Source organism: Antedon bifida, chromosome 3 (genome assembly GCF_963402885.1).
Source record: "Antedon bifida chromosome 3, ecAntBifi1.1, whole genome shotgun sequence".
Classification (NCBI taxonomy): Eukaryota; Metazoa; Echinodermata; class Crinoidea; order Comatulida; family Antedonidae; genus Antedon; species Antedon bifida.
Genome location: NC_136228.1, coordinates 16,035,283 through 17,034,648, shown reverse-complemented (window position 1 = coordinate 17,034,648; position 999,366 = coordinate 16,035,283). Strand labels below are relative to the sequence as shown.

General features: G+C 32.8%; 18 protein-coding genes, 6 long non-coding RNA genes, 2 other non-coding genes and 1 pseudogene across 33 annotated transcripts; 23 read left to right on the top strand and 4 right to left on the bottom strand.

Annotated features, from left to right (window-relative positions):
• Positions 1 to 15,539: 15,539 nt before the first annotated feature.
• LOC144837167 (uncharacterized) lies at positions 15,540 to 18,862 on the bottom strand. Its single transcript, XM_078692180.1, has 4 exons — positions 18,845 to 18,862; positions 18,596 to 18,732; positions 17,975 to 18,247; positions 15,540 to 17,727 (listed from the first exon to the last, which is right to left on the bottom strand). Exons 1-4 carry the CDS (start codon positions 18,860 to 18,862, stop codon positions 15,675 to 15,677), a joined length of 2,481 nt encoding a protein of 826 aa, XP_078548306.1. The 3' UTR covers positions 15,540 to 15,674.
• Positions 18,863 to 82,283: 63,421 nt separating this feature from the next.
• On the top strand, positions 82,284 to 91,785 carry LOC144837960 (uncharacterized). Its single transcript, XR_013611591.1, has 3 exons — positions 82,284 to 82,331; positions 82,504 to 82,600; positions 91,738 to 91,785. It is a non-coding gene; the product is annotated as an uncharacterized LOC144837960 (long non-coding RNA).
• Positions 91,786 to 116,508: 24,723 nt separating this feature from the next.
• LOC144837166 (uncharacterized) lies at positions 116,509 to 136,370 on the top strand. The gene is made up of 11 exons (XM_078692179.1): positions 116,509 to 116,589; positions 117,068 to 117,152; positions 119,953 to 120,021; positions 123,338 to 123,867; positions 124,240 to 124,383; positions 128,073 to 128,205; positions 128,369 to 128,395; positions 128,528 to 128,587; positions 134,618 to 135,160; positions 135,350 to 135,403; positions 135,797 to 136,370. Exons 1-11 carry the CDS (start codon positions 116,509 to 116,511, stop codon positions 136,306 to 136,308), a joined length of 2,238 nt encoding a protein of 745 aa, XP_078548305.1. The 3' UTR covers positions 136,309 to 136,370.
• Positions 136,371 to 172,353: 35,983 nt separating this feature from the next.
• Positions 172,354 to 196,767, top strand: LOC144838180 (uncharacterized). The gene is made up of 20 exons (XM_078693539.1): positions 172,354 to 172,834; positions 173,070 to 173,204; positions 176,471 to 176,615; positions 178,394 to 178,423; positions 181,454 to 181,650; positions 181,740 to 181,992; positions 184,509 to 184,577; positions 185,173 to 185,241; positions 185,837 to 185,905; positions 186,786 to 187,309; positions 187,647 to 187,781; positions 188,633 to 188,774; positions 189,007 to 189,036; positions 191,401 to 191,930; positions 192,766 to 192,900; positions 193,407 to 193,548; positions 193,736 to 193,759; positions 194,516 to 194,566; positions 196,090 to 196,140; positions 196,271 to 196,767. The coding sequence occupies exons 1-20, from the start codon at positions 172,436 to 172,438 to the stop codon at positions 196,765 to 196,767; spliced, it is 3,627 nt and encodes a 1,208-aa protein (XP_078549665.1). The 5' UTR covers positions 172,354 to 172,435.
• A 54,347-nt stretch (positions 196,768 to 251,114) lies between these two features.
• Positions 251,115 to 255,015, top strand: LOC144837769 (uncharacterized). Its single transcript, XM_078693011.1, has 2 exons — positions 251,115 to 253,875; positions 254,758 to 255,015. The coding sequence occupies exon 1, from the start codon at positions 251,331 to 251,333 to the stop codon at positions 253,530 to 253,532; it is 2,202 nt and encodes a 733-aa protein (XP_078549137.1). The 5' UTR covers positions 251,115 to 251,330; the 3' UTR covers positions 253,533 to 253,875; positions 254,758 to 255,015.
• A 30,276-nt stretch (positions 255,016 to 285,291) lies between these two features.
• LOC144837850 (uncharacterized) lies at positions 285,292 to 318,884 on the top strand. Of its 2 annotated transcripts, none has more exons than XM_078693135.1 (26): positions 285,292 to 285,420; positions 285,860 to 286,054; positions 286,206 to 286,367; positions 286,459 to 286,746; positions 287,005 to 287,085; positions 287,201 to 287,411; positions 294,056 to 294,221; positions 294,452 to 294,537; positions 294,911 to 294,975; positions 295,417 to 295,768; positions 296,448 to 296,590; positions 299,135 to 299,224; positions 299,364 to 299,543; positions 299,765 to 300,016; positions 305,475 to 305,669; positions 305,864 to 306,058; positions 306,244 to 306,546; positions 306,792 to 306,863; positions 310,578 to 310,794; positions 313,878 to 313,910; positions 314,069 to 314,605; positions 315,373 to 315,552; positions 315,989 to 316,027; positions 316,522 to 316,537; positions 316,931 to 316,977; positions 317,232 to 318,884. In XM_078693135.1, the coding sequence occupies exons 1-25, from the start codon at positions 285,322 to 285,324 to the stop codon at positions 316,974 to 316,976; spliced, it is 4,203 nt and encodes a 1,400-aa protein (XP_078549261.1). In that variant the 5' UTR covers positions 285,292 to 285,321; the 3' UTR covers position 316,977; positions 317,232 to 318,884. The 2 variants fall into 2 exon arrangements, with proteins under 2 accessions (XP_078549261.1, XP_078549260.1); XM_078693134.1 differs by having other exon boundaries at positions 315,373 to 315,564.
• A 13,458-nt stretch (positions 318,885 to 332,342) lies between these two features.
• LOC144837877 (uncharacterized) lies at positions 332,343 to 338,118 on the top strand. Its single transcript, XM_078693179.1, has 9 exons — positions 332,343 to 332,530; positions 332,850 to 333,044; positions 333,217 to 333,519; positions 333,708 to 333,779; positions 334,176 to 334,389; positions 334,756 to 334,794; positions 336,275 to 336,817; positions 337,181 to 337,237; positions 337,671 to 338,118. Exons 1-9 carry the CDS (start codon positions 332,348 to 332,350, stop codon positions 337,838 to 337,840), a joined length of 1,776 nt encoding a protein of 591 aa, XP_078549305.1. The 5' UTR covers positions 332,343 to 332,347; the 3' UTR covers positions 337,841 to 338,118.
• Positions 338,119 to 357,571: 19,453 nt separating this feature from the next.
• LOC144838179 (uncharacterized) lies at positions 357,572 to 384,217 on the top strand. The gene is made up of 8 exons (XM_078693538.1): positions 357,572 to 358,094; positions 359,625 to 359,969; positions 361,414 to 361,800; positions 371,796 to 372,275; positions 380,825 to 380,863; positions 381,641 to 382,186; positions 382,347 to 382,404; positions 383,049 to 384,217. The coding sequence occupies exons 1-7, from the start codon at positions 357,572 to 357,574 to the stop codon at positions 382,364 to 382,366; spliced, it is 2,340 nt and encodes a 779-aa protein (XP_078549664.1). The 3' UTR covers positions 382,367 to 382,404; positions 383,049 to 384,217.
• Positions 384,218 to 404,665: 20,448 nt separating this feature from the next.
• On the top strand, positions 404,666 to 405,290 carry LOC144838178 (uncharacterized; annotated as a pseudogene).
• A 26,652-nt stretch (positions 405,291 to 431,942) lies between these two features.
• LOC144838177 (uncharacterized) lies at positions 431,943 to 636,026 on the top strand. Its single transcript, XM_078693536.1, has 17 exons — positions 431,943 to 432,106; positions 432,396 to 432,481; positions 433,879 to 433,943; positions 434,224 to 434,299; positions 625,636 to 625,793; positions 626,319 to 626,408; positions 627,731 to 627,886; positions 628,092 to 628,340; positions 628,997 to 629,185; positions 629,329 to 629,523; positions 629,736 to 630,038; positions 630,138 to 630,209; positions 631,147 to 631,363; positions 632,557 to 632,775; positions 633,882 to 633,911; positions 634,057 to 634,119; positions 635,482 to 636,026. The coding sequence occupies exons 1-17, from the start codon at positions 432,039 to 432,041 to the stop codon at positions 636,024 to 636,026; spliced, it is 2,781 nt and encodes a 926-aa protein (XP_078549662.1). The 5' UTR covers positions 431,943 to 432,038.
• LOC144837921 (uncharacterized) lies at positions 445,146 to 608,179 on the top strand. Its single transcript, XM_078693250.1, has 6 exons — positions 445,146 to 445,353; positions 445,449 to 445,520; positions 446,817 to 447,030; positions 604,914 to 604,943; positions 606,461 to 606,767; positions 607,341 to 608,179. Exons 1-5 carry the CDS (start codon positions 445,198 to 445,200, stop codon positions 606,727 to 606,729), a joined length of 741 nt encoding a protein of 246 aa, XP_078549376.1. The 5' UTR covers positions 445,146 to 445,197; the 3' UTR covers positions 606,730 to 606,767; positions 607,341 to 608,179.
• LOC144837941 (uncharacterized) lies at positions 447,591 to 483,546 on the top strand. Its single transcript, XR_013611571.1, has 5 exons — positions 447,591 to 447,764; positions 448,205 to 448,246; positions 481,904 to 481,933; positions 482,723 to 482,776; positions 483,418 to 483,546. It is a non-coding gene; the product is annotated as an uncharacterized LOC144837941 (long non-coding RNA).
• On the top strand, positions 449,643 to 453,815 carry LOC144837164 (uncharacterized). Its single transcript, XM_078692178.1, has 6 exons — positions 449,643 to 449,676; positions 449,793 to 449,819; positions 450,727 to 450,783; positions 452,028 to 452,570; positions 452,737 to 452,794; positions 453,445 to 453,815. The coding sequence occupies exons 1-5, from the start codon at positions 449,643 to 449,645 to the stop codon at positions 452,754 to 452,756; spliced, it is 681 nt and encodes a 226-aa protein (XP_078548304.1). The 3' UTR covers positions 452,757 to 452,794; positions 453,445 to 453,815.
• LOC144837163 (uncharacterized) lies at positions 510,230 to 516,352 on the top strand. Its single transcript, XM_078692177.1, has 8 exons — positions 510,230 to 510,327; positions 510,684 to 510,712; positions 511,382 to 511,573; positions 511,823 to 512,355; positions 515,234 to 515,368; positions 515,515 to 515,659; positions 516,023 to 516,041; positions 516,331 to 516,352. The coding sequence occupies exons 1-8, from the start codon at positions 510,272 to 510,274 to the stop codon at positions 516,350 to 516,352; spliced, it is 1,131 nt and encodes a 376-aa protein (XP_078548303.1). The 5' UTR covers positions 510,230 to 510,271.
• On the top strand, positions 513,607 to 514,785 carry LOC144837957 (uncharacterized). Its single transcript, XR_013611588.1, has 2 exons — positions 513,607 to 513,758; positions 514,654 to 514,785. It is a non-coding gene; the product is annotated as an uncharacterized LOC144837957 (long non-coding RNA).
• Positions 553,933 to 556,571, top strand: LOC144837161 (uncharacterized). The gene is made up of 3 exons (XR_013611444.1): positions 553,933 to 554,044; positions 556,030 to 556,171; positions 556,531 to 556,571. It is a non-coding gene; the product is annotated as an uncharacterized LOC144837161 (long non-coding RNA).
• LOC144837160 (uncharacterized) lies at positions 572,461 to 579,542 on the top strand. The gene is made up of 13 exons (XM_078692175.1): positions 572,461 to 572,475; positions 572,639 to 572,663; positions 572,984 to 573,129; positions 573,430 to 573,519; positions 573,627 to 573,806; positions 573,998 to 574,237; positions 575,014 to 575,208; positions 575,440 to 575,637; positions 575,808 to 576,116; positions 576,401 to 576,454; positions 578,272 to 578,482; positions 579,014 to 579,099; positions 579,483 to 579,542. Exons 1-13 carry the CDS (start codon positions 572,461 to 572,463, stop codon positions 579,540 to 579,542), a joined length of 1,809 nt encoding a protein of 602 aa, XP_078548301.1.
• On the bottom strand, positions 578,723 to 595,087 carry LOC144837944 (uncharacterized). Of its 5 annotated transcripts, none has more exons than XR_013611573.1 (6): positions 594,470 to 595,087; positions 594,189 to 594,250; positions 593,959 to 594,070; positions 580,685 to 580,738; positions 580,116 to 580,228; positions 578,723 to 579,072 (listed from the first exon to the last, which is right to left on the bottom strand). It is a non-coding gene; the product is annotated as an uncharacterized LOC144837944 (long non-coding RNA). The 5 variants fall into 5 exon arrangements; XR_013611574.1 differs by having other exon boundaries at positions 594,765 to 595,087; XR_013611575.1 differs by lacking the exon at positions 580,116 to 580,228.
• On the top strand, positions 584,905 to 921,594 carry LOC144837847 (uncharacterized). The gene is made up of 39 exons (XM_078693127.1): positions 584,905 to 585,039; positions 649,763 to 649,895; positions 651,695 to 651,777; positions 652,018 to 652,111; positions 653,346 to 653,453; positions 653,610 to 653,717; positions 653,929 to 654,036; positions 654,761 to 654,845; positions 655,239 to 655,404; positions 655,878 to 655,981; positions 656,335 to 656,403; positions 656,536 to 656,672; positions 657,414 to 657,503; positions 657,593 to 657,639; positions 726,513 to 726,657; positions 726,823 to 727,065; positions 727,316 to 727,510; positions 727,593 to 727,763; positions 727,856 to 728,158; positions 728,706 to 728,780; positions 728,864 to 729,068; positions 729,316 to 729,360; positions 729,474 to 729,998; positions 730,747 to 731,034; positions 731,468 to 731,503; positions 731,855 to 732,370; positions 732,748 to 732,792; positions 733,716 to 733,760; positions 735,569 to 735,631; positions 736,479 to 736,523; positions 737,896 to 738,009; positions 738,226 to 738,318; positions 912,656 to 912,754; positions 917,102 to 917,164; positions 917,402 to 917,515; positions 918,330 to 918,428; positions 919,058 to 919,082; positions 919,870 to 919,901; positions 920,202 to 921,594. The coding sequence occupies exons 3-39, from the start codon at positions 651,770 to 651,772 to the stop codon at positions 920,264 to 920,266; spliced, it is 4,773 nt and encodes a 1,590-aa protein (XP_078549253.1). The 5' UTR covers positions 584,905 to 585,039; positions 649,763 to 649,895; positions 651,695 to 651,769; the 3' UTR covers positions 920,267 to 921,594.
• LOC144837158 (uncharacterized) lies at positions 657,740 to 660,832 on the top strand. Its single transcript, XM_078692170.1, has 8 exons — positions 657,740 to 657,781; positions 657,914 to 658,156; positions 658,427 to 658,621; positions 658,706 to 658,876; positions 658,968 to 659,270; positions 659,861 to 659,953; positions 660,036 to 660,240; positions 660,702 to 660,832. The coding sequence occupies exons 1-8, from the start codon at positions 657,740 to 657,742 to the stop codon at positions 660,830 to 660,832; spliced, it is 1,383 nt and encodes a 460-aa protein (XP_078548296.1).
• On the top strand, positions 662,205 to 667,019 carry LOC144837898 (netrin receptor UNC5C-like). Of its 3 annotated transcripts, none has more exons than XM_078693217.1 (9): positions 662,205 to 662,849; positions 663,133 to 663,270; positions 663,560 to 663,698; positions 664,037 to 664,066; positions 664,324 to 664,353; positions 664,868 to 665,396; positions 665,490 to 665,778; positions 666,307 to 666,351; positions 666,923 to 667,019. In XM_078693217.1, exons 1-6 carry the CDS (start codon positions 662,331 to 662,333, stop codon positions 665,230 to 665,232), a joined length of 1,221 nt encoding a protein of 406 aa, XP_078549343.1. In that variant the 5' UTR covers positions 662,205 to 662,330; the 3' UTR covers positions 665,233 to 665,396; positions 665,490 to 665,778; positions 666,307 to 666,351; positions 666,923 to 667,019. The 3 variants fall into 3 exon arrangements, with proteins under 3 accessions (XP_078549343.1, XP_078549344.1, XP_078549342.1); XM_078693218.1 differs by having other exon boundaries at positions 665,490 to 665,718; positions 666,923 to 666,949; XM_078693216.1 differs by lacking the exons at positions 666,307 to 666,351; positions 666,923 to 667,019 and having other exon boundaries at positions 665,490 to 665,855.
• Positions 665,271 to 695,752, top strand: LOC144837154 (uncharacterized). Its single transcript, XM_078692168.1, has 14 exons — positions 665,271 to 665,350; positions 665,490 to 665,555; positions 665,964 to 666,052; positions 666,307 to 666,351; positions 666,923 to 667,462; positions 690,875 to 690,898; positions 691,724 to 692,254; positions 692,885 to 692,947; positions 693,225 to 693,287; positions 693,393 to 693,455; positions 694,347 to 694,877; positions 695,336 to 695,398; positions 695,508 to 695,570; positions 695,676 to 695,752. The coding sequence occupies exons 1-14, from the start codon at positions 665,271 to 665,273 to the stop codon at positions 695,750 to 695,752; spliced, it is 2,298 nt and encodes a 765-aa protein (XP_078548294.1).
• On the top strand, positions 706,663 to 709,062 carry LOC144838720 (uncharacterized). The gene is made up of 3 exons (XR_013611695.1): positions 706,663 to 706,732; positions 707,306 to 707,350; positions 708,739 to 709,062. It is a non-coding gene; the product is annotated as an uncharacterized LOC144838720 (long non-coding RNA).
• Trnat-ugu (transfer RNA threonine (anticodon UGU)) lies at positions 718,171 to 718,242 on the bottom strand. Its single transcript has one exon. It is a non-coding gene; the product is annotated as a tRNA-Thr (tRNA).
• On the top strand, positions 718,808 to 718,879 carry Trnat-ugu (transfer RNA threonine (anticodon UGU)). The gene has a single exon. It is a non-coding gene; the product is annotated as a tRNA-Thr (tRNA).
• On the top strand, positions 769,225 to 770,240 carry LOC144838702 (uncharacterized). Its single transcript, XM_078694151.1, has 3 exons — positions 769,225 to 769,298; positions 769,490 to 770,008; positions 770,183 to 770,240. Exons 1-3 carry the CDS (start codon positions 769,235 to 769,237, stop codon positions 770,200 to 770,202), a joined length of 603 nt encoding a protein of 200 aa, XP_078550277.1. The 5' UTR covers positions 769,225 to 769,234; the 3' UTR covers positions 770,203 to 770,240.
• Positions 881,598 to 884,449, bottom strand: LOC144837149 (uncharacterized). The gene is made up of 2 exons (XM_078692162.1): positions 883,449 to 884,449; positions 881,598 to 881,734 (listed from the first exon to the last, which is right to left on the bottom strand). The coding sequence occupies exon 1, from the start codon at positions 884,447 to 884,449 to the stop codon at positions 883,451 to 883,453; it is 999 nt and encodes a 332-aa protein (XP_078548288.1). The 3' UTR covers positions 881,598 to 881,734; positions 883,449 to 883,450.
• Positions 921,595 to 999,366: the final 77,772 nt, after the last annotated feature.

Sequence of the window (999,366 nt, the reverse complement as noted above, 5' to 3'; positions counted from 1 at the left end):
ATATTGGAGCTGTAACTCAGTTGTCAATTGTCTACTCATTTATTTGTCATTTCATATTGAAAACCAATTAATCTTACTATTTGAAAATGGACAGACAGACATGCTTACTCTTTTTATATGATTACAGTTTAGATATCTGAAGTTACATAATTAGCATACACCTTTTGATTGGTAGGATATGGGAACAAAAAGTGGGGTTTTTTTAAATATTGATACAGTATTTAGTTAGATGGACAATTAGAGATGCCCCTGCAGCTATAAACATGTTAAAGTAAAATAAAAATTTTAACAACACCATTTGTTGTGGATAAATCTAAAACCTGTAGAAATCACTGTATTTATAGTACAGGGATTTTAACAACACAATTTGTTGTGGATAAATCTAAAAGCTGTAGGAATCCCTGTATTTAGTACAGGGATTTTAACAACACAATTTGTTGTGGATAAATCTAAAAGCTGTAGGAATCACTGTATTTATAGTACAGGGATTTTAACAACACAATTTGTTGTGGATAAATCTAAAAGCTGTAGGAATCACTGTATTTATAGTACAGGGATTTTAACAACACAATTTGTTGTGGATAAATCTAAAAGCTGTAGGAATCACTGTATTTATAGTACAGGGATTTTAACAACACAATTTGTTGTGGATAAATCTATAAGCTGTAGGAATCACTGTATTTATAGCGGTCAGTCTAATTACCGAAAACAACCGAAAACAACCAAACAACCATAAACAACCAAAAACAACCGAAAACAAAATAAAATAATCTAAATACCGAAAACAAATTTTGTATAATATTATTTTTTTTATTGTCGCTCTCTATTGATGGGTGTTTCTAAAGACCATAACAGAGAGAAAACTGCGCGCGGAAAAGCCAAGGAAGACCCTACGAAATGGTAGTGTGCACAAAATACAACTAAAAATCGTACAATCAATCAATGATAACATCGCATTTGCTTACATAATCTATAAAAATATTTTAATTTTAGTCTTTCGATTTTTGATCCAGAAACGAACGCATTTACTCCTCACAATAATTGTGAATCACGTTAATCCATATAGTATAGAAAGTAAATTGACTATGTTAATCATGATCAATTTAATTATAGATTTTCAAAGATAATAATACAAAAATGATATTTTTAAGAATATTGATAATATTAGGGACTATAAAGTATACTTAAAACCAGCTCATGATAAAGGATTCACAATAAAATCTATTCAGTAAAATTACCGTAGTCGAGTTTTTATCCTTAATCACTTCAGTAACTTAAGTGACGAAAACTGGGGACGAAAACGCAAAGTTAGATAAAATCATGCTTTGTTTTTGAAAATACTAAAAACGAAATGTGTTTTGTAAGTAAATGTAGTCAACGGTGTATTTCATTGAATTTGTACGATTTTGAGTTGTATTTTGTGCACACTACCATTTTCGGTTGTTTTCGGTTATTTTCGGTTGTTTTCGGTAATTAGACTGACCCATTTATAGTACAGGGATTTTTACAAAAAATGACCAAATTGATAATGATGTTATTATATTAATGATGTGCATTCTGTGTTAACTGTCACCCTTTTTAATTCATATTTTGCGATATCAATGTTGTCATCCTTCATGCTGCATTTTGGTTAAAGTGTGGCTTACTGTACTTAATAGGCCTACAATAAGTATAATAAGTCAATTCACATTAATATTTTGTTCTTTCTTTTCTAAGTTTGCAAAATTACAAAAACAAAACATGACAAACACATATGTGTTTGTCATGTTTTGTTTTTGTAATTTTGAACATATTTACATTAATTATAAATAACTAACATGTGCATATTATGCAAATGAGAGGTAAACGGAAGTACAGAACGATGTTTAAATATAATGAATTGAATAAATTGTAAATTTTTTTGTACAGAACTGAATTATATTTTTTATATGAATGAATTTTATAATACCTATTTGTTAAAAATGAAATGTTTTATATTTTGATATTTTTCACTTTTAATTCAATTTTGTAAATTAAAACTCAATTAAGTATTTATTCTGCTGTGTTTTAATGTTTATATTCATATTTTTTTAATAAATACTAATGAATGAAAAGCTTTTTTTTGTTTGTAAGGATTGTGTGTTTTTGAAAGGGGGAGATTTTAACATCGAGGAGATCATTATTCTGTATCAAAATGTACGTGCTTTGCTATTCATCGTATATTATACAAAATATCCATTCTACCAAAGTTCTTCGATATTACACAGCGATAATGTTACGTAGACAAATGGTGGTTGCGCCCTCTATAAAAAATAAAAGTTTATTCACCCACAACATGTCGAAGAATGTCAAACACAAGAAGTAAGTTTTTGTTTCATTATTAGGTGATCATTTAGAATAAAATGATCACCTATTGTTATTGTATAAAATCTTTATTATTTTTTTTCTTTTTATTCTTTCTGTACACTTTTTGTGTAACAAATATCTCAAAAAGTTTAATGTCAATGATTACCAAAATTTCACAATGTCTTTCAAATACTTTAACTTAGCCATAATAAGCTTTTCAGCGTGATCACTCATCCGTGACGTCATTTATACGCCATTTTGCGAAATCACATTATCAATCATATCTCCATAATTCATTATCACATATTAATGAAATTCACTAAACGTAAACTTCAGGTCAAGGGTAAAAATATTAGCAAATAAAAACACACGCGCACGTAGGGTCATGCGCGTGAAATCGCGCGCTAAAAATTTAAAACGCTCAAAATTAAGTTTTGATCAATTTAGAGCATGAATTAGGCTATTTGCGTGTTTTAAAAAATTACTGCGCAAAAACACGTTTTTGCGCGTGCGTACATAGGAAGCGTAAAAAATAAAATTGTTTTGTACAAATTGCATTCTACTCATCTTCCTTAATACATTCACCAAATTTGAGTCCATTCCTACTTAAAATAACGCTATATGAGCACGTTAAAAATGACAAAATGCGCACATTAATTGTACAAAAGTGCTAAAAATGGTAAAAAATAAGGCCTTTTTAAAATGAATATAACTCTTCAGAATGGAAGATGACCCCCATTTTTTTTAACTTATTATGGAAGTTAATGAGTCGTAGATATAAATGTATATACACATTAGACTTACAAAATGGTATGACGTCATCATTTGGCCACATGAATTTTTAAAATAGGGTTTTTTCCCATTTTGTCATAGACCACCATCAACAGAGCGCAAGTCGCTTATCTGTTCTCGATTTTTTAAAAATGTTTAATATATTCTACCTCAACCAATTATGTTACTCATGAGTTGCCAATATTTTCATTTTGATGACGTCATCACGTCTTAAAATTTGAATAACAGTGGTTACGTAATTTTACCTACAACGTATAGTTGAATACCTTACAGTTCTTCTGAATTAAAGTTGACCTTGATGTTTATAACTTATTATGATAGCTGGTGAAATGTAGATATGAATGCATATAAAAATTAAGCCTATCGAATGTTATGAAGTTATCATATGGCCAGTTGAAGTTAAAAAGTAGTTTTTTCATCTCTTTTGTCAAAGTTATACACATTTTAAAGAGCGCGCACCGCGCTTCTACGTGCCAAATTTTCTTCCAATTGTTATATTTTATTGCTCAATTCATTATCTTTCGATATTGGTATCCACAAGTTTATTTTGATAATGTCATCAGTGCCAAAAACTTAGAACATGATGTGTGTCCGTAATTTCACCAATGCTACACTGTATATAGATATAGAGTATACTGTACATAATGTGATATGGCATATAATAGGCACAACTAAGCACTATAAGCGTATAATAGGATGGCATACATCAACATTTTCCGATTGTATGTTAACATACGTGCATGTTTAAAAAATATTAATGTCAATAAATTTATAAAAATGATCACCTATAATTCGTCAAAGTGACGAATTAAATTCTAGTTATCATATACTATTATCATATACGGTATACGGTATATACTGTATCCTAGGCCTACCTACTTAGTACTATATTATATCAGCCTAGATAGGGCTATAGACCTAGCTAGGCTAGTTCTAACTAGCTAGGCTAGTTCTAACTAGCTGGGGCAGGCCCTGTAACGCCAAATGAAGTGACATTGCCAAATGAGGTGCGCGTGGTCTGTATCGCACAAGGCTAGGTCACTTAATTTGGCAGCACGTTTCTGGCGAGCTAATCGTGTTATTAAACATTGATATTATTTATTTCCAAATAAACACAAACTGAAAATTATTAACCTGAGTATTTCTAACCTAATAATCTTTATTCATTGTACGAAATTAAACCATTATAACTGAAACATACGACGAAAATTTACGATTTTAGTGTAAAAAACGAAAGGTACTGCCATCGAAAAATATAGAAAACTCGACATGCATGATGGGAAGCCTACCGACCCCTTTCTAAGCAGCTGGAAAAGAAGACTACTCGTTTTAGCGCCAAAGGGAAGTGTCTGAAGTCACGTCTGCATGTTATGCGGACATGGTCTGGGACAATTTGCCTTTAGCGCTAAAACGTTGATTGTTTGAGTTATGGGACGCCATTTCTGCATTATTTCCTAGTAATATTTTGATTTGACGTTCCTTTCGTCGGTACATTATTCCGCCCGTTACTATTTTGTTCGTTTTTATGAATTTCTAAGTTTATGTTTTCAAATTAAAATGATTATTCGTTGAATATGAATGTATCCCGTTATTCTATTGATTATATTGTATATATTTTTTTGTTTAACATTGCTTAACTATACAGTTTCCTAACCTTTTAGTTTCATTTTTAATCAATTCCGTTTTTTTTTAAATGTATAATGTTATTTATGTTTTTTATTTATAAGTTCTTTAAGAATATGAGTTACATGATCACATTTATTTCACTTATTATACCTACAGTATAACACTATATTTACTTTGATGTCTGAAACATTAAAACATAAATTCGGAATAATGGCGAACCTAAGTCGCAAATTGTTATTTAGATATTTGTTATAATTTCATCATCTCATTTGTTACACGTGTGTGTGTGTGACCTATAATAAATAAATAAAGGATGGTAGGCCTACTTCGAGGGGAAATTCATAAGATTGTTTCATCAAAACAATAACTCATAAGGTCGGAAACATTTAGAACATAAATAGATAATGAAACCAAATTTTGAGCATTACAATTTGTTTTGTTTTTTTGGCCTATTTAATTTTAGTGCGTTGGGTTCTTATCAGTTGATCTCAATCTGCTCCCTAATACAGTGGTGGGTAATGAACCATGTTGGGTCGTCCCACTTTGCTAGGAGGTAACTTTCAGACAGTTAACACAAGTTTTTAATACAAGAAAACAAAGCAATACAATAGGTACAAAAGAACAATGTTAGAGTGTTAAGAACTATTTATTAGGAGACTATTCCCCTTAAAATAACTATGGTACATTAACAATAAGTATTGTATAGAAAAAAATCACAAAAGGGCGGAGGCTGATACAGAAGGTAATAATAGAACATCAGATGTGTCATACTGAACTACGCCCAATAGGTAATCTGTTCCATAGGCATAGTGCGTACACTTAATCTGTTAAATATATTATATTTAAATTATTTCTATTTTTATAGCAATCTTCAAATATTGCACAAACAAATAAAAGTAATAATAATTTTAGTAGAACTAAGGGTATACCAACTCCCTGTGTTGAAAAATCATCAAAACAAAGTGCAGTATAACAGTATGTAGATGCTAACTAGTACAATATGAATATATAATATATTACATAGAGATACTAATAATATAATATTAATTTTACATTAGAAAACAGAAATGGAAACCACATAGATCAAATTCAAAGTTTTATATGTGCTACAATCCTTGTCCTATTAGTAAAATGGACGAGTCTGCCAATACGGCAAAACCACGCTGGTGGTTTTCAAATAAACCAAGTGTTTTAAAACTATTTATGTAAAAAATCCTGTACCCTAATCTTAAATATATTTACATATTACAAATAAGGGATAATAACTCTTAACTTTCGTGAAAAAATTAAGCGTTTTGGATAAGTAGTTTTTCAGCAACTGTAATTTTAGTTTTAACGTTACGTTCTGACTGTTAAGGAAAGCTTTGTCGACTTCGAAAATGTTTGCCTATCCTTTAACACTAGCCGGTCACTGACAAACTAAAACACTGCTTCAAAAAAGGGGCTGTGCCGACGAAGTATCTGAACCAATCAAATTTTAATTTAGGTCATTAGAAAGCTTGATTGATTAGCTTTTGCATGGTGGAACAGCCAATATCATTGGATAACTAGGTCAAACGTTATGAACGTTTTTGTAAAGATCTCAACAAATTTGCAAAACAAGCCTATTCTTTAACACAGAGCAATTTTCAAATCGTCTAACTTTAAAAATCAATGCCGACGACGTTTTAAGTTTTTTTAAATTAAAAAAAACATGACATTGTAGGTACTTAATTAGGCATTACAATGTCGAAACAGCCATAAAAATCGGTCAATTAATAACAAAGTTACATTGAAAAAACTTTCAAAAAATAGCTGTTTTTCGGTGATTTCGTGCCGTTTAGCGGAAATCGCCCGGATTTTTGGGTACATAAAACAAATTGTAATGATATTGCGTTGTTCTCTTTTGTTATCAATCTTTTCATGTCTCTACCTCCAGCTCAGCCAAAAATCTTGGCGTCCAACTAGACAGCAGCCTCGGTTTAAAAGAACACATTCGTAATGTTTGTCGTGGTGCTTCCTTTGGAATTTACCAGATCGGACAGATTCGTAAGTACCTTGACAAAACATCAACTGAACGTCTTGTTCATGCTTTTGTTTCATCTCGTCTTGACTGTCATAACTCGCTTCTGTACGGCCTACCAACTTCTTATCTGTCTCCTCTTCAACGAATCCAAAATTCCGCCGCAAGACTTATCACTGGCACTAAACGACATGAACATATTTCTCCCGTTTTTCGTGACTTACACTGGTTGCCTGTAGTTCAGCGCATTCGTTTTAAAATCCTGTTGCTGACATATAAGGCCATCAACGGATGTGCTCCAGCCTACATATGTGACATCATTACTCCGTCAACCAACTCTTCGCTTCGTTCATCCTGCAGACTTCTTCTCAAACCTGGACCCCGTTCCAGAACTCGGTTTTACGGTGATCGTGCTTTCGCTGTCGCAGCCCCAAAACTCTGGAACACTCTACCCCTCGAAATACGCTCATCAAAATCTGTAATCACATTTAAAACTAAACTCAAAACTCATCTCTTCAGAGAAGCATAATCACACGCTACTACTTGCACATATCTTGGAAAACACAGCGCTTTGAAACCTTTGTCTCTTGCGCTTTATAAATGTTATTTATTATTATTATTATTATGTCACGTACCGTAATAGAAGGTAACAGTTGAACATGCATATCACAATAAATAAATAATGGTAATTAACTAATTAATTCACCAATCCTAATGGCATTTTCATCAAGTTTTAACAATCTTTGATGTCGGAAACATTCCCAATAATAGAGACTAATTTTGCAATATGTTAGAGATATTTTATTCAGCTGGTACTTTTTACCTTGATATCGGGAACATTTGAACATAAATTCGCAATAATGGATCATAATTGTGCAATGAAGTCGTGTCATCTTGTTCATATGATGTGGGAAAAAACTTTGGATGAGATATGGGGTGAGCGAAATTCTAAGCAAGCTAAATACATGATACTTATTTTGAGGTTGGAAAAAAGCACGTGAATTCGCAAATAATTGAACCTAATTTTGCAATGAAGTCGTCATCTCATTTGTTCATATCGATGTGAGAAAATGTTTGGACGGGAATGTGGTGAGCGAAATTCTAAGGAAGCTAAATACATGAGTTATTTTAAGGTTGGGAACACAACGTGAATTCGCAAACAATTGAACATAATTTTGCAATAAAGTCGTTTGTTCAGATCATATTACAATGTGGGAAAAAAGTTTGAGCGAAATTCTAAGCAAGTATTACTTCGAAGTCAGGGGAACAACCTTAAATTCGCAATAATGCAATGGAACCTAATTTTGCAATGAAGTCGGTCACCTTGTTTGATACGATGTTGGAAACACGTTTGGAGGGGTGGACGAAATTCTAGGAAGCTAAATACAGTTAGTTATACTAACACTAATTATTTTGAGGTCGGGAATATTAGAATTTATACCTAAATGGAACCTAATTTTGCAATGGAGATTGCATGCGTTATTTTCATCTCGGTTGTTCGTTCCATCAATTATACGTCGTACATAATGTGGAACAACCATGCACTGTTATACTTTGTGGGGTGATGAGAGTGGGATGCTACTGTAATCAAGTTAATATATTATTTATTGACATACAGTAATTTAATTAGCTATATCGATGGAATAGTAGATTAGGCCTATATTTACACATTTGCAGCCTTCACTATTTATATTTAAAAGCAATATGCTATATAACATTGAATCACGGTGAAACATATAACAATAAAGAAACAAGTATAGAAAAATGGTTAGCTTTAAGAAATACTATTATGCTAATATAATTTCTAATTTGCTACGATTATCAGAAAAGGAATTCACTGTGATACGAGTTACAGGTGGTACTGATCTGATTTTATTTCGTTTCATCTTGTATATAAATTACATTGTATAATCCGGGTTGTAAAATGAAAACAAACAAATGAAAATCTCACAAATTCTTTATGTGTAAAATATTTTAAAACGAGATATAGATGATAATGATGATCATTGTCAAGTGTATAGAAAAATATGAACATTAATGAAATAGGAGGTAAAATACGGAATTGATAAATGTAAAAATGTTACTGATGAATTGTAACAACATTGGGAATTAACAAATGTGTTAAATAATATGTTTGCGACACAAAAGAGAGAAAAAAAGCTATCGATGGAATGGTGGGTACAAAATCCATGATAATTTAGCTACTTAGCTGAAATAAATTCGACGGGAACCTGATTTCACAAGAGGACCTCTTATATGAGTTTGTGAGGACTCCGTTTATAGAGGACATCTTAATATTTGTTCTAAAAACTCCTTAATATCAGTTCCAGAATTAACCTTAATATCAGTTCTTTTCTAATGAAGAATTTGGGCAATTTACAATCAAGCAACAACACCACATAATTCTACGTGAATTCTACTGTACGTGAACTAGCCTTAATACCGCCTGATTACGGCATATAGGCCTACAGTATTAGCTTCAAAATAAATGACGACGCATTCTACAGATATTTAAAAAAATGAAAATATTAAATTGGCTTCGTCGAAATGTTGTACCTTGATAGACAGACCCCCAAGCACAGGTAAATCCTCAGATTCTGCTTGATCACAGACAATCTGCACTGCAGCACAACTAAAAAGCAGTAAAAAGATTTTGGCACACAAGGCGTATCACATAATTTGCGGACCATGACCGAAGCACTTCCGCTTCGATCTATTCGACGAAAATCAAAAAAGGATAACTATTTTCTGCTTTATATTTAATTTAATGTAATGGTGATCTAATAACAGGCGTAACAACACATAATACATATTGTAGTTTAATACTGGCTTAAATATGATTGTTTTATATAAACTGTATTTTAAAAAATGACAATAGAACTTCATTTTGCAATAGTACCTAATTTGGCGCCTTAGACGCCAAAAAGTGCGGTACCTCATTTGGCAGAGGTACCTCATTTGGCGTGACAGGCGTATTGTCGTTTGGGCTAGTGATAGATGGTCACACATTATATTGGATGGTGTAGATACTAGGTGAATGGTTTAAGTTTTCATTGAACTGCATGAGATAATATTGGATGGTTTGAATTTTGTACGAATTAATTATTGGTGGATGGTATGTATTATGTATTTTTGGCGGGTTTGGCTTTCCATATTAGCGTGTCATACCTCAGTGTTTGTATTGTAATACTGCAATGCAGGTAGTACACTAATAGTTGAATGAGCAGCCATTTATTTGTCAATGTAATGTTAGCGTGTCATACCTCAGTGTATGCACTATATACCACAATGCAGATTGTACACTAATAGTCTATCTTGTATGAGCAGCCATTTATTTGTCAATGTAATATTTATGTCGTATCTCAGTGTATGTAATACCACAATGCAGGTAGTACACTGTCTATCTTGTATGAGCAGCCATTTATTTGTCAATGTAATATTTATGTCGTACCTCAGTGTATGTATTGTAATACCACAATGCAGATTGTACACTAATAGTCTATCTTGTATGAGCAGCCATTTATTTGTCAATGTAGTGTTAGCGTGTCATACCTTATTGTTTGTATAGATACAGTATTATATTTTATGCAATTATTTCTGACACGACAAGATTAAAGCTTTGCTTAATACTGGTTTTTTTTTATTAGGTTATATGCATGATATGCATATAACCTCTTGATTCTGTCAGGATCTTTATTTATTTATTTATTTATTTATTCTTTCCTTAGCACTATTTTGTCCGTGAATTATCTTGATATCAGTTTCATCTAGCTAAGTCAATTTTTCAGAGTATATTCCTTATGGCCAGGAATCGATGCGGTTATGTTTTCACGGTGCGCAATCAAACATTACGCGGTCTACGCGCAATTTAACGAAATCACGTTTGTAATCATATCTTCACAAGCATGAATCACAAAACACAAAACAAAATTTGGTACTCATAAATTTCAGGTTATATTTCATCATATGGCAATACAATTACGTGCGTAGCGCATATAACGCATGCGTACGCGCGCTTAAAATGTTTAAAATTGTCAGAATTTATTTTCGATGAAATTAGAGTACGTTTCAGGCAATTTTAAGCGCTTAAAAAATTGCCATGAGTGCGCAAATTTTTGCACGCGCACTGCGCGTTAAACGTTAATGCGCACTCTTTTTGCCCGATTTCTGTTATTACAACCTTTCTTTAATAATATCATATTTGATTCACTTTTCAACTCGAAATTGCGTTTTACGAGCACGTCAAAAGTGACAGGCTACGCACGTATAAGTTAACAAAATGGTGAAAATATGCTAAATTTTAAAATTAATATAGATCGTCAGAATGCTGGGGAACACCTATTTTTTATTTTATTTTCTTGAAGTGTATGTATCATATGTATGATTTATTATCAAATTAAGAGAATAAAAGTTGATTAAGTCATCATTAATTGCATATTAAATTTAAAAAAATTAATTTCGACAATCAAACAAATTATGACATTTTCTTACGCCGAAATAACAAACTTAACATTAACTTTCTTCCTTACAATGTTCATATATTAACGTTAAAAGTATATAGTTTGACAGTGCATCATTTTTTTTAATTTTTAAAGAAGTCATCATAGTAAAAAATGCATATAACCTATAATTCGTCATAGTGACGAATTAAATCTAGTTGGTTTTCATTTTATATTAATTTAGTATTTGTTTGTTTAAATGAATTTGAATAACATTAACATGTGTTTAATCGCCCTTAACATTTTTTGGGAAATTGTTTTTAAATGAAAACAAACTAACTGCATAAAACGATAATGCAATTAAGAATTCATTTTATGTTTACAACTTCAACATTTCAATTTAGCATAAATGACCCACCCTTTGTACCTATCTAGTGAGTAGCTCAACATTTAAAAGTTTCTTTAATGCAGTTTATTTATTTGTTGACCTTCACCTTTGAATCAGTGACACAAAAAGTGTTGCAGTCAAGTTTAAAAACAAACAGAAAATATGACATTAAACAATGAAAAGGGAAAAGAAATTAGTACTCATAAGTAAAAAATTTTAAAATTAAAGCTAATCAGAAGAAAATGACTTAAGTATACTTTATTAATATGACAAAAATGACTTTAAGTAATTTTATTATAATAACATTACTGGAATATTTAGAAGCAGCAATACAAGCAATCATGGGATTTGTTTATTTTAATTATTATTATCATATTACATAAAGCATAGAGATATTAAAACTGTATATAAATAGTTCACTATAATATCTTTATGCATAAAGTGATAAAGCTGTGAGGGTTTCTTGTCAGAGAAAAATAGAGATTCTCTGCTATTTTGAATACATTTGAACATTACAGTGATCAAATATTACATAAAATGTAAATAAGATGATTTATTTTTGTATAAAGAAAATTGTAATAATAAATAATTTATAATTTGATTCATTTTTTGTTTTGTGTGTATAGCAATATAAAGGATTATTTGTGTGTGTTACACTGTCTGCTACATTGATTTGTAACTGTAAAATACAGTCAACTCTCCCAACCCAGAACATTCATGAAAATAATGAAAAAAGACCATTTAAAAGATCAGAATTGCTTTTATCTTTTATAAAATGCTTTTAATAAATTTTTAGCTTGGATTAAGTGTGTCTGGCTTCTTAATGAGGGTTGGCTCTATACTTTAATTAATATAATAGGTGTTACGTTACCAGTCATTTGTCTAGAAAAAAAATGTCTTTTTCTCTTATTTTGCAATTAAAAATGTTCAGCCTTAAAGCTGCTTTTTTGTTTCATAATACAAATATAAAACAAATCAATACAAAATTTTGAGTAGGCCTATAATTATATAAAAAATACAGAGGTAAAATACGCTGGAACTGGAATCTTACTGGAGGCTTACTTGCCTTGTAATCAAATTATCTTATGTATATTGGAAAACAAAACAGGACAAGATAGAAGCACAAAATCAAATGTAAAATTGGAAATTATTCTTTATAAATGAAAGATTATTTTGGAAGAGGAGATGTATTAATGCATTGGATAAGAATTGTAGGCCTATTACAATTTATAGCAATATAATATTTGTATCCATTTTACCATGGAGAAATAATCTTATTAACCCGGAGTTTCCCTTTGATTATGTTTTTGATGCGACTGTGGCCAATGCTCTCCGATTTTGACATCGACCTATTTAAAATTCTAATTTATAGGTCCATGATTTTAGAGATAAACATTGATTGCGCCCTCAATAAAGTATAATTTCAAAAAACATACTACTATTCATAACAGGTAAGTATTTTTCATTAATATTACTTTATTTATTAACTTAACAATGATTCTTTAGAATGAGAGATTATATTCTTTGATCAGCATGGTTAAACCTATCTAGGCCTAGCCTAGGTCCTAGGCTAGTAGGTAATTCGATATATCTAGTAGGCCTAGAGGGGCGCTGTCTAGCCTAGTCATGGCCCTCTAGTAGAGCATTGGTTGCCGGTCAGTGTCCTTGTCATTGTCTGCTGTATGAATCTGTATGTAGTAGTAGGCCTGTGGTTATCAGACGATCAGGACCACGGACGATCGGGCCCAAGACGATCGGGCATCGAACCCAGCGTTGGCCCGATCGTCTCATCATGTGTTAAGTCTGTTTTCCTGTCAATCGTTAAGTTGCATTGAATGGCCAGATTCAACGATTTTACAGGAAAAGGGGGTAAAAAATCAATGTTACAAATCGTTAAAATCTGAAATCGTTAAAGTTGAAACCAGTTCAACTTTAACGTTACGATCGTTAAAACTGACCAATCAAATGGTCCACAAATTACGTCATTGCAGTTTGTGAAAAAATAGGTACGCGCCAACAATTCTTGGATTTTTACAACGCAACGATGTTTTTCACCTTTTTTGTACACTTTTAAGGTCTGATATTTCAAAACAACAAATGTAAGTCAAATTAAATTACAATATCAAAACAATTTAATTTAATGTTTGTCTTTAGTTAGTGTGAGCCTATAATAAGATATCAGCGAAAGCATGTCCTAGACTGAGTTGAAGCATCAAGACCCGTAACTTTTGTTCACGCGGGCCGCGTATTTTTTTTTTCCAGGACGAACGTGGGCAATTTACATAAATGGGCGTGGCTTAACCTCCAAAATACTCTCGCGCATGCGTACTTGGACTGAAATAGTTGTGAGGCGACAGAAAGCCATTCACGGATCTAAATAATCGCGTACAAAATAACAAATGTTTGTATCTGCTTTTTTCTGCGTTAAGACATACAGATTTTTTTACTAATTTGGTGCTATGACCATGCTAGTTAATGCTAGTTGTGCCATTATTGGTAAAATAGACAGTGGGACTGTCGTTATGCTCTCAGGTCTGAGAGTTAAGTGTTACTGCTAGGCCTATTGTAATATAGTATCAAGTATTATTGAATAAACAATATGTGTTACGTGCAGTCAAGCGAGTAAGAGTCTTCATTACAAGTCAGAAACCTCATAACACTATATTACACTATAGCTGTTACTTGAAAAGCATGCTACTGATGCTAGTATTTAGTCTAAGGCCAGGGTTAAATACTGCTATAATAGCAGCTATTTCTGACATAGCTCGAAAAGCAGTTGTGGTTGCTACGTGAAATGTATTATTGCTTAAACCTATTTATCTTAATTTTGTTAATAAACAATTTTGATTTATGCTGTCAAAGGGAAGTTTCAGATCAACGAAACAACAGAATACTCGATCCCTCTTTTAAGTTTTACTTAAATATTTTTGGATTGTGCTGTTTAGGATGAAAATATTATCTAAGTGTGCGGAATACCTTGCAAAGCCTGATTGTTTTTGATAAATAATGTTATTGTTTTCAGTATGGTTTATTAAAAATATTTTGCCGAGAACTGGAATGTCAAAAATGTATAAGTAAAATAATTATTTTTGCTGGTTTTTTTTTCTACAGAAGTGAATAACTATAATTTAAGAACTGCAAAATGAGCTATTCAAAGGCTGATTTTATTCATTTCATTTTTTTATGTTGTTGGGGGACAATACATCTTTAAGGGTTAGGTATTATTATTTGTTGGTATTAAGATAATCGTGGTCATCGTACATGATGTTATGTTCATTTTCGTTGTTCCAAAGCAATAATAACTACCTATTTTAATGACATCTAAGAAAGTCACACTGTCTGCAATGTCTTCATGTTTATCAATATGTGTACTTACAACTAGGTGATGTTTTGTAAACCACCAGTTTACAAGAATAATATTAATGTTCCTGGCCAAAGTGTTATGGGTATAAAATAAAAAATATTGGAAAAATAGGTGACTATTTAATGATACCTTATGAAGTGATGTTTGTAGTTTCAATGGCATTATGTTATTCTTAACTAATAATGGCAATAGACTAACTCAACCAGATACACATAAATTCAAATTGCACATCCTTTATTATAACTGTTTTAAAAGAAATTGTAAATACAGTATAATTTAATAAATCCAGAAAAAGAGAAATGTTAAAATAAAACAATACAAATATTACGATTACTATTTTCTAATGTATCTTTTGTTTCATTACAGAATTCAATGTATACAGTACATACAGTACTGCTATTTGTATTTATATATTATCATATATGACGAAATATAATCTCTTGCTTGAGTATTTGGTTTGGTATATCATTTTATTAAGGGCTTTGTACCTAACCCTGTAAATAACCTCAACTATGAACTGAACCTAACCCTCTAAATAATCTCATCTATCAACTAAACCAAACTCTCTAAATAACCTCAGCTATGAACTGAACCTAATCCTCTAAATAATGTCAACTATCAACAAAAACCTAACACTCTAAAAAGTGTCAACTACTGTATCAACTAAATCTAACCCTCTAAATAATCTCAACGTGTTCATTATGAAAATGGGCTGTGAAACAGCAGTACTATGAGAATTTACTTTGAAGTGTGGCTTTTGCCGAGTGATGCATTTTGTAAAACACAAAATGAAAGGTTGTGCGGGGCTGCCGATCGCTTCTTCCTTGGAAGGTCATGCATGCTATTTGGTGTGTTGGTTTTGCGTTTAACAGCATAGCCATGCTCGGTGGTGAATGCAGCCTTTGATGGTCTTCCAACAGTCAAACGCCTCCTCCCACCCAGTGGCATCTTACGCCTAGCAACAGATGTGGGCTGCACTCCAATTTTGCTAGATGTTTGAAGTCCCCTTGCCTTGACCTTACACCTCGATGCTAATGATGCCCCACTGTACTTACCAAAAGTATGCAGAGCACTGACAAGGTGACTGTGTGTAGTGAGCTTGTTATAGTTTGAGACGAAATGCTTGACTGCCTTCTCAAACTCATGATCCCCGTTTCTCAGCTCTTGTCGGATTGAATTAAATGTACACTCTAACTGTTCTTCAACCTGTGGCACACGCTTGCTTGGTTGGCCAAATTGATTAATCAGTGTTGCCTGTGATCTTAACGATTGGATGCGGAGGATCTGGGGGTCTTGTAATTGTCCCATATGGTGTGCACCACCTTTAGCTGGGGTTGCATCATCATCTGCTGTACAGGACGTCCCTTCTGTGGAGGCTGTTCCTTCTGTGGAGGCTATTCCTTCTGTAAAGGAGGTTCCTTCTAGGGAGGCGGTTCCTTCTAGTGAGGGGGTTCCTTCTAGGGAGGAAGCTTCTTCTGTGGATGAGGCATCTTTTGAAGAGGAGACACTGATGTTTCGGCAGTTGTCAGTTTGCAATATACCACTCCTGAGTGGCTGAAACCAATGGTCATCAATTGCATCTCCACCAGTAGCAATTGTGTAGAAAAGCTTTCTCATGTCTACAGACTGAACAGGGAGGAAGTTGCTTGATTCTATACTGTATTTGTGCATAATAGCTGCTTGGTGCTTGCATGGAGCACCTGTTCTACCTATTGGGCATGTGCAGATTCCAATGTCCATGTTCACATTGTAATAAATGTTTTCCCTGGCACTTTTTACTGTGTACTCTTGACAATTTCCTAGCTTGGTGACAGCATCCGGGGAAACATCTTTCGGACAAGGGTAGAATCGAGAAATCAAGTTGTTGCTGTTGAGGCGATTGTTGGCGATGTCTGTCAGCTTTCTTACATTATAATTTTCCAACCGGGTCAGAACAAAATCAGTAAGTTGACAGATATTGAATGCCTTCAGCCTGTAGAAGATTTTGTCTTTGAGAATTCTCATGGCAGCTTCACAATAAGCTGTAGTGTTGTTGCCCCTTGTTCTCAGATCTTTCCTGTGGGCTAGTGACCATGTCACTCTGCGCTCATAGATTTCATTCACATGAGCTACAAAGCCTGGATACTTTAGGGAAGTAGCATCAGCTTCTGTTGTTCTTTTGAACATGCTGTGTAGGTCATCCTCAGTCTCAGCATACACCATGGCTTTGAAGATGTTAAGGAGATGGGGTCGATCATTTTTATCAATCTTGTGCTTGCTGTCCCACAGCCATCTCCACATGGCTTGAAGCAAGTGGAAATGGCACAGCAGCAAGACAGAATTAGGATAAACTTCATGCAGGGCCAATCGAAGTGATGTGCAATCATCTGTCATAAATATACCTGGACCATTACTTGCATTGAAGAAAGCACTCTCTGGTAAAATTGAATGAAGCAGCTTGAAGGCAGATGTTAAAGTGGACTCGGACTCAGAAGATGTTATTAAAACACCAAGTGGAAGAGCACCAGCAGGGCTATGCGTCAGCAATAAAAAGACTCTGCAGTTCTGGCGATCCATGTTGCCAGAGGAGTCCACAAAAACCATCTCTTTACTGATTTTCCACATAGAGTGTACTCGCTTCATAAGGGGTGTGCAAATAGCAATGACGGTCTGGCCATCACCGGTTGTCTCTAGCTTTACACATTCATCATTGTGGTTCTCATTAAAATCTTGAACCTTTTTGTCAAGGAATAGCATCATTTTTGCTCCACCGGTGTCCCCATAGTGTGTCCTGAATTCCTTGTAAAATACCCTAAAATCAACAAAAGAGAACACATACCAAAAATTAGGTATACATTTTTTGTCGCTTGCATACTATATAAATACTTGATAAAGTTTTTTGTTTTCGTCCACTAAGCAGCCCGGACAAATTGGAATGCTTCAAGCATTTTTACTTGTTTCTATAGACCCTGAAGATCAATCAAACATCCTGTTCCCAAACTGTATACAATTTTGAAAAGAGCAATGTAGAACTTTGAAAAGCATAGACAGAATGTTACCTGTAACAGTACTGCAAATCAGGGCAATGGGCTCTGTCTGCAGAGACTCTTGTGTACTCAACATCTGTACAGCCTTCTTGAAGATCATATTTGATGGTATCCAGAGCAGATGATGGTGAATGGCCTGATCTGTAGAGCTCAAGAAGCTTCTCCGTTGCATCATCACTTACATCCCTTTCTCGAAGGGCATCAGCACTTGCCACCTCATGGTTGTGATCCCACTTCAAGGTTATGATTGTTGGATAACCTTGCCCTATGTGTTTATCTTTAGACCTGAACAGTTAAAACAAAAATTTAAGCTGTAACTGATGCATTGGCTTTAATGAATCATCAGAGACAGACAGTACAGGAACTTGGGAAAACAATTTAAACAAAAGTAAACTGTGTGTGTTGATATTAAGACACACATAAATCCTTGTCATTTGAATTGGTACAACATATTTCAACTCAAAGAAATGAAGTGGTTAACACAATTTTCTTGCAGATGGTAGCTTTTTCTCAGGAGGATTAGAACCAGTGCCAAATTAATAGGCCTAACATTTACATTTTTTAAATCTGCGTCAATGTATTGTTTCTATACCGTCATGTCTTTTAAATTTCTTTAAAAACAATCATGCTTACCTGTTTCGACCACGACAGTCAGCTGTCCTCTTCACTATGACAAACATTGTGCTCGGGCAGTTGGTGTTTTTGGAACCTTTCTTCAGGTCAGCTGTTGAGGATCGTGGATGGGTGTTATGGTGACAGTGCAAGTCAACCTGTTATAAAAAAACATACATCATGTCAATCAGGAGGTGGCAGGTTCCATCCATTAAAAACAGGACAATAATTATCAAACTGATGATACTGTATGTAGAAAATATTTATTACGTAAAGTAATGTTAGCATACTTCAGATGATGAGTATTTGGTACAATATTGCAAAACAGCATTTGTGCCCATCTGATTTAGAACTTGTTATCATAGCTATTTTATTAAAGATCTTTATCCTGTCCAAATCAAACCATACAAAATTCCTTGCTGCAATGTGAACTTTTATCGAATTCATGATAATTCTTCAAAACCTCTAATAAAAACAAAAACAAAACTATGGAAATTAGCTGATAGTGATAAATTCCTGTTAACGAAACACAACACAACTATATATATAAACTAAAAGACACACAAATTATAATAAATAAGTTAACAAACGTTTCATAAGTAAACAACTTTTTATTAATGCAATATATTTTGTAATAGATAACATAAAAAAATATGCAGAAAATAATGTAAACATATATTTTAGACAAAACAAATTAATACATTAAGAAAACATTGGGTACTACGTATAAGTCAAAATATTAAAATTATTATTAATATTAAAGAGGATAAAAATAAGAAAATAGCAAAAAAATGTAGAAAATTCTTAGAGATTCTGTAATTGTTGTTTACAAACATTGAATGAATAAAGGTGGTGGTTAACCACAAAAGATAAAAAAAAACCAAAAACACAAAAACAAAACCCAAGTAGTAATTTATACTGACAACTATCAACAGTTAAAATAATATCCTTACAGCTGTCACAACTTTCACACACGATACGAGACAAATTTCTGTACATACCCGGAAGACATTTTTTTGTCCGCTATTTGGATATGTTTTGTTTGTCCTCCATGTTGAGTAAGAAGTTCCTTCAAACTCTTTAAGCCACCTTAGTGTTTCTTCAGCAGAGGTGAGTGGTAACCTTAGGGTACATAGCATTGAATTTCCGTTTTCTTCATAGTGGCAAATTTTATACTTGTGACCTGATTGCAATTCTGGAAGTATTATCTGTAAGAGAAATTAATTTATAATCAGATGGCTTTAATGGCATAAAAATGGCCTTAATCAGTATGCTGGTGATGTGACAGACCTCAAAACATTCAACAAAAAGAGGTCTAGAGCAACCAACATCTTATGACGAAAACAAACATGTATGTATTTTACTTGTTTGTCCCTGTTGAAAGAATAATATTAAAAGGGGTGTGTTTATGACGAAATTAAGTGTTGTACTTGTAGTAATTAACCCATTATCAAGCCAAACGTTGTCCTTTTTAAAAGCAAATGACTTGCTTTTAATATGTAGGGCTATGCTCTACTGGGCTGGGAAAGATGTCATAGGTTATGGACAGATCTACATATACCATGTAATTATACATATGGTACCCTGTTCTCATTTGTTTATTTCTGCTTCAGAACCATTTTTTACATTACACACATTGCCTTTGATCCCTGCAGTATGCCACAGACCACGCTGCAGCCCGAATGACACACTGGGGTGATTGTTTTAATACCATGAGATTTACACAACATTTCAACGTCTATATGTATGAGTATAACTAGAGTAGGCCTATATAGGTAGTTGTACAACAAGTAACAGTGTACACGCGCATGTAATTTATTGTGTATACAACAAACACTAGCCTACACACACTACCTGAACTAGGCTACCGATCGATTGTGTGAGACCAATTCTACTGCATTTTTTGTGAAATTCTTTGAACATTTTGGGTCAAAAAATAACTTAATAAGCTCCCATGAAAAACAATGCATCATTCAAACAAGATGAGATAAAATTTACCTGCAATCGAGGACATGTATCGAGTTTTAGATCAGGGCAAGCATTCCCAGCTAAACAACTCGCCATCTCTCTGCATATACTCTCTCTAGAAAGTAAAACTTTTTTTAGACAATACGCGCATGCGCGAGAGTATTTTGGAGGTTAAGCCACGCCCATTTATGTAAATTGCCCACGTTCGTCCTGGAAAAAAAAAATACGCACGCGGGCCTGGCTGTGCGTAGTCCAGCAACGCTCGAGACAACCAAGAAACTATGAACGATCGCATAAAAATGTGTAAATATTAGCGGTCCGACTCATCGTTATTTTATTTATAGTTTTTGCGTCAGGGAGTTGAGTAATTAGATGTTTTGCCCTACTCTGACGTAATTTGTACTTTATACTAAGTACATTTGAGAATACTTGCGAAAAAATTCGCAAGTAGTTCTCGGGTGGGACTCTCTCTCTCTCCCTATAATTAGTAATAGAGTATTTATTACCAATGGGGCGTTCTTTCTATGCCTACAATACAAGTGGAATACCAGAGTACATTTTTTTAACCCAATATTATAAAATAATACTGTTGATTAAAGGAAAGATGAATCTACCATAGCATATTGCTATGGATATATTAAGAATATGATTTACCCACAAAAGTGTACATGCAGAAATTAACCAGATGTTAATTACAAACCATTATGTATAAGACACAGACTTCTTTTATTTGCTTTTTATTTTACTGCAATGATAATGACCGAGAACCTTATTGAAAATATTATAAATTCAAACTGTTTCCACTTTTGGCAGGCAACTGTTACTGCTTTGATGTTTATTCCGTAACACGCTATGTTTTATTTTAAGGGGAATCCCCCGGATTGTATCACAGTAAACACTTGCTGAAGAACAACAGGCGCAAAGGAAAGTTAACTCGTCTCATCTCCTACCACCACATAACATTACATTAAAATGATTACATATTTAAACAATGTTAACATTTAATTAGTATAATTATAAACAATCATATTTGGAAAAGCACATCCTCTCCTCATCTGTAATAAAGTAAATGAAATATATATAGTTAGCATAATAAATACTCATCGTCTAAAAAAATTAATAATCTATCAGTAGGCATAACTATAAAAACGATCACGAAATGTATAATAATAATCACGAAAATGTATTTAGTGCGGCAAATACAAAATGGCGTGACGCAATAAAACCCAATCGATTTAAAAAACATGACAGATATGATAAAAGATGCATAGCTAGACTGACGCACGCCATACAATTTCCAAAAGTTGGTTTAATTGCAACCAAAATAACATCCCCGATCGTCTTGTTTGTTGGGCCTGATCGTCTGGGCCCAATCGTCTGGGCCCGATAGTCTGGGCCCGATCGTCACTAGTAGTAGTAGCCTATAATATACGAATACAGATTTGTGGAGTAGGAGGCCTAAAGTGTGCTCTGTTATATTATTAATTTGGCCAGAAGGCCCCTGTCCTGCTTCCCAAGATAACCAGTCTGACACTGATGATCCACAACCGCATTTGAAATCGTTCATGTTTCGAATTGGTCGCTTTTGAATCAGTTATGTACCCAATATATCATTTATTAATATTCTGGAAAGAATGATAAATAATAATGATATACATTCCAAAAATTTTATAAAATTCATAATTTCTCGTTTTTGGATGAATCTTCCCACATTTTTTATGTTTTTTCTTGCTGTATCCTAATACTTGCATGTTTTGTTCATAAATAAAATGAATGGTCGAAAATAAAGTGGATGTGTAAACAATACGCACCTCGTGAAAAATGCAGGTAATTGTTTATTTCTTGAGTTTGTATGTTACATCCTTATTGCATCTCAATACTGGAGACCATTACCTGATATACATAGATTTTAAAAGTGGAATCCCTGGGCTTTGATCAGTAAAAACACATACGAAAGATGAACCAGCTGAAGTAGTCGAAATGTGCAGCTCATAAAATCTGACATGAAAATGACATTGTTAATGATAACAATACCTTAACTAGAAAGCCACTCCGAGAGCCTACTGTAAAATTCTCCTACATAAGATTTCTCCAGGAAAAAATATATTATATGTTTGTGTGTGTCTTAATGCTGTTTGTGATTTAGGCTAATTTCACTACAAGCATGTGTATGCGAGTTTGGTGTAATGATTATGTAACAAGCCTTTCAACAACAATATAGCTTCAGTTGACTAACAATAGAACAGCAACACGAAAATCAAACGAGTGAATTTGAAAAGAAATAGGTTTTTTAAACTACTCGCATCAAAAAAGGTACACATTAAATCATATTATGTTTTAAAATTACAAATTATAACTCTTGCCTCTTGTACAAAAATGAAGTTTTTTGGACAAGTAGTTCTCAAGAAAATGCAATTTCAGTTTACTTGTTACTTTAAGACTGCTCGCCGGCTTTTGAAAAATGCTGTCCTATTTTTTAACACTAGTAGGTCTGAAAAAGTATACTAAAAAGTGGTCCAGAATTGGGACCATGGTCCCAAATGGTCCCAAAATTTAATTCAATGGTCCTTGACCACATATCTATCTGTATATTCATTTTGCTAAAGATTTTGTAATTACTTTTTGAGTAATCCTGCTAACAAACACACACGATCGATTATATATACCTCCTTGGCGGAGGTAAATAACAATACATTGCCCATGTATTTTGGTCACTGCACCGCTTTTGCACAATTCGAAGTTACGAAAAGAATTCCTTGCTCAAATTGTAAATAATATTGCTGTGTTTTTTAATGAAGTTAAACAGCCTAAATAAATTGCACAAGAAAATCTGTTACAAAACCTAATGAGGAACATACATGAAATTCTTATAATCGCACAGCCAACCACTTTACTTTCCAAACATGGTAAATGCTCCTCAACAAGAGGAGTTGTGTGTGATTTGTATGCAAGTCCTGGGTGGGCTATTGCACTATTGGAGACCTTAAAATCTAAAACTTTGGTATTTCTACTATACTAGTGGTACAGTAACTCACTGCCAGACTTTAGTAATCTACAGTAAGTTCTGCAGACACTGGGCCACGACAAAGTTTGTATCGTGAAACATTTGAAGTGCCACATGGTGCCTTGAGGGACTGAAAATATTGGAATCAGTAATTTAAACCAGGCCGTTTTATTGGGTGTTTATATTAGTTGTATATTACATTCCAGTTGATGAAGTAATTATTATTATTATTATTATTATTATTACTTGTATAGCGCACATTTATACAACATTTAATTGGTGTTAAAGGGGGATTCTGGGTTTAAAATTGCTTTTAAATATCGTTTATTTATTAAATAAAAAATATTATAACAATATAGACATGTCAGAATGAAGAAGTAATAACGAGAAATTAAAAAAATTAAATTTCATATACATTTTAGGGTAAATTCATGGAAAGTCTGTTTTTCAGCAGCTTAGGGAAGCTCATTAATATTCATGAGATATTCACAAAATCACGTCATCAGTGGATTCCAAACTCGCGACGTCATGTACGTTGTGTTTGTCAACTAATTTACATCTCTCTCCCCTGTCAAACGACGACCACCCGATCATTGTGAAATACATTTTTTGTAGATTTTCTAAGCTAGGCCTAAAGTGTAATAATAACAGTAATAGCATATATTTATTTGAGATTTAATGAAATACAAAATTTAGTACAGATTATATATAGATTGTATACAGTTATACTAATTTTATACCTCGAATAGTTCAGATCGTATTATCGGCTTCAAGTACTAGGCTAGGCCTAGCCTAAATCATTTTTTGTCATGGGTGAGAGCCATTCTGACTAGGGATTCCATGCCACGATGTCGATGGCTACCCTACGTTTTAAAACATTGGGGCCCATCATGGGCCTAGCTAGCCTACTACTAAACGATTGGCCCATAAATAACAAAACTCAGTGGATCCAAACCCATCCTATCAACCAAACTCCTAAACAATCTAAACCTAAAACGTTCTACAAAATCGGCTGTAAATATTGAGGCAAAACAAGGTCCGATCGCCGTCCGCACGTATGGTGTCCCGATCGTCTATAAGTAGGCCTAAAATAGGCCTAGTTTACTCTCCAAAAAAGCGGATACTGCATCAAGCAAGTAGACCAGGTAGTAGGAGGAGACCTGGCCGATCCGGCCCAGTTAAAAATTGAGCTAGCTAGTGTAGTAGACCCTATGCGAATTGATACTACCAGGCCATTTACTATAGGCTACACTTGTTAAAATTAGCAATACTAATATGTTTACAAATATTCCAACTCTCTCTCATTCGAGCTATGTTATCTATACCATTCCGGTAGGTCGAGTCGACCTTCAATCAAATACTGTACATCGTTCATGTTGCGATTATAGACGGGGTATACTCGACCCGACCAGTTTGGTATTGTATACTGTATCTGCTTATCACGTGACGATGCCAAGCATGGGGGGAGAGAGCACGTGTATCGTCGTCTCGCTCTCCTCGCTCAGCAGGAATGTATACGTTACGCTTCATTGATTTTGAAGGCTTTCCCTAAGTCAGTGCGAAAATCGGCAAACGTAAAGTGCAAACATATCTAAGTTTTCACTGTTTTGATAAATTTTCATAGAAAATTGACTTCATAAATGGGAAGACCGACTAAAATTACATCAGATAAGTATAATTTTATAAAAGTAATTGATATGGTTAATGATAACGAGTCGTCGGAAGATTGACCATTTCACGAATTTCCTATTCTGTAACACAGTGTCATATCGCCGTAGCTGCACTTGTAATCTGGCCTCATTTCACAGCCTTCGTTCTGCTTCACTGGGCGCTTATATAAATTGAAACTTTTACCGTTCAAGAGACAAGCAAATATATTTTACATTTTTTACTATTCATTTTAAACCCGGAACCCCCCTTTAATATACAAAATAACTAGATATCAATCAATATGTTATTACAAAATAAAACAAAAAAAGTAATTACAAGCATTTTTAAATAAATCAGTCTAACTTTAGGCCTACTGTTCATGTTCACAAGTATTCCATGCATCGAGTACTTTAGTACACTTTGGACATTAACAATTTAATAATTATCATCGTCAAATTGACTTTCCACCTGCATTGAAATTAATATTTTGTCAATTTTTAATTTTCTTTTTTTCTCTAAGTCCATGTCAAGCAATTTCTGTAATTATTTCATACACATCTGTCTAATGAGTGTTCTTTTTGAATTACTTATCTAATTTAGTAAATGTTAACTTGAGATATTTGGGTAGTCTAGGTTCTAGAATTATCTAATTACTTAATGTTAGTAAAAAGATAACTGGTATAGTAGATCTAATTACTTAATGTTAGTAAAAAGATAACTGGTATAGTAGATCGGAATGCCCGATAATTATAAAATGTATACACACTGGCTTCTATTATGTTGACTCGCGCGAAGGCAGCAATCGTCAGGTTTTTATTCAATCAATGACAATCAGTAATTTGCATATATATTTACATGTGTGACTAATCACTACAATTGCCACAATGGCGTTTCATACATATAAAAGTACAAAAATCAAACGCTGACTGGTGGACTAACATAAAAAAAAAGAGAATAACTACAGACTTGGGGAAAGTCTAATATTTGGGCAACTAATCTTTGTATGGATATGTTGTAATAAAATGGTATTAGTATAAAGATATTATATATATTATATATATTTTAGTTGTGTTAATGTTGAAATTACTATTACAGTATAATTATAATTATTATGTATGTATTTTAATACATAAAAACATGTTAATTTTAAAACATTAATTAAAATGTTAATTAAAACATTATATGTTAACATAGAGATCTCTATGATTTTCAGTATGGTACTTTTGTCTTTATTTTAATTTGTTCCTCTATGATAATAATAATAAATTGTCAATTTCTTTCATCATGTTAAACTTGCTAGACTGTCCACATCATTTACAAACTCAAGAATTTAGTAAATACCATGAGGGAGTTTTTTTAATCGTTCTGTTTCCTGGATATCCTGGTTTATATGTAAACATGTATGTTGAAGGTACATAAATATTTTAGAATTTTTTTATTTTGTTAATTGTACTCTAATTTGCAACAAAAACGTGATACAAATCTCACATACAAGTTTAAAAAGAATTGTTAATGTGCAATGGCTTTCAACTGTTGTAGTAAGGTCAAAACCTAAATGCAATTAAACACTATCTGTTTTAGTCTACCTACAACAATAAGCTTATAATTATGTATGCCTACAAACCATTCAGCTTCTGCAACTATGTCATGGTTGTATTATTGCCTGCAAACCATTCAGTTTCTGCAACTATGTCATGGTTGTATGCCTGCAAACCATTCAGTTTCTGCAACTATGTCATGGTTGTATGCCTGCAAACCATTCAGTTTCTGCAACTATGTCATGGTTGTATGCCTGCAAACCATTCAGTTTCTGCAACTATGTCATGGTTGTATTATTGCCTGCAAACCATTCAGCTTTTGCAACTATGTCATGGTTGTATGCCTGCAAACCATTCAGCTTCTGCAACTATGTCATGGTTGTATGCCTGCAAACCATTCAGCTTCTGCAACTATGTCATGGTTGTATGCCTGCAAACCATTCAGCTTCTGCAACTATGTCATGGTTGTATGCCTGCAAACCATTCAGCTTCTGCAACTATGTCATGGTTGTATTATTGCCTGCAAACTATTCAGCTTCTACAACTATGTCATGGTTGTATGCCTGCAAACCATTCAGCTTCTGCAACTATGTCATGGTTGTATGCTTGCAAACCATTCAGCTTCTGCAACTATGTCATGGTTGTATTATTGCCTGCAAACCATTCAGCTTCTGCAACTATGTCATGGTTGTATTATTGCCTGCAAACCATTCAGTTTCTGCAACTATGTAATGGTTGTATTATTGCCTGCAAACCATTCAGCTTCTGCAACTATGTCATGGTTGTATGCCTGCAAATTAATCATTCAGCTTCTACAACTATGTCATGGTTGTATGCCTGCAAACATTCAGCTTCTGCAACTATGTCATGGTTGTATTATTGCCTGCAAACCATTCAGCTTCTGCAACTATGTCATGGTTGTATTATTGCCTGCAAACCATTCAGCTTCTGCAACTATGTCATGGTTGTATTATTGCCTGCAAACCATTCAGCTTCTGCAACTATGTCATGGTTGTATGCCTGCAAACCATTCAGCTTCTACAACTATGTCATGGTTGTATGCCTACAAACCATTCAGCTTCTTCAACTATGTCATGGTTGTATGCCTACAAACCATTCAGCTTCTTCAACTATGTCATGGTTGTATTGCCTGCAAACCATTCAGCTTCTTCAACTATGTCATGGTTGTATTGCCTACAAACCATTCAGCTTCTGCAACTATGTCATGGTTGTATTGCCTGCAAACCATTCAGCTTCTGCAACTATGTCATGGTTGTATGCCTGCAAACCATTCAGCTTCTGCAACTATGTCATGGTTGTATGCCTGCAAACCATTCAGCTTCTGCAACTATGTCATAGTTGTATGCCTGCAAACCATTCAGATTCTGCAACTATGTCATGGTTGTATGCCTGCAAACCATTCAGCTTCTTCAACTATGTCATAGTTGTATGCCTACAAACCATTCAGCTTCTTCAACTATGTCATGGTTGTATGCCTACAAACCATTCAGCTTCTTCAACTATGTCATGGTTGTATTGCCTGCAAACCATTCAGCTTCTTCAACTATGTCATGGTTGTATTGCCTACAAACCATTCAGCTTCTGCAACTATGTCATGGTTGTATTGCCTGCAAACCATTCAGCTTCTGCAACTATGTCATGGTTGTATTGCCTACAAACCATTCAGCTTCTGCAACTATGTCATGGTTGTAATAGTTGTGAAGGTTATTGGTATGTAGGTTTCTTCTTCAGCAGGCCTACTTGTTGGCTCTTGTGAGTTGGTCTTAATAGAATCGCCCATTTGCCTGGCAACACACAGATGTGCGGCAGACTCAACTTTGTAAAATCGATTGATCGATGATAGTGATTACAATTGTTTAGTGTAAGAGGCCAATTGCGTCTTTAATGTTCCACTGAAAAATATCCGGAAATGCAATTTCTGCTGGGTTAGGAAAGAACAATTTCTGAAAAACAATAATAGCGACTACACAACTATCAGATGTTACTGAGCGTATGCAGAGTTTTTTCACTCAATAGTTGCTAATGTTTAAGTAACAAAAATAATAAATATTGTAGATCATAACATTTTTAAATTTTTAAAATCATTTAAATCAACATTTATCTAATAAGAATAAAACTACAGGGAGTGCAATTTTTTGTTACATTGTTAGTTTTTGCCAAATCATTTTATTGGGTTTTCAAACAGCAGAAAGTCACATGATGGTGTGTGTTGGCCTAGTGTATGTTTACTTGAATTTCATTCACATGTTTTTACACACCTACAATAAATTATCAATTCATCATAATATTTAAAACCATAATAATAACATTTTCTATTACATAGGCTAGTATGCTAGGTTGATCATTATGAACGTTCTGTGACACACAGAACGCAGTAAAATGTGTGTTTGTAATTTGCATAACAATAAACATCTTCATTACACAGTTTGCATCCTTATAGAGATGCGCAATTATATACTATACCAGTGAGAGTCTAGACATACAATAGCCTCCGAGAGTAATTTTATGGAGCAGTAATTCTGTTTTAGATTCAGTTGTAGCGTGAGTTATATCTATCATTATTATTATCTAATACTACAGTAATTTTATTTAATATAGACTGTTTGTTGTAATCAGAAATAGCCAGTAGATAGCCAGTAAACAATGCTATACTGGTTTAGCATAGAACATCAACCAACAGTAAAAAATTATAAATTATAGAAATATTGTCCAATTAAAACTAGAAATTTGTAAATAATATTCAATTGCATAAATGCAAATATAGTTTATCTTAAAAATTGAAATAATGGATCATATTGCAGGCCGTAGGCAGACGGGTGGGGATTATGGTTTGGATGAACCCCTTTGTCTGCAAACCCTCATTTCCCTGCAAACCCCTTCCTCACTAGCCCCCTTCCTGAATTTGAAGTTTTCTCAGCATTTTCTCCTTCTTGGACTACCTAACACCTGTGGTGCACCCTAACCTTGTGTTGCTACCTTATGGGCCTGAATTGTAGTTTTAGTGGTTACTTCAATACTTGGACAATGACTGTAATAATCATCTTTTGAAATTTCATGTTTAACTAACTTTGTTTATACTGTACCACACTTTCATTTCAAAATATATACTATAATATAGACTGTGACATTTTCTGGTTTATTTTAACATTTTTAAGACACTGAAAGTTATGTATGTGTGTGTACAAATGTTTGTGAAAAAAATTATAGGATTATTAGGGAAGAGTAAAATTTCTCCTGAATATATAATATGTAACATTTGCTAACCACATATTGATTTTGTGTTTATTGTTCACCATCATGTAACATTTGCTATTGTTAAGCCATATTGATATTATAATATGTATTGTGCATGTGAGGTTCAAGGGCTTAGAAAGCATCTATAGACATGAAAAAATCAATAATTCATCATAAATTTAAAGAAATTCAATTTAAACTAAGCTTTATACAGACAAATAGTAATACAGCTTGTGGGTTGTATTGTAGTGAAAAAAAAAAAATTTATTGAAAAAAAATGTTTGTTTTAAATGTATATAGGTAAAATGTAATTGGTTATCCGCACTTGCCGGATAACCCCTTGTTATTGTCAGGATCTTTTTGTTTACCTCCGCCAAGGAGGTAAATGCAATCGATCGTGTGTTTGTGTGTTTGTTTGTTTGTTTCTTAGCAGGATTACTCAAAAAGTAATTACAAGATCTTTACCAAAATGAATATACAGATAGATATGTGGTTAAGGACCATTCCATTAAATTGGGACCATTTTGGACCATGGTCCCAATTCTGGACCACTTTTTAGTATACTTTTCAGACCTGCTAGTGTTAAAAGATAGAACAGAATTTTTCAAAAGCCGGCGAGCAGTCTTAAAGTAACAAGTAAACTGAAATTGCATTTTCTCGAGAACTACTTGTCCAAAAAACTTCATTTTTCTACAAGAGGCAAGAGTTATAATTTGTGATTTGTAATTTTAAAACATAATTTGATTTAATGTGCACGATTTTTTATGCGAGTAGTTTAAAAAACCTATTTCTTTTCAAATTGACTCGTTTGATTTTCGCGTTGCTGTTCTATTGTTAGTCAACTGAAGCTATTGTTAATTGAAAGGCTTGTTACATAACCATTACACCAAACTCGCATACACATGCTTGTAGTGAAATTAGCCTAAGGGTATGTTCAGACTCACGGAGTTATGGTGGAGTTATCTACGCAAGGCGTACGGTAATCCGTGGCGTTAAAAGCCAAGGTGTTCAGACACAACTACCAACATTCCAATGCCTTGCATTTAAAAAACTCTTCTCAGGTCAAAGCAGATAGAACTATATGTATACATTCATGACAATGCATGAAAGTTAACATCGTTTACATTGTTTTTTGTTTTTTTTAATTTATAAAATGTTTACCTTCAAATATACTGATTTGTTCTTACTACTTGTAGAATTGCATTTTAATTCAAAATAATTTAAAACGTAATTGTTACACGGAACCTGAAAATACATTTGACATAGCCATTTCGCTGTCGTATCATAGGGTACGGGTATGTAGTTGCTGTCTGATAATCGTGGTCGTGTATTTTCATTGGTTAAAGTTAAAATCACTGGTGCATCACTGGATTAGCGTTATGAAATCTACCCTCTCCCGCTAGAGTTACTAACGCTAATCCGCGGCATGGTTCAGACACAAAAATATGTACGCCGCTTACATAACTCCACCGTAACTCCGTGAGTCTGAACATACCTTTTAAATCACAAACAGCATTAAGACACACACAAATATAACAAGACATGAAACTCGTCACTTTGACGAGTTAGTTATCCGCCCAACAAACGCCACGTGCATGTCATACGTTGGAATATTGCACACAGAAAAAGATTATGACCTGAACTGAAGAATATGATATGTTGTTAGTACTGAATGCTGTATATTTTGTGTCATTTACTATTTACAGTATACATAGTAATATAATCTGTATACATTACATACAGTGTAGAATAGGTGAAATTACGGGTCCCGCCATTTATTCCAATTTTTAACATGGTGACAGTATCAAAATGAAACACATATTTAGCAATTTCGGAAGGAAATCATCTCAGCAACAACATATTAACGTAAAATATAGATGCACGCTCTTTTAAATGTGATGAACTATGACGCAAAATATGAAAATACGACTTTTTTTATTCAACTGGCCATATATAAAATCATTTAAATCAACATTTATCTAATAAGAATAAAACTACAGGGAGTGCGATTTTTTGTTACATTGTTAGTTTTTGCCAAATCATTTTATTGGGTTTTCAAACAGCAGAAAGTCACATGATGGTGTGTGTTGGCCTAGTGTATGTTTACTTGAATTTCATTCACATGTTTTTACACACCTACAATAAATTATCAATTCATCATAATATTTAAAACCATAATAATAACATTTTCTATTACATAGGCTAGTATGCTAGGTTGATCATTATGAACGTTCTGTGACACACAGAACGCAGTAAAATGTGTGTTTGTAATTTGCATAACAATAAACATCTTCATTACACAGTTTGCATCCTTATAGAGATGCGCAATTATATACTATACCAGTGAGAGTCTAGACATACAATAGCCTCCGAGAGTAATTTTATGGAGCAGTAATTCTGTTTTAGATTCAGTTGTAGCGTGAGTTATATCTATCATTATTATTATCTAATACTACAGTAATTTTATTTAATATAGACTGTTTGTTGTAATCAGAAATAGCCAGTAGATAGCCAGTAAACAATGCTATACTGGTTTAGCATAGAACATCAACCAACAGTAAAAAATTATAAATTATAGAAATATTGTCCAATTAAAACTAGAAATTTGTAAATAATATTCAATTGCATAAATGCAAATATAGTTTATCTTAAAAATTGAAATAATGGATCATATTGCAGGCCGTAGGCAGACGGGTGGGGATTATGGTTTGGATGAACCCCTTTGTCTGCAAACCCTCATTTCCCTGCAAACCCCTTCCTCACTAGCCCCCTTCCTGAATTTGAAGTTTTCTCAGCATTTTCTCCTTCTTGGACTACCTAACACCTGTGGTGCACCCTAACCTTGTGTTGCTACCTTATGGGCCTGAATAGTAGTTTTAGTGGTTACTTGAATACTAGGACAATGACTATAGTAATCATCTGTTGAAATTTCATGTTTAACTAAATTTGTTTATACTGTACCACACTTTCATTTCAAAATATATACTATAATATAAACTGTTTCTGACATTTTCTGGTTTATTTTAACATTTTTAAGACACTGAAAGTTATGTATGTGTGTGTACAAATGTTTGTGAAAAAAATTATAGGATTATTAGGGAAGAGTAAAATTTCTCCTGAATATACAATATGTAACATTTGCTAACCACGTATTGATTTTGTGTTTATTGTTCACCATCATGTTGAGCCACATTGATATTATAATATGTATTGTGCATGTGAGGTTCAAGGGTTTAGAAAGCATCTATAGACATGAAAAAATCAATAATTCATCATAAATTTAAAGAAATTCAATTTAAACTAAGCTTTATACAGAGACAAATAGTAATACAGCTTGTGGGTTGTATTGTAGTGAAAAAAAAAAATTTATTGAAAAAAAATGTTGGTATTAAATGTATATAGGTAAAATGTAATTGGTTATCCGCACTTGGCGGATAACCCCTTGTTATTGTCAGGAGGTGGATGTAATCGATCGTGTGTTTGTTTGTCTGTTTGTTTGTTAGCAGGATTACTCAAAAACTAATTACAAGATCTTTACCAAAATGAATATACAGATAGATATGTGGTTAAGGACCATTCCATTAAATTGGGACCATTTTGGACCATGGTCCCAATTCTGGATCACTTTTTAGTATACTTTTCAGACCTGCTAGTGTTAAAAGATAGAACAGAATTTTTCAAAAGCCGGCGAGCAGTCTTAAAGTAACAAGTAAACTGAAATTGCATTTTCTCGAGAACTACTTGTCCAAAAACTTCATTTTTCTACAAGAGGCAAGAGTTATAATTTGTGATTTGTAATTTTAAAACATAATTTGATTTAATGTGCACGATTTTTGATGCGAGTAGTTTAAAAAACCTATTTCTTTTCAAATTGACTCGTTTGATTTTCGCGTTGCTGTTCTATTGTTAGTCAACTGAAGCTATTGTTAATTGAAAGGCTTGTTACATAACCATTACACCAAACTCGCATACACATGCTTGTAGTGAAATTAGCCTAAATCACAAACAGCATTAAGACACACAAAAATATAACAAGACATGAAACTCGTCACTTTGACGAGTTAGTTATCCGCCCAACAAACGCCACGTGCATGTCATACGTTGGAATATTGCACACAGAAAAAGATTATGACCTGAACTGAAGAATATGATATGTTGTTAGTACTGAATGCTGTATATTTTGTGTCATATACTATTTACAGTATACATAGTAATATAATCTGTATACAGTGTAGAATAGGTGAAATTACGGGTCCCTCCATTTATTCCAATTTTTAACATGGTGACAGTATCAAAATGAAACACTAATATAGCAATTTCAGAAGTAAATCATCTCAGCAACAACATATTAACGTGTAGAAGAAATTTGAATACGTAAAATATAGATGCGCGCTCTTTTAAATGTGATGAACTATGACGCAAAATATGAAAATACGACTTTTTTTATTCAACTGGCCATATCATGATGTCACAACATCTGATTGGCAAAATGTTCACATGAATTCGTATCTACAATCCAATAGCTTCCAGAAAACCTTTTAATCATGATTATCACTTTTTATTCTGACGAGCTATAACAGATTGAAATTTACCTTAAAGATGAAAATAAGTGACCCACGTTATTTACATTTTTAGACATGATGACGTCATAAAAATTAAACTTGCGATAGAAATAATGGCTATAAGCATTAGGAATAATACAAAATGTAAAGGGATTGTTCTACCAAGAACAGAAAACGTTCGAACAGAAAACTTTCATGAGAACACTGTAAAAATTGCTCAATTAGCAGACGACACAGTCATTTTTACAAGAGAAGAAACGAGTATAAAATATTTCTTTCATGAAATTGAACGATGTTGTAAAATATCCAGCCTAAAATTAAATAACAAGCACGAATGTGCAATACTCGGGGTACAGCAAAAGAAGCTGTAATGACGTCATAAGACCGGATGTAACGTCACATACACATCAATAACCGCGCTACCAAATACGGCTATACGGTACCATCTTCGAGATGTGATATGGATGCATCCGGTTTGAAATTAAAAAATCCGGCTCTATAGCTTTGAGGACATGTCCCTGTAGTATATTCATGCTAAATCCGAGCTCAATACTACAACGAGGGAGGAGTAGTACTTTATAAATCGCACTTTTTGCTCAATAGTGTCCAGATGGAAGAAGAAGAGGAAAAGATGAGAGCGTCCTAGACTCAGGCACCCCGAGTAATAAAACGAGATATACTCTATATCATATTCCGTATACAGTATATTTAACCATAAAGTTAAAGAAAAATAGGTTTCGCCAGGGCTCGAACCGGGAACTTCTGCGTGTTAAGCAGACTTGACAACCACTACACTACGAAACCTCTTACACTAAAAATGTGGGTTACACAAAGTTTTTTAATCCATTTAAATTACAAATAAATATGGTAATAAGCACAAAGCAAAATAAACATGTGTAAAAGTGATAACTACCGATTACACAAAATAAGTATTTAAAAAATTAATAAAAATAAGATATACTGTGTATAATTATCATATTGCGTATACAGTACTTTTCACCATAAAATTTAAGAAAAAAAAGGTTTCGCCCGAGCTCGAACCAGGTACCTTCTGCGTGTTAAGCAAACGTGATAACCACTACACCAAGAGGCCGCATATACCAACATAACGCTGTGGGTGTGTGTCACACATTGTGGCTTCTTAATTAAACAAAATTTATTAACAAAAAAGCACGAATGTGCGATACTCAGGGTACAGCAAATGAAGCTGTAATGACGTCATAAGACGGGATGTGACGTCACATACACATCAATAACCTACCAAATACGGCTATATGGTACCATCTTCGAGACGTCATATGGCTGCATCCGGTTTGAAATTAAAAAATCCGGCTCTATAGATTTGAGGACATGTCCCTGTAGTATATTCATGCCAAGTCCCAGCTCAATACTACAACTAATAAGAGAGGAGTAGTACTTTAAAAATCGCACTTTTTACTCAATAGTGTCCAGATGGAGGAAGAGAAAATCCCGAGTACCCCGAGTAAAAATAAAACCAAAGGGATGTGGATAGGTTCAAAGAAGGACAATATCACATGGACACAAGAACCAATCAAGTTTTTAGAAATATACGTTACGTAGGCTATATGATAAAGATATATGTATTAAAAAAAACTGGGACGAAAATGTTATTGAACTACAAAACCTTCAGTTATGGAAAAAAAGAAATCTAACTTTCTTTGGAAGAATAACAATCATCAAAACGCTTGCAATCTCTAAATTGATTTATAACGCAAGCATAATTAACGTACCTTTACATATAATTCCACTTGTTGAAAAAATACTTTAAAATTTTCTGTGGAATGGTCAACGTGAAAAAATTAAAAGACTTGTTCTTATTTAAAAAGCATGCGAAGGTGGCTTGAGTAGGATAAATTTCAACTCCGTAATAGATTCATTAAAACTAACATGGATAAAAAGATTACTCAGTCCTGATCCAGGAAAATGGAAAAATATTCCGAAATACTTTATGTATCAGTCAGAATACACTAGTCATATTGACTTGAATAGAATGCCTGGTTTTTATGCATCAATGTTAAAATCAGCGGTTAAGTTAAATAATATTGTTAGTGTAGTTCCACAAAATATAGAAGACATTTTAAAACAACCACTTTGGGAAAATAAATATATAATTTCCGCAAGTGGAAAATCTCTTTATTTTAAAATATGGTTACATTCCAAATACAAATCGGTATGTGACATTATCGTTAATAACAGATTTCTAACTTCAGATGAAGTGATACCTACTTTAATCAATAAACAAAAAGGACTTATCAAATATTTTGCGCTCTTGTATTCAATTCCATGTTTGTGGAAAGAAATCATCTTTAATTCAATGGAAAATAATCAAATTAACCTGCAAGTCAAAGAAACCGTATTTCATAAAAAATACAAGGCATCTTTTCATTATACCCTTTTTGTTAGCAATGTTGCTAAAATCCCCAATATACAAGCAAAGTGGGAAGTTGAGTTAGATAAAAATGAAATAGACTGGGACAAAACATGGTACTGTAAAATTCACAATATGAAACATTTACCAAAAGTCGCCCAATTTAAATTTAAATTATTACATCGTATCTTAGCTTGTAGAAAAAACTTAAAGAAGTGTTGTATAGAAATAGAAAGTGAAAAACATAATTATGTTGTACACCTGTAATAGCATTCAATCAGATTTGAGTAAGTTCCGTAAACTGATCGTTAAATGTATTCCGACTAATGAAACACTACGGCCAGGTTTCCCCGAATGGTCAGATATAGTTATAGGAACTCAGAACACGCTTGTTAATGAACTCATCTCCTTATTTACATTTAGTATTTACAAATCTTGCATTATTTATAAAACAAGCAAACGGATTATCACTTGGAATTTATTTAAGATAGAACTAAAAAATTCAATTTCAAATGAATACTTATGTAATCTAAACAAAGCAGAAAGAAAATGAACTCCTTGAATCAATTATCTAAAAAGAAAAATAATCAATAAAATTTAATTTAATTAAGAAATACACAAGAATAAACATAAACGTACGGTATACAGTATATTTTTTTGATTTAGATCAATTGTTAGTTTACCAGCATTATTAGGTGATCATTTAGAATAAAATGATCACCTATTGTTATTGTATAAAATCTTTATTATTATTAGGTGATCATTTAGAATGCTAAATGATCACCTATTGTTATTGTATGAAATCTTTATTTTTTTTCTTTTTATTGTTTCTGTACACTATTTTGTGTAACAATTATCTCAAAAAGTTTAATGTCAATGATTACCAAAATTTCAGAATATCTTTCAAATAATATAACTTAATCCTAATAAGCTTTCCAGCATGATCACTCATCCGTGACGACATTTATACGCCATTTTGCGAATTCACATTATCAATCATATCTCCATAATTCATTATCACATATTAATGAAATTCACTACACGTAAACTTCAGGTCAAGGGTAAAAATATTAGCAAATAAAAACGCACGCGCACGTAGGTTCATGCGCGTGATATCGCGCGTTAAAAATTTAAAACGCTCAAAATTAAGTTTTGATCAATTTAGAGCATGAATTAGGCCATTTGCGTGTTTCAAAAAATTACTGCGCAAAAATGCGTTTTTGCGCGCGCGATACTTAAAAAGCGTAAAAAATATGAATTTTTTTTACAAATCTCATTCTACTCACCATCCTTAGTACATTCACCAAATTTGAGTCAGTTCCGACTTAAAATAACGCTATACGAGCACGTTAAAAATGACAAAATGCGCATATTAATTTTACAAAAGTTCTGAAAATGGTGAAAAATAGGTCTTTTTTAAAATGAAAATAATTCTTCAGAATGCAAGATGACCCCCGATTTTTTTAACTTATTCTGGAAGCCATTGAGTTGTAGATATGAATTCATGTACACACTTTACGTACAAAATGTTTTGACGTCATCAAATGGCCACTTGAATTTAAAAATTAGGATTTGTTATCTTTTTGTGTAGATTATCACATTCAACAGAGCGCATCTTGGTTATGTGTGCTCGAATTTCGCACAACTTTCAGTATGTGCTTGCTTAATTAATTATCTTTATCATGAGTTGACACTATCTTCATTTTAATGACGTCATCACGCGTAAAAACTTGAATAACGTAGGCCGTGTAATTTCACCTTCGCAGTAAATTTGAATATCTTACAGCTCTTCAGAATTGAAGGTTACCTTGATGATTATAATTTATTATGAAAGCTGATGAAATGTAGATATTAATTCATATAAAAATTAAGCCTATCGGATGTTGTGACGTTAACATATGGCCAGTTGAATTGAAAAAGTAGTTTTTTCAAATTTTTCGTCAAAGTTATACACAATTCAAAGAGCGCGCACAGCGCTTCTACGTGCCAAATTTTTTTCAAAATCTTATATTTTTTTGCTCAATTAATTATCTTTCGAAATTGTCATCTTAAAGTTTAGTTTGATAACGTCATCATGCCAAAAAATTAGAACATGTGTGTCCCGTAATTTCACCTATGCTACACTGTATATAGTGTACATATTGTATATGGCATATAGGCACAACTCAGCACTATAAGCATATAATAGGATGGCATACATCAACATTTTCCGATCGTATGTTAACGTACGTGCATGTTTAAAAAAATTAATTTCAGTAAAATGATAAAAATGATCACCTATAATTCGTCAAAGTGACGAATTAAATTCTAGTTTTTTTTTTTATTATTTTTTTTCTTTTTATTGTTTCTGTACACTATTTTGTGTAACAATTATCTCAAAAAGTTTAATGTCAATGATTACAAAAATTTCAGAATATCTTTCAAATAATACAACTTAATCCTAATAAGCTTTCCAGCGTGATCACTCATCCGTGACGACATTTATACGCCATTTTGCGAAATCACATTATCAATCATATCTCCATAATTCATTATCACATATTAATGAAATTCACTACACGTAAACTTCAGATCAAGGGTAAAAATATTAGCAAATAAAAACGCACGCGCACGTAGGTTCATGCGCGTGATATCGCGCGTTAAAAATTTAAAACGCTCAAAATTAAGTTTTGATCAATTTAGAGCATGAATTAGGCCATTTGCGTGTTTCAAAAAATTACTGCGCAAAAATGCGTTTTTGCGCGCGCGATACTTAAAAAGCGTAAAAAATATGAATTTTTTTTACAAATCTCATTCTACTCACCATCCTTAGTACATTCACCAAATTTGAGTCAGTTCCGACTTAAAATAACGCTATACGAGCACGTTAAAAATGACAAAATGCGCACATTAATTTTACAAAAGTTCTGAAAATGGTGAAAAATAGGTCTTTTTTAAAATGAAAATAATTCTTCAGAATGCAAGATGACCCCCGATTTTTTTAACTTATTCTGGAAGCCATTGAGTTGTAGATATGAATTCATGTACACATTTTACGTACAAAATGTTTTGACGTCATCAAATGGCCACTTGAATTTAAAAATTAGGATTTGTTATCTTTTTGTGTAGATTATCACATTCAACAGAGCGCATCTTGGTTATGTGTGCTCGAATTTCGCACAACTTTCAGTATGTGCTTGCTTAATTAATTATCTTTATCATGAGTTGACACTATCTTCATTTTAATGACGTCATCACGCGCAAAAACTTGAATAACGTAGGCCGTGTAATTTCACCTTCGCAGTAAATTTGAATATCTTACAGCTCTTCAGAATTGAAGGTTACCTTGATGATTATAATTTATTATGAAAGCTGATGAAATGTAGATATTAATTCATATAAAAATTAAGCCTATCGGATGTTGTGACGTTAACATATGGCCAGTTGAAGTGAAAAAGTAGTTTTTTCATATTTTTCGTCAAAGTTATACACAATTCAAAGAGCGCACACAGCGCTTCTACGTGCCAAATTTTTTTCCAAATCTTATATTTTTTTTCTCAATTAATTATCTTTCGAAATTGTCATCTTAAAGTTTAGTTTGATAACGTCATCATGCCAAAAAATTAGAACATGTGTCCCGTAATTTCACCTATGCTACACTGTATATAGATATACAGTATATACTGTACATATTGTATATGGCATATAGGCACAACTCAGCACTATAAGCATATAATAGGATGGCATACATCAACATTTTCCGATCGTATGTTAACGTACGTGCATGTTTAAAAAAAAATTAATTTCAGTAAAATGATAAAAATGATCACCTATAATTCGTCAAAGTGACGAATTAAATTCTAGTTATTATTATTATTGTTTTCTAGGAGGCGCCCGAGTCCGGGATGACCGAGACGCAACTGGTGCTAGCTAGGATGTAAACTAAAACTATAAAAATAAACCTGGCTAGCGACGAGGGCGTATCCCCATACTTCGGTTTGGGTTTAGCTTTGCAATATTTATTAGTTTGTTATTTTATCTTATAAATAATAAAAGCAATATTATGTTCAAAATGTAAAACTATACAATTTTATCAAAGTATTCAAACAAAACATAATCTTATAATGCAATATACCATTTTATCATTATTATATCGAATCTCTTTTTAATACTGAATATCAATCTTTATATCGTTTTAGCTCTGTAATTTAAATTTTCTCTGTATACATATTTGTTTTATCTAGATTTCAACACAATATCAAAATATTTTATATAATCTTTTAACCTCTGTCTGTGTAATATCACTTAAATATTCATTGATAAATAGATAGATATAGACATACATACTGTAACCTTCACCATATTGTTTATCATTGCAATAAAAGTGGGTTCTCCCCACAAAAGAGAAATAAAAATTAAAATATTTTTAACTCATGCGAAAGATAGTTGATTGACCTAGAAAATATCAAAATCGGGGTGAAAATGGACAACGAATAAGTGGAGATGCGCTCTATTAAATGTGATGAGCTATGACGAAAGATAAAAAATCCTATATTTTATATTCGCGTGGCCATACGATGACGTCACAATGTCCGGTTAGCCATATTAATGCATGATCCGATATCTAAAACTCATCAACCTCCAGAATATGTAATAAAAATAATTTTTATCGTTTAGTTTAGAAACTACGACGGTTTAAAAAAATGCATCATTTTGACGAATTTTTGAACTTTTTCATAAAAAATGCGCGCAAATTCCCCCAATTCGACGTGCTCGTATGACGTAATTTTAAGTCGAATTTGTTTAAAAGTTTGTAAAAATACTATAAAAGGCTTGAAAAACATAAATCACGCGAAAAAAATCCGCTCAATGCGGATAACTAATAATACAGAAAAAAATATGAAACAGGACGATTACAAGGAGTTATCCGCTACTAAACAGATAACTAATTATATATACCGTATATTTTTCCCAGAGAAATCTTATGTAGGAGAATTTTACATTAGGCGGAGGTATGCACTCTCGGAGTGGCTTTCTAGTTTTTCTATGTTATTCTTCTTTCTTTCACCTGTATATCTAATTCTTATCAACATTACATCGTATAACTTTGTCAGAAGATGGACCTCTAAGTGTAGAAGTGCAGGAAACTTCGTTTTATGACTTTAGAGTCGCGCAGCGTAAGTTACGCTCGATTTTATGAATTTCACGTATTTAACTTAGATCGAAAACCATAAAACAATTTGAATTGAAACTTTGCAAAAGTGTAATTTATATCATGCGCTAACTTTCTGTGGAAAAAATGGCATGTATTACAGAAAGAGTTACGCGCGTTTAAAAATTCAAAAGGCGAAAAATCAATTTCTAATCAACTTTCTACGCATTTCATGTAACTTTAAGCATGTCAAAAATTCCCACGATGCGATGCGCACGTAGCGCTAAAAACATCTTTTTTTGCATGATTTATGTTTTTCCAGCCTTTTCTAGTAATTTTACCAACTTTTCAACAATTTCGACTTAAAATAACATCATACGCGCACGTTGAATTGGAGAATTTGCGCGCGTTTTTTATAAAAAAGTTCAAACAATCGTCAAAATTATGCCCAGTCATAGTTTCTAAACTACATGGTGAAGTTTTATTTTTATTACGTGTAACCCAGGTTTAGTCTCCCTCAATCAATACTTATATTTTAAATAAACAAATATCTTGGAGACAAACTAATTAAAGTACATCAAAAACAATATAAATTCGGAAAAGCTATTTATTGAATAATAGTAAGTATAAATAAATGTTTGGTCACTATAAAAGACCACAAACAATAAAACAAAACTTAAATTAATAATCAAGATTTACATCAAACAAAAACCGGTATTGAACTTAGAAACCCCCAAGGCGCCGTTTGAATATTTTAAAGTTTACTTGGTTTTAAGCAAAATTTGCACCATCGCTTCCAACGCTGTCTTCTTCCAAACTGTCTATGATTTTCCGATGTCTAGTGTTTCCACGCCTGCAGTTGGATTTTCTTATTATCTTCAGTAAGATTCTAGTTTTTCCAACTAAAATAGAGAGCAACATATAATATGTACAATATGGTAAGCGTTCGCTATACCTTAAACAGACTTAAACACTGTATGCTTAGCACTAATAGAGTAGTACAGTACAATAAAATTAAATATCATTCATTTCTTACAAAATGGGTTATCTGTTACATAATTGGTCAACCTAATTATCTCGATTGCATCCATGCAATACTGTAGCTACAAATCATGGAACCTTGCAGTGCTTAATAAAATAGCAATAAGAGGTAATAATAAAACTAAACTACAACAGTAAAAGTATAAATCTTTCTAACATATACTATTCATCCATAGGGTCATTTATCGTTTGCTAATTAATCTCCTCTGCTTAATTGCACTCAAGCAACAATACTACCATTGTAATAGCACAATGGAAAATTTAAAGAACTAAATCACACAGTACAGTCTAAATACTAAAACAACTAAAACAATGCAATACAAAACTTAAGGTATTAGATCAGGCATCAAGTCTTCCCAAAATAATGATAAAAGTATGCATATCACTCACCTAAAATAGAGAGCCAATATCCTCATTGAGTGTAATAACGTGTAAATATCACAATCTTCTTTAATTCGAATTGTACTTTAAACTTAGTACTCTTTTAGTATACCGTATATAATATATATATCTTTCAGTACTTTCAAATAAGTTCTCGAACTCAACGTTGTTCGAAATGTAAAAAAATATAATTGAAATGTAATTAAAGTTGGAGTGTCCAGCACGTCCGATGGCAAGAGGCAAAAGAGAAAGAAATCTCCCAAAACATACCCTAATATTATCCAAAGTTATCAAACAAGGTTTACCCTTATTGGTTCATTCTTGTTACTAGGCAAAATTCAAGAGGGGTAAATTGACCGATTGGTCAATTCCCAAATTTAGGACCTCCCATTTAAATGGATAAACATGTGAGAAGATTAATAATATTTATTGAAACTACACCTTTACAACGGTGGCACTCGTTCATACACGGTGCGTTCTATATACAGATAGACATTCAACAGATACAAATTGATAAAACAAACAGATACAAAATAAAACTAGTCAACCGCCGACTCGATCGCTATCGTAGTCGTACGTCACTTATGCAATATTTTAAAAAGAAAAGAAATACAAACAATTTTTAAGTAGTACAGTAACTGAACAAAAAAAAAAAAAAAAAAAAAAAAAAAAAAATTGTACCAAAATTTAAAAAATACTAATATTAAAAACTCAAAATAAAAAGATCTCTATACCGCAACAAAACAAAAACATTACATGCTATCTGCGAGTTGTATAAAGATTGTTTCGTATTTTCCATGATCTTGTTAGGTATACTTTACAAAATTTGTCAAGACTCAATAGAACATTATTACTGAGGGGAAGTGTATCCGTCCCCAGAACATATAACATTTTTTCGTCATTGTTACTGGTGCAGAATGTTTCCCAAACATCTAACTCGTTATGAAAAATTAAGTCTTGTTTAAGTATATTTAGCTGCTCTTCTCTTACCCATTGTAGGCCTAATGCATCACAACTAAATAAAAAAGTGAGATATGTCCTCTGTATTTCCAGAGTTACATAATGAACAGAGACCATCATTATCCACGGTCCATTTACTTAATTAAAAATTTAAAGGGAGAGTATTGGAACGGGCTTGAAATTTAAGACGGGCACCATTAAAATTTGTTTTATCAAGTAAAAACTTTTCAAGATCCGGCTTTGATTTTAACTTTGCATAAAAAGATAGCGACGATTTAGATGCGAGGTCCTCTGACCATTGATTATTTACATTATCTAAAATATTTTGTTTCAGTAAATTAAACCAATTTTCCATAGTGCGATTTTTAATAACATTGTTAAAAATATGCATGCATTCAAATCTACAGAAAGTGGTTCGTACACAACTAAGGAATTTAAATCGTAATTCTTTTGTGTTGTAATTAAGCATAGTCTTGTACAATAGGTTGGGCCATCGTTTTTCATTTAACCCGACTAAACGTTCAAAGAATTTTAGTTGTAATATGTTATGAGATACGATTAAGGGTATCCATCCTAAATCTCCATATAAGGCCACTTTGGGTGTATACACTGGTGCTTTTAAAATATATCGTGCCATCTACATTTGAAGCCGTTCCAGTCTCTCAATATCTGAATTGGACCCTCCAGTCCAAACAGAGCAAGCATAATTAATAGAAGGTAAAACTATTGTTTTCCATAGGATATTTCCGTAATATACTCTGTCAAAGTCATCAAGATTATCAATTATAGATTTAACATATGAAACTAATCTATTACTCTTTTTAACAACATTGTCATTATGCGGATGTTCACATAAATTTCTTGATATTAGCACTCCTAGATATTGGTAGGTATCTGTTTCTGTGATGTGATGTTTGCCAAGATCCCATTGTTTATATTTATTTGTCTTTTTTCCAAAAATCAAGACTTTTGATGTTTCATAGTTAAAATTAATTTTCCAATCATTTGAAAAATCACCTGCTAATTTAAGCATCTTTTTAAGGTCATGCTCATTATTGGCAATTAGCACGACATCATCAGCCCAGAAAAGACTACCCATCCATTTATTTTGGATCTTAACACCAACATTATTTGACTCTAACAACTTCTTAAATTCATTAATAAAAATGGAAAAGAGTACAGGAGATAGAGTACATCCCTGTTTAACTCCCTGATCGATAACAAAATGAATCAGTAGAAATGTTTCCAAATTTTACATATCCTTCAACATTTTTATATAATTTGTCCATAAGTTTCCATATATTACCCCTAATACCACAGTTCCATATAGCTTTTAGTAGCCCTTCTCGCCATACACTGTCGAATGCCTTTCGGAAGTCCAGGAAGGCCATATAGGTGTTTTTCCCTTCTGCAAATCTGCAGGCAGCAATACTTTTTAATGTAAAAATGTGATCCTCACACCTATGCTGTGCGCGAAAACCTCCCTGTACTTCCGAAAGGACATCCCCTTCTTCAAGAAAATCAGTTATTGAGAAAGCAATAATCCTATTGAAATTCTTAGATATACAGGAAGTCAAAGAAATACCTCTATAATTATTTAAGTCTAACCTATTTCCTTTTTTGAAAATAGGGATAATAGTAGATTTGTTCCATTCATTTGGAATTTCTCCTAGTTCGATAATTCTTTGGAACATAAACAAAAGAGAGTATTCAATATAAACACTCCCATTTTTAAGGAGTTCGTTTATAATTCCGTCCGGCCCTGGCGCCTTATTATTTTGGCATGTGCAAGAGCAATTGAAACAGTATTAATATTTAATTTGATATTATGTAGGAATGATTCCGAGTGTTCATTACTATTTGCATTATTATCATTAATATTAGTATTATTAGGATTGTCTGAACTTAGATCGGAACGTACCTTCTGGATAAACATCGACGTGTTAAGTGAGATGCAATCAGACATATTCATATGCATTTTTCCTAGAGTTCCCCAGTATTGTTTTACTGTTTGGTTCATTTTAACTTTTTCTGTAATAATTTCGTCCGAAAAAGGTGATTTAATACAACTGACCACTTCCTGTTTATGTTTAGGGCCTCTTAGGGCTTTCCAGAAAACTTTACATCTTAGTCCACCTTTATTAGCAATTTTAATTGAATTATCGACTCTTTTCTTGTTAATCTTTTGTTTAATTAAAATTTTAGTATCGGCACGTTTTTCCAGGTAATTATTCCATAAAAATTCTGAAGTAGCATTATCTTTACCTTCTCTTTTAATGTACTTTCTATGCGTTCGTGCAGCATTTTTCCTACGTTTTATTGCAATATCAGCTTCTTTATCAAACCATGGTTTATGTTTATTATTAATTACTCTCTTTCCAATTCCATTTACCGCAGCTGAAATAACAATTGACTTCCATGCTTCCCAAATGTCATTAACATTATAGTTGTTAACAATAACATCCCAGTTATCAAAGCCTAAGTTCAGTTCTTGGTGGTAAGCAGAATAATCTTGACCTTTATGTGTATCCCAAATAAATGACTTATTCTTCCTTTCCCCTAAACTATACTGATTATTCTCATTATTAATTAAATTTAGGATCAACATGTTATGATCACTACCAATACTATAATGCCTAAGTTCGTCTACAATTAGCTTACTAATCTTATTAAGAATACATTTAGAAGAGAGCATATAGTCAATTGTACTGGTCTGATTACCTTTTACCCATGTTATTTTCCCTTCACAGAAGATAGTACGATTCAGTATTGATAAACTAGAATTATCACTGAACTCTAGTAACTTTTTTAATTCCGTTTGAGTTTAAAGTTCTATCACCATTTACAATTGCATTGCCTATCCGACCATTAAAATCGCCTATTATCAGGATAGAGGGGTCATCCTCTTCGTTAATATTTTCTATCTTTAAAATGTCTAATAAGAGTTGATTATATAATTCTGCAGTCAACTCTTTGTTAACTCCCTCGACGGGAAAATATACAACGGCAATATAAAAAGGTTTGTTATTAATATTCATTTTTAGCCACATCCTTTCATATTCATCTAAATTGCTTTCAAATAAGTTTTCATCGAGTACAACAATATCATTAGACACAAATAGGCCAATACCCCCTCCATTCTTAAGCTTCCTATTTTTACCGAACCATTTATACCCATAAACAGAGACTGTCATATCGTTTCTTAAAAATGTCTCAGCGACACCAAATATATCTATATTATTGTTGTATAAAAAGGATGAAACTTCATACATTTTAGGTCTGAGATGATTAACATTATTAAAGGCAATTTTAAGAGTTGACTCTTTAAAAGGTTTTTAAAACTGTTTTTTTTTACCTCCTCTTCTATGTCGATAGTTCTTTTTTGATTAAAACAGAACAAAGAGAATTCTTAAAAGGATTAATTAACAAATGATTAAAACATAATTATGCAGTTCCAAGGAAAAGCAATATAATGCAAACATCTTAATGCAGACATTGATAAACAATCTTGCCCACCCACTGTACCCAGCTGCATTACATTGAAGGTACAGTGGAAAATAATAAAAAGTAAGGGAAAAGAAAACATATCTAAAACATGACAGATTTACATACGTATTCTGGAAGATGATGAGTTGTAGATATCGGATCATGCATCAATATGGCTAACCAGACATTGTGACATCATCGTATGGCCTCTCGAATATAAAATAAAGGATTTTTGTATCTTCCGTCATAGCTCATCACATTTAATAGAGCGCATCTCCACTTATTCGTTGTCCATTTTCACCCAGATTTTGATATTGTCTAGGTCAATCAGTTATCTTTCGCATGATTTACCACTTTTAAAATGTTATGACGTCATCATGTGCAAAAGCGTGAATAACTTTGGTCACTTTTTTTCATCATTCTAATAAATTCCTCAAAATAAAAAGTGATATTCATGATGAAACATTTCCTGAAAGCTGTTGAATTGTAGATACGAATTCATGTAAAAATGTTGTGCATCGGATGTTGTGACGTCATCAAATGGCCAGTTGAATTATAAAAGTCGTATTTTCATATTTTGCGTCATAGTTCATGACATTTACAAGAGCGCGCATCCATATTCTACATCCAAATTTCTCCAACACGTTAATATGTTGCTGCTCAGATAATTCCCTTCCGAAATTGCTATCTACGTGCTGATCATTTTGATGACATTATCATGTTAAAAATTAAATTAAAAGATCTCATAATTTCATCTATGCTGCACTGTATATAGTATGTATGCGTATATACTTAGACGTGACACAAAATAGAGAGCGCACTAACATTGTTTCAATGGCATAATCGTTTTTCTGTGCGCAATATTTAACGTATGACGTGCACGTGGTGTTTGCGCTGCGGATAACCTAACTCGTCCATAGTGACGAGTTCAAATCTAGTTGAATTTGTTTTATTTCTTTTGTTGACAATTCTTTATGTTCTCTCTTGTTTTAAACATTGACAACAGTTGCAATTGTTTGTACTGAACATTCAATGGCACTGTAAATACCTCCACATGGAGATTTGTTTACCTCAATGGGATACTGATGTTTACGTATTTTGCTTTTTGCATAGCTGGTTATGCAAGTTCCAATCCTCTGTTAAATTGTTTTCCCAATTACTGGCTGCTATTTAGGTGCTGTGATATACTGTTATGAAAACTGCAACTGTTTTGCACCCAGTAGTAGATCCCGACATGTCAATGAACAAGTTTTTAAATAACTTATTTGATTTGATTATATGGCCCAACCTTGCAAATATTCTGGCCATGATTGTTGAAGCAAATTCAAAATAGAATATTTCATTGGTTGATTTAACTTTTACATAAAATAATCAGGCCTTTTTCAATTTGTATTGTATTTTTATATCGTGTATATATTTTTATTTATTTTGGGAATTGTGAAATGTTTGCACTTCATGTTGTTTGTTTATGCTTTTTGTCCATAGTGTTTCTTTGTATCTAAAGACAACTTTCCTCTTATTAAAATACTTTTAAATACTTTTCTGCGACAATAGGAAATATTAATATACTGTAGTTGGAAAGGTCACACAGTTTACTTCTGTACCTTAATTGTTTAAAACGTTGGGGCTTCCAGGATCTGGCACTTCAACCTGTAAAGGGCTGCGAAGTGACTTGAGAAATTGAAAGAAATATACCAACGACAATGAAGCTTAATTGTAATTTTCTTATTTTAAAGCAATAGTTAGTTTACAATAATCATTGAAGTGTGATGAATGTAACATTTGTATGTATTCTATATTATATTACTGTGCTATTCATCCTCGGATCAGGTCCTCTACGGACCTACAGCAGGGTGCAGTCTAGTGCAGCCAATCTGCAAAGTATTTTTGGGGTTGTTTTGCACATTTGTATTCAACAATTTAAATTTTCAGCTCACCTCACCTGCTTAATGTATGTATGTATACATAATGTAAACGTACAACCATTGAGGAAAAATTCACCCATGGTACTGTACAACAAAAATCGATGTACAGCCTTTATTCATTATTAATCAACTGGGTTGCTCATAGACGCTAACGCATATAATAACCCCTTTCTTACTCTTATACGCAAACTGACACGGATCACGTAACTCATTACATTCATTTAGCAGAAAATGCTTAACAATGGATTCTAGACACTTCATAATGATCGATGTCAAGGAAACGGTTCTATATAGTATGACCTTTTCCCCTCAAGTTCGAACTCGTCCGAGTTTTTGGGGCATAGATTATTGTGGCCAAATTTGGTGAGAATCGGATAAAAACTGTGGCCTCCAGGCTGTTCACAGACACACACACACACGCACGCAAGCCTTTTTTAATATTGTTCATACCCTTTTCAGTTTATTAACAAATACTGTATATCCACGACACTATTATTTCATTTAGTCAGCAAAGCATGCATTATGAATTAAAAAATATTACATTGTTATGTTATGTTTTGTTCCAAAATCAATAAATCTTATAATGTACTTACGGTGGCCTATAAGTGTCACGGCAACTTTCAAAAAATATCACGGCAACTTTCAAAAAAAGCCACGGCAATTTGAAAAAAGCCACGGCAAATTAAAAATAAAACATCACGGCAAATTAAAAATAAAACATCGCGGCAATTTAACAAAAATACCACGGCAATTTAAAAATGAAACACCACGGCAAATTAGTATTGAAACACCACGGCAAATTAGTATTGAAACACCACGGCAAATTAGTAATGAAACACCACGGCAAATTACAGAATGCCACGGCGGAAGTGAGTTACCACGGCGGAAGTGAAACCTTTGGAATCTTCGATTTTTTCTGAGGTAAGTAATTATTTGTGCATTGAAGTAAATATTATTATATTAATTTATTATATTTAACTGCAGCATTTACGTGTTTATTGCACTAGGCCTAGCTATGCCTACTACTAGCCCTAGGCCTTAGGCCTACAGTAGTAGCTAGGTCTACTGTAAAAAAAACTTGTTATATAAAAAACAGATTACTGTAAATATATTAAAACATTGTAGAATGTTATAGGGCCTAGGCCTACCTTGTAATAATTAGGCCTATGGTCTAGCCCGGCCTAGAAAGTTCAAGAAGAGTACAATAAACACGTAAACTGCTGCAGTTAAATAAATTAATATAATATTTACATCAATGCACAAATAATTACTTACCTCAGAAAAAATCGAAGATTCCAAAGGTTTCACTTCCGCCGTGGTAACTCACTTCCGCCGTGGCATTCTGTAATTTGCCGTGGTGTTTCATTATTAATTTGCCGTGGTGTTTCAATACTAATTTGCCGTAGTGTTTCATTTTTAAGTTGTCCTGGTATTTTTGTTAAATTGCCGCGATGTTTTATTTTTAATTTGCCGTGATGTTTTATTTTTAATTTGCCGTGGCTTTTTTCAAATTGCCGTGGCTTTTTTCAAATTGCCGTGGCTTTTTTCAAATTGCCGTGGCTTTTTTCAAATTGCCGTGGCTTTTTTTGAAAAAATTGCCGTGATATTTTTTGAAAGTTGCCGTGACACTTATAGGCCACCGTATGTACTAGCTCAAGCAATTATTCTTTGCCACAAGTACTTCTGTACACATACATCAACAATTCATCGTCAAATATGCAACTTTACATTTTTTTTTTTAATATAAGAAAACGTTTAAAGTATTTGTTGCTCCTATACTTTACATGCGTTAATGGAGATAATTTTGACACAATTTGATCTGTATATCACATGACTTTTAAGTTTAACCCAATGTCGTAACTCTTTATATAATATGGCTCTGGCTCCGCCCATAATTCATTCGTTTACATTGGTCGAATAGGATTTATGATATCTTTCTAATATACTATCTTTGTGACGCACAGAAGCAGTGACAATTATGAACAGTAGCGTCTGTTGATGTAGAGCTGTTCAGTCGGACTGATTTACCAGTGGATTGAGGATTGTTTTCAGGGTAGGGTTCTGTTGTTCAGATTCAGTTGTAGTGCGAGTTTTTATATTATTTAAAAGAATATTTAATTTGACTTACAGAATTGTGCTTTGTTTTATTCCAATTTATACACGAATAGCAATACTTTGTTTGAAAATGTTAGTTTATGGCAACCAGTTGCATCCATTGAAGTGTTTCTCAACTATTTTATTTTTACAGCAAAAATTGCAATACAATTAAATTACAGATTTTAATTCGAAATTCAGAGGCTTAAAAGCTAATCTTGGTGAATACTACAAGGGTGACTATCTTTTGCTCAAATTCTGCCTCTGTTATCACTTACCTTTCAGGCCTTTCGTTTAATAGCACATGAATTGTTCAGTAAACTTGTGTTAAAATGTTAATATCAAACCTACTAATGTCTGTTGTTAGAGAGTACAAAAGTCACAGAAGTTAGGCTGCTGAATATCTTGTACTAAGTATATATTGAACGAAACATGTCTGACATGAAAATAAAAAAAGGTGTATTAGCCTGATAGTACAGTGATACGTCTGTATTCTTAAACCAGACTTTAGTTGTACTGTAGTTCAAACTTCGACTTCAAAAAATGCTAATTCGAGCTACGGGGCTCCATCCCCCTTGCCGGGGAGGCAAGCCCCCACCCTCCCTGGTCAGGAACACGAGTAAATTTTGTCGGGGAATATAATATACAGTACAAATCGTTCACGTTCACTTTGTAGCTTCAGCACCTAGAAAACCGCGACATTCTATTAACCGTGAGTATGTCAGAGGGTTATTCTGCACTTTATATGCATTCATTATTGCCAGCGATCTAACTACTACAATAGGTACGCTCTGCCGGTGTCCCTTTGTACGAATCGTTCAACATTGGGCCCATTGTGGTTTTCGCGTGATATCATGTTCCATCCAGGGACCAAAATGCACTAAGGCGCAGGATTGGTCATAGCAATAAATAGCAAACAAATAGCTGTGTAAATGCTATACTTGATACAGCAAACATAGCAATAGAATAGCAAATAAATAGCTGTATAATTGCTATACCTGATACAGCAATAATAGCAAATAATAGCAAACAAATAGCTGTATAATTGCTATACCTGATACAGCAATAATAGCAAATAATAGCAAACAAATAGCTGTGTAATTGCTATACCTGATACAGCAATAATAGCAAATAATAGCAAACAAATAGCTGTGTAATTGCTATACCTGATACAGCAATAATAGCAAATAATAGCAAACAAATAGCTGTGTGATTGCTATACCTAATACAGCAATAATAGCAAATAATAGCAAACAAATAGCTGTGTAATTGCTATACCTGATACAGCAATAATAGCAAATAATAGCAAACAAATAGCTGTGTAATTGCTATACCTGATACAGCAATAATAGCAAATAATAGCAAACAATATAGATGTATAATTGCTATACCTGATACAGCAATAATAGCAAATAATAGCAAACAAATAGCTGTGTAATTGCTATACCTGATACAGCAATCATAGCAAATAATAGCAAACAAATAGCTGTGTAATTGCTATATATGATACAGCAATAATAGCAAATAATAGCAAACAAATAGCTGTATAATTGCTATACCTGATACAGCAATAATAGCAAATAATAGCAAACAAATAGCTGTGTAATTGCTATACCTGATACAGCAATAATAGCAAATAATAGCAAACAAATAGCTGTATAATTTCTATACCTGTGATACAGCAATAATAGTAAATAATAGCAAACAAATAGCTGTGTAATTGCTATACCTGATACAGCAATAATAGCAAATAATAGCAAACAAATAGCTGTGTAATTGCTATACCTGATACAGCAATAATAGCAAATAATAGCAAACAAATAGCTGTGTAATTGCTATATATGATACAGCAATAATAGCAAACAAATAGCTGTATAATTGCTATACCTGATACAGCAATAATAGCAAATAATAGCAAACAAATAGCTGTGTAATTGCTATACCTGATACAGCAATAATAGCAAATAATAGCAAACAAATAGCTGTATAATTGCTATACCTGATACAGCAATAATAGCAAGTAATAGCAAACAAATAGCTGTGGAATTGCTATACCTGATACAGCAATAATAGCAAACAAATAGCTGTATAATTGCTATACCTGATACAGCAATAATAGCAAGTAATAGCAAACAAATAGCTGTGTATATGCTATACAAAACAGGCTGAAAATAGCCTAGGGATAGCTGTTCTATCACTATCCTACTGTGACACATTGGTCACTTAGCAATAATAGCAAATAATAGCAAACAAATAGCTGTATAATTGCTATACCTGATACAGCAACAATAGCAAATAATAGCAAACAAATAGCTGTGTAATTGCTATACCTCATACAGCAATAATAGCTGTATAATTGCTATACCTGATAGCTGTGTAATTGCTATACCTTATACAGCAATAATAGCAAATAATAGCAAACAAATAGCTGTATAATTGCTATACCTCATACAGCAATAATAGCAAATAATAGCAAACAAATAGCTGTGTAATTGCTATACCTGATACCGCAATAATAGCAAATAATAGCAAACAAGTAGCTGTATAATTGCTATACCTGATACAGCAATAATAGCAAATAATAGCAAGTTGAAATAGCTTGCAGTTGCTATAATTGATATAGCCAGGCTGAAAATAGCCTTGGGATAGCTTTTGTATTATAAACAGCAAACAAATACCTGTGCAATTGCTTCACACCACCTATACAAAACCACTCTACAAAACAGGCTGCAAATAGCCTTGGGATAGCTGTTATATCACTCTCCTACTGTGACACATTGGTCACTTGCCTGAAACCTCAGCTATAGCTGCTATAGTTGCTATATTTTAACTACACCATACCATGTCAGAATGTAGTCATAGTTAAAGCCAAACAATAAAAAAATTACACAATGCTACACTTAAACTGTGTATACTTAAAGGCCAGGTGCGGGCAAGAAATTTCTATTGATCATACATTCCAATAATCATCGATCTATAGTTTCCCCTATGTTTCATAATTTTTGGGATTTTCTTTGTGTTACACGAGCTTGTTGAAAATAACCAGTTAGGGTGGTCAGATCTTGGTGGTTTACATCTGGAGTGATGTTTTTTTTATGGGTATACACGTCAGGCATTTCACATGATGGTGGTTAGATCTTGGCGGTTTACATCTGGAGTGATGTTTTTTTTATGGGTATACACGTCAGGCATTTCACATGATGGTGGTTAGATCATGGCGGTTTATGTCACGATTAATGGTTTTCTTGGTCAGATCTTGGCGGTTTACATCTTGAGTGATGTTTTTTTTATGGGTATACACGTCAGGCGTTTCACATGAGGGTGGTTCAATCTTGGCGGTTTACACTGGAGTGATGTTTTTTTTTTATGGGTATACACGTCAGGCGTTTCACATGAGGGTGGTTAGATCTTGGCAGTTTACATCTGGAGTGATGTTTTTTTTAAGGTTATACACGTCAGGCGTTTCACATGAAGGTGGTTAGATCTTAAAGGTTTACATCTGGAGTGATGTTTTTTTTAAGGTTATACACGTCAGGCGTTTCACATGAGGGTGGTTAGATCTTGGCGGTTTACATCTGGAGTGATGTTTTTTTAAGGTTATACACGTCAGGCGTTTTACATGAGGGTGGTTAGATCTTGGCGGTTTTTGTCAGGATTAATGGGGTTTTTTTAAGGTTATACATGTCAGGCGTTTTACATGAGGGTGGTTAGATCTTGGCGGTTTACACTGGAGTGATGTTTTTTTTTAAGGTTATACACGTCAGGCGTTTTACATCTTGGCAGTTTACATCTGGAGTGATGTTTTTTTTTTAGGTTATACACGTCAGGCGTTTTACATGAGCGTGGTCAGATCTTGGCGGTTTACATCTTGAGTGATGTTTTTTTTTATGGGTATACACGTCAGGCGTTTCACATGAGGGTGGTTCAATCTTGGCGGTTTACATCTGGAGTGATGTTTTTTTTAAGGTTATACACGTCAGGCATTTTACATCTTGGAAGTTTACATCTGGAGTGATGTTTTTTTTTTAGGTTATACACGTCAGGCGTTTTACATGAGCGTGGTCAGATCTTGGCGGTTTACATCTTGAGTGATGGTTTTTTTTATGGGTATACATGTCAGGCGTTTCACATGAGGGTGATTCAATCTTGGCGGTTTACATCTGGAGTGATGTTTTTTTTTAAGGTTATACACGTCAGGCGTTTTACATCTTGTCGGTTTACATCTGGAGTGATGTTTTTAGGTTATACACGTCGGGCGTTTTACATGAGGGTGGTTAGATCTTGGCGGTTTACATCTGGAGTGATGTTTTTTTTTAGGTTATACATGTCAGGCGTTTTACATGAGGGTGGTTAGATCTTGGCGGTTTACATCTGGAGTGATGTTTTTTTATAGGTTATACACGTCAGGCGTTTTACACGAGCGTGGTCAGATCTTGACGGTTTACATCTGGAGTGATGTTTTTTTTATGGGTATACACGTCAGGCGTTTCACATGAGGGTGGTTAGATCTTGGCGGTTGGCATCTAGAGTGATGTTTTTTTTTAGGTTATACACGTCAGGCGTTTTACATGAGGGTGGTTAGATCTTGGCGGTTTACATCTGGAGTGATGTTTTTTTTATGGGTATACACGTCAGGCGTTTCACATGAGGGTGGTTAGATCTTGGCGGTTTATGTCAGGAGCGTTTTACATCTTGGCGGTTTACACTGGAGTGATGTTTTTTTTTTTAGATTATACACGTCAGGCGTTTTACAAGAGGGTGTTCAGATCTTGGCGGTTTACATCTGGAGTGATGTTTTTTTATGGGTATACACGTCAGGCGTTTCACATGAGGGTGGTTAGATCTTAGCGGTTTATGTCAGGATTAATAGTTTTTTTTAAGGGTATACACATCAGGCGTTTTGCATTAGGGTGGTTAGATCTTGGCGGTTTACACTGGAGTGATGTTTTTTTTAAGGTTATACACGTCAGGCGTTTTACATCTTGGCAGTTTACATCTGGAGTGATGTTTTTTTTTTAGGTTATACACGTCAGGCGTTTTACATGAGCGTGGTCAGATCTTGGCGGTTTACATCTTGAGTGATGTTTTTTTTTATGGGTATACACGTCAGGCGTTTCACATGAGGATGGTTCAATCTTGGCGGTTTACATCTGGAATGATGTTTTTTTTAAGGTTATACACGTCAGGCATTTTACATCTTGGAAGTTTACATCTGGAGTGATGTTTTTTTTTTAGGTTATACACGTCAGGCGTTTTACATGAGCGTGGTCAGATCTTGGCGGTTTACATCTTGAGTGATGGTTTTTTTTATGGGTATACATGTCAGGCGTTTCACATGAGGGTGATTCAATCTTGGCGGTTTACATCTGGAGTGATGTTTTTTTTTAAGGTTATACACGTCAGGCGTTTTACATCTTGTCGGTTTACATCTGGAGTGATGTTTTTAGGTTATACACGTCGGGCGTTTTACATGAGGGTGGTTAGATCTTGGCAGTTTACATCTGGAGTGATGTTTTTTTTAGGTTATACACGTCAGGTGTTTTACATGAGGGTGGTTAGATCTTGGCGGTTTACATCTGGAGTGATGTTTTTTTATAGGTTATACACGTCAGGCGTTTTACATGAGCGTGGTCAGATCTTAAAGGTTTACATCTGGAGTGATGTTTTTTTTAAGGTTATACACGTCAGGCGTTTCACATGAGGGTGGTTAGATCTTGGCGGTTTACATCTGGAGTGATGTTTTTTTTAAGGTTATACACGTCAGGCGTTTTACATGAGGGTGGTTAGATCTTGGCGGTTTATGTCAGGATTAATGGGGTTTTTTTAAGGTTATACATGTCAGGCGTTTTACATGAGGGTGGTTAGATCTTGGCGGTTTACACTGGAGTGATGTTTTTTTTTAAGGTTATACACGTCAGGCGTTTTACATCTTGGCAGTTTACATCTGGAGTGATGTTTTTTTTTTAGGTTATACACGTCAGGCGTTTTACATGAGCGTGGTCAGATCTTGGCGGTTTACATCTTGAGTGATTTTTTTTTTATGGGTATACACGTCAGGCGTTTCACATGAGGGTGGTTCAATCTTGGCGGTTTACATCTGGAGTGATGTTTTTTTTAAGGTTATACACGTCAGGCATTTTACATCTTGGAAGTTTACATCTGGAGTGATGTTTTTTTTTTTAGGTTATACACGTCAGGCGTTTTACATGAGCGTGGTCAGATCTTGGCGGTTTACATCTTGAGTGATGGTTTTTTTTATGGGTATACATGTCAGGCGTTTCACATGAGGGTGATTCAATCTTGGCGGTTTACATCTGGAGTGATGTTTTTTTTTAAGGTTATACACGTCAGGCGTTTTACATCTTGTCGGTTTACATCTGGAGTGATGTTTTTAGGTTATACACGTCGGGCGTTTTACATGAGGGTGGTTAGATCTTGGCGGTTTACATCTGGAGTGATGTTTTTTTTTAGGTTATACACGTCAGGCGTTTTACATGAGGGTGGTTAGATCTTGGCGGTTTACATCTGGAGTGATGTTTTTTTATAGGTTATACACGTCAGGCGTTTTACACGAGCGTGGTCAGATCTTGACGGTTTACATCTGGAGTGATGTTTTTTTTATGGGTATACACGTCAGGCGTTTCACATGAGGGTGGTTAGATCTTGGCGGTTGGCATCTAGAGTGATGTTTTTTTTAGGTTATACACGTCAGGCGTTTTACATGAGGGTGGTTAGATCTTGGCGGTTTACATCTGGAGTAATGTTTTTTTTATGGGTATACACGTCAGGCGTTTCACATGAGGGTGGTTAGATCTTGGCGGTTTATGTCAGGAGCGTTTTACATCTTGGCGGTTTACACTGGAGTGATGTTTTTTCTTTTAGATTATACACGTCAGGCGTTTTACAAGAGGGTGTTCAGATCTTGGCGGTTTACATCTGGAGTGATGTTTTTTTATGGGTATACACGTCAGGCGTTTTACATGAGGGTGGTTAGATCTTAGCGGTTTATGTCAGGATTAATAGTTTTTTTTAAGGGTATACACATCAGGCGTTTTGCATGAGGGTGGTTAGATCTTGGCGGTTTACACTGGAGTGATGTTTTTTTTAAGGTTATACACGTCAGGCGTTTTACATCTTGGCAGTTTACATCTGGAGTGATGTTTTTTTTTTAGGTTATACACGTCAGGCGTTTTACATGAGCGTGGTCAGATCTTGGCGGTTTACATCTTGAGTGATGTTTTTTTTTATGGGTATACACGTCAGGCGTTTCACATGAGGATGGTTCAATCTTGGCGGTTTACATCTGGAGTGATGTTTTTTTTAAGGTTATACACGTCAGGCATTTTACATCTTGGAAGTTTACATCTGGAGTGATGTTTTTTTTTTAGGTTATACACGTCAGGCGTTTTACATGAGCGTGGTCAGATCTTGGCGGTTTACATCTTGAGTGATGGTTTTTTTTATGGGTATACATGTCAGGCGTTTCACATGAGGGTGATTCAATCTTGGCGGTTTACATCTGGAGTGATGTTTTTTTTAAGGTTATACACGTCAGGCGTTTTACATCTTGTCGGTTTACATCTGGAGTGATGTTTTTAGGTTATACACGTCGGGCGTTTTACATGAGGGTGGTTAGATCTTGGCGGTTTACATCTGGAGTGATGTTTTTTTTTAGGTTATACACGTCAGGTGTTTTACATGAGGGTGGTTAGATCTTGGCGGTTTACATCTGGAGTGATGTTTTTTTATAGGTTATACACGTCAGGCGTTTTACATGAGCGTGGTCAGATCTTGACGGTTTACATCTGGAGTGATGTTTTTTTTATGGGTATACACGTCAGGCGTTTCACATGAGGGTGGTTAGATCTTGGCGGTTGGCATCTAGAGTGATGTTTTTTTATGGGTATACACGTCAGGCGTTTTACATGAGGGTGGTTAGATCTTGGCGGTTTACATCTGGAGTGATGTTTTTTTTATGGGTATACACGTCAGGCGTTTCACATGAGGGTGGTTAGATCTTGGCGGTTTATGTCAGGAGCGTTTTACATCTTGGCGGTTTACACTGGAGTGATGTTTTTTTTTTTAGATCATACACGTCAGGCGTTTTACAAGAGGGTGTTCAGATCTTGGCGGTTTACATCTGGAGTGATGTTTTTGTATGGGTATACACGTCAGGCGTTTCACATGAGGGTGGTTAGATCTTAGCGGTTTATGTCAGGATTAATAGTTTTTTTTAAGGGTATACACATCAGGCGTTTTGCATGAGGGTGGTTAGATCTTGGCGGTTTACACTGAAGTGATGTTTTTTTTAAAGGTTATACACGTCAGGCGTTTTACATGAGGGTGGTTAGATCTTGGCGGTTTATGTCAGGATTAATGGTTTTTTTTAAGGGTATACACGTCAGGCATTTTACATGAGGGTGGTGATATCTTGGCGGTTTACATCTGGAGTGATGTTTTTTTAAGGGTATACACGTCAGGCGTTTCACATGATGGTGGTTATATCTTGGCAGTTTACATATGGAGTGATGTTTTTTTATGGGTATACACGTCAGGCGTTTCACATGAGCGTGGTTAGATCTTAGCGGTTTATGTCAGGATTAATAGTTTTTTTTAAGGGTATACACATCAGGCGTTTTGCATGAGGGTGGTTAGATCTTGGCGGTTTACATCTGGAGTGATGTTTTTTTTAAGGTTATACACGTCAGGCGTTTTACATGAGGGTGGTTAGATCTTGGCGGTTTACATCTGGAGTGATGTTTTTTTTATGGGTATACACGTCAGGCGTTTCACATGAGGGTGGTTAGATCTTGGCGGTTTATGTCAGGAGCGTTTTACATCTTGGCGGTTTACACTGGAGTGATGTTTTTTTTTTTAGATTATACACGTCAGGCGTTTTACAAGAGGGTGTTAAGATCTTGGCGGTTTACATCTGGAGTGATGTTTCTTTATGGGTATACACGTCAGGCGTTTCACATGAGGGTGGTTAGATCTTAGCGGTTTATGTCAGGATTAATAGTTTTTTTTAAGGGTATACACATCAGGCGTTTTGCATGAGGGTGGTTAGATCTTGGCGGTTTACATCTGGAGTGATGTTTTTTTTAAGGTTATACACGTCAGGCGTTTTACATGAGGGTGGTTAGATCTTGGCGGTTTATGTCAGGATTAATGGGTTTTTTTAAGGGTATACACGTCAGGCATTTTACATGAGGGTGGTGATATCTTGGCGGTTTACATCTGGAGTGATGTTTTTTTAAGGGTATACACGTCAGGCGTTTCACATGATGGTGGTTATATCTTGGCAGTTTACATATGGAGTGATGTTTTTTTAAGGGTATACACGTCAGGCAATTTACATGAGGGTGGTTATATCTTGGCAGTTTACATCTGGAGTGATGTTTTGTTAAGGGTATACACGTCAGGCGTTTCACATGAGGCGTTTCACATGAGGGTGGTTAAATCTTGGATTTAATTGTGTTTTGAAAGTTTAGTAAATATAAATTTATTCATTTAGTCTCCATACAGCAGTTAAGTGTCGTTTACAATGATGATACAAAAAAAAACCCTACAATGAACAGAAATTAACATTTGCAAAATTAACAAATGACATTATAAAGTTTAATATTTAAGAAATAAAAGAATGACAAGGCATTTAAAAATCAACTGATAGATACAGTAAAAAAAAAAAATAAATAAATAAATAAAAAAAAATAAATAAATAAATACAATTAAGTACAAGCAAAAACAAACTACAACTTATCGTGATGGTTCATTCTCACTGATTGAATTATCAAGCTCTGAACGCAATTCAATTATTGCGAATGTCTCGTATTTGTTAGCAATGACGATGTGTTTAATTTGGTTCAGAAAACCTAAATCACAATGTACTACTTTGTCATTACATTATATCAATTACAGCCATACTTATTAACTGAACAATCAAACTGATAACTCCTATATACAGCTTGCAACAGACGGATGCTAGGTTATTGGCAATACTGTAATACAGTACTTAAAGCTGTTTGAGTTATAAAAACAACTACCATCAACATTATAGAAACATCTTCCAACCACATACTTATACACATTGCAATGAAATTAATTTTTTATATTTGTAAATCGGTGTTTTGGGATATATGCAACCCACAATTGCAATTAACATGTTGCATCAAATTTCTTTGGACAGAAACTTAAAGAATCTGAAGTATCAACTGAATCCCCCTTTCAAGAAATTTTGAACTGTCAACTAAACCTAACCGTCGAAATAATCTCAAGCATCAAATGAACCCAACCCTCTAAATAATCTCAACTATCATCTGAACCCCACCCTCTTAATAAACCAAACCCTTTAACCAACTGAACCTAACCATTTAAATAACCTCCACTGTGTCAACTACACCTAACCCTTTATTAGTATACACAGTGTATTCAATGTGTATTGTCCTAACCACCCTCATTTAAAACCCCTGGCATGTAACCTAAAAAAAAAATTACTCCACATGTATATTCAGATATTTTTGTAATGAGAATTATTGGATTTTTTCTCTATTATTGAGAGCAAGGAACAAGTGTATTTGTCCTTAATAATTAGTTATCCGCTTGGTAGAGCGGATAACTCCTTGTTATTGTATGGGATCAATATTTTTGGTTATCCGCAACTTATAAAGTTGCGGATAACCCTTGTGATTGTAAATATCTTTTTTTTTTTTCATCTTTATTCTTCTTTCTTTCCCGGATTTTTGTTCCAGCTATATCTCAAATTTTTGTAGACATAACTTTGTATAACTTTGTTATAAGATTGACCTGTAGCTGTAGATGTGCAGGAAACTTCGTTATATGACGTTAGAGTCGCGCAGCGTAAGTTACGCGCGATTTTACGAATTTCAATGATTGATCATAGATTATAAACCAAAAGTCATTTTTTATTGACACTTGGTGAAAATTTAAGTCATATTACGGGCGAACTTTCTATGGATTAAAAATGGCATGTTTCACAAGAAGTTACGCGCGCACGCGCATTTAAAATTTCAAAATGCGCAAAATTTATTTCTAATCAACTTTCTACGCTGATCATGACATTTTGAGCATGTCAAAAATTCCCACGCGCGCGAAAAAAATTACGCGTAAGGTGCGCACGGAGCATGAAAATCATGTGTTTTTCACTTGAATTATGATTTTACAGTCTTTCCTAGTCATTTAAAAAAAGAAATTTGAATTAATGTAATTATTTAGATAATTAGCTTCTAACATAGTTATGTTTATATGTCAATTTGATGACGTCATCGTGTTAATTATTTGATTTAAAAGATGGGTCTTGTAATTTCGTCTATGCTACACTGTATATAACATATACAGTGTATTCTGTAAATACTGTAATATGCTGTATGGTACAACATAGGTACAATTCAGCACTGTAAACATATTTATTTTATGTCATATGATGGCATAATAATTGTCGGCGTTCATATAATATAAACGTATGTGCATGTTGCGTTTGCGCGGATAACTCGAACTCGTCAAAGTGACGAGTTCAAATCTAGTTTTTCTGTATTATTAGTTATCCGCATTGAGCGGATAACTCCTTGTAACTGTCCTGTTTCATCATCTTTTTTTTCTTTTCTGTATTCTTCTTTCTTTCTGTCATTTTTGTGTCTCGCGTAACTCAAAAACATGTAAACATAACATTTCATAACTGTGTCAACATGTGGGCATTACGTGAAATTGTGCACCTCCTATTTTGAATGACGCAACATGACTTACGCGCGTTTTTACGAATTTCGCGTATTTAACATAGATTGAAAACCATATAACAATTTAATATGAAACTTGACAAAAGTTTAAGTTATATCTTGCGCTAACTGACTATGGGGAAAAAATGGCATGTTTCACACAAAGTTACGCGCGCATGCGCGTTTAACATTTCAAAATGCAAAAAAATCAATTTCTAATCAACTTTCTACGCATTTCATGTAATTTTAAGCATGTAAAAAATTCCCACGCGCGCGCATTTTTTTACGCGCATGATGCGAACATAGCGTTGAAAACTTTTTTTGCGTGATTTATGTTTTTTCAGCCTTTTCTAGTAATTTTACCAACTTTTAAACAATTTCGACTTAAAATTACGTCATACGGGCACGTTGAATTGGATAATTTACGTGCAGTTTTGATTAAAAAGTTAAAAAATTTGTCAAAATTCGTCAAAATTATGCCTTTTTTTAAACAGTCATAGATTCTAAACAACGAGGTGAACTTTTTTTAAAATTACATATTCTGGAAGTTGATGAGTTGTAGATATTGGATCATGAATCAATATGGCTAACCGGACATTGTGACGTCATCGTATGGCCGCACGAATGAAAAATATAGGATTTTTGTCTCTTTCGTTATTGCTCATCATATTCAATGGAGCGCATCACGCCTATCTGTATTCTTTTTTCTCCGAGATTTTAATATTGTCTAGGTCAATCAACTATCTTACGCATGAGTTAAAAATATTTTAATTTTTATGACGTCATCATGCCTAAAAATTATAATTAACAGGGTTATTAATTTCATCTTTACAGTAAATTTTAATCTGTTATAGCTCGTAAAAATAAAAAGTGATAATTAGGATTAAAACGTTTTCTGGAAGCTATTGGACTGTAGATACGAATTAATGTGAACATTTTGCCAATCGGATGTTGTGAAGTCATCATATGGCCAGTTGAATAAAAAAAGTCGTATTTTCATATTTTGCATCATAGTTCATCACATTTAAACGAGCACGCATCCATATTCTACGTATTCAAATTTCTTCTACACGTTAATATGTTGTTGGTGAGATAATGTCCTTCCGAAATTGCTATCTTAGTGTTTAATTTTAATACCGTCGCCATGTTAAAAATTGGAATAAACGGTGGGTCCCGTAATTTCACCTATTCTACACTGTATGTAATATGTATACAGATTATACTGTATATACTATATGACACAAAATAGACAGAATTCAGCACTAACAAGATATAATATGATATTCTTCAGTTCAGGTCATAATGACATAATCTTTTTCTGTGTGCAATATTCCAACGTATGACGTGCACGTGGCGTTTGTCGTGCGGATAACTAACTCGTCAAAGTGACGAGTTTCATGTCTAGTTCTTCTTTCCTTCCTTCCTTTTTGTGAGTCGCGTTTCTCTAAAATGTGTAAACATAACATTTCATAACTTTGACAACATATGGGCATTTACGTGAAGTTGTGCACCTCCTATTTTTGAATGACGTCATAGTTGCGCAACGTGACTTACGCGCAATTTTATGAATTTCAATGATTGATCATAGATTAAAAACCAAAAGTCATTTAGTATTGACACTTTGACAAAATTTAAGTCATATCAGGGGCAAACTTTCTACGGATTAAAAATGGCATGTTTCACAAGAAGTTACGCGCGCACGCGCATTTAAAATTTCAAAATGCGCAAAATTAATTTCTAATCAACTTTTTATGCGTTTCTTGTCATTTTGAGCATGTCAAAAATTCCCACGGGTGCGCAATTTTTTACGCGCGCGGTGCGCACGTAGCATTAAAAACATATTTTTTTCTCTTGAATTATATTTTTCAAGCCTTTCCTAGTAATTTTGAAAACAATTTAGACCTTTTCTAGTTTAAATGACGCCATACGAACATGTTGAATTAGACAATTCGTGCGCGTTTTTTATGAAAAAGCTTAAAAAATCGTCAAAATTATGGCTTTTTTAAAACAGTCATAGTTTCTAAAGTAAACCGTGAACCGTTTATTTTTATTACAAAATTTAGAAGTTGATGAGTTGTAGATATCGGATCATGCATCGATAAGGCTAAAAAAACATTGTGACGTCATCGTATGGCCACACGAATGTAAAATATAGAATTTTTGTCTCTTTCGTTATTGGTCATCACATTCAATGGAGCCCATCACGCTTATCTGTATTCCTTTTTCTCCTACATTTATATATTGTGTAGGTCAATCAACTTTCTTTAGCATGAGATAAAAATATTTCAATTTTTATGACGTCATCATGCCTACAAATTTTAATATTTCTTCATCATTTATAAGCAACCTTATGCTTATTTGTTTCTTCTCATAATATGCACTGCAATTTTGAGATGTAAAATTGTTCAGTATTGTTTGTGTTAAACGTGTTAAATGCTTTCATATGTTTAATGAATAAATGAAGTTACAACATAGACAATGGGTCTATATAGCTTCATGCCACCATCCTTATACAAATCAATGTCTCCAAGGTTAGGAAAAGGTGATTATTGCACCCATCTGTACCAGGGCCAAAACTGGTCCAGCCTGGATAAAATCGGTCCGGGCAGTAGGACTGTTTTTGGCAGCCAAATATGGTCCGGTCTTACAAATATATGGTGCGCAAAATTAGTCATAATGTATATTTCATTCAAAAATGCCATGATTATAGAAAATTACGAGGTTTTATTTGTTATTTTATTATTATAAATTAAGCCTATTTTTTAATTATCAACTTAGCAACTCATCAATAATTAGTACTAACATACATATCAACAGCAACCACAACTGCTTTTCCAGCTATAGCAAAAATAGCTGCTATAGCAGTAAGACTTAACCCTTAGACTTCAATAGCACAATAGCATATCAGTAGCAACCACATCTGCTTTTCGAGCTGCTATAGCGGTGAAACACTTAGCCCTTAGACTTCAACAGCATAATAGCATATCAGTAGCAACCACAACTGCTTTTCGAGCTATAGCAAAAATAGCTGCTATAGCAGTAAGAATTAATTCTTATACTTCAATAGCACAATAGCATATCAGTAGCAACCCCAACTGCTTTTCCAGCTATAGCAGAAATAGCTGCTATAGCAGTAAAACACTTAACCCTTAGACTTCAATAGCATAATAGCATATCAGTAGCAACCACATCTGCTTTTTGAGCTATAGCAAAAATAGCTGCTATAGCAGTCAGACTTAACCCTTAGACTTCAATAGCACAATAGCATATCATTAGCAATCACATCTGCTTTTCGAGCTATAGCAGAAATAGCTGCTATAGCAGTGAAACACTTAACCCTTCAAATTCAATAGCAAACTAGCTTATCAGTAGCAACCACAACTGCTTTTCCAGCTATAGCAGAAGTAGCTGCTATAGCAGTGAAACACTTAGCCCTTACACTTCAATAGCATAATAGCATATCAGTAGCAGCCACAACTGCTTTACGAGCTATAGCAAAAATAGCTGCTATAGCAGTAACACTTAACTCTCAGACTTCAATAGCACAATAGCATATCAGTAGCAACCACAACTGCTTTTCCTGCTATAGCAGAAATAGCTGCTATAGCGGTGAAACACTTAACCCTTACACTTCAATAGCATAATAGCATATCAGTAGCAACCACAACTGCTTTCCCAGCTATAGCAAAAATAGCTGCTATAGCAGTAACACTTAACCCTTAGACTTAAATAGCATAATAGCATATCAGTAGCAACCACAACTGCTTTTTCGGCTATAGCAAAAATAGCTGCTATAGCAGTCAGAGTTAACCCTTAAACATCAATAGCACAATAGCATATCAGTAGCAGCCACATCTGCTTTTCGAGCTATAGCAGAAATAGCTGCTATAGCAGTAACACTTAACCCTTGGACTTCAATAGCATAATAGCAAATCAATAGCAACCATAACTGCTTTTCCAGCTATAGCAAAAATAGCTGCTATAGCAGTTACACTTAACCCTTAGACTTCAATAGCACAATAGCATATCAGTAGCAACCACAACTGCTTTTCCTGCTATAGCAGAAATAGCTGCTATAGCGGTGAAACACTTAACCCTTACACTTCAATAGCATAATAGCAAATCAATAGCAACCATAACTGCTTTTCCAGCTATAGCAAAAATAGCTGCTATAGCAGTAACACTTAACCCTTGGACTTCAATAGCATAATAGCATATCAGTAGCAACCACAACTGCTTTTCGAGCTATAGCAAAAATAGCTGCTATAGCAGTAACACTTAACTCTCAGACTTCAATAGCACAATAGCATATCAGTAGCAACCACAACTGCTTTTCCAGCTATAGCAGAAATAGCTGCTATAGCAGTGAAACACTTAGCCCTTAGAATTCAATAGCACAATAACATATCAGTAGCAACCACAACTGCTTTTCCAGCTATAAGCAGAAATAGCAATATTAGCATAAATAGCATGGTTAAAGCAACAAATAGCAAAAAAAACCTGTATGCTACAACACAAGTATAATCTCTGAAAACTCAAATATAACCAATCCTGCGCTTTACTCCCAAAATGTGTAGTGTAGTTACTTTCCAGGTGAAGTTTACCGACACGTTACTTTGTGTACTGTGTATCGACGTACACTACAGCAAAAACAAATTGTGTTAATTGTTCGTATGTTCACCAATTTTTTAATTTACGATTAACCCTCTGTAACGTGGGGCACCTAAAATAAATATTTCATACATTACTAAACAAAAAACATGCCATTTTCGCTTAGCCAACAACATCTTAATATAGCCAAGATATTAAGTTTTCAATGTCCTGTATGTCATGAACTTCTCACCGTACTCGGAAGTCCAGATGTTATGCATGCATACACTTGCAAGGTATACTGAATTCCCCGACTGAAAATGGTCTATGCTTGTGGACGCACCCCTCCCCGCCCCCAAATTAAGCCAAACGGACTACTTTTTTAAGCCTCTATAGGCCTGATGTTATCAAATTATAAGATGCAATTTTTGAAGACGTGCAGCTCTAGTTTTCAAAATTGTCTTAGCTCAGCCCCAACCATAAAGCTGATCATAGGTACTTATAAATTTCATTTCATATTTCGAAGTACAATAAGTGCATTTTCCGAGACCTAACAGCTCTATTTTTGAAAAATTTCTTAGCTCAGTCCCAACCATGGACTTATATTGACTGGTATATCTTTATTCAAAAATGAAAACAACAAATTTACAAAAACAATTCATAAAATATAGCAGCATATAGGGACGCATGCGTCCCAAGCTGAATTGCATTTCATGATAACATTAAAATAAATGATTACAATTCAAAAAAAAAAAAAAGGATCGAAGGGCGCAACTCACAAATTAAATTCGTTGATTAAGTTAATCAAATAAGGTAGAGGACTGTTACTATGACGCACTGTATTACAATTGACATTGCGAATCCTGTCGGCATTGCGGGTGTTGTATTTGTGCACAACATTACCCCTGGAAGGAAGAAGTGAGAACAATTTAGAATGAGGATTCAAGATGGATTTAGCAAAGGCAATACATAGGTCCCGACGCCTGTGACTTGGACCATCCAGGCGCAACGTGACCAAAGCATAGTCATAACCAGTATAATTCCTACCCAAAACAATTCTACAGGGACGTTTCTGGACCCGTTCGATTGCATTAATGTGATCAATTGTAAGACCACCATTCCAAATGGGTACCGCATATTCTAAAACTAGTCGTACCGCACCTACATACACTGACACAAGATCATCAGAAGGAACACCACGACGTTTAAGCGTTCTCAAAGAGTAAAGTTTGCTATTACCTCTTCTAACTATGTAATCAACATGTCTGTCCCACTTTAAGTTGGACTGAATAAAAACGCCAAGCAGTTTAACACAATCACGTGTGAAAATAACCTGATCATTAAGGATGATATCAGGAGGAGGAGGGGGTCTGTTAGAAAAACAAACGTCCATAATGTGACATTTTTTAGGGTTAAGTCTCATGTTGCTTTTTTTGGCCCAAGCAAGAAGACTAGATGCACAACCAGGAAGTAACGAAGATTGACTAATCTTACGGGATTCTACAAATGTAAGATCATCAACATATTTATAGTGTTGGATCAGTTGATCATTGTTGTTACTGGAAGCGTCATTAATCATTGCCGAAAAGACAATTGGTCCTAATTTAGTGCCCTGAGGCACTCCAGCGTTAACAACAGTTTTATTGGATAAGGTGCCCTTATATTTAACTTGATGAACACGGTAATACAGAAATTCAGCAATCCAAGCGATATTAGCAGAGAGAACATTCATGTCCCACAGACGCTGCACAGCTATAGAATGATCAACAAGATCAAAGGCTTTGGAGAAATCCGTAAAAAGGATAGATGAGACAGCACGAGGAGTATCAGCGTGACGATGTAGCTTATTCAAAACACTGATAAGGCAATGGTTGGTAGAGACTCCTTTCAAATTACCGAATTGCATTTTATCCAACTTAGCCTTCATTGCTGAGATGGTGTCAATAGCAACGAAATGTTCCGCAATCTTCGCGAAATGATCCGTAATGGCAATAGGTCTCATATTGCTCAAGGAAAAAGGAACATTGACAGCTTTAGGAATTGGAACCACATGGGCCGGCTTCCATTGGTGTGGGACAACTGATTCTTGATATGAACAATTGATGACATGGCAAAGAGGACCGGAAAGTTCATAAGCAAAAGATTTAATAAACTTGGCAGATATCAGATCGGGTCCACACGAGGTGCGTAGTTTGACCTTATTCAGTTGCATGAAAACTTCCCAAGGCTCTACTTGTTGAGGTTTATTCGATGGAAGAAAGGCTGGTAATATCTTTCTGTCTAAAGCCTCAAGTGAATCATTGACATTGGTCAGATGAGCACAAACACTATCAGCAATAACTTTTGAGTCCACAATTTCAGCGTTATCCAACACGATATCTCTTTGTTTACATCGCCCCGAGAGGGTACGAATGTGTTTATGCCACTCAGTGGAAGACATACCTTTTAGGTTCCTAACATTTTTAGCGTAGTAGTCCTTCATGTCTGCACGTATAACTGTATTTACCTTGTTACGAAAAAATCTCCACAGGTGTTACTTGTTATTTGCAAAGGCGTCTTGTCTCTTTTTAATTAATGATTTCGTCAGAGCGGAAACCCAAGGTTTGTCAGTCGGATGACGTTTCACAACACGTTTCGGGAAGAACGCATCAATAGAATCCTGGAGAGTATCGTAGAATTTTGTACATTTTTTTTGTGCTCCAGAGGCACTAAAAATATCACTCCAGTCGTGATCAATGATCCACTGTCCATATTCACGTATTTTGCTATCAGGCATCGGGCGGACGATCTGTTTACTTGACTTATTGCAAGCGCGAACATTTGCAACAGACTTCAAAAGAACACAATTATGGTCACTCAGACCTAATGGTGGTAATATAACAGGATTATTATAATGTACACTCACGTTTGTGATTATCTTGTCCAAAATAGCATCCTTTCTGGTGGGTTTATTAACAATCTGTGTCAACGATTTAAATAAAATACCACTTAGCTCAAGACGATTAAAGTCACCCATGATAATAATGCCGGTCAAAGGCTGCTTAGTAAAGATCTGGTCAATTGTTGATGACGGGTGCAGGTCAAGTCGGCCCCAAACCGTTTCGGCCAAAGTCAAATCGGCCCCACGTTAAGTCGGCCCCAAGTCAACTCGGCCTCAAGTCAACTCGGCCAAAAACTAATCGGTCAACTCGGCCACAATAAAGTATGGAACGCAAAAAGTGCTTAATATTATTATGATTATTACTATCCACGCTTTAAAAAAAATGAAGAAATAAGAAAAATACTCATATAAAAAATGATCTCATTGCCGATATGAATAGAAGTACCCGCGTGTTACAAAAACACGTGCAGGTACAGCATTTTAGTAAATCGAAGACGTAGCCTACGTTCCACCATTTGGCCATAGAAAACATGATCGTACATCGTTTTGGCTTGCCTCGTTTTTGTCCATGATTTGCGTTTTTAAAAAAGGGGAATCCCCGGTCAGCGAAAACACGTTGTAGTTGAGATAGATATCGAAATAGCTACCAAACAAAGGCGCAGGGAGGCGCAGCTACAGATGTTATCGCCTAATCAAATGGATATGCATACACTGAAAAAAATCTTCGCGTGATTCAACCATATAGTTAACATTAATATTTTATACCTTAATGATTCAACCAAACAATCTAATTACTACACCTATAATAGTTCATGTCCTCGCATATCGGACATGATTGAATTTTGACGCACGAACGAACATACGCGCCGACGTACGTGCATCATCATTATTGGGCCTACAATGTGTTCCTATTTATTATCCAAATGTTCATTGTAATAAGTAATAATGATTGCTTATCATTCTTATTTTTGTTGCTAAATGTATCATTGTCTAAATATTAATATTCATTAAAAGTCAGAATTATTCATAGGTAAAAAAAATGTGAAGAAATATCAATCCCCTTCCTTTGCACTTTTTGCGTTCCATACTTTAATGGAGCCGAGTTGACCGATTATTTTTTGGCCGAGTTGACGTGAGGCCGAGTTGACTTGGGGCCGAGTTGACGTGGGGCCGAGTTGACATGGGGCCGACTTGACTTTGGCCGAGACGGTTTAGGGCCGACTTGGATCGAAATCTTGATGACAAGTGATCGATGAGGAAATTAGCAACTGTGCTTCCGGCCCGGAGGATAGTAAACAACACCAATAACCAACCTGGCAATAGACCTAGGTAGTCGTCGCGGACGAGCTACAACCCATACTATATGGGCCATAGGCAAAGTGCGAGGCAGCGAGGCACGCCAGGCAGGGAAGGCAAGCGAGGCAAGTCAGAAATTTATGCGAGGCATCGTTTTACCATCATCAAAAAATGCGAGGCATCATTTTATCATTTCTCAAAATTGCGAGGCACGAAATCACCGAAATTGAAGTAACCTAGGCCTAGCCTAGTACGCCTACTAGGCTAGGCCCGCTAGGCTAGTTCCCTTTTGCACCTGCCTTGTATTTTAACCAACTTTATCCTGAATACCACAGCTTAGAATTAGTAGGCCTACTTTAATGAAGAAAAATCACATAAAAGTAACAATAAATCCATTAAATTGGTGATTTTACAGACGTTTTTCTCGCATACTGCGAATTTCGCACTCTCAATGTTCAATATTTTGGTTTCTATGGAACGCCAAAAGAGCAAAATTAATTAGAGGGCTAAAAACTCTGTGGAATCCATATATTTAACGCATTATTTGGTGAAAATCACGTACAATTTCAATAGATTTTGTCACTGTCAGTAAGAAAAAATGTTACTGTTGATACTGTATACGGTTTCGTTAACCTTTTAAAGAATAAAATAGAACAATTCATCATAATATCCTTAGTAGGATGTCCTAGGTCTAGACTAGGTAGTGATGTTGATTTAGGATCGATTATTATTCTTTGAAAACAGAACAGTATCAGCAGTAACATATTAGAGCATTTTTATTGACAAATTAACAAATATATTGAAATAAAACGTGTTTTTCACCAATAAATGCATGAGAAATTGACGCATTCCACTGAGTTTTAGTCCTCTATTATCGTTGCTCTTTTGGCGCTCCATAGAAACAAAAATATTGAACATTGAATAAGTGAAATTCGCGAACAGTGTGCGAGAAACACGCCTGTAAAATCATTAATTTAAGGATTTATTTGTTACTTTTTATGTGATTCTTTCATTAAAGTACTCATGAGGTATACTTCTAAGATGTGGTATTTGTAAACTATTGTAGAAATAAGACGAATAGACCAAATGATGCTTTAATACTAATCAGTTTATTGTTTCAACTCTTACGATCATGTGCGTGTCTGGGGATCGCGTAACAGCATGTCGTGACCCGTATGATAAACAACTTTAATAAACAATGAAAATGACTTTAAGAACATCGATGTTCTACATCTTTCCTTCCAAGCTGGATGCATGGCTACACTTATTATTATCATCAATAGCATTTAACTTGGGTGTGACTGATAGCAGATCACACTGATTCAATATGCTTAACAGTTTCAATGGTGTATTGGTTTAAGGCCTAATAACATTTGTTAATATGATATTGTCATTATAATATTTAAAAAACAATTACAGAAAAGTACTGTCCGCCAACGATAAAAACAAAACAAATTTCAACAATCGTCCTTGAAGGCAATAATAGAACTTTGACCTTTGGGTGGACTATCCTAAGGTCGATCCTGGTAACAAGGGATTATTCTGCCCTTATAGCGTTACCATTCATAGTCTTTAAGGTATGCTGGCGTTTTTACAAGTCTGCCACTTCTTGTCTGTATGTTTGGAAAAAATTCTTTCTCTTGGTCATCTGTCATGTGTGCATTATGTTGAGTTGGTTCCATGTATGTGTTGTCTTCAGGTTCGTTCATGGTTGATTCAGTTTCTGTTGTGGTGTTTGGTGGTTGTTCTTTTACCGCAAGCAAGTGCTGTCTGTTTCTTCGGATTGTTGTTTGTGGTAGCTGCACTTCATATGATCTTGGCTGTTCTAAAACTCGCTTAATTACTCCGATTTTTTGGTAGCCCTTTTTAGTCTGAACTCTTACCACTTGATTCTTTGTTAGCGGTTTCAACGACTTGGCAGTTTTGTCATGATATTGTTTTTGTTGCAGCCTCTTTTTTGAAAGTGCATTACTAACTCTTTTGGTTTGAAGGGCTCTAGGTTTCAATAGAGGTTTAGCTGTATACACAGTGCTTCTGGTTGTCCGTGACATAAGTCTTTGTGTTGGTGATTGGAGGTCATTGTCACGTGGCACGTTTCTCAGATTCAATAGGTTGAGATAGATATCAGAACCATCCTGTCTTGTTTTTTCTAGAAGAGCTTTTGCTTGCTTGACAGCATTTTCTGCAAGGCCATTGGATTTTGGATACTCCGGGCTTGAAGTTATATGTCTAATACCCCAATCGTCGACAAACTTTGCAAACTGGTGAGATGCATACTGTCCGCCATTGTCGGTTATTAACAAACTTGGTATTCCATGGGTGCTAAAGCTTCGCTTTAGTTTTACAATCACACTTTCACTTCTCATATCATGCAGTGAGTTGAAATCAAACCATCCAGAGTATGAGTCGACGATGACAACATAGTGTTTGTTGTTCCACTCAAACAGGTCAGATGCTACGATCTGCCAAGGAAGGTCTGGAATAGGGTGCAATTTCAGTGGTTCCTTTTGTTGATGTGGTTTTAGTGCATTGCATATTTTACAGTTCTCTACAAATTTGTGTATGTCACTCTGCATTGTGGGCCAGTAAACGATGGCCCTTGCACGCCTCGTTGTCGCTTCTACCCCAATATGTCCACCATGAAGGACATTAACATATTCCTGTTGCAGTGATTTGGGAATCATGGCTTTGTGAGACTTCATTATAATGTTATCTTGAACTGTTAGTTCGTCTCGGTATGGAAAGAATTTCCGAATTTCGATCGGACAGTTCAATTGCCTAGTCGGCCACCCTTTCATAATAACGTTTTTTAGAAGCTGCATTTCTTCGTCTTTGATTGTAGCTGCTTTTAATTCGTCTTTTCGTCGCTCTGATATTTGTGATAGTGTCATTACCTCATATTCAAGATTGATGTGTTCTGTTGACTTGCAGGGTGCCCTTGACAGAGTGTCTGCCAGGTGTAATTCGGAACCTCTTTTGTAAACAAGTGTAAAATCGTAACGAAGAAGTTGCATCATCATCTTTTGAAGTCTTGCTGGGGCCTTGTGTAAAGGTTTTTTCATTATGGTTACAAGTGGCTGATGGTCTGTTTCGATGGTAACATGCTTTCCATAGATGTATTGGTGAAATTTTGTTGTAGCAAACACAATACTTAATAGCTCTTTTTCGATTTGTGCATAGTTTTGTTCCGTGCTTGTCATTGTTCTTGAGGCAAAGGCAATTGGTTTTCGTTCTTGTAGGCAACCACAACCCAGTCCATACTTTGAGGCATCACAAGTTAGTGTGATTTCTTTATTCACATCGTAAAATGCAAGGACTGGTGGTGAGATTAGCTTTTGCTTTAATCTTTCAAATGAGCTTTGATGATGTGGCTCCCATTTCCATATTACGTCCTGACGAAGCAGCTCTCGTAGTGGGGCTGTCATTTCACTGAAGTTGGTGTCTACGAACTTGGACAGATAGTTTAGCATTCCCAAAAACCTGCTCAGCTCGGTTTGGTTTTCAGGTGGTGGTATTTCAACAATTGCTTGGACTTTTGTCGGGTCTGGTTTGATTCCATCTTTAGTTATTAGGTGTCCAACGTAAGATACTTGGCTTGTTCTGAATCTGCATTTGGCCTTGTTCAGTTTTAGGTTTACTTCTTTGATTCTAGTTAAAACTTTGTCTAACTTCTCATTGTGATCCGCCATGTCAATTCCTCCTATTAGAAGGTCATCCACTATTATTTCGCATGGGTATCCTTCGAAGAGTGTCTCCATTGCCCTTTGGTATACTTCGCTTCCACTGTTTACTCCGTATGGTAGCCGTAAATATTTGAATCTTCCTAGTGGAGTGTTAAAACATGTCAGGTTTGTTGATTCATCATCGAGTGGAATCTGCCAAAAGGAGTTTTTAGCATCGAGCACAGTAAAAACCTTACAGTTTGCAAGATTCATTGTCGCTTGTTCTATTGTACGCATGGGGTGGTGTGGCCTTTTTAAGGCTTTGTTTAGATCACGGGGATCGATACATAGTCTTATGTCATCAGTGTTTTTCTTTTTGGTTGCAACCATTGAAGAAACCCAATCGGTGGCTTCTTCTACTGGTGTTATGACACCAAGATCTGTCATTCTCTTAAGCTCGGTTTTTACTTTTTCTTCCATGGGTTTGGGCACACGCCTTGGTGGTCGAATGATTGGTGGTATATCTGGATCAATTTTCATTTTATATTTTAAAGGCAGTTTGCCTAATTTGCCATCAAACACTTCTGAAAACTTTGTAATCTCAGGAGCTTCAGCATCGGCTAGCTTGTGTACAATATCATCGTTGATAGCTATGAGGTTCAGTTTCAGAGAGTCCTCAAGTCCTAGAATGGGTGAGCAGTTTTCTTTCACTATGTAGAAGCTTGTGTTGTATGTTTTACCAGCGACAGTTATTGGTAGGTTTATTTGTCCCATTGTATGAATGATTGTACCACCGAAAGCTCTTAGGCTGGCACGCTTTGTGCTGTCAATTGCAGCTTCTTGTCCAATACCTTGTTTCATGTGATGTGGTAAGACATTACACTTGGCACCTGTGTCTAACTTTAGAGTTAGAGGTTTGCTGCGTGTGGTGACGTTAACCTTGATATCATTTGCCTTATTGAGTAGGTCGATTTCAATTACTGGGTCAATTTGTTCCATTTCATAATCACACTCGTCACTTTTTTCAGGCAATTGGCTAATTTCTTGGACGTTTTTGTAACGCGAGTAGCTTGGACGCCTTCGCTCCTGTCGGACACTGTCGTCTGCATAGTGCCGATTTGCTGTTCTGCTTTGACATAATATAGCAAAATGACCTGTCCTGTCACATTTTCTGCACCTGGCACCAAATGCCGGGCAGTTTCTACGAGAGTTTGATTTTCCACAGCGAGTACAGTCTTTAATCCATGAGTTTGGACTAGGCCTAGTGGTACTACTAATATTGTTATTACCTGTTGGTGTACCTGAGATGGTCAACTTTTCTACTGAATTGGTCATAGCACTAGTAAGCATTTCACTTGATTTGTCAGTGGCCTCGTGTATCTGGCAGATTTGTATAGCTTTTTCTAGTTTTAGGTCTTTTTCTCGGAGTAGGGCCTTTCTGACCCTATCGTTGTCTATCCCTACGACTATTCTATCTCTGATTAACTCATCTCGTAACTCACCAAATTCGCACGTGCCTGCTAATTTCTTGAGTGTGGCGACGTATGTTTGTATAGATTCTCCACTACTCTTATTTGTTGTGTTAAACTTGTGCCTTTCAATGACAATGTTTCTCTGTGGTGCGCAATGTGCTTTGAATTTTTTCTTTACAATGTCAAGGTTTACCTTTGCTTCTTCGTTCTCAAAATCAAATGACCTGTAGCGTTCGATTGCCTCCTCGCCTGCTATATTTAGAAATATGAAGCACTTCTCCTTGTCATTTTTTGTACCGTGAGCGGCTGCTAGATACACGTCAAAATCTAGTTCGAATTTTCGCCAATTTTCGGCAACGTTTCCTTCAAAACTTAGTTGGTTAGGTCTCCTAAAGGTCTCGCCCATTCTGACACCATGTAAACTATTGTAGAAATAAGACGAATAGACCAAATGATGCTTTAATACTAATCAGTTTATTGTTTCAACTCTTACGATCATGTGCGTGTCTGGGGATCGCGTAACAGCATGTCGTGACCCGTATGATAAACAACTTTAATAAACAATGAAAATGACTTTAAGAACATCGATGTTCTACAGTATTCACACGATAAAGTTAGTTATCAAATTTGGAGTAAAAATACAAGCAAAGGAAACTAGCGCCAGGTTTATTAGTACGTACATGGACAACAATAAATAAAAATCGTTCGTAATATACCTAGCTTACTAAAACAAGAATAGTGTATCATCATTAAATATTACACCAATTATTATTATATCAAAATTGATTAAATTATTTTCTACATAGGCCTCTTATCTAGGTTAGGGCTAAGCATATTAGCTAAAGTTTAATTTTAGGCCTAGTATTACAATTGTCAGACGTAAGTCTTTTTTCACACGCGCTCCAGAATTCTCTCGCAATTTTTTTCTTTGCGGCATGTTATTTGATCGGCATATCAGTTACCTTTTATTCACCGCCAGTTATTGAACTTGTCCTGGCAATCGCTGTTCACCTTATTTGCGAGAGAGGTACACGTGTTGATTTCCTAGAGAATGGAATGTCAAAAATGTCTTTGGCATGCCGCTCAGAGAGAAGTCTGTGCTTTGCTGCTGAAACCACGTGCTATAGGAGGGGATGCGCCACAAGGCCGAATCCTCTGAGCTGAGGGCAGAATCATTCCGCTACCTGCTAAATAGTAAAGAGGGATTTTCCATCTCTCGGGTCTACCGGATCGAGGGGTGTGACAAAATGTTATTTTCACTCTGCTATGTTCGAGAGACATGTTAAATTAATTGTAAAGTGAACACGCTCGAAATGCCAACAAACATGGCAGTCATTTGATGAGTGTGTCGCTATAACAATTATTGTTTATCGAAAGTTGAAGACTGTCGTTCAGATTTTTGAACCGTAGTTTGGGCACTTTTGTAAAAGTAAAATTTGACACGATATGACTTGAATGAAAAAGCAATCGTTACATAAAAATAAACAACATGATGAGTGTATACACGAATCTATTTAGATACGCTTATATCGATTGATTATTAGGCCTATACTATAGCATAATAGCACGTTAAGATATGCCTCGCACCTTTTTGAAATTGTAAACTATATTCCCGCATGCCTCGCACTTTTGAAAATGATAAAATGATGCCTCGCACAAATATTTGGCGTGCCTCGAATGCCTCGCTGCCTCGCACTTTGTCAACACTCCATTCGATATCGTTTGGCACAATTACATCTTTAAGGATAATACAGTTGATGTTGTCTTTGACGTATAAGGCGACTCCACCACCACGTCGTGCATCACGGGGGTTAGAATGAAGCGTATATCCGTCAATACTTAAACATTCCACAGGATGGTCAGAAGAAAACCAAGATTCAGTAATCGCAGCAATGTCAACATTGTTATGATCTAATATTAGTTCAAATTCCTCAAGTTTATTGTTCAGTGATCTAGGGTTGCTGAGCAAATAAGATGGAAGAACAAACTCACCATTTTTTTTGTACGAGCACACCGTTTTTATATTAACGAGATTGTTCAGGTTTCATGATCATCGAGAACGGTTAAAATTACATTCATTCCTGGTTGACACTACAGCTTTGATTTGTCGAATTTTATTGCGACCACCACAACATCCCCTGGGTTTAGCAAACCGAAAGCGAAAAGAGTCCTGCTTTGAATAACACATTCCAACGCTCTCAGCGGCAGAACCAACAATGCGTATAACAAACAATACAGCGACGATAAAACGATGGTTTCCCGGGTAGTTTAACTTGCTGTGCTCAGGAACACTCGGGCTAGCTTATAAGTTCCAAAAACATCAACAAAATCATCCAAATGATAAAGTCAGGAACATTCAAAAGACATACGTAGGAACAAACAGGATACGCAAAATCGAACACATCAACATCAAACATCAAAAAGGGTAAAAAAAGAGGAATTCCACATAGAAAAAAAACAAATTTCCTCAGCAGCCACAAAGGCACGTTAGTAGCACTAGTGCACAGTGTTAATAAATGAAATATATTTTGTTTCATGTTTTGAAGTATAATAAGTCCAATTTCCAGGACCTCCAACTCTATTTTTCTAAATTTTCTTAGCTCCATCCCAACCACGGTTGTCTGGTTCTGTAAACTTGTAATTTAGTTTCATAGTATCAATGTATAATTGCAATTTCCGGGGACCTAGCAGCTCTGTTTTTCAAAATTTTCTTACAGAGATCAGCTCAAGGTGAGTATTTACAATTTTTGCACCACCAGACAGCAACCAACTACGCCTCTGCGATAAACAATATACTTCTTGGCCTGTGGGTACGTTTTACATTCGCGTATATTTTCTATGCTACAATTTACCCGATAAATATAGGCATATTTTGAACTTTAAAGGTCACTTTTAAGTGACACAGGAACATGCATCGGTTTTTTGCATGCAGTATTTTATTTATGAAAAATGGAAAAAGTGGCTATTATTATTACTGCCTTTCCGCTGAAAAGTCTGCCGACATTTCCGCTTGGGCTGCTCCGTAAATCTCTTTTACTAGTTTCTTCCAGTCTGATCTTTCATTGGCTAGTTCTTTAAGTTGTTTCATGTCTTTCTTGGTTTTCAATTGTCCGGGATACTTAATGTCTGTATTATGCTTATAAAGGGTGAGTAGGTCGTTGCTGAGAGTTATTGGTAGGGTGGTTCTCGGTCTTCCTCGAAATTTTATATTGGTAGTGTTGCTGAAATAATAGCTTATTGCTGTGTTGGCTGGTGTACATGGGTCTTGTCTAAGTATGTGACCCAATAGTCTCCATCTTGCGTCAACTATTTCTAATGAAATCTGTAAATTTGATTAAAATTGCCTCAAATGACCCTAGAACGCGTTGCTCCCGGGGGATTCAGCCTCTGGACCCCTACCGGGGGCCCTTGGGGCCCCTGGCCCCCAGCCTAAAGATGCTCGCTTTGCTCGCATAGCCCCCTCGACGCGGGATGTAGCCCCCACGTCGGGAAGATCCTGGCGCCACCGCTGTTGTGAGACTTTTTTCTGTTTGAATTGAAGTTTTGCAATATTATGATAGATATTTTGTGCAGTAAGGTTAATTGCAAATAATTTCACCAGATTCCTTCCCACCATGCAGTGTGCAATGCCGTTCCTCGTGATATCAAGCTATTTGTGATAAACCTTATTTAAGTTGAATGGTTGCTCGACAAATTTACTCATAAATATTATAGCCATTGTACTTAATAATGACAGATGACTGGTAAACCTAAATTTGTAATTTGAAAAATCCAGGGTATTGATTAATAATAATGATTTGCTGTGTTTATGTGGGTCTGTTACCCCTAGCAACAAGATATTCAGGCAAAGCTCATTTCAAAATGTGTTATCAATAGATGGTTCATAGATTATGTAGTATGTAGAATATTAACAAAATTGTTGACCAAATAACTGATACGTTTTTCTGATACTCACAATTGCCTAGAGGGATGTTTTTTTGGGGTGTAAAGTATAGCGGCCAAACTGAATGGCAGCCATTTGTTGTGTGTTAATTAAAGAAAAGTCATAATTGCCATTTGGGAAAATGAATCCACAAAACAAGATATGTCAATCAATTAGTATGAACAAAATAATTTTTTTAATATTTAAAGATGAGACCATGGCCAGTTTAATATTAACTTGGTGATAAACTTAGATTTTACAATCGCACAATGTACACAATATGCTTTATTTGTACAAGTATAACAGTTTAAACATCTAAAGTATATGTTGTAATGCTAGCACAGGAGTCATCTTCATTCAGTAACGCCAACATACAGGTCATCTTCTAAAGTAACTCCAGCATACAGGTCATCTTCTAAAGTAACTCCAGCATACAGGTCATCTTCATTCAGTAACACCAGCATACAAGTCATTTTCATTCAGTAACACCAGCATACAGGTCATCTTCATTCAGTAACACCGGCATACAGGTCATCTTCATTCAGTAACACCAGCAAACAGGTCATCTTCATTCAGTAACACCAGCATACAGGTCATCTTCATTCAGTAACACCAGCATACAGGTCATCTTCATTCAGTAACACCAGCATACAGGTGCAATTGAATTGTCGTAGCCTTTTTTACGGCAAAGGTTTCTGTCTGATGAAATTATGTTTTACCTTTCCTATTTTCAGAAGAGAATGTGTAGGCTTACTTTTACACTAGAAGTTATCAGCATTAATAATTGTTAAATGAACACACTGTATTTTTGAAATGGAAAGGTACGTTTTTTTTTTATCCAACAAAAATAACCAGCTCCAATATGTAACTGTCATAAATATTACAATTAAAGGGCTCATTCTCATCAAATATAATGATGTAATATTATTTCCATCAATCGTCATTTTCATAAAATAATGAAAAAATAATTCATTATTTCTTACATTTTAACAGGAACAAATTGGAAGAAGCTTTGTTGCACAGGAATGATTTGCAAACAATTAAACAAATTTGTAAGACGCAACCAGATCTTGTGAAATCTATCGATAAGGTATTTAAAACAAGATGTACATTATTTTTATAATATTATCAAAGAAGAAATTCTTTTAATTAAAGTTTAAAATTATAGAGAATATAATTTTCTTTATTAGTTATTATAACATTTTTTTATATAATGAATTACAATTATTTTGCAATATCACACTAATGATGGAGGTATAACCTGCATGCACTGATTAACAACATTAGGCTAAAAATAATAATATAAATACACACTGGTGATGGGGGTATAACCTGCATGTACTGATCAACCACATTAGGCTAAAAATAATAATATAAATACACACTGATGATGGGGGTATAACTTGCATTCACTGATTAACCACATTAGGCTAAAAATAATAATATAAATACACACTGATGATGGAGGTATAACCTGCATGTACTGATTAAACACATTAGGCTAAAAATAATAATATAAATACACACTGATGATGGAGGTATAACCTGCATGCACTGATTAACCACCACATTAGGCTATAAATAATGATATAATTAAATCAAAGCTTATAGACCGGCAGCCCAGAGACATTTGGTTAGACACTTAAAAGTGTGTTGGGGGTCACTTGAAGTCAATGAAAATGGGAGTCTGCCGGGTACCCCCTGCTGCGTCTAGACCGGGGGACCCCGAAACGTGCTAAAAAATCGGCCCAGGTTAGATGAGAGAGATACCACCTAATTTTACCACCATGGGATGCCCATTGGCATCCTTATACCAGTATCACAAACGACAGACTTTTTCTCTGCTGCAAAAGGCCCGCCAGACCCCCCGAGGGAGGGCCTAAAATGGGGTTAGCATAGATGAGTGAGGTACCACTCAAAATTAATGCCAAATGAACAAGTTGTGTTCATACAATACTAAATGGATAACAACAGACTAATTGTCTGCTGCACCGCAAGTGCCAGACACCCTAAAGTTAGACTAGAGACCCCCCTTCCCCCAACTAGCCCAGCTTAGATATTGTAGATACCACCAGCAACCAATGTTATATGATTTAGCACATAGTAAGCAATACCAAATGACCTATTACAGACCATCTGTACACTGCCTTGGCCCTGGCAGACCCCTCTAAAGTTCGACTAGTCACACCATTTACCCCAAGTATGGCCTAGCTTAGATATTGTAGATATCACCAGCACCAGCAGCAAAAACAACACCTAAAACAACATGTTTAATTGAATAAAGTTTAACTTTAATCGAACTAACACAAAACAATTGAAAATATATCACATCAATGACGATAAAATGACCATTACCATTCTAAAGGGAAAATAGTTTAAGAGTTTCACTTAAAACTTATATAAGCCAAATATATATAACAAGTATGGATTCGGGTAAATTTAGCATTCCTTGCCTTTGGATGTCAAAGATACATTCGTCTGTAACTCTTGGACCTATTTTAAGAGAAAGCTTAGTAATCACCTTAATTCAAATTCAGGATTGTATTAACTTAATCTAAAGTGATTTGGTTAATTAATAGTGGGTAATTTTAAATGCTGTATATTATAATCTTAATCCTGTATATATATATATATATATTTATATAGATGCGTTTAGGCTGCAAGAGTGCTCAATTGGAATCAAGGGCGAATATATATTTTTATAAAGTAGATGGAACACGGACGTCTATCACAGTGTTTCACGTTAAACGATCTTCAGATAGACTGAACAATACCGTATCTCGATCGAAAAAATATTTTAAAAAAAATTATATATATATATAACTTTTTTTTTATGTAGTTTATTTATGTAGATATGTAGTACTGTATCTATTAAAAAAGGTACTTGAACAAAATTAATATAATCTTTTACAAAAATGCTTGTCAACTCAATGAGATCCAAATTGGCAATTGCCGCAAAATCCTCACTGAGTTTGACGTTGAAATTCACTCTAGAATCCTGCATCTCTGAGTTTCAAAACAAACTCAGGATTATCGTCAATGATTGCCGTAAGCAATCAACGGTAATGGCCTGAAGGGGACATCACAAATTTGGTCTACCTGCAGACTTGGTCATTTCAACACAAATGACTCAAACTTCGGATGACTTCAGGGCTTTTAGGAAACCCTGCAGAAGGTTCGTTGGGACTTATAACAAGATTCAGTTGTTGAAATTAATTGTCGACTTTCCGATGGAGAGAAAAAACTTCTTTCCTGAGGACTTAAATTCTGGCCAAAACCAAGGCAGGTCACCGCACAACAACTATCTTTGGATATGGAGTCTTTCTCCAGAAGATTACGATTACGTGAATATTTTGCTGATTCAGACAGCAGCACCACGCAAAACGAAGGCAACGTTAACAAATTTAAACCAAAAAGTTCCTGGAATCCACCTAAAAATCGTTGTCCAGCTTTAGAAACATTTATCCAGGCTATTGAGGAGGATGTACAAAACTACGTCCCGAGTCCAGATAAACGTGACAATGTCTCAAAACAAGAGAGGCAGGAGGCAGGCCGTTGCCACATTGCGTCAGCCTAATGATATCATCATTAAACCCGCTGATCGCTGATAAAGGTTCTGTCACTGTTGCTATGGACATCAAATTTTATGAAGAGGAATACTTAAGACAGGTAAACAATCCTCTTCATTATATATCGTAAACTTACAACGGATCCCATCCCGGAAATTGCGGATAAGGTGGCCAAATCTGTTTCTGTGATGGTAAAAAAACACTCCATCGATCCTAAGATTGAACCTCATTTGGTACAGTTCCAGGCAGATTTTATTTCCTACCTAAAATCCACAAAGCAGGCAGTCCTGGTAGAACCATTATTTCGGGCAATGGCACTGCTACAGAGAAAATTTCTGAATATGGGGATGATTTACTTAGACCATATGTGACTGATCTCTCTTCATACATTCAGGACTCCACGGACTTTATCCGCAAAATTAACCAAATTCAAAATTTACATAATAATTCTGTTCTGGCTACATTAGATGTTTCATCGTTGTATACTAATATCCCTCACGAAGAAGGAGCCGACGCATGTATTTTAAATTACAAACAAATTCCAGGCAAAACGCCTACTGAAGCTCATTTATGAGAACTGGTCATGTTGATTTTAACCTACAACAATTTTATTTTTGAAAATGACCATTACCTTCAAATTCATGACACAGCGATGGGCACAAAAATGGCGGCATCTTTTGCAAATTTATTTATGGGACAATTTGAGGCCAAATTTCTGTCCCTCAAACCTAATAAACCACTTTTTTGGTTTTATTTTATTTATTCAAGATGCAACAGTGTAAAGAAAAAACACCAAAACAGGATTGCCATAAAATATATATTTAGATACATTGACAACATCTTCATGGTCTGGACCCATGGTGAAGATAATTTGGAATTTTTTCTTCTCAATATTAATTCAGCCCACCCAACTATCAAATTTACAGCTACCAAATCCACTAGTAGCGTTGATTTTTTGGACACTATATAGTGACCATAGAAAATGGTACACTCAAAACTGACCTATTCCGTAAACCCACGGATAAAAATATGTACCTGCTCCCTAGCAGTTGTCATCCCCAACACTGTACTAAAAACATACCGAACAGTAAAGCATTACGTATCAGACGTATCTGTTCTTCAGATTTAGATTTTTTTTAGAATCGTACCGAAGAACTAACCGGACATCTCCGGAATAGAACTTACAAGAAGGAATACCTCGAAACTGCTATAAAGAAAGCAAAAGATATTCCTCGATGTCAAACACTGACGTACAAACCACGTCAGCCAAGTTCGACCAGAGTGCCATTGGTCACAACCTATCACCCTAGGTTGCCTCCATTACGAACTATTACTTATAGCATATGCCCATTCTACAGTCCACAGAACGTCTCAGGACTGTTTTTCCGGAACCACCCATTATTGCATTTCGTAGACCTCCCAACATTCGTGATATATTAGTCAGATCCAAATTTAAGAGTGAAATTAACTCTCATGACAGACAAAATTTGGGCAGTCACCTTTGCGGCAAATCTTGCAAAACTTGTTCATTGGTTGATTCTACTGAACAATTTAAGAGTAACCAAACTGGCCGCATTTTTCGGCTAAGACAATCAATTAATTGTCTAACCAAAAACGTCATTTATCTCATATACTGTAATTTTTGTGGCAAACAGTACGTCGGAGAAACAAAAAACACTCTCCGTATGAGAATGACACAACACAGATCATTAAAGCTCGATCAACCTGTAGCCGAACATTTTAATTCAGCTGGTCACTCGATTGCAAATTTCAGAGTTATTGCAATATTCCATGATGTCAAATGGAGCGACAAAACTCGCAAAGACAAAGAAACCACTGGGAATTACAACTTAAAACCACAAAACATTTTGTACTTAACATTAGAAACATAATGGTAAAAAACAGGTCGGTAAAATTATTCCAATGACTACCAAAATTTAAGTTTCAATATTAACCACCATTTAAGCTGTTTTTTAGTTTCATTCCAAAATTGTTTATATCTCTACCAAGCTACCTTCTTTGTTTTCTACTCTTATTCAGACTCCACCCTGTCTCCTTTTGTTGTATTTATTTTATTCCTGTCCACCCAGGCAGCACTTGCCAGTTCTTATACTATGACGTTATCCAAATTCCTTCACTTGCACTGATAAAGGGCTAGTGTTGCCCGAAAGCTCTGCTAACGTTTCTGGCTGTTTTACTTTATCCTTTTGATTTAGCTTTTCGCTTTTTTTGTATCTCCATTGAGATCCAGCCACTGATACCCACAGCATTGTCATTTTTTTCAGTTATTTGCCTTTGGATTTATATATATAAATATGAATACAGGATTAAGATTATAATATACAGCATTTAAAATTACCAACTATTAATTAATCAAATCACTTTTGATTAAGTTTCTACAATCCTGAATTTGATAAGGTCGCAAGAGTTACAGACGAATGTATCTTTGACATTCAAAGGCAAGGAATTCCAGATCCTCACAAATCTAGCAGGAATGCTAAATTTACCCGAATCCGTACTTGTTATATATATATATTTGGATTATATAAGTTTTAAGTGAAACTATTTTTCACTTTAGAATGGTAATGGTCATTTTATCGTCATTGATGTGATATATTTTCAATTGTTTTGTGTTAGTTCGATTAAAGTTAAACTTTATTCAATTAAACATGTTGTTTTAGGTGGTTTTTTTTTGCTGCTGGTGGTATCTACAATATCTAAGCTAGGCCATATTTGGGGTAAATGGGGTCTCTAGTTGAACTTTAGATGGGGTCTGCCAGGGCCAAGGCAGTGTACAAATAGTCTGTAATAGGTCATTTGGTATTGCTTACAATGTGCTAAATCATATAACATTGGTTGCTGGTGGTATCTACAATATCTAAGCTGGGATAGTTGGGGAAAGGGGGGGTCTCTAGTCTAACTTTAGAGGGGTCTGCCAGGGCCAAGGTAGTGTACAGATAGTCTGTAATAGGTCATTTAGTATTGCTTACAATGTGCTAAATCATATAACATTGATTGCTGGTGGTATCTACAACATCTAAGCTGGGCTAGTTGGGGGAAGGGGGTCTCTAGTCTAACTTTAGGGTGTCTGGCACTTGCGTTGCAGCAGACAATTAGTCTGTTGTTATCCATTTAGTATTGTATGAACACAACTTGTTCATTTGGCATTAATTTTGAGTGGTACCTCACTCATCTATGCTAACCCCATTTTAGGCCCTCCTTTTGGGGGGGGGGGGGGGGGTCTGGCGGGCCTTTTGCAGCAGAGAAAAAGTCTGTCGTTTGTGATACTGGTATTAGGATGCCAATGGGCATCCCATGGTGGTAAAATTAGGTGGTATCTCTCTCATCTAACCGGGGCCGATTTTTTAGCACGTTTCGGGGGTCCCCCGGTCTAGACGCAGCAGGGGGTACCCGGCAGACTCCCATTTTCATTGACATTAAGTGACCCCCAACACACTTAAATAGTCAGATATTGGTACCTAGCTCATCTAACCAAATGTCTCTGGGCTGCCTGTCTATTAGCATAATCTACATGAAGCATACAAGACATGATTTTGTGAAAAATGTTAAAATGAGAGAAAAGTAAAGACTTGATTACAACAAACCAAATAAAAAACTAAATAGTTCATTTGATTTATGATAACTGATTGAAAGTGTACAGTTACCTATCAAATAACATAAATCTTTATTTTTCTCAATGAAAAATCTTCCTAACCTACAATGTTGTTTACATTTTTATGACCTTAAAACAAATATAAATTGCTCATTAAAACTGTATGTACTTTAAAGATAATGATTGACAATGGTCTAATTAATTGTAAATACAAAATAAAATGGGACAACTACATTGACTATTAATAAAATAACAAATTGAAAAATGTTTATGTTAAAAATAGAATCTGATTTCAATAAAAAAGGATTATTTATTGTTAATAACCTGCTCCCGCCTTTTACTTACTTTACAATCAAATACTTCTGTCAGTCTTATCACATACAGTATGAATATGGCCTTAAAGAGATCCTTTTCCAAACAAACATTTTGCACAAAAGGAAGAGAAATGTAAATAATGTTTAGTTTAGTAAAAATGTAAAAATGCAATGAAATTTCAAAAAGAAATTTAATATGAAATTATTCTTTCAAACAGTGCCGTATCTTATCTTATGACTTTTTGGAAAAAATGATTCTATTAAAGTTGCCAGTTAAAATTTGATATACTGGTAATTAAGTGCCTACAGATGGTTCTCGAATATATGAACTTTGGTAAATAACTGAAAATTGCACTGTACACAAGGCAAATAAATACAGATATGATGGAATTTATGTAGTCAAATATAATTGTCATCCTGAGAATTACCTTAATTTTGTTTATTGCATGGTATTGTTCACCAAATTCCTGTCTTGGTAAATTTGATGATGGGATGGTATAAGGCTTCATGATATGATCTTCATCGAGGCAAATGATAAATTTGTTTTGATCGTCAATATAGTACACTGGTTTTCATTAGGTGTTAAAAATTAGTACCGAAAGTATGTACCAACTTTCTCTACCATTTGGTAAAAATTCTAGAAGTTGCACCTAATTTACTGAAATTTCCCATTACCTAAATTTATATATAAATTCATTAAACTGCTTATTGACCTCATATTTTTAATATCTGAACATTTGTCTGTACAATTTTATGAAATATTTATTTTTAGTCTAGGACCTGGGTCAGATTTGTATGCATTTAATTTAGGAGAGAATATCTCAACTGTTATAAGATAATTTGACCCCAACGAACAACATGGAATGTGTGCCAAATTCGCTATCTGGGACGAACATGCCCAAAATCGGGGTCAAAGGTTTAAAATGTGTGGTTCTTATATCTCGACAACCACTTGTCGTACAGATTTGCTTTTGGTGGCAAATTGTTCAGAATATACATATTTATATTTGGTCTAACACAACTTTTAGCGAAAAAATGACCAAAAAACAAATTTTCGGGTTAAATTATTCTTTAAAATGCCAATGGACAAACTGTATGGTATCAAATGAAAGCATACACAATATTCTACCCATTGTTACCCAACTTGTATTGAACATTGTGACAGTGACACTCTATTACATTCATATCTGGGGAGTGGATATGCACATAGCTTAGAAATAGTGACGTGTTTCATTCAGCATGGGGCACCAGTAGCATTGCAAAATAAGGTAAATGTACAGGGATTTGCTAGTGTAATAAGCTACCATTCTCTAGATCTGCTGAAGTATACCATTTAATGAGAGAAAAAAGTAAGCACATTAACAAAAATCAAATTTGATTAAAACAAACCAAATAAAAAAATAACTAAATAGTTATATATGATTTATGATAACTGATTTAAAGTGTACAGTTACCTATCATATAACATAAATCTTTAATTTTCTTAATGAACAAAAAAATCTATTTTTTTTTATATATTCAGTTATTAATTAACAATTATTGACAATGGTCTAATTAATTTTAAATATGAAATAAAATGGGACAACTACTAAAAAACTAAAAATGTTTATGTTAAAAAAATTAATAGAATCTGATTTTAATAAAAAATAATTATTAATTAAAAACCTGCTCCCTCCCTTACCTTACAAAAAATGCTTCTGTCAGTCTATCCAGCTAATTATAAACATGGCCTTAAACTACATCTGGAGATCCTTTTCCAACCTAGGATCTTTTTGTGCAAATATTTTGCCACAAAAGGAAGAGAAATGTACACAATGTTTGTTAGTTTTCAAAATCTAAATTGTTTGAGTAATGCAATTTAAAATAGAAAGGTAATATGAAATTATTCTTTTCAAACTGAATTCTTTTAAGAAAAGTTCCGTCTCTTATCTTATGACTTTTTTGGAAAAATGATTTCTTGTTAAAATATTATACTAGTAAGTGCTCACAGATGCTTCTCGAATACATGAACTTTGGTAAATAACTGAAAATTGCACTGTACACAAGGCAAATAAATACAGATATGATGGAACTTATGTAGTCAAATATAATTGTCATCCTGAGAATTACCTTAATTTTGTTTATTACATGGTATTGTTCACCAAATTTCTGTGTTGGTACATTTGATGATGGGATGGTATTAGGCTTCATGATATGATATGATTTTCATTGAGGCAATATGGTTTAAACTAAATTTGTTATCGTTAATATCTAAATTAGCTTAATTATGACATTGGTTTCATTGGGTGTTAAAAATCAGTACTAAAAGGATGTACCAACTTTCTCTACCATTGAGTAAAAATTCTAGAAGGTGCACTTAATTTACTGAAATTTCCCATTACCTAAATTTATATGTAAATTCATTAAACTGCTTATTGGCCTCATATATTTACCACATCAACATTTGTTTGTACAATTTTTTAAAATATGTATTTTATTAATGTTCAAATTTTGTGATTGATATTGTACAGTAAGTAGATTTTAATGATTACTTACATTAAGTAATAGACTAACAATCACTAGATCTGAACCATGGTAATATATTATATTTTGTTTTCATTTATCGATAATGATAATTAGGATTTTATCACATTATTTAGCAGTAATTGTTGTTGTTTGTATTAACAAAAAAACCAATTTCACATAATGTCTGTTGTCAGTATTTATAAACTTCATTATGATTCCTTTCCAGGATGGTGACACTCCATTACATTCATATCTGAGGAGTGAATATACACCACCTACCTTAGAAATAGTGACGTGTCTCATTCAGCATGGGGCACCAGTAGCATGGCAAAATGAGGTAATGTACAGGGATTTGCTAGTGTAATATATAGGCTAACATTCTATAGATCTGCTGAAGTAAACCATTCAATGAGAGAAACAAGTAAGCACATTAACAAAAATCAAATTTGATTAAAACAAACCAAATAAAAATAATAACTAAATAGTTATATATGATTTATGATAACTGATTTAAAATGTACAGTTACCTATCATATAACATAAATCTTTAATTTTCTTAATGAACAAAAAAATCTATTTTTTTTATATATTCAGTTATTAATTAACAATTATTGACAATGGTCTAATTAATTGTAAATATGAAATAAAATGGGACAACTACTAAACAACTAAAAATGTTTATGTTAAAAAAATTAATAGAATCTGATTTTAATAAAAAATAATTATTAATTAAAAACCTGCTCCCTCCCTGACCTTACAAAAAATGCTTCTGTCAGTCTATTCAGCTAATTATAAACATGGCCTTAAACTACATCTGGAGATCCTTTTGTTTTGATCGTCAATATAGTACACTGGTTTTCATTAGGTGTTAAAAATTAGTACCGAAAGTATGTACCAACTTTCTCTACCATTGGGTAAAAATTCTAGAAGTTGCACTTAATTTACTGAAATTTCCCATTACGTAAATTTATATATAAATTCATTAAACTGCTTATTGGCCTCATATTGTTAACATCTAAACATTTGTTTGTACAATTTTATGAAATATGTATTTTATTAATGTTCAAATTTTGTGATTGATATTGTACAGTAAGTAGATTTTAATGATTACTTACATTAAGTAATAGGCTAACAATCACTAGATCTGATCCATTTATCAATAATGATAATTAGGATTTTATCACATTATTTAGCAGTAATTGTTGTTGTTTGTATTAACAAAAAAAACCAATTTCACGTAATGTCTGTTGTCAGTATTTATAAACTTCATTGTGATTCCTTTCCAGTCTGGTGACACTCCATTACATTCATATCTGGGGAATGCATATACATCTACCTTCGAAATAGTGACGTGTCTCATTCAGCATGGGGCACCAGTAGCATGGCAAAATGAGGTAATGTACAGGGTTTTGCTAGTGTAATATATAGGCTAACATTCTATAGATCTGCTGAAGTAAATCATTTAATGAGAGAAAAAAGTAAGCACATTAACAAAAATCAAATTTGATTAAAACAAACCAAATAAAAAAATAACTAATTAGTTATATATGATTTATGATAACTGATTTAAAGTGTACAGTTACCTATCATAATATAAATCTTTTATTTTCTTAATGAACAAAAACATTTTTCTTTTTTATATATTCAGTTATTAATTAACAATTATTGACAATGGTCTAATTAATTGTAAATATGAAATAAAATGTGACAACTACTAAACAACTAAAAATGTTTATATTAAAAAAATTAATAGAATCTGATTTTAATAAAAAATAATTATTAATTAATAATATTATTAATAATAATATTCCTGTCTTGGTACATTTGATGATGGGATGGTATAAGGCTTCATGATATGATATGATTTTCATCGAAGCAAATGATAAATTTGTTTTGATCGTCAATATAGTACACTGGTTTTCATTAGGTGTTAAAAATTAGTACCGAAAGTATGTACCAACTTTCTCTACCATTGGGTAAACATTCTAGAAGTTGCACTTAATTTACTGAAATTTCCCATTACGTAAATTTATATATAAATTCATTAAACTGCTTATTGGCCTCATATTTTTAATATCTGAACATTTATGAAATATGTATTTTATAACGTTCAAATTTTGTGATTGATATTGTACAGTAATTAGATTTTGATAATTACTTACATTAAGTAATAGGCTAACAATCACTAGATCTGATCCATGGTTAAATATTCTATTTTGTTCTCATTTATCAATCATGTCAATTAGGAATATTGACCACATTATTTAGCAGTAATTCTTGCTATGGTTTGGGTTGACAAAAAAAACCAATTTCACATAATGCCTGTTGTCAGTATTATACACCAGTAACATTGCAAAAGAAGGTAATGTACTAGGATTTGCTAGTGTAATAATAAATAATAACATTCTATAGATGCTGTGGTAAGCCAATCTGTTTTGTTCTACTCATTTATTAATAATGATAATTATGATTATATACCACCATATTTAGCAGCAATTGTTGTTGTTTGTATTTACAAAAAAAACCAATTTCACATAATGTCTGTTGTCAGTATTTATAAACTTCATGATTACGATTCCTTTCCAGAATGGGAACACTCCATTACATGAGTATCTGGGGAGTGTACATACACTTACCTTAGAAATAGTGACGTGTCTCATTCAGCATGGGGCACCAGTAGCATTGCAAAATAAGGTAAATGTACAGGGATTTGCTAGTGTAATAAGCTAACATTATATTGATCTGCTGAAGTAAACCATTTAATGAGAGAAAAAAGTAAGCACATTAACAAATGCCACAAAATGAAGATATATGTACACAATGTTTTGTTAGTTTTCAAAATCTAAATTGTTTGAGTAATGCAATTTAAAAAAGAAAGGTAATATAAAATTATTCTTTTCAAACTGAATGCTTTTAAGAAAAGTTCCGTCTCTTATATAAGACTAATTTTTGGAAAAATGATTTCTCGTTAAAATATAACATACTAGTAAGTGCTCACAGATGCTTCTCGAATATATGAACTTTGGTAAATAACTGAAAATTGCACTGTACACAAGGCAAATAAATACAGATATGATGGAATTTATGTAGTCAAATATAATTGTCATCCTGAGAATTACCTTAATTTTGTTTATTGCATGGTATTGTTCACCAAATTCCTGTCTTGGTACATTTGATGATGGGATGGTATAAGGCTTCATGATATGATATGATCTTCTTCGAGGCAAATGATAAATTTGTTTTGATCGTCAATATAGTACACTGGTTTTCATTAGGTGTTAAAAATTAGTACCGAAAGTATGTACCAACTTTCTCTACCATTGGGTAAAAATTCTAGAAGTTGCACTTAATTTATAGAAATTTCCCATTACCTAAATTTATATGTAAATTCATTAAACTGCTTATTGGCCTCATATTGTTAACATCTAAACATTTGTTTGTACAATTTTATGAAATATGTATTTTATTAATGTTCAAATTTTGTGATTGATATTGTACAGTAAGAAGAATTTAATGATTACTTACATTAAGTAATTGGCTAACAATCACTAGATCTGATCCATGGTAAATACAGATGTCGTGCCGGAAAAAGAAAACAGAGAGAAATAAAGGTTAGAATTACACCACGTAGAACTAGAAACGGGGAACACCGATCGTCGAAAAGTCAATGTAGAACGATTAAGCAAGATAATCTAGTTGAACTCTCTAATGGGAAATGGACTCTTCCCTCTTTATTTATGACAAATGCTCGATCTCTAAATAATAAAATGGATGAACTGGCTACACGCATTAGGAAATCTAAACCTGTCGTGATTGCAATTACTGAGACTCACTTAAATCCCGCGTTTCCTGACAAGTTGATAGAGTTAGAGGGATACTCGATGGTGCGACGTGATAGGCAAAATCGCAGCGGTGGAGGTATCATCATGTATGTTCGTGAAGACCTATCTTATCGAGTTTGGTCTGAACTTAATAATGAATCACTGGAAAGTGTGTGGATAACAACCCGGCCAAAACGTTTGCCGCGACAATATTCGAACATCTCCTACGGCCTTATCTATCACCCGGAGAGTTCTGTAAATAATGATTGGGAAATGGCGTCTCACATTACACAGAGTTTAGATTATATTTGTAGTAAACATCCGGAATCAGGAATAATCGTCACAGGAGACTTCAACCGAATGAGAGACAACCTTATTGTTAAGTATCCCTTAAAACAGATCGTTAAAGTATCAACTAGAGATCGCGCATCACTTGATTTATATACTAATATGAGCGATGTTTTTAATGCACCTACTAAAGAATCACCTTTAGGACTGTCTGATCACAACGTCATCGTATGCACCCCAATCGTAGGAACATTTAAATCGCCTAACGTCTTCGCTTACCATACAAAACGTAGCTGTAAACCGGGTGCCAAGGAAAACTTCGAACGCGACATTAATAACATTAGATGGCAAGATCTATATCGAATGGATGGATGCTGTAACCAGTTTGAACTGTATCATAAGAACATTTCTGAACTCTTAAATTTACACTTCCCCCAAGTAACGATTAAAAGACTTCTTAAAGATAAGCCATGGGTAAATAATGCGTTTAACCTCTACTCGTCAGCGGACGTGTCTCAGTCGAGCTCTCTAGGCATGACATTTCTCTGAATCAATCTACAGTATAGCCCGGGAACTTTGAACGAGTCCGGCCGACACAGATAGGCACAAGGGCACTCCTTGGGCCTAGTTCAAGTTCGCATTTTTTAAAAGCAACTAAAATATTTTTATATGATGTTTGTTTGTATAGCAGTCTGTATATTGATGATATTTTTATATGCTTTTTCAAGCTGAAATTTTACATGCATTTTAATCTGGAATTGTGTACGGATTTTAACTGTTTTTGTATCGTGTTTTATTTGTATGATCTGTTTACGGTACAGTATTGACTCATTTCATAGCCGGTAAGTTTCTTCTAGATGGATTTTTACTTGGATTAGATTTATCATGGCTACGTTTCGACATACCGGTCTGCCTACTCTATTAGTGATACTGCTGGCGGTGATAACAAAATGGAATGCCAGGAATGTTCAGAGAAATTCCAATGTTTTGCGTACAAGCAGTCCGGTAAAGGAATTCTACACAAGCCAACATGGAATCACAGCACTTAAATTATGTTCTACGTCATACTTTGAAAAGATATATCCACGCAAAAACGGTCACGGAGGAAAAACAAAAACACGGGCAATACGACTTGGAGTTTTATTGAGACATTTTGCCTTTATGATTCTTGTTTTAAGTGGAGATATTTCGACTAACCCTGGACCCGCAACTTGTGATCCATGTGGGCTGTGTTCAGGATCTGTGAAATCAAACCAACGAGGTATCTGCTGCGATGGATGCGACTCATGGTACCACATTAAATGTGTGAATATCTCTATTAAGGAATACAATCGCCTTGCCAAATCGGATTCGGACTGGCATTGCTACTCATGTATGGTACCTAACTTCAGTGATTCATTATTTGAAGATGACACTATTAATATATCTGATGGTTCGTACACGGAGTTGTTGAATGCCAATTTGGATAACGAGGATAGGCTGCTCAACGAGTTAGAATGTAAACTTCTTCGTGGTAAGGGTTTGATATTTATTCACCTTAACGTTAGAAGCTTACGTAACAAAATCGATCAAATTCGAGATATTGCAAAAAATACGAACGCATCAGTCATTGCTTTTGCAATTGACCCCATGTCTGCCGAATATAAGAAACTTAGAAACTTATCTAACCGAATGGCTAAATCTTTGAGAGGTGATTTTTATCGTAATAGTATTGCCCAGTTATTCTCGTCCGATTCTAAATCTTGGTGGAGGGGTATTAAACAATTTCTTAATCTCGGAAAGGGTACTAAGTACTTTAAAACTATGGCTAATGAATTATGTAACGGGAACGTATACAATCTTACCACGAAAATTAGTGGTTTTTTCCAGTCCCTGACTTCTGAGTTCAAACCTCTTGAACCAAAAACCAATGATTGTAACACTGTAGTACCACCCCATTTAATTATCACGCCAGAGACAATTGAGTCTAAGCTTAAACTTGTGAAATGTAATAAAGCCCCAGGCCCGGACGGAATCCCTCCGTGGGTACTACGTGATTTTGCCAATGTCCTTTCCAAGCCAATAAGTGCAATAGTTAACTCCAGTTTAAGGGAAGGGGTTCTCCCCATGCTTTGGAAGTCAGCCGATATAATCCCCATTCCAAAGGTTAACCCACCTAAGGTTCTTGAGAATGACTTGCGTCCTATTTCGCTGACTTCCACCACCATGAAAGTTATTGAAGGGATCGTAGGGGAAATGATTTGGGTCCAAATTAAAGATAAAATCAAGTTGAATCAATTTGGTTGCTCTAAGGGTGTGTCTACCACTGACGCTCTTATACTTTTGTTAACCGAATGCTTTAATGCTACTGACCAAGGAGATGAAATGAGATTATTATTGCTTGATTTCAAAAAGGCTTATGATTTAATTGACCATAATATATTAATTGATAAGTTGTATAATTTAGGGGTCGAAGACCATCTAATCTCTTGGATCTATGCTTTTCTATGTGATAGAAAACAACGTGTTAAACTAGGCGATGAATTGTCCCCTTGGACAGTCGTTAAGGGTGGTATCCCCCAAGGATCCTGGTTGGGGCCATGTTGTTTATCATCTTTGTCGACGATCTTCTGGATGGGGTGCCGTGCATGAAATACATGGACGACACCTCCATCCATGAACGCGTCGGCAACGATGGGGCAACTGTACTCCAAACCACTCTTGACGAAACTGTCCAGTGGGCTAAGGATAACAATATGTACCTTAATATTAAGAAAACGAAAGAGATGAGAATTAGTTGTAAAAGGTCAAAGACTGCTTTTGAGCCACTCCATGTTGGAGATTGTAATCTGGAACGTGTTGACGAATTTAAACTTCTTGGTGTAATTATTTCTCATAATTTGTCATGGCAACCTCATATTGATCAAATGATTAGTAAATGTAATTCTAGAATGTACTTTCTCAAACAGGTGCGGAGGGCAGGCCTGGATGCCCCCGCACTTGTCCAATTTTATACTAGTATCATTAGACCAATATTAGAATATGCGGCCCCAGTTTGGGGATCAAATATTACGAAGCAACAGAATCAACAACTTGAACAAATTCAGAGAAGGGCCTTTAAATGTATTTTTCCGCATGCTACTTATTCCGATGCCCGCAGCTTCCTTGGTTTTTCTACCTTAGAAGACCGCCGTGTTCGACTGTGCAAGGATTTTTTTGTTAAAATCAAAGACCCCAGTCACAGATTGAATCATTTGTTACCGGAGGCTCCTTCTGCTGGTTATAATCTTAGAAGACTCCGTGAGTTCTGTATCCCTAGAGTTAAAACTAACCGTTCAAAAACGTTTATTATTAATCACGGATTATTCCAAAAATGGTAAACATTTTGTGTTATGTTTCCGCGACCTTCCGTACCTTTGTGTGTAAATATTATTGAAAATTTTTGAAGTTTTTAACATTTTTTAAATTTGTAAACATTTTTAATACTGTTAAATTTTTATCCTGCAGGCCTATGTCTTTAACAATTTGAATTTTATATTTATTGTTTTTATAATAAGTGATTTTTAATTGTAATTTTGTGTTAATTTTTTGATTGTATGTTCTACATTTCTGAATGTCTTTTATATTTGTATATTGCATTTTATTTTTCTGAGTGAAACGCTTTTGTTAAACTTCAATCTTTCGTTTGATTGCAATAAAGTTCTATTCGTATTCGTATGTTCGTATTCGTATGGTAATACATTCTATTTTGTTTTCATTTATCAATAATGGTAATTAGGATTTTATCACATTATTTAGCAGTAATTGTTGTTGTTTGTATTAACACATTGACTGCCAAGGCATTTTCCGTAATTTCTGTCCCAGTGCCAAGTCCCGTTTACATATTAAATTAAAGTTTGAAAGTGTAACATCTGGTCACAGACTATCATGATGTCATTCAAAATACGATGGCGGGAAAAACCGTTGAGACGTATAAATACGTCACTGGCAATGGTCCAACAATTTTATTGACTTTGCCAGGAACGTAAATATACGTCGGGGATTTTCCGCGTTAAAATCGGTCAAACTGTTCATATACGTCATTGTCCACGCTCATACGTCATTGTCCACGTGCATTATTATTTTTATTTACTATTAGCGCAATTTATGACATGTTTGAGATGATTATATTGAGTGTGAGGGCGCCATCGTATCAACCATATTCAATGCATGAGGGAATAAACACAAACAAACATATGACATTTATTTTTAGATTATCGTTTACGTACATCATTCATAAACTGCCATGCGATAATTCCTGTTCCAATCACCACTGCCAGCGATTCTACATACAATACAAAAGTGCTACGATTTTGACGTAGTATTACGTCTTGGCAAGTAGCGACACGCAATTTTTGACGTATAAATACGCCGTGGCAGTGAACGTGTTAACAAAAAAAAAAACAATTTCACATAATGTCAGTATTTATAAACTTTATGATTATGATTTCTTTCCAGAATGGTGACACTCCATTACATTCATATCTGTGGAGAGGATTACCTACCTTAAAAATAGTAACGTGTCTCATTCAGCATGGGGCACCAGTAGCATTGCAAAATAAGGTAATATACAGGGATTTGCTAGTGTAATAGGCTAATATTCTATAGATCTGCTGAAGTAAACCATTCAATGAGAAAAAAAATCAGCACATTAACAAAAATCAAATTTGATTAAAACAAACCAAATAAAAAAATAACTAAATAGTTATATATAGTCATATGTACTGTAAAGATAACAATGATTGACAGTGGTCTAATTAATTGTAAATATGAAATAAAGTGTGACAACTACTAAACAAATAAAAATGTTTATGTTAAAAAAATTAATAGAATCTGATTTTAATAAAAAATAATCATTAACTAGAGAGTACTCCGAAAGATACAAACCTCCTCCTACTGTAAAATTCCCCTACATGGAAATGTCCCCGGAAAATATATATATTTAAAAACATACACACACACAAACATACAGGGGTGAAAACATAACCTCCTTGGCGGAGGTAATTAATAACCTGCTCCCTCCCTTACCTTACAAAAAATACTTCTGTCAGTCTATCCAGCTAATTATAAACATGGCCTTAAACTACATCTGGAGATCCTTTTCCAACCTAGGATCTTTTTGTGCAAACATTTTGCCACAAAAGGAAGAGAAATGTAAATAATGTTTAGCCTTTAGTTAGTGGTTTCCAAAATCTAAAATGTTTGAGTAATGCAATTTTAAAAAGAAAGCTAATATGAAATTATTCTTTTCAAACTGAATGCTTTAAGAACAGTTCCGTCTCTTATCTTATGACTTTTTGGGGAAAAAATGACATTAAAGTTGCTATATAAAATTTGATACTAGTAAGTGCCAATAGATGGTTCTTAAATACATTACCTTTGGTAAATAACTGAAAATTGTTTAAGTACAAAGCAAATAAATACAGATATGTTGGAATTTATGTAGTCAAATATAATTGTCATCCTGAGAATTACCTTAATTTTGTTCATTGCATGGTATTGTTCACCAAATTCCTGTCTTGGTACATTTGATGATGGGATGGTATCAGGCTTCATGATATGATATGATTTTCATCGAGGCAAATGGTTTAACCTAAATTTGTTATCGTTAATATCTAAATTAACTTAATTATGATATTGGTTTCATTGGGTGTTAAATATCAGTACCGAAAGTATGTACCAACTTTCTCTACCATTGGGTAAAAATTCTAGAAATTGCACTTAATTTACTGAAATTTCCCATTACCTATTAATTTATATATAAATTCATTAAACTGCTTATTGGCCTCATATTTTAAATATCTGAACATTTGTTTGTACAATTTTATGAAATATGTATTTTATTACGTTCACATTTTGTGATTGATATTGTACAGTAATTAGATTTTGATGATTACTTACATTAAGTAATAGGCTAACAATCACTAGATCTGATTCATGGTAATATATTATATTTTGTTTTCATTTATCGATAATGATAATTAGGATTTTATCACATTATTTAGCAGTAATTGTTGTTGTTTGTATTAACAAAAAAACCCAATTTTACATAATGTCTGTTGTCAGTATTTATAAACATCATGATTATGATTCCTTTCCAGGATGGTGACACTCTATTACATTCATATCTGAAGAGAGGATTTACTGCACCTACCTTAGAAATAGTGACGTGTCTCATTCAGCATGGGGCACCAGTAGCATTGCAAAATAAGGTAAATGTACAGGTATTTGCTAGTGTAATAAGCTAACATTGTATAGATCTGCTGAAGTAAACCATTTAATGAGAGAAAAAAGTAAGCACAGTAACAAAAATCAAATTTGATTAAAACAAACCAAATAAAAATAATAACTAAATAGTTATATATGATTTATGATAACTGATTTAAAGTATACAGTTACCTATCATATAACATAAATCTTTAATTTTCTTAATGAACAAAAAAATCTATTTTTTTTATATATTCAGTTATTAATTAACAATTATTGACAATGGTCTAATTAATTGTAAATATGAAATAAAATGGGACAACTACTAAACAACTAAAAATGTTTATGTTAAAAAAATTAATAGAATCTGATTTTAATAAAAAAATAATTATTAATTAATAACCTGCTCCCCCCCTTACCTTACAAAAAATGCTTCTGTCAGTCTATCCAGCTAATTATAAACATGGCCTTAAACTACATCTGGAGATCCTTTTCCAACCTAGGATCTTTTTGTGCAAACATTTTGCCACAAAAGGAAGAGAAATGTAAATAACGTTTAGCCTTTAGTTATTGGTTTCCAAAATCTAAATTGTTTGAGTAATGCAATTTTAAAAAGAAAGCTAATGTGAAATTATTCTTTTCAAACTGAATGCTTTAAGAATAGTTCCGTCTCTTATCTTATGACTTTTTTGGGAAAAAATTACATTATTAAAGTTGCTATATAAAATTTGATACTAGTAGTGCCAACAGATGGTTCTTAAATACATGACCTTTGGTAAATAACTGAAAATTGTTTAAGTACAAAGCAAATAAAATACAGATATGTTGGAATTTATGTAGTCAAATATAATTGTCATCCTGAGAATTACCTTAATTTTGTTTATTGCATGGTATTGTTCACCAAATTCCTGTCTTGGTACATTTGATGATGGGATGGTATCAGGCTTCATGATATGATATGATTTTCATCAAGGCAAATGGTTTAAACTAAATTTGTTATCGTTAATATCTAACTTAACTTAATTATGATATTGGTTTCATTGGGTGTTAAAAATCAGTACTGAAAGTATGTACCAACTTTCTCTACCATTGAGTATAAATTCTAGAAGTTGCACTTAATTTACTGAAATTTCCCATTACCTAAATTTATATGTAAATTCATTAAACTGCTTATTGGCCTCATATTGTTAACATCTAAACATTTGTTTGTACAATTTTATGAAATATGTATTTTATAACGTTCAAATTTTGTGATTGATATTGTACAGTAAGTAGATTTTAATGATTACTTACATTAAGTAATAGGCTAACAATCACTAGATCTGATCCATGGTAATATATTCTATTTTGTTTTCATTTATCAATAATGATAGTTTAATTTAATTTTATCACATTATTTAGCAGTAATTATTGTTGTTTGTATTAACAAAAAAACAAACAATTTCACATAATGTCTGTTAGTATTTATAAACTTTATGATTATGATTCCTTTCCAGGATGGGAACATTCCATTAAATAAATATCTGAGTGGATACCCTACCTTAGAAATAGTGATGTGTCTCATTCAGCATGGGGCACCAGTAGCATTGCAAAATAAGGTAATGTACCTGTACAGGGATTTGCTAGTGTAATAAGCTAACATTATATAGATCTGCTGAAGTAAACCATTTAATGAGAGAAAAAAGTAAGCACATTAACAAAAATCAAATTTGATTAAAACAAACCAAATAAAAAAATAAGTAAATAGTTATATATGATTTATGATAACTGATTTAAAGTGTACAGTTACCTATCATATAACATAAATCTTTAATTTTCTTAATGAACAAAAAAATCTATTTTTTTTATATATTCAGTTATTAATTAACAATTATTGACAATGGTCTAATTAATTGTAAATATGAAATAAAATCTGACAACTACTAAACAACTAAAAATGTTTATTAAAAAAATTAATAGAATCTGATTTTAATAAAAAATAATTATTAATTAATAACCTGCTCCCTCCCTTACCTTACAAAAAAATGCTTCTGTCAGTCTATCCAGCTAATTATAAACATGGCCTTAAACTACATCTGGAGATCCTTTTCCAACCTATGATCTTTTTGTGCAAACATTTTGCCACAAAAGGAAGAGAAATGTAAATAATGTTTAGCCTTTAGTTAGTGGTTTCCAAAATTTAAAATGTTTGAGCAATGCAATCTATATATAAATTAGGGTTAATTCTGACATAGGCGAGCACAATGCAAAAACTTCGGTACAAATCTCCGCCTTGGATACCTACCTTATCTATCTCAGATGTACCGCGAAACATAGATTTGATAACATTAATGTGCAGTTCGACGCTATTTTTCCATATTTCTATCTTAGCAAGATATTATAAAGAGTTTTTTAACAACATTTATGATTTCAACAGTAGATTTTCTACTCAATTTCAATTCTTGGCGGTCAAGTAGTTTCCGGGTTTATGATAAGTTCACCTTGCAGCAACATGGTTTTAACTATTTTCTCTCTTTTATACACAAGGGAGCAGTTAAAATAATAGATTTGACCCTAAAGGTGACTGGAAACAGGCACTTTCCATCAATCAATACAGTGTCCCTTTGGAAGACGGAAGAAAAAAACAGATACTATAGTAGGACTGGAGCTTAAGTTGGCCATTAGTCATAGCCATTTTTGTTTATTTTAGGAACGGACCGTGCGTGTGAAAGGTACAGTAGTTAAAAAATAAAAATTATACTGCAAATTAATAAAGATCAAATTAAATATACGCCATAAAGAATCGGAATATATTGTGGAGAATAGTATTATAAAATTACATAGGGAGATTTGATGATAAGACATTAATCGAGTGAAATCCCGATAGCTGAGTTTTATTAAGTAAGCTGGCAGGAATAACTGTAGGCTATCTGTGTCCTGTTAGGACCAAGATGTCTGCCCATGTTGCAAGCCGTAATGTCTTCTTTCTTGGGCCGAAACGGCCCACTCTGTCACGGCAGTTAGTTTCAAAAGATGTTTAAATTAAATAATGTATTAATACCTATTAGGATGATATTTATTTGAATAAACGCCTCTCCAATAAAACATCACTTTGAATAATAATCACCACCCCCCCCCCCCCCCCTCTCCCACCAACCCAACTATCTAATAAACGTCCATCCCATCCACATTTATAATAACACAATTATACTATTTGTAGTAGAATTCATCGCACTGTTATCTACAATTTACCAAGAATTTGTTATTCTTTTTTACCACTTTTCATATCTATTAGATAGAGGATTTCATTTGATTATAAATGTTACCATATTATTAAAACTAAAAAATTTAACATATATCCCTCGAATAAGACCCTCCCTCAAATGAACTCCGCCTCCCCACCTCCGCCCTATAAGGGCCCTACCAAATAATAAAGACTATACTTTAAAATGTTATTAATCATCTAAGACACTGTGAAACAGAATAGTTTAGTTTTACGAATGTCAAGCATTTTCAATAATGGTAACCGACAGAAAGCGTAAAAGAAGAACATTATCATTCCGAGAACCATCGTCTACACTTCCTAGAGGGGGAGCGAGCGAAGCGAGCTCACCCTCTAGTTTAAAAAAGAAAGCTAATATGAAATTATTCTTTTCAAACTGAATGCTTTAAGAACAGTTCCGTCTCTTATCTTATGACTTTTTGGGGAAAAATGACATTATTAAAGTTGCTATATAAAATTTGATACTAGTAGTGCCAACAGATGGTTCTTAAATAAATGACCTTTGGTAAATAACTGAAAATTGTTTAAGTACAAAGCAAATAAAATACAGATATGTTGGAATTTATGTAGTCAAATATAATTGTCATCCTGAGAATTACCTTAATTTTGTTTATTACATGGTATTGTTCACCAAATTCTTGTCTTGGTACATTTGATGATGGGATGGTATCAGGCTATATGATATGATTTTCATTGAGGCAAATGGTTTAACCTAAATTTGTTTTAATCGTTAATATCTAATATCTAACTAAGTAGCTTAATTATGATAACGGTTTCATTGAGTGTTAAAAATCAGTACCAAAAGTATGTACCAATATTTCTACCATTGAGAAAAAGCCTAGAAGTTGCACTTAATTTACTGAAATTTCCCATTACCTAAATTTATATATGAATTCATTAAACTGCCTATTATATTGGCCTCATATTTTTAATATCTCAACATTTGTTTGTACTAATAATAAAATAACAAAAATGTTTATGTTAAAAAAATTAATAGAATTGGATTTCAGTTAAAAAGAATTATTAATTGTTAATAATCTGCTCCTTCCCTCACCTTATAAAAAAATGCTTCTGTCAGTCTATCCAGCTAATTATCAACATGGCCTTAAAAACATACTTTTCCAACCTAGGATCTTTTTGTGCAAAAATGAAAGAAGAAATGTAAATAATGTTAAGTTTCCAAATCTAAAACTGTTTTACCAATGCAATTTCAAAAAGAAAGGTAAAATTCCTGTCTTGGTACATTTGATGATGGGATGGTATAAGGCTTCATGATATGATATGATCTTCATCGAGGCAAATGATAAATTTATTTTGATCGTCAATATAGTACACTGGTTTTCATTAGGTGTTAAAAATTAGTACCGAAAGTATGTACCAACTTTCTCTACCATTGGGTAAAAATTCTAGAAGTTGCACCTAATTTACTGAAATTTCCCATTACCTAAATTTATATATAAATTCATTAAACTGCTTATTGACCTCATATTGTTAACATCTGAACATTTGTTTGTACAATTTTATGAAATATGTATTTTATTAACGTTCAAATTTTGTGATTGATATTGTACAGTAAGTAGATTTTAATGATTACTTACGTTAAGTAATAGGCTAACAATCACTAGATCTGATCCATGGTAATATATTATATTTTGTTTTTATTTATCAATAATGATAATCAGGATTTTATCACATTATTTAGCAGTAATTATTGTTGTTTGTATTAACAAAACAACCCAATTTCACATAATGTCTGTTGTCAGTATTTATAAACTTCATTATGATTCCTTTCCAGGATGGTGACACTCTATTACATATCTGAGGAGAGGATATATACCTACCTTAGAAATAGTGACGTGTCTCATTCAGCATGGGGCACCAGTAGCATTGCAAAATGAGGTAAATGTACAGGGATTTGCTAGTGTAATAAGCTAACATTATATAGATCTGATGAAGTAAACCATTTAATGAGAGAAAAAAGTATGCACATTAACAAAAATCAAATTTGATTAAAACAAACCAAATAAAAAAATAACTAAATAGTTATCTATGATTTATGATAACTGATTTAAAGTGTACAGTTACCTATCATATAACATAAATCTTTAATTTTCTTAATGAACAAAAAAATCTATTTTTTTTATATATTCAGTTATTAATTAACAATTATTGACAATGGTCTACTTAATTGTAAATATGAAATAAAATGCGACAACTACTAAACAAGTAAAAAATGTTTATGTTAAAAAAATTAATAGAATCTGATTTTAATAAAAAATAGTTATTAATTAAAAACCTGCTCCCTCCCTTACCTTACAAAAAATGCTTCTGTTAGTCTATCCAGCTAATTATGAACATGGCCTTAAAGAAATCCTTTTCCAACCTAGGATCTTTTTGTGCAAACATTTTGCCACAAAAGGAAGAGAAATGTAAACAATGTTTTGTTAGTTTTCAAAATCTAAATTGTTTGAGTAATGCAATTTAAAAAAGAAAGGTAATATGAAATTATTCTTTTCAAACTGAATGCTTTTAAGAAAAGTTTGTCTGTTATCTTATGACTTTTTTGGAAAAATGATTTCTCGTTAAAATATAATATACAGTACTAGTAAGTGCTCACAGATGCTTCTCGAATACATGAACTTTGGTAAATAACTGAAAATTGCACTGTACACAAGGCAAATAAATACAGATATGATGGAATTTATGTAGTCAAATATAATTGTCATCCTGAGAATTACCTTAATTTTGTTTATTGCATGGTATTGTTCACCAAATTCCTGTCTTGGTACATTTGATGATGGGATGGTATAAGGCTTCATGATATGATATGATTTTCATCGAAGCAAATGATAAATTTGTTTTGATCGTCAATATAGTACACTGGTTTTCATTAGGTGTTAAAAATTAGTACCGAAAGTATGTACCAACTTTCTCTACCATTGGCGTAAAAAGTTGCACTTAATTTACTGAAATTTCCCACTACGTAAATTTATATATAAATTCATTAAACTGCTTATTTGCCTCATATTTTTAATATCTGAACATTTGTCTGTACAATTTTATGAAATATGTATTTTATAACGTTCAAATTTTGTGATTGATATTGTACAGTAATTAGATTTTGATGATTACAGTAATAGGCTAACAATCGCCAGTGCGCCCTCATGGGCCAGAGTTGCTCGTGCGTTGTGGCTTTGATTTCCTTGTTGTTGTATTGAGTTATTGATTGTTATTAAAATACATTATTCGCATTACATCGGTCTATGTGTGATCTGTAGAGTTGTGGCATATAAACATCAACCTTATTGGCGTGGTGGCAGCCCAAGATATTCGGACCTTCCGCTTAAAACCAGTGAGTTATTAGTTGTTGAACTTAGGCCTAGCCTAGGCCCATCCATACCATTATCTACGAGATCGCACTAACGCACAGAGGCGTACGACCAGCCAGCACATATAGCTGGTAGGATGGCGAACGTTAACAGAGCTCCTAAACAGTGGAGCTTAACCAAAACTGAAACAATAAACTCATTTGAGTCATGGCGGCAGAACATTATTTATACACTTTCGTTGGATGAAAATTTTGCTCCATTCTTGATGGAAGGCACACAATGGGGCCCCAAAACCAGAGCATCTCCACTCCGCCTATTTGAGGACGATGATGACACTGTCCCTAGAGCACGTCGACGTACTGCTCAGCAAAAGGTACACATGCTCGAGCTCATGCTAGGCCAGATCGCAAACTTCTGTCCTGTTATTTCTCGAAGCACAATTGTTAAAAGCTCCACGTCCATCTCGCATATCTGGCAGGCCATCCGACTTCACTATGGTTTCCAAACGACCGGAGGTCACTTCTTAGACTTTGCCACTATTCACCTCGAGGCTGGTGAACGTCCAGAAGATTTGTATCAACGACTATTGGCATTTGCTGACGATAATTTGCTACGCACTGGAGGCGGAATTAATCATCACGGCGTCGCGATCACAGAGGATGAAGAAATGACACCTACTGTGGAGAACTTTATTGTGTTAACCTGGTTATCCCTTATCCATAAAGACCTCCCGCGTCTAGTCAAGCAACGATATGGAACTGATCTGCGAGATCGTACCCTGGCGACAATAAAGCCCGAAATTTCGCAAGCGATGGATTCCCTTCTCGATGAATTACATGCTACAGAAGACACACGCGCAATGCGTACTTTCGCAACACCTCCCACGGTCAACTATCAACGCGCTTCTCGCACGTCTCGTAATACTACTAGTCATATTCGTCGACAGCTAAAGTCTTGTCCTCTTTGCAAACAGGCTGGTCGAAAGCATGACACCCACTTTCTCAGTGGATGCATTCACTTACCTGAACAGGACCGGAAGTACATGGTCAGGGCTAGACAGGTCATCGGAATCATTGAAGGTATCGAGGAGACTGACGTTAGCGATGACGCCAGTTTAGCAGATAACCAGACAGAACAGGCTGCACTACGCGTGCAGATCAGACAGTCGCCCTATCTCGACGTTTTCCACAATCACCACACGGCACGTATTACTATCGACAGTGGTGCCACCGGTAATATGATCTCCCTTGCCGCAGCGACAGCCCTATCGGCCGAAATTAGAGAATCATCTCAGTCAGCCCACCAAGCAGATGGCTCATCTCCATTAAAGGTTGTCGGCGAGACAACAATTACATTTTCTCGCGACCATATTGAACTTCTTTTTGACGGCCTCGTTGTCGAACGACTCGATGTGGATATTCTGGCAGGCACACCCTTTATGGAAAACAATGACATCGCCATTCGTCCAGCGAAACGTCAAGTAGTCATAGGGAACACTTCTTCTTATACGTACGGTTCTAAGGACACTACTAAGACCCCTGCCATTCGTCGCGCTCAAGTATTACGCGCTCCTAGCAGCTTAACTACTCTGTGGCCCGGTGACTTCATAGAGTTACAAATCCCAGAAGGTGTTTCGACTCATGATAATGAGCTCGCCCTTGAACCTCGCAGCTATACTCATCGACCTCCTACCTGGCCAGAGTATGGTACTATTCACAGCATTGACGGAAAAATTCGCATTGAAAATAACACATCATTACCTCAGGTTCTTAAACGAAACGAACACTTCTGTCAGATACGCCCTGTCTTTGTCCCGGACGATTGTAATACCAATGACCACACTTGTAAACCTCCTGTGAAAACCAGTTCATTACCACGCCCCACACAATCGACACTACATTCATTGCAAATTCACCTTGACCCTGATCGTATCATTCCCCCTACAATCCGACAAAGATTTAAATCTCTTAACGAAGAGTTCGATGTTGTTTTTGATCCGCATATCAAATGCTATAATGGCGCAGCCGGTCCCTTCCAAGCCGTCGTTAATATGGGCCCTGTACAGCCACCACAGCGAAAAGGCAGACTTCCACAGTATTCGCGAGACAAACTTGTTGAGCTTCAAGAGAAGTTCGACGACTTAGAGAAGATGGGTGTTTTTGTGCGACCTGAAGATGCGGGTATTCAAGTAGAATATTTAAACCCATCATTCTTAGTAAAGAAAGACAGCGGAGGATTCCGCCTTGTAACCGCCTTTGCGGATGTCGGTCGATACGCGAAACCTCAGCCTTCACTAATGCCCGACGTCAACTCTGTACTTCGTCATATCGCTAGGTGGAAGTACATTATCTCTACAGACCTCACTAAGGCATTTTATCAGATACCGCTTTCACGCGAATCGATGAAGTACTGCGGAGTGGCCACGCCCTTCAGAGGAATCCGTGTATACGCCAGGTCTGCTATGGGAATGCCGGGATCTGAAACAGCGCTGGAGGAACTAACCTGCCGCGTCTTGGGAGAGCTTCTCTCTGAAGGCGTCATTGCCAAGATTGCAGACGACCTCTACTGCGGAGGAGACACCCTAGATGAGTTACTTTGCAACTGGCGCCGACTGCTGTCCGAACTTTATAGATGCGGCCTCAGTCTCTCAGCAAGTAAAACATTTATCTGCCCAAAAACTACCACTATACTCGGGTGGACATGGTCCCTTGGCACGTTAAGAGCCAATCCTCATCGTATTTTGACGCTCGCTACATGTTCTCCCCCTAAGACTGTAAAGGGCCTCCGATCGTTCATTGGGGCGTATAAAGTGCTCGCACGGGTTATCCCCAACTGCGCTTCCATCCTCACACCTTTAGACGATGCTGTGGCTGGCCGACAGTCCCAAGACAAAATCACGTGGTGTGATGCCCTTTGTGAAGATTTTCAGACTGCTCAAAAGTTGCTCACAACCAGCCAAACAATCACGTTACCCCATCCAGATGACCAGCTTTGGATAGTCACTGATGGTTCAGTAAAAAGACACGGAATTGGGGCAACACTATACATTAGACGAGACGATAGTCTGCGGATCTCCGGATTCTTTAGTGCCAAACTTAGAGCTCGACAGCTTACGTGGCTCCCGTGTGAGATCGAAGCCCTGGCAATCGCTGTCGCAGTTAAGCATTTTAGTCCATATGTTGTTCAATCTACTAAACGAGCTTGTGTTTTAACTGACAGTAAACCGTGCGTGCAGGCTTTTGAAAAGCTTTGCCGGGGTGAATTTTCCGTGAGCCCCAGAGTATCAACTTTCCTGTCCTCCGCTAGCCGATACCAGGTTTCCGTTCGACACCTAGCTGGTTCCGCGAATGTTCCCTCAGACTTTGCAAGCCGCAATGCTCCTGAATGCATTGATGCCAATTGCCAGGTATGTTCCTTTGTTCAGCGCTCTGAGGAATCAGTTGTACTCAGAATCGCTTCACACGATTTCATCACAGGTCAATCCAAGCTGCCCTTCACAAGTAGGTCCGCATGGCTTTCACTACAATCTGAATGCCCTGATTTACGTAGGGTACACGCCCACTTAATCCAAGGTACGCGTCCTTCTAAAAAGGTTACCGATAAGAGAGATGTCAAACGCTACCTCGCTGTCGCATCACTTAGCAAAGACAACCTTCTCGTGTCTCTCGCTCATGAGCCACTTGCTCCTCCACGAGAAAGAATTATTGTTCCACGCCCGTTTTTGCATGGCCTGCTTACTGCCTTACACATCCGATTAGACCACCCGACTTGTCACCAACTCAAACAAATGGCACATCGATATTTTTATGCCCTCGACATGGATAAATCGATCGAAGTCACCACCTCATCTTGCCACCAATGCGCCACCCTTCGCCGAATTCCTAAGGCCTCTATCGATCAGTCTACTGGCGACCCACCGGAAACTGTGGGTGTTACATTCGCTGCAGATGTCATGAAGCGCAATCGTCAATTCATTCTGATTGTGAGAGAAGCGGTAACGTCATTCACAGTCGCTTGTTTTCTTGACAACGAACAGCGTAACTCACTTCGTGACGCTCTTATCCGAATGTGCGTTGAGCTCCGTCCCCTTGATGGTCCCCACGCCATTATCCGTGCCGACGGGGCACCCGGATTCCAAGCACTTGTTAATGACTCATTACTCAAGCAGGAACGCATCTGTATTGAAATAGGCCGACTTAAAAATGTTAATAAAAATCCAGTTGCCGAGAAGGCTATTCAGGAACTGGAAGATGAGCTACTTCGTTTGGATCCTGACGCTGGTTTTATCTCGCCTATTGCACTCGCTCGTGCAACCGCACAACTCAACTCACGCATTCGCTCCCGTGGTTTATCCGCTCGTGAGATGTGGACCCAGCGTGACCAGTTTTCCCACGAACAGATCCCACTCTCTGACCTCGAGCTTATCCGCGAACAGCACTCATCACGCACCTCTAATCACAAATACAGTCGAATTTCAAAAGCTCCCACTCGTGAACTTGCTCCTGCAACTCTTGTGGAGGTGGGTGATCTTGTATACCTGTATGCAGATCTTAACAAGTCTAACGCTCGTAAGAGATACCTTGTCGTATCTGTTGATGGTACATGGTGTTGCGTTCGCAAGTTCAGTGGAACCCAGTTACGAAACACATCGTACCGTGTTAAGCGATCCGAATGCTTTAAAGTTCCTAGCTCTATACTTGCTCCTAGTACACTTACCTCACGAAAGTACCAGAGTGAGGGATCGGACAATGAGGATAATACATTTGGACCTACCGTGGTTGCCCCTGTTCAGCCTGTCATTCCTGTTGAGATATCTTCTCCGCTTGTCGACGGTGCCACAAACACCGTCCTTGAAGATGTTCTTGATTCTGATCCGCCCTACAACCAGATTCGTGATGAACCAACTTCTCAGTCTTGTTCAAGACCTCAACGCTCTCATCACCTACCAAACCGATTTGCTGAATTTGTTATGGACTAGTGGTTTTACGATCTTGCACGATATTTTATTTTTTAAAAAAGTTTCACTCAGAATAACATGATTGTATTTTTTGCTTTGATTTTGTGATGCCGGTTCCCTTATGTTTTGCTTTTCTCATGTTTTGCTTTAAAGGATATTGTTTTAGATTAAAACTGATTAAGAAAGAAGAGGAAAGAAAAGTAGTCACGCCAGTGCGCCCTCATGGGCCAGAGTTGCTCGTGCGTTGTGGCTTTGATTTCCTTGTTGTTGTATTGAGTTATTGATTGTTATTAAAATACATTATTCGCATTACATCGGTCTATGTGTGATCTGTAGAGTTGTGGCATATAAACATCAACCTTATTGGCGAATCACTAAATCTGATCCATGGTAATATATTATATTTTGTTTTCATTTATCAATAATGATAATTAGGATTTTATCACATTATTTAGCAGTAATTGTTGTTGTTTGTATTAACAAAAAACCCCAATTTTACATAATGTCTGTTGTCAGTATTTATAAACATCATGATTATGATTCCTTTCCAGGATGGTGACACTCTATTACATTCATATATGAAGAGTGTACATACTGCACCTACCTTAGAAATAGTGACGTGTCTCATTCAGCATGGGGCACCAGTAGCATTGCAAAATGAGGTAAATGTACAGGGATTTGCTAGTGTAATAAGCTAACATTATATAGATCTGATGAAGTAAACCATTTAATGAGAGAAAAAAGTAAGCACATTAACAAAAATCAAATTTGATTAAAACAAACCAAATAAAAATAGTAACTAATATAAATAGTTTATATGATTTATGATAACTGATTTAAAGTGTACAGTTACCTATCACATAACATAAATCTTTAATTTTCTTAATGAACAAAAAAATCTACTTTTTTATATATTCAGGTGAATCAGTATAAATTTGTTTACATTTTTTTGACCGTAAAACAAATATAAATTGCTCATATTTACTGTAAATGTTGTGGTTGGGAATCCTTAATATTGATTTGCTAGATTTAGACCATTAAGGGTTGGTTTGTGAAGCCATGTATCCCATGCAACAAACCAATGCTAGGTGAGGCTGTGTTTACTCATTATCGTTTATTTTCTTAACAGAAAAAAACCCTGTATAAAACAACGTGATAATTATTATGTATCAGTGTTTCATAGTAATATAATTGAACAATAAAAACAATCACAAGCTTACTATAATATGGTCACTTCACTAATTATCAATTGGTATTACTGTATATAACATTTAACAAACTTATACCTGGATCCAATACACCTATTTCATACTACTAATCACGTCAACCTGGTAAGTTATCCAACTAACTTCAACATGGTATGTTATCCAATTAATTTCAACATGGTTGGTATGCTATCTAATAAGACAAAGCTGTATATCAAAGAGAAATTATTGTGAACAGTGAATTCATTGTTGTTACAAATAATGAACGATAACAACTTAACTCGGTTATGCATTTATAGTAATACTGAAATACATTATGGTTGTATAGAAAATATCTACTCACAGTATTGGCGAGAATCCACAATTTAAAGAAATACAGTATATAACATGTCTTACTCAGACCACAACTAAACCAACTTCTGCAGAACCAACACTCATGCAGCCTATTCGATATAATGCTTCACCTGATATGCAAATACACCCGCGAATACCAGTAGTGAACAATAGCAATGAAATGCGATATATTGCGCCACCAATAATATAGATATAAGAAACTTTGGAAGCTTTCCGATCCATTACAATTTTTCCCGCTTGAATGTCCTTTTGACCCAAAAGGAGCGAAACAAATACAAATTTTTGAAGTGTGGACATGGGTAAACGATATCGATTTTTGTGAACACCTTTTGTAGAACGAGATGATCGCCTTGGAATTACGCTCAAATCTCAACGCTCAACATCTATTTGGTTGATCAGAATTCACATCTACAACAATCTTAAAACTTTTAACATCATCGTCAGATTCAGACTCACAACAGTTACAGTTTACATCCGCTTCTAGACCATCATACGGCAACCACTCATTCCAATCAAGATGTCCCAGTTCTTCCACCACACTCCTAGGATCTGATCGCAATCGTCTGCGGTTAACATAATTCAATGACCCCCAACTGCAGAGCGGATACCAAAAACGTCTGCCTCTTTGTTAATAGTCTCAACAACTGCTGCTGCTGCTGCTGATTTGATTCTATGTGAAACCACTTCATATGCCCTCTTCATGAGATCAGCTTCTTTACTCAAATAATTCTCAGACCAATCTTGTTCCGCACCTCCAATAAAATGATCTAATGGAATTAATGGTTCACGACCAAACATAAGGAGATATGGTGTCACACCTGTACAACATGAGGGGTGGAATTATACATAAACACAATATGCTGAAGCAATTTGGGCCATTTGCGTCACTCTCTCGGGCTTAAAGAACGCAATAAACTGGATAAGGTCTTGTTGAAACATTCGCACTGCCCATTACCTGCAGGCCAATATGCCGTACTGTGTGATTTTGTCATGCCATAAAGACTACATATACCTTGAATAATTTTACCTTCAAAGGATCTACCTTGATCCGAATGTAACCGTGCTAGCACACGATAGTGAGAAAACCAATTATCTCTCAATACACGAGCAACTGTATCAGCCGTCTGATCTTTACATGGGACCGTTAGTGAAAACTTACTAAGCACATCCGTCATAACAAGAATGTTCTCATAGCCTCCCTTTCCACGATCCATCTTTAAGAAATCTATAGCAAGAATCTCTTCAGGACGAAAGGCTAGAAGATGACGAAGAGGGGGTTTGACCGTTGGTGTAAGAACTTTACTAGATACACAACTTAAACACTTAAAAATATGCGTACGTACATCACTGTTCATACCTGGCCGATGCTTGAGAAGTTGTATAGTCCGTTGAACTCCTTGATGAGCCCATTTATCGTGACATAAATCAATAAAAAGATTGCGCAAATTAGTAGGCACTAACAATTGATGAATTTTACCATGGATATCTTCATTGATCTCTATATATTAGTCAACAATTATGATTATTGACCACATTATTTAGCAGTAATTCTTGCTATGGTTTGGGTTGACAAAAAAAACCCAATTTCACATAATGTTTGTTGTCAGTATTATACACCAGCAACATTGCAAAAGAAGGTAATGTACAGGGATTATACAGGGATATTTCATTTGTATCTGGATAGTATTCAAATATTATTTGCTTTGAAAGTTTATAGTAAAACTATTTGTTGTTTTATATTATCTACCTACTGTTCCAAAGTAAACTTTTATTCAATTTATCTCTCTCTTCCATCTTTCAATGTTGAAGGTGGTAGACTATAAACGGCAGTGCTCAAGTTTTGGTTTGGATACAGGAGTTATAGGTGGCGCACTGTACAAATTGATGTCATTTATTGGCAAATAGTAATTTCTATTCACGTTCTAATTTACAACCAATGTTAAAAAATAGTAAATCTACATGTTATCACGTGATGCTCTTTCATCCAATCTCTAGATGGTAAATGTTTGAGCCATGACATAACACTGTATGTATGTGATGCGTAATTAAAGTGTGTTATATTGTATATCAATAATTTCTCAAAACTACTAATAACTAAACCCATTTTTTTAATAGAATGGAAATACACCAGTCTCTCTTTTAAAAAATAACAGGTGGATAGAGGAGCAAAAAAAAACTAAAATTTTAAACTTCTTAGAAGGTAAGTGAAGTTTTAATTATTGAAATTTTAGGATCAACTAGTTTCATTGCAAACGATAAAAATTTGACTTCTCGTCCCAAGTGAAGAAGAATGTCCAGATAAAAAAAATTAACATTTATGATATATCATTCACAGGTTTATTATAGATTAAATAATTCAGTGGGATAGTAGTATACATGGAAGTTGTGATATGTTGCAAATGTAAAAACCTAATTTTTTATGATTTGAAAATTGCAAATAAATTAGAAAAATTATTTTGCCATTAATACGATAAAAATAACACAAAAACGCAAACTTTAAAATTCCTTTAAAATAAAAATATTAAATAAATCATTTTTCAAATCAAATCAATCTCTTTATTCAATACATCAAAACAGTACACATAACAAAAATAAAGAGATTTTAATGATTTTAAGATGAAAGGGACCTTTAATAAACCTCAAGGGGCTTTTGATAGGAGGCTTTACTTTAAACTAGTTACAATAATCGGACGGGGGACATGCATTGTTAAGGAATATTTGAACTTTATTAATTGCACATAAATGTAAATGTAGATTTAAAAAAAAAATGTAATCTATTTTATATATAATGCTATGTACAATTGGTATTCGCATTCAAGGCAAACAATTTACGATAGGAGGAGATAAATATTGAATATAAAAATCTAATTTTCTTGTTAATCCCAGTTTTTGTTTCCACAATGGATGAATTTCCTTCACACATTTTTAAGCCTGCTTAAGAATACTATTTCTCTGTATGTAAAATTAAACATCATGCATAATGTATTTTACCTTCACTCTTACAATTGTATTATCTTATACCATGGGTGGATCTAGTCATTTTTATTTGAACTTTATTAATTGCATATAAATGTAAATGTAGATTATTATTATTTTTTTTAGATTGCCGATGTGGGACAAACAATTTTTTTTTTCTAGACACCCGGAGATAGCGTCTGAAGCGTTTTGGCCGGTCGATTCTTTTAGCTCATTTTCCTGTAAAATCGTTAAAAATATTTAAATGGGTGGCGCGTCAATGACATTTAAAAGAATATGCGACCCTCCTCACCCCCTGCCCTAATTTTCCCCTGTATACAACTTCCCAAGCAAATAGCACAATGCAAAGCAATATGTAATATTTGAGCAGTTAAATTATTGAAAAATTGAGCTTTAGAAAACAATAATATTATTAGTACACACAGAATAATAGAATATTATACAGATATTGCCTGCTTAGAGGTAAAATATAAGATTTGACATCCCTGAGGGAATGATATTTTGTTCAAGGGAATAATACATTTCCAAAAGTGCATAGTGCTGAGGGAAATATATTCCATCGAACTAGATATCATTCCCCGCGGGATGTCAAATCTTACATTTTACCGATATAAAAGGCAATATCTGTTATATTATATAGCCAACAACAAGTTAAATATTTACTGGGTCGAGTAGCTAGGCCTCCTTTATGTAATAAGCCTGCCTAGTTAGGCGTTGCATTCACCTAATCTTGCGAAGAATAATATACAGATAATTACTAATTAATGATTCCTTGGCAATAAAATATTCACTTAGGCCTAGATTGTTTAAATTAACAGGAATTTCCATCAATAAGCCTACATTAACAATAATAATATTATTATCAGGTAGGCCGAATAAATAATAATTCGTCTTCTTTGGGGACAGCGCGCTGCCCGTACCAGGTTACTACCATAAGTATTGACCAATCACAAATGGTCTTTCATCGCGTCTAGGGAGGGCTAATAACAAATGAGGGCGCTATGTATGCATAGTTTAAATAGTTTAGTTGATTAATTTATTCAAGCAATTTGCGTGGCGCAACGGATGAAGCATTGTCTTGTAATGGTGTGACTAATCTTCGCAGTCTCAGTAGATGACTTTTGTTTATATATAGCAAAAGGAGTGTTGCCACACGAAAATTACACTATATCAATATCTTCGTATTCGAGAAATTACTGGATTTTATATGTTTAATGACAGGGACACAATAATTACTCGAAAATTACTCAGTCAATATCATCATACTCGAGGATATATACCATTTACAATTCTTGCAGTGGTACTCATGTGATGCAGTTTCAACCAATCACGTTCACGTATTTACATAGGCTATGTAATATAAATAAATATTTAGCCTTGGCTTGGTGGTACTGTTAGTAGGACTAACTAAAAAGAGAACCAAAACTGAATGTGAAACTGAAAGTTGACAAACTTTTATAGGCTACGACCAATCATGTAACACTTAAGTCCAATTATGGGCAATTGCAGTTGAGTTTTACAAATAGTGTCAAATGCAATTCAACTTCAGTGGAAATGAAATGGACTGCACTTAAGTCAAATGTATTGCACTTAAGTCAAATGTATTGTACTTAAGTTGAATACAATTGTACTTCAGTGCAATGTATTTGGCTTAAGTTTAACTTGGAGGTAACTGATCAAATTGCATAGCAGCGATGCTTCATCTTCGGTTCGCAGGGTGTGATTGTTATACTGAATTCTATGTGTATAATGTTGATATGTTTATCAATTATGTATACAGTTCAAATATGAGTGGGATATTTCTTTTTTTTGTATACTGGTCCCCTTCCACAATTAATTCACCCCTCTCAAATTTAGCGCTAGATGCGCCCCTGCTTCAATAGGATCAAATCTCCCTTGTCGTCCCCCTCCCCAATGAGCTGTGTCATGAATATTTAAAGTGTTGCCAAGCTGACGTGACATTTTATATAGTTCTTTTATAAACAAAATTATATGTAATGGTTTTGTTTTTGGTAATTTTTCAGATTTACCAAGTCCTGTTAGTGATCAATTTCAAACACAATTTGAGAAACTAAAGGTTGAAAAACAGAATGGTGAGTTTAAGAATCATCATCAGAATTTACTTTTTGCTGAATTATAAAGTATTCTACTATCCTTCTAAACAGGACTGTCTGTATGTCAACCAATGCATCTGTAGATACCTTGGCTTACTACTAGTAACAATTTCTCACTGAAAGTTCATTTATTGGGCACCAGACAAACACTAAGTAACTAATTGATAATATAATAATGTTGATTAAAAATCCAATATGCAAAAAAAAAATAAATAAACAAAGCAGAAACTGTAGGCCTACACTGTAGCTATCCACAGAATAATAGAGTATTTAAAAAAAGAGTTTGAGGGGAAAAAGTGCTTAATCAATTCAATTTCTTTTATTTTGGAAAAATGTCATCCATACCAACAAACGTACAAACAAAAAAGAAAATTCACAAAGCTTAAATATATAGGATACTTCTCCATCTACAATACATTTTGGAGTTATGGAGCATACGTTTGCAAACACAAGCAACAAGAATATTACAACTATTCAACATGTATGTTGCATGAAACCTTAGGTAGATTTTCTCATATACTCAATAAGGGAAAGGACACTATGTTCAATAAACATCATACTGGCACTACTGATTCTAGAGACATTCAGTATATGGCGCAGAACATTATTTTAGCATACATTAAGAGATCTAATTGTCTTAAATGGTCACACCAAAGGGCAGCATAATAAAGATTAATACAATAAGATCTAAAGAGGCAACATAACATTATATTAGTAATTTGCGATTGAGTGAACCCCACCCTGTCTAACTCCATTAGATACTGGTAAATGGAATATATATGTTGTACAGGAGAGGGGACATAACCCCACCCTGTCTAACTCCATTAGATACTGTAAATGGAATATATATGTTGTACAGGAGAGGGGACATAACCCCACCCTGTCTAACTCCATTAGATACTGGTAAATGGAATATATATGTTGTACAGGAGAGGGGACATAACCCCACCTTGTCTAACTCCATTAGATACTGTAAATGGAATATATGTTGTACAGGAGAGGGGACTTAACCCCACCCTGTCTAACTCCATTAGATACTGATAAATGGAATATATATGTTGTACAGGAGAGGGGACATAACCTCACCCTGTCTAACTCCATTAGATACTGGTAAATGGAATATATATGTTGTACAGGAGAGGGGACATAACCCCACCCTGTCTAACTCCATTAGATACTGTAAATGGAATATATATGTTGTACAGGAGAGGGGACATAACCTCACCCTGTCTAACTACATTAGATACTGTAAATGGAATATATATGTTGTACAGGAGAGGGGACATAACCCCACCCTGTCTAACTACATTAGATACTGTAAATGGAATATATATGTTGTACAGGAGAGGGGACATAACCCCACCCTGTCTAACTCCATTAGATACTGGTAAATGGAATATATATGTTGTACAGGAGAAGGGACTTAACCCCACCCTGTCTAACTACATTAGATACTGTAAATGGAATATATATGTTGTACAGGAGAGGGGACATAACCCAACCCTGTCTAACTACATTAGATACTGTAAATGGAATATATATGTTGTACAGGAGAGGGGACATAACCCCACCATGTCTAACTCCATTGGATACTGAGGATTGGAAACAGAGTTACCCCAACGTATCACAAAACTTTGTTTCTCATACCAACATTTGAGCAATTTAACAATACAAAGATTCATACCATTGTTAATGAGCTTACTATGAAGAGTCCACATTGATTGACTTGATCAAAAGCCTTACTGGCATCTAGAGAGCAGGCAAAAACTGGGCTACCATTTCTATTGTAGTAGTCAATGACATGTTTTAATACAAAGATACAAGATCAGTCGAGTGTTTTGCTTTAAATGCAAATTGGTAGTCGCTGGATTCAAATGAGTTACCACAGTGACTGATCAAAATAAATTAAAAAAACTTAGATAATACAGAAGCTAAAGCATAGGGGTATATTGTTGTTATTAGTAATATCACCTAATTTACTCTTAACAATCGGCACTAATAACTAGAATAACACATGACCATGACACAGCATATCATTAAAGCATATACTCAATAAGATTAACCCTTTAAAGATATGGCCCGCATCCCATACGGGGTAATTTACTGTCCCAGGACATGCAATCAGGCGCAGGATTGGTTAAAGCAAATAACAGAATAGGCAAATTGGTTGTTTTTTTCATTGGAAATCAGCAAATAAGCCTATCCCTACAACACTGCCAAAAGCAGTCTCACTGTCCATTTGACCAATCCTGCGCCTTTCTTAAGACATGAGGCCCGTATATGTACGGGTTGACTTTTTGGGGTCACTAAATTGCACTATTTGAGCTTTGACCTAGGCAAAACAAAAATCCAATTTTTCGGAAGGCCAAAACATTTCACATAATAAATCCAACAATTGCAGAAAGTTACAGTCATAAAAATGAATTTTTGCATTTTTTCTAAACCTATTAAAAATACCTTATTTAGCCTCAGTCACTTGGGATAGAAGAAACCTTGCATCTTCAAATGGTTAAGTCCTTTACTAGCATATTTAATGTGTGCACAATAATAATTTATTATTATACTGTATGACACACTCATCAATGTAAACAATTAACCATTACAGTGTGTTACATGCATAGATATGAATGCAGATGTACAAAATGTGTAATGGAATAATAGGAATAAAGATTGTATGAAATTGTGTGTTAATCCTGGAAAGTTCAATTCAATTTCAATATTATAACATAAAAAACATAAAACTAGTTTGTTAATAAATATAATTGCATATAAATACAATGAAAAGTAGTTCAGTTATGTGGGTGGAGGGGGAAGAGAGTAATATAAGTCAGAAGAAGAAAAAGAAATACATGAACTAATAGTATATATTAAAAAAAAACAAAGCCACAATTTCTATTTAAACCACTTTATCCGATCTTAACAGGTCTTATTATAATATATTTAATGTTCATCATATCTAGAAAGTAAAAGACTAAACATTAGTTTAAAAACACAGTGTAAATATTGACAATAGAATGAGTATTGTATATTCTGTTCATATAATTATTAATAAGCTGGTGTGGTGTTGATACCACAGCAGAAACTGGCCACAATAAAAAATGAATGAAAATGAAATATAACTATTCTATATATATAACCATTGAGAATTAATTTCTTCATGATATAAATAAACACATGTGTATGATAAATCAGGTTGAAATAAAATAATTTGCATTGTGTAATGAAGACAATTGTGGCAATGGCTATTTATCAAATACCATTAAGTAATATCTTACAGCAGATTTTTATTTTTCAGATCAAATTATGGAAGTAATTGTGGAATCTGCTGGTGAAACGCTTCATCTTAATGATGAAGACATCAAATTGGAGATACCTTCTGAAGCAATTAAAGGGGAGAAAGTTAAAGTATCGCTAGAAAATTGTTTTGAGGAAACAGAATTTCCTGTACTTCATCCTCATGAATCAATAATATCACCTATTGTTAAATGTGGACCAGAAGGCACCAGCTTCAACAAGCCCATTTCATTGTCATTTCCACACGATGCTGTAAATGAACAGAATTGGGAATTCACTCTACTTGTTAAAGATCACATTGAAGATGAATGGAAACCAATAGCATTGACAGATGATAGAAAGGATGTACATTTTACTTTAAGCAACGATCGATGTTATGTAACTATAAATCATTTCAGTTTGTTTACACTAAAGGGTTTAAGAAAGATCTTTCGTGCTAAGAAAAAAATGTTATTAGGAGTTTTTGGAAAGATGCTTGCAAAGGATGAATATCAACTTCAAACAAGACTTTTTAAGCCGTCAGATGAAAAGGTAATTATTATAATTTGTTGTTGAACTGTATTTTAATAATTTATTCTTACTTACATTATATTATAGCTGTTCAAATATACAATACAGTAGTTGTTTTGTCACAAAGGATAGTTGTTGTTACTGAGTGGATCTTGTATTTCATTGATTATCATGTTAGATTAAAGCAAACATTGAATTAAATTGACATAATACTTCCAATATTTTTATTTATTTTAAAATGGTACAGTATTAAAAATGCGAGACCAAGACTGTACAATGTCAAGATGTAAACATGGTTGCATTGTCTGGTTTGCTTTTCCTTTGAATAATTAGGAAGCATTGTACACAGAATAATAAATGTGTTGTTGGTACAGTATTACATATATATTTCAGATGATAGAAAAAAAACACCAAGAAGATGGTGAGCAGATGTTAAGACAGCCTATAGAAATACTCTGTATGTCTGAGGACATGGAAATTGCTGTTGAAATATTAGACCAGAAATGGAAAATCCAGGAGGTCTCTAAAGAACCACAGGTAAAAACATTTGTTGAATAAAAATGTAAAACTGTATAATATTATAAATATAAACCTTATATAACAGCTGTGGTAGGTTAAAATGGTGAAGAATATAATTATTTATTTTGAGCTGTAGGACTTTGAGAACTACACTTGTTTTTTCCTCGTGATCATTCTTCATTTGTATATAGGCGACAATTTTAATGGTGATCAGAACAGCATACCCAGATTTTAATCTATTTATGGAAGAAGGGCAAACAACATGTAGAAGTGAGTTCCAATCCTCAACTGATGTAAAAAAGTGTCTCCTTATTTCCTGTTTTGTTGTGAGCTTTGACAACTTTAAGGAATTACCTTGTTTTTGTAAAAGTTGATTTCCAAAGTAGCCTGTTACTTTCAATGGGATCTATATTGTTAATTATCTTGTATATTTGGATAATGTCTGCCCTTTTTTTCAGTAATCCATTTAGTAGTTTCAGAATCTTGAGCCTATCAACATATCCAGTGCCTTTTAAATCAGATACTAATCAAGTGGATTGCTGTTGAACAAGCATTTAAATCTTTCTAGAACCTTATAATCTAAGCACTTTCAACAATATTCTATAATAGTGTAACGAAAATCCGTTCTCGGGTTCGTTCCCTTGGGGGAAGGGTCTGCGGTACCACGGTACACTCGAATGAAACAAACAAAACAATTACAAGTTTTGGAGTGACCTCCTTTATTCTTCTATGATTCCAAATTATTTGTAACAACCGATTATAATAATTAATTAGATTAGTTCTGCTATTACGCCGGACTTGAAACAACAGCGTAACGACCAGTAATGACGTAACCTCCAATAGTAGCGTAACCACCAACAATGGTGTAACCTCCACAGCAATGTAACCACCAACGATGGTGTAACCTCCACAGCACGTAACCACCAACAATGGTGTAACCTCCACAGCAACGTAATCACCAACAATGGTGTAACCTCCACAGCAACGTAACCACCAACAATGGCGTAACCTCCACAGCAACGTAACCACCAATAATGGTGTAACCTCCACAGCAACGTAACCACCAACAATGGTGTAACCTCCACAGTAACGTAACCACTAACAATGGCGTAACCTCCACAGCAACGTAACCACCAACAATGGCGTAACCTCCACAGCAACGTAACCACCAACAATGGTGTAACCTCCACAGCAACGTAACCACCAACAATGGTGTAACCTCCACAGCAACGTAACCACCAACAATGGTGTAACCTCCACAGCAACGTAACCACCAACAATGGCGTAACCTCCACAGCAACGTAACCACCAACAATGGTGTAACCTCCACAGCAACGTAACCACCAACAATGGTGTAACCTCCACAGCAACGTAACCACCAACAATGGTGTAACCTCCACAGCAACGTAACCACCAACAATGGTGTAACCTCCACAGCAACGTAACCACCAACAATGGTGTAACCTCCACAGCAACGTAACCACCAACAATGGTGTAACCTCCACAGCAACGTAACCACCAACAATAGTGTAGCCTCCACAGCAACGTAACCACCAACAAGGGTGTAACCTCCACAGCAACGTAACCACCAACAATGGTGTAACCTCCGCAGCAACGTAACCACCAACACAATGGTGTAACCTCCAATACAAAACAGTGAGCGTAGCCTCGGGCTAACCTGTAACTTTCTTTTTAAATCTCTACTATTATTTATACGTCTGCTCTCTGCTTCTCCTCCTTTTCAACTCCCTGCTCATCTGCCGCCCTCTATCTTTTCTCCCCCAAAATCATTACAATAGGCCTAATCAGAAATTTATAGAGAGATGTATAAACTTTTTCCATCTAAATACTTGAAAGATCTTTTTAATGTTCATGTTTAATTTGTGACGTTTCATGAGTGGTCCCCAAATTATGTACAAAAAGAAATATCGCATCCGGCCTGGTTTAAACAATCTAATAAAAATTAGCGGTCCGACTTGACCATCATTACCGTTATTTAATCTCAACTTTAGTGATTTGGGAAATAAACCAAGCTGCAACACTTTTGTCATGGCGATTTGTTTAAATGAGAATGACGGAATAGCAAATAAAATTAACAAGGGTAAAATAATGCTAGATGACAAAATTTGTTTTTAAACCAAATATTTCAATATTAATAAGGCTAGCTTTTGTTTTTATTGTACTTATCAACTTGCTCTTTTTTCGTCGGGGTAACGCTAGAGATTGATATTACCCAAAGTATGTTGACATACCTGCTTGGTTGAATGTGATCAAGCTGACCATGTGCTTTATCAGTGTACTGACGTACTATTTTCAGTATGAAAACCACAGCTGATTGATGACCGTCGAAACGATGTGTGTTTTTAAAAATCTATTTCAACTCTACAGCTCACTATGTCGGTCTGTAGGTCGGTAAACACTAACTTTATATGTCCTTGTCTTGATATCAGTTTCATCTAGCTAAGTCAATTTTTTACAGTATATTCCTTATGGCCAGGAATTGATGTGGTTATGTTTTCACGGTGCGCAATCAAAAATTACGCGGTCTACGCACAATTTAACGAAATCACGTTTGGAATCATATCTTCACAAGCATGAATCACAATTAAATAAAATTTGGTACTCATAAATTTCAGGTCATATTTCATCCTAATGGCAATACAATTACGTGCGCAGCGCATATAACGCATGCGTACACGCGCATAAAATTGTCAAAATTTATTTTCGATGAAATTAGAGTACGTTTCAGACAATTTTAAGCGTTTAAAAAATTGCCATGGGTGCGCAGATTTTTGCACGCGCACTGCACGTTAAACCATAGTATGCACTCTTTTCCCGATTTCTGTTTTACAACCTTTCTTTAATAATATCATCAAGAATCTCCATGTAAGGCTTTCTCTTTCCAGCCCTTGGTTTTCTCCTCTTGCCACCTCTTCTGTTCCTTTTTCATCTAGCACCTTCTCCTCTAAAGAAAATTGCAGCATCCACTGTAGTATTTTTACTCTACTCTACAGCTCACTATGTCGGTTGGTTGGTCGGTCGGTAAACACTAACTCAAATTTGAGCACGCGATTGCAGCCATGTATATGTAATGGCCTTGTTCAAAAAGAAAAGAAACATTGTATGTCCCATACACCCCCCGCTCGAACCACCACTGAAGAGGATACCATAGAAAGGACTGCGGCATTATAGGTACAGTAGATGCCACATCACCTACAGTCAAAGAAACTTAGTCTTTATCTTAGTCTCAACATGGTTGTGACTATAAGTGGTGGGTTTTCTCTATCAAAGCCGCTACCATAAAATCCTGAACCCTCCCCTAGATAACTATTTTCATCAGTAAGAAAGAGTACCCCATTGTCCATCAACAATAATATTGCACACTCCCAAAAAGAGTTCTACAGTATGAGGTGCCATACTTTAAAAAATTTGCTAAGCTTAGCCCAACATAGCCCTGAGGCTGAGGTGGGTTTGAACTCTCCAGCTTGTCAGGTCAGTCAGAATAATCACTGTATTGCTTTATACAGTATATTTATTTAGGCAAATTTTCAAGGATCTTTTTCAAATGTGGCAGTCTTGTTTAAAATACAAGCATAAAGTGAAATCCTGACATCTGATAGGAGTTACACCTAGAACACAAGTACTGTCTTATCAACAAACTACAACTCCACTCCAATATTTTTATATGAGTATGGCGTTTTTCCTAGATTGTCACTGCTGAATACCTAAGGCGTACAAGACCATCAAAGACGTTTCTTTTAATAAGAGGTAATTCATTATTAAAAGCAAAAGTGTTACTGTCACAGAAGTCAAATAGAATTGATCCAGTTCCAGTGTTTTGTAAGTATTTAAAGTGATAACGGGAAAAAATTGAATCTACATTTATGCCGTAATGAATATGATGTGTAACACAGTAATAGTTCATAATGTACATTTAGTGTCTTTTGTCGCAAAAAGAATCTTTGTTTGTTTTCTATTGAAATAATTATTTTATTTGTTACAGGTGTTGTTGATTCAAAACAAAACCCAGGTATCTTATGCTATATTTGAATTGTTACTAATCTATACGTTGTTATAATGCACATAACATAACAGAAAACTGGCTTTCTATACTACAAAAATGTACCTTATTTTAGTATAATCGAGTTTGTATTATTGTTAGGCAGTAGTAAGGACAAAAATGAAGGAGCGTCATTAAGTAACCAATGCCATCCAAGTGAAGGTAAGTTACTAGTATACAAATAATGCATTTGAAGGTATATGAACTATTTTCACATATACTGTACCTTTTTGGGTGAATACACCTAGGCCTAACCTAGAAAGAAGCTAGGCCTACCATGGCAAGCACCACTGCTCGGCGACCAAATTGAAGCGCAGGCCTATCCTAGGTAGCAAAACAGTTGTGTAGCAGAATTGACAAGATACAGTACATTGGTATGCATGTTTTTTTTTTTAAATGAGGCCGCCGTGCAGATGACCTGGTTTCATACTCGAAAATTGTGTTGTAAGCCTAGCGCGATTGGTATTCTGCAACAAGATTTACACACCATCATGCTTTTATGTTTTTTTTGCCGCGCACTTTTTGCACTCCAGTGCATGATAGGGAAAAATAAAGAGCACACACATGACTCATTTCAGCGAGTCTGATGGCTACATCCTTGAACCCATGTTATAATAGATAATATTATAATATGGTTCGACTGGCAATTTTCCAAATTATTTGAAGCTCGCCAAAGTTATACCTGTTTTGTAAAAAGGTAGCAAAGATATACTCTCAAATTATAGACCAATTTCGTTACTTAGTGTTTTCTCTAAAATAACAGAAAAGTTAATGTACTTGCATCTTTATGACTTCCTTGACTGCCATAATATTCTTTTTACACATCAATATGGTTTCCGTAAAAATCATTCTACATCTTATGCAATTATTGATTTTATTAATAATGTAACTTCTTCTTTTGAACAAAGAGAATTTTTGTTATCAGTTTTTGTTGACTTATCTAAAGCATTCGACGTTATTAATCATAAGATTCTTATAAGTAAATTACATAACTATGGTATTAGAGGTATTGCTTTAGAATGGTTTACAAGTTACCTAAAACATAGGAAACAATATGTATGGGTAACTGTGTTTCATCGGAGGAGGAAATCACTTGTGGGGCGCTGTCCTTGGATCATTGTTATTTTTAATTCATGTGAACGATTTATCCAGAGCCAGTGACACCCTTCGGGTTATTTCCTTTGTCGATGACACTACACTTTTTTATTCCCATCCTGATTTAAATGTTTTATATGATACAGTGAATAATGAGTTAATATCTATAAATGACTGGTTCATCTCAAATAAACTTATAATCAACTCACAAAAAACAAATTATATCCTTTTTCATACTCAACAAAGAAAGCCTACCTAATTATTCAAATTGTTTTATCACCATAAATGGAAAAACTATTGAAGGCATGCCTAAAACTCTGTTCCTTGGTGTCTATATTCAAGAACATTTAAGATGGACCTGTCATCAAAATCACGTAGCAAAAAAGGTTTCTAAAATAATAGGAATTATTAACAAACTCAAATATATTTTCCCACAACATGTTCTTCTTTCTTTATATAAGTCATTAATTCTTCCACATATTCATTATTACCTCCGCCAAGGAGGTTATATTTTCACCCCTGTATGTTTGTGTGTGTGTCTGTCTGTCTGTGAACAGCCTGGAGGCCACAGTTTTCATCCGAATCTAGCCAAATTTGGCCACAATGATCTATGCCCCAAAAGCTCGACTTTGAGTGTGCAGTTAGCCTGTTTACACTAATAAAAAAGAATTTTTAAAAATATATATATTTTCCAGGGACATTTTATGTAGGGGAATTTTACAGTAGGCGGAGGTTTGTACTCTCGGAGTACCCTCTAGTTGTAATATAATTTGGTGTGCTGATAACCCTTCAAATATTAACAAAGTAAACAAACTTCTTAAACGTGCTATTAGAATTATTACACTTTCCCCTTATGAAACCCCATCTAAACCTTTATTCAAAGAACTTAAGTTGCTAAATTTATTTGACATACATAAATGCCAAGTGGCCTCTTTTAATATATCAATATATTCACAATAATCTTCCTACTTCTATAATTAATTTATTTAATAATGTCGTACATTATCATGATTATAAACTTTGTAGCATGCATTGTAACTTCCAGTTAAATATTCCTTTTAGAAGTTTGCAATTTTTTATTTCCGTCTCGGGTCCCAGACTCTGGAACGAGTTGGATGTTACTATTAAAAGTTTAACTTCTCGTTTTACCTTTCGAAATAAATTAAAAAGATATTATCTATCATTGTATTAATGTGTTTATGAATATAACTATTATTATTTATATTACTATTCTGTTTTTGTTTTGTTTCATTTGTTTTATTGATTTTATTGATCAAATTTTGATTTGTTTAGTCTGTTAATCAACAATGTAAATATTCTTTACTCTAAAAGGGTCTTACGTGACAAGATTTGTTATCTTCTAGTAATGATCCTATTATGATTTCTTTATATCAAATCTATGTTAGTTATACTGAGCCATTGATGAAATAAATGTTGTTGTTGTTATTGTCTGGATGATTAAAACGTTATAATACTAATAATAATAAATGAAGACTTATATAGCGCCGGTATCCTCCACCCATGTGGCGCTCATGGCGCTTTGTGCATTAACAACGTGCGAGAACATCAGCGAATAGCGACGTTTTTAGGTTGGTCTTGAAACTGTTTAGACTAGTTGAGCATTTAACTGTTGCTGGTAAGCTGTTCCATACACTTGCGGCCGCAACGTAAAAAGATCTCTGACCCCACTGATTTTTCGCTCTACGCTCTTGAAGAAGGTTTTGTGACAATGATCGTAGGCCTATGCGGGATGATTCGTAACGATCCACAAGGTCGGATAAATAAGCAGGAGCACTGTCATTTAGGATCTTGAATACAAACAACGCAAGTTTGTACTTAATACGTTGTTGAACAGGCAACCAATGCAAATCCATCAGGACGGGAGTTATGTGAGCGTTTGATTTTGTATAAGTTACAATTCTAGCTGCCATATTTTGCAAGCGCTGCAAACGTTGAATTTGAGATTTTGGTATGCCAAACAACAAGGCATTACCAATGTCAATTTTAGAAGTGACAAATGAGTGTACAATCAATTCAGCTGTTTTCTTGTTAAGATTACCGCGAATACGACCAAGGTTCCTAATCGATATGCATGCTGCTTTGGATACAGTTGTTATTTGTGCTTCCATAGTGAGATTACTATCCAGCATGATTCCCAGATTCCGGACCACCGATGAGGGAGCGATGTTAGAGTTTCCGATTCTGATATGTGTGATGTTGATTTTGGAGATGTTACAACTAGACCCGACGATAATAAACTCTGTCTTTCCATCATTCAACTTTAGGTAATTTGTTGTCATCCAATTGCGAACATCTTCTATACAGGCTTCCATCTTACTGATTGCCGCAGCAACATCCCTTTGCACTGGATTTACTGACACATAAATCTGTGTATCATCTGCATAGAAATGGAAATGTAGACTGTTTTTGCGAATAATGTCACCAAGGGGAAGCGTATAAATGGAAAACTGGCCAGGCCCAATTACTGACCCCTGTGGTACACCATATTCCAGGCAAGCTTCATCTGAGAATGCATCATTGATACAGACTAGCTGACGTCTTCCTGTAAGATATGACTGGAACCAGTTAAGAGCAACACCATTTATGCCAATGCGATTTCTCAGACGGGTTATCAGTCTTTGGTGATCAACTGTATCAAACGCTGCTGACAAATCCAACAACACCAATAGCGTTATTTTCCCATCATTCATTCCTTGTAACAAATCATTCTGTACCTTTAAAAGGGAACTCTCCGTGCTATGACATGCACGATATGCCGACTGGTAATTCTCATTTAAATTATGCTTTTGAAGATATGGAGTAATGCGTGATGTCACTGACTCACTACACGCTCCAGAGTCTTTCCAAGAAAAGAAAGATTCGACACCGGGCGGTAATTTTTCAGCGTGTTATGATCCAAGTTTTGCTTTTTTATTAAAGGACGAACGTGAGCAATTTTCAGTTCATCTGGCACTATGCCGGTATTAAGAGAATGGTTAATGATTTCCGTTATTATTGGAACGACTGCGTCTATACACTTCTTCAGTATAGAAGTAGGAACTGGATCTAACCTGCATGATTTTGTTGGTGATTTCATCAGAATGTTGCGGATCTCATCTTGAGATGCTGGTGTAAATGTTGTGAGATGCTGATGAACAGCTGTCACAGGCTCATTAAATGACATGTCATCAATCTTGAAGTCGTCTCTGATGATCTTGATCTTGTCTGTGAAAAACTGACAGAACCTGTTCGCAAGATCTAAGTCAGAATGACTATCTGGGAGAGGTGATACCTGACGATGATGAAGGAGTTGGTTAACAACTTTAAAAAGTCCTTTCTGATCTGCTGCATGTTCTTCACACAAGCCAATGTAGTAGTTGGCCTTTGCCTTTCTTACCATGGAATTTACATTCCTCTTCTGTGCAATGTAAGCTTGACGATCTATTTCCAGATGAGAGATTCTCCATTTCTTTTCAAGCTTACGCTTTGTTCTTTTCTCAGCATAGATGTCACTGTTATACCAACTAGTGTTTGGTCGGACCTTTACTGTTCTCTTTTTCGGTGGTGCATGTTTGTCAAGAAGTTCACTCAAAGTGGTGACATATAGTCGTACTTTACTTGATAAATCAAGATTTGAGAGCGAAGTTCCGAGATCAGACTGTGTGATATCTTTACATAATGTCTCAAAATTTATAGCATTCCAATGACGAGTTTCGATGGATTTAGTGATTACGGGTGGCTTCTTGATAAGGAGATTACATGTGATTGCATAGTGATCTGATATACCATCAATGACATTAAGGTTTGAGAAAACAGGAGGATCAGATGAACGAGTGATCAGCAAGTCTAATGTATGACCATGTCGGTGTGTAGGTGTAGACACATGCTGTTGAAGACTGCTTGCTACAAGTAGATTCCGAAAATGAATTGCATCTGCATCATTTGGCATATCCACATGGATGTTAAAGTCTCCAACGAATAGTATGGGAGCCGGCTTCAATACATAGTGATCAACCAAAGTTGAGAATTCTTCAGTGAAAACATTTAGACTGCAACCCGTTGATTTGCTTTGAGGACGATATACTGCTACGAGGAAAACTGAGGATGCATTGCTGACTATTTCCACATTTAGCAGTACTTGTAATTGTGAAAATGATGATGACTAGAATATTTCTCTCTAAAATCTGAGACAACAATACCAGAAATATGATTTTTATGTCGGTTCATTTGATCTTGCTCTTGGTGAATTCATTGTTATGCAAATTACTATTTATATCACGAAAATCATAGAACATCAACTAAGCCTACCTTCTATTAGTGTCACTTATGTAACCACTGACTAAAAAAACCCAGTATTTGTAAGCTCTATAATTTCAATAAAAGTTACTGTACTTTATTGATGAATTCTATAGTATAATTTTTTTTCTCTGTTGAAATGTACCATTTATTTAAAAAATGTAATTCTTAATATATGATTTTGGGTTTTATTTTACTGTATTTTAATAGTTTTCGCCATTTTGTGAAAAGGCCATAGCTCTATTGTATTGTGATATTTTATCGTATTTTATCACTTACATAATTTATATTTTTAGTTAATTGTGTTGAAAATGTATTTATTTTTTATAAAAAAAAAATACACTATATTTCCTCCATGACTTGTGTCATGGAGGAAATATAGTCTATTTTTTTTTAATAAAAAATAAATATAATAAATATAATAATATATAAATATAGTGTAGGCGACCTATTTTGTTGGATCGCCTTCATTTAGTCAGGTGTAGTCACAGAGATACATCGCCATACTTCACGAGATTCTCTCTCAAACTTTCTTTATGGATCACTGATTTTGACTAAACAGTAAAACTGCGCAAGTGAAAATTAGCGGCGTCACCAATGGCCAATGAGCTTAAGGTCATTGCCGATGACTCAGCACAAAGGGAATTATAGCCGTTGCCAATCTCTGATATTGTTGTCTCAGCTAAAATTATAAGCAAAGAATAGAGAAAAAAACAAAAATAAATGTAATATTAATTTTAACTCAAACTCATTTTGAAACAATAAAAATGTCAAATTAATGACCAGTAATTTTGTTTGTAGACAACAACACAATGGCAGATTCTGAAACTTTGAACAGTTTCCGAGACCTAAAAGCTGGTCTCAGTAGGTGCTTTGATGGTGAAAGATACCATTGGCTGAGATTCCTACTATTTGATCAATTGGATGTCGGAGACCTTACAAATAAAGATTTCAATGGACATGACTTACTCAATACACTTGAAGACAAAGGTTTAATCTCATCAACCAATGTTAACTTGCTGTTAGAGATTACAAATACATCTGAAATCCAAAAGGCCAAAAATCTTGTGTCAAAGTATATGAGAGACAACAACATTCAGAATAGACATACTATTAGAACCAAGTTGTCATCTTACAGAAAGCGACTGTTCAAGGCCCTGAAACAAGTTCACCCAGATGCATTAAGTAATGTTACTGCTTACTATGAATTGAAAAAATATAACTTATCAAATATATGGGATGCAGTTCTGAAGCTTGAAAATAAAGGAGAATTAGCAGATGATTTAGACAAAATAGAGAGGTTTGCAGGATGTCTTGGAGGAATAGCAAGGAACATATTACTTGGTAATGGTATTTAATATTCTTACAAAACTATTCGAAAGTTAATTGTAATGTAACTATTCATATCTTTCATTTGTTTTAAAATTTTCCATGATGGTAATTTAATTTAAATGATACAATTGATTTAATTTCAAGCATTGTTTATATGCTATACATGTATGATTATTTTATTTATTAACTGATTATTTATAGGTAATAGTGGGAAGGAGATTGCATCATCAAGTCACCAATGTGAACAAAGTGAAGGTAAATTATTCATAAAATAGTATAGAAAAACAAAAAGAATAATTATAATATGATTATTGTTATGATGATCAACAAGATTATAATGACAATGAATTGATAATAAAGATACTGTAAAAAATGTTGGATATACGATACGATAGTATTTATTGTCATTTTAACATGGTAAAAATGAAATAAAAAAATAAATATATTGTCTTTATCATTTCAAATTAATTAATTGAATTTCAGAATATCACCGGGCAGTTTAGAATTAATGTTCTGTGTTTATAGTAAAACGTATTATAGATATAATATAGGAAAGGAATTTATTTGTTTATTCTGCATTATTATTTTCACGTATACTACTGAATTTATTACATAATAGTTGATACTTGCTTCTTTTCAACTGTGTAGCTCTCTCGAACGATGACTTTAAACAGTTGATTGCAGACTTTGCCAAATGGTTTGATGAACGTGGACTCCTCAACAGCCTAAAAGTTCTTTTCTTAGAAATGGTAGATGACATTGAAGCAGTGAAAAAGGTTACCAGTACAAGCGACCTATTGGTTCTTTTAATCAATTCTGATCTATTGAGTCGAAAACGTCTTGTTGTCCTGTATGACACAATAAAAGTAACTGAACAATTTGACTTTCAGTCATCTATCACAAAAAAGCTTTCTCCTTTCAAGAATATCAAGAAGTGTAAGGTAGTGTCACTACACACAGTCAATCTTTTTGATTGGGGAAAATCTCTTAGTGATTCAAATGTAAAATCTCTTGATGAACAATACAACTTCCTTGTCCTTAAGGAGTACCCTGACAGCTGGAGTTTGATTTTAGATTTTGTTCCTCGTGGGTTGCTGAGTGAAGACAAAATTGAATCCATTAAGAAGATGTTGAAAGATGAAAAACAGTACTGGGTATGATCGACAAGCATTGTTAGGTGTTTTCCCGAATAATCATACGATCAAAACAGTACTGGGTGAGATCAACTAGCGTTGTAAGGTGTTTTCCCGAATGATTGTACGTACGATCAAAATGATAGATAAATTGAATCTACAGTATATACTTGTGTATTTAATAGCTCTATTAAATTGAAGTTTGAATAAATTTGACTGTATTATTACAGAACCTTCGGGACCCAAAAAATTGTTGCGGGAAAAAACAAATACTGTATACAAAATGAACAATTACAATACTGGAATATTTACACAAAAAAATTAACAGTACAAGCCAGCAAAAAATGTTAATGATTGTGACATGAAAATACATACATGTGGGTAAAAAACATTGCTAATGTTCCTGTTGCAGGCATTACCCATTGCTATATTTAGAGATAAGACCATTTTAACTGTTTTTATATTTTGTTGTGCATTTATATTAAGAGTCTCTAGGTTGAGATTACAGGCAAAAATCAAATGACAAACATATATTTTTTGAATAACAATTGATTTAAGCAAGAAGAATATGTGCTACCCCAGACCTCAATGCCATAAATGAATAATGGATTAATAAATGAATTGTAGATTATAATATGATGTCTTGAGGAACAAAATATCTCAACTTAAATTATATGCCTATTTCTTACACTTACATTTTGGGCATAAACTATCACAATTATTTTTCCATGAAAGAAATTTATCAAATTTGACTCCAACAAACAAGACTTCATCTACCTCATTGATTACATTCTCTCCAATATACAGACATCCAATTTTTTTTTAAATGTTTCTTCTGTTTTGAAAAATAATCCAAAGGTCAAAGTCACAATCCACTCTTGATTCCCTCTTTTATAAAAAAACATTTGTAAAAAAAAAATAGTTCAAGGAATCCAGCCTTGCTTGTCAAATGAAACGACAACATTGATTTCAAGATTTTTGTAAAATACAGTCAGCTTTCTTAAAACAGAACTTTACCAATTTCAATTTTGTTTACCGTTTCAAATTCTATTATTGATTTTATAAAAAGATTAAAAAGATAATTAGGCTTTTCAGTTTGCCTCAAGGAAATTGTGTAATTGTGTATTAAAAGGACAAAAGAAAAAAGAAATCATGAAATGAAATAAAGTAGGTAATGCCATAGTAGACAGTTGTCAACATATTGAAGCTGTAACTCAGTTGTCAATTGTGTACTCAATGCTGTAGTAGACAGTTGTCAACATATTGAAGCTGTAACTCAGTTGTCAATTGTCTACTCAATGCTGTAGTAGACAGTTGTCAACATATTGAAGCTGTAACTCAGTTGTCAATTGTGTACTCAATGCTGTAGTAGACAGTTGTCAACATATTGAAGCTGTAACTCAGTTGTCAATTGTGCACTCAATGCTGTAGTAGACAGTTGTCAACATATTGAAGCTGTAACTCAGTTGTCAATTGTGTACTCAATGCTGTAGTAGACAGTTGTCATATTGAAGCTGTAACTCAGTTGTCAATTGTGTACTCATTGCTGTAGTAGACAGTTGTCAACATATTGAAGCTGTAACTCAGTTGTCAATTGTGTACTCAATGCTGTAGTAGACAGTTGTCAACATATTGAAGCTGTAACTCAGTTGTCAATTGTGTACTCAATGCTGTAGTAGACAGTTGTCAACATATTGAAGCTGTAACTCAGTTGTCAATTGTGTACTCAATGCTGTAGTAGACAGTTGTCAACATATTGAAGCTGTAACTCAGTTGTCAATTGTGTACTCAATGCTGTAGTAGACAGTTGTCAACATATTGAAGCTGTAACTCAGTTGTCAATTGTGTACTCAATGCTGTAGTAGACAGTTGTCAACATATTGAAGCTGTAAACTCAGTTGTCAATTGTGTACTCAATGCTGTAGTAGACAGTTGTCAACATATTGAAGCTGTAACTCAGTTGTCAATTGTGTACTCAATGCTGCAGTAGACAGTTGTCAACATATTGAAGCTGTAAACCCAGTTGTCAATTGTCTACTCAATGCTGTAGTAGACAGTTGTCATCATATTGAAGCTGTAACTCAGTTGTTAATTGTGTACTCAATGCTGTAGTAGACAGTTGTCAACATTGAAGCTGTAACTCAGTTGTCAATTGTGTACTCAATGCTGTAGTAGACAGTTGTCAACATATTGAAGCTGTAACTCAGTTGTCAATTGTGTACTCAATGCTGTAGTAGACAGTTGTAAACATATTGAAGCTGTAACTCAGTTGTCAATTGTGTACTCAATGCTGTAGTAGACAGTTGTCAACATATTGAAGCTGTAACTCAGTTGTCAATTGTGTACTCAATGCTGTAGTAGACAGTTGTCAACATATTGAAGCTGTAACTCAGTTGTCAATTGTGTACTCAATGCCATAGTAGACAGTTGTCAACATATTGAAGCTGTAACTCAGTTGTCAATTGTGCACTCAATGCTGTAGTAGACAGTTGTCAGCATATTGAAGCTGTAACTCAGTTGTCAATTGTGTACTCAATGCCATAGTAGACAGTTGTCAACATATTGAAGCTGTAACTCAGTTGTCAATTGTGCACTCAATGCTGTAGTAGACAGTTGTCAGCATATTGAAGCTGTAACTCAGTTGTCAATTGTGTACTCAATGCTGTAGTAGACAGTTGTCAACATATTGAAGCTGTAACTCAGTTGTCAATTGTGTACTCATTTATTTGTCATTTCATATTGAAAACCAATTGCTCTTACTATTTGAAAATGGACAGACAGACATGCTTACTGTTATATCTTATGTGTATATTTATTGCATCTTTCATTGTGTACAACGTATACATACAGATTACCAACCATGTGGTTATATCGATCTCCCTTAACCCCTTAGTCTCCCAATCCAGACACTACATCTTCCCCCTTCTTTAGCTAAAACTCACAACCCAATTAACTCCATACAATATGATATTCATTTTGTTTTTTTTTTTAACTTTAACAATAATACAACAATTTAACTTTGAACTTTAAATCAAATATCATCATACATGCATATTATAAATGTTTTCTTTGATCACATATCATTTTCTTATTATTTCCAAGATTCCTATAATATCAATGAACAACTTAGCATATCATAACACTTAAAACTTTCAACATTTTAACAAAATCTCAACTTCTGGTGAACTTTAAAAATTTACATAACTCATAAATATGACTTCTTAATTTTACACTTTAAAAATCATCAAACCTCTTGGGTTTTTTCTTCTCTCTTACTGGTCTGCTTTTAACTATCATATTTTCATTACTCTTTGTTATTTTGTCACTTTGCTCAGTATCAACTGGCTTATTCTGTTCAGCGTCATCAATCTTACTGTTACCATTAACTTTACTAGTATCAATTTGTTTTAAATTATCATTTGGTGTTTTAACATTTGCTTCATTTACTCTTTCATTATAGGATCGAACATGTGTCGAATTCCTTTTGTATCTTACACCCTGTGGTGATTCAACCACTACACTATTCCCTTTTTTCTCTATTACTACATATGGTTCTGTGTGATATGGCGTACTCATCTTGTCCCTCTGTGTCACTTTCACTAAAACCTTATCTCCTTTACACACATCACTTTCCTTCGCACCTCTCTTCTCATCAATGTACAGTTTGTTCTTTAATTTAGACACGGCATCACGATCAGAAATCTCTTCGTCCATTATTGTATTATCATCTAATTCTGGCAATTTTGTACGCAACTTTCTATTCCACATCATTTCTGCTGGTGTCACTCCGGTAACACTATGTGGGGTTGTACGATATGCGAATAGGTACACTCGTAATTCTTTTTTCCAGTCTTTTCCTTCAGCTTGCGCAATGCGAATTCTTTTCATTAGTGATCTATTTTGTCGTTCAACCTCTCCGTTTGCAGCTGGATGTAATGGTGTTACACGTCTATGTCTGATTCCATTTTCCTTCAGGTAGGTTTCAAACTCATTGGACACAAACTGGGCACCATTATCTGAGGTAATTGATTTTGGTATGCCATGTTGAACAAACATATTTTCAAGTGTGTCTATAATTTTCTCACTTGTGATTGTCTTCATTAAACTAATTTCATAATAACGACTATAATAGTCTACCACCACTAGTACATTATCCTTCGATGGAAACGGTCCCAGCAAGTCAATCGAAATATCTTGCCATGGTCCTGTTGGTAGTTGTGTTGGCTTCAATGGTTCTGGTGCTGGCATCGAACTTGTTATCTGACACTCATGACATGTTTTAACATAGTCTTCCACATTCTTCTCCATCCCAGGCCACCATACCTTGGTTCTAAGCCGTTGCTTGGTTTTGACTATCCCCAAGTGTCCTTGGTGTGCTAATTCAATACACTGTAATCTATATTTTTCTGGAATTACAATCCTTCTGTTTCTAAGAATTAAATATCCAAAACATGCAAGTTCTTGTTGTATTGCATTATACTGAATCAAGTCTCTGTCCCATTTATCTGTCCGTATACTATTTCTCACTTTACTCAATTCAGGATCTTCCTTTGATGCCTCTTCAACTTCACGTGATGATAGTGCACATGGGGTTGCATTTGATGCTACCAATCGAATATACATCTCTGTGTCATCACTGTCATTATTCTGTTTGCCATCAGTTTCTATTGGTAACCTTGATAATATATCAGCAATGTTATTCTTACCGGGTACATACTTTACTGTATAAGAATAGGACATAAGTCTCATCACCCACCTTTCAATCCGTGCATTTGGTTTAGACTTTGGTCCATACAGGCCTTCGAGTGGTTTATGGTCAGTTATCAATTCAAACTGTAGTCCATATAAGTAAACATGAAACCTTTCCATAGCCCATACCACTGCCAATGCCTCTTTCTCCGTTGTTGAATATTTTTTTTCAGTAGCTGATAATGTTCGACTTGCATAACTTATAACTCTGGTTTCACCATTGTATTTCTGAATTAAAACTCCACCAATGCCTACATTGCTTGCATCTGTCACCAACTGAGTACTTTCTGCATCTAATCTGAAATAGCCTAAACATGTTTCATTAGTTAAGCATTTCGTAAGTTTTACATAACTATTTTCTTGTTCAGACCCCCAATAGAAATTACAATCTTTTCGCACTAGTCGTCTTAAGGGTTCCGCAACTGTAGCTAAATTTGGAATGTATCGTGCTGAGAAGTTAACTAGACCTAAGAAACTTTTTACTTCTGCAGCTGTTTTTGGTCTCTTTGATTCTGCCAATGCTCTGACTCGCCCAATTGTAGGTTTGATTCCATTTGCTGACAATATGTGACCCATGAATGTTATCTGTGATACAGAAAATTGACACTTATCCTTGTTGAGAGTCAAATTCTTCTCTTTAAATTTCTCAAGCACTACACGAAGTCTGTCATCATGTTCAGTCTGTGTTCTCCCGTGTACAACAATGTCATCTGATATGTTAGCTACACCTTCGCATCCACTCAGCGTCTGACTGATTACTCTTTGGTACTTTTCAGGGGCAGCATTTATCCCGAACATCAACCTTTTGTAGCGATAAAGACCTTTGTTAGTTATGAAAGTTGTGATGTTTCGTGATTGCTCATCTAATTCAATTTGGTGATAGCCGTAATTCATGTCTAATTTAGAGAACACTGTACTTTGATTCATTTCATACAACACTTCGTCAACTGTTGGGATTGGATGCCTCTCCCTTTTAACTGCTCGGTTGGCCTGCCTCATATCTACGCAGAGGCGTATATCCCCATTTGGTTTTGGCACTACTATGACTGGACTTACCCAATCACTTGGTTCATCTACCCTTTCAATTATGTCAAGAGATTCTAACTCATCTAATTTGTCACTCACTTTATCTTTGAGACTAAACGGTATTCTATACATGCTCTGAACAACTGGTGTTACCTGTTCATCAATAAATAAATGTAACTTATAATCTTTTAATTTACCAATACCTTCAAATACCTGTGTATACTTATCTTGTACACTATTTATCACTTGTGGTATTACAATATTTAACACTCCAAGCTTCATTGCAGTATCACCTCCCAACAAAGCAGGACCTTTCCCTTTTAACACATATACATCTGCTGTTATTTTAGGCTCAGTATTATTACCTGTACCTTGAAAAATTGACATGTTCGTAGTAAATTTTCCTAACAACTCTAATGGTTTTTCTGACCCATATGCATATAACTTTCTGTTTGTCAACTCAGATTTGCATTTAATTTTCTTGGATTTTAACTGTTGCCATAAATACTGATCTATGATATTAACTGTAGCACCACTATCAACAATCATTTCTACCTTATGTACATCCATACAAACATTTATCTTTGTAGTTTTAGAATTATTATTTTGTATACCAAAAGCATAGTCATCGTCTTCACTTCCATTTTGAACATTACTAATATCACTACTCTTTTTGTCTTTACCTAATTTAGTTTTGCAACAAACAGCAAAATGTCCCAACATTTTACATTTATTACATTTCTTGTCTCTTGCAGGACAACATTTATCCTTAGCCAAATGTCCTTCTCTTCCACAGCGAAAGCATTTCCGGTTATCTTGTCTATCATTGAACTTTGACTTACTTGTTCTGTTAGTGTTAGGCCTACCACTTGAATTTCCAGCTTGGTACCTGTTTCTGCTCGTCGTGCTTGATCTTGACCATCTCTCATTCCTCACTGCATTCATGTTCGTTGTTGTTTCCACTCCATTAACTTCTTGTGACATCTCCTTTGCTTGCTTCTCACTCATTTCAAATGTGCTAGCTATTGCTTTTAAATTAGTTAATTTCAAAGTATTTCCTTTTTCTAGCAATTTTAGTCTCAGTCTATTTGATTTGCATTTTTCAATAACATGGTCTCTAATTAACTCATCAACATTCGCATCATCAAATTCACATTTTGCAGCCTGCTGCCTCAATCTGTTTATAAATTGGTGAATAGTTTCATCATCACCTTGCGTCAGTTTTCTAAAACAATAACGCTCATACGGTACGTTGGTTTTCATAGCAAATTGTTTATTTAATGTGTTTACAACAACATCATACTCATCTGTTCCGTTCTCCTCCGTTAAACAGTCATATATGTCCTGTACAGCCATTCCGGCGCAATGCAATAACAAAGCTTTCTTTTGGTTTTTGTCCACTACTCCTTTACCAGTAGCATATAATTCAAAACTGCGAAGCCATTTCTTCCACCGTTCAGCCGAAGCGTGCACATCGTGTGGATCATACGCAGCGATTCCCGTGATTTCAACGTTTACAGCGGTCATCGTTACAACAGTATTAAAACAAATATATCGCCAAAAATAACAGTATTGAAACTTCTAATCACTTGTGGTTCGATATTCTCCTTTACTCGTCGCCAATGTTATATCTTATGTGTATATTTATTGCATCTTTCATTGTGTACAACGTATACATACAGATTACCAACCATGTGGTTATATCGATCTCCCTTAACCCCTTAGTCTCCCAATCCAGACACTACACTTACTATTTTTATATGATTACAGTTTAGATATCTAAAGTTACATAATTAGCATACACATTTTGATGGGTAGGATATGGGAACAAAAAGTGGGGTTTTTTCAAATATTGATACAGTATTTAGTTAGATGGACAGTTAGAGATGCCCCTACAATCTTATTGTTTCAAAGTGTATATTGCAGCTATAAACATGTTAAAGATGTATTGTCCCCAAAAACATGAAAAATGAAGATTAATTAAATGTGGCGCAGTGTGAAGGGCGTGTGGCGCAGTGTGTTGGACGTTCGACTACTGACTGGAGATCGAGGTTCGAATCCAACTCTCGCTGCATTGCTTGTATCCTTAGGCAAGATATTTTACTTACGTTTGCCTCTCTCCATCCAGGTGTATAAATGGGAACCCGGTTAGATCAAGACACAACTTTGCGCGGATTACTAGCTGCATTATGGGAGTATGTTTCCATACGTGTTTGATCCAAAAAATGACTGGGATAATAAGGTTTCACAACATTAGGCGCTATACAAATCCAGGATATTATTATTATTATTAAATCAGACTTTGGATAGGTTTTTTTTTTTGAAGTTTTAATCAAGTTAATCACTTTCGTAGAAAAAAATATTTTTTCACGTATAAAATGACAAAATAAATGGTTAAATTCAACCAAAAACCCATTGGCTGGCAGCCAATTTGACTATTTTTTGCTTTAAATTACAGTTTCTTCAGGTAAATACATTTTTTCTATCCAATTTTTGGTCAAAATGGATAACTATTATGTGACATTAAAGTTGCATATTAAAAGAAAATTGTTAAGAATTATTTTTTTCAGGGGACAGTACGTCTTTAAAGTAAAATAATAATTTGATAAATGAAAAACATTTTTTTTAATCAAATTTATAAGGGAATGGGGTATGACAGCAGCAAATAGGTGTTTGATGGGGATAAAATGATACTGATGATAATAATGTTGCTATTTGTTTGTATTAATAACTACGGTAGTTACGATTAATGATGCTAAGTTGTATTTTAAATCAAGAAATCATGTAATAATTAGACCATGACAATCTAAGTGTATTGTGACCAAGACAATAATATTTTCCACTCAACAACACAATTTGTTGTGGATAAATCCAAAAGCTGTAGGAATCACTGTATTTATGGTACAGGGATTTTAACAACACAATTTGTTGTGGATAAATCTAAAAGCTGTAGGAATCACTGTATTTATAGTACAGGAATTTTTACCAAAAATGACCAAATTGATAATGATGTTATTATATTAATGATGTGCAATTGTCAGTCTGTGTTTTCATCCTTCATGCTGCATTTTAGTTAAAGTGTGGCCTACTGTACTTAATAGGCCTAACAATAAATATAATAATTCAATTCACATTAATATTTTGTTCTCTTTTAGTTAAAGTGTGGCCTACTGTACTTAATAGGCCTAACAATAAATATAATAAGTCAATTCACATTAATATTTTGTTCTCTCTTTGTTAAAGTGTGGCCTACTGTACTTAATAGGCCTAACAATAAATATAATAATTCAATTCACATTAATATTTTGTTCTCTTTTAGTTAAAGTGTGACCTACTGTACTTAATAGGCCTACAATAAATATAATAATTCAATTCACATTAATATTTTATTCTTTCTAAGTTAATTATATAGTTTGTTAGTTAATTTATGTTTTTTTGTGCAGAATTACAAAAACAAAACATGACAAACACATAATATGTGTTCTGTTTTGTTTTTTGTAATTATTGCATATTATGCAAATGAGACCAGGTAAAAGGAAGTAAATAATTAAATCCTTGCACCCTCTAATCCTTCCCCTTACCACACTAGACATAGACACAACTTTGTTGAATCTCACTGTGCTACTAAACGCCACTTCTCTAGCCCTGTTCCATATTTGATCCGGTTGTTAAACAAACAATTCTTAAATCTAAATTATTGTTTGATGAATTGTTTATAGTGTTACATTTTTTTGTACTAAATTATATTTTTTATGAATACATTTTATGATATCTGTTTGTTGAAATGATTTGAAAAGTTTTTTCACTTTTAATTAAATTTTGTAAATTAAAGCTCAATTCAGTGTTTATGCTGCTTGTAATGCTTATATATTTGTTTTTTTTTGTTTTTTTTTCTCCTTTGTGGGGATTTTACCCACTTTTATTTCTTATAAAAATTCATATTTTTGTAAATAATATTTATCTTTATATAATATGCACAATTTTCATTAATATTTGTTTCTCTACTCTACTCAATTAATACAGATGTAAGTTTTTCTTATACATACATTAAGATATAATAATAATTATAATTATAAAACAAAATTATATTTTCATAACTATATACAAGTATTTCAACTCAAATATCCATAACAAAATAATTATAATTTTTAATTAATACCAATTACCAATATGTTATACTTTAAACATGTTCATAGCATTTCTTTAACACTTTCTTTTCACATGAACATAATTATAATTTTCTTATGGTATTATATTTTATACACATTAAATTTAAGTATAAATTGTTAATATACACATATACTTCCTTTATGAATGTATATTTCTACTTTAATCATGCTTTGATTCTTATGTAACATTCTTCTACATAAATTCATATAATAATTCATAGTTTTATCTAGTATAGTTTGTTGTTTGCAACATTATTTTATCTCATTTTTGTTAATAAATACTAATGAATGAAAAACTTATTTGTTTATTTGTAAGGATAGTGTGTTTGTTTGGAAGGTGTAGATTTTAACATCGAGGAGATCATTATATCAAAATGTACGTGCTTAGCTATTAAAAAAAATTCATTGTATTATTATAGGAATAGGAATAATAATATCCATTTCACCAATCCAGAGAGTAATATTAATAAAGTTCTTCGATATTACACACAGCGATAATGTGTTACGTACACAAATGGTGATTGCGCCCTCTATAAAAAATAAAGTTTAATCACCCCAACAAACAACCACTCCATGAATATCCTTGAAGAATGTTAAACACAAGAAGTAAGTTTTTGTTTCATAATATTATCATACCATATCATATACGGAATTCTTTATACTGTGTTGGTTTAATGTCAGGTCTTTCTTCTTTTAATTTTTTGAATCTTATATTTGTATCCTAGGCTAGGCCTAGGCCTAATACTCTATATAATTGCTAGGGCTTCCCATTTTGCTAGGCCTAGGCTAGGCTACTAGGCCTAGGTAGGGAGACATTGCCTAGTAGTAGTAGTAGCCTAGTAGGCCTAGGCCTACTAGCTGGGGCAGGCCCTACCTCTAGCCATGCTCTAGCTAACAAAGGCCGGCGCTAATGCAGTTTCGTACCCACCCCTTAAAATTACTCAAAATCTGCAGCCAACCTACTCACGAGTTGTCTACATCATCCTGCATGCAATCATAAAATTGTAAAAAATCGATATTTTTTTAAAAATAACTATTTTTAATCAATTAATACTGAGCACCCTTCAGAAATACATCGCCAGCTTAGCTTCGCGAAAATCATTGCTAGGCCTGCCGATAAAAGTACGGAGGCCTCATAGGGCATCGATCTATAGAGGACGCTGTAATTTTTTATTCACCTTTGAAAATGAAAGACCTCTTTATTAAATACTTGGAAATAAGAAATCCAACAAAAACAGAAAGATATAATTTATTAAAATGTAATGTACAGGTGGTCGTCCATCCAGCCGAAGCTGATCATTATGCACTTGTCAATTGTATGACCCACTATACGACCCCCGGGAGAGGTGCGTCATTTGTCCGATGTGCGTCATACCTTATGAATACCATGACGCACCCATGCGTCAATAATGTGACTTACCTTTAGGTGACCATGATGCACCCATTTTGACGCACTGTGACCATGTTTTTTATGATATTTTGGGTGGTAAAGTGACGGACATTGACACACCATTGGTCATTGATTTGACGTACCATCTAGGTTTTTTGACGTGCCCCTGCGTCAGTAATTATTTGTAAATGACGCACCAATGACGCACCTCTCCCGGGGGTCGTATAGTGGGTCATACAATTGACAAGTGCATTAGGGACCCTCACAAAAATATAATTTGACAAAACAATAACACACAACACTCAAAATAAAAAGAATTTCTAAAAATTAACAACATAATTAAACACAAAATATTTCTTTATGAAAAAACTTAAAATTCGTTTCATGAGGAACATATTTGTTATAGCCATATATTATAATAAGACCATTACAGCGTCCGCTATAGATCGATGCCCTATAAGGCCTCCATACTTTTTTCGACATGCCTAGCGACGATTTTCGCGAAGCTAAGCTGGCGATGGATTTCTGAAGGGTGCTCAATTATTAATTGATTAAAAATATTTATAAATACAAAATTATCGATATTTTACCATTTTATGCTTGCAGAATATTGTAGACAACTCGTGAGTAGGTTAGATAAAGTATTGAAACAATTTTGAGTAATTTTAAGAGGTGGGTACAAAACTGCATTAGCTCCCAAAGGCCTACTAGCCTAGGCTTTTAACCCTAGGCCTACTACTATAGTAGGCCTAGTAGAGTAGTACTAGTAGTAGTAGGCAGGGAGGGAGTCTTCACAACTTGCTGTTGTTATTAATATATTAGTTAGAGAACAGACGTCAACTGCATTGGATTGGTCCCAAGCCCGTAGCCAGGGGGGTTCGTAGGGTTCGAACGAACCCCCTTTTCCTGAAGTGCCCTTTCAAACCAGAGAGCCTACTAGGCATAGGCCTAGCCTATATGATGATTTTTTGCCTTTTCTGTAGTATAGCCAGAAGGGAAATGTTACCTTTATTACTAAATAGCAAGATCGTATCATAAAATAGCTAATAATCCCGCCGTTTCCAGTGTATTTTCAAATTTATTTTACAAAGAAAATTCGTGATTTTACATCATTTGCCGACTCTGACTATGAATTATCCGGCCCCGCAGAAAAAAGTTAGTTCATTTTAGTTACACTGCGCATGTATTGCTTTCGTAGGGCCGGCAAGGGAGGTTCGCCACGCGTGGTGTGTAGAGTGAAAGGCCAATTTACACAGACGAGCGGTAACGGTAAGCAGTAATTGTAAGCGAAAAACCGCGTGGCTTTTCCCATTTACACAGCGCCCAGAGTTCGCGAACAGAGTGGTGGAAAGTAGGTGCGTGTAGGCCTCGAGGCTAATGCATGTTATTACAGTCACTGCTGGCCTGGATGTGACTGACTGTCAGTAGGCCTAGCACACACAGACCTAAGTTTTAGAGGGACTTGTTGCCTAATAACGTACTAAAATGTATATTTTCTTTTCACTATCCTTATACGAACAATAAGTCACGTCGTAGGTGTTTGTATTTCTGAATAAAAAGAAGTTGCAAAACTAGGCTAGGGCTACTACGGCACTCGTATTTATTGTCGTCTTTAACTACTCGACGGACACAAAAAAAAGTTGTTGATAGATGACGTCATTTCAATCATGTCGTTGATTGGCCAGAATCCATAATTACAGCGGCTTTTTTTTGGGGTTTGCGCTGTGAAATCAGTAATTTTCCTAAAAATTGAAGTTTTTCACCCAAAAAAAGGCAAACTTAAAGGAATTTCAAATTTTTTTTCCCATAAATTGTCTCCCTATATAGTTCTAGTTGTGTTCTAATAAATATTAATTGGTTTGAAGGAGGTTTGCACAGCTTTTTTGGGGGGTTTGCGCTGTGAAATCAGTAATTTTCCCAAAAATTGAAGTTTTTCACCCAAATAAAGGCAAACTTAAAGGAATTTCAAATTTTTTTCCCCATAAATTGTCTCCCTATATAGGTCTAGTTGTGTTTTAATCAATATTAATTGATTTAAAGGAGGTTTGCGCAACTTTTTTTGTTGTTTGCGCTGTGAAATCAGTAATTTTCCCAAAAATTGAAGTTTTTCACCCAAAAAAAAGGCAAACAATAAAGGAATTTCAAATTTTTTTTCCCATAAATTGTCTCCCTATATAGTTCTAGTTGTGTTCTATCAATATTAATTGTTTTGAAGGAGGTTTGCGCAGCTTTTTTTGTTGTTTGCTTTGTGAAATCAGTGATTTTCCCAAAAATTGAAGTTTTTCACCCAAAAAAAGACAAACTTAAAGGAATTTCAAATTTTTTTTCTCATAAATTGTCTCCCTATATAGTTCTAGTTGTGTTCTAATCAATAATAATTGTTTTGAAGGAGGTTTGCGCAGCTTTTTTTGTTGTTTGCAGTGTTTGCGCAGTGTTTGCGCAGTGTTTGCGCAGTTTAGCAATACCCTTAATAAAAACAATATTTAATAGTGGGCCTAAATAATGTGTAATAATTGGAGAGAGAGATTCACTTCTGTTTTTGATGATTCTTTTCCCCGAAAAATGTCAACCATTTTGGTTACTAAAATACAGTAGAAAAACATGTGCTGTCATCCTTCCAGCTGCTGCTCTATCTTCTAGTATCATCGCGTGTGACAGCCCTTTGTAAACACAGCCAATTGACAATCAAATAACCCTTTTTATGGCACAATATTAACTTTAAAATGATACTTTGTAACTTATTATCAATGTTTTGTTGACTATTGCTTGTTAGATTTGTATTAGTGAAATATAGGTAAACAACTCCACATTTTCTGTCTGATTTTTTTTTCCTAGCTTTAGGCTAGGCTGGCCCCTCCTACTCTAGCTAGTTAGGCTAAGCCTAGACCTAAAATAGTAGACTAGCCCAGCCAGGTTAAGTAGAACTAGTTGGCCAATGACTCTCAGCCAAGTTGGGACATGGCCTTATTTCTTGTTTTGTACGACTGTCTGTAGTACGTTTTTTTTTTTTTACCATATTTAAAGAGGGTGATCCATCCAGCAATTGCTGATCATTAGGGACCCTCAGAGGTTCACAAGACAAACATATACACAAGATGTTCTACATAAACAAAGTCTTATTACAAGTCTTTGGGAGTGGAGTTGTAATTTTGTCCTTAGAAAAAATCCTGACATGTGACGGGACTTGAACCCAGGACCCTTGGAGTGGTAGCCAAGCATCATAACCACCAAGCCACAACTCCACTCCAAAACGACTGTTGGACTGTATCCTGCAGGATATCAACCCCCATTATTTTCTCGAAAACACAAGGAGAGCAAATTAGTGCTTTTTTGCCTTTTCCTTACGTGAGGGACTGAAACATGCAAGCTTGTTGGCTTTGGTGCGATGTTGATTTTGGTGCGATGTATAAGAGTTGGTTTTGGTGCGATGTGTAATATACAATATTTTCTACCAAACATAGCCTGATATTTTCAAAGTATAACACTAATTTCCAAGCATCTAGCGCTCTATCTTTTTCAATTTTTCTTACCTCAGCCTCAACCATGGTGGGGCCCAGGTCCTGGGCCAGGAAACTCTTAGAGGATGCGGTTGCTCTTATGGCTGGTGACCAACAGCATTGGTGTTTTGATATACGTTTGATATTAAATCTTCAATGGGTGGGGGAGGTTAAACCGGAGGGTAATTCCTATAAGGGGGAGAAGTGCCTTTTTTTTTGGAAAAAAAGAACCCCCCTGTAAAAATCATGGCTACGGACTTGGGTCCTCAGACGAACGTAAACACATGGATGATGAGGATGTTTTAACGTTCATGCTCGACTCATTGAGGAGACCGGGGTTAACATTTTTTTTAAACCCACAAAAAAAGTAGAACAAAAAATTGACAAGCGTCGACCCTGCAGCTATACCCTCATCAATACACCGAGCCATCCATCTCGTTGGTCGAATCAGGTTTGTTTTACTTTGTATGAATGGAGAAAAAATATAAGCTTTTTAACCAACCAATCAGAACTGAGTGACGTTTCTATACTTGTGTCACCACATAACAAACAGGCCTTCCATGGGGCTTCTCTGATCTCACAACAAGCATTCAAACACAGCGTTGTGGTCTTTCATTTTCAAAAAACACAGTGTTGTGGTCTTTTATTTTCAGAAAACACAGTGTGGTGGTCTTTCATTTTCAGAAAACACAGCGTTGTGGTCTTTCATTTTCATGATACATCAAATAACTACAATGCACTGTAAAGTTTGACGTGATGCATAAAAAACTACTGAACTTTTCTATTTAATACTGAAATTTATTTTAACAATTTGAGAACTTGCAATGCACATAGAGTATGATGATGGACCTATCTTATTTATAGGTCCATGGTGTGATAAAGAAATTGGTACACTATTTAAAAAGTGTAATAAGGGATCATCTCACAGTGTGTTGAATGACTTGGTACTGTAGACCATGCACTGTGGCTGCTTTGTACAGTACATGCCATATCTGAATTTCCTCAACTCAGAGGATGAATGCCACTATACATTTATGATACAGTATTTGTCACAATTGTGTACATTAACTATTATTACATTATCAGATTTGTGATTTGTGATAATGCATGTGTACTGACAAGTATCTGTCATCTATTATCAGATATCAATTGTCTGGTAAAATTGTCAACTATATGTTGTCTTATGGTTACCTCATATATCAAGTAGGATAATTGTAGGTGCTGTACTATGGCTAACTGTAAATCTGAATTCAGTTTCCATTTACACCGTCAAAAATACTTTTTCTTTTTTGTTTTTATTGACATTAATTTATTGTGCCTTAAAAGTTTCATTCATTCATTTATTTCAATATCATCATCGCAGCCTTAGCTGATAATTATTATACAGTATACTACAAAGGATTGTTTTGTTTTGTGTGTTAGATTGTGCACATAAGGCATGTGCATTGCACAAAATAAAACTGATAGGAAATTTAATTTCATTATACAATTATTTTATCTTAATTAGTCAGTAATAATAAATCAGTAAAACATTTTTTAGACTTAGAGCACTCTTCATACTAAAGGAGATTTTGATGTATAAGTTTCATCCGATTAACAAATGGTAACATGCATTGACAGTTGACAAACATTTTGTGGTTTTAATAAATGAAATAATTTATTATATAATATACTAGCAATTATACCCGCCCCAGGGCGGGTTTCAAAATTAGTTTAAAGCCTTCTCAGTACATAACACCCGACGCCAGTATCTCCGTATACGCACCAACCTCCACCCCTTAAGTGAAGGACCCAGTGAAGGATAAATTCAATTAAACTTTAGCTTCAAATTGAGAGGGCATACATAGCTATGATAGGCCTATGGCTTAAGTACGTTGTAAACTGTGTAAATGAGTAGGTGTCATATTGGCTGATAATTAAAATATGTAATGTTGATACTGCGGTCCCCCAGCCTTCTTTCTCCTCTCACCATCGCAGCCACAATCAACAAACCTTACCTCCTCCCCTGGACAGTTCAAATGTAGGCCTAGTAAGTTTTCGTTGTACAATTCAATCATATAGGCCTAGGCTACTTCATTACGCCGGTATTTTCGCTCCTCCTCCCAACACACCCCAGAAACCGGGTGATGTTTTGAAGACGGTACCAGTACAAATTATGTTAGCCATCACTCCCACTCCAATTGCCATCATTTTGATACCCCATATGTATGGTTACGTGCAGAAACAGAAATTTGTATAACGAACAAACATCGAAAGTGGGGGTTTTGACCACATTTTGGTCCCTAACTTGGATCCTAGGTGGCAGATGATGTTCAAATATAGCTTAGAACATTCCCGGTACAATTGCGGTCATTTTGATACCCCATATGTAAGATTACGTACAGTAAGAAAAATTTGTATAACGAACGAACAAACAAACAAACAGACGTACAAACTCTCTCACTTATAATATAGATATATATATATAGACAAGCAATTATACCCACCCCAGGGCGGGTTTCAATATTATTTTAAAGCCTTCTCAGTACATAACGCCCGACGCCAGTATCTCCCTATACTCACCAACCCCCACCCCTCTTCAATAACACCCCACCCCTCTTCAATAACACCCCACCCCTCTTCAATAACACCCCACACTTTTTTTTTAAAAACAAATTTTTCCCAGGACAAATTCAATTCAACTTTAGCTTCAAAATGAGTGGTATACATAGCTATGATAGGCCTATGGTTTAAGTACGTTGAAAACTGTGTAAATGAATAGGTGTCATATTGGCTGATAATTAAAATATCTAATTTTGGTATTGCGGCCCCCAGCCTTCTTTCTCCTCTTACCATCCCAGCCACAATTAACAAACCTTAACTCTACCTCAGGACAATTAAAATGTAGTAATTTTTTCTAGTACAATTCCAATCATATACTTTATTACGCCAGTATTTCCGCTCCCCCTCCTCCCTCCCAACACACCCCAGATACTGGGTGATGTGTTTAGGACGGTTCCAGTACAAATAATGTTAGCCATCACTCCAACCCATAATCCCTCAGTGGCAGTTTTCAAATGTAGTTTAAAACATTCCCAGTACAGTTTCAGTCATGGTGAAAAGCCCTACATCCCCACCCCTTGCCAGTAATTAATACTTTAACAATTTCCTACCACAATTCTGGTCAATTTGATAGCCTACTACCCCTAGCCTAAGCAAAATCCCACTATCCACTGAACCCCAACTCTCACACCCTATCTCCCAATCCCCATCTCCCACTAAATCCCCGGACTTTTTGAAATGTAGTTTAAAACCTTCCCGGTACAATTGCGATCATTTTGATACCCCATATGTATGGTTACATGCAGAAACAGAAATTTGTATAATGAACAAACATCGAAAGTGGGGAAAAGTGGGCCATTTTCACCACATTTTGGCCCCTAACTTGGATCCTAGATGGCGAATGATGTTCAATTATAGCTTAGAACATTCCCGGTACAATTGCGGTCATTTTGATACCCCATATGTAAGATTATGTGCAGTAACAAAAATTTGTATAACGAACAAACAAACAAACAGACAGACGTACAAACTCTCTCACTAATAATATAGACTAGCAATTATACCCGCCCCAGGGCAGGTTTCAAAATTAGTTTAAAGCCTTCTCAACACCCGACGCCAGTACCTGTCTATACTCACCAACCTCCACCCCTCTTCAAAAAAGGGCCCTAAAAATTATTCTTGGCCTTAATTACATTTCATATGAATTAGCTTTAGAATTTTTAAATTTACCTTTGCTAAAAGTCAGGCGTGATAATCTTGTACTGACTTTTGGCAAGAAGATGTCGAATTCGGACAAGTTCAGTTATTTGCTCCCCCCTATCCGTAGTATTCCTCGTGTTCTCCGAAGCAACGGCAAGGTCAAATATCAACAATACAAACCGAGAACCGAAAGATTTAAAAATTCACCAATCCCTACAATAATTAATTTGCTAAACAATAGTTCATGAGCCAAAGAGTCAGAGTGATATTGTTGTTATTTCATTTTATTACATCCTTTTTATTGTTATGTAAGTATTGTATAGTAATTTTGTAAATGCAACGTTTTTAGCCTTGCGGCTACCTGTTGTAAGTTTTATACCAGAATAAATAAAAAAATAAAAAAAAAATACCACCCCACGCCTCTTCAATACCACCCCCACCCCTCTTCAATTCGATAGCCTACAACTCAGAGCCCTAGCAAAAATGACAAATTTTATTTTCCATGGAATAGGCTGACATGCAAGACTGATTAGGAAGTCATGTGACACAGAACGCGGCAAAGAGTGTGTTGGCACTTTGCATAACAATAAACACCTTGTAGGCTGTTAGTGTCCTTTGATGTAGAGCTGTACAATCCCATGATTCGTTCTAGACATTATTTATATTTTAATTCATTAGTGTGAGTTATATTATTTGTTTTCATTTCATTACAGCAAATGACATTTTAGGCTAGTTATACTTTTTGTAATAATATGAAGATTAATAAAAAGCTAGTCATATTAATAAACAATAATACAATAACAATATAGGTTGGTTTAGTTTATTGAACAAACAGTAGCCAAAACATGGTATTTTGGTTCATCTTATCCAGCAGAAGTCTGTCGTGTGGTTTGACATTCTAAGAATGTTAGGCCCTTTTCACACTGATGGTGTTTTAGCATACAACGCTAACTAATTTTGTACCTGAACAGTTAGAGTTTTATTTAATTGTCGAAAGTGACTGATTTTACTACTGTATTGAAAACAATTTTATTCCCCTGTATAATATATGTTTGAAGTAATAAGAATAAAAAATAAAATGTTAGGTAATTTTTTTCAATTCACTTGGCCAGTCATTTACATTTTTACTAGTTTTTATGTTCTCGTTTATTTTAATGTTTTTTATGCTATCTTTTTAATCATTTTAAATATTTTATGTACCTTTTAATAATGTTAAAAATTGTCACAATTCAGTTTTTCTGTGAAGATCATTTTAATAAATATACCATTATGAATGAATGAAAAGTATTATTTTTATTAATAATTTCTTGTTGTCTTTTTATGTTTTATTTTTTGTAATTAAAAAAGGAGAAATAAATGAAATGAAAGGAAATTGATATTTACTGTAGCAGCACTGATATTATAGGTGATATTATTCACACTTGGGTGTTGGCAGTGACCATGATGGAGTTTTTAAAATATAGACATCTTATATGTAAGGCTGTTTCCACGACTATTCTATCTTCCCCACCCCTCCCCCTTATGTTTTATTGAAAAATTCTCAAGCATAGATTGGAAATGCGTCTAATTTTAAATTTTAAATTTATGATTTATTGAATTCATTAAGAATGTTGTGCCCTTAAGGCAGGCCAAATGGCAACCTAAAAAGATGTGAATAAACCAAAGAAAAAAGATTGTACACAGCAGATTTCATTTATTTCGTCTCACATAATTATAACAAAAAACAATAGAGAGAGACAGGATTCCCAAAAGTGAACTAAATCAAACTATCAAGTGGGTCTCCAAAGCATCCAACAATAAAATACAAAATTACAACATTTAAAACAACGTGAAGATTAACTAGAATTGAATTCGTCACTTTGACGAATTATAGGTGATCATTTTACTGAAATTATTTTTTTTTAAACATGCACGTACGTTAACATACGATCGGAAAATGTTGATGTATGCCATCCTATTATATACGCTTATAGTGCTGAGTTGTGCCTATATGCCATATGTACAGTATATACTGTATATCTATATACAGTGTAGCATAGGTGAAATTACGGGACACACATGTTCTAATTTTTTGGCATGATGACGTTATCGAACTAAACTTTAAGATGACAATTTCGAAAGATAATTAATTGAGCAAAAAAATATAAGATTTGGAAAAAAATTTGGCACGTAGAAGCGCTGTGCGCGCTCTTTGAAATGTGTATAACTTTGACGAAAAATATGAAAAAACTACTTTTTCACTTCAACTGGCCATATGTTAACGTCACAACATCCGATAGGCTTAATTTTTATATGAATTAATATCTACATTTCATCAGCTTTCATAATAAATTATAATCATCAAGGTAACCTTCAATTCTGAAGAGCTGTAAGATATTCAAATTTACTGCGAAGGTGAAATTACACGGCCTACGTTATTCAAGTTTTTACGCGTGATGACGTCAATAAAATGAAAATAGTGTCAACTCATGATAAAGATAATTAATTAAGCAAGCACATACTGAAATTTGTGCGAAATTCGAGCACACATAACCAAGATGCGCTCTGTTGAATGTGATAATCTACACAAAAAGATAACAAATCCTAATATTTAAATTCAAGTGGCCATTTGATGACGTCAAAACATTTTGTACGTCAAATGTGTACATGAATTCATATCTACAACTCAATGGCTTCCAGAATAAGTTAAAAAAATCGGGGGTCATCTTGCATTCTGAAGAATTATTTTCATTTTAAAAAAGACCTATTTTTCACCATTTTCAGAACTTTTGTAAAATTAATGTGCGCATTTTGTCATTTTTAACGTGCTCGTATAGCGTTATTTTAAGTCGGAACTGACTCAAATTTGGTGAATGTACTAAGGATGGTGAGTAGAATGAGATTTGTAAAAAAAATTCATATTTTTTACGCTTTTTAAGTATCGCGCGCGCAAAATTTTTTTTTGCGCAGTAATTTTTGGAAACACGCAAATGGCCTAATTCATGCTCTAAATTGATCAAAACCTAATTTTGCGCGTTTTAAATTTTTAGCGCGCGATTTCACATGCATGACCTTGAAACGCGCAACTTTTTATTTGCTAATATTTTTACCCTTGATCTGAAGTTTACGTGTAGTGAATTTCATTAATATGTGATAATGAATTTTGGAGATATGATTGATAATGTAATTTCGCAAAATGGCGTATAAAGGTCGTCACGGATGAGTGATCACGCTGGAAAGCTTATTAGGATTAAGTTATATTATTTGCAAGATATTCTGAAATTTTTGTAATCATTGACATTAAACTTTTTGAGATAATTGTTACACAAAATAGTGTACAGAAACAATAAAAAGAAAAAAAATAACTAGACATGAAACTCGTCACTTTGACGAGTTAGTTATCCGCACCACGGCAAACGCCACGTGCACGTCATACGTTGGAATATTGCACACAGATAAAGATTATGGCATTATGACAAGAACTTAAGAATATGATATGCTGTTAGTGCTGAATTCTGTCAATTTTGTGTCATATAGTATATACAGTGCAAACAGTATAATCTGTATACATATTACATACAGTGTAGAATAGGTGAAATTACGAGACCCGCCATTTATTCCAATTTTTAACATGGCGACGGTATCAAAATGAAACACTTAGATAGCAATTTCAGAAGAAAATTATCACAGGAACAACATATTAACGTGTAGAAGAAATTTGAATACGTAAAATATAGATGCGCACCCTTTTAAATGTGATAAACTATTACGCAAAATATGAAAATACGACTTTTTTTATTCAACTGGCCATATGATGATGTCACAACATCCGATTGGCGAAAAGTTCACATGATTTCGTATCTACAATCCAATAGCTTCCAGAAAACGTTTTAATCGTGATTATCACTTTTTATTCTTACGGGCTATTACAGATTAAAATTTACTGTAAAGATGAAATTAATGACCCACGTAATTAAAATTTTTAGGCATGATGACGTCATAAAAATTAAAATATTTTTATCTCATGCTAAAGAAAGTTGATTGACCTACACAATATATAAATGTAGGAGAAAAAGGAATACAGATAAGCGTGATGCGCTCCATTGAATGTGATGAGCAATAACGAAAAAGGCAAAAATCCTATATTTTACATTCGTGTGGCCATACGATGACTTCACAATGTTTTTTTAGCCTTATCGATGCATAATCCGATATCTACAACTCATCAACTTCTAGATTTTGTAATAAAAATAAACGGTTCACGGTTTACTTTAGAAACTATGACTGTTTAAAAAAAGACATTATTTTGACGATTTTTTAAGCTTTTTCATAAAAAACGCGCACGAATTGTCTAATTCAACGTGTTCGTATGGCGTTATTTAAACTGGAAAAGGTCTAAATTGTTTTCAAAATTACTAGGAAAGGCTTGAAAAATATAATTCAAGAGAAAAAAATATGTTTTTAACGCTACGTGCGCACCGCGTGCGTAAAAAATTGCGCGCCCGTGGGAATTTTTGACATGCTCAAAATGACAAGAAACGCATAAAAAGTTGATTAGAAATTATTTTTGCGCATTTTGAAATTTTAAATGCGCGTGCGCGCGTAACTTCTTGTGAAACATGCCATTTTTAATCCGTAGAAAGTTTGCTCTTGATATGACTTAAATTTTCACAACGTGTCAATTAAATATTACTTTTAGTTTTTAATCTATGATCAATCATAAAAAATCATAAAATTGCACGTAAGTCACGTTACGCAACTCTGACGTCTTTCAAAAATAGGAGGTGACCAACTTCAGGTAAATGTCGACATGTTGTCAAAGTTATGAAATGTTATGTTTACACATTTTAGAGAAACGCGCTGCACAAAAATAGCGAGAAAGAAAGAAGAATAATACAGAAAAAAATATTGATCCCATACAATAACAAGGAGTTATCCGCCAAGTGCGGATAACTAAAAAAAATAATAATAAAGATTTTATACAATAACAATAGGTGATCATTTTATTCTAAATGATCACCTAAAAAGTACAAAATATCTATACAATAGTTACCCTAGACATTATTATTAGGTGATCATTTAGAATAAAATGATCACCTATTGTTATTGTATGAAATCTTTATTTTTTTTTTTTTTTTTTTTATTCTTTCTGTACACTTTTTGTGTAACAAATATCTCAAAAAGTTGAATGGCAATGATCACAAAAATTACACAATGTCTTTCAAATACTTTAACTTAGACATAATAAGCTTTTCAGCGTGATCACTCATCCGTGACGTCATTTATACGCCATTTTGTGAAATCACAATATCAATCATATCTTTACTATTCATTATCACATATTAATGAAATTCACTTCAAGTAAACTTCAGGTCAAGGTAAAAATATTAGAAAATAAAAACTTGCGCGTTTCAAGGTCATGCGCGTGAAATCGCGCGTTAAAAATTTAAAAAGCCCAAAATTAAGTTTTGATCAATTTAGAGTATGAATTAGGCCATTTGCGTGTTTCAAAAAATTACTGCGTACATAGAATGCGTAAAAAATACAATTTTTTTGTACAAATTGCATTCTACTCATCTTCCTTAGTACATTCACTAAATTTGAGTCCATTCAGACTTAAAATAACGCTATACAAGCACGTTAAAAATGACAAAATGCGCACATTAATTGTACAAAAGTGCTAAAAATGGTAAAAAATAAGGCCTTTTTAAAATGAATATAACTCTTCAGAATGGAAGATGACCCCCATTTTTTTTAACTTATTATGGAAGTTAATGAGTTGTAGATATAAATGTATATACCCATTAGACGTACAAAATGGTATGACGTCATCATTTGGCCACATGAATTTTTAAAATAGGGTTTTTTCCCATTTTGTCATAGACCACCATATTCAACAGAGCATAACTCGCTTATCTGTGCTCGATTTTTTTTAAATTTTTAATATATTCTACCTCAACCAATTATGTTACTCATGAGTTGCCAATATTTTCATTTCGATGACGTCATCACATCTTAAAATTTGAATAACGGGGGTTACGTAATTTCACCTACAACGTATAGTTGAATACCTTACAGCTCTTCTGAATTAAAGTTGACCTTGATGTTTATAACTTATTATGAGAGCTGGTGAAATGTAGATATGAATGCATATAAAAATTAAGCCTATCGAATGTATGAAGTTAACATATGGCCAGTTGAAGTTAAAAAGTAGTTTTTTCATCTCTTTCGTCAAAGTTATACACATTTTGAAGAGCGCGCACTGCGCTTCTACGTGCCAAATTTTCTTCTAATTGTTATATTTTATTGCTCAATTCATTATCTTTCGATATTGGTATCCACAAGTTTATTTTGATAATGTCATCAGTGCAAAAAACTTAGAACATGATGTGTGTCCGTAATTTCACCAATGCTACACTGTATATAGATATACAGTATACTGTACATAATGTGATATGACATATAATAGGCACAACTAAGCACTATAAGCGTATAATAGGATGGCATACATCAACATTTTCCGATCGTATGTTAACATACGTGCATGTTTAAAAAATATTAATGTCAATAAATTTATAAAAATGATCACCTATAATTCGTCAAAGTGACGAATTAAATTCTAGTTGTTGTTGTTGTTGTTGCTGTTGCTGTTGCTGTTGCTGTTGCTGTTGCTGCTGCTGCTGCTGCTGCTGCTGCTGTTGTTGCTGTTATTATTATTATTATTACCTCCGCCAAGGAGGTTATGTTTTCACCCCTGTATGTTTGTGTGTGTGTGTGTGCGTTTGTGTGTGTGTCTGGGAACAGCCTGGAGGCCACAGTTTTTATCCGATTAAAAATTTGGACACAATGATCTATGCCTCAAAAGCTCGGACGAGTTCGAATTTGAGGGGAAAAGTCATAGGTCAAGGTCACAACTAACAAAAAACTATTTTACTGCCTAGAGACCACAGTTTTTATCCGATTCTCACCAAACTTAGCCACAATGATCAATGACTCATCATATAATTGTGGTTAAATTTTGAAGGGTCAAGGTCAAAGATCAAGGTCCACAAAAAAAATAAATAAAATAAAATAAAAAAAAAAATCTCAGCGGGACTTGAACCTGCGATCTCAACTGTGAGAGGCTGGATACATAACCATTACACCAAATTCTCATCCACAACTTTGTAGTGTGCAGTTAGTCTATTTACATTTAGAACTAATTTTAAAAAATGTAAAAAAATATATATATATTTTCCGGGGACATTTTATGTAGGGGAATTTTACAGTAGGCGGAGGTTTGTACTCTCGGAGTACCCTCTAGTTATTATTATTATTACTGTTATTATTATTACAGATATCAAATGAAGACAATTCTGTCTTAAAGTTTGTTGGGTAGACTTTTATAGATCTGCCTGTGTACATCTTGTGACCTATTATTAATTAATATATATACAGTACACTTCAATTTTATTGTTTATCTTATATAGTTTTTCTCATAATTGTAATGTATGTAATAATTTCCTTTGTGGAGAACCTCTATTTTTTGTCATTTATTTTTGTAATCCTGATAATTAGTCTAGGACCTGGGTCAGATTTGTATGCATTTAATTTAGGAGAGAATATCTCAACTGTTATAGGATAATTTGACCCCAACGAACAACATGGAATGTGTGCCAAATTTGCTATCCGGGACGAACATGCCCAAAATCGGGGTCAAAGGTTAAAAATGTGTGGTTCTTATATCTCGACAACCATTTGTCGTACAGATTTGTTTTTGGTGTCAAATTGTTCAGAATATACATATTTATATTCGGTCTAACACAACCTTTAGCGAAAAAATGACCGGAGATGCTTTTACTGACCTTTGACCCAAAAATGACCAAAAAACACATTTTCAGGTTAAATTATTCTTTAAAATGCCAATGGACAAACTGTATGGTATCCAATGAAAGCATACACAATATGCTACCCATTGCTACCCGAATTGTATTGAACATTTTTAATTATGAAGCTAATTGTATGGAAAATGTGCATATTTTGATTAATTTTATACAAAAAATGAATATTTGGTAGCGTAATTGTTATGTTTATTTATATAATATTAAATAATTTAAGTGTTTGGAAAAACGATTTGGTATCAAATGAAAGCCCATAAAATATTCTATCCATTGCTACCCAACTTGTATTCAAAATCTGTAATTATGATACTAATTTTGTTAAAAATGTGCATATTTTATCAGTTTTTTACTAAAATGAGTATATTAAATAGTGTAAATTTATTTTGGTTTATTTATAATATTAAATAATTCAAGAGTTCTTTTTGTGTCAAATTGTTTAGAATACACATATTTATATTTGGTCTAACACAACTTTTAGCGACAAAATCACCGGAAATGCTTTTACTGACCTTTGACCCAAAAATGACCAAAAAACACATTTTTGGGTTAAATTATTCTTTAAAATGCCAATGGACAAACTGTATGGTATCAAATGAAAGCATACACAATATGCTACCCATTGCTACCCAAGTTGTATTGACAATTTTTTAATTATGAAGCTAATTGTATGGAAAATGTGCATATTTTGATTATTTTTATACAAAAAATGTTTGGTAGCGTAATTGTTATGTTTATTTATATAATATTAAATAATTTAAATGTTTGGAAAATGTAACATATTGGACAAAGTAACATCCAATATGAATAATATTTTTAGTTAAAATTAATGTCATAGGACCTGGGTCAGATTTGTATGCATTTAATTTAGGAGAGAATATCTCAACTGTTATAGGATAATTTGATTTACCCTCAGCCTAAATATAAAAAAACATAATTAATATCTAAAAGTTATAAAACAGTAAAAATGGGTTCAAAATGCTTGGTAAATTTACCAAGATCTTCTAAACACTTGAATTATTTAAACCAAAATAAATTTACACTATTTAATATACTCATTTTTGTAAAAAATAATAAAATAATAAAAATAATATAAAAATAAATTAAAAAAAATATAATAAAATAAACAAAATTAGCATCATAATTACAGATTTTTTATTCAAGTTGGGTAGCAATGGATAGAATATTTTATGGGCTTTCATTTAATACCAAATAGTTTTTCCAAACACTTAAATTATTTAATATTATATAAATAAACATAACAATTACGCCACCAAATATTCATTTTTTGTATAAAAATAATCAAAATATGCACATTTTCCATACAATTAGCTTCATAATTTAAAATGTTCAGTACAAGTTAGGTAGCAATGGGTAGCATATTGTGTATGCTTTTATTTGATACCATACAGTTTGTTCATTGGCATTTTAAAGAATAATTTAACCCGAAAATGTGTTTTTTGGTCATTTTTGGGTCAAAGGTCAGTAAAATCATTTTCGGTCATTTTTTCGCTAAAAGTTGTGTTAGACCGAATATAAATATGTATATTCTGAACATTTTGACACCAAAAGAACACTTGAATTATTTAATATTATAAATAAACCAAAATAAATTTACACTATTTAATATACTCATTTTAGTAAAAAAATAATAAAATATGCACATTTTAAACAAAATTAGCATCATAATTACAGATTTTTAATACAAGTTGGGTAGCAATGGATAGAATATTTTATGGGCTTTCATTTGATACCAAATAATTTTTCCAAACACTTAAATTATTTAATATTATATAAATAAACATAATAATTACGCTACCAAATATTCATTTTTTGTATAAAAATAATCAAAATATGCATATTTTCCATACAATTAGCTTCATAATTAAAAATGTTCAATACAAGTTGGATAGCAATAGGTAGCATATTGTGTATGCTTTCATTTGATACCATACAGTTTGTCCATTGGCATTTTAAAGAATAATTTACCCGAAAATGTGTTTTTTGGTCATTTTTGGGTCAAAGGTCAGTAAAATCATTTTCGGTCATTTTTTCGCTAAAAGTTGTGTTAGACCGAATATAAATATGTATATTCTGAACAATTTGACACCAAAAAAACACTTGAATTATTTAATATTATAAATAAACCAAAATAAATTTACACTATTTAATATACTCATTTTAGTAAAAAAATAATAAAATATGCACATTTTAAACAAAATTAGCATCATAATTACAGATTTTTAATACAAGTTGGGTAGCAATGGATAGAATACTTTATGGGCTTTCATTTGATACCAAATAGTTTTTCCAAACACTTAAATTATTTAATATTATATAAATAAACATAATAATTACGCTACCAAATATTCATTTTTTGTATAAAAATAATCAAAATATGCACATTTTCCATACAATTAGCTTCATAATTAAACATTTTCAATACAAGTTGGATAGCAATAGGTAGCATATTGTGTATGCTTTCATTTGATACCATACAGTTTGTCCATTGGCATTTTAAAGAATAATTTAACCCAAAAATGTGTTTTTTGGTCATTTTTGGGTCAAAGGTCAGTAAAAGCATTTCCGGTCATTTTTTCGCTAAAGGTTGTGTTAGTACGAATATAAATATGTATATTCTGAACAATGTGACACCAAAAGCAAATCTGTACGACAAGTGGTTGTCGAGATATAAGAACCACACATTTTTAACCTTTGACCCTGATTTTGGGCATGTTCGTCCCGGATAGCGAATTTGGCACACATTCCATGTTGTTCGTTGGGGTCAAATTATCCTATAACAGTTGAGATATTCTCTCCTAAATCAAATGCATACAAATCTGACCCAGGTCCTAGACTAAATGATACTGAGCATTGTAGCCTACTGTTTCTATTATTGTATATTCTGTATTTTTAAAAGTATGAAAACTACTTTCCTATCATTTATTTACAGAAGACAACACAATGGCAGATTCTAAAGTTGAACATTTCCAAGACCTAAAAGCTGATCTTAGTAGATGCTTTGACGGTGATAGATACCTATGGATAAGATTCCTACTATTTGATCATTTAGATTTCAGTGACATTACAAATAAAGATTTCAATGGACATGACTTACTCAATGCACTTGAAGACAAAGGTTTCATCTCACCAACCGATTTTAATTTGCTGTTAGAGATTGCACAGATATCAGAAATCAAGAGAGCTGAAGAACTTTTAATACAGTATATGAAAGACAAAAATGTACAGGACGAGCCTGAACCAAAGTTGTCATCTTACAGAAAACAATTGTTTAAGGCTCTGAGATGGGCTGACCCATATGCATTCAGACATGTTATTGGTTTCTATAATTTGACAGGATATAACTTATCAAATGTATGGGATGCAGTCCTCAGGCTTGAAATGAATGGAGAATTAGCAGATGATGCAGACAAAATACAGAGGTTTGCAAATTGTCTCGGCACAATAGCAAGAAACATATTACTTGATAAAGGTATGTTATAGAACTATCCTGAAATTTATTAATGTTATGTCCATTTTAACAAATAAGTTATGTAATGGTAATTTGATTTCAATAAAATAATAATTAATTTCATTAATATTAGTTAATATATTACCTGATTATTCATAGGCAGCAGTAAGAAGAACAAGACTGAGACCACGTCATCGAGTCAACAACAGGAATCAAGTGAAGGTAAATTACTCATATAAAGTAAATAAGATAATGGTAGGGATAAAAAAAATAAGCCTGAAGAATATGAAAATGTGATTATTGTGATTATGATTTAATATTTTTTTTTTCACTTTATTCATTATATTTCAAGAGGGTGACCCAGCCAGCGTGAGCTGAATTTATGGGACCCTTAACAAGATAAAACAACAAACAACAACAAAGAATTATAAACATTAAAAATAAAGATATGAATAAGATGATAATGACAAAGAAGTTGGTGTTAATGAGAATGACATAATTACTCTAACATATAATAATTAGTATCATATTTTAACACAAAGAATATAATGTTGATTATTAAGATAAAAGTAAATGAAGTGTTTCTAAAGATATATATATAAATCCAAAGGCAAATGACTGAAAAAATGACAATGCTGTGAGTAAAGTAAAACAGCCAGAAAAGTTAGCAGAGCTTTCGGGCAACACTAGCCCTTCATCAGTGCAAGTGAAGGAATATGGATAACGTCATGGTATAAAATTATCCAAAGTACCCTCCAGGATTACAGCAAAATCAGATCAAAATTGATATAAAGATATATATATAGATATATGAAGTTATTATAGTGTTTCACAAATGTATATTCATAAACAATTATATGATTAACAATAATTATGATAACTAACTGTATGCTTATTAATTATAAAAGAGGTTTCCACTTCTGTGTTGGGCCATTGAACCATGGTTGTTCCTCTTCAGCTGTATATATGCCACATTTTTAATAAATAAATACTGATTTTTTTTTTATATACTGTACTACTTGCTTTTCTTTAAAATCCATATACATTAGACCTTGATATATACCAGTCTTGATTGGTCTATACTTTAGAACCAGGGAAGTGTTTAAAACTATATTTTAATTAAATTGATAATCATTACAATGAAAATTTACGAATTGCATTTATTTTAAAGTTTTTGCTGATTGATTTTACAGTTTGAGTGTTTTTTTTACAATTTGCGGATCTACATGTTTTGAAAAATATTTTGTGAAAAATATTTTTTAACAAATATTTTATATTTTTAAATTGTGTTAATTTCTTAAGATGTTCTTGTTGATTTTTATGTTTTGCATGATTTATAATTTTGCGGTTCGACACAATTATCTTCAAAAATTGTTTTTTTCTTGATGATGACTTCAATGACTGTTAATAATTAGAATAAGTGGATCCTGTAATTTCCTCTATGCTACACTGTATACATGTATTCTGTAAATACTATACTATATAATAATAATAATAATAATAATGACAATTTGCTGCATTCACATTTTAATGAGTGCATGTTGTTTTTGTGCAGATAACTAATTTGTCCAAATTGAGTAAGAAAAATCTGTTCATATTGATGTTCATTCTTATTTCAGATCATGAACCACAGACTCACATGTAAGTATTTCTGTAAGCTTTCACTCGCACTTTTGTTTTATTAGTATTAGTTTAGGTTTATTATTTTTGTGTGTAAATTGGTCATAAGAGCACAGATGGAACACAATTTTATATTGTCAATAATTAATTTGATATGTTTAATACAGGCTCCAAAAGCATTTTTAATTATTTTTATGAAACTGTACATTTATATTCTACTATGACAATATAACAGGTTGGAAGATTTAAAAAAATAATCCTTGTCATAGTTATTCACCGATATGACAATTTTTTAAATGATTATAATACCTACTGTATGTCACCATATCTGAAAATAGTTAGATGTATTTATAAAACAAACACATACTCATTTGAATTTTACTATTACAAAATAATTATGTGTACATATTTTTTCTAGTCTGAAAAGGGTACAGAATTTTTGTAAGGGTAAGTAAGCCTTTCTCTTTTTTACAATTCAGTCTTAAGAATTAAAAATTTAATTTGAATCTGTCAAGTCAAGCTTTGTTTCTATTTTAAAATATATAATATAACTAGAGGGTACTCTGAGAGTACAAACCTCCGCCTACTGTAAATTTCCCCTACGTAAAATGTCCCCGGAATATATATATATATTTAACAAAAAATTTTGAGAGTTTGGTGTAATGGTTATGTTTCCAGCCTCTCAGAGTTGAGGTCGCTGGTTCAAGTCCAGCCGAGGTTTTTTTTTTAAATTTTTTTTTTATTTCTTTTTTTTTTTGTGGACCTTGATCTTTAACCCTGACCCTTCAAAATTTAACCACAATTATAAGATGAGTCATTGATCATTGTGGCTAAGTTTGGTGAGAATTGGATAAAAACTGTGGTCTCTAGGCAGTAAAATAGTTTTTTGTTAGTTGTGACCTTGACCTATGACCTTTTCCCCTCACAATCGAACTCGTCCGACCTTTTGGGGCATAGATCATTGTGGCCAAACTTGGCCGGATTCAGATGAAAACTGTGGCCTCCAGGCTGTTCACAGACACACACACAAACACACACAGAAACATACAGGGGTGAAAATATAACCTTCTTGGCGGAGGTAATTAGAAATAAAAAAAAATAAGAAATGTGTTCATTTATGTGAAGATAAGATGTGCAATCACATATTGTAGGTATATAAATGAAAATAAATATAACGCAATATGAATAAGGAATCTATACTGGAATCTATATTATTATAGTTGGGGAGCCAGAAAGGGTTTACATGCACCCTCTAGCAAACTATGTTAACAATGTTTTTTGCTTCCTTAATACAAATCAATTTTTTGCTGTTGGCCGAAAAAAAATTGTGATGCTTGGTCAGTACAGCGGCCAAAAGGTCAATATGGTCAAAGTTAGAACTGTGCGTAACTTGGTAAATACTAGATGTATTGGAATATTTTTTGTGCCAAACTACTCAGAAGACCCATATTTCTATTCACTCTAATGGGAAACTTTTGCCAAAGGTGGACAGAAACCCCTTTTCTGACCACTGGTCAAGAAATTGGCCATATGAACATCTCATCAACCACTGGTCAGAAAGTGATAATTGTGGTCTCAAATTACTCACAAAGTATATGTTTATATTTGTTCTAATGTAATAAAAATTATAAAACTGTCAATAAACCCCTAATTTTGACCTTTGACATATAGCCGGCACAAATATTTATGGCTTAGAGCACACTTTTCATATCTCAGAAATTGTTGGGCGGATATGGTCATAGTTGGTGTCAAAATACTCAGAAGATACATATTTCTATTAACTTTAATGGACAACTTTTGCCAAAAATGACCATGAAACTTTATTTTTGACCATTGGTCAAGAAAATAGCCATGTGTCGGGGGATGCCGTACATATACCCCATATGTACGGGGAATGTTTATAATTTATATCAATATTTATTTTAGTTTGAATATTATCTGCCATCTTGGATCAAATGTAATGTCCTAAATGCGTATTAGATACTGGGGCAGGATTTATCAAACTTGCTTAGGAAAAAAATTGTCTTAACTTTGCCTTAAATCCTTGATTTTGCCTAAGTCAGATTTATCAATATATTTAAGCAAAAAAATTTGCTTAATTTTGTCTTAAATCTAAGACGAACAATCTCATTTCTGCAACAGAAACATTCTTTTTTGACAACGCGAGCGCGCTAGGCCGGAACATTGACCATTCGGAAAGGCTATACTAGTGCGTTTTCCGCTGTACTACGGACGCTAAAATAATGATATCGATCTTCATAAAGATGGCCTAGAAATTGGACGAGCAAAACTAATATTTTCGGGATAGGTACGACCCATTTGACTAACTTTTAGAAAACTGTATTGACTGCCATGGGTCGCTGTCATTGATAAAAATAAATAAATGTTGATTAGAGCATGGAGGTATAAAATTATACCTCCATGATTAGAGCGAATGACTTTCGTATGTATTTCCGACTGTTGTGCTCTTTCTCTATTTCAAGTAATAAAAACAATAGTAGCCAGAATGCGCCCTCTCTTGTTGGGAGTGAAAATGCGGAGATAAAATGTTATAGCTCCGCCATCGCTATTAAGAGAAAAAAGCTAATGTGCATGCGTAAGCAAGGATTTTTGTTCTTAAGACATAATTTGCTGCCCTCTAGAGTTTAATTTTGTGCATGTGGAAAGTAAAATTTACCTAAGACAATTTTTCTGCTAAGACATTGCTAAGACGGTTTGATAAATAAGATTAAGTTATTTGCTTAAGCACTTCTTAAATATTTCAGCTTAAGCAAAAATATAAGCAAATATTGATAAATTATGCTAACCCTGGTGCTTGGCGTAATTAGGTATCTGTATCAAAATGATGGGAATTGTACTGGGAAGGTTTTAAACTACACTAGGGTATACAGTACTTGCTAGTTATAAGCACAAAATAGGTGTAAAGGTTGTCAAAATTCTAGAGAATTGCACAATTACACAAAGTAAAAGAATTTCATATGGAGGGACAGACAGACACAGCCACAAATGTCTCAAGATCAAGGTATAAATCTTTGAAATCTATAAAAAGTTTAAAAAAATTTTCTAGATTATTTCTCTTTCAGAGCACTGGTGGATCGTTTGTAGTTTGTTGGTCGCAGTCTTTGCAATCTCAATCGGTGTACTACCAGCAAGAATTGCCATAGGTATTGGTACTACTTATACTACTATTGCTGGATTTATCTGGTTTCTACTTGATAATGTGACCAAGTATCAAACTCACAAGAAGCTACCTGAAGGTAAATGTAATATTAGAGACAAACTTTAATTTAATTTTATTTATTGACTACTAATAGTACTAAAAATAGTATTGGCAATGGCCTCTAGCCCACAAACCACATATTTCCTTGTGTCAAGTTTTGTTGTATTTTAGGCTTTTTATACATCTGCCAAAGTTGTACCTTTTGCAAAGACCTTAGTCTAGAGAGGTTGCATTGTCGTTTCCGGCTGATATTGATTTCATGACATTGTACGCTTTGTGAATGTGACAGTACATTAATTTTATTGTGAACCACAATACTCCAATAAAATGACAAGAATCTACCTAAGTGTTATATGTATACAGTGTTCATTACGATGGACCATAAGTTGCTGCTACAGCTCAGGGCCATACGCAGGTCCACATTTTATTTGTAGAGTTAAAAATTGTATACTCTTGTCTTGTCCCTTATTATTATTTATTATATTATAAAAAATCATAGTCAATCATTCAGTAAGGAGTTGGTGCGTACACCGTGTTCCCACACACTGTATAATTTGTTGAGTGTATGACAGCTTTGAACTTTTCATTAGCCCGTCATTTAGGAGCGCCTATTACAATAATAGTCAGTCTGTCAAAGAGTAGGCCTAGTCAATAATCATGTATTACATATTTAATTATAATGGGTCAAAAAAAACATTATAATAATATCATTTCTTAAGAACAACCCCGAAACCTAGATTCAGCTGAGAAACACCAGGATAGATGGTGTCCGACGGGGGATTGCTTATTTACTTTTGTCAATTTACACCGTGTATATCTATTCCAAAGCTGAAACATAGATACAGATATATTGGGATGGTGTCCAACAGGGGATAGTTTATTACCTTAGTTAAACATTTTATTATGATTTTAAATTCACTCTTTCAATCAAGAACCGTCATTAATGAATTACTTATTTCATATCATTTTTACATCCCAACATTTTTTAACGTAGAAGGATTTATGTGCTTGGTAACCAACTTTATCTAAAATCCAGAGCTTCCAGGGGTCTTTGCCCCTGACCGGGGGCCTTTGGCGACCCCTGTCCCCCAGCCCAAGGTTGCTTGCAAAGTACTCAATATTACTGTATGTAATTGGTCCCAATTATATAACTCTGTACCCACCCAAAAAAAATCTGCTGTTGAAATAAAAACATTTCTGAAGAAAAATTGTAGGAATTGAAACACCATTAAAAGTACTGTAATATCTGACATTTTCATTTACTGCAGATCAACTTGTAATGTTAAACGTGAGCTCTGAAGGTAAAACACTTCATCTTAAGGATGAAGACATAAAGTTGGAGATACAAACTGGAGCAATTGAAGAAGGAAAGACAGTTAAAATATCACTAGAAAATATTGTTGAGGAAATAGACATGCCTGTATTTCATCCACTTGAATCAATAATATCACCTATTGTTAAATGTGGACCAGAAGGCACCATCTTCCACAAGCCCTGTTTACTGTCATTTCCACATGATGCTAGAAATGAACAGTTTTGGGAATTCACTCTACTTGTTAAAGATCACATTCAAGATGAATGGAAACGAATTACATTGAAAAGTGATGACACAGACATAAATTTTAGTTTAGACAATGATCGATGTTGTGTAACTTTAAATCATTTCTGTTTTTTTTGGCTTATGGGTCGATTAAAAAATTTTCGAAATGGAAAGAAACGTACAATATTACTGGTTTTTGGAAAGAGAATTCATACACTAATAGGTGATACATATCAACTTCAAATAAGACTTTGTGGATCCGGAGACAAAGCGGTAATTATTCATTTCTTACCAAAATGTATTTAAATATAAGTATAATAATAATAATTATTAATAGTAATAATAATAGTATTTTACCTGACTACAGATTTTACTACAAATACAAGTGGATATGCTGATATGTAATTTGATTAAAGGATTGTGAGTCACATAATATTCAATGAATACTCCATTGAACTTGTGTGACATCAGGAGTGCAAATTTGTACACATTGATTTCTGTATTTTAGAAAATAATTGAAGAGCATGAACGATACGAGGAGTACCTTTTACGAAAACCTGTAGATATACTTACTTTGTATAAAGACATGACAATGACTGTTACAGTACCAGACCAGAAATGGAATGTTCAGCAGGAAAGACAAGTAAGATTATTTGTTAATATGAAAACATCTTATAAGATTTAAAAATGTATACAAATTGAGGCCTCAAATAACAACACCACAAAAGTAAGTTGATTATTGAAACAGATTGCTATTCAAGTAGTGTAAGCTGCAGGCCATGATCAAACATTTTAAATGGCCTAGTCTTTCACATTATTAAGATGGAAGCAGTGTATTACTAGAATAAATTTTACTTTAGTTACTAAGTGTGTTATAGAATAAGTAAATTTTACTTTAGTTACTAAGTGTATATTATATTATTATTACTGCCTTTCCGCTGAAAAGTCTGCCGACATTTCCGCTTGGGCTGCTCCGTAAATCTCTTTTACTAGTTTCTTCCAGTCTGATCTTTCATTGGCTAGTTCTTTAAGTTGTTTCATGTCTTTCTTGGTTTTCAATTGTCCGGGATACTTAATGTCTGTATTATGCTTATAAAGGGTGAGTAGGTCGTTGCTGAGAGTTATTGGTAGGGTGGTTCTCGGTCTTCCTCGAAATTTTATATTGGTAGTGTTGCTGAAATAATAGCTTATTGCTGTGTTGGCTGGTGTACATGGGTCTTGTCTAAGTATGTGACCCAATAGTCTCCATCTTGCGTCGACTATTTCTAATGAAATCGGTTTTGTTCCTGTCCTTCTGTATAAATTTATGTTCGATATCCTGTCTGGGAACCTGATACCTATGATTTTGCGAAGTTGCTGTCTGTGAAATGTGTCGAGTTTATGTGCTTCTTCTTTTGTGAGTCCCCATGTTTCAGAGTTGTAGAGTAATATACTTTTAACTAGTGAGTTGTACAGCTTGATACGTATTTTTAATTTGATTTTATCTTTTCGAAGCCACATCGAGTTTAGTTTGGTCATTGCTACACGCGCTAGTTGTTTTCTTCTAATTATGTCTTGTCTGTCCCCAAGGAGCGATCCTACTTTTCTCGTGTTTCTCCATTGTTCTTGTATGTCCTCTTTTTCTCGTCTTACGATAGTGTGTTCTGTTTTTTCTTTATTTACATTTAAGTTGAAAGTTGATAGATGGCGTTCTAATTCATTTACATTATGCTTGCTGTTTAGACTCAAAAAATCTACATCATCAGCATATGATATCTCTTGAGGTATTTCTGTTTAGATAAGTGTTCTGATTCCTCGTAGCGCAGACTCAAGGTAAACAGTGAATAAGACCGGGCTTAAGCTATCTCCTTGAGGGGTGCCGATGTTGGTTTGGAATATTGGCTGTTACTAAGTGTGTTATAGAATAAGTAAATTTTACTTTAGTTATTAAGTGTGTTATAGAATAAGTAAAATTTTTTTGTGCCCTACCTCCAGCAAAAGAAAGAGAAAAGAAAGGAAAAAGAAAAGAGAAATCATCATTATCTAGTTTCTTTGATATACGTGTGACTGATAGACATTACAGCTGAATCAATGTATGCATATTTATATCATGGAGGAATTAGTTTAGATTAGTTTGAATTAAACAAATTTCTCCATGCTTATACTTTATTTTACATTTTTATACAATAGTTTATCATAATAATTATGGAAGAAGTACTGACTTATTTAGTATTTATTAATCATTAAGTCATTTGTTTACTTCAATGCAATTGTGGCGCACGCAATATTTAACCATATTTATTTAGTCTCCTATCAAATTCTTACATAAAATGTATATCAGAAATTAACTTATGAAATATTCTCATTCATAAACATTCATTTTTCTTTCTTTTCTTCACTTTTCTTCTCCATCTGACTCTCTTGGTACATGTGGATTTTATTCAAATTTTATACATATTTCCGAATGTGTTGATTTAAACAATGTTGTTAGAATTAATGAGATAACATTGAAAAAGACCAATACAAATATTTAGGCCTTGACATCCATCTCCTGTGATATTGTTGGAGATATATGGGTTATTGACTGCTCCGACAATATAAATGACACGATTGATTGTTATAGTGATTGGTATGATGTTTTTTGCAATTCTCCATACAAATGGTGTTGACTACATGTTTTCTCGCTCTATCTCTTATTTTATATTGACCTCTATTTGACCTTATGGTCTAAGATTATCTTGGAGAGTTAAGGCCCATTTACACAGATGAGCGGTAAGCGGTAAAGGTAAGCGGAAAACGCAAAAATAGAATCTATGTTATTTCGTATGACCATTTACCCAGAATGCGGAGCGGACGGGTGGTTGAGCGGAAATCCGCTCAGGATAGAAACAGATTCTATTTTGTGAAAATACAGCGTGGTAATTATGAATTCTGGCCAATCAGCGACATGATTGAAATGACGTCATCTATCAGAAAACTTTTTTGCGTGAGTCTGTCGAGTCAAAGACGACAATAAATACGGATGCCGTAGTAGACCTAGCCTAGTTTTGGAACTTATTATTCAGAAATACAAACTACGACGTGACTGATTGTTTGTATAAGGATAGTGAAAAGAAAATATACATTTAGGACATTATTAGGCAACAAGTTCCTCTAAAACCTAGGCCTGTGTGTGCTAGGCCAACTGATAGTCATATCCAGGCCAGCAGTGACTGTAACATGCATTAGCCTCGAGGGCTACAGTCACTTACTTTCCACCATTCCGCTGGCGAATTCTGCCCGCTGTGTAAATGCTACAATTACCGCTTAACGTTACCGCTCGTCTGTGTAAATTGGCCTTTACAGTATCAGACACATGGGCACAATTCAAAGAATGTGGCTTTACTTCTTTTTAAAATTAAAGATGTATTGTCCCCCTGAAAAAATAATTCTTTTTTTTAATATGACATTTTAATGTGACATAATAGGTTTTTTTTTCTTTTACCAAAAACTGGATCGAAAAAAGAAATTATGAAAAAAATGTAATTTAAAGCAAAAATTTATCAAATTGGCTGCCAGCCAATAGGTTTTTGGTGGAATTTAACCACTTATTTGTCATTTTATAAGTAAAAACATTATTTTTTTTATACAAAAATGATTAACTTTATTAAAACTATAAAATAAACTGATTTAATTAATCTTCATTGTTTATATTTTTCGAGAACATCTTTAAATGTTTTTGAAAAAATGTTGAAAAAAATTGTGACACTTCGAATTAACAGTAGCCTACACCAGAATTAAAAGTTTTATCAGCCAGTAAATTACAAAAAAAATAAATTAACAAATTTGTTATTCACCAAAGCAGTCAGTCTAACCAGCTGCAGTGCCTTGCTTGGAGCTGTAAAGCTTTATCCTTTTTTATATGAGTATGATTTCTTTAATTTTTGGTAGATTATTACAGCTGACTATGTATGGTCTGAAAACCCAGAAGAGACATTTTATTTAGAAAGAAACAATTCGTCAACTAATCTGTTAAGGGCAACAGTATCACTGTCACAAGGAGATGCAATTGTTATTCCTAATGTGGAAATATTTTGTAAGTATATTTAAAGAAAGTATTTAAGAAGTACAACTAAGTAGCACATAAAGTCTACATTTCGAGTCGATTTTAATGATGATGATTTTAAGATGAAGGGAATCTTCAATAAACCTCAAGGGGCTTGTGATAGGAGGCCCACTTTAAACTAGTTACAATAATCTTATAGACGAATAGGCCATGGATCTACAGGGGACGCGCATTGTTAAGGAATATTTGAACTTTTTTAATTGCACATAAATATAAATGTAGATTTTTTTTCAAACTCTGATAACATAATTTGTGAACTATTTGATTGGTCAGTTGAAGTTGAACTCAGGTCAATGATTAAAGATTTTAACGTTTTTACCTCATCTTCCTGTAAAATCGTTGTATGTAAATGGGTGGCGTGTCAATGACATTTAAAAGAATATACGACCCCCCCCCCCTCATCCCCCCCCCCCCCCCCCCAATTTTCCCCTGTGTACAACTTCCCAAGCAAATAGTACAATGCAAAGCAATACGTAATATTTGAGCAGTTAAATTATTGAAAAATTGAGCTTCAGAAAACAATAGTACTATAGAGTACACACAGAATAATACAATATGTCTGTGAAGTTGGTTACTTGTTCCTAGTTCCTTATTCAAATTCAATTAAAGGGACAGTCACAAATATTTAAAAAAAAAGGATATTAATACGTAATAACTGTCTAATTGAGCTGTTATTGCATCAACATGTTAGCCTTCTTCCGGTCAAAGTTCAATAACATTTTATGCATTTACGCCCTCTACGGCGAATAAGTAACTAGCTTTTACGAACGTTATAACACTTGACCTACTTAATTTTTTCAAAATATTTTGGTATGGATCGATCACCCTTGACCTACTTTACCATTTGCCACCCTAGTTCCGCAAACTTTTTTGCATCTACACCCTCTACGGTGAATAAGTAACTGGCTTTTATGAACGTTATAACACTTGACCTACTTAATTTTTTCAAAATATTTTGGTATGGATCGATCACCCTTGACCTACTTTACCATTTGCCACCCCAGTTCCGGGAACTTTTTTACATCTACAGTAAATAAGTAACTGGCTTTTACGAATGTTATAACACTTGACCTACTTAATTTTTTCAAAATATTTTGGTATGGATCGATCACACTTGACCTACTTTACCATTTGCCATCCCAGTTCCGCGAACTTTTTTGCATCCACGCCCTCTACGGCGAATAAGTAACTGGTTTTTGCAAACGTTATAACACTTGACCTACTTAATTTTGTCCAAATATTTTGGTATGGATCGATCACCCTTGACCTACTTTACCATTTGCCACCCTAGTTCCACGAACTTTTTTGCATCTACATCATGGCGAATAAGTAACTGGCTTTACGAACGTTATAACACTTAACCTACTTAATTTTTTCAAAATATTTTGGTATTCAAAAAATGGTAATCAGACATTAACCATCCATGACAATAACTAGCTAACCATAGTTAGAGTATGGGGTGGAAACAATGTAGGTGTTGGCTTGTTTTTTATCTAGCACTATAATACACTTTGGTTACATTGCTAGTTCCTGAAACACCTTAATTCTTCCCATATCAAGCGGAATATTCTTATTTCGAATATCAGTTGGGTTTTTTTTTCTCATTCTCACATTTCCTCATCTTAATTTTTTTTTTTTATTTATTATTTAATTTCCAGTATAACATCACTGGTCAAGTGTTTCTGTATATATATAAATCTGGTTTCTTTTTTTATTGAAATAATGATTACATATTTCATTTGTTATAGGCTATGTTGAGACATCAAGACCAAATCTAGGTATGTTATAATATACAAATAATGAAAGTTTATGAGTGTAATTGTACAAATAATGGCATGAGGTAAATGATGAAAGGTAATATTTCAACGAGGCGACAGCCGAGTTGATATTAATTTTTCATCATTCACCAAATGCCATTATTTGTACCATTACACGAATATAAAACATTCCTTATTTATTTTATATTTACTAAATAGATTCCTTTCATTTGAATCAAATAAAAGGTAGGCCTAGTAGCCAAGGCCTACATTTGATTCACATTGATTAAAACAGTAACTGTTAATAAAGTAATAAAATTATATGATTTTTTTGCGTTTTGCGTACGCACTTATGCGGATAGCTCGTACAAAGCGTTGAAAAATTATTTTTGCAATTCATTTTTGTTTTTCATACCTTCTGTAGTAGATTTCATTCATTTTGATGAACTTTGATTGCAAATTAACGACGCACGTGCACGTTAAACTTTAATAATCGTGTCTAAAGAATAGGTAATTTAATGCAAATTTGTGCAAAAATATACCTATTTTTAATCAGTTACAGCTCCTCAGGATGGTCGGCGACCCTATTATTTTTTAATATATTATAGAAGCTGATGAGTTGTAGATATCAATTCATGTACAATTTGTACCTACAGGATGTTCTGACGTCACCATATGGCCACTCAAATTTAAAAAATAGATTTTTTTTTCTCTTTTATACTAGTTAATCCCATTTAATAGAGCGCATCGTGCTAATGCGTTCCCCATTTTCTTCTAGATTTTAATATGTTCTTGCTAAATCAATTTTCTTTCACATGAGTTACAACAATTTTAATTTTTATTAGGTCATCATATAAAAAAATTAGAATAACGCGAGTTACTTAATTTCATCTATACAGTATATGTGGCACATGCAAGCAAAATCAGACATTAGTCGCATTTGTAGATTTGTAGAAACATCCAAGAACAATAAAAGGCTGAAAAATTACATTTTAAAAATTTTTACAGAAAATGATAGCTGAAACAATATTTATTTACATTACCTTTTTTCTATTTTGACACAAATAAATAAATACAATTTAACATTTTGTGTGGTATGTTGGTTAAAAAGATAGTGTAAATAAATTATGTTAATTATGATTTTTAAATTATTATACACCTGTGATAAATGTAAATATTATACACCTGTGATAACAACTATAGGTCTTCAGTACCTGATGTTGAAACACAATGGTTTGTAATGTAAACTCTTTACTATATATTTTATGTTTATTTTTATATACCTTTTTAAATTATCAACTCAAACCTATGATACTGTAGGACAATTTAATACAGTACCTGTATTACCATGTTGATAATGATTTTTCTTTTATATTTTTGCAAATAGTTTAAGAACCTGTATCCGTCATATTATGTATTGTTTTGATGTATTATGTTAATTTGGATGCACCACTTCTGTGTGTGCCACCGATGCAAAGGTGTCATTTCCTAATAAATTATTATTTATTATTTTTATAAAACCTGTCATGTTTATGCTTAAATTGAAAGTGTTCCTTTGGGTTGATTTTAATGAAAATTTTGCATAATAATAGAACAATAGTTAATTAACAAAGATCCAAAGTTTCATTGAAATAAAACAATTAGAAAAGCATTTTGCTAAGGCGTAAACTTAAACTCCCTATTTATTTTTTTTTATTTGTCATTTCCTGTTACTTAACTTAAACCTAACTCAAAACACTGATTGTAACAGCCAAAACTTTAGACTGAGATATCTCTGGAAGTAGACATGGTATCAAGATCATTTTTTCAGCATTTTAAATCTTGGATTATGTAGTTTCAGTATTATTGTGGAAATCTCAATTTTGTCTGGTTTCCCTTGCATGTGCCACATATTTTAATCTTTTATAGCTCATCAGAACGAAAAGTGACCCACGTGATAAAAACTTATTATGGAAGCTGTTGAATTGTAGATATGAATTCATATACAAATTCTGTCTATCTGATATCATGATGTCATCATATGGCCAGTTGGATTTAAACATTCGGATTTTCATCTCTTTTGGAAATGTTAGTCGTGTTTAAAAGAGCGCTAATCTTGATTTTATGTGCCCAAAATTTTTCACATTTTTATGAATGTATTTATTTTTAATTATTATATACATCTACTTAATGACCCATTCTCTACAATTTTTGACGTTTCATAAAAATAATACATATATATTACTTCAAAAACATTAAACCAGGTCTTAAATGTACGTTGTAAAGGACAACTAGACTGAGAACCATTTAACAATGTATTAGGGATGTTAATATGTTGTTAAAGATATGATTTTTAGTCAAGTGGTCCTTTAAGGTAAATTATGATAGAAAGAGAGAAACATTACTTGCGATAAACGTCCTCTTGTAGACAGTATTTATGCCTATATGCCTAGCTAGGTTTAGTTTTTGTAGTCCTAGCCTAGCTGGTAAACAGCAGTAACGTACAACCATCATACACTAGCTACCTGACGTTGTCTATTTGGCGCATTAATTGTCTTTCTATTTTTTCTGACAAGTTATGATTCTTCCATTTGTTTTGGCCTTCACGATCCATCGAAAGTGGGTGAATCACAAAGGAAAAGTGAAAATATCAATACGCATGTAATGCGTATATTGCTACTGCTGCTTCTACTACTACTACTAGTAGTGGTAGTAGTAAGAGAGTTCCTACAAATGAACATGATGGGAGCTTCGTTGAGAGTATGGTCACGATCTGTTAAACCGGCCGTACTGCACGAGAACCATTCTACAACGAAAAGCTTGATAATATAGCAATTCTAACATTTGAGAATATTAAGATGAGAAATGGCCTGGTTTAATGTTTTTCAAGTAATATTTTAGTGGGGCTTTAAATTGTGTCCTAGTTTTTTTTTTATTACTATTTAAGTCATTTTGCTATTTTGGGTTATTTAAAGTTGATGCTTATTTTTGCTTGACAATAAAAATGAATGAAATTAAAATTAATGCTGGGACTAAAAATTGATGGTATATTCAACCGCTCTACTCCTTTAGATTCAGACTTGCATCAAGATCACTATAGCCGACTGAAAGGAAACGTAGCATCCTTAGGTTTAATGATAAGAAAGAATGTTCCTAGAGACGGCAATGGTTTTTTCTATTGCATACAAGATCAGCTGGAAAGAATGCAACTGCCTGTACAACCTGTAGCAAACATGAGAACTGAACTTGTAGACTTCTTGCAACAATTGGTGAGATTGAAACTTTGTACAATACTATACAGTAAATGTGCAATAAAATATTACTATATAGAGGTTAATTAACTCTTTACATATTTCAGGATAACAACGACCCACTTAAGAAACATGTAAATTATGATCACCTACATCACCTTGAACAAGATGGAACTTGGGTTGATTCAGTTGCAGTACGTGCAATGGCCAGGGTTCTCAAATGCAACATACGGATAGTTACAAGCCAGAAACAAAGTTCTGAATCTGGATATTTGTTCAATGACATCAAAGGAAATTTGAACTCTGATGACCAACAGCTTCTTCTGGGTCTGATAGGAGAGGATCATTATGTTAGTTTAGGTAGGATATAGGTCCAGAAATTGTACTCTTATACTTAAAAAATGTTGGTACCATTACTATGTTGGGGAGTTGTCATAGCAGGCATCGTATACCATACAGGATAATCTGGAATAAAATAAATAAATAAAATTTACATCATTGTGTGACCTCCCACTTAATCTTAATTCTCAATGCTTGATTTATGCCAATGACATGAAACTTATTCGGCAGATTACAAGTATTTGATGATTCTCACTATCTTTAGACAGACCTTGATATGTTCTGCAAATGGTGTGAAACTTGGGGTTTGATTATTAGTGTTAAGAAATGTAAATTTCTAAATATTAGCTTAAAAAAATTGGATATTATTTTCCAATATCATATTAATAATCACATCCTTGATAATGTGGAATATCAAAAAAGACCTCGGTGTTGTTATTGATAACAAACTCAACTTTAATCGTTATATAGTAAGCACATTAGTAGTAAAGGTAATAGAATGTTAGGCATGATCAAACAAAATTGTTGGAAATTAAAAATCCTTGCACCTTGATTTGCCTTTATACGTCCTTAGTTAGGATGAGAATGGTTCTATATGTTCTAAAGTATTAGTCAAGCTGATATTAGATATTGTACAACGTAGATTTACAAAGTTGGTTTCTAAATGCTGTAACGTTGACAGGAATACTATCAAGTTACCAACTCTTAACCAACGGAGGAACTACTTTTATTGTATTTGTCTCTATAAATGTATCAATGGGTCATTTGGGTCCTTTCTCCTTTCTTTATTTGAATATTCTTAAAAACGGATTTACTTGTAGATTACCAAGATTACTTAATTCATATATTGCCTTCTTTGCCCTTTCCACTATTGATATTTTCTTTAATTGTTTATCTTTATTTAAATCCAAAACTGGTAAAAATAGATTCCTATAAATTAGACAAATTGCATATATTTTGAAAAATAGGAACATTCAAAAGTTTCGAAAGCCTGTTTTCCTGTCGACATAACGTTATGGTGAATTGCGTTGAGTTGCGGATTCAATGATTTTACAGGAAAAGGGAGAAAAAATCAATGTTAAAAATCGTTACAATCTTCAATCGTTGAAGTTGAACCGAGTTCAACTTCAATGTTACGATCGTTAAAACTGACCAATCAAATAATTCACAGATTACATCATCATAGTTTGTGAAAAAAAGTCTTATATTTCAAAATAACAAGTGTAAGTAAAACTAAATAATTATATAGAAACAATTAAATGTTTGTCTTTAGTGTAAGTCTAGATTAAGATATCAGCGAAAGCAGGTTCAGGCTGGGTTGAAGCATCAAAACCTGTAACTTTTCCAATTTGCACATGGGCATGGCTGTGCGTGGTCAGCCTTGGTTTTACAACACTTCACTTTGCTCGAGAGAACCAAGAAACTATGAACGATCGCGTAAAAATGTGTAACTGAAATACGTTCGTGGAGCTAAATGATTAAAAAACTTGAGTTTTTCTTGATTTCATCTAATAGGCAACTTGATTTGAAAATCGGTGAATCTATAATCACCCCATCCAGTAAGATTACAAATCTTAGTATCATGCTTGATAACCAACTTTCTATGAAAAATCATGTTAGTACATTGCGTAGTAGGGTAAACTTCCATCTTCGTAATTTGAGTAGGATTCGGTGTTTCATAGGCCGCTCTACTTGTACACATGCAGTAAGATCTTTAATTCTTTCCCGACTGGACTATGGCAACTCTTTGCTCGGTGGATTGGCTGTTTCAGACGTCCAACGTTTGCAAACACTGCAAAATAGCGCTGCGCATCTTATTTTTCAAGCTAGCAAGCGCACCACTGCGTCTCCTCTCATTGGGGAGCTGCATTGGTTGCCTGTCCAGCAGAGGATCGAATTCAAGATCTTAGTGCATGTGTACAACTGTCTGTATGGCTCAGCACCTGGTTATTTACAGGACCTTTCTGGTCGGCAAGGACTTTGATCTACCCAAGACCATACCCGTCTTGCCATCCCCAAGACCAAGAGGTCGTTTGGCGATAAGTGTTTTTCTGTCATCGGTCCTAGATTGTAGAATAACTTGCCATCTTATATTCGTGAAGCCCCAAATGTGCAATATTTCAACAAAATGTTAAAAACCTATCTCTTTCCTAAATAATGTTAATGAAATTACGGTAACTTTTTGTATAGGCCCTCATAGTTTTTATATATATATATATATATATATTTTTGTATTTTCATTCCATTTTCTATATTTGTTTTTGTAAGTATTAGTTGAGTATATAGTATTATCAATTGTACAGCGCTTTGGTCACTTGGAAAAGCGCTATATAAATCCAAATTAAATTTTTTTTTTAAATATTTGCGGTCTGACTCGCTCATCGTTATTTTATTTTCATCTTTAACGATTTGAAAATTCAACGCAACTCGCCGTAACGTTACGTCGACAGGAAAATAGTCTTTAGCTGTGTCCTAATACAGTATATAGTTCTTTTTATAACAAAAAATGTAAGATTTTTGTTCGGATAATTTTTCAGATGTTAGTGAACACTTTGAGAAGCTGAAGGTTGAAAAACAGAAAACAAAGCTTCTTAAACCAGTGATTGGTAAGTTTAAGAATCATATTAGGAGTTGTATGGTTTGATTTAACATATTGTGATTAAGCAGATTATATTTATATGGGTTCAACAAATTGTTATAATTTCATGCAAAACTTCAATAAGTTAAAATTGTCCTTGGCTGTACTGCTACTATGAGTTTCTCACTCACGGTTCATGTTCATAATTTGGCACAAAACATTTTTAATGATTTGAAAGATTGAGAGAATAATTTAATTGGTCAGATATTTTGTCTTATTCTGATGTAATTGCACTGTATATTCAGTATAATTATAACTCTTTGCGGGCAAATTTAAAAGTATTTCACAGATTGGAATCAAACCCATGACCTCCAGATTACTAGCATTGCATTTATACCTCCAGACCACCGAGCTCGGTAGTCTAGAGAGGTTGGAGTCCCATCCACACACTCATTACAGTGTAAATATCTTTTTAAATGGTTACATATTATTTTAATTACTGTTCAACGCAACTCGCCGTAACGTTACGTCGACAGGAAAATAGTCTTTAGCTGTGTCCTAATACAGTATATAGTTCTTTTTATAACAAAAAATGTAAGATTTTTGTTCGGATAATTTTTCAGATGTTAGTGAACACTTTGAGAAACTGAAGGTTGAAAAACAGAAAACAAAGCTTCTTAAACCAGTGATTGGTAAGTTTAAGAATCATATTAGGAGTTGTATGGTTTGATTTAACATATTGTGATTAAGCAGATTATATTTATATGGGTTCAACAAATTGTTATAATTTCATGCAAAACTTCAATAAGTTAAAATTGTCCTTGGCTGTACTGCTACTATGAGTTTCTCACTCACGGTTCATGTTCATAATTTGGCACAAAACATTTTTAATGATTTGAAAGATTGAGAGAATAATTTAATTGGTCAGATATTTTGTCTTATTCTGATGTAATTGCACTGTATATTCAGTATAATTATAACTCTTTGCGGGCAAATTTAAAAGTATTTCACAGATTGGAATCAAACCCATGACCTCCAGATTACTAGCATTGCATTTATACCTCCAGACCACCGAGCTCGGTAGTCTAGAGAGGTTGGAGTCCCATCCACACACTCATTACAGTGTAAATATCTTTTTAAATGGTTACATATTATTTTAATTACTGTTCAACGCAACTCGCCGTAACGTTACGTCGACAGGAAAATAGTCTTTAGCTGTGTCCTAATACAGTATATAGTTCTTTTTATAACAAAAAATGTAAGATTTTTGTTCGGATAATTTTTCAGATGTTAGTGAACACTTTGAGAAACTGAAGGTTGAAAAACAGAAAACAAAGCTTCTTAAACCAGTGATTGGTAAGTTTAAGAATCATATTAGGAGTTGTATGGTTTGATTTAACATATTGTGATTAAGCAGATTATATTTATATGGGTTCAACAAATTGTTATAATTTCATGCAAAACTTCAATAAGTTAAAATTGTCCTTGGCTGTACTGCTATTATAAGTTTCTCACTCACGGTTCATGTTCATAATTTGGCACAAAACATTTTTAATGATTTGAAAGATTGAGAGAATAATTTAATTGGTCAGATATTTTGTCTTATTCTGATGTAATTGCACTGTATATTCAGTATAATTATAACTCTTTGCGGGCAAATTTAAAAGTATTTCACAGATTGGAATCAAACCCATGACCTCCAGATTACTAGCATTGCATTTATACCTCCAGACCACCGAGCTCGGTAGTCTAGAGAGGTTGGAATCCCATCCACACACTCATTACAGTGTAAATATCTTTTTAAATGGTTACATATTATTTTAATTACTGTTCATGTATTAATTACAACAGATGGCATGGTAATGATACCACAACCATAGTTGGCTGCAATAATATTAAAAACATGAAAAACTATTTTTGTTATAAATTAAATAGAACTAACACTGTGCAAGTCAAGTTGAAATAAATGAATTAAGGAAAATAGACAATCTTACATTACTTTATATAGATTGTTCTGCTAGTGTACATAATGACATTATCTGTATTATCTACTTACTGTACGGTTAATATAATCTTGCCAATAAAGATGATTTGGTACTATTTTTGTTAAAAAATTATACTCTAAAGAGAGCTAACATTGTAACTTTGTGATGGGAGAAAGTATAATTGTATAATGAAGGAGATTGTAACAATTACTATAAAACAAACACAATTAAAATAATATTTCATTCTGCAGATCGAATGGAGTTAATTGTGGACTCTACAGGTGGAACTCTTCACCTTAAGGATGAAGACATAAAGTTGAAGATACATCCTGGAGCAATTGAAGAAGGGAAGTCAGTTAACATATCACTTGAAAATATTGAAATAGACATGCCTGTGTATCGTCATCATCATGAAACAATAATATCACCTATTGTAAAATGTGGAACAGAAGGCACCATCTTCAACAAGCCCTGTTTACTGTCATTTCCACACAATGCTGTAAATGAAAAGAATTGGGAATTTACTTTACTTGTTAAAGATCGCATTGAAGATAAATGGAAACAAATACTGTTGGAAAGTGATGAAAATCAGATATATACTTTAAGAAATGGTCAATGTTTTGTAAAATTTATTTCATTCACTTGTTGTGCGCTTAAGGGTGAAATTAAAAATTTTGGTTATGCTAAGAAAAAAATAAAGTTTGGAGTATTTGGAAAAAGGCTTGAAAATAATTATCGACTTCGATTAAGACTTTGGAACCCGGGAAAAGAAAGGGTAATTATTAATTTGTAATTTATTTATAGAAATGCACTTCAATCAGATTATGATTTTAGTTACTTTTTTTTTAAATTTCAAAATGCAGTATTCATTTGTATATTAAATATTGACAATTCTTTTAACTAGGAAAAAGGAGATAAGTTGCTGTTACTTTTTGACTGGTTGGGTTTTTGTAGATAACAATGTTAACTCTGTAAAGTTAATTTATCTTGGCTTCAATTGGTTAAAACATTTTGAAAAGTATAAAAGGAAAACAATTTTATTTTTAGATTTTTTAAAATCATCAAATTTGATTGGTTCATCTTGTACTGTTTTGTTTTTCATTGTATTTTAGAAGATACAAAAAGAGCAGCTACAATTTGGCGAGCAGCTTTTACAACCACCTGAAAATATACTGTGCTTGTATAACGCAATGGAAATTTGTGTTGAGATACCAAACCAGGAATGGCAAGTAGAGAATGAAAAAGAAGTATGATCATTTATTTTGTTAAAAATAAATTTGTAATCATTAACAAATCAATAATTTAGTAAACAGATGTTTGCATGCAGTTGATACCATTTTTCCCTTCCCCACTATTTCAGGTTTTTCTATCCATTGAGTTGCGTTAATAATTGCTCTGTGAAATGAACCGTATATTTCATTGTAGTTTTCTTTTAAATAGGAGGAGAGAAACTCTGAATAAATAAATGTGTAATGGTAAAGAAGAGAAAATTTATAAGAGAATTAAAACCAGAAAAACGTATTTCAGCAAAAATATAATTATTAATAAGGGATACTAATCTCATCCATCACAATTTTCTTAGTCACATGTTTAGAGTAGATGGGAAAAAAGTAAACAATCAAAATTCTATTATCAAATTTCTGGGGGAAAAAATCTATACATTATAATTATAATAAATGTTAGTAAAGGTATTCACTCTCATCTCATAGTTCTTTTAGATGATTTCAGTTTGTAACTGTAAAAATGATAATACTAACTACTCCCTTTGATACTTTTATGTGCTGACATTACCATTACCATGTTCATGAGTTAATGTCTCTTAAATTAAGATGTTACAGTAGATGTTATTTTCTTGATCCAATTTAAAATGTCATACCACTAAAAGTAAAATAACCCTTTTCCTAATATCTGGAGCAATCCTTTGATTGATTACACAAACATTACAAGTACAGTCAAAGAGCAATAATGGTGGTGTTTAGGTAAATGTAATAAATATTAATATTTTTCCCAATGTAGAAATACCTGTTAAATACATTCTTGGGAAATGTTCTGTTCCAAGAAGTGCAGTACCTGTAACATATATCTATTCTTTTTTTAGATCATCTTTGCTGAAAACATATGGTGTAGAAGCCCATCAAAAACATTTATTTTTACAAGAAATAATTCATCAACAAATCTTCTAATAGCAAACTTTTTACTCTCACAAGAGTCAAATGATATTCCTCCAGTTACCGTGTCTTGTAAGTGTTTAACCTGCAGCAGCAAACAATTTAAGTAGTATTTACATCATATTTATTATGAAATAAAGAATAATAATAATTTGTTATTCATAAAATTAAAAAAAGTACATTGTTGCCTTCATGAGAGCAATCAAAATGTTATCTTGCTCTGGCGTAGCATGCATCCTACCATATATAATTTGTAGTTTCTTAGAATATGTTGAATGAAATATTGTATATTTTATTTTTGCAGGTGATTTTGAGACATCAAGTTCAAATCCAGGTATGCTATACTGTATTTGCTCTGTGTTTGCAAAAGGAAATAAAGTAAGTTAGATCTGTAAGAGTTTGAAAACATACACTGTATAGCAAATGGATGGAAAAGATAAAACTATGATGATAGTTTAGTGCATTTTTAGAAACACTACAATTTCATAATTAAGAACTTGTTGTCACCCATTTACAGCACAGGAATCGAAGAAGGATTTTGTGCTGAACAATTAATCCACAACATTATTTGTGAAGATGTGCCATGTTTAAAGAAATGCCTGTTAAAAATCGACAGTCATTTTTAGTGAAAAGTATCAAAATGAAGAAGTGTTCTTTTTAAACTAGAGATCAGTGAAAGTATGATAGTATGCCTAGCTATTGAACATTTGAGCCTTTTTTGTGAAAAACGAACCACCTGTAAAATTCCTAGCTACAGCCATGACATAATATTGTTCATATAGTCTACATATTTTGTTATGTCTTTAGGCACATGTGGCCAAGGATTGCTGTATCAATAGTAAATTAATCACTGTCCTATCAAATAGTGGGTAATCCCCCTGATATTAAACTAAAACAAATGAAAAGTGTTTTTTTTTTATGTAATTATGAAAAGAAACTGTGATAAAGTCAACTTTAAATATAAGAGATGACAATAATCTTACATTGTGTTATGAACAGGATTATAGCAATTGCTATATAACAAATATTAAAGGTGTATTTCCCCCTGAAAAAATATTTTTGTATTATATCATCATCAATCATTGTTTGTGTTGTTTTTTTTTTCTACGGGTGTGAATAACATTATTAAAACTGAATAATGACCTATTAGGCTAGGCAATCTAGCTAAAAAACAGCCCAAAGTAAAACAAATTGCAAACAAAGATTTTTCTTTTTTAAATGGGCACATATGATGAGGGTCTAAAAATTTGAGCATCACACCTCTGTACTAACTTGTACTACTAATTTGCATACTTTCGAGGTGTGTGACAAAGGTATAATTTTGGGAATTACAAAGCAGTTCTACGCTGGCTATTGGAAACCTGTATCTGGGTCATTTGAAGGCAAAACTAAGTCTCTAGGGACATTTTAGTCACATTGTGTATGCAAACATTGAGAAATGGGGTCGAGGGTCAAAGGTTGTACTTCCGGTCATTTTTTTCGAAAAAATGTTTCAGTAGAGCAAATATACAGATATTGACTGCTTGGAGGTTAAATATAAGATTTGACATCCCTGAGGGAATGATATTTTGTTCGAGGGAATATATATTTCCCGAGAACATAATATCATTCCCGTGTGGATGTCAAATCTTATATTTTAACGATATAAAAGGAGATATCTGTTACTGTATATTACATAGCCAACAACAAGTTGAATATCTACTGCTGGGTCGGGTGTAGCTAGGCCTCCTTTGTAATAAGCCTGCCTAGGCCCTAGGCCTCTAGTTAGGCATTGCATTCACCTTACCTTGTAAAGAATAATATACAGATAATTATTAATTAATGATTCCTTGGCAATAAAATATTCACTTAGGCCTAGGTTGTTTAAATTAACAAAAGAATTTCCATCAATAAGCCTACATTAACAATAATAATATTATTATCAAGTAGGCCGAATAATTTGTCTTCTTCGAGGAGCCGAATCACCGGATGTTCAGCACGCCGCGCGTAACAGATTACTACCGTGAGTATTAACCAATCACAAACGGTCTTTCATCACATCTAGGGAGGACTAATAACAAATGAGGGCGCTATGTATGCATAGTTTAAATACTTTAGTTGATTAATTTCTTAAAGCAAATTGCGCGGCGCAACGAATGAAACGTTGTCTTGTAATGGTGTGACAAATCATCGCGAGTTCAAGTCCCAGTAGATGACTTTTGTTTATTTATCGCGAGTGTTGCCACACGAAAATTACACAGTCAATATCATCGTACTCGAGAATTTGCTGGATTTTATATGTTTAATGACAGGGACATGATAATTACGCGAAAATTACTCAGTCAATATCATCGTACTCGAGGATATATACGATTTACGATCCTTGCAGCGGTAGTCATGTGATGCAGTTTCAACCAATCACGTTCACGTATTTACATAGGCTATGTAATATAAATATATACATGAATAAATCAGTGAAAAAATCAACTCTTTCTCTCTCTAGTTTTTAAAATATGGTAACCCTGTAGATTCACCCTAATTTGCATATTTAAGCTGATCATCTCATCTGAATGAGTGAATGAGGTGTGATGTTCAAAATCTCATCATATGTGACAACTTCTGTTGTTTGCAATTAGTTTCAATAAAATGCTAGATTGCCTAGCTTATATTCAAAGTCTGATTTTCTGATTTTATTAGTCTTCATATTTTCATTCTGCAGATCAAATAGAGTTAATTGTGAGCTCTAAAGGCAAAACTCTCCATCTTAAAGATGAAGACATAAAGTTGGAGATACAACCTGGAGCAATTGAAGAAGGAAAGACAGTTAAAATATCGCTAGAACATTGTTTTGAGGAAACAGACATGCCTATATCTCAACCTCATGAATCAATAATATCACCTATTGTTAAATGTGGACCAGAAGGCACCAGCTTTAACAAGCCCTGTTTACTGTCATTTCCACACAATGCTGTAAATGAAGAGAATTGGGAATTTACTTTACTTGTTAAAGATCACTTTCATGATAAATGGAGAAACATAGCATTAGAAAGTGATGAAAAGGACATTAATTTCACTTTAAACAATGGTCGATGTTGTATCAATATAAATCATTTTTCTCGCTTTGCACTTGAGGGTCATGTAAGAAACTTTATTCATGCTAAGAAAAGAATAAAGTGTGGAGTGTTTGGAAAGAGCCTTGAAAATAATTATCGACTTCGAATAAGACTTTGGAACCCTGGAAAACAAAGGGTAATTATTTATTTTGGATTATTTTGTATTTGAATGATTATAATTTTATATTTTTAGTATAATTGACAATTTTTTACTTGGAAAAATATTTGAGGTGAGATCAACTGATTGATAATGTATTTTTATTTATATTTGGAGATGATGTATTGGTAGATAACAGTTTTAACTTAAATATATATTGTCCCCCTAAAAATATATTTTTTTAAATTTTTTTGTTGAATATGTTATTTTAATGTCACATAATAGTTATTCACTCTCACAAAAAATGGGGTCTGAAAAAAATTTATTTACCTGAGAAAAATGTAATTTAAAGCAAAAAATGGTCAAATTGTCTGGAAGACAATGAGTTTTTGGGTAATTTAACTGTTTATTTTGTCTTTTTATAGGTGAAATAATTTTTTCCCCCGTTTTTTTTTCTTATGGAAGTGAACAACTTTATTAAAACTGCAAAATGGCCTATTCAAAGTCCGATTTTAAAAATCTTTATTTTTCATGATTTTGGGGACAATACATCTTTAAGTAAATATCAAAGTTAATTTAAAATGGCATAATGCTTCAATTGAAAAAGAAAAAACAATCTCATAGATTTTTAAATTATAAACATTCCACAAGTTTCTACATTTGATAATGCATCGTACCGACATGTTTACCTGGACAAAATGGATGGACGGTAATCATAACTTCATAGAAATTTAGTTACCGCACTGCCATTCTGACATTTGTGCTTCAGTTTAAATGATTATGTAGAAAGGGCACATTTGGTGCTTAAATTGTGTAAATGTAAAATAAAGTGCCTAGTTCATTTTGTGTTGTTATTTTATATTATGTATTTCAGAAGATACAAAAAGAGCACGAACAATGTGGTGAGCAACTTTTACAACCAGCTGACAATATTCTTTCTTTGTATAAAGACATTAGAATCAGTGTTGCGATTCCAAACCAAGAATGGCAAGTAGAAGATGAAAAAGAAGTATGTCCATTCTGTTTTATTAAATTAAATCTAAAAACGTTTTTTCACAATTTGTGATATCATAATATTTGTATAAGCTTTTGATGCTCAAGAATATGAATTAAACAGATGCTTGCAGTAAAACTAATACTGTAGTTTAAAAGATAAATGAAAAATATCTCCCGCTATATCCAATTGATCTCCTACAGTAGTTATCCAGTCAGCTACGACTGATTTGATTCTGCTTTACAAACAAAACGGTCTTTCTTTGTTTCTTTCCCACAATCGCCAAAGTGTCTACTGTTCTGTAAGCAACATTTGACAAACTCGCTATCTGGTCTAAATTGTACAACTTATCTTCGAATCCATACCTTGTTCATGAGTGTATGATCAAAGATTGATTGCCACTAAAACTACCAAGTACAATAAAATAGCAATAATTTAGGTAAAATACTATTTATACTTTTCTGCAATGCTTTGGAGCTGTAATATGTACTTTTTCTTTCTAAAAATATTCTTATTTTTAGATTATCACTGCTGAATACTTATGGAGTGAAAGCCCATCAAGGACATTTAATTTTTTCAGAAATAATACATCAACAAATCTTCTAAAGGCAAACTTTTTACTCTCACAAGAGTCAAATGATATTCCTCCAGTGAAAGTGTTTTGTAAGTATATATATGCTAACTGTTCCCAATTGATAGTTCATGTTGTTGTCTTTTTTTAAATAAGCATTAATCCTTTGCACTAGTATAGCTATAGTGTTACCAGAAAGAATCTGTAATTTGTCTAGCATTTATTGAAATAATTATTGTTTTTTGTTTTTGTTTTTTTTAATTATTTGATTTGTTAAAGGTGAGACAGCAAGTTCAAATCCAGGTATGTTATGTTTATTTTGGTAATGATGTAGATTGTAATATATCCATACACACAAACTGTTATAAACTATTCAGTATTAGAATCTCAAATTATTTTTTAAAAAATTATTTACTTCAGTACAGTACAACAATTCTAATTTATTCAATTATAAAATTCTATTTTGGTATATACAATATAATAATATATTCGATACAAATTTTAAAATTTATTTTTAAAAGCAATACTGTATATAAAAGTTAATTTTATGTTTTTAAACATTTTTGATATTTGAAATTAAAATCAGGAATTTCAGGCACCCTTTACTCAATCACCAAAAAATTATGTTATTATATTTCATAAACACTATGTTCTGTAGGCAATAATGAAAAAAAATGAACTGCTCACAATTATTTAAACAATATTGTTGTATCACTAATAACTCAACAAATACCCAAAGGAAATCTATGGACACATAAATAGTTAGTTTTATCAGCTTTAAGGCCGATTTACACAGACAAGCGGTAACGGTAATAAAAATATAGAATCTATGATACTCCTTATGACCATTTACACACAACGCGGACGGACAAGCTACACGGTTTTCCACTTACTGTACCGTTACCGCTTGTCTGTGTAAATTGGCCTTAAGAACACTGTTATCATATCTGTTTAGATGTATTTTTTGCAAAAGAAATTTTATAATTATTAATTGATAATTACTTTTAAACATAGGCCTGTTTGTATCAATGAATTTATTACAAATTTATCCACATTTAGGTGAGAAAAAATCCCCAAAGACAATTAAACGAAAGCATCGATCGGAACAAGGTAAATATGGCAAGGGTTAAACTACTGTTTGATTTTGACTAAATTCAAATCTCATAATTTAATCTTGAGGTATATAATATCATTACTGTTTTACAATAGTAACAGGACACCACAGGTTGCTCTGGACTTTTAAATGAATATACTTTCTTTCAGGTTTGTCACCAATCATGCCACTCAGTGACCGTTTGGGTTTTAGGGCATTTAAAGCATCAGAAAACCTTTTTATTTCTGATTTACTCAATTATAGCAGGGAACTAATATTATTATTTTTATACCTCCCTGGTTATAGGTAGGTATAGATGCCAAACACAGTGGCACATGTGTATAATGTCAAATGCGCCTTAAATTGAAGAACACTCTTTTAGTATAACTTGATGATTGATGGTCCCAGCACAATAACGTCCTTGTTAGCACAATACTGTAATTTGGTATTCAAATGATATGTAATGTTTTAAAGTGACATTTTATTTAATTGAAATCTAATGTTTAAAAACTACTAATGTATATCACCAGAAAGTGTAACTTTGTTAAACCTTTATACTTGTTTAAAGGCGAGCAAATTGAGATGTTAAACTAAACATAATCGACAATTTCGAACATTCCAAACCAATGTCTTTCTAAAGCAAACCAAGTGTCAATAAACAGAAACAGGAACTATTTTTTCTGTCCCCATATTGTGGCTGTACAATAGGTTGGTTACTATTCTAGAGTATGGTCTGCTTGTGCACCAGAAATGTCAAACCAACACCATCTTAAAGCTTGCTTCGCAAGCAAATTGACCAATTAAAAACAAATTTATTATTCAATTAATTATTATGATTAATTTGCTTGCATTGCGGCTTACGTCCTTGCGGTGCGTCGTAGTGAGAACCAAGCTTAACTACTAATATTTGTCCGCTCTTTTGCATCTACCAAAACTTTCACAAAACAAAACAAAATATTCATCAATTAATTGTTTGTTTTATGGTCATTGCTCCCCTTTAACCCAAACCAAGCAGTTTGTCTCCCATTGAATATTTTCCTGTCTAAATTATCTGCTTGATAAATGTGTATTCCAAACTTGATTGAAAAATTTCATCTGGTTTCATAGTATTGTATAAAATATTGGTCTGGTCTGGTCACATTTTGCTAAAATGGAAAATAGGAATGTTTCCAGTCACTTAAAAAAAATATTCATTAGATCAAATATAAAAATAAATGCTTTGAACAACTTGCATTCAGTCTTATGTTTTTAGAGTTTTACTAGTTTATACCAAGATATAATAAGATTAAGTCAAAGTTCAGAATTTTTCGACATAATATTGTATTAGTGAATATAATAATCAAAAACGTTCCGCCGCCTTGTAGATTAAGTGAAGATTAAGTAATACACTCAAATTTCTTCATGAAGAACTCCTTGTCACCATTTTACAGCAAAGAAACTGTAAAAAGACATTCCATAAAGTAAAGTAAAGTGCCATGTTTAAATAAATGCCTATAAAGTAGAGAAATAGAATCCTAACTAATTATTGTGTTAATTATAGGCAGTAGTGAAGATGAAAATGAGGGCACATCATTGAGTCGACAAAGTGAAGGTAAGTTACTAGAGTACATTTAATATCTAATCTTAAGTTAAGAATAAAACACATTAGCTATTAATTGTTTTTTCTTGTTTCTAGAGCTGAATATATTACATGATATGAAAACCTGTTTTTCTTCATACAGATTTCTCAGAGGATGATTTTAAACAGTTGATTGGAGACTTTGCAAAATGGTTTGATGAACGTGAACTCCTTAACAGGCTACAAGTTCTATTTATAGAAATAATAGACATTGAAGAGTTGAAAAGGGTTACCAGTACAATTGATTTGTTAACCTTTTTATCTTCAAATGGGCGATTAAGTCAAACAGATCTTACTGTCCTGTATGATGCAATCAAGAAAACTGAACAATTTGGCTTTGAGTCATCTGTCATTAAAAAGCTTCCCGCTTTCAAGAATATCAAGAAACGTAAGGTAGCATCATTTTCACGACGGACAATAAAGATTTTTAATATGGGAAAAAGTCTTAGTGACTCAGATATAAAAAATCTTGATGTACAACACAACTTCCCTGTCCTTAGGAAGTATGCAGACAGCTGGAGTTTAATTTTGGATCTGGAATCACGAGGGTTGCTGAGTAAAGATCAAATTGAATCCATTGAGAAGTTGTTAAAAAGATGAGTAAAAGTAGAGGTGATGTTGCAGTGGTTTATAGTTCAACATTAGTGCAATTGATATAACAATGCAAATAAACAATGGACTGCAATAACAAAGAGAAATAATGGAAATAATAATTATTTAGGGAACACTTTGACAACTTTACACACTTCACATGGCCTATTGCAGCTAATGAGATTTAAAGCCATTCATGTTTACTGTTTTTATTTAGGGAACACTTTGACAACTTTACACACTTCACATGGCCTATTGCAGCTAATGATATTTAAAGCCATTCATGTTTACTGTTTTTATTTAGGGAACACTTTGACTACTTTACACACTTCACATGGCCTATTGCAGCTAATGATATTTAAAGCCATTCATGTTTACTGTTTTTATTTAGGGAACACTTTGACAACTTTACACACTTCACATGACCTATTGCAGCTAATGAGATTTAAAGCCATTCATGTTTACTGTTTTTATTTAGGGAACACTTTGACTACTTTACACACTTCACATGGCCTATTGCAGCTAATGAGATTTAAAGCCATTCATGTTTACTGTTTTTATTTAGGGAACACTTTGACTATTTTACACACTTCACATGGCCTATTGCAGCTAATGAGATTTAAAGCCATTCATGTTTACTGTTTTTATTTAGGGAACACTTTGACTACTTTACACACTTCACATGGCCTATTGCAGCTAATGAGATTTAAAGCTATTCCCAATTGAGCAGTTGTTTGTTTAGCAGTATAGTAAACATCAACATGTCATATCTCAGTGTTTGTATTGTGATACTGCAATGCAAGTAGCACACTATAGTTAAATGAGCAGCCGTTATTTGTTAATGTAATGTCAGCGTGTCATACCTCAGTGTGTGCATTATAATACCACAATACAGATTGTACGCTATAGTCTATCTTGTATGAGTAGCCATTTATTTGTCAATGTAATGTTAGCGTGTCATACCATGTATTGTAATATCACAATGCAGGTAGTACACTAATGCTCTGTCTACACTATCAAACTTTATGTGACAAAAATATGTGATGTGCAGATATATGGACATGATGATGTCATATCACTACCATATTTGGGTATATAACTACAGTATTTGGGCACATCACACTTTTTTTGTCAAATTAGTTTGATAGTGTAGACAGAGCTTTTTAGTTGAATGAGCAGCCATTCATTTGTCAATGTAATGTTAGCGTGTCATACCTCAGTGTATGTATTGTAATATCACAATGCAGGTAGTACACTATAGTTAAATGAGCAGCGATTCATTTGTCAATGTAATGTTAGCGTGTCATACCTCATCGTATGTATTGTAATATCACAATGCAGGTAGTACACTATTTAAATGAATTTGAATAACATTAGCTATTTATGTGTTTATTTGCCCTTAACATTGTTTGGGAAATTGTTTTTAAATGAAAACAAACTAACTGCATAAAACGATAATGCAATTTTAATTGCATTATCGTTTCATGCAGTAGTTTGTTTTCAAAAGAATTCATTTTATGTTTACAACAAAATTTAAATTTAGCATAAATAACCCACCCTATACCTATCTAGTGAGTAGCTCAACATTTAAAAGCTTATTTGGTTTAAATGCAGTTTATTTATTTGTTGTACATTACAGTGATGAAATATAATATAAAATGTGAATAAGATGATTTATTTTTGTATAAAGAACATTGTAATAATAAATATAATTTATATTTTGATTCATTTTATCAGTCATTGTGTTTTGTGTGTATAGCAATATAAAGGATTATTTGTGTGTTACATTGTCTGCTACATTGATTTTGTAACTGTAAAATACTCTCCCAACCCAGAACATTCATGAAAACTCTTAACAAGATGATTTTAAAGACCAGAATTCCTTTCATTCAAATGCTTTTAATAAATCATACTTTTAGCTTTGATCAAGTGTGTTTGGCTTCTATAAAGAGAACTCTATATCTTAATTGATATAATAGGTGTTACATTTGTCTAGAATAAAAATTTCTTTTTTTCTTATTTTGCAATTAGAAATGTTCAGCCTTAAGCTGCTTTTTGTTTTATCTACCATAATACAAAAATATATAAAACAAATCAATTCAATTTTTTTTTCTAATAAAATGCGTAAAAAAGAGTAAAAATAACATTCTTTATTGTTTGAAGAAAAAAAACAAAACAAAACAGGATCACAAAATCAAATATAAAACTGGATATTAATATTATTCTTTATATACAAATTTCTAAGGAAGGATTATTTGGAAGAGGATGAAGAGAAATGTAGGCCTAATAAAATTTATATCAATATAATATTTTTATCCATTTTACCATGGAGAAATATGATATTAATCATTAACCCGGAGTTTTTATGTCACCGCGATGTGGCCAATCGGGCAAATTACAGTAAATCATGGTAAATGCATTATTATTTTTTTTTAAAAGCTCTTTAATTTTTTAACATTGATTGCGCCCTCAATAAAGTTTAATTTCAACAACATACCACACCATAAACAAAGTTCTTTGACAACATGTAAAAAAGTAAGTATTTACCTTATTATGAACTTAAAAGCACCCGGAATTCTTTAGAATGGCAGATAATATTCATTGATAGGCATCATTAAACCTATCTTACTCATATTATGTTGGACTAGCCTAGATGATCTGTCATATATAGGCCTAGGCTCCTACTACCTAGGCCTAGTCTCTATCTCTCTAGTTAGTACTACAGTAGGCCTAGGCTACTCTAGGAGGAGAGGGCATATAGCATGTAGAAGTTAGATATGGCTATTAGGCCTAGGCCTAGTAAGACTACAGATTATTGGAGTAGGAGGCCTAAGGTGTTCTATGGTCTATTATTAGGCTGGAAGGCCCTGCTTTACAGGAAGACCAGGCCGGCACTGATCCACGACTGCATTTGAAATCGGTCGCGTTTCCAATCGGTAGCGTATGGCATGCCAAATGTGCCTTATGTATATTTTCTTTTGCTTATTCCTCCAGGGTCATACCGTATGCGCGATATGATTCTAGCAAGACAATGATGATTAGGTTTAAAAAAGGTGGTACAAAACATTTTTTTTGCAAATCAGAGGCTTCCATTGGTACACCAAAGAGACGTAAAAAAATGAATTCATAAAAAATGCAATAATATATGTTATGTACCCACTATATCGTTTATTATTGTTTTGAAAAAATGATAAATAATAATAATATACATTCCAAAAATTTATAAATTAACATATTTCTCATTTTCGGTGGGAAATTTAACTGAAAATATTGGAATCTGATAACCAGGCCATTTTCTTGGTTGTTTATATTGTTAAGTTGTAATCAATTCCAGTTGATAAAGTAATTGTTAATAATAACTAGATATGAATATCAATCAATAATTATGTTATTACAAATAATTATTACAAGAATGTACTAAAGATTTAAAAATAAATCACTTTGGGAATTGACAATTTAATAATATCATCGTTAAATTGATCTATTAATATTTTTTCACATTTTACTTTTTCCTTTTCTCTTCATGTCAAGCAATTTATTTGTCTAATGAGTGAGTTCTCTCCTTTCAATTAGTTTAGTATGTCAACTTCAGATATTAGTAGTCTACAGAATGTGTTTTGACTTAATGTTAGTAAAAAGATAAATATATTGGCACATATGGCGTTACATACGTATAATGCTAATAGATCGATCATCGAAAAAAACAGGAGTTTCCAAACAAAAATTGAAACTCATGCATTGCGATTAATATTTTTTCAATTTGTAATTTTCCCATTTTTTTCTTCATGTCAGGCAATTTCTGTTATTTTCTTCATCACGTCTGTCTAATGAGTGAGTTCTGTCCTTTCAATTAGTTTAGTATTTCAACTTCAGATATTTGGGTAGTCTACAGGTAGGTTCTAGAATGTGTTTTGACATAATGTTAGTAAAAAGATAAATATATTGCCACATATGGCGTTTCATACGTATAATGCTAATTGATCGATCATCGAAAAAAACACAGTAGTCTCCAAACAAAAATTGAAACGCTATCCGGTGGACTAACATAAAAAAGAGAATATTAACTACAGACTTGGGGCAAGTCGTCTAATATTTGGGCAACTAATCTTTGTTATGGATGATTTTAACAATGTACAGAAACAATTTATTGCATTAAATGTTTTTCTTTAGTTTAAAATGTATGTCAGTATAGTGATTCATTTGTTTATGTTTGAAAGAGTTGGTGTCAGTTTATTTCAAAATGGTAGCATAAATCAATGTCAATGACCTATTAAAATATAGTACACTCTCCCTCCCCTGAAATTGACACTTAAAAAGTATATATAACTTTACTTATTCAATTTAACTTTACAATCAATTGTGTCAATAATTAATGCATTTTAAGTTAAAGGCCAAAACTTGAATAGCGAAGCTGATTTGTTTGGTCTTTTTTGTCATAATTGTTAATGAAGTTTTTATATTATATTATGAGAGTGACAAATAAAGTATTTACACAAATTTTATATACATTTTGGCCTTATGTGTACAATATAAATATAAAAAAAGATATTCTAAGTTTAAACACTCAAGTCGCTAGCATTACAAAGAATCTACAATTTATTTTTAAAGAATTATAGGCAATTTAAAAAAAATGTCCTAAATAGGATAGTTTTTGCAGTTTAATAAGCATGACAGATTTGCTCCTGTATACTGAAATCCATTAAAGATATATCGTCACCTGGAAAATATATATATATTTTTCTTGAATATGCAATTTTAATGTCATAATAGTTATTCACTTTGACCAAAAATTGGAGTGAAAATAAAATTTTTTACCTGAAAATAATGCAAGAAATAGTCAAATTATCAGACAATGGGTTGAAACTGCAGAATTCCCTATTCAAAGTTTGATTTTATTAATCTTCATTTTTCATGTTTTTGGGGGACAATATATCCAGTACCCTGTGGACCCCTATTGAGGGACAATATATCCAGTACCCTGTGGACCCCTGTTGGGGGACAATATATCCAGTACCCTGTGGACCCCTGTTGGCGGACAATATATCCAGTACCCTGTGGACCCCTGTTGGGGAACAATATATCCAGTACCCTGTGGACCCCTGTTGGGGAACAATATATCCAGTACCCTGTGGACCCCTGTTGGGGAACAATATATCCAGTACCCTGTGGACCCCTGTTGGGGAACAATATATCCAGTACCCTGTGGACCCCTATTGGGGGACAATATATCCAGTACCCTGTGGACCCTTGTTGGGGGACAATATATCCAGTACCCTGTGGACCCCTGTTGGCGGACAATATATCCAGTACCCTGTGGACCCCTGTTGGGGAACAATATATCCAGTACCCTGTGGACCCCTGTTGGGGAACAATATCCAGTACCCTGTGGACCCCTGTTGGCGGACAATATATCCAGTACCCTGTGGACCCCTGTTGGCGGACAATATATCCAGTACCCTGTGGACACCTGTTGGGGAACAATATATCCAGTACCCTGTGGACCCCTGTTGGCGGACAATATATCCAGTACCCTGTGGAACCCTGTTGGCGGACAATATATCCAGTACCCTGTGGACCCCTGTTGGGGAACAATATATCCAGTACCCTGTGGACCCCTGTTGGGGAACAATATATCCAGTACCCTGTGGACCCCTGTTGGCGGACAATATATCCAGTACCCTGTGGACCCCTGTTGGGGAACAATATATCCAGTACCCTGTGGACCCCTGTTGGGGAACAATATATCCAGTACCCTGTGGACCCCTGTTGGGGAACAATATATCCAGTACCCTGTGGACCCCTGTTGGGGGACAATATATCCAGTACCCTGTGGACCCCTGTTGGGGGACAATATATCCAGTACCCTGTGGACCCCTGTTGAATAAATTTGAACCTGGTGAACTTAAGAACAATAATAATTAATGTTTAAATTTAAGCAACAACAAAATAAAGATTATTGACTGATAATTGACAGTTTGGATTTATTTGTCATTGTCATGGTAACAATTTAAAATAAAAAAGTAAACAAAATGTTTTTATTGTTTTTGTGGATTGTTATTTTTTGTTTAATTTTGCATAAAGCATGCACACTACTCACAGATAGTGTATCTTAGTTTCATTATGCAAATTACGATTTTGTAGGTTAGATATTCATAATTAGGTGATACATTTGATATAAGGGCACTCTCCATACTAATGGGGAATTTAGGTGTATGTTTTATTTTGATTGGTTCAGAAATGGTAATGGTAACATGCATAGTGAACAGACTTGTTGTGGTTTTTTTGAGGATTAGTTGGAATCGGAATTAGAATGCTGTGAGGGTATCACTGAAATATTCATTAAAAAAATGTCATGTTGTTTTCAACTAACACATAAGAATAATCATTTGTGAATTTAAATACTTGGTAATATCATGAAGGAAATAAAAAAGATTACATTATTTTTTCCTCCATGATAGTACACAGTGTGCTTTTGTGTGTACACTCTTTTATTGACTTAACCAACTTGACTGGACAATATGCAGATACCAATTGTGTAGTAAAATGATTTCATATGCTCTAGTTAACATGTTCTTTACAAAAGGTTGTTCTTTATGAAGTATATAGAAACTACTTATAATAATATAAGTTGACAACTTATATTTTCTGTTATTTTTTAGTATGCAAGACTGACTCTCAAAGTCATGTGACACACAGAACGCTGTAAACAGGGTGTTGGCACTTAGCATAACAATAAACACCTTTGATGATGGACCAGTGAATGGAGAAATATTCAGACATGAACCTACAAAGGTAATTTATGGTTACCAATACCAGCAACTCTTTATGAATTTATTGTTAGTGACTGTGAGTTATATTATTCTTGTTTTCATTTCATTAAAGTAATTTGGTTACAAATAAACAGTACAGTTAAACAACACAAGACACATACATTTTGCTTTATCTAATCCAGCAGAAGTATGTAGTGTGAGAACATAGATTACAATTTTCATCTTCATTCAGTAACACCAGCATACAGATGCAATTTAATTGTCGTAGCATTTAATGCAAAGGTTTCTGTCTGATGGGATTATATTTTATACGCGCTGTAAGTATGAAACATATACAGTGATGTTGAAATATAAAATGTTTCTGCTGGAATAGCTTTTCATTATGTATACATTTTCACCAGTTTTATGTTCAACAGTCTGATGATACTGAAGTTTCCATTCCATTTCTATATCCAGTAAGCGGTTCAGGGACGATTCGGCCCTGAGACCAAATTCATATTCATTTTTTGGGGTATTTATCAAGTTTTTAAAGGTGTTTAACAATCCGTATTTTATTAATATTGACAATGTTGATATAATATATATAATAAATTACTAAAAAAACGTAATTTTATATTCAATTTATTACTTCGAAAACCTTGTTTATTTCGTGCATTCGCCAAGCGGCCAACAGAGGGCGTAACTTGTTTACATTGTTCGCGTGACTAAAAAATGATCATTTTCGACAATTTTTTTTTAAATGTTTGCTTTATTGCATCTTTATCCCTAGTAGTACTACCCCATAGTCTCTCTGAAAATAAAGTTTGGGGAAAAAAGCTTATTTTATGCTTATAAAATGCATCAAAGCCCATAAATGTAAGTGTGCCGAATCGTCTCAGGGCCGAATCGTCCCGGGCCAAATAGTCCCGGGCCGAATCGTCCCAGGGCTGAATCGTCCCGGGCCGAATAGTCTCAGGGCCGAATCGTCCCGTTACCCAGTAAGCAATTGATTATTATCAGTATTGTCTTTGTACCACACAGTTACTGTGACACAAACAATTGGTATTTTTTGCATTGCATTGTTTTGAATACAACACACATATTAGGAATTAATGATGATTCGCACTAGTTTCTTTTATTTCCTGAAAATTATTTGTAAAGCTCTGTCTACACCGCCATGGAAATGATGAGGTCATATCACTACCCTATTTGAGAACATAACAATTTCTTTGTCAAGTTTGATATTGTAGACAGAGCTGTGGTTTGTCTAACAAAAGCTATGCATTTAATTACCTCAGGCTACAGAGTTGGAGATATGAACATTTAAAATCAGACAAGATAGTATCAGACAATTTGATAGCTATAAAGATGTATTATTCCCCATTTAAAAATAATAATTCATTTTTTTTGTATAGGTATCCACTTTGACCAAAAGTTTAATTTAAAGCCAATGGTTTAAGTGTAAAGTGAAAACGTTATTTCTTTTCGTTTTTTTTTTCTACAGAAGTGATTAACTTTATTAAAACTACAAAATAACCAGCTATTCAAAGTCTGATTTAATTAATCTTCATTTTTCATGTTTTTGGGTGACAATCTTTAAACTAATATTTTAATAAAATGACATTGTTGTGAGTATTAGTAGCTGTATCTCAATGTACAAATATAATAAGCAAAAGCTAAATCCAAACGACAAAGTAAAACAGCCAGCATCAGAAACATCTATATTATGGTATATTACTTCAATAGGAATTTAGATAGTTTAGATAGAAATACAGATACAGTTTATAGATACAGTTTACATACCAGGATAGATTAAATGTTAACCTTTTATATTTTCAGGCATTAATTTCATCTTTACAGTAAATTTTAATCTGTTATAGCTCGTAAGAATAAAATGTGATAATCACGATTAAAACGTTTTCTGGAAGCTATTGGATTGTAGATACGAAATCATGTAAACATTTTGCCAATCGGATGTTGTGACGTCATCTCAGGCCAGTTAAATAAAAAAGGTCGTATTTTCATCTTTTGCGTCATAAATCATACATTTAAAAGAGCGCGCATCAATATTTCACGTATTCAAATTTCTTCTACACGTTAATATGTTTTTGCTGAGATAATTTTCTTCCAAAATTGCTACCTTCGCGTTTCATTTTAAAACCGTCAACATGTTAAAAATTGCAATAAATAGCAGGTCCCGTAATTTCCCCTATTCTACACTGTATGTGATATGGATACAGATTATACTGTGTATACTATATATGAATCTAAATAATAAAATTCAGCAATAACAACATATCATATTCTTCAGGTCATACGTGAACACTTCCTTTTGTCCTCAACCTATCCCCTTAATGTTAATGTTGCACCACTTGCGCGGCGGATAACCAAACTCGTCAAAGTGACGAGTTACATGTCTAGTTATGGAGGTATATTTTTGCGCGATGGACGTTTCGGCCCACTTTTTTTTTCAATTTTAAAATTTGAAACAGAACAAAATTGACTAGGCCTATGTATAAAATATTATTGCCGATGACAAAACTGAGTTTTATATTGTTTATATCCAGACGTAATTAAAACATTAAATTTAATTGCCAAGGAAACAACTAGCTAGGCCTTCCTCTAGTAAGCCAGCCTTCAATTGGGCGAAAACATGCAGCCTGTCCACCAGGCTACGAACGAGATAGGCTAGTTTGTCTAGCCTAGGCTTAATACCGTCAAATGGTCATGATTAGAATGTCAAATGTCCACAAAATTTACGTTATTATTTATTTAGTACTCTTTCAAATAAATACAACTTGTAATGCAAACTTATGAACCAGAAAAAAAATGTTGTATTTTGTTTGTAATAGTCTCTGATTTCCTACATATTTAAATAACTGTACAGGAAGTAATATATAGAACATTACATTATTGCTTCAGGTGCTGAAGGGTTAAAGGGGGTGATTTATTATTTATTATTTTATTAGCTGCCTTCACTATCCAATCAATGTATCATATACTGTAGTGTAATTAATTAATTGTATTTAAACGGCCCCTTTAATTTAATGATACATTCAGCTTTCATCATCTATTCATCATTGATAGAAATTTCATTGATGCAATTTTCATCATAACCAATAACTTGCATAAGCGACGTTTCATAGATTCTGGTTTCACCAAAATATGTTCCGCTTGATGTTAATGAATAGTTTTCAGTTATGACATCGAAGAGAGCTTAGTTGTACAATCTTCTAGGTAAATTCAAGCTAATTTACTACTGATGTTTATACTATGTATGCTGGTTTTGCATAAAATTGAATATAAGCAAGCTGCATCACTTTAATCGTCCCTAGATAATTATACTAATTTATCAAACTAAATGATATTAAAGCTTGTTAATATTTTATTTTATATACTATAGTAAAATTTATTTTTCACAGCATAGGTTTATCGTATTACTGTATGTTGACCAGGTTTATAAGATGTTCTATCCACAAATTTTAGAGAATGGCAGGCACTAAATCAACAGAAAAAAAAAATAACATTGATAAAAAAAAAGATTCTTGACAATCACAACAGGTTCAATGCAGATCACTTAACCTTAAAGAAGGCAAGACTGATTGAGGAAGTAATGTAATTCACAAAATAAGGAAATAGGGTGTTGGCCCTTTGTATAACAATAAGCATCTTATAATAGGCAGCTTCTATGATCGGACTGTGCAATTTTGAAAGATGTTAATGTTATTTTATCATGTATGTTTCTTTAGATTCAGTGTGTAAATGTGAGTTGTATAGTTATTTATTTCATTTTATAATACTGTATTTTGATTTGTTTTAATTGTACAATGATCGTTTAGTATCAAACAGTATTTATACAAATAATTAATGTTTTATATTCTAATGGTACAAACAATGGCATCTAGTGTTAATATGTCAACAAATGACCAAACAATCCTAGGCCTAGCTATGCTAAAGCACCTATAGGCCTAGCTAGTAATAGCAATTAGCCTAGCAAGGTAGAAAGTCAGCAATTCTATTACGAAATTTCGACAGGCAACTGAAACTTATCTACTAATTCTAAAAACTAACTAAAGGATTGACTAATTCTGGTTTTTTTTCCAAGATTTCATGTCTTGTAGAGATTAAAAATTAAGAGATTAATTAATCAAAATCATAAAAACAATCTAAAGCTATAAATTGAATTGCTTTTTGTGTCTAATTTAATACATGTATCTCAAACCTGCCAACTTTTTCAGTGGCCAATGCGTGAGACATTAAATTGTATATAGCGCCCTTTATGTTATAATAATTGAGTTTGGCTGTGCTACTGTACCTCAACCATAAAATACAAATAAACATAGGCTTAGGCCGGTCAGTCTAATTACCGAAAACAACCGAAAATAACCAAAACAACTGATCTTAGGATCTTCCTTGGCTTTTGCGCGTGCGGTTTTCTCTCTGTACGGTCTTAGCTTTAGAAACACCCATCAATAGAGAGCGACATTAAAAAAAATATTAATTTTTTATTTTGTTTTCGGTTTGTTTTCGATTGTTTACGGTTGTTTGTGGTTGTTTTCGGTTATTTTCGGTTATTTTCGGTTGTTTTCGGTAATTAGACTGACCCGCTTAGACTATTTATGCTCAAATTAAATGAAGTGTAGTCCTGGACTGTTTTCCCTTCAAAATAGGCAAGTTAATTTCAAAATAATGTTTTTCTGAATATTTTTTTTTTGATGCGTAAGAAATAGCTACATATGCGTGAGGCATAAAAAAATCGGACCTCATGCATGAGACTCATGCATTATGCATAAGAGTTGGCAGGTGTACAGTATACCATTTTCATCATCAATGCCATTTTCATCATCAATGCCATTTTCATCATCTATACAATTTTCACCATCAATGCCATTTTCATCATCAATGCCATTTTCATCATCTGCAATTTTCACCATCAATACAATTTTCACCATCAATACAATTTTCACCATCAATATAATTTTTAGCATCGATACAATTTTCACCGTCAATACAATTTTCAGCATCAATACAATTTTCACCATCAGTACAATTTTCACCATCAATACAATTTTCACCATCAATATAATTTTCAGCATCAATACAATTTTCACCATCAATACAATTTTCACCATCAATCAATTTCCACCATCAATACAATTTTCACCATCAATACAATTTTCACCATCAGTACAATTTTCACCATCAATACAATTTTCACCATCAATACAATTTTCACCATCAATACAATTTTCACCATCAATACAATCTTCACCATCAATACAATTTTCACCATCAGTACAATTTTCAGCATCAATACAATTTTCAGCATCAATACATTTTTCACCATCAATACAATTTTCACCATCAATACAATTTTCACCATCAATACAATTTTCACCATCAATACAATTTTCACCATCAATACAATTTTCACCATCAGTACAATTTTCACCATCAATACAATTTTCACCATCAATACAATTTTCATTATCTGTGCCATTTTATTGATGCAATTTTCATCATGATGATGATTAGGTTTAAAAAAGGTGGTAAAAAACTTTTTTTTGGAACCAGAGGCTTCCATTGGTACACCAAAGAGACGTAAAAAAATGAATTCATAAAAAATGCAATGTTATGTACCCAATACATATCGTTTATTATTGTTCTGAAAAAATAATAAATAATAACTAGAATTTAATTCGTCACTTTGACGAATTATAGGTGATCATTTTTATCATTTTACTGAAATTAATTTTTTTTTAAACATGCACGTACGTTAACATACGATCGGAAAATGTTGATGTATGCCATCCTATTATATGCTTATAGTGCTGAGTTGTGCCTATATGCCATATACAATATGTACAGTATATACTGTATATCTATATACAGTGTAGCATAGGTGAAATTACGGGACACACATGTTCTAATTTTTTGGCATGATGACGTTATCAAACTAAACTTTAAGATGACAATTTCGAAAGATAATTAATTGAGCAAAAAAATATAAGATTTGGAAAAAAATTTGGCACGTAGAAGCGCTGTGCGCGCTCTTTGAATTGTGTATAACTTTGACGAAAAATATGAAAAAACTACTTTTTCACTTCAACTGGCCATATGTTAACGTTACAACATCCGATAGGCTTAATTTTTATATGAATTAATATCTACATTTCATCAGCTTTCATAATAAATTATAATCATCAAGGTAACCTTCAATTCTGAAGAGCTGTAAGATATTCAAATTTACTGCGAAGGTGAAATTACACGGCCTACGTTATTCAAGTTTTTACGCGTGATGACGTCATTAAAATGAAGATAGTGTCAACTCATGATAAAGATAATTAATTAAGCAAGCACATACTGAAAGTTGTGCGAAATTCGAGCACACATAACCAAGATGCGCTCTGTTGAATGTGATAATCTACACAAAAAGATAACAAATCCTAATTTTTAAATTCAAGTGGCCATTTGATGACGTCAAAACATTTTGTACGTAAAATGTGTACATGAATTCATATCTACAACTCAATGGCTTCCAGAATAAGTTAAAAAAATCGGGGGTCATCTTGCATTCTGAAGAATTATTTTCATTTTAAAAAAGACCTATTTTTCACCATTTTCAGAACTTTTGTAAAATAAATGTGCGCATTTTGTCATTTTTAACGTGCTCATATAGCGTTATTTTAAGTCGGAACTGACTCAAATTTGGTGAATGTACTAAGGATGGTGAGTAGAATGAGATTTGTAAAAAAAATTCATATTTTTTACGCTTTTTAAGTATCGCGCGCGCAAAAACGCATTTTTGCGCAGTAATTTTTTGAAACACGCAAATGGCCTAATTCATGCTCTAAATTGATCAAAACTTAATTTTGAGCGTTTTAAATTTTTAACGCGCGATATCACGCGCATGAACCTACGTGCGCGTGCGTTTTTATTTGCTAATATTTTTACCCTTGATCTGAAGTTTACGTGTAGTGAATTTCATTAATATGTGATAATGAATTATGGAGATATGATTGATAATGTGATTTCGCAAAATGGCGTATAAATGTCATCACGGATGAGTGATCACGCTGGAAAGCTTATTAGGATTAAGTTGTATTATTTGAAAGATATTCTGAAATTTTTGTAATCATTGACATTAAACTTTTTTAGATAATTGTTACACAAAATAGTGTACAGAAACAATAAAAAGAAAAAAAAAAATAATAAAAAAAACTAGAATTTAATTCGTCACTTTGACGAATTATAGGTGATCATTTTTATCATTTTAATGAAATTAACATTTTTTAAACATGGACGTACGTTAACATACCATCGTAAAAGTTGATGTACGCCATCCTATGACATGATGCATATACACTTATAGCGCTGAGTTGTACCTATGTGTCATATACAATATGTACAGTATATACTGTATATCTATATACAGTGTAGCATAGGTGAAATTATGGGACCCACATCATGTTCTAATTTTTTGGTATAATGGAATTATCAAAATAAACTCGAAGATGACAATTTCGAAAGATAATGAATTGAGCAAATAAATATAAGGATTGGAAGAGAAATTGACCCGTAGAAGTAAAGTAAAATTTGATTAACTACGACTAACGAAATTTAAAAACTACTTTTTAACTTCAACTGGCCATATGATACCATCACAACATCCGATAGGCTTAATTTTTATATGAATTCATATCTACATTTCATCAGCTTTCATAATAAGTTATAATCTTCAAGGTTACCTTTAATTCTGAAGAGCTATAAGATATTCAAATGTATGGTGTAGCTGAAATTACACGACCTAGTTTATTCAAGTTTTTACGCGTGATGACGTCATCAAAATAAAATGTTGACAACTCATGAGAAAGATAATTAATTGAGCAAGCACATACTAACATTTCTGCGAAAATCGGGCTCAAATAACGGAGATGCGCTCTATTGAATGTGATAACCCACACAAAAAGATAAAAATTACTAATTTTTAAATTGAAGTGGCCATTTGATGACGTCATACCATTTTGTACGTCTAATGTGTACATGAATGTGTATCTACAACCCAATGGCTTCCAGAATAAGTTAAAAAAATTGGGGGTCACCTGCCATTCTGAAGAGTTATATTCATTTTAAAAAGGCCTTATTTTTCACAATTTTCAGCACTTTGATGCAATTAATTTGCGCATTTTGTCATTTTTAACCTGCTCGTATAGCGTTATTTTAAGTCGGAACTGACTCAAATTTGGTGAATGTACTAAGGATGGTGAGTAGAATGCGATTTGTATAAAAAATTGCAATTTTTACGCCTTGTAAGTATCGCGCACGCGAAATATTTTTTTTGCGCAGTAATTTTTTGAAACACGCAAATGGCCTAATTCATGCTCTAAATTGATTAAAACGTGATTTTGAGCTTTTTAAATTTTTAATGCGCGATTCCACGCGCTTGACCCTACGTGCACGGGCATTTTTATTTGCTCATATTTTTACCCTTGACCTGAAGTTTACGTGTAGTGAATTTCATAAATATGTGATAATGAATTATGGATATATGATTGATAATGTGATTTCACAAAATGGCGTATACGTGACGTCACGGATGAGTGATCACGCTGAAAAGCTTATTAGGACTAAGTTAAAGTATTTGAAAGACATTCAGAAATTTTGGTAATCATTGACATTAAACTTTTTGAGATATTTGTTACACAAAATCTGTACAGAAAGAAATTGCGAAGAAACATTTTTTTTTACAAAAACAATTTCTCACTAGAATTTAATTCGTCACTTTGACGAATTATAGGTGATCATTTTCATCATTTTAATGAAATTAACATTTTTTAAACATGCATGTACGTTAACATGCGATCGTAAATGTACGCCATCCTATGACATGATGCATATACACTTATAGTGCTGAGTTGTACCTATTATGTGTTATATACAATACAGTATATACTGTATATCTATATACAGTGTAGCATAGGTGAAATTACGGGACCCACATCATGTTCTAATTTGTTGGTATGATGGAATTATCATAATAAACTCGAAGATGACAATTTCGAAAGATAATGAATTGAGCAAATAAATATACGGATTGGAAGAGAATTTGACACGTAGAAGCGCAATGCGCGCTCTTTGAAATTTGTATACATTTGACGAAAGAGAGAAAAAAACTACTTTTTAACTTCAACTGACCATTTCATAATGTCACAACATCCGATAGGCCTAATTTTTATATGAATTCATATCTACATTTCATCAGCTTTTATAATAAATTATAATCTTCAAGGTCACCTTTAATTTTGAAGAGCTGTAAGATATTCAAATGTATGGTGTAGCTGAAAATACACGACCTTGGTTTTTTAAGTTTTTACGCGTGATGACGTCATCAAAATAAAAATGTTGACAACTCATGAGAAAGATAATTAATTGAGCAAGCACATACTAAAATTTGTGCAAAAATTTGGTTCAAATAACGGAGATGCGCTCTATTGAATGTGATAACCCACACAAAAAGATAAAAATTACTAATTTTTAAATTCAAGTGGCCTTTTGATGACGTCATATCATTTTGTACGTCTAATGTGTATATACATTTATATCTACAACTCATTTGCTTCCATATTAAGTTAAAAAAATTGGGGGTCATCTTCCATTCTGAAGAGTTATATTCATTTTAAAAAGGCCCTACTTTTTACCATTTTTAGCACTTTTGTACAATTAATGTGCGCATTTTGTCATTTTTAACGTGCTCGTATAGCGTTATTTTAAGTCTGAATGGACTCAAAGTCGGAGAATGTACTAAGGATTATGAGTAGAATGTGATGTGTACATCAAATTTTATTTTTTACGCTTTTTAAAAATCCCGTGCGCAAAAACATGTTTTTGCGCAGTAATTTTTTAAAACACGCAAATGGCCTATTTCATGCTCTAAATTGATCAAAACTTAATTTTGAGCTTTTTAAAATTTTAACGCGCGATTCCACGCGCATGACCTTGAAACGCGCGAGTTTTTTTTTGCTAATATTTTTACCCTTGACCTGAAGTTTACGTGTAGTGAATTTCATTAATATGTGATAATGAATTATGGAGATATGATTGATAATGTGATTTCACAAAATCGCGTATTAATGACGTCACGGTTGAGTGATCACACTGAAAAGCTTATTATGGTTAAGTTAAAGTATTTAAAAGACATTGTGAAAAATTTGTGATCATTGACATTTAACTTTTTGAGATAATTGTTACACAAATTTGTACAGAGAGAAATAAATAATAAGAATAAGAAGAAGAATAAAGATTTGATACAATAACAATAGGTGATCATTTTATTCTAAATGATCACCTAACTAGAATTTAATTCGTCACTGTGACGAATTATAGGTGATCATTTTTATCATTTTACTAAAATTAATTTTTTTTAAACATGCACGTACGTTAACATACAATCGGAAAATGTTGATGTATGCCATCCTATTATATGCTTATAGTGCTGAGTTGTGCCTATATGCCATATACTATGTACAGTATATACTGTATATCTATATACAGTGTACAAGCATAGGTGAAATTACGGGACACACATGTTCTAATTTTTTGGCATGATGACGTTATCAAACTAAACTTTAAGATGACAATTTCGAAAGATAATTAATTGAGCAAAAAAATATAAGATTTGGAAAAAAATTTGGCACGTAGAAGCGCTGTGCGCGCTCTTTGAATTGTGTATAACTTTGACGAAAAATATGAAAAAACTACTTTTTCACTTCAACTGGCCATATGTTAACGTCACAACATCCGATAGGCTTAATTTTTATATGAATTAATATCTACATTTCATCAGCTTTCATAATAAATTATAATCATCAAGGTAACCTTCAATTCTGAAGAGCTGTAAGATATTCAAATTTACTGCGAAGGTGAAATTACACGGCCTACGTTATTCAAGTTTTTACGCGTGATGACGTCATTAAAATGAAGATAGTGTCAACTCATGATAAAGATAATTAATTAAGCAAGCACATACTGAAAGTTGTGCGAAATTCGAGCACACATAACCAAGATGCGCTCTGTTGAATGTGATAATCTACACAAAAAGATAACAAATCCTAATTTTTAAATTCAAGTGGCCATTTGATGACGTCAAAACATTTTGTACGTAAAATGTGTACATGAATTCATATCTACAACTCAATGGCTTCCAGAATAAGTTAAAAAAATCGGGGATCATCTTGCATTCTGAAGAATTATTTTCATTTTAAAAAAGACCTATTTTTCACCATTTTCAGAACTTTTGTAAAATAAATGTGCGCATTTTGTCATTTTTAACGTGCTCGTATAGCGTTATTTTAAGTCGGAACTGACTCAAATTTGGTGAATGTGCTAAGGATGGTGAGTAGAATGAGATTTGTAAAAAAAATTCATATTTTTTACGCTTTTTAAGTATCGCGCGTGCAAAAACGCATTTTTGCGCAGTAATTTTTTGAAACACGCAAATGGCCTAATTCATGCTCTAAATTGATCAAAACTTAATTTTGAGCGTTTTAAATTTTTAACGCGCGATATCACGCGCATGAACCTATGTGCGCGTGCGTTTTTATTTGCTAATATTTTTACCCTTGATCTGAAGTTTACGTGTAGTGAATTTCATTAATATGTGATAATGAATTATGGAGATATGATTGATAATGTGATTTCGCAAAATGGCGTATAAATGTCGTCACGGATGAGTGATCACGCTGGAAAGCTTATTAGGATTAAGTTGTATTATTTGAAAGATATTCTGAAATTTTTGTAATCATTGACATTAAACTTTTTGAGATAATTGTTACACAAAATAGTGTACAGAAACAATAAAAAGAAAAAAAATAATAAAAAAAAAAATAATAATAAAGATTTTATACAATAACAATAGGTGATCATTTTATTCTAAATGATCACCTAACTAGAATTTAATTCGTCACTTTGACGAATTATAGGTGATCATTTTTATCATTTTACTGAAATTAATTTTTTTTAAACATGCACGTACGTTAACATACGATCGGAAAATGTTGATGTATGCCATCCTATTATATGCTTATAGTGCTGAGTTGTGCCTATATGCCATATACAATATGTACAGTATATACTGTATATCTATATACAGTGTAGCATAGGTGAAATTACGGGACACACATGTTCTAATTTTTTGGCATGATGACGTTATCAAACTAAACTTTAAGATGACAATTTCGAAAGATAATTAATTGAGCAAAAAAATATAAGATTTGGAAAAAAATTTGGCACGTAGAAGCGCTGTGCGCGCTCTTTGAATTGTGTATAACTTTGACGAAAAATATGAAAAAACTACTTTTTCACTTCAACTGGCCTTATGTTAACGTCACAACATCCGATAGGCTTAATTTTTATATGAATTAATATCTACATTTCATCAGCTTTCATAATAAATTATAATCATCAAGGTAACCTTCAATTCTGAAGAGCTGTAAGATATTCAAATTTACTGCGAAGGTGAAATTACACGGCCTACGTTATTCAAGTTTTTACGCGTGATGACGTCATTAAAATGAAGATAGTGTCAACTCATGATAAAGATAATTAATTAAGCAAGCACATACTGAAAGTTGTGCGAAATTCGAGCACACATAACCAAGATGCGCTCTGTTGAATGTGATAATCTACACAAAAAGATAACAAATCCTAATTTTTAAATTCAAGTGGCCATTTGATGACGTCAAAACATTTTGTACGTAAAATGTGTACATGAATTCATATCTACAACTCAATGGCTTCCAGAATAAGTTAAAAAAATCGGGGGTCATCTTGCATTCTGAAGAATTATTTTCATTTTAAAAAAGACCTATTTTTCACCATTTTCAGAACTTTTGTAAAATTAATGTGCGCATTTTGTCATTTTTAACGTGCTCGTATAGCGTTATTTTAAGTCGGAACTGACTCAAATTTGGTGAATGTACTAAGGATGGTGAGTAGAATGAGATTTGTAAAAAAATTCATATTTTTTACGCTTTTTAAGTATCGCGCGCGCAAAAACGCATTTTTGCGCAGTAATTTTTTGAAACACGCAAATGGCTTAATTCATGCTCTAAATTGATCAAAACTTAATTTTGAGCGTTTTAAATTTTTAACGCGCGATATCACGCGCATGAACCTACGTGCGCGTGCGTTTTTATTTGCTAATATTTTTACCCTTGATCTAAAGTTTACGTGTAGTGAATTTCATTAATATGTGATAATGAATTATGGAGATATGATTGATAATGTGATTTCGCAAAATGGCGTATAAATGTCGTCACGGATGAGTGATCACGCTGGAAAGCTTATTAGGATTAAGTTATATTATTTGAAAGATATTCTGAAATTTTTGTAATCATTGACATTAAACTTTTTGAGATAATTGTTACACAAAATAGTGTACAGAAACAATAAAAACTAGACATGTAACTCGTCACTTTGACGAGTTTGGTTTTCCGCCGCGCAAGTGGTGCAACATGAACGTGTAACGACGTACCTTTTAACATTAAGGGATAGGTTGAGGACAAAAGGAAGTGTTCACGTTGGCATTATGACCTGAACTGAAGAATATGATATGTTGTTATTGCTGAATTCTATTATTTCGATTCATATATAGTATACACAGTATAATCTGTATCCATATCACATACAGTGTAGAATAGATGAAATTACGGGACCCGATATTTATTGCAATTTTTAACATGTTGACGGTTTTAAAATGAAACGCGAAGGTAGCATTTCCGAAAGGAAATTATCTCAGCAACAACGTATTAGCGTGTAGAAGAAATTTGAATACGTGAAATATTGATGCGCGCTCTTTTAAATGTAATGAATTATGACGCAAAAGATGAAAATACGACCTTTTTTATTTAACTGGCCATATGATGACGTCACAACATCCGATTGGCAACATTTTTACATAGTTTCGTATCTACAATCCAATAGCTTCCAGAAAAAGTTTTAATCGTGATTATCACATTTTATTCTTACGAGCTATAACAGATTAAAATTTACTGTAAAGAGTAAATTAATGCCACACGTGATTTAAATTTTTAGGCATGATGACGTCAAAAAAATTAAAAAATTTTTAACTCCTGCGAAAGAAAGTTGATTGACCTAGACAATATCAAAATTTGGGTGAAAATGGAAAACGGATAAGTGGAGATGCGCTCTATTAAATGTGATGAGCTATGACGAAAGATACAAAAATCCTAAATTTTATATTAGCGTGGCCATACGATGACGTCACAATGTCCGGTTAGCCATATTAATACATGATCCGATATCTACAACTCATTAACTTCCAGAAAATGTCATCCACAAAAAGTTGACCATGCAGTTTAGAAATTACGACTGTTTAAAAAAAGGCATATTTTTAACGAATTTTTTAACCTTTTCATAAAAAACGCGCGCAAATTGTCCAATTCGACGTGCTCGTATGACGTATCTTTAAGTCGAAATTGTTTAAAATTTGGTAAAATTACTAGAAAAGGCTGGAAAAACATAAATCACGCGAAAAAAAAACGTTTTCAATGCTACGTGCGCACCGCACACGTAAAAATGTGCGCACGCGTGGGAATGTTTGACATGCTTAAAACGACATGAAACGCGTAGAAAGTTGATTATAAATTAAATTTGCGCATTTTGAAATTTTAAATGCGCGTGCGCGCGTAACTTTGTGTAAAACACGCAATTTTTTTCCCACAGAAAGTTAGCGCATAATATAATTTAAACTTTTGCAAAGTTTCAAGTTGAAATGTTATTTGGTTGTCGAGCTATGTTAAATACGAGAAAATCGTTAAATCGCGCGTACGTCACGTTGCGCAATTGTAAGCATCATGAAAAGCTTCGCTTGACGACGTTACATAAATGTCAAAATGTCAACATAGTTAAAAAAATGTTATGTTTGCAAGTTTTAGAGAAAAGCGTTACACAAAAATCATACAGAAAGAAAGAAGATGAAAAAAAAGATGATGATGATGATTTCGTACAATCACAAGAGGTTTTCCTGCAACTTCGTTGCGGAAAACCAATAAAAAAAATAAAAAAAAAAATAATAAAGATTTTATACAATAACAATAGGTGATCATTTTATTCTAAATGATCACCTAACTAGAATTTAATTCGTCACTTTGACGAATTATAGGTGATCATTTTTATCATTTTAATGAAATTAACATTTTTTAAACATGCACGTACGTTAACATACGATCGTAAAAAGTTGATGTACGCCATCCTACGACATGATGCATATGCTTATAGTGCTGAGTTGTACCTATTATGTGTCATAGAATATATACTCTATACAGTACAGTGTACAGTATATCTATATACAGTGTAACATAGGTGAAATTACGGGAACCACACAATGTTCAAATTTTTTGATATGATGGAATTATCAAAATAAACTTGAAGTTGACAATTTCGAAAGATAATGAATTGAGCAAATAAATATAAGAATTGGAAGAGAATTTGGCACGTAGAAGCGCAATGCGCGCTCTTTGAAATTTGTATAACTTTGACTAAAGAAATTTAAAAACTACTTTTTAACTTTAACTGGCCATATGATAACTTCGCAACATCCGATAGGCTTATTTTTTATATGAATTCATATCTACATTTCATTAGCTTTCATAATAATTTATAATCTTCAATGTCACATTTAATTCTGAAGAGCTGTAAGATATTCAAATGTATGGTGTAGGTGAAATTACACGACCTATGTTATTCAAGGTTTTACGCGCGATGGCGTCATTAAAATGAAAACGCTGACCACTCATGGAAAGATAAATAATTAAGCAAGCACATACTGAAATTTGTGCAATATTTGAGCACAAATAACCGAGATACGCTCTGTTGAATGTGATAATCTACACAAAAAGGTAAAAAATCATAATTTTTAAATTCAAGTGGCCATTTGATGATGTCACAACATTTTGTACATCAAATGTGTACATGAATTCATATCTACAACTCAATAGCTTCCTGAATAAGTTAAAAAAATTGGGGGTCATCTTGCATTCTGAAGAGTTATTTTCATTTTAAAAAAGGCCTATTTTTCACCATTTTCAGAACTTTTGTGAAATTAATGTGCGCATTTTGTCATTTTTAACATGCTCGTATAGCGTCATGTTAAGTCTGAATGGACTCAAAATGGGTAAATGTACTAAGGATTGTGAGTAGAATGTGATTTATTCATCAAATTTTATTTTTTACGCTTTCTAAGAATCGCGTACGCAAAAACGCATTTTTGCGCAGTAATTTTTTGAAACACGCAAATGGCCTAATTCATGCTCTAAATTGATCAAAACTTAATTTTGAGCTTTTTAAAATTTTAACGCGCGATTTCACGCGCATGACCTTGAAACGCACGAGTTTTTATTTGCTAATATTTTTACCCTTACCTGAAATTTACGTGTAGTGAATTTCATTAATATGTGATAATGAATTATGGAGATATGATTGATAATGTGATTTCACAAAATGGCGTATAAATGACGTCACGGATGAGTGATCACGCTGAAAAGCTTATTATGTCTAAGTAAAAGTATTTGAAAGACATTGTGTAATTTTTGTGATCATTGCAATTCAACTTTTTGAGATAATTGTTACACAAAAAGTGTACAGAAAGAAGAATAAAAACAACAAGGAAAACAATAATAAAGATTTTGTACAATAACAATAGGTGATCATTTTATTCTAAATGATCACCTAACTAGAATTTAATTCGTCACTTTGACGAATTATAGGTGATCATTTTTATCATTTTAATGAAATTAACATTTTTTAAACATGCACGTACGTTAACATACGATCGTAAAAAGTTGATGTACGCCATCCTACGACATGATGCATATGCTTATAGTGCTGAGTTGTACCTATTATGTGTCATAGAATATATACTCTATACAGTACAGTGTACAGTATATCTATATACAGTGTAACATAGGTGAAATTACGGGAACCACACAATGTTCAAATTTTTTGATATGATGGAATTATCAAAATAAACTTGAAGTTGACAATTTCGAAAGATAATGAATTGAGCAAATAAATATAAGAATTGGAAGAGAATTTGGCACGTAGAAACGCAATGCGCGCTCTTTGAAATTTGTATAACTTTGACTAAAGAAATTTAAAAACTACTTTTTAACTTCAACTGGCCATATGATAACTTCGCAACATCCGATAGGCTTATTTTTTATATGAATTCATATCTACATTTCATCAGCTTTCATAATAATTTATAATCTTCAATGTCACATTTAATTCTGAAGAGCTGTAAGATATTCAAATGTATGGTGTAGGTGAAATTACACGACCTACGTTATTCAAGGTTTTACGCGCGATGGCGTCATTAAAATGACCACTCATGGAAAGATAAATAATTAAGCAAGCACATACTGAAATTTGTGCAAAATTCGAGCACAAATAACCGAGATACGCTCTGTTGAATGTGATAATCTACACAAAAAGATAAAAAATCCTAATTTTTAAATTCAAGTGGCCATTTGATGACGTCACAACATTTTGTACATCAAATGTGTACATGAATTCATATCTACAACTCAATAGCTTCCTGAATAAGTTAAAAAAATTGGGGGTCATCTTGCATTCTGAAGAGTTATTTTCATTTTAAAAAAGGCCTATTTTTCACCATTTTCAGAACTTTTGTGAAATTAATGTGCGCATTTTGTCATTTTTAACATGCTCGCATAGCGTCATTTTAAGTCTGAATGGACTCAAAATGGGTAAATGTACTAAGGATTGTGAGTAGAATGTGATTTATTCATCAAATTTTATTTTTTACGCTTTCTAAGAATCGTGTGCGCAAAAACGCATTTTTGCGCAGTAATTTTTTGAAACACGCAAATGGCCTAATTTATGCTCTAAATTGATCAAAACTTAATTTTGAGCTTTTTAAAATTTTATCGCGCGATTTCACGCGCATGACCTTGAAACGCACAAGTTTTTATTTGCTAATATTTTTACCCTTACCTGAAATTTACGTGTAGTGAATTTCATTAATATGTGATAATGAATTATGGAGATATGATTGATAATGTGATTTCACAAAATGGCGTATAAATGACGTCACGGATGAGTGATCACGCTGAAAAGCTTATTATGTCTAAGTTAAAGTATTTGAAAGACATTGTGTAATTTTTGTGATCATTGCAAATCAACTTTTTGAGATAATTGTTACACAAAAAGTGTACAGAAAGAAGAATAAAAACAACAACAAGGAAAACAATAATAAAGATTTTGTACAATAACAATAGGTGATCATTTTATTCTAAATGATCACCTAACTAGAATTTAATTCGTCACTTTGACGAATTATAGGTGATCATTTTTATCATTTTAATGAAATTAACATTGTTTAAACATGCACGTACGTTAACATACGATCGTAAAAAGCTGATGTACGCCATCCTATGACATGATGCATATACACTTATAGTGCTGAGTTGTACCTATTATGTGTCATAATACAATATGTACAGTATATACCGTATATCTATATATACAGTGTAGCATAGGTGAAATTACGGGACCCACATCATGTTCTAATTTTTTGGTATGATGGAATTATCAAAATAAACTCGAAGATGACAATTTCGAAAGATAATGAATTGAGCAAATAAATATAAGGATTGGAAGAGAATTTGACACGTAGAAGCGCAATGCGCGCTCTTTGAAATTTGTATAACTTTGACTAAAGAAATTTATAAACTACTTTTTAACTTCAACTGGCCATATGATAACATCACATCATCCGATAGGCTTAATTTTTATATGAATTCATATCTACATTTCATCAGCTTTCATAATAAGTTATAATCTTCAAAGTCACCTTTAATTCTGAAGAGCTGTAAGATATTCAAATGTATGTTGTAGCTGAAATTACATGACCTAGGTTATTCAAGTTTTTACGCGTGATGACAGCATCAAATTGAAAATGTTGACAACTCATGAGAAAGATAATTAATTGAGCAAGCACATACTAAAATTTGTGCGAAAATCGGGTCCAAATAACGGAGATGCGCTCTATTGAATGTGAAAACCCACACAAAAAGATAAAAATTACTAATTTTTTAATTCAAGTGGCCATTTGATGACGTCATACCATTTTGTACGTCTAATGTGTATATACATTTATATCTACAACTTATTGGCTTCCATATTAGGTTAAAAAAATTGGGGGTCATCTTCCATTCTGAAGAGTTATATTAATTTTAAAAAGGCCATACTTTTTACCATTTTTAGCACTTTTGTACAATTATTGTGCGCATTTTGTCATTTTTAACGTGCTCGTATAGCGTTATTTTAAGTCGGAATGGACTCAAATTTGGTGAATGTACTAAGGAAGATGAGTAGAATGCAATTTGTACAAAAAATGGTATTTTTTTACGCTTTCTATGTATGCACGCGCAAAAACGTTTTTTTGCGCAGTAATTTTTTAAAACACGCAAATGGCCTAATTCATGCTCTAAATTGATCAAAACTTAATTTGGAGCATTTTAATTTTTTAATGCGCAATTTTACGCGCATGACCTTGAAACGCGCAAGTTTTTATTTGCTAATATTTTTACCCTTGACCTGAAGTTTACATGTAGTGAATTTCATTGATATGTAATAAAGAGTTTTGGAGATATGATTGATAGAGTGATTTCACAAAATCGCGTATTAATGACGTCACGGTTGAGTGATCACACTGAAAAGCTTATTATGGCTAAGTTAAAGTATTTAAAAGACATTGTCAAAAATTTGTGATCATTGACATTTAACTTTTTGAGATAATTGTTACACAAATTTGTACAGAGAGAAATAAATAATAAGAAGGAGAAGAACTAGACATGTAACTCGTCACTTTGACGAGTTTGGTTTTCCGCCGCGCAAGTGGTGCAACATGAACGTGTAACGACGTACCTTTTAACATTAAGGGATAGGTTGAGGACAAAAGGAAGTGTTCACGTTGGCATTATGACCTGAACTGAAGAATATGATATGTTGTTATTGCTAAATTCTATTATTTCGATTCATATATAGTATACACAGTATAATCTGTATCCATATCACACAGTGTAGAATAGGTGAAATTACGGGACCCGCTATTTATTGCAAATTTTAACATGTTGACGGTTTTAAAATGAAATGCAAAGGTAGCAATTTCGGAAGGAAATTATCTCAGCAACAACATATTAACGTATAGAAGAAATTTGAATACGTGAAATATTGATGCGCGCTCTTTTAAATGTAATGAATTATGACGCAAAAGATGAAAATACGACTTTTTTCATTTAACTGGCCATATGATGACGTCACAACATCCGATTGGCAACATTTTTACATATTTTCGTATCTACAATCCAATAGCTTCCAGAAAAAGTTTTAATCGTGATTATCACATTTTATTCTTACGAGCTATAACAGATTAAAATTTACTGTAAAGATGAAATTAATGCCACACGTAATTTAAATTTTTAGGAATAATGACGTCAAAAAAATTAAAATATTTTTAACTCTTGCGAAAGATAGTTGATTGACCTAGACAATATCAAAATTTGTGTGAAAATGGAAAACGGATAAGTGGAGATGCGCTCTATTCAATGTGATGAGCTATGACGAAAGATACAAAAATCCTAAATTTTATATTAGCGTGGCCATACGATGACGTCACAATGTCCGGTTAGCCATATTAATACATGATCCGATATCTACAACTCATTAACTTCCAGAAAATGTCATCCACAAAAAGTTGACCGTCTAGTTTAGAAATTACGATTGTTTAAAAAAATGCATATTTTAAACGAATTTTTTAACCTTTTCATAAAAAACGCGCGCAAATTGTCCAATTCGACGTGCTCGTATGACGTATCTTTAAGTCGAAATTGTTTAAAATTTGGTAAAATTACTAGAAAAGGCTGGAAAAACATAAATCACACGAAAAAAATACGTTTTCAATGCTACGTGCGCACCGCACACGTAAAAATGTGCGCACGCGTGGGAATTTTTGACATGCTTAAAACGACATGAAACGCGTAGAAAATTGATTATAAATTAATTTTGCGCATTTTGAAATTTTAAATGCGCGTGCGCGCGTAACTTTGTGTAAAACACGCAATTTTTTTTCCACAGAAAGTTAGCGCATGATATAAATTAAATTTGTGCAAAGTTTCAATATAAAATGTTATTTGGTTTTTGACCTATGTTAAATACGAGAAAATCGTTAAATCGCGCGTACGTCACGTTGCGCAATTGTAAACATCATGAAAAGCTTCGCTTGACGACGTTACATAAATGTCAAAATGTTAACATAGTTCACAAAATGTTATGTTTGCAAGTTTCAGAGAAAAGCGATACACAAAAATCATACAGAAAGAAAGAAGATAAACTAGACATGTAACTCGTCACTTTGACGAGTTAGTTATCCGCACGACAAGCGCCACGCGCACGTCATACGTTGGAATATTGCACACAGAAAAAGATCATGGCATTTATTACCTTATATCAAAACGAAGAGTGCCAGAGACCTACTAGGTCCCTGGATAAGTTGTTTACCAAAATTTAGTGAGTAGTTTTTACACGAATAGTAAAATAGCCAATCAGAACCTAGTCTTATTTGGCCTGCTACATTATAGAAATAGGTAGGAAATAAATGATTTGGGCTATACCATTCCGTTACAGTCAGTATAACCAGTAAAATCTTTATACATATATTACATACAGTGTAGAATAGGTGAAATTACGGGACCCGCCATTTATTCCAATTTTTAACATGGCGACGGTATCAAAATGAAAAACTAAGATAGCAATTTCGGAAGGATATTATCTCAGCAACAACATGTTAACGTGAAGAAGAAATTTGGATACGTAAAATATAGATGCGCGCTCTTTTAAATGTGATGAACTATGACACAAAATATGAAAATACGACTTTTTTATTAAACTGGCCATGTAATGACGTCACAACGTCGGATTGGAAAAATGTTCACATGAATTCGTATCTACAATCCAATAGCTTCCAGGAAACGTTTTAATCATGATTATCACTTTTTATTCTGACGAGCTATAACAGATTGAAATTTACTGTAAAGATGAAAATAAGTGACCCACGTTATTGACGTTTTTAGACATAATGACGTAATAAAAATTAAAATATTTTTAACTCATGCGAAAGATAGTTGATTGACCTAGACACTATCAAAATCGGGGTGAAAATGGAAAACGGATAAGTGTAGATGCGCTCTATTAAATGTGATGAGCTATGACGAAAGATACAAAAATCATATATTTTATATTCGCGTGGCCATACGATGACGTCACAATGTCCGGTTAACCATATTAATACATGATCCGATATCTACAACTCATCAACTTCAAGAATATGTCATCCACAAAAAGTTGACCGTCCAGTTTAGAAATTACGACTGTTTAAAAAAAGGCATACTTTTTACGAATTTTTGAACTTTTTCATCAAAAATGTGCGAAAATTGTCCAATTCTACGTGCTCGTATGACGTAATTTTAAGTCGAAATTGTTTAAAACTTAGTAATATTACTAGAAAAGGCTGGAAAAACATAAATCATTCGAAAAAATTATGTTTTTAACGCTACGTGCGCACCGCGTGCGTAAAAAATTGCGCGCACGTGGGAATTTTTGACATGCTCAAAATGACATGAAACGCGTAGAAAGTTGATTAGAAATTTTTTTTTCGCATATTAAAATTTTAAACGCGCGTGCGCGCGTAACTTTTTGTAAAACATGACATTTTTTTGGCACAAAAAGTTAGCGCAAAACATAAATTAAACTTTTGCTAAGTTTCAATATAAATTGTTATATGGTTTTCGATCTATGTTAAATATGCGAAATTCATAAAAACACGCGTAAGTCATGTTGCGCAACTCTGACATCATTCAAAAATAGAAAAGCACAACTTCACGTGAATGCCCATATGTTGACAAAGTTATGAAATGTTAACTTTACACGTTTTAGAGATACGCTCTGCACAAAAATGACAGAAAGAAAGATGAAGAAAAAAAGATGATGAAACAGGACAGTTACAAGGAGTTATCCGCTGAATGCGGATAACTAATAAAAAGTTGATGATTTCGTACAATCACAAGAGGTTTTCCTGCAACTTCGTTGCGGAAAACCAATAAAGATTTCATACAATAACAATAGGTGATCATTTTATTCTAAATGATCACCTAACTAGAATTTAATTCGTCACTTTGACGAATTATAGGTGATCATTTTTATCATTTTACTGAAATTAATTTTTTTTAAACATGCACGTACGTTAACATACGATCGGAAAATGTTGATGTATGCCATCCTATTATATGCTTATAGTGCTGAGTTGTGCCTATATGCCATATACAATATGTACAGTATATACTGTATATCTATATACAGTGTAGCATAGGTGAAATTACGGGACACACATGTTCTAATTTTTTGGCATGATGACGTTATCAAACTAAACTTTAAGATGACAATTTCGAAAGATAATTAATTGAGCAAAAAAATATAAGATTTGGAAAAAAATTTGGCACGTAGAAGCGCTGTGCGCGCTCTTTGAATTGTGTATAACTTGGACGAAAAATATGAAAAAACTACTTTTTCACTTCAACTGGCCATATGTTAACGTCACAACATCCGATAGGCTTAATTTTTATATGAATTAATATCTAAATTTCATCAGCTTTCATAATAAATTATAATCATCAAGGTAACCTTCAATTTTGAAGAGCTGTAAGATATTCAAATTTACTGCGAAGGTGAAATTACACGGCCTACGTTATTAAAGTTTTTACGCGTGATGACGTCATTAAAATGAAAATAGTGTCAACTCATGATAAAGATAATTAATTAAGCAAGCACATACTGAAAGTTGTGCGAAATTCGAGCACACATAACCAAGATGCGCTCTGTTGAATGTGATAATCTACACAAAAAGATAACAAATCCTTATTTTTAAATTCAAGTGGCCATTTGATGACGTCAAAACATTTTGTACGTAAAATGTGTACATGAATTCATATCTACAACTCAATGGCTTCCAGAATAAGTTAAAAAAATCGGGGGTCATCTTGCATTCTGAAGAATTATTTTCATTTTAAAAAAGACCTATTTTTCACCATTTTCAGAACTTTTGTAAAATTAATGTGCGCATTTTATCATTTATAACATGCTCGTATAGCGTTATTTTAAGTCGGAACTGACTCAAATTTGGTAAATGTACTAAGGATGGTGAGTAGAATGAGATTTGTAAAAAAAATTCATATTTTTTACGCTTTTTAAGTATCGCGCGCGCAAAAACGCATTTTTGCGCAGTAATTTTTTGAAACACGCAAATGGCCTAATTCATGCTCTAAATTGATCAAAACTTAATTTTGAGCGTTTTAAATTTTTAACGCGCGATATCACGCGCATGAACCTACGTGCGCGTGCGTTTTTATTTGCTAATATTTTTACCCTTGATCTGAAGTTTACGTGTAGTGAATTTCATTAATATGTGATAATGAATTATGGAGATATGATTGATAATGTGATTTCGCAAAATGGCGTATAAATGTCGTCACGGATGAGTGATCACGCTGGAAAGCTTATTAGGATTAAGTTATATTATTTGAAAGATATTCTGAAATTTTTGTAATCATTGACATTAAACTTTTTGAGATAATTGTTACACAAAATAGTGTACAGAAACAATAAAAAGAACTAGACATGAAACTCGTCACTTTGACGAGTTAGTTATCCGCACGACAAACGCCACATGCACGTCATACGTTGGAATATTGCACACAGAAAAAGATTATGGCATTATTACCTGAACTGAAGAATATGATGTGTTGTTAGTGCTGAATGCTGTATATTTTGTGTCATATAGTATACACAGTATAATCTGTATACATATCACATACAGTGTAGAATAGGTGAAATTACGGGACCCGCCATTTATTCCAATTTTTAACATGGCGACGGTATCAAAATGAAAAACTAAGATAGCAATTTCGGAAGGATATTATCTCAGTAACAACATGTTAACGTGAAGAAGAAATTTGGATACGTAAAATATAGATGCGCGCTCTTTTAAATGTGATGAACTATGACGCAAAATATGAAAATACGACTTTTTTTATTAAACTGGCCATGTAATGACGTCACAACGTCGGATTGGAAAAATGTTCACATGAATTCGTATCTACAATCCAATAGCTTCCAGGAAACGTTTTAATCATGATTATCACTTTTTATTCTGACAAGCTATAACAGATTGAAATTTACTGTAAAGATGAAAATAAGTGACCCACGTTATTTACGTTTTTAGACATGATGACGTAATAAAAATTAAAATATTTTTAACTCATGCGAAAGATAGTTGATTGACCTAGACACTATCAAAATCGGGGTGAAAATGGAAAACGGATAAGTAGAGATGCGCTCTATTAAATGTGATGAGCTATGACGAAAGATACAAAAATCCTAAATTTTATATTCGCGTGGCCATACGATGACGTCACAATGTCCGGTTAACCATATTATTACATGATCTGATATCTACAACTCATCAACTTCAAGAATATGTCATCCACAAAAAGTTGACCGTCCAGTTTAGAAATTACGACTGTTTAAAAAAAGGCATAATTTTGACAAATTTTGACGAATTTTAAAACTTTTTCATCAAAAACTCGCGAAAATTATCCAATTCTACGTGCCCGTATGACGTGATTTTAAGTCGAAATTGTTTAAAAGTTTGTAAAATTACTAGAAAAAGGCTGGAAAAACATAAATCACGCGAAAAAAAAAGTTTTTTTGCGCTACGTGCGCACGCATGCGTAAAAAAATTGCGCGCGCCTGGGAATTTTTGACATGCTTAAAATGACATGAAACGCGTAGAAAGTTGATTAGTAATTGATTTTTCGCATTTTGAAATTTTAAACGCGCGTGCGCGCGTAACTTCGTGTGAAACATGTCATTTTTTGTCCACAGAAAGTTAGCGCATGATATAAATTAAACTTTTGCTAAGTTTCATTTGAAATTGTTATATGGTTTTCGATCTATGTTAAATACGCGAAAAACGTAAAAACGCGCGTAAGTCACGTTGCGCAACTCTGACGTCATTCACAATAAGAGGTGCACAACTTCACGTGAATGCCCATATGTTGACAAAGTTATGAAACGTTAACTGTACACGTTTTAGAGATACGCTCTGCACAAAAATGACGGAAAGAAAGAAGAATACAGAAAAAAAAAGATGAAACAGGACAGTTCCAAGGAGTTATCCGCTGAATGCGGATAACTAACTAGACATGTAACTCGTCACTTTGACGAGTTTGGTTTTCCGCCGCGCAAGTGGTGCAACATTAACATTAAGGGGATACGTTGAGGACAAAAGGAAGTGTTCACGTTGGCATTATGACCTGAACTGAAGAATATGATATGTTGTTATTGCTGAATTTTATTATTTAAATTCATATATAGTATACACAGTATAATCTGTATCCATATCACATACAGTGTAGAATAGGTGAAATTACGGGACCCGATATTTATTGCAATTTTTAACATGTTGACGGTTTTAAAATGAAACGCGAAGGTAGCATTTCCGAAAGGAAATTATCTCAGCAACAACGTATTAGCGTGTAGAAGAAATTTGAATACGTGAAATATTGATGCGCGCTCTTTTAAATGTAATGAATTATGACGCAAAAGATGAAAATACGACCTTTTTTATTTAACTGGCCATATGATGACGTCACAACATCCGATTGGCAACATTTTTACATAGTTTCGTATCTACAATCCAATAGCTTCCAGAAAAAGTTTTAATCGTGATTATCACATTTTATTCTTACGAGCTATAACAGATTAAAATTTACTGTAAAGATGAAATTAATGCCACACGTGATTTAAATTTTTAGGCATGATGACGTCAAAAAAATTAAAATATTTTTAACTCCTGCGAAAGATAGTTGATTGACCTAGACAATATCAAAATCGGGGTGAAAATGGAAAACGGATAAGTGGAGATGCGCTCTATTCAATGTGGTAAGCTATGACGAAAGATACAAAAATCCTAAATTTTATATTCGCGTGGCCATACGATGACGTCACAATGTCCGGTTAGCCATATTAATACCTGATACGATATCTACAACTCATCTACTTCCAGAATATGCCATCCACAAAAAGTTGACCGTCTAGTTTAGAAATTACGACTGTTTAAAAAAGGGCATATTTTAAACGAATTTTTTAACCTTTTCATAAAAAAACGCGCGCAAATTGTCCAATTCGACGTGCTCGTATGACGTATCTTTAAGTCGAAATTGTTTAAAATTTGGTAAAATTACTAGAAAAGGCTGGAAAAACATAAATCACGCGAAAAAAATATGTTTTTAATGCTACGTGCGCACCACACACGTAAAAATTTGCGCACGCGTGGGAATTTTTTACATGCTTAAAACGACATGAAACGCGTAGAAACTTGATTAGAAAATAATTTAGCGCATTTTGAAATTTTAAATGCGCGTGCGCGCGTAACTTTGTGTAAAACACGCAATTTTGGTTCGACAGAAAGTTAGCGCATGATATAAATTAAATTTGTGCAAAGTTTCAATATAAAATGTTATTTGGTTTTTGACCTATGTTAAATACGAGAAAATCGTTAAATCGCGCGTACGTCACGTTGCGCAATTGTAAACATCATGAAAAGCTTTGCTTGACGACGTTACATAAATGTCAAAATGTTAACATAGTTCACAAAATGTTATGTTTGCAAGTTTCAGAGAAAAGCGATACACAAAAATCATACAGAAAGAAAGAAGATAAACTAGACATGTAACTCGTCACTTTGACGAGTTAGTTATCCGCACGACAAACGCCACGTGCACGTCATACGTTAGACTTTTGCACACAGAAAAAGATTATGGCATTATGACCTGATCTGAAGAATATGATATGTTGTTAGTGCTGAATTCTGTCAATTTTGTGTCATATAGTATATACAGTATAAACAGTATAATCTGTATACATATTACATACAGTGTAGAATAGGTGAAATTACGGGACCCCCGGTTATTCCTATTTTTAACATGGCGACGGTATCAAAATGAAAAACTAAGACAGCAATTTCGGAAGGACATTATCTCAGCAACCACATATTACCGTGTAGAAGAAATTTGAATACGTAAAATATAGATGCGCGCCCTTTTAAATGTGATGAACTATTACGCAAAATATGAAAATACGACTTTTTTTATTCAACTGGCCATATGATGACGTCACAACATCCGATTGGCAAAATGTTCACATGAATTCGTATCTAAAATCCAATAGCTTCCAGAAAACGTTTTAATCATGATTATCACGTTTTATTCTGACGAGCTATAACAGATTGAAATTTACTGTAAAGATGAAAATAAGTGACCCACATTATTTACATTTTTAGACATGATGACGTCATAAAAATTAAAATATTTTTAACTCATGCGAAAGATAGTTGATTGACCTAGATAATATAAAAATTTGGGTAAAAATGGAAAACAGATAATTGGAGATGCGCTCTATTAAATGTCATGCGCTATGATGAAAGATACAAAAATCCTATATTTTATATTCGCGTGGCCATACGGTGACGTCACAATGTCCGGTTAGACATATTAACGCATGATCCAAAATCTACAACTCATCAACTTCCAGAATATGCAAAAAAAATAACTTTCACCGTTTAGTTTAGGAACTACGACTGTTTAAAAAAGGGCATAATTTTGACAAATTTTGACGATTTTTTGAACTTTTTAATAAAAAATGCACGTAAATTATCCAATTCGACGTGCCCGTATGACGTAATTTTATATCGAAATTGTTCAAAAGTTGGTAAAATTACTAGAAAAGGCTGGAAAAACATAAATCACGGGAAAAAAATTGTTTTCAACGCTACGTGCGCACCGCGCGCGTAAAAAAATGTGCGCGCGTGGGAATTTTTTACATGCTCAAAATGACATGAAACACGTAGAAAGTTGATTAGAAATTGATTTTTCGCATTTTGAAATTTCAAACGCGCGTGCACGCGTAACTTTGTGTGAAACATGTCATTTTTTTCCCACAGTCAGTTAGCGCAAGATATAACTTAAACTTTTTCTAAGTTTCAAATTAAAATGTTATATGGTTTTCGATCTATGTTAAATACGCGAAATTCATAAAAACGCGCGTAAGTCACGTTGCGCAACTCTGACGTCATTCACAATAGCAGGTGCACAACTTCACGTGAATGCCCACATGTTGACAAAGTTATAAAATGTTATGTTTACACGTTTTTGAGTTACGTGTGACACAAAAATGACAGAAAGAAAGAAGAATACAGAAAAAAAAAAAAAAAAGATGATGAAACAGGACAGTTACAAGGAGTTATCCGCTGAATGCGGATAACTAATAAAAAGTTGATGATGATTTCGTACAATCACAAGAGGTTTTCCTGCAACTTCGTTGCGGAAAACCAACTAGACATGTAACTCGTCACTTTGACGAGTTTGGTTTTCCGCCGCGCAAGTGGTGCAACATGAACGTGTAACGACGTACCTTTTAACATTAAGGGATAGGTTGAGGACAAAAGGAAGTGTTCACATTGGCATTATGACCTGAACTGAAGAATATGATATGTTGTTATTGCTGAATTCTATTATTTCGATTCATATATAGTATACACAGTATAATCTAATCTTTTAAATGTAATGAATTATGACGCAAAAGATGAAAATACGACTTTTTTCATTTAACTGGCCATATGATGACGTCACAACATCCGATTGGCAAAATTTTCACATGATTTCGTATCTACAATCCAATAGCTTCCATAAAACGTTTTAATCGTGATTATCAAATTTTATTCTTACGAGCTATAACAGATTAAAATTTACTGTAAAGATGAAATTAATGCCACACGTAATTTAAATTTTTAGGAATGATGACGTCAAAAAAATTAAAATATTTCTAATTCATGCGAAAGACAGTTGATTGACCTAGACAATATCAAAATTTGGGTGAAAATGGAAAACGGATAAGTGGAGATGCGCTCTATTAAATGTGATGAGCTATGACGAAAGATACAAAAATCCTAAATTTTATATTAGCGTGGCCATACGATGACGTCACAATGTCCGGTTAGCCATATTAATACATGATCCGATATCTACAACTCATTAACTTCCAGAAAATGTCATCCACAAAAAGTTGACCGTGCAGTTTAGAAATTACGACTGTTTAAAAAAAGGCATAATTTTGACGAATTTTTTAACTTTTTCAACAAAAACTCGCGCAAATTGTCCAATTCCACGTGCTCGTATGACGTTACTGTAAGTCGAAATTGTTTAAAAGTTGGTAAAATTACTAGAAAAGGCTGGAAAAACATAAATCACGCGAAAAAAATATGTTTTTAATGCTACGTGCGCACCGCACACGTAAAAATTTGCGCACGCGTGGGAATTTTTTACATGCTTAAAACGACATGAAACGCGTAGAAAGTTGATTAGAAATTAATTTTGCGCATTTTGAAATTTTAAATGCGCGTGCACGCGTAACTTTGTGTAAAACACGCAATTTTTGTTCAACAGAAAGTTAGCGCATGATATAAATTAAACTTGTGCAAAGTTTCAATTTAAAATGTTATTTGGTTTTTGACCTATGTTAAATACGAGAAAATCGTTAAATCGCGCGTACGTCACGTTGCGCAATTGTAAACATCATGAAAAGCTTCGCTTGACGACGTTACATAAATGTCAAAATGTTAACATAGTTCACAAAATGTTATGTTTGCAAGTTTCAGAGAAAAGCGTTACACAAAAATCATACAGAAAGAAAGAAGATGACAAAAAAGATGATGATGATTTCGTACAATCACAAGAGGTTTTCCTGCAACTTCGTTGCGGAAAACCAAAAAAAATAAAGATTTCATACAATAACAATAGGTGATCATTTAGAATTCTAAATGATCACCTAAAAATAATAATAAAGATTTTATACAATAACAATAGGTGATCATTTTATTCTAAATGATCACCTAATGATATACATTCCAAAAATTTATAAATTAACATATTTCTCGTTTTCGGCAGGAAATTTAACTGAAAATATTGAAATCTAATATTAAATAACCAGGCCATTTTCTTGGGTGTTTATATTGTTAAGTTGTAATAAATTCCAGTTGATAAAGAGGTTGTTAACAATAACTACATATGAATATCAATCAATATATATCAATTACAAAATAGAAAAAAAAATCATTAGAAGAATGTTGTAAACATTTAAAAATAAATCACTTTGGGAATTGACAATTTAATAATTATCATTGTCAAATTGACCTTATAATATTTTTTCACATTTAATTTTTCCTTTTCTCTTCATGTCAAGCAATTTCTGTTATTTTCTTCATCACGTCTGTCTAATGAGTGAGTTCTCTCCTTACAATTAGTTTAGTATGTCAACTTCAGATATTTGGGTAGTCTACAGGTAGGTTCTAAAATGTGTTTTGACATAATTTTAGTAAAAAGATAAATATATTGCCACATATGGCGTTTCATACATATGCTAATTTTAATTAAAAATTCTAAGGTGTGGTATTCAAAATAAGTTTGGAGTCGAAATAAAACAGCTAGGGCCAGGCCTGGCCCAGGCGATCGGGGAGCCCAATAATGTTGTAAGACGATTGGGACAAGAGACGATCGGGCACAAAATAAAAATGTAGGGTCTCACAACTAAATGACAACTCAAACAAATTTTTGTGCTCCCGCAGCCATTTTGCAGAGATGACCAGCTGAGAGAAAAAACGGAGAATATATCACAAGAATGAGTAATCTGCAATTTTTGCATTAGAAATTTGTAACAGAGCGTGGATGCCCACCCTCATGAGAGCGGATGTATACAGACTAAAGAAGACTTGATTTGACAGATGTTATGTCATTTTAAATAGAATTATGATAATACAGTAGAACCTTCATTTACGTACGGTACACATGAGACCAAAAGACATACGTAAAACATGGGATTCGTAAAATCCAGGTTGACCTTAAATTGACCCCAAATACGTAGATTATAGCTAAAAAGGCTGCCATGTTTGCCTACAGTACTTTACTGCACAGCATGCAGGTGGTCACTAGCTAGGCCTAGACTAATCTACGCCAGGCTAGCAGGCCTAGCAAGATGTGAGGCCTAACTAGAAAAGTACAGTATATACAGGCTGTGCGATGTTTAAATAAAGTGTTATAAATAAAATATCAATGTTCTTGTATTTTCAATAAAAACAACACTGCTTTAGGTGGAATGCACATGTGTAGCTTGTCTCTCACACAGCAGAGTTCCTCACACAGCCATGGCGTTGTGCTTGTTGTTAAATTGCGCCCTCAATGTAAGAAAATGATGATGTCATCAGTCATTTTAAGCATACATAAAATCCAGGGAACGTAAAACAGAGGTTCTACTGTATATTTAAATTTGATTTCTTTTAATTTAATTTATATTGTTACATGTTTATGTCTCGTCATATTGTATTTTTGTGAGGGTCCCTAATGGTCAGCTTTGGCTGGATGGACCACCCTCATAAAATATTGTTGAAATAAAAATAAATAAATAAAACATTTTATAAAACATATTTAATAACAAACTATGGGTACATTCACTTCTACAGAAAATTATTAAATTAGTTCACAAAGAAAGACCGAACCACAACAACAAACATCTACCCAGCGTTACTTAGTCTATTCTTTTCTTAAGTAGTTTATTTATGATATAAATGTTACATTTGATTAATATTTATTTTTTCTAGTAGAAACAAGCTAAATAGATATATTATTAAACTATCCTTCGTGAAAACAAGTCAACAACAATCTATCTGCTATGCCATGCCTTGATCATTTTGAACTAGGGCTAGGTAGTGCCATTGTTAACCCACTCACTGTAGTTCATCCCCATTATCACTTTGGTAATAGAAGTGTACAATGACAGAGTATTGACTAAGTTCATTTTATTATCACTCTGTGTAAATAACCAAAATGGTAATACAGTAGTACCAAGTAAACAGCTGTGTGTTCTATTTATTATCTTTGTTGAACATTAGATTTAGAATACAATGTTAATATTAAATCTATGGTTTAAGATTATCTATAACAAATTGTATAACAGGAACTCAATAACCAAAACAAACAAATCATTAATACATTTCTACCCTGGTTTTCTGCAGGGGCGGACGCAGGGGTGTTGCCCCAGTTGCCCGGGCAACACACTTAATTTCATACTAAATGTTTTTTTCTGCCACTAAATTAAAATTTAGATCCCATTTCAATGATGCATATATATTAACCATTAATGTCGTTATAGAAGTCCAGGTTTGGAAGAGTCTATATGTAAATTGATTGACTGCAGAGTAAAATTAACCGTGCGCGCACAATTTAACGGCGGTCAGTGGATTTTTTTTTTTCGTTTCTCTACGTCCGTAAAATTAGGCCGCATTTCTGTAGTAATTATGAACGTTCCGAACTTTGAAATAACATTTGTACAGTATAGTGGATAAATGAAAATGAATTTGGAAATTGTGGTTTTACTGACTTACTTAGCATTTATTTCAAAATAATACAATTCAACGTTTTGCTCAATATATTTATAGTAGCAGCTTCACATTTTTTATCTAACTTGTTTAAATTATTAATTTATAGGCCTAGTAATTAATTTGTATTAATTGATCATAATTGCTAGAATAATATTACCTTACCGGAGGGGACTTCCTCTGACGTTTGTATTGAACGCAAAAAAAATGTTATCCTTAGTCGCATGTGTTTTACCGGCGGAAAAAATAGGCGGGATAAATACTGCTGATAGATATTAGAGTGTCATTTCCGGCGAAAACTAGAGGTGCCATTTTCTCGTGAATTTTACGTGCGAGTGTACCATTTCCGGCCACCTAGAGGTGTCATTTAACAAAATTCGCTTCGTCACAGGCCCCATGGCGCAAATACTTCGTTTCTATTATGGCCCTGGACTCTTGGGCAACCCCCTTAAAATAGTCCTGCGACCGCCCCTGTTCTGAATATGTGTTATAATGAACTTTTTATCATAAGAACAAATTGTATAACAGGAACTCAATAAACAAAACAAACAAATCATTAATAATAATTTCTACCCTGGTTTTCTGTATAAATGTTATAACTAACTTTTTATCATATAAACTGTCCGACCAGAGCAATATGTACAAAAAATAAAAAAGATAATAAATGCTTGCTGAAGTCTTATGACTGTATATAGCCCCTGAACCAGACCAGATCAAATGTGAGATAACAAATTACTTATTAGAGGTCCCTGTAGCCCAAAAGAAGATTAACCAAAAATAAAATTTCAAATAAGACCAATTTTGACAAATATAGTGACCCATGAAACCCAAGGAAGAGAGCTTTCAACCAGATCTAACATGGGATACCACACATAAGACTAAATTAAGGTATTGTGAATACCTGTTTTAATGCCCACTTAGTGTGTGAGGACTTGTATCAGAATGGATGACACAATTGCAGCAAATGCATAAAATGTCATTAAAACCAATTAATTAATGACATGACTTTCAAATTAGAACTAGCTAGTCAACAGCAAAGTAAAAGATTAGGTCTGTTTTAGAATACAGCGTGTAGGACACTAAAAAAAAAACAAAATTTGTATAGGAAATCTTTATAGCCTAAATACTTTTGGGAAAGTGAACCAAGCAAACTACACAAGTTTAGAAGAAAATAAAGTGCAAAGGCTTTGCCACTGAGGCTACGTCGAAAAAAATCCTCATGACATTTTCTTTAAAGAAATTTAATTTCTTCATTGTAGAAACAAACCCATTTTGAGTAAGAAATAGAAAATAGAAAAATGTGAAACTAGAGAACTAAAAGAGGATAAATTATGTTTTAATAATTTTTCTGTATATAACATACTCAATGTTTGACAATTTCATAGCTAAAACAATTTTTGTCAGAGATTTTTCTTATGGAAAAAGTACTGTAATTGTTCAGTAGGAGTTGATCAGGAATTGTGTTTTATCTCAGAATCTTTTTAGCCAGGATTGTTTTTGTACTTTGAGAAAAACAAGGGGCCTGATTATTGTTAATGACCGTTGTGTGTTTGTGTTTTACTGTTTGCCTGTTGCCCCTAGATACAGCCAAACAAATCATTAACGTCAGTTTAATATTAACTTTGTATTTAAACAAAAGATAAAGTAAAAATCATCTGATCTGATGTACAAAGGTTATAGAAATGTTTGGTTATTACTTTATGATCCATATATTAATAGACTAAAATGCACTGCTTCCCCAGGGCTGTTAGACAGGGTATTTGTGTGGGGTATTGTACTACCTTACTTTATGATCCATTTATTAATAGACTAAAATGCACTGCTTCCCCAGGGCTGTTAGACAGGGTATTTGTGTGGGGTATTGTACTACCTTACTTTATGATTCATTTATTAATAGACTAAAATGCACTGCTTCCCCAGGGCTGTTAGACAGGGTATTTGTGTGGGGTATTGTACTACCTTACTTTATGATCCATTTATTAATAGACTAAAATACACTGCTTCCCCAGGGCTGTTAGTCAGGGTATTTGTGTGGGGTATTGTACTACCTTACTTTATGATCCATTTATTAATAGACTAAAATGCACTGCTTCCCCAGGGCTGTTGAGTGTTAGTCAGGGTATTTGTGTGGAGTATAATACGGTAGTTTAGTTCTGTAGTTATAATGCTTTATATTTCACATGACAGAAGATTGTAAAAATCTGTTGTTCAAATCAGTAAGTTTGTCTAATAACTGCATAAACATAATGTCACACTCATTTTGGTAGAAATACACCAGGAGTAGATCCAGGATTTAGAGGGGACGAGGGCTAATAATAGACTGGAGAAAGAAGCCTAGGCCCCATGGTTCTAATCAAAATTTTAAAATGTCCTTTTTCGCCCAGGCTTTTATAAAGTCTCCCACCATTTAATTTTTCCGATTTCGGACCTCCACATACTAAAACGGCAGTGCAAAAGTACTCTTTTGGTTTTTAATAAAATATGAACAATAAATGATATAATTATTAAATAAAGAATTGTTTATCTCATATAAATATATTTAATTTAAAATAAAGTTCAGTTCTTATTGTAATATCCATTTTTTTTTTATCCATAATTGTTATTTTTTTAATATTTTGTATAAAACTGGTAGACTGCTCACAATAAATACATTTAGTGGTTTTTGTTTCATTATGATATTATGATTTTTTGAATTAATAATTTATAATTAGGTGATACATTTAATGTAGCTTAAACCATTCTCCATACCAATTTATGATAAATAAAAAAGTTATATTAATGTGATGTGAAGTAAGATAGGCCTCCCCACGGATATCCTTTTTCAATAATTAATCAGTATCAGTAGGCCTATAAATAATATTATCAATACTATTATCACAACATAAAATGGCATACGCTATAGGCCTTTATTAAACAAACAGAGCCTCCTAATTAGCCTTATAGTACAAATTGTGTTTTATACCTAAACAATTCCTGGTAATCAAAATACAAATTATTACCCTAAAACATAAAATATTATGAATTTGCACTTTTTTTTATAAAGCTAACATTATATTATATGATTAATTTTTGTGTTCACCTTTATTTTACAGTTGTAATTCTACATGTTATCCTATTACTTTACCTACTCAATATTGAGTGATACTCCAGTTGGAGTTTATCAATTATCCAATCAAGATCAAGATGTGCAAGGTGTCCTTTAAATTGAGTAAATGGCTCAGCCCAGAGATATAAAGAGTTGAACATTGAATGATTAGAAGCCATTTTGTGTCAAAGATAGCACGCTGCATGCGTGCTCGTTTATTTTGTATAGCGTTTTCCCGTAGTTCATGCATTATTTTTATCTATGAAATAATGCTTAGATTCCGTTTTTATTTTAGTAATTTGTTTTATTAATGGTCTTGATTCGGTAGCCTATATATATTTTTTTATAATTAACAAAATAAATGCTACATGCAAGTTGGGATAAATCAAAGCTATAACACACATATTCATCCCTCTTTATGGCTCTGTGTTTTTGACACAAAGTGCGCCGCCAACTTGATTACATTTTAAAGACTCATTCATCATTTCATTTGTAATAATTTGCCTTTATTATTTTAATATTGTTCATACCCTTTTCAGTTTATTAACAAATACTGTATATCCACGACACTACTATTTTATTTAGTCAGCAAAGCATGCATTATGAATTAAAAAATATTACATAGTTATATTACATAGCCTATGTAAATACGTGAACGTGATTGGTTGAAACTGCATCACATGACAACCACTGCGAGGATCGTAAATCGTATATATATCCTCGAGAACGATGATATTGACCGAGTAATTTTCGCGTAATTATCGTGTCCCTGTCATTAATCATATAAATTCTCGAGTTCGATGATATTGACTGTGTAATTTTCGTGTGGCAACACTCGCGTTAAACAAAAGTCATCTACTGGATCTTGAACCTGCGATGGAATGCGGTGGAATTGTCACCTCCATCACAAGACAACGCTTCACGCACTGCGCCACGGAACTTGCTTGAAGAAATTAATCAACTAAACTATTTAAACTATGCATACATAGCGCCCTCATTTGTTATTAGTCCTTCCTAGATGTGATGAAAGACCATTTGTGATTGGTTAATACTCACAGTAGTAACCGGTACGCGCGCGACGCACGATACTCGCAACTGAACATCCGGTGATTCGGCTCGAAGGAAGAAGACGAATTGTTATTTTTATTCGGCCTATGATAATATTATTATTATTAATGTAGGCTTATTGATGGAAATTCTTCTGTTATTATTTAAACGACCTAGGCTAGTGAATATTTTATTGCCAAGGAATCATTAATTAGTAATTATCTGTATATTATTCTTCACAAGGTAAGGTGTCTAGGCAGCTTGTTTACATACAATACAACAAGGAGGCTTAGATATAGCCTAGCCTAGCTTCACCTGACCCAGACTTGTTCTTGGCTATGTAATATAACAGATATCGCCTTTTATATCGGTAAAATATAAGATTTAACATCCCCTCGGGATGATATTATGTTCTCGGGGAATTATATATATCCCTCAGCTGCCGCTTCGGGATATATATATTCCCTCGAACATAATATCATTCCCTCGGGGATGTCAAATCTTATATTTCACCTCTAAGCAGGCAATATCTGTATAATACTGTATATATATATTCTGTTGTTACAAAATAAATGACCGGTACGTCTAGTACCGCGAATTATTCAAAATCAATCAATCTTATAATGTACTAGCGCAAGCGCACATGCAATTATTCTTTGTCGCAAGTACTTCTGTACACTTTGCACATCCAGTGGCGTATCCAGTGGGGGGGTGGGGGCGGTGTGGTGGGGCGGGCCTCCCCTGTGCCGGGGAAAAAAAATAAAGTTAGGCAAATATGAATAAACTATTATTCTGACAATAATTGAACTGTAAACATAATTCTTTTGAATGTTTGTTTATTTACATATAATATCATTCCCTTCAGATCAACTATTTTTTATTTTCATTACATCCAACCAAACACGTAAAAAATGTGGTTAAAATATCTTATCATCTACGTGCTAGATTGTTTACTCAAAAGTCTTTGAACGGTCCGGTGACCTTACCCTATTGTGATGTTATGTCTTTGTTTGTACACAACAATATAATATATAAATGAACGAAGACGTTAGTTTGGTTTGGTAGATGTTTATTGTAGCTCAGCAATATAGCAAGTGGTTATGAAACATTAGTTATCATTACTAATACGTCTGGTATGTGGTTGTCATGGCTATGAGGATAGCTAACCTAGATACCAGTAAGGTGTGTGGACCTGTTGAACCTGTAAGTTCAGTCACTTGTAATGTAATATCATTACATCTTCCCTCTTTTGAAAGTTAAAATATTTTTCTTAGTATTCTTTTAAATCTGTTATTTATGTATCCATAGTTCATGCATAAGATTTCAAGAGTATTATACTTAGATTTTTTTATTTTTTTTTAAAAAATATTTTTATCTTGTTATTTAAATTTATTTATGTACATGCTAGCATTATTCATAAGTCGTTGCATAATTATCTATATACATTATATTTTGTCTGTAACATAGTCGTCTAAGTATGCTGGTCGTCGGGCTTGACGTCGTGGTCGGTTTTGATCGGTAGTTTGACGATTTCTGTCATTTGGAACCGGTACGTCGTCATCCGAGTCATAGTCGTCATTGTCATATCTGTCAATGGATGGTATTGGCATGATGTGCCTTCTGTTCCGTCTATAGATATTATTTCCACATTTCACAAGATAAGATTTATGAGGTAGTGATTTGTGAATTGTTCCAACTTTGTTCCACAACTTAGATGTTGTATCATATACTCTAACTTTCTGTCCGTATTGTATGGTTTCTAGAGTTTTTGAATGTTTGTTATAGTTCCACGCTTGTTTTTGCTTTAGCTCATCCTTCTTTTCCTTTAAGTCAATAAGTTTTGGTTTTAGCGCTGACTCATTAACTGGGAGGTTTGATCTGATTTTCCTTGAGAACATCATTTCTGCTGGACTAAGTCCATGCTCGAGTGGTGTAGCACGATATATCTGTAGTGCTAAGTATATATCTTCCTTTGTCTCTGTACATTTCTTGATAATTCGTTTGACTATCTTTACTGCATTTTCAGCTTGTCCATTTGACTGCGCAAAATATGGACTGGAAGTTGTATGTTCAAAGTTCCATTCGTTGGTGAATTTCCGAAATTCTTCACTGACGAATTGTGGACCATTATCAGAAAAGAGTACAAATGGTGTACCATGTATCGCAAACCATGATTTCAGTATGTTGATTACAGCTGCTGAAGATGAACTTGTTAGTTGACGAACTTCAATGTATTGAGAATAATAGTCAACACATGTGATGTAATTGTTATTGTTTACCGTGAAAAGATCAACCCCAATTTTTTGCCATGGTTGGGTGTTATCGGCTGCATATACCATTGGTTCCTTTGGTTGCATTGGTTGGTGTTTCTGGCATGTCGGACAAGATTTTACTTTGTCATCTATGTCCTTGTTGATGTTTGGCCAGAATATTACTTGTCTAGCCCGTCTCCTGCATTTTTCGATACCCAAGTGTCCAGTATGGATTTGCTTAAGCATGTCCTTTGTCATTTTAGCAGGTATTACGATTCGATCACCTTTGAATACGAGATCGCCTTTTATTGATAGCTCATCACGATAATTCCAGTAATCTCGTGTTGCTGGGTGGCATTTGTTTCGCTTGTTAGGCCATCCTTGTTGAATTGTGCGATTCAGTTCTCTTATCGCTTCATCGTTGCCTGACTCAACTTCAATTTCCTTGAGTTTTTTGTCAGTAGTAGGTAACGCTGCAATTATTGATTGTACATACATATCAATGTCATCATTAAATTGTTGCTCTGACGACAGTTGGTATGTCGCGTCAACTGCTCGTGAAAGAGTATCCGCTGTTTGGAGTGATTTTCCAGGTACATAGATTATCTTTATGTCGTACTTTTGCAGACGCAATCGCATTCTTTGTAGACGCAGAGGTCCATCAGCTAGCGGTTTCGAGAAAATTGATACAAGTGGCTTGTGATCAGTCTCGCATATAACTGATTGTCCATAAAGAAATTGGTGGAATCTTTCACATGCAAACATTGTGGCTAGGCACTCTTTTTCAATTTGTGCGTACCTTGTTTCTGCTGAGGTCATTGCTCTTGAGGCATATGCTATTGGCGCCCATCTATCATTGTGTTGTTGGAGTAGAACAGCTCCGATGCCATCCTTTGATGCATCCGCACTGACTTTGCATTGCTTGTTTGGATCATAGAATTGCAAAACTGGCGCAGTTGTCAGCAGCTTGTTAACTTCTCTCCAAGCATTATCTTGGGATGTTTGCCATACCCAGACTACGTTATCTTTCGTCAACTCTCTTAGCGGAGCAGTTATGTTTGATAAGTCTGGTACGAACTTTGCTAGGTATGTGACCATGCCTAAGTATCGTTGCATCTCGAGCTTGGTTGAGGGTTGTGGCATATTTGTTATTGCCTTAATTTTCTCTGGATCTGGCTTTATGCCTTTATCTGTGAGTAAATCACCAAGGAATACAACTTGCTTGACACAGAACTCACATTTTCGTTTGTTTAGCTTTATGCCGTTCTTCTCTATGATGTCAAGTACTTGGCTTAATTTGTCTCTATGATCTTCAATTGTTTTAGATGATATGATGATGTCATCTTGCATTGAGTTTACTCGTGGTATGTTTTCCAACAAGTTGCTAATTGCCACTTGGAACCCTTCGCTTGCGCAGTTAATTCCAAATGGTAAACGTTTGAAGATGTAACGTCCCACAGGTGTAATAAAGCATGTTAGTTGAGCACTTTCGTCATCGAGAGGTTGCTGCCAATATCCTGATGTGAAATCTAGTTTTGTAAAAAATTTAGCATCAGCGAATTCGGCCATAATTTCTTCCCTTGACGGTAGCTTGAAGTGTTCACGCTTTATGGCTTTATTGAGATTTCTAGGGTCAAGGCATAGGCGAATGTCACCATTCCGTTTGTTCACGGTAACGATGTTGCTTACCCATTCAGTTGGTTCCTGAATTTTTTCTATCACACCAAGCTGTTCCATGCGATCAAGTTCCATTTTAACTTTATCTCTTATCTTGAAGGGTATTTTCCGACAAGGACTTTGAACTGGTGGAATCGATTTGTCAGTGTGTATGTGATACTTCCTTGGTAAGCACCCAAGACCTTTGAAGACATTATCGTGTTTGTTTACAATATCTTGTACATGATGAATGCCGTTAGTGGTGTTTCGTTCCACTGTATTCAGTGACGCTTCCTCAAAGTTCGGTATTATTAGTTGCAGCTGCAAACATGTATCGGCACTTAATAGTGGTTTATAATTTGTCAATTTGTCATCAACTATGTATACTGCAAATGTTCCTTTACGATCCTTACTGTACGCTATGTCCAGGTTGCATTTCCCTAAAATTGGGATAGCAGCATCGGAGTAGCTCTTGACTGGCGTACTTACGGGAATGAGGAGTGGTTTGCTGTTCAGTTTGCTGTATTCCGTGTATGGCAATATGTTAACTTTTGCCCCACTGTCAAGTAGAAATACAACTTTGTTGTTGTTTATGTCAAGTTGACAGAAAAATCCATGGGAGGGTTTTGAAATGGCGTTACACTCTATTTCAATTGTGTTCAATAGAAAGGTTTCCTCCTCAGATTCCGATTCCGATGCTACAACCACATTCGCTCTTTTAAAGCTTTTGCTGTGATATTTGTGTTTATCATCTTTTGCGTGTTTCTTTGCGTAGCTTATTTTCGTTGTGCAGCATTTTCCGAAGTGATTGCGCCCGTTGCATTTGTCACATATTTTACCAAATGCTGGACATGATTTTGGTCCATGTTTTGTGGCACACCTTCTGCAGTCAAAGTGTTTAGTAGTGCTCCTTTTTGAGTTACTATGATTATTCATGCTCAATGCATTTAGTTGACTTGCCGGTGCTTGCAACGTGTCATCACTAACTTCTTGATTTTGTGCAATGCTGATTGCCTTGTCCAGGGTTAGATTGTCCCCTTCATCCATACACTTTTCCTTGACTCTGGGATGAATGGCTTTCAGTACAATAGCATCGCGCAACATCCTTTCCTCTAGATCGCCATAGTCGCACAATTTTACAAGAATTCTAATGTCCGTCAAAAAGTCATTAAAATTTTCACTTTTGTGCTGGCATCTTTTGTTGCCTTGATCACGTTTCGCTTGGGTTTTAGGTAATTTTCAAACTTATTTAAAACCCCACTCAGCATCTCGTTTTCTGCAGGTATTGCTGCTTGGTCACCATTTTCGGGCTGAGCTGCGGCCCATACAAATGTCCCATATATTTCTCGTCCACGGTCCCCAATACAAGTCATTAAATAGTTAACTTTTTGTATTTCCGTCTTTGCGTCTAAAGGACCATCAAACGTGAATTGACAGTGTTGTTTGAACCGTTTAAATTCTCTCAACAAATCTGGTGATGCCCAGTCCATTGCTGGTTTATTCTTGTCGGCCATTGTTAATGTGTTATAAAATAAAGTTACTCACAGACCTTGATATTATCCACTGAAGCAAGAAGAGTCCAAAGATCCGAAGAAAACAGAGGTCTAACTTCAATATGCCAATGAAAAAATTAATCCGATGATAACATAAAATATATCCACATTAAATTGGTTCGAATTTCTGACACCATGTGATGTTATGTCTTTGTTTGTACACAACAATATAATATATAAATGAACGAAGACGTTAGTTTGGTTTGGTAGATGTTTATTGTAGCTCAGCAATATAGCAAGTGGTTATGAAACATTAGTTATCATTACTAATACGTCTGGTATGTGGTTGTCATGGCTATGAGGATAGCTAACCTAGATACCAGTAAGGTGTGTGGACCTGTTGAACCTGTAAGTTCAGTCACTTGTAATGTAATATCATTACACCTATTCAACCTTGTTGAGCCTCTCATGACTTGGGATTTGTATGTCTTCCTACGCTAAGATTATATAGTTCCACATGCCATGTGCTTTTTTCTCTAAGATATTGTTATTATAAGTGCCAAAAACCCGAAAACACATACCATAAAAAATATCCATGTATTTCATTTTTGGAACAGAATATTCCGTGAGACTCAACTACAAAACCACCATTTTGTGATATGATGTCATCGTAAGCCAATCAAATCTGAGCTTTCTTGTGATTGGCATTGTTCACGGTTGAATGATTTTGGATTCTGGCTGATTTAATTGGTGGATGCGAATCACCCGCAGCGGAATGTTTTCTCTCACGCGTGTACCATGAAGTCATCTCTCTGATCATTACTACACAAAGTTAGAGCAATGAATTTGTCCGAATTCCGTTAAGTAAACAACTTTATATATTTTATAAGCATTTGATAACATGTTTACTTGATATTTCCAATGGTGATATATAAAATAAATTATTAAAAAACGTAATTATATGTAATTATTGTAACCAAAAATGGCGTAGTTAATAGAATTGTCGACTGAGGCCGAAAATTGTTTTACTTTCATGGCTAAAAACGATCATTTTCGGCGATGTTTTAGACCCTATATTTTTCAAAAACTACAAGTCAGATTTTCGTAATTCTTTCTTTATTGTTTATTAATACAACTGACTAACAGATGTTTAATTTGGTTTTAATTTTGCATCGTTATCCCTAAAAGACAACATGACTATGCAATCCTAGAACATATATTGATCAAGTGTATACAGGTAATGACACTAATTTTGTCGGCAAATTGGCAATTCCCGGCCCCCCCAACTTCAAAATCCTGGATACGCCACTGTGCACATCAATAATTTACCGTCAAAAAATTCAATTACATTTTTAAAAATATAAGAAAACGTTTAAAGTATTTGTTGCTCCTAATCTATACTTTACATGCGTTAATGGAGATAATTTTGACACAATTTGATCTGTATATCATTATCACATGACTTTTAAGTTTAACCCAATGTCGTAACTCTTTATATATGGCTCTGGCTCAGCCCATAATTCATTCGTTTACATTGGTTGAATAGGATTTATGATATCTTCCTAACACTATCTTTGTTTATATGAAGTTTGAAAACGATAGATAGGTAAACCCCATTTATATTTTCTATTATAGGCTAGCATGCAAGACTGATTAGGAAGTCATGTGACGCACAGAAGCAGTGACAATTATAAACACCCTATAGTCAAGTAGCGTCTGTTGATGTAGAGCTGTTCAGTCGGACTGATTTACCAGTGGATGGAGGATTGTTTCCAGGGTACGGTACCAACAATTCTGTTGTTCAGATTCAGTTGTAGTGTGAGTTTTTATATTATTATTTATTTAACATTTCATTTGACTTACAGAATTGTGCGTTGTTTTATGACAATTACACGAATAGCAATACTTTGTTTGGAAATGTTTGTTTATGGCAACCAGTCGCATCCATTGTGTGTTTCTCAAGTATTTTATTTTTACAGCAAAAATTGCAATACAATAAAATTACAGATTTTAATTCGAAATTCAGAGGCTTAAAAGCTAATCTTGGTGCACACACTACAAGGGTGATAACTATCTTTTGCTCAAATTCTGCCTATGTTATCACTTACCTTTCAGGCCTTTCGTTTAATAGCACATGAATTGTTCAATAAACTTGAGTTAAAAGGTAATTTCAAACCTACTAATGTCTGTTACAAAGGTCACAGAAGTTAAGCTGCTGAATATCTTTGAACAAAACATGTCTGACGTGAAAATAAAAAAAAGGTATATTAGTCTGATAGTACAGTGATACGCCCGTATTCTTTAAACCAGACTTTAGTCGTAGTTCGAACTTCGACTTCAAAAAGTGCTAGTTCGAGCTACGGGCTCAAGCCCCCCTTGCCAGGGAGACTAGCTCTCCCACCAAATTTTTGTCGGGGAATATAATATACTGCACATTGTTCACGTTCACTTTGTAGCTTCAGCACCTAGAAAACCGCGACGTTCAATTGACCGTGAGTACGTCAGAGGGCTATTATTATGCACTTTATGCATTCATTATTGCCAGCGATCTAACTACTAAACGAAAGAATGCACTTGTCTTGCCTTTGTACGAATCGTTCGTGTTACTTTGTGTACTGTGTATCGACATACGCTACAGCAAAAACAAGTTATGTTAATTATTCGTATGTTCACCAATTTTTTAATTTACGATTAACCCTCTGTACCGTGGGGCACCTAAAATAAATATTTCATACATTACTAAACAAAAACATGCTATTTTCGCTTAGCCAACAACATCTTATTATAGTTTAGTTATTATGTTTTCAATGTCCTGTATGTCATGAACTTCTCACCATACTCAAAGTCCAGATGGTAAGCATACATACACTTGCGAGGTATACTGATTTTCGCGACTGAAAATGGTCTACGCTTGCGGACACACACCACTCACCCACCCCAATTAACCACTTTTTTAAGCCTCTAGGCCCGATGTTTTCAAATTATAAGATGCAATTTTTACTCGGGGTACCCGAGTCTAGGACTTACTCATTTTCTCCCCCTCTTCTTCCTCCATCTGGACAGTATTGAGTAAAAAGTGCGATTTTTAAAGTACTACTCCTCCCTTATTCGTTGTAGTATTGAGCTGGGATTTGGCATGAATATACTACAGGCACATGTCCTCAAAGCTATAGAGCCGGATTTTTTATTTTCAACCCGGATGCAGAAATATGACGTCTCGAAGATGGTACCATATAGCCGTATTTGGTAGGTTATTGATGTGTATGTGACGTCACATCCCGTCTTATGACGTCATTACAGCTTCATTTGCAGTACCCCGAGTATCGCACATTCGTGCTTTTTTGTTTGTTAATTAATTTGTTTAATTAAGAACCCACAATGTGTGACACACACCACAGCGTCATGTAGTTATATGCGGAATCTTGGCATAGTGGGTATCACGTTTGCTTAACACGCAGAAGGTACCCGGTTCGAGCCCGGGTGAAACCTTTTTTTTTAAACTTTATGGTGAAAAGTACTGTATGCAATATGATATACACAGTATATCTTATTTTTATTATTTTCTCACATACTTATTTTGTGTAATCGGTAATTATAACTTTTACACATTTTTTTTTTGCTTTGTGCTTATTACCATATTTATTTGTAATGTAAATGGATTAAAAAACGTTGTGTAACCCACATTTTTGGTGGTGTAAGAGGTTTCGTAGTGTGGTGGTTATCAAGCCTGTTTAACACGCAGAAGGTTCCTGGTCTGAGCCCTGGGGAAACCTATTTTTCTTAAACTTTATGGTAAAATATACTGTATACGTGATGTAACCCTGTCATGTTTTAGATATGTTTTCTTTTCCTTTACTTTTTATTATTTTCCACTGTACCTACAATGTAATGCAGCTGGGTGCAGTGGGTGGGCAAGATTGTTTATCAATGTCTGCATTAAGATGTTTGCATTATGTTGCTTTTCCTTAGTAAAAAGGTTCATCTGGATCACTGTATAGTATTCAAGTAAATTTTCTTTTGGATGATCCAAAGTCAAATAAAAATCGTAAAGCTTACGTTTTTTACTCTAGCTTTCGCTGGTCAACGACGCAGCTTAATCATGAGTGAGTCTCTGTGACTTGGACTTGTTACCATTAGATTTCGTATATGGTATAGCGCCATCTATAGATCGTTCAGGTTTTCCCAAATGGGATTGTCGGGGCCTCCTCTTTAGTAAGTTATTGTACAATTTTGGGAGTTCCAAACCGCCGTCATCTCTGTTCATAGTGTTACCATGTTTTCTTATTTTTATTGATTCTTTTATTTTTCTGTCTTTCCATGAAGATTCCGTGCCTAGTATTTTTACGTTCCAATTTGGTAAGTGAGTGTGAGTGGTCATGTGATCGGTGATAGCTGAGTTGTGAACAATTTCTGAAGCTGAATTTCTGGCTGAAATAATAAAAAATGATGACAAATCTGGTGTAATATACCAAGTAAATTGCAACAACTGCGAAAAAGCATATATAGGAGAAACAGCTAGAACCTTATCCACAAGGATAAAAGAACACAAAGCAGATGTCACTTCACATTGTACAGGGATCCTAACACGTTCAGCCAGAAATTCAGCTTCAGAAATTGTTCACAACTAATGCGGCAGATGAAGTTGATCAGATGAGAATTAAAGAGAATCTACAAACGCGAGTGAGTGAAATCTCACCTAAAGAAGTCATAAATGCGGTATATGGGGTACGTTCAGCTGTTACCAATTCAAGTGACACACTACCTTATGCATATTGTCTTGGTGGTAGTAGTCAGTGTATTCCAGAGATGTATAGTAATGAAACATCCCTCACTGATGTTATTAACTGGAGTGAAGCACAGGATGCTGATTATGTGTTAAAGGAACTGAAAGAAATGGTAAAATCAGGTCAGAAGCCAAAGATAACAAACAACGCGTCGAAGGAACTTACTCGTTATTGCAGAGAATATGCCAAATTAACATTGAAAGATAATGTACTGTACCGTATTATTACCAGACCTCAAGACGGTAGTAAAATTGAACAACTCCTTTTACCAAAGGCTTACCGAGTGAAGGCTTTGACAATGCTCCATAATGACTTAGGACATCATGGCACTGAACGCACAGTAGCGTTAGTTAGAGAGAGATTCTATTGGCCGAAGATGTCAACAGAGGTGGTAGAGTGGGTCAAGCATTGTGGTCGTTGCCTAGCACGTAAATCTTTGCCTTCAAAAAGTGCACCGCTACACAATATTAAAACAAATGGACCTATGGAGTTGGTCTGTATGGACTTTCTGTCTCTTGAGCCAGATAGCAGTGGTAAGAAGTCGATACTGGTAGTGACCGATCATTTCACCAGGTATGCCCAAGCTTTTCCGACAAAGGACCAAACAGCACTTACAGTTGCGAAGGTATTATGGCAACAATACTTTCAACACTATGGGCTACCAAAAAGGCTCCACTCTGATCAAGGACCAGAATTTGAAAGTAAAGTGATCAAAGAACTCACTGGTCTATTAGGAATTCACAAATCACATACCACTCCTTATCACCCACAAGGAGATCCACAACCTGAGAGATTTAACCGAACACTATTAAACATGCTGGGAACATTAGAAAATGAAAAGAAAGTAAATTGGAGTAAGCATGTCAGCTCGTTAGTGCATGCATATAATTGCACGAAGCATGACAGTACCGGATTTTCACCCTATTTTCTTATGTTTGGAAGGGAAGCTCGCTTGCCAGTTGATATTTGTTTCGACTTGCACCCTGATGGAAACCAAAATCGTAGTCATAGCAAATATGTGGAAGATCTTCGTCAAGGTCTTGAGAAAGCTTATGATATGGCAAGAAATGAGTCAGAAAAGGCTGGGCATGCTAACAAAAGGAGGTACGATAAGAAAGTCCGTATAGCTAATGCAGTTCTGCAACCAGGAGACCGAGTTCTAGTCAGAAACTTAGGACTTAAAGGAAAGAATAAGCTTGCAGACCGTTGGAAACCTGAACCTTTTATTATTATAGAGAAATTTGCAGACCTTCCAGTTTACAGACTTAAACCAGAAAAAGGTAATGAACAAGCTAAAACTTTGCATCGGGATCATATTCTTCCTGTTGGTTACATCACAGAAGTGAGACAACCCAGTCCAGTTCCAGAAAAGGCTAGAAGACAAAAAACCCGATCACAAACAAAGAATACAACCGAGAATGAAAATTCTTGTTCCAGTGATGAAGATGATGAATCTGTTGTAGATGTAACTATATCAGTTCCTGTAGATAATGCAAATGATCAGGCCAGTGAAACTGAGCACATTGATGTTCTCAATGCTACTCCTGTACAAAATGATAATTCTGAAATAGAGGATAGCAGCATAGCGGGTTCACTTACACCACCGTATCTACAAGAAACTCCAAGTAGGCCTATAATAGTACCTTTTACATTTCCAAATATGGATGCCTCTGAATACACGCCTAGAACACTTATAAAGAAAATCACAGATTTTAGTAGTGGACAAGAGGAGCGAGTTCAGTGTGAAAACAATACTGAAGTGCCTGTAGAAACTGCAGACACAGCTAGTGGTGATACTAACACAACAACGAGGTCTGAGTCTGATGATGGTGATCAAACAACCAATGAACCAGAAAGTGTTACAGAACAAGGTGACGACATCACTGTAAAAACGGAGGAATACAGCAGGCCAGTCAGAAACCGTCAAGTGCCTCGAAGACTCAACTATGATCATCTTGGAAATCCAACCTGGTATAGCAGAGTAGCCACCAGTCTCTATGGTCTGGCAAATTCTTTAAGTGCGTTAGGGACAACGCAGAGTTCAAGAGGGGAGGTTGTAACCCTATGATTTTTTATGAATATATTTTACCATTTATATCTTTCTTATATCTTTCTGTTTGATTTTATTCATTTGAATGTATCTGTTTTTACAATGTATATAAATATAGTTTATAGGTCAGTAGAAAAGAATGCAGCTTAATTGCAACAAAGGTTACCCCAAGTGGGTCAAAGTGACCACTGTTTGGGAAGTAAGGAATGTGTTTTGCCAAGTTGCTAGGCAACTAAGGTGATTATACCTCATTTCTGATGATTATACATCACTTCCACTTGTGCCTGCTCACAAGAAACATCTATACATTTTTAACAACTTTAAAGGAAGTCACTTTTTCATATTTTGGCTCTTTTCTTAGGTAAGAACTATCAATTATATTATTTTATGTTTAACAAATGTGTTAATATAACTTAATTTGAGATTTAAGCTTATGAAGATTAGGTTTATGCATTATGTTTGCATTGGCTCAATGCTTTAGATTAGTTATGTGATACCTAACTTTGATTATATTTTATAACTTTTGTGATACCATTTGCAATTGCGCTTGGTAATTTATGTTACTGTAAAGTAAGGTTCTGCAATCACACATTGTTCTCTCCCGTTTTAAGTTAAAGGGTCTTGAAGTGATTAACTTGCTTTTGCTAATACTTTTAATTTTATGAGTGTATCAGGATGATTCTGGTAAATGTGGGTCATTTACTAGATGGCAGTACACTCTTGGTATTGATTGACCTAGAGACAATTGGAGTGTGATTGTAGAATTGATACTATTGTATTATACACTTATTTTTGATTTCCGCTTTATATGCGACATTTATTTTTATACATTTAATTACCTTTTAGTTTATAATTTAGTTTATTGAATGGATGCATTAACCATCCTGAGTTTATAATAGTCAGGTTAATATGTTGATAGACACACGTTTGAATAGCTATTGCTATTATCCATTGCGTTGCAATGTAGTTATATTGGTATCAAGTATTAGCATACTTACCAAACGAAGTACCTCTAACTATATAATGTAACTATTGTTTTAATGAGTAGTGTGAATAATCATATACCAATCAGTGTTAATCGAACCTGATGGTATTGACGGATTATATTTTATTTTGTTTAATTGTCTATCATAGCCTAGGTTATTTTGCAAACATTGTGGTATTGTAATTATGTACCAAATGATATTTGATTTAAATTGTTTTATAGTTATATAGTATATGTATATATTTTCTCTTTTCTTAGATGAGAAAACACTACTTTTGAAATTTACGAATCATTATTGCAATTATTACACCATTGGTCGGAACATTTCGTTGATAACATTTACTCTACTGTGGAACCTTTCAAGTCGGAATTGTTTCAACTGAAGACTCAATTTTAATATAAACTTTTAGTTTTGTGGACACTTTAATGTTTTATCTTGAGAACAAATAATATTGGTTTTATGTAAATTCCGACAAGTTGATGTCAAAGGAATAAATCTACATTTTTAATTTATAAGGCGTTTTCCTTGATTTGATTATTTAATACTTCTTGGAAATTTTAGTTTCTTGCTAGAAACTCGGGTTACAATAATATATAATATACTATAAAACATATAAATGGACAATAACAAAGTAGAATGAAAATCAAACAAACATTTGAATGAATTGTAAAACCAATAAGAAAAACCGTATTTATCTTAATACGAAGGAGACTACTTTTGTCATTGTTAAAATGAGTATAGCGATTTAATGAATAGGCAAACTGCCTCAAAATGTGACATGTTTCGAGAAACTATTCTCATCAGAAGAAGAACGCCTAAAGTACTTATATACCAATAAGACAGATTGTATGTAAATAAGAAAGTAATTAGCATGAAAAAACAACAAGGAACATTTAAAAACAATTTATTTACATAATTGGAAAATTATGACAATAAACATTTGTAAAATAGAATAGATATTAGTAAAACTTTATTCAGAATAAAAAAATCTATCCAACGATACCAAACAGTACAGTATTTTGGTGAAATTGCATTTTGACCTTTTGACCTTTATTGGTCAAGTGATTTATGGCGAAATATGGCTCATAACAGCCTGCATTTTAATGTTATATCTTTAATGCCAGTGTAATTATGTATGGATAAAACAATATAAAACTCAATATTTTTCATCTGGAATAATGTTAACTCGCGTAATGTAGCATATAACACGAAAATAGTTTATTTCGATCTTGATTGTTTTTGGCTTTAAAAATGGTAGCTAGAGCCTAGCCTAGCTAGCTGGGCCTAGCCCTATGCCTAGAAAAGTTAAGCATACGTTTATTTAATAAACCTTTTTTAAACTTTTGTTGAAACAATATTTATAGCTAGCGTGAGCCTAGGGTGCTATGAAAAGTGGTTTTAAAAGTCTTTTTTTATCATTTCTCTAAATTGTTTATTTTTTTGCCGCCAACACATTTTTTGGTATAAAAAAAAAATTAAATTTTCCTACCGACCTACCCATTTTTGGGATTTACCCAAAACGTGGCCAACACAATAATTTTTTTTTTTTGCCTTATTGTTGTTGGTGAGAATGAATAACTATGGCTGATTTGTTTTACTCTCCTCTATTATATCAACATACTGTTGAATAGCTTTGCATGAGGGTGTTGAGTAATTGGTCAGTTGTTGGTTGTAATTGATACTAAAGCGTGGTTTCCATAAAATCGCTACACGACAGATTCTATGGAAACACTAGAATTTATCGAGGATCTAGTACGCGAGCGCTAAATATTCTTTGGTACGCGTATACGATTCATCGCCGACACAATCGGCAAAGTTGAACATGGTTGAACTTTGCCGATTTGACTGCGATGAATCGGGGAGCCTTCCTGATTGCGTCGGTGACAACTGCGCGTGTAGCGATTTTAATGGAAATGCTGTAGCGATTTTAATGGAAACCAGGCTTAAGTACATTGAAAATCTCATGAACTAGTCTAGTGATATGGAGGACGTGGGTTCGAGTCCCATCTGATAATTACTTGTTAATTTATTCGTAAGTATTATTAATGTACTTACTATAAATGTTAAAATTACAGCAAAATGTCGAACAAAAGAACCAATATGTGTTTTTTATAGCTACCATAACTTACCATTTACATCTTTAATTCTTTTCCAGTTGCTAAATGCCTCTCCAGTTACTTGACAGTTACATGTTGTAACAATTCCATCTGTAGACGGTTCGCTAGAATTGAATCTATTATAACATAAAGTAAAGTAAAGTTGAACAATAATGTTTTAGAAATTAATGTCTTTTAAATTATGAAAAGTGACTGTAAACCTTTATTTATTTATTCATTTTATCGAGCCAACTTTATTTTTACTTTTCAAACGAGTGGACTAGGCTTTACACTAGCAAACCTTGGAAACAGTTATTGGAATTATGCTTCTTGATGCACAATATACAGTATATATATATATATATATATCCATTTTATTTGTTACCTTTCTCCAACCATAGCCTTTACACAGCTAGTTTTTCCAACACCTTCTTTCCCAAGAAACATACATCGTGAATTCACAACTGAGAATATACCACTTTCAGACTCTTCTTTAAATATTCTAACAGCATCTTTACCCCTGGCAATTACCACTGCAGGAACTGACCAATCTTATTTAAAAGAATGAATTAGAAAGATAAACACGACATAAAACTGTAATAATTTTCAATTTCAAAATTGTAGACAATTCCCTATGTAAACAGAACACCACTAACCATCCCTGATTCTGAAGACCCAGGGAAGAGTCGAATTGCAATTTCACTCTTCCCTTGAATACCTATATAGCTATTTTGACTTCAAAGGTTTTAGTTTAGAACAAATTATAGCTTTACTTACTGTTTTCGTTTAACTGGCTGTTCATTGTTTTCTACAAAAGACATGAATCTGTCCTTCCTATAAAGCAAATGTGTTTATTTAATAGTATTTAACAAGTTCCAATAAAACTGATTTTATTTTGTCACTTTGACGAATCATATTTTATTTTTGTGATAAAGGGTAATTTTCTCGACATTTAATGAAAAAAAAATCGCAAACATCCTATGACCTGATGCATACGTTTAAGTACTGAATTGTGTATATTATGTGTCATATAGAATAGAGTACTGCATGTATAAAGACTTACTTAATCTCATAATTTCACCTATTCTACACTGCATATATAATTAATTAATTAATTCTAATCCGCCCGATATAATGAAATTTAATTAATTAGAAAAAAATAAAAATGACGAAACCTGTGAGAATGAGAAAAAGCCCTCTCCGAGATTAAAACCCGGAACCTTCTGCTTGATATGCAGGTGCGAGGCATATAGTTTACAATTTCAAAAAGGTGCGAGGCATATCTTAACGTGCTATTATGCTATATTATAGGCCTAATAATCAATTATTTATATTTTTAAAATAGGCCTAGCGTATCGAAATAGATTCGTGTATACACTCATCATGTTGTTGTTTATTTTTATGTAACGATTGTTTTTTTCATTCAAGTCATATCCTGTATAAGGCTGGTATAAGTTGACTACAATGTTCAAATTGTTTGTTCATAATGATAATGAAAGAGTTGGTCAAGAAGACTTCACAGAATTCATTCAATACAACAACAACGTATTTATATCAAAACATTTCTCGGAATAGAAATAGATTGTAAAATTGGTAAAAAAACAAACATGTTACATGTATACAAACAACAATTGATAAAGACATCAGTATAATATATAAATTGAGAAAACTGCTAAAAAGTAGTGTAATTTATTTTTGTTTTTTTTGATATTACCATATATTAATGATTGTTGTGAAATTGTGAAACTTATAAAAGTACAGTACAAAATGTTTACAAAAAAAGGTACTGTAATTTATAAAATTATTAATAGTGTAAGATGATAGCATTAGCCATAGTAGTAAATGATACTGGATAACAGAGGAAGTAGAGGTTTCGTTTTGAGGTTTTTTCATCTACAGTATTATATATAATGCCTTCTATTCAGAATAAGGAAATAGAATTAACTAGCTTCACGGCAAAATGATAATAGGGGACTAAAACAAAATGGAATGCGTCAATTTCTTATGCATTTATTGGTGAAAAACACGTTTAATCTCAATATATTTGTTAATTTGTCAATAAAAATGCTGTAATATGTCTGCTGATACTGTTCTGTTTTCATAGAATAATAATCGATCCTAAATTTTGGGAAATGATAAAATGATGCCTCGCATTTTTTGATGATGGTAAAACGATGCCTCGCATAAATTTTTAATTAATTACACCTATCCTTTGAACAGAATTAATTGCATAAATCCCGGCGAGCTCAAGTGAGTAAAACTCACTTTGGGCATATCCTATAGGCCTGTTGTGCATGTAGTTCTCTGTGCCCTGGGGACCTGTGAACACCTGCACATAGCCGGCCTAGCCCATTAAACAATTATTACGCAATAAACATTAAGCTATATATGCTTTGCAATTAGTGGTAATATGTAGGCCTACACACATAAATATAAGTTTAATTTATAGTATAATAATTAGATATCAAATTAATAGTTTTCATACAATAATATCGTGGATTTATATAGCGCCTAATGTTGTGAAACATTATTACCCCAGTAATTTTTTTGGATCAAACGTGTATGGAAACATCCAAAATTGAAATGACACATGAAATAAATAATGTCATATTGCAGTTTTTGGTATAACAAGTGAGCATCTTCATCTGTAATCAAAGTTGCTATTTCATTGCCAGAATTTTACCTGTTTACAACTTTTTTGGCTCGTATTATAATGTTGTTTCCAAGATTCATCGAGCATAAAGGACATTATATTGTCCCAACAAGGATGAAGAACCATCAGTTAAAGATACTGCATATCAACGGTATTCAAAGGGTTTGGGTAATTTTCTAACTTGCCATCACTACCGGTGACCGGTAAACAAGCTTTGTTCTTATGTCATCCACACCAGCATTTGTTATAAATCTTTATGAATTTGAAATAATTTGAAATGGTGAATAAATTGATAATTGGTACTTAATTACAGTATTTAAATTTCTACAACAAGCAGTATTTAACTTCCTTGGCAAAAAATTTCAGGAAATGGAATCGAAACTTTGAATGCAGATGGAGCATTAAATCTATTAGGGGCCTACTATTACTTTGCCATCATTAAAAAAATATTTTAAGACAGAAGAAGCAATATAGTGGAAAAATCTGTAGTTAAAGAAAACACTGGGGAGCAAATGGCAACATCTTCAATGGCATTTCGAATGAGAAACGATCTGTACTTGCAAAGAAACAAAGATATGAATTATGAATGAATTCGAAACATGCATCTGACATCTGATTAATAATAATTAATAGTAATTCACTTACAGTAAACAACCGTTAAGGAGATAATATACAGGACTTCAAAATGGTAAATGACGGCCATTTTTAATTTATGCTAATGAACCCACTTCACGATGTCCGATTTTGGTAAACTTTGGATATGATGTTAATTTGGACCATATCAACCAGACAAAACAAAAACAAATTATGCTGCAATTTGTTCTAGGTTCAACCATACTTTTACTGGACTATAGGTAGAAACCATTTTTAACTTGCTATGTTAATTAAAGTTACTAGATGGTACGCTCGCTTCGCTCGCGTACCATCTAGGTCGTGCCCACAGATGGTTCTCGAATACATACTAATTTCAGCGTTAAAAAACTGGCGATTTCATATGGAACGCTGTTTACGCAACATTTCGATGATATGAATTTTATGACGCGATATGTGAATGAAATGCATCGATATGAATTGAATGGCGCGATATATGAATGAAATGTTTTAAATTGAATGCTTTGAATTGAATGTTTTGAATTGAATGTTTTGAATGAAATGTTTTGAATGAAACAAAAACAACAAAACAACATTTCATTCAAAACATTTCGTTCAAAACATTTCATTCAAAACATTTCATTCAAAACATTTCATTCAAAACATTTTATTCAAAACATTTCATTCAAAACATTTCATTCAAAACATTTCATTCAAAACATTTTATTCAAAACATTCAATTCAAAGCATTCAATTCAAAACAGTTCATTCATATCGCGCCATTCAATTCATATCGATGCATTTCATTCACATATCGCGTCATAAAATTCATATCGATACATTTCATTCACATATCGCGTCATAAAATTCATATCATCGAAATGTTGCGTAAACGGCGTTCCATAATTTCAAATGTACGTACCGCAGGAGAATAATACAATACAGGAACGAATAAATAGACACTGTGATTTATGTACTCAACTAAAATTAGCACCCTGGGAATTACTTCCGAAAGAGAAACTTGTCACAAAATGAGACCAATTGTTTAAGTCAAATTTAAACAAACTTAATTTGTGTTTTGTATGTAACATTAGGGTTGAGGGATGGGGAAGAGGATGGGTGGAAAGAGAAACAATTTTTAAATATATTCTTTATCCATTTAGTAACGAAATATTAATTGTTTTCATGTTTTACAAATAATATACCACTAAACACAGTAAAACATTGCGATGTAATACTTTGTTGAAACTATCACCGTCCTAGACGATTGAAATAGTACAGTACATGTAACGATACATCACTACGACGTGTATATGTTTATATAATGTAAAACAATTTGTGAAAACCACCTCTATTTGGGGCAAATCATAAATTTGATTTAATCGTCAATAAATATTAAATTATCTAACTCAACTTAGTTAGTAAGTAAGTATCCTCTACTGTCTTTACAACGCTACTCATGCCAGTGAGGGAAGGGTGATGATGTGGGTGGTTTAACTGCAATAATAAAGATCTGTACATAATATACGGCGACTGAAAACGCTAGCTCATTATCTTTTTAAAAAAAAATCTATATCCAACCTCTGCAGCACAGATTGAAAAAAAAAATGGATCGAATTTCTGTTATGAGTATACAGTACTTGCCTTTACGACGCCTGAGGGAATAGACACTTGTGGAACAGAGATTGGAATGTTCCATTCATCGCAAATCAATACATTTGTATAAACGTATATTAAATCTATAAAATAGTATTTTTTAAAGAAAATCTGCCTGTCTTCAACATTATGATACTGTACTCGAGCTGTTCAACCGGTTTCCAGCCATTAAAAACAATTATCGTAGGAGGAGATAGGAAAATGCGAAGTATCCTCGTATTATTGTCTGCGGGTATTTTTCAAGATGGACATCCATTAGACAGTGTATAGCACGATCGAAAAACACCCCTATTTGGGGCAAATCGTTGAACCTAAATTCGTTTTAATTGTCAATAACTAATTATCTAACTCAATTTAATTAGTAAACAGGGTTACATCAGGTGGTTAAAATCAGTACCGAAAGTACGAACCAACTTTATATATCATCGAGTAAACATTCTAGAAGTAACGCGCGAATTACCGAATTTTGCCCTTACGTAAATTTATATATAGATAAGCCAAAATACGTTTAAAATGATGGCGGCCATCTTGGATTTCAACATGGCGGCTGAAATAGAATATTTTCAACTTTAATAACAATATAGTTGGAATCTTCACTATCACAAACATACAGTAGGTATAGACACCATTTTTAACTTGCTACGTCACTTAAAAGTCAAGTTATAAGCCAAAATAAGTATGAAATGGCGGCCATTTTGTTTTTCACATTTTTAGGGTGAAGATCTAAAAATTGAGCCGGGTAAACAGCAAATTTGAATTCAGCACCCCAAAATTACCCTAAAACACATGTTTATTCGCTTTTAACATGAAATGCCTACAGCATTTCATTTTTCTCAAATCTGGACTAGTCTACGTTTCTAAATCGTCATTAGACAAAATTTGATTTTTTTCCTTTGTTCGTAATCTGTTTAACAAATTAGCGAATTTAGCATCTTCTTTCTGCCTCATTATCTCATCGAGATCTATTTGCTTGAAATTATCTGTCCATAATATATTTTGAAGCGATTCTTTATATAATGAACTGCCTTTTACAGGTGGTAATTGAAAAAAGTCTCCAACTGCCAATATTGAAACATTACCAAAAGGTGAATCATCTCGTACTTGTTATATATGAATATATGAATAGCTTCTTCACAGTCTTCACCAGTTACACGTGATTTCAGCATTAGACTAGTCCAGATAGTCATATTTCCACTCTAATAAGATGCTGTAGGCATTTCGTGTTAAAAGCGAATAAACATGTGTTTTAGGGTAATTTTGGGGTGCTGAATTCAAATTTGCTGTTTACCCAGCTCAATTTTTAGATCTTCACCCTTAAAATGTGAAAAACAAAATGGTCGCCATTTCAGACTTATTTTGGCTTATAACTTGACTTTTAAGTGACGTAGCAAGTTAAAAATGGTTTCTATACCTATGTTTGTGATAGTGAAGATTCCAACTATATTGTTATTAAAGTTGCAAATATTCTATTTCAGCCGCCATGTTGAAATCCAAGATGGCCGCCATTTTAAATGTATTTTGGCTTATAACTTGACTTTTAATTAACATAGCAAGTTTAAAATAGTTTCTATACCTATGTTTGTGATACTGAGGATTCCAAATATATTGTTATTAAAGTTGTAAATATTCTATTTCAGCCTCCATGTTGGAATTCAAGATGGTCGCCATTTAAAACGTATTTTGGCTTGTAACTTAACATATAAGTAACATAGTAGGTTAGAAATGATGTCTATACAGTACCTATGTTTGTGATACTGAGGATTCCAAATATATTGTTATTAAAGTTGTAAACAGCCGTCATGTTGAAATCAAAGATGGCGCCTATTTTAAACACACACACACAGGGTAGTAACAAAGTGCGAGGCAAACAAACAAATGAAAATGAAAAACTCACAAAGGGATTGTTCTTTATGTGTAAAATATTTTAAAACGAGATAGATGATAATGATGATCATTGTCAAGTGTTTAGAAAAATATAAGAAAATTAATGAAAAAAGGAGGTAATACGGAATTCATAAATGTAAAAATGTTAATGATGACATTTGGAATTAACAAAAATGTGTTAAATAATATGATTTTTAATGACATGAGATAATAGGAATGTGAATAAAAGTAGTGTTTGCGCCACAAAAGAGAAAAATATATATATATACAGTATAAACATCACAGAATAAATTCTAATCCGCCCGATATAATGAAATTTAATTAATTAGAAAAAATAAAAATGACGAAACCTGTGAGAATGAGAAAAAGCCCTCTCCGAGATTCAAACCCGGAACCTTCTGCTTGATATGCAGGTGCGAGGCATATAGTTTACAATTTCAAAAAGGTGCGAGGCATATCTTAACATGCTATTATGCTATATTATAGGCCTAATAATCAATTATTTATATTTTTAAAATAGGCCTAGCGTATCGAAATAGATTCGTGTATACACTCATCATGTTGTTGTTTATTTTTATGTAACGATTGTTTTTTTCATTCAAGTCATATCCTGTATAAGGCTGGTATAAGTTGACTACAATGTTCAAATTGTTTGTTCATAATGATAATGAAAGAGTTGGTCAAGAAGACTTCACAGAATTCATTCAATACAACAACAACGTATTTATATCAAAACATTTCTCGGAATAGAAATAGATTGTAAAATTGGTAAAAAAACAAACATGTTAAATGTATACAAACAACAATTGATAAAGACATCAGTATAATATAATATATAAATTGAGAAAACATATATTAATGATTGTTGTGAAATTGTGAAACTTATAAAAGTACAGTACAAAATGTTTACAAAAAAAGGTACTGTAATTTATAAAATTATTAATAGTGTAAGATGATAGCATTAGCCATAGTAGTAAATGATACTGGATAACAGAGGAAGTAGAGGTTTCGTTTTGAGGTTTTTTCATCTACAGTATTATATATAATGCCTTCTATTCAGAATAAGGAAATAGAATTAACTAGCTTCACGGCAAAATGATAATAGGGGACTAAAACAAAATGGAATGCGTCAATTTCTCATGCATTTATTGGTGAAAAACACGTTTAATCTCAATATATTTGTTAATTTGTCAATAAAAATGCTGTAATATGTCTGCTGATACTGTTCTGTTTTCATAGAATAATAATCGATCCTAAATTTTGGGAAATGATAAAATGATGCCTCGCATTTTTTGATGATGGTAAAACGATGCCTCGCATAAATTTTTAATTAATTACACCTATCCTTTGAACAGAATTAATTGCATAAATCCCGGCGAGCTCAAGTGAGTAAAACTCACTTTGGGCATATCCTATAGGCCTGTTGTGCATGTAGTTCTCTGTGCCCTGGGGACCTGTGAACACCTGCACATAGCCGGCCTAGCCCATTAAACAATTATTACGCAATAAACATTAAAGATGTATTGTCCTTTTGTCAAATTCCAAAAAAAAAAAAAAAAAAGATTTCGAAAAAAAAGTCGGTCATTTTGAAGTATCATAATAGTTATTAACTTTCACCAAAAAAAAGTCGAAAAAAAAATCATTTAACTGCAATACAGACGTTTTTTGGTCCAAAAAATAACTTTGACTTCCAGTCAAAGTTTTCGATCAAAACATATCTCATAATGCAACACGCTTATTTGGCTACTCTGTATGCATAATCATAAAACTTCCTCGCGATCTGTGTGAAAACACCTTCTCAACCATGACGAGTTGTAAACAATCCTAATTAACATCATGCATAAAGCATACTCGTGGTTTGAAATCTTTGTTTACGTTCGCTCGCGACGATTTTCCAGACGAAATGTAATCAAATTAATTTAGCTGTTAATTACGTAAAATGTTTGTTTTTGGCTCGAATTTTCAACTTAAAGTGAATAACTTTAATATTACTTTGATATGGCCAATTTAAATTTAGAATATTTTGATCTTCATTTTTTTGTGTTTCAAGGGACAATACATCTTTAAGCTATATATGCTTTGCAATTAGTGGTAATATGTAGGCCTACACACATAAATATAAGTTTAATTTATAGTATAATAATTAGATATCAAATTAATAGTTTTCATACAATAATATCGTGGATTTATATAGCGCCTAATGTTGTGAAACATTATTACCCCAGTAATTTTTTTGGATCAAACGTGTATGGAAACATCCAAAATTGAAATGACACATGAAATAAATAATGTCATATTGCAGTTTTTGGTATAACAAGTGAGCATCTTCATCTGTAATCAAAGTTGCTATTTCATTGCCAGAATTTTACCTGTTTACAACTTTTTTGGCTCGTATTATAATGTTGTTTCCAAGATTCATCGAGCATAAAGGACATTATATTGTCCCAACAAGGATGAAGAACCATCAGTTAAAGATACTGCATATCAACGGTATTCAAAGGGTTTGGGTAATTTTCTAACTTGCCATCACTACCGGTGACCGGTAAACAAGCTTTGTTCTTATGTCATCCACACCAGCATTTGTTATAAATCTTTATGAATTTGAAATAATTTGAAATGGTGAATAAATTGATAATTGGTACTTAATTACAGTATTTAAATTTCTACAACAAGCAGTATTTAACTTCCTTGGCAAAAAATTTCAGGAAATGGAATCGAAACTTTGAATGCAGATGGAGCATTAAATCTATTAGGGGCCTACTATTACTTTGCCATCATTAAAAAAATATTTTAAGACAGAAGAAGCAATATATAGTGGAAAAATCTGTAGTTAAAGAAAACACTGGGGAGCAAATGGCAACATCTTCAATGGCATTTCGAATGAGAAACGATCTGTACTTGCAAAGAAACAAAGATATGAATTATGAATGAATTCGAAACATGCATCTGACATCTGATTAATAATAATTAATAGTAATTCACTTACAGTAAACAACCGTTAAGGAGATAATATACAGGACTTCAAAATGGTAAATGACGGCCATTTTTAATTTATGCTAATGAACCCACTTCACGATGTCCGATTTTGGTAAACTTTGGATATGATGTTAATTTGGACCATATCAACCAGACAAAACAAAAACAAATTATGCTGCAATTTGTTCTAGGTTCAACCATACTTTTACTGGACTATAGGTAGAAACCATTTTTAACTTGCTATGTTAATTAAAGTTACTAGATGGTACGCTCGCTTCGCTCGCGTACCATCTAGGTCGTGCCCACAGATGGTTCTCGAATACATACTAATTTCAGCGTTAAAAAACTGGCGATTTCATATGGAACGCTGTTTACGCAACATTTCGATGATATGAATTTTATGACGCGATATGTGAATGAAATGCATCGATATGAATTGAATGGCGCGATATATGAATGAAATGTTTTAAATTGAATGCTTTGAATTGAATGTTTTGAATTGAATGTTTTGAATGAAATGTTTTGAATGAAACAAAAACAACAAAACAACATTTCATTCAAAACATTTCGTTCAAAACATTTCATTCAAAACATTTCATTCAAAACATTTCATTCAAAACATTTTATTCAAAACATTTCATTCAAAACATTTCATTCAAAACATTTCATTCAAAACATTTTATTCAAAACATTCAATTCAAAGCATTCAATTCAAAACAGTTCATTCATATCGCGCCATTCAATTCATATCGATGCATTTCATTCACATATCGCGTCATAAAATTCATATCGATACATTTCATTCACATATCGCGTCATAAAATTCATATCATCGAAATGTTGCGTAAACGGCGTTCCATAATTTCAAATGTACGTACCGCAGGAGAATAATACAATACAGGAACGAATAAATAGACACTGTGATTTATGTACTCAACTAAAATTAGCACCCTGGGAATTACTTCCGAAAGAGAAACTTGTCACAAAATGAGACCAATTGTTTAAGTCAAATTTAAACAAACTTAATTTGTGTTTTGTATGTAACATTAGGGTTGAGGGATGGGGAAGAGGATGGGTGGAAAGAGAAACAATTTTTAAATATATTCTTTATCCATTTAGTAACGAAATATTAATTGTTTTCATGTTTTACAAATAATATACCACTAAACACAGTAAAACATTGCGATGTAATACTTTGTTGAAACTATCACCGTCCTAGACGATTGAAATAGTACAGTACATGTAACGATACATCACTACGACGTGTATATGTTTATATAATGTAAAACAATTTGTGAAAACCACCTCTATTTGGGGCAAATCATAAATTCGATTTAATCGTCAATAAATATTAAATTATCTAACTCAACTTAGTTAGTAAGTAAGTATCCTCTACTGTCTTTACAACGCTACTCATGCCAGTGAGGGAAGGGTGATGATGTGGGTGGTTTAACTGCAATAATAAAGATCTGTACATAATATACGGCGACTGAAAACGCTAGCTCATTATCTTTTTAAAAAAAAATCTATATCCAACCTCTGCAGCACAGATTGAAAAAAAAAATGGATCGAATTTCTGTTATGAGTATACAGTACTTGCCTTTACGACGCCTGAGGGAATAGACACTTGTGGAACAGAGATTGGAATGTTCCATTCATCGCAAATCAATACATTTGTATAAACGTATATTAAATCTATAAAATAGTATTTTTTAAAGAAAATCTGCCTGTCTTCAACATTATGATACTGTACTCGAGCTGTTCAACCGGTTTCCAGCCATTAAAAACAATTATCGTAGGAGGAGATAGGAAAATGCGAAGTATCCTCGTATTATTGTCTGCGGGTATTTTTCAAGATGGACATCCATTAGACAGTGTATAGCACGATCGAAAAACACCCCTATTTGGGGCAAATCGTTGAACCTAAATTCGTTTTAATTGTCAATAACTAATTATCTAACTCAATTTAATTAGTAAACAGGGTTACATCAGGTGGTTAAAATCAGTACCGAAAGTACGAACCAACTTTATATATCATCGAGTAAACATTCTAGAAGTAACGCGCGAATTACCGAATTTTGCCCTTACGTAAATTTATATATAGATAAGCCAAAATACGTTTAAAATGATGGCGGCCATCTTGGATTTCAACATGGCGGCTGAAATAGAATATTTTCAACTTTAATAACAATATAGTTGGAATCTTCACTATCACAAACATACAGTAGGTATAGACACCATTTTTAACTTGCTACGTCACTTAAAAGTCAAGTTATAAGCCAAAATAAGTATGAAATGGCGGCCATTTTGTTTTTCACATTTTTAGGGTGAAGATCTAAAAATTGAGCCGGGTAAACAGCAAATTTGAATTCAGCACCCCAAAATTACCCTAAAACACATGTTTATTCGCTTTTAACATGAAATGCCTACAGCATTTCATTTTTCTCAAATCTGGACTAGTCTACGTTTCTAAATCGTCATTAGACAAAATTTGATTTTTTTCCTTTGTTCGTAATCTGTTTAACAAATTAGCGAATTTAGCATCTTCTTTCTGCCTCATTATCTCATCGAGATCTATTTGCTTGAAATTATCTGTCCATAATATATTTTGAAGCGATTCTTTATATAATGAACTGCCTTTTACAGGTGGTAATTGAAAAAAGTCTCCAACTGCCAATATTGAAACATTACCAAAAGGTGAATCATCTCGTACTTGTTTGATCTGTCTTAATCGACCATGTATGTAACATAACATCTTTTGATCTACCATGGATATTTCGTCAATGATTAGTAGTTGTAATTGACCAAGCCGATTACGAAGTTGCGTTATTTTCTCTTCTCCAAGAGGTTGATATGGAAGTGATACATTAATAGGGATAGATAGAGCACTGTGGATTGTTTTACCATTTATATTGTATGCTGCAATTCCGGTAGGAGCAACTTTTAAAATTGAAACATCGTCTGGATTTTGCATCATTTTTCCAAGTATTCTTGTACCTTCGTTGTAAATACATTTAACCAAGTGACTCTTGCCAACGCCAGCACCTCCAGTGATGAATACATAAAATGGTTCAGGCTGTTTTCCGTTAACTTTGTTTAAGTACCACTGTCTTATTTCATAAAACACTTTCTGTTGTTTGTCATTTAGGCATCTGATCATATAGTTGCTTTCCTGTTTTGATATTCTACTTTCTGTATGTTCTAATCCAGGGGCGGATGCAGGGGTGTTGCCCCAGTTGCCCGGGCAACACCCTTAATTTCATACTAAATGTTTTTTTCTGCCACTGCCACTAAATTAAAATTTAGATCCCATTTCGTCATATTATATATTAACTGTTAACGTTATAGAAGTCCAGGGTTGGAAAAGACTATATTTATCTTCATTTCCCTACGTCCGTAATATTTGGGCGAATTTCCGTAATAATTACGGACGTTCCGAACTTTGAAAAAACAGTGTTTAATTGCTTCTTCAAATTTCGATGGTGGTTGCACATTTTATAGTGGATAAATGAAAATGAATTTTGGAAATTGTGGTTTTACTGACTTATTTAGCATTTATTTCAAAATAATACAATTTAACGTTTTGCTCAATATATTTATAGCAGCAGCTTCACATTTTTTTTCTAAATTGTTTTAATTATTAATTGATAATAATTAATTTGTATTAATTGATTTTAATTGCTAGAATTTATTACATTACCGGAAGTACCTTTGTCGGGGACCTCCTCTGCCTTAAAATGTTATCCTATTGTTTTTCGCTTGTGTTTTACCAGCCTGATACGATCTGTTTGCTACTATGTAGCCCGATATAGAGAGTCATTTCTATTTGTCGTGAATTTTACGCGCGAGATTACATTTCGGCCATCTAGGGGTGTCATTTAACAAATACTCAGTATAGCTACGGCTCTCTGAGGAATCTCGGGCAACCCCCTTAAAATCGTCCTGCGACCGCCCCTGTAATCTATACGGTTCTTTTTCCTTGGGTCATAAATCCGGAATAATGTTTTCGTCTTGTTCATCATCATTTTCGATGTTTGGTTTTGGGTTTTCTAGCCTGTCTAATTCACAAAATCTTTACAGAAAGAAATAAAGCGGAATAAGATTTCATACATAACAATAGGTGATCATTTTATTCTAAATGATCACCTAACTAGACATGAAACTCGTCACTTTAACGAGTTAGTTATCCTCACGACAAACGCCACGTGCATGTCATACGTTGGAATATTGCACACAGAAAAAGATTATGGCATTATGACCTGAACTGAAGAATACGATATGTAGTTATTGCTGAATTCTGTTATTTTGTGTCATATAGTATACACAGTATAATCTGTATACATATTACATACAGTGTAGAATAGGTGAAATTACGGGACCCGCCATTTATTCATATTTTGAACATGGCGACGGTATCAAAATGAAACGCTAAGATAGCAATTTCGGAAGGAAATTATCTCAGCAACAACATATTAACGTGTAGAATAAATTTGAATACATAGAATGTAGATGCCCGCTCTTTTAAATGTGATGACGCAAAAGGTGAAAATACGACTTTTTTTATTCAATTGGCCATATGGTGACATCTGATTGGCAAAATGTTCACATGAATTCGTATCTACAATCCAATAGCTTCCAGAAAACATTTTAATCATTTTTTGAGATACGCGAGACACAAAAATGGAGGAGAAAGAAAGAAGAATAATACTAGACATGAAACTCGTCACTTTGACGAGTTAGTTATCCGCAACACAAACGCCACGTGCACGTCATACGTTGGAATATTGCACACAGAAAAGGATTATGGCATTATGACCTGAACTGAAGAATATGATATGTTATTGTTATTGCTGAATTCTGTTATTTTGTGTCATATAGTATTTTATTGTAATTTTTAACATCTTGACGGTTTTAAAATGAAATGCAAAAGTAGAAATTTCAGAATGAAATTATCTCACCAACAACATATTAACGTGTAGAAGAAATATGAATACGTGAAATATTGATGCGCGCTCTTTTAAATGTAATGAAATATAACGCAAAAGATGAAAATACGACTTTTTTTATTTATATATGAATATGATGACGTCACAACATTCGATTGGCACAATTTTCACATGATTTTGTATCTACAATACAATAGCTTCCTGAAAACGTTTTAATCGTGATTATCACTTTTTATTCTTACGAGCTATAACAGATTAAAATTTACTGTAAAAATGAAATTAATGACCAACGTAATTTAAATTTTTAAGCATGATGACGATAAAAAAATTAAAAAATTTTTAATTCATGCAAAAGATAGTTGATTGACCTAGAATATATTAAAATCGGGGTGAAAATGGACAACGAATAAGTGGAGATGCGCTCTATTAAATGTGATGAGCTATGACAAAAGAGACAAAAATCCTATATTTTATATTCGCGTGGCCATACGATGACGTCACAATGTCCGGTTAGCCATATTAATGCATGATCCGATATCTACAACTCATCAACTTCCAGAATATGTAATTAAAAAAAAGTTCACTTCATAGTTTAGAATCTATGACTTTTTTAAAAAAGGCATAATTTTGACGAATTTTTGAACTTTTTCACCAAAAACGCGCGCAAATTATCTAATTCGACATGCTCGTATGACGTAATTTTAAGTCGAAATTGTTTAAAAGTTGGTAACATTACTAGAAAAGGCTGAAAAAACATAAATCACGGGAAAAAAATATGTTTTTTAACGCTACGTGTGCACCGCGTGCGTAAAAATTTTCGCGCGTGTGGGAATTTTTGACATGCTCAAAATGACATGAAACTCATAGAAAGTTGATTAGAAGTTGATTTTTCGCATATTAAAATTTTAAACGCGCGTGCGCGCGTAACTTTTTGTGAAAAATGCTATTTTTAATCCATAGAAAGTTTGCGCTTGATATGACTTAAATTTTCACAAAGTGTAAAAAAAAAAATTATGCTTTGTTTTTAATCTATGATCAATCATAAAAAATCATAAAATCGCGCGTAAGTCACGTTGCGCAACTCTGACGTCATTCAAAAATAGGAGGTGCACAAGTTCACGTAAATGTCGATATATTGACAAAGTTACGATATGTTCTGTTTACACGTTTTAGAGAAACGCGACGCACAAAAATGACAGAAAGAAAGAAGCAGAATACAGAAAAACTAGATTTGAACTCGTCACTTCGACGAGTTCTGGTTATCCGCGCAAACGCAACATGCACATACTTTAAACTATATGAACCTCGACAATTATTATGCCATCCTATGACATGAAATAAATGTGTTAACAGTGCTGAATTGTACCTATTATGTAGCATACACCATATTACAGTATTTTACAAATAAACTGTATATGTTATATACAGTGTAGCATAGACGAAATTACGAGACCCATCTTTTAAATCCAATTATTAACACGATGACATCATCAAATTGACATATAAAGATAACAATTTTAGAAGATAATTATCTAAATAATTACATTAAAACAAATTTGAAGAATTTTGGGCGCGTAAAAGTGAGATGCGCTCTCGTTTAAACGCAATGAACTTTTACGCAAGAGATGAAAATATGACTTTTTGAATTCAACTGGCCATATGATGACGTCACAACATCTGATTGGCAAAATATTCACATGAATTTGTATCTACAATTCAATAGCTTCCAGAAAACGTTTTAATCATGATTATCACTTTTTATTCTGACGAGTTATAACAGATTGAAATTTACTGTAAAGATGAAAATAGGTGACCCACGCTATTTACATTTTTAGACATGATGACGTCATAAAAATTAAAATATTTTTAACTCATGCGAAAGATAGTTGATTGACCTAGACAGTATTAAAATATATGAGGAAATGGAATACGTATAAGCGAGATGCGCTCTATTTAATGTAATGAGCAATAACGAAACAGTCAAAAATCCAATATTTTACATTCGTGTGGCCATACGATGACGTCATAACATCCGAGGGGTAAAGAATCTGCATGAATTCATATCTACAACTTATCTGCTTCTATATTAAATTAAAAAAATTGGGGGTAACGGTTGATCCTGAGGAGCTATAATAGATTCAAAATAGGCATAATTTTGACAATATTTTGTCACTTTTGCAACTAAAACGCGAGCAAATTGTCTAAATCAACGTGTTCATATGACGTCATTTTAATTTGAAATGATGTAAATCTTTTTAAAAATGACTAGGAAAGGCTGGAAAATTACAATTCAAGGGAAAAAAACATGATTTTCGTACTCCGTGCGCACCATACGCGTAAATTATTTTGCGCGCGCGGGAATTTTTGACATGCACAAAATGTCATGATCAGCGTAGAAAGTTGATTAGAAATTAATTTTGCGCATTTTGAAACTTTAAACGCGCGTGCGCGCGTAACTTCTTGTAAAACATGCCATTTTTAATCCATAGAAAATTGACCCATGATATGAATTATAATTTTATTAAGTTTCATGAAACAATATTTGTTGGTTCTAAAGTTATGATCAGTTATAGAAATTCATAAAATCGCGCGTAACTTACGCAACGCGGATCTGACATCGTCCAAAAGCTTGGCTGCACATCTACACTTCAATGTCAATCTTTTTACCAAGTTATACAAAGTTATGTTCACAAGCAATAGAGATATGCTGGTCACAAAAATCCGGGAAAGAAAGAAGAATAACAAAGAAGATGAAAAAAAAAGATATTTACAATCACATGGGTTATCCTGCAACTAAGTTGCGGATAACCAATTATCCTGCAACTAAGTTGCGGATAACCAACTAGATTTGAACTCGTCACTTTGACGAGTTTGGGTTATCCGCGCAAACGCAACATGCACATACTTAACCATATGAACCTCGACAATTATTATGCCATCCTATGACATGAAATAAATATGTTTACAGTGCTGAATTGTACCTATTATGTAGCATACATCATATTACAGTATTTTACAGAATAAACTGTATATGTTATATACAGTGTAGCATAGACGAAATTACGAGACCCATCTTTTAAATCCAATTATTAACACGATGACGTCATCAAATTGACATATAAAGATAACAATTTTAGAAGATAATTATCTAAATAATTACATTAAATCAAATTTGAAGAATTTTGGGCACGTGAAAGTGAGATGCGCTCTATTTAATATGATGAGCAATAACGAAAGAGTAAAACATCCTATATTTTACATTCGTGTGGCCATACGATGACGTCATAACATCCGAGTGGTAAAGGTTCTGCATGAATTCATATCTACAACATATCTGCTTACATATTAAATTAAAAAAATTGGGGGTCGTGGATGATCCTGAGGAGCTATAATAGATTAAAAATAGGCTTAATTTTGACAAAATTTTGTCACTTTTGCAACTAAAACGCGCGCAAATGGTCTAAATCAACGTGTTCGTATGACGTCATTTTAATTTGAAATGATGTAAATCTTTTTTAAAATGACTAAGAAAGGCTGTAAAATCATAATTCAAGAAAAAAACACATGATTTTCATGCTCCGTGCGCACCTTACGCATAATTTTTTTCGCGCGCGTGGGAATTTTTGACATGTTTAAATTGTCATGATCAGCGTAGAAAGTTGATTAGAAATTAATTTTGCGCATTTTTAAATTTTAAATGCGCGTGCGCGCGTAACTTCTTGTGAAACATGTCATTTTTAATCCATAGAAAGTTTGCCCTTGATATGACTTAAATTTTCACTAAGTGTCAAAACAAAATGACTTTTGGTTTATAATCTATGATCAATCATTGAAATTCATAAAATCGCGCGTAACTTACGCTGCGCGACTCTAACATCATTAAAAATATGGAGGTGCACAACTTCAAGTAAATGTCCATATAATGACAAAGTTATACAAAAGATATATTCACAAGCAATAGGGGATATGCGACGCACAAAAATCCGGGAAAGAAAGAAGAATAACAAAGAAGATGAAAAAAAAGATATTTACAATCACATGGGTTATTCTGCAACTAAGTTGCGGATAACCAAAAATATGATGAAACAGGACGATTACAAGGAGTTATCCGCTACTAAGCGGATAACTAACTAGACATGAAACTCGTCACTTTGACGAGTTAGTTATCCGCTCGACAAACGCCACGTGCACGTCATACGTTGGAATGTTGCACACAGAAAAAGATTATGACATTATGACCTGAACTGAAGAATATGATATGTTGTTAGTGCTAAATTTAAGTAATTTAAATTTTTAGGCATGATGACGTCATAAAAATTAAAATATTTTTAACTCATGCATATAATAGTTGATTGACCTAGACAATATTAAAATCTCGGAAAAAAAGGAATACAGATAAGCATGATGCGCTCCATTTAATGTGATGAGCAATAACGAAAGAGACAAAAATCATATATTTTACATTCATGTGGCCATACAATGACGTCACAATGTCCGGTTAGCAATATTGATTAATGATCCGATATCTACAACTCATCACCTTCCCGAATATGTAAGTAAAAAAAAGTTTACCTCGTAGTTTAGAATCTATGACTGTTTAAAAAAAGGTATAATTTTGACGAATTTTTGAACTTTTTCATTAAAAACACGCGCAAATTGTACAATTCGACGTGCTCGTATGGCGTAATTTTAAGTCGAAATTTTTTTTAAATTGGTAAAAGTACTATAAAAGGCTGGAAAAACCTAATTCACGAAAAAAAAGATGTTTTTAGCGCTACGTGCGCACCACGCGCGTAAAATTGTTCGTGCGCGTGGGAATTTTTGACTTGCTCAAAATATCGTGATCAGCGTAGAAAGTTGATTAGAAATTAATTTTAAATTTTAAATGCGCATGCACGCGTAACTGCATGTTAAACATGCCATTTTTAGTGCACAAAAAGTTAGCGCAAGATATAAATTAAACTTTTGCTAAGTTTCAATTTAAATTGTTATATAGTTTTCAATCTATGTTAAATACGCGAAATTCATAAAAACGCGCGTAAGTCACGTTGCGCATTTCTGACGTCATTCACAATAGTAGGTGCACAACTTCACGTGAATGCCCATATGTTGACAAAGTTATGAAATGTTATGTTTACACGTTTTTGAGATACGCGAGACACAAAAATAGAGGAGAAATGCGCATGCGCGCCTAACGTCTTGTAGAACATGACATTTTTATTCCACAAAAAATCATGCCCTTGATATGACTTAAATTTTCACAAAGTGTCAAAACAAAATTATGCTTGGTTTTTAGTCTATGATCAATCATAAAAAATCATAAAATCGCACTAAGTCACGTTGCGCAACTCTGACGTCATTCAAAAATAGGAGGTGCACAACTTCACGTAAATGTCCATATGTTGACAAAGTTATGAAATGTTATGTTTACAAGTTCTTGAGATACGCGAGACACAAAAATGGGGGAGAAAGAAAGAAGAATAATACTAGAATTTAATTCGTCACTTTGACGAATTATAGGTGATCATTTTTATCATTTTACTGAAATTATTTTTTTTTAAACATGCACATACGTTAACATACGATCGGAAAATGTTGATGTATGCCATCCTATTATATGCTTATAGTGCTGAGTTGTGCCTATATGCCATATACAATATGTACAGTATATACTGTACTATATACAGTGTAGCATAGGTGAAATTACGGGACACACATGTTCTAATTTTTTGGCATGATGACGTTATCAAACTAAACTTTAAGATGACAATTTCGAAAGATAATTAATTGAGCAAAAAAATATAAGATTTGGAAAAAAATTTGGCACGTAGAAGCGCTGTGCGCGCTCTTTGAATTGTGTATAACTTTGACGAAAAATATGAAAAAACTACTTTTTCACTTCAACTGGCCATATGTTAACGTCACAACATCCGATAGGCTTAATTTTTATATGAATTAATATCTACATTTCATCAGCTTTCATAATAAATTATAATCATCAAGGTAACCTTCAATTCTGAAGAGCTGTAAGATATTCAAATTTACTGCGAAGGTGAAATTACACGGCCTACGTTATTCAAGTTTTTACGCGTGATGACGTCATTAAAATGAAGATAGTGTCAACTCATGATAAAGATAATTAATTAAGCAAGCACATACTGAAAGTTGTGCGAAATTCGAGCACACATAACCAAGATGCGCTCTGTTGAATGTGATAATCTACACAAAAAGATAACAAATCCTAATTTTTAAATTCAAGTGGCCATTTGATGACGTCAAAACATTTTGTACGTAAAATGTGTACATGAATTCATATCTACAACTCAATGGCTTCCAGAATAAGTTAAAAAAATCGGGGGTCATCTTGCATTCTGAAGAATTATTTTCATTTTAAAAAAGACCTATTTTTCACCATTTTCAGAACTTTTGTAAAATTAATGTGCGCATTTTGTCATTTTTAACGTGCTCGTATAGCGTTATTTTAAGTCGGAACTGACTCAAATTTGGTGAATGTACTAAGGATTGTGAGTAGAATGAGATTTGTAAAAAAAATTCATGTTTTTTACGCTTTTTAAGTATCGCGCGCGCAAAAACGCATTTTTGCGCAGTAATTTTTTGAAACACGCAAATGGCCTAATTCATGCTCTAAATTGATCAAAACTTAATTTTGAGCGTTTTACATTTTTAACGCGCGTGCGTTTTTATTTGCTAATATTTTTACCCTTGATCTGAAGTTTACGTGTAGTGAATTTCATTATTATGTGATAATGAATTATGGAGATATGATTGATAATGTGATTTCGCAAAATGGCGTATAAATGTCGTCACGGATGAGTGATCACGCTGGAAAGCTTATTAGGATTAAGTTATATTATTTGAAAGATATTCTGAAATTTTTGTAATCATTGACATTAAACTTTTTGAGATAATTGTTACACAAAATAGTGTACAGAAACAATAAAAAGAAAAAAAAAAATAATAATAATAAAGATTTCATACAATAACAATAGGTGATCATTTAGAATTCTAAATGATCACCTAATAAAGAAACTAGATTTGAACTCGTCACTTTGACGAGTTCGGGTTATCCGCGCAAACGCAACATGCACATACTTTAAACTATATGAACTTCGACAATTGTTATGCCATCCTATGACATAAATTAAGTATGTTTACAGTGTTGAATTGTACCTATTTTGTAGCATACAGCATATTACAGTATTTACAGAACACATTGTATGTTATATACAGTGTAGCATAGACGAAATTACGAGACCCATCTATTAAATCCAATTATTAACACGATGACGTCATCAAATTGACATATAACGATAACAATTTTTGAAGATAATTATCTAAATAATTACATTAATACAAATTTGAAGAATTTTGGGCACGTAAAAGAGAGATGCGCTCTCGTTTAAACGCAATGAACTTTTACGCAAGAGATGAAAATATGACTTTTTGAATTCAACTGCCCATATGATGACGTCACAACATCTGATTGGCAAAATATTTACATGAATTCGTATCTACAATCCAATAGCTTCCAGAAAACGTTTTAATCATGATTATCACTTTTTTTTCTGACGAGATATAACAGATTTAAATTTACTGTAAAGATGAAAATAAGTGACCCAAGTTATTTACATTTTTAGACATGATGACGTCATAAAAATTAAAATATTTTTAACTTATGCGAAAGATAGTTGATTGACCTAGACAATATTAAAATCTCGGGGGAAATGGAATACGTATAAGTGAGATGCGCTCTGTTGAATGTGATGAGCAATAACGAAAGAGTAAAAAATCCTATATTTTACATTCGTGTGGCCATACGATGACGTCATAACATCCGAGTGGTAAAGGTTCTGCATGAATTCATATCTACAACATATCTGCTTACATATTAAATTAAAAAAATTGGGGGTCGTGGATGATCCTGAGGAGCTATAATAGATTAAAAATAGGCTTAATTTTGACTATATATTGTCACTTTTGCAACTAAAACGAGCGCAAATGGTCTAAATCAACGTGTTCGTATGACGTCATTTTAATTTGAAATGATGTAAATCTTTTTTAAAATGACTAAGAAAGATTTTCATGCTCCGTGCGCTCCTTACGCGTAAAATGTCATGATCAGCGTAGAAAGTTGATTAGAAATTAATTTTGCGCATTTTAAAATTTTAAATGCGCGTGCGCACGTAACTTCTTGTGAAACATGTCATTTTTAATCCATAGAAAGTTTGCCCTTGATATGACTTAAATTTTCACCAAGTGTCAATACAAAACGACTTTTGGTTTATAATCTATGACCAATCATTGAAATTCATAAAATCGCGCGTAACTTACGCTGCGCAACTCTAACGTCATATAACGAAGTTTCTTGCACATCTACAGCTACAGGTCAATCTTATGACAAAGTTATATAATCTTATGTTGACAAGGATGAGAGATATGCGACGCACAAAAATCCGGGAAAGAAATAAGAATAAAGATGAACTAGATTTGAACTCGTCACTACGGACGAGTTAGGTTATCCGCAGCGCAAAGGCCACGTGCACGTCATGCGTTAGAATATTGCGCACAGAAAAACGATTATGCCATTGAAACAATTTTAGTGCGCTCTCTATTTTGTGTCACGTCTAAGTATATACAGTATTACACTATATACTGTATACGTACTACATACAGTGCAGAATAGTAGGTGAAAATAAGTGACCAAAGTTATTGACGCTTTTGAAAATGATGACGTCATAAAAATCTTAAAAATGGTAAATCATGCGAAAGATAATTTTTTAATTGATTGACCTAGACAATATAAAAAAATGGAGGGAAATGGAATACGGATAAGTGGAGATGCGCTCTATTAAATGTGATGAGCTATGAAGAAAGAGACAAAAATCCAATATTTTATATTCGAGTGGCCCTACGATGACGTCACAATGTCCGGTTAGCCATATTGATTCATGATCCGATATCTACAACTCATCAACTTCCAGAATATGGAAAAAATAAAGAAAAGTTTATCATGTAGTTTAGAATCTATGACTGTTTAAAAAAAGGCATAATTTTTACGACTTTTTGAACTTTTTCATCAAAAACGTGCGCAAATTATCCAATTCGACGTGCTCGTATGACGTGATTGTAAGTCGAAATTGTTTAAAAAGTTGGTAAAATTACTGGAAAAGGCTGGAAAAACATAAATCATGCATAAAAATATAATCTTAGTGCTACGTGCGCACCGCGCGCGCAAAAATGCGCGCGAGCGTGGGAATTTTTGAAATGCTCAAAATGACATGAAACGCGTAGAAAATTGATTAGAAATTGATTTTACGCATTCTGAAATTTTAAACGCGCGTGCGCGCGTTACTTTATGTGAAACATGCCATTTTGAATCCATAGAAAGTTTGCGCTTGATATAACTTAAATTTTCACCAAGTTTCAATAAAAAATGATATTTGGTTTTTTATCTATGATCAATCATTGAAATTCATAAAATCGCGCGTAAGTCACGTTGCGCAACTCTAAAATCATAAAACGAAGTTTCTTGCACATCTACAGTTAGAGGTCAATCTTCTGACAAAGTTATGCAATCTTATGTTGACAAATATTAGAGATACGCTGCGAACAAAATTCCGGGAAAGAAAGAATAAAGAAAAAAAAAAAAAAAAAAAAAAAGATCCTGACAATAACAAGGGGTTATCCGCCAAGTGCGGATAACCAAAAAAAAAAGATATTTACAATCACAAGGGTTATCCGCAACTAAGTTGCGGATAACCAACAAAGAAGATAAAAAAAGAAACGTGACAATAACAAGGGTTATCCGCAACTAAGTTGCGGATAACCAAAAAAAAAAAGATCCAGGACGGTTACAAGGAGTTATCCGCTGAATGCGGATAACTAATAAAGAAAAAAAAAAAAAGATCCAGGATGGTTACAAGGAGTTATCCGTTGAATGCGGATAACTAATAACAAAGAAGAAGATGAAAAAAAAGATAATCACAAGGGTTATCCGCAACTATTAAGTTGCGGATAACCAAAAAGATCGTGACAATCACAAGGGTTATCCTGCAACTAAGTTTCGGATAACCAACTAGATTTGAACTCATCACTTTGACGAGTTTGGGTTATCCGCGCCAACGCAACATGCACATACTTTAAACTATATGAACTTCGACAATTATTATGCCATCCTATCCTATGAATTAAGTATGTTTACAGTGCTGAATTTTACCTATTTTGTGGCATACAGCATATTACAGTATTTACAGAATACACTGTATGTTAGTGTAGCACAGACGAAATTACGAGACCCATCTTTTAAATCCAATTATTAACACGATGATGTCATCAAATTGACATATATAAGATAACAATTTTAGAAGATAATTATCTAAATAATTACATTAATACAAATTTGAAGAATTTTGAGAACGTAAAAGAGAGATGCGCTCGTTCAAACGCAATGAACTTTTACGCAAGATTAGTAAAAAGGTTCATCTGGATCACTGTATAGTATTTTAAGTAAATTTTCTTTTGGATGATCCAGGGATACCATACATACCAAGAATATCAGAAAGAATTAGACGCTGCTTATCTAGTTACAATGTCAACACTTATTTTACTCCACAAAACAAAAATAAGAAAACATGGTAACACTATGAACAGAGACGACGGCGGTTTGGAACTCCCAAAATTGTACAACAACTTACTAAAGAGGAGACCCCGACAATCCCATTTGGGAAAACCTGCATGATCTATAGATGGCGCTATACCATATACGAGATCTAATGGTAACAAGTCCAAGTCACAGAGACTCACTCATGATTAAGCTGCGTCGTTGACCAGCGAAAGCTAGAGTAAAAAACGTAAGTTTACGAATTTTATTCGACTTTGGATCATCCAAAAGAAAATTTACTTAAAATATTTTATGCAAGAGATGAAAATATGACTTGTTGAATTCAACTGGCCATATGATGACGTCACAACATCTGATTGGCAAAATATTCACATGAATTCGTATCTACAATCCAATAGCTTCCGGAAAATGTTTTATCCATGATTATCACTTTTTATTCTGACGAGCTATAACAGATTAAAATTTATGAAAATAAGTGACCCACGTTATTTACAGTTTTAGACATGATGACGTCATAACAATTAACATATTTTTAACTCATGCAAAAGACAGTTGATTGACCTAGACAGTAATAAAATATCGTAGGAAATTGAATACGTATAGGCGAGATGCGCTCTATTTAATGTGATGAGCAATAACAAAAGAGTCAAAATTCTTATATTTTACATTCGTGTGGCCATACGATGACGTCATAACATCCGAGGGGTAAATATTCTGCACGAATTTATATCTACAACATATCTGCTTACATATTAAATTTAAAAAATTGGGGGTCATGGATGATCCTGAGGAGCTATAATATATTCAAAATTTTGACAATATTTTGTCACTTTTGCAACTAAAACGCGTGCAAATGGTCTAAATCAACGTGTTCGTATGACGTCATTTTAATTTGAAATGATGTCAATCTTTTTTAAAATGACTAAGAAAGGCTGTAAAATCATAATTCAAGAGAAAAACACATGATTATCCGGGAAAGAAAGAAGAATAACAAAGAAGAAGAAAAAGATATTTACAATCACGAGGGTTATCCGCAAAAAATAAAAAAAATTTAAAAAAAAGAGTCTGACAATAACAAAAAAAAAAGGTAACAGGACGATTACAAGGAGTTATCCGCTACTAAGCGGATAACTAATAATATTTTAATAATAATTAATAATTAAAGATGTATTGTCCCCCTGAAAAAATAATTCTGAAAAAAATTTTTGTTGAATATTCCATTTTAATGTAACATAATAGTTATCCACTTATCCAAAAATTAGATCGAAAAAAAATGTATTTACCTGAGAAAAATGTAATTTAAAGCAAAAAATGGTCAAATTGGCTGCCAGCCAATGGATTTTTGGTTGAATTTAACCATTTATTTTGTCATTTTATAAGTGAAAACATTTTTTTTTTCGTTTTTTTTTCTATGGAAGTGATTAACTTGATTAAAACTACAAAATAACATATTCAAAGTCTGATTTAAATTATCTTCATTTTTCATGTTTTTGGGGGACAATACATCTTTAATAATAATATAATATTTTTTATAACCAATAAAAAAAGATCCTGACAATAACAAGAAAAAAAACTAGAATTTAATTCGTCACTTTGACGAATTATAGGTGATCATTTTTATCATTTTACTGAAATTAATTTTTTTTAAACATGCACGTACGTTAACATACGATCGGAAAATGTTGATGTATGCCATCCTATTATAGTGCTGAGTTGTGCCTATATGCCATATACAATATGTACAGTATATACTGTATATCTATATACAGTGTAGCATAGGTGAAATTACGGGACACACATGTTCTAATTTTTTGGCATGATGACGTTATCAAACTAAACTTTAAGATGACAATTTCGAAAGATAATTAATTGTGCAAAAAAATATAAGATTTGGAAAAAAATTTGGCACGTAGAAGCGCTGTGCGCGCTCTTTGAATTGTGTATAACTTTGACGAAAAATATGAAACAACTACTTTTTCACTTCAACTGGCCATATGTTAACGTCACAACATCCAATAGGCTTAATTTTTATATGAATTAATATCTACATTTTATCAGCTTTCATAATAAATTATAATCATCAAGGTAACCTTCAATTCTGAAGAGCTGTAAGATATTCAAATTTACTGCGAAGGTGAAATTACACGGCCTACGTTATTCAAGTTTTTACACGTGATGACGTCATTAAAATGAAGATAGTGTCAACTCATGATAAAGATAATTAATTAAGCAAGCACATACTGAAAGTTGTGCGAAATTCGAGCACACATAACCAAGATGCGCTCTGTTGAATGTGATAATCTACACAAAAAGATAACAAATCCTAATTTTTAAATTCAAGTGGCCATTTGATGACGTCAAAACATTTTGTACGTAAAATGTGTACATGAATTCATATCTACAACTCAATGGCTTCCAGAATAAGTTAAAAAAATCGGGGGTCATCTTGCATTCTGAAGAATTATTTTCATTTTAAAAAAGACCTATTTTTCACCATTTTCAGAACTTTTGTAAAATTAATGTGCGCATTTTGTCATTTTTAACGTGCTTGTATAGCGTTATTTAGGGAATGTACTAAAGATGGTGAGTAGAATGCGATTTGTAAAAATTGTTTTTGCGCAGTAATTTTTTGAAACACGCAAATGGCCTAATTCATGCTCTAAATTGATCAAAACTTAATTTTGAGCTTTTTAAATTTTTAACGCGCGATTTCACGCGCATGACCTGCGCCTGCGTTTTTATTTGCTAATATTTTTACCCTTGTCCTGAAGTTTACGTGTAGTGAATTTCATTGATATGTTATAATGAATTATGGAGATATTATTGATAATGTGATTTCACAAAATGGCGTATAAATGATGCACGGTTGAGTGATCACGCTGAAAAGCTTATTAGGATTAAAGTTACAGTATTTGAAAGATATTGTGAAATTTTTGTGATCATTGACATTTAACTTTTTGAGATAATTGTTACACAAAAAAGTGTACCGAAAGAAGAAGAAGAATATTAAAGATTTTGTACAATAACAATAGGTGATCATTTTACTCTAAATGATCACCTAAATATACATAATACTTAATAGTAATGTTGGTAGGCAAAGACACATGTGTTTGAGATTCCCTCATTTGAAGTTATGATTGAAGTAAAATAGCATGAAACAATAAATGAAAGATTGCAGTTAGGTAGAAACTAGTTATTTAGTAAACCATTATGAATACATTTATTAATTGAAGGTCATGAAGATGTACAAGAAAATGTTTGATAAAATGGAAGGAATGCCATATGCTGACCATGTAGATCGTGAAATGTACATGATCGATAACACTGTGAAGTCACATGAAGGTATTAAAAAACTCAGGCGAAACGTTGGTAGATACATGAAGGAAATGATGAGAGAAGTTCCAGTAAAGTGGTTTCATTTACAGGAAAGGTTGCAAATTGTAGGCCAAACCAAATTGTGTATTACATTTGAGGAGGTAAAGTTTTGATTGTGGTATCCAACTTAATATAACATATATGACAAGTTTCATTGTTTTTTAACTGTTATAGCCTTTTCCTAACAGATATACACAAAGCTAAAGTGAACACTTTAGCGATGCAGACTGTATTTACAGCCATATTACAGTACTGGGATTTAAATGTGTATTACATTTTAAAAACATTTTTTGAAACATAATTGAACGCTAAATACAGAACTGTATGTTAGACATACTGTACATGCAATTGTTACCTGTTTTGCTGATGAAACCGAACCCTCAAAACAGGAAAATGTGTTTATCATCTTATCATTTTATTTTTTTGGCTTCGCTCCAGGCTCTACGAGTAAATGCAACTGCAACAAATGCCAACTGTGACATGTAGTTATTAGGTATGATTGTTGTTTTTTAATTTATTTAAATTTCAATTTTTTATTAGGCTTCTAGGATAGGCACTCAATGTGGAATTTCCAAAGAGGGGTTCTTCGCTGCTCTAACATATCTTAATGATAGTGGGATAATTTTGTATTCGAGTTCTAACAAAAAACTGAAAAACACTGTGATAATAGACCTTCAAATGATGATTCAAATGGTGACAAAAGTAATCACGGTAATTAGACCGTCTATTAAAGTGGTAAGTATTTTATTATTATACATAAAGTGCGAATTTAGGCCTAATAATTATGTTGGCAAACACTCTTGACAACCAAGTTGCTTAATTTGAAACATGTATTGACATGTGATTGTATACTGTGTGGAGTAGAAGTAAGGTGTTTTTTATGCAGAAGCAAATGAGGGTGCTGTGGAAAAGGCTTGATGAGAAAGGAATACTGGAGGAAAGACTGCTACGGTATTTATGGGAACATGAATTAGAGGAAGATCCACATCGCTTTGAAATCTTTACTGAAGTAATGAAGACATTTGGTTTGATCTTTGAGATATTGAAGGTAACATCTTATTTTAAATTGGCTATAACTTAAATTAGCTTAAATGTTACTCGTAGTTTTCTAATCCACAACACTTTGCTTACATCTGCAGGTAACCGAAGGTGATCGGGTATTTCTGGTTCCATCTCGGATGCAAACCAAGAAAGAGAGTCTTACAGTTAAAACGGACGAGAAAAATATGATATCGATCTATCTTATGCCTATGGACTTTCTTCCCAATGATGTATACAATACATTGGTTGTTGCATTTCTGGACTTGATGGAAGTCAAAGGTATACGTGACGAACCATATGTGTTTCAAAATCGCAGTGAATTTGTCTTTAGGGATCATGGAGTCAATTTAGGCGCAGTAAAAATTGACAACAGGCATGCATTAAAGGTTTGGAAATTCATTTATATATTTATTTAATGTTACAAATCAATATATTTAATTAAGAAAAACTGTAAAAAGCAGCACAATTTTAAAAGATTTCAGTCAATTTTGTCAAAGGTCAAGTGCCTTGGCTTCAACTTACTATTTTCATTTTAATGAATAAATATTGAACTATGGAAAAAATATTTTAGTACCATTAATACAATGGTACTGTTTTATATTTATTATTTAAGTTAAGTTAACAAAGAAAAGTTTCCTCATCAGCTTGAAATTTCTCGTCTAATTGAAATTGATGTCAATACTAGATTACGAATGAAAAAACCGCAGCCAAGCTTCTGCATAGAGGTAAGGATTATGATGATATGTGTTTATATACAATTTTGAATGAACAACAATGAACACTCAAATGTAATGAAAACATATGTTTAACTTAAGCTCTTCATTTCTATTTGGTTTGTAGGTGTTAAGGTATCTAAAGCATCAACTAAAAACTGTGCTTGTCACTAGAGAAAGAGTTGGCTACGATCTATGTGTGTTGTGTAATGCTTGTAATCCAGCAGAGAAGCCTCATTTACATGATCTCAGTCGATGCTTGGAACAAGATTTCATTGGTGTTAAATGTGATGATAAGATTATGAATACCACTCATTTAAAGAATCTATTTCTTGATGGTTAGTTAATTAAACATTATCCTAATTTCAAAATATCAATTTTTTTACCAGTGGTTGCGCAAGGATTTCCCAGATGGAATGGCTATGTCATGACCATGCAACTTGGGTCCACATACGTGACACAAAAAGCAAAAAAAAATAACATTAATGTCTTTTTTAACTATAATGTTTGTATTTCTGTCAACCAACAATACGGAACAGTTACTGAATTGTTTCTTCTTAACCTAATCATTGAATTATTTGGTTCAGTGAGATAGCTTTTTAACAGCTCAAACATCTTTTTATATCCAAGATCTTGTTCAGACATGATTTTGCACAACTTTGTGTGTCTAAACTAGGAAAAGGGTGTAATTAACCTGTCTTTGGTTTTGAAAGCTCAATGTACAAGACTTTATGAAAGTCAAACATTAACCATTTTGACCTCCAACCAATCAAGTTTTCTCTTACATACCCATATGTTCACTCTGATCTGTGGCACTTCAGTTTGCAAAACCCTTTGCTGTATGAATGCATGCTTCATAAATCTGAACATACCCTTAGATATCACCGGTAAAATGCTATGTTTCCAAACTGATTTTTAAATAGGGGAATGACCATGATAGTGTCATATTTGAAAATAAAGTTGTTTAAAGATAATAATGAATTAAGTGTTATAATGCTTTATATCAGCATCACCCTTAAAAAATAAAGAATGTTTTCAAGTCCTGTATTTTTACGTAGCCAGAATGCATTAGAGACTTGACACCAAGTATTTTGCGAATGCAGCGAGCCGGGGTCCAGGGAAGCTTTGGCTCTCAGAGCAATTTCGGTTGTTTTAATCAGCTTACAGAGACATTTTTTACCTACTAAAATCTGAGTTATGCAGAGAAATTATATAGTACACTACAGTATTATGGAAGTTAATAGTACTGAAATACAGCTTTATTGTTGCAAAAAAGTATATTATATTAGGCCCTTAAATAATTTCTTATCCTATATAAACATTAAAAAACAAACCGTTTATTTCGGTGTACAAGTCGCACCTGTGTATAAGACGCACCCATAACGGAGACTGAAATATTAGTATTTTTTATGTAGTCGATGTATAAGACGCACTTATTTCTAGGCCGAAATTTAAACATTTTACAATCAAAACAATGGTATTTTAATGATGATTTGATACATATTTATTAGAATCAAATGATATAATTTTGTTTGATTGCCTTTATTATTACATCGTAATCAGTCTCTACTTCAACTGAATGAAAAGGGAAATCCCCATATTTCCCCATATTTTTTCAGTTACGATGCACTGTGTGGGTAGGGCTAGCCTATGTCTATTTAAGTAACTTTAATTAGGTGATCATCTAATTTACTTTTGTCTTGCTTGTATGCATAACATTCAGATCCAAATACTCCCATGTTGGACAAATTGGGTTTTCGACCCGTCATCATAAAATATGGAGTTTGTTGTACACAATTGTTAAAACATCGATTACATATATATGCCGCAGTTAGAATTGCATATGGCCAAAAATCTTTGCCTAAATTTGACTGTGCAATCAAACATCTACCCATCTCAAATAATGTTCGCCAGTTTCGTTCGGCAGTCCCATTTTGGTGAGGGGAGTAGGGTGCAGAAGTATCATGTCTTATACGATTCTTTGTAAGGAGTGAGTTAAACTCCTTTGAAGTGAACTCGCAGCCATTGTCTGACCTAATACACTTTACATTTCCCAGTGGGGAAGAGTCTGCCAGAAACCTTTCTGTGGCAGATATAGTGTCACTTTTATTTTTCAAGAAGTATACAAACACAGCTCCTGAATAATCATCTGTAAATGATATGGCATACTTAAATCCCTCTCTAGAGACTGGGTCAATTGGTCCAGCCAGATCTGTGTGGACCAATTCTAAGAGTTTGTTTGCACGGACATCAGGCTTTCTATTTCTACTTTGCATCATTTTACTAATAGTGCATATATCACAAATTTTGGGTTTATCACATCTTCCCTGTATGTTCATACCATCTACTACATTAGGTAGTTTCAATATATCATCATAATTACAGTGCCCTAAAACATTGTGCCAACCTTGTAGGTCACAAGTCATATTAACTGAATCATCATTACAAGTATTTAAATAATATAATCTATTTTCCTTTACAATATTGAAAATAGAGCCATTAGGAGCCTTAAGTTGGGCTGAATATTTTTCAAAATTAATTTGTGCTCCCTTATTGGCCGCAGCCTGAACTGACAAAATATCTTGTTTATATGAGGGAACATATAAAGCATTTTCAAGAGTGACTTTGTGTTGATTGCCATTTACATCATATATTAGAACATTAGCATCTCCCTTACCAATGACTACCCCATTTGTTTTAGTGCCATTAGCCAATTCTATAAAATGGGTATCTGGATTGAAGCTCTTATCAAGGTTTATAAATTTTGATTTATCATTTATGATATGGTATGTTGCCCCGCAATCTACTAATAAATTACCATTACATAAATTACTATTAATACTTGCTTTGAATGCAAATTCAACTCCATCCAGATGGGCTAGCAGAAAATGAGTGGACCATAATTCATAATGTTCTGCTTCCCCGTCAAAATAAAGTCGCTTAGAGCTTGTGATGCTGGGCCCACAACCTGTTGTATCCAGCTCGGCCATTTTAGGTTAGGTCCTAAGGACACCAACACTCAATTGAAATTAATTGCAAAAATAGTATTTCTATGCTATGTACGCTATGTGCACAAAAGTGTGTGCGCAGTGCAAACAATTTTGTTATGCTCAAAATTAAAGGTCTGCGAAATTGATTTTGAGTATTTTAAACACACCATTTTTATTTTATAAAAGAAGCATTCCACAGTAATTGCGACATAAGTTGACAATTTTAAAATTGTGTATTGTGCTGTACATAAATTTGAACATATTCAGATTCAGATTTGATTTATTAAGTCATTCATAGTACAATGATAATTGTTTTCTTGGCAGAAAAACACAAACAAAACAATACACACATAATATTTACATTCATGATCAACATGGAAATTAACAACTGATAAAGCAATATAAAATACAAATGACTTCATCTTATAAAATTTGCAATCATCTTAATTTGTACTATGAAACCTTCACTGGTCTAATGTTAGACACCAGTGTATTGATATACTGTAGGCTTATGAAATATTTTTGTCGAATACTAGTTTGTCATCTTTACCATTCCACATTATTCGCATTATTGCCTCGTAATTTAGAGTTAAATTGTGTTGTATCCTAATATTCGAGTAACATTTTATGTAAGTTTTGTATTTTTTATTATTACAAAATATGTTTTTGTATTACTGTACTCGGTAGATAATATACTGTATATAAGAATGAAGATTAGATTGATCACCAAGCTATGCTATGAAAACAGTTTTTCTTTCTATACTACTTGGTGTGTTTGATGCACAAATTTGACCTCTAAATTGTAGGTGCGTCTTATACACAGGTCACTTCCTCACGCACACCAAAAAGCCACACAAAGTTAAAACTACAGCAGTAGCCTACAACAACTCTTACTGTAGGCCTAGCTAGTTAGAGTCTTAGCCTTTCTAATTTTATTGCAATAATGTCTTGCCTAGAGGGTCGATTACTACGTAGTGCATGAGATATTCTACCCAGGCCTTCACCTATTCTTTACTAATCTGAACTTGTGTGTGCATAGCTAGATCAAATAAAACACAATTATGGAAAAGTTCACTAATTACGGTGATCATCACATTTTAATTACACTTGATACTGTGGTTTATTAAATTACATCCCTATGTTAACAGTCACATATTTCTGTAATCATATAGACAATAGTTTATACATCAAGCGTCATCTAAAAGAACTTGTTTTTAAAGTGCTAATAAGCTTCCCCTAAGTTCATATTTGTATATGTACAACCGTCAGTGCTGGCACATGGCTAGTGTCTTACAGACTAGTATTGACATGCATTTTCATAATAGACATAGTTTAAAATTAATAATGATATTGCTGGTTTATTACCAGCCCTGGAAACTTATCATTTGAATTTATTTAAATTAAATGGTCATACACACAGTAACAAGGTATATATTTAAATAATATGCAATTAGAGTCACTTAATTATGATTGTTATTAGACATAAATAGATAGGTTAAGCCCCACCACACAGTGCATTGTAACTGAAGAAATATGGGGATTTCCCTTTTCACAGACTGATTACAATGTAATAAATAGCTGGCTCAAACCAAACTGAAACTCATATATTGGGAAGAATAAACTATATTTAAACAGATTTTCTAACTGCAAAATTAGAAAATCTTTTGGTTTAAAATGTTATTACTAATTATAGTTGGTGGAGTAATTAAAGCCCCCTTCCCTACGTTTTTTAGATCTAATTTAAGATCACAAACTATATTTAATGTAAAAATAATACTATATGGTCCTATTGCGATAACTCTTTTCGTCTTTAAAAGGTTTAAAATGTGAAAAATAAGTCGATTCTAATAATTATAGCGGCCCGCTATAAATCCCAAAATGCATTGCGCGCGGATTGATATTTTTGTTTTTCACCTGTAATTCGCCCACTTTTCGATCGATCAAAACAAATGGAAGACTCCTAACTTTTCAGCGAAAATACCGGGTTTTCCCCAATTTGTATCAACGGAGTCTGGCAAAAATAGAAAGACAATTAATGCAGCAACTATACAACGTCAGGCTAGGTATATAGCTAGCGTACGATGTTCGTACGTTACCGATGTTTACCAGCTAGGCCTACAAAACTAAGCCTAGCTAGGCTAGGCCTAAGACCGTCCACTAGAGGTCGATCGCCGCGAGCTACTTAGGTAGTGCATTGTTTCTCACTTTTTATCATAATTTACCATAAAACGTACATTTAAGACAAGGAATGACATGGTTTAATGTTTTTAAAGTGATATATATGTATTATTTTCCAAAAAACGTCCAAAATTGCAGGGAAGGGGTCTTTAATTTAATATCAAAGTCATTGCATTAAGATTCAAGAACATAATTCCAATTTATAGAGATAATAAATTATTTAATTCATCACAAAAAAACTGTAGAAAGAGTAAAGCTAGAGTTTAGCTTTACATTCAAGTAGTGTAGTGTAGCTTGGTGGTTAACATGTTGGCCTTCCAATCCCAAGGTACGACTAATTTGGACATGACTCTTCCAACTCCACTCCCTGAGCCTCAAGTTTATCCATCCCGTAATTGGCGAGTTGCTTGCTGTTAGATGCGTATGAAATAAGACCCAAAAAAAAAAAATTTATTTTACTTTGTTCACTCTCACAAATGTGTTCCTTTAAATATTATTTTGTTATTAGTTTAAAAGGATATTCCGATTGCTATTGCTGTTCATGGGAGAGACTTTAAAGAAGCGTACAATGAAGCCTCGAAAGAAGGATCCGTCAAAATCAATCTTGGAATGCTTAAAGTGATTTAGTATATATTTAGTATACGTCATATACGAACGTATATAGTATACGAATGTATATGAAAGTTGAAACATAGGTTGTTTTTTTGCAAAGGGTTACCTTGGACAACATACTGAAACAGTATATATCTGTCTATATATCAAGATGTGTCATCACTATCTTGTTTATATTGAAATGGATTCTATGAATAGTATTGGTACAGTATATAATAGTTTATTGTTTATCTTAAATCCTGTTGAACCAAACTTTTAGAACATAATATTGTGGCTATTGTAATGTTAAATTTAACTGAGGCTAAATAACTATAAAAACAGTACTATGGGCAGATTTAGACTTTAACTTAAGATTTATTTCCAAGGAGTGAGTTGCTTATATTTATTAATTATCTCCTGTAAAGTACCATGTTGGCTGTATGATAAGTCTTGTGGTTAGTGTTCAATTTTACTTTCTCACAGACGTCCAAGATGATAGAGAGTTACTGCAATCTGTCAATATTCTTAAATAAAAGGCTTGACCTATAATCTGATTGGCAAACACTAGACTTTATTGTTTTCATAATCTAGCCATCATTATTATTCAGATTTAAAAAATTAACAATTCAGTTATCATATTAAAATAATATATTGTTATCATCAACTAAAAAAAATGGCCACAGATCCCATAGTTTTACAACTCGTTTTGCAATGCAGATCTGTTTATTTCTTGAAATGTTGTGTAGAATATCGGTTATGTTTTGTTTTCAAACCCCAGTACTTTTTTAACATTATACCTTACTTTCTTCCACCTTCTTAGAATGTACACAAGGCTGTGATTATGAAAATGAAATTATTTGTACCATTCCACGAATATAAAAACATTCATTATTTGTTTTATATAACATCTAAGTAGATTCATGCATTTCATTTAAATTGTCATCTTAATAAGAGTGTCCACTGAGTAGGGGTTGGCCGTAGCGGTAAAATATATATTGCCCTTGCTTTGCCATTGTCTGCTTACTAGAGGTGTCCCAAAGCTCGAGGGGCTCTACTGTATTATACATGAACATTAATATGCTTGCTGAATTAATTGCCATTTGAAGTCATTGCATTAATTGATTTAAACAAATTTATCACAAAAGAAAATAGTTATTGATTTTTTATTTCTTAGCATTATATGGCATGGTTGGTTTTTATATAATAAAATTATATTTTATCAGATGAGAATATTCCATCTGCTATTACTGCTCATGGTACAGATGTTCACGAAGTGTACGCTAAGGCATTGACTGAGGGATCTGTCAAAATCAATCTTGGAATGCTTAAAGTGATTGGGCAGGAAGGAGTAGGTAAAACTTGCCTAATAAATGCATGTCTTGGAAAAGAGTAAGTAGTAGTAGGACAGTGAAATTAACTATGAAATATGAGAGTTAACTATTAAAAAAATATGATTCATTTTAATAACCCTAATTCCCTAATATAGCAGCCTTAAAAGTAACTCAAGTTCACTAATGGTTTCAAATAATTTTCACTTCAAATTTAACTCCAAGCATAATGTTTACAGCACTTAAAAGTGACCCAAGTTCATTATTGGTTTCAACTGATTTTCACTTCAGATTTAACCCCAAACATGATGTTACAGATGGAATAGCAGTGATAAGAACTGTAAGCACAACATGGACAGAAGATCATGACGATAGTGGTAAACATAAATTAATTTAGCTTTTCATCCCTCTTGCTGTGAATTATGATACACTATTGAAAGATAAACTGGAGATCAATACCACTACTGACACACAGTAGTATATTGTTGAATTCTATGTTAATGTTGATATGAACAGTCGTGTAACTGGCTGATTTCTGCATGATTTTTTTTTATATTATACATATTAAATATTGTTACTCCTGATCTTTTCTGATGCAAAACATTTGATGGTTTGCTTCTTTCAGGATTGTATTTCATGCAATTTACATTATCAATTAGTTTGAAAGTGGTAACCTAATAATCAAATATTATTCACTTACATCAACCCAAGAACCTACAGAAATAATTAACTTTGTTTTGTTATTTTCAGGTAATCCCTCAAAACAGTATACAAAATTTGTCGCTGACAAAATGAGAAGAATGAAAACTGAAAACGTATTTCAACAACATTTTATTTAAAACATTAAAATAATACAAAGAGCATTTATACTTTTTTTTTCGGAAAGATATCAATCTAGTGAACTAGATTAATATCTTTCCAAAAAAAAAATTACACTACCTGGATAAATGAGAATATTCATATCTGCATTTATACTATTATTACTAGCCTAAACTGAGGGGTTTGTTTTCTTAATGTAAATCAATGATTCTTTAACAAGCAAATCAAAAATAATGTGCTTTGGAAAGTAAATGTATTTTCTATTTAGGTAAAAATATAAAGAATATTTAAATCAATATCGCTTATCGGCGATGAGCTATGCTCGACGCGGTTATGAGATCATGTTCCGAATATGAGCACTGTTTCAATAATTTAACAGTATGATTTATAAAGAATATTTAACTATTTATAAGGTTTGTTTTCATTATATGAGTTAGGTTATCCAGAAACCACCTAAAGATGGTGATGAGTCTGGAAATATTGAGGGCCATGATGATGATATTAATGACAAACACACCAGTAGGAAAGACAACCACAGCAAAAATGATGGTCATGACAACCACAGCGAAGATGATGATCATGACAGCCACAGCAAGGATGATGATCATGACAACCAGAGCAAAGATGATGATCATGACAAACAGAGCAAAGATGATGATCATGACAAACAGAGCAAAGATGATGATCATGACAAACAGAGCAGTGATAATGATCATGACAAACAGAGCAAAGATGATGATCATGACAAACAGAGCAAAGATGATGATCATGACAAACAGAGCAGTCATGGTAATGATTATTTTTTGTAACTTTTAAAATTCTGTTTTTTTAAACAATAGTATTATGTAATTTTTGATGATGAAACTTTTTAATGACTGTAACATAACATGTGCAATCCTGAGATTTGATCCCATTCACAATATAGTGGAGTTTATGCTGTACCTTGATAGTGCCGTTTTAAAGCCATTAAATTGGGAGGTAATACTGTATCTGCTGTATTAATTAATTATTTGCAGTTATAAATTAATTGTTGTTTTTCTAATAGAAATATTTTTCAACTTGACTAAAGAACTTTTAGAAATTTTATTGTATATTTATTATGATTAAATGTGAGTAAAATAATTTAAAAATTACTTTACAATTTATAAAGATAATGACTAAAACAATGACAACTCAAACGTTGACTATAATGATTATGTATACAAAAACAATGATGAGAATGATTGTTATGAGTATAATATTGTTGACAATTACAATGATGATGATGACAATGATTATGACAAAAACTACAACATTCATGATAATGAAGATGAAAACATTGATTATAATAACAAACAATAACAACAACAATGATGAATTTTTAATGACTATATAATGATGATAGTGATGATAACTATGATAATGAGATTACTACAATGGTGCTTTTTGCATGTGGAGTATTACAAAAAAAAATCTGTTTTAACTACAGGTACTGACATTCCATTTGATACAGAACAGCAGTTAGATAAAGATGTGATCAAGAAAGTTAAGGAAAATAAGGAAGAGACATTGAAAGAAACATTCAACATCTATGATCATGGTGGACAATTGATATACCATGGTATTCATCGTGTAAGTTATTTTAAGTGATGTTTTATTGGGGAGGTGTTGGCCGTTTATTCAATAAATACCATCCTAATTGGTATAATTAATACATTATTTTAGTTTAAACATCTTTTGAAACTAACTTCCATGACACAGTGGGCCGTTTTGGCCTAAGACGGAAGAAGTTTTAGACGGCTTGCAACATGGGAAGAAGTATATCCTATGGTCCTAATGGGACACAGATAGGGAAAAGTTATACAGACCTGCCAGCTTATTAAACAACTCGGCTATTGGGATTCACTTGATTTTAAACAAAAGGTCTTATCATCAGTTCTCCTGATGTAATTTTATATACTATTCCCACAATATACTCCGATGCTTTATGAATATATTTAATTTGCAGTATGTATAATTCTTGTTTTGCTAACTACTATACTTTCACACTCGCGGTCCGAAAATAAACAAAAAACTAAAATGGCTATTGCCACCAACAGCCAACTTAGTTACAAGATGTTGACTCACCTTGAACCCGGAACTAACTTTATCGCCGACACTTAAAAATCTACCGATGCAACCAAACATTTCGTTTATAAAACCCTCCATGATATCTTCCTAAGAGAGAAATATGGAGCAATATCGTATAGGCCTGCTAAAATGTTGTAGAATATACCTATCGCAGTACACATATATTGACTGCTTAGAGGTTAAATATAAGATTTGACTTCCCCGAGGGAATGATATTATGTTCGAGGGAATATATATTTCCCGAAGCTATTACATAGCCAACAACAAGTAGAATATCTGCTGGGTCGGGTAGCTAGGCTAGGCCTCCTTTTTGTATTGTATGTAAACAAGCTGCCCATACACCTTGTCCTTACCTTTCGAAGAATAATATACAGATAATTACTAATTAATGATTCCTTGGCAACAAAATATTCACTAGCCTAGGTCGTTTAAATAATAACAGAAGAATTTCCATCAAAAAGCCTACATTAACAATAATAATATTATTATCAAGTAAGCCGAATAAATAATAATTTGTCTTCTTCGATCGAGCCGAATCACCGGCCAGATGTTCAGTGCGTCGCGCGCGTACCGGTTACTACTGTGAGTATTAACCAATCACAAACAGTCTTTCATCACATCTAGGGAGGACTAATAACAAATGAGGGCGCTATGTATGCATAGTTTAAATAGTTTAGTTGATTAACTTCTTCCAGCAAGTTCTGTGGCGCAGCGCATAATTGTAATTGTAATATTTATTGCCATCCATATAAAAAATATAAAAAATGACAGATCAAACAATTTGCACAACATAAGTTACAAAATATGGAATAGCAGAGGATAACCCTTTAAGCTCGAAAGCTTGTTTCAGAAGGGGTCCTCAACATAAAACAAATAATATTTACATAAAATTACAAATATAAAATATTATAACAATAATTTAGATATTATACAGATATTTTAAAGATGTATTGTCCCTTTGACTAATTCCAAAAAAAATAAAAAATAACAGATTTCGAAAAAAGGTGGGTCATTTTGAAGTATCATAATAGTTATTAACTATCACCAAAAATTTATCGAAAAAAAAATCATTTAACTGAAATATAGACGTTTTTATGTTAAAAAAAATAACTTTGACTTCCAGTCAAAGTTTTCGATCAAAACATATCCCATAATGAAACGCGCTTGTTTGGCTACTCTGTATGCATAATCATTAAACTTCCTCACGATCTGTGTGAAAATACTTTTTCAACCGTGACGAGTTGTAAACAATCGTAATTAGCATATGCATAATGCGTACTCGTGGTTTGAAATCTTTGTTTACTTTCGCCCGCGACGATTTTCCAGACGAAATGTAAACAAACTAATTTACCTGTTAATTACGTAAACTTGTTGCTTTTGGCTTGAATTTTCGACTTAAAGTGAATAACTTTAATATTTCTTTGATATGGCCAATTTAAATTTAGAATATTTTGACCTTCATTTTTTTGTGTTTCAAGGGACAATACATCTTTAAATGTAAGGTTTTAGAGAAAATGTAAATTTGTAAATTAGGTTTTGTTTATAAAAACGACATAGAAAAATATTTTAAATATGTACAGTTTATATTCAATTAATTTCAATTAACAATGTAATTAAATTTTTATTTTACAATTAAGATTAAATTAAATATTGACTATTGGTACTAAATTGTCATTTGTGAAGCGTTGTCTTGTGATGGAGGGACAATTTCATCGCGAGTTCAAGATCCAGTAGATGACTTTTGTTTATTTACGAAAATTACACAGTCAATATCATCGTACTCGAGAATTTATATGATTAATGACAGGGACACGATAATTACGCAAAAATTACTCAGTCAATATCATCGTTCTTGAGTATATATATGATTTACGATCCTCGCAGCGTTAGTCATGTGATGCAGTTTCAACCAATCACGTTTGCGTATTTACATAGGCTATGTAATATATAATAATAGTCTTTATTTATGTTAGGGACCACTACCGTTCATAGGCCTTTAAGAATATTAATAAAATATTTGAATTTCAAGCACATTATTTTTTCCAGATCTTCATAACATCAGAAGCACTTTACATCGTAGTGTTTGATCTCAGTATGAACCTTAAAGATCGTGCTATCGTCATTGATCCTAATGGCGTAAGTATTGTAAGACTAATTAAGGTATTGTAGTTGTTGTGCTGGAACAAGTCTTCTTGATAAGAAAAAAGAAAAAAAAGCGTTTACTTTTTTTTAAATCAAAAAGGTAATTTTGTTTTTTTTTTTTTTTTTTTTTTAGAAAAGGCGTCAACATCATTGGACTAACCTCCAGTTCATATTATCTTACATCCTGTCAGTTTATTCTCATAGTCGTATTGTGGGGAAAAACAAAGCAAAGGGAGTTCACAAACCAACTATCCTTATTGTGGGTACACACAAGGGGAAGCTTGGTAAGACTGAAAAAGAACAAAATACTGAGGTAAATACTCAACTACTAAAGATACAAGGTTTATAAGCAAATGTAAAGAAACTTAGTCCTGGAGTAGTGTATCAAGTAATTTTATTACTCAAGTCTAACCTGCGATTACTATAGTAAGTAGTAGTACCGAGTCTATCATAACAAAGTTTTTGAATATTAATTAGAATAAATTACAGTAATTGACCCATGTTATGATATGAATATAAATTTTTTATTATTAGGCAAAAAAGGTATTTAAAGAGCTTCGAGGTGCACTTGGAGAAAAACTGAAAGTACATGTGTATAATAACCATTATTTTGCCATCGAGAACAGTAAAGAAACAACAGATAAGAGCTTTAGTGATCTCAAAAAGGTTATTGATGAGTTTATGACAGATTTAGAAAGGCCTGTTCCTTTGAAGTGGATGCGTTTTCGATGTGGCATACATAATCTAAGGGGAGAAAAACACTTTTCTTTGTGTCCTGTTGAAGAGGTAAATTTAATTTAATGTTTTGTTTTTTTATTTTTTTAAATATTTTTTTTATATATTAAGGCAAATTGCCAAAGATAACCATAAGCGAATTCATTCACTATTATTCTTAAAGGTGGCAATCCTGTTCACAAGACAAACATATACTTTTCAGTAGTAATTAATAGTATCTAAAAAAGCATAAACAAAATATTTTTCCCACTATTAAAAAACAATTAATATTAGTAAATGTGAGCCAGACCATTTAACGACCTAGTAATATTACATGAAATATTCATTGCTATGTTGCCATTCAGTGAGAACAATTTCTGTATATATCCCCCATGACACTGTGAGAGTAACGTTTTCCTTCAGATTCAACATTATGCAGTAAATTGTATCAAGTAAATGACAAAAAGTGACAGTATTTTGCGCACAACTTTTTTATATTGGTAATTGTACCTCAAAACATTTCATGTTATAAAGCAATGTTTCACAAACTATGGGCTGTGTTGTAAGAGCCTTTATTTTAACAATGCACAGTTTACAACAAACAGTGTAAATTTGATGTTACGCAGGTTATGAGGGTGTGGTTTGATATTCCAAAAATGTGTAACATACCAACAAATGCAATTGATATGTGCGACTAAAGTTTCAATCGGGAATCTTGTGTGAACTGTGACATGACACAGTGATATGTGCCGTGTGCATTATAAAGGGAAAACCCTGATGCTGCTCTGATTTTTTTCGGTGTCTTCTTCTTTTCTTATCTCACCCCCAACCATGTGGGACTGAGGTGGCGGGCTCTTTTATTTATATGTTTCAGATAATATTTATTTAGATAATAATGAATGAATATATACAAAGTAGAAAAAAGATATTAAAGTGAACATAGATAAAGCAGTAATAGGTAGTCATTATTATCATGGATCCCTTCTAGAAGTTAAAAACTTGTCTCGTAGGGACCCACAACAAAACACATTACTAAAAAAATAAAAAATAAACCTAGAATATATAATTATATAATTAAGGATAACAATTACAGTATAATAACATAACTAACATCTTCTTTATCAAAATTATTTAAATCATATTTCTATATTTTCATGATATAAATGAAATAAATACCGATATCGGTAAATGAAAAAAATATGTACACATATATATGTATATATATATAGCAATGATGAAGGGCTAGTGTTGCCCGAAAGCTCTGCTAACTTTTCTGGCTGTTTACTTTATCGTTTTGATTTAGCTTTTCACTTTTTTTTTTTTTTTTGTATCTCCATTGAGATCCAGCTACTGATACCCACAGCATTGTCATTTTTTCAGTAATTTGCCTTTGGATTTGTATATATAGTATATATACTATATATACATTATATATAGTATAGATTAAAGATTGCAATAATAAACAACAACTAATATTTTATATAAACTTAAATAGTATATGAGTATAAATAATGATAATAAGTATATTAACTAAGCAGTATAATATTTAGATATGTAATGATTCTTTAACTTTTTTCGGAAAGTAAATAATGATATTGCCGTTTTGATATTTGGCGGGATATGATTCCACAAATTAGGACCTGATATAGTTATAAAAAATTTAGTTTTAGTAAGTCTAGCAAAAGAAAAAAAAATGTTTAAATGAGAAGTTCTTAAATTGTAATTGTGAAATTTGGTACGTTTACAGAGCATATCAATCATAGAAATAGGAAGTTGGTTTTTAAAATAATTAAACATAAAACTGGCAACTTGAACATTGTGAATATCCGTTAATTTTAATATACCAAGACGTAAAAAAAGGGGTTCAGATGAGGTTCTATATGGTGAAAAAGTAATTATTCTAGCTGCACGTTTTTGTAATTTAGTTAATCTAGCAATATTAGAAGAGTAATCTGCAGCACAAATAATGTTACAATACTGGAAATAAGGAAGTACAAGTTTGTTATAAAGAGAAATTAAAATATTTAGAGGGAAGAAGTGCTGTTAATAGTCTGTTAATAATACTAATAGATCTTGATATTTTTTTCGAAACGTAATTTTGATGACTGGTCCATTTGAGGTTTTCATGAATATACACCTAAAAAAAGTGTTTCAGTTTTACGTTCAATTTGAATTCCGTCAAGAAGTATATTTAGGTTATCAACTTTTAGTTTATGTTGAGAATTGTGAAAAATTAAATAATTTGTTTTAAGAGTATTAATAAGTAATTTGTTTGAAATAAACCAGTCACAAATTTTTTTTAATTCATCATTGAATGTAGTAAATAATAAATCAATATTAGAATTAGAATAAAATAAGGTGGTGTTGTCGGCGAAGGATATTACCTGCAATTTGTTACTGACATTAGCCAGATCATTAACATAAATAAGGAAGAGCAATGGCCCAAGCACAGATCCCTGTGGCACTCCGCAAGTAATATCCATCGTCGACGATGTACAAGATCCTAATGCAACATATTGTTTTCTATCTTTCAAATAACTATTAAACCAATTCAATGAAATACCTCTAATTCCATAGCACTAAAGTTTTTTAATTAAATTATCGTGATTAATAACATCGAAGGCCTTTGAAAGATCAATAAATAAACTTAATAAATTTTCTTTTGATTCAAATGAATTTGTAATATTATTAATAAGATCTAAAACGGCATGGGATGTAGAGTGATTTTTTCGAAAACCATATTGGCGCTTATTAAGTATATCAAATTTTGTGAGATAATCAGAAAGTTTAGAATACATGAGTTTTTCAATAATTTTGGAAAAGACTGAAAGTAGTGATATTGGCCGGTAATTAGATAATTTCTTTCTTGAAAATGGGCACAACTTTAGCTAGTTTTAAGTGTGTTGGAAAAGTGCCAGATAAAAAAGATGAATTTATACAATGGGTAAGTTGGTGGATGATTAAGGGAGATACGGATTTTAAGACACGAGCAGTAATACCGTCAGATCCAGACCCTTTATTAGAATTTAGATTGTATATAGTTAGGTTAACATCATCAATGAAACTGGGCTAATATAAAATGAGTTGGCAAACGCAGAATGAAGATAAGATAATGGATCAGTTAAATTAGTTGGCATACTATTAATAATATTAGGACCTATTGTAGAAAAATAGTTGTTAAACGATTCACATATCTCTTGTTGAGTTTTGTAAATATTATCACCATCTTTAATTAGATTCGAGTGCTTGTTATTATTATTACCTTTATTTAAAACAGAATTTATTACAGGCCATGTGTTCTTCAGATTACCTTTATATCTATCAAACTGGGAAGTATAATAATTCTTTTTAGCAGTGCGACAAAGATTAGTGAAAATATTGTTATATTTTGTATAGTTTAGTTTGTCATTATTACTACGTGTGTGCATGTATTTGTTATAGAGTTTATGTTTCCGTGAACTACATTTTAAGAGACCAGATGACATCCATGGTTGTTTAAACATTTTATTTGATTTTATACTACTTTTAACCAAGTGTCTGGAGTGGATATTTGTAAATTTTTCAATAAATATATCAAAACTCAATCTTGGGTCACAATCAAAGATCATAGACCAGTCTTCACCTTCTAAATCAATCGATAAGGCATTTAGGTTGTTTATACGATATGAATAGTTGGCGCTATTATTATCAAGGTTTTGATCATTATTTTCTTGATCAATGAACTGAAATATAGGTGGTCGGAGATATCATTAAGTAAAACACCAGCAACTATTTTATAGTTAGATTGTTTGGAATAAAAATGATCAATCAAGGTGGCCAAAGTTGAGGTAATCCTAGTTGGTTTTGAAATAGTTGGAAAAAAAGAATGGGAAATTAAAGTATTAAGATAGGTGTTTGTTAATTTATGGTTATGGAATTTTAATAAATCAATATTGAAGTCTCCCATGAGATGACAATTTTTTTTTTCATTGTTAATTTGGGTTAATACATTATCAACGGATAAATCTAGCCCTCCACAGGGGGCTCTGTAAATAATTCCTATAATATCATTTTTTGTCTTTGAATTTTCAATCTCAACAAAAAGTGATTCGGAAAGGTCGTCTGGTAATTTTAAGTCTTTTCGAATTGTAATGCTAATATCATTTCGTATAAAAAATGCAACTCCTCCACCAATTTGATTATTGCATCTATTGCTTGCAAAGAAGGAGTAGTTATTAATGAAAGGAATAGGGGAGTTTTCATTAAGCCATGTTTCACTGATACCGATTATGGAAAATTTGTTATTAATTGAATTCAAAAGGCATTCGAGATCATTAACTTTATGCGTAATACTTCTAATATTAAGATGCAGGAGAGATAGTTTAGTATTAAAGGATGTATTAAACTTAGAATTAAATTGTGAATAATCATAAAAGCTGCATTCATCTAGGGTAACTGACTGTGAATTGAGATTATTAATTAGTTGATCAAAAGATTCATCATATTTGTCGTTTTTATAGTAATTAACTGGATTAAAGGTTAAGTTAGAAATATCATTGTTAGTAAGTTCAGAGTTCACATTAAAGTCATAAAAAGGAAGTAAGTGAAGATAATTAACATTCATTAACAATAGCTGAGTATAACGTTATCTAAAAAGAAATACAACATCAAGCATGCATGCAAGAGACTGTATACATTAATACATAATTAATGAGAAGCAAAATAAACAATTCTTGAAATAAAAATTAATTATAGGTAATATTTCGGTTGACGGTAAGTGGAGTCAATGTAAAGTTAATTATGGCGACGACTAGAATTACTCAGTAGCTTCGGGGGCATTGGCTTCCTTGAGGTTCGGGTAGTATTTGGCAAGATGATCCATGTCGATGAATGTGCGAACATAACCATTTGCATCTATGTAACGCAACTTGTCAAGGTGGAGCCAGGCCTTTACTTTGTTAGAATGCAGGTATTTCATCGATGAGTATAAGGCCTTTCTTCTACTTATCACTCTGCTGGTAAAATCGTCATTTACGTAGATGTTATTATCTCTAAATTTAGGTCTCACTTTTGGAGCTGCCTTGCGTACTCTTTCTTTAGTGGAATATCTGAGAAAGTATGCAACAATTGTGTGTGGTTGAAGTTTCGACCACAATGTAATGTAACGCAACACATTGACATGTCTAGTGTCTGCTATAAAGGAGAAATCCAACCAGGCTGCGCTGAATTTATAATTTTTTTGTGGATCATCATCGGTGCAATTTCTATCCTCCAAAAACAAAATTACAAAACAATTCAAGGGACCTAGAGGTCCATATTCCAAAAATGTTCTTACCTCATCCCCAACCATGGTGAGGCTAAAGGTGGCAAATTCTTTTATATTACGTTTCTAACATTCAAGCTGGGTAGTTATATTAGGCCGCAGCTTGGTATTGGGAACAGGATTTAGGCCACTAAATAAAAAGTTTGCGGAACACTTCTGTAAATGACAGAAATAATGTTATAAATGACATATACCTACAGTACCTATGATTTCATTTTTTTTCTTTAGCTCAAAGAGCTGGCAAGTGACAATGGTATTGCAGATGAAAACCAACAATCAACCCTTCTTAACTTCCTGTATGATCTTGGTGAAATTGTTTACATGCCTGACAACAAATTATTGAAAGATAAAGCAGTGTTAGATCCAATGAAGCTGGTTGAAATTGTCACTTCTTTTGTAACAGTCATTCCACCAGAAAATCCAGTAAGTAGGTTCATAAAAAATTTTAATTCAGTGTTCCTTGGGGAAATAATAGGCACATGTTGTAGTATCAAAAGCAATATCTGACAGCCACCTTATACAGTAGTTTAAATTTGAGTGGTATATTGTATATACATATGTAATTGCATCTGCTGTTCGATAAGAAAATTATAATAAATGTGTGTGTGTTTTTTTAGCCGGCCATGTATATTGATGCCTTTAGTAAGCTTGAAAATGGCATACTGGAGGAAGACTTGTTGCGAGAATTATGGAAAGAGCGTAAAGTTGACGAAGGAAAGAATTTTGAGTTTCTTGTAGCACTGATGATCCAATTGGGTTTCATTTGTAAGAGGAAGACAACATGTAGCCGAGATAGGCAAAGTACATCTACAGTAGGTTTTGTTAAATCTTTTCTACATGTTTTGCAAGTAGTCAAATTATGTATAAAAAATGATTTTTGGTATGATACATTTCAAAATTTCAAATATTTTGGTGCTGAAAGATGTTTTTAACATGTACAGGAAATGATCTTAATTTTCTTATTAAAAGATATCTAAATGGTATTTTACAATTTCAGAGATCTGTTGTAAAACAATCATATTTTGTGCCATTACGCCTTGCTTTTAAGACATCAACTGAAGTGAAAGCAGTGCCTGATGAATTTCCAGCTATCAGTATCTATTACGACTTTAAGGGATATCTGCCAGATGTATTGTTTCCATATATGATTATTGATTTCCTCAACAAATTTCAAAAGAAAGGTGATGACCCAATACTGTCATATAATCATGCTGAACTTTACTTCGACCAAGATCATCATCTGACCTTATCTCTTGTCAAACTTGTGACTATAGAGGATGAAAGAAATTTCTTGTTAAAGGTACTGTATCATATAATTTGTTGTGAATAATATATATAATATATATAAGGGGCTTTGCGTCTAAAGCATTAGCTTACAGCTTAACCCCATTCACAACTTCAATTAATTTTGCATGTACTTTGTATTATCTGAGATTGTGAATAAAGTTATACATATAGTAAATGTATATATTACCTGAAAAGTCATTTAATCTAAACATAAACTCAAATTCAGATATCAAAACATTACTTTTCTTCTTTTTTCAGGTGACTATTAAAAGAACAAATGTTCCTAATGAAGCAAGTAATGAAGAACCCTCTTCTAAAGCATGTAAAGAAGTATGTTATTTCATATATACTCTAGTAGCTAGATCAACTTTCGTATGCACTTTGAGGTCCAGAGAATTTGACTTCAGAAATTGGTTTAGGGTGGTCAAACAATCATTTTTGGCTTGGTTACACATTTTGAAAATGTGGCGAAAGGTCAAAAGGTCAGGGTAAAAGTCATATGACCAAACATCAATATGTCCTTAAATCTTAACAACCACTGGTCACAGCGAGGTAATTTTGGTCTTAAATTAATCTGAAGGTATACATTTATATTCAGTCTAATGGGACATTTTAGTAAAAAATGACCGAAAATGCCATTTCTGACCATTGACCCACAACCCAGGGCATGTGTATGTGTCTCCGTAACTACTGGTCGTAGACACTTGAATTTGGTTTTAAATCGTTCGAAATATATATTTTGTTATTTGTTACACATTTTGAAAAAGGTTACAAAAGCTCAAAGGGTCAAGGTCAAGGGTTATATGAACAAATAAAAAAAGGTACTTGTATCTCGGCAACCACTGGTCGCAGCAAGTCAATTTTGGTCTCAACATGTTCAGAAGGCATGCATTTATATTCCATCTAATGGGGCATTTTAGTCAAAAATGATCATAAATGCCATTTCTGACCTTTGACCCACATACCAGGGCATCTTCATGTTTCTGTAAGTACTGGTCGTTGAAACTTAAATTTGGTATCAAATTGTTCGAAATATACATATTTACATTCATTGTAATAGAAAATGTGGTTAAAAGATGAACAGAAATACTATTATTAATGTTTCAAACAAAAAACATATCTACACAACTTATCCTTAGACAGTAATTTTATGCAATAACTGATACTTTAAATTGTTTTAATTTCAAGTACTAGTTATTGCTGTCCCCGAGGACATTTTGATAGAAACGTTAAGCTCAACAGTTCTTTTCAAAATGCTAGAAGTAACTTGCCATATGTATCCGATTAAACGCCCCAGGCATTTATTGTTCAAAAGGGTTTTTAGGGGGAAAGGAGGCATCTTTATTTGGGGTATAATATGGTAACATGTATAATCAAATAAATACCACCTAGATGTAAAAAAATACAGCACAATTAATATCAAAAAGTGATAAAATTATGTCAAATGCTTGGTAAATTGTAGATTATGGTTGTTAATGAAATGTGTTGACGTGATACAATTATTGTGTAAATGCATGTGGCGGGGCGTTTATTCCACATGATGTTCTATTGGAGGGAATGATGGCGTTTATTTGAGGGAGGCTTTTATTCAAAGCGGGTGTTTATTCAAATAAATACTCTAATTTTAATAATTATATTTCGTTTCTCAACTGATAAAAGGTACTTTACATGATTCGTTTTCCTCTTTATGCTTTTTATCGAAATGTTTCTGTCTTTTAGAATAAAAGTGATAGATTCCATTAAATGGATCTTCTCCTCCAGGTGGCAGTATATAAAACAATGACACATCATTATCCTGACATGATTGCACTCATAATGGATCTTCATTCTATCATCTGTTTGTTTGTAACTACAATTTGACAACAATCTTTTGCATATTTTTAAATGCCAATACATAGTTTCATTACTATTGTACAATATGTCCAGCTTTCCTGAAAACACCCTTGTGCACGACACTAGTACAGTGTTGTAGTATGATTTTATCATGATAACTTCTGATGCTTTTATTGTCAATGCATTCAGTACCTAAAACATGTCAAAGTTTCTAGTGGTATTGATAATAAATCTCCAGAAATATATATTGTTTTATTATCTACACTGGAAACAGACGTGTATATGTATAAGTTTTGGCGGTGACACTCAAAAATATTATGCAACAGTGTTACGGAATAATGACAATGAATTGGTCTATTATAGTTGTCTCTGATACCTTTTATTACATGATTTTACCTCCACCAGGATAGAATGAGGTTTAATCCAGTTATTATTCTTATTATATTAATTTTTTTTTTTTTTTTTATATCTGGGGTGTATTTATTTGATTATACATGTTACCATTATTACACCCAAACAAAATAAACGCCTTCCCTGAATAAATAAATGCCCGGGGCTTTTATTTGGGTAACTACAGTAAGTTACTTCTAGCATTCTTAACTGTTGAGCTCGACGTTTCTATCAAAATGTGTTAACGTTCTCGGGGGTCAAAAATACTTTCTAGCATTATTATAAGCAAAAGTACAATCATTACAAACAGTAAAGGATTTGTTTTAATTCCTATAATGAAATCATTAAGCATCAATTCTTGCATAACATTACTGTCTAATGATAAGTTGGGTAGAGATATGTTTTTCATTTAAAACATTAGTAATTAATAGTATTTCTGATCATCTTTTATCCAAATTTTCTGTTAGAATGAATGTAAATATGTGTATTTCTAACAATTTGATACTAAATTTAAGTTTCTACTACCAGTACTTACAGAGATATGAAGATGCCATGATATGTCGGTCAAAGGTCAGAAATGGCATTTCTGATCATTTTTGGCTAAAATGTCCCATTAGATTGAATATGAATGCATGCCTTCTGAACATTTTGAGACTAAAATTGACTTGCTACGACGAGTGGTTGCCGAGATACAAGTATCTATTTGTATTTGTTCATATAACCCTTGACCTTTTGCAACATTTTAAAAAATGTGCAAAAAATAACAAAATGTTTATTTCGAACAATTTAAGACCAAATTCAAGTGTCTACGACCAGTAGTTACGGAGATACATACATGCCCTGGAGTGTGGGTCAAAGGTCAGAAATGGCATTTCCGGTCATTTTTGACTAAAATGTCCCATTAGACTGAATATAAATGTATACCTTCTGATCAATTTAAGACCAAAATTACCTTGCTGTGACCAGTGGTTGTCAAGATTTAAGGACCTATTGGTGTTTAGTTTTATAACCTTTCACCCTGACCTTTTGACCTTTTGCCACATTTTCAAAATGTGTAACCAAGCTAATAATGATTGTTTGACCATCCTTAACCAATTTCTGAAGTCATATTTTCTGGACCTCAAAGTGCATACGAAAGTTGATCTAGCTACTAGAGTAATATCAGTTTTAAAAACTATATTATTTTTTATAGATATTTTTGTTGATTTGGTTTTTTGTAATTATGACATAGTTTAAAATAACTTAAATATTTAAAATCATGTTTGTGCAGTTTACTTGATGTGTAATATAATTTTTAATTTTTATTGATATACATTATTAATTGAATATTAAATTGATTATTGATAATTGATTTATAAAAACAATACATCTTTAACAAATTAATGATATAATCTTAATATTATATAAAACTTAAAGTACAGTTATTAAAAACTAGTTTATAAGTGATTTTCACTGAAATGTAGTTGCCAATCATATCAATAACACACTTTGAATTTTTATTATTTTTAATTTTTATATGGTCATGAATCTTGGCCTCAATGCCTGCAATTAAACTTTATAAAAATAATGAGGTTTATTGTAATGGTGACAGATCTTATGGTAAAGATTTTGTTACATTTGTGACCAACTATGTGAAATGTGGATAGTAGTGATAATTCACCTTAACTTTAGGAATTATTTCAATTATTATTGTTTTACTTTTTCCTTTATAACTATTTTGTATTGTAAATGTTTAGTGAACATTTTAAAAATGTGTGCTACATTGTTTATGTGTTAAATTGCATGTTTTTGGAAATTAACCAATTCAATTTATATCGTTAGGTTTTGTTAACGATCCAGAAGTCATTTGAACCTTCTAAAGATGGTGGTAGAAGAGGGATTCAATATGAGAGATGCATACTTTGTGATGTATGTAGTGATACATCAGAAAAGAAACACATTCAAAGTCTTGGTGATTTTCAGGACGAGAAGTTGCCATGCTCCAAAACTGGCACTTATAAGAGTATGGATGTTAAACGTTACAAGCGGCTATTTGGAGGTAAGAGTAATAACAGAGACCGACAAGTTTGATTTTATTTCACTGATATATTTACTACTACAACCATGTGTATGTGAATTTGGTGTAATGGTTATGTAATCAGCCTTTCAACTAACAATAGTTGACTAACAATAGAACAGCAACGCCAAAAACAAACGGGTGAATTTGAAAAGAAATACGTTTTTAAAAACTACTCGCATCAACAAACTTGTACATAAATCTAATTATGTTTTAAAATTACAAATCACATATTATAACTGTTGCCTCTTGTACAAAAATGAAGTTTTTTGGACAAGTAGTTCTCGAGAAAATGCAATTTCAGTTTACTCATTACTTTAAGACTGCTAGCCGGCTTTTTGAAAATTCTGTCCTATCTTTTAACACTAGCAGGTCTGAAAATAATTCTAAAAAGTTGTCCAGAATTGGGACCGTGGTCCAGATTGCCTCCAATATTTAATGGAGTGGTCCTTGACCACATATCTATCTATATTTTCATTTTGGGAAAGATCTTGTAATTACTTTTTGAGTAATCCTACTAAAAAACAAACAAACAGACACACACGATCGACTACATATACCTCCTTGGCGGAGGTGAATAAAATTTATGTAAGCAATTAACAGGTAAAATGTGGGGAAAAACCTAAATATGAGATAGTATTACTACTAGTAAGAGGAATGAAGATATCACAGCTAACAGCAGCATTTCACCTAACTCATATTTCATCATATGGCAATACAATTACGTGCGTAGCGCATATAGCGCTTAAAATTTTCAAAATTGTCAAAATTGATTTTGGATGAAATTAGAGTATGTTTCAGGCAATTTTAAGTGTTTAAAAAATTGCTATGAGTGTGCAGATTTGTGCACGTTTCACAAGCCTTTATTTAATAATTTCATCATATTTTATTCAACTCGAAATTGTGTAATACAAGCACGTAAAAAAGGACAGGCTACGCACGTGTAAGTTACCAAAATGGTGAAAATATGCCAAGTTTTAAAATTAATATATGTCGTCCCAATGCTCGGGAATACCTATTTTGCATTTCATTTTCTTATAGTGTATTTATGATTTATTATGAAATTAAGTCATCATTAATTGCATATTTAATTAAAAAAAATTAATTTTGACAATCAAACAAACTATGACATTTTCTTGGGCCGAAATAACAAACTAAACATTAACTTTCTTCCTTAAAATGCTCATATATTAAAGTTAAAAGTATATACTTTGACAGTGCATAATTGTTTTACATTTTTAAAGATAAAAAATTATAATTCATTGCGGTATGTAATAATCTATCTGCACCTGCATAGCAAATACACGGAGGGAGGAATCTTTCTACAACTTTTAGTCAGTTGTATATGGCTCGGTGGTCTATGCTCGTGTCTATGGCATTCAAGGTACCGAGATCGAGTTTCACCTTGGGAATGAAACGAAATAAGATTTTTTTTTAATTATCTGTATTGTTTGTTCAATTTTAATTCTTAGTGTATAGATTATACACATGATTTATAATGAAATCTAGATAAAAAGTAACTTATATATTTATTATTATGTAACAAATGTGGTCTATGACATTATACGCAGAGGGATATTTGATCGGATTGTGATACCAGCTATTGTATTTGCATTAGCAAGATCCTATTTTCATATTTTATAAATAATGAAAGATCAATCAATCAATATATCTTTTAAAAATCAATTATCTTTATTTAAATCAATGCATATAACCTATAATTCGTCATAGTGACGAATTAAATATAATTTCACTTATTTATTTTACAAAAAAAAAGAAAAAAAAGTGAAGATTTTGTCAGGAACGCAGTCAGTTATTTGATGATAACAAAATAATATACGGTAATTGTGTAGACAATATAATTAAATGTTATATTTTTGTTATGTTAATTTTTGTAAGATTGAACAAAATAATTATATTAAAATTATATAAATCTTAAAAATAGAAAAAAACATTTTATAAATTTGAAGAAATCTATATCTTTATTCCTTGTACCAGTAGTTACTATCAGAATCATTATTGATAATCTATACATTGTTACAACATGCTGCTATTAGCTGTGATATCTTCATTCCTCTTACCAGTAGTAGTACTATCAGAATCATTATTGATAATCTATACATTGTTACAACATGCTGCTATTAGCTGTGATATCTTCATTCCTCTTACCAGTAGTAGTACTATCAGAATCATTATTGATAATCTATACATTGTTACAACATGCTGCTATTAGCTGTGATATCTTCATTCCTCTTACCAGTATTAGTACTATCAGAATCATTATTGATAATCTATACATTGTTACAACATGCTGTTATTAGCTGTGATATCTTCATTCCTCTTACCAGTAGTATTACTAGCAGAATCATTATTGATGATCTATACATTGTTACAACATGCTGCTATTAGCTGTGATATCTTCATTCCTTTCACCAGTAGTAGTACTATCAGAATCATTATTGATAATCTATACATTGTTACAACATGCTGCTATTAGCTGTGATATCTTCATTCCTCTTACCAGTAGTAGTACTATCAGAATCATTATTGATAATCTATACATTGTTACAACATGCTGCTATTAGCTGTGATATCTTCATTCCTCTTACCAGTAGTAGTACTATCAGAATCATTATTGATAATCTATACATTGTTACAACATGCTGCTATTAGCTGTGATATCTTAATTCCTCTTACCAGTAGTAGTACTAGTAGAATCACATGATGTAATCACACCCCACTAAATGAAGTACAAATGATCAATGTTACTATTGGATAATATTCAGTTGAAGTCTAAAATTTCATTACTTCGAAAACCAGAACTTCTAAGTCCGTACTCACACTCTTTAATATGATTGAGACAATCCCCAAATCATTTCCTTTTGTTATGTTCTGTAGCAATAATGTCACTCGGCAGTGACAATATCAGCTAAATGTGGTGTTCACAAAAGTAAATTGTTGCCTATATAACAACAGTTACACTTGTGATAACATGCTCTGTCATAGCTTGCATCCTAGCATATAGTATTGAATGAATTATTGTTTTATCATTTCATTTGTTACAGCTGATGATGTTGGGACATCCGGTTCAAATCAAGGTATGTTAAATTTACTATAAATAATATTTGGATAATACTATTACTCTACTAATTTCCTTAAGAAGAACTCCCTCTCACCATTTTTAGAGAGAATCATTATTTTAAACTTTTTTGTGTGTACTTATATTGATGGTATCATACTCATTTTTCCATTCCAGAAATCTCAGAGAATGAATTCCTGCAACTGTTAACTGATACAGCAGCATGGTTTGATGGACTTGGATATCTCAAAATATTGAAAGTTTTATACAAAGACCATCTTTCAAAATCGAATGTAGAGGTGGAAAGAGCTAGAAGTGTTTGGAATCTGCTACAGGATTTAAGAGCCTCAGGAAGTTTGAGTCCATCAAACCTTACTATTCTATATGACACAATAACAGTAACCAAGCAATTTGGCTTCCAGTCAAACGTTGAGAATCAACCTCCAGAAAATATTAAGGATCATGTAGTATCAATGTTGACACCTTTCAGACAGAAGGTTTATCAACTGGGAGTAGAACTTACAAAGGATGAAGTATCAAAACTTGCCAGGTTATTTAACAATATATTGGTAAAGACATATCAAGACAGCTGGAGTATGATTATGGACTTTGAACATAGAGGGATCATTGATAAGGATTTCACAAAGTTGGTTGAGTTTCTTAAAGTTTTAGAACAAAATGGAATGACAAAAGCTAGGAAGATTTTCATTGATGGTTGGTTGGTTTATTTGTTTTAGTTCATCATCATGGTTTATTGTTAAAACATATTCAGTACATACTGTAGTACACTACAATCAAGTAAGAGTACTTTAAACATTAAACATTTTAGGCAGATTCAAATTATTATGATGTCCCTGCCTGTCTGCTATTATAGTTGATTAAGGATATCAACCAACATTCCGTTAAATGTCAATTAGGCTGAATTGAATGACAAGTTAGTAAAATAACAATAATATGCTCAATGAGTCCAATGGAAAATGAGCTGAAATGAAAAGTATGTTTGTTTTCCATGGTATTATCCCTATAAATCATATTGACCCAAACATTTGAAACATAATAATAATCTGCATTTTGAATTTTGAATTCCTCTTAATTCCTATAAGGCTCAGCATACCATTTGAGGGTCAAATTAGTATCTACTCTGACGCTGGTTCAAACCTTTACTATTGCGAGAGGATCATTAAGTTGTATAAGAAAGCCACAGGTTGACAGCGTACCCATCACCACCTCCGTGCCAATTTAAACCATTATAAACTTAAGTTTAGATTATATGGCAGCATAAATGTTGTAAAAATATAGAGACATCTGCCTATCCCAGGTTATTTACATTTCCTAATTAAGAGTTTGTTTCAATGACAATTAGCTTACTGAAACACTTCTTTTAATCATCATCCATCCTAGGTGGATTGAAAAGTCATCCAGTAGTCATACTCTACATAATTATATGTATTCTAAATAAGTATATATGTCTTCTGGTACAGGCATGTATTTTGGTACTGGCACATCTGGGTCTTCTGGTGCAGACGCATCTTCTGGTGCAGGTGTGTCGTCTGGTGCAGACGCATCTTCTGGTGCAGGTGTGTCTTCTGATGCAGGCGCATCTTCTGGTGCAGGCGCATCTTCAGGTGTGTCTTCTGATGCAGTTGTGCCGTCAAGTGCAGGTGAATATCAAGGTAACCATCAAGGCATTAGAACAATGCTTTATTACCTTTCAATGTTAAGTGAATGTAGTTGTTTATGCAGTTAAAATCTGTATTTATCAGGCAACCTTAAAATAACTTGAGTTTAATTTTTTCTTCGACTTTCTTCAAAGCTATTGCATTCATTTCTTTTTCACGTAGACCTGTGAAACAACACATTATACATTTATCCTGTTTGTTGCTTAAACATTCGTTCCACTGTGTGGTTCATACAATATCAGCTTAGATATTTGAACTTTCGAAAAATATTTCACTGTTGTTTAACAGTTTATATTGATTTTTAATATTCAGTAGTTATTGTTTAGCATACTTAAAATAACATCTTGTAGCTAGTTGTACTAATTAGAAATGTAATGTAATGATTTTACAACATTCCAAAAACTTTTTTTTTCTACAGATGGTGAAGATGAAGATGAATCGCTCATCAACCAAACAGGTATGATCCATCTGTAACTTTTTTTTTAAGAACACAAACATGTGTATAGATACTTGTTTTATTTATCTTTTTTTAAATGACTTGATGAAAACTTATGTGTATTAGTGTATTAATCAGCAATTTGAAATTAGTATAGTAGTTGTTTTTTAAATAGATAAATGTTGTATCATTCCTTGTAAATTTGATATCATTATATAGTATTATTTGTATGTACAGTTTATAAGGCCAGCAGAGTTTCCCTGCCAAATAATAACATTTTTAATGAATTAAATTAAATGAAATAGCTGTGCCTTCTGATTAAAACAACTAGATAATACTGTATACTGTACATGTCATTCAAACTATATATTTTTTATTTAATCAAGGCTTTGATCCACATTTTAACATACTATTAAATGTTTTAGGTTTAACTGTGTTTACACTTTGGGGTTAGGGTGTTTAAGTATTTCTCACTATATCTTTTACTTAATGAGCTTGTTTTGTTGTTATTTCAGGTACGCATCATGGCGGGTAAGTATTTTCCACCTATGTATTGTTATTTGATAAAATTAAAATATATTTTGTTAATAAATGGGCACTTTTTCATTTCATTTATTTTGCCACATAAAATTTATAAAAATACAATTACAAAAAACAAAATAAAAAAGATAAAAGAAATTACTCCGGTCATCGCCGACACGTACGAACAATTGTAGAAATAATTTATCCCTACTATGATACGATATTATAAATAACATTTTCAGAGATAATCTGTTAAGTTTCCAATATCATCACCTTGAACTGCATCATCATTAAAAGTTCAACTACGATCATTTGAAAGCAATCAGGTTGAAAGAAACAACAATTTTAATGTTAATACTTGATTAGAATTTTAATTATTTAATTGTACATTTTTAATTCTAGGCGAAAGCAAAAGAAACGTAGCAAACGTGGTTGCAAGTTGTTATAAGGTATAGTATTTAACTTGTGTATATAACAGTTTAAAAAATTGAATTTGTTTCTAAAGTCATGCACTGTCTTTATATTAAAAGACTACTGTAGATTCAAAATGTAAGTAATCCTTTGTTTTCCTATAAAATGCTTTTTGTAGTCTGTAGCTTAAATTATGTAAATTACAGAACTTTAATAAAAAAAAATATAGAAAGCTCTCAAGAATATTTCTAAAAAGATGAGGATTTATGAAATATTTTCATTTTGATTACAGCTCACTGGTGGATAGTTACTGTAATTTGGTTTATTCTATTCGCGACCTTTGTCATCTTAATTATTATATATGACGGCTTAGCAGCAAGAATTGGCAATGGTATTGGATTGTTGGTAACTGTTGGTGGCTGTATCTGGTATGTGCATAATAAATTCACCAAGTCTCGTACTTGGTCAACATACACAACAAAAGACGGAAAGAATGTACGCTATCAAGTAGTTTCCCGGTGAGAACAATTATAGATCACAAGGAAGATACTGCTAACAGCCCTTGTATGTAGAATATTAAAGATAGATGTGAAATGAAAAATATGTGAAAATATAATGGGAGTTTTGCCACAATGTAATGAATGACAAAAGGGAGTTAATTAAATATTGCCATCAAAATGTCAAAACTTTATAAGTTATTAAAGGATCAAATAAAAAGAAATCATTAAATGAAATTAAGTGAGTAATGCAAGGCCAGAATTATGTATGTAAATATTATCTCTTGTTTAATATTTAGTTTTATTAAGCTTGACATGTCGTAGTAGTTATATTGAAAACCAATTCTCTTATTACATTACATTACATACATCAGTTACATAATTAACATACACATTCTGATTGGTAGGATATGGGAAAAACTTTTTTTTCAAATATTGATAAGTAGTTAGATGGTCAATTAGAGATGTCCTTACAGTCTTATTGTTTTTTCAAAGTGCATATTGTAGCTATAAACATGTTAAAGTAAAATAATAATTCGATAAATGAAGAAAATTCAAATTAATAAGGGGACAGGGTATGAAGGCAGCAAATATGTGTTTGATGGTGATATAATGATACTGATGATAATAATGTTGCTATTTTTTGTATTAATAACTACAGTAGTTATGATTAATGATGCTAAATTGTATTTTAAATCAAGAAATCATGTAATAATTAGACTCATGACAATCTAAATGTTTTGTAACCAAGACAACAATATTTTCCACCCAACAACACAATTTGTTGTGGATAAATCTAAAAGCTGTAGGAATCACTGTATTTATAGTACAGGGATTTTAACAACACAATTTGTTGTGGATAAATCTAAAAGCTGTAGGAATCACTGTATTTATAGTACAGGGATTTTAACAACACAATTTGTTGTGGATAAATCTAAAAGCTGTAGGAATCACTGTATTTATAGTACAGGGATTTTTACAAAAAATGACTAAATTGATAATGGTAACTATTAATGATGTGCATAATATGTGTTCTGCTTTGTTTTTTTTTTAATTCTGCACATAAAAAAATATAAATTAATTTTAAATTAATAAAATTTGCATATTATGAAACGGAAGTAAATAATTAAATCCTTGCGCCCTCTAATCCTTCTCCTTACCACACTAGACATAGACACAACTTTGTTGAATCCTACTGTGCTACTTCTCTAGCCCTGTTCCTTGTTTGATCCGATTGTTAAACAAACAATGCTTAAATCTAAATTAATGTTTGAAGAATGATTGTTTATAGTGTTCAATTTTTTTATACAGTACTAAATTATATTTTTTATGAATACATTTTATGATGTCTATTTGTTAAATTAATTCAATTTTGTAAATTAAAAGCTCAATTCAGTATTTATGCTGCTATTTAATGTTTATATATTTGTTAATAAATACTAATGAATGAAAAACGTATTTGTTTATTTGTAAGGATAGTGTTTTTTTTGAAGGGATAGATTTTAACATCGAGGAGATCATTATATCAAAATGTACGTGCTTAGCTATTGTTAAAAATTCATTGTATATTATAGGAATAATAATAAATCCATTCCACCAATCCAGAGAGTAATAAAGTTCTTCGATATTAATACCACCGCGATAATGTTACGCAGACAAAAATGGTGATTGCGCCCTCTATACAAAATAAAGTTTAATCACCCAACATGTCAGAGAAGAATGTCAAACACAAGAAGTAAGTTTTGTTTCATTATTATCATACCATTATCATATACGGAATTCTTTATACTGTATTGTTTTAATGGCAGGTGTTTCTTCTTTTAATTTGTTGAATCTTATATTCGTATCCTAGTCTCTATATTTCTAGTAGGCCTAGGCCTAGTATAGGCCTACTACTAACTGGGCTGGGGCAGGCCCTACCTCTAGCCATACTCTAGCTAACAACAAAGGCCTACTACTAGCCTAGGCCTAGGCTTTTAACCCTAGCTAGGCCTACTACTTCTATAGTAGGCCTAGTAGTAGAGTAGTAGGCAGGGAGGGAGCTTGTTGTGAGATCAGGGAAACCCCATTACATGGAAGGCCTGTTTGTTTTGTGGTGACTCAAGTATAGAAACGACGTCAACTCAGTTCTGATTGGTTGGTTAAAAAGCTTACGTATAAAATATATTTTTTCTCTATTCACATACAAAGTAAAACCAGATTCGACCAACGAGATAGATGGCTCGGTGTATTGATGAGGGTATAGCCCCAGAGGCAGGGGTTGCAGGGCCGACTCTCTGCTCGTCAATTTTTTGTTCTACTTTTTTTGTGGATTTAAAAAAAATGTTAACCCCGATCTCCTCAATGAGTTGAGCATGAACGTTAAAACATCCTCATCCATTGTGTTTACATTCGTCTGAGGACCAATCACAATGCAGTTGATGTCTGTTTTCTAACTACCTAACAGCATGTTGTGGAGACTGCATTCAAACACAGTGTGGTGGTCTTTCATTTTTAAAAAACACAGTGTGGTGGTCTTTTTGTTTTCATGATGCATCAAACAACTACAATGCACTGTAAAGTTTGACGTGATGCGTAAAAAACTACTAAACTTTTCTATTTAATACTGAAATTTATTTTAACAATTTGAGAACTTGCAATGCACATGAGTATGACCATGGACCTATCTAATTTATATAGGTCCATGGTATGATAAAGAAATTGGTACACTATTTAAAATGTGTAATAAGGTCATCTCACAGTGTGTTGATTGACTTAGTACTGTAGACCATGCACTGTGGCTGCTGTGTACAATCTCAGAGTGTGTTGATTGACTTGGTACTGTACACCATGCACTGTGGCTGCTGTGTACAATCTCACAGTGTGTTGATTGACTTGGTACTGTACACCATGCACTGTGGCTGCTGTGTACAATCTCATAGTGTGTTGATTGACTTGGTACTGTACACCATGCACTGTGGCTGCTGTGTACAATCTCACAGTGTGTTGATTGACTTGGTACTGTACACCATGCACTGTGGCTGCTGTGTACAATCTCACAGTGTGTTGATTGACTTGGTACTATTGTAGCTGCTGTACTATGGCTACTGTAAATCTGATTTCAGTTTCCAGTTACACCGTCAAAAATACTTTTTGTTTTTATTGACATTAATATTTATTGTTCCTTAAAAGTTTAATTTACAGTATACTACAAAGGATTGTGTTGTTGTTTTGTGTGTTAGATTGTGCACATAAGGCATGTGTATTGTTACCTCACAAAATAAAACTGATAGGAAATTTAATTTCATTATGCAATTATTTTATCTTAATTCGTCAGTAAAACATTTTTTCATGGCTTAAACTTAGAGCACTCTTCATACTAATGGAGATTTGGATGTTTTAGACTTAGAGCACTCTTCATACTAATGGAGATTTGGATGTATAAGTTTCATCCGATTAACAAATGTAACATGCATTGATAGTTGACAAACATTTTGTGGTTTTAAAGTGGAGCTACACTCAGACTTTCTCAGCTTATATTATGTTTAAGTATGTTTAATTGAAAGTGATTACATACAAAAAACAGGGAAGATATGGCAATATTTTCCAAAAACTAATTTCTAAAAAATCGGTCAGAAAATAGTGTTTTTTACTACATTACACTTTTTCAGTAACTTAGGGGTTATTAGTTTACAATACGTCGCAAAACGCGTTACACTTAGCGACTGACGCGTTTTAGTCGCCGGTGAACGCGTTGGTGAAATGTCTCCCCTTTGGTAAATTATGTGTTGGAAAATGGCGAATCAATTTTATAAAAACTTCACTGCTGTAAGGCTATCAGGCAGCCAGCTAGAGGCCAAGCAGCATCGTTACATACCTAGACTCTAGTAGGCCTAGGCCTAGCTTTATTGAATATATAGCCACGTCTTTCTCAAATCTCGTTAAATTTGACATTTTAGTAATAATCTCATAATCACTTATTACACTGTAAAACATGATAGGGTCACATCCAGAATGTTTTAATATACTTTTCGCCCGTCAAAAATAACATCGCGACAATAACAGATCGCCAGATGCAGTGTGAAAAATGTCGTGAGAAATGTCACGTGATCATACTCCCTAGCAAAGTAAAAAACTAACTATGTTAAACTGATTCGTAAATGTAAATAGGGATATTAATGTGTGTATGGGTGTATATATTTGTAATGGATGGAATATAAGGTCAAAAGAAATAAAGAAACAAATTGTGAGTACTGATTTAAGATATAATAAAAGAAACAACTACTTTTTAATACATTTTTTAATATAAAGTAAATTTAAATGATAAATATTCGTACTTTTACTATAACTTGCAATAAACATAAAATGTACGTTTTTAAAGCATACTTTTACTCCATCGATTTTATGTACAAGTATAAATATAGTGCCTTTTTAGCTGCTATATTGAATTTTATTGTTTTATATTTTTATAAAAAATGTATGTATGTTATATAATATATATTTGTAAAGGAATGAATAAATGTGGGTGACCCCCACGAAAGAGAAAAAAAAAAAGTAAAAAACCCAATTGGACCCAACGGGGGAAAGTGTCTATTTACGCGAAATTGCGCAATGTATACGCAATAACAATACCAGAAATAAAAAGATCTGGAAAAATTACATATAAAAACATTTTACATTTTCTTTTTAGGGAAGAAATTAATTTTTTAGGAATATTCAAATATACCCCCCTTTTGCATGTAAAAGAATAGGAAATTACAAGGTATCCCCCCAAAACGCAAAAAGGCGTGATTTTCAAGAAAATCATACTCATTGAAGACATTTTCAAAAAAATATGAAGTATGAGGGATGATATTTTTAAAGAATAGTTGAAATGTATGAAAAATAGCAATTTTCTGGGTGGAGCTCCACTTTAATAAACTAAAATAATTTATTATATAATATAGGGTAAATTACACAGAAAAATGTCATGTGATGATGTGTGTTTGCCCAGCCTTTGTTAACTGTGCACTTTCACCTTGGCTGTAAAACCCCAGGGCAATTTTCAATTATTGTTTTCGTTTAGGTTTAGACAAGCAAGTGACTATTAATTTCCAATAGACCATATCATAAAAACCCATCAAAAACTCCATGTGAGTTGCTCTCTGTTAATATAAAATCTGTTATTTTCCATTGAATAGGCTGACATACAAGACTGATTTAGGAAGTCATGTGACATACAGAACGCGGCAAAGAGGGTGTTGGCACTTTGCATAACAATAAACACCTTGTAGGCTGGTAGCGTACAATCCCATTGCTGGACCAGTGGATGGAGGATTCTTTTCCAGACAAATGACATCATTTAATGGTTACCTACATTATTTATGAATTCATTAGTGTGACTGTGAGTATTTTTTCCATTTCATTATAGTAATTTGGCTTTTAAGCTAGTAGAGCCCTTTGTATGAAAATTTAAACATGGAGCTATAAATAATAGCTCCATGGTTTAAAACTAGTCAGTAATAATACAATACAATGGTTCATACAACAAACAGTAGCCAAAACATATTTTGGTTTATAATTCAGCAGAAATATGTTGTGTGGGAATAAAATGCTGTTTTAAATTCTTTTTAATTGTGGTTTGCTGTCTTTAAACTAACTTTTGATTGCCATGTTTATGTACTTACAGTATTGACCAGTCATCCCGGATGTTTCATCCCACATTAGGCCGAAACAAATGATTGTTAATATAAAATGTTGTAATAGTTAAGTTAAGTTTTAAAAGAATGATGTTTGAACTTAACAATCAACTATTTTATTGGTTTTCATTTTTTATTAAAAATTTGATTTCCCCATTGTGAAAAAAGTCCTATACTTACTTTATTAATATATACAATTCATTCTAACATTCGACGATATCTCTTTGTCCTAATTTTATTTTGAATTTTAATCGTTTTAATAGTATTTTACAGAGACTATGGCACTTTTGCAATCTGCATTTTTAATAGTATTTTAATATTTAATAGTATTTTAACATTGCCTTTTGCAATTTGATGTATTTTTCTTTGTTGTTTTATTATCTTAAATTATGCCAAGCAAAACAAATTTACATTTTAACATATTTGGCATATGATTTTTAAAATATTGTCAACATTTCATTTTATCAAATAGTGTTCGAATCTTTTTTTTTATGAAATATCTAGTTTTGTAATATTTATTATTCAAAAAATATTAGATATTTCAAAAATATCTATAATTATAATAAAATCTTAAATTCTATTAAAACTAAAAATGAAACAATTATGAGGATATTTATGATTGAAGAAGCTGTGATTACTGTGTCATTTGTTAAAACTGAAATAATAATAATTCATTCTTGATAATTGTTTTGCAGAAAACTGAAAGTGTTTAAATGGAAAATTATTTCCAGGACTTGAATGAATTAAGTAAAGAGTTTGATGGCAACAGAATACGTTGGATAAAATTCTGTCTATTTAACCTGTTACGTACAAGTGTCCTTCGTAAACCAGATTTTACTGCACGTGATATATTCTATCAACTTCATAACATTAGTTTTATTTCACCTAATAATGTTAACATATTATTAGAGATTGCCACATTATGTGGATTAAAGAAAGCTGAACATCTTGTACTCCGGTATATTAGAGATAATAATGCTGAAAATAATGATGAAGAAAGGATATCACCACAGCGTAAACAGATGTTTAAAACTTTACGAAATGTTAGTCCAGATGAGTTAAAGTGGATTATTCTTCACTATGACTTTGAGAGATATGAATACACCAACATTTGGGATGTAGTAATGAGATTAGAGACTGAAAACTATCCAGATGTATTTGACAATCTTCTTCAAATTTTACATCCCACGAATGAACCACAGGGTATAGTGGGGAACCTAATGTAATTCCGTGAGATTTTAATGCTCAAGTTGACGAAATGTAATAGGAAATGCTATTTTTCTGCACTATTGACCTTTGACCTTAACTTGCATTGTATCTAAAAAACGGCTGGTCATTGAAATTTAAAAATGGTCTCAAATTGCTGAGACCATACATATTTATATTTATTTTAATACAACATTTTGTTAAAAAATGACCGGAAGTAAAGTTATTGACCTTTGACCATGAACTCATGAACTTTGACAATAAAGTTAAGCAAATAAGAATAAACTATTATTCTGACAATAATTGTACTGTAAACATAATTCTTTTGAGTGTTTGTTTATTTACATATCATATTATTCCTATTCCATATTATTTTCATTACATCTAACCAAACACGTAAAAAATTAGGTTAAAATATCTTCTCATCTTGCACGTACGGCCGTTATCTATTTGAGCATGTATCGGTAATTATTTGTGGTAGGTATTAAACAATGGGTTTATACATATTATTATCATTTAAATATTTAATTTCTAATTCACATACTTAGTTTTTATATATTTTATAAATATTAATCAATCAATACCATGCATTTATTGTGTCAGCATCCTCGTTTCCATTAAGACAGTCAAGGAGTGAGAGTGGTTGATTCTTAAACTTTTGTACATTTCCATTTTATTTCCTAATGCTTGTTTTTCTTGAAACATTTTCATATATAGAGGTTTCTCATACATTGAACTGCTGCCGGCCATACATTATTACGTGGTCGTAGATGATAATTTGATTGCTTGGTTCAGTTGCTTGATTGACATTCCTTGGGGTTGCTTCTTGTATTTTTCGATATAAGAAGTAATCTTCCAATGCTAACATTGACTGCCATTTTGTAGTTATATCGCCAAGCCAAGGAATCAAATTAAGGAGTGAGATTATTAGAATAGAAGTGACCAAGAGGTTTTTGATGTTTACAGCATTTTATGTTCCTTTCAATCTACTAAATGTGTTTAGTTTCATTTTTTTTCAAGGAGTCCACAACCAGACTTTGCTCACAAACTTCAAAAAGCTTCAACAATTTTTTATCATCTCTGTTTAAGATCTATTTCTTGACTTCATTTGAAATTATTACTAAGACAATGTTAAAAAAGTGTTGATTTTGTTATGAATGTATTTTGATAAAATCTTAGAAGGATTTGTGTGTTTTGTGTTGAAGAGTGAGTTCGATGGGAAATCCAGTTCGATTTCCTCATTTTGAGTATTGCCGCCAACAAGACCACCAACTCATTTTAACTGTGTTCCTTCTGTTCTTCTAGAGCCTGATCCGGAAAAAGAGCACTATTTAAATACAGATTTTTTTTCTTTACATTCAAATTAATTACATTCTTTTATTCTCTGTTATTTGGTCATTTACATCAAGCCAAGTTGGTTCATTATGTGAATTAGAAATTAGCTATTCAAATGATAATAATATGTATAAACCCATTGTTTAATACCTACCACAAATAATTACTGATTATTGTATGTATATCAAGTTCATGTTTATTAGGTCAAAGGTCAATAACTTTACTTCCGGTCATTTTCCAACAAAATGTTGCATTACAATAAATATAAATATGTATGGTCTTAGAAATTTGAGACCATTTTCAAATTTCAATGACCAGCCGTTTCTTAGATACAATGCAAGTCAAGGTCAAAGGTCAATAGTGCAAAAAAATAGCATTTCCTATTACATTTCGTCAAAATGTTCCATTACAATGAATATAAATATATACGCTCCGAATATTTTGATACCAATATCTTGTTGATAGACCAAAGGAATACAGAGATAGGGCCAATTGGGCGCTATTTGATCATGGGGCTGTTACCATGGTTACGGGATCGTGAAAATTTGTTACCTAGCATTTTTGGTATCCTAGAACCATATTAAAGAAGTGAAATCTCACCTTGGGCATTAAAATCCTACGGAAATACACGAGGACCCTGAATATAAAATGCATACATTATATACGTTTTTAATGGTGGCCATCTTGAAATTCAATATGGCTGCCATATGCTATTATTATAAATTGTACCATTGGACTGATTTATCATAATATTGTAAGATTTATCACACAAATTACGTTCGTACGTGGTTTAAAATAGAAGCTACTATCAGTTTTGAATAAAAAATGGGGGCCATTTTGAAATCCAAGATGGCGGCCAAAATAGGGTCGGGAAAAATTGGCCCCCAGTTGCAATGAATTCTGCTAGTCCTAAGGATTCTAAAACTGCCAAGAACTCAACTTGAGCATTAAAATCTCACGGAACTGATTTTTGGAACATTAGGTTCCCCACTAGTATGTATAGGAAACACATGTCATGATTTTATTTTATAGATCGTTTGTACTGATGTCACACTTTTTCCATAATACTTTAGTGAGCCACCATCTTAGTGTGAAAATAAAATTAATATGTGATATCATATGTGCAAACAATCTATATCATATTATTATGAAATATTTAAACCAGTCACTAACAGTAACACTCTTGTAAATTCTGTAAATATATTAAGATTTAATTTGTTAATTTAATTTCAACTTTTTTTTTTCAACAAGGGTAGTTCTAACAGCTGTACTACAATAGTACAATGAGGCCCTCTCAATATAAATATATCCATTCAAACATAATACCATTATCATTTATAAATACTTTTTGATTAACTCTAATTGTCCAGTGTTATTTAGGTATTTGATTGTAACTTAAATGATGTATCATAATAGTAATCAAAAGTGTGGATATTATAACAAATATCATTTTTTTCCATAGAAATTAGTAAGGATGAAGAAGCATTGGGTTCAGATAAAAGTAAGTAACAAAAAAAAAATGAATAAAGTTCTTCTCTTTTTTTTTCTCAACCTTTTTTTAAGATGATCTGCAGTTAGTGGATTACCTGTTGTGATTTTTAAGGATCTTTTTCTTTAAACAATATTGAATTTTTCCCTCGATCTGTAAAATGGTATAGGCAAATAGATCCTAGTTGTGCACCTGGCTTAATAATGATAAATGGTTATTTAAGCATTTCTAGAAACCTTTTGACGAGTCATATTATTCATTGCTAGGCCTAGGCTATCTATTATTACTATCACACTATGTATTTACAATGTTTTCAAACATAGTAGTTGGCGGACAGTAATTGATTGTAGTTGATAATAAGTTGACAGATACAATGGCGCAGATCCTGGGGAGAGGAACATATATTTTGAGGAGATTCCCCTCATCTTTCGAAGCAAAACCCCATAATTGTTGGATTTGCTGTAATATTGATTATGAGTGCTTTCTAGCCATCTAGAGTTACAAATATTGTTAAAATGAACTGAACCAAGGCCACCCAGGAACACCTTATATTACTACAGATTTTTCCCTTACTGTAATTCCGAAGTAGCTTTGGTTTTTTTTGTATCAGTTTTTTAATTTTGTTCATGTTTTAGTGACGTGTATATTTTTTTCCAATAAAAATAATTCCATACACACAAACTAAACTGTGGACACGTACAGTATCATAATTATTTAGTATTCTATCAATTAACTTCTTATGAGGGGACCATATAGATGTGCTCATAAACCAAATGAAACAATCCTAATATTTCTTAGAGAGCCGGGCTTCCAGGGGGCCTTATATAACATTACAAAAAAGTCCTGTAGCACCACTTTTTTTTAAAAGGCTTATTTCAGGATGCTCTTAGAGTCTTACCGCTCGACAAGCAAGATTATTACTGGAGTTATGTTTTCACCCCTGTTTGTGTGTTTGTGAACTGAACAGTCACACAGTTTTTATCTGAATCTCACCAAACTTGGACACAATGATCTATGACACACTCAGAGTGCCTCTAGTTATTAATGTTGCAAAAATTTATATTTTATAATAAACAACAGAAATTTTAAACCCATAGCTACCGTAAAACTCCAAACCATGATGTGATTGTATGAATGAAGTTTATTGTTTGCATCCAAAATACTGAAATGAATGCAATGACAATGCATGTTTGATTGTTGATTTATTTATACCAAACGTTTTAAAAATCTTATTAAATTATCAGATATTTCATCTGATATTGCTGCTCGTGATTTAGATGATCAGGAGGCATACAAAGAAGCCTTGAAAGCAGAATCTGTCCCTGTCAATCTTGGTACACTTAAAGTGATTGGACAAGAAGGAGTGGGTAAAACGTGCCTCATTAATGCATTACTAGGAAAGAAGTAAGTACTAGTGAAAATCAAGAATTACATACTTTTCAACTTTTATTGATTTGTTTTTGATAAACTACTACTTTCTAAATATGCATTGATAAATCTAACAATAGTTGAATAAAAACTTAGAAATACTGTATATTGATTACTACAAATTGTCTACGGATTATAGAATTTAATTTAAACTTTGTATTTAAAAAAAAGATCATCTGAATAAATAAGTGATTTCCTAAATGTATGAATATATTAAAAAGGTTTTAAAGTAAAAGGAGAAAATTGCGACTTAAAAATCACTGAAGTTCATTGTTGGTTTCAAATTATTATATTTTTGTCAGATTTGAGAAAGGCCATAAAATTACAGATGGCATAGCAGTGATTAGAACAGCAAGCACAACATGGAAAGAGGCTAAAACTGATAGTGGTAAACAATTAGCATTATTACTTTTACCACCATCATGTCAAATTATTAGACACAAACAGACTCATAATGAAATGAAAGTATAGATGGAATGTAATTCAATATTTTTATTGCATTTTGGAATAGTGTAAACAAACATATTTGTACACTATGTTACATTGTTTAGTGTAAATGTACGTTTCATTAAATAGAATTGCATTAATAATGAGTTTGAAAGCGGTAAAGTTATGTATCAATATATTCACTTAAGTCAAACCTAGGACCTAAACAAATTTACAGTGTTTTTTTGTTTGTTTCCACAGGTAATCCTTTGAAACTGTATACAAAAGTGGTTGCAGACAAACTAAAAGCAATGGAAAGTTCAACTAAAAATGTATGTCAACAATGTAACCATGTAATAAAAATATAAAATCAATATTAAAAATAGTTTCTACAAGAGTTTTCTATTATTTTACACTAACCACTACTGTTGGGTCAAAGGTCAAGATCACAATCAGCAAAACACTATTTCATTGTCTTCAAGCCACAGTTTTCATCAAAAGATGGTCATAAGGTTCAGAATCACGTCACAAACAAATATAAAAAAATATAAAATTTTCAAAAGAACCAGGGTCTCAGGAGGCTGGATGTATAAACATTAGAGAAGAGTGAAATTCACTTTTACAGAGCGAAATTAAACATAAATAACTTACTAATGCACAAAATTACAGAGTCAAATCTCACACCACAAACGTCAAAAACATTTTTACAAAAATAGCATTTAATATTTTTAAAGAAAAAAAACATTTTAAAATCACCCAAAACATGACTTGAACTTTTGACTTATTGCAAGGTAAATGCATACCCATTACACCTAACGCCTATTTTTGTTAGTGCACACAGTAGTAAGACAGAACAATTGAATGAGATTTTCATGTAGGAAAATTATACAGTAGATGGTATTACTAGTATGCACTCTAGTTAGCCAAATATTTTGATTGGAAATTTTGATATATTAATTTTTAAAAAAAATTACTATTTGCAAAACTATTTTACTTAGTTTGGAATATTAGTTCTTTTACTCTATTAAAGGGATTTTTTTTTGTATGTGTCAGGTTGTTCAGGAACCAGCTACAGATGAAGATGACTACGAAAATGCAGATGACTATAATATTGTTAATGACAATAATAGTGATGGCAAGCTCAACAACAAAGATGACAATGATGGTAATGACAATGATGGTAAGGATGACACCCACAACAAAGATGATGATGGTTTGTAACTTTGCTGATTAGTGATATTGATAATAACTACATCAACAATGATAATAACAACTTCAATGATGATATTGACAACTAAATGTTAATGATGACCATGGCAATAATGATACAGTAATGAGAACAAAATTGTAGTAAGAAATGATGAAAATTATGATAATATTGATAATTGATTATAATTACAATAATTTTGCATTCTATTTTATCTACAGAGACTGAAACTATTTCTTTTAATACAGAAAAGCAGTTAGATAAAAAAATACTTGAGGATATTAAGAAAAATAAGGAGGAAACCTTAGACAAAACATTCAACATCTGGGATCATGGAGGACAATTGATATACCATGGTATACATCGGGTAAGCTGTGATATGTACTCTATGTATTGCCTTTGATTGATAGTCCACTACACTTTTTTATATTACCGTTTCTTATTTAATGTCGCTGAAATAAAAGAATAATTTATGAAATTGAATTAGTTTTTTACTCATAAGGTTTGTTTCTGCAGAGAAGAATTACTTTGATAAAAATTGTATGAACAGTAATCAAGTTGTTATTTGTTCAAAAGTTGTTTATTAATTAAACTCTTTCTTACAAAGTAAAATAATTTACATTTGTTTATATATCAAAAATCCTTCCAGTACAGTATAGTCAATCAAAATTATATTTTTCAGATTTTTATGACATTAGAAGCACTTTACATTGTGGTGTTTGATCTCAGTAAAGACCTTGATGATCCTGCTATTGTCATTGATTCAAATGGAGTAAGCATTTCAAGACCATTTAGGCATTGTCCTTGTTGTGGTAAAAAGAGTCCTGAGGAGGACTATGTTTTATCCATTGCAAAAAGGCTGACTATTAAAGATGGTATTTCATACCTATGGGATGACCTGCAAGAATTTATATTTAAAACACTAACCAAATAAAATTTAATTGACTATTTAAAAAATAATGACATAAGGATTGTGTATTTTTTTAACAGAAAAAATATCAGCATCATTGGACAAATCTTCAGTTCATATTATCTTACATCCTGTCAGTTTATTCTCATAGCCGTGATCTAAGAAAGAACATGCAGAAGGAAGTTCACCAACCAACTATCCTTATTGTGGGTACACATAAGGGTAAGCTTGGTGACACTGAAGAACAACAAAATGTTGAGGTTGATACTACTTTTAATTTTTGCATTATTAAAAACAGCTGCAGCCATGAATACATTGGTAGGGTGAAAGTAGATAAAGAAACTACTGGAGTACTGTATCAATTACTTAATACTATAGTCATATAAGAAGTTTTAAAATATTTATTTAAACAAAAATTACATTATGATATAAACATTTTTTGTTTACAACCAGGCAAAGAAGAGGTTTAAAAAGATTCGAGATGTGCTTAAAGATAAACTGTATGAAGCACATGTATATCACCGATATTTTGCCATTGAAAACAGCCAAGAAACAACAGATGAGAGCTTCAGCATTCTAAAAAAAGTTGTTGATGAGTTCATGTCAGATTTAGAAAAGCCTATTCCTTTAAAATGGATGCGTTTTCGATGTGAACTAGATGATCTAAGAGGAAAAAAACACTTTTCTTTGTGTCCTTTCAAAGAGGTAAACTTTTTATTTTATAAAATTATTATTATAGTATACAACATATTGAATTAAGAATTAAATGAGAAATAATGTTTGTCAACAGAAATATTATTGTCATATTTTATCTTTTATATTTACAGCCATTAAACATTTTGAATAAATTTACTTAATACTCACCTAATAAAAAGAACATTTTGTTGCTTAATTTTTGCTTTCTACTGCCAAACACATGATTTGTTTTGTTTTATTTTTTTTTTAATAAATAAATGGTAATGAACATACCCTTAGTTTGTGGGAATGTTTTTGTTTTATTTCTTGTTATGTTGAGTGAGACATTTTTAGGTCAATCGTGAAATAAAGTATTTGTACATGTGATGACAAAATGGTCTAACACCCATAATGCTATCCTATGCAGTTCTTGTACCACGCTTCTTTATATCTTCTAAACTAAGATACCAAAAACAGTTTGTATGTTAACTAAACTTTTATGATAACTGAATGTGATTTTACACTTGAATGTTTTATTTACATCTGAATATAACTTATTATTTCTTTAGCTCAAATTAATGGCTGGCAAGAATGGTATTGCTGAAGATAATCAATCAATCCTTCTTAACTTCCTGTATGATCTTGGTGAAATTGTTTACATGCCTGACAACAAATTATTGAAAGATAATGCAGTGTTAGATCCAATGAGACTTGTGGAAATTGTTACAGCGTTTGTAACAGTCATTACACCTGAAATTCCAGTAAGTCGGGTCATATGGTATTCAAAATTGTAAGCAAGTGTTGGTGTTTTCTTGTTCCATGGGGAAATAATTGTTTCTAATATCAAAAAATAGAGGAACATAAAAATATATAGCCATTAAATTTTATTGTTGAATGGTATGTTTATTTATTATGAACATGGTCATTGTGTCTATAAAGCAATGATCTATATTCTGAAATCTTGTGTGTTTTAATTTTTCAACATTCCACTAGTCTCACTCAATATTATGGGCTAACTGTTTAATCATTCAATAAACAAAAATCATAAGTATGGCTAATATGTAGTGTTTTTTTTATTAGGCGGCTATATATAGAGGTGCCTTTGATAAACTTGACAGAGGCATACTGGAAGAAAGATTGTTGCGAAAATTATGGAGAGAGAGTAAAGTTGACAAAGGAAAGAATTTTGAGTTCCTTGTAGCACTGATGATTCAATTAGGTTTCATTTGTAAGAGGAAGACAACCAGCAGCCAAGACATAAAGAGTAAATCTAAGGTAGTTTTTTGTTCTTTAGTTTTTCCCAGATGGTTTTCATGTAAAATTACATGTTTATTTCCAACTATATTTTTTTGTTAAACTTTTTACCTAAAACAGTTTTTAACATATACATGATGTGATGTTTCTTTACAAGAATCTAAATCAATTATATAGAAATTTTCAATTTCAGAAATCGGTTGTGAAGCGATCATTTTATGTGCCATTACGCCTTGCTTTCAAGACAGCAAGTGAAGTGAAAGCATCGTCTGATGAATTTCCAGCTATCAGTATCTATTACGACTTTGAGGGATATCTGCCTGATGTATTGTTTCCATATATGATTATTGATTTCCTTAACAAATTTCAAATGGAAGAAGTTGACCCAATACTCTTGTATAATCATGCTCAACTTTACTTCGACCAAGACCATCATGTGACTTTATCTCTTGTCAAATTCATAACTAAAGAGGATAATCGAAAGTTCTTGTTAAAGGTACTTTATCATGTTTGATATCAATGCTTGATAAATATTCTGAATTGATAGTTTGTTAATAGTCAGAAGCAAAACAATGCCATTAACAGCTGCAAATTATCATGTAGGTTCATATTTTAACATATTTTTTATCTCAATCTTTTCACTGTACTACAGTATGTGTCACTAATGTTTATTTTTCTTTCCAGGTGACTATTAAAAGAACAAATACTCTTGCTGAAAAAAGTAATGAAGAACCCTCTTCTGAAGCATGTAAAGAGGTATGTTATCATCGTCTTTTTTGTTATATATTTAATTAAAAATCTATAATAAAAAAATAACAATTGGAATTGATTTTTTTTTAGCTGAGCTAGAAAACCCAATGAAATGAAAAAATAATTTGGGAAAATTTAACCAGGAAGCAGGAAAAAAACAGCCAATCAAAAATACCTTAATAAAACTTGACCATGATTCTCTACCGCTTCATTAAAAGTATATTACACAAGGTATAAATTAAAGGATTTAAAGAACAATAAATAAATTCATCTTATCTTTTTTCTTTTTGCAATGTTCTATAAATGTGGGATGCTAGCCAAAAGCCTATGTTTAAGTTATTGTGTGGAGTTAATAATTGTTAATTGCATATTATTGAAAATCATTAAAAACTATATCTTCAGGTTTTATCAACGGTTGAGATGTCATTTAAACAATCTAAAGATGGCGGTAGAAGAGGAATTCCATTCAAGAGATGCATTCCTTGTGATTGTAGTCTTGCATCAGAAAAAAAGCATTTCCAATTTATTGGAGATTTCCAGTACAAGTGGATGACATGCAGCAAAGATGGCATATTCATAAAGATGGACGTTACACGTTACCACCGGTTGTTTGGAAGTAAGAATAAAAACTGTGTGCAATTTAGGAAATTTAAAATGTTTCACTGTATTGTATATCCTCTATATAAGCATTGAATCAATATCTTTTGCTGTATGTCTTATACAATTACACATAGTTTTTACTTTTGTGGTAATGACGTAAACAATCCATATGTTGCCAAAATAAACTCATTGTTTAGTAGCCTCTAATTCATCATCTTGTTTACTCAATTTGCTAAACATTTGAACCCACTTGTACTTAAAACTTGTACAATAAAATGGATTCCATATATTATAGTAATAATTAGTAATAGTTATTTAAATTCTGTTAAATAGAAAATTTTTAAATAGATTCATATTATTTCTAACTTTATTATTTGTATAGGAGGTAAAGAAGGGCCTAACGAAGAGCAATCAAAACAAGGTATGACAAGTAGACATTAATTTTCTTATGCTAAACTAATCTCTAGTACGTGCCCACGAATGGTTCGCGAATATATAAAGCTTCGACGTACATAACTAGAAATTGTCAAAAACGCAATTAAGGCACTCAACACATAATACAGACATGATAGAATGTACCGTATGTAGTTGAATATAATTGTGCCCATACATGAAACAAGAAAACAAAACAAATTTGGAAAATAAATATTTACACATTGAAATACAGAATCTAATTCACGCTCACCAAAAATGCATAAAATATTTATAAATCTTAGCCAAAATAAAATTGGGTATGGAAAGAAATGGGATCAAAAATCTAATTTAACATACTATTAATTATTTATAATGTAAAACAGTTGGTGAAAAACACCTATTCGGGGCAAATCGTTTAACCTAAATTCGCTTTAATCATTATTAAATAATTATCTAACTTAATTAGTAGGCCTAATGGATTTCAATTTCTGGTACAATTTAGTACAGAAATTATACATACGAATAAAACTTTACGTCCTATAAAAACCTACTTTGTTACGTAAATGTATACATACCCTTATACGTACGCTCTTGCAATTTCCCATATGGACCAACTTTATATACCATCGAGTAAAAATTCTAGAAGTAACGCACGATTTACCGAATTGTACCCTTGCGTAAATTTATTTTATAGATGAACAACATTTAAATATTGACTGGATTAGCTCCCTGGTTTAAGTTAATAGTAGAGTGTGAACTGAACAAATATAAGCCTACTCACAAGCCATTAACATGCACATACTTTTACATTGATGGGTAGAAACCTGCAGGTAAATTTGTTACTACAAATAAAACCAGTTAAACATTTATACTTTAATATGCTTAACTCCAAATTTCCACATGATGATCATTAGTTCACATCATCAAGTTTGTGACTCTATTAAAGGCCCATTTACACTAGGATGATACAGTAAATAAATAGACAAACACACATTTTTCATACATATAACAAAAGAAATCTAAAGAGTTGTTATCATAGAACTATTTAGGATAACCATCTATGCTTTTTTTGATGAAAATAATATATTTTCCCACCTCCAATCAAATGATGTCCTGATTTAATAAAAGCAATAATATTGTTTTTAGTGATCATGATTATTACATTTTTATTATACTTTCTTTTGTAAATGAGCCTTAAAGCTGATAATAATTTGTGTAAATTTAGAATATTTATATTACTTTTAGTTTGTGTCTATAATTGTAGTTTTAAAAAAAAAATGTGTTGAGCTGTAACTCTCCTACCATAATAAAAAAAAATGACTATGAAAGAAGGAAAATATATAAATATAACTTTCTATAAGTATCTAGTGAATGATCAGTTTTCAATTGGGATACAGATGCATCGCATCTAGAACAATATCAATTAGTTTTGCTGCTTATTTTTGTCTAGACTAAATTATAATAATGCAAGGTGTCTTGGATTACAGAAATCTCAGAGGATGATTTCCTGCAACTGTTGACTGATACAGCAGAGTGGTTTGATGGACTTGGATATCTCAAAATATTGAAAGTCTTATACAAAGACCATCTGAATATTAATGTGGAGATGGAGAGAGCTGGAAGTGTTTGGGATCTACTGCAGTATTTAAGAGCCTCAGGAAGTTTGAGTCCATCAAATCTTACTATTCTATATGACACAATAAAGATAACCCAGCAGTGTGGCTTTAAATCAAACATTGAGAATCAACCTCCAGAAGATATTAAGGATCATGTGGTATCGACGCTGTCACCTTTCAGACAGAAGGTTTATCAGCTGGGAGTGAAACTGAGAAAGAATGAAGTATCAAAACTTGCTAGGTTATTTAACAGCAGACCTACAGTAGTGATAAATGAATACCAAGACAGCTGGAGTTTGATTATGGACTTTGAACATAGAGGGATCATTGATAAGGATTTCACAAAGATGGTTACATTTCTCAAAGTTTTAGAAAGAAATGGAATGAAATGGGCAAAGAAGATTTTCCTTGATGGTTAGTTTATTAGTGTTTCAGATTTAAATCAACCTTTTGAATGTTAGGCCTGTTTTCCACTTGGAAAATTTATATGCTTCTTGGATATCCATATTTCCATCTTCCAAATTTCTTTTTGTGACAAGTTTGTTGCTTCACTGAAATTAGTAGTTTGAATAGCATAGGCAATCAGAGCTCTAGAAATAAGTTATCGTTGTCATTAGCACTCATGTAAAATGAAGGGGGCAGGTGATACGCAATCAAAACGAAATTATAAAGTCCCAGTGATAGTTGTATTATTAATCAATTTTACATTTATTTGCATGAATGTTAATGTACTGACATGGTATTAATATAATTTTGCAAAAACTTGTGTTTTCACAGATGAAAAAGATGATACAGAGACATTACTGCAGTCTGTCATCCGAGGTAGTCAACAAGGTACGATCCATTAGAGGTCATACAAAATATAGGAATACAGTTGTGTGTGTATAAATACTACTAAATGAACCAATGACGGTATTTTTGTATCCAATTAAAGATGAAAGCAGCGGGTTTTACATTTAACAAAATTAATTTAGGACAGTAGCTGTGGTATAAAACAAATAATGAATAATTTTTGTTGCGAACCATAAAAGATTGAATTCAATTTTAAATTGAAGTTCAATATTACTTGTACTGAAATACTAAATGCTATGTATAAGGAATATCTTTACCAATAATTACAAGTGCTTTTTGTCATCCCCTAAAATGATGCATTGATAAAAGTTTAGCTAATTTTGATAAACAGAAACAAATCATAATGAAAACACTTTGATAATCAAAAATCAAAAAAATTTAGTCTTTATCAAAACATTTTTCTGTTTAATTTCAGATATCTGGTTGATAGTTGCAGTATTTTGTATTGCTTTAATCGCAGTCTTAGCAGTTTTCGTTCCATTTTACGATCTAATAATAATATTTTTAAGTACTATTGGTTTGTTTGTAACTCTGGTTGAATTGGTGTGGTGTGTACATCAAAAAATGACTGCATCTGGTACTTAGTCACAAAACACAGAAGATGACTAATCAATGTTTGTAAAAATATGTAATATTTTATTTATTTGTGTTTCATTTTGTGCTTCATTTTTGTTCAATTCAAGAAACATTTATTGACCAAAAATATTATATCATAACAATGATTGGCATATAATATATATAGTCCAGAGACTACAAAAGGCCCAATGGGCCTGTCGCTGCAGTCCCTCTTTACATTATACAAATAATTATAATACAACACTTAATCTTAATTAGCCATTACGTACATTATATAAATGGAAAAAGTACAGTATCTTAATTAATTAGGTTAAAAATTGATATATATATATATATATATATATTATGCCAGTATTGTGTTTAATAATAAATAATTTAAATAAATTGAAACATCTAGTTAGTTTGTTATTTTGTTGTTATTACAGTCAACTCTCCCAATACCGGACACCTTTGGGCTGGCATAATATTTCTAGTTTTCTGGAAAGTCTGGTATTCAGAATGTGTTTCTAATGGTAAATAAATATGGGACCTTTTGAGACTCAAGAAGTGTCTGTTTTTAGGAAAGAGTTTCTGGTTTTTGTGGCCAGTATTGGGGGAGTTTTTTGTTATATTAGTTCTAATTTAATTCAAATTATGCATCTTTACACATGTGGGTTTGTTGCTGTCAATTATAATTTGTTAAATTTGAATGGGCAATAGGGATGTCCAAAAAAAAATGTGAAAATTGAGGTTTTCAAAATTATATTATCATCTATAATTATGAACAAGTAATTGAGAGAAGCAATCCAATTTTTTTATTTTTGAGTGCATATAAAAAAAACTAAAGTAGAATGTTAATTTTAACAAAATGAAATTAAAACAATCTATGACAATGGTGATGATGAGAATGGTGCTGAAAATGTTGATGATATTGATTGTTATATATATAATGAATGGTGCTAAATGTGTTTGACACAATTTATGTCAAATGCAGAGCAGGACCAATATGTTTATATAATATATTTATTCTTTCCTTAGCATTATTTTGTCCGTAAATAAATCTCAAGATTAATTTCATCTTGCTATGTCAATTTTTCAGAGTATATTCCTTATGGCCAGGAATTGATGTGATTAGCTTTTCACAGTGCACAATCAAATATTACGCGGCTATGTGCAATTTATCGAAATCACGTTTGTAATCATATCTTCACAACCATGTATCATAATTAAACAAAATTTAGTACTCATAAATTTTAGCTCGTATTTCATCATATTCGCCCTTAACATGTCAAAAAAATTGTCCAAATTTATTTTCTATGAAATTAGTATACGTTTCATGCAATTTTTTAAACGCTTAAAAAAATACACGGAGGAATCTTCAACTTTTATTCAGGTGTGTGCTTGGTGGTCTGTGATCGCATCTATGGCATTCAAGGTACTGAGATCGAGTCTCACCTTGGGAAACGAAATAAGATTTTTTTAAATATCCATATTGTTTGTTCAATGTTATTTCTTAGTGTATATATTATATTCATGATTTATAATGAAATCTAGAGAAAAATTAACTTACGTTTTTATTATTATGTAACAAGGGTGGTTTTGACAAATACGCAGCAAGAGCTTTGATCAGATTGTTTTATTTGATGTGCAGTGATACTGGCTATTGTATTTGCTTTACCAAGATCCTATCTTTCATATATTATAACTAATTAAAGATTCTGACAATATCAATCAACCAATATATCTTTTAAAAATCAATTATCTTAATTTTAATCAAAGCATATAACCTATAATTTGTGATAGTGACGAATTAAATCTAGTTATTGATTATACTGTATTACTATATATTTACAATTTGTTCTTGTGTATATTTCAACAATAACATGTAAAGTAATGTCAGGTATCGAAAGTTTGTCATTTGTTGTGTCGGTTGGTGGATTATAATATTCACATTAATAATTTTATGATAATTATCCTACCATGCTATGTAATTTTGATGCGTAAATGTGTACTGATATCTTATATTACTGTAATTTGTACTCTCAGGGTTTTCCTTATGTTTATAGATAAGCCAATATATATGATACACATATTTTACAGAGAACGTAGAAAGTGAATAAAGTTATTTATGTGGCAACCAAAAACACAGTTTGTATCTTTTATTCTGTGATTTCCGTATGACTACATCAAGGAGAGCCTCACATGCTCATATCTATGAAGCAAACCCAAATTAATACAGATTGCTGAATATCCCACGACAGTAATAAAGATTTCTTAAATAAAAATTGGTGGGAGAACAGAACTGCCGACTAAGTTTTTATTGTGATCAGAAATGATACCATTATTGAAAAAAACGTTATTGAACTGAAACACTATAATAAATATTTTTCGACAATTTATTTTTGTTGTTGTATTTTATGGACATCAAGACAATTTATTGTGGATAATATTAATATTCACAATCTGTAGTTGTTGACAGGTGATAATGATAACTATTAATGATGTACACATTTATTAGTCTGTGTGAACTGTCATCTTAAAATGTCTTTTTAATTCATATTTTGCAATGTCAATGTTTCATTCTTAATGCTGCATTTTGGGTAAAGTTTGACCTACAGCAATTAATATAATTAATATAATAATTCAATTCACAATAACATATTTGTATTTTTCTTTTCTAAATACAGTAAATGGACACAGTTTAAATATTAAAAATAAAGAGGCAAAATACCCTGGAACTGGAAGTAGTTGGAAATTTTATTTTACTTGAGAGAACCAGGTAATTATATAGTTTGTTAATTAATTTATGATTTTTATGTGCAGAATTACAAAAACTAAACACATGCAAATGAAACCAGGTAAACGGAAGTACAGAATTCAATCCTTGCGCTCTCTAATTCTTCCCCTTACCACACTAGACATAGACACAACTTTGTTGAATCTCACTGTGCTACTAAACACACATCTCTATCCCTGTTCCATATTTGATCGATCCGATTGTTCAACAAACAATACTTAAGTGGAGTTGGCTTGGTGGTTATGATGCTTGGCTACCACTCCAAGGGTCCTGGAAGTCCCGTCACTTCACATGTCAGGATTTTTAAGGACAAAATTACAACTCCAGACTTGTAATAAGACTTTGTTTATGTAGATCATCTTGTGTATATGTTTGTCTTGTGAACTCTGAGGGTCCGCAATGATCAGCAATTGCTAGATGGATCACCCTCATTAAATATGGTAAAAAAAAAAATCTAAATTAATGTTTCATGAATGAATTGTTTATAGTGTTCAATTTTTGTGTACATTACTAAATTATATATTTTTTTTAATGAATTTTATAATGTCTATTTGTTAAATGAGAAGTTCTATATTTTGATGTTTTTTCACTTTTAATTCAATTTTGTAAATTAAAACTCAATTCAAGATTTATGCTGCTATTTAATGTTTATATATATTTGTTAATAAATACTAATGAATGAAAAACTTATTTGTTTATTTGTAAGGATAGTGTTTTTTTAAGGGGTGGATTTTAACATCGAGGAGATCATTATATCAAATTGTACGTGATTAGCTGTTGTTAAAAATTCATTGTATAAGAATATCCATTACACCAATCCAGAGAGTAATAATGTTACGCAGACAAAAATGGTGATTGCGCCCTCTATATAAAAAACGAAGTTTAATCACCTCAACAAACCACTAGTGTGGATACATGTGAGCCTCGAATAAGGAAGTAAGTTTTTGTTTGTTTCATTATTATCATACCATATCATATACGGAATTCTTTATACTGTATTGTTTTAATTGCAGGTTTTTCTTCTTTTAATTCTTTGGATCTTATATTCGTATCATAGGCCTAATACTCTAGTCTATTGCTAGTAGGCGTAGTAGTAGGCCTCTAGGCTCTAGTAGGCCTAGGCCTAGCTAGGCACAGCCTACTACTAGCTGGGGCAGGCCCTACCTCTAGCCATGCTCTAGCTAACCAAGGCCTACTACTAGCCTAGGCTTTTAACCCTAGCTAAGGCTACTACTTCTATAGTACTATAGTAGGCCTAGTAGTAGAGTAGTAGGCAGGGTCCTCCTAAATACCAAGACCTACCAAGACCTGTCAATTTAAAGTGTTAGTTTAACGAAATATGATATATATAGACTTCTAATAGCATTTCCAACAATTAAACCTCAATTTCAGCGCGATATAGACACCAAAAATGTTACGAAAATGTTAAATAATCGACAAGCTTCGTGAAATGAACTGAGTTGTTGATGCATACATTGCGTCACAAATGTCCGTATTGCGTCAACTAGTATGGCTCACTGACACTCGACGCAGTTCTCCTGTCGTAGGCCTACTGGGTCGTAGGCCTACATTTAACATTTTTGGTGTCTATATCGCGCTACAATTGAGGTTTTATTGTTGGAAAAGCTATTAGAAGTCTATATATATCATATTTCGTTAAATTAACACTTTAAATTGACAGGTCTTGGTAGGTCTTGGTAGTTCCTAGTAGGTCTTGGTAGGTCTTGGTATTTAGGAGGACCCGTAGGCAGGGAGGGAATCTCCACAACTTGCTGTTAGTTAGAGAACAGACATCAACTGCATTGTGATTGGTCCTCAGACGAACGTAAACACATGGCCTGGATGAGGATGTTTAAACGTTCATGCTCGGCTCATTGAGGAGATCAGGGTTAACATTTTTTTTAAACCCACAAAAAAAGTAGAACAAAAAATTGACAAGCAGAGAGTCGGCCCAGCAACCCCTGCCTCTGGGGCTATACCCTCATCAATACACCAAGCCATCCATCTCGTTGGTCGAATCAGGTTTTACTTTGTATATGAATGGAGAAAAAATATATTATACGTAAGCTTTTTAACCAACCAATCAGATCTGAGTTGACGTTTCTATACTTGTTTCACCACATAACAAACAGGCCTTCCATGGGGTTTCCCTGATCTCACAACAAGTATTCAAACACCGCGTTTCATTTTCAGAAAACACAGTGTGTTGTGGTCTTTCATTTTAAAAAACACAGTGTGGTGGTCTTTCATTTTCATGATACATCAAATAACTACAATGCACTGTAAAGTTTGACGTGATGCGTAAAAAACTACAGAACTTTTCTATTTAATACTGAAATTTATTTTGACAATTTCAGAAGTTGCAATGCACATGAGTATGACAGTGGACCTATCTAATTTATAGATCCATGGTATGATAAAGAAATTGGTACACTATTTAAAAAGTGTAATATGTGATTTGTGATAATGCATTATGTGTACTGACAAGTATCTGTCATTTTTATCCGATATCAATTGTGTGGTAAAATTGTCAACTAGATGTTGTCTTATGATTACCTCATCCTTTGGAAAGGACATAAAGTTGTGAACAACATAAATACACATTTTATATGTCAAGTAGGATAATTGTAGGTGCTGTACTATGGCTACTGTAAATCTGAATTCAGTTTACAGTTACACCGTCAAAAATTCTTTTTCTTTTTTGTTTTAAAAATTTAATTTGTTTATTTTAAAAGAATATTAGTATTTCTAATCTACAGTATACTACAAAGGATTGTGTTGTTTTTTTATGTGTTAGATTGTACACATAAGGCATTGTTACCTCACAAAATAAAACTGATAGGAAATTTAATTTCATTATGCAATTATTTTATCTTAATTCGTCAGTAAAACATTTTTTCATTGCTTAGACTTAGAGCACTCTTCATACTAATGAAGATTTGGATGTTTTAGACTTAGAGCACTCTTCATACTAATGGAGATTTGGATGTATAAGTTCCATCCGATTAACAAATGTAACATGCATTGATAGTTGACAAACATTTTGTGGTTTTAATAAATGAAATAATTTATTATATAATATAGGGTAAATTACACAGAAAAAGTAATGTGATGATGTGTGTTTGCCTAGCCTTTGTTGAAGGTGCACTTTCACCTTGGCTGAAAAACCTCAGGGCAATTTACAGTCATTGTTGTCTTTCAGGTTTAGACATGCAAGTGATTATTAATTTCCAATAGACCATATCATAAAAAACTGTATGTGAGTTGCTCTCTGTTATATAAAATCTTTTATTTTCTATTGAATAGGCTGACATGCAAGACTGATTAGGAAGTCATGTGACATACAGAACGCGGCAAAGAGGGTGTTGGCACTTTGCATAACAATAAACACCTTATAGGCTGGTAGCGTCCTTTGATGTAGAGCTGTACAATCCCATTGCTGGACCAGTGGATGGAGGATTATCATTCGTTGCAGACATGCATTTAACCATGATTGTGTAATTTTAATTCATTAGTGTGAGTTATATCATTTGTTTTTATTTCATCATCATTACAGCAAATTTACATTTTAAGCTAGTTTTACTTTTTGTAATAATATGAAGGTTAATAAAAAGCTAGTCATATCAATGAACAATAATATAATAACAATATATTTTGGTTTAGTATATTGAATAAACAGTAGCCAAAACATCAATCATTAATCAAGCGTAAGGGGTAATAACAAAGTGCGAGGCAGTGAGGCACGCGAGGCATGCGCGGCAAGTCACAAATTTATGCGAGGCATCGTTTTACCATCATCAAAAAATGCGAGGTATCATTTTATCATTTCTCAAAATTGCGAGGCAGGAAATCACCGAAATTGAAGTAGCCTAGGTCCGCTAGTAGGCTAGTTCCCTTTTGCACCTGCCTTGTATTTTAACTCGAAATTTGTTAACCATGCTTTATCGTGAATACCACACCTTAGAATTAGTAGGCCTACTTTAATGAAGAATAAATCCGTTAAATTGGTGATTTTTCTCGCATACTGTTCGCGAATTTCGCACACTCAATGTTCAATATTTTGGTTTCTATGGAACGCCAAAAGAGCAAAATTAATTAGAGCGCTAAAAACTCTGTGGAATCCATATATTTAACGCATTATTTGGTGAAGAATTTGTCAGTAAGTAAGGAAAAATGTTACTGTTGATACTGTACACAGTTTCGTTAACCTTTTAAAGAATAAAATAGAACAATTCATCATAATATCCTTAATAGGATGTCCTAGGTCTAGACTAGGTAGTGATGTTGATTTAGGATCGATTATTATTCTTTGAAAACAGAACAGTATCAGCAGTAACATTATTACAGTATTTTTATTGACAGATTAACAAATATATTGAAATAAAACATGTTTTTCACCAATAAATGCATAAGAAATTGACGGATTCCACTGAGTTTTAGTCCTCTATTATCGTAGAAACAAAAATATTGAACATGCGTGAAATTCGCGAACAGTGTGCGAGGAACACGCCTGTAAAATCATTAATTTAAGGATTTATTTGTTACTTTTTATGTGATTCTTTCATTAAAGTACTCATGAGGTATACTTCTAAGGTGCGGTATTCACACGATAAAGCTAGTTATCAAATTTGGAGTACAAATACAAGCGAAGGAAACTAGCGCCAGGTTTATTAGTACGTACATGGACAACAATAAATAAAAATTGTAATATACCTAGCCTACTAAAACAGGAATAGTGTATCATTATTAAAATATTACCAATTATTATTATATAAAAATTGATTAAATTATTTTCTGCATAGGCCTCTAGGTTAGGGCTAAGCATATTAGCTAAAGTTTAATTTTAGGCCTAGTATTACGATTGTCGGACGTAAGTCTTTTTCACACGCGCTCCAGAATTCTCTCGTAATTTTTTTCTTTGCGGCATGTTATTTGATCGGCATATCAGTTACCTTTTATTTACCGCCAGTTATTGAACTTGTCCTGGCCATCGCCTGTTCATTTTATTTGCGAGAGGTACCCGTGTTGATTTCCTAGAGAATGGAATGTCAAAAATGTCTTTGGCACGCCGCTCAGAGAGAAGTCTGTGCGTTGCTGCTGAAACCACGTGCTATATAGGAGGGGAATCGCCACAAGGCCTAATCCTCTCAGGGCAGAATCACTCCGCCGCTACTTGCTAAATAGTAAAGAGGGATTTTCCATCTCTCGGGTCTACCGGATCGAGGCGCGGGGGTGTGACAAAATATTATTTTCACTCTGCTATGTTCGAGAGACATGTTAAATTAATTGTAAAGTGAACACGCTCGAAATGCCAACAAACATGGCAGTCATTTGATGATAAGTGTCGCTATAACAAAGTTGAAGACTGTTGTTCAGATTTTTAAAATATAGCGCATACCGAATTACGGATGTACAACTTTTGAACAGTTTGGGCACTTTTGTAAAAGTAAAATTTTACACGATAGGCCTATGACTTACATTACATAATAATGTTGAGTGTATTGAATCTATTTAGATACGCTAGGCCTATTATACAAATATAAATAATTGATTATTATGCCTATAATAATAATAGCATAATAGCACGTTAAGATATGCCTCGCACCTTTTTGAAATTGTAAACTATATGCCTCGCACTTTTGGAAATGATAAAATGATGCCTTGCACAAATATTTGGCGTGCCTCGCTGCCTCGCACATTGTCAACACTCAAGCGTAAGTACTGTATGTCGTGTGGTGTGTTAAGCCTAAACATTCCTAGCATCTCAAACTTTGAGATGCTAAGAATGTTAGGCCCTTTTCACACTGATGGTGTTTTAGCATATGACAATGACAAATTTTGTATCTGAACAGTTAGGATTTTAACATACAACACTGTAGTGTATTAGTTGAAAACAAAGGAGAGTAACACATAAAACAAACATGAGAATGGGTCGACAATGGGATGGATGGAGTAACAATTCACAATACAAGGCAGAATAGACTGAACAAGGTATTTTAATACTGAAAGTTCTGTGTCATGTGAAATAGATTACATGTATTGTACATATCCACCGACCCCGGCTTCCCCTTTTGTAATGTATATTATATTATGCACCCATTTACATACGATTTTACAGGAATAGGGGTACAAATCAACATTAAAAATCTTCAAAGCCTAGATTAAGATATCAGCGAAAACATGTCCTAGGCCGGCTGGGTTGAAGCATCAAAACCTGTAACTTTTTTCAATTTTCACACAGGCCCGGCTGCACGTGACCGACCTTGACTTTGTAAAACTTCGTCTTCATGTCCCAGCAATGTCGAAAAAACCAAGAAACCATTAACGATCGCGAAAAAAATGTGTAAAAAACTTTTCAATGATTTGAAAATCTAACGCAACTAGTCGTAACGTTTCGTCGACAGGAAAACAGGCTTTAGGCTATTGACGCAAAAAAAAAAATCGGTACAGTATATTAAATATGGTCTATAAAACCCACTATATTCAGATAGTTATATGACAACAATCGACTGGCCAAAAGGCCTCAGATGCTATCTCCCCCTAGACGATTGTTTTTCCCCATATCGGCCCCCTCTTTATAAAAATCCTAGATCCGCCCCTGAAATAGATCTTTCTTGAATATAACCAGCGGCGCATCAGGACCAGTGCGTAACCCAAAATAATTTTTTTTTTTTGGGCGGAATTTTGTGCTCAGAAATCGATTGAAACAACCTATAAATTACCTGGAGCCGGGCAGTTATATTATGAAACATTTGCGCTCTACAACAAAAGTCAGATTCTTTTAGAATCATTTTAATGATATCAATGCAAGAATATACCCTTTTGGTGGACTGGCTAGTAGATAACTAAGCATTCTCTGAGTACCTAGCCAATAATAAAAACCAAATTATATATTGCTAACATAAAGAAGCAGATCAAATCAGATAGTTTATTGCCTCAAAATGAATATTGAAGGCCTGCAACCATGTTCTGACCAATCTTTTCAAAATGAATTTTGAAAAAGTTGTGCTTTAACCATTTATTTTATTCAAGGTCAGCATAAAATTTTAAGTCTAATTTGATTAATTGCAGTATTATAGTTATATTGATTAAAATTATAATGAAATAGCACAACTTTACTGTATCAAATAATTTGATTACTATTTGTAAAACCATTGATATTAAGTTTGTACAACCTTGCATTCTTGCAACCTTGCCATCTTGTTGGTTCCCCCTCCTGTTGGAATCACTTTTCAGTCTGGAGTACGCCCTCTAGCCTTCGGCTTACAGCTCACTGAGTAACGATCAGTACAGAGAGACCGTGTGGACTTCATGGTACACGCGAGAGAAAACATTCCGCTGTGGGTGATTCGCGTCCACCAATCAAACAGCCAGAATCCAAAGTCATTCAACCGTGATCTCTGTCGATCGCAGGAAAGCTCAGCTTTGATTGGCTTACGATGACATCATATCACAAAATGGAGGTTTTGTAGTTGAGCCTCACGTAATTTTCACAATTTTGTTTCAAAAATAAAATAAATGGACATTCTTTATGGTATGTGTGATTTTTCTCTAAAAGATTTGCATAATAAAGGCTTCATATCGATTTTTTGGCACTTGTAATAAATATTTCTCAGAGAAAAAGCACATGGCATGTATATTGGCATAGGAAGACAAACAAATCCCAGGTCATGAGAGGCTCAACTACAAAACAAGGTTGAATAGGGTAAGGTCACTGGACCGTTCGAATGTTTTTGAGTAAACAATCTACCGCGTATGGTCGTACGCGCTAGATAATACGATATTTTAACTACATTTTTTACATGTTTGGTTGGATGTAATGGAAATAAAAAAAAAATTATCTGATGGAATGATATGTAAATAAACAAATACTCAAAAGAATTATGTTTACAGTTAAATTATTTTCAGAATAATAATACATAAAAATGTGTTTACCAATAGACAAATAATTGCGTCAACGACATAGCGCGCATGGTAACGTATGCGGAGTTGAATCGTGGCAATAACAATGGAGTCAACTCTCGGTAACCCTATTAACAGTCTAGTAGAGTAGTACGGTATTATCAGTAGGGCCTAGAGTATAGTAATAATTGTTTTAATTTTATATTAATCAGCAATAATATGATTTCATTAAATACATTTATATTATTATATTGTTAGGAGATACATTTATACCATTATATTATTATCACTTTGCCCATGGATTAAAGAATAGATTCTAATTCTTTAATCCATGCTTTGCCATAGTATTATACTGTATAGTCCATGGGCCAGGTCCAGTTTTTTGCGAAAGCAGTATCAAATTGGTGGCAAATGCTACCATACATTTTTGGAAAGCTTAATATGTCTACTTTTCAGAAATCCGTGATAGCAATGCCAATTGTACAGCTTAATAGTCATTTTTGAGGATTATATAACACCGCCTATGGAAAATATGCAACACAAAATTTTGGGGTAGGGGGTAACACTTTTGCTAATAACTCGGGATTTAATGAACAGATTTGCATTTTCTTGGTATCAATATGTAGTGTATAGACTGCTTAAGTGTAATATATTTAAGTAAATCCAACAATTATTGAAGCCATTAGAGGTCAAAAGGTCATTGAACTTGAATAAAAATTGATTTTTAAAAAAAATATTAACTTATAACTTTCAGTTTTTAACAAAAAAAATACAATAGATATTATGCAAACTGATGTTTTCATGAACATATAGACCCAATAAACAAGAAAATTGAAGTTAAAGATTAACAAAATACGAATATGCTGTGTATTATGAAGAAATTTGTTGTTTTTAGTAATTTGCTTCCACATACGTTTGAAAGAACTGGGTATCACTATGTTTTCATATCGCAGTTTGAAGTATGTGCCATGTATCTTGGCATGGTCGAAGGTGGTTGTAAGTTTTCCCCATTTTGATCAAGGTTACCATTAATATCTATTAACCAATGTTTTAACCAAGAACACTGGTGCAGCATGTTACTGTCTTCAGCTACTTTTTGTATTTTCTGGACTCCTGGAAAGGACCCAAAATATTGTGTCGAGAGAGACATTGACATGGAAATTAACAATTATATTGGAGGATAACTCTGACACAACCACCTAGGTTAAGTTAGGTGAGAAGATCCAGTTAATGCAATTTACACAGGAAGGAAAAATCATATCTGGTACATCTTCAGAAGAGACTGTCATGCATACTTTACATTTTCCTCATTGCTCACAGACGCCACTGAGCCAAATAGTGTTTCTATCCATTGTTGGATGTCCTTCACATCTCTAGAGAATACAGACTGAAGACTATATCGTGCTGTACCAGTGTACTTGGTTCTAGTTTTTTCGTCAGCTTTTTCATAACATTTTAAAAGATATTAACGGTAACGTTGATCAAAATCGGGAAACTTGCAAAGTATCACATTCCAAAATGTCAAGGAACATTGCACAAGATCATACTTTAGTTTGCGATAACAAAATCATGTCTCTTTAAGATTTATATATATACCCAGTTGTTTTAAATGATGTAGGCTTTACTTGAATTTGACGATGTAATATAATAGAATTAATTTTTCTAGAAAGTGTGAATTGTTAAACTGCAGCTGATATGCAGATCTGAAAAATTTACATATTGTTACTGAGTTCATTTTTGTAAACCAAGATACAGGAAAATGTCAGATGAACATTTATAGAAAAGAATATCTTTTAAATATCAATTTAATTGGTAGGCCCTAGTGTCATTTTTAATTAAAGTCGATTAATAAATTTAAAGTACAATCTGTAAAATAATAACAATTTATACAGTATAGCCTAAAAACAGTAGCCGGAGGATAATGGATATGTATTTAAAAAATAACCAAATACCCTATCTAAAGTAGTGGAGCTGTAGCTTGGTGGTTAACGTGCTTGCCTTCCAATCCCAAGGTCCAGGGTTCAATCCCGACCTAGTGCCAGGGTTGTAACTCACAACTTTTTTAACTCCACTCCTTAAGCCTTAAGTGAGACTTACAGTAGTTTATAATCACAATAAATTATAAAATAGTTTATCCATCTTGTAATTTCACGGTAAAATAAATGTTTTATAAAGCTCCTATCCTCATTTTTTTTTTTCAATAAATAAAATAATGTATACCCTCCAACAAGTCTAGTCATGCATAATGTTATTTTGTACCCCACAACAACACTAAATTAATACTAACATTTTTAGTCGCGTGGACGCGACTCTATAGTTCACTATGTCGGTCGATCGGTCTGTCTGTCGGTTTGTCGGTTTGTCGGTTTGTCGGTCTGTCTGTCGGTCCGGTATCACTATGCGTTTTATCACTTTCTGACCTTATCTTGATATCAGTTTAATCTAGCTAAGTCAATTTTTCACAGTATATTCCTTATGGCCAGGAATCGATGTGGTTATGTTTTCACGGTGCGCAATAAAAAATTACGCGGTCTACGCACGATTTAACGAAATCACGTTTGTAATCATATCTTCACAACCATGAATCACAATTAAATAAAATTTGGTACTCATAAATTTCAGGGCATAAATCATCATATGGCAATACAATTACGTGCGTAGCGTATGTAACGCATGCGTACGCGCGCTTAAAATTTTCAAAATTTATTTTCGATGAAATAAGAGTATGTTTCAGGCAATTTTAAGTGTTTACAAAATTGCCATGAGTGCGCAGATTTTTGCGCGCACACTGCGCGTTAAATGTTATTGCGCACTCTTTTTGCCCGATTTCTGTTTTCTTGACTTACTTTTCAACTCGAAATTACGTTATACGAGCACGTCAAAAGTGACAGGCTACGCACATGTAAATTAAAAAAATATAAATGTTTTTAAACATTTCAACATTTTTAAACATGTTCAGTAATTTTGGTCAGTTGGTAGGTTGGTCGGTCGGTCGGTCTGTCTGTCTGTCGGTCTGTCGGTCTGTCTGTCAGTCTGGTATCACTATGCATTGTAGCACGCGACTTAATGGCTGTTGGCCTTGTTTCAATTTGTCTACAGCTTTAAATAAAACTACACAACCACTATTGGTAATATTATTTGAGATCAAAATGTTGCATAATTTTTTGATATAACAATTTTTAATTAAACAGTTTATACAGTACCCTACTTATTGTTACCAAGAAATGTTCAATAAATTCAAAGTTATTAGCAAAAATGTTAATTCTTACCCCGTAATTTTTAAGGATTACAAATTACTAATACGGTCAAAATTCTTCATATTGTTAGGGCCTATACATGTTTATTTGTGTTTAATCTTTAACTTTAATTTGTATTTGTACATTGTTTTTATAGGTTTGAAAAAAAAACACCAGTTTGTAATAGATTTGTTGTATTTTTGTGTTTAAAATTGAAACTTTATTAATGTTAAATTTGGACGGAATTGTATTTTTTGTTAATGTTCAATGATCCTTTGACCTACAATGATGTCAATATGTTATGTTTTATTTTTTCAACATGAATATAACAATTAGGCAACCTACACAGTACATATTAATACAAAAAATGCAAATTTGATCACTAAATACAAAGTTATTAGAAAAAATGTTACCCCTTACCCTATAATTGTTAATAACAAATTATTATTAACAAAAATGTTAAGACAAAATGTCTTCATAAATTCATCTGAATATTTGTTTGTTTAATTTCAATTTATTTTCTTGTTCATTGTGTCTATATGTTTAGGAAAACATCAACATATGATCTCTTGTAAGTTTGTGTTTAAGTTAATTTAGAAGAAATTGCATTTTTGATTGAAGGTCATTGACCCTTTGACCTCGAAAGACATCAATAGATGCTGGATTCATTTTTAAAAAGTACATTACAATAATAAAATCCATACACTACATAATGATAACATGAAAATGCAAATCTGTTTACTAAATCTTAAGTTATTTGCAAAAATGTTACCCCCTACCTCATTATTGTCAAAGATTACTAATGACGAACAAGTTTCTTTATAATGCACAGCATATATTCAATTTTGAAAAAATGTTAAATTCAATTTTTTTATTTATTGTGTCTATAGGTTTAAGAAAACATTAGTTTGCATAAGATATCTTGTATTTTTGTGTTTAAAATTGAAATTTATAAGCTAATTTAGAGTTCAATGACCTTTTGACCTCTAATGGCGTCAATAATTGTTGGATTTACTTAGAAAAATATATTACACTTAAGCATTAGCATTAGTTATTAGCAAAAGTGTTACCCCCTACCCCAAAATTTTGTGTTGCATATTTTCCATAGGCGGTGTTAGATAATCCTCAAAAATGACTATTAAGCTGTACAATTGGCATTGCTATCATGGATTTCTGAAAAGTAGACATATTACGGTAAGCTTTCCAAAAATATATGGTAGCATTTGCCACCAATTTGATACCGAAAAAATGTCTGGCCCATGGACTAGTATATATATATTGGCTGTAGACTAGGCTAAAGTTCAGTAACCAGGTTGTTAGTAATTGTACCTATGAGACTGCTCATAACTCAAGTTGTCAGAGACACTTGTTTGATATTCCATATAAGGAAATTGTTACAACAACTTCATACTAAGATGATGATGTCATTTGAATTTCATCTTAAAACCAATTTCATCATCTTTAAGTTATTTGATGAGATCATTATGATCACCCCGTCATATGAGGCCTGGCATCACAAAAGCGGCGCAGAGTCGCAACCCGAACTTTTGAGATATTTAGCCTTGAAGTTCAGAATGTGAAAAACGGCCTAACCTATCCATTTTAAAATTTCAATAAAAAACGATACTATAATAACTTATCTTTAACATATCAAACTCTTGTTCATCAAAAAATATCATAAGCATGTGTATTTTGCATTTATTTAAGTCGTTTCCATTGAAAATCATTAGGAAATTGTATTTTTGTTCTCTCAAAAATCAACTTTCATTACGGCACTTTCTCGAATGAACGTTGCAACATTTTGTGAATATTTAGGAAGTTAATCGTTAGTTTTATCCATTTATTTTAAAAAAATAACAAAAAATATAATATTATGTACCACACAGTGATATATTTTCGACTAGTTTGCCGTCATTGAGAAGAAAATAGCGAGTTATGACAGAGAGCGTCATATGAGGCCTGGCATCACAAAAGCGGCGCAGAGTCGCAACCCGAACTTTTGAGGTATTTAGCCTTGAAGTTCAGAATGTGAAAAACGGCCTAACCTATCCATTTTAAAATTTCAATAAAAAACGATACTATAATAACTTATCTTTAACATATCAAACTCTTGTTCATCAAAAAATATCATAAGCATGTGTATTTTGCATTTATTAAGTCGTTTCCATTGAAAATCATTAGGAAATTGTATTTTTGTTCACTCAAAAATCAACTTTCATTACGGCACTTTTGTAAACAAACCGCAATCCGAATCACGTCATGTTTGGTACCTATCTGTTCGAAAATATATCAGCTACCATAATTTTTAACAACCTAAGGGATATTTTGTAATCTAGCCAATTAAAATTGGTTTTATTAAGGTGTTAGGTTGCTGAAATTTCTAACAAGAATTTGTGAATCCTTGACTGTGATTGGCTATAGAGATAAATTACGCTCTCTGATTGGCTGACGCTTTTGTTTACGATAAAACAGCATGGCTTCCACCGTACTTTCTCGAATGAACGTTGCAACATTTTGTGAATATTTAGGAAGTTAATCGTTAGTTTTATCCATTTATTTAAAAAAAATAACAAAAAATATAATATTATGTACCACACAGTGATATATTTTCGACTAGTTTGCCGTCATTGAGAAGAAAATAGCGAGTTATGACAGAGAGCGTCGCTACTTCATTGTTGATTTTCTCAAAACGAAGATTTCATGAGCTAGAAAGTGACTCGTATGTTTTCATTAATAACTCCTCATATAATAAACCAATTTTAATAAACCAATTTTAATAAACAACGGCTCGTTATAAAGCTTATTAAATATATATTACGAATATATAAAAATCTAAAAAATTATTATTTTCGACACTACGCCGATTTTGTGATGCCATGCCTCATATATCCTGCATAAGAATATAAATAGTGGTACATTAACCATATTTAATCAGTCCTAATACGAATACTGACATAGCTAAACTAAATGCTGTTAACGTATCTAGAAGTCTGTTTGACTGTTTTGAACAACTGAAGTAAAGTGTTATATTAGCCTTGGGCTCAGCTATATTTGTAAGTCTTGAATTGCTTTATGTATTTTGATTGTGTGTTACCACCATCTTATACTTTGATAATTATTTTATATTATTAATTAATCTTTATCTTTATAATCATTTGAATTGATTCTGTTATCTTTTGCTTTTCTGTTTGAAGAATAAAACGTAGATTAGATTATATAACTTATCCTTTGTATTGCCTATCTTCTGTTTGTGCCTTGCATGTAACAATATACTATTATATAATATAATTATAGGCCTCCCTATAGGCCCTATTAATTATATAGGCCTATAGTATATATATATATTCTCAATTTATCTAACTAGATTAGTAGTACTAGTACTAGTAGTTATAATTATTATAAATCCCATTTATAAAAAAAAAATATTGTTTACAGTGTTATGATGGTTATTTATTATTCAGGCCTCGAAAGGTAGGTACATTTTGTAGCTGTTAGCGTGGTTTCGGCGACGCGAGACACGTGTGTTAGTATAGGCGAGATGTTGTACTCTGTTGATACCTGAATAGTATATATAACATTTTAAAAATGGTTTTCTTTTCGTATTTCTAACCGTAAGTATGTTATTAAATTGAAATACGAAGCTAAAGTTTAGGCCAAGTAACGGCTTACTCGCGATCAGCAGTAGCTCACGTCAAAGTATTTCGGTCGCAGTTAATGACTTTCGACCGCCATATACAGAGTCAAATGTAACGTTGGTAAATTAGCTTAATAACGCATTTGCATTGTATACTTGCATAATAAATCTTTCGCACATTATACCAATTTTAAGTTGTTAAATTAATATCTAAAAACAAATTTTCTACGACGGAAAAGGACATGTCAATCTCCGACATTGCTGCTGTCACACGCGTCGAGCCGGCCGAACTCGAGCGAGGAAATCTAAACAATGTGTTCAAAATATAGAACGTGCCATTCGCTGATAGGGTGCATTAATGTATTAACGGAAAAACGCCACAACAAACACGCGCAGATTTTTTACAATACAATATTTTACTCACTACAATATTCACCGGATTATAATGGTTGAATCTTTAAAATTCTGAACGGGATTTACGCCTCATGCACCATTTTAAAATGTAGTTCGCACAATTACCATGAACAATACGTTTGTAATCTATGTTTTATCGATTTCAATGTAGATTTAGCTATAATTTAATACCAAAATTCATAATATTTTTCCATAAATAGTGATTAAAAAATTGGATTTTTGTCACAATCTGTTCAATTTTTCTAAATATTTTATTTTTACGATTTTCTAGGGTGCTAGGATTTTGTCATTAAATTACAGATTATCGTTTTGTTCGAAGACATTTAATTTGACATGACAATATATTAAAACCATTTTTGAATATATTTCACAAATAATATTTTTCCGATAAGTAGGGCGCCCTCCTAGTCGAAGTTTGACACAATTTGTCGACTGGCTTTCCCACTGAGTAGCTCTTGAGTTTTCGCAATCCAATGTTGGTAGGGTTTACTATGAAACGGTTAATAATTCAAGACTTACTAGACTATTAATAATGTTTTATATTAATTCAACAAATCACTTAAAAAAGGACTTTTGAAATAATGTTATTTCATTAACAATGATTGTTTCTCCTGTTTTCTTACAAATTGTTATATAATAATTAATATACAATATTCAATAATATTAGACATACAGTAGGCCGATATTACCAGAGTTTTAATATACTTAATGTATTTCTGAGTGATATGATTTAATGGTCATTCCTGTTCTTCAGAATGTTTTTCGGTCAATATCGATCGATCATGTTACAATGCACCCACATTTTTAGAATGGAATAACCCACTGATAAAACCAGCAGAACAAACGGTGCTTGATTTATTTTGGCCCGGACCAAATTTCGCGTTACAGGTCATCATATCGTGGAAAAAAGAAAGGTGGTTTTAGATTATTAATCCATTTTAAGGAAACCTAGCATGAAGTACCATGTACTCTTTAGGAAATATTTAATATTTTTCTTATAGGAAGTATTTAATTTTTTTGTAGCCTCAGTGCAGTGTAGAAGTTAATAATTTTATAGAATGTTTATTTTTTTTTGATATTATACAAATTATGAATTGAATGGTCAGAATATTTCATGAGTTGAAAGATTAGGTGCTTCATTTAATGGAGAGGAGACAAGTTAAAATAAAGCAGTCATTTGTCTATGATTACAAAAAGCATTCATTAATATTGTGTTTTTTAACTCACCTACTAAAATAAACTTGTATTCAATTTATGTGTTCTGTTTGATTGTTTACATAGCTCGGTATTTTTTGTTTTATTTATTGATATGCATTATGTGATTTGATTGCAGACGATTTTCATTACAGTGAAAGTGCTTTGATCAAGAGATAATAACACTGTATTATATCAAATACATGAAAATGTAATAAGACAGCAACAATGCTGCATCTATTGCATATCAACATAATTTTATTTTTCAAATATAAATGTTGTTTTTTGAGTTGTAGTTGAAATATTGGATATAATTTCATTATTTATTTGACCAAAAAAATAAACAAAAAACAATAAAAACAGGTCAGGAAAAACAAAAGCGACCTAAAGTAATTATGATTCAACGAGTCAGTAATTCATTTACGTAAATATATAAAATCTACAAATTTGCTACAATTATGATAAGCACTACTGTATTTACAATAAAATTCCGGTATATACAATCAATAATGTTTCAACCAATGTAATGGATTAACTGTATTATTAACCATATCTTTTTGCAGAAAACATTATAATGCTGGAAAATGGCACACTCTGAAAGAAACATAGAGTTTGAAAAGTTGAAATCTTTCCTCGGGAGACATTATATAGGCGAAAAATATAATTGGTTGAAATTCTGCCTACTGGATCAAATACCTGAAGGATACATTACAGCAGATTTTATTGCAAATGATTTGTTTAATGTGCTTAAAGAAAAAGGTTATATTAAAGCTGATAACGTTTGTCTTCTGTTGGAGGTTGCCAAACTCTCTGATATACAGGAGGCCATAGATCTTGTAAGTCAGTATATGGAAGAAAGAGGTATTGTATATACTGATACAAAAACATTTTCACCACTTCGAAAACGACTGTTGAAGGCCTTAATTGAAGTTGGAAAAGTTACATTTAATAGCATTATTTCTTACTACAACCTGAGAGCCTTTGAGTTTAAAAATATTTGGGATGTTGTTTGTCATCTGGAAAGAGAATTACTGTTAGAAGATAAACGATCCAAAATAGAAGAGTTTGCAGGTCTTCTTACAGAACGTGCAAAAGTCATACTACTTGGTAATCTTAGCTGTTCCTTTTCATTAAAATGGACCTGAAATGGATTTTCGATTTTTTTCATTTTAGAATGATGTTTTGGAGGCTATTAGGTGTTGCTAGAATGTATATTGTTACAAAATATAAATTCGCCCTTTTGGGGAAAGCCCCATTTGAAAATCAAAAAAATTCGCGGGTGACGTCACTTTGCGAATATATTCCTATCCCTCCAATGGACAATTTGCAGTTTTTTGGCTATAACTCTTGAAATATATGGAGTATTTTCTAAAAAATGCTTGTGCTTTTGCAGAAACATATTTAGAATTTTTTTAGATAAAATTATTACCGTATAACGGTTATTCACCGAGTAAATGACGATTTAAAATCTCCAAATCAACGGTTTTTTTCTGGCAATACCGACGTTAGCCTGGCAACGTTGTCCGGGATACAGCGCCGTGTGCAATGATGCGTATCCATATTTTTCCCGTTCGTGTATTTTGTATATCGTTCGTAATTTATACTGCTAAAATGTGTTAGTTTCTTTAGTTTTTAGTTTAGCAGAATTAAATTAGTAATATGAGATGATAATTTATTTGTCACGAATCAGACAGTTCGAAAACAAATTTGATTCATATTTTACTTTGGCTTGACAATGAGTAGCAAGTTGTTGATATCGCTTTGGATTCACATAAAACGGAGCCTCGCATGGGTGGGTGGTGGATCGACTCCGCGCGCTGGGGCCTAGGCCTAGTAAAGGTTTGGGAGGTAGGCCTAGGCCTTCTAAATTCGGGTTTTAGAACAAAGTACATTTTAGGGCACTATATTTCAACAACATTATATATTTTATAAATTAGTATTATTGTCAACGCTTCGCGTATCTTTCCAGGCCGTCGATCATTCACGGACTATCGGGCGGCATACACGCTCTTGATATCGTGTGGTCGTGTGTATATGTGACGTCGTGAATATAGATGCTCCCGACGGCCGTTGAAATAGAACATTGCAATGGCGTGAGTAATTTTCGCTAATTTACAAAGGTATCTTAAAATTTCGTTTTTTCTCAAAATACTATACATTTTGTTTTTATTTGTATGGACTTGTGTTAATTTGATACATTTAAATAACATGTGTGAATTTCTTGAAAATCGAAAGTCCATTTCATGTCCATTTTAAGAAGATTTAACATTTACAATGGTAGTTTTACAGTAATACCGTTGTTTGTTGAAAAGATACATACGTATGACCCATGACTGTCTATCCACTACTTTACTTACTTTATTTACATCTATATATTGTACAAATTAGTGATAGGTTATTCCAATAGAAGTTTTATTTGATTATTTTTTACAGTCTGAAGTTAAATATGTTTGCTGTTCTTCAGAAAATATTAGGTTGTGCCTTATGTTGGCTGTCATTTGTTTCTTTAAGACGCCCCTTCTGAAAACTGTCAAAACTTAGTTTGAGTTTCAAAGTTTACAGAACCTACTGTATTATTACTTTACAATGGATTTAAAAATGATTTACAACAAAGTTCTAATATTTTCTTTTTTACAGGTGTGGAAATTGAAGTATATGTCGAATTTAATCCAGATGGTGTACCATTACGCTGGGTTCGGGAAGTTGAAGAATATTGTGAAGAAATGTTCAAAAAGATTAGTGAACATTTTAAAAGCGTATACCCATCTCTCTGTTTAAGGGACATGAAAACTGCAGTGATTCCAAATACATCACTAGTGTTTTCCCTAGATACAGATGGTCAGTCTGCCTTGTCAAAATTAAAAGATTTACAGTCCAATGGAGCACTTCTTGAAGGTTTAGCAACAGTTTTTTTTACTGGAAGTCAACAACAGTTTTTAGATAAATGGACGACAATAATTTATGACAAAAAACACAAAAAAGGTGACTGCTTATTGCAGAATTACAGTATTATCAATTATTTAATTAATGAACATTTGAATCAATTAAGTTGCAAACAAATTAATTAACATTAACATTAAACTTTTTAAGGCACCTTTTAATTCCCATCACAGATCATTTTGTAGAAATGTCAAAGTAATAATATTTTTTAAGATAAATAGTTTTCATCATTTTCTGACCATGGCTACACACCATCCTTAACTAATGGACCTAAAATGGATTTTCGATTTTTTTTCATTTTAAAATGATGTTTTGGGGGCTATTATGTGTTACTAGAGGGTATATTGTTACAAAATATAAATTCGCCCTTTTGGGGTAAGCCCATTTGAAAATCCACTTTGTGAATATATTCCTATCCCTCCAATGGACAATTTGCAGTTTTTTGGCTATAACTTTTGAAATCTATGGAGTATTTTTTTATAAAATGCTTGTGCTTTTGCAGAAACGTATTTAGAATTTGTTAAAGATAAAATTATTACCGTATAAACGGTTATTCATCGAGTAAATTATGATTTAAAATCTCCAAATCAACAGGTTTTTTTCTTTTTTCTGGCAATACAGACATTAGCCTGGCAACGTTGTCTGGGATACAGAGCCTAGTGCAATGATTTCTATCAATATATTTCCCTTTGTGTGTATTTTGTGTATCGTTCATAATTTATACTTCTAAAATTTGTTAGTTTCTTTAGTATAGCAGAATTAAATTAGTAATATAGAGTTCTGCGGTGCTGACGTCACGATGGTAGGTGGCGCTGCATGGACGGTAGGTGGCGCTGCATGGTTGTTAGCCAACCAAAAATTGCTTTCAACTGCCTCAGTGACTCCAAGGTCACCAATGGTTTGGAATAGGCTTATTAAAGTAGTCATTTTAAAACTTAGTAACTTTCAATAAAAACAAACTAAAATTTCAAAAGGTCACTAAATAGTTGTTTTTAATAATCTATTTATTCTTCAGCGACTGTTTAAGTTTTAAAAAATCTAAGCTAAGATACATAATTTCATAGAAACACAGATCTATAGTGTTTATCAACATATAGCGTTTAACGCATTTTTGGTTGCGCTAGCAACCACGCAGCGCCATCTATCGTTGTGACGTCACACCGCAGAACTCTATTGAGAAAATAATTTATTTGTCACGAATCGGGCAGTTTGAAATGGAGCCTCGCATGAGTGGTGGATCGGCTCCGCCGGGGCCTACGCCTAGTAAAGCTAATTTAGGAGGTAGGCCTAGGCCTTCTAAATTAGGGTTTTAGAACAAACAAAAGTACATTTTAGGGCACTATATGTCAACAGAATTTGATAATGAATAAATTAGCATTAGTGTCAATGTTTCGCATGCCTTTTTAATAAACATGGTAGTCTTCATCAAAACATGCATGAAAAATAAATGAAAAAAAATGTAAATATTTAAAATTATCTCTTAAAGGTGCGGAATTATTATTGGTTACAAACCAAAGTTTTTTGTCATATGAAGACGAGGACAAACCACATGCTCTGGAAGTTTTCTTCAACAACCTAGCAAGACAAAAGAAAGCTCCCACACATTGTTACAATATTATGAAACGACTTACTACGTATTTTAAGACTATTCGTATTGAGCAAATAGGAGCAGGATCTTTAGTGTTATATCTAACTGTGTATGACTCTGAAGCATTAGAAAACCTCTGGAAAACATATTGCAATAAAACGCTACAAAAAGATTTAGTGAAAATAGTTGCAGAGGAATTCCAGCAAGAATTTCAACATGAATTGCTTAAAGTTAAAATTGAGGAACAGGATGTTAAATTTGCAATGAGAAAGATGAATAAAATAGGTAAGAAATTATTTTTAGTTTAAATTAAAAACAAATGTCGTATGTTCTTTTTAAGAAGAAACTGGTTAGTTTCCAGGTTCCTGAATAAAAGCATTAATTATACCTTTTTTTACATCTGCAAAAAGAAGTAACAACTTTTCTTCTAACAAGTTGTAACCAGGTTTACATAGTGTCAAGGTAATTTTTTTTAAACGCACTATGCATCTGTAATGGCCGTGGTATTAAACTGACCAATTATAGTAATCAAATAGCTCGTCAACATACATATTGTGAGTACTTTGGTACCAAAATTTTTTCTACGATCTCTGGTTCCAGAGAAATGCAAAAAAATGTTACTTTGTTAAAACCAAAACGGCCGACTAAATGGGTAAAAAACAACCCCACATAAAGTTTGATAGTGTAGACTGAGCTACACAACACGATTTCTAGTCTATTTAAATGGTTCATGGTTGAACTATTTTGGATTCTCGCCCTTTGATTGGTTGACACAAATCAACACACTGCGGAAGAATTTTCTCACATTTTGTTCTGTACAGTAGGCCAGACTATATTTACACAAAATGTTTATTACTGATGGTTAAAAAAAAAATTGATATAATAAATCATTATATCTGAAGAAAGAACAATGATTAAAACTGTTACGTCAAAAAATCGAGCAGCATTTTTTGTAAGAAATATTTTTTGATTATGAAAACTCTTACCGCCTATTTTAGGAGTACAGTATTCATAATAGTCTGCCTATGCTGACTGGGTTTAAATCTCTGTCAGAAAAATTCTGTAGAAGTGGGCGTTTCTCTGAAGCCAAACCTTAGAATGCCTAAAACTTTTAAACAGGGCGTCAGATTGACTTGCGAGTTGGGGATCTTGTGCCCCTTACCTGGCGAATTATAGCTTGTTCGTGAGTTTGTTATCGGAGTTCGGAAGATAAGGGGGCTAAACTGGTCGATTTGTATTTTTTTGAACACATTATCCAGATGACGTCGGTGTATCATTGGTGTATCGACTAGTTTTCTTGTGTCATTGGTCATTCGTCCTCATGTAACGCGATGTTAATGATCGATCTGTAGCTACTGTGTACAGTAGACTTCGTGCAAAAAGGTAGCTTGCTGTATGGAATCGAAATTATAATTATCCGGAGTTGTGACTTTTTAGTTTGTAAAACATGTGTTTAAGCTGGTGTGTAAATGAAACCGGATCAGCTAGGCGTCGACCTAGGCTGTAGGCTTACTTTTATACAGTGGATATGAATTATTTTTTGTTGGTTAGCCCAACAGAAGGCATTAACATGTATCAGTAATTAAATAATATAACACGCTTACTCTTCAGACTATGATTATTCTTTTGTGTGTTTAATCATATCTAGAGTCATTATCACTGTGCGCAAGTACAAGCAAAATGGGTATACTGTAGGCCTACAGTAGTAGCGTAAAGCCACTGTGGTAAACTTCTCTGATTTTTATCGTATCCTACCGTATTCATTATCAATGTGCGCAAGTACAACCTAACATTTAACAACCGTTTTGACTTCATACATGTGTATTTTGTTTAAAAAAATATATTTTATAGGCGTATTGATCTTATGAACTACTTTATAACGTATGTTTTATCATTATTTTTAACTTGTGTAATTACAATTGTGTATTATGATGCTATAGTATTTTCAATTAATACAAAGGCAAACAACAAAAGTATTTTTATTTTAACAAAATAGAGATAGGATCACAGATCTCTTTTACAAACGATTGCGTAGACCTCCAAGAGTCTTAATAAGTGAGAATTTTTTTTTAAAGTATTGTTTAGTGACTTGGCCTATTTCTTTGTCTAAAAATTTAAAATGAATGACTTTATTCAAAATTCTCATAAAAACCAATACGGAAATGAACAAAGTGGAGAAAATCAGGATAACCCTTTATTAAAGTTATGATAAAGTTTTATATTAATGTACCACTAAAGTTGATTGTATTTATTATTTTATACAGTATAAGTTAATTAGTACCATACTGTACAGTAGTAATGTATTGTAAAGCTGACTCAAAATTTTGTATTAAAATACGGTATGTCAATGATTAATCATATCGATCGTGTAAGCTAAAACATGGTTTAAACTCAACTGGTAAACTTCTAATTCCGATTCTCAATACTAGCCGCCTGCTAAATTGCTACGTGTTTCGGTCCCTGTATGTAACATAAAAGCCCAGGTATAGACACGTAAACCGCAAATGAGCAGGGCCATGAATGTTGAAAAGTGTATAACCCTAAAAAGTATTTATGTGTGGCTATGAAGTATGCACTGTACATAGCCTCAAATTTTTTTTTCTAATTATTTTCAAGTCTATATATATAGTTTCAGAAGGAAATAAAAATCTGTCCTGAAAAAAATTAAGGAAATATACATGCGCCTTTTAAAAGCAGAAATTACCGTACAATAATTAATTGCACACATCGTTTTAAAATAGAGTAACGTCAATATAAGGCCAAAAAACAAATTATTGTGTTGGCCACGTTTTGGGTAAATCTAAAAAATGGGTAGGTCGGTAGGAAAAGTTTTTTTTTTTCCAGACCAAAAATGTGTTAAAAATAAACATTGTACACAAATGATGCAAACACTTCTTCGAAAACACTTCTTATGTTTATCTTTTCATAGCACTATAGCTATATCAATAGTCCAATTTCTCATAGGCCTACTACTAGCTAGGCTAGAGAGGCCTAGCATGCGTGCTGGAACGGGTGGATTATAGCTAAATAAGTAGTAAGTTTGAATTGAAAACAAAAGAGCTTACGACAATCTTGGGTAAATTTTTATTAAACGTATACTGGCTTGGCAAATCCATGCTTTTTAAATCACTTTACAAGTTCGTAATTGGATCGTAGTACTGTACTGTACTGTATGTACAGTAAAACCAAAAAACAACCTCATGCAATGTGTGATCTGTTCTTTGCAGATCAGCAATAGTAGAATCCATTAATTATGAGGGTGTTTAAAAATTTGATAACTATTAAAAACATGTCTCGACCACTGTGTAATCAAAGCATGTATTTAGTTAAAACTTGGATCCCCCAAAAATAATAATGATAATCGCTTATCCCGGTTATCATGTGATTGATTCACGGTTGTTGCATGCTTCACTCTTTAATTATTTTAATGGTATCCTCTGACTGGATTCATGTTCTATGAAGTAAAAAATCGATGCTTCAAATGGTGACCGAAAATGCTGTATGTATTTTACTATCAAATCTAGAATTATTATACTGTACATTACTTTTAACTTTAATAGTAATATGTATTTTTTCATATCTACTATAGTAGACCTAGGTATATGTGCTCATAAATGTTGATATAAGTTACACTTATGTTTATAACCTGTTTGAATAAACTTATATTATATTTATTACTAATAAATGAAGTCGGTGGGAGAAAAAGGTAAAGAGGACAACTGAAAGGAAAGAGCAAGGAAGAAAGAATTGAGAACTGGGTACACTCACTTCAAGCAACTGTTAGGAAATCCACCAATGGTGACAAAGGAAAATGAAGAAATATCACCAATCTTTGAAGAGCTCCCAATAAGGTGTGATGAGTTTGATAATGAGGAGTACCAGAAAGCCAAAAAGTCCATAAAGAATGGAAAAAGCTTTGGAGATGACTGCATCCCTCCTGAACTTCTTACCAAATGTGACATTGATGCCATGATCCTTGAGTTTTGCAATAGGGCATTAATAGGGAGACAGAAACCTGACCAGTGGTCTGTGCTAAATCTGATCCCTGTACCAACACCAGGAGACCCAAGTCAGGCTGGCAACTATAGAGGCATCTGTCTAAATTCTCTTGTTGCAAAGACATACAACATGATGATCTTGAACAGGCTTTAGACCACACATTGACAATCTACTGAAGACAAATCAAAATGGATTCAGGGAGGGCAGATCAACTGTATCACATATTCTAGCCCTTCGACGAATCATTGAAGAAATTACTTAATAATCATTCGATACCATACAGAGGAAAGATGCTGAAAATACTCGCAGCCTATGGAATCCCAAAAATCATCATTGATGCCATTGAAGATACCTACTGTAACACACAAGTCAAAGTCATTACCCCTGATGGAGAGACCAAGCTTACTGCTGTACTACAGGGAAATACTCTTGCTCTGTATTTATTTATAATAAACTACTACTGCCTCAGGACAGCCACCTGTGGTAGGGAGGAAAAACTGGGTTTTACTATCAAACCTCGGCAAACCCTTAGACTTACCTCAAACACTATAGACCAAGCACAGAAACTCTTAATGAAAGTCAAGGAAGCTGCTCTTAAAGTTGAATCTGTGACCGCTTTAAATATCTCGGGTCATGATATCAGTGTACGCAAGGCACTTGCCTGGAAATCCTCCAATGCCCTTTCTAAAATATGGAAGTCAAATCTCCCATGGAAGATCAAACAATGCTTGTTCCAAGCCGTGACAGTTGAAAGTGTACTCCTTTATGGAGCAGAAACCTGGACAATTACCAAACAAATGAGGAAATCATGTGATGGTTGCTACACCAGGATGCTGAGATCTGCTTTCAATATCAGCTGGAAAGAAAATTTGTTTTGTTTGAAATCGAGTGAAACCCTGATAGCCGAGTTGTTCAGTAAGCTGGCAAGACTGTATAACTGTGCGCTGTTATGAACCTGGGATATGTATTGTTTGAAGGTTTGAATGGCGAAATCAAATGTTGATATAAAGTTTGCGGTACACCACGTATATTACTTCTGAAAAGAACTGTTGAGTTTCTCGACGTTTCGATCAATATGCTTTGATCGTCCTTAGGAGTGAGAATGCAGAAAGTCCAGGAAACTTGGAATATAAGTGGAAAAGGGTGGGCCTGGTGTGAAAGCCAGAAACAATTCACACAGTTCACACAGTGGGAGGGATTGAAACTAGCTATAGCAAAGCATTGTTTCTCATGAACAATAGAGAATGAAAACTTGGCTATAGAAGAGCATTGTTTCTGATAGGTGTGAAAAGCAGGGTGAGACAAGCTAAAAACAATAGCATTGTCTCAAAGTTTGGTGTAGACTGGCCAAACATAGACCATGTGTCCAGACAGGGTTGTGAAATGTAAAATGGCCAGAAACTATGGCATGGTTTACTCTCGATGAAGATTCTTGTTGAATAAAGATAGCCAGATGTCACTGATAACAAATCCAATATCTTGATGAACAGTGTTGTGTTTGTAGATTTCAATAGCTTCCCTGGTTTGGTCTGGAATGCCAAGAAGGAACGGTAGCAATTACTTCAGCATCTTTCCAATTAACTCGTTGTTGTTGTTTGTGAGAATGCATATTTATTGATGATTTGTCTTGCTCCCCTCTTCTGGCATGGTCTTGATGTTCTTGAGCCTGGTTTGAAGGTCGTGTTCAGTTTTCCCAATGTATACCTTTTCACATTCACATGGGATACAGTATACACCAGGTTGGCTGTGTTTAGATGGTTTGTCATTGTGTGTTTGAAGACACTGTGACAACTTGTTGACTGCACTATGAAATACTTTATGTCGGCGTTTTGTAGTACTCGCTGGATACGATGAGAAAGCTGTCCCAAATATGGTAAACATACAGACTTTCTGAACTCTGCAGGATCGCTGTTGTTGGTTGACGATAACTTGAAGTCCTTCCTGTTGTAACCATTGAGTTCCAATGCTTTGTTGACATGATGTATTTCTTGTCGGAGACACTTCTTGTCGCTGATGATGTGCGCTCTTTTGATAAGAGTTTTACAAACTGATTTCTTTGTTGACGGATGGTGGAAAGATCGCTTATGTAAATATCTGTCTGTGGGTGGGTTTGCGATATACTTTGTGGGACAGAGTGCCCTCCGGTTCCTTTGTGACAAATACGTCAAGAAATGGTAAACTGTGGTCGTTTTCCTCTTCCATGGTGAATGCAATGTTGAGAGTTGAGGTGTATTAGAAAACTATCTAAGTCCACCTTGTTGTGCTGCCAGATGATAAAAGTGTCAAAGCCAAAGTTTTGGTGCTTGTTGGCGGAGTAGAGTGCTAGATGTTCGTGCTCCTGGAGATCCCATAGCCGTGCCTTCAGTTTATTCAAAGTATTGATCACGCCACTTGCAGTTGGTAGATGTTAGACATAGTAAAAGTAACTCATGGATTTAGAAATTGCTCCAAACAATCTGAAACTTGTGTAAAGTCCTCAAAGGTTGGTGCAACTCGGGAAAAGAAAAAACGAGTTAGGTTATTATGACCCTCATGAAAACTGTCATTTTAATGGTATTCCTCTGACTGGGTTTATGTTATATTGAACATATTATCTTGTTCAGTCTATTCCAAAAAGATCTTCTACAGAAATTTGATCTTCTATAAACATACTATTGATGGCCTTAATTTATTACGACTTGATCGAGCTGCTACGGGTGTGTAGAAAGCGACGACCTCGAATTGGACGACCCCAACGACCCGGGCGACCTCGAATTGGACGACCTAGAATTGGACGACCCATAACACGAAACCGACGACCCCTAGCCTAGCCTAGCCTAGGCCTAAGTGTTGTATAACATCCCGAAGCCTAACATAGCCAAAGATCTTTAAACCATACCTTATCGCAAGCAAGCAATTGATTGAAAAAATACAGAAATATCGCCATTTAATACTGAATGTGTCGACACGAACAAACGAACAGATATGGAACGCCAAGAGTGCATCATTAAAACTGCATTCGACTCGATTAGTACACGAAATATCATAAACATGGCAAACCAGGTCAAAACGGCCCCTTTTTCAGCGGCGGGTAAGGTTTGACCGTATACAATGCATGTGTGAAATGTAAAGCTTTCTTATGGCCCTCCCCATGCACATGTTCGCAACACGCTGCTTGGTAGGCCTATAGTGTTCGTTATAAGACCATACGTCCATGGTTTAACCATGTAATGTATAATATTTATTTCTTTTTAATTTATTTTTAATATGTCGAATGCAGTTTTAAAATGGTGCACTATTTGAAATTTTAAACGCGCGTGCACGCGTAACTTTCTGCGCAACCTGTCATTTATAGAAAGTTTGCGCTTGATATGACTTAAATTTTCACCAAGTTTCAATACAAAATGACTTTTGGTTTTTAATCTATGATCAATCTTTAAAATTCATAAAATTGCGCCTAACTTACGCTGCGCAACTCGGACGCGACCGAAAACCTTATTTTGACATCTTCAGATAGAGGTCAATCTTCTGATAAAGTTATACAATGTTATGTTGAGAAGATTTAGAGATACACGCCTGACAATAACAGTCAGTTTTATTACCGAAATACGATAGCTCAACAGACACGTTTAATATTTGGAATTGTCTAGACAAAATAAAGCACACGTGCTGTTGTTGTACAGATATGATACATCCAACAGCGCGCGCGTGTGCGAACTATCGGTTAATATGCGTGTAAACAAGTTTGATTTGCTTGCTGCCTCCACCGTCGTGACACACACTATTCATCATGTCCAAAAAAAAGAAGGTGCAACATCATTTAACCTACTATTACTGTATAATAATAATACTGTATTTAGGCTATACTGCGATATTTTTGCTATAAAATAAGAGACCCACGGATAACCGATATAAATAGTCTAGAGTAGTAGTACTCTCTATCTGGTACTAGTACTAGGCCTAGTAGTAGTAGTAGAGGAGGAATATTAGGCGCGTGCGCAATGAGCGGGGGAGGGGTTTGAGGCCGGGAACAAAGGTGAACGATTCGAACTTATTTTCATTGTGGTCCAAGCGTCGATATCTAGACTGTATCAAGTTACAAGGGCCAAAGCGTGTACAGTTACGCACTACCCGGGCGGTGTCCCTTTGTACGAATTAATTAAAGTTACAATTCTTCTATTTTTAGAAGTTGGCTCAGCTCACGCCGCCGCGGACCAATACGCCTTTTTCACGAAACGGAAGACATCTTCGATCGATGACAAACAATGCCGTGCAACAAAGCTTAACCAACAGAAATAACATAGCATTTTCAGCCTATGCTTATACACTGTTGTGTTTTTTTCGATAGATTTTAAGCAGTGAAAAAATCACACAGTGATATAGGAAAATCTTTTAAGAACGTTTTACAGTAATTTTTTTTCTTATACGATCCTCCGTTGAAGAGTTACGATTTTTTAATTAACATGGTGTCCTGAAAACGTTATGTTATTTCTGTTGGTTACGCTTCGTTGCACGGCATTGTTCGTCATCGATCGAAGATGTCTTCCGTTTCGTGAAAAAGGCGTATTCGTAGTTACAACAAGGCGATATCCTCCCTTTGTAAGAATCGGCAATTCATTCGGAAAGCGCAGCATATTAAAATGTTCATTCAAAAGGCGAGCGCAGAGAGATGCATAATGCTCCCCCCTACACAATGGGACGAAAGAGGACGCCCTCTCTCGGATTTTCAGAGAAAGTCTTTGGGAAAAATACTTTCGCCACCCTGAAGTTCGGAACTGTGAACTAACAGGTGTGCAAGACCCTTTACAGATGAATCAGACTGCGTTAGTGATCTCGAACACCATAAAATGCATTTTCTCTCTATGATCGCGTGTGCCCCCACCCCCCGTACGTGTCTGTACATATATTCTACTTTTTAGGTCAGTAGTTTTTGCCATTATAGTATCGACCATTATGATTGGTATCTAAAAATTAATAAAACTGGGTTTAAATGTAATATAAATATACTTTAAATAGCATTAAACATGGGTACGGGCCAGCCAATGATGGGTACGGGTCAGCCAATGATGGGTATGGGTGAGCCAAAATTTTGAGTACAAGTAAGCCAAAATTTGGGTACGAGTTGGTGGGTACGAGTTGGTATTGGTACGGGTTGACCTGTATTCTTGTTCTCTCTACATCTTACAGACTACTAGCCTCTGCTGTATGCATGCATATGGAAATAGGAAAGGTTTTCATATACTGTACGTACCATGATATTCCTGGTTCATTATCAGCCCAAAAAACTGAACATCATTTGGATTGATTTTATATAATGGTCATACACACAATAACAAGGTATATATTTAAATAATATAAAAAATTAAAGTCACTTATAGACATAGGCTAGCCCTACCACACAGTGCATCGTAACTGAAAAAATGTGGGGATTTCCCTTTTCATTGAACATTCACTCGAGACTGATTACGATGTAATAAAGTAAAGGCAATCAAACAAAATTATATCATTTGATTCTAATAAATTTGTCTCAAATATGATTGTTTTATTATTAAAATACCATTGTTTTGATTGTTAAATGTTTTAATTTCGGCCTAGAAATAAGTGCGTCTTATACTACATAAAAAATACTAATATTTCAGTCTGCGTTATGGGTGCGACTTGTACACAGGTGTGACTTGTACACCGAAATATGTGGTAGCTATTTTGCTGGGTACAGGTATGTAGTTGCTGTCTGCTAATCGTGGTCGTGTCTTTTCATTGGTTAAGGTTAAAATCACTGATTGAACAGATAATTAAATACTTTGTACAGTATAACATTTAAACATGCAAGTTTATAGAAAATTTCATATAAATTAGAAAATTTATTTCAAGATCGAAATATACAACATATATAAATACTAATACAATATGATAATAGAATGAGATACATTATATCTGTGTATAAAAGAATAGTGTCTTCAACATCCTTCACCCCACAGCTGCTATTTCTTGGAAACGCAAGCTAGTATTTCAATTACATAAATTATGAACATTCCTTAACAAACCCCAACCCACCCCCCCCCCCCCCCCAACCCCACAGCACCAGCACTAAGTATACCTATTCTTTTTATATATAAAAATGTACAATTGTTTTTCATTTATCAGAAAGTGTTGGATTAAAAAATTATTAAGAGATTTTTATTGATGTTATTTTAATTATAATTTTCATTATGTTACAAGATATTAAAATCTGATCTTAGCAAAATATGGCCTTGATATAAATATTAGGAAAATTTTAAAGTCTTATTTTTGTCTATCATCAGAGCCTTTTGTGCCGAGAGGTGGCATGGAGATTTTGTTGCAAACAGTAACTCGAAAGAACATCATACTTGAGGTTGAAGCATCAGACACCATTGAGAATGTGAAAGCTAAGATTCAGGATAAAGAGGGTATTCCACCAGATAGTTATCGACTTATCTTGGCTGGAAAGCAGCTTGAAAATTACCGAACACTGTCATACTACAACGTCCAGGATAAGTCAACTCTTCACTTGCTGTTCCCTATCCTAGGTGGCATGGAGATTTTTGTTAAAACACTCACTGGAAAAGAAATCACACTTGAGGTTGAACCATCAAACACCATTGAGAATGTGAAAGCTAAGATTCAAGATAAACTGGGAATTCCACCAGATCAGCAACAAATTATCTTTGCTGGAAACCAGCTTAAAGATCATCAAACACTGTCTGACTACAACATTCAGAATCCGTCAACCCTTAATTTGGTACTCCGTTGCAGAGCTGGTGGTATGTATATCTTAAAAGAGATACTCCATTATCTACTTTGTTATGATGCTAATAAAATAACAATTAAATTTAAAATTAACAATCTTAAAATTTAAAAAAAATTATATGTTGCTGACCACATTAGATTAGATATATATTTTTTCAATGGCAATTATCACATCTTATGGACGTATAAACGGGTCCTCCTAAATACCAAGACCTGCCAAGACCTAGTACCTAATACCTAATAGTCTAGACAGTCCGTAATATATGGTTTCCCCTATAATAGATAGTTATTACTGTTATAATATAGGGTGTGCAATCTGTCACGAGGGTACCTAATATTCTAGACAGTCCGTAATATATTGTTTCACCTATAATAGATAGTTATTACTGTTATAATATAGGGTGTGCAATCTGTCACGAGGGTACCTAATATTCTAGACAGTCCATAATATATTGTTTCCCCTGTAATAGATAGTTATTACTGTTATATTATAGGGGGTGCAATCTCTGACAAGGGTACCTAATATTCTAGACAGTCCATAATATATTGTTTCCCCTATAATAGATAATTATTACTGTTATATTATAGGGGGTGCAATCTGTCACAAGGATACCTAATATTCTAGACAGTCCATAATATATTGTTTCCCCTATAATAGATAGTTATTAGTGTTATATTATAGGGGGTGCAATTTGTCACAAGGGTACCTAATATTCTAGACAGTCCATAATATATTGTTTCCCCTATAATAGATAGTTATTAGTGTTATATTATAGGATGTGCAATTTGTCACAAGGGTACCTAATATTCTAGACAGTCCATAATATATTGTTTCCCCTATAATAGATAGTTATTACTGTTATATTATAGGGGGTGCAATCTGTCACAAGGGTACCTAATATTCTAGACAGTCCATAATATATTGTTTCACCTGTAATAGATAGTTATTACTGTTATATTATAGGGGGTGCAATCTGTCACAAGGGTACCTAATATTCTAGACAGTCCATAATATATTGTTTCACCTATAATAGATAGTTATTACTGTTATAATAGGGTGTGCAATCTCTCACAAGGGTACCTAATATTCTAGACAGTCCATAATATATTGTTTCCCCTATAATAGATAGTTATTACTGTTATAATATAGGGGGTGCAATCTGTCACAAGGGTACCTAATATTCTAGACAGTCCATAATATATTGTTTCACCTGTAATAGATAGTTATTACTGTTATATTATAGGGGGTGCAATCTGTCACAAGAGTACCTAATATTCTAGACAGTCCATAATATATTGTTTCCCCTGTAATAGATAGTTATTACTGTTATATTATAGGGTGTGTAATCTGTCACAAGGGTACCTAATATTCTAGACAGTCCATAATATATTGTTTCCCCTGTAATAGATAGTTATTACTGTTATATTATAGGGTGTGTAATCTGTCACAAGGGTACCTAATATTCTAGACAGTCCATAATATATTCACCCCCTATAATAGATAGTTATTACTGTTATATTATAGGGGGTGCAATCTGTCACAAGGATACCTAATATTCTAGACAGTCCATAATATATTGTTTCCCCTATAATAGATAGTTATTACTGTTATACTATAGGATGTGCAATCTGTCACAAGGGTACCTAATATTCTGTCACAAGGGTACCTAATATTCTAGACAGTCCATAATATATTGTTTCACCTATAATAGTAGGCCTGTTAAGTGACCCAATCCTTCAAATTGTGATAACATTCTGAAACTTTTCACAGTTTTTCATTAGGGTGTCAAAAATATGAAATGGAAGGGTTGCACAAAATTTGGTCAGGAGAAAGCCGCCATTTTGGATTTCAAAATGGCGGACCCAAATTGTTCACTTTTCAGGTATATCTCTGCTAAATAGGCACCTAGAGTTCTGAATTTAGGTGCAAATTATATGGTAATGGGGTCACCCAACATATTGGTATAACTAACATTTTAATTGCATGGCGGCCATTTTGGATTTCAAAATGGCGGACTTCAAATTTTCACTTTTTAGGTATTTCTCTGCTAAAGAGGCACCTAGAGTTCTGATTTTAGGTGCAAATTATATGGTAGTGGGGTCACCAAACATACTGGTATAACTAACATTTTGATTCCATGGCGGCCATGTTGGATTTCAAAATGGGGGATTTCAAATTTCCTTTTTTCAGGTATATCTCTGCTAAAAAGGCACCTAGAGTTCTGATTTTAGGTGCAAATTATATGTTAATGGGGTCACCAAACATATTGGTATAACTAACATTTTGATTGCACGGCGGCCATTTTGGATTTCAAAATGGCGGACTTCAAATTGTTACTTTTCAGGTATCTCTGCTAAAAAGGTACAGAGTTCTGATTTTAGGTGCCAATTATATGGTAATGGGTAACCAAACATATTGGTATTTAACTGACATTTTTATTGCATGGCGGTCATTTTGAATTTCAAAATGGCGAACTCAAAATGTTTCAGTGCGGTACCTACAGTTATAATTTTAGGTAGGCCTACAAAGTATAATATAATATTGAGGTCAACAAACATATTAGTATAACGTCATTGATTGCATGGCGGCCATTTTGAATGTAGCTCAACCCGTACTGGCTTTACACTATTTGTTTATGTTCATAATTACATGCATTTAACACAGACACTTATTGTAGGTCACATTTTCCCTGGAAACCACACAGCTCTGTACATCGTAAATCACTCTTTCTGCATTTACAGCATCCAAGATCACAGTCGGTGTGTCCAAAGCGAATTAAAACCTTTGTGACATCTGAAAGTTCTCCAAGCAATGAACTCCAAGCTGGACTAAATTTGTTGCCGCCCTTCCTCTATCCCCAGTTCGCTGGGTCCTGTCCAACCCTGAATGCATCTAGACAGTCGTACCACTTCCTGGCTTCCGTTTCACATGTTCTCTTAATGCCGCAGATGTTGGGGGATATTTTCAATAGTCTTTCTCTTGTTGTAAAAAGATATCGTATTGCATCATTAAATGTTCTGCAGTAGATATACTTACAACAAACTGTTCTAGATAATCTGTGTCTGTTTCACTAACATGCCCTACAGACAATGACATCCTCTCAAAAACTGGAGTAATACATGGCATCTTTTTCAAAGTCTCGTCAAATGTAGCTTTACCTTTTCCTTAAACAGAAGTTCTATCACAACCGCTAATGGTATGAAAGAACAAGTAAGCGGCTGATGCTTGTGATCCAAGAGAAGAAACAATCTCGTGTATTGGGATGTACTTCAAGTGCTTCCCCACTCCAAACTCGATCAGAAGCTTGTGGATGCCAGGTATTCTGTGGAAAGCTGACAACAACATCACTGTGTACAGTCTTGACAATGCGTGGAAAATTTCAGCGGCAAGTTTAACATGAACAAACATACGTTCATCTGCCTCTTCTATGTTACATTGCATCAGCGGTTGTATATTTACAGACTGGTTTGTTACAGCTCTGTCTCCCAAAGACCCTACAAACATTCCGTGATTTGTGTCAATGTTCTCTACTACTTCAGTTACAATAAATGAAAACAACTCTGATTTGTTGTCATCAAATCTAAAAAATGTGGTCCAATTGTTGGGCATGCTCCCGCTGGCTTTAACGACCCTCCTTACACCAGAAACGCGGTTTGAACGCGTACCAGACTTTAAACTGTCATTTATCTATCGAAAAACAAATCTAGTCGTGTCACTGATCGAAGTTGACACAAATCACGGAATGTTTGTAGGGTCTCTAGGAGACAGAGCTGTAACAAACCAGTCTGTAAATATACAACTGCTGATGCCATGCAACACAGAGGCAGATGAATGTATGTTTGTTCATGTTAAACATGCCGCTGACATTTTTCCGCGCATTCTTGTCAAGACTGTAGACAGTGATGTTATTGTTATTGCATTGTCAGCTTTCCACAGAATACCTAGGATCCACGAGCTTTGGATCGAGTTTGGAGTGGGGAAGCACATCCCAATACACGAGATTGTTTCTTCTCTTGGACCACAAGCATCAGCCGCTTACTTGTTCTTTCATTCCTTTAGCCGTTGTGATACAACTTCATCTGTTCAAGGAAAAGGTAAAGCTAAATTTAACCCGACTTGGAAAAAGATGCCATGAATGACTTCAGTTTTCGATAGGATGTCATTGTCTGTAAGGTAAAGTGTCGAGACCTAAGCTAATGATAATGGCCGTGGTGCCCATCTCCATTTCTTTAGCGTTTGAGCCAGACTCCACTAAGTGTGTATGTTTGTGGGGGTACGCCACTCCTCCTGCACAAACGAGTCTGATTTACCTTCCCAGTACTTTTTACATACCGGTACCCATTTCTATCATCCGGGTGGGGAGGAACAATGTGGATAAAGAATCTTGCTTAAGGACTCAACACTGCAGTGACCGACCGGGCTTGAACCAGCAACCTCTTTATTGCAAGTCCAATGCTCTAACCACTGCGCCACAGTGCTCCACATCTCAGATGTCACAAAGGTTTTAATTCGCTTTGGACACACCGACTGTGATCTTGGACGCTGTAAATGCAGAAAGAGTGATTTACGATGTACAGAGCTGTGTGGTTTCCAGGGAAAATGTGACCTACAATAAGTGTCTGTGTTAAATGCATGTAATTATGAACATAAACAAATAGTGTAAAGCCAGTACAGTTTGAGCTACGTTCAAAATGGCCGGCGGCGGCAATGCAATCAAAGAAGTTACCCATTACCATATCATTTGCACCTAAAATCAGAACTCTAGGTGCCTCTTTAGCAGAGATATACCTGAAAAGTGAAAATTTGAAGTCCGCCATTTTGAAATCCAACATGGCCGCCATGCAATCAAAATGTTAGTTATACCAATATGTTTGGTGACCCCACTACCATTATAATTTGCACCTAAAATCAGAACTCTAGGTGCCTTTTTAGCAGAGATATACCTGAAAAGTGAAAATTTGGGGTCCGCCATTTTGAAATCAAACATGGCCGCCATGCAATCAAATTGTTAGTTATACCAATATGTTTGGTGACCCCACTACCATATAATTTGCACCTAAAATCAGAACTCTAGGTGCCTTTTTAGCAGAGATATACCTGAAAAGTGAAAATTTGGGGTCCGCCATTTTGAAATCAAACATGGCCGCCATGCAATCAAAATGTTAGTTATACCAATATGTTTGGTGACCCCACTACCATATAATTTGCACCTAAAATCAGAACTCTAGGTGCCTTTTTAGCAGAGATATACCTGAAAAGTGAAAATTTGGGGTCCGCCATTTTGAAATCCAAAATGGCGGCTTTCCCCTGACCAAATTTTGTGCAACCCTTCCATTTCATGTTTTTGACACCCTAATGAATAACTGTGCAAAGTTTCAAAATATTATCACAATTTGAAGGATTTGCCTAAAATATGCACCTTAACATGCCTACTATAATAGATAGTTATTAGTGTTATATTATAGGATGTGCAATCTGTCACAAGGGTACCTAATATTCTAGACAGTCCATAATATATTGTTTCACCTGTAATAGATAGTTATTACTGTTATATTATAGGGGGTGCAATCTGTCACAAGGGTACCTAATATTCTAGACAGTCCATAATATATTGTTTCACCTATAATAGATAGTTATTACTGTTATATTATAGGGTGTGCAATCTGTCACGAGGGTACCTAATATTCTAGACAGTCCATAATATATTGTTTCACCTATAATAGATAGTTATTAGTGTTATATTATAGGGTGTGCAATCTGTCACAAGGACCCCATTTACACTTACGTTTGGGTCCAGGGCCGGTTGCAAATATTTACCTTTTAGGCCGGCCCCAGAGCGTTTACACTAGCGACGCAGATTACTGGTCGTAAATAATTTTATCGGAAGTACCATTGCATGCTGGGATACGAAGTACAGTTTGTTTACATTTTTCTCTCTCAATCGTCAATTCAACTCTCCGCACGAACCGACCGTTTTATATTGATACTGTATTGTTGTTTTTTGTCCCATTAAAAACAAAATGAACCCCACTGTTTTATATATAATAATATGGCTGTATTTTATGTATATGCGAAACAAGCGGAGGAATACTTTATTGAAAGATGATGTCTGAAAATAAATTTAACTATATAAATGATGAAGAAAACAAATTGTAGCCCGAAAAGGAGGAAGGTATGTACTGAGAATGTCGGATAGTCATAACAACAACCTCATAAAAAGGTCAAACGTTGTTCACGGTTCACTGCGTAAGCCGGCCCAAACGTAAAAGCCGCTCCTGAACCTACCTGGAGAAGTGGCCCAGATCTGCGTCCGGCCCAGGGCCGGCCTAACTTTTTGGAGTATTTACACTTATCAATTGCCGACCCAGGGCCGACCCAAATCGTAAGTGTAAATGGGGTCAAGGATACCTAATATTCTAGACAGTCCATAATATATTGTTTCCCCTGTAATAGATAGTTATTACTGTTATATTATAGGGGGTGAAATCTCTCACAAGGGTACCTAATATTCTAGACAGTCCATAATATATTGTTTCACCTATAATAGATAGTTATTACTGTTATATTATAGGGGGTGCAATCTGTCACAAGGGTACCTAATATTCTAGACAGTCCATAATATATTGTTTCCCCTATAATAGATAGTTATTACTATTATATTATAGGGGGTGCAATCTGTCACAAGGGTACCTAATATTCTAGACAGTCCATAATATATTGTTTCACCTATAATAGATAGTTATTACTGTTATATTATAGGGGGTGCAATCTCTCACAAGGGTACCTAATATTCTAGACAGTCCATAATATATTGTTTCCCCTATAATAGATAGTTATTACTATTATATTATAGGGGGTGCAATCTGTCACAGGGGTACCTAATATTCTAGACAGTCCATAATATATTGTTTCACCTATAATAGATAGTTATTAGTGTTATATTATAGGGAGTGCAATCTGTCACAAGGGTACCTAATATTCTAGACAGTCCATAATATATGGTTTCTCCTGTTGTGATAATTTCATCCCTCTTACCAGTAGTAGTACTATCAGAATCATTATAGATAATCTATACATTGTTACAACATGCTGCTATTAGCTGTGATATCTTCATTCCTCTTACCAGTAGTAGTACTATCAGAATCATTATTGATAATCTATACATTGTTACAACATGCTGCTATTAGCTGTGATATCTTCATTTCTCTTACCAGTAGTAGTACTATCAGAATCATTATTGATAATCTATACATTGTTACAACATGCTGCTATTAGCTGTGATATCTTCAATCCCCTTACCAGTAGTAGTACTATCAGAATCATTATTGATAATCTATACATTGTTACAACATGCTGCTATTAGCTGTGATATCTTCATTCCTCTTACCAGTAGTAGTACTATCAGAATCATTATTGATAATCTATACATTGTTACAACATGCTGCTATTAGCTGTGATATCTTCATTCCTCTTACCAGTATATAGTACTATCAGATCATTATTGATAATCTATACATTGTTACAACAGGCTTCTATTGGTATTAGCTGTGATATCTTCATTCCTCTTACCAGTAGTAGTACTATCAGAATCATTATTGATAATCTATACATTGTTACAACATGCTGCTATTAGCTGTGATATCGTGTAGAGCGGAAAAAAATAATTAGGTTATCATTTAGAATAAAATGATCATCTATTGTTTTTGTATGAAATCTTTGTTATTCTTCTTCTTTCACTACACTATTTTGTGTAACAAAGTTAAATGTCAATGATGACAAAAATTTCACAATGTCTTTCCAGGGAGATGTAAAATTTTACATCTCCCTGGTCTTTCAAACAATTTAAGTTAATCCTAATAAGCTTTTCAGCGTGATCACTCATCCGTGACGTCATTTATACGCCATTTTGTGAAATCACATTATCAATCATATCTCCATAACTTGTCATATGATATCAATAAAATTCACTACACATAGTGAAGGGTAAAAATATTAGCAAATAAAAACGCACACATACCCAGTGTCATGCGCGAGAAATTGCACGTTAAAAATTTAAAAAGCTGAAAATTACATTTTTATCAATTTAGAGCATGAAATAGGCAATTTGTTTCAAAAAATTACTTAAGACAATACTTAAGAAATTACTAATTGTTTATACAAATCACATTCTACTCACCCTCCTTAGTACATTCACCACATTTTAGTCAATTCTGATCTAAAATAATGCTATAAAAGCAGATTAAAAATGACAAAATGCGCACATTAATTGCAAAAACTGCATAAAATTATTTTAAAGGCATTTTTAAACGTGAATTTTTTCTTTCGTCATAGATTATTACATTAAAAAGACCAGATCTTGTTTATTTGGACTCGATATGCTTTCTCAATTAATTCACTATCTTTTGAAATTGTCATCTTTGAGTTTATTTTGTTAATGTCATCATACCAACAAATTATAAGATGAGGTGTGTCACGTAGTTTCACGTTTGCTACACTGTACATAAAAATAAAGCATATACTCCTAATTATATAATTTAATTCTAGTTTTTATTTTATTTGCAGACAAAAGTGGGCCAAGAAAAGGAAGAGAAACGGATCAAGGTAATTGATTGAAATATGTTGGAAAATAAGTGGAGAGAGAAAATAAAAGCAAATTTAATATTTACAAATTGGTCTCAAACTGGTTTTTTTTTCAGAATTGGAGGAAACAATAATGATACTGTATCTCCTGGTATCTTTATTTAATTTCAATCTTTAAACATAAAATATACAAAACAAATAAAAATCCATAGCAGCCAAAAAATTTAAATTGGGGGATTTTTTTACAAACACCTTAATATAAATTTCACATACTTTCAAATAAATATTATATAATAATAATAATGATAATAGTTCATTCTTATATAAGCAAGCTCTCAATGTGCCGAACATTATTACCCCAGTCATTTTTCTTCGATCAAACGCGTATGGAAACATGCTTCCATAATGCAGCTAGTAATCAGCGCAAAGTTGTGTCTTGATCTAACCGGGTACCCATTTATACACCTGGGTGGAGAGAGGCAAACGTAATATTTAGTATCTTTGCCTACGGATACAAGCAATGCGGCGAGAGTTGGATTTGAACCTTGGTCTCACGATCAGTAGTCCAACGTCCAAGACACTGCGAAACACGCCTCACATTATATATACTGTATTAAACAATTTAAGAATTACACACACATAAAAGCAAACAAAAGACACAAATAATTTGTGCAATAAATGTGTGTGTGTGTGTTATTGTTGTTTATATTTAAGAAGAATTTCTATTGTTATTTTATTATGATACCTGACAAATAAAGCTTTTCATATTTCAGTACTTTTCTGTAATTTTATTTGCAGGAAACACAAAGGCATATTTTGAATCTTTGAACAGTTTTCGAGACCTAAAAGCTGGTCTCAGTAGGTGCTTTGATGGTGATAGATACCATTGGTTAAGGTTCCTACTATTTGATAAGTTGGATGTCAGTGACATTACAAATAAAGATTTTAATGCAAATGACTTGCTCAATGCACTTGAAGACAACGGTTTCATCTCACCAATGGATGTTAACTTGCTGTTAGAGATTACAAATACATCTGAAATCCAAAAGGCCAAAGATCTTGTATCAAAGTATATGACAGACAACAACATTCTGAATTATACTGATGATAGAACCAAGTTGTCACCTTACAGAAAGCGACTGTTAAAGGCCCTGAAACAAGTTGACCCAGATGCATTACGTAATGTTACTGCTTACTATCAATTGTCAAAATATTACTCCTCCAATGTATGGGATGCAGTTCTCCATCTGGAGTTTAAGCAATATTTATCTGATGATTTAGACAAAATACAGATTTTTGCAGGTCGTCTTAGCACAATAGCAAGTAACATACTACTTGGTAATGGTATGCATATATTCTTTGTTTTGTATTAAGTTATTTGTAAAGTTATTGAATCTTTCATTTTTAAACAGTTTCAGTAATTGTAATTTGATTCAAATTAATAATATCTGGTTTTTTTTAAATTTATTAAAGTTGATTATTTACATTAAATGATTATTTGTAGGCGATAGTGAGAAGAAATGAGGCAGCATCATCAAGTCACCAATTTGAACAAAGTGAAGGTAAATTAAAAATATTATACAAGAATGGGAGAAAAACATAAAAAAAAGTTTAAAAAAAGAAAAATTATATGAATATAATGACATAGAAGTTGGTGATATTGAGGATATTACTCTAAAATGTAGGATTTATAAAACAAAGAATATAATAATGTAGATTAATATTATAGGAATAAAATAATTAGAGTTAGTAGTTTTTTGTAGTTGTTTCTAAAAGCTGATTATAGATAGAAAATTGTTGAATTGAATTAATTTTATAATCATATTCAAGCAATTATTATTAAACAATAACAATGCTGAATTTATTACTTTTATTACTATTTTATTACTAAATGATTTTGTGGTTTTTCATGAATTTTTATTCATAATCTTAAAACAGTAATTATGATAAGAATGCTATCTACTGAATTTATTACAAGAAATTGGAAATGATTTTGTGGCGTTTCATGAATTATACTGCGATCATATTCAAAAAATTATTATGATTTCAACAATGATTATGATTCTAATCTATTGAATTTATTACATTGGAAAATATTGTGGTGTTTTTATATTCATTATTCATAATCTTAAAAAAATATTACAATTTCCACAATAATCATGATAACTGGTATACTAAATTGATTGATACTGTTTTTCATTTGTAGAGATCTCTCAGAGGATGATGAAGACTTAGTCACAGACTTAGCCCAATGATGCAATAAACATGGACATTCTATTCATACAAATTTTAGATGATGTTAAACTGTTAAAAACTGGTACCAGTACAATCTACCTGTGAATTCTTTTATCTGCAAATTGAGTAGTGATTTGGTTGCGATGTAATGTTAGCATGTCATACCTCAATGTACAAAAGCGTAGATTTTTAGAAATTAAAACACACAAGTTATTGTCTGTGGTGTTTTCTTTCCAAAAAAAAATATCTGTCCCCTTATAATAAGATTAAATCAACATTTGGCACTCTCAACGTGTCCCTGTCCCTTTAATGGGGTTAAATCAACTATTTGGCACTATTAAACGAATAATGGATTAATAAATGAATTGTAGATTATAATTAGGATGTCTTGAGGAACAAAATATCTCAACTTAAATAATATGCCTATTTTCTTACATTTTGAAATAAACTATGAATATTATTTTTCCATGAAAGAAATTGATCAAACAAGACTTTCTCTACTAATTAAAAATCTAAATCTCTACTACCAATTAAGAGATCCAATTTTGTTTAAAATGTTTCTTCTGTTTGAAAAATAATCCAAAGGTCAAAGTCCACTCTTGATTCCCCTTTTTATTAAAAACAAAAAATGTTCTCCTGAAGGAATTCAACCGACAACATTATAGTAGAGTACAGTAAATGGACAGAGTTTAAATATTAAAAATAAAGAGGCAAAATACCTAGGAACTGGAAGTAGTTGGAATGTCTTCCAATTTTTTGTTTAACTTCAGAGAACCAGTTAATTATATAGTTTGTTAATTTATTTTTTTTATATGCAGAATTACAAAAACAAAACGGGACAAAAATATATGCAAATGAGACCAGGTAAACGGAAGAACAGAATCAGAGCCATATATATAAAGTCATAACTATATATATGGCTCTCAACAGAATTAAATCCTTGCGCCCTCTAATCCTTCCCCTTACCATACTAGACATAGACACAACTTTGTTGAATCTCACTGTGCTACTAAACGCCACTTCTCTAGCCCTGTTCCATATTTGATCCGATTATTAAACGAACAATGCTTAAATCTAAATTAATGTTTGATAAATGAATTGTTTATAGTGTTCAATTTTTTTGTACAGTAATTATATTTTTTATGAATACATTTTATAATGTCTGTTAAATGAAATGTTATATATTTTGATGTTTTTTCACTTTCAATTCAATTTTGTAAATTAAAACTCAATTCAGTATTTATGCTGCTATGTTTTATTGTTATTCATATTTTTTAATAAATACTAAATTATGAATGAAAAACATATTTGTTTATTTGTAAGGATAGTGTTTTTTGAAGAGGGAGATTTTAACATCGAGGAGATCATTATATCAAATTGTACGTGCTAGCTATTGTTAAAAATGTATTGTTTATTATAGGAATAATATTATTCATTTCACCAACCCGCCGCCGGAGATCGAGTAATAAAGTTCTTCGATAATATTGCAGCGATAAAATGTAGACAAAAATTGTGATTGCGCCCTCTATAAAAAATAAAGTTTATCACCCCATACCCACCACACGTTTTTATATATGCTCCAGGTTAGACTTGCCCCAAGTCTGTATTTATTGTCTTTTTTTTTTATTTATTTGTTTTCATTTCGACCGCGATTTTTGTCTGAAAATACCCAAGTCTGTATTTATTGTCTTTTTTTTTTATTTATTTGTTTTCATTTCGACCGCGATTTTTGTCTGAATTGTATTTATTGTCTTTTTTTTTTATTTATTTGTTTTCATTTCGACCGCGATTTTTGTCTGAAAATACCCAAGTCTGTATTTATTGTCTTTTTTTTTTATTTATTTGTTTTCATTTCGACCGCGATTTTTGTCTGAAAATACAGACTTGTGAAACACGTATAGAAATCGATTTGCAGACCGCAAACATCCGATAAGAATGACGTAGGTTATCATACCGTATTTGGCTATATGGGGCGGGCGGTATGTAAATATGGATTTCGAATCAACCAATAATGATCATTTTGTTTCAAAATGAAAAAGATCGAGTACGTACGTACAGTGCTGAATGTACGATCGAGACTGAACAACTGTTGAAATATAAAATCGTGTTGCCAAGTTGTTTTGTTTATTAATTGTTTAGTCCTGGCCTAGGCCTCCTTCGTAGGGCTACTCAACTTGTACGTATGACCTGCCAAATAAAACGCCAATAAGGTACATACCACCACCGACGGGCACACAACAGGGCTACACCACCACACAGAACCAGAACAGGACAGGGTCACTCTGGGTGGGAATTAAATAAATGATCCATTCAATGTTTGATTTAGCGGAGAAGCTAGCCTATCATATCAAGACGAGTTTTCATGTTCTTGGGAAAAATCTCATCAAATGTTTACTACTTACTAGGCATATAAAATCATTTCTAGCCTTCAAAAACTTTCATCAATGTACTCAAGTACACATTGTCTAAACGTAACATAGCGCATGCACATCGTCTTAGATGTTGAGTCTTTGAAATTCTGAAATATGAATATTAAAACGACGTACGAGTGAGTAGCCAATGGCATGCGGCTGAAACTAGTCAACTGGATAATTTATGCACCAAGAATTCTTGGTGTCAAACCACGTGACTTATGCGTGTTTCCCCAGACGGAGTATCCAAACTCAAGTAATACACGTATGAAACGCCATATGTGCAAAAATATTTATATTTTTACAAAACTCCGTCTGGAGCCCAGACTAGCTCTATATACAGAAGAATGACAAAAACAAGAAGTAAGTTTTGTTTCATTATTATCATACCATATCATATACGGAATTCGGATCAACCTGAGTTTTCGGCATGTATTGAATATAGGACTATTCCATTATTATTTATAGGGGTGTTAGTCAATATGTTGGGTTGGGTGTGCCAGGCTTGTTGAAGCTTCTATTGTTCGCGTCATTGTGCCAATTGTTTTGTATTTCACTGTGTTTGAGAAACAAACAAACAACTGCTGCTGTAGTTAGCCTATAGCTTTTATTACATGTCTGTAAATTATTTTTTACACTATATAGAATAGGCCCTAACATGTTGTTTTTTTAATCAACAGTTAAATCATATCATGTTTTATTTTACATTTCATGTAATATTTAGTATACTAAGGATTAAAAATTACATTCGGCTCCGTATATTCACATTTTTTTTGACAAAATTAAATGATAATGTTGTAAGTTTCTAAACACAAATAAATCACATAAATAATAAAAACACATTTCCTGACAAAATTAGTTTCTATGTTACAACTTCTTTTTAAAAACAAAAATAAATGTTTTAAGTTGTAACTTTCTTGGTAATTACATCCATTATCATTTGTTTTGTCGAGCGTTATGGTTGATTTAGAGGAAGTAGTTTTAGTATACATTGAATATAAATTGACGGGGTTAATTGTTTTGGATTCACCCATCATCCAGAGTACTATTCGTGCTTGTAAAGAGTTGGAAAACAATTTTAATGTGTTAGAATTGTGTAAAGATATTTCTTCGGAAGCGCTGTATTATGTATTAGAACAAATGATGAGCGATAAAAAAATAAATGTCGGCAGATTTGTGACAGGACTCGTTTTATGTACATGTGTTGCGAAACAATGTGACACTGAAATGCAGTTAGAAAATGTAAAACGTGTCTCTTGTGGATTTTTCAAGGAAAAATTTTCGTTATTTGAACTTCGTAATGACGATAAATCGGTTAGTATGTTTCTTTTTTTTTGTTTTGTTCGTGGGTATTTTAACAAATATTCTTAAATTATTCATTTTATTTATAATGCGCGTGTTTCGTTTACTAATTATTTTTATTTTCGTTCAGAATTTGTTTCTGTGCTTGAAGGGAGATGTTTTTTTCAGAGTAGTAGCATTCTTAGTGACTGGTATGGTGTTAACGCTTGTTTTTTGTTGAATGTCTTCAGATGTTTCCTCTAGTCATCAAAACATTATTATGAACACCATATTGTATTGATCTCTCTAATTAATTTTAGATGTGTTATCATTTATCTAAAATGTATATTTCTTAATAATAACACTTTACTTTATAAATTTGGTAAAAATTACATTTATAATATGCCTTTTTATTGAAACCGTCGTTACATATCGTGCGTCTCAAATTTGTTTTCTTTTGTGTGCGTTTTATTTTTTTTAGCAGTACCTATTGTGTCTTTCTTAAAAGATTTAAAATTGAAAACACGTAGAAAATGAAATTCATTTTGAAATAAAGAAATTGTATTTAAATTTAATTAATCTATGCTTTATACATTTTGTATGTTTATTTTTGTAATATTACTTATTATATATAAAATATAACTTTACATTACAGATCTATTGTACTGTTTAAAATTAAAAGAAGTAAACAGAATATTTATAATCACAATCATTTATTATGTGTGTTTGCAATTACATTTAACAACAACAGAAAAGAAAACAAATTAAATTAAGTCGATAAATAAATTTACCGTGAATTAAAGTAGGAAAACTACTTTTACAAATTTACACTGACAGTAAATTAAGTCAAAACATAGGCCTAATTAATTTAATTTCATTAAACAAATCTATTGCAATACACAATTCACAAACATAATAATAATTTAACAGAAAAGAAAACAAATTATTTTCCGGGCCGATTCCTTGTACCATAACAACTAACCTTTCAGGCTCAGGTACAATTGTTTGATCAAACTACATCGGGTGAATAACGAGAGAAGGAATTAAAGTAAGACAATATGTATATAATACGCGTGGAATCTAACACACGGTTACGAATTCTAGTTATATCATTATTACGATGATCGGGAAGCTCTAAAATACTACAAACATAACGATAAAATGGAGTTTGAGCAAATATTGATCATGCCAACATGAACGGGTAAAACTAAATACAATACAACAGTAATTGAAATTAAAATAAAACACTTGACAAATCATTGACAATAAAACTATTTTCTTTTCAATACGTTCATGACAATACCGCTTGAAAAAATCACTACATCAAAAATGTTGTTTTTGAATGGTAGAGAGTGAGATTTTGGTTTACGGGTTATTTTGTTAGGATTAGTTGTTGTTATTTTTTCCAGTCCGATTCCTTGTACCATGCTACCAACTATTTCAAAATTGACTTCCTTTGATTTTTGGAAATTTAAAGTCAAACAGTTTGTCTGAATCAAATTTTATACACGTTATTTTTCCAAATCCATTCCCCATTGTTCATCAATAACACTTACAAGTACCCGGTTTCGTTTGAATTTACGTTGAATGGATTTGTGTAATGTATATGTATCTTGCTTGCTCAGTCAGTCTTGAACTTGTCTCTTGGTAATATTTAAATCGTATTTTACATTTTGATAAAGTCGGTCCACACCACCAAAACTATCAGGATGCTTAGGATCGTAATAATATACTTTTCTTAAGTACTCATCCATACTCATTACCCTCATTCACCCAAATGAAAATTAAAAAAATAAATAAAATACTTAAATAACACGCAAAGATCAAATTCATTTTCGTTGTTGTTGCTTTTAAAAGAAAAAACACAACCTTTATTTTAACACATATTCTATTTCAATATAATTTACAACCATAATAATAATAAATTTACCGAAAAGAAATAAGAAATATAAAAATATAATGTAACATTAATTAAAAAAAAGTGTTAAGATATTATTTTAAATTTGTACAAATTACAATTGGTAAAGAATCTTATTAAAAAGTTCTGAATCATTTTGTAATCAACTTTATGGCTTTAGCAAACGCATCAACATTTATACAACGTAAATGAAAGTAGTTTAGCGCTCATTCAAAATGGGTAGCGCTATTGTCCACAAGTTTCAATGCCAGAATTGGTCGAAAAAATGTTAGGAGTTGTTCATATCTTGAGCCGTGAAAGTTATAACGTTCAACCATGTCCTTCAGAATGAATATAAATTCTTCTATGAAAACCTTCTCAATTGTTCTCATTATCTCTTTGTACTCAAGTTCGGTAGTTTCTTTCTTAATCTCCGCCTCCAGCACAGGGTTCAGGTACTCTTCCGCAAACACCCCATCTTCTACCTCATCTTCTACATCGGCTTTTCTTGCCAGAAATAGGTGGTAGTCAACTACCGATGACGTGTCGTCGTATACAATCCTCTCCTCTTCAGAAATTATTCTCGATCTATAATGTTCGTCTTCTTCAGTATTAGATACATTATTGAAATCAACGTTCATTGGAGGTGGGGGTTGAATCGCCATTAAACACGTCATATCCCCCATCTCTTCCCTCATCTCTTCCTCCTCCTTTGCTGTAAAATAGGCACCAGTCATAGCTAGTATGTCTTCGTCTTCAAATTCTGAATCACTGCTTATATTATATAACATCTTCTTCGACATCAGAGTCCATAGTAAGATCAATTATTTCAATCACGGAACCCATAGTAACTAGTTGCTGGTTTTTGGTTGAATATGCTAAGTCTGTCAGGCTGTAGCGTTGTAGAATGAGGTAAAGATGACAAAATATTCGAGAGTTATATACATTCAAAGGATTACATTCGGCATTTACTGAATTTGTTTCAGCCAATTGTCATTGTTGTATTTCCTGTCGGAACATTGTGTCGAAGCGCCGTGTATCTTTTGTTTCAATAAGTAGCTTCCCCACACAGTCCATAGTAAGTTCAATCACGGAACCCATAGTAACTAGTTGTTGGTTTTTGGTTGAATATGCTAAGTCTGTCAGGCTGTAGCGTAAGTGGGTACTCCCATTTCCAAAATTGTTCAATTCAAGATCATCAATCCGTTCCGTTTTCCAAAAGATTACATTCGGCATTTGCTAAATTTTTTTCAGCCAATTGTCATTGTCATATCCTTGTTTCATTTTATTTCATTGTAATTGTTTTATTATCTGCTTTTGTTTTTTGCTTCTGTAATTGTTTTATTATTTGATTTGATATCTGCTTTTTACATTTATTATTATTGGTGTTTTCCTTTGAGCACGGTCTTACTGAAAAACAACTTTTAGTTGAGTTAAGTATCCGTGATTAAATAAAGCATATTATTATTATTATTATTATTATTGTTGTATTTTTTGAAAAATAGTGAAACTTAACATCTTGCTTCACGTTACACCAATCATTCATTGTGAAGCTCCATTGAGCTTATTATTATTATTATTATTATTATTGTTGTAATTTTTGAAAAATAGTGAAACTTAACATCTTGCTTCACGTTACACCAATCATTCATTGCGAAGCTCCGGAAGATGGTTAATTACCTGTCGGTATAGTTCAATCAAGACATACTTATTATTTAACTTCTTCATTCTTATCTTTTTGTTTTAGTCATTGTTATAATATCCGGATCAAATAACTTATGTCATTGGATTATGTCGGCATACATCAAGCAAAAACCTCAATTAACTAGTTTTAATTAACCAGGTGCATCTTTATTGACTCTATGACTAATTCAAATCTTACAAAAACTATATTGTCTCACTTTCTTACCCAATGTTAACCATTGTATTATTATATCCGAAACATAACACCTATTGACTTCAACCATTGTAAACCAATTGTTCACAAGCAACTAATTCATCATATCATTTTTATTTAATATTTATTAATTTTATATTATAATGTATATTAATATATAATAGTTCAATCAAGACATACTTATTATTTAACTTCATTCTTATCTTTTTGTTTTAGTCATTGTTATAATATCCGGATCAAATAACTTATGTCTTTGGATTATGTCGGCATACATCAAGCAAATACCTCAATTAACTAGTTTTAATTAACCAGGTGCATCTTTATTGTACCCTTTTTAAAAATACCGCCAACAATCCTTTACATCCTTACCCAATGTTAACCATTGTATTATTATATCCGAAACATAACACCTATTGACTTCAACCATTGTAAACCAATTGTTCACAAGCAACTAATTCATCAAATGATATACTCTATTGTCCCCATTGTTAACCATTGTTATAATCACGACTGACTAGACCGTATACCTCTCTACTTTCTTACCCGACGTTTCATTAATAGTAACTGAGTTCCGAGTATATATTGCATCCATAGCATCTTTTGAACATACTTGGAGTCTTGTTTCTAATAGATCCTTGATGTTTTGTTGATCTGAGATGTCCTTTGAGGCTGAGTTATTCAGTGTGGGTCTTCTCGACAAGGCGTCAGCATCTTGGTTAGTGCGGCCAGGTTTATACTTGATTGTAAAGTCGAAATTTGCTAAGGCAGCAAGCCATCTATGTCCTGTAGCATCAAGTTTCGCGCTTGTCAATACATAGGTTAACGGATTGTTATCTGTCAAAACTTGAGTTCCTTTTGCATGATACAAATAGTCACGAAATTGGTCGGTGACAGCCCACTTCAAGGCGAGGAATTCAAGCTTATGAGCTGGATAATTTCTTTCACTCTGTATCAGACTTCTGCTGGCGTATGCTACTGGTTTCAACTTTCCCTGAACTTCTTGGCATAAAACAGCACCAAGCCCGTCTCGACTTGCATCAATGTGAAGAATGAACTGTTTAGTAATATCAGCATAGGCCAGAACTGGAGATGAAGACAACTTATCTTTCAAAGTCTGAAAGGCATTTTCACATTCATCGGTCCATGAGTCACCAAATGGATCTGATGCTCGTTTCAAATCAGATTTCTGATGGTTGCGTTTCTTCACACGTCCTCGCTTCGGGGCATATCCGTAACCACTAGACAGAGCATGAAGAGGATTAGCAATCTTGGAGTAGCCTTCCACAAACCGTCGATAGTAGCCGGTAAGTCCTAAAAAGCTTCGCAACTCTTTTGCGTTAGTTGGACGTGGCCAAAACTTCACTGAAGATACTTTATCAGGATCAGTCTGGATTCCTTCTTCACTAACAATATGGCCTAATTACTTGACAGACTTGCAGAAAAACTGACACTTTTCTGGAGATACCTTTAAACCGTAATCATTTAGTCGATCTAATACTTTGAGGAGACGAGTTTCCATTTCTTCAGGGGTTTTGGCGAAAACAATTAGGTCGTCCATATACACAAGAACTTCTAAGTAATTTAGTCCAGACATACAGGTTTCCATGAGACGTTGGAAGGTAGCTGGTGCTCCTTTTATACCTTGCGGCATTCGCTCGAACTCATAAAATCCTACAGGACAGGTGAATGCTGTTCGCTCTTTGTCTTCCTCTTTCATGGGAATTTGGTAAAATCCAGATTTCAAATCTATGACTGAGAACCAGCTCGAGCCGCTTAAATAGTCTACTGCATCTTGAATGAGAGGCACAGTGTACTGGTCTGGAACTGACCTTGAATTTAGTAGTCGGTAATCAACACACATCCTCAAGCTTCCATTTTTCTTGCGAACAAGTACTATTGGAGAGGCATATCGGCTCCTAGATTCACGAATTACTCCATGGTCTAACAGCTCTTGTATGTGATTCTGTAAGTCTTTAAGATCAGCAGGTGATACCTTCCGAGTACGCTCACGGAAGGGGCTGTCGTCAGTAAGGTTGATTTCGTGTTCTGCATGTTTTGTAAGACCTAGATCCCATTCATGCTTGGCAAAGACGTTCGATCTGGTTTCAAACTTCTCTAGTATGCGGGTCTTTATTTCGGGTGAAACATCTTGTCCCCACTTGAACGGCAATTTAGAGACAGTAACATCTTTTCTAGCTGTACTGGACACATTAGTCATTCCACATGTTACATTACTGTTACTATTTACATCAGTCGAATAAATTGGAGAAGAAATAAAATCTGGGAGAGTTGCTTCCGCCAGCGGAGCACCCGTAGGAATATGGATATCATCTTTAGTTGAATTGTATATATTTACAGTTAGTTTACAAGTTGACGTGTGCGAAACCTCTGCTATACTTGCCACTGGAACTATACCTCGATTACTACCTCTACTGAGAGAATCTATAAGCACAGTCTTTGGTGTTCGCAAACGGTTTCGTATAATTCCTTGAACTTCCTTGGTCATACCTGCAGGAATGGTAGTCGAGCCTTTCGCTTTTACTACTCCTAACTTCCCTTGGCTACCTAGTTGTGCTTCTTTCTCTGCCTTGCTATACAATGTGGCGCACCAGGAATGCATATTCAACTTTTGCAAATATTGATTACCAGCATCTTTCTTACATCGTCGTCTTAAATTATCAAAAAGTCCAGTGTTAGTACCAATTATAATTTGGTGTTGTGCCTGTGGATTGTCTTTTATTACTAAAGTTAAAGTTGAAAATGACTGTCGGGTGCCAGCAAAATGTTGGTTAAAGCCTAATTCTATCTTGGTCCAGCCAAGATACGGTATCTTTCCGCCTCCGCCATGCCAAAGAACAAGGTCAGAAAGTGGATACAGCTTTGTATTTAAAGACTCAAAGATGGAATTACTAATAACGGTAACTTGAGATCCGCTGTCGAGGAGGCAAGGATGGCATATTCCATTAATGTAACAGACATCAACTATACTCTCTCCAACTAAACCATGTGGAATGTCACTATTCGGAGCTACTGATCGTCTGATGACATCTGGTCGCTCCTTCTCAGATGCCGTCTTCCGTTTCCCTGATGCAGTGCAGCTATCAGTTTTTCGTTCACTAGCTCTGGGTTCTGGCTATTCTGGCAACTACGTCTCATGTGTCCCTCTTCTCCACATTTATAGCAAAAATATGGTCGGGGCCGTCTAGGCTGATGTGGTTGGCTAGAAGAACGTGGTGGTGTTGTAGACTCAGTCGATTGTTGCTGGTAGCTACAAGCTGAATTAGCCAGGAGTTGCTCAATCCTACCTAACCTCTCAGCCAGGTCTTGTTCTGACTTCCGGTCATTTACCGCTTCAACCTTCGCCACATGTGCGTTTCTAGCACCAATCGCCTTTGCCTTCTTGGTTTTCCCTTGGCATTCCTCTTCCCATCTACGCACCTGTCCTAGAAGAGTCAGGTAGGTCGGTGCATTAACAACTTGATCTCGAAGATGCAGGTCTACGAGGAGAAGTTGGTCGAAGAGAGTTCCCTTCAGGAATTGCTTCAAAAGCGCCTGGTTTGCCTTGTCTGCTGTAATCCCTCCCTTTTGTACTATCTGCCTCAATGAAGACTGTAGTCTGGACAAATAATCAGAAGGCTTCTCACCTGCTTGCTGATCCAAACCCACAAACTGGTGATATAGTTCTTCTCCTGAAAGCGTAGTTCCAAACACCACCTCCAAGGCGTCCACGTAGTCTTTGGCGGTGGCTTGCGGGTTATCTTTCTTCAAGTCATCTATAATATCTAATGCTGGGGATCTTAGAGCCTCTCTCAGTCTTCTCTTCTTCTCCGATTGGGAGACTTCAGTTTCGGCTTCTTCTATCAGTGCTTTGGCTTGCGCCCGCCAAACATGGTATTTGTCCTCATCTTTTGACTTGTCGGTTGTGTGACCAGAGAACACACGGAGCTTTCGGTAGTTGCTACCAAGCGAAAGTCTGGACAGATCAATTGCCGGTGAAGTGTTGTTTGTAGAAGCTGTTGGTGCCGGAGACGATGATACCATTGGTGTTGAAATCACGGCTGTCTTCTTTAGGATGATGGTTCGCATCTCTATGTCTTCGGCTACCACAATCGTTTCTGGGATGTTCAGTTCTCTGACATGTATGGAAAGCTTTGCCAATACTAGCGTCTTCTGCCAGCCATGAGCATCTACCTCCTCTCGTCTGTCCACTGTTTCAGTTGGAAGCGACCCACACAGAGAAATATAAATTCTTTTTGTAGGAATTTCCAATTTTCGGCTGACTAACAACAAACATCGATCTACGGGGTAGTTTTTTTCCTCACACCACTCGATTCCATACGAAACGTAGTCTGGCATGATCTTTTGTACACTGGCTCAATATTCCTTAAATTTCCAAGCTTCAATTGGGTTTCCCGGACGAGCCCCCAATTTGTAACCCTTCTTGTTCGAAAATACTAATAAAACTCGGATTCCAAATAAATTTATATTATTCCGGAGTTTATCCCAATTGAAGTTTAGATTAATCTGAAACTAAAAGAGAAAATACATACATGTATTATAACATAACTAACATACATAAATCGAATAAAACAATACAATATACTATGTGTAATTCCTATTAAAACAGGTAACTCTTGATCTCTAATTAATCCAAAATTGTCTTCAAAATCAATAACATCGTAACAATACATAAATGCTATAGAAATAGTAATTAAGTGAAAATTCAATATAAAACACGCTAATGCTTCATCACTTTATACATTTACTAAGCCTAACATATTCCTTGGAATATCTTTAATACAAACGTATCCTTTAACATACTAGATCAAAAGTGTAATAAAAGTTCTAACAAGTGTGCTAATACCCCTATGAATCATCATTCATTCAGCCAATTCAGCGAACATATGTGACCTCGACGGTGATTAGGAATGCTAGCATAGGGTCTAATTACACTTAAAAGTTCACCCTGATAATATATTGGACTATTTGATTGTAAGACAACAATCATACACACATATCATAATTAATCAAGCAAGTAGCTTCATTTTAGAAATAATAATTAAAAACGAGTTCAAATATAAAGTTAACTATACTACAATAACAACAAAGATTAATACAATTCTAATACAATCTAATAAAACTGATAATACATGAATTAGTCCTATCATCGATTCAATATCGGTCGTCATAATCAAGACGTTCGTTTCTTGATTACTCATCAATAAGTAATTACTAATGATCTAAAATAATATAAAGATGGATCATCAATCGTAACAAGGCCTTTCGTCTAAAGCATTGGCTTCTAATAATTAATAAAATTCGATGTATCACTAAAATAATAATATTAACAATATAAGTACACTGTAATTAATACACTGATATTCAGGTACAAACTCGCTAAAACAATTTGGGACCTTTACTTTAATGTGTACAAGTAGCCTATAATGCATATCCTTGGTACGTTAGTGTCTTTATACACACTGTACTATCATAAACAAAAAAGAAGTCACTAGTCTATTAATCTATCCTATAAAACTTATTAAATATATAAAAAAACCAATAAAGGTAATTAATACAAAACAATTGCTTACCTAAAAGAGCCAGTCGTACGGGCCAGATAGAAACTTTAAAAAACAGGTTGTTACTCTTTATATGTCTTGGTTTTATCTGTGTGCATCAGGAGAATGGAATGTGGGGCTAGGCTTATCTGACAACTTTTGGTAATTTTGCACTGGGTTACAAATGTCTATTTGTTAAATGAGAAGTTCTATATTTTGATGTTTTTTCACTTTCAATTCAGTATTTATGCTGCCTGCTATGTTTTAATGTTATTCATATTTTTTAATAAATACTAATGAATGAAAAACATATTTGTTTGTTTGTAAGGATAGTGTTTTTTGAAGGGGGAGATTTTAACATCGATGAGATCATTATATCAAATTGTACGTGCTTAGCTATTGTTAAAAATGTATTGTATATTATAGGAATAATATATATTCATTTCACCAACCCGGAGATCGGGTAATAAAGTTCTTCGATATATTGTATTGCAGCGATATAAAATAATGTAGACAAATTATGATTGCGCCCTCTATAAAAAATAAAGTTTATCAACAACTTAACTATTACCGACTCCACCAACAACCACCACAAGTTTTATACAGAAGAATGTGAAAAACAAGAAGTAAGTTTTGTTTCATTATACCATATCATATACGGAATTCGGCGCCCGGAATTCTTTATACTGTATTGTTTTAATAGCAGGTCTTTATTTGGATCTTATATTCGTATCCTAGGCTATAGGCCCTACCTAGCCTAGCTAGCTAACAAACTAGCCTAGCTAGACTAGGCCTAGGCCTCTAGGCCCCTAGGCCTAGACCAGGTCTAAGGGGTTATCAGACGATCGGGACCACGGATGATCGGGCCCACTTCAAGACGATCGGGCCTAAAGGGTCTTTCACACCTGTTCCGGCACGGTTCCGGTCTGGCGAATCGAACATCAATGTTTCGTTTTCACGCGGCTAGGCCTATGCGCCAATCGATATGTGCGTAGCCGCGTGAAAACGAAACATTGGCGTTCGATTGGATTTTCCGGCGCCGGACCGGAACCGTGCCGGAACAGGTGTGAAAGACCCTTATATCGTGAGACGATCGGGACCAGAGACGACCGGGCCCAGACGATCGGGCCCAATGAATAAGACGATCGGGCCCAATGAATAATACGATTGAACCCAAAACATTCTCGGAAAATAAAAAAATAAATAAAAAATTTGATTTAAAGTCAGAAAAATATGAAAATATGTATTAAAACTATTACCGAATCAGGTTTCACGCGTTTTGTACTATTAATTTTGTCGTGAGAGAGAAGTCAAGTTATATCACACTGCAAACATTAAAGATGTATTGTCCCTTGAAACACAAAAAATGAAGGTCAAAATATTATAAATTTAAATTGGCCATATCAAAGTAATATTAAGTTATTCACTTTAAGCCGAAAATTCGAGCCAAAAACAACACGTTTACATAATTAACAGGTAAATTAGTTTGATTAAATTTCGTCTGGAAAATCGTCACAAGCGAAAGTAAACAAAGATTTCAAACCACCAGTATGCATTATGCATATGCTAATTAGGATTGTTTACAACTCGTCCTGGTTGAAAAGGTGTTTTCACACAGATCGCAAGGAAGTTTTATGATATGCATACAGAGTAGCCAAACAAGCGCATTGCATTATGGGATATGTTTTGATTGAAAACATTGACTGGAAGTCAAAGTTATTTTTTGAATAAAAAAACGAACGAAATACGTGAATAGAGGGCGCTTTACTATGTAAATATTATGATTGCATAATAATCGAACGTTGCATGTAATAATAATCGAACATATTTTGATTGTGTAAGTATTACTTTAATTATGTTATGTTGTGAATATATATATGTTTGCATTCAATAATAGGATCATATATTATAGTTATTGTGTATGCAGTCGATTTTGGTGACCGGTCTCAACACCAAACAAAGTCATTAGCCGAGGCCCCTAGGCCCAGCCCTCTCGATGATGAGCCTGAACGACGATCTAAAAATAAACCAAACTTGTCAAATTATGTTGATTTCTGTACTTAGTCTATTGACAGATTGTCTAGGCTTTGGTCGTGTATTATTTTAAAATACCCATGTTATTTAACCTTTACTAAACCTAGGGCCAGGCCTACACAGTTTAAACTATTTTAATGTGTGCTGTGTACTAAATGAGCTAGTACTAGGCTTAAAATGTGACATGTTTCGAGAAACTATTCTTATCATCAGAACAGTAAACAACGCCTAGAGTGCTTATATACCAATGTTGTATGTAAATAAGTAAGTAATTAGCATAATAAAACAACAAGGAATGTAAACAAAAATTATCGTTGTCAAAATGGCTATGCATGAGGAAATCCTGCGGAGTATTTCAAGGTTTATTGAAATCCGCCAGTTAGGCAACGAGATGTGGAGGGCTTCAGAACGGTGTAAGGCCCTCGCTAAGGCGGAATGCTTCACCGTTCTGGATTCTGCAGATTCCGCTTTCAAACTTAAGGTCAAGGAAGCCCTCATCTCGTGGAGTAAACCTTCCTTCCTTAGGCGTCACACTTGCCATATGATTGTTTACTGTCGGTTTTCGACAAATCAACAAATTCATCATCATAAGATGTACTGTAGGTTATATGATCTAAATAATATCCTTTAAAACGTGTATTTTATAAATAGATGCATTAAAAGTAGACGCATTCCACCGAATTTTTAACCCTCTATTATAGTGGCTCTTTTGGCGCTCCATAGAAACGAAAATATTGAACTTAGTGTATGCGAAATATGCGAACAGTGTGCAAGAAACACGTCTGTAAAATCATCAATTTAAAGTATTTATCTGTTACTTTTTATGTGATTCTTCTTCATACAAGTACTTATGAGGCCCAATTCTAAGGTTTGGTATTCACAATAAGTTTGGAGTGGAAATAAAAACAGCCTAGGCCTACTAATCTCTTGTACTAGGATAGACTAGTTATGGGTGTAATAGACGGTTGATCGGGACCACAGACGGTGCTGGGTGCTGGTCAACCCGTACCCAAACCAACCCGTACCCATGCCAACTCGTACCCAACTTGGCTAACCCGTACCCAAATAATTGGTCAACTCGTACCCACTTTGGCTAACCCGTACCCAAACCAACTCGTACCCATGCCAACTCGTACCTAAATATTTGGCTTACTCGTACCCAAGTATTTGGCTTACTCGTACCCATTATTTGGCTTACCCGTACCCATTTTTGGCTTACTCGTACCCATTATTTGGCCTACTCGTACCCAATTTTAATAATTACTTGTAATGATTTGATCGGCGCAAAACTAGTGGTATGCTTTTGCCGTATGAATATTTTTATATTTAAATTGTTTTTTTTATTTTACAGGTCTCGGTGAAATGTGTGCTAATAAAAATGACCATTGATTTGATTGTAAACTTCGTTTAATTAGGCATATATTTGTTAACATTTATTTAATAGTATTATAGTTTTATAAACGTATGTTTGATGTGTCTTTTTTATTTACGTAAAAGAACATTAATTAATTAAAAAATATTTTAACTGTATTGTATATTCTAACTATAGTATTACAATTCTCAATTAAGCCCAGGTAAAGTAGGTCTACCAACAACGTTCAATTTTTATCACCTAATTATCTTCCCTGATTAGATTCGATCAAGTAATTATTATTTCTAACTATTGTATTGGTAATTTAAAATTGGTTGAAATTAACAACGCCCTGTTTTAAGCAAAAAGCCCACAGGGCTATGGGGTCGAATTACTCGTAGATTTCGTGTTACGTGTTTTTGTTGACCAGGATTAACCTTTTATTATTTATTATTTATTACGCATTTATAGGGCGCCAAAGAGACGACTCAGTACGGTATGATCGTTTCCCATATATTGTATTTATTAATAATTCAGTGAAATGATCATATCGGGGATCATAATTATACACGTACTGTAAGGCCTGCAGGGCTGGGGTCGAATTACTCGTAGATTTCGTGTTACGTGTTTTTGCTGACCGGGATTAACCTTTTGTTATAAAAAAAACATGCATTTATAGGGCGTCAAATAGACGACTCAGTAATGACGTATGATCGTTTTCCATATATTTTATAATAATTCAGTGAAATGATCATTATACACGTACTGTAAGGCCTGCAGGGCTATGGGGTCGAATTACTCGTAGATTTCGTGTTACGTGTTTTTGCTGACCGGGATTAATCTTTTGTTATAAAAAAACACGCATTTATAGGGCAACAAAGAGACGACTCAGTAATGACGTATGATCGTTTTCCATATATTTTATTTATTAATAATTCAGTGAAATGATCATATACACGTACTGTAAGGCAATTTGGCAGATTTTCTTCTATATCAGCTACGTGTTTTTGCTGACATTACTTCATTATCTAGTGTAAAATAAAATTAAAATACAAATTATTATGTATAAAAGAAATTCATGTTTACTTTTAATAATTCAAGTTTTCATCATCACAGACTAGTGGGTATTTCAATTTCCGTGTACTACTATTCGTAGTAAATAATAGATTAATAACTATTCATAAATGAAAAAAATTAAATGCAGCACACAGCCGACCACTGACATCTTCCATGTAAACAGCGCCCTCAAGTATCAACTTGACCAAATACGACGTACCCAAATACGATGGAAGCTGTGCTTTTTTCGTACGAGTCTGTACATATAATTATACTTTTTAGGTCAATAGTTTTTGCCATTATAATATCGAACATATGATTGGTATCTAAAAATGTAATAAAACTGGGTTTAAATGTAATATAAATATACTTTAAATAGCAATAAACCTGGGTACGGGTCAGCCAATGATGGGTACGGGTCAGCCAATGATGGGTACGGATCAGCCAAAATTTTGGGTACGAGTAAGCCAAAATTTGGGTACGAGTTGGTGGGTACGAGTTGGCATGGGTACGGGTTGACCTGTATTCACGGTCAGACCCAGGCGATCGGGGAGCCCAATAATGTTGTAAGACGATTGGTATAAATGACTCTCACAACTCTATTGGTTCGATTTTTGTGCTACCGAAGCCATCTTGCAGAGATGACAAACAGTCAGGACCAGCTGAGCGTAAAAACTGAGAATATATATCACAAGAATTAATAATCTATAGAAATAGTAGAAATTTGTAACACTTAACAGAGCGTGGATGCCCGCCCTCGTGAGGGTGGATGTATACAGACTAAAGAAGACTTGATTTGACAGATATTATGTCATATTAAATAGAATTATGATAATATAAATTTGATATCTTTTAATTTAATTTATATTGTTAAATGTTTATGTCTCGTCATGTCATATTTTTGTAAGGGTCCCTAATGGTCAGCTTCGGCTGGATGGACCACCCTCATAAAATATTGTTGAAATAAAAATAAATTTTATAAAACATATTTAATAACAAACTAGTGTACATTCACTTCTACAGAAAATGATTAAATTAAAGAAAGAAAGACCGAACCACAACTACAAACATCTACCTAGCGTTACTGTACATCTTTGATGTTGTGGATTTGGACGCGAGTGGACGTGTTTTTGTTGCTCTCTGCAATCTTAATGATTGCTCTATTTTAACCATTTTATTTACGATTTGGGTGTTCCTGTCTTAATATAATCATTTATTTTACTTCTTGGTGTTATACTTGGTGCTTTTTGATGTTCCTGATGTTGTTTTATATGTGACTTTTTGGTGAATTTGTGATCGGCGTTTTTGTGATTCGAGTACTGTCTGTGAAGCTGCCTGTAAATTTTGCGCGTTTTTGGTGGCCATTTTTTTTTGTCGGAAATTTTTTAATTCTTTCGTGGGAAATTCAGTTCGTTTTTGATGTTGCAAGATTATTTTGTGGAACTGTGCATTGCTGATTAGCCTCATCCAACATTAAATGTCTACTTTCAATATTCACCGTGCTATTCTCGTGTTTGCCGTACTCAGAACAACCGGAAATTTCATCCAGAGCCTAGGCCTAGGCCTATCAACGGAAGGTAGGACAAACGAACCTAGCCCGACGGAGGACCTCCAACATATCAAGTGGGTATCACTTCCTTATCATTGTCAACGCCTCATTGCCAGAATATCCCTATCAGAGGGAAATTGTCAAATCAAAGGAAAAGAACTATTTAGTCTAAACAAATACCTATTATATTACAACACCAAGTATAAACGACCTAGCATCCTTGCATATTTCTTACTCCTGTGCGGCGATATTGAGATCAATCCTGGTCCCACCATTGAAAACAGTAGTGATTGTAGTTCATGTACCACCCAACACTCTACTGCATATCTGTGTGGAACCTGCAAAGAGCCGGTCACCTGGGATGATAAAGGCATAATGTGCGAAGATTGTGAGACTTGACTGCCAAAATGTTAGTGAAACATCTTACGTTAGATTGGGAGGATCAAGCGTTGTATGGCCTAATCTGTGACGCACCTAACTATAGCAGCACTTTGTTTGACCTCCATGATGTAGAAACTCAAAATAGTTTTAGCGTACTAGGAGACTTGAGCCTAGACTCCCAAGCATCTATAGATTTCGAAAACCCCAAAGCAACTTCATCGCCAACTAAACCTAAACCACGATCGGTCTCTGGACCATGCCCGTTACGAATAGTAAACGTAAATTGCCAATCCCTAATTAATAAAAAACCACAATTCTACAACCTAGTTGACAGCACCAAACCTGATGTCATTATAGCAACCGAAACTTGGTTTAATAGCAGTGTTTGTAACTCCAAGTACTTCAGCACTAAATACACAGTATATAGGAACGACCGAAACACCACAGGTGGTGGCGTACTCGTTGCAGTCAATAGTGACTTTATCAGTACCAGAGAAGAATCCCTAGAAAAAGAAACTTCAGAAACAGTGTGGGTCAAAATCAACATTGCAGGGTGTAAAACCTTATATGTCGCTGGCTGTTACCGAGCTAAGGTTAATGACGAGACCGCTCTCGACGCCCTCGATGATGCGTTATCAAAGATCTGAAGCCGAGTCAACAATCTCATTCTGGTTGGAGGTGATTTCAACTTACCAGGGTGGGACTGGGCAACCAAGTCAATTAAACCAAGAACTCCTTACCTAAACCTCCATAGCAAGTTTGGAGACATCTCGATGACAACGGCCTTACACAAACTGTTGAAGAACCGACCAGATTAAACCCTTGACCTGTTCCTGATCAATAGACCAAATCAAATTAACCGAACACAAGTTATGCCTGGTATTAGTGATCATAACGCTGTCTACACTGAATTGGATATCAAGCCCACTCGAAAGAAACAAATTCCCAGCAGAATACCCCTATATAAAAAAGCAGGATGGGCAGGACTTCGGCAACATGCTGAGAAACTCGCAGACGTCATAGTTGAAGCTGAGTCTAGTACCACCACAGATGAGCTATGGAACCTCTTTAGAGATGGCTTGCTAGAAGGTATCCAACTATTTATCCCCCACAAAACTACAAAAACCAAAGACTCGCATCCATGGATAGACATAGGCCTCAAAAGAAAAATTAGGAGACGAAACCAGGCATTCAAAGCCAGTAAAAAACATGGAAAAATTAAAGATGAAATTAGATTTAAGAACCTAAAAAAGTCTGTTCAACGTGACCTGCGCAAAGCCTATTGGAAATACATAGAAGATATTGTCACCCCACAATCCTCAGACATAAATATCTACAGTAGTATGAAAAGATTCTGGACCTTCATCAAACACAAGAAATCAGACTTCAATGGTGTTTCACCCATCAAATCAGATGGAAAACTGATGACAGATGCTAAACAGAAAGCTGAAGCCCTTAATCACCAATTCCAGTCGGTCTTCACAAAGGAATCCACTTATTGAAAGTAGCCAACCCTCGTCGTATACTGTAATTACCCAAGTATGCCCAACATAGATATCTCAACCCCTGGTGTAGGCCTACTCAAACTACTTAAAAATCTAAACCCAAGCAAGGCTCCAGGACCGGATACTATCAGCCCAAGAGTACTGAAAGAATTGAGTGATGTCATCGCAGATCCTCTCACTATCATATTTAGGAAATCACTTCGTGAAGGCAGTGTCCCCAAGGACTGGAAAAACGCAAACATCACCCCGATCTTCAAAAAAGGCCAAAAATACAACCCAGCAAATTACCGCCCAATCAGTCTCACATGTATAGCCTTAAAAATGATGGAACACATAATCTACAGCAGTATAATGTCACATGCAAGCCGCTATGATATCCTCTTCCAACAGCATGGTTTTCGCAGTAAAAGATCGTGTGAAACACAGCTGCTAGAATTTGTACACAACATCGTTACAAACATGCAGGATGGGTACCAATCAGACGTATGCCTACTGGATTTCTCCAAAGCGTCGACAAATTCTTTATAAACGACATAGCTGAACATTTAACATCCTGTACACGACTATTTGCTGATGATACCTTAATCTACATGACCATAAGTAGTGAAGCAGATGCGAAGTTGATGCAAAAGGATTTGGATACCTTATCACACTGGGAAAAAAAATGGATGATGGAATTCCACCATGAAAAATGCCAAATCATAACCATCACACGAAAGAAAAACATCATAAAGTATCCATACACCCTCCATGGTCACCAACTTGCACATGTAGACCACGCAAAGTATCTAGGAATAACAATTTCCAATGACCTCAGATGGAATAAACACTTGGAAAACGTCGCTGCTAAAGCAAATAACACACTGAATTTCCTCAGACGTAACATAAATATTAAAAACCCCAAAGTAAAAGAACAAGCCTACAAATCACTTGTACGACTAATCCTGGAATATGGAAGTGTAGTCTGGGACCCCCACACAGATGTCCTAAAGAAAAAAGTAGACAAAATTCAACGCCGTGCTGCAAGATTCACTCTCAGTAGATATGAACGTACAGCCAGTGTCAGTGCCATGCTCCACGAAACTATCTTGGAAAACCCTGGCTGAAAGACGTCAACTCTCAAGACTATCAATGTTCTACAAGATACACAACAACTTTGTTGCAATTGATATAGACAAATACTTAAGCTCCAAAAACCTCACTGCCCCTTCTCACACAGAAAACAGCCAATCATATAGTATTCCACGCTCAAGTCCTTCTTCCCCAGAACGTCAAGAGATTGGAACATCTTAGCAGAATTAACTGTAAAGGCACCAACTTTTAAATCATTTAAGGGGGTTCTTTACGAAAACTAACTCACTCGCACCACATCCCACCAAAGTGCTATAGTCTTCAATTCAAGTCTGAAGTTTGCACTAAATTGGAAGAAGGTACTCAGCATGGTCTATTCTTTGCCGCGTCATAATCTACGCCCGGTAAATTAAGTAATGTTTTTAAGGATATAAATGTTAATTTAATTAATATTTATTTTTTCTACTGGAAACAAGTTAAATGGATATATTATTAAACTATCCTTTCGTGAAAACACGTCAACAACAATGTGCCCGGCGGCGCCTGGTAGTTGATGTGAACTGTTTATTCGGCAGTTTTTACCAAATAAAGTGCATAAAACAAAATTAAATATCCAAATAGCATTTAATATGATGGTAGCATGTAGTTGATAACATTTTTTATCGTGAAAACATTACAGGTGGTCCAGGCTTAGATCATCATCACATACATCCCAACGTATGGTGGCGCCCTACCGCATGAACAATATTACAGTTACAGGGAAAACCGCGGATTACTTATTCTTCTGATATTCTTTAGTAAAGACAAAAATAACATGCGTTTTCAGGGGATTTCAGGACACCATGTTAATTAAAGAATCGTACCTCTTGTATTTAAAACCGCACTATAAAGAGTGTCTGACCACCTGTTGAAATACATCCTATATGAATCAACGAAGAATACATTTCGGTCAAGAGGGCCATACAAGCATTAATGCTTTAAGTCTTGAAATCCAGGTAGATCCAAGACCAGGTAGTTAGATGTGTAGACAATCACTATCATCAGGCCTAAACATTGGTTTACGAGGATATCAGTCAGCTTTTATTTTGGTATTTGTATGGCGCGCCACAATCTATCTGCTATGCTATGCTTTTGATCATTTTGAACTAGGGCTAGGCAGTGCCATTGTTAACCCACTCACAGTTCATCCTCATTATCACTTTGGTAATAGTAGTGTACAATGATTGACAGAGTATTGACATATTTCATTTTATTATCACTCTGTGTAAATATAACCAAAATGGTAATAGTACCGAAAGTTATAAACTGCTGTGTGTTCTATTTATTATCTTTGTTTAACATTAGAATACAATGTTAATATTAAATCTATGGTTGAAGATTATCTGTTGTATAACAGGAAAATCAACCAAAAATAAAATTTCAAATAAGACCAATTTTGACTAATAGTAACCACTGGAGCCCAACTGAGAGAACGCAATCAACCAGATCTAACATGGGATACTACATAAGACTAAATTAAGGTATTAATTGTGAGGGCCACCCTAATCACATTGACATTGACCCAGAGTAAAATAAATACAACCCTCTATTCTATTTACATCATGACAATCATACAAATATTTTTAGGTGATCATTTAGAATAAAATGATCACCTATTGTTATTGTATAAAATCTTTATTTATTTTTTGGTTATCCGCAACGAAGTTGCAGGATAACCTCTTGTGATTCTACGAAATCATCTTTTTATTTGGCTTCTTTCTTTCTGTATGATTTTTGTGGAACGCTTTTCTCTAAAACTTGCAAACATAACATTTTGTAACTTTCTCAACATATCGTCATGCACATGAAGATGTGCTGCGAAGCTTTTCATGACGTTTACAATTGCGCAACGTGACTTACGCGTGATTTAACGATTTCCTCGTATTCAACATAGGTCGAAAACCAAATAACATTTTAAATTGAAACTTTCCAAAAGTTTAATTTATATCATGCGCTAACTTTCTGTTGAAACAAAATTGCGTGTTTTACACAAAGTTACGCGTGCACGCGCATTTAAAATTTCAAAATGCGCAAAATTAATTTCTAATCAACTTTCTACGCGTTTCATGTCGTTTTAAGCATGAAAAAAATTCCCACGCGTGCGCAAATTTTTACGTGTGCGGTGCGCACGTAGCATTGAAAACATATTTTTTTTGCGTGATTTATGTTTTTCCAGCCTTTTCTAGTAATTTTACTAAATTTTAAACAATTTCGACTTAAAGTTACGTCATACAAGCACGTCGAATTGGACAATTTGCGCGCATTTTTGATGAAAAAGTTCAAAAATTCGTTAAAAATATGCCTTTTTTTAAACAGTCGTAATTTCTAAACTACACGGTCAACTTTTTGTGGATGACATATTCTGGAAGTTGATGAGTTGTAGATATCGGATCAGGTATTAATATGGCTAACCGGACATTGTGACGTCATCGTATGGCCACACGAATATAAAATTTAGGATTTTTGTATCTTTCGTCATAGCTCATCACATTGAATAGAGCGCATCTCCACTTATTCGTTTTCCATTTTCACCCCGATTTTGATATTGTCTAGGTCAATCAACTATCTTTCGCATGAGTTAAAAATATTTTATTTTTTATGACGTCATCATGCCTAAAAATTTAAATTACGTGTGGCATTAATTTCATCTTTACAGTAAATTTTAATCTGTTATAGCTCGTAAGAATAAAATGTGATAATCACGATTAAAACGTTTTCTGGAAGCTATTGGATTGTAGATACGAAATCATGTAAACATTTTGCCAATCGGATGTTGTGACGTCATCATATGGCCAGTTAAATAAAAAAGGTCGTATTTTCATCATTTGCGTCATAATTCATTACATTTAAAAGAGCGCGCATCAATATTTCACGTATTCAAATTTCTTCTACACGTTAATATGCTGTTGCTGAGATAATTTTCTTCCGAAATTGCTACCTTCGCGTTTCATTTTAAAACCGTCAACATGTTAAAAATTGCAAAAAATAGCGGGTCCCGTAATTTCACCTATTCTACACTGTATGTGATATGGATACAGATTATACTGTGTATACTATATATGAATCTAAATAATAAAATTCAGCAATAACAACATATCATATTCTTCAGGTCATACGTGAACACTTCCTTTTGTCCTCAACCTATCCCCTTAATGTTGATGTTGCACCACTTGCGCGGCGGATAACCAAACTCGTCAAAGTGACGAGTTACATGTCTAGTTTTCTTTTTATTCTTTCTGTACACTTTTTGTGTAACAAATATTTCAAAAAGTTTAATGTCAATGATTACCAAAATTTCACAATGTCTTTTAAATACTTTAACTTAGCCATAATAAGCTTTTCAGCGTGATCACTCATCCGTGACGTCATTTATACGCCATTTTGCGAAATCACATTATCAATCATATCTCCATAATTCATTATCACATATTAATGAAATTCACTAAACGTAAACTTCAGGTCAAGGGTAAAAATATTAGCAAATAAAAACACACGCGCACGTAGGGTCATGCGCGTGAAATCGCGCGTTAAAAATTTAAAACGCTCAAAATTAAGTTTTGATCAATTTAGAGCATGAATTAGGCCATTTGCGTGTTTCAAAAAATTACTGCGCAAAAACACGTTTTTGCGTGTGCGTACATAGGAAGCGTAAAAAATAAAATTGTTTTGTACAAATTGCATTCTACTCATCTTCCTTAATACATTCACCAAATTTGAGTCCATTCCGACTTAAAATAATGCTATATGAGCACATTAAAAATGACAAAATGCGCACATTAATTGTACCAAAGTGCTAAAAATGGTAAAAAATAAGGCCTTTTTAAAATGAATATAACTCTTCAGAATGGAAGATGACCCCCATTTTTTTTAACTTATTATGGAAGTTAATGAGTTGTAGATATAAATGTATATACACATTAGACGTACAAAATGGTATGACGTCATCATTTGGCCACATGAATTTTTAAAATAGGGTTTTTTCCCACTTTGTCATAGACCACCATATTCAACAGAGCGCAAGTCGCTTATCTGTGCTCGATTTTTTTAAAATTTTTAATATATTCTACCTCAACCAATTATGTTAATCATGAGTTGCCAATATTTTCATTTTGATGACGTCATCACGTCTTAAAATTTGAATAACGGTGGTTATGTAATTTCACCTACAACGTATAGTTGAATACCTTACAGTTCTTCTGAATTAAAGTTGACCTTGATGTTTATAACTTATTATGATAGCTGGTGAAATGTAGATATGAATGCATATAAAAATTAAGCCTATCGAATGTTATGAAGTTATCATATGGCCAGTTGAAGTTAAAAAGTATTTTTTTCATCTCTTTCGTCAAAGTTATACATATTTTAAAGAGCGCGCACCGCACTTCTACGTACCAAATTGTCTTCCAATTGTTATATTTTATTGCTCAATTCATTATCTTTCGATATTGGTATCCACAAGTTTATTTTGATAATGTCATCAGTGCCAAAAACTTAGAACATGATGTGTGTCCGTAATTTCACCAATGCTACACTGTATATAGATATACAGTATATACTGTACATAATGTATATGGCATATAATAGGCACAACTAAGCACTATAAGCGTATAATAGGATGGCATACATCAACATTTTCCGATTGTATGTTAACATACGTGCATGTTTAAAAAATATTAATGTCAATAAATTTATAAAAATGATCACCTATAATTCGTCAAAGTGACGAATTAAATTCTAGTTATGGTTTATTATTTAAAAAAAAAAATCTCAGAATCATATATTTTAATTAACCAACCATTTCTAAATTTAAAACATAATTAGATTTAATGTACAGGTTTTTTGATGCGAATAGTTTAAAAAACCTATTTCTTTTCAATTTAACCTGTGTGTTTTTCGCGTTGCTGTTCTATTGTTAGTTGAAAGGCTGGTTACATAACCTTTACCCTAAAACTCATACACATGATTGTACTTGTAGTGAAATTAGCCTAAATCAGCATTAAGACACACACTTTTGGTGAAAATCGGGTCAAGGTCAGGAGGCCAATTTTGATTTGGCCAGGTATCGCGCTATGCGCGAAGGCTAGTTTGTTTGTTAGCAGGATTACTCAAAAAGTAATTACAAGATCTTTCCCAAAATGAAAATACAGATAGATATGTGGTCATGGACCACTCCATTAAATTTTGGACGCAATCAGGACCACGGTTCTAATTCTGGACCACTTTTTAAAATTATTTTCAGACCTCCTAGTGTTAAAAGATAGACAGAATTTTCAAAAGCCGGTGAGCAAGTAATGAGTAAACTAAAATTGTATTTTGTCGAGAACTATTTGTCCATTTTTGTTCAAGAGGCAAGAAATATAATTTGTGGTTTGTAATTTTAAAACATAATTAGGTGATCATTTAGAATAAAATGATCACCTATTGTTATTGTACTTGCATTAAAATATTTTTCTTCTTTCTGTACACTTTTTGTGTAACAAATATCTCAAAAAGTTAAATGTCAATGATTACCAAAATTTCACAATGTCTTTCAAATACTGTAACTTAGTCCTAATAAGCTTTTCAGCGTGATCACTCATCCGTGACGTCATTTATACGCCATTTTGTGAAATCACATTATCAATCATATCTCCATAATTCATCATCACATATTATTGAAATTCACTACACGTAAACTTCAGGTCAAGGGTAAAAATATTAGCAAATAAAAATGCACGTGCATGTTGGGTCATGCGCGTGAAATCGCGCGTTAAAAATTAAAAAAGCTCAAAATTACGTTTTGATCAATTTAGAGCATGAATTAGGCCATTTGCGTGTTTTAAAAAATTACTGCGCAAAAACACGTTTTTGCGTGTGCGTACATAGAAAGCGTAAAAAATACCAATTTTTTGTACAAATTGCATTCTACTCATCTTCCTTAGTACATTCACCAAATTTGAGTCCATTTTGACTTAAAATACTGCTATACGAGCACGTTCAAAATGACAAAATGCGCACATTAATTGTACAAAAGTGCTAAAAATGGTAAAAAAATAAGGCCTTTTTAAAATGAATATAACTCTTCAGAATGGAAGGTGACCCCCAATTTTTTTAACTTATTATGGAAGCCAATGAGTTGTAGATATAAGTGTATATACACATTAGACGTACAAAATGGTACAACGTCATCATTTGGCCACATGAATTTTAAAAATAGGGGTTTTACCTCTTTTGTCATAGACCACCATATTCAACAGAGCGCAACTTGCTTATCTGTGATCGATTTTCTTTTAATTTTTAATATGTTCTACCTCAACCAATTATGTTACTCATGAGTTGCCAATATTTTCATTTTTAAACGTATTAAAATTTGAATAACGGTGGTTACATAATTTCACCAACAACGTATATTTGAATAGCTTACAGCTCTTCTGAATTAAAGTTGACCTTGATGTTTGTAACTTATTATGAGAGCTGGTAAAATGTAGATATGAATTTATTTAAAAATTAGGCCTATCGGATGTTATAACGTTATCATATGGCCAGTTTAAGTTATAAAGTAGTTTTTTCATCTTTTTCGTCAAAGTTATACACATTTTAAAGAGCGCGCACCGCGCTTCTACGTTCCAAATTTTTTTCCAATTGTTATATTTTATTGCTCAATTCATTATCTTTCGATATTGTTATCCACAAGTTTATTTTGATGATGTCATCAGTGCCAAAATATTAGAACATGATGTGTGTCCATAATTTCACCAATGCTACACTGTATATAGATATACAGTATATACTGTACATAATGTATATGGCATATAATAGGCACAACTCAGCACTATAAGCGTATAATAGGATGGCATACATCAACATTTTTCGATTGTATGTTAACGTACGTTCATGTTTAAAAAATATTAATGTCAATTAAATTATAAAAATGATCACCTATAATTCGTCAAAGTGACGAATTAAATTCTAGTTAGATTTAATGTAGCCTACACGTTTTTTTTATGCGAGTAGTTTAAAAAAACCTATTTCTTTTCAAATTCATTCGTTTTTTTTTTGCATTGCTGTTCTATTGTTAGTCAACTGAAGCTATTGTTAGTTGAAAGGCTGGTTTTTACATAACCATCACACCAATCTCGCATACACGTGCTTGTAGTGAAATTAGTCTAAATCACACACAGCATTAAGACGCACACAATTTTTCCGGAGACTAAATCTTATGTAGAAGAATTTTTATATCTGATATTTTGACAAAAACTCAATAATCAAAACAAACAAATCATTTATAAAAATGTCTACCCTGATTTTCTGTTTAAATGTTATATTGAAATTTTTATCATCATAAACTGTCCGACCAGAGCAATGTACACAACAAATTAGATTATTAGATAATAGATGTTTGCTGAAGTCTTATGACTCTGTGTATCCCCTGTAGCCCAACAAATGGACCAGATCAAATATGAGGTACTGCAAGACCAATTTTGACTAAATAGTGACCTCTGGAGGCCAAAGAAGACAACGCAATTAACCAGATCTAACATGGGATACCACATAAGACAAAATTAAGGTATTAATTGTGAATACCTGTTTTAACGCCCACTTAGTGTGTGAGGACTTGTATCAGAATGGATGACACAATTGCAGCAAATGCATAAAATGTCATTCAAATCAATTAGTTAATGATATTACTGGAAACCTACTTAAACAAATTAATTTGGAGAAATAAATGTTACAGAATAAATTTTTACAGCATTTTATAGCAATTATAATTTTTAAAAAAAACAGAGATCTAGCCAGTCAACTGCAAAGTAAAAGATTAGAAAATACTGATTTATTTAGAATACAATTTGTGATTTTATGCTCAGATTTGATTATGCAAACACTAAGCAGGTCGGCATCCTTTGTGATCGTCACTCCCGTATTGTGGAGTAGCGGTACCACCGACGATCAATCACAGTCAATGAATAGAGCTGATGAAGCCACATGGTCAGTTTTCACAATCGTTTAAACCATCAGCCACACACACACACACACACACAACCAACCGTGATCGACCCGGCGTGTAAGAAAATAATACCGGCCTAGTCTAGGACAAGTTTATGCTTATAAAAGCTGAAAAACATCGTCGCATTGTAAAAATTTAGATGTAAAGTACAGGAAAGTTGTTAGCTTGCTTTGGTACCCTAGGTAAAGCTATGTCTACACTATCAAATTAGTATGACAAAAAAAGTGTGATGTGACCAAATATGGTAGTGATATGCCTAAATATGGTAGTGATATGACATCATGTCCATATATGGGCACATCAAATTTTTTTGTCACACAAAGTTTGATAGTGTAGACAGAGCTGTAGAAACTAATTTCCAATAGACCATATCATAAAAACCCATCAAAAACTGCAAGTGAATTTGTTCTCTGTTTATATAACCTCTTTTATTTTCTATTGAATAGGCTAGCATGCAAGACTGATTAAGGAATACAGGTCAACTCGTACGCATGCCAACTCATACCCAACATTTTGGCTCACTTGTACCCATCATGGGCTGACTTGTACCCATATGGGCTGGCTCGTACCCAAGTTTAATGCTACATATTTTTACACACGCGACAAACATGGATTATGGTACATGATTTGTAGTCAGTACTGTACGTGAAATATATTTGTATTACATTTATACCAGTTTTATTACATTTTTATATGCCAATCATAATTTAACCAATATTATAAAGACAAAAACTACAGACCTAAAAGAATAATATGTAAAAACAGATACGAAAAAAGCCCAGCTACCCTACCCCTGCACATAAAATGGTTCTTGTTGTTTTGTTTTGCAAGTTTCGGAAAAGAATAAACTGTTCGAAAATATTTAATACATTTTTAAGTAGTTATTCGTAAAGTGGATACCAGCCTCATTTTTGCTGAGTGAGCATGAGTTTTAGAATAATAAATCTACTGCATGTAGATTATTGCCGTTTATTAAACAAAGCCCCTAGTATACAATGACGGATGTGAGAATAATAATAAAAGGTAGCCTGCAATAATTTAAACATTTAATTACAAACAGCGACATTTGCTTGCGTTTTCATTTTATAATGATTATTACTGTATTATTATGACTAAAAACCGAAATATATAATACTAAAACTAAATACCATCGACAGATACGTAAGTACTCAAACAGGCCTTTCAGAAAGTTTATATTGTTTTAGTAAATTATCAAATTTGTAATTTAATGTAATGTATTTTAGTAAATAAGATGGCATCCGTTGCCATGGGAAAACGATCGTACGTCATTCATTTGTTTTATTTGACACACTATAAAATACATATTTTTTTTTAAAAAGTTGAATCCACGGAGAGCAAAAACATGTAGCTGTTATTGAGGAAACATCTGCCAAAAATGTTTAATTGCCTTAAACAAACAGATCATTTTACTGAATTATTTAACAATAAATGGATAAACGATCATACGTCACATTGCATTGTCTATTTGACACACTATATAAATGCGGGTTTTTTTTATGACAGGGGAATCCCTGGTCAGCAAAACATGTAGCTGTTATACATAGAGAAAAAATCTGCCAAAAATGTTTAATTGTCTTAATCAAACGTGTATATGATCATTTCACTGAATTATTTAATAAAAAAATAAATCTACAAGTAATTCAACCCCATGTAGCTCTCCTGCAGGCCTTTGCTTAAAACAGGGAGTTGTTAATTTAAACATAGAGATATTATATGATTCAAACAATCTTATACCAATAAAATGTACATAACGTTTGGTTGGTAAACACTAACTCAAATTTGAGCACGAGACTGCAGCCATGTATATGGCCTTATGGTCATGTTTATTTAATCTAAATAAAAAAAAAAATTACTTGATCGATTACTATGTAAATCAGGGAAGATAATTAGGTGATAAGGATAAAATTGATAAGTATAAAAATGATACGTTGTTGGTACTTTACCTGGGCTTAATTGAATTGTAATACTATAGTATACTATTAAACAGTAAAATGAATTTTTCTTAAATAAATGTTCTCTTACGTCTCTTAGATAAAAGACACAAACGTACATTCGCTATAAAAATATATTACATTTAAATGATTGAATGTTAACAAATAAATATGCCTAATTAAACAATGTTTACAATCAATTGTCGTTTTTATTGGCACACATTTCTCCGAGACCTGTTTCAAAAAAAAAAATTTTATATAAAAATATTCACACGGCAAAAGCATACCTTTAGTTTTGCACCATCAAATCGTTAAGTAAGCCAATGGGTACGAGTAAGGCAAAAAATGGGTACGAGTAAGCCAAAAAATGGATACTTGAAGTATTAAAGCCAAATAATGGATAGTACGAGTTTGCATGGATACGGGTTGGTTTGGGTACGAGTTAGCCAAGTTGGGTACGAGTTGGCATGGGTATTTTTGTTGAATATGCCATTTTAATGTAACATATTAGTAATCCACTTTGACCAAAAACTGGATCGAAAAAAAAATGTATTTACCTGAAAAAACTGTAATTTAAAGCAAAAAATTGTCAAATTGTCTGCCAGCCAATGGGTTTTTGATTGAATTTAACCATTTATTTTGTATTTTTTAAAATTTTTTTTTCGTTTTATTTTTCTAATGAAGTGATTAACTTTATTAAAGCTACAAAATAACATATTCAAAGTCTGATTTAATTAACCTTCATTTTTCATGTTTTTGGGGGACAATACATCTTTAAAGGTTACCTTTTTTTATATTTTCAGAAGGGAAATTTTGGGCCTAATTTGGGTTTAGACTATCAGCATGAATGATTGGTAAATGAAGATGCTTTTCCTTTTTTTTATGCATAGGTATGTGTTTTTGGGGGAGGTTTTGTTTATTTTTGACAGAAACAATTTGGAATGAACTTTGGACAGAAATTTGCAGGATACAACCAGACATTCTGAAAACTAACAATGAGGTATTAAAAAAGATATGTTTTTGTAATATTCATTGGCTTACGAGAACCATATAATGTATTTCCCTCCGGCCTTACTCATTAACTATCCAATTTTTTTGGAATTTTGCCAAATGTAGCCAACACAATCTTTGTTTTTTTTACCTTACTAAAAATCGCGTTTAAAATAACATTGAAACATACAAACAAAGATTGATGTTGTATATGTTATTTAATGATTTCTGTAGTTATGAAATAACGAGTCGTGTAGCAAATTTCTTAAGTCACAAGAAAAAAATGATGTTGGGAGTTTTTGGAAAGTTGATTGGAAATGATGAATATCAACTTCAAATAAGAATTTTTAAGCCGTCAGCTAGAAAGGTAGGTACTATAATCTGTAATAATTAAACTGTATTTGAATTATGTACTGCGGTTTTAATTTCTAATACATTAAATTTTATTTTCTTGATAATTCATGTTCCAGATAAATAATTATTACTCCTCTTCACCCATTGGTGGTTAGCCCAGATATAATATAGACTTTTCATTATATCAGTTTTATCATAGAGTACAAAACATGGTTATTTTATTGTCTTTAAATTGATTGATGATTTAATTGAATTGATTCCTGATCATTTACAAAAGAAAGAAACATGGGTTATGATTGCATTGTTTAATCTTACTCTTTCCTTATAAAATAAAGAAATGTGTACACAAATAGTATATTAAATATAAATATGTGTTTCAGAGGATAGAAGAAGCGCACATAACAATTGGTGAGCAGCCTTTAATAACACCTGTAGGTATACTATCTATGTATAAAGACATGAACATTACTGTAGCAGTATCAAAAAAGAAATGGAAAGTTCAGAAGAAAAAACAAGTAGGAATAATTGTTTTATATACCATGATACAGTATGTTATATATGTATTATCACAATGTTTTTAGTAGGTTGGCATGGTAAAGAATATGCATTAAACATGTTTTTGCAGGAATACCACATAACTTGAGAATTCATAAACTTGATCAATAAATAACAAAATCTCTATTGCTATCCAATTGAGCATACTGGATCATAATACTGAGTTAAGATGTTTACACTATCAAACTAGTTTGACAAAAAAAGTGTGATGTACCCAAATATGATAATGATATGATGTCATCATGTCCATACATGAGCACATCACTTTTCAGTTTCACATAAAGTTTGATAGTGTAGACAGAGCTTTAGAATAAAAATTCTGTCTTTTCATTAGTCTCTTTAGAGGATGCACACTTTTATTTGCAGTATAGCCATTTTTATATTTCTCATTGGGAGAAAAACTTGAATGAAAGCATTACCAGTATAAAAAAAAATTATTTAAAAAAATATATAAATAATTGTATAATATTTATTTATCACAGCAATCAATTTTACTACAGTGCCTTGGAGCTGTAAATTTTGTATGAGTATGGCTTTTTTTCCCTAGACTGTCAAAGCTGAAATCCTATGGCGTGCAGAACCATTCAAGACATTTCTTTTAAAAAGAGGTAATTCATCAGTAAAAGTTCTAAAGGCAACAATATCACTGAAACAAAAGTCAAATCATATTGATCCAGTGAAAGTGAATTGTAAGTATTTAAAATGCAACAATAAGTCTAAATTTAGAATGATGATTGTAATAAATAAAATTTTGTATTAAAAAAAACGATAATCAGACATTAACCATCCATGACAATAACTAGCTAACCGTACCATTGTTAGAGTATGGGTTGGAAACAATGTAGGTGTTGGCTTGTTTTTTATCTAGCACTACAATACACTTTGGTTACATTGCTGTAGTAGTTCCTAAAACACCTTAATTCTTCTGCATATCAAACGGAATATTCTTATTTCGAATATCGGTTGGGTGGTTTTTTTTTTCTCATTCTCACAGATTTCCTCATCTTAATTTGTTTATTTTTTTATTATTAAAATTCCAGGATAAAATCACTGGTCAAGTTTTTCTATACATAGTTTCTTTTTTTATTGAAATAATTATTGTATGTTTTATTTGTTATAGGTGATGTTGAGACATCAAGGTATCATCTAGGTAGGTTATAAAGTTAATTATGGTAACTTGACCAGAGGAATGGCATGAGCCAATACTAGATGCAGGGGCTGCCATAATGGTCAGCCCCTGTGTTGATTTAAAATGCCTGATGGAACCCCTTCATATATACAGCACTGATATTCCTAGATGGTCTCCCATCCAAGCTCCAACCAGGTCCAACATTGCTTAACTTTGGTGATCAGACAAGAAAACCAGTGTTTCAACGTGACAAGGCCATATTATATGTAGTGAACAAACATAAACAGACTACAATTTTTAGAATTTAATTAATACAATAAAGGTTTATGGTAATTTCCTCAAAGTTGCAGGCATCTATAACTACACTTTGCCAGCACGCCTATGAGACAAGGACTTTTAAACCATGATACTATACCGTATATTTGCTGTAATTTTTAGCTAATTTGTTTCATCCCATGCCGGTACAGGTGTGTCTTCTGGTGCAGGTGTGTCGTCTGCTGCAGGTGTGTCTTCTGGTGCAGGTGTGTCTTCTGGTACAGGTGTTCCTTCCAGTGCAGGTGTGTCTTCTGGTACAGGTGTGTCTTCTGGTGCAGGTGTGTCTTCTGGTACAGGTGCATGGAACCGAGGTATTAGACAAGGTAATAATACTCTTTAGTACTACTTACATTTAGAAAATATATATACCGTCTATTTCGGTGTATAAGTCGCACCTGTGTATAAGACGCACCCCCTAACTGAGAGTAAAATATCGGTATTTTTTATATCGTCGATGTATAAGACGCACCTTATATTTCATCAAAAACAATGTTTTTTTAAATTGTAATCAATATTATTGTAATAATATATTTTGTTATATCTGCAATGGCGTCCTTTATTGAGGGTTTTTCTTACCTGGGCTCGGCCGCGCCCAGCCTCAACATCGAGTGCATGACCATGTGTGTAACATGTACGTGTGGGCTAGCCTCGCTCGATCATTTCGAGAGGGCGCACGTTTTCACGGACAATCGTATTCGATTAGTATCTATGTATCCGAGAAGTGTGTACGCTAGGTCCATGCTATAATCAACTGGAGAATATACTAGTTGAATACTGTACACCATGTGGCCGCCAAGAAGGGCTTGCGCTGGGGGTACGGCGATCGTGCGTATAACTACTGCATAAATAAATACTATTCCAATCGTACGTAAACGTTTACAAATGAAATTTTATCGCCATAATGAATAAATCTTTTCATCATATTTAGTATAACATCATGCTAAAATGCCTTGAAAACTAGGCAGAAGCAGGTTGCCATTACGTTAGTTAGTTACTGTAGCTAGGCCTAGCCTACTCAGGCCTAGCAAACGAGGTGACGATAGCCTGGGCCTATATGTACAATCTGTGTGGTGAGGCATTTATGTTCGGTGTAATTTAGAGGTCAAATTTGTGTGTCAAAAGTGCGACTTATACACCGAAATATACGGTAATAAATTTATGCTTTTTTAATACAGATACAATGCAACATTTTCACCGGAAATGTCTTGAATATGTGACCTACTATTCTACTCATAGACTGGAATCGTCATGGTCAATAAAAACAATAACATCGTTGTATTGTCACGATATTATTGCTCTTACTGACCATGACGTCATTTGATTGGACGTGTGAAAATGTTATTTTCATCAAAGGTAGCATAGATGGTTATCCTATAGTTCTAATAAAACTTTTTAGATTTCCTTTGTTTTATGTAAGAAAAATGTATTTATCTAATTATCGTCGATTGTTATCGTCCTAGTGTAAATGGGCCTTTATTTCGAGTTTTAGTTGATAGAAGATTTTTTTTTATCATTGTCAGTGCTGTCATAGTTTTGCACAATATATATTTTAAATCAAACTCATTTTGATTGGAATCAGTGAAAATAATCATTGTCAAAATAATGGCCAGTAATTTTATTTGCAGATTCTACAACTTTCGACAATTTCCGAATTCTAAAAGCTAATCTTGGTAAATGCTTTGTCGGTGAAAGATACTGTTGGCTAAGGTTCCTACTATTTGATAAGTTGGATGTCAGTGAAATTACAAATATAAATTTCAATGGACATGACTTACTCAATCACCTTGAACACGAAGGTTTAATCTCACCAACTAATGTTAACTTGCTGTTAGAGATTACAAAAACATCTGAAATGGCACTGTCAAAAGATCTTGTATCAACGTATATGACAGACAACAAGGTTGAGAATAAACATACTGATAAAAAATCCAAGTTGTCGCCTTACAGAAAGCAACTGTTTAAGACCTTGAAACAACTTGACCTAGATGCATTACATAATGTTACTGCTTACTATGACTTGACAAGATATAACTTCTCCAATGTATGGGATGCAGTTCTTCATCTGGAGAAAGAGGAAGAATTAGCAGATGATCCAGACAAAATACAAATATTTGCAGATCGTCTTGGAGGAAAGGCAAGAAATATACTGTTGAAGTATAATGTTGTTACAGAAATCGAAGGTAATTGTAATGTAACTATTATATCTTTCATTTGTTTTAAAATTTTACATGATGTTAATTTAGTTTAAATGATACAACTGATTTATATTCCATCATTGTGGATATAATATATATTATTTTATTTATGACCAGGAATATTGGAAAAATTAGCTCCCTAAAGAATACAATTTATCTGACCTCACAGAACTTTCTCATCGTAAAACAATTAAGGACAGTTTTTAAGCACAGATGTGACAACATTATCCATCATTTAGGACATCATTAATCAACCCCTTAAAAAAGTACCTGGAACATTTAGGACCAATGGTCGAGCTTAGAAATGACATAATGACATATGCTAATGAACAGAAACCAATATACCCTCCAGTTTCAGCAGAGCCCAGACACACCTTATCCAGGCATCTTCGGACACACTTCCTCAAGTACACATCTCATTCACAGCATCATTGTTCTCTGTTCCAAAAATACTGTATTGTACAAATAAAATCTGATATTGCAACCAAGTGAGTAGATTCTCATTACAGTCGGAAACCTCTCAAACTATAATATAATACACCAAATGACTTCATTTCATTTGTTTCAGGTGTTGTTGGAACAGCAAGTTCAAATCGAGGTATGTTATGTTCAATATGGAAATGATGTAGGATATTAAGTAAGGCACTGCTAATTTCCTAAAGAAGAACTCACAGTCAACATTCCACCACAGACTGTAAAAAGACATTAGATTTTGTATTATATACCGGCACCTTTCAATTCACGGCATCTGATTGGTTAATCGCCGGTCTATAGCTATTGCCATGCCCTCGAAGAACTATAGACAGGCTAAACTGCGCATGTCTGTTTCTCTAACTTCTTCTCTTTAATACAATTGGATCCATACGCGCAACACGATTGCGTAGCTAGCCCTAGTCTAGCCTAAATTGATTTACTTGTGTATGAGCTGACTTAGAGGATTAGTTTATCGGCCAGTTAAAATATGAAGAAAAAAATTAAATATGATTTGGAAATATTTATTGCATATCTGGAAGTGATGAATTATCAAATGCAGGCTTTTTTTGTTGCTTCTTCGCAGCGACATTGTGCCACTAACTATGCCTAGGCCTACTCCAACCAAGTCCATGTTTGCATTCACTTCGACCTAACCTAGCCAGCCAAATTGGGTGGTACGGTATATTTACTGGGATTTCATCGGTAAAAAATATAGTCCTCAGTGATCTGGACACATCCTGAATCCCTCGACTTCGTCTCGGGATAAATTATAGTCTCCAGATCACATTGGGCTATATAATAATATGTAACCTAATAGACTGAGAAGAAGAAATTGAATTAAAAATAACAAATCAAAACTCAAGATTAGACCAAACTAAAGATTTATACATAAGAATCAATGCCTTACTATCATTGATATGTCTGCAATGTCTCCAAATGAATCCAAGGAGTCTGTTACTCTTAGCTACAACATAATCAACATGTTTACAAAAATTTAAAGAAGAATCAATCAACGCCTAAATCCTTATGAACAGAAACTTTTTCAAGAACAATATTATTAATCTTGAAATCAGTTGAATGGGTTTTTTCTTAAGAGCAACACTAGTGAACAAGACCATCCAAATCTGCCTGCAGAAGCAACATATCATTATCAGTTGAAATAGTCCGAAAAAGTTTATCCACAAATGCATCAAATGGAGTTGAAATTGCAACAATAAAAGGTTTTTTTGACTGATTGTCGATCAATAGCAGATCAGGTCTTCGATATTGTATTATACTGAAATCGGTATCACAATTAGGAAACATTCTACAATTAATTACCTTGTCCTTAAAAGAACTGATATTAGGACGTAAAATCATTATTTCTTTATGGATTATGTCCATGTTTCTAAAAGTCATACAACCATTCATAACATGCGATACTGTGTCATTTAGATTATTACATACTATACATCGTTTATGGTGGATAAATACAAAGCAAACAAGCTTATCTCTCAATAACAAGTTATTAAAAAATAACTTCAGATCTCTACCAACTGTACTGAATATCCTTCCTTGAGATTTCAAACCAATTTAATTGTTTTATTCTAGTTTCAGTGTGTGTCATTTTAATATATTTAGAGAGAACGATATGGAATTCAAATTCCTTAACATTACCATTAATATTATATAAGGCATAGAAAGTATCATCTTTTAGTCTAATCTCAATATGCTCGTGCATGCATAATTCATTAAGTTCAACCCAAATAGATTTGGGCCAGTTTACTTTTCCCTGTTTAATTACTCAACCATCATTATCAACAATGTAACCTCTAAAATTACGGGTATGTTCGTCATAATTACATTAGCTTTACACATGTGTAGTTTAAAGGACTGTCTTACTTACACTAAATTTAGTTTGTTCATCATCAGAATTTAAACACTGTAAGAGAAACTGTATTTTTGTGGCAAAATACATGGTCACATGGTTAATGACTCCCAGTCCACCTTTTCCAGACGGTATAAATACCAGGTCTCTGTTGGATGATGTATTAAGAGATAGCCAATTGTCGTACATATTCAATAATAATATTCTCAATTTCTTTCAATTTCTTCAGTGCAATTGACATATTGCACATGAAGAAGTTTACTTTTGACAATGCCATTTCATTAATTGCTTTTAACTCAGCCACAACTGGAAGGGGGGAAGGAGTGAATGAGTTAAAAATTTCCATCAATTGAGCATCAGATGCTTTCCCATCTAAACTTATATCATATCCTAAGTATTTGTATTTGCCCTGCTTGCCCAACTTTGGAATTTCCGAGCCCTGTATCTTAATATTTACATCAAATGTTATGTCTTTACGATTCCAGTTATTTCCTGTCCTGTGTCCGTGCAATAAACCACATTTTATATGTTTAACATTCATACCGGTTAATTCAACAAATTGGGTTGTTTTGTTACACATAATTCCCAGTTCCTCTTTATTATTTGTACACATCCCAACATCATCAACATATCCCTGTACTGGATTTGGTATAGTTGGTTCCTCCTTATTATTTATTACCCATCGAATCCAGATATCTATACTCTGTTCAAATACATCCATCGAAATTGGGTCACCTTGTATGATACCCCTGAACCTATCAATTGTTTCTGTATAACCTTGTACATTTTCTCAATGAGTTCAACATACTGTTCGGGGTAACCAAACCATCGTAGAGCATATGCCATAAATTCATGTGAAATGCTTCCGAACGCGTCCGCTAAATCTACAAAACAAATGTACAGTACATCTGTCCAGATATATTTTTAAAGTCACTTATAGCTGTTTCCATGCAAAACACGTGTTCCTGTAGACCATTCCGTTTCTAATTTTCAGATAATCGTTTGTTTCTGTTAGCTCAATCCATTATTCTTCTTTCCAATAATTTATTACGGTAAATATTTTATAGCAGGTTAACAGAAGCAATATTGGAACAAACAATTAATTGGAATTAATTTAACAATAGCGATTTTCCATTCTACAGGAATTCGTTTACATTCCATACATGTGTTGAACATATCAATTAGAACTGGATATGAATGCTCTTTAACTGATTTCAGATCACTGTATGTGATTCGGTCTATTCCGGGTGCACTCCGCCTGCTAGGTAAGCATTTAATTGTCGCCACTAATTCTTCGTCGGTTAATTTTGCTAAGACATCATCGTATTTCTCCTGTTTGCTAATATTAAGCGCCTTACTTCATATCGCGTTATCCACGTCCCAATCAACAGTTTTCCGGCATTTATCCGTATAAAATGTGTGCACATCATTGTCTGTAACAGGACATTTAGCTGGTGTTTTTTCAACATTACCGTTTTTAATTATACGAATAGCGACTTTCCTATTTGATTTCCATAACTTAGCTAGCCGTTTCCTAGATTCTGTCAAAGAAAGGCTGTATTTTCTTACGAACAAATGTCAGTTTGGTCTCAATGTTGTCTAGTATATTAGACCAGTCATCACACAGGGGCGGATCCAGGATTTAACAGAGGGGTGTTCGAATTTGGTACCAAGGAGGCCTGTGGCAAACCCAATTTTGTTAAATTACACCCCTAGATGGCCGGAAATGGTACTCTGGCACGTAAAATTCATGCTAAATGACACCTGTACTTGGCCGGAAATTACATTCCCATAGCGTGCTAGTACTCAGAAAAATGATCGGACTTTTTCCGGAATTCCGCTGACAAGCACACGTTTGAGATTCGCGTGTTCTGTGTGGGAACCGCCGATTGTTTGATCGTTCACAAGTTTTAATTTGCGTTAAGTGGCGTTTTCAATCAAACTAGAAAAACAGGCATTTTGTGCTAGACTTGTAAATGTTTTTTTTTTTTTAAAGCCTTTCCTTAACTAGGCTCTGCCTCATTGAATAGAACAGTCAAATATTCTTCCCATTCAACTTATAAACATTCCTTATAGAATCAAAATGAGTACTTTTAGGCAATACAATGCTGTAAATTAATAGATGACAGGGACGGATGCAGGGTTGTTGCCCTAATGGCCCGGGCAACACCCTTAATTTCATACTAAATGTTTTTTCCCATTTCATCGTATACAACATCCATATAATGTTATATAGAAGTCCAGGGCTGGAAAAGAATATCTATAAATTGGCAGACTACGCACATATTTTTTTGTAGATATTTTTCTGACCATGCGCAGAATGAATTTCTGAATGAGTAGTGGCTTGTGGTGCGTCATGAGAGGTACGAAAGAAGGCCAAAATCCTGTCATATGGGGATCGTCGATTTGTCCATATTGATTGTGTTTTGCCGGCTGGATGTTTTCTATAATTTAAGGCCAAAAAATCATAATTTTGCGTATAGTTTTGTATTTCCGTGTAGTACCCTGTTTATCTTCATGTCCGTACGTCTGAAATATTAGGCCGAATTTCCTTAGTAATTATCACGGAGTAATACTCTCATTATTTTCTTTGTTTTCTTTTTGAGTGTGGTTTAAGCAACACTAGTATTGTACAGTATAGCGGATAAATGAAAATGAATTTTGGAAATTGTGGTTTTAACTACTGACTTATTTAGCATTAAATAATACAATTTAACGTTTTGCTCAATTTATTTATATATAATAGCAGCATCATATTTCTTTGTCTAACTTTTTCAAATCATTAATTGATAGTAATAATTAATTTTCATTAATTGATTACAGTTACTGTATTAGAAATTGAATGTATTACCGACCGGAGGTTTCATCAGGGACTTCCCCTGATTCGCATATGCAAAAAATGCTATCCTATTGTTAGTCGCGTGTGTAGTCAGCCGATATAATTCCTATTCCAAAGGTTAACCCACCTAAGGTTCTTGAGAATGACTTGCGTCCTATTTCGCTGACTTCCACCACCATGAAAGTTATTGAAGGGATCGTAGGGGAAATGATTTGGGTCCAAATTAAAGATAAAATCAAGTTGAATCAATTTGGTTGCTCTAAGGGTGTGTCTACCACTGACGCTCTTACAAATTTGTTAACCGAATGCTTTACTGCTACTGACCAAGGAGATGCTGGGGTAGCACTAACATTTCATTTTGTTTAGCCATTTGGCGAAAATCAAAATATTTTTTTAGTCAAATCAGTTTATCTATAGCCAAAATGGCTAAAGTCCAATTTTTTTATTTAGCCAAATGAATCGGTCATTAGCCAAAATTAAAAATTGTTGAAATATAATGGTAAAAACGTTTTAGTTAATTTATCTATGTCAATAGGTCTATACACTGTTTCCTGAACGTTTTTGTAAGGCATTTGGGGAAAGAGAGCCATGCCTAAATCACTGTATATTTGATTTTAAAAAATAATTGTTGTTGTATTTTATACTGTATGATCAAAACAATTGTTCAAATTGTTTTTAATCATACAGCATTCATACAGTTATCAATTTAATAAGAAGCATTTTACAGTTTTCTTAAATCCTCTGAACGCTATGTTATTTTTGTTTTTTACGCTTGGCTGGTGGCTTCCGTAACACGCGAAAATGTTAAGACTTTCACGGTCACCCACCGTCACCGCCGCGCAGCAGGTGAATTTTTTAAAATTGGGTATGCTCAAGAGGTGCGAAAGTGCAGTAGCGCAGGCCTAGCTAGGCCCCTAGCCTAGGCCTACAAAATTATGTACGACGGTACGTCGTAGGCCTATATGCTAAAAATATTTCTAGCAAACGAACACTTGTATCGTTGTTAAACGTGCAGATAATATAGGCCAAAGCACAGGGAAAAGGCGTTTCTGTCGGGGGAGAAATTTATACCATCCCGGCTCGATTATTTATTACCCAACAACACAGAAGCCGGCGGCCGGCCTTGCTGTTTATATAGTCCGCAATAAATGCACGTGTGTGTTTAGCTAAATCCCTGTTAGACTCTACCATTTCCCGAATGTTGTTTTGTTTACTCTACTGACGCACTGCACGCACGAGGAAACTTTATTAAAGGTAAAATATGAAATTACATTATTGGAGCCTAAAATGCATAACGCATAAATATTGATTTCGATAAGATCATTCAGTGGGCTAATGATAACAATATGTTCCTTAATATTAAGAAAACGAAAGAGATGAGAATTAGTTGTAAAAGGTCAAAGACGGCTTTTGAGCCACTTCATGTTGGAGATTGTAATCTGGAACATGTTGATGAATTTAAACTCCTTGGTGTTATTATTTCTCATAATTTGTCATGGCAACCCCATATTGACAAAATGATTAGTAAATGCAATTCTAGAATGTACTTTCTCAAACAGATGCGGAGGGCAGGCCTGGATGCCCCCGCACTTGTCCAATTTTATACTAGTATCATTAGACCCATATTAGAATATGCGGCCCCAGTTTGGGGATCAAATATTACGAAGCAACAGAGTCAACAACTTGAACAAATTCAGAGAAGGGCCTTTAAATGTATTTTTCCGCAGGCTACTTATTTCGATGCCCGTAGCTTCCTTGGTTTTTCTACCCTAGAAGTGTTCGACTGTGCAAGGATTTTTTCGTTAAAATCAAAGACCCCAGTCACAGATTGAATCATTTGTTACCGGAGGCTCCATCTGCTGCTTATAATCTTAGAAGACTCCGTGAGTTCTGTATCCCTAGAGTTAAAACTAATCGTTCTGAAACGTTTATTAATCACGGACTTTTCCAAAAATGGTAATCATTTAGTGTTCTGTTTCCGCGACCTTCCGTACCATTGTTTGTAAATAATTGTGAAAATTTTTGAAGTTTTTAAATTTTTTAAATTTTTAACAATTTTTTGGTGATTGTATGTACTTTCTTTCTAAATATTTTTTATATTTGTATATTGCATTTTATGTTTCTGAGGGAAACGCTTTTGTTAAACTTCAATCTTCCTTTGATTGCAATAAAGTTCTATTCGTATTCGTACGATCGTATTGAAAAATAGGCTACGATCGCATTGAAACATAGGCTACGATTGTATTGAAACATAGGCTACGATCTTATTGAAAAATAGGCTACGATCGTCTGTTTGCTAGCGTACTTGGAGTGACATTTTACGGTGAACAAGAGGTACCATTTATCATGCATCTAGGGGTGTCATTTAACAGAATTCGCTTCACCACAAGCACCACCATGGGGGTGGGGATCTTGTCTCAAATACGCAGTGTCCACAGCCCTGGACTCTTTGGGCAACCCCCTGGATGATGGCATCATCCGTTAAGATTCCGTTCAGATTTACATGTTAAAAACTTGCTGAATCACTGATGTATAATGGTTATAATAGTACATTATATGATGTAAATTGGTTATAGTGTATGCAAACTTTAGTTGTGTTCTTGATTGACTACAGTTGTATTTGTTGGACATATTTATAATGTTATATAGATTTGTACATTGGTATAGTGTTATATTGATTTGTACATTGGTTATAGTGTTATATAGATTTGTACATTGGTATAGTGTTATATAGATTTGTACATTGGTTATTGTGTTATATAGATTTGTACATTGGTTATAGTGTTATATAGATTTGTACATTGGTATAGTGTTATATAGATTTGTACATTGGTTATACTGTTATATAGATTTGTACATTGGTTATACTGTTATATAGATTTGTACATTGATTTTAGTGTATGCAAGTTTTAGTTGTGTTCTTGATTGACTACAGTTGCATTTGTTGAGAACATTTATTGAATTGAAGAGTAGAGAATTATTGCAAACATTTCCTTTCAAAACCTATGTTACCATGACAAATGCATCCATTGAAATATTTTTGTTTCTCACCCTGTTATTGTGAGGTTCAAGGGAATTGTTCATTGCAAGCTTTCTTAATTTGTATTCATCATAAATGTTTGTGTTTCAACAATTTGTTTGCATTTCCTTTGTGGTTTAAACCAGGGCGGTTTTTGTATTGTCATTTTCAAGTTAATGATTTGTACCATATAATAAGTCAATGTAAAACCTGCTATTGTTATGTATTTTCACCCTTGCCACACATAAAATTCATGATAAATGGCACCTCTAATTCATTGGCTGTGTATTGTGCAGCAATCAGATAATCAGTGATCATAATTTTCCGGTGGTAAAAACACATGTGACGTAACATTTTTTGCGTGTTCTATGTGAACCGCCGATTGTTTGATTGTTGATCATCAGTGGTTTGCATACCGTATAGCCTATATATAGATTCACTCAACCAATTGGTAATTTAGAACATTTGCTACAATTAAATGCTGTACGCGGTTAAGTAGATAGTTATTAAAGTTGTGCGGCTACGCCAATCTCCATCCCTATCCGCCCTTTGGATCTGGCCCAGGATCAGTCTAGGAGAGAACCATGTGCAAGATAAAACGTTCCGCTGTGGGTATTTGCGTCCAGCAATAAAACAAGAAATATTTCTTACAGACTAGACTACCAGTCATAGACTCTTTTCTCCCAGATGTGCTTTGAGGTTTGAGCATGCCCAGTCCAAGTTTCCAAATACCCATTTTTGAGCCGTTTTTAAACAATAGAAATTAAAAAACCGAGCTTGTAAGGGCGTGTGATGTAGTGTGTTGAACGTTAGACTAACGAATCCAATGCTCGTCGCATTGCTTGTATCCTAAAGCAAGTTTGCCACTCCCCACCCAGGTGTACCTTCTAAGGTCAAGTCTGATGACTAGCTGCATTATAAGAGTATGTTTCCAAAATTAACTGGGGTAATAATATGTACAGCGCTTAGAGGTTTCACAACATTAGAAGCTTTATAAATATAATATCAGTGTAAACAAGAGCAATCAGAGATCACAAACCCCCACACCAAGGGCTGGCCTCCAAAATTAATAATGGTATTAATATTGTCTGATAATCTTAGAGGCAAAATCATTATTATGAATTGTGGGTTGTACTAATGTAAGGTTGGTGTGAAATTAAATGTTGTTTTTTTAACTTTCTACATTGTGAACTATAAAATGTTTTGGTGTAACATTAACATTTAGGGAATCATAATGTTACTTATTTTTAGTAAGAATTTGTTATAAAACAGTCTGCAAATGTGCCCACAATGAAAGTGGAAAACAATCTTTAGTGAATATTATAACATACCTGATTGTATTCTCGCAATTTGTTAAGGGGCTGCTTCCCGGCCTAGCAATTGTCAATGATTAAATTGAATAAAAGTACTGTTATAAAACAAATAATGAATGTTTTGTATTTCGCGTTAAAAGCTAACTCCAGCGATATGATATACATTCTTTTAAATGATGTTGTGCCCTTAAAGGCCAATTTACACAGACGGGCGGTAATAGTTAGCGGTAGAGGTAAGCGGAATTTACGAGCGGTGTTTATGGAAAATAGGTGCTTGTAGGCCTCGAGGCTAGTGCATGTTGCAGACACCGATGGCCTAGACTAGACATGTTATGACTGACTGTCATTAGGCCTAGAGCAGTAGCCTACTGTCCTATAATTTTATTTGCAGGAAACACAATGGCTGGTTCTGAATCTTTGAACAGTTTCCAAGACCTAAAAGCTGGTCTCAGTAGGTGCTTTGATGGTGAAAGATACCATTGGCTGAGGTTCCTACTATTTGATCAATTGGATGTCGGTTACATTACAAATCAAGATTCCAATGGATATGACTTACTCAATACACTTGAAGACAAAGGTTTCATCTCACCAACCAATGTTAACTTGCTGTTAGAGATTACAAATACATCTGAAATCCAACAGGCCAAAGATCTTGTATCAAAGTATATGAGAGACAACAACATTCAGAATAGACATACTGATAGAACCAAGTTGTCACCTTACAGAAAGCGACTGTTCAAGGCCCTGAATCAAGTTGACCCAGATGCATTACTAAATGTTACTGCTTACTATGGCTTGACAGAATATAACTTATCAAATGTATGGGATGCAGTCTTCAGGCTTGAAATTCGTGGAGAATTAGCAAATGTTCCAGGCAAAATACAGAGGTTTGCAGATCTTCTCGGCACAATATCAAGTAACACACTACTTGGTAAAGTACTATCCTGAAGTTAATTGTTGATGTTATGTCTTTTAACATTTAAAAAATACCACGACTTTTTACCTATCCACAGCATAGAAACTGAAAACAAGGATGTTGTGGTATACTATGACCAACAAGACTTCACTTACACTTAGTATATGTTTGTTGTTGGCAATTTCATTATGCATGTACAAAAAAAGTCGACCATAATTAGGCACAATTTGTTAAACAGTATTTAAAAACAAGTACAGGCCTTGATTTTTTAGTCTAAAACAAACAAGAAATGCTTGCTTAAAATTTAAGAATGAACAAAATCAAATTTTAGACTAATTTAAAGCAATTTAAACCATTTAAAGCATTTGTTTTTCATGAATTATCAACATGCGTAATGTTCATTTTTACTTTGCAACTCTCATTGTTAATTTTGAAAATGAATTTAAGTTTACTAAAATAACAGATAAAAGTTTGTTTGTGTATTGTATGTATAGATAATGAAATGGTTTATTTTCTACTTTAAAAAAATTAAACAGCACTCAATATTTATGAATAAAACTAAAATACTTTTACAGTATTTTCCCACTTGCTAATATTACCAATTTTTTTTTTCACAATTTAATTTAATTTTTATTGAATGTTTGAATTGGTCTTAAATTCGTAGTGTTCCTCTCTTTTTTGTCCAGTTTTTGTTATTAATGTTAAAATATTACTATTACAGTATTCATTACAATAGAATTTTAGTTAATACTTTTTTTATGTTGATTCTTTTTTAATCTCATAGTGTAGTTTTACTTAGGCAACTCTCATAACTTAATAATAATAATAATAATAATGGAGTATTTATATATATATATATATTTATGCATGGTTTTGTAGATTTTTTTATTGAACTTTATTTATTCAATTCTGTTTTAAAATCTTATTCAATTTTCAGATATTCCATCTGATATTGCTGCTCGTGAATTAGAGTATCAGGACGCGTACAAGGAAGCTTTGAAAGGAGGATCTGTCGCAGTCAATCTTGGAATGCTTAAGGTGATTGGACAGGAAGGAGTGGGTAAAACATGCCTCATAAATGCATGTCTTGGAAAGATGTAAGTAGTTGGACAGTAAAATTGACATTACAAAATACATGGTACTGCCTAATTACCAATAATCAATATCAATAACAATAATAGAATTAAATTTTAACATTATTTTGTAATTTTAAAAGAAAGATAATTTTAATTGTTGACTAAATAACTGATTTAAAATGTGTATTTTATAAATAAAGACTATTGAAATAGTAACTACTGGTATCTATAATTAAAAAGAGAAAATTGAATTTTACAGCACTAAAAATGACTGACATTCATTGTTGGTTTCAAATTATATGTATCTCAGATTTGAGGAAGACCATGTAGTTACAGATGGCATAGAAGTGATAAGAACTGTAAGCAAATCATGGAAAGAGGCTGAAGCTGATAGTGGTAAACATGAATAAAAATTAGCATACCGTAAAACCTCGAAAAGAAGCCCATGGGCTTAAACCTCGAAAAGAAGCCCATCTCGAAAAGAAGCCCCCTCTACAGTTTGCAAAAGTACTCTCGAAAAGAAGCCCATCTCGAAACAAGATAGTATGGGCTTCTTTTCGAGATAGACTACTATACTGTATTAAGAATGTAGGTTTATTAACTGAACGTCAAAGGAACAGAAATAAACAATACAAACACGTGATTAAGAGTTACTGTAGTAGGATAATTTAATGCCAGATACTTGTGATGCAGACTGATGATAATAATTAATATGTATGATCGTGTTTATCATATATTTATTTTACAGTTTTTTGTCGTCCAAATGGTGCTTTGATCGCATCTTGTATCTTTTTCTTGTCTGCTTCATTGACAAATATGAAAATCGGCAGGGAATTTCCACACCTCCACCAAGTACACATTTCCTTCTGGGGCCGTTCGTTCCATTCCAGTTATCTTGACTATAAGCTGCACTACTGTCCTCCTATCTTTCATCAACGGAGCTATTATCTGAGCCAAACATTCAGGAACATGTCCAACATCTGCACCATTCCACGAACATACCTTGATTGCATTTCTGCCTAGACTTTTTTTGTTTTTAGGTTCCAGTTTACATATCATTTCTTCGTTTATTTCGTAATTGTACTGAAAACATGGTGTCCTTTAATTCTAGATGAAACAATTGCCACTTTGTGGATAGGACTTGGTGTAGCCATTTTCGTTTAATGTATTATTTGTTTTTATATTATGCACCAGCTATAAAGCAAAAGTATAAGACCCCAAAGATTGTATTTGACGGTGAATTTTATATTGTTTTTTAATTGGTATATTAAACATAATTTCAAAAGTCATATTATTGTAGTAGAAATTCACAAAATTTACAGCATTCATTTCGAAAAGAAGCCCCCCTCTACAGTTTGCAAAAGTACTCTCGAAAAGAAGCCCATCTAAAAAAAGAAGCCCATCAAAAAGAAGCCCACCCAAGAGCTCTAAAAAAAGAAGTAGCACATGGGCTTCTTTTCAAGGTTTTACGGTATTACTCTTCCCATCATCATAGGCTATGTATTGTAACAATATTTATCATTAATCTCATTATCATAGACACAAACAGCCCCACATGGAGATGTAGAATGGCATTCAATAAGGCATTCAACCGTAGTATGGTGTCAATGGTCTTATTTTCACATACATACTTTACTATTGTTACAATACTCTATGATCCCTTAACACGCAAGCTATTGTTTGTTGATGTACTGTAATTGTAATTTTACTTTAAATAATCAATCAGTCAAAGTATTGTCACCTATTAATGTGTCTGCTGAAATAATACGTACAAATGTCTTTTTTCTCTACAGGTAATCCTTCAAAACAGTATACAAAAATCGTCACTGACAAATTAAGAGAAAAGAAAACTATAAACGTATGTCAATAATAGTGTAATGAAAACATAAAATGAATAAAGTAGCACCTATAGGACTATTGCAAATCAGTCACTTAGGCTTTCTTTTTAAATGAACCAATGAGGCATTATGAGCAGCTTTCATTTTTTTGATTCTTCAATCCTTTTAAAATTTACTCTTTTGAGAGTAAACAATATTAGTTTTCTCTTATATTAAATTGTAAACAATACTGTATTTAACTTTGAATAAAACATTTATTTCTTTGTTATATCCATTTATTGTTTTTGTTTTATGTGTCAGATTGACATGAAACCACTTACAGATGATGATGATGATAGTATTGTTGTTGACTACAATAACGATGACAACAATGATGGTATGTATAACTTTCCCTTAAATTCTAATTATTCTTACATTTTTGTAGTAAAAGCATTAAAAAAAATTTCTGTAGAAAAAAAAAGAAACAATTAAGGTTTTCAATTATAAAATAACAAAATAAATGGTTAAATTCAACCAAATACCCATTGGCTGGCAGTCAATTTGACTATTTTCTGCTTAAAATTACAGTTTTTTAAGTAAATACATTTTTTTTCGATCCAATTTTTGGTCAAAGTGGATAACTATTATGTGACATTAAAATGGCATTTTTAAAAAAAAATTATTTTTTCAGGGGGACAATACATCTTTAAAATTATAAGATTATTAGTTAGATTTTCCAATTTAATGTAACTAAGTATAAAATTATGTTATCAGATTTATAACTTAGAGGCAACAATATGGTGACGGTAATTTGGAGAAAACATGGCAGCGGCCATCCCACTCCTACACAGTCCAAAGACGCTGTACATGCAGCCTTGGTGGGCATGTTTCTTAGTTAGCAAAGTTAAAAAAAGATGAAATAAAACACCTAATTAAAACCTTAAAAAGGGCTTACAAAGATGCTTATTTTTTTCATTACAATTTGTTTTGTTTTTTTGGCCTATTTAATTTTAGTGCGTTGGGCTCTTATCAGTTGATCTCAATCTGCTCCCTAACACAGTGGTGTTTAATGAACCATGTTGGGTCGTTCCACTTTACTAGGAGGTAACTTTCAGACAGTTAACAAAAGTTTTTAATAAAAGAAAAGAAAGGTACAAAAGAACAATGTTAGAGTGCTAAGAACTATTTATTAGGAGACTACTCCCCTTAAAATAACTATGGTACATTAACAATAAGTATTGTGTAGGAAAAAAAAGCCCAAAAGGGCGGAGGCTGATACAGAAGGTAATAATAGAATATCATACTGAACTACGCCCGATACGGATAGGTAATCTGTTCCATATGCATAGTGCGTACACTTAATCTGTTAAATATTATTATATTTAAATTATTTCTATTTTTGTAGCAATCTTCAAATATTGCACAAACAAATAAAAGTAATAATAATTTTAGTAGAACCAATGGTATACCAACTCCCTGTGTATACAATTCATTGAAAAATCACCAAAACAAATTTAAAGTGCAGTATAACGGTATGTAGATGCTAACTAGTACAATATGAATATATTATATATTACATAGAGATACTAATAATATAATATTAATTTGACATTAGAAAACAGAAATGGAAACCATATAGGTCAAATTCAACGTTTTGTGCTACAATCCTTTTCCTATTAATAAAATGGACGAGTCCGCCAATACGGCAAAACCACGCTGGTGGTTTTTAAATAAACCAAGTGTTTTAAAACTACTTATATAAAAAATCCTGTTCCCTTATCTTAAATACATTTACATATTACAAATAAGGGATAATAACTCTTAACTTTCGTGAAAAAATAAAGCGTTTTGAATAAGTAGTTTTTCAGCAACTGTAATTTTAGTTTTAACGTTACGTTCTGACTGCTCAGGAAACGTTGGGCGACTTCGAAAATTTTCGCCTATCCTTTAACACTAGTCGGTCACTGACAAACCAAGACACTGCTTCAAAAAAGGGGCTGTGCCGACGAAGTATCTGAACCAATCACATTTTACTTTAGGTCATTAGAAAGCTTGATTGATTAGCTTTTGCATGGTGGAACAGCCAATATCATTGGATAACTAGGTCAAACATTATGAACGTTTTTGTAAAGATCTCAACAAATTGGCAAAACAAGCCTATTCTTTAACACAGGGCAATTTTCAAATCGTCTAACTTTAAAAATCAATGCCGACGACGTTTTAAGTTTTTTTTAATTAAAAATAACATGACATCGTAGGTACTTAATTAGGCGTTACAATGTCGAAACAGCCATAAAAATCGGTCAATTAATAACAAAGTTACATTGAAAAAACCTCCAAAAAATAGCTGTTTTTCGGTGATTTCGTGCCGTTTAGCGGAAATCGCCCGGATTTTTGGGTACATAAAACAAATTGTAATGGTATGAATCTAAAAGAATCAAAGTGAATTCACGGTCTACACCGACTATATAATATACATAAATATATACAGGGCTTATACAAATGTGCAGATTAATATTTTGTATATATTACCGTATCCTTTCATATCTACCGTCCCCTTTCGCTTACCGTCCCGATGCAAAAGCTCACTAATGATGATAATAAAGACAACTATACTCATAGTAATGACTTTTTAACTGACTGATTAACTATGATGATTATAGGACTAAAACAATGATGCTTGTTATGCCGTTTGTGGAATGACCAAAAAACTTGTTCCCACTACAGGTGCTTACACAGTTACTGAAGCTATCCCATTTGATACAGAGCAGCAATTAGATAAAGATGTAATCAAGAAAGTTGAGGAAAATAAGGAGACTTTAGAAGAAACATTCAACGTCTGGGACCATGGGGGACAATTAATCTACCATGGTCTACATCGGGTAAGTAGGTTTCTGTATAGACTAACATAATTGTATGGCCAAGGTATAGTTTGCTTTTTTCTTTTTTTTTCCCATTAAGTAATTGCAAACATCTTTCCATGGTACTGCATAGTAATATATATAACAATTTAATATTAGATTCTTGTCATTTGATTGGAGGATTGTGGGTCACATGATATTCAATATACTATTAAACTTTTAAGTCAGATTACACATTTTTCTTATGTTACACAGTGAGCAACCGAAACATGGGACGCGAGAATAGACTACCTACCTTGTCTACCTTGTCATCTGCCAAGGTAGTAAGAATAGACTGCGTGTTGAAAAATCAATCTGTATTGTCACGTCTATAATTGTTCTACTTCTCGAATAGTTTAGGCCTTGGCCTAGCCTCTTGTTAAAAGTATAACACGCCTACTTTTAACAAGAGGCTAGGCCATTGAAAAAGCAGCACTCTAATTTTATACAGGGAGTAAAACAATTAGACACAGCGCACACTACAGGTTAATGAAATGTGATCAGTCAACAACAGCCTCTTGACAAGTGTGTGGTTGTTCACTGTGTAAAAATGCGCAAAACAAAATACATATATTCATAAAACATCCAACCATAACCCCGCAATATTTAAAAGTATTACCAAAACGGAATCCCATCGTTATAACCGACTATCATGCAATATTAAAGAATATCAACACATCACCACCCTTTTCTCATTACGATTAAAGAAAATAGGTTACAGTCATAAATTTATCAATAAACATTTGATACAATTTAAACAGAACCCAAAGAAAAGGATCACAAAAAATATTAATAAAAAAACAATTTTTATTAAAGCAAAGTTTGATAAACTACCACAGATAAAAAAAATATTATGCAAGGCATTATAAACAACCACGAACACCTACTCAACAACAAATATAAAATACAATAGGTGCTTTATAACGACAAAAAGATTAAACAATTTAAACACATTTCAAACATATTAACTTAAAAGTTTAGTATAATTTAATATTATTTTAATATCATATAGTACTTTAATACTAAATTGTTGTATTTTATATATTCATATAAATACTTTAATATTGTCAAATAAATCGTTATTCATACTGTACCATAATGTTTACCTCTATATTTATTTATTCTTTTTGAGTTTTATGACTTATAAAATGTTTTTTATACGAAATATGTTATAAACGCACACTATTAAATGACATCAATTTATTTTTTGATCACTATACCTTAATTAATATAAGAATTCACTTCTAAATTTGTCAACCATTCCTATATATTCATAAACTACCTACTCCAAGTTATTACTAAAACTAACCAAACATCCTATTTCAACTTTATAAATTAAACGACCCTTAATTATTTTTCCTATTATATCCCTAAACCATGGATTAAAGAATAGAAGGATATGCATCGACAGTGACATCAAACGATTTTCCAACGCGCTTGCCTATACTAAAGCACTGCTGCCAATCAAACAAACACGCTCATTGAACTCTGTGTCTCTAACCGCGGCCCTCTGTAGAACGCTGCGAATCAACTGTTACATTTTTTGAGACCAAAACGTAGCCATGTAGAAATGATATGCACAGTCTGAATGTTCTATTGACATGTCTGCGTCGGTGATTAATTGACAACAACAATATATTGCTGAACAATTCTGTTTTAGTTTCATCACAATCGGACTACGAAAAGTTCACTTTCTTACGACTGGTAATTTTAAGTAGTTGGTAATATTAATAAAATATGCAATTTTTATATTTGAATTATCATTATTTGCCTGCCATCTTCTGTCATTAAAAATTGCGTTAATCTATAGAATATTAAATTATGCATTTGATAATGTATGTTGTTAGCGTGTCCTGTGTCCACACATACAACAATCGTGTTTTTAATGTATGGCTAAGCAGTGGTTTCTTTATAAATCTCCTTAATTATCGATGTGATTATATTTAAATTGTAGTGCCTGGTGATTGGCTAGTGCGATCCCTGATCCGGGATTGGCTGGCTATACATCACCACTGACTCTACTGCTGTACTACTCTCTACTAGCGCTCGTTCGTTTTCGCAAGGCAAGCTTATATTACTGTATTATTATTCCCACAAGAAGTAGACAACGATGAGAATATAGATCGCTACTACACTGAAGATTGGCCTACCAATAGGCCTACCTAGGTCTATATCAATGTCGGCAAATCATAGAGTTTACTAGTAAGCCTAGAAGGCCTGGGCCTAGTATCCTTGCTGATTTTGTAATTTTACATGTAGGCTGAGACAACAACTAGTTGTGTCCTCAGATGTAGGGCTACTACAGGTCATAAAATGCTACTTTAAGGTCATAGAAACATTAGCGTAGATCAATCACGGCAGATTTTGAACATGGCAAAATTAATGTTTTTTAAACACAAAGGGTACTACAATTTACAAACAATTTGTATTTAATCTTGTAATTACATTTATTAATAATCTTGTAATATTTCTGGGAGATCGTTTAATTTGAATTCAGAAAAGTTAGGCTAGCGCTAAAAATATAAAATATTAATCATGCCACCAAGATAAGAGCGCGCGAAAGCATAGCCAACAAGGTTAAAGGTTGTTGAGCATGTGCAGTAAACAATATATTAGGCACACGACCGTTTCGTTGTTAACGACGGTTAATTATACTGTACTGTGTTTATTTTGTAACATTGTGGGCGGTCCACGCTCTGTAGGTTAGAGTCATGGAACCTTTGAACTCAAACTGATACATATCCTTCTATTCCTTAATCCATGCCTAAACCTACCCCTTTACATAACCTAATCAAAAACGATATTTAATAAATCTATAAAACTTTCCCCATAAACCACCCTACAAATGCCTAATCCAACTAAAACGATATTTGTTTATTTATGTTTTTACCCCTAAACCCTATTCACTATTTTTTCCAACCATAACCAAGTATATAAACTCAAATGTTATATCTAAATAAATTACTCCACTATAAAATTTAAAACCAAAAACCGTTATGTATATAATCCTCCCATATAATAATCTATACAGACTTTTATGCGTAATCAAAACACCCACGTCAATTCGATACCACGTTCTAACGCATGCACATAGCAAACCTTCGAACTTGTTACTTTCAAACATAACATTCTCACAAAGAAAAGGTCGATAAAAACATCTTAAACTTACAACAGCTCTGACATATCATTATTTCAATAATATCCAAACCAAATGGCTTTCAAACAAGGTAAGACTTTTAATATTATATTTAGAACTAAATCATTTCTATTTTAAAATTATCATTCATATAAACCATAAAATATAATCATATTACATAAATCCTATATAATAATTTTAATATTTTTAACGTCCTGTATACACAGAAACAAGTACACAACATTAACTTTCAATCTCCTTCATCTTGAAATAAAATACTTTTTTTTTTGAGACAATGTAAACATAGTTTAACATTAAAACGTATATTAAAAACAGTTTAACAATAACCATTTTTAATAGTTTTCTATCCACTCTACAATTTTTTATAATAAGATATTGTGGAACTACGTCAGGTCAAGTTCAATATTGAATATCGAAACGTGGCAGGCTGAAGGTGCTTGACTTTGACAAGATCGCCTAAATTTTTTAGTTTTTTAACTTTACAATACTTGTGTTGTATATTCTGGTACAGCCGCTCCATGATCTCTTTGCTTTTCTTCCTTATATCTTTACTCTTATTTAAAGTTTTACTAACAAATTTTATTCTATTTTTATTTTTGCTTTATGTACACGTCAACTAACGATCAAATAACAGTTTTTCTCATCGCAACTTGTACAATGTAATTTTGAAAACTACAACCATTTTTCAATATACATACACATCATACAACGTACATTTCTAGCCTAACAAAATTTTCAAAACTTTCTATTATTTAAAAGTCGAAGATAGCCAGGTCTCGGGTCCATTCTATTGTCGCCACAGATTGATATCTTCATCGCCACAGATTGATATCCATCATCCATTCATCATTCTGCATGAATGGATGATTAGGTGGGAACACGAACGCTAGTTGATCATACCCAGTACCGTTTTGATCGTACGTTTAATCGGGAAACCACCTCACAACATTGCATGAATATAAAATATCCATGCCTAATGTTAAAATTAGGTGTCTAGATTTTCTAGATCTAGAAAACTCAGATATCAATATCTGAGTTTTCTAGTTCCATTCTGGAACTAGAAAACTCAGATCATCAAATGATTGGTTGGTAGGTCATTTGGATCATTCCATTATTAATCAGAAGGTCATTTGAAATACTAGAGTATTATTAAAACTGATTACTCTGTGTACGTTTTCTTACTAATATTGTAACATGTAGTCAACATGTAAATCATAACGGAAATACACTGCACGTTACCGTTAAAATGTAGGCTTAAAAATTAGGTATGTACAAGTTGGTGTGGTACGAGTTGGTTGAGGTACGAGTTAGTACGTTAGTTAAGTTGGGAATAGGTATGAGTTATTTTGGGTACGAGTTGACCACTTCTAGCCTAGTAGGGCCAGGCTGACCCCCCTCGCGATACATTGCGATAGCGCCCACACGTTGAGCCTTGAATTGAGTTTGTAATAGCTAGACTAGGCCTAAATGCTAAGCCTATATTTTAAAAGGTGTATACTGTATTTCTTTATGATATAAGTTGTAGGCCTCTACTACAAGTTACAATATTTATTATTAGTAGTAAGAAAACGTATAATACTGTAGTATTTCAAACAAGCTACCCTCTGATTAATAATGGAACGATCCATTTGACAATGGGTTTTTTAGTTTCATTCTGGAACTAGAAAACTCAGATCTTGATATCTGAGTCTTCTAGATCTAGAAAAGTCAGATATCTGAGTTTTCTAGATCTAGAAAACTCAGATATATCTCAGATCTGAGTTTTCTAGATCTTAGCTTTCTAGACACCCGTTAATATTACACATTTTCAGTAGCTTTTCGCCACAAATCAAAAAATGTGTGTATACGGCCAAACACCGGTTTATGTCAGATCACCGAAGTTAAGCAATGTTGGGCCCGGTTGCATTCTGTCAGGAATCACGGCGGGTGCTGTATACCGGAAAGCGATGGTGTAATGATAATATCAGACTAGCATATAATAGGCATGGGTTCGAATCGGTACCATACTAACTGTATCCTTAGGCAAGATGCTCTCATTGCCTCGTCCTTCGGATTGGATGTAAACTCGTCTTGTGTACACGTTAAAGAACTTGGTACACTATTCACAAAGAGTAGGGTCATCTCCCGGTGTGCTGATCTGGTAGGCGCTGCACTGCTGGCTGCTGTAGGTCAGTGGAGGGCCTAATCCGAATTTCCTCAGTTTTCAGTTAGGCTTGAGGACAACTATTATTATAATACCTTTACCTTTTACCTTTATGAAAGTCTTTATTATATATTCATTCATTCATTCAATCTTTTATTTCGGAATCTCTGGTCCATAGAAAGTAAAAATTACATATAATATCAAATAAAATAAACAAGACTAATTACTACTACTCATCTCAGGATGGCATTCCACCTGGAGAGCATCTTCGACTTAACTAAGACGTTGCTTATAATCGTTGAGACTAAAACATTTTCGCTTGCATTTAGTCTACCCATCAGGCCATATATTGATTTTCTTAACAATTCATAAAAACATTCCGTAAACATAAGGCTGGCACTGCAATGTCGAGGCATTTGTAGCAACAATACAATTTAAAATAATATTTGTTCATATGTTGTCAGAAGGCCTTAAAGAATATTAATCAGTCAATATTTGAATATTTTTGCAGATGTTCATAACACTACAAGCACTATACATTGTTGTGTTTGATCTCAGTAAACCATTGGATGATCTTGCTACTTTCATTGATTCTAATGAAGTAAGTGTTTCTAGATGCAGTAAGGCATTGAGATTGAACAAGTCTTCTAATTTATAACATGCATTTTATGCATTAAAAACAGTTTGACTCTTATAAAAGATTTTATTTAATGCCTTCCAAATAAGATGTAGTAATGAATGCTTTCAAAAACTAACCATTCCAGGTTTTACTGTGGTTAGGTGTTCTCATAATGTCTCTGAGTTTTCTAGATCTAGAAAAGTCAGATATCTGAGTTTTCTAGGTCTAGAAAACTCAGATATATCTGAGATCTGAGTTTTCTAGATCTGAGTTTTCTAGACTAGTTTTCAAATCTTACTTAAAATAAATTACAGAATTGACACATTTGTGTATAGATGTAAATCTTTATTTACAAACAGGCAGAAAAGATGTTTAAAAAGATTCAAGATGTGCTTAAAAGAAAACCATATGGAAAACATGTGTATCAATATTTTGCCATTGAAAACAGCCAAGAAACGACAGATAAGAGCTTTGGTGATCTCAAACAAGTTATTGATGACCTTAAGAAAGCTTTAGAAAAGGAAATTCCTTTAAAGTGGATGCGTTTTAGATGTGGACTAGATGATCTAAGGAGAGAAAAACAGCCCTCTTTTTCTTTGTGTTCTTTAGAAGAGGTAAATGTTATTTTTTATCATTCTTCAGAACATTTTTGGAAATAATATTTTATAGAATAAACACTTTCAGTCAGAAAGTCACAAATATTTATCAAGTATCTATTAAAAAAAAAAATATAATTTTAAAAATGATCTTTATACTGGAATTTGTCATAACCAATTAAATAACAATATTCAAGATCATATTTTCATCTTTTATATATGTTGCCATTGTTTTATTTCTAAATCGTTACTAAATACTGACCTAATAAGTGAAAAAATTGGGGTTTTTTTTCGTCCCACTATCAAATAACATTGTTTTTAAGTATAAAACATGCACACAAATTTAAAAAAAGTATACTTTGTATAATTATTTATTATTACATAAATTATATGAATTTTAGCAATAGCATTTACCTAAATACTAAAATTATCCTCCCTTAACCAAGTTAGTATGTAATACTATATACTCAAAACAATGCCGGTATGATTTCTTATTTTAAAGGGTAATGCTGGCAATATGTATTGTCAGCCAGAACATGTGGGTATACCCCTGTGAGAATGATCGCTGTTTTTGTGTCCATGTCTTGCTATCAAACTTCTTAGTGAACCCTTTTGTTTATTTTGGTAACATTTATTTATATTCACTACACTGGATAACCAAAAAGTGTTATTTACTCAAAAAATGTATGCTGTTAAGGACAAAAATAATGTTGATAATAAATATATACCTACATTTAAAAAAAAATCTGATTAACACTAATTTTTAAAGCTCAAAACGCTGGCAAGTAATAATGGTATTGTTGACAAAAAAACCAAATCAGTTCTGCTTATAAACTTGCACGATCATGGTGAAATTGTTTACATGCCTGACAACGAATTACTAATCAATAAAGCAGTGTTAGATCCGATGAAACTGGTTGAAATTGTTACTGCATTTGTAACTGTGGTTCCCTCAAAATCTGTAAGTAGACTCATGTAATGTCTTGCATTTGAAAAACGTGTTGCAGTAATATAATTATTCCTGTTCTGTGTTAAATTTCTTGCTTAAGATGTTCTATATTTAAGTATGCTGGAAGGCATCATTTGCAAGTGACTAACGTTTTAATTATGTTACTTTCATTGTATTATAATTGAAAAAGTAAAAAGCACAGCAACAAACTACTGTAATTTCACAATGATAATACTGCATTATACATTGACATTTATTCATGTTATAAAAGTTTACTTTATTTGTTGACTATTTCCCTGTATCCCTCTTGATTCCTTTCTGCCACTCTGTAATAAAAACAGAAAGTAACAATTTTTTTTTAGTACGGTATGTTTAATGAATCTTATGATAAGCTTGACAAGGGCATACTGGAAGAAAAGTTGTTGCGAAAATTATGGAGAGATAGTAATGTTGACAAAGGAAAGAATTTTGAGTTCCTTGTAGCACTGATGATTCAATTAGGTTTCATTTGTAAAAGGAAGACAACCAGCAGCCAAGATTTGGGAAGTACATCTACAGTAGGTTTTGTTTTCTAACATGTTATGTTTTGCATGAAGCTAATGTGAAAAAAACGATTTTTTATATGATACATAATTGGTAAAATTTTACATACAATTTCTAATTATTTGTAGCGTTATGACGTATTTTGATTAAACTTTCTGCTGAAAGATGTTTTTAACATGTACATGAAATTAGTTTTCTTAAAAGAAATTTAAATGGCATTTTTACAAATCAACAATTTCAGGAATCTGTTGGAAAGCAATCATTTTTTGTGCCACTACGCCTTGCTTTCAAGACAGCAAGTGAAGTGAAAGCAGTGCCTGATGAATTTCCAGCTATCAGTATCTATTACGACTTTAAGGGATATCTGCCAGATGTATTGTTTCCATATATGATTATTGATTTCCTCAACAAATTTCAAAAGAAAGGAGTTGACCCAATACTCTTGTATAATCATGCTGAACTTTACTTCGACCAAGATCATGATGTAACTTTATCTCTTGTCAAATTCATAACTAAGGAGAATGAGCGAAAGTTCTTGTTAAAGGTACTGTATCATTCAATATCTTGTGAATAAATCATAATTTAATCTATTCATAAACTCAAATTCAAATATCAAAACATCACTTTCCTTTTTTTCAGGTGACTATTAAAAGAACTCCTGCTCTTAATGAAACAAGTAATGAGGAACCCTCTTCTGAAGCATGTAAAGAGGTTGGTTATTATTTCATATCAGTTTGGAGAACTACATATTTTTTATAGATGCTTTGGTTGATTTTGAGATTGTTATAGTACGACATAAAAAAATAAAATAAATAAAATAATTTAAACATTTAAAATAATTTTTGTGTAATGCGTTTAGCCGTTTCATTGTCTTAATTTGTATTTGACGTTGTAATTCTGTAGATTGGTTTAGTTTTCAATAATTAAAAAAACATCTAAGCCCACTATTGCTAAGATCTACCATATCGTTAAAACTTTATTGATTTCAGTTAACGTTATTAATTAGAAAGCCACTCCGAGAGTGCATTCCTCCGCCTACTGTAAAATTCTCCTACATAAGATATATATATAGTTGTGTGTGTCTTAATGCTGTTTGTGATTTAGGCTAATTTCACTACAAGCATGCGTATGCGAGTTTGGTGTAATGGTTATGTAACAAGCCTTTCAATTAACAATAGCTTCAGTTGACTAACAATAGAACAGCAACGCGAAAATCAAACGAGTGAATTTGAAAAGAAATAGGTTTTTTAAACTACTCGCATCAAAAAACATGCACATTCAATCAAATTATGTTTTAAAATTACAAATCACAAATTATAACTCTTGGACAAGTAGTTCTTGAGAAAATGCAATTTGCAGTTTACTTGTTACTTTAAGACTGCTCGCCGGCTTTTGAAAAATTCTGTCCTATCTTTTAACACTAGCAGGTCTGAAAAGTATACTAAAAAGTGGTCCAGAATTGGGCCCATGGTTCCAAATGGTCACAAAATTTAATGGAATGGTCCTTGACCACATATCTATTCATTTTGGTAAAGATCTTGTAATTACTTTTGAGTAATCCTGCTAACAAACAAACAGACAGACAGACAAACACACACGATCGATTACATATACCTCCTTGGCGGAGGTAAATTAATTATGATATAATATAACATTGCTTAGTAACAATTGATATAAAAACATCTTTAAAATTTAATTATAAAATGATAAAATGTTAATATAATATCAATTTAAAGTACAAGCAACTTAAAGTACAGTTTTCACAACTAGTTGTTATTGACTTTTTTATTATATAACATTAATTAATAACAAATGATTTATAAAAACGTCTTTAAAAATTCACTTTAGAATTGTATTTTAGATATTTTATTTGTTATTGTTTTAGTTTTCTCTTTTATTGTATTGTAATTATTAGTGAACACAACATTTTAAGAATTTGTGCTGCTGATTCAAAGTTGCTACATAGTATAGTTTTAATTGCAGTTTGCCATTCAATTTATATTTTAGGTTTTGTTAACAATCCAGAAGTCATTTGCACCTTCTAAAGATGGTGGTAGAAGAGGGATTCAATATGAGAGATGCATACTTTGTGAATGCAGTAATACATCAGAAAAGAAGCACATTCAAAATCTTGAATATTTCCAGTATAGAAAGTTAAAATGCACCACAACTGGCGCGACATTTTCAATGGATGTTTCACGTTACCAGCGGCTATTTGGAAGTAAGAGTAATATATATATATACAAGTTTATTTTCATTATTTATTTGACCAATAAACAATAAACTAAATGATTATTATTTAATTTAATTAAACAAACACATACAAATTAGTAAATATCTTCAATTTGCTATTAGCTGTGATATCTTCATACCTCGTACCAGTAGTAGTACTGTTAGAATCATTATTGATAATCTATACATTGTTACAACATGCTGCTATTAGCTGTGATATCTTCATTCCTCTTACCAGTAGTAGTACTATCAGAATCATTATTGATAATCTATACATTGTTACAACATGCTGCTATTAGCTTTGATATCTTCATTCCTCTTACCAGTAGTAGTACTAATAGAATCATTATTGATAATCTCTACTTAGTTAAAATATTAAAATATTAACAATCTATTTGTTAATGTCAAGATAGTTAAAATTCAAAAATGTGAATGTTGGAGGTTCAATATTATAAAACTATTTATTTTTTTTATTTGACAAGAGTTTAATATGTTGGCTGTTAAGTTTGAATCTCATTAGGATGCAACACAAGAATGTAGGCACAACAAGTAATTTAACCAATGGCAAGTGAATAAGCTCAGATGAGCTGTGCATTGCATTTTGGTGTGCATCCATGAGATACTTTGCTGGACCCAATGGTGTCCACTTACAGGAGGTTCAACTAATATTTTTTATTTTATTTGCAGATGAAACAGAAAGAAAAAGAAGAAATTCAGATGAAGGTAATTGATTGAAATAAGTAGATAAATTTTGCAAAATGTTGTACTTTTATGGACTCAATGATATTTAATTATAATAAAGTATTTGCCTTTGTTAATGCTGTGCTGCCCTCAATGACGATTGTTTGGATCTCTAGGATGCAACACAAGAACGTAGGCACAACAATAGTAATTTGACCAATGACAAGTAAAGGATTGGATAAGCTCAGATTAGCTGTCGCTTGTTGTAGATTACTTGCATAGCAATTTTATCTTTGTGTCTCAAGTGATTATAGTTAAACATGGTATGCAGTGCTCCTCCCCTCCCTTAATAAACACTCAATTGATACTATCAGCTGAATCTGTCATAAGTAGGCACTTTTATAAGCAGATACTTTTCTGGACCCAATGGTGTCCACTTACAGAAGGTTCAACTAGTGTAATATTTTTCATTTTATTTGCAGATGAAATTGGAAAGGGAAGAAAAAGAAGAAAAAGAGACCAAGGTGATTGAAATATTATATATCAGATAAATAGATTATTTTAAAAAAAATTTAAATTGTAAAAACTATGTTTTACTTTTATGAATGATAATTAACTAGTATTATAACATGGGTTCAAAGATGTATAGTAGCCAATCAGATGCGCTGAAATGAATCACATGGCGCTCTTTATTTTTTCACTATCATGCGATCACTGAAGTGGAAAAAAAGCATAACACCACTGCGTGTAAATCATATGGCAGAGTATTACCGATCGTGCTAGGCATTGTACCATTTTCTAGGCTAGACGGTGATTTGGTCGGCAAGCAAAGTGGTGATTGCTGCTCCTTAGGCCTTGTCGGTGATTTGGTCGCCGAGCAGAGTGGTGATAATAATTCATAGACCCATGTTGTAAAACAAATAACGCACAATTCTAAGTTTGTGCGTTACTGGAGATGCAACTCTCTGGTATTAAAAATGTTGTGCAACATACACCATTGTAAATACCCTCAAGTTTGCCGCATCTCCTCTAACGCACAAATTTAGACTTGTGCGTTTATTTGTATAATAAATTATTTGTCTTTGTTAATATCAATGAATTTTATTTTAGCATAAGATGGGTACCATGATTTATTCAGTGCATACATGTTCTAGAAATGGATATGTGTATATGGCACGTCATTGTGAGAGTCTAACAAATACGCAGAGTATTTATATTATAATATCATGGACTTATAAAGCTCTGTATGTTGTGAAACCTCTCAAACAGTAGAAAATTGAGGAAAAAAACTAAACCCAAACCTAAGTATGTGATATGCCCTTGCAATGTGTGACTTGGCCCGTCATCCCCGACTCGAGTGCTTCCTACCCTAGTAAACAGAATATAACTATAACAAGATATCAAATTTATATTCATGAAAGTGTTTTGGTATTGCGACTCGTAAACAAGCTTAAATTTGGTAAATCACAAGGTCAAGATGGTATAACTTCTACTATGCTCAAGATAACTGCTACATTTATTGCTGAGCCGCTTTCAAAATTGTTTAATTTATCCCTCTCAACCGGTACCATTTCCAATGACTGGATGAAGGTCAACGTAATTCCTTTCCATAAATGAATTGGTATAGACAATTTTAAGTAGCAAATTTATATTAATGGTGGTTTTCATCGCTGTTGGTTTTGATCAAATAATAAAAATTAAAATGATGAAGGAAATAACAGAATGTGATGATGATCTAAAACACTTCAATGGTTTATAAAATACTTTGCTGCTTTTATTATAACATTTGAACATGTGATAATGTGCTGTTGTGTTGGCAATATAGAATTTGTATAGCATCCATTGAATTCATTTCATTTCATTCATTTTTTTCATCAAAAAAAAAAATTATAAAACATGTAAAGATAAAATGCATAAAAGATGAAAAGGATCAACAACAAAAAGCTAAAAGCTTGTACAGGGTTGAAGACCTAAAACAGCTAATAATATAATAGGAAATATACAATATATTAAAATATATATATATATAAAGTAACATTATTTCATTATTGTATATTTTATTTGTTACAGATGATGTGGGGACAAGTTCAAATCAAGGTATGTTATATTAGGCCTATGTGTCGCTAATGTGATGTGCCCACATATGGACATGATGATGTCATATCACTACCATATTTGGGTATATCACTCATATTTGGGCACATCACACTTTTTTGTCAAATTTGTTTGATAGTGTAGACAGAGAGCTTTCAAGTTCAATATTGAATATCGAAACGTAGCAGGCTATAGGCGCTTGACCTTTGACAAGATCGCCTAAAATTTATAAATTAAACTTACGATACTTATTATTGTATATTCAGGAATAGCCGCTCCATAACCTCTTTGCTTTTCTTCTTTATATCTATATTTTATATTTTTTAATTTTTTAATTTATACTAACAAATATATTTTTATTAATATTATAATCATAACAATAAATATTTTTTAAAATATATATAAAATATTATTTATCGCATAATATACAGTCTAGGATAATTATTTGATATACAAAATCATTACACCCAACTACTATCTTCATCTCCTATATACGGAACATCATTTGGATAATAGAACAAATCACATATCTACACATAATCAAACATCGTATACTCTATCTCTAACAATATTTCAATCTTCTATCGACTAAAGCTGAAGTATAGTCGTTATCTCGGGACCGTTCTATGGTTACCACCAGGTAGGCTTACTTAATCAAGGCTTCTATGAATGGATGTACTGGTTGGGAGCAGAAAAGCTAGTAGACCATACCCGGTACCGTTTTGATTACGATCAATCGGGAAATTACCTCACGACATCACACTTTTTATGTCAAACAAGTTTGATAGTGTATTAGTAATGCACTACTTTCTTAATGATCAAATCTCGATCATCCAGTGTAAAAGTGCCATGTATATAAACAAATCCTAACATACTTTAAACATATACTTCTCATTTTTATCATTTTTAGGTAGTAGTGATGAGGATGAAAGAGAAGGAACATCACAGAGTCACCAACAAAGTGAAGGTAAGATACTAGTAGATAAAGATAGTGATATTGTGGAACAATCTTCCTGATCCTATTAAAAATGCATCCACTATCTATTTCAAAACCCATCTTTTTTCTTTGTAATTTCTTTCTGTTTCTTCTGTCAGTGCTTTGGGACAATCTTTTGATTGTATAAGCGCTTTATAAATCGAACAACACACACACACACACACACACACATAATGATGATGAACAAGATTATAATAATTTTAAATTAAAAAATTTAAGTTGGTTATAATGATGATGATAATATACTCTCTCTAAAATTTATGATCATATTATTATAGCACCAAGAATATAATGTTGATTATTAAGTTTAAAACTAGACTTGAAATTGATTTGTGCAAACCCCAAAAAAAAATGTTTGTGAAAATTTGTCATGTTCAAGATTTGTGGTTATTTTTTACCTGTTGGAGTTTTTGCATCAAATGACGATAGTACTGTACTTACACCAAATTTAGAATTGTTTATGGTCATCATGGTCTAGATGGCAAAGACAATTAGACTCATGTAACAGATGATTGGGTCTAGGCTAGCCTATAGCTAGTAACAGGGGTACCCATTCAGTAATACTAGTACTATACTAGTTTACTACAGTAGTACTAGCAAGGCCTATCCTGCATGGGACACATAGTATCATCACAGACGCATTCAATTCGAACCTGAACTAAATAAACTAGCATTAACACAAATGCATAAAATCAACAGTTCAATTGAGAAATAGTTTTACAGCAATGCATTAATCTTTGTTGGGAACACATTGGGAAAGCAAAACCAAGGACATGCCTCTACCCGCCCGTGGCTTACGTACCAGCCTAGCTATGGCTGACTTCAGCCAACTACTGTCAAGTCCTTAATTTTAATTGTTTAATATACCAAAACTTGCCACATATAGCCAAGTCTAGAATGACACACATGTGACTGTCAATTTTTCCAGAACTTACAATATCAAGTTTTCCAAAGTTTACCGTAGTTTGATATTTATTATTGAACTTGATCTGAACCTGACATAATTCCACAATATTTTTATTTTTAAATAGTAGAGTGGAGAGAGAACATAACACAAATTTAACATTTACCTCAATTACTTTTTAATTTGTTTAATTTTTTTATGCTTTTACATTTTGTTGATAGTCTATACTTATAATTAAACAAACAAATTATTTTCATTTTGGAAATAATAATAAAAAATAATAATAAATGTGCTATAATTTTATTTGCAGACAGGAACACAATTGCAGAATCGAAAACTTGCGACAATTTCCAAGATCTAAAAGCTGGTCTCAGTGGATGCTTTGACGGTGAAAAATACCGTTGGCTAAGATTCCTACTATTTTCTCACTTGAGTGTCAGTGAAATTAAAAATCCACATTGCAATGGACATGAATTGCTCAATGCACTTGAAGACAAAGGTTTAATCTCACCAACCAATGTTAACTTGCTGTTAGAGGTTACAAATACATCTGAAATCCAACAGGCCAAAGATCTTGTATCAAAGTATATGACAAACAACAACATTCAGAATAGACATACTGGTAAAGCTAAGTTGTCACCTTACAGGAAGCGACTGTTCAAGGCCCTGAATCAAGTTGACCCAGATGCATTACATAATGTTACTGCTTACTATAAATTGACAAAATATAACTTCTCCAATGTATGGGATGCAGTTCTCCGTCTGGAGATTGAGCAAGAATTATCTGATGATTTAGACAAAATACAGATGTTTGCAGGTCGTCTTAGCAAAATAGCAAGTAACATACTACTTGGTAATGGTATGCATATATTCTTTGTTTTGTATTAAGTTATTTGTAAAGTTATTGAATCTTTCATTCTTAAACAGTTTCAGTAATTGTAATTTGATTCAAATTAATAATATCTGGTTTTTTTTTTATTTAATAAAGTTGATTATTTACATTAAATGATTATTTGTAGGCGATAGTGAGAAGAAGTGAGGCAGCATCATCAAGTCACCAATGTGAACAAAGTGAAGGTAAATTATAAATATTATACAAGAATGGGAGAAAAACATAAAAAAGTTTAAAAAAAGAAAGATTATATGAATATAATGACATAGAAGTTGGTGATATTGAGGATGATATAACTCTAAAATTTAGGATTTATAAAACACAGAATATAATGTAACTTATTATTATAGGAATAAAATAATTAGAGTGAGTAGTTTTTTTGTAGTTGTTTCTAAAAGCTGATTATAGATATAGAAAATTGTTGAATTGAATTAATATTATAATCATATTCAAGCAATGATTATTATTATTATTAAACAATAACAATGCTGAATTTATTACTTTTATTACTAAATGATTTTGTGGTTTTTCATGAATTTTTATTCATAATCTTAAAATTGTGATTATGATAAGAATGCTACCTACTGAATTTATTACAAGAAATTGAAAATGATTTTGTGGCGTTTCATGAATTATACTGCAATCTTATTCAAATAATGATTATGATTTCAACAATAACTATGATGCTAATCTACTGAATTTATTACATTGGAAAATATTGCTGGTGTTTTATGAATTTATATTCATTATTCATAATCTTAAAAAACAATTACAATTTCCACAATAATCATAACTGTTATACTAAATTTATTGATACTGTTTTTCATCCGTATAGATCTCTCAGAGGATGATGAAGACTTAAGTCACAGACTTAGCCCAATGATGCAATAAACACGAACATTCTATTCATACAAGTATTAGACAGCGTTAAAGTGTTGAAAACTGATACCAGTACAATCTACCTGTTAACTCTTTTATCTGCGAATTGAGTAGCGATTTGGTTGCGATGTAATGTTAGCGTGTCATACTTCAATGTACAAACATATATTTCCCCTCGTTTTATGGGGAAGTATCCCCTGAATAGGGGTGTCCTAAAGAAGGGATTTACTCCAGTAGTAAAGAGGAGGGATGTGTCCCCTGAATAGGGGTGTCCTAAAGAAGGGGTTTACTCCAGTAGTAAAGCGTAGGGGTGTGTCCCCTGAATAGGGGTGTGTCCGCTTAATAGGGGTGTCCTAAAGAAGGGGTTTACTCCAGTAGTAAAGAGGAGGGGTGTGTCCCCTGAATAGGGATGTGTCCCCTAAATAGGGGTGTGTCCTCTAAATAGGGGTGTGTCCCCTGAATAGGGGTGTCCTAAAGAAGGGATTTACTCCAGTAGTAAGGAGGAGGTTCTACTGTTGAAAGATTTATTATAAGATTTCAGTGTACTAAACGGATGGTACATGAATGTTAGTAACAAAAGAAAGACAGCAAAACAAAATAACAATACTGGAATATTACAAAAATTAACAGTATAAGGCCTACAAAGATTTATTATAAGATTTCAGTGTACTAAACAGTACATGAATGTTAGTAACAAAAAAAAGATGACAAAACAAAATAACAATACTGGAATATTACAAAAAATAACAGTATAAGGCCTACAAAGATTTATTATAAGATTTCAGTGTACTAAACAGTACATGAATGTTAGTAACAAAAAAAAGATGACAAAACAAAATAACAATACTGGAATATTACAAAAAATAACAGTAGGCCTACAAAGATTTATTATAAGATTTCAGTGTACTAAATGGTACATGAATGTTAGTAAGAAAAAAAAGATGACAAAACAAAATAACAATACTGGAATATTACAAAAAATAACAGTAGGCCTATAAAGATTTATTATAAGATTTCAGTGTACTAAATGGTACATGAATGTTAGCAACAAAAAAAGATGACAAAACAAAATAACAATACTGGAATATTACAAAAAATAACAGTAGGCCTACAAAGATTTATTATAAGATTTTAGTGTACTAAATGGTACATGAATGTTAGTAACAAAAAAAGACAACAAAACAAAATAACAATACTGGAATATTACAAAAAATAACAGTAGGCCTACAAAGATTTATTATAAGATTTCAGTGTACTAAACGGTACATGAATGTTAGTAACAAAAAAAGATGACAAAACAAATAACAATACTGGAATATTACAAAAAATAACAGTAGGCCTATAAAGATTTATTATAAGATTTCAGTGTACTAAATGGTACATGAATGTTAGTAACAAAAAAAGATGACAAAACAAAATAACAATACTGGAATATTACAAAAAATAACAGTAGGCCTATAAAGATTTATTATAAGATTTCAGTGTACTAAATGGTACATGAATGTTAGTAACAAAAAAAAGACAACAAAACAAATAACAATACTGGAATATTACAAAAAATAACAGTAGGCCTACAAAGATTTATTATAAGATTTTAGTGTACTAAACGGTACATGAATGTTAGTAACAAAAAAAAGACAACAAAACAAATAACAATACTGGAATATTACAAAAAATAACAGTAGGCCTATAAAGATTTATTATAAGATTTCAGTGTACTAAATGGTACATGAATGTTAGTAACAAAAAAAGATGACAAAACAAGTAACAATACTGGAATATTACAAAAAATAACAGTAGGCCTACAAAGATTTATTATAAGATTTTAGTGTACTAAACGGTACATGAATGTTAGTAACAAAAAAAAGACAACAAAACAAATAACAATACTGGAATATTACAAAAAATAACAGTAGGCCTATAAAGATTTATTATAAGATTTCAGTGTACTAAATGGTACATGAATGTTAGTAACAAAAAAAGATGACAAAACAAGTAACAATACTGGAATATTACAAAAAATAACAGTAGGCCTACAAAGATTTATTATAAGATTTCAGTGTACTAAACGGTACATGAATGTTAGTAACAAAAAAAGATGACAAAACAAATAACAATACTGGAATATTACAAAAAATAATAGTAGGCCTACAGGCATGTGGGTATAAAACATTGCTAATGTTCCTGTAGGCATTACCTATTGCTATATTTAGAGATAAGACCATTTTAACTGTTTTTATATTTTGTTGTGCATTTATATTAGAGTCTCTAGGTTGAGATTACAGGCAAAAATCAAATGACAAACATACATTTTTTTAATAAGAATTGATTTAAGTAAGAAGAATATGTGCTACCCCAGACCTCAATGCCATAAACGAATAATGGATTAATAAATGAATTGTAGATTATAATTAGGATGTATTGAGGAACAAATTATCTCAACTTAAATAATATGCCTATTTTTTTTCTTACATTTTGAAATAAACTATGAATATTATTTTTCCATGAAAGAAATTTATCAAACAAGACTTAATCTACTTCATTTATTGCATTCTCTCCAATTAAGAGATCCAATTTTGTTTAAAGTGTTTCTTATGTTTTTGAAAAATAATCCAAAGGTCAAAGTTCACTCTTGATTCCCCTTTTTATTAAAAACAAAAATGTCCCCCTGAAGGAATTCAACCTTGCTTGTCAAATGAAACGACAACATTATAGTACAGTACAGTAAATGAACTGAGTTTAAATATTAAAAATAAAGAGGCAAAATACCTAGGAACTGGAAGTAGTTGGAATGTCTTTCAATTTTTTTTAACGTGAGAGAACCAGTTAATTATATACTTTGTTAATTTATTTTTTATATATGCAGAATTACAAAAACAAAACGGGACAAAAATATATGCAAATGAGACCAGGTAAACGGAAGAACAGAATCAGAGCCATATATATAAAGTCATAACTATATATATGGCTCTCAACAGAATTAAATCCTTGCGCCCTCTAATCCTTCCCCTTACCATACTAGACATAGACACAACTTTGTTGAATCTCACTGTGCTACTAAACACCACTTCTCTAGCCCTGTTCCATATTTGATCCGATTATTAAACGAACAATGCTTAAATCTAAATTAATGTTTGATAAATGATTGTTTATAGTGTTCAATTTTTTTGTACAGTAATTATATTTTTTATATGAATTAATTTTTAAATGTCTGTTTGGTAAATGAAATGTTTTATATTTTGATATTTTTTTACTTTCAATTCAATTTTGTAAATTAAAACTCAATTCAGTATTTATGCTGCTATGTTTTATTGTTATTCATATTTTTTAATAAATACTAAATTATGAATGAAAAACATATTTGTTTATTTGTAAGGATAGTGTTTTTTGAAGAGGGAGATTTTAACATCGAGGAGGTCATTATATCAAATTGTACGTGCTAGCTATTGTTAAAAATGTATTGTTTATTATAGGAATAATATTATTCATTTCACCAACCCGCCGCCGAAAATCGAGTAATAAAGTTCTTCGATATAAATATTGCAGCGATAAAATGTAGACAAATTGTGATTGCGCCCTCTATAAAAAATAAAGTTTATCACCCCACCAGAATTGAAGAATGACAAAAACAAGAAGTAAGTTTTGTTTCATTATTATCATACCATATCATATACGGAATTCTTTATACTGTATTGTTTTAATAGCAGGTCTTTATTTGGATCTTATATTCGTATCCTAGGATATAGGCCCTACCTAGCCTAGCTAGCTAACAAACTATTCTAGGCCTAGGGCCTAGGCCTCCTAGGCTTAGCCATCTACGTACTGACTACACTACTACGGTACTAGGGGCCTACTACTAGCCTAGGGGCGCTAGTTCCGTTTCGCACCTGTCTTTTATTTCGACTCCAAGTGTGTTAAGGCACTTTATCCTCAATATCACACCTTAGAATTAGACTTACTTACGTACTTTTAGTTTTACAATGGAGAATCACAGAAAAAGTAACAAATAAATCCTTTTAATTTAGATGTGTTTCTTGCACATGGGCGGTTTGTGAATTTCACATAGGGCCTAGGCCTACTCCATGTTCAATATTGACGTTTCTATGGAGCGCCAAAAGAGCAACTATAATAGAGGGCTAAAAAGGCAGTGGAATGCGCATATTTAATGCATTTTTTGGTGAAAATTACGTTCAATTTCAATATATTTTGTCAATGTCAATACAACTAAAATGTTATTGTTACTGTTGAAACTGTACATGGTTTTCGTTGACTTTTAAGAATAAAAATTGACAATTTCATCATCATAAGATGTACTGTAGGTTTATCGCATTTTCTTGCTATTACGTCTGTTGCTACGTCTGTTATTATTATTGAAAAGCCAAAACATGTTGATTTTAATTCTAGAATACAGAAAACTGTTTCAAAAGAGGCCTAGGCCTACTTACTATAACCTCATTATGCGAGTTTGTGTAGAGAAAGCGGTGCCAGATTGGAGCCATGCAAGAAAATGCGGTTGATCACTGTTTTTGCGATATGAACAAAAATTCAAAGTCCTTATACAATGACGTCACACCAGCACCCCATTGGCTGATTATGACGTAATGTAATTTTACCGTACCTTTAGTAAAGAGAGGTTAGGATACGGTACCGTATCTTTAGCCACGGCGTAGGTTGATATACCTCAATGATCTAAATAATATCCCTCTTAGTCATAGTCCCAGGCATGGACTAATTAGATGCTGATTTAGGGTCGGTTAATGTTCTTTGAAAACCGTACATTATCAGCAGTAACATGTAACAACTTTTTTATTGACAAAAAAATTGGAAATTAAATGTGTATTTCATAAATAGATGCATTAAAATTAGACGCATTCCACTGCATTTTTAACCCTCTATTATAGTTGCTCTTTTGGCGCTCCATAGAAATGAAAATATTGAACTTCGTGTATGCGAAATTCGCGAACGGTGTGCGAGAAACACGTCTGTAAAATCATTAAAAAAAAGAAAGAAAAAAAAAGAATTATTTGTTACTTTTTATGTGATTCTTCTTCATAAAAGTACTTATGAGGCCCAATTCTAAGGTAAATTAAGTAATGTATTTATGATATAAATGTTCCATTTAATTAATATTTATTTTTTCTACACATAGATATATAGTCGACTCCGCCTAAGTCAAATCTAAGGGGACTAGTATAAAACTTATGCTATTATGCTGTTATGCGAACTTCGACTTACAGATTTGTAAAAAAAAATGCTAGGCCTAGGCCCACTCACTAGCCGCACTACGGCTAAGCCTAGTAGACCCTGTCACGATCGCGGCCCACACGATGAGCCTTCTTGAATTCAGTTTGCTTAGCTAGCTAGGCCTAATAAATGCTAGGCCTCCTTTATCGGCAATGACAAACTGTATTTTTTTTATAACAAATACATTTCGGTTCTTTTTCGAAAACGGTATCCATTATTTATTGCCATCTGTCTAGCACAAAATAGGTACCCACAAAACGCCGCTCAATTTCTCAACGCTAAAACAACTCACAGATATATACAGTACTAGCGCGAGTTATAGGACGCCGCCTATGCTACAACCTGCTTGAGAGAACCGATATGCACATTATCACCTCTGTCGTTTGTTTATCGAATTACATACATTTCATCGGCTTTTTTTATCGCGTTGTTGCCGCATGATTTGTGACTTCGACTTATACGATATAAATCACTAAAGAATGTGTGTATTCGGACCGCAAAAAGACGTCGACTTAGACGAATTTCGACTTAGAAAAATTCGACTTACAAATCAAAATTACACAGTAATGTATAGGAAAGAATTGGGACTTTCATAAAAATTCGACTTTCGCGATTATTCGACTTACGCGAATTCGACTTAGACGGAGTCGACTGTATTATTAAACTATCCTTCGTGAAAACACGTCAACAATGTGCTTTTTTTTCGGCAGTTTTTACTAAATAAATTGCATAAAACAAACAATTAAATATCCAAATAGCATTTAATATGATGTTAGCATGTAGTTGATAACATTTTTTATCATGAAAACACTACAGGTGGTCCAGGCTTAGATTACCATCACATACATCCCAACTTATGGTGGCGCCCTACCGCATGGACAATATTAAAGTTACAGGGAAAACCGCGGATTACTCATTCTTCTGATATTCTTTAGTAAAAACAAAATTAACATGCGTTTTCAGTGGATTTCAGGACACTATGTTAATTAAAGAATCGTACCTCCTGAACGGAGGATCGTATTTAAAACCGCACTAACTATTGGTTTACAAAGATATCAGTCGCCTTTTATTTTGGTATTTGTATGGCACGCCACAATCTATCTGCTATGCCATGCTTTTGATCATTTTGAACTAGGGTTAGGTAGTGGCGTTGTTAACCCACTCACTATAGTTCATCCTATTCATTTTCACTTTGGTAATAGAAGTGTACAATGATTGACAGAGTATTGACTAAGTTCATTTTATTTAATATTATCACTCTGTGCAAATATAACCAAAATGGTAATTTATAGTACAGAGAGTTATAAATGGCTGTGTGTTCTATTTATTATCTTTGTTTAACATTAGAATACAATGTTAATATTAAATCTACTGTTTAAGATTATCTGATAACACATTGTATAACAGGAACTCAATAAACAATACAAACAAATCATTAATAACAATTTCTACCCTGGGTTTCTGTATAAATGAACTTTTTATCATATTGTTACTAATGATTTGTTTGTTTTGATTATTGAGTTCCTGTTATACAATTTGTTATAGATAATCTTAAACCAGAGCAATATGTACAAAAAATATATTTAGATTATAAAGATAATAAATGTTTGCTGAAGTCTTATGACTGTATATAGCCTCTGCACCAGACCAGATCAAATGTGAGATAACAAATTACCTATCAGAGGTCCCTGTAGCCCAAAAGAAGATTAACCAAAAATAAGACCAATTTTGACAAATATAGTGACCCATGAAACCCAAAGAAGAGAGCACATCAACCAGATCTAACATGGGATACCCCATAAGACTAAATTAAGGTATTATGAATACCTGTTTTAACGTGTGCGGACTTGTATCAGTAAGGATGACACAATTGCAGCAAATGCATAAAATGTCTTTAAAACCCAATTAGTGATATGACTGGAAACCTTCTTAAACAAATTAATTTGAAAAAAATAAAAATTACAGAGTTATTTGTCTAAAAAATATAATTTGTTATAAACTAGAAATCTAGCTAGTCAACAGCAAATACAGTGTGTGGTATGTTTAGACAGTAGACACTAAAAAAAAAAAAAAATTTGTATGGGAAATCTTGATAGCCTAAATACTTTTGGGAAATTAGAAGGTGACCCAATGCAAACTACACAAGTTTAGAAGAAAATAAAGTGAAAAGGCTTTGCCACTATGGCTACGTTGAGAAACACCCTCATGACATTATTTTAAAGAAATTTAATTTCTTTATTGTAGGAACAAAACCCATTTTGAGTAAGAAATAGAAAAATATGAAACTAGAGAACTAAAAGAGGATAAATTATGTGTTTACTAATTTTGCTCTAGATAACACACTCAATTTTTGACAATTTCATAGCTAAAACAGTTTTTTGTCAGAGATTTTTCTTATGAAAGAAATTAATTGTTCAGTAGGAGTTCGATCAGGAATTGTGTTTCAGAATCTTTTTAGCCAGGGTTGTTTTTGTACTTGAGAAAAATGTTATGGAGATTGTCAACAAGCTTACATTGAGAAAAACAAGGGGTCTGATTATTATTAATGACTTGCTTTGTGTTTGCCTGTTGCCCCTAGATACAGGCAAACAAATCCTCAAAATCATTATCGTTAGTTTAATATTAACTTTGTATTTAAACAAAAGATAAAGTAAAAATCATCTGATTGTTTGAAACATGTATAAAGGTTATAGAAATGTTTGGTTATTACTTTATGATCCATTTATTAATAGACTAAAATGCACTGCTTCCCCAGGGCTGTTAGACAGGGTATTTGTGTGGGGTATTGTACTACCTTACTTTATGATCCATTTATTAATAGACTAAAATGCACTGCTTCCCAAAGGCTGTTAGACAGGGTATTTGTGTGGGGTATTGTACTACCTTACTTTATGATCCATTTATTAATAGACTAAAATGCACTGCTTCCCCAGGGCTGTTAGACAGGGTATTTGTGTGGGGTATTGTACTACCTTACTTTATGATCCATTTATTAATAGACTAAAATGCACTGCTTCCCCAGGGCTGTTAGTCAGGGTATTTGTGTGGGGTATTGTACTACCTTACTTTATGATCCATTTATTAATAGACTAAAATGCACTGCTTCCCTAGGGCTGTTTTAGTCAGGGTATTTGTGTGGGGTATTGTACTACCTTACTTTATGATCCATTTATTAATAGACTAAAATGCACTGCTTCCCCAGGGCTGTTAGTCAGGGTATTTGTTTGGGGTATTGTACTACTTTACTTTATGATCCATTTATTAATAGACTAAAATGCACTGCTTCCCCAGGGCTATTAGTCAGGGTATTTGTGTGGGGTATTGTACTACCTTACTTTATGATCCATTTATTAATAGACTAAAATGCACTGCTTCCCCAGGGCTGTTAGACAGGGTATTTGTGTGGGGTATTGTACTACCTTACTATGATCCATTTATTAATAGACTAAAATGCACTGCTTCCCCAGGGCTGTTAGTCAGGGTATTTGTGTGGGGTATTGTACTACCTTACTTTATGATCCATTTATTAATAGACTAAAATGCACTGCTTCCCTAGGGCTGTTAGTCAGGGTATTTGTGTGGGGTATTGTACTACCTTACTTTATGATCCATTTATTAATAGACTAAAATGCACTGCTTCCCCAGGGCTGTTAGTCAGGGTATTTGTTTGGGGTATTGTACTACTTTACTTTATGATCCATTTATTAATAGACTAAAATGCACTGCTTCCCCAGGGCTATTAGTCAGGGTATTTGTGTGGGGCATTGTACTACCTTACTTTATGATCCATTTATTAATAGACTAAAATGCACTGCTTCCCCAGGGCTGTTAGTCAGGGTATTTGTGTGGGATATTGTACTACCTTACTTTATGATCCATTTATTAATAGACTAAAATGCACTGCTTCCCTAGGGCTGTTAGTCAGGGTATTTTTGTGGGGTATTGTACTACCTTACTTTATGATCCATTTATTAATAGACTAAAATGCACTGCTTCCCTAGGGCTGTTAGTCAAGGTATTTGTGTGAGGTATTGTACTACCTTACTTTATGATCCATTTATTAATAGACTAAAATGCACTGCTTCCTTAGGGCTGTTAGTCAGGGTATTTGTGTGGTTTAGGCCAACTTCGGCCACAGACAATTTCGGCCACAGACATAATACTACAATATCTATGGAACGCCCATAGTGCCATTGATAGGGGAACAATGACACATGACAATATAATACAGGATTATCGATTCCATTGCGTTATTTTTTTTTTTTTTTTTTTTACACAAGAAAACACGGACACGGACAAACTTGGCAATTATGCGTGTAAAATTTTACCTAATAAAATGAACTTGAACTATTAGTAAAACACCACTACCCAAGAGGAATTATGTGAGCATTGAAGAATTTTGTTGTTAGATAATATGTGTCTCTGAACAGGCTCAGAATGAATTTCTGACTGTGTGCGTCATGAGAAGGTACGTGCTGGAAAACCCCTGTTGATTTGCCCGTTGCATTTTGCCGGGGATTCCCCATTTCCGTAGTACTACCCTATTTATCTTCATTTCCCTACGTCGTCCGTAATATTGGGCCGAACTTTGAAATAACAGTGTGAAATGAATTTTTGAAATTGTTGTTTTACTGACTTACTTAGCATTTATTGAAAAATAATACAATTCAACGTTTTGCTCAATATATTTATAGCAGCAATTATTAATTGATAATACTAATAGGCCTACTAATTAGTTTGGGGACTTCCTCTGACGTTCGCATTGAACACAACAAATGCTATCCTTAGTCGCATTTTTATCCAAATTATTACTCATTTTGTTTGTATATTGATATGATATGTTCATTTATTCTGTGCATGTTAAAATATGTTATTATTTTTATGTTGGGTCTGATATGTTCCTTTTATTTATGCACATGTGTTCTTAAGACATGACCTGTTGAGCTCCATGATAAAACATTGAATTACTCCTGTATTGTATTAAAAACCAATCAGAAGAAGATGACAAAGTTTTATTAAATTTATTTTTTTTATCACTAATTTTCTTCTTGATTCTGCTTGTATTTATGTGTGAGTTCCTGATATTCCTCTTTCCTTTAGGTCACCTCAGCAATGGAAGGAAAAATAAAATTTCTTTTTTTTTCTTAGAATTTCTTCTTTCATAGCCAAACTATTAATACGAGAGTATTTAACTGTGTCACTGACAGTTGAATTTGTTTTTCGCCAAGACTTCCAGCAGACTAATAAAATACAACTTTACTCCATGATACAACCAAACTGGAATGGAAACAACAAATCTAATAAATGCAAATTGTAGTGGAATAAAGTTAAGAATGATAACACTGTAATGCAATAGTAATAGTCATAAAAATACTATACAACAAAGCATTAGATGCGATAACTAATACTAGCAAAAACAATAGCACGGTCTAATTATGCGTGAATGGCGCGCCATAGAAATCTGTTGTGGCCGAAACTGTCTGTGGCCGAAACGGTCATATGCCATTTGTGTGGGGTATTGTACAGTAGTAGAACAAAGACAACAGATATTTTCACAACACATATATTTTTTGGTTTAATATTTAGTTCTGTAGTTATAATGCTTTATATTTCACATGACAGAAGATTGTAAAAATCTGTTAAATCAGTAAGTTTGTCTAATACCTGCATAACATAATGTCAAACTTATTTTGGTAGAAATACACCAGGAGTAGATCCAGTATTTAGAGGGGTGTGCTAATATTAGACTGGCGAAAGAAGCCTAGGCCCCGTGGTTATATTACCTGCATAACATATTGCCACACTTATTTTGGTAGAAATACACCAGGAGTAGATCCAGTATTTAGAGAGGAGGACTAATAATAGACCGGGGAAAGAAGCCTAAGCCCCATGGTTATATTACCAGCATAACATAAATGTCACACTCATTTTTGAAGTTTAAAGTATTTTGTTGCTCCTATACTTTGCATGCGTTAATGGAGATAATTTTGACATAATTTCATCTGTATATCACATGACTTTAACCCAATGTCGCAACTCTTTAATTTTATCGCTCTGGCTCCGCCCATAATGTTTCACGTTCGTTTACATTGGTCGAATAGGAATTATGATATCTTCCTAACACTATCTTTGTTTATATGAAGTTTGCAAACGATAGATAGGTAAACAAGACTTATATTTTCTATTATAGGTTAGCATACAAGACTGATTGGGAAGTCATGTGACGCACAGAAGCAGTGACAATTATAAACACCTAATAGTCAAGTAGCGTCTGTTGATGTAGAGCTGTTCAGTCGGACTGACGGACCAGTGGATGGAGGACCGTTTCCAGAGATGCGTAATCCTGCAGAGTAACTTTATGGTTACCAACAATTCTGTTGTTCAATAGTATTGTGAGTTTTTATGTTATTATTTATTTTTTTAATATTTCATAAAAGGTGTACAGTAATTTGAGTTATAAAAATGGTCATTTGTTATGAGAATTACACCAGTAGCCAGCTAGTAACAATGTAAAACTTTGGTTTAGTGGTTTATTTCCAAATGGGGAAGGTCGGATTTTTGTCGAAGGGAAAAGTTATTCATATTTTAAGTAAAGTCTAGTTATTTTGATTTCAGTACTACATATGCTAGCTACTAAGTGTATCCTTACCATTTGATTGGCTGTATTTCATATAACGAGTTCATGCATTATTTTATCCAATTCCAATGACTATTGCATGATCAACTTTTTTTAACATTTTGAGAATTTTGGGTGGTGTGCTAAACTCTTAAATGTTTTTTTTTTAAAGCCTATTTAACTAGGCTCTGTCTCATTGAATAGAACAGTAAATCTTATATAACAATATTGTTACAGGGTTGGGTAGGTTTGGCCAGTATGCGTTCATTTTTATGGCCAGCGGGCGTTCCTGATATTCATTTTGAAATTATCAGTATTTTAAATTTTGTTAGAAATTTGTCAAATAATATTTTATTGCTATATTTAATGTAATCCTAGAAATATTATATAATATCTCTATGCTGTATAATTTAAGACAATCGAGTGAGTGTACTGTTACAATAAGAAATTTATATAAATTTTAATTTTACTTTTTATTTTCTATGCTAAATATTGTTACCACGTGACGTGTATACTTCATTTTGAGTGGTTTGAATGAACTTTGCTTTATATAGTACAGAATATTTCAGAGTTTATACTTAAATATATTTTTTTTAAATATATTTTGCCTGTTATTAATATTAGTTTTCATTTGTATAATAATAATAATTTTTGAACTGGTATACTATTCCATTGTTTATATTTCCTGTACTTTGATTGCAATACTAGTGATGAATGAGACAAAAAAAATACAACATTTGCTGCGTGTTAACACATGTTAATGATGTTATTTTGCAGCAAAAAAACACTAAAATGGCAGAGGAAACAGTTCAAGGTAATTGGCTTAATCAATACACTGATCAATACCATAATTAATGTACTTTTTTAAATGAATATTGAAATGTTTCAACATACCCAATTAAAAAAAAACAGTCCGTTTTCGAGTTCAATCTTTTAGAGAGGTTGGAGTTTCATTTTCAACGAAAGTATTTATTTGATTGATAAGCCAAATTTCTAGTCCTAATGATTTGAGATTCAACGGGTTTTGCTTTCAATTGTATAATAATATAATTATATATATATATAAATATAATATTAAGTATAATTATGAATTCACCAACACTTTCAGGTTCAGGCCCAATAACAATGATCCCGGGCCCGAGTTTTTGTAGACCGGACTTCCATGCACAGCCACATATTAAGGAATATGAATCTCTTTATGATTTTAATATGGTTCGAAATGATATTACACAACAATGATTAGACAGCAACTGTGCAAGAGTCCAACTAATAAAATCGGAATGATCAATTAATTGAACATTAACAGCATAAGGCCCATACACTAGGACGATAACGATCGACGATAAATAGACAAATGTGCATTTTTAATACATAAACCAAAAGAAATATAAACAATTCCTTTGATGAAAATTATATTTTCACACGTCCAATCAAATGACGTCATGATTAGTAAGACCAATAATATCGTGACAATACAGCGATTTTATTGTTTTTATTTATCATGACGTCATTTGATTGGAATTTGAAAAACATTATTTTTATCAAAGACAGCATAAATGATTATCCTATAGGTCTAGAACGAAAACCTTTCTAATTTCTTTTGGTTTATGTAAAAAAAATGCATGCTATATATTTATCGTCCGTCGTTATCGTCATAGTGTAATTGGGCCTTTTTACAAAAAAAAAATAAATTGATTACGAAGTTACATGTCATTTTCACCTACTGCTTTATCTGACATCATATTACCTACCCTAACGTATTGTGATCTATTACTGAGGAAGTCCAACACCCAACTACAAATCGGTAAAGTTACACCCAATTCATGCATCTTGTCAAACAGTCTACGTGGAACCACTGTGTTGAATGCCGAGCTGAAGTCAATAAACAACAGCCTAACATATCGCTTCTCACGGTCCAGGTGTTCTAGTACTATGCAACATGCATGTGACCGCATCTTCAGTAGACCTGTTTGAACAGTACGCAAACTGATGCTGGTCGAAACCAACGGGGAGTAACTTTTTCAGATGATTTAGAACCAAACGCTCGAAGCATTTCATTACAGCCAAAGTAAGGGCTATTGGACGATAGTTGTTCAGTGTATCAATGGATGCTCTTTTAGGTATAGGTACAATATGTGCATTTTTAAACGTATCAGGGACTACATGAGTCCTTAGAGACCGATTGAATATATACGTAAATATAAACGCGAGTTGATGGCAACACTCCTTTAAAATACGAGAGCTTTTTTGATGCTTGAATAACATACGAGTCTCATACTCAGAAATCTCAAATGGAGTATTGATATCTGACTTATTAACAGTGATGTCATTATCATCATAAGGAGTTTCGAAACGACAGAAGAACGTATTTAGATTGTTAGGCAAGTTAACATCATTTGAATTAATATTTACTGACATCGTGCAATAGTTTGTCATATTATTTACACCTTTCCAAATTTCGGACGAGTTGTTGGATGAGACATCCCCTTCTAATTTTTCGGAATAATTATTTTTCGCGCTCTTTATACCTTTCCGCAAGTCATATTTTGATTTCCTAATTAACTCTATGTCACCTATATTGAAAGCGGAATTCCGTTTATAAATTAATTTCTTAACTGTAGAACTAAACCATGGATTTTGATTAGGGTATGTACACCCTAATCTTTTACCTTCGCTCCTACAATTGTATTATCTTATACCAGGGGTGGATCTAGTCATTTTTATTTGAACTTTATTAATTGCATATAAATGTAAATGTAATTTTTTTTTTTTTTAGATTGTCAATATGGGACAAACAATTTTTTTTTTCTAGATGCCCGGAGATAGAATCTGAAGCGTTTTGGCCATTTTGTCATATAATTGTCTAAATATTTGTTGATATAAAGTTTGTGGTACACCATGTACATAAGTTCGTAAAAGAACTGTTGAGTTTCTCGACGTTTCGATCAATATTTTTTTATCATCCTCAGGAGAGAGAATGCAAAAAGTCAAAACTGGGTGGGAATATAAGTGGAATATGGTATATAAGTATAGTTTGGTTTTAAAGCCTGTTTTCTTGTCGATGTAACGTTACAGCGAGTTTCGTTGATTTGCGTTGAATTTTCAAATTATTAAAGTTGAAAAAAATAATAACGATGATCGATCCGGATTGGTGATATTCACATTTTTACATGATTGTTTCTTGGATCTCACGAGCGTTGAAGTGACACGAGGAAGTGTTGCAGAACCAAGACTGGCCACGGCAGCTGTGGTCGCGTGGAAATTGAAAAAGTTATGGGTTTTGATGCTTCAATCCAGCCTAGGACATGTTTTGGCTGATTAATCTAGGCTCTACACTAAAGACACATTAAAAACACAATGACATTTAAAAGAATATATATACGACCCCTCCCCCTAATTTTCCCCTTTATACAACTTCCCAAGCAAATAGTACAATGCAAAGCAGTACTTAATATTTGAGCAGTTAAATTATTGAAAAATTGAGCTTCAGAAAACAATAATACTATAGAGTACACACAGAATAATAGAATAGTTCCTAGTTCCTTATTCAAATTCAATTAAAGGGACACAAATAAAATGATTTTATTATGTAATAACTGTCTAATTGAGTTATTACATCAACATGTACTTCTTCCGGTCAAGTTCAACAACATGTTATGCATTTACGCCCTCTACGGCGAATAAGTAACTGGCTTTACGAACGTTATAACACTTGACCTACTTATTTTTAAAAAGATTTTGATATGGATCGATTACCCTTGACCTACTTTACCATTTGCCACCCCAGTTCCGCAAACTTTTTTGCATCTACACCCTCTACGGCAAATAAGTAACTGGCTTTACGAACGTTATAACACTTGACCTACTTAATTTTTTTTAAATATTTTGGTATTCAAAAACGATAATCAGACATTAACCATCCATGACAATAACCACCCATTATTGACTGTACCATTGTTAGAGTAGGGGTTAAAACAATGTAGGTGTTGGCTTGTTTTTTATCTAGCACTACAATACACTTTGGTTACATTGCTAGTTCCTAAAACACCTTAATTCCTCCACATACTCAAGCAGATGATTCTTATTTCGCTTTGGGGTGGTTTTTTTTCTCATTCTCACAGATTTCCTCATCTTAATTTTTTTTTGTATTATTTAATTTCCAGGATAATATCACTCGTTGAGTTTTTCTATACATATATATATAAATCTGGTTTATTTTTTTATTTAAATAATAATTATATGTTTTATTTGTTATAGGCTATGTTGAGACATCAAGACCAAATCTAGGTATGTTATAATATTAATGGTAATGATGTAGATTAAGTCTGTTTTCACCTTGACCAGAGGAAAGACATGAGCCAATACGTCTGAGGCAGATACTAGATGCAGGGGCTGCCATAAGAGTCAGCATTGCTGATTTCAAATGCCTGATCAGACCCCAGCTCCATATATACTGCACACAATATTCCCAGATGGTCTTCCATCCAAGCTCCAGCCGGTGATCAGCTTTGGTGATCAAACAAAAAAAAACCTGTGTTTCAACATGATAAGGCCGTATCATATCATGACAATACAAAATAAACAGAATACAATTTTTAGAATTTAATTCACCCGTCATTTCTATGAAAAAGTATGCAATAAAGGGCACCCTTAAGTACTATTTTGTCTGGCACTATTAGCCAAATGAGTTAAAAAGGGTTAATATTATCAATTGGAATCACCAACCATTTGAAAATCAATTCAATCTCTTTATTCAATACATCAAAACAATACACTGTTGTTTTAAATATTTGTTAATATTAATAAAATATACAATTTTTATATTTAAATTATAATATTATGATAGCGATAGTGGATGAATTATTTTTTTGTTCCAAAAACCTCCGGAAATAAAAGTTATGTTAAGCTATATACTTAGATGATGTATTTGACCATGTATGTCTTTACTGTATTCAGCGGTGTGCTGTGCAATAATATTGGTTTAAATACATGGCTTTTTCATGAATCTCCTTAATTCATCTATTTGATTTTATTTATATTATAGTGCCTGGTGATTGGCTAGTGGTTAGGTCATCCACGTCACAGCCAATTACCCGGCCTAATCTAATCCAAACTGCAGTCCCTGGGATTATGGATTTAGAAGATTATTGTGTTTCATGAACATAATGATAGTGATAGTGGAGGTAGTGTTAATAAAGTTGCCTGACGGATATAGATACAATAAATGAACTGTTCGAAAGACAGACAGATCAGCCGATTCTCATACGAAATCACGTCTAGCGATGTTAAACATCCTGCAATACCACACTCTGCTAACGGCAACAGACCCATACCATAGCATCTAACTCATAAATATTAACTAAAATTAACTAAGCAAAAAGTTCAATAGTGTCGTTCGTTATTTTAGTGCACAATAATTTATTACAAACAAATTTAAAGACAGACATTGTTTCCATTCAAATGTTTACAATTAACAAATGTTTATGAGTTGAATGAGTGAAGAATATTTCTTTGAGTTGAAAGATTCATGAATCATTAGTCCATTTAACGAGACAGAGCTGATAGATTGGAGTCATACTTGATTGCTTCAAATTAAAATTACATCTAAATCTTGTTTATCAGTTGAAAACCTTATTCCGTCTGCAATTACTGCTCGTGGTAAAGATATCAAGGAAGCATACATTGAAATCTTAAAGAAAGGGAAATTCGTCAGAGTCAATCTTGGAATGCTTAAGGTGATTGGACAGGCAGGAGTGGGTAAAACATGCATGATCAATGCCTTACTTGGAAAAGAGTAAGTAGTAGTAGGACAGTAAAATGGACATTACAACAAATAAGCAGAAAAAACAAATCAGAAATGTGTCGGCCCAGTTGGCCCACAACATTTTGGGCCAAAATGTAAATTTTTTTTTTCCAAAACCAATTGATTGTATACATTTTTGTGGTATTTATCTAAACAGTCCTGTATGTATTTTAACAACCTTTATACAAAATTATCTCAGTTGTGGCGAAAGCGTCCTGGGCCGAAAACATTCTCCTACTATATAATCTAGCCATCTTTAATTTGTTTGAAATTGTAATCTTAATAGACCACTTATATATAATACATGTTTTAAAGAGATAGGATGATTATTTGTTTAAAATGATATTTCCTTCAGATTTCAGACGAAACATGTTGTTACAGATGGCATAGCAGTGATAAGAACTGTAAGCACAACATGGATTGAGGATAATGCTGATAGTGGTAAATATGAATAAATTTAGCATTCTTGTCATCATGGGCACAGCTATATTATTTTGTTCACAAAACCATGGCAGATGTATACCATTAATTTCATATGTTTATAAAGGCAATGTATTACTAAACTACATCCAAGAAATTCAAGAAAAAAGTTGTTAGTTTACAGTTGTTACTCCATGATCTCTTTGTTAAATTGTTTGATTTTTCAAGATTGTAATTCATACAATTGTCATTGTCAATGAGTTTGGCATATGTGAATATCCAGAGAAATTCTATTTTCACACTGCATAAATTGTGAACAACTTGTTATAACTTTAAAGATTTACAGCATATTCTGATCTCTTGATTTATTATATGTATTCCAACAGGCATAGCGAACCTTGCAAATTCTTGTGATAAAGTATTAGAGACTTTTAAAATTTCATGTCGACTATGGCAACTGCTACCCTGACGTCATTTTTATGATATGCGCATGCACTAGGTGACTGGCACGTTGACTGGCAAATTTGAGCACTTGCGTTCGCTCTCTGACATGAGTACGAGTTGATGTATGACGTCATAACACTGCAAAAGTTTTTCCGAAATCATGGCTGAGAATGTTGCAATGATTTACTGAAAGTAGAGTAAATTTCATTCAAATTATATTTGCCAACTGTGAATTATTGATTTGTATTGGTTATCTTAAATAAAGCTTTTAATGATACAGGTTATGGCCTTGTGTCTTTATCACTAGGCTAGGCCTGAGTACATACTAAGCCTGGCCTAATCCTGTGTACCTCCACCGGCCCAAGACTTTTTAACACTATGCAAACCAGGTTACAACTTGTTACAAGTTATTACTTTTTCCAGATTTAAAAAAGATTATTAGTCAACTACAGGTATTAATGTGCACTATGATTTTCTACAGGTAATCCTTCAAAACAGTTTACAAGATTGATCACTGATGAACTTAATGCAATGGACAGTTCAAATAAAAATGTATGTTAATATCCAAAACTGAGTTTTAATTGTAAACTTGTTTATGTTTTGTAGATCTTTTTTGTGCTCAAATTACTGTAAAATATATATATATATTCTGTTTATAATTTTTATTTATTTTTTAATTTATCAGGTTTGGGTTGACAAAAAATCTACTGGAGAAGGTATGTAACTTGCCTTTAACTTACATTTTTTCAGACAGTAAACAAATTGGAACTTTTCTCCAAGTTCTTTACAATTCAACTTTCATAGAAATTTTAGGAAATTTAAAAGAGGAATCTGTGTTTTAAAACTGCTACTTAAAGACCCATTCCCTACAATTTTTGACGTTTTGTAAAAATAATGCATATATATTACTTCAAAAACATTAAACCATGTCTTACATGTATGTTTTAAAGGACAACTTGACCGAGAACCATATTTGAACAATGTATTAGGGATGTTAATATGTTGTTAAAGATATGATTTTTGGTCAAGTGGTCCTTTAAGGTAAATTATGATAGAAAGAGAGAAACATTGCACTACTTAAGTAGCTTGCGATGAATGTCCTATTGTAGACAGTCTTTATGCCTAGCCTAGCTAGGTTTAGTTTTGTAGGCCTAGCTAGTAAACAGCAGTAACGTACGACCATAATACACTAGCTATAGGCCTAGCCTGACGTTGTCTAGTTCTGTTTTGCCATAATTTTTGCTGAAAAGTTATGATTCTTCCATTTGTTTTGGCCTTCTCGATCGATCAAAAGTAGGTGAATCACAAAGGAAAAGTGAAAATATCAATACGCATGCAATGCGTATATTGCTACTGCTGCTTTTACTACTACTACTAGTAGTGGTAGTAGTAAGAGAGTTCCTACAAATGAACATGATGGGAGCTTAGTTGAGAGTATGGTCATGATCTGTTAAACCGGCCGTACTGCACGAGAACCATTCTAAAACGAAAGCTTGATAATATAGCAATTCTAACATTTGAGAATATTAAGATTAGAAATGACCTGGTTTAATGTTTTTCAAGTAATATTTTAGTGGGGCTTTAAATTGTGTCCTTTTGCTATTTTGGGTTATTTAAAGTTGATGCTTATTTTTGCTTGACAATAAAAATGAATGAAATGAAAATTAATGCTGGGACTAAAAATTGATGGTATAGTTAACCGCTCTATACCTTTAGATTCAGACTTGCATCAAGATCACTATAGCCGACTGAAAGAAAACGTAGCATCCTTAGGTTTATTGATAAGAAAGAATGTTCCTGGAGACGGCAATTGTTTTTTCTATTGCATACAAGATCAATTGGAAAGAATGCAACTGCCTGTACAACCTGTAGCAAACATGAGAACTGAACTTGTAGAGTTCTTGCAACAATTGGTGAGACTGAAACTTTGTACAATACTATACAGTAAATGTGCAATAAAATATTACTATATAGGGGTTAATTAACTCTTTACATATTTCAGGATAACGACAACCCACTTAAGGAACATGTAAATGATCATTACCTACATAACCTTGAACAAGATGGAACTTGGGTTGATGCAGTTGCAGTACGTGCAATGGCCATGGTTCTCAAATGCAACATACGGATAGTTACAAGCCAGAAACAAAGTTCTGAATCAGGATATTTGTTCAATGACATCAAAGGAAATTTGAACTCTGATGACCAGCAGCTTCTTCTTGGTCTGATAGGAGAGGATCATTATGTTAGTTTAGGTAGGATATAAGTCCAGAAATTGTGATCTTATACTTAAAAAATGTTGGGGAGAAAATACTTTTTAAACACAGTGTGTGAAATGTGTTTCAAGCAAAAAAAAATGGGTCTAAAGATTACCCTGAAAATTATCGACCGGTCTCAATATTATATTTAGCAAAATTCTGGGAAACAAACAGTAAATACTAGACTCACATTTAATTTCATCAAAATCAATATTGGCTTAGAGAAAAATACAATACTAAATTGTCACTTTTATTTAGTTAACAATCTTCTTTTTCAAATTGGATTTGTTTTTAAGATCATTATGTACATCATACAAACATTTGATGTTTCATGAACAATTTTCTGAAATATGTTTGCATGATTTGTTATCTTTGATAAAAATATAGTAGTGTGGTGTTATATATTACATTTTACAATTATTGCTACTCTAATTTCTTATGCCAACTATATCAAATTGATTGATGCTGTATTTTTCAGGATTCCTTTTTCAGTATTTTTGATTATTGTTTTTTGATTTGTAAACTGTAAATATGCATAATGGAACATTTCACACATTTTTAAAATGGTTTTCAAATTAATTTAAAACAATCGTCAACCTACTTTTTACTTAGGAAATAAGAATGAAGAACAAGATGGTACATTAAATCAGACAAAGCAAGATGTGAGTGTATTACTGTAATTAATAATGTATATACTGTATGAAATGTTGTAATCAAACATGACAACTGAAATTATGAAATGAAAAAAGTACAGAAAAAATTAAATATTTCTTTTTTATATTTTCATTTTATTTGTCAGGTTAAAAAGAAATTAACTGGAAAAGGTATGCAAGTTCATTTTTTTTTTTGTCCAGAGACAAAAATGAATAAATCTTAATTTGAGACAATGACATTAATCAGGTGATCTTGCTGGGTCGATTTTCAACCTAGGTCTAGTACTGCAACCTAACCATGATCCCTGATCACCATACCCGCCACACTTTATTCTCTTGTATGGAGGAGATTATTTAAAGCATCAAGGCATAAAATAGATTACTTACTTCCACATTGCAAATATGTTGTGGACTGCCAGAGTGCAGTGATCTGCAGTTTTTGTGTGCATGCATGTTCAGTGTAACACAAAAAAACTTTGTTTCCACAACAGATACTGAAGCTAATCCGATTGACACAGAACAGCAGTTAGATAAAGATTTAATCAAGAAATTTGAGGAAAATAAGGAGGAGACTTTGGAAGAAACATTTAAAATCTGGGATCACGGAGGACAGATGATATACCATGGTATTCATCGGGTAAGTTCAGAAGCATGTGTGAGGAAGGGAGGGTGTGTGTATGTACACAAATGCACCAAAACATACACACACACACACGCATGTTGAAGAAAAAAATTAAATTTTTTTTATTGTATTTGTATAATATGCTTGTGTAAAAAGCTATTGCAGTTGTAGATATTAAGTATTGTTATTATATATTTTATATTTAATTAACATTTATATGAAACCTCCTGTTTAAGAATAGCTAAGGAGTAAAAGACTGTTTAGGTATTAGAATCGAAAGATAAAAATGTGTAGAACAAAATTATTTTGTTGCAGATGTTCGTGACACCAGAAGCACTATACATCGTAGTGTTTGATCTCAGTAAACCTCTTGATGACCGTGCTATTGTCACTGAGGCTAATGGGGTAAGTTTTATTTTGATTGAAAAACTATAAAATGACAATGTCAAATCAATATTTGTTATTTATTTTTGAATAAATAAAATAATATAAATTTGTACATTATTTTTCAGGATAAACGTGAACATCATTGGACAAATCTTCAGTTCATATTATCTTACATCCTGTCAGTTTATTCTCATAGTCGTATTTTGGGAAAAAACAAAGCAAAGGGAGTTGACACACCAACTATCCTTATTGTGGGTACACATAAGGGAGAGCTTGGTAAGACTGAAAAAGAACAAAATGCTGAGGTAATACTGCATTGTTTTTATAACCAAACAAGAACATTAATTTTCTAATACTAGTCTAGTACTGGAGTACTGTATCAAATAACTTTGATTAGCCCTACAATATAAAACAATGGGTAAAAAGGTTTAAAATAAAACTAATAATAAACATACTTTTCTTTAATGTTTAAAATCAGGCAGAGAAGGCGTTTAAAAAGATTCAAGATGTGCTTGAAAATAAACCATATGAAAAACATGTGTACAAATATTTTGCCGTTGAAAACAAAGATACAACAGATAAGAGCTTTAGTGATCTCAAAGATGTTGTTAAAGAGCTTATGGAAGAATTAGAAAAGGATGTTCCTTTAAATTGGATGCGTTTTCGATGTGATCTACCTAACCTAAGGAAAGAAAAACTGTTGTGTCCTTCAGATCAGGTGAATTTAATTCTTCAATCTTCAGTGTTTTGTTGAAGTAATGAGATAGAATAGAATAATGTATTTATAAACTGTTTGAATTGAAAGTGGGTTAAACATTTATCAAAATTGTAACAATTATTTTAATTGTAATTCAACACAGCAAATAAAAATTCTGTCTCAATATATTTATTAACTAGATAAATATCAAACTAAACATATTAAAATAGTTGAACTTTGAGGTTTTGAACAAATTAGTTTTTTTTAAATTCCTAACCTTGATATCTTGATTTCCATAGTATGTGTTGATAAATCAATTTTAAAAATTGCCTAAATATTCATTATGAATAAGCTAAATAATTGTTTATATATCTTTCATTTTCTGAATCAAAAATATATAATAATGGGAACACGTTAATTCTTTACATTACCAATTATTATTCAATCATACTTATTACAGTATTTTATTAGTTTCAAAGGCAGGCTAATAATAATGATATTGTAGGAAACAATCAATTAGGATGTCTCTTCCAAAATGCTACCTTTGTAGTTTTTGGACCACACTTTTTTTTTTGACCAAAATTCTATATGAAATACCATATCAGTTATGCCTCAAAACATTCATACTGTAAAAACAAAATTGATGTTGAGAATATATTTTACTTTCTACAAAAAATTGAATATTTTATTTAAATCTTAATACTATAACTAATTTGTTTTAAAGCTCAAAACTATGGCATGTAAATCTGGTATTGTTGAGGAAAAAGAACAATCACTTCTGCTTAACTTCTTGTTTGATATTGGTGAAATTATTTACATGCCTGACAAGGAATTATTAAAAGATAAAGTGATATTGCAACTGGAGAGATTTGTTGTAATTGTCACCAAATTTGTAACTGTGGTTCCCCCAGAAAATCCTGTAAGTAGGCTCTGATATAATATTTTTTTGTAAACATTTATTGGCAATCAATTAGTTTTTTCCTATTAATCAAACAGAGGTACAGTATACAAATAATGAAATTTATGAGTTGGATGGGGAGAATATTTCATGACATCTCTCCTGCCTCTCTCAGGATATTGAAACCTACCTGAAAACTGCAATAACTAAAGAAACATAATCTTAATTATTAGTAATTGGGGTTTTTTTTAGTCACCCAGTTATAAACATGCATATAAGCAGCTTGGTGAGGGAATACTGGATGAAGATTTGTTGCGACATGAACTATGGAAAGGCTGTATAGTTGACAAAGAACAGAATTTTGAGTTTCTTGTAGCACTGATGATTCAATTGGGTTTCATTTGTGAGAGGAAGACAACCAGCAGCCAAAATGTGGCAAGTACATCTACTGTAGGTTTTGTTTCTATAACCTTTTGCACATCTTGCATGTATGTTTTGTAGGCATGATTTTTTGTTAACATTTTCTAATAAATTATCTTTTTAACTTGTGAATAAAATCATAGTACCTTAGTTTGCTTAGTGAAATGTTTAATGCCCTTTTTACAAATTATACATTTCAGGAATCTGTTGAATCCGCAAACCGATTATTTTATGTGCCACTACGCCTTGCTTTTAAGACATCAAGTGAAGTGAAACCAAAACCTGATGATTCACATTCTATCAGTATCTATTATGACTTTAAGGGATATCTGCCAGACGTATTGTTTCCATATGTAGTTAATGAATTCCTTTCCAAATTTCAATCTGACGGATTTGATCCAAAACTATCATGTAATCATGCAGAACTTTACCTCAACGAAAAACATCATGTTACTTTATCTCTTGTTAATTTTGAAACTAAGGATGAGCCAAAGTTCTTGTTAAAGGTATTTACACTCCAGTGAATATTTAACAAATATCACAAATTTATTTTTATTTGATAGAAGTTAAATAATGTTGATAAGTCAAAAGCAAAACAATTATCAGAATTTATATATTATTATTTATTTGCTTATTTTACAGTATATGTTGTTTTTTTTTTATTAATATAAGGTCTACATATTGCCAATTATTGTCAATTTCATAAATCTGTTAAATTTCAATTAAAGAATTTGCTTTTCATACATATCAACTCAAATTCTAATATCAACGATTTGGGTTATTTTTTCCCAGATGACTATCAAACAAAACAAGAAACGTGAACCATATTCACAAGCCTGTCAAAAGGTATGTTATGATTGTGTTTTTGAGATATTAAGAGTAGTGTTTATACATTTTAAATCCAGTTGTCTATTGCATACAAAATGTTTTGTATATTAACACTTAATAGATTGTATTAAAAATATGTAATTCTGTAAAAATAATGATAATTGAATAGTTTCTGGGGTTCAGGAATTGTTTTAAAAAAATGCTTATCTGGAGATAACTGTTGCTGATACACGGTATTTAGTATAGTCTCTAGATCACCTCATAGCAATAAAGTAACTATATAGCAGTAGCCTACCGTTTGCATATATTCTAACAAATTTAGAAAAATGTTTCTTTTATTTAAAATAAATATGTTATTTATTTGGTTGTTTTCATTTCTTTTTACAATTGTATTGTAAATAATTCAATTCAACATTTTTCAAAGCTTCTGTTCAATAAAGTAACTGTTATTTTATTTTGTTTTGTAAATTGTCTGTTACAGTTATCTCTAAATCTGTATTTAATTTATATCTTTAGGCTTTGTCAACGGTTGAGAAGACATTTGAACAATCTAAAGAGGGCGATAGAAGGGGGATTCCATTCAAGAGATGCATTCTTTGTAGTTGTAGTGATAAGAAAACGAAGCACATTCGAAAACTTGATACATTTAAGGACGATGAGTTATATTGCAACATAACTGGCAAGGATTTTTGGACTCGTGTTACACGTTACAAGCGGCTATTTGGAGGTAAAGTAGTAACAGACCACAAGTTTAATTATATTTCATTTATTTGTTTATCAATAATAACAGTGCAAATTAACAATAACAAATTAAAATTAATGGTTGGTCTACAGAATCATTATTGATAATCTATACATTGTTACAACATGCTGCTATTAGCTGTGATATCTTCATTCCTCTTACCAGTAGTAGAACTAGCAGAATCATTATTGATAATCTATACATTGTTACAACATGCTGCTATTAGCTGTGATATCTTCATTCCTCTTACCAGTAGTAGTACTATCAGAATCATTATTGATAATCTATACATATGCTGCTATTAGCTGTGATATCTTCATTCCTCTTACCAGTAGTAGTACAACATAATCATTATTGATAATCTATACATTGTTACAACATGCTGCTATTAGCTGTGATATCTTCATTCCTCTTACCAGTAGTAGTACTATCAGAATCATTATTGATAATCTATACATTGTTACAACATGCTGCTATTAGCTGTGATATCTTCATTCCTCTTACCAGTAGTAGAACTAGCAGAATCATTATTGATAATCTATACATTGTTACAACATGCTGCTATTAGCTGTGATATCTTCATTCCTCTTACCAGTAGTAGTACAACATAATCATTATTGATAATCTATACATTGTTACAACATGCTGCTATTAGCTGTGATATCTTCATTCCTCTTACCAGTAGTAGTACTATCATAATCATTATTGATAATCTATACATTGTTACAACATGCTGCTATTAGTTGTGATATCTTCATTCCTCTTACCAGTAGTAGTACTATCAGAATCATTATTGATAATCTATACATTGTTACAACATGCTGCTATTAGCTGTGATATCTTTATTCCTCTTACCAGTAGTAGTACTATCAGAATCATTATTGATAATCTATACATTGTTACAACATGCTGCTATTAGCTGTGATATCTTCATTCCTCTTACCAGTAGTAGTACTATCAGAATCATTATTGATAATCTATACATTGTTACAACATGCTGCTATTAGCTGTGATATCTTCATTCCTCTTACAAGTAGTAGTACTATCAGAATCATTATTGATAATCTATACATTGTTACAACATGCTGCTATTAGCTGTGATATCTTCATTCCTCTTACCAGTAGTAGTACTATCAGAATCATTATTGATAATCTATACATTGTTACAACATGCTGCTATTAGCTGTGATATCTTCATTCCTCTTACCAGTAGTAGTACTATCAGAATCATTATTGATAATCTATACATTGTTACAACATGCTGCTATTAGCTGTGATATCTTCATTCCTCTTACCAGTAGTAGTACTATCAGAATCATTATTGATAATCTATACATTGTTACAACATGCTGCTATTAGTTGTGATATCTTCATTCCTCTTACCAGTAGTAGTACTATCAGAATCATTATTGATAATCTATACATTGTTACAACATGCTGCTATTAGCTGTGATATCTTCATTCCTCTTACCAGTAGTAGTACTATCAGAATCATTATTGATAATCTATACATTGTTACAACATGCTGCTATTAGCTGTGATATCTTCATTCCTCTTACCAGTAGTAGTACTATCAGAATCATTATTGATAATCTATACATTGTTACAACATGCTGCTATTAGCTGTGATATCCTCATTCCTATTACCAGTAGTAGTACTATCAGAATCATTATTGATAATCTATACATTGTTACAACATGCTGCTATTAGCTGTGATATCTTCATTCCTCTTACCAGTAGTAGTACTAGCAGAATCATTATTGATAATCTATACATTGTTACAACATGCTGCTATTAGCTGTGATATCTTCATCCCTCTTACCAGTAGTAGTACTATCATAATCATTATTGATAATCTATACATTGTTACAACATGCTGCTATTAGCTGTGATATCTTCATTCCTCTTACCAGTAGTAGTACTATCAGAATCATTATTGATAATCTATACATTGTTACAACATGCTGCTATTAGCTGTGATATCTTCATTCCTCTTACCAGTAGTAGTACTATCAGAATCATTATTAATAATCTATACATTGTTACAACATGCTGCTATTAGCTGTGATATCTTCATTCCTCTTACCAGTAGTAGTATACTATCAGAATCATTATTGATAATCTATACATTGTTACAACATGCTGCTATTAGCTGTGATATCTTCTTTCCTCTTACCAGTAGTAGAACTATCAGAATCATTATTGATAATCTATACATTGTTACAACATGCTGCTATTAGCTGGGATATCTTCATTCCTCTTACCAGTAGTAGTACTATCAGAATCATTATTGATATATAAATACATATATTTTTACCAGAAGCTAGCTTGTGTGTTAATAGCATCCATTGAATTAATTATTGTGTATTTCATTTGTTACAGGTGAAGTTGGAACAGCAAGTCCAAATCCAGGTATGTTACATTTGTTTTGCAGGTTTTTTGCGGTTCACCATTTGTATATAGTTCAGAAAAGGACTGTTGATTTTTTTCTTCTTCGGTCGTCCTGAGGAGTGAGAATGCAGAAAGTCTAGGACATGTGGTGTACCGCAAACTTTATATTAACATAATGTTACATTTACTATGATAATGATGTAGACTGTGGATATTAAGCAATGCTCACTGTTGCCATTCCACATTATTTGAGAGAGGCGTTTATTTAAAGCAAAGTGTTTATTTGAATAAATACGATAATACCAGGTATGAGAATGTAATGTCTTATTAAGTGTGATGATTGAGCTAGGAACAAATGAAATATGATATCTTGTAGTTTCTGACAGAATGCTACGCAATCGACACAGGAAGTTGTACTCTTCAAACAAGGGATGACTGTGATTGGACATAATTCATTTGGCCAGCGTTATAACAGAAAAATCAAACTTAAAATTAAGATCATTAAAAGGACCTATTATTAATTATGAGTTACATTCATCGTATCACAAATTTGGTCTAAATTTGTATCATTTATTTAAACAAAAATGTATATTATATTATAAAACCACAGAATATGTAGTTACGCTACCACAAAACATTTCATCGCGATCTATATTATTTTAAATAGAGATTTTCTTTTTTTAAGGTCTGTGTGGAACATTATTGCATTGCATAAAATACTTGTTTATTTATCATGTATATATTAACTGTAAAATTGTCATCAATTTAAGTTCAATAATATAATACTTTATTACAATTTTGCATTTACAGGTGGTCCTCTGAGTACTGCCAAAAGAAAGTGAACCTGGACGTCAACTGGTACTGGTAAGTTTGATTACCAGTATGTAATTATGTGACAACAAGCAAGCAAATTTTAAGAAATATTTCATTTTAAAATTTATGCAATATCTCTTCTTTAGAGAATAAATTGTAAAATCAATTATGAGAAATTGCATTTGCACTATACTTCCCTTATTTTTTTTTTTTTAAATCTGATAGCCATGACTTAAAATTTGCCAGCAAACTATGACCTACTGCACTTTTTTTTTTGATTTTTTACTGTAATATATCATTTTTTTTTTTTTTTTTGCGTGCAGAATAACAATAAAAAAACTAGATTTAAATTTGTGATTGTGATGAGTTAGGCTATTCACGCAATGACTAGCTATTAAGCCAGGCCTCGGCTGCACTACTAGTCTACGAAAAGAGCAAAATATTTCAGTTGATCAAAAAAATGCTTAGTGCTTTTAATAATCAAAAATTAATTATAAAATTTGTAAGCATGCATACATGCATGTTATATGCACTATGCAACGATGGCTATTCTCACATGATAACATATGGCGTGAGGAAAGAATAAATAAAGAAAGAAATAAAGATTCAATAAAGTTGTATGCATAATAATAAGTTTTTATAACAAAAATGTGCTATTCCTAACATCTTTTTGTTTTTTTTTTAAATTAAAGTACTATCCAAGAGTAACTATCGAAAACTACTTGTGGAAGTGTCATCATGGTGGGAAGAACACGATAAGATCAATTTACTGAAATTCATCCTTTTAATGTTCAAACAAGTTACTCTAACCGACATAGAGAGAGAAGATGATCCATACAAACTCTTTGAGTTACTTGGAGCTCCTGGAATAATTAGCCCGTCAAATGTGGATGTTCTACTTGAAGCTGTTGTAATCGGAGGGATGGAGGGTGTGGACGAGGAAAAGATCAAGCAATTGATACCAAGCTTTCCTGGATTCAGTGAAATAGCAATTCCTGACTGCTGGGATAAGCGTCAAAAGTTGATCGCATTTGGACGCATGATAGGTATTGATGAGCAAACCAAAATTGGACGCGTGTATGGAGTGAAAAGTAAAGCTAAAGATGTTTGGGCTTTTATGTTTGAACTTGAAAAGAAAAGACTTTTCACTGAAGAAAGGACAAAATTCCTTCAACTGCTAAAGGACTTTGATCTTGATAGACATGCTTCATTATTAGAATAGACATTGAACATAAATTGAAAAAAGTCTAATAAAGTTTGGGAACAATTCAATTTTAAGACATTATAAACATGTATATGTAGACAACTACAGTATGTTTATTCCAAGTATGTTTTTACAACAGAAATATGGAAATCATCACTGTACCTTCAACGTTTCATAGTACTTTGTTATAACAATATAACAGACAGCCTGTAGGTCACACCCGATCCATGATTGCCTTTCATTTACCTCGCATGGAGCTACTGCTAAAAAAATAGAAAATCATTTTTAAAAGGGTTGACAGGGGAAGAAACAAAACAGAAAATGTGAACTGAAACAATATATAAACAAGAGCAATCGGATTACATATGTACCTCCGGATAGGACTGACCTCCAAAATTAAAAATGATTGAGCCCCGTTTTAAAATTTCTATAAATATTTGTAATATGATGTTATATAAAAATGAGGTAGTTTTCCTCCTCAATTTATTAGCGTGCCATTTTAGATATCCTGGATCTGTTTGGCTCACCACCTTTGACCTTTTCCATGAATTGACAGAGCAGCTGCATAGTTTGGGAGTTTGGTTTATTTTATTATCATGGAATAGAACTTCTCTGCTATTTTGTATACATTTTCATTACGGTGATATTATATTATACCATATTTTAACTTCTTTGCTATTTTGTATACATTTTCATTACGGTGATAATATTATACCATATTATAACATAATGTGAATAAGATTTTTTTGTATAAAGGAAATGTAATAATAAATTTTATATTTTGATTAATTTGATTTATTGTTGGTGTGAAAAACAAAATAAAGAATTATTTGTGTGTTAAAAAAGTACTATAGACATCAAATACTGGAATGTTTTTACTCTGAAACATAGTGATACAAAACATAGTGATATAAAACAAAACTTTCTCTGAATTTGCATACTTTGGGCAGCTTTATGTAAACAGTCAGTGAATGCTATTTTTTGCTGTGCAGTGGGACATGTAACAGTTTTCAGTTAATATTTAATACAGTAGTAAAAAATAAGTTTAAAAATAAAAGCAATACTGGATAGGGCACTTTACGAAATGGAAGACGCTAAAGAAAAATTGTGCTGTGTGAATATTAATCGAGGGTGCACCAGAAAGTGACAACGTGCATGAGAGAATACGTCTTGATGCACCGTCGTCTGTCTGTTTCCATTTGTTTGCAGAATTTTTGTGAAGCCACAGACAACATGTTTAGTCTAGTCGCGTACGTGCAACGCGACTCTGTAGCTCACTATGTTGGTCGGTCAGTCGGTAAACATTAACTTGAATTTGAGCACGCGACTGCAGCCATGTTTAGTCCTATAGATATTCCGAGATGCTTTTTGCGGGAAACATTTCTGATCTACCCGCCTTACTATGCCTTTTTGGGTGCTATCATACATGTAGAGATTCTTCGATATATTAGTGACCACACTTTCACAGAACTTCCAATAAGAATTTTTCAGTTGTTTCAAGATATGTTCGTTTTCCTACTAGCAGCCAACCGCCTGTCATCGATATCTGGCAACCCCCATAAAGCTGAGCATCTGGATGATCAGCCAAGCCGCTTGATTAAAGACTTCGGACCTGTCTGAGTATACCTATCAGTAAAATTTTTAACAATTCACTTAATGAACTTCCTAATTTGTAGAAAAAGGCGACTGTACCCAAGGTTAAGATTGTTGCTTCGTTGAATGATCTTCGGCCAATCTCACTGAGATGAAACTATTTTACTATAAAAATCCATAATATCTTTCATGATTTCTTAACAAAATAGATCTCTCATTCACGTAAATTTCTGCCGCCACATATTTTGGATTGGTTTTATTTTTTTTTAAATGGGCCTATTCAATTATCAAATCAAGTAGTATATTATTATGAAAACAAGTAGTACTGTATATTAACCGGTGAAGAAGTAGGCCTACAGCCTATAACCAATCAACACAACAAATCGTAACATAATAATAAGCCACAGAAAAAGAAGCCAAGGCAAATTTCATATTTCAATGAATAGATTGTATCATAGGCTATAACAATAGTAATAGGTCACAAATACGAATTGTTACGGTGTAAGCATGGAGTAAAGAATATCTAGCTTGTTTTGACAAGTTAGTGAAACAGTGTGGTGATGTGAGATTCCGTTTTTCTGACTTTTTCTCTGTTGTCTTTGTCAATTTATTCGGTTTTCTTAGACTATTTCGTGGTTTATTTTACATCAACATTTTCATTTTCACACTTGCATAGAGACTATTTGTATTTTGCGCTCTATAAATTTAAAACCATTACACAGTAGCCAAAACATGGTATTTTGGTTTATCTAATCCAGCAGAAGTACTGAATTATGTTTTTTCAGCCTTTTATAGTAATTTTACCAACTTTTAAACAATTTTGACTTAAAATCATGTCATACGAGCACTTCGAATTGGACAATTCGCACCGTTTTTGATGAAAAAGTACAAAAATTCGTCAAAATTATTCCTTTTTTTAAACAGTCATAGTTTCTAAACTACATGGTGAAGTTCATTTTTATTACATATTCTGGAAGTAGATGCGTTGTGTCATCGTATGGCCACTCGAATATAAAATATAGGATTTTTGTCTCTTTCGTCATAGCTCATCACATTTAATAGAGCGCATCTCCACTTATCCGTATTCCATTTCCCGCCATTTTTTTATATTGTCTAGGTCAATCAATTATCTTTCGCATGATTTACCATTTTTTAAATTGTGATGACGTTATCATGTTCACAAAAAAATTGTAAAAAATGGATGAAAAGGCGGGTCCTGTTATTTTTACCTATTCTGCACTGTATGTAGTACATATACAACATATAGTGTATACTGTATATACTTACAAAATAGAGAGCACACTAACATTTTTCCAATGGCATAATCGTTTTTCTTTGCGCAATATTCTAACGTATGACGTGCACATGGTGTTTGCGCGGCGGATAACCTAACTCGTCTATTTTAAGTGACGAGTTCAAATCTAGTTAATGTTAATATTATCCAGCTGCTGCAACTGCAATATTTTAAAATAAACCTTGAATATAAATAATAATAATTAACTACAAGAAAGGTTAGTTTTTATTAAAAAAAATTATTTTATTATTTATTATTTTACTGTGTTTGTTTTCAATTTCTGTAAATAAATAATAAATAAATTATATTAAATTAAATAAAGACACCTTGACTATATATCAAGTCTTTTCAAGAGGATTGTATTGAAACAATTTTTTTTTAAACTTTTTTTTCTTGTTTACAGTCTACATTATTTTGTAAAAATTGTATAAAATATGTTTGCTGGCGATTTGATGTTGGAAAAAAGCCACTGCAATCCATTTATCCTTTTCTCTATACTTATTGTAAATGTTACAATAAATACAATTAACAACATTTTATTTTTTTTACATTTTTAAGTGCAGAGCAGAACCAATAGTTTAACAATTAATAAACATTTTATGTCAAGTGCAGAGCAGAACCAATAGTTTAACAATTAATAAACATTTTATGTCAAGTTCAGAGCAGAACCAATAGTTTAACAATTAATAAACATTTTATGTCAAGTTCAGAGCAGAACCAATAGTTTAACAATTAATAAACATTTTATGTCAAGTTCAGAGCAGAACCAATAGTTTAACAATTAATAAACATTTTATGTCAAGTTCAGAGCAGAACCAATAGTTTAACAATTAATAAACATTTTATGTCAAGTACAGAGCAGAACCAATAGTTTTTTATGGCTGGATGTTATTTTTGTATTGATCATCAACACTGATAAAGTCAGTGATGATAAATGTTCAAAATCTACAAATTATACACTGTACATGAATTTTTCCAAAAAAATAAAATCATATTCACTTTTCACAATTTATGAAATAATAATGATTTATATTGCAATGTTAATTGTGAATGTGTTACAAGAGGATTATCTGTTAAGTATAATTGGTATGTCATTAAAAATATGGTCTGGGGTAAAAGCTAGACCAGTTTTGTCTATATTGGTGGCCAAAAGTCCACCACTGCCAAAATTGGTCCGCGTTTTTCTTCTATCAATTTTAATTAAATTACTAGACTTACGACATGTTTTTTTTTTTTTTTTTGGCTGGAAAAATATCTAGTTATCTGATAAATACTACAAACAAATTTATTTTTTCTCTGCCTGGCACACATGGACATGAACATGCATATGGGATATTATCAGCTAGATTTTATTTTTAATAAACAATAGATACAGTAGATACTAATACAGGTCCTTTATTTTCTCAGCCTAATCAATATTGGTATAATTGCTTTATAATTAATGTAAGCCTTCTTTTAAACTGTTTTAAAAGATACTGTACATTATAACCAGTTTTGCGCACCATATATTTGTACGCCTGGACCATATTTCGCAGCCAAAAACAGTCTTAATAACCAGTTTGCCGGTCAAAATTGTTCCGTCCTGACAGGTTTTGGCAGCCATTGATCCCAGAGATCAATGTTGGCATTAAATACCCATTATAGTCATGTTCTTTGGACAAATTAACTCATGGTTTTCAAGATATACTTATCACTTCAGATGTGTGTAATAATAAATGTATATTTAATTTGTTGTTATGATTGTGCATTTTTTATCTGCATAATTATTAGATGCCAATGGTGCTTATATTCAAAATCACCAGTTATTTTTATAGCATTAATCATGTGAAAATAAATATGTAAGTGTGCTGAACTAAGGACACTGTCAGATCTGCTGTTATGTGCTCCTGTATATAACACCTTCAGTTTCCAGTAACCTTTGAACCATAAAATACAGGTACACATTTGTTAGTCATTTAACATTAATATTTACAATACAATTTAGGAAACAACCTAAGAGGAATTTGGATGGGTTCAGAAATGGTAACTTTTAATAGGTGAATACATAATATAATTTAGTAAATAAATGATATGTTGGTATTAAATGGTGTGTGCTTAGCTTTTGTTAACTGTGTGTAGGGCCTATTGCTCTTATTGATTGTAGAATCAACTTGACTGGAAAATGTCCAGATGTTTGTATGTTAATATGAAAAACTCACAGTTTATAATTCCATTAAATAGGGTGACATGCAAGATTGATTGGGAAGTGATGTGACACAGAGAACTCAGCAAAAAGGGTGTTGGCACTTTGCATAACAATAAACACCTCCTAGACTAGTAGCGTCCTTTGATGTCTGTTCAGTCAGACTGGAGCAGGCAATGAAGGATCATTTCCATGCATAACCTAGAAGGGTAATTTTATGTTTACCAACAATTCTGTTGTTCAGATTCTGTTGTAGTGTGAGTTTTTATATTATTTAATTTGGCTTATAGAATTACACCAGTACAATATACAATATTTACCATTTTTTCAGAGAAATTGTTTGTATTTTAAGTAACTAATTTGGTACTACATTATGCTACTAAGTGTGTCTGTGCCATTTGATTGGCTGACTTCATACCACAATCCATGCATTACCAATTTAAATGACTAAGGTAATATTGCACCATGATTGCACTATTAACTTTTTTAAAACATTTTGAGAATTTAGGGTGAACTAAGCTCGTAAATGTGAATTTTCTTAAAGCCTATTCAACTAGGCGCTGCCTCATTGAATAGAACAGTAATTTTTATAACAAACAAATAAGTACATTTAAAATGCAACTGTTGGCAAAACTGTGCTGTCTGTCATGCAAATTAATAGACGTTGGCATCATCCATCTGCTAAAAACTCGCTAATGTATATGTACATTGGTTATACTCTATGCAAGCTTTAGTTGTGTTCTTGATTGACTACAGTGTACTTTTTTTTTTATTCAATTTATTACACAGAGGCACCTCACAAGGTGGAACCACCTTAGCATCAAGGCGCCTCAGACAACAAATACAACATTTTAAAACAAAAAACTAACTAATCAATCAAATCTTTCAGAATTAACAAGAAATTGTTGTACATAATAAAACAATAAAGCAATAAAGCATTTGCACAATTCGAAAGAAGATCTGATCCAAAAACAAAAATTTCACTTCAAAAATTGAAAATTATACGTTAAAGAAAAATCCTTGGCTAAGATATCTTCAATGTGTACTTTGTTTGCATTTGTTGGAAAATTTATTGAATTGAAAAGTAGAGAGTTATTGCAAACATTTCCTTTCAAAACCATGACAAATGCATCCTTTTATTTTCTCACCCTGTTATTGTGTGGTTCAATGGAATTGTTTTTATTGTTTGTTTTATTTGTTTTATTGCAAGCTTTCTTGTTTTATATTCATCATAAATGTTTGTGTTTCACCAATTTGTTTGTGTTTTTAAACCAGGGAACTTTTTGTATTGTCATTTTCAGGTCAATGAAACATTTGAAAGTCAATGTAAAACCTGTGATTGTTATGCATTATTTATATATGATATTGTTGTAGGGTGTCACGAAACCTAAGACCACGAAAGCTAAGACCCCCTAAGACCTAAGATCACGAAAGCTAAGACCCAAGACTACAAATTCTAAGATATACTACAGCTTAAAAACAATAATTGTTTATCCATACATAATTTTAAACACAGTAGGTTTCATTTATTACCATAAATATAATTAAATACTACCGCAAAACATAGATAAACTCACATTATTTTCGCCCGTTGAGTAAATGTCTATTTTTTTCTTTACAACAAACAAACTTGATGGATTGTTTGTTGGTATATATTTACTCCATTGTGTTGGTTCAGAGGATGTTTTTCTTACGCACCTGCCTTTCTTGTATTTTGAATCCAAATTTGTTGACTAACTTTATCCTGAATACCACACTTTAAAATTACCGGCGTGAAGTTGGTTACTTATTCCTTATTCGATATTCAATTTTTTGTGTGAAGTTGGTTACTTATTCGACATTCACATTCACATGTACGGGGCGCAAAATGTGTAATAATTTAATTAAATGATTTTATACTTACGGCTTGGACCGGGGTGACGATACATGGGTTGGGGCGAGTAGGGTCTAGTCATTTCAGAAAAATACCACTTGCCCCGGTCCATGCCGTCTAGCTGCCATTTTACGCCATTTTAAAACGTTAGTACAATTTCAGGTTTTTGAAAATAAAAAATGCAATATAAACGTATGATTTATAGGGCTATAATTACGTTATAAACGGCATGGACCGGGATGACGATACATGGGTTGGGGCGAGTAGGGTCCAGTCATTTCAGAAAAATACCACTTGCCCCGGTCCATGCCGTCTAGCTGCCATTTAACGCCATTTTAAAACGTTACTAAAATTGTACGTTTTTATAAAAAATGCAATATAAACGTATGATTTATAGGGCTATAATTACGTTATAAACGGCATGGACCGGGATGACGATACATGGGTTGGGGCAAGTAAGGTCCAGTCATTTCAGAAAAATACCACTTGCTCCGGTCCATGCCGTCTAGCTGCCATTTTACGCCATTTTAAAACGTTAGTAAAATTTCAGGTTTTTTTTAAATAAAAAATGCAATATAAACGTATGATTTATAGGGCTATAATTACGTTATAAACGGCATGGACCGGGATGACGATACATGGGTTGGGGCAAGTGTGGTCTAGTCATTTCAGAAAAATACCATTTGTCCCGGTCCATGCCGTCTAGCTGCCATTTTACGCCATTTTAAAACGTTACTAAAATTTTACGTTTTTATAAAAAATGCAATATAAACGTATGATTTATAGGGCTATAATTACGTTATAAACGGCATGGACCGGGATGACGATACATGGGTTGGGGAAAGTAGGGTCCAGTCATTTCAGAAAAATACCACTTGCCCCGGTCCATGCCGTCTAGCTGCCATTTTACGCCATTTTAAAACGTTACTAAAATTTTACGTTTTTATAAAAAATGCAATATAAACGTACGATTTATAGGGTTATAATTACGTTATAAACGGCATGGACCGGGATGACGATACATGGGTTGGGGCGAGTAGGGTCCATTCATGTCAGAAAAATACCACTTGTCCCGGTCCATGCCGTTTAGCTGCCATTTTACGCCATTTTAAAACGTTACTACAATTTAAGGTTTTTTTTTTCATAAAAAATGCAATATAAACGTATGATTTATAGGGCTATAATTACGTTATAAACGGCATGGACCGGGATGACGATACATGGGTTGGGGCAAGTAGGGTCCAGTCATTTCAGAAAAATACCACTTGCCCCGGTCCATGCCGTCTAGCTGCAATTTTACGCCATTTTAAAACGTTACTACAATTTAAGGTTTTTTTTTTATATAAAAAATGCAATATAAACGTATGATTTATAGGGCTATAATTACGTTATAAACGGCATGGACCGGGATGACGATACATGGGTTGGGGCAAGTAGGGTCCAGTCATTTCAGAAAAATACCACTTGCCCCGGTCCATGCCGTCTAGCTGCCATTTTCCGCCATTTTAAAACGTTCCTACAATTTAAGGTTTTTTTCTTATAAAAAATGAAATATAAATGTATGATTTATAGGGCTATAATTACGTTATAAACGGCATGGACCGGGATGACGATACATGGGCTGGGGCGAGTAGGGTCCAGTCATTTCAGAAAAATACCACTTGCCCCGGTACATGCCGTCTAGCTGCCATTTTACGCCATTTTAAAACGTTACCACAATTTAACGTTTTTTTAATAAAAATGTAATATAACCGCATGATTTATAGGGCTATAATTACGTTATAAACGGCATGGACCGGGGCAAGTGTAATTTATCTGAAATGACTGGACCCTACTCGTCCCAATCCATGTATCATCACCCCGGTCCATGCCGTTTATAACGTAATTATAGCCCTATAAACCATGCGGTTATATTGAATTTTTTATTTTAAAACGTTAAATTGCAGTAACGTTTTAAAATGGCGTAAAATGGCAGCTAGACGGCATGGACCGGGGAAAGTGGTATTTTTCTGAAATGACTGGACCCTACTTGCCCCAACCCATGTATCGTCATCCCGGTCCATGCCGTTTATAACGTAATTATAGCCCTATAAATCATACGTTTATATTGCATTTTTTATTTAAAAAAAACCTTAAATTGTAGTAACGTTTTAAAATGGCGTAAAATGGTAGCTAGACGGCATGGACCGGGGCAAGTTGTATTTTTCTGAAATGACTGGACCCTACTTGCCCCAACCCATGTATCGTCATCCCGGTCCATGCCGTTTATAACGAAATTATAGCCCTATAAATAATACGTTTATATTGCGATTTTTATTTAAAAAAAACCCCCTGAAATTGTACTAACGTTTTAAAATGGCGTAAAATGGCAGCTAGACGGCATGGACCGGGACAAGTGGTATTTTTCTGAAATGACTGGACTTTACTTGCCCCAACCATGGAGAAATAACTTATTTCTCCATGCCCCAACCCATGTATCGTCATCCCGGTCCATGCCGTTTATAACGTAATTATAGCCCTATAAATCATACGTTTATATTGCATTTTTTATAAAAAAAAAAACCTTAAATTGTAGTAACGTTTTAAAATGGCGTAAAATGGCAGCTAGACGGCATGGACCGGGGCAAGTGGTATTTTTCTGAAATGACTGGACCCTATTTGCCCCAACCCATGTATCGTCATCCCGGTCCATGCCGTTTATAATGTAATTATAGCCCTATAAATCATACATTTATATTTCATTTTTTATAAGAAAAAAACCTTAAATTGTAGGAACGTTTTAAAATGGCGGAAAATGGCAGCTAGACGGCATGGACCGGGACAAGTGGTATTTTTCTGAAATGACTGGACCCTACTTGCCCCAATCCATGTATCGTCATCCTGGTCCATGCCGTTTATAACGTAATTATAGCCCTATAAATCATACGTTTATATTGCATTTTTTATTTAAAAAAACCTTAAATTGTAGTAACGTCTTAAATTGGTGTAAAATGGCAGCTAGACGGCATGGAACGGGGCAAGTGGTATTTTTCTGAAAGGACTGTACCCTACTTGCCCCAACCCATGTATCGTCATCCCGGTCCATGCCGTTTATAACGTAATTATAACCCTATAAATCATACGTTTATATTGTATTTTTTATAAAAACGTAACATTTTAGTAACGTTTTAAAATGGCGTAAAATGGCAGCTAGACGGCATGGACCGGGGCAAGTGGTATTTTTCTGAAATGACTGGTCCCTACTTTCCCCAACCCATGTATCGTCATCCCGGTCCATGCCGTTTATAACGTAATTATAGCCCTATAAATCATACGTTTATATTGCATTTTTTAAATCCTTGCACAGTCGAACACGGCGGTCTTCTAAGGTAGAAAAACCAAGGAAGCTGCGGGCATCGGAATAAATAGCATGCGGAAAAATACATTTAAAGGCCCTTCTCTGAATTTGTTCAAGTTGTTGATTCTGTTGCTTCGTAATATTTGATCCCCAAACTGGGGATTCGTATTCGTATTCGTATTCGTATTCGTATTCGTAATTTACCTGTTAATTACGTAAACTTGTTGCTTTTGGCTCGAATTTTCGACTTAAAGTGAATAACTTTAATATTACTTTGATATGGCCAATTTAAATTTAGAATATTTTGACCTTCATTTTTTGGTGTTTCAAGGGACAATACATCTTTAAATAAAAAAAGTCGTATTTTCATTTTTTGCGTAATAAGACCCAGGCCAAATAAGACGTTATTTTTACAGGATAGAGGGAGGCAAACAATACTTTTCTCGCATCAGAGCTGTTCATCGTTGTTAGGAGATATGTGATTTCTATTACATTTTCTGGTTTGTTTGTCAGTTGCGTTTATATTGCATTTTTTATAAAAACGTAAAATTTTAGTAACGTTTTAAAATGGCGTAGAATGGCAGCTAGGCGGCATGGACCGGGACAAATGGTATTTTTCTGAAATGACTGGACCCTACTTGCCCCAACCCATGTATCGTCATCCCGGTCCATGCCGTTTATAACGTAATTATAGCCCTATAAATCATACGTTTATATTGCATTTTTTATTTAAAAAAACCTTAAATTGTAGTAACGTCTTAAATTGGTGTAAAATGGCAGCTAGACGGCATGGACCGGGACAAGTGGTATTTTTCTGAAAGGACTGTACCCTACTTGCCCCAACCCATGTATCGTCATCCCGGTCCATGCCGTTTATAACGTAATTATAACCCTATAAATCATACGTTTATATTGTATTTTTTATAAAAACGTAACATTTTAGTAACGTTTTAAAATGGCGTAAAATGGCAGCTAGACGGCATGGACCGGGGCAAGTGGTATTTTTCTGAAATGACTGGACTCTACTTGCCCCAACCCATGTATCGTCATCCCGGTCCATGCCGTTTATAACGTAATTATAGCCCTATAAATCATACGTTTATATTGCCTTTTTTATAAAAAAAAAACCTTAAATTGTAGTAACGTTTTAAAATGGCGTAAAATGGCAGCTAGACGGCATGGACCGAGGCAAGTGGTATTTTTCTGAAATGACTGGTCCCTACTTTCCCCAACCCATGTATCGTCATCCCGGTCCATGCCGTTTATAACGTAATTATAGCCCTATAAATCATACGTTTATATTGCATTTTTTATAAAAACGTAAAATTTTAGTAACGTTTTAAAATGGCAGCTAGACGGCATGGACCGGGACAAATGGTATTTTTCTGAAATGACTGGACCATACTTGCCCCAACCCATGTATCGTCATCCCGGTCCATGCCGTTTATAACGTAATTATAACCCTATAAATCATACGTTTATATTGCAATTTTTATAAAAACGTAACATTTTAGTAACGTTTTAAAATGGCGTAAAATGGCAGCTAGACGGCATGGACCGGGGCAAGTGGTATTTTTCTGAAAGGACTGTACCCTACTTGCCCCAACCCATGTATCGTCATCCCGGTCCATGCCGTTTATAACGTAATTATAACCCTATAAATCATACGTTTATATTGTATTTTTTATAAAAACGTAACATTTTAGTAACGTTTTAAAATGGCGTAAAATGGCAGCTAGACGGCATGGACCGGGGCAAGTGGTATTTTTCTGAAATGACTGGACTCTACTTGCCCCAACCCATGTATCGTCATCCTGGTCCATGCCGTTTATAACGTAATTATAGCCCTATAAATCATACGTTTATATTGCATTTTTTATAAAAAAAAAACCTTAAATTGTAGTCACGTTTTAAAATGGCGTAAAATGGCAGCTAGACGGCATGGACCGGGGCAAGTGGTATTTTTCTGAAATGACTGGTCCCTACTTTCCCCAACCCATGTATCGTCATCCCGGTCCATGCCGTTTATAACGTAATTATAGCCCTATAAATCATACGTTTATATTGCATTTTTTATAAAACGTAAAATTTTAGTAACGTTTTAAAATGGCAGCTAGACGGCATGGACCGGGACAAATGGTATTTTTCTGAAATGACTGGACCATACTTGCCCCAACCCATGTATCGTCATCCCGGTCCATGCCGTTTATAACGTAGTTATAGCCCTATAAATCATACGTTTATATTGCAATTTTTATAGAAACGTAACATTTTAGTAACGTTTTAAAATGGCGTAAAATGGCAGCTAGACGGCATGGACCGGGGCAAGTGGTATTTTTCTGAAATGACTGGACCCTACTTTCCCCAACCCATGTATCGTCATCCCTGTCCATGTCGTTTATAACGTAATTATAGCCCTATAAATCATACGTTTATATTGCATTTTTTATAAAAACGTAAAATTTTAGTAACGTTTTAAAATGGCGTAGAATGGCAGCTAGACGGCATGGACCGGGACAAATGGTATTTTTCTGAAATGACTGGACTGTACTTGCCCCAACCCATGTATCGTCATCCCGGTCCATGCCGTTTATAACGTAATTATAGCCCTATAAATCATACGTTTATATTGCATTTTTATAAAAAAAAACACCTTAAATTGTAGTAACGTTTTAAAATGGCGTAAAATGGCAGCTAGACGGCATGGACCGGGGCAAGTGGTATTTTTCTGAAATGACTGGTCCCTACTTTCCCCAACCCATGTATCGTCATCCCGGTCCATGCCGTTTATAACGTAATTATAGCCCTATAAATCATACGTTTATATTGCATTTTTTATAAAAACGTAAAATTTTAGTAACGTTTTAAAATGGCAGCTAGACGGCATGGACCGGGACAAATGGTATTTTTCTGAAATGACTGGACCATACTTGCCCCAACCCATGTATCGTCATCCCGGTCCATGCCGTTTATAACGTAATTATAACCCTATAAATCATACGTTTATATTGCAATTTTTATAGAAACGTAACATTTTAGTAACGTTTTAAAATGGCGTAAAATGGCAGCTAGACGGCATGGACCGGGGCAAGTGGTATTTTTCTGAAATGACTGGACCCTACTTTCCCCAACCCATGTATCGTCATCCCTGTCCATGTCGTTTATAACGTAATTATAGCCCTATAAATCATACGTTTATATTGCATTTTTTATAAAAACGTAAAATTTTAGTAACGTTTTAAAATGGCGTAGAATGGCAGCTAGACGGCATGGACCGGGACAAATGGTATTTTTCTGAAATGACTGGACCCTACTTGCCCCAACCCATGTATCGTCATCCCGGTCCATGCCGTTTATAACGTAATTATAGCCCTATAAATCATACGTTTATATTGCATTTTTTATAAAAAAAAACACCTTAAATTGTAGTAACGTTTTAAAATGGCGTAAAATGGCAGCTAGACGGCATGGACCGGGGCAAGTGGTATTTTTCTGAAATGACTGGTCCCTACTTTCCCCAACCCATGTATCGTCATCCCGGTCCATGCCGTTTATAACGTAATTATAGCCCTATAAATCATACGTTTATATTGCATTTTTTATAAAAACGTAAAATTTTAGTAACGTTTTAAAATGGCAGCTAGACGGCATGGACCGGGACAAATGGTATTTTTCTGAAATGACTGGACCATACTTGCCCCAACCCATGTATCGTCATCCCGGTCCATGCCGTTTATAACGTAATTATAACCCTATAAATCATACGTTTATATTGCAATTTTTATAGAAACGTAACATTTTAGTAACGTTTTAAAATGGCGTAAAATGGCAGCTAGACGGCATGGACCGGGGCAAGTGGTATTTTTCTGAAATGACTGGACCCTACTTTCCCCAACCCATGTATCGTCATCCCTATCCATGTCGTTTATAACGTAATTATAGCCCTATAAATCATACGTTTATATTGCATTTTTTATAAAAACGTAAAATTTTAGTAACGTTTTAAAATGGCGTAGAATGGCAGCTAGACGGCATGGACCGGGACAAATGGTATTTTTCTGAAATGACTGGACCCTACTTGCCCCAACCCATGTATCGTCATCCCGGTCCATGCCGTTTATAACGTAATTATAGCCCTATAAATCATACGTTTATATTGCATTTTTTATTTTAAAAAACCTGAAATTGTACTAACGTTTTAAAATGGCGTAAAATGGCAGCTAGACGGCATGGACCGGGGCAAGTGGTATTTTTCTGAAATGACTGGACCCTACTCGCCCCAACCCATGTATCGTCACCCCGGTCCAAGCCGTAAGTATAAAATCATTTAATTAAATTATTACACATTTTGCGCCCCGTACATGTGAATGTCGAATAAGTAACCAACTTCACACAAAAAATTGAATATCGAATAAGGAATAAGTAACCAACTTCACGCCGGTGATTTACCGGACATGTTTCTTTGTATACTGTAACTCCTTGAGCTCCCCCACACACATGCTCAATGTTTTTGTTTCTATGGAGCGCCAAAAGAGCAACAATAATAGTACAAGTATAAAAACAGAAAGAAAACGAAACAAATCATGATTTTTAAATTAAAATTTATTTGCCAGTATTTATTTCTTCGTACTTGCATGATTATACTATTATCATTACAATTTTAATTTTACATTGTTCCATCCACACTGTAGATGGACTCCACAGAGTTTTCAGCCCTCTATATAATTTTTGCTCTTTTGACGTTCCATAGAAACAAAAACATTGAACATGGGGTAGGCCTACTGTACTGTAGGCTAGTCATGCGAAATTCGCAAACAGTTTGTGTGCGAGAAAAACGTCTGTAAAATCATCAATTTAAAAATGTATTTGTTACTTTTTATGTGATTCTTTTTCATAAAAGTGCCAATTCTAAGGTGTGGTATTCAGAATAAATGTTGGGAGTTAAAATACAAGGCAGGTGCGAAAGATAAATATTTGTAATCTTAGGTCTTATTGGGTCTTAGCTTTCGTGATCTTAGGTCTTAGGGGGTCTTAACTTTCGTGACACCCATTGTAGTCAATACTGTAAAATGCAGTTTGGAAGGCATATAATCCAGTAAAAAATCACCCTCACTGTGGCATAAGCTCGTACCCTAATGAAATTCACACAGTATGTTCAGAATATTTTTGAAAGATCATTTCATGATTTTGCGTTGTGCCAAATCTGAGATTGAACGAGAAAATGAGACTTTTATACACAATTTTTACCTACAGTACCTCATGTCGTAATTTGTTTACTGCGAATGCGACGAAGTATGACCGAAATTACGATACACCATTCGTTCGTTTCTATTTCACATTGCATCACAATAATTCAAAGTATTAAATAAAAGATGCAAAGCCTGGAAGAGCTTTAAGCCTGGTTTCACCAGAACAAAATAAACTAATAATTGTGTCAAATACAAATAAACAATGCTTAATCTTAACTTAAGATCAGAAAAATATATTTAAAAAAAAATTTACACAATTACGCTACCGTTAGCGCCCGTAAACAAATATATTAATAAAGCTATGAAACCTATGGTATAGTTTATAGCATAAATTTAAGTATAGTTTACAATAAAATATATAATGAAATACATAACATATAAAGATATCCAAATATAAAATATAAAATTTACAGATACGTAACATCATTTGTAATTCGATAGGGGGTGCACTCTGTTACGGGGGTACCTGAAATTTTAGAACATCGACAATAAATACTGTAGTAGGCCTAGCCTAGTTTTGGAACTTCTTACTCAGAAATACAAACAACTACGACGTGACTGTATAAGGATAGTGAAAAGAAAATATTTATAAAAATAAAATCTATAATGTTATTAGGCAAAAAGTCCCTCTAAAACTTAGGCCTGTGTGTGCTAGGCCTACTGACAGTCAGGTCCATGCTCCAACTTTACAATTTTATTTTCTAATGTTTGGAACTTTTTTTAGTGGTGGAGTTTTTTTAACGGTGACTTCAAACATATGATTCAAGAATACTGTGTAATTGAGGTTTACAAATTCTTTTATTTAAATCTGTGCTATTCTTTTGCCTCACAAATTACAATTGCAGTTGAGTCAAATAGAATGTTCAAGTTTGGTGATATGATTAAACGCCATGTAGAGAATTTTGATAGTAAATTAATGTTATAATTCAATTTATTTATATACTATAACTTTGCATAAAGTACATTAATGGTTTGTTTTTTACAGAAAGTCATTTGGATGAAAAGTAATGGCAACTATTAAGGCAGTAACAGATTCATATCCTGAACTTTTAGAAATACCAAAAGATGATGTTGAATTTGGACAATGTATCAAAAAGGGTCAAATGAGCAACGTGTTTAAAGGTGTTTGGAAAACTAAAGATGATTTTCCAGTTGTGATTCAACATCTCCACCCTGTTCTGGACATTGATGTTCTTACTTTAAGAAAAATTAAAGCAGATGAAGAAAAAAAAGACCTTGGTAGAAAGTTCATTGTAGAGGTTCTAGGGGTCATTACCAATGACCCATGGAGCTACTGTATTGTAATGGAGTATGCAGTCAATGGTTCATTATTCGATTATTTAAAGCAGAGACGAGAACAGCAGCAACCTCTGGAGAAGGACCAATTTTTCACTTGGACTCGCCAAAGTGCTCTTGCCATACAGTATCTTCATGAACTTGGCAAAAATTATTGGAACATCAAATCACCAAATTTTGTTATTACTGATAGATATAATTTGAAATTTTCCAACTGGACTAGATTTTCATTTTCTGTTCCATGGAAGGCCCCAGAAATGTTTATAGATTGCGGGTCAGACATATACTCATACGGTGTTGTGATATGGGAAATGTGGACTTTGCGAGACCCACATGACACGGATAAGGTGGACAGTATGTATCCGCTAGATGAAGGAACGCCCTCTAAGTTAAAAGATATGCTGCATAGTTGCTGGGAGGTGGACAGAATGAAAAGGCCAAGTATTCCAGATATGCTGCAAACCATGGAGGATTTGTCTGTTACAATGGGGATTGAAATCAAAGATTTTATAGAGGTGTGTTTCCTAAATATCCTTTTCAATAAGGTTTTAATCCAGTGAGTCTAGAGGTTCCCGGTGAAATTACAACCTCATCAAAAGCATTCAAACCCTTTACTTGGACTCGATATTTTTAGTCAACTGCTGTATGTAACTACAATAACATTTTAATTTTCTATAAAGTGAAATTCATTCCAATCCTCATTTTAAGATTTAAAGAATTAAAACATATACATAATTTAAAGCTATCACAATAAATTAAAAGAAAAATGAATTGAACACAATTAATGTATTAGAAATGCTTGCAGATATTATGTACATTAATACTAATATATTTTATTTTATAGATCCCAGAAGACTCTCCATTAGGTGATAGAGGGAGTGATAGTGATGTAAATGTAACAGGAACTTTAAAAAAGGTTAGTAAATCAAGTTTATGTGATTTGCCTATGAGTTTCATCTCTTTTGCCATTTTTCACATTCAAATATTTTGTTTATTCATGCCTAATTTTGCTCTTATAGACTATTCTCTTTCGTTGGGGTTTTTATTTTGAATAAAATGGGTCACATGATTTAGCTATGCTATAATGTATGTCCTACTGTATACGACATAAATCAAATTCATACGGAAGCTACTAAGCAGACCATTTTGGTTGTACCAGATGTTGTGACACTCGACTGTAGTTGGCGGTAGGACAAGCCGTCTAGGGTAAAATAAGGTCCAGTGTACACATCTGGACGCAATGTCCCCGGAACCACCGGTAGGTGGCGCTGTACACGACTATAGCTGTAACGGGACACTCAATACTTTCTTAGCGGAATATCAGGTAAAAGACCTGTGACGTCACAAAGAACGTCATCTTCAGCATGTCTTCGGAAGCAACGTCTTCGGAGGCATTGAGATGCTCGGAAATGTCACCCAAACAAAGTTCAAAGTTCAAAATGATCATGTAAGACAATAAATAGGACTTTCGAGTATAGAAAAGATGTCAACACTGTTCTGATTGGTCGGTTAAAATGCTTACGTATAATCATAGTCAATTGCCTATGGTATAATATATGTTTTATTCATTCATATACAAAGTAAAACCCGATTGGATCAACAAACTGGATGGCTCAGTGGGCTTGTATTGAGGCCAGGGGGTTGCATGATTGCTTCTGTACTTGACAGTTTTTAAAATATTTGTTTGAGAGAGATTATTTAGAGGGTTAGGTTTTATTTATGTTTTCCTTCAAGACAAGTTCATAGTTGATAAAACTAAGCCGTCAGACAGATAGATACACTATTATTAGTATTAGACCAGCCGCGTAACAAGGGGGTCTTGTGAGGGGGGCAAAGAGGGGAAAATCCTTCCAGACACCAAGTACTTGAGCCACAGCGTGGGGGCTGTGGCGAAGCGAATTTTGGTAAATGACACCCCTAGATCGTCGGAAATGGTACTCTCGCACATAAAATTCATGATAAATGGCGCCTAACTAGTAGTAGTTGGCCTGGAAATAACACTCCCATTTTTTGCACAGCAATCAGCAAAATGATCGTACATTTTCCACCGTTAAAAACTCAGGTGACATAACATTTGAACATGTGAAAACCCAATCTAACATTGGATCCGCACCTGGCAAAGGTAGTAATTTTTCCGGTTAGAAGACTGAAACAGGGCCGTAACCAGGTTTGACGGCGGGGTGTGTGGAACCATACCCTCGATTTTTTTTTTCTCTATAGGCCTTGTATGGCCGCAAATCGCATTTCCGGCTAAACTCTTTTGTTTATGATCAACTATATAATTTGGTGAAATTTCCAGCCCACGAATTTCAATTGCCGACCTTATTGCCGACCTTAAATTGTCAGAGGACGGCATTCTCTTGCCGACCGAAACTAGGCTAGATCCCTCCTCCCTTTAAGCCTCCTAGCAACAACATGGTACATTAAGGGATCGTATAATTGATACTTTAACAGGCATATTCACCATCATTTGGTGTTTAGGTAACAAACCATGGAATTAAGGTGATCCCTGAATTCACTCAACCATTGCATCTTGCACTTGCGTGAGCTGCATGCTTTCTCTCTATACTATCAAGCAGCCGGCTGGGCACGTCACACGCACGCAGAGACCTGTGTAGGGGAATACCCTTTTATGTCAAGCAAACAACTATGCTCTGTGTACGGCTAGCTCCAGAACCACGATGTTCAGCAGTTATCAAATAGAATTTATCTTGTAAATTTAGTGTTAGGTTTTTATATTTTAGTTAAAATATACTTTATATTCTTATGTCGATTTATATTAATTAAATTTATTAAGGCTTGACTAGACCTGTAGTAAACAATCGTAGTGTTGTGTTAGTATGCCTGTGAAAGATTGAGTATTGGAGTGACAGCCAGCCACGAAAGTACGTTCATTTTGCTGATCGCTAGCGCGTTACATACGATTAGTAGGAGTGTATTTTTTTAAGGTGGCCTCACACGCACAGCACAGCGTCACAATTGTGTATGAGATGCCCGCGATGGCGGCTTAGATAAAAGACGCCAAAAACCACAGTCAACTGACCGCATGTTAATGTACTGATAAGCAGTGCGTCTTCCCACGAGTTGTCAGTCAGGATTTTGTGTATTTCATATCATCTTACTTGAATATCATAGTCATACTGTACTGTGACTCATTTGACTCATTTGAAGCCATATCATATATCGTATATTTTATTCTTATATTTTCTTTCTTTTTCTTTCTTCTATCCCTTCTTTGTATTTTATTTTATTTTTTTGACTTGTTACCCAGCCCGATCGAACGCTTCTCAACCCGGTAAAATCCGCCAGGGGGGTATTCCGCCCCCCTGCCCACCGCCTGTTACGCCACTGTATTAGACTAAACAACGATGCCACATACATGACCAATGTGAAGACACTATCCCAACATTCACTTCCAACATCAACATCAGTAGGTGAGATGAATAGGACTATTCATCATTACCCATACAGGGAATGCATCCTCTCACCACCAAAGTCCTTCATCAACAAGTCATCCTCCAAGCACAGGAACATAACACAAAGTATGTGGAACATCAAAACAGTTCAAGAATCGTTAGAAGACACTTTGCGATAATTGCCCCATTATCAACAAAATTTCAATGAAGATTAATGAAGCCTTGACTGCTGATAAGGTATCAAAACCCCAGCGACCTACTCTACTTATTTTAAGCAATATCGAAAAAGTCACACGTCGAGAAACGAAACTAATTATAGTGTAGGCATGTGTATCTCCCAAGATCCTCTTAAAATGATTGCTAATATCTATCGAATTATTGTTTACCATCTCGCCGCACATTGTCAAAATAGAGAAGGTAATGTTAACCTGAACGGCGCTTAACTAGGCCAATATCATTTTCATTGCTAGGATAAGTGACACTGCAAATGGAAATAAAAATGTGAAGTCAAGTAACAAACATAATATAAAAGCATTTCTGAAACGAGAACATGAAGTGAACTAAGAAATGTAGACGATAGATTCACTAACTTACGATACAATAATTAACAGCAGTTTTGTTTCTTGAGAGATAATCAGAAACGTTGTTCATTTTCGTTCCTTTGAGTCTAAACAACTTCCTTCATTATAAGGTGAATGACCGTCATTTCTAATAAAATCGAGGAGGAAGAGGAAATCAAGATGCACATGTTTAAGTTGAATGAGTTCGTCATCAAAACATGCGTGTGTAACGTGTCATCATGCGCATAAACGTCACACGTAATGTAACAGCACAAGAGGCGACATCTGTCATATAAGCTTGTTTCTATGAATGTCATTATAGTTCGGATTTTCTTTTCTTTGCCGCCATCGAGCAACCTACCGCACTTAATTTGCTCGACGTATGCCGCTGCGGCACAACCTCAGAATACACATTAATATCGATACTGTATTATTTGTATCATTGTACCAGAACATTCTATAATACACCGTCACGTAAGTATCACATGTGATACATGTAACATGCCATAAGCCTAACCTAATATTAAACATTCCACATGTTACATATACATGTGAAAGAATCTGCCTATAATTTATAAGGGCAGACACTGATGTGTACAGATAATCGGATTAAAATCAGACAAAAATTCATTCATTGTTTGTATACAATATAAATAAAATAATAACCTGCATACTTTGTATACTGTACTATTCTCCAGTTTGACACTGACAGTGTTTGCAAATGGGTTATGTAGTATAATGCCAGATATTACTGAAATGAAAATACTATTATTTTTGCAGTGGTTTAGAAGTTTTTCTATTTGATTGTTTAACTATAAAAGTAATTCACAAGATTATACATACACAAACAAATCTAATTTAGTTTGAAAAATAATGTATTGAAATAAATGTTACAGAATTTACTTGTACTGTAGATGACAACGCAATATGGTAAAATGGATGTAGATCCTACAACTTATGGTAAGTTTTTGAAAATTAAAATGTGATGAAAGGTGTATTTACTGTAGATATTAGATTCTGCTTATTTTAACAGTGTGAGCATGGGTGACATTGAAATTTCAGATTTTGATGATGATTCTGATTTATTCAATGCACTTTCAATGTAGTAAGATTTTTAATCAAACCAACTTTATGTTAACCACGTTTCTTCTTTTAGCCGACTTGTCTGCCATCTGGCAAGTCACACAGTGTTTAATTGCCTCAGTAACATGCACATCCATTTTAGGTCACGCAATTTAGTTCGAACTATGTCCCAATGGTGTTCGTGAGCAAGTTGAACTAACTGAGCAGTAAGTATTGAAGGTACAACGACACGCTGACCCCTAAATATAATCCCATTGTGAGTAGCTAACTCATCCTAAATTCTGTTTGCGTAGTGGCTTTATACTCATCTGAACAATTTCACAAACTGCATATTCATCATCCTTATTTATAGCCGAATCGGAAATTTGTATTGGTAATCGCGAAAGGGAGTCTGCAATTTTATTTTGTGCACCCGGTTTGTATTCCACATTATATTTATAATGAAGCAAACGTGCATTCCATCACGCAATACGCATTGGTGTACAACCTGTACCTTTCGAAGAAATAGAGTTACTAACGGCTGGTGGTGTGTGCGTAGAGTAAAAGTGTCTCCCCTACAGGTAAGTATACCATTTTTTTACCACCCACACATAGGCAAGTGCTTCGCGTTCCCTACCAAATAATTACATTCAGGACCCGTTAATGTTCTAGATGCACATGCAACTGTAACTTGTTTACCATCGCATGTTTTTTGGGTAAATACCGCACTAAGGCCATAGCCACTGGTATTGATTGTGACAACAACTTTAACTCATTACTTGGGTGTGTTGACATCATCTTTTGAAAACAAGATGGAGCTGATGATGAGCCAAAATAAACTGTACAAAAACGAAAAACACCATCATGTGTTATGAATGCTGTAAGGTCCCAACTATCAGAATCCAACTCGAGCTGGTGGTAAGCAGACTAATTTAGAAAAATGAGTTGCCCCTTGGGTCTCACTTATTAGCTCTTCCACTATAGCTTCATTCGGTTTCCATAAATCGACACATATTCAGATGTTACTGTTTTTTTCCACGCTACTACTATAGGCAACACCCACTCAGAAGAATCAACTTTTTCAATGATGCCTTCAGAAACCACTGTAATTCTTCAGAAACTGCTTGCCGCACCGTAAATGGAAGTTTATGTAGTTTTTGTTTCACAGGTTTTATATCAGGACAAACTTTGACCTTATGTATAAAACTTTTAACTTTACCTAGCCCCTGAAAACAAACATGGAAACTGTGATTGTACATCATTAAAAGTAGTCTCATAACATGAAAGTGTGCTCCCTTCAATATTTATACCAAGGGCTTGAATTAAGTCTTTACCTGTTAAAATATTGCCTTTTTCAACCACATAAAGTGTAGCACATTCTGTATTGAATTTAACCTTAGCATTAAAACAGCCTACCCGTATTTATCTTATGTGTTGTGTAACTTTTAATTTGAGTTACGCATTTGCCTAATTTGTTTCTAGCAAAATGTTTATCAATAAATTTAAGAGACAGTAAGGATGTGATGCTGTATCAAATATAAGTTGCATATCAATAGAGTTTATTTTGACAGACACCATAACAGACTTCTTCCTTGAGGTAGCCATTGTACACAAAACATCATTTTCTGAATCACTTTATTGCAGTTTGTACTTGCAAACTCTAGTTTTTTAACTGATGAATTTCGTCCATGGTATACACTAGCAAAATGCCCTCTCAGACCATAATGCTTAGCCTCACAGTCTGTAGAGTTTGCTAAATGTTTAGTACCATAGATCCACACCTGTAACATCTCTTAGTGTTGGTATAACTATCATCAGGCCTTTCCGGGTACTTTTTAAATTTTGGCTTAGAGTTTAACCCCTGAGCAAGTGTTATCTGGGTTCGTTAATGATACTCGTCGCCAATTATGGTAGAGAGCAATAAAATAATACTAGAATAAACCGGTGGTTATTATTATTAGGTTTTAATAACAGTCTTCTATTCCATCTCCTTTCCTACTACAGTACTCTACCAATGCGGTCTCCGCTACTGCCCTTATCGACAGACTATCGGATGCCACAGATGGTACCGTTTTGGTACTACCAGTCACGTATATCCTAATGAAATTTTGTGGAAGGAAATTGGCTAATGGAAAATCAAACGTGTTGGGGTAGGGCATAATCGTATCGGCCGCCAAACCTTTCTATTTGATCTAGGAAAGCTATGTGTTCTGTTGTTTGATAACCTGGCCAGGACAGATTCCTTTACGTTTTAATTTGTATAAATCTGCCTGTATACACTTGTGACCAATTATTACTCATTTAAGCATTTACTTGAACTTATTAAAATTGCAAACTGGTTAAAATCTAATAAGCTTTCGTTAAATATTTAAAAAAAACAAATTTATTATTTTTCGTTCAGTAAATAAACTAATCCCCCCCAACATTCCTAAATTATATTACGGCATCAGCAAAATTGAAAGAACAAAAGCAACAACATTTCTTGGCATTTTTATTGACGAATACTTATCTTTTAGTTCTCATATTAATACAATTTCATTAAAACTATCAAGAGTGGTCGGTGTCCTCAATAAACTTAAACATGCCTTGCCTTCTTCCGTATTACTATTAATTTATAAATCACTTTTTTTTGCCACATTTAATTTATGGTATAACCGTTTGGGGTTTTTACTAATTTAAACCGTATTTATATTTTGTAAAAAAGAGCTTTAAGATCAGTTTATAATGTACATTACCTCCACCATTCTGCTCCTCTTGTTGTCTTATCTAATACACTTAATATTTACGACTTACTTACAAAAAATGTTGCTTTATTTATGTTTAAATTCAAACATAATCAACTGCCCAGAATTTTTGATACTTATTATTTTCAAACTTTTAGTTCAGTTCATAATTATAATACCAGAAATAAATTAGATTATGCTTATGATTGTTTTAATACGGAGGTTGGCAAGCATGATATAACTTTTCAAACACCAAAAATATGGAATTCTTTACCTGAAGAACTCAAAATTATTAATTTTATATCTGCATTTAAGTTCAAATTACATGAATACCTTATTTCTACTATTATTGTTTAAGCTAATAATATATCTGTCTTAAGTTAAATTATAACTGCATTTGTTAAGTTAAATGTCTTTTTTTTGTTCATTTTTGACCTCGCTCCCTATCCTAAAGTACAATATTAAAAAGATGATATTTGAAACATATTGCTAGCTACTATTGCTACTGCAAAATTGGAGTTGTAAATATTTTGCTTAATCTCACTTTGTTTTGTTTTTTTCTGTCTTAAAATGTCATTTTTTTGTTAATGTAATTTTTTTGTTAATGTAATGCGTCCGTATATGTTTTATGTTTATGCTTAGGACTACAAAGACAAGCCACTTTGGCTTCTGTGTATCTTAACCCATAAACTATGTAAACTGTTGAATATTGAATAAATGTATGTACTTATATAATTTAGTCTAATGCAATCTTATAAAGATATTATGAACAAGATGATGTTAATGAGAATGATATTATTTCAACATTAATAATTAGTATCATATTTTATAGATGTATTGTCCCCCAAACTTTTTTTTTCAGGTAAATCAATTTTTAGATCCAATGACAATTTTTGTCAAGGTAGATAACTAATAATATGTAACAAAACATTGAAATGGCATACTGTATTAAAAAAAATTTTAAAAATTACAAAAAAAATAAAATAAAGGAAGTGGGTAGTTTTGTTGTACTATAGTTTAATGCTGATTATAGAAAGTTGTTATAGTGTTTCACAAATGTACAGTATATTCATAATCTTAAAACAATATGATTAACATTAACAATAGTTACGATAACTATTCTTATGCTTATTAATTTATCCAAGAGGTTCCCAATTATGTGTTGGGCCATTGGCACATGGTTGTTTCCTGTTCGGCCACATTTTTTTAAATATATATACTGTATATTTCTATATTGGAAACTTGCTTTTTTTCAGCCATTAGACTTTGATTAACCAATCTTGATTGGTCTATACTTTAGAACCAGGGAACTATTTTAATTAAATTGATAATCATCACCATGAAAAAGATTTACTAGTTTTTGCTGCTTTTACAGTTTGAGTTTTTTTTTCACAATTTGCGGATATTTGAAGAATATTTTGTAACAAATATTTTACAAAATTGTGTTGATTTCTTAAGGTGTTATTGTTGATTTTTGTGGTTTGCATTATTTATTTGCGGTTCGACACAATTCTCTTCCAAAATTTCTATTTTCTTGTTTCATTTTTGATGCTAGACTGTATACAATGTATCCTGCAAATACTGTATATAGATTACTACTGTATGATGACACAAAATAACACATTCCAGCACTGTGAACATATTTACTTCATGTCATAAGAATGGTATAATCAATTTGCTGCACTCATTTTAACATGCATGCCTGTTGCTTTTGTGCAAATTTGTCCAAAGTGAGTTAGTAAAATTTGTTTATATTGATGTTCATTCTTATTTCAGATTTGAACCATAAACCACAGACTCATGTCTCATGGATGTAAGTATTTCTGAACTTTTTTATTAGTATTTGTTTAGGTTTATTATTTTGTGTGTAAATTGGTCATATAAGCACAGATAGAACACAACTTTATATTGTCATTTTGGAATTTACGTAATTGTATATGTTTTATAACAGGCTTCAAAAGTATGTTTATGAAACTGTACATTTATATTCCACTATGACAGTATATAACAGGTTGGAAGATTTAAAAAAATCACCCTTGTCATAATTATTTCACCGATATGATTTTTTAAATGATTATAATGCCTGCTGTATGTCACCATATCTTTAAATAGTTAGATTTATTTATAACACAAACACATACTCATTTGAATTTTACATATTTTTTTTAGCCTGAAATGGGTACAGAATTTTTGTAATGGTAAGTAAGCTTTTCTATTTTTTACAATTTAGTTTTAAGAATTAAAAATTTAATTTGAATATGTCATTGTCAAGTCAAGCTTTGTTTCTGTTTAAAAATGTATAATATAATTAGAAATGAAAAAATAAGAAATGTGTTCATTATGTGAAGATAAGATGTGAAATCACATATTATAGGCATATAAATGAAAATAAGGCAGTACGAATAAGTAATCTATATTATTATCTATATTATAAGAAAGCAAGTTTGTATGCTTGTTTGTTATAAACGTTGCATACTGCACGCATTCATACACATGTGGTACCTAAATTGTACGGGGAATGTTTATAATTTATATCAATATTTATTTTAGTTTGAATATTATCTGCCATCTTGGATCAAATGTAATGTCCTAAAAGCGTATTAGATACTGGTGCTTGGTGTAATTAGGTACCTGTATCAAATGATGGGAATTGTACTGGGAAGGTTTTAAACTACACTAGGGTATACAGTACTTGCTAGTTATATATAAGCACAAAATATGTGTAAAGGTTGTCAAAATTCTAGAGAATTACACAATTGCACAAAATAAATAATTTCATATGGAGGGACAGACAGACACAGCCACAAATGTCTCATCAAGGTATAATCTTTGAAATCTATAAAAAGTAGAAACAATTTCTCTTTCAGAGCACTGGTGGATCTTCTGTAGCTTTTTAGTTGCAGTCTTTGCAATCTCAATCTGTGTATTACCAGCAAGAATTGCCATAGGTATTGGTATTTTCCTACTTCTTGTTGGAATTATCTGGTTTCTACATGATAAAGTGACCAAGTATCAAACTCACAAGACAAACGTTTCACATTACAAGAAGCTACCTGAAGGTAGGTAAAATATGAGAGACAAAAGTTTTATTTTATTTTATTTGAAAATAAAAAATAAAATACAAAACAGTGCAAAACAAATTTAAATAAATCGTCAACTTCAATAGTAAGCAGTAACCATGATTTTAACAAAATCTAGTATACAGTATTCATTACGGAGGCCCATAAGTTCCTATAAATATATTTTGAAGAAGAATTGTAGGGATTGAAACAATATAATATATAATTATGACTTTTTGATCACTGCAGATCAACTTGTGGTGTTAAATGTGAGCTCTGAAGGTGGAACTCTTCACCTCAAGGATGAAGACATAAAGTTGGTAATACCACCTGGAGCAATAGAAGAAGGAAAGGCAGTTAACATATCACTAGAAAATATTTTGGAGGAAATAGACATGCCTGTACTTCATCCTCATGAATCAATAATATCACCTATTGTTAAATGTGGACCAGAAGGCACCGTCTTCCACAAGCCCTGTTTACTGTCTTTTCGACACAGTGCTGTAAATGAAGAGTTTTGGAAATTTACATTACTTTTTAAAGAATGCTTTCAAGATAAATGGAGACAAATAGCATTAGAAAGCGATAAAAAAGACATAAACTTTACTGTAGACAATGGTCAATGTTGTGTAACTTTAAATCATTTCTGTTCTAATTGTCTTTTGGGCTTTGAAGAGAAGAAGTGTTTAACGTTATTGACTTTTCAAAAGAGAACGAAAATGTCAGAAGGGGATTATTTGTTTCAACTTATAATAAGACTTTGTAAACAGGAAGTGAAAAAGGTAATTACTAATTTGATATTAGAGAGGTTTTGCAACGCTACGATAACGAAAACGGATACGTCATACACAGCTATTTGTTTTTGTAAGCCAGTAAAAATCTTTTTTGCATGGTAACGAAATATTGAGGGCGTCGTCCTATATATGACTGCGGTCAATTTGAGCAAAACGCATTTTAGTAAATTACTTTAGTAAATTACTTTCAATAAATCTATAATTATATTATAATCATGAATCATTCCTGATTCAAATGCAAAATAGATCAAAAACTATACTCATTTTGTAGTTACGAATATGACTGGTGATATTCGTCAACACAAATACGCTTTACGAATATGAAATGGGGATCAGCTCAAAAGTTTGAAAAATGTGTGAAGTATCCGTTTTCGTTATCATAATTGTAATTTTCCAAAACCTCCCTAGGCGTTTGTTGTTCAGTAGGATTTAGTGGGGAGGGGGGGGCGTTTATTCGGAGGAGATGCTTTTTATTTTAGTGTAATATGGTAAACATGTATAATCAAATAAATACCCCCTAGATATGAAAAAATACAACATAATTAATTTCGAGAAGTGATAAAATACAGAAAAAATTGTATCAAAATGCTTGGTAAATTGCAGATCATGTTAATCAATGGATTCTACTACAAGTAATACAATATTGTGTATATATGCATGTGGTGGGGCGTTAATCGAGGAAATAAAGGCCCCAGGGCGTTTATTTGAAGGGGGAGGGGCATTTATTGAAAATGATGTGAAAACCCCCTTCTATAATAATGGGTCACCCCAAGGCTGACCCGAGGTCACGTGCGTTACTGACCGGTGCCGTAGCGGCCTCTTTGAACGAATGACATTAGACGGAACGGACGTAAATCGAGACTATGCTGTATTTTATTAGTACCAGCCCTACGCACGTTCCCTGGTGTTAGATACACTAGCTTATAGCCAGCAGGGTTTCCTGTGTAAGCTTCCCGGCCTAGACTGAGCGGTATATAAGCCAGTTCTACGGTATATTGGAGGAACAACAGGTATTCACTGTGATTGAATAGGCTAGGCCTATAGTTTAAGCCTCGTTGCTACTATTACGAGGTACAAGCCATAAGGGGTCAAGCTCAACCCTACTAGCCTAGCTCGGATTGCTCACCGGGATTGCTCAGAGTGAGTGAGTGGCCGAGCGGTTAAGACAGTGGAACCGTAAATTACGTAGCCATAACATCGGCAAGGGTTGAAGGACAAGGCTCACTCGCTCCACCATGGTTCTGGTGGTAGAACGAGTCTTCTCGGATAAGGACTATAAACCGTAGGTCCAGTGTACACATAGCTCATGCGCACTTTAAAGAACCTAGGCCTAGTACATCTTTCGAGACAAGTAGGGGGTTACCCTGGTGTACTAGTCCACACAAACACCAGTCAGTCTAATTACCGAAAACAACCGAAAACAACCGAAAACAACCATAAACAAAATAAAATAATCTAAATACCGAAAACAAATTTGTATAATATTTTTTAAATGTCGCCCTCTATTGATGGGTGTTTCTAAATCTAAGACCATAACAGAGACAAAACCGCGCGCGCAAAAGCCAAGGAAGGCCCTACGATGGTAGTGTGCACAAAATACAACTAAAAATCGTGCAATCAATCAATGATAACATCGCGTACTTACAGAATCTATAAAAATATTTAAATTTGAGTCTTTCGATTTTTGATCCAGAAACCAGCGCATTAGCCATTACTCCTTACAATAATTGTGAATATGTTAATCCATAGTATAGAAAGTAAATTGACTATGATTAATCATGATCGATTTAATTTTCAAAGATAATTATACAAAGATACTAGGGACTATAAAGTATACTTAAAACAAGCTCACTATAAAGGATTCACAATAAAATCTATTCAGTAAAATTACCGTAGGCGAGTAAATAACGTTTTTATCCTTAATCGCTTCAGTATTCACTTAAGTGACGAAAACGCAAAGTTAGGTAAAATCATGCTTTGTTTTTGAAAAGACTAAAAACGAAATGTGTTTATAGATTTTGTAAGTAAATGTAGTCTATGGTGTATTTCATTGAATTTGTACGATTTTGAGTTGTATTTTGTGCACACTTGCACACTACCATTTCGTAGGGTCTTCCATGACTTTTGCGCCTCTGTATGGTCTTAGCTTTAGAAACACCCATCAATAGGGGGCGACATTAAACAAAATATTATACAAAATTTGTTTTCGGTATTTAGATTTTTTTGATTTTGTTTTCGGTTTGTTTTTTGTTTTTTTCGGTAATTAGACTGACCCCACAAACACAGCCACTGTCACACACAGCCACTGTGCAAATTGGGACTGGACCGTTTTAGAGGTGTTTACCACCTGTTGGTCCAGATCCTTCACTAACTGAGTTAGTGAGAAGTCGAATAAATAAAAAAAAAAAAAAAAAAAAATAGCCATACATACACACCAACAGAATTAAGGTACGTTTAGTCCTACCTAGGCTGGCCTGTGTGTTTATCACTACCAGCAGCCACACATTGAAGTAGACTACTTTGTACTCTTCTGTGTATAATCCTACATCTCGGTTACCAGGGGGAAAGAGACCAGTCCCGCCTAAAAGGTAAGCTAGTACGCCTTGTGTAATAATAGTAGTACCATTGCACTCTCAGCCGATTCACAACAATGGCCTCTGTGTCAGGAGGATACAAATTATCTGATATGAAAGATTTTATTTACTATTGGTAAACCTTGACCATGTGCCCTAAAGACATAGAATTAAATAAAAATAAAAAGAGAAAATTGGCCTTCAATTTGATATCAATGGTAGTAAATCCAAATGTTTTGGAATTCTATACTTAAACAACCATTCTAAAATTGAGACTGTATTGTGTATTTCAGGAGGTGATTGAAGAACATGAACAATATAACGAGCAGTGTATGCAACCATCAGTAGATATACTTGTAATTAATAAAGACATGAAAATTACTGTTAAAGTAGAAGACAGGAAATGGGATTTTCAGGATAATGTGAAAGTAAAATATAATAGTGCAAATTAAAAAATAAAAATATAAATTACTATTACACAAGTTATATCAGTATAACTTTTTTTAAATAATATAAATTAAAAAAATAAAGAGTATAATGATCAAGCCCTTTGATATGGTTTCTATTGTTCTAGACTATCCATGCTGACTACATATGGGGCCCGTGGGGTCAAAGACCACACATGAGATTTGAATTGCAAAGTAAATCGGAAAATCTTTTAAATGCAACAATAGAGTGGTCACAAGAGGACAACAAAACTCATTCAATAAGAGTGATTGGTATGTATTTAAAATGGTATGGTACAATTTATGTAACAAATAAAGTCTACAATTGATGTAATAAATGAAAATGGAAGTGATTAAACAAACATCAGACATGTCCTTTCTCTCTTAACTTTGCTTTTTGAACAAAGTTTTCATCTAATGCAAGTGACCTTTAAGTTTCAAAACTTCTGTGTTAGTGATAGCTACTCAAGTGGATGTTTAGAATGGAACAAATTTGAAAATGGGCCTTGTATTGTCAGTGATTGAAAATAGCACTCAAACATCACACTAAATTTACATGTACACATAATTGGTTCAGTACTGTTGTACCATGCCAAACTTTATTTACTTGCAATTTAATTAATTTATTTTTTTCAGAAAATCCAGAAAATCCATGGTAAGTAGTAATGTAATGGTAATGTAACCACACCCACAGTAACTCAGCAACACCAATTATTGTTAAATGTGTAAATTGGCAACAAAAGAATAAGTTGTACCACTAGTCTTTGTTACTGATTTATTTCTGAAAATGTTTTAAATTAAAAGTGTTAGCGATAAAGTCACAATTAGTACAAGTCTGATTTATTAAAGTTTTAAATATGTGTACATTTTCATTTCTAGTCTGAAACAAATGAAGTCTTTTTTGAGGTTTTTACAAGGTATTTAGCTTTTCTTATTTTTGTTAGCTCAGAGTTTGAAAAAGTTTAAGTTGTTTTTAAAGACTGGATGCAATTTGTAAGAAATATATTTTCTTTAAATGTAACTATAAATTGGGTCAGGGGGTTCAATTATAATAATTTTCACAGGTACTAATTTATCGCCTGGTGTAATACCTTCTGTCTCCTTAAAAAAAATATGTAAGAAAACTTCGAAAAATGGATCAGCTTATAGGTCTCTAGAAATTGTCTCCAGAGAATTTTTTAAATAGAGCTGCTGCCGGAAATTACACTTATACTTTTATTAACCCCTTTTAATAGTAAAAAATCTAAATGAAAGATCTTCAAAAGCTCAAGCAAAAATATTTTTGTTCTACTTTGATTTCAGAACACCCAAGGATAGTTACTGTATTTTTTTTTTGTCTACTTTTAATCACTGTAATCTTGATGCTATGCTTTCCTGAAGCACAAGGAAGAATTGGCTTAGGTGCTACTTTGTTTGGTAGTGGTGTTTCATTAATCTGGTATGTGCATAAAAAAATGACTCGTGCTCAGCAGTCAGAAAACACAACAGCAGGCACACAGACAACAACAGTCTAAAACAAAAACAATAGATGTGACATAATCAATTAACTGTATGTGCAAATACATCTTGTCATATTACAAATTTTAAATGCAAAGAAAGAACTTGTAAGAATGCTGAAGATAGATGTGGAATGATTCAGCACAATTGATTGCAAGAACAAAAATAATAAAATGAAGGGGAAAGGTGTCGTGTCATGAAAGAAAACATTCCAAAATTGTATATATTTATAAGTAGAATAAGTACATTAGTAGTATAGCTTTTATAACTTTGTAATATGAAACACCATAAAAAGAACAAAAAATACTATACAAAAATGACAAGGTCAATATCATGTGTATGACAGGATTACATCACAAAAGAAGACATGAATACAAATGAAACATTAAAATATTATAAACAGGATAATACTGACAGTAGTAAAGTAATTGTGAAGCTTGTCACAATGATGAATGGCTGAAGCTCTAGAGGGGTTTAATTTTTAAAGCAAAACAACCGATTATTAATGGTGTGAATAAACTAACCCCAATTTCTTGACAAAAGAAACATGACAAATTTTCAAAAACCATTTAAATGGCAGCCTTAAAATAACGGTTAAAAACACCTAATTGATTTTAGTGTTAGAATGTTCCGGTTATCGCTCTGTACAACTTTTAGCTGCAAAAACAGTTATTTGATTGACAGCCGTTGACCTGGAGTCAACTATAGTAACATTTGAATTGACTGTCTGAGTACATTGCATTTTGGACACTGCTAACGATCACCCACTTGTTTAAAGGGTTATTTGGGAGTCCAAATTTAGCAGAAATGCAGTGAATATAAAATGTTTAATATATTTTAAAATAAATGATTTATTCTGCGATATGCAGCAGAAAGAGACACTAAGTTTTTACTCCCTGCTGGTACATTGATTTCAAGTTCTAAATTGGACAAAGACATGCTTGCTATTTTGTCTAGGTATCACACCATGTACAGTACATATAAATCTGTACTATTATTATTGCTTATTACTAGTATTTAGTTACGTAACAATAGAAGCCCCTACAATTTGTTCTTCATAGTCTGTATATCAACTATAACATGTAAATTAATGTCAGGTATCGAAAGTTTGTCATTTGTTGTGTCGGTTGGTGGCGTTGGAATGTAGACCTAATTTACATTCTATGAGTCACTCTCTTTATAATGATTGTGTAGCAGAGAGAAAACATTTTAGTACTCTTTTTTTTTTGTATATAATATTCATATGGTTGCTCACGTTTAAAGTAGATTTTTAATTATAATACTAAACTGTATAAAAACTCTACTTTGATGTTGTATTACTACAGTACTGGGGTGTACTTAAACTTGCCACAAGTCTGTATGTATAGTCTTTTTTATTATGTTGTATTACTACAGTACTGGGGTGTACTTAAACTTGCCACAAGTCTGTATTTATTGTCTTTTTTATTATGTTGTATTACTACAGTACTGGGGTGTACTTAAACTTGCCACAAGTCTGTATGTATTGTCTTTTTTATTATGTTGTATTACTACAGTACTGGGGTGTACTTAAACTTGCCACAAGTCTGTATGTATTGTCTTTTTTATTATGTTGTATTACTACAGTACTGGGGTGTACTTAAACTTGCCACAAGTCTGTATGTATTGTCTTTTTTATTATGTTGTATTACTACAGTACTGGGGTGTACTTAAACTTGCCACAAGTCTGTATTTATTGTCTTTTTTATTATGTTGTATTACTACAGTACTGGGGTGTACTTAAACTTGCCACAAGTCTGTATTTATTGTCTTTTTTATTATGTTGTATTACTACAGTACTGGGGTGTACTTAAACTTGCCACAAGTCTGTATTTATTGTCTTTTTTATTATGTTGTATTACTACAGTACTGGGGTGTACTTAGACGTGCCACAAGTCTGTATTTATTGTCTTTTTTATTATGTTGTATTACTACAGTACTGGGGTGTACTTAGACGTGCCACAAGTCTGTATTTATTGTCTTTTTTATTATGTTGTATTACTACAGTACTGGGGTGTACTTAGACGTGCCACAAGTCTGTATGTATTGTCTTGGTTATGTTGTATTACTACAGTACTGGGGTGTACTTAGACTTGCCACAAGTCTGTATGTATTGTCTTTTTTATTATGTTGTATTACTACAGTACTGGGGTGTACTTAAACTTGCCACAAGTCTGTATTTATTGTCTTTTTTATTATGTTGTATTACTACAGTACTGGGGTGTACTTAGACGTGCCACAAGTCTGTATGTATTGTCTTGGTTATGTTGTATTACTACAGTACTGGGGTGTACTTAGACTTGCCACAAGTCTGTATGTATTGTCTTTTTTATTATGTTGTATTACTACAGTACTGGGGTGTACTTAAACTTGCCACAAGTCTGTATTTATTGTCTTTTTTATTATGTTGTATTACTACAGTACTGGGGTGTACTTAGACTTGCCACAAGTCTGTATGTATTGTCTTTTTTATTATGTTATATTACTACAGTACTGGGGTGTACTTAGACTTGCCACAAGTCTGTATGTATTGTCTTTTTTATTATGTTGTATTACTACAGTACTGGGGTGTACTTAAACTTGCCACAAGTCTGTATGTATTGTCTTTTTTATTATGTTGTATTACTACAGTACTGGGGTGTACTTAAACTTGCCACAAGTCTGTATTTATTGTCTTGTTTATTTATTTTTTTTATTTCGATTTTTGTCTGAAGCTCAAGTAGTATACGTATGAAACGCCATATGTGCCAAAATATATATTTTTTAACTAATTAGTAATATTAAGTCAATACTCTGTCTGGAACTCAGACTAGGGTGTACTGTTTGATCTCACTCTGTTATCTGTATTTAATATGTTATATTTTATCCATAGTTGATTGACTTAATGATAGTTTTCAGTTACATTGATTATAACATTCACATTAATAATTTATGATTATTTAGATTGTGGTTACCAAAGTGGTATTAATGACATCATTGATAATTATCCTACCATGCTATGTAATTTTGATGCGTAAATGTACTGATATCTTACATTACTGTAATTTGTACTCTCAGGGTTTTCCTTATGTTTATAGATAAGCCAATATGTATGCATACACATATTTTACAGAGAATGTAGAAATAAATAAAGTTATTTATGTGACAACCAAAAACACAGTTTGGATGTTTTATTCTGTGATTTCCGTATCACAGTTGAGGAGAGCGTCACATGCTCATATATATGAAGCAAACCCAAATAAATACATATTGTTGAATATACCACAACAGTAATAAAGATTTCTTAAATAAAAATTGGTGGGAGAACAGAGCAGCAGACTAAGTTTTTGATGGTGATCAGAAATGATACCATTATTGAAAAAAATGTTATTGAACTGAAATACTATAGTAAATATTTTTCGACAATTTATTTTTGTTGTTGTCTTTTATGGACAACAAGACAATTTATTGTGGATAATATAATTCGCAATCTGTAGTTGTTGACAGGTGATAATGATAACTATTAATGATGTACAAATTTATCAGAATGTGTAAACTGTCATCTTAAAATGGCTGTTTAATTCATATTTTACAATGTCAATGTTTTCATTCTTAATGCTGCATTTTGGGTAAAGTTTGACCTACTGTAATAAAAATATTAAATATAATAATTCAATTCACAATAACATATTTGTCTTTCTTTTCAAAATACAGTAAATGAACAGAGTTTGAATACTAAAAATAAAGAGGCAAAATATCCTGGAACTGGAAGTAGTTGGAATGTCTTCCAATTTTATTTTACTTGAGAGAACCAGTTAATTATATAGTTTGTTAATTAATTTATGATTTTTATGTGCAGAATTACAAAAAAAACACATGGAAATGAGACCAGGTAAATGGAAGTACAGAATTAAATCCTTGCGCCCTCTATAATCCTTCCACTAGACATAGACGCAACTTTGTTGAATCCCACTGTGCTACAAACGCCTCCTTCTCTAGCACTGTTTCATATTTGATTCGATTGTTAAACGAACAATGATGAATGAATTATTTATTAGTGTTCAATTTTTTTGTACAGTACTAAATTATATATTTTATGAATGAATTTTATAATATCTATTTGTTAAATGAGAAGTTCTATATTTTGATGTTTTTCACTTTTAATTCAATTTTTTAAATTAAAACTCAATTCAGTATTTATGCTGCTATGTTTTAATGTTATTCATATCTTTTAATAAATACTAATGAATGAAATACTGATTTATTTGTAAGGATAGTATTTTTTGAAGGGGGAGATTTTAACATCGAGGAGATCATTATATCAAATTGTACGTGCTAGCTATTGTTAAAAATTTATTGTATATTATAGGAATAATATTTATTTCACCAACCCGCCGGAGATCGAGTAATAAAGTTCTTCGATATTGCAGCGATAATGTAGACAAATTGTGATTGCGCCCTCTATAAAATATAAAGTTTATCACCAACCACACGTTTTATATACAAAAGAATGTCAAACACAAGAAGTTCGGAAGTAAGTTTTGTTTCATTATTATCATACCATATCATATACGGAATTTTTTATACTGTATTGTTTTAATAGCAGTCTTTTTTTGGATCTTATATTCGTATCCTAGGCTATAGGCCCTACCTAGCCTAGCTAGCTAACAAACTATGGCATGCTAGGTAGGCCTAGGCCTACGGCTACGGTAGTCTAATAGTAATAGGGTCTACGTACTACAATTACTAGGCCTAGCCTAGGCCTTTGGGGCGCTAGTTCCGTTTCGCACCTGTCTTTTATTTCGACTCCAAATGTGTCAAGGAACTTTATCCTCAATACCACACCTTAGAATTAGACTTACTTACGTACTTTTAGTTTTACAATGGAGAATCACAGAAAAAGTAACAAATAAATCCTTTAAATTGATGAATTTAGACGTGTTTCTTGCACTGGTTTGTGAATTTCACATAGGGATGGGGCCTACAGTAGGCCTATCCATGTTCAATATTGACGTTTCTATGGAGCGCCAAAAGAGCAACTATAATAGAGGGCTAAAAAGGCATTGGAATGCGTTTATTGGTGAAAATTACGTTCAATTTCAATATATTTTGTCAATGTTTAAAGTGGAGCTACACTCAGACTTTCTCAGCTTATATTATGTTTAAGTATGTTTAATTGAAAGTGATTACATACAAAAAACAGGAAAGATATGGCAATATTTTCCAAAAACTAATTTCTAAAAAATCGGTCAGAAAATAGTGTTTTTTACTACATTACACTTTTTCAGTAACTTAGGGGTTATTAGTTTACAATACGTCGCAAAACGCGTTACACTTAGCGACTGACGCGTTTTAGTCGCCGGTGAACGCGTTGGTGAAATGTCTCCCCTTTGGTAAATTATGTGTTGGAAAATGGCGAATCAATTTTATACCAGGGAGTTATAAAATCATTTTTACAACTCCCTGTTTATACACACAATTAATACGATTTGTTTAGGCCCAAGTAATATTTCCGATAAAAATGTCAGCATAATTTACATGTAACATCATGATTTGCACTGCACAACAACAGCATAATAATCTTAATCAAATTGCTTATTAATTTTAAGCTAGGCCTAGCTAAATCGTCTGCTCAGCCTAGCTAGCTAGGCTTGAATTCATGTCTAGATAGGACTGTAGTCATGGGTTCGAAAATGCTTGGTCGTTTCGTCCCATTTATCGTTCCTGGGTTTTCTCGCACATTAAGAATTGTGAAACACAAAATTCTCTACAAAACAAGACTGGTATTGCTCAGAATAGTAAAGAATAGTAACAGATGTGGAAGCTTATGTCTGACTGAAAAGCAACTATTCAGGCACCCTATCATGGCCCATGGGTACGGTAGGCCGAGATTGGGTGCCATAACAAACTTCACTGCTGTAAGGCTATCAGGCAGCCAGCTAGAGGCCAAGCAGCATCGTTACATACCTAGACTCTAGTAGGCCTAGGCCTAGCTTTATTGAATATATAGCCACATCTTTCTCAAATCTCGTTAAATTTGACATTTTAGTAATAATCTCATAATCACTTATTACACTGTGAAACATGATAGGGTCACATCTAGAATGTTTTAATATACTTTTCGCCCGTCAAAAATAACATCGCGACAATAACAGATCGCCAGCTGCAGTGTGAAAAATGTCATGAGAAATGTCACGTGATCATACTCCCTAGCAAAGTAAAAAACCCAATTGGACCCAACGGGGGAAAGTGTCTATTTACGCGAAATTGCGCAATGTATACGCAATAACAATACCAGAAATAAAAAGATCTGGAAAAATTACATATAAAAACATTTTACATTTTTCTTTTAGTGAAGAAATTAATTTTTTAGGAATATTCAAATATACCCCCCTTTTGCATGTAAAAGAATAGGAAATTACAAGGTATCCCCCCAAAACGCAAAAAGGCGTGATTTTCAAGAAAATCATACTCATTGAAAAAAATTTCAAAAAAATATGAAGTATGAGGGATGATATTTTTAAAGAATAGTTGAAATGTATGAAAAATAGCAATTTTCTGGGTGGAGCTCCACTTTAATACAACTAAAATGTTACTGTTGAAACTGTACATGGTTTTCATTGACTTTTAAGAACAAAAATCGACAAATTCATCATCATAAGATGTACTGTAGTACTTACTATAACCTCATTATATGAGTTTGTGTAAGGAAAGCGGTGCCAGACTGGGGCCATGGAAGCTGCATGTGTACGCTGATTTCTGTGACTCAGCCCTGGGCTACTGTCTAAATCATATTATTTGAGGCCCCTTTATTGTCCGCATTTGCTTGTTGTTTATGGTCATCATCTGTAAACAAAGTTTAATAAAAAATATAGGCCTAAAAAGGCCATTTGGAATAAAAATAAAACTCTCATAGTAACTAAGGACGAATGAACTAGACGCAACACAATTTCCAACATTGAATTATAATTCCTTTACTTCTAATCAACATATCGGATTATAAATACTACTACTGTATGTTGTATAATGAAATAATATTTAAGATTGAGTGCATGTTTTAAACGCTTTATGTAACGTCCACCAACCACATGAACTTGCTCTATTACTACATCATTGACGTTGTCGCCCGTTATTAAACGTCTGGATTCAACATTACTAGGTCTAGCCCCGGGGCTGAGTCACATAATCAGCGCACACATCCATGCAGCCTGGCGCCGCCGATAGACATTCTCTACAGACGATATATGAAAAAAAATCCAAAGTCCTTATACAATGACATCACACACGTACCAGCACCCCATTGGCTGATTATGACGTAAAGCAATTTTACCGTACCTTTAGTAAAGAGAGGTTAGGATACGGTACCGTATCTTTAGCCACGGCGTAGGTTTATAATATACCTCAATGATCTAAATAATATCCCTCTTAGTCATAGTCCCGGGCATGGACTAATTAGATGCTGATTTAGGGTCGGTTAATGTTCTTTGAAAACCGCACATTATCAGCAGTAACATGTAACAACTTTTTTATTGACAAAAAAATTGGAAATTAAATGTGTATTTCATAAATAGATGCATTAAAATTAGACGCATTCCACTGCATTTTTAACCCTCTATTATAGTTGCTCTTTTGGCGCTCCATAGAAATGAAAATATTGAACTTCGTGTATGCGAAATTCGCGAACGGTGTGCGAGAAACACGTCTGTAAAATCATTAAAAAAAAGAAAGAAAAAAAAGAATTATTTGTTACTTTTTATGTGATTCTTCTTCATAAAAGTACTTATGAGGCCCAATTCTAAGGTAAATTAAGTAATGTATTTATGATATAAATGTTACATTTAATTAATATTTATTTTGTCTACACATAGATATATAGTTGACTCCGCCTAAGTCAAATCTAAGGGGACTGGTATAAAACTTCGAGTTATGCGAACTTCGACTTACAGATTTGTAAAAAAAAATGCTAGGCCTAGGCCCACTCACTAGCCGCACTACGGCTAGGCCTAGTAGACCCTGTCACGATCGCGGCCCACACGATGAGCCTTCTTGAATTCAGTTTGCTTGGGTATTGCTAAACTGCGCAAACTGCGCAAACACTGCGCAAACACTGCACAAACAACAAAAAAAGCTGCGCAAACCTCCTTCAAAACAATTATTATTGATTAGAACACAACTAGAACTATATAGGGAGACAATTTATGAGAAAAAAAATTTGAAATTCCTTTAAGTTTGCCTTTTTTTGGATGAAAAACTTTAATTTTTGGGAAAATTACTGATTTCACAGCGCAAACAACAAAAAAAGCTGCGCAAACCTCCTTCAAAACAATTAATATTGATAGAACACAACTAGAACTATATAGGGAGACAATTTATGGGAAAACAAATTTGAAATTCCTTTAAGTTTGCCTTTTTTTGGGTGAAAAACTTCAATTTTTGGGAAAATTACTGATTTCACAGCGCAAACCCCCCAAAAAAGCTGCGCAAACCTCCTTCAAACCAATTAATGTTTATTAGAACACAACTAGAACTATATAGGGAGACAATTTATGGGAAAAAAAAATTGAAATTCCTTTAAGTTTGCCTTTTTTTGGGTGAAAAACTTCAATTTTTGGGAAAATTACTGATTTCACAGCGCGAACAACAAAAAAAGCTGCGCAAACCTCCTTCAAAACAATTAATATTGATAGAACACAACTAGAACTATATAGGGAGACAATTTAAGGGAAAAAAATTTGAAATTCCTTTAAGTTTGCCTTTTTTTGGGTGAAAAACTTCAATTTTTGGGAAAATTACTGATTTCACAGCGCAAACAAAAAAAAAAAGCTGCGCAAACCTCCTTTAAATCAATTAATATTGATAAAAACACAACTAGAACTATATAGGGAGAGAATTTATGAGAAAAAAAATTTGAAATTTCTTTAAGTTTGCCTTTTTTTTGGGTGAAAAACTTCAATTTTTGGGAAAATTACTGATTTCACAGCGCAAATTAATGTTTATTAGAACACAACTAGAACTATATAGGGAGACAATTTATGGGAAAAAAAATTGAAATTCCTTTAAGTTTGCCTTTTTTTGGGTGAAAAACTTCAGTTTTTTGGGAAAATTACTGATTTCACAGCGCAAACAACAAAAAAAGCTGTGCAAACCTCCTTTAAATCAATTAATATTTATTAGAACACAACTAGAACTATATAGGGAGACAATTTATGGGAACAAAATTGAAATTGCTGTATTAGTTTGCCTTTTTTTTGGGGAAAAACTTTAATTTTTTGCGAAAATTACAGATTTCACAGATTCAAAGGTTTGCGCAACCCCCCAAAAAAGCTGCGCAAACCTCCTTCAAATCAATTAATATTGATTAGATAACAACTAGAACTATATAGGGAGACAATTTATGGAAAAACAATTTGAAATTGCTGTAAGTTTGCCTGTTTTTTTAAAATAAAAAATTTAAATTACAGATTTCACAGATTTCAAGGTTTGCGCACATTGCGCAAACACCAAAAAAAGCTGCGCAAACCTCCTTCAAACCAATTAATATTGATAAGAACACAACTAGAACTATATAGGAAGACAATTTATGAAAAAACAATATTGAAATTCCTGTAAGTTTGCCTTTGTTTGGGTAAAACAATTTTTGGGAAAATTACAGATTTCACAACGCAAACTTTAAAAAAAAAAACAGAAACAAGAAAAATTTTTTTTTAAAAATATAACTTTATTTAATGAAATTAAAAATTGAAGTTTCGCAATTATTTACCTTCAAGGTTTTTTTATAACATTCTACTGTATTTCCAAATCAACATCATGTAGGTTTGCGCAGGGTTTTTTTAGGTTTGCGCGATTTACACTGTAAAATCTGACATTTCACCCAAAAAATGATGTTTTTCGCCCAAAAAAAAGGCCAATTTACAGCAATTTCATAATTTTTTTTTCATAAATTACTTGCTATGATAGTCCTAGTCATGATAGAAACAATAATAAGCCATTTGGAGGAGGTTTGCGCAGGGTTTTTTTTGGTTTGCGCGATTTACACTGTAAAATCTGACATTTTACCCAGAAAAATGATGTTTTTCGCCCCAAAAAAAGGCCAACTTACAGCAATTTCATAATTTTTTTTTTCATAAATTACTTGCCATGATAGTCCTAGTCATGATAGAACCAATAATAAGTGATTTAGAAGAGGTTTGCGCAGGTTTTTTTTGGTTTGCGCGATTTACACTGTAAAATCTGACATTTCACCCAAAAAATGATGTTTTTCGCCCAAAAAAAGCCAACTTACAGCAATTTCATAATTTTTTTTTTCATAAATTACTTGCTATGATAGTCCTAGTCATGATAGAACCAATAATAAGTGATTTGGAAGAGGTTTGCGCAGGTTTTTTTGGTTTGCGCGATTTACACTGTAAAATCTGACATTTCACCCAAAAAATGATGTTTTTCGCCCTAAAAAAAAGCCAACTTACAGCAATTTCATTATTTTTTTCCATAAATTACTTGCTATGATAGTCCAAGTCATGATAGAACCAATAATAAGTGATTTGGAGGAGGTTTGCGCAGGGTTTTTTTTGGTTTGCGCGATTTACACTGTAAAATCTGACATTTTACCCAGAAAAATGATGTTTTTCGCCCCAAAAAAAGGCCAACTTACAGCAATTTCATAATTTTTGTTTTCATAAATTACTTGCCATGATAGTCCTAGTCATGATAGAACCAATAATAAGGGATTTGGAAGAGGTTTGCGCAGGTTTTTTTTGGTTTGCGCGATTTACACTGTAAAATCTGACATTTACCCAAAAAATGATGTTTTTCGCCCAAAAAAAAGCCAACTTACAGCAATTTCATAATTTTTTTTTCATAAATTACTTGCTATGATAGTCCTAGTCATGATAGAACCAATAATAAGTGATTTGGAAGAGGTTTGCACAGGTTTTTTTTAGGTTTGCGCGATTTACACTGTAAAATCTGACATTTCACCCAAAAAATGATGTTTTTCGCCCAAAAAAAAGGCCAATTTACAGCAATTTCATAATTTTTTTTTCATAAATTACTTGCTATGATAGTCCTAGTCATGATAGAAACAATAATAAGCCATTTGGAGGAGGTTTGCGCAGGGTTTTTTTTGATTTGCGCTTGGTTTGCGCTGTTTGCGCTTGGTTTGCGCAGTTTGCGCAGTTTAGCAATACCCTTTGTTTGGGTAAAACAATTTTTGGGAAAATTACAGATTAAACAGAAACAAGAAAAATTTTTTTTTTTAAATATAACTTTATTTAATGAAATGTTTCGCAATTATTCAACATTATGTAGGTTTGCGCAGTGTTTTTTTAGGTTTGCGCGATTTACACTGTAAAATCTGACATTTTACCCAGAAAATGATGTTTTTCGCCCAAAAAAAAGGCCAACTTACAGCAATTTCATTATTTTTTTTTAATTAATTACTTGCCATGATAGTCCTAGTCATGATAGAACTAATAATAAGTGATTTGGAAGAGGTTTGCGCAGGTTTTTTTTGGTTTGCGCGATTTACACTGTAAAATCTGACATTTCACCCAAAAAATTATGTTTTTCGCCCAAAAAAAAGGCCAACTTACAGCAATTTCATTATTTTTTTTTCATTAATTACTTGCCATGATAGTCCTAGTCATGATAGAAACAATAATAAGCCATTTGAAGGAGGTTTGCGCAGTGTTTTTTTAGGTTTGCGCGATTTACACTGTAAAATCTGACATTTCACCCAAAAAATTAGGTTTTCGCCCAAAAAAAAGCCAACTTACAGCAATTTCATAATTTTGTTTTCATAAATTACTTGCTATGATAGTCCTAGTCATGATAGAACCAATAATAAGTGATTTGGAAGAGGTTTGCGCAGGGTTTTTTTAGGTTTGCGCGATTTACACTGTAAAATCTGCCATTTCACCAAAAAATGATTTTTTTTTTCCCAAAAAAGGCCAACTTACAGCAATTTCACTATTTTTTTTTTATTAATTACTTGCCATGATAGTCCTAGTCTGGTTTGCGCTTGGTTTGCGCAGTTTGCGCAGTTTAGCAATACCCGTTTGCTTAGCTAGCTAGGCCTAATAAATGCTAAGCCTCCTTTATCGGCAATGACAAACTGTATTTTTTTTATAATAAATACATTTCGGTTCTTTTTCGAAAACGGTATCCATTATTTATTGCCATCTGTCTAGCACAAAATAGGTACCCACAAAACGCCGCTCAATTTCTCAACGCTAAAAAAACTCACAGATATATACAGTACTAGCGCGAGTTATAGGACGCCGCCTATGCTACAACCTGCTTGAAAGAACCGATATGCACATTATCACCTCTGTCGTTTTTTTATCGCGTTGTTGCAGCCGCATGATTTGTGACTTCGACTTATACGATATAAATCACTAAAGAATGTGTGTATTCGGACCGCAAAAAGACGTCGACTTAGACGAATTTCGACTTAGAAAAATTCGACTTACAAATCAAAATTACACAGTAATGTATAGGAAAGAATTGGGACTTTCATAAAAATTCGACTTTCGCGATTATTCGACTTACGCGAATTCGACTTAGACGGAGTCGACTGTATTATTAAACTATCCTTCGTGAAAACACGTCAACAACATGCTTTTTATTCGGCAGTTTTTACTAAATAAATTGCATAAAACAAACAATTAAATATCCAAATAGCATTTAATATGATGTTAGCATGTAGTTGATAACATTTTTTATCATGAAAACACTACAGGTGGTCCAGGCTTAGATTACCATCACATACATCCCAACTTATGGTGGCGCCCTACCGCATGGACAATATTAAAGTTACAGAGAAAACCGCGGATTACTCATTCTTCTGATATTTTTTAGTAAAAACAAAATTAACATGCGTTTTCAGTGGATTTCAGGACACTATGTTAATTAAAGAATCGTACCTCCTGAACGGAGGATCGTATTTAAAACCGCACTAACTATTGGTTTACAAAGATATCAGTCGCCTTTTATTTTGGTATTTGTATGGCGCGCCATGACAATCTATCTGCTATGCCATGCTTTTGATCATTTTGAACTAGGGTTAGGTAGTGGCATTGTTAACCCACTCACTAGTTCATCCTCATTATCACTTTGGTAATAGTAGTGTACAATGATTGACAGAGTATTGACTAAGTTCATTTTATTTAATATTATCACTCTGTGTAAATATAACCAAAATGGTAATTTATAGTACAGAGAGTTATAAATGGCTGTGTGTTCTATTTATTATCTTTGTTTAACATTAGAATACAATGTTAATATTAAATCTACTGTTTAAGATTATCTGATAACACATTGTATAACAGGAACTCAATAAACAAAACAAACAAATCATTAATAACAATTTCTACCCTGGGTTTCTGTATAAATGAACTTTTTATCATATTGTTATTAATGATTTGTTTGTTTTGATTATTGAGTTCCTGTTATACAATTTGTTATAGATAATCTTAAACCAGAGCAATATGTACAAAAAATATATTTAGATTATAAAGATAATAAATGTTTGCTGAAGTCTTATGACTGTATATAGCCTCTGCACCAGACCAGATCAAATGTGAGATAACAAATTACCTATCAGAGGTCCCTGTAGCCCAAAAGAAGATTAACCAAAAATAAGACCAATTTTGACAAATATAGTGACCCATGAAACCCAAAGAAGAGAGCTCATCAACCAGATCTAACATGGGATACCACATATAAGACTAAATTAAGGTATTGTGAATACCTGTTTTAACGTGTGCGGACTTGTATCAGTAAGGATGACACAATTGCAGCAAATGCATAAAATGTCTTTAAAACCCAATTAGTGATATGACTGGAAACCTTCTTAAACAAATTAATTTGAAAAAAATAAAAGTTACAGAGTTATTTAGCTAAAAAATATAATTTGTTATAAACTAGAAATCTAGCTAGTCAACAGCAAAGTAAAAGATTAGGTCTCTTTAGAATACAGTGTGTGGTATGTTTAGACAGTAGACACTAAAAAAAAAATATTTTTATGGGAAATCTTGATAGCCTAAATACTTTTGGGGAATTAGAAGGTGACCCAATGCAAACTACACAAGTTTAGAAGAAAATAAAATGCAAAGGCTTAGGCACTATGAGAAACACCCTCATTGTCAGAAATACCCTCATGACATTTTCTTTAAAGAAATTTAATTTCTTCATTGTAGAAACAAAACCCATTTTGAGTAAGAAATAGAAAAATGTGAAGCAAGGGAGTTAAAAAAAGAGGATAAATTATGTTTTTAATAATTTTGCTGTATATAACATACTCAATGTTTGACAATTTCATAGCTAAAACAATTTACAGATTTTTCTTATGAAAAAAAGTACTGTAATTGTTTAGGAATTGTGTTTCATCTCGGGGTATGTTCAGACTCATGGGTTGTTATCTAACGCAAGGCGTACGGTAATCCATGGCGTTAAAAGTCAAGGTGTTCAGACACAACGATCAACATTTCAATGCCTTGCGTTAAAATTCTCTGATCATTAGGTTTGCAGATATAACTATGCATACATTCATGACAAACGCATTACAGTTTACATTGTAAAGTTGTTTTTTTTTGTTATTTTTATATAATGTTGCCTTCAAAATATACTGATTTGTTCTTTTACTACTTGCAGAATTGCATTCTAATTCAAAATAATTTTTTAATTATTGCACGGACAATTATCTGATTAATGTATTTAATGTATAAAAATATCATATCGATGACGCCAACTATGTGCCTACTGTTCTTTAAAATTGAAAACCTGATAGTTTGACGTTTAGCTATCTCGCTGTACAGGTATGCTGTTGGCCTGCTCTGTGGTCGTTTCTTTTCATTGGTTAAGGTTAAAACCACTGATGCATTCACTGGATTAACGTTATTAAATCTACCCTCTCCCGCTAGAGTTATTAAGCTCCCTAACGCTAATCCGCAGCCTAGTTCAGACACAAAAATTGTGTATGCCGCTTAATTAACGCCACCTTAACGCCGTGAGTCTGAACATACCCTTAGAATTTTTTTAGCCAGGGTTGTTTTTGTACCGTTGAGAAATATGTTATGCAGATTGTCAACAAGCTTACATTGAGAAAAACAAGGGGCCTGATTATTATTAATGACCGTTGTGTGTTTGTGTTTACTGTTTGCCTGTTGCCCCTAGATACAGGCAAACAAATCCTTATCATCAGTTTAATATTAACTTTGTATTTAAACAAAAGATAAAGTAAAAATCATCTGATTGTTTGAAACATGTATAAAGGTTATAGAAATGTTTGGTTATTACTTTATGATCCATTTATTAATAGACTAAAATGCACTGCTTCCCCAGGGCTGTTAGTCAGGGTATTTGTGTGGGGTATTGTACTACCTTACTTTATGATCCATTTATTAATAGACTATTAAAATACACTGCTTCCCCAAGGCTGTTAGTCAGGGTATTTGTGTGGGGTATTGTACGGTAGTAGAACAAAGACAACAGATATTTTCACAACACATATATTTTTTGGTTTAATATTTAGTTCTGTAGTTATAATTCTTTATATTTCACATGACAGAAGATTGTAAAAATCTGTTGATAAAACATATTTAATAACAAACTATGGGTACTTCTACAGAAAATTATTAAATTAGTTTACAAAGAAAGACCGAACCACAACAACAAACATCTACCCAGCGTTACTCAGCATGGTCTATTCTTTGCTGCGTAATAATCTATGCCTGGTAAATTAAGTAATTTATTTATGATATAAATGTTACATTTGATTAATATTTATTTTTTCTACTAGAAACAAGTTAAATAGATATATTATTAAACTATCCTTCGTGAAAACAAGTCAACAACAATCTATCTGCTATGCCATGCCTTTGATCATTTTGAACTAGGGCTAGGTAGTGCCAAGGTTATCCTGTCACGATAAATATGGTCCGGGGCCAAAATCGGTCCGGCCGGACCAGTTTTGGCTCTAAAGTTGTGGCCAAAAGCAGTCCGGCACTGCCAAAATCGATTTAAAAAAAAATGGATTAAAAACAGGCAGAGATACATTGTACACAAAAAGCCTAACAATTAGTACTAATTATTGATGAGTTATTACTAATAATGATAATTTTAAAAAAACAGGCTTAATTTATAATATTAAAATAACAGTTTTCAATATAATGACTAATTATGGCCTTTTTTTTAATGATATATACATTATGACTTATTTTGCGCACCATATATTTGTAAGATCGGACCAAAAACAGTCCTACTGCCCGGACCAAGTTTATCCAGGCCGGACCAGTTTTGGCGGCCAAAATTGGTCCGACCGGACAGGTTTTGGCAGCCATAAATGGTCCCCCGGACTGATTTTGGCAGCCAAAACTGGTCCGCCGGATCAATTTTGGCCCGGACTGATTTTGGTGTGACAGTCCCGATCGTCTTACCAGTTGGTCCCGATCGTCTTATTAGCGTTGGGCCCGATAGTCTTATGTGTTATATAAAATAATGTCCCACATTTCATTCCTAGTGCTTAGGTGTCAACATGCTTTTCTAACGTAAATTAAGATTTTAATTAAGAAGGTTAATTAGATTTTTCTGATTTTATCATAATTTTCCCCTAACACTACTGCTGGTTTTAAGAATTTCTTACCAAATAATCTCGATTTATGAATAAATTAAATGTGATTGATTTTGATTGTTATTATTGTGTTGTATGTATTCCCGTATTTAATTTTTGCTCTATACAGTGTGATATAACTTGACTTCTCTCTCGCGACAAAATTAGTAGCACATGCGTGAAACCTGATTCGGTAATACATATTTTTCTGACTTTAAATCAAATAATTATTTTTTTAAATTTTCCGAGAATGTTGGGCCCGATCGTCTTATTCATTGGACCCGATCGTCTGGGCCGGATCGTCTCTGGTTCCGATCGTCTTTCACTCTTGATGGGCTCGATCGTCTCACGATTTGGGCACGATCATCTCACGATTTGGGCCCGATCGTCTTGAAGTGGGCCCGATCGTCCGTGGTCCCGATCGTCTGATAACCGTCTAATTTAGGCTTAGCCATCTACGTACTACACTACTAGGCCTAGAGGGGCACTAGTTCCGTTTCGCACCTGTCTTTTATTTCGACTCCAAATGTGTTAAGGAACTTTATCCTGAATACCACACCTTAGAATTAAGTACTTTAGTTTTACGATGGAGAATCACAGAAAAAGTAACAAATAAATACTTTAAATTGAATTTACAGATGTGTTTCTTGCACACGGTTTGTGAATTAGCTATAATTATAAACACTTTTCCCTATTCATTTCCATGTAAATTGCAAAAAATCAACACGTTTTAAAAAAATCATTAAAAAAATAGATTTAAGTTACATACAAACAAAAATATTATACAAATATGTTTTCAGAATCTTTGTAACCCAAATTTTGGGGTTGACCAATTCATTTTTGTGTAATTAATGTAATTAAAACAACTACCCACTTGAGCCAAGTGAGGTAATTTTTACTTTCTAGAGGGTCAGTCAATCTGCTCTCGCTCTTGTCGCTTCCTCAATCCTCATGAAAATACTGTACTGTAATACAAATTGATAGAGAAAGAAGAGCATAATAAAAATAAAATATTTATTAAAAAACAGTCAAAGAAAAAGTTGAAACAATACGCGGTAAAAAATCCACTAACTACATATTTGTATCCTTGGCACAAAGAAAATTGTATTTACCATACCTGTTTTCTTAGAGCAGTTTACGTCCTAATATACCTATAAATCATATCGCCTCATACAACTTTGCCTTTCCAACATGTTGAGGGCGCGCTACTCCATTGCCTCAAAACTGAAAATTAAACGATACTTACCTGTAAGTTGAAGTTTAATTATAATATGAGTTATTAGTTAGGAGTGGAGGATGAAATATAATTGCGTGGCCCATTAGCTCTATTCTATCCTACAATGCCTTTCAAAATGTTGATTCTTGTGTTACATGTTCTTGCTTCAATGGAGATTTAATGTATTTAATAGTTTCATTTCAGATCTGAATGAAACATGCATAGGTAATATTGGATATACATTTTTGGCTTTTGGTTAAATGAAAGATAATTTTTAATATTACTATTATACAATATAGGGTAAATTACACAGAAAGTCATGTGTTGCTGTGTGTTTACATAGCTTTTGTTTATTTGTGCATTCATTTAGGGCCTACTGGGAAACCCCTGGGAACTTTATACTGAACGTTGTCTTTCAGGTTTTTTTGACACGTAACTACAGTATTTACTAACAATAGACCATATCATAAAAACCCATCAAAAACTGCGTTTGTGAGTTTGTTCTCTGTTTATATAAAATCTTTTATTTTCCATTGAATAGGCTGACATGCAAGACTGATTAGGAAGTCATGTGACATACAGAACGAGTTTAAAGAGGCATTCTCTACAGAGACGCGATATGAAAAAATATACAAAATCCTTATACAATGACGTCACACACGTACCAGCACCCCATTGGCTCATTATGACGTAATGTAATTTTACCGTACCTTTAGTAAAGAGAAGTTAGGATACGGTACCATTCCATCTTTAGCCACGGCGTAGGTTTATAATATACCTCAATGATCTAAATAATATCCCTCTTAGTCATAGTCCCGGCATGGACTAATTAGATGCTGATTTAGGGTCGGTTAATGTTCTTTGAAAACCGCACATTATCAGCAGTAACGTATGTAACAACTTTTTTATTAACAAAAAAATTGGAAATTAAATGTGTATTTCATAATAGATGCATTAAAAGTAGACACATTCCACTGAATTTTTAACCCTCTATTATAGTTGCTCTTTTGGCGCTCCATAGAAATGAAAATATTGAACTTAGTGTATGCGAAATTTGCGAACGGTGTGAAAGAAACACGTCTGTAAAATCATTAAAAAAAAAAGAAAGGAAAAACAAATTTATTTGTTACTTTTTATGTGATTCTTCTTCACAATAAGTTACTTAATAAATTTTGAGTCGAAAGCAAGTCGAAATAAAACAGGTACGAAACGGAACTAGCGCCGGCCTAGGCCCTAGCTAGGGTCAGGCCTAACCTTCTATCTAGGCCTACTAATCTCTCTAGTTTCTTGTACTAGGCTAGACTAATTAGGGGTGCAATAGACGGTTGATTGGGACCACAGACGATCAGGCCCAGGCGATCAGGGAGCCCAATAATGTTGTAAGACGATTGGAACAAGAGACGATCGGGCACAAAATAAAAATGTATGGTCTAAATGACTCTCACAACTCAAATCAATAAACAATTTTTGTGCTACCAAAGCCATCTGGCAGAGATGACAAACAGTCGTGACCAGCTGAGCGTAAAAACGGAGAATATATATATCACAAGAATGAGTAATCTGCGATTTTTGCATTAGAAATTTGTAACAGAGCATGGATGCCCGCGGATGTATACAGACTAAAGAAAACTTGATTTGACAGATATTATGTCATATTAAATAGAATTATGATAATATTAATATATATAAATTTGATTTCTTTTAATTTAATTTATATTGCTACATCGTCATATTGTATTTTGTGAGGGTCCCTAGTGATCAGCTTCGGCTGGATGGACCACCCTCATAAAATATTGTTGAAATAAAAATAAATAAATAATACATTTTATAAAACATATTTAATAACAAACTATGGGTACATTCACTTCTACAGAAAATTATTAAATTAGTTCACAAAGAAAGACCGAACCATAACAACAAACATCTACCCAGCGTTACTTAGTCTATTCTTTGCTGCGTAATAATCTATGCCCGGTAAATTAAGTAATTTATTTATGATATAAATGTTACATTTGATTAATATTTATTTTTTCTACTAGAAACAAGTTAAATAGATATATTATTAAACCAGCCTTCGTGAAAACAAGTCAACAACAATCTATCTGCTATGCCATGCCTTGATCATTTTGAACTAGGGCTAGGTAGTGCCATTGTTAACCCACTCACTGTAGTTCATCCTCATTATCACTTTGGTAATAGTAGTGTACAATATATAGTATTGACTAAGTTCATTTTATTATCACTCTGTGTAAATAACCAAAATGGTAATAGTACAGAACAGTGATAAACTGCTGTGTGTTCTATTTATTATCTTTGTTGAACATTAGAATACAATGTTAATATTAAATCTATGGTTTAAAGATTATCTATAACAAATTGTATAACAGGAACTCAATAATCAAAACAAACAAATCATTAATAACAATTTCTACCCTGGTTTTCTGTATAAATGTTATAATGCAGAGCTATATGTACAACAAATAAATTTAGATTATAAAGATAATAACTGTTTGCTGAAGTCTTATGACTGTATGTAGCCCCTGAACCAGACCAGATCAAATGTGATCAGAGGTCCCTGTAGCCCAAAAGAAGATTAACCAAAAATAACATTTCAAATATGTCCAATTTTGACAAGTATAGTAACCCATGAAACCCAAAGAAGAGAGCTCGTGAACTAGATCTAACATGGGATACCACACATAAGACTAAATTAAGGTATTGTGAATACCTGTTTTAACGCCCACTTAGCGTGTGAGGACTTGTATCAGTAAAGGATGGCACAATTGCAGCAAATGCATAAAATGTCATTCAAACCAATTAGTTAATGATATGACTGGAAACCTACTTAAACAAAAGTTACAGAGTTATTTGGCTAAAAAATATAATTACAGTATTTATAAACTAGAAATCTAGCTAATCAACAGAAAAGTAAAAGATTAGGTCTCTTTTAGAATATAGTGTGCAGTATTATGTTTGAAAACCAAATTTGTATGGGAAATCATTATACTTTATAGCCTAAATACTTTTGGGGAATTAGAAGGTGATCCATGCAAACTACACAAGTTTAGAAGAAAATAAAGTGCAAAGGCTTTGCCACTGAGGCTACGTCGAAAAAAATCCTCATGACATTTTATTTAGAGGAAATTTAATTTCTTCATTGTAGAAACAAACCCATTTTGAGTAAGAAATAGAAAATAGAAAAATGTGAAACTAGAGAACTAAAAGAGGATAAATTATGTTTTAATAATTTTTCTGTATATAACATACTCAATGTTTGACAATTTCATAGCTAAAACAATTTGTGTCAGAGATTTTTCTTATGAAAAAAAGTACTGTAATTGTTCAGTAGGAGTTGATCAGGAATTGTGATTTTATCTCAGAATCTTTTTAGCCAGGATTGTTTTTGTACTTTGAGAAAAACAAGGGGCCTGATTATTGTTAATGACCGTTGTGTGTTTGTGTTTTACTGTTTGCCTGTTGCCCCTAGATACAGCCAAACAAATCATTAACGTCAGTTTAATATTAACTTTGTATTTAAACAAAAGATAAAGTAAAAATCATCTGATTGTTTGAAACATGTACAAAGGTTATAGAAATGTTTGGTTATTACTTTATGATCCATATATTAATAGACTAAAATGCACTGCTTCCCCAGGGCTGTTAGACAGGGTATTTGTGTGGGGTATTGTACTACCTTACTTTATGATCCATTTATTAATAGACTAAAATGCACTGCTTCCCCAGGGCTGTTAGTCAGGGTATTTGTGTGGGGTATTGTACTACCTTACTTTATGATCCATTTATTAATAGACTAAAATGCACTGCTTCCCTAGGGCTGTTAGTCAGGGTATTTGTGTGGGGTATTGTACTACCTTACTTTATGATCCATTTATTAATAGACTAAAATACGCGGCTTCCCCAGGGCTGTTAGTCAGGGTATTTGTGTGGGGTATTGTACTACCTTACTTTATGATCCATTTATAAATAGACTAAAATGCACTGCTTCCCCAGGGCTGTTAGACAGGGTATTTGTGTGGGGTATTGTACTACCTTACTTTATGATTCATTTATTAATAGACTAAAATGCACTGCTTCCCCAGGGCTGTTAGACAGGGTATTTGTGTGGGGTATTGTACTACCTTACTTTATGATCCATTTATTAATAGACTAAAATACACTGCTTCCCCAGGGCTGTTAGTCAGGGTATTTGTGTGGGGTATTGTACTACCTTACTTTATGATCCATTTATTAATAGACTAAAATGCACTGCTTCCCCAGGGCTGTTGAGTGTTAGTCAGGGTATTTGTGTGGAGTATAATACGGTAGTTTAGTTCTGTAGTTATAATGCTTTATATTTCACATGACAGAAGATTGTAAAAATCTGTTGTTCAAATCAGTAAGTTTGTCTAATAACTGCATAAACATAATGTCACACTCATTTTGGTAGAAATACACCAGGAGTAGATCCAGGATTTAGAGGGGACGAGGGCTAATAATAGACTGGGGAAAGAAGCCTAGGCCCCATGGTTCTAATCAAAATTTTAAAATGTCCTTTTTCGCCCAGGCTTTTATAAAGTCTCCCACCATTTAATTTTTCCGATTTCGGACCTCCACATACTAAAACGGCAGTGCAAAAGTACTCTTTTGGTTTTTAATAAAATATGAACAATAAATGATATAATTATTAAATAAAGAATTGTTTATCTCATATAAATATATTTAATTTAAAATAAAGTTCAGTTCTTATTGTAATATCCATTTTTTTTTATCCATAATTGTTATTTTTTTAATATTTTGTATAAAGCTGGTAGACTGGCTCACAATAAATACATTTAGTGGTTTTTGTTTCATTATGCAATTTATGATTTTTTAAATTAATAATTTATAATTAGGTGATACATTTAATGTAGCTTAAACCATTCTCCATACCAATTTATTATAAATAAAAAAGTTATATTAATGTGATGTGAAGTAAGATAGGCCTCCCCACGGATATCCTTTTTCAATAATTAATCAGTATCAGTAGGCCTATAAATAATATTATCAATACTATTATCACAACATAAAATGGCATACGCTATAGGCCTCTATTAAACAAACAGAGCCTCCTAATTAGCCTTATAGTACAAATTGTGTTTTATACCTAAACAATTCCTGGTAATCAAAATACAAATTATTACCCTAAAACATAAAATATTATGAATTTGCACTTTTTTTTATAAAGCTAACATTATATTATATGATTAATTTTTGTGTTCACCTTTATTTTACAGTTATAATTCTACATGTTATCCTATTACTTTACCTACTCAATGTGCAAGGTGTCCTTTAAATTGAGTAAATGACTCAGCCCAGAGATATAAAGAGTTGAACATTGAATGATTAGAAGCCATTTTGTGTTAAAGATTGCACGCTACATGCGTGCTCGTAAATTTTGTATAGCGTTTTCCCGTAGTTCATGCATTATTTTTATCTATGAAATAATGCTTAGATTCCGTTTTTATTTTAGTAATTTGTTTTATTAATGGTCTTGATTCGGTAGCCTATATATATTTTTTTATAATTAACAAAATAAACGCTACATGCAAGTTGGGATAAATCAAAGCTATAACACAAATATTCATCCCTCTTTATGGCTCTGTGTTTTTGACACAAAGTGCGCCGCCAACTTGATTACATTTTAAAGACTCATTCATCATTTCATTTGTAATAATTTGCCTTTATTATTTTAATATAGTCCAGTCAATCTACGATTTTTGGTGGACAAAATTGCAATAAATGATTTTATACACTTATTTGATAGATAAAAATACTATAAACGTCTTGTAAAAAGTCTACCAAAATCGGACAACAGAAAATGTGTATTTAAAGTAGAAAAGTGTCGAACTTTGTTTTTTGTTTTCTTGCGCGATGTGTTCGACGGTTTACCTAATTAGCATAAAATTCCTTGTCCCTGATTGGTTAATAGTCAGGTCATCTAGGTCACCACCTCTGTTTTGGTCATCGTTTTTGTTGTGTGGGTAAACACATGGGGACATGGCTGCTATCGGGTCGGGGCCTACTAACTAGAGTGTATAGTCGTCGCTTTTTTGTTTATTTTCACTTGTTTATTTCAAGTCAGTGAGTTGATTTAGTATAAATAAAATTGTAAAGCAAACAAACATGCCGAATAACTGGTGTATGCCTCTCTCTAGCCTAGGCCTAGACCTGTCTATTCTGGACTGCCACCCTCCTGATGTTGTGCGTGTAGACTCTGACTAAACCTTTTTTCTAGGCCTAGGCCAACTTTTTAGGTTAGGCCTATTCCGTATGGGTAATTGGTGCCAGCCAGAGATGCATTTCATATAGGATTGAATGTAATGAATCAATAAATAATAGCCTACTTACGTTATTACGGGCCACTCACTTGCACTACATTTTTAGATTAGCTATATATATAGGCCTACTACCACCGTTATTCTTATAGGCAATTGTGGGAGAGCCCTACTGTACACAGGTCAACATCTGAGACCGACTTTTATATATATATATATATATATAGGCTAATTATTATTTATCCAAAGGCAAATTACTGAAAAAATGACAATGAGATATACAAAAAAAGCGAAAAGCTAAATCAAAACGATAAGGTAAAACAGCCAGAAAAAATTAGCAGAGCTTTCGAGCAACACTAGCAAGTGAAGGAATTTTATTACAGTATATCTCCTTGGATAAATAAATTGTAACTAAGATAAATTAATTTTGTTAACCCATGATTATTTTATTTTAAAGACCCCTTCCCTGCAATTTTAGACGTTTTTTGGAAAATAATACATATATATCACTTTAAAAACATTAAACTATGCCATTCCTTGTCTTAAATGTACGTTTTATGGTAAATTATGATAAAAAGTGAGAAACAATGCACTACCTAAGTAGCTCGCGGCGATCGACCTCTCGTGGACGGTCTTAGGCCTAGCCTAGCTAGGCTTAGTTTTGTAGGCCTAGCTGGTAAACATCGGTAACGTACGAACATCGTAAGCTAGCTATATACCTAGCCTGACGTTGTATAGTTGCTGCATTAATTGTCTTTCTATTTTTGCCAGACTCCATTGATACAAATTGGGGAAAACCCGGTATTTTCGCTGAAAAGTTAGGAGTCTTCGATTTGTTTTGGCCTCACGATCGATCTAAAAGTGGGCGAATTACAGGTGAAAAACAAAAATATCAATCCGCGCGCAATGCATTTTGGGATTTATAGCGGGCCGCTATAATTATTAGAATCAACTTATTTTTCACATTTTTAACCGTTTAAAGACGAAAAAAGTTATCGCAATAGGACCATATAGTATTATTTTTACATTAAATATAGTTTGTGATCTTAAATTAGATCTAAAAAACATAGGGAAGGGGGCTTTAATACTGTATAATTTAAGATCTAGCCCTATTCTATTACGAGTACTGTATACGACATTGGACGACAAATAACACAAATTACATTTTGTAAAGTAATTTCTCAATATTTATTTTCATAAATACAGTAACTATATTATATTGCACACAGCATTCTTTTTACATGCATTTACATGTACTACTGTATATGTATAAAATATTTCAGTCGTGCAACGTGCATTTTAATAATGGCAGTACTGTAGTTTTCATAAGATGTACACAAAAATCATTTACCCGAGCACTACTTATAAATTAACATGCTGCAGCTGGTCAGTGGCATTATTTTTCCAGTAGCCATAGTATGTATTTCAACATTATTTGTATGGGAAGCTCAAATAATAAGTACATTTATGTAACATTTCTTATTACAAGAGACAGGAAACTTAAGTAATAAGTACAATAATTACACATATATTGAATAAAAGTTTATAATAATAATGAATGTATTTTTTTCGTGAAGTGGAGAGAATATTTCATTCATTTAAAGATTGACTATTTTCTATTGAACTCTCTGCCCTGTTAAATATAAGTCAATCATTCTGAAATATTAATATCTCTATTCAATTCATAAACATTAATTATTTACTTTACAATAAAGTATATCAGTCAACACTACATCACCATAATAAAACTAAATAACTTGCCAATAGTTCACTGAAACCATGGTCAAGGAACTGTTTTGATCATGCATGTATGTATCTTAAAATGTACACCATATTTTATGACCTTCATGTTTATGTAATTCTTCTGGCAATTTGTATGGACTACTGACCCCGCAACAGCATTGGGCTTCAATCGTCTTTGAATGCTCGCTGTATTCACACTATCTGCTCCTAAAATAGTAGTAACAAAATTATACATAGAAAAACAAACTTTCATTTGTTTTTTAAGTTCATTAAAGATGAAAATGTAATTGGAAAAAAAAAATAATGATGTATAATGCCAGAGAAAAATGTAACTAAACATACCTTTCTGTCTGATTGATGATACAGATTTATAACTCTTCTCATCAATTGTTTCTCTGCAAATGATGCAGTACAGTACTGCATTGTTTAATAGTAGTATAAGATATCTATGGTAAATGAAATAGATATCACAACAAATAAATTAATAGAATATAATCTGTAGTTTACACAGAGGAAATGTATATCGCATAAATAGGCCTTGGCCCTACTAGTAGGCCTAGTTTGATAAAAAATAAATAGGCATAGATAGTAGTATTACTTATTAGAGGCCTAGGCCTAGCCTCACTACTATACTATTTAAGTTACTAAAAAGGTTGGCAACTAATTATTATAAACATTCCGTGGTTAAGATTAGTGCATAGCTGTGCGTACTACCTAGGCATATGCCCTATACTGTACATCTATTAGATCTAGACCATGGCCCAGTCGGGTAGGAGCGGCTGCCTGACCTTTTATTAGGCAGTATAGGCTAGCCTACTAGCTAAGCTTACCTAGGCCTAGGCCCTATTTTTGTGCTTAATTCATTTAAAAAATGAAGAGCGGTTGGCCCTAGGCCTATATAATAATATCCGAATTTTGTCTTTTCACGCCTAGTCAGAGTAGGCTTAAATTTAAGATCGTTTTTAGTATCATCCCCTATTATATCGGCGGTCTTCTTTTAGCTAGCTACACGCGGCGGACGGGGTGCCACCAGCCCACCTTCGTTCGTCTCACGTGTCTGTAGGTGGTACGACAACGAGCGGAGGCCTACATCATCAGTACACGCAAATTAGCGTGACGTAACGTTTTTCAACAACATCGCGAGTAGATCCCCGCTCCCCGCTCCCTATGCTTTATCTCTCTTTACGTATCTATTAAGACTAATTTACATTGCCACATTCGTTTAAATAGTTAATGAAAGAGTAAATGTTGCTTTTAAAATTATGAATTATAAAAAAAAATTAATAAATTACCTGATTACAAGATTTAAAGTCATTACTTGTTGGGGAATATCTGATTTTCCGTCGTAACAACAACACAGCACAAAACTTATTCGACCAATCAGAGACAACAATTTCTGACAATATTACTACGCCGAATACGAACATATTTTAATGAAATAGTGCTATGATTTATTGTCTTTTTATCACCTTTCCAGTTGTCCGATTTTGGTAGACTTTTTGTATGTTTTTTATCGTAAAATTAACTTCAAGTTGAATAAAAAAAATCTTTTGTTGCAATTTTGTCTACTTTTGGGAGTTGAAACTGTAGATTGACTGGACTAATATCGTTCATACACTTTTCAGTTTATTAACAAATATATCCACGACACTATTATTTTATTTAGTCAGCAGAGCATGCATTATGAATTAAAAAATATTACATAGTTATATTACATAGCCTATGTAAATACGTGAACGTGATTGGTTGAAACTGCATCACATGACAACCACTGCGAGGATCGTAAATCGTATATATCCTCGAGAACGATGATATTGACCGAGTAATTTTCGCGTAATTATCGTGTCCCTGTCATTAATCATATAAATTCTCGAGTTCGATGATATTGACTGTGTAATTTTCGTGTGGCAACACTCGCGTTAAACAAAAGTCATCTACTGGATCTTGAACCTGCGATGGAATGCGGTGGAATTGTCACCTCCATCACAAGACAACGCTTCACGCACTGCGCCACGGAACTTGCTTGAAGAAATTAATCAACTAAACTATTTAAACTATGCATACATAGCGCCCTCATTTGTTATTAGTCCTGCTGCCGCTTCGGGATATATATATTCCCTCGAACATAATATCATTCCCTCGGGGATGTCAAATCTTATATTTCACCTCTAAGCAGGCAATATCTGTATAATACTGTATATATATATTCTGTTGTTACAAAATAAATGACCGGTACGTCTAGTACCGCGAATTATTCAAAATCAATCAATCTTATAATGTACTAGCGCAAGCGCACATGCAATTATTCTTTGTCGCAAGTACTTCTGTACACTTTGCACATCCAGTGGCGTATCCAGTGGGGGGGTGGGGGCGGTGTGGTGGGGCGGGCCTCCCCTGTGCCGGGGAAAAAAAATAAAGTTAGGAAAATAAGAATAAACTATTATTCTGACAATAATTGAACTGTAAACATAATTCTTTTGAATGTTTGTTTATTTACATATAATATCATTCCCTTCAGATCAACTATTTTTTATTTTCATTACATCCAACCAAACACGTAAAAAATGTGGTTAAAATATCTTATCATCTACGTGCTAGATTGTTTACTCAAAAGTCTTTGAACGGTCCGGTGACCTTACCCTATTCAACCTTGTTTTTGCAGTTGAGCCTCTCATGACTTGGGATTTGTATGTCTTTCTACGCTAAGATTATATAGTTCCACATGCCATGTGCTTTTTTCTCTAAGATATTGTTATTATAAGTGCCAAAAACCCGAAAACACATACCATAAAAAATATCCATGTATTTCATTTTTGGAACAGAATATTCCGTGAGACTCAACTACAAAACCACCATTTTGTGATATGATGTCATCATAAGCCAATCAAATCTGAGCTTTCTTGTGATTGGCATTGTTCACGGTTGAATGATTTTGGATTCTGGCTGATTTGATTGGTGGATGCGAATCACCCGCAGCGGAATGTTTTCTCTCACGCGTGTACCATGAAGTCATCTCTCTGATCATTACTACACAAAGTTAGAGCAATGAATTTGTCCGAATTCCGTTAAGTAAACAACTTTATATATTTTATAAGCATTTGATAACATGTTTACTTGATATTTCCAATGGTGATATATAAAATAAATTATTAAAAAACGTAATTATATGTAATTATTGTAACCAAAAATGGCGTAGTTAATAGAATTGTCGACTGAGGCCGAAAATTGTTTTACTTTCATGGCTAAAAACGATCATTTTCGGCGATGTTTTAGACCCTATATTTCGAAAACTACAAGTCAGATTTTCGTTATTTATTTCTTTATTGTTTATTAATACAACTGACTAACAGATGTTTAATTTGGTTTTAATTTTGCATCGTTATCCCTATAAGACAACATGACTATGCAATCCTAGAACATATATTGATCAAGTGTATACAGGTAATGACACTAATTTTGTCGGCAAATTGGCAATTCCCGGCCCCCCCAACTTCAAAATCCTGGATACGCCACTGTGCACATCAATAATTCACCATCAAAAAATTCAATTACATTTTTAAAAATATAAGAAAACGTTTAAAGTATTTGTTGCTCCTAATCTATACTTTACATGCGTTAATGGAGATAATTTTGACACAATTTGATCTGTATATCATTATCACATGACTTTTAAGTTTAACCCAATGTCGTAACTCTTTATATATTGCACTGGCTCCGCCCATAATGTCTCACGTTCGTTTACATTGGTTGAATAGGAATTATGATATCTTCCTAACACTATCTTTGTTTATATTAAGTTTGCAAACGATAGATAGGTAAACAAGACTTATATTTTCTATTATAGGTTAGCATGCAAGACTGATTGGGAAGTCATGTGACGCACAGAAGCAGTGACAATTATAAACACCTTATAGTCAAGTAGCATCTGTTGATGTAGAGCTGTTCAGTCGGACTGATTTACCAGTGGATGGAGGATTGTTTCCAGGGTAGGGTACCAACAATTCTGTTGTTCAGATTCAGTTGTTGTGTGAGTTTTTATATTATTTTAACAGAATATTTAATTTGACAACTACAGACTAATTGTGCTTTGTTTTATGACAATTACACAAATAGCAATACTTTGTTTGGAAATGTTGGTTTATCGCAACTAGTTGCATCCATTGAAGTGTTTCTCAACTATTTTATTTTTACAGCAAAAATTGCAATACAGTAAAATTACAGATTTTAATTCGAAATTCAGAGGCTTAAAAGCTATCTTGGTGAACACTACAAGGGTGATCACTATCTTTTGCTCAAATTCAGAGGCTCAAAAGGTAATCTTGGTGAACACTACATATAAAATGCATAAATGTGACTTTTGTGTAGTTTATTATTATTAATATCTTAATCTCTTTTACCATTCTGAGATTATTGTAATAATACAGACAGTAGTTTTTTGAATTGCTCTCTTTTGAATGCATATTTTTGAGCCAGAATTAAAAATTTTATTATGAAAAGAAAACCCATTTTTAAAAACAACTTATTAACTTTCTTCAAAGATTATGAAAATCATGAATATTCTTTTTATCAATGGTCATTTTCATAAATACACAGGTAATGATGCATTATTTGTTGTATTTTGACAGGAACAATTTGGTACAAGCCTTGGACAGGAATAATTTACAAACAATTGAACAAATTTGAATGACAGAGCCAGATCTAGACTTGGCCCAAGTGTGTAGTTATTTCGAGGCTTTTCGATGTTTGTAAGACGCTTATAGAAATCGATTTGCAGACCGCAACCATCACATAAAAATGACGTAGGTTAACATACCTATATTTGGCTATATGGGGCGGACTGTATGTAAATAGGGATTTCGAATCAACCAATGATTAAACGGATGTTATTTTGGTTTAAAAAAGAGTACTTACCACAAGTAAGACTTTTAGTTGAAACTGAAACAACAATTGTTGAAATATAAATTGCGACAGGTATTATAAGAGTGTTGCCCAGTGTTTGTGTTGTTTGTTACAATAACAAATCTAGGCCTAGCGCTCGTACTTGTATGATGAGCGAACTGGCAACTAAAATGCCAATATGGGCCTTGCTATACATACCACCAGCATTCTACCACGCAGGGCAGAATGGATCTGGGTGGAAATTAATGATAACAATAAGATCCAGTTTTCCTGTTCTTGGGGAAAATCCAATTACTCTGTTAACTGTTTACCAGTAGGCGTATAAAACCATTTCCATATCTAGCATTCACAGAAACTTACATCATCACATCATCACTTCGCATGTACACTAAAATCAAATGTACATACGCGTGTGTGTCTCCACATCATCAAAACATAACATAGCGCATGCGCATCATCTTAGTTGTTCAATCTTTGAAATTTCCAAAAATGCATATTTTAAAATATTTTCGAGTAAGTAGTCAATCGCATGCAGCTGAAACCAATCAACTGGATAATCGTATGCACCAAGAATTCTTGGTGTCAAGCTCAAGTAGTATACGTATGAAACGCCATAAGTGCCAAAATATTTATCTTTTTTGCCAGAACACATTTTTTTTCTACATACCTATACTACCACTAACTACCTACCCATCAATGTTTGGGTATTTAACAAAACACATAATACATTTTTTTTTGGGGGGCCTTTAACATTGAAAATCGTGTTAAAGATAAAAGGAAACAAAGAGCATTGAAAAGTGAAGAAAAGGACATAAAGGTTGTTGATTGTATAATGTTTAATTATTTCAGTTGGTATTCTTTACAAGGAAATGTCCTTAGCCATAGGAAAAAAAAACTGATGTTAGTAGTTTTTGGAAAGATGCTTGCTAATGATGAATATCAACTTAAAACAAGACTTTGTAAGCCGTCATATGTAAAGGTAATTACTATAATTTGTTATGTTTAAAAATTGTATTGTGATAATTCTGATTCAGTTGATTAACATAGATTACTGAGAATCTTGTATTTGGTAGATAACAATACTAAACAACAATACTAAATCTCTTTATGCAACTATTTATTAGGTGATCATTTAGAATAAAATGAAAATGAATGAAATCTTTATTCTTCTTCTTCTTCTTTCTGTACACTATTTTGTGTAACAAATATCTCAAAAAGTTAAATGTCAATTTCACAATATCTTTCAAATGCTGTAACTTAATCCTAATAAGCTTTTCAGCGTGATCACTCAACCATGACGTCATTAATACGCGAATTTGTTAAATCACACTATCAATCATATCTGCATAACTCTTTATCACATATCAATAAATTTCACTATACGTAAACTTCAGGTCAAGGGTAAAAATATTAGCAAATAAAAACTTACGCATTTCAAGGTCATGCGCATGAAATCGCGCATTAAAAATTTAAAAAGCTCAAAATTAAGTTTTGATCAATTTAGAGCATGAATTAGACCATTTGCGTGTTTCAAAAAATTACTGCGCAAAAACACGTTTTTGTGCGCGCGGTACTTAAAAAGCGTAAAAAATATGAATGTTTTGTACAAATCGCATTCTACTCACCATCCTTAGCACATTCACCAAATTTGAGTCCGTTCCAACTTAAAATAACGCTATACGAGCGGGTTAAAAATGACAAAATGTGCACATTAATTGCATAAAAGTGCTTAAAATGGTGAAAAATAAGGCATTTTTAAAATGAAAATAATTCTTCAGAATGCACGATGACCCCCAATTTTTTTACCTTATTCTGGAAGCCATTGAGTTGTAGATATGAATTCATGTACACATTTCACGTACAAAATGTTGTGACGCCATCAAATGGCCACTTGAATTAAAAAAATTAGGTTTTTTTCTCTTTCGTCATATTATTATCACATTTAACAGAGCGTATCTCAGTTATTTTGTGCCCGATTTTCGCTATTTTTAATATATGATTGCTCAATTAATTATCTTTCTCATGAGTTGTCAACATTTTCATTTTAAAGACGTCATCATGCGTAAAAACTTGAATAACGTAGGTCATGTAATGTCACCTAAACCATAATTTTGAATATCATACGGCTCTTCAGAATAAAATGTGACCTTGATGATTATGATTTAGTATGAAAGCTGATGAAAATGTAGATATGAATTCATATAAAAATTAAGCCTATCGGATATTGTGACATTATGAAATGGCCAGTTGAAGTTAAAAAGTAGTTTTTTTCTCTCTTTCGTCAAATTTATACAAATTCCAAAGAGCGCGCAGTGCGCTTCTACGTGCCAAATTTTCTTCCAAATCTTATAATTTTTTGTTCAATTCATTGTCTTTCGAAATTGTGATCTTCTAGTTTATTTTGACGTCATCATACCAAAAATTTAGAACATGATGTGGGTCCCGTAATTCCACCTATGCTACACTGTATATGGATATACAGTATACTGTACATATTATATATGACACATAATAGGTACAACTCAGCACTATAAGCATATATGCATCATGTTGTAGGATGGCGTACATCAACTTTTTACGATCGTATGTTAACGGATGCATGTTTAAAAAATTTTAATTTCATTAAAATGATAAAAATGATCACCTATAATTCGTCAAAGTGACGAATTAAATTCTAGTTTGTATTATTATTTGTATATTGTTTGTTTCTTATGATATGGACTAAAAATTGAATTGAATTAAATCAATTAAGTTATTACCTATAAAAGTACCAAAAATGATTTTGTCAAAAAGACATTTTTAGTTTAGCATTATTTGACCAATGATTTGCTTGTTGCACAACATATTTTTTTCATGCAAATAATTTAAATTACCATATCTTGATAACATTTGGACTGATTTTGATGATATTGATATCAAAGTATTTTATCTTTTAGCATTGGATGTTTTTATGGTAACTTTACTGAAAATGATAAGAAAAATATTGAGAGACCACGTAAAATTGCACAATGTATTATTAAAGCTGATCTAACGCCTTGTTCATTTATCTATGAAAAGAGTATTTTAAAAAAAGTAAACAATATTATGAAAGACCCCACTCATCCGTTACATTACTGTTATAACTTAAATAGATCAGGTATTAGGCTACGACCTCCAAGAACAAATCTTTGTAGAACTAGAAAATCCTTTGTTGTAAATAGCATTCATATTTTTAATTCTAATGTAAGACGATAATGCAATTTTTAAATAGTTTTACATTTTTAACAGTATTTTTAACTTTTTATCTTGTATTTTTAATACTGCACGTTTTAAATTGTTGCAATATTGTTGTTTTAATCTACCAAGCAAAGTGAATTTCCATTTTTATGGACAAATAAAATTTCTTGAATCTTGAATCTTGAATCTTTGGAATGTTGTTTTAATTATTTAGAATATCATCCTTTATTTTCATACAACTATGGTATGATCTGCTTGTGATGATCTGTAAATTCATTAACTTTGACCTTGGATTTCATCTTGTGAGGCACAAGATAAGATAACATTTTGTAAAAATTATCCCCTACATTAAGCTTGATTCCCACTTGGACATAGGGTACACACAATGCAAGTGAGTTGACCAATTACAAGCAACAGTTAGGATGAAGGATCCATGATTAGTCAAATTACACTGGTTGCATTTATGCCATAGTGTCTGAGTGGGAACCAAGCTTTATATAAAAAAAAGTTAGGATATACTATTTTTTTTGGCTGCTTTTTAGCTCTTATTTGTACTTTACTAATATAAAATACTTTTTGATAGTGAAATTCATACCAAATTTAGCTGAATAACTGTCTATATTTTCAGAATATCAATGGTTTTCATTTATTAGTTTTCATACACAAAATAGTATATTAAATATAACTAGAATTTAATTCGTCACTTTGACGAATTATAGGTGATCATTTTTATAAATTTATTGACATTAAAATTTTTTACACATGCACGTATGTTAACATACGATCGGAAAATGTTGATGTATGCCATCCTATTATACGCTTATAGTGCTGAGTTGTGCCTATTATATGCCATATACATTACGGACAGTATATACTGTATATCTATATACAGTGTAGCATTGCTGAAATTACGGACACACATCATGTTCTAATTTTTTGGCACTGATAACATTATCAAAATAATTTCTGGATAACAATATCGAAAGATAATGAATTGAGCAATAAAATATAACAATTGGAAGAAGATTTGGCACGTAGAAGCACGGTATATACATTTATATCTACAACTCATTGGCTTCCATAATAAGTTAAAAAAATTGGGGGTCACCTTCCATTCTGAAGAGTTATATTAATTTTAAAAAGGCATTATTTTTTACAATTTTTAGCACTTTTGTACAATTAATGTGCGCATTTTGTCATTTTTAATGTGCTCGTATAGCACTATTTTACGTCGAAATGGACTCAAATTTGGTGAATGTACCAAGGACGATGATTAGAATGTAATTTGTACAAAAAATTTATATTTTTTACGCTTTTTAAGTATCGCGCGCGTAAAAATGTGTTTTTGCGCAGTAATTTTTTGAAACACGCAAATGATCTAATTCATGCTCTAAATTGATCAAAACTTAATTTTGAGCTTTTTAAATTTTTAACGCGCGATTTCACGCGAATGACCTTGAAACGCGCAAGTTTTTATTTGCTAATATATATAATGAATTATGGAGATATGATTGATAATGTGATTTCACAAAATGGCGTATAAATGACGTCACGGATGAGTGATCACGCTGAAAAGCTTATTAGGACTAAGTTACAGCATTTGAAAGATATTGTGAAATTGACATTTAACTTTTTGAGATATTTGTTACACAAAAAGTGTACAGAAAGAAAAAGAAGAATATGAACTTGTCACTTTGACGAGTTAGTTATCCGCACGACAAACGCCACGCGCACGTCATACGTTGGAATTTTGCACACGGAAAAAGATTATGGCATTATGACCTGAACTGAAGAATATCATATGCTGTTAGTGCTGAATTCTGTCAATTTTGTTTCATATAGTATATACAGTGCAAACGGTATAATCTGTATACATGTTACATACAGTGTAGAATAGGTGAAATTACGGGACCCCCCGTTTATTCCTATTTTTAACATGGTGACGGTATCAAAATGAAACACTAAGATAGCAATTTCGGAAGGAAATTATCTCAGCAACCACATATTAACGTGTAGAAAAAATTTGAATACGTAAAATATAGATGCGCGCCCTTTTAAATGTGATGAACTATTACTCAAAATATGAAAATACAACTTTTTTTATTCAACTGGCCATATGATGACGTCACAACATCCGATTGGCAAAATGTTTACATGAATTCGTATCTACAATCCAATAGCTTCCAGTAAACGTTTTAATCATGATTATCACGTTTTATTCTGACGAGCTATATCAGATTGAAATTTACTGTAAAGATGAAAATAAGTGACCCACGTTATTTACATTTTTAGACATGATGACGTTAAAAAAATGTAAATATTTTTAACTAATGCGAAAGATAGTTCAGTGACCTAAAAAATATCAAAATCGGGGTGAAAATAGAAAACGGATAAGTGGAGATGCGCTCTAATAAATGTGATGAGCTATGACGAAAGATAGAAAAATCCTAAATTTTATATTCGCGTGGCCATACAATGACGTCACAATGTCCGGTTAGCCATATTAATGCATGATCCGATATCTACAACTTATCAACTTCCAGAATATGTAATAAAAATAATTTTAACCATTTAGTTTAGAAACTATGACTGTTTAAAAAAAGGCATAATTTTGCGCATTTTAAAATTTTAAATGCGCGTACGCGCGTAACTTTGTGTAAAACATGCATTTTTTTTTTCAAAAGAAAGTTAGCGCATGATATAAATTAAACTTTTGCTAAGTTTCAATTTAAAATGTTATTTGGTTTTTGACCTATGTTAAATACGCGAAAATATCCGAAAAGGTTCGCTGCACAACTTCATATGAATGACGATATGTTGAGAAAGTTACGAAATGTTATGTTAGCAAGTTTCACAGATACAGATGACACAAAAATTACAGAAAGAAAGAAGAATAATACAGAAAAAAAAGATGATGAAACAGGACAGTTACAAGGAGTTATCCGCTGAATGCGGATAACTAATTAAAGATTTTGTACAATAACAATAGGTGATCATTTTATTCTAAATGATCACCTAAATATGTGTTTCAGAAGGTAACAAAAGAGCACAGAGAAATGGGTGAGCAGCCTTTAATAGCACCTGTACATATACTTGCTTTGTCTAAAGACATGAACATTACTGTAACAGTATCAACACAGGAATGGAAAGTTCAGAATGAAGAACAAGTAAGAATATTTGTTTTATATACCGTACAGTATGTTATATATGTATTATCACAATATTTTTAGTAGGTTGGCATCCCATAACAAAAAGTGTTAGTAGATATAGCTCTATCTATTAGCCATTATAAGTTAACTATTTAAGCACCTACTAATAAGTAGATTTTAGGTAGATTTTAGATTTTCCTAATAAGTTTTACCTCATTAGCATAATTCAAAACCCCCACTAATAGTATTAGATAGATTTTTCACTATTTTTAATCTCTGAGTAACACAGTTGTATACATCTATCTATTGTCTACTTATAATAGCTATACAATGGGCTACCAGCAACCTATTAATAGACATAAACAAACTGATAATAGCCAGTAACTGTTAATAAACTATCTTTTTTATACAATAGATAGATATGGACTATCAGATAGCTATTAGAAATCTGTGAGTGTCATATCTATCTACTGTCTACTTATTATAGCTATACAAGGGCTACCAATAACCTATCAATAGACTATAAAGAAACTGATAATAGCTAGTTAAATATTACTCAACTATCTATTTTATATACGGTAGCTGGGAAGTAGTCATTCTATCGTTGACTCATTGAGTTAAAATCCTTAGTAGGCGAAATAAAAAGGTCTACTAAAAAACTATTAGGGCTACTAAAAATAGAGCTATTTCTACTTAAGCCTACTTAAATCTACTAATTTTTTTTGCTATGGGATGGTAAAGAATAATTAAATTCAATTCAATTTCTTTATTGCTGCAAATGCCATCAAGGGCTAACATCCGCTTAAACATACTACATCATACAAACATATTTACATTAAAAATTGTTGTTATCATTACTATAGTTATTAGAGAGGTTTCGCAATCTTACGAATACGATAACGAAAACGGATACGTCACGCACACGTATTCGTTTTCGTAAGCCAGTAAAAATCTGTTTCGCATGGCAACGAAATATTCAGGCGCGTCCAAAATATGACTGCGGTAAATTTGAGCGAAGCGCAGGTACGTGTTGCTTGGTGCTTGGCTGCCTAGGCCTAGCGTAACATCAAAGCGAGTGAGGACTTTAAAAACTGCTATTTATCAAAATTGACTTGGCATTTTAGTAAATCACTTTAGTAAATTACTTTCAATAAATCTATAATTATATTATAATCATGAATCATTCCTGATTCAAATGCAAAATGTGCAAAATAGATCAAAAACTATACTCGTTTTGTAGTTACGAATATGACTGGTGATATTCGTCAACACGAATACGCTTTACGAACATGAAATGGGGATCAGCTCAAAAGTTTCACAAATGTATGACGTATCCGTTTTCGTTATCGTATTCGTAAGGTTGCGAAACCTCCCTATTATTGTCATTACTACAGTTGTTGTTATTATTATAATAATTATTATTTATTATTATTGTTAATATTATAATTATTGTTGTTATTATTATTGTAATTAATATTGTGTAATAAATTATAGGTTACATCTTAAGGGCAGTTTTTATATTTTTGCAGGAATACCACATAACTTGAGAATTCATAAACTTGATCAATAAATAACAAAATCTCTATTGCTATCCAATTGAGCATCATAATACTGAGTTAAGATGTTAAGCTCTGTCTACACTATCAAACTAGTTTGACAAAAAAGTGTGATGTACCCAAATATGGTAGTGATATGATGTCATGTCCATATATGGGCACATCACAGTTTTTTGTCACATAAATTTTGATAGTTTCGACAGAGCTTTAGTCTAGAATAAAAATTCTGTCTTTTCATTAGTCTCTTTGGAGGATGCACACTTTTATTTGCAGTATCCATTTTTATATTTCTCATTGAGTTGAATGAAAGCATTACCAGTATAAAAAAAAATTACAAAAAAAAATTATATAAAGAAATAGTATAATATTTATTCATCACAGCAATCAATTTAACTACAGTGCCTTGGAGCTGTAACATTTTGTATGAGTATGGCTTTTTTTTCCTAGACTGTCAAGGCTGAAGACATATGGCGTACAGAACCATGCAGGACATTTCTTTTAAAAAGAGGTAATTCATCAGCAAAAGTCCTAAAGGCAACAATATCACTGTCACAAGAGTCAAATAATATTGATCCAGTGGAAGTGAATTGTAAGTATTTAACCATTAACCATCCATGACAATAACTAGCCATTATTGACTGTACCATTTTTAGAGTAGGGGTGGAAACAATGTAGGTGTTGGCTTGTTTTTTATCTAGCACTACAATACACTTTGGTTACATTGCTAGTTCCTAAAACACCTTAATTCCTCCACATATCAAGCAGATGATTCTTATTTCGCTTAGGTGGTTTTTTTTCTCATTCTCACAGATTTCCTCATCTTAATTTTTTTTTTTGTATTATTTAATTTCCAGGATAATATCACTGGTCGAGTTTTTCTATACATATATATATAAATCTGGTTTCTTTTTTTATTGAAATAATAATTATATGTTTTATTTGTTATAGGCTATGTTGAGACATCAAGACCAAATCTAGGTATGTTATAATATTAATTATGGTAATGATGTAGATTAAGTCTGTTTTCAACTTGACCAGAGAAATGGCATGAGCCAATACGTCTGAGGCAGATACTAGATGCAGCGGCTGCCATAAGGGTCAGCCCCTGTGTTGATTTCAAATGCATGATGGAACCCTAGCTTCATATATACAGCACTGATATTCCTAGATGGTCTCCCATCCAAGCTCCAACCAGGTCCAACATTGCTTAACTTTGGTGATCAGACAAGAAAACCAGTGTTTCAACGTGACAAGGCCATATTAGGCATCATGTCAAAATGTTTAAAAACGATAATTATGCGTGAAACGCGGTTCAGATTTCTTTGACCGTTTAACGCGTTAAACGTCTTAATCAAGCTCATTAATTGTACTCATTAAATATTCAAAGCTTAGGACCGCCTACTATTACGTCAGTAAAAAGACGCGATTAACGTGAACATCGCGGTTCAATGTAATACTATTTTGAAATCGATTTTGCGTCGAACACAACGATGAAAATGCATTTTTAGGGTCAGGTCCTATGACAACAAAGAAATCAACTGATAAATGTAGACCTTGATTGATTGATTGATTTTATTTGATATTCATACATAAAAGTTAAAATATACAATGTATAAAAAGAATACCTGGATAACCCATTAAGTCGACAAAAAAGTAAACTTATTTCCAATGGGGTCCAATCCGTAATGACTGAAAAGTGAGTGGTTGGGCCTAGTACAATTATCGTTAAGTATGACTCAGTAAAAAAGAAAAAACAAGAAAATACATACAAGACAAGAAAACATCAAAAAAACAATATTAAAAATAGCTTAATTAAACTGAAATACCAAGCTGTTCATTATTAAAATATTCTTTAAGTTTTATTTTGAAGGTTGCATTATTTTGTATTGATTTGAGTGAATTGGGGAGCCTGTTCCAGTCACGGATACCTAAGAAATAAAAAGTCGTATCATTAACGCCAGTAGCCTTAGGAGTAACAAAATTAAATGTTGTACCCCTGGTGAAATGGTTGTGATGATCAGAAATTAACAAAAAGTTATCCTTAAGGAAAGAAGGCGTATTAAAGTTATAACGAATTTTGTGAACATAATTTAATCTTAAAAACTTATTTCTGAGGCTGACATTAAGAAACCCAAGATCGGAAAGCTCTTTGGCACCTATGTGAGACCTCGGACCAACATTTAAAATGAAACGTGCCATCTTGTTTTGGGCAGTTTGTAATTTATGTTTAAGATTCTTATTGACACCGCCGTACCATGCCGAGGCAGAATAGTCAAATGTACATTGTATTAAAGCAGTGCTTAATAGTTTACGACATTTTTTATTCAAGCACGAACTTTGCCTATGTAAAAACTTCAACCTTGACTTAACTTTACTGATAACACTAGTTGCAATGATATCACATGATACATATTGGTCTAAATCGATACCCAAATATTTAACTTGCTTAGTACTTTTGATTCTACGGCCCATTAATTCTACAGAAAACTCTTTTACTTTGTTAAGCTTCGCTCTGCTACCAAAGATAATACTTTCGGTTTTGCCAACATGTAAAGATAATTTGTTTTCAGTTAACCAGTCCTGGCACTTAGCTAGGACAGTACTTAATTTATGAGCGATTTTGGTGGCATCGTGATGAGAATACAGAATCGTAGAATCATCAGCATAAAGCAATAATTGAACATCAGAATCAATACAAGAAGCAATATCATTTAAATAACATAGAAAAAGAATAGGGCCCAAGATGCTACCTTGCGGTACACCATGAGTAACTATAAGAGGTTCAGAGCAGGTACCATTCACACTGACAACTTGTGTGCGGTTAGCGAGATAAGATTGAAACCAGTCAGTACACTTAAAACCCATGCATTTTAGCTTGTTAATTTCGAAACCCATGTTCAATTTGTAAAAAACCGATTGCGAAAACGCACAGGGCAATGAAATGCACTGAATCACCTTTTCCCCGGTCTATACATATAATTTCGTGTACGTATACATACATAAAATAAATGGGGAAACCCCGTAGGCTTCATTAGCCTATACTGTACCGTATACGGTTTTTTTTTGTATAGCCGAATATAATACTAAATAGCTTGATTTGTATGTTTAGGAAGATTCAGTATTTTAGTTCTTTGAAATGTATGCATTGTTTGTATGTTAAGTGTGTCCTTATTTTATGATTATCATCATAAAATACTTCATTAATTTATATTTTCCAGACGGTATAAATACCAGGTCTCTGTTGGATGATGTATTAAGAGATAGCCAATTGTCGTACATATTCAATAATAATATTCTCAATTTCTTTCAATTTCTTCAGTGCAATTGACATATTGCACATGAAGAAGTTTACTTTTGACAATGCCATTTCATTAATTGCTTTTAACTTAGCCACAACTGGAAGGGGGGAGGAGTGAATGAGTTAAAAATTTCCATCAATTGAGATCAGATGCTTTCCCATCTAAACTTATATCATATCCTAAGTATTTGTATTTGCCCTGCTTGCCCAACTTTGGAATTTCCGAGCCCTGTATCTTAATATTTACATCAGATGTTATGTCTTTACGATTCCAGTTATTTCCTGTCCTGTGTCCGTGCAATAAACCACATTTTATATGTTTAGCATTCATACCGGTTAATTCAACAAATTGGGTTGTTTTGTTGCACATAATTCCCAGTTCCTCTTTATTATTTGTACACATCCCAACATCATCAACATATCCCTGTACTGGATTTGGTGTAGTTGGTTCCTCCTTATTATTTATTACCCATCGAATCCAGATATCAATACTCTGTTCAAATACATCCATCGAAATTGGGTCACATGATACCCCTGAACCTATCAATTGTTTCTGTATAACCAGATTTACATTTAACTTTAAACTTAGAGTCCTTGTACATTTTCTCAATAAGTTCAACATACTGTTCGGGGTAACCAAACCATCTTAGAGCATATGCCATAAATTCATGTGAAATGCTTCCGAACGCGTCCGCTAAATCTACAAAACAAATGTACAGTACATCTGTCCAGATATATTTTTAAAGTCACTTATAGCTGTTTCCATGCAAAACATGTGTTCCTGTAGACCATTCCGTTTCTAATTTTCAGATAATCGTTTGTTTCTGTTAGCTCAATCCATTATTCTTCTTTCCAATAATTTATTACGGTAAATATTTTATAGCAGGTTAACAGAAGCAATATTGGAACAAACAATTAATTGGAATTAATTTAACAATAGCGATTTTCCATTCTACAGGAATTTGTTTACATTCCATACATGTGTTGAACATATCAATTAGAACTGGATATGAATGCTCTTTAACTGATTTCAGATCACTGTATGTGATTCGGTCTATTCCGGGTGCACTCCGCCTGCTAGGTAAGCATTTAATTGTCGCCACTAATTCTTCGTCGGTTAATTTTGCTAAGACATCATCGTATTTCTCCGGTTTGCTAATATTAAGCGCCTTACTTCATATCGCGTTATCCGCGTCCCAATCAACAGTTTTCCGGCATTTATCCATATAAAATGTGTGCACATCATAGTCTGTAACAGGACATTTAGCTGGTGTTTTTTCAACATTACCGTTTTTAATTATACGAATAGCGACTTTCCTATTTGATTTCCATAACTTAGCTAGCCGTTTCCTAGATTCTGTCAAAGAAAGGCTGTATTTTCTTACGAACAAATGTCAGTTTGGTCTCAATGTTGTCTAGTATATTAGACCAGTCATCACACAGGGGCGGATCCAGGATTTAACAGAGGGGTGTTCGAATTTGGTACCAAGGAGGCCTGTGGCGAACCCAATTTTGTTAAATTACACCCCTAGATGGCCGGAAATGGTACTCTCGCACGTAAAATTCATGCTAAATGACACCTGTACTTGGCCGGAAATTACATTCCCATAGCGTGCTCTAGTACTCAGAAAAATGATCGGACTTTTTCCGGAATTCCGCTGACAAGCACACGTTTGAGATTCGCGTGTTCTGTGTGGGAACCGCCGATTGTTTGATCGTTCACAAGTTTTAATTTGCGTTAAGTGGCGTTTTCAATCAAACTAGAAAAACAGGCATTTTGTGCTAGACTTGTAAATGTTTTTTTTTTTTAAAGCCTTTCTTTAACTAGGCTCTGCCTCATTGAATAGAACAGTCAAATATTCTTCCCATTCAACTTATAAACATACAACATCCATATAATGTTATATAGAAGTCCAGGGCTGGAAAAGAATATCTGTAAATTGGCAGACTACGCACATATTTTTTTGTAGATATTTTTTTGACCATGCGCAGAATGAATTTCTGAATGAGTAGTGGCTTGTGGTGCGTCATGAGAGGTACGAAAGAAGGCCAAAATCCTGTCATATGGGGATCGTCCATAATGATTGTGTTTTGCCGGCCGGATGTTTTCTATAATTTAAGGCCAAAAAATCATAATTTTCGTATAGTTTTGTATTTCCGTGTAGTACCCTGTTTATCTTCATGTCCGTACGTCCGAAATATTAGGCCGAATTTCCTTAGTAATTATCATGGAGTAATACTCTCATTATTTTCTTTGTTTTCTTTTTGAGTGTGGTTTAAGCAACACTAGTATTGTACAGTATAGTGGATAAATGAAAATAAATTTTGGAAATTGTGGTTTTAACTGCTGACTTATTTAGCATTAAATAATACAATTTAACGTTTTGCTCAATTTATTTATATATAATAGCAGCATCATATTTTTTTGTCTAACTTTTTCAAATCATTAATTGATAGTAATAATTAATTTTCATTAATTGATTACAATTACTGTATTAGAAATTGAATGTATTACCGACCGGAGGTTTCATCGGGGACTTCCCCTGATTCGCATATGCAAAAAATGCTATCCTATTGTTAGTCGCGTGTGTAGTCAGCCGATATAATTCCCATTCCAAAGGTTAACCCACCTAAGGTTCTTGAGAATGACTTGCGTCCTATTTCGCTGACTTCCACCACCATGAAAGTTATTGAAGGGATCGTAGGGGAAATGATTTGGGTCCAAACTAAAGATAAAATCAAGTTGAATCAATTTGGTTGCTCTAAGGGTGTGTCTACCACTGACGCTCTTATAAATTTGTTAACTGAATGCTTTACTGCTACTGACCAAGGAGATGCTAGGGTAGCACTAACATTTCATTTTGTTTAGCCATTTGGCGAAAGTCAAAATATTTTTTTTAGTCAAATCAGTTTATCTATAGCCAAAAATCGGTCATTAGCCAAAATTAAAAATTGTTGAAATTATTTTTGTTTTTTACGCTTGGCTGGTGGCTTCCGTAACACGGTCACCCACCGTCACCGCCGCGCAGCGGGTAAATGTTTTTAAATTGGGTATGCTCAAGAGGTGCGAAAGTGCAGTAGCGCAGGCCTAGCTAGGCCCCTAGCCTAGGCCTACAAAATTATGTACGACGGTACGTCGTAGGCCTATATGCTAAAAATATTTCTAGCAAACGAACACTCGTATCGTTGTTGAACGTGCAGATAATATAGGCCAAAGCACAGGGAAAAGGCGTTTCTTTCGAGGGGAGAAATTTATACCATCCCGGCTCGATTATTTATTACCCAACAACACAGAAGCCGGCGGCCGGCCTTGCTGTTTATATAGTCCGCAATAAATGCACGTGTGTGTTTAGCTAAATCCCCGTTAGACTCTACCATTTCCCGAATGTTGTTTTGTTTACTCTACTGATGCACTGCACGCACGAGGAAACTTTATTAAGGGTAAAATATGAAACTACATTATTGGAGCCTAAAATGCATAACGCATAAATATTGATTTCGATAAGATCATTCATTGAAGATACTATGTTTTTTTTAATCTGAAAAGAACACCCTTATCGAAAAATAGACAATCCCGGTAAATAGCCGACAGTCGGCTGTCGAGTCGTCGATCGTTTGTGCAGCGCAACACGTGATAGTTTGGGTAGACTCCATCATCCATGTGTCGTGTAACGTCTGTCATTCTGTGCAGTCTACCTCTGCTATCTCCATCATATTGAAATAACAAAGAGACGCCTGGTACAGCGAAACAAGTTGATGAAAACGGAGCTTGAAGTAAACAACATGATAACGAACAAAATAAATGCTTGAAGATCGACAAATGGACCTTTTTAGTTGGACTTTATGCTTTCGCCAAAATGATTATTTTATTATCTATTTTATCATATGTCATAGCCAAAATGGCTAAAGTAGCCGTTTTATTTTTCGCCAATCTGGAAACGTTTTCGCCCATGGCGACTTGCCGATCGGCCAGTGCGAGCCCAGAGATGAAATGAGATTATTATTGCTTGATTTCAAAAAGGCTTATGATTTAATTGACCATAATATATTAATTGACAAGTTGCATAAGTTAGGGGTCGAAGACCATCTAATCTCCTGGATATATGCTTTTCTCTGTGACAGAAAACAACGTGTTAAACTAGGCGATGAATTGTCCCCATGGATAGTCGTTAAATTTTTAAAAATTTTTTGGTGATTGTATGTACTTTCTTTCTAAATACTTTTTATATTTGTATATTGCATTTTATGTTTCTGAGGGAAACGCTTTTGTTAAACTTCAATCTTCCTTTGATTGCAATAAAGTTCTATTCGTATTCGTACGATTGAAACATAGGCTACGATCTTATTGAAAAATAGGCTACGATCGTCTGTTTGCTAGCGTACTTGGAGTGACATTTTACGGTGAACAAGAGGTACCATTTATCATGCATCTAGGGGATCTGTGTCTCAAATACTCAGTGTCCACAGCCCTGGACTCTTTGGGCAACCCCCTGGATGATGGCATCATCCGTTAAGATTCCGTTCAGATTTACATGTTAAAAACTTGCTGAATCACTGATGTATAATGGTTATAATAGTACATTATATGATGTAAATTGGTTATAGTGTATGCAAACTTTAGTTGTGTTCTTGATTGACTACAGTTGTATTTGTTGGACATATTTATAATGTTATATAGATTTGTACATTGGTATAGTGTTATATAGATTTGTACATTGGTTATAGTGTTATATAGATTTGTACATTGGTATAGTGTTATATAGATTTGTACATTGGTTATAGTGTTATATAGATTTGTACATTGGTTATAGTGTTATATAGATTTGTACATTGGTATAGTGTTATATAGATTTGTACATTGGTTATACTGTTATATAGATTTGTACATTGGTTATACTGTTATATAGATTTGTACATTGGTTATAGTGTATGCAAGTTTTAGTTGTGTTCTTGATTGACTACAGTTGCATTTGTTGAGAACATTTATTGAATTGAAGAGTAGAGAATTATTGCAAACATTTTCTTTCAAAACCTATGTTATCATGACAAATGCATCCATTGAAATATTTTTGTTTCTCACCCTGTTATTGTGAGGTTCAAGGGAATTGTTCATTGCAAGCTTTCTTAATTTGTATTCATCATAAATGTTTGTGTTTCAACAATTTCTTTGCATTTCCTTTGTGGTTTAAACTAGGGCAGTTTTTGTATTGTCATTTTCAAGTTAATGATTTGTACCATATAATAAGTCAATGTAAAACCTGCTATTGTTATGTATTTTTACCCTTGCCACACATAAAATTCATGATAAATGGCACCTCTAATTCATTGGCTGTGTATTGTGCAGCAATCAGATAATCAGTGATCGTAATTTTCCGGCGGTAAAAACACATGTGACGTAACATTTTTTGCGTGTTCTATGTGAACCGCCGATTGTTTGATTGTTGATCATCAGTGGTTTGCATACCGTATAGCCTATATATAGATTCACTCAACCAATTGGTAATTTAAAACATTTGCTACAATTAAATGCTGTACGCGGTTAAGTAGATAGTTATTAAAGTTGTGCGGCTACGCCAATCTCCATCCCTATCCGCCCTTTGGATCTGGCCCAGGATCAGTCTAGGAGAGAACCATGTGCAAGATAAAACGTTCCGCTGTGGGTATTTGCGTCCAGCAATAAAACAAGAAACATTTCTTACAGACTTTCTCCCAGATGTGCTTTGAGGTTTGAGCATGCCCAGTCCAAGTTTCCAAATACCCATTTTTGAGCAGTTTTTAAACAATAGAAATTTAAAAACCGAGCTTGTAAGGGCGTGTGATGTAGTGTGTTGAACATTAGACTAACGAATCCAATGCTCGTCGCATTGCTTGTATCCTTAGGCAAGTTTGCCACTCCCCACCCAGGTGTACCTTCTAAGGTCAAGTCTGATGACTAGCTGCATTATAAGAGTATGTTTCCAAAATTAACTGGGGTAATAATATGTACAGCGCTTAGAGGTTTCACAACATTAGAAGCTTTATAAATATAATATCAGTGTAAACAAGAGCAATCAGAGATCACAAACCCCCACACCAAGGGCTGGCCTCCAAAATTAATAATGGTATTAATATTGTCTGATAATCTTAGAGGCAAAATCATTATTATGAATTGTGGGTTGTACTAATGTAAGGTTGGTGTGAAATTAAATGTTAACTTAACTTTCTACATTGTGAACTATAAAATGTTTTGGTGTAACATTAACATTTAGTGAATCATGATGTTGCTTATTTATAGTAATAATTTGTTATAAAATAGTCTGCAAATGTGCCCACAATGAAAGTGGAAAACAATCTTTAGTGAATATTATAACACACCTGATTGTATTCTCGCAATTTGTTAATGGGCTGCTTCCCGGCCTAGCAATTGTCAATGATGAAATTGAATAAAAGTACTGTAGGTGTGTTATAAAACAAATAATGAATGTTTTGTATTTCGCGTTAATAATAAAAGCTAACTCCAGCGATATGATATACATTCTTTTAAATGACGTTGTGCCCTTAAAGGCCAATTTACACAGACGAGCGGTAACAGTTAGCGGTAGAGGTAAGCGGAATTTACGAGCGGTGTTTATGGAAAATAGGTGCTTGTAGGCCTCGAGGCTAGTGCATATGTTACAGACACCGATGGCTAGACATGTTAATTGTTATGACTGACTGTCATTAGGCCTAGAGCAGTAGCCTACCACGGGTGCTGGTCAACCCGTACCCAAACCAACCCGTACTCAACTTGGCTAACCCGTACCCAAATAATTGGTCAACTCGTACCCACTTTGGCTAACCCGTACCCACTTTGGCTAACCCGTACCCAAACCAACCCGTACCCATGCCAACTCGTACCTAAATATTTGGCTTACTCGTACCCAAGTATTTGGCTTACTCGTGCCCATTATTTGGCTTACTCGTACCCATTATTTGGCCTACTCGTACCCAATTTGAATAATTACTTGTAATGATTTGATCGGCGCAAAACTAGTGGTATGCTTTACCGTATGAATATTTTTATATTTAAATTGTTTTTTTATTTTACAGGTCTCGGTGAAATGTGTGCTAATAAAAATGACCATTGATTTGTTTGTAAACTTTGTTTAATTAGGCATATATTTGTTAACATTTATTTAATAGTATTATAGTTTTATAAACGTATGTTTGATGTGTCTTTTTTATTTACGTAAGAGAAGATTAATTAATAAAAAAATATTTTAACTGTTATATAGTATTACAATTCTCAATTAAGCCCAGGTAAAGTAGGCCTACCAACAACGTATAATTTTTATACTTATCAATTTTTATCACCTAATTGTCTTCCCTGATTAGATTCGATCAAGTAATTATTATTTCTATTGTATTGGTAATTTAAAATTGGTTGAATTAACAACGCCCTGTTTTAAGCAAAAAGCCCACAGGGCTATGGGGTCAAATTACTCGTAGATTTTGTGTTACGTGTTTTTGTTGACCGGGATTAACCTTTTATTATTTATTATTTATTACGCATTTATAGGGCGTCAAAGAGACGACTCAGTCGTATGATCGTTTTCCATATATTGTATTTATTAATAATTCAGTGAAATGATCATATCGGGGATCATAATTATACACGTACTGTAAGGCCTGCAGGGCTATGGGGTAGAATTACTCGTAGATTTCGTGTTACATGTTTTTGCTGACCGGGATTAACCTTTTATTATAAAAAAAACATGCATTTATAGGGCATCAAAGAGACGACTCAGCAATGACGTATGATAGTTTTCCATATATTGTATTATTAATAATTCAGTGAAATGATCATATACACGTACTGTAAGGCAATTAAACATTTTGGCAGATTTTCTTCTATAACATGCAGCTACGTGTTTTTGCTGACTGGGGATTCCTCTTTTATATTAAAAAAACGCATTTGTAGTGTGTCAAAAAATAGACAACGCAATGTGGCGTATGATCGTTTTCTATTTATTTTTTTTCTTAAATAATTCAGTAAAATGATCTGTTTGTTTACGGCAATTAAACATTTTTGGTAGATGTTTCCTCAATAACAGCTAGCTACGTGTTTTTGCTGACGAGGGATTCCCCTTTTTTAAAAAAAATATGCATTCTATAATGTGTCAAATAAGACAAATTAATGACCTACGACCGTTTTTCCATGGCAACGGATGTCGTATTATTTACTAAAATAATATAAACGTTCTGAAGGCCTACAGACGTATCTGTCAGCGATAAGATGATTTTTTTTTAGTTTTAGTAGTATGTATTTCGGTTTTTTAGTCATAATAATACATCATAATAATACAATAATACAGTAATAATCATTATAAAATGAAAACGTAATAACAGCAAATGTCGTACGTCGTTTGTAATTAAACGTTAAATTATTGGAGGTTACCTTTTATTATTATTCTCACATCCGTCATTGTATACTAGGGGATTTTTTTTATAAACGGCAATATGCCTAATCTACTTTCATTATTCTGCTCACTTAGCAGCAAAAATGAGGCTGGTATCCACTTAAATAGTTTCGTGATTTTGAAATACGAGTGACTACTTGAAAATGTATTAAATATTTTCGAAATGTTAAAACAGTTTAATATTTTCCAAAACTTGCAAAACAAAACAACAAAAACCATTTTTAAAACGATTTTCAAAAAGCACATTAGGCCTACTTCATTATCTGTAAAATAAAATGAAAATACAAATTATGTATAAAAGATATTCATGTTTACTTTTAATAATTCAAGTTTTCATCATCACAGACTAGTGGGTATTTCAATTTCCGTGTACTACTATTCGTAGAAAATAATAGATTAATAACTATTCATAAATGAAAAAAAATAGAATGCAGCACAGCCGACCACTGACATCTTCAACAGAGCCATATATATGGCTCTGATCTTCAATGTAAAACAGCGCCTTCAAGTATTAACTTGACCTAATAACGACGTACCAAATACGATGAAAGCTGTGCTTTTTTCGTACGAGTCTGTACATATTATTATACTTTTTAGGTCAAATTTTTTTTGCCATTATAATATCGAACATATGATTGGTATCTAAAAATGTAATAAAACTGGGTTTAAATGTAATATAAATATACTTTAAATAGCATTAAACTTGGGTACGGGCCAGCCAATGATGGGTACGGGTCAGCCAATGATGGGTACGGGTCAGCCAATGATGGGTACGGGTCAGCCAAAATTTTGGGTACGAGTTGGTGGGTACGAGTTGGCATGGGTACGGGTTGACCTGTATGTTTCGTGCATCATTTTAGTGCAAAATAATTCATTAATCATAAAAACGAATTGAAAAACAGTTGATTGTTTCAAATGTTTACAAATAACGAATTCATGCTTGATTGTTTGTTTTACTTGATTGCGTCAAATTAATATTACTTCTAAATCTTGTTTATCAGATGAAAAGCTTATTCCATCTGCTATTACTGCTCGTGGTAAAGAAATCAAGGAAGCATACATTGAAATCTTGAAGAAAGGGAAATCCAGAGTCAATCTTGGAATGCTTAAAGTGATTGGACAAGAAGGAGTCGGTAAAACATGCCTCATCAATGCATGTCTTGGAAAAGAGTAAGTATTAGTTAAGAAGACTGAAATGAACATTACAACAAATAAGCAGAAAAAAAAAATCAGGAATGTGTCGGCCCAGTTGGCCCACAACATTTTGGGCCAAAATGTCAAACTTTTTTTTCCAAAACCAATTGATTGTATACATTTTTGTGGTATTTATCAAGTTTTGAAATAATGTTTAACTAAACAGTCCTGTATATATTTTAACAAACTTTTATACAAAATACGACTTTAAAAAAACACTTTAAAACTCAATTATCTCAGTTGTGGCAAAAACGTCCTGTGTAAAAACATTCTCCTACCATATAATCTAGCCATCTTTAATTTGTTTGAAATTGTAATCTTAATAGACCACTTATATAATACATGTTTTAAAGAGATAGGATGATTATTTGTTTAAAATGATATTTCCTTCAGATTTCAGATGGAACATGTTGTTACAGATGGCATAGCAGTGACAAGAACTGTAAGCACAACATGGATTGAGGGTAATGCTGATAGTGGTAAATATGAATAAATTTAGCATTGTTGTTATACTTTTTTTACTGTATCATAGGCCTTAATGTGTTTTTTCTTCGTTTAACTTTGTTTTATGTGAATTATCATTTTCATATGTAAGCTCTTCATTTCAACTATGAGTTGTATTTTGAGTCTTTTTATACCGATTAAATAAATAAAAAAAAAATAAATAAATATACAGTCATCATGGGCACAGCTATATTATTTGGTTCACAAAACCATGGCAGATGTATACCATTAATTTCATATGTTTATAAAGGCAATGTATTACTAAACTACATCCAAGAAATTCAAGAAAAAAGTTGTTAGTTTACAGTTGTTACTCCATGATCTCTTTGTTAAATTGTTTGATTTTTCAAGATTGTAATTCATACAATTGTCATTGTCAATGAGTTTGGCATATGTGAATATCCAGAGAAATTCTATTTTCACACTGCATAAATTGTGAACAACTTGTTATAACTTTAAAGATTTACAGCATATTCTGATCTCTTGATTTATTATATGTATTCCAACAGGCATAGCGAACCTTGCAAATTCTTGTGATAAAGTATTAGAGACTTTTAAAATTTCATGTCGACTATGGCAACTGCTACCCTGACGTCATTTTTATGATATGCGCATGCACTAGGTGACTGGCACGTTGACTGGCAAATTTGAGCACTTGCGTTCACTCTCTGACATGAGTACGAGTTGATGTATGACGTCATAACACTGTAAAAGTTTACCGAAATCATGGCTGAGAATGTCGCAATGATTTACTGAAAGTAGAGTAAATTTCATTCAAATTATGTGAATTATTGATTAATATTGGTTATCTTAAATAAAGCTTTTAATGATACAGATTATGGCCCTGTGTCTTTATCACTAGGCTAGGCCTAAGTACATACTTAGCCTGGCCTAATCCTGTGTAGCTCCACCGGCCCAAGACTTTTTAACACTATGCAAACCAGGTTACAAGTTGTTACTTTTTCCAGATTTTAAAAAGATTATTAGTCAACTACAGGTATTTTCTTAAATTTACTCTAGGATCAACACAAATATTAATGTGCACTATGATTTTCTACAGGTAATCCTTCAAAACAGTTTACAAGATTGATCACTGATGAGCTGAATGCAATGGACAGTTCAAATAAAAATGTATGTTAATATCCAAATCTGAGTTTTAATTGTAAACTTGTTTATGTTTTGTAGATCTTTTTTGTGCTCAAATTACTGTAATATATATATATATTTTGTTTATAGTTTTGCTTTATTTTTTCAGGTTGACAAAAAATCTACTGGAGAAGGTATGTAACTTGCCTTTAACTTACATTTTTTCACACAGTAAACAAATTGGAACTTTTCTCCAAGTTCTTTACAATTCAACTTTCATAGAAATTTTAGGAAATTTAAAAGAGGAATCTGTGTTTTAAAACTGCTACTTAAAGACCCATTCCCTACAATTTTTGACGTTTCGTAAAAAAATGCATACTGTATATATTACTTCAAAAACATTAAACCAGGTCTTAAATGTACGTTTTAAAGGACAACTTGACCGAGAACCATATTTTAACAATGTATTAGGGATATTAATACGTTGTTAAAGATATGATTTTTGGTCAAGTTGTCCTTTAAGGTAAATTATGATAGAAGGAGAGAAACAATGCACTACTTAAGTAGCTTGCGATGAATGTCCTATTGTAGACAGTCTTTATGCCTAGCCTAGCTGTAGGTTTAGCTTTGTAGGCCTAGCCTAGCTGGTAAACAGCAGTAACGTACAACCATCATACACTAGCTGTAGGCCTAGCCTGACGTTGTCTAGTTAGCGCATTAATTGTCTTTCAGTTTTTGCCAGAATTTTGCTGAAAAGTTATGATTCTTCTATTTGTTTTGGCCTTCACGATCGATCAAAAGTGGGTCAATCACAAAAGAAAAGTGAAAATATCAATACGCGTGCAATGCTACTAGTAGTGGTAGTAGTAAGAGAGTTACTACAAATGAACATGATGGGAGCTTAGTTGAGAGTATGGTCGCGATCTGTTAAACTGGCCGTACTGCACAAGAACCATTCTACAACGAAAGCTTGATAATATAGCAATTTTAACATTTGAGAATATTAAGATGAGAAATGATCTGGTTTAATGTTTTTCAAGTAATATTTTAGTGGGGGTTCAAATTGTGTCCTATTTGCTATTTTGGGTTATTTAAAGTTGATGCTTGATTTTTGCTTGACAATAAAATTGAATGAAATGAAAATTAATGCTGGGACTAAAAATTGATGGTATATTTAACCGCTCTATACCTTTAGATTCAGACTTGCATCAAGATCACTATAGCCGACTGAAAAAAAACGTAGCATTCTTAGATTTAATGATAAGAAAGAATGTTCCTGGAGATGGCAATTGTTTTTTCTATTGCATACAAGATCAGCTGGAAAGAATGCAACTGCCTGTACAACCTGTAGCAAACATGAGAACTGAACTTGTAGAGTTCTTGCAACAATTGGTGAGACTGAAACTTTTTACAATACTATACAGTAAATGTGCAATAAAACATTACTATATAGGGGTTAATTAACTCTTTACATATTTCAGGATAACGACAACCCACTTAAGGAACATGTAAATGATCATTACCTACATAACCTTGAACAAGATGGAACTTGGGTTGATGCAGTTGCAGTACGTGCAATGGCCATGGTTCTCAAATGCAACATACGGATAGTTACAAGCCAGAAACAAAGTTCTGAATCAGGATATTTGTTCAATGACATCAAAGGAAATTTGAACTCTGATGACCAGCAGCTTCTTCTTGGTCTGATAGGAGAGTATCATTATGTTAGTTTAGGTAGGATATAAGTCCAGAAATTGTGATCTTATACTTAAAAAATGTTGGGGAGAAAATACTTTTTAAACACAGTGTGTGAAATGTGTTTCAAGCAAAAAAAAATGGGTCTAAAGATTACCCTGAAAATTATCGACCGGTCTCAATATTATATTTAGCAAAATTCTGGGAAACAAACAGTAAATACTAGACTCACATTTAATTTCATCAAAATCAATATTGGCTTAGAGAAAAATACAATACTAAATTGTCACTTTTATTTAGTTAACAATCTTCTTTTTCAAATTGGATTTGTTTTTAAGATCATTATGTACATCATACAAACATTTGATGTTTCATGAACAATTTTCTGAAATATGTTTGCATGATTTGTTATCTTTGATAAAAATATAGTAGTGTGGTGTTATATATTACATTTTACAATTATTGCTACTCTAATTTCTTATGCCAACTATATCAAATTGATTGATGCTGTATTTTTCAGGATTCCTTTTTCAGTATTTTTGATTATTGTTTTTTGATTTGTAAACTGTAAATATGCATAATGGAACATTTCACACATTTTTAAAATGGTTTTCAAATTAATTTAAAACAATCGTCAACCTACTTTTTACTTAGGAAATAAGAATGAAGAACAAGATGGTACATTAAATCAGACAAAGCAAGATGTGAGTGTATTACTGTAATTAATAATGTATATGCTGTATGAAATGTTGTAATCAAACATGACAACTGAAATTATGAAATGAAAAAAGTACAGAAAAAATTAAATATTTCTTTTTTATATTTTCATTTTATTTGTCAGGTTAAAAAGAAATTAACTGGAAAAGGTATGCAAGTTCATTTTTTTTTTTGTCCAGAGACAAAAATGAATAAATCTTAATTTGAGACAATGACATTAATCAGGTGATCTTGCTGGGTCGATTTTCAACCTAGGTCTAGTACTGCAACCTAACCATGATCCCTGATCACCATACCCGCCACACTTTATTCTCTTGTATGGAGGAGATTATTTAAAGCATCAAGGCATAAAATAGATTACTTACTTCCACATTGCAAATATGTTGTGGACTGCCAGAGTGCAGTGATCTGCAGTTTTTGTGTGCATGCATGTTCAGTGTAACACAAAAAAACTTTGTTTCCACAACAGATACTGAAGCTAATCCGATTGACACAGAACAGCAGTTAGATAAAGATTTAATCAAGAAATTTGAGGAAAATAAGGAGGAGACTTTGGAAGAAACATTTAAAATCTGGGATCACGGAGGACAGATGATATACCATGGTATTCATCGGGTAAGTTCAGAAGCATGTGTGAGGAAGGGAGGGTGTGTGTATGTACACAAATGCACCAAAACATACACACACACACACGCATGTTGAAGAAAAAAATTAAATTTTTTTTATTGTATTTGTATAATATGCTTGTGTAAAAAGCTATTGCAGTTGTAGATATTAAGTATTGTTATTATATATTTTATATTTAATTAACATTTATATGAAACCTCCTGTTTGAGAATAGCTAAGGAGTAAAAGACTGTTTAGGTATTAGAATCGAAAGATAAAAATGTGTAGAACAAAATTATTTTGTTGCAGATGTTCGTGACACCAGAAGCACTATACATCGTAGTGTTTGATCTCAGTAAACCTCTTGATGACCATGCTATTGTCACTGAGGCTAATGGGGTAAGTTTTATTTTGATTGAAAAACTATAAAATGACAATGTCAAATCAATATTTGTTATTTATTTTTGAATAAATAAAATAATATAAATTTGTACATTATTTTTCAGGATAAACGTGAACATCATTGGACAAATCTTCAGTTCATATTATCTTACATCCTGTCAGTTTATTCTCATAGTCGTATTTTGGGAAAAAACAAAGCAAAGGGAGTTGACACACCAACTATCCTTATTGTGGGTACACATAAGGGAGAGCTTGGTAAGACTGAAAAAGAACAAAATGCTGAGGTAATACTGCATTGTTTTTATAACCAAACAAGAACATTAATTTTCTAATACTAGTCTAGTACTGGAGTACTGTATCAAATAACTTTGATTAGCCCTACAATATAAAACAATGGGTAAAAAGGTTTAAAATAAAACTATTGACCAACGTTCTCATAATGATAAACATACTTTTCTTTAATGTTTAAAATCAGGCAGAGAAGGCGTTTAAAAAGATTCAAGATGTGCTTGAAAATAAACCATATGAAAAACATGTGTACAAATATTTTGCCGTTGAAAACAAAGATACAACAGATAAGAGCTTTAGTGATCTCAAAGATGTTGTTAAAGAGCTTATGGAAGAATTAGAAAAGGATGTTCCTTTAAATTGGATGCGTTTTCGATGTGATCTACCTAACCTAAGGAAAGAAAAACTGTTGTGTCCTTCAGATCAGGTGAATTTAATTCTTCAATCTTCAGTGTTTTGTTGAAGTAATGAGATAGAATAGAATAAAGTATTTATAAACTGTTTGAATTGAAAGTGGGTTAAACATTTATCAAAATTGTAACAATTATTTTAATTGTAATTCAACACAGCAAATAAAAATTCTGTCTCAATATATTTATTAACTAGATAAATATCAAACTAAACATATTAAAATAGTTGAACTTTGAGGTTTTGAACAAATTAGTTTTTTTTAAATTCCTAACCTTGATATCTTGATTTCCATAGTATGTGTTGATAAATCAATTTTAAAAATTGCCTAAATACTCTCATTATTACCCTATATTTATGATATAGGCATATTATTTTGGCTAACTCCACTTTGAATTTATATTAACACCACAATTGAATAAGCTAAATAATTGTTTATATATCTTTCATTTTCTGAATCAAAAATATATAATAATGGGAACACGTTAATTCTTTACATTACCAATTATTATTCAATCATACTTATTACAGTATTTTATTAGTTTCAAAGGCAGGCTAATAATAATGATATTGTAGGAAACAATCAATTAGGATGTCTCTTCCAAAATGCTACCTTTGTAGTTTTTGGACCACACTTTTTTTTTTGACCAAAATTCTATATGAAATACCATATCAGTTATGCCTCAAAACATTCATACTGTAAAAACAAAATTGATGTTGAGAATATATTTTACTTTCTACAAAAAATTGAATATTTTATTTAAATCTTAATACTATAACTAATTTGTTTTAAAGCTCAAAACTATGGCATGTAAATCTGGTATTGTTGAGGAAAAAGAACAATCACTTCTCCTTAACTTCTTGTTTGATATTGGTGAAATTATTTACATGCCTGACAAGGAATTATTAAAAGATAAAGTGATATTGCAACTGGAGAGATTTGTTGTAATTGTCACCAAATTTGTAACTGTGGTTCCCCCAGAAAATCCTGTAAGTAGGCTCTGATATAATATTTTTTTGTAAACATTTATTGGCAATCAATTAGTTTTTTCCTATTAATCAAACAGAGGTACAGTATACAAATAATGAAATTTATGAGTTGGATGGGGAGAATATTTCATGACATCTCTCCTGCCTCTCTCAGGATATTGAAACCTACCTGAAAACTGCAATAACTAAAGAAACATAATCTTAATTATTAGTAATTGGGGTTTTTTTTAGTCACCCAGTTATAAACATGCATATAAGCAGCTTGGTGAGGGAATACTGGATGAAGATTTGTTGCGACATGAACTATGGAAAGGCTGTATAGTTGACAAAGAACAGAATTTTGAGTTTCTTGTAGCACTGATGATTCAATTGGGTTTCATTTGTGAGAGGAAGACAACCAGCAGCCAAAATGTGGCAAGTACATCTACTGTAGGTTTTGTTTCTATAACCTTTTGCACATCTTGCATGTATGTTTTGTAGGCATGATTTTTTGTTAAAATTTTCTAATAAATTATCTTTTTAACTTGTGAATAAAATCATAGTACCTTAGTTTGCTTAGTGAAATGTTTAATGCCCTTTTTACAAATTATACATTTCAGGAATCTGTTGAATCCGCAAACCGATTATTTTATGTGCCACTACGCCTTGCTTTTAAGACATCAAGTGAAGTGAAACCAAAACCTGATGATTCACATTCTATCAGTATCTATTATGACTTTAAGGGATATCTGCCAGACGTATTGTTTCCATATGTAGTTAATGAATTCCTTTCCAAATTTCAATCTGACGGTTTTGATCCAAAACTATCATGTAATTATGCAGAACTTTACCTCGATGAAAATCATCATGTGACTTTATCTTTTGTTGATTTTGAAACTAAGAAGGATGAGCGAAAGTTCTTGTTAAAGGTATTGTACAAACTCTACTGTAGTGAATGTTTAATAAGTATCACAAATTTATTTTTATTTCATAGAAGTTAAATAATGTGGATACTGTAAGTCAAAAGCAAAACAATTATCTGAAATTGTATATTATTATTTATTTGCTTATATATTATTTATTTGATTAAGGTCTTTATATTGCCAATTTATTGTCAATTTCATAAATCTGTTAAAAATCAATTCAAGAACTTTTCATACATACAGTATAAACTTAAATTCTAATATTAACGATTTTGTTTATTTTTTTACAGATGACTATCAAACAAAACAAGAAACGTGAACTATATCCACAAGCATGTCAAAAGGTATGTTATGATTGTGTTTTTGAGATATTAAGAGTAGTGTTTATACATTTTAAAACCATTTTTGTGTATTGCATACTAATGTTTCATTTTCATTATCACTCAAAGTGTACAGTAATTCTGTGAATATAAATAATAGAAAGGTCCCTTCGGATTTGTATGTTGTATATATAACAAATAGTTCAAAAATTCAAATTATAGCTTAAGGTTATCAGCTGGAGACATACAACTCACTGTATATCCGATACACGTCTGTATTTTAGTATAGTCTCTAGATCACCTCATAGCAATAAAGGTAGCAATGATTGAAGAAGTTATATGGTTTTTTACAAATATTCCACTAAATTTAGAAAATGTGTCTTTTAAAATATTTTGTTATTACTTGGCAAAATATAATTTTGCTAAGTATAGTACTTGCTTTGTTTTTTCATATGATAGCGTCCACAGTTTTTAAGTTTTCATCCAGAATGTTACAGGACATGCCTATTGATTTTCAAAAAATGTATATATTGGTGTCATCACAAAAGCTTATTATATTAAAATCTCAGTGTATCTCATTAGCCACGTTCACATAAGATTTTATCGTGCTTTCGTATATACATTGGTATATCACACATCGAATATTTTATTATTACATTACAGTACTTTAATTTTAATGTATTTACTGAAATTCATGACAAAAATATTTAATATGCATATATGTCTAGGCCTAGAATAGTTAGTAAGTAGGCCCTACCCCCACCGTTTACGTACAATACATGTTTTACTCCATGAAGAAAAAAAAATTCGGCCTAGAAATTTACGATGACTACTTATTAGGAATTAGCTTTGTTTAAAAAATCAGTTCTCCGTCAAGTCTATAAATTGAAGAATATAAAATCATCTAGCCTACACGTCATGCATCACAACGATATTTTATTATCCATTTCGTGGTTGTTAAAAATCAATAGTGCACAAAATAAAGGCAAGTTGCGGCGTGCATGCAAATAGCAGAAGTTTCAGCCTTTTCGTAAGGTCGTGCATGCCTGTGGTGGATCGAGTGTGGGTTGGACCATGGAGGTACCTCTCCATGGTTGGACGGTCTAGGCTAGCTTTCGAAATAGTCCTGGCTGTTTCACATTAATGTCTGGTTCGTTCTCTCGATTTCGTCTAACTAACTTGATGTATGATGTCCAAAACGATATAGTGGGTTAAACTTAAGCAATTTAACTATCAAAGCAAAAACAACTTGTTGAAGCTGGCGGTCAAAGAAATCAAAACAACAACAATGGTGACATCTTCCGGTGGGTGGCCGATGACGCAGTAAATAACCAAGCGCTGATTGGTTGAATTTCGTCTCTGCATATAACGGTGACTAATATATCATGATAACTTCGTAAGATCATGATAATTAACAGGCTCTCCGAGAGCATGTTAGCCGGAATTAACGTGATATTCAAGATCACGTTAACCACTTCTTGTAGTTTCACATAAAACATCATGATAAAGAAATTCACGATAATTTCTGAATGTGAACCTAGCTATTATGAGCTGAAATATGAAATAGCACGCCCTCTGTATTCTTATACATGGGGCGAAATATCAAGTAGTGAACCCTCTCTCTCTCTGAATATAGTTTTCCCTGATATATTTTGCCAAGTACTTCACTCAGTTTTTGAGTGCTTTCATTTATTTTGTTGTTTTTCTTTTCTTAATTATATTATTGTAAATAATTAAATGTAATATTTTAGGTATGTGGGTGTCTGAGGATATGTTCAATAAAGTAGTTATTATTATGTTACAGTTATCTCTAAATCAGTATATTCAATTTATATCTTTAGGCTTTGTCAACGGTTGAGAAGACATTTGAACAATCTAAAGATGGCGGTAGAAGGGGGATTTCATTCAAGAGATGCATTCTCTGTAGTTGTAGTGATAAGAAAACAAAGCACATTCGAGAACTAGATATATTCAAGGACGATAAGTTATTACATTGCAACATAACTGGTAAAGATTTTTGGACTGATGTTACATGTTACAAGCGTTTATTTGGTAAGAGTAGTAAAAGAGACTACAAATTCAATTTTCATTTATTGTTTATCAACAATAACAGTGCAAAACAATTTAAAATTGATGTTGTTCAGGAAGTGCTGAGGATAATTACTATAATTGATAAAATAAAAAAACAATTAAAAATATTTCAATTTAGAAAAAAAACACAATGTTGTAAAACATTAAAATATTTTTAAATTATTGTCAAAATGAATAGTGTCAGTAATTATATAAGACTATAAAGAGATTCCAGGGTAAAAAAATACTACACAAAGTATAGCCTTATTTAGTTTATATTCCTGCAAAAAAAACTATTTTGTACCAATGTTCACACACTGTGAAGGAACATTCTCTTACCCTTTATTAATCATTTCATCATAAACATAGCATTAATGTTTTTCTTAAGTTGAATTCTGTTCTAGTTTGGTATATCAAAATATTTAAATATTAGAGAGTGATAAATGATACATGATGATGAAACTGACCGGAAATCAATTTTATGGTTTAACCAACACATTTATTCTTACACAGGTGTGCCTTCTGGTACAGATACAGCTTCTGGTGCAGGTGCAGATTCAGCAGAAGCCATTCTGCAAGGTAACAACATAAAAAAACTGGTATTATTGAAATTTAGATGTTATGCACCGTGGACAATTTCGAAAGAAATATATTGAATTTTATTGAATATTGAATTTCTAAAAATATTTTTTAACACACTGTATATTACCAGAAAATGTTAACATTACTATACCTCGAAATATAGTAAATTAAAAACTGAAATAGATTGATAAGGTTTGGCAAACACACACTCAAACTTAAATTGAGTTATCTAAGCTGAATAAACTATACAAAAAACTCTGCAGTATGATTTAGGTAAAAAGCACTTTTTAGCAACTTTTTTCATTTTTAACTGTTCAAAAGTAGATGGCAAAACTAGATAATTAACTTTCAAAATGACATAAAGTTAGTGGCAATATATTATTGTTTTTTTGTTTATCAGTGTTTGACTGCTGGCTATGTAGTGTTTACATTTATATCCTATGTAACTGTTACGTATTGAAATATTTGTGTTTTAATCCATGATACATTTTCTTCAAGGTAATTCAGTGATCATTAATTTACTGCCCAGTCCAGAAGGTATGTTGCATCATGTATTTCATTCTTTTCATTTATTTATTTGACAGTAAAAATGAAAATAATTGAAGCAGGAAAAAAGGTTTTAAATAATATAAAACTTATTTCCATTTGGGACCCTAACAATTAGAATCTACAAAATATAACAATTGATAAACATTGATAATAAATTGCAAGCTCAAGAAAACAATAACATACTTATAATATTAACAATATACACAAATACATCAAATATCGTTGGTACAAAGGTGAACTTTCAATTTGGTTTTAAATGTGTGTATGTTGGTGATTGGTTTGATATCCTAGGGTAATGAATTCCATGTCTTAATAACATTGTAGTATAAGCTAGATTGTGCCCTGTGCTACTAACATGTGTTAACTTAATGTACATTAGTGAAATAGATTAAACCTAAATTGAGCTAGATTATAACCTTTGACTCCATATGCATGGCTATAGATCCTTCTTTCAGGCAATGTATAAACAATTACTGTACTCAACTGTTTAACTGTTGCTTGCAATTACAGGTATTCATGCTACTTCAAGTTCAGACCAACGTCGTAGCAGGTAAATATTTTTTTGATTAACACCACTCTCTTATTACCACACTCGCACTGTTAAAATGTAATTACAGATTTGTTTTAACTATAGAGATACATCCACTAGCATATAACTCCTATTAAGGAATGTCCCTTGAATATAGAAAAATTGTATAATTGTTTTCACTAAAAAATGTGTAAAAATGTAGTAATATATATATATATATAATGTACTAAGTGAGTGAGTGGCCCAGTGGTTAAGACAGTGGAACCGTAATACATAGCCATAACGGCAAGGGTTCGAGGCTCATTCACTTTATGGTTCTGGTGGTCGAACAATATATAGGTCCAGTGTACACATCTGGCTCTTGTGCACTTTAAAGAACATAGTACATCTTTCGAGACGAATAGGGGTTACCCCGGTGTACTAGTATACACACACACAGCAACTGTCACATACAGCCACTTATCTAGGGAACCGCACATCCTTTAGGGACAAATGAATAAATAGAAATAAACAAAAATACTTACTGCTGTATGCATGTGATGGTGTTTCTGTGGGATCTCCACTTGTCCTAGTATTACCTATATTTAATAACAGAATTGAAAAAGTAAAGTTGTTCTTCCAACAAAGAAAATATGAATACACAGCATTTATTTTTGTCTGTTTAATCCCTACTATACTGTCTTAAAGCAAGTTATATAATCACCACAAAATTTACCATTTCAACCTTGAATTTAATGTCAAAGGCAAGGTGACTGGAAGAATGGCTGCACTCAAATATTCAATTATTAGGTTTTGGTTGGATTATTCGTTGGTCCATCTCGTGACACAAATTTTCTTGTTTCAGAAAAGACTGGTCATCCATTAGTGTCACTTTAAATGTTCAAATTTGAAAATAAATTTATCACGATGACATCAGTTCATTGCTTGGAAGATGTATTATACTTTGTATCTGAAGTCTATTCAGAGAATATGTTCCAAAGGGCTTGTTTCTTTTGCATAGTGGCGAATAAACCGTTTGTTTAGACTGACCGCATTTCTGCTAAATTTGTGCTTTTAAATAACTGTTTAAATTGGTGGTTAGTCGTTGACAAAAACAGTTAAACATTACCCAAAATGCAATGCAATCAGGCAGTCAAACATATAAGATTCTATATATAATAAAATAGCCATTATTTTGCATTGCAGCTAAGTTTCACAGCAATAACCAGTTCAATGGCGTTCTAGCCTCCAATCGTTTAGGTTTTTTGCTGTTATTTTAACATTGCCATTTATAAATGCCGGTTAAAACCGGTTATTGCCATTTCTGCTGCCAAGAAATTTGGGGTAATTAATTCACACAGTTATTAATACATTTTTTTACAGCAGAAACAGGTCCTAAAATTATTAACTGTTGTGTTACTGCATTTAAACGGTTCAATAATTTGTTATTTATTATTTCACACCTAAGAATATATAAAATATACTATAACGATTGAGAGTACAGTATTGCATAGTCAGCTTTTTGTAAATTTATTATGTGTTTAAATACCAACATCAATGCGAGCTGTCTAAAACCTCTCTACTGTTGCCAAAATCTGAGAGGAAACTTTTTGAATGTCTTAGCCTTCCACATTCGATGCAATTATTTGTTGAATGGAGTTTACTCCATTTATTTAATAGAAAATCAATCAAACTTCAAAATTCAACAACATTCATTAGTTGTATACTAATTTTGTGTACATCTTTATTTCTAGGCTGACCAAAAAAGAAATTTGCAAAGGTAATTTATTTAATTTTTATATGTTATCCTAGATCTAAACAAATTTTATTTCTATTCAACTGAAAGAAATAGATTTTCTTCACCATTGGCTTTTATTTATTATATTGCAACCATTTTTTGTGTTTTTTTTAAATTGATAGATGTATACTGTGGTGTTGTAATTTTAGCCAATTTTTATTCTGGATATTAATGAAACAAATTCATAATATAAAACTGTAATTCAAACAAAACGGGGAACCTTTTTCATAAAACAATTTCTCTTTTGATTTCAGAGTGTTTTATTCTGACATTTTGTTTGCTTTTGGTCATATTCATGGCATATTGGATACATAAAGATGAAGAAATAGCAGATATTGTCGGTAGCATAGTATTGGCTGTAACCGTGGTTGGATATGGCTACTATATATTTAGAAAAATACGCTCTTATTATCGGAGACAGCGATACAGAGACTAGTTCATGTCAACTGCCTTAACTGGCAATTCAACCATCTACAAGAGAAAAGACATTAATAACTCTCTAACCATCAGCGCAAGCTCTGTGGTTCAGAGCTATGAATACCAGGCTGTTGATCTGGTGGTAAAGTGTTCTCAGTACATGTATGTACTTAGTATAAAGTAAAGTTACGTCAGAGTAATGCAAAAATCTGACCAGTTACAAACAACATTATTCAACTACAGTAGCTATATTATTATGTATTGTTTGTTTGTATATTTGTCTATGGAAAAGTTAAAAGAATTAATCAAACTTTGTCATGATGATTCTAAAGAAGTTAAATTTGGGTCAAAGGGTAAACTTTGCAGTTGAGCTTGACAGCTATAGACAGTAGTCCAACTCAATCAGGAATGCCAAATCACTCGCCACATTCAAACTCCTCAAATCCCACCTTTTTAATTTGCATTTTCAACATTAATTACTTAGTGCATTTTACATTTTTTTTTGACTGTTCAGCGCTTTTTGCGCTATATAAATTGAACATTAGTATTATTATTATTATTAAATATAAGATATAATAACTCAGTAATTAAGTGTGTTCATTTTATTTGGCACATCATTACTTATCAGAGGCTTTATACATAGGCCTATATAATCTAGTATTCATAGGTGTGTGTTTGCTAACAGAAACCAAATCGTACGGCAAATGCACAGACCATAGACCCCGCTAACTTGCAAATTGTAATGCAAAAGACAGGACACTAATTTCAGTTTGGCATTTAAAATTTGCCATTTTTGTGAGGCCTGATAAATGATTATGATGACAATGATAACATTTATTTTTTACCCTTCTTTTTTGAGGCCTCACGCACTACATTTATTTCTTCCATATACAATCCAACTTGTTGGTAAAATGAAAACAATGTATTTTTATAAACATTTCCTTTTTTTTAAAGCGTTTTGACATACAGACTGTTTTTTTAAAACGTTTTGTTTTTCCAATTATTTCATATTTTTATATATTCTTAATAGAGTGTATTTACATACAATATTAATTGTATAGAATAAGTTTTTTACATAAATAATAAAGATGCTTTTCTTACTCCTGTGTTGTAATTTGTTTTATGTCTCATGGTAATGAGTTGCTTAATTCTTGATCATTAACTTTTATTATGAATTTAAAAGTTAAAAATAACTTTATATGAAAAAGTTGCTTAGAAAGAAATAGGCTCCCATGTTTAACAACAGCAACCAGAATTTCCCACTTTACACAATTTGTTGTGAACCGTTTGTTGTGGACAGCAACACCATTGGAAGCACAAAATCAAAAATAAAACTGGATATATAGTAGTTGCACAAGTTGAAATTTTAATTTGTAAGGACAAATTATTTTGGGAGTGGAAATTTTTTGAATGAATGTGCATTAAAAACAAAATACATACTACAAGAGCTATTGTTAAATGATAAAAATGTATTATAAATTATAAAAATATAATATTGTTAGCCATTTTACCATAGGGAAATAATTTTACCAACCCGGAATTGTCCTTTAAAAGTTCTTTGATGTTGCCGCGATGTCTTTTTAATTTAGACTTAAACGTTGATTGCGCCCTCAATAAAGTTTCATTTCAACTACGTAAACCAAAGAATATAAATAGGTATTTAAATGTGTGCGACTCTTTGAAGTGTAGCGAACACAAATGGCAATTCCTATGCAAATAAGTCATAGATTTGTTTTTTACTTTTTCAAGTCTGCAATTTTTAACCCATTCAGCACACCTAAAAAAAATGATTCATAATATAATAACAATAGATATAATAATAATCATGACTTGCTAATGCTAACATATAGTGCGCGCTGTGTATTTATGCATCAATCAATTAAATTATTATAAATAGAATAATTACGATGTTACGATGATTGAAAGTTTGCATTTTTTATTTCTCGCTATTTTTATTCCAAAATTGTTACGTTTTTTAATATAAATTTATCATAATCATACAAATAAATAATTGAATAAATACCTAATAATTTTAATACTAGCCTAGGCCTTGACCTAGCAATTGTTAATACTATTATTTGAATTATAATTTTATTTAAAAAAATGTATGTTGTTGTTTGAGTAACGTAATTAAATATTCAATAATTAAAATCACTAGCCTATATAAACCTACAGTTTATGCCGACTACACCAAATATTAAAAAATACTACTGTGCTACCAATTTATTTAATTAAATAAGGTAATACCTAGGCCTTAGCCTAGTGTAGGAGAGTAGTACTATAATAATATTAATAAATAGGATCAACTAAAATAAAGACTCCCTCCTAACTTTAACTAAGCATAACAAAACTAAATTAACCTAATTTTACATTTATCACATTTCAATATAAGAAATATATATATAGTTTACCTTTCATGGTCTTTTGAAAATCTATGAAACGTTAAATCATTGTTTTCGATTGAATTTGTGTGGCAATTACTTGCCACACAACTACGGTTTCCCATAGTTAAGTTTTTTTTTGTGGTGTTGCACGTCATTCGCTGAAAGTTTTACCTTACCCACGCCTGAAGGTGGCGCACTTCTTCTAGCGAAAAAGAAGTGCGCCACCTTCAGGCGTAGGCAAATAGTAACCCGGATGTGGTTTATGCCGCCCACGGAACTGTTGTATCTTCTTTTTATAAAAGTAAGTATGTACCTTATTATGAACTCAAAAGCGCCCGGAATTCTTTAGAATGGCAGATAATATTCATTGATAGGCATGATTAAACCTATCTTACTCATATTTATGTTGGACTAGCCTACATGATCTATCTTATCTAAGCTAAACCTAGGCTAGGCCTAGTCCCTATCTCTGTATTGTAATACTAGGCGGTGAACAGACGATCGGGACCACTGACGATTGGGCCTTGGACGATCGGGCCCGATAGTCTTACAATGGGCCGTGAGACGATCGGGCCCAACAAGGTTTTAAGACAATCGGGACCAGAGACGATCGGGCCCAACAAAAAAATACTATCGGGCACGTTTTATTTTGGTCGCAATTAAACCCGCTTTTAATAGTGAGTTCTCTCCTTTCAATTAGTTTAGTAGGCCTACAGTATGTCAACTTAGTCTAGGCTAGGTTCTATCTAGAATGTGTTTTGACATAAAATTAGTAAAAAGATAAATATATTGCCACATATATGGCGTTTCATACATACAATGCTAATTGATAGAGGGCGCTGATCAAGCTGCATCCATCACGTTTTTCTTTTTCTTTCTTCGCTCTCTTCATTTTTTTTAGTGTGTTTTTTAGTTCGTAGATCCTTTTTGATGTAATTTGATTAGTAACTGTACCCGATTGTGCTGTCTCGTGTTTTTTAGTCTTGTGAACTGTTTTTTGCGTGTTATACTCTCCGACCAACAACTTGCAACATAGGCTAGGCTACCCCGCTTCCGGCGGCCGCTACAATGTGCAAGCAGAATTCCACCGGCACTCGCTATGATTTAACAACATCTGGAAGCGTGTTCAAAGCTAGGCCTAGAGGAAGGAGAGCAGGGCGGAAAGCACGGCGAAGGATCCCTGTCATATTTAATGTATTCCCGATTGAATCTAAACGGCCTCACATTATTAAGGGTAATAATAGAACCCCTGTGAGAACTATTATTCATATTGCAATTTCACAGAAGCAGGATAACAATAGGCTAGCGATAGAGAAGAATAAGCAACAACTTTTGCCTATTTTTTTTATTAACGAACGCCCAATCGCTGATCAATAAGCGTGATGAATTTCATCTGTTGATGAATAAGGAATCCGTTAATGTTGGTATAATTACTGAGAGCTGGTTTTCTACCACCCACCATCAAGACCAACTGGACATACCTGGTTATGCCCTATTCTCCAAATGTCGTGAAGACCGACGTGGGGGTGGAGTAGCAATCTACACCAAAGATGGCCTCAATGCTCAAGAACTTAAGGTTGCAGCCCCCGCTGAGTTGGAGATTCTTTGGATCAGACTAAGAGGCACCAGACTACCTAGAGGACTATCGCAAATTGTAGTGTGTGGTATATATATATAGTCATAGATTCACCACATCAACAGTTATTGAAAGAACATCTAATCAACACAATTGATGGAATTCGCACACGGTCCCCAGATACCGGATTTTGCATAGCTGGTGATTTCAACCGTATGGTGATTGGTGACATTCTTAAAGGCAACGATTTTCGTCAAATTGTTAAATTTAACACGCGTAATTATGCTGTTCTTGATCTAATCATTACAAATATGGATGACACGTTTTATACAGCACCATCTGCATTAGCGCCTATTGGTATGAGCGATCATGTGTGTGTACTATGGAAACCAAAGATCAGACCACGACTCAACTCTACAAAGAACATAGTGGTTCGTCCATTTTATGAATCAAGAAAATGTGAGTTTGGAAGATGGTTATTAACACAGGATTGGCTTGAGGTGATCAATAGCACTTCTACTCAAGACAAAATGGACGCTCTTTATAACATTTTGAACAGTGCAATAGATAAGTATTTTCCGACAAAAAAAGCAAAAATACACTGTGCTGATAGACCCTGGATAACTAATTGCATTAGAGACCTACTACATAGCTAAGAGGCAGGCCGCTTTTGCTAGGGGGGACACCACACTTTTTAAGAAGTTGAAATTGAATTTGCCAAAACTAAGTATTTTTCAACTAGAATAAGACACCTACGTCACAAATTGACCCATGAAAATGGCACTCGCAAATTAAAGATTTAACATCATCTAAAATGGGTCGAGATCTAAATATTGATGTTACAGACATATCCGCCTCTGATCACATAGGTATCGCTAATGCAATTAATTCCCAGTTTGGTAGCATTAATAATGACATACCCCCACTAGACTATTGTATTTTACCGGTATATTTAGTTAAAGAATGGGAGGTTTATTATAAGTTAAGAAAAACCAACCCACATAAATCAGTAGGACCTGATAAAATACCACCTTTAATTCTTAAAGAGTTTGCCCTTGAGTTAAGTGAACCCCTTACTAATATTTTAAATTGCTCATTTAGGAAAGGAAGTCTCCCCACCCAATGGAAATCAGCTGTGACTGTTCCTATCCCCAAGGTACACCCACCAAAAATTGATAAGTTAAGACCTATCTCGTTAACATCTGCCTTTGCAAAAGTGGCAGAGCAATTTGTTTGTGAATGGGTGGTATCTGATATCCAGAATAAATTAGATGCAAGACAGTATGGCAATGTCAAAGGGGCATCAACTAGCCACTACTTAGTACGTCTTGTTCATGATATGTGTGCTGCAGCTGAGGAAGCTCATAACATAGGGACGGTTGTACTTACGGACTTCACTAAGGCCTTTGATCACCTTAATCAATAAAATCATCGACATTGGAGTCTGTGGGTCAATCGTCCCTTGGATTTGCAGCTTTCTCAGCTGCAGAGAACAATGTGTAAAATATAACAACTCCCTATCAAGTGCTATCACGTTAAAAGCTGGTGTCCCCCAGGGGACTAAACTTGGTCCCATTGCATTTCAAATCATGATCAATGATGCTGTTAAGGGTGCTAAAACGAATGCTTTAAAATACGTTGATGACCTATCTGTTTATGAAAATCGTAAGATAACACAACCAGGTCACTTGCAGCATGATCTTAATGAGTTTCATGATTGGTGTAAAAGGAATGTTATGGACCTGAACCCTGCTAAATGCCAGGCACTACAAATATGTTTTAGTAAAAGGAATATTCCTGAAAATAAAATTTATATCGAGGGTAACGAACTAGCATTTGTCACCCATGCTAAAATACTTGGAGTCACGTTACAAAATAACTTAAAATGGGATAAGCATATTGGGGATATTGTCCTCAAGGCTAATAGGAAGCTTTTTATTTTAAGGAGTCTAAAGAAATTTGGCTTCAACCCTGATGAACTATGCTCTGTCTACTGTGGATATATTAGACCCCTCCTTGAATATGCCGATGTCGTATGGCACCCCGGCTTAACCAAATCGCTTAGCAACTCTATAGAATCTGTCCAACGCAGAGCATGCCGTACCATATTGGGAAGGGATTTTAGTTCGTATGACAAAGCTCTAAAGGTCTGTAACATCTCATCCCTCACTGATAGGAGAATAGCTCACAGTCTCAAATTTGCCAAGGGAATATCTGAGACTGTTCATTCTGCTGATCTTTTACCGGTGACACGGTTTGAAAGTCATGGGAGGTTGCTCCGTAATAGTAATAACATTTCACAATTACCATCCAGAACCGCCCGTTTCAGTAACAGTCCAATCCCTTATTTTATCCGCCTGCTTAACGCCTGATCTTCACTCTTTTTTGTATAATTTATTATTTTGTATGTTTCAAATTTTGTATATTTTTATTGGTCTTGGTACATGCATGTAAAAGTTACCCACAATCTGGCCTTTGGCCACTAGTGGTAACTTGTGGCATGGTGGTGTTTAATGTTTTTGATGTTTTATGTGAATAATAATAATAATAACTAGATTTAATTCGTCACTATGACGAATTATAGGTTATATGCATTGATTAAAATAAAGATAATTGATTTGTAAAAGATATATTGATTGATTGATTTTCTCAGAATCTTTAATTATTTATAATATATGCTAGGATCTTGCTAACGCAAATACAATAGCCGGTATCGCAATCCGATCAAAGATCCCTCTGCGTATACTGTAATGTCATAAACCACATTTGTTACATAATAATAAAGACATAAGTTTCTTATAAATCATGTGTATAATCTATACACTAAGAAGTAAAATTGAACAAACAATACAAATAATTTAAAAAAATCTTATTTCGTTTCGTTACCCAAGGTGAGGCTCGAACTCGGTACCTTGAATGCTATAGACACGAGCACAGACCACCGAGCCATACACAACTTACTAAAACATGTAGAAAGATTCCTCCGTGTATTTACTATTCAGTAGCCACTTTGGTGCAGATAGATTATTACATACCGCAATGAATTATAATTTATTACTATGATGACATCTTTAAAAATTTAAAAAAATGATGCACTGTCAAACTATATACTTTTAACTTTAATATATGAACTTCTTAAGAAAGAAAGTTAATGTTAAGTTTGTTATTTCGGCCTAAGAAAATGTCAAAATTTGTTTGATTGTCGAAATTAATTTTTTTTAATTCAATATGCAATTAATGATAACTTAATCAACTTTTGTTCTCTTAATTTGATAATAAATCATACATATGATACATACACTTCAAGAAAATGAAATAAAAAATAGGTGTTCCCCAGCATTCTGACGATATATATTAATTTTAAAATTTAGCATATTTTCACTATTTTGTTAACTTATACGTGCGTAGCCTGTCACTTTTGACGTGCTTGTATAACACAATTTCGAGTTGAAAAGTGAATCAAATATGATGATATTATTAAAGAAAGGTTGTAAAACAGAAATCGGGCAAAAAGAGAGCGCATTAACGTTTAACGCGCAGTGCCCGTGCAAAATTCTGCGCACTCGTGGAAATTTTTTAAACGCTTAAAATTGCCTGAAACGTACTCTAATTTCATCGAAAATAAATGTTGACAATTTTAAAACTTTTAAGCGCGCGTACGCATGCGTTATATGCGCTACGCACGTAATTATATTGCCATATGATGAAATATGACCTGAAATGAGTACCAAATTTTTTTAAAAAGTGATTCATGCTTGTGAAGATATGATTACAAACGTGATTTCATTAAATCGCGCGTAGACCGCGTAATTTATGATTGCGCACCGTGAAAACATAACCACATCGATTCCTGGCCATAAGGAATATACTCTGAAAAATTGACTTAGCTAGATGAAACTGATGCCAAGATAATTCACGGACAAAATAGTGCTAAGGAAAGAATAAATAAATAAATAAATAAATAAAGATCCTGACAGAATCAAGAGGTTATATGCATATCATGCATATAACCTAATTAATTGATCGATCATCGGAAAAAAACACAGTAGTCTCCAAACAACAATTGAAACGCTATCCGGTGGACTAACATAAAAAAGAGAATATTAACTACATACTTGGGGCAAGTCGTCTAATATTTGGGCAACTAATCTTTGTTATATGGATGATTTTAGCAATGTACAGAAACAATTTTATTGCATTAAATATTTTTTCTTTAGTTTTTAAAGATGTATACAGTATAGTGATTCTGACATTTGTTCATGTTTGAAAGAGTTGTCAGTTTATTTCTAAATGGTAGCATAAATCAATGTCGATGATCTATTGAAATATAGTACACCTTCCCTCCCCTGAAATTGACGCTTAACAAGTATATAACTTTACTTAACTTATTTAATTAAACTTTACAATCAGTTGTGTTAATAATTAATGCATTTTACGTTAAAGGCCAAAACTCAAATAGCGAAAGCTGATTTGTTTTGGTCTTTTTTGTCATAATTGTTAATGAAGTTTTTATATTATATTATGAGAGTAACAAATAAAGTATTTACACAATTATATATATTTTGGCCTTAAGTGTACAATATTAATATAAAAAAAGATATTCTAAGTTTAAACACTCAAGTCGCTAGCAATTACAAAGAATCTACAAATTTCTTTTTAAAGAATTGTAGCCAAATTAAAAAAAATGTCCTAAATAGGATAGTTTTTGCAGTTTAATTTAAGCATGACAAATTTGCTCCTGTATACTGAAATCCATTAAAGATATATCGTCAACCGGAAAATATATATATATATTTTTCTTGAATATGCAATTTTAATGTCATAATAGTATTCACTTTGAACAAAAATTGGAGCGAAAATAAAACTATTTACCTGAAAATAATGCAAACAATAGTCAAATTATCAGACAATGGGTTGAAGCTGCAGAGGAAGTTTGATTTTATTAATCTTCATTTATGATGTTTTTGGGGACAATGTATCCAGTACAATGTGGATCCCTGTTGAATAAATTTGAACCTGGTGAACTTAAGAACAATAATTAATGTTTAAATTTAAGCAAAAATAAAATAAAGCTTATTGACTGATGATTGACAGTTTGGATTTATTTGTCATTGTCATGGTAACAATTTAAAATAATAAATAAAGTAAATGTTTTTAATATGGATTGTTAATTAAGTGATACATTTTATATAAGGGCACACTCCATACTAATGGAGAATTTAGGTGTAAGTTTTTATTGTTCATATGGATGTTAATTAGATTATACATTTTATATAAGGGCACACTCCATACTAATGGGGAATTTAGGTGTAAGTTTTTATTGTTCATATGGATGTTAATTAGGTGATACATTTTATATAAGGGCACACTTCATACTAATGGGGAATTTAGGTGTAAGTTTTTATTGTTCATATGGATTGTTAATTAAGTGATACATTTTATATAAGGGCACACTCCATACTAATGGAGAATTTAGGTGTAAGTTTCATTTTGATTGATTCAGAAATGGTAATGGCAATATGCTTAGTGAACAGACTTTTGTTATTTTAAAAATTGGTTAATAATTTAGTTTAACACTGATCAACAACACTTATATTATTTGACAAATATTTCACTGTCACCCATCATCGGCCTAATTTGCATGGTGCCCACATCCATAAGAGGATTTGTTTGAAAGCGGAATTAGAACGCTCTGAGTATGGAGATGGGAATCACTGAAATATTTGTCAAACTATGTAATGTTTACTACCAACAATATAAGAACCTTCATGAATATAAATAATTGGTAATATTATCATGGAGGAAATAAATAAAATTACATTGTTTCGTTTCCTCATGATATTATAGTGTGCATTGCTTTTGTGTGTACACTCTTTTATTGACTTAACCAACTTGACTGGACAATATCCAGATACCAATTGTGTAGTAAAATGACTTCATATGCTCTAGTTAACATGTTCTTTACAAAAGGTTGTTCTTTGTTATATGAAGTGTATAGAAACTGAATAAATAACACCGTCCATATTTTCCATTAAATTAGGCTAGACTGCATGCAAGACTGATTGGGAAGTCAGGTGATGCACAGAACGCGGCAAAGGGGGTGTTGGCACTTTGCATAACAATAAACACCTTGTAGGCTGGTAGCGTCCTTTGATGTGCAGTCAGACTGAGGCAGGCAATGGAGGATCATTTCCATGCATACCTAAAAGACTAATTGTATGTTTACCAACAATTCTGTTGTTCAGATTCTGGTGTAGTGTGAGTTTTTATATTATTATTTTTTTAATATTTCATAATAGACATACAGTAATTTGACTTATAAAATGGTCATTTGAGAATTACACCAGCAGCCAGCTAGTAACAATGTAAAACTTTGATTGAAGTTTGTGTGTGTATCCTTAACATTTGATTGACTCAATTCATAGGGTAATGCGATATTTTAATTCTTTTGTTCCGTATTCCATTAGACTGTTTAATGATATTGCATAATTTGAAATTTTTGATGTATTGCAGTTTTTTATTATTTATATAGTCAATAGTAGTTTTATGTTCATACTTGTACATTGTTAAATAATATATAGTGTTTTTAAATATTGTAATTAATTATTTTTATATGAAACGTTTTATATATTTTTGTACTAAATTGTGAAAAGCACTCAAAATATTTTCCTATGTGGACGAAAATAAAGTTGAAATACTGTTGAATTAAATTACATATTGCGTACCTTGCATTAATTTTTTTTTTCAATGACTACTGCACCATCAACTTTTGATAAACATTTTAAAAAGTGTGTGTAATGCGTATTGTCTCCAATTTTAATGACTGGGGTACTATTGCACAACTTTTTATTAAAAACAAAACTTTTTTTATTTACCAAATTAGGAGTTAAACATTTTGTTTGAATTAGATTTCTACTGCACTCAATGTATTTAGTCTGAATCTAATGTCATTATACAAAGATCTAAAAAATTAGAAGCTAATCCTTATTTTTGACAAATAGAGTACTTTGTCTATTTGATCATTTAACTAAAGAAACGTTTAATTCATGTTTAATGTTCTTATTCGTTTCGTAGTACAGTTATATAATGTATATAAATAAATATATGAAATAATTTTAATGCATTTTTTTACAGATGACTGTATAAATGTGGTGAAATGGAAGTTTCACAAGGTAATTTTCCAATGATTGTAAAATTCAATTCCAAATCCATCTTCCATTCATACAATTACTGCAGTAAAAATTCAGTCATGGTAATGAATATATTATCCCAAATAAATAAAAATTAAATTTCAATAATTGATGATTTCTTTGTACAGTTTAGTTCACAAGTATTATTCATTGGTATTTATTCATAAAACAAAAAGATTAAAACATGGCAGCAAAAATGTTGAATTTACAAAATACAAATATTTGTTGACAAATAGTAAATAATTATATAAATTTATTTTTTAAAAAAAATCAAATTTACTACCAAAGAATGTCATTGTGAATAATAAGTGTTACGGGTTCGTAATACTGACATACATGGGTTGCATAGCATTTTTTATATGAACAGTTATACCTGTGGTGGAACTTAATAAATAAATAAAGGAAATACAAATAATATTTTTTTTTATAAAAAATAATAATAACTTTCACCTACATCAAAATCATCCAAAATTCTCAAAATATGCCGGTTCATTCATTCCAACAACATTTTAAAAACTGAGTCAGAATCGACTTGCACAACTTCTTAAACATTACTCGCATAGTTTCTAAAACACACAAAACACATATTTTGGAAGTAAAAAACAAGCACCCACAATTTGAAGAAGCAAAGGATGTTAATGACACATACTAACATAAAACCCAAATCAAATACAGTAGGCCTACCTTGTTTCATCATTAACCTTGACAAACCAGACATTACCATTAGAACAGCAGACAACAACAACCTTGGAATTAAAAAAGTTGCAGTATAAAAATCATTAACAAGCACACACACATACAAAATTCTTCTTTTTCTGTTTAAGTTTATTAATATGGATGATATTTCCGAAATAAAAAGAAATTGAATTTAAATTGAAAATTAAGAAAGAAAGACAGAAAAAATATTTTTAAAAGAAATAAAACAAAAAAAATCAGTTGCAGGAATACTAAATTGTAGTAAGTACATTTCAAACCATAACAATTGTTTAGACATAGTATAACTGCACAAACAAGTTTCTTGCAAATGCGGAATTTAATTGTTCTCCAACTTGATCCGATTTACTATAACAAATAAATAATGATTACAAAATAATATATACAGTATCTATCATACAGTACAACATAAATAATTCTATACAATAATAATAGACCTTACATAAGTATCTAAATAAGTCATAGATAAAACAGTACAATATAAATAATTCTTGGTTCAAAATAATTACAACTATAATAATAATAAGATAAGTCTCAATTGCTTACCAAAGATATGCCTGGATAACATGTGCAGCTATAGCTATACACTATATCAATTACTACCGTACTACAGCTTTAGGCTTCTAAGTAAGCCTTGGTACATCTACCACTTCTATAGCTAGGCCAGCTTAGGCTTCTAAGTAAGCCTTGGTACATCTACCACTTCTATAGGCTTCTAAGTAAGCCTTGGTACATCTACCACTTCTATAGGCTTCTAAGTAAGCCTTTTGTGCTTGCTAGGTCCTTACCCAACAAGCCTAACTATCCAACTGCCAGCCACAGCCCAAGCAAGCTATGCCCTCATTAGCATAACCCATATGGTTGGTCACCTGTTCACTTGACACCCTTCAGTGAACACAAGCACAGTAACATAGCTTGGATTTGGCACTTACACATAGTAATTAAAATATTTGAATAAATCAATTTTCATTTAATTTTACTTATTATACTTTACTTTTAAATATATTATTATTATTATTATTGTCTTCTAACAGTCTACGTTTTTTTCTTTTTTCATTATGCATTAAAATTCTTTTTTTATTAGGTATTAGGTAAAAAACGTCTGTATTTCAGTTAAATGATTTTGTTTCCAACTAATTTTTGGTGAAAGCTAATAACTATTATGATACTTTAACATGACCCATTTTTTTCGAAATATTTTTTTAAAATTTTTTTGGAATTAGTCAAAGGGACAATACATCTTTAAATATGGCAAGCCTCAGCTGTCTGAAGTATTCAAAATATTATATTATTATATCACTTTTTTATTATATTATATATTGTATTGTAATGAAATATACGTTTTGCATTATATTACTTAGTTTTAGCGTTATATTATATCTATTTCTAATATATTATGTGAAAAATGTAACAAATTATTGACTTTTTGTATTATATTATTCGGTTTTGCCATTATATTATGAACATTTACTATTATATTATTAATAAAATACATTATATTATAATATAATTGTATTATATTAAACCCATTTACCTTACTTTATAACATACAACATTATTATATTATACGGATTCGTTAGTTATATTATTATTTTGTATGATGTTTATTATACGTCACGGCTCATTTCAGTTCTTCTAACTCTTTCTCTCCCTCCCCCTGTTCACTAGCAATCAGCGGCAGAATCTGAATTGTGTGACTGTTGAAGAATAACTATACTACGTACTAGGCCTAGCCTAGGCCTACTAGGGGATCTAGCCTAGACGTAGCTAGTTAGACAAGTGACCAAGGACCACCGGACAGCTACAACTAATACTACAATACAATAATTCTACTAATGCAATAACTACTACTGCTAATACTTAGGCCTAGCTAGTAGAGTACTAGGTAGGTTAGCTACTACTAGGCTCTAGGGGGGTTAGGGCGTATGTATGATGTTAACTACTAGGCCTAGGCCTACTAGTACTAGCCTAGGCTAGGCCTAGACTTAAGTTGTAGTAGGCTAGGGCCGGGCCTGCTGCCTTAGGCTAGGCTAGGCTACTACTACTACTACTACTACTACTAGGCAGCCAGCCCATGATGGTTACGAGTAAGCCAAAATTTTGGATATAAGTAAACCAAAATTTGGGTACGAGCGAGTTGGCATGGGTACGGGTTGACCTGTATCCTTCTTTCTAGCTAATCGTACTAGGCCTAGGCCTCAAGTAAGTCTACGCTACCCAGTCCGGCTACAATATGGTCTATTTTGTTTTATAGCTTTATTGATAGCTGGGTTCAAATCTGGGTTGGGACGGCTTTTTCTCATTCTAAAACAGAGTTCCTTATCATAATAAAATAATATATGAATTTATTTGTAATAGTACCTAGGCCCTAATTGCCATTGCATTTATTATTATTAATTATATATTATACGGTTACCCCTTAATTATACTATAGTATAATTTCCTTGTTATATTTTACAATATTTTCTTTATAATTCTACAATTTTGTCTTTCCCAGCACAAATGTATCATACTGTATTTGTCCAAGCTACTCCAGCTACATGGTATTGCCTTGAGGCTAAACTACACGGTATACTGGCACTACCATCATTCCTGGCTCGTCAACCTGGACCACATAAGCACAGTTTCAGTTTCAGTTTATTTACCATTTCAATTTCTGAACATAAGAGATGAACAACTTATATGGATGGATAACCATAAGAGCGAAGCTCGTTTACCGGTCACCCGTTAGTGCAGTGACATTACGGACAACATAAAGACAGGACAAAGGTGCAATACATGTGAACACTTGTGTTTGCAACCCCTTGGATAAAATAATATATTTATATAAAGGAGAAAGATAGATATTATAATATTTCTTTTTTATCATACAATACATAGTACCTATTGGTATTATATCTAAAAATACAAAGGCGGCTAACACAGATAGTTCCATATATACAGTACTCTCTTATAAATAGATGTATCTCTCCAATCTACCTAATCTAATAATAGTACTATTAGCATACTACTATACACTTTGTAGACAAGAAGTAAGTTGTATACACCTAGAGGACTTATGGTAGTACAGTCGAACGCCCTCTCACTGGCCCGGTCAACATAATCTATACCTAGATTATTACAGTAATTAAAGTACATTATTACAGAGATTTTTTTTTTTTTTTTGCAGAAATCAAAGTTATGTGTATAGAAAGCAGTACTCGTATTAAAAACTAAGCAGGTTGTACTCTTGAACGCAAACTGGCAGGATATTTCGAATATTTTTTATTGTTGAAATGAATGGAATCCTAACTTCTTTGCAACAACTGGAGACGAAGACATATTATGACCCTTTTATTTAAATTTATTTGAATAGACCTTCATGTAAATTCATTAAAGGCTATATGTTTGTTTTATATTTTAATATGTGATAGTAGAAAATCATTGTGTATAATGAGGACTAAGAATCTGATATTCACTTGCATTCTCATCTTTTAAAAATTTTATTTATAATGCTGGTAATGAGTTTAAAATTTAATTATATTGACTAGTTTTGATAATCATTATGTCCTTATAAATTCATTTATATTTCTTTTGTGTAATATAGTTCATATATTATGTATTGAATAAATTGGTAAGGCCCTATACTGTTATTATTTAAGGAAAGTTTATATACACTTATTTTATGCCTACTTAGTATTAATTGTTTATATAAATATTTTGTCTAATTGCCTTGATTCTTTGTATAGGCCAATGGCATCAATGTTTTTCTCAACGCAAATTAGCCTAATAATGCCACATTTAAACACATGATTCATTGATTTCTGATATTCTGTACTTGAGTATGCATTACTAAAATAACCAAGTAGTTAATATATTTCATTTGTAATGTATGTATAAACATTAAGTTTTTTTTCACATTTTTAAATTTAAAAATTATTACAATACCTACCTTTCTGATATTGTTACTATTGTATAATATATTTTGAGGCAGCAATAAAAAAAAATTAAAACAATTAATTTGACTTATACTGTACTATGTTAGTTCAGGATATGAAATGTGTGTGGGCATCTGGTGTGTTGGAGGTTGGTGGTGTGAGGTGTATATTTGTCACTTTAAGACCTAAATTAGATGTTTTCTGAAGAAAAGAAGTAAGAGGATACGCTTTCAAACAATTCCAAGAAGATTCACACAAAAATAATTACTTTCCAATAAAGTAGTATAACAGTGTATATTACTCATATTCTTGTCGAAAAGTGCCCTCTATAGTTTTCTATTAATTTATTAATAATTATTATTAATTAATGAGTAATATGAACATATTTTTACATTCAATGCTGGAAACTGGTTCTACTCCTAACAAAGTTTCATACCTCCAAATTTCATCAACGTATTCAAAGCACTTCAATATTAAATATCACATTTAACATAAAAAATTCGGGTTTTGGATAGAATTTTGCTTAAAAACATATACAAAAAACATCGATAAAAAATACTTTTCGTATTCAAAAACAGATGATACTTGGTATAAATGTTCACTATAGGTTGCTCTATTCACAGAAACAAAATTGCATTCATGAACGTTTTTTGTTGGTTGTTTTTTCAAAATAGTTATTAGCTTGAAAAAAATGAGTTGGAATTGTATAGTCTTTTATAAGTGTACATTTTGTAAAAACGTAAATTTAAAAAATCAGTGATATGGCTTGATAGTTATTTTTTTTTTGCAATATGGATGGAGCAATCTATATTGAACATTTATACCAAGTATCAAATGTTTTTGAATACGAAAAGTATTTTTTATCGATGTTTTTTGTATATGTTTTTAAGCAAAATTCTATCAAAACCTGGATTTGTAATGTTAAATGTGATATTTATTTAAGTGCTTTGAATACGTTGATGAAATTTGGAGGTATGAAACTTTGTTAGGAGTAGAACCAGTTTCCAGCATTGAATGTTAAAAATATGTTCATATTACTCATTAATTAATAATAATTATTAATAAATTAATAGAAAACTAGAGAGGGCACCTTTCGACAAGAAAATGAATGTTTTTTTATGTGCGTTATTTTTCCGCTCGAGTTTATTCAATGTACTGTAATATACACTGTTATACTATTTTATTGGAAAGTAATTATTTTTGTGTGAATCTTCTTGGAGTTGTTAGAAAGCGTATCCTTTTACTTCTTTTCTTCAGAAAACATCTAATTTAGGTCTTAAAGTGACAAATATACACCTCACACCAGATTCTGCCCACACACACTTCATCTCCTGAACTAACATAGTACAGTATAAGTCAAAATAATTGTTTGTTAAAATTTTTTTTTATTGAAAACAATCTGCCTCAAAAAATATCATACAATAATAGTAACAATATCAGAAAGGTAGGTATTGTAATAATGTTTAAATTTAAAAATGTGAAAAAAAAATGAATGTTTATACATACATTACAAATGAAATATATTAACTACTAGGTTATTTTAGTAATGCATACACAAGTACAGAATATCAGAAATCAATGAATCATGTGTCTAAATGTGGCATTATTAGGCTAATTTGCTTTGAGAAAAACATTGATGCCATTGGCCTATACAAAAAATCAAGGCAATTAGACAAAATATTTATATAAACAATTATACTAATATTGGTAGGCATAAAATAAGTGTATATAAACTTTCCTTAAATAATAACAGTACATGGCCTTACCAATTTATTTAATACATAATATATGAACTATATTACACAAAAGAAATGTAAATGAATTTATAAGGACATAATTATTATCAAAACTAGTCAATATAATTAAATTTTAAACTCATTACCAGCATTATAAATAAAATTTTAAAAAGATGAGAATGCAAGTGAATATCAGATTCTTAGTCCCCATTATACACAATAATTTTCTACTATTAGTATCACATATTAAAATATAAAACAATCATGTAGCCTTTAATGAATTTACATGGAGGTCTATTCAAATAAATTTAAATAAAAGGGTCATAATATGTCTTCGTCTCCAGTTCGTAGAAAATGAAGTTAGGATTCCATTCATTTCAACAATAAAAAATATTCAAAATATCCTGCCAGTTTGTGTTCAAGAGTACAACCTGCTTAGTTTTTAATAAGAGTACTGCTTTCTATACACATAACTTTGATTTCTGCAACAACAAAAAAATCTCTGTAATAATGTACTTTAATTACTGCAATAATCTAGGTATAGATTATGTTGACCGGGCCAGTGAGAGGGCGTTCGACTGTACTACCATAAGTCCTCTAGGTGTATACAACTTACTTCTTGTCTACAAAGTGTATAGTAGTATGCTATTATAGTACTATTATTAGATTAGGTAGTTGGGAGTAGATTGGAGAGATACATCTATTTATAAGAGAGTACTGTATATATGGAACTATCTGTGTTAGTTGCCTTTGTATTTTTAGTTATACTGTAATACCAATAGGTACTGTGTATTGGGGTGCAATTCAACAGTTATGAATAAAAATAGTCCTATGTACTCTGTATGTTGGAGGAAATAAGCATAAGAGCAAGTCTTGACCACAGGGTGTAAGTCAGTCACTATTTTGAATCAGTAGTATGACTTCTTAGGATTTAATTAATTTTAAAATTATCATTGTATGATCGAAAAGAAATATTATAATATCTAACTTTCTCCTTTATATAAATATATTATTTTATCCAAGGGGTTGCAAACACAAGTGTTCACATGTATTGCACCTTTGTCCTGTCTTTATGTTGTCCGTAATGTTACTGCACTAACGGGTGACCGGTAAACGAGCTTCGCTCTTACGGTTATCCATCCATATAAGTTGTTCATCTCTTATTATGTTCAGAAATTGAAATGGTAAATAAACTGAAACTGAAACTGTGCTTATGTGGTCCAGGTTGACGAGCCAGGAATAATGGTAGTGCCAGTATACCGTGTAGTTTAGCCTCAAGGCAATACCATGTAGCTGGAGTAGCTTGGACAAATACAGTAGAAATTTATGAGACTTGGTGTGTGATGATTCAGTATGATAAATTTGTGCTGTGAAAGACAAAATTGTAGAATTATGAAGAAAATATTGTAAAATATAACAAGGAAATTATACTATAGTATAATTAAGGGGTAACCGTATAATATATAATAAATAATAATAAATGCAATGGCAATTACTTATATTATGTATACATTACAATATTACAAATAAATTCATATATTATTTTATTATGATAAGGAAATCTGTTTTTGAATGAGAAAAAGCCATCCCAACCCAGATTTGAACCCAGCTATCAATAAAGCTATAAAACAAAATAAACCATATTGTAGCCGGACTGGGTAGCGTAGACTTACTTGAGGCCTAGGCCTAGTACAATTAGCTAGGATACAGGTCAACCCGTACCCATGGCATGGGCCATGCCAACTCGCTCGTACCCAAATTTTGGTTTACTTATCCAAAATTTTGGCTTACTCGTATCCATTCGAGTACAGTTGTATGTATGGTCAAACCAATAAATATAAGCCAAATCATGTACTATCGAATCTTTATATTTCTATAAAAATTAAGTTTGCCTGCCGATAAATTAATGTATATTTTAACTAAATATATTTACATATAGGCCTATAACTATCGAATCATTAATAATTTACGTTTGCATCATAATCTACGTACTATTGAACCTTTATATCTCATTTACTATTTATTTATTTATATCTCTTTTTTTTAAATATTGGCAGTGAAGGGAAAAAATAACGTTGAACTAACCCGACGTTTCTCGAGCACTCTCCTATCGAATCTTTATACATACGTATTGCATTAATAATTTACGTAGATTCGGCCGCGGCCGCTTCGCCAACCAAAGCGGCCGCCAGTTTAATATTGTCATTTGTATGGAACGCCATGTGCGCTTTAATCTTTGATTGTCGTTGTCAACACCATGGCCTATGGCGCGGCGAGTTGAGTTACAGCTGTATGTATGGTCAAACCAATAAATATAAGCCAAATCATGTACTATCGAATCTTTATATTTCTATAAAAATTAAGTTTGCCTGCCGATAAATTAATGTATATTTTAACTAAATATATTTACATATAGGCCTATAACTATCGAATCATTAATAATTTACGTTTGCATCATAATCTACGTACTATTGAACCTTTATATCTCATTTACTATTTATTTATTTATATCTCTTTTTTTTAAATATTGGCAGTGAAGGGAAAAAATAACGTTGAACTAACCCGACGTTTCTCGAGCACTCTCCTATCGAATCTTTATACATACGTATTGCATTAATAATTTACGTACGGTATTGCCGAATCTTTATATCTCATTTACATACTATCGAATCTTTTTACAGTATTGCAATAATAATTTACGTACGGTATTGCCGAATCTTTATATCTCATTTACATACTATCGAATCTTCATACAGTATTGCAATAATAATTTACGTACGGTATTGCCGAATCTTTATATCTCGTTTACTTTACTATCGAATCTTCATACAGTATTGCAATAATAATTTACGTACGGTATTGCCGAATCTTTATATCTCGTTTACTTTACTATCGAATCTTCATACAGTATTGCAATAATAATTTACGTACGGTGTTGCCGAATCTTTATATCTCATTTACATACTATCGAATCTTTATACAGTATTGCAATAATACGTACGGTATTGCCGAATCGTTATATCTCGTTTACTTTACTATCGAGTCTTTATACAGTATTGCAATAATAATTTACGTACGGTGTTGCCGAATCTTTATATCTCATTTACATACTATCGAATCTTTATACAGTATTGCAATAATAATTTACGTACGGTATTGCCGAATCTTTATATCTCATTTACATACTATTGAATCGTTATACAGTATTGCATTAATAATTTACGTACGGTATTGCCGAATCTTTATATATCATTTACATACTATTGAATCGTTATTATACAATATTGTATTAATAGTTTGCGTACGGTATTGCCGAATCTTTATATCTCGTTTACCTACTATCGAATCTTTATACAGTATTGCAATAATAATTTACGTACGGTGTTGCCGAATCGTTATATCTCATTTACACTGTACTATCGAATCTTGATTTTTTATTGATTAGTAATAGGGTGTGTTATACATTAAGTGTTATTCCATTGTAATACATTGTTTGTGTTTTCAATAAAGCAACATGGGGACGAAAACGCGACCTTCTACAGCACTTTTCCTGGCCGGCCGTGTAGTTATTAGCAGAAATTCGCGTAATTAATTAACGTACCGTACAGAAACTTGCATCTTATTTTAGTATTTAAAACTAATTTTAAATTGATCAATATTTATATATCTGAAGGTATAAAATAATTTAGGATATTAAATAAATAAATTGATGTCATCATGTTATTGTAATTATTATGATTGCGAACACTACTACAGTAGTTACTTTACTAATTAATTAATATACAATAACAAATATATATATTTTGATATACTTTATTGAAAATATATATATATTATTCTTAATAATTGGGTTATTATATATTATATTAATATACAATACAAACACCACAATGTATTTTATTGACTTTATTAAACATATCATTTAGTAGAACAGTTAAAGTAAGTAATCATCGATTCGCCATTTCGTTTAAAAGAACGTATCACATTCAATCTGTAAAAAAAGAGAATAAATTACATAATAATTTAGATTGTTATTTACGTCCGAGGTAAAGAAAACCTGTCGAAACAATGACAATCAAAGATTACAAAACAACGACAATCAAAGCGCACACGGCGTTCCATACAAATTACCGTTATTGAACTAGCGGCCGCTTTGGTTGGCGGCCGCTTCGACCGTAATCCCTACAACTTTCCCCTTAAGTCTAGGCCTAGCCTAGTACTAGTAGGCCTAGGCTAGGCCTAGTAGTTAACATCATACATACGCCCTAGAGCCTAGTAGTAGCTACCTAGTACTCTACTAGCTAGGCCTAGGTAGTAGCAGTATTAGTTATTGTAGTAGTATTATTGTATTGTAGTATTAGTTGTAGCTGTCCGGTGGTCCTTGGTCACTTGTCTAACTAGCTACGTCTAGGCTAGATCCCCTAGTAGGCCTAGGCCTAGTACGTAGTAAAGATAATTAGTTATTCTTCAACAGTCACACAATTCAGATTCTGCCGCTGATTGTTAGTGAGCAGGGGGAGGGAGAGAAAGAGTTAGAAGAACTGAAATAAGTCGTGACGTATAATAAACATAATACAAAATAATAATATAACTAACGAATCCGTATAATATAATAATGTTGTATGTTATAAAGTAAGGTAAATGCGTTTAATATAATACAATTATATTATAATATAATGTATTTTATTAATAATATAATAGTAAATGTTCATAATATAATGCCAAAACCGAATAATATAATACAAAAAGTCAATAATTTGTTACATTTTTCACATAATATATTAGAAATAGATATAATGTAATGCTAAAACCAAGTAATATAATGCAAAACGTATAATTCATTACAATACAATATATAATATAATAAAAAAAATGATATAATAATATAATATTTTGAATACTTCAGACAGCTGAGGCTTGCCATATTTAAATGTATTATTTACTTTCCAGTATATTAACTGGTTGAGCTTTTCTATACATACATATATAAATCTGGTTTCTTTTTTTATTGATATAATGATTATATATTTTATTTGTTATAGGCTATGTTGAGACATCAAGACTAAATCCAGGTATGTTATATTAAGTGTGGTAATGATGTAGTGTGGTAATTACTCGCATAGTTTCTAAAACACACAAAACACATATTTTGGAAGTAAAAAACAAGCACCCACAATTTGAAGAAGCAAAGGATGTTAATGACACATACTAACATAAAACCCAAATCAAATACAGTAGGCCTACCTTGTTTCATCATTAACCTTGACAAACCAGACATTACCATTAGAACAGCAGACAACAACAACCTTGGAATTAAAAAAGTTGCAGTATAAAAATCATTAACAAGCACACACACATACAAAATTATGGCAAGCCTCAGCTGTCTGAAGTATTCAAAATATTATATTATTATATCATTTTTTTATTATATTATATATTCTATTGTAATGAATTATACGTTTTGCATTATATTACTTGGTTTTAGCATTATATTATATCTATTTCTAATATATTATGTGAAAAATGTAACAAATTATTGACTTTTTGTATTATATTATTCGGTTTTGGCATTATATTATGAACATTTACTATTATATTATTAATAAAATACATTATATTATAATATAATTGTATTATATTAAACGCATTTACCTTACTTTATAACATACAACATTATTATATTATACGGATTCGTTAGTTATATTATTATTTTGTATGATGTTTATTATACGTCACGACTTATTTCAGTTCTTCTAACTCTTTCTCTCCCTCCCCCTGCTCACTAACAATCAGCGGCGCCGCAGAATCTGAATTGTGTGACTGTTGAAGAATAACTAATTATCTTTACTACGTACTAGGCCTAGGCCTACTAGGGGATCTAGCCTAGACGTAGCTAGTTAGACAAGTGACCAAGGACCACCGGACAGCTACAACTAATACTACAATACAATAATACTACTACAATAACTAATACTGCTACTACCTAGGCCTAGCTAGTAGAGTACTAGGTAGCTACTACTAGGCTCTAGGGCGTATGTATGATGTTAACTACTAGGCCTAGGCCTACTAGTACTAGGCTAGGCCTAGACTTAAGTTGTAGTAGGCTAGGGCCGGGCCTGCTGCCTTAGGCTAGGCTACTACTACTACTAGGCAGTCAGCCCATGATGGGTACGAGTAAGCCAAAATTTTGGATAAGTAAACCAAAATTTGGGTACGAGCGAGTTGGCATGGGTATGGGTTGACCTGTATCCTTCTAGCTAATTGTACTAGGCCTAGGCCTCAAGTAAGTCTACGCTACCCAGTCCGGCTACAATATGGTTTATTTTGTTTTATAGCTTTATTGATAGCTGGGTTCAAATCTGGGTTGGGATGGCTTTTTCTCATTCAAAAACAGATTTCCTTATCATAATAAAATAATATATGAATTTATTTGTAATATTGTAATGTATACATACTATAAGTAATTGCCATTGCATTTATTATTATTTATTATATATTATACGGTTGCCCCTTAATTATACTATAGTATAATTTCCTTGTTATATTTTACAATATTTTCTTCATAATTCTACAATTTTGTCTTTCACAGCACAAATTTATCATACTGAATCATCACACACCAAGTCTCATAAATTTCTACTGTATTTGTCCAAGCTACTCCAGCTACATGGTATTGCCTTGAGGCTAAACTACACGGTATACTGGCACTACCATTATTCCTGGCTCGTCAACCTGGACCACATAAGCACAGTTTCAGTTTCAGTTTATTTACCATTTCAATTTCTGAACATAAGAGATGAACAACTTATATGGATGGATAACCGTAAGAGCGAAGCTCGTTTACCGGTCACCCGTTAGTGCAGTAACATTACGGACAACATAAAGACAGGACAAAGGTGCAATACATGTGAACACTTGTGTTTGCAACCCCTTGGATAAAATAATATATTTATATAAAGGAGAAAGTTAGATATTATAATATTTCTTTTCGATCATACAATGATAATTTTAAAATTAATTAAATCCTAAGAAGTCATACTACTGATTCAAAATAGTGACTGACTTACACCCTGTGGTCAAGACTTGCTCTTATGCTTATTTCCTCCAACATACAGAGTACATAGGACTATTTTTATTCATAACTGTTGAATTGCATCTCAATACACAGTACCTATTGGTATTACAGTATAACTAAAAATACAAAGGCAACTAACACAGATAGTTCCATTTATACAGTACTCTCTTATAAATAGATGTATCTCTCCAATCTACTCCCAACTACCTAATCTAATAATAGTACTATTAGCATACTACTATACACTTTGTAGACAAGAAGTAAGTTGTATACACCTAGAGGACTTATGGTAGTACAGTCGAATGCCCTCTCACTGGCCCGGTCAACATAATCTATACCTAGATTATTGCAGTAATTAAAGTACATTATTACAGAAATTTTTTTGTTGTTGCAGAAATCAAAGTTATGTGTATAGAAAGCAGTACTCGTATTAAAAACTAAGCAGGTTGTACTCTTGAACGCAAACTGGCAGGATATTTTGAATATTTTTTATTGTTGAAATGAATGGAATCCTAACTTCATTTTCTACGAACTGGAGACGAAGACATATTATGACCCTTTTATTTAAATTTATTTGAATAGACCTCCATGTAAATTCATTAAAGGCTACATGATTGTTTTATATTTTAATATGTGATACTAATAGTAGAAAATTATTGTGTATAATGAGGACTAAGAATCTGATATTCACTTGCATTCTCATCTTTTTAAAATTTTATTTATAATGCTGGTAATGAGTTTAAAATTTAATTATATTGACTAGTTTTGATAATAATTATGTCCTTATAAATTCATTTACATTTCTTTTGTGTAATATAGTTCATATATTATGTATTAAATAAATTGGTAAGGCCCTGTACTGTTATTATTTAAGGAAAGTTTATATACACTTATTTTATGCCTACCAATATTAATATAATTGTTTATATAAATATTTTGTCTAATTGCCTTGATTTTTTGTATAGGCCAATGGCATCAATGTTTTTCTCAAAGCAAATTAGCCTAATAATGCCACATTTAGACACATGATTCATTGATTTCTGATATTCTGTACTTGTGTATGCATTACTAAAATAACCTAGTAGTTAATATATTTCATTTGTAATGTATGTATAAACATTCATTTTTTTTTCACATTTTTAAATTTAAACATTATTACAATACCTACCTTTCTGATATTGTTACTATTGTATGATATTTTTTGAGGCAGATTGTTTTCAATAAAAAAAAATTTTAACAAACAATTATTTTGAATTATACTGTACTATGTTAGTTCAGGAGATGAAGTGTGTACGTGTGGGCAGAATCTGGTGTGAGGTGTATATTTGTCACTTTAAGACCTAAATTAGATGTTTTCTGAAGAAAAGAAGTAAAAGGATACGCTTTCAAACAACTCCAAGAAGATTCACACAAAAATAATTACTTTCCAATAAAATAGTATAACAGTGTATATTACAGTACATTGAATAAACTCGAGCGGAAAAATAACGCACATAAAAAAACATTCATTTTCTTGTCGAAAAGTGCCCTCTCTAGTTTTCTATTAATTTATTAATAATTATTATTAATTAATGAGTAATATGAACATATTTTTAACATTCAATGCTGGAAACTGGTTCTACTCCTAACAAAGTTTAATACCTCTAAATTTCATCAACGTATTCAAAGCACTTAAATAAATATCATTTAACATAACAAATCCAGGTTTTGATAGAATTTTGCTTAAAAACATATACAAAAAACATCGATAAAAAATACTTTTCGTATTCAAAAACATTTGATACTTGGTATAAATGTTCAATATAGGTTGCTCCATCCATATTGCAAAAAAAAAATAACTATCAAGCCATATCACTGATTTTTTAAATTTACGTTTTTACAAAATGTACACTTATGAAAGACTATACAATTCCAACTCATTTTTTCAAGCTAATAACTATTTTGAAAAAACAACCAACAAAAAACGTTCATGAATGCAATTTTGTTTCTGTGAATAGAGCAACCTATAGTGAACATTTATACCAAGTATCATCTGTTTTTGAATACGAAAAGTATTTTTTATCGATGTTTTTTGTATATGTTTTTAAGCAATTTCTATCCAAAACCCGAATTTTTTATGTTAAATGTGATATTTAATATTGAAGTGCTTTGAATACGTTGATGAAATTTGGAGGTATGAAACTTTGTTATGAGTAGAACCAGTTTCCAGCATTGAATGTTAAAAATATGTTCATATTACTCATTAATTAATAATAATTATTAATAAATTAATAGAAAACTATAGAGGGCACTTTTCGACAAGAATATGAGTGTTTTTTTATGTGCGTTATTTTTCCGCTCGAGTTTATTCAATGTACTGTAATATACACTGTTATACTATTTTATTGGAAAGTAATTATTTTTGTGTGAATCTTCTTGGAATTGTTTGAAAGCGTATCCTCTTACTTCTTTTCTTCAGAAAACATCTAATTTAGGTCTTAAAGTGACAAATATACACCTCACACCACCAACCTCCAACACACCAGATGCCCACACACATTTCATATCCTGAACTAACATAGTACAGTATAAGTCAAATTAATTGTTTTCATTTTTTTTTATTGCTGCCTCAAAATATATTATACAATAGTAACAATATCAGAAAGGTAGGTATTGTAATAATTTTTAAATTTAAAAATGTGAAAAAAAACTTAATGTTTATACATACATTACAAATGAAATATATTAACTACTTGGTTATTTTAGTAATGCATACTCAAGTACAGAATATCAGAAATCAATGAATCATGTGTTTAAATGTGGCATTATTAGGCTAATTTGCGTTGAGAAAAACATTGATGCCATTGGCCTATACAAAAAATCAAGGCAATTAGACAAAATATTTATATAAACAATTAATACTAAGTAGGCATAAAATAAGTGTATATAAACTTTCCTTAAATAATAACAGTATAGGGCCTTACCAATTTATTCAATACATAATATATGAACTATATTACACAAAAGAAATAATGATTATCAAAACTAGTCAATATAATTAAATTTTAAACTCATTACCAGCATTATAAATAAAATTTTTAAAAGATGAGAATGCAAGTGAATATCAGATTCTTAGTCCTCATTATACACAATGATTTTCTGCTATCACATATTAAAATATAAAACAAACATATAGCCTTTAATGAATTTACATGAAGGTCTATTCAAATAAATTTAAATAAAAGGGTCATAATATGTCTTCGTCTCCAGTTGTTGCAAAGAAGTTAGGATTCCATTCATTTCAACAATAAAAAATATTCAAAATATCCAGTTTGCGTTCAAGAGTACAACCTGCTTAGTTTTTAATACGAGTACTGCTTTCTATACACATAACTTTGATTTCTGCAAAAAAAAAAAAAAAAAATCTCTGTAATAATGTACTTTAATTACTGTAATAATCTAGGTATAGATTATGTTGACCGGGCCAGTGAGAGGGCGTTCGACTGTACTACCATAAGTCCTCTATGTGTATACAACTTACTTCTTGTCTACAAAGTGTAAGTAGTATGCTAATAGTACTATTATTAGATTAGGTAGATTGGAGAGATACATCTATTTATAAGAGAGTACTGTATATATGGAACTATCTGTGTTAGCCGCCTTTGTATTTTTAGATATAATACCAATAGGTACTATGTATTGTATGATAAAAAAGAAATATTATAATATCTATCTTTCTCCTTTATATAAATATATTATTTTATCCAAGGGGTTGTAAACACAAGTGTTCACATGTCTTGTTATGTATTGCACCTTTGTCCTGTCTTTATGTTGTCCGTAATGTCACTGCACTAACGGGTGACCGGTAAACGAGCTTCGCTCTTATGGTTATCCATCCATATAAGTTGTTCATCTCTTATGTTCAGAAATTGAAATGGTAAATAAACTGAAACTGAAACTGTGCTTATGTGGTCCAGGTTGACGAGCCAGGAATGATGGTAGTGCCAGTATACCGTGTAGTTTAGCCTCAAGGCAATACCATGTAGCTGGAGTAGCTTGGACAAATACAGTATGATAAATTTGTGCTGTGAAAGACAAAATTGTAGAATTATAAAGAAAATATTGTAAAATATAACAAGGAAATTATACTATAGTATAATTAAGGGGTAACCGTATAATATATAATTAATAATAATAAATGCAATGGCAATTAGGGCCTAGGTACTATTACAAATAAATTCATATATTATTTTATTATGATAAGGAACTCTGTTTTAGAATGAGAAAAAGCCGTCCCAACCCAGATTTGAACCCAGCTATCAATAAAGCTATAAAACAAAATAGACCATATTGTAGCCGGACTGGGTAGCGTAGACTTACTTGAGGCCTAGGCCTAGTACGATTAGCTAGAAAGAAGGATACAGGTCAACCCGTACCCATGCCAACTCGCTCGTACCCAAATTTTGGTTTACTTATATCCAAAATTTTGGCTTACTCGTAACCATCATGGGCTGGCTGCCTAGTAGTAGTAGTAGTAGTAGTAGCCTAGCCTAGCCTAGCCTAAGGCAGCAGGCCCGGCCCTAGCCTACTACAACTTAAGTCTAGGCCTAGCCTAGCCTAGCCTAGGCTAGTACTAGTAGGCCTAGGCCTAGTAGTTAACATCATACATACGCCCTAACCCCCCTAGAGCCTAGTAGTAGCTAACCTACCTAGTACTCTACTAGCTAGGCCTAAGTATTAGCAGTAGTAGTTATTGCATTAGTAGTATTATTGTATTGTAGTATTAGTTGTAGCTGTCCGGTGGTCCTTGGTCACTTGTCTAACTAGCTACGTCTAGGCTAGATCCCCTAGTAGGCCTAGGCTAGGCCTAGTACGTAGTATAGTTATTCTTCAACAGTCACACAATTCAGATTCTGCCGCTGATTGCTAGTGAACAGGGGGAGGGAGAGAAAGAGTTAGAAGAACTGAAATGAGCGGTGACGTATAATAAACATCATACAAAATAATAATATAACTAACGAATCCGTATAATATAATAATGTTGTATGTTATAAAGTAAGGTAAATGGGTTTAATATAATACAATTATATTATAATATAATGTATTTTATTAATAATATAATAGTAAATGTTCATAATATAATGCCAAAACCGAATAATATAATACAAAAAGTCAATGATTTGTTACATTTTTCACTTAATATATTAGAAATAGATATAATATAATGCTAAAACCAAGTAATATAATGCAAAACGTATAATTCATTACAATACAATATATAATATAATAAAAAAATGATATAATAATATAATATTTTGAATACTTCAGACAGCTGAGGCTTGCCATACAAAATTCTTCTTTTTCTGTTTAAGTTTATTAATATGGATGATATTTCCGAAATAAAAAGAAATTGAATTGAAATTGAAAATTAAGAAAGAAAGACAGAAAAAATATTTTTTAAAGAAATAAAACAAAAAAAATCAGTTGCAGGAATACTAAATTGTAGTAAGTACATTTCAAACCATAACAATTGTTTAGACATAGTAATTAAAATATTTGAATAAATCAATTTTTATGGCAAGCCTCAGCTGTCTGAAGTATTCAAAATATTATATTATTATATCATTTTTTTATTATATTATATATTGTATTGTAATGAATTATACGTTTTGCATTATATTACTTGGTTTTAGCATTATAATATATCTATTTCTAATATATTATGTGAAAAATGTAACAAATTATTGACTTTTTGTATTATATTATTCGGTTTTGGCATTATATTATGAACATTTACTATTATATTATTAATAAAATACATTATATTATAATATAATTGTATTATATTAAACGCATTTACCTTACTTTATAACATACAACATTATTATATTATACGGATTCGTTAGTTATATTATTATTTTGTATGATGTTTATTATACGTCACGACTTATTTCAGTTCTTCTAACTCTTTCTCTCCCTCCCCCTGCTCACTAACAATCAGCGGCAGAATCTGAATTGTGTGACTGTTGAAGAATAACTAATTATCTTTACTACGTACTAGGCCTAGGCCTACTAGGGGATCTAGCCTAGACGTAGCTAGTTAGACAAGTGACCAAGGACCACCGGACAGCTACAACTAATACTACAATACAATAATACTACTACAATAACTAATACTGCTACTACCTAGGCCTAGCTAGTAGAGTACTAGGTAGCTACTACTAGGCTCTAGGGCGTATGTATGATGTTAACTACTAGGCCTAGCCTAGGCCTACTAGTACTAGGCTAGGCCTAGACTTAAGTTGTAGTAGGCTAGGGCCGGGCCTGCTGCCTTAGGCTAGGCTACTACTACTACTAGGCAGTCAGCCCATGATGGGTACGAGTAAGCCAAAATTTTGGATAAGTAAACCAAAATTTGGGTACGAGCGAGTTGGCATGGGTACGGGTTGACCTGTATCCTTCTAGCTAATTGTACTAGGCCTAGGCCTCAAGTAAGTCTACGCTACCCAGTCCGGCTACAATATGGTTTATTTTGTTTTATAGCTTTATTGATAGCTGGGTTCAAATCTGGGTTGGGACGGCTTTTTCTCATTCAAAAACAGATTTCCTTATCATAATAAAATAATATATGAATTTATTTGTAATATTGTAATGTATACATAATATAAGTAATTAGGTTATATGCATGATATGCATATAACCTCTTGATTCTGTCAGGATCTTTATTTATTTATTTATTTATTTATTTATTTATTCTTTCCTTAGCACTATTTTGTCCGTGAATTATCTTGGCATCAGTTTCATCTAGCTAAGTCAATTTTTCAGAGTATATTCCTTTTGGCCAGGAATCGATGTGGTCATGTTTTCACGGTGCGCAATCATAAATTACGCGGTCTACGCGCGATTTAATGAAATCACGTTTGTAATCATATCTTCACAAGCATGAATCACTTTTAAACAAAATTTGGTACTCATAAATTTCAGGTCATATTTCATCATATGGCAATATAATTACGTGCGTAGCGCATATAACGCATGCGTACGCGCGCTTAAAAGTTTTAAAATTGTCAAAATTTATTTTCGATGAAATTAGAGTACGTTTCAGGCAATTTCAAGCGTTTAAAAAATTGCCACGAGTGCGCAGAATTTTGCACGCGCACTGCGCGTTAAACGTTAATGCGCACTATTTTTCCCCGATTTCTGTTTTACAACCTTTCTTTAATAATATCATCATATTTGATTCACTTTTCAACTCGAAATTGCGTTATACAAGCACGTCAAAAGTGACAGGCTACGCACGTATAAGTTAACAAAATAGTGAAAATATGCTAAATTTTTAAATTAATATATATCGTCAGAATGCTGGGGAACACCTATTTTTTATTTCATTTTCTTGAAGTGTATGTATCATATGTATGATTTATTATCAAATTAAGAGAACAAAAGTTGATTAAGTCATCATTAATTGCATATTGAATTAAAAAAAATTAATTTCGACAATCAAACAAATTTTGACATTTTCTTAGGCCGAAATAACAAACTTAACATTAACTTTCTTTCTTAAGAAGTTCATATATTAAAGTTAAAAGTATATAGTTTGACAGTGCACCATTTTTTTAAATTTTTAAAGATGTCATCATAGTAATAAATTATAATTCATTGCGGTATGTAATAATCTATCTGCACCAAAGTGGCTACTGAATAGTAAATACACGGAGGAATCTTTCTACATGTTTTATTAGTAAGTTGTGTATGGCTCGGTGGTCTGTGCTCGTGTCTATAGCATTCAAGGTACCGAGATCGAGCCTCACCTTGGGTAACGAAACGAAATAAGATTTTTTTTAATTATTTGTATTGTTTGTTCAATTTTATTTCTTAGTGTATAGATTATACACATGATTTATAATGAAATTTAGATAAAAAGAAACTTATGTCTTTATTATTATGTAACAAATATGGTTTATGACATTATACGCAGAGGGATCTTTGATCGGATTGCGATACCGGCTATTGTATTTGCCTTAGCAAGATCTTAGCATATATTATAAATAATTAAAGATTCTGAGAAAATCAATCAATCAATATATCTTTTACAAATCAATTATCTTTATTTTAATCAAATGCATATAACCTATAATTCGTCATAGTGACGAATTAAATCTAGTTGCCATTGCATTTATTATTATTTATTACATATTATACGGTTACCCCTTAATTATACTATAGTATAATTTCCTTGTTATATTTTACAATATTTTCTTCATAATTCTACAATTTTGTCTTTCACAGCACAAATTTATCATACTGAATCATCACACACCAAGTCTCATAAATTTCTACTGTATTTGTCCAAGCTACTCCAGCTACATGGTATTGCCTTGAGGCTAAACTACACGGTATACTGGCACTACCATTATTCCTGGCTCGTCAACCTGGACCACATAAGCACAGTTTCAGTTTCAGTTTATTTACCATTTCAATTTCTGAACATAAGAGATGAACAACTTATATGGATGGATAACCGTAAGAGCGAAGCTCGTTTACCGGTCACCCGTTAGTGCAGTAACATTACGGACAACATAAAGACAGGACAAAGGTGCAATACATGTGAACACTTGTGTTTGCAATCCCTTGGATAAAATAATATATTTATATAAAGGAGAAAGTTAGATATTATAATATTTCTTTTCGATCATACAATGATAATTTTAAAATTAATTAAATCCTAAGAAGTCATACTACTGATTCAAAATAGTGACTGACGTACACCCTGTGGTCAAGACTTGCTCTTATGCTTATTTCCTCCAACATACAGAGTACATAGGACTATTTTTATTCATAACTGTTGAATTGCATCCCAATACACAGTACCTATTGGTATTACAGTATAACTAAAAATACAAAGGCAACTAACACAGATAGTTCCATATATACAGTACTCTCTTATAAATAGATGTATCTCTCCAATCTACTCTCAACTACCTAATCTAATAATAGTACTATTAGCATACTACTATACACTTTGTAGACAAGAAGTAAGTTGTATACACCTAGAGGACTTATGGTAGTACAGTCGAACGCCCTCTCACTGGCCCGGTCAACATAATCTATACCTAGATTATTGCAGTAATTAAAGTACATTATTACAGAGATTTTTTTTTTGTTGCAGAAATCAAAGTTATGTGTATAGAAAGCAGTACTCGTATTAAAAACTAAGCAGGTTGTACTCTTGAACGCAAACTGGCAGGATATTTTGAATATTTTTTATTGTTGAAATGAATGGAATCCTAACTTCATTTTCTACGAACTGGAGACGAAGACATGACCCTTTTATTTAAATTTATTTGAATAGACCTCCATGTAAATTCATTAAAGGCTACATGATTGTTTTATATTTTAATATGTGATACTAATAGTAGAAAATTATTGTGTATAATGAGGACTAAGAATCTGATATTCACTTGCATTCTCATCTTTTTAAAATGTTATTTATAATGCTGGTAATGAGTTTAAAATTTAATTATATTGACTAGTTTTGATAATAATTATGTCCTTATAAATTCATTTACATTTCTTTTGTGTAATATAGTTCATATATTATGTATTAAATAAATTGGTAAGGCCCTGTACTGTTATTATTTAAGGAAAGTTTATATACACTTATTTTATGCCTACCAATATTAGTATAATTGTTTATATAAATATTTTGTCTAATTGCCTTGATTTTTTGTATAGGCCAATGGCATCAATGTTTTTCTCAAAGCAAATTAGCCTAATAATGTCACATTTAGACACATGATTCATTGATTTCTGATATTCTGTACTTGTGTATGCATTACTAAAATAACCTAGTAGTTAATATATTTCATTTGTAATGTATGTATAAACAGTCATTTTTTTTTCACATTTTTAAATTTAAACATTATTACAATACCTACCTTTCTGATATTGTTACTATTGTATGATATTTTTTTAGGCAGATTGTTTTCAATAAAAAAAAATTTTAACAAACAATTATTTTGACTTATACTGTACTATGTTAGTTCAGGAGATGAAGTGTGTGTGGGCAGAATCTGGTGTGAGGTGTATATTTGTCACTTTAAGACCTAAATTAGATGTTTTCTGAAGAAAAGAAGTAAAAGGATACGCTTTCAAACAACTCCAAGAAGATTCACACAAAAATAATTACTTTCCAATAAAATAGTATAACAGTGTATATTACAGTACATTGAATAAACTCGAGCGGAAAAATAACGCACATAAAAAAACATTCATTTTCTTGTCGAAAGGTGCCCTCTCTAGTTTTCTATTAATTTATTAATAATTATTATTAATTAATGAGTAATATGAACATATTTTTAACATTCAATGCTGGAAACCGGTTCTACTCCTAACAAAGTTTCATACCTCCAAATTTCATCAACGTATTCAAAGCAGAAAGCACAATAAATATCATTTAACATTACAAATCCAGGTTTTGATAGAATTTTGCTTAAAAACATATACAAAAAACATCGATAAAAAATACTTTTCGTATTCAAAAACATTTGATACTTGGTATAAATGTTCAATATAGGTTGCTCCATCCATATTGCAAAAAAAAAATAACTATCAAGCCATATCACTGATTTTTTAAATTTACGTTTTTACAAAATGTACACTTATGAAAGACTATACAATTCCAACTCATTTTTTTCAAGCTAATAACTATTTTGAAAAAACAACCAACAAAAAACGTTCATGAATGCAATTTTGTTTCTGTGAATAGAGCAACCTATAGTGAACATTTATACCAAGTATCATCTGTTTTTGAATACGAAAAGTATTTTTTATCGATGTTTTTTGTATATGTTTTTAAGCAAAATTCTATCCAAAACCCGAATTTTTTATGTTAAATGTGATATTTAATATTGAAGTGCTTTGAATACGTTGATGAAATTTGGAGGTATGAAACTTTGTTAGGAGTAGAACCAGTTTCCAGCATTGAATGTTAAAAATATGTTCATATTACTCATTAATTAATAATAATTATTAATAAATTAATAGAAAACTATAGAGGGCACTTTTCGACAAGAATATGAGTGTTTTTTTATGTGCGTTATTTTTCCGCTCGAGTTTATTCAATGTACTGTAATATACACTGTTATACTATTTTATTGGAAAGTAATTATTTTTGTGTGAATCTTCTTGGAATTGTTTGAAAGCGTATCCTCTTACTTCTTTTCTTCAGAAAACATCTAATTTAGGTCTTAAAGTGACAAATATACACCTCACACCACCAACCTCCAACACACCAGATACCCACACACATTTCATATCCTGAACTAACATAGTACAGTATAAGTCAAATTAATTGTTTTAATTTTTTTTTATTGCTGCCTCAAAATATATTATACAATAGTAGCAATATCAGAAAGGTAGGTATTGTAATAATTTTTAAATTTAAAAATGTGAAAAAAAACTTAATGTTTATACATACATTACAAATGAAATATATTAACTACTTGGTTATTTTAGTAATGCATACTCAAGTACAGAATATCAGAAATCAATGAATCATGTGTTTAAATGTGGCATTATTAGGCTAATTTGCGTTAAGAAAAACATTGATGCCATTGGCCTATACAAAAAATCAAGGCAATTAGACAAAATATTTATATAAACAATTAATACTAAGTAGGCATAAAATAAGTGTATATAAACTTTCCTTAAATAATAACAGTATAGGGCCTTACCAATTTATTCAATACATAATATATGAACTATATTACACAAAAGAAATAATGATTATCAAAACTAGTCAATATAATTAAATTTTAAACTCATTACCAGCATTATAAATAAAATTTTTAAAAGATGAGAATGCAAGTGAATTCTTAGTCCTCATTATACACAATGATTTTCTACTATCACATATTAAAATATAAAACAAACATATAGCCTTTAATGAATTTACATGAAGGTCTATTCAAATAAATTTAAATAAAAGGGTCATAATATGTCTTCGTCTCCAGTTGTTGCAAAGAAGTTAGGATTCCATTCATTTCAACAATAAAAAATATTCAAAATATCCTGCCAGTTTGCGTTCAAGAGTACAACCTGCTTAGTTTTTAATACGAGTACTGCTTTCTATACACATAACTTTGATTTCTGCAAAAAAAAAAAAAAAAATCTCTGTAATAATGTACTTTAATTACTGTAATAATCTAGGTATAGATTATGTTGACCGGGCCAGTGAGAGGGCGTTCGACTGTACTACCATAAGTCCTCTAGGTGTATACAACTTACTTCTTGTCTACAAAGTGTATAGTAGTATGCTAATAGTACTATTATTAGATTAGGTAGATTGGAGAGATACATCTATTTATAAGAGAGTACTGTATATATGGAACTATCTGTGTTAGCCGCCTTTGTATTTTTAGATATAATACCAATAGGTACTATGTATTGTATGATAAAAAAGAAATATTATAATATCTATCTTTCTCCTTTATATAAATATATTATTTTATCCAAGGGGTTGCAAACACAAGTGTTCACATGTCTTGTTATGTATTGCACCTTTGTCCTGTCTTTATGTTGTCCGTAATGTCACTGCACTAACGGGTGACCGGTAAACGAGCTTCGCTCTTATGGTTATCCATCCATATAAGTTGTTCATCTCTTATGTTCAGAAATTGAAATGGTAAATAAACTGAAACTGAAACTGTGCTTATGTGGTCCAGGTTGACGAGCCAGGAATGATGGTAGTGCCAGTATACCGTGTAGTTTAGCCTCAAGGCAATACCATGTAGCTGGAGTAGCTTGGACAAATACAGTATGATAAATTTGTGCTGTGAAAGACAAAATTGTAGAATTATAAAGAAAATATTGTAAAATATAACAAGGAAATTATACTATAGTATAATTAAGGGGTAACCGTATAATATATAATTAATAATAATAAATGCAATGGCAATTAGGGCCTAGGTACTATTACAAATAAATTCATATATTATTTTATTATGATAAGGAACTCTGTTTTAGAATGAGAAAAAGCCGTCCCAACCCAGATTTGAACCCAGCTATCAATAAAGCTATAAAACAAAATAGACCATATTGTAGCCGGACTGGGTAGCGTAGACTTACTTGAGGCCTAGGCCTAGTACGATTAGCTAGAAAGAAGGATACAGGTCAACCCGTACCCATGCCAACTCGCTCGTACCCAAATTTTGGTTTACTTATATCCAAAATTTTGGCTTACTCGTAACCATCATGGGCTGGCTGCCTAGTAGTAGTAGTAGTAGTAGTAGTAGCCTAGCCTAGCCTAAGGCAGCAGGCCCGGCCCTAGCCTACTACAACTTAAGTCTAGGCCTAGCCTAGGCTAGTACTAGTAGTAGGCCTAGGCCTAGTAGTTAACATCATACATACGCCCTAACCCCCCTAGAGCCTAGTAGTAGCTAACCTACCTAGTACTCTACTAGCTAGGCCTAAGTATTAGCAGTAGTAGTTATTGCATTAGTAGTATTATTGTATTGTAGTATTAGTTGTAGCTGTCCGGTGGTCCTTGGTCACTTGTCTAACTAGCTACGTCTAGGCTAGATCCCCTAGTAGGACTAGGCTAGGCCTAGTACGTAGTATAGTTATTCTTCAACAGTCACACAATTCAGATTCTGCCGCTGATTGCTAGTGAACAGGGGGAGGGAGAGAAAGAGTTAGAAGAACTGAAATGAGCCGTGACGTATAATAAACATCATACAAAATAATAATATAACTAACGAATCCGTATAATATAATAATGTTGTATGCTATAAAGTAAGGTAAATGGGTTTAATATAATACAATTATATTATAATATAATGTATTTTATTAATAATATAATAGTAAATGTTCATAATATAATGCCAAAACCGAATAATATAATACAAAAAGTCAATAATTTGTTACATTTTTCACATAATATATTAGAAATAGATATAATATAATACTAAAACCAAGTAATATAATGCAAAACGTATAATTCATTACAATACAATATATAATATAATAAAAAAATGATATAATAATATAATATTTTGAATACTTCAGACAGCTGAGGCTTGCCATAAATTTTCATTTAATTTTACTTATTATACTTTACTTTTAAATATATTATTATTATTATTGTCTTCTAACAGTCTACGTTTTTTTCTTTTTTCATTATGCATTAAAATTCTTTTTTTATTAGGTATTGATTCGTCCATAGCTGAATCATTCCACTACAGACAAGAGTACTATCTTATGTTGAAGCGGCGTCCCCATGGATATAATCAAACTGATCCAAGGGTAAAAGAACTACATAGTTATTTGTTAGATGACATCAGTCGTGAATTGACCTTAGATGAAGTAAAAAAATATAAAACACATCTTAAGGATTTTGGCGGATTCAGGGCTCGAGAAATTGAAGACTTTGATGATGATGATATCGACGAGATTTTCACGGCACAACAGAAACGGAAAATATTTGCTGTTGGTCATTATGATAAGCTTAAAGAGCAATTACAGAAAGTGAAACGCCCTGACCTGGTTACTGAAGTGACTAAGGTAGAGATGGAAATGAAAAAGATTGGTAAGTGCAAAGTTTCATTTCATAGATTCATATTGATTTAATATTTATTTTCATACAAGTATTCTCACAAATACATCATTTTTCAAATCAAATCAATATCTTTATTCAATACATCAAAACAGTACACATAACAAAAATAAAGTGATTTTAATGATGATGATTTTAAGATGAAAGGGACCTCAAACCTCAATGCTATGTAAAATTGGTATTCGCATTCAAGGCAAACTTTTTTGCGTCTACGCCCTCTACGGCGAATAAGTAACTGGCTTTTATGAACGTTAAAACACTTGACCTACTTAATTTTTTCCAAATATTTTGGTATGGATCAATCGCCCTTGACCTACTTTACCATTTGCCACCCTAGTTCCGCGAACTTTTTTGCATCTACGCCATCTACGGCGAATAATTAACTGGCTTTACGAACGTTATAACACTTGACCTACTTAATTTTTACCAAAATATTTTGGTAATCAGACATTAACCATCATAACTAGCCATTTATTGCCTGTACCATAGTTAGAGTATGGGGTGGAAAAAATGTAGGTGTTTTTTATATAGCACTACAATACACTTTCTTATTTCGAATATCGGTTGGGTGGTTTTTTTCTCATTCTCACAGATTTCCTCATCTTAATTTTGTTTTAAAGATGTATTATAACACAAAAAATGAAGGTCAAAATATTCTAAATTTAAATTGGCCATATCAAAGTAATATTATAGTTATTCACTTTAAGTCGAAAATTCGAGCCAAAAACAACAAGTTTACGTAATTAACAGGTAAATTAATTTGATTACATTTCGTCTGGAAAATCGTTGCGAGCGAAAGTAAACAAAGATTTCAAACCACGAGTATGCATTATGCATGATGCTAATTGGGATTGTTTACAACTCGTCACAGTTGAGAAGGTGTTTTTTCACACAGATCGCAAGGAAGTTTTATGATTATGCATACAGAGTAGCCAAACAAGCGTGTTGCATTATGAGATATGTTTTGATCGAAAACTTTGACTGGAAGTCAAAGTTATTTTTTGAACAAAAAAACGTCTGTATTTCAGTTAAATGATTTTGTTTCCAACTAATTTTTGGTGAAAGCTAATAACTATTATGATACTTTAACATGACCCATTTTTTTCGAAATATTTTTTTAAAATTTTTTTGGAATTAGTCAAAGGGACAATACATCTTTAAATGTATTATTTACTTTCCAGTATATTAACTGGTTGAGCTTTTCTATACATACATATATAAATCTGGTTTCTTTTTTTATTGATATAATGATTATATATTTTATTTGTTATAGGCTATGTTGAGACATCAAGACTAAATCCAGGTATGTTATATTAAGTGTGGTAATGATGTAGATTAAGTCTGTTTTCACCTTGACCAGAGGAAATGAGCCAATACTAGATGCAGGGGCTGCCATAAGAGTCAGCATTGCTGATTTCAAATGCCTGATCAGACTCCAGCTCCATATATACTGCACACAATATTCCCAGATGGTCTCCCATCCAAGCTCCAACTAGTGATCAGCTTTGGTGATCAGACAAAAAAAAAACGGTGTTTCAACATGATAAGGCCGTATCATATGGCAATACACAATAAACAGACTACAATTTTTAGAATTTAATTTTGATAGTTGGTTTTATTTTATTTACTTCAAACATTCTAAAATCTTATTCGATTTTCAGATATTCCAACTGATATTGCTGCTCGTGAATTAGATTTTCAGAAAGCATACAAAGAAGCCTTGAAAGGAGGATCCGTCAAAGTCAATCTTGGAATGCTTAAGGTGATTGGACAGGAAGGAGTGGGTAAAACTTGCCTCATCAATGCATGTCTTGGAAAAGAGTAAGTAGTAGTAGTAGGACAGTGAAATTGACATTACAAAATAATTGTGAGTCAACTAAGAATTGCAAACCAGCCAACTTTTATTGATTTGTTTTTGATAAACTACTACTTTCTAAATATTGCAGTATAATAGATCTAACAATAGTTGAATAAAAACTTTTATAAAGATATAAATCAGTTACTACAAAATTCATAACAACATCAAATTTTCTATAGATTATAGAATTTACTTTTAGGCTTGTATTAAAAAACAAAACATCATACGAATGGTCGGATAACTAAACCTAAACCTACTATAACCTAAATGTATAATTAATGAACATATTAAAATTGTTTTGAAGTAAAAGGCTAAAAAATTGCATGTTTACAGTACCTGTACTAAAAATGACTGAAGTTCATAGTTGGTTTCAAATATTTTTGCCAGATTTGAGGAAAAGCATGTAGTTACAGATGGCATAGCGGTGATAAGAACAGCAAGCACAACATGGAAAGAGGCTAAAGCTGATAGTGGTAATCATAAATACATTTTGTTACTCTTCCCATTATCATGTAACACCGTATTTATACCGTATTTTCTGTAACCATTTCTGCTGCCAATAAAAAATACCATATTTTTTTTAACCTGCGACATGAGGTCAACATAGTGTTTTTATTTTCTGTCGCTGTCAGCTATTTTACACACGTGTATAGATATATTCGACGAAAATGTGGAGCGAAGACGTTACAGTATTTACTATATAAATCTGTCTGGGGAGGGAGGAGGAGGGGAAGCTAAAATGTCCGGCCAAATAAAAGGGACAATCACATTTATAAAGACATTTCCAAAAAAGTAAAGGCTTACGGAATAGACTCCAAAGCAAGTAAACTCAAAGCTGAAGAACCTGCGAAAGCAGTACAACATTGCAAAAGACAATAACTCAGAGAGGGAACGAATTACTTGTCCCCATTACGATGTTTTGGCCCGGATATTGGGAGATTGGGCCATAGCTGTGCTCTCACAACATCTCTATCACTGGGGCTAGGCTTTTGAAAGTGAGGCGAATGTCGTGTATTGCAACTTTTAATTATCAACCAAATAAATTAATGGCAATTTGGGTAAAAAGGAGGAATTTTAACACGACCACCCAGTATTGTATAACAAGTATTGTTAGCAGAATTGGGGTACTAAAAAATATGGAATAAAAAATACCGTATTTTATACCGTATTTTGAGCAGTTCCAGCAGAAACAGGCCCATAGATTACGCTTTACAATTGTTACTCTATGATCTCTTAGCACGCAAGCTATGTTACAGTGTTTGATGATGTAATGTAATTGTAATTATATCAATAATTAATCAATAAGTTTGACAGTTGTCATAGTATACGTATAGTTATGTGTTAATGTGCTAAAATAATATGTTGCACACTGTCTTTTTTTTTCCACAGGTAATCCTTCAAATCAGTATACAAAAACGGTCACTAACAAACTGAGAGCAAACGTATGTCAATAATAGTGTAATGAAAACATAAACTAAATAAAATATAAGTACCTACAGCACATTTCTACTATTGCAAACCAGTCACTTACAGAATGCAATGAGACATATGAGCAGCTATTTTAATGTTTTAAATTTATAATTATTGTTTTGAGAGTAAATATATTTTTTTTATTTCTGTCAAAGGTAGACAATATTCAAGTTTTAATGAACAACATTTATTTTTTGTTTTTGTTTGTTTTGTATGTGCCAGGTTAACATGAAACCATCTACTGATGATGATGGTATTGTTAACTACAATATTGATGACAACAATGATGATTACAAAAATGATGGTAACTTTCCTTTAAATTCTATCAGATTTTGTAGTAAAAACACTAATAAATAAGTCTTATTTAAATTTTTCATAGTTATTTGAAATAATTAAGATAATATTAATTATGTTTTCTAATTTAAGAGCAACTAAATAACTATAACGTTATTAAAATTATGTGTTTAGATTTGGAGGCAACCTATTTTGTGTAACAATTATGGTGACAGGCATAATTTTCTACTATGATAATGAAAACTAAAGTTATAATGATGACATTAAAAATGAAAACAATGATGTAAAAATAATATAATAATGATGACATGTTAGATATTAATTATGATGAAGACTGCATCAATGTGGTAGTGGTGACTTTAGCAATGATGATGATAATGAAAATTACAACAAAGAGGACAACTAAAACAATACTTGTTTCATTTTTGTTAAATATGTTTTGATAGTAACCAAAAAAGCTTGTTTCCACTACAGGTACTGATACAGCTACTAAAGCTATCCCAATTGATACAGAACAGCAGTTAGATAAAGATGTTATCAAGAAAGTTGAGGGAAATAAAGAGGAGACTTTGGAAGAAACATTCAACATCTGGGATCATGGTGGACAATTGATATACCATGGTATACATCGGGTAAGTTACAAAATATGCAATTGCCTTGTAAGTTGATATTTTATTGTTTAAATACTTTCTGCACATTTCTTTAATAAACTCCACGTCAGCCAGTTAAACAGATAACATAATTTGTTTCATTCTAAGAGCGCTATATCAAATTTGTAATGTAATGTAATAATAACAATTGTATGGCCAAGGTATAGTTTGCCTTTTTCCCCATTCAGTAATTATAATCCAATGGTTAGTGCTTATTATGAAATGTTGATATTACAAATTTTCTATGAAAATAAGGCAAGTATTTTTATTAACACTTCTGTTTTCAATCATAACTGATTTTAGCCACAGTGTTATATGAATTTGTACTAGAGAAATGCTTTGATAAAAAGAGTATCAATAGTAAATGTATTTAAATAGTTTATCAAAGAATTCGTATATAATAGTCTGTAATTATATTAGAGACCACTACAGAATAAATTGTAATTGTTTATAGGCCTTTAAGAATATTAATCGATATTTGAATAACAAGCACATTATTTTTTCCAGATCTTCGTAACATCAGAAGCACTTTACATCGTAGTGTTTGATCTCAGTGTGAACCTCGAAGATCGTGCTATCGTCATTGATTCTAATGGCGTAAGTATTGTAAGACTAATTAAGGTATTGTAGTTAAAAAAGCATTTACTTTTTTTTTGGTTATCCGCACTTGGCGGATAACCCCTTGTTATTGTCAGGATCTTTTTTTTTTTTTTTTTTTTTTTTTTTTCTTTATTCTTCTTTCTTTCCCGGAATTTTGTTCGCAGCGTATCTCTAATACTTGTCAACATAAGATTATATAACTTTGTCAGAAGATTGACCTCTAACTGTAGATGTGCAAGAAACTTCGTTTTATGATTTTAGAGTTGCGCAACGTGACTTACGCGCGATTTTATGAATTTCAATGATTGATCATAGATAAAAAACCAAATATCATTTTTTATTGAAACTTAGTGAAAATTTAAGTTATATCAAGCGCAAACTTTCTATGGATTCAAAATGGCATGTTTCACATAAAGTAACGCGCGCACGCGCGTTTAAAATTTCAAAATGCGTAAAATCAATTTCTAATCAATTTTCTACGCGTTTCATGTCATTTTAAGCATTTCAAAAATTCCCACGCTCGCATGCATTTTTGCGCGCGCGGTGCGCACGTAGCACTAAATTTATATTTTTATGCGTTATTTATGTTTTTCCAGCCTTTTCCAGTAATTTTACCAACTTTTTAAACAATTTCGACTTACAATCACGTCATACGAGCACGTCGAATTGGATAATTTGCGCGCGTTTTTGATGAAAAAGTTCAAAAAGTCGTAAAAATTATGCCTTTTTTTAAACAGTCATAGATTCTAAACTACATGATAAACTTTTCTTTTGTTTACATATTCTGGAAGTTGATGAGTTGTAGATATCGGATCATGAATTAATATGGCTAACCGGACATTGTGACGTCATCGTAGGACCACTCGAATATAAAATATTGGATTTTTGTCTCTTTCTTCATAGCTCATCACATTTAATAGAGCGCATCTCCACTTATCCGTATTCCATTTCCCTCCATTTTTTTATATTGTCTAGGTCAATCAATTATCTTTCGCATGATTTACCATTTTTAAATTTGTTGTGACGTCATCCTGTCTAAAGGCGTCAATAACTTTGGTCACTTATTTTCACCTATTCTTCACTGTATGTAGTACGTATACAATATATAGTGTAAACTGTTTATACTTAGACGTGACACAAAATAGAGAGCACACTAACATTTTTTCAATGGCTTAAGCGTTTTTCTCTGCGCAATATTCTAACGTATGACGTGCACGTGGCGTTTGCGGTGCGGATAACCTAACTCGTCCGTAGTGACGAGTTCAAATCTAGTTTTAAAAGTAATTTTGTTTTGATTTTGTTTTTTTGGTTGTTTTCAGAAAAAGCATCAACATCATTGGACCAATCTCCAGTTCATATTATCTTACATCCTGTCAGTTTATTCTCATAGTCGTATTGTGAAAGAAGATGCAATCCTTATTGTAGGTACACATAAGGGTAAGCTTGGTAAGACTGAAGAACAACAAAATGTTGAGGTAATACTATATCTATTTCTAGCCACAATCAATGTAAATGTAAAGAAACTGAACTAGAATACTTTATTAAACAACTTTATCAGGCATATAATATAAACTGTTTTTAAATAAAAAAAATATTATTTTAAATATATGACAGTATTAGACTAATGTGCTCATTACATAATATATATTTTATACATTTTTATAAACTGTTTACAACCAGGCAAATATCATTTTCAAGAAGGTTCAAGATGCGCTTAGAGGGAAACTATATGAAGAACATATATATCAATATTTTGCCATTGAAAACAGCCAAGAAACAACAGATAAAAGCTTTAGTGATCTCAAAGAGGTTATTGAAATGCTTATGACTGCTTTAGAGAAAGATATTCCTTTAAAGTGGATGCGTTTTCGATGTGACCTTCATGACCTCAGGAGGAAAAAACATTTTTCTTTGTGTCCTTTAGAAGAGGTAAACTTTATTTTGCAATCCACATTAATAATCTTACTTTGAGCATTAGAACTTAGTTAATACTTTCATTAAACATGTTCTGCCACATTGTATTAATCAGAGCAACTCCACACGGTACACCCAAACTAGAAAACTCAGATTTTGAAATCTGAGTTTTCTAGATCTAGACAACTCAGATATCTGAGTTTTCTACAGTAGATCTAAAAAACTCGGATTTATCTGAGATCTGAGTTTTCTAGACCACTTTCATTTGATTCCATTCATTCATCTCAAAAGTACAACAATAAAATAGACAAAAGAAACAAACATTGCCACATGGTAAGCTGTAATATTACTCTTTCATATTGATAAATGGTATATAGTACTGATTAGATTTCTGTAAAGAGAGTCTAATTTGAATGGATATAGAAACAAATTAGGAATTGAGACTTGCATTAGAAAATGGTTTAACATCTTGTTCTATATTCTCTACACTGAAATACCAAAAAGTGTTGTTCATGAAACCATGGAGGTATACCTCCATTATGTAACATTTCATGCTAAAAATACAAAATTAACGTTGGTAATAAATGTACCATCTCTACCATGTTATAAAAACTGAATGATTTCCTATTTAATTATGTTTTAAAATCTAATATTATAACCATTATTTCTAGCTCAAAATGCTGGCAACTAAGAATGGTATTGAAAAAGAACAATCGGTACTGCTTTACTTCCTGTATGATCTTGGTGAAATTGTTTACATGCCTGAGAACAAATTATTAAGAGATAAAGCGGTGTTAGATCCGATGCAGCTGGTTGAAATTGTTACTGCTTTTGTAACAGTCATTCCACCAAAGTTTCCAGTAAGTACAGTAGGCCCATGTAATATTTCAAATTGTAAATATGTGTTTGTGCTTTCACCCCTATGCAAGTTCGGTGCAGTTCCTTGTTCCTGGTGAAAACATTATTTTTTATCATAGTACTTAAGAATTCTTTTTTGGTTTAGAAGCCTGCATTTAGGAGGGCTTTTGATAAACTTGACAAGGGCATACTGGAAGAAAAGTTGTTGCGAAAATTATGGAAAGAGCGTAAAGTTGACAAGGGAAAGAATTTTGAGTTCCTTGTAGCACTGATGATTCAATTAGGTTTCATTTGTGAGAGGACGACGTCCAGCAGACACGATGTGACAAGTACATCTACAGTAGGTTTTGTTCAGTTATATTTTCTAACATATTTTGCATACAAGATTGTGTAAAAAAAATTTGTTGGTGAAATTTTACATCAAATTTCAAAATATTTGTAGGGTTATGACATTTAGATTAAACTTTCTGCTGAAGATGTTTTAACATGTACAGGTAATGATCTTCATTTTCTTATTAAAAGAAATGGCATTTTACAAATCAACAATTTCAGGGATCTGTTGAAAAGCGGTCATTTTATGTGCCGCTACGCCTTGCTTTCAAGACATCCAGTGAAGTGACACCAGTGCCTGATGAATTTCCAGCTATCAGTATCTATTACGACTTTAAGGGATATCTACCTGATGTATTGTTTCCATACATGATTATTGATTTCCTCAACAAATTTCAAAAGAAAGGAGTTGACCCAATACTCTTGTATAATCATGCTGCACTTTACTTCGACCAAGATCATCATGTGACCTTATCTCTTGTCAAATTTATGACTACGGACGATGAAAGAAAGTTCTTGTTAAAGGTACTGTATCATATAATTTGTTGTGAATAAGTCATAATTTAATCTAAACATAAACTCAAATTAGATATCAAAACATCACGTTTCTTCTTTTTTTTTCAGGTGACTATTAAAAGAACAAATGCTCCTAATGAAATAAGTAATGAGGAACCCTCTTCTGAAGCATGTAAAGAGGTTTGTTATCATTTCATATATCAGTTTGGAGAACTATATGATTTTTGATAGATATTTTGTTGATATCTAGATTTTTGTAATATGACATAGTTTAAATTTGAGGTTTAATTTTGACTTTGGTGTTTTCAATAATAAAACACAGCCATCTAATCTATAATATTGCTAAAATGAAAATCTACCACTTGTAGAATTAAACTTGATGTGGAATATAATTTTTAATTTTTATTGACTTCAATTAACATTATTAATTAAATATGATTTATTATTGACAATTGGTTTATATAAAATTACATCTTTAAAAACTTAATGATATAATCTTCATATGATATAAATTTAAAGTACAAGCAACTTAAAGTACAGTTGTCAAAACTAGTTGTAATTCATTTTTCACTAAAATAGCTGCCAATCAATAGAATGCCTACACACTATGAATTGTTATTACTTTGAGACCAAATTATAAATTTGCAATTAAAACTTTAAAAATTCAATAAGGTCTTTGGTTAAGGACAAGAACCATATTTTGACAACGTATTAGGGATGTACATATGATTTCAGAACAATTGCGAGATTTATGATATCAGAATGCGCACGCTTGCAAGTGTGCTTAGAAAAATCACTGTTGTTAACATACAAGAGATAGTTACCTGTCATTTCAATTGCTAATTTGACCTGTATGTAGGCTAAAATTTGCCAAAATGTTTAGTCTGTTATTTGAAGAAACAAAAAATTCAACATTTATATATTTTTTTTACGATTTATTTAAAAAGTGTGTTTACTAGAAATGTTTGTTCTTTGCTGTATATTATAGCCAAATACGAATAAATGATTGATTTTCCTATACCCGGTAATACCGGGTATGCGCAGTTCAGTTTGTTATATTGGTCAATTGCAGTTAACTGCTTGTTCTTGGAAATCAACATTCAATTTGTATATTTAGGTTTTGTTAACAATCCAGAAGTCATTTGAACCTTCTAAAGATGGTGGTAGAAGAGGGATTCAATTTGAGAGATGCATACTTTGTAATTTATGTAGTGATCCATCAGAAAAGAAGCACATTCAAAATCTTGATGACTTCCAGTACGAGAAATTGACATGCACCAAAACTGGCAAGTCTGTTACGATGGATGTTAAACGTTACAAGCAGCTATTTGTAGGTAAGAGTAATAACAGACAAGTTTATTTTCATTTATTTATTTCACCAATAAATAACAACAGTGTATAAACAAATAGACTCAATTGATAAACAAGATTATGATAACTTCTAGAGTCAGCAGTCCCATCATCTTAAAATTAAATATATCTATAATAATAATAGTCAAATGACAATGTGTAAATTATCAAAATGATTGACACAGTACTCATATTTGGAACATGATCTCATAATCGTGTCGAGCATAGCTCATCACCGAAAGTTACATATTTTTTAGTTGTATGAAAAAATGTCTCTGGCAGGATTCGAACCTGCGACTTCTTGCTTACGGGGCAAATATCATACTGTTAGACCACAGACACCCTCACAATCAGTGGAGACTAACTAGTCATTGATCTCATGGCAGTCTTAAAAAATATTATAGGAATGGCATTATTATATCTATACTCTCACAAGAGAATTGTTAGAGGTTAGGAATTGGACTAGCATGTGAGAGGCATGGGTTTGTATACTAGGCAACATGCTTTAGTCTCATTCTATAATCCTTCAGACGGAATGTAAAGCTGTTGGTCCTGGGTACATAAAATGTAAATGTCTACTATAAAAATATGGAACACTTTTTAAAAGGCACAAGGATATTGTTCAGATGGATTCATTCATATTTGTTAAGAACAATGACAATCGATAGAAGTTCTAAAGATTTTCACACCTATAACATTTCTAAAAGCGGGAAATGCACTTTCCTGAATTTTGGAAGGCAAAAACACACACACAAAAGCAAAATATAATTTTACAGTATCAATGTATACACATCTGAAAGGATACAGACAATTTGGAAGGCACAAACACACACACACACAAAATGTATGTATACACATCTGAAAGGATACAGACAATTTGGAAGGCACAAACACACACACACAAAATGTATGTATACACATCTGAAAGCAGACAATTTGGAAGGCACAAACACACACACAAAATGTATGTATAGACATAAGGATACAGACATTTTCCAAAGGTAGTTTAGCTTTTCAATTTTTAGTACCGATCTTAACCAATTTAAATTTGTTTTAAGTTTTATTTCTATTGAAAGAGTAAGTGATTATTTTAAGATAAAACAAGAACTACACAATCATGACATTTCACAAACTAAAAGCTATGACATTTTAAAAAAACATTTTTGTTTTATTTCAGGGAACCGGTGGAAAGTTATAACAGTGTTTAGTTTTCTAATTGGAGTTTTTGCTGTCTTGATAAATATACTTGATGGACCAGCAAGAATCGCAACTTGCATTGGTGTTCTTGTATTAATTCTTGTTGGATTCTTGTGTCTACATCATCAATTGTCCAAGTCCTGTACTCAGGAAGGTTATAAATCAATGGATGTTAAACGTTACAAGAGGCTATTTGGAGGTAAAAATAATGAGACAAGTTTAATTAATTTGTCATTTTTTACCAAAAAAACAATAAAGTACAGTAACAACATTACAAATTAAATGAAAATAGAAAACAAACTGTTAAAGCAACCAACTGTGATATCTTCATTCCTCTTACCAGTAGTAGTACTATCAGAATCATTATTGATAATCTATACATTGTTACAACATGCTGCTATTAGCTGTGATATCTTCATTCCTCTTACCAGTAGTAGTACTATCAGAATCATTATTGATAATCTATACATTGTTACAACATGCTGCTATTAGCTGTGATATCTTCATTCCTCTTACCAGTAGTAGTACTATCAGAATCATTATTGATAATCTATACATTGTTACAACATGCTGCTATTAGCTGCGATATCTTCATTCCTCTTACCAGTAATAGTACTATCAGAATCATTATTGATAATCTATACATTGTTACAACATGCCGCTATTAGCTGTGATATCTTCATTCCTTTTACCAGTAATAGTACTATCAGAATCATTATTTATAATCTATACATTCTTACAACATGCTGCTATTAGCTGTGATATCTTCATTCCTCTTACCAGTTAGTAGTACTATCAGAATCATTATTGATAATCTATACATTGTTACAACATGCTGCTATTAGCTGTGATATCTTCATTCCTCTTACCAGTAATAGTACTATCAGAATCATTATTGATAATCTATACATTGTTACAACATGCCGCTATTAGCTGTGATATCTTCATTCCTTTTACCAGTAATAGTACTATCAGAATCATTATTGATAATCTATACATTCTTACAACATGCTGCTATTAGCTGTGATATCCTCATTCCTCTTATCAGTAGTAGTACTATCAGAATCATTATTGATAATCTATACATTCCGTTCTCATCTAATTGGTCGATTTAACATTCGGTCCGATATAAGGAGCAATTATCATATTGTGCAATAAAACATGGCAGAACATGTAACAGTGCAAAATCAATCACCACTACCACAGGGGTGTGCGATTGTGTCTCGCCACAATGAATAGTGTTGAAATATTAAATGACTGATATATATAAATATACAGAAAGACTTTTCATTTCATTTGTTACAGGTGTTGTTGGAACAGCAAGTTCAAATCAAGGTATGTTATGTTCAATATGGAAATGATGTAGGATATTAAGTAATGCACTGCTAACGTCTTTAAGAAGAACTCACTGTCAGCTACATTATGTACTATAAACATTTTCTTAATTTGAAAATATACGTCTTATTTTAATCCTTTTAAGGCTGTAGTGATGAGGACCAAAATGAAAGCACATCATCCAGTCACCAATCTCAACCAAGAGAAGGTAAGTTACTAGATAAATATTATGATATGAAAAAGTCTCTCACCCTTACAACTTTATTTCCTTTATGGAAACACATGGTGTACTGGTAACCTGACTTTACTAGTGTTTATTTGCACTCTAACCTTTAAACAATATTATACAGATATTGCCTGCCTAGAGGTAAAATATAAGATTTGACATCCCAGAGGGAATGATATTATGTTCGAGGGAATATATATTTCCCGAAGTGCAAGCTGAGGGAAATTCCCCGAGAATATAATATCATTCACGAGGGGATGCTAAATCTTATATTTTACCGATATAAAAGGCGATATCTGTTATATTACATAGCCAACAACAAGTAGAATATCTGCTGGGTCGGGTAGCTAGGCTAGGCCTCCTTTTTGTATTGTATGTAAACAAGCTGCCTAGACACCTTGCGAAGAATAATATACAGATAGTTACTAATTAATGGTTCCTTGGCAATAAAATATTCACTAGCATAGGTCGTTTAAATAATAGCAGAAGAATTTCCATCAATAAGTCTACATTAATAATAATAATATTATTATCAGGTAGGCCGAATAAATAATAATTTGTCTTCTTCAAGCCAAATCACTGGATTTTCACCGCGTCGTGCGCGTACCGGTTACTACTGTGAGTATTACCCAATCACAAACAGGCTTTCATCACATCTAGGGAGGACTAATAACAAATGAGGGCGCTATGTATGCATAGTTTAAATAGTTTAATTGATTAATTTCTTCAAGCAAGTTCCGTGGCGCAGCGCATGAAGCGTTGTCTTGTGATGGAGTGACAATTGCATCGCGAGTTGAAGACCCAGTAGATGACTTTTGTTTATTTATCGCCAAACGTGAGTGTTGCCACATGAAAATTACACAGTCAGTATCATCGTATTTGAGAATTTACTGGATTTTATATGTTTAATGACAGGAACACAATAATGACGCGATATCATGAGTCATGATGTTATAATACTGATTTGTTGTTTGTACCTACACGTCATGACCTTTTTTTTCCCCAAACCCTTCCCATTATGCATTGGGCAGTGACGACCAAAAAAACCGACTTCTCGACTTGTTTTACACAGAGAAGGGGAAAACCCTGTTGCAAAACACAATCGCATTAGGTCGTCCATCCCCACCAAATAATAATACTAATAGTGTTGACCATTTTTCGTCAAGGAAGTTTGGTTTGCGATATAATTGCAACAGTCTGGTTTGTGTAGCTTATATGATGTTACGGCTGGATTCATCATCTCTATGTATAACAACTCGTCTTATCCTTCACATCTCTAAGTTACTATGTATCATACAACCTATACTAATTACAATGTTGGTCTTATGTATTTTCTTTGTACAGAATTACTCAAGAATGAATTTCAGGAAATGTTGGTACAAGTATCGAGCTGGTATGAGCAGCATGGTTCACTTGATATGCTAAAGGTGTTGTGTAAAGACCTTGTAACACCTTACAGTGATCTAGAGAAGGCTAACACTACCATGGAGTTGTTTAATTTATTGAAACGCTGCTCTAGCCATTTTAATGCAACCAACTTTAAAGTTCTCATTGACGCAATCAGTGTCACTGGTACCAATGGTGTTTTGGAGGTCAATAAGCTGCTAAAGGAAACGTATTCTGAAGCTGACCGACATGTAACTTCATTCTTGATGTATCGACAGAAACTGATAGATTTGGGAAAACACCTTTCCACAGACAATATAACAAAGCTCATCCAGCTAAAGAGTGTTCCTGAGAAACACAGTAAAAACCAGTGGACTATGATACTAGATCTTGAACAAAGGGGTATCCTTACAAAAGATAAATTACCATCATTTATCAATGATTTAAAGAATAATGAGATGACTGTTGCTGCTGAAATATTAGAAGATTTAATTAAGCATTGATCCTTACTATTACCGATGTTACGGTTGTTACATCGGTAATAGTAGAAATGAAATGTTATTTATTAAACCTATGCTGTTCAAAGTTATAAGTGACAGGGACAGTACAAGGAATTACTGTATTTATGGTACAGGGATTTTAACAACACAATTTGTTGTAGATAAATCTAAAAGCTGTAGGAATCCCTGTATTTATAGTACAGGGATTTTAACAACACAATTTGTTGTGGATAAATCTAAAAGCTGTAGGAATCACTGTATTTATAGTACAGGGATTTTAACAACACAATTTGTTGTAGATAAATCTAAAAGCTGTAGGAATCCCTGTATTTATAGTACAGGGATTTTAACAACACAATTTGTTGTGGATAAAATCCAAAAGCTGTAGGAATCACTGTATTTATAGTAGAGGGATTTTAACAACACAATTTGTTGTGGATAAATCTAAAAGCTGTAGGAATCACTGTATTTATAGTACAGGGATTTTAACAACACAATTTGTTGTGAATAAATCTAAAAGCTGTAGGAATCCTGTATTTATAGTACAGGGATTTTAACAACACAATTTGTTGTGGATAAATTTAAAAGCTGTAGGAATCACTGCATTTATAGTACAGGGATTTTAACAACACAATTTGTTGTGAATAAATCTAAAAGCTGTAGGAATCACTGTATTTATAGTACAGGGATTTTAACAACACAATTTGTTGTAGATAAATCTAAAAGCTGTAGGAATCACTGTATTTATAGTACAGGGATTTTAACAACACAATTTGTTGTGAATAAATCTAAAAGCTGTAGGAATCACTGTATTTATAGTACAGGGATTTTAACAACACAATTTGTTGTGGATAAATCTAAAAGCTGTAGGAATCACTGTATTTATAGTACAGGGATTTTAACAACACAATTTGTTGTGGATAAATCTAAAAGCTGTAGGAATCCCTGTATTTATAGTACAGGGATTTTAACAACACAATTTGTTGTGGATAAATCTAAAAGCTGTAGGAATCACTGTATTTATAGTACAGGGATTTTAACAACACAATTTGTTGTGGATAAATCTAAAAGCTGTAGGAATCACTGTATTTATAGTACAGGGATTTTAACAACACAATTTGTTGTGGATAAATCTAAAAGCTGTAGGAATCACTGTATTTATAGTACAGGGATTTTAACAACACAATTTGTTGTGGATAAATCTAAAACCTGTAGAAATCACTGTATTTATAGTACAGGGATTTTAACAACACAATTTGTTGTGGATAAATCTATAAGCTGAAAGGAATCACTGTATTTATAGAGGTCAGTCTAATTACCGAAAACAACCGAAAACAACCAAACAACCATAAACAACCAAAAACAACCGAAAACAAAATAAAATAATCTAAATACCGAAAACACATTTTGTATAATATTATTTTTTTTAATGTCGCTCTCTATTGATGGGTGTTTCTAAAGACCATAACAGAGAGAAAACCGCGCGCGGAAAAGCCAAGGAAGACCCTACGAAATGGTAGTGTGCACAAAATACAACTAAAAATCGTACAATCAATCAATGATAACATCGCATTTACTTACATAATCTATACAAATATTTTAATTTTAGTCTTTCGATTTTTGATCCAGAAACGAACGCATTTACTCCTCACAATAATTGTATTGTAGGAATCACTGTATTTATAGTACAGGGATTTTAACAACACAATTTGTTGTGGATAAATCTAAAAGCTGTAGGAATCACTGTATTTATAGTACAGGGATTTTAACAACACAATTTGTTGTGGATAAATCTAAAAGCTGTAGGAATCCCTGTATTTATAGTACAGGGATTTTAACAACACAATTTGTTGTGGATAAATCTAAAAGCTGTAGGAATCACTGTATTTATAGTACAGGGATTTTAACAACACAATTTGTTGTGGATAAATCTAAAAGCTGTAGGAATCACTGTATTTATAGTACAGGGATTTTAACAACACAATTTGTTGTGGATAAATCTAAAAGCTGTAGGAATCACTGTATTTATAGTACAGGGATTTTAACAACACAATTTGTTGTGGATAAATCTAAAACCTGTAGAAATCACTGTATTTATAGTACAGGGATTTTAACAACACAATTTGTTGTGGATAAATCTATAAGCTGAAAGGAATCACTGTATTTATAGAGGTCAGTCTAATTACCGAAAACAACCGAAAACAACCAAACAACCATAAACAACCAAAAACAACCGAAAACAAAATAAAATAATCTAAATACCGAAAACACATTTTGTATAATATTATTTTTTTTAATGTCGCTCTCTATTGATGGGTGTTTCTAAAGACCATAACAGAGAGAAAACCGCGCGCGGAAAAGCCAAGGAAGACCCTACGAAATGGTAGTGTGCACAAAATACAACTAAAAATCGTACAATCAATCAATGATAACATCGCATTTACTTACATAATCTATACAAATATTTTAATTTTAGTCTTTCGATTTTTGATCCAGAAACGAACGCATTTACTCCTCACAATAATTGTATTGTAGGAATCACTGTATTTATAGTACAGGGATTTTAACAACACAATTTGTTGTGGATAAATCTAAAAGCTGTAGGAATCACTGTATTTATAGTACAGGGATTTTAACAACACAATTTGTTGTGGATAAATCTAAAAGCTGTAGGAATCACTGTATTTATAGTACAGGGATTTTAACAACACAATTTGTTGTGGATAAATCTAAAACCTGTAGAAATCACTGTATTTATAGTACAGGGATTTTAACAACACAATTTGTTGTGGATAAATCTATAAGCTGAAAGGAATCACTGTATTTATAGAGGTCAGTCTAATTACCGAAAACAACCGAAAACAACCAAACAACCATAAACAACCAAAAACAACCGAAAACAAAATAAAATAATCTAAATACCGAAAACACATTTTGTATAATATTATTTTTTTTAATGTCGCTCTCTATTGATGGGTGTTTCTAAAGACCATAACAGAGAGAAAACCGCGCGCGGAAAAGCCAAGGAAGACCCTACGAAATGGTAGTGTGCACAAAATACAACTAAAAATCGTACAATCAATCAATGATAACATCGCATTTACTTACATAATCTATACAAATATTTTAATTTTAGTCTTTCGATTTTTGATCCAGAAACGAACGCATTTACTCCTCACAATAATTGTGAATCACGTTAATCCATAGTATAGAAAGTAAATTGACTATGGTTAATCATGATCAATTTAATTATAGATTTTCAAAGATAATAATACAAAAATGATATTTTTAAGAATATTGATATTAGGGACTATAAAGTATACTTAAAACCAGCTCACAATAAAGGATTCACAATCAAATCTATTCAGTAAAATTACCGTAGTTGAGTTTTTATCCTTAATCACTTCAGTAACTTAAGTGACGAAAACCGGGGACGAAAACGCAAAGTTAGATAAAATCATGCTTTGTTTTTGAAAATACTAAAAACGAAATGTAGTCAACGGTGTATTTCATTGAATTTGTACAATTTTGAGTTGCATTTTGTGCACACTACCATTTTCGGTTATTTTCGGTTGTTTTCGGTAATTAGACTGACCCATTTTATAGTACAGGGATTTTTACAAAAAATGACCAAATTGATAATGATGTTATTATATTAGTGATGTGCATTCTGTGTTAACTGTCACCCTTTTTAATTCATATTTCGCGATATCAATGTTGTCATCCTTCATGCTGCATTTTGGTTAAAGTGTGGCCTACTGTACTTAATAGGCCTAACAATAAATATAATAAGTCAATTCACATTAATATTTTGTTCTTTCTTTTCTAAGTTTGCAAAATTACAAAAACAAAACATGACAAACACATATGTGTTTGTTCTGTTTTTTTGTTGTAATTTTGAACATATTTACATTAATTATAAATAACTAACATGTGCATATTATGCAAATGAGACCAGGTAAACGGAAGTACAGAACGATGTTTAAATATAATGAATTGAATAAATTGTAAATTTTTTTGTACAGAACTGAATTATATTTTTTATATGAATGAATTTTCTAATACCTATTTGTTGAAAATGAAATGTTTTATATTTTGATATTTTTCACTTTTAATTCAATTTTGTAAATTAAAACTCAATTAAGTATTTATGCTGCTGTGTTTTAATGTTTATATTCATATTTAATTTTTTAATAAATACTAATGAATGAAAAGCTTTTTTTTTGTTTGTAAGGATTGTGTGTTTGTTTGGAAGGGGGAGATTTTAACATCGAGGATATCATTATACTGTATCAAAATGTACGTGCTTCGCTATTCATCGTATATTATACAAAATATCCATTCCACCAATCCAGAGAGTAATAAAGTTCTTCGATATTACACAGCGATAATGTAACGTAGACAAATAGTGGTTGCGCCCTCTATAAAAAATAAAAGTTTATTCACCCACCAACAAACCACTCACAACATGTCGAAGAATGTCAAACACAAGAAGTAAGTTTTTGTTTCATAATATTATCATATACCATATCATATACGGTATACGGTATATACTGTATCCTAGGCCTATCTACTTAGTACTATATTATATCAGCCTAGATAGGCCTATAGGCCTAGCTAGGCTAGTTCTAAGTAGCTGGGGCAGGCCCTACCTCTAGCTATCAAAGGCTTTTTAGTGGGCCTAGGCCTAGGCTAGGCCTAGGCCTAGGCTAGAGTAGAAAGCTGAGGGAGTCTCCACAACTGCATTGTGATTGGTCCTAAGACGAACATAAACACATGGATGGATGAGGATGTTTTAAAGGGGGATTCTGGGTTTAAAATTGCTTTTAAATATCGTTTTTTATTAAATAAAAAGTATTATAACTAGGCCTAGGCTAGGGTCACTCTTAAATATTTCCATACGGGGGGGGGGGGGAGGAGGTGCCGCATTTACAGGTATATTTTCGAGGGCCTGGTAGCACAAATATTGGGAGTTGGTAGCACAAGTGTGGGAAATGACAGGGTGAAATTAGTAGCTTAAGTCCCTGGCCCGCCCACCCGTGTCAAAATTTCACAATTTATCACCAAATTTTGCAGGTATTTTAGCATACTGGATGCTATAAGCCCGGCTATATAAGCCCATCGCGGGGCCCATCTCTAAATACCTTTTACTAGAGTTTTCCCCGAGAGTTTTCGCATCATCAGTAAACACGAAACATAGCCGGCCTAGGACAAAATCATTCAACTGTGACCACTCTTGATCATCGGTGGTGTGCACCACCGCAAACGCGTAAAAATTTGCCATGAACGGTGGAGGTCTCTTTGGCCATGCGCAGATCATGCTGGGAACCAGTACAAATATTGCGCCCTCTTTGGCGTGGCCTTGATTTTGGTAAATGGTAGTTCAAGTCCGTAGTATTTTTCAGTAAAACAGGTAGCGCAAGTGCCTCATGTCTTGAAGTGGCTGCGGCACCCCCTTGTTTGGTTTATATACAAGTGACCCTCCCGGGGCCTAGGCCTATACTTACTTACTACAGTATATACAAACTAAACTAAACACTATATATATACATACATACAATCGGAATTAAAACATGTTAAACTACAATACAACTAAACTAAATACTACAGTACAATCAAAATCAAAACATATTAAAAACTACAGTACCATCGGAATTAAAACATCTTAAATTTACTGATTACCTGATACATTTACATTTAATGTTAAATGTAAATAAATGAAACGAATATAGATACCGTAGTTAAACAAAATGGTAACAGATTCATTGACGTAATTATGTGTTTATTTGTTTTTTACTGATTACCGGATACAGTTAATGTTAAATGTAAATAAATGAAACGATTGTAGATACAGAAACAAAATGGTAACGGATTCATTGACGACATATTTATGTGTTTTTTTTTTACGACGACTCGGCTATACTAGTTGAACCTATTTTCCCGTCTTTTTATAATGGTATAGTCCATACAAGTCGAGGTGGCCGAAAACGGCACCTGATCCTATTGTTTTAATGGCAGGTCTTTCTTAAGAAGGGCCTAGACCTAGACTTTTTTATTTAGCCAAGCTAGGCCTAGGCCTAGCCTACACAGACAGCCAATACGCCGCTAGGCCTACGCCCATAATACTAGTAACTAGGCCTAGCCTAGGCCTACTAGCTAGGCCTAGTAATACTGTACGTAGAGAGGCATTAGGGCCAGGCCTAGCCTTCTACCTAGGCCTACTATTCTCTTTTAGTCTAGGCCCTTGTACTAGGCTAGCCTAGTAATAATGATGTAAGACGATCAGAGAAACTTAAACCAATAGACGATTTTCGTGCTACGGAAGCCATCTTGCAGAATTAAGATAATAAATGTTTGCTGATGTCTTTAATATGACTGTATAGCCCCCTGAACCAGACCAGATCAAATGTGAGATAACAAATTACCTCAGTCTTTAATATGACTGCATAGCCCCTGAACCAGACCAGATTAAATGTGAGATAACAAATTACCTACAGTCTTTAATATGACTGTATAGCCCCCTGGACCAGACCAGATTAAATGTGAGATAACAAATTACCTACAGTCTTTAATATGACTGTATAGCCCCTGAACCAGACCAGATTAAATGTGAGATAACAAATTACCTATAGTCTTTAATATGACTGTATAGCCCCCTGAACCAGACCAGATTAAATGTGAGATAACAAATTACCTACAGTCTTTAATATGACTGTATAGCCCCCTGGACCAGACCAGATTAAATGTGAGATAACAAATTACCTACAGTCTTTAATATGACTGTATAGCCCCTGAACCAGACCAGATTAAATGTGAGATAACAAATTACCTATAGTCTTTAATATGACTGTATAGCCTCCTGAACCAGACCAGATTAAATGTGAGATAACAAATTACCTACAGTCTTTAATATGACTGTATAGCCCCCTGGACCAGACCAGATTAAATGTGAGATAACAAATTACCTACAGTCTTTAATATGACTGTATAGCCCCTGAACCAGACCAGATTAAATGTGAGATAACAAATTACCTATAGTCTTTAATATGACTGTATAGCCCCCTGAACCAGACCAGATTAAATGTGAGATAACAAATTACCTACAGTCTTTAATATGACTGTGTATAGCCCCCTGGACCAGTCCAGATTAAATGTGAGATAACAAATTACCTACAGTCTTTAATATGACTGTGTATAGCCCCCTGGACCAGTCCAGATTAAATGTGAGATAACAAATTACCTACAGTCTTTAATATGACTGTGTATAGCCCCTGAACCAGACCAGATTAAATGTGAGATAACAAATTACCTACAGTCTTTAATATGACTGTATAGCCCCCTGGACCAGACCAGATTAAATGTGAGATAACAAATTACCTACAGTCTTTAATATGACTGTGTATAGCCCCTGAACCAGACCAGATTAAATGTGAGATAACAAATTACCTACAGTCTTTAATATGACTGTATAGCCCCTGAACCAGACCAGATTAAATGTGAGATAACAAATTACCTACAGTCTTTAATATGACTGTATAGCCCCTGAACCAGACCAGATTAAATGTGAGATAACAAATTACCTACAGTCTTTAATATGACTGTATAGCCCCCTGGACCAGACCAGATTAAATGTGAGATAACAAATTACCTACAGTCTTTAATATGACTGTATAGCCCCCTTGACCAGACCAGATTAAATGTGAGATAACAAATTACCTACAGTCTTTAATATGACTGTGTATAGCCCCTGAACCAGACCAGATCAAATGTGAGATAACAAATTACCTACAGTCTTTAATATGACTGTATAGCCCCCTGGACCAGTCCAGATTAAATGTGAGATAACAAATTACCTACAGTCTTTAATATGACTGTGTATAGCCCCCTGGACCAGTCCAGATTAAATGTGAGATAACAAATTACCTACAGTCTTTAATATGACTGTGTATAGCCCCCTTGACCAGACCAGATTAAATGTGAGATAACAAATTACCTACAGTCTTTAATATGACTGTATAGCCCCCTTGACCAGACCAGATTAAATGTGAGATAACAAATTACCTACAGTCTTTAATATGACTGTATAGCCCCCTTGACCAGACCAGATTAAATGTGAGATAACAAATTACCTACAGTCTTTAATATGACTGTGTATAGCCCCTGAACCAGACCAGATCAAATGTGAGATAACAAATTACCTACAGTCTTTAATATGACTGTCTATAGCCCCTGGACCAGTCCAGATCAAATGTGAGATAACAAATTAGGCCTATTATAAGAGATCTGTGGAGCCCAAAAGTCTTTAGTATGACTTTGAAGCCCCCAAAACATTTTTTTCATAGCTTTCACTCAATCACCATACTACTGTACTGTTATTGAGATTAAATAGTAAAGTTCATTAATAATGGATACAAAAGAAACATATTGTGGTTTTGGTTTACAAGTTGAAATAATTAATTAGGCCAGACAAAATATATTGTTAAGTTACCACTCTTCCCTGATCTTTTTAGCCTCTTCTCTTTTTCTTTTCTGAGTGACAACAAAATAACTAACAATTACGATAAATCATTACATTTTATTTTACCAACAGGAACAATTTTATTGCATTAAATAGTTTCTTAAAGTTGAAAATATATAGTGATTCATTTGTTCGTGTTTGAAGGAATTAGTATCACTTTATTTCAAGATGGTAGCATAAAACAATGTTGATGACCTATTAAAGCATAGTACTTTAGTAAAAGAAAAAAAAACGTCCTTGATGCTTAACAAGTATTATATTTTTTGACCTTATAAACAGGTATTCTAAAATGTGAAACCTCAATAATATATAGAGTATGATTTAGAACACTAGCATTCGTTTCCTTTCTTTTTGAATAATTGAAGTTGTGAATGTTTTAACTTCCTGTTTTTGCAGTTAAATATTTTGCACAATTGTTTGAGGAAGTCAGTATTGTATTTGGTGAATATTCATTTATTTATGGTCAAACACAGTAAAATATTGTACATGGTTTGAAATTATTTTTGTTAAAAAAAAAATATAAAAATCAGTTAAAAAGGTCAAAATTTGGTAAATACAGATAAAGCACATATAAATTCAGATAAAATACATCATTTAAAATACAAAATACAAGTAAGATTGGTGTGTGTAAGGGAATAGCATAAAATGACTACTGTTTCTATGTTTCATTGAATTGCCTCATTGCAGTAGGGAGAAACAAGTTTCTCATCCTGTTGGTTTTCCATCTTGGGTACACTAAACGCCTTGACTTGCTAAAAAATCACTCACCTGAACCGCATGAACACGCAGTAAGCTCTCTATTTGTTAGAGAAAGAAGACAGGGTTTTTAGTCAAAATAACGATTTAGATTTATCTGCCAATTTTAGTGATATCAATGTTTCACAAATAAGTAGTATATTATGCTATTGAAATTAGTAAATTTTAGGTCATAATTTATTATTTCAAGCCTAGCTAGGCCTTCCTCTAGTAAGCCAGCCTTCAATTGGGCGAAAACATGCAGCCTGTCCACCAGTCTACGAACGAGATAGGCTAGTTTGTCTAGCCTAGGCTTAATACCGTCAAATGGTCATGATTAGAATGTCAAATGTCCACAAAATTTACGTTATTATTTATTTAGTATTCTTTCAAATAAATACAACTTGTAATGCAAACTTATGAACCAGAAAAAAAATGTTGTATTTTGTTTGTAATAGTCTCTGATTTCCTACATATTTAAATAACTGTATAGGAAGTAATATAGAACATTACATTATTGCTTCAGGTGCTGAAGGGTTAAGGGGGTGATTTATTATTTATTATTTTATTAGCTGCCTTCACTATCCAATCAATGTATATGTCATCTACTGTAGTGTAATTAATTGTATAAACGGCCCCTTTAATTTAATGATATATTCAGCTTTCATCATCTATGCCATTTTCATCTATTCTATTTTCATCATCTATTGATAGAAATTTCATTGATGCAATTTTCATCATAACCAATAACTTGCGTAAGCGACGTTTCATAGATTCTGGTTTCACCAAAATATGTTCCGCTTGATGTTAATGAATAGTTTTCAGTTATGACATCGAAGAGAGCCTAGTTGTACAATCTTCATGGTAAATTCAAGCTAATTTACTACTGATGTTTATACTATGTATGCTGGTTTTGCATAAAATTGCATATAAGCAAGCTGCATCACTTTCTTTAAGTTTAATCGTCCCTAGATAATTATACTAATTTATCAAACTAAATGATATTAAAGCTTGTTAATATTTTATTTATACCATAGTAAAAATTATTTTCACAGCATAGGTTTATCGTATTACTGTATGTTGACCAGGTTTATAAGATGTTCTATCCACAAATGGCAGGCACTAAATCAACAGAAAAAAAATAACATTAATAAAAAAAAAGATTCTTGACAATCACAACAGGTTCAATGCAGATCACTTAACTTTAAAGAAGGCAAGACTGATTGAGGATGTAATGTAATTCACAAAATAAAGAAATAGGGTGTTGGGCCTTTGTATACAATAAGCATCTTATAATAGGCAGCTTCTATGATCGGACTGTGTAATTTTGAAAGATGTAATGTTATTTTATCATGTATGTTTCTTTAGATTCAGTGTGTAAATAAGAGTTGTATAGTTATTTATTTCATTTTATAATACTGTATTTTGATTTGTTGTAATTGTACAATGATCAAACAGTATTTATACAAATAATTAATGTTTTATATTCTAATGGTACAAACAATGGCATCTAGTGTTAATATGTCAACAAATGACCAAACAATCCTAGGCCTATGCTAAAGCACCTATAGGCCTAGCTAGTAATAGCAATTAGCCTAGCAAGTTAGAAAGTCAGCAATTCTATTACGAAATTTCGACAGGCAACTGAAACTTATCTACTAATTCTAAAAACTAACTAAAGGATTGACTAATTCTGTTTTTTTTTCCAAGATTTCATGTCTTGTAGAGATTAAAGATTAAGAGATTAATTAATCAAAATCATAAAAACAATCTAAAGCTATAAATTGAATTGCTTTTTTTGTCTAATTTAATACATGTATCTCAAACCTGCCAACTTTTTCAGTGGCCAATACGTGAGACATTAAATTAAATTGTATATGGCGCCCTCTATGTTGTAATAACTTGAAAAACGCCCTGAGCTGTATGTTAAATTTTTCACCGAATTAAGTTTGGCTTTCCTGTACTACTGTACCTCAACCATAAAATACAAATAAACATAAAAAATTTAACTGAAAATATTGGAATCTACAATTTATTTTTAAAGAATTGTAGGCAATTTTAAAAAAATGTCCTAAATAGGATAGTTTTTGCAGTTTAATAAGCATGACAGATTTGCTCCTGTATACTGAAATCCATTAAAGATATATCGTCACCTGGAAAATATATGTATATTTTTCTTGAATATGCAATTTTAATGTCATAATAGTTATTCACTTTGACCAAAAATTGGAGCGAAAATAAAATTTTTTACCTGAAAATAATGAAAACAAGCACGAATGTGCGATACTCTGGGTACAGCGAAAGAAGCTGTAATGACGTCATAAAACCGGATGTAACGTCCCATACACATCAATAACCACGCTACCAAATACGGCTATACGGTACCATCTTCGAGACGTGATATGATTGCATCCGGTATGAAAATTAAAAAATCTGGCTCTATAGCTTAGAGGACATGTCCCTGTTGTATATTCATGCTAAATCCGAGCTCAATACTACAACGAATAAGGGAAGAGTAGTACTTTTTGCTCAATAGTGTCCGGATGGAAGAAGAAAAGGAAAAGATGAGAGAGTCCTAGACTCAGGTACCCCGAGTAATAAAACGAGATATACTCTAAATCATATTACGTACACAGTATATTTCACCATAAAGTTAAAGAAAAATAGGTTTCTCCAGGGCTGGAACCGGGACCTTCTGCGTGTTAAGCAGACTTGACAACCACTACACTACGAAACCTCTTACACTAAAAATGTGGGTTACAGAAAGTTTTTTAATCCATTTAAATTACAAATAAATATGGTAATAAGCACAAATCAAAATAAACATGTGTAAAAGTGATAATTACCGATTACACAAAATAAGTATTTAAAAAAATAATAAATAAAAAAATAAGATATACTGTGTATAATTATCATATTGCGTATACAGTACTTTTCACCATAAAGTTAAAAAAAAAGGTTTCGCCCAGGCTCGAACCAGGTACCTTCTGCGTGTTAAGCAAACGTGATAACCACTACGCCAAGAAGCCGCATATAACTACATAACGCTGTGGTGTGTGTCACACATTGTGGCTTCTTAATTAAACAAATTAATTAACAAACAAGCACGAATGTGCGATACTCGGGGTACAGCAAATGAAGCTGTAATGACGTCATAAGACGGGATGTGACGTCACATACACATCAATAACCTACCAAATATGGCTATATGGTACCATCTTCGAGACGTCATATGGCTGCATCCGGTTTGAAATTTAAAATCCGGCTCTATAGATTTGAGGACATGTCCCTGTAGTATATTCATGCCAAATCCCAGCTCAATACTACAACTAATAAGGGAGGAGTAGTACTTTAAAAATCGCAATAGTGTCCAGATGGAGGAGGAGAAAATGAGTAAGTCCTAGACTCAGGTACCCCGAGTAAAAATAGTCAAATTATCAGACAATGGGTTGAAACTGCAGAATTTCCTAATCAAAGTTTGATTTATTAATCTTCATTTTTCATGTTTTTGGGAGACAATATATCCAGTATCCTGTGGACCCCTGTTGAATAAATTTGAACCTGGTGAACTTAAGAACAACAATAATTAATGTTTAAATTTAAGCAACAACAAAATAAAGATTATTGACTGATAATTGACAATTTGGATTTATTTGTCATTGTCATTATAATAAAACAATTTAAAATAAAAAAGTAAACAAAATGTTTTTATTGTTCATGTGGATTGTTATTTTTTGTTTCATTTTGCATAAAGCATGCACACTACTCACAGATAGTGTATCTTAGTTTCATTATGCAAATTACGATTTTGTAGGTTAGATATTCATAATTAGGTGATACATTTGATATAAGGGCACTCTCCATACTAATGGGGAATTTAGGTGTAAGTTTTATTTTGATTGGTTCAGAAATGGTAATGGTAACATGCATAGTGAACAGGCTTGTTGTGGTTTTTGTTTATTATATATAATTTAAATTTATATAAATTATTTAATAATTAAGTTAATATAAATATCAGGATAAGGATAAAACTGGTCAACAATTGTGGACAAATATTTCAGTGTCACCTATCACCATCCTCGGCATTCTATTTCCTATGGTGACATCCAGAAGAGGATTAGTTGGAATGGGAATTAGAATGCTGTGAGGGTATCACTGAAATATTCATTAAAAAAATGTCATGTTGTTTACAACTAACACATAAGAATAATCATTTGTGAATTTAAATACTTGGTAATATCATGAAGGAAATAAAAAGATTACATTATTTTTTCCTCCATGATAGTACACAGTGTGCTTTTGTGTGTACACTCTTTTATTGACTTAACCAACTTGACTGGACAATATGCAGATACCAATTGTGTAGTAAAATGATTTCATATGCTCTAGTTAACATGTTCTTTACAAAAGGTTGTTCTTTATGAAGTATATAGAAACTACTTATAATAATATAAGTTGACAACTTATATTTTCTGTTATTTTTTAGTATGCAAGACTGACTCTCAAAGTCATGTGACACACAGAACGCTGTAAACAGGGTGTTGGCACTTAGCATAACAATAAACACTTTTGATGATGGACCAGTGAATGGAGGAATATTGAGACATGAACCTACAAGGGTAATTTATTGTTACCAATACCAGCAACTCTTTCTGAATTTATTGTTAGTGACTGTGAGTTATATTATTCTTGTTTTCATTTCATTAAAGTAATTTGACATTTTATGCTCTTGTCATCTGAAGGTTACAAATAAACAGTACAGTTAAACAACACAAGACACATACATTTTGCTTATCTAATCCAGCAGAAGTATGTAGTGTGAGAACATAGATTACAATTTTCATCTTCATTCAGTAACACCAGCATACAGATGCAATTTAATTGTCGTAGCATTTAATGCAAAGGTTTCTGTCTGATGGGATTATATTTTATACGTGCTGTAAGTATGAAACATATATACAGTGATGTTGAAATATAAAATGTTTCTGCTGGAATAGCTTTTCATTATGTATACATTTTCACCAGTTTTATGTTCAACAGTCTGATGATACTGAAGTTTCCATTCCATTTGTATATCCAGTAAACATCCCACTTTGTGGGCCGAAACGTCTCACTTTAGACCAAATTCATATTCATTTTTTGGGGTATTTATCAAGTTTTTATAGGTGTTTAACAATCCGTATTTTATTAATATTGACAATGTTGATATAATATATATAATAAATTACTAAAAAAACGTAATTTTATATTCAATTTATTACTTCGAAAACCTTGTTTATTTCGTGCATTCGCCAAGCGGCCAACAGAGGGCGTAACTTGATCATTTTCAACAATTTTTTTTTAAATGTTTGCTTTATTGCATCTTTATCCCTAGTAGTACTACCCCATAGTCTCTCTATGGGAAAAAGCTTATTTTATGCTTATAAAATGCATCAAAGCCGATAAATGTAAGTGTGCCGAATCGTCCCGGGCCGAATAGTCTCAGGGCCGAATCGTCCCGTTACCCAGTAAGCAATTGATTATTATCAGTATTGTCTTTTTACCATACAGTTACTGTGACACAAACAATTGGTATTTTTTGCATTGCATTGTTTTGAATACAACACACATATTAGGAATTTTAAATGATGATTCGCACTAGTTTCTTTTATTTCCTGAAAATTATTTGTAAAGCTCTGTCTACACCACCATGGAAATGATGAGGTCATATCACTACCCTATTTGAGAACATAACAATTTCTTTGTCAAGTTTGATATTGTAGACAGAGCTGTGGTTTGTCTAACAAAAGCTATGCATTTAATAACCTCAGGCTACAGAGTTGGAGATATGAACATTTAAAATCAGACAAGATAGTATCAGACAATTTGATAGATATAAAGATGTATTATTCCCCATTTAAAAATAATAATTCATTTTTTTTGTTGAATGCCATTTTAATGTCCCATAATAGGTATCCACTTTGACCAAAAGTTTAATTGAAAACATTTTTTTACCTGAAAAAATGGTAATTTAAAGCAAAAATTAATCAATTTGGCTGCCAGCCAATGGTTTTTGTGTAAAGTGAAAACGTTATTTCTTTTGGTTTTTTTTTTTACAGAAGTGATTAACTTTATTAAAACTACAAAATAACCAGCTATTCAAAGTCTGATTTAATTAATCTTCATTTTTCATGTTTTTGGGTGACAATCTTTAAACTAATATTTTAACAAAATGACATCGTTGTGAGTATCAGTAGCTGTATCTCAATGTACAAATATAATAAGCAAAAGCTAAATCCAAACGACAAAGAAAAACAGCCAGCATCAGAAACATCTATATTATGGTATATTACTTCAATAGGAATTTAGATAGTTTAGATAGAAATACAGATAGTTTACATACCAGGAAAGATTAAATGTTTACCTTTTATATTTTCAGAAGAGAATGTGTAGGCTTTTATACTAGAGGCTATCGGCATTAATAAATGTTAAATGAAGACACTGTATTTTGAAAATGGAAAGGTAGGTTTTTTAATTGTATTATTTCAAATCAAACAGATTAACCTTCAATTAATTTATAGTTTAAATGAAAAAGAAAACACTTTAAGATATTATTTTGAGAAACTTTTCAAATACAAACATAAATATTACAATTAAAGGGCCCATTTTCATCAAATATAATGATAATATTATTTTCATCAATCGTCATTTTCATAAAATAATGTAACATTTCATTATAATCTTTTATAATCATTTTAACAGGAACAAATTAGAAGAAGCTTTGCACAGGAATGATTTGCGAACAGTTAAACACATTTGTAGAACACAGCCAGATCTTGTGAAATCTATCAATGAGGTATTAAAAATATATTTTCATAATATTAACAAAAAGAAATTCTTTTCATTGAAATTTAAAATTGTTTACTACATTATTTAGCTGTAAATTTTGCTGCTGTTTATATTGAAAGAAAACCAATTTCACATAATGTCTATTATCAGTATTTATAAACTATATTAATTTGATTCCTTTCCAGGATGGGGACACTCCACTACATGATTATCTAAGAACAGTAAATCCTACCTTAGATATAGTGACTTGTCTCTTAAAGCATAATGGATCTGCAGCAACATTGCAAAATAAGGTAATCTACAGGGATTTGCTTGTGTAGTAGGCAACCATTCTCTGCAGTAAACTATTCTATTTGTTTATCAATAATTTATATATAGATAACCAATTTCACATAATGTATGTTATTATATTTATATTTATAAACTTTATTATTTTGATTCCTTTCCAGGATGGGGACACTCCACTACATGATTATCTAAGAACAGTAAATCCTACCTTAGATATAGTGACTTGTCTCTTAAAGCATAATGGATCTGCAGCAACATTGCAAAATATGGTAATCTACAGGGATTTGCTAGTGTAGTAGGCAACCATTCTCTGCAGTAAACTATTCTATTTGTTTATCAATAATTTATATATAGATAACCAATTTCACATAATGTATGTTATTATATTTATATTTATAAACTTTATTATTTTGATTCCTTTCCAGGATGGGGACACTCCACTACATGATTATCTAAGAACAGTAAATCCTACCTTAGATATAGTGACTTGTCTCTTAAAGCATAATGGATCTGCAGCAACATTGCAAAATAAGGTAATCTACAGGGATTTGCTAGTGTAGTAGGCAACCATTCTCTGCAGTAAACTATTCTATTTGTTTATCAATAATTTATATATAGATAACCAATTTCACATAATGTATGTTATTATATTTATATTTATAAACTTTATTATTTTGATTCCTTTCCAGGATGGGGACACTCCACTACATGATTATCTAAGAACAGTAAATCCTACCTTAGATATAGTGACTTGTCTCTTAAAGCATAATGGATCTGCAGCAACATTGCAAAATAAGGTAATCTACAGGGATTTGCTAGTGTAGTAGGCAACCATTCTCTGCAGTAAACTATTCTATTTGTTTATCAATAATTTATATATAGATAACCAATTTCACATAATGTATGTTATTATATTTATATTTATAAACTTTATTATTTTGATTCCTTTCCAGGATGGGGACACTCCACTACATGAATATCTAAGAACAGTAAATCCTACCTTAGATGTAGTGACTTGTCTTGTACAGAATGACACATCTGCAGCAACATTGCAAAATAAGGTAATCTACAGGGATTTGCTAGTGTAGTAGGCAACCATTCTCTGCAGTAAACTATTCTATTTGTTTATCAATAATTTATTTATAGATAACCAATTTCACATAATGTATGTTATTATATTTATATTTATAAACTTTATTATTTTGATTCCTTTCCAGGATGGGGACACTCCACTACATGATTATCTAAGAACAGTAAATCCTACCTTAGATATAGTGACTTGTCTTGTACAGAATGACACATCTGCAGCAACATTGCAAAATAAGGTAATCTACAGGGATTTGCTAGTGTAGTAGGCAACCATTCTCTGCAGTAAACCATTCTATTTGGTTATCAATAATGACAAATAGGATTTTTACTACAGTACATTATTTAGCTGTAATTATTGCTGTTGTTTATATTGAAAGAAAACCAATTTCACATAATGTCTATTATCAGTATTTATATACTATATTAATTTGATTCCTTTCCTTCCAGGATGGGGACACTCTACTACATGATTATCTAAGAACAGTAAATCCTACCTTAGATATAGTGACTTGTCTCTTAAAGCATAATGGATCTGCAGCAACATTGCAAAATAAGGTAATCTACAGGGATTTGCTAGTGTAGTAGGCAACCATTCTCTGCAGTAAACTATTCTATTTGTTTATCAATAATGACAAATACGATTTTTTACTACATTATTTAGCTGTAATTATTGCTGTCGTTTATATTGAAAGAAAACCAATTTCACATAATGTATGTTGTCAGTATTTATAAACTAGGCAAGAGTAATCTATGTTCCCCCTGTTGATTTATTTTTGGATACCTGATTTGAGTGCCATTTTGAATTTCAAATTGTCGAAAATGAACAATTATAGATGAGGAAATCTATAGATTGATTATTATTACATTTATCTTGTTACAAAATGTGTTCATTAGTATCATACTCTAGTGTAATAACACTCTATAACACAGGGTAACATTCTATATAATCTTTAAACATATGTGCGTTTGTTCATCTTGACTGTTTGACCATCTTGACCGTTTGACCATTCACCACATTTTCAAAATGTGTATACCAAGCAAAAAATGATTGTTTGACCACCCTAAACCAATTTCTGAAGTCAAATTCTCTGGAACTCAAAGTGCATACAAAAGTTAATCTAGCTACTACAGTATCATTAATTATGTCCATTTTATATCTGTTGTCTTTTTATTAGAACAACCTAATAGCACACATGATGTGTATAAATTAACCAATCAAATCAGATACACTAGTCAGGTGTGTTATAATACTGTATATGTAAATGTATGTATTTTATAGGAGGGGAATACATCTGTGAATGTTTTAGAAAGTAACACGCAGATGGTTTACCAGGAAAAAAACAAGATTTTAAAGCTCTTTGACAGTAAGTGAAGTTTTCTATTAAAGTTTTTATTAATAAACTAAAGGTCAGCCAGTTTTTAATTTTGTTCTAAAATGGGAGTGATTAAGTTAAGACATTGGAACCGTAATCCAGTCATAATATCAACAAAGGTTCAAGATTCACTTGCTCCATGGGTCTGGTAGAACGAGTCTTCTCGGATAAGGACTATAAACCGTAATTTCAGTGTACACAAATGCCTGTGTTCACTTTGAAGAACATAGTAAATTTATAAGGATGAGTAGGGGTTACCCTGATGTACTTTTTCACACACAGCCACTGTTGTAGAATTGGCAACACTGACTTGACATGACCCTTAGGGGAAAAGAACTATTATGAAAGAATTATATTTATTTCTACTTTATAATTTTATATTAGAATTGTTAGTTCCTGCCGAAATATATGCCAGAGGTGCAGATGCAATTAAGATATATAAAGATGAGCTAGAAAATGGTGAAATTACAGTTGTAAATGCAAGGTGTATGTTTCTTGGAAAAGAAGGTGCAGGCAAGACTAGTTGTGTAAAGCGCATGCTTAGAGAAAGGTAACAAGTAAAACTAACTCATAATTTTTTTTTAAACTAAAAAAACCTGTGTTTTACCAAGCCCCAAACTTTGGCTATTGTGTACTTGCTTTGTCATATTGTAAATCAAAGCCTATTCTGTCTTAGTTCACACACCGCCGGCCTATAATCTTGTGATGACCAATCACCTCAGACTATGCTACTTTATATTCCACTTTATCCTTACTTATACCTAGCATTCTTCAGAAGATGGTTGTAGCAAACATCCAAACGTCAAGACATAATTTATTTCCTTTTGGAAACACATGGTGTACTAGACACCAAGACAATTTATTCTCTGCTCAAAAATTGCAAATAAATGTTTTTGGAATTTTAGGAAAATTAGAAACCAAAATATAAGAAAGTAATCTGATTGTGATTTTTTTAATTTAATTTTTATGATTAAAGATGTATAAATATGAAGTTTCAACTTTACTAATATATTGTAATATTAGATTCAATTCCAGAGAACCATCTACGGATGGTATAGTTACGACAACAGTGTTCCAAGTAACTAAGGAGGATTCTAGCAACTGGAAAAAGATAAAAGATATAGATGGTAAGAGTCAAAGAAATTCTAGAGGAAAATAATTTATTAATTTTCATATATGACATGTTTAATCATCTGATGAAGACATTTTTTGAAGATTTGTGTTTGTTTTGTATGCTTTTACTGGCAATTAAGAATAAGTAGGCCTTATAAAATAAATTATTCCATCACAATAGTTGCACCAAAAATAACTAGTCATGCTAGCTGCATGTTAACATCCTTTTCTTACATTTGTTATAAAGATTGTACTAGAATTTTGCACTCTGTTATGTCAACGTTCCAAAACCTAAATTACATATCAAAACTTTTGTATTTTACTTCATACAAACTAATTGTTTACCTATTCTTCTTACTTCATACAGATGTGGAACTTACCAAGCAAATTCGTGCACACGCATTAGCAGAAAATGTTGATAAGAAATTAAAGAAAGGTTTGCACAGACTAAGCAATGCTGCATTTTCAAATCTAAATCTGGCATTCATCGTCATCTGAAAATTTAGAAAAGGTTTCTCGATCATTGACAATAACATACTAATGCTTATTAATAATAATTTTTGTTTAGAAAGCAAAGATACAACACTTCAGGCTAAATTAAAACATTTTGTGAGTCAAAATGTGGGAACAAGAAAGGTAAATGTGAGCGACATAACTAGTATATGGGACTTTGCTGGTCAACTAAACTACTATATAACACACAGGGTATGTTTTTCTTAATTATGCTCGAATCTTTTCTTGATAGTAAAATCATATTTAAAACAACATGTGATTCTTTTACTTCTTATCTGGATTTAGATACAAGTAATTGTATCTGTATCATCATAATAAAAATTACAATAGAAGCTGTTGGGCAATAATTACCAACATAATACTGACAATAAATGGAACATATTCTCTGTTTTGTTTGTGCCATAGCAAGTTTTTCACAGTTTTGTATTTTAGTTATTGTCTATATCCAACAGTATTAATTGATATTAACATTTTACAATTTACTAAAGTAACTAACTATTGAATTTAAATAATATTCTAGGTGGCCTTAATTTTACATTCATTCAAGTTAAGACTTTTAGTCCATTTTGAACTTTTTGGGTAGCCAAAATTTGAAAAACCTATATTTCTTTATTCTTTATAATTATAAATGTTGACTTTATATAGGGCATAATATGTAAAGCCTCTATGCACTTCACTTTAAAAGTAACAAGTTTTCAATTAAAAAAACAAAAAACAAGAGAAATGAAAAATAGGAATTGAACGGCTACAATTCAGATCTGGTGATATTTAATTTAGAATATTTTTAAAATTTTTGTATTTATTTTGTTTCATTTTAAGTTATTGTTTGGACGCACCTTTATCAATGCAGTGTTCCACTGTTGTAAGTAAGGTTTCCAATAATTATAGTATTTTTTCTATTAACCTTCTTTACATTGTATTTATATCTTTCAGTTCTTCCTGACAAACAAAGTATCATACTGTGTTACGTTTAATGTGATGGATAACTTGAACGAACTAGCTAATCCACGAGATTCATCAATTGTAAGTTCACCAAGTATTTCAGATTATTTTGTCAAATTTATCAACAGAGAATTGTTTATTTTCTAATTACAATTACATTTTGATTTTAGGATTCACTGGGAATGACTAATTTGGACATGAATTTGTTCTGGATAAGGTCTATTTATGAACATGTGCTACAACATGGTTCAGGAAAGCCCATTTTAATTGATGGCAAGAGCATAGAGTCACCTCCCATCTGCTTGGTTGCTACCCATATGGATAAATTGTCAGGAACACGAAGAGAACGACAAATAAAGGTAATAGCTATAGTTTAAATATCATTTGACTACTCATTTATGCACATTGCTTTTTTCTGAATGATACATCAGAATGTATAAGCATCACATGAAATAAAAGAAGAAACCTTTTATGTATTTTATAAATTAAAGGCTGAGGAGATGTTCATGCAGATGTTTGATGCAATGAAAGGAATGCCATATGCCAAGCATGTAGATCGTGAAATGTACATGGTGGATAACACTGTAAAGTCACATGAAGGTATTGAAAAACTTAAGCGAAACGTTGGTAGATACTTGAAAGCAATGGTACAGGAAGTTCCTGTAAAGTGGGTTAATTTGCAGGAAAAGTTGCAAATGATTGGAAAAACAAGATTGTACATTACCTTGACAGAGGTAAGGGTTTGAATTAATTTTGTTTTTAATGTATAGTTACTGTATAGAATTCTATCATTCAATATGTTGTGTGTGTACTCAGAATATTTACTTCAGAGGTGAATAATTGTAATCAAACATTAATCAGTAATTATAGTAATTATTTAGTCAGTAATGCGGCCGTGAACATCAGTCTGTATAGCACCTTCCAATAGTACTGTCCTGTTTAGTTATTTATTTGTCAAATGAATTTAGTGTAATAATTATATCAAAATGTCAATTCTGCTTTAGGTTTCTGAGATTGCAACTCAATGTGGAATTCCTCAAGATGTACACACCACTGCCATATATTATCTGAATGACACTGGAATTATCATGTACACCGGCACTAATGAGAAATTAAGAAACATTGTGATAACAAATCTTCACTGGATGATTGAAATTTTGAAAAAAGTCATCACAGTAGTTACACCAATGTTTGAAATGGTTAGTGAATGCATATTATATATAACTAGATTTGTATATCAGTAGGTCTATTACATTTAGAATCTGTTTTTTTTTTGTACACAGGAGGAAGCAGAAGATCGGAAGCAATTACAGAAGCTATGGGAAAAGCTTAGCAATGAAGGAGTTCTTGAGGAGAAGTTACTACGTTATTTGTGGCGAAATGAAGATGAAGATCTTTTTGAAATCTTTGTAGAATTGATGAAAGTTTTTCGTTTGCTCTTTGAGAAGAGAAAGGTTGGCAAATACACTTTATTCATTTCTTTGATTAAGCTCTTACTAATCACTGGTACCAATTTATGTGTAATTGTGATGTTTATATTAACAGGGAATTGAAGATGGTAACCGGGTATTCTTGGTTCCTTGTCGAATGAAAGTTGACAAAAAAGACATTCTGAAAGTAACAGCAGATAACACACAAACAGTATCAATTTATCTGACCCCGACGGACTTTCTTCCTGATGCTGTGTACCACACATTGGTTGTTGCATTTCTTGAATTTATGACACAAAAGGGTAATGATGATTCAGAAGTGTTCCTGAATCGTAGTGACTTTAAATTGAGTGGTCACACTATCAGTTTAGGTTCTGTCAGAATTAACCATGAAAAAGAAAAACCATATGCTTTAAAGGTTTGAAATTCATTACTATTTTTGCTATTAATTATATTCTACTTTTAAGATTTAATAAAAATTTGTATTTAAAGAGAAAACATAAAACCAATTAACGTAGAATATAGTATATATATATATGCATTCTGTTCTATGTCTATGTATTACGCACTTTTTTCTTTCATACCACAAACCTTTCTCTACTGATTTTGTCTATTTTAACAATGTATTGTTCCCCCAAAAACATGGCCCAAATTAATGATGTTAAATAGCCCATTTTGCAGATTTAATCAAGTTGTTCACTTTTGTGAAAAAACAACAAAGAAAAGTAATGTTTTAACATTTTGAAGACAAAATAAATGTTTAAAAAAATTGTTTCAAACCAAATTTTGGTCAACGTGAATAACTATTATGTGACAATAAATAATGAAATATTAAAATTTACAATTTTTTAATTACTGTATTTATATACAGTATATCTTTAACGCAACAAGATGTTCAATTTCTTTTATATTTATCATCCATTTCAATGTTTATTTGTTATTATGTATTTATCCATCTGTATTAATTATATGCATTGTCATAAGATGCTGTCATATTTTCCTTAACAGCTTGAAATATCACGCTGGAATCAAATTGGTCGACGTATCAACGTAGCTGATAAATGGTTGATATCTAAACCAGAACCAAGTGTCTGCATGGAGGTAATCAATATGAGATTATCACTTTTAAACAAATTTATCATGTTATATAAATTATAAATAACATTTTATTCCCATGTTTTAGGTACTAAACTACTTGAAAGAGCAACTAAAAACTGTTTGTAATATATACGAGGGCATTGGCTACAATGTACGTGTGTTATGCACTGCTTGTAAACCATATGAGCATCACTTAATTGATCTTGAAAAGTGTTTGCAAAATGATTCTGTTCCATGTGGAAGAAGAAATACTATGGATACTGCACGTATCAAGCACTTATTTTCAACGAGTAAGTTGGTTTGGTTATTCTTTAATGTTGTCATCATTATTACTTCATCCTAATGAATTCTCAATTTTATGTTATAAACGTTTTGCTGAAACAAATAAAAAAATAAATTTACATCATTGTATGAATATGTGCCATGTTAAATTATATTTCTATAAATTGCATACTATCTTGTTTTAAATATAGACACCTCATTGATAAGATGATAAAGTAAGGATATAAAGGTCATGATATAATAAAATGATTATTATCATGATGATGATCAAGATATGATAATGACACTCCAGCTATATTCACACATAACCTCACCAATCTTTGTAACCTACACCCGTTTAAAAATAGAGAAATTATTATTATATGGTAGCATTATGAACATTAACAATTTTTACCAAGTTGTGTCTTTTAATATTTAGTTCTTTTTATGAAAAATATGTGTAAAATATTTTGTGGGTTACATTTTTCAGATTTAGCAAGTCTTGTTAGTGAACAATTTGAGAAACTAATGGTTGAAGAACAGAAAATAAAACATAAACCAGGGATTGGTGAGTTTAAGGATCTTATAAGGAGTTGTATGGTTCAATGTAACATATTGTGATTAAAATGGTATTTCAGTAGAGAGGACTTGTAGTAATAATTTCATTCACTAGAGGGTGAGCTCGCTTCGCTTGCTTCCCCTCTAGGAAGTGTAGACGATGGTTCTCGGAATGATAATGACTCTGGTAACAAGTTTTAGAAGGACATTCTGGCCTGGACGTTCTCAGTCGGTTACCATTATTTAAATGCTTTTGATATTTGTAAAGATGGTATTTGGATGGGGGGTGGTGAGTGGCAATAATTATTTTAATTTATGTTTTATTGGGGAGGTGTTCCGGGCGTTTATTCAAATAAATACCATCCTAATTGGTATAATTAATAAATTATTCCGCGACACAGTGAGCCGTTTTGGCCTAAGAAGGAAGACGTTTTAGACAGCTTGCAACAATGGGCAGAAGTATCCCAGGGTCCTAAACGGGACGTGACGGACACAGATAGCGCACAGTATACATAAAGTCCTGGCAGCTTACTCATAAACTGGGCTATCGGGGTTTCATTCGATTTCAGACAAAAGCTGTTATCATCAATTCTCTCGATGTAATTAATTATTTCTCACAATTTACTCCTATGTTTTATGAATATATTTAATTTGATCTTTATGTACTACTATACCTTCACATGCGCGGGCCTAAAATAAACAAAAAGGCTATCGCCACCAAGCACCAACGGCCAACTTAGTTGAAACCAACCATGCATGGAACTTGCAAGGTGATTGACACACCTTACTGTGAACCCGGAAATTACTTCTACCGCGCGTAGAATTTACCGATTGAAATCAGAAATTTTCTTATAAAACCCTTTATAATAAGTTCCTAAGATAGAAATATGGAACAATATCGTAATAGTGGAAACTAATGTTATAAAATCTACGTTTCGCGGTACATCTGAGATAGATAAGGTAGGTATCCAAGGCGGAGATTAGTACCAAAGTTTCTCCATTGTGCTCGCCTATGTCAGAATTAACCATAATTTATATATAGATTCATTGTATCATATTTTTATAATATACAAATTGTTATTATTGTGTTCAATTAAAATTGTCTTTGGCTGTACTGCTATGATTATAAGTTTCTCACTCATGGTTCATAATTTGGCAAAAACATTTCAAAGATTGAGAGAATAATTTAATTGGTCAGATATTTTGTCTTATTCTGATGTAATTGCACTGTATACTCAGTACAATGAAAACACTTTGCAAGCAAATTTAAAAGTATTTCACAGATTGGACTCAATCAAACCCATGACCTCCAGATTACTAGCATTGCGTTTATACCTCCAGACCACCGAGCTCAGTAATATAGAGAGGTTTGAGTCCCATCCACACACTCATTATAGTGTAAATATATTTTTTAATGGTTACATATTATTTTACATATTAATTAAAACAGATGGAATGGTAATGACACCACAACCAAAGTTGGCTGCAATAATATTAAAAACATGAAAAACTATTTTTATTATAAAATTAAATAGAACTAACATTGTGCAAGTCAAGTCGAATGGAGTTAATTGTGGACTCTACAGGTGGAACTCTTCACCTTAAGGATGAAGACATAAAGTTGGAGATACAACCTGGATCAATAGAAGAAGGAAAAACCGTTATAATATCACTAGAAAATATTTTGGAGGAAACAGACATGCCTGTATTTCATTCACTTGAATCAATAATATCACCTATTGTTAAATGTGGACCAGAAGGCACCAGCTTCAACAAGCCCTGTTTACTGTCATTTCCACACGATGCTTTAAATGAAGAGTTTTGGGAATTCTCTTTACTTTTTAAAGAGTGCTTTCAAGATGAATGGAAAAAAAAAACAGAAATTGATGAGGACATACGTTTTACTTTAAAAGATGGTCAATTGTGTATATATTTAAATCATTTCTGTTGTCATGGATTCATGGGTCGAATTAGAAATGTTTTTCATGCAAAAAAAAGTATAAAGTTGGGAGTTTTTGGAAAGATGCTTGTAAATGAATATCAAATTCGAGTAAAATTCTGGAAATCAGGAAAATACAGGGTAATTTTTTATTTTATTAAAATATGTTTAAAAAATTATAAATTGAAAAAGAATTTGTTAAAATTGGAAACAGAAAATATGGTGATCAATCACACCGCCATTAAAATGTTTTTGGTTATTATTTTTCCAGTTATAGTTGTTTTTAAACATTTTTTTTATCTGATTAGATTGATTCCTGATAGAACAAAAAATCAGAGTTAGAAAGATTTGTACTTAAATAGTCTAGTGTTTTAAACAGTTTTTACATCTTTGAGTATTTTTATGTATTCTGTATGCACTTTAGAAAGTTGAGGAAGAAACATCAAACCAGGGTGAGAACCTATTAGAATCAGTTACAGTTATACATTCTTTGTATAAAAACATGGAAATTAGTGTTGAAATACCAAACCAGGAATGGCAAGTAGACGGTGAAAATATAAAAGTAAGAATTTTGTTCAATAATTTTTAAAAAAATCTTTACAATTTGTTTTATCACAACATGTAGAATATCACATCAGAGAGCTATAAATTTATACCTCACTGATCAAATAGGTATATGCGGTCACTGTACATAGTAACCAAGGAGTTTCAGTAATGTTTTAATGATTGACAAACACTTGTAAATTCACAGGTGTTTTTTAAAGGTTCCAAAAATTTGCTTTAAAGGTTTCTACAGTTATCCAACTTTTATGAAAAATCAATCTAAATAACTGTATGACTTTTTCCTCTAGATTATACCTGCTGAGTATCTATGGTGTAAAAGACCATCAAAGACATTTTGTTTAAAAAGAAATATTTCGACAAATGTTCTAAAGGCAAAAGTATCGCTATCACAAGATTCAAATGATATTCCTAAAGTGGAAGTGAATTGTACGTTTTCCTAATACTAACATTAATAACAGAAGTGTAAACCTATAAATAAGTGTCACTCTCCTATACAGACCATTTAAAGAGAGACCTCGTGGGTTGAAAAGGAGAGACTCATGTTGTAGAGTCAAATTGTGTTGAAAAATAATGTTGTATTCGTCTCTCTATTTTATTGATCTGTAAACAGGCACAATACGATTTACAGACAGTTACAGAAATACAATTTTACTGTGTTAGTTAATTTTTAATATTTGAACCTGTGATGTAGTGTGTATCAATATCATAATAATCACACATAATCTGAAATAATTATTAATATTGAATATTTCATTTTTTTGCAGGTGATATTGGAGCATTGGTTTCAATTCCATGTATGTTATATTGTAAACAAGTAGATTAAGTCAGCAGAAACTGTAGTAATTTAGTTTATTTTTAAATGCTTAAAAAGTAAATAATTTATATATTTTCTTTATGAAAAACGGAGAATTCATCCCTCCAAATACAGCAATTTCTGTTATGACTAAAAGTTGCAAACTGCATCTGTTGTTTTTGGTAGGAATTAAAATTAACATGCTTCCTAATACAAAAACAAAATGTCATAATAATTTGAATATTTTATTTGTTACAGGTAATTTTGGACCATCAAGATCAGATCCAGGTATAATTATTATTACTTATATTTATTAGTTATTTACATACATTCTCAGTAACCAGAGGGTCCACTAATAAGTTTGATTCATAATTTTTAATAAGTTACATTTTATTTGTTTACAAAGAATCCTGTTTCAACCAAGAACAACATTAGAGTGATTGTCTAAAATTTAACAGTAATAATTAAGATCTGCAGTATATTTATTTCTGAAAAAAGTTTTCTATTTGTCATGGAAAGAAATGATTTAAATGTCAAAATAAAGAAATTTAAGTAAATGAGGTCAAATTTAGACCATGATTGTAAAAATTGCTCACAAAAACTGTTTAAAAACAAGTTTATCGAGTTTGCAATCATTTGGGTTTTTAAAACGGATTTTTTTTAATAGGAAAAAATTCCTTTTGTCTACGATTTCTAATGCCAGAGAAAACAATTTTTTTTAAAATGATTGTTTTTGCCAGCAGAAACAGGCCCATATAGCTTCATTATAAAAAAAATAATACTGATTGATTTCTTTTTGCAGTCACTGTAAATCCATGGCAAGAAAGGTTCAACAAGTTGAAACATGATCTTCATTTACTCTATGTTGGTGAAAGATTCCTTTTGCTGAGATGCTGTCTCTTTGACCACATAGATTTACTGCACCTTACTGATCCAGGTTGCACAGCACATTACTTATTTAACAAACTCCATGAAAAGCGTTATATCACACCTACTAATGTCAGTCTATTGTTGGACATTGCTAAAGTATCAGATTTGAACAATGCTGAAATTCTTATAAATCAGTATGTGATTGACAACAAGGTTCCAAACACTGATGAAGAAAAACTTTCACCATACAGGTCAAAATTGTGTGAGGCATTGAAGCAATTTGACTTAATACTTTAAATGTTTTAATTGCTTCCTGTGAATTGGATTCAATGAGAATGCAATTGCCAACCATTTGGGATTTAGTGTTTCACCTGGAGAGAATTGGACAATTAGTGGAAGAATCAGAAAGAAAGAGGTTTGCTGAACTTCTTGGACCAATCGCAAACAATATACTGTTAACAGTATGTAAAATTTCTTTAATTAAACATGCTTTTAAAAAACCCACAAAAATGCCATTCACCAACCTGTAACCTATTTATCATATTTTTATACAGGTACTTGCTGATGAATGAGAAGATCCACATCAATCCAAGCAGGTACCTTGTGAACCAATCAAGCAAGTACCTTACCATCTGAGACAATCAAGCAAGTACCATTACCATGTGAGACAATCAAGCAAGTACCATAACTGTGTGAGACAATCAAGCAAGTATTATTACCGTGTGTGAGACAATCAAGCAAGTACCTTACCATGTGAGACAATCAAGCAAGTACCATTACTGTGTGAGACAATCAAGCAAGTACCATTACTGTGTGAGACAATCAAGCAAGTACCATTACTGTGTGAGACAATCAAGCAAGTACCGTACCATCTGAGACAATCAAGCAAGTACCATTACCGTGTGAGACAATCAAGCAAGTACCATAACTGTGTGAGACAATCAAGCAAGTACCGTACCATCTGAGACAATCAAGCAAGACCATTACCATGTGAGAGGTAATGGTAATTGCTTGATTGTCTCACACAGTAATGGTACTTGCTTGATTGTCTCACACGGTATTGGTACTTGCTTGATTGTCTCACACGGTAATGGTACTTGCTTGATTGTCTCACACGGTAATGGTACTTGATTGTCGTGTCAGACAATCAAGCAAGTTTCCAAATTCCAAATAATTTCAGCCTTGGTAAACTATAAGCTTCCGCATGGTAACTAAATATCTTCCGTCCTCTTTACTATAACTGCCTAAAGGAGTGGCATAAAAAAGACAATAATAAAGACAATAATACCAGTAGTAGTACTATCAGAATCATTGTTGATAATAGCTGTGACATCTTGTAAAGTGGATAAATATTTTTTATTTTATTTGCAGACGAAAGTGGGCCAAAAGAAAGGAAAGGAAGAAAAACGGATCAAGGTAATTGATTGAAATATGTTGGTAAATAAGTAGAGTGGAGAGAGAAAATAAAACAAATTGAATATTTACAGCATCTCAAACTGGTTTTGGTCAGAATTGGGGGAAACAATAATGATATATATCTCTTGGTATCTTTATTTTATTTCAATCCAATCCAAAAAAGCTGAATTGGGGATTTTTTACAAAGGCCAAATTTTTACAAATTATAAATTTCACACACTTTTTCAAATAAGTATTATAAATTTTAAACAATTTAAGAAGTACACATAAAAGCAAGCAAAAGAAGCGTTTCGCTAAGAAAAAAAACTAAAAAAAAAAAAAAGAATTAAGCAGACAAGTGAGATATAGAAGAAGTGGGCATTTATTATATCTGGATAATGAGACACGAAAATGTCCATATGCATTTTATCATACTTAACTTTTAACCGCTTTGTAAACTTAAGATTTTTTATCATATTACTGTATTATTATTTGCCAATCTTTAAGAAGAACTTCTATTGTTATTTTATTATAATAATGGACAAATAAAGCTTTTCAGTATTTCAGTAATTTTCTGTAATTTCATTTGCAGGAAACACATTTGCAGATTCTGAATCTTTGAACAGTTTTCGAGACCTAAAAGCTAGTCTCAGTAGGTACTTTGATGGTGATAGATACGGTTGGCTGAGATTCCTACTATTTGATAAGTTGGATGTCGGTGACATTACAAATAAAGATTTCAATGGAAATGACCTACTCAATGCACTTGAAGTTAAAGGTTTAATCTCAACAACCAATGTTAATTTCCTGTTAGAGATTACAAATACATCTGAAATTGCACAGGCAAAAGATCTTGTATCAAAGTATATGACAGACAACAACGTTCAGGATAGACATACTGATAGAACCAAGTTGTCGTCTTACAGAAAGCGACTGTTTAAAGCCCTGAAACAAGTTGACCTAGAAGCATTCAAAAGAATTATTTCAAACTATGAATTGAGAATACATAGCTTCTCAAATGTTTGGAATGCAGTTCTCCATCTAGAGAAAAAGGAAGAATTAGCAGATGATCCAAACAAAATAAATAGGTTTGCAGATCGTCTTGGCACAATAGCAACAAAAAAATTAATTGGTAAAAATATGTATTTTATTTTGTATTCATTTTGTAAACAATTTACATAATTGTAATTTGATTAAAATGAAATATTTGGTTTAATTGTAATCATGAAAGTTTTACCTGATTATTTACAGACGATAGTGGGAAAGAATGAGACAGCATCATAAACCAAGTGAAGGTAAATTATTAATTAAAGTAATATACAAAATTGGGTGATAAACATAAAAAATTATGATTATAATAATTATGATTAAGATGATAATAGAAGTTGGTGATATTGAGGATGATATTACTAAAACTGTAGGATTTATAAAACAAAGAATATAATAATTTAACTTATTATTATAGGAATAAAATAATTAGAGTGAGTAGTTTTTTTGTAGTTGTTTCTAAAAACTGATTATAGATATAGAAAATTGTTGAATTGAATTAATATTATAATCATATTCAAACAATGATTATGATTATTAAGCAATAATTATAACAATGCTGAATTTATTACTTAAAATTGAAAATGATTTTGTGGTCTTTCATGAATTTTTATTCATAAATCTTAAAACAGTAATTATGATAAGAATGCTATCTACTGAATTTATTACAAGAAATTGGAAATGATTTTGTGGCGTTTCATGAATTATACTGCAATCTTATTCAAATAATGATTATGATTTCAACAATGATTATGATGCTAATCTACTTAATTTATTACAAGAAATTGGAAATGATTCTGGTGTTCCATGAATTATACTGTAATCATATTCAAATAATGATTATGATTTCAACAATGATTATGATGCTAATCCACTGAATTTATTAGAATTATTTGGAAATATTTTGGTGTTTTATGAATTTATATTCATTATTCATAATCTTAAAACAACAATTACAATTTCCACAATAATCATAACTGTTCTACTAAATTTATTGATACTGTTTTTCATCCGTATAGATCTCTCAGAGGATGATGATGAAGACTTAAGTCACAGACTTAGCCCAATGATGCAATAAACATTGACATTCTATTCATACAAATGTTAGACGGCGTTAAAGTGTTGAAAACTGGTACCAGTACAATCTACCTGTTAACTCTTTTATCTGCCAATTGAGTAGTGATTTGGTTGCGATGTAATGTTAGCGTGTCATACCTCAATGTACAAAAGCGTAGATACCTTGGTATCCCAGACTTCAAACACACTAGTTATTGTCTGTGGTGGTTTCTTTCCAGAAACAAATTGCTGTCCCCTTATAATAGGATTAAATCAACCATTTGGCACTCTCAAACGTGTCCCTTTAATAGGGTTGTCCCCTTAATAGGGTTGTCCCCTGATTAGGAGTTGGCTGTAGTGTTGAAACATATATTTCCCCTCGTTTTATGAGAAAGTGACTGAATAGGGGTGTCCTAAAGAAGGGGTTTACTCCAGTAGTAAAGAGGAGGGGTGTGTCCCCTTAATAGGGGTGTGTCCCCTGAATAAGGGTGTGTCCTCTAAATAGGGGTGTGTCCCCTGAATAAGGGTGTCCTAAAGAAGGGGTTTACCCCAGTAGTAAAGAGGAGGGGTGTGTCCCCTGAATAGGGGTGTGTCCCCTGAATAGGGATGTGTCCCCTTAATAGGGGTGTCCTAAAGAAGGGGTTTACTCCAGTAGTAAAGAGGAGGGGTGTGTCCCCTTAATAGGGGTGTGTCCCCTAAATAGGGGTGTCCTAAAGAAGGGGTTTACTCCAGTAGTAAAGCGTAGGGGTGTGTCCCCTGAATAGGGATGTGTCCCCTAATAGGGATGTGTCCCCTTAATAGGAGTGTGTCCCCTTAATAGGGGTGTCCCCTTAATAGGGGTGTCCTAAAGAAGGGGTTTACTCCAGTAGTAAAGAGGAGGGGTTCTACTGTTGAAAGATTTATTATAAGATTTCAGTGTACTAAACGGTACATGAATGTTAGTAACAAAAGAAAGACAACAAAACAAAATAACAATACTGGAATATTACAAAAAATAACAGTAGGCCTATAAAGATTTATTATAAGATTTCAGTGTACTAAATGGTAGATGAATGTTAGCAACAAAAAAAAGACAACAAAACAAAATAACAATACTGGAATATTACAAAAAATAACAGTAGACCTATAAAGATTTATTATAAGATTTCAGTGTACTAAATGGTACATGAATGTTAGTAACAAAAAAAAGATGACAAAACAAAATAACAATACTGGAATATTACAAAAAATAACAGTAGGCCTATAAAGATTTATTATAAGATTTCAGTGTACTAAATGGTACATGAATGTTAGTAACAAAAAAAAGACAACAAAACAAAATAACAATACTGGAATATTACAAAAAATAACAGTAGGCCTATAAAGATTTATTATAAGATTTCAGTGTACTAAACGGTACATGAATGTTAGTAACAAAAAAAGATGACAAAACAAAATAACAATACTGGAATATTACAAAAAATAACAGTAGGCCTATAAAGATTTATTATAAGATTTCAGTGTACTAAATGGTACATGAATGTTAGTAACAAAAAAAAGACAACAAAACAAAATAACAATACTGGAATATTACAAAAAATAACAGTAGGCCTATAAAGATTTATTATAAGATTTCAGTGTACTAAACGGTACATGAATGTTAGTAACAAAAAAAGATGACAAAACAAAATAACAATACTGGAATATTACAAAAAAATAACAGTAGGCCTATAAAGATTTATTATAAGATTTCAATGTACTAAACGGTACATGAATGTTAGTAACAAAAAAAGATGACAAAACAAAATAACAATACTGGAATATTACAAAAAAATAACAGTAGGCCTATAAAGATTTATTATAAGATTTCAATGTACTAAACGGTACATGAATGTTAGTAACAAAAAAAGATGACAAAACAAAATAACAATACTGGAATATTACAAAAAAATAACAGTAGGCCTATAAAGATTTATTATAAGATTTCAATGTACTAAACGGTACATGAATGTTAGTAACAAAAAAAGACGACAAAACAAATAACAATACTGGAATATTACAAAAAATAACAGTAGGCCTATAAAGATTTATTATAAGATTTCAGTGTACTAAATGGTACATGAATGTTAGTAACAAAAAAAAGATGACAAAACAAAATAACAATACTGGAATATTACAAAAAATAACAGTAGGCCTACAAAGATTTATTATAAGATTTCAGTGTACTAAATGGTACATGAATTTTAGTAACAAAAAAAAGACAACAAAACAAAATAACAATACTGGAATATTACAAAAAATAACAGTAGGCCTACAAAGATTTATTATAAGATTTCAGTGTACTAAACGGTACATGAATGTTAGTAACAAAAAAAGACTACAAAACAAAATAACAATACTGGAATATTACAAAAAATAACAGTAGGCCTACAAAGATTTATTATAAGATTTCAGTGTACTAAATGGTACATGAATGTTAGTAACAAAAAAAAGACAACAAAACAAAATAACAATACTGGAATATTACAAAAAATAACAGTAGGCCTACAAAGATTTATTATAAGATTTCAGTGTACTAAACGGTACATGAATGTTAGTAACAAAAAAAAGATGACAAAACAAAATAACGATACTGGAATATTACAAAAAATAACAGTAGGCCTATAAAGATTTAGTATAAGATTTCAGTGTACTAAATGGTACATGAATGTTAGTAACAAAAAAAGACTACAAAACAAAATTACAATACTGGAATATTACAAAAAATAACAGTAGGCCTACAAAGATTTATTATAAGATTTCAGTGTACTAAATGGTACATGAATGTTAGTAACAAAAAAAAGACAACAAAACAAAATAACAATACTGGAATATTACAAAAAATAACAGTAGGCCTACAAAGATTTATTATAAGATTTCAGTGTACTAAATGGTACATAAATGTTAGTAACAAAAAAAAGACAACAAAACAAAATAACAATACTGGAATATTACAAAAAAATAACAGTAGGCCTATAAAGATTTATTATAAGATTTCAGTGTACTAAATGGTACATGAATGTTAGTAACAAAAAAAAGACAACAAAACAAAATAACAATACTGGAATATTACAAAAAAATAACAGTAGGCCTATAAAGATTTATTATAAGATTTCAGTGTACTAAATGGTACATGAATGTTAGTAACAAAAAAAAGACAACAAAACAAAATAACAATACTGGAATATTACAAAAAATAACAGTAGGCCTACAAAGATTTATTATAAGATTTCAGTGTACTAAATGGTACATGAATGTTAGTAACAAAAAAAAGACAACAAAACAAAATAACAATACTGGAATATTACAAAAAATAACAGTAGGCCTACAAAGATTTATTATAAGATTTCAGTGTACTAAATGGTACATGAATGTTAGTAACAAAAAAAAGACAACAAAACAAAATAACAATACTGGAATATTACAAAAAATAATAGTAGGCCTACAAAGATTTATTATAAGATTTCAGTGTACTAAATGGTACATGAATGTTAGTAACAAAAAAAAGACAACAAAACAAAATAACAATACTGGAATATTACAAAAAATAACAGTAGGCCTATAAAGATTTATTATAAGATTTCAGTGTACTAAACGGTACATGAATGTTAGTAACAAAAAAAGACAACAAAACAAAATAACAATACTGGAATATTACAAAAAATAACAGTAGGCCTACAAAGATTTATTATAAGATTTCAGTGTACTAAATGGTACATGAATGTTAGTAACAAAAAAAAGACAACAAAACAAAACTAGAATTTAATTCGTCACTTTGACGAATTATAGGTGATCATTTTTATCATTTTACTGAAATTAATTTTTTTAAACATGCACGTACGTTAACATACGATCGGAAAATGTTGATGTATGCCATCCTATTATATGCTTATAGTGCTGAGTTGTGCCTATATGCCATATACAATATGTACACTATATACAGTGTAGCATAGGTGAAATTACGGGACACACATGTTCTAATTTTTTGGCATGATGACGTTATCAAACTAAACTTTAAGATGACAATTTCGAAAGATAATTAATTGAGCAAAAAAATATAAGATTTTGAAAAAAATTTGGCACGTAGAAGCGCTGTGCGCGCTCTTTGAATTGTGTATAACTTTGACGAAAAATTTGAAAAAACTACTTTTTCAATTCAACTGGCCATATGTTAACGTCACAACATCCGATAGGCTTAATTTTTATATGAATTAATATCTACATTTCATCAGCTTTCATAATAAATTATAATCATCAAGGTAACCTTCAATTCTGAAGAGCTGTAAGATATTCAAATTTACTGCGAAGGTGAAATTACACGGCCTACGTTATTCAAGTTTTTACGCGTGATGACGTCATTAAAATGAAGATAGTGTCAACTCATGATAAAGATAATTAATTAAGCAAGCACATACTGAAAGTTGTGCGAAATTCGAGCACACATAACCAAGATGCGCTCTGTTGAATGTGATAATCTACACAAAAAGATAACAAATCCTAATTTTTAAATTCAAGTGGCCATTTGATGACGTCAAAACATTTTGTACGTAAAGTGTGTACATGAATTCATATCTACAACTCAATGGCTTCCAGAATAAGTTAAAAAAATCGGGGGTCATCTTGCATTCTGAAGAATTATTTTCATTTTAAAAAAGACCTATTTTTCACCATTTTCAGAACTTTTGTAAAATTAATATGCGCATTTTGTCATTTTTAACGTGCTCGTATAGCGTTATTTTAAGTCGGAACTGACTCAAATTTGGTGAATGTACTAAGGATGGTGAGTAGAATGAGATTTGTAAAAAAAATTCATATTTTTTACGCTTTTTAAGTATCGCGCGCGCAAAAACGCATTTTTGCGCAGTAATTTTTTGAAACACGCAAATGGCCTAATTCATGCTCTAAATTGATCAAAACTTAATTTTGAGCGTTTTAAATTTTTAACGCGCGATATCACGCGCATGAACCTACGTGCGCGTGCGTTTTTATTTGCTAATATTTTTACCCTTGACCTGAAGTTTACGTGTAGTGAATTTCATTAATATTTGATAATGAATTATGGAGATATGATTGATAATGTGATTTCGCAAAATGGCGTATAAATGTCGTCACGGATGAGTGATCATGCTGGAAAGCTTATTAGGATTAAGTTATATTATTTGAAAGATATTCTAAAATTTTGGTAATCATTGACATTAAACTTTTTGAGATAATTGTTACACAAAATAGTGTACAGAAACAATAACTAGATTTGAACTCGTCACTTTGACGAGTTCGGGTTATCCGCGCAAACGCAACATGCACATACGTTTAAAATATATGAACGCCGAAAATGATTATGCCATCCTATGACATGAATTAAATATGTTTACAGTGCTGAATTGTACCTATTTTGTAGCATACAGCATATTACAGTATTTACAGAATACACTGTATATGTTATATACAGTGGTAGCATAGACGAAATTACGAGACCCATCTTTTAAAGCCAATTATTAACACGATGACGTCATCAAATTGACTTATAAAGATAACTATTTTAGAAGATAATTATCTAAATCATTACATTAATACAAATTTGAAGAATTTTGGGCACGTGAAAGTGAGATGCGCTCTCGTTTAAACGCAATGAACTTTTACGCAAGAGATGAAAATACGACTTTTTTTATTCAACTGGCTATATGATGACGTCACAACATCTGATTTGAAAAATGTTCACATGAATTCGTATCTACAATCCAATATCTTCCAGAAAACCTTTTAATTATGATTATCACTTTTTATTCTGACGAACTATAACAGATTGAAATTTACTGTAAATATGAAAATAGGTGACCCACGTTATTTACATTTTTAGACATGATGACGTCATAAAAATTAAAATATTTTTAACTCATGCGAAAGATAGTTAATTGACCTAGACAGTATTAAAATATCGGGTGAAATGGAATACGTATAAGTGAGATGCGCTCTATTTAATGTGATGAGCAATAACGAAACAGTAAAAAAATCCTATATTTTACATTCGTGTGGCCATACGATGACGTCATAACATCCGAGAGGTAAAAATTCTGCATGAATTCATATCTACAATTTATCTTCTTGCATAATAAGTTAAAAAAATTGGGGGTCACCTTCGATCCTGAAGAGCTATAATAGATTCAAAATAGGCATATATTTGACAATATTTTGTAACTTTTTAAACTAAAACGCGCGCAAATGTTATAAATCAACGTGTTCGTATGACGTCATTTTAATTTGAAATGATGTCAATCTTTTTTTAAATGACTAGGAAAGGCTGGAAAATCACAATTCAAGAGAAAAAAACATGTTTTTCATGCTCCGTGCGCACCTTACGCGTAAAATTTTTCGCGCGCGTGGGAATTTTTTACATGCTCAAAATGTCATGATCAGCGTAGAAAGTTGATTAGAAATTAATTTTGCGCATTTTTAAATTTTAAATGCGCGTGCGCGCGTAACTTCTTGTGAAACATGTCATTTTTAATCCATAGAAAGTTTGCCCTTGATATGACTTAAATTTTTACCAAGTGTCAATACAAAATGACTTTTGGTTTATAATCTATGACCTATCATTGAAATTCATAAAATTGCGCGTAACTTACGCTGCGCGACTCTAACGTCATTAAAAATATGGAGGTGCACAACTTCAGGTAAATGTCCATATAATGACAAAGTTATACAAAAGATATATTCACAAGCAATAGGGGATATGCTGTAGACAAAAATCCGGGAAAGAAAGAAGAATAACAAAGAAGATGATGAAGAAAAAGATATTTACAATCACATGGGTTATCCTGCAACTAAGTTGCGGATAACCAAAAAGAAAAAAAACTAGAATTTAATTCGTCACTTTGACGAATTATAGGTGATCATTTTTATCATTTTATTGAAATTAATTTTTTTTTAAACATGCACGTACGTTAACATACGATCGGAAAATGTTGATGTATGCCATCCTATTATACGCTTATAGTGCCGAGTTGTGCCTATTATATGCCATATACAATATGTACTACAGTATATACTGTATATCTATATACATTGTAGCATAGGTGAAATTACGGGACACACATCATGTTCTAATTTTTTGGTATGATGGAATTATCAAAATAAACTCGAAGTTGACAATTTCGAAAGATAATGAATTGACCAAATAAATATAAGAATTGGAAGAGAATGTGGCACGTAGAAGCGCAATGCGAGCTCTTTGAAATTTGTATAACTTTGACTAAAGAAATTTAAAAACTACTTTTTAACTTCAACTGGCCATATGATAACATCACAACATCTGAGTGGCTTATTTTTTATATGAATTCATTTCTACATTTCATCAGCTTTCATAACAAATTATAATCATCATGGTCACCTTTAACTCTGAAGAGCTGTGAGATGTTCAAATATACACTAAAGGTGAAATTACACGACCTACGTTATTCAAGTTTTTACGCGTGATGACGTGATTATAATTAAAATGTTGACAACTCATGAGAAAGATAATTAATTGAGCAATCATATACTAAAATTTGATCGAAAATCGGGCACAAAATAACCGAGATGCGCACTTTTGAATGTGATAATCTATGACGAAAGAGAAAAAAACCTAATTTTTAAATTCAAGTGGCCATTTGATGATGCCACAACATTTTGTACGTGAAATGTGTACATGAATTCATATCTACAACTCAATGGCTTCCAGAATATGTTAAAAAAACTGGGTGTCATCTTGCATTCTGAAGAGCTATTTTCATTTTAAAAAGGCCTATTTTTCACCATTTTCAGCCCTTTGATGCAATTAATGTGCGCATTTTGTCATTTTTAACCTGCTCGTATAGCGTTATTTTAAGTCGGAACGGACTCAAATTTGGTGAATGTACTACGGATGGTGAGTAGAATGCGATTTGTACAAAAAAATCGTATTTTTTTCGCTTTTTAAGTATTGCGCGCGCAAAAACGTGTTTTTGCGCAGTAATTTTTTGAAACACGCAAATGGCCTAATTCATGCTCTAATTTGATCAAAACTTAATTTTGAGCTTTTTAAATTTTTAACGCGTGATTTCACGCGCATGACCTTGAAACACGCAAGTTTTTATTTGCTTATATTTTTACCCGTGACCTGAAGTTTACGTGTAGTGAATTTCATTGATATGTGATAATGAATTATGGAGATATAATTGATAGTGTGATTTCACAAAATCGCGTATTAATGACGTCACGGTTGAGTGATCACACTGAAAAGCTTATTATGGTTAAGTTAAAGTATTTGAAAGACATTGTACAATTTTTGTGATCATTGCTATTCTACTTTTTGAGATAATTGTTACACAAAAGTGTACAGAAAGAAGAATAATAACTAGAATTTAATTCGTCACTTTGACGAATTATAGGTGATCATTTTTATAATTTCATTGACATTAATATTTTTTAAACATGCACGTACGTTAACATACGATCGGAAAATATTGATTTATGCCATCCTATTATACGCTTATAGTGCTGAGTTGTGCCTATTATATGCCATATACATTATGTACAGTATATACTGTATATCTATATACAGTGTAGCATTGGTGAAATTACGGACACACATCATGATCTAACTTTTTGGTATGATGGAATTATCAAAATAAACTTGAAGTTGACAATTTCGAAAGATAATGAATTGAGCAAATAAATATAAGAATTGGATAAGAATTTGGCACGTAGAAGCGCAATGCGCGCTCTTTGAAATTTGTATAACTTTGACTAAAGAAATTTAAAAACTACTTTTTAACTTCAACTGGCCATATGATAACTTCGCAACATCCGATAGGCTTATTTTTTATATGAATTCATATCTACATTTCATCAGCTTTCATAATAATTTATAATCTTCAAGGTCACATTTAATTCTGAAGAGCTGTAAGATATTCAAATGTATGGTGTAGGTGAAATTACACGACCTACGTTATTCAAGGTTTTACGCGCAATGGTGTGATTAAAATGAAAACGCTGACCACTCATGGAAAGATAAATAATTAAGGAAGCACATACTGAAATTTGTGCAAAATTCGAGCACAAATAACCGAGATACGCTCTGTTGAATGTGATAATCTACACAAAAAGATAAAAAATCCTAATTTTTAAATTCAAGTGGCCATTTGATGACGTCACAACATTTTGTACATCAAATGTGTACATGAATTCATATCTACAACTCAATAGCTTCCTGAATAAGTTAAAAAAATTGGGGGTCATCTTGCATTCTGAAGAGTTATTTTCATTTTAAAAAAGGCCTATTTTTCACCATTTTCAGAACTTTTGTGAAATTAATGTGCGCATTTTGTCATTTTTAACATGCTCGTATAGCGTCATTTTAAGTCTGAATGGACTCAAAATGGGTAAATGTACTAAGGATTGTGAGTAGAATATGATTTATTCATCAAATTTTATTTTTTACGCTTTCTAAGAATCGCGTGCGCAAAAACGCATTTTTGCGCAGTAATTTTTTGAAACACGCAAATGGCCTAATTCATGCTCTAAATTGATCAAAACTTAATTTTGAGCTTTTTAAAATTTTAACGCGCGATTTCACGCGCATGACCTTGAAACGCACAAGTTTTTATTTGCTAATATTTTTACCCTTACCTGAAGTTTACGTGTAGTGAATTTCATTAATATGTGATAATGAATTATGGAGATATGATTGATAATGTGATTTCACAAAATGGCGTATAAATGACGTCACGGATGAGTGATCACGCTGAAAAGCTTATTATGTCTAAGTTAAAGTATTTGAAAGACATTGTGTAATTTTTGTGATCAATGCAATTCAACTTTTTGAGATAATTGTTACACAAAAAGTGTACAGAAAGAAGAATAAAAACAACAAGGAAAACAATAATAAAGATTTTGTACAATAACAATAGGTGATCATTTTATTCTAAATGATCACCTAATAACAAAAACAACAATAAAGATTTTGTACAATAACAATAGGTGATCATTTTATTCTAAATGATCACCTAATAAAGATTTCATACAATAACAATAGGTGATCATTTAGCATTCTAAATGATCACCTAATAACAATACTGGAATATTACAAAAAATAACAGTAGGCCTACAAAGATTTATTATAAGATTTCAGTGTACTAAACGGTACATGAATGTTAGTAACAAAAAAAAGATGACAAAACAAAATAACGATACTGGAATATTACAAAAAATAACAGTAGGCCTATAAAGATTTATTATAAGATTTCAGTGTACTAAACGGTACATGAATGTTAGTAACAAAAAAAGACTACAAAACAAAATTACAATACTGGAATATTACAAAAAATAACAGTAGGCCTACAAAGATTTATTATAAGATTTCAGTGTACTAAATGGTACATGAATGTTAGTAACAAAAAAAAGACAACAAAACAAAATAACAATACTGGAATATTACAAAAAATAACAGTAGGCCTACAAAGATTTATTATAAGATTTCAGTGTACTAAATGGTACATGAATGTTAGTAACAAAAAAAAGACAACAAAACAAAATAACAATACTGGAATATTACAAAAAAATAACAGTAGGCCTATAAAGATTTATTATAAGATTTCAGTGTACTAAATGGTACATGAATGTTAGTAACAAAAAAAAGACAACAAAACAAAATAACAATACTGGAATATTACAAAAAAATAACAGTAGGCCTATAAAGATTTATTATAAGATTTCAGTGTACTAAATGGTACATGAATGTGAGTAACAAAAAAAAGACAACAAAACAAAATAACAATACTGGAATATTACAAAAAATAACAGTAGGCCTACAAAGATTTATTAAAAGATTTCAGTGTACTAAATGGTACATGAATGTTAGTAACAAAAAAAAGACAACAAAACAAAATAACAATACTGGAATATTACAAAAAATAACAGTAGGCCTACAAAGATTTATTATAAGATTTCAGTGTACTAAATGGTACATGAATGTTAGTAACAAAAAAAAGACAACAAAACAAAATAACAATACTGGAATATTACAAAAAATAACAGTAGGCCTATAAAGATTTATTATAAGATTTCAGTGTACTAAATGGTACATGAATGTTAGTAACAAAAAAAAGACAACAAAACAAAATAACAATACTGGAATATTACAAAAAATAACAGTAGGCCTATAAAGATTTATTATAAGATTTCAGTGTACTAAATGGTACATGAATGTTAGTAACAAAAAAAAGACAACAAAACAAAATAACAATACTGGAATATTACAAAAAATAACAGTAGGCCTATAAAGATTTATTATAAGATTTCAGTGTACTAAACGGTACATGAATGTTAGTAACAAAAAAAAGACAACAAAACAAAATAACAATACTGGAATATTACAAAAAATAATAGTAGGCCTATAAAGATTTATTATAAGATTTCAGTGTACTAAATGGTACATGAATGTTAGTAACAAAAAAAAGACAACAAAACAAAATAACAATACTGGAATATTACAAAAAAATAACAGTAGGCCTATAAAGATTTATTATAAGATTTCAGTGTACTAAATGGTACATGAATGTTAGTAACAAAAAAAAGACAACAAAACAAAATAACAATACTGGAATATTACAAAAAATAACATTAGGCCTACAAAGATTTATTATAAAATTTCAGTGTACTAAATGGTACATGAATGTTAGTAACAAAAAAAAGACAACAAAACAAAATAACAATACTGGAATATTACAAAAAATAACAGTAGGCCTACAAAGATTTATTATAAGATTTCAGTGTACTAAATGGTACATGAATGTTAGTAACAAAAAAAAGACAACAAAACAAAATAACAATACTGGAATATTACAAAAAATAACAGTAGGCCTATAAAGATTTATTATAAGATTTCAGTGTACTAAATGGTACATGAATGTTAGTAACAAAAAAAAGACAACAAAACAAAATAACAATACTGGAATATTACAAAAAATAACAGTAGGCCTATAAAGATTTATTATAAGATTTCAGTGTACTAAATGGTACATGAATGTTAGTAACAAAAAAAAGACAACAAAGCAAAATAACAATACTGGAATATTACAAAAAATAACAGTAGGCCTATAAAGATTTATTATAAGATTTCAGTGTACTAAACGGTACATGAATGTTAGTAACAAAAAAAAGACAACAAAACAAAATAACAATACTGGAATATTACAAAAAATAATAGTAGGCCTACAAGCATATGGGTATAAAACATTGCTAATGTTCCTGTTGCAGGCATTACCTATTGCTATATTTAGAGATAAGACCATTTTAACTGTTTTTATATTTTGTTGTGCATTTATATTAGAGTCTCTATGTTGAGATTACAGGCAAAAATCAAATGACAAACATACATTTTTTTAATAAGAATTGATTTAAGTAAGAAGAATATGTGCTACCCCAGACCTCAATGCCATAAACGAATAATGGATTAATAAATGAATTGTAGATTATAATTAGGATGTATTGAGGAACAAATTATCTCAACTTAAATAATATACCTATTTTTTTTCTTACATTTTAAAATAAACTATGAATATTATTTTTCCATGAAAGAAATTTATCAAACAAGACTTAACCTACTTCATTTATTGCATTCTCTCCAATTAAGAGATCCAATTTTGTTTAAAGTGTTTCTTCTGTTTTTGAAAAATAATCCAAAGGTCAAAGTTCACTCTTGATTCCCCTTTTTTTTAAAAACAAAAATGTTCCCCTGAAGGAATTCAACCTTGCTTGTCAAATGAAACGACAACATTATAGTACAGTACAGTAAATGAACTGAGTTTAAATATTAAAAATAAAGAGGCAAAATACCTAGGAACTGGAAGTAGTTGGAATGTCTTTCAATTTTTTTTTAACTTGAGAGAACCAGTAAATTATATACTTTGTTAATTTATTTTTTATATATGCAGAATTACAAAAACAAAACGGGACAAAAATATAAATATATGCAAATGAGACCAGGTAAACGGAAGAACAGAATCAGAGCCATATATATAAAGTCATAACTATATATATGGCTCTCAACAGAATTAAATCCTTGCGCCCTCTAATCCTTCCTCTTACCATACTAGACATAGTCACAACTTTGTTGAATCCCACTGTGCTACTAAACGCCACTTCTCTAACCCTGTTCCATATTTCATCCGATTATTAAACGAACAATGTTTAAATCTAAATTAATGTTTGATAAATGATTGTTTATAGTGTTCAATTTTTTTGTACAGTAATTATATTTTTTATATGAATTAATTTTTAAATGTCTGTTTGGTAAATGAAATGTTTTATATTTTGATATTTTTTTACTTTCAATTCAATTTTGTAAATTAAAACTCAATTCAGTATTTATGCTGCTATGTTTTATTGTTATTCATATTTTTTAATAAATACTAAATTATGAATGAAAAACATATTTGTTTATTTGTAAGGATAGTGTTTTTTGAAGAGGGAGATTTTAACATCGAGGAGATCATTATATCAAATTGTACGTGCTAGCTATTGTTAAAAATGTATTGTTTATTATAGGAATAATATTATTCATTTCACCAACCCGCCGCCGGAGATCGAGTAATAAAGTTCTTCGATAATATTGCAGCGATAAAATGTAGACAAATTGTGATTGCGCCCTCTATAAAAAATAAAGTTTATCACCACCCCATGCATGCCCACCACACGTTTTTATATATATACAGAAGAATGACAAAAACAAGAAGTAAGTTTTGTTTCATTATTATCATACCATATCATATACGGAATTCTTTATACTGTATTGTTTTAATAGCAGGTCTTTATTTGGATCTTATATTCGTATCCTAGGATATAGGCCCTACCTAGCCTAGCTAGCTAACAAACTATTCTAGCTAGGCCTAGGCTTAGCCATCTAGGCCTACGTACTGACTACACTACTACTAGGGGCCTACTACTAGCCTACCTAGAGGCGCTAGTTCCGTTTCGCACCTGTCTTTTATTTCGACTCCAAGTGTGTTAAGGAACTTTATCCTCAATATCACACCTTAGAATTAGACTTACTTACGTACTTTGAGTTTTACAATGGAGAATCACAGAAAAAGTAACAAATAAATCCTTTTAATTTAGATGTGTTTCTTGCACATGGGCGGTTTGTGAATTTCACATCATAGGGCCTAGGCCTACTCCATGTTCAATATTGACGTTTCTATGGAGCGCCAAAAGAGTAACTATAATAGAGGGCTAAAAAGGCAGTGGAATGCGCATATTTAATGCATTTATTGGTGAAAATTACGTTCAATTTCAATATATTTTGTCAATGTCAATACAACTAAAATGTTATTGTTACTGTTGAAACTGTACATGGTTTTCGTTGACTTTTAAGAATAAAAATCGACAATTTCATCATCATAAGATGTACTGTAGGTTTATCGCCGTGGCTAAAGATACGGTAAAATTACATTACGTCATAATCAGCCAATGGGGTGCTGGTGTGTGACGTCATTGTATAAGGACTTTGAATTTTTGTTCATATCGCGAAAACAGTGATCAACCGCATTTTCTTGCTATTATCGCCGTCGTGTGATGACAAAAACTAAATGTAGCCTACGTCTGTTATTATTATTGAAAAGCCAAAACATGTTGATTTTAATTCTAGGATACAGAAAACTGTTTCAAAAGAGGCCTAGGCCTATTTACTATAACCTCATTATGTGAGTTTGTGTAGAGAAAGCGGTGCCATGGAAGCTGCATGTGTTCGCTGATTTCTGTGACTCAGCCCTTGGGCTACTGTCTAAATTAAGTATTTGAGAGCCCCTTTATTGTCCGCATTTGCTTGTTGTTTATGGTCATCATCTGTAAACAAAGGTTAATAAAAAATATAGGCCTAAATACTGTAGGCCATTTGGAATAAAAATAAAACTGTCATAGTAACTAAGGACGAATGAACTAGACGCAACACAATTTCCAACATTGAATTATAATTCCTTTACTTCTAATCAACATATCGGATTAACTACTACTGTATGTTGTATAATGAAATAATATTTGAGATTGAGTGCATGTTTTAAACGCTTTATGAAACGTCTACTTATGAGGCCCAATTCTATTTCTAAGGTGTGGTATTCACAATAAGTTACTTAATAAATTTTTAGTCGAAATAAAACAGGTGCGAAACGGAACTAGCGCCGGCCTAGGCCCTAGAGGCCAGCTAGGGTCAGGCCTAACCTTCTATCTAGGCCTACTAATCTCTCTAGTCTCTTGTACTAGGCTAGACTAGTTAGGGGTGCAATAGACGGTTGATCGGGACCACAGACGATCAGGCCCAGGCGATCGGAGAGCCCAATAATGTTGTAAGACGATTGGGACAAGAGACGATCGGGCACAAAATAAAAATGTATGGTCTAAATGACTCTTACAACTCAAATCAATAAACAATTTTTGTGCTACCGAAGCCATCTTGCAGACAAACAGTCGTGACCAGCTGAGCGTAAAAACGGTGAATATATATATCACAAGAATGAGTAATCTGCGATTTTTGCATTAGAAATTTGTAACAGAGCATGGATGCCCGCGGATGTATACAGACTAAAGAAGACTTGATTTGTCAGATATTATGTCATATTAAATAGAATTATGATAATATTAATATATATAAATTTGATTTCTTTTAATTTAATTTATATTGCTACATCGTCATATTGTATTTTTGTGAGGGTCCCTAGTGATCAGCTTGGGCTGGATTGACCACCCTCATAAAATATTGTTGAAAAAAAAATTAATAAATAAAACATTTTATAAAACATATTTAATAACAAACTATGGGTACATTCACTTCTACAGAAAATTGTTAATTTAGTTCACAAAGAAAGACCGAACCACAACAACAAACATCTACCCAGCGTTACTCAGCATGGTCTATTCTTTGCTCCGTAATAATCTATGCCCGGTAAATTAAGTAATGTTTTTAAGATATAAATATTACATTTAATTAATATTTATTTTTTCTACACATAGATATATTATTAAACTATCCTTCGTGAAAACATGTCAACAACAACGTGCTTTTTATTCGGCAGTTTTTACTAAATAAATTGCATAACATTTTTTATCATGAAAACATTACAGGTAGTCCAGGCTTAGACCACCATCACAAAAAGTTATATACATCCCAACTTATGGTGGCGCCCTACCGCATGGACAATATTAAAGTTACAGGGAAAACCGCAGATTACTCATTCTTCTGATATTCTTTAGTAAAAACAAAAATAACATGCGTTTTCAGTGGATTTCAGGACACCATGTTAATTAAAGAATCATACCTCCTGAACGGAGGATCGTATTTAAAACCACACTAAATATTGGTTTACAAGGATATCAGTCACCTTTTATTTTGGTATTCGTATGGCGCTCCACAATCTATCTGCTATGCCATGCTTTTGATCATTTCGAACTAGGGTTAGGTAGTGCCATGGTTATCCCACTCACTATAGTTCATCCTATTCATTATCACTAGTAATAGTAGTGTACAATGACAGAGTATTGACTTAAGTTCATTTTACAGAGAGTAATAGTAATAGTAATAGTAATAGTAGGCCTACAGAGAGTTATAAACTGCTGTGTGTTCTATTTATTATCTTTGTTTAACATTAGAATACAATGTTAATATTAAATCTATGGTTTAAGATTATCTGATAACACATTGTATAACAGGAACTCAATAAACAAAACAAACAAATCATTAATAACAATTTCTACCCTGGTTTTCTGTATAAATGAACTTTTTATCATATTGTTATTAATGATTTGTTTGTTTTGATTATTGAGTTCCTGTTATACAATTTGTTATAGATAATCTTTAACCAGAGCAATATGTAAAAAAAATATATTTAGATTATAAAGATAATAAATGTTTGCTGAAGTCTTATGACTGTGTATAGCCCCCTGAACCAGACCAGATCAAATGTGAGATAACAAATTACCTATCAGAGGTCCCTGTAGCCCAAAAGAAGATTAACCAAAAATAAAATTTCAAATAAGATCAATTTTGACAAATATAGTGACCCATGAAACCGAAAGAAGAGAGCTCAATCAACCAGATCTAACATGGGATACCACATAAGACTAAATTAAGGTATTAATTGTGAATACCTGTTTTAACGCCCACTTAGCGTGTGAGGACTTGTATCAGTAAAGAATGGCACAATTGCAGCAAATGCATAAAATGTCATTCAAACCAATTAGTTAATGATATGACTGGAAACCAAATTAATGATATGACTGGAAACCTACTTAAACAAATTAATTTGAAAAAATAAAAGTTACAGAGTTATTTGGCTAAAAAATATAATTGTTTATAAACTAGAAATCTAGCTAATCAACATCAAAGTAAAAGATTAGGTCTCTTTTAGGGGAGTGTTGACAAAGTGCGAGGCATGCGAGGCACGCAAAATATTTGTGCGAGGCATCATTTTATCATTTCCAAAAGTGCGAGGCATGCAAGGTATATAGTTTACAATTTCAAAAAGATGCGAGGCATATCTTAACGTGCTATTATGATATATTATAGGCATAATAATCAATTATTTATATTTGTATAATAGGCCTAGCGTATCTAAATAGATTCGTGTATACACTCAACATGTTTATTTTTATGCAACGATTGTTTTTTTCATTCAAGTCATATCGTGTCAAATTTTACTTTTACAAAAGTGCCCAAACTGTTCAAAAGTTGTTCATCCGTAATTCGGTATGCGCCATATTTAAAAAATCTGAACGACAGTCTTCAACTTTCGATAAACAATAATTGTTATAGCGACACTTATCATCAAATGACTGCCATGTTTGTTGGCATTTGGAGCGTGTTCACTTTACAATTAATTTAACATGTCTCTCGAACATAGCAGAGTGAAAATAATATTTTTTCACACCTGCGCGCCTCGATCCCTCTTTACTATTTAGCAAGTAGCGGCAGAGTGATTCTGCCCTGAGAGGACTTGGCCTTGTGGCGATTCCCCTCCTATATAGCATGTGGTTTCAGCAGCAACGCACAGACTTCTCTCTGAGCGGCGTGCCAAAGACAATTTTTGACATTCCATTCTCTAGGAAACCAACACATGTACCTCTTTCGCAAATAAAATGAACAGCGATGGCCAGGACAAGTTCAATAACTGGCGGTGAATAAAAGGTAACTGATATGCCGATCAAATAACATGCCGCAAAGAAAAAAAATTGCGAGAGAATTCTGAAGCGTGTGTGAAAAAGACTTACGTCCGACAATCGTAATACTATGCCTAAAATTAAACTTTAGCTAATATGCTTAGCCCTAACCTAGAGGCCTATGCAGAAAATAATTTAATCAATTTTTATATAACAATAATTGGTGTAATATTTTAATAATGATACACTATTCCTGTTTTAGTAGGCTATAGGTATATTACGATTTTTATTTATTGTTGTCCATGTACGTACTAATGAACCTGGCGCTAGTTTCCTTCTCTTGTATTTTTACTCCAAATTTGATAACTAGCTTTATCGTGTGAATACCACACCTTAGAAGTATACCACATAAAAGTAACAAATAAATCCTTAAATTACAGGCGTGTTCCTCGCACACTGTTCGCGAATTTCACGCATGTTCAATATTTTTGTTTCTACAATAATAGAGGACTAAAACTTAGTGGAATCTGTCAATTTCTCATGCATTTATTTGTGAAAAACACGTTTTATTTCAATATATTTGTTAATCTGTCAATAAAAATACTGTGATAATGTTACTGCTGATACTGTTCTGTTTTCAAAGAATAATAATCGATCCTAAATCAACATCACTACCTAGCCTAGACCTAGGACATCCTACTAAGGATATTATGATGAATTGTTCTATTTTATTCTTTAAAAGTGTACAGTATCAACAGTAACATTTTTCCTTACTGACCGACATAATCTTCACCAAATAATGCGTTAAATATAAAGATTCCACAGAGTTTTTAGCCCTCTAATTAATTTTGCTCTTTGGGCGTTTCATAGAAACCAAAATATCGAACATTGAGTGTGCGAAATTCGCAAACAGTATGCGAGAAAAACGTCTGTAAAATCACCAATTTAACAGATTTATTCTTCATTAAAGTAGGCCTACTAATTCTAAGGTGTGGTATTCAGGATAAAGCATGGTTAACAAATTTCGAGTTAAAATACAAGGCAGGTGCAAAAGGGAACTAGCCTACTAGCGGGCCTAGGCCTAGGCTACTTCAATTTCGGTGATTTCCTGCCTCGCAATTTTGAGAAATGATGCCTCGCATTTTTTGATGCCTCGTATAAATTTGTGACTTGCCGCACATGCCTCGCGTGCCTCGCTGCCTCGCACCTTGTTACTACCCCTTTTAGGGTCTGTTTCTGCTGAAAAAATAGAAATAATCGATTTTTCCTAAGTACCACAAACCACAGAAATGATCGCGTTGCAACTGAAAATGTTCTCCGACGTTAATCGGTTATCTGGTAATAGCTTTTTTTTAAAATCACGTCATTCATACCCACAGCGCAGTTCAAGTTATAGAAGGCCAATGAGGGTTTGTTTACATCCTATCGTTGCCTAAAACTCTCACATGTAGGATTCAAAATTAAAATTTGAACTCTACGTAAAGCTATTTTATTTGTTAAATAAACATCTAGGCCTACAGTACTACCGTACCACACACAACAGAATAATGATGTTATATTAATAAGCACGTCGACGAGAAAAGTTCGTTTTGCCGTTGTACTCTAGGGCCTATAGGCTAGGCTATATTTCTACCACCGAAACAACAGGCCTAAAAAAAGGACATGCAAAACATCGTTAGCCTGGACTGGTGTGATGTAACGGTGTACTTGTAACGCATAATCCTGGAGTCTCTCGGTATAATTCTCCCCCAACATTTGATTGTTATTCGGTCCACTTGTTTTGCCGATCGCGCAAATAAACAGCATGCTTTGTGAATGAGGGTTGCCATACTCTAGAGGTCAAAGTGTGGTCAATAATCGCTATTTGTGTTGCAGCCAGTGATATGCAATAGCCGAAGGCTAGATGGCAATCTATAGTGTTATAGCAGTTCAAGAATTGATTCTCCATGGAGAGGGAACCAACAAGATGGTGGCTGCAATCGACCAATCAGATATGGATCATAAAGTAATAACCAAACATTTCTATAACCTTTATACATGTTTCAAACAATCAGATGATTTTTACTTTATCTTTTGTTTAAATACAAAGTTAATATTAAACTGATGATAATGATTTTGATAGGATTTGTTTGCCTGTATCTAGGGGCAACAGGCAAACACACAGCAAGTCATTAATAATAATCAGACCCCTTGTTTTTCTCAATGTAAGCGTGTTGACAATCTGCATATCTTTTTCCTCAAGTTTACAACCCTGGCTAAATAGATTCTGAGATGAAACACAATTCCCCTAATCAACTCCTAATATTAAACAATTACTTACTTTCATAAGAAAAATAGTTTGAGCTATGAAATTGTCAACAATTGAGTATGTTATCTAGAGCAAAATTAGTAAACACATAATTTATCCTCTTTTAGTTCTCTACTTTCACATTTTTCTATTTCCTACTCAAAATGGGTTTTGTTTCTACAATGAAGAAAAAGTGATGAGGGTGTTTCTCAACGTAGCCATAGTGGCAACGCCTTTGCACTTTATTTTCTTCTAAACTTGTGTAGTTTGCATGGATCACCTTCTAATTCCCCAAAAGTATTTAGACTATAAAGATTTCCCATACAAATTTGTTTTCTTAGTGTCCAAACATAATACCACACTGTATTCTAAGGGCCTGTTTCTGCTGAGCAGAAATAATCGATTATTAACCGTTTATTTTTTTAATCGATTATTTTTGGGCAGCAAAAACGGCGCAAAATGAAATAACCGATTAAAAAATAACCGATTAAAAACACTCAATCCATTGCGTGTTTTAATCATATAGCTCCATATTTTAATCGATTATTTCTTGTTTTAACCGATTATTGCGGAGCAGTTTTGAGCTGCAACCAGTGAGATGTAATAAGAACACTAGAGGGCGTACTCCATGCTGAAAAGTGATTCCAACAGGAGGGGGAACCAACAAGATGGCGGCCGTAAATGTGTTCAAAAACATTATTTAATATAAAAATAATAATCTAATATAATACATTAAGAACACATAAATTTCAACACATATTCTTGTCAAAGCACAGTGTAGTTTTCATAAAATTAAATATATTGTTAATCGCAATGGAATTAATAATTTCTTGGTAATCTAACATTTTTTGTATACGAGGATCATAATAGAATGTGTTCGCGTTTATGCGCTTAACGCGATGCGTTGCATATCGTTCTCACCCACATAGGCTCAACACAGGCGTAGCAGTGCATACAGCGTAGGGCATATCTGATTGGTCGATTGCAGCCGCCATCTTGTTGGTTCCCTCTCCATGGAGAATCAATTCTTGAACTGCTATAACACTATAGATTGCCATCTAGCCTTCGGCTATTGCATATCACTGGCTGCAACACAAATAGCGATTATTGACCACACTTTGACCTCTAGAGTATGGCAACCCTCATTCACAAAGCATGCTGTTTATTTGCGCGATCGGCAAAACAAGTGGACCGAATAACAATCAAATGTTGGGGGAGAATTATACCGAGAGACTCCAGGATTATGCGTTACAAGTACACCGTTACATCACACCAGTCCAGGCTAACGATGTTTTGCATGTCCTTTTTTTAGGCCTGTTGTTTCGGTGGTAGAAATATAGCCTGACTAACAGCCCTGGGGAAGCAGTGCATTCTAGTCTATTAATAAATGGATCATAAAGTAAGGTAGTACAATACCCCACACAAATATCCTGACTAACAGCCCTGAGGAAGTAGTGCATTTTAGTCTATTAATAAATGGATCATAAAGTAAGGTAGTACAATACCCCACACAAATACCCTGACTAACAGCCCTGGGGAAGCAGTGCATTTTAGTCTATTAATAAATGGATCATAAAAATAAATTTTAAAATGTCCTCTTTAGCCATGCTTTTATAAAGTCTATCACTATTTAATTTTTCCAATTTCGGACCTCCACATAGAGAGCTACTGTATTTTTTATGAACAATAAATGATGTAATTATTAAAATAAAGAATTGTTTTGTTTTTTTTTTCTCTTTTGTGGTTAACCACTTTTATTCATTCAATCTTTCATACATATAAAGAATTGTTTATCTCATAATAAATATACTTGATTTAAAAATGAAGTTCTATTCTTATTATAATATCGTGATTTTTTAAATTGCTCAGATTTACTAAGAAATCTCAAGTTAATAATATATATTTTTAAATAGGCCTAAACTGTTAATATCAAAGATTATTTTTGATTCATATTTATCTATTTTACCTTTGAAGGTCAGAAAGAAGAATCAAAACAAGGTAATTATGACACTTTTCTGATAGTAGTATCTGAATCATTATCTCATAAAACTATCAATAATAATGACTATACATAATTAATTTCTGCCATAGAGATTTAAATATTATTGAAATAATACTCAAATGGATTACTGTAACTAAATATAGTATATACACAATATGTTGTGAAAGTTGGTGTGATAATGATATTGCCACTAGACATGAATTTACCAAAGTTACTAAAGTGAACTGTGCTTTACTCTGAAATACATGAAGTATTGTTAGTATATATTTAACACCTTGAATTGCTTCATATTTTGTTAGAACTTCTGAATCAATTGTGATTCTAGAAGTTTGTGACGTTATTAAATTCAAATTATCTTAATTATCTTATCTTTTAATCCTTTCGGAAATTCATTGCTCGTTTTACAAATATATAATACAAAAGGTAAACAATTTACAAAACAGGAAGAGAACGCCATAAAACAGAGTAAAAATTCAATTATGTTAAAATTTTATTTTTATTAAAAAGGTAAATGACTTGTGGAAGGAAGGAGAGAAGTGTAAATTAATTTAAATGGATATGTTATGTTTGTTGTTCATTTAAACAACTATACATTTACTTTGAAATGGAGGAACAAAATCAATCGCCTACCTACCTATCTGATTTTTTAGAGTCTACTCCAAATGCAGTTGATAATTAAAGCCTATACAGTTTGTTTATATTTGTATAAACTGTTTACTTTTAGCTCCTTATTTTAAATAAAATTTTATGTTTATAAATAATTATTTGATAATATATTACTAATTTTGAATAAATAAACTATAATAATGATTGCATTACAGAAATCTCAGATTATGATTTCCGGCAACTGTTGGTTGATACAGCAGCATGGTTTGATGGGTATTTTGGAATGTTAAAAGTTTTATACAAAGACCATCTGTCAAAATCTAATGTGGAGATGGAGAGAGCTAAAAGTGTTTGGGATCTGCTAAATTACTTAAGAGCCTCTGGAAGGTTGAAGCCATCAAATCTTACTATTCTGTATGACACAGTAAAGATAACCCAGCAATTTGGCTTTAAGTCAAATGTTGAGAATCAACCTCCACAAGATATTGAGGATCATGTAGTATCAATGCTGACACCTTTCAGACAGAAGATTTATCAGCTGGGAGAAGAACTTAAAGAGGATGAAGTATCAAAACTTGATGTACTCTATAACAAACCATTTGTAAAGAGATATTCAGACAGCTGGATTATGATAATGGACTTTGAACATAGAGGGATCATTGATAAGGATTCCACAAAGATGGATGAATTCCTTAAAGTTTTAGAAAGAAATGGAATGAAATGGGCTAAGAGGATTTTCGATGATGGTTAGTAAACATTTTCATTATGAATATCATATTAACATTAAATTTCAGACTATAAGGCTAAAAAACTATACAAATTTCAGGATCAAAACACCTACTCCAGGTCCATATCCAGGAATTTGTAGGAGTGGGGGAATGTGTATGAATATGTTGCTTTTGAGCGAGCAACTATAGCCTCTAGATAGGGTCCAGGGGTTAAAAGTTTTACTGTTCTTTTTAACCCACGATCAATCTTCTAACGCATGAAATTTTCTCACAATTCAACTCATAAACATCATTATTAATGTATTGTTTAAAAAATTATGAGACCGAGTCCACAGTATCACTGCTGTCTGTCAACCAAGGCAGGCAACAAGGTATAATCTATTAATGGCTATACAACCATGTGTATAAATATGAAAATGTATGCTACCACACATAATGAGATATAGTAATAATGAATATATTTCAAAAATGTTTTCACAGATGTGCAAGATGATACAAAGCCCACAGTATCACTGCTGTCTGTCAACCAAGGCAGGCAACAAGGTATAATCTATTAATGGCCATAAATGTGTATAAATATAAAAATGTATGCTACCACACGTAATGAGATATAGTATTAATTAATATATTTCAAAAATGTTTTCACAGATGTGCAAGATGATAAAGAGCCCACCGTATTACCACTGTCTGTCAACCAAGGCAGGCAACAAGGTATAATCTATTAATGGCCATAAATGTGTATAAATATGAAAATGTATGCTACCACACGTAATGAGATATAGTATTAATTAATATATTTTAAAAATGTTTTCACAGATGTGCAAGATGATACAGAGTCCACAGTATCACTGCTGTCTGTCAACCAAGGCAGGCAACAAGGTATGATCTATTAATGGCCATACAACCATGTGTATAAATATGAAAATGTATGCTACCACACGTAGTGAGATTTAGTATTAATTAATATATTTCAAAAATGTTTTCACAGATGTGCAAGATGATAAAGAGCCCACCGTATTACCACTGTCTGTCAACCAAGGCAGGCAACAAGGTATAATCTATTAATGGCCATAAATGTGTATAAATATGAAAATGTATGCTACCACACGTAATGAGATATAGATTTAATTAATATATTTTAAAAATGTTTTCACAGATGTGCAAGATGATACAGAGCCCACCGTATCTCCGCTGTCTGTCAACCAAGGCAGGCAACAAGGTATGATCTATTAATGGCCATACAACCATGTGTATAAATATGAAAATGTATGCTACCACACGTAATGAGATATAACAAAAAGAAGAATCCAAATATGAAATATGACAATTTTCTGATAGTAGTATCTGAATAATAATAATGATACATAATTAATTTCTGCCACAGAGATTTAAATATTATTGAAATAAAAAGATGGATTACTCTAACTAAATATAATATATACACAATACGTTGTGAAAGTTGGTGAGATAATGATGTTGCCAATCAACTAGACATGAATTTACTAAAGTTACTAAAGTGAACTGTGCTTTACTCTGAAATACATGAAGTATTGTATATAGTATATATTTAACACCTTGAATTGCTTCATATTTTGTTAGAACTTCTGAATCAATTGTGATTCTAGAAGTTTGTGACGTTATTAAATTCAAATTATCTTTTTTTAATCCTTTCGGAAATTCATTGCTCGTTTTACAAATATATAATACAAAAGGTAAACAATTTACAAAACAGGAAGAGAACGCCATAAAACAGAGTAAAAATTCAATTATGTTAAAATTTTATTTTTATTAAAAAGGTAAATGACTTGTGGAAGGAAGGAGAGAAGTGTAAATTAATTTAAATGGATATGTTATGTTTGTTGTTCATTTAAACAACTATACATTTACTTTGAAATGGAGGAACAAAATCAATCGCCTACCTACCTATCTGATTTTTTAGAGTCTACTCCAAATGCAGTTGATAATTAAAGCCTATACAGTTTGTTTATATTTGTATAAACTGTTTACTTTTAGCTCCTTATTTTAAATAATATTTTATGTTTATAAATAATTATTTGATAATATATTACTAATTTTGAATAAATAAACTATAATAATGATTGCATTACAGAAATCTCAGATTATGATTTCCGGCAACTGTTGGTTGATACAGCAGCATGGTTTGATGGGTATTTTGGAATGTTAAAAGTTTTATACAAAGACCATCTGTCAAAATCTAATGTGGAGATGGAGAGAGCTAAAAGTGTTTGGGATCTGCTAAATTACTTAAGAGCCTCTGGAAGGTTGAAGCCATCAAATCTTACTATTCTGTATGACACAGTAAAGATAACCCAGCAATTTGGCTTTAAGTCAAATGTTGAGAATCAACCTCCACAAGATATTGAGGATCATGTAGTATCAATGCTGACACCTTTCAGACAGAAGATTTATCAGCTGGGAGAAGAACTTAAAGAGGATGAAGTATCAAAACTTGATGTACTCTATAACAAACCATTTGTAAAGAGATATTCAGACAGCTGGATTATGATAATGGACTTTGAACATAGAGGGATCATTGATAAGGATTCCACAAAGATGGATGAATTCCTTAAAGTTTTAGAAAGAAATGGAATGAAATGGGCTAAGAGGATTTTCGATGATGGTTAGTAAACATTTTCATTATGAATATCATATTAACATTAAATTTCAGACTATAAGGCTAAAAAACTATACAAATTTCAGGATCAAAACACCTACTCCAGGTCCATATCCAGGAATTTGTAGGAGTGGGGGAATGTGTATGAATATGTTGCTTTTGAGCGAGCAACTATAGCCTCTAGATAGGGTCCAGGGGTTAAAAGTTTTACTGTTCTTTTTAACCCACGATCAATCTTCTAACGCATGAAATTTTCTCACAATTCAACTCATAAACATCATTATTAATGTATTGTTTAAAAAATTATGAGACCGAGTCCACAGTATCACTGCTGTCTGTCAACCAAGGCAGGCAACAAGGTATAATCTATTAATGGCCATAAATGTGTATAAATATGAAAATGTATGCTACCACACGTAATGAGATATAGTATTAATTAATATATTTTAAAAATGTTTTCACAGATGTGCAAGATGATACAGAGTCCACAGTATCACTGCTGTCTGTCAACCAAGGCAGGCAACAAGGTATGATCTATTAATGGCCATACAACCATGTGTATAAATATGAAAATGTATGCTACCACACGTAATGAGATTTAGTATTAATTAATATATTTCAAAAATGTTTTCACAGATGTGCAAGATGATAAAGAGCCCACCGTATTACCACTGTCTGTCAACCAAGGCAGGCAACAAGGTATAATCTATTAATGGCCATAAATGTGTATAAATATGAAAATGTATGCTACCACACGTAATGAGATATAGATTTAATTAATATGTTTTTAAAATGTTTTCACAGATGTGCAAGATGATACAGAGCCCACCGTATCTCCGCTGTCTGTCAACCAAGGCAGGCAACAAGGTATGATCTATTAATGGCCATACAACCATGTGTATAAATATGAAAATGTATGCTACCACACGTAATGAGATATAACAAAAAGAAGAATCCAAATATGAAATATGACAATTTTCTGATAGTAGTATCTGAATAATAATAATTGTAACTGCGGCCTCACTGGCCACTTCTTTGAGTTGAGAATAATACGTAATAAAGAACACGGAAGGCTTGTATCATGCAACAATCGAAATATTTTATTGTGTACTTCATATAGTGTAACTTCTTTATACTAATAACTAAGACCTCCGGTCTATACGCTGGCATCATCTCAACTAGCCACACTAGCCAGTGAGATTCTATTATACGTTGCCTGGTCTGGCATTTATGCAAATTAACCCAGATACAACAATTACGTAATTGTTTGCTAGTCTACACATACTGCCGTTACGTATAGACCGGAGGTCTTAGTTATTAGTATAAAGAAGTTACACTATATGAAGTACACAATAAAATATTTCGATTGTTGCATGATACAAGCCTTCCGTGTTCTTTATTACGTATTATTCTCAACTCAAAGAAGTGGCCAGTGAGGCCGCAGTTACAGTCTATACGTGACCATCGATAATAAAGCTTTGTCAGCCATTTTGTGTTGGTTGAACGATAATACGATGACGACCAGTAAGGTTAGTGCTGAGCAGGTATATAAAGCCAGTGAGGCCGAAGCGTATTATTTGATAGAAGAAATAAATACATGCGTGTCGCTTAAGACCCTTCAAGAAAATATAAATCGGCTGAGGTCTTATGAGCAGAGATTATTTCGAAGTCATGCTAATTTATTGTCGTTTATTTTGGATTCACCTCGAATGATTGATCATGGCAGAGATTACGACAGTTTATGCAATAGGATTGAGACTTGTCTTATTAAAGCTGAGAACAGGCTATTGGAAACGGCGTCTCTACGGTCAGATCCGAGTGTCGGATTTGCTGCTAGTGTTGCAGTTAGTACTACTAGTTCTATAATGGATAGGAAAATAAAGCTGGCTGAAAGTAGAGCTTCCCTGAAGGTAGACTTAGAGTTTAGTGCTGAGGAGAATCGTCTAACTAGCGAGCTCAATCGACTTCGCATTGCAAAGAAATTAGCAAAGAGTGAGGCTCAACTTGAATCATTTAGAGACTTAAATAACGATTTCGTTACGATTGATAAAACAGGATACACTTCTGATATTACAACTCCTAAAGATACTAGTTATGGAGACAGAATAATACAACTTGAGAGATTTCTGGATAAGAAAGTAAAGAATCATGTGGATAAGGTTGATGTTCAAGTACATAATTCTACTCCAAAATATGATCAAGGTAAACTTAATTCATTTATGCCTAATAGCGAACCAAGTTATATCCTCCATTCAGAAGCTATGATGAACCGTTTAGTTGATTCTTTTAGACTTCCACCAGTTAAGGTGGATAAATTTGACGGTGATCCGTTAGCATTTCCTATGTGGGAAACTGCATTTGATTCGTTGTTGGCATCGAAAGCTGCGTCAACATATGAGAAGCTAAATCTATTAAGCCAACACCTCATAGGGCAACCAAAAGTGCTGGTGAATAATTATTTACTCTTACAATCCGAGGATGCATACTACCTAGCTAGAAACGAGTTGAAGGATCGGTATGGCCATAGTTCAGTGATAGCGAATGCCTTTCTTTCTAAATTATCTTCCTGGCCTAAAGTGTCGCCACGGGATAACATAGGTTTGAGACAATTTTCAGATTTCGTGTGTGAGATGGCAGTCGCAAGACAGAAGGTAGAAGACTTGGGAATTCTTGACTATCCTCAGGAGAACTATAAATTGGTACGTTCCAGAATACAGATGTGTATTGTCGTCGACGATGGCGAAGAGTGCAGTATGTTGCGGAGCAGTTCTGGCAACGCTGGAAAAAGGAGTACATTACAACTCTTCAGACTCGTCAGAAATGGACTTACCAAAAACGTAATATGGAAATTGGAGATGTTGTTTTGATAAAGGACGATAATGCTGCTAGAAACCAGTGGAAACTTGGAATAATAAAAAATGTGTATGCCAGTGAAGATGGACTTGTGCGGAAAGTACAACTCAAAATTGGAAAAGACAAGACACTTGATCGACCTGTACACAAATTAATTTTATTGGTTGCAACGGATAAAATGGAACTCTAAATCATACAAACTGTATTGAATGTTCATTCCCCGTCAGGGAGCCAAGCATAATATTTAGATAGGCGTATAAAAAGTATATATAAAATAAATGATAAAAATTGTAATCTAATATGCAAAGATTGTGAAAACTTTGCAGGGAGCCATGTAACGGCAGTATGTGTAGACTAGCAAACAATTACGTAATTGTTGTATCTGGGTTAATTTGCATAAATGCCAGACCAGGCAACGTATAATAGAATCTCACTGGCTAGTGTGGCTAGTTGAGATGATGCCAGCGTATAGACCGGAGGTCTTAGTTATTAGTATAAAGAAGTTACACTATATGAAGTACACAATAAAATATTTCGATTGTTGCATGATACAAGCCTTCCGTGTTCTTTATTACGTATTATTCAACTCAAAGAAGTGGCCAGTGAGGCCGCAGTTACAATAATGATACATAATTAATTTCTGCCACAGAGATTTAAATATTATTGAAATAAAAAGATGGATTACTCTAACTAAATATAATATATACACAATACGTTGTGAAAGTTGGTGAGATAATGATGTTGCCAATCAACTAGACATGAATTTACTAAAGTTACTAAAGTGAACTGTGCTTTACTCTGAAATACATGAAGTATTGTATATAGTATATATTTAACACCTTGAATTGCTTCATATTTTGTTAGAACTTCTGAATCAATTGTGATTCTAGAAGTTTGTGACGTTATTAAATTCAAATTATCTTTTTTTAATCCTTTCGGAAATTCATTGCTCGTTTTACAAATATATAATACAAAAGGTAAACAATTTACAAAACAGGAAGAGAACGCCATAAAACAGAGTAAAAATTCAATTATGTTAAAATTTTATTTTTATTAAATAGGTAAATGACTTGTGGAAGGAAGGAGAGAAGTGTAAATTAATTTAAATGGATATGTTATGTTTGTTGTTCATTTAAACAACTATACATTTACTTTGAAATGGAGGAACAAAATCAATCGCCTACCTACCTATCTGATTTTTTAGAGTCTACTCCAAATGCAGTTGATAATTAAAGCCTATACAGTTTGTTTATATTTGTATAAACTGTTTACTTTTAGCTCCTTATTTTAAATAATATTTTATGTTTATAAATAATTATTTGATAATATATTACTAATTTTGAATAAATAAACTATAATAATGATTGCATTACAGAAATCTCAGATTATGATTTCCGGCAACTGTTGGTTGATACAGCAGCATGGTTTGATGGGTATTTTGGAATGTTAAAAGTTTTATACAAAGACCATCTGTCAAAATGTAATGTGGAGATGGAGAGAGCTAAAAGTGTTTGGGATCTGCTAAATTACTTAAGAGCCTCTGGAAGGTTGAAGCCATCAAATCTTACTATTCTGTATGACACAGTAAAGATAACCCAGCAATTTGGCTTTAAGTCAAATGTTGAGAATCAACCTCCACAAGATATTGAGGATCATGTAGTATCAATGCTGACACCTTTCAGACAGAAGATTTATCAGCTGGGAGAAGAACTTAAAGAGGATGAAGTATCAAAACTTGATGTACTCTATAACAAACCATTTGTAAAGAGATATTCAGACAGCTGGATTATGATAATGGACTTTGAACATAGAGGGATCATTGATAAGGATTCCACAAAGATGGATGAATTCCTTAAAGTTTTAGAAAGAAATGGAATGAAATGGGCTAAGAGGATTTTCGATGATGGTTAGTAAACATTTTCATTATGAATATCATATTAACATTAAATTTCAGACTATAAGGCTAAAAAACTATACAAATTTCAGGATCAAAACACCTACTCCAGGTCCATATCCAGGAATTTGTAGGAGTGGGGGAATGTGTATGAATATGTTGCTTTTGAGCGAGCAACTATAGCCTCTAGATAGGGTCCAGGGGTTAAAAGTTTTACTGTTCTTTTTAACCCACGATCAATCTTCTAACGCATGAAATTTTCTCACAATTCAACTCATAAACATCATTATTAATGTATTGTTTAAAAAATTATGAGACCGAGTCCACAGTATCACTGCTGTCTGTCAACCAAGGCAGGCAACAAGGTATAATCTATTAATGGCCATAAATGTGTATAAATATGAAAATGTATGCTACCACACGTAATGAGATATAGTATTAATTAATATATTTTAAAAATGTTTTCACAGATGTGCAAGATGATACAGAGTCCACAGTATCACTGCTGTCTGTCAACCAAGGCAGGCAACAAGGTATGATCTATTAATGGCCATACAACCATGTGTATAAATATGAAAATGTATGCTACCACACGTAATGAGATTTAGTATTAATTAATATATTTCAAAAATGTTTTCACAGATGTGCAAGATGATAAAGAGCCCACCGTATTACCACTGTCTGTCAACCAAGGCAGGCAACAAGGTATAATCTATTAATGGCCATAAATGTGTATAAATATGAAAATGTATGCTACCACACGTAATGAGATATAGATTTAATTAATATATTTTTAAAATGTTTTCACAGATGTGCAAGATGATACAGAGCCCACCGTATCTCCGCTGTCTGTCAACCAAGGCAGGCAACAAGGTATGATCTATTAATGGCCATACAACCATGTGTATAAATATGAAAATGTATGCTACCACACGTAATGAGATATAACAAAAAGAAGAATCCAAATATGAAATATGACAATTTTCTGATAGTAGTATCTGAATAATAATAATGATACATAATTAATTTCTGCCACAGAGATTTAAATATTATTGAAATAAAAAGATGGATTACTCTAACTAAATATAATATATACACAATACGTTGTGAAAGTTGGTGAGATAATGATGTTGCCAATCAACTAGACATGAATTTACTAAAGTTACTAAAGTGAACTGTGCTTTACTCTGAAATACATGAAGTATTGTATATAGTATATATTTAACACCTTGAATTGCTTCATATTTTGTTAGAACTTCTGAATCAATTGTGATTCTAGAAGTTTGTGACGTTATTAAATTCAAATTATCTTTTTTTAATCCTTTCGGAAATTCATTGCTCGTTTTACAAATATATAATACAAAAGGTAAACAATTTACAAAACAGGAAGAGAACGCCATAAAACAGAGTAAAAATTCAATTATGTTAAAATTTTATTTTTATTAAATAGGTAAATGACTTGTGGAAGGAAGGAGAGAAGTGTAAATTAATTTAAATGGATATGTTATGTTTGTTGTTCATTTAAACAACTATACATTTACTTTGAAATGGAGGAACAAAATCAATCGCCTACCTACCTATCTGATTTTTTAGAGTCTACTCCAAATGCAGTTGATAATTAAAGCCTATACAGTTTGTTTATATTTGTATAAACTGTTTACTTTTAGCTCCTTATTTTAAATAATATTTTATGTTTATAAATAATTATTTGATAATATATTACTAATTTTGAATAAATAAACTATAATAATGATTGCATTACAGAAATCTCAGATTATGATTTCCGGCAACTGTTGGTTGATACAGCAGCATGGTTTGATGGGTATTTTGGAATGTTAAAAGTTTTATACAAAGACCATCTGTCAAAATCTAATGTGGAGATGGAGAGAGCTAAAAGTGTTTGGGATCTGCTAAATTACTTAAGAGCCTCTGGAAGGTTGAAGCCATCAAATCTTACTATTCTGTATGACACAGTAAAGATAACCCAGCAATTTGGCTTTAAGTCAAATGTTGAGAATCAACCTCCACAAGATATTGAGGATCATGTAGTATCAATGCTGACACCTTTCAGACAGAAGATTTATCAGCTGGGAGAAGAACTTAAAGAGGATGAAGTATCAAAACTTGATGTACTCTATAACAAACCATTTGTAAAGAGATATTCAGACAGCTGGATTATGATAATGGACTTTGAACATAGAGGGATCATTGATAAGGATTCCACAAAGATGGATGAATTCCTTAAAGTTTTAGAAAGAAATGGAATGAAATGGGCTAAGAGGATTTTCGATGATGGTTAGTAAACATTTTCATTATGAATATCATATTAACATTAAATTTCAGACTATAAGGCTAAAAAACTATACAAATTTCAGGATCAAAACACCTACTCCAGGTCCATATCCAGGAATTTGTAGGAGTGGGGGAATGTGTATGAATATGTTGCTTTTGAGCGAGCAACTATAGCCTCTAGATAGGGTCCAGGGGTTAAAAGTTTTACTGTTCTTTTTAACCCACGATCAATCTTCTAACGCATGAAATTTTCTCACAATTCAACTCATAAACATCATTATTAATGTATTGTTTAAAAAATTATGAGACCGAGTCCACAGTATCACTGCTGTCTGTCAACCAAGGCAGGCAACAAGGTATAATCTATTAATGGCTATACAACCATGTGTATAAATATGAAAATGTATGCTACCACACATAATGAGATATAGTAATAATGAATATATTTCAAAAATGTTTTCACAGATGTGCAAGATGATACAAAGCCCACAGTATCACTGCTGTCTGTCAACCAAGGCAGGCAACAAGGTATAATCTATTAATGGCCATAAATGTGTATAAATATAAAAATGTATGCTACCACACGTAATGAGATATAGTATTAATTAATATATTTCAAAAATGTTTTCACAGATGTGCAAGATGATAAAGAGCCCACCGTATTACCACTGTCTGTCAACCAAGGCAGGCAACAAGGTATAATCTATTAATGGCCATAAATGTGTATAAATATGAAAATGTATGCTACCACACGTAATGAGATATAGTATTAATTAATATATTTTAAAAATGTTTTCACAGATGTGCAAGATGATACAGAGTCCACAGTATCACTGCTGTCTGTCAACCAAGGCAGGCAACAAGGTATGATCTATTAATGGCCATACAACCATGTGTATAAATATGAAAATGTATGCTACCACACGTAATGAGATTTAGTATTAATTAATATATTTCAAAAATGTTTTCACAGATGTGCAAGATGATAAAGAGCCCACCGTATTACCACTGTCTGTCAACCAAGGCAGGCAACAAGGTATAATCTATTAATGGCCATAAATGTGTATAAATATGAAAATGTATGCTACCACACGTAATGAGATATAGATTTAATTAATATATTTTTAAAATGTTTTCACAGATGTGCAAGATGATACAGAGCCCACCGTATCTCCGCTGTCTGTCAACCAAGGCAGGCAACAAGGTATGATCTATTAATGGCCATACAACCATGTGTATAAATATGAAAATGTATGCTACCACACGTAATGAGATATAACAAAAAGAAGAATCCAAATATGAAATATGACAATTTTCTGATAGTAGTATCTGAATAATAATAATGATACATAATTAATTTCTGCCACAGAGATTTAAATATTATTGAAATAAAAAGATGGATTACTCTAACTAAATATAATATATACACAATACGTTGTGAAAGTTGGTGAGATAATGATGTTGCCAATCAACTAGACATGAATTTACTAAAGTTACTAAAGTGAACTGTGCTTTACTCTGAAATACATGAAGTATTGTATATAGTATATATTTAACACCTTGAATTGCTTCATATTTTGTTAGAACTTCTGAATCAATTGTGATTCTAGAAGTTTGTGACGTTATTAAATTCAAATTATCTTTTATTAATCCTTTCAGAAATGTATTGCTTGTTTTACAAATATATAAAAATATGTAGCAATACAAAAGGTAAACAATTTACAGGAAGAGAACGCTATAAAACATGAGTAAAAATTCAATTATGTTAGAATTAAATTTGTATAATTAAAAAGTTGAATGATTTGTGGAAGGAAGGAGAGAAGTGGAAATTAATGTAAATGGATATGTTATGTTTGTTGTTCATTTAAACAACTATACATTTACTTTGAAATGGAGGAACAAAATAAAATCGCCTACCTACTTATCTGATTTTTTAGAGTCTACTCCAAATGCAGTTGATAATTAAAGTCTATACAGTTTGTTTATATTTGTATATGTATTCCTTTTTTTCAACAATATTTTACAAGGGTGGTCCATCCAGCCGAAGCTGATCATTAGGGACCCTCACATAATTACGTTCCAGAATTTTCTGGGATTTTTTTCTTTATATAACCTATTCAAAGTGTACTTTTTGTTAGCAACATTATTAACAGACGATCTACAAACGAGTCTGTAGTGTTTTTTTGGCAAGTTTATAACATAAAAATATTTGGCGGACCTAGGCCTCACAGAGTCTTTATATTTTCAAATTAGTAATGAAACACCACGGCAAATTATTTTGGTCTTTTTTAGACAGTAGTGATGAGGACCAAAATAAAGGCACATCATCCAGTCACCAATCTCAACAAAGAGAAGGTAAGTTACTAGTAGATAAATATTATGATACGAAAAGAGATTCTCAAACTTACAACTTTACTTCCTTTATGGAAACACATGGTATATACCCCTAACCTGACTTTTACTAGTGTTTATTTGCACTCTATTTATTTTTGTTGCATCGCGGCATGGTCAAAGCTAGGCTTAGCCTTGCCAAAGTGAATATAAAATGATGATCCGGAAAGTAGGCATGGGGATATTAGGTAGGTCTAAGTCTTCAGCCTAGTCCAAAATGCTGATTGGACTAGGATAGGCCTACTGAGAATGAAAAACCATCAGTATAGAGATAGTAGTATGCCTAGTCCCACGTCTGCTACAGTGTGAGCCTATTAGTACTAGTAGTAGAGGCAGGGGAGTCCTCTATTCATTTTTTCACGTTACGACGGCGTTTCAACTCTAACGTTCAACGCTAGATAATCTATACATTGTTACAACATGCTGCTATTGGCTGTGATATCTTCATTCCTCTTACCAGTAGTAGTACTATCAGAATCATTATTGATAATCTATACATTGTTACAACATGCTGCTATTGGCTGTGATGTCTTCATTCCTCTTACCAGTAGTAGTACTATCAGAATCATTATTGATAATCTATACATTGTTACAACATGCTGCTATTAGCTGTGATATCTTCATTCCTCTTACCAGTAGTAGTACTATCAGAATCATTATTGATAATCTATACATTGTTACAACATGCTGCTATTAGCTGTGACATCTTCATTCCTCTTACCAGTAGTAGTACTATCAGAATCATTATTGATAATCTATACATTGTTACAACATGCTGCTATAAGCTGTGATATCTTCATTCCTCTTACCAGTAGTAGTACTATCAGAATCATTATTGATAATCTATACATTGTTACAACATGCTGCTATTAGCTGTGATATCTTCATTCCTCTAATACCAGTAGTAGTACTAGTAGAATCATTATTGATAATCTATACATTGTTACAACATGCTGCTATTGGCTGTGATATCTTCATTCCTCTTACCAGTAGTAGTACTATCACTGTATCAGAATCATTATTGATAATCTATACATTGTTACAACATGCTGCTATTGGCTGTGATATCTTCATTCCTCTTACCAGTAGTAGTACTATCACTGTATCAGAATCATTATTGATAATCTATACATTGTTACAACATGCTGCTATTAGCTGTGATATCTTCATTCCTCTTACCAGTAGTAGTACTATCAGAATCATTATTGATAATCTATACATTGTTACAACATGCTGCTATTAGCTGTGATATCTTCATTCCTCTAATACCAGTAGTAGTACTAGTAGAATCATTATTGATAATCTATACATTGTTACAACATGCTGCTATTGGCTGTGATATCTTCATTCCTCTTACCAGTAGTAGTACTATCACTGTATCAGAATCATTATTGATAATCTATACATTGTTACAACATGCTGCTATTAGCTGTGATATCTTCATTCCTCTTACCAGTAGTAGTACTAGCAGAATCAATATTGATAATCTCTACTTAGATAATGAAATAAAATATTAACAATCTATTTATTAATGTCAAGATATTTAGAATAAAAAATGTTAATGTTGGAGGTTCAATATTATAAACCTATTTATTTTTTTTTATTTGAGAAGAGTTTATGTTGGCTATTAGGTTTGTATCTGTCTAGGATGCAACACAAGAATATAGGCACAACATACTGTAATTAATTTGACAAGTGAATAAGCTCAGATGAGCTGTGCATTGAATCTTTGTGTGCATCCATGAGATACTTTGCTGGACCCAATGGTGTCAACTAATATTTGTTATTTTATTTGCAGATGAAACTGAAAGAAAAAGAAAAAATTCAGATCAAGGTAATTGATTGAAATAAGTAGATAAGTTTTGCAAAATGTTGTACTTTTATGGACTCAATGATATTTAATTATAATAAAGTATTTGCCTTTGTTAATGCTGTGCTGCCCTCAATGGCGAGTGTTTGGATCTCTAGGATGCAACACAAGAACATTGGCACAACAATAGTAATTTGACCAAGTGAAGGATTGGATAAGCCCACATGAGCTGTCGCTTGTTGTAGATTACTCGCATGGCAATTTCATCTTTGTGCTTATAGTTAAACATTGTATGCAGTGGATACTGCTTGTAAATTCCCCCTTCCCGCTATACTATCAGCTGAATCCATCATAAGCAGACACCTCCATAATAAACTAGTAATCAAGTATTTGCCTTTGTTAATGCCAATGAATTAGTGCATTTTATTTTAGTTCTAAAGGCAACAACAGAACTCGCTGTCGACATAATTCAACAGCACAGACAACTGTAAAAAGGCATTGTGTACTATAAACATTTTCCTAATTCGTAAATGTACATCTCATTTTGATCCTTTTTAGGCAGTAGTGATGAGGACCAAAATGAAGGCACATCATTGAGTCACCAATCTCAACCAAGAGAAGGTAAGTTACTAGTAGATAAAAATTATGATATGAAAAAGTCTCTCAATCTATGGAAACACATGGTGTACTGGTAACCTGAATTTACTAGTATTTATTTGCACTCTGCACACCTTCGAACAATATATAATATAATAATAAAAACCTTTAAACAATATAATTATATATTTTATACAAATTTTAATATTGAGAAAATGTAAATATCTTTGTAATTCAGCTAAGGCTGCGATGATGATAGTGAAATAAATGAAATGAAATGAAATGAAATGAAATATAGTCTCTAGTATGCAACACAAGAACGTAGGCACAACATAAGTAATTTGACCAATGACAAGTGAAGGATTGAATAAGCTCAGATTAGCTGTCGCTTGTTGTAGATTACTCGCATAGCAATTTTATCTTTGTGTCTCAAGTGATTATAGTTAAACATCGTATGCAGGGGATACCTCTTGTAAGTCCCCCCTCCCCCTATACTATCAGCTGAATCCATCATAAGCAGACACCTTTATAAAATACTTTTTCTGGACCCAAGGGTGTCCACTTACAATATTGTAATATTTTTTATTTTATTTGTAGATGAAGTTGGGCCAACGAAAAGAAAAAGAAGAAAAACAGGTCAAGGTGATTAATTGAAATTAATATATTTAAAGATATATTGTCTCCCAAAAACATGAAAAATGAAGATTAATTAAATCAGACTTTGAATATGTTATTTTGTAGTTTTAATCAAGTTAATTACTTCCATAGAAAAAAAAATCAAAAAAAAAAAATCATGTTTTCACTTGTAAAATGACAAAATAAATGGTTAAATTCAACCAAAAATCCATTGGCTGGCAGTCAATTTGACCATTTTTTGCTTTAAATTACATTTTTTTAGGTAAATACATTTTTTTTTCGATCCAGTTTTTGGTCAAAGTGGATAACTATTATGTTACATTAAAATGGAATATTCAACAAAAAATTATTTTTTCAGGGGGACAATACATCTTTAAGCTAAATAGACATGTTTTGAAAAATTTAATTATACCTATGTTTTACTTATCATAACATAATAAACTGGTAATCAAGTATTTGCCTTTGAACTAGCACATTTTACTTTTATAATTTATTAATGTTCTAAAGGCAACAACAGAACTCGACGTAATTCAACAGCACAGACAACTGTAAAAAGGTATTGTGTACTATAAATATTTTCCTAATTTGAAAATATACATCTCATTTTGATCCTTTTTAGGCAGTAGTGATGAGGACCAAAATAAAGGCACATCATTAGTTTAGTTTAGTTTAGTTATAATGGGAAAGTTTAGGCGACATTGAGTCACCAATCTCAACCAAGAGAAGGTAAGTTACTAGTAGATAAAGATTATGATATGAAAAGAGTTTCTCAACCTTACAACTTTACTTCCTTTATAGAAACATATGGTATATACCCCTAACCTGACTTTACTAGTGTTTATTTGCACTCTATGCAAACCTTTAAACAATATAATCATATATTATAGTTATGATGATATGATACTGACAAAGAAATTGATGTTTAAATGATGAATTTCTGGAATTATATTATTATATAATAAAAAGAATAATACTAATTATTAACATAAGATAACAAAAATAATGTGAGTGAGTATTTGTTTACTGTAGTACTTTGTTTCTAAAGCTAATTTTTCTACATTATTTTAAAAAAGTACAGAAAGGTAGTTGATTTTCCACAGTTTATTTGAAAATTTGATCACAACAATTTTCTACCATAGGTCTAATGTAATCACTTGATGACACCTATGATCAACAATATTTGTGATCACATTTTCAAATAAACTACCTTGTATGTACATCTTTTGGACATTACATATTTTCTTATGTAGTATCATCATTTTTGTTATCAATTTTATTTTATTACTAGAAAATTATTATGGTGTTTTAATAATTCATATTCATAATCATATTCAAACATTGATTATGATTTTAACAATTATGATAATATTGAAAACTTTTCTTCAACCATATAGATTTCTCAGAGGATGATTTTAAACACTTGATTGCAGACTTTGCACAATGGTTTGATGAACGTGGACTCCTTAACAGGCTACAAGTTCTATTCATAGGAATAGTAGACGACATTGAAGAGTTGAAAAAAGTTACCAGTACAATTGACTTGTTAACTTTTTTATCTGCGAATGGGCGATTGAGTCAAACAGATCTTTCTGTCCTGTATGACACAATAAAAGTAACTGAACAATTTGGCTTCGAGTCAACTATCACAGAAAAGCTTCCTGCTTTCAAAGACATCAAGAAACGTGAGGTAGTATCATTTCCTGCACACACACTAAAGATTGTTAATCTACGAAAAAATCTTGAGGATTCCACTATCAAATATCTTGACACAAGACACAACTTCCCTGTCCTTAAGAAGTATGAAGACAGCTGGAGTCTGATATTGGATTTTGTTCCTCGAGGGTTGCTGAGCGAAGACAAAATAGATGAGGTTAATAAGTTGTTGAAAAAATGAAAAGAAATGAAGATGACGTTGTGATGGTTTAGTTCACCATTAGTGCAATAAACAATAGACTGCAATAACAAACAGAAATAATAACAAATATAGTTCACATGGCCTATTGCAGCTAATGAGATTTAAAGCCATTCATTTTTACTGTTTTTATATTTGGAAAATATTAATCACTAAACTTTTCAAATTGAGCTGTTATTTCTTTTACGATATAATTGTAATATTATTATATATAATATTATTCTAATACCGCAATGCAAGTTTGTTCGCTATTGTCTATCTTGAATGAGCAGCCGTTTCTTTAGCAATATAATGTATATGCATCGTACCTCAGTGTATGTATTGTAAAATCACAATGCAAGTAGTACACTATAGTCTGAGCAATGAGCAACCGTTTATTTGTTAATGTAATTTTAGCGTGTCATACCTCAGTGTATGTATTGTAATATCACAATGCAAGTAGTACACTATAGTCTGAGCAATGAGCAACCATTTATTTGTCAATGTAATGTTAGCGTGTCATACCTCAGTGTATGTATTGTAATACCACAATGCAGGTAGTACACTAATAGTTGAATGAGCAGCCGTGTATTTGTCAATGTAAAGTTAGCGTGTCATACCTCAGTGTATGTACAGATACAGTAGTATTATATTATACATATTTTATGCAATTATTTCTGGCAGTGACACAAATTAAAGCTTTTCTTAATACTGGTTGCTGTTATTGTTTTCCATTTTTATTAATTTAGTATTTGTTTATTTAAATGAATTTGAATAATGTAAGCTATGTATGTGTTTAATCGCCCTTAACATTATTTGGAAAAACTAAGAAACTAACTGCATAAAACAATAATGCAATTAAGAATTCAACTTCAACATTTAAATTTAGCATAAATGACCCACCCTTTATACCTATCTAGTGAGTAGTTCAACATTGAAAAGTAACTGGTTTGAATGCAGTTTATTTATTTGTTGACCTTTAACCTTTTAATCAATGACATAAAAAGTGTTGCAGTCAAAAAGTATGAACTTAAAAAATGAAAAAGGGGAAAGAAATGAGAAGTACCCATTATAGTAAAATGTGTTAAAATAAAAGGTAATCATTTTAAATTTTATTAAAATAACAATACTGGAATATTTACAAGCAGCAATGCAAGCAATCATTGGGATATGGCATATATATTTGTACATTACAGTGATAAAATAATATAACATAAAATGTGAATAAGATGATTTATTTTTGTATAAAGAAAATTGTAATAATAAATAATTTATATTTTGATTCATTTTATCAGTCATTGTGTTTTGTGTGTATAGCAATATAAAGGATTATTTGTGTGTTACGTTGTCTGCTACATTGAGATTGTAACTGTAAAATACAGTCAACTCTCCCAACCCAGAACATTCATGAAAACTCTTAACAAGACGATTTTAAAGACCAGAATTCCTTTCATTCTTTTATAAAATACTTTTAAGAAATCATACTTTTTAGCTTGGATTAAGTGTGTTTGGCTTCTATAAGGAGAGCTCTAATCAAGTGTGTTTGGCTTCTATAAGGAGAGCTCTAATCAAGTGTGTTTGGCTTCTATAAGGAGAGCTCTATATCTTAATTGATATAATAGGTGTTACATTTGTCTAGAATACAAATATCTTTTTTTTTCTTATTTTGCAATTAAAAACTTTCAGCCTTGAAGCTGCTTTTTGTTTTATCTACCATAATACAAAAATATAAAACAAATCAATTCAATTTTTCTTTTCTAATAAAATGAGTAAAAAAAGAGTAAAAAAACTTGGAATTAGAATTAATTCTTCATTCTTTATTGTTTGAAGAAAAAAAGCAAAACAAAACAGGATCACAAAATCAAATATAAAACTGGATATTATTCTTTATACAAATTTCTAAGGAAGGATTATTTGGAAGAGGATGAAGAGAAAAGTAGGCCTAATAAAATTTATATCAATATAATATTTTTATCCATTTTACCATGGAGAAATATGATATTAATCATTAACCCGGAGTTTTTATGTCACCGCGATGTGGCCAATCGGGCAAATTACAGTAAATCATGGTAAATGTATTATTTTTTTTTAAAAGCTCTTTAATTTTGATATAAACATTGATTGCGCCCTCAATAAAGTTCAATTTCAACAACATACCACACCATAAACAAAGTTCTTTGACAACATGTAAAAAAGTAAGTATTTACCTTATTATGAACTTAAAAGCGCCCGGAATTCTTTAGAATGGCAGATAATATTCATTGATAGGCATCATTAAACCTATCTTACTCATATTATGTTGGACTAGCCTAGATGATCTATCTTATATAGGCCTAGGCTCCTAGTCCCTATCTATCTAGTTTAGTACTACAGTAGGCTACTCTAGGAGGAGGGCATATAGCATGTAGAAGGGATTTAAATATGGCTATTAGGCCTAGGCCTAGTAAGACTACAGATTATTGGAGTAGGAGGCCTAAGGTGTTCTATGGTCTATTATTAGGCTGGAAGGCCCTGCTTTAGACCAGGCCGGCACTGATCCACGACTCCATTTGAAATCGGTCGCGTTTCCAATCGGTAGCGTATGGCATGCCAAATGTGCCTTTTGTACATTTTCTTTTGCTTATTCCTCCAGGGTCATACCGTATGCCCGATATGATTCTAGCAAGACAATGATGATTAGGTTTAAAAAAGGTGGTACAAAACATTTTTTTGCAAATCAGAGGTTTCCATTGGTACACCAAAGAGACGTAAAAAAATAAATTCATAAAAAATGCAATAATATGTTATGTACCCACTATATCGTTTATTATTGTTTTGAAAAAATGATAAATAATAATGGTATACATTCCAAAAATTTATAAATTAACATATTTCTCATTTTCGGTGGGAAATTTAACTGAAAATATTGGAATCTGATAACCAGGCCATTTTCTTGGGTGTTTATATTGTTAAGTTGTAATCAATTCCCGTTGATAAAGTAATTGTTAATAATAACTAGATATGAATATCAATCAATATGTTATTACAAAATAGACAAAAAATCATTACAAAAATGTACTAAAGATTTAAAAATAAATCACTTTGGGAATTGACAATTTAATAATTATCATCGTTAAATTGATCTATTATTATTTTTTCACATTTTAATTTTTCCTTATCTCTTCATGTCAAGCAATTTCTGTTATTTTCTTCATCACGTCTGTCTAATGAGTGAGTTCTCTCCTTTCAATTAGTTTAGTATGTCAACTTCAGATATTAGTAGTCTACAGAATGTGTTTTGACTTAATGTTAGTAAAAAGATAAATATATTGGCACGTATGGCGTTACATACGTATAATGCTAATAGATCGATCATCGAAAAAAACAGGAGTTTCCAAACAAAAATTGAAACTCATGCATTGCGATTAATATTTTTTCAATTTGTAATTTTCCCATTTTTTTTCTTATGTCAGGCATTTTTTGTTATTTTCTTCATCACGTCTGTCTAATGAGTGAGTTCTCTCCTTTCAATTAGTTTAGTATTTCAACTTCAGATATTTGGGTAGTCTACAGGTAGGTTCTAGAATGTGTTTTGACATAATTTTAGTAAAAAGATAAATATATTGCCACATATGGCGTTTCATACGTATAATGCTAATTGATCGATCATCGAAAAAAACACAGTAGTCTCCAAACAAAAATTGAAACGCTATCCGGTGGACTAACATAAAAAGGAGGTTTGAAAGAGTTGGTGTCAGTTTATTTCAAAATGGTAGCATAAATCAATGTCGATGACCTATTACAATATAGTACACTCTCCCTCCCCTGAAATTGACACTTAACAAGTATATAACTTTACTTATTCGATTTAACTTTACAATCAATTGTGTTAATAATTAATGCATTTTAAGTTAAAGGCCAAAACTTGAATAGCGAAAGCTGATTTGTTTTGGTCTTTTTTGTCATAATTGTTAATGAAGTGACAAATAAAGTATTTACACAAATATATATATTTTGGCCTTATGTGTACAATATAAATATAAAAAAAGATATTCTAAGTTTAAACACTCAAGTCGCTAGCCTTACAAAGAATCTACAATTTATTTTTAAAGAATTGTAGGCAATTTAAAAAAAATGTCCTAAATAGGATAGTTTTGGCAGTTTAATAAGCATGACAGATTTGCTCCTGTATACTGAAATCCATTAAAGATATATCGTTACCTGGAAAATATATATATATTTTTTTTGAATATGCAATTTTAATGTCATAATAGTTATTCACTTTGACCAAAAATTAGAGCGAAAATAAAATTTTTTACCTGAAAATAATGCAAAAAATAGTCAAATTATCAGACAATGGGTTGAAACTGCAGAATTCCCTATTCAAAGTTTGATTTTATTAATCTTCATTTTTCATGTTTTTGGGGGACAATATATCCAGTACCCTGTGGACCCCTATTGGGGGACAATATATCCAGTACCCTGTGGACCCCTGTTGAATAAATTTGAACCTGGTGAACTTAAGAACAATAATAATTAATGTTTAAATTTAACAACAAAATAAAGATTATTGACTGATAATTGACAGTTTGGATTTATTTGTCATTGTCATTTTACAATTTAAAATAAAAAAGTAAACAAAATGTTTTTATTGTTCATGTGGATTGTTATTTTTTGTTTAATTTTGCATAAAGCATGCACACTACTCACAGATAGTGTATCTTAGTTTCATTATGCAAATTACGATTTTGTAGGTTAGATATTCATAATTAGGTGATACATTTGATATAAGGGCACTCTCCATACTAATGGGAAATTTAGGTGTAAGTTTCATTTTGATTGGTTCAGAAATGGTGATGGTAACATGCATAGTGAACAGGCTTGTTGTGGTTTTTGTTTATTATATATAATTTAAATTTATATAAATTATTTAATAATTAAGTTAATATAAATATCAGGATAAGGATAAAACTGGTCAACAATTGTTGACAAATATTTCACTGTCACCTATCACCATCCTCGGCATTCTATTTCCTATGGTGACATCCAGAAGAGGATTAGTTGGAATCGGAATTAGAATGCTGTGAGGGTATCACTGAAATATTCATTAAAAAAATGTCATGTTGTTTTCAACTAACACATAAGAATAATCATTTGTGAATTTAAATACTTGGTAATATCATGAAGGAAATAAAAAAGATTACATTATTTTCCATGATAGTACACAGTGTGTCTTGCTTTTGTGCATACACTCTTTTATTGACTTAACCAACTTGAATGGACAATATCCAGATACCAATTGTGTAGTAAAATGATTTCATATGCTCTAGTTAACATGTTCTTTACAAAAGGTTGTTCTTTGTTAATATGAAGTATATAGAAACTACTTATAATAATATAAGTTGACAACTTATATTTTCTGTTATTTTCTAGTATGCAAGACTGACTCAAAGTCATGTGACACACAGAACGCTGTAAACAGGGTGTTGGGACTTAGCATAACAATAAACACCTTTGACGATGGACCAGGGAATGGAGGAATATTCAGACATAAACCTACAAGGGTAATTTATGGTTACCAATACCAGCAACTCTTTATGAATTCATTGTTAGTGACTGTGAGTTATATTATTCATTACAGTAATTTAACGTTTTAAGCTCTTTGTCATCTGAAAGTTACAAATAAACAGTACAGTTAAACAAACACAAGACACATGAATTTTGCTTTATCTAATCCAGCAGACATATTTAGTGTGAGAACATAGATTACAATTTTTGTTGTGATAAACTTACAGTAAGCTCTGTCTACACTATCAAACTATTTTGACAAAAGGGTCAGGTCAGGTCATACAGATCATCTTCAGGCAGTAACACCAGCATGCAGGTCATCTTCATTCAGTAACACCACCATACAGGTCATCTTCATTCAGTAACACCAGCATATAGGTCATCTTCATCCAGTAACACCAGCATACAGGTAATCTTCATTCAGTAACACCAGCATAAAGGTCATCTTCGTGCATTAACACCAACATACAGGTCATCTTCATTCAGTAACACCAGCATACAGGTCATCTTCATTCAGTAACACCAGCATACAGGTCATCTTCATGCAGTAACACCAGCATACAGGTCATCGCCATCCAGTAACGCCAGCATACAGGTCATCTTCATGAAGTAACACCAGCATACCGGTCATCTTCATGAAGTAATACAAGCATACAGGTCATCTCCATCCAGTAACGCCAGCATACAGGTCATCTTCATGCAGTAACGCCAGCATACAGGTCATCTTCATGCAGTAACACCAGCATACAGGTCATCTCATTCAGTAACGCCAGCATACAGGTCATCTTCATGCAGTAACGCCAGCATACAGGTCATCTTCATCCAGTAACACCAGCATACAGGTCATCTTCATTCAGTAACACCAGCATACAAGTCATATTCATTCAGTAACACCAGCATACAGGTCATCTTCATGCAGTAACACCAGCATACAGGTCATCTTCATGCAGTAACACCAGCATACAGGTCATCTTCATGCAGTAACACCAGCATACAGGTCATCTTCAGTTAGTAACACCAGCATACAGGTCATCTTCATCCAGTAACACCAGCATACAGGTCATCTTCATCCAGTAACACTAGCATACAGCTGCAATTTAATTGTCATAGCCTTTAATGCAAAGGTATCTGTCTGATGGAATTATATTTTATACATGCTGTATGTATGAAACACATACAGTGATGTTGAAATATAAAATGTTTCTGCTGGAATAGCTTTTCATTATGTATACATTTTCACTAGTTTTATGTTCAACAGTCTGATAATACTGAAAGTTTCCATCCATTTGTATTTCCAGTAAGCAATTGATTATTATCAGTATTGTCTTTGTACCACACAGTTACTGTGACACAAACAATTGGTATTTTTTGCATTGTTTTGAATACACATATTAGGAATTAAAGATGATTCGCACTAGTTTCTTTTATTTCCTGAAAATTATTTGTAAAGTTCTGTCTACACTACCATGGAAATGATGAGGTCATATCACTACCCTATTTGGGAACATAACAATTTTTTTGTCAAACTAGTTTGATAGTGTAGATAGATCTGTGGTTTGTCTAACATATGCAGTTAATAACCTCAGGCTACAGAGTTGGAGATAAAACATTTAAAATCAGACAAGATAGTATAGACAATTTGATAGCTTCAAAGATGTATTATCACCCATATAAAAATAATTTTGTTAACATTTTTGTTGTTGAATATGCCATTTTAATGTCCCATAATAGTTATCCACTTTCACCAAAAATTTGATTGAACAATTTTTGTTACCTGAAAAAACGGTAATTTAAAGCAAAAAAATAGTCAATTTGGCTGCCTGCCAGCCAATGGTTTTTTTGGTTGAATTTAACCATTTATTTTCTCTTTTTTCTAAGTGAAAACATTTTTTTTTTTAAACTACAAAATAACCATCTATTCAAAGTCTGATTTAATTAATCTTCATTTTTCATGTTTTTGGGGGACAATCTTTAAACTAATATTTTAACATCTATATTATTATCAAAAGGCAAGTTACTGACAAATGACATTGTTGTGAGTATCAGTGGCTGTCTGTCAATGTACAAATATAATAAGCAAAAGCTAAATCAAAACTACAAAGTAAAACAGCCAGCATCAGAAACATCTATATTATGGTATATTTATAACTTCAATAAGAATTTATAGAGATACAGATAGTTTACCAGGAAATATTAAATGTTTACCTTTTATATTTTCAGAAGAGAATGTGTAGGCTTACTTTTATACTAGAAGCTATCAGCATTAATAATTGTTAAATGAAGACATTGTATTAAAAATGGAAAGGTAGGTTCTTTTTAATTTTATTATTTCAAATCAAAAAGATTAACCTTCAATTAATTTATAGTTTAAATGAAAAAGAAAACACTTTAAGATATTATTTTGAGAAAAATTACTTTTCAAATGTTCTTAAAAGATTACGACATCATAAATATTACAATTAAAGGGCCCATTTTCATCAAATATAATGATAATATTATTTCCATCAATCGTCATTTTCATAAAATAATGTAACAGTTCATTATAATCTTTTATCATTTAAACAGGAACAAATTAGAAGAAGCTTTGCATAGGAATGATTTTCAAACAATTACACACATTTGTAGAACGCAGCCAGATCTTGTGAAATCTATCGATGAGGTATTAAAAATATATATATATGTTGCAATGATGAAGGGCTAGTGTTGCCCGAAAGCTCTGCTAACTTTTCTGGCTGTTTACTTTATCATTTTGATTTAGCTTTTCGCTTTTTTTTTTGTATCTCCATTGAGATCCAGCCACTGATACCCACAGCATTGTCATTTTTTTTCAGTAATTTGCCTTTGGATTTATATATATACAGTATATATATAAATCAATGATGTTGCGTAGCACTGTGTAAATTATATATAAATCATACTGTAAATTATAGAAACAGTGCTCATATTCGGAACATGATCTCATAATCGCGTCGAGCATAGCTCATTGGCGAAAGTTCCGTATTTTTTAGTTGTATGAAAAAATGTCTTTGCCGGGATTCGAACCTGCAACCTCTCGCTTACAGGGCGAGTATCATACCACTAGACCACAGAGCCATGTATGGTATTATCACAGATTTTCACCCACCAGACACATTCTCTCATACAACAAACGCCCTCACAATCAGTGGAGGTTTAACAAGTCAGAACAAATTCCAACCCTAATTCGCAACGGTTTTTTAAATAATATTGTGTATATGTAAATCAATGATATTACGTAGCACTGTGTAAATTATATATAAATCATACTGTAAATTATAGAAACAGTGCTCATATTCGGAACATGATCTCATAATCGCGTCGAGCATAGCTCATTGGCGAAAGTTCCGTATTTTTTAGTTGTATGAAAAAATGTCTCTGGCGGGATTCGAACCTGCAACCTCTCGCTTACAGGGCGAGTATCATACCACTAGACCACAGAGCCATGTATGGTATTATCACAGATTTTCACCCACCAGATACATTCTCTCATACAACAATAGCCCTCACAATCAGTGGAGGCTTAACAAGTCAGAACAAATTCCAACCCTAATTCGCAACGGTTTTTTAAATAATATTGTGTATATGTAAATCAATGATGTTGCGTAGCACTGTGTAAATTATATATAAATCATACTGTAAATTATAGAAACAGTGCTCATATTCGGAACATGATCTCATAATCGCGTCGAGCATAGCTCATTGGCGAAAGTTCCGTATTTTTTAGTTGTATGAAAAAATGTCTCTGGCGGGATTTTTCATACAACTAAAAAATACGGATCATGTTCCGAATATGAGCACTGTTTCTATAATTTACAGTATGATTTATATATAATTTACACAGTGCTACGCAACATCATTGATTTACATATACACAATATTATTTAAAAAACCGTTGCGAATTAGGGTTGGAATTTGTTCTGACTTGTTAAGCCTCCACTGATTGTGAGGGCGTTTGTTGTATGAGAGAATGTATCTGGTGGGTGAAAATCTGTGATAATACCATACATGGCTCTGTGGTCTAGTGGTATGATACTCGCCCTGTAAGCGAGAGGTTGCAGGTTCGAATCCCGCCAGAGACATTTTTTCATACAACTAAAAAATACGGAACTTTCGCCAATGAGCTATGCTTGACGCGATTATGAGATCATGTTCCGAATATGAGCACTGTTTCTATAATTTACAGTATGATTTACAGTATATATATATATATATATACAGTATATATATATTTTCATAATATTAGCAAAAATAAATTCTTTTCATTGAAATTAAAAATGTTTTACTATATTATTTAGCTGTAATTTTTGCTGCTATTTATATTGACAGAAAACCAATTTCACATAATGTCTGTTGTCAGTATTTATAAACTTTATTATTTTTATTCCTTTCCAGGATGGGAACACTCCATTACATGAATATCTAAATACAGTAAATCCTACCTTAGATATAGTGACTTGTCTTGTACAGCATAACACATCTCTAGCAACATGGCAAAATAAGGTAATCTACAGGGATTTGCTAGTGTAGTAGGCAACCATTCTCTGCAGTAAACCATTCTATTTGTTTATCAATATGACAAAAAGGATTTTTTACTACATTATTTAGCTGTTATTTTTGCTGTTATTTTTATTGACAGAAAACCAATTTCACATAATGTCTATTATCAGTATTTATAAACTTCATGATTATGAGTTCTTTCCAGGATGTATATTGGAAATTGACTATACTATAGTTTATGTGCTTAAACCATTTAAAACAAACTAAATTGCTCAAAAAGCCAAATCCCTGGCCCCCAGCCAAAAGTAATCTTTGATCCTCCTGTTGATTTATTTTTGGATCTGCCCCTGGGTACCCTGATTTGAGTGCCATTGTGAATTTCAACTTGTCAAAAATAGATTTAGACTTGTCAATTATAGATGAGGAAATCTCTAGATTGATTATTATTATTATTACATTTATCTTGTTACACTCTATAACACAGGCTAACATTCTATATACTGATAAAACATATGTGCGTTTGTTCATATAGCCTTTCACCTTGACCGTTTGACCATTCAACACATTTTCAAAATGTGTATACCAAGCAAAAAATGATTTTTTGACCACCCTAAACCAATTTCTGAAGTCAAATTCTCTAGACATCAAAGTGCATACAAAAGTTAATCTAGCTACTACAGTATCATTACTTATGACCATTTTAGATCTGTTTTCTTTTTAGTAGAACAACCTAATGGCACAAACATGATGTGTAATTTAATAACCAATCAAATCAGATACACTAGTCAGGTGTGTTATAATACTGTATATGTAAATGTATGTATTTTATAGGAGGGGAACACACCTGTGAATGTTTTAGAAAATAACACGCAGATGGTTTACCAAGAAAAAAACAAGATTTTAAAGTTCTTTGACAGTAAGTGAAGTTTTCTAGTAAAGTTTTAATTAATAAACTAAAGGTCAGCTAGTTTTTTATTTTGTTCTAAAATGGGAGTGATTAAGTTAAGACAGTGGAACCGTAATCCAGTCATAATATCAACAAAGGTTCAAGATTCACTGGCTCCATGGGTCTGGTAGAACGAGTCTTCTCGGATAAGGACTATAAACCGTAATTTCAGTGTACACAAATGCCTGTGTTCACTTTGAAGAACCTAGTACACCTAGAAGGATAAGTAGGGGTTACCCTGATGTACTTGTTCACACACAGCCACTGTCTTAGAATTGGCAACACTGGTTTGACATGACCCTTAGAACTGTTATGAAAGATTTATATTTATTTCTACTTTATAATTTTATATATTAGAATTGTTAGTTCCTGCCGGAATATATGCCAGAGGTAAGGATGCAATTAAGATATATAAATATGAGCTAGAAAATGGTGACATTGCAGTTGTAAATTCAAGGTGTATGTTCCTTGGAAAAGAAGGTGCAGGCAAGACTAGTTGTGTAAAGGCTATGCTTGGAGAAAGGTAACAAGTAAAATTGATATGTGTATATGTAGTAACTCTAAAGTTTTTTTAAACTAAAAAAACCTCAAAAAACATGTGTTTATACCAATCCCCAAACTTTGGCTATTGTTTACTTGCTTTGTCCTATTGTAAACTAAAGCCTAGTTTGGCTTAGTTCACATACTACCAGTCTATCTTGTGATGACCAATCATCTCAGACTACGCTACTTTATATATTAGACACTGAAATATAACAAAAATATTAGGTTAATTTTGATTTCAGATTTTTAAAATTTAATTTTTGTAATCAAAGATGTATAAATATATGGAGTTTCAATCTTGAGATTTTGCTTTTTATAATTATTGTCAAACTTATATATTAACTATAATACAACTTATAAATATTGTTCAACTTTACTAATACATTGTTATAATAGATTCAATTCCAGAGAACCATCTACTGATGGTATCGTTACAACTACAGTGATTCAGGCAACTAATAAGAGCAAATGGAAAAGGGTGAAAGATGTAGATGGTAAGAGTCAAAGAAATGCTATTGGAAAATATTGATTAACTTCTGTATATAACACATTAATCATTTGATAAAGTAAACATTTTACATTCAAAATGTTGCTATAAATTTAAACCTATTTTTTAAGTTCCATTATTAATCTTACTGTACATTGTATAACAGCAGTTTAATGACATTTTGGACAATGCTATTAAGTACTGTAGTTAAAAATATGTACTGTAGACTATACACATAAATCTGCTAGTCAGGCCCTGAACCTTAAAATAACAAATTTATGTCTTCCTTTAAATATGATTTCATAACACAATTATAGTCATAATTGGGTTTACTAAACATTAACCTCTTATTTTCAATACCTTCAACATTTATACCAAATTCGTAGGTATATTGAGTATATTGATATACCCACTAGTGAAAATGCTGTACGTTGTCTTGTCTTGCCACGACTGGACTATCGTAATTCTTTACACATCTAGCAAAGAAATCAAACCCTCTTGAAAAAACACACCTTAAGGGTATTTTGAGCCACTAGTTTGGAACCAGCTTCCACTTAACCGTCAGTGTAAGCAATTCAAGTCACTTCTAAAATATCACCTTTTTTAATATTTCTAGTTGGTCTTTTAGCGCTGTGAGACATCAGTAAATAGTGCTTTGTAAAAGTTTATTATTATTCTTAATAATAAATATCACACTTATCACTTAATATTGTTGATCTATAAATAATACATTCATTTTTCTTTCTTTCTTTGTAAAGGTGCTGAACTATCCAAGCAAATTCGTGCACATGCGTTAGAAAAGAAATTAGATGAAGGTAGGCACATACTAAAATATTAAAATGTTATTAGGTTATATGCATAATATGCATATAACCTCTTGATTCTGTCAGGATCTTTATTTATTTATTTATTCTTTCCTTAGCACTATTTTGTCTGTGAATTATCTTGATATCAGTTTCATCTAGCTAAGTCAATTTTTCAGAGTATATTCCTTATGGCCATGAATCGATGTTTTCACGGTGCGCAATCAAACATTACGCGGTCTACGCACGATTTAACAAAATCACGTTTGTAATCATATCTTCACAAGCATGAATCACTTTTAAACAAAATTTGGTACTCATAAATTTCAGGTCATATTTCATCATATGGCAATACAATTACGTGCGTAGCGCATATAACGCATGCGTACGCGCACTTAAAATGTTCAAAATTGTCAGAATTTATTTTCGATGAAATTAGAGTACGTTTCAGGCAATTTTAAGCGTTTAAAAAATTGCCATGAGTGCGCAGATCTTTGCATGCGCACTGCGCGTCAAATGTTAATGCGCACTGTTTTTGTCCGATTACTGTTGTATAACCTTTCTTTAATAATATCATCATATTTTATTCACTTTTCAACGCGAAACAGCGTTATACGAGCACGTCAAAAGTGACCGGCTACGCACGTGTAAGTTAACAAAATGGTGAAAATATGCTAAATTTTAAAATTATTATATATCGTTAAAATGCTCGGGAACACCTATTTTTTATTTCATTTTCTTGAAGTGTATGTATCGTATGTATGATTTATTATGAAATTAAGAGAACAAACGTTGATTAAGTCATCATTAATGGCATATTAAATTAAAAAAAATTAATTTCGACAATCAAACAAATTATAACATTTTCTTAGGCCGAAATAACAAACTTAACATTAACTTTCTTCCTTAAGAAGTTCATATATTAAAGTTAAAAGTATATAGTTTGACAGTGCATCATTTTTTAAAATTTTTAAAGATGTCATCATAGTAAAACATTATTATTCATTGCGGTATGTAATAATCTATCTGCACCAAAGTGGTTACTGCATAGTAAATACACGGAGGAATCTTTCCATAACTTTTAGTCAGTTGTGTATGGCTCGGTGGTCTTTGCTCGTGTCTATATCATTCAAGGTACCGAGTTCGAGTCTCACCTTGGGAAACGAAACGAAATAAGATTTTTTTTTATTATCCGTATTGTTTGTTCAATTGTATTTCTTAGTGTATAGATTATACACATGATTTATAATGAAATCTATAGATAAAAACACAAATGTGGTTTATGACATTATATACGCGGAAGGATCTTTGATCGGATTATGATACCGGCTATTGTATTTGCGTTAGCAAGATCCTATCTATAATAACTAAAGATTCTGAGAAAATCAATCAATATATCTTAAATCAATCAATTATCTTTATTTAAATCAATGCATATAACCTATAATTCGTCATAGTGACGAATTAAATCTAGTTATTTTTTATATCTGCAGATTTAGGTATATCAAGCAATATTACCATAGTGCTTTTTTTTTATTGTGTTTAAAAGGCAATGATAAAACCTGGGCTAAAGTTGTGAATATTGCAAGGAAAAGTTTAACAATGGCAACAAGAAAGGTAGATGTGAGTGACATAACTAGTATACGGGACTTTGCTGGTCAACTAGACTACTATATAACACACAGGGTATGTTTTTCTTAATTATGCTCGAATCTTTTCTTGATAGTGAAATCAACATGTGATTCTTTTACTTCTTATCTGGATTTAGATACAAGTAATTGTATCTGTACCATCATAATAAAAATTACAATAGAAGATGTTGGGCAATAATAACCAACATAATACTGACAATAAATAAAACATATATATCCTCTGTTTGTGCCATACCATTTTTTTCACAGTTTTGTATTTTAGTTATTGTCTATATCCAACAGTATTAATTGATATTAACCTTTTAAAATTTACTAAAGTAACTAACTATTGAATTTAAATAATATTCTAGGTGTCCTTAATTTTACATTCTTTCAAGTTAAGACTTTTAGTCTATTCTGAACTTTTTTGGTAGCCAAAATTTGAAAAACCTATATTTCTTTATTATTGGTTATCCGCACTTGGCGGATAACCCCTTGTTATTGTCACAATGTTTTTTTTGGTTTTTTTTTCCTATGTTATTCTTCTTTACCGGAATTTTGTTTGCAGCGTATCTCTAATTATGGTCAACATAAGGTTGCATAACTTTGTCATTGATTTTCCTGTAGATGTGCAAGAAATTATGGTATATTATTATTATTATATGATGGTACAGTCGCGCAGTGTAAGTTACACGCGATTTTATGAATTTCAATGATTGATCATAGATTATAAACCAAAAATCATTTTGTATTGACGCTTGGTGAAAATTTAAATTATATCAAGGGCAAACTTTCTATGGATTAAAAATGGCGAAAAGAAGTTACGTGTGCATGTGCATTTAAAATTTCCAAATGCGCATAATTAATTTCTAATCAACTTTCTACGCTGATCATGACATTTTTAGCTTGTCAAAAATTACCCTGTGCGCGAAAAATGTTATGCGTACGGTGCGCACGGAGCATGAAAATCATGTTTCTTTCTCTTGAATTGTGATTTACCAGCCTTTCCTAGTCATTTTTAAAAAGAGATTGACATCATTTCAACTTAAAACTAGATTTGAACTCGTCACTTTGATGAGTTAGTTATCCGCACGACAAACGCCACGCGCACGTCATACGTTGGAATTTTGCACACGGAAAAAGATTATGGCATTATGACCTGAACTGAAGAATATCATATGCTGTTAGTGCTGAATTCTGTCAATTTTGTGTCATATAGTATATACAGTGCAAACGGTATAATCTGTATACATGTTACATACAGTGTAGAATAGGTTAAATTACGGGACCTCCCGTTTATTCTTATTTTTAACATGGCGACGGTATCAAAATGAAACACTAAGATAGCAATTTCGGAAGGACATTATCTCAGCAACCACATATTAACGTGTAGAAGAAATTTGAATACGTAAAATATAGATTTTAAATGAACTATTACGCAAAATATGAAATTATGACTTTTTTTATTCAACTGGCCATATGATGACGTCACAACATCCGATTGGCAAAATGTTTACATGAATTCGTATCTACAATCCAATAGCTTCCAGAAAACGTTTTAATCATGATTATCACGTTTTATTCTGACGAGCTATAACAGATTGAAATTTACTGTAAAGATGAAAATAAGTGACCCATGTTATTTTCATTTTTAGACATGATGACGTCATAAAAATTAAAATATTTTTAACTCATGTGAAAGATAGTTGATTGACCTAGATAATATAAAAATCAGGGGTGAAAATGGAAAACAGATAATTGGAGATGCGCTCTATTAAATGTGATGAGCTATGATGAAAGATACAAAAATCCTATATTTTATATTCGCGTGGCCATACGATGACGTCACAATGTCCGGTTAGCCATATTAATGCATGATCCGATATCTACAACTCATGAACTTCCAGAATATGTAATACAAATAACTTTCACCGTTTAGTTTAGAAACTACGACTGTTTAAAAAAAGGTATAATTTTGACAAATTTTGAGGAATTTTTGAACTTTTTCATAAAAAATGCACGTAAATTATCCAATTCGACGTGCCCGTATGACGTAATTTTAAGTCGAAATTGCTTTAAAGTTGGTAAAATTACTAGAAAAGGCTGGAAAAACATAAATCAACGCCATGTGCGCACCGCGCGCGTGGGAATTTTTAACATGCTCAAAATGACATGAAACGCGTAGAAAGTTTAAAGAAATTTTAACTTCGTGTATAACATGCCATTTTTAGTGCACAAAAAGTTAGCGCACGATATAAATTAAACTTTTGCTAACTTTCAATTTAAATTGTTATATGGTTTTCGAGTTATGTTAAATACGCGAAATTCATAAAATGCGCGTAAGTCATGTTGCACAATTCGGACGTCATTCAAAAATCGGAAAGCACAACTTCACCTGATTGCCCATATGTTGACAAAGTTATAAAATGTTAACTTTACAAGTTTTTTATTTTGTTTCATTTTAAGTTATTGTTTGGACGCACCTTTATCAGTGCAGTGTGCCACTGTTGTAAAAGTAAGGTTTCCAACAATTATATTATTCTATCTATTAACCTTTACGTTGTATTTATATCTTTCAGTTCTTCCTGACAAACAAAGTATCATACTGTGTTACGTTTAATGTGACGGATAACTTGAACGAACTAGCTATTCCACGAAATTCATCAATTGTAAGTTCACCAAGTATTTCAGATTATTTTGTAAAATTTATCAACAGAGAATTGTTTATTTTCTAATTACAATTACATTTTGATTTTAGGAATCCTTAGGAATGACTAATTTGGACATGAATTTGTTCTGGATAAGGTCTATTTATGAACATACTGTGTCACAACATGGTTCAGGAAACCCTATTTTCATTGATAGCAAGAGCATAGAATCGCCTCCTATCTGTTTGGTTGCTACCCATATGGATAAATTGTCAGGGACAGAATCAGAAAAACAGATAAAGGTAATAGCTATATACATTTATAACTTAAATATCATTTGACTCTACACATTTATGCACATTGCTTATTTCTGAATGGTACATCAGAACGGATAAGCATCACATGAAATAAAAGAAGAAACCTTTTTGTGTATTGTTAATATAAGAATACAATTTTACTAATTAAAGGCTGAGGAGATGTTCATGCAGATGTTTGATGCAATGAAAGGAATGCCGTATGCCAAGCATGTAGATCGTGAAATGTACATGGTGGATAACACTGTAAAGTCACATGAAGGTATTGAAAAACTTAAGCGAAACGTTGGTAGATACATGAAAGCAATGGTACAGGAAGTTCCTGTAAAGTGGGTTAATTTGCAGGAAAAGTTGCAAATGATTGGAAAAACAAGATTGTACATTACCTTGACAGAGGTAAGGGTTTGAATTAATTTTGTTTTTAATGTATAGTTATAGAATTCTATCATTCAATATGTTGTGTGTGTACTCAGAATATTTACTTCAGAGGTGAATAATTGTAATCAAACATTAATCAGTAATTATAGTAATGCGGCCGTGAACATCAGTCTGTATAGCACCTTCCAATAGTACTGTCCTGTTTACTTATTTATTTGTCAAATGAATTTAGTGTAATAATTATATTAAAATGTCAATTCTGCATTAGGTTTCTGAGATTGCAACTCAATGTGGAATTCTTCAAGATGTACTCACCACTGCCATATATTATCTGAATGACACTGGAATTATCATGTACACCGGCACTAATGAGAAATTAAGAAACATTGTGATAACAAATCTTCACTGGATGATTGAAATTTTGACAAAAGTCATCACAGTAGTTACACCAACGATTGCAGTGGTTAGTGAATGCATATTATATATAACTAGACTTGTATATCAGTAGGTCTATTACATTTAGAATTATTTTTTTTTGTACACAGAAGAAAGCAAAAGATCGGAAGCAATTACAGATGCTATGGGAAAAGCTTAGCAATGAAGGAGTTCTTGAAGAGAAGTTACTACGTTATTTGTGGAGAAACGAAGATGAAGATCTTTTTGAAATCTTTGTAGAATTGATGAAAGTTTTTCGTTTGCTCTTTGAGAAGACAAAGGTTGGCAAATACACTTTTATTCATTTCTTTGATTAAGCTCTTACTAATCACTGGTACCAATTTATGTGTAATTGTGATGTTTATATTAACAGGGAATTGAAGATGGTAACCGGGTATTCTTGGTTCCTTGTCGAATGAAAGTTGACAAAAAAGACATTCTGAAAGTAACAGCAGATGACAAACAAACAGTATCAATTTATCTGACCCCGACGGACTTTCTTCCTGATGCTGTGTACCACACATTGGTTGTTGCATTTCTTGAATTGATGACACAAAAGGGTAATGATGATTCAGAAGTGTTCCGGAATCGTAGTGACTTTAAATTGAGTGGTCACACTATCAGTTTAGGTTCTGTCAGAATTAACCATGAAAAAGAAAAACCATATGCTTTAAAGGTTTGAAATTCATTACTATTTTTTCTATTAATTATATTCTACTTTTAAGATTTAATAAAAATTTGTATTTAAAGAGAAAACATAAAACCAATTAACGTAGAATATAGTATATATATATATATGCATTCTGTTCTATGTCTATGTATTACGCACTTTTTTCTTTCATACCACACTTTCATTGACGTTAAATAGCCCATATTGCAGTTTTAATAAAGTTATTAACTTCCGTAAAAAAAACAACAAACAACAGTAATGATTTCACTTTTTCAAGACAAATTAAACATTTAGCAAAATTGTTTTGATCCAAATTTGGGTCAATGTGAATAACTATTATGTGACATTAAATAATAACATTTTTTAAAAATAACAATTTTTGAAATTATTTTTTCAGGGGGACAATGCAGTATATCTTTAATGCAACACATTTCTTTTATATTTATGTTCCATTTCAATGTTTATTTGTTATTATGTATTTATCTATCTGTATTAATTATCAAAAGTCATAGATAAATGTCGTAATATACTGTGTGAATGTTTTTCTTAACAGCTTGAAATATCACGCTGGACTGAAATATCACGCTGGACTGAAATAGATGAACCAGAACCAAGTGTCTGCATAGAGGTAATTAATATGAGATTATCACTTTTAAACAAATTTATCATGTTCTATAAATCTATAAATAACATGTCATTCCCATGTTTTAGGTACTAAACTACTTGAAAGAGCAACTAAAAACTGTTTGTAGTATATACGAGGGCATTGGCTACAATCTGCGTGTATTATGTACTGCTTGTAAACCAGATGAACATCACTTAATTGATCTTGACAAGTGTTTGAAAAATGATTCTGTTCCATGTGAAAGAAGAAAGGCTATGAATACTGCTCATATAAAGCACTTCTTTCTAACGGGTAAGTTGGTTTGGTTATTATTTAATGTTGTCATCATTTACTTCATCCTAATGAATTCTCAATTTTTGTCATCAACAAAGATAACTTCATCTTACAAAATTTGCAATCATCTTAATTTGTACTATGAAACCTTCACTGGTCTAATGTTAGACACCAGTGTATTGATATACTGTAGGCTGGCCATGTCATTTTTTGTCAAATAGTCTTTACCATTCCACATTATTCGCATTATTGCCTTGTAATTTAGAGTCAGTGTCAGCGCCAAAGCCAGTGTCATTGAGGATATTTGGAGGTAATGATATTTCTATTAAGTAAAATATCTATATAGATTGTTACTTATTCGTTTGTTGTATATACCAATTTATAAAATATACTATTTTTATCTTAAGTATTGTTTTTGTACAGAATCAGCTGAGAAAAAAAATCAGATAATGTTGGTACAAGTATCGAATTGGTATGATGAGCATGATTCACTTGATATGCTGAAGGTGTTGTGCAAAGATCTGATAACACCTTACAATGCTCTACAGAAGCCTAACACCACCATGGAGTTGTTTAATTTATTGAAACACACTGGCCATCTTACCACTACCAACTTTAAAGTTCTTATCGATATCATCAATGTCACCAGTACCATAGGTGTTCTTGAGGCTAACAAATATCTGAAGAACAAGTTTGATGAATCTGACCATCATGTTACATCTTTTACAACGTATCGACAGAAACTGATAGATTTCGGCAAAAGGCTTTCCCAAGACAATGTAAGAATGCTCATCCATCTAAACGATGTTTCTAGGAGACAATGTGACAACCAGTGGACTGTGATACTAGATCTTGAAGAAAGGGGCATCCTAAGGGAAGATAGGTTACTGTCATTTATCGAACATTTAAAGGAAAATAAGATGACTGTTGGTGCTGAAAAGTTAGAAGGTTAATTTAATTCTCAGTATTATGTACTAAATAACTGATATAAGTTTGGTGGTTAAGTAGATATAGATCTTGAAATGGTTTAATTTATAATTTTTAAAATTAAACTCTATAATTATAATTAAAATAAGGAGAAAACAGCTTTTTTTCCAGCAATGTTTATTTTTCACTTAAACTATGAAACACTTTTGCAGTATTCTCATGGACCTGTCCATGGTATACTTACCAATTGTTTTGGTCTAAAAATTCACTCTTCGTGTCATAGGGTTCAATAAAATGTTGTTTTAATATCATGTGACCCACAATCCTCAAATCAAATGACAAGGATCAACTCAGGTATATTATAATAGAACATTTTTTTTATAAAATTATGCAAATATTTCTGATAGATAGTGGGAAACACAGTTATGAGGAGATCAAAATTTGAGCATCACACCTCTGTCACTCATCCCGATGATCTGCAAATTAGCTTAAATACAGTATGCAAATTAGGGTGAATCTACAGGGTTACCATATCTCAAAAACTAATGATTAGAGAGAGTTGATTTTTTCACTGATTTATTCAGAATGTATATATTTATATTTACTCTAATGAAACATTTTACGAAAAAATGACCGGAAGTACAACATTTGATCTTCCACCCAATTTCTCAATGTTTGCATACACAATGTGACTAAAATGTCCCTAGAGACTTTGTTTTGCCCTCAAATATGTATTCTAAATAAGTCTTAATAATATCTTCTGGTACAGGTATTCCTTTTGGTACTGGTACAGCTGGGTCTTGTGGTGCTGGTACTAGTGTGTCTTCTGATGCTGGTACACACATGTCTTCTGGTGCAGACGTGTCTTCTGGTACAGGTGTTCTTTCCAGTGCAGGTGTGTCTTCTGGTGCAGGTATTCTTTCCAGTACAGGTGTGTCTTCTGGTGCAGGTGTGTCTTCTGGTGCAGGTGTGTCTTCTGGTGCAGGTGTGTCTTCTGGTACAAGAGTGTCTTCTGGTGCAGGTGTGTCTTCTGGTACAGGTGTGTCTTCTGGTACAGGTTTGTCATCTGGTACAGGTTTGTCAGCTGGTGCAGGTGTGTCTTCTGGTGCAGGTGTGTCTTCAGGTACAGATGTGTCTTCTGGTACAGGTGTGTCTTCTGGTAGTGCATGAACAAACAAAAAAACAGACTACAATTTGTAGAATTTAATTCACCACCATTTCTATGGAAAATTATACAATAAAGAGCGCCCTTAAGCACCATTTTGTCTGGCACTATTAGCCAGATTTTATCAACTTTACAGGGTATATTCCGACCAATGAAACTTTTTAGACCATGATACATTATAGCAAATATATTTACTGTAATTTTTAGCTAATTTGTTCATCCCATGCTGGTACAGGTGTTCCTCCCAGTACAGGTGTGTCTTCTGGTTCAGGTGTGTCTTCAGGTACAGGTGTGTCTTCTGGTTCAGGTGTGTCTTCAGGTACAGGTGTGTCTTCAGGTACAGGTGTTCCTTCCAGTACAGGTGTGTATTCTGGTGCAGGTGTGTCTTCTTGTACAGACAAACAAAATTTTCAAAACTTTCTTTTATTTAAAAGTCGAAGATAGCCAGGTCTCGGGTCCATTCTATTGTCGCCACAGATTGATATCTTCATCAGTACTTCTATGAATGGATGATTAGGTGAGAACACGAACGCTAGTTGATCATACCCAGTACCGTTTTGATCGTACGATTAATCGGGAAACCACCTCACGATATATATAATATATTCTATATAATAACATTAAAATGTTTACTTTTCTTGTCACAGTTACATAGAAATATTTTTAGTTAATGGTTATAGTTACTCAATAATAGTATAATTGTTTGTTGCAGAAACAAGAAATCCATTGGAAGACAAGTTCAACAAGTTAAATTATGATCTCAGTGAAGTATTTATGAAGTATCAGAAAAGATATTATTTTTTGAGATGTTGTCTCTCTGAGCACATTGCATTACAGGTCCTTGGCAATAGAGATTGCATAGCAAATGATTACTTCAATGAACTCTCTGAGAAAGGATATATCAAACCAACTGATGTTGGTCTTTTGCTAAATATTGCAGAATTATCAGAAATTCAGGAAGCTAGAAATGTTGTAGCACAGTATATGAGAGACAACAATGTTAAAAATACTGATAGACATAAGTTGTCCCCATATAGGAAAAGATTGTGCAAGGCATTGAGAGAGTTTAACCCAAATGAAATCAATAAGATTAATGCTTTTTATCAATTGGAATTATCAACCATTTGGGATGTTACATTTGAGTTAGAGAGCAAAAACAAATTAGTAGATGAATCACAAAGAAAGGAGTTTGCTAACATTCTTGGACCAATTCCTAAGAAGATACTTGGTATGTACAATATTTTTTGTATTAAATAATTGTCTATAGAGTAGGTGTTGTTAATAAAAATATTAGTTTTTATGAAAAGATTTTGCTGGTGGCCTTTATTGTACACTGACATACTGTATTGATAAGAAAATACTAAAAGTACAGTACATTTTCTCACATCAGATCAGACCATTTATGTTTTAGTATGTGGCTGCCTTGAATGAAAACTTCAAAACTATTGCAGAGAAATTCATTTTTAATGCTAATTTATTTTAAAAAACAGACAAAATAGCTTCTTGTATTATTAATGTCACCAAGTTGATTTAATGACAGATGATACCACACACACTGACATGAAATTATTTTACAATATTAAAAAAAATCTTATCTCTTCACAGATGAGCAAGTTGATACAGCGACTACTACACAAGCAAGTGAACAAGGTATGATCCATTGATGATACAGTCAAGTGTATAAATACTAATTTTAATCTACATTTTGTTGTCGTGAGGTGGTTTCCCGAATGATCGTAAAATCAAAACGGTACTGGGTATGACCAACTAGCGTTATTGTCACCGGCAGATAAATTCATTTTTAATGCTAATTTATTTTAAAAAAATAAACAACAGACAAAATAGCTAATAGTATTATTAAAGACACCTTCCCTACAATTTGTGACGTTTTGTAAAAATAATACATACATATTACTTTAAAAACATTAAACCAGGTCATTCCTTGTCGTAAATGTACGTTTTATGGTAAATTATGATAAAAAGTGAGAAACAATGCACTACCTAAGTAGCTCGCGGCGATGACCTCTCGTGGACGGTCTTTAGGCCTAGCTTAGCTAGGCTTAGTTTTGTAGGCCTAGCTGGTAAACATCGGTACCATACAAACATCGTATGCTAGCTATAGGCCTAGCCTGACGTTGTATAGTTGCTGCATTAATTATCTTTCTGTTTTTGCCAGACTCTGTTGATACAAATTGGGGGAAACCCGGTATTTTCGCTGAAAAGTTAGGAGTCTTCCATTTGTTTTGGCCTCACGATCGATCGAAAAGTGGGTGAATTACATATGAAAAACAAAAAATCAATCCGCGCGCAATGCATTTTGCGATTTATAGCGGGCCGCTATAATTATTAGAATCGGCTTATTTTTCACATTTTTAATCATTTAAAGACGAAAAAAGTTATCGCAATAGGACCATATAGTATTAACATTAAATATAGTTTGAGATCTTAAATTAGATCTAAAAAATGTAGGGAAGGTGTCTTTAATGTCACCAAGTTGATTTAATGATAGATGATACCACACATACTGACATGAAATTATTAAAATATTTAAAAAAAATCGTATCTCTTTACAGATGAGCAAGACGATACAGCGACTACTACACAAGCCAGTAAACAAGGTATGATCCATTGATGATACAGTCAAGTGTATAAATACTAATTTACATTTTGTCAAACCAAAATTGAACTGTTCACCCCTGTTAAAAAACCAAGCATTATTATTATTAAACTATCTGTTTTTTTTGGCTTAACTCTTTCACTGCGTGTACCCGGTATTACTAAGTATAAACAAATGTCGTTGAATTGTGGTATACTCGGTATTACCGGGTATGAGAAAAATTATTATTTATTTGTATTTGCCTATAATATAGCACCCTCTATAGTTTTTTGATAAACTTGAATACAGTATTTGCAATTCATTAAAACTAATTTTTAGCACAACATGCACCCTCTATAGTTGTTAATATCGTCTTGAAATTTCTATTTCAACTTGCGCCCTCTATCACATGTTATTATTATTATAACCTTGTAATTCAAATTATTTTAACCAAGGAAAGTTATATTATTAACTACAATGACACATAAACATTCTCCAGTTACCAATTTACCCACCCCAATAGAACAATATCATGTTCATTCTGCAAAAAGAATTCTGAATTAGTCGTAAGTTTTTCTGTAACAAAAAATTTAATTTTTCTATTATTTTGACCAACAATTTTATGCCTAATTTTTTATAAAATGATAAAAATAATTCAAATTTGTTTGATATTTTTATTCGTTACACATATCTTCATCAATATCCAGTGGGAAAACCATATTCCATAAAAATTATAGAAAAAATAGTTTTTATCATAAATTGATAAAAAAACAGGAAATCCAAAATAGTTGTAATGATGTCATTAATATGCAAATTAGCTTTTATTTTACTTCCAACCATAGACCAACCTTTTAAAATAATTACAAAATTATGTCATTTAGTATTTTTTTGCAAATTGCTGCACATTGAAAGGGTTAAATCAACAAAAACAATTTCAATGAAATAAATGTACACGTTTGTGTATTTTAAATAATTAATAATTTGTTTCCATCTGCCACAATTTAAATTCCCATCTTATTAAAATAATACTAATAATAATAATATTTATTCGGTCATCAATGTAAAAAAATGACCAGAAATGAGAATAGGCAAAAGCCCAAACAGATTCTGCACTCGCTCCATACAATACAAACAGTTACGATAAAACCATATACAAGAAAAATACAAATAAACTATACATAACATGAAATATAGTGTTTTGTTAGAGCAGCCTTAAATATTGAAATTGTTTGTGAATCTTTTATGTCATTTGGTATTTGCTCCCATAGTCTAGGAAAAGAAACAAATACAGAATTATGAAAAGTATTGCCTTTCGAATTCCAACGTAAAAGCCTACCCGGACATCTTTCACTAGTTTTAATATACTCATTGAAAGAATGGGGACAGTAACATTTCAACAACTTAAATCCTAATGAAAGTCTATGTAATTTAAACAAGTCATCAATAGATAATAGTTCAAGCACTTTCAACCTATGAAAATAAGATGTGTCCCAAGAACCTTCCTTTCTAAACATTATTATCCTTGTTGCTTTCTTTGTATACTTTCTATTCTATTAATATGTGATTACTCAAATCGTGCCCACATTGAAAATTGAACGAAGTAATAGAGCTTTGTATAAGTTCAACATAGCTAACCAGGACATATTTTTACTACATTTTGAAATGAAACCAAGCAATCTGCTTGCTTTACAACATATATAATTAACTTGTGTATGACACTAATGACAATGGCAGTAAAATAAGAAATAATTGATTTAATACATACTTGGATAAAATCATGCATAATTCTATTATTTCACAAGATTCTAAAAAAAAAATACTTTTTCACAGATGTGCAAGATGGTTCAGTGACGTCTGCATTACCACAGTCTGACATCCAAGGCAGTCATCAAGGTAGGATCCATTGGTTGATTCCAGAGGTTAAGTATCTATTAGTGGTTACATTTTAAAATAAAACTTAATAGACATATTATAATAATAACTGTAGCACATTTTGAGTTATTCAAACTGAAAATGTATAGTTATGTGACTCTCCAAAATGAACAACATGTATAACTCAAAAAATCAAAAGCTTTGTCATTTAAATGTGCAATCTATAAATAAGATAAGATAAGATAAGATAACTTTTATTGATCCTCAAAAAGGAAATTCATTGCTCGTCATATTAACAAAGAAAACACTATAAAAACAAATATAGCATAAAACCATTCATATAAAAACATCTAAAAAATTACAATATAAAATTATCTTCTTGACTTCCTGTTGTACTGGATGATACCGGAGGGAATAAAGGATTTAGCAAATCGATTTGTTTTCACACCGAGGAGCCTCAATCTACCACTTGGATTAAGTTGGTCTATTATCACTTTGTGGAGAGGATGAGAGGCATCCAACTCAATGCGTTCGAAATCTTTCTGGAGGTGTTCTAGGTGCACATCGGTAAAGGAAGGCAGTTCCAGACCAATCATTTTACCAGCCCGACGGATGAAAGTTTCAAGGCGTCCTTTATTCCCTCCGGTAACATTACCAGCCCAACAGGAGAGGCAATACGTCCAAACACTACATATAACGGATCTATAGAACGAAAGTAACATCAAATCAAATAACTGTCTTTTCTGTATTTTTGTTGAACAGAAGTAACAAAACAATTAGATTCATATTATAGTTCTACATACAATACAACACATACTGACATGACATTTTTTTACTAATATTCCAAAAAAATATTCCATCTTCGCAGATGAGCAAGATGATACAGAGACCACTACACAAGAAAATGAGCAAGGTACAGTATGATTCATTTTTGGCCATGATTTTTTTGGTTTTTTTTTTTTTCAAATATTCTTTATTCATCCTCAATCATGAAAATATACAACAACAATATATGAGAACATAAAAAAGATGAAAAGGAAACATAAAAACTCAAAAGAGCTTGAATAGTTGTGTCCCCCTACATCCCTAACTAGCCTAAAAAACTAAAACATAAATAATAAAAAGCTAAATCCTGCAACAAGTATTATTTTTAAAATTATTTGTAAAATGATATTAAATGTTCTTTAAACAATGATTTAAATATATATATTGATTTGGTACTTTGTAGTTCGTAATTCAAGTCATTCCACAATTTGGGTCCCACACATGACACAGTAAAACTAGTAGAAGTACGATTACGTTTTCTGAGTCTCATTTTGTCTTTAGATCTTGTATTATAATTATGGTAAGAACCATTTTTAATAAAGAGCGATGAAAAACGCACGTCCTGATTAGTAGTAACATTATACATGAAAAGCCCAATTTGGTACTTATTGATATCCGCAATTTTAAGAAGTTTAAATTTATAGAAACATTCAGTCATTGAATCATTAAACTTTGACCATGTTATAGCTCGTAATGCCCTTTTCTGGAGTTTAAATAACTCATCTAGATAACTTGGAAATGTGCTACACCATATTATGTTGCAATAATTTAATACTGGTTCAATGAGTGATTTGTATATTGTCCAGAGAGCATAGGTTGGTAAAAAATGTCTTACTTTATATAGTATGCCTACATATCGAGATATTTTCCTAGCTGTGTAACATTGATGTGGTTCTTATATGTGAGAAATTCATCAATATGTACTCCAAGGAATTTAGTCGATTTAACTCTATCTATTCTTTTATTGTTGACATAAATATTTACATTCTCTAAATTACTTGGATTTCGCTGATTGCGGAAAATTATGTAATTAGTTTTTTTAACGTTGATTGATAGTTTATTGCACATGAACCAATCCGAAACATTTTTTAGTTCACCATTAACTAGTTCTATGAGCGTATCCAAGTTTTCGTGAGATGCAGATATGTTTGTGTCGTCAGCAAATAAAACAAAAGATAACGAGTTTGAGCAATTAAATACATCGTTAATGTACAAAATAAAAAGTAGAGGCCCCAGAATTGAACCCTGTGGTACACCGCAATTTATATCCATAAACACGAACTTGTGTTATCAATAGACGTAAATTGTTTCCTTCCATGTATCTATTACAATTACTAACAACATTGAATTGAGCCAGAATTAATTACGTTAACCTGTTGAAAATGGAAACATAACCACCACTAACCTATCAGTAACATGTCAACAAAAACAACAAACTTTTCTGTATTTTTGTTAAACAGAAGTAACAAATCAATTAACATCAGATTCACAGAGTACTGTTAATGAGGAATTTCAAACACAAATGAAGAAAGGGATGATTGAGGAACAGGAAAGAAAACATGACGCAGAGAGTGGTGAGTTAAGGATCATAAATCAATTTACTTTTTATTTTATTTCATCACCACACAAGTCAAGTCAGTTACAAAGTTGAACAATAGAAAATGATGAATAGACATTTATTTAAACATATAAAACTCAATCAAAATATCCTATGTCTTAAGCTGACATTTAATATGCTGTTCACTGTATACTAACAATAACTGTCTTTTCTGGATGTTTTTATTGACCAGAAGTGACAAAGCAATCGGATTCATCAGATACTCTTAGTGATGAATTTCAAACACAAGTAGTGGAACAGGAAATTGAACCTGAACCAGAGAGTGGTGAGTCTCATATTAGTTGTGTTATTATATGGTTAAAATAACTTAAAATGTGATGTTATAGTATTGATTTCAGCTAAACATTTATTCAAAAAAGAACGTCTTTAAACAGAAATCGAAAAATATGCTAAATTAATACATTTAAACGATTGATAAGGTAAATAACTTATTTGACTAATCTTTAAAACAACATGTCTTTTATTATTAGTCAAGAATAAAAGATGACACTAAACAATATCTGCATAAATACTGTCATGATATTTATATATAAGTTGCTGTGACACTTACAGGCCACCGTACTTTGATCACACAAACAAAACATATTCATTTAATGGTCAGCAATGTATTATCAACAAACTTAAAAATAAGAGATAGTTCTCTATCCATTGTAAATAGAACATCAAAGAACATATTGTTAATCTTAATCTATAAATTCAACAACAGATTAATTATGATTGGTCAAAGCTCTCTGTGAAGCTGTCAACATCTTTGAAAATAGGCTTCTGGGCTCAACTTACTAAGTATTTGCTGCCCCCTATATCTGGGAAAATTGGCCGTTGGTAGAGACAAAATTTGAAATTTGCTTTGTTATTTATAAAGTCGCAAATTAGCATGCAACATACAAATACATTGCAAAATAATAACAAATTGATATTAATTAATAATCAAATTAGGGTGTGTTACATTGTATAGGTTCATGGTACAGGGCTCAGGTGGCAGGCCTTTACTTTACTTGCCAACTAATGTTTATTTTTTTCTTATATAAATATTTTGGTTTTTTATTGTAATAACCTAATGCTATTTTTTTGTAATATATTAATAAACCATAAATCAATTTAAACAAATGAGGTTCACAGTAAATTTATGGTTTTGTGGTTGATTGTGTTGAGTAATGAATAATCAAATGCTTGTGATATTTAATTCTTAATACTGATACTCATTTCAGATCTGCAGTCGCCAGAAAATGACAGGTAAGTAGTACTGTATAATGAGTGTATCACAGTATCTATACTGTTTATTTATACTCTCCAATACCATAGAGTTAGACCAACACCCTGCTAGTTAATTGTATGCCCTGAGATGATAGTCTGGAAGGGATATTATTACTATCACTTGTGTGTCTATCAGTTCAGTTGTATACTAATAACATAACCTGTTAATACAACCATAAAGTTCAACCATAGAAATAGTGTTGAAACAATTATACACAAAATCAAGAATAACAAACATCAAAAAAACTTTTAAACTCAACAACCAAGTTATAATAATAATGAAACAATCCTGGTTTTATATAGAATTACATTCTGCATAAGCTTAACGGAGGATGACGGACCTTTTGTCCTACCAATATTTTTAATTTCAGTAAGATATATGTCACACTTCCGTTTTGGCCGACAGACTCCTATATTTATACTTGTCTCCTTATGCTCCTGATTTTATATTCTCCCGTATTACAAAGATAACTGAACTTTGATGTATATGTGTTGCTTTCTGCAATAAAATATAAAAAAAAAAAGCTCAAAAAACATACAAATGTATGATATTTAAGTCATAATTTATTAATCACCTTATTGAAGGGGATTCTTTTCACATTGTCATTATGGTACCAATTGCTCCTTGCATTTCCTGATTTTGATAATAATACTGTAAAAAAGGGAGTGGGGATGGGTTGCTAGACCATAAAACCCTCCTGCTGACGAGTCTGTTATCCTTATTATAGGGAGTGTGGAGGGGTTGCTAGAACCATAAAAACCCTCCTGCTTATGAGTCTGTTATCCTTATTATAGGGAGTGGGGATGGGTTGCTAGAACCATAAAACCCTCCTGCTTATGAGTCTGTTATCCTTATTATAGGGAGTGGGGAGGGGTTGCTAGAACCATAAAAACCCTCCTGCTTATGAGTCTGTTATCCTTATTATAGGGAGTGTGGAGGGGTTGCTAGAACCATAAAAACCCTCCTGCTTATGAGTCTGTTATCCTTATTATAGGGAGTGGGGAGGGGTTGCTAGAACCATAAAACCCTCCTGCTGACGAGTCTGTTATCCTTATTTTTTTTTTTTTTTTTTTTTTTTTACCATATTTAATGAGGGTGATCCATCCAGCAATTGCTGATCATTAGGGACCCTCAGAGGTTCACAATACAAACATATACACAAGATGCTCTACATAAACAAAGTCTTATTACAAGTCTTTGGGAGTGGAGTTGTAATTTGGTCCTTAGAAAAAATCCTGACATGTGACGGGACTTGAACCCAGGACCCTTGGAGTGGCAGCCAAGCATCATAACCACCAAGCCACAACTCCACTTATTATAGGGAGTGTGGAGGGGTTGCTAGAACCATAAAACCCTCCTGCTGACGAGTCTGTTATCCTTATTATAGGGAGTGGGGATGGGTTGCTAGACCATAAAACCCTCCTGCTTACGAGTCTGTTATCCTTATTATAGGGAGTGTGGAGGGGTTGCTAGAACCATAAAACCCTCCTGCTTACGAGTCTGTTATCCTTATTATAGGGAGTGGGGAGGGGTTGCTAGACCATAAAACCCTCCTGCTGACGAGTCTGTTATCCTTATTATAGGGAGTGTGGAGGGGTTGCTAGACCATAAAACCCTCCTGCTTATGAGTCTGTTATCCTTATTATAGGGAGTGGGGATGGGTTGCTAGAACCATAAAACCCTCCTGCTGACGAGTCTGTTATCCTTATTATAGGGAGTGGGGATGGGTTGCTAGAACCATAAAACCCTCCTGCTGACGAGTCTGTTATCCTTATTATAGGGAGTGGGGATGGGTTGCTAGACCATAAAACCCTCCTGCTTACGAGTCTGTTATTCTTATTATAGGGAGTGGGGAGGGGTTGCTAGACCATAAAACCCTCCTGCTGACGAGTCTGTTATCCTTATTATAGGGAGTGTGGAGGGGTTGCTAGACCATAAAACCCTCCTGCTGACGAGTCTGTTATCCTTATTATAGGGAGTGGGGAGGGGTTGCTAGACCATAAAACCCTCCTGCTGACGAGTCTGTTATCCTTATTATAGGGAGTGGGGAGGGGTTGCTAGACCATAAAACCCTCCTGCTTACGAGTCTGTTATCCTTATTATAGGGAGTGTGGAGGGGTTGCTAGACCATAAAACCCTCCTGCTGACGAGTCTGTTATCCTTATTATAGGGAGTGGGGAGGGGTTGCTAGACCATAAAACCCTCCTGCTGACGAGTCTGTTATCCTTATTATAGGGAGTGGGGATGGGTTGCTAGAACCATAAAACCCTCCTGCTGACGAGTCTGTTATCCTTATTATAGGGAGTGGGGATGGGTTGCTAGAACCATAAAACCCTCCTGCTGACGAGTCTGTTATCCTTATTATAGAGAGTGGGGAGGGGTTGCTAGAACCATAAAACCCTCCTGCTGATGAGTCTGTTATCCTTATTATAGAGAGTGGGGATGGGTTGCTAGAACCATAAAACCCTCCTGCTGACGAGTCTGTTATCCTTATTATAGGGAGTGGGGATGGGTTGCTAGAACCATAAAACCCTCCTGCTGACGAGTCTGTTATCCTTATTATAGGGAGTGTGGAGGGGTTGCTAGACCATAAAACCCTCCTGCTGACGAGTCTGTTATTCTTATTATAGGGAGTGGGGAGGGGTTGCTAGAACCATAAAAACCCTCCTGCTTATGAGTCTGTTATCCTTATTATAGGGAGTGTGGAGGGGTTGCTAGACCATAAAACCCTCCTGCTGACGAGTCTGTTATCCTTATTATAGGGAGTGGGGAGGGGTTGCTAGACCATAAAACCCTCCTGCTGACGAGTCTGTTATCCTTATTATAGGGAGTGGGGATGGGTTGCTAGACCATAAAACCCTCCTGCTGACGAGTCTGTTATCCTTATTATAGGGAGTGGGGATGGGTTGCTAGAACCATAAAACCCTCCTTCTTATGAGTCTGTTATCCTTATTATAGGGAGTGGGGATGGGTTGCTAGACCATAAAACCCTCCTGCTTATGAGTCTGTTATCCTTATTATAGGGAGTGGGGAGGGGTTGCTAGACCATAAAACCCTCCTGCTTACGAGTCTGTTATTCTTATTATAGGGAGTGGGGAGGGGTTGCTAGACCATAAAACCCTCCTGCTGACGAGTCTGTTATCCTTATTATAGGGAGTGGGGATGGGTTGCTAGACCATAAAACCCTCCTGCTGACGAGTCTGTTATCCTTATTATAGGGAGTGGGGATGGGTTGCTAGACCATAAAACCCTCCTGCTGACGAGTCTGTTATCCTTATTATAGGGAGTGGGGATGGGTTGCTAGAACCATAAAACCCTCCTTCTTATGAGTCTGTTATCCTTATTATAGGGAGTGGGGATGGGTTGCTAGACCATAAAACCCTCCTGCTTATGAGTCTGTTATCCTTATTATAGGGAGTGGGGAGGGGTTGCTAGAACCATAAAACCCTCCTGCTTACGAGTCTGTTATCCTTATTATAGGGAGTGGGGAGGGGTTGCTAGAACCATAAAACCCTCCTGCTTATGAGTCTGTTATCCTTATTATAGGGAGTGTGGAGGGGTTGCTAGACCATAAAAACCCTCCTGCTGACGAGTCTGTTATCCTTATTATAGGGAGTGGGGAGGGGTTGCTAGAACCATAAAAACCCTCCTGCTTATGAGTCTGTTATCCTTATTATAGGGAGTGTGGAGGGGTTGCTAGAACCATAAAACCCTCCTGCTTACGAGTCTGTTATCCTTATTATAGGGAGTGGGGAGGGGTTGCTAGAACCATAAAACCCTCCTGCTTACGAGTCTGTTATCCTTATTATAGGGAGTGGGGATGGGTTGCTAGAACCATAAAACCCTCCTGCTTATGAGTCTGTTATCCTTATTATAGGGAGTGGGGAGGGGTTGCTAGAACCATAAAAACCCTCCTGCTTATGAGTCTGTTATCCTTATTATAGGGAGTGGGGAGGGGTTGCTAGAACCATAAAACCCTCCTGCTTATGAGTCTGTTATCCTTATTATAGGGAGTGTGGAGGGGTTGCTAGACCATAAAACCCTCCTGCTTATGAGTCTGTTATCCTTATTATAGGGAGTGGGGATGGGTTGCTAGACCATAAAACCCTCCTGCTTATGAGTCTGTTATCCTTATTATAGGGAGTGGGGAGGGGTTGCTAGACCATAAAACCCTCCTGCTTATGAGTCTGTTATCCTTATTATAGAGAGTGGGGAGGGGTTGCTAGAACCATAAAACCCTCCTGCTGACGAGTCTGTTATCCTTATTATAGGGAGTGGGGATGGGTTGCTAGAACCATAAAACCCTCCTGCTGACGAGTCTGTTATCCTTATTATAGGGAGTGGGGAGGGGTTGCTAGAACCATAAAAACCCTCCTGCTGACGAGTCTGTTATCCTTATTATAGGGAGTGGGGAGGGGTTGCTAGACCATAAAACCCTCCTGCTTACGAGTCTGTTATCCTTATTATAGGGAGTGGGGAGGGGTTGCTAGACCATAAAACCCTCCTGCTGACGAGTCTGTTATCCTTATTATAGGGAGTGGGGATGGGTTGCTAGACCATAAAACCCTCCTGCTTACGAGTCTGTTATTCTTATTATAGGGAGTGGGGAGGGGTTGCTAGACCATAAAACCCTCCTGCTTATGAGTCTGTTATCCTTATTATAGGGAGTGGGGAGGGGTTGCTAGAACCATAAAACCCTCCTGCTGACGAGTCTGTTATCCTTATTATAGGGAGTGTGGAGGGGTTGCTAGAACCATAAAACCCTCCTGCTGACGAGTCTGTTATCCTTATTATAGGGAGTGGGGAGGGGTTGCTAGACCATAAAACCCTCCTGCTTATGAGTCTGTTATCCTTATTATAGGGAGTGGGGAGGGGTTGCTAGAACCATAAAACCCTCCTGCTGACGAGTCTGTTATCCTTATTATAGGGAGTGTGGAGGGGTTGCTAGAACCATACTTACTTACGAGTCTGTTATCTTTATTATAGGTTTACTAATGTGTACATATACATTTTTATTTCTAGCCTGAAAGAAAGCATACAGACATTTGTCAAAGGTAATTTCCTTAGTCTTATGTTGAAACCGAATAAAATCAAATCAAGTCATGAGTCTTAAAAAATTGAAATGAGGCAAATCAAAGAAATGTATTTTTTTCACTTTTATAGCTATAAACAAAATAATTAAGTTCCAACAAATATAAAAGTTGTAATTGTAGATTTTGATTTTCAAATTTAATAAACGCAAAAAAAATAATAATAAAACTGTAAAATCTTGAAAGCTCACACAAAAATTAAAGGTGTTTAAATCAATTATTTTTTTTCCCTTTTTCTTTCAGAGAACTGTGGCTTGATAATTTGTTGTATTGTAGTTGTAGTATTGGCATATAAGCATTGGAAATAGTATTGGTTACTGTTGGTTCATTTATTTGGGCTCTATGTTTTGAAAAAAAATTATCAAGAGGATATATTGTGATGCATCAAAATAGACATTTTTTCAATGATGGAATTCTATCTTAGTACCACAAATAGTATAGCCTGTTTCACTGCACACCAGGCCATATGAATACCTGAAGAAATCTGAGTTATGTTGTAAACCACTTTGATACAGATAGATTATTACATACCGCAATAAACCATACTTTTTAATATGCCATCTTTAAAAATTAAACAAGTGAGATCTTCTTAGTAGAATACTCTCAGCTTTAATATATCAACATTATTAAAGAAAACAGGTTAACATTATTTCTTATCAAATTTAGTTTTAAAACCTTTTCAGTAGAATTCCGATCAATTTGATACCTCATAACCCCTGGAGGCCAGTATCTCTCTATACTCACCAACCTCCATCCCTCTTCAATCAAATCCTTTCCAGTATAAATTTCAATTCAACAACTTCATAGTGAGAGACCAAGCGGACGATATATAGCTATGATAGGCCTATGGTTTAAGTACTTTGCAAATTCTGTAAATGAATAGTTTTTAAATACTTATTTTATTAACATTAATTGTATATTGTAAATATATTTGTAAAGAATTTGAATACATCTTAAATTATAAATATAAATATTGTTATACTGTATAAATTAATATTTATCTGTGTAAATTATTATTTTTTACATTGTTATGTTGAGGACCCCTTCTGAAACAACTATCAAGCTTAAAGGGGTGGGGGGAGGGGGTGAGACTACAGTTATCAATTCGAACAATAATTGATAAAATGCTTTTAAATTTTGAATTTAATTTAGCAATTATTTCATTCTGCCGTTGCGATAAATACACCCGTCCATACAATGATGAAATATCGGTATCATTTAGCAGTAGGTCAATTATACAGAAATAAGGCAGTTGAAATCTATGGATCATGTAAGATTCAGTTTAATGTAGGTTTGTATTTGCTGATACAAACAAATTGCTCTTACTATTTCAAAATTGAAGTGGACGGACAAACAGACAGACATACATACTATTTTGTTATATTTACACTTTAGATACCTGAAAGTTGTACATAATTAACACATTAAAAATTTTTCTTCAAATATTGAAACACTGTATTTAGTTAAATTCCTCTACAATCTCATTGTGTTTTCATTAGTGTATATTGCAGCTATGTTGATAAGAATGTGTTAAATGAAAACATTTGGTCAAATATATATTTGATATGTTTTTGTTGGTGCTAAGAATAATACTGATATTAAATGTTGAAATTGTTTGTATTGTCAAAAATGATAACAACAGTGATTATATTTTAAATCAAATCATGTAATAACATGACAATCTAAATGTATTGTGACCAAGACAATATTAATAAGCAATTATTTAAATATATATATATATTTGTAAAGAATTTTAATACATCTTAAATTATAAATATAAATATTGTTATACTGTATAAATAATAAATAATTTATTTATATAAATAAATATTTATCTGTGTAAATTATTATTTTTTATTACATTGTTATGTTGAGGACCCCTTCTGAAATAACTATCAAGCTTAAAGGGGATGGGGGGGGGGGGGTGAGATTACAGTTATCAATTCTAACAATAATTGATAAAATGCTGTTTAAATTTTGAATTAAACGATAAATACACCTGTCCATACAGTGATGGAATATCGGTATCATTTAGCAGTAGGACAATCTTGCAGAAAACGAGGCAGTTGAAATCTATGGATCATGTAAGATTCAGTTTAATGTAGGTTTGTGTTTGCTGAAGACAATCATTGTGGATAATTTAAACCGCAAGCTGTAGTTGTTGGTACAATTGATGATAACTATTAATGATATAGAAATTTATCAGTCTGTGTGAACTGTCATCTTAAAATATGTTTTTAATTTATATTTTTCAATGTCAATGTTTTCATGCTTAATGCTGCATTTTGAGTAAAGATTGGCTTACTGTAATTAATATAATTTGCTTTTCTTTCTTTTCTAAATACAGTAAATGATGGACAGAGTTTGAATAGTACAGAATTAAATTCTTGCGCCCTCTAATCCTTCCCCTTACCATACTAGACATTGACACAACTTTGTTGAATCTCACTGTGCTACTAAACGCCACTTCTCTAGCCCTGTTCCATATTTGATCCGGTTGTTATACCATGGATTAAAGAATATAATCCATGGTTAAACGAACAATGATTAAAACTAATTTAATGTTTGTTGAATAAATTTTGTACAGTACTAAATTATATTTTTTATGAATGAATTTTAAATTTGTTAAATGAGAAGTTCTATATTTTGATGTTTTTTCACTTTCAATTCAATTTTGTAAATTAAACTCAATTCAGTATTTATGCTGCCTGGCTATGTTTTAATGTTATTCATATTTTTTAATAAATACTAATGTACTAATGAATGAAAAACATATTTGTTTGTTTGTAAAAGTAGTGTTTTTTTAAGGGGGAGATTTTAACATCGAGGAGATCATAATATCAAAATGTACGTGGTTAGCTATTGTTAAAAATTCATTGTATATTATAGGAATAATAATAATCATTTCACCAACCCGCCGCCGGAGATCGAGTATTAAAGTTCTTTGATAATAATTGCACCGATAAAAATATATATGTAGACAAATTGTGATTGCGCCCTCTATAAAAAATAAAGTTTAATAAACACCACACACGTTTTATACAGAAAGAATGTCAGAAACAAGAAGTAAGTTTTGTTTCATTATTATCATACCATATCATATACGGAATTCTTTATACTGTATTGTTTTAATAGCAGGTCTTTTTTTGGATCTTATATTCGTATCCTAGTCTATAGGCCCTACCTAGCTAGCTAACAAACTACTGTAGGCTAGGCCTAGGCCAGGTCTAGTAGGCCCTTGTTAGTAGGCTACAGCCTAGGGCCTAGACCTCTACTACTACGGGGAACAGACGATCGGGCCCACATTTTGCGGTCCCGATCGTCTTCAGCGTTGGGCCCGATCGTCATACCAGTTGGGCCCGATCGTCCAGTGTTTTCAGAACCACGTTGGGCCCGATCGTCTTACCAACTGGTCCCGATCGTCTTGGCGTTGGGCCCGATAGTCTTTTGTGTTATATAAAATAATGTGCCACATTTCATCATTTTTTCATTCCTAGTGCTAGTGTCAACGTGCTTTTCTTGGGTAATTAGATTTTAATTAAAAAGGTTAATTAGATTTTTTCTGATTTTATCATAATTTTCCGATAATTAACGTACTACTGGTTTTAAGAATTTCTTACCAATACTCTCGATTTATGAATAAATGTGATTGATTTTGATTGTTTAATGTTATTATTGTGTTGTTTGTATTCGCGTATTTATTTTTGTTTATTTTCCGAGAATGTTTTGGGCCCGATCGTCTTGTTTGTTGGGTCCGATCGCCTGGGCCCAATCGTCTCTGGGCCCGATTGTCTTTCACCATTGATGGGCCCGATCGTCTCACGATTTGGGCCCGATCATCTTGAAGTGGGCCCGATCGTCTGGGCCCGATCGTCTGTGGTCCCGATCGTCTGATAACTACTACTAGCTAGGCCGAGCCATCTACGTACTACACTACTACTAGGCCTAGGGGCGCTAGTTCCGTTTCGCACCTGTCTTTTATTTTGACTCCAAATGTGTTAAGGAACTTTATCCTGAATACCACACTTTAGAATGAATTAGACCTCATAAGTACTTTTACGATGGAGAATCACAGAAAAAGTAACAAATATATCCTTTAAATTGATGAATTACAGACATGTTTCTTGCACGTGGTTTGTGAATTTCAATATTGACGTTTCTATGGAGCGCCAAAAGAGCAACTATAATAGAGGGCTAAAAAGGCAGTGGAATGCGCATATTTAATGCATCTATTGGTGAAAATTACGTTCAATTTCAATATATTTTGTCAATGTTAATACAACTAAAATGTTACTGTTGATACTGTACATGGTTTTCGACAAATCGACAAATTCATCATCATAAGATGTACTGTAGGTTATATACCTCAATGATCTAAATAATATCCGTCTTAGTCCTGGGCATAGACCAATTAGATGCTGATTTAGGGTCGTTTAATATTCTTTGAAAACAGCACATTATCGGCAGTAACATGTAACATTTTTATTGACAAAAAAATTGTGAATTAAAACGTGTATTTTCATAAATAGATGCATTAAAAGTAGACGCATTCCACTGAATTTTTAACCCTCTATTATAGTTGCTCTTTTGGCGCTCCATAGAGACGAAAAAAATGAACTTCGTGTATGCGAAATTCGCGAACGGTGTGCAAGAAACACGTCTGTAAAATCATCAATTTAAAGGATTTATTTGTTACTTTTTATGTGATCCTTTTTCATACAAGTACTTATGAGGCCCTAATTCTAAGGTGTGGTATTCAAAATAAGTTTGGAGTCGAAATAAAGTATATAACTTAAGTATATACAGGCTGTGCCATGTTTAAATAAAAAAGTGATATAAATAAAATATCAATGTTCTTGTATTTTCCATAATAAAAACAGTCACTGCTGTAGGTGGAATGCACATGTGTAGCTTGTCTCTCACACAGCAGAGTTCCTCACACAGCCATGGCTTTGTGCTTGTTGTTAAATTGCGCCCTCAATGTAAGAAAATGATGATGTCATCGGTCATTTTAAGCGTACATAAAATCCAGGGAATGTAAAACAGAGGTTCTACTGTATATTTAAATTTGATTTCTTTTAATTTAATTTATATTGTTACATGTTTATGTCTCGTCATATTGTATTGTTCTACAGAAAATGATTAAATTAGTTCACAAAGAAAGACCGAACCACAACAACAAACATCTACCCAGCGTTACTCAGCATGGTCTATTCTTTGCTGCGTAATAATCTATGCCCGGTAAATTAAGTAATTTATTTATGATATAAATGTTACATTTGATTAATATTTATTTTTTCTACTAGAAACAAGTTAAATAGATATATTATTAAACCAGCCTTCGTGAAAACAAGCCAACAACAATCTATCTGCTATGCCATGCCTTGATCATTTTGAACTAGGGCTAGGTAGTGCCATTGTTAACCCACTCACTGTAGTTCATCCTCATTATCACTTTGGTAATAGTAGTGTACAATATATAGTATTGACTAAGTTCATTTTATTATCACTCTGTGTAAATAACCAAAATGGTAATAGTACAGAACAGTGATAAACTGCTGTGTGTTCTATTTATTATCTTTGTTGAACATTAGAATACAATGTTAATATTAAATCTATGGTTTAAAGATTATCTATAACAAATTGTTTAACAGGAACTCAATAATCAAAACAAACAAATCATTAATAACAATTTCTACCCTGGTTTTCTGTATAAATGTTATAATGCAGAGCTGTATGTACAACAAATAAATTTAGATTATAAAGATAATAACTGTTTGCTGAAGTCTTATGACTGTATGTAGCCCCTGAACCAGACTAGATCAAATGTGATCAGAGGTCCCTGTAGCCCAAAAGAAGATTAACCAAAAATAACATTTCAAATATGTCCAATTTTGACAAGTATAGTGACCCATGAAACCCAAAGAAGAGAGCTCGTGAACCAGATCTAACATGGGATACCACATAAGACTAAATTAAGGTATTAATTGTGAATACCTGTTTTAACGCCCACTTAGCGTGTGAGGACTTGTATCAGTAAAGGATGGCACAATTGCAGCAAATGCATAAAAAGTCATTCAAACCAATTAGTTAATGATATGACTGGAAACCTACTTAAACAAAAGTTACAGAGTTATTTGGCTAAAAAATATAATTACAGTATTTATAAACTAGAAATCTAGCTAATCAACAGAAAAGTAAAAGATTAGGTCTCTTTTAGAATATAGTGTGCAGTATTATGTTTGAAAACCAAATTTGTATGGGAAATCATTATAGCCTAAATACTTTTGGGGAATTAGAAGGTGATCCATGCAAACTACACAAGTTTAGAAGAAAATAAAGTGCAAAGGCTTTGCCACTATGGCTACGTCGAAAAACACCCTCATTACATTTTCTTTAAAGAAATTTAATTTCTTCATTGTAGAAACAAACCCATTTTGAGTAAGAAATAGAAAAATATGAAACTAGAGAGAATTAAAGAGGATAAATTATGTCTTTACTAATTTTGCACTAGATAACATACTCAATTTTTGACAATTTCATAGCTAAAACAATTTTTGTCAGAGATTTTTCTTATGAAAAAAAGTACTGTAATTGTTCAGTAGGAGTTGATCATGAATTGTGTTTCATCTCAGAATCTTTTTAGCCAGGATTGTTTTTGTATTTGAGAAAAATGTTATGCAGATTGTCAACAAGCTTACATTGAAAAAAACAAGGGGCCTGATTATTGTTAATGACCGTTGTGTGTTTGTGTTTACTGTTTGCCTGTTGCCCCTAGATACAGGCAAACAAATCCTATCAAAATCATTATCATTAGTTTAATATTAACTTTGTATTTAAACAAAAGATAAAGTAAAAATCATCTGATTGTTTGAAACATGTATAAAGGTTATAGAAATGTTTGGTTATTACTTTATGATCCATTTATTAATAGACTAAAATGCACTGCTTCCCCAGGGCTGTTAGTCAGGGTATTTGTGTGGGGTATTGTACTACCTTACTTTATGATCCATTTATTAATAGACTAAAATGCACTGCTTCCCCAGGGCTGTTAGTCAGGGTATTTGTGTGGGGTATTGTACTACCTTACTTTATGATCCATTTATTAATAGACTAAAATACACTGCTTCCCCAGGGCTGTTAGTCAGGGTATTTGTGTGGGGTATTGTACTACCTTACTTTATGATCCATTTATTAATAGACTAAAATGCACTGCTTCCCCAGGACCTTTATGATCCATTTATTAATAGACTATTAAAATACACTGCTTTCCCAGGGCTGTTAGTCAGGGTACTTGTGTGGGGTATTGTACGGTAGTAGAACAAAGACAATAGATATTTTCACAACACATATATGTTTTGGTTTAATATTTAGTTATGTAGTTATAATGCTTTATATTTCACATGACAGAAGATTGTAAAAATCTGTTGAATCAGTAAGTTTGTCTAATAACTGCATAATATAATGTCACACATTTTGGTAGAAATACACCAGGAGTAGATCCAGAATTTAGAGGGGAGGGCTAATAATAGACTGGGAAAAGAAGCCTAGGCCCCATGGTTCTAATAAAAGTTTTAAAATGTCCTCTTTAGCCATGCTTTTATAAAGTCTACTGCTATTTAATTTTTCCAATTTCGGACCTCCACATAAAGAGATACTTTTTATGTATATTGAATATTCATACTAAAACGGCATTGTGAAATGACACTTTTGGTTTTTAATAATAATCAACAATAAATGATATCATTATTAAATAAAGAATTGTTTCTCAATTCTCATAATAAATATATTTAATTTAAAATAAAGTTCAATTCTTATTGTAATATCCATTTGGTTTATCCATAATTGTTATTTTTTAAATATTTTGTATAAAGCTGGTAGACTGCTCACAATAAATACATTTAGTGGTTTTTGTTTCATTATGCAATTTAAGATTTTTTTAATTAAAAATTTATAATTACTATTAGGTGATACATTTAATATAGCTTAGTGCATTCTCCATACCAATTAATGATAAATAAAAAAATTATATTAATGTGATGTGAAGTAAGATAGGCCTCCCCACAGATATCATTTTTCAATAATTAACCAGTATCAGTAGGTCTATACATACTGTAATATTATAAATACTATTATCACAACATAAAATGCCATAGTAGCCTCTACTAAACAACCAGAGCCTCCCAATTAGCCTTAATATAAATTGTGTTTTATACCTAAACAATTCCTGGTAATCAAAATACACATTATTACCCCAAAGCAGTGAGTGGAGTTGTGGCTTGGTGGTTATGATGCTTGGCTACCACTCCTGGGTCCTGTCACATGTCAGGATTTTTTCTAAGGACCAAATTACTCCACTCCCAAAGACTTGTAATACGACTTTGTTTATGTAGAGCATCTTGTGTATATGTTTGTCTTGTGAACCTCTGAGGGTCCCTAATGATCAGCAATAGCTGGATGGATCACCCTCATTAAATATGGTTTTTAAAAAAAAAGCAAAAAAAAAAGCACAACATATTATGAATTTGCACTTTTGTTTATAAAGCTAACATTATATTATTATTGGTAATTTGTGAATCTTTATTTTACAGTTGTAATTCTACATGTTATCCTATTTCTTATAGAATTACTTTACATTTACCTACTCAATGTGCAAGGTGTCCTTTAAATTGAGTAAATGGCTCTACCAAGAGATATATAAAGAGTTACAACATTGAATGATTAGAAGCCATTTTTGTGTCAAAGAATTCGCATGCTGAATTATTAATTAAAAAATATTACATAGTTAGTTGGGATGTTTTATTTCAAAATCAATAAATCAAACTTTATAATGTACTAGCGCACGTGCATGCAATTATTCTTTGCCGCAAGTACTTCTGTACACTTTGCACATCAATAATTCACCGTCAAATATGCAAATACATTTTTAAAAATATAAGAAAACATTTAAAGTATTTTGTTGCTCCTATACTTTTCATGCGTTAATGGAGATAATTATGACATAATTTCATCTGCATATGACATGACTTAACCCAATGTCGTAACTCTTTAATTTTGTGGCTCTGGCTCCGCCCATAATGTCTCACGTTCGTTTGCATTGGTCGAATAGGATTTATGATATCTTCCTAATATACTATCTTTGTTTATATGAAGTTTGCAAACGATAGATAGGTAAACAAGATTTATATTTTCCATTAAATAGGCTGGTCATGCAAGACTGATTAGGAAGTCATGTGACGCACAAAACAGTGAAAGGTGTGTTGGTAATTTGCATGACAATAAACACCTTGTAGTTAAGTAGCGTCTGTTGATGTAGATCTGCGCAGTCGGACCGACGGACCAGTAGATGGAGGACCGTTTCCAGAGATGCGTAATCCTGCAGAGTAACTTTATGGTTACCAACAATTCTGTTGTTCAATAGTATTGTGAGTTTTATATTATTTACACAGTCATATTTACAGTCATTTGTTATGAGAATTACACCAGTAGCCAGCCAGAACAATGTAAAACTTTGGTTTAGTGGTTTATTTCCAAATGGGGAAGGTCGGATTTTTGTCGAAGGGAAAAGTTATTCATATTTTAAGTAAAGTCTAGTTATTTTGATTTCATATGCTCAGACTACATATGCTAGCTACTAAGTGTATCCTTACCATTTGATTGGCTGTATTTCATATAACGTGTTCATGCATTATTTAATCCAATTCCGGTGACTATGGCATGATCAACTTTTGTTAACATTTTGAGAATTTTTGGTGGCGTGCTAGACTTGTAAATGTTTTTTTAAAATATTTTTTTTAACATTTTGAAAATTTTGGGTGGTGTGCTAGACTTGTAAATGTTTTTTTTTTTTTTAAAGCCTTTCTTTAACTAGGCTCTGCCTCATTGAATAGAACAGTCAAATATTCTCCCCATTCAACATTCCTTATAGGGCCTGTTTCTGCTGAAAAAATAAAAATAATCGATTTTTTCTAAGTACCACAAACCACAGAAATGATCGCGTTGCAACTGAAAATGTTCTCCGACGTTAATCGGTTATCTGGTAATCGCTTTTTAAAAATCACGTCATCCATACCCACAGCGCAGTTATGGAAGGCCGATGAGAGTTGGTTTGTTTACATCCTATTGCTGCCTAAAACTCTCACATGTAGGATTAAAAATTGAACTTGTAAAGCTATATTTTTTGTAAAATAAACATCTAGTAAACTAGGCCTACTACCGTACCACATACAACAGAATAATGATGTTATATTAATAAGGGCACGTCGGCGAGAAAAGTTCGTTTCACCGTTTGGCGTTGGTTCTACTGTAGGGCCTAGCTAGGCTATATATTTCTACCGAAACAATAGGCCTAAAAAAGGACATGCAAAACATCGTTAGCCTGGACTGGTGGAATGTAACGGTGTACTTGTAACGCAGAATCTTGGAGTCTCTTGGTATAATTCTCCCCCACAAAATAATAAAAATCAAATGTTTAACATTTGATTGTTATTCGGTCGGTCCACATCGCTGATGTCGTCGATCGCGCAAATAAACAGCATGCTTTGTGAATGAGGGTTGCCATACTCTAGAGGTCAAAGTGGGGTCAATAATCGCTATTTGTGTTGCAGCTCAAAACTGCTCCGCAAAAATCGGTTAAAACAAGAAATAATCGATTAAAACACGCAATGGATTGAGTGTTTTTAATCGGTTATTTTTAATCAGTTATTTTATTTTGCACCGGTTCTGCTGCCCAAAAATAATCGATTAAAAAAATAAACGGTTAATAATCGATTATTTCTGCTCAGCAGAAACAGGCCCATAGAATCAAAATGAAAACAAACAAGTACATTTAGGCAAAACATATGCTGTAAATTAATAGATGACAGGGACGGATGCAGGGTTGTTGTCCTAGTGGCCCGGGCAACACCCTTAATTTCATACTAAATGTTTTTTCCCATTTCATCGTATACAATATCCATATAATGTTATATAGAAGTCCAGGGCTAGAAAAGAATATTTGTAAATTGGCAGACTGCGCACATATTTTTTTGTAGATATTTTTCTGACCATGCGCAGAATGAATTTCTGAATGAGTAGTGGCTTGTGGTGCGTCATGAGAGGTACGAAAGAAGGCCAAAATCCTGTCATATGGGGATCGTCGATTTGTCCATAATGATTGTGTTTTGCCGGCCGGAAGTTTTCTATAATTTAAGGCCAAAAATCATAATTTTGCGTATAGTTTTGTATTTCCGTGTATTACCCTGTTTATCTTCATGTCCGTACGTCTGCAATATTAGGCCGAATTTCCTTAGTAATTATCACGGAGTAATACTCTCATTATTTTCTTTGTTTTCTTTTTGAGTGTGGTTTAAGCAACACTAGTATTGTACAGTATAGTGGATAAATGGAAATGAATTTTGGAAATTGTGGTTTTAACTGCAGACTTATGTAGAATTAAATAATACAATTTAACGTTTTTCTCAATTTATTTATATATAACAGCAGCAGCTTCAAATTTTTTTGTCTAACTTTTTCAAATCGGTAATTGATAATAATAATAATAATAATAAGTAATATTCATTAATTGATTACAGTTATTAGAAATTGAATATATTATTATTATTCTCACCCTGCTATTGTGAGGTTCAAGGGAATTGTTTGTTGCAAGGTTTCTTAATTTGTATTCATCATAAATGTTTGTGTTTCAACAATTTCCTTTTTTGGTTTAAACCAGGACAGTTTTTGTATTGTCATTTTGAGATCAATGATTCGTACCATATAATAGTACAAATTATGCTTAAAAGAGACATTTGAAAGTCAATGTAGAATTATGCATTATTGATATATGATATTATTGTAGTCAATGCAGTAAAATGCAGTTGGAAGGCATATAGTCCAGTAAAAAATCACCCTCACTGTGGCATATGCTGATGATGAAATTCACATAGTATGTTCAGAATATTTGTTGTAAAGATCATTCCTTGATGTTACGTCGTGCCAAATCTGGGATTTAACAAGAAAATTAGACTTTTATACAAAATTGTTACCTACCTCATGTCGTAATATTTTTTTACTGCAAATGCGACGAAACGTGACCAAAATTATGATACACCGTTAACGCATGTAAACAAATATATTAATAAAGCTTTGAAACCTATGGTAATTAACTGTTTATAGCATAAATAAGTATAGTTTACAATAAAATATATAATGAAATACATAACATATAAAGATATCCAAATATAAACTAACAGGTTTATATGTTTCATGGTTTTTCACAAGCGCCTTGAGCACTTTAGTGGATATGTGCGCTGTATAAATCTTATTATTATTATTATTATTATTAACAAATTTACAGATACGTGTTTAAAAATGTCCAAATAAACATGGCCTTCCGTAAAATGAAGTAAAAACTATCATTCAGAAAATATTTTCTGATTCAGACAAATCCCAAACTTTCGGTGGTACGCTCTTAATGTTTGAAAAAGTAAAGGTAGCATCTATCATAGAAGCAAAATGGATTATGCTCATTTAAATTATGGTTTTCTTCTTACTCTTTCTTTGACAAATAACTTTAGTTTAAAAGAATTATTCCTACTTACAAATTCTTAAACATGTTTAATAAATGTTCCTATTTGTTTCATAATTTGGTTATTATATATATTACACAAAAACATGGAAATTAATCTAATGCAATTTATTCCTTACAGATGACAGCGTAAATAAAGTGAAATGGCAGATTCACAAGGTAATGTTCAGATGATTATAAAATTCAAATCAAAATCAGTCTTCCATTCATAAAATTAATGATATAGAATTCTATTAATGTCAGTTTATAGTCTCGGTACAATACAAAAGAAGAAATGAGTATTATAAAATAGTTGACGATTTAATTGTACAGTTCAAGTATATTATATACCTGTATCAATAGGAATGTATTATATTGTTAATTCAAATGTATTTGATGATAATTGATAATTAATTTTGTAAATAGAAGGAGTAAAAAAATACAAAATTGACTACCAAAGAAATGTCGTTTTGGGTAAATCCTAAAAATGGGTAGGTCGGTAGGAAAAGTTTTTTTTTTTTTTTTTTTCAGACCAAAAATGTGTTGCCGGCAAAATAATAAACAATTTACAGTTGATACAAAAAGACTTTTAAACACTTTTCATAGCATCCTAGGCTCACGCTAGCTATAATTTTTTCAACAAAAGTTTAAAAAAGGTTTATTAAATAAACGTAGGCCTAGCTTTTTGAGGCAAAAATGCCTAGGCTAGCCCTAGCTACCATTTTTAAAGCCAACAACAAAAACAATTAAGATCGAAATAAACTATTTCCGTGTTAATGCTACTTTACGCAAGTTAACATATTATTCTAGATGAAAAATATTGAGTTTCATATTGTTTTATCCATACGTAATTACACTGGCATTAAAGAAATAACATTAAAATGTAGGCCGTTTTATGAGCCATATTTCGCCGATTTCTTATCGCGGGGAAATTCCCCACCAGCGACATCGATCGATCGAGGCTAGAGGTCCGACTAGAAGCCTAGTGTGCATACCGGAACGGATGGATTATCGCTATACAAATAAGTTTGAACAAAAGAGCTTACGACAATCTTAGGTACATTTTTATTAAACGTATATAGGCCTACTTGCTTGGCGAATCCATGCCTTTTAAATCATTTAACAAGTCCGTAATCAGATTGTAGTACTGTACAGTAAAACCAAAAAACACCGCATCAACAACCTTGTGCGATGTACGATCTGTTCAATTCTGTTGTTCTTTTGCTGCAGATCAACATTGGTAGAGTCCATTAATTATGAGGGTGTTTAAAAATGTGATAACTATTAAAAACCAGTCTCAACCACTGTGTAATCAAAGTGTTTATTTAATTTAAACCTGGATCCCCCAAAAATTAATAATCGCGTATTCCGGTTATCACGTGATTGATTCACGGTTGGTTGCACGCTTCTTTTTTACACGTCCGGCGGAGGTGAAATATGTTCGCCAATTTGGCAAATAAGACAATATTTTTTCACCATTTTGTTTCAAAATTGCCGCGGCACGGCGCCGTTTGGCTAAAAAAAAAAAAAAAGCCGACCTTCATTTTCGGCAGTTTAGGGTCGGTCGGGCGTGGCCAACACACTAATTTTTTTTTTTTGGCCTAATTGAATATTAAGGATAGCATAATCTTGAAGAACATTGCAATCACCATTTTAGCCTAATTTGGTACATTTTTTCTTTTGTCCAGAGAATTAATAAAATCTATTTAAATCAGTGCATATAACCTATAATTTGTCATAATGACGAACTAATTCTGGTTTTATTTGAGTTACTGAAAAATATACTTTGAAATTTTATTTAATCAGTTGAAAATGATCCATCTGCTATTACTGCTCATGGTACAGATGTTCAGGAAGTGTATGCTAAGGCATTGGCTGAGGGATCTGTCAAAATCAATCTTGGTGGAACGCTTAAAGTGATTGGGCCGGAGGGAGTGGGTAAAACTTCCCTCATCAATGCCTTACTTGGAAAAGAGTAAGTAGTTGGACAGTGAAATGAACATAAGAAGTATGTGAGTCAACTAAAGAATACAACCTAGCCATTTTCTTTCATTTATATCACAGGAGAAGATCTTGAATTTTTTTAATGGAAGAAAGTTAATAACTGAACTTCTTTGGCAAATATAATATTAATTAAATGTCTAAAAAAAATAGATATCAAAAAGTTCATAATTTAATCTTAACAGTTAAAAGGGGGAGTGCACACCCCTAGTCCCTCCCCCCTTGCTTCTGCGCCTGTTTCAATAAACCACTTGTATTAAAGTGTCACAATTTGAATACTGATTTCAAATAATAATAATAATAATAATATTTATTCGGCAAAAGTTCTTAAAAGTACGTTTTACATTTCAAGAGCAAGTAATAGACATGAGCCCAAACAGAAAACTGCTCTTACTCCATCAATGATTTTCACTTCAGATTTAACCCCAAACATGATGTTACAGATGGAATAGCAGTGATAAGAACTGTAAGCACAACATGGACAGAAGATCATGACGATAGTGGTAAACATAAATTAATTTAGCTTTTCATCCCTCTTGCTGTGAATTATGATACACTATTGAAAGATAAACTGGAGATCAATACCACTACTGACACACAGTAGTATATTGTTGGATTCTATGTTAATGTTGATATGAACAGTTGTGTAACTGGCTGATTTCTGCATGATTTTTTTTTATATTATACATATTAAATATTGTTACTCCTGATCTTTTCTGATGCAAAACATTTAATGGTTTGCTTCTTTCAGGATTGTATTTCATGCAATTTACATTATCAATTAGTTTGAAAGTGGTAACCTAATAATCAAATATTATTCACTTACATCAACCCAAGAACCTACAGAAATAATTAACTTTGTTTTGTTATTTTCAGGTAATCCCTCAAAACAGTATACAAAATTTGTCGCTGACAAAATGAGAACAATGAAAACTGAAAACGTATGTCAACAACATTTTATTTAAAACATTAAAATAATACAAAGAGCATTTATACTTTTTTTTTCGGAAAGATATCAATCTAGTGAACTAGATTAATATCTTTCCAAAAAAAAAATTATACTACCTGGATAAATGAGAATATTCATATCTGCATTTATACTATTATTACTAGCCTAAACTGAGGGGTTTGTTTTCTTAATGTAAATCAATGATTCTTTAACAAGCAAATCAAAAATAATGTGCTTTGGAAAGTAAATGTATTTTCTATTTAGGTAAAAATATAAAGAATATTTAAATCAATATCGCTCATCGGCGATGAGCTATGCTCAACGCGATTATGAGATCATGTTCCGAATATGAGCACTGTTTCAATAATTTAACAGTATGATTTATAAAGAATATTTAACTATTTATAAGGTTTGTTTTCATTATATGAGTTAGGTTGTCCAGAAACCACCTAAAGATGTTGATGAGTCTGGAAATATTGAGGGCCATGATGATGATATTAATGACAAACACACCAGTAGGAAAGACAACCACAGCAAAAATGATGGTCATGACAACCACAGCGAAGATGATGATCATGACAGCCACAGCAAGGATGATGATCATGACAACCAGAGCAGTGATAATGATCATGACAAACAGAGCAGTGATAATGATCATGACAAACAGAGCAAAGATGATGATCATGACAAACAGAGCAAAGATGATGATCATGACAAACAGAGCAGTCATGGTAATGATTATTTTTTGTAACTTTTAAAATTCTGTTTTTTAAGCAATAGTATTATGTAATTATTGATGATGAACCTTTTTAATGACTGTAACATAACATGTGCAATCCTGAGATTTGATCCCATTCACAATATAGTGGAGATACTGTACCTTGATAGTGCTGTTTTAAAGCCATTAAATTGGGAGGTAATACTGTATCTGCTGTATTAATTAATTATTTGCAGTTATAAATTAATTGTTGTTTTTCTAATAGAAATATTTTTCAACTTGACTAAAGAACTTTTAGAAATTTTATTGTGTATTTATTATGATTAAATGTGAGTAAAATAATTTAAAAATTACTTTACAATTTATAAAGATAATGACTAAAACAATGACAACTCAAACGTTGACTATAATGATTATGTATACAAAAGCAATGATGAGAATGATTGTTATGAGTATAATATTGTTGGCAATTACAATGATGATGATGACAATGATTATGACAAAAACTACAACATTCATGATAATGAAGATGAAAACTACAACATTGATTATAATAACAAACAATAACAACAACAATGATGAATTTTTAATATATAATGATGATAGTGATGATAACTATGATAATGAGATTACTACAATGGTGCTTTTTGCATGTGGAGTATTACAAACAAAAATCTGTTTTAACTACAGGTACTGACATTCCATTTGATACAGAACAGCAGTTAGATAAAGATGTGATCAAGAAAGTTAAGGAAAATAAGGAAGAGACATTGAAAGAAACATTCAACATCTATGATCATGGTGGACAATTGATATACCATGGTATTCATCGTGTAAGTTATTTTAAGTGATGTTTTATTGGGGAGGTGTTGGGCGTTTATTCAATAAATACCATCCTAATTGGTATAATTAATACATTATTTTAGTTTAAACATCTTTTGAAACTAACTTCCATGACACAGTGGGCCGTTTTGGCCTAATACGGAAGAAGTTTTAGACGGCTTGCAACATGGGAAGAAGTATATCCTATGGTCCTAATGAGACACAGACAGACCTGCCAGCTTATTAAACAACTCGGCTATTGGGATTCACTTGATTTTAAACAAAAGGTCTTATCATCAGTTCTCCTGATGTAATTTTATATACTAATCCCACAATATACTCCGATGCTTTATGAATATAATTAATTTGCAGTATGTATAATTCTTGTTTTGCTAACTACTATACTTTCACATTCGCGGTCCGAAAATAAACAAAAAACTAAAATGGCTATCGCCACCAACAGCCAACTTAGTTACAAGATGTTGACTCACCTTGAACTCGGAACTAACTTTATCGTCGACACTTAAAAATCTACTGATGCAACCAAACATTTCGTTTTAAAACCCTCCATGATATCTTCCTAAGAGAGAAATATGGAGCAATATCGTATAGGCCTGCTAAAATGTTGTAGAATATACCTATCGCAGTACACATATATTGACTGCTTAGAGGTTAAATATAAGATTTGACTTCCCCGAGGGAATGATATTATGTTCGAGGGAATATATATTTCCCGAAGCGCCACCTCGGGGATGTCTAATCTTATATTTTACCGATATAAAAGGCGATATCTGTTATATTACATAGCCAACAACAAGTAGAATATCTGCTGGGTCGGGTAGCTAGGCTAGGCCTCCTTTTTGTATTGTATGTAAACAAGCTGCCCATACACCTTACCTTTCGAAGAATAATATACAGATAATTACTAATTAATGATTCCTTGGCAACAAAATATTCACTAGCATAGGTCGTTTAAATAATAACAGAAGAATTTCCATCAATAAGCCTACATTAATAATAATAATATTATTATCAGGTAGGCCGAATAAATAATAATTCGTCTTCTTCGATCGAGCCGAATCACCGGCCAGATGTTCAGTGCGTCGCGCGCGTACCGGTTACTACTGTGAGTATTAACCAATCACAAACGGTCATTCATCACATCTAGGGAGGACTAATAACAAATGAGGGCGCTATGTATGCATAGTTTAAATAGTTTAGTTGATTAATTTCTTCCAGCAAGTTCCGTGGCGCAGCGCATAATTGTAATTGTAATATTTATTGCCATCCATATAAAAAATGACAGATTTGACAAACAATTTGCACAACAGTAATACAAGAAAAATAAGTTACAAAATATGGAATAGCAGAGGATAACCCTTTAAGCTCGAAAGCTTGTTTCAGAAGGGGTCACCAACATAAAACAAATAATAATTACATAAAATTACAAATATAAAATATTATAACAATAATTTAGATATTATACAGATATTTTAAATGTAAGGTTTTAGAGAAAATGTAAATTTTTGTAAATTAGGTTTTGTTTATAAAAACGACATTTCATAGAAAAATATTTTAAATATGTACAGTTTATATTCAATTAATTTCAATTAACAATGTAATTAAATTTTTATTTTACAATTAAGATTAAATTAAATATTGACTATTGGTACTAAATTGTCATTTGTGAAGCGTTGTCTTGTGATGGAGGGACAATTTCATCGCGAGTTCAAGATCCAGTAGATGACTTTTGTTTATTTACGAAAATTACACAGTCAATATCATCGTACTCGAGAATTTATATGATTAATGACAGGGACACGATAATTATGCGAAAATTACTCAGTCAATATCATCGTACTCGAGAATTTATATGATTAATGACAGGGACACGATAATTACGCGAAAATTACTCAGTCAATATCATCGTTCTTGAGTATATATACGATTTACGATCCTCGCAGCGTTAGTCATGTGATGCAGTTTCAACCAATCACGTTTGCGTATTTACATAGGCTATGTAATATATAATAATAGTCTTTATTTATGTTAGGGACCACTACCGTTCATGGGCCTTTAAGAATATTAATAAAATATTTGAATATCAAGCACATTATTTTTTCCAGATCTTCATAACATCAGAAGCACTTTACATCGTAGTGTTTGATCTCAGTATGAACCTTAAAGATCGTGCTATCGTCATTGATCCTAATGGCGTAAGTATTGTAAGACTAATTAAGGTATTGTAGTTGTTGTGCTGGAACAAGTCTTCTTGATAAGAAAAAAAAAGCGTTTACTTTTTTTTAAATCAAAAAGGTAATTTTGTTCTGTTTTTGTTTTTTTTTTTAGGAAAGGCGTCAACATCATTGGACCAACCTCCAGTTCATATTATCTTACATCCTGTCAGTTTATTCTCATAGTCGTATTGTGGGGAAAAACAAAGCAAAGGGAGTTCACAAACCAACTATCCTTATTGTGGGTACACACAAGGGGAAGCTTGGTAAGACTGAAAAAGAACAAAATGCTGAGGTAAATACTCAACTACTAAAAATACAAGGTCTATAAGCAAATGTAAAGAAACTTAGTCCTGGAGTAGTGTATCAAGTAATTTTATTACTTAGGTCTAACCTGCGATTACTGTAGTAGTAAGTTGTAGTACCGAGTCTATCATAACAAAGTTTTTGAATATTAATTAGAATAAATTACAGTAATTGACCCATGTTATGATATGAATATAAATTTTTTATTATTAGGCAAAAAAGGTATTTAAAGAGCTTCGAGGTGCACTTGGAGAAAAACTGAAAGTACATGTGTATAATAACCATTATTTTGCCATCGAGAACAGTGAAGAAACAACAGATAAGAGCATTAGTGATCTCAAACAAGTTATTGATGAGTTTATGACAGATTTAGAAAGGCCTGTTCCTTTGAAGTGGATGCGTTTTCGATGTGGCATACATAATCTAAGGGGAGAAAAACACTTTTCTTTGTGTCCTGTTGAAGAGGTAAATTAAATTTTTGACAGTATTTTGCGCACAACTTTTTTATATTGGTAATTGTACCTCAAAACATTTCATGTTATAAAGCAATGTTTCACAAACTATGGGCTGTGTTGTAAGAGCCTTTATTTTAACAATGCGCAGTTTACAACAAACAGTGTAAATTTGATGTTACGCAGGTTATGAGGGTGTGGTTTGATATTCCAAAAATGTGTAACATACCAACAAATGCAATGTGTGTGAACTGTGACATGACACAGTGATATGTGCTGTGTGCATTATAAAGGGAAAACCCTGATGCTGCTCTGATTTTTTTCGGTGTTGTCAGCACAATTTTTACCCTAAAAAAAATGTCAGCGCAATTTCCAAGGAGCTAGAGGTCCATATTCCTAATTTTCTTATCTCACCCCCAACCATGTGGGACTGAGGTGGCGGGCTCTTTTATTTATATGTGACCACGATGTAATGTAACGCAACACATTGACATGTCTAGTGTCTGCTATAAAGGAGAAATCCAACCGGGCTGCGCTGAATTTATAATTTTTTGGTGGATCATCATCGGTGCAATTTCTATCCTCCAAAAACAAAATTACAAAACAATTCAAGGGACCTAGAGGTCCATATTCCAAAAATGTTCTTACCTCATCCCCAACCATGGTGAGGCTAAAGGTGGCAAATTCTTTTATATTACGTTTCTAACATTTAAGCTGGGTAGTTAGGCCGCAGCTTGGTATTGGGAACAGGATTTAGGCCACTAAATAAAAAGTTTGCGGAACACTTCTGTAAATGACAGAAATAATGTTATAAATGACATATACCTACAGTACCTTTGATTTCATTTTTTTTCTTTAGCTCAAAGAGCTGGCAAGTGACAATGGTATTGCAGATGAAAACCAACAATCAACCCTTCTTAACTTCCTGTATGATCTTGGTGAAATTGTTTACATGCCTGACAACAAATTATTGAAAGATAAAGCAGTGTTAGATCCAATGAAGCTGGTTGAAATTGTCACTTCTTTTGTAACAGTCATTCCACCAGAAAATCCAGTAAGTAGGTTCATAAAAAATTTTAATTCAGTGTTCCTTGGGGAAATAATAGGCACATGTGAATTCCTATAGGTGCTGTAGTATCAAAAGCAATATCTGACAGCCACCTTATACAGTAGTTTAAATTTGAGTGGTATATTGTATATACATATGTAATTGCATCTGCTATTCGATAACAAAATTATAATAAATGTGCGTGTGTTTTTTTTTAGCCGGCCATGTATATTGATGCCTTTGGTAAGCTTGAAAATGGCATACTGGAGGAAGACTTGTTGCGAGAATTATGGAAAGAGCGTAAAGTTGACGAAGGAAAGAATTTTGAGTTTCTTGTAGCACTGATGATCCAATTGGGTTTCATTTGTAAGAGGAAGACAACATGTAGCCGAGATAGGCAAAGTACATCTACAGTAGGTTTTGTTAAATCTTTTCTACATGTTTTGCAAGTAGTCAAATTATGTATAAAAAATGATTTTTGGTATGATACATTTCAAAATTTCAAATATTTTGGTGCTGAAAGATGTTTTTAACATGTACAGGAAATGATCTTAATTTTCTTATTAAAAGATATCTAAATGGTATTTTACAATTTCAGAGATCTGTTGTAAAACAATCATATTTTGTGCCATTACGCCTTGCTTTTAAGACATCAACTGAAGTGAAAGCAGCGCCTGATGAATTTCCAGCTATCAGTATCTATTACGACTTTAAGGGATATCTGCCAGATGTATTGTTTCCATACATGATTATTGATTTCCTCAACAAATTTCAAAAGATAGGCGTTGACCCAGTACTCTTGTATAATCATGCTGAACTTTACTTCGACCAAGATCATCATCTGACCTTATCTCTTGTCAAATTTGTGACTACGGAGAATGAAAGAAAGTTCTTGTTAAAGGTACTGTATCATATAATTTCTTGTGTCATAATTTAATCTAAGCATAAACTCAAATTCAGATATCAGAACATTACTTTTCTTCTTTTTTTCAGGTGACTATTAAAAGAACAAATGATGCTAATGAAGCAAGTAATGAAGAACCTTCTTCTGAAGCATGTAAAGAAGTATGTTATTTCATATATCAGTTTTTAAATTTTTTATTTATTTGTTATTTATTTTGTTTATTTGGTTTTTTATAATTATGACATAGTTTAAAATAACTTAAATATTTAAAATCATGTTTGTGTAGTTTACTTGATGTGTAATATAATTTGTAATTTTTATTGATATACATTTTTAATTGAATATGAAATTGATTATTGACAATTGATTTATAAAAACATTACATCTTTAACAAATTAATGATATAATCTTAATATTATATAAATTTAAAATACAAACAACTTAAAGTACAGTTATCAAAACTAGTTTATAAGTGATTTTCACTGAAATGTAGATGCAAATCAATAGCATGCCTACACTCTGAATTTTTATTATTTTTAATTTTTATATGGTCATGAATCTTGACCTCAATGCCTGCAATTAAAACTTTATAAACAATAATGAGGTTTATTGTTAATGGTGACAGATCTCATGGTAAAGATTTTGTTACATTTGTGACAAACTATGTAAAATGTGGATAGTAGTGATAATTTACCTGAACTTTAAGATTTATTTTAATTATTATTGTTTTCTTCTCAAAAAATTTCATCTGGTTTCAAATATATATTAAATAAATCAATGTTAACTTTTTGGTTAAACCAGTTGACAAGTACTTACTTGCTACGTTTCAGCTACTTTCAGTAGCCTTGATCACGCAAATGACGTTGACATGATGTTCTGTCATTCGTCATAGTTCGGTGAATTGCGCCATCTTTCGTCTGATGTTCAGCTTTCTGCTGGTGTCCCCCTTTGGATGCTCGGGTGTCCCTTTTTATTAAGTCATCGTAGATGTGGCTCAGTTCATGTCCTCCCTGGTCTCTGTTGATGTTCATATTTGTTTTTCTTATCCAAATGGCTTCTTTTATTTTTCTTGATAAGTAGTGTTGTTCTTTGTCTAATATTTTTGTATTTTCAAAATCCGGTATGTGATTTTCTATGGTGGCGTGATCTGTGATTGCTGATTTGTGTAGAATTTTAGATTGTGAGTGGCGAGCGCTCAATCTTGTTTTTAGGATGAACGAGACTTTCTTTTAATTTGTTTTTGGGAGTGATATATTTATTTACATCCTAAAGACAAGATTGACAAAGATCAACAGTGTGGTATAGTCTACAAAGTAGGTTGCCACAACTGCAAGAAGGTATACATAGGGGAAACAGGCAGAGCATTAAAAACAAGAATAATAGAACACAAAACAGACGTGGAAAAAAATACGGTAGGGACAAGAACCAGGAGTGCTCGCCACTCACAATCTAAAATTTGTGGTTTAACCAAAAAGTTAACATTGATTTATTTAATATTATTGTTTTACTTTTTCCTTTTGTATTGTAAATGTTTAGTAAACATTTTAAAAACGTGTGCTACATTGTTTATGTGTTTATTGCATGTTTTTTGGAAATTAACCTTCAATTTGTATCTTTAGGTTTTGTTAACGATCCAGAAGTCATTTGAACCTTCTAAAGATGGTGGTAGAAGAGGGATTCAATATGAGAGATGCATACTTTGTGATGTATGTAGTGATGGATCAGAAAAGAAGCACATTCAAAATCTTGGTGATTTCCAGGACGAGAAGTTACCATGCACCAAAACTGGAAAGTATTTGAGGATGGATGTTGCACGTTACAAGCGGCTATTTGGAGGTAAGAGTAATAACAGAGACAGCAAGTTTGATTTTATTTTATTAATTGTTTGACCAATAAACAAAGATAAAGTCAAAGGTACAGACTGTTAATCTGTAATTATATAAGTCAGCAGAAAAATAAGTATAAATAATTAATGTATGTAAAGAATTAACAGATAAAATGTGGAGAAAAACCTAAATATTAAATAAATAAAATTAAGTATAAAATACATGTGGAAGTCAGTAGAAAATATAAGATCTGGGAGACACCATCTAAATCAGCAACAGTAGCTATTTGATATGTTGACCCTTTTACTGCGTGTACCAGGTAGGCCTATAAACAAATGTTGTTGAACTTAGACTGTGTATACCCGTCGTTACCATGTATATAGGAAAAACAATTATTTAATCGTATTTGCCTATAATATGTAACACCCTCTGTAGTTTTCGATAATTTTGAAGATATTTGCAATTCATTAAAACTATTTACAAGATAAGTCCTCTATATTTGTTAATATCGTCTTGAAATTTGTTGTAACTTGCACCCTCTATCACATGTTTAGTCATTTCGACCTTGGAAAGTTGTATTTTAGCTAATAGGGCAATATCATGTTTATCGTAACATGCACAAAAATTTCCGAATAATCATTATTTATGATTTGTTTTGGAAAATGGTTTTTTTCTACGATTTTGACTCAAAGCTAAAAAAATCCAAAACAAAATCATTGATGTATACACATCTGGAAGAAATGATACAGAAATTGTTAAAAGGTTAAATTTTTTTATTTTTCTTGAGTTTTAACAAAGTTGAATCAGATTTTTAAAAGTAAAGTTGTATTTCTATTGAATAAGTAAAGAGTTTTCTTTGTTATTTCAGAATCAAATCACTGGCAGAAAGTTGCAGCACCGGTGGCAGCAGTTTTAGTTGCAGTTTTTGCAATCTTGATAGGTTGTGATATACTACCAGCAGGAATTACCATTATTATTGGTGTTGTTTTAACTCTGGCTGCAGCCTGGTATACTCACAATATTTTAAAGATGGATATCTTTAGGCTAGGCCTAAAGACCGTCCATGAGAGGATATTCACCGCGAGCTACTTAGGTAGTGCATTGTTTCTCTCTCTTTATCATAATTAAAAGTAATATAAATGCATTATTTTCACAAAACGTCAACAATTGTAGGGAATGGGTCTTTAATTTCATTTAACTTGTTTATTTCACAAACCAGCATAAAAGTGAAACTGAAACAATGATTATCTTCATGAAATTAACTTCCTGTAATTTTATTTGCAGATTCTAAATCTTGTAACCATTTTCAAGATCTAAAAGCTGATGTCAGTAGATGCTTTGACGGTGAAAGATACTGTTGGCTAAGATTCCTACTATTTGATGTTTTAAATGTTGGTGACCTTACAAATCCACATTTTATTGGGAACGACTTACTCAATGCACTTGAACACAAAGGTTTAATCTCACCAACCAATGTTAATTTGCTGTTGGAGATTACAAAGCTATCAGAAATCAAACCTGCTGAAGATATTGTGAAACAGTACATGAAAGACAACAATGTTCAGGACAGGCCTGAAACAAAGTTGTCATCTTACAGAAAGCGACTGTTTACAGCTATGTTAGATATTCACTTAGATGCATTCAAAAGAATTATTTCAAACTATGGATTGAGAAAACATAACTTCTCCAATGTTTGGGATGCAGTTCTCCATCTGGAGATTGAGGCAGAATTAGCAGATGATCCAGACAAAATAAAAAGTTTTGCTCGTCATCTAAACCAAAAAGCAAGAGACATACTACTTGGTAATGCTATGTTAATAACATTACTAACTTTACTCTTATTTAAGAACTGTAATAAAATATATTGTTATTGACTCGTTCATTCTTTAACCAGTTTACATTATAATTTAACCAAAATTAAATTTGGTTAAATTTTAATCATTAAAATTAGTAATGTCATTAACTGATTATTTACAGGCAATAATGAGAAGAAATAAGACAGCATCATCAAGTCACCAATGTGAACCAAGTGAAGGTAAATTATTCATAAATATTATGCAAGATTGGGAGATAAACATAAAAATTACATGATTTTAGTATCATTATTGACAAGATGATAATGACCAAGTAGTAATGAGGATTACTATGAAATTTATGATTTAAAACACAAAGAATATATTATGTAGAATATTAATATAGGAATAAAAAAATAAGAGTGAGTAGTTTTGTTTTATACTATAGTTGTTTCTAAAAGCTGATTATAGATAGAAAATTATTGAATTATAAGTATTATGTTATATCATCATATTCAAACAATGATTATGATTATTAAACAATAATTATAACAATGCTGAATTTGTTACTTAAAATTGGAAATGATTTTGTGTTTTTTCGTGAATTTTTATTCATAAATCTTATCTACTTAATTTATTTCCTGAAATTGGAAATGATTTTGTGGTGTTTCATGAATTATACTGCAATCATATTCAAATAATGATTATGATTTCAACAATGATTATGATGCTAATCTATTGAATTTATTACATTGGAAAATATTGTGGTGTTTTATGAATTTATATTTATTATTCATATTCTTAAAAAAACAATTACAATTTCCACAATAATTATGATAACTGTTATACTAAATTTATTGATACTGTTTTTCATTCGTATAGATCTCTCAGAGGATGATGATGAAGACTTAAGTCACAGACTTAGCCCAATGATGCAATAAACATGGACATTCTATTCATACAAATGTTAGATGGCGTTAAAAGTGTTGAAAACTGGTACCAGTACAATCTACCTGTGAACTCTTTTATCTGCCAATTGAGTAGTGATTTGGTTGCAATGTAATGTTAGCGTGTCATACCTCAATGTACAAAAGCATACTGTAGATTCCCTGGTATCCCAGACTTCAAACACACTAGTTATTGCTGTCCCCTTATAATAGGATTAAATCAACCATTTGGCACTCTCAAACGTGTCCCTTTAATAGGGTTGTCCCCTGATTAGGAGTTGGCTGTAGTGTTGAAACATATATTTCCTCTCGTTTTATGAGAAAGTGTCCCCTGAATAGGGGTGTCCTAAAGAAGGGGTTTACTCCAGTAGTAAAGAGGAGGCGTTCTACTGTTGAAAGATTTATTATAAGATTTCAGTGTACTAAACGGTACATGAATGTTAGTAACAAAAATAAGATGACAAAACAAAATAACAATACTGGAATATTACAAAAAATAACAGTAGGCCTACAAGCATGTGGGTATAAAACATTGCTACTGTTCCTGCAGGCATTACATATTGCTATATTTAGAGATAAGACCATTTTAACTGTTTTTATATTTCGTTGTGCATTTATATTAGAGTCTCTAGGTTGAGATTACAGGCAAATCAAACGACAAACATACATTTTTTGAATAAGAATTGAGTTAGGTAAGAAGAATATGTGCTACCTCAGACCTCAATGCCATAAAAGAATAATGGATTAATAAATGAGTTGTAGATTATAATTAGGATGTCTTGAGGAACAAAATATCTCAAATTAAATAATATGCCTATTTTTTTTTCTTACATTTTGAAATAAACTATGAATATTATTTTACAAGCCTTTATCTACTTCATTGATTACATTCTATCCAATTAAGAGATCCAATTTTGTTTTAAATGTTTCTTCTGTTTTGAAAAATAATCCAAAGGTCAAAGTCCACTCTTGATTCCCGTTTTTATTAAAAACAAAAATGTTCCCCTAAAGAAATTAAACTGACAACATTATAGTACAGTACAGTAAATGGACAGAGTTTAAATATTAAAAATAAAGAGGAAAAAACACCTAGGAACTGGAAGTAGTCGGAATGTCTTCCAATTTTTTTGTTTAACTTCAGAGAACCAGTTAATTATATAGTTTGTTAATTTATTTTTTTATATGCAGAATTACAAAAACAAAACGAACAAAAACATATGCAAATGAGACCAGGTAAACGGAAGAACAGAATCAGAGCCATATATATATAAAGTCGTAACTATATATATGGCTCTGAACAGAATTAAATCCTTGCACCCTCTAATCCTTACCATACTAGACACAATTGTTGAATCCCACTGTGCTACAAACGCCTCCTTCTCTGTTTCATATTTGATCTGATTGTTAAACAAACAATGCTTAAATCTAAATTAATGTTTGATGAATGAATTGTTTATAGTGTTCAATTTTTTTTTACATTACTAAATTATATTATTATATGAATAAATTTTATAATGTCTATTTGTTGAATGAAATGTTTTATATTTTGATGTTTTTTCACTTTTAATTCAATTTTGTAAATTAAAACTCAATTCAGTATGCTGCTATGTTTTAATGTTATTCATATATTTTTAAATAAATACTAATGAATGAAAAACAATCATATTTGTTTATTTGTAAGGATAGGGTTTTTTTGAAGGGGGAGATTTTAACATTGAGGAGATCATTATATCAAATTGTACGTGCTAGCTATTGTTAAAAATGTATTGTTTATTATAGGAATAATATTATTCATTTCACCAACCCGCTGCCGGAGATCGAGTAATAAAGTTCTTCGATAATATTGCAGCGATAAAATGTAGACAATTGTGATTGCGCCCTCTATAAAAAATAAAGTTTATCACCCACACCACACGGTTTATACAAAAGAATGTCAAAAGCAAGAAGTAAGTTTTGTTTCATTATTATCATACCATATCATATACGGAATTCTTTATACTCTATTGTTTTAATAGCAGGTCTTTTTTTGGATCTATATTCGTATCCTAGGCTATAGGCCCTACCTAGCCTAGCTAGCTAACAAACTAGCCTATGCTAGGCTAGGCCAGGTCTCTAATAAGGCCTCTAGGCCTACTATACTAGGCCTAGCGCGCCTATAGGCTAGTCTAATCTGAGGGGAACAGACGATCGGGACCACGGACGATCGGGCCCAAGACGATCGTGCCCACATTTTGCGGGCCGGATCGTCTTACCAGTTGGTCCCGATCGTCCAGTATTTTCAGAACCACGTTGGTCCCAATCGTCTTACCAGTTGGTCCGATAGTCTTTTGTGTTAATATACAAAATAATGTCCCACATTTCATTCCTAGAGCTAGGTGTCAACATGCTTTTCTTGCGTAAATTAATTAAGATTTTAATTAAAAAGGTTAATTAGATTTTTCTGATTTTATCAAAATTTTCCCCTAATTAACACTACTGCTAGGGATAACGATGTAAAATTAAAAGTTAATATTTTTCAAACAAATTATACATTGCCTGTTAGTATTTTGTATCAATATTATAATAAAGAAAGAATTATGAAAATATGACTTGTTTGTAGTTTTCGAAATATAGGGTTTAAAACATCGTCGAAAATGATCGTTTTTAGCCACGAACGATGTAAACTAATTGCGCCCACAGTCGACAATTGTATGAACTAGTCATTTTTCGTTAAAATAATTAAATAAAATCACGGTTTTAAGTAATATAATTTGTATATCAACATTGTAAAATTCAATAAAATATGATATTACTTATTTATTATATAAAAAAAAGTGTTAATTTAACCTCATTCGAAGAATTTCAATGCATTATTTTCACGTGTAATTGGACAGGCCTTAGACCATGTGACTTCACGGCGCTCGCGAGAAAATTATTCCGCTGTGTGTTGATTCGCGTCAACCAAACAAAGGGCGAGAATCCAAAATCGTTCAACCGTGAGACCTGCGGAGCGGTCTAATGCAGAGGTTTGATTGGCTTGCAATGACATCATACCACAAAATGGCGTTTTTGTAGTTGAGCCCCTCGGAATTTTCCAAAAATTATTTTAAAAATGGACAAAACAAATATTTTTCATGGTATATGGGTTGTTACTATGAAATATTCGAATCATAAAGGCCTCATATCGGGATAAAACTGTTTTTTTAGCACGTAAAATTAATATTTTTCTTAGTAACAAGCACATGGTATGTGGAACTATATTAACTTGGTGTAGGAATAAAAAACATTTTGAGGTCATAAGAGGCTCAACTACAAAAATAAGGTTGAAAATGGTAGGTCATTGAGTCTTCCGAGGGTTTCGTAGTAAACAAAAGCTATACGCGCTAGGCGATAATGATCTTTTAACCACTCTATTCACATTTTTGGTTGAATGAAATGGAAATAAAAAATACTTGATCTTATAGAATAATAGGTAAATAAATATTTACTCAAAAAGATATTTTCATGAATAATTTATTTTCAGAATAATTACCTAATGAAAAAGTGTTTACCAAAGTAAAAAACACCGCGTCAATGACATTGCGCGCATAGTAACGTGCGCACTGTTTAATCGTGGTAATGAAAATGGAGTCAGCTCTCGGTATCCCTACTACTGCTGGTTTTAAGAATTTCTTACCAAATAATCTCGATTTATGAATAAATTAAATGTGATTGATTTTAATTGTTATTATTGTGTTGTATGTATTCCCGTATTTAATTTTTGCTCTATACAGTGTGATATAACTTGACTTCTCTCTCGCGACAAAATTAGTAGCACATGCGTGAAACCTGATTCGGTAATACATATTTTTCTGACTTCAAATCGAATAATGATTTTTTAAAATTTTCCGAGAATGTTTTGGGCCCGATCGTCTTATTCATTGGGCCCGATCGTCTGGGCCGGATCGTCTCTGGTCCCGATCGTCTTTCACTCTTGATGGGCCCGATCTGGGCACGATCGTCTCACGATTTGGGCCCGATCGTCTTGAAGTGGGCCCGATCGTCTGATAACCGTCTAATTTAGGCTTAGCCATCTACGTACTACACTACTAGGCCTAGAGGGACGCTAGTTCCGTTTCGCACCTGTCTATTATTTCGACTCCAAATGTGTTAAGAAACTTTATCCTGAATACCACACCTTAGAATTAGACCTCATAAGTACTTTTAGTTTTACGATGGAGAATCACAGAAAAAGTAACAAATAAATACTTTAAATTGATGAATTTACAGACGTGTTTCTTGCACACGGTTTGTGAATTTTGCATACTACATGTTCAATATTGACGTTTCTATGGAGCGCCAAAAGAGCAACTATAATAGAGGGCTAAAAAGGCAGTGGAATGCGCATATTTAATGCATCTATTGGTGAAAATTACGTTCAATTTAAATATATTTTGAAAATGTTAATACAACTAAAATGTTACTGTTGATACTGTACATGGTTTTCGACAAATCTACAAATTCATCATCATAAGATGTACTGTAGGTTATATACCTCAATGATCTAAATAATATCCCTCTTTATAGTCCTGGGCATAGACCAATTAGATGCTGATTTAGGGTCGTTTAATGTTCTTTGAAAACAGCACATTATCGGCAGTAACATGTAACAACATTTTTATTGACAAAAAAATTGTGAATTAAAACGTGTATTTCATAAATAGATGCATTAAAAGTAGACGCATTCCACTGAATTTTTAACCCTCTATTGTTGCTCTTTTGGCGCTCCATAGAAATGAAAAAAATGAACTTTGTGTATGCGAAATTCGCGAACGGTGTGCAAGAAACACGTCTGTACAATCGTCAATTTAAAGGATTTATTTGTTACTTTTTATGTGATTCTTCTTCATACAAGTACTTATGAGGCCCCAATTCTAAGGTGTGGTATTCAAAATAAGTTTGGAGTCGAAATAAAACAGCTAGGGCCAGGCCTGGCCCAGGTGATCGGGGAGCCCAATAATGTTGTAAGACGATTGGGACAAGAGACGATCGGGCACAAAATAAAAATGTAGGGTCTCACAACTAAATGACAACTCAAACAAATTTTTGTGCTCCCGCAGCCATTTTGCAGAGATGACCAGCTGAGAGAAAAAACGGAGAATATATCACAAGAATGAGTATTTTTGCATTAGAAATTTGTAACAGAGCGTGGATGCCCACCCTCATGAGAGCGGATGTATACAGACTAAAGAAGACTTGATTTGACAGATATTATGTCATATTAAATAGAATTATAATAATACAGTAGAACCTTCATTTTACGTACGGACGGTACACGTGAGACCAAAAGACATACGTAAAACATGGGATTCGTAAAATCCAGGTTGACCTTAAATTGACCCCAAATACGTAGATTATAGCTAAAAAGGCTGCCATGTTTGCCTACAGTACTTTACTGCACAGCATGCAAGTGGTCACTAGCTATGCCTTGCCTAGACTAATCTAGGCCAGGCTAGCAGGCCTAGCAAGATGTGAGGCCTAACTAGAAAAGTACAGTATATATAGGCTGTGCGATGTTTAAATAAAGTGATATAAATAAAATATCAATGTTCTTGTATTTTCAATAAAAACAACACTGCTGTAGGTGGAATGCACATGTGTAGCTTGTCTCTCACACAGCAGAGTTCCTCAATCAGCCATGGCTTTGTGCTTGTTGTTAAATTGCGCCCTCAATGTAAGAAAATGATGATGTCATCGGTCATTTTAAGCGTACATAAAATCCAGGGAACGTAAAACAGAGGTTCTACTGTATATTTAAATTTGATTTCTTTTAATTTAATTTATATTGTTACATGTTTATGTCTCGTCATACTGTATTTTTGTGAGGGTCCCTAGTGATAAGCTTGGGCTGGATGGACCACCCTCATAAAATATTGTTGAAATAAAAATAAATAAATAAAACATTTTATAAAACATATTTAATAACAAACTATGGGTACATTCACTTCTACAGAAAATTATTAAATTAGTTCACAAAGAAAGACCGAACCACAACAACAAACACCTACCCAGCGTTACTTAGTCTATTCTTTGCTGCGTAATAATCTATGTCCGGTAAGTAATTTATTTATGATATAAATGTTACATTTGATTAATATTAATTTTTTCTACTAGAAACAAGCTAAATAGATATATTATTAAACTATCCTTCGTGAAAACAAGTCAACAACAATCTATCTGCTATGCCATGCCTTTGATCATTTTGAACTAGGGTTAGGTAGTGCCATGGTTATCCCACTCACTAGTTCATACTATTCATTATCACTTTGGTAATAGTAGTGTACAATGACAGAGTATTGACTTAAGTTCATTTTACAGAGAGTAATAGTAATAGTAATAGTAGGCCTACAGAGAGTTATAAACTGCTGTGTGTTCTATTTATTATCTTTGTTTAACATTAGAATACAATGTTAATATTAAATCTATGGTTTAAGATTATCTGATAACAAATTGTATAACAGGAACTCAATAAACAAACAAATCATTAATAACAATTTCTACCCAAGTGTTATAATGAACTTTTTATGATATAAACTGTCCAACCAGAGCAATATGTACAAAAAATATATTTAGATTATAAAGATACTAAATGTTTGCTGAAGTCTTATGACTGTGTATATCTATCAGAGGTCCCTGTAGCCTAAAAGAAGATTAACCAAAAATAAAATTTCAAATATGTCCAATTTTGACAAATATAGTGACCCATGAAACCCAAAGAAGAGAGCTCAATCAACCAGATCTAACATGGGATACCACATAAGACTAAATTAAGGTATTGTGAATACCTGTTTTAACGCCCACTTAGCGTATGAGGACTTAGCGTATCAGAATGGATGACACAATTGCACTGGCAGCAAATGCATAAAATGTCATCCAAACCAATTAATGATATGACTGGAAACCTACTTAAACAAATTAATTTGAAAAAATAAAAGTTACAGAGTTATTTGGCTAAAAAATATAATTGTTTATAAACTAGAAATCTAGCTAGTCAACAGAAAAGTAAAAGATTATGTCTCTTTTAGAATACAGTGTGTGGCGACACCACCAGATACCGCCAGATACCTACTAGAGCAATAAATCCTACCACCAGAGAGCAGCCACCTGTTTGGAATTGATTATTAAGGGTATATTGCAAATTTCAAAGCTTAATTCTTTCAGAAACTGATAAAATTGAAGTTTAAAGTTGAATTTCTCGCCGTCGTATTCCAGAACCGAATGCGTTTGATAAACATTATAGCAACGAAACGAACACATTCATCCGTGTCTCTTGTGTATTAAACTGTTCAACAGTCAACTATGAGGCGCTACCGATGAATTTATTTGGTCAATTAAAATCAGAAATTCGTTTCTGTACACTATAACATTTATTAAAAATAAATAAAACTTAATGCCAACTACCTTTTGTCAGTGATGGTAATCGTATGTTAAAATAGAGTAAACTCATTATAGAATAGGAATGTGGAAAGAGAAAATAAAACAGAAGTTTTAACTTGATATTACCATGTATTTTATGTCTAAAGAAATATCGGGCCACTGCACTATATGTCAGAGGGGTGAAATAGAAAATATACAACATTTTTTATTTAATTGCCAAGCTCTTAAAGGGGGATTCTGGGTTTAAAATTGCTTTTAAATATTGTTTATTTAAAAATATTATAACAATATAGACATGTCAGAATGAAGAAGTAATAACGAGAAATTAAAAAAATTAAATTTCATATACATTTTAGGGTAAATTCATGGAAAGTCTGTTTTTCAGCTGCTTAGGGAAGCTCATTAATATTCATGAGATATTCACAAAGTCACGTCATCAGTGGATTCCAAACTCGCCACGTCATGATGATGTTTGTCAACTAATTTACATCTCTCTCCCCCTGTCAAACGACGACCACCCGATCATTGTGAAATACATTCTATCAACCAAACTCCTAAACAATCTAAACCTAAAACATTCTACAAAATCGGCTGTAAATATTGAGGCCGTCCGCACGTATGGTGTCCCAATCATCTAAGTAGGTCTAAAATAGGCCTAGTTTATACTCTCCAAAAAAGCGGATACTGCATCAAGCAAGTAGACCAGGTAGTAGGAAGGAGACCTAGCCGATCCGGCCCAGTTAAAAATTGAGCTAGCTAGTGTAGTAGACCCTATGCGAATTGATACTACCAGGCCTTTTACTATAGGCTACTCTTGTTAAAATTAGCAATACTGTACTTATGTTTACAAATATTCCAACTCTCTCATTCGAGCTATATTATCTATACCATTCCGGTAGGTCGAGTCGACCTTCAATCAAATACTGTACATCGTTCATGTTGTGATTATAGACGGGGTATACTCGACCCGACCAGTTTGGTATTGTCTACTCTGTATCTGCTTATCACGTGACGATGCCAGGCATGGGCAGAGAGAGCACGTGTATCGTCGTCTCGCTCTCCTCGCTCAGCAGGAATGTATACGTTACGCTTCATTGATTTTGAAGGCTTTCCCTAAGTCAGTGCGAAAATCGGCAAACGTAAAGTGCAAACATATCTAATTTGTCACTGTTTTGATGAATTGAAAAATTGACTTTATAAATGGGAAGACCGACTAAAATTACATCAGATAAGTATAATTTTACAAAATTAATTGATATGGTTAATGATAACGAGTCGTCGGAAGATTGACCATTTCACGAATTTCCTATTCTGTAACACAGTGTCATATCGCCGTAGCTGCACTTGTAATCTGGCCTCATTTCACAGCCTTCGTTCTGCTTCACTGGGCGCTTATATAAATTGAAACTTTTACCGTTCAAGAGACAAACAAATATATTTTACATTTTTTACTATTCATTTTAAACCCGGAACCCTCCTTTAATGCCATAAGAGAGATTGAATTTATAATAATATAATAACAATTTCTACAGCACCCAGAGTATACGAAAACGATGACAAAGGGAAATAATTAAAATTAATGTGCACAAAAATTGTTATCGTATGCTATTTGTTATGTTATCGTTACCGATTTTGACATACAAAACATGATAAAAACATAATGTCAAAAGAAAGACTAATCGCGCAATCGATTGGTGTAATTTATGTGACTGACTAAAGTAACAAAAAAGCATCGGTAGCGCCTCATAGTTGACTGTTGAATACAATACACAAGAGACACGGATGAATGCGTTCGTTTCGTTGCTATAATGTTTATCAAATGCATTCAGTTCTGGAATACGACGGCGAGAAATTCAACTTTAAACTTCAATTTTATCAGTTTCTGAAAGAATTAAGCTTTGAAATTTGCAATATACCCTTAATAATCAATTCCAAACAGGTGGCTGCTCTCTGGTGGTAGGATTTATTGCTCTAGTTTGTATCTGGTGGTGTTTAGTAGGACCATCGAAAATTATGTTTGGACACTAAGAAAACCAAATTGTTATGGGAAATCTTTATAGCCTAAATACTTTTGGGGAATTCCATGCAAACTTCAGAAGTTTAGAAGAAAATAAAGTGCAAAGGCTTTGCCACTATGGCTACATTGAGAAAAACCCTCATGACTTTTCTTTAAAGAAATTTAATTTCTTCATTGTAGAAACAAAACCCATTTTGAGTAAGAAATAGAAAAATGTGAAGCAAGGGAATTAAAAAAGGATAAATTATGTTTTTAATAATTTTGCTGTTTATAACATACTCAATGTTTGACAATTTCATAGCTAACACAATATTTGTCTGAGATTTTTCTTATGAAAAAAAGTAATTGTTTATTAAGAGTTGATTAGGAATTGTATTTCATCTCAGAATCTTTTTAGCCAGTGTTGTATATTTGAGGAAAAAGATATGCAGATTGTCAACCAGCTTACATTGAGGGGCCTGATTATTATTAATGACCGTTGTGTGTTTGTGTTGTCCTGTTGTCCCTAGATACAGGCAAACAAATCCTCAAAATCATTATCATTAGTTTAATATTAACTTTGTATTTACAAAAGATAAAGTAAAAATCATCTGATTGTTTGAAACATGTACAAAGGTTATAGAAATGTTTGGTTATTACTTTATGATCCATTTATTAATAGACTAAAATGCACTGCTTCCCCAGGGCTGTTAGTCAGGGCATTATTTCTCCATGGTCAGGGTATTTGTGTGGGGTATTGTACTACCTTACTTTATGATCCATTTATTAATAGACTATTATATGTTTTTCTTTTTAAAATGTACACCTATATATTATTCTGTTAAAAAATATGCCATTATTGAACAAATAAATGTTTTTTGAACTGAACTGAACTCTCATTTTGGTAGATATACACCAGGAGTAGATCCAGTATTTAGAGGGGAGTGCTAATAATAGACTGGGGAAAGAAGCCTAGGCCCCGTGGTTATATTACCTGCATAACATAATGTCACACTTATTTTGGTAGAAATACACCAGGAGTAGATCCAGGATTTAGAGGGGAGTGCTAATAGTGGACTGGGGAAAGAAGCCTAGGCCCCGTGGTTATATTACCTGCATAACATATTGCCACACTTATTTTGGTAGAAATACACCAGGAGTAGATCCAGGATTTAGACGGGAGGGATAATAATAGACTGGGGAAAGAAGCCTAGGCCCCATGGTTGTAATCAAAATTTTAAAATGTCCTTTTTAGCCATGCTTTTATAAAGTTTACCACTATTTAATTTTCCAATTTCGGACCTCCACATAAAGAGATATTTTTTATGTATATTGAAGATTCATATTAAAACGGCAGTGCGAAATGACACTTTTGGTTTTAATAATAAATTAACAATTGTTTATCTCATAATAAATTTACCAATTTAAAAATAAAGTTCTGTTCTTATTGTAATATCAATTTTTTTTATCCATAATTGTTATTTTTTAAATATTTTGTATAAAACTGGTAGACTGCTCACAATTTAGTGGTGTTTGTTTCAGTATGCAATTTATGATTTTTTAAATCAATAATTTATAATTAGGTGATATATTTAATATAGCTTAGTGCATTCTCCATACAAATTTCTGATAAATTAAAGAAATTATTAAAGTGATTAGGACAGGCGTCTCTACGGATATCTTTTTTCCTTCTTGATATACCAATAATTAACCAGTATATAGGCCAATAAATAATATTATCAATAATATTATTACAACATAAAATGGCATAGTAGACCTCTACTAACCAAACAGAGTCCCCTAATTAGCCTTTAGTGAAAATTGTTTTTTATACCTAAACAATTCCTTCAAAATACACATTATTATCCTAAAGCCCAAAATGTTATTAATTTGCACCTTTTTTTTATAAAGCTAACATATTATTATTGATAATTTGTGAATCTTTATTTTACAGTTGCAATTCTACATTTTATCCTATTTCTTATAGAATTACTTTACATTTACCTACTCAACGTGCAAGGCGTCCTTTAAATATAAAGAGTTACAACATTGAATGATTACATTTACCTACTCAACGTGCAAGGTGTCCTTTAAATATAAAGAGTTACAACATTGAATGATTACATTTACCTACTCAACGTGCAAGGTGTCCTTTAAATATAAAGAGTTACAACATTGAATGATTACATTTACCTACTCAACGTGCAAGGTGTCCTTTAAATATAAAGAGTTACAACATTGAATGATTACATTTACCTACTCAATGTGCAAGGCGTCCTTTAAATTGAGTAAATGGCTCCACCCAGAGATATATAAAGAGTTACAACATTGAATGATTAGAAGCCATTTTTGTGTCTAAGAACTTGCACGCTGCGTGCATGCTTGTTTATTTTGTACAGCGTTTTCCTGTAGTTCATCCATTATTTTTAGATCTATGAAATAATGCTTAGATGCCGTATTTTACTAATTTATTTTAGTAATTTATTTTATTAATGGTCTTGATTCGGTAGCCTATATATATTTTTTTTATAATAAAAAAATAAACGCTACATGCAAGTTGGGATAAATCAAAGCATAAGCCAATACAACATGTCATATAACACACAATTCACCTCTCTTTATATATGGCTCTGCGTTTTTGACACAAGCTGCGCCGACAACTTCATTAAATTTTAGAGACTCATTTATCATTTCATTTGTAATAATTTGCCTTTATTATTTTAATATTGTTCATACTGTACCCTTTTCAGTATATTAACAAATATATCCACAACACTTATTTTATTTAGTCAGCAAAGCATGCATTATGAATTTAAAAATATTACATAGTTATACTGTATATATATTCTGTTGATACAAAATAAATGGTACGTCTAGTACCGCGAATAATTAAAAATCAATAAATCTTATAATGTACTACTAGCACAAGCGCACATGCAATTATTCTTTGCCGCAAGTACTTCTGTACACTTTGCACATCAATAATTCACCGTCAAATATGCAATTACATTTTTAAAAATATATGAAAACATTTAAAGTATTTTGTTGCTCCTAATCTATACTTTACATGGTTAATGGAGATAATTTTGACACAATTTGATCTGTATATCACATGACTTTTAAATTTAACCCAATGTCGTAACTCTTTATATATATGGCTCTGGCTCCGCCCATAATTCGTTCGTTTACATTGGTCGAATAGGAATTATGATATCTTCCTAACACTATCTTTGTTTATATAAAGTTTAAACGATAGATACTGTAGGTAAACAAGACTTATATTTTCTATTAAATAGGCTAGCATGCAATACTGATTGGGAAGTCATGTGACTCACAGAAGCAGTGACAATTATAAACACCTTATAGTCAAGTAGCGTCTGTTGATGTAGAGCTGTTCAGTCGGACTGATTTACCAGTGGATGGAAGATTGTTTCCAGGGTAGGGTACCAACAATTCTGTTGTTCAGTTCAGTTGTAGTGTGAGTTTTTATATTATTTATTTAACATTTCATTTGACTTACAGAATTGTGCGTTGTTTTATGACAATTACACGAATAGCAATACTTTGTTTGGAAATGTTGGTTTATGGCATCCATTGAAGTGTTTCTCAACTATTTTATTTTTACAGCAAAAATTGCAATACAATTAAATTACAGATTTTGATTCGAAATTCAGAGGCTTAAAAGCTAATCTTGGTGAACACTACTAGGGTGATCACGATATTTTGCTCAAATTCTGCCTATGTTATCACTTACCTTTCAGGCCTTTCGTTTAATAGCATATGAATTGTTCAATAAACTTGTGTTAAAATGTTAATATCAAACCTACTACTAATGTCTGTTGTTGGAGATTACAAAGCTCACAGAAGTTAGGCTGCTGAATATCTTGTAGTACTAAGTACTTATTGAACAAAACTAACACTAATATGACTGTCAGTAGGGTAGGCCTAGAGCAATAGCCTACCACATCCAGGCCTAGGTTTTAGAGGAACTTGTTGCCTAATAACATCCTAAATGTATATTTAGTAGTCTTTGACTAAATTTATTCCTATCTACATTCTTATAATATATGAACATCAGTCAGTCTCAGATTTTAGACCAGGAACTCAACCACATTTGCTCTCCTTAATTTAACTGAAGAGTGGCTTGAATCCTTACAAAAAAGTTCCAAAACTAGGCTAGACGTCACATCAAACATTTCGTTTTATTGGCCAGAATCCACAATTACCGGGCGGTATTTTTACGAAAGCAAATTTGTTTCTATCCTGGGTGGATTTTCCGCTCCGCATTGTTTGTACAGTAAAATGGTCATAAGAAAAAACAAAAATTCTATTTTTTCGTTTTCCGCTTTTAATGCTTACCATTACCGCTCGTCTGTGTAAATTGGCCTTGAGACAGTGGAACCGTAATCTTTTAACGCTTACCATTACCGCTCGTCTGTGTAAATTGGCCTTGAGACAGTGGAACCATAATCTAGCCATCTTGTGTATTTCATATCCCCATAATTTTATTGAATATACTGTATATGATTTTAATATTTCATCTTGTGTATATTTCAACACAGTCCTCATAAGTTGATTCAAACTTTATTGAATACACTGTATATTATATTAATATTTCATCTTGTGTATATTTCATAACACAGTCCTCATAAGTTGACTCAAACTTTATTGAATACACTGTATATGATATTAATATTTCATCTTGTGTATATTTCATAACACAGTCCTCATAAGTTGACTCAAACTTTATTGAATACACTGTATATGATATTAATATTTCATAACACAGTCCTCATAAGTTGACTCAAACTTTATTGAATACACTGTATATGATATTAATATTTCATCTTGTGTATATTTCATAACACAGTCCTCATAAGTTGACTCAAACTTTATTGAATACACTGTATATGATATTAAAGTCCCCTTCCCTACATTTTTTAGATCTAATTTAAGATCACAAACTATATTTGTAAAAATAATACTATATGGTCCCATTGCGATAACTTTTTTTGTCTTTAAACGGTTAAAAATGTGAAAAATAAGTCGATTCTAATAATTATAGTGGCCCGCTATAAATCCCAAAATGCATTGCGCTCGGATTGATATTTTTGTTTTTCTTCTGTAATTCACCCACGTTTCAATCGATCGTGTGGCCAAAACAATTGGAAGACTTCTAAATTTTCAGCGAAAATACCAGGTTTTTCCCAATTTGTATCAATGGAGACTGGCAAAAATAGAAAGACAATTAATGCAGCAACTATACAACGTCAGGCTAGGTACAGTATATAGCTAGCGTACGATGTTCGTACTTTACCGATGTTTACCAGCTAGGCCTACAAAACTAAGCCTTAGCTAGGCTAGGCCTAAATACCGTCCACGAGAGGTCATTCGCCGTGAGCTACTTAGGTAGTGCATTGTTTCTCACTTTTTATCATAATTTACCATAAAACGTACATTTAAGACAAGGAATGACCTGGTTTAATGTTTTTAAAGTAATATATATATGTATAATTTTTACAAAACGTCACAAATTGTAGGGAAGGTGTCTTTAATATTTCATTTTGTGTATATTTCATAACACAGTCCTCATAAGTTGACTCAAACTTTATTGAATACACTGTATATTATATTAATATTTCATAACACAGAGTCCTCATAAGTTGACTCAAACTTTATTGAATACACTGTATATGATATTAATATTTCATAACACAGTCCTTATAAGTTGACTCAAACTTTATTGAATACACTGTATATTATATTAATATTTCATAACACAGTCCTCATAAGTTGACTCAAACTTTATTGAATACACTGTATATTATAATAATATTTCATCTTGCGTATATTTCATAACACAGTCCTCATAAGTTTACTCAAACTTTATTGAATACACTGTATATGATATTAAATATTTCATAACACAGTCCTCATAAGTTGACTCAAACTTTATTGAATACACTGTATCTATAAATTATGGTTAATTCTGACATAGGCGAGCACAATGCAAAAACTTCGGTACAAATCTCCGTCTTGGATACCTACCTTATCTATCTCAGATGTACCGCGAAAGATAGATTTGATAACATTAATGTGCAGTTCGACGCTATTTTTCCATATTTCTATCTTAGCAAGATATTATAAAGAGTTTTTTAACAACATTTATGATTTCAACAGTAGATTTTCTACTCAATTTCAATTCTTGGTGGTCAAGTTATTTCCGGGTTTATGAACTTGGTTTCAACTATTTTCTCTCTTTTATACACAAGGGAGCAGTTAAAATAATAGATTTGACCCTAAAGGTGACTGGAAACAGGCACTTTACCGCGAAACGTAGATTTGATAACATTAATGTGCAGTTCGACGCTATTTTTCCATATTTCTATCTTAGCAAGATATTATAAAGAGTTTTTTAACAACATTTATGATTTCAACAGTAGATTTTCTACTCAATTTCAATTCTTGGCGGTCAAGTTATTTCCGGGTTTATGAACTTGGTTTCAACTGTTTTCTCTCTTTTATACACAAGGGAGCAGTTAAAATAATAGATTTGACCCTAAAGGTGACTGGAAACAGGCACTTTCCATCAATCAATACAGTGTCCCTTTGGAAGACGGAAGAAAAAAACAGATACTATAGTAGGACTGGAGCTTAAGTTGGCCATTAGTCATAGCCATTTTAGTTTTTTGTTTATTTTAGGAACGGACCGCGCGTGTGAAAGGTACAGTAGTTAAAAAATAAAAATTATACTGCAAATTAATAAAGATCAAATTAAATATACGCCATAAAGAATCGGAATATATTGTGAGGAATAGTATTATAAAATTACATAGGATTAGGGAGATTTGATGATAAGACATTAATCGAGTGAAATCCCGATAGCTGAGTTTTATTAAGTAAGCTGGCAGGAATAACTGTAGGCTATCTGTGTCCTGTTAGGACCAAGATGTCTGCCCATGTTGCAAGCCGTAATGTCTTCTTTCTTGGGCCGAAATGGCCCACTCTGTCACGGCAGTTAGTTTCAAAAGATGTTTAAATTAAATAATGTATTAATACTTATTAGGATGATATTTATTTGAATAAACGCCTCTCCAATAAAACATCACTTTGATCAATAATCAACACCCCACCCCCAACCCAACTATCTAATAAACGTCCATCCCATCCACATTTATAATAACACAATTATACTATTTGTAGTAGAATTCATCGCACTGTTATCTACAATTTACCAAGCATTTGTTATTCTTTTTTACCACTTTTCATATCTATTAGATAGAGGATTTCATTTGATTATAAATGTTACCATATTATTAAAACTAAAAAATTTAACATATATCCCTCGAATAAGCCCCTCCCTCGAGTCAAATGAACTCCGCCTCCCTACCTCCGCCCTATAAGGGCCCTACCAAATAATAAAGACTATACTTTAAAATGTTATTAATCATCTAAGACACTGTGAAACAGAATAGTTTAGTTTTACGAATGTCAAGCATTTTCAATAATGGTAACCGACAGAAAACGTAAAAGAAGAACATTATAATTCAGAGAACCATCGTCTACACTTCCTAGAGGGGGAGCGAGCGAAGCGAGCTCACCCTCTAGTATGATATTAATATTTCATCTTGTGTATATTTCATAACACAATCCTCATAAGTTGACTCAAACTTTATTGAATGCACTGTATATGATATTAATATTTCATAACACAGTCCTTATAAGTTGACTCAAACTTTATTGAATACACTGTATATGATATTAATATTTCATCTTGTGTATATTTCATAACACAATCCTCATAAGTTGACTCAAACTTTATTGAATACACTGTATATGATATTAATATTTCATCTTGTGTATATTTCATAACACAGTCCCCATAAGTTGACTCAAACTTTATTGAATACACTGTATATGATATTAATATTTCATCTTGTGTATATTTCATAACACAGTCCCCATAAGTTGACTCAAACTTTATTGAATACACTGTATATGATATTAATATTTCATCTTGTGTATATTTCATAACACAGTCCTTATAAGTTGACTCAAACTTTATTGAATACACTGTATATGATATTAATATTTCATCTTGTGTATATTTCATAACACAATCCTCATAAGTTGACTCAAACTTTATTGAATACACTGTATATGATATTAATATTTCATAACACAGTCCTTATAAGTTGACTCAAACTTTATTGAATACACTGTATATGATATTAATATTTCATCTTGTGTATATTTCATAACACAATCCTCATAAGTTGACTCAAACTTTATTGAATACACTGTATATGATATTAATATTTCATCTTGTGTATATTTCATAACACAGTCCCCATAAGTTGACTCAAACTTTATTGAATACACTGTATATGATATTAATATTTCATCTTGTGTATATTTCATAACACAGTCCCCATAAGTTGACTCAAACTTTATTGAATACACTGTATATGATATTAATATTTCATCTTGTGTATATTTCATAACACAGTCCTTATAAGTTGACTCAAACTTTATTGAATACACTGTATATGATATTAATATTTCATCTTGTGTATATTTCATAACACAATCCTCATAAGTTGACTCAAACTTTATTGAATACACTGTATATGATATTAATATTTCATCTTGTGTATATTTCATAACACAGTCCTCATAAGTTGACTCAAACTTTATTGAATACACTGTATATGATATTAATATTTCATCTTGTGTATATTTCATAACACAGTCCCCATAAGTTGATTCAAACTTTATTGAATACACTGTATATGATATTAATATTTCATCTTGTGTATATTTCATAACACAGTCCTCATAAGTTGATTCAAACTTTATTGAATACACTGTATATGATATTAATATTTCATCTTGTGTATATTTCATAACACAGTCCCCATAAGTTGATTCAAACTTTATTGAATACACTGTATATGATATTAATATTTCATCTTGTGTATATTTCATAACACAGTCCTCATAAGTTGATTCAAACTTTATTGAATACACTGTATATGATATTAATATTTCATCTTGTGTATATTTCATAACACAGTCCCCATAAGTTGACTCAAACTTTATTGAATACACTGTATATGATATTAATATTTCATAACACAGAGTCCTCATAAGTTGACTCAAACTTTATTGAATACACTGTATATTATATTAATATTTCATAACACAGAGTCCTCATAAGTTGACTCAAACTTTATTGAATACACTGTATATGATATTAATATTTCATAACACAGTCCTTATAAGTTGACTCAAACTTTATTGAATACACTGTATATGATATTAATATTTCATCTTGTGTATATTTCATAACACAGTCCCCATAAGTTGACTCAAACTTTATTGAATACACTGTATATGATATTAATATTTCATCTTGTGTATATTTCATAACACAGTCCCCATAAGTTGACTCAAACTTTATTGAATACACTGTATATGATATTAATATTTCATCTTGTGTATATTTCATAACACAGTCCTCATAAGTTGACTCAAACTTTATTGAATACACTGTATATGATATTAATATTTCATCTTGTGTATATTTCATAACACAGTCCTTATAAGTTGACTCAAACTTTATTGAATACACTGTATATGATATTAATATTTCATAACACAGTCCTCATAAGTTGACTCAAACTTTATTGAATACACTGTATATGATATTAATATTTCATCTTGTGTATATTTCATAACACAGTCCCCATAAGTTGACTCAAACTTTATTGAATACACTGTATATGATATTAATATTTCATCTTGTGTATATTTCATAACACAGTCCTCATAAGTTGACTCAAACTTTATTGAATACACTGTATATGATAATTATATTTCATCTTGTGTATATTTCATAACACAGTCCTCATAAGTTGACTCAAACTTTATTGAATACACTGTATATGATATTAAAGTCCCCTTCCCTACATTTTTTAGATCTAATTTAAGATCACGAACTATATTTGTAAAAATAATACTATATGGTCCCATTGCGATAACTTTTTTTGTCTTTAAACGGTTAAAAATGTGAAAAATAAGTCGATTCTAATAATTATAGTGGCCCGCTATAAATCCCAAAATGCATTGCGCTCGGATTGATATTTTTGTTTTTCTTCTGTAATTCACCCACGTTTCAATCGATCGTGTGGCCAAAACAATTGGAAGACTCCTAAATTTTCAGCGAAAATACCAGGTTTTTCCCAATTTGTATCAATGGAGACTGGCAAAAATAGAAAGACAATTAATGCAGCAACTATACAACGTCAAGCTAGGTACAGTATATAGCTAGCGTACGATGTTCGTACTTTACCGATGTTTACCAGCTAGGCCTACAAAACTAAGCCTTAGCTAGGCTAGGCCTAAATACCGTCCACGAGAGGTCATTTGCCGTGAGCTACTTAGGTAGTGCATTGTTTCTCACTTTTTATCATAATTTACCCTAAAACGTACATTTAAGACAAGGAATGACCTGGTTTAATGTTTTTAAAGTAATATATATATGTATAATTTTTACAAAACGTCACAAATTGTAGGGAAGGTGTCTTTAATATTTCATTTTGTGTATATTTCATAACACAGTCCCCATAAGTTGACTTAAACTTTATTGAATACACTGTATATGATATTAATATTTCATCTTGTGTATATTTCATAACACAGTCCTCATAAGTTGACTCAAACTTTATTGAATACACTGTATATGATATTAATATTTCATCTTGTGTATATTTCATAACACAGTCCTCATAAGTTGACTCAAACTTTATTGAATACACTGTATATGATATTAATATTTCATCTTGTGTATATTTCATAACACAGTCCCCATAAGTTGACTCAAACTTTATTGAATACACTGTATATATGATATTAATATTTCATCTTGTGTATATTTCATAACACAGTCCTCATAAGTTGACTCAAACTTTATTGAATACACTGTATATGATATTAATATTTCATAACACAGTCCTTATAAGTTGACTCAAACTTTATTGAATACACTGTATATGATATTAATATTTCATAACACAGAGTCCTCATAAGTTGACTCAAACTTTATTGAATACACTGTATATTATATTAATATTTCATCTTGTGTATATTTCATAACACAGTCCCTATAAGTTGACTCAAATTTTATTGAATACACTGTATATGATATTTCATTTTATGTATTTTTCATTCTTCAGAACATTTTAATTTAAATTAATAATTAATTTAAACAGAATTATGAGTTAAAATTCTAAAGTTCTGTACTTTGAGCTAAGAGTGTAATGAGTCAGTCCCGTAACCTCCCTTTTGATGATTGGATGATATGATATTTTTATTGTTTTAATGCATTTTTATGGTTGTGAGACTGTTTGACAACTGTTCAAATTGAAGTTTGCTGCAATATTAGGATATGTATTTTGTGCAGTAAGGTTAATTGCATAATTTCACCCGATTCCTTCCCACCATGCATTGTGCAATGCCGCGATATTAAGCTATTTGTCATTAACCTTATTTAAGTTGAACGGTTACTCCACAAATTTAGTTACTCATAAATATTATAGCCATTGTACTTATTATAAGACAGATGACTGGTAAACCTAAATTTGTAATTTGAAAAATCCAGGGTACTGATTAATATTTAATGATTTGCTGTGTTTATGTGGGTCTGTTACCCCTAGCAACAAGATATTCTGCCAAAGCCTATTTCAAAATGTGTTACCAAGATGGTTCATAGATTATGTAGTATGTAGAATATTAGCAAAATTGTTGACCAAATAACTGATACGTTTTCTGATACTCACAATTGCCTAGAGGGATGTTTTTGCTGTATTTTTGGGGTGTAAAGTATAGAAATATGAAATGTCTTGTACAGTATGTACACGGCCGAAAAAAAGTGTATGGCGTATTTGGAGTTTTATTGATTTGTGTTATAGACATGGCGATTACTGCAATCATTGTATACTAAATTACATTGAGTTATTCACCCGGCTGTAGGGTATATATCTGAGGTTAACAGACCACCAAAACACAGTACACTAACACATGCACTATCGAGGCATTTTCGGAGTACCGCATTTACCAAATGTTCATTTCGTTTGAAGTGTTTTTGCGATCAAAGTTTATTATTAGTTCATCGAAAAAGATACGTACAGTATTTAGGAAGGATTTAATTAAATTTACATTATGTAACATTTGTTATTTAATGTGATGGAAACAGTTGCTCTAGCCTATTTAACAGTGTGTAAGCATCTATTTTTTCAAAAATTTCCTGAGGCTCGGGAGGAGGACACCAAACCCACCTCCGCTCGGTGCTACGCACCTCGTTTGCCACTTTCGTGGCCACCCCCCCTCGTCAGATCCTAGATCCGCCACTGCATACCGTTTAAGTTTTAACGTCATACCGTATTTTATTTCTCAAATTTTATTCAGTATAGTAAATATTTAAAAGTAAGTCATATGTTTTACCTATTTTTATATTTACTTTTGTGCATTTATATTTACTGTTGTTACTGTTATGTGTATTTTAAGGGGGATGTGGATAGAGGTGCTTGTCACCTTTTCATTCCTTTCTTTTTGCTGCCTTTTTGTTATGTGCAGTGATCAAGTTTAATAAATAAAATAAATAATCTTCATGCAGTAACACCAGCATACAGGTCACCTTCTTGCAGTATCGCCAGCATACAGGTCATCTTAATTCATTAACACCAGCATACAGGTCATCTCATTCAGTAACACCAGCATACAGGTCACCTTCTTGCAGTAACGCCAGCATACAGGTCATCTTCATTCATTAACACCAGCATACAGGTCATCTTCATGCAGTAACACCAGCATACAGGTCACCTTCTTGCAGTAACGCCAGCATGCAGGTCATCTTCATCCAGTAATGCCAGCATCTTGCAGTAACACCAGCATACTGGTTATCTTCATGCAGTAACACCAGCATACAAGTCATCTTCATGCAGTAACACCAGCATACAGGTCATCTTCATTTAGTAACACCAGCATACATGTTATCTTCCTGCACTAACACCAGCATACAGGTCATCTTCTTGCAGTATCGCCAGCATACAGGTCATCTTCATTCATTAACACCAGCATGCAGGTCATCTTCATCCAGTAATGCCAGCATCTTGCAGTAACACCAGCATACAGGTCATCTTCATTCATTAACACCAGCATACAGGTTATCTTCATGCAGTAATGCCAGCATACTGTAAAGGTCATATTTATACAGTAACACTAGCATACAGGTCATCTTCATTCAGTAACACCAGCATACTGGTTATCTTCATGCAGTAACACCAGCATACAAGTCATCTTCATGCAGTAACACCAGCATACAGGTCATCTTCATTTTGTAACACCAGCATACATGTTATCTTCCTGCACTAACACCAGCATACAGGTCATCTTCTTGCAGTATCGCCAGCATACAGGTCATCTTAATTCATTAACACCAGCATACAGGTCATCTTCATTCAGTAACACCAGCATACAGGTCATCTTCATTCAGTAACACCAGCATACAGTAACACCAGCATACAGGTCATCTTCATTCAGTAACACCAGCATACAGGTCATCTTCATTCAGTAACACCAGCATACAGGTCATCTTCATTCAGTAACACCAGCATACAGGTGCAATTTAATTGTCATAGCCTTTTTTAATACAAAGGTTTCTGTCTGATGGAATTATGTTTTACCTTTCCTATTTTCAGAAGAGAATGTGTAGGCTTACTTTTACACTAGAAGCTATCAGCATTAATAATTGTTAAATGAAGACACTGTATTTTGAAAATGGAAAGGTATGTTTTTAACAATTATTTCAAACAAAAATAACCAGCTCCAATATGTGTTGATATTATTGAAATATGTAACTATTAAAAACAAATTAAAATGTTTCATACTTTATAATCATAATTTATAGTTCAAACAAAAGAAAACACTTTTATTAAGATATTCTTTTGAGAAAAATACTTTTAAAGTTTCTTTAAAAATTATGAAATCATAAATACTACAATTAAAGGGCTTATTCTCATCAAATAATATAATATTGTTTCCATCAATCATCATTCTCAACAAATATATAGGTAATAATGCATTATTTCTTACATTTTGACAGGGACAATTTATTAAAAGCTTTGCAAAAGGATGATTTGCAAACAATTAAATACATCTGTAAGAGGCAACCAGGTCTTCTGAAATCTATCAATGAGGTATAAAAACAGATATATTTTCATAATATTATCAAAGAAGAAGTTCTTTTCATTAAAGTTTAAAATTATAGAGAATGTAATTTTCTTTAATAGTTTAAGGCTTTTTTACTTAATGAATTACAATTCTTTTGCATTATCACACTGATGATGGAGGTATAACCTGCATGTACTGATTAACCACATTAGGCTAAAAATAATAATATAAATACACACTGATGATGGAGGTATAACCTGCATGCACTGATCAACCACATTAGGCTAAAAATAATAATATAAATACACACTGATGATGGAGGTATAACCTGCATGCACTGATTAACCACATTAGGCTAAAAATAATCATCCTCATATATAAATACACACTGATGATGGGGGTATAACCTGGATGCACTGATCAACAATATTAGGCTAAAAACTAAAAAAATTAATAGAATCTGATTTTAATAAAAAATAATTATTAACTAGACATGAAACTCGTCACTTTGACGAGTTAGTTATCCGCACAACGACAAACGCCACGTGCACGTCATACGTTGGAATATTGCACACAGATAAAGATTATGGCATTATGACAAGAACTGAAGAATATGATATGCTGTTAGTGCTGAATTCTGTCAATTTGTGTCATATAGTATATACATGCAAAGAGTATAATCTGTATACATATTACATACAGTGTAGAATAGGTGAAATTACGGGACCCGCCATTTATTCCAATTTTTAACATGGCGACGGTATCAAAATGAAACACTTAAATAGCAATTTCTGGAGGAAATTATCTCAGGAACAACATATTAACGTGTAGAAGAAATTTGAATACGTAAAATATAGATGCGCACCCTTTTAAATGTGATGAACTATTACGCAAAATATGAAAATACGACTTTTTTTATTCAACTGGCCATATGATGACGTCACAACATCCGATTGGCAAAATGTTTACATGAATTCGTATCTACAATCCAATAGCTTCCAGAAAACGTTTTAATCGTGATTATCACATTTTATTCTTACGAGCTATTACAGATTAAAATTTACTGTAAAGATGAAATTAATGACCCACGTAATTAAAATTTTTAGGCATGATGACGTCATAAAAATTAAAATATTTTTATCTCATGCTAAAGAAAGTTGATTGACCTACACAATATATAAATTTAGGAGAAAAAGGAATACAGATAAGCGTGATGCGCTCCATTGAATGTGATGAGCAATAACGAAAGAGACAAAAATCCTAATTTTTACATTCGTGTGGCCATACGATGACGTCACAATGTTTTTTTAGCCTTATCGATGCATGATCCGATATCTACAACTCATCAACTTCTAGATTTTGTAATAAAAATAAACGGTTCACGGTTTACTTTAGAAACTATGACTGTTTAAAAAAAGACATAATTTTGACGATTTTTTAAGCTTTTTCATAAAAAACGCGCACGAATTGTCTAATTCAACGTGTTCGTATGGCGTTATTTAAACTGGAAAAGGTCTAAATTGTTTTCAAAATTACTAGGAAAGACTTGAAAAATATAATTCAAGAGAAAAAAATATGTTTTTAACGCTACGTGCGCACCGCGTGCGTAAAAAATTGCGCGCCCGTGGGAATTTTTGACATGCTCAAAATGACAAGAAACGCATAAAAAGTTGATTAGAAATTAATTTTGCGCATTTTGAAATTTTAAATGCGCGTGCGCGCGTAACTTCTTGTGAAACATGCCATTTTTAATCCGTAGAAAGTTTGCCCCTGATATGACTTAAATTTTGTCAAAGTGTCAATACTAAATGACTTTTGGTTTTTAATCTATAATCAATCATTGAAATTCATAAAATTGCGCGTAAGTCACGTTGCGCAACTATGACGTCATTCAAAAATAGGAGGTGCACAACTTCACGTAAATGCCCATATGTTGTCAAAGTTATGAAATGTTATGTTTACACATTTTAGAGAAACGCGACTCACAAAAAGGAAGGAAGGATCCAAGAATAATACAGAAAAAAACTATTGATCCCATACAATAACAAGGAGTTATCCGCTTGGTATACCAAGCGGATAACTAAAAACAGGTCAAAGGTTTTATATTGTTTGAAGGTTTGCATGGCGAAATCGAATGTTGATATAAAGTTTGCGGTACACCACGTGTGTTAGTTCTGAAAAGAACTGTTGAGTTTCTCGACGTTTCGATCAATATACTTTGATCGTCCTCAGGAGTGAGAAGGTCAAAGGTTAAAATTACAGAAAAATAGGTGTTTCAGTCACTTTTTGAAAAAATTTTGCATTATGGCAAGTATAAACATATATATTTTTTTTAAATTGGCTCCCTACGACAAAAATGTATTATTTTATGTTATAATATAGAATAACCTTATTCAATTATGTCAAAGGTCAATAACCACACTTCCGGTCATTTTCAAGCAATATCAACTTTTTAGAGAGCTCACTACAACACCTTTTATGACATTAATATATGCCTATTCATTCATAGAGATTAGTTGGACTGTTGAAGATACATCAGTTTAAATGAATGCATTAATTATAATCATGAAAAATATTATTGTAATAATATAAATAACTAATATAAATAAATGAAAAACCAACATTTTGCACCTAATTTGCATATTAAGCATGTCATAATTTACATATTCACCTGTTATGAACAGTTTATGATAATTTTTATGTTTGTATGGCTATGTTATGTTTACACATTTTAGAGAAACGCGACTCACAAAAAGGAAGGAAGGATCCAAGAATAATACAGAAAAAAACTATTGATCCCATACAATAACAAGGAGTTATCCGCTTGGTATACCAAGCGGATAACTAATTAATAACCTGCTCCCTCCCTTACCTTACAAAAAATGCTTCTGTCAGTCTATCCAGCTAATTATAAACATGGCCTTAAACTACATCTGGAGATCCATTTCCAACCTAGGATCTTTTTGTGCAAACATTTTGCCACAAAAGGAAGAGAAATGTAAATAATGTTTAGCCTTTAGTTAGTGGTTTCCAAAATTTAAAATGTTTGAGTATTGCAATTTAAAAAAGAAAGGTAATATGAAATTGTTCTTTTCAAACTGAATGCTTTAAGAACAGTTCCGTCTCTTATCTTATAACTTTTTGGGGAAAAATGACATTATTAAAGTTGCTATTTAAAATTTGATACTAGTAAGTGTCAATAGATGGTTCTTAAATACATGACCTTTGGTAAATAACTGAAAATTGTTTAAGTACAAAGCAAATAAATACAGATATGATGGAATTTATGTAGTCAAATATAATTGTCATCCTGAGAATTACCTTAATTTTGTTTATCACATGGTATTGTTCACCAAATTCCTGTCTTGGTACATTTGATGATGGGATGGTATCAGGCTTCATGATATGATATGATTTTCATCGAGGCAAATGGTTTAAACTAAATTTGTTATCGTTAATATCTAACTTAACTTAATTATGATATTGGTTTCATTGGGTGTTAAAAATCAGTACCGAAAGTATGTACCAACTTTCTCTACCATTGAGTATAAATTCTAGAAGTTGCACTTAATTTACTGAAATTTCCCATTACCTAAATTTATATGTACATTCATTTAACTGCTTATTGGCCTCATATTGTTAACATCTAAACATTTGTTTGTACAATTTTATGAAATATGTATTTTATTAATGTTCAAATTTTGTGATTGATATTGTACAGTAAGTAGATTTTAATGATTATTTAAATACATTAAGTAATATAGGCTAACAATCACTAGATCTGATCCATGGTAATATATTCTATTTTGTTCTCATTTATCAATCATGTCAATTAGGATTATTGACCACATTATTTAGCAGTAATTCTTGCTATGGTTTGGGTTGACAAAAAAAACCAATTTCACATAATGTTTGTTGTCAGTATTATACACCAGTAACATTGCAAAAGAAGGTAATATACAGGGATTTGCTAGTGTAATAGGCTAACATTCTATAGATATGCTGTGGTAAACCATTCTATTTTGTTCTACTCATTTATTAATAATGATAATTATGATTATATACCACCATATTTAGCAGCAATTGTTGTTTGTATTGACAAAAAACAAACAATTTCACATAATGTCTGTTGTCAGTATTTATAAACATCATGATTACGATTAATAGAATAAATTAATAGAATCTGATTTTAATAAAAAATGATTATTAATTAATAATGTGCTCCTTCCCTTATCTTACAAAAAAAATGCTTCTGTCAGTCTATCCAGCTAATTATGAACATGGCCTTAAAGAAATTCTTTTCAAACCTAGGATCTTTTTGTGCAAACATTTTGCCACAAAAGGAAGAGAAATGTAAACAATGTTTTGTTAGTTTTCAAAATCTAAATTGTTTGAGTAATGCAATTTAAAAAAGAAAGGTAATATGAAATTATTCTTTTCAAACTGAATGCTTTTAAGAAAAGTTCCGTCTCTTATCTTATGACTTTTTTGGAAAAATGATTTCTCGTTAAAATATAATATACTAGTAAGTGCTCACAGATGCTTCTCGAATACATGAACTTTGGTAAATAACTGAAAATTGCACTGTACACAAGGCAAATAAATATAGATATGATGGAATTTATGTAGTCAAATATAATTGTCATCCTGAGAATTACCTTAATTTTGTTTATTACATGGTATTGTTCACCAAATTCCTGTCTTGGTACATTTGATGATGGGATGGTATAAGGCTTCATAATATGATCTTCATCGAGGCAAATGATAAATTTGTTTTGATCGTCAATATAGTACACTGGTTTTCATTAGGTGTTAAAAATTAGTACCGAAAGTATGTACCAACTTTCTCCACCATTGGGTAAAAATTCTAGAAGTTGCACTTAATTTACTGAAATTTCCCATTACGTAAATTTATATATAAATTCATTAAACTGCTTATTGGCCTCATATTTTAAATATCTAATCATTTGTTTGTACAATTTTATGAAATATGTATTTTATAACGTTCACATTTTGTGATTGATATTGTACAGTAATTAGATTTTGATGATTACTTACATTAAGTAATAGGCTAACAATCACTAGATCTGATCCATGGTAATATATTATATTTTGTTTTCATTTATCGATAATGATAATTAGGATTTTATCACATTATTTAGCAGTAATTGTTGTTGTTTGTATTAACAAAAAAACCAATTTCACATAATGTCTGTTGTCAGTATTTATAAACTTCATTATGATTCCTTTCCAGGATGGTAACACTCCATTACATTTATATGTGAGGAGTGGATACGCTACCATAGAAATAGTGACGTGTCTCATTCAGCATGAGGCACCAGTAGCATTGCAAAATAAGGTAAATGTACAGGGATTTGCTAGTGTAATAGGCTAACATTATATAGACCTGCTGAAGTAAACCATTTAATGAGAGAAAAAAGTAAGCACATTAACAAAAATCAAATTTGATTAAAACAAACCAAATAAAAAAATAACTAAATAGTTATATATGATTTATGATAAGTGATTTAAAGTGTACAGTTACCTATCATATAACATAAATCTTTAATTTTCTGAATGAACAAAAAAATCAATTTTTTTTATATATTCAGTAATTAATTAACAATTATTGACAATGGTCTAGTTAATTGTAAATATGAAATAAAATGCGACAACTAAACAACTAAAAATGTTTATGTTAAAAAAATTAATATAATCTGATTTTAATAAAAAATAATTATTAATTAAAAACCTGCTCCCTCCCTTACCTTACAAAAAATGCTTCTGTCAGTCTATCCAGCTAATGAAAATGGCCTTAAAGAAATCCTTTTCCAACCTAGGATCTTTTTGACAAAAAAAACAACAATTTTACATAATGTCTGTTGTCAGTATTTATAAACTTCATTGTGATTCCTTTCCAGTCTGGTGACACTCTATTACATTCATATCTGGGGAGTGGACGTACACCTACCTTAGAAATAGTGACGTGTCTCATTCAGCATGGGGCACCTGTAGTATTGCAAAATAAGGTAAATGTACATGGATTTACTAGTGTAATAAGCTAACATTATATAGATCTGCTGAAGTAAACCATTTAATGAGAGAAAAAAGTAAGCACATTAACAAAAATCAAATTTGATTAAAACAAACCAAATAAAAAAATAACTAAATAGTTATATATGATTTATGATAACTGATTTAAAGTGTACAGTTACCTATCATATAACATAAATCTTTAATTTTCTTAATGAACAAAAAAATCTATTTTCAGTTATTAATTAACAATTATTGACAATGGTCGAATTAATTGTAAATATGAGATAAAATGCTACTAAACAACTAAAAATGTTTATTAAAAAAATTAATAGAATCTGATTTTAATAAAAAATAATTATTAATTAAAAACCTGCTCCCTCCCTTACCTTACAAAAAATGCTTCTGTCAGTCTATCCAGCTAATTATGAACATGGCCTTAAAGAAATCCTTTTCCAACCTAGGATCTGTTTGTGCAAACATTTTGCCACAAAAGGAAGAGAAATGTAAACAATGTTTTGTTAGTTTTCAAAATCTAAATTGTTTGAGTAAGGCAATTTAAAAAAGAAAGGTAACATGAAATTATTCTTTTCAAACTGAATGCTTTTAAGAAAAGTTCCGTCTCTTATCTTATGACTTTTTTGGAAAAATGATTTCTCGTTAAAATAATATACTAGTAAGTGCTCACAGATGCTTCTCGAATACATGAACTTTGGTAAGTAACTGAAAATTGCACTGTACACAAGGCAAATAAATACAGATATGATGGAATTTATGTAGTCAAATATAATTGTCATCCTAAGAATTACCTTAATTTTGTTTATTGCATGGTATTGTTCACCAAATTCCTGTCTTGGTACATTTGATGATGGGATGGTAAAAGGCTTCATAATATGATCTTCATCGAGGCAAATGATAAATTTGTTTTGGTCGTCAATATAGTACACTGGTTTTCATTAGGTGGTAAAAATTAGTACCGAAAGTATGTACCAACTTTCTCTACCATTGGGTATAAATTCTAGAAGTTGCACTTAATTTACTGAAATTTCCCATTACGTAAATTTATATATAAATTCATTAAACTGCTTATTGGCCTCATATTTTAAATATGTGAACATTTGTTTGTACAATTTTATAAAATATGTATTTTATAACGTTCACATTTTGTGATTGATATTGTACAGTAATTAGATTTTGATGATTACTTACATTAAGTAATAGGCTAACAATCACTAGATCTGATCCATGATAATATATTATATTTTGTTTTCATTTATCGATAATGATAATTAGGATTTTATCACATTATTTAGCAGTAATTGTTGTTGTTTGTATTAACAAAAAAACCCAATTTTACATAATGTCTGTTGTCAGTATTTATAAACTTCATTGTGATTCCTTTCCAGTCTGGTGACACTCCATTACATGAATATCTGTGGCGTGGAGACCCTACCTTAGAAATAGTGACGTGTCTCATTCAGCATGGGGCACCAGTAGCATTGCAAAATAAGGTAATGTACAGGGATTTGCTAGTGTGTCGGCTAACATTATATAGATATGCTGTGGTAAACCATTTAATGAGAGAAAAATGTAAGCACATTAACAAAAATCAAATTTGATTAAAACAAACCAAATAAAAATAGTAACTAATATAAATAGTTATATATGATTTATGATAACTGATTTAAAGTGTACAGTTACCTATCATAACATAAATCTTTAATTTTCTTAATGAACAAAAAAATCTACTTTTTTATATATTCAGGTGAATCAGTATAAATTTGTTTACATATTTTTGACCGTAAAACAAATATAAATTGCTCATATTTACTGTAAATGTTGTGGTTCGGGAATCCTTAATATTGATTTGCTAGATTTAGACCATTAAGGGTTGGTTTGTGAGGCCATGTATCCCATGCAACAAACCAATGCTAGGTGAGGCTGTGTTTACTCATTATCGTTTATTTTCTTAACAGAAAAAAACCCTGTATAAAACAAAGTGATAATTATTATGTATCAGTGTTTCATAGTAATATAATTGAACAATAAAAACAATCACAAGCTTACTATAATATGGTCACTTCACTAATTATCAATTGGTATTACTGTATATAACATTTAACAAACTTATACCTGGATCCAATACACCTATTTCATACTACTAATCACGTCAACCTGGTAAGTTATCCAACTAACTTCAACATGGTATGTTATCCAATTAATTTCAACATGGTTGGTATGCTATCTAATAAGACAAAGCTGTATATCAAAGAGAAATTATTGTGAACAGTGAATTCATTGTTGTTACAAATAATTAACGATAACAACTTAACTCGGTTATGCATTTATAGTAATACTGAAATACATTATGGTTGTATAGAAAATATCTACTCACAGTATTGGCGAGAATCCACAATTTAAAGAAATACAGTATATAACATGTCTTACTCAGACCACAACTAAACCAACTTCTGCAGAACCAACACTCATGCAGCCTATTCGATATAATGCTTCACCTGATATGCAAATACGCCCGCGAATACCAGTAGTGAACAATAGCAATGAAATGCGATATATTGCGCCACCAATAATATAGATATAAGAAACTTTGGAAGCTTTCCGATCCATTACAATTTTTCCTGCTTGAATGTCCTTTTGACCCAAAAGGAGCGAAACAAATACAAATTTTTGAAGTGTGGACATGGGTAAACGATATCGATTTTTGTGAACACCTTTTGTAGAACGAGATGATCGCCTTGGAATTACGCTCAAATCATCACGCTCAACATCTATTTGGTTGATCAGAATTCACATCTACAACAATCTTAAAACTTTTAACATCATCGTCAGATTCAGACTCACAACTTTCATCTTTACAGTATACATCCGCTTCTAGACCATCATACGGCAACCACTCATTCCAATCAAGATGTCCCAGTTCTTCCACCACACTCCTAGGATCTGATCGCAATCGTCTGCGGTTAACATAATTCAATGACCCCCAACTGCAGAGCGGATACCAAAAACGTCTGCCTCTTTGTTAATAGTCTCAACAACTGCTGCTGCTGCTGCTGATTTGATTCTATGTGAAACCACTTCATATGCCCTCTTCATGAGATCAGCTTCTTTACTCAAATAATTCTCAGACCAATCTTGTTCCGCACCTCCAATAAAATGATCTAATGGAATTAATGGTTCACGACCAAACATAAGGAGATATGGTGTTACACCTGTACAACATGAGGGGTGGAATTATACATAAACACAATATGCTGAAGCAATTTGGGCCATTTGCGTCACTCTCTCGGGCTTAAAGAACGCAATAAACTGGATAAGGTCTTGTTGAAACATTCGCACTGCCCATTACCTGCAGGCCAATACGCCGTACTGTGTGATTTTGTCATGCCATAAAGACTACATATACCTTGAATAATTTTACCTTCAAAGGATCTACCTTGATCCGAATGTAACCGTGCTGGCACATGATAGTGAGAAAACCAATTATCTCTCAATACACGAGCAACTGTATCAGCTGTCTGATCTTTACATGGGACCGCTAGTGAAAACTTACTAAACACATCCGTCATAACAAGAATGTCCTCATATAGCCTCCTTTTCCACGATCCATCTTTAAGAAATCTATAGCAAGAGTCTCTTCAGGACGAAAGGCTAGAAGATGACGAAGAGGGGGTTTGACCGTTGGTGTAGGAACTTTACTAGATACACAACTAACGCCCATATTATTAAACCGGACTTTAGTCGTAGTTCGAAGTTCGACTTGAAAAAGTCGTAGTTCGAGCTATTACTTCAAATTCGATTCATAAACGAAGTAGTCGAAGTTTGCAGTTCGACTTAATGAAGTCGAGCTTTTAGTCGAGTTGCACACGTCTGGGTAACAAAGGCTATACATGGGCCAATGACAAGAAAGTATTTGAGGAGCAGACGAAATTTTGCGCATTGATATCACATTCCATTTTCTTACAAAACTTTTTACGCATCAGGACTATATACATGAAAAATAATTTCAATCGTTAAAGACACCTTCCCTACGTTTTTTAGATCTAATTTAAGATCACAAACTATATTTAATGTAAAAATAATACTATATGGTCCTATTGCGATAACTTTTTTCGTCTTTAAATGGTTAAAATTGTGAAAAATAAGTCGATCTAATAATTATAGCGGCCCACTAGAAATCCCAAAATGCATTGCGCGCGGATTGATATTTCTGTTTTTCTTCTCTAATTCACCCACTTTTCGATCGATCGTAATCCCAAAACAAATGGAAGACTCCTAACTTATCAGCGATAATATCGGGTTTTCCCCAATTTGTATCAACGGAGTCTGGCAAAAATAGAAAAACAATTAATGCAGCAATAGCTAGCGTACGATGTTCATACGTTACCGATGTTTACCAGCTAGGCCTAAAAAACTAAGCCTAGCTAGGCTAGGCTTAAAGACCGTCCACGAGAGATCAGTCGCCGCGAGCTACTTAGGTAGTGCATTGTATCTCACTTTTTATCATAATTTACCATAAAACGTACATTTAAGACAAGGAATGACCTGGTGTAATGTTTTTAAAGTAATATATATGTATTATTTTTACAAAACGTCACAAATTGTAGGGAAGGTGTCTTTAATTATTAGAACAAGATCAGTATTAATTTAACAGTGAAGTACTTTTGATTAACAACAAACACAATCTTCAAAATATATTTAGGAACCATTGCACGGTAACTTTCATATTTTCTAGGCCTCCAACAAAGTATGATCGCGACAAACCACGCACTTCATAGCGTGACAAGAAAGCGCTAGCCCCCCTAAACATTCCATCGCGTGGTGAATTTCCGCATCTTCCATTGTCGCTATGGCGTGACATAGTTCAAGTTGGACTTGCGCGAAGAAAATAATGTAATTTGTATAGGGTTGTAAATAAAGATGATTTTCATTATTATAACATATACCAATGTATATTTAATTAAGCTAATATAAAATAGATATTTCATTCTTCAATATCTGGCCAATAAAACAACTCAATGACTGTTACGTTTTTCATAAACATCGTTTAAAAACCATTTAGTCGACCATTTAGCCTGCCCCCTCCAGGACAAAAAAAATCGTTCAAAATCCGTCTTGATTTAGTCGAGGTTGACCTGATTTAGTCGGCGATTTAGTTGAAGTTCGGTTTATGAATTAAAATGACGTCATTTTTAAAGTTTTAGCTCGAACTACGACTAAAGTCCGGTTTAAGAATACGGGCGTAAAACACTTGGAAGTATGCGTACGTACATCACTGTTCATACCTGGCCAGAAACATCGATGCTTGAGAAGTTGTATAGTCTGTTGAACTCCTTGATGAGCCCATTTATCGTGACATAAATCTATAAAAAGATTGCGCAAATTAGTAGGCACTAACAATTGATGAATTTTACCATGGATATCTTCATTGATCTCTATATATTAGTCAACAATTGTGATTATTGACCACATTATTTAGCAGTAATTCTTGCTATGGTTTGGGTTGACAAAAAAAACAATTTCACATAATGTTTGTTGTCAGTATTATACACCAGCAACATTGCAAAAGAAGGTAATGTACAGGGATTATACAGGGATATTTCATTTGTATCTGGATAGTATTCAAATATTATTTGCTTTGAAAGTTTATAGTAAAACTATTTGTTGTTTTATATTATCATGGCTCAAACATTTTACCACATCTACCTACTATTCCAAAGTAAACTTTTATTCAATTTATCTCTCTCTCTCTTCCATCTTTCAATGTTGAAGGTGGTAGACTATACGGCAGCGCTCAAGTTTTGGTTTGGATACAGGAGTTTAGGTAGCGCACTGTACAAGTTGATGTCATTATTGGCAAATAGTAATTTCTATTCACGTCCTAATTTACAACCAATGTTAAAAAATAGTAAATCTACGTTATCACGTGATGCTCTTTTATCCAATCTCTAGATGGTAAATGTTTGAGCCATGATATAATACTGTATGTATGTTATGCGTAATTAAAGTGTGTTATATTGTATATCAATAATTTCTCAAAACTACTAATAACTAAACCCATTTTTTTAATAGGATGGAAATACACCTGTCTCAGTTTTAAAAAATAACAAGTGGATAAGGGACCAGAGTAAAACTGAAATTTTAAACTTCTTTAAAAGTAAGTGAAATTTTAATTATTAAAATTTTGGAATCAACTAGTTTTCATTACAAACGATAAAGATTTGATTTCTCATCAAGTGAAGAAGAATGTCCAGATAAAGAAAATTAACATTTATGATATATCATTCACAGGTTTATTATAGATTAAATAATTCAGTGGGATAATAGTATACATGGAAGTTGTGATATGTTGCAAGATTATACAGATATTGCCTGCTTAGAGGTTAAATATAAGATTTGACATCCCCGAGGGAATGATATTTTGTTCGAGGAAATATATTTCTCGAGAACATAATATCATTCCCAAGGTGATGTTATATCTTATATTTTACCAATATAAAAGGCGATATCTGTTATATTACATAGCCAACAACAAGTTGAATATCTACTGCAGGGTCGGGTGTAGCTAGGCCTCCTTTGTAATAAGCCTGCCTAGGCCCTAGGCCCCTAGTTAGGTGTTGCATTCACCTTACCTTGCGAAGAATAATATACAGATAATTACTAATTAATGATTCCTTGGCAATAAAATATTCGCTTAGGCCTAGATTGTTTAAATTAACAGAAGAATTTCCATCAATAAGCCTACATTAATGATAATAATATTATTATGAGGTAGGCCGAATAAATAATAATTCGTCTTCTTCGAGGAGCTGAATCACCGGATGTTCAGCACACCATTGTATTGTGATGATGGACAAATCATCGCGAGTTCAAGTCTCAGTAGATGACTTTTGTTTAATTATCTCCAAACGCGAGTGTTGCCACACGAAAATTACACAGTCAATATCATCGTACTCAAGAATTTGCTGGAATTTATATGTTCAATGACAGGGACACCATAATTACGCGAAAATTACTCAGTCAATATCATCGTACTCGATGATATATACGATTTACAATCCTCGCAGCGGTAGTCATGTGATGCAGTTTCAACCAATCACATTCACGTATTTACATAGGCTATGTAATATAAATAAATATTTAGCCTTGCCTTGGTGGTACTGTTACTAGGACTAACTAAAAAAGGAACCATACCTGAAAGTGAAAGTTGACAAACTTTTATAGGCTAAAACCAATCATATAACACTTAAGTCCAATTATGCGCAATTGCAGTTGAGTTTTACAAGTAGTGTTAAATACAATTCAACTTCAGTGGAAATAAAATGTACTGCACTTAAGTCAAATGTATTGCACTTAAGTCAAATGTATTATACTTAGTTGAATACAATTGTACTTCAATGCAATGTATTTGTCTTAAGTTTAACTTGGAGGTAACTGATAAAATTGCTTGCCATAGCAGTGATGCTTCATCTTCGGTTTGCAGGGTGTGATTGTTATACTGAATTTTATGTGTATAATGTTAATAGATGTTTTCGAATTTTCAATTATGTATACAGTTCAAATATGAGTGGGATATTCTTGTTTTTGTGTACTGGTCCCCCTCCCACAATTACTTAACCCCTCTCAAATTTAGCGCTAGATGCGCCCCTGCTTTAATAGGATAAAATCCCCCTTGTCGTCCCCCTCCCCAATGATCTTTGTCATGAATATATAAAAGTGTTGCCAAGTTGACGTGACTTTTTATATAAAATTATATGTAATTGTTTTGTTTTTGGTAATTTTTCAGATTTACCAAGTCCTGTTCAAAAACAGAATGGTGAGTTACAGTGTGTTATATGCATATATATGATTGCAGATTTAGAAAATGCAATGAAATAATAGGAATAAAGATTGTTTCAATTTCAATTTATTTCCAAAATATTATAACATAAAACTAGTTTGTTAATAAATATAATTGCATATAAATACATTGTAAAGTAGTTCAGTCATGTGGAGAGTCATACGTTCTATGTAATCAATTTATCAATCTTATGAAATTAATATTTTACGTTCATCATATCTAGAAAGTAAAAAGTCTAAACATAATTTAAAAACACAGTGCAAATATTTACAATAGAATGAGTATTGTATATACTGTTCATATAATTATGAATAAGCTAGGGTAGTGTTGATCCACAACAGAAACTGGCCAAAATAAAAAAAAAAAAAACCATGAAAAGCTTTTTTTGTTATGTAACTTTGCTATAAATATAACTATAATATATAAATAATTTCTGCATGGTATAAATAAACACATGTGTATGATACATCAGGTTGAAAGAATTTGCATTGTGTAATGAAGACAATTGTGACAATGGCTATTTATTAAATACCATTAAAGTAATATCTTACAGTAGATTTCTATTCTGCAGATCAATTTATGGAAGTAATTGTGGGATCTGCTGGTGAAACACTTTACCTTAAGGATGAAGACATAAAGTTAGAGATACCTTCTGAATCAATTGAAGGGAAGAGAGTTAAAGTATCGCTAGAAAATTGTTTTGAGGAAACAGGCATGCCTGTATTTCATCCTCATGAATCAATAATATCACCTATTGTTAAATGTGGACCAAAAGGCACCAGCTTCAAAAAGCCCATTTCATTGTCATTTCCACACGATGCTGTAAATGAAGAGAATTGGGAATTCACTCTACTGGTTAAAGATCGCATTGAAGATGAATGGAAACAAATAGCATTGAAAAATAAGGAAAACGATGTACATTTTACTTTAAACAATGGTCGATGTTATGTAACTTTAAAACATTTCTGTTTGTTTGCACTAATGGGTCGTCTATGGAATTTGATTGGTAGGAAAAATATGTTGTTAGGAGTTTTTGGAAAGATGCTTGCAAATGATGAATATCAACTCCTAACAAGATTTTGTAAGCCATCAGATAAAAAGGTAATTACTATAATTTGTTTTTAAACTGTATTTGAATAATGTACTAATAAATTGGATTATATAACACCTCAATAAATTCCTGCTATTTGATTGGATGATTGTGGGTCACATGGTGTGCAATAGTATATAAATAATGGATGTTTATAAGTAGAAACAATGAGATTGAAAATATTGAATTTCAGCGTTTCTTCAATATCTCCAATCCTGAATCAAGGGCCCATTACACACAAGGTCACTTATATTTACGAATTGACACAATTTTTTGATGCAAGAGTGATAAAACTCTGGAACAAACTTCCCTCGACATATGGTTTCATGCACTACGTTCCATATTTATAAGAACACCTCTGCAAAGAGTGAAGTTACTGTTACTTTTCAGTTGATTAACATTACTATACTTATAGTTAAAATTATTTTAAAAATTAAGGTATTGATAAATCATGTAATTGAATTGATTTCTAATAATTATAAAATATGCTGTGAAGAAGTGATGATTGCCATGTACACTTCCCTCAGATAATTAAGAAACAAAAAACACAAATATATCTGTATACTACTACTATAAGTATATACATATTTCAGATGATTGAAGAAGACCACATAAAAATTGGCGAGCAGCCTTTAATAGCACCTGAAAATATACTTGTCATGTATAAGGACATGAAAATTACTGTAGCAGTATCAAAACAGGAATGGGAAGTTCAGAAGGATGAAGAAGTAAGAATATATTTGTTTTATAATTATATGAATAATCACAATATTTTTAGTACTGGAAGTTGCCATGGTAAAGAATATGCATTAAATTTGCTGTAATACCACTTGATCAATAATAAACAAAAATTCATTGCTATCCAATTAAGCATACTGGTCCATGATACTAAGTTCTTGGAATACAAAATTGTGATTAATTCTTTGGAGGATACGCACATATTTTTTTAGATTTCTTATTGAGAGAAAAAATGAAAGCATTACCAGTATAAAAAAATATTTTTAAAAATATAGAAATAAATAGTATAATATTTATTCACCACAGCAATCAATTTTACTACAGTGCCTTAGAGATGTAACTTTTTATCTGAGTATGACTTCATTGTTTTCCTAGAATGTCAAGGCTAACGACCTATGGCGTACAGGACCATCCAAGAAATTTCTTTTAAGAAGAGGTAATTCGTCAGCAAAAGTCCTAAAGGCAACAATATCACTGAAACAAAAGTCAAATGATATTGATCCAGTGGAAGTGAATTGTAAGTATTTAAAATGCAAAACCAAGTTTAAATTTAGAATGATGATTGTAATAAATAAAATGTAGTATTCAAATACAGTAATCAGACAATAACCACCCATTGTTAGGAACTTTTAGATTGAGTGAACATGCACACGGCAGTCACGTCCACATGGGTTGTAGTTGACTGTTTTTTTGACAGATATAAGAACTTTTAGATTATTGGCCATTTATGTTAATGTGCTAGTGAACGTATGATCTTGGGATCTGACCTTTTAATCTCTATAGTAGCACTCATCCATTGTCCTATTCCGGTGGAAGTACACAGGTTAGGCCAGGCTTAATGTGCAGCTTAGGCCTAGCCAAGATTCTTAATTTTCTGAACAAAGGCTGGCGTCCAGTGATAAGACCCAGGCCATGTACCTGTATTTTGCATTTAAACATTTATTTTCTTTCAATGACATAGTAACAAAATAAAAGGAGATACATAATATGACCAGGGAGTAACATTGATCCCTATGAAGGAGGACTTGTGTTGGGCAAGCCTGAAGCATAAAATAAAGTGACATAGTAACAATTTTATGAAAAAATAGATAGGGTTAAGATATGTTTTGATTATATTACGGTATATGCAATAATAATATTTCATAAAAAAGTAAACAAAAAAAGGGGGAAAAAATTGATAAAGTGTATATAAATTAAGCAGAAATCAAGCACAGAAAGCAGCAAATAACAAAACAGAAACAACATTTTGTTAAATCTAGTAACTTGAAATTAAAAATGTTGTAAGTTTTGAAGTAAAATAATTACGAGAAATAGAGTTTAAGAGGTTTGATGGTAATTTATTGAAGAATGTAGGTCCTGAATATAAAATATTGTGTTGGAAGTGATTTGTGTTATTATTAGGTATATTTAGTTTACAAGTCGGGTAGAATAGTTATGTAGCGAATGGTTTAGGATAATACAGCGATTTTATTGTTCATGACGTCATTTGATTGGAATTTGAAAAACATTATTTTTATCAAAGACAGCATAAATGATTATCCTATAGGTCTAGAACGAAAACCTTTCTAATTTCTTTTGGTTTATGTAAAAAAAATGCATGCTATATATTTATCGTCCGTCGTTATCGTCATAGTGTAATTGGGCCTTTTTACAAAAAAAAAATAAATTGATTACGAAGTTACATGTCATTTTCACCTACTGCTTTATCTGACATCATATTACCTACCCTAACGTATTGTGATCTATTACTGAGGAAGTCCAACACCCAACTACAAATCGGTAAAGTTACACCCAATTCATGCATCTTGTCAAACAGTCTACGTGGAACCACTGTGTTGAATGCCGAGCTGAAGTCAATAAACAACAGCCTAACATATCGCTTCTCACGGTCCAGGTGTTCTAGTACTATGCAACATGCATGTGACCGCATCTTCAGTAGACCTGTTTGAACAGTACGCAAACTGATGCTGGTCGAAACCAACGGGGAGTAACTTTTTCAGATGATTTAGAACCAAACGCTCGAAGCATTTCATTACAGCCAAAGTAAGGGCTATTTGGACGATAGTCGTTCAGTGTATCAATGGATGCTCTTTTAGGTATAGGTACAATATGTGCATTTTTAAACGTATCAGGGACTACATGAGTCCTTAGAGACCAATTGAATATATACGTAAATATAAACGCGAGTTGATGGCAACACTCCTTTAAAATACGAGAGCTTTTTTGATGCTTGAATAACATACGAGTCTCATACTCAGAAATCTCAAACGGAGTATTGATATCTGACTTATTAACAGTGATGTCATTATCATCATAAGGAGTTTCGAAACGACAGAAGAACGTATTTAGATTGTTAGGCAAGTTAACATCATTTGAATTAATATTTACTGACATCGTGCAATAGTTTGTCATATTATTTACACCTTTCCAAATTTCGGACGAGTTGTTGGATGAGACATCCCCTTCTAATTTTTCGGAATAATTATTTTTCGCGCTCTTTATACCTTTCCGCAAGTCATATTTTGATTTCCTAATTAACTCTATGTCACCTATATTGAAAGCGGAATTCCGTTTATAAATTAATTTCTTAACTGTAGAACTAAACCATGGATTTTGATTAGGGTATGTACACCCTAATCTTTTACCTTCGCTCCTACAATTGTATTATCTTATACCAGGGGTGGATCTAGTCATTTTTATTTGAACTTTATTAATTGCATATAAATGTAAATGTAAATTTTTTTTTTTCTTAGATTGTCAATATGGGACAAACAATTTTTTTTTTCTAGATGCCCGGAGATAGAATCTGAAGCGTTTTGGCCATTTTGTCATATAATTGTCTAAATATTTGTTGATATAAAGTTTGTGGTACACCATGTACATAAGTTCGTAAAAGAACTGTTGAGTTTCTTGACGTTTCGATCAATATTTTTTTATCATCCTCAGGAGAGAGAATGCAAAAAGTCAAAACTGGGTGGGAATATAAGTGGAATATGGTATATAAGTATAGTTTGGTTTTAAAGCCTGTTTTCTTGTCGATGTAACGTTACAGCGAGTTTCGTTGATTTGCGTTGAATTTTCAAATTATTAAAGTTGAAAAAAATAATAACGATGATTGATCCGGATTGGTGATATTCATATTTTTACATGATTGTTTCTTGGATCTCACGAGCGTTGAAGTGACACGAGGAAGTGTTGCAGAACCAAGACTGGCCACGGCAGCTGTGGTCGCGTGGAAATTGAAAAAGTTTCGGGTTTTGATGCTTCAATCCAGCCTAGGACATGTTTTGGCTGATTAATCTAGGCTCTACACTAAAGACACATTAAAAACACTAAAGACACATTAAAAACACAATGACATTTAAAAGAATATATATACGACCCCTCCCCCTAATTTTCCCCTTTTAACAACTTCCAAATAGTACAATGCAAAGCAGTACTTAATATTTGAGCAGTTAAATTATTGAAAAATTGAGCTTCAGAAAACAATAATACTATAGAGTACACACAGAATAATAGAATAGTTCCTAGTTCCTTATTCAAATTCAATTAAAGGGACACAAATAAAATGATTTTATTATGTAATAACTGTCTAATTGAGTTATTACATCAACATGTACTTCTTCCGGTCAAGTTCAACAACATGTTATGCATTTACGCCCTCTACGGCGAATAAGTAACTGGCTTTACGAACGTTATAACACTTGACCTACTTATTTTTAAAAAGATTTTGATATGGATCGATTACCCTTGACCTACTTTACCATTTGCCACCCCAGTTCCGCAAACTTTTTTGCATCTACACCCTCTACGGCAAATAAGTAACTGGCTTTACGAACGTTATAACACTTGACCTACTTAATTTTTTTTAAATATTTTGGTATTCAAAAAACGATAATCAGACATTAACCATCCATGACAATAACCACCCATTATTGACTGTACCATTGTTAGAGTAGGGGTTAAAACAATGTAGGTGTTGGCTTGTTTTTTATCTAGCACTACAATACACTTTGGTTACATTGCTAGTTCCTAAAACACCTTAATTCCTCCACATACTCAAGCAGATGATTCTTATTTCGCTTTGGGGTGGTTTTTTTTCTCATTCTCACAGATTTCCTCATCTTAATTTTTTTTTGTATTATTTAATTTCCAGGATAATATCACTCGTTGAGTTTTTCTATACATATATATATAAATCTGGTTTATTTTTTTATTTAAATAATAATTATATGTTTTATTTGTTATAGGCTATGTTGAGACATCAAGACCAAATCTAGGTATGTTATAATATTAATGGTAATGATGTAGATTAAGTCTGTTTTCACCTTGACCAGAGGAAAGACATGAGCCAATACGTCTGAGGCAGATACTAGATGCAGGGGCTGCCATAAGAGTCAGCATTGCTGATTTCAAATGCCTGATCAGACCCCAGCTCCATATATACTGCACACAATATTCCCAGATGGTCTTCCATCCAAGCTCCAGCCGGTGATCAGCTTTGGTGATCAAACAAAAAAAAACCTGTGTTTCAACATGATAAGGCCGTATCATATCATGACAATACAAAATAAACAGAATACAATTTTTAGAATTTAATTCACCCATCATTTCTATGAAAAAGTATGCAATAAAGGGCACCCTTAAGTACTATTTTGTCTGGCACTATTAGCCAAATGAGTTAAAAAGGGTTAATATTATCAATTGGAATCACCAACCATTTGAAAATCAATTCAATCTCTTTATTCAATACATCAAAACAATACACTGTTGTTTTAAATATTTGTTAATATTAATAAAATATACAATTTTTATATTTAAATTATAATATTATGATAGCGATAGTGGATGAATTATTTTTTTGTTCCAAAAACCTCCGGAAATAAAAGTTATGTTAAGCTATATACTTAGATGATGTATTTGACCATGTATGTCTTTACTGTATTCAGCGGTGTGCTGTGCAATAATATTGGTTTAAATACATGGCTTTTTCATGAATCTCCTTAATTCATCTATTTGATTTTATTTATATTATAGTGCCTGGTGATTGGCTAGTGGTTAGGTCATCCACGTCACAGCCAATTACCCGGCCTAATCTAATCCAAACTGCAGTCCCTGGGATTATGGATTTAGAAGATTATTGTGTTTCATGAACATAATGATAGCGATAGTGGAGGTAGTGTTAATAAAGTTGCCTGAAGGATATAGATACAATAAATGAACTGTTCGAAAGACAGACAGATCAGCCGATTCTCATACGAAATCACGTCTAGCGATGTTAAACATCCTGCAATACCACACTCTGCTAACGGCAACAGACCCATACCATAGCATCTAACTCATAAATATTAACTAAAATTAACTAAGCAAAAAGTTCAATAGTGTCGTTCGTTATTTTAGTGCACAATAATTTATTACAAACAAATTTAAAGACAGACATTGTTTCCATTCAAATGTTTACAATTAACAAATGTTTATGAGTTGAATGAGTGAAGAATATTTCTTTGAGTTGAAAGATTCATGAATCATTAGTCCATTTAACGAGACAGAGCTGATAGATTGGAGTCATACTTGATTGCTTCAAATTAAAATTACATCTAAATCTTGTTTATCAGTTGAAAACCTTATTCCGTCTGCAATTACTGCTCGTGGTAAAGATATCAAGGAAGCATACATTGAAATCTTAAAAAAAGGGAAATTCGTCAGAGTCAATCTTGGAATGCTTAAGGTGATTGGACAGGCAGGAGTGGGTAAAACATGCATGATCAATGCCTTACTTGGAAAAGAGTAAGTAATAGTAGGACAGTAAAATGGACATTACAACAAATAAGCAGAAAAAACAAATCAGAAATGTGTCGGCCCAGTTGGCCCACAACATTTTGGGCCAAAATGTAAATTTTTTTTTTCCAAAACCAATTGATTGTATACATTTTTGTGGTATTTATCTAAACAGTCCTGTATGTATTTTAACAACCTTTATACAAAATTATCTCAGTTGTGGCGAAAGCGTCCTGGGCCGAAAACATTCTCCTACTATATAATCTAGCCATCTTTAATTTGTTTGAAATTGTAATCTTAATAGACCACTTATATATAATACATGTTTTAAAGAGATAGGATGATTATTTGTTTAAAATGATATTTCCTTCAGATTTCAGACGAAACATGTTGTTACAGATGGCATAGCAGTGATAAGAACTGTAAGCACAACATGGATTGAGGATAATGCTGATAGTGGTAAATATGAATAAATTTAGCATTCTTGTCATCATGGGCACAGCTATATTATTTTGTTCACAAAACCATGGCAGATGTATACCATTAATTTCATATGTTTATAAAGGCAATGTATTACTAAACTACATCCAAGAAATTCAAGAAAAAAGTTGTTAGTTTACAGTTGTTACTCCATGATCTCTTTGTTAAATTGTTTGATTTTTCAAGATTGTAATTCATACAATTGTCATTGTCAATGAGTTTGGCATATGTGAATATCCAGAGAAATTCTATTTTCACACTGCATAAATTGTGAACAACTTGTTATAACTTTAAAGATTTACAGCATATTCTGATCTCTTGATTTATTATATGTATTCCAACAGGCATAGCGAACCTTGCAAATTCTTGTGATAAAGTATTAGAGACTTTTAAAATTTCATGTCGACTATGGCAACTGCTACCCTGACGTCATTTTTATGATATGCGCATGCACTAGGTGACTGGCACGTTGACTGGCAAATTTGAGCACTTGCGTTCGCTCTCTGACATGAGTACGAGTTGATGTATGACGTCATAACACTGCAAAAGTTTTTCCGAAATCATGGCTGAGAATGTTGCAATGATTTACTGAAAGTAGAGTAAATTTCATTCAAATTATATTTGCCAACTGTGAATTATTGATTTGTATTGGTTATCTTAAATAAAGCTTTTAATGATACAGGTTATGGCCTTGTGTCTTTATCACTAGGCTAGGCCTGAGTACATACTAAGCCTGGCCTAATCCTGTGTACCTCCACCGGCCCAAGACTTTTTAACACTATGCAAACCAGGTTACAACTTGTTACAAGTTATTACTTTTTCCAGATTTAAAAAAGATTATTAGTCAACTACAGGTATTAATGTGCACTATGATTTTCTACAGGTAATCCTTCAAAACAGTTTACAAGATTGATCACTGATGAACTTAATGCAATGGACAGTTCAAATAAAAATGTATGTTAATATCCAAAACTGAGTTTTAATTGTAAACTTGTTTATGTTTTGTAGATCTTTTTTGTGCTCAAATTACTGTAAAATATATATATATATATATTCTGTTTATAATTTTGATTTATTTTTTAATTTATCAGGTTCAGGTTGACAAAAAATCTACTGGAGAAGGTATGTAACTTGCATTTAACTTGCATTTTTTCAGACAGTAAACAAATTGGAACTTTTCTCCAAGTTCTTTACAATTCAACTTTCATAGAAATTTTAGGAAATTTAAAAGAGGAATCTGTGTTTTAAAACTGCTACTTAAAGACCCATTCCCTACAATTTTTGACGTTTTGTAAAAATAATGCATATATATTACTTCAAAAACATTAAACCATGTCTTAAATGTATGTTTTAAAGGACAACTTGACCGAGAACCATATTTGAACAATGTATTAGGGATGTTATTACATTGTTAAAGATATGATTTTTGGTCAAGTGGTCCTTTAAGGTAAATTATGATAGAAAGAGAGAAACATTGCACTACTTAAGTAGCTTGCGATAAACGTCCTCTTGTAGACAGTCTTTATGCCTAGCCTAGCTGTAGGTTTAGCTTTGTAGGCCTAGCCTAGCTGGTAAACAGCAGTAACGTACGACCATAATACACTAGCTATAGGCCTAGCCTGACGTTGTCTAGTTCTGTTTTGCCATAATTTTTGCTGAAAAGTTATGATTCTTCCATTTGTTTTGGCCTTCTCGATCGATCAAAAGTAGGTGAATCACAAAGGAAAAGTGAAAATATCAATACGCATGCAATGCGTATATTGCTACTGCTGCTTTTACTACTACTACTAGTAGTGGTAGTAGTAAGAGAGTTCCTACAAATGAACATGATGGGAGCTTAGTTGAGAGTATGGTCACGATCTGTTAAACCGGCCGTACTGCACGAGAACCATTCTAAAACGAAAGCTTGATAATATAGCAATTCTAACATTTGAGAATATTAAGATTAGAAATGACCTGGTTTAATGTTTTTCAAGTAATATTTTAGTGGGGCTTTAAATTGTGTCCTATTTTTTTTTTTTTTTTACTATTTAAGTCCTTTTGCTATTTTGGGTTATTTAAAGTTGATACTTATTTTTGCTTGACAATAAAAATGAATGAAATGAAAATTAATGCTGGGACTAAAAATTGATGGTATAGTTAACCGCTCTATACCTTTAGATTCAGACTTGCATCAAGATCACTATAGCCGACTGAAAGAAAACGTAGCATCCTTAGGTTTAATGATAAGAAAGAATGTTCCTGGAGACGGCAATTGTTTTTTCTATTGCATACAAGATCAGTTTGAAAGAATGCAACTGCCTGTACAACCTGTAGCAAACATGAGAACTGAACTTGTCGACTTCTTGCAACAATTGGTGAGACTGAAACTTTGTACAATACAATACAGTAAATGTGCAATAAAATATTACTATATAGGGGTTAAGTAACTCTTTACATATTTCAGGATAACGACGACCCACTTAAGGAACATGTAAATGATCATTACCTACATCACCTTAAACAAGATGGAACTTGGGTTGATGAAGTTGCAGTTCGTGCAATGGCCAGGGTTCTCAAATGCAACATACGGATAGTTACAAGCCTGATACAAAGTTCTGAAGCAGGATATTTGTTCAATGACATCAAAGGAAATTTGAACTCTGATGACCAGCAGCTTCTTCTTGGTCTGATAGGAGAGGATCATTATGTTAGTTTAGGTAGGATATGTTTACCTCTAGATCCCCCGAAGTTGTTGTACTCTTATACTTTAAAAATGTCAGTACCATTACTATTTTGGGAGAATAGCCTCAATTCAGATAGACCTTTCAGTGTCTGTCTGTCGGATGTAGTTGAGCTGCATCTGTTACTTTTAATAGCTGATCAAGCCCGAGAAAATCAAACACATAATGTGTCAAATATGATGGTCTCTTGTACAGAGACGCAATGAAGTTTTAAAGTAACCTACATTGATGAAACCAGTAAAATTTTCATTTATAAAAGTTACATATAAACAATGTGTTTCAAGCAACACACAAAACACCCTGCATGAACTTGTAACATAGAAAATGGATACTGAATGTCCTAGCTGAAAATTAAAATTCTTTATTTTAAAAAAGGGGTCTAAGAATTACCCTGAGAATTATCGCCCGGTCTCTTTTTTACCAATATTATATTTAGCAAAATTCTGGGAAACAAACAGTAAATACTAGACTGACAAATTTCTTTGAAACATTTAATTTCAATCAATCAACACTAATTTGTCACTTTTATTTTTTTTTTTTCTCTTTCGTGGGTTTAGCCCATTTTACAATTATTGCTACTATTGTTATGCCAACTATATCAAATTTATTGATTCTGTATTTTTCAGGATTCCATTTTCTGCCAAATGCATCCATGATTGACTGTAATATTATTGACAGTAGTTTTGATTATTGTTTTTTGATTTGTAAACTGTAAATATGCATAATGGACCACTACATACATTTTTTTAATGGTTTTTAAATTAATTTAAAACAATCGTCAACCTACTTTTTACTTAGGAAATACCAGTGACTTAACTGACAAGAATGAAGAACAACAAGATGGTACATTAAATCAGACAAAGCAAGATGTGAGTGTATTACTGTAATATGTAATGTATATACTGTATGAAATTATGAAATGAAAAAAGTACAGACAAATTTAAATAATTCTTTTTTATATTTTCATTTTATTCGTCAGGTTGAAAAGAAATCAACTGGAAAAGGTATGTGACTTCATTTTTTTTGTCCAGAGACAAAAAATGAATAAATCTTAATTTGAGACAATTACCATAATCAGGTAATCTTGCTGGGTCGATTTTCAACCTAGGTCTAGTACTGCAACCTAACCGTGATCCCTGATCACCGTGCCCGCTACACTTTATTCTCTTGTATGGAGGAGATTATTTAAAGCGTTGAGGTATAAATTAGATTACTTACTTCCACATTGCAAATATGTTGTGGACTGCCAGAGTGCTGTGATCTGTAGTTTTTGTGTGCATGCATGTTCAGTGTAACACAAAAAAGAACTTTGTTCAGATACTGAAGCTAATCCGATTGACACAGAACAGCAGTTCGTTAAAGATTTAATCAAGAAATTTGAGGAAAATAAGGAGGAGACTTTGGAAGAAACATTTAAAATCTGGGATCACGGAGGACAGATGATCTACCATGGTATTCATCGGGTAAGTTCAGAAGCATGTGTGAGGAAGGGAGGGTGTGTGTATGTACACAAATACACCAAAACATACACACACACACGCATGTTGAAGAAAAAAATATAATCAATAGTTTGGCTTTTTTTTTTATTGTATTTGTATAATATCCTTGTGTAAAAAGCTATTGCAATTGTAGATATTAATTATTATTATTATATATTTTTTATTTAATTAACATTTATATGAAACCTCCTGTTTGCGAAAAGCTAAAGAGTAAAAGACTGTTTAGGTATTAGAATCAAATGACGAAAATGTGTAGAACCAAATTATTTTGTTGCAGATGTTCATGACACCAGAAGCACTATACATCGTAGTGTTTGATCTCAGTAAAGACCTTGATAAACCTGCTATTGTCACTGATGCTAACGGGGTAAGTATGAATTAAGTATTGTACAGTAGTTTATAAGAACCTAATATTCTAAACATTGTACTGATTTTTGCTGTCATAAATATGTTTTTTTATCTCATAGATGGGCCAAAATTAACATTTCTAATAGTGAAATAATCATCTCAAGTTTTATTTTGATTGAAAAATTATAAAATGACAACGTCAAATCAAACTTACATTTTTTTATTTATTCAAAAATAAATAACAAATGTACATTATTTTTTCAGGATAAACGTAAACATCATTGGACCAATCTCCAGTTCATATTATCTTACATCCAAACAGTTTATTCTCATAGTCGTATTGTTGGGAAAAACCAAGAAATGGGAGTTGATACACCAACTATCCTTATTGTTGGTACACATAAGGGTAAGCTTGGTAAGACTGAAGAAAAACAAGATAATGAGGTAATACTACTTTTGTTTTTATAACCAAGCAAGAACATTAATTTTCTAAATGCCAATGTAAAAAATAAGTACTGGAGTACTGTATCAAATAACTTTGATTAGTCCTACAATATAAAAAAAATGGGTAAAAGGTTTAAAATAAAACTATTGACCAACGTTCTCATAATGATAAACATACTTTTCTTTAATGTTTAAAATCAGGCAGAGAAGGCGTTTAAAAAGATTCAAGATGTGCTTGAAAATAAACCATATGAAAAACATGTGTACGATTATTTTGCCGTTGAAAACAGTCAAGATACAACAGATAAGAGCTTCAGTGATCTCAAAGATGTTGTTAAAGTGCTTATGAAAGATTTAGAAAAGGAAGTTCCTTTAAATTGGATGTGTTTTCGAGTTGATCTACATAATTTAAGGAGAAAAAAACTGCTGTGTCCTTCAGATCAGGTGAATGTAATTCTTCAGTCTTCAGTGTTTTGTTGAAGTAATGAGATAGAATAAGAAACAAGTATTTATAAACTGTTTGAATTGAAAGTGGATTTATCAAAATTGTAACAATTATTTTAATTGTAATTCGACACAGCAAATAAAAATTCTGTCTCAATATATTTAATAACTAGACAAATATCAAACTAAACATATTAAAATAGTTGAACTTTGAGGTTTTGAACAAATTTGTTTTTTTAAAATTCCTAACCTTGATATCTTGATTTTCATAGTATGTGATGATAAATCAATTTTAAAAATTGCCTAAATACTCTCATTATTACCCTATATTTATGATATAGGGATATTATTTTGGCTAACTCCACTTTGAAATTATATTATCACCACAATTGAATAAGCTAAATAATTGTTTATATATCTTTCATTTTCTGAATCAAAAATATATAATAATGGGAAGGAATTAAACTGTCAACACGTTAATTCTTTACATTACTAATTATTATTTATCAATCATACTTATTACAGTATTTTATTAATTTCAAAGGCAGGCTAATAATAATGAGATTGTAGGAAACAATCAATTAGGATGTCTCATCCATAATGCTACCTGTGTTTTTTTCTAATATTTCTGAAGTTTTTGGACCAAACTTTTTAAAATTCTCTATGAAATACCATATCAGTTATGCCTCAAAACATTCATACTGTAAAAGACAAAATTGATGTTGAGAATATATTTTGCATTCTACAAAAAAATGAATATTTTATTTAAATCTTAATACTATAACTAATTTGTTTTAAAGCTCAAAACTATGGCATGTAAATCTGGTATTGTAGAGGAAAAAGAACAATCACTCCTGCTTAACTTCTTGTTTGATATTGGTGAAATTATTTACATGCCTGACAAGGAATTATTAAAAGATAAAGTGATATTGCAACTGGAGAGATTTGTTGTAATTGTCACCAAATTTGTAACTGTGGTTCCCCCAGAAAATCCTGTAAGTAGGCTCTGATATAATATTTTTTTGTAAACATTTATTGGCAATCAATTAGTTTTTTCCTATTAATCAAACAGAGGTACAGTATACAAATAATGAAATTTATGAGTTGGATGGGGAGAATATTTCATGACATCTCTCCTGCCTCTCTCAGGATATTGAAACCTGAAAACTGCAATAACTAAAGAAACATAATCTTAATTATTAGTAATTGGGTTTTTTTTTTAGTCACCCAGTTATAAACATGCATATAAGCAGCTTGGTGAGGGAATACTGGATGAAGATTTGTTGCGACATGAACTATGGAAAGGCTGTATAGTTGACAAAGATCAGAATTTTGAGTTCCTTGTAGCACTGATGATTCAATTGGGTTTCATTTGTGAGAGGAAGACAACCAGCAGCCAAAATGTGGCAAGTAAATCTACTGTAGGTTTTGTTTCTTTAACCTTTTGCACATCTTGCATGTATGTTTTGTAGGGTTTAGACATGATTTTTTGTTGAAATTTTCTAATAAATTATCTTTTTAACTCTTGAATAAAATCATAGTACCTTAGTTTGCTTAGTGAAATTTTTTAGTACCATTTTTATAAATTGTACATTTCAGAATTTTGTTGAATCAGCAAAGCGATCATTCTTTGTACCACTACGCCTTGCTTTCAAGACATCACGTAAAGTGAAACCAGTGCCTGATGATTCACAATCTATTAGTATCTACTATGACTTTGAGGGATATCTTCCAGATGTATTGTTTCCATATGTAGTTAATGCATTCCTTTCCAAATTTCAATCTGACGGATTTGATCCAAAACTATCATGTAATCATGCAGAACTTTACCTCAACGAAAAACATCATGTTACTTTATCTCTTGTTAATTTTGAAACTAAGGATGAGCCAAAGTTCTTGTTAAAGGTATTTACACTCCAGTGAATATTTAACAAATATCACAAATTTATTTTTATTTGATAGAAGTTAAATAATGTTGATAAGTCAAAAGCAAAACAATTATCAGAATTTATATATTATTAGTTATTTGCTTATTTTACAGTATATGTTGTGTTTTTTTTATTAATATAAGGTCTACATATTGCCAATTATTGTCAATTTCATAAATCTGTTAAATTTCAATTAAAGAATTTGCTTTTCATACATATCAACTCAAATTCTAATATCAACGATTTGGGTTATTTTTTCCCAGATGACTATCAAACAAAACAAAGAACGTGAACCATATTCACAAGCCTGTCAAAAGGTATGTTATGATTGTGTTTTTGAGATATTAAGAGTAGTGTTTATACATTTTAAATCCAGTTGTCTATTGCATACAAAATGTTTTGTATATTAACACTTAATAGATTGTATTAAAAATATGTAATTCTGTAAAAATAATGATAATTGAATAGTTTCTGGGGTTCAGGAATTGTTTTTAAAAAATGCTTATCTGGAGATAACTGTTGCTGATACACGGTATTTAGTATAGTCTCTAGATCACCTCATAGCAATAAAGTAACAATGATTGAGAAACTATATAGCAGTAGCCTACCGTTTGCATATATTCTAATAAATTTAGAAAAATGTTTCTTTTATTTAAAATAAATATGTTATTTATTTGGTTGTTTTCATTTCTTTTTACAATTGTATTGTAAATAATTAAATTCAACATTTTTCAAAGTTTCTGTTCAATAAAGTAGCTGTTATTTTATTTTGTTTTGTAAATTGTCTGTTACAGTTGTCTCTAAATCTGTATTTAATTTATATCTTTAGGCTTTGTCAACGGTTGAGAAGACATTTGAACAATCTAAAGAGGGCGGTAGAAGGGGGATTCCATTCAAGAGATGCATTCTTTGTAGTTGTAGTGATAAGAAAACGAAGCACATTCGAAAACTTGATACATCCAAGGGTGATGAGTTATATTGCAACATAACTGACAAGATTTTTTGGACAGATGTTACACGTTACAAGCGGCTATTTGGAGGTAAAGTAGTAACAGACCACAAGTTTAATTATACTTCATTTATTTGTTTATCAATAATAACAGTGCAAATTAACAATAACAAATTAAAATTAATGGTTGGTCTACAGAATCATTATTGATAATCTATACATTGTTACAACATGCTACTATTAGCTGTGATATCTTCATTCCTATTACCAGTAGTAGTACTATCAGAATCATTATTGATAATCTATACATTGTTACAACATGCTGCTATTAGCTGTGATATCTTCATTCCTCTTACCAGTAGTAGTACTATCAGAATCATTATTGATAATCTATACATTGTTACAACATGCTGCTATTAGCTGTGATATCTTCATTCCTCTTATACCAGTAGTAGTACTATCAGAATCATTATTGATAATCTATACATTGTTACAACATGCTACTATTAGCTGTGATATCTTCATTCCTCTTACCAGTAGTAGTACTATCAGAACCATTATTGATAATCTATACATTGTTACAACATGCTGCTATTAGCTGTGATATCTTCATTCCTCTTACCAGTAGTAGTACTATCAGAATCATTATTGATAATCTATACATTGTTACAACTTGCTGCTATTAGCTGTGATATCTTCATTCCTCTTATACCAGTAGTAGTACTATCAGAATCATTATTGATAATCTATACATTGTTACAACATGCTGCTATTAGCTGTGATATCTTCATTCCTCTTACCAGTAGTAGTACTATCATAATCATTATTGATAATCTATACATTGTTACAACATGCTGCTATTAGCTGTGTTATCTTCATTCCTCTTATACCAGTAGTAGTACTATCAGAATCATTATTGAGAATCTATACATTGTTACAACATGCTGCTTAGCTGTGATATCTTCATTCCTCTTACCAGTAGTAGTACTATCAGAATCATTATTGATAATCTATACATTGTTACAACATGCTGCTATTAGCTGTGATATCTTCATTCCTCTTATACCAGTAGTAGTACTATCAGAATCATTATTGATAATCTATACATTGTTACAACATGCTACTATTAGCTGTGATATCTTCATTCCTCTTACCAGTAGTAGTACTATCAGAACCATTATTGATAATCTATACATTGTTACAACATGCTGCTATTAGCTGTGATATCTTCATTCCTCTTACCAGTAGTAGTACTATCAGAATCATTATTGATAATCTATACATTGTTACAACTTGCTGCTATTAGCTGTGATATCTTCATTCCTCTTATACCAGTAGTAGTACTATCAGAATCATTATTGATAATCTATACATTGTTACAACATGCTGCTATTAGCTGTGATATCTTCATTCCTCTTACCAGTAGTAGTACTATCATAATCATTATTGATAATCTATACATTGTTACAACATGCTGCTATTAGCTGTGTTATCTTCATTCCTCTTATACCAGTAGTAGTACTATCAGAATCATTATTGAGAATCTATACATTGTTACAACATGCTGCTATTAGCTGTGATATCTTCATTCCTCTTACCAGTAGTAGTACTATCATAATCATTATTGATAATCTATACATTGTTACAACTTGCTGCTATTAGCTGTGATATCTTCATTCCTCTTATACCAGTAGTAGTACTATCAGAATCATTATTGATAATCTATACATTGTTACAACATGCTGCTATTAGCTGTGATATCTTCATTCCTCTTACCAGTAGTAGTACCATCATAATCATTATTGATAATCTATACATTGTTACAACTTGCTGCTATTAGCTGTGATATCTTCATTCCTCTTATACCAGTAGTAGTACTATCATAATCATTATTGATAATCTATACATTGTTACAACATGCTGCTATTAGCTGTGATATCTTCATTCCTCTTACCAGTAGTAGTACTATCAGAATCATTATTGATAATCTATACATTGTTACAACATGCTGCTATTAGCTGTGATATCTTCATTCCTCTTACCAGTAGTAGTACTATCAGAATCGTTATTGATAATCTATACATTGTTACAACATGCTGCTATTAGCTGTGTTATCTTCATTCCTCTTACCAGTAGTAATTACGCGAAAATTACTCAGTCAATATCATCGTACTCGAGGATATATACGATTTACGATCCGCGCAGCGGTAGTCATGTGATGGAGTTTCAACCAATCACATTCACGTATTTACATAGGCTATGTAATATAAATAAATATTTAGCCTTGCCTTGGTGGTACTGTTACTAGGACTAACTAAAAAGGGAACCATACCTGAATGTGAAAGTGAAAGTTGACAAACTTTTATAGGCTAAAACCAATCATATAACACTTAAGTCCAATTATGTGCAATTGCAGTGTTAAATACAATTCAACTTCAGTGGAAATAAAATGTACTGCACTTAAGTCAAATGTATTGCACTTAAGTCAAATGTATTATACTTAGTTGAATACAATTGTACTTCAATGCAATGTATTTGTCTTAAGTTTGACTTGGAGGTAACTGATAAAATTGCTTGCCATAGCAGTGATGCTTCATCTTCGGTTTGCAGGGTGTGATTGTTATACTGAATTTTATGTGTATAATGTTAATAGATGTTTTCGAATTTTCAATTATGTATACAGTTCAAATATGAGTGGGATATTCTTGTTTTTGTGTACTGGTCCCCCTCCCACAATTACTTAACCCCTCTCATATTTAGCGCTAGATGCGCCCCTGCTTTAATAGGATAAAATCCCCCTTGTCGTCCCCCTCTCCAATGATCTGTGTCATGAATATATAAAAGTGTTGCCAAGTTGACATGATCTTTTTTTATAAAATTATTTGTAATTGTTTTGTTTTTGGTAATTTTTCAGATTTACAAAGTCCTGTTCAAAAACAGAATGGTGAGTTACAGTGTGTTATATGCATATATATGATTGCAGATTTAGAAAATGCAATGAAATAATAGGAATAAAGATTGTTTCAATTTCAAGTTATTTCCAAAATATTATAACATAAAACTAGTTTGTTAATAAATATAATTGCATATAAATACATTGTAAAGTAGTTCAGTCATGTGGAGAGTCATCCGTTCTATTTAATCAATTTATCAATCTTGTGAAATAAATATTTAACGTTCATCATGTCTAGAAAGTAAAAAGTCTAAACATAATTTAAAAACACAGTGTAAATATCTACAATAGAATGAGATATTATACTGTTCATATAATTATGAATAAGCTAGTGTAGTGTTGATCCGCAACAGAAACTGGCCAAAATAAAAAAAAAAAACCATGAAAAACTTTTTCGTTATGTAACTTTGCTATAAATATAACTATAATATATATAAATAATTTCTGCATGATATAAATAAACACACGTGTATGATACATCAGGTTGAAAGAATTTGCATTGTGTAATGAAGACAATTGTGACAATGGCTATTTATCAAATACCATTAAGTAATATCTTACAGTAGATTTCTATTCTGCAGATCAATTTATGGAAGTAATTGTGGGATCTGCTGGTGAAACGCTTTACCTTAAGGATGAAGACATCAAGTTAGAGATACCTTCTGAATCAATTGAAGGGAAGAAAGTTAAAGTAACGCTAGAAAATTGTTTTGAGGAAACAGGCATGCCTGTATTTCATCCTCATGAATCAATAATATCACCTATTGTTAAATGTGGACCAGAAGGCACCAGCTTCAAAAAGCCCATTTCATTGTCATTTCCACACGATGCTGTAAATGAAGAGAATTGGGAATTCACTCTACTGGTTAAAGATCGCATTGAAGATGAATGGAAACAAATAGCATTGAAAAATAAGGAAAACGATGTACATTTTACTTTAAACAATGGTCGATGTTATGTAATTTTAAAACATTTCTGTTTGTTTGCACTAATGGGTCATCTAAGAAATTTGTTTGGTAAGAAAAATATGTTGTTAGGAGTTTTTGGAAAGATGCTTGCAAATGATGAATATCAACTCCTAACAAGATTTTGTAAGCCATCAGATAAAAAGGTAATTACTATAATTTGTTTTTAAACTGTATTTGAATAATGTACTAATAAATTGGATTATATAACACTTCAATAAATTCCTGCTATTTGATTGGATGATTGTGGGTCACATGGTGTGCAATAGTACATAAATAATGGATGTTTATAAGTAGAAACAATGAGATTGAAAATATTGAATTTCAGCGTTTCTTCAATATCTCCAATCCTGAATCAAGGGCCCATTACACACAAGGTCACTTATATTTACGAATTGACACAATTTTTGGATGCAAAAGTGATAAAACTCTGGAACAAACTTCCCTTAACATATGGTTTCATGCACTACGTTCCATATTTATAAGAACACTTCTGCTAAGAGTGAAGTTACTGTTACTTTTCAGTTGATTAACATTACTATATACTTACAGTTAAAATTATTTTAAAAATTAAGGTATTGATAAATCATGTAATTGAATTGATTTCTAATAATTATAAAATATGCTGTGAAGAAGTGATGATTGCCATGTACACTTCCCTCAGATAATTAAGAAACAAAAAACACAAATATATCTGTATACTACTACTACTATAAGTATATACATATTTCAGATGATTGAAGAAGACCACATAAAAATTGGCGAGCAGCCTTTAATAGCATCTGAAAATATACTTGTCATGTATAAGGACATGAAAATTACTGTAGCAGTATCAAAACAGGAATGGGAAGTTCAGAAGGATGAAGAAGTAAGAATATTTGTTTTATAATTATATGAATAATCATAATATTTTTAGTACTGTAAGTTGCCATGGTAAAGAATATGCATTAAATTTGCAGTAATACCACATAACTTGATCAATAATAAACAAAAATCCATTGAGCTATCCAATTAAGCATACTGGTCCATGATACTAAGTTCTTAGAATACAAAATTGTGATTAGTTCTTTGGAGGATACACACATATTTTTTTAGATTTCTTATTGAGATAAAAAATGAAAGCATTACCAGTATAAAAAAAAATATTAAAAAAAATATATAAATAAATAGTATAATATTTATTCACCACAGCAATCAATTTAACTACAGTGCCTTAGAGATGTAATATTTTATCTGAGTATGGCTTCATTGTTTTCCTAGAATGTCAAGGCTGAAAACCTATGGCGTACAGGACCATCCAAGAAATTTCTTTTAAGAAGAGGTAATTCATTAACAAAAGTCCTAAAGGCAACAATATCACTGAAACAAAAGTCAAATCATATTGATCCAGTGGAAGTGAATTGTAAGTATTTAAAATTCAACAACAAGTCTAAATTTAGAATGATAATATTGTAATAAAATGTAGTAATCAAACATTAGCCATCCATGACAATAACCACCCATTATTGACTGTACCATAGTTAGAGTATGGGGTGGAAACAATGTAGGTGTTGGCTTGTTTTTTATCTAGCACTACAATACACTTTGGTTACATTGCTAGTTCCTAAAACAGCTTAATTCCTCCACATATCAAGCAGATGGTTCTTATTTTGAATATCGGTTGGGTGTTTTTTTGTTTCTCATTCTCATAGATTTCCTCATTTAAATTTTTTTTTTTATTATTTAATTTCCAGTATAATATCACTGGTCGAGTTTTTCTATACATCTATATATAGATCTGGTTTCTTTTTTTATTGAAATAATGATTATATGTTTTATTTGTTATAGGCAATGTGGAGACATCAAGACAAATTCTAGGTATGTTATAATATTGATTATGGTAATGATGTAGATTAAGTACGTTTTCACCTTGACCAGAGGAAAGGCATGAACCAATACGTCTTATGGCAGCAGGGGCTGCCATAAGAGTCATCATTGCTGTTATCAAATGCCTGATGGGACCCCAGCTTCATATATACAGCACTGATATTCCTAGATGGTCTCCCATCCAAGCTCCAACCAGGTCCAACATTGCTTAACTTTGGTGATCAGACAAGAAAACCAGTGTTTCAACGTGACAAGGCCATATTATATGAAGTCAACAAACATATAAAGACTACAATTTTAGAATTTAATTAATACAATAAAGGTTATATTCCGGCCAATGTGAAAAGTTTTATGGTAAGTTCCGGCAAAGTTGCAGACATCTAAACTACACTTTGTCAGCACGCCTATGAGAAAAGGACTTTTAAACCATGATACTATACCGTATATTTGCTGTAATTTTTAGCTAATTTGTTTCATCCCATGCCGGTACAGGTGTTCTTTCCAGTACAGCTGTGTCTTCTGGTGCAGGTGTGTCGTCTGGTGCAGGTGTGTCTTCTGGTGCAGGTGTATCTTTCGATACAGGTGTGTCGTCTGGTGCAAGTGCATGGAACCGAGGTATTAGACAAGGTAATAATACTCTTTAGTACTTCTTACATTTAGAAAATATATATAATAAATTTATGCTTTTTTAATACAGATACAATGCAACATTTTCACCAGAAATGTCTTGAATATGTGACCTACTATTCTACTCATAGACTGGAATCGTCATGGTCAATAAAAACAATTACACGATATTATTACTCTTACTGACCATGACTTCATTTAATTGCACGTGTGAAAATATTATTTTCATCAAAGTCAGCATATATGGTTATCCTATAGTTCTAGTATTAAAACTTTTTAGATTTTCTTTGTTTTATGTATGAAAAATGCATATTTATCTAATTATCGTCGTGTGTAAATGGGCCTATATTTCAAGTTTTAGTTGATAGAAGATTTTTTTTTATCATTGTCAGTGCTGTCATAGTTTTGCACAATATATATTTTAAATCTCATTTTGATTGGAATCACTGAAAATAATAATCATTTTCAAATAATGACCATTAATTTTATTTGCAGATTCTAAAACTTACAACAATTTCCGAATCCTAAAAGCTAATCTTGGTAAATGCTTTGTCGGTGAAAGTTACCGTTGGCTAAGGTTCCTACTATTTGATAAGTTGGATGTCAGTGAAATTACAAATCAAGATTTTAATGCAAATGACTTGCTCAATGAACTTGAAGACAAAGGTTTAATCTCGCCAACCAATGTTAATTTGCTGTTAGAGGTCACGAAAACATCTGAAATAGCACAAGCCAAAGATCTTGTATCAAAGTATATAACAGACAACAAAGTTGAGAATAAACATACTGGTAAAAAATTCAAGTTGTCGTCTTACAGAAAGCAACTGTTTAAGACCTTGAAACAACTTGACCCAGATGCATTCAGTAACATTATTTCTTTCTACAAGTTAAGAAAATATAGCTTCTCCAATGTTTGGAATGCAGTTCTCCATCTGGAGGAAGAGGAGGAATTAGCAGATAAACCAGACAAAATACAAATATTTTCACTTCGTCTTGGAGGAAAAGCAAGAAAAATACTCTTGGAGTATAATGTTGTTACAGAATTCGAAGGTAATTGTAATGTAACTATTCATATCTTTCATTTGTTTTAAAATTTTACATGATGTTAGTTTACTTTAAATGATACTATTGATTTATATTCCATCATTGTGGATACACTATACAAGTTGATAATCTATTTATTATTTTATTTATGACCAGGAATATTAGAAAAATTAGCTCCCTAAAGAATACAATTTATCTGACCTCACAGAACTCTCTCAATTAAGAAGGACATTTTTTAAGCATAGATTTGACAACATTATCCATCATTTAGGACATCATTAGTCAACCCCTTAAAAAAGTACCTGGAACATTTAGGACCAATGGTCGAGCTTAGAAATGACATAATGACATATGCTAATGAACAGAAACCAATATACCCTCCAGTTTCAGAGAGCCCAGACACACCTTATCCAGACTTCTTCGGACACACACCCAACCAACACTTCCTCAAGTACACATCTCATTCACAGCATCATTGTCCTCTGTTCCAGAAATACTGTATTGTACAAACACGAATCTGAATAAATAAAATCTGATATTGCAACCAAGCGAGTAGATTCTCATTACAGTCAGAAACCTCTCAAACTATGATATTACAATACACCGAATGACTTTTCATTTGTTTCAGATGTTGTTGAAACAGCAAGTTCAAATGTTATGTTCAATATGGAAATGATGTAGAGAAAGTGGATATTAAGTAATGCACTGCTAATTTCCTAAAGAACTCACAGTCAACATTCCACCACAGACTGTAAAAAGGCATTACATTATGTATTATATACTGGCACCTTTCAATTCACGGCATCTGATTGGTTAATCGCCGGTCTATAGCTATTGCCATGCCCTCGAAGAACTATAGACCGGCTAAACTGTGCATGTCTGTTTCTCTAACTTCTCCTTAATACAATCAGATCCATACGCGCAACACGATTGCGTAGCTAGCCCTAGTCTAGCCTACTTGACTTGTGTATGAGCTGACTTAGAGTATTAGTTTAGCGGCCAGTTAAAATATAAAGAAAAAAATAAAATATGATTTGGAAATATTTATTGCATATCTGGAAGTGATGAATTATCAAATGCAGGCTTTTTTTGTTGCTTCTTCGCAGCGAAACTGTGCCACTAACTATGCCTAGGCCTACTCCAACCAAGTCCATGTTTGCATTCACTTCGGCCTAACCTAACCAGCCAAATTGGGTGGTACGGTATATTTACTGGGATTTCATCGGTAAAAAATATAGTCCTCAGTGATCTGGAGACATACTGAATCCCTCGACTTCGTCTCGGGATAAATTATAGTCTCCAGATTACTTTGGGCTATATTTTTAACCATGCCCCTCAGCCCTGTAAAAATTTGTATACTATAAACATTTTCCTAATTTGAAAATATACTTCTTATTTTGATCATTTTTAGGCAGTGGTGATGAAGACCAAAATGAAGCCACATGATCCAGTCACCAATCCACACCAAGCGAAGGTAAGTTACTAAAAGATAAAGATTATGCCCCTAACCAGACTTTAATACTGCGTTGAAACACCGGTTCTTGTCAGATCACCGAAGTTAAGCAACGTTATGCCCGGTTGCGTTCTGGATGGGAGACCGTCTAGAAATAGTGACGGGTGCTGTATATACACCAGAGAGTGATGGTGTAATGGTAATATCGGACTAGCATGTGATAAGCATGGGTTTCATACTAATTGCATCCTTAGGCAAGATGCTTTACTCTCATTGCCTCATCCTTCGGATGGGATGTAAAGCCGTGCACGTGTAAAGTGCACGTTAAAGAACATTGTACACTATTCAAAAAGAGTAAGGATCGTCTCCCGGTGTGCTGATCTAGTAGGCCCTGTACTGCTGCCTGCCGTGGGTCTGTGGAGGGCCTAATCCGAATTTCCTCAGTTTCCAGTTAAACTTAAGGACCAGTAATAATACATTTAACATTTTTTTAAAAATATTTTTTACTAGTGTTTAATTATTTGCACTCTATGAAAACCTTTAAACAATATAATCATATACTAGCAGTAACCCGTGCTCCGCACGGTCTTTTTCTACTTTAATATGTGGTTATATACTTTGCATGGGCAAGTATAATAACAGCGCACTCTGATAAAAGTACTTTGACAAATTATTAAAATAAAAACAAATTGTATCACGAATAAAATTCGGAACTACTGTATTTACGGCAATTGGTTTGTTATACACCATCCCTTCACTTTAAAATATATGTAGGCTAAAAAATTAAAGCAATAGTACAGTGGATATGGAACTTTACTGACTTTACTTTGAACGAAAATAAAAGACGCTAATGAAAAAATGTGCTGTGTGAATTAGATGATGTGCGCAAACACATAACAAAAGTATAAAATGCCAAACTATATTATTTTGGGTGTTTTTTGTGGTGTATTAATTAATTGATACATAGAGATAAAATAGAAAGTGGACAAAAATCGAATGAAAAACACATTGCTTCGGAACACGAATTGTTAAGTTTATTCATTTACATTTTATTTTTATTTCACTGGTTTTGATATTTTGCAATCTTTTTGTATGGGAGATTTGTTACATACTTGCTACTTTTGTAATTAAATTGTGGTCTATCAGTAACCCATGCTCCGCACAGTTTGTCTGCCTTAATAATAATTCGCATGATTAAGTATAATAAAAGCGTACTTTTCCCGGCCACAATATTTCTTTTCGTACATAAGTTGGCGACCCCTCATGAGACGTCACAAAATAAACATGAATATTCATTAATCATGTCCGTAAGGTGTGACGTAAGAAATGAGCTAACTACAATTCGCTAATGCAAACTCTTTATGTCGAGCCTTCTGTGTAGTCGAGTGGATTAGACCATGGACTTTACATGTCGATGTATGGGGTTCGAATCCGATGAGCAAGTTCCAGTTACTTTATATTGAGAGAGAGATTATTTAAAGGGTTAGGTTTTTAGTTATATTTAGGAACTTAAGTAGTTCGGCTATCTTTCACATAAGAGGCCCCCAACTTCTGTATGAAAAAAAAAAATCGCTTCCCGGCCCCTGACAAATTTTTTTTTTTTTTAAACAAACAAATTGTCAACAATACAATTCGGAACTATTTACGGCCATTGATTTTGTTATACACGGAGTACCGTAGATCTTCTAATAGTAATCCACACTCTAATAGTAACCCCCCTTCTAATAGTAACCCACCTTAAAGGTCAATCTATAGTAATAACCCACTACAGCCGTATTTTGAAAATAAGTGGATAATGCATGTTGATCTCGGGAGTGGGGAAGATTGAGTGTTTAAAAGTTTATAACATAAAGTTAGTTCAGCCAAATTTGTTTATTCGTACTGTTTTATTATTTCACTATGAGTTGCTGATTGGAAAAGTTGGGTGGTGGGTTACTATTTTCAGGTTAAGATTTAGTATAGTAAGATTAGTAATAGTAACCCACTACTCTAATAGTAACCCCCCTTCTAATAGTAACCCCCCTTCTAATAGTAACCCACCCTAAAAAACAATCAAAGAATAATAACCCAGGGTTACAATTAAAATTACTTTGAAATATCTGTAAGCTACAAAATGAAAGCAATACTGGATTTGGGGTGCGCCTCAGAAAGTGACAATGTGCATGAGCGGGACAGACTTCAACGTGCCCATCTCATGCATGTTAAAGTCTGTCAATCAGTGGGCAGATTAAAACATTTTAATGATAAAATATGAATTGGTAAGTTATCGAATTAAGATGTGCAGTATTGGAATAATAATAATGCTTACGGACTCTGAAATCAACACAAAAAGTAGTCGAAATTAGATGATGCGCTCGGACACAAACATTTTGGGTGTATTTTTCGTTGATATTTGATATCAAAACACGTTTACCCATTTGAATTCGTTTTATTTGTGTGTGTGTGTTGTTTTTTTTGTTAATTTAAATTTTTTTAATTTCATGATTTTTTATATTTTCCAATTTTTTTGTGCGAGGTTTCGTATCTTTTTTTGCTAGTTTTGTAATTACATTGTGGTCTAGTTTTGTTTTTTATGTTTAAGCAGTGATACTCAATTATTACACATGTCACGGATTCGAACTCGAACGTACTAAGCATTGATATCAATGGCCACGGTGTTTTACTCACTGAGCCAAACCGTGATTTACAAAAATCATTCTGTTCAAAGAATAGGTGTAATTAATTAAAACTTCAACAACGCAATTATTCAATACGGTTGACCGGCTGCCGAGACTAAACACTGTTTTAATTCGGCGGCCCGGCATGGTATTTGTAGATCCGGCCATGGCGGTACACAACAGAGGAGGTTGCATAGTTTATACAGTGACGTAACATGGTCGCTGAGACGTCAAGTTATTGCTTTTCTTTGTAGAATTAATATATAGATTATAGTGATGATGATATGATACTGATTTGTTGTTTGTACCTACGTGTCGTGACCTTTTTTCTCCCAAACCATTATGCATTGGGCAGTGACGTTCCTTGCGCAAGCAAGCTATTTGTGATATACCTTATTGCCAACCAAAAAAATGTACATTCGCGCACGACTTCTTGACTTGTTTTACACAGAGAAGGGGAAAACCCTGTTGCAAAACACAATCGCATGAGGTTGTCCATCCTCACTAAATAATAATACTAATAGTGTTGACCATTTTTCGTCAAGGAAATTTGGTTTGCTATATAATTGCAACAGTCTGGTTTGTGTAGCTAATATGATGTTACGGCTGGATCCGTCCCTGATGACTGAACAACAATTCATCATCTCTATTTTTAACAACTGTACTATGTATCATACAACCTATACAAATCAGTATTTTCTTTGTACAGAATCACCCGAGAATGAATTTCAGGAAATGGTACAAGTATCGAGCTGGTATGATGAGCAGCATGGTTCACTTGCTATGCTGAAGGTGTTGTGTAAAGACCTTGTAACACCTTACAGTGATCTACAGGAGGCTGACACTACCATGGAGTTGTTTAATTTATTGAAACGCTGCTCTAGCCATTTTAATGCAACTTACTTTAAAGTTCTCATTGACGCAATCAGTGTCACTGGTACCAATGGCGTTTTGGGGGTCAATAAACTGCTAAGGAAAACGTATTCTGCCAACCAACATGTAACTTCTTTCTTGATGTATCGAAAGAAACTGATAGATTTTGGCAAACAACTTTCCACGGACAATATAACAAAGCTCATCCAGCTAAAGGGTGTTTCTAAGAAACACCATAATAACCAGTGGACTGTGATACTAGATCTTGAACAAAGGGGTATCCTTACAAAAGATAAATTACCATCATTTATCAATGTTTTAAAGAATACTGAGATGACTGTTGCTGCTGCAATATTAGAAGATTTAATTAAGCATTGATCCTTACTATTACCGATGTTACGGTTGTTTAAGAAATTGAATGTTATTTATTAAGCCTAACAAATGCTGTTCAAAGTTAAGTGACATTTTTGTTTAAACCTGGTATTTGATTTATATAAGCAACATAAGGCTAAAAAAAGATTTACTGAAATCGTTACCTAAATTTGTAGTTCTGAACAGGTAGTGGTGACAGTAATGGTGAATTAGAACAAACCGGGTATGTCCAGATAAATTAAAATCCATTTCACACCTGATTCATTAACCCAGGAATGACACGGGTTGTGTGTATTTATACTGCAAAATATCAACCCGTGTAAATGTTACAGATTAATCGAAATATCGCCCTCTCACGTATAAAAGGGACACCGTAGTAACAGTCTGCTGATTATACCTCTTACAATTTTTATAGCAATACAAAAAAATTCTACTCGTGAAGAATAATATTTCTTGAAATAAAAATATATAATTCTATTATTGATTTTATAAAAAGATTAAATTAGACTTTTCAGTTTGCCTCAAGGAAATTGTGTAATTGTGTATTAAAAGGACCAAATAAAAAAAGAATTTATTTGTCATTTCATATTGAAAACCAATTGCTCTTACTATTTGAAAATGGACAAACAGACATGCTTACTATTGTTATATGATTACAGTTTAGATATCTGAAGTTACATAATTAGCATACTCATTTTGATTTGTAGGATATGGGAACAAAAAGTGGGATTTTTTTCAAATATTTATACAATTAGAGATGCCCCTACAATCTTATTGTTCTTTCAAAGTGTATATGTCAGCTATAAACATGTTAAAGTAAAATAATAATTTGATAAATGAAAACAATTCAAATTAATAAGGGGATGGGGTATGATGGCAGCAAATATGTGTTTGATGGTAATAAAATGATTACTGATAATAATGTTGCTAGTTTTTGTATTAATAACTACGGTAGTTATGATTAATGATGCTAAATTGTATTTTAAATCAAGAAATCATGTAATAATTAGACTCATAACAATCTAAATGTATTGTGACCAAGACAATAATATTTTCCACTCAACAATACAATTTTTTGTGGATAAATCCAAAAGCTGTAGGAATCACTGTATTTATAGTACAGGGATTTTAACAACACAATTTGTTGTGGATAAATCTAAACGCTGTAGGAATCACTGTATTTATAGTACAGGGATTTTAACAACACAATTTGTTGTGGATAAATCTAAAAGCTGTAGGAATCACTGTATTTATAGTACAGGGATTTTAACAACACAATTTGTTGTGGATAAATCTAAAAGCTGTAGGAATCACTGTATTTATAGTACAGGGATTTTAACAACACAATTTGTTGTGGATAAATCTAAAAGCTGTAGGAATCACTGTATTTATAGTACAGGGATTTTAACAACACAATTTGTTGTGGATAAATCTGAAAGCTGTAGGAATCACTGTATTTATAGTACAGGGATTTTAACAACACAATTTGTTGTGGATAAATCTAAAAGCTGTAGGAATCACTGTATTTATAGTACAGGGATTTTAACAACACAATTTGTTGTGGATAAATCTAAAAGCTGTAGGAATCACTGTATTTATAGTACAGGGATTTTAACAACACAATTTGTTGTGGATAAATCTAAAAGCTGTAGGAATCACTGTATTTATAGTACAGGGATTTTAACAACACAATTTGTTGTGGATAAATCTAAAAGCTGTAGGAATCCCTGTATTTATAGTACAGGGATTTTAACAACACAATTTGTTGTGGATAAATTCAAAAGCTGTAGGAATCACTGTATTTATAGTACAGGGATTTTAACAACACAATTTGTTGTGGATAAATCTATAAGCTGTAGGAATCACTGTATTTATAGTACAGGGATTTTAACAACACAATTTGTTGTGGATAAATCTAAACGCTGTAGGAATCACTGTATTTATAGTACAGGGATTTTAACAACACAATTTGTTGTGGATAAATCTAAAAGCTGTAGGAATCACTATTTATAGTACAGGGATTTTAACAACACAATTTGTTGTGGATAAATCTAAACGCTGTAGGAATCACTGTATTTATAGTACAGGGATTTTAACAACACAATTTGTTGTGGATAAATCTAAACGCTGTAGGAATCACTGTATTTATAGTACAGGGATTTTAACAACACAATTTGTTGTGGATAAATTCAAAAGCTGTAGGAATCACTGTATTTATAGTACAGGGATTTTAACAACACAATTTGTTGTGGATAAATCTAAAAGCTGTAGGAATCACTGTATTTATAGTACAGGGATTTTAACAACACAATTTGTTGTGGATAAATCCAAAAGCTGTAGGAATCACTGTATTTATAGTACAGGGATTTTAACAACACAATTTGTTGTGGATAAATCCAAAAGTAGGAATCACTGTATTTATAGTACAGGGATTTTAACAACACAATTTGTTGTGGATAAATCCAAAAGCTGTAGGAATCACTGTATTTATAGTACAGGGATTTTAACAACACAATTTGTTGTGGATAAATCTAAAAGCTGTAGGAATCCCTGTATTTATAGTACAGAGATTTTAACAACACAATTTGTTGTGGATAAATCCAAAAGCTGTAGGAATCACTGTATTTATAGTACAGGGATTTTAACAACACAATTTGTTGTGGATAAATCTAAAAGCTGTAGGAATCACTGTATTTATAGTACAGGGATTTTAACAACACAATTTGTTGTGGATAAATCTAAAAGCTGTAGGAATCACTGTATTTATAGTACAGGGATTTTAACAACACAATTTGTTGTGGATAAATCTAAAAGCTGTAGAAATCACTGTATTTATAGTACAGGGATTTTAACAACACAATTTGTTGTGGATAAATCTAAAACCTGTAGAAATCACTATTTATAGTACAGGGATTTTTACAACACAATTTGTTGTGGATAAATCTATAAGCTGAAGGAATCACTGTATTTATAGTACAGGGATTTTAACAACACAATTTGTTGTGGATAAATCTAAAACCTGTAGAAATCACTATTTATAGTACAGGGATTTTTACAACACAATTTGTTGTGGATAAATCCAAAAACTGTAGGAATCCCTGTATTTATAGTACAGGGATTTTAACAACACAATTTGTTGTGGATAAATCCAAAAACTGTAGGAATCCCTGTATTTATAGTACAGGGATTTTAACAACACAATTTGTTGTGGATAAATCTAAAAGCTGTAGGAATCCCTGTATTTATAGTACAGGGATTTTAACAACACAATTTGTTGTGGATAAATCTAAAAGCTGTAGGAATCACTGTATTTGTAGTACAGGGATTTTAACAACACAATTTGTTGTGGATAAATCCAAAAGCTGTAGGAATCCCTGTATTTATAGTACAGGGATTTCAACAACACAATTTGTTGTGGATAAATCTAAAAGCTGTAGGAATCCCTGTATTTATAGTACAGGGATTTCAACAACACAATTTGTTGTGGATAAATCCAAAAGCTGTAGGAATCACTGTATTTATAGTACAGGGATTTTAACAACACAATTTGTTGTGGATAAATCCAAAAGCTGTAGGAATCACTGTATTTATAGTACAGGGATTTCAACAACACAATTTGTTGTGGATAAATCCAAAAGCTGTAGGAATCACTGTATTTATAGTACAGGGATTTTAACAACACAATTTGTTGTGGATAAATCTAAAAGCTGTAGGAATCCCTGTATTTATAGTACAGGGATTTCAACAACACAATTTGTTGTGGATAAATCCAAAAGCTGTAGGAATCACTGTATTTATAGTACAGGGATTTTAACAACACAATTTGTTGTGGATAAATCTAAAATCTGTAGGAATCACTGTATTTATAGTACAGGGATTTCAACAACACAATTTGTTGTGGATAAATCTAAAAGCTGTAGGAATCACTGTATTTATAGTACAGGGATTTTAACAACACAATTTGTTGTGGATAAATCTAAAACCTGTAGTAATCACTGTATTTATAGTACAGGGATTTTAACAACACAATTTGTTATGGATAAATCCAAAAGCTGTAGGAATCACTGTATTTATAGTACAGGGATTTTAACAACACAATTTGTTGTGGATAAATCTAAAAGCTGTAGGAATCACTGTATTTATAGTACAGGGATTTTAACAACACAATTTGTTGTGGATAAATCTAAAAGCTGTAGGAATCACTGTATTTATAGTACAGGGATTTTAACAACACAATTTGTTGTGGATAAATCTAAAAGCTGTAGGAATCACTGTATTTATAGTACAGGGATTTTAACAACACAATTTTTTGTGGATAAATCTAAAAGCTGTAGGAATCACTGTATTTATAGTACAGAGATTTTTTAAAAAATGACCAAATTGATAATGATAACTATTAATGATGTGCAATTGTCAGTCTGTTTTAACTGTCACCATTTTTAATTCATATTTTGCGATATCAATGTTGTCATTCTTCATGCTGCATTTTGGTTAAAGTGTGACCTACTGTACTTAATAGGCCTAACAATAAATATAATAAGTCAATTCACATTAATATTTTGTTCTTTCTTTTCTAAGTTTGCAAAATTACAAAAACAAAACATATCTGTGTTTGTTCTGTTTTGTTTTTGTAATTTTGAACATATTTACATTAATTATAAATAACTAACATGTGCATATTATGCAAATTAGACCTGAGGTAAACGGAAGTACAGAACGATGTTTAAATATGATTTGAATAAATAAATGTTTTTGTACAGAACTGAATTATATTTTTTATATGAATGAATTTTCTAATACCTATTTGTTAAAAATGTTTTATATTTTGATATTTTTCACTTTTAATTCAATTTTGTAAATTAAAACTCAATTAAGTATTTATGCTGCTGTGTTTTAATGTTTATATTCATATATTTTTAAATAAATACTAATGAATGAAAAGCTTTTTTTTTGTTTGTATGGATTGTGTGTTTGTTTGGAAGGGGGAGATTTTAACATCGATCGGAGAGATCATTATACTGTATCAAAATGTACGTGCTTTGCTATTCATTGTATATTATACAAAATATCCATTCCACCAATCCAGAGAGTAATAAAGTTCTTCGATATTATACATTACACAGCGATAATGTTACGTCGTAGACAAAAATGGTGATTGCGCCCTCTATAAAAAATAAAAGTTTATTCACCCAACAAACCACTCAACAACATGCATGGGATGCCGAAGAATGTCAAACACAAGAAGTAAGTTTTTGTTTCATAATCATTACTGTATCCTAGGCCTACAAACTTAGTACTATATTATATCGGCCTAGATAGGCCTATAGGCCTAGCTAGGCTAGTTCTAACTAGCTAGGGCAGGCCCTACCTCTATCTAGCTATCAAAGGCTTTTAGCCCAATATAGCTAGGCCTATTCTATATACTATATATAGTGAGCCTACTAAGGCTAGGCCCCTAGTAGAATAAAGGCAGGCCTGCTGAGGGAGTCTCCATAAACACATGGATGGATGAGGATGTAGGGGGATTCTGGGTTTATAATTGCTTTTAAATATCGTTTTTTAGGCGCTAGTTCCGTTTCGCACCTGTCGTTTATTTCAACTCAAAATTGGTTAAGTAACTTTATCGTGAGTACCACACCTTACTTAGAATTAGGCCTCAAAAATACTTTTACGAAGGAGATCACACAAAAAGTAAAAAATAAATCCTTTAAATTGATGAATTTACAGACGTGTTTCTCGCACATCGGTTTGTGAATTTCGCATACTCCATGTTCAATGTTGTTGTTTCTATGGAGCGCCAAAAGAGCAATCATAATTAGAGGGCTAAAAACTCAGTAAATTGCGTATATTTAATGCATTTATTGGTGAAAATTACGTTCAATTTTATCATATTTTGTCAATGTCAACGCAACAAAAATATTACTGTTGATACTGTACATGGTTTTTGAAGGAACTTTTATTTTAGGAATGAAAATCAACAAATTCATTATCATATTACATGTACTGCTGTAGGGGTATACCTGATCTAAATAATATTCCTCTTAGTCTATATTCTTACTCTTAGTTAGGCCTAGGGTTGGTTGCTATTTGAAAACAGCAAATTATTAGCAGTAAAATGTTACAGCATTTTTATTGACAAAATATATTAAAATTAAACGTGTATTTCAATAATAAATGCATTAAAAGAAGACGCATTCCACTGAGTTTTTAACCATCTATTGTTGTTGCTCTTTTGGCGCTCCATAGAAACGAAAATATTGAACTTCGAGTATGCTAAATTCGCGAACGGTATGCGAGAATCATGTCTGTAAAATCATCAATTTAAGGATTTATTTGTTACTTTTTATGTGATTCTTCTTCATAAAAGTACTTATGAGGCCCAATTTTAAGGTGTGGTATTCACAATAAGTTGCTTAACAATTTCGAGTCAAAAGGAAGTCGAAATAAAAACAGGTGCGAAACGGAACTAGCGCCGTTTTTTATTAAATAAAAAATATTATAACTAGGCTAAGCCTATAGACATGTCAGAATGAAGAAGTAATATTAATAACGAGAAATTTAAACACTTAAATTTCATATACATTTTAGGGTAAATTCATGGAGAGTCTGTTTTTCAGCAGCTTAAGCCTGGTTTCCAGTCGACGTAAGATTTGTTTCCGCTTACGATTACGTCGTTTTCTTACGATTACGCTTGCGTTCCGATCAGTTGACCAAAAACTAATGTCGACACAAAATTGTCATAATCACGTTGGACCGCAAAAATTTAGATCATTACATGTGCTGATTCCGTCGTTACGAAAGTTGAATTTATCGCAAAGTCTGTCCTTCTTGCCCTTATGTCGAGTTGAAATTTTTCCTTGCGATTACAACACATATGACGTGATAACAAGAAATGATTTCTGATTGGCTCATAAATTCCGCGCGAAAAGAGGAGGCCATTTTCCAAAACATAAACAGTGCAGTGAGGCTATGACATATTTTTTACATAATCTTAATTAGTTATTAATTAAAATGTTTTATCAGTTCTTCTTTTGATAGTCGCCGACAAATTTAGTCTTTTTATTCTGAGAATTATTTTATGAGCGGCTTAAACAATCCCATGATTTTACCCACCCGAGAGAGCTTGTTTATCAGTTTTAATTTTGTGTCTGCTACCTTTTGTTTTGATTTTCTTTGTACCACCCTGCATGGCTTAATTGTTGTTTATGATTAGACTGTTGTTATAACGTTGAATATCATGACTTGCCTACGATGTTATTTACATATACATTTTATCTATTGTTTTTTTTTACCCGGTTTTCATTTTTTTATAAATAGATAATTCAAATGATGTAGGCTAATAATTATTTATTTTCATCATCAAATTATCATAGGCCTATAAATTGCAAACACTACGGTGAATTTAATAAATACGTATATATTATTAATTTATTACCTAAACCTACCTTCATCCTACAATTAAAACAAAATCATTACGTAATTTTTCCCCACCTGCTTTTGAATGCAAACTATATGCCAGGTGAACGTATTGTTCCTGATGATCCTGATGATGACACTGTTCTCTAACATTTTATGACATTTTATTGCCATATAGTTTTTAATTTATTCCGCCTATGTGTATTATTTTTACCCATTATATCATATACTATGTTTATATAATTATAATAAGTAACAAGCAAGACAATTTTGTATAGTTCTCACATCTATTTTGTATTTCATCCACCTAAATTATTACATTCTATCACGAATTGAACAACATCGTGGTTCAGGTTTATTTACGTATCATTTATTGTCAACAATATTCTTATATACGGTACTTTCTACTTTATTTCACCTTTCCAAGCTTTGACCTTCTTGCCAACATCTCATAATCCTCGTCACTGATTGGCTGGTTCTCAAGTCAACTTTCGTAAGCGTAAGCGGAAAGGTATAAAATCGCATCGTAAGGCATGTTCATCCAGAAATACACCGGTTTCCTGTCGAACAGTCGAATATCGATTTCTACTTGCGTTACGTCGTTTTGACATTTAGCTTTTTTCAACCGGTTTCCTGTCGATTTTCAATTTCCAATGTAAAAATGACGCAATCGTAAAGAAATTCTAATTTCTTACGTCGACTGGAAACCAGGCTTTAGGAAAGTTCATTAATATTCATGAGATATTACAAAATCACGTCATCAGTGGATTCCAAACTCGCGACGTCATGTACGTTGTGTTTGTCGACTAATTTACATCTCTCTCCCCTGTCAAACGACGACCACCCGATCATTGTGAAATACATTTTTTGTAGATTTTCTAAGCTAGAAGGCCTAAAGTGTAATAATAACAGTAGTAGCATATATTTATTTGACATTTAATGAAATACAAAATTTAGTACAGATCATAGAGTCATAAATTATACTATTTTTACCTCTATAGTACAGATCGTATTATCGGCTTCACGTACTAGGCCTAGCCTAAATCATTTTTTTTTATGGGTGAGAGCCATTCTGACTAGGGATTCCATGTCATGATGGCTACGTTAAAACATTGGGGCCCATCATGGGCCTAGCTAGCCTACTAGAGGATTGGCCCATAAATAACAAAACTCAGTGGATTCCAAACCCATCCTATCAATCAAACTCCTAAACAATCTAAACCTAAAACGTTCTACAAAATCGGCTGTAAATATTGAGGCAAAACAAGGTCCGATCGCCGTCCGCACGTTATGGTGTCCCGCGATCGTCTAAGTAGGCCTAAAATAGTTTACTCTCCAAAAAAGCAGATACTGCATCAAGCAAGTAGACTTTAGTAGTAGGAAGGAGACCTAGCCGATCCGGCCCAGTTAAAAATTGAGCTAGCTAGTGTAGTAGACCCTATGCGAATTGATACTACCAGGCCTTTTACTATAGGCTACACTTGTTAAAATTAGCAATACTATGTTCACCAATATTCCAACTCTCTCATTCGATCTCTATTATCTATAAGATACCATTCCGGTAGGTTGAGTCGACCTTCAATGAAATACTGTACATCGTTCATGTTGTGATTATAGACGGGGTATACTCGACCCGACCAGTTTGGTATTGTATACTGTACCTGCTTATCATGTGACGATGTCAGGCATGGGCAGAGAGCATGTGTATCGCTCCTCAGCAGCAGGAATGTACAGTATACGTTACGCTTCATTGATTATGAAGGCTTTTCCCTAAGTCAGTGCGAACATCGGCAAACGTAAACTGAATCTCCAAATGATTTGACACAATTGTGATGAATTTTCATAGAAAATTGACTTTATAAATGGGAAGACCGACTAAAATTACATCAGATAAGTATAATTTTACAAAAGTAATTGATATGGTTAATGATAACGAGTCGTCGGAAGATTGACCATTTCACGAATTTCCTATTCTGTAACCACAGTGTTATTTTGCCGTAGCTGCACTTGTAATCTGGCCTCATTCTGCTTCACTGGGCGCTTATATAAATTGAAACTTTTACCGTTGAAGAGACAAACAAATATATTTTATATAATTTTAAACCCGGAACCCTCCTTTAATGTTCATGCTCGACTCATTATTGAGGAGATCGGGCCTCCAGCCCTTGTAACCAAACATTTTTAAAAACCCATAAAAAAGAATTGACAAGCAGAGAGTCGACCCCTGCAACCCTGCCTCTAGGCCTATACCCTCATCAATACACCACCGATCCATCCAGCTTGTTGATCGAATCAGGTTTTACTTTGTATAATATGAATAGAGAACAAAGGTATTATATGTAAGCATTTTAACCAACCAATCAGAACTGAGTTGACCTTGTTTCTATACTGGTGTCACCACATAACAAACAGGCCTTCCTGGGGTTTCCTTGATCTCACAACAAGCATTCAAACATGGTGTTGTGGTCTTTCATTTTCAGAAAACACAGTGTGGTGGTCTTTTGTTTTCATGATGCATCAAACAACTACAATGCATTGCAAGTTTGATGTGATACGTTAAAACTTTTCTATTTAATTGTAACGGTAGTCATGTCGAGGGCCAAGACAATAACGATGGCTCAAAATTATTCAATGTACAAAATATACTATTTATTCAATCAAAGTATAAAACAATGTGAAAATGTAGTGATTCTGACTGATGTTATAGTCTCAAGAATCAATACCCGAACTAACTAACTTAACTACAAAACATATATTTATATTAAGCGGACAAAAGTATGACTAATTAAATGGTACCACATCCTGATTGACTTTCCTTGGAAGACCCTCCTCCGGAATGTAATGTCCCAAGTTAAATCGGGGAGAGTAAGGGGTGAATAGCCTGTGTGACTAATAGGGTTTGGTCCCACCATGTTACATTCCCTCGCTCGTCAATTCGAAGCCATGTCTTCGAAACCAACGAGTCACTGAGCCAAAAATGTATTGACAAACAAACAAACTTAACTACGAACATCTTAAATCTAAACAAAAAGAAAAAGTAATGCAAATTGTCACAAATCAATAAATCGGCAAACGTGGCAAAATATACAAAATTAAAAGTAAAATTGTTCAAAGTTCCCAATTTAAAAGTCATAATAATATAAAGTGTTCAGCTCAGCAATGCTCAGTTAAAATAAAAGTCAGTTAGTCATAAATTCAGTATTAACTCCCGATGGATACATCAATCAGCAGTCTATCAGTCCGTTGCCTGGAAACAGTTTGTATTTTTGTAACAAAAAAAATCTGTGAACAACATAACTTCAGTTGACTGCCCATTACAGTATACTGTATCTTGAAGAAAATGTTTAAAAAATGTACATTTCTGGACTCAAGTTTATCATCGATCCATGGGATAAAGTGAAACAGTTTATCAATAAGTAATTCTCATGTAAGTGTTAAAAGTTTCTTGTGATCCATTGTAAACTTCATTCAGGAAACATAGTTGTGAAAAGCTTCTTGTACCCAGTGGGCCGGAGGGGAGAACCAATAAAACACAATGCAACATACACATCATCATGGAAGTGGCAGACAACTTAATACTACATTTAACTAAATCCAATCTGATAAGCAAATAAGCGTATTATATTTAAGATTATACATACAAACATGAAAGTGATTTTACAAAATTATTGAAAAAGGCACTCTTAACTACTGTACTGTACATAAGATAAAATACGTAGTGATCCATCAGGTTTGGGGACAGAAGCAATGGAGGCAGCCCATGGGCTTGTCGATGGTTCAATAATACCATTATCATGCATGTGTTGTACTTGTAATTTGACTTGGTCTTCTAATGCATAAGGGATTCTATAGGCTTTTTGTCTTACTGGGGTATCTGTTGTCGTACGTACTTCATGTTTAACCATATCTGTTCTACCTGGGATATCTGTAAACATAAATCGTTTTGAGTCATGATATGGTGAAGGTCGCCTTTCTGGGAAGGGGTAAGGTAGCCCGGGATTTCAATATCTTTATAGGATTGGGCCTGGGAAGTGGCGGGGCCTGGTGGCTCGGGAGGAAACCAGTCGTCTGGATCTGGGTCACGTGCAGTGTACATACAATCATTGTTTCGTTTCTGTGGACGTTCGTTATATAACCGTAGTAAATTAATGGGGTATGTTTTGTGTTTGTTACCAACTAGTATTTCATAATTAACATCACTTCAAACTTTAGAGATTGGATAGGGACCTTGCCATTTAGATTTAACTTTCGATGTGTCATCTGGGAGGAGAATTAATACTTTCTGTCCAACCTTAAATTTTCGAGGCAATGTTTTCTTATCATAATAATGTTTCTGTTTCACTTGGGCTTGTTTAAGGTTGGTTCTAGCAATGTCATTTTTCTTGGGAAAGGTTTAAGTGGTAGGGCTTCAGTGATTTGAGAACGTTTTATCATTAAGGGCAGCAGCTAAATTAATAGCCTCTTGTCTTTCTTGGTCACGGGCTTGTTTTCTTGTAATAGCTATTATAGAAGGGGGCCATGTGACGTCATTAGGGTTACCGGTCATAACTTCGTTGCCAAGTAATAAGTCTTTAGGGGTGTCATTACTCACAGCTGCCTTTAATTTTCCTTTATAAGCCTAATCAATATGTATGTGTACAACTGGGAGGGTTATGCATTGACCAGTAAAGCCTTGTACGGTAACAGTTTCACTGGTATAATCCTTGGGTTAAACAAAAGTACTTTTTACAATGCTTTGGGAGCACCCAGTGTCTCTAAGTATTTTGGCCTCTCTGTTGTTAATTGTACCAGACAGTAACCATGGGTTTGTCTCACAATTGCGTTCAATATACAGGCCTAGTAATTGATCTTTTCAGGGTTGTTGTTAAGTGGACATTGTCGACTAATGTGGCCTGGTTTATTACATTTGTAGCACATAATGTTTTGTGTAGTGTATTGGCGTAGGTACTGGTAGGGGCTGAATAATTATCAAAAGGTATCGAGAGCAAGGGGTCTGCGGAATAACTCGATGTAGGTTGGGGAGGCCTTGGGATGCGGGACTGTAACTAGGAAACGGCAGGGCTGTTGATGGAGGGGTGGATATTCTCGTGGAAGGTCTGGTGTTGGGTTTAGAGATAGATTCCATCCAGGGTTTACCTTTAATTTCAATCAAGGTATCGGCAATTCGGGAAAATTCATGGGACGTTTTAGGCTCTCTTTCTTTGATTAAGGAAGCAAGTGGGAAGGGGAGTTTTTGGATTGCCTGATCTAAAAGAAAAAAGTCAAGAATTTCCTTGGGGTCTTGTAGGTTAACTTTTGCACTTCGGAGCCACCTCGTCATGTCTCGATCAAGTTTTCCAACCCACTCTCTAGTGGACATTGAAAGGGGTTTGGGGGTTTGTCTAAATTGTTTCCGATATGTTTTGGCTGTGTGGTGGTACTTTAAGAGGATAGCATCTTTAAGGTCATTATATGTGAAGTTCTGTAAAGGCATATCGTTGTAGACCTCCCTGGCTTTACCAGTTAATTTTGGGAGAAGGTGTAGGGTCCAATTTTCAGGGGGAATTTGGCACTGTGCTGCAATACGCTCAAAGCATGACAAGTAGATATCAATGTCATCCTTCTGTGATTTTAGGGATCTTATTAATTAAGCAATCTCCTTCAGTGCGATCCTAGTCAAGCTAAGAAGCTAACCCAGTCAAGGAAGCCCTTCAACAGCCGGACCCAGCATATATTTAGATGCTACTGATGTTATAGTCTCAAGAATCAATACCTAAACTAACTAACTTATCTACAAAACATATATTTATATTAAGGGGACAAAAGTATGACTAATTAAATGGTACCACATCCTGATTGACTTTCCTTGGAAGACCCTCCTCCAGAATGTAGTGTTCCAAGTTAAGTAGGCATCGGGGAGAGTAAGGGGTGAATAGCCTGTGTGACTAGCCTGTGTGACTAATAGGGTTTGGTCCCACCATGTTACATTAATACTGAAATTTATTACAAAAATTTGAGAACTTGCAATGCACATAGAGTATGACCATGGACCTATCTAATTTATGGGTCCATGGTATGATAAAGAAATTGGTACACTATTTAAAAAGTGAAATAAGGGATCATCTCACAGTGTGTTGATTGACTTGGTACTGTACACCATGCACTGTGGCTGCTGTGTACAATCTCACAGTGTGTTGATTGACTTGGTACTGTACACCATGCACTGTGGCTGCTGTGTACAATCTCACAGTGTGTTGATTGACTTGGTACTGTACACCATGCACTGTGGCTGCTGTGTACAATCTCACAGTGTGTTGATTGACTTGGTACTGTACACCATGCACTGTGGCTGCTGTGAGTAGGAAATTCAGGAGGAAATTCAGATACCATGTACTGTAGTACATGGTATCTGAATTTCCTCAACTCAGAGGATGAATGCTACTATACATTTATGATACAGTATTTGTCACAATTGTGCATTAACTATTATTACTTTATCAGATTTGTGATTTGTGATAATGCATTATGTGTACTGACAAGTGTCTGTCTTCTATTATCAGATATCAATTGTGTGGTAAAATTGTCAAACTAGATGCTGTCTTATGATTACCTCATCCTTTGGAAGGAACATAAAGTTGTGAACAACCTAAATACATATTTTATATTTCAAGTAGGATAATTGTAGGTGCTGTACTATGGCTACAGTACTGTAAATCTGAATTCACAGTCAAAAATACTTTTCTTTTTTGTTTTTATTGACATTAATATTTATTGTGCCTTTAAAGTTTAATTTGCTTATTAAAAGAATATTATTTTTTCTAATCTACAGTATACTACAAAGGATTGTGTTGTTATTTGTGTGTTAGATTGTACACATAAGGCATGTGCATTGTTACCGCACAAAATAAAACTGATAAGAAATTTAATTTTATTATGCAATTATTTTATCTTAATTAGTCAGTAAAACATTTTTTTCATGGCTTAGACTTAGAGCACTCTTCATACTAATGGAGATTTGGATGTATAAGTTTCATTCGATTAACAAATGGTAACATGCATTGATAAACATTTTGTGGTTTTAATAAATGAGATAATTTATTATATAATATAGGGTAAATTACACAGAAAAGGTCATGTGATGATGTGCGTTTGCCTAGCTTTTGTTGAAGGTGCACTTTCACCTTGGCTGGAAACCCCAGGGCAATTTTCAGTCATTGTTATCTTTCAGGTTTAGATGCAAGTGATTATTAATTTCCAATAGACCATAATCATAAAAACTCATCACTGCATTTGTGAGTTTGTTCTTTGTTGACATAAAATCTTTTCTTTTCCATTAAATAGGCTAGTCATGCAAGACTGATTGAGGAAGTCATGTGACACAGAGAACGCAGCAAAGAGGGTGTTAGCACTTTGCATTACAATAAACACCTTATAGGCTGGTAGCGTACAATCCTATTGCTGGACCAATGGATGGAGGATTCTTTTCCAGACAAATGACATAATTTTATGGTTACCTACATTATTTATAAAATCATTAGTGTGAGTATATTTTGTTTCATTTCATTATAGTAATTTGATTTTTAAGCTAGTAGAGCTTGTTGTATGAAGGTTTAAACATGGAGAAATAATAGCTCCATGGTTTAAAGCTAGTCAGTAATAATACAACACAATGGTTCATATAACAAACAGTAGCCAAAACATATTTTGGTTTATAATCCAACAGAAATATGTTGTGTGGGAACAAATGTTGTTTTAAATTTCTTAATAATTTTTTTTAATTGTGGTTTGCTGTCTTTAAATTAACTTTTGATTGCCATGTTTATACTGAGACTATCTTACCTTTTGATTGCCATGTTTATACTGAGACTATCTTACCTTTTGATTGCCATGTTTATACTGAGACTATCTTACCTATTGATTGCCATGTTTATGCTGAGACTATCTTACCTATTGATTGCCATGTTTATACTGAGACTATCTTACCTATTGATTACCATGTTTATACTGAGACTATCTTACCTATTGATTACCATGTTTATACTGAGACTATCTTACCTATTGATTGCCATGTTTATACTGAGACTATCTTTTACCTATTGATTACCATGTTTATACTGAGACTATCTTACCTATTGATTGCCATGTTTATACTGAGACTATCTTACCTATTGATTGCCATGTTTATACTGAGACTATCTTACCTATTGATTGCCATGTTTATACTGAGACTATCTTACCTATTGATTGCCATGTTTATACTGAGACTATCTTTACCTATTGATTGCCATGTTTATACTGAGACTATCTTACCTATTGATTGCCATGTTTATACTGAGACTATCTTTACCTATATTGATTACCATGTTTATACTGAGAATATCTTACCTATTGATTGCCATGTTTATACTGAGACTATCTTTACCTATTGATTGCCATGTTTATACTGAGACTATCTTTACCTATTGATTGCCATGTTTATACTGAGACTATCTTACCTATTGATTGCCATGTTTATACTGAGACTATCTTTACCTATTTATTACCATGTTTATACTGAGACTATCTTACCTTTTGATTGCCATGTTGATACTGAGACTATCTTACCTATTGATTGCCATGTTTATACTGAGACTATCTTACCTATTGATTGCCATGTTTATACTGAGACTATCTTACCTATTGATTACCATGTTTATACTGAGACTATCTTACCTATTGATTGCCATGTTTATACTGAGACTATCTTACCTATTGATTGCCATGTTTATACTGAGACTATCTTACCTATTGATTGCCATGTTTATACTGAGACTATCTTACCTATTGATTACCATGTTTATACTGAGACTATCTTACCTATTGATTGCCCTGTTTATACTGAGACTATCTTACCTATTGATTACCATGTTTATACTGAGACTATCTTACCTATATTGATTGCCATGTTTATACTGAGACTATCTTACCTATTGATTACCATGTTTATACTGAGACTATCTTTACCTATTGATTGCCATGTTTATACTGAGACTATCTTTACCTATTTATTGCCATGTTTATACTGAGACTATCTTTACCTATTGATTGCCATGTTTATACTGAGACTATCTTACCTATTGATTGCCATGTTTATACTGAGACTATCTTACCTATTGATTGACATGTTTATACTGAGACTATCTTATCTATTGATTGCCATGTTTATACTGAGACTATCTTACCTATTGATTACCATGTTTATACTGAGACTATCTTACCTATTGATTGCCATGTTTATACTGAGACTATCTTTACCTATTGATTACCATGTTTATACTGAGACTATCTTACCTATTGATTGCCATGTTTATACTGAGACTATCTTACCTATTGATTGCCATGTTTATACTGAGACTATCTTACCTATTGATTGCCATGTTTATACTGAGACTATCTTACCTATTGATTGCCATGTTATACTGAGACTATCTTACCTATTGATTGCCATGTTTATACTGAGACTATCTTACCTATTGATTGCCATGTTTATACTGAGACTATCTTACCTATTGATTGCCATGTTTATACTGAGACTATCTTACCTATTGATTGCCATGTTTATACTGAGACTATCTTACCTATTGATTGCCATGTTTATACTGAGACTATCTTACCTATTTATTGCCATGTTTATACTGAGACTATCTTACCTATTGATTGCCATGTTTATACTGAGACTATCTTACCTATTGATTACCATGTTTATACTGAGACTATCTTACCTATTGATTGCCATGTTTATACTGAGACTATCTTACCTATTGATTGCCATGTTTATACTGAGACTATCTTTACCTATTGATTGCCATGTTTATACTGAGACTATCTTTACCTATTGATTGCCATGTTTATACTGAGACTATCTTACCTATATTGATTGCCATGTTTATACTGAGACTATCTTACCTATTGATTGCCATGTTTATACTGAGACTATCTTTACCTATTGATTGCCATGTTTATACTGAGACTATCTTTACCTATTGATTGCCATGTTTATACTGAGACTATCTTACCTATTGATTGCCATGTTTATACTGAGACTATCTTACCTATTGATTACCATGTTTATACTGAGACTATCTTACCTATTGATTACCATGTTTATACTGAGACTATCTTACCTATTGATTGCCATGTTTATACTGAGACTATCTTACCTATTGATTGCCATGTTTATACTGAGACTATCTTACCTATTGATTGCCATGTTTATACTGAGACTATCTTACCTATTGATTACCATGTTTATACTGAGACTATCTTACCTATTGATTGCCATGTTTATACTGAGACTATCTTTACCTATTGATTGCCATGTTTATACTGAGACTATCTTACCTATTGATTACCATGTTTATACTGAGACTATCTTACCTATTGATTGCCCTGTTTTTACTGAGACTATCTTACCTATTGATTACCATGTTTATACTGAGACTATCTTACCTATTGATTGCCATGTTTATACTGAGACTATGTATACCTTTTGATTGCCATGTTTATACTGAGACTATCTTTACCTTTTGATTACCATGTTTATACTGAGACTATCTTTACCTTTTGATTGCCATGTTTATACTGAGACTATCTTACCTATTGATTACCATGTTTATACTGAGACTATCTTTACCTTTGATTGCCATGTTTATACTGAGACTATCTTACCTATTGATTACCATGTTTATACTGAGACTATCTTACCTATTGATTGCCATGTTTATACTGAGACTATCTTACCTATTGATTGCCATGTTTATACTGAGACTATCTTTACCTATTGATTGCCATGTTTATACTGAGACTATCTTACCTATTGATTACCATGTTTATACTGAGACTATCTTATCTATTGATTACCATGTTTATACTGAGACTATCTTACCTATTGATTGCCATGTTTATACTGAGACTATCTTTACCTTTTGATTGCCATGTTTATACTGACACTATCTTACCTATTGATTGCCATGTTTATACTGAGACTATCTTACCTATTGATTACCATGTTTATACTGAGACTATCTTACCTATTGATTGCCATGTTTATACTGACACTATCTTACCTATTGATTACCATGTTTATACTGAGACTATCTTTACCTATTGATTGCCATGTTTATACTGAGACTATCTTACCTATTGATTGCCATGTTTATACTGAGACTATCTTTACCTATTGATTGCCATGTTTATACTGAGACTATCTTACCTATTGATTGCCATGTTTATACTGACACTATCTTACCTATTGATTACCATGTTTATACTGAGACTATCTTTACCTATTGATTGCCATGTTTATACTGAGACTATCTTACCTATTGATTGCCATGTTTATACTGAGACTATCTTTACCTATTGATTGCCATGTTTATACTGAGACTATCTTACCTATTGATTGCCATGTTTATACTGAGACTATCTTACCTATTGATTACCATGTTTATACTGAGACTAATATCTTACCTATTGATTACCATGTTTATACTGACACTATCTTACCTATTGATTGCCATGTTTATACTGAGACTATCTTACCTATTGATTACCATGTTTATACTGAGACTATCTTACCTATTGATTGCCATGTTTATACTGACACTATCTTACCTATTGATTACCATGTTTATACTGAGACTATCTTTACCTATTTATTGCCATGTTTATACTGAGACTATCTTACCTATTGATTACCATGTTTATACTGAGACTATCTTTACCTATTGATTGCCATGTTTATACTGAGACTATCTTACCTATTGATTAAAAATGTCGATGAATTGAATTGATTGAATTGATTGCCATGTTTATACTGAGACTATCTTACCTATTGATTACCATGTTTATACTGAGACTATCTTACCTATTGATTGCCATGTTTATACTGAGACTATCTTTACCTATTTATTGTCATGTTTATACTGAGACTATCTTACCTATTGATTGCCATGTTTATACTGAGACTATCTTACCTATTGATTGCCATGTTTATACTGAGACTATCTTACCTATTGATTGCCATGTTTATACTGAGACTATCTTACCTATTGATTGCCATGTTTATACTGAGACTATCTTACCTATTGATTACCATGTTTATACTGAGACTATCTTACCTATTGATTGCCATGTTTATACTGAGACTATCTTACCTATTGATTGCCATGTTTATACTGAGACTATCTTACCTATTGATTACCATGTTTATACTGAGACTATCTTACCTATTGATTGCCATGTTTATACTGAGACTATCTTACCTATTGATTGCCATGTTTATACTGAGACTATCTTACCTATTGATTGCCATGTTTATACTGAGACTATCTTACCTATTGATTACCATGTTTATACTGAGACTATCTTACCTATTGATTGCCATGTTTATACTGAGACTATCTTACCTATTTATTGCCATGTTTATACTGAGACTATCTTACCTATTGATTACCATGTTTATACTGAGACTATCTTACCTATTGATTGCCATGTTTATACTGAGACTATCTTACCTATTGATTGCCATGTTTATACTGAGACCAGGCCCGTAGTCAGGGGGGGTTTTTATGGTTCGGGCGAACCCCCCCTTTACAGCGAACCCCCCCCCCCCCTTTAACCGACTGCGAACCCCCATCCCCGACATCCCCAATACCTCACCACCCTCATCTCTGAAAATCCTCCAAATACATGCCCCACAATACAAAAGGTTATTTGTAAATTAAAAATTCGTTAACTCGTTCGTGAATAACTCATACCTTATTGTTAAACAAATGAATTGGTTGCCGAAAAATAATACGAATTTTTGGTCCCAGGATGTAACATGATATTGACGTGAGCTTGGGCACGAACGAATCGTACAAAGGACACCGCTAGACAACCGCGTACCTATTGTTTCGATCACTGGCAGTCAGCATGCATATATAGCCTTCCGACGTACATCAAAAAATGGAACGCTGCGGTTACCTACAATATGTATGATTGGCTATGAAGTATAGTGGATTATAGTAAATTTAATATATTACACTATAATATCTATGGTATCATGTACTGTAGTTTACACCTATAGCATTCGATTATTTTTTTCTAGACCACCAGCCGATACATAGGCCTACTCAACTGTATCAATACCACCTATTTACATTGATATATTTAGTTTCCTCAACAAATTGCTGTAAATAAATATAGATAGAGCTATCAGGGGCGGTCGCAGGACTATTTTAAGAAGGTTGCTCAAAGACTCCAGGGCTGTAGACACTGAGTATTTGAGCAAGAAAATTGTTAAATGACACCCCTAGATGGCTGCAAATGGTACTCGTAAAATTCATGATAATTTTTTTTTCGTTCAATGCGAACGTCACGGGGAGGTCCCCGATGAAGGTACTTTTGGTACGGTAATACATTCTAATAACTGTACTCAATTAATGTAAATTAATTATCAATTAATAATTTTAAAAAGTTATACAAAAAATATGAAGCTGTTGCTATAAATATATTGAGCAAAAGGTTAAATTGTATAATTTGGAATTTTAATTCATTTAAAAATGAAAAAAATAAAGTCAGATGTTAAAACCACCATTTCCAAAAATTCATTTTTATTTATCCACTATAAACTTTACAAAAGTGTTGTTTTAAACCACACTCCAAATAAAACATAGAAAAGAATGATAGGACATTTGCAGAAAGAAGCAAACTTTGCTCTGCTACCGGTATAACACGGTTCAAATTTCGGAACGTCTATAAATTACTACGGAAATTCGGCCTAATATTTACGAACGTACGGAAATGAAGATAAATACGGTACTACACGCATCGGAAATACAGAATACGCACAATTATGATTTGGCCTAAAAATTGGCCTTAGATTATGGAAAACTTCCGGCAAAACGCAATAATTATGGAAAAATCGATTATTAGCCTTGGCAATATGCCTAATATTTAAAAGGAATGAATATAGGCTATATTTCGTTTGTCGATGAATTTTTGAATTCATGTATGAATGATTGATCCATTAGAGGTAATCTGTGATGGCTCTAGTAACACTGCTATGCGTGGGTAATTTGTGAATAACGTAGTATGCTACATACACGAGCCTAGATAGGGAAGATCTGTACTGTCGTTCATTGCGAGAGGAGGGGGAAGTCCGGTAATGTGTCATGAAAAATGTAACAAGCCAGAGATGAAATAAAATTTAGCTGATTGTCGTTGTTTTAGTCGTCGTCAGAAGTTTATCGACTGACATCTATTTCTCATGTGTTGAGCGTTTCTTTAATTGAATAATTTTGGATTTTCAGTAAATTGCCAATGGTTTATTCAAAGTCAAACTGTAACTAATCCCTCACTATTCAATCAAAATGTTATTGTTATACTACTATATTGTTGAAAAATGGATTGCGTGACATGAAAATGGATTGATAGTAAAACGTAACAAAGATACGTTCTTGTCTGGTTATTAGGTATTCATGCTCCGATGAAGCAGAGGATTATTTTTGTAGCGTTCCATTTAAAATGAAAAGAAATATTTTGGTTGTGAAGGTCGTTTTAACAATAAAAATATCAAACATTCAACAATAATAAAATGCCCTGCAACTCTGTAACTACTTTATGACTAAGCCTATCAAGTTCCGGGTCCGGATGGATATTGTATACGATGAAATGGAACTCAATTTTAATTTAGTGGCAGAAACAACATTTAGTATGAAATTAAGGCTGTTGCCCGGGCCACAAGGGAAACACCCCTGGCTATAATAAGCATTGAATTTGCCTTCTCACCCAAATTGTGCTTTTTTTGGGGGGCTTGTAACTTGAACGCAAAACAAAATACCGAGTGAATGATCAAACAATCGGCGGTGGTTCCGCACACAGAGCACGCGCATCTAACATACGGCGGCAACAAATGTTATCGTGAGGAGGAGGAAAAAAGTATGATCGTTTTGTTCAATCGTAGCATGCTGCATGAGAGTGTTTTTCCGGCCAATTAGAGGTGCCATTTATCATGAATGTTATGTACGAGAGTACCATTTCCGGCCATCAAGGGGTGTCACTAAATTCGCCTCAGACCCCACCCGCGGCGCAGTGACCCAAATACTTATTGTCCGAACCCCCCCTTGACAGATCCTGGCTACGGCCCTGGAGACTATCTTACCTATTGATTGCCCTGTTTATACTGAGACTATCTTACCTATTGATTGCCATGTTTATACTGAGACTATCTTACCTATTGATTGCCATGTTTATACTGAGACTATCTTACCTATTGATTGCCATGTTGATACTGAGACTATCTTATCTATTGATTGCCATGTTTATACTGAGACTATCTTACCTATTGATTGCCATGTTTATACTGAGACTATCTTACCTATTGATTGCCATGTTTATACTGAGACTATCTTACCTATTGATTACCATGTTTATACTGAGACTATCTTACCTATTGATTGCCATGTTTATACTGAGACTATCTTACCTATTGATTACCATGTTTATACTGAGACTATCTTACCTATTTATTGCCATGTTTATACTGAGACTATCTTACCTATTTATTGCCATGTTTATACTGAGACTATCTTACCTATTGATTGCCATGTTGATACTGAGACTATCTTACCTATTGATTACCATGTTTATACTGAGACTATCTTACCTATTGATTGCCATGTTTATACTGAGACTATCTTACCTATTGATTGCCATGTTTATACTGAGACTATCTTTACCTATTTATTGCCATGTTTATACTGAGACTATCTTTACCTATTTATTGCCATGTTTATACTGAGACTATCTTTACCTATTGATTGCCATGTTTATACTGAGACTATCTTACCTATTGATTGCCATGTTTATACTGAGACTATCTTACCTATTGATTACCATGTTTATACTGAGACTATCTTACCTATTGATTGCCATGTTTATACTGAGACTATCTTACCTATTGATTGCCATGTTTATACTGAGACCAGGCCCGTAGTCAGGGGGGGTTTTTATGGTTTGGGCGAACCCCCCCTTTACAGCGAACCCCCCCCCCCCTTAACCGACTGCGAACCCCCATCCCCGACATCCCCAATACCTCACCACCCTCATCTGTGAAAATCCTCCAAATACGTGCCCCACAATACAAAAGGTTATTTGTAAATTAAAAATTTGTTAACTCGTTCGTGAATAACTCATACCTTATTGTTAAACAAATGAATTGGTTGCCGAAAAATAATACGAATTTTTGGTCCCAGGATGTAACATGATATTGACGTGAGCTTGGGCACGAACGAATCGTACAAAGGACACCGCTAGACAACCGCGTACCTATTGTTTCGATCACTGGCAGTCAGCATGCATATATAGCCTTCCGACGTACATCAAAAAATGGAACGCTGCGGTTACCTACAATATGTATGATTGGCTATGAAGTATAGTGGATTATAGTAAATTTAATATATTACACTATAATATCTATGGTATCATGTACTGTAGTTTACACCTATAGCATTCGATTATTTTTTTCTAGACCACCAGCCGATACATAGGCCTACTCAACTGTATCAATACCACCTATTTACATTGATATATTTAGTTTTCTCAACAAATTGCTGTAAATAAATATAGATAGAGCTATCAGGGGCGGTCGCAGGACTATTTTAAGAAGGTTGCTCAAAGACTCCAGGGCTGTAGACACTGAGTATTTGAGCAAGAAAATTGTTAAATGACACCCCTAGATGGCTGCAAATGGTACTCGTAAAATTCATGATAAATTTTTTTTCGTTCAATGCGAACGTCACGGGGAGGTCCCCGATGAAGGTACTTTTGGTACGGTAATACATTCTAATAACTGTACTCAATTAATGTAAATTAATTATCAATTAATAATTTTAAAAAGTTATACAAAAAATATGAAGCTGTTGCTATAAATATATTGAGCAAAAGGTTAAATTGTATAATTTGGAATTTTAATTCATTTAAAAATGAAAAAAATAAAGTCAGATGTTAAAACCACCATTTCCAAAAATTCATTTTTATTTATCCACTATAAACTTTACAAAAGTGTTGTTTTAAACCACACTCCAAATAAAACATAGAAAAGAATGATAGGACATTTGCAGAAAGAAGCAAACTTTGCTCTGCTACCGGTATAACACGGTTCAAATTTCGGAACGTCTATAAATTACTACGGAAATTCGGCCTAATATTTACGAACGTACGGAAATGAAGATAAATATGGTACTACACGCATCGGAAATACAGAATACGCACAATTATGATTTGGCCTAAAAATTGGCCTTAGATTATGGAAAACCCCCGGCAAAACGCAATAATTATGGACAAATCGATTATTAGCCTTGGCAATATTCCTAATATTTAAAAGGAATGAATATAGGCTATATTTCGTTTGTCGATGAATTTTTGAATTCATGTATGAATGATTGATCCATTAGAGGTAATCTGTGATGGCTCTAGTAACACTGCTATGTGTGGGTAATTTGTGAATAACGTAGTATGCTACATACACGAGCCTAGATAGGGAAGATCTGTACTGTCGTTCATTGCGAGAGGAGGGGGAAGTCCGGTAATGTGTCATGAAAAATGTAACAAGCCAGAGATGAAATAAAATTTAGCTGATTGTCGTTGTTTTAGTCGTCGTCAGAAGTTTATCGACTGACATCTATTTCTCATGTGTTGAGCGTTTCTTTAATTGAATAATTTTGGATTTTCAGTAAATTGCCAATGGTTTATTCAAAGTCAAACTGTAACTAATCCCTCACTATTCAATCAAAATGTTATTGTTATACTACTATATTGTTGAAAAATGGATTGCGTGACATGAAAATGGATTGATAGTAAAACGTAACAAAGATACGTTCTTGTCTGGTTATTAGGTATTCATGCTCCGATGAAGCAGAGGATTATTTTTGTAGCGTTCCATTTAAAATGAAAAGAAATATTTTGGTTGTGAAGGTCGTTTTAACAATAAAAATATCAAACATTCAACAATAATAAAATGCCCTGCAACTCTGTAACTACTTTATGACTAAGCCTATCAAGTTCCGGGTCCGGATGGATATTGTATACGATGAAATGGAACTCAATTTTAATTTAGTGGCAGAAACAACATTTAGTATGAAATTAAGGCTGTTGCCCGGGCCACAAGGGAAACACCCCTGGCTATAATAAGCATTGAATTTGCCTTCTCACCCAAATTGTGCTTTTTTTGGGGGGCTTGTAACTTGAACGCAAAACAAAATACCGAGTGAATGATCAAACAATCGGCGGTGGTTCCGCACACAGAGCACGCGCATCTAACATACGGCGGCAACAAATGTTATCGTGAGGAGGAGGAAAAAAGTACGATCGTTTTGTTCAATCGTAGCATGCTGCATGAGAGTGTTTTTCCGGCCAATTAGAGGTGCCATTTATCATGAATGTTATGTACGAGAGTACCATTTCCGGCCATCAAGGGGTGTCACTAAATTCGCCTCAGACCCCACCCGCGGCGCAGTGACCCAAATACTTATTGTCCGAACCCCCCCCTTGACAGATCCTGGCTACGGCCCTGGAGACTATCTTACCTATTGATTGCCCTGTTTATACTGAGACTATCTTACCTATTGATTGCCATGTTTATACTGAGACTATCTTACCTATTGATTGCCATGTTTATACTGAGACTATCTTACCTATTGATTGCCATGTTGATACTGAGACTATCTTATCTATTGATTGCCATGTTTATACTGAGACTATCTTACCTATTGATTGCCATGTTTATACTGAGACTATCTTACCTATTGATTGCCATGTTTATACTGAGACTATCTTACCTATTGATTACCATGTTTATACTGAGACTATCTTACCTATTGATTGCCATGTTTATACTGAGACTATCTTACCTATTGATTACCATGTTTATACTGAGACTATCTTACCTATTTATTGCCATGTTTATACTGAGACTATCTTACCTATTTATTGCCATGTTTATACTGAGACTATCTTACCTATTGATTGCCATGTTGATACTGAGACTATCTTACCTATTGATTACCATGTTTATACTGAGACTATCTTACCTATTGATTGCCATGTTTATACTGAGACTATCTTACCTATTGATTGCCATGTTTATACTGAGACTATCTTTACCTATTTATTGCCATGTTTATACTGAGACTATCTTTACCTATTGATTGCCATGTTTATACTGAGACTATCTTACCTATTGATTGCCATGTTTATACTGAGACTATCTTTACCTAATTATTACCATGTTTATACTGAGACTATCTTACCTTTTGATTGCCATGTTGATACTGAGACTATCTTACCTATTGATTGCCATGTTTATACTGAGACTATCTTTACCTATTGATTGCCATGTTTATACTGAGACTATCTTACCTATTGATTACCATGTTTATACTGAGACTATCTTACCTATTGATTGCCATGTTTATACTGAGACTATCTTTACCTATTTATTGCCATGTGTATACTGAGACTATCTTTACCTATTGATTGCCATGTTTATACTGAGACTATCTTACCTATTGATTGCCATGTTTATACTGAGACTATCTTACCTATTGATTGACATGTTTATACTGAGACTATCTTATCTATTGATTGCCATGTTTATACTGAGACTATCTTACCTATTGATTACCATGTTTATACTGAGACTATCTTACCTATTGATTGCCATGTTTATACTGAGACTATCTTTACCTATTGATTACCATGTTTATACTGAGACTATCTTACCTATTGATTGCCATGTTTATACTGAGACTATCTTACCTATTTATTGCCATGTTTATACTGAGACTATCTTACCTATTGATTGCCATGTTTATACTGAGACTATCTTACCTATTGATTGCCCTGTTTATACTGAGACTATCTTACCTATTGATTGCCATGTTTATACTGAGACTATCTTACCTATTGATTACCATGTTTATACTGAGACTATCTTACTTATTGATTGCCATGTTTATACTGAGACTATCTTTACCTATTGATTGCCATGTTTATACTGAGACTATCTTACCTATTGATTGCCATGTTTATACTGAGACTATCTTACCTATTGATTGCCATGTTTATACTGAGACTATCTTACCTATTGATTACCATGTTTATACTGAGACTATCTTACCTATTGATTGCCCTGTTTATACTGAGACTATCTTACCTATTGATTACCATGTTTATACTGAGACTATCTTACCTATTGATTGCCATGTTTATACTGAGACTATCTTACCTATTGATTACCATGTTTATACTGAGACTATCTTTACCTATTTATTGCCATGTTTATACTGAGACTATCTTTACCTATTTATTGCCATGTTTATACTGAGACTATCTTTACCTATTGATTGCCATGTTTATACTGAGACTATCTTACCTATTGATTGCCATGTTTATACTGAGACTATCTTACCTATTGATTGACATGTTTATACTGAGACTATCTTATCTATTGATTGCCATGTTTATACTGAGACTATCTTACCTATTGATTACCATGTTTATACTGAGACTATCTTACCTATTGATTGCCATGTTTATACTGAGACTATCTTTACCTATTGATTACCATGTTTATACTGAGACTATCTTACCTATTGATTGCCCTGTTTATACTGAGACTATCTTACCTATTGATTGCCATGTTTATACTGAGACTATCTTTACCTATTGATTGCCATGTTTATACTGAGACTATCTTACCTATTGATTGCCATGTTTATACTGAGACTATCTTACCTATTGATTGCCATGTTTATACTGAGACTATCTTACCTATTGATTGCCATGTTTATACTGAGACTATCTTACCTATTGATTGCCATGTTTATACTGAGACTATCTTACCTATTGATTGCCATGTTTATACTGAGACTATCTTTACCTATTTATTGCCATGTTTATACTGAGACTATCTTTACCTATTGATTGCCATGTTTATACTGAGACTATCTTACCTATTGATTGCCATGTTTATACTGAGACTATCTTACCTATTGATTGACATGTTTATACTGAGACTATCTTATCTATTGATTGCCATGTTTATACTGAGACTATCTTACCTATTGATTACCATGTTTATACTGAGACTATCTTACCTATTGATTGCCATGTTTATACTGAGACTATCTTACCTATTGATTGCCATGTTTATACTGAGACTATCTTACCTATTGATTGCCATGTTTATACTGAGACTATCTTACCTATTGATTGCCATGTTTATACTGAGACTATCTTACCTATTGATTGCCATGTTTATACTGAGACTATCTTACCTATTGATTACCATGTCTAAATTATACTGAGACTATCTTACCTATTGATTACCATGTTTATACTGAGACTATCTTACTTATTGATTGCCATGTTTATACTGAGACTATCTTTACCTATTGATTGCCATGTTTATACTGAGACTATCTTACTTATTGATTGCCATGTTTATACTGAGACTATCTTTACCTATTGATTGCCATGTTTATACTGAGACTATCTTACCTATTTATTGCCATGTTTATACTGAGACTATCTTACCTATTGATTGCCATGTTTATACTGAGACTATCTTACCTATTGATTGCCATGTTTATACTGAGACTATCTTACCTATTGATTACCATGTTTATACTGAGACTATCTTACCTATTGATTGCCATGTTTATACTGAGACTATCTTTACCTATTGATTGCCATGTTTATACTGAGACTATCTTACCTATTGATTACCATGTTTATACTGAGACTATCTTACCTATTGATTGCCCTGTTTATACTGAGACTATCTTACCTATTGATTACCATGTTTATACTGAGACTATCTATACCTTTTGATTGCCATGTTTATACTGAGACTATCTTTACCTTTTGATTACCATGTTTATACAGAGACTATCTTTACCTTTGATTGCCATGTTTATACTGAGACTATCTTACCTATTGATTACCATGTTTATACTGAGACTATCTTTACCTTTGATTGCCATGTTTATACTGAGACTATCTTACCTATTGATTGCCATGTTTATACTGAGACTATCTTACCTATTGATTGCCATGTTTATACTGAGACTATCTTACCTATTGATTGCCATGTTTATACTGAGACTATCTTACCTATTGATTACCATGTTTATACTGAGACTATCTTTACCTTTGATTGCCATGTTTATACTGAGACTATCTTACCTATTTATTGCCATGTTTATAGTGAGACTATCTTACCTATTTATTGCCATGTTTATACTGAGACTATCTTTACCTATTGATTGCCATGTTTATACTGAGACTATCTTTACCTTTGATTGCCATGTTTATACTGAGACTATCTTACCTATTTATTTCCATGTTTATACTGAGACTATCTTTACCTATTGATTGCCATGTTTATACTGAGACTATCTTACCTATTGATTAAAAATGTCGATGAATTGAATTGATTGAATTGATTGCCAAGTTTATACTGAGACTATCTTACCTATTGATTACCATGTTTATACTGAGACTATCTTACCTATTGATTGCCATGTTTATACTGAGACTATCTTACCTATTGATTACCATGTTTATACTGAGACTATCTTACCTATTGATTACCATGTTTATACTGAGACTATCTTACCTATTGATTGCTTTGTTTATACTGAGACTATCTTACCTATTGATTACCATGTTTATACTGAGACTATCTTTACCTTTGATTGCCATGTTTATACTGAGACTATCTTACCTATTTATTGCCATGTTTATACTGAGACTATCTTACCTACTGAGACTATCTTTACCTTTGATTGCCATGTTTATACTGAGACTATCTTACCTATTTATTGCCATGTTTATACTGAGACTATCTTACCTATTTATTGCCATGTTTATACTGAGACTATCTTACCTATTGATTACCATGTTTATACTGAGACTATCTTTACCTTTGATTGCCATGTTTATACTGAGACTATCTTACCTATTTATTGCCATGTTTATACTGAGACTATCTTTACCTATTGATTGCCATGTTTATACTGAGACTATCTTTACCTTTGATTGCCATGTTTATACTGAGACTATCTTACCTATTTATTGCCATGTTTATACTGAGACTATCTTACCTATTTATTGCCATGTTTATACTGAGACTATCTTACCTATTGATTACCATGTTTATACTGAGACTATCTTTACCTTTGATTGCCATGTTTATACTGAGACTATCTTACCTATTTATTGCCATGTTTATACTGAGACTATCTTACCTATTTATTGCCATGTTTATACTGAGACTATCTTTACCTATTGATTGCCATGTTTATACTGAGACTATCTTTACCTTTGATTGCCATGTTTATACTGAGACTATCTTACCTATTTATTTCCATGTTTATACTGAGACTATCTTTACCTATTGATTGCCATGTTTATACTGAGACTATCTTTACCTATTGATTGCCATGTTTATACTGAGACTATCTTACCTATTTATTGCCATGTTTATACTGAGACTATCTTACCTATTGATTGCCATGTTTATACTGAGACTAGCTTACCTATTGATTGCCATGTTTATACTGAGACTATCTTACCTATTGATTACCATGTTTATACTGAGACTATCTTACCTATTTATTGCCATGTTTATACTGAGACTATCTTTACCTATTGATTGCCATGTTTATACTGAGACTATCTTTACCTATTGATTGCCATGTTTATACTGAGACTATCTTACCTATTTATTGCCATGTTTATACTGAGACTATCTTACCTATTGATTGCCATGTTTATACTGAGACTAGCTTACCTATTGATTGCCATGTTTATACTGAGACTATTTTACCTATTGATTACCATGTTTATACTGAGACTATCTTACCTATTTATTGCCATGTTTATACTGAGACTATCTTACCTATTTATTGCCATGTTTATACTGAGACTATCTTACCTATTGATTACCATGTTTATACTGAGACTATCTTTACCTTTGATTGCCATGTTTATACTGAGACTATCTTACCTATTTATTGCCATGTTTATACTGAGACTATCTTACCTATTTATTGCCATGTTTATACTGAGACTATCTTTACCTATTGATTGCCATGTTTATACTGAGACTATCTTTACCTTTGATTGCCATGTTTATACTGAGACTATCTTACCTATTTATTTCCATGTTTATACTGAGACTATCTTTACCTATTGATTGCCATGTTTATACTGAGACTATCTTTACCTATTGATTGCCATGTTTATACTGAGACTATCTTACCTATTTATTGCCATGTTTATACTGAGACTATCTTACCTATTGATTGCCATGTTTATACTGAGACTAGCTTACCTATTGATTGCCATGTTTATACTGAGACTATCTTACCTATTGATTACCATGTTTATACTGAGACTATCTTACCTATTTATTGCCATGTTTATACTGAGACTATCTTTACCTATTGATTGCCATGTTTATACTGAGACTATCTTTACCTATTGATTGCCATGTTTATACTGAGACTATCTTACCTATTTATTGCCATGTTTATACTGAGACTATCTTACCTATTGATTGCCATGTTTATACTGAGACTAGCTTACCTATTGATTGCCATGTTTATACTGAGACTATCTTACCTATTGATTACCATGTTTATACTGAGACTATCTTACCTATTTATTGCCATGTTTATACTGAGACTATCTTACCTACTGTAACAAACAATATTATTTATGTAATTATTAGAATCAGGGACGTTTTGGATCAGTCATGGAGGAAACATTTAAATAGTTTTTTCCTCCATAGACCAAGATCCCACAATTAGGAAAATAAATGGTTGGTAGTTTGCAATAGTTATACAATTTTAAAAGAATGATTTTTTAAACTGAATAATTAACTATTTTATTATATGGTTTACAATTTTTATAAAAAATTTGATTTTCTCTTTGTGAAAAAAATTGGTCATACTGTGTTTGTTGGAAATTGCAGTGTAAGGCAATAATTGTCCTTTTTAAGTGCTTATAACATCATGTAATTGTGCGTTTTTTTTTATGCTTACTATGGAATGACATATAATGCCTGCGTGTTAATAATTTTTATATTCATATTCATTAAATCAGCCATCATAAATAGGCTAAGTGTAGTTTCATTTACAACATAATAATGATATTTAAACCTATTTTAATGAAATATCCACTTTCGTAATATTTATTATTTTTCAAAAAATCTTAGATATCAAAAATATCCTATAATTTTTTATATTACATATAGCCTATGTAAATATATAAACGTGATTGGTTGAAACTGCATCACATGACTACCGCTGCGAGGATCGTAAATCGTATATATCCTCGAGTACGATGATATTGACTGAGTAATTTTTGCGTAATTATCGTGTCCCTGTCATTAAACATATAAAACCCAGCAAATTCTCGAGTACGATGATATTGACTGTGTAATTTTCGTGTGGCAACACTCGCGTCGGGCGATAAATAAACAAAAGTCATTCCATCACAAGACAACGCCTCATGCACTGCGCCACGGAACTTGCTTGAAGAAATTAATCAACTAAACTATTTAAACTATGCATACATAGCGCCCTCATTTGTTATTAGTCCTCCCTAGATGTGATGAAAGACCGTTTGTGATTGGTTAATACTCACAGTATTAACTCAGTATGCGCGTGACGCGGTGAACATCCAGTGATTCGGCACGAAGAAGACGAATTATTATTTATTCGGCCTAGGCTACCTGATTATAATATTAATGTAGGCTTATTGGTGGAAATTCTTCTGTTATTATTTAAACGACCTAAAGTAGGCTATAGTGATTATTTTATTGCCAAGGAATCAGTAATTAGTAATTACTGTATCTGTATATTATTCTTCGCAAGGTAAGGTGTCTAGGCAGCTTGTTTACATACAATAAAAAAAGGAGGCCTAGCCTTCTACCAGACCCAGCAGATATTCTACTTGTTGTTGGCTATGTAATATAACAGATATCGCCTTATATATCGGTAAAATATAAGATTTGACATCCATCGGGAATGATTTTATGTTCTCGGGGAATTATATATTCCCTCGAACATAATATCATTCCCTCTTATATGTTACCTCTAAGCAGGCAATATCTGTATAATAATGAGTTACAAATTATATTATTATTATTGCTTTTAACTTTGATGAAACTGAAAAAAAATGAAAATATTATGAGGATAATTACAGCATGATTGACAAAGCTAATATGCACACGCACTTTTATCAATCATACTTTGACTTTTGACAAGATCGCCTACATTTTTAGTATTACTTTACAATACTTGGTGTTGTATATTCTGGAACAGCCGCTCCATAATCTTTTCTTCCTTATATCTTTACTCTTATTTTAAAAGTTAATACTAACAAATTTAATTAAATGAATGTATCTAATAATCAAATAACTGTTTTCTCATCGTAATTTATTTACAAAATGTAAAAAACCATCAACAATTTTTAATAAACATAATGTACATTATACATCGTACATTCCTATCATAACAAACTATTCAAAACTTTCTATTATTTAAAAATCGAAGAAAATCGGGTCTCAGATCCATCCTATATGTGTTTCTCGGAGACTTGGTTATCGGAGGGAAAGTCGGATGAACGTTTTGAGATTTGTGGGTTCCAGTTATTTCGAGGAATTCCCTGCTACAATTGTAAATAATAGTGCAATGATTTTGCACAATAATAAAGTTAAACAGCCTAATTAAATTGCACAAGAGAAGCTGTTGCACAATTTGATACCACAAAAACCTAATGAGGAACATACATAGCCAATCCCATCACTCACTGCACAGCCGACCACTTTTCTTTCCAAAATTCTCCTCCACAATATTAGTTTGTGTGTGATTTGTATTTATTTCTTCTAGGTTGCATTTACTATGTATTATTTGTATGGCATTTGATGGAATAAATGTTTGTTGAATTGAATTGAAGTCCTGAGTGGGCTATTGCACCATTGGTGACCTCTTAAGATCTAAAACTTTGGCATTTCTACTATACTAGTAGTACAATAACTCACTGACAGACTATAGTAATCTACAGTTTAAGTTCTGCAGACACAAGTTTGGACTGAAATATTGGAATCTAACAATGAGTAATCTAACCAGGCAGTTTTCTTGGGTGGTTTATAAGTTGTATTAAAGTCCAGTAGTTGTTGTTACAAATAACTACATATCAATATCAATCCATGTGTTATTACAACATAGAAAGAATGTTGTAAACATTTTAAAATAAAGATTATAGATCCAATATGTGCTTCTACATGTTCACAAGTATTCCTTACATCATTGACAATCAATTTTATCATTATCATCGTCAAATTGACCTTTCACCTGCATTTAGATTAATATTTTTTCAAATTTTAATTTTTCCTTTTCTCTTCATATCAAGCAATTTCAGTTGTTATAAACTGCTGTGTGTTCTATTTATTATCCTTGTTGAACATTAGAATACAATGTTATTGTTAGTATTAAATCTATGGTTTAAGATTATCTGATAACAAATTGTATAACAGGAACTCAATAAAACAAAACAAACTAATCAATTAATTTTTTTTAATAACAATTTTTACCCTGGATTTCTGTATAAATGTTATAATGAACTTTGATTGAGAATACCTGTTTTTAATCCCACTATCAGAAAGGATTACATAATTGCAGCCAATAAAAATCTAATTCAAACCAAATTAATAATAATATGTCTGAGAACTTACTTACAGTAGACAGATTAATTAACAATTGCAAAATGATTTTTTAAGCATTTTATAGCAATTATTTATAATAAAAACTAGATTTGAACTTGTCATGGTAATGAGTTAGGCTACTGCACAACGCATTTTAACACACACATGCTATTATGTACAATTGTATGAACAGCATAGCCGTAGGCCTAATCCATTTCAGTCGATCAAAGGGATATTTCTACCGTTCAACAAGCGTCAACATTTGACCGTAATAGCATTGTAAACAGTTTAGTTGATGGTTAGTTTATATTTTACGCAACTCGCGTTTATTTAAACATTTGAATATGATGACTTTTTCAAAATGAAAAATAAATTCATATGTCTGAAAGATACTTGTTTGAGTAAATTGGAAGAAAACTGATAAAAATTAAGTAAGGCAATAAGATGATGTAGCTGCTCACAACTAAAATAGTGAGATAGATAGTAGTTTTTGTTTCATTATGCAATGATAAATAAAAAAATAAAAATAATGTGATGTGAAGTAGGATTGGCCTCCCCATGGATTTATTTTTTCCTTCTTGATATACCTTACCAATAATTAACCAGTTTATATAGGCCAATAAATACTATTATCAATACTATTATCACAATATAAAATGGCATAGTAGGCATCTACTAACCAAACAGAGTCTCCCTAATTAGCCTTTAGTGAAAATTGTTTTTTATACCTAAACAATTCCTTCAAAATACACATTATTATCCTAAAGCACAAAATATTATTAATTTGCACTTTTTTTTATAAAGCTAACATTATTATTATTGGTAATTTGTGAATCTTTATTTTACAGTTGCAATTCTACATGTTATCCTATTTCTTATAGAATTACTTTACATTTACCTACTCAACATTCAAGGTGTCCTTTAAATTGAGTAAATGGCTCAGCCCAGAGATATATAAAGAGTTACAACATTGAATCCATGCGCACTTGTTTATTTTGTATAGCGTTTTCCTGTAGTTCATGCATTATTTTTAGATCTATGAAATAATGCTTAGATTCTGTTTATATTTTAGTAATTTATTTTATTAATGGTCTTGATTCGGTAGCCTATATGTATTTTTTATAATGAACAAAAAAATAAATGCTACATGCAAGTTGGGATAAATCAAGTCATATAACACACATATTCATCCCCTCTTTATGGCTCTGTGTTTTTAACACAAACTGCTCCACCAACTTTATTAAAGATGTATTGTCCCTTGAAACACAAAAAAATGAAGGTCAAAATATTCTAAATTTAAATTGGCCATATCAAAGTAATATTAAAGTTATACACTTTAAGTCGAAAATTTTAGCCAAAAACAACAATTTTGCGTAATTAACAGGTAAATTAATTTGATTACATTTCGTCTGGAAAATCGTCGCGAGCGAAAGATAAACAAAGATTTCAAACCATTATGCATGATGCTAATTAGGATTGTTTACAACTCGTCACGGTTGAGAAGGTGTTCTCACACAGATCGCGAGGAAGTTTAATGATTATGCATACAGAGTAGCCAAACATGCGCGTTGCATTATAAGATGTGTTTTGATCGAAAACTTTGACTGGAAGTCAGACTCAAAGTTATTTTTTTAACAAAAAAACGTCTGTATTTCAGTTAAATGATTGAATTTTTTCCGACTAATTTTTGGTGAAAGTTTAATAACTATTATGATACTTCAAAATGACCCACTTTTTTTGGAAATCTTTTTTTAAATATTTGTTTGGAATTGGTCAAAGGGACAATACATCTTTAAATTTCCAAGACTCGTTCATCATTTCATTTGTAATAATTTGCCTTTATTATTTTAATATTGTTTATACCCTTTTCAGTATATTAACCAATATATCCACGACACTTTATTATTTTATTTAGTCATCAAAGCATGCATTATGAATTAAAAAATATTACATAGTTATGTGATGTTTTGTTCCAAAATCAATAAATCTTATAATGTATTAGCCCAATTATTTATTCTTTGCCGCAAGTACTTCCAGTGTTCTCCCCAGGATTCACATCAAGCATCACGCTTCCGTCCCCCCGATTTTTGGTAATTGACACCTTCATGCTGAATGACACCTCTAGTTTGGTCGGAAACGACACTTATAGTGCACTACCTACTTTTACGCGATAAGAAAACAATTTTTCGTTCATTACGAATGTCAGGAGGAAGTCCCCAATTTTAAAAAAGGCCTACTCATCAGTAGGACAACTCTAATTGGCCAGAAATGACACTTCATAGCGCGCTAGCAAACAGCAAAACGATCGTAGCCTACTTTTTCCGCGGGTAAACATACATGATAAGAAACATTTTTTGCGTTCATTACAAACGTCTGGGGGAAGTCCCCAATGACAAAAAATAGGACTACTCATCAGTAGGACAACTCTAGTTAGCCGGAAATGACACTTAGCGCGCTAGCAAACTGCAGAATGATCGTACTGTAGCCTACTTTTTCCGCCGGTAAACATACCTGATAAGGGGGATTAGTTCCTGATGAAATACAGCCTGACTAGTCAGTAGGACACCTTTAGTTGGCCGGAAAGGACACTTCATTTTTTTGTCTTTTATTTATGGGCTCGTCCCACTTTTATTTCAGTTTGCAGTAAAAATTAAAAACAAAGGTCATGTTCTCCATTTTTCTTGTCACATGCAAGTGACGCGTACATATTTGTGATTATTGTTAAAACTTATTTTATTTTAATGACATAGTATATTTAAAAGTGAATAAAAAAAAAATTTACAATTATTAAAAACATTTACTTATGACCTACATACAATACAAACATGCTGAATATTGCGGATTTCATATAAATTATTAAAATTGTCTAGAAACATAATCAAGGGTTACATTTAAAATCACTTGAAATAAAAAAGGGCTATACATTTATATTAAAATTACAGCATATGTCACACAAATATAAAATACAATTGTAAATCGTAGGGAGAGAGATCTCCAGCACATATATATTTTAATTATTCAAAAGTCAAATATCTTGTCTTTACTATTTTTCCATTTCTGATCAGCAGTATAGAAGTCATACGAATACTCATTATTTATGAGGTTTATAATTTCATTTTTAAATAGACCCCAAATATTTGCAGATTCTTTTTTTCCTGTCGTTTCTAGTTCTTTATATATTATGGAGGATTTATATATATACAAAATGTAAAAACTGAAATTAATTCGTTTACAAGTTTGTTTGTTGTTCCCAAAATTACATTAACCTATTTCCCATTTCATTTGAGGAAAGGACACTTCATAGCGCGCTAGCAAACAGCAGAACAATCGTAGCCTTCTTGATTGGAATGCAAATGTATGATCGATGCAGCTAGCAAATGAATTGCGCCTAGCAATTTAATTATTTTTGATGGTGTGTGCATACATAACCGACAAAAGAGTAATTAAATTTTACCAATCCATAGAGAGTCAATTAATTCAGTGTGGTATGGAAAATATCATTAATATATTTATTTGTTAATGCACATAACATTTTTACAAGAAAATATACAATCATTATTTTAACTTTATTTACAATATACAAGTTACCGCATTTTAAACGATTCAGGCAACTGCCAATACTAGAGATCGAAAGAGAAACATGGCAGCAACAAAACATGAGTTTACATCTCTCGGTGGCGGCCGATGAAAGTGCTTCTCAGTCGCCAGCATACAGGTCATCTTCATTCAGTAACACCAGCATACAGGTCATCTTCATTCAGTAACGCCAGCATACAGGTGCAATTGAATTGTCGTAGCCTTTAATGCAAAGGTTTCTGTCTGATGAAATTATGTTTTACCTTTCATATTTTCAGAACAGAATGTGTAGGCTTACTTTTACACTAGAAGTTATCAGTATTAATAATTGTTAAATGAACACACTTTATTTTTGAAATGGAAAGGTACGTTTGTTTTTTATTTCAAATCCAACAAAAATAACCAGCTCCAATATGTAACTGTTAAAAACAAATTAAAATGTTTGAATAGTTAGCAATACTTTAAAACTTTCTTAAAAGATTATGAAATCATAAATATTACAATTAAAGGGCTCATTCTCATCAAATATAATGATTATTATTTCCATCAATCATCATTTTCATAAAATAATGTAATAATTCATTATTTCTTACATTTGACAGGAACAAATTAGAAGAAGCTTTGTTGTACAAGCGTGGTTTGCAAACAATTAAACACATTTGTAAGACGCAACCAGATCTTGTGAAATCTATCAATAAGGTATTTAAAACAAGATGTACATTATTTTTATAATATTATCAAAGAAGACATTTAATTAAAGTTTAAAATTATAGAGATTGTAATTATAGAGGAAGTAATTTTCTTTATTAGTTATTATAACATTTTTTTATACATACAATGAATTACAATTATTTTGCAATATCACACTAATGATGTTGGTATGACCTGCATGTACTGATTAACAACATTAGGCTAAAAATAATAATATAAATACACACTGATGATGGGGGTATAACCTGGATGTACTGATTAACCACATTAGGCTAAAAATAATAATATAAATACACACTGATGATGGGGATAACCTGCATGTACTGATTAACCACATTAGGCTAAAAATAATAATATAAATACACACTGATGATGGGGATAACCTGCATGTACTGATTAACCACATTAGGCTAAAAATAATAATATAAATACACACTGATGATGGGGGTATAACCTGCATGTACTGATTAACCACATTAGGCTAAAAATAATAATATAAATACACACTGATGATAGGGGTATAACTTGCATGCACTGATTAACCACATTAAGCTAAAAATAATAATATAAATACACACTGATGATGGAGGTATAAACCTGCATGCACTGATTAACCACATTAGGCTAAAAATAATAATATAAATATAAATACACACTGATGATGGAGGTATAACCTGCATGCACTGATTAACCACATTAGGCTAAAAATAATAATATAAATACACACTGATGATGGGGGTATAACCTGCATGTACTGATTAACAACATTAGGCTAAAAATAATAATATAAATACACACTGATGATGGGGGTATAACCTGCATGCACTGATTAACCACATTAGGCTAAAAATAATAATATAAATACACACTGATGATGGAGGTATAAACCTGCATGCACTGATTAACCACATTAGGCTAAAAATAATAATATAAATACACACTGATGATGGAGGTATAACCTGCATGTACTGATTAACCACATTAGGCTAAAAATAATAATATAAATACACACTGATGATGGGGGTATAACCTGCATGTACTGATTAACCACATTAGGCTAAAAATAATAATATAAATACACACTGATGATGGGGGTATAACCTGCATGCACTGATTAACCACATTAAGCTAAAAATAATAATATAAATACACACTGATGATGGAGGTATAAACCTGCATGCACTGATTAACCACATTAGGCTAAAAATAATAATATAAATACACACTGATGATGGAGGTATAACCTGCATGCACTGATTAACCACATTAGGCTAAAAATAATAATATAAATACACACTGATGATGGGGGTATAACCTGCATGTACTGATTAACAACATTAGGCTAAAAATAATAATATAAATACACACTGATGATGGGGGTATAACCTGCATGCACTGATTAACCACATTAGGCTAAAAATAATAATATAAATACACACTGATGATGGAGGTATAACCTGCATGCACTGATTAACCACATTAGGCTAAAAATAATAACATAAATACACACTGATGATGGGGGTATAACCTGCATGCACTGATCGACAACATTAGGCTAAAAACTAAAAACATTAATAGAATATGATTTTCATCGAGGCAAATGGTTTAAACTAAATTTGTTATCGTTAATATCTAACTTAACTTAATTATGATATGGGTTTCATTGTGTGTTAAAAATCAGTACTGAAAGTATTTACCAACTTTCTCTACCATTGAGTATAAATTCTAGAAGTTGTACTTAATTTACTGAAATTTCCCATTACCTAAATTTATGTAAATTCATTAAACTGCTTATTGGTCTCATATTGTTAACATCTAAACATTTGTTTGTACAATTTTATGAAATATGTATTTTATTAATGTTAAAATTTTGTGATTGATATTGTACAGTAAGTAGATTTTAATGATTACTTACATTAAGTAATAGGCTAACAATCACTAGATCTGATCCATATTCTATTTTGTTTTCATTTATCAATAATGATAATTAGGATTTTATCACATTATTTAGCAGTAATTGTTGTTGTTTGTATTAACAAAAAAAACCAATTTCACATAATGTCTGTTGTCAGTATTTATAAACATCATGATTATGATTCCTTTCCAGCATGGTGACACTCCATTACATGACTATCTGGGGAGTAGTGTATACCTGTATACACCTACCTTAGAAATAGTGACGTGTCTCATTCAGCATGGGGCACCAGTAGAATTGCAAAATAAGGTAAAGGGATTTGCTAGTGTAATAAGCTAACATTATATAGATCTGCTGAAGTAAACCATTTAATGAGAGAAAAAAGTAAGCACATTAACAAAAATCAAATTTGATTGAAACAAACCAAATAAAAAAATAACTAAATAGTTTTATATGATTTATGGTAACTGATTTAATGTGTACAGTTACCTATCATATAACATAAATCTTTAATTTTCTTAATGAACAAAAAAATCTATTTTTTTTATATATTCAGTTATTAATTAACAATTATTGACAATGGTCTAATTAATTGTAAATATGAAATAAAATGGGACAACTACTAAACAACTAAAAATGTTTATGTTAAAAAAATTAATAGAATCTGATTTTAATAAAAAAATTATTATTAATTAAAAACCTGCTCCCTCCCTTACCTTACAAAAAATGCTTCTGTCAGTCTATCCAGCTAATTATGAACATGGCCTTAAAGAAATCCTTTTCCAACCTAGGATCTTTTTGTGCAAACATTTGCCACAAAATGAAGAGAAATGTACACAATGTTTTGTTAGTTTTCAAAATCTAAATTGTTTGAGTAATGCAATTTAAAAAAGAAAGGTAATATGAAATTATTCTTTTCAAACTTAATGCTTTTAAGAAAAGTTCCGTCATTTATCTTATAACTTTTTTGAAAAAATTAATTCTCGTTAAAATATAATATACTAGTAAGTGCTCACAGATGCTTCTCGAATACATGAACTTTGGTAAATAACTGAAAATTGCACTGTACACAAGGCAAATAAATACAGATATGATGGAATTTATGTAGTCAAATATAATTGAAAATTAAACGAGGCTTACCTGTAAGGTGAAGTTTGATGTAAATTCTACCATATCAGCAGTGGCACTTCTGGGTTAACATGAGAGGCACGACCAGTGTCCGCTAAGATCAGACTTCAAATCCTTGTGTGCACGATCCGACGTGGTAAGAAAAAAAAACCGATAAGGGCGGGTAGCTAAGAGGGAAGGGCATGTTAACCCAGAAGTGCCACTGCTGATATGGTAGAATTTACATCAAACTTCACCTTACAGGTAAGCCTCGTTTAATTTTCAATTCTACCATATCAACAGTGACGCAACTTCCGGGTTCCCATGAGACTTTAAAGCAGAGTGAACACAAGGACAAATTATCCAACACAGAATACTTGTTGCCATGCCAACGTTATTTTTATTGCTCTATTGTAATACTGCAACATCATATGCATTTTTGTTACTATTATCAATTGGCTTATTATAATACCTGTTAAACGTAGTAGCAGAGGCCCAACCTATGTGTTTTAAAATTTCATCCACCGGGATGGACCTACTGGCTGTAGAAGCACTAGCTGCCCTTGTACTATGCGCAGTAAACATAGCTGTATCAATTCCTGCTAGGCCCAATAGTGTTTTAAGCCATCTGCCAATGGTGCTAACCCCAACGGATTTAAATGGTCTAACATACGAGATCAACAGTTTTGACTCGCTTCTCAGTGGCTGTGTACGGTCCAAATATGATTCGAGGGTATCAAACACACACAATTCCTGTTTTGAATATTTCTTAAATCTTAAGGATGACAAAAGTTTATTGGGCCGGTCCTGTTTAGCAAGTACAGTAATTGAAAAATCAAAGCTGTTTTCCGACTTTATCATACTCTTAGTGTCTAGTCCCGCCAGCATATTGCATCTCTGCCCTGACGTTAGAGCCATCAACATGACTAGTTTATACGATAAATCCCTAAGTGACAACTTATCTAATGGCTGCATTAGAGCTAAGTAATCTAGAACAATGTTAGCGTCCCAGGTAACTGCGTACCTTGGAGCCGGAGGCCGGCAATTAAAAACCCCTTTCATATACTTGGTCACTAGTACATGATGTGTAAGGGGTCGGTCCTCCCTGCCCTGATAGTCAGTGAAGCAACATGCTAACGCTGACCTAGCCGTGTTAAGCGAGGAGTAAGAAAGACATCTCCTACAACGGGGTGCAAGAAATCAATTTCCCTTTGAAAACAAAATTGACGCCACTTTCTGATGTGTACGTCATACTGCTTCCTTGTGCTCTGTCTCCAAGAACATAAGATGACGTCCTCAATTTCTGCCGGTAGGCTGACGTCAGCGATGATTTCCCTGACAACTTGCAAATTAGTAGACATAACTTTGAGCTTAGTGGATGGTGATGAATAAGTGGGTGTTCTAACACTGACTTGTTGACCCTCACCCAGCGTGGTGTGTCGATGAGTAAGTCGAGAACTCTCGTAAACCATGCCTGTGTTCTCCACAGTGGCACCACCATGATGCCCGTAGCCTGTTCCAGTAAAATTTTCTGTAGGCATCTAGCTATCAGACAAAAAGGGGGAAAAACATAAAATTGTTTAAATGTTGACCAATCACTGGTAAAAGCATCAATGATAACAGCGTTTGGATCTGGTTTCCAAGACGCATATGCCGGTACCCTATGATTAATTCGACTAGCAAATAAGTCAATATCCGGCACTCCAAAACAGTCAACAATCTTAGAAAAAATACCTGCATTCATTTGCCATTCTAACCCAGATACAAAATTTCTAGACAGAACATCTGCCTCTACATTTTTTATGCCCGGAGTATGAGCAGCGGTAAGCCAAATATTTCGCTCTATTGCCCAGTACCAAATCTTGTAGGCAACCGAATTACATGACCACGATTTCGTACCTCCCATACAATTTATATATGAGACAGCGGTCGCGTTGTCCGACATAATACGAATATGCACTTTGTGCAAATGGCCACAAAGTGCCTGTAAGCCAAATAGCGCTGCAAGCATTTCTAGAATGTTTATGTCGTGAACAGCTTCCTCTAGGGACCACAGCCCCTGCGTTCTGCTCTCGTCAACTATGGCCCCCCAGCCCTTGCGGAAAGCATCTACGAAGATCGTATAGTTAATAGGGCCATGATTAATCAGTTTTGAGGCTGTTGGGAGAAATGTTATCCACCATTCAAGTTCAATTATACTCTCCTCCGAGAGGATCATCAACACCTCAAAATTACCGGCTGAATGCCGCAATGCCAAATCTTTGTCTCGGACAAGATGTCTGTAGTGCAACGGTCCATATTCCACGCCTGGGAATGTCGCAACGAGCTTACCTATGAGTGAAGCAAATGCCCGGATGCTACCAGATTTCTTAAATACAAACTCTCTGCAAAGGCCAACAATGCTTGATATCTTTGCTTTGGTAACCGAAACAGACATAGACACCGAGTTTAATTGAAATCCTAGGTATTCTAACTGCTGAGTGGGTCTAAGTACAGATTTTTCTCGATGCACTGAAAACCCTAATTTTGTTAGCAGTATTGTAGCTTGCAAAGTAGCCTCTTGACACCCCGCCAATGTGTCGTCAGTGTAAAACGAGTCATCAATGTAACCGAGGCATGAGATACCAAATCTACTCCTTAGAGTAGAAAAAACTGGCTTCAGCAGCTTTGTAAAAACGCGAGGGCTACAAGATAAGCCCATAGGTAGCGCATTAAATTGGTAAAATACACCTTTCCAACAAAATTTAAGAAACCGTCTATACTTTGCTGCAATAGGCACCGAATAATAAGCGTCCTGGAGGTCGATGGATGACATAAAACACCCCGGCTTCATAAGTTTTATTGCCGAATCTATCGTGTCCATTTTAAAATGCCTATAAGTCACATACTCATTAAGTTCCTTAAGGTTGAAAATAACTCTATATTTACCCGGTTCTTTTTTGGGACGGATAAAGATAGGCGAAACAAATCTCCTTTACATAGTTTGGAAATGTCAATAACCCTTTTGGCCAAAAAAGATGCAAGTTCTGAGTCAATAGCTCGTTGCTCAGCAACAGAAAATTGCGACTCTAATTGTCGATTATAGCCAGCCTGCACAGGCATAGCTTCAAATTCAATTTCACAATTGGTAACACATGACAGAACAAAGGGATCCGTAGTGATCTCTTTCCAACGGTCCACGCAGAACCTTAATTGACCTGCAATAAAACTACCATGATTATTAAGAATTTTATCAATCTGATTAACAAAACTGACCTCTACTCTCGATTTCCCTTTGGTTGAGCAGCCAGCCGGGCTCCCTGTCTGCGTTGGTAGGAGCCCTTTCCTCCTAAAAAAGACTGGTTTGACTGGTACCTCTGGAACCCTGAGCGACTTCCACCTCGGCTGCGGAAACCAACTCGTCTGGCTCCTGCATATGGGTGGTATCCACGACCCCGACCTCTTCTAGCACCTGATAATTTCTCGCCAAGTTTGTTTGATTTGAAGAGATCGTCTATCTGTTTGGTAACATCATCTCCAAAGAGCTCTGTGGTTATGGGAGTCGTAACCCCACAGAGTGCAACAAATCGTGCGTTAAGGTCTGGTTTTAACATCTCCCTTCGCTTCAGGTTAAACTCCCGGTTTGCAGTCAGTGCTATAACCAGTGCATGCGTCAATGTAGTTTTCAAATCACCCGAGGCCTTGTGACATGCTTGGAGCAGAGCATACATAGAGTTTACGAACAGTGCCTGCACTTTCTGCAACCCAACATCATTGGTCCTGGTAGAAGGTTTCAACTGGCCCCACACAGGTAAGTTCACCTTGGGTGTGATTAGCATTTCACAGTTGAGTGGTCGGAGATATTTTCCCGTAAGCTCAGTCATCTTTGCAGGGGGTATCCTTCCACTAATCAGGTCACTTACAATTGTAGCCAATTTATCATCCACAGCTGGCCCTGTAAGTGTGGCTGTACTAAATTCAGCTGCTAAGTCAGCAAAATCACTGGTTTGACTAGCTGTAGCTACCTCCTCTGGCCCACTTGTGTACTCATCAATGCGTTGTGCTGTTTGTGCAGCGGGGAGCTCATCATCCGACCACACAGGCATATAGGACTGGCCCTCATCAGGCTCCTCTGTGAAGCCAACCATCTCTTTGACTTGCTGAACCAAATCTTGCTTCATGCTGGCCACCATTGACGACATCGAGTTAATCAACTCCTCCTTTAATTTATCACTAACACTAGCTGCACCACCTGGCGAGCCATCATGTTCTGCCATATTAGAAAATCTATGGAGACAGAATAACAGTACTATATAGCTTAGTCACTGTACATCAACCCAAGAAACCTCATCGCTTGGCTTATTATAACACCTGTATGTAACAGACATACCATTAAGGTCATGACCTGCTTAGTATACTCGCATACATGCACATTTGCCAGTCAAGGCCTAGCTAGCAATACCTACTATTAATTAGTAATAGCATAGAGAAATTATAATATCTTTATGGTAATAGGCCTAGCTCTAGGCCTAGTAGTAGTATAGTAGAAGGCCCAACAACCGCCTAATATAGCAATGAATTTATAAATTATAAATTATAGCCTTTTTAACGCATTGGTTAATTGAGTGAACGGAGACTATCAGCTTACTCTCCATTGTGCAGGTGTAAAACAAAACACTGCATTAGGGAAACGAGTAACTTACTTTCCCTTTAGCAAAATATGCGGCATGCCACAGCCTGCATAACATTCCATAGATTAAAGATGGCGGCCACGCATATAGCCTCACCAGCACGCCATCATTCCCAATTTTTAATAGCCTACTCCGAATTCATCATAAGATAAGGAGATAGAAATAAAGACATATAGGCTAAATTAAGGGCGTCCGTACGGTAATACAGTCCGCCCAGTCCTCTAGCAACTACACCTAAAGCAAAATGTTAACGTTACCTTTTATGAAGCCCACAACTGCGATGATCCTCACGCCGTATGTATCTAAAGAAACAATATCCAACTAGCGTACACGTCTGACCTGTCGCGGTTCTGGAAGTACAAATGATCTTAGCGGACACTGGTCGTGCCTCTCATGGGAACCCGGAAGTTGCGTCACTGTTGATATGGTAGAATTGTCATCCTGAGAATTACCTTACTTTTGTTTATTGCATGGTATTGTTCACCAAATTCCTGTCTTGGTACATTTGATGATGGGATGGTATTAGGCTTCATGATATGATATGATTTTCATTGAGGCAATATTGTTTAAACTAAATTTGTTATCGTTAATATCTAAATTAGCTTAATTATGATATTGGTTTCATTAGGTGTTAAAAATCAGTACTAAAAGGATACTGTTTACCAACTTTCTCTACCATTGGGTAAAAATTCTAGAAGTTGCACTTAATTTACTGAAATTTCCCATTACCTAAATTTATATGTAAATTCATTTAACTGCTTATTGGCCTCATACATTATGTTAACATCTAAACATTTGTTTGTACAATTTTATAAAATATGTATTTTATTAATGTTCAAATTTTGTGATTGATATTGTACAGTAAGTAGATTTTAATGATTACTTACATTAAGTAATAGGCTAACAATCACTACATCTGATCCATGGTAATATATTATATTTTGTTTTCATTTATCAATAATGATAATTAGGATTTTATTACATTATTTAGCAGTAATTGTTGTTGTTTGTATTAACAAAAAAAACCAATTTTACATAATGTCTATTGTCAGTATTTATAAACTTCATTGTGATTCCTTTCCAGTATGGTGACACTCCATTACATGACTATCTGAGGAGTGAATATACAACACCTACCTTAGAAATAGTGACGTGTCTCATTCAGCATGGGGCACCAGTAGCATTGCAAAATAAGGTAATGTACAGGGATTTGCTAGTGTAATAAGCTAACATTATATAGATCTGCTGAAGTAGACCATTTAATGAGAAAAAAGTAAGCACATTAACAAAAATCAAATTTGATTAAAACAAACCAAATAAAAAAATAACTAAATAGTTATGATTTATGATAACTGATTTAAAGTGTACAGTTACCTATCATATAACATAAATCTTTAATTTTCTTAATGAACAATAAAATCTATTTTTTTTATATATTCAGTTATTAATAAACAATTATTGACAATGGTCTAATTAATTGTAAATATGAAATAAAATGGGACAACTACTAAACAACTAAAAAATGTTTATGATAAAAAAATTAATAGAATCTGATTTTGATAAAAAATGCTTATTAATTAATAATGTGCTCCCTCCCTTACCTTACAAAAAAAATGCTTCTGTCAGTCTATCCAGCTAATTATGAACATGGCCTTAAAGAAATCCTTTACCAACCTAGGATCTTTTTGTGCAAACATTTTGCCACAAAATGAATCGAAATGTACACAATGTTTTGTTAGTTTTCAAAATCTAAATTGTTTGAGTAATGCAATTTAAAAAGAAAGGTAATATGAAATTTTTCTTTTCAAACTGAATGCTTTTAAGAAAAGTTCCGTCTCTTATCTTATGACTTTTTTGGAAAAATGATTTCTTGTTAAAATATAATATACTATAGTAAGTGCTCACAGATGCTTCTTGAATACATGAACTTTGGTAAATAACTGAAAATTGCACTGTACACAAAGCAAATGAATACAGATATGATGGAATTTATGTAGTCAAATATAATTGTCATCCTGAGAATTACCTTAATTTTGTTTATTGCATGGTATTGTTCACCAAATTCCTGTCTTGGTACATTTGATGATGGGATGGTATCAGGCTTCATGATATGATATGATTTTCATTGAGGCAAATGGTTTAAACTAAATTTGTTATCGTTAATATCTAACTTAACTTAATTATGATATTGGTTTCATTGGGTGTTAAAAATCAGTACCGAAAGTATGTACCAACTTTCTCTACCATTGAGTATAAATTCTAGAAGTTGCACTTAATTTACTGAAATTTCCCATTACCTAAATTTATATGTAAATTCATTTAACTGCTTATATTGGCCTCATATTGTTAACATCTAAACATTTGTTTGTACAATTTTATGAAATATGTAATTTATTAATGTTCAAATTTTGTGATTGATATTGTACAGTAAGTAGATTTTAATGATTACTTACATTAAGTAATAGGCTAACAATTACTACATCTGATACATGGTAATATATTATATTTTGTTTTCATTTATCAATAATGATAATTAGAATTTTATCACATTATTTAGCAGTAATTGTTGTTTGTACAATATTAACAACAAAAAACCAATTTCACATAATGTCTGTTGTCAGTATTTATAAACATTCATGATTATGATTCCTTTCCAGTATGATGACACTCCATTACATTTATATTTGAGTAGTACTGCACCTACCTTAGAAATAGTGACGGGTCTCATTCAGCATGGGGCACCAGTAGCATTGCAAAATAAGGTAAATGTACAGGGATTTGCTAGTGTAATAGGCTAACATTATATAGATCTGCTGAAGTAAACCATTTAATGAGAGAAGAAAGTAAGCACATTAACAAAAATCAAATTTGATTAAAACAAACCAAATAAAAAAATAACTAAATAGTTATATATGATTTATGATAACTGATTTAAAGTGTACAGTTCTATCATATAACATAAATCTTTAATTTTCTTAATGAACAAAAAAATCTATTTTTTTTATATATTCAGTTATTTTAATAATAATTGTTAATTAAAATTAACAATTATTGACAATGGTCTAATTAATTGTAAATATGAAATAAAATGCGACAACTACTAAACAACTAAAAATGTTTATTAAAAAAATTAATAGAATCTGATTTTAATAAAAAATAATTATTAATTAAATACCTGCTCCCTCGCTTACCTTACAAAAAATGACAATGGTCTAATTAATTGTAAATATGAAATAAAATGCGACACAACTAAAAAATGTTTATGTTAAAAAATTAATAGAATCTGATTTTAATAAAAAATGATTAAAAACCTGCTCCCTCCCTTACCTTACAAAAAATGCTTCTGTCAGTCTATCCAGCTAATTATGAACATGGCCTTAAAGAAATCCTTTTCCCACCTAGGATCTTTTTGTGCAAACATTTTGCCATAAAAGGAAGAGAAATGTAAACAATGTTTTGTTAGTTTTCAAAATCTAAATTGTTTGAGTAATGCAATTTAAAAAAGAAAGGTAATATGAAATTATTCTTTTCAAACTGAATGCTTTTAAGAGAAGTTCCGTCTCTTATCTTATGACTTTTTTTGGAAAAATGATTTCTCGTTAAAATATAATATAATATACTAGTAAGTGCTCACAGATGCTTTTTGAATACATGAACTTTGGTAAATAACTGAAAATTGCACTGTACACAAGGCAAATAAATACAGATATGATGGAGATCTGATCCATGGTAATATATTATATTTATTTTTCATTTATCAATAATGATAATTAGGATTTTATCACATTATTTAGCAGTAATTGTTGTTGTTTGTATTAACAAAAAAAACCAATTTCACATAATGTCAACATCATGATTATGATTCCTTTCCAGTATGGTGACACTCTATTACATTCATATATGAGGAGAGTATATACTGCACCTACCTTAGAAATAGTAACTTGTCTCATTCAGCATGGGGCACCAGTAGCATTGAAAAATAAGGTAATGTAATGTGTAATGTAACTTGTAAATAAGCTAATTCTCTAGATCTGCTGAAGTAAACCATTTAATGAGAGAAAAAAGTAAGCACATTAACAAAAATCAAATTTGATTAAAACAAACCAAATAAAAATAGTAACTAAATAGTTTATATGATTTATGATAACTGATTTAAAGTGTACAGTTACCTATCATATAACATAAATCTTTAATTTCTTAATGAACAGGTGAATCAGTATAAATTTGTTTACATATTTTTGACCGGAAAACAAATATAAATTGCTCATATTTACTGTAAATGTTGTGGTTCGGGAATCCTTAATATTGATTTGCTAGATTTAGACCATTAAGGGTTGGTTTGTGAAGCCATGCAACAAACCAATGCTAGGTGAGGCTGTGTTTACTCATTATCGTTTATTTTCTTAACAAAAAAAAACCCTGTATAAAACAACGTGATAATTATTATGTATCAGTGTTTCATAGTAATATAATTGAACAATAAAAACAATCACAAGCTTACTATAATATGGTCACTTCGCTAATTATCAATTGGTATTACTGTATATAACATTTAACGAACTTATACCTGGATCCAATACACCTATTTCATACTACTAATCATTTCAACATGGTATGTATCCAATTAATTTCAACATGGTTGGTATGCTATCTAATAAGACGAAGCTGTATATCAAAGAGAAATTATTGTGAACAGTGAATTCATTGTTGTTACAAATAATGAACGATAACAACTTAACTCGGTTATGCATTTATAGTAATACTGAAATACATTATGGTTGTATAGAAAATATCTACTCACAGTATTGGCGAGAATCCACAATTTAAAGAAATACAGTATATAACATGTCTTACTCAGACCACAACTAAACCAATTTCTGCAGAACCAACGCTCACGCAGCCTATTCAATATGATGCTTCACCTGATATGCAAATACGCCCGCGAATACCAGTAGTTAACAATAGCAATACAATGCGATATATTGCGCCACCAATAATATAGATATAAGAAACTTCGAAAGCTTTCCGATCCATTACAATTTCCCCGCTTGAATGTCCTTTTGACCCAAAATGAGCGAAAAAAATACAAATTTTTGAAGTGTGGACATGGGTAAACGATATCGATTTTTGTGAACACCTTTTGTAGAACGAGATGATCGCCTTGCAATTACGCTCAAATCATCACACTCAACATCTATTTGGTTGATCAGAATTCACATCTACAACAATCTTAAAACGTTCAACATCATCGTCAGATTCACGCCCGTATTCTTAAACCAGACTTTAGTCGTAGTTCGAGCTAAAACTAAAAAAATGACGTCATTTTAATTCATAAACCGAACTTCAACTAAATCACCGACTAAATCAGGCCAACCTCGACTAAATCAAGACGGATTTTGATTTTTTTAGTCCTGGAGGGGCAGGCTAAATGGTCGACTAAATGGTTTTTAAACGATGTTTATAAAAAACGTAACAGTCATTGAGTTGTTATATTGGCCAGATATTGAAGAATGAAATATCTATATTTATATTAGCTTAATTAAATATACATTGGTATAAGTTATAATAATGAAAATCATCTTTATTTACAACTGTATACAAATTACATTATTTTCTTCGCGCAAGTCCGACTTGAACTACGTCACGCCATAGCGACAATGGGAGATGTGGCAATTCACCACGCGATGGAATTTTTAGGGGGCCTAGCGCTTTCTTGTCACGCTAGGAAGTGCGTGGTTCGTCGCGATCATACTTTGTTGGAGGCCTAGAAAATATGAAAGTTACCGTACCGCCATGGTTCCTAAATATATTTTGAAGATTTTGTTTGTTGTTAATCAAAAGTACTTCACTGTTAAATTAATACTGATCTTGTTCTAATAATTAACGATTAAAATTATTTTTCATGTATATAGTCCTGATGCGTAAAAAGTTTTGTAATAAAATGGAAAGTGATATCAATGCGCAAAATTTCGTCTGCTCCTCAAATACTCTCTTGTCATTGGCCAATGTTTAGCCTTTGTTACCCAGACGTGTGCAACTCGACTAAAAGCTCGACTTCATTAAGTCGAACTGCAAACTTCGACTACTTCGTTTTTTAATCGAATTTGAAGTAATAGCTCGAACTACGACTTTTTCAAGTCGAACTTTGTACTACGACTAAAGTCCGGTTTAAGAATACGGGCGTAAGACTCACAAATTTCATCATCATCTTACAGTTTACATCCGCTTCTAGACCATCATACGGCAACCACTCATTCCAATCAAGATGTACCGGTTCTTCCACCACACTCCAAGGATCCGATCGCAATCGTCTGCGGTTAACATAATTCAAGGAGACCCCCAACTGCAGAGCGGATACCAAAAACGTCTGCCTCTTTGTTACTAGTCTCAACAATATATGAGTGCTCCTCGAACTTATTAGCCAATTTATGTCTAGTATTAAAATTTCTTCGGCGAAGTAAAACCTGATTACCAATTTCTAATTGTTCCGTCGGAGAACAAGACGATGCTCTTCTTCAGCTGCTGCTGATTTGATTCTATGTGAAACCACTTAATATGCCCTCTTCATGAGATCAGCTTCTTTACTCAAATAATCCTCAGACTAATCTTGTTCCGCACCTCCAATAAAATGATCTAATGGAATTAATGGTTCACGACCAAACATAAGGAGATATAGTGTTACACCTGTAACGGTATGAGGGGTGGAATTATACATAAACACAATATGCTGAAGCAATTTGGGCCATTTGCGTCGCTCTCTGGGGCTTAAAGAACACAATAAACTGCATAAGGTCTTGTTGAAACATTCGCACTGCCCATTACCTGCAGGCCAATACGCCGTAGTGCGTGATTTTGTCATGCCATAAAGACTACATATACCTTGAATAATTTTACCTTCAAAGGATCTACCTTGATCCGAATGTAACTGTGCTGGCACACGATAGTGAGAAAACCAATTATCTCTCAATACACTGTATCAGCCGTTTGATCTTTACATGGGACCGCTAGTGAAAACTTACTAAACACATCCGTCATATTCATAACAAGAATGTCCTCATATAGCCTCCTTTTCCACGATCCATCTTTAAGAAATCTATAGCAAGAGTCTCTTCAGGACGAAAGGCTAAAAGATGACGAAGAGGGGGTTTGACCGTTGGTGTAGGAACTTTACTAGATACACAACTAACGCCCATATTATTAAACCGGACTTTAGTCGTAGTTCGAAGTTCGACTTGAAAAAGTCGTAGTTCGAGCTATTACTTCAAATTCGATTCATAAACGAAGTAGTCGAAGTTTGCAGTTCGACTTAATGAAGTCGAGCTTTTAGTCGAGTTGCACACGTCTGGGTAACAAAGGCTATACATGGGCCAATGACAAGAGAGTATTTGAGGAGCAGACAAAATTTTGCGCATTGATATCACATTCCATTTTCTTACAAAACTTTTTACGCATCAGGACTATATACATGAAAAATAATTTCAATCGTTAAAGACACCTTCCCTACGTTTTTTAGATCTAATTTAAGATCACAAACTATATTTAATGTAAAAATAATACTATATGGTCCTATTGCGATAACTTTTTTCGTCTTTAAATGGTTAAAATTGTGAAAAATAAGTCGATCTAATAATTATAGCGGCCCACTAGAAATCCCAAAATGCATTGCGCGCGGATTGATATTTCTGTTTTTCTTCTGTAATTCACCCACTTTTCGATCGATCGTGAGGCCAAAACAAATGGAAGACTCCTAACTTATCAGCGAAAATATCGGGTTTTCCCCAATTTGTATCAACGGAGTCTGGCAAAAATAGAAAAACAATTAATGCAGCAACTATACGTCAGACTAGGTATATAGCTAGCGTACGATGTTCATACGTTACCGATGTTTACCAGCTAGGCCTAAAAAACTAAGCCTAGCTAGGCTAGGCTTAAAGACCGTCCACGAGAGATCAGTCGCCGCGAGCTACTTAGGTAGTGCATTGTATCTCACTTTTTATCATAATTTACCATAAAACGTACATTTAAGACAAGGAATGACCTGGTGTAATGTTTTTAAAGTAATATATATGTATTATTTTTACAAAACGTCACAAATTGTAGGGAAGGTGTCTTTAATTATTAGAACAAGATCAGTATTAATTTAACAGTGAAGTACTTTTGATTAACAACAAACACAATCTTCAAAATATATTTAGGAACCATTGCACGGTAACTTTCATATTTTCTAGGCCTCCAACAAAGTATGATCGCGACGAACCACGCACTTCATAGCGTGACAAGAAAGCGCTGGACTTGCGCGAAGAAAATAATGTAATTTGTATAGGGTTGTAAATAAAGATGATTTTCATTATTATAACATATACCAATGTATATTTAATTAAGCTAATATAAAATAGATATTTAATTCTTCAATATCTGGCCATTACAACAACTCAATGACTTTTACGTTTTTCATAAACATCGTTTAAAAACCATTTAGTCGACCATTTAGCCTGCCTCCTCCAGGACTAAAAAATCGATCAAAATCCGTCTCGATTTAGTCGAGGTTGACCTGATTTAGTCGGCGATTTAGTTGAAGTTCGGTTTATGAATTAAAATGACGTCATTTTTAAAGTTTTAGCTCGAACTACGACTAAAGTCCGGTTTAAGAATACGGGCGTAAAACACTTGGAAGTATGCGTACGTACATCACTGTTCATACCTGGCCAGAAACATCGATGCTTGAGAATTTGTATAGTCTGTTGAACTCCTTGATGAGCCCATTTATCGTGACATAAATCAATAAAAAGATTGCGCAAATTAGTAGGCACTAACAATTGATGAATTTTACCATGGATATCTTCATTGATCTCTATATATTAGTCAACAATTATGATTATTGACCACATTATTTAGCAGTAATTCTTGCTATGGTTTGGGTTGACAAAAAAAAACCAATTTCACATAATGTTTGTTGTCAGTATTATATACTCCAGCAACATTGCAAAAGAAGGTAATGTACAGGGATTATACAGGGATATTTCATTTGTATCTGGATAGTATTCAAATATTATTTGCTTTGAAAGTTTATAGTAAAACTATTTGTTGTTTTATATTATGGCTCAAACATTTTACCACATCTACCTACTGTTCCAAAGTAAACTTTTATTCAATTTATCTCTCTCTTCCATCTTTCAATGTTGAAGGTGGTAGACTATAAATGGCAGTGCTCAAGTTTTGGTTTGGATACAGGAGTTATAGGTGGCGCACTGTACAAATTGATGTCATTTATTGGAAAATAGTAATTCCTATTCACGTTCTAATTTACAACCAATGTTAAAAAATAGTAAATCTACGTGTTATCACGTGATGCTCTTTCATCCAATCTCTAGATGGTAAATGTTTGAGCCATGACATAATACTGTATGTATGTGATGCGTAATTAAAGTGTGTTATATTGTATATCAATAATTTCTCAAAACTATTAATAACTAAACCCATTTTTTTAATAGGATGGAAATACACCTGTCTCTCTTTTAAAAAATAACAGGTGGATAAAGGTGCAAAGAAAAACTGAAATTTTAAACTTCTTAGAAGGTAAGTGAAGTTTTAATTATTGAAATTTTAGGATCAACTAGTTTCATTGCAAACGATAAAAATTTGACTTCTCGTCCCAAGTGAAGAAGAATGTCCAGATAAAAAAAATTAACATTTATGATATATCATTCACAGGTTTATTATAGATTAAATAATTCAGTGGGATAGTAGTATACATGGAAGTTGTGATATGTTGCAAGATGTAAAAACCTAATTTTTTATGATTTGAAAATTGCAAATAAATTAGAAAAATTATTTTGCCATTAATACGATAAAAATAACACAAAAACGCAAACTTTAAAATTCCTTTAAAATAAAAATATTAAATAAATCATTTTTCAAATCAAATCAATCTCTTTATTCAATACATCAAAACAGTACACATAACAAAAATAAAGAGATTTTAATGATGATGATGATTTTAAGATGAAAGGGACCTTTAATAAACCTCAAGGGGCTTTTGATAGGAGGCTTTACTTTAAACTAGTTACAATAATCGAACGGGGGACATGCATTGTTAAGGAATATTTGAACTTTATTAATTGCACATAAATGTAAATGTAGATTTTTTTTTAAAATGTAATCTATTTTATATATAATGCTATGTACAATTGGTATTCGCATTCAAGGCAAACAATTTACGATAGGAGGAGATAAATATTGAATATAAAAATCTAATTTTCTTGTTAATCCCATTTTTTGTTTCCACAATGGATGAATTTCCTTCACACATTTTTAAGCCTGCTTAAGAATACTATTTCTCTGTATGTAAAATTAAACATCATGCATAATGTATTTTACCTTCACTCTTACACTTGTATTATCTTATACCAGGGGCGGATCTAGTCATTTTTTTATATTTATTAACTTTATTAATTGCATATAAATGTAAAATGTAGATTTTTTTTTTTAGATTGTCGATATGGGACAAACAATTTTTTTTTTTCTAGACGCCCAGAGATAGCATCTAAAGCGTTTTGGTTGGTCGATTCTTGTCATATAATTATCTAAATATATGTTGATATAAAGTTTGCGATACACCATGTATATAAGTTCTGAAAAGGACTATTGAGTTTCTCGACGTTTCGATCAATATTCTTTGATCGTCGTCAGAGAGAGAATGCAAAATGTCCAGGAAACTGGGAATATAAGTGGAATATGGTATATAAATATAGTTTGGTTTTAAAGCCTGTTTTCTTGTCGATGTAAAGACAGCGAGTTTCGTTTATTTGCGTTGAATTTTCAAATTGTTAAAGTTGAAAAAATAATAACGATGATCGATCCGGATTGGTAATATTTACACATTTTTCCATGATCGTTCTTAGTTTCTTGGATCTCTCGAGAGTTGAAGTGACAGGCGGACGTGAAGTGTTGCAGAACCAAGACTGGCCACGGCAGCTGTGGGCGCGTGAAAATTGAAAAATTTATGGGTTTTGATGCTTCAATCCAGCCTAGGACATGTTTTCGCTTATTAATCTAGGCTTTATACTAAAGACACATTAAATTAAATTGTTTTTATATTATAATTATTTTGACTTACACTTGTTGTTTTGAGATATCAGAAAATTTTACAAAAAAGGTGAAAAACATTGTTGTGTTGTAAAAATTCAAGAATTGTCAGCGCATACGTATTTTTTCACAAACTGTGATGATGTAATTTGTGAACTATTTAATTGGTCAGTTGAAGTTGAACTCGGTTCAATGATTATTAAAAGATTTTTAACGATTTTTAACGTTTTTACCTCATCTTCCTGTAAAATCGTTGTATGTAAATGAGTGGCACGTGATTGACATTTAAAAGAATATACGACCCAGATTTGACATCCCAGAGGGAATGATATTTTGTTCGAGGGAATATAGTGCTGAGGGAAATATATTCCATCGAACAAAATATCATTCCCTCTGGGATGTCAAATCTTATATTTTACCGATATAAAACGCGATATCTGTTATATTATAAAGACGTGACTTTTTATATAGTTCTTTTATTCAAAAAATTATATGTAATTGTTTTGTTTTTGGTAATTTTTCAGATTTACCAAGTCCTGTTAGTGATCAATTTGAGAAACTAAAGGTTGAAAAACAGAATGGTGAGTTTAAGAATCATCATCAGAATTTACTTTTTGCTAAATTATAAAGTATTCTACTATCCTTCTAAACAGGACTGTCTGTATGTCAACCAATGCATCTGTAGATACCTTGGCTTACTACTAGTAACAATTTCTCACTGAAAGTTCATTTATTGGGCACCAGACAAACACTAAGTAACTAATTGATAATATAATAATGTATGCAAAAAAAATAAATAAACAAAGCAGAAACTGTACTAGGCCTACACTGTAGCTATCCACAGAATAATAGAGTATTTAAAAAAAGAGTTTGAGGGGAAAAAGTGCTTAATCAATTCAATTTCTTTTATTTTGGAAAAATGTCATCCATACCAACAAACGTACAAACAAAAAAAAGAAAATTCACAAAGCTTAAATATATAGGATACTTCTCCATCTACAATACATTTTGGAGTTATGGAGCATACGTTTGCAAACACAAGCAACAAGAATATTACAACTATTCAACATATGTTGCATGAAACCTTAGGTAGATTTTCGCATATACTCATTAAGGGAAAGGACACTATGTTCAATAAACATCATACTGGCACTACTGATTCTAGAGACATTCAGTATATGGCGCAGAGCATTATTTTAGCATACATTAAGAGATCTAATTGTCTTAAATGGTCACACCAAAGGGCAGCACAATAAAGATTAATACAATAAGATCTAAAGAGGCAACATAACATTATATTAGTAATTTGCGATTGAGTGAACCCCATCCTGTCTAACTCCATTAGATACTGTAAATGGAATATATATGTTGTACAGGAGAGGGGACATAACCCCACCCTGTCTAACTACATTAGATACTGTAAATGGGATATATATGTTGTACAGGAGAGGGGACATAACCCCACCCTGTCTAACTCCATTGGATACTGTGGATTGGAAACAGAGTTATCCCAACGTATCACAAAACTTTGTTTCTCATACCAACATTTGAGCAATTTAACAATACAAAGATTCATACCATTGTTAATGAGCTTACTATGAAGAGTCCACATTGATTGACTTGATCAAAAGCCTTACTGGCATCTAGAAAGCAGGCAAAAACTAGGCTTCCATTTCTATTGTAGTAGTCAATGACATGTTTTAATACAAAGATACAAGTATCAGTCGAGTGTTTCGCTTTAAATGCAAATTGGTAGTCGCTGGATTCAAATGAGTTAACACAGTGACTGTGAAAATAAATTTAAAAAACTTAGATAATACAGAAGCTAAAGCATAGGGGTATAGTTGTTGTTATTAGTAATATCACCTGATTTACTCTTAACAATCGACACTAATAACTAGAATAACACATGACCATGACACAGCATATCATTAAAGCATATACTCAATAAGATATTAACCCTTTAAAGACATGGCCCGCATCCCATACGGGGGTAATTTACTGTCCCAGGACATGCAATCAGGCACAGGATTGGTTAAAGCAAATAACAGAATAGGCAAATTGGTTGGTTTTTTCATTGGAAAGCAACAAATGAGCCTAGAATAACACATGAACAAACATTTCACATAATAAATCCAACAATTGCAGAAAGCTATAGTCATAAAAATGGATTTTTTCATTTTTCCTAAACCTATTAAAATACCTTTTTAGCCTCAGTCACTTGGGGTAGAAGAAACCTTGCATCTTCAAATGGTTAAGTCCTTTACTAGCATATTTATTGTGTGCACAATAATAATTTATTATTATACTGCATGACACACTCATCAATGTAAACAATTAACCATTACAGTGTGTTACATGCATACTGTAGATATGAATGCAGATGTAGAAAATGTGTAATGGAATAATAGGAATAAAGATTGTATGAAATTGTGTGTTAATCCTGGAAATTTCAATTCAATTTCAATATTATAACATAAAAACCATAAAACTGGTTTGTTAATAAATATAATTGCATATAAATACAATGAAAAGTAGTTCAGTCATGTTGGTGGATTGGGGTGGGGGGGGGGGGGTTGGGGGGGTGGGGGTAGAGTAATATAAGTCAGAAGATATAACATTAAATACAAAAAAGAAAAAGAAATACATGAACTAATAGTATATATTTAAAAAAAACAAAGCCACAATTTCTATTTAAACCACTTTATCCGATCTTAACAGGTCTTATTATAATATATATATTTAATGTTCATCATATCTAGAAAGTAAAAGACTGAACATTAATTTAAAAACACAGTGTAAATATTTACAATAGAATGAGTATTGTATATTCTGTTCATATAATTAATAATAAGCTGGTGTGGTGTTGATACCACAGCAGAAACTGGCCACAATAAAAAATGAATGAAAATGAAATATAACTATTCTATATATATAACCATTGAGAATTAATTTCTTCATGATATAAATAAACACATGTGTATGATAAATCAGGTTGAAATAAAATAATTTGCATTGTGTAATGAAGACAATTGTGGCAATGGCTATTTATCAAATACCATTAAGTAATATCTTACAGTAGATTTTTATTTTTCAGATCAAATTATGGAAGTAATTGTGGGATCTGCTAGTGAAACGCTTCATCTTAAGGATGAAGACATCAAGTTGGAGATACATTCTGAAGCAATTAAAGGGGAGAGAGTTAAAGTATCGCTAGAAAATTGTTTTGAGGAAACAGAATTTCCTGTACTTCATCCTCATGAATCAATAATATCACCTATTGTTAAATGTGGACCAGAAGGCACCACCTTCAACAAGCCCATTTCATTGTCATTTCCACACGATGCTGTAAATGAACAGAATTGGGAATTCACTCTACTTGTTAAAGATCACATTGAAGATGAATGGAAACCAATAGCATTGACAGATGATAGAAAGGATGTACATTTTACTTTAAGCAACGGTCAATGTTATGTAACTATAAATCATTTTAGTTGGTATACACTAAAGGGTGTAAGAAGGTTCTTTCGTGCTAAGAAAAAAATGTTATTAGGAGTTTTTGGAAAGATGCTTGCAAATGATGAATATAAACTTCAAACAAGACTTTTTAAGCCGTCACTTGTGAAGGTAATTAATACAATTTGTTGTTGAACTGTATTTGAATAATGTATTCTTACTTACATTAGCTGTTTAAATATAGAAATTAATTATATATTCAATACAGTAGTTGCTTTGTCACACTTTCTTCTAGAAAGAATAGTTGTTGTTACTGAGTTGATCTTGTATTTGATTGATTATCATGTTAGCTTAGAGCAAACATTGAATTAAATTGACATAATACTTCCGAAATCTTTATTTATTTTAAAATGGTACAGCATTAAAAGTGCAAGACCAAGACTGTACACTATCAAGATTTAAAAATGGTTGGATTGTCTGGCTTGCTTTTCCTTCGGATAATTAGGAAACATTGTACACAATAAATAACATATTAAATGCGTTGTTTGTACAGTATTACATATATATTTCAGACGATAGAAAAAGAACACAAAGAAAATGGTGAGCAGATGTTAAGACAGCCTATAGAAATACTCTGTATGTCTGAAGACATGACAATTTCTGTTGAAGTATTAGACCAGAAATGGAAAATCGACGAAGACTCTAAAAAACCACAGGTAAAAACATTTGTTGAATAAAAATGTAAAACTGTATAATATTATAAATATAAACCTTATATAACAGCTGTGGTAGGTTAAAATGGTGAAGAATATAATTATTTATTTTGAGCTGTAGGACTTTAAGAACTACACTTGTTTGTTCCTTGTGATCATTCTTCATTAGTATATAGGCGACAATTTTAATGGTGATCAGAACAGCATACCCAGATTTTAATCTATTTATGGAAGAAGGGCAAACAACATGTAGAAGTGAGTTCCAATCCTCAACTGATGTAAAAAAGTGTCTCCTTATTTCCTGTTTTGTTGTGAGCTTTGACAACTTTAAGGAATTACCTTGTTTTTGTAAAAGTTGATTTCCAAAGTAGCCTGTTACTTTCAATGGGATCTATATTGTTAATTATCTTGTATATTTGGATAATGCCTGCCCTTTTTTTCAGTAATCCATTTAGTAGTTTCAGAATCTTGAGCCTATCAACATATCCAGTGCCTTTTAAATCAGATACTAATCAAGTGGATTGCTGTTGAACAAATCTTTCTAGAACCTTATAATCTAAGCACTTAGATATATTCTATAATATGCCTAATCAGAGATTTATAGAGAGATGTATAAACTTTTTCCATCTAAATACTTGAAAGATCTTTTTAATGTTCATGTTTAATTTGTGACGTTTCATGAGTGGTCCCCAAATTATGTACGAAAAGAAATATCGCATCCGGCCTGGTTTAAACAATCTAATAAAAATTAGTGGTCCGACTTGACCATCATTACCGTTATTTAATCTCAACTTTAGTGATTTGGGGAAAAAACCAAGCTGCAACACTTTTGTCATGGCGATTTGTTTAAATGAGAATGACGGAATAGCAAATAAAATTAACAAGAGTAAAAAAATGCTAGATGAAATTTTTTTTTAAACCAAATATTTCAATATTAATAAGGCTAGTTTTTGTTTTTATTGTACTTGCTCTTTTTTCGTCGGGGTAATGCTAGAGATTGATATTACACAAAGTATGTCGACGTACCTGCTTGGTTGAATGTGATCAAGCTGACCATGTGCTTTATCAGTGTACTGACATACTATTTTCAGTATGAAAATGTGTAAACCACAGCTGATTGATGACCGTCGAAATGATGTGTGTTTTTAAAAATCTATTTCATTTTTCAAAAAGAAAAGAAACATTGTACGTCCCACCCTAGATCCACCACTGAAGAGGATACCATAGAAAGGACTGCGGCATTATAGGTACAGTAGATGTCACATCACCTACTTTACGGTCAAAGAAACTAAAAGTTTCTTTCTTTTTCTTAGTCCCAACATGGTTGTGACTATAAGTGGTGGGTTTTCTCTATCAAAGCCGCTACCATAAAATCCTGAACCCTCCCCTAGATAACTATTTTCATCAGTAAGAGTACCCCATTGTCCATCAACAATAATATTGCACACTCTCAAAAAGAGTTCTACAGTATGAGGTGCCATACTTTCAAAAATTTGCTAAGCTTAGCCCAACTATGGTTTGAACTCTCCAGCTTGTCAGGTCAGTCAGAATAATCACTGTATTGCTTTATACAGTATATTTATTTAGGCAAATTTTCAAGGATCTTTTTCAAATGTGGCAGTCTTGTTTAAAATACAAGCATAAAGTGAAATCCTGACATCTGATAGGAGTTACACCTAGAACACAAGTACTGTCTTATCAACAAACTACAACTCCACTCCAATATTTTTATATGAGTATGGTGTTTTTCCTAGATTGTCACTGCTGAATACCTCAGGCGTACAAGACCAATGAAGACGTTTCTTTTAATAAGAGGTAATTCAATATTAAAAGCAAAATTGTTGCTGTCACAGAAGTCAAATAGAATTGATCCAGTTCCAGTGTTTTGTAAGTATTTAAAGTGATAACGGGAAAAAATTGAATCTACATTTATGCCGTAACGAATATGATGTGTGACACAGTAATAGTTCATAATGTACATTTAATGTCTTTGGTCGCTAAAAGAATCTTTGTTTGTTTTCTATTGAAATAATTATATTATTATTATTTATTATTAATTGTAATATTTCTCTCTAAAATGTAAGATCAACAGGCATAGAAATTAATTCTAAACCGCCCAGTGATATTTTGATATGCAGCTGTCCTAACCATTAGACCACTGGGGCTTTCATGGTATTGTTCAAACTTGATTGGATAGCGACTCTTTAACACTCTCGGCGTGGCACGGCGGAACAGCACAAGCCCCTCAATTGTAAGCACGTGCACCAGAGATCAAATTGATACGCCCTCATCTATTCAGGATTTTTTATTCACAAAGTGGGATTTCCGAAGAGAGACTTTTATATATATATTATAACGATAAAGATGATATATTATATATGTATATATAACTTTTCTGGCTGTTTTACTTTATTGTTTTGATTTAGCTTTTCGCTTTTTTTTTTGTATCTCCATTGAGATCCAGCCACTGATACCCACAGCATTGTCATTTTTTCAGTAATTTGCCTTTGGATTTATAATATTACTACTATTTGATAAGTTTGATAACTTTGGTTACATTGTTAGTTCCTAAAACACCACATATCAAGCAGAAGATTCTTATTTCGAATATCGGTTGATTGATTTTTTTTTCTCATTCTTACAGATTTCCTCATCTTAATTTGTTTATATTATTTAATTTCCAGTATAATATTACTAGTCGAGTTTTTCTATATATATACACTATATATAAATCTGGTTTCTTTTTTTATTAAAAAAATGATTAAATATTTTATTTGTTATAGGTGATGTTGTGACATCAAGACTAAATCCAGGTATGTTATATTAATTGTGCTAATGATTAGGTCTGTTTTCACCTTGACCAGAGGAAAGGCATGAGCCAATACGTCTGAGGCAGATACTAGATGCAGGGGCTGCCAGTAGTTCTGATTTTGAATGCTTGATGGGACCCCAACTCCCAGACGGTCTCCTATCCAAGCTCCAACCGGGTCCAACGTTGCTTAACTTTGGTGATCAGACAAGAAAACCAGTGTTTCAACATGATAAGGCCGTATCATATCATGTAGTGCATGAACAAACAAAAAAACAAATTTAATTCACCACCATTTCTATGGAAAATGATACAATAAAGAGCACCCTTAAGCACCATTTTGTCTGGCACTATTAGCCAGATTTTATCAACTTTACAGGTTATATTCCGACCAATGTGAATAGTTTTATGGTAAGCGCCGGCAGGCATCTATACCGCATTTTGCCAGGATGCCTATGAAAATTTTTAGACCATGATACATTATAGCAAATATATTTACTCTGGTACAGGTGTTCCTCCCAGTACAGGTGTGTCTTCTGGTGCAGGTGTGTCTTCAGGTACAGGTGTGTCTTCAGGTACAGGTGTTCCTTCCAGTACAGGTGTGTATTCTGGTGCAGGTGTGTCTTCAGGTACAGGTGTTCCTTCCAGTACAGGTGTGTCTTCTGGTGCAGGTGTGTCTTCAGGTACAGGTGTTCCTTCCAGTACAGGTGTGTATTCTGGTGCAGGTGTGTCTTCAGGTACAGGTGTTCCTTCCAGTACAGGTGTGTCTTCTGGTGCAGGTGTGTCTTCAGGTACAGGTGTTCCTTCCAGTACAGGTGTGTATTCTGGTGCAGGTGTGTCTTCTTGTACAGACAAACAAAATTTTCAAAACTTTCTTTTATTTAAAAGTCGAAGATAGCCAGGTCTCGGGTCCATTCTATTGTCGCCACAGATTGATATCTTCATCAGTACTTCTATGAATGGATGATTAGGTGGGAACACGAACGCTAGTTGATCATACCCAGTACCGTTTTGATCGTACGATTGATCGGGAAACCACCTCACGATATATATAATATATTCTATATAATAACATTAAAATGTTTACTTTTCTTGTCACAGTTACATAGTAATATTTTTAGTTAATGGTTATAGTTACTCAATAATAGTATAATTGTTTGTTGCAGAAACAAGAAATCCATTGGAAGACAAGTTCAAGAAGTTAAATTATGATCTCAGTGAAGTATTTATGAAGTATCGGAAAAGATATTATTTTTTGAGATGTTGTCTCTCTGAGCACATTGCATTACAGGTCCTTGGCAATAGAGATTGCATAGCAAATAATTATTTCAATGAACTGTCTGAGAAAGGATATATCAAACCAACTGATGTTGGTCTTTTGCTAAATATTGCAGAATTATCAGAAATTCAGGAAGCTAGAAATGTTGTAGCACAGTATATGAGAGACAACAATGTTAAAAATACTGATAGACATAAGTTGTCCCCATATAGGAAAAGATTGTGCAAGGCATTGAGAGAGTTTAACCCAAATGAAATCAATAAGATTAGTGCTTTTTATCAATTGGAATTATCAACCATTTGGGATGTTACATTTGAGTTAGAGAGCAAAAACAAATTAGTAGATGAATCACAAAGAAAAGAGTTTGCTAACATTCTTGGACCAATTCCTAAGAAGATACTTGGTATGTACAATATTTTTTGTATTAAAAAATTGTCTCTAGAGTAGGTGTTGTTAATAAAAATATTAGTTTTTATGAAAAGATTTTGCTGGTGGCCTTTATTTTACACTGACATACTGTATTGATAAGAAAATACTAAAAGTACAGTACATTTTCTCACATCAGATCAGACCATATGTTTTAGTATGTGGCTGCCTTGAATGAAAACTTCAAAACTATTGCAGAGAAATTCATTTTTAATGCTAATTTATTTTAAAAAAACAGACAAAATAGCTTCTTGTATTATTAATGTCACCAAGTTGATTTAATGACAGATGATACCACACACACTGACATGAAATTATTTTACAATATTAAAAAAAATCTTATCTCTTCACAGATGAGCAAGTTGATACAGCGACTACTACACAAGCCAGTGAACAAGGTATGATCCATTGATGATACAGTCAAGTGTATAAATACTAATTTTAATCTACATTTTGTTGTCGTGAGGTGGTTTCCCGAATGATCGTAAAATCAAAACGGTACTGGGTATGACCAACTAGCGTTATTGTCACCGGCAGATAAATTCATTTTTAATGCTAATTTATTTTTAAAAAATAAACAACAGACAAAATAGCTAATAGTATTATTAAAGACACCTTCCCTACAATTTGTGACGTTTTGTAAAAATAATACATACATATTACTTTAAAAACATTAAACCAGGTCATTCCTTGTCGTAAATGTACGTTTTATGGTAAATTATGATAAAAAGTGAGAAACAATGCACTACCTAAGTAGCTTGCGGCGATGACCTCTCGTGGACGGTCTTTAGGCCTAGCCTAGCTAGGCTTAGTTTTGTAGGCCTAGCTGGTAAACATCGGTACCATACAAACATCGTATGCTAGCTATAGGCCTAGCCTGACGTTGTATAGTTGCTGCATTAATTATCTTTCTGTTTTTGCCAGACTCTGTTGATACAAATTGGGGGAAACCCGGTATTTTCGCTGAAAAGTTAGGAGTCTTCCATTTGTTTTGGCCTCACGATCGATCGAAAAGTGGGTGAATTACATATGAAAAACAAAAAATCAATCCGCGCGCAATGCATTTTGCGATTTATAGCGGGCCGCTATAATTATTAGAATCGGCTTATTTTTCACATTTTTAATCATTTAAAGACGAAAAAAGTTATCGCAATAGGACCATATAGTATTAACATTAAATATAGTTTGAGCTCTTAAATTAGATCTAAAAAATGTAGGGAAGGTGTCTTTAATGTCACCAAGTTGATTTAATGATAGATGATACCACACATACTGACATGAAATTATTAAAATATTTAAAAAAAATCGTATCTCTTCACAGATGAGCAAGACGATACAGCAACTACTACACAAGCCAGTGAACAAGGTATGATCCATTGATGATACAGTCAAGTGTATAAATACTAATTTACATTTTGTCAAACCAAAATTGAACTGTTCACCCCTGTTAAAAAACCAAGCATTATTATTATTAAACTATCTGTTTTTTTTGGCTTAACTCTTTCACTGCGTGTACCCGGTATTACTAAGTATAAACAAATGTCGTTGAATTGTGGTATACTCGGTATTACCAGGTATGAGAAAAATTATTATTTATTTGTATTTGCCTATAATATAGCACCCTCTATAGTTTTTTGATAAACTTGAATACAGTATTTGCAATTCATTAAAACTAATTTTTAGCACAACATGCACCCTCTATAGTTGTTAATATCGTCTTGAAATTTCTATTTCAACTTGCGCCCTCTATCACATGTTATTATTATTATAACCTTGTAATTAAAATTATTTTAACCATGGAAAGTTATATGATTAACTACAATGACACATAAACATTCTCCAGTTACCAATTTACCCACCCCAATAGAACAATATCATGTTCATTCTGCAAAAAGAATTCTGAATTAGTCATTAGTTTTTCTGTAACAAAAAATTTAATTTTTCTATTATTTTGACCAACAATTTTATGCCTACTTTTTTATAAAATGATAACAATAATTCAAATTTGTTTGATATTTTTATTCGTTACACATATCTTCATCAATATCCAGTGGGAAAACCATATTCTATAAAAATTATTGGAAAAATAGTTTTTATCATGATAAAAAAACAGGAAATCTAAAATAGATGTAATGATGTCATTAATATGCAAATTAGCTTTTTTTTTTACTTCCAACCATAGACCAACCTTTTAAAATAATTACAAAATTATGTCATTTAGAATTTTTTTGCAAATTGCTGCGCAGTGAAAGGGTTAAATCAACAAAAACAATTTCAATAAAATAAATGTACACGTTTGTGTATTTTAAATAATTAATAATTTATTTCCATCTGCCACAATTTAAATTCCCATCTTATTAAAATAATACTAATAATAATAATATTTATTCGGTCATCAATGTAAAAAAATAACCAGGAATGAGAATAGGCTAAAGCCCAAACAGATTCTGCACTCACTCCATACAATACAAACAGTTAAGATAAAACCATATACAAGAAAAATACAAATAAACTATACATAACATGAAATATAGTGTTTTGTTAGAGCAGCCTTAAATATTGAAATTGTTTGTGAATCTTTTATGTCATTTGGTATTTGCTCCCATAGTCTAGGAAAAGAAACAAATACAGAATTATGAAAAGTATTGCCTTTCGAATTCCAACGTAAAAGCCTACCCGGACATCTTTCACTAGTTTTAATATACTCATTGAAAGAATGGGGACAGTAATCTTTCAACATTTTAAATCCTAATGAAAGTCTATGTAATTTAAACAAGTCATCAATAGATAATAATTCAAGCACTTTCAACCTATGAAAATAAGATGTGTCCCAGGAACCTTCCTTTCTAAACATTATTATCCTTGTTGCTTTCCTTTGTATACTTTCTATTCTATTAATATGTGATTTCTCAAATGGTGCCCACATTGAAAATTGAATAAAGTAATAGAGCTTTGTATAAGTTCAACATAGCTAACCAGGACATATTTTTACTACATTTTGAAATGAAACCAAGCAATCTGCTTGCTTTACAACATATATAATTAACTTGTGTATGACACTAATGAAAATGGCAGTAAAATAAGAAATAATTGATTTAATACATACTTGGATAAAATCATGCATAATTCTATTATTTCACAAGATTCTAAAAAAAAAATACTTTTCACAGATGTGCAAGATGGTTCAGTGACCTCTGCATTACCACAGTCTGACATCCAAGGCAGTCAACAAGGTAGGATCCACTGGTTACATTTTAAAATAAAACTAAATAGGCATATTATAATAATAACTGTAGCACATTTTGAGTTATTTAAACTGAAAATGTATAGTTATGTGACTCTCCAAAATGAACAACATGTATAACTCAAAAAATCAAAAGCTTTGTCATTTAAATGTGCAATCTATAAATAACTGTCTTTTCTGTATTTTTGTTGAACAGATGTAACAAAACAATTAGGTTCATATTATGGTTCTACATACAATACAACACATACTGACACCACATTTTTTTACTAATATTCCAAAAAAATATTACATCTTCGCAGATGAGCAAGATGATACAGAGACCACTACACAAGAAAATGAACAAGGTATAGTGTGATTCATTGTTTGGCCATGATTACATGTATCTATTACAATTACTAACAACATTGAATTGAGCCACAATTAATTACGTTAACCTGTTGAAAATGGAAAAATAAGCACGTACATCCTTGGATAAAATTATGCATAATTAGTCAGGTTCCTCATGTATGAAAATAGGGGTTCCGTAGGATTTTAATGCCCAAAGTGAGATTTCACTTGATTTTACTTTATTATGGTGCTAGGATACCAAAAATGCTAGGTAACAAATTTTCACGATCCCGTAACCATGGTAACAGCCCCAAATTCAAAATGGCGACCAAATGGCCATATCTCCATAACCCTTTGGTCTAATGACAAGATATTGGTATCAAAATACTCGGAATATATTTATTTATATTCATTGTAATAGAACATTTTTACTAAATGCAACCTACCTACTATTGACCCTTGACCTTGACTCGTACTGTATCTTAAAAACGGCTTGTCATAGAAATTTTAAAATGGTCTCAAATTGCTCAGACCATATATATTTATATTTATTGTAATGCAATATTTTGTAAAAAAATGTCCGGAAGCAAAGTTATTGACCTTTGACATAGAGAATAGCTTACAAAGATTTTTATTCAGTAGTCTCTGGTCATATCTCCATAATTCTTTGGTCTATTGACAAGATATTGGTATCAAAATACTCGGAATAAATATATATTTATATTCGTTGTAATAGAAAATTTTTACTAAATGTTAATTTTCTTTACAAGTGACCCTTGACCTTGAATCGCACTGTATCTAAAAAACGGCTGGTCATGGAAATTTAAAAATGGTCTCAAATTGCTCAAACCATACATATTTATATTTATTGTAATGTAATATTTTGTGAGAAAATGACCGGAAGTAAAGTTATTCACCATTGACAGAGGATAGCTTTACATTACAAGGATGGATAAATATTGGTCAGATGTTTTGGCCCTACTCTGACGTAATTTTCACTTTTAATAAGAATACATCATTACTTAAGTAATGTGGGATTCCAACAACCTTCAGGTCACTAGCTGGCGTTCACTAGGATAATTATGTTATGCATTCAGTTCTTTTCTAAACTCACATTTTCAATTTTTCAATTGCCACTTTGAACCTCTATAAATTGTATTAATTGAAGATTTCTGATTTGGCTAAAAGTAGTAAACAGAGTGAGATTTGAGACTTGATGGTAATTATAACCTATATTATTAGGAAGGTATCTTGGAGATTTGTTTTGCCCGTTACTGGTTTTCATTTATATGCTCGTCTTATTGCCATCAACAACAAATGAACCAGCTTGGTTTGATGTAGATGACCCAATAACAGTGAATAAAAGATTGTAATTAATTTAAATGTAAAGAAAAAAAAAATCTGTATTTAAATAGTGCTCTCTTCCCCGATCAGGCTCTAGAACAGAAGGAAACAGTTAAAATGGGTTGGTGGTCTTGTTGGCATTACTTAAAATGAGGAAATCGAACTAGATATACCATCAAACTCACTCTTCAACACAAAACACAGTAAATCATTCAAGATTTCATCAAAATACTGTACATTCATAACAAAATAAACACCTTTTTTAACATTGTCTTAATAATTGCAAAAGAAAGAAATATATCTTAAACAGAGATAATAAAAAATGAGTTGTCGAGCTTTTTAAAGTTTGTGACAAAAGTCTGGTTGACTCCCTGAAAAGAAAATGAAACTAAAAACATTTAGTAGCTTGAAGGAGATAAAATCATAAGATACTGTAAACATCAAAAACCTCTTGGTCACTTTTGTTTCTTGGCTTGGCGATAATGACTCACAAAATGGCAGTCAATGTTGATTGCTTCTCATATCGCGAAACATCTAAGAACCAAGGAACGTCTAACCACATAATAATGTATGGCTGGCAGCAGTTCAATGTATGAGAAACCTCCATATATGAAAATGTTTCAAGAAAAACAAACATTAAAGGTACAAAAGTTGAAGAAGCAACCACTCTCACTCCTTGACTGTCTTAATGGCAACGAGGATGCTGACACAATAAATGCATGGTAATTGATGTAATTAAAGATGTTTTAATCCAATTTTGGAGCTCTAGTTTCTTATCAGGAAAATTGTAAAAGTATAGCAATTAACATTTCAGGAAAAGTGCAGGAAGAATCAATTTGACTACGTCATTTTAGTGAAGGGTGGATGGGAGGAAAATGAATACAGTGCAATGAATTTCTGCTGTAATTTTTACTATTGTCCAAAGTTGTTTACATAGATAAATGTGCTTACTTACACTATAAAGTATATAGGCCTACTATTTATAAAATATATAAAAACTAAATATGTGAATTAGAAATTAAATAATGGAATGATAATAATACGTATAAACTCATTTTTTAATCCTACCACAAACAATTGCCGATACATGCTCAAATAGATAAATGCTTATACATAAAGTTGATGTTTATTAGGTCAATGGTCAATAACTTTACTTCCTGTCATTTTCTAACAAAATGTTACATTAAAATAAATATAAATATGTATGGTCTGAGCAATTTGAGACCATTTTTAAATTTCTATAATCAGCCGTTTTTTAGATACAGTGCGAGTCAAGGTCAAGGGTCAATAGTGCAGAAAAATAACATTACCGGTTACATTTAGTAAAAATGTTCTATTACAACGAATATAAATATATTGATTCCGAGTATTTTGATACCAATATCTTGTCAATAGACCAAAGGGTTATGGAGATATGACAAGAGACTACTGAATAAAAATCCTTGTAAGCTATTCTCTATGTCAAAGGTCAATAACTTTGCTTCCGGACATTTTTTTACAAAATATTGCATTACAATAAATATAAATATATAAGGTCTGAGCAATTTGAGGCCATTTTTAAAATTCTATGACCAGCCGTTTTTAAGATACAGTACGAGTCAAGGGTCAATAGTACAGAAAAATAGCATTTCCGGTTGCATTTAGTAAAAATGTTCTATTACAACGAATATAAATATATATATTCCGAGTATTTTGATACCAATATCTTGTCATTAGACCAAATGGTTATGGAGATATGGCCATTTGGTCGCCATTTTGAATTTGGGGCTGTTACCATGGTTACGGGATCGTGAACATTTGTTACCTAGCATTTTTGGTATCCTTGCACCATAATAAAGTAAAATCAAGTGAAATCTCACTTTGGGCATTAAAATCCTACGGAAATACACGAGGACCCTGACTAAATTGTATTATTTCACAAGATTCCAAAAAAAACTACTTTTTCACAGATGTGCAAGATGGTTCAGTGACCTCTGCATTACCACAGTCTGACATCCAAGGCAGTCAACAAGGTAGGATCCACTGGTTACATTTTAAAATAAAACTAAATAGACATATTATAATAATAACTGTAGCACATTTTGAGTTATTCAAACTGTATACATTTTAGATGAAAATGTATAGTAAGGTTACTATCCAAAATGAACATAGACAGTCATTTATTTCAACATGTATAACTCATAAAACAGCTTTGTCATTTAAATGTGTAATGTATAAATAACTGTCTTTTCTGTATTTTTGTTGAACAGAAGTAACAAAGCAATTAACTTCAGATTCACAGAGTACTGTTAATGAGGAATCTCAAACACAAATGAAGAAAGGGATGATTGAGGAACAGGAAACAAAACTTGAAGCAAAGAGTGGTGAGTTAAGGATCATACTTTTTATTTTATTTCATCACCACACAAAGTTACAAGTCAGTTACAAAGTTGAACAATAGAAAATGATGAATAGACATTTATTTAAACATATATAACTCAATCAAAAATGTTCTAAAGCTGTTCTTTAATATACTGTTCAATACATAATGTATACATTACTATATCCTTTATATTTGTCTTTATAACAGAAGTGACAAAGGAATTACCATCAGATTCACCAGGGAATGTTAATGAGGAATCTCGTACACAATTGGAACAGGAAATTAAATCTAAACCAGAAACTGGTGAGTTAAGTCTCATAGAATAATTTGTATATTATTATATGGTTAATTTGGCCTGAAGCTGGCCTTTAATATGCTGTTCAACGTATACTAACAATGACTGTCTTTTCTGGATGTTTTTATTGACCAGAAGTGACAAAGCAATTACCATCAGTTTCATCAGATACTCTTATTCAAACACAAGTAGTGGAACAGGAAACAAAACTTGAAGCAAAGAGTGGTGAGTTAAGGATCATAAATCAATTTACTTTTTATTTTATTTCATCACCACTCAACAGTGACACAAGTCAAGTCAATTGCAAAGTTCAACAATAGAAAATGATGAACATATTTAAACATAATTATATAAACAAAATCAAAAGCCCTGTCTTAAAGCTGGCCTTTAATATACTGTTCAACCTATGCTAACAATAACTGTCTTTTCTGGATGTTTTTATTGACCAGAAGTGACAAAGCAATTTCCATCGGATTCATCAGATACTCTTAGTGAGGAATTTCAAACACAAGTAGTGGAACAGGAAATTAAACCTGACCCAGAGAGTGGTGAGTCTCATAAAATATTAATTGTGTTATCATATGGTTAAAATAACTTTAAATGTGATTTTATAGAAAGATTTCAGCTAAATTTTTTTTACATCCTCCACTTACCAATTTTTACCCACCACAATAGAGCAATATCATGTTCATTCTGCACAAAGAATTCTGAATTAGTCGTTAGTTTTTCTGTAACAGTGATTTTTTCGAAAAATTTCATTTTTCTACGATTTTGACCAACAATTTTATGCCTAATTTTTTATAAAACGATAAAAATAATTCAAATTTGTTTGATATTTTTATTTGTTACACATATCTTCATCAATAGGGAGGTTTCGCAACCTTACGAATACGATAACGAAAACGTCACGTACACGTATCCGTTAGCCAGTAAAAATCTGTTTCGCATGGCAACGAATATTGAGGGCGCCGTCCAAAATATGACTGCGGTAAATTTGAGCGAAGCGCAGGTACGTGTTGCTTGGTTGCCTAGGCCTAGCGTAACATCAAAGCGAGTGAGGACTTTAAAAACTGCTATTTATCAAAATTGACCTGGCATTTTAGTAAATTACTTTAGTAAATTAATTTCAATAAATCTATAATTATATTATAATCATAAATCATTCCTGATTCAAATGCAAAATGTGCAAAATAGATCAAAAACTATACTCGTTTTGTAGTTACGAATATGACTGGTGATATTCGTCAACACGAATACGCTTTACGAATATGAAATGGGGATCAGCTCAAAAGTTTCACAAATGTGTGACGTATCTGTTTTCGTTATAGTATTCGTAAGGTTGCGAAACCTCCCTATTATCCAGTGGGAAAACCATATTCTATAAAAATTATAGAAGAAATAGTTTTTATCATGAATTAATAAAAAAAACAGGAAATCCAAAATAGATGTAATGATGTCATTAATATGCAAATTTGCTATTTTTTTGCAAATTTCTTAAATGCATATACGCACATAGCTGGGACTAATGCTGCGCAGTGAAATGGTTAAATCAACAAAAACAATTTCAATGAAATAAATGTAAACATTTGTGTATTTTAAATAATTAATAATTTATTGCCATCTGTCACAATTTAAATTCCCATCTTAATAAAATAATACTAATGACAATGGCAGTAAAATAAGAAATAATTGATTATACATCCTTGGATAAAATTATGCATAATTAGTCAGGTTCCTAATGTATGAAAATAGGGGTTCCGTAGGATTTTAATGCCCAAAGTGAGATTTTACTTGATTTTACTTTATTATGGTGCTAGGATACCAAAAATGCTAGGTAACAAATTTTCACGATCCCGTAACCATGGTAACAGCCCCAAATTCAAAATGGCGACCAAATGGCCATATCTCCATAACCCTTTGGTCTAATGACAAGATATTGGTATAAAAATACTCGGAATATATTTATTTATATTCATTGTAATAGAACATTTTTACTAAATGCAACCTACCTACTATTGACCCTTGACCTTGACTCGTACTGTATCTTAAAAACGGCTGGTCATAGAAATTTTAAAATGGTCTCAAATTGCTCAGACCATATATATTTATATTTATTGTAATGCAATATTTTGTAAAAAAATGTCCGGAAGCAAAGTTATTGACCTTTGACATAGAGAATAGCTTACAAGGATTTTTATTCAGTAGTCTCTGGTCATATCTCCATAATTCTTTGGTCTATTGACAAGATATTGGTATCAAAATACTCGGAATAAATATATATTTATATTCGTTGTAATAGAAAATTTTTACTAAATGTAACCGGAAATGCTATTTTCTTTACAAGTGACCCTTGACCTTGAATCGCACTGTATCTAAAAAACGGCTGGTCATGGAAATTTAAAAATGGTCTCAAATTGCTCAAACCATACATATTTATATTTATTGTAATGTAATATTTTGTGAGAAAATGACCGGAAGTAAAGTTATTCACCATTGACAGAGGATAGCTTTACATTACAAGGATGGATAAATATTGGTCAGATGTTTTGGCCCTACTCTGACGTAAATAATTCCAACAACCTTCAGGTCACTAGCTGGCGTTCACTAGGATAATTATGTTATGCATTCAGTTCTTTTCTAAACTCACATTTTCAATTTTTCAATTGCCACTTTGAACCTCTATAAATTGTATTAATTGAAGATTTCTGATTTGGCTAAAAGTAGTAAACAGAGTGAGATTTGAGACTTGATGGTAATTATAACCTATATTATTAGGAAGGTATCTTGGAGATTTGTTTTGCCCGTTACTGGTTTTCATTTATATGCTCGTCTTATTGCCATCAACAACAAATGAACCAGCTTGGTTTGATGTAGATGACCCAATAACAGTGAATAAAAGATTGTAATTAATTTAAATGTAAAGAAAAAAAAATCTGTATTTAAATAGTGCTCTCTTCCCCGATCAGGCTCTAGAACAGAAGGAAACAGTTAAAATGGGTTGGTGGTCTTGTTGGCATTACTTAAAATGAGGAAATCGAACTAGATATACCATCAAACTCACTCTTCAACACAAAACACAGTAAATCATTCAAGATTTCATCAAAATACTGTACATTCATAACAAAATAAACACCTTTTTTAACAGTGTCTTAATAATTGCAAAAGAAAGAAATATATCTTAAACAGAGATAATAAAAAATGAGTTGTCGAGCTTTTTAAAGTTTGTGACCAAAGTCTGGTTGACTCCCTGAAAAGAAAATGAAACTAAAAACATTTAGTAGCTTGAAGGAGATAAAATCATAAGATACTGTAAACATCAAAAACCTCTTGGTCACTTTTGTTTCTTGGCTTGGCGATAATGACTCACAAAATGGCAGTCAATGTTGATTGCTTCTCATATCGCGAAACATCTAAGAACCAAGGAACGTCTAACCACATAATAATGTATGGCTGGCAGCAGTTCAATGTATGAGAAACCTCCATATATGAAAATGTTTCAAGAAAAACAAACATTAAAGGTACAAAAGTTGAAGAAGCAACCACTCTCACGCCTTGACTGTCTTAATGGCAACGAGGATGCTGACACAATAAATGCATGGTAATTGATGTAATTAAAGATGTTTTAATCCAATTTTGGAGCTCTAGTTTCTTATCAGGAAAATTGTAAAAGTATAGCAATTAACATTTCAGGAAAAGTGCAGGAAGAATCAATTTGACTACGTCATTTTAGTGAAGGGTGGATGGGAGGAAAATGAATACAGTGCAATGAATTTCTGCTGTAATTTTTACTATTGTCCAAAGTTGTTTACATAGATAAATGTGCTTACTTACACTATAAAGTATATAGGCCTACTATTTATAAAATATATAAAAACTAAATATGTGAATTAGAAATTAAATATTTGAATGATAAAGTATATACTATTTATAAAATATATAAAAACTAATTATGTGAATTATAAATTAAATAATGGAATGATAATAATACGTATAAACTCATTTTTTAATCCTACCACAAACAATTGCCGATACATGCTCAAATAGATAAATGCTTATACATAAAGTTGATGTTTATTAGGTCAATGGTCAATAACTTTACTTCCTGTCATTTTCTAACAAAATGTTACATTAAAATAAATATAAATATGTATGGTCTGAGCAATTTGAGACCATTTTTAAATTTCTATAATCAGCCGTTTTTTAGATACAGTGCGAGTCAAGGTCAAGGGTCAATAGTGCAGAAAAATAACATTACCGGTTACATTTAGTAAAAATGTTCTATTACAACGAATATAAATATATTGATTCCGAGTATTTTGATACCAATATCTTGTCAATAGACCAAAGGGTTATGGAGATATGGCCAGAGACTACTGAATAAAAATCCTTGTAAGCTATTCTCTATGTCAAAGGTCAATAACTTTGCTTCCGGACATTTTTTTACAAAATATTGCATTACAATAAATATAAATATATAAGGTCTGAGCAATTTGAGGCCATTTTTAAAATTCTATGACCAGCCGTTTTTAAGATACAGTACGAGTCAAGGGTCAATAGTACAGAAAAATAGCATTTCCGGTTGCATTTAGTAAAAATGTTCTATTACAACGAATATAAATATATATATTCCAAGTATTTTGATACCAATATCTTGTCATTAGACCAAATGGTTATGGAGATATGGCCATTTGGTCGCCATTTTGAATTTGGGGCTGTTACCATGGTTACGGGATCGTGAACATTTGTTACCTAGCATTTTTGGTATCCTAGCACCATAATAAAGTAAAATCAAGTGAAATCTCACTTTGGGCATTAAAATCCTACGGAAATACACGAGGACCCTGACTAAATTGTATTATTTCACAAGATTCCAAAAAAAAACTACTTTTTCACAGATGTGCAAGATGGTTCAGTGACCTCTGCATTACCACAGTCTGACATCCAAGGCAGTCAACAAGGTAGGATCCACTGGTTACATTTTAAAATAAAACTAAATAGACATATTATAATAATAACTGTAGCACATTTTGAGTTATTCAAACTGTATACATTTTAGATGAAAATGTATAGTAAGGTTACTATCCAAAATGAACATAGACAGTCATTTATTTCAACATGTATAACTCATAAAACAGCTTTGTCATTTAAATGTGTAATGTATAAATAACTGTCTTTTCTGTATTTTTATTGAACAGAAGTAACAAAGCAATTAACTTCAGATTCACAGAGTACTGTTAATGAGGAATCTCAAACACAAATGAAGAAAGGGATGATTGAGGAACAGGAAACAAAACTTGAAGCAAAGAGTGGTGAGTTATATCTTGGCTACCTTTTGTATTGACATTTTTGTTTGATACATTTTTGTTTGATACAATAAAGAAGAAGAAGAAGTTAAGGATCATACTTTTTATTTTATTTCATCACCACACAAAGTTACAAGTCAGTTACAAAGTTGAACAATAGAAAATGATGAATAGACATTTATTTAAACATATATAACTCAATCAAAAATGTTCTAAAGCTGTTCTTTAATATACTGTTCAATACATAATGTATACATTACTATATCCTTTATATTTGTCTTTATAACAGAAGTGACAAAGGAATTACCATCAGATTCACCAGGGACTGTTAATGAGGAATCTCGTACACAATTGGAACAGGAAATTAAATCTAAACCAGAAACTGGTGAGTTAAGTCTCATAGAATAATTTGTATATTATTATATGGTTAATTTGGCCTGAAGCTGGCCTTTAATATGCTGTTCAACGTATACTAACAATGAATGTCTTTTCTGGATGTTTTTATTGACCAGAAGTGACAAAGCAATTACCATCAGTTTTATCAGATACTCTTATTCAAACACAAGTAGTGGAACAGGAACCAAAACTTGAAGCAAAGAGTGGTGAGTTAAGGATCATAAATCAATTTACTTTTTATTTTATTTCATCACCACTCAACAGTGACACAAGTCAAGTCAAAGTTCAACAATAGAAAATGATGAACATATTTAAACATAATTATATAAACAAAATCAAAAGCCCTGTCTTAAAGCTGGCCTTTAATATACTGTTCAACCTATGCTAACAATAACTGTCTTTTCTGGATGTTTTTATTGACCAGAAGTGACAAAGCAATTTCCATCGGATTCATCAGATACTCTTAGTGAGGAATTTCAAACACAAGTAGTGGAACAGGAAACTAAACCTGAACCAGAGAGTGGTGAGTATCATAAAATATTAGTTGTATTATACTTGTTAAAATAAAATAACTTAAAATGTGATTTTATAGTAAAATTGATAAGGTAAATAACTTATTTAACTAATCTTTAAAAGACCATGTCTTTTATTATTAGTCAAGAATAAAAGCTGATACACTAAACAATATCTTCATAAATACTGTCGTGATATTTATATATAAGTTGCTGTGACACTTACAGGTCACCGTACTTTGATCACTCAAACAAAACATATTCATTTAATGGTCAGCAATGTATTATCAACAAACTTAAAAATAAGAGATAGTTCTCAATCCAATGTAAATAGAACAGTTTATATTTCATCAAAGAACATATTGTTAATCTTATTTTGATATGCTTACTCTATAAATTGAACAACAGATTATTGGCAAATTTCTTTTGCTGTTGGTTGGGTTTGGAAATAAAAAAAAAAAAAAAAATTATGATTGGTCAAAGCTCTCTGTGAAGCTGTCAACATCTTTGAAAAATAGGCTTCTGGGCTCAACTAAGTATTTGCTGTCCCCTCTATCTGGGAAAATTGGCCGTTGGTAGAGAAAAAATTGGGTTTATGATGCTTGTGATATTTAATTCTTAATACTGATACTCATTTCAGATCTGCAGTCGCCAGAAAATGACAGGTAAGTAGTATAATGAGTGGCGCATTTATCACAGTATCTATACTGTTTATTTATACTCTCCAATAGCATAGAGATAAACCAACACCCTGCTAGTTAATTGTATGCCCTTAGGTGATAGTCTGGAAGGAATATTATTACTATCACTTGTGTGTCTATCAGTTCAGTTGTATACTAATAACATAACCTGTTAATACAACCATAAAGTTTAACCATAAAAATAGTGTTGAAACAATTTTACACAAAATCAAGAATAACAAACATCAAAAGAACTTTTAAACCCAACCACCAAATAATAATAATGAAACAATCCTGGTTTTATATAGAATTACATTCTGCATAAACTTAACGGACCTTTTGTCCTACCAATATTTTCAATTTCAGTAAGATACATGGATGCCACAATTCCGTTTTGGCCGACAGACTCACATATTTATACTTGTCTCCTGGACTAACATGCTCCTGGTTTTATATTCTCCCGTATTACAAAGATAACTGAACTTTGATGTATATGTGTTGCTTTCTGCAATAAAATATTTAAAAAAGAAGCTCAAAACGCGTACAAATTTATGATATTTAAGTCATAATTTATTGATCCCCTTATTGAAGGGGATTCTTTTCACATAGCCATCATGGTACCAATTGCTCCTTGCATTTCCTGATTTTGATAATAATACCGTAAAAAAGGGAGTGGGGAGGGGTTGCTAGAACCATAAAAACCCTCCTGCTTACGAGTCTGTTATCCTTATTATAGTTTTACTAATGTGTACATATACATTTTTATTTCTAGCCTGAAAGAAAGCATACAGACATTTGTCAAAGGTAATTTCCTTAGTCTTATGTTGAAACCGAATAAAATAAAATCAAGTCATGAGTCTTAAAAAATTGAAATGAGGCAAATCAAAGAAATGTATTTTTTTCACTTTTAAAACTATAAACAAAATAATTATCAATAACAAAAATAATTAAGTTCCAACAAATATAAAAGTTGTAATTGTAGATTTTAATTTTGAAATGTAATAAACACAAATAAAATATAATGAAAGAACTGTAAAATCTTGAAAGCTCACAAAAGATTTAAGGTGCTTAAATCAATTATTTTGTTTTCACTTTTTCTTTCAGAGAACTGTGGCTTGATAATTTGTTGTATTGTAGTTGTGGTATTGGCATATATTTGGGCTCTATGATGTTTATAGAGGATTTATTGTTATGCAGATAAAAATGTCTATTTTTTCAATGATGGGATTCTATCTTAGTACCACAAATAGTATAGCCTGTTTCACTGCGCACCAGGCCATATGAATACCTGAAGAAATCTGAGTTATGTTGTAAACCACTTTGATACAGATAGATTATTACATACCACAATAAACCATACTTTTTAATATGCCATCTTTAAAAATTAAACAAGTGAGATCTTCTTAGTAGAATACTCGCAGCTTTAATATATCAACATTATTAAAGAAAACAGGTTAACGGTATTTCTTATCAAATTTAGTTTTAAAACCTTTTCAGTACAATTCCGATCAATTTGATAGTACCTCATAACCCCTGGACGCCAGTATCTCTCTATACTCACCAACCTCCACCCCTCTTCAATCAAATCCTTCCCAGTATAAATTTCAATTCAACAACTTCATAGTGAGAGACCAAGCGGACGATATATAGCTATGATAGGCAAATTCTGTAAATGAATAGTTTTTAAATACTTATTTTATTAACATTAATTGTATATTGTAAATATATTTGTAAAGAATTTGAATACATCTTAAATTATAAATATAAATATTGTTATACTGTATAAATTAATATTTATCTGTGTAAATTATTATTTTTTACATTGTTGTGTTGAGGACCCCTTCTGAAATAACTATCAAGCTTAAAGGGGATGGGGGGAGGGGGTGAGACTACAGTTATCAATTCGAACAATAATTGATAAAATGCTTTTAAATTTTGAATTTAATTTAGCAATTATTTCATTCTGCCGTTGCGATAAATACACCCGTCCATACAATGATGAAATATCAGTATCATTTAGCAGTAGGACAACCCCACAGAAATGAGGCATTTGAAATCTATGGATCATGTAAGATTCAGTTTAATGTAGGTTTGTATTTGCTGATACAAACCAATTGCTCAATTTCAAAATTTAATGGAAAGTGGACGGACAGACAGACATACATACTATTTTGTTATATTTACAGTTTAGATACCTGAAAGTTGTACATAATTAGCACACACATTAAAAATGTTTTATTCTTCAAATATTGAAACACTGTATTTAGTTAAATTCCTCTACAATCTTATTGTGTTTTCATTAGTGTATATTGCAGCTATGTTGATAAGAATGTGTTAAATGAAAACATTTGGTCAAATATATATTTGATATGTTTTTGTTGGTGCTAAGATTGATACTGATATTAAATGTTGAAATTGTTTGTATTGTCAAAAATGATAACAACAGTGATTATATTTTAAATCAAATCATGTAATAACATGACAATCTAAATGTATTGTAACCAAGACAATATTAATAAGCAATTATTTAAATATATATATATATTTGTAAAGAATTTTAATACATCTTAAATTATAAATATAAATATTGTTATACTGTATAAATAATAAATAATTTATTTATATAAATAAATATTTATCTGTGTAAATTATTATTTTTTATTACATTGTTATATTGAGGACCCCTTCTGAAATAACTATCAAGCTTAAAGGGGATGGGAGGGGGGGGGGGGGGGGGTGGTGAGATTAGTTATCAATTCTAACAATAATTGATAAAATGCTGTTTAAATTTTGAATTAAACGATAAATACACCTGTCCATACAGTGATGGAATATCGGTATCATTTAGCAGTAGGACAATCTTGCAGAAAACGAGGCAGTTGAAATCTATGGATCATGTAAGATTCAGTTTAATGTAGGTTTGTGTTTGCTGAAGACAATCATTGTGGATAATTTAAACCGCAAGCTGTAGTTGTTGGTACAATTGATGATAACTATTAATGATGTAGAAATTTATCAGTCTGTGTGAACTGTCATCTTAAAATATGTTTTTAATTTATATTTTTCAATGTCAATGTTTTCATGCTTAATGCTGCATTTTGAGTAAAGATTGGCTTACTGTAATTAATATAATTTGCTTTTCTTTCTTTTCTAAATACAGTAAATGATGGACAGAGTTTGAATAGTACAGAATTAAATTCTTGCGCCCTCTAATCCTTCCCCTTACCATACTAGACATTGACACAACTTTGTTGAATCTCACTGTGCTACTAAACGCCACTTCTCTAGCCCTGTTCCATATTTGATCCGGTTGTTATACCATGGATTAAAGAATATAATCCATGGTTAAACGAACAATGATTAAAACTAATTTAATGTTTGTTGAATAAATTTTGTACAGTACTAAATTATATTTTTTATGAATGAATTTTAAATTTGTTAAATGAGAAGTTCTATATTTTGATGTTTTTTCACTTTCAATTCAATTTTGTAAATTAAACTCAATTCAGTATTTATGCTGCCTGGCTATGTTTTAATGTTATTCATATTTTTTAATAAATACTAATGTACTAATGAATGAAAAACATATTTGTTTGTTTGTAAAAGTAGTGTTTTTTTAAGGGGGAGATTTTAACATCGAGGAGATCATAATATCAAAATGTACGTGGTTAGCTATTGTTAAAAATTCATTGTATATTATAGGAATAATAATATTCATTTCACCAACCCGCCGCCGGAGATCGAGTATTAAAGTTCTTTGATAATATTGCACCGATAAAAATATGTAGACAAATTGTGATTGCGCCCTCTATAAAAAATAAAGTTTAATAAACACCACACACGTTTTATACAGAAAGAATGACATGTCAGAAACAAGAAGTAAGTTTTGTTTCATTATTATCATACCATATCATATACGGAATTCTTTATACTGTATTGTTTTAATAGCAGGTCTTTTTTTGGATCTTATATTCGTATCCTAGTCTATAGGCCCTACCTAGCTAGCTAACAAACTAGGCCTAGGCCTAGCTAGGCCTACTGTAGGCCTAGGCCAGGTCTAGTAGGCCCTTGTTAGTAGGCTACCTAGGCCTAGGTAGCCTAGGGCCTAGACCTCTACTACTACGGGGAACAGACGATCGGGCCCACATTTTGCGGTCCCGATCGTCTTCAGCGTTGGGCCCGATCGTCATACCAGTTGGGCCCGATCGTCCAGTGTTTTCAGAACCACGTTGGGCCCGATCGTCTTACCAACTGGTCCCGATCGTCTTGGCTCTTGGCGTTGGGCCCGATAGTCTTTTGTGTTATATAAAATAATGTGCCACATTTCATCATTTTTTCATTCCTAGTGCTAGTGTCAACGTGCTTTTCTTGGGTAATTAAGATTTTAATTAAAAAGGTTAATTAGATTTTTTCTGATTTTATCATAATTTTCCGATAATTAACGTACTACTGGTTTTAAGAATTTCTTACCAATACTCTCGATTTATGAATAAATGTGATTGATTTTGATTGTTTAATGTTATTATTGTGTTGTTTGTATTCGCGTATTTATTTTTGTTTATTTTCCGAGAATGTTTTGGGCCCGATCGTCTTGTTTGTTGGGTCCGCCTGGGCCCAATCGTCTCTGGGCCCGATTGTCTTTCACCATTGATGGGCCCGATCGTCTCACGATTTGGGCCCGATCATCTTGAAGTGGGCCCGATCGTCTGGGCCCGATCGTCCGTGGTCCCGATCGTCTGATAACTACTAGCTAGGCCGAGCCATCTACGTACTACACTACTACTAGGCCTAGGGGCGCTAGTTCCGTTTCGCACCTGTCTTTTATTTCGACTCCAAATGTGTTAAGGAACTTTATCCTGAATACCACACTTTAGAATGAATTAGACCTCATAAGTACTTTTACGATGGAGAATCACAGAAAAAGTAACAAATATATCCTTTAAATTGATGAATTACAGACATGTTTCTTGCACGTGGTTTGTGAATTTCAATATTGACGTTTCTATGGAGCGCCAAAAGAGCAACTATAATAGAGGGCTAAAAAGGCAGTGGAATGCACATATTTAATGCATCTATTGGTGAAAATTACGTTCAATTTCAATATATTTTGTCAATGTTAATACAACTAAAATGTTACTGTTGATACTGTACATGGTTTTCGACAAATCGACAAATTCATCATCATAAGATGTACTGTAGGTTATATACCTCAATGATCTAAATAATATCCGTCTTAGTCCTGGGCATAGACCAATTAGATGCTGATTTAGGGTCGTTTGATATTCTTTGAAAACAGCACATTATCGGCAGTAACATGTAACATTTTTATTGACAAAAAAATTGTGAATTAAAACGTGTATTTTCATAAATAGATGCATTAAAAGTAGACGCATTCCACTGAATTTTTAACCCTCTATTATAGTTGCTCTTTTGGCGCTCCATAGAGACGAAAAAAATGAACTTCGTGTATGCGAAATTCGCGAACGGTGTGCAAGAAACACGTCTGTAAAATCATCAATTTAAAGGATTTATTTGTTACTTTTTATGTGATCCTTTTTCATACAAGTACTTATGAGGCCCTAATTCTAAGGTGTGGTATTCAAAATAAGTTTGGAGTCGAAATAAAGTATATAACTTAAGTATATACAGGCTGTGCCATGTTTAAATAAAAAAGTGATATAAATAAAATATCAATGTTCTTGTTTTTTCCATAATAAAAACAGTCACTGCTGTAGGTGGAATGCACATGTGTAGCTTGTCTCTCACACAGCAGAGTGGCTTTGTGCTTGTTGTTAAATTGCTCCCTCAATGTAAGAAAATGATGATGTCATCGGTCATTTTAAGCGTACATAAAATCCAGGGAACGTAAAACAGAGGTTCTACTGTATATTTAAATTTGATTTCTTTTAATTTAATTTATATTGTTACATGTTTATGTCTCGTCATATTGTATTTTTGTGAGGGTCCCTAGTGCTCAGCTTTGGCTGGATGGACCACCCTCATAAAATATTGTTGAAATAAAAATAAATAAATAAAACATTTTATAAAACATATTTAATAACAAACTATGGGTACATTCACTTCTACAGAAAATTATTAAATTAGTTCACAAAGAAAGACCGAACCACAACAACAAACATCTACCCAGCGTTACTCAGCATGGTCTATTCTTTGCTGCGTAATAATCTATGCCTGGTAAGTAATTTATTTATGATATAAATGTTACATTTGATTAATATTTATTTTTTCTACTAGAAACAAGTTAAATAGATATATTATTAAACCAGCCTTCGTGAAAACAAGTCAACAACAATCTATCTGCTATGCCATGCCTTGATCATTTTGAACTAGTGCCATTGTTAACCCACTCACTGTAGTTCATCCTCATTATCACTTTGGTAATAGTAGTGTACAATATATAGTATTGACTAAGTTCATTTTATTATCACTCTGTGTAAATAACCAAAATGGTAATACTACAGAACAGTGATAAACTGCTGTGTGTTCTATTTATTATCTTTGTTGAACATTAGAATACAATGTTAATATTAAATCTATGGTTTAAAGATTATCTATAACAAATTGTTTAACAGGAACTCAATAATCAAAACAAACAAATCATTAATAACAATTCCTACCCTGGTTTTCTGTATAAATGTTATAATGAACTTTTTATCATATTGTTATTAATGATTTGTTTGTTTTGATTATTGAGTTCCTGTTATACAATTTGTTATAGATAATCTTAAACCAGAGCAATATGTACAAAAAATATATTTAGATTATAAAGATAATAAATGTTTGCTGAAGTATGACTGTATATAGCCTCTGCACCAGACCAGATCAAATGTGAGATAACAAATTACCTATCAGAGGTCCCTGTAGCCCAAAAGAAGATTAACCAAAAATGAGACCAATTTTGACAAATATAGTGACCCATGAAACCCAAAGAAGAGAGCTCATCAACCAGATCTAACATGGGATACCACATAAGACTAAATTAAGGTATTATGAATACCTGTTTTAATGTGTGCGGACTTGTATCAGTAAGGATGACACAATTGCAGCAAATGCATAAAATGTCTTTAAAACCCAATTAGTGATATGACTGGAAACCTTAAACAAATTAATTTGAAAAAAATAAAAGTTACAGAGTTATTTAGCTAAAAAATATAATTTGTTATAAACTAGAAATCTAGCTAGTCAACAGCAAAGTAAAAGATTAGGTCTGTTTTAGAATACAGTGTGTGGTATGTTTAGACAGTAGACACTAAAAAAAAAAAAATTTATGGGAAATCTTGATAGCCTAAATACTTTTGGGGAATTAGAAGGTGACCCAATGCAAACTACACAAGTTTAGAAGAAAATAAAATGCAAAGGCTTAGGCACTATGAGAAACACCCTCATTGTCAGAAACACCCTCATGACATTTTCTTTAAAGAAATTTAATTTCTTCATTGTAGAACAAAACCCATTTTGAGTAAGAAATAGAAAAATGTGAAAGGGAGTTAAAAAAAAGAGGATAAATTATGTTTTTAATAATTTTGCTGTATATAACATACTCAATGTTTGACAATTTCATAGCTAAAACAATTTACAGATTTTTCTTATGAAAAAAAGTACTGTAATTGTTTAGGAATTGTGTTTCATCTCGGGGTATGTTCAGACTCATGGGTTGTTATCTAACGCAAGGCGTACGGTAATCCATGGCGTTAAAAGTCAAGGTGTTCAGACACAACGATCAACATTTCAATGCCTTGCGTTAAAATTCTCTGATCATTAGGTTTGCAGATATAACTATGCATACATTCATGACAAACGCATTACAGTTTACATTGTAAAGTTGTTTTTTTTGTTATTTTTATATAATGTTGCCTTCAAAATATACTGATTTGTTCTTTTACTACTTGCAGAATTGCATTCTAATTCAAAATAATTTTTTAATTATTGCACGGACAATTATCTGATTAATGTATTTAATGTATAAAAATATCATATCGATGACGCCAACTATGTGCCTACTGTTCTTTAAAATTGAAAACCTGATAGTTTGACGTTTAGCTATCTCGCTGTACAGGTATGCTGTTGGCCTGCTCCGTGGTCGTTTCTTTTCATTGGTTAAGGTTAAAACCACTGATGCATTCACTGGATTAGCGTTATTAAATCTACCCTCTCCCGCTAGAGTTATTAAGCTCCCTAACGCTAATCCGCAGCCTAGTTCAGACACAAAAATTGTGTATGCCGCTTAATTAACGCCACCTTAATGCCGTGAGTCTGAACATACCCTTAGAATTTTTTTAGCCAGGGTTGTTTTTGTACCGTTGAGAAATATGTTATGCAGATTGTCAACAAGCTTACATTGAGAAAAACAAGGGGCCTGATTATTATTAATGACCGTTGTGTGTTTGTGTTTACTGTTTGCCTGTTGCCCCTAGATACAGGCAAACAAATCCTATCAAAATCATTATCATCAGTTTAATATTAACTTTGTATTTAAACAAAAGATAAAGTAAAAATCATCTGATTGTTTGAAACATGTATAAAGGTTATAGAAATGTTTGGTTATTACTTTATGATCCATTTATTAATAGACTAAAATGCACTGCTTCCCCAGGGCTGTTAGTCAGGGTATTTGTGTGGGGTATTGTACTACCTTACTTTATGATCCATTTATTAATAGACTATTAAAATACACTGCTTCTTCCCCAAGGCTGTTAGGGTATTTGTGTGGGGTATTGTACGGTAGTAGAACAAAGACAACATTCACAACACATATATTTTTTGGTTTAATATTTAGTTCTGTAGTTATAATTCTTTGTATTTCACATGACAGAAGATTGTAAAAATCTGTTGAATCAGTAAGTTTGTCTAATAACTGCATAAACATAATTTCACATTCATTTTGGTAGATATACACCAGGAGTAGATCCAGTATTTAGAGGGGAGTGCTAATAATAGACTGGGGAAAAAAGCCTAGGCCCCGTGGTTATATTACCTGCATAACATATTGCCAAAGTGGTAATTATTAAAGGCATAAAAAGAAAATCTAGGCCTAAACATGTATTTTTCCTGTAATACTGAATCAGCATGTTTAGATAAAGTAATACCGTAATAATAATAAAATCTATTGATTAGCAAGGAAAGTAGAACGTTTTGTCCACGCCCTTTTGGAGTACATCTTACAAAACTTGTAAAAAAAAAAACCAGAAAAAAAATATATAAAGTTTCCTCATATAAAATGGCAAAATAAATGGTCAAATTTAACCAAGAACCCATTAGCTCAGTGGCAGTCAATCTATATATTAATGCTACAAAAATATTCGCGTATTTTGCGTATCTCCTTTAAAACCACTAAACGGTACATGCTCACATTTGGCACACTGATGTTTATTGATAGGCCGCACACAATAGGCTATGTCACTTTCCTGAATTTTAAGGATAAACACTAAAAAAATGGGAAAAATTGCAGTAATTTGACATCTCAGCGACCATGTTACGTCACTGTATAAACTACGCAACCTCCTTTGTGTACCACCATGTACGGATCTACAAATACCATGCCGGGCAGTCTTTATTCAACCGTATCGAATGATCGCGTTGTTGAAGTTTTAATTAATTACACCTATTCTTTGAACAGAATGATTTTGTAATTCCTAGTCTTGCATTTTTCGTATATGTCCCTATTATTAACTATGGTGCATTTTGTTGTGATGTAATAATTATTAATTGCTGATTGCTTGCCATAAAATACATGGTAATATCAAGTTAAAATTTGTGGTTTTTTTTTTCTCTTATCACATCCCTATTCTATTCTAACATACGAAAACCAAATCTTAAATTGATAATTGATTTTCGGAAGAATAATTACATGAAAATCGAAAATGATAAATTTGGATTGTGTCTGAATAAATACTTGGGTACAATTTTAGATGATTAAAAAGACAAACGCATTATTAACCAGAATACTAGTACCAAGTACCAACTACATCTAATCATAACATAATATTTAAAAGTATCATCAATCACACCGATATAATCGACTATCTTGCAACATAAACATTTTTGACACATGACCACTTTTTTTCATTAAGATTAAAGAATATAGGTTACAGTCGTAAATTAATTAATAAACATATGATACAATTTAAACACAATATTATGCAAGGTATTATTAACAACAAATACAAAATACAATACGTATTTTATAATGACAGGAAGCTTAAACAAATATGCTGCACAAGATTACATAACAAACTTACAGCGTATCACACATATTACGTTAAGTTTTAATATTATACAGATATTGACTGCTTATAGGTAACTATAAGATTTGACATTCCCAAGGGAAGATATTGATATTTTGCTCGAGGAAATATATATTTCCCGAAGCGCAAGCCGAGGGAAATATAATTCTTGAGAGCAAAATATCATTCCCGAGGGGATGTAAAACCTTATATTTTACCGATATAAAAGGCAATATCTGTTATATTATATAGCCAACAATAAGTAGAATATCTGCTGGGTCGTGTAGATAGGCCTCATTTATGTTAAAGCCTGCCTAGTTAGGTGTTGTGTTCACCTTACCTTGCGAAGAATAATATACAGACAATAATACTAATTAATGATTCCTTGGCAATAAAATATTCACTTACCATATTTCCCGGAGTATAGGTCGACCCCAAGTATAAGTCGACCCCCAACTTTGACCTAGAATATCGTTGATTTTGGTATGACCTGAATATAAGTCGACCCCCAAAATCGGCTAATAACACAACTTACTTTGAAGTTCAAAGAGGGCTAGAAATGTATGAAATGTGGTTGTTTTGTTTATGTTATTAAAGTGTAATCAATAATATTTATAAGACAATCGATGTTTACTTGCTTGGTTATTATTTATTTACTTCTTGGGAGTCATTCAGGTGTCACACTGTCGTAATAATAGTCTTCTTCGAGGCAAATCACCGGATGTTCAGCGCGCCACTCGTACCAGATGGTACTGCAGCGAGTATTGACCAATCAAAAACAGTTTTTCGTAGCATCTATACCAAAATGAGGGCACTATGTATTCATAGTTTAAATAGTTGAGTTATTTCATCAAGCGGAAAATGTCGTCTCGTGATGATGATGTGGACATCGCAATTGTCCCAGTAGATGACTTTTGTTTATTTATCTCCAAACGCAAGTGTTGGCACACGCAAATTACACAGTCAATATCATACTCGAGAATTTACAGGATTTTATATGTTTAATGACAGAGACACGATAATCACGCGAAAATTACTCAGTCAATATCATCGTACCTGAGGAAATATATGATTTATGATCCTCGCAGCAGTAGTCATGTGATGCAGTTTCAACCAATCACGTTCACGTATATACATAGGCTATGTAATATTATACAGATATTGCCTGCTTAGAGGTGAAATATAAGATTTGACATCCCCGAGGGAATGATATTATGTTCGAGGGATATATATCCCGAAGCGGCAGCTGAGGGATATATATAATTCCCCGAGAACATAATATCATCCCGAGGGGATGTCAAATCTTATATTTTACCGATATAAAAGGCGATATCTGTTACATTATATAGCCAAGAACAAGTCTGCTGGGTTGGGTGAAGCTAGGCTAGGCCTCCAATCTATAGTATTTGTATCGGCAAACGCGAGTGTTGCCACACGAAAATTACACAGTCAATATCATCGAACTCGAGAATTTATATGTTTAATGACAGGGGACACGATAATTACGGGAAAATTAATCGGTCAATATCATCGTTCTCTAGGATATATACAATTTACGATCCTCGCAGCGGTAGTCATGTGATGCAGTTCCAACCAATCACGTTCACACATTTACATAGGCTATGTAATATTATAGTTATACAGATATTGACTGGTTAGTTAACAGCAGTTATTGTGCTTGAAAATGAAGTGAAAAATCTTCTTAGGATAAATTTCTGATCAAACAGCGTACGTGGCTTGTCAAAAATAATAAGGAATTTACCTTCAAAATCATCTCAGTGTAGACCATTTTTCGTGGTGGGGTGGGGGGATGATTGAAATAAATTATCTGATATTATCGCAATGGTTCGTGTACATGTTTATCGTATTTATTAATATTTAATCTATGGTTCTGATAACAAATTGTGTAACAGGAACCAGGAAAGAGTAAAATTACAAAGAAATAAATTATCTGATATTATCGCAATAGTTCGTGTACATGTTTATTGTATCTATTAATAGAGTAGAGTAAAGTTGAAAAAAAATGAATGTCACTTTTCTCTGCAGGAACTCAATAAACAAAACAAACAAATCATTAATAACATTTCTACCCTGGAGTTCTGTATACATTTTATAATTAACTTTTTATCATAAAAACAAATTATGTAACAGGAACTCAATAAACAAAACAAACTTTTAATCATTAATATAATAATACATTAATAATAATATTAATAATAATTATTGAACATACACTTTTATATCAGCGGCACACTTATTAACAATGGTGTGTTCACTTAAACTAAGAAAAAAATGACAAAAGTACAATATTTATCCTACTATTACAAAACACCTACATACATTATAATACTGCAAGTTAACATTACAATTTATATTAGTAGGCCTTACTCAATAGGCCTATTATTAACAACATACATGAGTTGAATGAATATGGTATACAAACACAAAAGAGTATCAAATATAACAACCAAAGTGGTAATTATTAAAGGCATAAAAAGAAAATCTAGGCCTAAACATGTATTTTTCCTGTAATACTGAATCAGCATGTTTAGATAAAGTAATAATAATAATAAAATCTATTGATTAGCAAGGAAAGTAGAACGTTTTGTCCACGCCCTTTTGGAGTACATCTTACAAAACTTGTAAAAAAAAAAACCAGAAAAAAAATATATAAAGTTTCCTCATATAAAATGGCAAAATAAATGGTCAAATTTAACCAAGAACCCATTAGCTCAGTGGCAGTCAATCTATATATTAATGCTACAAAAATATTCGCGTATTTTGCGTATCTCCTTTAAAACCACTAAACGGTACATGCTCACATTTGGCACACTGATGTTTATTGATAGGCCGCACACAATAGGCTATGTCACTTTCCTGAATTTTAAGGATAAACACTAAAAAAATGGGAAAAATTGCAGTAATTTGACATCTCAGCGACCATGTTACGTCACTGTATAAACTACGCAACCTCCTTTGTGTACCACCATGTACGGATCTACAAATACCATGCCGGGCAGTCTTTATTCAACCGTATCGAATGATCGCGTTGTTGAAGTTTTAATTAATTACACCTATTCTTTGAACAGAACGATTTTGTAATTCCTAGTCTTGCTCAGTGAGTAAAACGCCGTGACCATTCATATCAATGCTTAGTAGGTTAAAGTTTGAATCCGCGACATGTGTAAATATTAAGTATCACCGCTTAAAGTTTAAAAAAAATCACAATTAAAACTAGACCACAATGAAATTACAAAACTAGCAAGAAAGATACAAAACCTCACACCAAAAAAATTGCAAAATATAAAAAACCATGAAATGAAATAAAAAAAAAATCTAAATGAACACAAAAAAAACTCACACACCCCCACGCAAAAAAAACAATCCAAATGGGTGTCATGTTTCTTAAAATATCAAATTTCACGGAAAAATACACTTAAGTAAAAGGTTACATAACAAACTTGCAGCATATCACACATATTACGTTAAGTTTTACCTTCAAAATCATCTCAGTGTAGACCATTTTTCGTGGGGTAGTGGGGGTATTGAAATAAATTATCTGATATTATCGCAATGGTTCGTGTACATGTTTATTGTATCTATTAATAGAGTAGAGTAAAGTTGAAAAAAAATAAATTTCACTTTTCTCTGCAGGAACTCAATAAACAAAACAAACAAATCACTAGATTTGAACTCGTCACTACGGACGAGTTAGGTTATCCGCACCGCAAAGGCCACATGCACGTCATACATTAGAATATTGCGCGCAGAAAAACGATTATGCCATTGAAAAAATTTTAGTGCACTCTCTATTTTGTGTCACGTCTAAGTATATACAGTATACGCTATATACTGTATACGTACTACATACAGTGCAAAATAGGTGAAAATAAGTGACCAAAGTTATTAACGCTTTTGCACATGATGACGTCATAAACATTTTTAAAATGGTGAAATAAATTATCTGATATTATCGCAATGGTCTGCTACATGTTTATCGTATTTATTAATATTTAATCTATGGTTCTGATAACAAATTGTGTAACAGGAACCAGGAAAGAGTAAAATTACAAAAAAATAAATTTCTCTGCAGGAACTCAATAAACAAAACAAACAAATCATTAATAACATTTCTACCCTGGAGTTCTGTATACATTCTACCATATCAACAGTGACGCAACTTCCGGGTTCCCATGAGAGGCACGACCAGTGTCCGCTAAGATCATTGTACTTCCAGAACCGCGACAGGTCAGACGTGTGCGCTAGTTGGATATTGTTTCTTTAGAGTACATACGGCGTGAGGATCATCGCAGTTGTGGGCTTCATAAAAGGTAACGTTAACATTTTGCTTTAGGTGTAGTTGCTAGAGGACTGGGCGGACGGTATTACCGTACGGACGCCCTTAATTTAGCCTATATGTCTTTATTTCTATCTCCTTATCTTATGATGAATTCGGAGTAGGCTATTAAAAATTGGGAATGATGGCGTGCTAGTGAGGCTATATGCGTGGCCGCCATCTTTAATCTATGGAATGTTATGCAGGCTGTGGCATGCCGCATATTTTGCTAAAGGGAAAGTAAGTTACTCGTTTCCCTAATGCAGTGTTTTGTTTTACACCTGCACAATGGAGAGTAAGCTGATAGTCTCCGTTCACTCAATTAACCAATGCGTTAAAAAGGCTATACTTTATAATTTATAAATTCATTGCTATATTAGGCGGTTGTTGGGCCTTCTACTATACTACTACTAGGCCTAGAGCTAGGCCTATTACCATAAAGATATTATAATTTCTCTATGCTATTACTAATTAATAGTAGGTATTGCTAGCTAGGCCTTGACTGGCAAATGTGCATGTATGCGAGTATACTAAGCAGGTCATGACCTTAATGGTATGTCTGTTGCATACAGGTGTTATAATAAGCCAAGCGATGAGGTTTCTTGGGTTGATGTACAGTGACTAAGCTATATAGTACTGTTATTCTGTCTATTACGCACGTGTAAACAGAATGATCAACAACTGAGAGCTGATAAATTAGCTCAGTCTTACAGTAATAGTGACTACCAAGGTTTTTGGGAAGGTGTTAAGCATATGAATGATACTAGAGCTAATACCTCTGAAGTTATTGATAATGTTAGTGGTGAATACAACATATGTAATCATTGGGCCAAACATTATGAGATTTTGTTTAACTGTGTGGATAACACGACTCATAAAGCATTTGTAGAGGAGACTCTAGAATACTGTCCGCCTGAGATTGGTATTAATGTCACTCCTGATCTTGTATCTAATTGCATTGATAAACTTTCTGTAGGAAAATCACCCGGACTTGATGGTTTGGGTGGTGAACATCTTAAATATGGTAGTAAACGACTTAATATCCTATTGAGTTTATGCTTTAATGCTATGCTGTGTCATGGTCATGTAACTAAAGATCTTGTTAAAGTTATTCTAGTGCCGATTGTTAAGAGTAAATCAGGTGATATTACTAATAAGAATAATTATAGACCTATTGCTTTAGCGGCTGTATTATCTAAGGTGTTTGAATCTATTTTGATCAGTCATTGTGGTAACTCATTGGAATCCAATGACTACCAATTTGCATTTAAAGCGAAACACTCAACTGATACGTGTATCTTTGTTTTAAAACATGTAATTGACTACTACAATAGAAATGGTAGTCCAATTTTTGCCTGCTTTCTGGATGCCAGTAAGGCTTTTGATCGAGTCAATCACTGGACTCTTTATAATAAGCTCATTAACAATGGTATTAATCTTTGTATTGTTAAATTGCTCAAATGTTGGTATGAGAAACAGAGTTTTGTGATACGTTGGGGAAACTCTGTTTCAAATCCATTTACAGTATCCAATGGAGTTAGACAGAGTGGGGTTATGTCCCCTCTCCTTTATAACATATATATTAGTACTCTAAATTGTAGACTAAGTGGTTTGTGTCAGGGTTGCCAATGTAGAAACATTATCTTGAATCATCTTAGTTATGCGGATGATCTTGTTCTACTTGCTCCTTCTGTTGCTGGTCTCCAGCTATTGATACATGTTTGTGAAGAGTTTTCGCAAGAGAATGATGTTTTATTTAATGATAAGAAATCTTTTTGTATGCGTTTCTGTCCTCGTACTTGCAAACTTGAAGGTAATTCTATTACTAAACTTTTTGGTAAAAAACTTGCTTATGTTGAGAAGGTACCTATCTTGGTCATATTCTTATGTGTGATTGCAGTGATGAGGCCGACATTCAAAGTCAGTACAGGTCTTTGTGTATTAGAAGCAACTCACTCAATCGTAAATTTATGAAATGCTCTACCAATGTTAAATGTTGTCTCTTTAGATCTTACTGTATTAATATGTATTGTGCAGCCCTTTGGTGTAACTATCGTATGAAGAATATTAGATCTCTTAATGTATGCTACAATAATGCTCTGCGCCGTATACTTAATGTCTCTAGAAGTAGTAGTGCCAGTGCAATGTTTATTGAACATGGTGTTCCTTCCTTTAACGAGAACATGCGAAAATCTACCTATAGTTTCATGCAACGTATGTTGAATAGTGGTAACATCCTTGTTGCTTGTGTTTGCAAACATATGCTCCATAACTCCAAAATGTATTGTAGATGGAGAAGCATTCTATATACTTAAGTTTAGTTTATGGTTTATAAGTTTATTTATATGGATGATATTTCCGAAATAAAATGAAATTGAATTGAATTAGACCCACTCAGCAGTTAGAATACTTAGGATTTCAATTAAACTCGGTGTCTATGTCTGTTTCGGTTACCAAAGCAAAGATATCAAGCATTGTTGGCCTTTGCAGAGAGTTTGTATTTAAGAAATCTGGTAGCATCCGGGCATTTGCTTCACTCATCAGGTAAGCTCGTTGCGACATTCCCAGGCGTGGAATATGGACCGTTGCACTACAGACATCTTGTCCGAGACAAAGACTTGGCATTGCGGCATTCAGCCGGTAATTTTGAGGTGTTGATGATCCTCTCGGAGGAGAGTATAATTGAACTTGAATGGTGGATAACATTTCTCCCAACAGCCTCAAAACTGATTAATTTTCATTTCATTTCATTTATTCCACATTTATTTAGTCATCAATTACAGTACATCATAATTACAGTACAACTGAAAACAGGGATCCTGCATAAAAAAGCTGTAGCTTCGTTTTTTTTGTAGGACCCTTTTACATAAGAACAAGTATATAGAACTTAAATAAAACGTGTTGTTAATCAGCATATAGTGATAAAAAGTACTTTTTTACCTGTTTTTTTATACATTTATTTTGTTTCTTTAAAATAACCGGTTTATTACCACCATTACAAGTGAATTCTTTCCACAACTTTGGTCCATATATGTGTATAAACTGTTGACTGCAAGTTAGTCTTGTGAAGGGAATTTCGAATTCAGTTTCTGTTCTGAGGTTATGAGTAGGCCTAATACTGTCACAGTAATTAAAAATATTTAAAATGTGATGTGGTAATTCATTGAATTTTACGTTTGCCATAAATCCTATGACGTTTACTTTGTAAATATCATAAACGTTTAATATTTTTAGTTTCTTAAACAGTGGCTCTGAGGCTTGTCTGGATTTAGAGAAGGTAATGCATTTTACAGCTCTCTTTTGGAGTTTTAGTATTACTTCTAACGTGCTCTTGTATGTATTTCCCCATATTAAGTTACCATACTGAAGGTGAGGTAATACTAAGGTGTTATAAAGACTAATACGGACTTTATGAGGAAAGAATTCTCTTACTTTTAAAAGTATACCAGTTGCCCTAGACATTTTTTTCCTAATAAGCTGTATGTGATGTTTCCAGTTAAGATTTTCGTTTAAAATTACACCTAGAAATGTCACATTTTCTTTTCTATGTAATAACACATTATTCATTTTTATTTTAAACTGGTTTTTGTCAAAGTACTTTTGGTTAGTTCTAAAAACAACGTAATTAGTTTTGCTGACATTCAGTAACAGCTTATTTGCTTTAAGCCATACGTTTATTTTTTCTAGTTCAATATTCATAGTATGGTTTAACATTGTAGGGTCATCTCCCCTTGTTATACAAGTTGTGTCGTCAGCGAAACTAATTATATCTATTTTACTACTTGCTCGATTTATATCATTGATGTAAATCAAAAACAAAAGTGGTCCTAAAACAGAGCCCTGTGGCACCCCTATATTGGTGTCTTTTAAACATGATGATCTACCATTGGCATAAACATATTGTTTGCGGCCACTTAAATAGTTTCTAAACCACATTAAAACGATGCCTCTTATACCATAATGCGCCAATTTGCTCAACAGAATACTGTGATCGATAATGTCAAACGCTTTTGACAAATCCATAAAGGTAGTAAGTGCATATCCTTTTTTTCAAATGCATTTAATATTCTATGGACCAAGTCGATCATAGCATGAGAAGTTGAGTGTTTGTTTCTAAATCCATATTGATTGTTGCCTTAATCATGGCCTTATTAACTATACGATCTTCGTAGATGCTTCCCGCAATGGCTGGGGGCCATAGTTGACGAGAGCAGAACGCAGGGGCTGTGGTCCCTAGAGGAAGCTGTCCACGACATAAACATTCTAGAAATGCTTGCAGCGCTATTTGGCTTACAGGCACGTTGTGGCCATTTGCACAAAGTGCATATTCGTATTATGTCGGACAACGCGACCGCTGTCTCATATATAAATTGTATGGGAGGTACGAAATCGTGGTCATGTAATTCGGTTGCCTACAAGATTTGGTACTGCAGGGCAATAGAGCGAAATATTTGGCTTACCGCTGCTCATACTCCGGGCATAAAAAATGTAGAGGCAGATGTTCTGTCTAGAAATTTTGTATCTGGGTTAGAATGGCAAATGAATGCAGGGATTTTTTCTAAGATTGTTGACTGTTTTGGAGTGCCGGATATTGACTTGTTTGCTAGTCGAATTAATCATAGGGTACCGGCATATGCGTCTTGGAAACCAGATCCAAACGCTGTTATCATTGATGCTTTTACCAGTGATTGGTCAACATTTAAACAATTTTATGTTTTTCCCCCTTTTTGTCTGATAGCTAGATGCCTACAGAAAATTTTACTGGAACAGGCTACGGGCATCATGGTGGTGCCACTGTGGAGAACACAGGCATGGTTTACGAGAGTTCTCGACTTACTCATCGACACACCACGCTGGGTGAGGGTCAACAAGTCAGTGTTAGAACACCCACTTATTCATCACCATCCACTAAGCTCAAAGTTCTGTCTACTAATTTGCAAGTTGTCAGGGAAATCATCGCTGACGTCAGCCTACCGGCAGAAATTGAGGACGTCATCTTATGTTCTTGGCGACAGAGCACAAGGAAGCAGTATGACGTACACATCAGAAAGTGGCGTCAATTTTGTTTTCAACAGGAAATTGATTTCTTGCACCCCGTTGTAGGAGATGTCTTAAAGTTTTTACATAACCTTTTTAAAGAAGGTCTTTCTTACTCCTCGCTTAACACGGCTAGGTCAGCGTTAGCATGTTGCTTCACTGACTATCAGGGCAGGGAGGACCGACCCCTTACACATCATGTACTAGTGACCAAGTATATGAAAGGGGTTTTTAATTGCCGGCCTCCGGCTCCAAGGTACGCAGTTACCTGGGACGCTAACTTTGTTCTAGATTACTTAGCTCTAATGCAGCCATTAGATAAGTTGTCACTTAGGGATTTATCGTATAAACTAGTCATGTTGATGGCTCTAACGTCAGGGCAGAGATGCAATATGCTGGCGGGACTAGACACTAAGAGTATGATAAAGTCGGAAAACAGCTTTGATTTTTCAATTACTGTACTTGCTAAACAGGACCGGCCCAATAAACTTTTGTCATCCTTAAGATTTAAGAAGTATTCAAAACAGGAATTGTGTGTGTTTAATACCCTCGAATCATATTTGGACCGTACACAGCCACTGAGAAGCGAGTCAAAACTGTTGATCTCGTATGTTAGACCATTTAAATCCGTTGGGGTTAGCACCATTGGCAGATGGCTTAAAGCACTATTGGGCCTAGCAGGAATTGATACAGCTATGTTTACTGCGCATAGTACAAGGGCAGCTAGTGCTGCTAAAGCCAGTAGGTCCATCCCGGTGGATGAAATTTTAAAACACATAGGTTGGGCCTCTGCTACTACGTTTAACAGGTATTATAATAAGCCAATTGATAATAGTAACAAAAGTGCATATGATGTTGCAGTATTACAATAGAGCAATAAAAATAACGTTGGCATGGCAACAAGTATTCTGTGTTGGATAATTTGTCCTTGTGTTCACTCTGCTTTAAAGTCTCATGGGAACCCGGAAGTTGCGTCACTGTTGATATGGTAGAATTGAAAATTAAACGAGGCTTACCTGTAAGGTGAAGTTTGATGTAAATTCTACCATATCAGCAGTGGCACTTCTGGGTTAACATGCCCTTCCCTCTTAGCTACCCGCCCTTATCGGTTTTTTTTCTTACCACGTCGGATCGTGCACACAAGGATTTGAAGTCTGATCTTAGCGGACACTGGTCGTGCCTCTCATGTTAACCCAGAAGTGCCACTGCTGATATGGTAGAATTTACATCAAACTTCACCTTACAGGTAAGCCTCGTTTAATTTTCAATTTTATAATTAACTTTTTATCATAAAAACAAATTATGTAACAGGAACTCAATAAACAAAACAAACTTTTAATCATTAATATAATAGTACATTAATAATAATATTATTAATAATAATTATTGAACATACACTTTTATATCAGCGGCACACTTATTAACAAAGGTGTGTTCATTTAAACTAAGAAAAAAAATGACAAAAGTACAATATTTATCCTACTATTACAAAACACCTACATACATTATAATACTGCAAGTTAACATTACAATTTATATTCAACAACATACATGAGTTGAATGAATATGGTATACAAACACAAAAGAGTATCAAATATAACAACCAAAGTGGTAATTATTAAAGGCATAAAAAGAAAATCTAGGCCTAAACATGTATTTTTCCTGTAATACTGAATCAGCATGTTTAGATAAAGTAATAATAATAATAAAATCTATTGATTAGCAAGGAAAGTAGAACGTTTTGTCGACGCCCTTTTGGAGTACATCTTACAAAACTTGTAAAAAAAAAAACAGAAAAAAAATATATAAAGTTTCCTCATATAAAATGGCAAAATAAATGGTCAAATTTAACCAAGAACCCATTAGCTCAGTGGCAGTCAATCTATATATTAATGCTACAAAAATATTCGCGTATTTTACGTATCTCCTTTAAAACCACTAAACGGTACATGCTCACATTTGGCACACTGATGGTTATTGATAGGCCGCACACAATAGGCTATGTCACTTTCCTGAATTTTAAGGATAAACACTAAAAAAATGGGAAAAATTGCAGTAATTTGACATCTCAGCGACCATGTTACGTCACTGTATAAATTACGCAACCTCCTTTGTGTACCACCATGTACAGATCTACAAATACCATGCCGGGCAGTCTTTATTCAACCGTATCGAATGATCGCGTTGTTGAAGTTTTAATTAATTACACCTATTCCTTGAACAGAATGATTTTTGTAATTCCTAGTCTTGCTCAGTGAGTAAAACGCCGTGACCATTCATATCAATGCTTAGTAGGTTAAAGTTTGAATCCGCGACATGTGTAAATATTAAGTATCACTGCTTAAAGTTTAAAAAAAATAAAAAAAATCAAAATTAAAACTAAACCACAATGAAATTACAAAACTAGCAAGAAAGATACAAAACCTCACACCAAAAAAATTGCAAAATATAAAAAACCATGAAATGAAATAAAAAAAAATCTAAATGAACACAAAAAAAACACACACACCCCCAAGCAAAAAAACCAATCCAAATGGGTGTCATGTTTCTGTAAAATATTAAATTTCACGTAAAAATACACTTAAGTAAAAGATTACACCCAAGTAAAAGATTACATAACAAACTTACAGCATATCACACATATTACGTTAAGTTTTACCTTCAAAATCATCTTAGTGTAGACCATTTTTCGTGGGGGAGGGGGGTATTGAAATTAATTATCTGATATTATCGCAATGGTTCGTGTACATGTTTATTGTATCTATTAATAGAGTAGAGTAAAGTTGAAAAAAAAATAAATTTCACTTTTCTCTGCAGGAACTCAATAAACAAAACAAACAAATCATTAATAACATTTCTACCCTGGTATTCAGTATTGCTTTCATTTTGTAGCTTACAGATATTTCACAGTAAAGGAATACTCAGTGTATAACAAAATCAATGGCCATATAGATAAAATAAAAAAGAGGACATAAATTGAAATAAAAACACGTTTCTGCAGAAACATGAATTGTTAAGTTGTTTTCATGTTTAACAATACAGTATACCAAACCAATATATTGGTAATTGTGAAAAAATTGCCCCTAACCAAATATCGTTAATTCGTACTCCTATATTATGGGATTTCAGAAGTTCAGTAAATTTTTATAAAAATGCAAAATAGTACAGAAGAATGTACACAGCCCTGTTTTACACCTTGTTCAATATTAAAATAATCTTTACATATATCCCCAAATTTTATAAAGTGCATCAATAATTTTCTAGACAGTCACAGTCCGTAATGTCCGATGTCCAGGCCGCTTTTAAGTCGTACCTCCAAACATTATCAAATGCTTTCCAGAAGTGCAGGAAGGCTAAGTGTGTTGTCTGTCCTTCTATACGGCGACACGTAGCAACACTTTTTAATTTGAATTATGTGATCTTCACATTTGTGTCCCAGTCTAAAGTCTCCCTGGACTTTCGAAAGCACATCATTATTCTCAAGATAGTGTGATATATTTTTGACAATTATCCTATTGAATGTTGAATTAAAGATATGCCTCTATAATTATTTAAATCTTCTATCTCCTTTCTTATGAATTGAACATATAATACTAGTGTTCCATTTTTTCTAGTTTTATGATCCTGTTGAATAAATCAAGCAACAGATGATTAATGCATTACCAATGTTTTTTATCAGTTCATTAGTTATTATTTTTTTTAATTATTATTTTTGCAAATGAGAAAGATTCCATTGTAAAAGTTAGCAGTCCTGTGATCTTAACTAAAATAAATTTATAATTTAATAAACAAATAAAGTATTAACCTGTGAATATACCAACAAAAAAACAAATATTATATACAAAAAAATTCAATTAAATATACAAAAAAAAAAGATTTTAAGAGTAATTCAAGAATTTTATTAATAAAATTTTTTATAATTTCTGAACAGAGTTTTTTTTCTAAAATAGTTGTAGTCATCCATATCTAAATCCATTTTACCTAAAGTTTCCCAATATTCTTTAATCGTTTTATTCATTATCTCTTCATCTGATACAGTGTGATTTGAATCTGGTATCTTGATACAACCGATGTCTTTATTATCATCATGTTTAGAGTCTATTGGCAATGTCAACAGATCTTTTTACTTACGCTTTTGTTGATTTGACCGCCATAGATAATGATATTTCTCATTAGTAAGATTTCTACCCTGGAGTTCTGCATACATTTTATAATTAACTTTTTATCATAAAAACAAATTGTTTAACAGGAACTGAACAAAATATTTAATAGAATTTCTTCACAAGCTTTCTGTATAAATTTATAATTAAGCTAGATTTGAACTTGTCACAGTAACGAGTTAGACTATCGTGCAACGCATCGTAACATGCACATTCTATTCATTAGGCTCAGTCTACAGTAAGCTATACCACAACGATTGTACAAACTGAATAGCATCGATCAACATTTTTTAACAAGTGTCAACAGTTGACGGTATTGGCATTGTAAATGGTTTAAATGACGGTTATTTTTTTATTTTACACCACTCACGTTTATTTATTTGTTTGAGTATGATGACCTTTTCAAATTAAAAATAAAGTTCCTATGTCTGAAGGAGAATGTTTTAAGTAATAACATTATTGAAAATTGGAAGAAAATTGATAACGTTTACGCGATATGCGCTCTATTGAATGTTACGATGACCATATGATGACGTCATAACATACTTTACGGTCTAAATTTCACATGAATTCATATCTACAACTCATTGCCCTTTATAATAAGTTAAAAACATAGGGCGTCACCAGCCATCCTGGAGAGTTATAATCAATTCAAAATAGGCATATTTTTACACAAATTTGCATAAAATTACCAATTTTCAAGCACACGATTTTTAAAGTTTGACGTGCATGTGTGTCATTATTTTGCATTCATAATTCATCAAATATGTAAGAAATATATCATAAAACTATAAAAAACAATAATCAAGCACAATAGCGGGCTTATAGGCTGCGTACGGGCTAAGTGCTCAAAAGCGAGCTCGCAACGCGCATTTTTTTGGAAAAATGTGAAATGCTTAAAATGTCCTGAAACGTGTAGAAAGTTGATCAGAAATTGATTTTGAGCATTTTTAACTTTCAAAGCGTGCATACGTGCGAAAATACCAATGTTCAAAATTTTGCTGATGATACAGGAAGATGACCCTTGACATGAAGCATACAAGTGGTATTTAAAAATATCTAATTGGTTTTCAATTTATAGTCAATCTAAGAATTTCAGAAAATTGCACGTAGTTACGCTACGCGACCATGTTTTCATTAAACCAAAGTTTGTTGCACAACTACAGTACATATATACACGCATCTGCTGGCCAAGTTACAACATAACTGCTACCGCCGTTTTTGAGATATGCATGCAACAAAAAATGAGCAGAAAAATTGAAATTTTTGACAATAACAATAGGCTATCACTCTATGCAGAGCGATAGAAAAATGTGATGAAGATACATCCGATACGATCATCATAAACGCTATATTAAGACCCAAAAAAGTTTTTGCCTTCAATGCTGGAAAATTGTTAAGGAAAAAAGTTTTTGTGTTTTAGCTTATATCGTACCTTTTGCTATTTTAAAATCTTTTGAATAGAGCTGCTAGGTCCCCGGAATTGCACTTATAGGGCCTACATGAAACAAAATTCTACAGAACAAGCCCACATACATGCCAACACACCCGTTTTGGCCGGGAGACTCCCATATTTTTAGCTCGTCTCACGGCCAAATATTGTGCTTCTGTTTTTCCACATTTGGTAAAATCATCAATTTAAAGGATTTATCTGTTACTTTTTATGTGATTCTTCTTCATACAAGTACCTAAGTTTGGAGTAAAAATAAAAACAGCTAGGGCCAGGCCTATAACCTTCTATCTAGGCCTACTAATCTCTTGTACTAGGCTAGACTTATGGTTATGAGTGTAATAGACGGACAATCAGGCCCAGGCGATCGGGGAGCCCAATAATGTTGTAAGACGATAGGGACAAGAGATGATCAGGCACAAAATAAAAATGTATGGTCTAAATGACTCTCACAACTCAAACCAATAAACGATTTTTGTGCTGCCGAAGCCATCTTGTAGAGATGACAAACAGTCGTGAACAGCTGAGCGTAAAAACGGAGAATTTATATATCACAAGAATTAGTAATCTATAGAAATAATAGACATTTGTAACAGAGTGTGGATGCCCGCCCTCATGGATGTATACAGACTAAAGAAGACTTTTTGAATTTGACAGATATTATATGTCATATTAATTAATTAGAATTATGATAATATATTATATAAATGATTTCTTTTAATTTATATTGTTACATGTTTATGTCTCGTCATATTTTTGTGAATATTGTGGAAATAAAAATAAATAAATAAAACATTTTATAAAACATATTTATTAACAAACTAGTGTACTTCACTTCTATAGAAAATTATTAAATTAGTTCACAAAGAAAGACCGGACCATCAACCTAGCGTTGTTACTTCGCATGGTCTATTCTTTGCCGCGTAATAATCTACGCCTGGTAAATTAAGTAATGTTTTTATGATATAAATGTTTGATGTATTGTCCCTTTGACTAATTCCAAAAAAATAAAAATAAAAAGATTTCGAAAAAAGGTGGGTCATTTTGAAGTATCATAATAGTTATTAACTTTCACCAAAAATTAGTCGAGAAAAAATCATTTAACTGAAATACAGACGTTTTTTTGTTTTTCGATCAAAACATATCCCATAATGCAACACGCTTGTTTGGTATATGCATAATCATAAATCATAAAACTTCCTCGTGATCAACCGTGACGAGTTGTAAACAATCCTAATTAGCATATGCTTAATGCATGCTTGTGGTTTGAAATCTTTGGTTACTATCGCTCGCGACGATTTTCCAGGCGAAATGTTAGGTTTAGGTTAGGTTAAGGCGACCTCGGTCGGACTGTCCTGTCCTTAATTAGAGTGTCTAGGTAGGAGGTTGTAGGACGCCCTGGATTCCGATGTCCATGTTGTGGTCTCCATAGAATGAGGTTTGAGATGATTTCCTCTCTGCTTTAGAAATAGTGCCCAGCAAATCTCAATCGTCTCTCTTTCTCTGAAATGGGAGGAAGATCACCATATAGCTCTTTGTTGGTCAACCTTTCTTTCCAGCTGAAATGTAATCATACAAAATGTAATCAAACTAATTTACCAGTTAATTATGTAAACTTGTTGTTTTTGGCTCGAATTTTCGACTTAAAGTGAATAACTTTAATATTACTTTGATATGGCCAATTTAAATTTAGAATATTTTGACCTTCATTTTTTGTGTTTCAAGCGACTATACATCTTTAAATTTAATTAATATTTATTTTTTCTACTCTACTAGAAACAAGTTAAATAGATATATGTTATTAAACTTTCCTTATGAAAACATGTCAACAACAACATGCTTTTTATTCGGCAGTTTTCACTAAATAAATTGCATAAAACAAACAATTAAATATCCAAATAGCATTTAATATGATCTTAGCTTGTAGTTGATAACATGTTTTATCGTGAAAACACTGGTGGGCCAGGCTTAGATCGCCATCACAAAAAGTTATATAAATCCCAACTTATAGCCGCTATAAGTTGGGATTTATATAACTTTTTGTGATGGCGATCTAACCTACCGCATGGACAATATTAAAGTTACAGAGAAAACCGCGGATTACTCATTCTTCTGATATTCTTTAGTAAAAACAAAAAAACATGAGTTTTCAGGGGATTTCATGACACCATGTTAATTAAAGAGTCATACCTCCTGAACGGAGGATCGTATTTAAAACCACACTAAATATTGGTTTACGAGGATATCAGTCGCCTTTTATTTTGGTATTTGTATGGCGCGCCGTGACAATCTATCTGCTATGCCATGCTTTTGATCATTTTGAACTAGGGTTACAGTAGGTAGTGGCATTGTTAACCCACTCACTATACAGTAGTTCATTCTATCAGGAATCAGGAATTGTGTTTCATTTCGGAATCCTTTTAGCCATGTTTGTTTTTGTACTTGAGAAAAATGTTATGCAGATTGTCAACAAGCTTAAAACATTGAGAAAAACAAGGGGCCTGATTATTATTAATGACCGTTGTGTGTTTACTGTTTGCCTGTTTCCCCTAGATACAGCCAAACAAATCCTATCAAAATCATTATCGTCAGTTTAATATTAACTTTGTATTTAAACAAAAGATAAAGTAAAAATCATCTGATTGTTTGAAACATGTATAAAGGTTATACAAATGTTTGGTTATTACTTTATGATCCATTTATTAATAGACTAAAATGCACTGCTTCCCCAGGGCTGTTAGTCAAGGGTACTTGTGTGGGGTATTGTACTACCTTACTTTATGATCCATTTATTAATAGACTGAAATTCACTGCTTTCCCAGGGCTGTTAGTCAGGGTATTTGTGTGGGTATTGTACTACCTTACTTTATGATCCATTTATTAATAGACTAAAATGCACTGCTTCTCCAGGGCTGTTAGTCAAGGGTACTTGTGTGGGGTATGCAGTAATACGATAGTTTAGTTTAGTTCTGTAGTTATAATGCTTTATATTTCACATGACAGAAGATTGTAAAAATCTGTTGAATCAGTAAGTTTGTCTAACCTGCATAACATAATGCCACACTCATTTTGGTAGAAATACACCAGGAGTAGATCCAGGATTTAGAGGGGAGGGCTAATAATAGACTGGGGAAAGAAGCCTTGGCCCCATGGTTCTAATCAAAATTTTAAAATGTCCTCTTTCGCCATGCTTTTATAAAGTCTCCCACCATTTAATTGTTATGATTTCGGACCTCCACATACTAAAATGGCAGTGCGAAATAACACTTTTGGTTTTTAATAGTAAATTAACAATAAATGATATCATTATTAAATAAAGAATTGTTTATCTCATAATAAATTTACCTGATTTAAAAATAAAGTTCTGTTCTTATTGTAATATCCTTTTTTTTTATCCATAATTGTTATTTTAAAAATATTTTGTATAAAGCTGGTAGACTGGCTCACAATAAATACATTTAGTGGTTTTTGTTTCATTATGATATGATTTTTTGAATTAATAATTTATAATTAGGTGATACATTTAATGTAGCTTAAACCATTCTCCATACTAAAAAAATTATATTAATGTGATGTGAAGTAAGATAGGCTGCCCCACAGATATCCTTTACCAATAATTAACCAGTATATAGGCCTATAAATAATATTATCAATACTATTACAACATAAAATGGCGTAGTAGACCTCTACTAAACAACCAGAGCCTCCTAATTAGCCTTATACTTAGTATAAACTGTGTTTATACCTAAACATTTCCTGGTAATCAAAATACAAATTATTACCCTAAAACATAAAATATTATCAATTTGCACTTTTTTTTATAAAGCTAACATTATATTATATGATAATTTTTGTGTTCACCTTTATTTTACAGTTGTAATTCTATTTCTTATAGAATTACTTTACATTTACCTACTCAACGTGCGAGGCATCCTTTAAATATAAAGAGTTACAACATTGAATGATTACATTTACCTACTCAACGTGCGAGGCGTCCTTTAAATTGAGTAAATGGCTCAGCCCAGAGATATATAAAGAGTTACAACATTGAATGATTAGAAGCCATTTGCATGCTCCATGCGCGCTTGTTTATTTTGTATATCGTTTTCCTGTAATTCATACATTATTTTTAGATCTATTAAATAATGCTTAAATTCCGTTTTTATTTTAGTAATTTATTTTATTAATGGTCTTGATTCGGTAGCCTATATATATTTTTTATTTTTATATTTTTTTATAATTAAAAAATAAATAAATGCTACATGCAACTAGGGATAAATCAAAGCATGAGCCAATACAACACATCATATAACACACAAATTCACCCCTCTTTATATAGCTCTGCGTTTTTGACACAAACTGCGCCGCCAACGTTATCAAATTTAAGAGACTCATTCATCATTTAATTTGTAAAAATTTTCCTTTATTATTTTAATATTGTTTTTTTCAGTATATCAATAAATATATTCACGACACTTATTTATTTTATTTAGTCAGCAAACCATGCATTATGAATTAAAAAATATTACATTGTTATGTGATGTTTTGTTCCAAAATCAATAAATTTTATAATGTACTAGCGCAAGTGTGCGTGCAATTATTCTTTGCCACAAGTACTTCTGTACACTTTGCACATCAACAATTCACCGTCAAATATGTAAATTTACATTTTTTTAAATATAATATAAGAAAACGTTTAAAGTATTTTGTTGCTCCTAATCTATACTTTACATGTGTTAATGGAGATAATTTTGACACAATTTGATCTGTATATCACATGACTTTTAAGTTAACCCAATATCGTAACTCTTTATACATGGCTCTGGCTCCGCCCATAATTCGTTCGTTTACATTGGTTGAATAGGAATTATGATATCTTCCTAACACTATCTTTGTTTATATGAAGTTTGCAAACGATAGGTAAACACGATTTATATTTTCTATTAAATAGGCTAGCATGCAAGACTGATTAGGAAGTCATGTGACGCACAGAAGCAGTGACAATTATAAACACCTTATAGTCAAATAGCGTCTGTTGATGTAGAGCTGTTCAGTCGGACTGACGGACCAGTGGATTGAGGATTGTTTCCAGGGTAGGGTACCAACAATTCTGTTGTAGTGTGAGTTTTTATATTATTTATTTAATATTTAATTTAACTTTACAGAATTGTGCTTTGTTTTATGACAATTACACGAATAGCAATACTTTGTTTGGAAATGTTGGTTTATGCCAACCAGTTGCATCCATCTATTTTATTTTTACAGCAAAAATTGCAATACAATAAAATTACAGATTTTATTTCGAAATTCAGAGGCTTAAAAGGTAATCTTGGTGAACACTACAAGGGTGATAACTATCTTTTGCTCAAATTCTGCCTATGTTATCACTTACCTTTCAGGCCTTTCGTTTAATAGCACATAAATTGTTCAATAAAATTGTGTTAAAATGTTAATATCAAACGTACTAATGTCTGTTGTTGGAGAGTACAAAGGTCACAGAAGTTAGGCTGCTGAATATCTTGTAGTACTAAGTATATATTGAACAAACATGTCTGACATGAAAATAAAAAAAGGTGTATTAGCCTGATAGTACAGTGATACGCCCGTATTCTTAAACCAGACTTTAGTCGTAGTTCGAACTTTGACTTCAAAAAGTGTTAGTTCGAGCTACAGGCTCTAGACCCCTTGATTTCTATGCTACAATTTACCCGATAAATATAGGCATATTTTGAACTTTAAAGGTCACTTCTTTTTAAAATTGAAAAAATGGATTGACACAGTTATTGCGCATCGGTTTTTTGCACGCAGTATTTTATTTATGCATTATGAAAAATGGAAAAAGTGGCTACCCTAAATCTGGTTAAAATTGCCTCAAATGACGCTAGAACGCGTTGCTTCCAGGGGCTTCGCCATCTGGACCCCCTCCGGGGGCCCTTGGCGGCCCCTCCCTGACACCCAGCCTAGAGAGAGATTAACAAAATTATTGACCAAATAACGATACGTTTTTCTGATACTCACAATTGCCTAGAGGGATGTTTTTGCTGTTTTTTTAGGGTGTAAAGTATAGCGGCCAAACTGAATGGCAGCCATTTGTTGTGTATTAATTAAAGAAAAGTCATAATTGCCGTTTGGGAAAATGAATCCACAAAACAATGTTTCCAGTTGTTGATCTGTCAATCAATTATTATGAACAAAATAATAATCTTCATGTAGTAACACCAGCATACAGGATCATCTTCATTCAGTAACACCAGCATACAGGTCATCTTCATTCAGTAACGCCAGCATACAAGTCATCTTCATTCAGTAACGCCAGCATACAGGTCATCTTCATTCAGTAACGCCAGCATACAGGTCATCTTCATGTAGTAACACCAGCATACAGGTCATCTTCATTCAGTAACGCCAGCATACAGGTCATCTTCATTCAGTAACACCAGCATACAGGTCATCTTCATACAGTAACACTGGCATACAGGTCATCTTCATTCAGTAACACCAGCATACAGGTCATCTTCATTCAGTAACACCAGCATACAGGAGTCATCTTCATGAAGTAACACCAGCATACAGGTCATCTTCATGCAGTAACACCAGCATGCATCTCATCTTCATTCAGTAACACCAGCATACAGGTCATCTTCATTCAGTAATGCCAGCATACAGGTCATCTTCATTCAGTAATGCCAGCATACAGGTCATCTTCATTCAGTAATGCCAGCATACAGGTCATCTTCATTCAGTATCACCATACAGGTCATCTTCATGCAGACGTAACACCAGCATACAGGTCATCTTTCATTCAGTAACACCAGCATACATGTCATCTTCATTCTGTAACGCCAGCATACAGGTCATCTTCATTCAGTAACACCAGCATACAGGAGTCATCTTCATGCAGTAACACCAGCATACAGGTCATCTTTCATTTAGTAACACCAGCATACAGGTGCAATTGAATTGTTGGAGCCTTTAATGCAAAGGTTTCTGTCTGATGGAATTATGTTTTACATTTCATATTTTCAGAAGAGAATGTTTAGGCTTACTTTTACACTAGAAGATATTGGCATTAATAATTGTTAAATGAAGACACTGTATTTTTGCAATGGAAAGGTACATTTTTAACAATTATTTCAAACAAAAATAATCAGCTCCAATATGTGTTGATATTATTGAAATATGTAACTATTAAAAACAAATTAAAATGTTTGAATAGTTATATTAAATAAATAAACATACTGTACTTTTTAATCATAATTTATAGGCAAACAAAAAGAAAACACTTTGATTAACACTTTGACTGCCAAACACGAAGATCTTCGTTTTTGGAAACACAACGCTTGACTGCCAAACACGAAGATCTTCGTTTTTCGCGTTTTTTACCCGAAATCCGGTAGATAGGTTAATTATTGGTATATACTATAAATATGAACACTATATTCGGTGTGGACCGTCAATATTTTACAATTTGAAAGTAACTAATCTGGTTACGAACGACTGTCAAAATGGTACCTGTCAAAATAAAAAACACTGCGCATCACAGTAGTGCGTAGAGCGATGGCTTGGCGCATTGTGTATCGGTCGCGCGCTAGCTATGCCGCCGAAGCATTTTTTGTGGATTGACATGTTTGTTTGTTATCTGAATAAAAAAATAATGGAGTCATTTTCAATATGAAGTCTTTAATTTTATTATTGTATGTATACCCTAATTGTTTTCGTGTTTTACTGAAAGTGACCAAGTTTCACGCAACAAACTTGTTTTGAAATGGTATGGATCATCAGTTTACTATCTAGGCTAGTAGTACTAGTACTTTAGGCCTGGTTAACTCGGCCTGGTGTCTTTACTATGTGAATTTTGGCGAAACATTGATATAAGATTTATGATTTATAAAATGTAATACATTTTTCGATAGTGATAACTTGTTTTTATAGGCCTATCGGTGCCGTGTAAGTAACTTTTTTGTTGTTTGTTGATCTCACCGGGCGATATTTTTATATTGTGATGTCTTGCACAAAATCGCGAATATCTCGACTTTCTTGCGCAAAACTACGAAAAACTCAAAAAGTGGGTTACTTTCATTTTACTATTACGATTTACATATTGCGATTTAAAAATCGTTCTTGGTACGATTGTAAAGCTAAAATCTTTATGATTATTTTAGTCTAAATTACATATAAATCAGATCACATACATGGTTTCAATCAGCTTTAATAAAAACATCGAATTGGGCTAAAAACGCTGGCGGTGGCAGTTTCTAACTGGAAAAACCTCTGGCAGTCAAAGTGTTAAGATATTCTTTTGAGAAAAATACTTCAAACTTTCTTAAAAGATTATAAAATCCAAAATTCTTTCTTTCTTTCTTTAAAAATTATGAAATCATAAATATTACAATTAAAGGGCTTATTCTCATTAAATGTAATAATAATAATAATATTTCCATCAATCATCATTCTCATTAAATACACGGGTAAAAATGCATTATTTCTTACATTTTGACAGGAAACATTTGGTAGAAGCTTTGTCAAGGAATGATTTGGAAACAATTAAACAAATTTGTAAGAAGCAACCAGGTCTTCTGAAATCTATCAATAAGGTATGAAAACAGATATATTTTTATAATATTATCAAAGAAGAAATTCTTTTCATTCAAGTTTAAAATTATAGAGGATGTAATTTTCTTTAATAGTATAGTTTAAAGCTTTTTTACATACTGAATTACAATTCTTTTGCATTATCACACTGATGATGGAGGTATAACCTGCATGTACTGATTAACCACATTAGGCTAAAAATAATAATATAAATACACACTGATGATGGCGGTATAACCTGCATACTGATTAACCACATTAGGCTAAAAATAATAATATAAATACACACTGATGATGAGGTATAACCTGCATGCACTGATTAACCACATTAGGCTAAAAATAATAATATAAATACACACTGATGATGGGGGTATAACCTGCATGCACTGATTAACCACATTAGGCTAAAAATAATAATATAAATACACACTGATGATGGGGGTATAACCTGCATGCACTGATTAACCACATTAGGCTAAAAATAATAATATAAATACACACTGATGATGGGGGTATAACCTGCATGCACTGATTAACCACATTAGGCTAAAAATAATAATATAAATACACACTGATGATGGGGGTATAACCTGTATGCACTGATTAACCACATTAGGCTAAAAATAATAATATAAATACACACTGATGATGGAGGTATAACCTGCATGTACTGATTAACCACATTAGGCTAAAAATAATAATATATATACACACTGATGATGGAGGTATAACCTGCATGCACTGATTAACCACATTAGTCTAAAAATAATAATATAAATACACACTGATGATGGAGGTAACCTGCATGTACTGATTAACCACATTAGGCTAAAAATAATAATATAAATACACACTGATGATGGAGGTATAACCTGCATGCACTGATTAACCACATTAGGCTAAAAATAATAATATAAATACACACTGATGATGGAGGTATAACCTACATGCACTGATTAACAACATTAGGCTAAAAATAATAATATAAATACACACTGATGATGGGGGTATAACCTGCATGTACTGATTAACCACATTAGACTAAAAATAATAATATAAATACACACTGATGATGGGGGTATAACCTGCATGTACTGATTAACAACATTAGGCTAAAAATAATAATATAAATAAATCAAAGCTTAGCAGAATCTAAATGAAACATAACAAGACATGATTTTGTGAAAAATGTTAAAATGAGAGAATAACATAAATCTTTAATTTTCTTAATGAAGAAAAAAATCTTCATAATAGTAACCTACAATGTTGTTTACATTTTTATGACCTTAAAATAAATATAAATTGCTCATTATTACTGTATGTACTTTAAAGATAACAATTCAAGATTCAAGACATTTTATTTTGACAATGGTCTAATTAATTGTAAATATGAAATAAAATGGGACTAAAATAACAAATAACAAAATGTTTATGTTAAAACAATAGAATCTGATTTCAATAAAAAAGAATTATTAATTGTTAATAACCTGCTCCCTTACAATAAAATACTTCTGTCAATCTATCACATACAGTATGAATATGGCCTTAAAAAGATCCTTTTCCAACCTAGGATCTTTTTGTGAAAACATTTTGCACAAAAGGAAGAGAAATGTAAATAATCTTTAGTTTATAGTGATTTCCAAAATCTAAATATGTTTGAGCAATGCAATTTTAAAAAGAAATTTAATATGAAATTATTCTTTTCAAACAGTGCCGTATCTTATCTGATGACTTTTTGGAAAAAATGATTCTATTAAAGTTGCCAGTTAAACTTTTACATACTAGTATAAGTGACCAAAAATCTTTTTTTTTATATATTCAGTTATTAATTAACAATTATTGACAATTGTCTAATTAATTATAAATATGAAATAAAATGCGACAACTACTAAACAACTAAAAATGTTTATTAAAAAAAAATTAATAGAATCTGATTTTAATAAAAAATAATTATTAATTAAAAACCTGCTCCCTCCCTTACCTTACAAAAATGCTTCTGTCAGTCTATCCAGCTAATTATGAACATGGCCTTAAAGGGGGATTCTGGGTTTAAAATTGCTTTTAAATATCGTTTATTTATTAAATAAAAAATATAACGATATAGACATGTCAGAATGAAGAAGTATAACAAGTAATTAAAAAAATTAAATTTCATATACATTTTAGGGTAAATTCATGGAAAGTCTGTTTTTCAGCAGCTTAGGGAAGCTCATTAATATTCATGAGATATTCACAAAATCACATCATCAGTGGATTCCAAACTCGCGACGTCATGTACGTTGTGTTTGTCAACTAATTTACATCTCTCTCCCCTGTCAAACCACGACCACCCGATCATTGTGAAATACATTTTTTTGTAGATTTTCTAAGCTAGGCCTAAAGTGTAATAATAACAGTAGTCTAGTAGCATATATTTATTTGACATTTAATGAAATACAAAATTTAGTACAGATTACGGAGTCATAAATTATATTATTTTTATACCTCGAATAGTGCAGATCGTATTATTGGCTTCACGTACTAGGCTAGGCCTAGCCTAAATCATTTTTTTTCATGGGTGAGAGCCATTCTGACTAGTAGGGATTCCATGCCACGATGGCTACGTTAAAACACTGGGGCCCAGCTAGCCTACTACTAAACGATTGGCCCATAAATAACAAAACTCAGTGGATTCCAAACCCATCCTATCAACCAAACTCCTAAACAATCTAAACCTAACCTAAAACGTTCTACAAAATCGGCTGGAAATATTGAGGCAAAACAAGGTCCGATCGTCGTTTGCACGTATGGTGTCCCGATCGTCTAAGTAGGCCTACAGTAAAATAGGCCTAGTTTACTCTCCAAAAAAAGCGGATACTGCATCAAGCAAGTAGACCAGGTAGTAGGAAGGAGACCTAGCCGATCGATCCGGCCCAGTTGAAAATTGAGCTAGCTAGTGTAGTAGACCCTATGCGAATTGATACTACCAGGCCTTTTACTATAGGCTACACTTGTTAAAATTAGCAATACTTATGTTTACAAATATTCCAACTCTCTCATTCGAGCTATATTATCTATACCATTCCGGTAGGTCGAGTCGACCTTCAATCAAATACTGTACATCGTTCATGTTGTGATTATAGACGGGGTATACTCGACCCGACCAGTTTCGTATTTTGTATACTGCATCTGCTTATCACGTGACGATGCTAAGCATGGGCAGAGACAGCACATGTATCGTCGTCTCGCTCTCCTCGCTCAGCAGGAATGTATACGTTGCGCTTCATTGACTTTGAAGGCTTTTCCTAAGTCAGTGCGAAAATCGGCAAACGTAAAGTGCAAACATATCAAATTTTTCACTGTTTTGATGAATTTTCATAGAAAATTGACTTTATAAATGGGAAGACCGACTAAAATTACATCAGATAAGTATAATTTTACAAAATCAATTGATATGGTTAATGATAACGAGTCGTCGGAAGATTGACCATTTCACGAATTTCCTATTCTGTAACACAGTGTCATATCGCCGTAGCTGCACTTGTAATCTGGCCTCATTTCACAGCCTTCGTTCTGCTTCACTGGGCGCTTATATAAATTGAAACTTTTATCGTTCAAGAGACAAACAAATATATTTTACATTTTTTACTATTCATTTTAAACCCGGAACCCCCCTTTAAAGAAATCCTTTTCCAACCTAGGATCTTTTTGTGCAAACATTTTGCCACAAAATGAAGAGAAATGTAAACAATGTTTTGTTAGTTTTCAAAATCTAAATTGTTTGAGTAATGCAATTTAAAAAAGAAAGGTAATATGAAATTATTCTTTTCAAACTGAATGCTTTTAAGAAAAGTTCCGTCTCTTATCTTATGACTTTTTTGGAAAAATGATTTCTCGTTTTCACAGATGCTTCTCGAATACATGAACTTTGGTAAATAACTGAAAATTGTCTAAGTCACAGTGTACACAAAGCAAATGAATACAGATATGTTGGAATTTATGTAGTCAAATATAATTTTCATCCTGAGAATTACCTTAATTTTGTTTATTGCATGGTATTGTTCACCAAATTCCTGTCTTGGTACATTTGATGATAGGATGGTATTAGGCTTCATGATATGATATGATTTTCATTGAGGCAATATGGTTTAAACTAAATTTGTTATCGTTAATATCTAAATTAGCTTAATTATGACATTGGTTTCATTGGGTGTTAAAAATCAGTACTAAAAGGATGTACCAACTTTCTCTACCATTGAGTAAAAATTCTAGAAGCACTTAGTCTATATCGTGCCTAGCTTACCTGGATAAACCAACATAAGCCTCTCTCTCCGACGAGAGGTAAACATTACGAAAAGAAGAACATTAATAACATTAATTTTCCCGCACCCCCGTCGGATAATGGATCAGTCCGCCACCAGTACGCCCTCAAGTGAGACACGCCCACTTATCATCGTCATCATTTCTTTTCGTAACGTCGTTGTGTACGAACGTCTTTGGAATACATTCCTGGAATTCCTGAGGAATTAGCAATAAAGACTTACAGTAGACTAGAAGAGAAGAATAGAAAGAAAACGAAGCTAAGTGTAGTATCACATTACGTGTAGCACTTTGTAGATAGATCGTTATCTTGTAATTTGATACGTTTAAAATCGTTACCCTTGGCTAGTTGCCAAGAGTTAAAACTAATAGCGTTGTAAGCCGTTATCCAGGGTACCACCTGGATAGAAATACTGGAAGATCTTTGTGGTTGATTAGGCTAGTGGGTAGAAGTAGGTTGCTAGTTCACCATGCCTAAGCAGGAGTGTGTTAAATGTAGGGGTCCCCGCTCTACCGTGAAGTGGGACCGCCACTTGGAGTGCATAAATTGCCGCACGTGTTCCGAGTTGTCTCCGTGCGATGTTTGTGTCCGCTGGACACCGTCCAAGTTTAAATCGCTCCCTAAGCCTAGAGAGCGCACTGAAACTGTACCACCCCCGGAGGTGAGTACCGCCGATACGGCAGGCCCTCCTGCCGCCACGCCGGAAGTTAGTCTTCCAGATATGCCTGCCTCGGCTGCGGCCTCTGCGGTCCCGGGGGTGAATGAGTTTTCCCCGGCGCTACTAGCAAGCCATTGTTGCAGCCGTGAGAGCTCTGCCGAGGGCACATCCACGTCAAATAGTGATAATGGGAAATTAAGTGTTCCGAGAGCCGTTTTAATTTAAAAGTTAGCCAGAGCCTTTTTCGATAGGCTATAAATAGAAAGTTACCGAACATTTCGAGCGACGCGAGTTCTGACTTCCGTATTTTATAGGCTGTCTAAATTTCCTTTTTAACTCGTTTATATTAAATTATATTGCTCTTTAATTGATTTCTGTGTATTAGGAACATTTATATTAAACAAAAACCACAACAGTACCAATTTTTGTTGATTATGGATTCATTTATTCGAATTCTAAGATAAACGTCTAAGCCAAGTGTAAGCGTAAACAAAGCGAGTCATACGACGAAAACAAGAAAGTGAAAACTAACTAGTTTGTTAAAATAGTTAACATTAATTTGGAACTTTTAAATGAAATTCTGAAAACGGTATAATATAGTCTTATATGTATTTTCTAAGATTTCCAAAAATAAGCTTGGTGTTATTTTTCAAACAAATTCTATAAGGAGTTGAATATAGGTCTGTTTTAAGCGAAAGCACGGTGCGCGTAGGCCTAGGGAGACGCGGCAGGGCTGGAATAATCGTTTCCTTAGGCGAAGAGAATGAGGGAAGATGCGCTTCATCATTGGCCCCTCGATTGTTATTCTTGTTAAGTGGCTGATTCATAATCTTAAAATATGAGGACAAAGGGCTTATAAATTTTGAAATACAGTGTTGAACTTTCATTTTTCTTAAAATTATTAAGAATTGGGTGAAGTGGGTGGGGGGACTGTCTGCAAGCTAGGCCTTGACTGTTTAAATTGGTAAAATACTATAAAATCAATACATTCTTGGGGCTAAATAATTAATGAAATTTCACGATTCCCTTCTTTTTATTATAATAATGGAGCAATAAATGAAATACACACCATTTAACATAAAACCTTTAATATTATCAAAAATTAGACAACAAGTTTTGTACATTAAATTAACATCTTTTGTACTAGGCCTTTTTCTATTTATATTTATAATGAATATTATTGCCGATTTGGAAATCACATTTAAACTTTATAACAATTACCGCACAACAACCAACCTCCGCTTGAACCTTTAAATAAGTAAATTAGGAAAATATCAAGTTTTTGAAAATTAAATGTCCTTTGGCAATAAAAATCTGTAGATATCCATAATTACTGTATGTGTTGTTTCACATATGCCGGTAAATTAATAATAAATTGTTGTTGATTAATGCTATTTCTATTGTATTGAAGTATGCAGACAGCTTAAGAACATCCCTCTGTGATCTGTAAAAAAAAACAACATTAAATTAATAATAATCATTATTTAGTTATATTTGTAATCATTTATTTTTATTTTCTTAGGCCTAGGCCTATAAATACGCGCGCCCGACAATGAACACGCGCCAACAATACACGCACTACTCCACTATTTAACAGGCTGCTAAAGCCTAGCTCTCCTAACTGTAAACTAGGCCTAGACTATATTGATTTTTAAATAAAATAAAAGAGGCTTTGTAAAGTTTTATGATTAAAAACAGCTTTCTTATATATTATATAATGTTCTTATTATTTTAAAAAGCAACATTTTTAATCTTATGGTGTAAAAAAATGATTTTAGCTACAAATTAACCATGTGTTCCATTTTCAGCAGTAAAATAACCAAAAAGGCACATGTTTAAGCAGAAAAATAAAAAATAACACCAACGAGATTTTTTTATTAACTACTATTGAAAAATTAAATATCCAGAAAATATAAAACCCACCTTCTCAAAAAGTTATGTTGTTTTATTACAGCCTCAACAAATTAGACGAAATTTCAACATTCGAATACCCTAAAATTGTTTAAAAAACATCGGTGTCATTCACCCTTGTTTGACACAGATATAATGGCTTTGTCGATAAAAAAACAATATCACGTGGTTCGTAGATGCTGTGTCAAAGGTTTTCATGAATTATTCATTAGTAAATAAAACCAAAAGTTCCAATTGGCCAGTTTGCAAAAACTTAATATTTATTTTTAAAAACAAAGTTGCTTCCGGGTAATTATTCACGCTGTCTCGTGTGCAAAAACGATTCGCTGCCGATAGAGGGCTCACTACTTTTTTTTCCTGGTGAATTGAATGTGAGGGATGAGCCTGAGGTACCCTCTCAGAATAGACCTCCTCCCCATATTCCATACATTGATGTTGACCTCGTTTTTCGATGGTTCGTCCGTCCAGCAAAGGGACTACGATAGTGACAGGACGATGGTCTCGCTCTCTGACGATGATAGAGATAGCTTAAGAGAGCAGGCCGGGCCAGGGGAGGAAGGCCTGCAGGCGCTAGTAATGCGGACGGTCCCCGCGGTGCTGTCTTTTCTCGGCGTCGATTTCACGTTTCGTGAGCCCAAGCATACTCCTTCTTCTAAGCGGTATTCTACTTTTGGCGTGCGCACGCCCTTTAAGAAGATATCATCGTGCCCGGTTACGCCTCTTGATCCCGAACTTGTGGAACGGGTAGAGCTGATCGCTAAGGAGTCCAAAATACGTAGGCCTATGCCTTATAGCCTATCATCAGCTTTTCCGGTGCCGCAGAAGCAATTTGATCTGTACATCGCGGCGCCGAGCGTCCCGGAGGCAGCGGCAGCCGGACTTGTTCTTTGGCTCTTTCTCACAGAAAGAGGATAAATGGGCTCGTGAGAGGGAAGCTCATCAAGAAACGAGAGCGCGCTTCCCGAAAAAACGCCGGGCTAGCAATTCGCGCCCAAGGACAGCCGCACGACCGCCGCCTGTCCCTGCTGCTCCTCAGCAGATGCAGCCTCCCCCGCCGCCACCGGCTCAGCCTACACAAAGAGATCAGGCTTCTACATCAAGACAGGCTTCACACCCCCCTCGCGGAATGCGAAATAGGGGTGGCAGAGGCGCCACCCACAGAAGTGGTCGCTGCTATTATAATGTGAAGCGCCGGTGACGGTCCGGGGACGCCCGTCCCTCCAGGCGAGGGCGGGCAGGTGGGGGGTCACTTAAAACGGTTTTCACAGGTTTGGGAGACCCTCACAAAAGACAGATGGGTACTCTCCACCGTGACACACGGGTATCGTATCGAATTTTCGAGCCCTCCGATGAGCGGAGGTGCCTGACACACGAGGATTCCGTCAGAGCCGGAAAAGAGTCAGGCGCTCATGACGGGCCTCGAAGCACTGCTCCAGAAAGGAGCCGTAGTGCAGGTTCAAAAAGAACACCTTAAGATCCCGGGACACGAATCCACCGTTTTCCTCGCCCAGAAAAAATCGGGCGATTGGCGACCCATCCTAAACCTCAAAAGTCTGAACAAGCGGTACATCCGGCCCCGCAGGTTCAGGATGGAGACTGTCTCATCTATCCTGTTGGGGCTAAGACGAGGGGACTGGGCAGCCACAATAGACTTGAAAGACGCCTACTTTCACGTGCCTATTGCGCAAGAACACCAGAGTTGGCTGCGCTTCCGCATTCACGATCAGGTATACCAATTCGTAGCTCTGCCGTTCGGCCTCTCAACGGCCCCACGAGTGTTTACTCGTCTAGTGAGAACCCTGGCGGCGTTCTTTCATCAACACGGCATCAGAATTTTCATGTACTTAGATGATTGGTTGATCGTGGCCCAGTCCAGGGACCAGCTGTTAAGCAGCTTATCTTTTGTCCGCCTCGTGACGGAACAAGCAGGGTTCATAATAAACGAGGAGAAGTCATGTCTTCTTCCCTCTCAGAACCCTCTGTATCTCGGAGCCCAAATAAATTTGGTTACGGGCCGTGCATGCCCATCCATCGAGCGTGTGGCCAAGGCAAGAACTGCAGTGCTACATCTTATCAATGCTCAGGCTCCGACGGCGTACGACTGGCTACGCACCTTAGGGTCACTGGCCAGCTTCGTCGCCCTCGTTCCGTTCTGCCGGTTAAGGATGCGGCCTCTACATCTGCACCTTCTGGCAGCGTACCGCCCGAAATCGGACCCTCTATACAAAGTGGTTCCAATGAATGCGTTCATTATCTCGCATCTCGAATGGTGGCTCGTGGAAGACAGGTTACTTGTGGGCACACCTATACAAAGGTCAATTCCGGAGGTCCGTGTGGAAACGGACGCATCCGAAGTAGGCTGGGGCGGTCACATACCGTCTCCAGACATTCTGTCGGCGTCTCCGGCCTTTGGTCGCCCGAGGAGACGCGCGCCCACATCAACCTGCTCGAACTTTGGGCAGTCGAGCGCTCGTTGGAGGCTCTTCTTCCCCATCTGGCAAATCGCCATGTTCTCGTCAATTCCGACAACACAACCGTCGTGGCATACATAAACAGGCAAGGGGGCACACGGTCTCCCACGCTATGTTGCCACACGTGGACATTGCTAATGTGGTGTATAAAACACAACATCCAACTATCAGCGGCCCACATTGCGGGCCGCCTGAACATAGTGGCGGACGCACTGTCCCGCCCACTTTTACGTCCTACGGAATGGCGTCTCCTTCCAATAATCGCCACCCAAATCTTCAACCACTTTGGGCGGCCCCATGTAGATCTGTTTGCGACGTCAGGCAACACGCAGCTCCCGACGTTTTGTAGTCGATACCGGGATGCACATGCGTGGGCGGTGGATGCCCTGTCCATACCATGGGACAACCTTTGAGCATATGCTTTTCCACCGATTTCAATACTACCACTGGTCCTGACGCACATTCAGCGCCATCAATGCCGAGTCCTACTAATAGCGCCATATTGGCCCAGGCAGCCGTGGTTTCCACTGCTACTAAGCCTTCTGTACGATCAGCCGTTACGTCTTCCGATACGGAAGGACTTGCTGACGCAGGGCCGAGCATGGTTTGCTCTACCGAACCTCAAATCCCTCGACCTGACTGTATGGCCATTGTCAGGGATCGCTTCAGAGACTCGGGCATTCCAGATGGCCCGGCCGCCCTCGCGGCGAAATCCCGGCGGGAATCCACTCTTGCTGTCTACAATAGCCGATAAAAACATTTTTTCAAATGGTGCAAGCGCCAAAAGACCGACCCTATGAAAGTGACTTTGGGCCAGGTCTGCGCCTTTCTGCATTACCTGTTTGAGTCAGGTCTGCCTTGGGTGCAGTAATTCCGACTTTTAAAGACGGCTCGACCATCTCTTCATCCCCTGCAATTTCAAGTTTGCTTCGCTGGATGTTTCGAGAACGGCCTCCTACTAAGGCCCTGATTCCACGTTGGGACGTCAATGTCGTCCTAGCCGCTCTTATGCGTCCACCCTTCGAGCCCCTGAGTAGGGCATCGCTTTACAACCTGTCTCTCAAAACTGCCTTTTTGATTGCACTAGCCTCGTGCAAGCGCAGAGGTGAACTGCACGCTCTATCTCTGGAGCCAGGGCACATCAGGTTTGAACGGGGTGGCGCTCGGCTAGTGTTTAGGAAAGATTTTCTTGCAAAATCTCAGACATTGAACTTCTCGCCGCCGACTGTGTTTATTCCCACCATTGCTGCTTATTCAGGGGTTGAGGAAGACAAACTTTGGTGCCCAGTGCGGGCACTAAAGTTTTACATCAAACGCACAGAGTCCGTTCGGGTCTCAGCATCACATCTGTTCATATCGACAGTTTCACCTTTTCGACCGGCTGCGCGGTCGACACTTGCAAACTGGGTCGTGGCAGCCATCCGGGCTGGCTACGACTCCACAAATACGCCTCCTCCGGCACATATGCACCAAGTGCGTGGCATAGCCGCTTCATGGGCGCTGTTTGCTGGGGTGCCTCTCCCTGACATCCTGCAAGCGGCATGGTGGTGATCGCAGTCCACCTTCACATCCCACTACCTGTCGGATACCTCCGCAGACCAGTCTTCGGTGGCGGCTTCAATGTTGAAGCCGAGACACTAGATACGTATAAGAATGTTTACCTTGCATCCCGCCTCCGACTGGACTCTAGTCCGGTGCTACACTGGCTTATGTTGGTTTATCCAGGTACAGTAAGCTAGGCACGATATAGACTACACAAACCAACAGTGGTGTTGGTAGTCTATGAGTGCCACTTACCTGGATAAACGCCCTCCCTACCGTCCCCTCAGGCAAGTGGTCTTGAGAAATGATGACGATGATAAGTGGGCGTGTCTCACTTTAGGGCGTACTGGTGGCGGACTGATCCATTATCCGACGGAGGTGGGGGAAAATTAATGTTATTAATGTTCTTCTTTTCGTAATGTTTACCTCTCGTCGGAGAGAGAGGCTTATGTTGGTTTATCCAGGTAAGCGGCACTCATAGACTACCAACACCACTGTTGGTTTGTGTAATTTATTGAAATTTCCCATTACCTAAATTTATATATAAATTCATTAAACTGCTTATTGGCCTCATATTTTTATTGGCTGAACATTTGTTTGTACAATTTTATGAAATATTTATTTTATTAATGTTTAAATTTTGTGATTGATATTGTACAGTAAGTAGATTTTAATGATTAATTACATTAAGTAATAGGCTAACAATCACTAGATCTGCTCCATGGTAATATATTCTATTTTGTTCTCATTTATCAATAGTTAAAGCCCCCTTCCCTACGTTTTTTAGATCTAATTTAAGATCACAAACTATATTTAATGTAAAAATAATACTATATGGTCCTATTGCGATAACTTTTTTCGTCTTTAAACAGTTAAAAATGTGAAAAATAAGTCGATTCTAATAATTATAGCGGCCCGCTATAAATCCCAAAATGCATTGCGCGCGGATTGATATTTTTGTTTTTCACCTGTAATTCGCCCACTTTTCGATCGATCGTCGTGAGGCCAAAACAAATGGAAGACTCCTAACTTTTCAGCGAAAATACCGGGTTTTCCCCAATTTGTATCAACGGAGTCTGGCAAAAATAGAAAGACAATTAATGCAGCAACTATACAACGTCAGGCTAGGTATATAGCTAGCGTACGATGTTCGTACGTTACCGATGTTTACCAGCTAGGCCTACAAAACTAAGCCTAGCTAGGCTAGGCCTAAGACCGTCCACGAGAGGTCGATCGCCGCGAGCTACTTAGGTAGTGCATTATAGTAATAACTTTATTGAACAGACGCTTTTAGAACAGTGGCACACGTTTTATGACGGTGCGTTCATAAGTTTAAAGAAAAGAAAAAAAAGGAAAGGAAATGAATTATACAATAGTGAAAAAGTACAACACTTAACTTTTGATGGAGTATAGGCCTACTGTATATAAGTATATTTATTATAATTAATAATATGAAAGGCCTAAAATAAACCAAACTTAGCATTTGTAAAAATTAACAAATTAAAGTATGAAGTTAAACATAAGAAAATAAACATTTAAAATCAACGAATACAGTGAACACAAATAGTAATTTTAAAAAGATTTACAGAGATGTACACCAGTCTTTCTCTGTAACATTAAATACAATAATAGCGAGAATTAATAAACAAAATTATAAAGCAACAATGCAAATTAGCTCTTTTTTAACTCGGATCTTTTTTTCCAGGCAACTTTAAGAAAATTCTTACAGTATTTGTCAAATGCTGTCAAGACAGCTTTACTAGGATCCAAGTTAATATCCCCCCTAAAACTATAGTAGTTTTTCCATTAACATCAGCATTTATAAAATGTTCCCATGTTGCAGACTCATCCAAATTTTTAAGGTCATTATTTAGCTTCACTAATTGGATCTCCCTTATAGCATTAAAAGCTTGGCAATTAATAAAAAGTGCAGTGGCCAGATATTTCTTTAGACCATTTACAGGTTCGTCCATCTAGAGGTAAAGTGTTGGATCTTAATTTAAATTTTAAGCTTGCACCTGTGAAATTGGTTTTATCAAGAAGATAACTCTCAAGGCTAGGACTTTCTTTTAGTTTGGAGTAATCTTCAAGGGATGACTTTTGGTTTATATTATTTAACCAATCCAAAGTGTATGCATCTGCAACATGATCATCTATGGTTTTAACAGAGAATGAATTAAAAGTATAATTTTCAGTATCAAAAACTTGTTCAAACATATTTAAGTCTTGGCATTTATCTAAAGTTTCTTTACATAAAGCTAAAAAGTTGTATTTTAAAGAATCAAAATCACTGTTAAGTTGAAACATGCAATGGAGTGAAATATTAGGCCATCTATTTACATTCATATTTATAACACGTTAGAGATATTTGATTTTAGTAATTTTATGTGTTTTTGATAATGGACTCCATCCTAAATCACCATATAGTGCTTGTTGCGGTGTGCATCTCGGAGCTTTTAGCAGGAATCTGGCCATTTGTAGCTGTAATTTTTCTAAATTGTAAATATCGCTTTTTGAATTACAGTGCCATACACCACATGCATAGTTAATCAAGGGAAGTGCAATTGTTTTCCATAGGATATTCCCGAAATAGACCCTATTGAAATCATCAAGATTTCCTATTATACCTTTAATATATGCGATTAAACGATTTCCTTTTTGGATAACATGTTGGTAGTGACCATGTTCTTTTTGATTTGCACAAATTATTACACCTAGATATTTATAATTGTTTACCTCAGTTATAAATTCATCTCCAATTTTCCATTTTTTATCATGATTGACACGTTTCCCAGTAACCATTACATTAGATTTGTCATAATTGAAGCTTAACTTCCACTCCTTTGCATATTTCCCTGTAATATCTAGCATTTTTAACATTTCAAATTCATTATTAGCTAGCAAAACAACATCATCGGCCCAAAAGAGGCCACCCATCCATGAACCATTCATTCTAACTCCTAAATCATTACTACGAAGCATTTTAACAAATTCATTTATGAAGATACAAAATAATATTGGGGATAAAACGCATCCCTGTTTTACACCCTTATTTACATTAAATTGATCTGTAAGATCATTCCCCATTCTAACCTTTGCTTTAACATTACTATACAAACATTTAATGATTCGCCAAACCTTTCCCCTTATTCCGGCATCCCACGCTGATTTTAATAGGCCTTCCCGCCACACACTGTCAAAAGCTTTTCGGAAGTCCAGGAAGGCTAGATATGTATTTTTCCCTTCTTTTGTTCGACATGTTAGAATACTTTTAAGGGTAAAAATATGATCTTCACATCTATGTTGGGATCTAAAGCCTCCCTGGACTTCCGAGAGCAGATCTTCTTTTTCAATGAAACTAGAGATATGCATAGAAATAACTCTGTTAAATATTTTTGATATACATGAAGTTAGTGAAATACCTCTACAGTTGTTTAAATCTGTTTTATCTTGGAACAATTATACTCAAGTTCCATTCACTTGGGATCTTTTCGATTTGAATTAATTTGTTAAATAACTGCATTAGAGACATTACAATGCATTGTTTCTCACTTTTTATCATAATTTACCATAAAACGTACATTTAAGACAAGGAATGACATGGTTTAATGTTTTTAAAGTGATATATATGTATTATTTTCCAAAAAACGTCCAAAATTGCAGGGAAGGGGTCTTTAACAATTAAGATTATTTACCACATTATTTAGCAGCAAAAAATCAAACAATTTCACATAATGTCTGTTGTCAGTATTTATAAACATCATGATTATGATTCCTTTGCAGGATGGTGACACTCCATTACATTCATATATGAGGAGTGTATATACACCTACCTTAGAAATAGTGACTTGCCTCATTCAGCTTGGGGCACCAGTAGCATGGCAAAATAAGGTAATGTACAAGGATTTGCTACTGTAATAGGCTAACATTCTATAGATATTTATTTGTTCATAAAATTATATATTTATTTTAGTTAAGATCATGGGACTGCTGACTCTTGTAGTTACAGTAATCGTATTACTTTAGCAGTCCCTGACCAATTCATCTTTGTACATTGTATATTATGTTTTGTTGGTCAAATAAATAAATGAAATGAAATGAAATCTGCTGAAATAAACCATTTAATGAGAGAAAAAAGTAAGCACATTAACAAAAATCAAATTTGATGTAAACAAACCAAATAAAAATAGTAACTAAATAGTTTATATGATTTATGATAACTGATTTAAAGTGTACAGTTACCTATCACATAACATAAATCTTTAATTTTCTTAATGAACAAAAAAATCTATTTTTTTTGTATATTCATTATTAATTAACACTTATTGATAATGGTCTAATTAATTGTAAATATGAAATAAAATGCAACAACTACTAAACAACTAAAAATGTTTATGTTAAAAAAATTAATAGAATCTGATTTTAATAAAAAATAATTATTAATTAATAACCTGCTCCCTCCCTTACCTTACAAAAAATGCTTCTTTCAGTCTATCCAGCTAATTATAAACATGGCCTTAATATCTGGAGATCCTTTTCCAACCTAGGATATTTTTTTGCAAACATTTTGTCACAAAAGGAAGAGAAATGTAAACAATGTTTTGTTAGTGGTTTCCAAAATCTAAAATGTTTGAGTAATGCAATTTTAAAAAGAAAGCTAATATGAAAATTGAATGAAAATTTTCAAACTGAATGCTTTAAGAACAGTTCCGTCTCTTATCTTATGACTTTTTTTGGAAAAAATGACATTATTAAAGTTGCTATTTAAAATTTAATACTAGTAAGTGCCAATAGATGGTTCTTAAATACATGACCTTTGGTAAATAACTGAAAATTGTTTAAGTACAAAGCAAATAAATACAGATATGATTGAATTTATGTACTCAAATATGATTGTCACCCAGAGAATTACCTTAATTTTGTTTATTGCATGGTATTGTTCACCTGTCTTGGTACATTTGATGATGGGATGGTATCAGGGTTCATGATATGATATGATCTTCATTGTGGCAAATAAATAAATTTGTTTTAATCATCAATATCTAATATTTAACTCAACTTAGTATACTGGTTTTCATTGGGTGTTAAAAATCAGTACCGAAAGTATGTACCAATTTTTCTACCATTGAGTAAAAATTCTAGCAGTTGCACTTAATTTCCCATTACCTAATTTATATGTAAATTCATTAAACTGCTTAGGCGTCATCTACAAATTATTTCAGACCACAAATCAGCGTCCAGACGCGTTTTCTATTGTTTACCCAAAAACGCGTCTCAAAACCCGTCTGATTTGGCTGCGTCTAGATGCCAATATGCATGTTCGACTTTGGCCCCGCCCCTATATACGGCTGACTGCACATTCTTGGGTATACTGTGTACTAGCGGTAAAGCCTGTTTTCCTGTCGACGTTATTCGACGCTATCGTCGGACGATCGTTTGAAAACGATCAAGTTGAAATGACAACGATAGCGAGTATCTTTTCATGTAAATCGTTAACATTTAGTAAAAGATCGCCGATTTTTGTTAACGATAGCGTCGAAAACGTCGACAGGAAAACAGGCTTAAAACGCGCTACATACAAGTGAATTCATTGCCAGCGTGATATTAGATTATTATTTATAACAATAACTTTATAATTAGCATTTGACTCCATGCTTTGACATATTTTAATTAGTTTGTGGTGTTATTTTAGTGTTGCGGATGTTCTTTTTTTAAAAATCCATAACAAAATATCCACAATATCCGATTTTTAAGCACATTGTAGATTTTTTTTATAATGGTATCCACTGTATCGGTCGTGCAGCGCATAACATAACAAGCGCTAAAGATAACGAATCAGTATTCGTCGCCTCTGACCTAGTTTCACACGTACTGGTTTGACCTTGTTTTAGGCCTTTGAATTGCGTATGCAGTATCGTCCGCCCGCACAACCGGCGGTAAAGACAAACAAATAAGTACGGGTATACCCTTTTACAGAGTATACTATAAAGCGCAAATTTTCGTTTTTATTCGCAACCTTTTATTTTTCTTGTGCTAAAGAGTGAATTTACCACATGCAAAAAAACGTAAAAGAACATGGAATCACTCAAACTATTGACCTTAGACCTAGCTAGTCTGCTGCTAGTCTATCTTAACATCCATCGTGGACAGACCTTTGGTTGGTCTTGTCTAGGCCTAGCAAGATAGCTAGGCTAATTTAGGCGAACCCATTTAATTAGGCACGTACGATCGATCTAGCTAGTTTAGGGCAGGTCTCTAGGCCTAGCCAGGGTATCAGGAAAAACCGCTAGTTATGATATAATTATATGCTATGTGTTCATTTTGTTGTTGTATGGTTTAGACGATTCCATTTTCATAAGGGATGGTCATAACATCATGGAAATTACAATACAGTAATGTAGGGCTGCTGTTCATTTATTAATTACCTAGGCTATATAAATGGTACTTCCGTAGTGGTTTTTCAGCAAATGGAAATTCCATGCGATTGTTTATATTCCCACGGTGTTGCTGGTAGGCCTACATGTACGTTGAATTGTGACCATGGTGTCAGTAAGATGATTTTTATGATTCGTAAGACAGTTTTAATACAGAAATGAATCTTGGAAATTAAAAGTGTGAACAATTTATTATTTTATTAATATTTTACTTATATTATAACGATGATTTTGAAAAACAATATTTACAATTTTATCTTATCTTATAACCTTTTTTTTATTTAAACAGCAATCGAATCGTAAAGAAAATATGAATAACAGTGTTTTTTGTATTGACCCATCATTTATTTACATTGATTTAAAAAAACAACTTAAATACTATATATACAGTTATACAGTATTCGACCCAATGGGGAAAAACCTCGTTTGTGGGTATAAACTTGTATACGCAGATATATTTTCTTTGCAAGTGGCCACAAGTTCCAAATAAATTATTATTAATAATTCATTTTTTGTACTGTAGTATGTATTACATTTTTTTGTAATTCGCAGATTTACGTGTATGTTAAGTAATAATTAACGTTTTGACCTAAACAATGATAAGCTAGGCCTAGTCTCAGATTTGTTGGTTCTGTGAAATGATTCCAGGTTGGTTAATAACATAGGCGGTAATACGCGTCTTCTATCTATTGTTTCACCATACAAGCAATACAGACGGGTTTTAATCACTCAGACGCGTTTTCTATTGTTTTACCTACTAACAGCAAAGTTGCCAGTTAAAATTTGATATACTGGTAATTAAGTGCCCACAGATGCTTCTCGAATACATGAACTTTGGTAAATAACTGAAAATTGCACTGTACACAAGGCAAATAAATACAGATATGATGGAATTTATGTAGTCAAATATAATTGTCATCCTGAGAATTACCTTAATTTTGTTTATTGCATGGTATTGTTCACCAAATTCCTGTCTTGGTACATTTGATGATGGGATGGTATAAGGCTTCATGATATGATCTTCATCGAGGCAAATGATAAATTTGTTGTGATCGTCAATATAGTACACTGGTTTTCATTAGGTGTTAAAAATTAGTACCGAAAGTATGTACCAACTTTCTCTTCCATTGGGTAAAAATTCTAGAAGTTGAACTTAATTTACTGAAATTTCCCATTACGTAAATTTATATATAAATTCATTAAACTGCTTATTGGCTTCATATTTTAAATATCTGAACATTTGTTTGTACAATTTTATGAAATATGTATTTTATAACGTTCAAATTTTGTGATTGATATTGTACAGTAATTAGATTTTGATGATTACTTACATTAAGTAATAGGCTAACAATCACTAGATCTGATCCATGGTAATATATTATATTTTGTTTTCATTTATCAATAATGATAATTAGGATTTTATCACATTATTTAGCAGTAATTGTTGTTGTTTGTATTAACAAAAAAAAAACCAATTTCACATAATGTCTGTTGTCAGTATTTATAAACATCATGATTATGATTCCTTTCCAGTATGGTGACACTCTATTACATTCATATCTGGAGAGTGCATATACAACACCTACCTTAGAAATAGTGACGTGTCTCATTCAGCATGGGGCACCAGTAGCATTGCAAAATAAGGTAAATGTACAGGGATTTGCTAGTGTAATAGGTTAACATTCTATAGATCTGCTGAAGTAAACCATTTAATGAGAGAATAAAGTAAGCACATTAACAACAATCAAATTTTATTAAAACAAACCAAATAAAAATAATAACTAAATAGTTTATATGATTTATGATAACTGATTTAAAGTGTACAGTTACCTATCATATAACATAAATCTTTATTTTTCTCAATGAAAAATCTTCCTAATAGTAACCTACAATGTTGTTTACATTTTTATGACCTTAAAACAAATATAAATTGCTCATTATTACTGTATGTACTTTAAAGATAATGATTGACAATGGTCTAATTAATTGTAAATACAAAATAAAATGGGACAACTACATTGACTATTAATAAAATAACAAATTGAAAAATGTTTATGTTAAAAATTGAATCTGATTTCAATAAAAAAGGATTATTAATTGTTAATAACCTGCTCCCGCCCTTTACTTACTTTACAATAAAATACTTCTGTCAGTCTTATCACATACAGTATGAATATGGCCTTAAAGAGATCCTTTTCCAAACAAACATTTTGCACAAAAGGAAGAGAAATGTAAATAATGTTTAGTTTAGTAAAAGTGTTTGAGCAATGCAATTTCAAAAAGAAATTTAATATGAAATTATTCTTTCAAACAGTGCCGTATTTTATCTTATGACTTTTTGGAAAAAATGATTATATTAAAGTTGCCAGTTAAAATTTGATATACTGGTAATTAAGTGCCCACAGATGCTTCTCGAATACATGAACTTTGGTAAATAACTGAAAATTGCACTGTACACAAGGCAAATAAATACAGATATGATGGAATTTATGTAGTCAAATATAATTGTCATCCTGAGAATTACCTTAATTTTGTTTATTGCATGGTATGGTTCACCAAATTCCTGTCTTGGTAAATTTGATGATGGGATGGTATAAGGCTTCATGATATGATCTTCATCGAGGCAAATGATAAATTTGTTGTGATCGTCAATATAGTACACTGGTTTTCATTAGGTGTTAAAAATTAGTACCGAAAGTATGTACCAACTTTCTCTACCATTGAGTAAAAATTCTAGAAGTTGAACTTAATTTACAGAAATTTCCCATTACGTAAATTTATATATAAATTCATTAAACTGCTTATTGGCCTCATATTTTTTAATATCTCAACATTTGTTTGTACAATTTTATGAAATATGTATTTTATAACGTTCAAATTTTGTGATTGACATTGTACAGTAATTAGATTTTGATGATTACTTACATTAAGTAATAGGCTAACAATCACTAGATCTGATCCATGGTAATATATTATATTTTGTTTTCATTTATCAATAATGATAATTAGGATTTTATCACATTATTTAGCAATAATTGTTGTTGTTTGTATTAACAAAAAAAAAACCAATTTCACATAATATCTGTTGTCAGTATTTATAAACATCATGATCATGATTTCTTTCCAGGATGGGAACACTCCATTACATCAGTATCTGTGGCGTGGAGGCCCTACCTTAGAAATAGTGACGTGTCTCATTCAGCATGGGGCACCAGTAGCATTGCAAAATAAGGTAAATGTACAGGGATTTGCTAGTGTAATAGGCTAACATTATATAGATCTGCTGAAGCAAACCATTTAATGAGAGAAAAAAGTAAGCACATTAACAAAAATCAAATTTGATTAAAACAAACCAAATAAAAATAGTAACTAATATAAATAGTTATATATGATTTATGATAAGTGATTTAAAGTGTACAGTTACCTATCATATAACATAAATCTTTAATTTTCTGAATGAACAAAAAAATCTATTTTTTTTTATATATATTCAGTTATTAATTAACAATTATTGACAATGGGCTAATTAATTGTAAATATGAAATAAAATGGGACAACTACTAAACAACTAAAAATGTTTATGTTAAAAAAATTAATAAAATCTGATTTTAATAAAAAATAATTATTAATTAAAAACCTGCTCCCTCCCTTATCTTACAAAAGATGCTTCTGTCAGTCTATCCAGCTAATTATGAACATGGCCTTAAAGAAATCGTTTTCCAACCTAGGATATTTTTGTGCAAACATTTTGCCACAAAAGAAAGAGAAATGTAAACAATGTTTTGTTAGTTTTCAAAATCTAAATTGTTTGAGTAATGCAATTTAAAAAAGAAAGGTAATATGAAATTATTCTTTTCAAACTGAATGCTTTTAAGAAAAGTTCCGTCTCTTTCCTTATGACCTTTTTGGAAAAATGATTTCTCGTTAAAATATGATATACTGGTAAGTGCTCACAGATGCTTCTCGAATACATGAACTTTGGTAAATAACTGAAAATTGCACATGTACACAAGGCAAATAAATACAGATATGATGCAATTTATGTAGTCAAATATAATTGTCATCCTGAGAATTACCTTAATTTTGTTTACTGCATGGTATTGTTCACCAAATTCCTGTCTTGGTACATTTGATGATGGGATGGTATAAGGCTTCATGATATGATCTTCATCGAGGCAAATGATAAATTTGTTTTGATGGTCAATATAGTACACTGGTTTTCATTAGGTGTTAAAAATTAGTACCGAAAGTATGTACCAACTTTCTCTACCATTGAGTAAAAATTCTAGAAGTTGAACTTAATTTACTGAAATTTCCCATTACCTAAATTTATATGTAAATTCATTAAACTGCTTATTGGCCTCATATTGTTAACATCTAAACATTTGTTTGTACAATTTTATGAAATATGTATTTTATTAATGTTCAAATTTTGTGATTGATATTGTACAGTAAGTAGATTTTAATGATTACTTACATAAAGTAATAGGCTAACAATCACTAGATCTGATCCATGGTAATATATTATATTTTGTTTTCATTTATCGATAATGATAATTAGGATTTCATCACATTATTTAGCAGTAATTGTTGTTGTTTGTATTAACAAAAAAAAAACCAATTTCACATAATGTCTGTTGTCAGTATTTATAAACTTCATGATTATGATTCCTTTGCAGTATGGGAACACGCCATTACTTGCATATCTGTGGCGTGGAGACCCTACCTTAGAAATAGTGACGTGTCTCATTCAGCATGGGGCACCAGTAGCATTGCAAAATAAGGTAAATGTACAGGGATTTGCTAGTGTAATAGGCTAACATTATATAGATATGCTGTTGTAAACCATTTAATGAGAGAAAAAAGTAAGCACATTAACAAAAATCAAATTTGATTAAAACAAACCAAATAAAAAAAATTATTAGAATCTGATTTCAATAAAAAAATAATTATTAATTGTTTATAAACTGCTCCCTCTCTTACCCTACAAAGAAACGCATCTGTCCGTCTATCCAGCTAATTATGAACACAACTTACACCTAAATAACTAAAACTCGCACTGTAAACAAAGCAAATAAATAAAGATATGATTGAATTTATATAGTCAAATATAAATGACACCCAAAGAATTACCTTAATTTTGTTTATTGCATGGTATTGTTCGCCAAATTCCTGTCTTGGTACATTTGATGATGGGATGGTATCAGGGTTCATGATATGATATGATCTTCATTGTGGCAAATAAATAAATTTGTTTTAATCATCAATATATAATATCTAACTCAACTTAGTATACTGGTTTTCATTAGGTGGTCAAGATCAGTACCAAAAGTATGTACCAATTTTTCTATCATCGGGTAAAAAGTCTAGAAGTTGCACTTTATTTAGTGAAATTTCCCATTACCTATATTTATATGCCTATTATATTGGCCTCATATTGTTAACATCTCAACATTTGTTTGTACTAATAATAAAATAACAAATAAAAAAATGTTTATGTTAAAAAAATTAATAGAATTGGATTTCAGTTAAAAAGAATTAGTAATTGTTAATAATCTGCTCCTTCCCTCACCTTATAAAAAAAATGCTTCTGTCAGTCTATCCAGCTAATAATGATCATGGCCTTAAAGAAATCCTTTTCCAACCTAGGATCTTTTTGTGCAAACATTTTGCCACAAAAGGAAGAGAAATGTAAACAATGTTTTGTTAGTTTTCAAAATCTAAATTGTTTGAGTAATGCAATTTAAAAAAGAAAGGTAATATGAAATTATTCTTTTCAAACTGAATGCTTTTTAAGAAAAGTTCCGTCTCTTATCTTATGACTTTTTTGGAAAAATGATTTCTTGTTAAAATATAATATACTAGTAAGTGCTCACAGATGCTTCTCGAATACATGAACTTTGGTAAATAACTGAAAATTGCACTGTACACAAGGCAAATAAATACAGATATGATGGAATTTATGTAGTCAAATATAATTGTCATCCTGAGAATTACCTTAATTTTGTTTATTGCATGGTATTGTTCACCAAATTCCTGTCTTGGTACATTTAATGATGGGATGGTATCAGGCTTCATGATATGATATGATCTTCATCGAGGCAAATGATAAATTTGTTTTGATGGTCAATATAGTACACTGGTTTTCATTAGGTGTTAAAAATTAGTACCGAAAGTATGTACCAACTTTCTCTTCCATTGGGTATAAATTCTAGAAGTTGCACTTAATTTACTGAAATTTCCCATTACGTAAATTTATATATAAATTCATTAAACTGCTTATTGGCCTCATATTTTAAATATCTGAACATTTGTTTGTACAATTTTATGAAATATGTATTTTATAACGTTCACATTTTGTGATTGATATTGTACAGTAATTAGATTTTGATGATTACTTACATTAAGTAATAGGCTGACAATCACTAGATCTAATCCATGGTAATATATTATATTTTGTTTTCATTTATCGATAATGATAATTAGGATTTTATCACATAATTTAGCAGTAATTGTTGTTGTTTGTATTAAAAAAAAAACCCAATTTTACATAATGTCTGTTGTCAGTATTTATAAACTTCATTGTGATTCCTTTCCAGTTTGGTGACACTCCATTACATGATTATCTGTGGCGTGGAGGCCCTACCTTAGAAATAGTGACGTGTCTCATTCAGCATGGGGCACCAGTAGCATTGCAAAATAAGGTAATGTACAGGGATTTGCTAGTGTAATAGGCTAACATTATATAGATCTGCTGAAGCAAACCATTTAATGAGAGAAAAAAGTAAGCACATTAACAAAAATCAAATTTGATTAAAACGAACCAAATAAAAAAATAACTAAATAGTTATATATGATTTATGATAAGTGATTTAAAGTGTACAGTTACCTATCATATAACATAAATCTTTAATTTTCTGAATGAACAAAAAAATCAATTTTTTTTATATATTCAGTTATTAATTAACAATTATTGACAATGGTCTAGTTAATTGTAAATATGAAATAAAATGCGACAACTACTAAACAACTAAAAATGTTTATGTTAAAAAAATTAATAGAATCTGATTTTAATAAAAAATAATTATTAATTAAAAACCTGCTCCCTCTCTTACCTTACAAAAAATGCTTCTGTCAGTCTATCCAGCTAATTATGAAAATGGCCTTAAAGAAATCCTTTTCCAACCTAGGATCTTTTTGTGCAAACATTTTGCCACAAAAGGAAGAGAAATGTAAACAATGTTTTGTTAGTTTTCAAAATCTAAATTGTTTGAGTAATGCAATTTAAAAAAGAAAGGTAATATGAAATTATTCTTTTCAAACTGAATGCTTTTAAGAAAAGTTCCATCTCTTATCTTATGACTTTTTTGGAAAAATGATTTCTCGTTAAAATATATTATACTAGTAAGTGCTCACAGATGCTTCTCGAATACATGAACTTTGGTAAATAACTGAAAATTGCACTGTACACAAGGCAAATAAATACAGATATGATGGAATTTATGTAGTCAAATATAATTGTCATCCTGAGAATTACCTTAATTTTGTTTATTGCATGGTATTGTTCACCAAATTCCTGTCTTGGTACATTTGATGATGGGATGGTATCAGGCTTCATGATATGATATGATTTTCATCGAGGCAAATGGTTTAAACTAAATTTGTTATCGTTAATATCTAACTTAGCTTAATTATGATATTGGTTTCATTGGGTGTTAAAAATCAGTACCGAAAGTATGTACCAACTTTCTCTACCATTGAGTATAAATTCTAGAAGTTGCACATATTGTCTCATATTGTTAACATCTAAACATTTGTTTGTACAATTTTATGAAATATGTATTTAATTATTAATGTTCAAATTTTCTGATTGATATTGTACAGTAAGTAGATTTTAATGATTACTTACATTAAGTAATAGGCTAACAATCACTAGATCTGATCCATATTCTATTTTGTTTTCATTTATCAATAATAATAATTATGATCAACTATAATTTTAATGTGTTGTTGTTGTTTTAATATTTCATTTGTATCTGGATAGTATCCAAATAATATTTTCTTTGAAAGTTTATAGTAAAACTATTTGTTGTTTTATATTATGGCTCAAACATTTTAACACATCTACCTACTGTTCCAAAGTAAACTTTTATTCAATTTACCTCTCTCTCTCTCCTCCATCTTTCAATGTTGAAGGTGGTAGACTATAAACGGCAGTGCTCAAGTTTTGGTTTGGATACAGGAGTTATAGGTGGCGCACTGTACAAATTGATGTTATTTATTGGCAAATAGTAATTTTTATTCACGTTCTAATTTACAATCAATGTTAAAAAATAGTAAATCTATGTGTTATCACGTGATGCTCTTTCATCCAATCTCTAGATGGTAAATGTTTGAGCCATGATATAATACTGTATGTATGTGATGCGTAATTAAAGTGTGTTATATTGTATATCAATAATTTCTCAAAACTACTAATACTAACTAAACCCATTTTTTTAATAGGAAGGAAATACACCTGTATCTGTTTTAAAAAATAACAGGCAGATAAAGGTGCAAAGAAAAACTGAAATTTTAAACTTCTTAAAAGGTAAGTGAAGTTTTAATTATTGAAATTTTAGGATCAACTAGTTTCATTGCAAATGATAAAAATTTGACTTCTCGTCCCAAGTGAAGAAGAATGTCCAGATAAAAAAAATTAACATTTATAATATCATTCACAGGTTTATTATAGATTAAATAATTCAGTGGGATAGAAGTATACATGGAAGTTGTGATATGTTGCAAGATGTAAAAACCTAATTTTTTATAATTTGAAAATTGCAAATATATTAGAAAAATTATTTTGCCATTACGATAAAAATAACACAAAAACGCAAACTTTAAAATTCATTTGAAATAAAAATATTAAATAAATCATTTTTCAAATCAAATCAATCTCTTTATTCAATACATCAAAACAGTACACATAACAAAAATAAAGAGATTTTAATGATGATGATGATTTTAAGATGAAAGGGACCTTTAATAAACCTCAAGGGGCTTTTGATAAGAGGCTTTACTTTAAACTAGTTACAATAATCGGACGGGGGACATGCATTGTTAAGGAATATTTGAACTTTATTAATTGCACATAAATGTAAATGTAGATTTTTTTAAAAAATGTAATCTATTTTATATATAATGCTATGTACAATTGGTATTCGCATTCAAGGCAAACAATTTACAATAGGAGGAGATAAATATTGAATATAAAAATCTAATTTTCTTGTTAATCCCATTTTTTGTTTCCACAATGGATGAATTTCCTTCACACATTTTTAAGCCTGCTTAAGAATACTATTTCTCTGTATGTAAAATTAAACATCATGCATAATGTATTTTACCTTCACTCTTACAATTGTATTATCTTATACCAGGGGTGGATCTAGTCATTTTTATTTGAACTTTATTAATTGCATGTAAATGTAGATTATTATTATTTTTTTTAGATTGTCGATGTGGGACAAACAATTTTTTTTTTCTAGACGCCCGGAGATAGCATCTGAAGCGTTTTGGCCGGTCGATTCTTTTAGCTCATTTTCCTGTAAAATCGTTAAAAATATTTAAATGGGTGGCGCGTCAATGACATTTAAAAGAATATGCGACCCTCCTCACCCCCCACCCCTAATTTTCCCCTGTATACAACTTCCCAAGCAAATAGCACAATGCAAAGCAATACGGAGCAGTTAAATTATTGAAAAATTGAGCTTCTGAAAACAATAATATTATTAGTACACACAGAATAATAGGATATTATACAGATATTGCCTGCTTAGAGGTAAAATATAAGATTTGACATCCCTGAGGAAATGATATTTTGTTCAAGGGAATAATACATTTCCAAAAGTGCATAGTGCTGAGGGAAATATATTCCATCGAACTAGATATCATTCCCCGCGGGATGTCAAATCTTACATTTTACCGATATAAAAGGCGATATCTGTTATATTATATAGCCAACAACAAGTTAAATATTTACTGGGTCGGGTAGCTAGGCCTCCTTTATGTAATAAGCCTGCCTAGTTAGGCGTTGCATTCACCTAATCTTGCGAAGAATAATATACAGATAATTACTAATTAATGATTCCTTGGCAATAAAATATTCACTTAGGCCTAGATTGTTTAAATTAACAGGAATTTCCATCAATAAGCCTACATTAACAATAATAATATTATTATCAGGTAGGCCGAATAAATAATAATTCGTCTTCTTTGGGGACAGCGCGCTGTCCGTACCAGGTTACTACCATGAGTATTGACCAAATACAAATGGTCTTTCATCGCGTCTAGGGAGGGCTAATAACAAATGAGGGCGCTATGTATGCATAGTTTAAATAGTTTAGTTGATTAATTTATTCAAGCAATTTGCGTGGCGCAACGGATGAAGCATTGTCTTGTAATGGTGTGACTAATCTTTGCAAGTTCAAGTCTCAGTAGATGACTTTTGTTTATATATAGCAAAACGAGTGTTGCCACACGAAAATTACACTATATCAATATCTTCGAGAAATTACTGGATTTTATATGTTTAATGACAGGGACACGATAATTACTCGAAAATTACTCAGTCAATATCATCATACTCGAGGATATATACCATTTACAATTCTTGCAGTGGTACTCATGTGATGCAGTTTCAACCAATCACGTTCATGTATTTACATAGGCTATGTAATATAAATAAATATTTAGCCTTGGCTTGGTGGTACTGTTAGTAGGACTAACTAAAAAGAGAACCAAAACTGAATGTGAAACTGAAAGTTGACAAACTTTTATAGGCTACGACCAATCATGTAACACTTAAGTCCAATTATGGGCAATTGCAGTTGAGTTTTACAAATAGTGTCAAATGCAATTCAACTTCAGTGGAAATGAAATGGACTGCACTTAAGTCAAATGTATTGCACTTAAGTCAAATGTATTGTACTTAAGTTGAATACAATTGTACTTCAGTGCAATGTATTTGGCTTAAGTTTAACTTGGAGGTAACTGATCAAATTGCTTGACATAGCAGCGATGCTTCATCTTTGGTTCGCAGGGTGTGATTGTTATACTGAATTCTATGTGTATAATGTTGATATATGTTTATCAATTATGTATACAGTTCAAATATGAGTGGGATATTCTTGTTTTTGTGTACTGGTCCCCCTCCCACGATTACTTAACCCCTCTCAAATTTAGCGCTAGATGCGCCCCTGCTTCAATAGGATCAAATCTCCCTTGTCGTCCCCCTCCCCAATGATCTGTGTCATGAATATTTAAAGTGTTGCCAAGCTGACGTGACATTTTATATAGTTCTTTTATAAACAAAATTATATGTAATTATTTTGTTTTTGGTAATTTTTCAGATTTACCAAGTCCTGTTAGTGATCAATTTCAAACACAATTTGAGAAACTAAAGGTTGAAAAACAGAATGGTGAGTTTAAGAATCATCATCAGAATTTACTTTTTGCTGAATTATAAAGTATTCTACTATCCTTCTAAACAGGACTGTCTGTATGTCAACCAATGCATCTGTAGATACCTTGGCTTACTACTAGTAACAATTTCTCACTGAAAGTTCATTTATTGGGCACCAGACAAACACTAAGTAACTAATTGATAATATAATAATGTTGATTAAAAATCCAATATGCAAAAAAAAAATAAATAAACAAAGCAGAAACTGTAGGCCTACACTGTAGCTATCCACAGAATAATAGAGTATTTAAAAAAAGAGTTTGAGGGGAAAAAGTGCTTAATCAATTCAATTTCTTTTATTTTGGAAAAATGTCATCCATACCAACAAACGTACAAACAAAAAAGAAAATTCACAAAGCTTAAATATATAGGATACTTCTCCATCTACAATACATTTTGGAGTTATGGAGCATACGTTTGCAAACACAAGCAACAAGAATATTACAACTATTCAACATGTATGTTGCATGAAACCTTAGGTAGATTTTCGCATATACTCATTAAGGGAAAGGACACTATGTTCAATAAACATCATACTGGCACTACTGATTCTAGAGACATTCAGTATATGGTGCAGAGCATTATTTTAGCATACATTAAGAGATCTAATTGTCTTAAATGGTCACACCAAAGGGCAGCATAATAAAGATTAATACAATAAGATCTAAAGAGGCAACATAACATTATATTAGTAATTTGCGATTGAGTGAACCCCACCCTGTCTAACTCCATTAGATACTGGTAAATGGAATATATATGTTGTACAGGAGAGGGGACATAACCCCACCCTGTCTAACTCCATTAGATACTGTAAATGGAATATATATGTTGTACAGGAGAGGGGACATAACCCCACCCTGTCTAACTCTATTAGATACTGGTAAATGGAATATATATGTTGTACAGGAGAGGGGACATAACCCCACCCTGTCTAACTCCATTAGATACTGTAAATGGAATATATATGTTGTACAGGAGAGGGGACTTAACCCCACCCTGTCTAACTCCATTAGATACTGATAAATGGAATATATATGTTGTACAGGAGAGGGGACATAACCTCACCCTGTCTAACTCCATTAGATACTGGTAAATGGAATATATATGTTGTACAGGAGAGGGGACATAACCCCACCCTGTCTAACTCCATTAGATACTGTAAATGGAATATATATGTTGTACAGGAGAGGGGACATAACTTCACCCTGTCTAACTCCATTAGATCCTGTAAATGGAATATATATGTTGTACAGGAGAGAGGACATAACCCCACCCTGTCTAACTCCATTAGATACTGGTAAATGGAATATATATGTTGTACAGGAGAGGGGACATAACCCCACCCTGTCTAACTACATTAGATACTGTAAATGGAATATATATATTGTACAGGAGAGGGGACATAACCCACCCTGTCTAACTCCATTGGATACTGAGGATTGGAAACAGAGTTACCCCAACGTATCACAAAACTTTGTTTCTCATACCAACATTTGAGCAATTTAACAATACAAAGATTCATACCATTGTTAATGAGCTTACTATGAAGAGTCCACATTGATTGACTTGATCAAAAGCCTTACTGGCATCTAGAGAGCAGGCAAAAACTAGGCTTCCATTTCTATTGTAGTAGTCAATGACATGTTTTAATACAAAGATACAAGTATCAGTCGAGTGTTTTGCTTTAAATGCAAATTGGTAGTCGCTGGATTCAAATGAGTTACCACAGTGACTGTGAAAATAAATTTAAAAAACTTAGATAATACAGAAGCTAGCATAGGGGTATAGTTGTTGTTATTAGTAATATCACCTGATTTACTCTTAACAATCGACACTAATAACTAGAATAACACATGACCATGACACAGCATATCATTAAAGCATATAATCAATAAGATATTAACCCTTTAAAGACATGGCCCGCATCCCATACGGGGGTAATTTACTGTCCCAGGACATGCAATCAGGCGCAGGATTGGTTAAAGCAAATAACAGAATAGGCAAATTGGTTGGTTTTTTCATTGGAAAGCAACAAATGAGCCTATCCTACAACACTCCCACTGTCCATTTGACCAATCCTGCGCCTTTCTCAAGACATGAGGCCCGTATATGTACGGGTTGACTTTTTGGGGTCACTAAATTGCACTTTTTGAGCATTTGACCTTTGAACTAGGCAAAACAAAAATCAAATTTTTTGGAACAAACATTTCACATAATAAATCCAACAATTGCAGAAAGTTATAATCATAAAAATGGATTTTTTTCATTTTTCCTAAACCTATTAAAAATACCTTATTTAGCCTCAGTCACTTGGGATAGAAGAAACCTTGCGTCTTCAAATGGTTAAGTCCTTTACTAGCATATTTATTGTGTGCACAATAATAATTTATTATCTGTATGACACACTCCAGGCCCGTATGCAGCATTTATAATGGGGGGGTGCGAGCGAAGCGAGCAACAATGGTCAGGGTTCAGGGGCCGAAGGCCCCAACAAAATTTGCGTTATTTGACGTTCTCAAGACTGATTTAAGACTCTTTGTTGTGGCTTGGGCTAGTTGAACAATGGACACCAGAACTTAACGCTTTCATGATGTTTAAAGGCCAACTCAGACAGCGTCTGTTTAAGTAGAATGAGGATCATGTAATAGCGTATGAAGCTCTAGCCTCCTTGGATATTTTTTTGCAAATAAATCCACGACCTGATCCAAGTCGACGTCTTTTGAGTAGTGTATATGCATGAGTGCTAGCGATGATAACCTCTCTTGTGTCATGCTTGCTCGTGTGTATGTATGCAGTCTTTTTAAAGCACTCGCACTTCTCTCACACTCACAGCTCGTAGATGGAATTGTGCAACAAATCTTTAACAACGCATATATGTTTGGAAAAATAAGGCGATCACATTCCCTAATTGCCTGGGCAGCTGATTGGGGTCGTTTGTCTTCAGTCTTCGTGCTATATCTGTAATTTAGATTTAATTTCGTTGGTATCACTACATGATCGGGATGATGATCGAAAATAATATATAACGATGATGATGTCTCATCATCATTATCATCATCATGACTACGTTGACGACCTGACTTTCCAGCATAATAACTCCTGGTGTATCGTTTCGGGTGACGGAAGGTCGTCTCGATACACCTCTATGGTGTCATCAATGCTTGTTGGAGGGTCATTTTGGCAAATGACGGATGGCACCAAACCAATGAGCCTTGACGATAAGACGGCTAAATCTGTGCATAGAAAACATACCATTTCAATAACCTTTGTTCAGTGTGTACCAATATCATACAAGGAAAAGGGACATTACATGGGTGTTGACGATACTAACCAGAGAATTGTTCATCAAGCTCTGTGATTATGTGGTCAATGAATGGAACTGCCAGATTCCTCCTGTAGTACTCCTCTGGCGATATAGCAGGAGCATTGTTTTGATGGATTTGACGTCCAACCGTTCTTGGCATAGATGGATCCACATTAATCGCTTTAGCCATCCGTACAGCATGCTCGAATATGTGCCCAAACTCTTTATCAATGGTAGATGCAATACATCTGTAGGTGGTTTTGACTTCTGCTATCTTAGTTAGTAAAATAATAAGGTGTTTGCAAAATAAGTACATTACCGGTAAATTAGAGAATGTGTAATTGTGCATTATTGCATAGCAAAAATAATCTTTCAAATAGAATGTATCGAAAAGTAAAAATACCTGATTGTATGCACAGATGATATCAACTGATCTGCCCTGTAGCTTTATAGTGATACCAGCTAAATGTGAAAGGAATTGGTATACAACAACGAATGTTATGATAAAATCAAACGATGTAATGCCTGCTAGTAGTGATGACGCATCGCCTCTCGACTTCGGATCCCACTTGGCATCTCTAAACGTCTCTCCACACAACTCACCATTTGCTCCTTGGCTAATATTTTCTAATATTACTTGACATATTGGATGCTCCATCGTAACCTTGACCTCTGATATTGGTTATGTCAAGTCCAAAATCTTCAATGGTCGTCACAATCAAATTGGCTATACATTCGCCAGTGATTCTAGGAAGGTGCAAGAAAGCCAAAAACTCTTCTCTAACGTTGTTATGCTGATCCACAAAACGAGCACATAAAGCCAGTTGTTCGTTATTATGGCTTGTTACTTCATCTGCCATTATACTTAAGCGTGGTTCCCACTAGCGACGCAACGCAAGGACGTAGCGCAACGCAAGTGAATTGACCAATCACAAGCAATGGCTTATTCGCTTGTGATTGCTAACTGTCTATAACTTCGCTTGTCATTGGTTAAAACGCTTGCGTTGCGTTTACGTCCTTGCGTTACGTTCTAGTGGGAACCAAGCTTAAAGCAGCCTGCATCCTTGATTTCTTTAACAATGTCGACAAGAATAATGTCGTGACCAATTATTTGAATGATTTGATTCTGTATGATCGGTGAGGTGTATTTTGCGTTTCTGTTAAGTCCAATATTATTCATATGTCTATATAGTGTGGTATCGTGCTTGGCAACCATCTGCAGTGAGGCAAAAAAATTGCCAGTGTTCCCATGAGTGGCAATATCTTCCTTGTAAAACTCCTCCACGTCTCCTCGCAGAGCAATACATTGGCGACCACAGAAGAGGATTGCTTCGGAAACAGATTTAATAATATGTCTGTTTCGAGTGATGTTAGCCTTCTTTTCTTCGTTGAAACGGATGTCGATGTTATTTCCATCTGGCTTTTCGATCAAACATTTAAAAGTATCTGCAGCGATCATAGAGTCGCGATGATAATTTGTATGATGATGAGCCATGGCCTTCTCGTCGATCTTGTAAAAATTAATAAATGGCTTGTTTATAAAAATACCTTTATTTTTTTGTGCATAATACGCATGTAATACAATAGGCGGCGTCGAGTGTTGGCCTGTATACCATCCAATTATATTTTTCTAAATACCTGGCCTGAAATGACCTTTTGCATTGATGTAAAAATCGCGCAGGAAGCTTAAAATTACGGGGTGGAATAAAATGATTCATCAATAGCCGGTACTTTTGTTCGTCGGTTAAAGATTGTGTAGCCGCTATGACATCATCAGTTGTCATGGTGGCATTTATTAACTTGCCGATATCATTCAAAAGCCCTTCTGTTTCTATAATAGAAAATAAAGTACAATTAGTGAAAATAATGTCTGAACATAGTGCTTACATTGCAGCCATACATGTGCCTACTTTTACAGTACTTAATTCATGTAATATTCATTCATATTATGTTTAATATGGCCTTGATCCTCTTCCTACATCCTTGCTGAAAACCCACATAAATGAGCTCATAATGTGTATAACATCCATTATAAAAACCTCATTTTTCAACAGGTAAATTGCCATCACACTTAAAGCACGCCATCATCACTCATATAATTAAAAAACCTAAGCTGGATCACAATATACTTGCTAACTACTGGCCGATCTTAAACATTTCCTTTCTTTCCAAGGTGCTTGAAAGAATTGCAAGCATACAGCTTCAGAATTACCTTGCAGAGAATAATCGTATCAGAAACTGCTGGAATACTGCATACAGGGCCAACCACAGTACTGAAACAGCACTAGTCCGTGTGCACAATGATTTGATTAGGGCCATTGATACTGGTCACAAAGTTCTTTTAGTTCTATTGGAATTCTGCTGCTTTTGATACTGTCAACCATTCTCTTCTACTTCATCGTCTCAAATCAATGTATGGTATCTCTGGCAAGGTCCTCACTTGGATTGAGTCGTTTAGTTTCTCGCACATATGCCATTAAAGTGCGTTTCATTTCATCATCACGCAGTTTGTCATGCGGCGTTCCTCTCAAGGATCCGTTATTGGACCCCTTCTTTTTTATCTTATACACCACTCCACTAGAATCATTAATAAATGCACATGGTCTAAACTGCATGATCTATGCTGACGATACACAGCAGCTATATTTGGATTTTTCACCCTGTAATCTTCATAATACAATGTCTAAAATCTCTGCATGTTTGAAAGACATACACGCATGGTCATTCAATCATCTGCAACTTAACATACAGAAGACAGAGCTTATTCATATTACATCACGATTCCGAAAATCTCTGCCATTGCAACCATCTTTTGTATAGAACTTAAACCATCCCCAGAAGTTCGAAATCTTGGGGTTTACATGGATTCCCACTTGCGGATGGATGCTAACATGTCATTCTGCTATGGTTGGAATTAGGAAGATTGGTCAAATTCGTAGGTTTCTGGATAGGGAAACAACTACACGACTTATGCATGCCTTTATATCATCACGTCTGGACCACTGTAACAGTATTCATGTCGCACTGCCCAAGACTCTGCTTAGGAAGTTACAGATGTTACAAAATAGTGCTGCTCGTCTAGTGTGTCAAACTAAGCATAGAGACCACATAACACCTATCTTGCATGAACTGCACTGGCTTCCGGTAAAGGAGCGTGTCAACTTCAAGATATTGCTACTCGCATATAAATCTCTTCATGCCCTTGCACCGAGGTAGATCGACAATGTTCTCACTCCACAATCATTATGTCGCAATCTTCGTTCCAATTCTCAGAATCGTCTTGTTCCTGCTAAAGTGAAGACCATCTCATATGGTCACCGTGCATTATCTTATGCAGCTCCTATGCTTCGGAATTCTCTTCCAAACTACATTAAAGATGCACAGTCGGTGGCTCTTTTTAAGAGGCTTCTTAAGACTTATTTGTTTAATAAAGCATATTAATCCCCTTTTTCTCCTTTACCATGCCACCTAGATTGTTTTAGATCTAATTTAGTAGGGCAGGAGGAGCCTGAGTCCGGGATGACCGAGACACAACTGGTGCTGACCGGGGTTCAATTAGACCGATCTCTGGTTAGCGATGAAGGTGTATCCCCTTACTATATCAGAAAATGTGAGTTTTGAATAGTGACTTAATAATGATGTTTGTTTAATGTTCAAAGGTAGGTGGTTCCAGAACCTAGGTCAAGCAATACTGAAAGTCCGATCTTCCCAACTATGTTTGCGCCTCGGAATATCCAGTAGCACCTGATTACTAGATCTTAGTTCTCGCTTTCTCTCTTGATTGTCAATAATTCTGAGAGGTATTGGAGAGCGCAACTATTCAGGCATCTGAACACCCGCAGCAGGATCTTAAATTGAACGCAACTCCACTCCAAATATGATTGCCTCGGTCTTTTCATCATTAAGCTTGAGGAAGTTTAAGCCCATCCATGTCCTACTCTCAGCAGTGCAGGCTTCTAAACGTTTTACGGCGGTCAGAATCTCAGTCTGACGAGGCCTGACAGAAACATAAATTTGTATATCATGAAGTTGGCCAGGAATATGTCCTCTATACATTTGACCCTGGAGGGTTAAATAAACCCACGTCCTCTTATTTGGAAATTTCCTGATGTTTAAAAGAAGCATGTGGTCACCCTAGGTCCGTTTTACACTGGTTAAACCATGGGAATGGTGACAGGACAGTGTTCAATGGGTTTTAAATGAGTAATTTATGTACATCTTCATATACATAGTTTTATTTTGAAAACAGAAAAATTCTTACTATATAAGAATTTTGTGAAAATTGAGGTCTTCACTCCTGACGATGATCAAAGCATATTGATCGAAACGTCAAGAAACTCAACAGTTCTTTTCAGAACTAATATACGTGGTGTACCGCAAACTTTATATTAAAATTGAGGTCAAGGATTAAATGTGACAATACTAAAATTTATGACCATTTCTTGAAATAAATATTCATTAGAGTGGATAGAAACATGTATGATTTTAACAATTTAAGATAAAAATAAATTCTTTATAACCAAGGGTTACCGAGGTATGACCCTCAGGTGAAAACAAGGTCAAAGGTCAAAAGTTGTATTTCTGGCCATTTTGTATGAAAATGTTTTATTATAGTACATAGGAAAGTGCATATTCTGAAGAATATAAGACCAAAATCAAACCTATATGACCACTGGTTGTCAAGATATAGAGCGAATACAAAAACAGTCTAAATTATTGTGAAAATCGTCATGCAATAATGTCAAAGGTCAAAAGTGATATTTCCTGCCAAATTTCAAAAATATGTTTCATTAAAGCTTATATAGATATGGATATTTTGAACAATTTATGACAAAAATAAAATCTTTATGACCAGTGGTTACTGAGATATGACCCTTATGTAAAAACAAGGTCAAAGGTCAAAAAGTGGCATTTCCGGCCATTTTGAACGAAAACTTTTCATTATAGTACATAGAAATGTCCGGAAGCAAAGTTATTGACCTTTGACATAGAGAATAGCTTACAAGGATTTTTATTCAGTAGTCTCTGGTCATATCTCCATAACCCTTTGGTCTATTGACAAGATATTGGTTTCAAAATACTCGGAATAAATATATTTATATTCGTTGTAATAGAAAATGTTTACTAAATGTAACCGGAAATGCTATTTTCTTTACAAGTGACCCTTGACCTTGAATCGCACTGTATCTAAAAAACGGCTGGTCATGGAAATTTAAAAATGGTCTCAAATTGCTCAGACCATACATATTTATATTTATTGTAATGTAATATTTTGTGAGAAAATGACCGGAAGTAAAGTTATTCACCATTGACAGAGGATAGCTTTACATTTAATACAAGGATGGATAAATATTGGTTTATATTTTTTATTTTACTAACAACATTGAATTGAGCCAGAATTAATTATGTTAACCTGTTGAAAATGGAAACATAAGCACCACTAACCTATCAGTAACATGTCAACAAAAACAACAAACTTTTCTGTATTTTTGTTGAACAGAATTAACAAAGCAATTAACTTCAGATTCACAGAGTACTGTTAATGAGGAATCTCAAACACAAATGAAGAAAGTGATTGAAGAACAGGAAACAAAACTTGACGCAGAGAGTGGTGAGTTAAGCATCACAAATTAATTCACTTTGTATTTTATTTCATCACCACACAAGTCAAGTCAGTTACAAAGTTGAACAATAGAAAATGATGAATAGACATTTATTTAAACATATATAACTCAATCAAAAATGTTCTAAAGCTGTTCTTTAATATACTGTTCAATACATAATGTATACATTACTATATCCTTTATATTTGTCTTTATAACAGAAGTGACAAAGGAATTACCATCAGATTCACCAGGGACTGTTAATGAGGAATCTCATACACAATTGGAACAGGAAATTAAACCTAAACCAGAAACTGGTGAGTTAAGTCTCATAGAATAATTTGTATATTATTATATGGTTAATTTGGCCTGAAGCTGGCCTTTAATATGCTGTTCAACGTATACTAACAATGACTGTCTTTTCTGGATGTTTTTATTGACCAGAAGTGACAAAGCAATTACCATCAGTTTCATCAGATACTCTTATTCAAACACAAGTAGTGGAACAGGAAACAAAACTTGAAGCAAAGAGTGGTGAGTTAAGCATCATAAATCAATTTACTTTTTATTTTATTTCATCACCACACAACAGTGACACAAGTCAAGTCAATTGCAAAGTTCAACAATAGAAAATGATGAACATATTTAAACATAATTATATAAACAAAATCAAAAGCCCTGTCTTAAGCTGGCCTTTAATATACTGTTCAACCTATGCTAACAATAACTGTCTTTTCTGAATGTTTTTATTGACCAGAAGTGACAAAGCAATTTCCATCGGATTCATCAGATACTCTTAATGATGAATTTCAAACACAAGTAGTGGAACAGGAAACTAAACCTGACCCAGAGAGTGGTGAGTCTCATAAAATATTAATTGTGTTATTATATGGTTAAAATAACTTTAAATGAGATTTTATAGAAAGATTTCAGCTAAATTTTTTTTACATCCTCCACTTACCAATTTTTACCCACCACAATAGAGCAATATCATGTTCATTCTGCAAAAAGAATTCTGAATTAGTCGTTAGTTTTTCTGTAACAGTGATTTTTTCTACGATTTTGACCAACAATTTTATGCCTAATTTTTTATAAAACGATAAAAATAATTCAAATTTGTTTGATATTTTTATTTGTTACACATATCTTCATCAATAGGGAGGTTTCGCAACCTTACGAATACGATAACGAAAACGGATACGTCACGCACACGTATCCGTTAGCCAGTAAAAATCTGTTTCGCATGGCAACGAATATTGAGGGCGCCGTCCAAAATATGACTGCGGTAAATTTGAGCGAAGCGCAGGTACGTGTTGCTTGGTTGCCTAGGCCTAGCGTAACATCAAAGCGAGTGAGGACTTTAAAAACTGCTATTTATCAAAATTGACCTGGCATTTTAGTAAATTACTTTAGTAAATTAATTTCAATAAATCTATAATTATATTATAATCATAAATCATTCCTGATTCAAATGCAAAATGTGCAAAATAGATCAAAAACTATACTCGTTTTGTAGTTACGAATATGACTGGTGATATTCGTCAACACGAATACGCTTTACGAATATGAAATGGGGATCAGCTCAAAAGTTTCACAAATGTGTGACGTATCTGTTTTCGTTATCGTATTCGTAAGGTTGCGAAACCTCCCTATTATCCAGTGGGAAAACCATATTCTATAAAAATTATAGAAGAAATAGTTTTTATCATGAATTAATAAAAAAAACAGGAAATCCAAAATAGATGTAATGATGTCATTAATATGCAAATTTGCTATTTTTTTGCAAATTTCTTAAATGCATATACGCACATAGCTGGGACTAATGCTGCGCAGTGAAATGGTTAAATCAACAAAAACAATTTCAATGAAATAAATGTAAACATTTGTGTATTTTAAATAATTAATAATTTATTGCCATCTGTCACAATTTAAATTCCCATCTTAATAAAATAATACTATGACAATGGCAGTAAAATAAGAAATAATTGATTATACATCCTTGGATAAAATTATGCATAATTAGTCAGGTTCCTCATGTATGAAAATAGGGGTTCCGTAGGATTTTAATGCCCAAAGTGAGATTTCACTTGATTTTACTTTATTATGGTGCTAGGATACCAAAAATGCTAGGTAACAAATTTTCACGATCCCGTAACCATGGTAACAGCCCCAAATTCAAAATGGCGACCAAATGGCCATATCTCCATAACCCTTTGGTCTAATGACAAGATATTGGTATCAAAATACTTGGAATATATTTATTTATATTCGTTGTAATAGAACATTTTTACTAAATGCAACCGGAAATGCTATTTTTCTGTACTATTGACCCTTGACCTTGACTCGTACTGTATCTTAAAAACGGCTGGTCATAGAAATTTTAAAATGGTCTCAAATTGCTCAGACCATATATATTTATATTTATTGTAATGCAATATTTTGTTAAAAAATGTCCGGAAGCAAAGTTATTGACCTTTGACATAGAGAATAGCTTACAAGGATTTTTATTCAGTAGTCTCTGGTCATATCTCCATAACCCTTTGGTCTATTGACAAGATATTGGTTTCAAAATACTCGGAATAAATATATTTATATTCGTTGTAATAGAAAATTTTTACTAAATGTAACCGGAAATGCTATTTTCTTTACAAGTGACCCTTGACCTTGAATCGCACTGTATCTAAAAAACGGCTGGTCATGGAAATTTAAAAATGGTCTCAAATTGCTCAGACCATACATATTTATATTTATTGTAATGTAATATTTTGTGAGAAAATGACCGGAAGTAAAGTTATTCACCATTGACAGAGGATAGCTTTACATTACAAGGATGGATAAATATTGGTTTATATTTTTTATTTTACTAACAACATTGAATTGAGCCAGAATTAATTATGTTAACCTGTTGAAAATGGAAACATAAGCACCACTAACCTATCAGTAACATGTCAACAAAAACAACAAACTTTTCTGTATTTTTGTTGAACAGAATTAACAAAGCAATTAACTTCAGATTCACAGAGTACTGTTAATGAGGAATCTCAAACACAAATGAAGAAAGTGATTGAAGAACAGGAAAGAAAACTTGACGCAGAGAGTGGTGAGTTAAGCATCACAAATTAATTCACTTTGTATTTTATTTCATCACCACACAAGTCAAGTCAGTTACAAAATTGAACAATAGAAAATGATGAATAGACATTTATTTAAACATATATAACTCAATCAAAAATGTTCTAAAGCTGTTCTTTAATATACTGTTCAATACATAATGTATACATTACTATATCCTTTATATTTGTCTTTATAACAGAGGTGACAAAGGAATTACCATCAGATTCACCAGGGACTGTTAATGAGGAATCTCGTACACAATTGGAACAGGAAATTAAACCTAAACCAGAAACTGGTGAGTTAAGTCTCATAGAATAATTTGTATATTATTATATGGTTAATTTGGCCTTAAGCTGGCCTTTAATATGCTGTTCAACGTATACTAACAATAACTGTCTTTTCTGAATGTTTTTATTGCCCAGAAGTGACAAATGATGAATTTCAAACACAAGTAGTGGAACAGGAAACTAAACCTGAACCAGAGAGTGGTGAGTATCATAAAATATTAGTTGTATTCTGGTTAAAATAAAATAACTTAAAATGTGATTTTATAGTAAAATTGATAAGGTAAATAACTTATTTAACTAATCTTTAAAAGACCATGTCTTTTATTATTAGTCAAGAATAAAAGCTGATACACTAAACAATATCTGCATAAATACTGTCGTGATATTTATATATAAGTTGCTGTGACACTTACAGGTCACCGTACTTTGATCACTCAAACAAAACATATTCATTTAATGGTCAGCATCAACAAACTTAAAAATAAGAGATAGTTCTCAATCCAATGTAAATAGAACAGTTTATATTTCATCAAAGAACATATTGTTAATCTTATTTTGATATGCTTACTCTATAAATTGAACAACAGATTATTGGCAAATTTCTTTTGCTGTTGGTTGGGTTTGGAAATAAAAAAAAAAAAAAAATTATGATTGGTCAAAGCTCTCTGTGAAGCTGTCAACATCTTTGAAAAATAGGCTTCTGGGCTCAACTAAGTATTTGCTGTCCCCTCTATCTGGGAAAATTGGCCGTTGGTAGAGAAAAAATTGGGTAACAGTAACAGGTTACTACCGTGAGTATTAACCAATCACAAACGGTCTTTCATCACATCTAGGGAGGACTAATAACAAATGAGGGCGCTATGTATGCATAGTTTAAATACTTTAGTTGATTAATTTCTTAAAGCAAATTGCGTGGCGCAACGAATGAAACGTTGTCTTGTAATGGTGTGACAAATCATCGCGAGTTCAAGTCCCAGTAGATGACTTTTGTTTATTTATCGCCAAACGCGAGTGTTGCCACACAAAAATTACACAGTCAATATCATCGTACTCGAGAATTTGCTGGATTTTATATGTTTAATGACAGGGACATGATAATTACGCGAAAATTACTCAGTCAATATCATCGTACTCGAGGATATATACGATTTACGATCCTCGCAGCGGTAGTCATGTGATGCAGTTTCAACCAATCACGTTCACGTATTTACATAGGCTATGTAATATAAATATATACATGAATAAATCAGTGAAAAAATCAACTCTCTCTCTCTAGTTTTTTAAATATGGTAACCCTGTAGATTCACTCTAATTTGCATATTTAAGCTGATCATCTCATCTGAATGAGTGAATGAGGTGTGATGTTCAAAATCTCATCATATGTGACAAGTTCTGTTTGCAATTAGTTTCAATAAAATGCTAGATTGCCTAGCTTATATTCAAAGTCTGATTTTCTGATTTTATTAGTCTTCATATTTTCATTCTGCAGATCAAATAGAGTTAATTGTGAGCTCTAAAGGCAAAACTCTCCATCTTAAAGATGAAGACATAAAGTTGGAGATACAACCTGGAGCAATTGAAGAAGGAAAGACAGTTAAAATATCGCTAGAACATTGTTTTGAGGAAACAGACATGCCTGTACTTCATCCTCATGAAACCATTATATCACCTATTGTTAAATGTGGACCAGAAGGCACCACTTTCAACAAGCCCTGTTTACTGTCATTTCCACATGATGCTGTAAGTGAAAAGAATTGGGAATTCACTCTACTTGTTAAAGATCGCATTCAAAATGAATGGAAACAAATAGCATTGAAAAGTGATGAAAAGGACATACAGTTTACTTTAAACAATGGTCGATGTTGTATAAGTTTAAATCATTTCTGTTGGTATGTACTAAAGGGTTACCTAATAAACCTCTTTTGTGGTAAGAAAAATATGGTATTAAGAGTTTTTGGAAAGATGCTTGGAAATTATGAATATCAACTTCTAACAAGACTTTGTAAGCCGTCAGATGAAAAGGTAATTACTATAATTAATTAAAAATTATAGTTTAATTATGTACTATAGTTCTATTATTTTACTTACATTAAATTTCTGAAATTATACAGGTGTAATAATAAGTTGATTTGTCATAATTTCTTCTGAAAGGGGAAGGTTGCTTTTACTTTTCGTGGAGTCACACCATGGCTAGATTGTTGTAACTTTATGGTTTACCTGCTACGGATTTTCTGGCATTTTATATTTTCTGTTAAAGTGCATTATTTTTCTATGTACACAAATAACATATTAAATATATATGTATTTCAGATGATAAAAGAAGCGCACAAAGAAATTGGTGAGCAGCCTTTAATAGCACCTGTAGATATACTTTCCATGTATAAGGACATGAAAATTACTGTAACAGAACAGAAATGGGAAGTTCAGAAGGAAGAAGAAGTAAGTAATATTTGTTCGTTATATATGTATTATAAAAATGACAGGCGCAATATCACAGTATTTTTAATAGTTTGGCATTGTAAAGATCAGAACTAGATAAATAGAATAACACAAATCTCTATTACTATCTAATTGAGTGAACTATGCCATGATACTACTTTGCTTCTTGATTATTGCATTTTGGAAGATGCATAGTTGTAGTGTATAGCCTTTTTTTTTTAGTATGACTTTTTTATTCTAGACTGTCAAGGCTGAATGCCTATGGTATACAAGACCTTTAAAAACATTTCTTTTACGAAGAGGTAATCCATCAGTAAAGGTCCTAAAAGTAAAAGTATCACTTTCACAAGAGTCAAATGATATTGATCCAGTGGAAGTGAATTGTAAGTATTTAAAATGCTAACAGTAATATAATTTAATTAACAATTCATGTCTACTTTTATGATGAAACAAAAAAAAAACCACAATAGTTTATAAAGTACATTAGGGAGGTTTCGCAACCTTACGAATACGATAACAAAAACGGTTACGTCACACATTTGTGAAACTTTTGAGCTGATCCCCATTTCATATTCGTAAAGCGTATTCGTGTTGACAAATATCACCAGTCATATTCGTAACTACAAAACGAGTATAGTTTTTGATCTATTTTGCACATTTTGCATTTGAATCAGGAATGATTCATGATTATAATATAATTATAGATTTATTGAAAGTAATTTACTAAAGTAATTTACTAAAATGCCAGGTCAATTTTGATAAATAGCAGTTTTTAAAGTCCTCACTCGCTTTGATGTTACGCTAGGCCTAGGCAGCCAAGCGCTCAAATTTACCAGTCATATTTTGGACGGCGCCCTCAATATTTCGTTGCCATGCGAAACAGATTTTTACTGGCTTACGAAAACGAATACGTGTGCGTGACGTATCCGTTTTCGTTATCGTATTCGTAAGATTGCGAAACCTCTCTATTGTTGCCTTGATGATAACAGTTCATCCTACCATACAAAATCTGGAATTTGTATAGCATCCATTGAATGAATTATTGTATATTTTATTTGTTGCAGGTGTTGTTGAAACAGAAAGTTCAAATCAAGGTATGTTATGTTTGGTTATAATGGAGTAAAGTCGATATTAACGCCCATATTCTTAAACCAAACTTTAGTTTGTTCGAAGTTCAACTTGAAAAAGTCCTAGTTTGAGTTATTATATACATGAAACATAATTTTAAACGTTAATTATTACAACAAGACCAGTATTAATTTAACAGTGAAGTACTTTTGATTAACAACAAACAAAATCTTCAAAATATGTGTAGGAACCATGGCGGTACGGTAACTTTCATATTCTCTAGGCCTCCAACAAAGTGATGATGATCGCGACGAACCACATACTTCATAGCGTGACCAGAAAGCGCTAGGCCCCCTAAACATTCCATTGTGTGGTAAATTTACGCATTTCCATTGTTGCTATGACATGACGTAGTTCAAGTCGGACTTGCCGCGAAGAAAAGAATGTAATTTGTATACGGTTTTAAAGACCCATTCCCTACAATTTGTGACGTTTTGTAAAAATAATGCAAATACAGTATATTACTTATATGTATAAAAACATTAAACCAGGTCATTCCTTGTCCTAAATTTTATAGTAAATTATGATAAAAAGAGAGAAACAATGCTCGCGGTGAATGTCCTCTCGTTGGCCGTCTTTTTGGCCTAGCCTAGTTAGGCTTAGTTTTGTAGACCTAGCTGGTAAACATCAGTAACGTACGAACATCGTGCGCGAGCTATAGGCCTAACCTGACGTTATATAGTTGCTGCATTAATTATCTTTCAGTTTTTGACAGACTCCGTTGATACAAATTTGGGGAAACCCAGTATTTTCGCTGAAAAGTTCTTCTATTTTAATTTGTTTTGGCCTCATGATCGGTCGAAAAGTGGGTGAACTACAGAAGAAAAACAAATATATCAATCCGCACGCAATGCATGTTGGGATTTATAGCGGGCCGGTAAAATTATTAGAATCACGTTATTTTTCACATTTTAACCATTTAAAGACGAAAAAAGTTATCTCAATATGACCATATAGTATTTATTTTTACATTAATGTAGTATGTGACCTTAAATTAGATCTAAAAAACGTAGGGAATGGGTCTTTGAATAAACATTATTTGCATTATTATAACATATACCAATGGATATCGAATTTAGCTAATATAAAAATAGATATTATTTCATTCCTCAATATCTTGGCAATAACTGTTACATTTTTTATAAACCTCGTTTGAAAACCATTTAGTCGGCGATTTAGCCTGCCCCCCTCGAGGACTAAAAAAATCGATCAATATCCGTCTAGTCAAGGTTGGCCTGATTTAGTCGAAGTTATGTATATGAATTAAAATGACGTCATTTTAGCTCGAACTACAACTAAAGTCCGGTTTAAGAATATGGGCATAAGTAAATGTACTCATTTCTTCATAAAGAACTCACTGTCAACATATTCAACAGCACAGACAACTGTAAAAAGGTATTGTGTACTATAAATATTTTTCTAATTTGAAAATATACATCTCATTTTGATCCTTTTTAGGCTGTAGTGATGAGGACCAAAATGAAGGCACATCATCCAGTCACCAATCTCAACCAAGAGAAGGTAAGTTACTAGTAGATAAAGATTATGATACGAAAAGAGTTTTTCAACATTACAACTTTACTTCCTTTATGGAAACACATGGTATATACCCCTACCCTGACTTTACTAGTGTTTATTTGCACTCTATGAAAACCTTTAAACAATATAATCATATATTATATTCATGATGATGATATGATACTGACAAATAAATTGATGTTTAAATGATGATTTTCTGAGATTATATTATTATGTA

What these genes read in the sequence shown, in the direction of transcription:
- LOC144837167 (XM_078692180.1), bottom strand. An exon ending in GACTGTCGTGGTCGAAACAG is followed by an intron (nt 18,248 to 18,595) that starts GTAAGCATGATT and finishes TTAACTGTTCAG; the next exon opens with GTCTAAAGATAAACACATAG. An exon ending in GATTTGCAGTACTGTTACAG is followed by an intron (nt 17,728 to 17,974) that starts GTAACATTCTGT and finishes TGTTGATTTTAG; the next exon opens with GGTATTTTACAAGGAATTCA.
- LOC144837166 (XM_078692179.1), top strand. Translation starts at nt 116,509, where the DNA reads ATGGTTTGGGTTGACAAAAAAAACCCAATTTCACATAATGTTTGTTGT. An exon ending in TGATCCAGTTCCAGTGTTTT is followed by an intron (nt 128,206 to 128,368) that starts GTAAGTATTTAA and finishes TATTTGTTACAG; the next exon opens with GTGTTGTTGATTCAAAACAA. An exon ending in CCAATGCCATCCAAGTGAAG is followed by an intron (nt 128,588 to 134,617) that starts GTAAGTTACTAG and finishes TTTTGTTTGTAG; the next exon opens with ACAACAACACAATGGCAGAT.
- LOC144838180 (XM_078693539.1), top strand. Translation starts at nt 172,436, where the DNA reads ATGCCTGTATTTCATCCACTTGAATCAATAATATCACCTATTGTTAAA. An exon ending in GGATCATTATGTTAGTTTAG is followed by an intron (nt 181,993 to 184,508) that starts GTAGGATATAGG and finishes ATAATTTTTCAG; the next exon opens with ATGTTAGTGAACACTTTGAG. An exon ending in GCTTCTTAAACCAGTGATTG is followed by an intron (nt 184,578 to 185,172) that starts GTAAGTTTAAGA and finishes ATAATTTTTCAG; the next exon opens with ATGTTAGTGAACACTTTGAG.
- LOC144837769 (XM_078693011.1), top strand. Translation starts at nt 251,331, where the DNA reads ATGAGAATTAAAGAGAATCTACAAACGCGAGTGAGTGAAATCTCACCT.
- LOC144837850 (XM_078693134.1), top strand. Translation starts at nt 285,322, where the DNA reads ATGAAGGAAATGATGAGAGAAGTTCCAGTAAAGTGGTTTCATTTACAG. An exon ending in TGTGTATTACATTTGAGGAG is followed by an intron (nt 285,421 to 285,859) that starts GTAAAGTTTTGA and finishes ATTTTTTATTAG; the next exon opens with GCTTCTAGGATAGGCACTCA. An exon ending in CTTCTAAAGCATGTAAAGAA is followed by an intron (nt 306,864 to 310,577) that starts GTATGTTATTTC and finishes TTATATCGTTAG; the next exon opens with GTTTTGTTAACGATCCAGAA.
- LOC144837877 (XM_078693179.1), top strand. Translation starts at nt 332,348, where the DNA reads ATGGCTGGCAAGAATGGTATTGCTGAAGATAATCAATCAATCCTTCTT. An exon ending in ATCGAAAGTTCTTGTTAAAG is followed by an intron (nt 333,520 to 333,707) that starts GTACTTTATCAT and finishes TTTTCTTTCCAG; the next exon opens with GTGACTATTAAAAGAACAAA. An exon ending in TTACCACCGGTTGTTTGGAA is followed by an intron (nt 334,390 to 334,755) that starts GTAAGAATAAAA and finishes TTATTTGTATAG; the next exon opens with GAGGTAAAGAAGGGCCTAAC.
- LOC144838179 (XM_078693538.1), top strand. Translation starts at nt 357,572, where the DNA reads ATGGCACACTCTGAAAGAAACATAGAGTTTGAAAAGTTGAAATCTTTC. An exon ending in TGCAAAAGTCATACTACTTG is followed by an intron (nt 358,095 to 359,624) that starts GTAATCTTAGCT and finishes TCTTTTTTACAG; the next exon opens with GTGTGGAAATTGAAGTATAT. An exon ending in TGACAAAAAACACAAAAAAG is followed by an intron (nt 359,970 to 361,413) that starts GTGACTGCTTAT and finishes TATCTCTTAAAG; the next exon opens with GTGCGGAATTATTATTGGTT.
- LOC144838177 (XM_078693536.1), top strand. Translation starts at nt 432,039, where the DNA reads ATGCTTAAGGTGATTGGACAGGAAGGAGTGGGTAAAACATGCCTCATA. An exon ending in TAACGATGACAACAATGATG is followed by an intron (nt 434,300 to 625,635) that starts GTATGTATAACT and finishes TTTCCACTACAG; the next exon opens with GTACTGATACAGCTACTAAA. An exon ending in ATGTGACAAGTACATCTACA is followed by an intron (nt 629,524 to 629,735) that starts GTAGGTTTTGTT and finishes CAACAATTTCAG; the next exon opens with GGATCTGTTGAAAAGCGGTC.
- LOC144837921 (XM_078693250.1), top strand. Translation starts at nt 445,198, where the DNA reads ATGATTATTGATTTCCTCAACAAATTTCAAAAGAAAGGAGTTGACCCA. An exon ending in AGCGAAAGTTCTTGTTAAAG is followed by an intron (nt 445,354 to 445,448) that starts GTACTGTATCAT and finishes CCTTTTTTTCAG; the next exon opens with GTGACTATTAAAAGAACTCC. An exon ending in TTACCAGCGGCTATTTGGAA is followed by an intron (nt 447,031 to 604,913) that starts GTAAGAGTAATA and finishes TATTTGTTATAG; the next exon opens with GCTATGTTGAGACATCAAGA.
- LOC144837164 (XM_078692178.1), top strand. Translation starts at nt 449,643, where the DNA reads ATGAAAAGGATCAACAACAAAAAGCTAAAAGCTT. An exon ending in CAACAAAAAGCTAAAAGCTT is followed by an intron (nt 449,677 to 449,792) that starts GTACAGGGTTGA and finishes TATTTGTTACAG; the next exon opens with ATGATGTGGGGACAAGTTCA. An exon ending in GGGGACAAGTTCAAATCAAG is followed by an intron (nt 449,820 to 450,726) that starts GTATGTTATATT and finishes TATCATTTTTAG; the next exon opens with GTAGTAGTGATGAGGATGAA.
- LOC144837163 (XM_078692177.1), top strand. Translation starts at nt 510,272, where the DNA reads ATGTTCATTCTTATTTCAGATTTGAACCATAAACCACAGACTCATGTC. An exon ending in GTAAACAGGAAGTGAAAAAG is followed by an intron (nt 512,356 to 515,233) that starts GTAATTACTAAT and finishes TGTGTATTTCAG; the next exon opens with GAGGTGATTGAAGAACATGA. An exon ending in ATTTTCAGGATAATGTGAAA is followed by an intron (nt 515,369 to 515,514) that starts GTAAAATATAAT and finishes CTATTGTTCTAG; the next exon opens with ACTATCCATGCTGACTACAT.
- LOC144837160 (XM_078692175.1), top strand. An exon ending in AAAAAGAACAAAATGCTGAG is followed by an intron (nt 573,807 to 573,997) that starts GTAATACTGCAT and finishes GTTTAAAATCAG; the next exon opens with GCAGAGAAGGCGTTTAAAAA. An exon ending in ATGTTACAAGCGTTTATTTG is followed by an intron (nt 578,483 to 579,013) that starts GTAAGAGTAGTA and finishes ATTCTTACACAG; the next exon opens with GTGTGCCTTCTGGTACAGAT.
- LOC144837847 (XM_078693127.1), top strand. An exon ending in TGCTCTTTGAGAAGACAAAG is followed by an intron (nt 727,764 to 727,855) that starts GTTGGCAAATAC and finishes TTATATTAACAG; the next exon opens with GGAATTGAAGATGGTAACCG. An exon ending in CATCCAAGGCAGTCATCAAG is followed by an intron (nt 735,632 to 736,478) that starts GTAGGATCCATT and finishes CCATCTTCGCAG; the next exon opens with ATGAGCAAGATGATACAGAG.
- LOC144837158 (XM_078692170.1), top strand. Translation starts at nt 657,740, where the DNA reads ATGGATAAATTGTCAGGAACACGAAGAGAACGACAAATAAAG. An exon ending in TGTACATTACCTTGACAGAG is followed by an intron (nt 658,157 to 658,426) that starts GTAAGGGTTTGA and finishes ATTCTGCTTTAG; the next exon opens with GTTTCTGAGATTGCAACTCA. An exon ending in TGCTCTTTGAGAAGAGAAAG is followed by an intron (nt 658,877 to 658,967) that starts GTTGGCAAATAC and finishes TTATATTAACAG; the next exon opens with GGAATTGAAGATGGTAACCG.
- LOC144837898 (XM_078693217.1), top strand. Translation starts at nt 662,331, where the DNA reads ATGGAGTTAATTGTGGACTCTACAGGTGGAACTCTTCACCTTAAGGAT. An exon ending in GGAAATCAGGAAAATACAGG is followed by an intron (nt 662,850 to 663,132) that starts GTAATTTTTTAT and finishes TATGCACTTTAG; the next exon opens with AAAGTTGAGGAAGAAACATC. An exon ending in AGCATTGGTTTCAATTCCAT is followed by an intron (nt 664,067 to 664,323) that starts GTATGTTATATT and finishes TATTTGTTACAG; the next exon opens with GTAATTTTGGACCATCAAGA.
- LOC144837154 (XM_078692168.1), top strand. Translation starts at nt 665,271, where the DNA reads ATGCAATTGCCAACCATTTGGGATTTAGTGTTTCACCTGGAGAGAATT. An exon ending in AGCAACAAAAAAATTAATTG is followed by an intron (nt 667,463 to 690,874) that starts GTAAAAATATGT and finishes TTACCTTTGAAG; the next exon opens with GTCAGAAAGAAGAATCAAAA. An exon ending in CAACCAAGGCAGGCAACAAG is followed by an intron (nt 693,288 to 693,392) that starts GTATAATCTATT and finishes ATGTTTTCACAG; the next exon opens with ATGTGCAAGATGATACAGAG.
- LOC144838702 (XM_078694151.1), top strand. Translation starts at nt 769,235, where the DNA reads ATGGATATCTTTAGGCTAGGCCTAAAGACCGTCCATGAGAGGATATTC. An exon ending in ATTCACCGCGAGCTACTTAG is followed by an intron (nt 769,299 to 769,489) that starts GTAGTGCATTGT and finishes TTTTATTTGCAG; the next exon opens with ATTCTAAATCTTGTAACCAT. An exon ending in AGCAAGAGACATACTACTTG is followed by an intron (nt 770,009 to 770,182) that starts GTAATGCTATGT and finishes GATTATTTACAG; the next exon opens with GCAATAATGAGAAGAAATAA.
- LOC144837149 (XM_078692162.1), bottom strand. Translation starts at nt 884,449, where the DNA reads ATGGCAGAACATGATGGCTCGCCAGGTGGTGCAGCTAGTGTTAGTGAT.